At 46.1% G+C, this 1,101,255-nt stretch overlaps 1 protein-coding gene across 1 annotated transcript; it reads left to right on the forward strand.

Annotated features, from left to right (window-relative positions):
* Positions 1–373,114: 373,114 nt before the first annotated feature.
* ROGDI (rogdi atypical leucine zipper) lies at positions 373,115–964,017 on the forward strand. Its single transcript, XM_069210699.1, has 11 exons — positions 373,115–373,395; positions 514,484–514,555; positions 555,645–555,727; positions 557,271–557,325; positions 557,442–557,522; positions 623,451–623,546; positions 632,716–632,814; positions 752,641–752,754; positions 832,040–832,089; positions 920,491–920,617; positions 962,991–964,017. Exons 1-11 carry the CDS (start codon positions 373,141–373,143, stop codon positions 963,030–963,032), a joined length of 1,074 nt encoding a protein of 357 aa, XP_069066800.1. The 5' UTR covers positions 373,115–373,140; the 3' UTR covers positions 963,033–964,017.
* Positions 964,018–1,101,255: the final 137,238 nt, after the last annotated feature.

Genomic DNA, 1,101,255 nt, shown 5'->3' on the forward strand with positions numbered 1-1,101,255 from the left:
CGTTTAAAGCATATCTACTGTGCTAAAAAAAAAAGTGCCAGTTGTTACATTAAAAGTAAAGTATCACCCTCTAAAAAGCTTGTGCCATGGCAGTCTAGCAACTGCGCTTAGAACTGCTGGAATGTGAAATTAAAGGTAACAAGCTCCAGGGGGGCACCCTGGCAATGTGAAGAGTACCTGGCTTGAGAGCTCCTGAGGTGGCAGGGCTGGCTTTACAGCACCATGTGCACTGACTTTGGTGCGGACGCTATGTTTAAAAATAACTTGTGGATTTAGAAGCACTGAACTTGCTTCGGCATCCAGCAGTTTTCAGACAACAACAAAAACATCAAGATAACTGTGGTGATTAATGTTACTGCTGGGGAAAGAGCCGAATTTTGTGTACTGGCAGTTTTTACTCATTATAAATTAGCACAGAGGGATAATGTCTCTGCTGCAAATAACACATCAAACAACTGTGAGTTAACTATGAGTAGCGCTTCAAACTAGCATTGGCAAAGCCAATAGTTTTCGGCAATCCTATCGCTACATGCATTATCAATGTCAATGTATTTGTGTATGGCTCTGGGGCTGTTCTTATTGATATACACAAATGCATTAACATTGCCAACGCCTATAGCTCTCAGAATGCCAACACCGATTGGCATTGCCAATGCTTGTTAATGTCTTTGTGCTCTATTCAACCCATTCCCCTTGCCTGACAGAAATGCTGCATCTCTCTCTTTACCTTTCTCTTGGCTTTCTCAGTCGCTGAATGTGTAACTGCCCCCTGCCAGACCCATCTAGTAACCAATTATGTAAAAAAAAACACGAGTGCCCGACCATGACCTCCCAATCAAATCCAAGACTTCTTCATTTCTTTTAGCAGTCCCAAACCTGATGATTATACCATGTAATTTTCCCCTAAATGCACCGATATCAGTGAGTCAAAATAATATTTAGTCGAATATTTAACAAACCACAAAAGCATTACCTTAAAAACAATTCCTATGCAAATATCTCAACAAGGAGTAACAAAGTAGTGCGGATAAGATCCTTAAGTTTTTAAACATGAATAAAAAGGTGTACACACTTACATGCATGAAAGTCATGCAGAAAGTGCATAAAAGGACATGTGACAAATACAGATATAGAAAACGAATCTATGTAAAATCATTCCTAAATATGGCCACTTAGGGGGTCATTCCGACCCTGGCGGTAAAAACCGCCAGGGCCGGGGTCCGCGGGAGCACCGCCAACAGGCTGGCGGTGCTCCTTTGGGCATACCGCCGCGGCCAGAAACGGAAAGTCGGCGGTGTACCGCCGACTTTCCGCTGCCCATGGGAATCCTCCATGGCGGCGCAGCTTGCTGCGCCGCCATGGGGATTCCGACCCCCTCACCGCCATCCTGTTCCTGGCGGTTGCGACCGTCAGGAACAGGATGGCGGTGAGGGATGTCGTGGGGCCCCTGGGGGCCCCTGCAGTGCCCATGCCTATGGCATTGTCACTGCAGGGGCCCCCGTAAGAGGGCCCCACTTTGAATTTCAGTGTCTGCTCAGCAGACACTGAAATTCGCGACGGGTGCTACTGCACCCGTCGCACACCTTCCACTCCGCCGGCTCCATTCGGAGCCGGCTTCATCGTGGAAGGGTGTTTCCCACTGGGCTGGCGGGCGGCCTTTTGGCGGTCGCCCGCCAGCCCAGTGGGAAACCCAGAATGAACGCCGCGGTCTTTTGACCGCGGTACGGTCTTCTGGCGGTCCCAGCCAGGCCGGCGGCTACCGCCGCCAGCCGGGGTCAGAATGACCCCCTTAGTGTTCACAGTTATTTCTCAGACTCATAGCTACTTTAAAAAAACTGACTACATTCAGAATGATTTCTACGGGAGCATTTGAAAAGAGCCGGTTGAACTTGAGTAAATTTCGCCCACTTTAGTATAGGGGTAATAAAAGCCTTTCTGGGGACCACCTAAAAGTTGCAAAACATGGTGAAATATACTGCCGAGACACATTGTCGAAGCCGCAGGACCCAAGTATGTGACCCCTTGTAATTCCACGGGGGATCGCTAACAAGCAATGCAACAAATCCAACCTGAACCAACTGAGTAGAAAATGATCATACGTGCCCGGTACCACAGATAGATAGGGCTCCATAGCTGAAAGTGTTTTCAACAAAAAATGCTTCCGAAAGGTTTTCTCCGCTGCATAAACTGATCTTTAAGCTGCGTGCAGTCAGCCTTAACTATGCGCTCTGTCCTAGATTCTGCAAAGTTGCCTTGATGCACTTAAGCCAGAGGATGCGGTGAGCATGGTCAAGGAACACACAATCCTTTAAAATATATTTATTCAGTTTTGTCTCGGACCTTGACCAAATGTCTAGCCAGAAAGAAAGGTGAAATGACGTAATATATGTTATATAGCCAATTCCTCGTTCTTCGTATACTAAAAAGGTAGGGGCACACTGAGAGACACATAGGAGGCACTGCAGAAAGGTGTTTTTTACAGTCTGCAGCGCAGTCTGCTTGACACATACCCACACCTCACTCCCGTAGACCACCTTAGAGACACATTTGGCTCTGTATACCTGTAACAAGGCCCTCATAAGTTTTTTACCTAATCGTGTGGTGAAGTTAAAAACTGCAGCATTCGCTCGTAAAAATTCCTCCTTTTTCTTGCTCACAGGACACCAGGTCAGAGAAGAGTCAAACAGTATGCCCAAATAGGAAAATACTCTGACCTTCGGTAAGGCACTAGCACCTTGGTGAAACGATTTGGTTTTAGTGAAGGGAGGACAAACCACCGTGGCAAAAGTTTTTTTAACGTTAACAGAGAGGTCCACTTCCTCCATGAAGGTAACAAAGGAACTCAGCAGGCATTGCAGACCCATTGTCATCTTGGCCATTATGACAGCATCGTCTGCATACAAGAGCAATGGTAAGCAGCGAGACCACACCAGTGGACAATCAGCATTAGTGACGATCAGGTCCTGCTCTAATTGGTTCACATACAGATTCAATAAAAAGGTTGCCAAAATGCAGCCTTGCTGCCCTCCCCTGCGAATACTGAAGCCACATGTGCATTTTAAATCTTTACAGTAGCGCACCAATGCTGTTGTGTTGCTGTGTAAATCCCTTAGAAAGAGAAAAATGTCCCGCTCAACCCCCATGGATAGCATGATTTGCCATAATTTTTGTCTGCTTACTCGGTCACAGGCTGAGGTAAGATCCACAAATGCTAGGTGAATAGAACCACTTCGGCAACTGTGTATTTACCAAGAATCGTGTACAGATTAAAACACTGTTCCACTGTCGAATTGCCAGAACGAAAGCCGTACTGCCCATCAGATAGTACTCTATGTTCCGTAGCCCATGTCGGCAGTCTATCCAGAATGACACGCCCCACCACTTTCACGACACAATCGAGTAGTGAGATAGGCCTGTAACATTGAGGGTTGCTGTAGGAGGCTGGCCTGGTTTGCAGTGGGTACCTAAGGTACTTACACCTTATACCAGGTGCAGTTATCCCTTATTTGTTTAATGTAGGCAGTGTTCTAGCAGCTTAGGCTGTCTAGAGGTAGCTGTAGCAGAGCAGCTTAGGCTGAACTAGGAGACATGCAAACCTCCTGCAATACCACTATAGTTACACAGTACTTATACACAATAAAAGACAATAGTCAGTGTTACTAAAAATAAAGGTACTTTATTTTAGTGACACAAGGCCAAAAATATCTTAGATTCTCCTTCTGGATGTAAGTATTATACACAATATATAGACTAGTAACCAAAATCAGGTAAGTAAACAGTCATAGAATAGTGCAAACAGTAGAAAATACAATAGATTGCAATGGGCCTAGGGGCAACACAAACTATATACTAAAATAGTGGAATGCGATTCACAAATTTCCCCCTAGGCAAGTGTAGTGTGTAGAGGGGCGCTGGGAGTGTAGGAAAACACCAAAGGTACTTAAAGTAACCCACCCCAAAGCCCAGGAAAGCAGGAGTAAAGTACAGCAAGTCTCCTCAGGACACACTACAAGTCGCGATAAGAGATTTTGCAAGAACCAAGTATGACTGCAAGCAACAAATGATGGATTCCTGGACCTGAAGACCTGTGGAGAGAGGAGACCAAGTCCAGAAGTCGAAGAAGAGTCCTGGAAGGACAGGAGCCCCTGCCAACCTAGAAGATGGTGCAAAAGTGCATTCTCCGGTAAGAAGAAAAGTACAGAAGAGCACCAAAGAAGATGACTGCGGGTTCCTGTTTGGTGAAGGTGATATCCCATGTTGAGTTGTTGGACGCAGGCTGTTTGCGTCACTGGATTCCGCCAACAAGCCTTGGTTCAAGCAAGTACGCGGTTTGCATCAAAAAGCAACTGTCTGGACCCAGGAGGGATCTGGGAGTCTCAACTCAAACTGAGCCGACAGAGGGGGCTCTCAGCACTTCAGAGAGCCCTCAGAAGACCAGGCACCACCAACGGGAGTCCCAGAACACAGGGACAACGAAGATACAAAGTGCACTCCTGGCAGCACTACATAGGAAGGTCCCACGCCACCGGAGAACAACTCAGCAAGTTGTGCATCGCAGGATGGAGTGCTGGGGACCTCGGCTACACTGTGCATGAAGGATTCTTGGAAGAAGTGCATAGAAGCCCAAGGAGCTGGAGAACAAGGGGTGCAAAGGGGTACTGTCGCAGCACGGGGAGGCAGGCTCTTACCTCCCCCAAATTTGGACAGCTGGACCTTTGGACAGTCTGGGTCACTTCGGTCCATCACCTATGTTCCAAGGAGCATGCTCATCGTCACGAGAGGAGTCCCAATGTACCGGTCGTCGTCGAAGAAGGGTGCCTGCAGAAGCAGAGAAGTGACTCCGTCACTCCATGGGAGATTCCTTTGGTTCTTGTGGTTCAGGGTGAAGACAAGCAGTCCTCAGAGAATACACACCTAGGAAACTGTTGCAAATGCTGGCTGGAGCTGAAGTTGCATGTCACAGGAGTCATCCTGGATACTTTGTTGCAGTTACACCGGTTCCTGGAGCAGTCTGCGGTTGATCCGGCGGTCAGAAGCTGAAGCTGAGGATGCAGAGGATTCCCAGATAAGTCTTGCAAGCTGAATCTGAGGAACCACCCAGAGGAGAGGCCCTAAATAGCCCTGAGAGGGGGACTGGCTACCTACCCAGATATACACCTACCAGGAGGGGTCTCTGGTGTCACATTCTGGCACTGGCCACTTAGAGGTCTCCAGAGTGTCCTCACACCTTGGAATCCAAGATGGCTAACACCAGGGACACACTGGAGGAGCTCTGGGCACCACCCCTGGGGTGGTGATGGACAAGGGAGTGGTCAATCCCCTTTCCTTTGTTCAGTTTCGTGCCAGAGCAGGGACTTGGGGTCCCTGAACCGGTGTAGACTGGATTATGCAAAGAGGGCACCATTTGTGCCCTTCAAAGCATTTCCAGATGCTCTGGGAGGCTACCCCTTCCAAGCCTGTAACACCTATTTCCAAAGGGAGAGGGTGTAACACCCTCCTCCCAGGGGAAATGCATTATTCTGCCTTCCTGGGATTGAGATGCTCAGTCTCCAGGAGGGCAGAAACCTGTCTGTGAGGTGGAAGCAGCTGGAGCTGCAGTGGAAACCTCAGAGCGCTGGTGTGGCAGTCCTGGGGGTCAATGGTGGAGTCCCCAGGGTGCATGAGATTGGCCCCCCAATACCAAATTTGGAATGGGGGGCTAATTCCATGATTTTAGACACCTCACAAGGCCATATTCGGAGTTACCATTGTGAAGCTACATATATGTATTGACATATATGTAGTGCACGCATGTAATGGTATCCCCGCACTCACGAAGTCTGGGGAATTGGCCCTGGACAACGTGGGGGCACCTTTGCTAGTGCAAGGGTGACCTCACACACAGTAACTTTGCACCTAGCCTTCAGTAAATGAAGGTTAGACATATAAGTGCCTTATAAGTTACCTAGTGCAGTGAAAAATGGCTGTGAAACAGTGTAGTGATGTGTATTTCACTCAGGCTGCAGTGGCAGTCATGAAGAAAGGTTTGTATGAGCTCCTTATGGGTCACAAAAGAAATGCTGCAGCCGAGAAGGATCTCCTGGAACCCCAGTGCCCTGGGTGCCTAGGTACCATATACTAGAGAGTTATAAGGGGTGTCCAGTGTTCCAATATGAATTGGAATATGGAGTCACTAATCTATAGTGACAAATTTGGTACACAGAGCGAGCATCAGCACTGGAGTTCTGGTTAGCAGAACTCTAGTGACACAGTCAAGCATACTGATGACACATAAAGGCCACAAACTATGAGCACTGGGGTCCTGGCTAGCAGGATCCCAGTGAGACAGGCAAAACAATCTGACAAACAGGCAGAAATTAGGGGTAACATGCCAAGAAAGATGGTACTTTCCAACATAACCCCCCCAAACGAGGGACAATAATGCTAACTTTGCCCAGATGACTCTTCATTGTCTAGATGGAAATATCTGGAGAGTCCATCTGCATTGGAATGGTTACTCTCAGGTCTATGTTTCACCTTAAAGTCCATCCCTGTATGAGGCTGGCCTGGTTTGTAGTGCGTACCTTGGATACTTACAACTTATACCAGGCCCAGTTACCCCTTACTAGTGAAATGTAGTAGTGTTCTAGCAGCTAGGGCTGATAGAGGTAGCTGTAGCAGAGCAGTTTAGGCTGAACTAGGAGACATGCAAAGCTCCTGCAATACCACTATAGTTAAACAGTACTTATACACAATAAAAGACAATACTCAGTGTTACCAAAATAAAGGTACTTTATTTTAGTGACACAAGGCCAAAAATATCTTAGAGGCAATACTCCTTCTGGAGGTAAGTATTACACACAATCTATATGCTAGACACCAAAATAAGGTAAGTAAATAGTCATCGGAGAGTGCAAAGAATAGAAAATACCGTAGAATGCAATAGGAAGAAATCGGTCTAGAGGCAACACAAACCATATACTAAGAAAGTGGAATGCGGATCACAAATTCCCCACTAGACAAGTGTAATGTGTAGAGAATCGCTGGGAGAGTAAGAAAACCACAAAGGTGAGTAAAATACCCCACCCCAGAGCCCAGGAAAGTAAAGTACTGCAAGTTTCCTTAGGTCACACTACAAGTCGTGATTAGAGTTATTGCAAGAACCAAGCAGGACTGCAAGCAACACATGGTGGATTCCTGAACCTGTTAAGAGAGGAGACCAAGTCCAGAAGTTGCAGAAGATTCCAGGAAGGACAGGAGCCCCAGCTAACCTAGAAGGTGGTGCAAAAGAGTATTCTCCGGTTGGAAGAAGTCTACAGAAAAGCACCAAAGAAGATGGCTGCGGGTTCCTGCATGATGTAAAGGATGTCCCATGTGGAGATGTTGGATGCAGGCGAGTTGCAGCGATGGATTCGTCCAACAAGCCTTGGTTCAAGCAATGTCGTGGATTGCATCAAAATGGCGCTGCCTAGACCCAGGAGGGGACTGGAGGCCTCAACTCAGACTGAGGAGGCAGAAGGGGCTCCCAACACTGGAGGGACCCCACAGATGACCAGGCAGTACCCACGGAGGTCCCAGGACACCGGGACAAAGAAGGTGCAAATTGCGGTTGCTGCAGCACTACAAAAGAAGGTCCTACGCTTCTGGAGAACAACTCAATGAGTTGAGCTTCGCAGGATAGAGTTCTGGGGACCTGGGCCAGGCTGTGCACGAAGGATTCTTGAAATTAGTGCACAGAGGCCTCAGGAGGTGAAGATGACACAGTGCACAGGGCTACTGTCACAAACGGGGAAGGCAAGCACTTACCTCCTCCATATTTGGACAGCTGGACCTTAGGACAGTCTGTGTCAAAGGGTCCACCACCTGTGTTTCAAGAAGCATGCTCAGGAGAGGAGTCCAAGAGAACCGGTCGTCTTAGAAGGGGCCTGCTGAAGCAGGGAAATGGCTTCTTCACTCCACGTGAGATTTATTCGGTCCTTCTGGTGCAGGGTGAAGACAGGGAGCCCCCAGAGCAGGCACACTGTGGAAACCGTTGCAGTTGCTGGCTGGAGCTGAAGTTTCATAGTCAAAGTAGCCCTTCTGGATATTTTGTTGCAGTTACAGCAGTTCCTGGAGCAGTCTGCGGTCGATCCGAGATCAGAGGATGAAGCATTGGTTGCAGACGATTCCTGATGGAAATTTGCAAGCAGAATCTGAAGCGAAACCCACAGGAGAGACCCCAAATAGCCCTGAGAGTGGGATTGGCTACCTAACTAGGTATGCACCTATCAGGAGGGGTCTCTGACGTCACATGCCTGCTGGCACTGGCCACTCAGAGGCCTCCAGAGTGTCCCCACACCTTGGAAAACAAGATGGCTGAAGTCTGGAACACACTGGAGGAGCTCAGGGGTGTGATGGACAGGGAAGTGGTCACTCCCCTTTCCTTTGTCCAGTTTCACACCAGAGCAGGGACTGACGCTATCTCACTGGGATCCTGGCTAGCAGGATCCCAGTGAGACAGGCAAAACACATGGACACACACTCAAAAACAGGCCAAAGGTGGGGGTAACCATGCTAGAAAGAGGCTACTGTCTCACAATACCCTGTAGGGAAATGGACCACCTCAACAATTTAGGGTTTTCTTCTTTCTTCTGTTTTAACCATAAGAGAGGTTTGTGGTCTGTCTGAACAATGAAGGGAGTTCCAAATAAGTATGGTCTTAACTTCTTCAGGGCCCAGACCACAGCAAAGGCCTCCCTCTGTATGGCTGAACAACACTTTTCTGTAGGTGTCAGCCTTCTACTGATAAAAGCAACAGGTTGATCCTGGCCCTCTGAGTTCAGTTGTGATAGCAGTTCAGATGCAGCTGTCTAGACACTTAATTTTTTAGACTAATTTGGGCTTTTAAGGACAGGTGCCGTACACACATAGCCTGCTTAAGCTCTTCAAAAGCTCTTTGACAGCTGGCTGTCCATAATACCTTTTTAAGCATCTTTTTAGAGGTGAGGTAATTAAGAGGGGCAACAATGGAGCCATAGTTTTTAATGAACCTCTTGTAATACCCAGTGAGACCAAAAAAGGCTCTGACCTGGGTTTGAGTAGTAGGAGGAGCCCAGTCTAAAAGAATCTAGATCTTCCCGTGTAGGGGTTCAATCTGTTCTCCACCTACGAGGTGGCCAACATAAACCACTTTCCCCTGCCCTATCTGGCATTTTGAAGCCTTGATAGTGAGCCCTGCCTTTTTCAGGGCCTCCAAAACTTTCTATAGGTGGACAAGTTGGTCATCCCAGGTGGAGCTAAATACAGTAATATCATCTAGATATGTTGCACTGAAAGCTTCCAGACCTTGGAGGACTGTGTTCAGCAGTCTCTGGAAAGTGGCAGGTGCATTTTTCAGACCAAAGGACATAACTGTAAATTCATAATGCCCTCCAATGGTTGAAATTCAGTTTTTGGCTTAGCATCCTCTGATAATTTGATCTGCCAATGCTGCAGTCAAATCAAAGGTGCTTAGATACTTGGCAGATGCCAGTGTATCTATGAGCTCATCTGCCCTGCGTATAGGGTGAGCATCTGTTTTTGTTACAGTATTGAGCCCTCTGTAGTCCACACAAACCACATTTCTCTCTTTCCTTCTTTGCTATGAGGTTTGGGGACAAGCACCACTGGGCTGGCCCAGGGGCTGTCTGAGTGTTCAATAACACCTAGGTCCAACATTCTCAGAACCTCAGATTTCATACAGTCTCTGACATGATCAGGCTGCCTATAAATCTTACTTTTGACAGCCAAACTGTCTCCAGTATCAATGGTATATTCACACCAAGTAGTGGTACCAGGTGTGAGTGAAAAGAGTTCAGAAAATTGGCCTAGTAAATTCTTACAGTCCTCCCTCTCTTCTGCTGTGAGGCAGTCTGCAAGTGCAACTCCTTCCACTAAGCCATCAGCTTCAGTGTTGGAGAAGAGGTCAGGGAGAGGGTCACTCTCTTGCTCATGTCCCTCATCTGTGGCCATGAGTAGGGTCAAATCTGCCGTATCATAGTGGGGTTTAAGGCGGTAGACATGAAGTACCCGGAGGGGACTTCTGGAAGTGCCAAGGTCTACCAAATAGGTGTCCTCATCCTTTTCCTCCACAATAGGATGTGGTCCGCTCCATTTGTCTTGGAGATCTCTTGGTGCCACAGGCTCCAAAACCCACACCTTCTGTCCTGAGAGGTACTCAGTCAGGACAGCCTTCTGGTCATGCCATTGCTTTTGAAGCTCTTGGCTGGCCTGAAGGTTCTTAGTGGCCTTTTCATGTACTCAGCCATCCTTGATCTTAGGCCAAGCACATAATCCACAATTTCTTCTTTAGGGGGCTTCAAGGGTTGCTCCCACCCCTCTTTCACAAGAGCAAGGGGACCCCTAACAGGGTGTCCAAAGAGGAGTTCAACAGGGCTGTAGCCCACTCCTTTTTGGGGTACCTCCCTGTAGGCAATAAAGAGGCATGACAGGAGGCCGTCTCATCTGTTTCTGAGTTTTTCAGAGAGTCCCATGATCATGCCTTTGAGAGTTTTGTTAAATCTCTCTACCAGTCCATTTGTTTGTGGATGATAAGGTGTGGTGAATTTAAGGGTTACACCACACTCCTTCCACATAGCTTTTAAGTATGCAGACATGAAGTTACTACCCCTGTCTGATACTACCTCTTTAGGAAAGCCCACCCTGGGAAATATTCCCAGTGGGGCCTTTGCCACTGCAGGAGCTGCAGTGGTCCTTGAGGGGATGGCTTCTTGGTATCTTGTGGCATGGTTCACTACCATTAAGATGAACCTATTACCAGAAGCAGGTGGATGGTCAAGGGGGCCAACAATGTTAACCCCTACCTTTTCAAAGGTCAGCCCAACCACTGGCAGTGGCATTAAGAAGGGCTTTGGGGTTCCACCAGTTTTGCCACTGGCATGGCAAGTCACACAAGAGCGACAAAACTCTTTTGTGTCCTCTGACATGTGAGGCCAGTGAAAGTGAGGCACAAGTCTGACCCATGTCTTACTTTTCCCCAGATGCCCAGCCAAGAGAATATCATGTGCAAGAGTTTAGGAGGAATTCCCTATGCTGCAAGGGAATGACCAGTCTCCTGGTAGCACCAGGTTTAGGGACCCTTGCCTCAGTTTAAAGGAGATTGTTCTCCCAATAAACTCTATGTTAGTCACTGATATCCCCATTTTGCTGTTTGACAGCTTGCTGTCTTATGCCCTCTAGAGTGGGACATGTCTGCTGTGCCACACTCAGGCCCATATTTATACTTTTTTAGCACCGCATTTGGATCGTTTTTTGACACAAAATCGGCGCAAACTTACAAAATGCAATTGTATTTTGGACGTTTGCGCTGCTTTTGCGACATAAAATGACGCAAATGCGGCGCTAAAAAAGTATAAATATAGGCCTCAGTTCCTCCCTGGCAGGCCCCCCTGCACCACCCAAGAGCTCAGCTGTGTCAGCCTGAAGCTCCTCTGGTGTAGGTTCTGCACAAGGACTTGACTCCTCCTCATCAAAAGGGGAATCTTCTGTAGAGGTGGGGGTAGCGGACAAGGGTTTTCCCTTTCTACCCCTGGTTTTTGGAAGCACTTGGTCCATTTGTCCAGGATCCAAGTTTCTCTGTCCTCTTTGCTTCTTGGCCTGAGCCCTGGTAAGAGCAAAGATGTGCCCTGGAATGCCCAGCATGGCTGCATGGGCCTCCAACTTCACTTCAGCCCAAGCTGAAGTTTCCAAATCATTGCCCATAAGACACTCTACAGGTAAGTCAGTGGTTACCACAACCTTTTTAGGGCCAGTAACTCCCCCCCCAGTTGAGATTCACAACATCCATGGGGTGTCTAACAGTGTTGTTATGGGCATCAGTAACTTGGTACTGATGACCAAGTAGGTGTTGCTCAGGGGCAACCAGTTTCTCCATCATCATAGTGACACTGGCACCTGTGTCTCTGTAGGCCTCATCCTGAACACCATTTATTAGGGGTAGTTGCTTGTACTTATCCATATTTAGGGGCCAAGCAACAAAGGTGGCAAGGTCAATGCCACCATCAGAGACTAAAACAGCCTCAGTGGTGTCCCTAACTTGACCAAACCCCACTACATTACCAAACGTAAGCCCAGCTACACCCTTTTCTAGGCTATTTGTAGAGTTTTTCCCACCGCCACTGCTATTACTAGGGGCACTAGTGGAAGCAGTGAGGGTTGTGGTAGTCGGAGGTTCGGTGTTTCTCTTGGGGCAATCACTTGCCTAATGACCTTTGTTTTTGCATAAATAGCCCCCAGGCCTTTTCTGATGGTTAAAAGAGGATTTGAAACCACCACCCCAGAGGATTTTTGTGGGTCTGATGAAGAGTCTGACTTTTTATCTTTGTCCCCACCCTTGTCATGTGACTTACCATCCTTCTTCTTGCTGTCCTTGTCACCCCCTGTATGAGCTTTTCTGCTCACCCTTGTTATGACCCATTTGTCTGCTTCCTTTCTCAATTCTTGGGGAGAGGTCAGATCTGACTCCACAAGATATTGGTGCAACAAATCAGACACACAATTGTTAGGAACGTGCTCTCTCAAGATCACATAGTATAAGCTTTCCTAATCAGACACCTTGCTCCCATGAAACCAATCTCTAATTCCTTCACTGAACAGTCCCCAAAGTCTATCCAATCTTCTGAAGATTCTTTTCTGGTTTCTCTTAACTTAATCCTATATTGTTCGGTGGTTAAGCCAAACCCATCCAAGAGTACAATCTTCAGAACATTGTAATTGTCTGAGTCATCTTCTCTAACAGTAAGGAATCTATCTCTCCCCTTGCCAGAGAAGGACAACCACAGAATAGCAGCCCACTGTACCTGAGGGGCCCACTGTATTTTACAGGCCCTCTCGAGTGCAGCAAACCACTTGTAAATGTCATCCCACTCCTTGTAAGGGGGGACAATCTTTTGCAGGTTTCTAGAATCAAATGTGTTTTCTCTAACACTGGAACTTCGGAAAATACTGCTGCTGCTGCCACCATGGGGAACTAACCCCAACCTGTCTTTCCCTTTCCACAGCTAAGGCCAACTGTTGCTGCTGTAGCCTCAGTCTGGCCTTCTCCGACCTCAGCTTTCTGAGTACCCTATCTAGGGACTGGTCCTCAGGGTTGGATATGTGCGACACTTCTGACACAGAAGTGACATGGGAATGAGCAGAGGCGGACCTTTCCCTAACTTGTGTTACTGTAGTGACCTGGCCTCTGGGTGTGAATGGTGCCCTACCTGTGTGTGACCCCTTCCCGCTACCAGATACGCTAAGAGGATTTTTAAGGGAGAGATCTGTGGAAGGACCCTCCCCTGGATCTTCAGGACCCTCTCCTGAATCTACCTGGGTAGAAACTCCTTCTACCTCCTCTTCTGGTTGTACCTGACCATTAGGATGCTCCTGGTCATCTTGTAAGAGGAAATTCGAAAGGAGTTCTTCCCAATCCCTAAGCTTCTTTCTAAACAGAGACCCCTCAGACTTTTGAAATTAAGATTTCCATAAGTGGTCTTGACAACTCTAGGGGTAGCCTCTATAGAAGACACAGAGATAGAAAAAGTTAGAGAGAAGAGTGAGAAGTTAGCAAACTATTTCACTTTGAAAGAACTTTTTGGAAGTCAAAACATGACTGCTAGGTATAAATGTATACATCTCTAAGTACTGGAGTACACTTTTCTTGTGAGAAGCACCAGTCACAAACTGGTAAAGCAATTGCAAGTACTTATCCCACCACTGCACCACCAATGTAGGAGGCTGGCCTGGTTTGTAGTGGCTACCTAAGGTACCTACGGTACTTACACCTTATACCAGGTCCAGTTATCCCTTACTCTAGGGGTAGCTGTAGCAGAGCAGCCAAGGCTGAACTAGGAGACATGCAAAGTTCCAGCGATACCACTATAGTTACATAGTACTTATACACAATAAAAGACAATACTCAGTGTTACCAAAAATAAAGGTACTTTATTTTAGTGACACACTGCAAAAAATATCTTAGAGGCAATACTCCTTCTTGAGGTAAGTATTATACACAAGTAACCAAAATCAGGTAAGTAAACAGTCATAGAATAGTGCAAAAAGTAGAAAATATAATAGATTGCAATGGGCCTAGGGGCAACACAACCATATACTAAAATAGTGGAATGCGAATGTCGAATTTCCCCCTAGGCAAGCGTAGTGTGTACAGGGGCACTGGGAGTTTAACAAGACACCAAAGGTAAGTAAAGTACCCCACCCCAGAGCCCAAGAAAGCAGGAGTAAATTACAGCAAGTTTCCTCAGGACACACTAAAAGTTGTAATAAAGAATTATACAAGAACCAAGCAAGACTGCAAGCAACAAATGGTGGATTCCTGGACCTGAAGACCTGTGGAGAGAGGAGATCAAGTCCAGAAGTCAAAGAAGAGTCCAGGAGGAACAGGAGTCCCTGCCCACCTGGAAGAAGGTGCAAAAGTGGATTCTCCAGTTGGAAGAAAAGTACAGAAATGCACCAAAGAAGATAGCAGCGGGTTCCTGCTTGGTGCAAGAGATGTCCCACGTCGAGTTGTTCGATGCAGGCTGTTTGCGTCGCTGGATTCCGCCAACAAGGCTTGGTTCACGCAAGTACGCAGTTTGCGTCAAACAGGAGCTACCTGGACCCAGGAAGGTCCTGGGGTTCTCAACTCAGACTGAGGAGACAGAGGGGGCTCTCAGCACTTCAGAGAGCCCTCAGAAGACCAGGCAGCTGCCACAGGAGTCCCAGAACATGGGGACAAAGCAGTTGCAAAGTTTGGTCTTCGCAGCACTGCACTGGAGGCTCCCATGCCGCTGGAGAACAATTTACAGAGCTGTGCGTCACAGGATGGAGTGATGGGGACCTGGGCTATGCTGTGCACGAAGAACTTTTGGAAGAAGTGCACAGAAGCCCAAGGAGCTGCAGAAGACGCGGTGCACAGGGGTACTGTCACTGCAGGGGGTGGCAAGCTCCTACCGCCACCAAATTTGGACAGCTGGACCTTTGGACAGTCTGGGTCACTGCGGTCCACCAGCTGTGTTCCAGGGATCACGCTCGTTGATAGGAAAGGAGTCCCAGAGTACCGGTTGTCATCGCAGAGAGGTGCCTGCTGAAGCAGGGAAGTGATTCTGTCACTCCACGGGAGATTCCTTCGGTTCTTCTGGTCCAGGTTGAAGACAGGCAGTCCTCAGAGCATGCACACCTTGGAAACGGTTGCAGTTGCTGGCTGGAGCTGAAGTTGCAGGTCATAGGAGTCTTCCTGGATACGTTGTTGCAGTTACAGCGGTTCCTGGAGCAGTCTGCGGTTGATCCCATGGTCAGAAGCTGAAGCAGAGGATGCAGAGGAGTCCTGGAAGAATCTTGCAAACCAAATCTGAGGAAACACCCAGAGGACTGACCCTAAATAGCCCTGACAGGGGGATTGGCTACCTACCCAGGCATGCACCTATCAGGAGGGGCCTCTGACGTCACCTGCTGGCACTGGCTACTCAGAGGTCTCCAGAGGGTGTCCACACCTTAGAATCCAGGATGGCTAACGCCAGGGACACTCTGGAGGAGCTCTGGGCACCACCCATGTGGTGGTGATGGACACGGGAGGTCACTCCCCTTTCCTTTGTTCAGTTTCGTGCTGGAGCAGTGACTGGGGATCCTGAACCGGTGTAGACTGGATTAAGCAAGGAGGGCACAGTTTGTAACCTTCAAAGCTTTTCCAGAGGCTCTGGGAGGATACCCCACCCATGCCTGTAACACCTATTTCCAATGGGAGTGGGTGTAACATTCCTTTCCTAAAGGAAATGCATTGTTCTGCTTTCCTGGGATTGAGCTGCTCAATCCCCAGGAGGGCAGAAACCTGTCTGTGAGGTGGCAGCAGCTGGAGCTGCAGTGGAAAGCTCAGAGAGCTGGTTTGGCAGTACTGGGGGTCCATGGTGGAACCCTCAGGGTAAATGGGATTGCCCCCCCAATACCAGATTTGGATTGAGGGGTCAATTCCATGAGTTAGTCACCTCACGTGGCCATATTCAGAGTCACCATTGTGAAGCTTCGTATATGTATTGACATATATGTAGTGCACGCTTATAATGGTGTCCCCACACTCACGAAGTCCGAGGAATTGGCCCTGGACAACGTGGAGGCACCTTTGCTAGTGCACGGGTGCCCTCACACACAGTAACTTTGCACCTAGCCTTCGGTAAAGGTAGATTAGACATATCTGTGACTTTTAAGTTACCTGGTGCAGTGAAAAATGGCTGTGAAATAGTGTGTGCACTATTTCACTCAGGCTGCAGAGGCAGTGCTGAAGAACGGTTTGTATGATCTCCTTATGGGTGACAAAAGAAATGCTGCAGCTTATAAGGATCTCCTGGAACACCTATGCCCTCTGTACTTATGGTACCATATACTAGGGAATTATAAGGGGGATCCGGTGTGCCAATCTGATTTGGAATATGGAGTCACTAATCTATCGCAACACATTTGGTACACAGAGAGAGCATAAGCACTGGAGTTCTGGTTAGCAGAACTCCAGTGACACAGTCAAGCATACTGACAACACATATAGGCCACAAACTATGAGCACGGGGGTCCTGGCTAGCAGGCACCCAGAGAGACAGGCATAACACACTGACAAACAGGCAGAAATAGGGGTAACATGCCAAGAAAGATTGTACTTTCATCAGTCCATGACTGCGGAGGGCCCTCGATGACTGCCACATTAATGACTAAGGTCAAGGTGGGGGCCCAAACCTCAAAATCATTGATGTTTAAATCAGGGGGAATTCTGACGGATCTGGGAGCCTTGTTCTTAGGGAGAGGGAGAACTTGGAAGTCCCTTCCGCCAGGTTTTCCCCACTATAGTGGGATGATATATTGTAGGCCTCCTCAAAATGGGACATCCAACTATCCTCAGTGATATGCGATCCCAGTGAAGCTACAAGTTCTGGGGCTAAAAAATAAAGGCTGTTGATTATGCTCCAGAATTTGGAGCTGCATTTCAACGTGCTGGCTTCTAATAGTAATTGTAAAAGCTGTCGGGGACAAACTGGGATCACCTAAGTCTTCTCCCTTGGTTACTTGTCTTTATGACCCCCAGTAACACCTGAAGATTGTGCCTGCAGCGGTATGAACCAAAATAGTGATACACACACTGGATTATGGTTAGTGAGGGGGCTCGATGGTATCTCAGCCTTTGATACACAAGAAAAAAGTGGTGCAGAAACAAAAATAAAATCAATAAATAAAACACCCCCCTCCCAATAAATGTGGGGTTAATGATGCTAACTTTGGGGGAAATAAGCTTATCAAAAGATAACACTAGGTTGAATTCATTCATAATCGCACTAAGAACTGAGCCTTGATTCGGCTCCACTGGTAAACCAGATAGGGACATACAGCATAAACATGATCCCTCCCCACCCGGGGTACCCTCACAGGTGAACATTAAAATCTCCAACCAGAATAAAATTGGCCGTAGACCATTTGGTCCCATTCATTTTTCTCATAAAGAAGCCCAACAATTGAATGTGACTTCCATCAGGCGAAGCTGACTTGGCATTACAGAAATTCAACAACAATAGTTTGGTAAAACCGGCCATTGAAAATAAGAAAGCCTTAAGTGTTGAGGTTCCCAATGGGAAAACCTCCAGCCTTCCCTTAACCACCAAAGAAACAAAGACAACCATGCCCCCTTTTGGTCTGCCAGCCCGGGATTCCTTGGCAGGAACAAAGAAAGTCTTGTACCCCTCAAGGAAATAATGGTTTGTGGTAGCCCAAGTTTTTTGCAAACAGGTCGCCCCAAAGCCTCTGATAAAATCCAGCCTGGTGGGATCCTCAAACTTAGATGCAAGCCCAGCAATGTCCAGATGCCCAGGTCAAACACCCTGGGGTTAGAGTTTGAGGAGCTCTCAGTACAATGTCTGAGTGACACCTCTGTAGTATCCCCAGTGCAACCCCGTGTAACAAGTCAGTCACAGACATCAAGAGAAACCAACGGGCCACATCTGTTAGAAATATCCACTAGGCTGGGGGCTGTAAACTGCCTAGCCTGCTCCGAGGTATGGTGCCTTGTGTTCTGGGTCCGGGGGCAGGGGGTTGTGGTAAGAGGTCTACTATTATAGGTCCATAAAAGAAGCCCAGAGGGAATGCTGCAGTAGAGGTAGAAGGGCACCCTATTTTTGAGTGGTGAATAGAGGTGGGTACACTGCCAGCAGCAAGAGGCCTATTAAAGTTTACAATCACACAATCCCAAACAAGGGTTTTCGGACCTTTCCCGATCCGGCTCACCCTTCTTACCAAGTTGATCCATCCGATCCGATCCAATGAGTGCAAACCCATCCAGTGGGTGACTTTTGTTCTTCAATTTGTTGTGACTTTCTACAATGCCAACTGTCAAGGGGGGCACATTGCCCAAAATGACAACGTAAGGTGTCGCTTCCAGGGGCAAATTGATGGTAGCATTATTAGAGGAGGGGGACACTCTCCTCTCTCGATAGCATTTGGAATACCTACCACCGGACTTTGCAAGGCAGCGGGGGGGGGTTAACACATCCATTAACAAGCATGGCCACACAAGCGGAGGCCAGGTTATTAGGCCTTACTTCCAAATTACGTCTAACAGGGTTAGCCTGCTCCGTCGAAGCAGAGTGAAAATGCAGCAAAACTTGACCATTGTTATCACATGCCCCTAGCATGTCAGTGACCCCTCCCCCCTTTGCCCCCCCCCCTCCCAGCAATAGAGTGAGCCGCCAAAAGAACAGTAGACTGTGTTGTGGGAGTTGGTACAGGGGTTGGGACTGGGGCTCCCATGGAATGCGTAAATAGTGTGCAGTTAGTAGGCGTAAGTTCATTTGTGGCCAACCACACACATAAGGGTTCCAATTTGGCATCCAGAGTAGCATTACGTTTATCATAAAATGTGTCTAATAGGGCTTCCAGCCTATCCATTTCCTTGGCACATAGGACAGAACCCCTTAAAAACCGGGAAATATTCACATGATGGCATTTTGATTTACTGCTTGTCTCTGTCCTCTTCTTTTTCCATGAGGCTACCACATCTGAGCCATCAAGGGATGTGGGGACTGAGGCTATCACATCTTTATTAGAAACCACCAACAGTTTGGGTTCCAAAGGAACGTGAACTTAGGGATCCTCGGGGAAGATGGAAATTCAGGTACAGTGGGAGAACTACCCATGGCAGCAGTCTACAATGGCACATTAGCTAGGGTTCCGTTACATTGGAAACTTAGGACAGCCTAACAGGGGAAACTATAGGCGGCAAAGCGGGAGAGGAAAGGGATAGACGCCGTTCTATTTCTTTATTAAGAACTCCCACGGCACGTTGCAAGAAGTCATCCTGGTATGTGGGGGTAAGGCTTGATAGAGCTTACAGGCAGCTTATGTTTTCCTATGTCTACACAGGGTTAACAATTAAAAAAGTCAGCGAGGCACTCAGAAAACAAACAAACCGGAATCGGACTGTATCTGCTGGAACGGATGTCAGAGGGGTGGCCTAGCCTGGCCTCGTACAGGCGATGACGAAGAACACGGGCCAGTCTTCGACCGATCTTCATCCAGGCTGGCGCGACGGAGGCCGCGTTCCATGCTGCTGGTTAAAGTTTGCCGTATGTAGCGCGAGAGTGTCCAGTCCCGTCCCTCTAGGTGCACAGTAAGCTGGAGGACCGAGTCCCACCCCAGCTGATGGAGAGGAGCAGCGGTAGCGGTTTGGATGTAGGTAAGCCACCTGGAGAGACCGATATCAAATCTGACAAACAAGGAGGCAATTGGCCCCATTTCATTCGGGATAAACCCCACTATTTAATATTTATGTCATCAAAATGAAAACCCAGGTTCCGTCCACAAGGCCTCTTCTTTGCTTGCTTAGCTGCCCATTTCATGAAAGAATGACTGACAATCCAAATGGAGAATGCCAACAGGACCGGTCCACCACAAAATCTGGAATAAAAGAAAAATGTTTATAAGGACTCACAAACCATCCACGTTTCTGATGTATCATAAATAAACAGCAATCTGAGCACCATATGCACGCTTTTCTCACTTCCTGCAACGAAAACCCCAACCCTGAAGCTTCGGTTGCTGCACTGAACCTGAAAGAATTTATACGAAATTTAGCTGGGTTCTCCTTCATTTGGCCCAGTATTTTCCTAATTTCTCCCAGGACTTGCGATGCTGCCAGCCTGGACCCATCTGTGTGTAACAAGACTAAATCATCTCTTGCCCTCCCTGCTGCTCAGAACTCATGCCATGCTTCCACTGGGCACACTGGTCCCCCAAACCTGAAGAACAATATATTTGCCCCTTTCCCGACCTGGTCGGTCTTTGATCTTGCCCAAAAAAATCCTTACTGACTGTTCACCTGTTTCAATATGTTCAACTCTGATACTACCATCTCCGTTTCTACCAAGCAACTCTAAAATCCTAAACACCCCAAAAAACAACCAAGATATGCACAACTTGAATACCACACCTAGCACATGCTTGCCTCTAAATACAATGCTATACATCAAACAGCCTAACATGAATCTCTGCAGTAGTTTCAAAAGTCTTTTGTCCTTTACTCTTTGACCATTTACTGGGTCCACAACCGTCCTGTTGTCCACATGAAAAGCCACTGTCTTATTTGCCAACTTCTGTCCCCAAACCACGAGCTTCATCAGCAAAGGAAAAAACTTAAAGAGTGTGATGCTTCTACCTTCTTCTTTCCATTTTTGGGGCCACTTTCAGCACACCACCACCCTTCCCAGAAGAGGCAAAAACCTTCAGATCCTGCAACATCTGAGTAGATCTGAGCCAACCATGGATAATCCTCATCCACTGACCACATTGTGACACCATTAAAATTAAAGCCTTTTAAAAACATCAGCCAAACCTCAAAATCTGTCCTCAAATCCTCTAAAATCCTCACCCTGTGAAGTCTCAATCATGCATTTGCCATTGCAAAGCCAAGTCTATGACAAAAGGCTCTGTCTGCTCCCACCCTTTACATGCAAAATCTAGATGTTTCAGCAATTGTTGAAGCTAAGTTGGAGCTTGTGTGCTTTGATGGCATTCCCCAGAAGCCCAAGTAGTTGTTGTACTTTCTGACAATGCCTAAAAAGACTAAACATGTGCTTAGCCCTTCTGTTTTTTTCCAATGCTAAGGGAAATCCCATCTCTTCTACCAAGTTCTCAAAGCATTGCAATGTGGTTCTACATAACATTTTTCCACCTGCACGAACAAACATAAAGTCGTCCAAATAGTGAGTGACTAGTTCATGACCTGATCTGATTGTGAAGCACCACTGTAGAAACGTGCTGAAAGTTTCAAATAATCTGCAAGATTTGCACAGACCACGGGTAGCAAATTCGCTGGTGTGAACAGCAAGAAGGTGAAAAGCTGACTTTATATCATATTTTGCTAACTCAGCCTCTGGTTCTGTTTTCCTCGCCATGGCAATAGCTACATCTAGTGATGCAAATTGGACCTCTAAATCCTCTCGGTGGATAAAATCATTGACTGATGACCCTTCAGGCCAAGATAAATAATGAATTAACCTGCACTCACCTGCATTTTTCCCAGAACCATCCCCAATGGGAAAATCATCAAATCTGACAACTGCCACGAATCAAACAGGTCTGCCATCCTTTCTTCTTTGAGCTCTTTTCTTAGCTTTTCCACCACTTGAGAATGTTCCCTCACAGACTTCAAGTTCTCAAGTCTTAAACCTGTCTCAAACCCCATTTCAAAACCAATGTTGTAGGACTCTTACAATTGGGGTAAGACTGCCTGGTTTCGGGTGGCAGCACCACCGCATATGGGTGGCTGAGTCAGTCCCACACCTACTGGAAGCTGTCAGCCTGACCTTCTCAGATAGATAGCAGCACCTCATCCCTACCTAGAAAAGTAAAGGTGATTTGTAGCATCCTAAAACCATGACACTCTGACTCAGGGAAGTTGTGGTGGAACACATCTAACCCCTTTCTCTCGGTTGCACAAAGTCTCACACATGCGAAGGTAGGCAAAGAAATGCAGAATAAGTTGCAATACATGTATTAAAGAAACTGCATTCTATGATAAAAGGCATGATCTGTGATTTTTAGGAAGATGAAACAAAATACAGTCACGAATGTGACCATTAGAGAAAAACATGCAAACATTCCCAGCATCCTAACATAATCATGAGTCTAAGAATTCCTACTTGCGACCTAGCATCTCACATGAGAGCATAGCAGTATGAGCCATTATGTCCGACCCAGTCTTATGAAAGAAGCCCGACCTCATACCTGAAATAAAGGCAAGGTTCTGCCTGTTGTTCTGCTGGCAGTCCTCCCGAACAGCTGGAAAGACAAGGCCAAGATCAGCGAAGTTGTCGACAAAGTGGTGCCAAGCATAAGATGGCTGATTGGAATGTCCCCTCTACCCTTCTTTTGCCTGTGTTGTGTTTATATAACAAAAGATGTTCTGTTCCGAGAACAGGTCTGACTATAATATGTCTATGGTTGATGTCTTGGATCAGCAATACGTGGTAAACTATTGTGTACAGCCTTGTGCAGTGCACAGTGAGAAATACATACAAAGGACAGATATAAGCTTATAGAGCCTTTTTTTTTAATTTATATATATATATTTTTTTGTAGCTGAAATCTGATAGGCTTCTTGTTAAAGTACATTACATCTAAATGGGAACTCTATTTGTTTTTTTTTGGATTGACGAGGGCCAGGTCTTACGGGAAAATAACTGCACACATTGGTATGTTAGACAGAATTTTATATCCTAGCTTTTATCTTTTTTCTCTTAACATTTTTAGCCATGTCTTATTTATTGTACTTTTTATCTATGATCAAATACTTAGTCCGGTTGATCTTATTGTTATACTGTCCTGATTATTACTGTTTTTTATATTGCTATTATGTTTTTTTTTAACAAATATTATTTATCATGTATGATTGTTATCTTTGTTACTCTAAATGGTCTAGATCTCTAGACCGAATGAACTCAAATAAAATACAAAGGACAGATAAATGTGAAATGCCAACAAGCATGTTTTAGAAGAAAAGCAGCTCATAAAATATAAAACAAGAAGTTAAAAGTGAGCTGTGCTAAAATGTAATAAACTTAATAAAAGCAAATAAAATGTGTCTACTTCTTCAAGGCACAGGCTATAGGCATAAAGGCTAAAATATGGGTGCCCAATCTAGGCACTAAAAGGAACCCACAACCCCAACCCTTCTTCTCTATTAGGATAAAACAATAGCCACTCCTTCAGTATCTCAGGCTTAACTGGTGTAAAAACTCTTGTTTCTAGGTAGATAGTATCCCCTGCCCCTGCCAAGTCCACGGCTGCTGAAGTTCACCTGTCCCCTGAAACACTGTAATACTGCATGTCTGCCTTCACATTTTGCACACTTGTGCTTGTATTTGCATGGATTCCTCAGGCAAACCCCTCTATTGAAATGCCATCAGTCCACTAGATTTGCATTTTTGACCCCTGCCCCAGTTCCCCACCCCTCCTTTGGTGCATCGCCTCTGAAAGGGCCGGTACTGCACTGATAGATCACTTGCCGTATGTAAAGTGGGCATGGTCTTTGGGTGTACATCCATTAAACCTATAGTTCATTGTCAGCCTCTCCCCACAGCTTCTCTGGTTTTAAAACAATCCTTGCCCTGAATTCCTCATCATAATGCAATCAGGCAAAACCCTCAAAAACCATCTGAGCTTTCCAAATTGTGTCTATATATTTAAATATTGATACTGATCTCTCTGGGAATTTTTCAGAATAGAGTCTGACATAAATGAGGAATGCTGATTACCATGTGTCAATTGTCATGTGTACTTGTGGCCTCTTGGCCAACTCCCATGCTTCTTCCCTGGGTCCCTCGTTTGACTGCAACTCTCTGTGAAGCAACTTAAATATGTCCACAAACTCCCCTTTCCAAATGTTTTCTTTTTTCTCATTGGATAAGTGGGCCACCAAAGGCATAGATACCCCCATGTATGGTAATCTTTTCAAACCTTCAGGTTTGCTTATTGATTCATTGTCCTCTGATTTCTTCTTGTCCTTTTCTTGTTCTTTCTCAACCACTTCTCTAGGCTTACCACTATTCCCCTTCTTCACTTCACTCTTTTGATTGCTTTTGTCATTAGCTGAATCCTGTTCCTCAAAACTGGTATCAGTGTATACCCCTTTAAAAAAAATAGTTTTTATTGGCATTTTTGAGATTTTCTTTTTGCAAAACTTGGTATAGCCCTCAAGCAAGCATCAGTACAAGTTGTATAACCAGAACAACATCATGACATGTCACAATCTGCAATAACTTGAGTAATGAAAATCAGGCATTTGTATGATGATAATAAACAGGAATACTCTAATTGCAGGGGTGTATATGAAAAAAAGCAAATATGTATGTAGGCAGGGAGAGTCCATCAATATTTAGAAGTGCCATATTGTACAAATGCCTACAGCTGCAGTGGACAGAACCAAAAATAAAGAAATAAATCCTGCACTCACTCAAGGTGACAAAGGAAATGTCATGGGGGTTGCAGCCCCACAGAGGGAACTGCCGGGGCCCTGCAGGCCATCTACATATAGTGGCAAATAAGCAGCCCCTACCCTGACCATGTATGACAGCATGGGGAGGGTAGGGAAGAGGAGGGATCAGAAATCAAATATTTACTGAGACCCTTTACTACTTCCCTATGCAGCATCATGCTCTCTTCCTGCACTCACTCCACCATGGATAATACCCATGCCGAGGCAACCGGGGGCTCACCAACTTACATTTACAGGCGATTAAGTCATTTTGCCAAAATAAAGGCTAGGTCCGCAAATCATGTTGCCCCTCTGTATTTCTTAGAGAGACGACTGAGACCCAGTGTACACACCTCCTTGGCATAGTTCACAGTGTTGCCCGTACATCATTTTAAGTGTGTAGTGACCTCCCTCCAGCATTTTGTCAGTGACGGGCAGGTCCAAAGCATGTGTAAAAGTTCCTGTCAGGAGCAAGACATTGGGGACAGACAGCATTCATACCATACTACATCCATACCAATTGATTTTGCTTGGGGTTAAGTATGCTCTGTGTAAAATATAAAATTGCATCAATTTAAAATGGGTATTCTGGGATGCTAGGGTCGGATACGCCAAGATGGCCTGCCATTCCCTATCTGTGCAGTTAGGCCCTAGGTCTGCGCCCCAGTGTCTGCGCAGTGCAGTAAAGGGGATAGTTGTGTGTGTAAAGTGCTATCCAGCCATCAAGTTAGGTGGCTACCAGTACAGGACTAAAAAGGTCCGACCCATTACTCTAAAAAAGAAAGCATGCAAAAGTAATTGGCCCAGCAGAAGCTCAGATTCAGTCACTAGGTCCTCTTTTGACAGGACAACACCATCCCGATACAGATCGCTATACTGTGTAGTCCTGCTATGCGCCAAAGTTCCAACTTCCTAAGGGTGATCAACATGTGCTCCTACTGCATGCCAAGTAGTGGAAATGCTTGGGTGTAAAGCAGAGTTAGAGTTACATGAGTGATAAATATGGCTCTGTAAAAGCAACGATATGCAACTCGTAGGAGAGGTGTGCACGGTAGCGGCGCCTGGCAAAAGAATGAAAAAGGGCAAGTAACCACTTAAAGTTCCAATGGGGAAGAAGTGTCGCCATATTCTTCAGATTGCAGCTCGCAAACCAGTGCACTACCCATTGTAACTGTGAGGCTAAGTAGTATTGTTCGAAGTTAGGCACAGAGGGCCTGCCGCATTCCCCAAGCAGATACAGTTTGAGTAGCACCACTGTGCGGCGTGTCTTATGCCATATAGGATCATCCAACAGATGTTCCAGAGAACGGAAGAATGGCCTGTGTATAAAGAGGGGAAGGTTGGCAAATAATACATTGATCTCTGCAGTACAACCATTTTTGTAAGAGCCACCCTACCCGCCATTGATAGTGGCAGAGTTTGCCAGAAGGAGATCTGTGCCCGAAAGGCAGAGACAGCGTGTACCAGGTTACCGTCCATAAAGTCCTCAAGGGTATGATACATTGTTATACACAAATAACGAAATCTGGACGACTGCCGTTCACATAGTACATCGGGTCCAGAATGTTAAAGCTGAAAGGGAAGAGGCAGGACTTATTCCAGTTTACTCTAAGGCCTGAAACAGCTGCAAATATGTTTAGCAAGTATTCAGTGGTGAGAGGTATGTCCTGGACATTGGTAAGGTAAAGTAACATATCATCTACATGAAGGGAGACAAAGGGCGTACCATCTCCAAGAGGGATCTCCCATTTTTGGCACTGAGCTTGCAGAAGCTGTGCTAAGGGCTCCACTGCTAAAGAAAATAACAGAGGGAATAGCGGGCATCCCTGGCAGGTGCCCCTCTGTATCGCTATAGCATCCTATTTTGACTCTGGCCATAGAATTGGTGTATAATAATGTAACCAGTTGGAGGAAGTGGTGTCCCAGTCCATATCAGGTAAGCACTTTAAATAAGAAGGACCATTCAAGAGAGCTGACGCCTTGTACAAATCTAAAATCAGGCAGCCCGAATGTGAGTATGTCTGCGGGCGTCTGTTAACACCTGGAAGAAATGGCAGAGATTTAAAGAGGTATTTGTAGCTGGCACACCATTCTAGTCTGTATGTAATACTTATGGGACCAAAGTGGCCAACCAGTCTAACAGGATTTTTGCGAAGACTTTGTAGTCAGTATTTAGCAAAGCAGGAGGTCTGTAGGAATCCATCTCTAATTCATCTCTCCTCGGCTTAGGCAGCAAAATAAGTAAAGCATCACTCAACGTAGGCGACAGAGCCACCCCAGTAAGAGCTGCATCATATAGGCCCTCATTACAACCCTGGCAGTCAGTGATAAAGTGGTGGTAATACTGCCAACAGGCTGGCGGTAACTACCGCCAAACTATGACCATGGCGGAAAGATATCAGATAGACAGCCACTTTACCACACCGACCGCCAGGGCGAAAACAACAGTCACCACTGCGGGAGCTGCCTTCAGCCAGGCGGAAGTCAATGTTCTGCCCACCATATTAAGATACATCAATCCGCCACCTTTTCCAGGGCGGTACCAACGACAGCAAAAGTCTGGCGGAAACACTGCACAGAAGTGAAAGGGCTCACCTTTGGAGACACAGGGAACAACCATGACGCCATGGAGCCCGTGCTGCAAATCTCTCCTATCAAATTTGACATCCTGCTCCACCGTAAACACCAACGACGGCGAAGACGACCACGGTGAGTATAGCTGCCTAGCACATGGGGGGGGAGAGAGTGACACACACACGCATAGCACTCCCCCCACCCCCAACACCATACATACATTCAGATGCAGTAAGAAAACATATTGACCCCATACCCCTCAGGAATAATGCAAGGACAACACAGATAGATGAAAGTGAGTGTACTAATATAAATACAGTAAAAATACAAACATTCAATCTAAAAGTATATACATATGTACAGTTCAAGGGACACTGCCCAGTCCTCAATGTACGTGGGCCACACGGCCACATGAAAAAGTCCAAGGCCCCACTTGTCTCCTGCACTAACACTGAGAGGACCCTGCAGGGGCATCAGTTGGAAAATAGGCAGGCACCTCAGGGGACGGGGAATGGGGGGGCACCTCAGCCGGCAGATGGAACAACACCATTGGTTCTGGAGGGCGCAACATGCCCTGTGCTTGGTCCTGGGGAGTGGAAGGCCACAGTCTCTCAAGTGGGTGACTTTCCCACATGCTCTGGAGGGGGCAACATGCCCTGTGCTTCAGATCCTGGGGAGGATGGGGTGAGTGGGTGTCATGCCCACTGGTTCTGGAGGGGGCATCGTGCCCTGTGCTTCTGATCCTGGGGAGGATGGGATGAGTGGGTGTCATACCCACTGGTTCTGGAGGGGGCATCATGCCCTATGCTTCAGATCCTGGGGAGTGCAAGGTCACAGTCTCTCAGCTGGGTGTCAAACCCACAGGATTTGCAGCGGGCAGGCCGCACAACAGCCCATGGAGGCAGGTCTACAGACTGTCCGCCGGCAGTGACGGCTGCTCAGTGGTGGTAATGGTGCTGCTGCTGGTGGTGGGGGGGAAGCTCTTACCCATCCCCTGCAGGCTCAGACGGCTGCACACTGCTGGTGGAGGTGGTGGTGCTGCTGGTGGTGGTTGTGCAGGGAAGCTCCTGCCCATCCCCTGCAGCCTCGGACGGCTGCCCATTGCTGGTGGTGCTGCTGCTGCTAGTGGTTGTGGGGGGAAGCTCCTGCCCATCCCCTGCAGCCTAGGACTGCTGCCCACTGCTGATGGTGGTGGTGCTGCTGGTGGTGGTGGTGGGGGAAGCTCCTGCCCATCCCCTGCAACCTCGGACGGCTGCACAACCATGGTTGTTGTTGGGGGCTCCGACTGAGTCCCAGCACCAGGCCCCTTGTCCTTCCTGCCTGCTGGTGCAAGCCCCTTGCCCTTCCTGGCAGCAGCTGATGGTTGGCTCCTTGCTCTTCTTGGCAGCACTTGGGGCAGGCTCCTTGCCCTCCTGGCAGCAGCTGGGGATGGCACCTTGCTCTTCAGGGTAGCACTTGGGGCAGGCTCCTTGCCCTTCCTGGCAGCAGCTGGGGATGGCACCTTGCCCTTCAGGGAAGCAGCTGGGGAGGGCTCCTTGCCCTTCCGGGCAGCACTTGGGACAGGCATCCTTTCCATGAGGCTGGCTGGTGCCCTGGATCCTTTACCACCACAAGTGGATGTGTACAGTACTGGGCCTATGAACTGGGTGGCTGAGGTGCTTGCCTGGGTTTTAGCCACCCTGGCCAGATGTGAAGGGCGGGGAGGGGTAGGGAAGAGGTCAGTGGTGGAGAGGAAAAACTGCTTGGGGACATTGGGGCAGGAAGAGGGAGAAGATTTGGGAATGGAGGAAGAGGGAGTGGTTGTGGGAGGTGTCTGTGTGCTGTGTTTGGGTGCATATGCATAGGCTGGATGCTGTTGTGAGGTGGATGGCTGTTGGGTGTCTTAGTGCTTGCGTTTGTGTACCTTGGGAGGGGGGAGAACAGACACAGTGGGAGAGGACCCAGGGGACGTGTGCATGGCTGTTGTGGTGGTGTCTGCCAGTGAGGTGTGTGTTCTGATAGGTGTGCTGGTGATGGCGGTAGTGGATGAGGATGTAGTGCATGCAGGTGTGAGTGTAGACGCAACTGGGAGGGAGGTGGAGGGGGACACAGTGGAGGCAGTGGATGTTGATATGTCTGCATCTGGATGGTGTTTGTGTGAGTGCCTTTGGGATGATGTGTGGTGCTTGTGTTTGCCTGTGCCACTCTTGTGTGTTGTCCTGTGTGCATGCTTGTCTGCCTGTGTGCTTGGGATAGGTTGCGGTTGAGGGGAATGGCTTGGGAAGAGGAAGTTGGAGGGGGGGGGGGGAGGATGGAAAAAGGGACAATGGCTGCCATGAGAGAGGAGGCCAGAGCCTGGATTGATCTCTGTTGGGCCTCCAAGCCAGTGTGAATGCCCTCCAGAAATGCATTTGTCTGTTGCATTTGGGCTGCCAGCCCCTGGATGGCATTCACAATGGTTGACTGCCCAACAGAGATGGATCGCAGGAGGTCAATAGCCTCCTCACTCAGGGCAGCAGGGCTAACTGGGGCAGGACCTGAGGTGCCTGGGGTGAAGGAGATGCCCACCCTCCTGGGTAAGCGGGCACGGGCAACTCGATGAGGGGCTGCTGGGAGGGCGATGCTGGTACGGGGTGGCTGCTGTACCTGTAGCTGGGGTGGTCACAGAAGTGTCCGCCACCACCAGGGAGCTTCCATCGGAGGAGGTATCTGTGTCTGAACTGTCCTCTCCAGTCTCCACCGTGGGGCTCCCCTCGCCCTCCGTCCCACTGGTGCCCTCAGCATCGGAGGACTCTGCCTCCTGGGTCCTGTGGGATGCAGCTCCCTCTGTCACCGGTGCCTCTGCTCCTCCGCCAGATGATGCTAATGCACATAAAGACAGGATGACAAAACAAAAAGGTGGGGAGAGAGACAAAGGATACACTAGGTCAAAGGCTGCACTAACACCACAGTTGGCGTACATACCACCCTCACACACAGGGAACAGCCCTACGCACTATGCATTGGCAGTACCAGTAACAATGCTAGCCACCAGGGCATGGGACACAAACCACCAACTGCAGCATACCTGGGACCCACACAGCCCTGCCCAGTAGTGGATGCCTACAAGCTATGTAGGAGGAATATCACATCAGAACCCTGCCCAATGTGGGACCTACTCTGCAATGTCAGGTCTGGCCTAGGGGCACCCACAGCCACACATCCACCACCTGGATACCACCCCACTAGGCCTAAGTAGTAATGATGGGCACTGTACTCACCCCCTTTTGGCTGCTGTGATGCCCTCAAGCACCCATCCAGGTCCGGATAGGCCACCGCCGGTATGCGGGCCATCAGGGGGGTCAAGATTCGATGGGCACCCCTTCCTCATTGGGAGTCCAACCCCAGCTGGGCCTCCGCCGTCTTCCGTGCCCAGTGTCTCAGGTCCTTCCACTATTTCCGACAGTGGGTGCTCCTCCTGCCGTAGGCCCCCAGGGTCCACACGTCCTTGGCTATGGCACGCTATATACCCTTCTTTTGATGGGCGCTGGCCAGCAGAGAAATACACACATGGAAAGGTATTAGTCCGACCGTCCTGCCTGTTACACTTAAGGCCCACCATAACCCTTCACATCGCCATTTGCACACACAAGGCCCAGCACACAAGCTGCATACCGCCCAGGGGACATCCACCAACCCCCCCGCACGAGGCCTTCACACACACCACTCCATGCATTCCTGCCCCAGGCATCGTGCTCACAGTGTACTCACATGTTGGTCTGGAGGCCCATACAGCGGTCCGTACTGGGGTAGGACCCCATCCACCAGTCTCTCTAACTCCACTGAGGTGAAGGCAGGGGCCCTTTCCCCAGTCACACGCGCCGTGGTAGGTTCCAGACACAGGTCACAGCAGCACATGCAGTGCAGGTGCTCTCCTGTTGAAGGTCAGGTAGCAAGTGAGTGAACAGATAGAAAATGGCAGTGACGTCTGCAGCGGTGCATACCGTCACCACCGGCGTACATCAACATTGCCCACTGTACCCCGTAGGGGCCAATATTATCTAATGAGACGTTGCAGGGCGGTCCCCAACTGCCTCCCGCAACGGCGCACAACGTCAGCGGAAGTACCTCACTTCCACCTGTCCCTCCACACAGGACAGGCAGCTGCCATTTCATGGGGGGAGCAGACCTTGGATTATAACTGCGTCACAGTTTACAATTGGACATACAGGACAAATGCCACTTATACCTTTCAAATTAACATCATGCATTGTACTGTTGTGGCTACAATGTTCAGTTTGTGACCGGCTCCTCACTCTTTTGCTCTGTAGATTGCTACTGCTGCGGATGAATAGGAGATGGAGACTACCCCCGTGTACAGACTCCTGGTGGACTTAGCAACAATGGAGGACAGGCACATTATCCTCACCTACAGACTTGACAGGGCCACAGTCACGGAGCTGTGTGCCCAACTGTAGTCTGACCTGATGTCTGCTATCCGACACCCCACTGGGATCCCCCCTGTTGTGCAAGTTCTATCAGTGCTCCATTTCCTGGCAACTGGTTCTTTCCAAGTGACAGTGGGCTTGGCAGCAGGAATGTCACAGCCAGTGTTCTCAATAGTGCTGACCAGAGTGTTGTCTGCCCTGATTAAATACATGTGGAGCTACATTGTTTTCCCCTAGGTGGAGGATTTGGCCACAGTGAAAGCTGACTTCTATGCAATGGGTCATATGCCCAACATAATTGGGGCAATTGATGGAACACATATTGCATTTGTTCCCCCCCCTGGCAAAATGAACAGGTATTCAGAAATCAAAAGAGTTTTCATTCCATGAATGTCCAGAAGGTGTGCCTGGCGGACCAGTACATCTCCCATGTCAATGCTAAGTATCCTGGGTGTTGGAAATGGCCCTTTTTGCATGGTTATCCCCAAACTTTTTGCTTTCTTCCTCCTATTTTTTGAGGTCTGTTTTGCTGGTTTATTATCTCTGCACACTTTATCACTGCTAATCAGTGCTAAAGTGCAAGTGCTCCCTATAGAAATAGTACTGTTGATTGGTTTATCCATGATTGGCATATTTGATTTACAAGTAAAGTGCACTAGAGGTGCCCAGGGCCTGTAAATCAAATACTACTAGTGGGCCTGCAGCACTGGTTATGCCACCCACATTAGTAGCCCTGTAAACATGGCTCAGACCGGCCACTGCAGTGTCTGTGTGTGCAGTTTTAAACTGCCAATTCGACTTGGCAAGTGTACCCATTTGCCAGGTCTCAACCTTCCCTTTTACTACATGTAAGGCACCCCTAAGTTAGGCCCTAGGTAGCCCCATGGGCAGGGTTTAGTGTATGTTTAAGGTAGGACATATACCAGTGTGTTCATATGTCCTAACAGTGAAATACTGCCAAATTCGGGTTTTCAATGTGCAAGGCCTATCTCATAGGTTAACAGGGTGGGCTGCCTTTAAATATCCTTAAAGCGCAGATTCCCTTTGAGAGCAGATAAAATTGTGGAGTTTAGGATCTCTAAACTCACAATTTAAAAATACATCTTTTAGTGAAGTTGTTTTTTAAATTGTCTTTTTGAAAATGCCACTTTTAGAAAGTAGAAATTTTCTTGCTTATACTATTCCGTGACTCTGCCTGTCTGTGGACTGTTTGTCTGGGTCAGTTTGACAGTTGGGCTGTTCACACCTTTCCTCTAGACAGTGACACAAAGGGGGCTGGGGTGTAGCCTGCATATCTTGATTAGCCATCTGTGCTGGAGAGGAGGGAGGAGTGGTCGTTCACACCTGAAAGGACTGTGCCTGCCCTCACACAATGCAGTCTCCGACCCCCTGGTGTGCGTCTGGAGCCTGGCCTGGACAAGGAAGGATCTTGCAAACACTTGAGACTTTGCTTTGAAGTTTGCCAACTTCAAAGGCAGAACTGGGTATAAGAAGAAGACCCAAAACCCCAGACTTTTAGAATCTTTCTGGAATCAAGAGGAACATCTGCCCAGGATAAGAGCTGAAGAGCTGAAGGAGGAGTACTGTCTCTTTGCTGTGTTGCTTTGCTGGACTGGCCTGCAGTTGCTGCTTCTGCCTGAAAAGAGTGCAAAGGGTGAACATTGCTGTGTGTCCTCCTTGAGAAACGTCTCCAAGGGCTTGGAGTAGAGCTTGCCTCCTGTTGGAAGTCTCAGGGACACCAAAGACTTCAGTTTCCTTGACCTGCAGCACTAGGAACTGTGTGTTTTATGCTGTTCAAGAGAGAACCCACAGCGACGCCTCCAGCAATGCCGCTGGCCTGCACTGTGTCCTGCCAATGCCACACGGAGTCACATTGCCCCGCTTCGCACCGCATCCCTGGTCTCACCGACGCCGTCATCGGACGACTTCACTGAGCCGTTGCTCACACCACGACCTGTGGGCCCCACACTCTGGCATTGCCTGCTCACACCACAGCCTGGGCAGCCCCGACGACTCTGCTCCTGCTGACACCGGCGCCGCTTCCTGCACCGTGGCCTGTGGACACCGCTTGTGAGGTACACAAAGCACCGTCCCGCACCGCAGCCCCGGTCCACCGACGCCAGCACCTTCGACTCCTGTGTCATCACCAGGCATCCTGCCTGCACCGTGGCCTGTGGACACCGCTCATGAGGGTCACGAAGCACCGTCCCGTCACGCACCACTGGCTTGGGCCTACTGACCGCAGCTCTTCAGCAACGACGCCGCTGCTGCCTGCACCGTGACCTGTGGACACCGCACATCACACTGCCCTGCTTCACACCGCAGCCCTGGTCTCACCGACACCGCTGGATGCCGTCACCGAGCCGCTGCCTGCACCGTGACCTGTGAGCACCGCACGTTGCATCATCCCGCTTCGCACCGCAGCCCCGACCCCATCCACTCCGGTGCACCTGACTTCATCAGCCTGGAGTTCGATCCGCAACACATGTGAACTTCAAGGGCCCGACTACTCCCGCACCGACTCCAGCACCGACACCACAACGTCAGCAACGCCGCTCTCTCTCTGGAGCTCACCGCGAGGATCACGACGCTATGCAAATCCAAGGTACTGTTTGCGGGTCTTTCCGACACCGTAGCTGACCCGCAACGCCGCTGCCAGTCTGAACCGTTGGTTTTGTTGATCACGATGCCGTGATAGCCCCAGGTGGAGCTATCGACTTCAAGGAACTGTAGTTTTGAGTAAATCTTGCAGAATTCATATTTTTCTTACTGTATGTTGGATTTTATATTGTATTTCGTTTTGTTTTATATAGATAAATATTGAATATTTTTCTAAAACTGGTGTGGTGTCCTTTTGTAGTGTTTTCACTTATACTGCATGTTATGTGCAAAGGCTTTACACATTGCTTCTGAGATAAGCCTGACTGCTTGTGCCTAGCTACCAAGGGGGTGAGCAGGGGCTATCTGAGCGGGTATCTCCCTTATCCTGACTAGAGGGAGGGTCCCTACTTGGACAGGGTGCAAACCGACTGCCAACCAGCGACCCCATTTCTAACACTGGGTCTGTGCATGATGCCTTTATCCTGAGGATTAGTAGCATCCCAAATGTGATGGCCCAACTACAGAGGCTAATAGGTGAGCCCTGGTTCCCACCCAGTGGATGTTGGTGTATCGGTATGGTGTAGGCCATATGGGATAGTGTGTGGCTAAATGTTGTCCCTTCATATTTGCAGGTGACTCAGGTTACCCCAACCTATCATGGCTACTGACCCCTGTGAGGAATCCCAGGACAAGGGCAGAAGGACGTTACAATGAGGCACATAGGTGTACAAGAAGGATAATAGAACGTACCTTTGGCCTCCTGAAGCCTAGGTTTCTGTGCCTCCATCTAACAGGTGGATCCCTGTGCTACTCACCCAAGAAGGTCTGCCAGATAATCGTGGCATGCTGTATGTTGCACAACCTTGCCTTGGGACGCCATGTGCCCCTTCTGCAGGAGGAGGTTGCTGGAGATGCCCATGTGGAAGCAGTGGACCCTGTGTACAGTGAGGATGAGGAGGCAGAGGATGAGGACAACAGAACTGCAGTGATTCGACAATACTTTCAATGACACACAGGTAGGACAGTGTTACTTCATCTTTCATTGACATTTTCTTGTTTATCTTTGTCACTGGTATGCTGTTATTTTCCACTTCTATGCCCACTCACTGTACCCTTTGGTAACTCATTTTGCAGATGTTGGTGCCCCACTATCGCTCCTGGTGTAATCACTGCAACCAACTACAGGTCTTTCCAATGTGAACATTACTGTACAGTTGAATTGCAATGTTTGAACCTGGTTAAACGAATACATACTTAAATCATTTGCTATACTTTATTTTAGTGCTAAGAAATAGAGGGGCAAGTGCATTGGGCTGGGGAGATGATGGAGGAAAGCCCAGGGTAGAGTTCCAGCCTATTGGTAGCACAGGTGCATTGTCCAAGTAGCCATAGGAAGGGTAGCAATGGCAGTTCAAGGTGGACAGGGTGACAGGGTGGGAAACATGGGTGACAATCAGGAGAGTCTCATATCCTGGCGGGTGTCTTGGCAAGTGTCTCTGGCTTCTGTCTTGATCCCAGGGAACGTTTGCGGGTTGGTTCACCTTCTGCAGGGGGAGGGGTGGTGGTGGCCTGTTGGTCCTGTAGCAGGGCCTCCTGGTCACTAGCGGCAGCAGAAGTGGAAGGCTGTTCAGATGTCTGGTTAGTGGAAGGGGCCCACTGTCGTGAGGCTGCCTCCCTCATCATGTTGGCCATGTCTGCCAGCACCCCTGCAATGGAGACCATGCAATGGTGGTGTTAATGGCCTGCAGGTCCTCCTTGATCTCCTGGTACTATCCCTCCTGCAGCCACCTGTTCTCCTGCACGTTGGCCAGGATCTGGCCCAGCGTATCCTGGGAATGTTGATAAGCTCCAGGGATGTCGGTGAGTGCCTCCTGGAGAGTCAGTTCCCTGGGCCTGTCCTTCCCCTGGCGCACTACACTCCTCCCAGTTTCCCTGTTGTCCTGTGTCTCTGTACTCTGAACCATGTGCCCACTGCCATTGACCCCAGGTCCCTGATAGTCTTGGGCATGAGGTGTGCCCTGGGGTCCCTGTAGTGGTGGATACACTGCTGATTGACGTGTCCTGGGGACAGAGGTATGGGTACGCTGGGTGGGTGCTGTGGTGGTGTTTCCTGAGGGGGGAGGCTCTGTGGTGGTGTGTGACTGTGGCTGGGTTATCAACTGTCCAGAGGTCCCTGATGGGCCAGGTTGGTCATCCAGATCCAGGCGACCAGAGTCGCTGTCATCACTGTGGGCTTCTTCTATGGGGGGACTGGATATTGTTGGCACCTCTTCTCCGCTGACTTTGGCTGGGGTACCTGTGGGGATGTAAATGCAGTGTTATTGTTTCTGTGTGTGACATATTGTGCATCGGTGGGTTGCCCTCTTTGTTTGTATTCGCCCTGGCAGCTTTCACTTGTGTGAGTTGGTATGTGGTGGGCTAGCTGATTCTCTCTAGTATGCATACTTTAGTGATAGGTGTCCATGCAGGGCTGTGAGTGCTGTCCATGCATTGGTGGTGCATGCAGGGCTTGGGATGCGTGTAATGTGATGGGTTTGTGGGAGGTGGTGGAGTGATGGGAGTGAAGGTGAGGGTGGGGGTATGTGATGGCATGCAGGTAGGGGGGTGATAGTAGTATAGAGTTGACTTACCAGAGTCCAGTCCTCCTGCTACTCCTGCCAGGCCCTCAGGATGCATGATTGCCAAGACTTGCTCCTCCCATGTTGTTAGTTGTGGGGAGGAGGTGGAGGTCCACCACCAGTCCTCTGTACAGCGAGTTGGTGTCTTGCTGCAATGGAACGCACGTTCCCCCATAGGTTGGTTCACCTCTTCCTGATGTCGTCCCTTGTTCTAGGGGGCTGTCCCATGACGTTGACCCTGTCCACGATCCTTCGCCATAGCTCCATCTTCCTGCCAATGGATATCTGCTGCACCTGTGCTCCAAATAGCTGTGGCTCTACCCGGATGATTTCCTCCACCATGACCCTTAGCTCCTCCTCTGAGAATCGGGGGTGTCTTTGTGGTGCCATGGATGTTGTGTGAGTAGTGTGGGTGAGGGTGTGTAGGGTGATGTGTTGGGGTTTGTGATGTAAGGTGCGTGGGTGGTGTATAGGTGTGAGTAGTGTGTGACTCTGGTTTTGTCTGTTGTCGTGGTGTCTGTCTTGTGCCAATGGTTTGTATTCCTAAGGGGTTGTTGGTAGTGTGGGTGTGTGTTTTATAGTGGTGTGTGTGTGTGTGGTGTATGTATGTGTGTCAAGTGTGTGTAGTTTCAATTGTCCAATGTGGTGGTGTTTTGTTTGTGTGTGTGTATTTTGAGTGCAGCTGTATGTACCGCCAATGGTTTACCGCAGTTGAATGTCCGCTGTGGTGATTCGTGGGTCATAATGTGGTGGGCGTAGTTCTGTTGTCGAAACGGTGTGGGTTTTGATACCGCCAGTTTATCACTGACCTTTGGTGTGGCAGAATTGTGTATGTGGCTGAATAGTGATGGATTGGTGTGTGTGTGTCATAATATGGTAAGCGGATGTCCGCCGCGGCGGTGGAAGGTTGGTGGAAGTCAGCGTGGCGGTAAGCGGGATTTACCACCAATATCATAATGAGGGCCATAGTGTTTTAAGATGAGATACAAACAATGGAGCATAAACTTTATAAACTTCAGACCGCAACCCATATGTGCTGGGTATTTTCCAGTGGCCAGGATGGGTATTGTCTCTTGCACTTCAAAAATGGAAATATCCCCAGTAAGCTCCTCCCTATGCTTGAGTGAAATTCGTGGCAAGTTGATATCAGCCAAGGAGTTGACGATCTCCCATGGTGTCACTGTGTTCACAGAAGTATACAACTGCATGTAGTGGCACATAAAGGCAGCATGACTTTCCCTTTGTGTGTGCAGCAACTTCCCCTCTCCTGACCGTATAGACAGGTATAGGATGTCTAACTGTTTCTTGACATATCAGCCAATCCAGGAGCTATCCCGGCCAGTCATGCTCAATGTGAGTTTTCTCAGTGTTCACGGCATAGTTAAGACATCACACTCTTTCCAACAGCACTTCATAATCACGTCTAATCTTGTATAAACGTGGCTGGGCAGCATTTAAGGGCTGTGCCAGGTTCTAGAGTCAGAGAAGGTGGCCCTCCAGTTGAGTTATGTTTTTTGTAATATGGCGACATATGCTTGGGGTATTACCTAATCAGTGCCCTCTGATGGAGACATTGAAAGCGTCCCATTCTGTTAATGAAGGGGAGGCAGAACCAGTGTTTATAGCAAAGTACTCTGTAATACCGTCACCTATAGAAGTTCGGAACGGGAGGGTCTTTCAATGCAGACTCCTGCAACCTCCAAATGGGAATTTGGAGGGGCTGCTCTCCCATTACAGCCACAACTGGAGCAGGTTGCGATCAGAGAATGTTCAGCTACGGTAGTCCACTTCTGCGATGCAAGGGACAATGTTATAGGTACAAATAAACAAATCAATACGGACATGTAGCCCATGCGGATGACAGTAAATAGAGTACACCCTAGTGCTAGTGATATGGTAATGCCACACGTCTAGCAATTCCCACTGCTGCAACCATGTGTTGAGTCTATGTACATTAGAAGTAGCTACAGTTCAGGGCAAAGGTGGGAAGGGGCGGTCCAGCTCCACATCCAGAACACTTTTAAAATCTCCACCCAACAACAAGGGGATGCCACTCCAGCGTGCTAGTTTCATTGACAAAGCGCTAAGGAATGGCACATGTTCAGCACTGGGTGCATAAATTGGTTGAAGGAGCACATGCCTACTGTTAGAAATAGGGTCTCTAGTTGGCACAGGTATTCACCTTTGTCCAAATAGGGATCACAATCCTAGTCAGGGTAAGTCAAACACAATCCAAATGATTCTGTGCCCACCCTCTGGTAGCGTGGCACTGAACAGTCAGGCTTAACTTAGAAAGCAATGTGTAAAGTATTTGTGCAATAAATCATACATATACCACACAGGTTTAGAAAAATATAAGACATTTATCTGGTTAAACAAAGGTCAAAACGACAAAGATTCAATAAGCACAAGTTGAGATATCACTTTTGTGTGTCGAAAAAGAGTCTTAAATCTTAGAAATTAACAGTTGTCTCTTGGTTTCACAAAGTACCTGATTTGGGTAAAAAATAACACCATGGAGACTGCAGAGGAGATGCGTGTTAAAATAGGGTGTGCGTCGGAATTTCTGGCGCGGCACACACAATGCATTGTTTCTTTCCACGCTGCAAGGAGCTTTGCGTTGATTTCTAATGCACAGTCTTGGTTCCTCACTGCGATGCGGGTTTCTCTTTTACGCCCAGGGACGATGCGTGGAAATCCTCAGCATGGGGAATGTAGTCACAGGCGTTGCATCGATCCAGTAGGCTATGCGTCAAATTTCCTGTTGCACGGCATGCGCTGCGTCGATTCTTCACTCGGGAAGTTGGGCTGCGTCATTCCGTTTCAGCTGTGCGTCAATCCGGTAGGCTGTGCGTTGAATTTGCACAGTTTGCACAAGGAGTTCCTTAAAGAGATTAAGGGGGTCATTTTGACCTCAGCGGTCTTTTTTAAAGACCGCCGAGGGACCGCCGTGCGGAAGACCGCCAGTGCAGGCAGTTTGCCGCTCGGCCTGTTATGACTGTTGGCAGCTCTCCGTCCCTTTATGGACGGAGAGCCGCCAACAGCCATACTGGTGGGCGGCGGGGAAGTGGAGGTTGCTCCACCTCCACCGCCATGCCAACAGAACACCGCCCAGCGAATCACGTCCTGTGATTCTCCGTGGCGGTGTTCTGTTGGCGGTGTGGTGTCGGTGGAGCTGCCCCCATGACTCCCGTCCCCTCCCGGAGGATCGACGGACCAGGTAAGTTGATCGTCCGTTAGGAGAGGGTGGTGGGTGGGTGTTGTGTGTTGTGTGTGTGCATGGGGGTGTGCGTCTGAGTATGTAGAGGGGGTGTGTGAGTGCGTGTATGCTTGTGGGGGTGATGCATGTTTGGGAATGAGTGCGTGTATGTCTGTGGGTATGTCTGTATGGATGTGTGCATGTATGTTTGAATGTGGGTGTGTGTGTCTGACTGTGTGTGTGGATGTTGGCATGTATGTCGGGGTGTGTGCGTGTGTGTGTTGGTGGTGCCTGCATGCGTGTCAGGTGTGTATGAGTTATGTGATGTTGGGGGTCGGTGGGGAGGGGGGCCCTGCCACCTTTGGGGGGTGGCAGTGGTGGTGGGGGTGTAGGGGAGGGAGTCGGGGTGGGGGTGAGGGGTGGGGGAGACCCCTATCAGTGCCAGGGAAGGAATTCCCTGGCACTGATAATGCTTACCGCCATGGATTTCATGGCGGTTCAAACCGCTGGAAATCCATGGCGGCATGCTGGGTCCAAATACCGCCGGCGGTATAGTGACGCCCGCCGGGCTGGAGACCCAAGTCTCCAGCCCGGCGGTCGTCTCCGCCCTGGCGGGCAGAACGGAGAACCGGCGGATGACCATGGCGGTAACTGCCATGGTCATAATTCCACAAAGTAAGACCACCAGCCTGTTGGCGGTCTTACCGCTGGTTCTCCGCCTTCCGCCAGGGTCGTAATGACCCCCTAAGTCTTTTTGGCTCTGAGACTTCAGAAAACAGGAGGCAAGCTCAATCCAAGTCCTTGGAGAGCCTTTTTCAGCAAAGTCAGAGGACAGCAGGGCAGCAGGGCAACAACAGGGCAGCAGTCCTTCTCAGCAAAGCAGTCCAGATGAGTCCTTTGGATAGGCAGGCAGTTCCTCTTGACAGGTTGCAGGTCCAGAAGTGTGTGCTTTGTTGGGGTCAGAGACCTAGTTTATATACCCACAAATGCCTTTGAAGTGGGGGAGACTTCAAAGAGTAGTTTTGAAGTGCACAAGGTCCCCTTTCAGTACAGGTCGTCTGCCAGGGTCCCAATAGGGGGTTTGGCAGTCCATTGTGTGAGGGCAGGCCACTAGCCTTTGAAATGTAAGTGTCAGGCCCTCTACCCTTCCAGGGCAGGAAGACCCATTCAGTATGCAGATGAATGCAGGTGTGACTGTGTATCCTGTGTTTGTGGTTGTCTGGTTGAAATGCACAAGGGTGCTGTCAACCAGCCCAGTCCAGACATGGCTGTAAGGCACAGATGGATTTTACGTGCAGAGAAATGCTCACTTTCTAAAAGTGGCATTTCTAAAATAATGATATAAAATCCAACCTCACCAATAAGCAGAATTTTCTATTACCATTCTGGCCTTACTAAATATGACCTGGTTACCTCTTTCTAATCAGAATCTACCTCTCAAACATTATATAAGGGTAGCCCTAATGCTATCCTATGAAAGGAACAGGCCTCAAGGTAGTAGAAAACGAATTCAGGAGTTTTCCACTACCAGGACATATAAAACACACATGTACATGTCCTGCCTTTTACCTACATAACACCCTGCCCTATGGCTTACCTAAGGCCTACCTTAGGGGTGACATATGTGTAGAAAAAGGAGAGTTTAAGGCTTGCCAAGTACTTTTAAATGTCAAGTCGAAGTGGCAGTGAAACTGCACACCCAGGCCTTGTAATGGCAGGCCTGAGACATGGTTAAAGGGCTACTTATGTGGGTGGCTCAACCAGTGCTACAGGCCCACTAATAGCATTCAATTTGCAGGCCTTGGGCACATGTAAGGGGGAGAGCATATGCACTTTAGCACTGATTAGCAGTGGTAAACTGTGCAGAGTCCTACAACCAGCAAAAACAGTGTCACCAAAGTGGAAGGAGGCAGGCAAAATTTGGGGGATGACCACCCTAATGGTGTCAGGTCTAACACCTATCATCTAAATAGGCCTCTACGAGGATATATCATTCTTCTGGGTCTGTGTCTATGTGTGTAGCAATGCAAGGGACCCCTGTTAGAATCCATATCAACACTCCTCTGCATAGGTAGAGTAATTAGAGGAGAACACTTTTTTCCTCCACCTCCTCTGCAATGTGGAGGCCTCCCGTCCAGTAGCATGTGATTCCTGCAAATATACAATGTGTTTGCCTCTGATGTAAGTAGGAATATATAGCACATCGCTGGGAGGGAGTGCGAATACCTTGCACATTCCATGCGAAGTTAGTGGCCACCATAACGTAGGATCAAAGTAGCGGGACCCCCATTTTCTCAAAGCAGGTGATGCTCGTCCCATCGATTAGCGTAGAAGGTGAGTAAGTGCAGGTCACAAAGGCAATAAAAATTATACACCACAAAAGCAATGAACAAGCAATACCATCAAGAGCAGGGATACAACAGGTACCTGCCCAAACTTGTAAAACCAAAGGGCCTGAAGGAAAGGGCCAATCTAAGGGGTGGGCAGTGAAATGAGATCTTGAACAGTGGCCACATTGCACATGAAGCAGAAGTCAAATCAGCCTGGCCAATCATCAAGACCCCTATATATGACAATCAAATGAAACAGAGGTGGTAAGTGAGTCAACATCTGGGCTCAAAAGGTATTCACAGGGAGAAGTAGTCAGGAAAACAATCCCCCACTGACATGACAGCATAATAGTATCTGAAACAAGGGATGATGTGTGCTAAGGGAGAAAACAGGGGAATGCTGGTGAGGGGAACATTGGAGGAGGAGTGGAAGGGGAAGGAAAAGCACATGGATAGTACAGTTTGTTGAGACACAGGTAATCAACCATCATCAACCCCGACCACAGGAAAAGCAACCCCTCACTTAGCAGAAATGAATAGGCAATCACTCATAACAGTTGTGTAAACCCAGTCAAGGAACACATTCAAGGATATCGTCCAATGCTTGTAGGGTCACCATGGGCATCTCATCAGTGTTGAGGGGAAGTATGTCTGATCTGAAAGAGACTTCATCTCCTGAGGTTTTGGATATATCCTCATCTGCACTGAGGTGTGCAGTATTGGGTCCTAAAAGTCTGGGCCACCTGCAGTGCCCTACATCACTCCTGGATGACTTCTTTGAGATTAAGGGAACTAAGCACACAAGGGCAGCAACGTTGGTCATCGCTTACACCTCCTGAACGTCCCCGCTGCAGATGATTTCTCTTGTCACCGAGCCACACATGGGCTGGCTTCGCTACTCCATGATTTTTCATCCAGGACCTTGCCCCCTCAAGGTTAGTGAAGAAGGAAGTGCCATCAGCCTGGACGCGGAGGCAGGCTGGGAAGAGGAGTGCATATTGGACATTGTGTTCCCTCAGTTTATGCTTTGCCTCTAGGAAGGTGTGATGTTTCCGCTGGGCCTCCAGTGTATAGTCTGGGAACATCATCACCTTAACTTTTTCCACAATTAAATTGTTCTGCCTTCGCGCTTCATTTAGGATAACATTTCTGTCCCGATGGTCCATAAGTCATGCCACCATCAGATGGGGTAGAGCACCTGGAGGTGGCCGCCATATGCGACCCTCTGGGCTTGTTCCACTGAAAAGAAAGGTAACAGCATGTCCACAGGTACAAAGCCACCTACCCAGCCATCAAGGTATTCCTTCACGTCACAGCCCTCCATCCCTTCGGGAAGACCACCAATTGGATATTATTTTGCTGTGATCTACCTTCAGCATCCTTCACATGGTTTTCCATGATACGTAACTTCTCTTGCAGTATGTGAAGGTGAGAATGTGTTTCTTTACCTTGAGGTTGAAAAATGACCAGTGTTTGTTCTGTTGAGTGCTCCCTGACAGATAATTTCCGATGATCATCTTTCAGCTCTGTGAGATCCATGGCAACTGTGTGAATTTTTGATTCTAGGAAGACTCTAGATCCTTCTAAAGCTGCAAGCACCACATCCAGTTTGTCAGTGACTGCCTCCGCAACAGAAGAGCGAATCTTAGGTTCAGTAGCCCAGAGAGCCTGGTGGCAGGTTCCACATGTGTGAGCCTGCAGATATGGCTCTAGGAGCGAGCTAGGAAGGTTACTCAGCAGAGGTAGGGGAGTGGTTCATATATGGGTCCGCTTGTGTTAGATTTAGCAGTGACACCTCACTGCACTAGCAGCCCAGAGTGAGAGTCCAACAGTATGTATCGGCAGGTGATTAGAAACCAAGAGGGTGCTATAGGAGATCAAGAGCACTGGCTACGGACAAAGTTTCCAACATGCAGAGAATAAGTCTGTGCCCTGATAGCCTCAAGTATTCCCCCACCCCTCGACACCCCTGCAGGGTCTACATAGGTCTACTGGAATATATACTCCGTAGTGTCACTCGACAAGTTGTGTGCAGAAAAGTTGGATGAGGTGGGAATCTTTAGGTCAGAGAGCTGACTAGGATAAATGAGGTACTGTAGGCAGCATACAGGGGAGAAAAATTATTCAGAGAGATCGCAGGCTCAGTCGGAATAATTTGCTTCATCAACAACCCCTCACAGTGGAGATAACAGAGTACTCAGTTGGGACAACACATATCACCAGGCGCATAGAGGTCTGTGGGCTATTGTGTTAACCCAGATGCCCACCTGGTAAGTAGTGTGGAGAAGTGTCGGCCTCTGCTTCATAGACCCCAGCACAAGGCACCACGCATCTGCATGTTGACTTATGCAATGTCTCAGAGAGTCACAAACTTGCAACAATAATGCTGTACAATGCAGACCCAAAATACGCCAGTCGAGTAACCGGATCTCAAAGAGGCCCTAATATGTAAGTAATGGTCCAATTGAAGAGGAGCAAGGTCTAAAGGACAGTGTGAGGTTTAAAGTCTTGCGGGGCGTAGACTCCTTTCTCTTCTGGGCCCTCAAGACTAAACACCACCCGCTCCAGGCCACACTGACAACACACCTCAAGTCCTCCAGACTGCAAGAGCTCCAGTCATGGTGGGGAGACACATCAGCAGACAAACACTCACCAATGGCCCACACACAGGAAAAAGCAAGAACATTGAGCGTGGGCATCTCCACACTCCCGGATTATGAACCGCGGTCCGATCCTCCGAAGTCCAATGTCTCACTCTGGGGCCCAGCAGCTCTCAAACGTTAGTCCAGGCAGCTTCCCAGCAATGCACCTAAAAGCAATGAACAACTGGGGTCCCCATGGTCACCCGCAGCAGGATATTTAAATGGATGATGGGATCGCAGCACAGAGGGCAATCAGTCTGTGTCTGCTACCTTGGACCCCTCGACCATGCCCCTCCCACCCCCTTATCTTCTGTGTTGGTGACTATCCCCTTGTTCACTAAATCAGTGTCCTGGACTTTGCCCCATTCTCATCTACTCAAACATTTTTTCTCACTTGTTCTTAGATTCATCCCTTCCGGTGTTGTTCTCCTATGCTCACCTCTCTCTTTTGTCTGCTTACAGCGTCTTCCTTGTACTGCTTCTGAGGCTGTCGCTATTCCCTCCTGTAATAGAGCACTTTTTCAAGAGACATTAGTGTTCCCCCAGCCGCCTTTTGCCCCTTTTGTGTGACCTTGGTTTCCTCCCAGTGCGGTATTTCCCCCTCATTGAGGACCTCTTCATCATCGTCATAAACTAGCTCACATTCTATCTCTTTATCCACCTCATAACCATTCACTCCAGGACTCTCCCCATCCCCTACTCAAAACATTTTCAGTTAATTTTAGTTTTTGATTGATACAGTGCTGTTGCATTATTTCCATTCCTTGCTGCCGGGATGGCTGCCCAGAACCTCTCCCTCTCTTCGGGCTGGTTGTCCCACGTCACAGCTAGCCTGGCCAGATCAGTGACTTGAGACCCTATGGGTGATTAGCCGTGCTTTACAAATCTCTGATTGATTGATTTTGACCACAGCTGCTGACCTTCTGCAGTGTCTTCCAATTATCACCCTGGAGGTCATCCCAACCTGCGTAATATGTGGCCCTGGTCCCTGATCTATCATCAAAAAACGTCTGCTGAGTTTCCCCCATACTGTCATCTACCCACACCCATCTTCCTTGTGAAGCTCTTAGCTGCTTTTTGTGGAACCTCATTTTGCTTCTCTAAGATATTCTCACCCTTACTGCACCATTGTGTGCTCTTAGTGGTGATTGCATGTCTAACCACACTCTCCTGGGAAGTGTATTTTACATTTTCCCTAGTTAATATCATTGCCCCAGAGGCTTTTTACTCACACACCATTCTTTTTATCTTTGTGGAACTGCTTTTTTTTCCTTCATTTTGCTCATGTGGTACATTATACTCTCCTTCTCGCCCCACGACCTTGATTTCTTTCTTCTCATTGCTTTTGTCCATATGTGACTGAGTGCTCGCTCTGCCGCTCACATGCGAGCACTCTGCTGTCCCATGCTGATGTAATTTATTCACTGTGCTATGCACCGGTAGGGCGGCGCTGCTTGCGTACGCAGCTCAGCAGTATTTCACTTGCCAGCCTTTTCCCCAGGGGCAACGAGCGCCAACTAGGCCTCCATATGCTATGCTTTGACCGCTGTGACCGGTAAATTCTTGTTTCTCTGCTATACGCTGTGCCTCAAACGCCACTACCCCTCCTCACTCTTAGTTGCTGCTGCAACTTTTAATTTTGTTCTGGGTTACGGCGGTGAGAAGGCTAAAACTGCTGCCACAACAGCACTCGCTGCAGACATTTTTGGATGTGCAAGGCCTACCCAACAACACCCCATGGCATTATAAGATCCTCCCTCCTGGCATCACATAACGCCTTCAGCTCCTCCCGCACTGTCAAAGCCTTAGCTGCCATAATTTTCTATATATTACAGAAAATTACTAAAGTAACATGACCTATCAGTGGACAAGAACCTAACACTTCCTACGTCGAGGACCACATCAACTGACTGGGACACTCCCAGGGAATGGGGGACACCAACTGCCATGGTTGCCCCACTCCGAGTCTAACTAGCCAATGGGAATCCCTGGTGACCTGGATTGCGCCACCCACATGAAGAACCCCGGGGGTGACCATCCTTTGGATGCCACCCCTGGAACCCCATTGCAGCACAGCCATATGGGATCATGGTCTTGCTGTCAAAGGCAGGTTCTAAGCAGGTCTTAGCAGTATAGCTCTTCTTTGTTATTCTACGTAGTAAGTCCTAACGGTCTAAAGCAAGAGAGCCATGGATACAGGGGTGTAGTGATCATTGCTGGATTAGAGGTTGCAAAATATATAAAATTTTCTGTTTCTGTTATACACGTGGGTTGTCCTGCTGCCTTGTGGGCATAATGAGGTGCTGTTGGTTCAAATATAGTAATCTGTGGCATATGTAAGCATGATAATTGATCAAAACATTGTAGAATTTAATAACTAATTTACAAAGAGATCTGTCAAGTTTCAATTCAATTTTTTTATTAGAGATTTAGGGCCTGATTTAGATGTTGGTCGCGTCGGACCCGAAAAGACCGTCATATCGGCGGTCTCCCGCCTGCCGTATTTAGATGTATTGCAGCTAAGCCACAGACCGCCATGACGGAGTGTACTCCATTGAGCCAGCTGCATCCCACAGCCAACATGGCAGACTCCAATGCCAACGAGTAGGCCCTCCATTACCGTTTTGGCGCAGCATCCGGGCAAGCCTATTAAGATCACACAGTTGTGCTGGCAGTGTGTCAGAGGCGGGCCCAAGAATGGCAGGAGTCGATCACGGAACCCGTTCAGTATAGTGCTATGGCTGTGGCCATTGGTTGGATACTAGTCTGACACCTGTCTGTAAATTGGACAACTGTGAACACCTGCAAAACCCACTATAAAACACACTCCATTTCAGACCATGATCCTTTGCCATCACACTGCAGAACACCATTTGGATGCAGGAATTGCCATACAGGAGACAGGCTTTTTTCTGTTTTACTCTCTGTATTTTTTTGTCAAAACCATATTTAATTGTTTTTCCTTCATCATTTTGGCCACTAGTTTAGTTTTTCTCCATTATTCACTATGGCAAGGAGGAGAAATCCTAATTCTTCGGAGGGAGAGTTGTTTGTCATGGTGGATGAAATCATAAAAGTGGAGTCCCAATTGTTTGGAGCATAAGTCCAAAATACTACCATATCCCAGAAAAGCTAAATGTGGTCCAGAATAGTTAACAGAGTGAATGCTGTAGCTAGCAATCTGAACGCACAGGCAGAGATTAGAAAGAGGTGGAATGATCTGCCGGGGAAAGTTCGTTCACTGGCCTTCAAGTGTCACCTGGAGTCCCTGTTACGACTCTGTCATCCCATCTCTAGGGGTGCTGTAAAGGGACTGTCTGTAGCCTGGGAATCACCTTGAACACTCATCTAGAGTCCCTTTCTGACTCCCGTTTGTTTCCCTTTTCGCTATGTTATGCTATTATAGAATTACATTTGCTTTATGGGACTGCAAATCCCATAATGCACTGCCTGGTAGTCAGGAAAGCCTGGATTCTAATACACATTATTTTCTATGGAAGAAGTCCAGTTGCTCCTTTGTACTGGATTCCCTCCTCCAGGACTTGCGAGTGTCTGAAACTACACACACCTGAGACCTCTCCTGTGCAGCCCAGTCATGTGATTCCACCTGGGGTTTGCTTCAGCCTGGAACTTCTTATAAGCAGCCATTTCCTCAAGATCCTCATTGCGCATTGGAGTTCAGTTTCTTTGTGTTCCAGACCCTTTATCAGATGGTGTCCCAGTTTTGTTCCAGTTCTGTTTCAGCTTAAACCTGCCTTCTATTTCACTGCCCTGTTCCTGCTTGTTCCAGCCAGAATCTGCTCCCTGTCTCTTAGCCATGTTCCTGTTTGTTTCTTCCAGAGCCTGCTCCCTGTTTCTCAGTCCTGTTCCTGCCTTGTTTCAGCCTGAACCTGCTCTCAGTTTCCCAGTCCTGTTTCCTGCTTGTTCCAACTCCCTGTATTCCAGTCCTGTTCTTGCTTATTGCAGCCAGAGCCTGCTTCCCATATCTGTTTCTTGCTTGTTCCAGCCAGAACTTGTACTCTGTTTTCCAGTCCTATTCCTTCCTTTGCTTCAGCCTGAGCCTATTCCCAGTTCCTGCCTCTGCCTCCGAGTTTGTTCCTTCTGTTTCTGTTTCCTCTTGGGTATTTGTGTCTGGTAAGTGTACTATCAGTCTTCACCTGTGTTAAAGTGTATTCCGTTGTTCTGGGGTTGGCTCCTGGTTTCCAGGAGCCAATTCCAGCCCTCATCCTTTGTCTAGTGTCATACGTAGTCTTTAGTGCCTAACAGTGACAGTGTGTTATTGCTGTTTTTCCAGGAAATGCCACTGTGTTTCCAGCTGGACCCACAAGGGCTTGTTTTGCGTATGTAAGTACAATCCTTGTTTGTGCTCTAAGGGTCCAGAGACAGAATCACTTCTGCTGCCTCCTTTCTATGGGGCTTGCGGGGTGACTATCTTTAAGAGCAATCTGCACAGAGGCATTGACATTCCCTGTTGCTGTGGGAAGTTCTGAGCCCTACCCTGTGTACAACCTTAGTGGTAAGCCCAGTGTGTTTGTCCATTAGTAATCAGTTTCCTGTTTGTTCACACTAAGGTTGCTCTGCTTTTACTTTCTTGTTTCCTGTGCTTGTCCATAGCTGTCCTTTCCCGTGGATGCCTTTAGCTGCTCTTCTGCCCCAGTACACTACCTCTTTGAGATATTCTGTGACCTCAAGGGGTGCCTCAAACAGAGTCCTGATCAGACCCGCCCGAAACCGTGACAGTCCCAAAGCATTGGTGTTGGTTCTCCCTCCCACTCCCCCCCCCCCCCCCCAATTGCAACTCGTTCCCTGGGGGGAGGAGAAGGTCTTGCAGATCCTACATCCTGAAGGCTTGATAGGAATCCCTGGAGGAGTGGAGACTGGTAAGTTACACCTGTCTATGTCTCAGCAATCACTAATGGAGCCCTGCCCTTAAGTTGTATGTTTAGAATGCTGCAACACCCTTATCAAGACAGATATAGCTATTTTTGACTATACAAAATATATTGTGTCATACCATTTACTAGCAGCATGGTTGTAGCTCTTAACAATGTGCAATATGTATATTCAGATTGTGTGTAGTTCCAACTGGATCATCCCTTGCGTTGGCTCTGTCCATTACTTTCTATCAATGTATGTTGTTGTGCTTCCAAAAACAGGTCCAAAACGACATACATTTTCACAGGAAAGTATAGTTTTTCTGAGTGGTATTTTCTCCTATTTACATCATATCTATATGTGTGTTCTTGTTGCAAATGTGTGTTCATCTCCAATATAGTCATCGAAAGTGATATGTGTAACTTTTCAACCAAGTATTGTCTATGGTGTCAATAGATCACTACGACTACCATGATGCTCTGTACAATAGTGTAATGTAATGTTGTTCCACCGTCCTTTACTTCCATATGTACACACATTTTAAAAACTAGTGTGTTTGTCAGTCATGAAGTCAAGATATGGATTAAAATGTCACTTCTTGTGTATCACAATCATGTTGACACCTGCTCATAGCAACATCAAATTGATGAAAATGCTTACTTAATTCATTGTCTTTTGAATCCAAGCTTTCCTAAAATGTGTTTTGGCATGCTGAATAAAAGTAGTAGCCACACGCAAGTTAATTTGCACTGTCCGTATGATGACCAAATAGAGCGATATTTGTAAGTTGAACCACTTTGATTCCAATGTTTGTTGCCTGCTAGGCCTTGGAAAGGTCCCATACTCCAATCTATTCACCACTGTGTTGGGTTCAAGGTCAGCTACATGTAACGTACAATTCTGCATCTTGACGTCAGCACTGGAGTTATCATATGTGGAAATCAGGCTGCATGTGTAAAATAATGGAAATAAAACAAAAGTCTAATCAGTCTGTTTCTATTTTTCTAGGTTGGCCCTTCCGTATACAAAAACACAGTAAATGCCAAATGATGTATTAATTGCATATTCTCGGCAACCTTCACAGGTCCAAGAACCCGGCTCAGTGGACTACTGTTTGCCAGGCAATAAACCTCCATTCAAGACCAGGAATAAGCCTCCAGTGAGGACTTCACTAATGCAGGTCCGGATAGCCAGACAGTTCCAGTGAGTCAAACTTGGCTCACACCTCCTGCTCACAACAACATGTCCGTGTTAGGACACCTCCACTTCCTATGCACCGAGAAGGTACACATCAGTTATGTGCCCCCCCAGTCCTAACTGCTGTTGGACACCACCAACAAAGTCTCCAGTTCTGTTAGGACCCAGTGGAATGGGGCACACTTCCTCGAGGGCTTAGGCTAGTGGAAGTAGGGAACGTGGGAGAGAATCTGTGGGCCAGCCAAGTGAGGCCACTGGGTTTTTTGTCAGTTAGACCACCATTGATCATCAAGTCTTGGGATCAGTGAAAGAGTCCCAAGACGTGATGGGCCAGCTGGTAACTGAGCTCTGTGCAATCAAGGAGGTGCAGAGGGAGCACATCTTGGAACTAAGGAACCACAATGAAAGATTGAGCTCCCTGACTGGGGTGCTATTTGACATCTATCACCATACGTGCAAAAAATTTCTAATCCATATGCCCCTGTCAGTTGTCCCTCCACATCTGGGTAAAGTACACCACTGCAAGCCACATACAGGGAGGCTGTGCCACATGAGAAGCCTGCTCCTACAACCCCAGTCCCTGCACTTGTGGCCTCCTCCCCCCCGCCCGGAGAAGACGGTCATCTGGACCAGCAGGAGAGGATGGCAAGACCAACATCACCACCTCCAAAAGACGCAGAACCTAATTTCCTCCTGTGTCTGTCTACCATTCACTCTTTGGACTATTTCATGAACACATTCACCTTTGCTGAGGACATCTGTATTTTGAACATTGGACTCAAACTGTTTTTGGCTCTCCTACCATGTTTCCATCTCCCATGATAGACTCGTTTTTTTTTTTTTTTACGTTAATCTTTTTTGGATTCACCTTACCCTTTTTTTGTGTCATGATAATCATTGTTATGGACACAGACTACAAGACTCTTGTTGGATTACTTGTGACCTTTCATTTGTCATATTTGTCTTCCGCTATCATGCTGTCAAATCTTTTGAACATTTATGTGCCAAAAATGTTGAAATGACAAAAAGGTAAAATGTTAACCAATTTATTCAAAGAAATCAAACTCAACCCCGAATGTATTTGGAACATACATATGTTCGCAACAAGTCCTTGTTGAAATTAAATTTGGGTTTCAATAACCAGGCCTAACCCCAATAGCCCTTGCCATTCAGGGTTATACGCTCCACAACCTTGACACAGTGGAGGAAAGGGAATATGCGATGGTATCAAATGCAATAGGCAAAGTATCACTGATGCATGACCTCAGTTGGAACCATACATCCTACCCTCACAATAGTAATTCTAGCTCAATAACACCAATAATCTGCATCATATCAGTAACAACATTTGAGGCCACATGACCACTACAGGACACAGGCAGTATCTGGTGCAATGCTACATTCTCAAAACAGTCTTATGCTAATGAAAAGTTCAATCACCTATGAGGAAACACATCAAAAGCTACCTCCACTATCCAAAAGGTAAAGATTTAGCCAATGTGAAGGAAGAACAGTATGCTAGGGCTTTACATACACATGTGGTTTGAGCAAGTCAAGTGACACATATTGCTTTGATGGTAGCATCACACAGAAAACAAGTCTGTTACAATCTTCTGAACCTCCATACTATCAGAGTGCAAATTGTCTCTGTAAAAGATTTGTATATCCCAAATAGGTGTCTGTACCAGGATCAACACATGTCCACTTTGTACTTCTGAACAGCAGCATATCACAGCAAATGTCACAACATTCAAATGTCCAAATGAAGATGACATGGTGAAGGGACCTAAAACAGAATGATGAGGAAAATTTATTTTTACCACATATTAAATAGAGCTCAATTGAGAAGTCATGGGCATACACATACTTAGCACAAGCATAGTTAACTTGTATCAGTGACCATAGTAGTCAATGTAGAGAAACTCAGATCCACTAACATCTTTGCCTTGAAACTTCCTGCATTGACAATTGCTAACAAATTACCATAGCAGACTGATATGTTCCCTATGTCACAAGTTGTACTGACATAGGAGGCTACAGTTTGTAAAGGTAAACTTACACTCAAGTGAAGAAGTGGCCAATCACATCTTGGCGTATGTCAACTCCTAATTCACCACTGTCATCTTCATTGGGCATTTCAACATCCTCACCCGGTGGCTCATCACGATCTCCCTCCTCTGTGATTATGGGAATGTTCCATCACGGGTGATATAATAGAGCATGCTGCAGGCAACAGGAAGGTTCCACCGGTCTTGTTCCGGCACCTAAACCTGGCCTTCAGGAGCCCAAAAGCCTGTTCCACTGGCCTCTGTGGTCTACCATGGGCCTCAATTAAGCAGACTTCCACTAGCACTGTTGGATTCCACAGCACTGCCTATAACCATGGTCAGTTAGGATACGCTGAGTCTCCTACATGGAAGAAACACATCCACAGATTACTTACATATCAAGCCATTGTCCCTTCCTAAACTAGAATTCAGGCAAAAGGTCATTACGTCATATTCTACTTACCAACAAGGCGGTCTCTCTACAGTCCAAGGTGTGACATCTGCATGAATATGGTGATATTCCATAGTACAAATGAATCATGTGTTGACCCAGGGAAGCAGGCAAACACACACTTGAGATGTATAAATCTGTTAAGCACACAACTTGCACATTGATGGAATGGAAGTTCGTCTGATTGCAATGGACCTGTTCACTTGCATGTGGTGGCACAAAGGCAATATGTGTGCCATCTATTGCTCCAACAACATGTGGTAGTCTACCCAAAGCATAAAATTCTCCCTTCACTGTGCCCATATCCTGTTGACTTTGGAACTTGATTTAGCTGTTAATGTTTCTCATCAAGAAAGCAAGGACGTCTTGTAGCACACTATGAAAAGTTGGTTGGGACATGCCCCCAGATACAGTGTATTAAAAAGAGCCAGTGGCCACATAATGCAGGACTGCCATGAATTTCACTATTGGTGTTATGGTTGTTGGATTCATATTTTGAGGCAGGAGACCATGCTCCAACTGCTAACACAAATCCAAGATAGTTTGCTTATTTAGCCATTTTTTTTTAATGACATCCCTGTCCTCCATGGTGGAAAGGTCTAGAATGTACACCAACTCATTTTTCACCACTGTCCTCTTCATTGGGCATTTCAACATCCTCATCCGGGGGCTCACCACAGCCTCCCTCCTGTGCAATTGCAGGGATGTTCCTCTGCAGGGCAATGTTATGGAGAATGCAGTAGGCAACCGTGATGTGGCACACCTTATCAAGTGAGTAGAGGAAAGCTTCATGGGTTTTGTCCAGGCACCTAAATCTTGCCTTAGGGAGTCTGAGAGCCCACTCCAAATACCTCCATGTTCTTCCAAAGGCCTTATTGAAGCAGACTTCCCCAGTTGCTGTTGGATTTCTCAGTGGTGCCAATAACCACGGACAGTTAGGACACCCTGAGTCTCCTACATGGAAGCAACACATCAACAGATTACTCACATATCAAGCCATTGTCCCTTCCTAAACTAGGATTCAGGCAAAAGATCATCAAGGCATATGTACTTAATAACAAGCCAGGCTCTCCGGTCCAAGTTGTGATATCTGCATGGGTATGTTGCTGTTCCATAGTACAAAAGAATCATGTGTTGACCGAGGGAAGAGGGCCCACACACTTGAGATGTACAAGTCTGGTAAGCAAACAACTTGCATATTGATGGAATGGAAGTTTGTCCGATTGCGGTAGACCTATTCCCTTGCGTGTGGTGGCACCAAGGCAATATGCGTGTCATTTATTGCTCCAACCACATGTGGTAGTCCACCCAAAACATAAAATTCACCCTTCACTGTGGCCAAATCCTGTGGTCATGGGAATTGGATGTAGCTGAAGATGTGTTTCAGTAAGGACTTCCTGTAGCACACCATTGAGAGCTGGCTCGGACATTCCCCCTAATAGTGTCACAGTTTACTGAAAAGTACCAGTGGTAACAAAATGCAGTACTAGCATGAGTTTTACTATTGGTTTTATGGCTGTTAGATTCATACTGTGAGGAAGGAGATCAGGCTCCAACTGCTGACATACATCTAGTATACTTTGCCTATTTAGTCAAAAGTGTTTGATGACGTACCTTTCTTCTATGGTGGCAAGGTCTGGAAAGGACCAGAACAACTGAGGCCATCTCCTCATAGCAATGGCTGGGTTCACACGCCTGTACCTATGGAAAAGAAAATATCAGCTGAAATGGCCACACCATACTTTTGATATCAAGACACATCTGACTTCTTGGTAACAGTAGAAATGTCATTGGGTGTTACATGTACACACAGTAACTCAAAAATTACTTACAATCTTTTAAATTGATTTATTTCCATTATGTGCAAATAATACATAAAAAATGTGTTATTTGCACATAATTCTTTTTTTTTATTTCCTTAAAAAATACCGTCAATGGAGGTAGTAATTTCCCCCCAGCACTATTGGTGTCAGTTACGGTTCACATTTTCTTGTGTCATGTTTTGGCAAGAAAAGTGTTGTTCGTATCTGACATTTAGAAATAGACCAGCCTCCATTTTGAGTACTTGTAATGCACTAACAATTGAAAAATGTGCAGCTTCACACCCTAAAATGGTAGGTGCCTGACCTTACCATAAGGGCATTGGCTTCCCTGACAGCCGTCAGCAGACATTGACCATGTAGTAGGTGGTAGCATTCACAACGGCCCCTGCCATAGGCTTATGTCTTGTATCCCACATTGTGAAAAAAACTCACTTGCCTCCTAACACTGCAGCCATCAAGACATCTTAAGGTTGCTGTTATTACCAAACTCTGGGAGCCAGGATGCCGGTCAAAGCAGGTGACAAGTCCCCTCCTTCAGTAGAGAGAAGCTGGAGATCCTTGCTAGGGAGGTTCTGTCCCTGTACAGCCAGCACTATCGGACGCCAGAAGAACAGGTACATGTCTTATTTTGGAATGTCCGACTGAGTATTCTTTTCCTTTCAGAAACCCAGGCTGTTTTGTTCATTTTTAGTAATGGGGTAGTGTTGTGATTGGAGTTGACAGAATAATGTAGCTGGGACAGTCTATTTTTTGGTACTGTCAAAAATGTCTGTGTATGGCAGTGTTAAGTCACCTAAACCTAAAAGTAGAAGCTGTAATGTGTGTCCATGTAACACACAAATCCTATTTCATCACACAGACAGCAGGTCAATGACTACCAGTGGCCAGTACGTAATATACTAGTAGTGTGACTGACAAAATACAAACAATGTTGGAATGATGTTGATGTTGAATTAAAAAAGTACAAGGTCAGGAGTTGTCTGATGCTGTACTGTCATGTGGAATTCCAACAAGTAATGTGTATTTGGTTGCACTGTATGGTTTAATCTGTCATGGAGCCATATATAAGTAAAGTTAGTTTATGTGCAGCAAGTCCAGATGACACCGGCTCAAAATCATCCATCCCAGTCCGTCCCATTCCAACACACACTTGTTCATACAACCCACAAAGCCCTGCTCTCACTGACACATAGCATCCATTCTATCTTGCCCTTAGTCACTGTATGTGACGCAGACCATGAGTTCTGACTCTTGGGTGTTTAGGCAGGAAGGCAATGTAGCTGTGAGTGTGATCATGTGCAAGGATTGTACAGGTAGTTTAGCCTTTATTATCTCACGATTGTAAGTAATCAGAGGAGGCTCTCACAACAGTATAGCGTGCATACCTCTGGCCAAGATGATGTTGTAGGCCTGATTATATAACATGAGAAGCTAGCATGTATTAATGGTGCACATTAGATCACTGCAAATCAGTATTTCTGATCTACCTGGAACATTTTGCTGCAAAGAAAATCTAGTAACTGGTGAATGTACATGTGAATATCCAAAATGTAATGTCACAGCAATACTGTCAAACAGAAACACTGAATTTTCTATTTTTGTTCTTTTATGTCATCCATACAGGTCAACCTCCATCAGAAGCGGGAGATCTGGAAGGCCATAGCAAAGAGGGCCCTGCAGGTCCTCAAGCGGCGTGACCTGTACTGTCGGAAGAGGTGGAAGGACATGCATGGGCAACATGCAAGTCTGCTGAGTGCCAAGTCGGGCAGTCCTCCCACCCGATCCAGGTGGATGCAGCACACCCTGCTCCCCCCACCCACCTCGCCAATGTCCTGCATCCTTGCAGCGGCTTACCTGGAGCTTGATGGGTAGTTGAGGGCCCAACAACAGCAACAATGGAATAAGTCATTGTAGATATTGTGTTTTGACCTCTACTTTCCAGCTGTGTTGCATTACATCAACACCGAGGTCGACACACATCTAAAGCTCATGAGGATTTCTGGAGATGTAAGATGATCAGACAGTGTCTGATGCTGTATGTGGTGTATTGCTTTTCGCTGAATGATGACACTATATTCCTCCTCAGAAGGTAAATACTGTGGTGGGCAGACACGTGGCTCCATGCAAACAAAGGTATTGCTAGCATTTTCACAATGACATGAGGGACAGTTTCACAAAGCATGCCCCCTGTCTCTGATTGGGTCAGGTGGGATGGTACGTCACAAATGTGTATACTGAATGTAGGCTTCATTACTGGTAACTGTGGCAAGCTCCACAATTAATATGCAGCCGATATCTCAGAGTTGACGTTGGTAAGTTGGTGCTATGACAATATGAGAATGTGCATCACACCAAAAGTATTGGTATTCTGTGTACAGTGGCATCATTCCTTATCCGACACATGTTTGAAAGCAGTTTGTCCAACAACCTTCTGGTAAGTTAATGTGAACAGTAACAGGTGGACCTTAGTCCTTCAGCAATGTGCATGTAAGCCAGTCTGTGATTACCAACATGCATGAAAGGACCAACATCGACCTCCACACACGCCGCAGGTCTGCCCGGGGACCTGGCAGACGGAGTGGTCCCTAGCAGAAGAGGATGCCAAGGGGGGCCCGGCGCAGACCATGCTCCCCAGGTGGAGCCCTCATTGGGCACAATAATGACAGCTATTTCAAGACCTCAAAGGTTTGCTAGAACCTAAACTGGATGTAGTAATGGTGGATGTTACCCTTCTTTGCGCAGACCTTAAGAAAGTTAAAGAAAAGGTCACAACTCCTGAAACAGACATTGTTCATCTACAGTCCACATCTAAGAGACTTGAGAGCCAGGTACAGTTCCTCACCAAAGAACACAACAGAGTTATGGTGTGCTTAGAAGACCAAGAGGGGCGGGCAAGACGGAACAACATTAGAGTGGTCGTAGGTTGCATAGGGGGACCAGGACCCCAGTGTCAAACTTTTTTGGAGGATCTAATTACCAAGACCCTCTGCCCAAAGATATTGCCCGTGCTCTTTACTATTGAAAGGGCACACGGGCACCGGTCCTGCCTCTGCGACTGCGAGCCCCTCCAAGGACAATCATTACAAGGGTTTTCAACTTCCGGGACAGACACACAATCCTGCAGGCTGCCCATGGTGACCTCCCATTCGACAACACCACAATAAATGTCTTCCTGAATTTCATGCTCAAAGTCCAGTGACAAAGGCAAAGTTTCCAGGATGTCAAAAAAGCCTGCACGAACGTGAGCTCTAATACATGATGCTCTTTCTGGCGTGCTTTTTTGCATGATCGCAGAGGGTAAGACATGGCATTCCGCCACACCGGAGGAGGCCTGGGAATGGCTCAAGGGGCCACGGGCTGCAGAAGTCAGCGAAGGGACAGCAGTGGAGTAAATGCATAAGCAGGACCTCGGACCGATGGCACCACAGTCACTGCCGCCATATACTGTCAACTCCATTATATGGCTGGTCCAGCGCCCGTTGGGACAAGGCCACAAATGTGCTGTTTGCGCCGGGGGGAGGAGTGGTCAGAAGTTGAGCCATCCAACCCGCACGACTAGACCAACCCTGTACTGGTATTGCCTGTGGGGTGCGGGTGGAGAGTCCTCAGACTCCTGGAGAGGGGACTGTACCACTAATCAATGAACGCATAGTGGATTAGAGTATCGTAGAGACGAGGACAGTGTTGTGCAGTGGCATAAAGTATAGTACAGTGTTGTACAGTGGAGTGAATGGGAATAGATAGGAGAAAAGTGTAGTAGAGTTTTGGAGACTGGATTTGCATAGAGTACATAGGGGGTCATTCTGACCCCGGCGGGCCAGGGTTGGCGGGAGCACCGCCAACAGGCTGGCGGTGCCCCGCAGGCCATTCTGACCGCGGCGTTTTGGCCGCGGTCAGATGCGGAAAACCGGCGGTCTCCCGCCGGTTTTCCGCTGCCCTTTAGAATCCTCCATGGCGGCGCAGCTCGCTGCGCCGCCATGGGGATTCTGACAGCCCATACCGCCATCCTGTTGGTATGGGTTGTCGTGGGGCCCCTGGGGGCCCTGCAGTGCCCATGCCAATGGCATGGGCACTGCAGGGGCCCCCGTAAGAGGGCCCCACTTTGTATTTCAGTGTCTGCTTTGCAGACACTGAAATACGCGACGAGTGCCACTGCACCCGTCGCACCTTCCCACTCCGCCGGCTCAATTCTGAGCCGGCGTCCTCATGGGAAGGCTCTTTTGCACTGGGCTGGCGGGCGGCCTTTTGGCGGCCGCCCGCCAGCCCAGTGCAAAAGCCAGAATCACCGCAGCGGTCTTAGGACCGCGGAGCGGTGTTCTGGAGGGGGGAACTCTGGCGGGCAGCCTCCGCCGCCCGTCAGGGTTAGAATCACCCCCATAGTGTGTGAAATTGTGGACCTGCATAGAATGGATTGTTGTATAGTAGCATAGATTGAGATAAAATCTCGTACAGTGGGGTAGAGTCAGGTGTACTGGCCTAATGTAGTGTGGAGTAAAGTACAAAAGAGTGTATTGGTGTGTTGTAGAGTGGTGTAGACTATACTGGCATAGCATAACAATAAACTATTATAATTGGAGTGGGGTCTTGTACGGTAGGAAGTAGTGCTGTATAGTATAGAAAAGTATTGTATAGTGGAATAGAGTGTTTTACATTGGACTGTACAGGCATAGAATGGAGTATAGAGTTGGACAGTAGAGTGTACAGAGAAAGAGTGGAGTAGAATGTTGTAGAGTGCCATGAAGTGTAGTAGACTTTTATAGAATGGAGTTATATAGAGTGGAAGAGAATGTCATGCAATAGCGTGGCGTAGAGTGGAGTGGTATATACTGTAGTGGCGTAGAGTGGATTACCATAAAGTGGAGTAACATACAGTTGAATACTGTATAGTGGAGTGTAAAAGAGTGGAAAGACATACAGCGGAATAACATAAAGTGGATTGGTGGACAGTGGAGTGGCATAGAGAGTAGTAGTGTACAGTGGTTTAACATACAGTGGGTGGCATACATTTAAGTACAGTAACGTAGAGTCTGGGAAACTGTTAGAAATTGGACTGGTGTCACACACAGTAGAGGGGAGTGCTGTGTCATACAGTGCTGGAAACTCTTGTAGAGTGGAGTACAGTGTGGTACAATAAATTGTACGGACAGACTTGAGTGTAAATTTGGACAGTGGCATGTTTGGTGATACAGTGGAGTGGAGTCTAGTGGAGTGGCATAGAATGCAGTAGTGTTTTGTAGAGTGGAGTTCTACTGAGTGGAAGAGAGTACACTAGAGTGGTGTAGAGTGAGGTAGCATACAGTGGAGTGGCATAAAGTGGAATAGTGTACAGTGTAGTACCATAGACTGGAGTGGTGGACAGGGGAGTGGTGTAGACTGGAGTGGTGTATTGTGGGGTGGGGTCGAGTATTATAGCATACAGTGGAGCAGTGTACAATGGAGTGGAGTTTAGTGGAATACCATACAGTAGAGGGGCTAAGATTGAAGTTGTGTACAGTGTAATAGCTTAAAATGGAGTGGTGTACAGTGGAATAGCGTAGACTGGAGTGGTGTATAGTGGAGTGGGATAGAGTGAAGTAGCATATTGTGGAGTGGTGAAGAATGGAGTGGCATCCAATGGATTATCATAGAATGGAGTGCCTTAAAGTGGAGTGAAGCACACTGGAGTGGCATAGAGTGGAGTAGTATATAATGGAGTGGCATACAGCGGGGTGGCGTACATTGAAGATGCATGTGTGTAATAGCATAGAGTGAAGTTGTGTATAATGTAGTAGCGGAGAGGCATATAGCGGAGTGTTGTACAAAAGAGTGGCATAGAGTGTAGTAGTGTATACTGGAGTAGCATACAGTAGAGTATAATGGAATAGTGTAGACCGGAGTGGCCTACAGTGGCATGGCGTGGATTGGAATAGTATACAGTGGAGTGGTGTATATTGGAGTGGGGTCCAATTGAATATGTTGAATGAAGTGCTACAGAGTGGAGTGCCATACACTTGAGTGGCGTAGAGTGCAGTAGCATACAGTGGAGTGGCATATAGTGGAATAAAGTGGAGTGGAATACAGTGGAATGGCAGAGTGGAATAGTGTATAGTAGAGTAGCATCCAGTGGAGGGCATACAGGGGAGTGACGAAGAGTGGAGGTGCGTACAGTGTAAGAATGTAGAGTGTAGTATCGTACAGCGGCGTTGCATAGAGTGGTGTCTTGTACAGTGGAGAGGCACAGAGTGGAATGGCGTAGAGTAGACTAGCGTATAGTGGAGTGGCTACTGTGGCATAGCATATGGATGTATGTGAAATTAAGATGCAATGTAGATTATGATATGCAGTGTAACGCAAAACAGCAAATTGCACTGTTTTGCATTTCTGCATATTTACCAATCGACACAGGGCCACCCATGGTGGCCTTGCATTGTTTTGTAAACCACACTTAAGTATTGCATTGCCATGCATGACATAAGGGTACTGGAGGGTACTGCAATCCAATAATACAGCTAGGCCTTCATTATATTTCAAGCTATGGTATACCCTGATAACTTTGCAGCCGTGGAACACGGGGATGACAAGGCAGTACATAATTGGGTAATAGTTATTTTTTAAGAATGACAACTCAGCCACATTGTTTTTACTACACTTTGGCTGTGTTCAGTGTTAGGGCCTTAGATATAGGTAAAGAGTATGCCCCTACTTATTACCACTTTCTAAAAGTGGTAATAGGTAGGGAAATGTATTCATTTTGTTTTGGATATTTTTAAATTCGTTTACAGCAATGTACAGTGGTAGTTTAACAACATTTTGTGAAATGGCACAAACGTACTGCAGTGGCAGAAATCACTTAAGTTTAAATGCATTATAGCTTAAAATATTTACCCTACTTAGCTGCAGTGCCCAAAAAGCATAATCTCTGCACATAATGCCTAATCTAGCCAAATTTAATGTAAATAAATTCTGCCATTTTTGCGCTACCTCAAATACAATAGTCTATAAAAAATGCGTTGGTGGAAAAATATTTTGGGACCCCTTTTTATCTTTGCACCCCATTAACAATTCACCACAAAAATTTACATCATCTTAAAATGTAGAAAATGCTATAGATCTGGAAAGTTTTGTTGTGGTTCGTCGAACGGGTGGAAAGTTATTAGGGAGCTAATAGCTTAGGAATTCCTATCTCTGGGAATACTAACTATAACTACAGAGTGTCAATCAGATTTATTGTGATTTCTTTCTATTTATCTATTCTATTGTACTGGTTATGTATTTTTTCATTGGTTGACATTATCATGTGACTACGAATATATCTTTTAGTTGTTCATGTAGTAATTCTGAAACGTTTCATATGCAGTCTAGTTTCTTTTTTGGGCCCTTGCTACTTTTAGTTGGATTGCTCTACATATGAAGGTCAAAGTGAATGGAAGGCAATCATTGTTATAAAACTTTGCATTATTATTTTTCCTAGTGGCCAATTCTCATGTCCTCCAAATAGTAGTTTGTGTGGCTCACTTCTGGGTCAATTTTTCATTTTGCTGAATAGGGGTGCATAAGAAAGATGGTTTTAATTTTGCTTTTTGGAGCAGTTATATTTTGTGAGCCAGAGAGCATGCAAAGAAAACTTATGTAGATTTAGATGTATTCTGTCTTATGTATTGTTTTATAGGTTTCTGTTAGCATGTGACCATAAATGGGTGTTTCACTTGTTTATGTAGTAAATCAGAAGCTTTACATATGCAGTGTTGTTTATTTTTGGGGGTCCCTTGCTACTTTTAGTAGTATTGGGCTACAAGATATATCAATGTTGTCGGCCCTTATAACTTCATAACGACTTCATAACATCACTTGCAATAGCAAAAGGAATCATCTACATAGTCTAATGTACATTGCTGTGAAATTTAATTACAATCTGTTCAGGAAACATATAAGTGATAATATGCCAGTGAAATAATTAACTGAACCCATGATGTGAGTTTGGGCAGTGGGGCTTTAGTAGATTTATCCTGGAGAAAATTAAGATAGCACACCATTGTCATCTGCAAGAACCACTGAGGAGACAGCCACTACACATACAAAGATGAATATGTTTTACTTAAACAGTGAATGACTGATTATACTGCTCACCATGAATACTAAGTTAGACTGAGATATGTTTTATTTTCTACTTTTAACTAACCTTAGCTTCTTCATTTTGGCACTTCTTGAACTAAAATCTGCCTATAGGGGTCATTACAACATTGGTGGTAAATGCCGCTTACTGATGTGCAGAAGACCGCCAACACACTGCCGCGGCCGCGGAATTCTGCCACAGCTATTACGACCCACAGCCTGGAATCCGCCAAAATCCAGACACCCACAGAAATCCGGCACACCAAAGGTCAGTGATACACTGGCGATACCAAAACCTCCACCATCATGCCAACAGGAATACGCCCACACTATCACGACCCACGAATCCACGCGGCGGTCTTTCAACCGCGGTATTCCATTGGCGGTACACACCGCCGCGCTCAAAATACACACACATTTACAAAACACTACCACATTGGACAATTCCAAATACACACACCTAATACACATACACACACCACTCCCACACATCCAATACAATATAAAACACACACCCACAGCACCCACAATCCCTTACGACCACAATTGCGACAGAAGGCCAGAGAGAGACACCACCATCTACAAACTAGCATCCACAGGCACTCAACATCATCACTCAACATCCACGCACAAAACACCACACACCCCTAAACATCACCCCACACATCACAACACACACCACCCCACACATCACCCACACCACCCCATGGCACCGCAAAGACAAACCCAGGTTTTCTGAGGAGGAGCTCAGGGTCATGGTGGAGGAAATCATCCGGGTAGAGCCACAGCTATTCGGATCACAGGTGCAGCACACCACCATACTAGGAAGATGGAGCTATGGCGCACAATCGTGGACAGGGTCAATGCAGTGGGACAGCACCCACGAACACGGGATGACATCAGGAAGAGGTGGAATGACCTACAGGGGGGAGGTACGATCCGTGGTCTCAAGACACTTGATTGCAGTTCAGAGGACTGGCGGCGGACCCCCCACCTCCTACCCCGAACTAACAACATGGGAGGAGCAGGTCTTGGCTATACTGCATCCTGACGGCCTCACAGGAGTAGCTGGAGGAATGGACTCTGGTAAAGCAAATCTTCAAATACTTCATCCCCCACCCTACCTGCATGTTATCACATACCCCCACCCTCGCCCTCACCCCCATCACTCCAACTCCTCACACATGTCCCACTATCACAAACCACACATCCCATCACCAAGCCCTGCATGCAACAACAAAGCATGGACACCCATCACCAATGCATGGCCACCGCACATACCCACACACACCCCTAAACATTTAGCACACAAGGTCCTACACAAGAATGCAAGTACTGGGGTACAGGGTCACCCACCCATTGCACACCATGGCACACACAGATGCAGTAATCATGCCTTTACACCCCTACAGGACCCCTACCCAACGTTACTGGACAGGAGGTTCCAGACATGTCCACTCCACCCACAGAAGAGGCCCACAGTGATGACAGCAGCTCTGTCCAACTGGATCTAGATGACCAGCCCGGCCCATCTGGGACCTTGGGAAAGTTGGTTCCCCTCACACTGGCACAAGCCACAACAGAGCCTCCCCCCTCTGGAAACACCAGCACAGCACCCACCCAGCAGGCCCATACCTCTGTCCCCAGGACACGTCAAGCAGCAGTGTGTCCACCACTACAGGGAACCCAGGCTAACCCACCACCCCAACAACACCAGGGACCTGGGAGCAGTGGCAGTGGGCACACGGTTCAGGGGACAGAGGCACAGGAACACAGGGGAACTGGGAGGGCTGCTGTGCAACAGGGGGAGGACAGGCCCAGGGAACCCACTCTCCACAAGGCCCTCTCCAACATCATGGGAGCCGACCACCATTCCCATGAGACGATGGCAACGGTACTGGCCAAGTTTCAGGAGACCCAGCGGCTGCAGGAGGAACATTATTTGGGGTTCAGGGAGGAACTCAAATCCATCAATACCACCCTGGGCACCATTGTAGGGGTGTTGAAGGAACTCGTCAACACCAGGAGGGACACTGTGGCACAACAAGGGACCCCTGACATTAGCCTGGACGATGAACTGCCCACCACCTCCGCCGGTGCTAGTGGACAGGAGGCACCGCCACAGGACCACGACACCAGCACCCCACCCCCTGCAGATGGAAAACCACCCCGCAAGCAGTCCTTGTGATCCAGGACAAAGACAGAGAACAATGCCAAGACCCCCGCCAAAAAATGAGACCACCCTGATTGTCATCCTTCTGTCCCACTTTGTCACCCTGTCCATCCTTAAACTGCCCCAGCTCCACTTCCAATGCCCCTTTGGACAATGCACCTGTGAGGCTAATACACTGGACTCTGCCATGGACATTCCTCCACCATCACCCCTAACCATTTTACAACCCCTCCACTATTTAGCACTTAAATAAACACCCTTAAATCACAAAACTATCTGGAGTCAGTCTGTGCTTTTGAAAATATGTATTTGCAATAACTATGGAAAACTGCTAAATCCATTGTATTGTCAACATACCTATGTCACACAGCTCTAGTCCATGAGGAAACAAAGCAGATGTCACACAGTGGGACCCACATCTGTGAAATTGAAAGGGAAAGTGACAACTCAGGGTCCATACACTGGGTGAAAGTGACAGACAGATGAGAGGTAGAACAAGGGTATCAGATGTAGCAGGCAGTGATGTCTTCTTACCTGTGTCTCACTGGAAGTATTGATGAATCACCGTGTTTCTGTTATCGATATCCTCTTCTTCTGCTTCCTCGTCTTCACTGTCCACAGGCTCCACAGCTGCCACAAGACCTCCATCTGGACCATCCTCCTGCAGAAAAGGCACCTGTCGTCGCAAAGCCAATTTGTGAAGCATACAGCAGGCCACGATGATCTGACACACCTTCTTTGGTGAGTAGAATAGGGAACCACCTGCCAGATGGAGGCACCTGAACCTGGCCTTCTGGAGGCTGAAGGTCCTCTCTATAACCCTCATAGTTCGCCCATGGGCCTCATTGTAGTGTTCCTCTGCCCTTGTCCTGGGATTCCTCACTGGGGTCAATAGCCATGACAGGTTGGGGTAACCAGAGTCACCTGCAAATGTCGAGGTAAATCTGTTAGACACACACTAACTCTTAGGGATATCCCCAGACCAAGACACCTAGTCACACTATAAAGGGTCCATGTCCTCACCTAATAGCCACACATGGTGCCCCTGGAGTTGCCCCATCACATAAGGGATGCTGCTATTCCTCAGGATGTAAGCGTTATGCACTGAGCCAGGAAACCTGGCATTCACATGGGAGATGTACTGGTCGGCCAAACACACCATCTGCACATTTATTGAATGGTAACTCTTCTGGTTTCTGTACACCTGTTCACTCCTGCGGGGGAGACCAAGGCCACATGTGTCCCATCAATGGCACCAATGATGTTGGGGATATGTCCCAGGGCATAGAAGTCACCTTTCACTGTAGGCAAATCCTCCACCTGAGGGAAAACTATGTAGCTGCGCATGTGTTTCAGCAAGGCAGACAACACTCTGGACAACACGTTGGAGAACATAGGCTGGGACATCCCTGATGCTATGGCCACTGTTGTCTGAAAAGACCCACTTGCCAAGAAATGGAGTACTGACAGCACCTGCACTAGAGGGGAGATTCCTGTGGGATGGCAGATAGCTGACATCAGGTCTTGCTCCAACTGGGCACAAAGTTCCTGGATTGTGGCACGGTCCAGTCTGTAGGTGACAATTACATGTTGCTCTTCCATTGTCGACAGGTCCACCAGCGGTCTATACACCGGAGGATGCCGCCATCTCCTCACCTGCCCCAGCGGATGCACTCTATGGAGGAGAACAGCGAGCACAGAGTCAGCCAACACTGAGGTACAAAAACACAACTTTATTCCACACATTTTTAAATCCGCTATGTGCCTGTCTTAGTGTATATGCAAGGCCTAGATATGTGTGACGCATTTAAAATTAATGCCATGTGGCCCCCTTAAATGGCGGCTGCCTGACCTGTAAGGTGGGACAAGGGGATATGAGGTAACTGCGCTGGCATTGTACACCGTCGCGGTAGGCGGTCGAAGACCGCAGCGCAATCCTGCATTGGTTAACATTGGACCCTATGGGTCCCAGGAGCCAATGACGATTACGCCAGCAGTGATGGTACACACCGCCGCGGACGTGACCGCCATTTTCTCTCTGTTCACTCACTTGATACCTGATCTTCGACAGGAGAGGACCTACACTGCAAGTGCTGCTGTGACCTCAGTCTGGAGGAGACAATGGCTCATGTGTCTGGGGAAAAGGCCCCTGCCTTCAGCACGGAGGAGTTGGAGAAACTAGTGGATGGGGTCCTACCCCAGTACACGCTACTCTATAGTCATCCAGAAAAACAGGTAAGTACACTGTGAGCATGCTGTATGGGCAATGCCTGTGTGGAGTGGTGTGGAGGGAAGATAAGTGGGGGGAGAATGAGGCATGCATGAAACGACGGTGAGTGGATGTGCGTCATGGCAAGGGTAGGGATGCGGGCCAATGACTGTGACGGTGCAGACGGTTATATCTTCTCCTTTTCCCCTGTACTATTCCTGTAGGTCAGCGCCCACCAGAAGAAGGATATTTGGCGTGCCATCGCCAAGGAAGTCCGGTCCCTGGGGGTCCACCACAGACGGAGCACCCACTGCCGGAAAAGATGGGAGGACATTCGCCGCTGGAGCAAGAAGACGGCGGAGGCCCACCTGGGGATGGCCTCCCAATGTGGGAGAGGTGCCCGTTGCACCCTGACCCCCCTGATGTTCCGGATCCTGGCGGTGGCGTATCCGGAGTTGGATGGGTGCTTGAGGGCATCACAGCAGCCACAAGGGGGTGAATACACTCTCATTCAGCTGATTCAGCGCGCATTGGAGGTGTCTGGGTGGGGGAGGTGGACCGTGGGTTCCCCTAGGCCAGGGCGTGTTTAGCAGGCAAGGTTCCTTCGTAAGGCAGGCCATGTGGCACCCCCCCCACCTGTGTTCAGAGGCAACTACACCTAGTCAGGCTCCTGTGACATCCATGTGTGCAGCAAACAGGCATAGGCATTGTAACCCATGTCCCTGTGATTAATTAGGGTACTCAAAGTGCACGGCGTAGTGCAGGGGCCTTCTGTGTCTGTAGCGGTATTGCATGCACTGAACATGTCTTTCTTCTGTCTCCCCCCCCCCTTTTTGTGGTCTCCCTGTTCCTGTGTGCATTAGCATCATCAGGCGGAGGAGCTGTGCCACCGGAGCAGGATGGAACTGCATCCCACATGGCCCCGGAGGGTGACACAACGGAGTCTGAAGCCACCAGTGGTACGGAGGGCGAGGGGAGCTCCACGGCAGGGACGGGAGCTGAGACCAGCGACACAGACTCCTCCTCTGATGGGAGCTCCCTTGCGGTGGCGGGCCCCTCTGTGCCCCCCGCATCTACAGGTACAGCCGCCACCCCCCCTACCAGCACCGCCCTCCCAGCAGCCCCTCAGCGTATGCCCCGTGGCCGCTCACCAAGGTGGGTGGGCATCTCCTTCGCCCCAGGCACCTCAGCCCCTGCCCCTGTCAGCCCTGCTGCCCTCAGTGAGGAGGCCATTGACCTCCTCAGATCCCTCACTGTTGGGCAGTCTACCATTTTGAATGCCATCCAGGGTGTAGAGAGGCATTTGCAACAGACCAATGCATACCTGGAGGGCATTCATTCTGGTCAGGCCCAACAGCGAGCTTTTCAGACTCTGGCCTCAGCACTGATGGCAGCCATTGTCCCTGTGACCAGCCTCCCCCATCCAACTTCCTCCACCCAGCCCCTGTACCTCAGCCTATCCCAAGCACACCATCAGACCAGCATGCACACACCTCAACACACAAGGGAAGCTCTGGCAAACATAAGCACCACACATCCCACAGGCACTCACACAAGCATCATACCCATGCACACATACCAACATCCACTGCCTCCACTGTGTCCCCCTCCTCCTCGTCTCCCTCCCCCCTCCCTATCTCGTCTCCACTCACACCTGCATGCACTACATCTTCAGCCACTACATACTTCACCAGCACACCCATCACCACACCCGCTCAAGTGCACTCACCACCCCCACTACCATTCACACATCCCCTGTGTCCTCTCCCAGTGTGTTTGTGAGCCCACTTCCCAAGGTACACAAACACAGCCACACCCACCCAAGAGCCATCCACCTCACGGCAGCCTCCAGCCCATGCACCTTTACTTAATTGTGAGACTGTGGCTTTGCACTCCCCAGGATACAGCAGTGGGCATGGAGCCCCCTTGTGGATCTGGCATTGTACACTCATCTGGCTTAGGTGCCCAACCTTCCCTTCCCCCTGAGGTGCCTGTTGTATTTCTATCTGATGCCCCTGCAGTGTTCTCTTCGTTTTGATTGGGTATTGAGTGTGGGCCTCGCCCATTCATTTTGGGCCCAGTGGTCCACGGACTTTAATGGTGCAATACCTGGTGTATATATTTGTTTGTAGTGTATATATATTTTTGAGTACTGGATTTTAATAGATTACAAACGTGCAAATCATTTCCTTTTGTCTTTGCATTCTTCCGGGGGGGTTGGGGGGTGTAACTGTAATGTATCAATATGTATTAGTGTGTGTGTTGTAGCGTTTGAGGATGGGGGTGTGGGTGGGGGTGTTGCGTGTGTGTCATTCTTTTTTCCCTCCCCCCTCCCCTGTGTTGTAGGTGCAGTACTCACCGTGGTCGTCGCCCCCGGCGTTCGTGCTCCTTGTAGAGGAGCAGGAAGACAAAGGCAGGGAGAATCTGGAGTTCCGGTTCCATGGCGTCCTGGTTCCTCGTGGGGTGTGCAGAGGTGAGCGTTTTCCCTTCCAAGTCCTGTTTCCGCCGTGTTTTTGTTTGCGGTGAATCCGCCCCGGAAAAGGTGGCGGATTGGCCTGTTGTAATACTGTGGGCGGTACATTGTGTTCCGCCTGTCTGTTGGCGGTTACCACCGCGGTGTTTGTTTGTACCGCCATGGCGGTCAGAGTGTTAAAGTGGCTGTCTATGTTGGCGGTTTCCGCCACGGTCGTGATTCCATTTTTTTTACCGCCGGCCTGTTGGCAGTTTTACCGCCGCTTTAACACCGACCGCCAGGGTTGCAATAACCACCTATATCTGCTCTTTGGGTGTGTTTTATTACTCACCTGAAAAGGTTATTTTTAGGTTTGGCCTTCCAGACAGCATTTTGCCTAGTTGCAAGAGACATATTGTCGGCTTTCCATGAACTTACATGGTCTTTAAGCCTACCATTGCTTACTACTAGTGTATTTCCTGTCACTCTCATTTGCCTCTTTCTTATTAGATATTGGTTTGCCAGTCTTGTGTTTACTCCTGCCAAGAATCATAGCCTCTTTAGGCATGTCTTCTACTTTCATCTTTTTGTTTGAGCTTTGCATGGGAATTCATCTGATTCCTTGCTGTTTCTCCTTCAAACAGAAGGCTGCACAGAAAGTATTATGAATAGTCAGAGACTCCTTCAGCAATGCTCAGCCTTTAAACTTTGTTGCATCAACGTCTGCAGTTCACTCATTTGTTCTCACCAAACACATCGCTGTCTTTTTATCACAACATCACAGTACTTAGTTTATGTAGTTTGTTGGCACCAACTCTTATTTTTGGGAAATACAACCTGTTTTATATCATGAGATTTTGCCCAGAAGAAGAACGAGAAAGACAGAAAAGGAATAGCACAGAGTAATAGGAAAGCACTGTCAAAGGGAGAAAGGAGAAATGAAAATGAAGCTGTAAGGGTGAGGTAAAGAGATAGGAAGCACAGGGTGGTGGAAGAAAGAGGGATGAGGTGAAGCCATGTCTAGGATGCCTTTGTATAGAGCAGCCCCATGTTCCACAATGCAGACCAAAAACACGTAAAAGACAATTTAAGCCCCCGCATATACAGAAAAAATGTAACACACTTTGTATGTGTTGATGGTTTGCGTCTACCACTACAGAGCCAATGTTGAGAGATGATCACTTCTATACTTATGTACAGGCAGAGCCTCTTTATCTCCCACTCAGCAGCTCTCTCGTGCAAAACAGAGCCCATGAACTCAGTCTGTCTTTTCTACCCTTTCTTCCATGTTAAGAGCCTTTGTCTTCTTTTATGAAAATTGGGTAGACTTTTGAATCAAGAGAGTATGTAGTCAATCTTCTCCAAATCTAGTTTCCATATCGATACCTCTCCCATCATTACTTCTCAAATGATGATTTAATCAGAACATTTTCAATTATGTAAATATCTATAGTCCTGTTGATTATTCAAAGAAAGAGATTTACTGATATTGTCACATCTTTATTGCCCCATATTTTAATATAATTCATACAAATTTAAGACAGTGACCGGTTATTAACATTTTTTAAACACATTTAATACAAAGGAAAATAAATATATTGAAAAAAATAAAATGATATCCATGACATCCCTTTTCATTCATACAAATCTACTGAGTAAGTCCTGGAAGGGGAGACAAAAACACCAAGCAATATAAATTCTTCTCTAGTGAACTGGAGATAAATTAATTTTCTAACAAAGTTCTCTGTTAACTTTTCCAGACTCATTTGATAAGATATAGGTTTCACTTCTCTTCCACTGTTTCCCATTTCCTACACAGTGGAGTCGCCATATTCAAAGGTCCCTAATTGCTATTTAAAAGAAAAAGATGATAACATCGAAATTGATTTGTGTACAATTTGTATAGATTATGCATAAATATAAAGCATTAAAGATGAGAAGATGTCAGTAATGCTCTCCCTTTTGCTCATGAATGAGCAGGAACTATACAGCCTAAAAGACAGAAGGGGATTCGGAGATACGAGTGTGAGTCAGTGGGATTATTGAGACTATACAAAGCTTTCTTTACCACAAAGTTCTCCAAAAATTATCCACCTCATATTTAAATGCAATGCTTCATGGAAGGTTGCAACTTGCAAATGTGAGCCATTTTTTGTGGTGGGAGGGGTCCCAGGCTTATTATTGGTCCCAATTTGATCCTAAATATATGACACTCAGAATTCCTTAATGGGTAGAAGCATAGGCTGAAAGAAGTCTTCACTCTAAGTATGGTGAGCAGTGACACAGAACAATAACTGGCTATTCACATGTGTGGGAAAGGGGGTTACTTGTTCTTTCTTGATTGAGGCTTACATCTGTTAAACAAAGGACTATGCAACTTAAAGATCATGTACTTAATGGCAAATTAATTCAGCCTTCAATGTCTCATCATGCTCAAAATGTGAAGTGCTCACGATGAGCCATTGCCAGACAGGACCATTGTTAGAAATAGGGTCTTTGGTTGGCAGTCGCGTTACCCCCTGACCAAACAAGGACCCTCACTCTAGTCACGGTAAAGGAAATCACCCTCAATTAACCCCCGCTCAACCCCTTGGTAGCTTGGCACGAGCAGGCATGCTTAACTTCTGAAAAAATGTGTAAAGTATTTGTACCAACACACACAATAATACAGTGAAAACACTACACAAAGGACACCACACCAGTTTATTTAGAAAAACGACAAAATTCCAACATACACAAGTCAAGATGTGAATTTTAAAAAGAATAAGAGTCTTAGGGCCAGATATAGGTGGTCATTCCAACCTTGGCGGTCGGTGTTAAACATGCGGCTAAACCGCCAACAGGCTGGCGGTAAAAAAAATGGAATTCCGACCCTGGCGGTAACCGCCAACAGAGACCGCCACATCAACACACCGCCCGCCATGGCGGCACAAACAAACAGCGCGGCGGTCACCGCCAACAGACAGCCGGGAGACAATGTACCGCCCACCCTATCACAACACACCAATCTGCCACCTTTTCCGGGGCGGTAGCGCCGCCGATAAAAACACGGCGGAAACAGCCATTTCAAACGGAAAACGCTAACCTCCATACACCCCACGAGGAATCAGGACAGCATGGAACCCGAGCTCCACATCCTCCCAGCGATTGTCTTCCTGCTGCTCTACTAGAAGCACGAACGCCGGCGCAGAAGACAACGGTGAGTACAGCACCTACGACACAGGGGAGGGGGGAGGAGAAAATATTACGGGCACACACATACGCGACACACCCACCCCCACCCTCACGCACTACAACACACACATCAATGCATAGAAATACATCACAGTTCCCCCCCCCCAAGCCCCCCGAAAGAAAGCAAAGACAAAAGGAAATGATTCTAAACATTGGAATATATTGTAATACTGGCTGAATAATATATATATATTTCTACACATCAAAAAAACGTATATACATATATGTACAAGTCCGAGCATTGTAGCAGGCATTGTCCGTGGACCACTGGGCCCAAATCACATGGGCAAAGCCCACACAGGATACCTGACTCCAGCGGAGAGAACACTGCAGGGGCATCAGATAGCAAAACTACAGGCACCTCAGGGGGAAGGGAAGGGGGGGCACCTCAGCCAGATGAGTGCACCACGCCAGATCCACGAGGGGCCTCCATGGCCACTGTTCAATCCTGGGGAGTGCAAAGCCACAGTCTCACAAGTCCAGACAGTGGGTGGGCTGCCCACTGTTCAATCCTGGGGAGTGCAAAGCCACGGTCTCTCAAGTCTCTACAGTGGGTGGCTTGCCCACTGTTCAATCCTGGGGAGTGCAAAGCCACAGTCTCTCAAGTCTCTACAGTGGGTGGCTTGCCCACTGTTCAATCCTGGGGAGTGCAAAGCCACAGTCTCTCAAGTCTCTACAGTGGGTGGCTTGCCCACTGTGCCATCCTGGGGAGTGCAAAGCCACAGTCTCTCAAGTGGATGACAGTCTCCACTGGTTCTGGAGGGGGACTGGTGCCCAGAGTGCTTCGTGCAGCCCTGCCCGACACAGATGCGGGCCTGCCCCAGCCGCGAATGGGCCAGCGGTGCTTGAGACGGCGGTGCCCAGTTCAGCGGTGCTTGAGTGAAAGGGCCCAGTTCAGCGGTGCTTGAGACGGCGGTGCCCAGTTCAGCGGTGCATGACACGGCGGTGCCCAGTTCAGCGGTGCCTGAGACGGCGGGGCCCAGTTCAGCGGTGCTTGAGTGAAAGGGCCCAGTTCAGCGGTGCTTGAGACGGCGGTGCCCAGTTCAGAGGGGCTTGAGTGAAAGGGCCCAGTTCAGCGGTGCTTGAGTGAAAGGGCCCAGTTCAGCAGTGCTTGAGACGGCGGTGCCCAGTTCAGCGGTGCTTGAGACGGCGGTGCCCAGTTCAGCAGTGCTTGAGTGAAAGGGCCCAGTTCAGCGGTGCTTGAGACGGCGGGGCCCAGTTCAGCTGTGCTTGAGACGGCGGTGCCCAGTTCAGCGGTGCTTGAGACGGCGGGGCCCAGTTCAGCGATTCTTGAGACGCCGGTGCCCAGTTCAGTGGTGCTTCAGTGAAAGGGCCCAGTTCAGCGGTGCTTGAGACGGCGGTGCCCAGTTCAGCTGTGCTTGAGACGGCGATGCCCATTTCAGCGGTGCTTGAGACGGCGGTGCCCAGTTCAGCGGTGCTTGAGTGAAAGGGTCCAGTTCAGCGGTGCTTGAGACGGCGGTGCCCAGTTCAGCTGTGCTTGAGACGGCGGTGCCCATTTCAGCGGTGCTTGAGACGGCGGTGCCCAGTTCAGCGGTGCTTGAGACGGCGGGGCCCAGTTCAGCGGTGCTTGAGACGGCGGGGCCCAGTTCAGCGGTGCTTGAGATGGCGGGGCCCAGTTCAGCGGTGCTTGAGACGGGGGGCCCAGTTCAGCGGTGCTTGAGTGAAAGGGCCCAGTTCAGCGGTGCTTGAGACGGCGGTGCCCAGTTCAGTGGTGCTTGAGACGGCGGTGCCCAGTTCAGCGGTGCTTGAGACGGCGGGGCCCAGTTCAGCGGTGCTTGAGTGAAAGGGCCCAGTTCAGCGGTGCTTGAGACGGCGGTGCCCAGTTCAGCGGTGCTTGAGTGAAAGGGCCCAGTTCAGTGGTGCTTGAGACGTGTAGGAAGTTGGCTCTGTATGTGCTATTTCAAAGTAAGGAATAGCATGCACAGAGTCCAAGGGTTCCCCTTAGAGGTAAAATAGTGGTAAAAAGAGATAATACTAATGCTCTATTTTGTGGTAGTGTGGTCGAGCAGTAGGCTTATCCGAGGAGTAGTGTTAAGCATTTGTTGTACATACACATAGACAATAAATGAGGTACACACACTCAGAGACAAATCCAGCCAATAGGTTTTGTTATAGAAAAATATCTTTTCTTAGTTTATTTTAAGAACCACAGGTTCAAATTTTACATGTAATAGCTCTTTTGAAAGGTATTGCAGGTAAGTACTCTAGGAACTTTGAATCATTACTTTAGCATGTATACTTTTTACATAAAACACAATAAGCTGTTTTAAAAGTGGACACTGCAATTTTCACAGTTCCTGGGGGAGGTAAGTTATTGTTAGTTTTCACAGGTAAGTAAGTCACTTACAGGTTTGAGTTTTTGGTCCAAGGTAGCCCACCGTTGGGGGTTCAGAGCAACCCCAAAGTTATCACACCAGCTGTTCAGGACCGGTCAGGTGCAAAGGTCAAAGAGGTGCCGAAAACACATAGGCTATAATGGAGAGAAGGGGGTGCCCCGGTTCCAGTCTGCCTGCAGGTAAGTACCCGCGTCTTCGGAGGGCAGACCAGGGGGGTTTTGTAGGGCACCGGGGGGGACACAAGTCCACACAGAAAGTACACCCTCAGCAGCGCGGGGCGGCCGGGTGCAGTGTGCAAACAAGCGTCGGGTTTCCTTTAGTTTTCAATGGGAGACCAAGGGGTCTCTTCAGCGATGCAGGCAGGCAAGGGGGGGGCTCCTCGGGGTAGCCACCACCTGGGCAAGGGAGAGGGCCTCCTGGGGGTCACTCCTGCACAGAAGTTCAGTTTCTTTAGGGGCTGGGGGCTGCGGGTGCAGGGTCTTTCCCAGCCGTCGGGAAATGGAGTTCAGACAGTCGCGGTCAGGGGGAGCCTGGGGATTCCCTCTGCAGGCGTCGCTGTGGAGGCTCAGGGGGGACAACTTTGGTTACTCACAGTCGTAGAGTCGCCGGAGGGTCCTCCCTGAGTTGGTTGTTCTCCACCAGTCGAGTCGGGGTCGCCGGGTGCAGTGTTGCAAGTCTCACGCTTCTTGCAGGGAATTGCAGGGGTCTTTAAATCTGCTCCTTGTAACAAAGTTGCAGTTCTTTTGGAGCAGTGCCGCTGTCCTCAGGAGTTTCTTGTCTTTTTCGAAGCAGGGCAGTCCTCAGAGGATTCAGAGGTCGCTGGTCCCTTGGAAAGCGTCGCTGGAGCAGGTTTCTTTGGAAGGCAGGAGACAGGCCGGTAAGTCTGGGGCCAAGGCAGTTGGTGTCTTCTGTTCTTCCTCTGCAGGGGTTTGTCAGCTCGGCAGTCCTTCTTCTTGTAGTTGCAGGAATCTAACTCTTTAGGTTCAGGGAAGCCCTTAAATACTAAATTTAAGGGCGTGTTTAGGTCTGGGGGGTTAGTAGCCAATGGCTACTAGCCCTGAGGGTGGGTACACCCTCTTTGTGCCTCCTCCCAAGGGGAGGGGGTCACATCCCTAATCCTATTGGGGGAATCCTCCATCTGCAAGATGGAGGATTTCTAAAAGTTAGAGTCACCTCAGCTCAGGACACCTTAGGGGCTGTCCTGACTGGCCAGTGACTCCTCCTTGTTATTCTCATTATTTTCTCCGGCCTTGCCGCCAAAAGTGGGGGCCGGGGCCGGAGGGGGCGGGCAACTCCACTAGCTGGAGTGTCCTGCGGGGCTGTGACAAAGGGGTGAGCCTTTGAGGCTCACCGCCAGGTGTTACAGCTCCTGCCTGGGGGAGGTGTTAGCATCTCCACCCAGTGCAGGCTTTGTTACTGGCCTCAGAGTGACAAAGGCACTCTCCCCATGGGGCCAGCAACATGTCTCTAGTGTGGCAGGCTGCTGGAACCAGTCAGCCTACACAGATAGTCAGTTAAGTTTCAGGGGGCACCTCTAAGGTGCCCTCTGTGGTGTATTTTACAATAAAATGTACACTGGCATCAGTGTGCATTTATTGTGCTGAGAAGTTTGATACCAAACTTCCCAGTTTTCAGTGTAGCCATTATGGTGCTGTGGAGTTCGTGTTTGACAGACTCCCAGACCATATACTCTTATGGCTACCCTGCACTTACAATGTCTAAGGTTTTGCTTAGACACTGTAGGGGCACAGTGCTCATGCACTGGTGCCCTCACCTATGGTATAGTGCACCCTGCCTTAGGGCTGTAAGGCCTGCTAGAGGGGTGTCTTACCTATACTGCATAGGCAGTGAGAGGCTGGCATGGCACCCTGAGGGGAGTGCCATGTCGACTTACTCAGTTTGTTCTCACTAGCACACACAAGCTGGTAAGCAGTGTGTCTGTGCTGAGTGAGGGGTCTCTAGGGTGGCATAATACATGCTGCAGCCCTTAGAGACCTTCCCTGGCATCAGGGCCCTTGGTACCAGAGGTACCAGTTACAAGGGACTTATCTGGAGGCCAGGGTGTGCCAATTGTGGAATCAATGGTACATTTTAGGTGAAAGAACACTGGTGCTGGGGCCTGGTTAGCAGGGTCCCAGCACACTTCTCAGTCAAGTCAGCATCAGTATCAGGCAAAAAGTGGGGGGTAACTGCAACAGGGAGCCATTTCTTTACACAAGCCCCCCCCAGCCCACAGGCCAGGAGACTCAGCCAAAGCTGGGAGAGTCTTCCTAGTCTGGGAGGCGAGGAAGAGTAGAGGAAATAGGCTGGTTTGTTGCAGGGCCTACTCTGCCTTACATCCTCCTGCTCAGGTCATTCCCTCTGGGGAACTGACCCACTTCCACAGTGATAGGACCTAGTCTGAATTGCCTCTTGTCTGTGTCTTTAATGTCTCCACCCATTCTCTCTATTTTGGGGTTAGAGGTATCCACCTCTGCTAGTCTTATTTTAGCCAGGGTCACCCCTAGCTTACCCAAAGAGGTTACCCAGAGCTGGAGTAACCCCACCATGACCAACAGGGTCAGGGGGCCTAACTTGCTATTTGGCATGGGGTCTGACCACCATGCCAAGGATAGTGCAGCCATAAAGGCTAACACCCAGCAGAGGCCACTGACAGCTGTCAGTGCCCAGAACCACACCTTTAGCTCTTCACCTACAAGGGAAGGGGCTAAGTTACAGGCTTCTTTGGGTTCAGGGTGCCTGTCTGCTGTATTGGAGTGGGGGGTTACCACATCTTGTAGTAAACACCCTTCTTCCACTCTTTCTTCTGTTAGCTGAGGGGCCACCCACTCAGACTTAACAGTTGCCTGACTAGCCAGGACTTCTTGTGGGTCAGGTTGGACTTTATCAGAGCCACTTTTGGGGTTCTCCCCTACTGGAGCAGAATCTCCTTGGCTGGCTGGAACCTTGGCTAAAGGTTGTCCACCTTTCCTACTCTGTTTCCTTTTCTTTTTGTTCTGGGGCCTACTTGCATTTACTGCAGAGGCAGGCACTCCAGAATCCTTGGAAGAGGACTGGCACTGGACCAGTTCCTCTCTTGGGCTCTGACTAACCTCTGGGTAGTCATTTCCAAGGAGACAATCAAGGGGGAGGTCTGTACTGACTACCACCCTTCTCCAGCTAAAAATCCCACCCACTTCTATGGGCACAAAAGCCACAGGCCTATCAGTGACCCTGTCTGGGCTAACTCTTACTCTGGCCATCTCACCTGGGATGTACTGGTTTGAGAACACCAGCCTGTCATGCACAATAGTGTGACTGGCACAAGTGTCTCTCAGGGCAGTGGCTGGGATTCCATTCACCTGTAGGTGGTGGAAGTGTCTACTTCCCTCTGGAATCTCCAACTCACCTGTTGGGCCCTTTTTCCAGTTGAAGGCTATGAAGACCTCCTCATCTGAGGAGTCATCTCCAATGGCTACACTGGTTACCCCTGGGATTTTGCTAGGGGGTTTGTTTTTGGGACAAGAAGTGTCCTTGGTGTGGTGCCCTGTCTGTTTACAGTTATGGCACCATGCCTTAGTGGCATCCCAGCTCTTACCCTGGTACCCACCTTTGTTTTGGGTTGTGTCTCTGGGCCCACCCACCTGGTCTGGTTTTTGGGGGCCTACAGGGGACTCTTTTTCTTTGTTTCTAGTGTCACCCACTTTCTCCTGGGGAGGCTTTGTAACCCCTTTCTTTTGGTCACCCCCAGTGGAAGTTTTGGTTACCCTAGTCTTGACCCAGTGGTCTGCCTTCTTTCCCAATTCTTGGGGAGAAATTGGACCTAGGTCTACCAGATACTGATGCAACTTTTCATTGAAGCAGTTACTTAAAATGTGTTCTTTCATAAACAAATTATAAAGCCCAACATAGTCATACACTTCATTTCCAGTTACCCAACCATCCAGTGTTTTCACTGAGTAGTCAACATAATCAACCCAGGTCTGGCTCGAGGATTTTTGAGCCCCCCTGAATCTAATTCTATACTCCTCAGTGGAGAATCCAAAGCCCTCAATCAGGGTACCCTTCATGAGGTCATAAGATTCTGCATCTTTTTTAGAGAGTGTGAGGAGTCTATCACTACACTTTCCTGTGAACATTTCCCAAAGGAGAGCACCCCAGTGAGATTTGTTCACTTTTCTGGTTTCACAAGCCCTCTCAAAAGCTGTGAACCATTTGGTGATGTCATCACCATCTTCATATTTAGTTACAATCCCTTTGGGGATTTTCAACATGTCAGGAGAATCTCTGACCCTAGTTATGTTGCTGCCACCATTGATGGCCCATCTCTTGTCTTTCCCTTTCTATGGCTTGGATCTGTTTTTCCAAAGCCAATCTTTTGGCCATCCTGGCTAACTGGGTGTCCTCTTCACTGGAGTTATCCTCAGTGATTTCAGAGAGGCTGGACCCTCCTGTGAGGGAGCCAGCATCTCTGACTATTATTTTTGGAGTCAGGGCTTGAGAAGCCCTGTTCTCCCTAGATAGGACTGGTGGAGGGGATTCTTCCTCCAGTTCACTATCATCCTCCTCTGTGTTATCCACAGAGGGGTTGGCTCTATCATACTCTGCCAACAGCTCCTGGAGCTGTACTTTGGTAGGTCTGGAGCCCATTGTTATTTTTCTTATGTTACAGAGTGACCTTAGCTCTTTCATCTGGAGATGGAGGTAAGGTGTGGTGTCGAGTTCCACCACATTCATCTCTGTACTAGACATTATTCTTCTAAAAGTTGGAATGCTTTTAAGAATCTAAAACTAGTTCTAGAATCTAATTCAAACTTTTACAAACTTTTAAACTCTAAAAGAAATGCTAACAGGGACTAACACAAGGCCCTAGCAGGACTTTAAAGAATTTAGAAAACTTTTCAAATTGCAAAAATCAATTTCTAATGACAATTTTGGAATTTGTCGTGTGATCAGGTATTGGCTGAGTAGTCCAGCAAATGCAAAGTCTTGTACCCCACCGCTGATCCACCAATGTAGGAAGTTGGCTCTGTATGTGCTATTTCAAAGTAAGGAATAGCATGCACAGAGTCCAAGGGTTCCCCTTAGAGGTAAAATAGTGGTAAAAAGAGATAATACTAATGCTCTATTTTGTGGTAGTGTGGTCGAGCAGTAGGCTTATCCGAGGAGTAGTGTTAAGCATTTGTTGTACATACACATAGACAATAAATGAGGTACACACACTCAGAGACAAATCCAGCCAATAGGTTTTGTTATAGAAAAATATATTTTCTTAGTTTATTTTAAGAACCACAGGTTCAAATTTTACATGTAATAGCTCTTTTGAAAGGTATTGCAGGTAGGTACTCTAGGAACTTTGAATCATTACTTTAGCATGTATACTTTTTACATAAAACACAATAAGCTGTTTTAAAAGTGGACACAGTGCAATTTTCACAGTTCCTGGGGGAGGTAAGTTATTGTTAGTTTTCACAGGTAAGTAAGTCACTTACAGGTTTGAGTTTTTGGTCCAAGGTAGCCCACCGTTGGGGGTTCAGAGCAACCCCAAAGTTATCACACCAGCAGTTCAGGGCCGGTCAGATGCAAAGGTCAAAGAGGTGCCCAAAACACATAGGCTATAATGGAGAGAAGGGGGTGCCCCGGTTCCAGTCTGCCTGCAGGTAAGTACCCGCGTCTTCGGAGGGCAGACCAGGGGGGTTTTGTAGGGCACCGGGGGGGACACAAGTCCACACAGAAAGTACACCCTCAGCAGCGCGGGGGCGGCCGGGTGCAGTGTGCAAACAAGCGTTGGGTTTCCTTTAGTTTTCAATGGGAGACCAAGGGGTCTCTTCAGCGATGCAGGCAGGCAAGGGGGGGGTTCCTCGGGGTAGCCACCACCTGGGCAAGGGAGAGGGCCTCCTGGGGGTCACTCCTGCACAGAAGTTCTGTTTCTTTAGGGTCTGGGGGCTGCGGGTGCAGGGTCTTTCCCAGCCGTCGGGAAATGAAGTTCAGACAGTCGCGGTCAGGGGGAGCCTGGGGATTCCCTCTGCAGGCGTCGCTGTGGGGGCTCAGGGGGGACAACTTTGGTTACTCACAGTCGTAGAGTCGCCGGAGGGTCCTCCCTGAGTTGGTTGTTCTCCACCAGTCGAGTCGGGGTCGCCGGGTGCAGTGTTGCAAGTCTCACGCTTCTTGCGGGGAATTGCAGGGGTCTTTAAATCTGCTCCTTGTAACAAAGTTGCAGTTCTTTTGGAGCAGTGCCGCTGTCCTCGGGAGTTTCTTGTCTTTTTCGAAGCAGGGCAGTCCTCAGAGGATTCAGAGGTCGCTGGTCCCTTGGAAAGCGTCGCTGGAGCAGGTTTCTTTGGAAGGCAGGAGACAGGCCGGTAAGTCTGGGGCCAAGGCAGTTGGTGTCTTCTGTTCTTCCTCTGCAGGGGTTTGTCAGCTCGGCAGTCCTTCTTCTTGTAGTTGCAGGAATCTAACTCTTTAGGTTCAGGGAAGCCCTTAAATACTAAAGTTAAGGGCGTGTTTAGGTCTGGGGGGTTAGTAGCCAATGGCTACTAGCCCTGAGGGTGGGTACACCCTCTTTGTGCCTCCTCCCAAGGGGAGGGGGTCACATCCCTAATCCTATTGGGGGAATCCTCCATCTGCAAGATGGAGGATTTCTAAAAGTTAGAGTCACCCACCTCAGCTCAGGACACCTTAGGGGCTGTCCTGACTGGCCAGTAACTCCTCCTTGTTATTCTCATTATTTTCTCCGGCCTTGCCGCCAAAAGTGGGGGCCGGGCCGGAGGGGGCGGGCAACTCCACTAGCTGGAGTGTCCTGCGGGGCTGTGACAAAGGGGTGAGCCTTTGAGGCTCACCGCCAGGTGTTACAGCTCCTGCCTGGGGGAGGTGTTAGCATCTCCACCCAGTGCAGGCTTTGTTACTGGCCTCAGAGTGACAAAGGCACTCTCCCCATGGGGCCAGCAACATGTCTCTAGTGTGGCAGGCTGCTGGAACCAGTCAGCCTACACAGATAGTCGGTTAAGTTTCAGGGGGCACCTCTAAGGTGCCCTCTGTGGTGTATTTTACAATAAAATGTACACTGGCATCAGTGTGCATTTATTGTGCTGAGAAGTTTGATACCAAACTTCCCAGTTTTCAGTGTAGCCATTATGGTGCTGTGGAGTTCGTGTTTGACAGACTCCCAGACCATATACTCTTATGGCTACCCTGCACTTACAATGTCTAAGGTTTTGCTTAGACACTGTAGGGGCACAGTGCTCATGCACTGGTGCCCTCACCTATGGTATAGTGCACCCTGCCTTAGGGCTGTAAGGCCTGCTAGAGGGGTGTCTTACCTATACTGCATAGGCAGTGAGAGGCTGGCATGGCACCCTGAGGGGAGTGCCATGTCGACTTACTCAGTTTGTTCTCACTAGCACACACAAGCTGGTAAGCAGTGTGTCTGTGCTGAGTGAGGGATCTCTAGGGTGGCATAATACATGCTGCAGCCCTTAGAGACCTTCCCTGGCATCAGGGCCCTTGGTACCAGAGGTACCAATTACAAGGGACTTATCTGGAGGCCAGGGTGTGCCAATTGTGGAATCAATGGTACATTTTAGGTGAAAGAACACTGGTGCTGGGGCCTGGTTAGCAGGGTCCCAGCACACTTCTCAGTCAAGTCAGCATCAGTATCAGGCAAAAAGTGGGGGGTAACTGCAACAGGGAGCCATTTCTTTACAGCGGTGCCCAGTTCAGCGGTGCTTGAGTGAAAGGGCCCAGTTCAACGGATCCGGCCATGGCGTGCAGGTCATTTGCCACCTGTCCTGTGGCTGGCGGGGTCTTCCTGCCCATCTGTCGGGTGGCTGGCGGGGCCTTCCTGGTCTGCAGTACCGGGCCTGTTGGTGTCCTCCTGCCCACCTGGGATGGGGCGGGCGGGGCCCTCCTGGCCAGCTGGGCTGATGGCGGTCTCCTCGGGCGTGCTGCCCTTCCCAGCCTTCCCTGTTCGCCTGTTGCCCTTCCCCACCTTGGGTGGTGTGCCACCTGTCTCCACACTTCGTGCCGGTGCCATGGTAGGGATTTTAGTGCCTGGGGTTTTCACCCTCTCGCGCCGGCCGCGGACTATCTTCGGGTGTTTCTCCGGGGGTGGGCTGCCCGTGCCTTGGCTCCGTACTGAACTGGCTGCCCTTGAGGGGTGGGGGACTCCACAGTCCATGGCAGACTGTCATCCCAGGGCCCGGTTTTGTGGTGGCTGAGGTGCTGACTGGAGTCCTATGAGATGGACGGAGTGGGGGAGTTGTAGGAAAGAGGTCAAGTTTGGACAGGAATAGCAATTTAGGACCAGTGGGACGGGTAGGTGTAGTGGGTATGGGAGTGGAGGAAGAGGTTGTGGTTGTAGGAATTTTAAGTCTGGTGTCTTTGGGTGCAGGTGCTTGGGCTGGAAGCTGTCGTGAGGTGGATGGCTGTTGGGTGGGTAGGTGGCTGCCTGCGTTTGTGTATCTTGGAAGAGGGGGAGACAGACACACTGGGAGAGGACACAGGGAACGTGTAAATGGTAGCGGGGGTGGTGATTGCACGTGTGCGGGGGGTGCTGGTGGGTGTGCTGGTGATGGACGTAGTGGCTGAAGATGTTGTGCATGCAAGTGTGAGTGGAGACGTGACAGGGAGGGAGGAGGGAGACGAGGAAGAGGGGGACACAGTGGAGGCAGTGGGTGTTCGTATGTCTGTATGTGGATGTTGCTTGTGTGATGTGTGGTGCTTATGTCTGGATGAGCTTCCCTTGGGTGTTGAGGTGTGTGCAGGCTGGTCTGATGGTGTGTCTGGGATAGGCAGAGGTACAGGTGATAGGGTATGGGTGGAGGAAGTTGGAGGGGGGAGGCTAGAGACAGGGACAATGGCTGCCATCAGTGCTGAGGCCAGAGTCTGGAACGATCGCTGATGGGCAGCCTGACCAGAATGAATGCCCTCCAGGTATGCATTACTCTGGTGCACCTCCCTTTCTACACCCTGGATGGCATTCAAAAGGGTAGACTGCCCAACAATGAGCGTCCTCAGGAGGTCAATGACCTCCTCACTGAGGGCAGCAGGGGTGACAGGGGCAGGACCTGAGGTGCCTGGGGCGAAGGAGATGCCCACCTTCCTGGGCAAGCGGGCGCGGGCCAAACGCTGAGGGGCTGCTGGGAGGGCGGTGCTGGTGCGCTGGGTGGCGGCTGTAGCTGTTGTTGCTGGGGGCACGGATGTTGCCGCCACCACAAGGGAGCTCCCTTCAGAGGACGAGTCCGTGTCACTAATGTCTGCACAAGTCCCCGCTGTGGAGCTCCCCTCGCCCTCCATCCCACTGGTGTATTCAGAATCCGTTGCATGGCCCTCCAGGGCCATGTGGGATGCAGCTCCCTCGTGCTCCGATGCCACTTCTCCTCCGCCTGATGATGCTAATGCACACATGAACAGGAAGACCACAAAAAAGGGGGGGGAATAGAGACATGGTGAGTGCATGCATTGGCGACACCGTTGGCGGAGAGGACAGACACAGAAGCCCCCTGCACTACGCCGCGCACTTGGGGTCCACTACTCAATCCGTGGGACATGGCCTACAAGCCTATGGACGACAACTGCACACATAGATGACACAGGGCCATGGATAACTGTACTTGGCACCCTACAGAGGTGGGGGGCGGGGCACAGGGCCATGCCTTACGGAGGGGCCTAGCCTACAGAAATCGCCCTGGCCTAGGGATATCCACAGCGCTCCTCCCCCACCCAGACACCTCCACTGCGCGCAAAGTCAGCAGAATGAGGTTGTACTCACCCCCTTGTGTCTGCTGTGATGTCCTCACGCGCCCATCCAAATCGGGGTAGGCCACCGCCAGGATCCGGGACATCAGGGGGGTCAAAGTCCGACTGGCACCCCTCCCACGTTGGGAGGCCATCCCCAGCTGAGCCTCCGCCGTCTTCCTGCTCCAGCGTCGGATGTCCTCCCATCTCTTCCGGCAGTGGGTGCCCCGTCTGTGGTGGACCCCCAGGGCCCGGACGTCCTTGGCGATGGCACGCCAAATGTCTATCTTCTGGTGGGCGCTGACCTATGTGAAATGTACAGGGGGAGAAAAAGAGTCATCACCTTCTGTACCCTCAATGTGAGTGGCCCCCCATCCCTACCCTTGCCATGTGGCACATCCTGTCATCCGTCGTTTGATGCATGCCTCATTCGCTCCCCTCCCCACCATCTTTCATCCACCCGACTCAACACAGGCATTGGCCACAAAGCATGGTCCCAGTGTACTTACCTGTTGGTCTGGAGGACCGTAGAGTAACGCATACTGGGGTAGGACCCCATCCACGAGTTTCTCCAATTCCTGAGCAGTGAAGGCAGGGGCCCTTTCCCCAGTCGCATGAGCCATTGTCTCTTCCAGACCGAGGTCACAGCAGCACTTGCAGTGTAGGTCCTCTCCTGTCGAAGATCAGGTATCGAGTGATTAGGCAGATAGCAAATGGCGGTCACGCCCGTGGCGGTGCGTACTGCGGCGGTGCGTACCGCGACCGCCGGCGCACATCTTCATTGGCTCCTGAGACCCATAGGGTTCAATGTTAACCAATGCTGCTTTGCGCCGCGGTCTTCGACCGCCTACCGCCACGGTGTGCCACGCCAGCGCATTGACCTCACATCCCATTGTCACACTTCACAGGTCAGGCAGCCACCATTTCAAGGGCCCACATGGCTTACTTTTAACTGTGTCACACATACCTAGGCCTTGCATCAACACTCATACAAACCATTCAATGCATTGGGAATCGTGTTTTGTGCAAACTGTGGTTACATACCTGTGGGCTGATTGACTCTGTGCTCGCTGTTGTCCTTCATAGGCACCGTCCGCTGGGACATGCGAGGAGATGGAGGAATCTTCCCGTGTACAGACCGCTGGTAGACCTGTCGACAATGGAGGAAAGACATGTCATACTGACATACAGGCTTGACCGAGCCACTATTCATGAACTGTGTGCCCAGCTGGAGCCAGACCTGATGTCACCCATCCGCCAACCCACAGGGATCCCACCTCTAATGCAGGTGCTGTCAGTACTCCATTTCTTAGCAAGTGGGTCATTTCAAACAACAGTGGCCCTATCATCAGGGATGTCCCAGCCTATGTTTTCCAAGGTGTTGTCCAGAGTGTTGTCTGCCCTTCTGAAATACATGCGGAGCTACATTGTTTTCCCTGAGGTGGAGGATTTGCCTACAGTGAAAGGTGATTTCTATGCCCTTGGACATATCCCCAACATCATAGGTGCCATTGATGGGACCCATGTGGCTTTAGTACCCCCCAGCAGGAGTGAACAAGTGTACAGAAACAGAAAGAGTTATCATTCGATGAATGTACAGATGGTGTGTTTGGCAGACCAGTACATCTCCCATGTTAATGCCAAGTTCCCTGGCTCAGTGCATGACGCTTACATTTTGAGGAATAGCAGCATCCCTTATGTGATGGGTCAACTCCAGAGGCACCGTGTGTGGCTAATTGGTGACTCTGGTTACCCCAACCTGTCATGGCTACTGACCCCAGTGAGGAATCCCCGGACAAGGGCAGAGGAACGCTACAATGAGGCCCATGGGCGAACTAGGAGAGTGATGGAGCGGACCTTCGGCCTTCTGAAGGCCAGGTTCCGCTGCCTCCATATGACAGGTGGATCCCTATTGTACTCACCAAAGAAGGTGTGCCAGATCATCGTGGCCTGCTGTATGCTTCACAACTTGGCTTTGCGACGACAAGTGCCTTTTCTGGAGGAGGATGGTCCAGATGGTGGTGTTGTAGCAGCTGTGGAGCCTGTGGAGAGTGAAGAAGAGGAAGCCGAAGAGGACGACATAGACAACAGGAACACAGTAATACAGCAGTATTTTCAATGACACACAGGTAAGAGTCCAACCCGTCATATTACATATACTTAACCCCTACTACCTCTCTACTGTCTGACCTTTTCCCCCTGTGTATGGTAACTGAGTTGTGACTTTCCCTTCCAATTTCAGAGATGTGGGCCATACTGCGTGACATCTGCTTTGTTTCCCCATGGACTACAGCTGTGTGACAGTGGTATGTTGGCATCACAATGTAAATATGCATTTTGGGACGGTAATGTCTAATACATTAGTACAAAATCACAGCCAGACTCCTGATTGTTTTGTCGTATAACTGTTTATTTCAGTGCTCTAAATTGGTGGGGGTTGCAAGTCGGTGAGGGGTGATGGTGGAGGATTGTCCATGGCAGAGTCCAGACTATTAGTATCACAGGTGCAATGTCCAAATGCCTGTGGAAAGTGGAGCATGGGCAGTATAAGAATGGACAGGGTGTCAATGTGGGACAGTGGGATGACAATCAGGGAGGTATCCTTTCCTGGCGGGGGTCTTGGCATCTTACTCTGTCTTCTTCCTGGATCTCAGGGCCCGCTTGCGGGGTGGTTCTCCTTCTGCAGGGGGTGGGGTGCTGGTGGCCTGTTGGTCCTGTGGCGGGGCCTCCTGTCCACTAGCGCTGGCGGAGGTGGTAGGCAGTTCTTGGTCCATGCTAGTGTCAGGGGCCCTTTGTCCTGCCACAGTGTCCCGCAATGTGGTGACTACCTGATTCAGAGCCCCTACAATGGTGGCCAGGGCGGAACTGATGTTTCGTAGTTCCTCCCTGAAGCCCAAATACTGTTCCTCCTGCAGAAGCTGGATCTCCTGAAACCTGGCCAGGACCGTCGCCATCGTCTCCTGGGAGTGGTGGTAGGCTCCCATGATGGAGGAGAGGGCCTCGTGGAGAGTGGGTTCCCTGGGCCTGTCCCCCCCCTGTCGCACAGCAGCCCTCCCAGTTCCCCTGTTTCCCTGTGCCTCTGTCCCCTGGACCGTGTGCCCACTACCACTGCCCCCAGGTCCCTGTTGTTGTTGGGGTGGTGGGTTGACCTGGGTGCCCTGTAGTGGTGGACACACCGCTGATTGACGTGTCCTGGGGACTGAGGGATGGGCCCGCTGGGTGGGTGCTGTGCTGGTGTTCCCAGAGGGGGGAAGGTCTGCTATGGGTTGTGGCTGTCTGAGGGGAACCGACTGTCCGGAGGTCCCCGATGGGCCGGGCTGGTCATCTAGATCCAGGTCGACAGAGGTGCTGTCCTCACTGTGGGCCTCTTCTGGGGGTGGAGTGGACATTTGTGGACCCTCCTGCGCGGTGGCGTGGCGTTCGGGTCCTGCAGGGGTATAAAAGTATGGTTATTGCATTTGTGTGTCCCATAGCGTGTAATAGGTGGGTGCCCTTGTACCCCAGTGCTGGCATTCCCGTGTGGGGGCTTTTGTGACGGTGTTTTGGTGGGGGATGGGTATGTGCAGTGGGCATGCTTTGGTGATGGGTGTCCATGCTTTGTGGTCACATGCAGGGCTTGGGGTTGGGATGGGTGGGCTGTGATGGCGAGACATTTGCAAGGAGCAGGATGTGATGGGGGTGAGGGAGAGGGTGGGGGTATGAGTTGGCATGCTGGTGGAGTGGGGGGGATGAAGTAGTAAAGATGAGACTTACCAGAGTCCATTCCTCCAGATACTCCTGCGAGGTCCTCAGGATGCAGGATTGCCAAGACCTGCTCCTCCCATGTTGTAAATTCTGGGGGAGGAGGTGGGGGTCCGCCGCCAGTCCGCTGCACCGCGATGTTGTGCCTAGATACCATTGAACGCACCTTCCCCTGTAGGTCGTTCCACCGCTTCCTGATGTCATCCCTATTTCTTGGGTGCTGTCCCACAGCGTTTACCCTATCGACTATTCTGCTCCATAGCTCCATCTTCCTGGCAATGGTGGTGTGCTGCACCTGTGTCCCGAAGAGCTGTGGCTCTACCCGTACAATTTCCTCCACCATGACCCTGAGTTCATCCTCGGAGAACCTGGGGTGTCTTTGCAGTGCCATGGGGTGGTGTGGGTGATGTGTGGGGTGGATTGTGTGGTGATGTGTATTGGTGTGTTGTGTGAAGTGCGTGGAAATATTGCTGGGTGAAAGTAAAATGTGCGTCTGGGTGCTCAGTTCTCTTTTTCTCAGTGCGTGGTCCCGATTCTGTAGAAGTGGGGGTTTGTGAGGGATGTGGGTGGGTGTTTTATATTGTGTTGGGTGTGTGGAAGTGGTGTGTGTATGTGTATCAGGTGTGTGTATTTCGAATTGTCCAATGTGGATGTGTTTTGTAAATGTGTGTGTATTTTGAGCGCGGCGGTGTGTACCGCCAATAGAATACCGCGGTTGAAAGACCGCCGCGTGGATTCGTGTGTCGTGATAGTGTGGGCATATTTCTGTTGGCGTGACGGCGGAAGTTTGGTCATCGCCAGTTTCTCTCTGGCCTTTGGTGTGGCGGACTTTTGTGGATGTCTGTATTTTGGCGGTTTGCCTGTTGTGGGTCAGAATGACCGTGGCGGTTTACCGCGGCCGCGGCGGTATGTTGGCGGTCTTCTGACAGCGGTAAGCGGCTTTTGCCACCAATGTTGGAATGACCCCCATAGTGTTTTGCAACCCAAAGGGCCTTTTGTTATCACAAAAACTGCATTTTGGTATGTAACAAATCCAATTTGCGACTACATACCGATTTGGTATTAGGAAGGGGCGTATCAACAGGGTCCCTTCCTAATACCGAATCACAGAGGTATGTACAATTGTTTTGTGACCGTGAATGCGATTGCAAAACAATCGCAGTTACCAGCAATTTCAAATTGGTGGTAACCCATTCGCAAAGGGGAAGGGGTCCCTAAGGGATCCCTTCCCCTTTGTGAATGCATGCAAAAAAATTGTGTAATAGTAGGCAGTGGTCCCACGGACCACTTCTTACTCTTAAAAAATGAAAAGAAAACTTTTCATTTTTCATTTTTAAACGCATCCCGTTTTCCTTTAAGAAAAAGAGGCTGCATTTAAAAAAAAAAAAAAAAGATTACTTTATTGAAAAGCAATCACAGACATTGTGGTCTGCTGAGCCCAGCAGGCCACCATTCCTGTGATTGTAGCCATTCACAATGGCTCGCAAATTGAATTGAATATTAATGAGGTAGGTCCATTTGCAAGCCCTTCGAATCGCAGTATGAAACCCCTGGAGTTTCATACATTCCAATAGCGATTACTTAATTGTGATTCGCAAAAAATCGCAAATAGGTAATCGCTATTGGATAAAATGATACATCTGGCCCTTAATCCTTAATCCTTAGAAAACAGTGAGAATGCTGTTGTTACACAAAGTACCTGGTTAGCGTAAAAAATAAAGCCGCACAGGCAAATGCGTGTCAAAAAAAGACAGTGATGCAGCAATTTCTCACTCGCAAGCAAGACCGTGCGTTGTTCCTTCTCTGGTCAGGTTGGCGTGCGTCGTTTCTTCTCTCCCGCAAGAGAGTGATGCGTCGATTCCCAGACGGGCACCTCGGGTCCGGGCAGGCTTTGCATTGATTTTTCATGCCTAGCGATGTTCCGGTCACACGGTACCAGGAAACAGCACTGCGTGGGGCTTGCAACAGTCAGCAGCAGCTAGTGGGTGTTGCACATCGTTTCTCCAGCCACGATGCTGTCAACATCAGGACAGTGTGCGCTCTACGGGCGACAAAAATGCAAAAACCCAGTCTTTATGCAAGAGCATAATTCATGCATTGTGTTTATATGCATTATGTTAACCTTTTGCATTGCAGAGTTTAACCTTGAAAAGCACTATTAATGATGTTTGCAATAACTGTTCATTTGCAAGGTATTGCTGCAGGCTTACTGAGTGTGTTAGGGTGTGGTCCCTTTCTAGGACCTTCTAGAAGCTTTCCCTGCAGCATGACTGGGTGTGGTTTGTGGGCTGGGCTTGATCCTATATAAGGGAGCCAGCCCAGCTCCACGTGTTCACTATTCGGAGGTCCCGGTGCAGAGCAGTAGCAACTTCCTGAGCTCCTGTTCCTGAGGCCTACCTTGATATTCAAGGCCTGCCCTCATTATATTGGAGATCCTTGAGCAGGGCGGTAAGGCGGAGGTCGGGCTGGGCCCCCGACCCCTGTTCTCAAAGACATTCGAGTTTTGGGCCTAGTTGTGAAACTGTGTGATTTCATGGCATTTTCAAATTCTTGTTCAAATCGGCAGAGTGCGCGATTCATTTCTAACATGTAAAACTTGGCATTCAGATCGGCAACAGTGTGCGCGATCATTTCATGGCATTTGCATATTCTTGCTCGAATCGGCAGAGTGCGCGATTCAACCCTGGCATAAGACGCTTGGCTTTTAGATCGGCAATGTACGCGATCATTTCATGACATTGAAAACTTTGGTGTGCCATGTTTGTTGAGGTGCACACATTTATCCTGAGCTTTTGGATTTCTTTGAAACGCTTAATTCAAAGTGCGACATTCTTTGTGCATATTAAGTTCCTAATACAGTTCCTGTTGTTTCCAGGGAATGTTCAGATAGCCTTTGTCCTCATGTAAAAATGCAATGTTTATTCTGAAACATTATTTAAGAAAGTTCTTGTATTCTAGACAGTATGTGATATTTCCTGAAAAGCTCATATGAAACATTGTATTAACCCATTCTTGCTTTTTCCAGGTACCTAGATTTCTAGAGGTCTAGTTATAGTCATTTCTTAGGTTATCCATAATTACAGTTTAAGAACTCTTAGAACCATAGTCTATTGAAAGTCAATGTGATTATATCTTGACATTGTGTTGTTTAACCGCTTGCTTCCTACAGGTCTTCTTCCCAGCTGTTCCCTACTTAATCCCCTTTTCCCCCACTTGGACTCTCTCAGGCTCTGTGGTATATCTATCAGAGCTTTGGAGCTGTCTAGTGGTGGACATGCTGTGAACGTGCACAGGCCCCGAGGATCTGGTCTCCCTGACAGATGCGTCAACCTCCCAGCCGCGATGCAGGTGGAGCATGGATTTTAGCGGCAAGGCCAGCAGTGAGTCGTTAAGCAGCTGCATTGCAGAAGGTACGTATTAAGTGGTAAGTTTCCCTGCATGACGGTCTGTGCGTGGATTTCTGTCCTTTTCCACCAGCTTCTCCTTTCAAGAGCCCAGAGACAGGTAAGGGCACCACCTGGCAGGGCAGAAGTCTCAGCAGAGAGTCCAGGTGCTGGCAGAGAGAAATCTTTGAAGTCCCTGAGACTTCAACAACAGGAGGCAAGCTAAGTTCAAGCCCTTGGAGATTCTTCACCAGTGGGAAGTCACACAAAAGTCAGTCTTTGTCCTCTCTCAGGCAGAAGCAGCTACTGCAGGCCAACCCAGCAAAGCACAGTCCCAGGCATAGGGGCAGTACTCCTCCTCTAGCTCTTCTCCTTAGCAGAGGTTACTCTTGGTTCCAGAAGTAATCTTGAAGAAATCTAAAGTCTGGGGTTTTGGGTCCACTACTTATAACCCTTTCTGCTTCGAAGTAGGTAAACTTAAAAAGAAAGTCTCTGTTGTTCAGAAGATCCTGCCTTCCACCTCTAGTGCACTTTACTAGGGTCTTACTAGTAAATCAAATATGCCAATCAGGGATCAACCAATCACCAATACAATATACACAGAGAGCATAATGCACTTTAGCACTGGTTAGCAGTGGTAAAGTGCCCAGAGTCCTAAAGCCAACAAAAACAGGGATGACCCTGCAACAAGGGCCATTTCCAACACTCATGCACTTTTACATGGGCCTAGGCTATAAATGCATTTCCAACACCATGATATGCAGAAAGATACTTCTTGTTTAGTTAAATTTAAAATATGAAATATGGTAAGTCACCCATTGTTAATAAATGTGGAAATATGGGCAAACAGTCAGTAGTGTAACTACTGAGGAGACTGAAAAGTACAAGCAGTGCGTATTTGTACGTGTGTCTTCCCAAGGCAAGAGTGATGCGGACATCACGTGCAATTAAAACATCTATGTAGGTTTATTCGGGGTTAGCTATTGTTGGTACAGGAGGTGCAGCACACCGAGGCCCACTAATGTGGATGCATTTTGGTACCCCACAGCGGGCTTTTCCATGCTGGACCTATGACACCCTTCTTCACCAAACGCTGTGCACAATTATCATCTATGTAATGAAAACATGTTTTTGTATTTTGCTTCACTAAATCAGCACTGTATCAAATGTCCAAGGTTTAAGGGATGGCCTCTGTGGAGATAACATTATCCAAGCAAAACACAGACGATCGGGCTATGTGGAAAATAAAAACCATTCAGAAAATATTCTTCTAACCCTCTAGTTTAAGTTACTTATACGGACGCAATCTGTAAAGTTATGTTAGGTCTCGAAGAGATGCCATCCCAAATGTTCACTGCTTATTTTTTACTTTTATGTTACCCTGTGCTGTCCCTAATACTGATCTCTCTTGTTGCATGCAATTCAAGCCATTTTGAGTCCCTGGTATTCAGAAGTGTCCTTGAATATAGCATTTCAGTAACTATTTTATCTGTATAGTATGGCCAAAACCAGAGGGTTTTTTGAGTGATAACGGCCCTGCTGGACTCACCTTACCAGTTTGACAAAACCCTGGAAAAACAACTTAAGTGCCGAAATTTCATGAACTACTGTGTGGTTGGCTACCTACGAAGGACCCTCCGTTATCGCTTTTATCAGTTAGTGTTCTGACACTTATTTAGAAATGAAAATAATGACTGTATTATTTTAAGGTCTCTTCCTTTATTGTTCCTATTAATTGGGAATAGTTCTCCTAATCCTAGTAGCCAGAAAGAATTAGCTGAACATAAAACAAAGGTAAAAAAAAATCTCAGGAATTCTTCTCACGTCCTTGAGTATTTCCACTTTCTCTAGATTTTTGGTCTCTGTTATGCCTCTTCCTGGGTTCTCTTAGTTCTTCATTCCTTGTTTTGCTGTGCCCTTTCTTCTCTTGTCTTGTCCTTTTAATGATCTTTTATTTGTTGCTTTTTTCAGGCACGTCTGGGACCTCTTGGATATTACTCTGGCGCGTGAAATAGAACACACAAGATACAGGAAAAAAGGTAAGTGGGGCGTAAAAATTCTCTATCTCTACTTTTTAACATAAAGGGAAAAAAGTGAGAGGATAAGTGAAAAATAATGCACTCTCTATTTTTTCCTTATTGTTGGAAAATGGGTTATTGGTAAGGGCAGGTAGGTACCTACACTTAGCAATAGGCCACTAACCTCCACTTAGGTCCAGTTAGGTCTCAGTAAATTAAACCCAGCTCAACCCTTGGTAGCTTGGCAACGAGCGACAAGGCTTAACTTAGGAGACAGAGTGTAAAGCATTCAAATATCACAAAACAGTAATTAAATAAAACACAGGAAACAGTTTAAAAATCCAAAACCAATTTATAAAAATACATTATATTTTTATTTTTAAAATGACACAAAAACGAATAAAATCGGATAAGGGGGAACCGGAGATATGAATTAAAATTTTGAAAAAAAAAATTAGCGCCGACCGGCTCATCTGCTTGCACCTCGACTGGGACAAAGTCAAAGTTTAAGGCCGACTGCGATGGAGCCCTGCTCGGCTACTGCTCGCGGGAGGCCTCTGTCAAAAGTTTACCTTTGGACTTAGGGCCAGATGTAGGTACTTTGCAAATTGCGACTTGCAATTTGCGAGTCCGAGCGACTCGCAAATTGCAACTCGCAATTTGCAATGCAGAACGGTGTCTCAGACACCGTCTGCGAGTCGCTATGGGGTCGCAAAGACCAACCTCATTAATATTAATGAGGTGGGTCGCAAATTGCGGCCCCATAGCGACTATGGGCACTCACTGACATGGAGGCCTGCTGTAGTCAGCAGACCTCCATGTCCGTGACTGCTTGTTATTAAAGCAGTTTTTTTTTTTCAAGTGTAGCCCGTTTTCCTTAACCCCTTAGCTGCTGGGCCTTTTCCCCCCCAGTGCTGAGCCCTTTTTTGGCTATTTGGCGTAGTTCGCGCTTAGGGCTTCATAACTTTTTGTCCACATAAGCTAACCACGCCAAATTTGCGTCCTTTTTTTCCAACATTCTAGGGATTCTAATGGTACCCAGAGTTGGTGGTTTCCCCTGGAGGAGACCAAGAAAATAGCCAAAATACAGTGAAAATTTATTTTTTTCCAAAAAAATGGGAAAAAAGGGCTGCCGAAGAAGGCTTGTGGTTTTTTCCCTGAAAACGCCATCAACAAAGGGTTTCTGGTGCTGAAATCACTATCTTCCCACCTTTCAGGAACGGGCAGACTTGAATGAGAAAACCAAATTTTTCAACACAAATTTGGCATTTTACTGGGACATACCCCATTTCTACTATATTTGGTGCTTTCAGCCTCCTTCCAGTTAGTGACAGGAATGGGTGTGAAACCAATGCTGGATCCCAGAATGCTAAACATTTATGAAAACTAGACAAAATTCTGAATTCAGCAAGGGGTCATTTGTGTAGATCCTACAAGGTTTTCCTACAGAAAATAACAGCTGAAATAAAAAAATATTGAAATTGAGCTGAAAACAACAGCCATTTTTCTTTATGTTTTACTCTGTAACTTTTTCCTGCGATGTCAGATTTCTGAAAGCAATATACCGTTTTGTCTGCTGGACTCTTCTGGTTGCGGGGATATAAAGGGCTTGTAGGTTCATCAAGAACCCTAGGTACCCAGAGCCAATAAATGAGCTGCACCCTGCAGTTGGTTTTCATTCTATACTGGGTATACAGCAATTCATTTGCTGAAATATGAAGAGTGAAAAAGAGGTATCAAGAAAACCTTTGCATTTCCAAAATGGGATCAAGATAAGGTTTTGAGGAGCAGTGGTTATTTGCACATCGCTGAATTCCGAGGTGCCCATACTAGCATGTGAATTGCAGGGCATTTCTCAAATAGACGTCTTTTTTACACACTCTCTTATATTTGGAAGGAAAAAATGTAGAGAAAGATAAGGGGCAATAACACTTGTTTTGCTATTCTGTGTTCCCCCAAGTCTCCCGATAAAAATGATACCTCACTTGTGTGGGTAGGCCTAGTGCCCGCGACAGGAAATGCCCCAAAACACAACATGGACACATCCTATTTTTTTTATAGAAAACACAGCTCTTTTTTCCAAAGTGCCTACCTGTAGATTTTGGCCTCTAGCTCAGCCGGCACCTAGGGAAACCTACCAAACCTGTGCATTTCTGAAAACTAGAGACCTAGGGGAATCCAAGGAGGGGTGACTTGCGGGGCTCGGACCAGGTTCTGTTACCCAGAATCCTTTGCAAACCTCAAAAAGTGGCTAAAAAAACAAGTTTTCCTCACATTTTGGTGACAGAAAGTTCTGGAATCTGAGAGGAGCCACAAATTTCCTTCCACCCGGCGTTCCCCCAAGTCTCCCGATAAAAATGATACCTCACTTGTGTGGGTAGGCCTAGCGCCCGCGACAGGAAACGCCCCAAAGCGCAACGTGGACACATCCAAATTTTTTGAAGAAAACAGAGGAGTTTTTTGAGAAGTGCCTACCTGTAGATTTTGGCCTCTAGCTCAGCCGGCACCTAGGGAAACCTACCAAACCTGTGCATTTCTGAAAACTAGAGACCTAGGGGAATCCATGGAGGGGTGACTCGCGGGGCTCGGACCAGGTTCTGTTACCCAGAATCCTTTGCAAACCTCAAAAAGTGGCTAAAAAAACAAGTTTTCCTCACATTTCGGTGACAGAAAGTTCTGGAATCTGAGAGGAGCCACAAATTTCCTTCCACCCGGCGTTCCCCCAAGTCTCCCGATGAAAATGATACCTCACTTGTGTGGGTAGGCCTAGCGCCCGCGACAGGAAACGCCCCAAAGCGCAACATGGACACATCCAAATTTTTGGAAGAAAACAGAGGTGTTTTTTGAGAAGTGCCTACCTGTAGATTTTGGCCTCTAGCTCAGCCGGCACCTAGGGAAACCTACCAAACCTGTGCATTTCTGAAAACTAGAGACCTAGGGGAATCTAAGGAGGGGTGACTTGCGGGGCTCGGACCAGGTTCTGTTACCCAGAATCCTTTGCAAACCTCAAAAAGTGGCTAAAAAAACAAGTTTTCCTCACATTTCGGTGACAGAAAGTTATGGAATCTGAGAGGAGCCACAAATGTCCTTCCACCCGGCGTTCCCCCAAGTCTCCCGATAAAAATGATACCTCACTTGTGTGGGTAGGCCTAGCGCCCGCGACAGGAAACGCCCCAAAGCGCAACGTGGACACATCCAAATTTTTGGAAGAAAACAGAGGTGTTTTTTGAGAAGTGCCTACCTGTAGATTTTGGCCTCTAGCTCAGCCGGCACCTAGGGAAACCTACCAAACCTGTGCATTTCTGAGAGGAGCCACAAATTTCCTTCCACCCGGCGTTCCCCTAAGTCTCCCGATAAAAATGATACCTCACTTGTGTGGGTAGGCCTAGCGCCCGCGACAGGAAATGCCCCAAAACAGAACGTGGACACATCACATTTTTTCATAGAAAACAGTGCCTACCTGTGGAATTTGGCCTCTAGCTCAGCCGGCACCTGGGGAAACCTAGCAAACCAGCACATTTTTGAAAACTAGAAACCCAGGGGAATCCAAGATGAGGTGACTTGTGGGGCTCGGACCAGGTTCTGTTACCCAGAATCCTTTGCAAACCTCAAAATGTGGCTAAAATACCACGTTTTCCTCACATTTCGGTGACAGAAAGTTCTGGAATCTGAGAGGAGCCACAAATTTCCTTCCACCCAGCGTTCCCCCAAGTCTCCCGATAAATATGATACCTCACTTGTGTGGTTAGGCCTGGTGCCTGCGACAGGAATAGATCACTCAACGGTCAATGTTGGTCCTTACGTGAGGCAGCTGTTGACCCTGGGGTGATCCATTCCTGACACAGGCACTAGGTGTAGGCACTCAAGTGGGGTAGTGTTTTTATCAGGACAGGTGAGGAGTCACTGGGTGGTAGGAATGTTGTGGATCCCAGCATATTCCTGTAGTTTGTGTGACAGAAATGCGAGAAAAATAGAGTTTTTTTTCAACATTTCAGCTTTGCAGGGTATTCTGGGTAAGAAAACTTTGGGGAATCCACACAAGTCACACCTCTGTGGACTCCCCCGAATGTCTAGTTTCCAGAAATGTTTGGGTTTAGTGTGTTTCTCTATATGGCCGCCGAATCCAGGACCAAAAACACAGGTGCCTGCCTTACAAAACCAGTTTGTTTTGCCATAGACAATTTTGATGTCTCCACAATATGATTTGGGTGGTGGAATTTGGGGCTGAACTAAATTGGTGAGCTCCCAAGAGAGCACTCTCTCTCTGCTTGCCGCCGCATTCACCTGCTCTCTAGGTTGGCCTAACCCACTATTACCCAGTTGCACGAACAGCTTGCGAAGGGACAGCAGGACTGTCCTCATCACCTCCCTCATAATGTACTGGAAGAGGAGTTTTCGAATGGGACTCCTCTGACTGAAAAATCACTCCCAGAGTCTGCGCCATTGTCCTATCCCTCAGATGCTGTCTCAGTATCTGATGTCTCAGTCTCTGATCCTATGTCAGAGCGGTCCTCTATAACCCAAGTGCAGGCAGCAGTCATCCATCAAGATGCCATCTCTGCTATTGGCTAAACTGTTGCTCTAAAACACTAGCCTACGTAGACAGTCACAAAATCGATGGTGTGTGTGAGATACGTGCAACAGTAGAGGCCACCTTACCTGCGCTTCTTCCCTCAATCAGCACGTACTTTCAAGACACTCAAAAAACACCTTGTCACATACCATTCGTCACAGTCTTTAGCACCTCCTGCGCCCAGTTCAACAATCATTATTGGTGCTCCCACTCCCTCCTCCTCGGATTCCCTCATTACCACCCAGCAAAAGTGCCCTTCATCTCTCCATAGACTTTACTAATGTACTCAGCTATTTACATAAAATACAGATGTGCTCTTTGCAGTAGGCATATAAACCTTCTGCGCTTCTTTATGGCACTAAAACTGCCACTAGACAAGTCGGACCCTTTTCCCCCCAGGGAAACCACACACATATTGACAAAAGTGATGTATATATGACAGCCAACCACCTGAAACTCAACTCAAGCAAAACCGAAATAATCCTCTTTGGCCCACACAAAAACACCTGGGACCCCCCATGGTGGCCCACCACGCTAGGCCCTGCACCCACCCCGCCAACTACGCACGCAACCTCAGCATCATCCTAGACTCCTCCCTCTCTATGACCCAACAAATCAACGCTCTTACCTCCTCATGCTTCAACAAACTCCGTATACTGAAAAACATTCAAATGGATCCCCACAGAGACCAGAAAAACTGTCACTCACGCACTCATCAGCAGCAGGCTTGATTACGGAAACGCCCTCTACGCCGGCACCACTCTAAAACTCAAGTGCAAACTACACGCATCCAGAACTCAGCAGCACGACTCATCCTCGACCTCCGCCGACACGAACACATCTCTCCACACCTCAAATCCCTCCACTGGCTCCCCATTGACAAAAGGATCACCTTCAAGATCCTCATCCTCGCACACAAATCACTCCACAACACAGGCCCTGCCTACCTCAACGAGAGTCACCTTCCACACCCCCACACGAAACGTCCGCTCAGCTGACCTCTCTCTCGCCTCTGTCCCCCGCATCAAACACACCACCACCGGGGGCAGATCCTTCTCCTACATTGCACCCAAAACCTGGAACGCACTCACAACCCACATTCGCAAGACCCAAAACCTACTTCTTTTCAGGAAGGGCCTCAAAACCTGGCTTTTTGAACAGTGAACCTCCTAGCCCCTTTCCCTCCCCCTGTCCCCCCCCCCGCAGCGCCTTGAGACCCTCACAGGTGAGTAGCGCGCTTTATAAATCTCTTTGATACAGATCTACCTATATATATATATATATATATATATATATATATATATCTCTACATAGATATATCTATAGATATATCCATGTACCTAGATATATCTATCTACATAGATATATATATATATAGATATATACATATATATTTTTTTTAGTTGCTGTATGGTTTCCTTGGGGGCCAAAACCTGAAAGTGTTTCCTGGCCCCCGATCGCAGCACAGCTGCGATCGGGGGCCAGGAAACACTTTCAGGAAGGCCTCGTAAGAAAGGGGAGACTCTCCCCTTTCTTACAAGGCCTTCCCGAACGTGTAAAAGGCCGTTTTCCCCATGAAAGCAGGAAGCGGCCGCAAGGCTGCTTCCTGCTTTCATGGGGAAAACACCTTTGCAACGTCAGCGCGCCTCGCGGCGCGCTGACGTCACAAAGGGGCGGGTAGGGGGTGGCGGGCGGGGGGAGACACGGTAGCTTCCGTGTCTCCCGGGGGTAGTAAAAAAAAAAAAAATCCTCGGGCGCGACGCACCCGAGGATTTATTAATGCCCTTCCTGGTGTGGGCCACTGGTCGTGACCCGCACCAGGGAGGGTGTGTGGGCGTCGGCCAGTGGCCGACGGCCGCACTCAAGCGGTTAAAGGAAAACGAGCTGCACTTAAAAAAAAATCCGAAACCTTTTGTTTCTGAATTTTTTCAGGGCAGGTAGTGGTCCGTTGGACCACTACCTGCCCTGAAAAAATATTTTGGGGTCCATTCACAAAAGGGAAGGGGTCCCATGGGGACCCCTTCCAATTTGCGAGTGGGTTACCATCCACTTCAAGTGGATGGTAACTGCGACTCCATTTGCGACCGCGTACGCGGTGGCAAATGGAATTGCATACCACTGCGAGTCGCAAATAGGAAGGGAACACCCCTTCCTATTTGCGAGTCGGAAATGCATTTTGCGAGTCGGTCCCGACTCGCAAAATGCATTTCTGAATAGCAAACTCCGGTTTGCGACTCGCAAACGGCAATTTTTGCCGTTTGCGAGTCACAAACTGGTTGCTACATCTGGCCCTTAGTCTCTTTTCTGAAGATTTTCTTCAGTGGGATGAACCTGCCAGTCCAATCCGACCTCCTGGAACTCTTCCCCGGATACACGTCGCGGGAGCCCTCGGTGGGGATTCTTACCTTCGGACGTAGTCATTTTTTTTAGCTGAAAATCCTTCGACCAGGGCAAACCTGGATCTTGATCTGACATCCCTAGAGTCCTCCTCGGATACGCTGGTGGGAGGTCCCGGTCAACTTTCTACATTCGGACTTAGGCCCTCATTACAAAATTGGCGGTAAAAGCCGCTTACCGCCGTGCAGAAGACTGCCAACACACCGCAGCGGCAGCAGAATTCCGCCACATTCATTATGACCCACAGCTCGGAATCCAGCAAAATTTAGACACCCACACAAGTCCGCCACTCCAAAGGACAGTGATAAACTGGCAAAAACAAAACCTCCACCGTCACACCAACAGAAATATGCCCACACTATCACGACCCACAAATCCACGCGGCGGTCTTTCAACCGCGGTATTCCATTGGCGGTACAAACCGCTGCGCTCAAAATACACACACATCTCCAAAACACAGCCACATTGGACAATTCCAAATACACACACCTGATACACATACACACACCACTCATGCACACCTAATACAATATAAAACACACACCCACATCACTCACAAACCCCTATGCACAAAATCCCGAAAGAAGGCCAGAGAGAGACACTACAAACTACAACCAAACATCCACAGGCACACAATACCATCACCCACATAACTTCCACGCACCTCACACAACACACACCTGATACACATACACACACCACTCCCACACATCCAATACAATATAAAACACACACCCACAGCACCCACAAACCCTTACGACCACAATTGCGACTGAAGGCCAGAGAGAGACACCACCATCTACAAACTAGCATCCACAGGCACTCAACATCACTCAACATCCACGCACAAAACACCACACACCCCTAAATATCACCCCACACATCACTACACACACCACCCCAAACATCACCCACACCACCCCATGGCACGGCAAAGACACCCCAGGTTCTCTGAGGAGGAGCTCAGGGTCATGGTGGAGGAAATTGTCCGGGTAGAGCCACAGCTATTCGGATCACAGGTACAGCACACCTCCATAGCTAGGAAGATGGATCTATGGCAAAGAATAGTGGACAGGGTCAACGCAGTGGAACAGCACCCAAGAAATAGGGATGACATCAGGAAGAGGTGGAACGACCTACAAGGGAAGCTGCGTTCTGTGGTATCAAGACACCACCTTGCGGTTCAGAGGCTGGCGGCAGACCCCCACCTCCTCCCCCACAACTAACAACATGGGAGGAGCAAGTCTTGGCTATTCTGCATCCTGAGGGCCTCACAGGAGTAGATGGAGGAATGGACTCTGGTAAGGCAATTCTTAATACTATACCCCCCACCCTACCTGCATGCCATCACATACCCCCACCTTCGCCCTCACCCCCATCAATCCAATTCCTCACAAATGTCCCAATATCACAAACCATGCATCCCAACACCAAGCCCTGCATGCAACAACAAAGCATGGACACCCATCACCAAAGCATGGCCAGTGCACATACCCATACACCCCCCTAAACCATGATCACACAAGGTCCCACACAGGAATGCAAGCACTGGGGTACACGGTCACCCACCCATTGCACACCATGGCACACACAGATGCAATAGTCATGCTTTTATACCCCTGCAGGAACCCTACCCAACGTCACCGCACAGGAGGGTCCAGACATATCCACACCACCAACAGAAGAGGCCCACAGTGATGACAGCAGCTCTGTCCAACTGGATCTAGATGACCAGCTCGGCCCATCTGGGACCTCGGGACAGTTGGTTCCCCTGACACAGTCACAGGCCACCACAGAGCTTCCCCCCTCTGGAAACACCAGCACAGCACCCACCCAGCGGGCCCATTCCTCTGTCCCCAGGACACGTCAATCAGCAGTGTGTCCACCACTACAGGGAACCCAGGCTAACCCACCACCCCAACAACAACAGGGACCTGGGGTCAGTGGAAGTGGGCACACGGTCCAGGGGACAGAGGCCCAGGGAAACAGGGGAACTGTCAGGGCTGCTGTGCGACAGGGGGAGGACAGGCCCAGGGAACCCACTCTCCACGAGGCCCTCTCCATCATCATGGGAGCGTACCATCATTCCCAGGAGATGATGGCAACGGTACTGGCCAAGTTTCAGGAGACCCAGCAGCTGCAGGAGGAACAGTATTTGGGCTTCAGGGAGGAACTCAGATCCATCAATTCCACCCTGGGCACCATCGTAGGGGTGCTGAAGGAAGTCCTCAACACCAGGAGGGACACTGTGGCACAACAAGGGGCCCCTGACACTAGCATGGACGATGAACTGCCCACAACCTCCGCCGGCGCTAGTGGACAGGAGGCACCGCCACAGGACTACCACACTAGCACCCCACCCCCTCCAGAGGGAGAACCACCCCGCAAACGGTCCCTGAGATCCAGGACAAAGACAGAGAATGATGCCAAGACCCCCGCCAAGAAATGAGACCGCCCTGAATGTCATCCTTTTGTCCCACCTTGTCACCCTGTCCATCCTCAAACTGCCCCAGCTCCACTTCCTATGCCCCTTTGGACAATGCACCTGTGAGTCTAATAGACTGGACTCTGCCATGGACATTCCTCCACCATCACCCCTCACCATTTTACAACCCCCCAATATTGAGCACATAAATAAACACCCTGAAAGCACAAAACAATCTGGAGTCTGTCTGTGATTTCGAAATGTTGTATTAGCAATTACAGTGACAAAATGCTCTTCCAATTGTAATGTCAACATACCTATGTCACACAGCTCTAGTCCATGAGGAAACAAAGCAGATGTCACACAGTGGGACCCACATCTGTGAAATCGTAAGGGAAAGTGACAACTCAGTGACCATACACTGGGTGAAAAGGACAGACAGTAGATAGGTAGTAGTGTTAAAGTACATGTAGTAGGCAGGTTTGTATTCTTACCTGTGTCTCACTGGAAGTATTGCAGGATCACAGAGTCCCTGTTGTCGACGTCCTCTTCTTCTGCTTCCTCGTCTTCGCTGTCCACAGGCTCCACAGCTGCCACAACACCTCCATCTGGACCATCCTCCTGCAGAAAAGGCACCTGTCGTTGCAAAGCTAAGTTGTGAAGCATACAGAAGGCCACGATGATCTGGCACACCTTCTTTGGTGAGTAGAATAGGAAACCACCTGTCATATGGAGGCACCTGAACCTGGCCTTCAGGAGGCCGAAGTTCCTTTTTATAATCCTCCTAGTTCGCCCATGGGCCTCATTGTAGCGTTCCTCTGCCCTTGTCCTGGGATTCATCACTGGGGTCAGTAGCCATGACAGGTTGGGGTAACCTGAGTCACCCGTAAATGACGAGGGACAACTGTTAGACACACACTAACCTGTAGGGATATCCCCAGACCCAGACAACTATTCCCAACGATTTGGTTCCAGGTGCTCACCTAATAGCCACACACAGTGCCTCTGGAGTTGCCCCATCACATAAGGGATGCTGCTATTCCGCAGGATGTAAGCGTCATGCACTGAGCTAGGGAATTTTGCATTAACATGGGAGATGTACTGGTCTGCCAAACACACCATCTGCACATTCATAGAATGGTAACTCTTCCGGTTTCTGTACAACTGTTCACTCCTGCGGGGGGACCAAGGCCACACGTGTCCCATCAATGGCACCGATGATGTTGGGGATATGTCCAAGGGCATAGAAGTCACCTTTCACTGTAGGCAAACCCTCCACGTGAGGGAACACGATGTAGCTCCGCATGTGTTTCAGCAGGGCAGACAACACTCTAGACAACACGTTGGAAAACATAGGCTGGGACATCCCTGATGCTATGGTAACTGTTGTTTGAAATGACCCACTTGCCAGGAGTACTGACAGCACCTGCACTTGAGGGGGGATTCCTGTGGGATGGCGGATAGCTGACATAAGGTCTGGCTCCATCTGGGCACACTGTTCCAGGATTGTGGCACGATCAAGCCTGTAGGTGATGATTACATGTCTTTCCTCCATTGTCGACAGGTGCACCAGCGGTCTGTACACCGGAGGATGCCGCCATCTCCTCACATATCCCAGCGGACGGTGACTATTAAGGACAACAACGAGCACTGAGTCAACCAACTCAGAGGTACGTAAACACAGCTTACTCAGAAAACCATTCATAACCTGAATTTTGCCTGTATGAGAGTTGAGCCAAGGCCTAGGTATGTGTGACACAGTTATAAATCAAGCCATGTGGGCCCCTGAAATGGTGGCTGTCTGACCTGTAAAGTGGGACAATCGGATGTGAGGTAACTGTGCTGGCGTTGTACACTGTCGCGGTAGGCGGTCGAAGACCGCGGCGCAATTCTGCATTGGTTAACATTGGACCCTATGGGTCCCAGGAGCCAATGACAATGTATGCCGGCGGTGACGGTACGCACCGCCGCAGACGTGACCGCCATTTTCTATCTGTTCAATCACTCGATACCTGATCTTCGACAGGAGAGGACCTATACTGCAAGTGCTGCTGTGACCTCAGTCTGGAAGAGACAATGGCTCGTGCGTCTGGGGAAAGGGCCCCTTCCTTCACCACGGAGGAGTTGGAGAAACTCGTGGATGGGGTCGTCCCCCAGTACACGCTGCTCTACGGTCCTCCAGACAAACAGGTAAGTACACTGTGAGCATGCTGTATGGGCAATGCCTGTGTGGAGTGGGGTGGATGAAAGAGGGGGGGTGAATGAGGCATGCATGAAACGACGTTGAGTGAATGTGCCACATTGCAAGGATAGTGATGCGGGCCAATGACTGTGACGGTGCAGTTGGTAATAACTTCTCTTTTTCCCCTGTACAATTCCTTTAGGTCAGCGCCCACCAGAAGAAGGATATTTGGCGTGCCATCGCCAAGGACGTCCGGACCCTGGGGGTCTATAACAGACGGAGCACCCACTGCCGGCAAAGATGGGAGGACATTCGCCGCTGGAGCAAGAAGACGGCGGAGGCCCAGCTGGGGATGGCCTCCCAACGTGGGAGGGGTGCCTGTCGCACCATGACCCCCCTGATGTTCAGGATCCTGGCGGTGGTGTACCCGGAGTTGGATGGGCGCTTGAGGGCATCACAGCAGCAGCAACAAGGGGGTGAGTACACTCTCATTCTGCTGATTCAGCGCGCAGTGGAGATGTCTGGGTGGGGGAGGTGGGCTGTGGGTTTCCCTAGGCCAGGGCGAGTGTGCTAGTTAAGTCCCCTTTTTCAGGCAGACCCTGTGGCACCTTCCCCACCTGGCCAACTACACCTAGTCTGGCTCCTGTGCCATCCATGTGTGCAGATATCGGCCATAGCCTTGTAGGCCATTTACAAGGCATTGAATAGTGGACCCCAAGTGCGTGGCGTAGTGCAGGGGGCTTCTGTGTCTGTCGTATCCACCAACGGTAGCAGTAATGCATGCACTCAACTTGTCTTTCTTCTGTCTTCCCCCCCCTTTTTGTGGTCTCCCTGTACATGTGTGCATTAGCATCATCAGGCGGAGGAGCAGTGGCACCGGAGCAGGAGGGAGCTGCATCCCACATGGCCCTGGAGGGCAACACTACGGAGTCTGATTTCACCAGTGGGACGGAGGGCAAGGGGAGCTCCACGGCGGGGACAGGAGCTGACATCAGAGATACGGACTCGTCCTCTGATGGGAGCTCCTTGTGGTGGTGGCCCCATCTGTGTCCCCTGCATCTACAGGTACAGCCGCCACCCCCCTCCAGCACCGCCCTCCCAGCAGCCCCTCAGCCTTTGCCCCGTGCCCGCTCACCCAGGAGGGTGGGCATCTCCTTCACCCAAGGCACCTCAGAAACCAATGCATTCCTGGAGGGCATTCATTCTGGTCAGGCAGCCCTTCAGCGAGCTTTTCAGACTTTCAGACTGATGGCAGCCATTGTCCCTTTCTCTGGCCTCCCCCCTCCATCTTCCTCCACCCAGACCCAATCCCCTGTACCTCAGCCTACCCCAAGCACACCATCAGATCAGCACGCACACACCTTAACACACAAGGGAAGCTCTGGCAAACATAAGCACCAAACATCCCACAGGCACTCACGCAAGCATCACACACATGCAGACATAGCAACATCCACTGCCTCCACTGTGTCCCCCTCCTCCTCGTCTCCCTCCTCCCTCCCAGTCTCTCCTCCACTCGCACCTGCATGCACTACATCTACAGCCACTTCATCCATCACCAGCACACCCACCACCACACCCCACTCACGTGCAGTCACCACCCCCACTACCATTCACACATCCCCTGTGTCCTCTCCCAGTGTGTCTGTGAGGCCACCTCCCAAGGTACACAAACGCAGCCACACACCCACCCAACAGCCATCCACCTCACGACAGCCTCCAGCGCATGCACCTTCACCCAAAGTCACCAAACGTACACCTCCTACAACCACAACCTCTTCCTCCACTCCCAAACCCCTCCAGCTACCCATCCCAGTGTTCCTAAGAAACGTTTCCTGGTCACCCTTTACCTCTTTCCCTCACCTACCCCACCCATTCAGTCTCCTAGGGCCCGACTCTCCAGTTCCCAACCTTGCACCTCAGCCACATCATCTCTGGGACCAGTGGTGCCAGTAGTCACCGGATTCTGGAGTGCACCAGGCAGCAGGGCAGCCAGTGTGGCAAGGAGCCACAGCACGGACAGTCCCCCACCTGTCAAGCATCAAAAGTTGGCCAGTGCCCGGCGGGAGAGGGGGAAGACAACAGCCAGCAAAGCCGCTCCCAGGGGCACAGGTGGGAGTGTGGAGTCAGCAGCGACACCTTCCAAGGTAGGGAAGGTGCACAAGAAACCCGGCAAGTCTGGGAAGATGACCACGGCGGAGAAGACCGCCAGCAGCCCTGCTGGCCCAGACAGGACCGCCAGCATCAGCCCCGATGCCCAAGAGGTAACTGCCAGCAGCCCCGCTGGCCCAGAGAGGACCGCCAGTAGCAGCCCCGCTGCCCAGGAGGCAACCGCCAGCAGCCCCGCTGGCTCAGAGAGGACCGCCAGCAGCCGAAGCGCTGCCAAAGACAGGACCGCCACAAGCACCCCTGCCCAAGAAAGGACCGCCACAAGCACCGCTGCCAAAGACAGGACCACCACAAGCACTTCTGCCAAAGACAGGACCGCCACAAGCACCACTGCCCAAGACAGGACTGCCATAAGCACCGCTGCCCAAGACAGGACCACCACAAGCACCGCTGCCCAAGACAGGACCGACACAAGCACCGCAGGCCCATGAGCACCAAATGCACTGACGCTACTGAGCCGCCACGAGCAGGATGAGGCACTCTGGGCACCGAGCCCCCTCCAGAACCAGTGGAGTATCACATCCACTACCTCAGTCCTTGGCAGGAGGAAGCACTCTGGGCACAAAGCCCCCTCCAGAACCAGGGGAGAACAGCATCCACTACCTCTGCCCTTGCCAGGAGGAAGCACTCTGGGCACAAAGCCCCCTCCAGAACCAGGGGAGAACAGCATCCACTACCGCAGTCCTTGCCAGGATGAAGCACTCTGGGCACAAGCCCCATCCAGAACCAGTGGAGTATCACATCCACTACCTCAGTCCTTGGCAGGATGAAGCACTCTAGGCACCAGGCCCCCTCCAGACCCAGTGGAGACTGTTATCCACTTGAGAGACTGTGACTTTGCACTCCCCAGGATTGAACAGTGGGCAAACCACCCACTTGGGAAACTTGAGAGGCTGTGGCTTTGCACTCCCCAGGATTGAACAGTGGGCAACCCACCCACTGTAGAGACTTGAGACTGTGGCTTTGCACTCCCCAGGATTGAAAAGTGGGCAACCCACCCACTGTAGAGACTTGAGAGACTGTGGCTTTGCACTCCCCAGGATTGAACAGTGGGAATGTGGCCCCCTTGTGGATTTGGCATCGTGCACTCAACCAGCTGAGGTGCCCCCCCTTTCCCTTCCCCCTGAGGTGCCTGTTTTATTTCTATCTGATGCCCCGGCAGTGTTCTCTCCGTCACGTTCGGATATCTTGTTTGGGCTTCGCCCATGCAGTGTGGGCCAAGTGGTCCACGGACTTTAAGGGTGGAATACCCTGGACTAATATTCTTGGTGTATATATTTGTAAATAGTGTATGTATATTTTTTGACTACTGAATTTTAATATATTACAGTCGTTCAGCTCATTTCCTTTTGTCTTTGCATTCTTCCAGGGGGCTTGGGGGGTGTAACTGTAATGTATCATGCTGTATTGGTGTGTGTGTTGTAGTGGGTGAGGGTGGGGTTGGGGGTGTTGCATGTTGCATGTGTGTGTCACTGTTTTGTCACTCCCCCTCCCCTGTGTCGTAGGTGCAGTACTCACCGCTGTCTTCGCCGCCGGCGTTCGTGCTCCTGGTAGAGGAGCAAGAAGATAAAGGCTGGTAAAATGTGGAGCCCTGGTTCCATGGCATCCTGGTTCCTCGTGGGGTGTGCAGAGGTGAGCGTTTTCCCTTCGGAGTCCTGTTTCCGCCGTGTTTTTGTTCGCAGTGAATCCGCCCCGGAAAAGGCGATGGATTGGTAGGTTGTGATACTGTGGGCGGTACATTGTCTCCCGCCTGTCTGTTGGCGGTGACCGCCGTGCTGTTTGTTTGTACCGCCGTGGTGGTCGGAGTGTTAAAGTGGCTGTCTATGTTGGCGGTTTCCGCCACGGTCGCAATTCCCTTTTTTTTTTCGCCGGCCAGTTGGCGGTATTACCTCTGCTTTAACACCGACCGCCAGGGTTGTAATGACCCCCTTAGTCACTTTTTTTGGAGATTTTCTTCACCGGGACGAACCCGCAAATCAGGCTGGGTCGGGGTTGAGGCAAGTCGGCTAGAGTTGCTGCAGCGGGTCGGTCCCTCTATGGAGCTTTTTTTCAAAAGTTCTCCAAACTTCTGGGTCTTCTCCCAGATGTTCTTTTAAGGTTCTTTTGGGGTCCACAGCTCAGCCCAAGGGTCAAGAAGCTCTGAGATGATCCTTGGGGGTGTGGACTACAACTCCCAGAATGCACCTGCCGCAAACTCCTTTTTGGCCACTGGGCAGTGGTCAGCTTGTTGATTTCTTCAGGAGTTGGTGCAGGGGACTCTGGTTAGCAATTGTTCACCTGTAACAAACAGGGAGTCCCTCCTTGAACCAGTTGAAGCCAGGCAAAGTCCTTCTTGTGGTGAAGCCCAAGTGAGCAGCTGGTGCCGCCCTTCTGAGTGCAGGTTCCAGGTGCAGGCCAGGGGTCCAGCAGGGCAGTCCTTCTTCTTCTGTAGTTCTTCCTGGTAGGGATTTGGTACAGAACTGAGGTGTGGGTGCAGGTCTGCCAGTTTTATCCTTGTTCCTGGGTGAAAAACAGAGGGGTCCTGGTTCTCCAATAAGGGGCAGGGTCCTTCCCCCTGTGATGACCGCTTCCTGGGAAGTGTGGCAAAAATCAATCCCAGGAGGCAACATTCCTCATAAATCCATCATGGCTGAAAGTGATTTTTGGAGGTTACATCTGGCTGAGCCCACCCACTGGTGTGGCTAAAAATCATAAAACACACCCCTCTCCTGCCCTCTCCTAATCTAATCAAGGGGGCACCTAGTTGTCTGGGGTTGCAGGATGTGGGGGTGTTGCTGGGTTGCTCACAATGTCCTTCTGTGCCTTTGAAGACCAGTTTGGCAGCCCTCCCCCTTCCTGCCTCACCATCTGCTGAGGGGAGATCTCCTCCCACAGGCACATCTCTTTATGTGAAGCCAGGCCACTTCACACCTCATCAAGGCAGCCTGGCCAGGCTGCCAGAGGCTGGCCAATAAGAGCACAGTAGCAAAAACAATGCAGGGCTGAAGTTGGCAACTTTTCAGGTAAAGTTTAAAACTCTTTACCTGAACAAGTTATATTAAATCCACTAACCGGAAGTTGTGGGCTTTATTATAAGAATTAATTTGATACCAAACTCGTCGTATCTGTCACTTAAGGGGACTTTTAAAATTAAAATAAAGTCTCCCCATTCTAGCCTATGAAGGCCATTCACTACAATGAGGGAAAAACGAATTTGGCTGTTTTTACCTCACCAGGAATTATAAAACTATTTTTATAAGGTCCCTGCTTATAGTTACATGGCACCCAGACCTAGGGGCACATAGGGCACACCTTAGGGGTGACTTATATGTACAAATAAGGTAGTTTAAGAATTTGGAACTACTTTTAATTCCAAAGTCGAATTTGCATATAACTTTAATTTAAAAGCAGCCAGCAAGGCAGGCCTGCCTTTAAAATGACACTGGGGGGCATATTTATACTCCGTTTGCGCCGGAATTGCGTTGTTTTTTTTGACACAATTTTGACGCAAAACTAACTCCATATTTATACTTTGGCGTTAGACGCGTCTAGCGCCAAAGTCCATGGAGTTTGCGTCATTTTTTAGCGTGGACACCTACTTTGCGTTAATGAGATGCAAGGTAGGCGTTCACGTCTAAAAAATCGACTCCGAGGCATGTGCGTCGGATTTATACTCCCGGGCAAAAATCACACCCGGGAGTGGGCGGGTCAAAAAAAATGATGTACGGCCGCTTTTGCGCCGTTTTTTAGCGCCTGCAAAAGGCAGGCGTTAAGGGACCTGTGGGCTCTGAAGGAGCCCAGAGGTGCCCTCCCATGCCCCCAGGGACACCCCCTGTCACCCTTGCCCACCCTAGGAGGACACCCAAGGCTGGAGGGACCCATCCCAGGGACATTAAGGTAAGTTCAGGTAAGTGTTTTTTTATTTAATTTTTTGTGGCATAGGGGGGCCTGATTTGTGCCCCCCTACATGCCACTATGCCCAATGACCATGCCCAGGGGACAGAAGTCCCCTGGGCATGGCCATTGGGCAAGGGGGCATGACTCCTGTCTTTGCTAAGACAAGAGTCATTTCTATGGGGGTTGGGAGTCGTAAAAAATGGCGCAAATCGGGTTGAGGCGAAAAAATTGCCTCAACCTGACTTGCCCCATTTCTTGACGCCCAAGCCCCATATCCCCCTACGCCGACGCTGCCTGGTGTACGTCGTTTTTTTCCACGCACACCAGGCAGCGCCGCCGGCTAACGCCGGCTAACGTCATTGATTAAATACGGCGCCCGCATGGCGCTTCAGAATGGCGTTAGCCGGCGCTAATTTTTTTTACGCAAAACTGCGTTAGCACAGTTTTGCATCAAAAAGTATAAATATGGCCCTGGGTACCTCAGCAGTGCACCTATGGGTGCACTACCTATGCTGTGGTTCCTAGACCTACATGCCCTACCATATACTAGGGACTTATAGGTAGGTTGACTTAGCCAATTATAATTAGCCTAATTTGCAGACTGATTTTACACAGACCACAGGCCCTGGGACTGGTTAGCAGTACCCAGGGCACCATCAGAGTCAGGAAAACACGAGCAAAAAGTGGAAAATGGGGGCAAAACGTTAGGGGGCCTCTGCAATCAGCCCTGTTCTCTCACACTTATTGATTTTCAATTTCCTTAGTGGCTTAGTGTGAGGGTAGAGAAGGGAAACAAAATAAAACAAAAAACAAAAGAGAAGTGAACATAAATAGTTTTCTCTTTTGTTTTCCTGGTTTAATGCTTTTAGGCCCCTGTGAGATAATTTATTAGATATATTCTCCTTGTTTGTCGCCTAAATATATTGTATATCCTGTATCTCTTTGTTTCTTTTCTTTTTCTGTATTTAAGTGCACAATTGTCTCGTTTACTTCTAGCCGATAAGTGCTTATAGCCCGCATACGGGCACGTACCTGCTCCAGCCACGTCCCTCCGGGGACGTGGCAGGCTGTCGAGTTCTCCTCTCCTCGTCGTTTGGTGCCACCTTTCACCTTCTTTTCCAGCTGGAAGCCTCCGTCTCCCGACATACTGCTCTCCTCTTATCCTGTTCCTGCATTGCTCTCTGGGACGGGGCTGCCCTGGCCGCTCGTGCCACTTTTCCCGTTGTTCTTCGGGTTATTGTTGTTCTCCTCAACCGCGTCCTCTCCTTCCAGTTTCGTTTTCTTGCTGACGGCGTGGCGCATGTCGTCTTCTGATGTCTTTTCTAGCTGTCGTAGCAACACGATGCTCAGCGAAGTACCGCCCGGGGCACTCCTCTGTAGCCCAAGATTGCTGAGAGGGTATGCAAAGTGTTGTCGCCCTGTCACATACTGTAACAATAAATGTTTCAAATTGGTGGACAGCCCAAAAAAGGAAGACATAATAACACTGTTTGAATTAAAGAACAATTCCATTTATTTATTGAACATCTCAATACAATATTAATTTAATTTGTTCTTCATTTTCATTTTGCAAGTTCGTATAGTCACGTAGTGCATAACATTACTTCCAAAATTCAGTGTTGCTAGTTCAAATGTTATTGATGTAGTACAGTCAAACAATTTCAAGTTTTAATAGAGTTACTTTCCATTCATATCAAGTGCAATAATTGATTTCTTTGATGTTGTCCAGTCAACACATGTTTCACGGCCTAAAGTGAACTGCTGCTTCTTCCGGGCTGTTAAGAATTAATATTTGCAAAATAATTAGAAAACTCACATTAACTGGTAAAATAAATAAACACAACTTCAAAATTAGACAGCAATGTTCTCAAATTCATGTACATTTATATACTTGGTAATAAAAAATGAAACTGAGATCATAAAAGCAAAAAAGAGTGAACAGCAAAGGCGTCATTACAAATAAGCATTCACATACATATCATTCAGCTGAACCAACCATCATTTTGTCAGGGTGTATTTTTTTTAGAAAAATCCCTAAATTCTTAGTTTAAATTGTTCACATGTTTCCTGATTACTCCAATATATCTATTTGCCTCAATCAAATCTCCTCAAGTATGTTAGCTGGATTAATAGGGAATCGAACTCCCAATTCATTCAATCCAGAGTTATTTCTTGTTTTTAAATATTTTGCTATTTGCTCAAATACTTTTCTGCTAACACAAAATTACAGTATCTAAATGACCAAATTTTGGGGTTGAGATAGTGACAAATTTTCAGATCACTTCCAGTGGATCTGCTTACCTTAATCAAATCTTCTCACGAGCTAATACCATAGGAATATCCTTAAAAATAAATATAACAACGTTTTTCCCAAAATATCAGGGGGTTCCTCATATAGGCCAGTCCAATTAAGATGGCACTCTCCACCCAATGGCAACAATGAAGCAGTGCTCACATTTTGGTAAATATAGTACAGTATATGGGATTCTTCAATCCCTGTATGAAAGAATTGTCTCTAATTGATTTATAACAGAAGACTTATGACATACCCCATCACCTAATATAAAGAAATGACATTAGAACTCCACTGTAATTACCTATTACAGGTGAGTTCTGACATCACAAAGCCTGCTGCCAGAGACAGCAGCGGAGGAGAAAGGCAGGTCAGGTCACAGAGCATAACTAAAGCATTGTTTAAGGAATTAAATACGTTTATTTTCTTCCTTCTGCTGTATTTTTCTGTCTTTATAGTGACAAGCAGAAAGAAGATCTTTATGGCAACAAGTTTATTTTTTTTTCACTCCTTGGTAATTATAGAAAAGTTAGTATATTTCTGCATGCTTCTGTACATTCTGAGGTACTGCACATTTTCTTCAAAAAACTACTTGTATTTAACTGATTCTGATATATTTCTCCAACAAATGTATCTAACAAGTTTTTTGATGTGCTTGTTTTTGAACTATAGATTCTACTTTTTTATGCTTGCAAACATACTCTCGCTTTCATATGAAAGAGCTATGGAACAATGATCTAATAGTTTGTGCGAAAGGTGATGATGTGATGTTGTATTAGAAGGAATAAAGAACCACCTGCTGAACAAGATAAGGGTATTACAAGTCACCACAGGATTCCGTAACCTTACTAAGAAACTCCTCAGTGTGGCAATGGGTACTTTATAATACAATAGGTGACTGGTGATGCACCAAGTCAACTTTTATAAACAAATGACAGAGCTGTTCAACTTTAATAAGCTATTACAGTTGAGTTCTGACATTACAATTCCTGCTGCCAGAGCAAGAAGCCAAGGGGAAAGGTAGGTCAAGTCACACGGAGCACCTTTACCACAAACTTCTGTGGAGCATAGTTTAAGCAGCTGTTTAAAGTACGAAAACAAAACATGGCTTTCTTTCTGCTGCTCTGGTTTTGTAGCTGTATAGTGACAAGCAGAACAGAGATATTTACGACAACATGTTATTTTTTTGCCTTCCTTGGGTAATCATAGAAAAGTTCAAATCTTTCTGCATGCTTCTACACATTCTGAACTACTGTGCTTTTGTTTATAAAACTAACCTGTATTATACTGATTCTAATATATTTTGCAACAAACATCTAACAGCTTTTTTGGTGTGTTTAATTTTGAACAAGAGATTCTATTTTTGTTTTTCAAGTTGCAAAGGTGCTCTTTCATTTAAAAGAGCTTTACACAAAGGATTTTCGTAATTTGTGGGAAAGGTGAAGGTGTGACCATGTATTATAAGGAATAATATGCTCCTTACTGTACATGATAATGATATTGTAAGTCACCTCAGGGTTCCATAACATGACAAAAGAACTGAGCCTATGTACTGTTCCTCTATGTGGTCACAGAGCACCTTGGTGACTTGCAATATCCTTACAGTGTACGGCAGGGAGTATTTTATCCCATATACTACATTAGGAAAATGTACATTATAAGATGTCTAGTTTAACTGCATGCATCAGTGTTACTTATTTCACTTAATGTTATGATATGAAGTTGTTAACAGAAGTGTGTTTGCCTCTAAAATACAAAACTCCCATGACTCTATTTTTTTTAGATTTTTGAGGAAAAAACACCTAGCATTGTACTCAAAGCACGGAGTTTACTTAGCTTGGTAAGTTGCCAATTCTTCTAAGAATATAGTGCATGTACAAAAAAGCGAGGTGGCTCTTTATCTAGCCCCAAGCCAAATAGTACGTAAAGTCTGCTATTTACCCTGCGAATATTTCAACAGACCCAGGAGGAAGGAGACTCCCAAATTGTTAAAACTACATGTCTTTATTTTAGCCGTCTCATGCCTACAATTTCCTCTGCTTCAATGTCAATAGGGAAAATATATGCCCCCACTTTTTTGCTTAAAATCTACCACTTTTCAGTTTCAAACAGGGGTGGGCATAACTTGCGTAATTTGCTTTAGCATAATTATGCAAAACCATAGCAAAATTATGCAAGAGTAAGTAGAAATACACAAGGAGTGTAACCTAGCATTTAGTATAATCCGAGGATGCATGTCATGCTACCAAAATAGCACTAAATGCAATAGAAACTAAACAGCAGCAGCCCACAGACACGTGCACTTGCTACATTTGCTGTGCTAGGATTTCTTTATAATTAGGCAAACAAGTGTAGTGGTGTAATTTTCGGTATTTTGTTATGTCAAAAGAGTGACACAAAAAATCACAGTAATTACTTGAATAACCCCAGCATAATTAAAATTATGTCCAAGTCTAGTTTTAAAATGTCATGCATGCCTGCAGCAGGCAAAATAGTACTTAATTTCTGCTATTTAGCTAGAGGCTGGCTAAATATCCGACACTTTGCTGTTTATCCGTCCATAGGCTAGATAGTAGAGACCATGCACTATTTGATCAGCAGCCAGATAAACAGTGTGAAGGAGGTCTTTATTTAACTGGGTATGAAGAACAAAAAGGAATCCATGCAATCGTAGGGTCATGGCCATCTTCTAATGGGGTGCAGGAAAGTATGCACAAAGATAAATGTATGAATTGAGATAACTTGTTTACAGATTTAAAAAAACGGCAAAATCAATTTTGAATAAAAATATACTTTATTTTAAAAATGGTTTGTTAAAAATACACAAAGATTTATTACATATAGTTTAATAGAGTATTGAGAAGAACAGAAACCATGCAAAATTAAAAATGGATAATAAATAATTCCTAAGATAATATTAGCAAATATAAAATTTAGTAAGCAAATAGTTGTGAAAATAGTCAATAGTCCAGTAACAAACCATTTTTTTCTCCAAAAGAATGATTTGAATTAAAAGGGAAGGAGAAAAAAAGGGATAAGAAAGAGACACGAGACCTATAGACAATTCCATAAATACAGTCTCATTAATAAAACATAGTCTAAATCTGAATTCTATATATTATGACATTTAAAAATTCATTCGTATAAATAATACAAGCAAACTCAGAATCTTACCATAAATATTAAATATGACCCTATAAATATATGTAATTATGGAGGATTACTTATCTAATTAGTGATAACCCATGATGATTTTCATGCATTTCAAGCCAATAGCCAAGCAGATGGACAGCATGGGGAATTTAAAAAAAAACATGAGGAGAGTTCCTTAAATACAGCATAGGTTAACATATATTTGTAGTCTAATGCTAATATTTATCTGTGGGTGTAGTGTTTTGTTATATTTAGCTGCTTGATTTGCTAAACTGCAACATGTATCACAGTTGCAATTTGAATGCATGTTAATCAGTTAAATAAATGTGAAAATAAACCATTTTACTACTCCATTTAGTCTCAAGGTGCTAAATAAACATGGATAAATATGAATAAGATGGTTCTAAAATACACTTGGGTAAATATTGATAGAAATGTTACAAAACATAAATACCATAAATGCAGGAGCCCTTGTGTAATTGTTTTAAGTAATCAATGAGTAGTTGATTAACTGATCTAATTCCCTTATTGATCCACTCTTGCCAATGTAATACTTTATTATGTATTTGTCTCTTAGTATTTTACCAAGCTAGAGATTCTAACATTCTTGGCTTATAGACATTGTGTTAAAAGTTTTTAAATTTAATGAATTAAAGATTTAACAAATACACAAAACTGGTTGACTGTAGGAGAAGTAATGCGTTTTAGTCTCTTTGAGACATGAAAATAATATCTGTAAAATGAAAAGATTTAAAAAGAGGAATTTCCAGTATTTGCTAGGCTGTTGTAAGAGTGGAGGAACCTGCTGATAATAAGGGACATATTTATTTAAAAATAAAAGCAGAGTGGAATTTGTTATGGTCTAGAAAACGAACACCTCCTTATAATCTGGACTTTTTAAGTGTGCTAAGAGAGATATGAGCTTGTGTTTCTCTGAATATAGCTAGTGGAGCAGCAACTCCAAAATCTGAAAGATGGTGCTTCAGCAATACATTGTTACGTGATCTTTAATAATGAATCTGAAAAGATCACTAAGGATCTTTTTTTTCATCAATACCATAAAAGATTCTTATATGCATATCATTTGGGATTCGTTCAAATCTACTGCTAGGGATTTTATTATTAATTATTAATTATTAGGTATAGTCTAAAAAAGGAAATTCTTAGAGTCAGAGGAACTTCTTCAGCAAATGTAAAGACTATAATAAAAGTATTATTCATCTACACATAAAAAACGTATTGGCCCATCTCATTAAAACCAAAATATAATATAATACAAAAAAAAATCATACAGCAAGCTTATGACACCTTACTTAAAAAATGCATAATATTATGCAGGACAGAATAAATCTGGGAAAATGCTTGCTAATTATCTGAAACTGAAAAAATCTAATTTTAAAAATATTATTGATAGTGCTGGCACTAATCTCCATAATGATTTGGATATCTTAGACTATTTGTTGCTCTTGAACATACTCTATTCAGAGAGAATGTGGATACTTTTTTTGACTCACTCCTCAAACATCAAGATTGGCTTATCATTTTATCAAGACTAGATTGTGATCTTGAAATTAATTTAGGATGCTTCTGCTAAGTCCCCAAAAGAAAAAGCTCAAGGCCCAGATGGATTTCCAATAGAATTGTATTTACAGATTTGGAAACTGGCCTTATTTAAACTTTTTCCATTGCTTAACACTTTTCATCCAATCCTAGGAGTTTTTACATGTATTTGAAGAATGATGAATATGGTTGTAATTTACATTACATAAATGTTTTCTTCAAGTATGAGAATACATTGTTTTCTATGTTTAAGGTCCTCCTATTGATAATATTTGCGGGCTGAGCATATTTTGGGCTTCTTATGGAAGTCCTTGTGTTTGTTTTGAGCTTTTGTTTTAATGGGGATTGTGCTTGCGTAGTATTTCAGACCTGGCATAACATCAGCCACTGGCAAGCAGCAGCAAATAGGGAGTATAGGGCCAGATGTAGCAAGATATGCTTTTGCGATTCTGAAATTGCGAGTCTGTGCGTCTCACAATTTCAGAATCGCAAAAGCATATGCAGAATGGTGTCTCAGACACCTTCTGCGACTCACTATGGGGTCGCAAAGACCCACCTCATCAATATTCATGAGGTGGGTCGCAATTTGCGACCCCATAGTGAATCCCTGCACTCACAGGGATGGTGGCCTGCTGAAGTCAGCAGACCTCCATGTCTGTGACTGCTTTTTGAATAAAGCAGTTTTTTTTTCATTTTGCAGCCATTTTCCTTAAAGGAAAACAAGTTGCAAAATGAAAAAAATACCGAAACCATTTGGTTTCGTTTTTTCAGAGTAGCCAGTGGTCCATAGGACCACTGCCTGCTCTGAAAAAATATTTTTGTCGACATTCACAAAGGGGAAGGGGTCCCATGGGGACCCCTTCCCTTTTGCGAATGAGTTACCACCAGTGTGACACTGGTGGTAACTGCGAGTTGCTTTGCGACCGCATTCGCGGTCACAAAGCAATTCTGAATTGCGATGCGAGTCGCAAATAGGAAGGGAACACCCCTTCCTATTTGCGAGTCGCATTCCCAAATTGCGAGTCGGTACCGACTCGCAATTTGGGAATGAGCATCGCGTTAGGCTGTTTGTATGGCACAAACTGCATTTTTCGTAGTTTGCACCATGCAAACGGCTACCTACATCTGGCCCATAGAGAGGTAGGAGATATCTGGGCCACACAGGGGGGACACTTGCATAAAGCAACTGATGTTAAGTGGCACAGTGCTTTTGGGACACTTGCAGGGGGTAAATTGTGTAAGACACAGTAGACAGGGGAATTTAAAGTAGGATATAGCAAAGTATCTGGATAATTCACTAGGGAAGTTGAAGTACTGGGTTTTTCAGAACCCAGCGGTGCCAGGGAACACACCCTAAGACTTCGAGTCCTTCCTGTTTCAGACTACAGAAACACAGAGTCTTCTTGGTGAAGTCAAAGATCTTGTTTATTGGCTGCAGCCAGTAACAGGTATCCTAGAAGTACAACACAGTGTATATTCTCAGGAGACTGCTCCCTTTGCAAAGCTAACCTTCTCTTTTATACAAAATATTATGCTTTAGGCAAACATTCCTTATTTTACAGTTGACCATTCACATATTTTCACTACAAAGAAATAGCAGGTTATGATGACAAGCCCATATTTCAGTTTGTCCAGCCCCTAATCAATTACCCGGAAAGGCTTAGTACTTTCATCAGATATCGACGGACCCCCAATATAAACGGGCACCTCCTCCTTGTAAAGCAAGTCATAAAGAAAGAAACAGAGACAGGTGTGTGTAAGATTAGGCATGGTTTGTGTGTGATGAAAGGTTTATGATGTGTTGTGCCTTGATACTAATCTCATTCGGCCACTGGGAAAGAAACTGGCCGAACAGGTTTGGCTTCAGGCAGTGGAGTCAGCTTGCCCAGGTCACAGAGGAGTCAGCAAAGGTGTACGTGTCCTTCAGACTCGTTTTCAGCATTAGACATTGGCCTATGTGAGGGCAATCAATAAATGGCTGTCGTTTAAATGGAACAAAAGGGTTCAGGACGGAAACTCTGATATTCGGGTGATTTCGTTACCCGAATATGAATACAATGCTTGTGCATACTATTCTAATCATTCCCGGTCTGCTGATACCAAAATCGTTGTGATACGATGACGTTTATAACACGGGTCCAGAATTTTCAGTACCACAGACCCTCCTTTTGCCCTTACATGGGCAATAACCTATACTCACGCTAATCTGAGTCCAGGTCTATATTCATAAAGTCGTTGAGATGTTGCTGTAGCATCATCCTATTACTTAGCTCGTCCCTTGATACAGGTTTCCTTACACACGATGTAGCACAGAGGCCACATATTGCAGGAGCACACTGTACACACAGACAGGACAGGAAAAGAATGGCTAAGATCATCCCAATGACTACCAGAGTCTTCCATCCCCAGGCGGATATCAGCTCCCAGAACCACCCCATCAATGACCAATCTCCTTTATCCACGTGAATAGATTTGGAGATCTTATGCAGTTTGGAAATGGCCTGGTAGACTGTCAGAGCGTTATCTGGGATGAAAACACAGCAACTTGATTGGATCACTTTACATACCCCACCTCGGTCTGCAAGTATGACGTCTAATGCGACCCTGTTCTGAAGAGTCATAAGGCGATCCGACTGGAGCTCAGCAGTCAAATTACCAAGGGCACCGGCGGTTTCAACTACCGTGGGTTCAACCACCCTTGTCAATTGCCTTATGTTCCTGCTGTTAACCATAGGGCCCCAAAACGGAAGAAAACCCTTTACGAAATCTCCAAATTCTTGTCCTGTAGTGTCTTCTTTACTTATGACACCTCTAACTATCCTTGTCTTATGGTAATCTGCCGCGGCCGTGTAGGTGGGAGGTAACAGGAACGAAACAAAACATGTACCTGAGAAGTCAGGAGGCAACCATGTATAGGCTCTATTATGGCAGATGAAATAGGTACCCTTAGCTGCTAAGAACGAAGGAGAAGTCTGAGACGCAAAAACATATGTTTCAGTGCAGATACCTTTCCCTAACTGAGCTCTGGGATTCTTGCCATTACCTTGCAGACATAGGTGACCCTGATGGGGTACAATCCAAATCGGGGAGGATCTCTTTGCTCGCTGGTTCCCACTCAGAGTAACTCCATATCCTGTTATGTTCCATCCAATATATGCTAGTGTCTCATCTCTCGGGATAGTCTCATAGGAAATATCTTCCCTAATCATTTCTACTATACCCTCTGCTAGAGCACTATTCTTAGGATTATCTTTCACAGAACGTAGGGGGTTGGCTTCATAAGCGTATATGAACACCGTTCTATATGCCCACACAGAACCATTATGGCTGAAAGGCAGGACCAGATAAGGGATACCTTTATCAGTAGTATGAGGCATAAGACCACACACCCAACAGTTAGTTGTGTTCACTACTAATTGGTGTTGGTGTAGAAGCTGAATGAATGAATTGTTGGCAAACTCTAATCTTCTGCCAGACTCGTGTTGAGGTACTGGGTTTTTCAGAACCAGTACTGATCCGGTAACCCAGTGGTGCCAGGGTACACCCAAAGACCTCAGGTACTTTCCTGATTCAGACCACAGAAACTCAGAGTCTTCTAGGTGAAGTCAAAGATCGAATTTATTGGCTGCAACCAAGTGACAAGCGTCCTAGAAGTACAACAGCACGGTTTGTATGTTCTCAGGAGACTGTGTTTAAATGCAAAGTCAGGTTTCCTTATATACAGTTTTTTAAGCTTCAGGCAAACATTCTTGACATTTTGGTTGGTCATTCACATGTTTTCACTACAAAGGAAAAAACAGTGTCATGATGAAACCTCATATTTCATGTCATCCAACCCATAATAAATTACCCGGCAAGGCCTAGTATTTTACATCAGATAAGTGTGGACCCCCAATAAAAACGGGCACCTCCCCCTCGTAAAGTAAGAAGAAGAAAAGAGCAGGTGCAGGTGTGAGCAAGATTAGGCAGGGTGTGTGAGCGATAATAAGGGTTTTATGGCATTGTGTGCCTTGATGCTATCTGATTCGGCCACTGGGAGAGGGACTGACCAAACAGGGAAAAGTCAGAGAAAAGTCAATCAAGGTGTACGTGTCCTTGGAATCAAATCTGACTGTATTATAAGCCTATGTGAGGGCAACTTTTAAAAATGGCTGCCGTGTATAAAATGGGAGCCACGAGTGCAGGACGAAAATGGCGATTTCGAGGTGAAAACGCTGCTGGAATTGAGCGAAAATGCTCATGCTTAGTGTACTAGTCATTATCGGTCTTTTGATACTAAAATCGTACTGCTGTAGCAAAGCAAATTACATGGGTCCAGAATTTTTAGAACCACAAACCCTCCTTTTGCCCTTACATAGGCAATAAACCTATTCTCATGCTAATCTGAGTCCAGGTCTATGTTTCTAAAGTCGTTGAGATGTTGCTGTAACATCATCCTAGTATTTAGCTCGTCTCTTGGTGCAGGTTTCCTTATGCATGATGTAACACAGAGGCCACATATGGCAGGACAAAGTAAGGAATACCTCTATCTGCAGTAGGTGGCATAAGATCACACACCCAACAATTAGTGATGTTCACTACTAACTAGTGTTGATGCAGAAGCTGTACAAAAGAATTGCTTACGAATTCTGATCTTCTAACCTGCTCATGTTCAGGAAAAGGGTGAAAAGAGTGCAAAGAAACAATAGTAGGAAAAGACATAGGTTGGGAAGTGGGTGCAGAAGTCAATTGAGTAGAGAAAAACAATCCCACCCATAAATGACAACGTCATGTTTAAAAGACACTAGAAAACACGTTATTAAGAACATATAGACAACGGGAGAAAGTAGTGACCACTATTACAAATGAAATAATATTTTTTCACAACCCTAACCAAAAAGCAAATCCTAAAATTATCTAGTAACATTTTTAGGGCTCCTCTGCATTTCAGTAATTTTTGTATGTTCAGGTGGAACAGTGGTGACTCTCATCAATGCTCTAAGGTGAAAAGGGGGTACTTTTTCCACAGAAAATGGACTTTATTCTGCTTTTACTAAACAGAATAGTACTTTAAAACAATGCCAGCAAAACAATCAGGGGGTCATTCAGACCTTGGCGGACGGCGGAGGCCGTCCGCCAAGGTCCCGCCGACAAATGACCGCACCGCGGTCAAAAGACCGCGGCGGCCATTCAAACATTTCCGCTGGGCCGGCGGGCGCTCTCCAAAAGAGAGCCCGCCGGCCCAGCGGAAATGCCCCTGCAACGAGGACGCCGGCTCAGAATTGAGCCGGCGTAGTTGCAGGGGTGCGACGGGTGCAGTTGCACCCGTCGCGTATTTCAGTGTCTGCAAAGCAGACACTGAAATACTTTGTGGGGCCCTCTTACGGGGGCCCCTGCAATGCCCATGCCATTGGCATGGGCACTGCAGGGGCCCTCAGGGGCCCCGCGGCACCCCCTACCGCCATCCTGTTCATGGCGGGTTTCCCGCCATGAACAGGATGGCGGTAGGGGGTGTCTGAATCCCCATGGCGGCGGAGCGCGCTCCGCCGCCATGGAGGATTCAATGGGGCAGCGGTAAACCGGCGGGAGACCGCCGGTTTACCCTTTCTGACCGCGGCTGAACCGCCGCGGTCAGAATGCCCTTGGGAGCACCGCCAGCCTGTTGGCGGTGCTCCCGTGGTCGGTGACCCTGGCGGTCACCGGCCGCCAGGGTCAGAATGACCCCCTCAGTCTCCTAACACCTAGTCTATACAATCACACGGAAACCTCTTGTGAAACCAACTATGCCCAGAGTCCGTTCAAAAAGCCTCTCTGGCAGGCTTCTATTGTCCATCAAATTTTCTTTTGTTGTTTTCTTTCGCATGGGCCTCTCAATTCAGGCCTCTTCGTGAGAAAAGTACTGCTTAGTTGGAGTGCCCTCCTGGCAAACACCCACAGCTCACTCGAAAGTCTCAGGGGGTGATTCTAACCCTGGCGGTCGGTGATAAAGCGGCGGCCAACCCGCCAACAGGCCGGCGGTCAAAAAAAGGCAATTCTGACCCTGGCGGGAACCGCCAACACAGCCCGCCGCATTAACACTCCGACCGCCACGGCGGAACAAACAAACAGCGCGGCGGTCACCGCCAACAGCCAGGTGGCAGACAATGTACCGCCCACCCTATCACGACCCACCAATCCGCCACCTTTTCCGGGGCGGGAGCACCGCCGATAAAAACACGGCGGAAACAGACATTTCCAATGGAAAACGCTCACCTCGAGACACTCCACGCGGAATCCGGACAGCATGGAACCCGAATTGAACATCATACCTGCTCTCGTCTACCTGCTCATCTACCACGAGTACGAACTCCGGCGCAGACGTCAACGGTGAGTACTGCACCTACGACACACGGGAGGGGGGAGGAAGAAAGGTTACGGGCATATACATATGCGACCCCCCCACCCCCCCAATATGTACACACCAATGCAGAGCAGGAAGTCACAGTGACACCACACAAACACCCTTAAAAAATACAATGACACAACCAAATTTTGAATAAATTTTCATGTTCAAAAAAGGCACCTGGAAATAATTGAGCAACCGTGAAAAATATTTACAAAAACCAAAAATATATACACATCAGTGTATCACTGAAGTAACAAGTCCTGCACATCCTACAAATCTAACATGTCCGTGGGCCAAGGTTCTGCGAAACAAGGGCAAAGCCCACACACGAGACCTGAGTCCTTTGGAGAGAACACTGCAGGGGCATCCGATGTCAAAACTACAGGCACCTCAGGGGGAAGGGAAGGGGGGGCCACCACAGCCACATGAGTCCACAACGCCAGATCCACGAGGAGCCACCATGCCCACTGTACCATCCTGGGGAGTGCAAAGCCACAGTCTCTCAAGTCTCTGCAGTGGGTGGGTTGCCCACTGTACCATCCTGGGGAGTGCAAAGCCACAGTCTCTCAAGTCTCTGCAGTGGGTGGGTTGCCCACTGGACCATCCTGGGGAGTGCAAAGCCACAGTCTCTCAAGTCTCTGCAGTGGGTGGGTTGCCCACTGGACCATCCTGGGGAGTGCAAAGCCACAGTCTCTCAATGTCTCTACAGTGGGTGGGTTGCCCACTGTACCATCCTGGGGAGTGCAAAGCCACAGTCTCTCAGGTGGATTACAGAGTCCACTGGTCAAGGAGGAGGCATGGTGGGCACAGTGAACCATAAACAGTGCCTGAGACGGCGGGACCCAGCGCAGCGGTGCATGACATGGCGATGTCCAGCGGAGCGGTGCTTGAGACGGCGGGGCCCAGCGGAGCGGTGCTTGACAGGAAGGGCCCAGCGGAGCGGTGCTTGAGACGGCGGGGCCCAGCGGAGTGGTGCTTGACAGGAAGGGCCCAGCGGAGCGGTGCTTGAGACGGCGGGGCCCAGCGGAGTGGTGCTTGACAGGAAGGGCCCAGCGGAGCGGTGCTTGAGACGGCGGGGCCCAGCGGAGCGGTGCTTGACAGGAAGGGCCCAGCGGAGCGGTGCTTGAGACGGCGGGGCCCAGCGGAGCGGTGCTTGAGACGGCGGGGCCCAGCGGAGCGGTGCTTGACAGGAAGGGCCCAGTGGAGCGGTGCTTGAAACGGCGGGGCCCAGCGGAGCGGTGCTTGACAGGAAGGGCCCAGCGGAGCGGTGCTTGAGACGGCGGGGCCCTCTTCAGTGGTACCTGTCTTCACGGCGGGGCCCTCTTCAGCTGTGCTCTTCTGCACGGCGGGCCCTCTTCGGCGGTGCTCTTCTGCACGGCGGGGCCCTCTTCAGCGGTACCGGTCTTCACGGCGGGGCCCTCTTCAGCGGTACCTGTCTTCACGGCGGGGCCCTCTTCAGCGGTACCTGTCTTCACGGCGGGGCCCTCTTCAGTGGTACCTGTCTTCACGGCGGGGCCCTCTTCAGCGGTGCTCTTCTGCACGGCGGGCCCTCTTCAGCGGTGCTCTTCTGCACGGCGGGGCCCTCTTCAGCGGTACCGGTCTTCACGGCGGGGCCCTCTTCAGCGGTACCTGTCTTCACGGCCGGGCCCTCTTCAGCGGTGCTCTTCTGCACGGCGGGGCCCTCTTCAGCGGTGCTCTTCTGCACGGCGGGGCCCTCTTCAGCAGTACCGGTCTTCACGGCGGGGCCCTCTTCAGCGGTACCTGTCTTCACGGCGGGGCCCTCTTCAGCGGTGCTCTTCTGCACGGTGGGGCCCTCTTCAGCGGTGCTCTTCTGCACGGCGGGCCCTCTTCAGCGGTACCGGTCTTCAAGGCGGGGCCCTCTTCAGCGGTACCTGTCTTCACGGCGGGGCCCTCTTCAGCGGTGCTCTTCTGCACGGCGGGGCCCTCTTCAGCGGTGCTCTTCTGCACGGCGGGGCCCTCTTCAGCGGTACCGGCCTTCACGGCGGGGCCCTCTTCAGCGGTGCTCTTGCAGTATGTCAAGGGAGTCATACCTGGCCTGGACACCCTGCTCAGTCGCCCTCCGACCGTGCTGTGTCAGGCCCCTTCGGGGAGTGAGTCCTGGGCCCTTTGGTGTTGTCCATTGCAGCCGGGATGGGGCTTGTGGGGCCCTCCTGCTCCGCACACCTGGTGGTTGTCCTCTCCGCCCTGCTGTCCTTCCGCTCCTTAGATGGGGCTCTCGGGCCCTTGCCTCCCCTGGCTGCTGTGGCCGGTGAAGTGGCCGGAGTCACCTCCTTGGGGGCAGCCGTCTCTGTCCGCTCACGGCGGCCCTTCAATTTCCGGGTCCTCTTGCCTGGGGGGGGGCTGGCTGTCCCCTTGCTGCTCACCGAAGTGTTACTGCCGCCAAAGGGTGGACTCCACATGCCATGCACCACTTGCACTGTAGTAGTTGGGCTGGTGGTGGCTGAGGTGCCCTTGGGACTTTTCCCAGTTGGAGGGGGTGGGTCGGGGGAGGGAAAGAGGTCAAAACTGGAGAGGTAATTTTTCTTGGGACCAAGGTAAGGGGTAGGAGTAGTGGTGAGAGAAGTGGAGGAAGAGGATGTGGTTGTATGAGAGCCAGGTGTGCTGTCCTTGGGTGCAGGTGACTGGGACGTAGGCTGTGGTGAGGTGGTTGGCTGTTGTTTGGGTGTCTGCCTGCGTTTATGTGTCTTGGAAGAGGGGGTGACAGACACAGTGGGAGAGGACACAGGGGACGTGTAAATGCCAGTGGGGGTGGTGACTGCAGGTGTGCGGACTGTAGTGGAGGGTTTGCTGGTGGTGGAAGAACTGGCTGATGTTGGGGTGCATGCAGGTGTGAGTGTAGACGTCACAGGGAGGGAGGAGGGAGACGAGGAGGACGGGGACACAGAGGTGGTAGTGACTGTTGATATGTCTGCATCTGTGTGTTGCTTGGGTGAATGCTTGTGTTTTCTGTGGTGCTTATGTTTGGATGAGCTGGCCTTGGGTGTTGAGGTGTGTGCAGGCTGGTCTGATGGTGTGGATGGGATAGGTTGAGGTACAGGAGACAGAGAAAGGGTGGAGGCAGATAGAAGAGGGAGACTGGAGACAGGGACAATGGCTGCCGTCAGTGCTGAGGCCAGAGCAGTGAACGCTCGTTGATGGGCAGCCTGACCCGAATGAATGCCCTCCAGGTAGGCATTGCTCCGATGCACCTCCCTTTCCACCCCCTGGATGGCATTCAGAAGGGTAGTCTGCCCAACAATGAGCGTCCTCACCAGGTCAATGAGCTCCGCACTGAGGGCAGCAGGGGTAACAGAGGCAGGGGCTGAGGTGCCTGGGGCGAAGGAGACGCGCGCCTTCCTGGCCGAGCGGCCACGGAGCGAAGACTGAGGGGCTGCTGGGAGGGCGGTGCTGGTGCGCTGGGTGGCGGCTGTACCTGTTGTTGCGGGGGGCACAGATGGTGCCGCCCCCGCCAGGGAGCTCCCAAACGAAGACGTGTCCGTGTCGCTGGTGTCTCCACCGGCCCCCGTTGTGGTGTTCCCCTCGCCCTCCGGATCACTGGTGCCCTCGGTGTCTGTGTCAGTGCCCACCGGGGCCTGGTGACCTGCAGCTCCCTCCTGCTCCGACGCCAAATCTCCTCCGCCGGATGATGCTAAAACACAAGAAGACAAAGATTTAGGGTGGGGGGAGAAATTAAACAAAGTTGAGTGCATGCCTTAGCAATACCCTTTGCGGAGAGGACAGACACAGGTGCCTCGTGCACTAAGTCGCGAACTTGGGGTACACTACTCAGTACCTCTGACTAGGCAAACAGGTATAGGGACAACACACACGCACATGGGTGATGCTGGAGCATGGGTAGCTGCACTTGGCACCCTACAGAGGTGGGGGGCGGGGGCACAGGGCCATGCCTAAGGGAGCGGACTACACTACAGAGAGCGCCCGGGCCTAATGTCACCCACAGCCCTCCTCCCCCCCCCAGACGCCTCCAATGCGCATACAGATGGGAGAATGTGCGGATACTCACCCCCTTGTGTCTGCTGTGCTGTCCTCAAGCGCCCATCCAAATTAGGGTAGGCCACCGCCAGGATCCGGGACATCAGGGGGGTCATGGTGCGACTGGCACCCCTCCTAGGTCGGGAGGCCATCCCCAGCAGTGTTTCTGCGGTCTTCCTCGTTCCGCGGCGGATGTCCTCCCACCTCTTGCGGCAGTGGGTGCCCCGTCTGTTGTGGACCCCCAAGTTCCGGACTTCCTCGGCGATGGCACGCCAAATATCGATCTTCTGGTGGGCGCTCACCTGTTTGACATGTACAGGGTGGGAAAGAGAAACCGTCACATATCTGCATGTTTGGAGTACATGCCCCCCCTCCCCAACCTTGTCATGGTTCCCATTCTCTCATCTGTCGTGCCTTGCACTCCCCATTCCCTCCACACCCCACCAACTTACATCCCCCCCTCCACACAGGCATAACCCATTCAATGTGCACTGAGTGTACTCACCTGTTGGTCTGGAGGACCGTACAGTTGCGCATACTGGGGGAGGACCCCGTCCACGAGCTTCTCCAACTCTTCTGAACTGAAGGCGGGGGCCCTTTCCCCAGTCGCAGCAGCCATTGTCACTTCCAGACCGAGTTCACAGCAGCACTTGCAGTATAGGCCCTCTCCTGTGGATGATCAGGTCTCGAATGATTGAGCTGATAGAAAATGGCGGTCACGCCCGCGGCGGTGCGTACCGCGGCGGTGCGTCCCGCGACCGCCGGCGCACATCGTCATTGGCTCCTGAAACCCATAGGCTTCAATGTTAACCAATGCGTCTTCGCACAGCGGTCTTCGACCGCCTACCGCCACGGTGCGCCCCGCCAGCGCAGTGACCTCACATCCCATTGTCCCACTTCACAGGTCAGGCATCGGCCATTTCAAGGGCCCACATGGCTTAATTTCTAATGCGTCACACAGGCCTAGGCCTTGCAATGGCACACATACAAACATATCAAACCATACATTTACCTGTACTGTGCAAGCTGTGTTGTACGTACCTGTGAGTGGATTGACTCTGTACCCCATATTCTCCTTCCTAGGCACCGTCCGCTGGGACTAGCGATGAGAAGGAGGAATCCTCGCGTGTACCGGCCGCTGGTGGACCTGTCGACAATGGAAGAACGCCATATAATACTACGATACCGACTTGACCGTGCCTCCATCCATGAACTGTGTGCCCAGCTGGAGCCAGCCCTGATGTCCCCCATCCGCCAACCCACAGGAATTCCCCCTCTGGTGCAGGTTCTGTCAGTCCTCCATTTCTTTGCAACTGGCTCATTCCAGACAACAGTGGCCATGTCATCTGGGATGTCTGAGCCTATGTTTTCCAAGATCTTATCCAGAGTGTTGTCTGCCCTGATGAAACTCATGTGGAGCTACATCATTTTCCCAGAGGAGGGTGATTTGCCTACAGTGAAAGCTGATTTCTATGCCCTTGGACACATCCCCAACATCATTGGTGCAATTGATGGAACCCATGTGGCTTTATTCCCCCCAAATGACGATGAACAGGTGTACAGGAACAGGAAGAATTACCATTCAATGAATATCCAGGTGGTCTGTTTGGCTGACCAGTACATCTCCCATGTGAATGCCAAGTTCCCTGGGTCAGTGCATGACGCGTATGTGATGCGAAATAGCAGCATTCCCTATGTGATGGAACAGCTACAGAGACATCGTGTGTGGCTAATAGGTGACTCTGGTTACCCCAACCTGCCGTGGCTATTGACCCCAGTGAGGAATCCCAGGACCAGGGCAGAGGAACAGTACAATGAGGCCCATGGGCGTACTAGGAGGGTGATTGAGCGAACCTTTGGGCTCCTGAAGGCCAGATTTAGGTGCCTGCATATGACAGGTGGATCCCTAATGTACTCACCAAAGAAGGTGTGCCATATCATCGTGGCGTGCTGTATGCTCCACAACCTGGCTTTGCGACGCCAGGTGCCTTTCCTGCAGGAGGATGGTCCAGATGGTGGTGTTGTAGAAGCCGTGGAGCCTGTGGAAAGTGAAGAGGAGGAAGACTCTGAGGACGACACAGACAATAGGGACAGAGTGATACAACAGTATTTCCAGTAACACCCAGGTAAGAATCACCCACGCCATTTCACAATTGCTTATAGCCTCCTGCATCTGTACATTCTGTAGTTCCCCACAGATGTTTTTCATTGATTTTTGCCTTTCCCTTCCCTTCTCAGTGCTGTCTGACTCAGTACCTGACTTCTGCTTGGTTCGCCCATGAAATACAGCGTATTGACATTGGTATGTTGTCATGACTAATTGACAGAACAGAAATTGAACAGTAATATGTAATACATTTGTTAATAATACAGCATGACTCGATTTGTGTGCAAAATGTGATTTATTTACAGTGCTAGATATCGGTACATGTGATTCTAAGGGTGATGGGTGGGGGTGGAGGAATATCCATGGCAGAGTCCAGTTCTCAGTCTCACAGGTGCATTGTTCTTTTGCCTGTGGAAGGATGGAGCATAGGCAGTTCATGGTTGGACAGGGTGGCAATGTGGGACAGTGGGAAGACTTGAGGGGGTATGTCCTGCTGGCGGGGGTCTTGACATCCTACTCTGTCTTTTTTTTTGGTCTCAGGCTCCTCTTACGGGGTGGTTGTTCTTCAGCAGGAGGTGGGGTTCTGGGGGGCTGTCGAGGTGTTGGGACCTCCTGTCCACTAGCGCCGGCGGAGGTGGTAGGCTGTTCCTGGTCCGGCCTAGTGACAGGGGCCCTGTATGGTGCACCATGGTCCCGCAACGCGTCCTCTATCCTGTGGAGGGCCAGGACGATGGTCCCCATTGCGGTCCCGATGATTCTCAGCTCCTCCCTGAACCCCATGTAGCGTTCTTCCTGCTGTGCCTGGATCTCAGTGAACCTGGCCAGTACCGTCGCCATCGTTTCTTGGGAGTGGTGGTATGCCCCCATGATGGTGGTGAGGGCCTCTTGGAGAGTGGGTTCCCTGGGCCTCTCCTCCCCCCCCTGTCGCACAGCAGCCCTCCGAGCTGCCCGGTTTCCCCCGGCCTCTGTCCCCTGGCCGGTGTGCCCGCTACCACTGCCCCCAGGTCCCTGTTGTTGTTGGGGTGTTGGGTTAGCCTGGGTGCCCTGTAGTGGCGAACACACCGCTGATTGAGCTGTCCTAGAGACAGAGGCATGGGCCCGCTGGGTGGGAGCTGTGCTGGTGTTGGCAGAGGGGGTCTGGTGTGGCCTGTGGCTGCCTGAGGGGAACCGACTGCCCAGAGGTCCCCGATGGTCCGGGCTGGTCATCAGGTTCACTGTCGACAGAGCTGCTATCCTCAGTGTGGGCCTGTTCCAGGGGTGGGATGGACACTTCTGGACCCTCCTGGCTGGTGTGTTGTCGTTCGGGTCCTGCATGGGGTAAGAGAGTTTGGTTATTGTTTCTGTGTGTGTAATAGCGTGCGTGTTATGGGTGCCCTTGTCCCCCAGTGCAGGCATTCCCTTGAGGGAGGTGTTGTGAGGGTAGTTAGGGGGGGGGGGGGTTAGTGCAGTGGTCATGCTTAGGTGATGGGTGCCCATGATTTGTGTTGGCATGCAGGAGTTGGTGTTGGGATGGGTGGGTTGTGCTGGTGAGACATTGTCAGGGAGGATGTGTGCTGGGGGGTTGGGGGTGAGGGTGGGGGTGTGGGTTGGCATGCTGGTGGGGTGGGGGGGGATATAGTAGTTGAGATTGGACTTACCAGAGTCCATTCCTCCGGATACTCCTGCGAGGCCCTGAGGATGCAGGATGTTCAAGACGTCTTGCTCCCACGATGTGAATTCGGGAGGGGTGGGTGGGGGTCTGCCGCCAGTCTTCTGGACCGCGATGTTGTGCCGGGAGACCATCGATCGGACCTTCCCCTGTAGGTCGTTCCATCTTTTGCGTATGTCCTCCCTATTCCTGGGATGCTGTCCCACCGCGTTGACCCTGTCCACGATCCGCTGCCATAGCTCCGCCTTCCTAGCTATACTGGTGTGCTGCACCTGCGAGCCGAAGAGCTGGGGTTCCACTCTTAGGATTTCCTCCACCATGACCCGGAGTTCTTGGTCAGAAAAGCGTGGGTGCCTTTGGGGTGCCATGGGGTGGTGTGGGTGTGGTGTGGGGTGGTGTATGTGATGATAAGTATGTTGGTGAGTGGTGCTTTGTGCTACTATGTGGTGTGTGTGATGGTGTAGTGTGCCTCAGTGTGTCTTGCTTTGGATTGTCTGCTGTGTCTCTCTCTCCTTCTCTCAGTAATTCTGGTCGCAGGGGTTTGTGGGTGATGTGGGTGTGTGTTTTATAGTTGGTTGATTGTGTGGGAGTGGTGTGTGTATGTGTATCAGGTGTGTGTATTTCAAATTGTCCAATGTGGCTGGGTTTTGGTGATGTGTGTGTATTCTGACCGCAGCGGTGTGTACCGCCTATGGAATACCGCGATTGAATGACCGCCGCGTGGATTCGTGGGTCGTAATGGCATGGGCGTATTTCTGTTGGCGTGACGGTGGAGGTTTGATCATCTCCAGTTTATCGCTGCCCGCTGATGTGGCGGGCTGCAGTGGAGGACGGAATTTTGGAGGTTTGGCCGTTGTGGGTCAGAATGACCGTGGCGGTTAGCCGCGGCGGTGTTATGGCGGTCTTCTGACCGGCGGTAAGGGCCTTTTACCGCCGAGGTCAGAATGACCCCGTCAATGTCTTAAACTTAAAGCAATGCACCAGTGTCTCTCCTCTGTGGCAGACACTACAAACAATGTGCTCTTCATTGATCAAGGGCACAAATCATCTCGTGCAGACCCAAGCACCATTAATTGGGAAATAGCTCAAGCTCAGCAGCACTTTCAGACTCCAACACTCATTGTTTAGTGTCAGAGGACGCTCAAGCTGCTCTTTCATGGGCACCACAATATAGTGCCTTTTTCCAAACTTGAAATCTCCGGTGCACTGCCCTTCTTCCGTTGGAGCAAAGAAAAGGGGGTGTGTGGCCAAAACTCAGGCCAAGGGGCTCAAGGGATTGCACACTGTCAGAGATTACCAGCACATGACATGTAGAGAAATGAAACCTCAAAACAGCTCTGCCATCAACAACAGGAATCCTTCTCTTTAGCTCTTTTACACTGAAACTTTGGTTTTGTGATGTCCAACGCCGTCTGATGGAGCAAGTACGATACCATGCGCTGGCGATCGCTGTCCAGCTTTGCTACTTTCTGGGTGCTGAGACTGTAGGGCCAAAACGTCCGTCTTTCATCTGTAGCTGTCACTGATGGGAATTAGGCTTAAATCAATGTACTGCAGGTTATTATGACTTGATACCCGCAGAATCTAGTGACGTAGGAAATGTGCCACAGTTGTTAGTTCCCTTCAATTTAGTACAAAAACAGTTCATGGTTTTTAACAAGGGGACTGCAAGCAGGTGGTCTGCAATCTTCAAAGGAGTAGCCATACACCATGGGCATAAAATACAAAGACAAAGGCAGAAGGGCAAAACAGGGTCTCTAGCATCTTTAATTGGGTTCTCTCCATTATTCTCTGCCATCTATAGCTACATGAGAATTCTATCTGAATGGATTTCCTCATACAGTGGCATTGTCTAATGGGGTAAACACATATTTTCCTCAATGATTAAGTCTAGGTGTTCCTCCTTATCTTAGAACATCTCAATAGAGAAATCACATGATATCGATTATCAGGGACATGTAGAAACCTTCCTTTAAAAACTGTGCATCAGGTGCACTATGCAATACACAGGCTAATAGTCAAATGTGCAAACAAAAAGACAAGAACTAGAGGGTCCTGATATTTGCATGATTAGGACACATCTGATCCCACCAAAAATTAAAGTAGCAGGAACAGAAGGGAACCGAAAACCAAATTAAAATAGACATTGAAAATTCGTCATGTTCAAAAAGGTAAACATAAGATATCTCCTATTGAGATGGAAAACTTGTCTTACTATAATATTGAGTCAGTTAACCAGTCTATCGCTACCCTGACAGTCAGGCTGGAAAACATTGAAGCAGGCCTAAGGCAAATTCTTGAAAACCAGTCTGGTCATACCAAAGGGAATTATACATAACATGGGGGTCCCTGGTACATCACTGCAGTCTGGAAATGTGAACCTGAACAATACATCAATAATAATAAAAGGTCTGACTGGTGAAAGGAATTTGAAAAAGAGAAATGGGACTAGGACATAGCTAAAATCTCAATAACTAAGCATGATGCGACATTGGTCAGGGGAAGTAACAAAAGAAAAAATCTATAGGAAGAACAAAAAAATTATTTGGGTGATAGGCATGTGACACAACACCGAGAGTACGGGTGATACACAAAGGCCAAAGTTACACAAATTTTAACTCTACCGTTGGTGACTACACCATATACGGTACTCCTCGCTAATGTTTCAGTTCCTTCTTCAGGAAAAAATGAAAACCTGGTTTTCTTTTAAGGAACAAAAGCCATATGCTACTTAGGAAACAGAACATCATTAACTAATGTAATATAGAAATTAGGCCACCTTGAGTCACAGATCTATAATTTCATCCTTAGGTCCAATCAAGGCTACATAAATGTAGGGCTGCCTGTTCCTTTAAGGGAAGGGGCAGTAACATGACTAACTGCAGGTGACACACTTTGATCCTGTATATCTCTTTTTATTTTCCTTCAATACCATTATAGCCAAATAGACATGCACTGGTGAAGTGTTGTCTCTTATGTTCACAGCATGAAATATCGTTATCTGTGGAATTTAGTAACCAGAACAAGTTCAACCAACTGTTGCGTAGCGATGGGCATCGTCATGACCATCCCCTCACAACACAGGGGAGCTTGTAATAGTATCAAAAGCAGCAACAAACATGCAAAAAAAAACAAATAAAAATAATAAAAACGCACAAAACGTCAAGCTATCAGATATACTTGCTGTGTATCAAGCACAAAAAGCATAGACAAAACAATAGAATGTGTGAATAAGCGGTGACACACAACACCATGTCATGTACTTTATGCTCTGTAAACCTGCAGTCCAAAACCCAATATTTGGGCCTGTTTAATTTGTCAGGTTTAAAATCCTTACCCTCCTTTTGACAGTAGATCACCAGGCAATGGAAATCTGCTGTCAAATATAACTTTACTGTTTCTCTTCTAACATACAGGACCAGCAAGAACAATTCATGATAGGACCAAATACACGAAAATACATTTCCATTACTTAACTGTTACCCTCTTGTCAGTTACTTCGCAACATCAAGCCACCTTAGTTTTACCTTTCTAAAAGTAAAAATTGTTACACTGACACTCCATATTAATTTGGCACCTACAATTTCCACTGTGAAAAATAAGTCTTAATTGGTAAATCGTTCTCATTAAGGCATGTAGCCTTCAAAATTTTAGAAAAGGGCTGCATCCTATTTTCTGTCTAAGACTTAATGCAACACTTCGTTTTCTGTCAAATAAAAGCAACTAGCAGGCATCATTTTATTTTTTTAGAGCGGAGACACAAATGTATCAGTTCTGCAGAGCATTTAACATGATGTTGGGACTTTCGAAGAAACCCCTTTTTTTTATATTTTCCCTTTGGAATTAAGTTCTTTAATTGTATTGATGTTCTCCTGGAGAAACCAGAAATCCCACTTTTAGAGGCCCGTAGGGCCATTCTGCATTTCACAGAGACAAGGCCCTAATTTAAAAGGTCACAAGTGTCAACATGACAGCCTCCTCCATTGTTTATGGGAAAACTAAAGATAGCATCTCAGCAGCGTGACTTGAGCCAGCCTCTGTAGCTCTCCTAGCTTCTGCCACTCTGAATCTGTCAAAGACAGTAGGCCTTCCTGTTTTCCTTCTAACCTGCAATAATTCACTCTATTTAAAAAAAAAAAAAATTCCTTTTTAGGCGCTAAAAAAAATTATCTCTATTTCCAGATTATTAAACTACATTTACTGTGAATAATTCACAAACCTTAATAACACACATACCAGTTGTTAGAATAAATGCTTGTTGCAATCCCATGCAATGGTACATATTTCATCAACCTCGAATGAATGAACGTCTCAGTAGGCCCAGCTGAAGTTAGAACCTTCAACCTCGATATTAAAACAAGCCTTTGTACTGGCACATTGACTCATTGAATCATAAGAAGGCACAACCTGCAAATATATATCAAACCTAAATGTATGCATTTACTGAAGCCTGAGACACTTTAAAAAGTACTCTGAATGAAAGAAAATGCAGTTTAAACAGTGCTTTTTCCCAAAATCGACTTTGATATTTTAGGCATTAAAAATCAATATCCTACAATTTTCTTGCATAATATGCATTACCAGAATGTCTATTACACAATCCATGAGTCAGCCATTGAAAATATTAACTTATACTTTATAGAAATGAGCTTGTTTGCTCCTGCGCCAAGGGAAAATTGCACATACAAATGTCATTTTAGCGGTGCAACATAACTTAAATTAAATTTTAATGCTAGGAGGTCATAGTATAGGTATTAAGCTTTATAGATATTAAAAAACGATTTTGAAAGGCACTTATTTTTTAAATACTTTTTCCATGATTAATAATTTTTTTTTATTTTTTTAAAACCAATTATTCTTTTTTTTGTGATAATTCCACATATAAAAGCAAGCTGCATCCCTTGCCTATTTTTTGGATACATTAACTCACAAGCCTAAGCGCATAAGCCTAACTTGAAATGCGTCACATTTTTGCGCCACTTTCATTTAAAAGGAAGGTTATGCAAAATTCCACCCGTGTTTAACTGGGAAAGTGCTGGCTGAATTGAACATTCCTATCAAATATACTGCAGCTGAAAAGTTTGCCTGTGAACATCTAATACAATGCATCTAAGAAAAATGCTGTAAATTTATTTATTTTTTTGCAAAAATAGATAATTTCGTTTTTTTTGGGGGGGGGCCTATTTATATCTATTGAATGTGTTTTCTAATTTATTAAGCATTTAACGGCAGTTTTGTATATGTGCACAATTGCTCATTCTATAAATTAAAGAGCAACATATAGCTTTGTTAGCACATCACATGGTTCATTTCTGGATTTTTTCTAAGTTTCTACTTAATATTAATTAACCAACATTTTACTTAACAAACTGAAAACATCAAGAAGACCCACAAACACACATTGAGCTCATTTCAGATATAAACAGAAAACACTCAGGACACACAATACAGCACTCTTTAGCCATTTTTCATAAATAGCGCCATCGCAATTTACTTACAGAACCGTTTGCAGATCCTAGTTGTAAGTCATATTTACAAGAGAAAAGAAAACTTTTCTCAATAGTTTTCCAAAAAACTGCAAAAACAGCCTCACAGACATTTATTTCCAAGAATAGCGGACCCATACTTTATTAAACGTGATGAGGCCCACTCCGTGCTTCACATATAGTTCATAGGTTGGAGTTCCAATCGGAGGAACCGGACATGAGTCCTCCAACCGGGAGTCCCTTTTACAACCAAGACAAAACAAATTTCCAAGTCTGCTAAGACCAGGCATCTTCGCTCACTAGTCTAGCTTCAAACTTCAAAGGATTATCGTTTACGATAGTCTCGTGAATACATGAGTCCTTCGGCTTTGGTACTTGCAAGTTCCAAATCAAAGTGATCCCGAAGGGATACCAAACCAAATGTCCAACTAAGGACCAAACCAAGTGTCCAACTAAGGACTGGGAGACGCTCCACTTATACTTAACTAAAAATATCGATGACGTCTCGTCTTATCGTTTCGCTCTACCAAACATCAAGGGTCCAAATCAGGGCGATAGCCAGGGCAGCAGTCCTTCGTAGCCGTCGGGAAGCGGGGAACCTCGTAGAAAAGACTTTCGGACCACGTCGACATGCAGGGGTCGATGAAGTGGCGGCCTTCCTCCAGAATTTTCACACGAAGCTCCTCACGGACCTCAGGCTTGGACTGGTACCGCTGGTATTGCCCCACGTTGGGCGCCAACCGAGGTACTGGGTGTTTCAGAACCGGTACTGATCCGGTAACCCAGTGGTGCCAGGGTACACCCAAAGACCTCGGGTACTTTCCTGATTCAGACCACAGAAACTCAGAGTCTTCTAGGTGAAGTCAAAGATCGAATTTATTGGCTGCAACCAAGTGACAAGCGTCCTAGAAGTACAACAGCACAGTTTGTATGTTCTCAGGAGACTGTGTTTAAATGCAAAGTCAGGTTTCCTTATATACAGTTTTTTAAGCTTCAGGCAAACATTCTTGACATTTTGGTTGGTCATTCACATGTTTTCACTACAAAGGAAAAAACAGTGACATGATGAAACCTCATATTTCATGTCATCCAACCCATAATAAATTACCCGGCAAGGCCTAGTATTTTACATCAGATAAGTGTGGACCCCCAATAAAAACGGGCACCTCCCCCTCGTAAAGTAAGAAGAACAAAAGAGCAGGTGCAGGTGTGAGCAAGATTAGGCAGGGTGTGTGAGCGATAATAAGGGTTTTATGGCATGGTGTGCCTTGATGCTATCTGATTCGGCCACTGGGAGAGGGACTGACCAAACAGGTTTGGCCTGAGGCAATGGTTCCAGCTTGCCCAGGTCAGAGAAAAGTCAATCAAGGTGTACGTGTCCTTGGAATCAAATCTGACTGTATTATAAGCCTATGTGAGGGCAACTTTTAAAAATGGCTGCCGTGTATAAAATGGGAGCCACGAGTGCAGGACGAAAATGGCGATTTCGAGGTGAAAACGCTGCTGGAATTGAGCGAAAATGCTCATGCTTAGTGTACTAGTCATTATCGGTCTTTTGATACTAAAATCGTACTGCTGTGGCAAAGTAAATTACATGGGTCCAGAATTTTTAGAACCACAGTGTTCAGGCAGGGGGTGAAAAGAATGCGAGGAAACAGTAGAAGGAGGTATGGGCTGAGTAATGGGTGCAAATGTCACTTGAAAAGAGAATAAAACATATCCTATTAAAAACGTCATTACACTAAGCAACATGAAAATACATAATATCAAAAATCGTTTCTTTGTCATTATTATACCCATTCTGGCTTTAAAGTCCATCTGTCTGGCAGGTCTCTCATTCTTGAAAAACTCCATCCTCTCTAATTGCTGCTCGTGGTGGTAGGGTGTTCTATGCTAGGGAATGCTTCTGTCAGTCCAGGGCAACTCCCTTAGACCGACCAGACCTGTCGACCTAACGTCTTCAGCTGCACTACAAAGACTTGGGCAACCACGACCCTACAGCTGAACCCGGATGGCGGTTCGAAAAGAAAAAAAACAAAAATAAGAAAGTTTCTCAGATGAGAGAGCCGCACTTTCAAAAAATAGCAAAGGAACGGGAAAAAAATTATTTGTCCTTAGTTCTTGGTCTCAAATTATAACGGCTTTTTCCAGGTACTGTCTGGTTCTGGAACAAGAGTTCAGGCTCTGTAGTGTTCAATCGAATTGACGGTGGCACAGCTTCTTGCAAATTATTGTCACTTTCTTGTTCAGAAATTGTTCCTTTTACACGTGCATCGCTAAATGGCAAAAAACGAGGCACAGTCTCAGTCTCAGAGTCAGCGATCCCCTCCTGGACCCACCGGTCGTACGGTAGAGGAAAAGGGACCTTCTTGCAGTGTACGCCGTGGATCCAGTTCTTTTTCCCTTCCACTCGAACAGCTGATCTTGTTGAGAGAAGGACGAGGTAGGGGCCGGTCCAACGGGGCTGGTCATTCTTTGTCCGCTGGAAGTTCTTGACCAGTACCCATGATCCAGGATCGATAAGATGTCCTGGAGCTTCAGAGACCTGAGGCAGAGTATCGTGAACCTGTTGGTGTAGAACACGCAATTTAGCCGTCAATTCATACAAATAATCAAGCAGTACAGGGTGTTCGATCTCACTGAATTTTGTTGGTCTTGGCACTCCCCATATGTTGGCCGGGCGGCCGAACACAATTTGATATGGACTAAGTCCCACTCGCGAATGCACAGTCATTCTTGTTGATAGAAGTGCTAGAGGCAGAGCGTCAGGCCATTTAAGACCAGAGCTCGCTTGTATCTTTGCCAACTTCAGTTTTAGCGTGCCATTATAGCACTCTACTAGTCCAGCTGATTGGGGGTGATTTGCAGCGTGGAATTTTTGCTGGATACCTAGCCCTTCACATACTTTTTTCATCACTCGACCCACAAATTCACTCCCATTATCACTCCAGACCATTCGCGGCATTCCAAACCTAGGGAAGAATTCTTTGACAAGGGCTTTAGCTGTGGATAAGGCAGTGTTGTCTTTTAAGGGATATGCTTCTACCCATCTTGAAAAAGCACAAACAACAACGAGTACATATTTCAGATTGTTGCACCTTTCCATGTGGATGAAATCTAGCTGCAAAACCTCGAACGGATACGTTGGAGGCGCAAAATGACCAGCTGGAGTTGGGGTTCCCCTACCAAGATTGTATTTCAGACACACCATGCAATTCTTGACCACATTCTCTGCACATTTAGGAATTCCAGCATTTTGCCATACTGGAGCCAACAACTTACAAATCCCTTTCACACTGATATGGGCCATTCCATGAGCCATTGTCACCACTGCAAGCACATACGCATCGGGTAACAACCATCGCTGATGTTCTGACAAGTCAACCCAACAACCATTTTCATCCAATTTACCCATGCTTTCTTTCCACACACTCAATTCTTTCTCTGAAGCTTCAGCTTGAATAGACTTCACACCCTCTATCGTATCTTCACATATTCCAACGTCACCAACCCATCTTGCGGGGCCTGCAACATACATTCGATTCATCACATCTTTTGCTGTTTCTTTTGCGATTTCGTCAGCAAATGCATTGCCACGACCGACATCATCAGTAACCTTCTTGTGTGCACTGCATTTCACAATCGCAACTTGTAATGGCAAGGTCAGTGACTCAAGAAGCTCATTCACCAACTGACCATGCTGAATTTTAGCTCCATGCGAAGTCAGGAACCCACGTTCTTTCCACAATCTTCCAAAACTATGGGCCACACCAAACGCATACTGGCTGTCGGTATATATGGTCACTTTCATTCCTTTCGATAACACACACGCTCTCGTAAGTGCAATCAGCTCTGCTGCTTGAGCTGAATTATGTGGTATACGTGCAGCTTCAACAATCGTATGCAAAGTTGTGACAGCATATGCTGCAGTCGTATCACCATTCGGAAGCTTGAAGCATTAACCATCCACCCATAAGGTACCATCACACTCTACAAGAGGAGTATCTTTAAGATCTACTCTCCCTTTCATTTCTTCTTCTGTCCTAAGAAAACAATCATGTTGTTCAACATCATCTGTTTCTACTGAAATTGGCAATAACGTGGCTGGATTCAACGTATTGCACCTCTTTATGTGCACATGACTCGCTAACAGTGTCAACTCGTAACCTGACAATCGAGCACTAGTTAAATGCTGTGTCTTGGTCCTGTTTAACAACGTGTCCACTGCATGTGGAACCATCACAATCAACATATTATTCATCACTAACCCAGCAGACTGTCAAATAGAAACAGCTGCTGCCGCTGTGGCTCTCAAGCAACTCGGCAATGCTTTAGCTACCGGATCCAAAGTCGACGAAAAATATGCACATGGGCGCTGCTTGTCTCCAAAAGACTGTGTCAGCACTGACAATACACAACCCTCTTTCTCATGGACATACAGTGTAAAGGGCTTACTGTAGTCGGGGGTACCCAACACAGGAGCCGAACACAATGCATTACGCAATTCGGAAAAACTTTTCTGACAATCTTCAGACCACGGAACGGGATTCGGTGTATCTTTATAGGTCAATGCTACCAAAGGTTTGGCCAGCAAAGAAAAATTTGGTATCCATTGTCTGCAGTATGATGTAATGCCCAAGAAAGCACGTACTTCTCTCTGTGTCCTTGGCACACTCAATTTTGCAATTGCCTGAATTCTTTCTGAGGTCAGTTTCCTTCCCTCCTTCGATAAGAGCTGACCTAAGTAGGTCACTTCTTGTCGACAATATTGCAGTTTTGAAAGGGATACTTTGTGATGTAAATCAGACAAATGATGCAACAACAACAAGGTGGCTTCTTTACAAATCTCTTCAGTATCTGTAGCGACTAGCAAATCATCAATGTACTGAATAAGGGTAGCGCCGTCTGGTAAAACAATTGCATCAAGCTGTGTTTTTAAAGCCTGACTATATATTGATGGACTTTCACAGTAGCCTTGTGGAGCGCGTTTGAAGCGGAAACTTCGGCCTCCTAAACTGAATCCAAAAATATCCCTGCTCTCCTCTGCAATCGGGATGCTGACGAAAGCATTCTTTAAGTCAATCACCGAGAACCAGGTGGCGGAAGCTGGAATCATAGTCAATATGGCAGTGATATCAGGAACAACTGGAAACTGTGGCACAACTATTTTATTTACCTCTCTAAGATCAATCACGAGCCTGTAAACAGGTGGCTTAGAGGGGTCAGTACGTTTCAAAACAGGCAAAACAGGACTATTACAAACGTTGCCTCTTGTCTCTTCAATTACATCTTTTTCAATTAAATCATAAATGATCGCTAGCAACGCCTTTTCACCTTCACTAGAGATCTTGTATTGTTGAATGCGTGGTAATTTAACATTGGCTTTCAATGTCACAACATAAGGCGGTATTTCCAACAGGCCGACGTCATTAGGACCAGTAGCCCAAATGGTATCAGGAAGAAACGACAATTCGGTCGGAAGTTTATCCTTCGACAAATACATTGGAGAGACCACTTTCCTACCCAGTGTAAGTTGTACTCCCGAAGGAGAACAATATAATGTTGCATACAATCTTTTCAACAAATCCAATCCTAACAAGTTTTCACCACAACCTGTCGTCAGAATAAGGGGTGCTTCCAATTCACAAGGTCCAACAGAAAGGGACATAGGACTAGAAATCGGGGTCCTAACCGGGGCGCCAGAAAAACCTACTGAAACATTCATCTCGCCAGACAAAGGTGCGCCAGGGAGTTTTGAGTGCATAATAGAACTCTTTGGAGCACCAGTATCCAACAGAAAAGGCTCCGACACACCTGAGGTAATCACCTTAACATAAGGTCCATTCTGATCCACTGGAACTAAAAAAACTCCCTCTCTTCGTCTATGGCTGTCCTAGCAATTATTACCTTCCAAGTTCTCATCTTCTGCATAGTAGTCGTCAGCATAGTACTGAGCCATCCTACCAGACGCGTTATGTTGCTGGTCAAAACTATTCATTGAGTTTTGAGACGGAAAGGAACGCGTGTTCTGGGGGAACCTTCCACGTCCTCTACCTCTAGGAGCTTGTTGAACACCTCGACCTCTTGGGCCAGAAGCACCATTCGTACGCTATAACAAAATAGGACAACTATACTTGAAATGACCCTCTTCTTTACAATATGAACACTGATTTGGACCTACAGGAACACGTGGTTGAGAAAACTCAAACCTTTGCGAGTTTCTCTGGAACTGTTGAGGTTGCTGATAGTTACTCTGACCACCACGTGGCGGATACGCCTGTTGTAAAAGAACCTTCGTCTTTAATTCTTTAGTTTTCTTGTCTGCTCTATCCTTCTCATCTTTATCCCTATTTTCGTAGTACTGTGCAGTAGCCAATATTTGTGCTGAAGAGGAAACGGCCCAAGAACTCTCTGAATCCTTCAATTTCTTACACAGCTCGGCAAGCAAATTGTGCACAAACTTGTCGACGAACAACCGTTGACCACCTTCTGTACTCATATCTTGACCACTGTGGTCGATAAACGTTTCCTCAAACCTGGTGAAGAAATTAGACACTGTTTCATCTTTCTTCTGCTTACACGCAGACAATTTATCCCAATTCACACGCATCGCAGGCATTAAAGTCTTCATGTAAGTAATGATCCTAGCAGGTAGTTCTGCTACCAAAGGCTCAGGCTTGGCACCACCAACTTGTCTTTCATTTGCAGCACTAATATTAGCCCATGAGTCACCTAACTCTTGTGCATGATCTGTATGGCGAATCAATCCCCACAAAGGCTGTGGAACAACATTCCCAAATAACATGTCTATGTCGGCTAAATTCATAATGCATGAGTCTGCAGTCTATGATAATTCCTTATAATACCCTGCAGGGTTTTTACGGGGATCAGGCAAAGTCTGCTTAAGGGCTAAAACTTCAGCTCGCTTCCACGGAACATGTACCCAAACACGCTGAAAATGAGCTGGGACAGCATCAATGTGATTAACATCATCAGCCTCAACAGCGTCCTTCCATACCGAAGGGACTTCTCTCATTGGGTCCTGTCGCACCTTTTTTTTTAACAGAGGAGTCATGTTGGAACAACTTCGTTTTCTGTCAAATAAAAGCAACTAGCAGGCATCATTTTATTTTTTTAGAGCGGAGACACAAATGTATCAGTTCTGCAGAGCATTTAACATGATGTTGGGACTTTCGAAGAAACCCCTTTTTTTTATATTTTCCCTTTGAAATTAAGTTCTTTAATTGTATTGATGTTCTCCTGGAGAAACCAGAAATCCCACTTTTAGAGGCCCGTAGGGTCATTCTGCATTTCACAGAGACAAGGCCCTAATTTAAAAGGTCACAAGTGTCAACATGACAGCCTCCTCCATTGTTTATGGGAAAACTAAAGATAGCATCTCAGCAGCGTGACTTGAGCCAGCCTCTGTAGCTCTCCTAGCTTCTGCCACTCTGAATCTGTCAAAGACAGTAGGCCTTCCTGTTTTCCTTCTAACCTGCAATAATTCACTCTATTTAAAAAAAAAAAAATTCCTTTTTAGGCGCTAAAAAAAATTATCTCTATTTCCAGATTATTAAACTACATTTACTGTGAATAATTCACAAACCTTAATAACACACATACCAGTTGTTAGAATAAATGCTTGTTGCAATCCCATGCAATGGTACATATTTCATCAACCTCGAATGAATGAACGTCTCAGTAGGCCCAGCTGAAGTTAGAACCTTCAACCTCGATATTAAAACAAGCCTTTGTACTGGCACATTGACTCATTGAATCATAAGAAGGCACAACCTGCAAATATATATCAAACCTAAATGTATGCATTTACTGAAGCCTGAGACACTTTAAAAAGTACTCTGAATGAAAGAAAATGCAGTTTAAACAGTGCTTTTTCCCAAAATCGACTTTGATATTTTAGGCATTAAAAATCAATATCCTACAATTTTCTTGCATAATATGCATTACCAGAATGTCTATTACACAATCCATGAGTCAGCCATTGAAAATATTAACTTATACTTTATAGAAATGAGCTTGTTTGCTCCTGCGCCAAGGGAAAATTGCACATACAAATGTCATTTTAGCGGTGCAACATAACTTAAATTAAATTTTAATGCTAGGAGGTCATAGTATAGGTATTAAGCTTTATAAATATTAAAAAACGATTTTGAAAGGCACTTATTTTTTAAATACTTTTTCCATGATTAATAATTTTTTTTTATTTTTTTAAAACCAATTATTCTTTTTTTGGTGATAATTCCACATATAAAAGCAAGCTGCATCCCTTGCCTATTTTTTGGATACATTAACTCACAAGCCTAAGCGCATAAGCCTAACTTGAAATGCGTCACATTTTTGCGCCACTTTCATTTAAAAGGAAGGTTATGCAAAATTCCACCCGTGTTTAACTGGGAAAGTGCTGGCTGAATTGAACATTCCTATCAAATATACTGCAGCTGAAAAGTTTGCCTGTGAACATCTAATACAATGCATCTAAGAAAAATGCTGTAAATTTATTTATTTTTTTGCAAAAATAGATAATTTCGTTTTTTTTGGGGGGGGGCCTATTTATATCTATTGAATGTGTTTTCTAATTTATTAAGCATTTAACGGCAGTTTTGTATATGTGCACAATTGCTCATTCTATAAATTAAAGAGCAACATATAGCTTTGTTAGCACATCACATGGTTCATTTCTGGATTTTTTCTAAGTTTCTACTTAATATTAATTAACCAACATTTTACTTAACAAACTGAAAACATCAAGAAGACCCACAAACACACATTGAGCTCATTTCAGATATAAACAGAAAACACTCAGGACACACAATACAGCACTCTTTAGCCATTTTTCATAAATAGCGCCATCGCAATTTACTTACAGAACCGTTTGCAGATCCTAGTTGTAAGTCATATTTACAAGAGAAAAGAAAACTTTTCTCAATAGTTTTCCAAAAAACTGCAAAAACAGCCTCACAGACATTTATTTCCAAGAATAGCGGACCCATACTTTATTAAACGTGATGGGGCCCACTCCGTGCTTCACATATAGTTCATAGGTTGGAGTTCCAATCGGAGGAACCGGACATGAGTCCTCCAACCGGGAGTCCCTTTTACAACCAAGACAAAACAAATTTCCAAGTCTGCTAAGACCAGGCATCTTCGCTCACTAGTCTAGCTTCAAACTTCAAAGGATTATCGTTTACGATAGTCTCGTGAATACATGAGTCCTTCGGCTTTGGTACTTGCAAGTTCCAAATCAAAGTGATCCCGAAGGGATACCAAACCAAATGTCCAACTAAGGACCAAACCAAGTGTCCAACTAAGGACTGGGAGACGCTCCACTTATACTTAACTAAAAATATCGATGACGTCTCGTCTTATCGTTTCGCTCTACCAAACATCAAGGGTCCAAATCAGGGCGATAGCCAGGGCAGCAGTCCTTCGTAGCCGTCGGGAAGCGGGGAACCTCGTAGAAAAGACTTTCGGACCACGTCGACATGCAGGGGTCGATGAAGTGGCGGCCTTCCTCCAGAATTTTCACACGAAGCTCCTCACGGACCTCAGGCTTGGACTGGTACCGCTGGTATTGCCCCACGTTGGGCGCCAACCGAGGTACTGGGTGTTTCAGAACCGGTACTGATCCGGTAACCCAGTGGTGCCAGGGTACACCCAAAGACCTCGGGTACTTTCCTGATTCAGACCACAGAAACTCAGAGTCTTCTAGGTGAAGTCAAAGATCGAATTTATTGGCTGCAACCAAGTGACAAGCGTCCTAGAAGTACAACAGCACAGTTTGTATGTTCTCAGGAGACTGTGTTTAAATGCAAAGTCAGGTTTCCTTATATACAGTTTTTTAAGCTTCAGGCAAACATTCTTGACATTTTGGTTGGTCATTCACATGTTTTCACTACAAAGGAAAAAACAGTGACATGATGAAACCTCATATTTCATGTCATCCAACCCATAATAAATTACCCGGCAAGGCCTAGTATTTTACATCAGATAAGTGTGGACCCCCAATAAAAACGGGCACCTCCCCCTCGTAAAGTAAGAAGAACAAAAGAGCAGGTGCAGGTGTGAGCAAGATTAGGCAGGGTGTGTGAGCGATAATAAGGGTTTTATGGCATGGTGTGCCTTGATGCTATCTGATTCGGCCACTGGGAGAGGGACTGACCAAACAGGTTTGGCCTGAGGCAATGGTTCCAGCTTGCCCAGGTCAGAGAAAAGTCAATCAAGGTGTACGTGTCCTTGGAATCAAATCTGACTGTATTATAAGCCTATGTGAGGGCAACTTTTAAAAATGGCTGCCGTGTATAAAATGGGAGCCACGAGTGCAGGACGAAAATGGCGATTTCGAGGTGAAAACGCTGCTGGAATTGAGCGAAAATGCTCATGCTTAGTGTACTAGTCATTATCGGTCTTTTGATACTAAAATCGTACTGCTGTGGCAAAGTAAATTACATGGGTCCAGAATTTTTAGAACCACAGTGTTCAGGCAGGGGGTGAAAAGAATGCGAGGAAACAGTAGAAGGAGGTATGGGCTGAGTAATGGGTGCAAATGTCACTTGAAAAGAGAATAAAACATATCCTATTAAAAACGTCATTACACTAAGCAACATGAAAATACATAATATCAAAAATCGTTTCTTTGTCATTATTATACCCATTCTGGCTTTAAAGTCCATCTGTCTGGCAGGTCTCTCATTCTTGAAAAACTCCATCCTCTCTAATTGCTGCTCGTGGTGGTAGGGTGTTCTATGCTAGGGAATGCTTCTGTCAGTCCAGGGCAACTCCCTTAGACCGACCAGACCTGTCGACCTAACGTCTTCAGCTGCACTACAAAGACTTGGGCAACCACGACCCTACAGCTGAACCCGGATGGCGGTTCGAAAAGAAAAAAAACAAAAATAAGAAAGTTTCTCAGATGAGAGAGCCGCACTTTCAAAAAATAGCAAAGGAACGGGAAAAAAATTATTTGTCCTTAGTTCTTGGTCTCAAATTATAACGGCTTTTTCCAGGTACTGTCTGGTTCTGGAACAAGAGTTCAGGCTCTGTAGTGTTCAATCGAATTGACGGTGGCACAGCTTCTTGCAAATTATTGTCACTTTCTTGTTCAGAAATTGTTCCTTTTACACGTGCATCGCTAAATGGCAAAAAACGAGGCACAGTCTCAGTCTCAGAGTCAGCGATCCCCTCCTGGACCCACCGGTCGTACGGTAGAGGAAAAGGGACCTTCTTGCAGTGTACGCCGTGGATCCAGTTCTTTTTCCCTTCCACTCGAACAGCTGATCTTGTTGAGAGAAGGACGAGGTAGGGGCCGGTCCAACGGGGCTGGTCATTCTTTGTCCGCTGGAAGTTCTTGACCAGTACCCATGATCCAGGATCGATAAGATGTCCTGGAGCTTCAGAGACCTGAGGCAGAGTATCGTGAACCTGTTGGTGTAGAACACGCAATTTAGCCGTCAATTCATACAAATAATCAAGCAGTACAGGGTGTTCGATCTCACTGAATTTTGTTGGTCTTGGCACTCCCCATATGTTGGCCGGGCGGCCGAACACAATTTGATATGGACTAAGTCCCACTCGCGAATGCACAGTCATTCTTGTTGATAGAAGTGCTAGAGGCAGAGCGTCAGGCCATTTAAGACCAGAGCTCGCTTGTATCTTTGCCAACTTCAGTTTTAGCGTGCCATTATAGCACTCTACTAGTCCAGCTGATTGGGGTGATTTGCAGCGTGGAATTTTTGCTGGATACCTAGCCCTTCACATACTTTTTTCATCACTCGACCCACAAATTCACTCCCATTATCACTCCAGACCATTCGCGGCATTCCAAACCTAGGGAAGAATTCTTTGACAAGGGCTTTAGCTGTGGATAAGGCAGTGTTGTCTTTTAAGGGATATGCTTCTACCCATCTTGAAAAAGCACAAACAACAACGAGTACGTATTTCAGATTGTTGCACCTTTCCATGTGGATGAAATCTAGCTGCAAAACCTCGAACGGATACGTTGGAGGCGCAAAATGACCAGCTGGAGTTGGGGTTCCCCTACCAAGATTGTATTTCAGACACACCATGCAATTCTTGACCACATTCTCTGCACATTTAGGAATTCCAGCATTTTGCCATACTGGAGCCAACAACTTACAAATCCCTTTCACATTGATATGGGCCATTCCATGAGCCATTGTCACCACTGCAAGCACATACGCATCGGGTAACAACCATCGCTGATGTTCTGACAAGTCAACCCAACAACCATTTTCATCCAATTTACCCATGCTTTCTTTCCACACACTCAATTCTTTCTCTGAAGCTTCAGCTTGAATAGACTTCACACCCTCTATCGTATCTTCACATATTCCAACGTCACCAACCCATCTTGCGGGGCCTGCAACATACATTCGATTCATCACATCTTTTGCTGTTTCTTTTGCGATTTCGTCAGCAAATGCATTGCCACGACCGACATCATCAGTAACCTTCTTGTGTGCACTGCATTTCACAATCGCAACTTGTAATGGCAAGGTCAGTGACTCAAGAAGCTCATTCACCAACTGACCATGCTGAATTTTAGCTCCATGCGAAGTCAGGAACCCACGTTCTTTCCACAATCTTCCAAAACTATGGGCCACACCAAACGCATACTGGCTGTCGGTATATATGGTCACTTTCATTCCTTTCGATAACACAGACGCTCTCGTAAGTGCAATCAGCTCTGCTGCTTGAGCTGAATTATGTGGTATACGTGCAGCTTCAACAATCGTATGCAAAGTTGTGACAGCATATGCTGCAGTCGTATCACCATTCGGAAGCTTGAAGCATTAACCATCCACCCATAAGGTACCATCACACTCTACAAGAGGAGTATCTTTAAGATCTACTCTCCCTTTCATTTCTTCTTCTGTCCTAAGAAAACAATCATGTTGTTCAACATCATCTGTTTCTACTGAAATTGGCAATAACGTGGCTGGATTCAACGTATTGCACCTCTTTATGTGCACATGACTCGCTAACAGTGTCAACTCGTAACCTGACAATCGAGCACTAGTTAAATGCTGTGTCTTGGTCCTGTTTAACAACGTGTCCACTGCATGTGGAACCATCACAATCAACATATTATTCATCACTAACCCAGCAGACTGTCAAATAGAAACAGCTGCTGCCGCTGTGGCTCTCAAGCAACTCGGCAATGCTTTAGCTACCGGATCCAAAGTCGACGAAAAATATGCACATGGGCGCTGCTTGTCTCCAAAAGACTGTGTCAGCACTGACAATACACAACCCTCTTTCTCATGGACATACAGTGTAAAGGGCTTACTGTAGTCGGGGGTACCCAACACAGGAGCCGAACACAATGCATTACGCAATTCGGAAAAACTTTTCTGACAATCTTCAGACCACGGAACGGGATTCGGTGTATCTTTATAGGTCAATGCTACCAAAGGTTTGGCCAGCAAAGAAAAATTTGGTATCCATTGTCTGCAGTATGATGTAATGCCCAAGAAAGCACGTACTTCTCTCTGTGTCCTTGGCACACTCAATTTTGCAATTGCCTGAATTCTTTCTGAGGTCAGTTTCCTTCCCTCCTTCGATAAGAGCTGACCTAAGTAGGTCACTTCTTGTCGACAATATTGCAGTTTTGAAAGGGATACTTTGTGATGTAAATCAGACAAATGATGCAACAACAACAAGGTGGCTTCTTTACAAATCTCTTCAGTATCTGTAGCGACTAGCAAATCATCAATGTACTGAATAAGGGTAACGCCGTCTGGTAAAACAATTGCATCAAGCTGTGTTTTTAAAGCCTGACTATATATTGATGGACTTTCACAGTAGCCTTGTGGAGCGCGTTTGAAGCGGAAACTTCGGCCTCCTAAACTGAATCCAAAAATATCCCTGCTCTCCTCTGCAATCGGGATGCTGACGAAAGCATTCTTTAAGTCAATCACCGAGAACCAGGTGGCGGAAGCTGGAATCATAGTCAATATGGCAGTGATATCAGGAACAACTGGAAACTGTGGCACAACTATTTTATTTACCTCTCTAAGATCAATCACGAGCCTGTAAACAGGTGGCTTAGAGGGGTCAGTACGTTTCAAAACAGGCAAAACAGGACTATTACAAACGTTGCCTCTTGTCTCTTCAATTACATCTTTTTCAATTAAATCATAAATGATCGCTAGCAACGCCTTTTCACCTTCACTAGAGATCTTGTATTGTTGAATGCGTGGTAATTTAACATTGGCTTTCAATGTCACAACATAAGGCAGTATTTCCAACAGGCCGACGTCATTAGGACCAGTAGCCCAAATGGTATCAGGAAGAAACGACAATTCGGTCGGAAGTTTATCCTTCGACAAATACATTGGAGAGACCACTTTCCTACCCAGTGTAAGTTGTACTCCCGAAGGAGAACAATATAATGTTGCATACAATCTTTTCAACAAATCCAATCCTAACAAGTTTTCACCACAACCTGTCGTCAGAATAAGGGGTGCTTCCAATTCACAAGGTCCAACAGAAAGGGACATAGGACTAGAAATCGGGGTCCTAACCGGGGCGCCAGAAAAACCTACTGAAACATTCATCTCGCCAGACAAAGGTGCGCCAGGGAGTTTTGAGTGCATAATAGAACTCTTTGTAGCACCAGTATCCAACAGAAAAGGCTCCGACACACCTGAGGTAATCACCTTAACATAAGGTCCATTCTGATCCACTGGAACTAAAAAAACTCCCTCTCTTCGTCTATGGCTGTCCTAGCAATTATTACCTTCCAAGTTCTCATCTTCTGCATAGTAGTCGTCAGCATAGTACTGAGCCATCCTACCAGACGCGTTATGTTGCTGGTCAAAACTATTCATTGAGTTTTGAGACGGAAAGGAACGCGTGTTCTGGGGGAACCTTCCACGTCCTCTACCTCTAGGAGCTTGTTGAACACCTCGACCTCTTGGGCCAGAAGCACCATTCGTACGCTATAACAAAATAGGACAACTATACTTGAAATGACCCTCTTCTTTACAATATGAACACTGATTTGGACCTACAGGAACACGTGGTTGAGAAAACTCAAACCTTTGCGAGTTTCTCTGGAACTGTTGAGGTTGCTGATAGTTACTCTGACCACCACGTGGCGGATACGCCTGTTGTAAAAGAACCTTCGTCTTTAATTCTTTAGTTTTCTTGTCTGCTCTATCCTTCTCATCTTTATCCCTATTTTCGTAGTACTGTGCAGTAGCCAATATTTGTGCTGAAGAGGAAACGGCCCAAGAACTCTCTGAATCCTTCAATTTCTTACACAGCTCGGCAAGCAAATTGTGCACAAACTTGTTGACGAACAACCGTTGACCACCTTCTGTACTCATATCTTGACCACTGTGGTCGATAAACGTTTCCTCAAACCTGGTGAAGAAATTAGACACTGTTTCATCTTTCTTCTGCTTACACGCAGACAATTTATCCCAATTCACACGCATCGCAGGCATTAAAGTCTTCATGTAAGTAATGATCCTAGCAGGTAGTTCTGCTACCAAAGGCTCAGGCTTGGCACCACCAACTTGTCTTTCATTTGCAGCACTAATATTAGCCCATGAGTCACCTAACTCTTGTGCATGATCTGTATGGCGAATCAATCCCCACAAAGGCTGTGGAACAACATTCCCAAATAACATGTCTATGTCGGCTAAATTCATAATGCATGAGTCTGCAGTCTATGATAATTCCTTATAATACCCTGCAGGGTTTTTACGGGGATCAGGCAAAGTCTGCTTAAGGGCTAAAACTTCAGCTCGCTTCCACGGAACATGTACCCAAACACGCTGAAAATGAGCTGGGACAGCATCAATGTGATTAACATCATCAGCCTCAACAGCGTCCTTCCATACCGAAGGGACTTCTCTCATTGGGTCCTGTCGCACCTTTTTTTTTAACAGAGGAGTCATGTTGGAACAATGACTGAGAAGGATCCTTATTCCTAAAGGACAACAACGTCGCAACTGCTGTCTCAACATCGGGACCCACAATCGTGCCCTTTGCAAACTCAAACCGTACACGGCACAAATCAGGCGGATTTGTTTCCAAATCATTATCTTCTAATTCCTCACAAAGGAAAGCACACATTTTCTCAAAAACGTATCTTTGTTTTGGTGCTCCCCATTGACGGAAGACATCCATAACAGACTCTACATCGTATCTTAAAGGGTAAACAACCCATTTACGCGCCATACGGTCCAACATTTCTCTCTCTTGAGAATTAGGCAGTTGACTACGCGACTGCTTACGCTCCGAATCTGGGGTCACACCAGACGACCCAAAGAGAGGAAATAGAAGGCTGGCAACAGTATCTGTCATTCTCTGTCGGACAGAAGGAGAAGTTGATGAAAGAACAGGAGGAAAAACAGAGGGAGGCAAGGCAGACGCAGAAGCAGACGCAGAGGCAGTATCAGGAAGAACACCAGAAGAGGCAGTCGATGTAGTACATAAAGTCGTAGGAGGTACAGATGGAGCAGGTAGCGAAGTCGGCGGCCCTTGAAGGGGCTGCGCCATAGTAGTAGGAGCCAACTGAAAAGGAGCTGGCGGCTGTGGAAGAACCTGAGGCACAATAACCGGAGGTTGCACAGCTAAAGGTTGCGGAGGTGCTGTAGCATTCTGCGCATAAGGGGGTGGCGAACTCAACAAGTGCGACATTAAAGGATCTTTCTCAAGTTCTTTTGCTGCATCTTGCTGAAGAAGCGGAAGAACTGGATAACATTTATCGATCACCATTTTCCGTTGCCTGTGCAACTGCTCATTCATCTGTTCTTCTTCATCATCTTTAAACTGCATGGCAGCTTGCATTATCGGGATACCCTCTTCCCTCTTATTTCTCTTTGCTAATTTAATTTCCTTCTGTTTGGCTTCCTTACGCCATAGGCGGAAAGAGTCAAACATCGCCGGCCGGGCTTTCTTCTTGAAAAGTTTAGCCTCCAGATTATTCAGAATCTCTGTGTCAAAACTACCATATTTGGGCCATTTTAAAACACCATCTTTCCTGGTGTATCGGATCCATACTTCATTATATGTGAGGGGGCCTATGCCATGTTTCACATATAGTTCATAGGTTGGAGTTCCAATCGGAGGAACCGGACACGAGTCCTCCAATCGGGAATCCCTATTATAACCAAGACAAAACAAATTTCCATATCTGCTAAGACCAGGCATCTTCGCTCTCTAGTCTAGCTTCAAACTTCAAAGGATTATCGAATACAATAGTCTCGTGAATACACGAATCCCTCGGCTTTGGTACTTGCAAGTTCCAAATCAAAGATCCCAAGGGGATACCAAACTAAGAACCAAACTAAGGACTGTGAGACGCTCCACTTATACTTAACTGAGGTATCGATGACGTCACCAGAAGACTCGTTTATCGTTTCCCTCTACCAAATCATCAAGGGTCCAAAACAGGGCGATAGTCAGGGCAGCAGTCCTTCGTAGCCGTCGGGAAGCGGGGAACCTCACAGCAAAGACTTTCGGACCACGTCGACATACAGGGGTCGATGAAGTGGCGGCCTTCCTCCAGAATTTTCACACGAAGCTCCTCACGAACCTCTGGCTTGGACCGGTACCGCTGAAATCGGCCCACGTTGGGCGCCAACTGAAGTACTGGGTTTTTCAGAACCCAGCGGTGCCAGGGAACACACCCTAAGACTTCGAGTCCTTCCTGTTTCAGACTACAGAAACACAGAGTCTTCTTGGTGAAGTCAAAGATCTTGTTTATTGGCTGCAGCCAGTAACAGGTATCCTAGAAGTACAACACAGTGTATATTCTCAGGAGACTGCTCCCTTTGCAAAGCTAACCTTCTCTTTTATACAAAATATTATGCTTTAGGCAAACATTCCTTATTTTACAGTTGACCATTCACATATTTTCACTACAAAGAAATAGCAGGTTATGATGACAAGCCCATATTTCAGTTTGTCCAGCCCTCAATCAATTACCCGGAAAGGCTTAGTACTTTCATCAGATATCGACGGACCCCCAATATAAACGGGCACCTCCTCCTTGTAAAGCAAGTCATAAAGAAAGAAACAGAGACAGGTGTGTGTAAGATTAGGCATGGTTTGTGTGTGATGAAAGGTTTATGATGTGTTGTGCCTTGATACTAATCTCATTCGGCCACTGGGAAAGAAACTGGCCGAACAGGTTTGGCTTCAGGCAGTGGAGTCAGCTTGCCCAGGTCACAGAGGAGTCAGCAAAGGTGTACGTATCCTTCAGACTCGTTTTCAGCATTAGACATTGGCCTATGTGAGGGCAATACATAAATGGCTGTCGTTTAAATGGAACAAAAGGGTTCAGGACGGAAACTCTGATATTCGGGTGATTTCGTTGCCCGAATATGAATACAATGCTTGTGCATACTATTCTAATCATTCCCGGTCTGCTGATACCAAAATCGTTGTGATACGACGACGTTTATAACACGGGTCCAGAATTTTCAGTACCACAAAGTGTCTATTCGGTCAGGTGCCATCTGAATATATACACTTTTTCACGCTATTACTCAAGGAAAGTGCGTTTCAGGCATAGATGCTTATTGATCCCATGTCAAGACTGGCTCCTTCAGCCACACTAACATTTTAGACACCATCCTAGTTTATTTTGGAAATGTTAGTTTCATTGGTAACATGCTAAGCAGTGTTTTAAGTAGGCTGTACTGTACCCTTATTTCTATCCCTGACAGTGTAGTCTCAGCAAATACAAGCCTGAGTGACAGGCTTGGAGGTTGTGCCCAGCTAAATTAATTTTGGAGCAGACATGGGAAAGGAAAGACGAGGAGTGGTATGAGGATGAGGAAAAAGTAGGAGGGTAAGGATCAGGAGGCAGACCATCACAAGGGCTAGGGTGACCAGAGCCGTGAGGACTAAGACAAGAAAAATTAGGACAAGGGTGACTCAGGCCCGAGGGGACCAGAAAGAAATGGACAATTTAGAAGAGGACAAGGAGAAACAAGACTATGCGTCCAGAGACCAGGGTAGGAAGGACCAGGAGGACCAGGCAGACATGGAACAGGAGGATCAGGATCCAGTGAACCAGAGCCCAAAGGAACATAGACTAGTAGTAGGAGGAAAAGATGTGCCTGTACCAGCAAAGACGAAGAGGTCTAGGAAGGCCAGACTGCACCGACCAGGACCAGAGGGATGAGAAGGACCAGTGTTAAGAGTAGCAGGCCCAAGTGGACAGACCCAAGAGGACCAGTGCCTCGAGAACAATGGAAAGGACATCCAAACTGGACTATCAGGACCACAGAGACCAGGAGAAATAAAAAGGGCCATGATGTCCAGGCCTAGTGGAACCAGGATCAGAAGGTCCAGGGTAGTTGGACTCAGGAGAATCCTAAATCAGGTTGACAAGGAGTACATGGGACATGATCACCCATAACACTATAACTAGGATGGCAAGAGCCAGGGGTGCAAGGAAGACCAGACGTAAGAGGACTATTATTAGGAGGACCATGATAGAGGAGACCAGGTCAGATGGACAAGAACATTGAGTTACAGACAAACTAGGAAACTAGGAGGACTAGGATGGGGCAGGAGGACTTGGGGACCAAGAGGGCTACGGAAATCGAGGCCAGCGGGACCAGCACCAGAGGGCCTTATGAAGGTGTACCACAACTAAGGCCAAGACTACATGGGCAGGGGGTCCAGAAGGATTAGTAACAGGCAAACCAGAGGAACTAGATAAACCAGGGTAGTAGGACCAGGAGGACAGTGGGGCCAGAGGTAGGATCAGGAAGATGACAAAGGCCAGGAACCTATAAAACAGGATCTAGAGGAGTAGGGGCATGGGTACATGGTGATGATGACAAGAAGGACCAGGAACAAGAAGGACCAGGACCAGGAAGGTATGGAACATCAGAACTAGGAAAGGCTAGGATGATAGGTGATGAACCAGCATCCTTTATTGCCAACCATGAGCAGAAGGAGCACGAGGACTAGGGCCAGGAGGATCAGGACACGATCGAGGACTATGAAGATCAGGGCCAGGAGGATCATGGTCAGTATGACCAGGAGAACGGTATAAGCAGGACATGAACCAGGGGGACCTGCATCAAGCTACTAGGAGGATCATAGCAAGGAAGACTGGGTGGACTAAAATTATCATGACCAGAAGGATCAGAAACAGGGCTTAGAGGGCAATCAAGATCAGGACCTAGTGGACATGGGGCCGGAGTGCCATTGGGAGCAGATTGATCAGCTTGGGTGAAGAGGATAAGGTGTAAGAAGGGCTAGCACAGTCAGGACAACCAAAAAGACTGGACAAGGGTGGCCAGGAGAACCATGATCAAAATGACCAGGAGGACCTAAACACGCAGGACCAGGTTCAGGAGGGACAGCACCAGTGGAAGTAGTATCAGGAGGACAAGGAACAGAGGGGGCCATTACAACATTGACGGTAAAAGCCGCTTACCGCCATGCAGAAGACACTTAACACCAGCACAGCACCCACCCAGCGGGCCCATACCTCCGTTCCCAGGAAACGTCAATCAGCTGTGTGTCCACCACTACAGGGAACCCAGGATAACCCACCACCCCAACAACAACAGGGACCTGGGGGTAGTGGCAGTGGGCACACGGTCCAGGGGACGGAGGCACAGGAACACAGGGGAACTGGGAGGGCTGCTGTGCAACAGGGGGCGGACAGGCCTAGGGAACCCACTCTCCACGAGGCCTTCTCCTCCATTATGGGAGCATACCACCACTCCCAGGAGACGATGGCGACGGTCCTGGCCAAGTTTCAGGAGACCCAGCGCATGCAGGACAAACTGTATTTGGGGTTCTGGGAGGAGCTCAGAACCATCAGCTCCACCCTGGGCACCATAGTAGGGGTGCTGAAGGACATACAGAAGACCATGAGGGACACCGTGGCACTCCAAGGGGCCCCTGGCACTAGCCTGGATGATGAACTGCCCACCACCTCCGCCGGCGCTAGTGGACAGGACGCCCCGCCACAGGACCACCACACCAGCACCCCACCCCCTGCAGACGGAGAACCACCCGGCAAGTGGTCCCTGAGATGAAGGAACAGGACAGAGCAAGATGGCAAGACCCCCGCCAGGAAATGAGACCACCCTGAATGTCATCCCACTGTCCCACTTTGTTACCCTGTCCAGATTGGAACTGTTCCAGCTCCACTTCCTATGCCCATATGGGCAGTGCACCTGTGAGACTAATAGACTGGACTCTGCCATGGACATTCCTCCACCATCACCCATCACCATTTTGCCACCCCCTCCAATAATTAGCACTTCAATAAACACCCTTGAACCACAAAACAATCTGGAGTCAGTCTGTGATTATGAAAATGTGTATTACCTATGACAATGATAAAATCCGTTCGTATATGTAATGTCAACATACCTATGTCACACATCACAAGCCCATGAAGGATGCAAGCAGATGACACACGTTGGTAACCACACCTGTGAAACCGTAATGGAAATGTACCACTCAGTTAGCATATACTGCTTCAAATTGACAGACAGGATAGAGGTAGAAGTGTGAAAGGAAATGTAATAGTAAAAAATATTTGTTCTCACCTGTGTGTCACTGGAAATATTGCTGTATGACAGAGTCCCTGTTATCAATGTCTTCTTCCTCTGCTTCCTCCTCATCACTGTCCACAGGCTCCACAGCTGGCACAATACCGTCATCTGGACCATCCTCCTGCAGAAAAGGCACCTGGTGTCGCAAAGCAAGATTGTGAAGCATAGAGCAGGCGATGATGATCTGGCACACCTTCTTTGGTGAGTAGAATAGGGAACCAACTGTCATATGGAGGCACCTGAACCTGGCCTTCAGGAGGCCGAAGGTGCATTCGATCACCCTCCTAGTCCGCCCATGGGCCTCATTGTAGCGTTCCTGTGCCCTGGTCCTGGGATTCCTCACTGGGGTCAATAGCCATGACAGGTTGGGGTAACCAGACTCCCCTAATAGCCACACCCTGTGCCTCTGGAGTTGACCCATCACATAAGGGATGCTGCTATTCCGCAGGATGTAGGCGACATGCACAGAGCCAGGGAACATAGCATTTACCTGCTGTGAGAAAGTAGCCTCTTTCTAGCCTTGTTACCCCCACTTTTGGCCTGTTTGTGAGTGTATGTCAGGGTGTTTTCACTGTCTCACTGGGATCCTGCTAGCCAGGGCCCAGTGCTCATAGTGAAAACCCTATGTTTTCAGTATGTTTGTTATGTGTCACTGGGACCCTGCTAGTCAGGACCCCAGTGCTCATAAGTTTGTGACCTATAGGTATGTGTTCCCTGTGTGATGCCTAACTGTCTCACTGAGGCTCTGCTAACCAGAACCTCAGTGGTTATGCTCTCTCTTTACAAATTGTCACTAACAGGCTAGTGACCAATCTTACCAATTTACATTGGCATACTGGAACACCCTTATAATTCCCTAGTATATGGTACTGAGGTACCCAGGGTATTGGGGTTCCAGGAGATCCCTATGGGCTGCAGCATTTCTTTTGCCATCCATAGGGAGCTCTGACAATTCTTACACAGGCCTGCCACTGCAGCCTGAGTGAAATAACGTCCACGTTATTTCACAGCCCTTTTACACTGCACTTAAGTATCTTATAAGTCACCTATATGTCTAACCTTTACCTGGTAAAGGTTGGGTGCTAAGTTACTTAGTGTGTGGGCACCCTGGCACTAGCCAAGGTGCCCCCACATTGTTCAGGGCCAATTCCCCGGACTTTGTGAGTGCGGGGACACCATTACACGCGTGCACTACATATAGGTCACTACCTATGTGTAGCTTCACAATGGTAACTCCGAATATGGCATTGTAACATGTCTAAGATCATGGAATTGCCCCCTCTATGCCATCCTGGTATTGTTGGCACAATCCCATGATCCCACTGGTCTCTAGCACAGACCCGGGTACTGCCAAACTGCCTTTTCAGGGGTTTCACTGCAGCTGCTGCTGCCAACCCCTCAGACAGGTTTCTGCCCTCCTGGGGTCCAGCCAGGCTTGGCCCAGGAATGCAGAACAAAGGACTTCCTCAGAGAGAGGGTGTTACACCCTCTCCCTTTGGAATAAGGTGTTAAGGCAGGGGAGGAGTAGCCTCCCCCAGCCTCTGGAAATGCTTTCATGGGCACAGATGGTGCCCATTTCTGCATAAGCCAGTCTACACCGGTTCAGGGACCCCTCAGCCCTGCTCTGGCGCAAAAACTGGACAAAGGAAAGGGGAGTGACCACTCCCCTGACCTGCACCTCCCCTGGGAGGTGCCCAGAGCTCCTCCAGTGTGCTCCAGACCTCTGCCATCTTGGAAACAGAGGTGCTGCTGGCACACTGGACTGCTCTGAGTGGCCAGGGCCAGCAGGTGACGTCAGAGACTCCTTCTGATAGGCTCCTTCAGGTGTTGCTAGCCTATCTTCTCTCCTAAGTAGCCAAACCCTCTTTTCTGGCTATTTAGGGTCTCTGCTTTGGGGATTTCCTTAGATAACGAATGCAAGAGCTCATCAGAGTTCCTCTGCATCTCTCTCTTCACCTTCTGCCAAGGAATCGACTGCTGACCGCGCCGGAAGCCTGCAAAACTGCAACAAAGTAGCGAAGACGACTACTGCAACTCTGTAACGCTGATCCTGCCGCCTTCTCGACTGCTTTCCTGGTGGTGCATGCTTTGGGGGTAGTCTGCCTCCTCTCTGCACTAGAAGCTCTGAAGAAATCTCCCGTGGGTCGACGGAATCGTCCCCCTGCAACCGCAGGCACCAAAGAACTGCATCACCGGTCCCCTGGGTCTCCTCTCAGCACGACGAGCGAGGTCCCTTGAATCCAGCAACTCTGTCCAAGTGACTCCCACAGTCCAGTGACTCTTCAGTCCAAGTTTGGTGGAGGTAAGTCCTTGCCTCCCCACGCCAGACTGCATTGCTGGGAACTGCGTCTTTTGCAGCTACTCCGGCTCCTGTGCACTTATCAAGGGAATCCTTTGTGCACAGCCAAGCCTGGGTCCACAGCACTCTAACCTGCATTGCACGACCTCCTGAGTTGTCCTCCGGCGGCGTGGGACTCCTTTGTGCAACTTCGGGTGAGCACCGTTTCACTCCTCTTTGTAGTGCCTGTTCCGGCACTTCTGCGGGTGCTGCCTGCTTCTGAGAGGGCTCCTCGTCCTGCTGGGCGCCCCCTCTGTCCCCTGACGCAATTGGCGACATCCTGGTCCCTCCTGGACCACAGCAGCATCCAAAAACCCTAACCGCACGACTTGCAGCTAGCAAGGCTTGTTTGCAGTCTTTCTTCAGAAAAACACTTCTGCACGACTCTCCACGGCGTGGGACATCCATCCTCTAAAGGGGAAGTTTCTAGCCCTTGTCGTTCCTGCAGAATCCTCAGCTTCTACTGCCTAGTAGCAGCTTCTTTGCACCCACAGCTGGCATTTCCTGGGCATCTGCCCACTCTCGACTTGGTCGTGACTTTTGGACTTGGGCCCATATTTATACTTTTTGACGCTAAACTGCGCTAACGCAGTTTAGCTTCAAAACATTTAGCGCCGTCTAACGCCATTCTGAAGCGCCATGCGGGCGCCGTATTTATGGAATGGCGTTAGCCGGCGCAAGCAGACCGGCGCTGCCTGGTGTGCGTGGAAAAAAAACACGTAGACCAGGCAGCGCCGGCGTTGAGGAAAATGGCGTTAGGGTGTCTTAAAATGGGGCAAGTCAGGTTGAGGCAAAAAAATCGCCTCAACCCGATTTGCGCCATTTTTTACGACGCCCAGACGCCATTTAAATGACTCCTGTCTTAGTAAAGACAGGAGTCATGCCCCCTTGCCCAATGGCCATGCCCAGGGGACTTCTGTCCCCTGGGCATGGTCATTGGGCATAGTGGCATGTAGGGGGGCACAAATAAGGCCCCCCTATGCCACCCATAAAAAAAATTTAAAAAAAATGTATACTTACCTGAACTTACCTGAATGTCCCTGGGATGGGTCCCTCCATCCTTGGGTGTCCTCCTGGGGTGGGCAAGGGTGGCAGGGGGGTCCCTGGGGGCAGGGGAGGGCACCTCTGGGCTCATTCTGAGCCCACAGGCCCCTTAACGCCTACCCTGACCCAGGCGTTAAAAGGTGGCGCAAATGCGGGGTTTTTTGACCCGACCACTCCCGGGCGTGATTTTTGCCCGGGAGTATAAATACGACGCATTTGCGTCGCCGTCATTTTTTAAGACGGGAACGCCTTCCTTGCATCTCATTAACGCAAGGAAGGCGTTCACGCAAAAAAATGACGCTATTTGCCCATACTTTGGCGCTAGACGCGTCTAACGCCAAAGTATAAATATGGCGTTAGTTTTGCGCCGAATTTGCGTTGAAAAAAACGACGCACATTCGGCGCAAACGGAGTATAAATATGCCCCTTGGTCCCCTTGTTCCACAGGTACCCTCGTCTGGAAATCCATTGTTGTTGCATTGCTGGTTTTGGTCTTTCCTGCAGAATTCCCCTATCACGACTTCTGTGCTCTTTGGGGAACTTTAGTGCACTTTGCACTCACTTTTCAGGGTCTTGGGGTGGGCTATTTTTCTAACCCTCACTGTTTTCTTACTGTCCCAGTGACCCTCTACAAGGTCACATAGGTTTGGGGTCCATTCGTGGTTCGCATTCCACTTTTGGAGTATATGGTTTGTGTTGCCCCTATCCCTATGTGTCCCCATTGCATCCCATTGTAACTATACATTGTTTGCACTGTTTTCTAATACTATACTGCATATTTTTGGTATTGTGTACATATATCTTGTGTATATTTGCTATCCTCATACTGAGGGTACTCACTGAGATACTTTTGGCATATTGTCATAAAAATAAAGTACCTTTATTTTTAGAATATCTGTGTATTGTGTTTTGTGTTTTCTTATGATATTGTGCATATGACACTAGTGGTACTGTAGGAGCTTCACTCGTCTCCTAGTTCAGACTAAGCTGCTCTGCTAAGCTACCATTATCTATCAGCCTAAGCTGCTAGACACCCTATACACTAATAAGGGATACCTGGGCTTGTTGCAAGGTGTAAGTACCCCTTGGTACTCACTACAAGCCAGTCCAGCCTCCTACACCTGCAAGATGTACTGGTCTGCCAAACATACCATCTGTACATTCATCGAATGATAACTCTTCCGGTTCCGGTACACCTGTTCACTCCTGTGGGGGGGGACCAAAGCCACATGGGTCCCATCAAGGGCACCTATGATGTTAGGGATATGTCCCAGGGCATAGAAGTCACCTTTAACTGTAGCCAAATCCTCCACCTGAGGGAAAACAATGTAGCTCCTCACGTGTTTCAGCATGGCAGACAACACTCTGTACAACACGTTGGAAAACATAGGCTGGGACATCCCTGATGCCATGGCCACTGTTGTCTGAAATGACCCACTTGCTAGGAAATGGAGTACTGACAGCACCTGCACTTGAGGGGGGATTCCTGTGGGATGGCAGATTGGTGATATCAGGTCAGGCTCCAACTGCGTACACAGTTCCTGGATTGTGGCACGGTCAAACCTGTAGGTGATGATTAAATGTCGCTCCTCCATTGTCAACAGGTCCACCAGCGGTCGGTACACCGGAGGTTTCCGCCATCTCCTCACATGTCCCAGCTGACGGTGCCTAGGAAGAACAACAGCGACCACAGAGTCAAGCAACTCAGAGGTATGTACCCACAGCTACACAGTACACAAAACATAATCCAAAAAGTTGTCTGTAAGTGTGTTGAGTCCAGGCCTAGGTATGTGTGACGCAGTTGTAAATGTAGCTATGTGGGCCCCTGAAATGGCGGCTGCCTGACCTCTAAAGTGGGACAATTGGATGTGAGGTAACTGCGCTGGCGTTGTACACCGTCGCGGTAGGCGGTCGAAGACCGCGGCGCAAGGCTGTATTGGTTAACATTGGACCCTATGGGTCCCAGGAGCCAATGACGAAGTGCGCCGGCAGTGATGATACGCACCACCGCGGACGTGACCGCCGCGGACGTGACCGCCATTTTCTATCTGTTCAATCACTCGATACCTGATCTTCGACAGGAGAGGACCTACACTGCAAGTGCTGCTGTGACCTCGGTCTGCAAGAGACAATGGCACGTCCGTCTGGGGAAAGGGCCCCTGCCTTCACTGCACAAGAGTTGGAGAAGCTCGTGGACGGGGTCCTCCCCCAGTACACGCTACTCTACGGTCCTCCAGACCAACAGGTGAGTACATAGGGTGCAAGTTGTATGGCTTATGTCTGGGTGGAGAGGGCTGGATGTAAGTAGGAAGGGGGCAGAGTTATGCGAGCATGAAGGAGTGTGATTGCATGCGCCACATGGCAAGGGCAGGGATGTGGGCCACTCACTTCGACGGTGCAGTTGGTAATGACTTCTCTTCATCCCCTGTACATGTCATGTAGGTCAGCGCCCACCAGAAGAAGGATATTTGGCGTGCCATCGCCAAGGAAGTCCGGACCCTGGGGATCCACCAGAGACAGAGCACCCACTGCCGTAAAAGATGGGAGGACATTCGCGCTGGAGCAAGAAGACGGCGGAGACTCAGCTGGGGATGGCCTCCCAATGTGGGAGGGGTGCCCATCGCACCATGACCCCCCTGATGTTCTGGATCCTGGCGGTTTCCTACCCTGAGTTGGATGGGCGCTTGAGGGCATCACAGCAGACACAAGGGGGTGAGTACACTCACATTCTGATGACTTTGCGCGCAGTGGAGGGGTCTGGGTGGGGGAGGAGGGCTGTGTGTTTCCCTAGGCCAGGGCGAGTTCCGTAGGCTAGGCCCCTCCAGAATGCAAGCAATGTGCCACTCCACCCCACCTCTGTAGAGTGCCAAGTACAGGTATACATGCCCCTGTGTCATCTATGTGGACAGATGACACTCATAGCATGTAGGCCATATTCCAGGAACTGCATCTGTAGAGGCCAAGAGCACGGCGTAGTGCAGGGGGCTGCTGTGTCTGTATTGTCCGCCAACGGTAGCGCTTAAGCCATGCACTCAACCTGCATCCCACATGGCCATGGAGGGCCACACCACGGACTCCGAATACACCAGTGGGACGGAGGGCAAGGGGAGCTTCACGTCGGTCACCGGATCAGCAACCAGCGACACGGACTCGTTCTCTGATGGGAGCTCCCTTGTGGTGGCAGCACCATCTGTGCCCCCCACTTCTACAGGTACAGCCGCCACCCTCCCTACCAGCACCGCCCTCCCAGCAGCCCCTCAGCCTTCGCTCCTTGCCTGCTCACCCAGGAGGGTGGGCATCACCTTCGCCCCAGGCACCTCAGCCCCTGCCCCTGTCACCCCTGCTGCCCTCAGTGAGGAGGCCATTGACCTCCTCAGGTCACTCAATGTTGGGCAGTCTACCATTGTGAATGCCATCAAGGGTGTAGAAAGGGAGTTGCAACACAGTAATGCATTCCTGGAGGGCATTCATTCTGGTCAGGCTGCCCTTCATCGAACCCTGCAATCTCTGGCCTCAGCACTGATGGCAGCCATTGTCCCTGTGTCTAGACTCCCCCCTCCAACTTCCTCCACCCAGACCTAATCCCCTGTACCCCAGCCTATCCCAAGCACACCATCAGACCAGCATGCACACACGTCAACACACAAAAGTGGCTCTTGCAAACATAGGTACCACACATCCCACAGGCACTCACACAGCAACATCCACTGCCTCCACTGTGTCCCCCTCCTCGTCATCTCCCTCCTCCCTCCCAATGTCGTCTACACTCTCACCTGCATGCACTACATCTACAGCCACTAGGACTTGCACCAGAACACCAGAACACCCAGCACCACACCCCGCTCACCTGCACTCACCACCCCCACTACCATTTACACGTCCCCTGTGTCCTCTCCCAGTGTGGCTGTGACGCCCCTCCCAAAGTACACAAACGCGGGCACCCACACACCCAACATCCATCCACCTCACGACAGCCTCCAGAACATGCACCTGCACCCAAATCATCTAAAGTTACACCTCCTACAACCACGTCCTCTTCCTCCACTCCCAGACCCCCTCCAGCTACCCGTCCCAGTGTTTGTCAGAAACTTTTCCTCAGCAACCTTAACCTCTTTCCCACCCCCCCCCCCTCCAATTCATAGGTCCCGTACTAGCACCTCAGCCAAAAAAAGTCCGGTTCCAGTGGTGCGTATTAGAGGTATATGGAGTGCGCCGGGCACCAGGGCAGCCAGTGTGACACGTAGCCAAAGCACTGCCAGTCCACCCCCTGTAAAGCACCAGAAGTTGGACAGTGCCCGACGGGAAAGGGTGAAGACTCCTGCTGGCAAAGCCGCTCACAAGGGTCCCGGGGGGAGTGCTGAGTCAGCTGTGACTCCTCCCAAGGTGGTGAAGGGGCAGAAGAAGTCTCCAAAGTCTGGTAAGAGCAGCACGGCGGAGAAGGCCGCCATCCTCCCCGCTGGCCAGGACGCCACCGCCAGCCCCATCGTCACTGGTCCGGAGACCACTGCCAGAGTCAGTGCCCAGGAGGGCAGCACTATCGTCACTGGTCCGGAGACCACCGCCACAGTCAGTGCCCAGGAGGGCAGCACTATCGTCACTGGTCCAGAGACCACCGCCAGAGTCAGTGCCCAGGAGGGCTGCACTATCGTCAGTGGTCCGGAGACCACCCCCAGAGTCAGTGCCCAGGAGGACAGCACTATCGTCACTGGTCCGGAGACCACCGCCAGAGTCAGTGCCCAGGAGGGCTGCACTATCATGACTGGTCCAGACACCACCGCCAGAGTCAGTGCCCAGGAGGGCTGCACTATCGTCACTGGTCCGGAGACCACCTCCAGAGTCAGTGCCCAGGAGGGCTTTACTATCGTCACTGGTCCGGAGACCACCGCCAGAGTCGGTGCCCAGGAAGGCAGCACTATCGTCACTGGTCCGGAGACCACCGCCAGAGTCGGTGCCCAGGAGTGCAGCACTATCGTCACTGGTCCGGAGACCACCGCCAGAGTCAGTGCCCAGGAGGGCTGCACTATCGTCACTGGTCCAGAGGCCACCGCCAGAGTCGGTGCCCAGGAGTGCAGCACTATCGTCACTGGTCCGGAGACCACCGCCAGAGTCAGTGCCCAGGAGGGCCCCGGCAGCCACAGCCCCGCTGGGCACTGAGGGACCGTCAAGCCACACACCGCTGCACAGGTCAGAGGCAGCAAAGTCAAGCCCCGCTGAACAGGGCAAGCACCGCTGAACAGGGCAAAGACCGCCATGGCAAGCACCGCTGAACAGGTCAGAAACTGCAAGGTCAAGCACCGCTGAACAAGGCAAAGACCGCCATGGCAAAGCACCGCTGAACAGGGCAAAGACCGCCATGGCAAACCACCGCTGAACAGGTCAGAAACTGCAAAGTCAAGCACCGTTGAACAGGGCAAAGACTGCCATGGCAAAGCACCGCTGAACAGGGCAAAGACCGCCATGGCACAGCACAGCTGAACAGGGCAAAGACCGCCATGGCAAAGCACCGCTGAACAGGTCAGAAACTGCAAAGTCAAGCACCGCTGAACAGGGCAAAGACCGCCATGGCAAAGCACCGTTGAACAGGGCAAAGACCGCCATGGCAAAGCACCGCTGAACAGGTCAGAAACTGCAAAGTCAAGCACCGCTGAACAGTGCCAGGAGGGCTGCATTATCGTCACTGGTCCGGAGACCACCGCCAGAGTCAGTGCCCAGGAGGGCCCCGGCAGCCACAGCCCCGCTGGGCACTGAGGGACCGTCATGCCACAAACCGCTGCACAGGTCAGAGGCAGCAAAGTCAAGCCCCGCTGAACAGGGCAAGCACCGCTGAACAGGGCAAAGACCGCCATGGCAAGCACCGCTGAACAGGTCAGAAACTGCAAGGTCAAGCACCGCTGAACAGGGCAAAGACCGCCATGGCAAAGCACCGCTGAACAGGGCAAAGACCGCCATGGCAAAGCACCGCTGAACAGGTCAGAAACTGCAAAGTCAAGCACCGCTGAACAGGGCAAAGACCGCCATGGCAAAGCACCATTGAACAGGGCAAAGACCGCCATGGCAAAGCACCACTGAACAGGTCAGAAACTGCAAAGTCAAGCACCGCTGAACAGGGCAAAGACCGCCATGGCAAAGCACCGCTGAACAGGTCAGAAACTGCAAAGTCAAGCACCGCTGAACAGGGCAAAGACCGCCATGGCAAAGCACCGCTGAACAGGTCAGAAACTGCAAAGTCAAGCACCGCTAAACAGGGCAAAGACCGCCATGGCAAAGCACCGCTGAATAGGTCAGAAACTGCAAAGTCAAGCACCGCTGAACAGGGCAAAGACCGCCATGGCAAAGCACTGCTGAACAGGGCAAAGACCGCCATGGCAAAGCACAGCTGAACAGGTCAGAAACTGCAAAGTCAAGCACCGCTGAACAGGGCAAAGACCGCCATGGCAAAGCACCGCTGAACAGGGCAAAGACCGCCATGGCAAAGCACCGCTGAACAGGTCAGAAACTGCAAAGTCAAGTACCGCTGAACAGGGCAGAGGCCGCCAACTAAAGCATCGTTAGCCCATGTGCAGCTGGGAGAGTGACGGGACGGGGACCGTCACGGGGAGCGTGATGCACTCTGGGCACCAGTCCCCCTCCAGAACCAGTGGAGAACTGCATCCACTACCTGAATCCTTCACAGGATGAAGCACTCTAGGCACCAGTCCCCCTCCAGAACCAGTGGAGACTGTTATCCACTTGAGAGACTGTGGCTTTGCACTCCCCAGGATGGAACAGTGGGCCACCCAACCACTGTAGAGACTTGAGAGACTGTGGCTTTGCACTCCCCAGGATGGTACAGTGGGCAACCCACCCACTGTTATCGAGTTGAGAGACTGTGGCTTTGCACTCCCCAGGATGGAACAGTGGGCAACCCAACCACTGTAGAGACTTGAGAGACTGTGGCTTTGCACTCCCCAGGATGGAACAGTGGGCAACCCAACCACTGTAGAGACTTGAGAGACTGTGGCTTTGCACTCCCAAGGATGGAACAGTGGGCAACCCAACCACTGTAGAGACTTGAGAGACTGTGGCTTTGCACTCCCCAGGATGGTACAGTGGGCAACCCACCCACTGTTATTGAGTTGAGACACTGTGGCTTTGCACTCCCCAGGATGGTACAGTGGGCAACCCACCCACTGAAAAGACTTGAGAGACTGTGGCTTTGCACTCCCCAGGATACATCAATGGGCATGGAGCCCGTCGTGGATCTGGCGTGGTGCTGTCATCCGGCTGAGGTGCCCCCCTTCCCTTCCCCCTGAGGTGCCTATTGTATTTCTATCTGATGCCCCTGCAGTGTTCTCTCCGTTTGTGGACAGGTATCTAGTGTGGCCCTCGCCCATGCATTGTGGGCCCAGTGGTCCACGGACATTGAAATGTGCATACCTGCACTACTAATTGTGATGTATATATTTGGAATGTGTATATATTTCTGTATATATGAGCTTACTGTATTTGGATACATTACAATGGTTCGAGAAATTTGGTTTTGTCTTTGCATTCTTCCGGGGGGTTGTTACTGTGATGTTTGGAAATGCATTGGTGTGTGTGTTGTAGTGTGCGAGGGTCGGGTTGAGGGTGGGGGTGTTGCGTGTGTGTGTCCGTGACTTTTGCCTCCCCCCCTCCCCTATGTCGTAGGTTGCAGTCCTCACTGTTGTCTTCGGCGCCGCCGTTGCTGGTGTTCGGAGAGGAGCAGGAAGACAAGCGCAGGGAGTATTTGTAGTTCTGGCTCCATGGTGTCCTCCTTCCTCGTGAAGTGTGTTAAGGTGAGCGTTTTCCCATTGCAAAAGCTGTTTCGCCGTGTTTTTATCCACGGTGAATCCGCCCCGGAAAAAGTGTCGGATTGGTGGGTTGTAATACTGTGGGCGGTACTTTGTCTTCCGCCTGTCTGTTGGCGGTGACCGCTGCGCTGCTTGTCTGTACCGCCGTGGCGGTCGGAGTGTTAAAGTGGCTGTCTATGTTGGCGGTTTCCGCCACGGTCATAATTCCCTTTTTTTTCCGCCGGCCTGTTTGCGGTATTACCGCAGCTTTAACACCATCTGCCAGGGTTGTAATGACCACCAGAATCTGGAGGACTGAGGGAACAGGATTAGGAGGGCCAGGATACAAGAGGCCAGATGGACCAAGAGAACTGACATGTCCAGGACCTGAGATACCAGAACTAGGAGGTACAAGGTGAAGAGAACCAGGGCAAGGTGAATAGGGCTAAGAGGACCAGAAAGGAAAGGCCAGGAGGGGGCCACGACTGTCAGAACCACAGATGGCCAGGATGACCAGAAGACAAGGTGTATGATTCGCAGCACTAGAGGACAAGTACACGAAAGACCATGGCGATGAAGAGCTGGGAGATCAGGACTAGTATGGCTGACCAACCTCCAACCTTTCCTGTAGTGAGAGCTACTTCTGATTAGTGAAAATCATTGTGAGCTCCTGGAAGCTAAACAACTCACGCATTGTTACCAGACCCCCCCATGCCCAGCTTCATTGACTTTAAGCTCAATGTCCATAGAGCCATATACTATGGTTTGAACAATTTGAACAAAATACTTTAATTAGGGGCTATGGCAGGGCTGCCATGTGTGTCATTGAGAGCATGGCCTTGGGGGATGTATGAACATGTATGCGTATGACTGAGCTAAATGTGTTTAGGTAACTGAGAACCTGTGTTGTACGTACTTGTGGCACAGGACATACCTTTCATCACACATGGCACCTTTACATGTATAAAAGAAACATACAACTATTTTGTTTAAAAGGGAGACATTTAAAGTGCAGAAAATGTTCTACAAAAATGTTCAAAATATGGAAAAAATGTCTGCACCTAAATTTGACTATTTTTGATTTAGACATATGGCTCAGTGTATACTGGCCACTTGAAGCAAGCGGCCTGCTGTTTGTAAAGGTAACACTTTAAAATTGGAGAAAATTAAAATACAGAGTTAACTTAATCATTAAGGTAACTTTTCATTTGGATTTTCTCCCATTTAACAGTATTCAGAAACATAATTTTGTTCTTACCCTCCAATATTGAGTTAACAAGGACTTTTATTTAAGAGTTAAATACCTCAGTGCTTCAACTCTTCACATCTGTGCCCCATCCCGGGTCATAAATCTGACTGAGCACTGCTCATTATTAGGTCCTCTCTTTGCAGCCTGATGATAATAATCTAGGTCCACTGGACAAAGACTAATGAGAAAAACACAGGCTATGCAATCAAGAATAGGAGGACCAGGGAACCAGAGCCAGAAGGATACACTCTAAAAGAACCAAGAACAGTGGGCCAGAGGAACTAGGACCATGGGGAGCAAGATGATCAGGGAAAAGGACCTGGCACACAGAACCAGAAAGTACAGGGTAAAGAGGAAATGGAGGTCAAGCGGGATCAGGACTAGGATGACTACAGCCAGGATGGCTAGGAACAGGATGGCACAGAGGACCAGAACAAGGAGGATCTTGGCCAGTTAGTGTATAACTACAGGACAAGGGGCATAAAGACCAGGGCCAGGATATATCAGTACTATATCTAGAAGGAGTAGGGAGATCAAGAGCATCAGGGCTATGGTCAATAGCGACAGAGGGCCACAATAGGCATGAAAGTGAAGGGGGGCAGTATCAACAATACTAGGAAGACCAGGACCAGAACAAGGATGATTAGAATGATTGGGGCCAAGAGGACTGTGAACAGCCTTAGGAGTGCGTGGGAGACCAGGACCTGAGAACCAGGGCCCAGGGTACCAAGTGGAGCAGAAAGACCAGGACTTTGGGGAAGCAGAGCCATGTTAATGACAGTTGGGGGACAAGAACAGCCAGAGCCAGCAAGACCAAGAGGACTGAACAGGATGGCCAGGAGGACCAGGACCAAAATGACTAGACTCAGAAAGACCCATCCAGAGAGAACCAGGACAAAGAGGGCCCAAACCAGTGGGTGCAGTGCCGAAAGGACCATGAGGACAAGGAAAAGAGCGAAGAAGGTTAGGATCACCCAAACTAGGACACAAAGGCTAAGAGGGCTTGGCCTAAGAGAACAAAAACACAACAGGCAAGGTGGATCAAGGGGACCAGCAGGACAACAAGCTGATGTACGAGAACTCAGATGACTAAGGTGAGGAGGATGAAAAGGTCCAGGTCAAGTGGATGAAGGTCAAAAGGACCAGGAACAAACAAGAAGAGCTAACAGAAGATGAAATGGAAAGGCATAGATGGCCAGAGCCTGGAAGGACCGCGATAACCTAAAGGGCTAGGCATGCAAAGATGTGAAGAATGAGAACCAACAGCAAGAGGATCAAGTGTAGTAGGCACAAAATCAAAAGGAGCACAATGACTGTGCAAAGCAGGAAAGAGAATACTAGTGCTGGGCAGCCCAGACCCAAAGTGAAAAAGACTAGTTAAACTGGACCTGGAGGATCAGGAGCAGATGGAAAGAACAGGGTCAAGACTGATTTGCATATGGCTGGGTCCAAACTGGAATGGCATGGGCAGAAAAAAACGATGGATTTAGGCCCAGATCTCTGTACTGGGGGTGAATGTTTGACATTGTTCAGCATTCTGTCCATCACTTGTTCTTTTTGCATTTGTCGCCCTAAGTGGGAAGGGTATGCCCAGACGTGGGTCCTGTGCTTCCCATGCCACTGGATTCAAGCTACCCTGGCTGATGAGGGGTGAAAGACTGAAACCGGTCCCAGGATGCTTGTTTCCAGTCCAGTGAAGACCTGGCCTGGCAGTTTGGGCTGGACTGTTCCCATGGGGAACAGGGTCAAGACTGATTTGCATATGGCTGGGTCCAAACTGGAATGGCATGGGCAGCAAAAAAACTATTAATTAAGGCCCAGATCTCTGTACTGGGGGTGAATGTTTGATATTGTTCAATATTTCGTCCATCACTTGTTCTTTTTGCATTTGTCGCCCTAAGTGGGAAGAGTATGCCCAGACGTGGGTCCCGTGCTGGTGAAACCCCGAAACCTTCCAGGGAAGACCTGGCCTGGCAGTTCGGGCTGTATTGCTCCCATAGGGAACAGGGTCAAGACTGATTTGCATATGGCTGGGTCCAAACTGGAATGGCATGGGCAGCTAAAAAACAATGGATTTAGGCCCAGATCTCTGTACTGAGGGTGAATGTTTGACATTGTTCAGCATTCCGTTCATCACTTGTTCTTTTTGCATTTGTCGCCCTAAGTGGGAAGGGTATGCCCAGACGTGGGTCCCGTGCTTCCCATGCCACTGGATTCAAGCTAGCCTGGCTGCTGAGGGGTGAAACCCCGAAACCGGTGCCAGGATGCTTGTTTCCAGTCCAGGGGAGACCTGGCCCGGCAGTTCGGGCTGGACGTTCCCATGGGAAACAGGGTCAAGACTGATTTGCATATAGTTGGGTGCAAAATGGAATGGCATGGGCAGCAGAAAAACGATGGATTTAGGCCCAGATCTCTGTACTGGGGGTGAATGTTTGACATTGTTCAGCATTCCGTCCATCACTTTTTCTTTTTGCAGATGCAAAGGTAACCAGAGCCAGAAGGACAATCGTTTAGAAGATCATGGCAAGGTGTCCTAGTCGAACCACAACAATGGTTACCCAGGAAGATCAAGGTACAGAATCCCATGAGGATCAAGAACTGGTATACCAGTACAAAGAGGACCAGGATGAGGATGAAAAGGAGAACCAGGACAAGGGGAGGTGGGATGACAGGACCCAGGATGGTGCCTACGGGAGACCAGGAAGAAGGAGGTTCAAGACTAAGAGGATGAGGTAGAGCAGAACCAGAATGATGAGAAGCAGAAGAACGTAGGCTGGAGTATCATGGCCAGATATAGGAAGACGAGGAGAACTAATCAGTTTACTAGGAGGGGGACTAGGGCCATTGGGATCAGGGACCAAAAGGAGGAGGTTAGTGGGACTAGAAGGATCAGGATAAGCATGAACGAGTTTAGGAGGACCGGGGGCAGAACCATGGGATCCAGAACCTGAAGTTCCAAGTGGAACATGGGGACCTGGAGTAACAGGGCCAGGATGAATAAAACCAGGAGGACCTGGACAACCAGAGCCAGGAGGGCCCAGGGGGGCAAGCCAAGGCCAAGTCAACCAGGCCAATCCAAGAGGACCTAATAAGGAGGACCAGGGCCAGTTGGTGAGGTACAAGGTGGACTGAGTGGCAGAATAGGACCAGGCGCATCAAGATGACCTTAACCAGGTGGACTAGGATTACTAGACCTCGGAGAACCAGCACAAGAGGGCCAGTTGGAGAGAGACTTAGCTGACAGGCAGAATCTGGTGGAGAGGGTCAATAGGGCCAGGACTACGAGGTCTAGGAAGGGCCAGGTATGGTAAGGTCCAGGAAAACTCGGGTCAGAAAAGACTAGAATCAGGAGCAGATTCAGGAAACCAGTACATGGTGACTGGGCTTGGGGTCCAGGACCAGGAAGGGGACTGGGAGTGCCAAAACAATGCAGAAAATAAGGGTGTGGAACAGGACCAGAAGGGGGGCCAAAATCAGAAGGCATAAAGGACCAGGCCGAGATACAATAAGACTTGATGTGCAGGAGGATCGTTATATGATTTTAGGCTATTTGTATTATTATATCTCTTTTGTAAATGGTTCGTATTCATGCTTTTTATGTCAACACCCTCTAAAAAAACCCTAATAGCAGATGTTGTTTGATGCTGGCACTATACAGTCTGAAGGTGGTTGGAGGGCAGAAGGAGTGAAACTTGGCAGACAGGTTTAAAGGTGGATGGGTGAAAAGGATTGTGGTAGATGGGTGAAAAGAAATGTGATCTGTGAAAGACAGCAAAACAGTGTTTGGGGATCTTAGTGGTTTGAAGTCAGCAATCATGGTGAATAGGCAAAAGGGGTATAAAAAGGCAATGACAATAAGCAAAAGGGAGCTGAGGATCATAAGAAGGCTCCTATAAACTCTGTGGATAAGTTGAAGGGTGGTGGATGTATGTATGCAAAAGAAGTGTCTCATACAAGGAAGCTCTCAGTGTCAAGGCCACTAGAGTAGTTTGTGTGACTCTTTAATATTTTTGCTGACATTCCTTGCGAGTGCCGGGTGCATGTATGTACATGTATGTGCAGTGAATACGTAGCAAGCATCCGTAAGCGTTGAAAGTCTGTGCTGAATGCTGGAAAGAATATAATGCATTTTGCTTATTCACAGACTATGGAAATGTATTGACTGCATCTCTGTGACTGGTGAGTGGAAACCCAGACTCTGAAATGAGAGGGGACAGAGGCAGGACTACCCCAACGAAATTCAGAGTGATTCTAATTAGCGACGGGCTGCTGATTATTTCTTTCTGAACAATGACATTTGGTAGATGGTAAGAGTGACAGGTAGGTGAGCAGTTTCTGTTGTTAAAGTTGAGGATGTTTCTTAGCAGGGGCTTCAAGAAGGCTGATAACAGTCAAGTGCAGCAAACTCACTCTTGATTCTGCTGTTGTTCTGGATACTCCTGCTTGGAGGCTGCACCACTGCTACCTGCTGTGAGAGCCATCACTTTATACAAAGACTGTGTCTGAGCTACAGCCAGAAAATGACATTTGAAAGAGGACCACCCCAAACCAGTTCTGAAACCTTAGGCAGTGGATTCACATCACCATTCTGGAAAATGAGTATAAAAATTTGATTGGAAATTATTGATTCATAGGCCATGAAAATGGAGGCTACAAAAACTCTCTGTTTATTCATGTGTCTTATTTCCAGCAATATTTGTAATAAAATAAATTAATAAAATATCTTAATCAATTTTTCTCAGTTTGTTTTGTACTGTGTCTTTGAGACTTAACTGTCTTTCTCTGACTTACTGGAAGTATTCTTTGATATTCTAATGACATGAAGAGTGTCGTTGACTGGATGAAGACCAACTGTCTGAAGCTCAACACTGACAAGACCGAAGTACTGATCTTTGGGAACAATACCTTCCTATGGAAAGACACCTAGTGGCCTGCTGAACTTAGACCACCACCCCAACCCCCAAGTCCCCACACAGACAGACCATGCCCACAACCTAGGCATCATCCAAGACAGGAAGCTCACCATGAAACAACAGATTAATGAAGTCTCCTCTGCCTGCGTCCACAACGTCCGCATGCTCCAAAGAATCTTCAAATGGCACCCCATTGAAACAAGAAAAACCGTCACTCGAACCCTAGTGATCAGCCGACTGGACTACGATAACACACTGTAAGCAGGAACTGCCGCCCAACTCAAGAAGAAACTCCAGATGATACAGAACTCAGCAGCCATACTCAACCTCAAACTACCAATATGGACACACATCATCCCCACCTCAGGAACCTACATTGACTCCCCATCCAGAAAAGCCACCAATTCGAAGATATTGACACATATCTACAAAACTCTCCAAACCAAGGACCAGTATACATCAACCACGCCTGAAGATCCACCAACCTGAGCTCCTCCTCCCTTGCACAGACACTGTACATCTGCCAAAGGCACAGTTGAGACCGGTCCTTCTCCTACCTCACCACCAAGCCCTGGAACAGCCTTCCCCTCCACCTGTAGATTTCACCCTCCTTAGCAGAATTTAAGAAGAATCTCTAGGCCTGGCTTTTCAAATAAACCCTATAACATAGTGTCTGGATACCTTCACAGGTGAATAGCATAGCTCTACAAATATGTGATTGATTGATTTATTTTCAGTTCAATTTATTGGCCAATTCCTTTGCTTCTGAAGGAAACACCATTGATGAGTTGACCATGTGGTAGCGATTAGTTGATCCTTCACTCTCTAACTTACATCATGAAATTCTTCCTTGTCTCAAAAGAAAGAAGAAGTAATGGTCATCTCTAGTGTGTACCCCAAGTGTTCATCCTTACCCTTTGGCAATAACCTCCTTCTATACCTTTGGCAATTCCTACCTGAAAGAAAGAAGAGATAGTGATAATGTCTGGAATGTAGCCAGAATGTTCCCCAATCTGTCATCTCCTTCTCTCACCTTCATGTAGAGGTTCATCAAAAAGTTCCAGTGAGGGTGCCAAGCTTCCTATTCCCTTCTGAAGTTGCAGGTAGAGGGAGGGGCCCTAACATCCCTAGGATTCTGATTGGGCGATTAGCCGTATGAGCAGTTTTTAACCCCATCTCCTTTAAAACCTGGTTCCTCTCCCTTTTTCTGCCTCACTGTCGTTGGTGGAGGGCTCTGGTAAAGGTGGTTTACTTGCACAGTCCCATGGTCCACTATGTTGTACCTTTTGTAGCGTGGATTGAAATCATGGCTGACCTTTCTAACCTTCAGACACTTGTGTCTTGTCCACAGGAGTCAACAACTGTAACAACCCTGTTTTGGGTTGTTTCAGTAAACCTATTGGTGGTGTCTGCTCTCAGGTTCCATTGTAACACTGTGGTCTGCCTGCTATACCTATCCCCAGTGCTGCCTTTACCAGTTAGACTCTTGTCACGCAGAACTTGCCTTAACAATTGTATAGGAACCCAAACCACCCCACGTTGTTCAAGTTCTTCATGAGCAATGAAGCAACTGCTCTACAGAGTAATAAATGAATTACTGAATAACAAGGGCTGGGGTCTGAATGAAAGCCGATCTCTCAGAAGTGAGGGAACATCAATTGAAGTCTGCACTGCCGTTGGAGAAGCTGATGGTCTGCCTCATTGTAGAAGTACCTAGAAGCCCAGGCGTCCTGCCTTCTCAGAGAGAAAAGGAGAGTGCCTGCCCCTGCAGAAGAAGAGACTTTCCGGGAGAAAAATTGTAGAATGTTTCAGGCATGAGAAACACCCAAAAAAAGCTGATTCAACCTGTGACATGAGCAGGGTCTCTGTTTCCCTGAGCGGTTCCAGTAATGAACTGCACAGAGACATTCAATTAAAGAGCAACATTGTTTTGTCTAGCATTCATGGCATGTGCTAAGAGACTTGTGCACTGCTGCCTGACACTGGGACTGCCATACAAGAAAAGTTAAAGAAGCCACCAATACAGAAGCCCTGTTCCATCCTGGGAGGCTGCAACTGCTGAAAATTAACAGTCACAAGTGATCTGGCCCAGGAGCTGTATCTCTGAGATCAGGCACCCATCTACAACGAGTTTGGAAGGCTGCATCTGCTGAAAATGAGTGCCTGCAGTGCAGGATTGACCCGCTAATGCTGAATTAAATTGCCCCTATGGTCCCATGTCATAGACATTGTGAGGTCTTCTAGAGCTGAGAGAGGACACCGTGGGGGGAGGTGGGCAATGGCTAGCACTTCACAGAGATTCATAGATGATATTACAACCTGGTAACTGTATTCCTATCTGAACTGGGCAGTATTTAATTTTGCTGCAAGATCAAAGTATCTTTCTTAACTAAGATATGCAGGGTATGTAAAATACGTAATTGTTCGTTAGTTGATGGTGGATCGCTGAGTTCTATGAGGTTTCTCTCAGAAATAGGACTGATGCATAATGTCTATCAAAGTCAAATAAGAACTTGAATTTAAATATGCATGCATTTTCTTTTAATCGTATAAGCTGTGTATGTCCAATGTATTTGTGTTTGCAATTACAGTAGTAATAATCACAAAATAAAATATAAATATTGTAATAAGTGTTTTTTTCTACTTTTGAAGATTATCTGTTTGAGAAATGGTGATCCTATGCTCGATATATGAATTCCACTTCAACTATTTTGATATTTCTAAAGTTTAATATGCTGCACACATAGCCTACTACTTAGAGAGCAGGCATTTTATTATCGACTTTGTTTTATAAAAAAGTAGTTTCAGAGTTTTGTTACCTGCTCAAAAAAAGGTTTGAAAAAACTGCTTTATTTGATTTTCTTAAGGAATCATAAAAGCAGACATAGCAAAAATTACATACATATCACAAAATTGTTAAAAACTGAATACAAATCTACTAGAAACATTATTACAAGACATTCAAGCTTTTCCTCATTCGTATCACAGAGCATAGAAAGCAAGCGACCTTACAGTAATTGCTAAAGAATCTAGTTGTTGTAGGAACAGCAAGGCAGATCAACATTGATTGAGATTCTGCTCCCGTAAAATAGGTAGAATATAGGCCCTCATTACGAGTCTGGTGGTCTTAAGACTGCCTTTCTTGCTGTGGTGATCAGACCACCATGGTCATGGTGGTACGACCACCACATTACAACCGTGGTGGAGCCCCCACTGTCTGACCGCTGACACCGCCAGGTTGCCGTCAGTCGACAGCCTGGTGGTCTCGGCGGTTGTAATGCCTTGGGATTACGGTTGGGCCACCATGGAAGGTCTGCATGAATGGGGGCATCGGGGGCCCCCTTGTGGCCCCAGCACCGCCCATGCACTTGGCATGGGCAGTGCAGGAGTCCCCATGGACAGCCCGTAATTCAGGCAGTGGAAAGTGAGACAGTGCTGCAGCAGCCGCCGCACCGCCACTTTGCCTCTGGCTGAATTACAAGCCGGCGTCAATGTTAAGGCCCTGTTTTCTGCTAGGCAGAGAAACTTGTAATAGGGCCGCCAGTGTTCTGGCCGCACTGGCGGTCAGATGGCAATACGAGTTTGGCAATACGAGTTTGGTGGGTGGCCTCCGCAGGTGTCCATGAGCCATGATCATGGAATAAAATGGCTAAATAGCAAAAGGGCGCAGTAACTTAATTTTACATTATTAATCCTAAAATCACAACACTTTTGCTTCTGACCACCGCATTTCATCAAAAAATATTTTCTTGTGCTGACAGATAGGCCAAGATCAGTCATCAAGTTTGCAAAACTATTGAGTAGCTGCTGCAGACCCGAGGGGTGGGAGACAAAAGAACAGCATTATCAGCATAAAGCAAACGAGGAATAGGTCTGTTGCCGATTTGGGGGAGGTCACACAAATGTTACACAAGGTGGTCTCCAAGCTAGTAATACATGGTGTAAATAAAAATGGTGCCAAGGCAGAACCTTGTCTGATGCCTTTCCCCAAATTCAAAGGTGCTTGTACATTCTCCCTTGATGCCATACCGTACTCACCCTCAGGATATAGGGCTCTTAGAAAAGCAATAATCCGATGGTCCACTCCCAAAGCCCATAGAGTGCTCCATAGTTTGTGATGTAAGACAATATCAAAGGCAATTGTGAGGGCTACAAAAGCTAAAACCATCGTCCCCCTCTTCATAACAGTATATTTACCAATAAGTAAATTTAAGTTAAGGCTCTGTTTGATAGCCCCTAAACCTTTCTGAAATCCATATTGGATATCCAAAATTACATTGTTATACTCAGCCCACTCCACCAGGCAGTTCAATAGAATTCTCCCAATCACCTTCATTGTGGAATTGATGAGTGATATAGGGTAGTAGCAGACAGGATCTGAGTGGTCACACTTCTTAAAAATTGGGATTGTTATGGCTTCCAGCCAAGTTGCAAGAAAACCACCATAACAACATGCCTGTAATACTGTTATAATAGGACCCCACAGTAAGGTATTAGCTCTGAATAGATCAATCTGAATGCCATCCGGGCCCAGGGCTTTACCGCCCTTTACCGCCCTTACTATCCATAATTGCCTTGTTGACCACATCCAGAGATGTTTAGACTACTAAAGTCAGAATTCGCAGTGGCCCAGGGAGTGGTTCCAGTGATAGAAGGGCAGTGAGATTGAATTGGAATATGTCTTAGGAAAATGAGCAACCCATTCCAACTTGTTAATTGCTGCCTCAAGAATAGGTGTGGACTTGTTCCTGAAGTGAGGGCAAGTTATAATCCACCAAAAAGTATGTGTCCCTAGACGCACTGGCTTCAATCAGGGAATTCCAAACCTGAATTTTTAATTCCTTTCTTCTGTTTTTCAGGGCTACCTTATATGCTAGTCTGCACCATCTTACATCAAAGGGACAACAGGGTGAATTATGTAAAGCTAACAAAAGTTGTATGTGTTTGGAAACCATTGGTATCAAACCAGCCAGGACTTTGTCTTAATCAGTCTTAATTAGCATTTTAATAAGGGCTGTTTTAATGCCATCATCTATAGATAGGAAAGCAAGTCTAATATCATTGTCACTGGAGGAAATATGTAAACAAATGTTGAAAGCATCCCTATGGACTGTGACCAGATATACTGAGAAGTTATCCAAATTCACCCAGGACCATTTGAGTGGACTATCATTTTGACCTTCTAGAGCTCAATTGTTAATTAGATATTCCACATGAGTGTTACAACATCTAAATTCCACCCTAAGTAATATGGACTGATGAAGACAGTCACTCTCACATGTCTGATACGTCTCGAAGTTCTCTAAAAAGGGTTGAAGGTTATTAGAACACTGAATATAATCAATAACAGAAGAGTAACCTCCCTGGAAAAAGTAGACTTAAACGAGACACATGGGGAACATAATTCATTAGAAAAGCAGAGGTTAAATTTCAGCAATAAGTTATTCAGCAACAAGCCATATCTACACTGAGAAAACTAAGTTAAATCATCATTGTTGAAGTTCGTCACCCTACAGATTGCTTTGGCAGGGAGGGAGCACAGAAAAATATTAAAGTCGCCGCCCCATATCAAAATAGAGAACCTTTCTCTCCTTGCCTCAGATTTAATCTAGATTTTGTTCAAGCTGCAACAGATCCAAGTTAATAACAGAGACGGGTATATTATGGTCGAAATTTACAACAAGACTAACATTAGAATAAATATCACAGATAATAATCAAATAGAACTCTGAAGGAGAGTCAAACCTGACAATGTTTTAAGGCGGCTGAATGGGCACATGAATACACAATCCCCCTTTGGGCCTGCTGGCTAAAGACGGTACAGCAGCCAAATGGAAGGCCTTGAAGCCATTTCTATGTATAGGGTCCAGAGACCAAGGTCCTCATTATGAGCTTGCCGTTGCTTTCAGAAGGCCGCCGTGGCGGCGGGCGCCAAAAGACCGCCAGTGTTGGCAGTATCACGACCGCCGTACTATGAGTCACAAACATCAGACTGCCCAAAAGCAGCCACAAATCCGACACCATCAGCCTGAACGAGGGCAGGAATGGCAGTTCCACTGCTAGCACCACACACCGGCAACATTCCACCCTCCAAATTACAGCCCACAAATCAACACAGCGGTCTTTGCACAGTGGTACTCCATAAGCGATCCGAACCGCTGCGGTCAAAAACTAAACCCCACCAGAACACAACACCACATTGGACAGTACGAATACCCGACACCTGACACACATACACCCACCAGAAACACCGGATCACTGCACTATAAAACACCCCCCACACACACACCACCCCTTGCATCCTGAATTTTTCACAGAGAAAGGAAAGAACACACAAATAGAAGACAGGTGCGCAAAGACAAACACAGGCACCACAGTACACACCACAAGCATACACACAGTCAACATACACCTGCAGACACTACAACAGCCACTCGCTACACTGTCTCCCCATCACCTCCTCCATCACAGTGACATCACCACTCACACCTGATATCATTACACCAACACTCCCTGATCCTGCCGCCAGTCCTGTCATACCCACGGACACCACAAGAGCAGACCCGCAGACATCAACCCCACACACCACATCCGTACTCATCACAAAAACCATAACAACTGCATGCAGCACATCCACCTTACTTGCAGCCACCACCCCAACATACACTAACACATCTTGCTTACCATCTCTCTGCATCTCTTTCCATCCTCCTCCCAAAAAACAAACACCCTGAAAATCCTGGCGGCCTGCTGACTCGTAATAATGTGAGCGGTGTTTTGGTCCCTTGTGGCCTGGAGATGGCTACTGGCAATAGTCCAACTGCACTGATGGTTTGGCTGTGTTGTGTTGGGATCACTGCTGTGGTCGTAATATGGCGGTCTGCTCCGCCGGCCTGGTGGTGGTGCGACCACCGGTGTGGCGGTCCAGTGACTGCCAAACTCGTAATGAGCACCCAAGTCTCCTGTAAGCAGAGCAACAACAAGTTTGACACAAATTCAAACTAAGAGGGAAAAAGCAGTTTAGCACAGAGGCCAGCCATGTTCCAAAAGAGAATGTTGTGACCAAGAGGCTGTTCAATAATTGAAGGCTCTGGATTGATAGCTAGAAATGAATGATCAAACACACTTGGTGAAGTGACTGCAATAGTCCAAATCTTGGTCGTGTGGCTCGAATTCAAGGACAAGTGGACCGTATCTAGAGAGGGGCTGCGTGTGACCAATTTGAAGTCAATCTATGCCGTCTAATTAAGGCAATAGAGAAAAAACTTTCTGCAGGTCAACAGGAGGGTGGTGACCTGGCTTCTCTGTATTAGGTTGTCCTTGCTTTGGTGGAGGCCCACCATTGAAAACAAGAGGATGGTAGAAAAATCCCAAAGTAAGAGCATCCACTTGGTGCAGATATGGAAAAGAAATCCTCTGTGCAGGATAGATAATGTAAAAAAATGGGTCTTGAATGCCATTACAGTCGCCAGATCAAATTTTGGTTCTTTTGCCACTCCAGCTTACCCTTCTGACCATATTCTGATCCTCAAAGGCCTATTTTCTTGCCCACCCAATGTATTGATTTATTTTTCAAACTCTCTCAGGATTCTGAATCAGGATCGTTGAGAGTTGTCACATTACCCAAAACCACAACTTACTGAGTTGCTTCAGGTGGGAGGTCCAAATTTCTCAATGGGCCTTGAACCACTGAATTATACAGATTATCCTTGAGTATAACAGGGCAAAAGGTTGAACCTGTGTTCAGGGGGGCACAAGTATCAGGATTTTATGAATTGAGAGTAGGACCCAAATTCTTCCAAATGAGTGGGAAAAAAGGGTGAGGAATTATACCCTTGGGGCTAGTGACAGAAGGTTGCTGCACAATCAAAGTGGAAGATTGTGGCAAGGAGTAGTGTTTCGCAATCTTTTGAATAAAGTCAAGACAACAGGCACTAGATTGCTCTATCAAGACAAGCCTGAAAGATAAAGAGCCCAGGGTGGCTTTCACTGTAGCTTTAGCTGTCTGGACGAGGGTGAAGAGATGGTTAAAATCCTCTAGAGTTGGCTCTGAAGGTTTCCTTGCTTTGCCTTTGTTAGCGGCAGATTTACTTGACATACTAGCAGTTCTGCTTGACAGACCCACCCTATCAGGGGTCCAAATCTCAATCAGGAACCACCACAATGTCCTACAAGGGCTCATGGATTCTCATGCAATTAAGGAGGGGATCATCATCAGGTTCCAGTGGGGAAGCAGGAGTTACTGAATCGCTAGTGTGTTGAACGCAGCCATTAGATACATGATTAAAAGCATAGGCGGCTCCTCCGCTATGAAGGAGGAGCGTCGCCCCCGCCAAAACCAGGAGCTGCAAACCCTTACAAATAAAACGATAATAAATTATGTTTATAATCATTTTATTTTTAAAGGGGTGGTGCCATGGTGGTGACAAGCAGTGAGGGGAGTGCACAGAGCACTCCCCTTCGTACGCATGTATGTTTTGCAGGCCGGCTCGAGCTGACCAAACATACATGCGCACAGGGCTCTCTCCAACCCAGCACTGTGTAGCCAGGTTGGAAATAGCAAGACCAGCCCCCAGTACGTGTTGGAGGGCCCAACCAGAAACATACAGCCAATCATAATGCTGCTCTGAGCAGCGTCACGATTGGCAGCAGGGCAGGCTGGGAGGGAGTCTGTGCCTGCAGTGCGGCAAAGAGCGGAGGTGTGGGGGGGTGGAAGCGATCACCGAGAAAGATGACGGCTCCTCTTTAAGCCGGAAAAGACAGAGAGTGGGAATCAAGCCAATTATGCCTTCCCGAACTCCGCATTAAGCAAAAATAAGACGATTATGATGTCGGAAAGGGTGAGGACATTGAATAATTCATTGTTTTCTAGCAACATGTTCTGCAATTGAACTTAAAACTTACTGATGTGAACCTCTGAAATATTTAAAATGGTGATGTGCAGACACGGACAACGAGGTGAAATGCTCTTTCATTCTTTGACCACAGACTTCAACTGGGAGGAAAAGTAAGCGTTGGAAAGTGTTTCCATATATTTTTGTGAACTTGCTTTTTTTTCCCACAGCTTGAACTTCATCCCAAAAATATTTTGATCACTGGACACAAGCTACATTTTCTAACTGAGTGATACCTCAAGGTTGTGTGGTTAGTGGGTATTTTTGGAAATCAAGAGAATTTAAAAGTGGAAAAGAAGATATTGCTTATATTTGGGACTGTCACTTGTGTCTTCAGACATATAACTAATCATTTAAAACTGGAAAAAGTCTGAAGGAAAGGACAAAAGATATTTCCTATGTCAGAACCGAAATCTGTAAGACAATTATCATAGTGCAGCCTTGCTATCTAAACCTGCTATTGATGTCTCGAAGTGTATGATGGCTGAATCCCCAGAATTACCCTCCTCAGCTATGGATACAATACTGAAAGAATTATTAGCTATGAAATCTTCACTTATGTCTGTAAATAATGCAGTCTCTGCAAATACCATGGAATGTTAAGGATTAAGAAGTGAAGTTACTAAATTTCACTCCAGTTTGCAGACAATGGATAGTCGCATTACGGACGTTGATGGTGCTCATTATGAATTTGGCCGTCACTGGACCGCCACGCCGGTGGTGGCAGTCTCACCATCGCCAGGCCGGCGGTGCAGACAACCATATTATGACCAACGCAGTGATCCCACCGCAACACAGCCAAGTCACCACCAGAACCGCCAATGGGGTCAGCGTGCCACCGACAGCGGTAGCCATTTCTAGGCTGGCAGGGACCAAATCACTGCCCACCATATTACGAGTCACCATACTGCCAGGATTTCTGGGGTGGTCCAACCGCCATGAAAAGCATGGCAGAAACTGCCAGTATAAAGGGAGACACTCACCTCCAGGTACACAGACGCGCCCGCCATGGACCCCGAACTTGAAGTCTTCCCACTGGTGTATCTCACCATACATCTCCAGGACCAGCAACAACGACGAAGGCGACAACCTAAGTACCCCCACCTAGCACACACTGGAGGGAAGGGCAGTTATTATACACCCAAACACAACACACACACCTGGCACGGACAGCGAGGACTACACACATGCAAACAAATGCCCATATCAACACATACATCTACAGACACAGACGCACACACTAACTACACAAACCCATACGCTAAATTCACACACCAAGGCCAACAGATACATGTCATTCACACAACACACCGCACACGCACACCACCGCCACTGTCAAACACATTTATACACAACACCCCACAATCACACAACAACAACATCACAAACACATTGTCAGAAAGGCACATCGAACAACTTCATCTGACAACACATACTGGCAGTAATATGTAGCAACAACACACAATCATAGAAATAGTACAGACATCTAAACAAGGCCTCAGATGACACGCCACATCCAATCAACATACAAAGGACATCACAGATGCATCACTAGACACACGGATGCACACACCACTACCAAACAATGGCACACATAACCATAACAACAAATCGCAACAAACACTTGGTACAAGTCATTAACCCAGCGCATGCAGCAAAACACATACATCCCATACACATACAACACAAACATCAAAGTATACAGATATTACACAACCATGATGAACTAAATCCAGGACAGTTTCTCAATCTGACATCCACATCTATGTCGGCAGGTATATTGAATAAATAATTGAAAGTAAAAACTATGTACAAGTAAGGCCTACTGGCCAGTCCAACAAATGTCATAAGTGCCCCAGGCACATTGGGCACAGTCACATGCCCCAAATTGACTCTGACTGCAAATTGGCCTCCACATTGCAGGGGCATCAATGGGGCAAGCAGGCACCTCAGGAGTTGGGGGGGAGGTGGTTGCTTGGATTTGAAAGGGGGTGCCTTGGTTTTAGGTGTGACGGGGGTAGGCTTAGATTTTGATTGTAGGGGAGGGGGTTTGGATTTTGGGGTAGGTGTAGGGACCTTATGCTTTAGAGGGGTGTTTTCTTTGCAGTGGACGGGGATGGGCACTACTAGGGGGGCCATGGGAGAACTGGGAGGTGGAAGGTCTGGGTTGAGGCAAGGAGACATGGCTCCTAGGGGGATCACGGGGTGGGACAGGAGCAGGAAACAGGTCAAAAATGGCAGGAAAACTTTTTTAGGCACACGGAGCGGTCATGGGTAAAAGGTTTAGGAGTGGAGTTAGAGGGAGTGGGTGTAGGAGGTGTTGGTGTGCTTGATGTGGATGTAGGTCTGTGCAATGTGTGCTTGTGTGTGGGTAAGTGAGAGCCTTTATGTTTTTTGGGAGGAGGGGGAAGCGATGCAGGGAGATGTCATGCAAGATGTGTGAGTGTATGTTGGGGTGGTGCCTGCAAGTAAGGTGGATGTGCTGCATGTGGTCGTGATGGTTGTTGTGGTGAGTGCGGATGTTGTGTGTGGGATGGATGATCAGCCCTAACTAGATGACACTGGCTAGCTAAAGCTGACTCAGGGATAGGGAATTGAGGTTTGCAAATCACTCAACATAGGAATGTGTCTAAACGTAACTGGACAAGGAGGTATAGCACCAACATATTACTGCTTACATTGTGTTTAAAAGATAACTTACACCACTTATAAACAGTGGAAGTAATATCCAGGACTATAATCTTATCTAATGCACAAATACCTCATTAGTACCTACGTAATCTAACTGACACAATAGAAGCCCATACAACTGATATTAAACATTCTGTACTCACCCCCTTGTGGCTGCTGTGCTGTCCTCAAGCGCCCTTCTATCTCCAGTCAGGCCACTGCCAATATGCAGGCAGTTAGGGGGGTCAGGGTCTGACGGGCACCCCTCCCTCGTTGGGAAGACATCCCTAGCTGGGCCTCCGCGGTCTTCCGGGCCCAGCGTCTCTGGTCCTCCTACCGCTTTCTGCAGTGGGTGATCTACCACCTATGGACCTCTGGGGTCCGCACTTACTTGACGATGGCTTTCCATAACCCCTTTTTCTGATGGGCGCTGACCTACATGGAGACACAGACGAAAGGAGATAGTCATGTAGAGTTACAGTACACCTACAGCAGTGGCCTACACACGGCATTAACAGCACATGCTCATACAAAGACAACAATAGGCTACTATCATTCATACAACACAACCCCAGCACTCAATCATGCCATGTCTATATTCACACACTTTCGATGTCAAAGACCACCCTAGCTGATAAGTATTCCACATTGTACTGACCTGTTTATCTGAAGCCCTATACAACTGTCCATACGTAGGACCTCATCCACCAGTTTCTCCAGTTACTCCGAGGTGAAGGTTGGGGCCCTATCTCCTGAAGGATGTGCCATTGTGGCTTCCAGATACAGAACACAGTAGCTCATGCAGTGGAGGTCTTGCTTGCTCAAGTGTCAGGAGTCAAGTGAGCTGGGCTATAGAAAATGGCGGTCACGGCCACCGCGGTCATGACTGCCACTGCCGGCGGTGATCATCATTGGCCCCAGTTTCCCACAGACAAACAATGAGGAGTTGCACTGCGGTTCCGACCGCCTCCCGCCATGACGACTAACGCTGGCGGTATGAGGTCACTTCCATCTGCCCTCTGCATGCAGGACAGGCAGCTGCCATTTTACATATTTTTTAGATAGCTATGCCATCCTAGTGCATCATAGCATGATGTTAATCACTTATTGCTTGATGTATGATATCAACTCATGTGAACTCATTAGTGAAGTGAGTGTCATCTGCCAAAGTGTCCGGTGTATTATCTTTTCAATGTGTGGGTGTTTGATAACTGTAACCGACTTAGAGACGAGTTTACTGTGCCTGACTTCCATCTTTGTACGGACCCCTTGTGAAAAGTATAGCAATGGAATTGACAACCAGGATGTCACAGTTGTGTAGTTTGTGAATAACTGTTTCCCTGTGTCAAGTTTCAAATACCTTACATGACTTGTACTGTTTACCACTTCTATGGTGTACTTTAGTAACAGCAGTGTAACAGATGTCCTGAAATTTGTTCGTTTCTATTCCTAGATACCGTCCAATGGGAAGATTGAGAAATGCACCAGTCTACCGGACCCTAGTCGACCTTGCTACCATGGAAGGAAGACACATTATACAGACGTATCATCTGAACCGTCTGTCGGAAGGTAGCCTCTTTCTAGCTTGGTTACCCCCAGTCAGTGTGTTTGACCGTGTCTACTGGGATCCTGCTAACCAGGACCCCAGTAGTTATAATCTCTCCTCTAAATTTGGTTGTTGGTAACTGTTATCACTGTATTTCACCCACAATTGGCACACTGGTATATGGTACCTAGGTACCCAGGGCATTGGGGTTCCTGGGAATCCCTATGGGCTGCAGCATATATTTTGCCAACCATAGGGAGCCCATGCAAAGGCTTCTGCAGGACTGCCATTGCAGCCTGTGTGAAAAGGAGCAAGCACCCTTTCACTGCCATTTGCACTACACCAGGTAACTTATAAGTCACACCTATGGCAGGCCTTCTAGCCCAGAGGGCAGGGTGCAAAGCAGAGGTGCCCCCAAGAACTCCAGGCCCATTTTCCCAGACTCCTTGAGTGCGGGGACGCCATTTTATGCATGTACTGGACATAGGTCACTACCTATGTCCAGCTACATAATGGTAACTCCGAACATGGGCATGTTTGGTATCAAACATGTTGGAATCATACCCCAAGGCTTTTGCAAGCATTGGTTGTATGATTCCATGCACTCTGGGGGCTCCTTAGAGGACCCCCAATTCTGCCATTACAGCCTTCTGAGGGCTTCCGGGCAGCCCAAGCTGCTGCCACCTCCCAGACAGGTTTCTGCCCTCCTGTTGCTTGAGAAGCTCAAGACCAGGAAGGCAGAACAAAGGATTTCCTTTGAGACAGGGGTGTTACACCTTCTCCCTCTGGAAATAGGTATTACAGGTGTAAGAGGGATGGCCTCCCCAGGCCACTGGAAATGCTTTGAAGGGCACATTTGGTGCCCTCCTTGCATATACAACTCTACACCAGTTCGGGGCCCCCCAGTCCCTGCTCTGGTGTGAAACTGGACAAAGGAAAGGGGACTGACCACTCCCATGTCCATCACCACCCCAGGAGCTCCTCCAGAGGGTTCCTGGGTTTTGCCATCTTAGATTCAAGGTTGGCAGAGAACTCTGAGAGGATCTGAGTGGCCAGTGCCAGCAGGTGACGTCAGAGCCCCCTCCTGATAGGTGGTAACCCAGCTAGGTGGCCAATCCCCCTTTCAGGGCTATTTAGTTTCTCTCTCTTGGGTGGTTCCTCAGAGTGCAAGACTACAGCAGGAATCCCCTGCACCTTCCACTTCAACATCTGACCGAAGAAACTGCATCTGGACTCTTCAGGACCCTACAAGCTGCAAAAAAGAAGCAAGACGCCTTCTGCAACATTGTATCTCTGGCTCCTTCCAGCAACTGCAACATTTCCCCGGTTGTGCATCCTCTGAGGACAGCCCGTCTTCAGCCTGCATCAGAAGAAAGAAGGAAAATCCCTTGGAATGAATGAGTCACTCCACTGCAGGTACCAACTGCGATGACAACCGGCTGCATGGATCCCCTCTCCTGTTGAGCTGCGTGGATCCTGCATCACGGGTGGTAGACAGAAGTGCTCCCGACGGTCTTCTTTTCCAAATGTCCAACTTGGGTGGAGGTAAGCCCTTGCCTGCCCATGCAGGACAGTACCACCTTACACCGCGTCATTTGCAGCTGCCATGGCTTGTTCACATTCTTTTTCCAAGATCTTCAACATCTTGAAATTTCAGCCGCCAGCACTCCTTCCTGTGACGCACAGCTCCCTGAGTGGTTTTCCAGCGGTGTGGGAGCCTTTCTCGTAGTGCTGCGTGGGCCTCTTCTGCGACTCTTTTGTCCCCATCCTGTGGGACTCCTGTGGGCACTGCCTGGTCTTCTGTGGGCTCTCTGTGCTGCTGAGGGCCCCCACTGACTCCCCCTCCTTGGTAGAGTCCACCCGGTCCTTTCTGGTCCCCGGCAGCTCCATTTTCCGCTAATCACGAGTTTTGCGTGTGCCAAGGTATGTTAGCAGAACCCGCAGACGCAAACCTGACTGCAATCCTCCTTCCGGCGTGGGGCATCACCTGCATCCCCTAGGAACCCAAATTCCTCTTCCTGGGTGTAGTGCTTTACTTCTTGCACCTTCATTCTGGTGGGTAGGGGCTCCTGCCCGTCCTGGACTCTGCTGGGCTTCTTGTACTTGGTCCCCTTCTTCCACAGGTCTTGTCCAGGAATCAACTGTTGGTGTCCTGCAGTCTCTTCTGGGTTTTGCAATATTCTTCTTACCTTCTCTGTGTGTATTCTGGGAAACTTACAGGGATTTACTTCTGCTTTCCTGTTCGGTGGGGTGGGTTGTGGTACCTACCTTTAGGCTTTCCTATTACTCCCAGCTCCCCTCTTCACACTACACTTACCTAGGTGGGGGACCAACTTTCGCATTCCACTTTCTTAGTATATGGTTTGTGCTCCCCTTAGGCCTATGTCTAACTATTGTGATTTTCACTATTTGCACTGTTTTTTAACTGTTTTCATGCCTGATTCTCCATACTAGTGTATAGAATTTGTGTACTACTTACCTCCTAAGGCAGTATAGTCTCTATGGTATTTTTGGTAATTGTGTCACCAAAATAAAGTACCTTTATTTTTGTAACACTGAGGGCCATATGTACGAAAGCTTTTTCCCATAGGCACAGAATGGGTAAAATCCTTTGATACACCTGGCCCTGAGTGTTTTCCTTCATGTGTGTAAGTACTAAGTGTGACGACAGTGGTATTGCATGAGCTTTGCACGTCTCCTAGATAAGCCTTGGCTGCACATATACAGCTACCTCTAGAGAGCCTGACTTCTAGACACTGCCTACGCTACACTAATAAGGGATACCTGGACCTGGTATAAGGTGTAAGTGCCATAGGTACCCACCATACACCAGGCCAGCCTCCTACACCATTAGACCATCAGTGAACTGTGTACCCAGTTGGAGCCAAATCTCCTGCCAGCCATATGTAATCCCTATGCCAGCCATCCAACAGTACAGGTGTTTTCTGTCCGGCATTATGTCGCCTCAGGATCTTTTCAGGTGACAGTGGGACTGGCTGCAGGAATGTCACAGCTGATGTTCAGTTTTGTGTTACAGGATGTACTGGATGCCTTACTCAAGCACTTGAACAGCTACATCAGGTTCCCACAACGTGCTGATCTGTACACTTTGAAGTCTGACTTTTATAACATTGCACACGTTCCACATGTAATAGGGGCCATTGATGGCACCCTCATCACTTTGGTTCTTCCCGGGGCCAATGAGCAAGTCTACAGGAAAAGGAAGAATCACTATTCAATCAATGTGCAGGTGGTGTGCCTTGCCGACCAATACATATCCCATGTGACAGTAAAGTTTCCGGGATCTGTACATGATTCATATATCTTGAGGAACATCAGTGTCCCACAAATTATGTTGTGACTACAGAGAGAGAGGGCCTGGCTCATTGGTAAGTGTACCACTGTCCATGTCTAACGTCTATGCTACTTCCCTTCAGAGTCAGCTCTATGCCTCTATAGTTACCTAATGATTTGTACCTTTGTGCACACAGGTGACTCCAGCTACTGCAACCTGCCCTGGCTCCTGACACCAGTGAGGTACCCTACAACAGATGTGGAGAACAGTTTCAATGAGGTTCATGGCCAAACAAGGTGTGTAATTGAGAGGAAATTTGGGCAACTGAAAGCAAGATTCAGGTGCCTACATGTGTCCGGTGGTGCCCTACAGTACAGACCACAGAAAGTCTGCCAAATCACTGTAGCATGTTGCATGCTACACAATCTTGCCCTGAGAAGACACATTCCACTGTTGGATGAGGAGGAGGTGGCAGCTGGACCAGTGGCTCAGGCTGATGTCTTTGGAACTAATGAGGAGGCAGATGAGGAGGATGCAGCTTACTCTAGGACTGAGTTGATTCGGCAATTCTTCCAATGAATGCCAGGTATGTGTGGTCTAAAGTTAATGGAACCTCTAACCCTGTCTGCCTAGTGATATTGTCTCTCCTTGTGTTTTGCATCAGAGGATATGTGTGCACTACATCCGTCTGAGTTATGCATTTTGATGGGATGCTGAATTACTATCAGGGGAGGTGTAAGCGCCATACTGCCAAAGCCATGTGGTACTAGCTGTTGGCATGGCATGACTTCAACATAGGGGTTCCCATGTTGCATGGTTTCAAGACTGCATTTTGGATGTCAATGGTCTGGCCTAATCCTATCAAATAACAGTCCAGCTACCCATCCACACTGTTCCCAATGCTGATGTCTGGTACCTACCTGTTTTGGACATTGCAAGATAGGTTTTCTGTTGGTGATGTTAGCTATAAAGAATGGTTCTTTTACTCTGCATGCGTGTGACCTACAGACCTACCTTGTAGATATGGGATGACCTCCCCACTGCAACATGATTCCTGTGGGTTGCATTATGTCCTGTAAGTGTATTGGATGGGCAACATGGGAGACATCATTCAAGCTTTACCCTATCTTGATCTATCTTCAGGTCAGATGTGCGTTCCACTCTGCTTTTTGACATGACTGTTGGCACCCTTGGCATTGGATGACAGTAGAGGAAGGATATCATGACACACCTGCTGGGAATTCCTGCCACATCTGTCAGACGTATTGACTATTACATGTGCATTTCAATTAATATCATTCATATCATCATCATCATCATCACTTTATTTCGATAAAAATATACCATAAAAGTGCAATACAAGACAATCAAAAGGATAAAATTAGAAAAAAGAATATTAAAATTTAAAATAGTACCCTAAAATCAAGAATTTTAAAACAGCAAAATGCAATACCTAAAAATGTACATAAATATTAAAATATAGTGGAGGCATGCAGTGTTATCTAAATGATATCTGAAATGTACTGCTGGCCATACGTTATATTTCACAACTATAACCTGCTGTGCCTACTTCTGATATCAGTTACTACATTTTGTTATTTAAAATTCCAAGTCTAAAATGCCAGATAGATTCCAGAAATGTTGCCAAAGAACATGCCATTTGCACAGATGGGTCTGACTTAAATACTCTCAAAGCCGGTAAACAGTTCCTAAAACCCATTCGTTTACATAAAGGAATGATCCAAAGGGCCCTCTGCTTGCGATATGCAGGACATTGGAAAAGGACATGGATCACAGGTTCTTCATTCTCACAGCCCTTCGGACATGACTTGAGCCTGTTATTTGTGTTGGACCATTTATAGGTTAGGGTACGCAAAGGAAGAGACCCTACTCTAAATCTAATATACAGAGCGCTTGCAAATGGAGAGAGTAATGTGTCCATATAGTGCTCAAATTCATAATGGCATTTGATTTGTAAAAAACTGCCAGTCATGGAAGAGGACGAAACTTCGGCCAATTGCGAAGTTTGAACATTAAGCCAAAATGCATCCTTAAAGATCTGTATAGCATTTTTAGGAATGGAAGAAGGGTCCTTCCAGTAAAACCCCAAACCAAGACAAGAAAAGGTCAGTTCTACCTAAGCGCACCACTTAATTTTTGCAGTGAAGTTGGTGCCCACCAAATTAATCAACCCAAGTCTATATGGGATAAGGGAGTCTAGTGACCATAAATGAATCCTGAACAACAATGGCCTTAGGGCGGCAATCTGGTTCATTGGGAGAAGATTTAAATCCATTCAGATAGGCGAGGATGGGGTGCTGTAAGGAACTCTCAACAGCATCTTTAAAAAGGAGTTTTCCACCCATGCCAGATCCTCCAGATTGCAGTGGCCCCACAACTCAGCACCATAAACAACCTCCTCCCTTGCTTGAGATTTGTATATTTCTAGAGCAGGAGTCATGGCAAATCTGGGGGATCTAGCTGCAAATCTCACACTACCACCCGCCCTTTGTGAATCTTCTAATTTTAGACCTAGATAATCAAAAGCACCCACTCGTTCCAATATGACACCCTCTAGGCGAATGGGTCTCCTCATCTTATGCTTTTTGTCCCAAAACACCATATATTTAGTTTTTGATGAATTGATTTCTAGGCCATGATCTTTACAAAAGTCCATGAACCTCGAAAGCAAATTTGAGAGACCTATAGCTGTTTGAGATATTAGCAAAGTGTCATCGGCAAATAGGAGAGATGGAATCTTTTGCCCTCCCACTTTAGGGGCATCGCTAGGACATTCCAAAAGGTAAGGGATACATGCATTAATAATATCATTCATATTAAATGGTACTAGTGACAATGATGACACGTTAGCCATTACTATGCTGAAATGTGTTTATTTTGATTCAAAGCGCATTTGCTGAGGAATGGGGTCATGTGTTTTGAAAGCATCAAATCAGGTGGTCCAGCTGTTTGTTTCACTGGTCCAGTCGCCAAGGGGAAATTGATTTTTGTCAGTGGACAGTCAAATGCGTGTCTCAGTGGCACACAAAGGAGAATGTTCAGGAGAGAGATCACTTCCTGGCAGTGTTTTTGGTCTTGGCCTCAGGTCCAGCTGGATGCCTGGATGGACAGCCTCATTTGGGTGGGGGATCCTCAGCTGCATGGGTGCTACTAGCCTGTGGGTCCTCTGGCTGGGCCTCCATTGCAGCAGCTGTGGCAGATGTAGATGACACATGTGTTGATTGGCTACTGGGAGGGACCTGCTGGTGGGTGGAGGACGCATGCAGGATGCTGGTAAGTTCTGTGGGCACCCCACAAATGGAGGCCATGTTGGCATTGTGTGCCTACCACTGCTGCATGGCCTCCTGGTGGTATTCCCTCTGCAGCCTCTGTCTCTCCTGCAAGGTTGTCAGTATTTGACCCATCCTGTCTTGGGATTGCTGGTATGCTCTCAGGACTCTGGAGATGGCCTCCTGGCCAGTGGTGTCCCATTGGTGCCTCATCCCTTGACCCACATTTGCCGTCCCAGTGACCCTTGCCCCCTTTGCCTATGACCCTGGCAAAGTGTGTCCACTCCCACTCTCACTAACGCCAGGACCTGCATCGCCTTGGATGTTAGGGGACGACTCAGGTCCCTCTACCGTGGGGTACACTATAGATCGATCGGTCCTTGGGACACAGGTTTGGGGGAAAGGTGGGGGACTCGGATATGGGCAAGGTGAGGCTGGTGGTGGTGGACTGGCCAGTCATCCTGGTTGAGCCGCGTGAGGTGTCCCTTTCCAGACATCCAGAGTTGTAGTTCTCAATTGGGCCTACTTCCAGGGGCTGACAGTGTGTTTCTGGCATCCTCTGGTGGGTGGCAGTAGTAGGGATACCTGTGGATGGAGAGGAACTGAGTTACATTGTTGAAATGTACTTGTTGTTTTGCAATCATAGCGTTGACATGCTTTCCAGTGATGGCAATGACAATGACAATTGCTTGACCACTGGCAATGTCTAAAGGCTCATGGATAGTGCTGTTGTATGCTTGTAGTACAGAAAGTTGTGGTCATCAATGCTGTCATTGCCATTTACTAGTGAGCAGTTCAAATATTCTGTAGGTGAAGGGGGAGATATGGTAATTTGTGCAGGTGTCCTAATGTGGAGTGGTATTAGCAGTTATAGAAGGGTGGGGAGTGTTGCCTTGTGGTAGTTGTAGTAGTTGTTATAGTGGGAGCTATCTGTGCACTTGGTGGGTCTGTGTAGGATTAGTGGCAGTGGGGAGGTGTGGCATGCAAAGGAGGGTATTGGGTTCAGGGTGGATTGGTGCACATATGGGTACTGTGAGGGGGTGTAAGGGTGGTGGGGGTGCATGCAGTACAGGAGTACATGGTTCCCTGGGAGTGTTGTTGACTTACCAGAGTCCAGTCCTCCTGGTATTCCGGTCAGGCCCTCTGAGTGCAGGATTGCCACCAAGGACCGGACCTCCCCCTGTAGGTCGTTCCATTTCTTCCTGAGGTCCTCCATGTGCGTGGGTGGTTTCCCACTGAGTTCACCCTGTCAACGATCCTCTGCGTTTTCCTGGCTATGGATGTATGCTGCACCTGGGCTCCAAACAGTTGTGGCTCCACTTTGCCAATTTCATCTACCATGACCCTCATCTCCTCGTCTGTGAATCATGGGTGTTTCTGTCATGATATGGTAGGTTTGTTGTGGGTGGTGGGGTGTGTAATGTGTAGGTGTGCGGGGTGTGCTGTTTGGTGAGGTGCGTTGTGTGGTTCTGTGTGCTTGTAGTATGTGGTGGTTGTGTGCAGTGGCAATGTGTTTGTTGTGTGCAGGGTGCAGTTGTGTAGTGTGTGCTGTGTATTAGGTGTGGTGGTGCCTGTGGTATCCAGGCGCAGTGCCTTCTATTTGTGTGTTTTTCCCTTTTGTCTGTGAAAAATTCAGGATGCAAGGGATTGTGGGTATATGTGGGGGGGGGTTTATAGTGCAGTGATCAGGTGTTTCTGGTGTGTCTGTTGTGGGGTATTCGTACTGTCCAATGTGGTGTTTTGTTCTGGTGGGGTTGAGTTTTTGACTGCGGTGGTTCGAACCGCCAATGGATTACTGTTGTGCAAAGACCGCTGTGCTGATTTATGGGTGGTAATTTGGAGGGGTGATGTTGCCGGCATGGTGGTTCTAGTGGTGGAATTGCCTCTCTCCCGCCCTCGGTCAGGCTGACGGTGTTGGATTTTTGGCTGCTTTTGGGCGGTCTGCAGTCTGTGACTCGTAACACTGGTGGTCTTTTGGTACCCGCTGCCACAGCAGTCTTCTGATAAGACCGCCAAACTTGTGATGAGGGCCTGAGTCTTGTCTTGCTAAAACTCCTGACACAAATCATGATATCTAGTATTTGCAGCAGAAAATGATTGACCAATTTAATACCAATGTTGATGAGCATCACCTTTGCTGTCCCACTGAAATTTAAGATGGCCCATCGTGTTCGCTCCCACACATCTGATTGTTCTACAAATCCTCAACATATTTTAACCTGCTGTTTGCGGCATCAACAAGCTTGTCAAATTATTATGGAAGCAAGGAGACATGGCCCTTATGCATATGAGAAATCACAAGTTATTATCGCTGCAGACTTTTCAGCACCCACCAATCTTAAAAGGAAACAATTTTTTTATTTTCCCAATAGAATGAAGACGAGAGGCATAAAATATGTTCTTTTGGAACCTGCTACTATGATTGTGACTTTTCAAGAAAAAAACAAGGAGTACTTTGATCCTCATGACTTGGAATCACTTTTTAATGATTTAGAGGGAAAGGATTCAGAGATGGAACACAAATCTTCATCTCCACCACCCACATAAGAACCTTCTACATCTACTACTCTAGATGATGCTGATCAACGAGAATGGGAGACTGTTCAACGGCAATTGTCTCATGATGGTAAACTTAAAGCATGGAAGAAACATCAACCTAGAGATAAATCTAGATCACCTTTGAAACCTTGATCAGGATAGACACATAACAATGTATGCAATAATGCTTTGCACTCTTCTTCCCTTTTTATTCTGAAGTTTTCTGCATCATGTTTTCCCTCTGTTTAGATTTAGATCACTTAAAAATGATGTCCCTTCCTTTGTTTCTTAACCTCCTTCTATATGACTATTTCTTAAATTGATTTTGGATATTTTATTTTATTTCAAATTGGTAATGGCACATCGACCCTCGTCTCTGTTAACCACTTTGCGGTGTAATTTTCAGTTCAAAGACTTAGGTCCTCATTATGATGTCGGCGGGTTACCCCGTCGAAAGATGCGCTGACGGTCAATGGAAGACCACCATGAGGGCGAACCCCCCGCCGGCCCTATAATGAGGTTCCCACTGGGGCTGCCGGCAGAAACATTGTTTCCGCCCGTCAGCCCAGAAAGGAACAGAGCCGGTGCCAATGTGGCAGTGTGGCGGGTGCAGCAGCACCCGTCGCGCATTTCACTGCCCGTAATTCAGGCAGTGAAATGCACGATGGGGCTGTGCATGGGGGCCCCTGCAATGCCAAGTGCATGGGCAGTGCAAGGGCCCCCAGGGGGGTCCCAAATCACCCATTCTGCCAGCCTTTCCCTGGCGGTGTAAATGGGACTCATAATCCGCAGGGCAGCGCTGTTGGATCTGAAATTCCGCTACTGCCGGGCTGCCTGATGGCAGGAGTCTCGCATTGGCGGCGTTTCCAACGTGGTGTTTTTGCCACGGTCATAATAGGGTGGGCAGACCGTCACTACCGCGGCGGTATGCCTGCCACCATGAGCCTGCGGTCCATGGGCCGCCAAATTCATAATGTGGGCCTTAGTTGTTAAGTGTACGTAGTTGTCATATCACTCAGTGTTGGGGAATTTAAATCAATTGCGATATTGTTCATGTCTTATGGGAATGCCCCGAGGTTCATCCTTTTTGGACCCAAATAGTCAGCTATTTAAGGACATTATTAACTGATATTGGTTCTCTTTCACCCCAATTGTCCTTATTACTTGATACCTCTAATTTACAAAAGATCTCTCCACAAGTATTCAGATGGTTATCTACAGCTCTTAGTCTGGCTAAAGTTAATATATTACGTTTTTGGAAATCTAATGTTTTACCAATGCTTCAATCTTGGTTGAAAGATATGTTTGAAATAGCGCAACTTGAAAGAATGATTCACAAACTGAACGATAATTTAACTCAATTTCATGCTATTTGGGGTCCTTTTTAGAATATTTGTATTTCTTTTTTTTTTTATCTCCTCATGATGCTATGTTTTATTATGGCCTTTTGAATTTTTTCTTTTCGCAAAATGTTGTGAACAAACTGATTTATAATTTTCTTAAAATTTTTTGAGTATTATTCTTTACTTCTGTAAAATGAATGTTCGAACAAGATTTCTCTTTTTTTCCCTTCTAATTTGTAACTACTTACTGAATATTTTTATTCTCTTTTTCGTTTTTTTATTATTCAGAATGGAATGATTATGGACATTCATAACTGTACACTTATGTTCTAACTATCTGGTGTATGTTTTTTCTTATGTTAATGTATATGCAAATTTATTTTCAAAAATCTAATAAAGAATTGGAAACAAAAGAGCAGAGGTGAGGCCGTGTGGAAAAGGTACCTTTTTTTTAGTATACTTATTTTATTTTTGTTCCACCCGCCCCGCGCTGCCAATTTTCCAAGTCACCAGCCTCGACTGATTAAAGGTTGCACCCGGACCAGTTTGTAAAGGAGGAGTAGATCGATGTAGCAGGGGCAGAGGGACCCCAGTAGTTGTCCATATCACTAATAAAGTGACTGCATGTCCACATTCTCTTCTCGACAGAACTTCTCTTTATCAAGAATGCCCATTACGTTGGTCAAGTAAGTTGCAAATGATGTGTTGGCTCTTCTTGCATTCCAGCTGTTGGTAACTTGTGCTTCCCCGTATTGATTGTGGTAGGCAGAACATGGAGCCAAGAGATGGGGCCCAGCCCAGCCTCGTCCAGATGGGGACGGACACAGACGGGCCTGATCTTGGCCCGGTCTTTGCCCTGTCACACGCCCAGGTGCCATGCCACCATATAAAAGCTAGCCTGGCTGATGAAGGGTGATACCCTGAAACTGGTCCCAGGATGCTTGTTTCTGGTCCCAGGAGGACCTGACCTGGCAGTTTGGGCTGGACTGTTCCCATGGGGAACAGGGTCAAGACTGATTTGCATATGGTTGGGTCTGAGCTGGAATGGCATGGCAAGCAAAAAAACTGATGGATTAAACCCAGATCTGTGATTGGGGGTGAATGTTTGATTTGTTCTGCATTCCGTCCATCTTCTGTTGTTTTTGCATTTGTCACTCCAAGTGGGAAGGGTATGCCCAGACGTGGTTCCCGTGCTTGCTATGCCACCAGATTGAAGCTAGCCTGGCTGATGAAGGGTGATACACTGTAATCGGTCCCAGGATGCTTGTTTCTGGTCCAGGGAGGACCTGGCCTGGCCGTTCGGGCTGAACTGTTCCCATGGAGAACAGGGTCAAGACTGATTTGCATATGGCTGGGTCTGAGCTGAAATGGCATGGCATGGCAAGCAAAAAAACTGATGGATTAAACCCAGATCTGTGACTGGGGGTGAATGTTTGATTTGTTCTTCATTCCATCCATCTTCTGTTGTTTTTGCATTTGTCGCCCCAAGTGGGAAGGGTATGCCCAGACGTGGGTCCTGTGTGTGCCATGCCACCAGATTCAAGCTAGCCTGGCTGATGAAGGGTGATACCCTGAAACCTGTCCCAGGATGTTTGTTTCTGGTCCAGGGAGGACCTGGCCTGGCAGTTCGGGCTAGACTGTTCCCATGGGGAGCCGGGTCAAGACTGATTTGCATATGGCTGGGTCTGAGCTGGAATGGCATGGCAAGCAAAAAAACTGATGGATTAAACCCAGATCTGTGACTGGGGGTGAATGTTGGATTTGTTCTGCATTCCGTCCATCTTCAGTTGTTTTTGCATTTGTCGCCCCAAGTGGGAAGGGTATGCCCAGACGTGGGTCCCGTGCTTGCCATGCCAACAGATTCAAGCTAGCCTGGCTTATGAAGGGTGATACCCTGAAACCGGTCGCAGGATGCTTGTTTCTGGTCCAGGGAGGACCTGGCCTGGCAGTTTGGGCTGGACTGTTCCCATGGGGAACAGGGTCAAGACTGATTTGCACATGGCTGGGTCTGAGCTGGAATGGCATGGCAAGCAAAACACCTGATGGATTAAACCCAGATCTGTGACTGGGGGTGAATGTTTGATTTGTTCTGCATTCCGTCTATCTTCTGTTGTTTTTGCAGGTGCGTCCCCAGCGCCTCCCGTGCTGCAGGAAATGACAAGCGATTTTTAACACGCTTGCCGCTACTTCAGAGGCGCAGGCCCTCCTCCACTCCACACCTGTGCTGCTGATGTAGTGCTACTGGAATCATGAGTCCCAGCCAGGACCAGGGCGCAAAATAGAGTCTTTAGTTCTCCCGCACTGCGGGAGATGACAATCGCTTTTTAAATCACCCAGCATGGGTTCAAAGGTGGAGCCCTTCCTCCACTCTGCACCTGTGCAGCTGATGTAGTTCTTCTGGGATCTTGAGTCCCGGTAAGGGCGCAAAGCAAAGTCTTTAGTTCTCCCGCGATGCAGGAGATGACAAGCACTTTTTAGATTGCCCGGCAAGTTCAAGCCCCTCCTCCACTCTGCAGCTGTGCTACTCATGTAGTTTTTCTGGGACCTTGAGTCCTAACCAGGGCCAGGGCGCAAACTAAAGTGTTTAGTTGTCCCCTGTTACTTGTTAGGCTTTATTCAAACATCATTCAGTGATCATAAAATGTTACAAAATAAACATAAAAAAAAATATATACAGCACTCTTAAAACATCAACATCATACATATGCAACTAAACAGGCATACCAAATAATAAAACACTTTGATAGCTTATACAGGTCTGTTAGACTCGACATCCTTAGCGTGGTCTCCCCTAACTTTTTGCCTCTGTTTCCCAGGTTGTTGATGGGTGCTGGACTTTTTGATACTCTGGACACTTTACCGCCGCTATCCAGTGCAAGTGCTCCTATATAAAATGTATATGTAATTGGCTTTCCATGACTGGCATATTTGATTTACTAGTAGGTTCCTATGACAGTGCACTAGTGTAGGAGGCTGGCCTGGTTTGTAGTGGGTACCTATGGTACTTACACTTTATACCAGGTCCAGTAATCCCTTATTAGTGTAGTGTAGGCAGTGTCTAGAAACCAGGCTCTCTAGAGGTAGCTGTGGATGAGCAGCCAAGGCTTATCTAAGAGTCATGCAAAGCTCATGCCACTGTAGTCACACAGTACTCACACACATGAAAGAAAATGCTCAGTGTTACACACATAAAGGTACTTTATTTTGGTGACACAAATACCAAAAATACCATAGAGACTATACTCCATTAATAGGCAAGTAATACACAAATGATATACACTAGTATGTAGAAATAGGCATTAAAATTGTTAGAAAACAGTGCAATTAGTGAAAATCACAATAGTTAGAAATTGGCCCTAGGGGGAGCACAAATCATATATTAAGAAAGTGGAATGCGAAAGTCGGTTTCCCATGTACGCAAGTGTAGTGTGTAGAGGGGAACTGGGAGTACTTGAAAACGCCAAAGGTAAGTACTAGAACCCACCCCAGTGACCAGGAAAGCTGAAGTAAATCACAGTAACTTTCCCAGAACACACACAGAAACAAAAAGAAGAACTATGCAAAACCCATAAGAAGTCCAGGAAGAACAGGAGCCCCTGCTAACCTGGATGAAGGTGCAAAAGAAGAACCACTGGTAAAGAAGAACAGTCAGTACTGCACCCAAGAAGACGAAGTCGGATTCCTAGAGGGTACAAATGATGTCCCACGCCGGATGGAGGATTGCAGTCTGGTTTGCGTCATCGAAGTCTGCCAACAAGCTTTGGCAGACGCAAAGCCTGCGGTTAGCGGAAAATGGCGTTCCCCGTGACCAGGAAGGACCAGATGCACTGTACTCAGAGGGAGGAGTCAGAGGGAGCTCTTAGCAACTCAGAGACCCCACAGAAGACCAGGCAGCGCGCACAGGAGTCTCACAGCACAGGGACAAGAAAGTTACAGAAGACACCCACGCAACACTAGGACAAAGGCTCCCACACCACTGGAGAACCACTCAGGAAGCTGTGCATCACAGAATAGAGTGCTGGGGGCCGGAGCTACAAGATGCACAAAGGACTTAGAGGAAGGATACCAACAAGCCTTGGAAGCTGCAAAAGACGCTGTGTACGGGGGTACTGTCTTGCATAGGGAGGCAAGCTCTTACCTCCACCAAAGTTGGACAGTTGGACGTGAGGACTTCAGTACAACACCCATAATGCAGGATCCACGCAGCTCAGAAGGAAAGGGGATCCACGCAGCCTGTCGTCATTTCAGTCGGTGCCTGCTAAAGCAGGTGAGTGACTCCTTTATCCCAAGGGAGATTCCTTCACTCTTCTGGTGCAGTCTGAAGACGGGCTGTCCTCAGAGGATGCACGACCAGTAACCAGTTGCAGTTGCTGGCAGGAGCCGGAGATACAATGTGCAGAAGGCGTCTTACTTCTTTTTTGCAGCTTGTAGAGTTCCTGGAGGGTCCAAATGCAGTTTCTTCAGTGAGAAGTCAAAGGAGAGACCCTAAATAGCCCTGAAAGGGGGATTCTTCACCTAACCAGGTAAGCACCTTTCAGGGGAGGGCTCTGATGTCGCCTGCTGGCATGGGCCACTCAGATGCTCCCAGAGTTCTCTGCCAACCTTGAATCCAAGATGGCAAAACCCAGGGACCCTCTGGAGGGACCACCCCTGGAGTGATGATGGACAGGGGAGTGGTCACTCCCCTTTCCTTTGTCCAGCTTCGCGCCAGAGCCGGGACTTGGGGACCCTGAACCGGTGTAGACTGGTTTATGCAAGGAGGGCACCAAATGTGCCCTTCAAACATTTCCAGTGGTTTGGGGAGGCTACCACTCCCACGCCTGTAACTCGTATCTCCAAAGGGAGAGGGTGTAACACCCCTTTCCCAAAGGAAATCCTTTGTTCTGCCTTCCTGGGATTCAGCTTTTCAAGCAGCAGGAGGGTATAAACCTGTCTGTAAGGTGGCAGCAGCTGGGGCTGCCTAGAAACCCTCAAAAGGCTGGACTGGCAATACTGGTAGTCCTCTAAGGAGCCCCCAGAGTGCATGGAATCATACAACCAATGCTTGCAAAAGCCTTGGGATATGATTCCATCATGTTTGCTACCAAACATGCCTGTGTTCGGAATTACCATTATGTAGCTGGACATAGGTAGTATGTATGGGTAAATGGTGTCCTCGCACTCATGAAGTCTGAGAAAATGGTCCTGGAGGTCGTGGGGGCACCTCTGCTAGTGCAGGAGTGCCCTCACACAAAGGTACTTTGCACCCTGCCATCAGGGCTCGAGAGCCTGCTATAGGGGTGACTTATAAGTTACCTGGTGCAGTGTAAATGGCAGTGAAAGGGTGATTGCACCTTTTCACGCAGGCTGCAATGGCAGTCCTGCAGAAGCCTTTGAAGGGCTCCCTATTGGTGGCAAAACATATTCTGCAGCCCAAAGGGATCCCCTGGAACCCCAATGCCCTGGGTACCATATACAAGGGACTAATAAGGGGGCACCAGTATGCCAATTGAGAGTGAAATACAAAGGTTTGGGAGAGAGAGCATAATCACTGGGGTACTGGTTAGCACGATAGCGGGGAACACAGTCAAGCACACTGGCATCAGGCAGAACATGGGGGTAACCATGCTAAGAAAGATGGTACTTTCCTACACAAATAGCGAGGGACAATAAGGTTAACCTTGCCCAGGTGAGTCTTCATTGTCTAAGTGGAGAGTCCATCTGCATAGAGTGGTTACTCCCAGGTCTATGTTCCACTGTAAAGTCCATACTCTGTAGGGAAATGGACCACCTCAACAATTTTGGGGTTTCCTCCATTCATCTGCTTGAGCTATAAGAGAGGTTTATATCTCTCTGAACAATGAAGTGAGTGTCAAAGAGGTATGGTCTCAACCTCCTAAAGGCCCAGACCACAGCAAAGGCCTCCCTCTCTATGGCTGACCAATGCTTTTCTCTGGGGGTCAACCTTTTGCTGATAAAAGCAACTGGTTAATCCTGGCCCTCTGTATTAAGCTGTGAAAGAACTGCCCCCACCCCTACCTCTGAAGCATCAGTCTGAACTATGAACTTCTTGGAGTAGTTTGGGCTTTTTAGAACAGGTGCAGAGCACACGGCCTATTTAAGTTCCTCAAAAGCTTTTTGACAGCTTGCTGCCCATAATACCTTCTTAGGCATTTTCTTAGAGGTGGGTCATTGAGAGAGGCAACAATGGAGACATAGGCCCTCATTATGGCATTGGTGGTAAATCCCACTTACCGCCATGCTGACTGCCGCCAAAATACCACAGCGACGGCAGATATCCATTCACCATATTATGACACACACACCAGTCCGTCACTATTCAGCCACACACACAACTCCCCCACACCAAAGGTCAGTGATAAACTGGCGGTATCCAAACCCACACCGTTACGCCAACAGAACAACACCCACAACATTATGACCCGCGAATCACCACAGCGGACATTCAACGGCGGTAAACCATTGGCGGTACATACCGCCGTGCTCAAAATACACACACACAAACAAAACAACACCATATTGGTCAATTCAAACAACACACACCTGACACCCATACACACACCACACCACTATAAAACACACACCCACATTACCCACAACTCTTTACAAACAGCAATTACTGGCAGGAGATTGACACTACGACCACCGACAAGACCAGAGACACACACCACCATCACCTATACACCACCCACGCACCTCACAACACACAACCCCAGCACATCACCCTACACACCCACAATACTCACACAACCCCCATGGCACCACAACAACACCCCAGATTCTCTGAGGAGGAGCTGAGGGTCATGGTGGAGGAAATCATCCGGGTAGAGCCACAGCTATTTGGATCACAGGCGCAGCAGATATCCATTGCTAGGAAGATGGAGCTATGGCAGAGAATCGTGGGCAGGGTCAACGCCATGGGACAGCACCCCAGAACAAGGGATGACATCAGGAAGGGGTGGAACGACCTACAGGGGAAGGTACGTTCCACTGCAGCAAGACACCAGCTCGCAGTACAGCTGACTGGCGGTGGACCCCCGCCTCCTCCCCCACAACTAACAACATGGGAGGAGCAAGTCTTGGCAATCGTTCATCCTGAGGGCCTGGCAGGAGTAGGAGGAGGACTGGACTCTAGTTAGGCAACTCTATACTACTACTACACCCCTACCTGCATGCCATCACATACCCCCACCCTTACCATCACTCCCATCACTCCACCACCTCCCACACACCCCACCATCACAGCCCACTCATCCCAATGCCAAGCCCAGCATGCACCACCAATGCATGGACAGCACTCACAGACCTGCATGGACCCCTATCACTAAAGCATCCACACTAGAGACAATCAGCTAGCCCACCACATAACAACTCACACAAGGTAATGCTGCCAGGGCAATAACATCCATAGAGGGCACCCCACCCAGGCACAATATGTCACACACAGAAATAATAACACTTCATTTACATCCCCACAGGTTTCCCAGCCAATGCCACTGGAGAAGAGGTGCCAGCAACATCCAGTCTCCCCACAGTAGAGGCCCACAGTGATGACAGCGACTATGCTCGCCTGGATCTGGATGGCCAAACCGCCCATCATGGACCACCTGACAGTCGGTTACCCAGGCACCGTCACACACCACCACAGAGCCTCCCCCCTCAGGAAACACCACCATGGCACCCACTCAGGGTGCCCATACCTCTGTCCCCAGGACACGTCAATCAGCAGTGTGTCCACCACTACAGGTACCCCAGGGCACACCTCAAAACCAAGACAATCAGGGGCCTGGGGTCAGTGGCAGTGAGCAAACGGTTCAGGGGACAGAGGCACAGGACAACTGGGAAGGTGGGAGGAGGGCAGTGCGCCAGGGGGAGGACAGACCCAGGGAAACAGCTCTCCAGAAGGCACTCACCGAGATCCTGGGATCATGCCAACATTCCCAGGATACGCTGGGCCAGATCCTGGACAATTTGCAGGAGAACAGGCGGCTGCAGGAAGGACAGTACCAAGGGATCAGGAAGGACTTGAAGGCCATTAACACCACCCTGGTCTCCATTGCAGGGGTGCTGGCCGGCATGGCCAACAGTATGAGGGAGGCAGTGTGTAGGAGGCTGGCCTGGCTTATAGTGGGTACCTAGTGGTACTTACACCTTGTGCCAGGTCCAGTTATCCCTTTTAATAATAGATTAGAGGTGTTCTAGCAGCTTAGGCTGATAGAGGTAGCTATAGCAGAGCAACTTAGGCTGAACTAGGAGACATGCAAAGCTCCTACCATACCACTTATATCATATAGCACTATATCACAAGAAAACACAATACTCAGAGTTATTAAAAATAAAGGTACTTTATTTTAGTGACAATATGCCAGAAGTATCTCAGAGGATATACTCCCTTAGGAGGTAAGTAATATACACAAAATATACACACAAATCAAAATCAGGTAAGTAAACAGTTAGAAAAGTAGTGCAAACACAGTAGAACACAATAGAATGCAATAGGAGACAATAGGCCTGGGGCAACACAAACCATATACTCCAAAAGTGGAATGCGAACCAAGAATGGACCCCAGGCCTAGTGTAGTGTGTAGAGGTTCGCTGGGAGTGTAAGAAAACACTAAGGGTGTCCAAGATACCCCACCCCAAGTCCCTGAAAAGTAGGATTAAAGTTACCCTACTACCCCAGAAAGACAGTAGGGGATTCTGCAAAGACAACAACTGACTGCAAAGCACTGAAGATGGATTCCTGGACCTGAGGACCTGTAAAGGAAGGGGACTAAGTCCAAGAGTCACGCAAGTGTCTGGGGGGGGCAGGAGCCCACTAAACCCCAGATGAAGGTGCAAAAGGGCTGCCTCCGGGTGGAAGAAGTAGAAGATTCTGCAACAATGGAAGGTGCCAGGAACTTCTCCTTTGGTCAGAAGATGTCCCACGACGTGCTGGAGGATGCAGACCATTTTTCCACGCAGAAAGACCGCAAACAAGCCTTGCTAGCTGCAAGAGTTGTGATTGAAGGTTTTGGGTGCTGCCAGGGCCCAGGAAGGACCAGGAGGTCGCCCCTTGGAGGAGGAGACAGAGGGGGCGCTCAAAAACAGAGAGAGCCCACGCAGAAGCAGGCAGCACCCGCAGAAGCACCTGAACAGGCGTTCAGAAGATCTCAGCACAGTGGTCATCTCAGCACAACAAAAGAGGGTCCCACGAAGTCCGAGTGCAACTCAGCGAACTGGGCAATGCAGGACAGAGTGCTGGGGACCTGGGCTATGCTGTGCACGAAGGAAGTTTTGCAAAAGTGCATAGAAGCCCTAGCAGCTGCAGTTCACGCAGTACACAAGATTATTGTCTGGTGTGGGGAGGCAAGGACTTACTTCCACCAAATGTGGACAGAAGGGCCACTGGACTGTTGGGGACACATGGATCCAGCTCCTGTGTCGCAGGGACCATGCTCGTCAAGATGAGAGGGGACCCAGAGGAAGAAGTTTGGTGCCTCCATTAGCAGGGGGAAGATTCCGTCGACCCACGGGAAATTTCTTCTTGGCTTCCAGTGCAGGGTGAAGGTAGACAGCCCTCAGAGCATGCACCACCAGGAAACAGTTAAGAAAGCCATCAGAATGAGGCACTACGATGTTGCTGGTAGTCTTCTTGCTACTTTGTTGCCGTTTTTCAGGCGTCCTGGAGCAGTTAGCGGTCGATCCTTGGCAGTAGTCTAAGAGAGAAGTGCAGAGGAACTCTGGTGAGCTCTTGCATTCGTTATCTGAAGAGAAACCCACATGAGAGACCCTAAATAGCCCTCAGAGGAGGATTGGCTACCTAACCAGGTAAGAGCCTATCAGGAGGGGTCTCTGACGTCACCTGCTGGCATTGGCCACTCAGAGGTCTCCATTGTGCCCTCACACCTCTGCATTCAAGATGGCAGAGGTCTGGGACACACTGGAGGAGCTCTGGGCACCACCCCTGGGGTGGTGATGGACAGGGGAGTGGTCACTCCCCTTTCCTTTCTCCAGTTTCGCACCAGAGCAGGGCTGGGGGCTCCCTGAACCGGTGTAGACTGGCTTATGCAAGGAAGGCACCATCTGTGCCATTCAAAGCATTTCCAGAGGCTGGGGGAGGCTACTCCTCCCCAGCCCTTAACACCTATTTCCAAAGGGAGAGGGTGTAACACCCTCTCTCAGGGGAAATCCTTTGTTCTGCCTTCCTGGGACTGGGCTGCCCAGACCCCAGGAGGGCAGAAACCTGTCTGAGGGTTGGCAGCAGCAGTAGCTGCAGAGAAAACCCCAGAGAGCTAGTTTGGCAGTACCTGAGGTCCATGCTGGAGCCCCAGGGATGCATGGAATTGACACCCCAATACCAGAATGGTTTTGGGGTGACAATTCCATGATCCTAGACATGTTACAGGGCCATGTTCGGAGTTACCATTGTGAAGCTACACATAGGTATTGACCTACATGTAGTTCACGCATGTAATGGTGTCCCCGCACTCACAAGGTCCGGGTAATTTGCCCTGAACAATGTGGGGGCACCTTAGCTAGTGCCAGGGTGCCTTCACACTAAGTAACTTTGCACCCAACCTTCACTAAGTGAGGGTTAGACATATAGGTGTCTTATAAGTTACTTAAGTGCAGTAAAAAAATGGCTGTGAAATAACGTGGATGTTATTTCACTCAGGCTGCAGTGGCAGTCTTGTGTAAGAATTGTCTGAGCTCCCAATGGGTGGCAAAATAAATGCTGCAGCCCATAGGGATCTCCTGGAACCCCAATACCCTGGGTACCTAGGTACCATATACTAGGGAATTATAAGGGTGCCCCAGTGTGCCAATGAGAATTTGTAAAATTAGTCACTAGCCTGCAGTGACAATTGTAAAAGCAGAGAAAGCATAAACACTGAGGTTCTGGTTAGCAGAGCCTCAGTGATAAAGTTAGGCACCACATAGGGAACACATATAGGCAACATACTTATGAGCACTGGGGTCCTGGCTAGCAGGATCCCAGTGACACATATCAAACACACTGACAACATAGGGTTTCTACTATGAGCACTGGGACCCTGGCTAGCAGGATCCCAGTGAGACAGTAAAAACACCCTGACATATACTCAAAAACAGGCCAAAAATGGGGGTAACAAGGCTAGAAAGAGGCTACCTTCCTACACAGCCCCCCCTCCCAAACGAAGGACAATAAGGCTAACCTTGGCCAGTTGAGTCTTTATTGTCTAAGTGGTGATAAGTGGAGAGTAGCTCTGCAATAGATTGGTTACTCCCTTTATCATCTACTATATGGTTACTTCTCTGTGGGGATGTGAACCAGCCTGTTTTAAGTTTTTTAGCTAGCCAACAATGTGAAGTTATATTCTCAGAGTTCCTATTAGTATGTTTAAGTTTAGAGCAGTGGGAATTGTCCACTGGACCTATATCAAGTGATGAGAATGCCAGACAGGGATGCTATCTCAGTAAAGCCATAGCTGGGCAAAAACGTTCTCCATATGGCTGTAAGAGAGAACAGGGTTGCTGTTTCTCCTGAGTTGGAGCAGGGCAAGGATGCTATCGTATGAGCTCCACACTAGGGCAGGGCTGCTGTCCTAAATGTTGTGAGGCAGTGCAGGGCTGCTGCACTAAAGTTTCTCTCAGAGGGTTGGAGGGATGCTCCATGTTAACTAAAATGGGGCACTTTTTCTCACCAATATTAGTTATCCCACAGAGAGGTACTTCTACCTCAGGGAGTACAGCTGTGTTAGCCGATGAATCCCTTGGTACAGGTGCCACCCCAGGAGAGGTTTCTCCCCCCTCCCCACAGGAATGGTATCCTGAATGGCATGGTGGGTAGGGGATACTTTGATTCCCTTTTTACCTGTTGTTGGAGGAGGATCCTGAGCTTTTAGGCCTTTTTCTCTCCTTTGCTTTTTCATTTCAGCTGAAATGAGAGGCAGCAATTCCTCAGGGATACCCAGCATGGTTTCATGGGTATTAAACTCTACCTCAGCCCAACCAGAGGCCTCTAGGTCATTACCTAAGAGACAGTCTACAGGTAAGCTAGGTGATACTACCACCTGCTTAGGGCCAGTAACTCCACCCCAACTAAACTGAATTATAGCTAAGGGAAGGAACGTAGTGGAGTTATGGACATCAATAATCTTGTATGGCTCTCCAATGATGTGTTGTGCAGGAGACACTAGGTTGTCAGTCACCAAAGTGATACTAGCACCTGTATCCCTATAGGCTTGAGCCTCAACACTGTTTATTGAAACTGTCTGCCTGTACTTATCCATTGTAAGGGGACAAGCAGCCAGTGTGACAAGTCCAATGCCACCAGGTGTGACAGAAACTGTATTGGGACTGACTACCCCAGTTTCTACGATGGACCCAAAAGTAAACCCAACTAGACCTTTATTTTGACTGTTGCCAGCAGTTTCACCACTATTACCACTACTGCTAGGGGCACTAGATGTTGATGTATTAGTGGTGGTAGGCTCAGGAGGTTTACCTGGACAGGACTTATCCCCTGGCTTATAGCCTTTATTTTTACACACATAGCACCAAGGCTTTTTAATGTGTGTGGGTTGTGAAGAATAGGAAGAAGTTGATTTATCCCCACCCCCTGAAGAGTGTTTACGATTTGAAGAAGGATCTTTAGTTTTACCCTTATCCCCATGCTTATCCTGAGATTTCTCACCATCTTTCTTCTTGCCATCACCCTGACATATACTCAAAAACAGGCCAAAAATGGGGGTAACAAGGCTAGAAAGAGGCTACCTTCCTACACAGTGTCACGCCAGCGGGCCCTGCCACTAGCCAGACTACTGAACAGCCCTGAACAGCCCTCTACCTCCGCTGCCGCTAGTGGACAAGAGGCCCCGCCACAGGACCAACAGGCCACCAGCACGCCTCCCCCTGCAGAAGGAGAACCACCCGGCAAACATCCCCTGCGATCCAAGCTGAAGCCAGAGACTACTGCCAGGACCCCCGCCAGGAAATTAGACTCTCCTGATTATCACCCTTGTGTCCCACTCTGTTACCCTGTCCACCTTGAACTGCCATTGCTCCCCTTCCTATTCCCCCTTGGACAATGCACCTGTGCTACAAATAGACTGGAATCTACCCTGGACTTTCCTCCGTCATCACCCCAGCCCATTGCACTCCCCCCTTTTCTTCAGAGAACTGCAATAAACACACTTTGAAAAAATACAAGTATGAAGTATGTCCAATGATTTAAGTATGTATTTGTTTAACAAGGTTTAAACATTGCAAATCAACTGTACAGTAATGTAAATAGGAAAGACCTGTAGTTGGCTTCCGTAAACACACCAGGGGCGATAGTGGGGCACCAGCATCTGCAAAAGAGTTGCCAAAGGGTACAGTGAGTGGGCATAGAAGTGGGAATTAACAGCCTGCCAGTGACAATGTGAAACAAAAAACTGTCAATGAAATGTGAAGTTACATTGTCTTACCTGTGTGTCATTGGAAGTCTTGTCTAATCACTGCAGTTCTTTTTGTCCTCATCCTGTGCCTCCTCATCTTCACTGTCCACAGGGTCCACTGCTGCCACACGGCCATCTCCAGCCTCCTCCTCCTGCAGAAAAGGCACATGGCGTCTCAAGGCAAGTTTATGCAACATGCAGCATGCCATGATTATCTGGCAGACCTTCTTGGGTGAGTAGCACAGGGATCCTCCTGTCAGATGGAGGCACTGAAACCTGGCCTTCAGGAGGCCAAATGTACGTTGAATTATCCTTCTTGTTCACCCATGTGCTGCATTGTAACGCTCCTCAGCCCTTGTCCTGGGATTCCTCACAGGGGTCAGTAGCCATGATAGGTTGGGGTAACCAGAGTCACCTGCAAATATCGAGGGACAACTGTTAGCCACATACTAACCCTTATGGCCCACACCATACCCATACACCAACATCCACTGGGTGGGAGCCAGGGCTCACTTATTAGCCACACCCTGTGCCTCTGTAGTTGGGCCATCACATTTGGGATGCTGCTATTCCTCAGGATAAAAGCATCATGCACCAACCCAGCGTACGTAGCATTGACATGGGAGCTGTACTGGTCCGCCAAACACACCATCTGGACATTCATCGAGTGAAAACTTTTTCGATTTCTGAAGACCTGTCAATTTTGCCAGTGGGGACAAATGCAATATGTGTTCCATCAATCCCCCCAATTATGTTGGGGATATGTCCCATTGCATAGAAGTCAGCCTTCGGTGTTGCCAAATCCTCCACCTGGGGGAAAACAATGTAGCTGCACATGTGTTTAATCAGGGCAGCCAACAATCGGGTCAGCACTATTGAGAACATTGGCTGTGACATTCCTGCTGCTAAGCCCACTGTCACTTGGAAAGAACCAGTTGCCATGAAATGGAGCACAGATAGGACTTGCACAAGAGGGGGGATCCCAGTGGGGTGATGGATAGCAGATTTCAGGTCAGGCTCCAGTTGGGCACACAGCTCTGTGATTGTGGCCCTGCCAAGTCTGTAGGTAAGGCTATTGTGCCTGTCCTCCGTTGTTGCCAAGTCCACCAGGGGTCTGTACATGGGGTGATGTCTCCATCGCCTACTCATCCGCAGCAGTTGCAAGTTGCAATCTATGGGGCAAAAGAGTGAGGAGCCGGTCATAATCTGTTACTTGTAGCCACTACAGTTCAATGCATGATGTGATTTTTAAATGTATTACTAGCATATGTCCTGTATGTACATTTGTGATCTGTGATGCAGTTATGATCCATGGCCTGCTCCCCCCCCGAAATGGCGTCTGCCTGTCCTGTATGGAGGGACAGGTGGCAGTGAGGTAATTCCACTGACATTGTACGCCGTTGCGGGAGGCGGTCGGGAACTACTGTGCAACTCCTCATTGGTTATCATTGGGCCCCATGGTGGTGCAGCCATCCGAGGCTGCAGGGGATGGGCTGGAGCCTCCCCCCAGCACCACCACCAGCACGACCACCTGCTGTGGGCAGCCGTCCAAGGCTGCAGGGGATGGGCTGGAGCTTCCCGCCACCACCAGCAGCAGCAGCACCACTACCAGCACCACTACCAGCACCATCACCAGTAGTGGGCAGCCATCCGCGGATGCAGGGGATGGGCTGGAGCTTCCCCCCACTACCAGCGGCAGCATCAGCATCACCACCACTGAACAACCATGACCCCTGGCGGACAGTCTGTAGTCCTGCGTACATGGGTTGTTGTGCGGCCTGCTCCCTGCAAATCCTGTGGGTGTGACACCCACCTGAGAGACTGTGACCTTGCACTCCCCAAGATCTGCATCACAGGGTACGATGCCTCCTCCAGAACCAGTGGAGAAGCCATCCACTCACCCCATCCTCCCAAGGATGAATTTCACAGGGCACGATGCCCCCTCCAGAACCAGTGGAGACGCCATCCAGTCACCCCATCCTCCCCAGGATGAAGATCACAGGGCACGATGCCCCCTCCAGAACCAGTGGTAAAGACACCCACTTGAGAGACTGTGGCCTTGCACTCCACAGGACTAAGCACAGGGCATGTTGCCCCCTCCAGAGCATGTGGGGAAGTCACCCACTTGAGACACTGTGGCCTTGCACTCCCCAGGACCAAGCACAGGGCATGTTGCCTCATCCAGGACCAGTGGTGTTGTTTCATCTGCCGGCTGAGGTGCACCCCTGTTCCCTGCCCCCCTGAGGTGCCTGCATATTTTCTAACTGATGCCCCTGCAGTGTTCTCTCTGTGTTGTTGCAGGAGTCACATGGGGCCTTGGACTTTGTAATGTGTTTCTGTGACCCATGAATATTGAGGACTGGCCAGTGTCCCTTAATTTGTAAATATGTATATACATTTAGATTGGATGTACGTATTTCTACTGTATTTATCTTATTACACTCACTTTCATCTATTCATGTTGTCCTTGCATTATTCCTATGTACTTGTACTTATCCATTTCAAGGGGACAAGGAACAAGGATGGCAAGGTCAATGCCACTATCATAGACTAAAACAGCCTCAGTGGTTTCCTAAGTAAACCAACCCAACCCCCACTACATTTCCCAGAGGGAGCACTGCTACACCCTTGGACTGACAATTTGTAGTATTAGTTTTGCCACCACCACTGCTATTACTAGGGACACTATTTGTAGCAGTGGGGGGTAGTGGTGGTGGGAGGTTTGGTGCTTTTCTTAGGGCAAGAGCTGTCTTCTGCCATATGGCCTTTGTTTATACAAATATAGCACCAAGGCTTTTTAATTTGATTGTGGTGAGAAGAGGATTTAGATCCAACCCCAAAAATGTTTTGTGGGCCTGATGAAGACTCTGTTTTTATCTTTGTACCCACCTTTGTCATGTGACTTACCATCCTTCTTGTCCTTGTCACTCCCTGTATGAGCTTTGCTGCTCACACTTGTTCTGACCCATTTGTCTGCCTTCTTTCCCAATTCTTGGGGAGAGGTCACATCTGAGTCTACCAAGTATTGATACAACGAGCCAGACACACAATTGTTTAAAATATGCTCTCTCAGCAACTGATTATACAAGCCCTCATAGTCAGGCACTTTCCTGCCATATAACCACCCTTCTAAAGCTTTAACAGAACAGTCCACAAAGTCAACCCAATCCTGTGAGGCCTTTTTTCTGGTCTCCCTGAACTTGATCCTATATTGTTCAGCAGTGGTGAGACCAAAACACTTTAAGAGAGCTATTTTTAAAACATTGTAGTTGTCTGCATCCTCTTCTCTGACAGTGAGAAGTCTATCCCTCCCCTTGTCAGAGAAGGACAACCAGAGAATCAGCCCACTGCCTTTGAGGAACCCTCTGAACTTTACAGGCCCTCTCAAGTGAAGCAAACCTTGTATATGTCATCCGTCACCGAACAATTTTGTGCTGGTTTCTGGAATCAATGGAGTCCTCCCTGACTCAATAATCCCTGACACTGCTGCTGCTGCTGCCACCATGGGGTGCTAACCCCAACCCCTGCCTTTCCCTCTCCACTGCTAAGGCCTCCCTATCTAGGGCTAGCTGTTGCTGCTGCAGCCTCAGCCTGGCCTCCTCCAGTCTCAGCTTTCTGAGCTCTCTATCTACAGAGTCATCCCCTGGAGTTATGTAGTGTGACCCCTCAGACACTGAAGTGACATAAGAGTGGCCAGAAGTGGATCTTTCCCTAGTCTTGGTGACCCTTGCTACCTGTCCTCTGGGTGTAAAGGGAGCCCTAACTGAGTGACTTCCCCTCCCACTACCAGCTACACTAGTTGGTCTGCTAGGAACAAGATCCTTTGAAGAACCCTCCCCTGAACCTGGAAAATTATCACCTATCTCAAGGGGGTTGGCGTCTCCCTCCTCCTCCTGGCTACCAGCATGGTCTTGGTCATCCTGAAGAAAGAGGCTCAGAAGAAAAATCTTGTTAGGGTTCTTCCACATGTCCAGCTTCTTCTCTGAACAAAGCCCCTTCAATTCCTTGAAAGTCATGCCCTCATAGGGAGAGTCCATGACCTCAGAGGTAGGTCCAGCTGCAGATATGGTGTGTGTGTTAGTGTGGTGTAGGGTGTACCTAACCTACCTAACCTCTAGTCTCTCAGAAAAAGAGTGTAGAGACTAGATTCCTGCACTAGGTACTATGTATGGCTCTAGGTATGGAGTAGTCTTTCCAGTGGAAAGCACCAGGTGACAGAGTGATAAGGCAATCACAAGTACTTACCCATCACTGCTATCAATATAAGAGGCTGACCTGGTGTGTAGTGGGTACCTATGGTACTTACACCTTATACCAGGTCCAGTTATCCCTTATTAGTGTAGTGTGGGCGGTGTTTATGAGCCAGGCTCTCTAGAGGTAGCTGTGGATGAGCAGCCAAGGCTTATCTAGGAGACATGCAAAGCTCATGCAATACCACTGTAGTCACACAGTATTCACACACATGAAAGAAAATACTCAGTGTTACAAAATAAAGTTACTTTATTTTGTTGACCTAAATACCAAAAATACCATAGAGACTATGGGCCATATGTACGAACACATTTTCCCATTGATACAGAATGGGAAAAACCCTTTGCTACATCTGGCCCTATACTCCCTTGGGAGGTAAGTAATACACAAATTATATACACCAGCATGTTGAACGAGGCATAAAAACAGTTAGAAAACAGTGCAATTAGTGAAAACCACAACAGTTAGAAATGGGACTAAGGGGAGCACAAACCATATACTAAGAAAGTGGAATGCGAAATATGGTCTTCCACCTAGGCAAGTGTAGTGTGTAGAGGGGAGCTGGGAGGAGGAGAGAACCCCAAAGGTAAGTACTAGAACCCACCCCAGCCACCAGGAAAGCAGGAGTAAATCACAGTAACTTTCCCAGAATGCACACAGAAACGAAAAGAAGAACTATGCAAAACCCAGAAGCGACTGCATGACACCAACAGTGGATTCCTGGACCAAAGGACATGTAGAAGAAGGGGACCAAGTCCAGGAAGCACAGAAAAGGCCAGGAAAACAAGAGCCCCTGCTAACCCGGATGAAGGTGCAAAAAAAGAACCATCTGTGAAGAAGTACAGTCAGTACCTCACCCAAGAAGATGAAGTCAGGTTCCTGGAGGGTGCAAGTGATATCCCACACCGGATGGAGGACTGCAGTTGGGTTTGCGTCGTCGGAGTCTGCCAACAAGCCTTGCCACACGCAAAACTCCCGGTTAGCGGAAAATGGCACTGCCTGGGACCAGGAAGGACCATTTAGACTCTATCCGGGAGAAGGAGTCAGAGGGGGCTCTCAGCAACAAAGAGAGCCCACAGAAGCCCAGGCAGCGTGCCCAGGAGTCCCACAGCACGGGGACAAGAAAGTTGCAGAAGAGGCACATGCATCACTACGACAAAGGCTCCCACGCAGCTGGAGAACCACTCCGGAAGCTGTGCGTCACAGAATAGAGTGCTGGGAGCCAGAGCTACAAGATGCATGAAGGACTTGGAGGAAGGATGTTAACAAGCCTTGGCAGCTGCAAAACACGCAGTGCATGGGGAGGCAAGTTCTTACCTCCACCAAAGTAGGACAGTTGAACGTGAGGACTGTCGGGACCACTTCAGTCCACCACCTGTGATGCAGGATCCATGCAGCTCAGCAGGAGAGGGGATCCAAGCAGCCGCACGTTGTTGCAGTTGGTGCCTTCTGAAGCAGGGAAGTGACTCCTTCACCCCAAGGGAGATTCCTTTGCTCTTCTGGTGCAGGCTGAAGATGGTCTGTCCTCAGAGGATGCACGACCAGAAAACAGTTGCAGTTGCTGGCATAATCGGAGATACAATGTTGCAGAAGGTGTCTTCCTTCTTTGTTGCAGCTTGCAGAGTTCCTGGAGGGTACATAAATCAGTAAGGTACACTGTTCCTAAAAGAGGAAAAGAGAATAATAAGGGTCCTAAGGACACTTCTAAAATTAGAAGCAAGAGCCTTCACACATCTAATGGATGTCATGCTTCATCATAGGGCTAGCTCCTCATCAGACTGGCGCTGCAATGTCTGACGGGTCCCACAAGGGGGCTTTTTGCCGGGGATCTTGAATTTGAAGTGTGTGCTGAGATTGTTACAGTAGGGATAAATTAAACTTACCATCAAAAGAGAGCAGTAGAGAATCAGGTTAAAATTGGTTCAAAAATCCCGACAAAAATTATTTTATTTAGGCATTGAGGATCTCGGTCAAGATTAAACCGTAGGGTGCCTTGGACGAGGTGATCTCGTCCAAGGCACCAGTTCCTGGGTTCCTTGGATGAGATCACCTCGTCCTGCACCCTGGAACCGGGGGGAGCGCTAGCGCTCCCCCCATGGGCCCCCCACCCACACACCCCATTCATGGATGGAAGGGGAATCCCTTCCCCTTCCAACCCCGCCCCCCCCCGGACAACTGATGACGTCAGCGCGCTCACAGCACGCCGACGTCATCAAGTATTGCCGGGACGCACTGGAAGCCATTCACTTCCAGCGCGTCGAGGGAAGAGGACTTCCTTCAGGTAAGTCCTTCCCTTTTTGGGGGTTTGGGGGGTAAAACAGACACAGGGAAAGGAAAGGGTTGTTTTCACTGGATTCCTGCTCCACGATCGCGGGCAGGGCCCGCGATCGTGGAGCAGGAATCCCCACTAGCCACCAGGGATTTCTTTGTGTTTGATTTTGGGAGTGACCCCTTGTATAAGGGTCGCTCCCATGGGGGTGCTATTTTATTTCGTATTTCTCCCCCCATGGGGGCAGATCGGCCGATTTTGTGGCCGATCTGCCCCCAGGGGGGACGAAAACCACTAGACACCAGGGATTAAGTTATTCACAATTATTTTGGGAGCGACCCCTTGGGCAAGGGTCGCTCCCATGGGGGGCTAATATTTTTTTCCTATTTTGGCCCCCCCGAAGGCAGATCAGCCATGTTTTTGGACGATCTGGCCCCCGGGGGGGTCGAAAAACACTAGGCGCCAGGGATTGTGTGGTGTGTGTGTGTGTTTTGTGTGTTTGGGGGCACCCCTTGGGCAAGGGTCGCCCCCCCAAAGTGGGGAAATTTCGTATTGGCTATCTCTACCCCCCTTGGGGGCAGATGGGCCTATTTTTGTAGGCCCATCTGCCCCCAAGGAGGGCAGAAACCACCAATACGCCAGGGATTTTTTTTTTGTTCCCCTTTTTTTGTTTTGTGCTGGGGGTGCCCCCTTTGGCAAGGGTCTTAAAGGGGGCACAGAGCTGTTGCCCATTTCTGCCCCCCTTGGGGGCAGATCGGCCAATTTGTTTTACGCGCATCTGCTTCCAAGGGGGGCAGAATCCACTTAGGCACCAGGGATCGTGTGTGTTTTGTGGGTGTGTGGGGGGGGGGCGGCACCTTTGGCAAGGGTCACCCTCCCAAAGGGGGCACATCAGTGATGGCCATTTCTGCCCAACTTGGAGGCAGATCAGCCTATTTTTGTTAGGCCCATCTGCCCCCAAGGGGGGCAGGAGGCACCAAAATGTCAGAGATTTATTGTTTTGGTTCACTTTGTTTTTTTTGTGCTGGGGCACCCCCATTCACACCCTTTGACAAGGGCCGCCCCCCCCCAAACAGGGTACAGAGCTGTTGGCAATTTCTGTCCCACTTGGGGGCAGATCAGCCTATTTTTTTTAGGCTCATCTGCCTCCTAGTGGGGCAGAAGCCACTTAGGCACCAGGGACAGTTTCAAAGTTCTTGGTGGCGGGGTGTTTGTCAACTGGCGAAGTATTTGTATTTGTGATTACAACAGTTTATTTCTTCTTTTTGCTCTAGTTCAAAGCTTTTGCTTCCTTTGCTGTGGATCCTTGCGGTTTTGGCAGTAGTTGTCCTGCGGTTGCATAGTTGCATGTTTTAGGTAAGTGAAAGCAATTTACTCCAAAGGAGTATTGTTGACATGCATGAATTACATGTTTGTAGGTGGTGTACTAAATGCAGTATTGTGTGTGAAATTGTCCTTAGATTTGAGCACAATGATATTTGTGTTGTCATATGTCTAATTTTCTTTTTTCTTTTTAGTGGGATATCATTGGTGATTGCTGTGTCTGTGCAGAGTAGTTGCTGGGGAGTAGCTTTTTCAGGCAAGTGAGTGGTACAGTTTTTTAGTACATAACTATTTGTGATAAAGCTACACTTTGTTTATTACTTATTTTAGTGCTAGTTGTTTTTGGCAATCCATTTGTTGTTAGTGAGGAACATGGCTAGACACAGAGTGACCGCTCAGTAGGTTGTTGGCATGCTCTTTGAGTCGTCTTCAGACCATGATTACGAGACTGACTCTGCATCTGAGGCAGAGGAGGAAGTGAGAGATTCTGTCAGTGAGTTTTCTGTCCGAGAGTATTCTTCTGATGAGGAAGCTACTCTCAGTGCGGATGAGGGGCGTGTTGTAGAGGAGGACATTGATGTGCCAAGTGTGCAGCAGCCTGGGGCTGAAGGGTTTCCCATAAGAAGACCTGACACCTGGATTTCCCCAAACATGGAGCAGCCACAGTTACCTGCATTTACTGGTCTCCCAGGGTGTAGAGTCAATACGGAAAACTTTTTGCCTGTCCATTTCTTTCACTTGTTTATGGACGATGTATTTTTGGAAGAGATTGTGGAGCAGACTAATTTGTATGCAGAGCAATATTTGAGGGACAACGCTGCCAGAATTAGGCCTCAGTCTAGAGCTACTCAGTGGGTTCCCACATATCTGGAAGAGATGACAAAGTTTTTAGGTTTGACTATTTTGATGGGGTTGATCAGGAAGCCGTCACTAGCCTCTTATTGGTCTACTAGTCCCTTGATGGCAACGGCTATATTTCCTGCAACTATGACACGTAATCGCTATTTGCTTCTTCTTCGTCTGCTGCATTTTGTAGACAATGCTTTAGCCTTGCCACGAGATCACCCTGATTGTGACCGTCTTTTTAAGATTAGGCCTGTCCTTGATCATTTTGTAGATCGGGTTTCAGAAGTCTATATTCCAGGCAAAGAGATAAGTGTGGATGAGTCTTTGGTCCTTTTCAAGGGGCGTTTAGTTTTTAAGCAGTACATTCCTATTAAGAGGGCACGGTATGGGATTAAATTGTATATGCTGTCAGAAAGCAGTACAGGATATGTGTATAATTTCCGGGTCTACACTGGTAGGGATTCCAGTATTGACCCTCCTGGTTGTCCGGCCACTTTTGGAGTTAGCGAAAAAATTGTGTGGGAACTTGGTAGACGACTGTTTAACAAAGGTCACCATTTGTACGTAGATAATTTCTACACTGGAGTGCAGTTGTTCAAGGAGTTGTTTAGAGTGGACACTGTTGCTTGTGGCACAATCCGTTCTAACCGGAAAGGCTAACCAAGGGAGCTTGTCTGTAAAAAACTTGAGAGGGGACAGTGCAGTGCCTTGCGGAATAATGAGCTGCTAGCTCTGAAATTTTCAGACAGGAGGGATGTGTACATGCTATCTACCATCCATGATGAGAGTACTTCACCTGTCACTGTTTGGGGTCAGGTTGCGGAAGTGTGCAAACCTGCGTGCATTTTGGACTACAATAGGCACATGGGTGGTGTTGATAGAGTAGATCAGAGGTTGGAACCTTACACTGCTCATCGTAAGTCTTACGTGTGGTATAAAAAGTGGGACCTACATTTATTTCATTTGGCAACTTTTAATGCTTTTATTGGGTTCAAGGATTGTTCACCTGAGTCAAGGATGACATTTGTTAAATTTCAGGAGTCAGTGATAGAGAGCCTTATTGTGGTGGAACGGGCAAGAGTTCCTAGAGTAGAAGTGGTGGAGGAAGTGGCTAGATTGAAAGGTCGCCACTTTCCAGATCACATTCCTCCCACTCCCAAAAAAGACTTGCCCACAAAGAAATGTAGAGTATGTGCCCGGAGATCAATCCGGAGGGAGAGCCGGATGTACTGCCCCGAATGCCCTTCAAAGCCTGGGCTGTGTGTGCCCGGCTGTTTTAGAAGTTACCACACAAGGAAATTTTGGGGGGAAATACCGTGAGCATAAACTGCCTGTTTTATATTTTCATATGTTCAGTTTCACGGTTGGCATTACTGTCATGTATTTAGTTAGAGCGTTTGTGTTTGTAGTTTTGTACTTATTTTATAATTAGTTAGTGGGTTCTTTGTTGTTTATAAACAAAAAAAAAGTGATGGCGGTGTGCGTGGGGTGGCGCTTGGCTGGCGGTGTGCGTGGGGTGGCGCTTGGCCGGCAGTATGGGTGGGGTGGCGCTTTTCTGGCAGTGTGCTTGGGGTGGCGCTTGGCTGGCGGTATGGGTGGGGTGGCGCTTTGCTGGCGGTGTGCTTGGGGTGGCGCTTGGCTGGCGGTATGGGTGGGGTGGCGCTTGGCTGGCGGTGTGCTTGGGGTGGTGCTTGGCTGGCGGTGTGCTTGGGGTGGCGCTTGGCTGGCGGTGTGCTTGGGGTGGCGCTTGGCTGGCGGTGTGCGTGGAGTGGCGCTTGTCTGGCGGTATGGGTGGGGTGGCGCTTGGCTAGCGGTGCCAGCCAAACGCCAGTCCACACACTCATCAGCTGGTGTGATTGCTGTATCAGGCATGTGGGCGTATGAAAGTGAAGTGTCGATGCGAGTGCCGGCGTGAATGGTCTTGTGCATGTCATGTATGAAAGGTGTGTGAATGGACTGTAAAGCGGTTGGTGCCTTGCCGTGGCTTTACAGCTTACGAGCTGTGAGTCATTGGTTCAGTTTTTTGGCCTTTCAGTTATTACCAGTGCATTTCACTTTTGTGAAATCTCTTGTTAATAAAATTTGATCTACTGAACCATCACTCACCCTCGTGCCAAATCCAACCAGTATGTGTGGTACAAATGACAAAACCTGCTCCGCTGTAATCAGGCGTCGCAGCACACTTGTGACACGCTAGGTGTCTCAGGTGGGACCCCGATGATGAAGTATGCCACAAACTTGGTTGGTGGGTTAGGGGTCTTTTTCACATAACCTAAGTGCGTTTCTTTTCACAATTTTAGTGTTTGGCACATCACAGACATATATGGACACATCAAAATGATATATTACAAAACTACCTGTGTTTGGGGGGAGGGGGCACCTATGTTTTTGGTCCTGAGTGCGGCCTTCATCTAAGGAAACCTACCAAACCCAGACATTTTTTAAAACTAGACACCCCAAGGAGTCCAGGGAGGTGTGGCTTGCGTGGATCCCCCAACATTTTCTTACCCAGACTCCTCTGCAAACCTCAAAATTTGCTTAACTTTTCCTGACTTTCGTTTGTACGATCACCGCTCCAGCACAAAAATCCTACTCCCCAGCGTTCCCCTCAGTCTCCCAAGTAAAATGACACCTCACTTGTGTGGGTCCCCAAAGCAGAGTCAGCCTAAAGATGTATAAAAGAAGAATATGTGCTTATCAACTCGCTGTGCTATCCCCATAATCTCTACAAGTTTGTGGCCTTTTTCTGTTGCAGGCACCTGGCCCACCCACACAAGGGAGGCATCATTTCTATCGGGGGACTTGGGGGAACTCTGGGTGGAAGGAAATTTGAGGCTCCTCTTAGATTCCAGAACTTTCTGTCACCAAAATGTGAGGAAAACCTGTTTCTGTTTTTTTAGCCACATTTTGAGGTTTGCAAAGGATTCTGGGCAACAGAACCTGGTCAGAGCCCCACAAGTCACCACATCTTGGATTCCCCTAGGTCTCTAGTTCTCAAAAATGCACAGGTTTGGTAGGTTTCCCTAGGTGCCGGCTGAGCTAGAGGCCAAAATCTACAGGTAGGCACTTTGCAAAAAACACCTCTGTTTTCTGTCAAAAAATGGGATGTGTCCACGTTGTGTTTTGGGGCATTTCCTGTTGCGGGCGCTAGGCCTACCCACACAAGGGTGGTATCATTTTTATCGGGAGACTTGAGGGAACGCTGGGTGGAAGGAAATTTGTGGCTCCTCTCAGATTCAAGAACTTTCTGTCACCAAAATGTGAGGAAAATCTGTTTTTTTAGCCACATTTTGAGGTTTGCAAAGGATTCTGGGTAACAGAACCTGGTCAGAGCCCCACAAGTCACCCCATCTTGGATTCCCCTAGGTCTCTAGTTTTCATAAATCCACAGGTTTGGTAGGTTTCCCTAGGTGCCGGCTGAGCTAGGGGCCAAAATCTACAGGTGGGCACTTTGCAAAAAACACCGCTGTTTTCTGTCAAAAAATGGGATGTGTCCACATTGTGTTTTGGAGCATTTCCTGTCGCGGGCGCTAGGCCTACCCACACAAGTGAGGTATCATTTTTATTGGGAGACTTGGGGGAATGCTGGGTGGAAGGAAATGTGTGGCTCCTCTCAGATTCCAGAACTTTCTGTCACCGAAATGTGAAGAAAATTTGTTTTTTTAGCCAAATTTTGAGGTTTGCAAAGGATTCTGGGTAACAGAACCTGGTGAGAGCTCGACAAGTCACCCCATCTTGGATTCCCCTAGGTCTCTAGTTTAAAAAAAAGGCACAGGTTTGGTAGGTTTCCCTAGGTGCCGGCTGAGCTAGAGGCCAAAATCTACAGGTAGGCACTTTGCAAAAAACACCTCAGTTTTCTGTCAAAAAATGGGATGTGTCCACGTTGTGTTTTGGGGCATTTCCTGTTGCGGGTGCTAGGCCTACCCACACAAGTGAGGTATCATTTTTATCGAGAGACTAGGGGGAACATAGAATAGCAAAACAAGTGTTATTGCCCCTTTTCTGTCTCTAAATTTTTTCCTGAACACCATCCACTCCGGTGCCCCCTCGGACCCCTGCCCCCACTTCATCTTCAACAAAGCCGACTACATCAACGCCCCTCATCTCTAGACCATCATCAACATCTCGTTCGCTTCTGCCACATTCCCCAGGAGCTGGAAACACGCGGAAGTCAACGCCCTACTGAAGAAACCCACGGCGGACCCCAGCGACCTGAAGAACTTCCGCCCCATCTCGCTCCTCCCCTTCCCTGCCAAAGTCATCGAGAAGACCGTCAACAAGCAACTGACCAATTTCCTTGAAGACAACAACCTACTCGACCCCTCCCAGTCCGGATTCCAAGCCAACCACAGCACAGAAACCGCCCTCATTGCAGTCACAGATGACATCAGAACTCTGATGGACAACGGAGAAACAGTCGCCTTCATCCTCCTCGACCTCTCGGCTGCCTTCGACACCGTCTGCCACCGAACCCTAATATCCCGCCTCCGCTCCACCGGTATCCAAGGACAGACCCTGGACTGGATAACTTCTTTCCTCTCTAACCGCTCCCAAAGAGTCTACCTCCCTCCGTTCCGCTCAGACGCCACTGAGATCATCTGCGGCGTGCCACAAGGCTCCTCGCTCAGCCCGACTCTCTTCAATGTCTACATGAGCCCCCTCGCCGACATTGTACGCAAACACAACATCAACATCACCTCCTACGCCGACGACACTCAGCTGATACTTTCCCTCACCAAGGACCCCACCAGCGCCAAGACCAACCTGCAAGATGGAATGAAAGACGTCGCAGAATGCATGAAACTCAGCCGTCTGAAACTGAACTCAGACAAAACGGAAGTCCTCATCCTCGGAAACACCCCGTCCGCCTGGGAGAACTCTTGGTGGCCCACGGCCCTTGGCACCGCACTAACCCCCTCAGACCACGCACGCAACCTCGGATTCATCCTGGACCCACTTCTCACCATGACCAAACAAGTCAACGTCGTATCATCTTCCTGCTTCCTCACTCTCCGCATGCTCCGAAAGATCTTCCGCTGGATATCCGCCGACACCAGAAAAACTGTGACCCACGCCCTCGTCACAAGCCGCCTAGACTACGGAAACACCCTATACGCAGGAACCACCACAAAACTCAAAAAACGTCTTCAGCGAATACAAAACGCCTCCGCCCGCCTCATCCTCGACATACCCTGCAACTGCCACATCTCCGCCCACCTGAGACACCTGCACTGGCTTCCCGTCAAAAAAAGGATCACCTTCCGGCTCCTCACCCACGCACACAAAGCCCTCCACAACAAGGGACCCGAATACCTCAACCGTCGCCTCAGTTTCTACGCACCCACCCATCAACTTCGCTCCGCCAACCTCGCACTCGCCGCCGTCCCTCGCATCCGCCGCACTACGGCAGGTGGGAAATCCTTCTCCTACCTAGCGGCCAAGACATGGACTCCCTCCCCACCAACCTCAGGACCACCCAGGACCACCTTGCATTCCGGAGGCAGCTCAAAACCTGGCTCTTCTAGCAGCAGTAACCCCCCTCCCCTAGCGCCTTGAGACCCTCACGGGTGAGTAGCGCGCTTTATAAATGTTTTTTTGATTTGATTTGAAGAGAGTGTGTAAAAAAAGACATCTATTTGAGAAATGCCCTGTAATTCACATGCTAGTATGGGCGCCCCGGAATTCAGAGATGTGCAAATAACCACTGCTCCCTAACACCTTATCTTGTGCTCATTTTGGAAATACAAAGGTTTTCTTGATAGCTATTTTTCACTCTTTATATTTCAGCAAATGAATTCCTGTATACCCGGTATAGAATGAAAACTAACTGCAGGGTGCAGCTCATTTATTGGCTCTGGGTACCTAGGGTTCTTGATGAACCTACAAGCCCTATATATCCCGCAACCAGAAGAGTCCAACAGATGTAACAGTATATTGCTTTAAAAAATCTGACATTGCAGGAAAAAGTTACAGAGTAAAACGGAGAGATAAATTGCTGTTTTTTTCACCTCAACTTCAATAATTGTTTTTCAGTTGTTATTCTGTAGGAAACCCTTGTAGGATCTACACTAATTACCCCTTGCTGAATTCAGAATTTTGTCTACTTTTCAGAACTGTTTAGGTTTCTGGGATCCAGCGTAGGTTTCACACCCATTTCTGTCACTGACTGGAAGGAGGCTGAAAGCACAAAAAATCGTAAAAATGGGGTATGTCCCAGTAAAATGCCAAAATTGTGTTGAAAAATTGGGTTTTCTGATTCAAGTCTGCCTGTTCCTGAAAGCTGGGAAGCTGGTGATTTTAGCACCACAAACCCTTTGTTGATGCCATTTTCAGGGAAAAAACCACAAACCTTCTTCTGCAGCCCCTTTTTCCCATTTATTTTTTAAAAAACGAAATTTTCACTGTATTTTGGCTAATTTCTGGCCTCCGTCAGGGGAACCTACAATGTCTGGGTACCTCTAGAATCCCTATGATGTTGGGAAAAAAAGGACACATATTTGGCGTGGGTAGCTTATGTGGACAAAAAGTTATGAGAGCCTAATCGAGAACTATTACAAATAGGCAAAAAAAGTCCTGGCACAGGAGGGGGAAAATGCCTGGCAATGAAGGGGTTAAAAACACAGGAGAGTAGGAGAGGAATGATGTTCCACCACTCTATCGATACAGGAGAGCTATAAGGGACAATCTCCCTCTAGCTATAGTATAAGGTCAACATGTTTCGCACCGTAGAAATCCATACAAATCACGTGGTGCTTCATCAGGACCAAAATAAATAACTCCTAAGTTACACTACTTACCCTAGACTGAATATGAAGGGCAAAAAGTAACTTACACAAAATGCTACACAACTCGTGGCCGAACTAAGTGAGAATCTGTGAACAGAAAAAATACAAACCAAAATATATTTATAGTACAGTATATATCATCGAAATGTATTACGCACATAATAGTGTTGTGAAGAATATGTGACAGAACAACTAGGTCCTAAACAACTATAGCCTAAAGCACTACTGCTAAACAACTAAAAAGTCTCTACAACTAAGTACTGAACAACTACTGTCTAAAAAACAATTGTGCCTGAATAACAATTGCCTGAACAACTAATACTGTATATATATATGTATATATATATATATTCTAAACAACTAATAAACCATAAAAACCAAAATGAAAACCTTCCCTTAAAATTAGTTGTTATTCAAGCACAATTGTTGTTTAAACAGTAGTTGTTCAGTACTTAGTTGTAGAGACTTTTTAGTTGTTTAGCAGTAGTGGTTTAGGCAGGTAGTGGTTTAGACCTAGTTGTTCAGGATGTTTCCCGTTGTGACACTCCGTGTTAATGTGCTTTCATGCTAAATGTGACAAAACTCACAATGAAACGTTTCTTATTCTCCTAAATTGGGGGCCGGGTTCCTTGGGAAAGTGTGGGCCACTGGACTGAAGTCACTCTATGTGAATCATAGAAGCATCAGTGGTTATAATGCACAAAGAAGCAACAACAAAGGATAGGTAGCTAAATATACATCATGCTAGGTAGCCAATATTTGGAAAAAGTATACCCGTTTAGGGAGAGAAAACAAAAAGGACTAAGAGCTCTACTGCCAGAAAATGGACTGAGGCAGGGCCATTGTGGGGAGGTTAAATGATGGCCTGCAAAGGTTTTGGCAAATAGGAAGGTAATTGGACAGATGTAAAGACAATGGCGGGAATATAGTAAGTCGAAAGCTGAGTAATCCAGCTTTAGGTTAAGTAATGTCACTCCGTACATGTAGAAAACGGAGTAGAGCTCTGTGCAATCGGCGCGGAGCCATGCTCTGGTCTGAACCATAAAAAATAAAACAAATAACTGGTCCGCCCTTCTGCCTTTCTGGGCATGTTACCCCACTTTCTGCCTGTTTGTCAGTGTGTTTTTACCGTCTCACTGGGATCCTGCTAGCTAGCCAGGACCCCAGTGCTCATAGTTTGTGGCCTATATGTGTTGTCAGTACTCTCTCTGTGTATAAAATTTGTCACTATAGTTTAGTGACTCCACATTCCAATTCTAATTGGCACACTGGATCCCCCTTATAATTCCCTAGTATATGCTACCTAGGTACCCAGGGCATTGTGGTTCCAGGAGATCCATATGGGCTGCAGCATTTCTTTTGCCACCCATAAGGAGCTTATACAAACCTTTCTTCAGGACTGCCACTGCGGCCTGAGTGAAATAGTGCACATACTATTTCACAGCCATTTTTCACTGCACCACGGAACTTATAAGTCACCTATATGTCTAACCTTAATTTACTGAAGGCTAGGTGCAAAGTTACTGTGTGTGAGGGAACCCTTGCATTAGCAAAGGTGCCCCCACATTGTCCAGGCCAATTCCCCAGACTTCGTGAGTGCGGGGACACCATTATAAGCGTGCACTACATATATGGCAATACATATATGTAGCTTCACAATGGTAACTCTGAATATGGCCATGTGAGGTGTCTAAGATTGTGAAATTGAACCCCCAATCCAAATCTGGTATTGGGGGCCAATTCCATGCACCCTCGGGGCTCCACCATGGTCTCCCAGTACTGACAAACCAGCCCTCTGAGGTTTCCACTGCAGCCCCAGCTGCTGCCACCTCACAGACAGGTTTCTGCCTTCCTGGGATAGAACAATGTATTTTCTTTAAGAGAGGGGTGTAACACCCTCTCCTATTGGAAATAGGTGTTACAGGCATGGGAGGGGTATCCTCCCAGAGCCTCTGGAGATGCTTTGAAGGGCACAAACGGTGCCCTCCTTGCATAATCCTGTCTACATCGGTTCAGGGCCTCCCAGTCCCTGCTCTGGCATGAAACTGGACAAAGGGAAGGGGAGTGACCACTCACCTGTCCATCACCAACCCAGGGCTGGTGCCCGGAGCTCCTCCAGAGTGTCCCTGGCTTTAGCCATCTTGGATTCAAAGGTGTGGGGACCCTCTGAGAGCATCTGAGTGGCCAGATCACCATAATCACGATTGGCCTTTTTTTCAGATACATGCACCAATACTAACATTTGAACTTTGACCTGCTTTTACCCGTTCCCTCCCTCCCAACGCAGCATGGCTTGGAATCGCATTGACCATTTCCTTCTACAGTAGTCTTTGATGTTCCTTCGAATTCTTTTACTGAATACTCATGGGCGGGGATGACTATCAGTTGACAAGCCCCTTTCTCTTCCTTGTATCCTGATTGGCCCACGCTGAGTGCCATGACCTTATTACCTGACGACTGCAGTCATCCCAACACTTCCGGGATTACGGCCGTCTGGTAGGTCTCTGGCGTTGGACCTCGCTCAACGTGTGAGTACACTCCTCCCTTTACAAGGCTGAATGACGCTTATCGCTGATTTTGTTTAGATGCTGTGCTTACCCTTCTCAACTGCCAGTCTTCCATGTCACACCAGCAACAGGGGGCGTGTAGGAGGCTGGCCTGGTTTACCAAAACTCCTCCAATATATAAGAAACCTCTTGTACCCAATTGCAAATGGTTTGATAAGGAGTCTCGGGAGGCCAAGAGCCTTCTGTCTAAAGCCTTAAAGCTAAAGATCAGGGATACCATTGTACATGCGAGACGAAACTATGTTTCTACTTGTAAGTTATCCAAACTTAAATATGTATATGGATCAGTACGGGTCCTGCCCGGATCCAGATAACACTCCTCCTAATCTTTTATCGCCCCCTTCTGCTGTTCCGCCTTTTACATTAAAAGAAACAGAGCTGGTTATTTGTGCACAAAAAATAGGGAAGGCTCCTGGTCTAGACGGCATCCCTTCAGATTTGTATAAATCAGACTTATCCGTATGGACCCGGTACATCAACAGGGTTTCGAATAGCGTCCTGACAACTCGTTCTTATCCGAACTCGTGGAAGGTGGCAATTATTGTTCCCATCCACAAAAAATTATATTTCCAGCTCCTAGCCAGACTAAAGTACTGGATAACGAAAAATCAGGTTTTAAGCCATTTACAGGCTGTATTTAGGGTCAAGGTCAGTACTATCGACCAGGTCTTCCGATTTACTACCATCAAGTGGAAGATCGTAGACGCAGACTGAGGCCACTTATTCGTGGCCTTTGTTGATCTGAAATCTGTGTTCGACCTTGTCCCGCGTGCTAAGCTTTGGGAGGTCCTGAGCTCTACTGGAATTCTGGGCTCTATGATCAGTATTATTAAAGATCTTTACTCTGATAATAATGGCAGAGTTCGTTGGGGTCCGGCTGGTGATCTGTCTTCAGCTTTTCCTACAACCTGCGGCGTGAGGCAGGGGTGCGTTGTGGCGCCTACCTTATTTTTACTGTTCATCAATGCATGTATTCCATATCTTTTAGGTCCTTATGGTGACGCTCCAAATCTGGGAGGGCAAAAGTTTCCCTGCCTTTTGTTTGCCGATGACACCCTGTTACTTTCACGAACTGCAATGGGCCTCTCAAGACTGCTTTCCCGTTTTATGGACTTCTGCAAGGACCATGGGATGGAAATTAACTAAGCAAAAACGAAATATATGGTCTTTGGGGACAATAGGTGCAGAATGAAGAGGCCGGTGTACTTAGAAGGTGTTCCGCTGGAAAGAGTGGGCACCTTCGACTACCTGGGCATCAAATTGGAAGAATCGCACTACTGGCATGCCCAGAACCAGAAATCCTTACTGTGCTTGAAGCAAAGGGCGGGCGGATTTGTTAGATTTGCTTCTAGATCTCCCAAATTTGCAATGTCTCCTGCCCTCGAAATATACAAATCTCAAGCCATGGGGGGGGGGGGCTCTTTATGGTGCCGAACTCTGGGGCCACTGTAGTCTGGTGAACTTGGCAAGGGCAGAAAACCAATTTTTGAAAATGCTGCTTAAAGTACCCTCTAGTACTCTATCTTTGCCCATTCAAATGGATTTAAATCTTTTTTCTATTTTGCAGATTGCTGCTTTAAGGCCCTTGCTATTTTGGATTCGGCTTTGGTCAACAGATGCCCTATCTCCATTTCGCTGCGGGCTTCTATCCTTGGTGGGTCATAACACCATTATCAAAATCAAATGGTGTGCTTACGTTAAACAGTCTTTAACTCTCCTAGGTCTAGGGTCCTACTGGACGGACCCACCCTCCATTCCCAAAAATGCTGCGCAGGTGCTGAAGGATGCTTTTTGGTACAATGTTCAGACTACGCAATTTGCTAAGACTGTTCCGCTCTCTATGACGGACAAGTTCTTATCAATCAAATGCCATTATGAATTCGAGCCCTTCATGGATATTGCACTATCTCCATTCGCACAAGCTCTTTTTGTTTGATTTAGAGTAGGGTCTCTCCCTTTATGTTCTTTGACGCATAATTGGCCCAGCTCCACTAACAGATCTAAGTTTTGTCCGATGGGTTGTAAAATTGAAGAGTCTGTTTCACATGTTTTTTTTTCTGTCATGCATACCTCAAACAAAGAGCCTTTTGGATTATCCCGCTTTGTAAATCTATTGGTGTCAGGTCTCACCTTTATGCTGAGAGAATTCTAAAATCTGATCCATCCGTCCAAGTAGCTTTTCCAGTGGCAAAATTTCTCGAAGGAATCTGGCGCCTTAGATTAGTTATTTTAAAGAATAATTCAGGGTAGTTAATTTTTATACTTATTTATGCATATTTATTTACTCATGATGATCGATTTTATATCTTCCCTTTTAGCATAAAGTTATTTTTTTTATTATATTATTGAGTATTTATGGATCCTGGGAAGTGGCCCCTTGTTGAGGGGACCCCCTTATTGCTAAATGACTCATTTCTGATACCTTGGTTGGATTTTAACTCTCTTGTACTTTTTAATTCTTTACTGTGCATGTACTTTAGTGTCTTTTACTATTCAATTGTTATTGTCTGCACTGTACTTTTATGGTATGTTGTTTACCTACCGAAATAAAGTTAAAGAAAGAAAGAGAATGAAATTTAGTGGGTACCTTGGTACTGACACCTTACACAAGGTCCAAGTATCCCTTATTAGTGAAATGTAGTAGTGTTCTAGCAGCTTAGGCTGATAGAGGTAGCTATAGCAGAGCATCTTAGGTCGAACTAGGAGACATGCAAAGCTCCTGCAATACCATTTATAGTTAGACAATACTTATACACAAGTAAAGACAATACTTAGTGTTAACAAAAGTAAAGGTAGTTTATTTGGGTGGCACAGTACCAAAAATATATTCTTCTGGAGGTAAGTATTATACACAATATATACACTAGACACCAAAATAAAGCAAGTAATTAGACATAGGATAGTGCAAACAATAGGAAATGCTATAGAATGCAAAGGGAGAAAATAGTTCTAGGGGCAACACATACCATATACCAAGAAAATGAAATGTGAATCACAAATTCCCCCCTACCCAAGTGTAGTGTGTAGACAATCGCTGGGACAGTAAGAATCCAGTAAAGGTAAGTAAATTACCCCACCCAGAGCCCAGAAAAGCATCAGTAAAGTACTGCAAGTTTCCTCAGGACACACTACACCTTGTGATTAGAGTTATTGCAAGAACCAACCAAGTCTGCAAATAACAAATGGTGGATTCCTGGACCTGAAGACCTGCAAAGGAAGGAGACCAAGTCCAGAAGTCGAAAGAAGTTCCAGGAAGGGCAGGAGCCCCTGCCAACCTAGAAGAGGGTGTAAAAGAAGAGTTCCCAGTTGGACGAAGACTGCAGAAATGCACCCAAGGAAGATGTCAGGGGGTTCCTGCATGATGCACTGGATGTCCCACGTCGTGAAGTTGGATGCAGGCAAGTTTTGGAACTGGATTCCTCCAACAATCCTTGGCTCCTGCTAAGTCACGTTTTGCGTCAACTAGGCACTTTCTGGACCCAGGAGGGACCTGGGGGCCTCAACTCTGTGTGAGGAGGAAGAGGGGGCTCTCAGCACTTCAGAGAGCCCTCAGGACATCAGATAGCACCAGCAGGAGTCCCAGGACATGGGGACAAAGGAGGTGCAAAATGAGGTTGGTGCAGCACTACAAAGGAAGGTCCCACAATGCCAGAGAACAACTCAGTGAGTTCAGCGTCACAGGATAGAGTGCTGGGGACCTGGGCCAGACTGCGCACAAAGGAATTTTGCAAATAGTGCACAGAGGCTTCAGGAGGTGAAGAAGATGCGGTGCACAGGGGTACTGTCATTCTGGGGGAAGGCAAAGTCTTACCTCCTCCAAATTAGGACAGCAGGACCTCAGGACAGTCTGTGTCAATGGGGTCCACCCTCTGTGTTCCAAGGAGGACGCTTGTCGCCAAGAGAGTAGTCCACAAGATCTGTTTTTTGACTTAGAAGGTGCCTGCGTGAGCAGGGGAGTGACTCTGACACCCCACGGGAGATTTCTTCAGTCCTTCTGGTGCACGGTGAAGACAGGGAGTCCTCAGAGCGTGCACACCGTGGAAACTGTTGCAGTTGCTGGCTGGAGCTGAAGTTGCAGTGGAAAAGTATCCCTTCTGGATACTTTGTTGCTGTTACAGTAGTTCCTGGAGCAGGCTGCGGTTGATCTGAGGTTGAAGGATGAAGTAGTAGTTGCAGAGGATTCCTGCTGGAAACTTGCAAGTAGAATCTGAAGAGAACCCACAGGAGAGACCCTAAATAGCACTGAGAGGGGGGTTGGCTACCTTATCAGGTATGGACCTATCAGGAGGGGTCTCTGACGTCACCTGATGGCACTGGCCACTCAGAGGCCTCCAGAGTGCCCCCACACCTTGCAAAACAAGATGGCTGAAGTCTGGGACACACTGTAGGGGCTGTGGGCACCATCCCTGGGGTGGTGATGGACAGGTGAGTGGTCATTCCCCTTTCCTTTGTCCAGCTTCATGCCAGAGCTGTGACAAGGGGTCCCTGAACCAGTGTAGACTGGCTTATGCAAGGAGGGCACTATCTGTGCCCTTCAAAGCATTCCCAGAGGCTGAGGGAGACTACCCTTCCCCAGCCTGTAACAACTATTTCCAAAGGGGGAGGATGTAACACCCTCCTCCCAAAGGAAATGCTTTGTTCTGCCTTCCTGGGACTGAGCTGCTCAGACCCCAGGAGGGCAGACCCTGTCTGTGAGGTGGCAGACGCTGTAGCTTCACTGCAAGCCTCAGAGAGCTGGTTTGGCAGTACTAGGGGTCCGTAGTGGAGCCTCCAGGATGCATGGAATTGGCTCCCCAATGCCAGATTTGGAATGGGGGTACAATTCAATAATCTTAGACACCTTACATGGCCATATTCGGAGTTACCATTGCGAAGCTACTACATATTGTCGCGGTTCTCAATGGTCTTACCCTCGCAGCGGAGAGGTGTAGGGGAACGGTCCTTGTTCCGACGGGTTCTGCTCTGGCCGAGGTAGGGGCGACCCCTTCCGGTAGCCACGGTGCTGTTTGGTATGAGCGAACCACTACAGTCCGTGCCCTCAAGAAGGAGTCCCAGAGGAAAAACCCCAGTAGGGTAAAAAACCTCCACGGGAACTCCCTGAAACGAAAAGGAGGACACCAGGGTATTAGGACCACAGTTCAGGAAGGCAGGAAAACAAGGCAAATCAGGAACAGACAGGATTCGCAGAAGGATATCAAATAGGAGCGTGACTATCACCAAGGAGTGTTGCAACGCAATGAACAGGCAGTTGAAATCCCCTTATATACCCCTAGACAGGAAGTAAAAAACAGGAAGTAGAAATGCCACCATCTTGAATTGGGGAAAAGAAAACGATAGTGAATCAGAAACATGCGTCTGACAATGCATGCTGGGCAGAGAGGAAGAGGTCAGCATGCTGGGAAGAAAAAGGGGAAGTATAAAGTGCTCCTTGTGTAATGGTTCGGGTTTGTTCCCAGGATATCGGTAAGTGAACATGCAGTAAATAAATGGTTAAGCGCATAAAGCGCTGTACGTTGCCAAGTAGCGTCTGCCTTTATGGCAGAGCTTAAAATAAGGTAGGCGGCGAGTGCCGCAACCCGTAAACCGGCTCCTAGGAGCCTCCACGGCTCCTGCCTGAGCCGCGGTATCCCCCGCGACCCAGGCATCAGCCGCGGTGTCCCCTGTGGACCGAGCGCCGGTCGCGGCGCTCTCCGTGACCCGGGTGTCGGCAGTGGAGATATTGAGGTGCCGCGCCGCGGCACCCTGAGCCCGCGGCCTCGGTGAGCGCCGCGGCGAGAGCCGCGGCGTAACAGTATGCCCCCTCCCCGAGGCCCCGGGTTTGTGAGGGAAAAGCCGAAATAAGCGGCGGATCAAAAGAGGAGCATGAACTGAGGAGGCATCCTCCCAGGAACATTCACTCATAGGGTAGCCCTTCCAATGAATAAGATACTGGAGGTGCCCATGGAAAAACCAAGAGTCACAGATCTCTTGAACTTCGTACTCAGGCACGTTAACAACCAACAGAGGAGGGGGACAGGGCAACTGCCTATGAAAAAGATCAGGACGGTAAGGTTTCAGTTGCGAGACATGGAATACAGGGTGGATCTTCCACGTCCGAGGTAGGCGAAGACGCATAGATACTGGGTTGATTTTCTTGAGAATGAGAAAGGGACCATAAAAGCGGGGTTTGAATTTGTTTTGGGTGAGTCGGAGAGGTAGGAATCTAGAGGAGAGCCAGACTTTATCATGGACCTGATATAGAGGAGCTGCACAGCGTCTCCTATCTGCCATCTTCTTCATACGGGACTTGGTGGACACAAGGTTGGAATGGATAATTCGCTGTATACCCCGTAGCCGTCGAACGAAAGAGGAGATGGCGGGAAGATTGGAGATGTCCCTCAGGGGAGTTGGGAAGGCCCTGGGATGGAAACCATAAGAGCCATAGAAAGGAGAGTGTTTAGAGGCACTGTGTAGAGAGTTATTATAGGAGAATTCTGCAAGCGGTAAGTAGGGAGCCCAATTACTTTGTGTAGCGTTACAGAAGCTACGTAAGTACTGTTCAAGACCCTGATTGAGTCGTTCCGTTTGTCCATTGGTTTGAGGGTGGAACCCGGATGATAAGGCTACCTGGATCCCCAAGATCTTGCAGAATTGATTCCAGAAACGGGAGATATATTGAGGACCCCTGTCCGATATAATAACTTGGGGTAGCCCATGTAGCCTGAATATTTCTTGAGTAAAGACCTGACTTAATTCCTTTGCCGTAGGTAACTTTCTCAAGGCTGTGAAGTGGGCCATCTTGGTGAAGGAGTCCACAGTTACCATTATGACGTGGTTTCCCATTGAGGAAGGTAAAGCGCACATAAAATCGGTGGATATGGTATGCCATGGGCCTGGGGGAACAGGTAATGGGCGGAGTAACCCCACAGGTCTGGTTCGGGGTGTCTTGGCTTGAGCACATGTAGGACAGGATAACACATATGCCTCAGCGTCAGCCTTGAGAGTCGGCCACCAGAAAGAGCGAAGCAAAAGATCTTGAGTCGCTTTCATTCCTCGATGACCTGCAATGGGGGAATCATGGCACATGCGTAAAGCTTCGATTTGCACTGTTTTAGTGGGTAAAAACAGGGCCTTATCATGATAATAGTAGTCACGATCTATGTGCAACTGTGGACGTAACCTTTTTAGTTCTGTTTCGTGTAGATGGGCATATTCAGACTTGACTTGATCTAAAAAGGTCTGTGTTACCCCTATGATTTTATTGTTGGCAAATAAGTTTTGAACCGCAGAATCACCGCACCCAGGATAAAGTCGGGACAGGGCATCCGCCAGAATGTTCTGAGAACCAGGGATGTAGGTGATATAGAAATCATATTGGCTGAAGAAGAAGGCCCATCGAGCCTGCCGGCTGTTTTGGCACTGGAAATTTCTTAAACACTGTAGATTTCTGTGATCGGTCCGGGCTTCGAAGGGCTCCTTGGATCCCATCAAAAAGTGTCTCCATTCGGTGCACGCGACCTTTAAGGCGAGAAATTCACGTTCTAGCACGGAATAGTTTCGCTCGGAATCAGATAGTATGTGTGACAGATAAAATACAGGGTGTTCTAGGTCATCATCGTCTTGTTTTTGTAACAAGGCAGCCCCAATGGCTCTTTCTGAGGCGTCTGTGACAACAATGAATTGTTTGCTGGTGTCTGGGTGTCGAAGAATAGGGGCTTTAATAAAGGCTTTCTTTAAGTCCTGAAAAGCTGACACAGCGCCTGGTGTCCAACAAAAACCTTTCTTTAGGTGTTCTTTTTTGAGGGTTTGGGTAATGAAGCTGGTTCTCTGGGCAAAGTCTGCTATGAACTGTCAGTAGAAGTTGGCTAGTCCCAGAAAACATTGAGTCTCCTTAATGGAAGAAGGAGATGGCCAATCCAATATTGCCTGTACTTTGTCTGAGTCCATGGCAACTCCGGTTTGGTCTATACAGTATCCCAAATATTTTACTTCTATCTGATCAAATTCACATTTTTCAGGCTTACAGAACAAATGATGTTGTCGGAGTCTCTCTAAGACTTGGCGGACGTGCTTGGAATGTTCCTCTGGATGGACCGAATAAATTAGGATATCGTCAAGATACACTACCACTGTTTGTTGCAAAAGATCAGAAAAGATAGAATCCATGAATCTTTGAAAGATGGACGGGGCATTAGTGAGTCCGAAGGGCATTACTCTATATTCGAAGTGACCAAAAGGTGTTCTAAAGGCGGTCTTCCATTCATCACCTTCTCTGATTCTTAGTAGATGATAGGCTCCTCGGAGATCCAGCTAAGTGAATCTCTTGGCTCCTCTGACTGCTTCTAAGATGTCTTTGATGAGGGGTAACGGATACCGGTCTTTGATAGTGATCCTGTTTAACCCTCTGAAATCGATACAGGGACGCAGATCTTTGGTTTTCTTTGGTACAAAGAAAAGAGGAGCCCCGGCGGGTGAAGAGGAGGGAGTTATTAACCCACTTTGTAGATTCTCATCTAGGTACTCCTTCAAAATTTGTTTCTCTGGTTCGGTGAGGGAGTACATCCGCCCAAAAGGAACTACAGTGTCTGGCTCTAAAGAAATGGCACAGTCGTATTCTCTGTGGGGTGGCAATTCAGGTCTTTCTGGCTTCTGGAATACATCGATATAGTCCTGATACTGTCTGGGAACTCCCTGTAGGACATTAATGGATCCTCCCACCTGAGAAGATGTTGTTGAGAGATTTTTTGGGGACCAATAATCCCCGGCCGGATAGCAGTGGTGTTGACAAAAATGGGAGGATAACGAAATGGTTTTTGTTTCCCAGTTGATGTAAGGATTGTGCAGGGTAAGCCATGGAATTCCCAGGATCATGACATGGTGTGGTGACGAGATTAAGTCAAACGAGAGAATCTCCTGATGTTTACCGAACTGTAAACAGAAGGTAGGGGTGGTGTATTGTACAGGCCCAGAGGCCAATCTGCATGGGCTCTTCCTCGGTATTCCCTTTGGATTCAGGGCGGACTTCCTCGGAACGATGGGCAAAGGGACGAGATGGTACTGAGTGAGAAGGCAACCGACTCTTCTTTTTCTCCATTCTTCGTTCACTCAACCGATACTCTATCGTTAGTGCCTGGTCCATCAACCCGTTGAGGTTTTCTATCCTGGCAGAATGTACTAGTTCATCTTTGATGTCCTCTCTTAGACCTCTACGGAAGAGTGTCACCAAGGTACGTTCCACCCAGGTTGTTTCTGCAGCTAATTGTCTGAAATGGGTGATGTATTGTAATACATCTTGACTCCCTTGTTGGACTTCGCAAAGAGCCTCTTCTGCTGACGCCTCGAGTCCAGGGCGTTCGAACATCTGTTTAAAAGTAGTGATAAAGGTGGAATAATTAGATAGACAGGGATCGTTTCTGGTTACTAGAGGTGTGGCCCAGGCCAAGGCTGGTCCTGATAAGGCGCTAATCAAATACCCCACCTTGGTCTTATCTTGTACAAATTGCGAGGGACGAAAGGCAAAGTACACCGTTAAGGCATCCAGGAATTCTTTTAATGTGGTGGGATCCCCAGAAAATCGAGGTGTAGAGGCGGCTACTGCAGGGACATCTGTGGTCCGGGAGGCAAAGGCTTGCCGATAAACAGTATTCTCATTACGTAGTTGCTGGAGTTCTTGAGCCTGTTGTTGTATCGTCGCCAGTAGGTCCTGGTTAGCAGGTTCTGTGCTTGCCACTGGGTTATCCATAGTTCCGGACTGCAACTGGAATTGTGGGCGTTGCAATCTGTCGCGGTTCTCAATGGTCTTACCCTCGCAGCGGAGAGGTGTAGGGGAACGGTCCTTGTTCCGACGGGTTCTGCACTGGCCGAGGTAGGGGCGACCCCTTCCGGTAGCCACGGTGCTGTTTGGTATGAGCGAACCACTACAGTCCGTGCCCTCCAGAAGGAGTCCCAGAGGAAAAACCCCAGTAGGGTAAAAAACCTCCACGGGAACTCCCTGAAACGAAAAGGAGGACACCAGGGTATTAGGACCACAGTTCAGGCAGGCAGGAAAACAAGGCAAATCAGGAACAGACAGGATTCGCAGAAGGATATCAAATAGGAGCGTGACTATCACCAAGGAGTGTTGCAAAGCAATGAACAGGCAGTTGAAATCCCCTTATATACCCCTAGACAGGAAGTAAAAAACAGGAAGTAGAAATGCCACCATCTTGAATTGGGGAAAAGAAAACAATAGTGAATCAGAAACATGCGTCTGACAATGCATGCTGGGCAGAGAGGAAGAGGTCAGCATGCTGGGAAGAAAAAGGGGAAGTATAAAGTGCTCCTTGTGTAATGGTTCGGGTTTGTTCCCAGGATATCGGTAAGTGAACATGCAGTAAATAAATGGTTAAGCGCATAAAGCGCTGTACGTTGCCAAGTAGCGTCTGCCTTTATGGCAGAGCTTAAAATAAGGTAGGCGGCGAGTTCCGCAACCCATAAACCGGCTCCTAGGAGCCTCCACGGCTCCTGCCTGAACCGCGGTATCCCCCGCGACCCAGGCATCAGCCGCGGTGTCCCCTGTGGACTGAGCGCCGGTCGCGGCGCTCTCCGTGACCCGGGTGTCGGCCGCGGAGATATTGAGGTGCCGCGCCGCGGCACCCTGAGCCCGCGGCCTCGGTGAGCGCCGCGGCGTAACACATATAGGTATTGACCTATATGTAGTGCCCGCGTGTAATGGCGTCCCCGCACTCACAAATCCCGGTAATTGGTCCTGAGCTATGTGGGGGCACCTTTGCTAGTGCAAGGGTGCCCTCACACTTAGTAACTTTGCACCTAACCTTCAGCAAGTGAAGGTTAGACATGTAGGTGACTTACAAGTTACTTAAGTGCAGTGAAAATGGCTGTGAAATAGTGTGTGCACTATTTCACGCAGGCTGCAGTGGCAGACCTGTGGAAGGGTCTGTCTGAGCTCCTTATGGGTGGCAAAAGAAATGCTGCAGCCCATAAGAATCTCCTGGTACCCCAATGCCCTAGGTACCTAGGTACCATATACTAGGGACTTATAAGTGGGGGTCCAGTGTGCCAAATGAAATTGGTAAATGAAGTCACTAGCCTATAGTGACAAATTTAAAAGCAGAGAGAGCATAAGCACTGAGGTTCTGGGTAGCAGAGCCTCGGTGACACACTCAAACACTATACACAACACACACATTAGGCCATAAACTATGAGCACTGGGGTCCTGACCAGCAGGATCCCAGTGAGACAGGCAAAAACATACTGACATACAGGTAAAAATGGGGGTAACATGCCAAGAAAGATAGTACTTTCCTACATAACCACCACCCCCAAACGAGGGACAAAGGCTAACTTTGCCCAGATGAGTCTTCATTGTCTAAGTGGAAATATCTGGAGAGTCCACCTGCATTGGAATGGGTACTCCCAGGTCTATGTTCCACTGTAAAGTCCATACCCTGTAGGGAAATGGACCACCTCAACAACTTAGGGTTTTCTACTTTCATCTTTTTTAATCATAAGAGAGGTTTGTGGTCTGTCTGAACTATGATGTGAGTCCCAAATAAGTATTGTCTCAACTTATTCAGGGCCCAGACCACAGCAAAGGCCTCCCTCTCTATGGCTGACCAACGCTTTTCTCTAGGGGTCAACCTCCTACTGATAAAAGAAACAGGGTGATCCTGGCCCTCTGAGTTATGTTGTGAAAGCACTGCCCCAATGTCCAGTTCAGATGCATCTGTCTGGACAATGAATTTTGTAGAGTACTTTGGGCTTTTTAGGACAGGTGCAGTACACATAGCCTGCTTAAGCTCCTCAAAAGCTCTTTGACAGCTGGCTGTCCACAATACCTTTTTAGGCATCTTTTTAGAGGTGAGCTCATTAAGAGGGGCGACAATGGAGCCATGGATCTTAATGAACCTCCTGTAATACCCAGTGAGACCAAGAAAGGCTTTGACCTGGATCTGAGTACTAGGGTGAGCCCAGTTTAAAATAGTCTGTATCTTCCCCTGTAGTGGTTCAATCTGTTCTCCACCTACCAGGTGGCCCAGGTAAACCACGTTCCCCTGCCCTATCTGGCATTTTGCAGCCTTGATGGTGAGGCCTGCCTTTTGCAGGGTCTCCAATACTTTCCACAGGTGGACCAGGTGGTCATCCCAGGTGGAGCTAAATACAGCAATATCATTTAGATATGCTGCAGTAAATGCTTCCAGAACTTGGAGGACTATGTTCATCAGCCTCTGGAAAGTGGCAGGTGCATTTTTCAAACCAAAGGACATAACTGTAAATTGATAATGCCCTCCAGTGGTGGAAAATTCAGTTTTTGGTTTAGCATCCTCTGATAGTTTGATCTGCCAATACCCTGAAGTCAAATCAAAGGTGCTTACATACTTGGCAAGTGCCAGTGTATCTATGAGCTCACCTGCCCTGGGTATAGGGTGAGCATCTGGTTTTGTTACTGTATTGAGCCCTCTGTAGTCTACACAAAATCTCATTTCTCTCTTTCCATCTTTACTATGAGGTATGGGGACAAGCACCACTGGACTGGCCCAGGGGCTGTCTGAGTGCTCAGTAACACCTATGTCCAACATTTTCTGAACCTCATATTTAATACAGTCTCTGACATGGTCAGTCTGCCTATAAATCTTACTTTTGACAAGCAAACTGTCTCCAGTATCAATAGTATGTTCACACCAAATATTTGTACCAGGTGTGAGTGAGGAGAGTTCAGAAAAGTGGCTTAGTAAATTCTTACAGTCCTCCCTCTGCTCTGCAGTGAGGCAGTCTGCAAGTACAACTCCTTCCACTAAGCCATCAGCTTCAGTGTTGGAGAAGAGGTCAGAGAGAGGTCACTCTATTTTTCCTGCCCCTCATCTGTAACCATGAGTATGGTCAAATCTGCCCTATAATATTAAGGTTTAAGGCGGTTGACATGAAGTATTCTGAGGGGACTTCTGGCAGTGCCAAAGTCTACCAAATAGGTGACCTCACCCTTCTTTTCCACAATAAGATGTGGTACACTCCATTTGGCTTGGAGTGCTCTTGGTGCCACAGGCTCCAAAACCCACACCTTCTTTCCTGGGTGGTACTTAGTCAGGACTGCCTTCTGGTCATGCCTCTGCGTTTGAAGCTGTTGGCTGGCCTGAAGGTTCTTAGTGGCCTTTGTCATGTACTCGGCCATTCTTGATCTTAGGCCAAGCACATAATCCACAATGTCTTGTTTCAGTTCTTCTGGTGCAGGGTGAAGACAGGCAGTCCTCAGAGCGTGCACACCTTGGAAACTGTTGCAGTCGCTGGCTGGAGCTGAAGTTGCAGGTCATAGGAGTCGTCCTGGATACTTAGTTGCAGTTACAGCGGTTCCTGGAGCAGTCTGAGGTTGATCCGACAGTCAGAAGCTGAAGCAGAGGATGCAGAGGAGCCCTGGTGGAGTCTTGCAAACGAATCTGAGGAAACACCCAGAAGAGAGACCCTAAATATCCTTGAGAGGGGGATTGGCTACTTTCCCAGGTATGCACCTATCAGGAGGGGTCTCTGAAGTCACCTGCTGGCACTGGCCAATCAGATGCTCTCAAAGGGTCCCCACACCTTTGAATCCAAGATGGCTAACGCCAGGGACACTCTGGAGGTGCTCTGGGCACCACCCCTGGGGTGGTGATGGACAGGGGAGTGGTCATTCCCCTTTCCTTTGTTCAGTTTCGCGCCAGAGCAGATACTGGGGGTCCCTGAACAAGTGTAGACTGGATTATGCAAGGAGGGCACCGTTTGTGCTCTTCAAAGCATTCCCATGCCTGTAACACCTATTTCCAATGGGAGAGGGTGTAAGACCCCCCTCCTAAAGGAAATGCATTGTTCTGCCTTCCTGTGATTGAGCTGCTCAATCCCCATGAGGGCAGAAACCTGTCTGTGAGGTGGCGGCGGCTGGGGCTCCAGTGGAAACCTCAGAGAGTTGGTTTGTCAATACTGGGGGTCCATGGTGGAGCCCCAAGGGTGCATAAAATTGGCCCTTCATTACCAGATTTGGATTGGGGGTTCAATTTCACAATCTTAGATACCTCACATGGTCATATTCGGAGTTACCAGAGTGGAGCTTATAATGGTGTCCCCACACTCACGAAGTCCGGGGCATTGGCCCTTGAGAACGTGGGGGCACCTTTGCTAGTGCAAGAGTGCCCTTACATACAGTAACTTTGCACCTAGCCTTCAGTAAATGAAGGTTAGACATATAGGTGACTTATAAGTTACCTGGTGCAGTGAAAAATGGCTGTGAACTAGTGTGTGCACTATTTCACTCAGGCTGCTGTGGCAGTCCTGAAAAAAAGGTTTGTATAAGCTCCTTATGGGTGGCAAAATAAATGCTGCAGCCCATAAGGATCTCCTGGAAACCCAGTGCCCCAGGCCATATACTAGGGTCTTATTTGGGGGGGGGGGTCCAGTGTGCCAATCAGAATTGGAATATGGAGTGACTAAACTATAGTGATACATTTGGTACACAGAGAGAGCATAAGTACTGGAGTTCTGGTTAGCAGACCTCCAGTGACATAGTCAAGCATACTGACAACACATATAGGCCACGAACTATGAGCACTGGGGTCCTGGCTAGCAGGATCCCGGTGAGACAGTAAAAACACACTGACAAATAGGCAGAAATTGGGGGTAACATGCCAAGAAAGATGGTACTTTCCTACAAGTACTTTGCACCCTGACCTCAGGGCTGGAGGGCCTGCAATAGGGGTGACTTATAAGTTACCTGGTGCAGTGTAAATTGCAGTGAAAGGGTGCTTGCACCTTTTCACACAGTCTGCAATGGCAGTCCTGCAGAAGTCTTTGCATGGGCTCCCTATGGGCGGCAAAATATATGCTGCAGCCCATAGGGATCCCCTGGAAACCAAATGCCCTGGGTACCTAGGTACCATATACTAGGGACTTATTAGGGGACACCAGTATGCCAATTGAAAGTAAAATGCAGAGTTTTGGGAGAGAGAGCATAATCACGGGGGTCCTGGTTAGCAGGATCCCAGTAAACACAGTCAAGCACACTAACATCAGGTGGAAAATGGGGGTAACCATGCCAAGAAAGTGGGTACTTTGCTACAACTAGAGGTGCCCATGGCCTGTAAATTAAATGCTACTGGTGGGCCTGCAGCACTGGTTGTGCTACCCACATTAGTAGCCCTGTAAACATGACTCAGATCTGCCACTGCAGTGTTTGTGTGGGCAGTTTTAAACTACCAATTCGATTTGGCAAGTGTACCCACTTGCCAGGCCTAAACCCTACCTTTTCCTACATGTAAGGCACCCCTGAGGTAGGCCCCCATGTGCAGGGTGCAATGTATGTTTAAGGTAGGACATATACTAATGTGTTTTTATATGTCCTAACAGTGAAATACTGCCAAATTTGGTTCTCACTGTGCAAGGTCTATCTCTCTCATAGGTTTACACCGGGCTGTCTTTAAATATTATTAACCTGTAGGTTCCCTTTGGGAGCAGATAGAAATGTGGAGTTTAGGGTCTCTGAAGTCACAATTTAAAAATACATCTTTTGGTAAAGGTTGTTTTCAGATTGTGTCTTTGAAAATACCACTTTTAGAAAGTAGGCATTTTCTCGCTTAAACCATTCTTTGACTCCGCCTGTTTGTGGATTCCCTGTCTGGGTCAGTTTGACAGGTGGGCTATTGCACCTCTCCTCTAGACAGTGACACAAAGGGAGCTGGGTTGTACCCTGCATATCTTGATGGGCCACCTGGGCTGGAGGTGAAGGGAGGAGGGGTCACTTACACCTAAAAGGGCTGTGCCTGCCCTCATACAATGCAGTCTCCAACCCCCTGGTGTATGTCTGGGGCCTGGCCTGGGCAAAGCAGGATTTTACAAACAAGAGAGACTTTCCTTTGAAGTTTGCCAACTTAAAAGGCATAAAGGGGTATAAGTATTGGACTCAAAACCCCTGGAAATTAGATCACTTCTGAAATCAAGAGGAACCTCTGCCAACGAGAAGAGCTGAGGAGAAGTGCTGCCCCTGCCTGTGACTGTGCTTTGTTGGGCTATCCTGCAGTTGCGGCTTCTGCCTGTATAAGGGAACAAAGACTGGACTTTGTTGTGCATTCCTGCTTGAGAAGAATCTCCAAGGGCTTAAACTGAGCTTGCCTCCTGTTATTGAAGTCTCAAGGCCATCAAAGACTTCCTCTGCTAGTACCTGAACTCTCGGCTGAGACTCTTGCCCTGCCAAGCGGTGACGTATCCAGTCACATGAGAGGTGACGTTGGCAGATAAGAACGGAAAATCCATGCACAGTACGCAGGGACATTTTCGACGCACCTTCCATTTTGCGACTGAAATCGATGCTCTACCTGCATCACAGCTTGGTGAAAGACACGTTGCAGCTGGAGAAACGACATGCAATACCCGCTTACAGAGGCTGATAACAACGCAAACTCCACGCAGCACAGTTTTCTGATGCCGTGTGAATGGATTTTCCACGCAACCCGTCTGCGCAGATCCGAGGTGCCCTGTATGGAAATTGGCACATCGCTCTCTTGCAAGGGAGAAAAACGACGCATCGCTGACCCGACCAGAGAAGGAAACGACACATGGCCTCGCTTGCGAGTAAGGAATCAACACATCGCTACCCTTTTCCGAAGCATGCTCGCCTGTGCGGCTTTATTGTTGACGCTAACCAGGTACTTTGTGTATCAACAGCATTTTCACTGTTTTCTAAGGATTATGGGGGTCATTACAACATTGGCAGTAAAAGGCGCTTACCGCCGTGCAGAAGACCGCCAAAACACCGCCGCGGAAATCCGCCACAGCTATTATGAAACTCATCTTGGAATCCGCCAAAATTCAGACACCTGAACACATACAAACACCACTCCCACACACCCAACACAATATAAAACACACACCCACATCACCCACAAACCCCTATGACCAAAAATTCTAGATGAAGGCGACAGAGAGAGAGCACAGAATAGACAACCCCACTACGCAGAGGCACACAACACCATCACCTACACAACATCCACGCACAAAACACCACACACCACTACACTCACCATCACCACATACACCACCCCACACATCACACACACCACCCCATGTCATGCCAAAGACACCCCCGCTTCTCCGAGGAGGAGCTCAGGGTCATGGTGGAGGAAATCGTCCGGGTAGAGCCACAGCTATTTGGCTCACAGGTACAGCACACATCAATAGCCAGGAAGATGGAGTTATGGCGCAGAATAGTGGACAGGGTGAACGCCGTGGGACAGCACCCAAGAAATAGGGAGGACATCAGGAAGAGGTGGAATGACCTACGGGGGAAGGTGCGTTCAACGGTCTCCAGGCACAACACCGCGGTACAGCGGACTGGCGGCGGACCCCCACCTCCTCCCCCACAACTAACAACATGGGAGGAGCAAGTCTTGACCATCATGCATCCAGAGGGCCTCGGAGGAGTCGGTGGAGGATGGGAAACTGGTAAGTTAATCTTAACTATCATATCCCCCACCCTATCTGCATGCTATCACACACCCCTACCCTCACCCCCTCCCCTATCACTACAACTCCTCACTAATGTACCCATGGCACAAACCACCCATCCCAACACCATGCCCTGCATGACACAACTAAGCATGGACACCCCTCACTAAAGCATGCCCACTGCACATACCCAGTACACCCCCCCAACCATCACCACACAACCCCACACACAGGAATGCTTGCACTGGGGTACACAAACACCCACGCATTGCACACCATTACACACACACATGCAATAATCTAGCTCTTATGCCCCTGCAGGAACCCGAAGGACCGTCACCACACCAGAGGGTCCAGACAACACCACTCCACCCCCAGAAGAGGCCCACAGTGACGAGAGCAGCTCTGCCCTACTGGATCCTGATGACCAGCCCGGACCATCGTGGCCTTGGGACAGTCGGTTCCCCTTGCACAGGCACAGCCCAACACCGACCTTCCACCCTCTGGTAACACCAGCACAGCACCCACCCAGCGGGCCCAAACCTCCCTACCCAGGACAGGTCAATCAGCGGTGTGTCCACCACTACAGGGCACCCAGGGTAACCCACCACCCCAACAACAACAGGGACCTGGGGGCAGTGGTAGTGGGCACACGGTCCAGGGGACAGAGGCACAGGAACACAGGGGAACTGGGAGGGCTGCTGTGCGACAGGGGGCGGACAGGCCAAGGGAACCCACTCTCCACGAGGCCCTCTCCTCCATCATGGGAGCATACCACCAATCCCAGGAGACGAGGGCGACGGTCCTGGACAAGTTGCAGGAGACCCTGCGCCTGCAGGACGAACTGTATTTGGGGTTCAGGGAGGAGCTCAGGACCATCAGCTCTGCTCTGGGCACCATTGTAGGGGTGCTGAAGGACATACAGCAGACCTTGAGGGACACAGTGGCACTCCAAGGGGCCCCTGACACTAGCCAGGACGATGAACTGCCCACCACCTCCACCGGCGCTAGTGGAGAGGACGCCCCGCCACAGGACCACCACACCAGCACCCCACCCCCTGCAGACGGACAACCACCACGCAAGCGGTCCCTGAGATCCAGGAACAGGACAGAGCAAGATGGCAAGACCCCGCCAGGAAATGAGACCACCCTGATTGTCCTCCCAGTGTACCACTTTGTTACCCTGTCCATACTTAAACTGCACCAGCTCCACTTCCTATGCCCAGATGGGCAGTGCACCTGTGAGACTAATAGACTGGACTCTGCCATGGACATTCCTCCGCCGTAACCCATCCTCATTTTACAACCCCCTTCCATTTCTGAGCACTTCAATAAACACCCTTGAAACACAAAACAATCTGGAGTCAGTCTGTGATTTAGTAAATATGTATTATCAATGACAGTGTCATAATGGGTATACCATTGTAAAGCTAACATACCTATGTCACACATCACAAGCCCTTGAAGGATGCAAGCAGTTGACACGTAGGTAACCACACCTGTGAAACCGTAATGGAAGGGTACAACTCAGTTACCAAATAGTGATTTAAATGGAGAAACAGGATAGAGGTAGACATGTGAAAGTTAATGTAATGCTAAAAATTAAAATGTTCTCACCTGTGTCTCACTGGAAATATTGCTGTATGACTGACTCCCTGTTGTCGTTGTCTTCTACCTCAGCTTCATCCTCATCACTGTCCACAGGCTCCACAGACTCCACAGCTGCCACAACACCTGCACGTCAGGGGGATTCCAGTCGGATGGCGGATTGGTGACATCAGGTCTGGCTCCAACTGGGTACAGAGTTCCTGGATTGTGGCAAGGTCAACCCGGTAGGTTACGATGACATGTCTCTCTTCCATTGTCAACAGGTCCACCAGCGGTCGGTACACCGGAGGATTCCGCCATCTTCTCATTTGTCCCAGCTGACGGTGCCTACGAAGGACAACAGCGAAGAACCAGTCATTATTCCTCCAGGTATGTACCCACAGTTACACACAAGACTACACCACTCACAAAACCCTTCCTGTATGTGTGTTGAGTGTAGGCCTAGCTATGTGTGATGCAGTAGTAAATGAAGCCATGTGGGCCCCTGAAATGGCGGCTGCCTGACCTCTAAACTGGGACAATGGGATTGTGGGGTAACTGCACTGGCGTTGCACACCGTCGTGGTAGGCGGTCGTAGACCGCGGCGCAATGCTGCATTGGTTAACATTGGACCCTATGGGTCCCAGGAGCCAATGAAGAGATGCGCTGGCGGTGATGATGCGCACCGCCGCGGACGTGACCGCCGCGGACGTGACCGCCATTTTCTATCTGTTCAATCACTAGATACCTGACCTTCGACAGGAGAGGACCTACACTGCAAGTGCTGCTGTGACCTCGGTCTAGAAGCGACAATGGCTGCTGCGTCTGGGGAAAGGGCCCCTGCCTTCACTGCACAGGAGTTGGAGAAACTGGTAGACGGGGTCCTCCCCCAGTACACGCTACTCTACAGTCCTCCAGACCAACAGGTTAGTACACAGGGAGCACGTTGTATGGGCTAGGCCTGGGTGGAGAGGGCTGGTTGGAAGAGGGAAGGGGGCAGAGTTCATAGAACATTAATGCATGGGAATGAATGGGCCAAATGGCCAGAGTAGGGAGGGGGCCACTCACAATGACGGTGCAGTTGGTAATGACTGTTCCTCTTCCCTTGTGCATGTCATGTAGGTCAGCGCCCACCAGAAGAGGGACATTTGGCGTGCCATCGCCAAGGAGGTCCGGACCCTGGGGGCCCACCAGAGACGGGGCACCCACTGCCGTAAGAGATGGAAGGACATTCGCCGCTGCAGCAAGAAGACGGCGGAGGCTCAGCTGGGGATGGCCTCCCAACGTGGGAGGGGTGCCCGTCGCACCATGACCCCCCTGATGTACCGGATCCTGGCGGTGGCCTACCCGGAGTTGGATGGGCACTTGAGGGCATCACAGCAGACACAAGGGGGTGAGTACACTCTCATTCTGGGGACTTTGCGTGCAGTGGAGGTATCTGGGTGGGGGAGGTGGGCTGTGGGTGTCCCTAGGCCAGGGCGAGTTAGGTAGGCAAGGCCCCTCCGTAATGTAGGCCATGTGGCACTCTACCCCACCTCAGCAGAGTGCCAAGTCGAGGTATAGTTGCCCCTGTGACATCCATGTGCGCAGATGTCCACCACTGCCATATAGGCCAGATCCCAGAAATTGCATGTGCAGAGGACAGGAGCACGGCGTAATGCAGGGGGCTTCTGCGTTTGTCTTGTCCGCCAATGGTAGCGGCATGCCATGCACTAAAACTCTCTTTCTTCTGTTTCCCCCCCTTTTTCTGCCCTCCCTGTCCTTTTGTACATCAGCATCAACAGGCGGAGGTACAGTGGCACCGGAGCACGAGGGAGCTGCATCCCACATGGCCATGGAGGGCCACACCATGGACTCTGAATGCACCAGTGGGACGGAGGGCGAGGGGAGCTTCACGTCGGCCACTGGATCACCAAGCAGCGACACGGACTCGTTCGACGATGGGGGCTCCCTTGTGGTGGCGGCACCATCTATGCCCCCCACCTCTACAGGTACAGCCGCCACCTCCCCTACCAGCCCCGGCCTCCCAGCAGCCCCTCAGCGTTCGCCCCGTGCCCGCTCACCCAGGTGGGTGGGTATCACCTTTGCCCCAGGCACCTCAGGCCCTGCCCCAGTCACCCCTGCTGCCCTCAGTGAGGAGGCCATTGACCTCCTCAGGTCACTCACTGTTGGGCAGTCTACCATTGTGAATGCCATTCAGGGTGTAGAACGAGAGTTGCAACACAGTAATACATTCCTGGAGGGCATTCATTCTGGTCAGGCTGTCCTTCAGCGAACCCTGCAATCTCTGGCCTCAGCACTGATGGCAGCCATTGTCCCGGTGTCTAGCCTCCCCCCTCCAACTTCCACCACCCAGACCCAATCTCCTGTACCCCAGCCCATCCCAAGCACACCTACAGACCAGCATGCACACAAGTCACCACACACAAGTAGCTCAAGCAAACATAGGCATCACACACACCACAGGCACTCACGCAAGCAACACACACATTCAGACACAGCAACATCCACTGCCTCCACTGTGTCCCCCTCCTCCTCTTCTCCCTCCTCCCTCCCAGTCTCGTCTACACACACACCTGCATGCACCACATCTACAGGCACCATGAATCGCACCAGGACACCCAGCACCACAAGCCGCTCACCTGCACTCACCACCTCCACTGCCATTTACACGTCCCCTGTGTCCTCTCCCAGTGTGTCTGTGACGCCTCCTTCCAAAGTACACAAACGCCGGCAATCACTCACCCAACATCCATCCACCTCACGACAGCCTCCAGTACCTGCACCTGCACCCAAATCAGCTAAAGTGACACCTCCGACAACAACCTCCTCTTCCTCCACTCCCAGACCCCCTCCAACTACCCATCCCAGTGTTCGTCAGAAACTGTCCCTCTGTAAAGTTGACCTTTTTGCCCCCACCCCCCCTCCAATTCATCAGTCCCGTCGTAGCGCCTCAGCCAAAAAGCCTCCAATACCAGTGGTGCCTGTTCAAGGTTTGTGGAGTGCACCGGCCACCAGGGCAGGCAGTAGGACCCAGAGCCTAGGCACTGGCAGCCCACCCCCTGTAAAGGCTCTAAAATTGGAGAGTGAACGACGGGACCGTGTTAAGACTCCTGATGGGAAAACAACTGACATGGGTTTCAAGGGGATTGGAGAGTCAGCTGTGACTCCACCAAAGGTGGGGAAGGGCCAGAGGAAGTCTGCCCAGCCTGTTGTGAGTGTCACGGCGGAGAAGTGCGCCATCATTTCCGGCAGTCGAGACACAACCGCCAGCACTGTCGTCACTGGTCCAGAGACCACCGCCAGAGTCAGTGCCCAGGAGGGCCCAAGTATCGTCACTGGTCAGGAGACCACCGCCACCGCCGGAGTCAGTGCCCAGGAGGGCCCAAGTATCGTCACTGGTCAGGAGACCACCGCCAGAGTCACAGCCCAGGAGGGCCCAAGTATCGTCACTGGTCCAGAGACCACCGCCAGAGTCACAGCCCAGGAGGGCCCAAGTATCGTCACTGGTCCAGAGACCACCGCCAGAGTCAGTGCCCAGGAGGGCCCAAGTATCGTCACTGGTCAAGAGACCACCGCCAGAGTCACAGCCCAGGAGGGCCCAAGTATCGTCACTGGTCCAGAGACCACCGCCAGAGTCAGTGCCCAGGAGGGCCCAAGTATCGTCACTGGTCAGGAGACCACCGCCAGAGTCAGTGCGCAGGAGGGCCCAAGTATCGTCACTGGTCAGGAGACCACCGCCAGAGTCACAGCCCAGGAGGGCCCAAGTATCGTCACTGGTCCAGAGACCACCGCCAGAGTCAGTGCCCAGGAGGGCCCAAGTATCGTCAATGGTCAGGAGACCACCGCCAGAGTCACAGCCCAGGAGGGCACAAGCATTGTCACTGGTCCAGAGACCACCGCCAGAGTCACAGCCCAGGAGGGCCCCGGCTGCCACAGCCCCGCTGGGCAATGATGGAACGTAATGCCACACACCAATGTCCAGTGTAGAGAACGTCATGCCACACACCAATGTCCAGTGTAGAAGACATCATGCCACACACCAATGTCCAGTGTAGAGAACGTCATGCCACACACCAATGTCCTTATCAGAACCGCCATGTCAAAGCACCGCTGAACAGGGCAAAGACCGCCATGGCAAAGCACAGCTGAACAGTCCTGAACCGCCATGTCAAAGCACCGCTGAACAGGGCAAAGACCGCCATGGCAAAGCACCGCTGAACAGGGCAAAGACCGCCATGTCAAAGCACCGCTGAACAGGGCAAAGACCGCCATGGCAAAGCACCGCTGAACAGTCCTGAACCGCCATGTCAAAGCACCGCTGAACAGGGCAAAGACCGCCATGGCAAAGCACTGCTGAACAGGGCAAAGACCGCCATGTCAAAGAACCGCTGAACAGGGCAAAGACCGCCATGGCAAAGCACCGCTGAACAGGGCAAAGACCGCCATGTCAAAGCACCGCTGAACAGGGCAAAGACCGCCATGGCAAAGCACCACTGAACAGTCCTGAACCGCGATGTCAAAGCACAGCTGAACAGGGCAAAGACCGCCATGGCAAAGCACCGCTGAAAAGGGCAAAGACCGCCATGTCAAAGCACCGCTGAACAGGGCAAGCACCGGGTAGGAATGAATGGACCGCCACATCAGGCATCCTTATCCCATGTGCAGCTGGGACAGTGACAGGACACGACCTTTCACGGGGAGACTCATCCAGTCTGGGCACCAGTCCCCCCCAGTACCACTAGAGACCTGCATCAACTTGAGAGACTGTGGCTTTGCACTCCCCAGGATGGAACAGTGGGCAAACCACCCACTGTATAGACTTGAGAGACTGTGGCTTTGCACTCCCCAGGATGGCACAGTGGGCAACCCACCCACTGTAGAGGCTTGAGAGACTGTGGCTTTGCACTCCCCAGGATGGCACAGTGGGCAACCCACCCACTGTAGAGACTTGAGAGACTGTGGCTTTGCACTCCCCAGGATGGCACAGTGGGCACACCACCCACTGTATAGACTTGAGAGACTGTGGCTTTGCACTCCCCAGGATGGCACAGTGGGCAACCCACCCACTGTAGAGACTTGAGAGACTGTGGCTTTGCACTCCCCAGGATGTAACAGTGGGCAAACCACCCACTGTATAGACTTGAGAGACTGTGGCTTTGCACTCCCCAGGTTGGCACAGTAGGCAAACCACTCACTGTAGAGACTTGAGAGACTGTGGCTTTGCACTCCCCAGGATGGCACAGTGGGCAAACCACCCACTGTAGAGACTTGAGAGACTGTGGCTTTGAACTCCCCAGGATTGCACAGTGGGCAACCCACCCACTGTAGAGACTTGAGAGACTGTGGCTTTGCACTCCCCAGGATGGCACAGTGGGCAAACCAGCCACTGTAGAGACTTGAGAGACTTGGCTTTGCACTCCCCAGGATAGCATAAATGGGCATGGAGCCCCGTCGTGGATCTGGCTTTGCAGTCATCCAGCTGAGGTGCCCCCCCTTCCCTTCCCCCTGAGGTCCCTGTAGTATTTCTATCTGATGCCCCGGCAGTGTTCTCTCCGATTGTGGTCAGGTATCGTTTGTGGGCCTCGCCCATGCATTTTTGGACTGATGGTGCACAGACATTGTTATGTACATATCTGCACTACTTCTCGTATTGTATATACTTATGACTGATTTTCAAATATATATCTGTATATTTTTGTATGAAATGTATATTGGCACATTACATTGTTTGACCGATTTTCGCTTTGTGTTTTCATTCTTCCGGGGGGATTGTGGGTTGTTACTGTGATTTTTTTTTAATGCATTGGTGTGTATGTTGTAATATGCGAGGGTGGGGGTGGGGGTGGGGGTGTTTGGTGGGTGTCCCCATAACTTTTGCCTCCCCCCTCCCGGTGTCGTAGGTGCAGTACTCACCGTTGTCTTCGGCGCCTAAGTAGCTGTTGGTCATAGAGGAGCAGAAACAAAAGGGCAGGGAGTAGTTGGAGTTCCGGCTCCATGGAGTCCTCGTTCCTCGTGGGATATGTTCAGGTGAGCGTTTTCCCATAGCAAAAGCTGTTTCCGCCGTGTTTTTATCCACGGGGAATCCGCCCCAGAAAAGGTGGCGGATTGGCAGGTTGTAATACTGTGGGCGGTACATTGTCTCCTGCCTGTCTGTTGGCGGTGACCGCCGCGCTGCTTGTCTGTACCGCTGTGGCGGGCGAAGTGTTAAAATGGCTGTCTTTGTTGGCGGTCATAATTCCCTTTTTTTGTCCGCCGGCCTGTTTGCGGTATTACTGCACCTTTAACACCGTCCGCCAGGGTTGTAATGACCCCCTAAGACTCTTATTCTTTTAAAAATTAATATCTGGACTTGTTTATGTTGGATTTTTGTTGTTTTGGTCTTGTTTGATTTAGATAAATAATACCTATTTTTCTAAACTGGTGTGGTGTCCATTTTGTAGTGTTTTCACTGTATTACTGTGTGTGGGTACAAATACTTTACACATTGCTTCTGAAGTTAGGCCTGCCTGCTCGTGCCAAGCTACGAAGAGGGTGAGCGGGGGTTAACTGAGCGTGATTCTCCTTTACCCTGACTAGAGTGAGGATCCTTGCTTGGACAGGGGGTAATCTGACTGCCAACCAAAGACCCCATTTATAACATTGGTGATCAGCGGTGATGATTGAACTTGTATTTGTACTTGGCAAACAGTGATTAAGTGTACACTACTGTTTCCAGTGCAGACCATTACATGACCACATACATCTTGTTTTTGCTTTTTCTCTTTTTGAATTTTTTTTCCCTACTTCCATATTTTTGGTGATCCTTGATTGACTTTTGAACTTCAGTAGGAACTCTTTTTCTGCCTTGGAACTTTGCACTTTGTTGATTCTTCAACATGTCTCAGTCTGGAGATGCATCAGCTGGAGCTTTTTTGACTTAGGAAAACTGGAGAACTACACAGTTGCTCAGTTGAGGCAGTTCTGCAAGAATCTTGCCTGTCCCATTAAGGGCTCCACCAGGAAGGAGGAGCTGCAGAAGGCACTGGTGGACTGAGGGCCTTGGTGACAGCCAAAGAAGCTGAGGGGCACACAGAGGAGGAGGATGAGGAAGTGCAATCCATATACAATGGTATAGTGGGTGGGCCTGTTATGCCCAGGGGAGGGTCTCCAAGGCAGTTAGCAGTGTGTCATCCAAGGGTCTGACTCCTGAAGAGTTACAGGACAGACAGGCAGAATGGGCTCCCCAGTTGGAGTTGGAAGTTTAGGATGGACGAAATGAGGACTGCCATAGAGGAAAGGTTACTGCTGGCTCATGAGCTCAGCTTGAGGGAACTGGATCATAGGAGCCAGTCCAGTAAGGCTGGTGGCAGCAATATCAAAGTGCAGCCTGAGAGTAGGGTGCACATTCCTAAAGACCTTGTGAAGGATTACAAAAGGGAGGATGACATATTCTTGTAGTTTAAGGGGTACGAGTCTGCTCTCCATACAAATCTGGTCCCTGAAGCTCATTTGGGGGCAGGTCTGTGGAAGCACTTTGAGGTAGAGGGGAGGGATACTCTGACATCCTTAGGGGATCCTCAGGGCCTCACTTACTCTATCAGGAAAAACGCCCTATTCACAAGGTATGGTCTCACCCCTGAGCAGTACAAGGACAAGTTTAGATCCTATAAGAAGAAGGAATCCCAAACTTGTTTGGAATGTGTTGATTCTTTTTGCAGGTCACTGGATGGTTGGGTGAAGGGCAGTAAAGTGACAACGTATGAGAGGCTTTACAATTGAATTGCTTGGGAGCACTTGTACAGTTTATGTTTTCCAGAGCTGCGCCAGCACCTAATTGACAGCAAGCAGACTGATCCAAGGAAGCTTGCACAGGAAGTGGACTGTTGGGAGAGCACCAGGGCCCAGAAGATGTATGGGGAGGAGAACCACGCCAAGGGTTGGCAGGGTCCCACTGGTGCTCATTCACAGGGTTTGGCCAGTGTAGTGCTTGGGGAGGAGTTGGTTCCAGGTGGGTGGGAGCCAGCTGAGATGACCCTTGTATCACTAGGGGACAGTGAGATGGTCCAGAGAACCCTACTGCCTGAGAACACAAAAAAGTGCAGGCAGTGGGTGACCATTAATGGGCAGAAGGTAGAGGCTCTGAGAGACACAGGAGCCAGTGTGACTACAGTGAGGAGTCATCTGGTGTCTCAAGAGCAGATAACTCCCTGTGTACTTCACCAAGAAGTTGCAGAGGACAACTCAGAGCGCCTATGCAGAGTGATGCAGGTTCCCTTTGAATGTGGGGGGGGGGGTGTTCTCAGGTTCCTTGAAGGTAGCTGTAAGTCCAACCATGCCTGTGGATTGTTTGCTTGGCAATGACCTGGAGGATTCCCCTTGGAAGGAGATGGGACACAGGTCACACTTGGAGATGTTGGGTCTGCCTGGGTGGGTATGCTTATCTACCCAGTCAATGGCAGCCTGTCAGGGTGGTCAGAAGCCCCTGGAGCTTGAAGCAGTGGCCCATGGGTCGCCAAGGCGAGGAAGGGCAAGGGGCACGGGAAATCAGCCCCAAACTTTTCCATGGTCCGGGACGAGGCAGAGCCTGAGGGTGACGCCCCGGAGCCTACAGGAGAACAAGGTGGCTGAGCTGGGAGTGGTCCCTGAGCTGTCACAGTGGCAGCAGGAAGGGGGCCCCACCAGGAAAGCATTCTGTGAGGCACAGAAGGTATACCCTACTTTTGAGGGTTTGCAACACTAGGCTGCAGAGCAGGCGGCTGGCAAGGATTCAGGATCTCACCTGATTTATTGGGAGGAAAGCCTCCTGTATACTGAGCCTAATGCTGTTGAGCCTGGGTCAGCCCATGTACTGATGGTACCCCAGTGCTTCAGAGCCTTCCTACTGGGTCTGGCTCATGATGTGCCTTTAGCTGGACATTAGGGGCAGGACAATACCTTTGAACGGCTTGTCACCTACCTTTACTGGCCTCTAATACGCAGGCATTCGGATGCTCATTGTAGGTCTTGCCAAACTTGTCAGGCAAGTGGCAAGAGTGGGGGAAATGGAAGGCTCCCCTCCAACCTTTTCCAGTGGTTAGTACCCCCTTTGAAAGGGTTGGTATTGACATTGTGGGGACTCTGGATCCCGAGACAGCCATGGGCAACAGGTTTATCTTGGTCTTGGTAGACCATGCCACCCGGTACCCAGAAGCCATTCCTCTGAAGTCAATCACCTACCCTATGGTTGGTCATGCTTTGATGTTTTTTTTTTACCTGCATGGGGTTTCCCAAGGGAGTGGTATCTGTTAGGGGTACCAACGTCATATCTACTTATATGAAGTCTCTGTGGCAGGAGTGTGGGGTAACGTATAAGTTCACCACTCCTTACCACCCCCAAAGCAATGGTTTGGTTGAAAGATTCAACTGCACCTTAAAAGGCATGATCATGGGCCTGTCAGAGCCCTTGAGGTGGAAGTGGGACGTCCTCTTGCCATGCCTTCTGTTTGCCTACAGGGAGGTGCCTCAAAAAGAGTTTGGATTTAGTCCTTTTGAGTTACTATATGGCCACCCTGTCAGGGGACCTTTGAGTCTGCTGAAGGAGGGTTTAGAGAAAGCCCCCAGTAAACCTCCCCAGGATGTATTTAGTTACATGCTGGCCTTCAGAAACCAGACTTCCCACTTCAGAGCTCTCGCACAAGAGAACCTAGAAGCAAGCCAGGAAAACATGAAACTGTGATATGACCAGAATGCCACTCTGGTCGAGTTTCAGCCTGGGCAAAAAGTGTGGGTAATGGCACCATTGGTGCCTAGGGCGCTCTAGGATGAGTGGACTGGGCCATTTGAGGTGCTGGAGCGCATGAACAAAGTGACCTACCTGTGGACTTGCAGACTCACAGGAACCCCTTAAGGGTCCTGCATGTGAACCGTCTCAAGCCACACTTTGAGTGGACTGAATAGTCCATGCTCTTAGCGACAGATGGGGTGGAGGAAGAGATTCAGCTTCTTCCCGACCTCCTGTCTGCTGGAGAGAAGGATGGGTCTCTGGAGGGAGTGAACCTCTCCCCCTCCCTGACCTCGGAACAGCAGAGGGACTGTCGCCAGGTATTGGGTCAGTTTGCCTCCCTGTTCTCCTTGATCCCAGGAGTCACACACTTGTGTACACATAATGTGGACACTGGGGACAGTCCACCTATTAAACAGAATGTTCACAGGGTGACTGATAAGGTCAGGACTAGCATCAAAGATGAGGTGTCTAAGATGTTAACCCCAGGGGTAATTGAGATTTCTAGCAGTCCTTGGGCCATCCTGTGGTCTTGGTCCCAAAGGCGGCTGCCCCTGGTCCCACCCCAGAACTCTGGTTCTGTGTTGACTACCGAGGTCTCAATGTGGTCACTAAAACTGACATGCACCCCATCCCCCGAGCTGATGAGCTCATTGATCCGTTGAGAGCTACCAAATACCTCAGCACAATTGATTTGACATCTGGGTATTGACAGATTGCCCTAGCTGAGGGGGGCAAGGAGAGGTCAACATTTTCTACCCCAGATGGGCACTTCCATTTTAAAGTGATGCCATTTGGGATGAAAAATGCCCCTGCCACATTTCAGAGGTTGGTCAACCAGGTGTTGACTGGGCTGGATGACTTCTGCGCAGCCTACCTGGACGACACTGCAGGGTTCAGTTTCACTTGGGATGAACACTTGCAGCACTTCTGCAGAGTGTTGGAGGTACTGCAAAAAGAAGTCCTCACTATTAAGGCCACTAAGAGACAAGTCGGACAGGGTTCAGTGGTGTATTTGGGACATCAGGTAGGGAGTGGCCAGGTGGCACCCCTACAGCCAAAAATTGACACCATTCTGGCTTGGGAGCCTCTCAAGACCCAGACTGGGGGGAGAGCCTTTTTAGGCCTCACTGGTTATTACAAGAGGTTTGTCAAGGGATATGGCACCATTGTTGCCCCCTTGAATGAGTTGACTTCCAAGAAGCAACCAAGGAAGGTGATCTGGACAGAGGCTTGCCAGACCACTTTTGATGCCCTGAAGGCTGCCATGTGCACAGCACCTGTGCTGAAGGCACGTGACTACTCCAAGGAGTTTGTTGTGCAAACAAACACCTCAGCGTATGGTATAGGAGCAGAACTCTCACAGCTTAAAGAGGGCCTAGATCAACCTGTAGCCTTCCTTAGCAGGAGATTACTTGCCAGAGAATATAGGTGGAGTGGAATAGAGCGTGAAGCTTTTGCTGTGGCCTGGGCGTTGAAGAAGCTAAGACCCTACTTGTTTGGAACTCACTTCTGGGTTCAGACCGACCACAGGCCCCTCAGATGGTTAATGCAGATGAGGGGTGAGAATTCAAAATTGTTGAGGTGGTCTATTTCCCTACAGGGGATTGACTTTATGGTGGAACACCGCCCTGCTACAGAACACGTCAGTGCTGATGGGCTGTCCTAATTCTTCTGTCTTAGTGATGAGAACTCCCATGAGGTTGGGTAGGTGCTCCCCATTTACAGCTGGGGGGCGGACTCATGTTAGACTTGGCATCCATGGCGTGGACTCCCCTAACTTTTTGCCTCTGTTTTCCAGGTTGTTGATGTGTGCTGGCCTCTTTTTCCACTGTTTTTGATACTCTGGGCACTTTACCACTGCTATCCAGTGCTAAACTGCAAGTGCTCCTATGTAAAATGTATGTGTAATTGGCTTTCCATGATTGGCATATTTCATTTACTAGTAAGTCCCTAGTAGAGTGCACTAGAGGTGCCCAGGGCCTGTAAATGAAATGCTACTAGTGGGCCTGCAGCACTGGTTGTGGCACCCACATTAGTAGCCCTGTAAACATGGCGCAGACCTGCCACTGTAGTGTCTGTGTGTACTGCCAATTCGACTCCTAAACCTTCCCTTTTCCTACAGGTAAGGCACCCCTAAGGTAGGCACTAGATACCCCCATGGGCAGGGTGCAGTGTATGTTTAAAGTAGGACATATGCTAATGTGGTTTTATATGTCTTAACAGTGAAAAACTGCCAAATTCGGTTTTCACTGTGCAAGGCCTATCTCTCTCATGGGTTAACATGGGGGCTACCTTTAAATATTTTTAAAGTGTAGATTCCTTTTGGGAGCAGATAGAAATATGGAGTTTAGGGTCTCTGAATTCACAATTTTAAAATATATATTTTGGTAAAGGTTGTTTTTAGGTTATGTGTCTGAAAATGCCACTTTTAGAAAGTAGCCATTTTTGTGGTTAAATCATTCTGGGACTGTGCCTGTGCCTGTTTGTGGATTCCATGTGTGAGTCAGTTTGGCAGTTGGGCTGTTTCACCTCTCCTCTAGACAGTAACACAAAGGGAGCTGCAGTGTAGCCTGCATATCATGATGAGCCATCTTGGCTGGAGTGGAAAGGAGGAGTGGGCACTTACACCTGAAAGGGCTATGCCTGCCCTCATACAATGCAGTCTCCAACTCCCTCGTGTGTCTGAGTCCTGGTCTGGGCAAGGCAGGATTTTACAAACAAGAGACACTTTCCTTTGAAGTTTGCCTACTTCAAAGGTAGAAAGGGGTAGAAGTATTGGACCCAACCCCCCTGGAAATTAGGGGCCATATTTATACTTTTTGACGCAAAACTGCGCTAACGCAGTTTTGCGCCCAAAAAATTAGCGCCGGCTAACGCCATTCTGAAGCGCCATGCGGGCGCCGTATTTATTGAATGGCGTTAGCCGGCGTTTGTCGACCGGTGCTGCCTGGTGTGCGTGAAAAAAAAACACGTACACCAGGCAGCGCCGGCGTAGGGAAAAATGGCGTTTGGGCGTCCAAAAATGGGGCAAGTCAGGCTGAGGCAAAAAAATCGTCTTAACCCGATTTGCGCCATTTTTTTTTGGCGCCCAGACGCCATTAACATGACTCCTGTCTTAGCAAAGACAGGAGTCATGCCCCCTTGCCCAATGGCCATGCCCAGGGGACTTCTGTCCCCTGGGCATGATCATTGGGCATAGTGGCATGTAGGGGGGCACAAATCAGGCCCCCCTATGCCACAAAAATTTTTTTAAGAAAAAACTTACCACAACTTACCTTTTCTTCCCTGGGATGGGTCCCTCCAGCCTTGGGTGTCCTCCTGGGGTGGGCAAGGGTGGCAGGGGGTGTCCCTGGGGGCTTGGGAGGGCACCTCTGGGCTCATTCTGAGCCCACAGGTCCCTTAACGCCTGCCCTGACCCAGGCGCTAAAATCCGGCGCAAATGCGGGTTTTTTAGTCCCGCCCACTCCCGGGCGTCATTTTTGCCCGGGAGTATAAATCCGACGCAATAGCATTGGAGTCATTTTTTAAGACGGGAACGCCTACCTTGCATATCATTAACGCAAGGAAGGTGTTCACGCAAAAAAATGACGCTAACTCCATGAACTTTGGCGCTAGACGCGTCTAACGCCAAAGTATAAATATGGAGTTAGTTTTGCGTCGATTTTGCGTCGAAAAAAATGACGCAAATTCGGCGCAAACGGAGTATAAATATGCCCCTAGATCACTACTGGAATCAAGAGGAAGCTCTGCCAAGGAGAAGAGCTGAAGAGCTGAGAAGAAGTGCTGTCCCTGCCTGTGATTGTGATTTGTTGGGCTGTCCTGCAGTTGCTGCTTCTGCCTATGAAAGGGTGCAAAGACTGGACTTTGTTGTGCATTCCTGCTTGAGAAGAATCTCCAAGGGCTTGAACTGAGCTTGCTTCCTATTGTTGACGTCTCAGTGGAGGAAAGTACAATCTTTCTTGGCATGTTACCCCCATTTTTACCTGTATGTTAGTATTTTCTTGCGTTTCTCACTGGGATCCTGCTGGTCAGGACCCCAGTGCTCATAGTTTATGGCCTAATGTGTGTTTTGTGTATAGTGCTTAACCGTGTCACTGAGGCTCTGCTAATCAGAACCTCAGTGCTTATTCTCTCTCTGCTTTTAAATTTGTCACTATAGGCTAGTGACTTCATTTACCAATTTCAGTTGGGACACTGGACCCCCCTTATAAGTCCCTAGTGTATGGTACCTAGGTACCCAGGGCATTGGGGTTCCAGGAAATCCTTATGGGCTCCAACATTTCTTTTGCCACCCATAAGGAGCTCAGACAAATCCTTTCATAGGACTGCCACTGTAGCCTGCGTGAAATAGTGCACACATTATTTCACACCCATTTTCACTGCACTTAAGTAACTTATAAGTCACCTATATGTCTAACCTTCATTTAATGAAGGCTAGGTGCAAAGTTACTAAGTGTGAGGGCATCCTTGCACTAGCAAAGGTGCCCCCACAGAGTTCAGGGCCAATTCCCCGGAGTTTGTGAGTGCGGGGACGCAATTACACTCGTGCACTACATATAGGTCAATACCTATATGTAGCTTCACAATGGTAACTCCGAATATGGCCATGTAAGGTGTCTAACATCATGGAATTGTCCCGCCCATTCCAAATAAGGTATTCGGGAGCCAATTCCATGCATCCTGGGGGCTCCACCATGGACCCCCACTACTGCCAAACCAGCTCTCTGAAGCTTGCACTGCAGCTACAGCTGCTGCCACCTCACAGACAGGGTTCTGCCCTCCTGAGGTCTGAGTAGCTCAGTCCCAGGAAGGCAGAACAATGCATTTCCTTTGGGAGCATGGTGTTACACCCTCTCACTTTGGAAATAGGTGTTACAGGCTGGGGACGGGCAGCCTCCCCCAGCCTCTGGAAATGCTTTGAAGGGCACAGATGGTGCCATCCTTGCATAAGCCAGACTACACCGGTTCAGGGACCCCCCAGTCCCTGCTCTGGTATGAAACTGGACAAAGGAAAGGGGAGTGACCACTCCCCTGTCCATCACCACCCAAGGGGTGGTGCCCAGAGCTTCTCCAGTGTGTCCCAGACTTCGGCCATCTTGTTTTCCAAGGTGTGGGGACACTCTGGAGGCCTCTGAGTGGCCAGTGCCAGCAGGTGACATCAGAGACCCCTCCTGGTAGGTCCATACCTGATAAGGTAGCTAATCCCCCTCTCAGGGCTATTTAGGGTCTCTCCTGTGGGTTTCTCTTCAGATTCTACTTGCACGCTTCCAGCAGGAATCCTCTGCAACTACTATTTCATCCTCCGACCTCAGATCAAACGCAGACTGCTCCAGGAACCGCTGTAACAGCAACAAAATATCCAGAAGTGCTGCTTTTCCTCTGCAACTTCAGCTCAAGCCAGCAACTGCAATGGTTTTCACAGAGTGCATGCTCTGGGGACTCCCTGTCTTCACCCTGCACCAGAAGGACAGAAGAAATCTCCTGTGGAGTGATGGAGTCACTTCCCTGCTCAAGCAGGCACCTTCTAAGTCGACGACCAGTTCTCTTGGACCCCTCTCCTGGCGACGAGCATGCTCCTTGGAATACCAGTGGTGGACCCCTTCAAGAGAGACTGTCCTGAGGTCCTGTCCCAATTTGGAGGAGGTAAGACCATGCCTTCCCCGAGTATGACAGTACCCCTGTGCACCCCGTCTTCTTCACCTCCTGAGGCCCCTGTGCACTATTTGCAAAATTCCTTCATGCACAGCCTAGCCCAGGTCTCCAGCACTCTATCCTGCGAAGATCAACTCGCTGAGTTGTTCTCTGGTGGCGAGGGACTTTCCTTTGTAGTGCTGCACCAGCCGCATTTTGCACCTCCTTTGTCCCCGTGTCCCGGGACTTCTGTGGGTGCTGTCTGATCTTCTGAGGGCTCTCTGGAGTGCCGAGAGCCCCCTCTTCCTCCTCACGCAGAGTTGAGGCCCCCAGGTCCCTCCTGGGTCCAGGAAGAATCACTTTGACGTAAAATGCAACTTTTCCGGAACCAAGGCTTGTTGGACGTATCAAGCGCCAAAACTCGCCTGCATCCAACATCTCTTCAGGATGCAGGAACCTCCTGACATCTTCCTTGGGTGCATTTCTGCAGTCTTCGTCCAACCAGGGACTATTCTTTTGCACACTCTTCTGGGTTGGCAGGGGCTCCTGTTCTCCTTGGAACTTCTTCAGACTTCTGGACTTGGTCTCCTTCCTTTGCAGGTCTAGGAATCCACCATTTGTTGTTTCAAGTCTTGCTTGGTTCTTGCAATAACTCTAATCATGACTTGTAGTGTGTCCTAAGGAAACTTGCAGTACTTTACTCCTACTTTCCTGGGCTCTGGATGTTTTGCTTTCACTAATGACCGAGCTGACAAAAATCTCTGGAATGCACTTCTTAGTTCAAAGAAGACAATTATTATTACTTCACCACAAGGTTCCTAAAAAGAGATTAGTAGGTCCAAAGCACACATTTAAAAATAGTCACAGCAATGAATGGAAAATATATCAAAATTATTCTCAACTGCAATGTACACAGCAAATATATGTGAATATATTATAGCATAATTGCAAACTAAAGAATAAAGTAAAAATTCATCACCGTAGGGCCTGCCAAGCTCTTCATCTTTCTCATGCCAGCAAGAAGCTGACCCCGTTCAACTGCAAGAAAGAGATATCTACCTGTTCTGCTTTCCTGCTCTTATCTCATAACCGAGCTTACAGAACCTCTCTGGAATGAACTTCTGAGTTTAAAGAAGACATTTATTGTAATTATTACTCCACCACGATGTTCCTGATAGACGAAATTAGTAGATTGGAAGCACACGTTCAAAAGTAGTCGCAGCAATGAAAGCAAAATATATCAAAGTACTTCTCAGTTGCAATGTACACAGCAAATACATGTGATTATATGATAGCATAACTTCAAAGCAAAGCATAAAAGTCAAAATTCATCACCGTAGGGCAAGGCTTCATCTTTCTGGGGTCTGCAAGTTGATGACTCCAGTCAACTGCGAGAAAGAGATTTTCTACCCAAACGGGAGACAGGCAACTGACGTCTCCGTTCCTGTCTGAAGTCAAGCAGATTCAATCTACCTCTGCTGTCATCCACAGCCATCCTTAAAAGCAAACTCAGTGTGAGAACCGAAGAAACTTGGAGAGTGGCCAATTCTCCGAGAGCCTCACTTGTTCTCAGACTGGATTGAGAGGTAAACACAAAATCTATGTGCTCTTATCAGCTAGGGTCTGGTGTGAAAAACACAGCTTGGTCTACCATGTGTAAAAACACAGCTCGTCTGCAATGTCTCATCTGCAATGTTCAACTCCACGTTAAAACCAATAGGCAGCTAACCTAAATATCAAATGTAATGTCTAATGCCATGTCAAAGCCAATAGGCAGCTAAACTGAATACAGAATGTAATGTCTAACTCCATGTCAAAGACAATTGGCAGCTAAACTGAATACAGAATGTAATGTCTAACTCCATTTTAAAGCCAGTAGGCAGCTAAACTGAATACAGAATGTAATGGCTAATGCCATGTCAAAGCCAATAGGCAGCTAAATTGAATACAGAATGTAATGGCTAACGCCATGTCAAAGCCAGTAGGCAGCTAAACTGAACAAAACATATAGGCGGTCATTACAACATTGGCGGTAAAAGCCGCTTACTGCCGTGCAGAACACCGCCAACACACCGCCGCACCCGCAGAAATCCGCCACAGCTATTATGACCCACAGCACGGAATCCGCCAAAATTCAGACACCCACACAAGTCCGCCGCACCAAAGGTCAGTGATAAACTGGTGAAAACAAAACCTCCACGTCACGCCAACAGAAATACGCCCACACTATCGCGACCCACGAATCCACGCGGCGGTCTTTCAACCGCGGTATTCCATTGGCGGTACCCACCGCCGTGCTCAAAATACACACACATTTACAAAACACAGCCACATTGGACAAATAGAAATACACGGACCTGATACGCATACACACACCACTCCCACACACTCAATACTATATAAAACACACACCCACATCACCCACAAACCCCCACGACCAGAATCACAGAGAGAAGGCCAGAGAGAGACACCACTATCAACAAACTAGCATCCACAGGCACACAACACCATCACCCACATAACTTCTACGCACCTCACACTACACACCACTACATATCAGCACACTTATCACCGCACACACCACCCCACACATCACCCACACCACCCCATGGCACGGCAAAGACTCCCCAGGTTCTCGGAGGATGAGCTCAGGGTCATGGTGGAGAAAATCGTCTGGGTAGAGCCACAGCTATTCGGATCACAGGTGCAGCACACCTCCAGGAAGATGGAGCTATGGCGAAGAATAGTGGACAGGGTCAATGCAGTGGGACAGCACCCAAGAAATCGGAATGACATCAGGAAGAGGTGGAATGACCTATGAGGGAAGGTGCGTTCCGTGGTCTCAAGACACCACCTTGCGGTTCAGCGAACTGGCGGCGGACCCCCACCTTCTCCCCCACAACTAACAACATGGGAGGTGCAGGTCTTGGCGATTCTGCATCCTGAGGGCCTCGCAGGAGTAGATGGAGGTATGGACTCTGGTAAGTCAAATCTCTCACTATTTCATCCCCCACCCAACCTGCATGCCATCACATGCCCCCACCCTCACCCTCACCCCATCACTCCAACTCCTCACAAATGTCCCAATATAACAAACCACACATCCCAACACGAAGTCCTGCATGCAACAACAAAGCATGGACAACCAACACCAAAGCATGCCCACTGCACAAACCCATACACCCCCCTAAACCATCCCCACACAAGGTCCCACACAGGAATGCAAGCACTGGGGCACATGGTCAACCACCCATTGCACACACAGATGCAATAATCATGCTTTTACACCCCTGCAGGACCCCTACCCAACGTCACCACACTGGAGGGTCCAGACATGTCCACACCACCAACAGAAGAGGCCCACAGTGATGACAGTAGCTCTGTCCAACTGGATCTAGATGACCAGCCCGGCCCATCGGGGACCTCAGGATAGTCGGTTCCCTTCACACAGTCACAGGCCACTACAGAGCTTCCCCCCTCTGAAAACACCAGCAGAGCACCCACCCAGCGAGTCCATACCTCTGTCCCCAGGATACATCAATCAGCAGTGTGTCCACCACTACAGGGAACCCAGGCTAACCCACCACCCCAACAACAACAGGGACCTGGGGGCAGTGGTAGTGGGCACACGGTCCAGGGGACGGAGGCCCAGGAACACAGGGGAACTGGGAGGGCTGCTGTGCGACAGGTGGAGGACAGGCCAAGGGAACCCACTCTCCGCGAAGCCCTCTCCAACATCATAGGAGCCTACCACCACTCCCAGGAGACGATGGCAACGGTACTGGACAAGTTTCTGGAGACCCAGCGCCTGCAGGAGGAACAGTATTTGGGGTTCAGGGAGGAACTCAGAGCCATCAATTCCACCCTGGGCACCATCATAGGGGTGCTGAAGGAAGTACTCAACACCAGGAGGGACACTGTGGCACAACAAGGGGCCCCTGACACTAGCCTGGACGATGAACTGCCCACCCCCTCCGCGGGCGCTCGTGGACAGAAGGCACCACCACAGGACCACCACACCAGCACCCCACCCCCTGCAGAGGGAGAACCACCCCGCAAATGGTCCCTGAGATCCACGACAAAGACAGAGAACGATGCCAAGACCCCCGCCAAGAAATGAGACTACCCTGAATGTCATCTTTTTGTCCCACTTTGTCACCCTGTCCATCCTCAAACTGCCCCAGCTCCACTTCCTATGCCCATTTGGGCAATGCACCTGTGAGACCAATAGACTGGACTCTACCATGGACATACCTCCAACATCACCCCTCCCCATTTTGCAACCCCCTCCAATATTGAGCACTTAAATAAACACCCTTGAAGCACAAAACAATCTGGAGTCAGTCTGTGATTTTGAATTAGTGTATTATCAATTACTGTGGCAAAAAGCCATGAGGAATCAAAGCAGATGTCACACAGTGGGACCCACATCTGTGAAATCGTAAGGGAAAGTGACAACTCAGTGACCATACACTGGGTGAAAAAGACAGACAGTAGAGAGGTAGTAATGTTAAAGTACATGTAGTAGGCAGGTATGTATTCTTACCTGTGTCTCACTGGAAATATAGCAGGATCACTGAGTCCCTGTTGTCGATGTCCTCTTCTTCTGCTTCCTCGTCTTCACTGTCCACAGGCTCCACAGCTGCAACAACACCGCCATCTGGACCATCCTCCTGCAGAAAAGGCACCTGTCATCGCAAAGCTAGATTGTGAAGCATACAACAGGCCACGATGATCTGGCACACCTTCTTTGGTGAGTAGAATAGGGATCCACCTGTCATATGGAGGCACCTGAACCTGGCCTTCAGGAGGCCGAAGGTCCACTCGATTATCCGCCGTGTTCTCCCATGGGCCTCATTGTACCGTTCCTCTGCCCTTGTCCTGGGATTCCTCACTCGGGTCAGTAGCCATGACAGGTTGGGGTAACCAGAGTCACCTGCAAATGGCGAGGGACAACTGTTAGACACACACTAACCTGTAGGGGTATCCCCAGACAACCATTCCCACTGACTTGCTTCCAGGTGCTCACCTAATAGCCACACACAGTGCCTCTGCAGTTGACCCATCACATAAGGGATGCTGCTATTGTGCAGGATGTAGGCGTCATGCACTGAGCCAGTAAACTTGGCATTAACATGGGAGATGTACTGGTCGGCCAAACATACCATCTGCACATTCATGGAATGATACTCTTCCGGTTTCTGTACACCTGTTCACTCCTGCGGGGGGACCAAAGCCACATGTGTCCCATCAATGGCACCTATGATGTTGGGGATATGTCCCAGGGCATAGAAATTACCTTTCACTGTAGGCAAATCCTCCACCTGAGGGAAAACGATGTAGTTCTGCATGTGTATCAGCAGGGCAGACAACACTCTGGACAACACGTTGGAAAACATAGGCTGGGACATCCCTGATGCTATGGCCACTGTTGTTTGAAATGACCCAATTGCAAGGAAATGGAGCACTGACAGCACCTGCACTTGAGGGGGGATTCCTGTGGGATGGCGGATAGCTGACATCAGCTCTGGCTCCAGCTGGGTACACAGTTCCAGGATTGTGTCACGGTCAAGCCTGTATGTGATGATCACATGTCTTTCCTCCATTTTCGATAGGTCCACCAGCGTTCTGTACACCGGAGGATGCCGCTGTCTCCTCACATATCCCAGTGGACGGTGCTTATGAAGGACAACAGCGAGCACAGAGTCAACCAACTCAGAGGTACGTACCCACAGCTTACACAGAACACAAATCATAATACGAAAAGAGGCCTGTATGTGGGTAGAGTCTAGGCCTAGGTATGTGTGACGCAGTTACAAATAAAGCCATGTGGGCCCCTGAAATGGCGGCTGCCTGACCTTTAAAGTGGGACAATGGGATGTGAGGTAACTGCGCTGGCGTTGTACACCGTTGCGGTAGGCGGTCGAAGACCGTGGCGCAATGCTGCATTGGTTAACATTGGACCCTATGGGTCCCAGGAGCCAATGACGATGTACGCCAGCGGTGACAGTACGCACCGCCGCGGACGTGACCGCCATTTTCTATCTGTTCAATCACTCGATACCTGATCTTCGACAAGAGAGGACCTACACTGCAAGTGCTGCTGTGACCTCGGTCTGGAAGAGACAATGGCTCGAGTGTCTGGGGAAAGGGCCCCTGCCTTCACATCGGAGGAGTTGGAGAAACTCATGGATGGGGTCCTCCCCCAGTACACGCTACTCTGTGGTCCTCCAGACAAACAGGTAAGTACACAGGGAGCATGCTGTAGGGCTATGCCTGTGTGCAGAGGGGTGGAGTAAGAAGGAAGGGGGGGGAGAGTGCGGCATGCATGAACCGACGGTGAGTCTTGTGCCACATGCCAAGGGTAGGGATGGGGGCCAATGACTGTGATGGTGCGGTTGGTAATAATTTTAAATCACAAAAGAGAGTACGGGGTTCTGGCAACTATAAGTAGATTGATAGTGTGCCAGTTGCGACACTAGACCAATCTTGTACCTCGACTAAAGGTAAAATGTGGATGGATTGTGGGGTGGTATGGGGTCTGTAGAAGGGGATTTCCTTTACGGACTAGGTGGTCTCACACACTATATAGTGTCATGCTTCATCATATGACCACCTAGCCCCACCCAGGTAGGACAATACCACCTGGGCGGACTCAACCTCACTGTTAAAAGAACAGGAGGGAGTGCGTAAATTAATTTGATTTCTGGAAAGAGGGGATCCAGCTATGCTATGGGAATAAAAACACCTACTCAGATACCCGGTGAGTTTAATAGAAGGTTCTGTGTGGTGTGATTAAAAGAAGTGGGGAACCAGTGTGAGAACAATGACTCACAAGGTCACCTATCTAAAAGAAGTAGCCGACATGTTTCTGCCCTTATGATTGAGCTATGGAGGGTCTCTGGGCATTCATCAGGGCGTTGGATCCCTGTTGCAAATGCTTATTACGCGCTGCAGAAATAATCACAGTAGAAAAAGGGGGTGAGGAAGGGCCTACCTTAACCAAGGGAATACCTGGGGAGGACCTACAATAAATAAAATAATAAAAACAGACCAAAATTGACGGTGAGAAGATAATCCACAGCAAACCACAACACATGTGACAAATTTCATGCAGAACACAGGAGTACTGGTTTCAATTATAAATAACAGTCGCAGCAATGCTGGCTATGCAAGGCGAACGATAGGTAAGGGCAGACAATTCCTTACCCTAACACTGGAGGCTAATAGCCTCTGGTATCCTGGAGAGGGAGCGTCCCCTTATAGTCAGACTCTAGGGTTAGGAGGAAAAGAGCAGAAGGGGAGAACAAAGATGAAAAAATAGAACAGGGGTAGTCAAGAAATAGACGGTAGAAGCCAAGGACAGGGTGAAAAACTGTAGAAATCTGAGAAGGAGGTCACTGGAGAGGGGAGGAAAAAGGAAAAACGGGGGAGGGGGCAGAGAGGGAAGGACAAAGAAAGGAAAGAGGAAGAAAGAAAAGAAGAAAAGAAAACAAGAGAAAAAAGAAAACAAGAGAAAAAGGGAGGAGGGCACAGAACCAGCGAAAGAAAAGAGAAAAGAAAAGAGAAAAAGAGAAGGGAGAAGGGAGGCTTCTTATCTGTGTCTCCAACGTTGGCCGACTCACTGCATCAAAGGTGGGCGCTCTCTGTGCGCCTATACCGACCTCTCCTTCAGGACCGCTTGGGTAAAGTGGCCTGATTGTCGGTAGCTGATATAGTGGTCTTAATAGGGTAAAATTAGCTGCAGCTGCTGGCAATCACCGCCGCGGCCCGGGGGCCGGAAGTCTTGCGAGCTGCCTACGTTTCTGTGAGCCAAGGAGGACTCCGGCCGCCCCGGATGTGTCGGGGGCCGGAAATGGCCAATAGTGCAAGGGGGCGCCCGTGGGTGACGCTGCCCTCATGTGCTGAACCTTCTCTGATCACCGGAGCCGCCGTGGTCGGCGGCCGCGGCTGAGGGAGATCCCTTGTTTGGGCGGATACGCCCAACCCGCGAGTGTTGTCGGGAAACATAGTTTCCCGGCAGCTCTGCGGGCTGCTTACACGCGTGTCGTTGGGAAACGTAGTTTCCCAGCGGCGAGCGAGGCTGCCATGGGTTCGGTATGGCCGAAACGAGGAGCACGGGCGGGGTGGAAGGAAAGGAGGGAATGGGGGGGGGAAAGGAACAAAGGAACAAATAATTTTCTCTTCCCCCTGTACAAATCATGTAGGTCAGAGCCCACCAGAAAAAAGATATTTGGTGTGCCATCGCCAAGGATGTCCGGACCCTGGGGCTCTACCACAGACGGAGCACCCACTGCCGGAAAAGATGGGAGGACATTCGCCGCTGGAGCAAGAAGACGGCGGAGACTCAGCTGGGGATGGCCTCCCAACATGGGAGAGGTACCCATCGCACCATGACCACCTGATGTTCAGGATCCTGGCGGTGGCATACCCGGAGTTTGATGGGCCCTTGAGGGCATCACAGCAGCCACAAGGGGGTGAGTACACTCTCATCCTGCTGATTTAGCGCGCAGTGGAGGTGTCTGGGTGGGGGAGGTGGGCTGTGGGTTTCCCTAGGCCAGGGCGAGTTTAGTAGGCAAGGTCCCTCCGTAAGGCAGGCCATGTGGCACCCCACCCCACCTCTGTAGAGTGCCAAGTACACCTAGTCATGCCCCTGTGTCATCCATGTGTGCAGATGTCGTCCATAGCCTAGTAGGCCATGTCCCAGGGATTGCACAGTGGAGCCCAAGAGCACAGCGTAGTGCAGGGGGCAACTGTGTCTGTCGTGTCCGCCAACTGTAGCGGTAATGCACGCACTCAACATGTCTTTCTTCTGTCATTCCCACCCCCCTTTTTGTGGTCTCCCTGTTCTTGTGTGCATTAGCATCATCAGGCGGAGGAGCAGTGGCACCGGAGCAGGAGGGAGCTGCATCCCACATGGCCCTGGAGGGCGAAACTACGGACTCGGAGTTCACCAGTGGGACGGAGGGCGAGGGGAGCTCCACGGCTGGGACAGGAGCTGACACCAGCGACACGGACTCGTCCTCTGATGGGAGCTCCCTTGTGGTGGAGGCAACATCTGTGCCCCCTGCATCTACAGGTACAGCCGCCCCCCCCCCACCAGCACTGCCCTCCCAGTAGCCCCTCAGCCTTTGCACGTGCCCGCTCACCCAGGAGGGTGGGCATCACCTTCGCCCCAGGCACCTCAGGCCCTGCCCCAGTCACCCCTGCTGCCCTCAGTGAGGAGGCCATTGACCTCCTCAGGTCCCTCACTGTTGGGCAGTCTACCATTTTGAATGCCATCCAGGGTGTAGAAAGGCAGCTGCAACAAACAAATGCATTCCTGGAGGGCATTCATTCTGGTCAGATGCCCGTCAGCGAGCTTTTCAGACTCTGGCCTCAGCACTGATGGCAGCCATTGTCCCTGTCTCTAGCCTCCCCCCTCCAACTTCCTCCACCCAGACCCAATCCCCTGTACCCCAGCCTATCCCAAGCACACCTTCAGACCGGCATGCACACACCTCAACACACAAGGGAAGCTCAGGTAGGCATAAGCACCACACATCCCACAGGCACTCACGCAAGCATCACACACATGCGACACACCAACATCCACTGCCTCCACTGTGTCCCCCTCCTCCTCATCTCCCTCCTCCCTCCCAGTCTCATCTACACTCACATCTGCATGCACTACATCAACAGCCACTACTACCATCACCAGCACACACACCACCACACCCCGCTCACATGCAGTCACCAACCCCACTACCATCCACCCATCCCCTGTGTCCTCTCCCAGTGTGTCTGTGACGCCACCTCCCAAGATACACAAATGCAGGCACACACCCACCCAACAGCCATCCACCTCACGACAGCCTCCAGAGCATGCACCTTCACCCAAAATCACCAAACACCTCCTACAACCACAACCTCTTCCTCCACTCCCAAACCCCCTCCAGCTACCCGTCCCAGTGTCTCCCAAAAACTTTTCCGGTCCAACCTTGACCTCTTTCCCACACCTCCCCCACCCCGTCCATCTCCTAGGGCCAGACTCTCCAGGTCCCAACCTAGAACCTCAGCCACAACATCTCCGGGGCCAGTGGTACCTGGAGTTACCGGAATCTGGAGTGCACCGACCACCAGGGCAGCCAGTGTGGCACGGAGCCACAGCACGGACAGTCCCCACCTGTCAAGCATCAGAAGTTGGCCAGTGCCCGGCGGGAAAGGGGAAGACTCCAGCCACCAAAGCCGCTCCCAGGGGTCCCGGTGGGAGTGTGGAGTCAGCTGCGACACCTTCAAAGGTGGGGATGGGCCACAAGAAACCCGGCAAGTCTGGGAAGAGCAGCACGGCGGAGGAGACGGGAGGACACCGCCATCATCCCCACTGGGACAGAGAGGACCGTCAGCACAAGCCCCGCTGGGCTACAGAGGACCGCCAGAACAAGCCCCGCTGGGACAGAGAGGACCGCCAGCACAAGCCCCGCTGGGCTAGAGAGGACCGCCAGCACAAGCCCCGCTGGGCCAGAGAGGACCGCCAGCACAAGCCCCGCTGGGCCAGAGAGGACTACCAGCACAAGCCCCGCTGGGACAGAGAGGACCGCCAGCACAAGCCCCGCTGGGCTAGAGAGGACCGCCAGCACAAGCCCCGTTGGGCCATACAGGACCGCCAGCACAAGCCCCGCACATGCTCCGCTGGGACAGAGAGGAACGCCAGCACAAGCCCCGCTGGGACAGAGAGGAACGCCAGCACAAGCCCCGCTGGCCAAGAGAGAACCGCCAGCACAAGCCCCGCTGGGACAGAGAGGACCGCCAGCAGCTGAGGCGCTGCAAAGGAGCCCACTGCCTCAAGCACCACTGAACAGGGCACCACCGCCTTAAGCACTGCTGAAAAGGGCACCGCCGCCTCAAGCACCGCTGAACAGTGCACCGCCGCCTCAAGCACCGCTGAGCAGGGCACCGCCGCCTCAAGCACCGCTGAATAGGGCACCGCCGCTCCAAGCACAGCTGAACAGGGCACCGCTGCCTCAAGCACTGCTGAACAAGGCACCGCCGCCTCAAGCATCGCTGAACAGGGCACCGCCACCTCAAGCACCGCTGAACAGGGCACCGCCGCTCCAAGCACCGCTGAACAGGGCACTGCCGCCACAAGCACCGCTGGGCCATGAGCGCCAAGGGCACTGATGCTACTGAGTCAGTCACGAGCAGGATGAAGCACACTGGGCACCAGGCCCCCTCCAGAACCAGTGGAGTATCACATCCACTACCTCTGTCCTTAGCAGGATGAAGCACACTGTGCACCAGGCCCCCTCCAGAACCAGTGGAGTATCACATCCACTACCTCTGTCCTTAGCAGGATGAGGCACTCTGGGCACCAGGCCCCCTCCAGAACCAGTGGAGACTGTTATCCACTTGAGAGACTGTGGCTTTGCGCTCCCCAGGATGCAGCAGTGGGCAACCCTCCCACTGTAGAGACTTGAGAGACTGTGGCTTTGCACTCCCCAGGATGCAGCAGTGGGCAACCCTCCCACTGTAGAGACTTGAGAGACTGTGGCTGTGCACTCCCCAGGATGGAACAGTGGGCAACCCACCCACTGTAGAGACTTGAGAGACTGTGGCTTTGCACTCCCCAGGATGGAACAGTAGGCAAGCCACCCACTGTAGAGACTTGAGAGACTGTGGCTTTGCATTCCCCAGGATGGAGCAGTGGGCATGTGCCTCCCTCGTGGATTTGGTGTTGTGCACTCAACCGGCTGAGGTGCCCCCCCTTTCCCTCCCCCTGAGGTGCCTGTTTTCTTGCTCTCTGATGCCCATGCAGTGTTCTCTCCATCATGGTCGGGGATCTTGTGTGTATGTATATATTTTTGCATACTTGATTTTAATATATTACAATGGTTACACTCATTTCCTTTTGTCTTTGCATTCTTCCGGGGGGGTTGGGGGGTGTACCTATAATGTATAAATATGTATTAGTGTGTGTGTTGTAGTGGTTGAGGGTGGGGGTGGGGGTGGGGGTGTTGCGTGTGTGTGTCACTGTTTTTTCCCTCCCCTGTGTCGTAGGTGCAGTACTCACCGTTGTCTTCGCCGCCGGCGTTCGTGCTCCTGGTAGAGGAGCAAGAAGATGAGGGCTGGAAAAATGTGCAGCTCTGGTTCCATGGCGTCCGGATTCCTCGTGGGGTGTGTAGAGGTGAGTGTTTTCCCTTCGAACTCCTGTTTCCGCCATGTTTTTGTCCACGGTGAATCCACCCCGGAAAAGGTAGCAGATTAGTAGGTTGTGATACTGTGGACGGTACATTGACTTCCTCCTGTCTGTTGGCGGTGACCGCCAGGGTGTTTGTCTGTACCGCTGTGGCGGTCGGAGTGTTAAAGTGGCTGTCTTTGTTGGCGGTTTCCGCCACGGTCGTAATTCCAATTTTTTTACCGCCGCTTTAACACCGTCCGCCAGGGTTGTAATGACCACCATAATGTGCTACTGGTGAACATTGAGCACCTAATATGCGCAGTGGTGAAACATAAAGTCATTGGTCAAACACAATTAATAGCATCACCCCACCCTCACGGGACAAGTGTCAGGCATTTGACATCTAATCTTGACCGAGGTCTTGGAAATTCCCTTGGTACTGAGAGGGCCACCTTTATATATCTTTAAAGAACCTAAAGGGCTTTCTGGAAAAAAAAAACTCCTCTCAGATGGAAATATTCAAACATGCTGGTTACTGTAGGTGAGAGTTGGAAGAAAAACGTTGAAAACTGGACAGCATTTCAAGGCTGTCCTCCCAAGGCCGCACCGTTCCCTGCACTGTTCTTTCTTATCATGTTGACTGACTAACTATTCGGTGAGAGAAAATAAAAAAAACAGGCTCAGTTTACCATGTGGAAAAACACAGCTCAACTGCAATGTTTCAACTGCAATGTCTAACGCCACGATAAAGCCAATAGGCAGCTAAACTGAATACAAAATGCAATCTGCAACTGGTGAACATTGAACAACTAATATGCAAAGTGGTGCAACACAAAATCAGTGGTCAAAAACATCTATTTTCATTACACTAGGGTGGGGTATTTTACTTGCCTGTGCTCTATTCTTACTCCCCCAGAGATTCTCTACACACTACAGTTGTCTAGGGGGGGAATTTGTGATTCGCATTCCACTTTCTTAGTATATGGTTTGTGTTGCCCCTAGACTTATTTTCTCCCATTGCACTCTATAGCATTTCCTATTGTTTGCACTATCCTATGTATAATGACTTAACTTATTTTGGGGTCTAGTATATATATTGTGTATAATACTTACCTCCAGAAGGAGTATTGCCTCTAAGATATTTTTTGGCCTTGTGTCACCCAAATAAACTACCTTTATTTTTTGGTAACATTGAGTATTGTCTTTCTTTTGTATAAGTTCTGTGTAACCATAAGTGGTATTGCTGGACCTTTGCATGTCTCCTAGTTCAGCCTAAGCTGCTCTGCTATAGCTACCTCTATCAGCATAAGCTGCTAGAACACTACTATATTTCATTAATAAGGGATAACTGGACCTGGTGTAAGGTGTAAATACCCAAGGTACCCACTACAAACCAGGCCAGCCTTCTACACTCAGGGCAATCAAATACTTCATCTGCCAGCACCTAGACTCTCTGCTAAGACTCCTACTGTGCCAAGTGGTGCCCTATCTAGTCCCTGGGCCCTTGAGAGGTGAAGTTGGCAGACAAGAACTGAAAATGCACGCACAGAATGCCGTGCAGGGAAATTTTCAATGCACCTTCCGCAACGTGGCTGATAAACGACGTCCCGCCGGCTTCGTGGCTGAAATTGACGCTCCACCTGCATCGCGGCTGGGAGATCAACGCATCGTTGTTGGAGAAACAAAGGCAACACCTGCTTACGGAGGATGATAACAACGCAAACTCAATGCAGCGCGGTTATCTGATACCGTGCAACTGAATTTTCCACGCATCGTCTCTGGGCGTCAAAGTCAACCCAACTCTGCACGGATCCGAGGTGCCAAATCCGGAAATCGACGCATCGCTCTCTTATGAGGGAGAAAATCGACGCATAGCTGACCAGACCGGAGAAGAAAACAATGCACTGCCTCACTTGTGAATAAGGAGTCGATGCCTTGCTAACCTTTTCTGACGCACGATCACCCGTGTGGCCATATTTTTTACGCTAACCACGTACTTTGTGTAACAACATTCTAACTGTTTTCTAAGAATTAAGACTCTTAGGGGGTCATTCTGACCCTGGCAGTCGGTGACCGCCAGGGTCACCGACCACGGGAGCACCGCCAACAGGCTGGCGGTGCTCCCGAGGGCATTCTGACCGCGGCGGTTCAGCCGCGGTCAGAAAGGGTAAACCGGCGGTCTCCCGCCGGTTTACCCCTGCCCCATTGAATCCTCCATGGCGGCGGAGCGCGCTCCGCCGCCATGGGGATTCAGACACCCCCTACCGCCATCCTGTTCATGGCGGGAAACCCGCCATGAACAGGATGGCGGTAGGGGGTGCCGCGGGGCCCCTGGGGGCCCCTGCAGTGCCCATGCCAATGGCATGGGCACTGCAGGGGCCCCCGTAAGAGGGCCCCGCAAAGTATTTCAGTGTCTGCTTTGCAGACACTGAAATACGCGATGGGTGCAACTGCACCCGTCGCACACCTGCAACTACGCCGGCTCAATTCTGAGCCGCCGTCCTCGTTGCAGGGGCATTTCTGCTGGGCCGGCGGGCGCTCTTTCGGAGAGCGCCCGCCGGCCCAGCGGAAATGTTTAAATGGCCGCCGCGGTCTTTTGACCGCGGTGCGGTCATTTCACGGCGGTACCTTGGCGGACGGCCTCCGCCGTCCGCCAAGGTTAAAATCACCCCCTTATTCTTTTAAAAATTCGTACCCTTTGTGCATCTACTCTGGCATTGCCCCAACCTCCATAGATACTGGGAGAGTGTTATAGATACTATAGATGCAGCGTTTAGTACTCATATCCCCCGATTCCCATTGTATACCTTGTTGGGATTACCCAACCCGCTCACCTTCCCCCTGAGATCATTAAAAGGGCGGCAGATGGCCTTGGCCCTCAATGCGGCATTGCAGCTGATATTAGCGATGTGGGGTACAGACAGGATACCGACATATACATCATGGCTTCATAAGCTGTGGTTTATTCTGGCGATGGAGAAGCTTACTCTGACCTCACAGCAGCGGGGGTGATTTCGGGGACTTGTGGCAACCATTCTTGCAGATCTTATCCACTGAGTTCACTGAGTTGACATGCCCGCCTACTTGAGAGTGCTGGGTTTGACCTGAGCTTCTGGCTGGAAGTATGTCTGCTGGAGAGATTCTTGGGAGAACCGGGAACATGCGGGGGTAGGGCGGGGGCCTTGAGAGACTGGTGGATGACGGGCCTTCTCAGGGAAACAATGTTGGTGTTTTACTAATCATTTCTATGTTGTATATTACTATGTGTGGAGTTCGCTTCACAGTGCAGCATATGATGGTGGGTGTCCCTCCTAGGTGGGGGAGTGCAGAGAGGAGGCAAGAAGGAGGCCCTCTTGGACATGGCTAAGCAGGAGATGATTGCTATGGGCCACCTAATACTCCCAGTCTAGTACCGCTGCATTGTGATTGCCTTATTGTGAAGAGTTGTACTTGATATGTTAATAACTTAAAAACAATAAACAGATTTGATCCATAAAAATTCGTACCTTGACTTGTGTATGTTGGATTTTTGTCGTTTTGGTCTTGTTTGATTTAGACAAATATTACCTATTTTTCTAAACTGATGTGGTGTCCATTTTGTAGTGTTTTGTAGTGTTTTCACTGTATTACTGTGTGTGTTGGTACAAATACTTCACACATTGATTCTGAAGTTAAGCCTGCCTGCTCATGCCAAGCTACCAAGGGGGTGAGCAGGGGTTAACTGAGTATGATTCTCCTTTACCCTGACTAGAGTGAGGGTCCTTGCTTGGACAGAGGGTAACCTGACTGCCAACCAAAGACCGCATTTCTAACAAGGTCTAACCTTATAAAATAGTATTAAATTAATTGGTCGAAACTGGTTAAAAAGACATCCCATTTCTTACACGCAGATAATTTTTAAGAAACAGACAGACATTAATACAAATCTTGGGAATGCTCAGCTTCTGCAAGTATAAAAGGGCCAATTCACATTTATTACATTTTATACCCCTTAAAATAGGAATTTAAAAACATTTTGGCAAACAAGAATAAAAACCATACAAAAATACAAAATGAAGCAAAGTTTGCAAAGATTTTTCAGTGCAAGAACAGAGGAGAATAGAGGCTCGGTCAAACTGTCCAAGGAGAAAACGAAGCTACGATCTAATGATTCCTAAATGAAATCTAGTAAAAAGAGACCTAGACATAGCATGTAAGGCAAAATCCAGATATGGATCTACACCAGGGAAAGTTCTGACCATAACATACTCCTTGATCTGGATTTTAGTAGACTCCCAAAAATTCTTCACCCATGACCTATCACCCTTTCATATACCTGTTGGATTGAGAAAAATGATATATTGAACCATAGGATACAAAGGCCCTCATTCCGTGCCTGGCGGGCGGCGGAGGCCGCCCGCCAGGCTTCCCCCCTCCGAAATACCGCTCCGCGGTCGTAAGACCGCGGAGGGTATTCCGAGTTTTCCCCTGGGCTGGCGGGCGGTCTTCACAAGACCGCCCGCCAGCCCAGGGGAAAACTCCCTTCCCACGATGACGCCGGCTCGTAATAGAGCCGGCGGAGTGGGAAGGTGCGACGGGTGCAGTTGCACCCGTCGCGTATTTCAGTGTCTGCTTTGCAGACACTGAAATACTTTTAGGGGCCCTCTTACGGGGGCCCCTGCCGTGCTCATGCCATAGGCATGGGCACGGCAGGGGCCCCCAGGGGCCCCGCGACTCCCCTTCCCGCCATCCGGTTCCCGGCGGGAGAACCGCCAGGAACTGGATGGCGGGAGGGGGAGTCGGAATCCCCATGCCGGCGCAGCATGCTGCGCCGGCTTGGAGGATTCCTTTGGGGCAGCGGGAAACCGGCGGGAGACCGCCGGTTTCCCTTCTCTGACCGCGGCTGAGCCGCCGCGGTCAGAATGCCCCGCGGGGCACCGCCGGCCTGTCGGCGGTGCCACCGCGTCCCACGGCCCTGACGGACTTGTTCCGCCAGGGTCGTAATGACCCCCAAAAAGTCCCCAATCACAAGATATACAATCATCTATAATTTCTCTGTTGAGCACAACCAGAGGGTTACTCCAAACAGAACACCACAACAATAGTGGAGCCAGATTTGTAAGGTCTTCAACATACTCCAACCCTAGTTCCTCATGTAATGTATAAAGAGGGGAGCTTAGCGGGAAAGCAAGGAATTGCCTACACATTCTATTCTCTTAGATCTGAAGGCTTTGATCATTTTTATACCCCCATTCACCTGGACCATACGTTAAAACCGGGATGCACTTCATCCTAAACACTTTTAACAAAAAGGACATTCAGCTTCATGCCAATACAAGAGGTTAAATTAGAAAATGTAAAACCCAGCACTATCTATGAAATGTTTCTTCAACATAAAAAACTGATAGGTTCCAGGATCCTAGCGAATCAAAGGTAACCCCCAGATAAGAAAACTCATTTAGTGATAGCTCGACGTCCATTAAATATTTGCCTCATTTAGGTCGACCTTGACCACAATCCATCACAAATGTTTTATTTGCATTAACTTCTAACTTCAGTTTAGCCATGAACTCAATATAATTCTCTATTAAGATTCTGAGACCCTGTGGAGTCCTGGAGAGCAAAACTGCATCATCAGCATAGGTTAATACTGGAATAGGGGACTTTGTTATCATAGGGGCATCCACAACCTCAGTAGTCAGAGCCTCCTCAGCCCCGTATCATACAGTAAGAAAAGTATGGGGGCTAATCCTGGCTACTTTTTGTGTCACGCAGACTGACAATCAAATAATTCCTATTTCTGTATGCTGCTGTTGTGCTATTTGTGGTAAAGGAGAAACTTATAGAAATATTTGAATTGTTTTCAGTGTAATCATCATGAGAGGTTGGCAGATTAAAGGAGTGTGATTATTTCTTTTTTTCATTGTACTCCCAAGGTCAGGAAAGTTTAAATAAATTAAGTAATTGGAAAAAAGGCATCTGCATAGCTTGAAAATGTTGTTATGAAATGTGAATATGTAACATGCACTGTCACCGGCAAGGGTATCCTGTTGCTGTACCACCATACCTTGTCAGTTTTTCTGGATATTCCTGTGTTCTATCCTTAATTAGCAACACCACAGAAGACAAACTAGCACCCATGACATCAACAGACCACACACTCATCATTTTCAAAATACCCATTCTGCACACCCACAGACCTAACACCATTGGATCCGCCCACCACAGCCAAAAAACCATTAAAGAAGAGGAGTAAGCTTCCACCCTTTGTGCGCACCAGCCTGAACACATCAGCAAATTGCGGAAAGCCATCAAGAATCTCAACAGCTGAATCAACGCCCTGGTTCCCCTCAAGCAAGTGTATAGCTTTTGCATATTGCATCGACACTAGCACTAAAAGCAGCAAGGCAATCTTCACCATCAACAAAGATTTCTCTGTGCCACCCGCTGCCTCCAGCATCATCACCACCTCACAAAACATTTGCAATAAGCTCTCATAATTCTTCTGCAACAAAATGACCTCCTTATACAGCAACTTCAACCCTCAACTGGACCCCATCACCCTCACAATTCAACTTCCCATCACTTCCGAAGAATGAACCCTGACTTTGTGGCTTGCTGTTACTACTGTCAAAGTCACTGCTACCGTTAAAACCATCCACTTGGGGGCCACACCTGACCCTTGCCCCCACTATGCCTTCACAAAAGGACTCCTGTCGGTCAGCAACGCACCAACACCCATCTTCAACTCAACACCTCCATGGACTCAGAGAAATTCACAGATACCTGGAAATATGCCACCGTTATGCTCCTGCTCAAGAAACTGTTCACTGACCCAGCTGCACTTTCCAACTACAGACCCATATCTCACCTACCACACCCTGCAAAGGTCTTAGAGAAACTAATCGACAGAGGCCTCACGACCACCTCAGCAACCACCACCCACTCAATGGCTTGCAGTCTGTATTCAGGTCTAACCACAATACAGAAACAGCCCTCATCGCTGCCACAGATGACATCCACGTGATGCTTGATATAGGAGACACAGCAGCCCTTATTCTCCTGGACTTCGCTTCAGCATTTGACATGGTCTCACACTCCATCTTCTTCAGGCACCTGCACGAGATTGGCATCCAAGGATCCACTCTCCACTGGACCTCTTCCATCTTAACAGATAGAACACAAGCTGTCAACTTAGCACCGTACTCCTCTAAAGCATGCAAAATCATCTGCAGAGTGCCTTAAGGTTAATCTCTCAGCCCAACCCTCTTCACCGCATACATGATCCGTCTTGCTAACATCATTCCCGCACACAACACCAATATGCTCTCCAACAACACACAACTCATACTCTTTCTCTCAAACAAGACTCCCAACACAGGAAATAAGTTCATAGCCTGCATGACTGAAATTACTAACTGGATGAAAGCTTCACACTGACAAGACAGAATTATTGAGCTCAGTAAGAACGCCTCACCAAGGGACTCCTATGGGTGGCTAGCTCAACATGGACCTACATCCAGCACCCAAGCCACAAACCACAGAATAATCATGGACAGCAAACTGGACGTGACCGCACAAGTCCTTGCGGTCACTGCATCCTGATTCCACACCTCGAAGATGCAGAAGAAGCTATTCCTATGGCTCCCAAGTAACACTAGAAAAACTGTCATTCACACCCTAGTCACCAGCAGGTTGGACTGCGGGAACACCCTGCACGCCAGGATCACCAATCAACTCACTAGAATACTACAAACAATCCTGAGCTCGGCATCCAGACTCATCCTCACTATCCCACAGACACCTCACATCACACCATACATTGGGCAGCTCCACTGGCTTACGAAACACAAATGTGCTCACACATACATTCAAGTCACTACACAATTTAGGCCCCACCTACCTGAGCAATTGCATCTCCTTCTATCAACCACCCAGACACCTTCGCTCTGCAGGACTCTTACTGGTACACATCCAACTTATACACAGAAATAGATCAGAAGGATGGCAATTCTCTTAAATCACTCTTAAAGCGTGAAACAGCCTCCCACACCATATCAGAGTCTCCTCCTCTTTTTTAAAATTCCTCAAGAACCTGAAGACCTGACTTTTCAATCAACCCAACCTACCATTGACATGGCTAGGCACACACACTTGCTTAGTGCCAGGGACCCATCAGGGGTAACAGAGCACTTTACAAATGCAAAAACACATACACCTATGCAGTCGAAAGCTGAGCTGTAATAAACAAAGCAGAGAAACAGTGACTGTCTAGCTGCAATTGTGTCGTCAATCAGCATCAAGAGAACTAATATATTAGTGGTAGTTCCCATATTTTTCCTAAAACAGGTGTGATTGAGTGGAATAATTTAATTATCCCTTGCTCAGGACTCCCAGTCCTTGAGTATGAGGCCAGCGTAGTATTTGGCATCATTGTCTATCAGTGCTACCAGCCTGTAATTTTTGGCCTCATCCTTACTATCTTTTTTTTTGTAAATCAGGGAGATAATCGAGCCCCTCCATGATGCTGGAATTGACTCTGTTTGCACAATTCTTTTGAAGACTAGTTCCATTGCCTCCACCCAGTAATTGTGGTCTGATTTAAATAATATTGGGGAATGTGATTTGGGCCAAGCACTCCCTCTCTTCTTCTTTTAGTTATTCTTTTTGCAATTTGATTAGCAGAGATTGTGATTAATGAGGTTCTACAATTGTTGCATATTTTATTATTTTTTTCCTTCCTCATTTGAACCCAGTTGAAGTTTGAACTCTACATTTGCATTCCAATGAGATTTATTGTTAAAGTGATCCTGAAGGTAGCTTGCCCAGGCCTCCTCTGTTAGTTGAGAACTAATTTCATGCATAGTTGGATTTTGTAACGAGTTGACGGTACGCCAAAATCATGCACTGTTATTGGTCTTAGAATAATGTAGGAGCCTAGACCACAGCCTCTCCTCTGATTCTCTCTTTATCTGCCATGTCAGTTTTTGGGCATTAACATCCTTGCTGTTCCAATGAAGCCTCTGCAGCAAGCAATTTGTAAATTGCTTTCTTTAATGCTCTAAGTTGTACATCCTGCCAAGTGGAGGGCCTTCTGTTACAATGTTCTTTACTTGCCCTTGGACATGACTCCTCTTCTGATGAATGAGCTGTCCCTAATGCCCTTGTGAAGCTCTTCCAACTAGCTAGTGCATCTTGCCCGTTCTCCATAGAGTTGTGCAGGAGAGTCTACACCTTAGCCAGCAGACTTTCTGGGTGATGGGTATGTATGCAGCCGGGTGACTCAACTGGTTGTTTGGTAAGTAAGATTTGCCGTGCCAACATAATCTCTTACGAGAGATGATTGCTGTTGTCCCGCTCCCTAAGTGAAAGTCAACTAATTTGCTGAACAAAGACACGGTTGCAAAGGTAAAGTTGATTGTTGTACTAACTGCCGTAGAGTAAAAGGTAGCAGCAGGGGGCGGTCACCTGGGAACCAGCCATTAAGGCCAAATTTATACTTTTTTAGCGCCGCATTTGCGTCGTTTTTTTTAATGCAAAATCAGCGCAAACCTACAAAATACAATTGTATTTTGTAAGTTTGCGCTGCTTTTGTGTCAAAAAATTATGCAAATGCGGCGCTAAGGCCCATATTTATACTTTTTTTACGCAAACTAGTGCCGTCGCTGGTTTGCGTCAAAAATTTTACCGACGGCTAACGCCATTCCTATGCACCATGCAGGCACCTTATTTAAGGAATGACGTTAGCCGCCGCTGCGGTCTGGTCAGAGTAAAAAAAAAAGACTCAAACCAGGCAGCGCCGGCGTAGGGGAAAATGGGGGTTGTGCGAAAAAAAATTTTGCAAGTCAGGTTTGAGGCAAAAATCATGCCTCAAGCCGGACTTGCGCCATTTTTTGATGAACAACCCCCACTGAAATGAATCCTGTCTTAGTAAAGACAGGAGTCATGCCCCCTTGCCCAATGGCCATGCCCAGTGGACTTCTGTCCCCTGGGCATGGTCATTGGGCACAGTGGCATGTAGAGGGGGCCCAAATTAGCCCCCTATATGACATTTAAAAAAAAAAAAAAATACTTACCTGTACTTACCTGGTATGGGTCCCCCATCCATGGGTGTCCTCCAAGGGTGGGCGAGGGTGGCAGGGGGTGTCCCTGGGGGCAGGGAAGGGCACCTCTGGACTTCTTCCATGGTCAGAGACCATGTAAGTGAGCCCACAGGTCCCTTAACGCCTGCCCTCACCCAGGCGTTAAAAAACGGCGCACATCAGGCTGTGCGCTGTTTTTTAAGGCCTGCCCCCTCCTGTGCAACAAAATGACACAAGAGTATAAATAAGGCGCACGGTCCTTAAAGTCATTTTTTTGGGCGGGAACGCCTACCTTGCATGTCATTAACGCAAGGCGATTTCCCGCATCCAAAAAATGACTCACACAGAGGATTTTTGACGTCCGCGGGGTCGGGCGGCATAGTATAAATACGGTGCATGTCTTGCGCAGAATGTGCGTCAAAATGTTTGACGCACATTTGGCGCAAACAGAGTATAAATATGCGCCTAAATGCGCAAAAGCTAAGCCGTTGCAATTCCCCCAGTAACTTTTTTGCCACCTTTTTTGCCTTCCCCAGTTGTTTCTGTCCCTTGGAGGTACATGCTATGCTAGTGGGTAATTGTCAACCGAGTTGTCCTCGACTGTTGTTCCAAGCTTATACATATTGAAGTCACCAGTTAATATGAAATCAGAGCATCGTTACTCTCTTAGTTGTCTGGATAGTTCCTCTCCCTGCTGGCTAGCCCCCCTTGCCTTGTCTCATGTGTGCAAATGCAAATTTACTAAAACCATCTGGGAATCTGTAGCAATACCATGGGGTGTCACTCTTAGGGCATGTATCGCATTAGCCTTTCCTAGTTTAGTGCCCAGCTCCTTCACTGCTTTCATACTCCCTATGGAGGCGTAGACTGCAAGACCCTCCTTTGAGATTACCAAAATTGCCACTTTTAGTGGCTGAAATATGCAATAATTTGAAACCCTGTCAGTGAAATGGGTGTTCTAACAAGGTCTCTTGGAGGAGTATGAGGTCGAAGGACTGTAGATATAACAGTAATAGTACATCCATAATTTTATTTCCCAGTCCATTAATGTTCCAAGAACACAGGTGGATGCTGATTTTGCCTGTTGGTGTTAAGTCATTGTTGAGAGAGAGTGTGTGATCTCTCATATATTTTGCCGACTAGCTAGCACCAATCTTGAATTCCAGAGGTACTGGGTACATGTGGGCTAGCCTCCCAGGTGTCATATTTTTCCTTTTGAATTGGTGACGTGCTCCGTGCACCCCTAAATACAGAGAATGTCTGCGCCTTGATGTTCTTTTGGTGGGGTTTTGAACGATCCTTTCTTCTTACTATCAAGGGTTCTGGATATCCTGGCTTTCGGTAAGATTCTTTTTTAATTACCCAAATGCTTAGTTGTCGTTGTTCTTCTATACCCCTCCTGTTTTTAAGAATGTTTGGTTCATGTATCAGTTTTGTTGGAAGGTAAGAGGCTCCAGGAGAAGGAACTGGGTGTTTCTTGAACCGTGTTTTGAGGCTTGAGATTTTCGATTTTCCTCATAGATAAATGATTGAAGAGGAACGCAGGGCCTTGTGTGGGGTGCAGGAAGTTTTAAATTGAGTTTTCCCCTCAATAGGGATCCATTGGTGGGATAGCAGGATAGGTGTGATGTGGTCAAGTTTCTTCTGTCCGGTAACAAAGAGGGCTGCAGCGTGTAGGATTGCTCTGAGTGGAGCTAAGTGAGCATTGAGAATGCCTGAGAGGTGTGACACATTATAGACTGGAGAGAACGAGAACTGATAGTGCTTTATTGTAATTTCAAATTTAAAGCACTGCTGGCAGACCAGGAGTACTTTTAATCCACTGAGGATGTATTTGCTCCTCACCTGGACCTGACCATCAACACATTTCAATGCAAACTGGAATGTAAAGAGCAAAAGACATTAGGCTTTACAATGAAAGCCCAACAAATATCAAAATAAAACCATTGAAGGTTTATTAAAGGTTTAACTCATTACACAAGGCAATTAAATGGTTACAATCAGTCAATTAGCCATTTAAGTCAAATAATAGAATGAAGTTCAGAATAAAGTGCAAATAATAAAATAGCAGACCACAATATAGTTCCGCTCAATTAAAATAAGTAATAAATCAATGATCAGACAGACATAGGCGGTCATTACAACATTGGTGGTAAAAGCCGCTTACCGCCGTGCAAAAGACCGCCGCGGCCGCGGAATTCCGCCACAGCTATTATGACCCACAGCACGGAATCCACCAATATTCAGGCACCCACACAAGTCCGCCACACCAAAGGTCAGTGATAAACTGGCGAAAACAAAACCTCCACCATCACACCAACAGAAATACACCCACACTATCACGACCCACGAATCCACGAAGCGGTCTTTCAACCACGGTATTCCATTGGCGGTACACACCACAGCGCTCAAAATACACACACATCTCCAAAACACCACCACATTGGACAATTCGAAATACACACACCTGATACACATACACACACCACTCCCACACACTCAATACAATATAAAACACACACCCACATCACCCACAAACCCCTCCGACCACAATTACCGAGAGAAGGCCAGAGAGAGACACTACAAACAACTACCAAGCATCCACAGGCACACAATACCATCACCCACAGAACTTCCACGCACCTCACACAACACACCACTAAATGTCACCCCACTTATCACTACACACACCACCCCACACATCACCCACACCACCCCATGGCACGGCAAAGACACCCCAGGTTCTCGGAGGAGGAGCTCAGGGTCATGGTGGAGGAAATCATCCGGGTAGAGCCACAGCTATTCGGATCACAGGTGCAGCACACCTCCATTGCAAGGAAGATGGAGCTATGGCGAAGAATAGTGGACAGGGTCAACACAGTGGGACAGTACCCAATAAATCGGGATGACATCAGGAAGAGGTGGAACGACCTACGGGGGAAGGTGCGTTCTGTGGTCTCAAGACACCACCTTGCGGTTCAGTGGACTGGCGGCGGACCCCCACCTCCTCCCCCACAACTAACAACATGGGAGGAGCAGGTCTTGCCGATTCTGCATCCTGAGGGCCTCAGAGGAGTAGCTGGAGGAATGGACTCTGGTAAGTCAAATCTTAACTATTAGATCCCCCACCCTACCTGCAAGCCATCACATACCCCCACCCTCACCCCCATCACTCCAACTCCTCACAATGTCCCAGCATCACAAACCACCCATCCCAACACCAAGCCTCGCATACAACAACAAAGCATGGACACACATCACTAAAGCATGGCCACTGCACATACCCATACACCCCCCTAAAACATCATCACACAAGGTCCCACACAGGAATGCAAGTACTGGGGTACACGGTCACCCACCCATTGCACACCATGGCACACAGAGATGCAATAAACATCCTTTTATACCCCTGCAGGACACCTACCCAACGTCACCGGACAGGAGGGTCCACACATGTCCACACCACCAACAGAAGAGGCCCACAGTGATGACAGCACCTCTGTCCAACTGGATCTAGATGACCAGCCCGGCCCATCGGGGACCTCGGGACAGTTGGTTCCCATCACACAGTCACAGGCCACTACAGAGCTTTCCCCTCTGGAAACACCAGCGCAGCACCCACCCAGCGGGCCCATACCTCCATGCCCAGGACATGTCAATCAGCAGTGTGTCCACCGCTACAGGGAACCCAGGCTAACCCACCACCCCAACAAAAACAGGGACCTGGGGGCAGTGGCAGTGGGCACACGGTCCAGGGGACGGAGGCCCAGGAACACAGGGGAACTGGGAGGGCTGCTGTGCGACAGGTGGAGGACAGGCCAAGGGAACCCACTCTCCACGAGGCCCTCTCCAACATCATGGGAGCCTACCACCACTCCCAGGAGACGATGGCAACGGTACTGGTCAAGTTTCACGAGACCCACCGCCTGCAGGAGGAACAGTATTTGGGCTTCAGGGAGGAATTCAGAGCCATCAATTCCACCCTGGGCAACATCGTAGGGGTGCTGAAGGAAGTACTCAACACCAGGAGGGACACTGTGGCACAACAAGGGACCCCTGACACTAGCCTGGACGATGAACTGCCCACCACCTCCGCCGGCGCTAGTGGACAGGAGGCACCGCCACAAGACCACCACACCAGCACCCCACCCCCTGCAGAGGGAGAACCACCTCGCAAACTGTCCCTGAGATCCAGGACAAAGACAGAGAACAATGCCAAGACCCCCGCCAAGAAATTAGACCACCCAGAATGTCATCCTTCTGTCCCACTTTGTCACCCTGTCCATCCTTAAACTGCCCCAGCTCCACTTCCTATGCCCATTTGGGAAATGCACCTGTGAGACTAATAGACTGGACTCTGCCATGGACATTCCTCCGCCATCACCCCTCACCATTTTGCTACCCCCTCCAATATTGAGCACTAAAATAAACACCCTTAAAGCACAAAACAATCTGGAGTCAGTCTGTGATTTCGGAATAGTGGATTAGCAATTACAGCGTCAAAAAGCTCTTTCATTTGTAATGTCAACATATCTATGTCACACAGCTGTAGTCCATGATGAATCAAAGCAGAAGTCACACTGTGGAACACACATCTGTGAAATCGTAAGGGAAAGTGACAACTCAGTGACCATACACTGGGTGAAAACGACAGACAGTAGAGAGGTAGTAATGTTAAATTACATGTAGTAGGCAGGTATGTATTCTTACCTGTGTATCACTGGAAATGTTGCTGGATCACTGAGTCCCTGTTGTCCATGTCTTCTTCTTCTGCTTCCTTGTCTTCACAGGCCACAGGTTCCACAGCTGCAACAACACCGCCATCTGGACCATCCTCCTGCAGAAAAGGCACCTGTTGTCGCAAAGCTAAGTTGCGAAGCATACAGCAGGATACGATGATCTGGTACACCTTCTTTGGTGAGTAGAATAGGGATCCACCTTTCAAATGGAGGCACCTGAACCTGGCCTTCAGGAGGCCGAAGGTCCGCTCTATAATCCACTGTGTACGCCCATGTGCCTCATTGTAGCGTTCCTCTGCCCTTGTCCGGGGATTCCTCACTGGGGTCAGTAGCCATGACAAGTTGGGGTAACTAGAGCCACCTGCAAATAGCAAGGGACAACTGTTAGACACACACTAACCTGTATGGATATCCCCAGACCCAGACAACCATTCCCACTGTCTTGCTTCCAGGTGCTCACCCAGTAGCCACACACGGTGCCTCTGGAGTTGACCCATCACATAAGGGATGCTGCTATTCTGCAGGATGTAGGCATCACGCACTGAGCCAGGGAATATGGCATTCACATGGGAGATGTACTGGTCTGCCATACACACCATCTGTACATTCATGGAATGATAACTCTTCCGGTTTCTGTACACCTGTTCACTCCTGCGTGGGGGGACCAAGGCCACATGTGTCCCATCAATGGCACCTATGATGTTGGGGATATGTCCCAGGGCATAGAAATTACCTTTCACTGTAGGCAAATCCTCCACCTGAGGGAAAACGATGTAGCTCCGCATGTGTTTCAGCAGGGCAGACAACACTCTGGACAACACGTTGGAAAACATAGGCTGGGACATCCCTGATGCTATGGCCAATGTTGTTTGAAATGACCCACTTGCAAGGAAATGGAGCACTGACAGCACCTGCACTTGAGGGGGGATTCCTGTGGGATGGCAGATAGCTGACATCAGGTCTGGCTCCAACTGGGTACACATTTCCTGGATTGTGGCACGGTCAAGCCTGTAGGTGATGATCACTTGTCTTTCCTCCACTGTCGACAGGTCCACCAACGGTCGGTACACCGGAGGATGCCACCATCTCCTCACATGTCCCAGCAGACGGTGCCTATGAAGGACAACAGCGAGCACAGAGTCAACCAACTCAGAGGTTATCTATGTACAGCTTACACAGAACACGAATCATAATCCAAAAAGTGGCCTGTATGCGTGTTGAGTCTAGGCCTAGGTATGTGTGACGCAGTTAAAAATTAAGCCATGTGGGCCCCTGAAATGGCAGCTGCCTGACCTGTAAATTGGGACAATGGGATGTGAGGTAACTGCGCTGGCGTTGTACATCGTTGCAGTAGGCGGTCGAAGACTGCGACGCAATGCTGAATTGGTTAACATTGGACCCTATGGGTCCCAGGAGCCAATGACGATGTACGCCGGCAGTGACGGTACGCACCGCCGTAGACGTGACCGCCATTTTCTATCTGTTCAATCACTCGATACCTGATCTTCAACAGGAGAGGACCTACACTGCAAGTGCTGCTGTGACCTCAGTCTAGAAGAGACAATGGCTCGTGCGTCTGGGGAAAGGGCCCCTGCCTTCACATCGGAGGAGTTGGAGAAACTCGTGGACTGGGTCCTCCCCAGTACACGCTACTCTACGGTCCTCCAGACAAACAGGTAAGTACACTGGGAGCATGCTGCATGGGCTATGCCTGTGTGGAGTGGGATGGATGTAAGAAGGGGGGAGAGATTCCGGCGTGCATGAAACGACGGTGAGTGCATGTGCCACATGGCAAGGGTAGGGATGGGGGCCAATGACTGTGACGGTGCAGTTGCTAATAAGTTTCTCTTCCCCCTGTACAATTCATGTAGGTCAGCGCCCACCAGAAAAAATATATTTGGCGTGCCATCGCCAAAGACGTCCGGACCCTGGGGGTCACCACAGACGGAGCACCCACTGCCGGAAAAGATGGGAGGACATTCGCCGCTGGAGCAAGAAGACGGCATAGGCTCAGCTGGGGATGGCCTCCCAACGTGGGAGGGGTGCCTGTGGCACCATGACCCCCCTGATGTTCAGGATCCTGGCGGTGGCATACCCGGAGTTGGATGGGCGCTTGAGGGCATCACAGCAGCCACAAGGAGGTGAGTACAGTCTCATCCTGCTGTTTTTGCATTCAGTGGAGGTGTCTGGGTGGGGGAGGTGGGCTGTGGGTTTCCCTAGGCCAGGGCGAGTTCCATAGGCAAGGTCCCTCTGTAAGGCATGCCATGTGTCACCCCACCCCACCTCTGTAGAGTGCCAAGTACACCTAGTCATGCCACTGTGTCATCCATGTGTGTAGATGTCGTCCATAGCCTATAGGCCATTTACCAGGAATTGAACAGTGGAGCCCAAGAGCACGGCGTAGTCCAGGGGGCTTGTGTGTCTGTCGTGTCCGCCAATGGTAGCGGTAATGCATGCACTCAACATGTCTTTCTTCTGTCGCCCCCCCCCCTTTTTGTGGTCTCCCTGTTCTTGTGTGCATTAGCATCGTCAGGCAGAGGAGCAGTGGCACCAGAGCACGAGGGGGCTGCATCCCACATGGCCATGGAGGGCCACACTACGGACTCAGACTTCACCAGTGGGACGGAGTGCGAGGTGAGCTCCACGTCAGGGACAGGAGCTGAGACCAGCGACACAGACTCGTCCTCTGATAGGAGTTCCCTTGTGGTGGCGGCAACATCTGTGCCCCCCCCATCTACAGGTACAGCTGCCACCCCACCTACCAGCACTGCCCTACCAGCAGCCCCTCAGCCTTTGCCCCGTGCCCGCTCACCCGAGAGGGTGGGCATCACCTGCGCCCCAGGCACCTCAGGCCCTGTCCCAGTCACCCCTGCTGCCCTCAGTGAGGAGGCCATTGACCTCCTCAGGTCCCTCACTGTTGGGCAGTCTACCATTTTGAATGCCATCCAGGGTGTCAAAAGCCAGTTGCAACAAACCAATGTATTCTTGGTGGGCATTCATTCTGCTCAGGCGGCCCTTCAGCGAGCTTTTCAGACTCTGGCCTCAGCACTGATGGCAGCCATTGTCCCTGTGTCTAGCCTCCCCCCTCCAACTTCCTCCACCCAGACCAAATCCCCTGTACCCCAGCCTATCACAAGCACACCTACAGACCAGCATGCACACACGTCAACACACAAGGGAAGCTCAGGCAAACATAAGCACCACACATCCCACAGGCACTCACACAAGCATCAGACACATGCAGACACACCAACATCCACTGCCTCCACTGTGTCCCCCTCCTCCCTCCCAGTCTCGTCTCCACTCACACCTGCATGCACCTCATCTACAGCCACTACTGCCATCACCAGCACACTCACCACCACACCCAGCTCACGTGCAGTCACCACCCCCACTGCCATTCACACGTCCCCTGTGTCCTCTCCCAGTGTGTCTGTGACGCCACCTCCCAAGATACACAAACGCAGGCACACATCCACCCAACAGCCATCCAGCTCACGACAGCCTCCAGCGCATGCACCTTCACCCAAAGTCAGCAAACAAACACTTCCTACAATCACAACCTCTTCCTCCACTCCCAAACCCCCTCCAGCTACCCGTCCCAGTGTCTCCCAAAAACTTTTCCTGTCCAACCTTGACTTCTTTCCCACACCTCCCCCACCCCGTCAGTCTCCTAGCTCCCGAACTAGCACCTCAGCCAAAACATCTCTGAGACCAGTGGTGCCTGTAGTCACCGTAATCTGGAGTGCACTGGCCACCAGGGCAGCCAGTGTGGCACGGAGCCACAGCACAGACAGTCCCCCACCTGTGAAGCATCAAAAGTTGGCTAGTTCCTGGCAGGAGAGGGGAAAGACTCCAGCCACCAAAGCCGCTCCCAGGGGTCTCGGTGAGAGTGTGGAGTCAGCTGCGACACCTTCCAAGGTGGGGAAGGGCCACAAGAAACCAGGAAAGTCTGGGAAGAGCAGCACGGCGGAGGAGACCACCATCATCCCCGCTGCCCAGGAGGCCACAGCCATCATCCCCGCTAGGCCAGAGAGGACCGCCAGCACAAGCCCCACTGTAACAGAGAGGACCGCCAGCACAAGCCCCGCTGGGACAGAGAGGACCGCCAGCACAAGCCCCGCTGGGCTAGAGAGGACCGCCAGCACAACCCCCGCTGGGACAGAGAGGACCGCTAGCACAAGCCCCCCTGGGACAGAGAGGATCGCCAGCACAAGCCCCGCTGGGCTAGAGAGGACCACCAGCACAAGCCCAAAGGGCTAGAGAGGACCGCCAGCACAAGCCCCGCTGGGTTAGAGAGGACCGCCAGCACAAGCCCCGCTGGGCTAGAGAGGACCGCTAGCACAAGCCCTGCTGGGATAGAGAGGACTGCCACCACAAGCCCCGCTGGGACAGAGAGGACCACCAGCAGTGGAGTCACTGCAAAGGAGCCCGCCGCTCCAAGCACTGCTGAACAGGGCACCGCCGCTCCAAGCACCGCTGAACAGGGCACAACCGCTTCAAGCACCGCTGAACAGGGCACCGGCGCCTCAAGCACCGCTGGCCCATGAGCACTGATGCTACTGAGTCCATCACGAGCAGGATGAAGCACCCTGGGCACAATGCCCCCTCCAGAACCAGTGGAGAGATACATCCACTACCTCTGTCCTTAGAGGATGAAGCACTCTGGGCACAATGCCCCCTCCAGAACCAGTGGAGACTGTCATCCACTACCTCTGTCCTTAGCAGGATGAAGCACTCTGGGCACAATGCCCCCTCCAGAACCAGTGGAGAGATACATCCACTACCTCTGTCCTTAGCAGGATTAAGCACTCTGGGCACAATGCCCCCTCCAGAACCAGTGGAGACTGTTATCCACTTGAGAGACTGTGGCTTTGCACTCCCCAGGATAAAGCAGTGGGCAAACCACCCACTTGTGGGACTTGAGAGACTGTGGCTTTGCACTTCCCAGGATGGAACAGTGGGCAACCCACCCACTGTAGAGATTTGAGAGACTGTGGCTTTGCACTCCCCAGGATGGAACAGTGGGCAACCAACCCACTGTATAGACTTGAGAGACTGTGGCTTTGCACTCTCCAGGATGGAACAGTGGGCAACCCACCCACTGTATAGACTTGAGAGACTGTGGCTTTGCACTTCCCAGGATGGAACAGTGGGCAACCCACCCACTGTAGAGATTTGAGAGACTGTGGCTTTGCACTCCCCAGGATGGAACAGTGGGCAACCCACCCACTGTATAGATTTGAGAGACTGCGGCTTTGCACTTCCCAGGATGGAACAGTGGGCAGCCCACCCACTGTAGAGACTTGAGAGACTGTGGCTTTGCACTCCCCAGGAGGGAACAGTGGGCAACCCACCCACTTTAGAGACTTGGCTTTGCACTCTCCAGGATGTAACAGTGGGCATGTGGCCCCCTCGTGGATTTGGCGTCATGCACTCAACCGGCTGAGGTGCCCCCCCTTTCCCACCCCTTGAGGTGCCTGTTTTCTTGCTCTCTGATGCCCCTGCAGTGTTCTCTCTGTCATGGTCGGGGATCTTGTGTGGGCCTTGCCCATATCGTGTGGGCCCAGTGTTCCATGGACTTAATTGGAACACTACCTGGACTACTATGCTTGGTGTATATTTTGTTTATGGTGTATATATATATTTTTGCCTACTTGATTCTAAAATATTACAAGGGTTACACTCATTTTCTTTTGTCTTTGCATTCTTCTGGTGGGGTAAAGGGGTGTAACTATCATGTTTAAATATGTATTAGTGTGTGTGTTGTAGTGGGTGAGGGTGGGGGTGTTGCATGTGTGTGTCCCTGTTTTTTCCCTCCCCCCTCCCCTGTGTCGTAGGTGCAGTACTCACTGTGGTCTTCGCTGCCGGCGTTCGTGCTCCTGGTAGAGAAGCAGGAAGACTATCGCAGGGAGAATTTGGAGTTCCGGCTCTATGCTATCCTGGTTCCTCATGGGGTGTGTAGAGGTGAGCGTTTTCCCTTTGAAATCTTGTTTCCGCCGTGTTTTTATCCACGGTGAATCCGCCCCGGAAAAGGTGGCGGATTGGTAGGTTGTGATACTGTGTGCGTTACTTTGTCCTCCGCCTGTCTGTTGGCGGTGACCGCCACGCTGTTTGTTTGTACCGCTGTGGCGGTCGGAGTGTTAAAGTGGCTGTCTTTGTTGGCGGTTTCCGCCACGGTCGTAATTGCAAATTTTTTACCGCAGGCCTGTTGGCGGTCTTACCGCCGCTTTAACACCGACCGCCAGGGTTGTAATGACCACCATAGTGTTGCTGCTTAAAGATCAAGGGTAAATTAGCCCAATACCCTCAGGAATGTTTTTTTTATAATACAAAATAAAAAGAAAACCATGCACAAATATAGTTACACAAGATTAACATGGTTAGAACCAATCGCTGACACTTTGTTCTAATTACTCTGTTTCTTCTTCAATTGTTTTGGGTCTTTGTTCTTTTTTCTGTATTCTTTTTCTCCATTCTAAAGCTCTTGACTACTTTTCTTCACAATTACCATTTTATTATTTGATGTATATACAACCAGTGATTTGATTCACAGTGTTCTTTTTCATTTTCAGAAATGTTTTTGAGCACGGCTAATACCCTTACTGCATTTGCCCCGGGTTGAAGGCAGTTTTCAATTTGATACTTTTCGTCCATCATGGCAGACCAAGACTCACCAGGGGTTCTGGAGATGTAGAGTTTTAATCTTGGTCTCTGGTTCTTACCTTGATCTAGAGATTCTTGTGTATCTTCTCCTTGATCTTGCCCCTGTGATGCTGGGGCTTGATCTGACTTTACCGGATGACACTTATCTTGCAGAGAATCAACTTGTGCTTCTTTTCCTTCAAGATCACACATTGGGCAGGGGGCAGACTTGGTGAATCAGTAGCTGTTGTCACCACTTATCAATGTAAGGAAATGCCTGGTTCTTGTATGATCACCTCTAAGTTTTGGACTAATGCTGCTAGTTTTTTAACTCTGAAGGTGCACTGAGGCTTGCTAAACAGACCTCGGTGCAAGTGCTTTGAACTTTTAAAGGAATATGTTTGATTGGTTCACCTACAATTGGCATAAATTAACTTACTGATAAGTCCCTATTTTGTGGTACCAGGACTGCAGCACTTATTGTGTGACTATGAGAATGACAAAGCAAAGTATGACTCCCAGCTGCCACTGCTGCCTGGCAAAGCAGTTTTAAACTGCTAACTCAACTTTGCCATTTAAAGTAATAGCAAAGCCTAAATCTTCCTTTTTAATATTTAAAAGTCACTCCTGAGGTAGGCTTACCAAGCCTAAAGGAAGGGTTCATTATATTAAAAAGTTGGATGTGTAGCCTTTACCTTTACATGTCCTGACAGTAAAAACCCTGCATTGTTGTTTTTACTATGCAAAGGCTAGTAGCCTTATTGGCGAGTACAGAGTTACGCACTGACAACTCATCTGCTCACTTCGGAATGGAACTACTGAAAATGATGCTTGTAGGTATCAAAACAATTGTTGCAATAAACCTGACTTGATGCTAAAGTCAAATTTAATGTAACTTATGCACAAGTGGCATCTTTAGTAAGTCACCACTTTTGTTGCCCAAAGTTTTCCAGTGACCATTTACAATTGTTGGCCATGAGGCAGCCTTCCTCTCTCCTAGAGAGAAGTGTGAATGACTCTCAGGAAGGAATACAAAGGGCCTGTCATTGGGAGAGATGTGACTTCTCCCTGGCTGGAAGGCCAAACAGGGTGCGAGCCCAAAAAGCAAGCTTCAAAAGCTAAGCCGCCTTTGAAGGGCTAATGGTGGACACACATGAGATGGGCTGCTCTTTTGTGCTTGCAGATGGGGGAAGCTATTGACAAAATGTTATTTCTGTGGGTGTGAGGCTTCTACATAGCCAAATCTCTGGGATGGGCTAGAGAGCTCCACACATCATGAGAAGGGGTTCTGCATCTTGGGAGTGGGCAGAATAGTTCATCCTGGGAAAGCCAGAAGCCACACTTCACCTGACTTCGTCACTACGTGGGAGGGCACCTGATAACCCATTGACTAGTAATCACAACACTCTGAGGGCACTAACTGGGCATAAAAGTGGAACCACTGCCACCAGACCTCAGATCACATCTGTACTGAAGAGTGGACCAAATAAGGACTGCCCTGCTATTCCCTGGACCAAGCAAAGAGAGGCTACACGATGACTGAACTGCACATGCTGCTCCTTGGACTAACAAAGAGAGGACTGTGCCTGTCATGCCTTGCTCGAGGAAAAGTCATCCTCGAGCCTCAGACAGAAGAAGTGACTCCAAGAGTCAGTTGGCTAACTTCCTGTTACACCTACAGTGTCACAAAAGCTGAAGATGCCTGCCTTGGCAGCCAAGAAGGCTTGACCATCTCTGACCGTTAGTGCTGCCTGGGAGACCAATACCTATCCTCAAAAGTTGCACCCAAGTTGCCCATAGAGCCTGGAACTGGACTTCAGACTGCTTTTACTGTAAGGTAACTGTTCAACCAAGCATCTTTGGTCTCTGTGACTCGTTACCTGCTGGAGGTCACCCAAACTGGGCTGGAGTAGTAGTTTAGAACTTTGTAACAGTTTTCCAAAGTTTGCAAAGTTTCACCGTGAGCATGGTCCATTAAAATGATTTATCGTGTTGAATAAAAAGGCAGTAATTTATTGTTCCTTTAAAAATTTATATCTCCACAACTCTCCTGTGGATTTGTATAATTGAGGTGTAATTGTAAAGATAAAAACATATCCTGTTTTTATAAATTTGTGTCAGAGTTTAACAGAGTCTTGTTTTTTCCTTAATTAACAGTTTTTGTGCTTCTTAATGCTTTACAATTGTTCCTGTGATAAAGCCTGACTGTTCAGAGCTACAGTCACCCAAGATTGAGTTAAAGTTTTTTCAAACAAATCTGACTGGTCCCAGTACAGGTAGAGAGTTTATTACATGGTGAAATCTCACAACCACACCATATAAAAAACCGCAGTCTTTACAATCAACTTGTCTCTCCCTCTTTGTGTGCAATGCAAGATTGCACTGGTGCAATCCAGCACATTTCACAGCACTGTTAATCACAGGATCATTTGGTGCGCACTTTTTCAACTAGGCTCCAGGCTGGTCTTGGGAACATGCTGTTTACCAAAACCCATTCTCCAGGATTACGGTTGTGGTACTGCTCCTGCCCCACTGCTGGTGTTGCCAAGTTGCCCTAGCGACAGACAGAACACACCACATTAGCCAGTCATTTGCAATACTCAAGAACAATATCATCTGTGATATTTAAGAGTGCAGCTGCAGGAACTGATACGATTCTAATGGCCCTCCCCATCATCACTTTATTGGTGGAGAGTCCTGGTCTTTTACTTCAGGAACTTCTCAGGCTTATCTATACAAGTGGAAGTGGATCCAATCCTGAATTTCAATATACAGTTAACTTGTTCAGCAACTCCTGGTGCATCTGGTCTTTTGCTCCAGTGAAACTTTTGATCAATCTGTGATGGTAATATAGAGAAGTCTCATTAAATCACTCTTGAAATGCACCCCATTGTCTGATTCTAAAGAACCCAGTATGCCAAATCTAGGGATCATCTCTCTCAATAATAGCTAGACTACAATAAGGCTATCACTCCTTCTTGTTAGCTATGCCTCTACCCATTGGACCAAAAGGCAAACTATCACTAAGAAATAACATAGCCAACTTCAGACAGACATCGAGAAAAAGTCTCACTGTATGTGACTAAATAGTCCAACAGACCCATGTTCAAACTGTTTTCTTGCACATAGCTGCCAAGGTTTCAGATTGCTATGTGTGATATTTTCATAATTTCAGAGTAATTATGGGTGACATTTCAACAACTTTGACTGTCACTTTCTTGCGGGAAAAATCAAGCAATGAAGACGAGGGAAACATATAAATGTCTGAAATTACACCCATTTGACCAACAAGAAACCCTAAGAAGATCCAGCACCAGAAATGGAAGGTCAGGCCAGGGGAGGGTGACAGAGGCACACACACAGCCTAGGGGTCACAGCCTAGCCGAAGGCTGTAATTTATTTAAAAAAGATATGCACACTCAGCAACATAATAGACAAGTCTTATGAGCAATTAACACATACTTTGCAGCACAATTATTAAGTTTACTTAGTTTAATTAGGAGAAAAACCCAATACCGGTGCTCTCAAGCACTTACTTATCATGCAGCATGCAGACTCTTGGTCATGGCAGCTGCTGCAGCGGCCGAGTGGGGTGGGGTCAGGTCAGATCCCTTCTGCTCAGATGTGCAGTCACACTGCAGTGCGACCTATATTTGCTGTACTGACTGACTGTAGTGCAGATTCCATTTTCTCAGACTTTGGCTGACTGCAGCGGTGTAAGCAGCCAACTCAGCCACTAGATCAGGTCAGAGCTGGCTGCCCGCCCCAGCACAGACAGACCAGTGTCACTCAGACACAGGCTGGCAGCAGGCAGTCACAGGATTCTCCACAACAGAAATTAATCTGATCCAAACTAGCGCACTACCACCGCGGACCGCCACCTCACAGCCTGCCGGGGCAAGCAAGGGGGCCAGGATCGGAGGAGGATTTAGCCTCTTCACAGTGCCGTAACCGAACTTCAAAGTTCTTCTCTTGCAATTCCACCAAACAAAATAAAAAGCAGCCAATTAAAATATGCAGCAGAAAGCGCAGTAACAACTACTCTGCCCATTGGAAGCTCACTGACTGTGACGTCAGTATGCCTGTGTGTCGGCCAGGCCCTCCCGCCCCGGGGGTGGGTGTGTCTCTGTTTTGTTAACTTGACTTAACTAAGTTTAGATACATTGTAACAGAGTATTCCACTGCGAGCGCACCTAAAGCCAGCGGCGTGCCAGACACACAGTGCACTTGGGAGAAGTGTGGCTCAATGGTTAGAGCGGCAGACCCTGAAGCAGAGATGTGGCTCAAGACCAGGGTTCAAGTCCCACTTCGGCAGGTCTTGGGCTCAATTCCCCTTGACCAGATAATTCTCGCCTCGGTGCCTAATCTAATTCATGGGTCCCACTCTGCAACTCTGGGCAATAGCTTGCTTAATCTCCACAACGGCCCCAACAGCGCTTGGATGCCTGGCTTCACCCTGGGGGTGCTCAGGAGTGGGCGCCTCACAGGGAAAAGCCAGGAGGGGTTCCATAGCGGTATGAGTACAGCGCCTTGAGACCCTAACGGGTGAGTAGTGCGCTATACAAGTGCTAATTTACATTTACACTCAACCCAGCACTGCAGCTCAGTTGTGCATTATAGCGCTCCCCTTTACAGCTGAGGAGGCGCTATAATGCTTGATTTTTGCATTTCAGTGCAGTGATGTGGACCACCACACTGAAATGCATTAGAATCACGCATGATGCATGATACTTGGCAGGGCTGCTTGCCACCATTTAACTGCTGTTCTTTAATTAATCAATGACACTAACTCTCAGCCATTAACCCAAAATGTGTGATAAACTACTACTTTTGAAAAGTATGAATCATCCCATCCCTCCCAACATGTGTAGGACCATGGAAGTGTCAGACTATTGCAGGAAACAGGAACTCTGGTAACATAGTTTGAAAGTAAGTATGGCTTGCATCTTTGATACATCCTGCCCTTTCTCACTTTTCCTTCTCATTCTCGTGTTCTTCATGTTTTGTTGTTCTCTGAGCTCATTGAATGTATGGACTGTTGTCACCAACATACTGGTTATGTGGCCATTGTCAGTTTTACATGATTCTTCTAGTCTGAGTGAGCTGGACTCAGGAGCTCAATATTTTGCCACCTCATTGGCGTATCTGACCACTATTATGTGCAGAAAATCACACAGAAATTTCTCTAGGTAGCTGCAGTTCTTCAAGAAGATCTAGGAGGTAAATGTTGTTGCACACTGGGCACCCGAGGATGTCATAAAGCTTCTTTGCAACCATATTTAGCCAAAATCTTGAACCGTGCCAAACCTGTCCTGGCTGTCAGTATAGATGGTAACACAGAAATCATCATCCACAGAGTACGTTCTTGTTAAGGTGATCAATTTGACTACTTGTGCTGAGGTTACATTGCTGCAGTAGATTGAGTCCACAATACCAGCTGTGGTGCAAACTGCATATGCAGCTTTCAGAGTTCCATAGCCATCTATCAAACAAGAGCCTTCTACAAATAATGTCAAATCGGCTGATTCAAGTGGTACATTCAGTATGTCTGGTCTTGGCTTGGTGCATAATTCTGTGACATCCACATAGTTGTGGTCAAAATCTCTCTCCTCATCATAATGATCTGGGATTGGTAAAAGTGTTGAGAGATTTAGAACATTACATTGTCTTATGGAAATGTTTTCATCTCCCAAGATTACTTGTTCATAATTTGTCAAATGACTGTTTGCCATATGCTGAGTTTGAGTACTAGTAGTAAAGAATCCATTGAGGACATTAGCCAACCATTCCCAGGAATATCCTCACCTCTCTTTGAGTTGTGGGTCGTTTTATTCTCAGAACTGTACAGATAGCTATTTTGGCATCTTTCTCACTCCCTTTCCAATGTTGTGTCTCAAACAGATGACTTCTTTCTGACAGTACCGGAGTTTATTAGGAGATATCTTGATTCTCTGGAAGATGATTCAGCAATGCTATTGTGTTTAATCTGTAGCTCTCTTTTATTTTGGATGCCACCAGTAGGTAGTCAGTGTATTGTACCAGTACTAAATTGCAAGGCAGTTTTAGGGTCTCCATATTTATTTTCAATATCTGATTAAAAATGTAAGGGTTTTCTTTATACCCTTGATGAACACTACACCAAATCAACATTTTGTTCAAATATGTAAATGCAAAAAATAAACTGACTGTCTTCATGTAGAGAAATGGAGATGAATGCTGGGCACAAGTGTATGGGCCTGAGTTCCAATAGGATATAATAAGATTATTATGGAGTGGACAAATTATCTGTGATGTTTGTGATGGATTAACCCCCTCTGACAAACTCGAAATCAGGCCCTATGACTGTAAACCATTTTGCATCTCATATCTGAATAATTACTGCAGGATTCGGTACTACAGAACAACATGAGATTACAATTTGGTAAATTTTTCTGCTCTCCTCACTACCGGGAGCTTCAAGCTGGGGTAGGTGACGCTGGACTTAGTGGCAGCCACACAAGTAAGTGACTAGCGCGATTATATTCTGTATATTTTGCACACATTGAGTATTTTGTCCACTCCCCCAGCCCTGGACACTTGTCTAGGGTCGGTATTGACGACGCTCAGCTGCGCTGAGCGTTGGGTTCGACCTTTTCTCCCTGCGTGAGTTATAGCTGCCATAGCACTGTCATACTGATTCAGATGCCAGCGTGTTGAGCATGAAGCTATAGACTCCACCTGCGGGGTCTTTGCTATGTGTTTGTTTTTTTTAAATGAGGAATAATATAGGGCCAGTCAAGCCTTTCATTACACTTCCATTGGTGGGAGCTGTCATATGGGTCTTGGGGTATCAGGGTCATCACACTGCAGCCCTCCCGTATTTTAAGACCTCATTAGGTCATCACTCAGTTCCCAAACTTTATGCAGAATATATAAGTGATACTTACACTACACTGTTTACATTAGATCGACTTCACTACCTCCGTATATAGGGGGTTACATTACTAATATGCGGGGACATACAGGATTGACCAGATACTATTAACCTTATGGTTTACATTGTCACATCCCCTCAATAAGAAATAGAGGACATAAGATATCAAGGAAGGAATACATATAACAATTTCCATGTAATCATCATACATGAACGTACTTTTCCTTGCATAACCACTTGATTGAATCGCAAAATCTTTTTATTGTTACTGTTTGCAATCATTTTCCCAATCTTGTATATGTATTTAGACCAATATGGACCACTGAAGCTTGTTGCTAACCCTATGGGGCCCATCCCCTAATACGAGGAGGGTAAGCATGGTTCCTCTTATGTTAAGAGGCACAGTGGTTGTTCATTTATTTGATCACTCACTTTTAGTTTTGCACATCACGTAGGGGACAAATCACCAGTGTGTTCTTGAATCTCCCCACGTTTTTCACAATGCACATTACTAGTCTTTCATGCTGTGTTATATCTTTATCTTTGTTTTTTCCAGGTTCCTGTGAGATAACCTATTGTAGGTTTTGTGAAGAATAAGGATTAGGTAGGTTTATTGGTCCTGATGAATCGCATTAGATCTTGTTGACTAAAGAAGCGAGAAACATGTTGACCTTTATTTAGAAGCAGTATAGGGATTCCCGTACTTGCATACGCTACACTCCCAGACCATAGGGATAGTGTAGATCTGACATCTTACTTGATTAGGGGAGACTAGACCTTATCTTTTTCTCTCCCCCAATGCTATTTTGATCATGACAGAGGTTTAACACCAAATAAATTATCATTTTTTCCTCTAGTCATTTTTAACAGTACTCCTTTCATACCAATCCCACATTTCAGCATACACCAACCATCAACTTTCTATATTAAAAAGATCTCCGGCAAAGAGCCCACTCATGGGGCCCGTCAGGCATTGCAGTGCCGGCCTGATGAGGAGCAAGGCCTGATGATGAAGCATGTCACCATCTGGTGAGTGAGGGCTCTTCTTCAGTTTTATTTTGACTCTCAGGGACCTCCCCCTCTCTCTCTCTCTTCCTAGCTCTATTCAGGGATTTATCTCTTTATCCCTCAGTGGAACTGTGTATTCTTTGAGTTGTGATTTAGATGGGAGTACTATACACAGGACCAGGTCTATCTTTACAAACCTCCAAAAACTTGAGCCCTCCCTTTGGTTTTTGATAATTTTTCTAAGGTCCTGTACTATTCTCAATTTCTATTAGATTTTTCTAGTCCCATGATTGATTGAGGAATTATAGCGACTACCCAATACTTCCGTTAGAATGCCCTGGTCTTGTTCAGTCACTGGTGTCATCCCTGACACTTCCTCTGGAGGATGATTATATTTGAGTGTTCAGGGATAAACCACATCTAGTTTCACCTTTATTTTCACTGACTCTAAGCCTTTTATTAGTCCAATTTGCCTGTGAAATTGCAAACGTCCTCCCTTCATGTGCAGTTTAAATCAGCATGTAAGTGTTCCTTTGTTAAGACAGGGAATAAACAGACATCTGACTCTTGTGATTTTATCTTAAAGTTAGCCTCTTCGCCTTGGATCCGAATTGCCACTCTATTTGGTGTACATCATGCACAAATTTTCTCTTCCCAACAAATTAACTGGGCTTGTGCTAAATATTTGGAATTCATGAGTATTTTCCATAGGGCAAATCATAATAAGTCAATCAATGAAATAATTAATGAATCGCAGAGCAACTCACAGCACAATCAACTAATTGCAGCATGTTTAGTTTGAAGGTTAACTAATCACAGTTAGTCTCTGCTTGGAACAATACAACATACAACAAATAGCAGAACCACTTGTTGTGATGTAATATCTTGGTTCAGCCTACTTAAAATTATTAAGCAAGTAAATATTCTAGCTGCTTTACCTTAAAATAATGAAAAGGGAAAATTAAATCTCTTCTAAAAGAAGTCACACAAAAGGGACCTAGGTCATGGGTAACCTCTTTACTTCTGTGCACCAACGAATATACAATCATCAATCTGGATTAATAAGCATTCAAAACTAGACCTTTAAGAAATCTCTATCAAGGCATGGATGTTGTGCCTCACAACACACACCTCAACTTTAGCCAACAAGTTTCAACAAGTTAAGATCTCGAGAACTTGGATTTTCAGCTAAATCTGATAACCTATACCCCAATATTAAACAATTAACACATTAATATTGATAAGCACATTAAACAAACATAAATGAACACCTAGAACTGAATTGCACACATATAGCCCTCTCTTACCCAATTAGTAGGGCCAACTCTAAAGTGAAACGAAAACTTTAAGATCACAATAACCAAAGGTTGTACTATTCAAATCAAAGTTTCATAGCCAAAGTGCTCTCAACCTGCATACATTTCTCATGCCACCGAATAATACACCCTCAATTACACTCTCCACAATGACAAATCACCCTATTTATACTCATTTCTCCTTAATTCACAGATCAGCTTTGGGAACAGTGGAACACTGCCATCAATCCAAACAGGGCCATTGGATCTCAGAAATACGCTCTGAATCCATGCAAATTGTTTCTGGGTCTAATGGGGTGTAGCATCAAGATCCAGTTTTAACCATCCAGGTCCAGTTTCTAACCGTTACCTGCTACCAGATCTTCTAGCGCTTCTTTCTAATGTTGTCACATTTGAAGCACTGCTGATGGATTCCTCAGGATTTGGTTGCTGCTCAACTGGGCCTGATCAAGACTTTTCAATCAAAATTACAATGTAAACAGGAGAACACATTAGGCTTTATAATGAAAACACAACAAATATGTTTTTAAAATTAAGGTTTATTGAAGGTTCAACTACTTACAAAAGGCAAATACATTGTTAAAATCAGTCAACTAATCATGTGAATCAAATATTATTACAAGGCTCAGAATAAAATGCAACTAGTAAGATAGCAGAACCTTAAAATATAGTTTAGCTCAATTTAAGTGAGTCTTAAATCAGAGGTCGGACTGACATAGTGTAGCCTCCTAAAGATCAGGAGTGAGGACAAAGGAAGACTTATCTGCTGATTTCTTTTATAATGCAAAATACAATGAAAACCATACATGAATATAATTGTACAAGAATCATATGAGTTGAACAAATCACAAGAAATAAAGAATGTTACACTTTCTGAAATTACATTATTCAGCACTATCCCACAGATTCACATAATAAAGTTCCCATCCATGGTGCCTTTCAGACACCTAAATTGTTAATACAATTGTCGCTACTTAATATACAATGATAGGTTCTAATGAGAAATCACCATGGTCCCAATAGGTGAGCCCTTGGGAACATTCAAGTGAAGCAGTGTGCTACAGACCTCTAAAAAAAGAAAGATCATTCTGTACCTAGAAAAGTGACATTACTTCTCAAAGCAGTGTTTACAAAGTACCTTGTGCATAATTAAACTGGGTTCAGGGTGAGACTAGGACAAACACTGAATACATGCTGAATAGACGGCACCCACCACTTTGAAATTGAGACCTACAGTTTCAAATGTTAGCATACGTACATTACAGTGATTCGACTCTGGAGGTTGAGCAGAATGTCAAAGATGAAGCCAAGTGACTTGAGGTTCTGAACAATGGTGGATTGGCATATATCTTTAGATCCACTTATGTGATTTTTCTTTAAAAATTGTGCCCCTAATTTTTCTGTGGTGTCCATAATGTTGCAGATAATCATTTTACACTCATTCTCCATTGTTAATTTTTTTCAAGTACTGACACTAAACAAACACATTTTACTTAAAACTCGACTTTGATATCTAAAACTGCAAAATATTTTAACAAAACGATTTCAAGGTGCAAATTCTTTTTGTTCACATTTTATATTGAAAGTAAACACCAGCCTTGCTTTAAAACTTCTTCATGTATATGCACATAATCAGGAAGCATTATAGAGCATTACAAGTAGCTTCAAATTGTTAAATTCTATAAAGACATGTACACGTTTTTACACCAGATCCACTTTCAGTAATGCAAGCTGATATCACACCTCACTGCCTTTCCTTAGAACACCCACACCTATCCTAATTGTAAAGACATTTGCATTAGTAAATCATATATACAAGTACGCACAGCGTCTGCATATGGTTACAATTCTAGCTTTAGTTGTAGAAAATTGTCTATGAAGGAGCCATAGCCTGGTACTGTAGGTTGGCAGTCAAAGAGTTTGTGCTGCATGGGGTTGGATCTGTTTGTCCAGTGGACAAAATATACATGACATTTTGTTGTCCTTATCCCCAAACAGTACTTCTAGGACGTGATAAGAATTCCATAGCCTCTAGGATGCATTTTATTTGTTTTACATCAGTTCATTTTGTACTAAATGGTGCATTTTTTTATTAGTTGTTATTACAATAATAGTTGTTACAAAGACTTGTGATGCCAACAACCGAACCATCAGATTACCTAATTACATATATCAGCTTAACAATAGTTACTTATGAAGCCAGGCCTTTCCTTGCTCAAACCTAAACACTCTCTCCTCCCAATTTGTTAGCAACACACAAGTCTTATCTTCTTTGCACTGAGTGCACAAGTTTTTGCCCACCCTAAATTTTATCTCAATTAATTTGCACTTCTAGCAGCCAGGAGTTTGCTCTCCATGTTGGTACTTGTACAGGCTTCAGGTCAGTCCTATGTCACCTGATTGGATTAGATTGTTAATGGGTGTTTGGGTTCTCAGTACTTAGGGTCAGAGGTACGACGTGATTTTGCTGTTGCAAAAGGCAAAAATCGCGTTTGCAACTGCAAAATTGTCTTGTACAATGTACAACCATATTTTGTGAGTCAGTATCCTGTTACTAACTCTTACAAAAGGGATTGTGACTCGCAATTAGAAAGGGGCGTCTCTTCCTAATTGCCACTCACAGGGGAATGTATGGTTGTTTTGTGACACCCAGCAGGCCACCATCCCTGTGAGTGCGGCCATTCCCAATTGGGTTGCAAATTGCAACCTGCCTCATGAATATTCATGAGGCAGGTCCCGTGCAACTCCGTTGGGAATAGAAAACAGTGTGGTTAACACTGTTGTACATTTTGATTTGCGATTCGCAAGCGGATCGCAAATTGCGAGTCACAAAACAAAAGGTCGTACATCTGGCCCTTAACGCCTTGTTCTTCCCTATTCAATTTCATTCATGGTGGACATTGAAGAATCTTTTTGTCGGCATGTTGGCATTTTCATCTTCTCTGCACAATAGTCGCAAGAATTCTTTACCAAATGCCTCTTGGAAGTTTTGTTCTTTATTGACAAGTCACCATAGTTGATGTGCCATATGAATGTCCTCTACACATTACCAAGATTTTTCCCAAGGTACGCATATATACCATGGATACCTTTACTTGCTTTGTGGTATCAGATCAAAGGACTGGTGTGACATAATGATACAGGAATTCTCAGTTGTCGTTGCATCTTATCATGCTAGAAACTTCAGGAAGATTCCAGAAGCATATGGCGGCAAACTACAAGATACCTTCATGTCTTATTCAATAGCTACACCCTAAATATAGGTGTCCCTGCTACAATGTCTCACAGTTCTGCACAAGAATGCCATTTTAGTTGAACAAGCAACATAACAGAGGACCAGTAAATGCAATAGGGAACACCCTAAAAGTCTGGCTAAGAGGACACGCAGAAACCCCTTCCTGAATCCTTGAGCTGTCTCTTACATCCCCATTATGGATTTCATTTGGTGAAAGATGTTCCACACATCTGGTGCTGAGAAGCTCTACCAGAGGATGAACATGTTTCTTACTATTTGGATCCACTGCCATTGATAGTCTTTCCAGTTCACCAACTTGTGCAGTAATAAAAGATGAAAAGTAATTGGATCCACTCCTCTGAGAAGAATGCTCATTGGACTGTTGAGTATTGATGGACACATTCAAGGACCAAATTAAATTTTTCTCTTTTATACCATGCACTGTTTTTTCCTGGTTCAAGGAACTATTTCTCTAAAATGAAGAGTGGTGAAGATACTTTACTTTAAATCCTCATTAAAAGGAATGTTCATCCGCTCAGCCCTAACAATTACATGCACCAGTATGTAATTACCTATTCCTGGAAAAGCTAATTGAAAGTGTGGTCTGTCTATCTGTGTTGAAGATAATAACTGTCTGATCAACAATCTGGATTCCATTCAGGTAGATGTACAACAGTGGACAAAAATAATGCTGCTGCACTACTACTACTGGACTTACCAGCAGCTTTTGATCCTGTTCACCTATAAACAGAGCAGCTCATACTGAGACTTGGTACAAGCAGGAAAGTGATAAATTGGAAACAGGCTAAGCAACAGGGACAATCAACCAAAGGAGGGTGTTGCATCTTAAAAGTCCAACGCACTTGTAATCTGGACTGACAACAAAACATTCATGCATACTTTTTGCCCTACAAAGGAAACCAAGCAACTGTTTGGTAGCATATCCAATTGTAAGCAGTGCAGGCTGCAAATTAAACAGACATCTGCAGTCCTGGGTACTGTCCAAGTCAGCCTAAGTCACAACAGGACTCCTAGTTCCATACTTTATAACATGCATAATGAAATATTATTCCATCTCTGCCAATCACACAATTCCAAACTGTCAGTCAATGGGCAGGGAGACGTGCCAAATTGCTGTTGTAGGTGATCTGTTCAGATATTGTGGTCTATCACAAGACAACCTTAATTGATAATTCATACGGGATACAGCAGTTGCACTCTTAAGTGCAATCTTCAGCTACAGTCAACAGATTGAAAACAACCCAACTAGCAAACTGCTTTTAATATGCAGGAAAGCTGAGAAGGGCTGACCCATCGTTCACCATTGCATTTTATAGTTATACTTGCATATATAACAGTTAGAACTCACAGTAGTACTACAACTGTAATGTGCAGCGGTCAGCAGCAAATTGTAACTTATATATCTGCTATTATGGTTGTCCATCACCAGCACTGTATAGCCAAAACAGCCAAAAAAAGAGATGTCACCAAATTAACAGGCATGGGATAACTGCTGGGCAATTTGGAGGACGTTAATATAGTCTACCACTAGAGCTCCCCAATATCTATACACTGTGTCCTAGTGCTTTATATTGGCAGGTACTGTCCATTACTGAGTACCTACAATTCTTTAATTTGAAAGGGAGAGTGTCTTCACATCTTAGCACTGCTGTAATACATATAAAGGGAGAGTACAGGCACTTCTCAGGAACAAACAGGTATTGTAATTAATGAGTATATACACTTCTATCAATCAATCAATCAATCAAGGATTTGTAAAGCGCAGCTAATCACCCTTAGGGTCTTAAGGCGATGAATGTAAGCTTGCTGCTCAGTCGAAGAGCCAGGTCTTGAGGTCCTTCCTGAACTGCTTTAGTGATGCGGTCTGCCTGAGCTTGAGGGGAAGTGTGTTCCATGTCCGGGATGCTAGGTGGGAGAAGGATCTTCCTCCTGCTGCACGTTTCTGGATCTTAGGGATGGCTGCAAGGGCAAGCTGGGAGGAAGGGCGACGTCTGTTGAGTAAGTAGAAGGTGAGGCAGTGGCTAAGGTATGCTGGTCCTATGTTGTGCAGTGCCTTGGAGGTGTGGATCAGGAGTTTGTATATGATGCGCTTGTTGACTGGGAACCAGTGTAGGTCTCTGAGGTGGGAGGGGATTTGGCTGTGTCGGAGGATGTCCAGGATGAGTCTGGCTCCTGCATTCTGGACTTGTTGTAGTCTTGATTGAAGTTTCTTGGTAATGTTGGCATATAGGGGCTAATTCTGAATACGGCGGGCGGGAACCGCCACTTGGCCGCTCCGTGGTCAAAAGACCGCGGAGGCCATTCTGGCTTTCCCGCTGGGCCGGCGGGCGACCGCCAAAAGGCCGCCCGTCGGCCCAGCGGGAAAGCCCCTGCAACGAGGAAGCCGGCTCCGAATGGAGCCGGCGGAGTTGCAGGGGTGCGACGGGTGCAGTGGCACCCGTCGCGATTTTCACTGTCTGCTAAGCAGACAGTGAAAATCTTTGTGGGGCCCTGTTAGGGGGCCCCTGCACTGCCCATGCCAGTGGCATGGGCAGTGCAGGGGCCCCCAGGGGCCCCACAACACCCGTTCCCGCCAGCCTGGTTCCGGCGGTGAAAACCGCCAGAAACAGGCTGGCGGGAAGGGGGTCGGAATCCCCATGGCAGCGCTGCAAGCAGCGCCGCCATGGAGGATTCCCTGGGCCAGGGGAAAACCGGCGGGAAACCGCCGGTTCCCCTTTTCTGACTGCGGCTTTACCGCTGCGGTCAGAATAGCCCGGGCAGCACCGCCAGCCTGTTGGCGGTGCTTCCGCTGCCCTTCGCCCTGGCGGTCATAGACCGCCAGGGTTGGAATGAGGGCCATAGTGTGTTGCTGTAGTCCAGTTTGCTGGTGATGAGTGCGTGGGTGGCTGTCTTCCTCGTGTCGGAGGGAATCCATTGTAAATCTTCCGCAGGAGACGGAGGGTGTGGAAGCTTGCTGAGGCAACAGCATTAACTTGGTGGGTCATCAATAGAGTGGAGTCCAGGATGATGCTCAGGTTGCGCACATGGTCCGTGGGGGCGTTACCCAGACCAGTTGGCCACCAGGAGTCATTCTAGGCAGAAGGGGAGGAGCCGATCACGAGGATCTCAATCTTGTCCGAGCTGAGCTTGAGGCAGCTGGCTTCCATCCAGGCAGCGACTGCTCTCATCCCATTGTGGGAATTCCTCTTAGCTTGCGCAAAGTCCTCAGATAGGGAGAGGATCAGTTGGACGTCATCAGTGTAGGAGACTATGTTTAGCTCATGTTGTCTGGTGATCTTATTGAGTGGGCCATGTAGACATTGAAAAGCGTCAGGCTAAGTGAGGATCCTTGGGGCACTCCACACCAGTGTCTTTAGGTTCTGATGTGAATGGTAGTAGTCTGACCTTCTCTGTTGTGGTGAGGAAGGGCCTGATTCAGTTCGGGGCTTTGTTTCGAATGCTGGCGTCGTGCAGTCTGTCGCAGAGGGTGGAGATGGTGTCAAATGCAGTGGAGAGGTTGAGGAGAATGAGTGCGGCAGTGCCTCCGTGGTCCAGTATGATGCGTATGTCATTGGTGGCTGCTAAGAGTGCGGTTTTGGTGCTGTGGTTGCTTCTGAAACTGGACCGGGAAGGGTCCAGGATGAGGTTGTCTTGAGGAACTCAATGAGTTGCTGGTTGACGGCCTTCTCTGTTACCGTGGCTGGGAAAGGGAGCAGAGAGGTGGGTCTGTAGTTCTTCAGTTCCCTTGGGTCGGCTGTGGGCTTCTTGAGTAGGGGGCTGATTTCAGCGTGTGTCCAGTCTGAGGGGAATGTGGCAGTCTTGAAGGATAGGTTGATGGTTCAGCAGAGCTCCCGTGCTATGGAGGCACTGGCCAAGTTGAAGATTTGATGTCCATTTCAAGCACTGCCCTGACTGCTCCTTTACATCTCACGACACTCAGATATGAGATAGTAACAACAATGCCCATCCCAACAGATCTCTCTAATTTTGTCTCCCTCCAAAAACCAGCTAAAGACCAAAGCTATACACAAAAATCCCAGATCCCGCAACCCAGTGCAATAACCAGCTAAGCAGACTATATCATGAGAAATACCATTAAGGAACTTGCAAAGGTGTTCCAAGCTTCCAGCAAACTGAAAACCATAAAACTGCACATCTGTCTCTCACACTTCATCATTCATCAAATTGCTATGCGCTGTATCCCACAACACAATACCTGCTGCGTCCCATAAAATGATAACTGCAGTTTAGTAGTCACCACGCAAGACATGGAAACACTTCTCACATACTTCCCACATAAGATCAAAGTAAAGACAACATCCTTCCAACCCACACAGTGTAGCGTGCTACCCATGTAGGCAAGCACTTCAGCACCCCACATAGGGCTGGTAAGTGCTATATAAGTGCTGTAATGCAGTATGAAAGAACACTCCTCCCCTCCCCTTAACCATTTTGGTGCAGATGACAACCCGTTGATGGCCTCCACACTATCTCCACTGTGTGGTAGACGCCAACTGGTCATCCTCCTGGTGGATCCCGGGTGAAGCTCTTCGACTGGAGGCTTTCCCACATGGTGGCTTCTGTGGAGGCTGACATGGATCCCTTCTGCTTCAGCCCCACCTTTCCCTTGCCAATCTGTGACATCGGAGTGCTACATAGCGTGCTTATATCAGTCATCTCACCAGATAGCGTGAGGAGTGGCAGGTAAAGAGGCCCCCTGCTTGTCTAGTGGGTTTTTGCCCCTCCAGTCTACCTGTGCAAATTTCCAGCAATGTGTTTTTCAAAGTGATCATTGCAAGAGGATGAACTGCTATCCATGAGTAAGGACCACTAGACACTAGGGAAAAATGTTTGGAAGTGGGAGGTCAGCTCCTGGCAAGGGTCAACCCCAGGCCAGGGTCGACTCCCCCCACCCACGGGGCCATTCATTTATAATATTTATGCTTTCCCTTCACTGGAGGTGGCAATTGGCCCCGAGAGTGGGGGTGGGGGGTTGCTGGGTGGGCAGGGGGCTGGAGTGGGTTTCAGGGGATGTAAAATTTGGTAGCCATTTTGGATTTCTCCTGGGCAACACAAAAAGGTATAAAGACATTGCTGCAAAGAGGAAAATCTCCCCTTTCCAGTGATGCCTTTTTCAAATTGATCCCTTGTGGTGGGCTTATATGCGAGCGGAGCAAGCAGACTCAGAGAGGTCGTATATAGATTTTATGTTTTAAGTTTTTATTCTCTGTTTCTATTCACAGGATATTCACTTGTTCAGAGTATATAGGTTCGGTAAGTCTCTGGTTCTGTAGCTTTTCTTAATTTGTTTCTTTCTTCCTTAGGATTCCTCTCCCTCTGGTCTGTCCCGGCGGTGGAAGATGTGGACGTCTCCCTCAGATTCCAGGCATGAAGGAAAAGAAAGAAACGGGTAAGTCCCTCTGTGGGATCGGGTTTTGTTTAATGTGTTCAAAGAGGGAAGGGCAGCAAGCAGGGCGGGTCCGTGAGGGGGTGTTGGATGTGGGGTTTGGGGTTCCAGTGCCGTGCAGTCTCGGTTCCTTTTCTTCCCCTTCCCTTGTATCTCAATAACCCTCCCCGGCCTTCCTCCCGCCTCCCTGCTGCCCTTTCCCAGTGATCGTGCTTCCCCGTAACCCTCCTGCCCCTAAGAGGGACCGTACCTTCATAAGCCATGACCCTCCAGGGTCGTGGCGGGGTTCTCGCGTCCTCGGCGTCTCTCCCTCTGCGATCTCCGGCATCTCTTCTCTTCCTCCGACGTTGGGCTCCTGCGTCTCTGGCGTTGCTGTTGATAAGGCTGCTCCCGCGGTCGGCGTTCTCTCCGTCTCGTTCCTCCCTTTAGGATCGTTGTCCTTCCTCTTTTCACCGCCCCAAACCCGGAAGTCGCTGCAGCTGTTACGGCGTGGCGTCCCCTCGTTGCCAGGGGAACGCAACGCCGTCTCGGGAAAACCTGCTGAAGAATGGCGGATCCTGGGCAATGAAGACGCGGTCTCCGTGACCCGTCTACATCCCTACTCATGGATCGCAAATTCACTGTGATCCTTGAGCAGGGACCACTAGATACCAGGAATTAGATTTTAGAAGCGGGGGGTTGTGAGTGACTCCCCCTGGGAGGTATATATTTATGTTTTCCCTTCCCTGGAGGGCCACGATCGGCCACACAGGGAAGGGAAAATTTGGCACCCATTCTCATTTTCAGTTTTGTGCTGTCTGGGGCCTTTCCAGCTTTTCTGGTCAGCCCAAAAAGTATAAACACATTGTTGGCAAGAGAAGAGCTTCTGCTTTCCAGCAAAAGCTTGGTGAAACAGATCCCTGCTTGTGGATCGCGACTGCACTGCACCCTATGAATTGGATTCCACTACCAATCAGGAATGATAATTTTGAGAGGGGAGGAAGTGATGCCCCAGGGGGCAAAAAATTAGATATATTATGTTTTTCCTTTCCTGGGAGTAGCAATCGGCTTCCAAGGGGGCATGATTGCCACCTCCCCAGGAAAGCAAAAAATTGGTGGCCATTTTGATTATTAGTTTTGTGCTGCTTGGGGCCTTTGCAGCTTTCCCGGGCAGCTCAAAAAGTGTAAAGGCAACATTAAGAAGGCAAGAGCTTCTCCCCTTTCTTGTGATGTCTTGGTGAAACAAATCCCTGCCTGTGGATTGTGACTCTGCACTGCAATTCACAAGCATGGGTTCCTCTAGACACCAGGGATTTCTTACATTGTTTAGGAGGTCACCTCCCTGGGCATGTCGACCCCACCCTTGTATATTTATGTTTTCCCTTCCCTGGGGGGCATATTGGCCCCCTAGGTCAGGCCTGAATGGCTTCCCAGAGAAGGGGAAGTTTGGCAGGCATTTTTTAAATGCACCTGGGGCTTTTCTGGTGCTCCCCGACTCACTTTTGGATCCCTGCAGGAGTCAAAAAATTGTATTTGGTTGTTTTCCCTTTCATTTGGGCTGATTGGGCCCACAAAAGGTACGCAATCTACCTGCCAAGGAGGAAGTGAAAATTTTGCTGCCTTTTATATGTATATGTACCCTGTGTACTTGGCAGCCATTTCTTTTGTGCTGTGGCCCTGGTTTTTTTCATACTATCGCGACAATTCCACATTATCATAAAATCGACACAATGTAGTCTACAGAAAGTAAGCAATAAAGGGACCTCATATACCACAAGGGAACTATATGAAAATGAGGCTCTGCTCCCCATTTCTCCCCCCATTCTGTGAGTCGGGAATACCTGACCTTCCCTCCTTTTCCCACTTTTGTGTCACAGAATGTTTGTGTATCTTCCATGATAGGGTGGGGACCTTGGTAGTCAGCCCAGTCCTACCTGATTTTGGAGTGTTTCTGAGACAGCAGTGCACCAGGTAAATTGCTGTCTCTAAGGCTATGCAATGGTTTATGCATTTGGCCCATTTAGAGGTGTGTGGGGCAGACACTGAATTCCATTCATGTGGATATCTCTTTTTGCTATTTCAAGTCCCTTCTATACCCTCTGTAATATATAGGAGTATCAGTCTGGGTTCTCTAGGACAGGCCAACCCAAAACCTCACCCATGGTGTCTAGGATATGTTAACAGTATGGCACCAGGAAACTTGTAGAGAAGTAGCCTCTTTCTAGCTTGGTTACCTCCACCTTTTGCCTGTTTGCCAATGTGTTTGACTGTGTTCACTGGGATCCTGCTAACCTAGACCCCAGTAATTATGCTCTCTCCTTTTAAACTTGGTTGCTGGAACCTTTTTCACCCCACATTTGGCATACTGGTGCCCACATGTAAGTCCCTAGTATATGGTACCTAGGTACCCAGGACATTGGAGTACCAGGGGATCCCTATGGGCTGCAGCATGTATTATGCCACCGATAGGGGGACCATGCAAAGTATACTGCAGGCCTGCCATTGCAGCCGAGTGGAAGGGTGCATGCACCCTTTCAATACCAGGTCACTGCACCAGGTCACTGTAAGTCACCCCTATTGCAGGCCCTCCTAGCATAGAGGGTGAATTGCAAGTACCTGTGTGTGTGAGGGCACCCCTGCACTAGCAGAGGTGCCCCGCCCCGCGAACTCCAGCTCCATTTTCCTGGACTTGGTGAGTGCGGGGACGCCATTTATGTAGATACTGGACATAGGTCACTACCGATGTCGAGCTACATAATGGAAACTCTGAACCTTGGTATCAAATATGTCGGAATCATACCCCAATACTGTTGCAAGTATTCGAAGTATGATTCCATGCACTCTGGGGGCTCCTTAGAGGACCCTCAGCATTGCTACCACCAGTATTACAGGGTTTTCCGGGCCCCAGTTGCTGCCACTCCACAGACAGGTTACGGTCTCTTGCTGCTTCATCTGATCAAGTTCAGGAAGGCAGAACAAAGGATTTCCTTTGGGAGAGGGAGGTAACAACCTATCCCTTTGGAAATAGGTGTGACTGGCTTGGGAGGGTTAGCCTCCCCAAGCCACTGGTATGCTTTGAAGGGCTCATTTGGTGCCCTCCGTACATAAACCAGTCCACGACGGTTCAGGGACCGCCAGTCCGTGCTCTGGCATCAATCTGGACAATGGAAAGGCGAGTGACCACTCCCCTGTCCATCACCACCCCAGGGGTGGTGCTCAGAGCTCCTCCAGAGGGTCCCTGGGTTTTGCCATCTTGTTTCCAAGGTTGACAGGGAACTCTGGGAGCATCTGAGTGGCCAGGCATGGCAGTTGACGTCACAGTCCCCTCCTGATAGGTGCTTATCTGGCTAGGTGACCAATCCCCCTTTCAGGGCTATTTAGGGTCTCTCTCTTGGGTGGGTCCTCAGATTCAGCTTGCAAGATTCCATAAGGACTCCTCTGCAACTTCTACTTCAGCTTCTGGCTTCCGGAACTGTGACTGAAACCTCCAGGACCCAACAAACTACTTCCAAGACGAATAACTCTTCTGCAACATTGTTTCCAGGACTCCAGCCAGCAACTGCAACATTTCCACTGGCTGTGCATCCACTGAGGCTGGTGTGTCTTCAATCTACACTATAAGAAAGAAGGAATCTCCCTTGGAGTGAAGGAGTCATGCCTGTACATCTGCAGGCACCTGCTGCAAAGACAACCAACTGCGTGGATCTCCCCTCATCTTGACCTGCGTGGATCCTGCATCATGGGTGGTAGTCCGGAATAGTCCTCTCTGCCAGCTGTCCAACTTTGGTGGAGTTAAGCCCTTCCCTTCCCACGCATGACAGTACCCCCATGCACTGAGTCTCTTGCAGATGTCAAGGCTTGTTTGCATCTCCTCCAAGTGATCTTCAGGCAACGTGTAGCTCCAGTCCCCAGCACTCCTTCCTGTGACGCACAGCCCTCTGTGTGGTTCTCCTGCAGTGTGGGATCCCTTTCTGTAGTGATGTGTGGGCTTCTTCTGCAACTTCTGTTTCCCTGTCCTGTGGGACTCCTGCGGGTGCTGCCTCTGCTTCTGTGGGGTTCTCTGTGTTGCTGAGGGTGCCCTATGACTCCCTCTCCTGGGTTGAGTCCTCCTGTGCTTTGCTGGTCCCCGGAGCACCATTTTTCCACTAACTGCGAGTTTGCCTTTGCCAAGGCTTGCTTGTGGAATTCCTGCGCCAACACCCACCTGCAATCTTCACTCCAGCGTGGGACATCTTCTGTATCCATCAGGAATTCTTCCCCGGTTCCAGAGCTACAGTGCTGACCTGTTCTTCCTCACCGTAAAACAACTCCTGCAAGTACAGCTGGGTGGGAAGTAGCTCTTAGTACTCCTCGACACCACTGTGGCTTTTGGACTTGGTTCCCTCTCTCCATAGGTCTTCTTCTACAGGAATCCACCACTGGTTTCTTGCAGTCTTGTCTGGGTGTCTTCTTGTCGAGACGGGCCACTCACCTGAAAAGCAGGATGTCTGCAGGGGTGATGGTATGCCCCGACCTCCTGGAACACCTCTCGGCACTTCCTGGTGAACACGGAAACCCCAGCAGGTGTCCCAAAAGGAAAGGGGGAGTAGAAGAGAAAGAGACAAAACACTGCCACATCTTGCCGGTCCAGCCAGGCACCCTGTATCTTTGGGGGGGCAGGTCATTGTTGACAGAGTGATAGTAGAGTTAGTGTACTCAACTTCCTTGAAACTGAATCTCTCTTTCTGATATGGGCACAGGAGCGGTAGAAGAACACCGGGATGCTTCAGCACTTTTCTTGGATAATAATAACTGTTGGCACAATTACTAACACTGCATTACCAAAAACCCAAACTGAGTACCATAACAATAAGTACTGCGACACTAGGGCTGGCTTCACAGAGATTCACTGTTGCACACTACAATTAGAAATGTGGTTGCACTTATCAGGCACAAGAAAGATAAACAAGGACATTAATTATATCACATATACCTTTCCTGCATGCATAGGGTTAAACTAAAAGGAACAAAAACCAATCAAGAAATACAAATGTCCACTCTGGGTTCAGTCAGGGTGGCACAGTTTGGTATGGTTTCACTCTGTGTGTGAAAAACCCTTCAAAAGGCAAATTCCTCATACCTGAATCACAGACATGAATGACACAATTTAAATCCAAGAGTTATGCTATTAGAGAAAGAGAAATAATGTAAATGCTCTTTTAAAATTGCACTGTCACTTTTTGTAGTACTTGAGCTCAAACAGATTTCCTGAAGCACATTTAGGCAAGTAACTTCAATAATAATGTAGAATGTTCAGAAATGCATTTGTCTCTTCAAGATACACCAGTTGTTCTAGGAAAGCGCGGCACTCAAAGAACAAACTCCCTGGAGAATACTAGTCACTTAGCTGCAGTCTTTTCCGGAGTGCTGGAGGAATGCCAGGTGTCAGCTGGTACAGGAACGAAGAAAAGAATTGCCTCAAAAGTCCTGAATTCGAGGATGACAGCAGGGGCTGGACTGCCAAATCAGATGCTGAGATCAGGAAGCAAAACCAAGCCAAGCAGGGAGGCGTCCTTCACTCTGCTATTTATAGCCAATCAGGAAAGCAGTTGAGTTTCCACATGTGGATGAGTCACCACACGCAATTAGAAGCACATGTCTACACCTGCTCACATTAGCATACAAGCATTGGTAAAACAAGCATTGATAAAACCAATTGTGTAACACAGCACATTATGTTTACTTAGAAACATGAAGGTTTAACCAAGAACAGAGATATGATTTAACCCTAGTCCCTGGGGATGTTGACAGATAACGCAGGAGGCACCTTGGGGATTCCTGACACTTCTTTTCTTCTTTTCCTTCTTTTTGGGTGGTTTGGGGAGATTCCAGTGATTTACTCCTGCATTCCTGGTCGCTGGGGGTGTACTGTGTTACTTACCTCTGTGGTTCTCTAGTACTCCCAGCTCCACTCAACACATTCCACTTACATAAGTGGGGGTCCTGTGTTCGCATTCCATTTTCTTAGTATATGGCTTGTGCTCCCCCCAGGGTCACTATTGGTTATTTACATTTGCACTGTTTTCTAACCTTTTCTATGGTTATTACTTTTTACTAGTTTACTAGTGTATATATTTAGTGTATTACTTACCTGCCCTTCTAGTATTTTGTGGTCTTGTGTTCCAAAAATAAAGTACCTTTATTTTTGTACAACTGAGTGTTTTCTTTCATGTCTGTAAGTGCTGTGTGACTACAGTGGTTTTGCATGAACTTTGCATGTCTCCTAGTTAATCCTAGACTGCACATCTACAGCTACCAGCTTCTAGACACTGCCTACACTTCACTAAGAGGGGATACCTGGACCTGGTGTAAGGTGTAAGTACCTTGGGTACCCACCACACACCAGGTCAGCATCCTACAGCGGGGCATTGCCAGAAGGTGTGCAATATATCTCCCACAGGGTGGTCAAATTGTAACCAACAACTCGACAGGCTCAACCCCATCTTGTACAGGCATGTTCTCATGAAATACTTTCTATGCAACAATTTGAATTGTATTAAGCAAAACTAGGATGCAAGTGCTGCTTCCCGCGGTGCTGCCAAGGCCTTGTTTCAGTCTTTGCCACCCAAGGGGCCCAAATCAGATTCCCAAGCCTCCTGCACCCCCTTCATACTGTCTGGTACATTTTGGACAAGCATGAGGTAAATGTCTGAATATTCAGGAATGTCTTCCCCTTGTGGTAAGTATGGTTGTAGTGCATGCCATAGTTGGAGGTATTTAAAGAATTGGGAGAGATAAAAGTTAAATTAGGTTTGCATGTCAGTGAATGATTTCATTATACCCTCTTGTAGGACGTCTCCGAATGTAAAGATACTGATATTATCCCAGGCAGAAAAGCCACACAGGGCAACCATCTGTGGGAGTTTAATACCCCTCCATAAAGGGATTTCCAATGTGAGTCTAAGCGCCCACCCCATTGTTTTAAGAACTTCCAGCCATGCTCTAAAAATGATCTGGGTGGCAAGCTGGCCCGTCCCATGTCCCACCACTCTGAAGTATAAGCCGGGTCGTCGAAGCCCGCAAACCACCAATCATTGAGGACAAATAGGTGGGCCACCTGATAGTAAAGAAGCATGTCCAGTGTGGCCAGTCCTTACTGTGAGAATGTAGCCTCTTTCTAGCATGGTTACCCCCACTTGTGGCCTGTTTGTGAGTGTGTGTCAGTGTTTTTTTTACTGTGTCACTGGGATCCTGCTAGACAGGACCCCAGTGCTCATAGTGAAAACCCTATCTGTCAGTGTGTTTTGCCTGTTGCACTGGGATCCTGCTAGCCAGGACCCCAGTGCTCATAGTTTGTGGCTTAATGTGTGTGTTGTCAGTAGTGCTTAACTGTGTCCCTGAGGCTCTGCTAACCAGAACCTCAGTGCTTATGCTCTCCCTACTTCCAAATTTGTCACTATAGGCTAGTGACTTCATTTACCAATTCCAATTGGCAAATTGGACCCCTCTTGTAAGTCCCTAGTATATGGTACCTAGGTACCCAGGGCACTGGGGTTCCAGGAGATCCTTATGGACTGCAGCATTTCTTTTGCCACCCATAAGGAGCTCAGACAAACCCTTTCACACGACTGCCACTGCAGCCTGCATGAAATAGTGCACACATTATTTCACAGCCATTTTCACTGCACTTAAGTAACTTATAAGTCACCTATATGTCTAACCTTCATTTACTGAAGGCTAGGTGCAACTTTACTAAGTGTGAGGGCACCCTTGCACTAGCAAAGGTGCCCCCACGTTGTCCAGGGCCAATTCCTCAGACTTTGTGAGTGCGGGACGCCCTTACACGCATGCACTACATATAGGTCAATACCTATATGTAGCTTCACAATGGTAACCCCGAAAATGGCTGTGTAAGGTGTCTAAGATCATGGAATTGTCCCCCATTACAAATATGGTATGGGGAGCCATTTCCATGCATTGTGATGGCTCCACCATGGACCACCAGTACTGCCAAACCAGCTCTCTGAGGCTTGCACTGCAGCTACAGCTGCTGCCACCTCACAGACAGGGTTCTGCCCTCCTGGGGTCTGAGCAGCTCAGTCCCAGGAAGGCAGAACAAAGCATTTCCTTTGGAAGCAAGGTGTTACACCCTCTCCCTTTGGAAATAGGTGATACAGGCTGGGAGGGGTAGTCTCCCCCAGCCTCTGGAAATGCTTTGAAGGGCACAGATGGTTCCCTCCTTGCATAAGCCAGTCTACACCGGTTCAGGGACCCCCAGTCCCTGCTCTGGCATGAAACTGGACAAAGGAAATGGGGCTGACCACTCCCCTGTCCATCACCACCCCAGGGGTGGTGCCCAGAGCTCCTCCAGTGTGTCCCAGCCTTCAGCAATCTTGTTTTTCAAAGTGTGGGGACATTCTGGGGTCCTCTGAGTGGCCAGTGCCAGCAGGTGATGTCAGAGACCCCTTCTGGTAGGTCCATACATGATAAGGTAGCCAATCCCCCTCACCAGACTATTTAGGGTCTCTCCTGGTGGTTTCTCTTCATATTCTACTTGCAACTTTCCAGCAGGAATCCCCTGCAACTACTACTTCATCCTCTGACCTCGGATCGACCGCAGACTGCTCCAGGAACCGCTGTAACAGCAAGAAAGTATCCAGAAGGGCTACTTTTCCTCTGCAACTTCAGCTCCAGCCAGCACCTGCAACAGTTTCCACGGTGTGCACGCTCTGGGGACTCCCTGTCTTCTCCCTGCACTAGAAGGACCGAATAAATCTCCAGTGGAGTAACCGAGTCACTTACCTGCTATTGGAGGCACCTTCTAAGGTGATGACCGGTTCTCTTGGACTCCTCTCCTGGTGACGAGCGTGCTCCTTGGAACACAGGTGGTGGATCCCTTTGACACAGACTGTCCTATGATCCTGCTGTCCAAATTTGGAGGAGGTACGAGCTTGCCTTCCCCATTAGCGACAGTACCCCTGTGCACTGCGTCATCTTCACCTCCTGGGGCCTCTGTGCAATATTTGCAAGAATCCTTCATGCACAGCCTGGCCCAAGTCCCCAGCACTCTATCCTGTGACGCTCAACTCGCTGAGTTCTCCTCCGGCGGCGTGGGCCCTTCTTTAGTAGTGCTGCAACAACTGCAATTTGCATCTTCTTTGTCCCCATGTCCTGGGACTTTCGTGGGGGCTGCCTGGTCATCTGTGGGTTCCCTCCAGTGTTGGGAGCCCCCTCTGCCTCCTCAGTCTGAGTTGAGGCCCCCAGGTTCCTCGGGGGTCCAGGCAGCGCCACTTTGACACAAAAAGTGACTTTGCTTGAACCAAGGCTTGTTGGACGAATCCAGCGCCGAAACTTGCCTGAATCCAACATCTCTACGTGGGACATCCATTGCATCATGCAGGAGCCCGCAGCCATCTTCCTTTGGTGCATTTCTGCAGTCTTTGTCTAACAGGGACTCTTCTTTTGCACCCTCTTCTAGGTTGGCAGGGGCTCCTGTCCTTCCCGGAACTTCGGCTGATTTCTGGACTTGGTCTCCTCTCTTTGCAGGTCTTCAGGTCCAGGAATCCAACATTTGTTGTTTGCAGTCTTGCTTAGTTCTTGCAAAAACTCTACTCATGACTTGTAGTGTGTCCTAAGGAAACTTGCAGTACTTTACTCCTACTTCCCTGGGCTCTGGGGTGGGGTATTTTACTCACCTGTATGGTTTTCATACTCTCCCAGAGATTCTCTACACACTACACCTGTCTAGGGGGAATGCATGATTCGCATTCCACTTTCTTAGTATATGGTTTGTGTTGCCCCTAGACCTATTTTCTCATATTGCAGTCTAAAGCATTTCCTATTGTTTGCACTATCCTATGTCTAATTACTTACCTTATTTTGGTGTCTAGAGTATATATTGTGTATAATACTTACCTCCAGAAGGAGTATTGCCTCTAAGATATTTTTGGCCTTGTGTCACCCAAATAAACTACCTTTATTTTTGGTAACACTGAGTATTGTCTGTACTTGTGTATAAGTACTGTGTTACTTTGAGTGGTATTGCATGAGCGTTGCATGTCTGCTAGTTCAGCCTAAGCTGCTCTGCTATAGCTACCTCTATCAGCCTAAGCTGCTAGAACACTACTACATTTCACCAATAAGGGATAACTGGACCTTGTATAAGGTGTAAGTACCCAAGGTACCCACTACAAACCAGGCCAGCCTCCTACACTTACCTGAACACCGGTCAACAGCACTTTTCCAGGGACACTCATGGGGCCATCCCCCCATAGTAGGGATCTCAGCAAGGTGCCTAACTTTGGAAAGAAGAGCCTATCTACAGGGAAGGGGACATTTTGGAGTTGATAGAGTTTTTCCAAGGCCACCATATGGCTGATCGGCACATCAGTGACAACGGGAGGGTGTACCAAAATGTAATGTCTCTCACCAGCTCCTGCACAATGGAGTATAATTTATGTTCTTGCATGACATTTTGACCCAGCGTGATGAATACACCCAGATATTTAGAGCCATTCAGTTGTATTTTCAAATCTGGGGCCCAGAGAGATTTTCTTGGACATGCTCTTATAAGGGATATAGTTGACTTAACCTTGTTCATCTGGAGGCCAGAGTAGGCACCAAATGTATGTAGTATTTGCATTGCTTGAGGCCCTGTTTCCTCTATGTTATCTAAAAATAGCAATCCTGCTGCCCACTAGAATTTCCGATACAAGGCCTTAACCCCACCTATGCCGCCAGTGCAAACAAAACAGGAGACAGGGGACAGCCATGACGGGTTCCCCACCTCAAATCGAACCAGGGGTAGACAGTCCCTTCAATCCATACCCAGGCCCTTAAGTTGGTATACAGCAGGTGGACATAGCCAATGAAGCAGGGACTGAATCCATATAGCTGGAGCAGGTAAAAAAGATAATCCCAGCTAACAGTGTTGAAAGCCTTTTGGAAATCGACCAAGAGGAGCACTTGTTGGCCCGGCAAGTTCCCACACAATTTCAGAGCATTGTACACCCTCCGAATGTTGTGGCGGGTCGACCACTAAGGTGTAAACCCCGACTAGTAGGGGTGAATTAAGTGTGAAATCATCTCGTTCAGACTAGTGGCCAGCATCTTAGCCAAGACCTTCACTTCAGTATTCAGTAGTGATATCGGTCTATATTCCTCACATTTATTGTCTGGGAGGCTGGGGTTTGGTATCACGACTATTTCGGCTGCCCTTAAATCCTTTGGTAGTTCACCACAATTTATGGATTCGCTGAACATGTTTAACATTTAGGGACCCAAGGTGGGCCAAAGCTGGTGCCAGAATTCGGCCGGGAATCCATGTGGTCCTAATGCCTTCCCCACACTGATCTGGTTCAGTGCTACCCCCTGCTCCTCAACTGTGACCTCTGCCTTCAGATTATCATGTTACTCAGCTGTTAGTCTGGGTATGGCACATCCATTACAAATTGTTCTAAATCTTCAGGTGGGCCATTCAGCTGCACCCCATGGAGGTTACCATAATAACTTGCGAACTCAGCCGCAAGATCTGTACTGCCTGTTACCTAAGTACCTTCTGCCCCTTCAAGCAAAGCCACTGGCGAGGTGTGTAGAGCCAGTGCAACCTTTTACTTGTTCTGCCTTCCCACTGGTATATATGGCTCCAGGTGGCCAACCATGCCTCCCTAGCTTCCTGGGTGAGCTCCTATCTAAGGAACTATTGGGCATGAAGGGAACTGAGAATGAGCTCCTCCTGTAAGGTAGCCGTGTATTGGCTCTCAAGTGTTAGTACGCATGTCTTGAGGTAGTCAACCCTCTGACAGAGGTGGGCTTGTTGGCTCTTAAGTAACTCATTATTTCCCCATGGATTGTGGTCTTCTGTGTCTCCCAAAAAACTTGGAGAATCACCGGATCCAAGGTTCTCCTTAGAAAACCCCTAACTCCATTGTATACACTCTTCTCTAAAACCTTCATCTCGTAGGTACCATCCATTGAGGCACAAGCTTGTTCCTGCCCAAGGGGAACACCATCCTATCTCCATTAGCACTGGGTATTGATCGGAAAGACCCCTTGTCAGAAAGTTTATATTCCTTACCCAGTGGCCTTCTCTCTGAGGGATGAAAAAGTAGTCCAATCTGGAGAAAGAGCGGTGGGCTCCAGAATAAAACATGTATTCCTTCACCACTGGGTGATGAGCCCTCCAGGCATCTACTGCCTTCAGATTATGCAAAAACTCTGATAATAACATGGGGCCCTTGCCCAAACTGGAGGTTGTACTTGAGTGGTCGAGTCCGGGGTCACAAACTCCATTGAAATCCGCCTGGTAATCCATGGTGCATATGGTAACTCCCTTATGAGGGTGCCAATGGCATCTAAAAAAGGCAGCCGTGAGCGAGGGAGGAGCATATATACATCAAATGGAAATTGGTGAGCCCCCAGCATTCCTATTAATGCAACATATCTGTCTATGCTGTCTTGCCACATGTTGGTCACCACCAGGGGACCCTTCTGTGAATCAAAATAGCCATACCCCAAGACCCCCCGAAGAAGCCAGAATGATGAATTTGGGCATAGCCCCGTCTGGCCAGAAAGGGACATCTATTCTTCAGGAGACACATCTCCTGGAGCAGGAGGCTGTTGTCTCGATGATGATGGGTCGAATTGAGCACTGTACCTCTTCTGACCTTGCCTAGTAGCCAATTCACATTCATGAATAAGAATGATATTGGCAGTGAAGGCCTGATTTTATCTCTTCCTTCCGTGAATCCTGTCTGAGTGGGGAAGGGGGACATGTAGTATTGAGGTCCTGAGTAGGAGCATGTCTTCTAAATGTGCCCTGTCTGCAATGCAAAAGAGGTAACGTGGAATTGGTCCTGATCTCTGAACAACCCCTTCCCTCCCCCTACCCGGATGGATCCCCCCCATACTTCGCAACCTAGAAGTACCTGTCATGTACCTTTCAGGAAAAGCCAACCAGGCTATTCTAGACATTACAGGTCCCCTAAAGGACTAACCCCCCTTCCTCCAATGTAACCCACAAACCCAACAATTTAACCAAGAAGTGTAGTGCTAGAAGCGAGAAGTGAGCAATTGAGTAGTTCCAAGCCAGTGTCTGTGTTGTTCTCTTGTGCCATTTGCTGCTTATATTATTGTGCTGTGAGAAGAGTGACCCACATCTTAATCTGGTGATGGTGAGCTCATAATTTGTGGGTCAGACTTGATCGAGAAGGGCGGCCCTGCCATAGCAGTGAAAGCATTAAGGCCCTCATTACAACATTGGCGGTAAAAGCCGCTTATTGCCATGCAGAAGACTGCCAACACACCGCCGCGGAATTCCGCCACAGCTATTACGACCCATGCTCGGAATCCGCCAAAATTCAGACACCAACACAAGCCCGCCACACCAAAGGTCAGTGATAAACAAAACCTCCACTGTCACGCCAACAGATATACGCCCACACTATCACAACCCACGAATCCACGCAGCGGTCTTTCAACCGCGGTATTCCATCGGCAGTACACACCGCCGCGCTCAAAAATACACACACATTGACAAAACACTGCCACATTGGACAATTCGAAATACACACATCTGATACACATACACACACCACTCCCACACACCCATTACAATATAAAACTCACACCCACATCACCCACAAACCCCTCCGACCAAATACCAAAAGAAGGCCAGAGAGAGACACTACAAACTACTACCAAGCATCCACAGGCACACAGTACCATCACCCACATAACTTCCACGCACCTCACACAACACACCACTAAATATCACCCCACTAATCATTACACACACCACCCCACACATCACCCACATCACCCCATGGCACGGCAAATGGCATCTGACCTCCTCAGGTCCTCACTGTTGGGCAGTCTACCGTTTTGAATGCCATCCAGGGTGTAGAGAGGCAGTTGCAACAAACAAATGCATTCCTGGAGGGCATTCATTCTGGTCAGGCAGCCCTTCAGCGAGCTTTTCAGACTCTGGCCTCAGCACTGATGGCGGCTATTGTCCCTGTCTCTAGCCTCCCCCCTCCAACTTCCTCCACCTAGACCCACACCCCTGTACCTCAGCCTACCCCAAGCACACCATCAGGCCAGCATGCACACACGTCAACACACAACACACAAGTGAAGCTCTGGCAAACATAAACACAACACATCCCACAGGCACTCACGCAAGCATCACACACATGCAGAGACACCAACATACATTGCCTCCACTGTGTCCCCCTCCTCCTCGTCTCCCTTCCAGTCTTGTTTCCACTCACACCTGCATGCACTACATATACAGCCACTACTTCCATCACCAGCACACACACCACCACACCCCGCTCACATGCAGTCACCACCCCCACTACCATTCACACGTCCCCTGTGTCCTCTCCCAGTGTGTCTCACGCCACCTCCTAAGATAAACAAATGCAGGCACACACCTACCCAACAGCCATCCACCTCACGACAGCCTCCAGCGCATGCACCTTCACCCAAAGTCACCAAACGAACACCTCCTACAACCACAACCTCTTCCTCCACTCCCAAACCTCCTCCAGCTACCCGTCCCAGTGTTCCCAAGAAACCTTTCCTGTCCACCCTTTACCTCTTTCCCTCACCTCCCCCACCCCGTCAGTCTCCTAGGGCCCGACTCTCCAGGTCCCAACCTAGCACCTCAGCCACAACATCTCCGGGACCAATGGTGCCAGTAGCACCGGATTCTGGAGTGCACCAGGCAGCAGGGCAGCCAGTGTGGCAAGGAGCCACAGCACAGACAGTCCCCTACCTGTCAAGCATCAAAAGTTGGCCAGTGCCCGGCGGGAGAGGGGGAAGACTCCAGCCACCAAAGCTGCTCCCAGGGGTACAGGTGGGAGTGTGGACTCAGCTGTGACACCTTCCAAGGTGGGGAAGGGACACAAGAAACTCAGCAAGCCTGGGAAGAGCAGCACGGCGGAGAAGACCGCCACCAGCCCCGCTGCCCAGGAGGCCACCGCCATCAGCCCCGCTGCCCAGAAGGCCACCGCCATTAGCCCCGCTGCCCAGGAGGCCCCCGCCATCAGTCCCGCTGCCCAGGAGGCCACCGCTATCAGCCCCACTGGGCCAGAAAGGACCGCCAGCACCAGCCCCTCTGGCCCAGACAGGACCGCCAGCACAAGACCCGCTGGGCCAGAAAGGACCGCCAGCACCAGCCCCGCTGGGCCAGACAAGACCGCCAGCACCAGCCCCGCTGGGCCAGAAAGGACCACCAGCACCAGCCCCGCTGGGCCAGACAGGACTGCCAGCACAAGCCCCGCTGGGCCAGACAGGACCGCCAGCACAAGCCCTGCTGGGCCAGAAAGGACCGCCAGCACCAGCCCCGCTTGGCCAGAAAGGACTGCCAGCACCAGCCCAGCTGGGCCAGACAGGACCGCCAGCAGCTTCCAAGGACCCCACCAACAAGCACTGCTGAACAGTACACCGCCGTCACAAGCACCGCTGAACAGGCCCATGAGCGCCAAGGGCACTGACGCTACTGTGTCCGCCACGAGCAGGATGAAGCACTCTGGGCACAAAGCCCCCTCCAGAACCAGTGGAGAAAGGCATCCACTACCTCTGTCCTTGGCAGGATGAAGCACTCTGGGCACAAAGTCCCCTCCAGAACCGGTGGAGAAAGGCATCCACTACCTCTGTCCTTGGTAGGATGAAGCACTCTAGGCACAAAGCCCCCTCCAGAACCAGCGGAGACTGTTATCCACTTGAGGGACTGCGGCTTTGCACTCCCCAGGATTGAACAGTGGGAAACCCACCCACTGTAGAGAGTTGTGAGATTGTGGCTTTGCACTCCCCAGGATTGAACAGTGGGCAACCCACCCACTGTGGAGACTTGTGAGACTGTGGCTTTGCACTCCCCAGGATTGAACAGTGGCAACCCACCCACTGTAGAGACTTGAGAGACTGTGGCTTTGCACTCCCCAGGATTGAACAGTGGGCAACCCACCCACTGTAGGGACTTGAGAGACTGTGGCTTTGCACTCCCCAGGATTGAACAGTGGGCATGGGGCCCCCTCGTGGATTTGGCGTCGTGCACTCAACCGGCTGAGGTGCCCCCCCTTTCCCATCACCCTGAGGTGCCTGTTTTATTACTATCTGATGCCCCTGCAGTGTTCTCTCCGTCATGTTTGGGTATTGAGTGTGGGCCTCGCCCATGCCGTGTGGGCCCACGGACTTCAATGGAGCAATACCTGGACTACTATTTTTGGTGTATATATTTGTTAATAGTGTATATATATTTTTGCGTACTGGATTTTAATATATTACAATGGTTACACTCATTTCCTTTTGTCTTTGCATTCTTCCGGGGGCTTTGGGGGCTGTAACTGTAATGTATCATACTGTATTAGTTTGTATGTGTTGTAGTGGGTGAGGGTGGGGGTGTTGCGTGTGTGTGTCCCTGTTTTTTCCCTCCCCCCTCCCCTGTGTCGTAGGTGCAGTACTCACAGTGGTCTTTACCGCCGGCGTTCATGCTCCTGGTAGAGGAGCAAGAAGATAAGGGCAGGGATAATGTGCAGCTCTGGTTCCATGGCGTCCTGGTTCCTCGTGGAGTGTGTAGAGGTGAGCGTTTTCCCTTCGAAGTCCTGTTTCCGCCGTGTTTTTGTTTGTGGTGAATCCGCCCTGGAAAAGGTGGCGGATTGGTAGATTGTGATACTGTGGGCGGTACATTGTCCTCCGCCTGTCTGTTGGCGGTGACCGACATGCTGTTTGTTTGTACCGCCATGGCGGTCGGAGTGTTAAAGTGGCTGTATTTGTTGGCGGTTTCCGCCACGGTCGTAATTCCAATTTTTTTAACACCGTCCGCCAGGGATGTAATGACCACCCAAGTTTCTTGTTGCTCCCTTCAGGACCCAAAGATGAAGCTCTCCTTTCTCTGCGTCTCGGGCGTTTTGTGGTGGCCATGCACCAACCACCTGAGGGATCACCAGCTGTTGCCCCCCTCTCTCCACTCTGCTGTTGACTCCCTCTCTAGGCCAGTCGCTTCCCTGCCACGGAGGTTGGGACGTACTTCTATTCAGTCAAAAGTAGCTTCAGAGGTGCCAAAAAATAGGGTTTTTCCTGGAAGAGCACCTTCAAAAGTATTGGAAAGAGCATCATATACTTTATTCCCATGGTCCTAATCTCGGTTTGGCTTTCTGAATTGAATGTCGTTGTTGCTGGACCTATTGGGTATAGGCTGGAAATATCATTACGGGGGAGGAGTGACACATCAAGGGTCACCCAACTCGAGCGCCCTAATGATCGCATCTGTGTCTGTAAAGTTAAGAACTCTGGCTATGAAGTACCTAGGAGGGGCTCCTACTGGTGGTTTAGCTATCAGGGACCGATGAGCTCTTTCAATCACAAAACAGGTAGATACATTGGAAGTGGGCACTCACGACTTAAGCCAGTTAGATATAAAGATCGTAGGCGAGGTCCCCTCCACTCCTTCTGGGATGCCAATAATGCAGAGACTATTCCATCTAGACCTATATTCTGTGTCTTCTGGACGGGCCTCTAACTGGTTAACCTGTTGCTGCAGTGCACCAATGCGCGACTCGTGGGATTTAACTGAGTCTTTAGTTTCCAAGACCTGGCCTTCAACCTCTGTCACTCTGTGCGTCGTATTTTGAAGGTCTTGATGGACCAGAGCAAGGTCGACTTTGAGCTCCCCCATTCTTTCTTCCTGTGTATCTTTGAGTTCTTTTATCGCCTGTAGCACAGCTGAGTTTTGCAAAGTCTCATTTTGCTAGGTCGCTCCCTCTGATGCACCACTCTCTTCTGCCTGCGATGTCTGTTTGGCATGGTTATTGATTTTACTGTGGACGCTGTTGCTGAGGGTTTGTCTTGTGCCATGATTTTCTTGTGGTCCCAAGGGTGATTCCACCACTTAAGGAAGGCACACAGCTAAGGCTGACGATAACATTCCTTCGAAGGATTAGCTTAGAAGATCTCCCCTTCTACCATCAGCCGCCTCCTGGTCAGGTCCTTTCGTTCATTGCTTCTAATTTATGGTGTCTCCTCTCAATGCCTGCACAGTCCAGTAGACAGAGGGACCAATGGGGACTTCACTGTTTGTGAACCCTCTCCAGGGATCCTGCGCAGGAGCCTTGCCACTTCTCTCAAAGGAACAGGGGAACGGGCCTGCAGGTCAACCACTGATCGGCCCTGTGGCCCAGTGGTCTCACCTCACCTCTCCTTTGAGGGTGTGACCAGAGTGGCTCAGGATTGCACCAGTGTAGCACAAGCAGACTCCTCTATGCGGCCCCTTCTGCAGCCCTCTTGGGTACAGGTAGTAGCTCACTGGGAGATCCTCTCCCATCATTCCAGCAGAGCTGCGTCTGTTCCACCGGCCTATTGCTCCTGCAGTATTGGCCCAGTTAGAAAGTTCCAGCATCCTTACTTCATATGCATGCTTTTTGTGTGTGTAAATTGCCCCAGTTTGTTAAGCACCGGCAGAGCTATAGGTCTCAATTACAGAGTTGTGGGGGAGCGTTTAAATTTAAATCTCGGTCTTCTGGGGTGTCCTGCCTCCTGTAGATTGGGCAACGCCACAACCAACGGCAGAGAGCAAGGCAACACACATGCACACCGTGGTATGGTCTCATGGGGAACTGCATCAGCGCAGCCCCAGATTTATTACGCAAACTCAGTTCCACAAAGAAAAGGAGAGCCTGGGTGGCTCTCTACATCCCTCCCATGTTTTACTTCACACAGAAGAGAAGAGAAATATACAGGAAAACTAACAACCCAACAATGAGATGGAAAACACAATAACCACAGAACAGAGCCCAAAGGATACAAAGTCTCTGGAACACCGCCCCTCTGGTGGGCAGGCGGCGAGGATCCAACTTTGCTTCCTACGGATCCAAGGTACAGAAACCCTGGCGGTTTCAAACCGCCAGGCCCGGGGACCACGGAAGCACTGCCAACAGGCTGGCGGTGATTCCAGGGCCATTCTGACCGCGGCGGTAAAGCCGCGGTCAGAAAAGGGGAACCAGCGGTTTCCCGCCGGTTTTCCCCTGGCCCAGGGAATCCTCCATGGGGATTCCGACCCCCTTCCCGCCAGCCTGTTCCTGGCGGTTTTTACCGCCAGGAACAGGATGGCGGGAACGGGTGTCGTGGGGCCCCTGGGGGCCCCTGCACTGCCCATGCCACTGGCATGGGCAGTGCAGGGGCCCCCTAACAGGGCCCCACAAAGATTTTCACTGTCTGCTTAGCAGACAGTGAAAATCGCGACGGGTGCCACTGCACCCGTCGCACCCCTGCAACTCCGCCGGCTCCATTCGGAGCCGGCTTCATTGTTGCAGGGGCTTTCCCGCTGGGCCGGCGGGCGTTCTTTTGGAGGGCGCCCGCCGGCCCAGCGGGAAAGTTGGAATGGCCGCCGCGGTCTTTTGACCGCGGGGCGGTCATTCGGCGGCCAGATATTGGCGGGCGCCCGCCAATATCAGAATGAGGGCCAAAGTCTCTTAGCTGGTGGCTCGGCACCGGGTTGGGGCGTAGATAATATCGTCCACCCCTGGGAAGTGATCCTCCCCTGTCAGCATTTTCACTCAAAGGGTGTTGTGCGCTGGGCGCGGCTACCAAAGCACCCTCAGTCTGTATCTCCACAGCTGGGGGCTCAACGATCGAGTCATCGATTTCTCCTTCCTCCTCGGATGTAACCGACACCCCGCTCTTCTGAAGTGTGACACGTTCCGGGTTACTCTCTGCCTGCCTCCGGCGGCTGTTATCATCGCACCCCTCACACTGACGCCCTGCCAGGGTTCAGGCTCAAATGGAGTTTGGAATTTCCCCCCTTGCCAGCGATTCTTCACTACGACCATATCTCCCTCCTGAAAACCCCGGTACCGGCCTCGCCGCCGTTCAGTAGCTTTTCTATCTGCGCTGCTGAGTGGCTCCGACATCCAGTTCTGGGGGTCTCCACTGAGGACCAGCCGGGATGCAATCTCGAGGCGGAACTTTGAACATAAGTGCAGCTGGGGCACACCCCGTAGTACTATGAGGTGTCTGGCGGTAAGCACCCAGAAATTGGTGTAGACATTGTTCACTGTCTGCTCTCTGTTCAACACCTATTCTGAGGGCTCTGTTTAGAGTTCGCATGAACCTCTCGACATCCCCGGTAGCCTGCGGCCAGTAGGGCATGATCTTGCAATGATGTATGGATAAACCTTCCAGGTATAGCCTGAACTCCTGTCCATTGAACGGTGGACCATTGTCTGTCCTGACTTCGTCTGGGAGCCCAAACATAGCAAACGCTTTTTGAAGTACTGGCCTCACATTCTCGAATGCCGTGGACGACACCACGTCAACATCAGGAAACTTGGTGCAAGAGTCAAAGAGGACGACAGTCAGCCGCCCATCCGGGAAACTCCCAAAATCCATACTCACTTTTGTCCACGGCTTTGTGCTAGCCTGTTCAGTGACCACGGGGCAGCAGGGTGGTTCCCCTGATGTGATAACGCATTAATGGCATTTTCCCACCAATTCGTCAACCTGACTATCCATGCCAGGGAACCACACTTTGGCCTGCATCCTTGCCTTGGTTTTAGCGGTGCCCTGATGACCCTGATGTGCTAGTTCCACCACACTGGACCACAAACTCTGAGGCAATACAATTCTCCTTCCTCGAAGAACCAGCCCTTGACTATCTGTGGACAGCTCATCTCTCCCCTCCACATCCCTTGCATTGTCAATTTGCATCCGTGATTGGCCACTTTAGTCTTTTCCAAGAAAAGCTTCCACTTCCTTTGACTCAGAGCTTCTTTGACCTGATAGAGTACCATGTCCACCTTGGTAGCATCAACAATGTCTCTTACCCCTAGAGCATTGGGGCATGCCGATTGTACCACAATGTTGACTAACACCTCCGTGCTCTCCTCGTCGTTCTCTTGAGAGTCATCGATCGTGATTGGGGATGGGTGGCGAGATAAATAGCCCGCCGGGTTATTTGCTCCTGGTCGATAACTAACTGTAAACCGATAAGGTTGTAGCAGAACAGCCCACCGCTCTATTCGCAGAGGTGCCAAGCGAGGGCACCCGGCAAACAGTGCAACTAGAGGCTTATGATCGGTCACCACCTGGAACTCTTGGCCATACAGATACAGGTGAAAATGTTTGCACGCCCACCGAATCGCCAGAGCTTCTCGTTCTATCTGGGCATATCGTGTCTCCACGGAAGACAATGCTCTGCTAGCATATGCAACCGGAATCCACTCCTGTGGGTTCTGCTCTTGGAGAAAACAGCGACAAGACCTACTGGACTGGCATCCACCACCCCCTCGGTACGCCTGTGCGGGCTGAAATACGCCATTGTCGACTTGTCCAGTAACGCTGTCTTAATGTCAACAAACGCTCTGTCCGCCATTGGGCTCCACTCCCATCGGTGAACAGCTTTGGTGAGCTGTCTGAGAGGCTCCGCCATGGTCCCAAGCTGCGGAATGAACCTTCCACAATATGTTGCCATCCCAAGGAAACTTCTCACTTCGGTGGGGTTTTTCGGAATTGGTGCCTGACGGATGGCATCAGCTTTACGAGGATACACCTGTAGGCCATCTTTCGAAAAAACATAGCCAAAAAACTCCACCGACGTTTGGTAAAAAGCGCATTTCTTCTTGTGGAGTGTTAGCCCTGCCTCCGACAACCTCTGCAGTGTGGCCCTAAGATGTCGGTGGTGTTCTTCTCTAGTCTTCGAATAAATGAGGATGTTATCACTCAAATTGATCACTCCTTGCAGTCCTGATAATGTCTCCCTAATCATGTTCTGAAACACTTCGGCAGCCGAAGATTCCCCAAAGCTCAGTCTCTTGTACCGTTGAAGCCCCACGTGTGTTGAAAAAGTGGTGATATTCCTACTATCAGGTTCCAGCTGATGATATCCAGCATTAAGGTCTAATTTCGAGAACCATTGTGTTCCATTCAAATCAGCTATGATGTCATCCATCGTAGGTGTTATGTGTCTCTCTCTTTTAATGGCCTTGTTAGGAAGGCGCATGTCGACACAGAGATGGATGGCGCCAGGTTGCTTAGGCTTTGGCGCAATCACCAACGGCGACACCCATGGTGTAGGCCCTTCGACCTTCTCAATCACTCCTTGGTCTTCAAGTAGCTGTCTCTCCTTCTCCACCGCTGGCCGCAAATGGAACGGAACTCGTTGGTGTCAGAGGGCAACGGGTGTAACTCGGTGATCTATGTGTAGCTTGACACGTTTACCTTTGAGTCGCCCCAACCCTTCAAAAAGCTGCAGAAAATCGTTCACTAGGTGTTCAGCTTGGGAGTCATACACTTGTCGAGCAAAGAATACTAGTTCTAGCTCTTCTGCAGTGTGGCACCCCAACAGAGTGCCTCGGTCTCCGGTCACTATATAGAACCTTGCCTGTGTTGACACCTGCCCACTGGACACTGCCACCTCCACCGTGCCCTTTAGAGGAAGCGGCTCCCGGCCCCCATAATTGTATAATTTCATGGTAGTTGGGGCAAGCAAGGGTGTTGGGGTCAATTGCTCGAATAGAGACTCGTCCATCACATTCACTGATGCTCCTGTATCTATGAGCACCGTTGCCGGCTTGCCATTGATCCGGATGTTGCTCATGGGTGGTGGTCGCTTTCTCTGCTGCCTCCCCCCGTGAAAGAGATCACAAAGATGTCTTCCTCTTCATCTTCCTCAAAGACTGGATTTCTCTGAGCCATGGCTTCAGCCGATTCATCAGTCTCTTTAGTTACACTTCTGACCTTGGTGTCCCTTCCTTTTTGGTTTCCTTGCCAGCCTCTTCCTGACCTGCACAGCTTCGCAAAATGATTGTCTTTGCCACACTTATCACACGTTTTTCCTTTTGCCGGGCACACCATTGGTGGTTTGTGTTTGTACCCACAACTCCTGCAGGTGCGCGTGCCCTGTTTGACTAAATTCGTCCTTCGTCCCAGTGGTTGACGTGTCTGGATGGCGTCTACCTGCTCTTCCTTCACCTGGACTGGACGTGTGGTTGATGCAGCGGCCAGTGATTGTCCTCTTACTGCTGCCATGGCGTCCGCCCTTACCGCTGATAGTTTGTGTGAACGTGCCAAAACCAAGATGTCATCGAGGGGCATGCCTTGCTGTCGTAGGATAAGCTTTCTCAGTGCGTTCGATCGGCATCCTTGAATAATCTGTGCTCTGATCTCCTCTTGTTGATTTAGGCCAACGCACGAGCTTGCTAGCTTCCTTAGTCGAGCATAGAACATGTCCATCGACTCAACATCTGTCTGCTGAGCCTGCCGGAGTTTGAAGCGTTCAAAGTCTGAGTTCAGCTGTGGATCGAAATGCTTGTTCAGCGCTTCCACTGCTGCATTGAAATCTGACTTATCACCTGTGTTTGGGAGTGCGTCGAACTGTTCCTGCAGTTCATCACCCCCCATGAGCAGCATGAGAGATCTGCGCACCACCTCATCTGTCTCTCTTGTAGTGCAGAAGTAGTTCTCTTATCGGTTTAGCCATAGGCGCCATCTTGGCGAAGCTGTGGCCTGGTCAATCAGTTGACTGAATGGGGGCCGCGCAGTGACTGAGAGTGAGCACTGGCGCCCGCTTGCACAGGCAGCTGGGGGGTTTCTTGCGGTGGGGCACTCATGATGTCTCACGGTCTGCGGGCACTTTATTCTTATGTTGCAGTTTCTTTTCTCACAGTTTCTCTTTAAAGTTCGTGTTGTCTATGTTTTTTTTTTTCAATGCACTTCCCCCATTTCTTTTTTTCCAGGGCCACTCTTAGTTGTGGCTCATATCACCAAAAGAAGAGAAAAAAAAAATCTCTCCTCTTTCCTTTTCACTGTGTCCTTATTCTCCTTATGCCTCTTTATTTTACAGTCTTTAATGTGCCTTTTATTTCATACTCTTTTTACCCCTTTTATTATGCTGTGATGTGTGTGTGTTTTTTTGTTTCTTGTTCTCCTACTTTTTTTCACTTTCAGGACCTTTTTAGGGCTTACTGCCCTTCCTCGTCTGTTACAAGGGGCTCCTGCCCCTCCGGCTCCTGTGCTGCGTTCCCCTCCCTGGGGAATGCCACCCGAGCGTCACTTTGCTGGATCCTGGGGCGTGCAAGTGTATTTATTGAAATGCGCACAGCCCCGCATGGTGCTGCCGGGCCTCCCGGAGGAAGACCGCTGTAATTGACCAGCACCGGAGGTGAGGCTAATTTCAGACTTCTCCTTGCGTGTGGGCCGTGGCAAGGGTTTTCCCTTCCTATGACACGGCTGGGCACTCACCGGAGAGGGAGATGGGGCACGCCTTCTCTCAGCAGGGCGTGCCTCCTCTCTATGCTGCCGGCACCGTCGTGGTCACGCGTTGTTCCTGTCAGTGCCAGTCAGTTTCTGTTTTCCTTTGTAGTGTCTGGGGCAGCTCATCCGCGACGCAGGAGTGTCAGAATCTCGCTCGTCACCAATGTAGATTGGGCAACGCCACACCCAACGGGGGAGAGCAAGGCAACACACATGCACACCGTGGTGTGGTCTCATGGGGAACTGCGTCAGCGCAGCCCCAGATTTATTACATAAACTTGGTTCCGCAAAGAAAAGGAGAGCCCGGGTGGCTCTCTACACCTCCCTTTCCATGGAGTCGAGCCACACACTTCTCTGTAGTGGCCTGATACACTGCTTTCTCCTAATGCAGCCTCAGCCCCCAGTGCCCCACCTCTGCACTGTGCGGCCCACCGCCCGCAGATTCAGGGCCAAATGCTAGCCCTGCCCGCCCCTCTCCCTTTTCAGCAGGGCTCGCGAAAGGCCTCTGATGCGTTCAGGCAGGTGTGAAGCGAGCAGATGAGAATCAGGTCTCGCAGCCCCAGGACTGCCCCTCTCACCATCTACAATGCTGCTCGGTCTGGCAAGGCTGCCGGGCCCTAGAGGCAGAGACTTGTCTCTGGACCACCACCAGAGGTGTCCCCAGTGCTGCACAGGACCCTTGTTCGCAGCACTGATGTGTTGCCTGCCATCTAACGCTCAACCCGGGTTAGTCGACCAGGAGAGCTGGCAGCTTCTTCCGAATGTCGGTGCGGTGGAGCTTACTCAGAGCCCACCTGCCGTGTTCAGCAGCTTGGCCGCACCCACTGCCTTGGGGTTTTAGGTGCATCCTCCCCAGGTAGCAGTTCACTCACTGATTAGCGTGACATTCATATTTTATTTACACTCAGCAGAGCCTAGATCACAGGGCAGAGGTGAGACCACTTCAGCCAGTGATCAGTTATTCAGCCTGCGAGGGAGGGGTGCTGGTGGTCTGCGAGTCTTGTGGCAGGTCCTCCTGTCCACTAGCTGTAGCAGATGTTGGAAGCTTCTGAGTACATTGGCTAGTGGAAGGGGCCAGCAGATGTGTTGTGTACTCACGCATTATGTTGGCCTTGTCACCCGGCACCTCTTCATTGGAGGCCATGTTAGCAATGAAGGCCTGCAACTGCTATATGGCCTCCTAGTGATGTTCCCCCTGCTGCCGCTGGTCCTCCTGCAAGCTGGTAATCACCTGGCCCATCTTGTCCTGGGATTTCTGGTAGGCTCCCAGGACATGTGTGAGTGCATCCTGGGCAGTCAGTTCCCTGGATTGGGCCTCCCCTTGGCACACAGCTAACCTCCCACTGGCCCTGGCCCCCTGTGCCTTTGTCCCCTGAACTGTGTGCCCACTCCCACTAACACCAGGACCTTCATCATCTTGCCTGTGTGGTGTCGACTCTGGTCCCTGTACATGTGGGTGCACTGTTGATCAATGTGTCCTGGGGACTGAGGTTTGGGGACGCTGGGTGGCTGATGTGGTATTGGAGTCAGAGGAGGGGGCTGTCAGAGTCACCAGATCCTCGGGGTCTGTGCACGTTCCCAACACTTCCACCACAAGACAGCTCCAATACTCTGGTTAGAATTGTCACAGAGTCTAAGAGAGTCCAAGTGGGGAAAAGGGGATTGGGAAGGGACCAGCTGGGAAGGAGACCTGTAGGAAGCAAAAAGGTTAAAGCACACAATATCACAATTCTATCATATAAATCAATACTAGACTATAACTCTAAACATTGTCATTCTTAAAAGCATGGACAACCTAAGCAATGACTTGGAATGACTAGGCTTCAAGATGACTGGGTACCTGTGAGGGAATCAAGAAAAGTTAAATGCAACTTTCAAATTCAAGTACCATTCTTTGCCTGAGGATCAGGAAACAATCTGAGTGATTTCTAAAGCATCATATGTATCAGGTTTTGAGAAACATATTAGGAACACACAACATTACATCTTGAAACTCTGGCTTTTTGTTCCCTCAAATTGCCGGAACATGAATTGCGCACATTGCAGATTTTCACATAGGGAGAAAATACCATTTAATGTTTTGTGCACCATGAATAACACAACTTAGACTTGGGAAATAAATCATGTGACTTGCTAACTCGAAAAGCCACCAAGTAAATGCCTTAAAAATGGTAGTGCATAATGAACACCGTGATTTTTTAACACAGAAAAGGAATTGCGCGGCTTGCTGATTCGAAGGTCACCAAACGAATGTCAGGGAATGATTGCGCACCATGAATAACATGAATTACACACAGAGAAAGAATTGCGTGTCTTTCCGATTCAAGTACCACCATATAAATGTCAAGGAATGGTAACGCACAATAAATAACATGAATTAAGCACGAGGAAAAAATTGTGCGTCTTGACGATTCGAATGCCACCATGTAATTGCCACGGAATGGTAGCGCACAATTAATTTCAAGGGTTAAAGTACATGAAAATGAATTGAGCATCTTGCTGATTCGTAGGCCACCATGTAACTGCCAAGGAATGGTAGCGCACAATGAATAACATGAATTAAGCACGAGAAAAGAATTGCGCCTCTTGCCGATTCGAATGCCACCATGTAATTGCCAAGGCATGGTAGCGCACAATGAATAACATGAATTAAGCACGAGAAAAGAATTGCGCGTCTTGCCGATTCAAATGCCACCATGTAACTGCCAAGGAATGGTAGCGCACAATGAATAACATGAATTACGCACAAGAAAAGAATCACACGTCTTGCCGATTAAAATGCTACCATGTAACTGCCAAGGAATGGTAGCACACAATGAATAACATGAATTACGCACAAGAAAAGAATCGCGCGTCTTGCCAATTCAAATGCCACCATGTAACTGCCAAGGAATGGTAGCGCACAATGAATAACATGAATTACACAAGAGAAAAGAATTGCGCGTCTTGCCGATTCAAGTATCCATATGCAATTGTCATTAAACGTCCAAGCGCACACTCACACGCACAAAACTCAAATCATTAATCATGCAAAGATTAGGGCCAAGAACTCGAGGGTCCTCGACAACGGAGTCGGGGGCCCAGCCCGACCTCTGTCTTACCGCCCTGATCTAGGATCACCAAATGAAGTGAAAAAGGGCGAGGCCTGGAAGATCAAAGTAGGCCTCCAGAACAGGAGCTCAGGAAGTTGCTGCTGCTCTGCACCGGGACCTCTGAATAGTGAGCACGTGGAGCTGGGCTGGGTCCCTTATATAGAGTCTTGGCCCAGCCCACAAACCACACCCAGGCAGGTTGCAGGGAAAACTTCTAGAAGGCTCTGGAAAGGGTCCATGCCCTGACACAGTCTGAAAGCCTGCAGCAGTACATTACATGTGAACAGTATTTATATGCATGTTGAACATAAGTCTTCAAGTTTTAACTCTGCAATGCAAAAGGGTAAACAACATCATATCAGCACAATGCATAAATTATGTTAGCTTGAACTTGCTAGGTTGTTGAATTCTAGTTGCCCGTAAAGCGCGCACTGCCCTGATGCTGACAGAGGCACAGTGGTTTACTGGGTGTTGGCTGTGGTACCCGACTGACCAGTGGTCCCAGACAGGCCAGGGAGATCATCCAGATCAATAATTCCAGAGCTGGTGTCATAACCGAGGGCTTCTTCTGGTGGAGGACTGGGTTGCTGTGGCACATGGTCACCGCTGACATTGGCTGGGCTACCTGTGGACATGTAAACGATTTCTTTCAGCCATTATCAGTTACATATTTTAAATTTCTGGCTTTCCCTATGGGATCGGTGTTGTCCTTCCACCTTTCATTAGTGTATGGTGATGTATTCTGGGATTGGTAGTGCCACATGCTGCCCATGCGTTACTGTTGTGTGTGCATGCAGAGCTGGGAGTGCTGTGCTTGCAGTGGGTAGGGCATGCAGGGGTACAGAGTTGAGGGTGGTAATGGGGGTGGTACTCTGTATGAAATGGATTGGGGTGAAGGGAGTCAGGGTGGGGGGGGGTGACATGCCATGAAGCTATTGGTGGCGGTGGGGTAGTAATGGTGACTTACCAGTGTCCATCCCTCCAGTGATTCCAGTGAGGCACTTGGGATGCAGGATAGCCAAGACTTTCTCCTCCATGCTGTCAACTGTGGGGGAGGAGGTGGGGGGGTCCACCGCCAGTCTTCATGATGGCAACGTGGTGACTGGAGGCCACTGCATGCACCTTTCCCCGTAGTTCATTCCACCTCTTGCGAATGTCCTCCCTTGTACGTGTATAGGTTCCCACAGAGTTCACCTTGTCCATGATCCTCCGCCATAGCTCCATCTTCCTGGCAATGGATATCTGCTGACCTGGGTGTAATGTGTCTCTTGTGCAGAGGGTGTTAGGTGTAGAGGTCTGGTGTTTGGTGCGTGATGTGTGACGGTGTATAGGTGGCTGTGGTTTGTGTGTTTAGTTCTAGAGATGTTTGGGCTGGCAAGGTGTAGCTAGATTTTCGGGTTTGCAAAGAATTGTGGGTTGTTTGGGGGGGGGTTTATAGTGCTGTTGGTAGGTGTGTATGGTGTGTGTATATTTGTCAGGTGTGGGTTTTTCTATCTGGCCAATGTTGGCTTCTGTTGGTGTGGAGTGGCCAATTCTACTGTGGCGGTCTGCACCATCAGTGGCTGACAACCGTTGAGTGTCCGCGGTGGTGATTCATGGTTCATAATTTGGAGGGTGGTGTGTTGCAGATGTAGCGGGGAGGGTGGTGGGTCTGACAGTTCTTCGCCTCTTTTGGGTCTGACGGAATTGCTGTTGTGACTGGTTTCTGTCAGTTTTGTGTTTGTGTCTCATAATATGGCAGGTGGATTGCCGCCTCATCGTCAGTCTGTTGGCAGATGAACACCACAGCGGTCTTCGGAAAAGACCACCAATGTCATAATGAAGGCCTATATTCTTTCACTTTATAGCACACCTTTTTGCCCCCCACATACAGCAATTATTTCTACAAGTATCTCTGCATTCAATCTAGGTGAGAAAGTACTAGTTAGGGAACAGAGATGGCATCTCATCGGATGACTGCTTCTAAAGCTCTAACATGAATATTGGAGGAGAGCTCTGAGGCAGAGTCTGATACTGGAAGAGCATCAGAAGGAAAGGGCCATTGAGCAGGATTTGGGGATGATTTTTCATTCTGAGTTGTTTCAATGACAACTCATCTTCAAGTGGTTCAGAGGAACATGGCCCTGGTAGTCATGATGTCCCTTCAAAAGCACTAACTGTGCAGCGAAGAACTAATGACAATGTAAACTAATGTAGAGTGTAGGCAGATAGGGACCCTAGCATAGAGTGCTCATTTGGCAGACTCCTTGTAAGGAAATGCCTCTTTTTGGATGTTCACTCCACATTTTTGGACTAATGCTGCTGGTTTTTCGGACTCTGAGAGTACACTGCAGTAGGTTACAAAAGCATATTTGTACCGCTTATGGATCATCCAGGAATGTCATTTTTTTGTGACTGAGCTCAGGATTAGGGCCAATTACTACTCTGTCCAGCTGCAGAAGCAGGGCCTTGAATCAATCACCCAGCTGTCATTCCATGCCAGGAACCGAGCCTGAGAGGCCCTGGAAAGAATGTCAGGGAGGAGGGGGTGAGTCTCTCATAGCACATATGGCAGCTGACTCCGGGACAACACCATTTTGAGATGTCCCAGAAGACTGTGCAGGAAGGTTGGGACAGGGGTGTAGAGGTGATGTGACACATCTGGATAGGCCAAAGGCACAGCCCTGCTGGACACTTCCACCTCAACTGAAAAGGTTTTGCACAGCGGAGGGCTCTCTTTCTTGGAATGTACTTTTGCAGAAGAACCCCAGGACTGGAGGCTGGGGCCAAGGACATTTGGAAGGAGAAGCCCCTTGACTGTCCCCAAGACCAAGGACTCTGACTTTGATTGACCCCAGGGCCAGTGGGGGAAGACTGGGCTCTGGCGCAAGGACAGTATGCTGCCCCGAAGAAAGGAAGGCACCCAGAAGAAAGGTTGGTGCAGGGAGTCAGTGTGACTGGCTCCCAACCAATTTGGGAACCTTCTATGCCAGGAGACCTGAAGAAAGTGCGCCTCCCAGCAAAGGCTCACCACTAGGAGCAAAAAGACACCAAAATCATTTAAAGTGGCCCACGGGGCCCACAGGGGCCCGAGATATCCCTAGAGGGAGGTACATGACCTTTGACCTCTCGGACCACGGGGAGCACTGTTGCACTTCCCGTGAAGATGGCTGGCGGCTGTGGGCGAGGCTGACAACGAAGCAGAAGCCAGGAAGCACTGTCGCTCTCCCTGTGAAGACGCAGGAGGGAGCCCCAGACCCCATCCAGGGGCCCCACAGAGTAGACAAAGTTGGGGAGCACTTTTGCGCTCCCCGTGAAGATTGCCAGGTGGTACCCTGGCCCCCATCCCAGAACCCCGCTAAGAAGATGAAGTCGGGGAGCACTGTCGTGCTTCCTGTGAAGGCGGTAGACTTCACCCCCATCCCTGGGCCCCAAGGGTTCAGAGGAGGCATGGGAGTGCTGCCGCACTCTCCCCTGTGGCCCGCCTGGCTGCAGCTCCCAAAGCGTCTGCCCACAGGAGCGGGCAAACTGACGCTCAAGAGCCGGCTCCCTCGGCAGCACAGGAAGGTGCTGGCCGCACGAGGAGCCAGCGGGAGAGGCCGGGGTGGGCTCCTTGCACTGCTCATTAGCTGTTGAAGGAGGGTGTCTGAGGCGGTGATCTACCCTGGCAACAAAGTGGCTCTTCCCAGCGCAGCAGGGGAGCTGCTCCTAAAATATGCAAGCTCCAGCGAGGATGGCCCAATAATGCCCTGCAGGACCTGGACTATGTTTGGAAACAAAAGCTGCTCATTTTGGGTTTGTGGTGACCCAAGGAAGATGGTGTCACCACCAACATGTCACAAATGGATGGGAGAGCTGCAGCCTCAGCTCAAGGAGTTGCCAACATTCCCACCCTAGGTTGGGTGGGACTTGAAAATGATAACCCCCACACTCCAAAGGGCTCCAGTGTGTTTCAAACCAAGTCCCCACTAGACAAGGGCCAGATGTATGAAAGCATTTTGCATTCGCATTGCGAATGCAAAATGCCAGTTCAGAATGCATGAAATACATTCTGAACGCAATTTTAAGGATTCGCTAAAATAGCGATTCCTTAAAATTGCGACCCTGTTTAGAGAGTCCCAAATTGCGACCCTAAATTAGAAATCGCAAATAAGGATTCCTTATTTGCGATTTCTCAGCACATGTATGAAGCAATTCCTAAATGCGATTTTGGCATTTAGGAATCGCTAATTAGCACCAAGTTGAGCATGGTGGTAATCATGTGCAAAATTTAAAAATGCATTTAAAATGCATTTTTTAATTGTACATGTAAAGCACACATGCCCTTTTAAGAAATCCTTATTACCGAATCGCAAATGTGATACATGGCACTTTGCGAGTCGGAAATAGCAATTTCTTAAGAACATACATCTGGCCCTAGAACTTTTGTTTCAGGATGGTGGGACTGCGCCCTCTAGGGGCGAAGATCATGACTTGCGCCCTTGTGGCCTGACTAGTGTTAACAACAAGATTGTTACAAGGGTGAAAACCCTCTAGGAGTGCAAGGCTGTAATTACAGGTATTTTTACAGGGGTGTGGGTAGACTGTGGGGATTACGCAGAGAGTAATCCTAGCAATGCCAGCCACTCCAGCCTGCTTAGACATGTTTCTTGTTGATGCTTATTTGAGTAATGAGTCTGACAACCACCAGTGATCAAAGTAGGTGTACTTTATTGCCATTTCAGGTGCTCTCACTTCCAAGTTACTGGCAAATATTGCATTAGACTACAGATGAATGTTCTGCCATTTAGGTTGTTGGTTTATATCTCCCCTTGGGAGAGACAAGAATGATTACGCAATGTCATCCAAAAGTAATTCCATGAGTTTGTCTATATTTGTAAATCGTTGCATAGTATTGAGTAATGTGTGTGTAATAAATGCACTTTTACTTTATCAAAAGAAAAGCCACAGACTGTACAATCATTTATTGAGTGTTATTCTTATGTACTTGTGAATGGTGATTACTAGCCCATACCACCTCCCTTGAGTAAGTCTTGGACTACTCTGCAACGCATCCTATAAGAGTCAAGTGTTACAGTGGGGTGTTTGGTTTCCAGTGGTGGTCGAGTGCGGACCCATTACTTGTGCAGGCCATACAACGAATGACCCACCCTCCAACAGCTACCTTGCTTGTGACGATCCAGGAAGGGTTATGCCATCTTGAAGTGGGCAAGAACGTGGCATTCTGGCATAGCCAGATGCCACATTTCACAGGAACTTCATCATAAGGCAGGAGGGGACCCATCAGCCCATTGGCTAGTGACCGCGTGGTCCCCTCAAGGCTCTTTCCTGGGATAAATATGGCACCCCTGGCACATTGACCCTCAGTACTCAATAGACTTAGAAGGAGGACAAGAAGAAGACCATTTTGCACCCATTGGAAGCACACAAAGAGAGGCTGCAATGTCAGAGCGACTGTACCTGCTTCACTTTGGGAAAGTGGAGTTTGGACCCTGCTCTGCATTCCTGGCTTGGGGAAAAGTTGATGCCTTGCTCCAGTCTGAAGTAGAGACTCCCAACAGTCAGTTGGCTGACTTCCTGGAATTGCACTGGGGACATTAAAGCTGAACTGGCCAAAATCACACCTCAGGTAGCCACCATACAGGTTTTGCTGCTACCGGATGCCAGGCACCCTGAAGGACAATTCAGAGATAGCCGAAAGGTGCAGCTGTGTCTTCTGGACATGTGGCTATTGGGTGTGACTGGATTTGTTGGCCAAGAAGGACACGAGCCCCCACCAAATGTTTGCACCATGACCACTGTGCTGCAAGAACAAAAGGTCTGCATAAGCATTCCTTGGACCCCAGCAATATCTTCTACTTCGTCTGTTGTGGAGAACATTGTGAGGCAGCAAAATTGGCACTTTGCTAACTGCATTCATGCAACAGAGCAAAACGGTCACCGATATTGCTGATGCAGAGTTTGTGATCATCAAGGCAAGATAGTAGATTTTATTGTCCCCAGTGCTTTGTGTTTGCCAACTTGCTTCACTGTGCACCACACAAAACTAGATTAGAGCCACAATGTATTTACTGAATTCAGTAAAGAGGCACATATCGGTCTTGCTTTTGTCTGCTTGCCACCTTCATCTCCATCAAAAATGTAGGGGAAGTTCTGTCCACTGTATTACAGATGCATTTCAGTGGCAGCACGGTCATTTTTTTTCATAAATCTTTTTTATTCAAGTTTTCAAGCTTTAGACAGTTTCACGCCAGACTTATTAGGCATAACAAGTGACAGTCAGGGATGCAACCCTGATTACCTTTGGCCCCACCTACCCATGACTGAGCTCCCAGTACATATATAACCCCATTAACAGCAAATATAACATGCATGGATGGTAGGGTAGCATGACTGCAATAGTGGGGGGTCCCTAACGGCAGAAAGCGTGGTAGAGTGAAGTGACAGTCCATCATGGTAGTCCCATAATGGATACCTGTACATAGCAGAACAATTGCGACAAAAGAGAAAAATATTTCTCTTTTTTGTATAACTTGGAATAACAATTGGTAACAACAATAGTTACAACAATTTTAACCAGAGCCCGTAACTATAGCTTCGTACATACTCCATTCCCCTGCACCCGATTCTGCACATCCCATTCAGACACTCTAGCACCCCAGCACTGGCCCTACCAAAGCACAGCAGGGAAAAAAGGGGGGGGGCCTTGCGAAACATCACAGGTGAGCTATGGGGTGCCCATCCAGAACTGTGCAACTATGTAAATCTTTGCTGGGGTGGGACCTCGCTTACAGTCTCATCTAGCAGCACCCTAAGCTCAGTCAGTATGGCTTCCCAGCTAGAGGTTGGTGGGTATTTGCACAGCCCCATGTTATCCTCTCTGCACAGTGCCACCCCTTCTGCCTGCCCCCACACTAGAAGGGAGCGCATCCATGCTATGAGCGAGTGGGGTTCTGATGCTTTCCACCTTTTTGTGATGAGGCGCTTAGCTGTCAGAAGGCCTAAGTCCACAAATCTTGAGGTTGCCGTATATTTATTAGTTATGGGGAATAGACCCAATATGCATGCTTCCCAGGTTTGTAGTGCTGGGCGTGCTGTGCAGGTGGAGAGGTGGGACGTCATGCCCTGCCAGTAAGTATGCAAAGATGGGCAGGACCACAGTATATGTAGGAAATCTGCCGTGACCCACGCACATCAGAGACAAGCCGCATCAGTGCAGTGGAAGTACCTATTGGCTGGGGTGAGATAAGCCCTGTGCAGTATATAAAATTGGATCAAATGGATTTGCGCATTACGCGGGATGCAGGTGGGGCTTTCTTGGGCCATCGCTCACTCCTTTTCTGTGAAAGGTTGGGCAAGATCCCCTTCCCATTTGGCACGTAATCCAGTACGTGCAGATGCAGTGTGGGCCTGCAACGAGTTAGATAACCAGCGCACTAGATACCTACCCTGGCCCATAACCTGCAGATACTGTATCGTCAGGTGGGTTGGCAGTTCAATATGTCCCCCCAAAGTTGTGTCAGGGATGCCCGTAAAGAATTGTAAAGAAGAAACAGTCCCAGTGGTAAACCAGTCTCTGTTGCCAATTTATCAAAAGGGGTCAGAATCTTGTCTTGATACAAATCGTCCAGTGTGTGTAGCCGTGCAGCATGCCAGGTTTCCAACTCTGCTGCAGATGTGGACATGTTGTTCCTAGGGGTGCCCAGTAAGGCCAAGTGTGGCGCATAGGTAATGGACATACATGTGCGATAAATACTCCTACGGTAGCATCGGTGTGCCGCGTGATAGGGTGGAATAGGTTAGACACAATAGCTAAGGTCCATGGTGGCAGCGCAATAGCTGTGTCCGATAACTGCATGCCAGAGAGCCATCTAGCTACCCAATGCAATTGAGAGGCTAGGTAATATTGTTCCAGATTGGGCACCACCAGGCTGACCCGGTCGAACGGCGCGTAAAGTTTCACCAGTGCTACTTGGCAGCGGTCTGTGTTGCAATTAAATTCCCTGATCCTGGGTTCAAATTCCCTAAAAAACTTGGCCAGAACATATACAGGTAGGTTAGTAAAATAATATAAGAGACGGGGAGCACTACCATCTTCAGGAGGGCTACTTTGCCCATCACTGGTAGTGGCAAAGTCTGCCAGAAGGTCATTTGAGTTTGAATAGAGGTGACCGCAGTGGTATATTTGGATCCAGAGATATCTAAATGTTCTAGGTTGCCAAAGGACCAGAACGTTAGAGAGTCCTGCAACTCTGGGTTAAAGGGGAATAAGCATGATTTGCCTCAGTTTATGCGCAGGCCAGATAGGGAGGCAAAACACTGCAGTACCTCAGCGACTTTGGCCGGGACATCAAAGATATTTTTAAGATATAGGAGGAGGTCGTCTGCGTAAAGAGACACGACATGGAGTCCATCACCCAGTGTATGCCCCGGGTCACCCCAGATTGTGGAGTTCTGCTGCCAGAGGCTCAATCGCCAATGAGAAAAGTAGGGGAGAAAGGGGAAGCCTGGACCGGTCCCCTACCAACTGGGATCGATCCGTAAGGCAGGGGAGGGAGAGCTGGGAGAGAAATGCATCGAAGTCTGGTGACACCATCAATTGGTGCAAGAGTGTATAATGGTGCATAAGTTAATCATGTATTTTTGGCTGGGTGTGCAGCAGGAGACTCGCTGTGGATCGCAACACCAGGATTGGGGTGGCAGAGCATTCCTGGCATATCAGCCAGGCCAATAATCAGCCTGACATATCTGCCACAGCATGAGTATGAGCCGAATGTGCAGCATAGTAAAGGCAACATAAACGTTCCAGTAGGGGCAAACACTCCCTGTGACTTTCCACTAGTCCACGTTGCCCCACTGGACCCTGCAATACATGTTTATCTTGGTTTAAAAGTGCTCCATCTATCCGTGTTAAGTCTCTTTCAATCGATCTGTGCATATTCTATTGCGTTCCCAAACAATGGCCCCACATGATGACTTTAAATGTGTCCCACTCCAGGAGTCTTGATGAGGCCGTCTGGTCATTGCTATCAAAGTATTCGGTGATGGCCCTACCCAGAGACTCCCGGAAGAGGGCATCCTCTAATGCTTCAGTTCTCAAGAGCCAGGTGGGATAACCGGAGCAGAGTTGTCCCCTGCCAGCATCAGGTGTTGCAGATTATGGTCAGAGTGGGTACGACCTAGGTAGCCCGTGTGTAGCACGGTGGGTATTAGGTTGTCGGTGCAAAGTATTCTGTCTAGTCTTACGTGCAGGTTGTGTGGGGCAGAATAGTATGAGTAGACCAGAACTTGGTCATTCTGGGGCACCAAATGTCAGTCAAGTGCCAGTGTTGGATCCAGTTACGCAGCGAGCATGCAGTGTGTATTGCGGGTGCAATGGGTAATGGCAGAAAGGAGCGGTCGAGCCCCGGGTCAATGACACTATTGAAGTCCCCTACCATGAGCCACGGGATTCCCCTCCAGCGGGATAATACGCCAGATAACCTGTGAAAGAAAGGGGCTTGTTCTGTATAAATAGACCCTGAAAGTGGTGCACGAACAGCTAATTGTCCGTATACGAATACATAACGGCCTTCAACATCAGTTACCTGCTCCTCGCCCACAAAGGGGGTAACCCATATAAGAGCGCCCATAACATAGAAGAAGTGAGTTGCAAATAACTGTTGGCGCCAGCACCGTTGCAGCCCAGTGGCCTATGGCAATGTGAGGTGCGTTTCCTGAAAAAACCCGATGTCCATGGTTGAAATTAATCTGTTCAAGGCACTAACAGAACTACAGCTGTGTGAAGTGGGGACTGTGTGGCTGATGGCTGGTGAAAAGTGTGGCTGCTGGCTGATGGAATTTGTGGCTGTTGGCTGGAGGAAATGTAGCTGGCTGTCAAGTGGCAGAATGTGTGGCTGTCTGTTGGCATGCCTTGTAAGGACCCTACAAGGATTTCCTATCCCTCAACGGCCTGCAAAGCTCAAACAAACCAATCCGGGAATGATGGGTGGTAGCAATTTTATGAATTCCTCCTGATTCCGGAAGTCTCCATCACAGAAATGTAAGGAAAATGTCCACAGCATGGCCCTAAATAGTGCAGCCATTGCCACTGCTTATCTTTGAGCGCTTTAGGGCCTTTTGTGTCTGTTGACCCACCCACACAAATGTGGTACAGTTGTTATCAGGAGACGTGTGGGAACTCAGGGTGGTAGGAAATTTTGGCTCCCTGAACATTTGAGAACTTTCTGTCACAGAAATATGAGACAAATATGTGTATTTCACTAGAGTTTGAGGTAATGCAAGGGGTTGTAGGTAAAATTACCCAGTGAGCTCCACGCAAGTCACCCTACCCTGGATTCCCCCAGGTGTCTAGTTGTCACAAATGTGCAGGTTTGCTAGGTTTCCCTAGGTGCCTGCTAAGCTAGGGCACAAAAAACAACTACCCATATTACAAAAAAGGGTCAGTAGAAAAATGTGATGTATCCATGTTGCATTTTGGGCCCTTTCCTTCACGGATACAAACCTTACACACACAAGTGAGGTACCATTTGTATTGGGAGAGTTACAGGAATGCTAATTGGCAGGAAATGTATGACTTCCCTCAGATTCCAGAAGTATTCCTCAAGCAAATATTAGCAAAATATGTGTTTTTAGTCAAAATTGTAGGTTTGTAAAGGCTTCTGAGCAAGAAACACTGGTGAGACCCATGCAAGTCACACTTCCCTAGATTCCCCTCAGTGTGCATATTTTTCACAAATGCAGAGGTTTGCCAGATTTCCCTAGATGCCAGCTGATCTAGGGTTCAAAATCCACTGCTACCCAATTTGCAGAAATAAGGATCAGCTTTCAGTGGAAAAATGTGATGTGTTTATTTTGCAAGTCACCCCACCCTGGATTCCCCTAGGTGCTGGCTGAGCTATGGCTCAAAATCCACAGCCACCCATATTGCAGAAAAGGATTAGTTTTTCATGATGTGTTCATGTTGCGTTTTGGGCCCTTTCTTGATGAGGACACTAGGCCTACCCACAAAAATGAGGTACCATTTGTATCGGGAGATGTGGGGAAATGCTGGGTGGTAGAAAATGTGTGGCTCCATGTGTGTTTTTAGTCAAAATGTGAGGTTTGCAAAGGCTTCTGGGTAAGAAAATCTGGTGAGAGTCTTGCAAGTCACCCCAACCGGGATTCCCCTCAGTGTCTACTTTTCATACATGTACAAGGTTGCTAGGTTTCTTTAGGTGCCGGCTTAACAGGGGTCCAAAATCCACACACTGCAAAACAAGGGTCAGTTTTCAGTGGAAAAATATGATGTGTCCATGTTTCGTCTTTGGTCCTGTTGTAGGCACAAGGCCTACCCACACAAGTGAGGTACCTTTTGTGTTGGGAGACTTTGGGGAATGTTGAGTGGGAGGGAATGTGTGACTCCCCACAGATTCCAGAAGTTTTCCTCAAAAAAGTGAGGAAAATGTGTGTTTTTAGTCACAATTTGAGGTTTGCAGAGGCTTCATGGTAAGAAACCCTGATGAGGGCCACGCAAATCACTCCACCCTGGATTTCCCTTGGTCCCTAGTTTTCAAACATGTATAGGTCTGCTAGGTTTCCTTAGGTGCCGGATGAGCTAGGACCCAAAATCCACAGCTACCCGCATTGGAAAAAAGGGTCAATTTTTAAAGGAAAAATGTGTTGTGTCCACGTTGCATTTTCACCTGTTTCCTGTTGCAGGCACTATGCTTGCCTACACAAGTGAGGTACCATTTTTTTCGAAGACATTTGGGAATATAGAATAGTGGAACGTTTGTTATTACTAATTGAGGTTTGCTGCAAGTGTGCCTTCCAAATGTAATCAAGTGTGTACGAAAGAAGGCCTTTTAAAAATGCCCTGTGTATTGCATTCTTGTACAGGGGACCCACAAATTCAGAGATTGTACAAATAACCACTGCTCCTAATACATAGGTTTCCTTGATACCCATTTTTCACTCTACAGTATTTCACAAGGCGAATCGGTCTATACACGGTACACAATGAAAAGCCATTGCACAATGTTGCTTAGTTGTTGGCTCTGGGTACCTCAGGTTTTGGGACAGCCTACAACACCTATGTATCCCCACAACCAAAAGGCTAAACAGGTGCTCTAAAGAGTGAGTGCCTGCATTTCTATATTTCCATATAAAGAACTGGATGTAGTGGTATATTGTTTGTGTAAAGTGGCTATTGTTACCAAACGTTATAGACAAAAACGTTATCACAAATGTTTGTTTTTTTCCTACTCAATTTTCAATATTTATTTCAACAACTAGTTTCTTTGGAAAAACATTGAGAAATCTACACATACAATCCCTTGCTGGATTTAGACTTGTGTTTATTTTTCGGAAATCTATAGTTTGCATAATCCCCCATGGGTTTCACACCAGTTTTCACCCCAAACTGCAAGTAGGATTAAAGTACAGATATAGGAAATATGGGATACCTCTTTGAAAAATACCAAAACTGTGGATCAAAAACTATTTTGTTGATTCAGCTCTGCGTGTTACTTAGATCTGGGAAGGTGGTAACTTCAGAACAGCAAACCGTTTGTTGATGCCATTCTTAGAAAAAAAACATACACACTTTTTTGGTGCACTTTTTCCCTATTTTCCCCCCTAAAATTCAATATGTAGTTACATTTTGCCCATCTTCTTTGTCGCCTCTGTAGACTCTGGCTGTACTCATACTAGTGTTTGGTAATGATGTGTTTCCACCAGCCACTCCTCGAGGGCTGGCTTTCACACTCACCCCACACCCATCTATCACAAGTGTCACCGGTCAGGTGACCCTGCTAATAAAAGGGGCCTCAGAGTAAGGAAAGGCCGGTGCATGTCCAAGCTGCGACCTGCGGGAGCATCAGCAAGCTGTCCCCACTTGCTGCCACTTGCCCCTATGAGGATGGGGGTTGAGTGTCCTCCCAGCGAGGTGCATACAAACCCCCAGCAAGGCTCACACATACCCTGAAGTACAGCGAGAGGCACTCCAGTTTTCCTGCCAGCAGTCGGGTGCGACACTCCACAGGGGAGAAAGGCACCCTGCCACATCGACACAAGAGTAACCCTGCCACCATCACTGAGGTGCAGGGCTGTGACCAGGGAGAGGGAGGGAGCCCTCGCACAGCCCTGAATATCGGCACCTGCTGCAGGAGACAGAGGGCATCCCCTACAGCAGCCCGGTCCTACAGACACCTACCTGCTGGCTGACATAAGGAGAAGAAGCAAGGAGCCATGGCGTCCTCTGGCAGATAGCCAGCACTGCGAGTCCTCACCAGCTGGTGAGTAGAGCCCTCATCTGCTCGTGCTGCCGGCCCTGGGATGCTGTGTCTGGGCCACTGTGTCTGGGCCTGTGAGACGTGGTGTGCCTCCACTGTCTGCCCATCCTGGGACTCCCACAGTGGCCTCTCCACGAGGTGAGGAGCCAGCCTGCAGTGGCTGACTGCACACAAGAACGGTATCTGCAGCGCCACCTGGTGGTCACCCACATGCACCACAGCCGTCAACGACCTGTGGCAATCCAGGGGCAAGGGCCTTAAGGGAATCCCAGTGAGAGGGGAATCCCGACAAAAGAGATGTGTCAGAAGCAGCTCCACGACAGGCACCGGGAAGCACCAAGGTCATGGATGGAGACTGGTCACCCATAGACTATAGGACAAGGCCCATGCACCTGAGTTCTGCCGGCCCTGTGAAAACCACCCTTACGACTCCAAGCGTGAATTGGATGTGGTCCTATTGGCTGTTCCTCAGCGATGCCTATGCTCGGCCTGCGATAGGCCATGTGCAGTTCACACAGCCCTGTGGCAGCATGGCAAAAGGGCCTTGAGGAGACACCTGTGCGATGGAGTCCTGGCACGAGACGGAAGCCTGAGGCTGCTCTACCATCGGATGTTCGGAAGCACCAAGGCCTTCAAGGAAGATGCTCTTTCATCCACATCATCCTCGGTCTTTGCAGGTCGAGAGCATGTGCACCTGCTTTGAACTCTGTAGATAGATTTCACCACTGCTCAGGATGCGAAATCCCAGTGGACTATGTAAATGCACTCCAACACCGTGAGCCCAGGCGGGACAGGACCAACAGTGCACGAGTGAACGGTAATCTCATGGACAGGGGAATGAGAGATCCGGATTTCGTTCAACACTGCCATTCGTGCCCAGAGTAGTCTGGTTAAACTACAGAAGCGTGCCATGATGCCAGATGCTCCCAGCTACACCTGTTCACTCATCATGTTTGGCGGACTGCCTGAAGAAAATCAAGGGTGTTTATCTTAGTATTCATTCTTTCCCAAAGGTTGGACTTCCTTGTTTTTTTTTAAATAAAGGATGGGAGCTCTGCATGTTCCTTAACGCTGGAAAGATGCTAACTTCAGCACAGCAAACCGTACGTTGATGCCATTTAAAAAAAAAAAAAAAAAAAAAAAAACTTTTTGGGGTGCACCTTTTCCCTATTTTCCCCAAAAAACAATTCCAGGGCTTGGTTCCACACTCCCCCACACCCATCCATCACAGGAGTCACCATTGTGAAAGCTGAATTAATTATTAATGATTTTCATTTCTTATGGGTTAAGAATTTGCATAGAATTAAGCTAATCTAGAAAATAATGTGCGACGTACACACTTGAGTGGCCGCCATCTAACCATAATGCTTTCAGTAAATGTATATTATTAATAGTGAAGTGCAGGTGTGTTTTGCTTTCACTAATGAGCGAGCTGAGAACAATCTCTGGAATGCACTTCTTAGTTTAAAGAAGACATTTATTATTACTTCACCACCAGGTTCCTCAGAGAGGACATTGGTAGGTTGGAGGCACACGTTTAAAAATAGTCACAGCAATGAAAGGAAAATATATCAAAGTGATTCTCAACTTCAATGTACACAGCAAATATATGTGATTATATTATAGCATAACTGTCAAAGCAAAGAATAAAAGTCCAAATTCATCACCGTAGGGCCTATCACTGCTCTTCATTTTTCTCATGCCTGCAAGTTGATGACTCTTGTTCAACTGTGAGAAAGAGATTTTCCACCCGTACGGGACAGGTCAGGCAGCTGACGTCTGCTCCTGACTGAAGGCTCTGAAAAGTCCCCTTGCTGCTGCCCAGGGACACATTTTATTCCTTCCCCCTAATAGTCAAAACATGCTGGCTACTGTAGGTCAGAGTTGGAAGAAACAAGCGTTAAAGACTGGCCAGGCCTTCAAGGCTGTCTCTCCCAAGGCTGACTAGAGTAAACACAAAATATGTGCTTCCTTATCAGGATTAGTGTTTGGTGAGAGAATCTACGAAAAACACAGGTTGGTTTACCATGTGGAAAAACACAGCTCATCTGCAATGTCTCAACTGCAATGTCTAACGCCACGTTAAAGCCAATAGGCAGCTAAACTGAATACAGAATGTAAAGTGCTACTGGTGAACATTGAACAACTAATATGCACAGTGGTGAAACACAGTCAGTGGTCAAACATAATTATTTTCACAACAAGGTGTAGAGAAAATTGTAGTTGTATCTCATATTACTGATTTCATGCCATGTATCTGCTTTATTTACTATTTACTATTTCCTTAATGGAAAACGGGATGCGTTTCAAAGACGAAAATAAAAAGTTTTCTTTTCATTTTTTAAGAGCAGGCAGTGGTCTGTGGGACCACTGCTTGCTCTGAAAAAATATTTTTGCTACCATTCACAAAGGAGAAGGGGTCCCCTGGGACCCCTTCCTTTTTGTGAATGGGTTAGCACCAATTTGAAACTGGTGCTAACTGCGATTGTTTTGTGACCACATTCATAGTCACAAAACAATCCTACAACGCCCCTTCCTAATTGCGACTCGCAAACCTATTTTGCGATTCAATAAATAGATTACCAAATCGCAAAATGGGGTCTGTACATACCAAATTTTTTTTTCCTGTCGCAAATGGCCCGATTCTGCGAATTGGCCCGTTTGCGACAAGAAAAATGGTACGTACATCTGGCCCTAAGTTGTTTCCAGCAATTACACAAGAGAATGTGAATGAGGCTAAAAAGACTAAATAGAAGAGGGATTCCTATCCTTCAGACGACAGAGAGCAGAAATCCACAGAGGGTAGGAAGTCTTTAACACATGATGAGGAGTCAGCTGATCATGAGTTTATTTTGCAGTTACTGAGAAATCGTCCCCACCATATGCAGCACATGAGAGAGGTTCAAGTACCAGTGTAGACCCAACAGCTCCGATACCAATTGAATCTACACAGAGCTAGATAGAGGTTAGTCATAATGTTCTATCTACTTTTGCGATTCAAATGCCTATGCTGCAGATTGACATACCCACAATTTATCCAGATGTACCTATAATAGATACTGCTACAAACCTAGTAGTGTAGAAAGGACAAGCTCCACACATGAGACAGGTCTATCAAAAGCAGACGTTGATCCAGATAGAGTCTACCCTGAATTTGATGCCCCCGATACAGACACAGACGATCCTGAGATACACCCCCATATCAGGATCACAGACAGAGTTGTCTGCCTTGACAAGTCAGAATACAGGAATAATGTACCCTAGAGATCCAAATGTCCGATCAAGTCCAGATGCAGTGTCAGTACTGGTTACTATAGGTCCAGTCATACCATTGTTTGCCCAAGGAAATAATGAGAACAGTGAACAGAAAATCCTGAACCCAAGCGTAGAGAGAGGGGGTTCAAGGAAAGCGCAAGAATGATGATTCCCATGAGACCGACATTTGATGGAACAGGTCCGTTAATTGATTTGAGCTACCCTAGGAGCCCACCGAATGATTTAGGAAGACAGGAATTGGGTCCTAACCCATTTACAATGACACCAGAGACCCTGAGCTTAACAATACAGCAAGTGCCTGGTGTGAGCAATAACCACATTTCATTACAAGGTTTGACAGCTCAGCAGTTAACTGAATGGTTGTAGAAGTTGAGTAGCACCCAAGGAGATTCCAGCGGAGGAAGTGCACTGAATCTGACCACGCTTAGACTAGAGGCAGAAGATCTAATTGAGGGAATGATGGGGTTGGACAGAATTGACTCATACCGTGAAGACGAGTTATGTTATTTGTGCAAACTGATTACCAGCAAAGAAGGAATAGTACATCAGAAATTAGCAGACTTGGCAGGAAAATATGACATAGAAATTGAAAAAAACAAACATTTATATAGGAGTTACAGATTAGAGTTTGACTCAAAAGACTTTGAGAACATGAGAGTACTGGGAATGAAACTTCACATTAGGGAATTAGTACAGAGCATTCAAACATGGGGAGCATTAGCTACGTGGGAAGGCAGATGGACGAAGAAAAGAGACAAGAAGAAAAGGGATTCTGCAAATCTTACTGTGAATGTGCAGCAGTTTGAGGATCCAGTGAAAATCTTACCAATGAGAGAGATCCCGGAGGAAATTTTGTCCATATCCCTTGTAGTAGAAGTGATATTTTGTCCCTTTTAAATGATTATCCCAGATTGAGGGAGAAAGCACTGGAATGGTATCAGCAAACAGATAGGTTTGTGAAACTTGCAAAATGCCTGTGGGAGGATGTGAACACCCTGCTAGAAATAGTAGTTCCAGCAGACATATGGGTCGAGTGCAAGAGAAGTGTAGCTTGGCTGACAAGAGAACCTCAGAGAGATCCAGCAAAAGGTGAATTTTTGAAAACGAGAATTTCGTCCAAGAATATTGATTGGCAGAGGATAGACAGGACAGCTCAGGAAGAGAAAGAGTCAGTACATGTGTTCTATGAGAGATTGTTGCAGGCATTTAAGCATTACAATGGCACAGAAACAATTGAGCCGAAAGACGATTCATTTTGTGTTCAGATTTGTTGAAGGATTGAGACCCAAAATTAGCCAGATGATTAAGAGTCATTTGATTTGTTGGCAAGTGAAGGCAATTGATGAAGTTGTGCCGTATGGAAAGTACTGTAGTGATGAGATTGAGTTGAAACAGAGAAAGTAGAAAAAAAGGCAATGGTGATGCAGATTAAAGCAACACGAACTGGAATGCAAGGAAGTTTTCCACAGCAGCAGCAGGGAAACGTGTGGTTGCAAAACCAGGTAAAAGGTAGAGGTCGTGGTGGAATTGGAAATGTGAACCCTGGTCCTGATTTGAATACAGTGGTTATCCAGAATGATGTGCAAGGGATGAAAAGAATGTTACCATGTCAGGCTTGCTGAGGCCTCGGACATTGGAAACGGGAGTGTCCGATGTTAGTGCAGGAAGGTGTTGTTCAGCAGACGAACAAAATCAATTCTTTCCCAAATATGAGAGGACAGAGAATGAGATTTCAAAATCTACATTTCCAAAGTAATGTGAATCAGGTAGAAGGTTTTCAGCCTATGCAACAACTGCAAATGCTACATTTGCAGATGCCCCAGTCGCAACAAAAGCAACCCCAAGTTCAAATGCTCCCTAGGCAGCAAATTCAAATACTTCAAGCCCCAATGCAGCAGCAGGTGATGCTTCTTCAGCAGGTCACAGGTCAAAGGCTTAACCAGAGTAATAACACAGTACACCAATACCCATTACACAGTGAGGATGCAGCTAACGATGACTGGGTGAGCGAGAGTTCAGATAAGGAGAAATGTGTGTTAGCAGCTCCATTATGAGTAGATCAGAAAGGTCCATACATGAAGGGAAAAGTGATGGGTCACAAAGTCTCATTTTTAGTTGACACAGGAGCTACACACTCTACAGTGAGAACTGAAGAAGTTCCAAATCTGCCCCTTTCAGGGAAAATAGTACAGATTGTGGGAGTTTCAAATCAATATTTGACATACCCAATTACAGAACCAGTTCAGGTTAAAATTAAAAACTTTAAAGGATTACACAAATTTGTAGTTTGTGACTTGAGTCCGGTATCCCTACTGGGAAGGGACTTGCTATTCAAAACAGGATGTTCGATTACTTGTTCTAATGATGGAATTGCCATTCAGACTAACAGTGATGACGAAGATGACTCGTCCAAAGGGCCAGATTGTGACACAGTGGATGGGGAGTACCCTTTGATCAGTTTCTTTCCACTTTTCACAATGAGAGATCTTTCTTCTGACTTGCAGGGAACAGTTAAAATGAAAGCATGGGATTATGCAGGAAAAGACATTGGTCTAATCAAAGGAGTTGAGACAGTTAGGGTACCAGTTAAGCCTAAAACGATTTTCCCTCAGATTCCACAATATCACATGACCCAGGATACAACTGAAGGGATTGCACATATAATTGCAGAATTTGTAAACCATGGTGTTTTAAAAGAGGTATTGAGCAGCCCATGTAACTCACTGATAATGAGATTGCAAAAACCATATGGGAAATTTCAAATTGTTTATGACTTGAGGAAAGTAAATTATATTGTGATTAAATGTTGTCCCTTGGTACCAAATCCAGCAGTGATATTGTTTCAGATCCCATGCGATGCTGAATGGTTCACCGTAGTGGACCCGTCACAACCATTCTTTTCGGTACCTCTTCATGAGGATAGCCAAGTATTCTTCTGTTTTACATTTTTGGATCGAGTCTATTGTTGGTGTAAAATTCCTCAAGGGTTTTCAGAGTCACCGTCCATTTTCAATCAGTTCCTGAAAAAGAACCTGGAGTAATTGAAAATGACTTTCCAATCGACATTAGTCCAGTACATTGACGATTTGTTGTGCTTCAAAGACAAGGGAAGCATGCAAGTATGATACTATCGCCTTATTAAATCACTTGGGAAAGAACAGACATAAATTGTCTCCAATGTAATTATAGTACTGTCAGAAAGAAGTAAATTATTTGGGACACCTAATTGAGAAGGGAACTAGAAAAATTTCGAGAGAAAGGGTCACAGCCATACTGGAGAAGAATCCACCAGCTACACAGAGAGATGTCAGGATGTTTTTGGGAATAGTAAGCTATTGTCGACTGTGGATTTCCAATTTTTCAATCATTTCAAAGCCACTGCAGAAGCTGACTCACAAAGAAGTTACTGATCCCTTAGTGTTAGACCAGGCCTGTATGAAAGCCTTTACTGAATTGAGAGAGAGTCTGTACAAAACCCGGGCTTTGGGAATGCCTGACTACACAAAACCCTTCATGTTGTTTTGTCATGAGCATGATGCATGTTCTTTGTCTGTTCTCATTCAAGTCCATGGTGGTGTGAACCACCCAGTAGCATATTTCGGAGCTACATTGAACCCAGTTGCAGCAGCTTTACCTGGTTGTTTACGTACAGTAGCTGCGTTTGGACTGAGCCTCACTCAGAGTGAGAGCAGTGTGATGGCACATCCTTTAACTGTTATGGTCCCTCACTCCATTGAGGGTTTGCTTACCCGAACCAGGAATCAACACCAGACTAATGCCAGACTGACACAATACAAGACCATTATTTTAGGGTCTCCGAATGTATCGTTGTCAAGGTGTACAGTGCTTAACCCAGCAACCTTGCTTCCAAAGGAGAATATTGGGGTTGACAAATTGAAGGAAGTTGAACATGAATATCTGGAGTTTACTGATTTGTGCACAAAACTGAGACCTGATATTTATACTCAAAGCGTCCTGGCTACGAGGAGTGTACTCTGCACAAATGGGTGAATTGGTAGCCCTTACTAGAGCATGCCTTGTCTCTGCACAGCTTAAAGTCACCATACATACAGCCAATACGGATTTGAAATAGTCCATGTCTTTGGCCAGTTACGGTTGCAGAGAGGTTTCCTGACCTCTTCTGGTTCACCAGTTAGAAATGGTGACAGAATTCATGATTTGTTACAAGCTTTACAAATGCCTGAAAAGATTGCTGTGGTGAAATGCAGTGCACACCTGAAATCGCAAGATTTTGTTTCAATAGGAAATGGATATGCTATCAAGTCGCATTATTTTGCGCATTGAACTGTATTTCATTCAAAGACAAATAGAAATTGTTACCTGAAGAAGAAATGTGCCAAAAATGTTCACTACATGTCATAGATACTTGGGAAGAATTGAAAGCGCTCCAGGATAATGTTGACAAGAATTTAAAAAAAACTTGGCTAAAATTGAAATGTGTTCTGTGTGAGGATGATGTTTGGGTGTCCGGGGAGGGACAAGTGGTTTTACCAAACAATTTGTTGACTCAAATGGCTAGATATTATTATGGTCAAGCACATGTGGGAAGAGATGCCATGATTCAAACATTTAAGGAGTTATGGGTTAATCCAAAGTTTAAACAAGTTACCGAAGCAATTTGCCATTGTTGTGTAATGTGCCAACGAATGAACGTGGGAAAAGGGACTGTGGTCAACATGAGCCACATTGGAAGAGCAGGAGGTCCATTTAGCAGAATGCAGATGGATTTTATTGAGATGCCTGTGTGTGGGGGATTGAGATATGTGTTGGTGATTGTTGGTATCTTTAGTCATTGGATTGAAGCTTACCCTACACGAAGAAATAACAGCCTTACAGTAGCAAAGTTACTGCTTAGAGAGCTGATACCTTGCTTTGGTTTTCTGACCTCTTTAGAATCAGCTAGAGGAAGTCACTTTAATAATGAAGTAATTAAGGGCCATATGTACTAAAGCATTTTCCCATAGACACAGCATGGGTAAAACCCTTTGATACATCTGGCCCTAAATTACTATGTTCGGCTTTAAGCATTGAGCAGGAGTTGCGTTGTAGCTACCGCCCTGAAGCTCAGGACTTGTAGGGCAAATTAATGGTACTTTGAAGTCAAGAATTGCAAAGATGTGTGCATCCACAAATTTGAAATGGCCATATGCACTACTGTTAGTTCTGATGAGGATGTGAAACATACCTGACAGGAAAACTGGACTGTCGCCGTATGAAATCCTCATGGGCAGAGCAATGAGTTTACCCGTGATTCCTGCCAATGTGCTTGTGAAAATAGCAGATGATGTGGTGTTGGATTACTGCAAGGGTCTGTGGTACTGAAAATTCTGGACCCGTGTTATAAACATCGTCGTATCACAACGATTTTGGTATCAGCAGACCGAGAATGATTAGAATAGTATGCACAAGCATTGTATTCATATTCGGGTAACGAAATCACCCGAATATCAGAGTTTCCGTCCTGAACCCTCAGGTTCCATTTAAACGACAGCCATTTTGTGATTGCCCTCACATAGGCCAATGTCTAATGCTGAAAACGAGTCTGAAGGACACGTACATCTTTGCTGACTCCTCTGTGACCTGGGCAAGCTGACTCCACTGCCTGAAGCCAAACCTGTTCGGCCAGTTTCTTACCCAGTGGCCGAATGAGATTAGTATCAAGGCACAACACATCATAAAACCTTTCATCACACACAAACCATGCCTAATCTTACACGCACCTGTCCCTGTTTCTTTCTTTATGACTTGCTTTACAAGGAGGAGGTGCCTGTTTATATTGGGGGTCCGTTGATATCTGATGAAAGTACTGAGCCTTGCCGGGTAATTGATTGAGGGCTGGACAAACAGAAATATGGGCTTGTCATCATAACCCTGCTATTTCTTTGTAGTGAAAATATGTGAATGGTCAACTGTAAAATAAGGAATGTTTGCCCAAAGCATAATATTTTGTATAAAAGAGAAGGTTAGCTTTGCAAGAGCAGCAGTCTCCTGAGAATATACACCGTGTTGTACTTCTAGGATACCTGTTACTGGCTGCAGCCAATAAACAAGATCTTTGACTTCACCAAGAAGACTCTGTGTTTCTGTAGTCTGAAACAGGAAGGACTCGAAGTCTTAGGGTGTGTTCCCTGGCACCACTGGGTTCTGAAAAACCCAGTACTTCAGGTCTGGCTGATGTGGTTTGCTCTTTCTCTCATCAGGTGGAAGCCAGCACACTGCAACCATCTCAAGATCAAAGCCACAACCTGAGAGCAGGAGATTGGGTTGTGATCAGAAAAAATGTGAGGAAGACTTCCTTGGAGCCCTGGTAGAAAGGGCCGTACCAAATTGTACTGATTACTACTACAGCTGTGAAGTGTGCTGGAGTTCTGAACTGGATTCATGCCAGCCATACTCGGAAAGTACCCTGTCCATTGGATAATGAAGAAGAGTTGTTGAGAGTACCAAAAACTTTCGGACAAACCACAGGAACAGAGAAGGAAGCAGGAGAATGGGAGACTTAATATGAGCAGACCAAAAATAGTGTAAACACTCCTGTGAGAGATAAAGTGGAAGACACACAGGAGAGTGACAGTGAACCAACCACAACTGAGGTAGCAGGAGAGTCTAGTCAGAGGAGGGCTCTCCCAGAAGCAGACGGCCTTGAAAGACAAATTGAGCAAACTACAGACCCAGAGGTAGAAGGAGTTAAGGCAGATCAAAGCCAAAACGATCTGACTCCTCATGAACCAGTCACATGTACATCAAGATAAAATCTTGCAGTACCAAGAGAAGTTACAAGTCCAGCACTAAAAAGAGCATTGACAAAAGGTCCATTGAAACGAGATAAGTGGCCGAAATCACGAGCCAAGATGAAAGAAGCAAATGCCAGTGACAACGATTGAAGAAGAAATAGACACAGCAAGAAGAGAAGACATGAGTGATGGAGAGTTAAATGGAGATCGAAGTTTGAAAACAAAATGAATTGCAAATCAAAGATATGAGGGTCCTGAATGGATGTATGCAATGACAAGTGAATCGCAGAGTGAATTTTTTTCTTTTTGTTTTGATCGAGAAATTCCAGGTCAATACTTTGGCACGTGAAGGACATCAATGAACTGAACTTTGTAAAATTGTGAAACTAAGAAAAGTGCAAAAGAGACTGTTGAAAGTAACTGGAAGAGACTTTTAAATAACCTGATTTGACAATCTGATACACTGATTTTGACCAATTGCCGATTTTGACAAGGTACCTATTTTTGACAAAGTCCTGGAAGAAAGACTGAAAGCTGTAAAATAACTGCTGAAGAAGGTTGAAGATTTTTGTTTTGCTGCATGGTTATAATTTTTCTCTTCTACTTTCTGATTCTTTACAGATCATGAGTAACCACAGCCAACAGGTTAGAAAAAATAGGTGCTATAAGAACATAGGCATAGGTTTGGTGATTTTTGTGCATGATATTGTGTTTGGTGTTGATTGTGAGTATGACTCTTCTTGACAAGATTGTAGCCAACCATACTTCTGCTTTAGAGACAACTACTACACTCACAGAATTAGACAGGTTTAGGATAGACAAGAAGTATTTGCACGTAAACAACTCCCAAGGAGAATGTTCTTCTAATGTTTTCTATCGCTTATTGCGTGAGTATGTTGAGATGATGAATGTGAGAGAATGTTATGTTTGTACACAGATTCCTTCATCAGTGGAGGAAGGAATTACTTACCATAGTTTGCCCCTTACTTATGGAATAAGTTGTAGTCTTTTACTAACAAGAATCTATAACTAGTAATACATTCCGTATTTCTACTCAAATCATTATGTAGTGTTTTCATTTGTTCCTATAGTTAAGTACCTGAGTAGAGTAGCTAAGGAAAATACATAGAATTAGTGAGAGGATTCTTTAAACCTACATTAACTTTTGGCACAGCTTACGCTCACAGAAACAACCTCACATGCTTGCTTACACCTATAGAAAGGAGTTTCTTAGATCAGACTGATGACATAAGAGATGCATTAAAGGAGAAATTAGAAAAGGGCTTAGAGAAAAGAACATTTAGAAATGTTCATCCGTTTAGCGAAATAAAGACACAAGGGAAATTATCTTTGGATGCACAGCACGTAGGGAAGCTTTGTGTATTTAGGCCTAAATCTAGATGTGACACCTTATTTGTGGGAACGAGTGAATGTAGACATGTGTTTTTGTTTTAGAGTAAATGGACGTTCATGTTAAATGGACAAGACCCAGCAATTCCAGGAGTTTATTACATCTGTGGACCAAATGCATATCACCGTCTTCCAAGAGGATGGTATAGCATATGTTACTTGGGGATAGTTTTCCCAAATATTTATCAACTTGAAAACTTGAATAAAGTACCCAAAATGACTGCATTACATCACAATAGACAAAAGCAAGAATCATATTCTGGCATAGTTGGAGACATATTTGGAGCAATAATTCCTTCAGTGGGAGTTATTCTGAATTATTTGAAGATTTGAAAGTTGTCTACTATTGTGGATAATATGCTGACTAATTTTTCAGGAGTCATGATCCTAAAGGATACAGAAACAGCCATGGTAAGATCTATGACTCTTCAGAACCACCTTGCGTTAGACATCCTTTTAGAAAAGGAGGGCAGAGTTTGTAAAATGCTGAACTAGAAACATTGTTGCACATATATACCTAGCAATAGTAAAGAAATTAGAATCCTTATTAACAATTTGCCTAATGATAGCGCAGATCTGAAAGAGTTGAAAGAACCAGGAGTTTGGGAAAAGTTGGCAAAGGTTTTGCTTCTGTGGGAAATTGGCTGGGCAACTGAGAGAAAGGATAATTTTGAAAATATTACAGATAATACTCATTATTATGACTTGTATAATTGGAGCATGGGGAATTTATAAATTGTATCATGTGATTAAATTGAAGAAGTTGAGTAATGATCAGAGGAGGGAAAAAATATACATGGAAAAGTTATTTAGAGAAAATTCGAAAAGGGACAGGAAAAGGAAAATTTACAGAGAAAGCAAATTTTAGGTGAACAAAAATTTGTATGGAATAATGTAAGGCGTGATGACATTGAGTCATTAGAGGAGGGACTGTGAAAGCTGAATTAATTATTAATGATTTTCATTTGTTATGGGTTAAGAATTTGCATAGAATTAAGCTAATAGAAAAAATAATGTGTGACTTGAAAAATGTGCCCACTTGAGTGGCCTCCATATATATACATAATGCGTTTAGTAAATGCATATTATTAATAGTGAAGTGCAGATGCAGAGAAAATTGTAGTAGCATGTCATATTAATGATTTCATGCCTTGTATTTGCTTTGTTTACTATAAGCCCTAGGTTAGCGAGGTTTGGGCCTAGTCTGCACAACCTCATATTAAGCTGCATTGACTAATAAAATAGTGGGAAATGTACGACCTGAGATTTAATGCTTCTATTGTTCGCACTGTGCTGACCAAACGTTTAGCAAATGTTTTAGACTTTCTCATGAGAACCACTGCTAGAATGTCTTGTATTAGAAATTGCAACTTTGTAAAGTTTGATGCGTGAGACAGCGATGTTCCCAGGAACCAACAATGTGCACTGACTGGAGTACAAATCGTAACAAGAAGGTTACCCGACAAGTGTGACGATGGGAACAGAAGAAAAGGAGCCAATCAGCGACATGTGAAAGACAGTTTAGTTATATCTTAGATTTGAATATTAGTTTCTATTGGACTAACTGTAAACATACGATTTTCTGACCAATGACAAGGTGGGAAGTTTCTTTAGGAAAGTCTATCTTAGCCTGACTGCACACAGGAGAGAAATGATTTTTTTTCTATTCTGACTTTACCCGTAGTGGTTCTGTTTGAGGAGCTGAAAGAGTTTCTGATGACTTTACTTCTAACTTTGACTTTATTGTTTATGTTTTCTAATGCTGAATACTGATCCCTTAGATATTGTGCTTAAATGGTTCAGATAGCTTGGAATACCCTCTGCCTGAACCATTCCCTTTCAGTGCTCCCCTGCTGAAACTGACCAGACGGATGTCCAACTGAGAGAAGAGAGCAGCTTCTAGCAATCACAAATATGTGTCTGTGTATTCATTTTAGGTTTCATGAGGGCCTAGGGTCCCCAACACTACACCCTTCAGGGAAACCCACAAGCCCAAGGTACCTCTAGAATACCCAGGATGTTGGGATAAAAGGACGCAAATTTGATGTGGATACCTCATGTAGAAAAGAATTATTGGAATCCTAAGCGCAAACTACCCCAATAGCCAAAAAATAGGCTGAGGAGGGGGATGAATAAGCCTCAGCAGCCAAGGGAGTTAAATAGCGAAAGGTGCATAGAAATACCGGATTGTACCCAATCGTGTGCAAGCTTGTTATGTTGCTATGTTATGTGACGTCAAGAGGGTGTCTTCCAATAACGTGCCAACGGGGTGGGCGAAGCTTTTATGAAGGGTAGTATTTTTCTATACTTGTGAAATGTGCACTACGTTTAAACGGTTTTGGGGGGCGGAGCGAGACTGGCTGAGTCTATGTAAATTGAGAGCTTACCAATGTTATTGTTACTTGTTACGTGCGCGAAAGGTGTTCTTTCCAATGACGACTGGCGAGCGTTTCTTTGGTTAGCAGAGATGTTGTGGGCGGGACTTCTGCCAGTTTCATGGGACAGAGCATGGTCTACGAGTGACAAGATTTCTGGCGTATCGGGCGGAGGTGGGCGTTGTTCTCTCCGGTGCAAAGGCGGGGCTGGCCAGTGGGCGGATTTGTTCTCTGGAGGCTGCTGTATCTCTGACTCTGAATTCAGTCAGTTTGGATCAGGCTGTCATTTGCGCTGGACGATGGCTTCTCTTGCGGCTGCAGCGACAGGCACTGAGCGAAGTGTTCTGGTAAGAGTGCGAGGAGATGGGGCTCTTCTCTGGGTGACTATACATCCTCATTAAATGTCTCCTTGTTACATTTTTCTCCAACCCAGCAGCCGATTCCATCCCGGGAATTGCCTATTATTGGGGAAACAGCCGTGCCGAAGAAACCATCCCCTTGGCGTCATTAATAAGTCCCCTTCCCCGAGTAGGTCCGAGTGGGGGTCATGCATCAGAATTAGAAAAAAAATGGCGCCCCCCCTTATGGTATTAGCTGCTCCTACCCAGAACCTGATTAGGATACAACTGTGATGGCAGTGGTGGGGATTCTGACGTCCCCCACCCCCTTTCCTTAATTCTCGGTCTTTCTTCGACTCGCCTCTAGGCCTTGCACCTGATGCCATGGTGCTTCTCGGGCTTTCTCAGTGTAGTACAAAATCACGTTGTCTTCGTAATTAGTAACTCTGTGTAGGACGCCCTTAGAACGGACACACGTTGTATGAGTGACTCTGCGTCCCTCCGCTACCTGCCGACGCGACCACTGTCTGTTATGTATGTGTTTCATAAGGATGCTCTTAAAGGTTAACAAATTGTAGCTTGAAGACATACAGAATGTACTGAATAATTCCAAACTGAGTATCCAGTTGAAATAATTGCACGTTTCTGAACGGGGCTTGTGATTTTAAACACAACATTTTATAGACCCTATTTGAATTATTTGAAAATAGGTAAGGTTTTGTTTCCAATGGCAGACAAATGTATTCTTCTTCGCTCCCCACATTCATCGATCCATCAGTTGAGGATATTAACATCACCACTGAAATTCTTACGTGCTTTAGTGCCCCATATAGCTAAAAGTAGCTGTAGGTAATACCCATTTTTGTTTGAGAATAGTCTGGCTCTGTGTTCCTCTCATAGCAGAAACATTTTAGTAACCTTTGATCCATGTGATCTAGAAATAGATATGTGTAATCCGTGAAGCAGATGGCAAGCCTGGTAAAGTGTGATAAGTTCATAACTGTACGAAATGGCCATAGAGGTAACTGACAGTGGAAATGGTGAAAAATATTATTTTGGTAATGCTAAGCAGCTTAGACTTTTGTATGCTAGCTGCTAATTTCCTTGTATGGCTAGAGGTCAAAGTGGGTATGATCTATTGGAAAACCTCATTTCTGAGGTTTTTTTGATCTTACAAAACAGTTCCCGGACGGTTTGTTAGAACATCTGCTGTTCCAGAATGAATAATACCAGTCTTGGTGGAAGTCTCCTATACTGTCAAGGCGGAGAAGCAACATACATCCAAAGAATACGTACAGCTTTTCTCCAGTGTGCCTTTTATATGAAAGAAACTAACATGGGTGCAATTGATTAATCAAAAAATCTGAAGGCTTCTTGAGGGCCAATATAGGCTTCTAATGATTGCGTCATTTGAAGCTTCATGGTGACAGTTATTCATTTTGAGGAGTACTGTAAGTGTGTTACCGCTCCTGGAATGCGTCTTTTCAGTGGAAACCTCCAAAAATGTTTGCAATAGGTGCAGTCTGATAACTGTTATTAAATGTATAACGTGAAACTACTTTCAATCAATCAGTAATTTAAGCGTGCTACTCACCTGGTGGGGTGTCAAGGAACTCTGGGGGTGGGGGTGCTACTGCTCCAAGGTCTTGAGACGCTTCTTGAAGATCAGGAGGTCCTGGGTCAGACGTAGGTTGACAGGGAGGGAGTTCCACGTTTTGGCGGCAAGGTGGGAAAAGGATCTGCCACCGGCTGTGGTACGGTGGACGCGGGGGACAGTGCCAAGGTTGGCGGAGCAGAGCTGGCGTGTCGGGATGTGGAAGTTGAGACCCTTGTTGAGGTGGGCAGGTCCGGCGTCATGGAGAGCCTTGTGGGTGTGGATCAGGAGTTTGAAGATGATCCTTTTGTTGACATGGAGGTCTCTGAGGTGGGCTGAGATGTGTTCGTGACGAGGGAGGTTAAGGATGAGTCGTGCTGATGCGTTCTGAATGCGCCAAAGTTTTCTCTGGAGCTTGGCCGTTGTTTCCGCGTAGAGTGTGTTGCCGTAGTCCAGTCTACTGCTGACGAGGGCATGGGTGACCGTTCTTCTGGTTTCAATGGGGATCCATCCGAAGGTCTTGCGAAGCATGCAGAGGGTGTTAAAACATGAGGGTGAGATGGCGTTGACTTGCTGGTCCTGGTGGGCGATGACTCCAGAATGAAGCTGAGGTTGCGTGCGTGGGTGGTGGGTGTTGGAGCGGCTCCTAGGGTGGCAGGCCACCAAGAGTCGTTCCATGCTGATTTGTTGGAGCCGAAGATGATGATCTCGGTCTTCTCCGAGTTCAGTTTGAAGCGGCTTGCCTCCATCCAGTTGGCAATGGCGTGAAGTCCGGTGTGGAGGTTGGTCTTGCCGGTTGCGGGGTCCTTTGTGAGAGAGAGGATCAGCTGTGTCGTCCGCGTAGGAGACTATGCTGAGGCCGTGGGATTGGACGAGGTTGGTGAGTGGTGCCATGTAGACATTGAAGAGGGTGGGGCTGAGAGATGATCCCCAGGGGACTCCGCAGATGGTCTTGGTGGCTTTTGACATGAACGGGGGGGAGGCGGACTCTTTGGCTTCTGCCAGTGAGGAAGGATGTGAGCCAATATAGGGCTCTGTGGTGGATCCCGCCTGTGCAGAGTGTGTGGTGACAGACGGTGTGGAAGGCTGCAGAAAGGTTAAGGAAGATGAGGGCAGTGGTTTTACCTTTGCCGAGCCTGCTCCTCATGTCGTTGGAAGCAGTGATAAGAGCGGTCTTGTGCTGCGCTTCTTGCGGAAGCCGGACTAGGAGATGTCGAGCAGGCTGTTGTCTTCCAGGAAGCGAGATAGTTGGCTGTTGACTATCTTCTCGATGACCTTCACAGGGAAGGGCAGTGGGGAGATGGGGCGGTAGCTTTTGAGATCTTCGGGGTCGGCTTTGGGTTTTTTGAGCAGGGCGTTGACTTCGGCGTGTTTCTAGGTGGCAGTCTCTAAAGAGCTGTTGTTGATGGTCCGGAGCTGGGGAGCGATTATTTGGCTGGGTTTATTGAAGACGTGTTGGAGGCAGGGGTCAGCGGGTGAACCGGAGTGGATGGTGCTCATGGTCTTGGTGGTTTCCTCATCGTTGGTGTGGGTCCAGGCACTCAGGATGTTGGTGAGGATGGGTGCGTTGGGGTTGGAAGTTGTGGTGGTGGTGGTGGGGGTCGGCGGTTCGAAGCTGCCATGGATGTCTGTGTTCTTGCGGTGAAAAAAGGTGGCAAGGGAGTCGCAGAGGTCTTGCAAGTGTGGGGGGTCGGCAGAGCAGGGCTTGGGGTTGGTGAGTTTCTTGATGATGCTGAATAGCTCCTTGCTGTTGTGTGCTTTGTTGTCAATTCGTTCCTTGTAGAAAGATCTTTTGGTGGTACGGATGAGCTGGTGATGTTTGCGGATGGCAGTTTTGAGGGTGGCATAGTTGCTTTCTGTTTGTTCTTGGTGCCAGATCTTATTGGCTTTACGGCATTCCTGCTTGGAGGTCTGAAGTTCGGCGGTAAACCAGGGAGTTTTCTTGCTGGTGCGGGTATTGGTGGTTTTCCTAAGTGGAGCGAGGGTGTTGGTGCAGTTGTCGAGCCATTGCTTGAGGTTGAGGGCGGCGGTGTTGGGGTCGCTGGTGTTGGGTGGCGGGGCGTGGGCGAGGATGGAGATCAGATGGTCCTTGGAGATCTTGTTCCACTTGTGGTGAGGGGTCCGATGCTGGTGGTGGTTGGCGGTGGGTTTCTGGAAGGCGAAATGGACACAGCGGTGGTCGGTCCAGTGGATTCGGTGGTGTGGGTAAAGGTGATGTGGCTGCTGGTGGAGAAGATGGAATCGAGTGTGTGACCGGCTGAGTGGGTGGGCGTTGAAACTAGTTGCTTGAGGCCGAGGTTGTCGAGTAGGGCTGAGGAGTTGCTGTCGCCAGTGTTCTCCAGGTGAAAGTTCACGTCGGCGAGGAGCATGTAGTCCATGGAGGCGAGGATGTGGGTGCTGATTGTGTCGGCCCTGGCGTCGCAGAATTGTGGGTGGGAGGCCGGGAGACTGTAGACAAGGGTTTCTCTCAGGGTGGTGTTGACGTAGATCAGGAAGTGCAGGTGTTCTGTGGCGTCTAAGGCATCATGGGTGTTGGTTGAGATCCTGATGGTGGTCCTGGGGACGATGGTGATTCTCCCTCCTGGTTTGTTGGTGCGGTCTCTTGGATGATTTTGTAGCCCTCAGGAATGGCTATGGCGATGTCCGATTCCGAGGAGGGGTTCATCCAGGTTTCTGTGAGGAAGGCGATGTCTGGGGAAGTTGATGTGAGCAGGTCCCAGAGTTCGACGGCGTGCTTGTGGACGGAGCGGGTGTTGATGAGGATGCAGCTTAGGTGGTTGTTGTGAGTGGTGTTGTTGTGGTGCTTGGTGGTCTGAGCGCAGGTGAAGTTGCACCTCCAGCACGAGAAGGGTCCGTGGGTGTGCCTTGGGCAGGCCTGGATGCAGGCGGTGGGACGGCCAGGGTTGAGAGCGAGGAGTTCGTTGGCAGTGTAATGGTGTCTGGTGGCGTGGGGAGCGCGTGGTCCAGGGCGACTGGTGCTGGGCATGGTCCGGGCGCAGATGGGCTTGCCTACTGCGGACCAGCGGCGCTGCCGCCATTGGCGAGGTGGAAGGGAAAAGCAGCTGGGAAGCGGTGGGCAAATGGGGGGCGGGGACGGAGCGGGGAGAGCGAGAAATTCATCAAGAAAGGCTGGATAAGGAAAAAAGGCCCAAAACGGGCGGCAGAAAAAGGCACAGGAAAGGCACAAAGGTGCGACAGGCACAAGGCACAGAAACTGCACTAGGCGCAAAGGCACAACCAGCCCGAGAACGGTACAGATATAACAGCTAATACAAAGGCACAACGAAGAGGAGAAACGGCACAAATTACAAAACTACAGAGTACAGGACAGACACACAATACTTAGGGCAAACACTAGACACCAGGGATTAGGCGCAGGCGGGTGCCTGTGGGTAGTGCAGGGCCTCAAACTCGCAGCAAGGGTGGGGTAGGGGGCACAGAGGCAGACAGGAGGAGCTGCGCGGCGTGTAGGGTGAATCCTGGCCTTACATCAGGTCAGGGGTCACTCTTAGCACCGCGCAGCGGCTGCCATTAAGAAGGGGAGGTGGGAGGGAGGAGCAGCTGGGAGGCGAGGAGCGAAAGGCAAATGGGGGCGCGAGGGAGGCGGGGACGCATCGGCGGGAGCGGGAAGAGCGAAAAATCTGTGACATTCGGCGAGAGGCTGAATAAGGAAAAGGGCACAAAATGGGCAGCAGAGAGCAGAAAAAGGCACAGGAAAGGCACAAAGGCGCGACAGGCACAGAAACGGCACTAGGCACAACAAGCACGAGAACGGTACAGATAATACAGATAATACAGCTAATACAAAGTCACAACAAAGAGGAGAAACAGCACAAATTACAAAACTACAGAGTACAGGACAGACAAACAATACTTAATGCAGCCACTAGACACCAGGGATGAGGTGCAGGGGGGTGCCTGCGTGTGGTGGAGGGCCTCGAACTCGCAGCAGCGAGGGCAGGGTCGGGGGCACAGGCAGACAGGAGGAGCTGTGCATCGTGTAGGGTGACTCCTGGCCTTAAGTCAGGTCAGGGGTTACTCTTAAGTAGCGGGCACCATTAAGAAGGGGAAGTGGGAGGTAGGAGCAGCTGGAAGGCGGGAGACGGGGAACAGTGGGCAAATGGGTGCGGGCTGCAGGGGAGGACGCAGCAGCGGGAGCGGGGAGAGCAAAAGATTTGTGAAATTCCGAGAGAAAGGCTGAATAAGGAAAAAAGGCACGAAACGGGCAGCAGAGAGCAGAAAAAGGCACAGGAAAGGCACAAAGGTGCGACGGGCACAAAAGGCACAGAAACAGCACTAGGCACAACAAGCGTGAGAACGGTACAGATAATACAGCTAATACAAAGGCACAACAAAGAGGAGAAACAGCACAAATTACAAAACTACAAAGTACAGGACAGACACACAATACTTAATGCAACCACTAGACACCAGGGATGAGGCGCAGGCGGGTGCCTGTGGGTGATGGAGGGCCTCAAACTCGCAGAGAGGGTGGAGTCGGGGGCACAGAGGCAGACAGGAGGAGCTGCACGACGTGTAGAGTGAATCCTGGCCTTAAGTCAGGGGTCACTCTTAGCACCACGCAGCAGCCGCCATTAAGAAGGGGAGGTGGGAGGGAGGAGCAGGCGGGGAGCGGTGGGCAAATGGGGGCAGAGCCGCAGGGGACGCAGTGGCAAAATCGGGGAGAGTGAAAAATTTGTACAATTCAGCGAGAAAGGCTGAATAGGGGAAAAAAGGCACAAAACGGCCGGCAAAGAGCAGAAAAAGGCACAAAGGCGCAACGCACAAGGCACAGAAACGGCACTAGGCACAACAAGCACGAGAACAGTACAGATAATACAGCTAATACAAAGGCACAACGAAGAGGAGAAACAGCACAAATTACAAAACTAGAGTACAGCACAGACACACAATACTTACGGCAACCACTAGACACCAGGGATAAGGCGTAGGCGGGTGACTGCGGGTGGTGGAGGGCCTCGAACTTGCAGCGAGGGCACGGAGGCAGACAGGAGGAACTGCACGGCGTGTAGGGTGAACCCTGGCTTTAAGTCAGGTCAGGGGTCACCTTTGAATATTGAAACACTGAATGTTGTGCAGCAGCGTATTTAGTACTGTTTGCAGCCTGTCTTATGCAGTGTGTATTATATTTTCTTAAGCCAGCAGCCTTTCTTGCACTGTGTGTAATATTTTTGAATGAATGACTTGGTTATCCACAGTACTTTTTGTCACAGGGTGGGACGTCGTAGCACCATACATACGCACATCACTATTCCTAGGGCTTTAAGTGGGGCGGATCTTGCCCGGTCTCAGATCCACCATTCATTTAAAAGCATTCTTTTAATGGTTGCCTATCTGGTATTATATTAATGTGCTTAACCTTTCAGGCAAGTTTTTCAAAAAGAAAAGTTCTGAATTGCCTTCATTAAAACAACATAAACGTATTCAAACTTTATCCTCTTAGACGCAAAATTACAGTAGTCCGCAATTAATTTTTTGGTGCTGCTTGTATATGTCCTCTGCTCCAGAACACCTCAGTTGAAACTGTAAATGATGCTGTGTACCACTTCGTATACAGAATAGCCGTGCACACTTTTAGGGCAAATCCCAAATAAATCTATCTCAGGTCAGTGTTTTATCTTTGAATATGAATATTTATTAATTTATTTTAAAGGTAGGTCTCTTCCATCCACAATAATTTGATCCATTAGACATGTAAATAATAAACAATGTAAATTTACACTAGAAAATCATGGCAACGTTGTACCTGTCGTAATCCTAGTAATGTTTAATACTCCTCTCCAATGCATTTTGGGCAGTGGTTTGCCCTTCTTCAGGGAGAAAGAAATGCCAACAACATTAGTAGTAGGAGGGGATACCTTCCATCAAGCTTTTGACAGGTACCACGCCCGTGCGGGCGCAGGCCCTGACGTAGGCAGTGACGTGGGTGCCCCCGCCACATGCTGATGCAGGCCCTGACGTAGTTGAAGGTGTGTCACATGGTTTGTGACATCATGGTGTCACATGTTAGCCCTATGCCAGGGTCCTAGCCCCTTGTGTTTAGGTCTATTGGCTGTGTAAAAATGAGGGCCTTGGTGGTGTGCAACCTGTTCCAGAGCCTAAGATTACAGGTCTGGACATATCAGACATTCAGGACCAAATGGCTGCTTGGGGGCCTCCTCACAGGGCAGAGCATTGGGAGTGCAGGCCAAACCTCCTCACTGCTGGCTAATCCAAAAAGAGGGGTGGGCAAATGCTGCAAAAGCCGTGACATGTGATTAGCACCACGTGTAACCCCAGCAGCGTATTAGAGCATCACGGAGAGCATGTGACTGCTATGAGTTGTAGAGGTGTACGCCCTTTTTGAACCATAGAATACGTATAAGGAGTCTGTTAGAGCAGCATGCCAAACCGTGAACCACTGCTGAAATAGGTTGTCTAGGCAATATGAAGAGATACAATCCGCTCACCAGAAAAGCCACGACCTCAGGAGCCCAGAACCCATCAATAGACATTATCGGACCCTAGCACCTCTTGTGTTGGATGAGAATGCACAGCACACTGCCCCTAAAGAAGGGTGTTCCGACGTTACGGTGTTGCAAGAGGAACTTTGCCAGTGGCTTGAAAAGCTCAGCCTCAAGGATTTGCCGCAACTTGTATCCCCCATCAAGGTTGATAGCAGCAACAGTGAAGCCTCGAAAGAGGAATTAAGTGATGCAATTAACTTCAACGACACTGAAGAAGGTGTAGCACCACCAAATTCGCCAATCTACGAAGACTTGGGCTTTCTGGAGGACCCCGATCCAGAGGCAGTCGTGGTACAGCCGACAAATGTAAATTCCGAAGTCACTTATACACCAATGGACCAGTGCGACTCAAGATTTCAGAACAGCCGCTGAGTGTAGCGAAAATGCTGAGGTTAGTAAAAACTCTATAGACAATTATCGTGTATACGGCAATATCATCCTTTTAACTAATAGTATGTCTTTTGCTTTCTGTTTGAACCGTAGAAAACAACGACAAAAAGAGATGCTCTAAAGGGGTCTACGCCAAAGGTTAACAACGTAAATTTTTACTGCTTATGCTGTTCTAGACAGTCTGAAAGTATTACAAGCCAGAACAAAGAGCAGCGTAAGAAATGTGTCCGCACTTACAATAGCACCGATTTTGAAAAGGAAACGCCGGGCGCACCCTACGAAGCCTTATGGCCTGTTAAAGGTTTTGCAGTGACCGTTGTGAACACATGTTAAACGTGACTATTATAACCTGTGTTGCGGGCCTAAAATTAATGAGCCACAGCAGGAGGCTCACAACTGTCTATACGAGTCGTACACTGCAAGAACAATTCGACACATATGTAGCTGGTTAGACCCACACAAGGTATATAAGTTGTTACGGGTGGTGTACGGGTTGTCAGCTGTGAAGAAAGGTGTCCACGTCGATATGATTACGGTCTTGGCAGCAGCGGTCCATAAGATCCAATACGCTGCTGAGCCCTTCTCAAAACTCGAACGTATGCAGGGGCTGTGTACCTATTTTGACAAAAGCTTGATAGGAAGGGTCATAGAAAGAGGAATGTGTGATATTTAAAAATAGAAGAATGAGGACTTTAAGCCCTCCAAAAGTTGTTTAAAAAAAAAAAAAAAAGGTCGTGGATAGCAGACCATAACGGTGTTACTTAACGCTACAACTTACTTACTTTTTCGACGACAATCAGAGTGTTTTGGTGCAAGAGGTCTATGAGTTACATCCAGGCTACATCTTTATCGGGAGATTGATATATGTGCTGGTTAAAGAGAGAATAGCTGAAATACACCCTGTGACTCTGCGTTATCTGAACATTACGGAACCTCCGGCTACGTTGCAGTGCGACAGCCCTGTGGGTGTCGCAAACTGGTGTATTAATGCATGGCTACCCGCAGCGGATAAATACTGAAGCTCGGCCTAAGACCATGCGCATGAGTTAAGACTTTCACCACTGAACGGGCTACACTGTGCTTTGGAACTCCTGACTGAAGATTATTTCACAAATAAAGGTCCTGTATTGTCCGATCTAGAACTGTATGAACTGTTGAATGCTGTCAGTGTCCAGAATTATAGGCGGGGGAGCGGGAAGTCATGTCTAGAGCTATTGAGCGTATAGCTATAAAAATATCAAAGCTTGTGACGCTGGGACCTAGTAAAAGGAACTGCTCTGAGTAAGATGTATCATACTATGTTTGCGTCGTGGAAAGGCGTCCAGCAGTGCCGACAGCTATAAGCTATGTACCGCAAAAAATATCAAGTACACGGTGTTTATGTAGTGCTGACCCACTTTTTTTGTTTTTTTTGTTTTTGTTTAATAAAATGACCTTGGTTGCGGTGTGTGACAGCATGATGGGACTGCTTTAAGGAAGCTTTATTACGATACACAAGGGGTTTGAAGCTTCAGAGGCTCCAAAGCTCTATTTAGAAAGGCTTGAGTTGAAAATGAATCTGTAAACCGATCAAGGGTGAAGACTTGGTTAGCTGGGGAAGAGGCGTATTCACTCCACAAACCAGCCAGGAGAAGTTTTAAGAGGAGGGTCACAGTTGTTAGCGCGCAGCTAGATTATCATTGGCAGTCTTAAAGATCTACCAAAACATAACGGCGTAATGTATATATTAACAGTCATTGACGTATTGTCCAAGTACGCCTATTCAGAGGCGTTAAACGATAAAATTGGTACCAGCATCACCGCTGCCTTTTAAAGACATCTTCGCGAGAGGTCGAGTACCTCAAAAACTACAAACAGATGCTGGAAAGGAATTTTTAAACAAACATTTTCAGGAATTATTAAAGCAGCACGCTGTTCAGCATTTTGTAACGCACACTGAGGTAAAAGCGGTGGTTGTCAAGTGTTTTAACAGAAGTTTAAAATCAAAGATATGGCGATATTTCACAGCCAGCAATACCTACAGATATGTGGATGTTCTAGTGGCTTTTACAGATGTTTATAACGGCAGTTACCATAGGACCATCAAAATGTGTCCCGTGGAGGTAACGGCGAATAATTCGTTAATGGTGTGGAGAACTGTGTACGTAAGTCGTCTCGAGGTGAAGGTCAAGAAACCGGCTTTAAAAGAAGGGGGATCATGTCTGGTTTTCAAAGTTGAAGGGCGTCTTTCACCAAGGTCTACCAACAGACATTTAGCGATGAGATATTCATAGTAGAAAGTGTGGAGCTTAAAGAAAAGGTATATATTTACAAGTTGAAGGACTACGACAGTGAAATGGTAACAGGTGTCTTTTACAACGAAGAGTTACCAAAGGCGCCCTACGATCCGAACAGGGTGTACAGGATTGAAAAGGTTCTGAAAAGGAAAGGCAACAGAGCTATGAGACAGGCGCTGGTCAAATGGCGGGGGTGGCCTGAGAAATTTAACAGTTGGGTTTTGGTCCGCTCGCTGCACGGTGTGTGAGGTCGTGCTGTAAGCGCAGAGATGGAGACCTCACCTTTTTATATTACGCTACCATCCAACGCCTCGAAGGACATGTTCCCTGACAATCAAATTCATAATTATACGGTAAAACTGGCTAAACCGGTGGACCTGAAAGGGTCCTGGGAGGTGGCCCTAACGGAGATACAGTACCCTAGAACATGGAATACGTTTACAAAGCACAAGGCTAAATTTCATATGAACCACTCTCAGGACTTCTTGAGCTTCCCCGTGAGTTTCCCACACCGGTATTACACCACCGTAGCAGTGGTGGTTGATGCCATCAACAGAGCCATAGCCGGCGTTGAAGAGTATACGAATATACATCTGGTGTCGGATAACGTTAGAAGAAAAGTGTTTCTTAAAGCCCCCAAGCTCTATACCAGGTTTACCTGTACCTGTAAATTACAAAAGGTTTTAGGGACCGTACAACATGTGAAAAGACAGGTGGATCCACACCCTACATGCCCCAATATTAATGGCGGATTTTATACACTCTACGTGTATAGCGACATCGTAGAACCTCGGAGGATAGGGGATAGTTTTTCGCCATTGTTGAGATGGGTCCCGGTGAAGGGCGAAAATAACACAATGGTTAATATACAACATCACAAACCCGACCACGTAGCAATTTCCCAAAAACATTTTGACACTATAACCATCATGAACTATGACGATCAGTCAGAGCCGGTGGCCTTTAAATACGGGAAAGTTATTGTTAAGCTTCATTTAAGGCCGCGACGGTGACTATTAGGCAGTTGCAGTGGTCATTATGTAAACATATGGGGATCCCTCTATGTACAGGGACTATTATAGAGTTCAGGCTGGCTATGGAGGACCAGCGCCCTACTTGCAAAGGGCCCCTGTTATGTACGGTGCCGGATTGGGGGGCTTCTTTTGGAGTTTGTTTAGAAGAGCCATGCCATTTTTGAGAAGAGGATCCGAAATTGCAAAACCTCACGTTAAGGCGGCTGCTACGAACATATCCCATGACGTCCTGGGCTCTGTAACGTCTGCTGTCGCCGAGCGCATGAACAAAGAGCCCCAGGAAAGAACTGGATTGTTGTACAAGGCACGTGCGGGTGTTAAAAGGAAGCGAAGGGCTTTGAGGCGTAGGGGCCCGACAGTGCCTTATAAAAAAGGGAGGACTTCTTCGAAAGGCCCACACAAAAGAAGAGTCGTAAGACGGTGGAGATCTTCCAAGAAGAAGAGCCCGCGCTTCAGTGCGAAATATTTTTTACATCCGCTATCATGGCCTTCGTACACTGCGCCTTGGGTGAATGCGCAAAATCTGAGATAGATTTGTTTCCTCGTAAACCCACACAGATCAGCATCAAGAACAGTTTTTTCATGGAAGTATTGCCTTTAGTGGCTCTGACTCGGGCGCGGATAGAGTTTTATGTGTCAGGGTCCACGGATATGTATTTGGATCTCAACAACACTTTGCTACACCTCATCTGCAAAATAACCAAAGTGAACAGCACCAACATCAAGGCTGATGCCCCATCGCAATCATGTTTAATCAGGTGGATATTAGCCTGTGCGATCGACTCATCACGCAGAGTGATAACATGTACGGCTACAGGGCCTACACAGAGAGTATTCTAAATTACAGTTGTGAAGCCCTAGACACACAGCTTTCAGCGGGACTCTTCTACAAAGATACTGAAGCGCAACTTGAGGACACGGCAATGGACTGGGGTAACGACGGTCTTAAAAAAAAGAGCCAGCATCGCTACAGGCAGTAGGCAGTTTGACCTCCTGCGGCACATACATTCAGACCTTTTCTTCCAAGATAAACTTCTAGTTAACGGTATAGATCTTAAGATCAAACTCAACCGCAACAAGGACGAGTTCTGTCTCATCAGCGGTGATGTGGAGCAGTAAAAAACTGGCTATACTGTCCGCGAGCCTGTTTGTAAAGAGAATGAAAGTGTCACTGAGTGTTAGACTGGCCCACGCTGAAGCTTTACAACTATCGAACGCCAAGTACGCCATTGAAAGAGTGGCTCTGAAGATATTCAGCATCCCAGCCGGTACTAGATTAACTCAGCAGCAGAATCTATTTCTGGGGCAACTACCGACATTTAGAAATTTTTTTAAATCTGTATTCCGCCGATGTAGTAAACAATGATGGTATTGCTATGAAATATGTGAATGAAAACACCAGGCCCATGTCGAGCATTGTTAAAACAGAATACGGTGTTTGTCAAAAGTGAAAGGCCTTGTAAAGCCTCTATTTCTACTGACTGCTGTCCACAATTAAAAAAAACATTTTAAACACAAATTCAGACTATGCATTTTTATTCACCCACCACACATTTTTTAAAAGCATTTTAAAAAAGATGACTGACGACTGTTGAAAAGTTAAGTGTTTATTACAAACCAGTTTTCAGCACAAACGTACACCGGTAAAGAAATAAATGAAGTATAAATCTTTTGAGATGTGAACCTTTTTAACAAAACTGTACAACGGTTCAGATTTCTTGGTTACATTAGAGCGGTAACCATGTGTTCATTTTTAACAGTCTCTTTTTATATGTAGAGCGTCTCTGCTCATAGACGGTGTTAGCTGAGCGAAGAAAGGCGACGTCAGCACAGTGGGACTCAGGGTAAAACACCAGGGTTCGGATCTTTCAAACTTTCAAGCCTTCGCTGGTTGTCTGCGTTACCAACGATCGTGGAGGGGATGTTGAGTTCCGCAGTGGCGCATAGGAACTGCTCCCATCCTCTAGGAGTGTTTTGTGTTGATGGGGTTTTACAATACATGACACCTCTGACCAGATCTTACATCTGTGATCCAGCAACTGATTGTCCCTTGTAAACAAGTTCACCCCGGTCGTTCCAAGAGGTCAGATCTTTAGTTGCAGTCACTCTTCAACAACCGCATCCATGGAGACCGTGGGACCCGGGTCTTGAGGGTCTACGGGGTCTACTGCTGGCAGTTCTGTGGCAGGGGTATTCAGAGGCAATTTGTTTTTTTCAGATACTAATTGTTTGTAATACTGTAAAAAGTTTTGAAGGGCTCCTGAGTAAAGCCCCCGCTTTGTCGTGTGGTTTTAAATCGGTTTGGTTCAAAATGGCTTTGATCTCAGCATCAAGACGCTGCGTCTTGTTTCTGCGTATGTCCCAGGTGACGGCGGTTGAAGGGCCCAACTGTTTCAGCTGGTGGCATGGCACAAGGTACATTTTTTTTGGGAGTGCTCCATCATGTCCTCAACAGGAGACCTTTTATTAGGGGTATAGCTATACCCAGCAGCGCCCCTATAAATCCTCCATACTGTTTAACCAGTTTCCTTTTAGAAAGGAGCGATGCCCTTTTATTACAGGACATTACCTTTTAGGGTGTTTAGGGCTATTACTGAAATGGCCGCCACTAAAACATCCGAAGCTTCGCACAAGATGGCCTTTCTTTTCAGGGGGCTGGCTCTGACCAGCAATTTTTAGGAGGTCGAAATTGCGCCATAGCCGCGCAGACATGGTGGTGGCCTTATATTACAAGGTTTAGAGTGTAAATGTTATAAAAGTCTTTTTAATAGGTCTTTTAATAAGCTTTGGGGACTGTTATAGGCGTGTAAGTGACTGGGAAGTTAGAGGCAGAATACCGGGTGCGTAGTTTGTAGTCTTCTAGAGTATTGGGTTTTAAATCTACCAGTAAGTAGCCATGGGGTTCTGCGGTGGCGTCGTTAAACGCTTCCATGAAAAACTACGTGTTTCCAGGGTTGATCTGTTTAGCTATAATTGATATCTGAAGCTTGTCGCAGGGGTTTTTAAATACGACCAAGACTGAGGCGTTGAGAGTTATAGAACAACTGCTTTTACCCTTGTAAAACAAGTTCTGCACGATGTAGCACGTTATCAGATTACTATGATGGGAATATTGAGTAAAAGCCCTCTCGATCTGGGGGTGGTTCCCACCTTCGCGCATGAGATCGTCTACAACGACCATGTTTGCAAGGTGTTTAGTTAACAAGTTGTCGTCGTTAAGATTACTGGGGATGCCTTCTATAAATCGGATGTGTGGGAACTTTAGGGAGAGTTCAGTGTAAAGATCTTGCTAGCAAGAATAAAGCCATACAATATTGTTAGGGGTCTGAGATAAAACACCAGGAGTGTTTTCTAACAGTTTCTTTATAAAATAACTTTTACCGCTATTCAAGAGACCTGCTAAAACGCAGGAGAATGGGTGTTGCAGCCTGGTGTCCATAGCGTTTGGGGTTCGCCACTCTAATGTCTTTTAATAACCGTGTGGCAGTGTTTTGTAATCCTCGGTGAGGACCGGTTTATCAGTGTTTTATATAGCGGCTGTGTTGTAATTTCCCACCATTTTTTGGAGCTGATTATGCTAGAGTGGTTTACGACTATTGCTTTGCTATTTCGTGGTTGTTCGATGCGTAGTATTGCTAACGTTTAAAGTGATACCTTTGACTTTCATGCAAACCCTGTTGGAGGTTTTGTAGCTGTAGGTCTTGGGTCCTGAGGAAGTGTATTCAAGTATATACTCCTCCTTTTTGAGCTCGCTGGTCAAATCCCCTAGATAATCACCCAGCGGAGGATCTTCATCACCCTCTTTACTCACAAAAGAGTCAGTGTCATGGTACAAACACCTATCCTGAAGCTTATCCAACAGCCAGTAAAGCTCTAAACGATCGTTAGCGGTTGTGAAGCACGCTATGAAGATGCTTATATTGTTACACGTTGTGGGGTACTCTTTGGCGTATTTCCAGCCTAGAACGGCCGTCTCATCGTCTATAAATTCACAAATGGACACGTCGTAAGATGGGGCACATAGATACTTAAAAAGATCGTCTGGATCTGTGACAATGGATGTGTTTGACAAATTGGTACGCTGTGTGAATTTTCCCCACAAGGAATTGAGACGGAACTTAGCTAACTGACGTCTGGCTGGGTTAACCTTAATGAACTCAGGTCTTAGCGTAATACCCTCGTGAGCATGGTACTCAGCGATGTACTTGTGCTTCGAGGGTTCATCGACGCACCAGTCGGGTTACCCCGATGCCTCCTGTTTGTCTCTGAGAAACAAGTTGATGTACTCAGAAAAGAGTCGGGTTGTGGTATGTGGAAAGTGCCAAATTTCCAGCATTTTTCCAAAGCAGTACCCTTTCTTGAGGAGGGTTTCTACCTCGATGGTACACCGTGTCCCCTCCAGCAGCCTTTGCTCATCACTATGTCTACACTTGCTAGTCTGTTTACTTTCAGTGCATGTTTGACATAGGGGGAGCGTTAGCTTGCAGCTGACTCTGTACGGAAGCACCGGGAAGTAAAGCTTCCACGGAGGGTGAATTTGACACTTAACGAGGCCAAAGTACTCGTCGAGGGACTTAAAGTTCCTATATGATTCTAGGATGCCCCACTGGGTATAACTTCACTTTGTTCACAAAAGGATACAGACTGGTGAAGTCGTAGCAGTGTACTTTCTCATCCTCACCAGCGACCAGGTGCAGTTGTATGGCGTTTGTACGGCCGCCGAATAAGGCGTTGCGGGTTTCTAATGGTGCTGGTAACTGCAGACTCTTAATAAAAGTAACCAGTTCAGCATCTTTTGTTACCTCGTCTAACCACTCGTGTTCCCAGAGGGTTCTCAAAGCAAAGCCGCTGCTTTCAATCTACTGCGCCTTTGCCAGAGTACGACGATGCAGATGTTCAAACGTGGTTCCCTCTAGCCTATTAAACTCGTGGGGTTTGTAACAACGTGGACACCTGTGGTAAAAGCAGCCGTTGAACTCAAAGGTGGTTGGTACTCTGTTAATTAACGCATACTCGTCTAGGTAGTAGCGGCCCAAGCGGTATTCACCGCCCGGCAACGCATGTTGAATGAAGAGGTTCTCTTTCTCTGAGATGTATATGAGCCACTGAATAGACAGGGTGGAGTAACGTTTCTGTTTACCGTTATAGAGGTCCGGCAGTACTAGAGCAATGGTTTCAGGTTTTATGTGCTGATAAACAGACATGCACATTGAAGCCAGAGTAATGTTCTTAAATGGGTCTAGGTATTCCATTTTTTTTTTTTTTTTCTCTTACGGGATTTGGTTTTAATAATCCTAGGGTGTTTACAAGAGGTGACCCTGACATTTCACCTAATAAGGGCGGGGATCCTTCACAATGTTTTGGGTTGAGCCTGCTCTGAACTTTACCCCTTGAGGCCCTATAAATGCCTATATTCTCTCCTAACTTTATATTTTGAGGCCCTATGGGGGAGTGTTTTAGGTGTTGAGGGTTCTGCTTTTAGGAGTTTTAAACAGTTAGGGGCTGGCTCTCGCAGCTTTTGGGTTTTGAATGCTCTTAAAACATGCAGAGCTTTACTGAGTACATCCTGGGTCTTCTTTTTATATTTAGACCCAAGGACACCAGTATTAATAAATGTGGCTTTTACATTCCCTAGGTCTGTCTGCATGCATAGTCACACAGGTATATTACTTATGTCTACAACTGCTGAATCCCAAGATTGGACCACCTTGTTTCTACACTGTGCCAACCTCTGTATTAAAGCCCTCACAGTAGCTCTGGAGGATGCCAGTATTGCGGCCCTTCTTACCCGGTTTTAAAGTCTTTAGGCATAGTTTGAATTTTAGCTGTTTAACAGATTGATATATTTCTTTTATTTATGTGTCCAGGACTCAAGTACGGTCCGAAGCGCCGTGTTCTGGGTCATTACTTGAGACATTAGATGGATGATTGACATTTCCCTGAGCTGCCCGAGCTACAGGACCCCGGTTAACATTATTACCCCCTTTCTGAATGGATGGACTAGAACAAGTAAAAACATCAGGGCTCCAATGTGAACGCCTGGGGGTTTGGGAGGCCTGATCATCGCTAGATGGTATTCCAAAACTCTGATTTTGTGAACCACTACATCCTATACTGCTGGCGTGGTATATTGAGGAGGAGGGTGAAGACCACTGTGCGCAGGCACTTGGTGTCGGGCTCGTGGTGTCGTATGCTCCAGGGGGGTGTAACTGGTGACATAAGACATGGAGAAGTTAAATGTTGGTCATAATAACTAAAGGTCTTGGATGCCTAGGAAGTGTTGTGGATGGATGATGGCGATTGAGACCCTGTTGATTTCAACCCTGCGGTGGACGCATTTGAAGAGCCACGGAGCGTTGCTGTGGCTTCAGAACTCTCTACCATACCTGATAGCGCCTGGAGAAGCCCTATACACCTGGAATAAGGATCCTCTATGGAGTGATCATTTTCCAATTGTGTGTCCCAAAGACCATGAGGGATAGTTATACCGGTTGTTGGTGCTAGATCGCCGACGGACCCTCCTATATTAGACTCCGCAAGCGTTGAACATTTAGAACGTTGGGGGGTGGGTGGAGCAGTCTGAGCCTTAGCAACTTTTTTAAAAGACGAGTCTAAAGGCAAGGCTTGTAGCTCAGGGGTCTGTAGGTTCTTCTTACGGTTCTTTAAGGACAACCAATTTATTTTAGGATTGTTGCACTGCTTAGGGTCTCCTCCAGAGGTTTTACGTGGTATAGGCTGGTGTGTGTCTGAGGTTGTAAGCGTGATGATGTCTGAGTGTCCAAGCCCCTCCACATAGGTAGTTGCTGTAGAAGTATTTGCAGTACTCCGCACACCCTATAATACTGTTGATGCGGTGTAGTTCAGAGCTGTACCTGGGCCATGACCTCTATCTGTAGAGCGGATGCACGTTGGTCCTAAGGTCCTGCGATGTTCAAGAATGCGGCTGGTGCCATGGGATTTTGAAGGGTCGCGTTGTTGACCCTTAAAGGTGACGCCGTCCGCTTAGCCTGATGGCAGACTCCTCCAGAGCTCTCTTGTGATGACTCTAGGATGTAAAGATAACAAAATACATATTAGGTGTTGTTACAGCTGATATACCATGGTGATGAAAGAGGTTTGAGACAAACTAAGGATTGAACTTATCTGGCTCTACTGTTTCTAAAAACTCACCTGAGGTGTTCTGTTGTGAGAGACCTTTCTTAATAGGTGGACCTTCCATAGACGCTGGGGACTTCCTTTTGCCGACTGTCTTTTTAACGCTCCCTACCACATTCTGGGTCGTTACCACAGGTGTCGCTTGTACCTCAGGGGGGCCTAGAGAAAAAAAAAAAAAAGATTTAAATGTTACATTTACAATATAATACACAGACTATACAAGTTCTCTGAGGGTTCCTTCGATGCTGCGTTTATTGGGGCTTTTTAGATTTTCACAGCGTTTACACAAGAACTCCTTTTATTTACCTGCAAAAGCTACATCCTGAGACATTGTGCTTGGACCATATTGAGCCTGGAGGAATTGTTGTAGAGCACCAACCGCAAGCTGTAGTTCTGCATCATAACTTGTAAAAACACACAAACAAATAGGAAACCTTTAATGGTAAAATAAAAAAATAACAATCATGACATCTTTGTTTAGAACAGCCGATGACCCGTATCTCTGATATACCTTGTTGCATTGCCTCCATTCCCTCTGGGGACACGTAGGCTCTTGGAGATCCTTTGCACAAAAGAGACAAAATTAACTTTAAGCATAACTCATTTAACTACACTAATTATATAAAATATATAACTCAACACAATTTAAAAACAATACAGTTCATTTAATTTGCACAATAGACTGGAAGCTGGATCCTAGGATCCATGCCATGTGTTTGCCCTAGCTCTCCAATGCTCTGAACCATGTGTGGGGGTGGAACTCCATCTAAACTCCAGCCTCCAGGGTGGAGCAGATAGGCTGAGCCAGCACCAGAAACAGCAAGTACAAATTAAGCATTGCCTCCACCCTCCAAAATGAGTGCAGACCCTCAAAAATGTGTGCAAATGTTCAGCACCAGAACCAACCAGTACAAATTAGGCATGACCTCCACCCTCCAAAATAAGTGCAAATGATCAGCACCAGAACCAACAAGTACAAATTAAGCAATGCCTCCACCACTCCAAAATAAGTGCATACCCTCAAAAATGCATGCAACGGCTCAGCACCAGAACCAACAAGTACAAATTAAGCATTGCTCCCACCTTCCAGAATAAGTGCAGACCCTCGAAAAATAGGTGTAAATGCTTAGCAACTGAAGCAACAAGCACAAATTAAACATTGTACCCCCACATCTCGCCACAGGCCTCCTCCAACATGCTTTAATATAATTTTAAAAAGTATTTGTAAAGGTAAGCTTTACCTAGCTGCTCACCTATCCCCATATAGTTCTGTTCTTCGCAGTCTGCATCTTAACCTTCTGTGCTACTTTACAAATCATCAACACACCCTCTAAACAAAACTCAGGCTTGACAGTTAATTACAGGCTATATATTAACATTATAAATGCATCCTAAAGACAATTTAAAGTATGTGTCTTTACATTGTTAGCTTCATAAGTTATTGCTAAAGACAGCGATCCCTGAGACCTGTGCCCCCATGTCCACATCACCACCAACTCCAAAGTAGACACTGCTAATAACTTTTTTAAAACATAGTATTTGATAAACCTATTTTATAAAAAACAACTGAGTAATGAAATTGTGTTGGCCTAAAATACATAGCTAAGTATTACAATATTAAAAACATTTTAATCATCATGTATATTGTTCTATGAACGCAGACACTTCTATTTTTACAACAACCATTGTTTTTACACCTTTAAACATACTGTACACCTCTACATATTAAACAACTGTTTTCAACACTGTATAAATGTATGTCTGAAAATAACCTGTACAAAAACATGCGCATTTTACCCTGCTAGTTATAGTTAAAAAAGGTTGGGGCTAACGTCTATGTCAAACTACAATATAACATATTCAGGCATCACATTGTTACAGACCTCAAGTAGAAGAGGTTTTGCATCACCAGTCTGTGCTGTGCCCTTCATATTTTTCTCCTTGGGGAGGGCTCTGGAAGCCCAAGCTCTCTGTAAACGTCCAGTACATAGTTCAGAAAAAGAGCCCTGTGAATGTGGGGGTGTTTTTATATGGCTCACACTGAGTTGATTAGGCATAGTCAGTCAAAGATCTTTATTCGGCAATTGCCATAAAAGTACAAACAAAATCACATATCTTAAAAACAGGACTACAGGATGAGAAACAATTTAAAAACACAACTCAGATACCATAACATAGATAAATTACCTAAACAACCCAAATTCATCTAATCCAAATTCCCCTTTCACAAACAGGAAACAGATATACTAAGTATGATTTTGATGCCACTTAGAAATGTACAAATTTACAAACATTTACTAATATCCTAAAACAATAAAATGTAATACCGAAATTTTTGAATAACCTAAAAATTTAATGAAATCCTCACTCAATATCAAATCACAAAAGCTGTCAAAAACAACATATAAAATTTAAACAGAAATATGGGAGATAACGTAAATAATTTACACTTTGTTAATACTGATAGCAATAGAGGATCTAATAAAATGTAATACATGATAACAAATTAGAATTTCTGAAAATATATTAGAGCTTCCTTATAGTGGATGGGTCTTAATTTATGTAAAATAGGTCATATAAAAACATTTCTAGGGGTAGCATAAAGAGAACCGAAAAGAAAAAAATGAGAAGTACTCTGCTTTGATCTAGCATCACGGGGGCAAGGTGATAGATCTTTTTGGCAAATACACTGATTAGGAAAGGCCACCTTAAAATGAATCAAATTGAATCTGAATAAAGTTAAAAGAGAATATATTTTTGGACATGAGAACCAAGTCAAATAGGGTTCCATGTATAAGGCCGTAACAATCTGAGTATAGGAATCAAAAGATTTCAATTTCAGAGAACTATGAAGTCTTAGATCTGAAATATACTCAGAGTGACGTAATTTCAACAGAGACCTTGCATTTGTGGTTAGCAATTGTGGTTCTTCAAACATATACCTAAGCCCAAACTTTCCAAAGGATGTTCGCAAATACGAAAGCCAGGGAATCCTATTTGAATTGGCCAACTGTAAACATTCAGTAACACATTCCTGCACAAGACTTGCCGCTGGATTCATCCAACATCTAATCCACAGCAAGAGAGGGGCAGTAGAGACCGTATCCTCTAAAAAGCATCGGCCCACCTCCTCATGGCCAATGATGTTTGCTATACACTTGGGTACCATCATTAACCTATGCATACATTTATTTTCAACACGTTGGAGAGTGGGTACTTTGACGTAGCCCCAAACACCTGCCCCATATAGGGCTGCTGAAACCACTTGGAGTTAAAAGAGCGTTATAATCTGAGAAGAAGGTCTATGGCCTAATTTACGAGTAAAACGGAAAATCGCTTCGATATTCCTTGCCATTTGCTGGGTCTTAAAATTAAGGTGAGTATTCCATAACATGGAAGAGCTCACATGCATACCTAAATAACAAAAATTCTTCATCTTAATAATAATATTGCCCCCCATAGTAAATTGTTTAGACGTAGTATTTCGAGGGCCACATGTCATAACAACTATTCTAAGGCATTTAACTTTCAAATCAAGGTCCAGCATAAAATTTAAAAACAGGTCCAACAGGCCTTGTAAACCATTTGCATTGCGAACAATTAGTACAGCATCATCTTCATATAATAAAACTGGAAGCAATCTCTGGCCAATCTTTGGTACATCATTCCCATATTTTATAAAAAAAATCGTAAAGTCCATTTATATATATCAAAAAAAGAAAAGGGGCTAAAATACATCCTTGTCTTACTCCCCTAGTTGAGGAAATAGGGGAGGATCTCTGACCAGATGGGCCAAACTGAATTGACACTTTTAAATCCGTGTGTAGGTGCTTTATGAGCTCAAGTAGGGTCGCATCACACCCCAGAGTTCCCATAATTTGCCATAACTTCTCCCTAATTACCAAATCAAAAGCACTAGTTAAATCAATAAATGCCATATGAATGGACTCCTTTTTGTCAGTTACGTATTTACTAAGAATAAGGTGCAAGTTTAATACTTGCTCAACTGTGCCTAAACCGGGTCTAAAACCAAATTGAATTGGAGATAAAATCTGTGCCCCTGTTGCCCAATCCTCCAGGCGAGATAAAATCACACTGCCCAGAATCTTGGCCGTATAATCAATAAGAGATATTGGTCTATAACAAGAAGTATCTTGTCTATTGCCCTTTTTGAATATAGGAATAATAGTAGCCAATTTCCATGAGGAGCGTATATTACTTTTAACAAAGCTTCTCAGCACATTTGTGACTAAGGGGCCCCAAAGATCAGGCATAGATTTAAAGATATCAACAGGAACTCCATCAGGGCCAGGAGCCTTCCCCTGCCTTGATCGATTTATGGCTCTGAGGACCTCATGAAGATCAAATGAAATATCTAGGGCATTTGTATTAGAGTCTATATTAATCTGTTTAGTAATATTATCCTCCTTAATCAAAATATCATTATCATCATTATCTGGATAAAATACTTTCCTAAAATGATTCATCCATACATCCTCTACAATAAGACAATCATCAGCCTTGATGTTACTATCCGAGAAATATGAGTGATTTACCACCTTCCAAAATTTTGAAGTGTCCTTCATGTCGGAGGCAGCCGATAGCTCTTCCCATGCCTTAGTCCTTATTTTTAGTTTCCTTTTTTCCAAAGTGGCCTTATACTCGGTCCTAGCTAATTTAATTAAATAACAAGAAGGAGGAACTATTTTGAGGACTTCTTTTAATTTTTTATGGGCAGTTGAGCACGCGAAGTCAAACCATCAGTGGGCGACCGAACCCAAGGGAGGCCTATCCGCCACCAAAGCATGCGAGATAACATTACTTAAAAGTTCAAATTCTTGGACTATATGGTCATGGTCTAGCTTCTGGGACAGACAAATATTAATAGAATCTAGCCTAGATCCTATAAATTACTGATTAAATGTTGTTGGATTTATTTTGTCCCATTTCAGACGTAGGCCAAAATTTGTATGGAAAGTGGTATTTCTTTTCGCTCCCTTATCCTTAAAAAGGCCTGATTAATATTTAAATCCAGTTTAATACATAAGGGATTGTGGTCACTAGCACAGTGAGGGATAATCTTAAAATCACATATTAAATGATAATCCGGGGAACCAATAAGAAGAAAATCAATAATACTCCCCTTCCAATTCCCTGTAAAAGTAGGGATATTTAAGGTATCTAATGCCACTTTCTCCGTTACATGAACCAGATCAAACTTACATAGGAAAAAATTCAAAGCTTCTCCTTCAGTTGAATGAATAAAATGGGTTTGCGACTCTCTGCCCTCAGTTGGGATGGCACACAGTTCTGAGGGTTCCTGACAGCATAGGGGAGTGTTAAAATCACCAACCCATACAAAAACTAAATCTTCATCCTGCAATTCGATAGATGAGTCAATAAAATCTACTACGTCGTCTAGGTTTCCCTTAAGGAACGATGTTATAAAATTTTTAAATCAAAATACCTTTACATCCCCTAATAGTTTAGGATTGTTTTATTATCTAAGGTGAGGACCAGATGAAAGACACATTCGATAGTGGAAGTTGTAAGGATACAAGAACTAAAAGACCTCCTCGTGCCCTTCCTTTTGAAGAAGTTAATGCCGGTTGATAAAAAGATGTGTACCTATCCAAGAGAAGCGTATCTTTTGACCAAGTCTCCTGTAAACAAATTATGTCAAAAGATGATATAAAACTCGTCCAATCCTAGTTATTTATTTTAGACCAAAGCCCCGCAATGTTCCAACTGATCAGTGTAATGGGTTTGGATCCGAGACATAATACCGATTTATCGATTATTTTCAAAAGGGGAAGTATCAGAAAAGATCTCACTTTCTTCCTGTATAAATTTATCATGGTCATAGTCCGTTAATCTCGGCAAATTTTTGGATCCCGGTTTTACGGTAACCGTGAGTCAATCATTCTCGTCAAGAGAATTGAAAGCCAAGAAGCAATTACTAGTAGGAACATTTACCTGAAAATGTGGCCTAACTCTGACCAGACTGTGATTACTAGGGTCAACAATAGAACATTGTGGTAAAAGAGAATGATCATAAAAATGGCACATTGAATGTATTTGAATCCCATTTTCTGACCTATTCAGGGGTGTGGAATTTATTAAAATATCTACTTGTCCACGGGACAGGTTGCTTCTCAAATCTACTTGTCCTGTAAAAAGATCTACTTGTCCCTTTGGTGCCATGTAGTGTGGCGCCAAATTATGGCAGCAATCTAATTATGTAAGAGCTCTGATAATAGCCTCTCTGATTATGCCAGGGCTACTACCAAAGTAGGGCTTGAATACTTGCAGTTTCAATCCCTACTGTAGCAATTTCCATTTTTTTCCACCTTTGTACAGATCTGCATACTGGGGCTGGAGGAAGCAGTAAGCAATAGTTCCAGGGCTGGAATGCCTTTGAGTCTGCAAACCTACTAACCTGCATGTTTTAAAGATCTTCACCAGCTTCTCTCTAATATTTTCCCATAATAAGAAAGGTTGGACATTTACTCCTGACAATGGTAGAATTGGAACTTCTTCCAGGGTTGGGAAGAAAGTGGCTGGAGGGAAAATAAACTTGCAAATGCTCAATAGATTTTCACATGAGCAAATCTACACATGCGTATTTACCCATGCTAAAATACAGTTCACAAATATTTTATAGGGGTACGACATATACCATGGGTGCACTTTTGTGACTTTCTTTAAGAATTTGGGGCCACATGTAGGTAGGTTCAGATTTGCGACCCGCAAATTGCGAGTTGCAAATCCGAATGTAGGATGGTGTCCCTGACACAATCTGTGATTCGCAAGGGCTTCGCAAATGCACACCTCATGAATAATCATGAGGTGGGTCACAATTTGCGACCCCCTTGCGAATGGCGGCTTCACAGGGATGGTGGCCTGCTGGAGACAGCAGACCACCATGTCTGTGACTGCTTTTCAATAAAGCAGTTTTTTTTTTTTGTAATGCAGCCCGTTTTCCTTAAAGGAAAACGAGATGCATTACAAAAACGAAAAATTAAACGTTTTCGTTTCATTTTTTCAGAGCAGGCAGTGGTCCTGCGGACCACTGCCTGCTCTGAAAAAATGTTTACAGTGACATTCCCTTTTGTGAAAGTGTTAGCACCCATTTGAAATGGGTGCAAACTGCAATTGGTTTGCTCCCGCGTTCGCAAAACAATCCTACATTGCACTGCGAGTCGCAATTAGGAAGGGAACACCCCTTCCTAATTGCGAGTCGCAAACCCGTTTTGCGATTCGGTAACCAGGTTACCGAATCGCAAAACTGGGTTTGTGCATCGCAATGTGCTTTTTGCACGTCGCAAACAGCGAAAGTCGCTGTTTGCGACATGCAAAAAGCTACCTACATGTGGGTCTTGGTCCCTAATTAGGTCTGGTGTTAAAGACATTTTGTTTTTATTAAACTTCTATTTCGGCTGGCTTTACTGTGAGTGATCGCATTCTTCTCTTCTACAAGGAGCATATTGGCACACAAAGTAGTTTTGTTCAGTGTCAGGAACTACAGTGGCAATCAGTGACGTAACGAAACTCGAGGGTGCCCCTTTGCAAAGAACATGGAGGAGCCCCCTCTCCAGACTCACTCAGGGCAGGTGCTGTGCTGAAGGGGCCGCCTGGAGGGCGGCTGCGGGGCCTTTGTTATGCCACTGGTGGCAACGTGTGCTTTTAGAGTTCAAAAACGTTTTGTTTTTTTTTTGCCAGTGTTTGTTACAATGTTGAGGGCCTGGTAGCTCCCACAACAATAAAGTGTTACAAAAGCCATGTCAAAACAAGACACGCATTGATGAAACTAAAAGACTTATAAAAATATGTCAGATCAGTTGGCTTTGTCAATGTTTGTTTATTTTCATGCTTCCCATAATCGTGTTGAAAATGGTTACACTGATTTTCCATTAGAAATATTTTTGGGAAATACTAGCATGCATCAAAACATTTTACTAAATGACACCTCATTTGCATCTAATCAGAGAGCATTCTGGGAGCATTATACTTAGCCTCATAGCCTAAACTTTTCAAACATGTGTACACACGTTTTTTTTATTTGTACTGGAACCAACGTCAGTAGTGAAGTGTGACCTTAAAACATTTATTTACAGCACTCACCCTAATAATGAAGGTTTTCAAATAATGAACCATAAATACAAGTTCGAACAGCATTATCTTTTGGAAACACATTACCTCAACTGTAGAGAGTTCCACTCTCTGTAAACAGGCAGCCAAAGGGTTTGTGCTGCAGAGGGTTGGGCCTACTTGTCCCAAGGACAAAGTAAACATAAAAACTTGTTGCCCTTGACCCCAAACAAGATGTCCCGGGCGTCGGGCTATAGGAATTCCACATCCCTGCCTATTACAATAGACAAAGTTAGCCAATAGATAGTCAACTGAACAGGGATTAGCAAAATTAATTACGACACAGTCTCCATCATCCGCTTTTCTTAGGTAGCCAACCCACTTCACTCTACGCGCCATAAGGATCTTGTTATTTGGATGATAATTAGATTTAAATTTAGATTTCAACCAGTGAGCAGACTTCCTGATTAAGGCTTGTGTATCTTCTTTTTGGTTACTATCCAAAGGAGGCACATTTGTTAACACCAAAACATACGGAATACAATCAGGAGGTAAATGCAATAATTCTGCGTGATTTATAGATTTGTTAAATAGTGGAAGGTTTGGCCTGAAGGAATAAACTTCCTTAGACTTTTCTTGAGGCAAATCATTCGCAATATTAACTTGAGCAAGAGTGACCAAGGAATTGGCGAGGGTATACCAGACCCTTGAGATGACAATATAGGTGATAGATTATCTTTGTTTACCACTTCATGACTGTGAACATTTCCCACACTTGATAATCTTAAATTAAGTGACTGGGAAAGAGTGCTAATCACATTATTACAAAAACAATCAAGTCTTTTAATTATCATAGTAATAAGTTTCTCCTCTAAAGTTACACAAAAGGATTTAGGTATGGAATCTATTGTGCCGGAGAGATCACTAGGAGCGTCCTTGTTCATAGAATATTAATTGGTGGAAACCAAAACAACTGATTCATTGGCACTTATTGCCGGTGGAGTATGAGTTCTCTTTTTAGGGCCCGAGACCTTTTTTTTATATTCTTGGACCTTTTACCCGCTCTCCTCTTCTTCGGTGGTGGGGGGGGAATCTGCCTGAGAGCATTCCAAGGATGAATTAACACTTAAAACAGGGGTTTTAATTAAATCTTATGGAGGCATATCACAGTGAACAGACTGTGTAATATTGGTAGATGAAACCCACGGAAATGACCCAACCTTTGGATTAGTAATTATATGAACAGAAGGCTCCAGTGGAGGCTGCTGAGCAGATTTCTGAACAGCCCCAATCTTTTCTTCTACTTGCTTCAGTTCAAATTTAATAGCCCCAATTACAGAGGATAAATAGCTGGTAATTGAAGGTTGGACTGAAGAGCCCAGCCCACATTCCCCTTTTTGAAGACTGTTCTTTCTTTTCCCCATGGTGTATAATATTCTCACACACCCCCTAGAAAAGGAAGGACAACAACAGTACCTTCTGTCCCCAATGTGTTCACCTCAGATCTGAACTCTATTTAATAGTTTTGTGTTACAGCCAAAAAAGGGGTAGCCCAGCTTCAAACAGGCCCACCCTTGTCCCTCACCGCAGGGCAACGCGGCACTCTGATAAGCACCCGCGCAATATTAGATTCCTCCCCAGGGAGACACAATGAATCCTAGGACAAGGAGCCCCCCTAACACAGTACAGGTGCCTTTAAACGAAATTCCTGGTGGGCACACGTTTTCAGGACCCAATATAGCAGTGGAGATGTCAGGGGGGTGGGGGGGGCAGCCTCTTCCAGTCGATGACGGGCGAAGGATGGGCCCACCCTTGGCCTAGGCGCGTCCCGCAAAGCGGGAGCGCGTTCAGTGTTTAAAGGGGCTCTGGCCCCGCCCCGCCGCCAGCCGAAGTTCCCGCAAAGCGGGAGCGCGTTCATTGTTTAAAGGGGCTCTGGTCCCACCCCTGTTCAAACGATTGGGCATAGGATTTTTGTTGTGGGGGCTGGGCTTAGAAATAGATATCTGTTTTAGGGGGGACATTGCTTGTCTTCTGTCTATTTCAAAACATTTTTAAATCGCCTGGTCACTTTAGACTATGCCATATGCTGATCACCTTTGAACTCACGTCTGGGAACTCTTAGGGCTACATCTGTTTTAGGCTTGTAGTGTCTGTCTTCTGTTCATTTCAAAACTTTTTTTTTAATTGCATGGTCCCTTTAGACTCTGACATATGCTGAGCACCTTTGAACTATGGCCTGGGAACACTTAGGGCTATATCTGTTTTAGGCTTGCATTTCTAAATTGATTGGCTGGCGCTAACACAATTAATATTTACCCACCTCTCTTTTTAGATTAGCCAGCAGTGAGGAGGTTTCGCCTGGACTCCCAATGCGCCGCCCTGTGAGGAGGGCCCCCCCCAAGCAGCCACTTGGTCCTGAATGTCTGACATGTCCGGACCTGTCCTCTTAGGCTCTGAAACATGTTGCACACCACCAAGGTCCTAATTTTACACAGCCCATAGACCTAGACACAAGGGGCTCGGACCCTGGCACAGGGCTAACACTTGACACCACTATGTCACGTGACACACCTACACCTACGTCAGGGCCTACGTCAGCACAGGGCAGGAGCACCCACGTCACTGCCTACGGCACCACGGGCTGTGGTACCTGTCAAAAGCTTGATGGAAGGTATCCCCTCCTACTACTAACATTAACAAAGTTTCGAAATGTAATGGCCCTCACTGTCTCCAAATAAACAGGTTCACAAATGTGACCAATAGTATCACAAAAAAACAAACGGATGGCAATGGGCTCTCAGCTTCACATCTTAAAACCAAAACTCAAAGTAAACCGCGAATATGGCGATTCCAGAATAAACCATGCATCTAAAAACTGTCCTTCAGTGAAAACGACATAAACTAAAGAGAGAAACACAAATTCTTAGTGTGCCTGCTGACATTAAAAACAGCGAGTTAAGCCTTGCATAAGAATCTATTTAGGACAAGGGCAGCAACTAAACAACAGATAAAATAAACATTGCCATAGCCTTTGTAATCTATTGGTTTGATAATTGCTTTTAGCAGGACCGTATACTAAAAACTATACTAGCAGTTTATTTTTGTTTTTCACTGGAGCAAGCATTAATATTACTTCGTCAGTGTTTGTGTGCGAATGTCACACACTGGCAGTATGGCGTTCGGTTAATGATAATTTCTGATTAACAAACCACACATGTACACTGAGTGGCTTATCAGTGACGCAGTACTGATTAGCGGAACAAACATTTGTCTGCTCTTATTTTGTTTTCACCATGGCCACAGTATATAGTACTAAGATAGCTCTATCAAAATAGTTCGAACTTCAATGGCAAGCTTCTTTTGACGTTTGAAGTACAGCGGGTTCAGGACTTAAGGATTAGTATTTCAAATGCAAGAAGAAACTGAACCCTCTTCGCTGGAGATTTGCTGCACCTTCCTCAACACAGCCTCTTGATGGAGAGCCAAGCCTGTCCTAAGTCAGCGAGAACATGCAGAAGCAGCAGAGCACCGAACAGAGGAGGATGCCCACAGACCAAAGCAACTGAACACCTATGTGATGATGCAGGTGAACGCCAAACAGATATTGGGAGAAAGAGGACCCAGGAAGGGCATCAATAGCATGACGCTTGACTGATGTTAAAATGGCCCACATCCAGCGGAAGCCTTGCTCATGCACAGAGATAGATGGGAGGTTGTGCTTTCCTCTCTTCCCTGATGGGTAGTAACTCATAAAAAACATGAAACACGGCGGCCATGAATCAGGCACAAGTGTGCGCCATATAGATAAAAGTTAGGCACGTGGTGGCCATGCTGAAATATGAAGCGCAGCAGCCGTCAAGCGGGTGTTGTGCAGTTTACTGAATCTGAGGTTGGAGCGACTGGAAAGATCACACGCTTGTGTGCAGTGCTCCTCGCCAAAGAAAAAAGTAGTCCCTTTATAGTTACTGTAATGGGACTAATGGAAAGGTACATGTAATACGGCACTGCTCTGTGGGAGAAAACAATTGGCCAAAAGGTGGGACAAAGAGCAAACATTATCCATTCAGAAGCAAGGACTTTTAACCACCTCGCTGCCAAGCCTTTTCCCCCCTCAGGTGCCAGGCCTTTTTATAGCTATTTAGGGCAGTTCTTGCTCAGACCTTCAAACTTTTTTGTCCACTTAAGCTACTCACGCCAAATTTGCGTCCTTTGTTTCCACCATCCTAGGGATTCTAGAAGTACCCAGAGTTTGTGGGTTCCCCTGGAGGAGACCAAGAAATTAGCCAAAAATACAGCTACAATTGAGTTTTTTTTTTTTTAATAAACAAAATGGGGGAAAAAAGGCCTGCAGAAGAAGGCTTGTGGTTTTTCCCCCCTGAAAATGGCATCAACAATGGGTTTGCGGTGCTAACATCACCATCTTCCCAGCTTTCAGGAACAGGCAGACTTGAATCATAAAACCACATTTTTCAACACAATTTTTGCATTTTACTGGTACATACCCCATTTTTACTATTTTTTTGTGCTTTTAGCCTTCTTCCATTTAGTGACAGAAATGGGTGCGACACCAATGCCGGAAAGCTAAACATTTCTGAAAAGTAGACAGCATTCTGAATTCAGCAAGGGATTATTTGTGTAGATCCTACAAGGTTTTCCTACAGAAAATAACAGCTGAAATAAAAAAAATATTGAACTTCAGGTGAAGAAAACCGTAATTTCTCTCCATGTTTTACTCTGTAACTTTTTCCTGTGATGTCAGATTTTCAAAAGCAATACTCCGTTACGTCTGCAGGAATCTTCTGGTTTCGGGGATATATTGGGCTTGTAGGTTCATCAAGAACCCTAGGTACACAGAGCCAATAAATGAGCTGCACCTTGCAATGGGTTTTCATTCTATACTGGGTATACAGCAGTTAATTTGCTGAAATGTAAAGAGTGAAAAATAGGTGTCAAGGAAACCTTTGTATTTCAAAATGGGCACAAGATAAGGTGCTGAGAAGCAGTGGTTATTTGCATATCACTGAATTCCGGGGTCCCCATACTAGCATGTGAATTTGTGCATTTCTCAAATGGACATCTTTTTTTTACACGCTCTCTTGCATTTGGAAGGCAAAAATGTAGAGAAAGAAAAGGGGCAAACTCTTCTGTATTCCCCCAAGTCTCCAGATAAAAATGGGACCTCACTTGCATGGGTAGGCCTAATGCCAGCGACAGGAAACGCAACATGGACACATCACATTTTTACATTGAAATCTGACGTGTTTTTTGCACAGTGCCTAACTGTGGATTTTGACCTCTAGCTGAGCTGGCACATAGGGAAACCTACCAAACCTGTGCATTTTTAAAAACTAGACACCTAGGGGAATTCAGAATGGGGTCCCTTGTGGGGCTCGCACCAGGTTCTGTTACCCAGAATCCTTTGCAAACCTCAAAATCTAGCAAATAAAACACTTTTTCCTCACATTTCGGTGCTGCAAAGTTCTGGTATCTGAGAGGAGCCACAAACTTCCTTCCACCCAGCATTCCCCCAAGTCTCCCAATAAAAATGGTACCTCACTTGTGTGGTTAAGCCTAGTGCACGTGACCAGAAGTGCCCCAAAACACAACGTGGACACATCACATTTTTCCCAATGAAAACTGCCTTTTTTTTTTGCAAAGTGCCTAGCTGTGGATTTTGCCCTCTAGCTCAGCCAGCAGAGAAACCTAGAAAACTGTATATTTTTGGAAACTAGTCACCTAGGGGAATTCAGAATAGGGTCACTTGTGGGGCTCACACCATGTTCTGTTACCCAGAATCCCTTGCAAACCTCAAAATGTGGCTAAAAAAAACACCTTTTTGTCACATTTCGATGACAGAAAGTTCTGGAATCTGAGAGGAGCCACAAATTTCCTTCCACCCAGCATCCCCCCCCTAAGTCCCCTGATTTACAAAATGGCTCCCACTTGTGTTTGTAGGCCTAGTGCCCGCGTCACGAAACGCCTTAAAACGCAACATGGACATATCAATTTTTTTACATTGAAAACTGACATGTTTTTGGTAAAGTGCCTAGCTGTGGATTTTGGTCTCTAGCTCAGCCAGTACCTAAGAAAGCCTACCAAACCTGGGCACTTTTAAAACTAGACACCTACAGGAACCCAGGAGGGGGGTAACGTGTGGCGCTCTCACCAGGTTCTGTTACCCAGAAACCTTTGCAAACCTCAGTATTTGGAAAACACTTTTTCCTCACATTTCGGAGATAGGAAGTTCTGTAATCTGAGAGTAGCCACAGATGTACCACAGCATTTCCCCAAGTCTCCCAATAAAAATGGTACCTCAGTTGTGTGGGTAGGCCTACTACCTGTGTCAGGAATAGGTCACACAACGGTCAATGTTGGTCCTAACATGAGGGCAACTGTTGACCCTGGGGTGATCCATTCCTGATGCAGGCACTAGGTTCAGGCACTCAAGTGGGGTGGCATTTTTAGCAGAACAGGTGGGGAAACACTGGATGGTAGGAATTTTATGGAACCCAGCATATTCCTGTAGTTTGTGTGACAGAAATGCAAGAAAAAATTGAGTTTTTATTCAACATTTCAGCTTTGCAGGGTATTCTGGGTAAGAAAAGTTTGGGGAATCCACACAAGTCACACCTCTGTGGACTCCCCTGGATGTCTAGTTTCCAGAAATGTCTGGGTTTGGTAGGTTTCCCTATATGGCTGCCGAGCCCAGGACCAAAAACACGGGTGCCTGCCTTACAAAACCAGGTTGTTTTGTGTGTAGATCATTTTGATGTCTCCACATTACATTTTGGTCAGTGGAATTTGGGGCTGAACTAAATTGGGGAGCTCCCAAGAGAGCACACACTCTGTGCTTGCCATCACACGCACCTGCTCTCTGGGTTGGGCTAATCCGCTATTGTCCCGCTGCGCAGACTGTACTTGCGAAGGGACAGCAGGACTGTCTTCATCACCTACCTCATAATCACTGGAAGAGGAGTTATCGAATGGGAGTCCTCTGACTAAAAAATAACTCCCAGAGTCTGCACCATTGTCCTATCCCTTAGGTGCTGTCTCAGTATCTGCTGTCTCAGTCTCTGATCCTATGTCAGAGCAGTCCTCTATAACCAGAGTTAGGGCTTAAGCAGCAGTCATCCAACGAAATGCCATCTCTGCTACTGGCTAAACTGTCGCTTTAAAACACTAGCCTATGTCGACAGTCACAAAATTGCTGGTGGTTGTGTGTGTGATCCCTGCAACAGTAGAGGTTACCTTACCTTCTTCCCTCAATCAGCATGTTCTCTCAAGACACTCAAAAAAACAAAAATGACACACTATTATTTCACCTTGTCACATACCAATTGTCACAATCATTATTGGTTCTCCCACTCCCATTACCACCTCCTTTGATTCCCTCACTACCACCTAGCAAAAGTGCATTTAATCTCTCCATAGCCCCCCTCGCACATACATTTCATTTGTATTATAGCGCAGGTAATGGCTGGCTTTACTAATCCACACAGCTATTCACATATAATACGGTTTTGAGCCTTGCAGTAGGCATATAAACCTTCTGCGCTACTTTATGGCATCGGCCATGAGGCAAAAGTCAGATCCTTTTCTAGCAGAAACATAATCGCAAGAGTTACTTGACTTTTTATTGATGCTTAAAAGCTACAGTTGAAGTATGTGCATTGCTTTCAAGACGCATGCTGCAAGAGAACTAGTGGTGAATGAATATATAATATATATATTTTTTTTTTTAAAAGACGGTGCAACTCGATAAAACACCAAAAGGCTGCACAGTATCCAAAATATCCAAACAGGCTCGTGGAAAGTAAAGAGTGAATATGATAATTAAAAATCACTCATATGCAAAATCGTCGGCTCCATTTTATTGAAAGAGTTCATATAAAAGGCAAAAATAAATAAATGGCACTTCCAAAAATTTCTTTCAATGAAAAATCCGTAATGTGCCCACAATGAACAACAAACACACGCTGTCCCAGCCAAATGTCGACGCGTTTCGGCAACAGCCTTCAACTGGAGATATATATATATATATATATATATATATATATATATATATATATATATATATATATATATAGGTGCAGTTTTCCTCGCAGCCCCCAGGGAAACCACACACGTTGACAAAAGTGATTGCTATAGATATAGATAATTAGGTAGATCTATCTATCTATATTTCTTTTTTAACAGCTGTATAGTGGTCCCCAGGAAAACTATACAGCTGTTAAAAAAAATTATTGCCCCCACAGGGGATCGCCCTGCTCATGGGCGACCCCCCCCCCCCATCAATTTCATCGTATTTTTATTTATTTTTTTACACTCCTGGGGGCGCGATTGCTCCCCCCCCCCCCCCCCCCCACCCCCGGGGTAATCCTATATTTAAAAAAAATAAAAATAAAAATAAAAAATCCCCCAAGAGAATTCCCAGGTGTCTAGTCTGGGTTTCCTGGCACTGCAATCGAGGGCCAGGAAACTCGTTCGGGAAGGCTTCGTTTGAAAGGGGATAATCTTCCCTTTCAAACGAGGCCTTTCCAAACTTCAGGAAGGCCTGTTTGGGCCTGCTCTGGTCTGGAAAACAGATGGTGATGTCAGCGCGCCCCGTGGCGTGCTGACATCACAAAGGGGCGGGTTAGACACGGAAGATCTTCCAGGTTTTTTAATTTAAAAAAAACAACCTCCACCGCAAAGCATTGGAGGATTTTTTTTAACCCCCTCCCTGGTGTCAGCCACTGTTTGTGACCCGCACCAGGGAGGTAGAGCGGGTGGTTAAGTGAACTAACTTACATTTTACCTGTTTTAGTTCATATTCTCTAAGAATGTTTTTACAGATGTTGTGTTTCAGTAGTTTATGCAGTATACTGTCTATAGTATAGTGCATTCTGGGGATAGAGTAGCCCCATATCTCTGGATGAATTCAGGTTCTCAGTGGTTATTCATGATTGGGCACAATTGTAAGCTCTCAAGCAGAGGTTGATGTCAGTGTGGGTTTCTCACAGTGCGTGTCAGTGGGTCATAAAGGTTTTCAGACAACATGCATAGCCAGTCCTTGGTCTCTCTGTGGAGTGTGATGGTCATATGTGTCCATTGTGATGGTGATCCTATTAGAACGTTTGTTAAAGGGGTAGTTAGCTCTTCAAATAAAATGATTGTTAGTGATTTATTTGATACTGCTAATAAACATTGTCAATGTCAATAGGTTTAGCTTATTTTAGGCTTATGTCTGTTGTGTTAAATATCTGGATGCAGTAACAGAAAACTGTTCAGTTGGCACACTGTGTGAAGCACAGGATTTTAAGCCTTTTGTTAATGACATAGGCCACTCCTCTTTGAAAATATTTCCAGTTAAGCTTCTTTGGCCACACCCATTTAAAGTGCCCAACCCTACCTCTCAATCCCACTTAAAGCACTCACTGTTCCCAACTAAGGTTAAAATCTGTGACCCTTCTGATAGATAAACCGACATCTGAGGTGACTGCAATATACAACAGAGCTTCCCTACCAGGACAAGGCATTTTCCACAGATTAGCTTAACTTGTATTTACTTTTCATTAAAGGTGTGTGCGTTATATTTGAGTGAAAGGTTAATAAAATGGTTAAACCATTTTTTTTCCTGTTTTTCACATCTCACCCTGCTACCACAGTCACTGATCCACCCCCAGTTGTACTCAGGATAACAATCCCACATACAGTTTTATGAGCTGTTTGACCACTTGACACAACCTCTGCAGCCATGCAAGGCAATAAATATGCTGTGACATGATAGCAAGAAATGCTTGCTGGTCACTCACTAGTTACGGTAGAGGTGAGCAAGAAAACAGATTGACTCAAAGTATTTGAAAAGCTACCACTACTTGGATGGGTTGCTTGGTATTAGTATTAAAACAAGCATTTGCAAATTTTATAGGTATTGCTTATGTTAGTGCTCTTGACTTTGCCAATGTCTTTAGCCATGTTGTACAGCAGTGTTGGTATAGAGTGGCATGGCACAGAGTGGCATAGAGTGGCAATGTGTGGATAGAGTGATGTAGATCGCCGTAGAGTTGAGAGACCTGTAGTGTGTAAGAGTTGCATGGAGTGATGTAGAGTAGCTTGGAGTAGAGTGGCATAGAGTAGTACAGTCCTGATGTAAGTAACTAAAGTGTCAATAGAGATGGCTGAGCGGGTGAAAGCAACATAAAAAATAAACTGTATGCCAGTGTTAAAAGTAGGAAAGTACGTGCAACATATAGGAATAATCCTACAATGCTTATAAAATTTAAAAAATGCATGTTGCAAAAAGACAAGAAAGAAAAACGAGGTAGGACACATACTTGGTCAGTGTTCCAGCGATGAGCTAACACAATGAAGGAAGTGAAATTTGCAGGAGCTAAGCAACTGAAAGATTGCAAGACAGTAATCATTAAAACAACTAATGGGATGTGGTGGGCACGTTGTAAGCCCGCTGAATTGTAAACAGCACATCTTGCTGCACAACACATGCTCTCTGTTGGTGAGACCTAAATACTGCTTCACCAAACGTGCTCACCTTCAGCTTTTTCCTATTGCTAACTAGAGAGGGTTGACAAGCTAAAGTCTGTCGACAGTGCGTTCAAGTTAGAGAACGCCTGCACAAGCAGAGATAACTTAAACTTAAAACAGCCGTTCACATGGAACTCGTGCAAATAGAAAATGTAATGGGACAGAAAATAACTGCAAAGAATCAGTCGGAAACAGAACATACGAGAGATAACCAGTATGGTGTTGTAGCAGTCAGTTCATACAAATTACATTTTATTATAAACACGGAATGCATGAGGAAGGTTTTGCAGTTAAGTGACATGTGAAAAAAGGTTTTGAGAAGCCCCAATTGAAAACAACCATAACCAAAAAGGGAGAGTAGTGACAAAATATGTGAAAGTAAATGGTACATTGGTATGAAACTGACAGCCTTATTCAGTGGATACGTAAGAGTAGTACAGTGCCACTAGGGAAGTTCCATGGTATATATTTTGTAACAAGGTTTGTCTGTGATCGAGTTGATGGTGTTTTGATCCTACAATGGGTAGAAGGGTCTAATTAGGGCTGTGGATGACCTGGGGGACTGATGATATAAGGACAATGAACGCAAGGGCTAAGTGATGGCAGTAAAAGCTGAATGTGTCAATTACTTAATATACATACTGGCATGTCAGTAAAGCAGAGCCTGTGTACAGGGCGTCACTACTGAACCGCTGGAAAGTGCCAAAGGTATAAGACTCGTGGTGTCTATAGAGGGAATAATTATATGTGCAGCATTCATGATGGAGAAGCTGAGCAGAATGCCGCTAGCATAGACAAATTAAAAGTACAGGTAGTTTTTACCCAAGGCCTTATGAATAATTATCACCAAGGTGCAAGGGCGAACATATATATATGTGTGTGTGTGTGTGTGTGTATGTGTATATATGTGTGTATGTGTGTGTATGTATGTATATGTATATATATATATATATATATATATATATACATACACACATTATTAGTGGAGCAAGCTATACAGTGAGTTAAGATATCTAGCCGAATGCCTCAAAGGGGGGGGGCAAGAATTGGTATTGCTTGAATAACCTGAAGTGCGGCAGGAAAAGTGAACTACCGATCTGAGATTTGCCAGCACCAAACTGGTAGGCGATCATCAGTGTCTTCTTGATCAAACAACAGATATGGCGCCAGACACCAGAGCTAGGCTTGAGCCGCATTGTGTCCTTCTGGACGAGAGGAGGCATGGCCACAACGATGGGCGTGTGGAGGTGTTGTCATAGTGAGTTTTGGTTACATGGGCACCTCACATAATCAATGGTAGATCCGCATAGTATTCAGAGACAATTATTGACCGGGCATAGATGTCTGAAGCCCTTTGTAAATTGGAGCCAACAATAACAAAAAACAATGGCGCAACACAACCCAATAGTGGGATACAAATTAAATTATATGCTTAAACTGAAGGACAGTATGACGGTGAAGGTAAACGGGCAGAATGATATTTGAAACGAGCCGAAGGAAAATTGTCTCAATGTATAGCGGATTCTCCGCAGGTGGGAAGAGGCATGATCGCACAGTTAATATTATATTCAAGAGGCACGTATTGGGGGAAACATAGCAATCCCAATTTTCGCACCAACAGTTTGATACAAGAAAGACCCGTATTAGGGGGGGGAAGCACTGCCAGTATCCCTAACAATGAATGCAACCCCCCAGACAAGGAGCAGATAAAAGCAATAATAGTGCTAAACAAGTGCACTCAGGTTGTGACTATAATAATGTACAGACAGTAATGATTTAACACCAGATCTGGTGAAGAGTAAAAGTAATTGCCACATGTGAGTATGCCATGGATGAATTGGCAAGTTGGCTATAAGGATGCCGTAGCTGCAGGGCAGGCACAGTGGGTGCTAGGGTCACCCATAATTACCTATAAAGACATTAAAAATCACAAATACACATGAGTAACCTAAAAATACGATCAATACAAGTCTACAATTAATTAAGGAGAGAAGTGATATTCATAACAGAAACAGGCTTGATGTAGGAAAGTACCATCTTTTTAGGCATGTTACCCCCATTTTTACCTGTATGTCAGTATGTTTTTGCCTGTCTCACTGGGATCCTGCTGGTCAGGACCCCAGTGCTCATAGTTTATGGCCCAATGTGTGTGTTGTGTATAGTGTTTGACTGTGTCACTGAGGCTTTGCTAACCAGAATCTCAGTGCTTATGCTCTCTCTGCTTTTAAATTTGTCACTATAGGCTAGTGACTTAGTTTGCCAATTTTAATTGGCACACTGGACCCACCCTTATAAGTCCCTAGTAAATGGTACCTAAGTACCCAGGGCATTGGTGTTCCAGGAGATCCATATGGGCTGCAGCATTTCTTTTGCCACCCATAAGGAGCTCAGACAAACCCTTCACACACCGTGCCATTGCAGCCTGTGTGAAATAGTTCACACACTATTTCACAGCCATTTTCACTGCACTTAAGTAACTTATAAGTCACCTATATGTCTGGCCTTCACTTGCTGAAAGTTAGGTGCAAAGTTACTAAGTGTGAGGGCACCCTTGCACTAGCAAAGGTGCCCCACATAGTTCAGGGCCAATTCCCGGGACACATGTGCACTACATATAGGTCAATACCTTTATGTAGCTTCACAATGGTAACTCCGAATATGGCCTTGTAAGGTGTCTAAGATCATGGAATTGCCCCCTCATTCCAAATCTGGTATTGGGGAGCCAATTCCATGCATTGTGGGGGCTCCACTACGGACCCCCAGTACTGCCAAACCAGCTATCTGAGGTTTGCAATGCAGCTACAGCTGCTGCCACCTCACAGACCGAGTTCTGCCCTCCTGGGGTCTGAGCAGCTCAGTCCCAGGAAGAAAAAACAAATCATTTCCTTTGGGAGCAGGGTGTTACACTGTCTCCCTTTGGAAATAGGTGTTACAGGCTGGGGAGGGGTAGCCTCCCCCAGCCTCTGGAAATGCTTTGAAGGGCACAGATGGTGTCCTTCTTGCTTAAGCCAGTCTACACCGGTTCAGGGACCCCTAGTCCCTGCTCTGGCGTAAAACTGGACAAAGGAAAGGGAAGTGACCACTCCCCTATCCATCACCACCCCAGGAGGGCTACTTTTCCTCTGCAACTTCAGCTCCAGCCAGCAACTGCAACAGTTTCCACGGTGTGCATGCTCTGGGGACTCCCTGTCTTCACCCTGCACCAGAAGGACCAAAGAAATCTCCTGTGAAGTGACGGAGTCACTTCCCTGCTCACGCAGGCACCTTCTAAGTTGGCGACCGGTTCTCTTGGACTCCTCTCCTGGCGACGAGCGTGCTCCTTGGAACACTGAGGGTGGACCCCATCGACACAGACTGTCCTGAGGTCCTGCTGTCCTAATTTGGAGGAGGTAAGACCTTGCCATCCTGGAGAACAACCCCTGTGCACCGCGTCTTCCTCACCTTCTGAGGCCTCTGTGCATTCTTTGCAAAATTCCTTCGTGCACAGCCTGGCCCAGGTCCCCAGCACTCTATCCTGCTACGCTTAACTCGCTGAGTTGTTCTCCGGTGGTGTGGGATCTTCCTTTGTAGTGCTGCACCAACCGCATTTTGCACCTCCTTTGTCCCAGTGTCGTTGGACTCCCGTGGGTGCCATCTGGTGTCCTGAGGGCTCGCCAAAGAGCTGAGAGGCCCCTCTTCCTCCTCACACAGAGTTGAGGCCCCCAGGTCCACCAGGGCCCAGATAGCACCATTTTGATGCAAAACGTGACTTTGCCGGAACCAAGGCTTGTTAGAGAATTCCAGCGCTAAAACTCGCCTGCATCCAATTTCTCTTCGTGGGACATCCAGTGCATCATGGTGACATCTTCCATGGGTGCATTTCTGCAGTCTCCGTCCAACCGGGGACTCCTCTTTTGCACCCTCTTCTGGGTCGGCAGGGGCTCCTGTCCTTCCTGGAACTTCTTTCGCCTTCGGGACTTGGTCTCCTTCCTTTGCAGGTCTTCAGGTCCAGGAATCCACCATTTGTTGTTTGCAGTCTTGCTTGGTTCTTGCAATAACTCTAATCATGACTTACAGTGTGTTTTAAGGAAACTTGCAGTACTTTACTCCTACATTCCTGGGCCCTGGGGTGGAGTAATTTACTTATTTTTACTGTATTCTTACTCTCCCAGCAATTCTGCACACACTACACTTATCTAGGGGGAAATTTGTGATTTGCATTCCACTTTCTTAGTATATGGTGTAGGAGGCTGGCCTGGCTTATAGTGGGTACCCTGTGATACTTACACCCTGTGCCAGGTCCAGTTATCCCTTATTAGTAAAACAGAGGTGTTTCTAGCAGGTTAGGCTGATAGAAGGTAGCTATGGCAAAGCAGTTTAGGCTGAACTAGGAGACATGCAAAGCTCCTACCATACCACTGGTGTCATATGCACAATATCATAAGAAAACACAATACTCAGAGTTACTAAAAACAAAGGTACTTTATTTTTATGACAATATGCCACGAGTATCTCAGTGAGTACCCTCAGTACGAAGGTAAGTAATATACACAAGTTATATGTACACAAACCCAAAACAGGCAAGTAAGAGTCAGAAAAGTAATGCAAACAGTGTAGGATTACAATAGGTTGCAATAGGCAAACATAGGTCTAGGGGCAACACAAACCATATACTCCAAAAGTGGAATGCGAATCACGAATGGACCCCAGACCTATGGGAGCTTGTAGAGGGTCGCTGGGACTGTAAGAAAACAGTCAGGGTGTCCAAGATACCCCACCCCAAGACCCTGAAAAGTAGGAGTAAAGTACACCTACTACCCCAAAAGGACACAATAGTCTTGATAGGGGGATTCTGCACAAACACCAGCAAAGCACTGAAGACTGATTCCTGGACCTGAGGACCTGCAAGGCAAGGGGACCAAGTCCAAGAGTCGCAATAGTGTCCAGTGGGGGCAGGAGCCCAGAAAACGCCGGATGAAGGTGCAAGGAAGCTGCCTCCCGATGGAAGAAGCTTAGGATTCTGCAACCACAAAGAGAGCTAGGAACTTCTCCTTTGGATGGAAGGTGTCCCACAGCGTGCTGAAGGTTGCAGAAGTGTTCCCACGCAGAAATGCCGCAAACAAGCCTGGTTAGCTGCAAGGGTCGCAGTAGAGGTTTTTGGGTGCTGCTGGGGACCAGGAGGGACCAGGATGTCGCCCCTTGGAGGAGGAGACAGAGGAGGCGCTCAGCAACTCAGAGAGCCCCCACAGAAGCAGGCAGCACCCGCAGAAGTAACCGAACAGGCACTTAGAAGATTTGTGATTCGGAGCTGGCTCAGAGTCACAAAGGAGGGTCCCACGATGTCGGATGCCAACTCAGAGGGTTGAGCACTGCAGGACGGAGTGCTGGGGACCCAGGCTAGGCTGTGCATGTAGGAAATCCTGGAGGAGTGCACAAGAACCGGAGCAGCTGCAAATCACGCAGTACACAGGTTTGCAGTCTAGCGTGGGGAGGCAAGGACTTACCTCCACCAAACTTTGACTGAAGGATCACTGGACTGTGGGAGTCACTTGGATAGAGTTCCTGTGTTCCAGGGACCACGCTCGTGAGGATGAGAGGGGACCCAGAGGACCGGTGATGCAGTCTTTTGGTGCCTGCATTAGCAGGGGGGTGATTCCGTTGACTCACTGGAGATTTCTTCTTGGCTTCCAGTGCAGGGTGAAGTCAGATGACCCCGAGAGCATGCACCACCAGGAAATAGTCGAGAAAGCCGGCAGGATGAGGCGCTACAATGTTGCTGGTAGTCGTCTTGCTACTTTGTTGCGGTTTTGCAGGCGTTGAAGAGGGAAGTGCAGAGCAACTCTGGTGAGCTCTTGCATTCGTTATCTGAAGAATACCCCAGAGGAGAGACCCTAAATAGCCAGAAAAGGAGGTTTGGCTACCAAGAAAGGAGGATTAGCTACCAAGAAAGGTAAGAGCCCATCAGAGGGGGGCTCTTACGTCACCTGCTGGCACTGGCCACTCAGAGCAGTCCAGTGTGCCCCAACACCTCTGTTTCCAAGATGGCAGAGGTCTGGGACACACTGGAGGAGCTCTGGGCACGTCCCCTGGGAGGTAATGGTCAGGGGAGTGGTCACTCCCCTTTCCTTTGTCCAGTTTCGCGCCAGAGCAGGGCTGGGGGATCTCTGAACCGGTGTAGACTGGCTTATGCAGAGATGGGCACCCTCTGTGCCCATCAAAGCATTTCCAGAGGCTGGGGGAGGGAGGCTACTCCTCCCCAGCCCTTCACACCTATTTCCAAAGGGAGAGGGTGTAACACCCTCTCTCAGAGGAAATCCTTTGTTCTGCCTTCCTGGGCCAGGGCTGCCTGGACCCCAGGAGGGCAGAATCCTGTCTTGAGGGTTTGGCGGCAGCAGCAGCAGCTGCTGTGGAAACCCCGGAAAGGCAGTTTGTCATTACCCGGGTTCTGTGCTAGAGCCCCGGGTGATCATGGAATTGTCCCCCAATACCAGAATGGTATTGGGGTACAATTCCATGATCTTAGACATGTTACATGGCCATGTTCGGAGTAACCATTATGACGCTATACATAGGTAGTGACCTGTGTATAGTGCACACATGTAATGGTGTCCCCGCACTCACAAAGTCCGGGGAATTTGCCCTGAACGATGTGGGGGCACCTTAGTGTGTGGCACCCTGGCACTAGCCAAGTAACTTGGCATCCAACCTTCACCAGGTGAAGGTTAGACATATAGGTGACTTATAAGTTACATATGTGCAGTGAAGAATGGCTGTGAAATAAAGTGGACGTTATTTCACTCAGGCATCAATTGCAGGCCTGTGTAAGAATTGTCTGTGCTCCCTATGGCTGGCAAAAGAAATGCTGCAGCCCATAGGGATCTCCTGGAACCCAAATACCCTGGGTACCTAAGTACCATATACAAGGGAATTATATGGGTGTACCAGTATGCCAATGAGAATTGGTAAATTTAGTCACTAGCCTGCAGTGACAAATTTAGAAAGCAAAGAGAGCATAAACACTGAGGTTCTGGTTAGCAGAGCCTCAGTGATACAGTTAGGTCCCACACAGGGAAAACATACAGGGCACATACTATGAGCACTGGGGTCCTGCCTAGCAGGATCCCAGTGACACAAGGGCTAAAACATACATACATACAGTGAAAATGGGGGTAACATGCCAGGCAAGATGGTACTTTCCTACATATGGTTTGTGTTGCCCCTAGACCTATTTTCTCCCATTGTATTCTATAGCATTTCCTATTGTTTGCACTGTCCTATGTCTAAATACTTACCTTATTTTGGTGTCTAGTGTGTGTATATATTGTGTATTATACTTACCTCCAGAAGGAGAAGCTAAGATATTTTTGGCCTTGTGTCACCCAAATAAACTACCTTTATTTTTGGTAACACTGAGTATTGTCTTTACTTGTGTATAAGTACTGTTCAACTATAAGTGGTATTGCGGGAGCTTTGCATGTCTCCTAGTTCAGCCTAATAAGCTGCTCTGCTATAGCTACCTCTATCAGCCTAAGCTGCTAGAACACTATTACATTTCACTAATAAGGGATAAATGGACCTGGTGTAAGGTGTAAGTACCCAAGGTACCCACTACAAATGAGGCCAGCCTCCTACACTTGATCTCGCCGTCAGTTGGCTATTTAGGATTATCAGAAACTTTTTTAATATTGGCACCAGAGTAAAATTTAATTCATGAGTGCAATGAATTTGCGCCACTCCACAATGGAATTTAATCTGTTTTTATAGAGTCACATTTGTCAGTCCACTTACACTTCACGTGCCATAGCGTGTATACTGTGTCTCTGCCTCTAGATGATGGAAGAGACTTCTCAGTGATTTGCCATCTCAGGTTGTCCACAGAGTGATGCTTTGGCAAGTAGAGTAGTAACATCTGGGCAGTTTCATTGCCACAGCGAATGCAGCTTCTGTGCTAGCCAGTCCTGCCTTTAACCTGTTGGGATGTCTGCCCAATATAGATCAGTTTGCACCGGCCCCAAATACAGTAGATCACATTGCTGGATGAACAGTTAGTGTGTTATTGTAGAGAGATCTATATGGTTCCATGTATGAAAATCTTAGTGTTCTGTGTGAACTGGCATGCATCTCAGTTGCCACCTTTAAAGTGGCCCTTGATAGGGTCTGAACCCCACGAGGATACAATTGTTTCCTGTGGTTTAGAGAGATTGGAATTGGCATGGACCCAGTTTTTACCTGTTTTATAGGAAAAAAACAAACTTTCTTTAAAACCCTGCATGTTTTTCACAATAGACCAGTGTTTTCTGACGTTTTCAACTATCTTAGTGTCCGAGCAAACAGTAATAACACAGGCAATCTTATCTGATGAGGGTGTTTCTCTGGTCTGTAGCATGGCCTTTCTCTGGCTATTCCACGTCCTTTTCATGGAGGTCTTGATAAGTGGTTTGGGATAACTCCTGTGTTGTTGTTTTTTTTTTTTTTTTTTTTACTGAGTCTGACTCCTTCAAAGAAATACCCCATGAGGATGCAGTTTCTGCGGAGCCTAAGGAATTAGCCGAAGAGGATGCCATCCTTGAGTGCTAACGGGTTAAAGCTTTTATGGTGTAGGATGGTGTTGCGCTCTATAGGTTTCCTGTCAAAGGAAACAATGAGGTGACTCATTTGTTTTAATCTCTAGATCAAGGAAAGGTATGTTTTGATGATCAGTATTGTGAGTGAATTTAAGATAAGGCTGGTAATTGTTAAGATATTCTATTAAGTATCAAGATGTCAGTGGGGCCTTTATAGATCATAAAGGTATAATCAGTGTATCTTGTCCAGCAGTGAATGCTGTTGAAAAAGGGGTTATGACCTGTGGTAACAAAGTCAAGTTCAACCTGGCCTACATAGAGATTACACAGATTAGGTGCAAAAATGGCTCACATAGATGTACCAGGGCATTGCTTATCGTACTCCTTTCCAAACTTGAAGTAGTTGGTGGTGAGAGCAATTTCAAGTCGTTCCACGATCAACTTGGTAGGAACATAAGGGGCAGGTCATCTGTCGAGGGTCTGTCTACTTCCTCTCTGGGAAATGTTGGTCTGTAGTGACTCTGGAGCCACCAGCAGCAGTATAGATAGAGCACAGTTCAGCAGGCCTTCTCATTACTCAGGCCTTCTGATACGAATATATTGATGGCCGACAGGAAGGTATCTGATGACTGAGGCACATAAGGACCAGGCAAGCTCTTTTAGTCCTAATGCAGTTTGCCATTGGCAGGCAGTGTAGTGATCTACAAGCTCAGAATAAGTCTTTTTCTTAGGACAGGCATGGTATTACTGCTGGTGTTGTAAAAAATGGCAGGAATCTGTCATTGTAGGTTTAAAATAACCATACCACTGAGGAGCATTCCAGATTGGTTCACGCTACACCCTCCCCCCACTCCCCACTAATCCCCCCCACCCCCGCTGCCCCTCACCGACCCACACAACCTCTGAACTGTGTGTCCTCCGGTTAGACTGTGGCATCCTGGTGCCAAATCAGTTGGGCATAGAGGGACCCAGTATAGCCTCTGCCATTTGACCTCACAATTTGGAAGACAGTAAACAAACTGCCTTCAGCAGGAGATAATTGATAAACATTCCACACCTATAGCTGTTTTATGATGGCAGCACCGGGCGACTGTTTCACTATCCAACACATACACTGCACACTAGTTGTGAAACCACCGCCTTTGGCTCCTCCTAAGGCGCAAACTGCAATGTTTGTCAAGTATATAGACTGAGACAACATATTAAACAAGCCTGTCAGAAGTGATACGTGTTCCTTGATTTTTATTTTTTCCAGATTACACAAATATGTTCTAAAGGCTGTGGAATCCTTTCTAGAAGTCTAATTGAAACTTGGAGCAATGAAGATTGAATTCTTATTGTTGTACCCAGCCAAGATGAAAATAATCCTTAATAACAACTCATACTTCGGACACACCTGAAAGTTAATGGGATTGAGTGGCTGGGAAGGGGTATCGGATACAGCCCCAAATGCCATCAGAGCAGGGTGCAGTGAGGTCTTTCTCCCACAGGGAACAAAGTGAAGCTGACTGCAGTTGCAGACATTGCTGCAGTTTATGGGCTGGGTTCCTTCCAGCTGCTTAGGGGGCAGATAGAGGAAATACGGAAACAGACAACAGATAGTTTGACACAGACCAGGATCTCACTTTGGCCCATGAGCCATAAGTAAATGATTAGAGAAATTGGTAATGGAGCACGTCAGTACTTCCAGTGCACGTCTTTCGACGCTGTAGCCTCATTACTCACTAAAACTGACACACCTGACACCATAACTCCTCTGATTCAAACCCTCATAGCTCGTGCAGTGAATATCACTCAGTGGTGGGCAGCGAGCATTCTGATCAGAATTAAATCGATATCCTAGATGCATTCATTTGCCAGGATTGTAGTCATTGTTGAGATATGTTACTGGCAGACCTTTCTCACACTTGGGCAAATTGGACTAGGTGTGGAGTCACACATATACATAAAGTGTATAACATTAACTGTTTGTAGATATTATCATTATGATTAGACTATTAGGTGACAGATACTTTTGGGGAGTTTAATTTCTGTATTACCTTTTGGAAGGTTGTGTTTTTTGTCACCGCAGCAGATCAGGTTGATTCATTCAACCTTTAGCACAACAAGTTATCACATGGCGGCGAGTAACCTCGAGCTGACAGAATACGGTGTCATCTCGTGGAATGTAAATGCCACAGTCGCTGTAATAAATGAGGAGCTGTGTTGCAATATGTTAAACACTGTTCCCTTGAGATGGTTCTAATACGAAAAAACACTTCCGAGGCATGGGTTGCAGCTTCCTGTGGAAATGTAAATATTCCTGAATTTTCTACTCAGACTTCATTAAGAGTGCTAGACAAATGGCGGCTCTATTTCCTAAATAATTCACAATTCCGATCCCTAGAGTAAAGTCAGATACTCTAGGACAGTGGCTCTGGCCAAGAGAAGCATTATGCTCATAACAGGCCTTTGTTTTAAGCTGAACAAAAACGAGTAGCAGTAAACCGCTGTGTAATGGGCCATCACTAACGTGTTTTGTCATTTATATCCAAGTTGGGAGTATGTGTCAAAAGGGAAGGGACCCCGAATACCCTTCAAAACCCCCACCCTCTGTTCTAATAATCACACAGTGGATACTTTTACACGTTAGTAAGGCCTGCCTGCCTGACCAGAATAGTAGGTTTGATATCCTGTATTTGATTGCCTTTAAATAGTAACAGAACATAACTGGAATGTTTAAATGAGTCTAGACATATTTAAACATTGGCCATATAATAAAATAATTGCGAAAAGTTCGAGGGGGGGGGGGGGGTGATTTTACCTCCCCCCCCCCCCCCCCCCCCCCCCCCTTGTTTTCAGGGGGGTCATGGCATTACAAAGTTTGAAGATCACTGCTCTAGGACATGTGTATCCCCAGGACATTCCTTAGTGAGTACTCCCCATCAACCCTAACTGCTAGACCAAAAGTCTCAACTTTTAACAGCTAACTCCTTGTCCAAGAGGGAACTTAACTTAAAACTAGCCCCTCGGGTAAATGAGAATCTTGGATTGGAGAACATATTCATATTACAATTAATCTTTAGTCCCAGGCAAGCATTCTTACCTCACCCCACCCTTCCACACCGAGAGCCTAGAACAGCATCTGTTAACTTTGGATTCTATGAAGTGTTTCCATAGCTCAAAATAAACTTATAGGCACCCACGTTAATTTTAAGGCTGTCTGTTGGAATGTTGGAGGTTAAGAATCCAAACTACTGAACATTGATTGGGGCTCTCTTATTGCTGCTTTTGGTGTTTTTTTTTTTTTCTTTTTTTACAAGAGATGAGTATGACCGCTTGTGTATTTAGACCAGGTTTTAGAAGATTCCAAAATATGGCTAGGAATTGTGTGGTGGGTCGGGCAGTGAGTGAGCTGTGCACATCGGTGAAAACAACTCCAGTGCACAGTAAAGATTTGAAACCCATGCTGGGATATATTAATTTTAAAGTAACTTTGTGCAATGGCAAAGGTATATTGCTGATCAGTATATACAAACGCCCAGTCAACAGATGTATAGAATCTCCTACTTTAAGATATTGGTTACTGAAGTCCGGCACTAAAGATGATGCACTTATAATAGAAGGGGATGTTAATGCCCCCCGAACCTTCTACACTTTCTGATGATTTAGCTAGTAATAATGATGCATGCTGCAGTATACCTGTAATTGATGTCAGTCAATTTAAACATTTGACTAAGACTGCCCTACAGATTATTGATTTTAATCTTGTTGCCTGGCTTCAGTGCATGTAATGGCTAATCCTCTTCAGACATTAAGCCTGCTCCAGCTTTTAAAAGGGGAGAGTACAGAAATCATTTAGATTATTTTTCTTCTTCAATCTAGAGTTGTGAAGTGAGCTGGTTACCAAGGAATGAGTGACCACGACTCCATAGTTCTCCTTATGGCAGGCCCATTGATAAGTAAATAAATTACTTGTTGATTCAACCCAGAGAAGTAATGACTTAATTGTAACTAATAATATGAAAACTGTAAAATGGACATTTGTAGAGTCTAATGATATAGCATTAAACTCTATTCTTGCAAGCAGTTGTACAGAACTCAAGCTTTTCAGAGCACTCATAAGCTGCCCAAGTAGGGTCCTTAAGAAGCATATTGCACTTTTTGATGAGATTAGAGGGTGTTTTTTCAAACTCAGGACTGGGAAATCTAAACAGCAAAAAGCCCAAGAATGGTTTGATTAAAATTGCTGCATTAAAAAAAGAGTCTAGTTAATGCTATTAGGCCTGGCAAAAGATGTAATAAAGAAAGCTAGATCTTCCTCCAGAGTAGCCATGCGGGCAGCCAAGAAGACATGGGAGAATTCTGCTATGGAAAATCTGTTAGAAGCGGCTAAAAACGAAGATTCCAAGTTCTTCTGCATCTAGTTACACATGGGATTAAGAGGGGGTAGACTAAGCCAGAGACACATTTTAACTAGTGAGTAGGTGGCACACCTTGAAGCACTGTGTTCAAAAGAGGTTGTTGGAATTATCTTTCACCTCCAATAATGATCAGTTTCTATGTCGCAACTCCCTTAGCACTTAACAAACTCTTACCTTTTCTATGGACAACACTGCAGCAGCCCTTAGGGCCCGAAAACAGGAAAGCCCCCCTGGCCTAGATAATGCATTTCTGCAGGGAGGCCCAGTTCTAGATATGTGGAAGGGCGATGAGATGGTTAACATATTTAAGAAAGGATCCTGTAACGAACCAGGCAACTATCGGTCAATCAGCCTATTAGGTAATTTGCACAAAATATCCTGTAAACAGATTTTAGATAAACTAACTGCTTATTATACAGATTTCCGATAGCCAGGCAAACTCCAAGCTGGTTTGAGATCTAAAACAAGTACAATTGATCAGGCCTTTTTATTCCAATTGATTATGTGGAAGACTGTGAACATAGAAAAGGGCAGCTTGTTTGTTGCCTTTGTAGACCTGCAGGCAGCGTTTGACATGATCCCAAAAGTCTAACTATGGCACATTTTGACAGACCGACCTGGGTATTCCATTTGATATGCTAGCCATCATTAGAGTCTCCATTCAGATAATTATCCTCGGGTGCGCAGTGGGTCAAATGGAAAACTTACAGAGAAAATAGAAATCAAAAGAGGGGTCAGACAGGGCTGTGTGCTGTCACCAACATTATTTTTACGTTTTATAAACTGCTGCATATAATTGTTGCCTAATTCTGAGAATGATTCGCCCACATTGACAGGCCAGAAAATCCCAGCATTACACTTTGCTGATGACACTATACTGATCTCCAAAACGCAGAAAGGTCTCCAGACTCTGATTGAGAAATGTGGCTAGTTTTGGAGAAACAACAGTCTAGAAATAAATGCCCAGAAAACCAAATTTATAACATTGAACGCTAAAAGACCTATATAGGTGCTATGTAATGGTAGAGACTAATACTCTGGCAAGAATTAAAGACATCGGCTACTTAGGCATTAGATTGAATCTGATAGATGGGCTAGCAAATTGTAAAAAGTAAGCGTTTGTTGAAAAACAAGGCATGTGCTATTAAGTTGTTTTAGGGTCTTTAGGAACAATCCAGTTTCTCTTGCACTAGAGGTCTATAGTGCATGGGCCATCAAAGAGGCAATTTACGGAGCAGAACTGTGGGGTCATTGCGGAATAGAGGCTCTTGCACCAATGGGGAATTCTTTATACGATCTTTACTGAGGCCGCCACACAGTACCCCTCTTCTATCCCTGTGCTTGGATCTAGGCTTGCATCATATAAGCATGGCGCAAGGCTGAAACCAATTTTATATTGAGTTGGAACGTGATTCATTGACGAATTAGCCCATAATGGAGCAGGGCTGTGTGATGTAATTAATAGACCTCAAGCATTAAAGATTCCATGGGTAGCACATTAAAAAGGTACTAGTCAGCTCTGGCTGGGAAAATTTTGGTTTGACCCAGCTTCTATCACCCCCCACTACCCATTGCGTCTTCTGTTGTAAAAAATAAGTATTATGTCGGGGGGGGGGATAATTCATCTTCCAAGGGGGATTAACTGACTCTTTTAAACACAGACTGTTTATACATTTGAGGAATTCTTACACTATCTTCAACCGTCACTCTCCAGGAAAATGTATATGCAATTACGGCTGGTTACCCTCCCCCTGGTAAGTTATGGTACATGCCCTGTATGTAATACTGGTTATGAAAACGTGTACTATTTGTCTGCCCTGTGTAGTAACGTTTTATATGAAAGTGGATTAAACCACTTTGCTTAACCCTGGGGATTAGGCACTAATGGGAGGCCCTAAGGGTCTGTAAACCACATATGAGACCCATGATCGTGTTTCCTGTATCCATATCTCTTCGGTCTAGTTTATACGATTAAAATAGCTTGGTATTAAACATTAATTTGCACTTTAGTATTGTCACTTTAACATCTGTATAGCACCCTTGTCTTGGTTGCTTATTCGAAGCAGAAACAAATATTTTACATGTAAAACTAGTGAGGAATTATTATTGGAAAATAAAATGTCAATGTTTTTAGCTCTAGTTTGTATTTATTTATTTTTTTGCTTTTTCAACTTATGCTTTAAAAAAATAATAATAAATATCATATGTATTGTTGAATCAATGGAATTCGAACTGACAAAATACTAAGATGGTACACTTAACCAACCTTCTGAGTCACCCCCCACCAAGGGAAAACAATAATTGGGGGTGATTTCCACACCATTATGAATCCTGATTGTGACTCGGAGTTTTTAACAAAAGGTGGCAAATAAATCAGATGCCCTGTCTGGCTAGGTTGCCTCACTGGAACTGTGCAACATTTGGGGGGTATAGCGAGAGAAATAGCGAGAGAGGACTAAACTAGACTAGACAACACAGGCCTCTGTACAGATGTTTTCTCCAGGCATCTCCGACCACTCTGGCTGTAAAAAGGTGGTTTATTACCTCCTATGGCATTTGAATGTTTGGTGGTTGACAGCTGCAGACTTCTTAGCATACCCTTCGAAAACGTAAATACATTATTTCCAACAAAATATTGGATCACTTGTTGCTGCAGTATTGTGGGAAGTCTTTCAGGCAACCCTCTGTGGGAAAATTGACTTTTCTGTGCAATAGGTCATAGGAAAGGAAGAAGCCCATTAACCACAGAGACAGATGTCCTTGCCTAGAACAGAAATGCACTTCCTCCCAAGATGAATCGACAAAGATTCAACTGAGATAACTGGCTTGAGACAAGGCTAGTTTCCCATTGTTACCCATACAACATCACACCTATGAGTTGGGGGACAAAGTGGAGAAAATGCTGTACTGACTCGCCAGTTGCAAGTGCAACACTCTGCAGGTATAGCTTAAATCTTTGGCCACTGCAGCAATACCCTGTGCGTAGCACAGCACCCCTGGGAGGTAGAATTGGTTTAAACCCACACTAGTGAACTCTCAACATGAGCTCTGTCAAATTATGAGCGAAAAGATATAGATCTTTCCATATCTCCAGAGGAAGTTCTCAATGCAGTAAGTGGGACACAGTTGGGCAAGACTCCTGGCCCAAACAGCTTTCCTGTTGAATTCTTTAAAAAATGTGAATCCCTCCTCATGCTGCACCTTTTGGATGTATTCAGAGATGCACCACAGAAAGGCTTCCTCACATTAGACCGGAGAGGCATACTATTTTTGCTCTGGTAAAACTTAGCATGGCCCTGGAGCAATGGTTTGAAGAATAAACTCATGTTTGAAACACTATTCTGGTAGGCTACATGGTTGGCCGACACAGGAAGTTGTCCAGCATTAGGACATGGTATCTCAAAGCTGGGAGCTTTGTGGAAAGGACAATACATGAAATCTTTCGAACTGTTAAATGAGGATTTTGCTGTTTAAAAAAGAAAAAGAAAAAAAACATACAACTTTACAGGTAACAGTAGCTGTGACATGCCGTGGAATAATATTGCGTTGAACTGCACTCACTTTCTGGTGATGAACTCTCCAGACCACCTAGGACAGCTTTGCTCTCTGTAGGTGTATGATTGAGGCCCCATAGGCGAAGATGAGCAGACGGAAGCAAAGATGGCTCCCTGAGTACTGCCAATCTGTGTCAGATTACGATTAGTTCAGTTTAAATACTTCTAAAGAATGTACTTTACACCAGAAGAGCCAGCCTCCTCTTTATAAGGACCATGGGGTGGTGGTTATAGCCTTCCTACATATCGTAGGGAGGTTGCCCAGTGAGCACCCATTGTGAGAACCCCACATCTGATCAAACATCCCGGGAGGACCTCAACCTTAAGTCAGTGCTCCTAGGACTCGCAGGGGTTCTGGATGGTACATGGGGCTCCCAAACTTAGATAAGTTTGGGTCTCCTCATTGCTCTGGGAACATTATATGAGGTTCAGACAGGGCAAGGGTACACCCTCAGTAGCACAACAATAATGGGGTTATGTTGGGTACGCATTTGAACACCGCAGTGAGGGGCTCACAACCCCAATAACTACATTAATACATGTGGGAGCAGAACCATATGCCAATAGTTGACACCCCAACATTTCACCTGTCCCACAAATTACCTTCTCTGGGTTGATCTTGCATGAAAAGGCACCCTCCTCAAGATCAATTTAACAGAGTAGCAAAATAAATCCTTAAGACTTCTCAATAATTACTTCTGGATCAGAGGAAAAGTTAAAGGGTTTTATTATAGAAAATTCTCAAATCAAGCAGTATATAATAAATGCCATGAATGCTCAAATGTAAACCTATACTGAGTAGTCAAAACCAGAAAAATTCTAAGTTCTAAATGAGGAGCAAAATAATAAGGAAGTAGAGCAGCATCCCTAGTAGAATAAAAATGTTTTCAAAAACATTTCTATGTCAGCCCTAAATCGAGGCATTCTTACACACAATTCTGGCATAGCAGCTTGGGAAAAGAGCAGATTCATTGTGGTATGATCACAAGTAACAACTCTCTTGGCAAATCCGAAAAATACTCTTTACCTAAGAACATAAGCACTATTCCATTGTTAGGAAGTCCCCCGTATCTTCCATGTAGGTGTGGAAGAGAGGAGTTCCTCGTCGAAAGTCATCCACCAAACACAGATAAAAATGGATATAATTCAAACATACTCCCCAAAACCAAAATAAAGAAAAATAGTCATCTTATTTGTTCAAATAAAGTACTATAAGCTTTGAATTTCTATAACCTGAAGTCCTTGTTTAAACGCGAGGATGACTTTATTAAAAAATAAATAGGCTTAAAAAATGGATAAAAATGGAAAGAAAGAAACATTGGCAAAATATTGTCCCACTAGCCCTGGCACAGAAGTATACTTGTCTTTAAGCAGCTGTGCATGTGATGAGCCAAGATACTGTCACAGTGCTAGAGAGCCAATGGCTGAATTTTAAAGTATTTTAAGTGAGTAAGACAGAGGGGGCTAACTCCCACTTCCCATCTTCGCCTTGATCCAGTCAGTTTCGTCCTGCTCACCAACGTCAAGCTATCACATTTCTCTGTTTCAAACTGGATTCCGGGGATATAACGGGTAAGGATTGAAATAGCTGCAATATTACTTTCCCCAGATCTTCGGTATTAAATTTGTCCTCCAAGGGACTAAATTTTGGGGATGCTATCAATGTATCCCCTTAACCCTCAGTGCATGCTCCATTTGGGGATATCTGAAGTTGGGTTTTTGTGTAGGTGGAAATCTGTGGCCAGGTATTGAAAGGACTAAACACCATCAACTTGCTTCTCTTTGCCCAGCAAGACGATGTCTGACATGTCTCATTGCCGGAATCCTTCCAGCTTCACCGTCTAAGCAAAGCAGGAGCCCCGCCATAGCGGAGTCATTGCATTGGGTTTCGCATACCATTGAATGTGCTTAAGTGCCTCTTGCCAGCACAACAGTAGGTTTCTAGAGGCTGCCGGTAATGTTCTAGGGATTACCTCACCATATACTATGTGAAATAAATCAAAAATGTCTAGGAGGCCCAATCCTTACCTATTCTGGGGGTCTTCTCTGTCCCTGAATATCCAATCACTAATGGGGATGAACTGAGTAGCCCTGTAATAGAGCTGAATATCTGCAACCCCAGCCCATCATCGTAAGTGTCTTTGCCTATGCTTTGTGAGGGAGACTCCCGGGACCGACCCACCCCAGAGGAAACCACTAATCTGAGATGGTAAATCTGTGAAGACGGTTGGTGGGGGTATAAACAAAGTGCGGCAAGAAGATCATTTTATGTGAGGGGAGAAAGGCCTACGAGGCAATCTCTCTTCAGTTTGTCTAACAGAGAAGCTATATTAATTTACCAACCTCGTTGTTGGCTTGCCATAAATTACGTACCCACTTACTTGAAATGGTCACCTGCGGTCTGAAGTGGTGTCGAGGCCTGGAGTGAAAAGCAGCTCTGGCAGTGGGCGCATATATGTATTTCATTTCTCCAAGTTTTCTTGGAGGCCAGAGGCCTTGCCATATATTCGAATTATGTTCATGAAGTGGGGAATAAAGGTCTGGGGTATTTGAAAATACAACAGTATATCATCAGCATATTTAGAAATTCTATCCTCGTCCCCGGTTGCCCAGTGGACTCCCTCTATGTGGGCGTCTATACATATTCATGCAGTGAGAGGGGCTCAGCCACAAGTATAAACAACAAAGGTGAGAGAGGGCACCCCTGTTGCATGTGCTTCCCCACCCCTCCAAATGGCGCTGTCATTGTTCTGTTTACTCTGACCTGTGCCCATAGTTCCGTCTAAAGGACGTCAACAAACCTGCAGAATCGCCCCAGAAAATTCATTTTCTCTACCACCTGATGGAGGAAGGGCCCATGAACAGAGACGAACACCTTCTTCATGTCCCGCATCAGCAGTGCACAGCCCACTAGGTTCTTGTGTGCCTGTACAAGGACCAAATCACCTTCTGCTGCGTTTGGTGTTGTGACCAGGAATTAACCCATACTGGTCATGATGAACCAAAGAGATCACCACACCAGAGTGTGCGTATTTATATTCAATATTAATGAATGATATGGGAAGATAGGAGGAGCAGTCGTGCACAAGCTTGTTAGGTTTAAGGATAACTGCAATAGTAGCTCCATGTAGGTCGTATGGTAGAGAGCCAGTCTTGAATACTCCCTCAAACACAGCGAAAGTGGATGATCTTTTAGGAAGTGTACTTCAAAAAAATAATAATAAAAAAAAAAACTCTGCGGAATGCCATTGGGACCCGGGGTTTTCCTTAAGGGCATAGCTGTTATTGCTTTCATCATTTCCTCATCTAGGAGCAAAGATCTATCAGTGAGCGACAGCTTGGGCATAGATAAATCGTGAACAATTTGATGGGCGCGTTCCTCATCCGGGGTCATCTACAGAGGTATAGTGATTGATATTAAGTGGCAAACACCTCAGTATTGCCTGCCGATGTAGTAATCCACCTACAATCCTCAGCATAGACAGAGGAGATTGTTCTCTTTATTTGATCCTTACTGGAGAGCCAGTACAAAGGCTTGCATACTTCATTGCCCATCTCCTACACTCTATCGCAGGACGCCATCCATCCTGCAGAGTCAAGCAGTCTTTGTTTCAATTTAGCCCTAGCAAGGGCAAACGCTCGGACAGCGGATGTGTTGGAGGAGACAGCTGACAGTTTCTCAAGAGCCACTATGCAGTCCCTCAGACCTGATGACTCCCTAAGCCTATCCTGTGACATGCCCTCAATTTAGGACGTTGTATATCCCCTTATGGCCATATTGAACTCCTACCAGAATGTAACTGAGGAGGGTACCAAGTATGCATTAGGGACAACATATTCAACAATGTTTATGTGGAGGAGTTACACTAGGTTATCATCCTGCAACCATCAGGTGTTAAAGCTCCACACCCTGCTGTGTCCACCATGGGCAGTTCACAAACTAAGTTCAATGGGAGAGTGGTGAGACACCCCATGAGGTAGAATGAGGGTGTCCTCTATGCCCCATAGTGTCCATTGAGTGGAGTCCAGGCTGAAGCCAGAGTGATAAACTTGGTTGTATCCATAACAGCCTAGAAAGCCTCAGCATGTGCCTAAGAGGTGCGTCTTTTGAAGAAGAAATTATAGCTGGGGCAACTTGCTTGAGATATAGCATAACTGCTCCCTGCTTTACCTTGTCATTCATACCATTAATGTTCCAGGACATCACTTGGTATGCATCTGGTCTGTCACTTGGAAAATTAATAACCTCTGGCATCCCTAGCAGATTAGGTACAGTAGAAGTTATAAACTTGCTGGTGACTCATGTAGAAACTACAACAGATGCAAACACCACTACCCCCATCACACACTTCCACCCCAGAAGTATCCATCAGCAAGACACTTTAAGTTCACTTGAAGCAAGTCATAAAGGAAATAAGACCGAAAACATGAGGGGAATCAGAAAAATTGATAAGGTGGTAGGGAGCACGCAGCAGAAGCCAAGTAGAGTACAAGTGCTCACGTCTGCCTCATACATGGGAGGTGACAAGTGTACTGTTTAGATGGCTGAGTCACAGTAGGCAGTTTATTGGTCCTGTAGGGGCGCAGACCTTGAGGTAGGAAACGAAGGATTGGAGCACCCCATGAGTAAGAGTATTGGAGGACAAGAGATTGTCTCCTTGTCAGTGTATATGGAGTTTCTCACACAGGATTGTGAAGCCGACCCAGATGCGCCGCACAGTTTTGTATCCATTCAATGTGGCGGTCACCAGTCAACTCAGTTGGTCTGATGGAACACCACAAAAGGCTTTGGGGGGTTATTCTAACTTTGGAGGAGGTGTTAATCCGTCCCAAAAGTGACGGAAAAGTGACGGATTTACCACCAGCCGTATTACGAGTCCATTATATCCTATGGAACTCGTAATATGGCTGGTGGTATATCCGTCACTTTACCGTCACTTTTGGGACGGATTAACACTCCTCCAAAGTTAGAATAACCCCCTTTATCTTTATTGCTCACTGACTTGCCATCCCTTACTCAAGATTTATGAGATTGTGGTCTTCAGTGACTGCACATTCTCTGCACCTTCGTTCCTTCTGCCCTGAAAAGAGACTTTGAATGCTAATTTCTCCTCGAGTGCCACGTGTAGGGTAGGTCATTCTTCCACCCAGTTCCAGGCTTGTTGTGGAGAGACAAAGAAGTGTTTCTTTTTGTTGGAGAACCTTCAACTTTACTAGATACAGTAGCATGTAGAGTAGACCCATGGCTCTCAGCTTTTGTTTGACCTGGCCAAAAGTATGGCGCTGCTGCTGGATAATGCAAGTAAAATCCGGAATGGTGAGTGTTTTATGTGAGTCAAGTATGAGTTCTCAAGGCCAGTGGGACGCCTTTAGAATGGAGTCTCTGCCCCAGTAATCAAAAACGTGCAATCACTTTTTTTTTTAGTATTATAAATTTTTTTTTATAGTGCGAGCTCGACCCTAAGGTATTGGAGCACTTTACATGAGTACCAGTTGCAGTACACAATGTCACGTTCGTTTTTAGGCATGGGAATAACTATTTATGTAGCATTTTCTAATAAGTGTTAAGTACCCAAATTAACCTGTTATAGCAAACTGACTTACGTTTAGCAGGTTTTCTCCTCAATCTTATGTATTGTGGGTTATATACAGCTCTTAAATGCAGTGCATGATTCGCCTGTTAACAGGATCGTAAGGCATGACCTGCATGTAACGCAGTGATAGCTGCAACAAAACTAGTAACTCACCGAGCTGTTTTATCATCCAGTATGAAATTGTTTTTTGCATGCTGCAGTCTGTGCTCTACAACTGGCACATTAACCCCCGGTGCTGTTTTATGTTGCGTGAAACGTGACTGGATTTCGCATGAGTCTCCCCGGCAAGAGTATCAACCACGAGAGTTATCTTCCAGCTATTAAATACCGTGACCCTAGCAAGATACACCAATATCTCTACAGTACATTCTTTAACCTTTTATCTTAAAATACAGCGTGTCACCATTTAAATAAGGCAGAACAACGAAATCATGACATTTGCATTTTTTGCCAATTTCTTTGGGGCAGAATTAAAAATAAAATAGTGTATGCGCTGTCCGTCATCAACTGCTCTTCCAGGGGCCCAACTGTTCAGGAGTCCGCCCTTTTCTCCCACCACCTCTGCCCTGCCGTTTATGGTTTCCTTTAATAAAGGTGTCCTTTTCCGCCACTGAGGAACCTGCCAAACGTGACTCCGAAGTCGATTAAATGCAGAGGGATTTCGCAGTGTGATACAGTGCTCTATATCGGGCGTGAGTGGTCCGTTCGTGCTGATGAACATTGCATGTTGCTTGCCCCATGTGTTGCTGACTAATGCGTGCGATTGGGTCCACGCTGAACCAGGAGTTGTGTTTAACTGAAACTGCAGTTAACTGGCACGTTCAAATCATTTCTTCTCTTCCGATTCCGTTTCATGACGGTTTCTTTGCAAGTATAAATGTTGTCTTGTTGCAACCAGTTGTGGGTCACTTTTCTCCTGCTCGATCCTCTGCAGTGCTGGTAAGGAAACAAGTTGAGGCTGTGTTTGCCGTTCCCCCCTGAACACTTGTTGTGTAAATAGTGGTGTGTTTATCAAACGCTGAGTAAATTATACACAGTGACCCCGGCTGACGTGTACTGGTTAAGCAGGAATCTGTATTTAGCGTCTCACAGCTTCTCACAATCACTGCAGGTTCTGTGCACTGTCTCCTACCGGGAATTAATTTTGCTGACTTTTTGTGCTAGAGTCAGGTAATGATGAGGTTGGGTATGTTCTTAAATGCTCCAAGTTTTCGTCCATTAGGTACAAAAGTATAATGACATGGCAGGATCCCTGAATTGGGTCAAATGAAGAAGCTGCTATTTATTATGACATGCTCCTCTTGGTAAAGATTTTACGCCTGACAAACGGCACTGGGGCTTGGACACTTCTTCCTTAATCGCAGCTCCTAGCATTGCACTCCAGGGAGGATTCCACACACTGACCGCCAGGGAGAATTCCACACACTGACCGCCAGGGAGAATTACTTGTTTTCCACTAGTCAAACCTCACTTATTTACATCTATTTTAGGCTTTTGCGTCCCGTTCCCCCATGCCCACCCCCTTGATAACTGTTCGTGGTTTCCCCTGGTGCCTGTTGGCCACCAGTGCTCGTTTAGAAAAAAATATATATAATTACATTTTGGGGTTTCATATCTATACTTAAAAAAATATGGTAATGGAGAAAGCAGCCCGACCAACTAAACAAGCTCCCAACTGAACAAAAGATCAAGGGGTTGCTTTCTAAATTGGTAAAAGATAACTGTAATTTGTAAGAGGTTTTTATTTACTGAAGCTCGCTGCATACTGGCCTGAGTGTAAATGCATATATTCTGGAGTATTTGTAGAGTTCATTTACTGGCATTTACATTTTGCTGTGTACTAGAAAAAAATATCCTACATACAGCCTTTCTTTTCGCACCTTTGTACCCAGCAAGATTGTCACATACATCCTCACACTTTGCATTCAGAGAAACAAAAATAAACACCAAGCTTCCTCGGAACGCAGGAAACCTTTTCAAATAATACAGCATAAAAGGGAGAAAACTGAAAACACATGCACACTTGTGGTGTGCTTGTGGAAAAATTAAAAGTTCCCTGAAAGTGAGCTTGTGGAAGAATAAAAGGAGCCAGTCAGGTGGTAAACAGGCTATGCACATTATGAGATTCAAAGATATGCTGGACAGCCTGAAACTAATAAAGCTGGCAAATGGAAAGCAAGCAAATGTGACTTACAAAACACAAAGCAGTATGCAGAACGTATTCATAAGGAAGCGTTCAGCATGACCCCAGTATGTGTTTGCAACCAGACAGTCGCACTGATTGGTAGACTTCACCTAAAAATTAAGATAGCAGCAAGCATTGGTCTGTGTCTCTGCCCAGGATCACGTGGAACATCAGCTTTTGAGACATTTCCACTGACATCAACAGATGAAGATGTCTGTAGTTCAAAACACAGAGCAGTGGTTGTTTGGAAAGTTATTGCTGTGATGCTAATTTCATTGCATGTTAAATGCAGTTACTTACAGCTACTTTGTCAGCTGACTTATGAGGCAAAGAGCCAGAGAAACCTCTATGCTCATCAGCTGTTTATATATCAAATGGAATCTGGCCGGGAGCAGTGGTCAACTCTTGTATGCTTGGTTGTTTTCTGCAGGAGTTCGAGGGAAAATGTAGAATATAGAGAAAGTGGTGAAATAGGCAGAAATTCACCTAGATGTATATAGCGAAGAATTGTAAACGTGAGTGCAGCTGATTAAAGAGTGGAGCATTGAAATGCGGTGCCTGTAATTCGCATATTAAAGAAAGTGTAATGTAGCCTTTTGGATTGTGTGCTGCTAGAAGGTGTTCTGGAGGGTTTTTTCACTCTGGTTGGTAAGGGTGAGAGATTCTAGCATTAGTTGAGCCAGTGAGTTATTTTGGGGGTGGGATGGGTCATTTGCGACAAGACCTGTTAAGAGGGAGATTGTGCAGGGGGAGAAGCAGTCAAGAGAAACAGTGTAGGTGGATATTTAGAGGGAACACACAGGAGAGGTCTGTAAAACACTTGTACTTACATGGAGTGCTTAAGCAAAAAGAAAAAATAATTCTTAAACGTGAGCAGTGGATGGATAGAGTCCAGCCAGTCAGAGAGATGGTAAGTGGGGTTTGCTCAGGGGAGTGACATCTTAAAGATCTAAAGCTAGGGCAACAAGCAATTGAGTAAGAAGCAAGAACATGAGTGGCAGTACTGTTAACCAAAGTTAAGCAGTGGTTGGACTGCAAGCCCTTTTGAGGTCAAGCATAGCAGGGCACAAGCGCTGCTCTTCTCGACATGTTGTAACCTATTCTGTGGGCTTTAACCATGTCCATCTCACACCCATCACTTTTATTTATTCCCGGGCCTCCCTTTCAAAAATCCTTTGACCTTGTTGGTAAATGCTTTTGTTTGTCCCGCCTTGAGGCACTTTTGTTACCCTCTTGGAGACTGACCCTATTTCATGGATTATTGCACGATGGGCGAGTTACTGTAGTGAGGCGCACTAGTTTTTTATTTTACTTCGCGCTCCAGGCGGTATGTTGTTACTTCCTCTTCCTTGGTTTAGGGCATCTTGCTGTTTTTTTTTTTTTTTTTAGATGTTTGCCAGGTGTGTTTTTATTTTGTGCAGTTTTATGTAGCGCAAAATTAATACATTGGTATTACAGTGATTTACAAGAGCACAGGTTACATTAAACAAGAACACATTCAGTTTTGATAGCAAGGGGAGATTTTGTGATGTACGCAGAATCACAGGATGTTGAGCCAGCGCGGAGACTTGAACCATATTGCTCAGCTTCAAAATTGGCAGGTCTGGCCCTTACTGCACATCCTCTCCCCCAAGGGTTCTTTGTCTGGTGCATGTTGGGGCAGTCTGAGAATAACTCATTTTTGAATTTTTTTATTTCGTTATTTTTTGTTTTTTTGTTTTTAGCGCTTGGAAATACAGGTTCTGCCATTTCATAGCGCTGCAAAGCAGGTGCCACTCTTAACAAAATTGCTAAATTTCATTTGCAGTTAAGCTGCCTTTTCTGTTATTCGCTTTGTATGCAGTCGCTGTTTTTAAAAGTTAGGCTGGTATTGCCGATGTAGAGGAATAATTCCCTTAAAAGTGTAACACAGAGAAAAATATAGCTATCCCCTTTTCTTTGCTCCTAACTCTTTTGACCCACTCATTCTCTGGGTTAAATGCCACAAAGGTGCCTCTTTGTGACTTCTTTGGTGCTATAAAAGTTTAGGTAAACACACTAGAAAGGGTTGCATCTCCAGGGTATCAGTCAGTCTGTAAGAATGAGGCAAAAACACTCCAAAGATTGCAGCCTTGTTGTGTCCTTTCTCCTGCAGCGACAGGCCTGGGAGGGTTGCTGTGGCACCTGGCATACATCCACTACACTCCAAACCAAAACACATAGGTAAAAGACATCCTAATTTACAACGCCAATAGCTCTAACTCTCACAAATACAAGACCTATTGCATTGCAAATGCTTGTTAGTTCATGGTAAGCTCACAATAGGTCTTTTGCAAGCAGGAGCTTGTGCTCTCTGATAGTCTTGGCCTAAAATTCAAATGAATGTGGGGATATATAATGAATACTTGATGTTTGGGTTCCACCTGAAACTTTTACTTCTGCTGTCTAGGTCAGGAAGTTTTTAGCATCAAGGTTATCTAAGGGATAGTGTGATCAGAGGTTGAACGATTTTGTTGATGTTGGTCCTGGGACTGGTCATTCTGTCACTCTGGCATTTTCCTGGTGGGCTACAGGCCTGGGACTGCTTTCTGAGCTCGATGGGGTCCCATGACCTAACACAACCTCTCCCCCCTCCATCTCTTCCCTACCACCCATCGCGGGGCATCCTGCAAATTAGGGCTTATTTGAACTTTTTTTTTTAACAGGGGTGCCAGTTTCCAGATTACCTGCAGGGACTTGAGGCATGAACTTTGAGGAACATTGCAATGTGAAAGAACCACTTCACAGATAGAAGTGGGAATCTGGTAAAAGACTTCGCGTAAGCCCGCAATTATAGCTTGTTTGAACTCGATAGACACACAGCTCCGCTGCAGGATCACAAAATACTTGACTTGATCAGAAAATCAACCTCCTAACTCACGCCACAACTCTTGTGACTACCCAAGCTCTTTGAACAAGCTCTTATATAAGCCTTTCTTTTAATTTGTGCTGCACCGCCATTTTAATGGAAACTGGAAGTCTAAGATTTACGCCGTATTGTTATCTTATGGACAAAACTGTCACACCAGGCACTTTAAATTTGCAATAACCTGCAATATGTTTTCATTTATTGCCACTATTTAAACTTTTTTTTTTTTTTTCTTTTTCAAATAGTCGATAAGGTCCAGGCACTAGTAGGCTTCCTTTACAAGAGCGAACCTACATACTAGGCTCCTTATTTGATACTCTTTTGCAGAACTGCTCTTGTTTTTCAACTCCACACTGATTTCTTATAACGCAGCGTTTTTCTCAAAGTTTCTATTTTGAAGGTTTTATGTACGCAGTTAGTGCAATGATTTTAATTAACTTCGTACTTCAATAAAATTAAACTTGACTTAGCACGCTGTACCATAGTTAGTACACACCATAGATTCCATCATCAAGGGGCAAGACATTTGAGGGTGGGGTGATGGCAAAACCAGGTGGTGTAAGCAGAAAGGCAACTTTCCTGGTGAATCATATGCATGGCAAATGAGTTGGGAGCGGTCCTCCTCCATCCTCATCAGCCTTACGGGATGGGCAGGTTGTCATCAGCCTGGCTTCTGATCTCAGAGGAGCCTGAAAATGATGTCTTCACATGTTAGGCTGCCCTCTGCTACTGCTCTTCCCCTGGCGCTGAAAGGGATGGTGGCTTGTTTCTATAAGGCTGTGGCCTTCAACAGAGAGCCCCCTGCCCCCCACTAGCTTTCTCCAGGTCTGGAATAGAAAATCAGGGAAAACCTCTTAGATGTGAGCAAGGGACAGTCTATTGTCACCGATGCTGTTCTCATTCACAGTCAACATGTATCTGACTTTAACCTATGTGTCCTTTCAAGATCTATTTGAGTACTGTCATTATGCCATTCCAAACTTAAACAAATCAACATGACATTGGGTACCTTGAATCTCTCGACTTTCAAAATAAAATAAAAAACAAAATCCTCAAAAGTGACCGGAGAGCTTTATATCGGCATATTCCTGCATTATGCCTCGATTGTGTCAACCATCCATGCTAAACAACACTTATCGAGTACCTGCCTAATTCCTGCAGCTTTATGGTTTTGAACAGAGGATTCATTTTTTATTGACATTGATAATTTATTTTGGGAGAGTTCCTATAGGAACCATGCAACTACTATTAATGTAAACAAAACTACAATTTTCAAGACCACAAAAACTCTTTAGTTTTCAGCTTGCTTGTTGGAATTGTAAATATGAGTGTTAGAAATGGTGTTCCTGGTTGGCTAAGTTAGGCGCTTGTTGGAATTGTAAATATGAGTGTTAGAAATGGTGTTCCTGGTTGGCTAAGTTAGGCACCTAAGCCAGTCAGTAACCACTATTCTAGCCAGCGCAAGGGAGCTACTCGCCTAAGATAACCCCTGCTCACCCTTGGTGGGTTGGCATGAGCAGTTGGGCTTCTCCCAGCTTTCACACAACACACAGAAACCAGTGGCACAATAAATACACCACAAAGAAAACTCCACAACAAGTTATATACATATTAACTGTTTTGCATTTAAAACATTGGACCCAAAATAACATAAATCAGTAATCACTTTGCCAAACAGGCAATTATCAATCCAACATAGTGCAGAATAGCTAACTTTTTCACATTGTTTATGCCTTAAAACAGTGTCCTCTCAGTGCCTTTATTGCAGATCCTGAAATAGACTTGTTCCAACAGCCAGACCAAAAAAAAACAACAGAAAAAACAACATAACCAATCGGGGCATAACATCCAGCATCAGTAATGGGGTCATTACACTCCATACGGGGATGGTAGACCCAAAGGAATCATCCCCGAAGCATCACCATATACATATGGACACCGGCCGTCTCACTCTGAGACACAGCTCTCCTGCATTCTTTTTGAAGATTACACAGTACCATGTCCCTGATGTAGGGAGTAGCCAGAACTATGCGCCTACTAGGGAGCATATGGTGGTAAAACTCAATTGGCAGGTCCAGGACCTCCAATGAGGAATACTTCCCACCCTACCAGCTGATCCAGGACTCCCCCCCCCCCCCCCCCCCCCCCACAAGGTATACACAAACAGGGGAGTGGGTGTACACACCTCCCTCCTCAGTGGGGAGATCTCTCTGGATGCCCTGCATGGGAAATACTAATGGGTCGCTTGTGCCCACTGCAGGCTTCTCCTTACTAGCAGAAATATGGTATCCTAGAAGCACCTCCGGACTCGGGTGCCTCATTGGGTGCAAAACTGACACACTGCCTCGTCTGGGTCCGTCTGGGGGCAGTAAACCTCTGAGGACATGGTTCTCCTACCCTGCACGTCTCCTTGACCTGCCTAGGGGAGTAGGGACGGCCACAGCCTCACAGGGCCCTGTTCAGATGACCAGGGCTACGGCTGTGTCTTAATAATAATAACACAGGGTGCGAGAGGCAGCCGCCTTAGGCAGTGGGTGCCTTCTTGTCCCCTGGGTGCACAGAATAGTGTGCGTCTCGCCTGCTCACGTCAGGGTGACGGTCGGTCGTAGCTGCACTTCTCTGTCCTCCTCTTGCCCCTCCATGGACAGGAGGGGGAAAACAGCAGCCCTCACCTGGCACTAGGCCTCAGAGTAGCACTCAACACCCTCTACCCACCGGCCCACACACTGCTTCTCGGCCTAACAGAGCGCTCTATTAGTGCTCAAGCAAAAAAAATGGAGCACACGCCTTGTGCTAATACTCAAAAAACAGGGGGAAGGGGGCCCACCACCCAGCCCCTGGAGTACACTGGGAGTACCAAAGCAGGGTGCAGGTAGGCCAGCACAAAGGTCCTGAGAACATGGAGGCAGTCCTTCTTGTAACCTAGCAGGCCACAGGTCAACCCATCAGCAGGACATTTCCAATGGCAGTTCCTGGCAAGTCCTTGCAGCAGCAGCAGCATCTGGTGTCCATTCCATACTATGTTTGGGAAGTCCAAGTCAGGGAGTACTGGCAGCAGGGCAACGAGCAGAAAATAAATCCTGACAAGTACTTTGTGCTACTCAGCAGGTGCCAGGCAGCAGGGCAACAAACGGAAAAGTGGTCCAGTTGAGTCCTTTGTGCAGTCCAGCAGTCCTTCTGGCAGAGGCTCAATCCTAGTTCCAAAAGTGCTGTGAAAATCCGGGGGCTACAGCCTCTTTAACTATACTCGGAAATGCCTTTGTCCAGGGGGTAACTTTCAAGTGAAGCAAAACACACTTTCAACCGTTCCTGTCTCCAGACATCAGTAGAGGTTAATCAGTCCATTATGTGTGGCAGGACACAACCTATTCACATGTAAGATGTGAACGACCCTCCCTCTCCCCAGCTCAGGAAGACTATCCATCTGCTGATGCCTCTTCTGTAACACTCCGTCCTTCCTGTGTTATGGCTGTCTGGAAGGTATGCACCAAGTGGAGCTGTCACTCTGCCCCAGATGTGGATTTTAGTCAGGCTGCAATGCACCAGAGTTATAAGCACAGAGAAATGTTCCCTTTCTAAAAGTGGCCTTTCTAAAATAGTAATCAAAATCCACCTACACCAGTAAGCAGGATTTCTCACTACCATTCCAAACATATTGAATATGCCCACGCTATTCCTCATAGATTCCAACATACCACTTAGACATATGTAAGGAAATTTCCAATGCAATCCTATGAGCGGGGCAGCACTCACAGTAGTGAGAAACTAAATAGGCTGTTTGTCAATACTAGGGCATGTAGTACATAATGACATATGACCTTTTACATACCTACCTTTTACATACAGAGTACCCAGGCTATCTAGGCCTACCTTAGGGGTGACTTAGGTGAAGCAAAAAGGGAGTTTAGGCCTTGGCAAGTCAAAGTGCTTGTGTGACAGTAAACTGCGCATGCAGGCCCTGCAGTGGCAGGCCTGAGACAGGTTTGAAAGGCTACTTCTGTGGGTAGCGCAATCTGTGCTGCAGACCCACTAGTAGCATTTAATTTACTGGCCCTGGGTATATGGTATACCACTTGACAAGGGACTTAAAGGTAAATAAATAGGCCAAACAGGTGTAAACCAATTATACCAAGTTGTAGGGGAAAAAGACCACATGCACTTTGCACTGATTAGGGGTGGTAAAGTGCCCAGAGTCCTAAAGCCAACAAAAAGAGGGTCTGAAAAATAGGGAGAGAAAGGCAAAACGTTTGGGGATAACCCTGCAGAAAGGTCCATTTCCAATAGGAAAATATTTTTATATAGCGAATGCTGCCCCAGTTTTGCAACGTCTAAACACTATTCTAAATACAGTTCTTAAAACGACCTCCATGACACTCGCTTTACTCCATTCTGAAGGTTAAAAGGCTAAGCGGATGTGCTACAGTGTAGCTGGTGCATAAACTCACTGAGGTATAATAATGACCTATATTTTGACAGTGTGTCGGAGGTTTGCAGATATTGTCAGTCAGTCCGGTCTACGCATTGGATGTTGAGCGTGGGGGAAGCGGGTGAAGAAGGGGCTGAAGTTAAGGGGTGACGGAAAGGATTTTGCACGCAGCAGCCGTCTCTCTGTGAGGGAGTATCAACGGGTCCAATGGGGAGATGAGCTAAGTAGCTTCTCTAAAGGCAGCTTCTGAAGTAGGGTCTGGTGATGAATGGGATTTATTTTTATTTTTTTATTTTTAAGGGTTTGCAGCAAGAATAGTTACATTATAGGGCATGTTTAGTGTCAGTATTGCTGTATTCTGTCACTTTTTAGCACACACCCATACACAATTCAAGGCGAAGATTTCTTTCTTCAGATCGCAAATGCGTCAGTCTATAAATTTTCTTAAAATCTTTTGACATTGTGAGACAAGACTCTATATCCATTCAAACTTTAGATGTCAAAACGCAAAAGAAAGCTGTGCAGCATTCTCTGAATTATTTGACGAAAAAACTTGCAGACAGAGGACTCTCCACCCTGTTCCAAATAACCATGTGCTTTGGAATAATTTAAGAGAAATTACAGGAAATGGCTAGTTTAAGGCCCATAGTAAATACTAGCTCATGGCTCACTTGTCAGACCGATAACCATCACCCTACCAAAACAGATCAGCTGATCGCTTGCCTTGTATTGGGTGACTTACCAATGGTTCACTTGCTTGGAAGTCCTCGACCGTCTTTCAAATAGATGTGGTCAGCCCAATTTTTGTAAACTGGTGACTATTCAGAAGATCTAATTTATTCCATCCGATATCTATTCATCATTTTTTTTTTTTGCAAGCTGTGTAGTCCCTACTAAACTCCAATGATTTATAGGACAAATACTTTTTTTAAAATTTGTTTATTTGAGTTCTGGTTTTAGTGGTGACTCGAAGAAAATTGTTGATGAATTGCTCAGCTTGTTAGACAAAGATGAATTGTCTACTAATCCTACTTAACTCTTTACCAGTGTTTGATATAATGAATTGCACCACCCCTCTAAACATACTCAAGGTAAGATTGTTTGTAAATGGCAAATTCCTGAAATGGTTTTCATCGTACTGGTAGATTTGATTCCAACAAGTGAACACCTTCCTCCAGGCCAGGGAGTGCCACAAGGTTCAGTTCTATCCCCCAACTCCTCATACGTTGAACTTAAAATCTCTGACCCCTCTTCTCCGTCTAATATTGTTATACCTAAAAGTCTCCTCCCCTGAGCAGATACTTTTTAAAGGCAAACTCTAAAAAGCATTTGGGGTGGCCTTTCGTCACCCATAGTTACCCCGTCTTAAAACTGTATTCCTACTCCTTTCCCCATTTTAGAGTTCCGTTCCAGTATAATAAATCCTGCTACAGGATTAGACACCTCACATCATTGAATGCACAATGTTTTAGCAATAAATGCTTAGTATTCACTTAAACGTCTTCCTGAAAATAAATCTTTCATTTCAGAGTCAGGCTTGGAAACGGAGGTACAATCACTGGTCAAGTTGAGATTCTACAAAAAGAATTACTTACTCGAGGGCATACCCAAGTTACATCTGACTCCTATAAAGACCACTCTTCATGTCACAGCAGAACGGATCTCAAGAATGAAATGCTTTGACCATATCGCCTTATTCTTCATTACTCTCAGCCGGCTTCCCATTGCACTGTGAGGGATATTCCAATTGCCTTGTGTCACTCAGAACCTTGCAGCTTAACATCCTGAAATATTTGAAACTAATATTAACCACTTATTTAGGTAGCTTCTCATTGTGAAGTTCTGCATTATCACATTGATTAAGAAACCCCATTTCTCAGTCGTTCTATGGAGGTACCCCAAGCGTTTGAAGCTTTACTCCTCTTATAGTGCACATACAGAGCCTCTTTTGCGATATGGAAGAAGTAACCGAAACCTCCAGCTGTCCATTGAAATTAACAAGGCTGACGTAGTAGTGGATAATGGGTGTTCCTTCACATAAAGTAAATATCAGACTATCTCATATTGTGTCTTATTGTACATTTCTCAGTTTTTCTGTGTTATGGTTTGTTTTTTATACCTGATGCTTTTGTAAATGATGATTTAAAAATGTTAACTAGCTCGGTGTTTACTTTTCTTTCCCGGACTTCAAAGTGAGAGGATTACTTGCCAGATACTGGGGATAGGAAAGTTTTTTTTTTTTCTAGCACAGCATGTGCATGTATTTCAGAATTAGGAACACAAATGAAGCGCGTTTCGTGTTATTTCTGAAGTGTGTTGGAAATAAATACTTTAATATGAAAAAACAAATCGATACACAAGGTGATGTCATTTTCACACACTATCGTTTACTGTATAGTTTTATTAGAAAAAAAAAATATGTCTGTTCCAAATGGGATGGTAATTTCTATTGAAAATGTGCTGTCCGTAATGGCAGTGTGCTACCACCCCATGCATGGGCCCCTCCATGCTACTAAACACCACCCCACGCCACACCACTGCACTCTACTCTGCAGCATTTCACTTTACACCACTCCACTGCACTTTTTTCCACTTTCCACCACTCCACTGTATGCCAGTGCATTCTATGCCTCTCTTCTTAAGCCAGTGCACTCTATGCCACTGTAATCAATGCCCCTGTACTCTTTGCCATGCAAGTCTAGGCCACTCTAATCTGTTCCACACAACTCCACTCTACGCCTCTCTGCACTCTACGTGCCACTACACTGTATTCCAATACACTCTAAGCTAATCCACTTTACTCTGTAACACTCAACTCTATGCCTCTAAATTCTATGCCAGTCCACTGTATGCCCCTCTAATCTACTCTGGCTCAGAGCACTCTGCCACTGCACTCTACGTCACTTTACTCTACACCAATACACTCTGATTCTGTACGCCACTGGTCTTTACTGTGCATCAATCCACTCTATGCCACTTCACTCTACTCTGAAACAATCTACTCTACGTTACTGCACTCTTAAGCACTGTACTCTTATTTTGCTTTCACTAATGACCGAGCTGACAAAAATCTCTGGAATGCACTTCTCAGTTCAAAGAAGACATTTATTATTATTTCACCATGAGGTTACTAAAAAGAGATTAGTAGGTCAAAGCATTTGTGTAAAAAATAGTCACAGCAATGAAAGGAAAATATATCAAAATGTTTCTCAACTGCAATGTACACAGCAAATATATGTGATTATAGCATAATTGCAAAGCAAAGAATAAAGTAAAAATTCATCACTGTAAGGCCTGCCAAGCTCTTCATCTTTCTCATGCCAGCAAGATGACGACCCTGTTCAACTGCGAGAAAGAGATATCCACCTCACGGGACAAGTGTCAGGCATTTGACGTCCAATCCTGACTGAAGTCTTGGAAATTGCCTCGCTACTGAGCAGGACCACCTTTATATAGCTTTAAAGAACCGAAAGGGCTTTCTGGGGGGAAAAAAAATCCTCCTTTCAGATGGAAATATTCAAACATGCTGGCTTCTGTAGGTCAGAGTTGGAGGAAAAACGTTGAAAACTGGCCAACATTTCAAGGCTCTCCTCCCAAGGCCTCACCGTTCCCTGCACTGTCCTTTCTTATCATGTTGACTGACTAACTGTTCGGTGAGAGAAAATCCGAAAAACAGGCTCAGTTTACGATGTGGAAAAAAACAGCTCAACTACAATTAACGCTACGATAAAGCCAATAGGCAGCTAAACTGAATACAAAATGTAATCTGCAACTGGTGAACACTGAACAACTAATATGCAAAGTAGTGCAACACAAAGTCAGTGGTCAAAAAATATCTATTTTCATTACAACTCTGTGCCACTCCACTCTAAACCACTACACTATACATCACTGCACTCTGTGCCACTACATTCTACTTTATATGACTGTACTCTATGCTACTCACCACTGCACTCTACGAAACAACTCTGCACTACTGCACTCTGTGCCATTGCACTCTACCCCTCTACACTGCACTCTGTGCCACTGCATTCTACTCTGTACAAATGTACCCTACGCCACTCACCATTGCACTCTGTGCCACTCTAACACAACACTACTCTACTGCACTCTGTGCCATTGTACTCAACCCCTTTGCACTGCATCACTGCACTCTGCACTGTTGCCACCTGCATTACTCCACTCTACACTCCACACTACACTCTGTACCACTCTGTCACCACACTCTACCACTGTGCACCACTACACTCTGCATCACTGTACTCTATTATGCATATTCTTTGAGACAGCATTGCACGCTGCTGTATTCTATGCCGCTGCACTCTAAGTCACTATACGCGCAACACTCTGTGCCAGTGCACGCCACACCAGTCCATTCTATGCCACTCCACTCTGCATGAGTGCTCTCTGCTCTGCATGACTGCACTCTACTCTGCACCACTGTACTCTACAACACTACTCTGTAACACTGCACTCCAAGCTGCTTTTCACTGCACTAACGCATTCTATGTACGTGTACTCTGTGCCACTGCACTCTGCACCACTTCACTCTACTATGCACTGCTCTAATCTTCCCCACTGCATTCTAAGCCACTGCATTGCACGCTGCTGAATTTTATGCAGCTTCACTCTACTCTGCACTATGGCACTGTGCCACTGCACTCTGCTCTGCATCGCTGCGCTCAACACTGCTGCGCTCAACACTGCTGCACTCTGACAGTTTACTCTGCAACACTGCAGTCCAAACCACAGAACTCTATGCCACTTTACTGTGCAGTACTGTATTGTATGCCAATGCACTCTGCGCCACTACAATACTCTATGCCAATGCACTCCACTCTTAGATATTTCACTCTGACACCCCACGCCACTCTCCTGTACGCCACTAACTTTTAGCCATGCTGATCAGCAGCAATGCTGGTGAACAAAATGGCTAATACTATTTGGAAAAGCCATTGCATAGGTGAGACCTATTCGCTTTGCCAGTGTTTGCTTCCTTTGTGTTTAAGCACTTCCCCAGAGTGCGTCGTTTTCAGCTGGGTCCCTTGTGTACTTCTGCGCCTTCCATGGCCCCTCTCTGCTTCTCCCGTTCATCTGTTTACCCCACCTGACCTCCCTCCTCCTATTGTTGACCGCTTGTGTGTGTGTGTGTGTGTGTGTGTGTGTGTGCGTGTGTGGGGGAGGGGTTGCAGGGAGGTGGGAAGAGGAGAAGGGGAGAGTAGGGAGTAAAGGGTGTAATCCCAGGTGCACTGGTGGGATGGTGGGCCCTACATCGTGTTGCTCCGGGACAGTGGAGTGGGGCTTCTACTCTTGTACAAAGGGCTGCCGTGCTACTCGCCTTAAACTTAAGTTGCACCAGCATATTTAGTTAAGAGCTTTGGTGGTGTAAATATACAAACTGTATGATTCTTATGGCCCTATGCACTGTTGAGTAAAAATGTTGCCTTTGACTTTTGTTTGCATTGTGGGGACAGTTGTGATGAGTCCAGGAGACTGATGTGTATGTGGTCAGCTAGTGGGCCAGGTTGTGGGTGCCTCCTTAAAAAAAATATTTCTGATGTTTTAAGTGAGAGTGCCTTGCAGTCGGGACGTATAGTTTCAGGTTTTACCATTATAAATAGGGATACATGTGCATTGGTGCTGGAAGTAGAGGTGCCGGGAGTGCTGCAGCACCCCAGAAATAACCAGGCTAGTGTTCGAAAGGTGAATGAGCAATAAAGGTTGATTGAAATGTTTTCTTTATCTTGTAAACAATTGCTGTTTGTTCAAAGCCAGAGATCAAATGTTATGGTATGTCCTCTGACAAATTGCTGCTTATTCGTTTAACATGGAGATTGATGTTTGCTTTTTGTTTTCTGACTGCAAAATGAGAGGATTTTGTAAAATGAACTATGTGGCAATCTTGTTGGGGTACAAGGAGTGTGGAGGGGAGAGCTATAGATTGTCATTTTCTTTTCTGGTAACATAAAATTTTAATTAATGTCAGTGTACAAATATGTCAAAATATACCAGCACTAGAAAGTGCAGATGAATCACTGTTTTTGTAATTCTGAAGTGTAATGGAAGCAAAGATCTTTAATAGGGTCAAAATCAGTTAAGACACTTCACTTGATGTGAAAATGTTAGCCATTGAAACCTGATTTCCACTGATTGTCATTTGTGGTCTGTATAATTTTATCAGTAAAACTGCATTTAGTGGCCATTTCGGTGGAAAATGTGTGGTCTAAAAAGGACAGTGCACTACCATACCATGCTATGTAAAGGATAAAGTATGTCCTGCTGTATGTTATAAGGATATTGCAAGTCACTGACGAGTTCCATAACCATATGGAGGAATGAGGCCGAAGGCTGAGTTCCTCTATAAGGTTTTGCAACTTAGAGGTGACTTCCAGTGCCCTTATGATGTACATCAGGGGGTACTTTATCCCATACAATACATAGTCATACCGTCACCTTTCCCACAAACCACTTAAAACATTGGTGTGAGCTCTTTCTTATTAAAGAGCGAGCATGTTTGTAAACATGAGACTAAAAATAAAACCTCAAGTGCAAAATTACACACATCAAAAATCTGTTCGATATTTGTTGCCATCCCGCCTGCACCTCATCCCTGGTGTCTAGTGGTGCCGTTAAGTATTGTGTGACTGTATTTTCCATTGCTCTTTGTCTCCTTTTTTCTGCCTTTTACTCCTTATTCTTATAGCCTTTTTTCCTTCTCCTTATCCGTTTTCTCCCCTTTTTTTTTTTTTTTTTTTTTTTTTAGCCATTTTTCACCTTTCCTCTGCCTTCGTGCTCTGTTGCCCTCTCCCGCTGCTGCGTCCCCTGCGGCCTTGCGCCCCCATTTGCCCACCGCTCCTGCCTTCCAGCTGCTCCTTCCTCCCACCTCCCCTTCTTAATGGCGGCTGCGGTGCGGCCACACAAGGGAAGTCCGTCTGCACCCGTCCGCGCCTGGACCGCGGCCAGCGCCAGACTCCCTGGCCCCCCCGATCCCCACGCCGCCCGACGCTTCTACAGTGCTAACTCCCTCCATGCCCTCAACACTGGCCGGTCAGCCACCTGCTTCTAAGCCACCCCAAAGCTCACCCACGGACCCCTCTCCTGCCGGAACTGCGGCTTCACCAGCCTCTGAGCCACCGCCCCTCCTGCCAGAACCGAACACAACCACCTCAGATGCATCCTCCTTAACACCCGCTCCGTCCACAAGCACGCCGTCTAACTTTGGGACGTACTCATCTAATCCTCCCCAGACGTCGCCTTCCTAACCGAAACCTGGATGAACCCCTCCTCGGAACCCGACATCGCCATAGCCATCCTGGACGGCTATAAGATCACCCGCAGAGACCGCACCAACAGACCGGAAGGAGGGATCGCCATAGTCCACAGGAACGCCATCAGAATCTCGACCAACATCGAAGACTCCCTCGACACCGCTGAACACTTACACTTCCAGATTCACATCAACGCCAACACCACCCTCAAAGGAACACTCGCCTACAGGCCCCCCTGGCCCCCGGCCGCAGTTCAGTGACTCCATTGCCGACGTAACCAGTGCTCAAGCCCTCGCTGCTACGGACTAAATCTTCCTCGGCGACCTGAACTTTCACCTCGAACGCCAACAACAGCAACTCCACCACCCTGCTCGACAACCTCGGTCTCAAACAACTCTTCACAACACCTACCCACTTCGCCGGCCATACACTCGACCCAGTCTCCTCCACCAGCAGCCACGTCACCTTCAGCCACACCATTGAACTCCACTGGACCGACCACCGTTGCGTTCACTTCACCTTCAAGAAACGCACCACCACCCACAACAGATTTCCCCGCCGCAGCTGGAACAAGGTCACTGAAGACTGACTGATCTCCACCCTCGCCCGAACCCCACCACCATCAACCCCAACTCAGCCGCTCGCAACCTCAGACAATGGATAGACGACTGCGCCGACACCCTCACCCGATCAAGAATCCCTCCAGCAACCGGACCAGCACCAAGACTATCTGGTTCACCGCCGACCTTCAGGCCTTCAAACGGGAGTGCCGAAAACTCAAGAAAAAGTGGCACCACGAACAAACAGAGATCAACCACACTGCCCTCAAGAACGCCATCCGCAGGCACCACCAGCTCCCCCCGGACCACCAAGAGATCCTCCTACAAGGAACGCATCGACAACAACGCACACAACAGCAAAGAGCTCTTCAACATCGTTAAGGAACTTGCCAACCCCAGGTCCTGCTCCAACGACACCCCACCTTCGCAAGACCTCTGCGAATCCCTCTCCACCTTCTTTCATTGCAAGATCACAGACATCCACGACAGCTTCAACACCTCGACCCCCATGACAGCTGCTGTCACCACAAACCCCGACTCACCGGACCCCAGCCACACTAATTTCCTGCTCTCCTGAACCCACATCAGCAACGATGAGACCATCAAAACCATGAGCACCATTCACCCCGGCTCACCCTCCGACCCCTGCCCTCACCACATCTTCAACAAAGCAAGTTCCATCATCGCCCCCTAACTCTGAATGATCGTTAACATTTCCCTCAAGACCGCCACCTTCCCGGAAAGCTGGAAGCACGCCAAAGTCAACGTCCTGCTTAAGAAACCCAAAGCAGACCCAAAAGATCTCAAGAACTACCGGCCCATCTCCCTCCTCCCCTTCCCGGCGAAGGTCATTGAGAAGATCATCAACGGTAAACTGACCCACTTCCTTGAAGACAGCAAAACTCTGGACACATCTCAATCCGGTTTCCGTAGCAATCACAGCACCAAGACCATCCTCATCGCTGCCACCGACGACATCAGGACCATGCTAGACAGAGGCGAAGCTGCGTCCCTTTTCTCTTAGACCTCTCAGCTGCCTTCGACACCGTCTGCCACCACACCCTACGCACACGCCTTCACGATGCAGGGATCCACCACAAGGCCCTGAATTGGATGACATCCTTCCTCTCCGGCAGAACCCAGAGAGTCCGGCTCCCTCACTTCCTATCTGAAGCCACCGAGACCATCTGCGGCGTTCCCCAAGGATCCTATCTCAGCCCAACCCTTTTCAACGTCTACATGGCACTGCTCGCCAACATCGTCCGATCACACAATCTCAACATCGTCTCCTACGCCGATGACACCTAGCTGATCCTCTCACTCACCAGTGACCCCGCCACCTCCAAAATCAACCTCCACGACGGCATGAAGGCCATCGCCAGATGGAGAGCCGCCGCCTGAAACTGAACTCAGACAAGACAGAGATCCTCATCCTTGGCTCCAACCCCTCCACCTGGGACGACTCCTGGTGGCCGGCCACTCCAGGAACCGCACTGACGCCCACCAGCCACGCACGCAACCTAGGATTCATCCTGGACTCATCGCTCACCATGACCCAGCAAGTCAACGCCGTCTCATCTTCAAGCTTCAACACCCTCCTCATGCTCCGCAAGATGTTCAGGTGGATCCCCTCCGAAACCAGAAGAACGGTCACCCAGGCCCTCGTCGGCAGCAGACTGGACTACGGCAATGCTCTCTACGCTGGAACCACGGCCAAGCTCCAGAAAAGACTGCAACGTATACAGAACTCCTCCGCACACCTCATCCTCGACATCCCACGCCGCAACCACATCTCAGCCCTCCTGAGAGACCTACACTGGCTCCCCGTCAACAAGAGGATCACCTTCAAGCTCCTCACCCACGCCCACAAAGCACCCCACAACGCCGGCCCTGCTTACCTCAATGAATGACTCACCCTCTATACTCCCAACTGTCAACTCCGCTCCGCCAACCTTGCCCTCACCACCGTTCCTCGCATCCACCGAACTACAGCCGGCGGCAGATCGTTCTCCCACCTCGCCGCCAAGACCTGGAACACCATCCCCGTCCACCTACGACAGACCCAGGACCTGCTGACCTTCAGGAAATGCCTCAGGACATGGCTGTTCTAGCAGTAGCATCTACATTGCCCCCCCCCCCCCCTCCCCCGCCCCCCCAGCTGGGAGAAGTTTTGTTTTAAAGGCCTAGTTTCTAATACCATTGCAGTATGCCTGCTAGCCCTACAAACGCCCTCTAGGGGCTAAGTATATGGTTATACTGCATTACTTTCTCCTGTTTCTTTCATGGGGCTATGCCCTCTAGGGGCTAACAATATGGTTTCATGACCATGTTTGTTGCAAATTGTATTTTTGTTATCGTGCCCACTAGGGGCTGTTTTGAGCATTACAGTCTAATGCCAAAAGTTTATTTCTGATGAAGGTTTATATGATAATTGTATATATTTAAATAATCTTTCCTTATTACAATTATGACCATGATTCAGGCCAACATAACATCCTTATTACACGATGACTGTTTGAACAGTCTTGATATGTTTGGGTGGCACTTCTAGTTTATTTTTCCTCTGTGGTTGTCTTGTGTTTTTTGTGGGGAATTGTATTAGCCAGCCAGCAACTCTGATGGTGGGGTGGTAAAAGTAGTATTCCTTTAGAATTAGTATGGCAGGTTTAAATTAGGATGCTAAATAGCAACATTTCGATTTTTTTTTGCTGCAGTTAGATGAAGAAGGTAAATGGGAGTGCTTTATTTATATGCACGCTATTCAGACAGAGCAGAAGAAAGAAAAGCAACATTTCATTTGTGTTGCTTTAAACGGCTACTCCAGTTATGCTCTGTGACTTGTCCTGCCTTTCATCTCGGCTGCTGTCTGTGACAGCAGGCATTGTGACGTCAGAACTCGACTGTAATAATACACGCGTTCTGATGTCTTTTCTTTGTTTGGCAACTGAGTGCGTCACTATTCACTGATTATAGAGAGATTCAAGACATGCATTTATACAAGATTACAGAATGCCATGTATTACGTTTATATATTTGCTACAGCCTAGAACACCGGCTACATACCAAACCCTTACTACTCTCTTGCTGATTGGACATGGATTATTTGCTACACTTGTTGTTTGAGTGATGCTTAGATTTTTCACAATCCTTATGATGTTGGTGATGCAACTTTGATGTCAGTTTCTCCCCCCAGACCCCCCACCTGGGACACTTCTTACAGTGCCACTGCACATGACTCTCACCAGGCAAACTCCTGTTATATTAGAATTTTTAAAAAAAGTAAGAAACCAAGCATGGTGAGTGTGCCCTTGTGCAGTTACAAATACTTAGTAACAATAGCACATAGAATGGATCCACTCAGGGCTGGCTTTAGGGCAGTGTGTCTCTTGCGGCCCTAGTGGATGCTGACCTGGGGACGGGGGGGTCATGATATTGGGTTTAAAGGTCGGGAGGGGTACTGTGTTTAGCAATTATAATTTAAAAATGCCTGCTGCAGAGTTCCTTGTACATCAAACTTTCAGGCAGTTTTGGAAGCTGGCCCTTTATGTGGTAGGTGATTACCGCGTAAAGGGTCCCAGGATTTTCCAGTGAGTGGACAGGGCTTGCTATGCAATCCCAGAGTGCCCTTTTTAGGGGTAGTGTGGTCGAGCAGCCTTAGGCTTAACACAGAGGAGTGAAGACTTCTACAAATACACACAATTGTCAGTAAATGAGACACACGACTCAAGAAAGAGATCCAGACCAATTTATAAAAATAGCAGGTATCTTTTTAAATATGTTTAGGCATCAGAGAAAAATTGTTCAGATAAGTACGTTTTTGAATTGGAATTCTTTTCACTTTAGAAAGTAGAGACAGTGCTATTTCGGAGTTCTGCAATGTTATCCTCTGAGAAGAAAACAAGTGTTGCAGAGTACAGCGACTTACAAGACCAGTCTCTTGGGGTTAAGGTGAGTAGTGGGCACGATCGAATGCAGCACACACAGTACACCCTCAGCTGCACAGGCTGGCCGGGTGCAGAGTGCAAAACAGCGTTGGGTTCCCAATGCATTCCTATGGGGATTGGTCACTGTGAAAAGAGGCTGCAGGTTAAGATTGGGCGTCCTATTTGGGTGAGCCACGGAGTAGGCTCAGGTCTTGCAAGGACATAGGGACACTAGTGCTCCTCTTATCCTCTTTTTGGGGCGTCCGGGTGCCCAGGGTTCATGGACTGTTGGGTGTCCGTCACTAGTGGCGTTCGCAGTGGAGGAGTGTCCACAGAACATGCTACAGGCGTGTACTAGGGAACCAGTCTGGGTGTATCAAGTGGGCTCAAGTCTCACGAGCCTGGGGGACGCAGAGACCCCAGTGGTCCTCTTCTCCTCAGTCTGGGGTTTCCGGGTGCAGAGGTACAGAGGTGCAGTGGACTGTTGGGGTTGCCATCACCGGAAGCGGTCAAGGTTGAGGGGGGCCTCCACAAAGAGGCCTCAGGGGTCTGTATGTAGGACACAGTGGGGAAACCCACAATGGACTTATTTCTGGAGAGACTGGGGACCAAGTTGGCACTGTTGACCCACTTCAACACTGGCTGGGGAGCTCGTGTGCAGTGTTGCTGTCCAGGGGCAGTTTTGGCGGTTTTTTGAGTCCTCTTCAGAGGTTCTTGGGCCCCTGCAAGGATGCAGGGGAACAGCTTCACTACTCCATGGGAGTTCCTTGTGCTAGGGTGAAGGCTGGCAGTCTTCCGGACTTTTGGAACTTCGAGCAGCTGGAGGACGAGGCGCCTGTCTCGCAATTGTTGAAGTTCATAGGCAGGCTGGCAGGGTTGGTGCAGAGTTCATCACAAATCTTCATTTCTTGCCTTTTGTGTATCTGGAGTGTTCTCTTTCATGTCAGCAGGGATCTGCTTCTCTGGTGCCAGGGGCTCCCCTAAATACTGAATAGGGCTCCCCTAAATACTGAATAGAAGAGGAAAGAGTCAAGGAAGTGTTATTTGGAAGATCATAGTAATAAGATGAGTTTTGGGATGTGTAAAAGATAAGATGTAGGAGGGAAGAGTCTCTAGAAATGGATTAGGGAGCTCTTACTAGTAAAATGAGGGTTTGGAATGAGTCAAAGGAAGGATACATGAGGGGAAAAATAATTTAGAAAGGGCTCTGGAGATGATAGTAGTAAAATGAGGCCTGGGATGATCCATGGAGGGATAGAGGAGAGACTGGTTTAGACAGGGTTATTTCTGAGATCATAGTAGTAGAATGAGGTTTGGGATAAGAGAGTTGGAGGTAGAGGATATATTGAGAGAGGTATAGGGTGAGACATTAAGTGGTGAATTAGAGGGAGTCAGGGTTTTTTTTTCTTCTACAATAGGAGAAAAATAATAAATATATAGGTACATATAGACGGTGTACATGTATAATAAAGAGAATATATCAATATTTGAAGTATTTAATACTCAGGCTTTCAAATGTTGCTGCACTTTAAGGTAATTTATTTGTGAATGTTTACAACTACAAATTTTATTTTTGATTTTTTATATTTTCCTCAATATTTCAATAGCAAAGCACTTACAGATAAAATAGTTATAATACTATTTACATATTGTGATACATAAATAAAACAGAGACCCATAAGCATCTATTAAAAGAACTTGTATGAAAACTATGCAGTGACCGTATACATGTTACGCATCAAATAATATATATATAGTTATCTTTAACCTTAAGGAATATATACATTTGTTAAGCAGTCCTAAAGGTTATCTGCATATTTTCAAAACCATCATTACTATGCATATTTGTACAAAGAAATATGCCTATCTAGATACATAAGTATTATCAAATTACATCAATGTTTATATAAACATGGATGTGCTGTACATTAGTATTTTAATGATGGTGGTCATGTAGGAAGGAGCCAACTCTGGAATAATCTTTTGAAGATAAGATAGTTATCTGTGGATCTTATATTTTGGGGTAATGAGTTCCATAGTTTGGCTACTTGGACAGAGAAAGATGTACCACCTATGTTTTGTTTTTCCTGAATGGTGGAGCGGAGTTTCTTTTGTTGAATGTATTTGGTGATTTTATATCTGATGAAAAGTGGTCCTGTTCCATGTATTGCTTTGTGGGAGATACAGAACAGCTTGAAGGTAGATCTTCTAGCAACCGGTAACCTATGTAGGGTTCCTCAAGGCCTGGGAGATGTGGGCTTATGGCTTTACATGTAGGAGTAGTCTGACAGCAGAGTTCTGAATCTGTTGTAGTCTTTTCATAGTTTTATATAGATGATCTTTGGTAAAAGCCATTATAATGATCAATTTTAGATGGTACAAGAGATAGTACCCTAGACATTGTGTGAAAATCCCAGGTGGGGGAAGATGCGTTGTAGTTTTCATAGTAATGAAGCTTGATCTTGCTAATTTGACAATTTGGGCATTCATTGTTAATTTGGAGTCCATGGTAATTCCAAGGTTTCTTACTTTCTTAGATACTGTAGGAGGTGGTCCCAGATCATCAGGCCTGGTGCAGAGTGGGTCATCATTTTCCATTCGCCACATGTTAGTATTTTAGTTTTGGAAGCATTCAATTTGTCTGCCACTGATGAACTGCTCTAAGGCAACTGAAGATTTCTGAGTTTCCAAAGTCTTTGAGGGGTTCTGGTTTAAGGGGTATTTGTGTGCCATCTGCATAGTTACAGCATGTGAGTGGAAATCCATTGATCATTGTTGGTAATAAATTTGTGTAGTTGTTGAAAATCATGGGTGCGATGATAGAGCCTTGAGGGGACCCCTGCTTTTGTGAAGTATGGTTTTGATGAGAAAGGAGGAGTATAAATGACATTTGTTCTGTTTGAAGGTAGGCTGTGATCCAGTCGAGAACAGTCCCCCTCAATGCCAGCTTTGTAGAGTCTTTGTGTTAGATTGTCATGGTCAGCTGTCTTGAAGGCAGCTGAGAAGTCCAAGAGAAGTAGTGCAGTGACCCTGTTTTGGTCTGCTGTGTTTCTAAGGTCATCCCACATGGTGATGAGGGCAGATTCTGTGCCTTTCCTGGGCAAAAACATGTTTGGTACTCAACATATGGAGTTACCTTCAATGAATTATGACATGTGGGCGAATGCTACTTTTCTACGATTTCCTTCTGTGCATTTAGGTTTATGAAATTCAGTGAGAATTTTATAAAATTCTTCATTTGCGCATTTAGCGTTGTGAATTGTCTGAATATTTTTTTTTATTTTTTTTTTAGCTTTTTTGATTTGTTGACGTGTATGTTCGGTTAAGTTTCTGTAGGTGAAGTTTGTCTTGGTTGCTGTTTGTTTTGAGCCAGGTGTGTTGCAGCTTTCTAATTTGTTGTTTTATCTTGTTTAGTTCCGTATTTCTCAAAGGTGCTTGTTTTCTTTTGTCCGGTTTTGTTGTTCTTAGTGATATTAGGATGTCAAAAATCTTCCTGTATCTACCCATAAAGCTTATGAATGGAATTTATTGTGTCCAGATCTGTGTTGGCCGTTAGTTGTGCTTTTAAGTATTCAAAATTTGAGTTTGTTCCACGGTCTATAGGTGGATGCATGTACGGTGTCCTTTGGTCTGTTTATTTGTGGTGCTTTATGTTGGAAAGCTAGCAAATGATGGTCTGACCACGTGACTGGAGTAATTCTTTGAAAGGTAATTAGTTCTGCATTGGCAGTAATGGCATCTAGGATGTGTCGGCGATGTGTGTGGGTTTGTGTACAACCAGAAGTAGGTTCATTGTGACTAGTCCAGTGATGATGGTATTTGGATGGGGCGTATTGGGTTTGTCAAAACAAATGTATAGATTGAAATGTGTTGTTAGAAGGTTTGAAACTATGTCTGGGAATGTTGCATTGCTAGGCCGTGGTCTGTACATGAGAAGGATGTTACAGGAGGAAATTGGTGTAGAGTTGCTTTGGTGATGAGGGCCTCATAACCTTGTATGTAAACATTGTCTACTTTGGTGAGATTTATTGTTTGCTTTGATATAACAACTAGTCCGCCTCCTCTTTTGCCTACACAATTCTATGTAATAGTTTTATAACCTGGAGGAACAGCTTCATGCTATATTGGGGCCATGTCACCATCCAACCATGATTCAGTGATGAAGAGTAAGTCAGGTTGTGTGTCTGTGAGTAGGTCATAGATATGGTGGTTTTTGTTAGAGTGACTTGACCATTTGTTAGTAGGCAGTTTAGAGATTGTGTTTTAGTGGTGGTGTGACTTTGTTTTGCAGAAGAGTGAGCAAAATATTTTGAACTCCTAGCCTTTGTGTCATTAGTGCTGGCTGTAAGAGCATAGCAATAGTGTTGCTTTTCTATAGTGTATTCCTCATCCAGCAGACTTGGAAGGTAATTTGCAGAGTATGCTTGTATAGGTAGTGGAGATTGTGGTTGAGAGTGAATTGGTGAGCTGTGCTGTTTTTGTAGAGTAGCCTTGGTGTGTAATAGAAATGGGTATGCAAAGTTGTGAAGAGTAGGATGTTGGTTTTGCTTTGTATCTGTTTAGAGTGGAAGGTGTATGGGTTAGGGGTGGTGGTGGAGCATGTGGGTCTTGCTTTACGGTTCTAAATTGTTCAGTGGTTGAGAGCCGGATGATTGAGAGTTGTTGTGTTTGCATATTTGTGTTAGGTGTTGGTGAAGAGAGAAAATGTGAGAGTAAAGATGGTCTAGGATGTGTATTAATTGTGTAGTCAGGAGGCTGTGAGTGGGTGTATGCTTCTGATTTGTGACAGAATGTATTATGAAATTGTGTGTGAGATTTTGATGTGCTTTTTTTTTTTTTTGGTAGTGAGAGGTGATACTGATGTAGTGAATTTTCTGAGAAGGATTTGTATGTAAAGTACTGTTGGTGATTGGGAGTTGAATGGTAAAAGGGGGTGGTGGTGTGTTTTGGAAAAGTGTATGTGGTGTGTGAGAGGGTATGGAAAAGAGTAATAAGTGTGTGTTTGATGTGATAGCTGGAAGTGGTAATGTGTGGTGGAGTGTAAGGATTGTTTGGTTGTGTGTTTGATATGCGGATGATATGATGGAAGGCTGAGGATAGGTTTGGTGATGATAGAAAGGGGTCTGTTGGGAGCAATAAGTGGATAGAGATGGTGTTTTATATGAACAGGGAGCATGTGTCTTGATGGATTACAGTTATGTATAATGTGGCATTGTGTTGGTGAGGTGTGGATTTGTTAGTGGAATAGGACAGAGTGGTGTTGTGTGAGTGTGCCATTGTGTCGTAGTTTTTAATAAATGTGTAGAGTGCATTTAAGTGTGTTCTGTTTGTGGATGGGTTGAGGTGGTGCTGGTGAATGGAAAAAAGGGCATAATTTCTGGCCCTTAGCCTCAATGCCTCTGCAGAGGCATCCTGAGCCCTAAAGTTAAATATCCCTACGTCAGGTGACACCTTTGGCCAATTGGAACCCTAGTCCTAATGAATCAGAACCCTAATCCTAAACCTTAGGACCAATAGGAGATCTTGTCCATGAATTGGTCAGAACGTAGCCCTAGCAACCAATCAAATGCTGAGATTGAAGTCCAGTAGAAGCCCTAGTAGCCAATTAGAACCCCAGATCTGTTGGCCAGACAGAACTCCAACTCTTTGTCCAATAGAAACCCTAGTCCTAAGAACCAGTCGGAGCAAAGATGCAACAACCAGTAAGAAGCTTGTATATGAAGGGCATGTGACCTTAAGCACAGGCTGGTGCGGAGGAATCTACTCTACAAGTCAGACTATCCTTGGATACAGACAAGCTCAATCCACACTTTGCAGGCCATGTTCAACCTTGCATCTAAAGCCCCTACAAATACAGCTTTTTGTGCACTTAAACAAATCACCTTTTCTAGCAAAAACACGTGCTACATACACTTTCCAAAAGTAGTTTAGGCCATATAGCAGACTAAGCAGTCTCTTAAACACACTGTGCTTAGACTCTGAGATTTAGTTTGCCTTTTTACCTTTAAAAAATACAGGGGGGTGGGGTGGCTTGCCCTTTTACAGGCCTTCTTTGCATTCTAGATGTTATTTTGGATTCTAGGCAGGTCTGATCTTGTGGGTCCAGATCATAATGTATGACCTAAAACTATATGTCTGAGAATACACAGTGTACCTGCTGAGGTGCCAGGCCTGAAAGGAGGTGTTAGTTGGATTCACTTTTGGGCAGGCCCTCATTATTCAGGAGTAATGTTCCAGTGCCTTGGCTGCGGTATGATGTGCTACATAAATGCAATTACAATTCAGAGGCTTGACTATTAAGCAGATGTTTATCATTTATATATCTCAGAGATTTGATTATATACCACAGTTAGTGAGTCCGTGTAGATGCAAATGAGTCCCATGACTGGTCAGGGAAACTGGTTAGCACAGAAACAGTGTGAAAATGAAACAAAACAAGACTAACAAACAAAGACCACTCCCAACACAAATTAACTAAAAGGAACATTCTAAACGCTAGATAGGTGAGTATGTTAAATGCAAAATATACCTGTGTTTATTGTGGTTCCAAAGTTCTTGCCCCAGGAGACTATGACCCAGAGTATCCGTGATGAGAGCTGCCTTCTTTTAAAGTAATGACTACTTGAAGGTAAATAGGCTTCTTCTCACTTACCACCACATTGTTTGATCAGCCTGAAGTGCCAGTTCTTAGCTGGCATTGCCTCCCTCCAGTTAGTCACAGGAGTTGTTGCAAAGAACCCAATGCATTATAACTAATAAAAATAAAGTCAGTGCACCGTTTTGGGATACAGAACCCAGACGTAATGCTCGATCAGATCCCTTCAAAACAGTTCACTGGGATGTTTTTCTGAAACTAGACGTGGTCCCATATTCACTGACCTCGTTAAGTGGAAGCCTACCATAGAGCTGCGCTGTCTGGTTTGCTAACTATTTCTTGTGGGCATTCTGATTCTGCCCATTGCTTACCATTGTCTGTGTTTTTTGTAACTCAAATCTGCTTGCTTTCTATTTGCTGGCTTTATTTGTTTTAGGATATCCATCTTGGGTTTGTCCCTCCTGTGGAGCATTGCTTGTTTACTGTATTCCTCCAAGTACTCGCTTTCTGTTAACAAGCCTTTAAATCTTAGTCTGATCTTGTCACATTTGCTGTGCATTCAGAGATGGCAGTCAAACATCAGGCTCTGTGTTGCAAGGGAACACGGTGTTTAATTTTCTTTCTCTGACTTTAAAGTCAGAGAATTTATGTGACAAGGAAAGGCTTTTTCTCTAGCCCAAAAAATTTAAATGTCTGTAAATGAACTGTGGAGAGATGTCAGAATTAGGAAAATACAAATAAAGCACTTTTTTTGTACTTCTGAAATGTGGTAGAAACAAATATTTGAATATACCCAAAACACATCACTACACTATGTGATGACATTTCCACACATTGTGTGTACGCGCAGTAGAACTGTATGTCTATGCAAATATACTGGGCATCTCAATAGAAATGTGTTGCCTGTAATGACAGTGTGCTACCGTACCGTGCATATTCCCCACTGCTCCACTCTACACCACTACACTTTGACCCTCACACTACGCTACTCCATTCTACAGCACTTCACTCCACTGTGCACTCCTCCACTCTGCGACATCCGCTCTATGCCCCTCCACACCACGTACCTCACTCCTCAATCTACCCAACTCCAATTTACCCCACTACAGTCTGCCCATATCCATTCCAGTATACCCCAATATACTGCACTCCCGTCTACACCACTCCGACCTCCACCTCCCCATTCCAATCTCCTCCACTCCGATCCTACTCAACTTTGATCTATACACTCCAGTCTACCCCACTACACTCATTCTACCCCTTTCCACACCAGTCTACCCCTCACCAGTCTACTACACTCTAGTCTACCCCACTACACTCTACCCCAAATTACCCACCTACACCTTACACAAATCTACCTCACTCTACTCCAGTGTACCCCAATCCAGCTTACCCCATCTACCCCACTCCACCTCATACCACACAGTCTACTCCACTCAACTTCAGTGTAACCCAATCTACACCACTCTAAATTACCCCAATATACCCCACTCCAATCTACCAGTCTACACCCCACTCCAACCGACGTCATTCCAATCTACCCCATGCAATTTCAATATACTGAACTCCAAACATCACTCTACGCCGCCCCAAACTACCCCACTCTACTCCGTCCCAGACTATCCCACTGTATCCCACCACAATCTACCACACTCTACCCCACTTCAATCTACCCCACCCTAATTAATCTCCCACACTGTACCCCACCCCAATCTACCACACTCCACCCTATTCCACTGTTGGCCATGCTGAACAGCAGGCACACTGGGGTACATCAGGGTTAAAACTCATTGCCAAAGGCAGCAGCTCTCACAAAGGCGAGACCTATTGGCTTTGTCAATGATTGTTTTGACCTTAGGAGCTTTAGTGCTGCAGAGAGTGCGCTGCCTGAAAGATAAGACCACAAGGATTTTGACCTTTTACTTTTGAAATACGAAAGGTCACCCAAGCAGGAGGCTCAATACACAGCCGGTGAAACTGTGGCCCATAAATGGTACCTACAGAAAAGGTGGCACCTGCACAAAATATCTGTAAAGTTTTGCTCTTTTGCAGACTGCTTTACCAATTATCGAGTAACATGTACTGAGCTTGCAGCCAGCAGGTTGCGGTTAAAGAATGCCCATGTGCTTCTCCCCACCTGCTCCATGTTGATCCCTTATCCGTTGCTTCTCCAATCCACCCAACACCTGGCTACTTGCGTTGCTTCTGCCCCCCTCGCCACCCTGGCCTCTCATTTTGCTTCTCACTTTTACAGGCCCCATGATGCTTTCACCCCGAAAGCACTATTGGCTGTGCTCATGATTGGTATGTGTTACAGCTGTATACTGCAGTTCTCTCACGGTGATAGCAGATGTTCAATTAACTAATTCAGCGTAACCACCCTCTTCTCTTTGTTTCAAGCAAGTTAACAAATTATATTGGAAATATGTTTTCATTTTCTTATCCCAAAACAGATACTAGATCTGTGGCCCTTCCCGATCCATTTCAAACACCTTTCTCGAAATGTGTGGATTGACATTTGTATTTTCGTAAACTTGTTCTCAATTAAGGTAATTGACTGTTGATTGGTAATTTTCGGTTCTAGCTTGAAAGTGCTTTCTAAGAGAGTCAGGTATGTATGCTGGAGTGTATACTAGGTTGTAAGTTATTTGAGGGTAAATTGAGTGGTGTCACAAAAGCTCCCGTAGTGCCAGGGTGGGCCCGAGCTAAGGGGGCGCCCTCTGGCACTGTGCAGGGGGAGTGACCCCTGTCTGACTACTCATGACTGGGTCCGGACCGTGGGGGGGGGGGGGGGTCAAAGAGTTCATAGAGCACAACACTTCTATATGTTTAGTTAGCTTAGACATAGCCACAATTTATCTCTGTACATGGTGGTTCGCTTCGCAGATGGGTAATTGTAAATCCTCACTGAGCTGCACGTCATAAGCATATTTATATTTAACTTGATCATTGACCATTCCGCTGTTTACCATTTTTCCTTTTCCCCTGGATAGCTCATAGTATCCATTTTATTTTGATTTAGGGATAAATTATCATTATCCTTAGAATATCGATCACATGTAGTATCAATGTTTTACTGAGTACTCACATTCCTAACCAAAAGAACTGTCATTACTCTTTCTTTAATCTTTGTGTTGTAGGTATTATCTATCTGGGCAATATTTTCCGTCATCACCAGATGGAGTTAAAATTTAAGATTATCAAAGCACATTCTTGCCTTACATCTTTGCTTTATTTAAAGTCCTCTGACATCTTCTGCTAATCTTTGCCATCTTGCCTTCCCTGCTGTTTCCTGGCCTACCACTGCTGGTTTCCTCTTAATAGACGTTTGGAAAGGCTGTCCTCTTTAGTTCCACCCACAACAGCGGCCTACTAATTGATTTGAAGGCTTGACTGGTCCATAAAACATGTATGCAGTTAGTTGCCACTTGTTACCATGCATTACTCTGCCAAATAGACAAAAGTAACCTATGTACCAAGGCAGATCAATATTCACTTCAGGTGATATCAGAATCGAGTCTGTCCCTTGCCTGGTTAACATAGCTAGTCTAGGACGTGCTTTGTCATGATTTTACATGTCGCATTAACAGTGTTACAAGCCAGTTGCACTCGTGATCACTTGTCTACTTTTTCATTTATTGGTACATTAGTTAATTCCTCAGCCTTTCAGAATGTGTTTGCTTTCTTGTAATGATGCCCATCAAGTTCTTAAATACTGAAGCTCACCATCTTAATTTGGCCCTTTAGATATCTGAAGAAATCCCATCAGGTCCCATTGTTTTCCTGTAGACAACCCATTTAACTTCCAGTGACTCTTTAAATCCTGAGAATACTCCAGACTGCTTTCTGCCTTTTCCTCCCGAGTGCATACTATGTTGCTACCACCTTTGTTCTGTAAGTCCTTGTCACTGTTAAACAGAGCCCCACAGATCTAAAATCTCTTATACATTTTATCAGAAAGCTCAGTTCTTTATGCATGTTCATTCAGGCTTAATGACTTCGCATAAACCTTCTCTTTGTGGTACCTTGACATTTCAGAATCTTCTGTTTCCTTTTTTTTTATATGTATTTTAGTCTGCAGAAACCTTTTAACCTGTCACAGTACCGTTGTTATACTAACGTTTTCATTTCAGTACTGTTCTTTTACTGTGTTTGCTTTCTTAGTGATACACAATACCCTTTCATCGGCATTTTTAAATAGTTTTCTTTTGTCACAAGGACCTATTTCCCCAAAACATGTTCCACATTGTTCCACAAATCTGTAGTCCCGTCTAGTATTTTAATTTCCTGAAACATTTCCTTTGACTCCACGTTTGTTCTTTTTTGTGCAAGCCAATCCTTCAATAATTGCAGTTTTCACCTTTCACCCTTCCACACAAAGAGTAGTGTATGATGAGCACTCTGCAGCTTGGGAACGGCCCGAAAATCTACTTCCTCTTCCTTGCCTCAACACAAATTACTGGAGAGATATCAGGATAACTGCATTCTGACCCATAAGGTTGGCCAAGGCTTCTCCCTTTTGGATCCACATTGTCATTTAACTTTAGTCCCATCTCACTGTCTGTGTACTCTCACCATTCGTGTACTCACTATTCGTGTACTTCTAGACATTTCATGGTCAGATGGGTTTTAAAATGACATGGCAGTAATAGCCTTTTATTTGAGTTTTTATGTACTTTATTTAGTCAAGATTGACTAGAGCATCTCAGCTTCTGTTCACTCTTGTTTGTTTCTTGGGGTAGGCTATTACGCAGAGGAAAGGTGCTTCTTAAATTTATCTGAAAGCACCCTGGTGTGGAGGAGCTGTCTCTGCAGTATCGGCGTGACATATAGCAGCTAGGCCACGGCAACAACCATTGCCAGCTGGGTCCATATGTTGTTCATGTGGATTATTACCAACCCGTAACAGCCGTAAGAATGCTGGAGCATTCTGGTACTCTACAAAATGCAGGCGATATGTAGCCCCCAGGTTGGAGGGACTGAAGTGATCCAGAGAGAGAGTAAACATTTCGGGCCCATATTTCTGGAATTTAGACTGCAGTCCATCGTAACAATTGTGGTGGGACACAGTGCTCTGCAGTTCAAAACAGTAAAATCTTGAACTTTATCGTAATCTGGGCTCTGTAAAAGGGAGTCTGCCATATGTAGGCAGTTTTCACATGTTTGTCTCCTGTACCCCCTTGGAATTATAGTCCATACCTACTGGTGTATTCTGGTAGCATTTTCTCTCTAGCTTTCTGTTTCACCACCACGTCGCCAGCATGTTCCCCTTCATAGGTAACTCCCAGGGGTTCAGGATGCCTCCAGCTACACAGATTTAGCCAGGAGGGTGACCGGACCATCAGGAGCATCAAAAGTGGCTGCCATCTCTTATCGCAGCCTAACTTGCAATATTTAAGATAAGGCATCTGTTTTGCTATTGCAGTCATAGGATCTCTGAAAAAAACAAAGTATCTTGAGAGCAGGGAAAACGGAGCATATATAGAAAGAAAGGTGTCATGCACTTATCTGAATAGACAAATGCTCAGGTGGGAACTGCCGCCTTAAAAGAAATCGCTTATCAGATTGAAAAATGTGGAGGCCCCAGTCCATCAACATGTCAGGCTCTGGTAGCAGGGTTATTAAGGAAAGACGTACATGCATAAAATCTGCTTCGGCTATCTTTCAAACAGGCAAAACAGGGTAAGTGCTGTTCTAAAGAATTATTTGCATGAACAGAGTGCAAAGCTGTCACTTGACCTTATATCATGGGTGTTTCAAAGCCATTCCAGGTTATTTAAGATGGCATCGCTGAGCACGCTGGGACATGTAGGACCATTCGTATGAGGTTGGAACTAAAACTACAAGTCCTGTCTTGTTTAGTGCAGATGGCTCATACCTGGCAGAAAGTCACTCATTGAACCAGATTACAACTATTGGAGTGGGAAATGTTAGGTTTTTCATCTGCATTTGCTTTGGTGAAGAAGAAAGAGTTGCGTGGGTGAGCGTGTTTAATAAGATGCATTTCTGCGATGTTAGGTTTGAATCTATTTTTATTGACAAACCCCCTCAGCTCCTTGAACTCTTACGGGTGAGTAGCTGTGCTTTATAAACACTGATTTGATTTTGACATTCAGAAATCCCAACCCATCCTTTCCCAGTCATCCTCCATTCTAACACCTCCATATGGACGTCAATTTACCAAAATGCCTGGAGTAGCGGAAGTGACATGCATTTCATCTTTACTTTACCTCATACACACTTGCTTACAAATAAACATACTTTCACTCACACATACACACTCTTACATCAGCACACACTCACCCTCAAGAATGCATGCAGCATACATTTAAAAGTGTTTTTTACTTACCCCCAGCTCCCAAGAGGGTCATTTTCTAGCTAATGGAACACTATTTTTTATTAAACTATTAGTGAATAATGTATTATTATTCTCTGTTAGTGTAATTAAAAAACAACTGACTGAAAACAGGGAAGTGGAGTCCCAACTAACGTCCATAATAACGAGATGTCCCTGTATTCCTGCACTGATTTTGACACCTCTGAGGCCAGGGGACTCCAAGGCCGTACCAGGAGTCGCAAGGGACGAGCTTGAGGTCGCAGCTGCAACCCCTAAATGACGTCTATGCTTTTCTACCCTATAGTCTCAACTAGTACATTCCATATTCAGTACACATTCCTTCTAATGTCCTCATTTACTTGGGCCTTAACAGGCTTCCTGGAATGCATGTTCGCTTACCGTCCCTTCTTGAGTGTCTACTTGAATAGTCAGCAGCCACAAGGTCTTCAGTCAGAGAGGTTCATAAGTACCTCATTAGGTATAGTAAGTTGGGGCCCTACATCTGTTGAATTTGTATTCACTCCCTGAATTTCTTTCATATATAAATATTGTATTCAGGGCGAACCCCTTGAAAGAAATAATCAATAATGTTTAAGTACATTCTAGAATAAAATTCATTAAACATAAATAAAATGTACACACATTAAAATCGCCAACTTTGGCACTAATAGAAACTACTTAAATCAAATAATCCAAATGTTCCATTTAGATATTGATCAGCCTCCTCCAAATAATCTACATAGACAGTAAATATGTTGACACAAAAGATTCACTTGTATCACTCTTTAATATTCTCAGGGTATCTTCATACCACATCATCTCTGGGAACTAACCATTTATTTCCATCGTTGACATACTCTTTACAAAAAAAAACAATATGAACAGTACCTCCCCTCCCCTCCCCTCCCCCAAACAAACTGACTGCGTCACCTAATGAGGAGGCCGTATGTGTGTGACTGCACGTACAAAGTGTAAAAGACCCTACAAGGACTGTCTATGGGAGGCGGATATGTTGATATTTTTACTGTGTCTCACATCTCATGATCATAAACATGATATCTGCAGTATCTTTGGCAGAAAGAAAGTGTAGCTGTACGTCGTACTAAAGCATCTAACCGAAGGAAGTGTGTTTTAGCCTTCTCCATCTGGTTGCAATATTTTGTGCTTTAAATCCCTCCACTAGGGTGTCCAATTCAAGTGATATGGGTTTTCTGCAGAGACCCCTATACTCCTCCTGTTGCAGAGCTCTGAATTCGGCAAGGCCCCAGTCCTCCCACCTTTGATTCCCCCTCACCCCCCCCCCCCCCCCCCCCCCCAAAATGGAGCCTTCGAGGATTTCCAGTGTCTTGGTATGAGCCTCTTTGCCGGCAGCAAGGCCAGGTTAGCAATCTGTATGGTTACCTTGGAGCGCCTGGCCCAGTGTTGTAGACCCAGAAGACATTGAGCTGGTGCATTCCATTGCTCTAAGCCTGTTGGTTACCTCAGGGCTGCTGAAATACTTTCCTAGCAGGTGGGGTGGATTGGGGGGGGGGGGGGTTGTTGGAAAAGTGCACTACATATGTAAACGGTTGTCATCTACAGCTTTACAACTGGGACATGTGGAAGAGGCAGACGAGAATTTTGTGTCACTACTGTGTGGTGTTAGATACGTTCTCTGTTATATGGAGAATTGAATGAATTAGAATCTCGAATTACGTGACACTTTCTTGGGGTATTTCAGTAAACGGGCCCAGACTCTATCCGATATTTTTCAAATTAAGTCTGTCTCTTCTTTGGTTTTCAAGGAAATAAGGGGAGGTCTTTAGGTGTGACCTGAGCCCACGATTAAGCAAACGTATAAGCTGCCTGCTTTCCCCATTGTATGCAATACCTGAAGCACCTTTTGCATGATGGGCTACTTCCCATCTGGTGCCCACTGCTACTGTACATAAGCGTTTGCTAGCATGTGCTAAAAAAAAGAGCCCTTGGGAGCCCATGTGTGTGTACAAAGTCAGTGTTCAACATTAATGTACCATCCTGGAACGAGTCCACCGGTGGTTCCCCTTCCAGTTTCCAAAGACCCAAAACTGCAAGTTTCTAATGTGCCAGAGGATATAGGGAGACCGCGTAGCACAACACTTGGTGCATAGAGTGGAATCGAAGTGGTGCATATCAGAGCCATTTACCAATAAGCCAGGGCCACACGCAATAAGAGAACTGACCCATGGCAAGGTCGCACCTGGGCACAGCATTCTATGAAGTTGGCCCCTCTCTATCTGTTCCGCCATGTAGCCTATCTCTGGCAGGTTGTGCCCGCCAACCAATAGGACAGCCACTGCAGCTGTCCCACTAGACAGTAGGCCTTAAAGTCTGGGGCCCCCATGCCAATCAGTCTGTCGGAATCTGTAATTTAGTGAGACTAACCCCGCGGCGTCCAGGCCCCAGGCGAGCTCCATCAGCATTGCATTTAACAACCTAAACACCCACACCGGCACCACTACTGGGAGTTTCACAAAATAATACAGCAGATTGGGTAACATTGGTAACTTCACTAAGGCTAGACGGGCTGCTACGGACAAGGGCAGAGTAGTCCAGAAAGCCACCTGTGACTTAAGTGAGGTAATCGCTTGCATGAGGTTGCCCTTCAGTAAGTCGTGTCTCACGATAAATGGGAATACCGAGATAGCGGAAAGTTTGGGGCACCACCTGGAGACCCGTATTACCAAACTGAGGGCCCAAATAGGTAATGGTAGATGAAAGGCGCCTGATTTGCCTATGTTTATATGGAGACCGGAAAGCTTCTCAAAAGTGGTTGGCTATTGAGCTATCCCCTCCATCCCTGTTCGGAGGTCCTTTAAGTATAGGATCATATAATCTGCATGTAAAACTATGGAGTGGATCGTACGATCCACAGGTATCCCCCATTCCTTTGACTCTTGGCTAATATGTTGCACTGTAGGTTCAGTCGCCTGTACAAATAGGAACGTCGAAAGGTGGGATCCCTGCCGAGTCCCACGAGACACCTGATAAGTGTCTGAAATGTGAGGCCCAGTCCTAGCTCTGGACGTTGGCGCTGTATACAAGAGGTTAAACCACGGATTATAGCCTTGGGGTATTCTGTACCAAACTAATGGTGCCAACATAAAGTCTCACCCCATGGTGTCAAAGGCTTGGAGGACATCCAGTGATATAGAGCCAGCAAATGGATATTGCCCCCGAACCGCATCCATTATTTGAAATATTCCGGGAGGTATTGGGCTGAGAGAAAAAAAAACACACGCACACACATTGGTCCACAAGTAGCAGCCGCGGGAGCAGGGAAGTAGTCTGCGTGCAAGAATCTTGCTTAAGATCTTGTGTCTGATGTTTAATAGTTATAGCGGCCTGAATAGGGAAGCTTTGTGGGTGGTTTTCGGGGTGTTAGCAGGGAGGTCACCAACGCATCTCTGGTGGAGGGTAGAAGCAAGCCCTCTCCCAAGGAGGAATTGTATAGCTTTTCTAACTGGGACACCAATCGTGTTGCATACATGGAGTAAAACTCTATTGGAATCTCTTCAGAGCCTGGTGTTTTATTCCTAGGAAGCTCATAGATAGCCCCATGTATCTCACTTACTTAACTGGGGGCACCAAGGGCTTCACTTTCCTCTGCAGGCACTCTGGGAAATGTCTGTGGGGTCCGGAGGTGTCGGGCGGTGTATAAAAGGGCATAGAAGGCTCGGAAAGCCTCATTGAATCCCAACTGTTTCAATTGCACCCGTGTCGGCGTGTTTATGTACAGAATAGGCGTAGGCGAAGTGTCAGGCCGAATTAGACGAGCTAGTAGCGCACCTGATTTGTCTGCGTCCGTATGTATTTATGCTTTATAATCGATCACGCAGAGGCGTTAAAGGAAGCTCACCGTAAGCAATTTGAGCCTCCTTCAACTCATCCACAGCCTCCGCGTTTTTGATGGCTGATTTTTTTTTTCCAGTGGGCCCAGCTTGCATTCTGTGTAAGTTCCCGCTTCTCTCCTAGTGCCCACTACCGTGTTAATGGATGTACCCCTGATCACCACTTCGAAAACCTCCCACTCCAGTAGTGGAGAGGAGGCAGTACCAGCATTTTCGGAAATATGTATCAATGGTGGTGGCAAGTGTTTCTCTAAAAACTGCATTTTCGAACAGACGCAATGTGGGGGTCGGGCCAGTACTCGTCCCTATGATAATGTTATTTCCAGCGGATTTTAGTTGGAAATTGACATTCCTAAGTATGTTGGATGTGTTCTGCTAGGTTGTAGGTTGGTGTAGTAAAGAAATAAGTCATGGCGAGAGTGTATTGAGGTGAGAGTAATATGCTGTTTTTCGACTAGGCCAAGCATCCAAGGGACATCAACCCTCCATCCATTGTTTTACCACTTTAGCCTGATGCACCGGAGCAATACCGGGCAGGGAAGGATGCGACCAATCCAGGGTCGTATCTAGGACTGCATTGAAATCAGCCCCCAGGGGTATATTGTCAAATCCACCAGTATTGAACACAGATGGGACAAGAAGACATCCTGTTCTGTGTTGGGTACATATATGCACCTCAACACAATCAGTGCCCCATCTAATTTTCCCCTTAGCAGGACATAATGACCCTGTGTGTCTATCCTAGTTTCCAGCACTTCAAACAGGACACCAGTCCGAAGTCATATCGCAGGGCCCATGCAAGAGGTATGAAATTGTTGTCCCCTTCATTTTTTGCACAACTTCAGGGCCTCCTGGTTGGTGAGGTTTGTTTCTGGTATCAATGTTGTATGCACAGCACCTATTCAGGTGTGCCAAAACCTTATGTCACTTATATACAGAAATTATGCCCGCACATTCCAAGTGACAATGTTATAAGCATTCAAAATTGTGTTCATCCCTTCTGGAGGAACTCCTCCCCCCTTCCAACAGCAACCATCTGCATTTCACATACTGCAGTGTACCCCAAATGATAAGTTGGGTGACAGTGTCAAACAGTAAACACCCATCCCGGAATACTCATATCAGCGATATTTTGTCTTTGGAGCAAACAGTATAAGCAGCAAGAAAATATAAACCAATGAAAAACAGCCTTCGCACAAGGGATGTGCAGTTCCTAAATCTTTTGGGTAAATTGCAATTACATGGTGTAGTCGTATCTACCGTTGTGGGTCATGTGGGCCTAGTGCTATACATGATGCAAAGGCATATAAACAAAACCTTATACATCATTAACAAGGGCAGTGAATAATCTGTGCATCAGGGCCATATCCAAGAGAATTAGCAAACATCCGTGTTGCATGCATCTCGACCAGCCCATGAGCGGATGGGGGTGATCCCATACACCGGAGCCACAAGCAGCACCCTGAAAAGAAAAACATCATTGCATATATAGTACTTAAGATATTCAACTCAACAGGTCATGCGTCATCTGCGGGGTAATCGAGGAGAACAGTGCCATACTGCCAACAGAGTGAGGCACTGTCCTATGATGAGCTGGAACTGATGGACTTCTTAATCAATCAATCAATCAATCATAGTATTTATAAAGCGCGCTATGTACCCGTGAGTTGCAGAGTGGTTGACGACCAAATCACTTCCTGCCTCCTCTCCAGGGCCTGCTCTGGGCAGGGAGCTGCCTCTGAGCTGTCCGGATTGGATGCCCCCAGTTGCTGTCTCTGTGGAATGCATTGAGCCTTAGGTGGCTCGGGTCTCGGCTGTTTACGTCTCTGGGAATTGGAAGTGTTGATCCAACCAGTCCCATGCTCTTTCTGGTGTACTAGAAAAGATAGAATGTTGCTCATGGATCACCTTGAGTTTGGCTGGAAACAATAAAGCATACTTGAGGCCATGTGTGCAGATGCTTTTTGACCTCCTAGAAAGAGGAGGGCCTGCGTTGGACAGTAATCATATAGTCCGGGAATAGAGAAATCACAGTATTCTCCTTGAGGATGGGTTCCGACCTCCATGGGGTGTGGCGGGCTCCTGGTATTAGGCCTTCTTATGTTGAACTGGTGTGCTCTTTCTACCCTAAACAGTTCAGACAGGCCTGATGGGGCCACCACAGTCAGGAGCCAGTCCTCTATGAATTGAGTGGCATGGTGGCCCTCCGGATCACCCATGTTTTAAACATAATTTTTTTTTAGCTCTCCCCTCTGCGTCATCCACACTGACCTGAAACTGTTTTACCTGTCGCGCCGGTGGGTGATTTGTGACAAGTGAATCCACTTAGCATGGAAATAGTGCAGAGCGGGACAGTTCATTTCTTTGACTATCAGCTAACTTGCTCTGGTCATCCTTGAGACGGCTGATGTCAGTTGTGATAACCCCCAAGTGTTCCTCAGTCGCCAAGCATGAGTCCCGTATTTCCTGGAGAAGGGCATCCAGTTTTTCTATATAAGGATGGGGTACTGTGTGCGGGGGACATAGTCCTACTGTGTCTGATTCAATCATTTGTCTGAGGTGGTGGGCCAAGAGCTGGAGTGTTGAGCTGGTTTGTTAGCTTTATTTTTGGTGCGTCCAGTGGTGGTTGCAAATGGTCCTTGGCCTCAAAGCAGAGGGGGAGACGTGCGCTTCTCCACACACTACTCCGTCGTTGGAGGTCACAGGTAGTCCAGGAGGGCCCTCGGGCTGTAAGGGAATAAGGCCCTCAGCAGTAAGGTGAATTAACTTGTCTTGGGGAGAGAGCAGTGAGGAATCTGGACAGGAGTGTGAATCAGGACTGTGCTCCAGGTCGCATGCGCAGCTAACTGGCAGGCCGGCGGTGCTCCCTATACTCACCGGAGTCTCCAGGCACAAGCACTTCGCAGTGTATAGCACTGTATTTACCTCCCGGGGCAGTGCATAGCACTGTATTTCAGCTGTTCCTGTGGGCAGCACTCAAGATTGGCACTCAGCTGAAGACTTGCAGAGCTGCAGCCAGTGGGACACATAACCTTCTACAGTGTACTCTGCCGTGCCCCCACCAGTCTGCCAAAAGGTGAACTCCGTCTATCACGGGCATCAGTGCATGGTCGCCACAACTAGGTCAGGACCTCCTATGCAGTCCTCGGTGCTAGGGGTACAGTTGCAGGACTCGGTGAGGTCGCCGCCATCAGCCACCTGAGCCCCACTTCAGGGACACCTCGACATACCCCAGCGGTGCCTCCCTTTATTCAGCGCAATGGTGCCACTGATGAATCCTGTCAGATGGCGCTCATGTGCAATAGAAAGCTGGAGTGGGCCCCTAAGCAGCCAATCTCTGAAATCGTCCCTGGGCCTGGCGTGCCACATGTGCTACCGCCATCGCTTGGCCGCATGGGCCCTCTTGCCAATACTCGCCCTTCTGCCTTTATGTTCATTGAGCCTCTAGGTCACAGCAGTAAGTCAGGCCTTATGCATGGGATTCTTGCCGGTGGGGACTGCTTCAGGCAGGTGAGTGCAGTGGCATTCCATGAGGTCGCAACTATGTAACAGCCAGCAGGGCCCACAGGCCCACATGCCCGTCTGCATCACCCCCCCCCCCCCCCCACCTTAATCCCTAAGGCGACACAAGCAACCGGGCACCTGGACTGCGCCCCGATACCCTGTGGGGCGAGGTCAAACCACCAGGTGAGTCCTCGCAGTCACCGCTCCCAGACCTTCACTCTGTTGGGGAGTCAGGGTTTCATGTGGATCCGCCCGCCAACTTTGTCCTGGCCCCCGAGGGAGCAGAATTCAGTGCTCCCTGCTGTTCGCGGCACATCAGCTGCAGACCGGAGTCCACCAGCCCTTCAAGCTGACTAGTTCTGAGTTTCATGGCCCGATGCAGCAAATTCAGAGTTTATTGTTGCAATTTCTGGGTCCCGAAGCCTCAGAGTTGTGCAGCAGTCATCTTAGGCAATGGACCACACCCTCCCTGTTCTGCACCATTCTGCCCTCGCCACTCTGCTGTGCACCACTTTACTCTTGACACTGCACTCTACACCACTCCACTCTGCACCAGTCTTCTTTATGCCACTACACTTTACTCTGCACCACTCTTTGGCACTCTACTATGCACCTCTTTATGCCTCTCTACTCTGCGCCACTGCACTCTGTACCACTCTACCAAACTACATTCTACTCTGCTCTAACGTACGCCAATGTACTCATGCCACCTAACTCTGTATCACTCTACTCTGCACCACTGCACACTGTATGACTCTATGCAACAACGTTCAACTCTGCTCTGCACTAATATATGCCAATGTACTCATGACACTCTACTCTGCACTACTGCACTCTGTACCACTGCAATCCACTCTACACCACTGCTCTCTATTCTGCACTAATCAACACTAGTGCACTCATGCCATTCTACGCTGTACCTCTGTACTCCACTCTACGCAACTGCACTCTACTCTGCACCACTTTACTCATACCACTGCTCTCTACATTATATACCACTGCACTCTGCCTCTGCTCTGTGCCACTGCACCCCCACCACTCTACAGAACTGCACTTTGTGCCACTCTACTCTGCACCACTCAATGCCATTGCATTTTGTGCCACTCTGCTCTGCACCACTCTACCCTAGGCTATTACATTCTACACCACTGCACCCTATTATACTCTTCACCACTCTACACCAATGCACTGTCACTCATCTCTGCACCACTCAAGCTACTGCACTCTTGTAGGAAAGTACCATCTTGCCTGGCATGTTACCCCCATTTTTCACTGTATATATGTTGTTTTAGTTGTATGTGTCACTGGGACCCTGGTAACCCAGGGCCCCAGTGCTCATAAGTGTGCCTGAATGTGTTACCTGTGTAGTGACTAACTGTCTCACTGAGGCTCTGCTAATCAGAACCTCAGTGGTTATGCTCTCCCATTTCTTTCCAAATTGTCACTAACAGGCTAGTGACCATTTTTACCAATTTACATTGGCTTACTGGAACACCCTTATAATTCCCTAGTATATGGTACTGAGGTACCCAGGGTATTGGGGTTCCAGGAGATCCCTATGGGCTGCAGCATTTCTTTTGCCACCCATAGGGAGCTCTGACAATTCTTACACAGGCCTGCCACTGCAGCCTGAGTGAAATAACGTCCACGTTATTTCACAGCCATTTTACACTGCACTTAAGTAACTTATAAGTCACCTATATGTCTAACCTTTACCTGGTAAAGGTTAGGTGCAAAGTTACTAAGTGTGTGGGCACTCTGGCACTAGCCAAGGTGCCCCCACATTGTTCAGAGCCAATTCCCTGAACTTTGTGATTGCGGGGACACCATTACACGTGTGCACTACATATAGGTCACTACCTATATGTAGCTTCACAATGGTAACTCCGAAAATGGCCATGTAACATGTCTATGATCATGGAATTGCCCCCTCTATGCCATCCTGGCATAGTTGGCACAATCCCATGATCCCAGTGGTCTGTAGCACAGACCCTGGTACTGCCAAACTGCCCTTCCTGGGGTTTCACTGCAGCTGCTGCTGCTGCCAACCCCTCAGACAGGCATCTGCCCTCCTGGGGTCCAGCCAGGCCTGGCCCAGGATGGTAGAACAAAGAACTTCCTCTGAGAGAGGGTGTGACACCCTCTCCCTTTGGAAAATGGTGTGAAGGCAGGGGAAGAGTAGCCTCCCCCAGCCTCTGGAAATGCTTTGTTGGGCACAGATGTGCCCAATTCTGCATAAGCCAGTCTACACCGGTTCAGGGACCCCTTAGCCCCTGCTCTGGCGCGAAACTGGACAAAGGAAAGGGGAGTGACCACTCCCCTGACCTGCACCTCCCCTGGGAGGTGTCCAGAGCTCCTCCAGTGTGCTCCAGACCTCTGCCATCTTGGAAACAGAGGTGCTGCTGGCACACTGGACTGCTCTGAGTGGCCAGTGCCACCAGGTGACGTCAGAGACTCCTTGTGATAGGCTCCTTCAGGTGTTGCTAGCCTATCCTCTCTCCTAGGTAGCCAAACCCTCTTTTCTGGCTATTTAGGGTCTCTGTCTCTGGGGAAACTTCAGATAACGAATGCAAGAGCTCATCCGAGTTCCTCTGCATCTCTCTCTTCACCTTCTGATAAGGAATCGACCGCTGACCGCGCTGGAAGCCTGCAAACCTGCAACATAGTAGCAAAGACGACTACTGCAACTCTGTAACGCTGATCCTGCCGCCTTCTCGACTGTTTTCCTGCTTGTGCATGCTGTGGGGGTAGTCTGCCTCCTCTCTGCACCAGAAGCTCCGAAGAAATCTCCCGTGGGTCGACGGAATCTTCCCCCTGCAACCGCAGGCACCAAAAAGCTGCATTACCGGTCCCTTGGGTCTCCTCTCAGCACGACGAGCGAGGTCCCTCGAATCCAGCGACTCTGTCCAAGTGACCCCCACAGTCCAGTGACTCTTCAGTCCAAGTTTGGTGGAGGTAAGTCCTTGCCTCACCTCGCTGGGCTGCATTGCTGGGAACCGCGACTTTGCAGCTACTCCGGCCCCTGTGCACTTCCGGCGGAAATCCTTTGTGCACAGCCAAGCCTGGGTCCACGGCACTCTAACCTGCATTGCACGACTTTCTAAGTTGGTCTCCGGCGACTCCTTTGTGCAACTTCGGCGAGCACCGTTTCACGCATCCTCGTAGTGCCTGTTTCTGGCACTTCTCCGGGTGCTACCTGCTTCAGTGAGGGCTCTTTGTCTTGCTCGACGTCCCCTCTCTCTTCAGGTCCAATTTGCGACCTCCTGGTCTCTCCTGGGCCCCAGCAGCGTCCAAAAACGCCAAATGCACGATTTGCGACTAGCAAGGCTTGTTGGCGTCCTTTCAGCGGGAAAACACTTCTGCACGACTCTCCAAGGCGAGAGGGATCCGTCCACCAAAGGGGAAGTCTCTAGCCCTTTTCGTTCCTGCAGAAACCTCAGCTTCTTCTGTCCAGTAGAAGCTTCTTTGCACCCGCAGCTGGCATTTCCTGGGCATCTGCCCATCTCCGACTTGCTTGTGACTTTTGGACTTGGTCCCCTTGTTCCACAGGTACCCTAGATTGGAAATCCACAGTTGTTGCATTGCTGGTTTGTGTCTTTCCTGCATTATTCCTCTAACACAACTTCTTTGTCCTTAGGGGAACTTTAGTGCACTTTGCACTCACTTTTCAGGGTCTTGGGGAGGGTTATTTTTCTAACTCTCACTATTTTCTAATAGTCCCAGCGACCCTCTACAAGGTCACATAGGTTTGGGGTCCCTTCGTGGTTCGCATTCCACTTTTGGAGTATATGGTTTGTGTTGCCCCTATCCCTATGTTTCCCCATTGCATCCTATTGTAACTATACATTGTTTGCACTGTTTTCTAAGACTATACTGCATATTTTTGCTATTGTGTATATATATCTTGTGTATATTTCCTATCCTCTCACTGAGGGTACACTCTAAGATACTTTGGCATATTGTCATAAAAATAAAGTACCTTTATTTTTAGTATAACTGTGTATTGTGTTTTCTTATGATATTGTGCATATGACACTAAGTGGTACTGTAGTAGCTTCACACGTCTCCTAGTTCAGCCTAAGCTGCTCTGCTAAGCTACCATTATCTATCAGCCTAAGCTGCTAGACACCCTATACACTAATAAGGGATAACTGGGCCTGGTGCAAGGTGCAAGTACCCCTTGGTACTCACTACAAGCCAGTCCAGCCTCCTACAACTCTATATCACTCTACTCTACACCACTTTACACCAATGCATTTGATGCCAGTGCACCTTATGCTACTCTACTCTGCACCATTCTACTCTATTGTACTCCAGGCCACTATACTCTGCACCACTCTATGCCACTGGCCTCTACAGTACTCTACACCAATCTGTGCCACTGCACAGTATGCCATTCTACTCTGCCCTCTACTCTACACCACTGGCATCTACTCTACATCACTGCCTTTTACTCTACACTACTCTGTGTCACTGCACTCTTGCCACTGCAGTTGACTCCACTCTATTCTGTGACACTTTACTACATTTTACTTTACTCTGCATCACTGCACTCTATGCCACTGAGGTCTGCATCACACTATTCTAGGCCACTGTTCTCTAAACCACTGTGCTCTGCACCACTGCACTTTATACTACTCTACTCCACTGCACTTTATGCTACTCTACACCTCTGCGCTGTATGCTACTGCGCTCTTCGCCACTGTGCTCCACACCACGTTGCTCTACACCATTCCATTCAAGGCCGCTTTACTCTTGACCACACTACCCTACACCATCCTGCTCTGGGTCACTCTGCACCAAACCACTCTACTTTATGCTGCTGTACTCTAGCCCACTTTACTCTACAACACTGCACTCTGTGCCACACCACTCGACTCTGTGCCAATGCACTTTGCCACTGCTCTACTCTGTGCCACTCTACTCCACTTTACATCACTCTATTCTACACATCACTCTACTCTATACTATGCCACTCTGCTCTACACCTTATCACTCCATTCTATGCAACTTCAAGATACTCTAGGCTGATGCACACTACACCACTCTACTCTGCACAATTCTACTTTAGGTCACTGCCCTCTAGGCCACTCTTCTGTTATCCTCTCTATGCCCCTGCACTTTAGCTACTGCACCCTGCGCCACTCTACTCTGCACCACTACACTCTGTGCTGCACCACTGCACTCTGTCACTGCGTTCTACACTACCCTGCTCTTTGCGACTTTAATATATACACTCTGTGCCACTGCACTCTACGCCATTCTTCTCTCCTCTGCTATGCTCTATGCCACTGCACTATACGCCACTGCACTCTACGTCACTCTGCATCACTGCACTGTAGGCCACTGAACTGTACGACACTCCATTGTACGTTGTACCACTTTACACCACTCCACTCTGTGCTACTTTCCTGTACTCTGTACCACTGCACTGTGTGCCACTCCTCTCTGCACCACTGTACAATTCACTACTCTACACCACTGTAATCTATGCCACTAGAGTCGACTCTGCACTGCTTTAATCTACAATACACCACTGCACCACACTACTACAATCACTACACCCTTAGTTACTCTACTGTGCACCACTCCAGTATACATCATACTTATCTACGTTTTACCACTCTACGCCACTTCACACATTTCCACATCTCTATGCCACACCTCTGTACCCCAATTACTTCACAGTACTACATTTCACTCTGCCCCACTTCACTCTAGGCCAATCCTCTCCACTGTACACCACTCTACTTTGTTCCTCTACATAGACCACTCCAATGTGTGCCACTCCACATTACACCATGACACACCACACCACCTTGAGCCCCTCCACTGTATGCCCCTTCATTTGGCGCCACACCACTCTATGCTACGCCACTCCTCTATACTTCGCCACTCAACACCACACCACTCTGTTAATCTGTACCACACCACTCTATGCTACTCTACACCACGCCACTATACACCACTCGATGCTACTCTACACCATGCCACTGCACGCCACTCTGTGCTGCTCTACACCACGCTACTCTGTGCTGGTCTACACCACTCTGTTAATCTACTCCACACCACTCTGTGCTACTCTACACTGCGCTACTCTATGCTGCTCTACACCACACCACACTACTCTATTCCACTCCACTCTACTCTATGCCACTCCACTCTACACCACCCCACTCTATGCCAATCCACATTTCTTTCTTACATAAGACATTGGCAAAGTCGATAGCTCTTGTGTAGGTGCCAATGTTTGTTTCATCTATGTTCTAAAACAAACAAACAAGGTTCCCTTATCATGCCAATACAACATTCAGTACACATAGAGATTCAAATGAAATCTACATGGATTTTTCTTTTTTCATATTGCAATTGTTTATTATGAACAATCTAACAAAAATAAGAAAAAAAATACATTCAAGAGGAAATTAGAGTAAGTGGGGGAAAATACAGAAAAATCTGTCACATATTATGATTATACAAAATTCAATCATCAATACTGCATTAAGTCATTGTATTTGGACAATACCATTTTTGTTGGATAGTATACCACCGCCTCTACATAAAAACCAATTGTAATTCCGCAATGATTTTTATGGTTCAGTTGTAAGACACAAGCAACCACTACAGAAAATAATGTGTTGATTTAGAAGTGTACCTCTACTCCTACAGTGAACCAATTGTTATGTACACAGTGAGTTAGGGTACAATAACAGCCGACGTTTAGGTCCCTTAAGGACAATGTGCATGGGACCATCATCAGGACTACCCAATAGTGCCTGAGATTGCAGCTGAAAGAAGCAAAAGAGAGAAAAAAGGCAAAATAAAGTGAATAAAAGAAATTCAGGAAATTAAATTAAAGTAAGGATTAAAGATTTGTCTGGTTGCAACAATCAATAACTACATATTAGTCCAGGAGATCAGGCCCTTGAGATTATCATACATGTTAGTGCACTCCCCAGACCTGTGTGAATATTCGTACTCCTGCAACGTGAGAAGTGAAACCGAAAAGGACTCAAGGTTACCAACCTCGTGTAAGGTAATGCCAACATACACGCCATACCATAGTAAGGAAGATAGAAAAGTCGTGAGGGGGGAACAGTTCCACACCCATCAATACCTCGAAAAACACTGATCTACAGCAATTATATCACTGCTGACGGCTTGACGCACCGTTCTGTAAGATCACAGAATCTGCACACGACAGAAAAAAACGCAGTAGGCTGTTATGACCTGAATCATAAACTAGGTCGTATAATATCAAGACAGGCAACTCACCCATACAATGCTAGCATCAAACAGTATCAGTTATCAGCTGTTTCTAGAGGGTGAAGGCATAAGAAGCATACATTTGAATCATTTACAAAATAGATATTGTAATACAACTACCCTAAAATCACATAGTTGTCCTCTTGCACATCAAGTATTGTTCTTTCATCTGCTGGTCTTCTATGCCTTCTGATGTTGGTCCTCCTCTCGGACTTGGTCCACGCCCTCCTTTTCTGAGTTGTTTTTGTCTTTCTGGTCCCCTTCCTGGTCCTGGAAAAAAGTACAGGCTGTGCCTAGAAACTTCTTCACCCTCCAGAAACAGAGGAATGCAGGCAATACACTTCTTCTGTCTGGGGAAGCTGCGTTCTTTCTCCATCATGTGCATGCTCCCTAAGGGGCATCCAAAATGGATTCCCATTGGTCTCATTACTCACACAGCGCACATTCCTGCCACTGTACATACAATGGTTAGAAAATGTACCCATTTAAGGGCCAGATGTGCTTTATTTTGCCTTCACAGTCCCTGTGATTCGCAAAATCACAATGTTGTGGGCCTTAAAAAATCAATTTGAAGATGTATAAAATCTCTTCTGAGATTCGTTCCACATAACGATGTGCTGTATCAGTAGTTAGCAGCCACAATTGCTGTTGCTAGCCATTGAAATGGTTCTAGCTCTTCAAAGGAGGTGGCAACTGATTTGAAAAGGGGGCTACCCCCATGGGGTGGCTTTGGGGGAACGGACTGTTGTCTGCTCTCCTCCGATATATTCCCAAACAAGAAACATTTGTATTTATTATTTAAAGCAGCATTTGTCCCTTTATCAGTCATTGGCTGCTTTAAACAGGAATGGTTTGGGAAGGCAAACACCAGAACGGTGGTCTGTTCCCTTCAGGCCACCATCAATGGGTTTGTAGTCCATTGCAGGGGCCTGTAAATAACAACCTGCCTAATTAATATTCATTAGCCAGGTCATTTTGTGATGTCCCTCACCTGTTCCACCTGGAAATTTTGCATCATGACCTGCAAATACAGAGATCACATTTGTAAAATTAGATACAGGTTGTAAATAGTAGGTGTAATGTTTGGGACCACCACTTGAGACCTGTCTTTGTTTCTCTGGCCCTCTCTTCACTGTTATAGAACACCCAGCCTCCTTCTCCTGTACCTCTCTTCCTTCTGGTCTCATCTACTTGAGATCTTCAAGCATCCATTGTACAGAAACTCTAGCCTTTCTTCTGTATCAGGCCTCTGAGTCTCACTACTGTGCCGTTCACCTCCGCACCCTTCCCTGCAGCAGAAACACCCTCTATTGCTCCCATGGTGCAGCCCAGACTAGCATTGTAGTGAAGTGCTCCCATTTGCAGTCAGTTTGTCACTGGTTGCAACATGCTTCGTTAACTGGCTAGTGGTTCTGCATAGCTCTTGTAATTGTGCACATCTGTTTGTGTGATTGTAGTCAGCCTCCAGATCGCCGAGAGCACTGGGTTGTTTATTACCAATGGAATAACACAACCCATGCCATGATGACATCTTGATTACTAAACTGTACTTGAGCAACCACAGATACTTTTCTCGGTATCCAAAGTTGAATTCTTTAGCCAGGGGCGTAGCTTGGCCAGTAAGATTGGATGGGTGAGAGCTTAATATTTTCCGACAATCAGGCTGTCATATAATGTTTAAATACATATGACAAGCAGGGGACCTAAGGGGACATTAGGGGCAGTAGAATGAGAGAAGAATGTGGATTGGTAGAGATACTAACTGAGGGGCAAACACAATATTTTGTAAAATGACCAATATATTTGACGACTTTAAACACTGAGAGGGAGACTGTGTGTATTTGTCTGAATGTACATACAAATTTGTGGTGAAATCCGGTAGACATCCCAATGTACCTGACTGAAAGCATTTGTACCCAACTATTTATCAGAAAATTATTTTGTTGGAGGGGTATAGCAACCCCCCCAAAGCTACGCCCTTGCTTATAGCCCCATTTGTGCCTGCAATTTTTGAATGTCTTTACTCTAGTGTTTGAGTGATAATGCCAGGCCATCAATATTCTTTGCAATTTCTGAATCTCTCCTTGTGAAAGACTATAATAACCATGCACTCCAAGATGTGACTGTGGTGAGGATATATGCCACTAGGTGTACCTGTTCCATAATCAAAACAAGTTGTCTCTTCAGTCTGTTTCAACACCTCCCATGCTTAACACTGACAATGGAATACATAGTGTTAACTAGTATTCAGGTGTATGCATGGGATGGGTCGAGCTCGTCAGCAATTTTCTGCCCTTTGGTAAGGTAATGTATGCAGCAGAATGACAAGACAGAGGTTGATTAAAAGGGCCTTTTGCAACCTTGATATGTGCATCAACAGCATTATTGGGGTATCTTGGAAAATAGATTTAGGCCTTTACTTTTTTCCTGGTTTCTTCAGCACTAAAATTCTTTGTGGTTTCACAGATGTAAGTAGTCTCGAACTCTGGTTGCTTCGAAGTCACTAGTTTTTTTTTTTTTTACAGCATTCACCTTTGATCATTCATGTTTGTATTGCACATCTTTATAGTTTGATAGTTTCCACATGTTTCTTTGAAAATGTATAGTGCTCCAGCACTGGATCTTTCATAAATTCACATGCTTTATCATGCTTACGTTTTGAATACTCCTCATAATGATCTAAACAATGGTCTATGATATGGTGAGGCTTTGAGGTCCAATCTCGCATTTTTTCATAGCTTCAGATTTTCCACTATACCAGTGAATGGGTAGAAACGCTTAGGAGTTCTGCTTTTAAGCTAATTTTTGTAGGCTTTTACAGCAGAGAAAATTTTACTTTTAACTTATTTATTCTGGGATTTCATGTCCACCTCTGGCAGGAGAGGAATAAATGTTTCTTTCCTCATTTTTGGGTGCTTTTTTTCTCCATACATCATGGGTGATTCTTCAAATAAAACCAATCTCTATTTAAATCCTGTCAAAATTGGATCAAAAAAAGCGTTACAGGGACGACCTCCGTTAGCTGCCTTCGTCCAGACAAAAATGTGAGGTACTCCGAACATTTTCCTTTTAGGCTCCCAAGGACACAGAGTAGAGAGAGAGAGAGCCTCATTCAACAAAGGTCACTTACACTTTTAGGTAAGTTTACACTTTTGAATAAGGTACCTACTGTTCTGTATTAATAAACTCTGAATGTAAGTTAAATAAAAACAAACTGTAGAAAATCCAGCACTGCACATGGCCAACCACTGGTTCCGCAACAACCTCTCATAGAAAATAATGGGTGCAGTGATTTAAAATAAAAATCTATAGAAAGCAGTGTTAAATTCAATGAAATTATTTGAAATAGTTGAAATATAAATAAATATAAATTAATGTAACAAAAATTATTAAAATAGTACATATTTAATTATAAAATATTCTAAAAACCAATTTGAAGGTGTAAAAAAAACAAATGTAATCAATTCTGTACATACCTTTTAATAACTGAAATTAAAAAAAACTTTCTATTGAAGGGATTTGTTTTTTAACTTAAACTTTAAAAATAATTTTAATTTAATATATTTCAATTAATTAAAGTTTTAAATCAAAATGACTTTTAGTGTTGTAGCATTTTTTATTGTGTTCTACATTTAAAATACATTCATACTTTTTTTGCATAAATATTTAACATAAAAATAATGTTTAACATATATTTTTAAGTTAGGTCAAACATTTTATAATTTCCCTATTCTTTACCATAGGGAGACTGCAGTCCGACATAGATCTACACATTGTAAAATATAGGTCAAATAAAAAAAATAATAACTGTGTTTCAGTCTCCAAACATGTTTTTGAAAGAGACCAATTAATCTCCAATGTTTTGACAAGTTTTGGAAGTAAGGTCTGGCAACAGCAACAAAGTACCTTGACTGCCTCGCAAGGACTCCATGTACCACAAGGAAACATATACTCTATACTCAGAAGGGTTGCCAAATTGGCAAGCACCATCACCTGAACAGACACACAACCCACTGAAAGTAGCAAAGAAAACCTTTGGACAACAGTAGAGTCTGCTTCTTCTGAAGCAGACTATTGCAAACCTATTAGGAATGTGAATGCCCTGTGAGGATGCAGTTAATAATTTTGTGAACAGAACAGCCTCTCCGAGGCTAAAACAAACTAACCTAAAACAATGGCTTCCCTGATTCAGTGATAAACTAATCAAGCTAAAATAATTTTGTACACTGTAGAAAGGAAACAGCATGCCACCAAATCATTTTATAGTAAATCTAGACCACAGTAGCTAGAAAGACGTACAGAGAACCAATTCAAGAGATTAAAATTAACTATGTTCCAGAAAAGAGTTGGACAACAATGGATCCTGCCAGATCATACTTAAATTTATTCAAGAGAACATTGCACATCTGAGGTCAATGCCCCTTTATCATGTCTGGGGTAAAATGCAATAATTCCTTTCATTCCGCAACTACAGAGAATTAGAAATATTATAATCCACAAAAACTCATCACCAGTGCTTCTTAGCCTAAAAACACAGAACATTTGGAAATCCTTATTAACTATTTTGTTAGATAGACGTCTCAAATTTATGAAATACCTCTGATCCACCTACTACTATAACAGTAAGCTTCTGGCAGTCTTCAATAAAGCAAACTTTCAGTACATAGAAATGAATTATTGTCTGTTGATTAATGCATTCCACGACAAGAACTTTTCCCAAACTACCTGACAACTGGATAGATATCTCCAATATTGGAGATTAGATTCTCATTTTAACTGCAAACTGGTCTCCAGGTCACTGTGGTTAAGTAGGACAATTGGGACAAGTGTTTCTGTTATCAATATCAACTTACTTTAATGAAAATTGTTTGTTGGCAGAACACCACTTTGGGTTTCTTGGTGATCACTGCCAAGAAATGACAACTTCTAAGATTTTTAGATGATGTATCCTTAGATACCGGACAAAGGCGAGCCATGTCTATTCATCTTGCTCAATCTGTTGGCAGCTTTTGAAAGTCAATCACCTTCTGCTCCTTGACATATTGGGACATTATATGGGCCTCAGAAAACAAGCTTTGAGTAAGTTCATCTCCTTTCAGAAGCTGCACTAGTTTTGAAAATTGGCACCCTACCCCAAACCAATCATCTGTGTCATGTGGGTTTCTCCAAGGCTGCTATCTGTCACTTACACTATTCAGATTCTACTTTGATTCCCATAGCGCAAGTTTAGAAAAAACATAAAACTTAAAATAAACCCATTTGCTGATGACCTACAACTATACCTAAAGATCACTTGACCGTAACTCTCCAGGCTTCCCTAAAACTCTTTCAAATCTGAATGGCAGACCAGTCACGTTTTTATTAACCAGGTTTTATTGACCTTATCAAGGAAAACCCAACTCAACATTCAGCACTTTCAGTGTATATCCACTCCACTTACCCACAACTCTGTCCACAGTGCATAGCTTAGAATACGCCAGAAAATTCCCACCATTTCCCCCATATCTTTACATGTTTCTGGGGATAGCCCATTGCCTCATAGATAGGTTCTTCTGTTCTTGCACACCAGTCCATAGCATGTTCCATTTCAACAATAGTTGGTGCCGCTGTGGGTTTTGGTTTTTAGCAGTGTCCCTCTTGGCAAGTAGGGCACCCATTTCCACTAGAATACGATCGTCCCTGTGGCTTCCCAGCACGTCCAGAAGCCCCGGTGGCAGTTGGTCAACTGGGCCCTGGAGTACCCTTGACAATATAGTAAATAAGTCACGCCAATATGTGGCGCTAACCGGGCACACACACACAAACACACACCACATCTAAGAAAGTGCTCATTGGTTCAGGGCATCAGAAGCACTCTGGCGTGGGGTGCCTCTTTGCTCGACATAGTAATTTTGGTGTCAGGTAGGTGGCATGCATAAAGTTCATCCGGATCAAGCAAGAGGCAGGACGAAATGGCCAGGATCCATGGGGCCATCCAGACCTCTTTCCAGTCAGTCATCTAGGTGGCCCGTCCACACCTTCCATTTTTCTTAGGTGTGAAGTGGTCTAGAGAATGTACCCCCTAGAGATTTATAAGTGTGGGATATCCTCCACCCTCCTCGCAATGGCCCCTTGAGAATTTTTGCTTCTAGGGAGCTGAACTCAAGGTCATCTGACATTGTGTTGCGTAGATTCTCATTATCCCAATGAGTCTACTGGATTTGGGCGGCACAATCACACAGAGTTTGGGGTACTAAGCACAATTCCACATCATGTGACGCCTTTTGGCCTAATCCAGGTTTTCCTGCTAACTAGCAGTGTCTCATCTCTGTCCAAGAACAGGGATGATTGTGGCAACCGGGCACATCACAGTAAAGACTCCTTAGGGGAATCATGGTGGATCAGATCTCGTCCCTTTCTCTCAGTTACATTAGTCTCACACAGGCAAAGACAAACAGGCAGAATATAGTTCAATAAGGATTTATTGAAGTAAGTGCATCTTGGATAAAATGGCATGTATTGCAATAAATAGGAAAATAAAACGCAATAAAGGCAAGGTCGTGACAAGGAGCATGAAACACAAAAGCAGTCCCACCACACTGTTAATAGGAGTGATATATAATTCTCCTACCTAAGCTATGTTAGAGCACAGCATAATAAACCTTAAACAATCCTTCTGGCTTCCCCCCCGGGAAGACATCATCCCTCACACCGTCTCCATGTAGGGCAGTCTAAGCAAGCTGCTGTAGTGAGGCAGTCAGCATGCAGTCTTGGTCATCTGGCTGGAATCTCCCTCTAAGGTGTATGGGACAAAGGAGTGTTTTTATAATAAAACAGTTGACATGTTAAGAAAGGATCCGCGCATAGGAATATGTGTGTTTCTGTGGATGTTGGAGACTTGGTGTACCACTTTTGCCGGCAACCCTATCTGACTGCTGCCTTGAGGAAAGCACAAAGTGAAATGAATGTCCTGCTGAGAACGTATTTCTTACCTAGCCGAAAGAACAATTAGATATAGAAAAATAAAACAACACCGCAAATGTGACTATTGCTAGAAAAGTAAAGCGATGCTGAATGAAAATGTAGCTGGGCTAAAGTGCACACCGGCAGGCCTAGTTTGCTAAAATAACATGTCTAAAATATGTCTAAAATTGCTATACAACATTTGCGTCTTGATGTTGGGCCACTGCAGGACTTAATTGTAAATATTTATAGAACTGGGTCTCGTGCAATTTATATTCCCGTTAAAAATCGTGATAGGATTTAATCTGTCATTGCCGGATGTCTCCTACCCTTGTGTTTCCATTAAGGTCCCATTTTGACAATCCCTCCAGCCTCAGGCAGTGGTGTAGCCATTGTCCATGCCACAGGGGTGTCTCCACCCCTACACTGTCCATTTCAGCACCGCCCACCATGCGTGCAGCACCACCCTGGTGGCCTGTGGGAGGCCCATGGGGATAGGCGGGCAATATAGCACATCTAGAATCCTATTCCTTTTCATCAGGGCTATTTCAAGACAAAGGAATTATGGTATACATTATCCATATAACTCAAACATATTAATGAATGATAACCAGCACACAAGAGTTTAATTTCTTTTGTATAGTAGTCATAAAACAATTGAATTGATATGATGCCTTCTGGATTCTTAGACCTCTGTTCAGCACCAATTGTTATGCAATCGTCGGCCTTGAATACTTTTACACAGTTCTCAGGGTATAGATAGGGCAAGACAGTATGTATTGTTGATGTTTCAACTCAGTGTTGTGTTTTCTCTACTGCATCTGAAGGACCTTCATCAGGACAAAAGACACAAATCCTGCTTAATAGAAGATATTAAGATTTAAGCCCAAGTGTTTTGGTGAACTACTGATCATAAATGTACAGAATGGTGGCTTAAATAAAGGCTCACCTGGAGTCAAACGAACTGTGACCCCACACCCCCACTTCCCCACCTGAAAAACCCAGTCCAAATTAAGATCACAGTGAATGTGCCGGATTCTGTAAATCAGCCTTTCCTAGTCAGAATGAGGTAAAAAAGCCTAGATTGAATCGCCTGCACATCAACAAAAAAAAAGTCCAAAGTGGAATTAATCACAGGATCACAAGGCATTCTCCTAAGTAGGGCTTATTTCACAAGAAATAATAGCACTATTATCTAATCTTTCCAGAAAAGTAGAAAACACTGTGAGTGCAGCACTTCACCAGGGTCACAGGACGTATATAAAGGACAGTAACCACTTGTCCAATCTAAAAAAAATAATGGAGTATCAAACAATCAAAAACTGACTTTTTTAAAAACAAAAAAACAAATCCTCCCTTGATAGTAGGCAGGAACGGAATCTTCACCCTTACCTAAAGCAACGGTAGGACGGGCAAATCATGGTTACTCCACATTGTGCTGTAAATTAGTCGTGGCCAAAGATTGCCATAAAAGCGGAGTAAAGAGGGTAACAGTGGCATAGGTGTGCACATAAGTTCCATGCCCAAAACCCCTCCCACCAAGATGGCTGACTTGACGCAGTAAAGATGCAACAAAGTTACTAGCATCCATTTCTAAAATAGAATCTCCAACAATTGTGGGTGGATACAAAGTATTCAAAAAGTTGCTCCGCGTGCATGTTTGAAAGGAGCAGATGAATCGAAACTCAGGAGGGGAATAAAAGAATCTGTCTCCAACAATTAGCAAATCTCGGCTTGTGGTATTCTAAGGAATGTGCAATAAAGGAGGAGAAAAGGAATCTTCCGTTATTAAACATCCAACTCAGTACATGTGATATCTTATTTACAGTTTGTAGGAACAAAGACAGCAAAATCAAATGCATTGAACAATTCCCAAAAATCAACAACATTTACATTAGCCCAGTGTTCATGAATACTTGAAATGACTTGTGATATTTCCAAACTGCATACCAGGCACCATATTATTGACAATGCATTAAAAATATACATTACCAGATGTTGGCAATGCCCCCCCCTTTTTTGCAGGGTTATCCCCAAACACTTTGCCTCTGACCTCCTGTTTTTGATCTTGTGCTGAATTTAGTTTTTGCTGGCTTTAGAACTCTGGGCACTTTACCACTGCTGACCAGTGCTAAAGAGCAAGTGCTCTCTGTCTAAATTATATTAGTAATTGGTTTACCATTGATTGGCATATTTGATTTACCAGTAAACTTTAGTAAAGTGCACTATGTGTGCTGAGGGCCTGTAAATCATATGCTACCAGTGGCCTGCAGCACTGACTGTGCCACCCACATGAGTAGCCCTGTAAACATTTCCCAGACCTGCCACTGCAGTGTCTGCAGTTTTAAACTGCCATTTCGACCTGCCAAGTGCACCCACTTGCCAGGCCCAAACCTTCCCTTTTACTACATGTAAGTCATCCCCGAAGGTAGGCCCAAGGCAGACTCATGGGCAGGGTGCAGTGTATTTTAAAGTAGGACATGCACTGGTGTGTTGTACATGTCCTGATAGTGAAATACTGCTAAATTCATTTTTCACTATTGCAAGGACTATCTCTCCCATAGGGTAACATGGGGATTGCCTTGAAATATCTTTCAAGTGTAATTTCCCATTGGGAGCAGATACAGGTCAGGAGATTGGGGTCTCTGAACTCACAATGTAAAAGTATAACGTTTGGTGAAGTTAGTTTTTAGATTGTAAGTTGAAAAATGCCACTTTTAGAAAGTGTGCATTTTTTTGCTTAATCATTCTGTACCTCTGCCTGTCTGTGGAATACACGTCAGGGTCAGGATGACAGTTGAGCTGTTTGTGAATTCACTCTAGACAGTCACACAAAGGGAGCAGAAATGTGCCTTGCATATCCTGATGAATCTTCCTGAGCTAGAGTGGTGGGAGAAACTGATAGTTGCACCTAAATAGGGCTGTGCCTGTCCTTACACAAAGCAGGCTCCAACACCTTCATGTGTGTCTGGGGCCAGGGCAGGAAAGGCTGGGTCTTTTGAAAGTTTGCCTACTTCAAAGGCAGAAATGGGTATAAATACTGGACCTTTGACCCCACAAAATTAGAACCCTTCTGGACTGAGGACATTATGCCAGGAAGAACAACTAGATGCGGTAGAAGGAACTGCCACTCTGCCTGTTGCTTTGCTGTGCTGGTATGATTCTTCTATCCTGGGAGTGAAAGCACTAGACTTTGGTTTCTACATCCTGCTTTCAAAAGTTATCTAAAGGCTTGGACTGAGCTTCCCTCCTGTTGAAAAGTCTCAGGTACTCTGACTTGCCAAGTGGTGCCAAATCCAGTTCATAGGCCCTTGGAAGTAAGTTCTTGTGTAGTAGAAAATACTTGTATTTTGGCTATGAAGCCATAAAAGTGCATATCACAATAAATAAAATACATAAAAATCTCGTTCATACTAACATCAATTAAAATTTGTAGAATTTGCCATGTCGAATATTTGCAACAGTCAACCCACAATAAATTCAACAAAAACTTGGGATACTATACCAAAGATGTACATAGTGTCTATTTGGGCCTGCATAATTACTGGGTCTTTTGAGTACTAGTTCAGTCTCAATTTGCAATACCAGTGCAAATAAGGAGACACTGCAGATCATGTACATACTAAAATCATTTAAAATTCATAAACTTTACTATGTCGAATATTTACATCAGGCGACCCACAATAAGTTCAACAATCATATAAAATGCTATACTAGAGTCATATTTAGATTGTATCTGTTTGGGTCCACATGGTTACTGGGTCTTTTAAGTAGTAATTCTCAGTCAGTCTCCAAGCCCAGTGTAAATAGCGAGAAACTGCAAACACAATTGTTTCTTGGGTTTCACTTTTTAGGATTCGTAACATTATCTTGTATTGTCTCACACACATTAATTTGCATATTGGAATTATCAATTTTTTCCGCGCCTGGGCGTATTCTGGACAAAAAAAGAAAAAATGTGCCTCTGATTCATTGAGCACTAAGCAGTGTGGGCGGGAAGATTGATCGCTGAATTTTTTCCCCCAACTTGCAGTGAAGGACTTTAGGTTACGAACCCCACATCTGAACAAAATATATAGTTGTTTTGCTTGGAAGGGAGTGATTCTGTCAACATATGGTTCAAATTTTGGAATACACTTAGGAAACAAAAACTGTGCAGTTAAACTCCCATTTTTCGTATCAACCCAGGCTCTTAACACAATGTGATCTCAATATTCTTTTTTTCAATTTCTGTATAGTGTCTTTCCCTATTGACCAAGGCCTGCTCCACAATTCCTCCATTTTTAACATATCCATTAATTGTTTTACATGTTTTAGCCAGGGTATGCGTACTTGTGAGTCTAAGGATACCAGTCCGACCAGTGATTTTTCTATATAGAGAGGATTCCGCAGATGACAACAATTTTACCCATTACACTGTTGTGTAGCCATTTTGGCTAACATTTTATACATGATATTTGAGCAAACTAGGCCCTCCGCTGTGCACTTTAACCTAGATATATTTTATTCAGCTTTTTTATTTTAACATTAGCCTCATTTGCTGTCTAGTTTTATTTTCTCTATCTAGCTGTTCTTCGCCTAGGTCAGCATTGCGTTCCTAAACGAGACATTTCTTTCACTCTGTGCTTTTCTGAAGGCTTCAGTAAGATAGGTTGCCGGCAAAAGTGGTACGTTTTGTCTCCAATGTTCACAGAAACATGCATACTCTTACGTGGGGATCCTTTCTTGGAACATCAGATGTTTTATTATAAAAACACTACTTTGACCCATGTACGTTAGAGGAAGATTCCATCCAGATGACCATGACCAAGTGCTGATTGCTTCGCTGCAGTTGCTTATGTAGACTACAGGCCTCTTGCTCTGGTATGAGGGATGATGTCCTCCCAGGGGGAACCTGGAATGCAGAATTAGAGCTTAACACGCTGTGCTCCAACATAGCTTAGGTAGGAACTATCCCTACAGACCTTAGTGAAGGTCTAGTAGCATTATTCTTGTGTTTTCCTTTCCTTGTCACATTTTAATTTTATTGTGCTTCATCGTCCTAGTCCTTGCAATACATGCTTTATTATCTAAGATGCAGTTATTGCAATAAAACCTTATTGAGCTAGACAGCGCAGCAGAGGTCACAGTAGTTCGCCAGAATCTTCAAGAGCATCTGGAGGTGAAAGCAACAGATGACTTCTTACAAGTTGAAACTGCGGACATGCGTGTCTCCACGCCTGACTGGGTGTACAAAGTAACAATACAGTTAGAAGGAGACATTGAACGCACAATAGACGCAATCTTTTGGGACCGCTTCGTTAATATTTATGATATTTTACTGGCTGAAAAGTATTGGCCACCTGAATTTGTCCGTACTTGCCCATACGAGGAGGAGATTATCAAACCTTTTTTCTTGCCTCTTGTTCCCGACAAGCTCGTAGAATCCTACCCCATTCATTGGGCATTGGTGCAGGCACCCGCATTATATCGCAACCTCATAGGGTGGGATAGAGATTCCCCCTATCATGTAATTCCAATTAAGAATCAACCTCAACCCCAATACCTAATAAAACATGATGCTAAAGCACCCGTGAGGAAAATCCTCAAACAACTAGAGTACCAGGGCGTAATCGAACCCTGTGTCTCACCAATGAATAATCCTTTCTTCCCTGTAGCTAAACTGGACCATTCATATAGAATAGTCTTAGATTACAGACACTTAAATAGTCATACACGCACATATGCTATACACAATTCCCATAGCACAGCACTTATGAACAATATAGTACGCAAAAAAATACAAAACAACATTGGATATTTCCACTGGTTTCTTCTACTGAAATATAGCATCTGAGAGTAGAGACCTAACAAGTTTCAGTGTACTAGGCTCCCAGAAAAAATTCTGTTGTTTACCACAGGGGTACAAGAACAGTCCAGGACTGTTCGCGGCTCGTGTAACTTCAATACTGCATGGCACTGGCCCTGAAGCATTGTCCTTTGTAAATGATATCTACCTTATGGACAATGAATTACTGTAACATCTAAGACGGGTTGCCTGCATTGTTGTGGGATTTGCTGAATTAGGCTATAAATTCAACTTAAAAAAAAAAATAGCCTTCCTTAGTGTCCTGTTTCTGGGATATGAATTATCAAGTGAAGGAAGGAGCCTAGCGCCACAATTCCTAGAAAAATATGCACAGTTAAAACCTCCAAATTCCATTAAAAAACTCCAATCACTATTGTTTTTTCTAAATTTTGGCAGAATATACTTTCCAGATTATGCATTGCGTGTTAAACCCTTATTTGACTAGACTTTTCCAGTAAATTCTGGACATTCGAGCACACGCATTCTAAGAACATTGCAACAAGACATGCTTGCAGCGCAACACCCATACACATGGGGTCAATAAAAAAAACATTTGGTCATCATAGTAGTTGCTGGTGCCATTGGTTTCACCTATGTAACATTCAATGAGGGTGAGACAGTCCCGACTGCATACAAATTACATTTGTATTCAACATCAGAACAACGTTTTGCTCCGACTGAGAAAATTCTCACTGCTGTTCAGATGGCTGTCATTAAAGAAAGACCATTAGCCCAGGGGAAACGCATTATTGTCATATCTCCAATTACAGACCTTGAGGCTGTTACCAAAGCCAGAATTCCCAACGCTAAAGCATTACATCCGCATTGGATCCAATGGGCAACGTTTCTGACAGCCACTGATGTTGACTAGATTTTTGACCCAAAGTTACAAACTCAAGAATTTTTGCAATATAAACTAGAATGCCCAATTCCGGCAAATACATTACCTATTAATATCAAAGAGTGACGTACACCGATTGCTCGGCATAACCTACTATAGGCACAAAGCATCAACACTCCGCTGCTTGCTCAGTCATAAGCGGCTATATGGAGAGTAGTAAATTCTATCAACAACATACCTATATGCAACCCCTAGGGGATTGCACGGCACAACTAGCAGAGCTAAAGGCTCTGTTGATGGCACTGGAACATACGGATCCTGACCAGCTAACACTGATTGTCTGTGATTCGTACTATGGTGTCCAGTCCTTTAATGAATATCTGAATTATTGGCGCCAGAATGGGTTCAGAAATTCCAAAGGTAACACCATCAAACACAGACTTCTGTGGGGAAAAGTAGCTGATCTGAAGGAAACGCTACCAAATGTCTGTGTAGTACATACACCAACGTGTTGGAATAATCGTTGCTGGGAATACACTGGCTGATGAAGCAGCCAAATCAGCATTAGCTACGGCTTCTGTTGCTTCAGTAACTTGATCTAGGACGAAACAGGACAATGAAATACTGGCTGCCGTGAAAGCCTCGGCTGACGACACACCATTACCTAAAGGAAATCCCACTAAATATTCCTACCGGATGGGAGGTATGCTTGATGCAGAAGTATAAATACCAGGTGTGGGAGTTTTAGTGATTCCCTATAAAGACCTAAGACCAGAGTTGATCAAAGTGGTGCATGAGGGAATTGCTTCTGCCCATGCAGGTGTGGCGGCTACAATATCAATGTTGCAGGCTCGTTATTGGTGGCCAGGTCAATACAAACAGACCAAGCAATATGTCCTTTGTTGTCATATCTGCCAACAAATTAAGGGGTCCACCGTTAAACGCCCACCGCAGACATCCCTCCTAATTTCTAACAAACCATTACAATGAGTGTATTTGGACCATTGCGGTCCTTTGACACCTGACAGTGCATACAAATACACCTGACAGTGCATACAAATACATTGTAGTTGCTGTTGACTCCTGCTCCTGATTTCTATGGTTACGGCCACAATGCTCGGCTTACGCTCGGACTGTTATTAAAGATTTGCAAGTCTTTATCGGCACTTATGCAGTTGTGACTTTCCACTCTGACCAGGGCCCGGCTGTCGCCTCAAGGGCACTCAGGGACATCATGGCTTCATTAGGGGTCCCACTCCATTACTCATCTCCATTTCACCCGAAGGAGATAGTGTTGTGGAGCGATGAAGCCGAGATTTAAAGCAATTCTTAACAGCCTGAGTAGTAGGTAGGGTTGTAGTTGGCCTAATAACCTATGTGGAGTCCAGAGAGTACTCATTAATCTGCCTAGAAGGTCCCTGGGTGAGGGGGTTGGGGGGGGGTCGTACTTCATACGAGTCCCTGTCTGGAACTCAAATGTATGTTCCAGATCTTGATGGTCCTGGCGTGGAGGTGGCAGAAACACCCTTTCAGATAAACACACGTGTCATTGTCTTACAGGAATTACAACAGTTCCGTGATGACCACGTCCTGCCAGTGCTTCCTCCTTAGGAATTAAGGAGGTACCAATAACATCTACCGGCTGGATTTCAAAGTTTGGGGATCTAGTACGTGAAAAAGTTGCTTTGAAAAAGGAGCTCGGTCCTTCTTATCGTGCACCAGTTCCAGTCCTAGGGATACACGGTACCATAACTGTTATTCTACCACTGGTGGCTAATTCTAAATAAAACCGCTTTGTCTCCATCGGCAATGCCAAGTTACACCATGTGGCCGATCCTGCACAGCAGACCAAGAGAAACAACTAGTAGTACCTGAATCCCTCTCACTACTGGTCAATGCTGATACCTCACCGAGCTTGGGGAAGGCAGAAAATGATCTTTCATTAGTTCCACTAGCATCCTTTGCAACAAGTAATCCAGAAAATGTTGATCAATCATTCTCAAATTCTACACAAACGGATGGCATTGTCTATTACGAACCACCGCTGGAGACCACTGTTATTTCTCCTCTTCAAAATAGGGATCCAGTTTTTGCACGAACTGCTTCTGGATACTTTGCCGACATCACTGACACTTTCTCTGACTCATCTGCCTCTTCTGCATCTGAACTGTCAAGAACACGTAAGATGATAATTTGGCTCAATACAAATTACTTTGTTCTCCCATTTAACTATCTGTGGCTTTCCCTGACTATATTAGCTTTCCTCCTTTTGATTGGCTTTCTTATTACTTTCTTTCTACTAATACATGGTCATTACCTTCCTGAACGATCAGTAGTTGAACTGTTGGATGAGGTCCTGAAACCCCATTTCTCTTCTCACAAGGTCCGCAGAGACTTGTCTTAAGTGAACGTTTCCGCTATACCAATTCCTGATGGTATTCTTTGGGATAAAGTCACATTTGATATGTATACGGCCCAACAGAGGTCATTCAAATACCATATGTATTTAAACTTTCAATGAATGATGTAATAATACCTGGCGATGTTTCTGATGACTGGGATGTGAAAACAGTTGATTCTATGATGACTGAGTTACAGTATTTTGCTGTATTTGAAAGTGAGGATGTTATTAATCCAAGGGGAATTATGGAGACCTGTTCTGTTATAATTATTATGGACACCATTTCATTCAAAGAGCAAGTACCCCCGAAAACTACTTTTAATTACACACAATGGGAACATTGTCCAACTCCTCCACAAGGAAGTTCTAAAATATATTCTGGAAAATTTAAAAAAAATTCTGGGCACGATGTTAGAAATGCTGAGTCATATTATTTCAAATTGCCATTTATGGAAAATGTACATATATTATTGACAGATACAAAATTCATTTATTCGGATCACTTTGTATCCCGGTAGGCTATAGAAGGCTAAGAACATTGGTTGAAGTCGATTGACTTAAAAAGTGTATGGGGAACAAAAAATTGGCAAGTAAGGGGAAAGGAATCTTTATTTAGAGCATGCCTCATACCTGTTCAAATGATATTTTTAAATGAAACTGCACAACAGACAAGTTGTTTAGGCTTAGCAAAAATTAATGATTTGAATGCGCCCAGTATACCTGCCCCTGCAAAAGTTTACAAATGACAAAAATGTATCAATGCAACAGAAGATCAGCTCGATGAATGGGTCCAAAATGGCACATTTAATGCTTCACTTTCACGTCCTGGTGGGTGGGTATTGTGGCCAATAGATACCAATGGGGGTCATAAACTTTTTGTAAACTTCACGGGGGTTTTAAAACAAGAAGGCCTGACTCTCGCTTTGTCATCTGAACACTTGGGAATAGTAACAACATACAGTGAAGGGAAACCATGCTAGCAGTGCTTGAAGGGTTACTCACTGGATGCTGTTAAAGATCATCTCAGTCTCCTGCCTAATAATACTGATTTACAGGATTTCCTGTTAGGCCCCAGAAAATAACACAGAAAGCGCTTCTTATATGCAGTCTATAATGAAATTTGGAAGCTTTCTCAACAAGAAGCTGCTGCCCGGTTAAGGCAAATATATATATACATAGTACAGAGCGGGAAGTCCTCTTTACACCATGGACCGTCAACTAAGATCCATTATGCAGTTAAGTTGGACCGTACAAACACCGAAAGCAGGTTGCGTTCCCTGGCAACACGTTAGTTTAATTTAACGTGACAACAACTAATGGCTAAGAAGGAAGCAACTTATGTCATGTTATATATTGAAAAATTAGAAAAGTTGCCTTTCACTGTGGCTGAAATACCATCTGCTGAGTGGTTAATGCAAGGGGTCATCAATCTGCCTATTTCAACACTTAAATTGACAGCCTGCTTAAAACATATTCCAGTGGGCAGACATGGAAGGCTAGGAAATAGTTACATACACAAGGTGTGGGAGCTGCCCTTCATGTACAAATGTCTGTGGCATGAAGGATGTCTGTCTTAGCGGTAGTGAATGCAAGACTTATGTCAGCCATTCTCGATGGTTTGTAAACAGCTGTCCTTGCACAGGGCTTGTTATATGAAGGGAGTCCCCTTGATTAGACCTGCGTTCAAGGTGCTCTCAAATGGTAGCTATGTGCTTAATAGTGAGAGCTGTTGTGGGATGCAGGCCGGAATAGTTTGATATTTCGGTCTCCAAAATTGTTACATGTTGCGGGAATGTACTTTTTCCCCCTACACGAGAGAGTGAAGTAGCTGAGATTTGGCCCCATATTGCTACTTCAAATGTGAATTTTGACAAGTTGAGCAGCCTCAAGGCTTTATTGTTTCTTTAACATGTGGCGCTTACATCTGCACGGGAGACCTATGTGCTTCAAGTTGCGAGGTCATCCGCAGAGATACAGTCCCTTTTAAGTACTAACTTTCTGAGACACTTTGGTGAACTCGTGGGTCCGATGTTTAACGCATCCAGTACTACTGGAATCGCACATTTCTTTAAGGCTGTTGGTTCTGGTTTCGTTAACACATTTTCCTCCATATTTGGCTTAATACCTTCAGCCATACACTCAATATTTTTCAGTATTTTGGGGGGATTTCCTATAACTTTGGCTATAATAGGTGGCATTTTGCTATTGCTGCTTTTCAGCACAATGGCTGTCCCGTTAAAACAAGGAGGACTGAAAGTGCTTCCACCAGCGCAGCTGTGTTGTGAACACATGATGCAGTACTTTGGAGCACCACTCCTGGAGCGATTGGAGTATGACTGGTCTCTGTCATTCAGACCGGTTTTGCATTGTGTGCAGCCCGTGTTTCGGTGCATTTGGTGCCCTTTTGAATGTGCACTGAAAGGTTGTCTTTCTACGCAGAGCATGCTTTCATTGGACGCTGATCGGTTGATGTTCTCGCTGAGGGCTCATTACCAGACATGCGTGTTGAGGGTGTGTTTGCTACAGGAAGCTGTTTATGAGTTGCCTTTTGTGGATCAAGCGGATCTAAACTCATTGTTGGGCACACCACGGAATGCTGCTGCCTCGGTTGGAGATCAGGCTTTGGAACACGAATGCTCCTTGGTTTTCCTTGGCGAGGAACTTTCTGCTTTACCACCTGACGAAGTGGAAGATTTCTTATCTTTAATTATCCCGGATTCAATTGGCGACTTTAAAACTGACTTTCGTCTTCCTCAGCGCCACAGTTAATATTTTAAATTGTCCTTTTCATACATGCTCAAGTGTCTTTTACTTGTCATCGTTGACTTTCCCATATAAATATGCTTTAAGATGAATTTTAGTGGCTTTTATATATTAAATTAGGTTTTGAACTGCCTTTGAACCGGCAAGAGGAGGGTGTTGTGTAGCCATTTTAGCTAATGTTTTATACACAATATCTTAGCAAATTAAGCCTGCTGCTTTGCACTTTAAGCTAGATATATTTTATTCAGCTTTGTTATATTATTTTAACATTAGCCACATTTGCAGTCTTGTTTTATTTTCTCTATCTAGCTGTTCTTCGCCTATGTCAGCACTATGTTCTTAAACAAGACATTTCTTTCACTCTGTGCTTTTCTCAAGTCTGCAGTAAGATAGGTTGCTGGCAAAAGTGGTACGTTTTGTCTCCAATGTTCACAGAAACATACATACTCTTACGTGGGGATCCTTTATTGGCACATCAGATGTTTTATTATGAAAACACTACTTTGACCCGTGTACGTTAGGGGGAGATTCCAGCCAGATGATCGCTTCGCTAAAGCTGCTTATGTAGACTACAGGCCTCTTTCTCAGGTATGAGGGATGATGTCTTCCCAGGGGGAACCTGAAAGGCAGAATTAGAGCTTAACATGCTGTGCTATAACATAACTTAGGTAGGAACTATCCCTACAAACCTTAGTGACAGTATGGTAGCGTTATTCTTGTGTTTTACTCTCCTTGTCACAATTTAATTTTATTGTGCTTCGTTGCAATACATGCTTTATTATCTAAGATGCAGTTACTTCAATTAAACCTTATTGAACTTTACTCTGCCTCTGATTGTCCTCGCATATGTGAGACTAATGTACCTGAGAGAAACGGATGAGATCTGAGTGACCACGATTCCCCTGAGGAGTCATGTATGTCATGCGCCTGGTTGCCCCAATCATCCCAGCTCTTGGGTGGAGATGAGGCACTGCTAGTTAGCTGGTACAAACCCGGATTAGGCCGACGGGTGTCACATGTTGCAGGATCAGACTCAGTAACCCAGTACAAGTGATTCTGACACCCGAATCCAGTAGTCTCATTAGGATAATGAGAACCTATGTGACATCACAAGGGGTCTCAAAGCAGTCAAATGATTAATCCTCTTTAGGGACAGGTCGTAAATTAGTGGTAGAAGGGGAAAACTCATTGAGAGACCAAACAGCCCTGACAAACTTATTTTCTGTCTGTGACAATGGTGTTACGTTTGCATAGCCCCAAATCTCAGCCCCATATGTGGCTGCTGACACGGACATAGACTTTTGTCTAGTTGAGATCCCAGGTGCATGTAATCTGCCAGCCTTACCCCCAGGTAGTCGAAACTTTTGAATTGTTCAAGTGGAGCTTCACAAATTATCGGCTTCTTTCTGGAGGACCGATGTGGGTTGGTAGTCATAAACTTGAACTTGGGCGGATTTAATTCTAAACCTCTTTCATGGCAGAAAGCAGCAAAGGTATCCAGCTCACATTATAGTCCCATAGGAGATCTTGATATTAAGTGTATCATCTGCAAACATAAGGAGTGGAACAGATACTCCAGCACTTTTAGGTGTATCGTGCCTACATTGTAACAGCCTTTTCACTGCGCCATTTATGTACAGGCTAAACAGTGTTGGCGCCAGCATACACCCTTGTCTAACGCCTTGCCTAATGGGGATTTTAGATCGAAGATCCCTTCCTCTGCTTCATCTGACTCTTGCGTATGTATCTTGGTGCAATACTCTCAGGATCCACACGAGATTGCCAGAAATTCCATATGCTTCTAAAACGTCCCATAAGGTGTCTCTCGGTACCAGATCAAATGCTGCTCGTAAGTCTATAAATGCGACATACAGGTGGTCCTACCTCAAAGATACATAATTCCAGCATATAGTCATGAATCGAAAAACCTGGTCAAGGGTACTACTTTTAGCCCTAAAGCCTGCCTGTTCCTCTGCAAGGATCGAGTTATCAAACCAAGATTGGAGTCTAGCCAGGACCTGCCTACAGAAGATCTTCTGGCATTGTGTCACTTAGGCTTATGGGCCTATAATTGGCCGGCTTGTCTCTATTTCTCTTTTTATACATTGGGATTATCACCGCCCCTTGCCACGACGAAGGAATACTCTCACCCCTCAAGATACCATTATTGAGGGAGTTGAGATAAGGGGATCAATATGTCACGTTGGGAAAGATACATATCACACAAGATACCATCAAGACCAGGGGCCTTTTCCCTTTTCATTTGTTTTAGGGCGATAGCTGTATTATTTAGGGTAAACGTCATCGCCTCCCTCTCTCAGGCGCCCAGTAGGTAAGCTTTACATTTAGGAACACCATGCTCGCTTGCTAAACCCCAGTCATGTTTCTGTGGCCTACTCCTTATATTGTACCACTCTGCATAAAGGCCCTCAAAGTGTGTCATCCACTCCTCAGGAGTAATTACTAGCTCTAGATGGCTATCTGCCATATGTGTTCCATCTGAGATGCCTTTCCAGAAGGTTTTCACATCACCTTGTGTAAGGGCTTCTGCTAGATCACCCCCCTGAGTAATTTCCCATTGTTTCTTTGCCTCTGTCAGGGTAGTTTTGTAAGCCTTCCTGGCTATTACAATCTGAGCCTGGCAGTCTGACTTAATGGCTTCCAAGAGACTATTATTGGCAATCCGACACTTTCTGGTAAACCACCTAAGGGACAATTTGGGACAAATACCTCTCTTTACTGTCTTTATAAATAGTTTGCTTATATCTCTCATCAGTTGAGTTTGCAGGTCCGGGAGATTTATTCTGCCTTTGTTTTCATAAACTAGTCGAGAAAGCTTTACATGAGGCTATAGATTTTGGTCAGGAGCATACTGTTATTCATAACAGCTGTTGATTTTAAATTCCTCCTACTCGTAGTAACCTGGACTACATCAACATTGCTAGTTGGTTTCAAATTTGCACATTTGAAAACACAAAAATCCAACATGACGCTTAATGCGTGTTGGTCACCATCTAGTCTAGCAATTACTTCCATATCTATTAAAAAGGGCCACAAGTTATTTAGCGAAATAATCTATATGAGTTGTTATTGCTCCTCTTTTTGGGCACGGGGGCAGTCAGATCTTGTATTTCCATTTACTGTTATCATACCATGTGCCATTCCTAGGTCCATTAATTGTATAGCATCATTGGATGAGTTTTTCCCAGTAACATCTAGGAGCCCTAGTCTAGAAAATGACTCAGTCTTGCCCATCTTCGGGGCTATTTGTGTGTTATAATTTTTACCGCTCCCTTGTGTAGTTTACCAAGCATGTCAGAAAGTTAGTCAACCATGGTAGAAAAGCAGCTTGATGAAACAGATCTTACATATGTGTTCATTATGCCCACATACTTAAAGCCTTGCTTGGTGGATATACATATTTCTATGCCTAAGAGATCACTACTCTCCGAGCAAACAACCTTTACTGAGGGGAAAAGGTCCAGCAGTAACCAGATCAAGAGTGCCCCTGAGGCCCTTCCTGCGGACGAGGGGATGTCATTTTTGTAAAGTTCATAAAGCCAGGCCTATGGACTTTATCGGTAGCCCACGTCTCCTGTAGGAGTATTATATGATGTAATTCTTTAAAGTTTTCCCATTCAGGATCTCCAAGCTTAGCCTTTATCCCAGCAACATTCCAGGGCAGTATTCTTTTGCAGTTGGCTTCTACCATGGGCATTCCCTTATCGTCAACAGCTTTAACTTTGATCTGGTTCTCCAAGTACAATTTACTAGGCCAATCTGTTTAAAGATTTGGGATAACCTCTGGGAGAATTTCTTCCTGCCTTATGGTCTTCAAGCTTACCATACTCTCTTCCCAAGATTTCCCTGTGAGCAGGCCCTACATTACTTGCAATTAACTCTTGTCAATCAACTTCCTGTGGTCCATTAATCCAGCCTTATGCAAGATTGGTGGCATCTAGAGGCCTAATTTCATTTGAGTCACTAAGTTTGAGTCTTATTTGTGACATTTTTGGTAGCCAAAATCTCAGTTTGAGCACCATTAGTCCCTCCACCAAATACTGGGACTTTTATCCCTGTTGTGTCATGGGAAGTATTTGTATTGTTAAGGCACCTTGCAAAGAGAATGTCTTCTCTGATAACAGACTTGCAGCCTCTAGAATGTCTTATCCAGTGGATCAGTTTGTTGGTAAGTGATTCTTATGATTCCCTCCCTTCCGGTGGCAATTTGGGAACATTATTTGTGAATATCATATTGATCATTAAAGCCATTATTCTTCCCAAATCCTCTGTTGGCTATGTGGATAATTCCCAAGTAAGTTTTCCTTTGGTCATGCTGTGGGTTGCCTTTTTGTCAATTCCCTATGTGAATTGATTTGACCATGGACCTATTGCCCCTCATATCCCTAGTTTCAGTCAAATCTTCTTTGGCTGTGCTACTGTGGTCAACATGAGGAGCCAAGTTCTCATGTTGGTAGGATTTAGTGTGTGGGGGTTGTTTTACAAATATTTGTCCCATCTGTCTCACAGAGCTTCCTTTGGCTTACTCGTTTCCCTGACCAGTGTTGTTAATTTATTCAGTTTGCTATTTAAATTGTCAGCTAATCGATAACTGCATATTTTAATTCTTTAGGGATTGCAACTGATCGATGAGAGGGATACTATTTCTTTTGTGGGGTGCCTGAAAGCCATTGTTGCTACCTCAGTGGGCTCTCCGTTATCGAATGCCGCATATCTATTGGAGCATTCCACTGTGTTAATTTTAGATGATAAAGTTGTGATTTGCTCAGACACGCAGTCCGAGTATCATTTCAGGGGATGTCGAGTTGGGTAGAGGGTTAGAGATATTCCTACTTGATGCACCCTTACTGTTGGGGGTGGGGGGACCGCACCTTTTAGTATATTGGTGAAAGGGCCTAATTCTCTTGTGGAGTAACACTTTGGATTTAACCTTAGGAGTACACCCATTACCTTACTTTCCATGGAGTTTGTCTTTATGAAAAATTAACCCCTCCACCACCTCAGTTAACTCATCAATCTCTGCCAAAGTACAATTCTCTGTCGCATGTCTAGGGATTTTCTTCACTCTCCCGCGCCCCATGGATCTATCCATTGATTTCCGTTTTACCATGACAATACCTTCCTCTTTTGCCCCTGCACTCTAGTTATCGGTATAGCATAAAAAATTGAATAAAGATAGTCTTGATTTGACTATATGAATTTGTGCAATAGAGTTCTAGGTACTGGTACAAGATCATCACGCCAAGCTATTGCATTACCTTGTTTCAATTGCACTGGACACTCCAGACCAGTGGTAAGAACTTTATATGACGGACTGGGCATGTAAATCTAGTATGATAAGGACAGAGTGATTGACTAGCGTGAAAAATAGGTGCCTGGGGTCGTGCAGCCCCTAAACCTCAGGAAGGGCCTCCTGGGGGACCAACCAGGAGGGTGGGTGGGGGAGCGCCCTGCTGTGGCTTTTCCTGGCGCTGACGGGTGCAGGATGGGCCCACCCGGGCTTGTCCCGCGTGCGCTACGGGAGTAGAGAGCTTGCTACAAAGCACCAGTAACCCAGCACAGGTGAGGTGGAGCCTTGGGTTGCCTCCAGGGACCCAAGAAGAACGCTGGGGCCTGTAGTCCTCCTGCCTCGCGATGTCTCACTGTCCCATGCTGCGGGAGTGAAGCGCTTGCTATAAAGCACCAGTAACCCAGCACAGGTGAGGTGGAGCCTTAGGCCGCCTCCAGGGACCCAAGAATAATGCTGGGCTCCGTAGTCCTCTTGCCTCCCGATGTCTCACTGTCCACTTGCTATTCACTAGAGACCCAAACCTTAAATGGATGTCCAATTGCACCTTAAGTAGGCACGGTTGACAGTCCGCAGGAGCACAGATGGAGATTTAGGCAAACCCTACCAAATTCTGTCCCCAGCGCCAGCCGACCATAATCCCACATTCTTTTTCTTATGATGGAAAATATTAACAGCAGCACCACAAAGCATCCAACATCCAAATGGAGCACAGTAGTGATTCCACCAAACGTCACTCACTGCAGCACAATGCTCCTTTTGGTGCCCGCTTCTAAACATGTGTTGTTATTCAGCTTACCGTAGGTAGGAATCCATGGGGGGAAAAAGGAAAATAAAATCACTAGCTTTCGCGAGTCGTGAGTAACGCATCCCGGGGATCTACCTTGGCCCAGGGAGTCCACACTCCCAGCTGTGCCTGTGCACTTGCATGCCAGGATCCTCACATCTCCGCTCAGGAAAAGTTTCTGAAGTGAAAGCAACCGGGCCGGGTCTGCCCATGCGGACTGAGGCGGGGCCTGCACAGGGAGACTGAGCACAGCCTCGACTGGCCTTCCGCCCTTGACAGTCGGCCGCCCCCTCCCTCTCAGCACCCCTGATACACTGCAAGTGGAACAGCGCCCTGAGGCCCTGTAGCTGCCACAGCGCTCTGGTCTCGGCGAGTTCTGGTTAACCAAGAAGAAACCAGCACATCATCTCCAGAAGGACTTTGGAATTGATGCTGCTTTTGGCTCTGCGCCGATGCCTGCTGTGGTCCCCGCTGAGTGCAACGACCGCAGCTGACACAGCAGGCCAGAAGCTGCTGCAGTGCCTCCGAAGGCCTGCCACAGCGTGAGTGCCCTGTCTCCGACGCACAATATACCTGACTCCTCCGCAGCACCTGTGGCCCTGTGGTGTGATTGCACCACCACAAAGTCGATGCCTTGGGTCTTGACCTGCTTGATTCATCGACACCGCTTTGTTGTAAGGAACTGACACCTCGCCACCTATGCCATGTCATCGCCCCTGCAACTGTAAGGAACAGACTCCTCACCTTCGCTGCCTAGCAGCAAGGAGCCGACACCTCACTTCTCCGGTAGCAGTAAGGAACCAACACCATGTTAGTTCCAGCAACACCTCTACTCCGTGCAATGTCTTTTGTTTCCTCATTTTCCAAGGTACCAGGGTCCATGCGACTGTGACTGCCCTGCACTCCCTCGCGAGTGGCAGTGGATTGTTAGGAAAGACTCTGTCAAGACAGCCCCAGATTGAAGCTATTGTGTTTCTAAGCGATTTACTAAGATTTTATTTTTGAAAAATCGTATCTTTGCTTGTGTATGCTGGATGTTTGTCATTTTGGTCTTGTTTTGCTCAGATAAATACTGGCTGTTTATCTTAACTGGTATGGAGTACTTTTGTGGTGTTTCAAGAGAGAGTTCGAGAGAGAGAGAGAAAACAAAACAAACAACTAATACTTTGCACTTTGCCTTTGAGGTAACCCTGACTGCTTGTGCCAAGCTACCAAGGGGGTGAGCAGGTGTTGTCTTAACTGTGAGGCTCCCTTATCTTGACTAGAGTGAAGGTCCCTACTTGGACAGGGTGCAAACCACTGTTAACTAGAGACCCTACCAGAAAGTGGTTACATTAATACCGTATCGATGAAGGCAATTAGTTATTGACAATTACTTACAGCAGTAAATGCAGTGAACAGAATATTGATGGTCCAATCAAGTTATCATAAGTATGATTGTGGTAAACGGAAGAAAACACATTTACATTCAAAAGTTGTAATTATTCGTAAGACATTGAAACATAAAAATTTATTTGGTAGCATCCACACAATCCTCATATGAAAACATAGCTTAAAAATGCTGCCTGTCTAGAAATCTGTGTCAAGTGTCATAGTGTCAAGTCTATGAATCCATTTGCACTCCCTGTCTCTTGGGTGGCCTTGCCGATTGGCCGACTCAAGATTGGACCGGGCCTGCGCCTGTCCGGACTGTTCTGATCACGGATCCCTGGGCCTTTGTGGCGCACAATGAATGCCCATAATTGCCGTCTGGCAAGGCAGTAGCACACAGTCGTTAAGCAGGAGCCAGAATCACACTGCACTTTTTGGATGCATAAACCAGGGCAGCACGCCCATTAATCTTCACCATGGTAGTCCTCCACAGTAGCCCGCTACTTCTCACGATTTCCCCCCATCCGAGCTGCCACTGCGAGCATGGTGACGATTGATCCTGAGGGTCAGTATGATTCTCTCTCCACTTGCTCCCCAGATGTTCTGGCAAGTCTATGGTCCCCCTTGTGCTGCACAGCAGACTCTGGCCTCTCTCGGCTGTTAGCAGCTGTTGATAGCCGCCGCCATCTTTTTATCTCTGCCACCAGTCAATTGTCTGCTGCGAGCGGCCTGAAGCAGCCTTTCTCACTCCTAATCGGCCAGTGGGTCCCTCCCACAGTAATGACCATGACAGGAGGAATTAGGGACAGGGGGGTAACAAGAACATATTTGGAAACAACCACCATCTTGCTTCCAAGCTAATTTTATTGTCTTTTTTCCAACATCCTGTGTATTCTAAAGGTGCCATGGTTTATGGATTCCCTGGGAGGGGACTGAAATAATATGCGAAATATAGGAACATTTTGAGTTTTATGAAAAAAAAAATAGGGAAAAAGTGCTCCCGATAAGTGCCTCTTTTTTCCCCCTAAAAATGGCATCCAAAAACCGTTTGCTGTACTAAAATCACCATCTGCCCTGCTTTCAGGAACATGCAGAGCTGAATCAAAAAAACAAATTTTGTACCACAGTTTTAACACTTTTCTAAGAGGTTATCTATTTTCCCTATGTTTTGTACTCTGAACCTACTTCGTTTGTGGTGGAAACCAGTATAAATCCCATGGGTGATCTCAAAGCTATAGATTTCTGAAAACTAGACAAAATTCTGAATTCAGCAAGGGTTCATATGTGTAGAACCCTCAAAGAAAAGAACTGTTTAAAAAAATAGATATATTGAAAAAGAGTAGGAAAAAATGGGCGTTTATGACAACATTTTCATCTGTCACTTTTTGTTACGATGGCAGGTTCACAAAAGCAATATATCATTACATCTGCTAGACCTTTCAGTTTGCGGGGATATATAGGGTTTGTAGGTCCTCCAAGAATCCAAACTACCCAGGGCAAACAACTGAGCTGCACCACAAAGGCTTTTCATAGAGTACCAAGTATAGACTAATTCTTCTAACGAAGTAGGCAGAGTGAAAAATGGCTATCAAAGAAACATATGTATTTCTGAAATGGGCATAAGATACAGAGTTTAGGAGCAGTGGTTATTTCTACATCTCTGAATTTGTAGGTACCCATACTAGCGTATGATTTGGAGGGTATTTTTCAAAATATCATCTTTCTTATACACTGGCTTACATTTGAAAGGCACAAATGTAGCAACATCCAATTGGTAATAACAAATGTTCTACTATTTTTTTGTTTCTACAAATCTCCCAATAAAAATGGTACCTCACTTGTGTTGGTAGGCCACTGCCTAGGAAAAGGCCCAAAACGCAAATGGACGGACCACCCAAAACTGATCCTCTTTTTCTGAAGTGGGTAGCTCTAGATTTTGGACACTTGGTTAGCTGGCACCTAGGGAAACCTAGCCAACCTGTACATTTTTAGAAACTAGACACGTAGGGGAATCCAGGATGGTGTGACTTGCGTGACTATGCTGATAAAAACTCTACCCCACTTGTGTGGCTCAACAGTTAGGGATTAAACCGAAGACAATGGGAGCACTTGCGTGGAGACCCCTATTGACCTCTGTTGCATTCCCGCCGCTAGCCCTAGGTCCAGCCACACAAGTGGGGCAGAGTTTTTATCAGTATAGGTAGGGTAACGCTGGGTGGTAGGAATTTTTTGGTTTCCTGCAGATTCCAGAAGTTTCCATCACTAAAATGTATGGAAAATGAGTGACTTCAGGCAAATTTGGAGGATGGCAGGGCATCGTGGGTAAGAAAATGGTGAGGGGTGCATTTGAAGCACACCGCCCTGGACTTCCACATGTGTCTACTTTTCAGAAGTGACTGGATCCAGTAGGTTTTTGCAGGTAGCACCCTACCCAAGCCCAAAAAGTGCAGCCGTTTACCTTTGCAAGTGGGATGATATTGGGAGTTGTTAAGCTCCCCATGCAGGTCCATACATGAAATCAACACCCAAAAGAGTCAGATCTCCTTTTGCTTGCCATTGTGATAAGATGTTTTGGGGAAGGGGGCGAGGGGAAGGGGTGGCAGAAAGACTGTGGCCATTTTGGGGGATAATAATAGTCACTGGTGCCAAGTAGGTTTTCTGCTTCCGAGGGAGGGTGGTGGGGGAGGGGCAGATTGGGGGCTATTGCCCCATCTTCCCCCAAGAGGGGCACAAAGCCTCTCCACATTTTTTGAGGTGGGGACATTGCCATGCCCATACTGGGCAGCCCCCACCAATACACAAATAAAAAAAGATCTATTCTGGTGCCTAGTGGGCTTTCTGCTCCCCCTACCTCCACTCCCAAATCCACAAGGGCAGATGGGATTGCTCCCATCCGCTTCCCATTGAACGAAATACATTTTGTTTTGCACAGCCACCGAGTGCGGTCGTTTTTACAAAAAAGTGACTGGAAGAGATTGAAAGGCACTGTGGCGTGGCACCATTTAAAAGGCGGTATGGAAGTGGGCCGGCAAAACGCCCAACGAGTCGAGGGGGGGGCAGGTGTGTGTGCCCATGTCACCCAGTGACTTTCACCCTAATTAGCTTGCTCTGTTTTAGCGCATTTATTTAATTAAATCTTCTAAGATGGCTGCCTTGTTTTGGGGTAGGACCATGTTTTAGTTTGCGTTATCAGTGTCACTGCGCTAAGGCTTCAACATCAAGCGACAAAGACAAACAAACTGTAGGTGTTCACTTTAGGTACTTTCCCTCTTCATGCTTTCGAGGGAATTGTTTGTTAATTACCGTCCCAATCACACCTTGTTATCTATTGTTTGGGAACAAACCTACGTCAGGTCCAAGTAGATCTGTATAAATACTCCTCACTTTAACAGATAGTCAGAGGGATTCTCACCAGATGCCATTGCTGCCATCAATGCTGCACGTCGCCTTGACGCTGACCCAATCTTTGTGTTCCTACGGAGTCTCAGCTACAGTCCTCATTCCAAACTAACAAGGGTTGGGGGCTCTTCTCACGGACATGGTATTGGCAGATTGAGATTTAACATATGTAGCTCTATTCTAGGTTAGAGGTTAGGCCTCTCATGCTAGGGTATTAGGACTTTTCACACACTTCATGTTATTTCATGATATTGCAAGATGGTGGGGGTCTTTGTATTAATGACTCTTGTCTTTACTATTTTATTTCTTGCACTGTTCATTATCCTAATCATTGCAGCCCATGCAACTTATCGCAGAATGTAGTTTTGCTAAATAAAACCTATTGAAACTTAACTGTATCTTCTTCATTGCCTGTGTGTGATTGAGAATGTCAGAAAGGGATAATCTCCGTTTAACCACAACGCTCCCTGAGATGTCACACTCTTGAGTCCATGCGTAAAGGGTGCCACAAATTTCCTTTTACTGTTTTGGGTTTTTGATGAGGTACTGCTTCTGAGCCGGAAGGGTTGGGACGGCAGTTGTGTTTTGTTGTAGGACTGGCATAGTCGTCTGCAAACATAAGTACTGTCATCCTTAAACCAGCAGTCTTGCCTAGAGCAAGAGTCCAACTACGACATATATATTTATTTTAGCATTTTTGGGAGGACCTGGCAGCTGCTACTTGCGACAGGCCACAGTTCATTTTGAACAGTGCTTTTGCTTCAAGAAAATGTCATGGTGTCTTTACTTACTGATCCCGGTGGAGCCTACCATCTTGAACAAGTGGGGAAAAAAAGGCCCCTGCGTTATTCTTAGGCACAAACCTACAATGTGGTGCATAATCCTACATATTTAATCATGCTTTCGCAAGCATGTCCACAGGCATGTGTGCTCATGTGGAAGGGTGTAGCTGCCAGCAGAGCAGAGTCACTGTCTTTTCTTTTTTCCCCCTTGTTTGTTGTTTTTGTTGCACATGATTTGCTTTTAGTCATTATTACACAGTGATAGTAAAAACATTGGCCATTGTTTGTTTTTCTGTGCCATCTACGAAGGCAGAAAGAGCACTTAATTCCTTAGACATCAAACCATATTTAAAATATTTGGCTAAAACTAAGAACTTCTGTAAATTAGATCAGTTATTATTTGCTCAGTTATCCTTTGCTGCTTCTTCAAAATGTCAGACACTACCAAAACTAATCTTGGCGTGTTTAATAGAAGCTTGTTTAAAATTATGTCACAAAAAGCAGGTACACCTCTAAGCTGGAGAGTGGCAGGGAGGTCCCTCAGGAAAATGTCAGACATGACTAACTAGTGCCTTTGATGGACAGTTGTAAGGCGGTGACCTGGGGTACCATGCACACCTTTCCAAATCACTACTGCTGGGGCTTCCAGGTGAAAACGGCGATTATGCTGAGACAGGTGGTGCTGCAGAAACATATCAAATAACTTGATGCTCCTCACTTTGTTCCCTTCCTTGGATATATATTTCACTGCCTTGCAGTGTAATTCAAATGTATGAATCTATGAAAGATCCAGTGCTAAAGAAATAGAACTGCTTACCTGTGACTACAGTTTTCCAGGTTTAATATCTTTCATAGATTCACATGGGCCCTTCATCCTCCCCTCATTAATGGGGCTCATCCTTCTTGTTTTTTTAATTTTACTTTGGTTAAAACCCTGAAGTAAGAGACGCCTCTGTCCAGAGCAGAGCTTAAAGAATCTCCATGTCAATTGGTTGTTTGTGTCAGCTAAAGAGATTGATATATTTCTATTTATATTTCTATTCTTGCAATGTTAACCTGTATGTTGACGATCACCACTCTTCAACATTATTACCAATAATTTCTGGCCTAATAACCAAAAATAATTCAAGCATGTGACTCTGAAGGGACACCAAGGGTGGAGTTCTATTGTTACAGATAGAAGCACTGTTTTTCCTCTCACTGCAAGTGAGCTTGGTCAAGGCTGTCTTCACCATGGTGTTCCTGGCTATCTCTGTGATCCTTCATTTCCAGTATTGCAGGTTGCTATATTTCCTTCCTGGAGTAGGCTTGGATTGGTGACTTAAAAGCTATAGTCTATCTCCCTCCAGTGAGGTATCTTGAAATACCAAAAACCAATCAAGTCACAGATACATTTGTTATGAAATACTCACCTGGTTAAGGGTGTCAAGATTCATGTGTATGTCTCCTGTTTCCAGGTAATGTTTTGAGGGTTTCCATTCTCTGTGCCCCCATGATTGGACTTTGTCTTAAGCTTTCCTCATTACTTTCTCAGTAAGTGCCTTCAACTTCATCAGGTTCTTAAGGCAGGAATCATGGGCCACAGTATCCACTCTTCTCCCTTTCTATGAAGCAAAAAGTCCATCAGTGGGTTCCTTCTCCATAACCACCTTCTCTTCTCCAAAAATAGTGTGATAGACTCCAGCTGTGTGGCCTTACATTGCTTTCAATCTGGTATTTCCTGTTAACTGTACTGCACGTCTCTTTCCTCGGTTTAAGGGCATTACACCAAGTTCATTGCTTTGCTGAATCTGTTTTTAATGAGGTTTACGCTTCCTAAATCAATGTTTGGGTCTCGATCATCTCTTCCAGTGATAACATCATCAGATTGGAGGGCCTATGGTGGAAGTAGTTTCTAGAGTCAGGCATCTGCAGGTGGGGCAGTGGGTATGTTTAACACCTAGAGAGAAATGCTAGGGAAGAGTCAGTGGTGCTTAAATCAGGGTGTACAGCGCTCTCAACGGAAGGTGACAACAAAAAAATATACTTGAGTGTAATGTTGATTAAATATGCACCCAGACCATCCATTTCTGTAGTTCAGGTGAAATATGAATCGTTTTCTCACATTACAGAATGATACCATTAATGTTTACTCTTGTGTTTGATTTTAGGAGGAGGAGTTCAAGTGGCTGTTACGTGAAGAGGTGCATGTTGTCTTGAAGCAGTTACAGGATATTTTGAAGGTGAGTAACTGTTTGGTTCATTCACACGTAATTTTCTGTAATCCCTATGTAAACTACAGTCTCCAATTTTTTTTAAATAATACATTGGATTCTGCAATCCCTGTAAAAATTTGCATCTATAATTTCGTTATACTCTGCAGCTTGGGCGCAGTCAGTCACCGATTATAAGAAAAGACGTCATAACTCAACATAACACAACTCAACATAATACACAACTCAGCATAATAGTGCAGGATCCACTGTTTGCCTCCATGCTTATCCTTCAGAGAGATGACCAATTGTTTTGTATACATGGATCATAATAGTTTGTTCTTATTTTTATGTAATACATGGGATTCTGTAATCCCTGTGTGAGCTACAGTCTCCAATTTCGTTATATTACAAGGGATTCTGCAATCCCTGTATAAATACCCATCTATAAGTTCTTTATACTCAGTCATCGATTTTATAAGAAAAGACGTCAGAACTCAACTGTAATAAGTTATTATAGTAGAGTTCTGATATCATAATGCCTTGTCAAGGCCAAAGGCAGGTTCGGCCACAGAGCAGCTGTTTAAAGCAAAGAAAATGAAACATTGTTTTTCTTTCTTCTGCTCTGTTTTTCTAGCTTATAACGAAAAGCACAAAGAACATGTTTATTTTTTGCACTCTTTACATTCTATTTTTTCTATAATAACCTTTCTACGTGTTTCTACATATTCTGAGCTGCAACAGCTTTTTATTTATTTTTCATAAAATAATTTGTTTTGATCTGTTTCAAATGTCCTTTTGTAACAAATATCTAACAGGTTTTTGATATGTCTAATTTTGTACTACAATCTCTATTTTTACTCTTCATGTATGCAAACTTATGAAAGAGCTATGCACCAAGGTTTTAAGTGGTTTGTGGGAAAGGTGATTGTGTCACCATGTATCATATGGGATAAAGTACCGTTCTGCTGTATATTACAAGGATATTGAAATCACCTCGGAGTTTCATAACCTTATAAAAGGAAACCTGCTTTAGGCCTCATTCCTCTGTATGGATCTGGAACTCCTTGGTGATTTGCAGTATCCTTAAAATATACGGCATAGGGTACTTTATTGCTTACATGATACACAGGATTGTCCCTGTATAAATGCAATTCTCTAATTTCTTTATTATTGGAGACTAGTGACATACGTGGTCGTCAACTATAAAGAAAAAACATCAGAACTAGACTACTCGAAGTTATTACAGTCGAGTCGTAACATCACAATGCCTGCTGCCAGGCATTGAGACATATCTGTGTTGAAAGGCAGGCCAGGTCAGAGCATAAATGAAGCAGCTGTGTAAAGCGAAGAAAACAGAACTTTGCTTTTCTGTCTTCTGCTCTATATTTTAGCTCACAATAACAAGCAGCGAGAACATGTACAATTTTTTGCTCTCATTTGATAGAGAAAAGCTAGACTAATTGTGCATGTTTCTACATGTTCTGAGCTTTTACAATTTTTTTTCAATAATTGTATTGAATTCGTTCTAAGACCTGTTTGCAACAAATACCTATTTTGCTGTGGAGGTTTTATTTTGATACTTCATGTTTGCAAACATGCTCGCTCATTCATATAAAAAAGCTACACTCCTACGTTTTAACTGGTTTGTGGGAAAGGTGATGGTGTGACCATGTATTATGTGGGATAAAGTACCCCCGGCATACAAAGTATATTGCAAGTCATCTCAGAGTCCCATAACCTTATAAAGGAACTCAGCCTTTTGATCTTGTTCCTCTATATGATTATTAAATTCCTAGTGACTTGCAATATCCTTATTATATATATCATTTTAGCAACATAATCATTCCTATTTTTGGGTACTACATGTATAGTTATTATAGACCAGACCAATTCTCTTTTTACCAGAACAGAAAGATAAACTGCTCTTGGACTGTCAAGATGTTAACCTAAAATTAGGATTTCTAAGTATCACACTTGCAGATTGCTAATAACTATTAAATCTCCAAACAGGAATTTCTCCCATAAATGCTAAGCTTTCTCTAAAACATATTTAACATTTACATAGACAGTAAGACAGTGTGTTAATAGGATATCGTAGAAGAAAGGAAAATGTCCTAGCTACCTTAACGGAAAGTTTAATTTCCATTAAAGACACAGAGGGGACAATTATGCTCAATCTTTATTTCCTTTTATTAACAGCAGATTTTAAAGTTAAACACTTTTTCAAGAACTCCACTGGAAAAAACTACAAATAGTGTCCAACAACCAATGAATGCTCTCCAGTTGTCCAATATTATACTCCGTCCCCTCAGGTGCTTCCTCTTTCTTGATGCAAGGTGAAAATGGTGTTAGAGTTATTCAGTTTTGTTTGACTCATTACCTGGGAAACAAATAACACAGAACGGATTTAAGAAAAACAAATCTGTTGTGAAACTACTCATATCTTCTGCATTAAACAAGATATCGTTAACAGTGTAAAACTAGTCTTGTACCCAATGACATATAATATAATTATGCACATAGTTTTATCAAAGAAAAAGTAATACCTACTCTTAATCATGTCCTGAATCAGTTTCTATTACTTCCTGGGTGGGAATTGGTCATGTAATGCCTGGGAGGGAATAATCCTCTCCTCTGTGTCCTTAATAGAATTGAAAATTTCTGTTACAGTAGCTAGGAAATTTTACATTCTATGGCAAGGATTATGCAGAGTACAGGGTGCCCTCCATCTTGAAATGACGGTAGACCACCCAGCCATTGAATTCTTTCAGATTGATGACTGGGCATTGCCCGCCATCCTGTTCGTCCACTACAAAGAGATTGCTCAGGAAGCCCCGAGAATGAAGAGAAGACAGGGCTAGAGCCACTTTGTTCAGCAGTTCTCGTACTTCATGATCCATTAGGGCCACCTGAGACCAAGAGAAGACCAAAGTATTCAGATGAGAGGGCTGAATGGGGGAGCAGTAGAACTCTACCTGAAAGCTGGGGATTGTCTGAAGAACAGAGTCGTATGAAATAAGAGCTTCCCAATTGGTAATGAATTGAGCCAACCGCCCCCCTACTGGTAGGAACATTCCTGATAGAACACTCACCAGTTTTAGATCACTGGAGTTGTCCTCAGAATGTCCCTTTGGTGCCTCTGCTACGTTGGCTTCATCTGGTGGGTAAGAATTCCCCTGTAACAGGGTTGTACTTGACCCCTAAAAGGGGCATATCTGATGTGCCACTGCCCCTGCCTCTGTCGATGGAAGATCCCCCAGTTTGAGGTCTACTTTTATCAGGAGAGCTCTGCACCTTCTCACCAAGAGGGTGCAGTTAGCATTTCCCAGGAAGATTGATGCCCTCTGAACCCATCCTGAAATTGACCTTGGAGACCAGAGCGCATACCTGAGGCTTTAGCCTGCTCAGCCAATTCCAATACTTATGTGATGGGACCCATGATATCTAAAAGATTATCTTGACAGGCTTTCCACGACCTGTCAATCCCCTTCTTTGGATCTTGAGTACATTTCTGTAGGAATATGGCCATTTTAGGGTCGATTTCTGGAGTGGAAGAGACCTTGCCGGGCAGGGAGGGTCGGGGGCACTCATCCCGTTAGTTTGGCATGAGCCTCCTTTTCCAGGGGTTTTCGCAGACGGCCATCGACCAATGCACTGACCTTGTCTGTGGGAAACCACTCTGAGGATCAGGGATGCACTAGGTCATCTCGGTCTAATATGTCAGATGATCCTAGGGAGATTCAGAAAGACTCTGGGATGGTATCCATGGCTTTGACGAGTCCGCCTCGTCATTGGACTCCCCTTGAGTCGTCCTCATCAACGTTCACTGAGAGGAGGATCGAAAGTGGGTCCCCTTCAGCATTCAAGGTGTCCAGGAAGGACAGGAATAAAGGGGGAAGTGGGCACTCTGAAAAGGCCTGCTTCACCCCATGGAACGCTTTCATATCCACTCCAGACTCCATACTGTGTTTGGGGGGAAGGAAGGGGGGGACGGTGTGATGTTTGATCGCAGGAGGGGCGGGGAAGAGAGATTCTGGGGAGTTAGGCTGATGTATGCCAATTGAAGTAAGCTCCTCTCCAGAGGTTCAATGGCTGTGGCCACCGCGTGATGAATGGAGGCATCCACGGGCCTACAAAACTCGTTGTCTATTGGAAGGACCGACGTGGTCTCTTCCTTCACATTGTCATCTGACTGCATAACTCCAGATATGATGGAGGCCAAGTGGTAAATGGTGCTGAAGTCCCTAGTTGTGGGTTGTCTGGCCAAGTGATGCCGAAGCACTTCAATGTGAGCTGGCTGGGACCAGCAGTAGAAATGTGGCAAGCACAGGTTCTTTTTTGGTTGGTCAGATTAGCTGATTAATGCATGCTTTGTGCAGGCAATGCAAACACAGGCTAGTGCAACCCTGAGAAAGTACAATAGCTAGATGCCTCCAAAGAACGAGCGGGGTAATCGCCTGGGGCCCATCTTCCTCAATTAAACGGGATCTCTCTCTCTCTCTCTCTCTCTCGCCTGGGCCTGGTCCCGCAGACGTTGGTACCGTTTGCGCGTCAGGATCTAACTTAATTTGATGATAAGCTGATTTTAAATCAAGTGTAGAGAACCAACTCATACCCTTCGTGTAAGCAAACATTTCATTAATCTTCGGTAATGGATACTGATCAACTATTACACTATCATTCAAGCTTTGCAAGTCGACACACAATCTAAACTTACCATTCGCACGTTTCACAACAACCAGTGGAGAAATCCATTCTGCTGATTCTACACGCTCTATTATACCCTCATTCGTAAGTCTTTTAAGTTTGCATAAAACTTCTTCTCTCATCGAGAAGGGTACGTATCGAACCTTATGAACTACTGGTTTGACACCACTTCTCAATACAATCTTATGAGTAAAGTTGTTCAAACAACCCACATTCCCTGAAAACACATTGGAATATTTGTGAACAATTTCATCACTATTTACCACACTTTCCATTGATAGTACAGGTTCGAAACTATTTGGGTTCAGGATTATATCTAATTTTCCTTGATCTTCCCACCCCAAAACCGAAGGACCTTTTTCTGAAATATACAATTTGCACATTGCCCTTTTACCTTTAAATTTGAATTCCATGTTTTTGTAACCAATAAAATTAATTCTCTCCCCAGTATAACTATTCGCTTTCACATCCGTACTATCTAGCTTGTCACCATAGGTTTCTTTGAATTTTTCTAACCATAATTTTTTTGTTGGTTTTGCTTCAAGATCGTTATCTGATGCAGAGAGTAAATATTCAGTAATAGAAAAAGAGATGTTGGCGTGTTCTTGGGCTTTGGTGCATTTCAGATAATACATATGGGGACTTAGAGTGATAGTTAGAACCGACCACAAGCCCTTGACAAAAGTTCTTACTAGCAAGGGGTTACAAAATGCTTCCCCGAGACTGGCCAGAATGTCTGTAAAACTTTTAGATTTCAACTACGAAGTACAATACATACCTGGCACCAAGAATAGGGTGGCTGATTTTTTAAGTCCGTTACCATTACCTTTGGCTTCTATGGATGAAGGGGATGAGAAGTTTGTGGAGGATGAGCAAGTCGCATTACTATTTGATGAAGGACAGGATGGTATCAACATAGATGAATGGAAAAAAAACATGGCGACTGACAAAGAATTGCAGAAGATAATGACTTATGCACGTTCTGGTTGGCCGAATAAAAGAATTCTCAGTGAAACAGAACGGCGTTTTTGGGAAGTTCGTTATGAGCTTAGTGAAGAGCAAAATGTTCTCTTGAGGTGTGGCAAGTTTGTACCACCAAAATTGTTACGCACGAAAATTGTGGGTGTGTGCCATGAAGGGCATTTAGGTATTTCTAAGACCAAGGCGAGAGTGAAGAACATGTACTGGTGGCCTGGCTTGGATGTTCAGGTGGAGAGACTAGTTAGAGAGTGCCTCATGTGTGACAATGCAGATAAAACACAGAAAACTTTCACACCGCCATTAATTCCTGTACCTTGCCCAAATTTGCCATGGGAAAAAATTGGTATCGATGTCATGGGACCGGTTGAAAGTGATCTGGGTGAAAAGAAATTCATTATAGTAGCAATGGATCATTTCTCTAAATGGCCAGAAGTGAAAATCACGGGTAATGTGCAGAGTAAGGATGTCGTGAAGTTTCTGGATAAGTTATTTGTTAAGGAAGGTCTACCAAGATGTGTAATTTCTGATAACGGTCCTCAATTTATGGCTGATACTTTCAAAAAATTTCTGCAAAGGAATGGAATTATACACAAATTGACTTCTGTATACCATCCAGAAGGGAATGATTTGGTTGAGCGGTTTAACCGTGTAATCAAGAGTACGATGCAATTAGCAACAAGTAGTGGCTTGAATTGGGAAAATGAAATATTCAAAATGATTTGGGCATATAGGATAACACCTAGTAGTAGTACGGGTAAAAGTCCATTTGTCATCATGAGAGGTAGGGAACCCGTGAGTAAGGAATGTGCATGGATCCGGGAAGGAAAAGTTTCTGAATGGTCCTTAGAAAATGTTTTTGAAAAAATTATTAGAAGCAAAAAAAAATTATACGTTGAATTACGATCGGAAACAAAACGTGAAATTGGTGCCTTTGAAGGTGGGAGACTGGGTAAGAGTGAAAAAAAAAATGGTATGATACGAAAGGGAGAAAGTAGATTTAGCGAACCTTTAGTAGTTAGCGAGTTATTTTGTAATTCAGCACGGTTGAGTGATGGGAAGGTGTGGCATCTAAGCCGCTTGGCTAAATGCAAGAATGAGTCTGATCTAAGTCACTTGGCTAAATGCAAGGAAAAGTCTGAGGGTGGCAGATTGAGGAATTATAACTGGATGGACGATCTATGTGAGGAAAATGTCATCGGAGGAGAAGTGGAAAGTCAGGAAGCAAGAACTGAGAATGAACATGAGGAAAATATCATCGGAAGAGAAGTGGAAAGTCTGGAAACAAGTACTGGAAATGAACATAAAGATACTATTTCTGGAGGAAGGATGGGAAGGTTTGGAAGGAATATCAGAACACCATTGAAATTGAGAGATTTTGTACATTAATAAGGTAAAGTTTTTTTTTAGAGGGAATTTGCAATTTCCATTGTGAGTTGTATAGCAAAATGTTTTATCGCTTTTTGACTTACGAGATTTGCTTGTATATAAAAATATATATATATATGTTTTGGGGGGAGATGTGTAGTAATGGGTATTAGAATGTTAATAGATTGCTTTGCGTGTTAATAGAATGTTGTGTGTAGAGTTCTAAATGGGAACTTCGGCTTGGGAGACAGTTGGAGCTGACGCTGGGATGAGACGTTTCTTGGTGTGAGGGGCTTGAAACGTTACTTCATAAAGGAATTAAATACTTAAAACCAACTCGCTTGTGCGGTAGGCAAGCTTGTTTCTAACAGGTGCATAGTAACTTCCCTGTCTTTCTGTAGGCCAGCATAACGGCTGAGAAGAGACTGAGTTAGCCAAGTGCCATCATCTGGATTTTCTTGCTGTAGCTTAATTCTTCGCTTTTATTTTTTTTGCTGTCAAATTGGAGTGTGTCCTAAAGTAACACTATTTATTGACAGGTATTTCTTTCATAAGATCACTTAATGTATGGTTCTTGGTGCTGGATGATATTTTACCTCAATTCAAAGTAATTCTTCTCTTGCTGAAAACGTCCGATTTAATTTGTACGACTTGCAGGAACACAGGGATTTTCCCCTTTGTACAGAACAAAACAAGGAGTCCTCCTCTGAAAGACGAACCTTAAACAGATGATGTTGGCTTTTGTTAGACTGCACTATATGAACTCATTTCATCTGATGAGTAAAAATCAGAGCGGCTATGATTTCTTATTCATAGAGATTTAGCCAACTTGGTAATCATTTAAATTTGCATCTTTAGGAAGCTGGCCTGGTTTGTGGTGGGTATTCGAGGTACTTACCCCTTATACCAGGTCCAGGTATTCCCTCTTAGTGAAGTGTAGGCAATTTCTAGAAGCCAGGCCCTCGAGAGATAGCTGTGGATGAGCAGCCAAAGGCTTATCTATGAGACATGCAAAGCTTATGCAATACCACTGTAGTCACACAGCACTCACACACATGAAAGAGAACACTCAGTTGTACAAAAATAAAGGTACTTTATTTTTGTCTCAGATTATCACAAAACACTAGACATATGACCCACCCTTAGGAGGTAAGTAATACACTAAATATATACACTAGCAATCAGAAATGGGCACAGAAAAGGTTAAAAAACAGGGCAAACAGTAATAACCAGTGGTGACCCTAGGGGGAGCACAAACCATATACTAAATAAATGGAATGCCAGTAAGGTACCCCCACCTAGGTAAGTAAAATGTGTGGAGGGGATCTGGGGGTATTAGAAAACCACAGAGGTAAGTAACACAGTACCCCCCAGTGACCAGGAATGCAGGAGTAAAACACTAGATTTTCCCCAAACCACCCAAAAGGAGGGAAAGAAGAAAAAGAAGACACCCAGAGAAAACTGCAAGAAAACCAGCAGTGGATTCCTGAAGAAAGAAGACCTATGGAGAGAGGGGACCAAGTCCAAGAGTCACAGTGGAGTCCAGGAATTGTAGGAGGTACTACCCACCCACCTGTGGATGCAGGAGTTGGTTTACGGTTCTGGAGAACAGGTCAGCACTGCAGCCCAGGAGCTGGTGAAGAGTTCCAGATGGGTGCAGCAGATGTCCCACGCCAGAAGAAAGATTGCAGATGGGTGTCGGTGCAGGATTCCCAGCATCAAGCCTTGGCAAAGGCAAACTCGCTGTTAGTGGAAAAGGGGTGCTGCCGGGGACCAGCAAGGCCCAGGAGTCAACCCAGGAAGGGGAGTCACAGGGGACCCTCAGCATCACAGAGAGTCCACAGGAGCAGAGGCAGCACCCACAGGAGTCCCACAGGACGGGTACACAGAAGCCACAGAAGAAGCCCATGCAGCACTACAAAACTGGACCCACGCCACAGGAGAACCATGCAGGAGGCTGGGATTTGCAGGAAGGAGTGCTGGGGACTGGAGCTGCACATCGCCTGAAGGTCCCTTGGAAGAGACTCAAACAAGTCTTGGCAGCTTCAAGTGGCACGGTGCATGGGGGTACTGTCCTGCGTTGGAAGGCAAAGGCTTACCTCCACCAAAGTCGGACAGATGGTCGATAGGACCAGGAGGACTACTCTGGACCACCAAGTGTGATACAGGATCCCTGCAGCTCAGCAGGAGAGGCAATCCACGCAGCGGGTCGTCACTTGTTGTAGGTGCCTGCGGTTGCAGGGAAGTGACTCCTTCACTCCAAGGCAGATTCCTCCTTCTTCTCTTGCAGGATGAAGAGTTGCAGTCTTCTGAGAAATGCATGGCCAGGAAACTGTTGCAGAGCTGGCAGGAGCTCTGGATACAATATTGCAGAAGAGCTTCCTTGTGGATCTGCAGCTTGTGGGTCCCTGAAGGGTCTAGTCGAGGTTCTGGAGGCCAGAAGTCAAAGTAAAGGTTGCAGAGGAGTCCTTCTGGAATCTTGCAAGCCGAATCTGAGGACCCACCCAAGAGAGAGTCCCTAAATAGTCGTGAAAGGGGGGACTGGTCACCCAACCAGGTAAGCACCTATCAGGAGGGCGCTTTGACGTCACCTGCCTGGCCTGGTCACTGAGATGCTCCCAGAGTTCCCTGCCAACCTTGGAATCAAGATGGCAGAACCGAGGGACCTTCTGGAGGAGCTCTGGGGTGGTGATGGACAGGACAGTGGTCACTCACCTTTTCATTGTCCAGGTTTGCGCCAGAGCAGGGACTGGGTTGGGAGGGGGAGGTCCCAGAACCGGTGTGGGCTGGTTTATGCATGGAGAGCACCAAATGTGCCCCTCAAAGTAAACCAGTGGCTTGGGGAGGTTACACATCCCAAGCCTGTCACACCTATTTCCAAAGGGAGAGGGTGCTACCTCCCTCTCCCAAAGGAAATCCATTGTTCTGCCTTCCTGGGCTTGATCAGATCAAGCAGCAGGCGGGCAGAAACCTGCCTGAGGGGTGGCAGCAGTACCCGGCTGCCTGAGAAACCCCGTAAGACTGGTGGTAGCAATGCTGGGGGGGGTCCACTAAGAAGCCCCCAGAGTGCATAGAATCGTAATTCTAATACTTGCAACAGTATTGGGGTATGATTCTGACATGTTTGATACCAAACACGCCCAGGTTCGGAGTTACCATTATGTAGCTGGACATAGGTAGTGACCTATGTGCAGTACATATATAAAATGGCTTTCCCGCGCTCACAAAATCCAGTAAAATGGTGCTGGAGTTCGTGGGGGCACCCCTCCTAGTGCAGGGGTGACCTCACACATGGGTACCTGCACCCTGCCCTCTAGGCTGAAAGGGCCTACCATAGGGGTGACTTACAGCGACCTAGTGCAGTGACCTGTAGTGAAACCGTGTGCGTGCACCCGGTTCACACCGACTGCAATGGCATGCCTGCTGAACCCTTTGCATGGGCTCCCTACAGGTGGCAGAATAACTGCTGCAACCCATAGGGATCCCCTGAAACCCGAATGCCCTGGGTACCTAGGTACCATATACTAGGGACTTATAAGGGGGATCAGTATGCCAGTTGTGGGAAGAAAAAGGTACAATGTAGAGGAGAGAGCAAAACTACTAGGGATCTAGTTAGCAGGAACCCAGTAGACACAGTCAAACATACTGACAACAGGCAGAAAATGGGGGTAACCATGCCAAGAAAGAGGGCACTTTCCTACAGCTTCCAATTACTCAAGACCATAGAGGAGCTAATGTGTTTCCTCAAGGGGTTTCCTGATATGTGCTCAGTGTCAGCTGTGAGTTGTGTAGGCCACATAACTGTTTTATAGGGCGAGCGCGCAATCGCTGTGACGTGCTGTAATAGATCTGTGGGCTTTTAATCACGCCCACTGCACGCCCCTCACTATAACTCGTTCATGGGCTTGCCTTTCAAAAATCATTTGTCATCATTGGTGATTGCTTTACGTTTGTCCCTCCTTGGGGCTGTTTTGTTACCGCCTTGGCCATCGACCCTGTTACATGGATAATTGCACATTTGCTAATCCGTTTGACTGCGAGCGAACTTCTTTTTTGAGTCGAACGAGCAAGCGCCCTTGTCTGTTGTAATCTCTCTGTGGGCTTTTAACCACGGCGATGTCACACCCATCACTTTTGTTGTTTCTTGGGCTTGCCTTTTAATATTTGCTTTATTTCATTTGTAAAGGCATACATGCGTCATGCCTTTTCAGGTGTCTAGCCCTCCTCGAGTGCCCCGGCAAACTACTGAAAACATACGCAGCTCCATGTTTTCTGCATGGTTTCTGGACTACTATCCCTTTTTATGTCCTACACAGCGCAATCTTGCTGGGCAGTAATCGAGTGCATGACTACCAGTTTATTCTTTGTTTGTAATTTTTCCCTTTCCCCATCCCCACCCTCACCTGCCCCTCCACTTGTTTAAAGGTACTAAAGTTCTGCAGAGAAAGGGGCTTTAGGAGTTTACAATGCTAACTCGAAATCCGAGACGCATTGCATTGCAAATGCTTGTTTCTTTTGTGTCTCTCCTTTGCGCTCACTCTCATAGAAGCCTGTGGCACTTTGCATCAGCTCGCTTATGTCAACTGTTTTACTTTCATTTTAAATTTATGTGGCAAAAAAAAATCCAATTAGGAATTTACAGTGCTAATAGTTCTAACTCGAGGAAACACGAGACCCATTGCATTGCAAATACTTTTTTTTTTTTTTTATCTAGTGGAGTCAATTGTAAACACATTTACTGTTTTTTGATAAGTAACCAACAAAGGGCACATCTTTTGGTGTTTTACAAGACTGGTTTCTTGGAAGGACTTTCAGATGGAACTCCAGGGCAAGGTAGTGCAGAGTTCGATGGACAGAACTACCTCATGTTTTACTTGAGCCAACAGGGAGTGGGAGTAGTTAGTTTCTCTATCTTGTAATGCACAGTTAATATGTCGCTAGTTGGTCTGGTAGTGAATGATTTGGTCTTTCCGAATTTAAGGTTGCTTACTTGCCATTAAATGACATCCGAGAGCGCGGCTCTGCATTGCCACGGGAGGGCAATTCAAAGAAGACCATGCATTTCAAAATATTGAACCAAGAATTTGGGCACGTGGTTTTGGGAAAAGCACATATCTTTTCAGAATGTAGGGTAGCTGATGGAATGTGGCATGTGAGCAGTTAAGAGCAGTGTGGTGGGGTAGAGTTACATGGGGTGTTTCAAAATTGAGCTTTTGTAAAACAACCCATCCAACTTGATGAAAGTGATATGTGATTGGGCAGGTTAAATAATATCCGGGTTACCTTGCTGCATGGTGAATAAGCATGTAAGAGGAATCCAACAAGTACACTTTTTACATATTCATTTTACTCATTGACAGATTATTTACCATCGACTAAGCTGCCTGCTAAATAAGGTGCCTAGCAGTGTACAAATTAAATCATTTTACATTCGAAGCAGCTTGCAATTACCATCATGTGTAGTTTTAGTAATTTTGAGGCTCTCACAGTGCAATAGCGTGCTTGCTTCAAAAATGTTTTACCAGCTTGGATTCTGTTTTTCAAATCAGTTTATTGAATGTGCTTTTTTCACTGATTCCCAAAAAAATTTACAAAAAGATGCTACACGCTAAATGTTAGAATTGCTCTATGGGACCCAGGACCTCAGATAACACAGTTGAGTTTTGTGTTTTTTTTTTATTTTTTTATAAAGTAATTTTTATTGTTTTGGGAGAAAGAAAAATTCAAACAAGTGGGCATATACAACTGCCTAAAACAATTAATACAGTTAGAACAGTTAATACAGTTAATGCTTGAGTACCCTCAACCCAATCCCACCTAGAACTCAATGTGTTGTGTCTGCGCCTCAAAGTGGTAGACAATACCCTGATCTCAGGCTCATATTAAGGTGTACAAGTAATGGAGTGAAGACCTGACACAGGAGTATTCCTGTCTCATCTCTATAGCATGTGCCCCCGCAAGGCGCAGGGCCCTGCTTCGTATTAGACCCCCGTCAAGGCTTCCCACTTCCCCCATATTTTGGCGTGTTTACTTGGGCATCCCCTGGCCTCGTATACCATTTTCTCGCGTTGTGCACACCAGTCCATCCCTCGACTCCATTTAGATAAAGATGGTGCTACTCCCGCCTTCCAATCAGTCATAATGTCTCTCTTAGCCACCAGGCATGCCACACCCAAAAAAAAAACGCTCTGCTCTCCTCATGTCCACATCTCCCTTTACCCCGAGTAGAAGTGGGAGCGGTGCACAGAGCACTTCTTCCTGCAGGGCCCTAGAGATCTGCTGAGTAATTACTTTCCAGTAGGTCTCTATGATCGGGCATGCCCATACCATATGAAAGAAATCCGCTTCTGGGTTGGGACACCGGGGGCACCCGGCCGTAGGGCGAAGGTCCGCTTTGTGCAACCTTGCAGGCGTAAGGTATGCCGTGTGGAGGTAGAAGGATTGCAGGAGACGGAATCGGGTCGACATCGTTCGGGTCCGAGGTGCCATCAGTGCCTCTCTCCATCCCTCCTCCTCTATTAGTCCCACCCATTCCTCCCATCTGCGGCGAAGTCCCTCCAGGGGACCAGAGGAGTTGGCTATCAATGAGCGGTATACCTGAGAGACTCCGCCTCTATCCAAGTCACCCATTAATACCTTTGCTTCCATGGGACTGTACTCAGGGACGTGATCACCCATTCGCGTATGTGTCAGCAAAGCGTGGCGGAGTTGAAGGTATTTGTGAAATTGTGTTTTGTTTTAAGGAGAAGAGTCCCTGAAGCTCCTCGAATGACCTCATGTGCGATCCCCCCCAGACGTCTCCCATTGTAGAGATTCCTATGTTGTCCCATTTCTGGAACCCCTTCAGACCCGCTACCTCAGCAAGGAACCTCCCGTGCCACAACGGGGTCTGTTGGGTGATGCGATTCCACCAACCTGTTACTTTCTGGGCATCTCGCCACCCCATTAAGACCACTTTCGTCACCTCCGGGATAGTCTGAGGAATCGGGCATCCATAGAGAGCGTCGAACACCCGGGAATAGCCCATGGTGTGGAGTTCGAGACGGTACGCGGGATCCGACCAGCCTCCCCCCACCCAGTCATTGATGACGAGCAGATGTGTTGCAAGGTGGTAGCAGTAAATATTGGACATCCCCAACCCTCTGTCATAGACGTCTCTCTGGCAGGTAGCAAGGGCCAGTCTGGGTCGGGTACCCTTCCACAAGAAGTAGCGTATCGTTGAGTCAAGTTCTTTAAACCATCTCTTGGGGACTGGGTATGGGAAGTTCTGTAGTAGGTAAAGGAGCCTAGGAAGAACCATCATTTTAAAGAGCGCTATTTCCCAAGCAGGTTAAGGGGCAAGGTTTGCCAATGCTGAAGGTCGTCTTTGATCCTGGTAGTGAGAGGTGTAACGTTAAGTTCCCATGCCAACTCCGGGATGAGAGCAACGTGGACCCCCAAGTATTTGAAACTATTTCGTCTGATGGGAATGTTTTGTTGCCAGTCAATGCTATCTCTCGAGGGATGCAGGGGGACCAGCAGAGATTTACGGGGTTTAGTATGAGGCCTGAGGCCTCTGAGAAGAGGTCCAGGATCTGTAGAATACGTGGGCCACTTGTAGCTGGGTTGACAATGTATAGGAGAACATCGTCGGCGTAGAGTGCCACTTGATCCTCCGGTCCGGTGGGCCAAGACCATCCCTCAACCAAAGGGTCCTCTCGGAGCAATTTTGCCAGGGGCTCTATCACGAGCGCAAAGAGCAGTGGAGACAAGGGGCATCCCTGGCGAGTGCCACGACTTATAGGGAATGGGTCGGATGTAGCTCCGTTCACCTGCACCATGGCCGTTGGATGTGAATAAAGTAACCCCACCAGTGCTCGGAATTTAGGGCCAATCCCGTCACTCTGCAGGACTTGATCCAGGTAGGACCAGTCCACGGTGTCGAAGGCTTTTTCAAAGTCAAGTAAGAGTAGAGCCTTGGAAGATTGAGTCAAGACTCCACGGTGTGCCAGAGCTAAGTGCAGCCGTCTGATACAATGCCTAGTACTTCGGGAGGGCATAAAGCCACATTGGTCGGGATGGACCAGCGACAGGAGCGTTGCCCTCAATCTAGTGGCGAGGATAGAGGACAGTATTTTAACTTCTATATTTAGGAGAGATATGGGCCGGTAGTCTGAACAGTGCCGAGACGGGGGATGTGTTTTGGGGATTACTGCGATTGTGGCTTTGTCGATCCCGATAGGGAATCGACCATTGCTCTCTGCTTCAATGTACATGTTGAGGAGGTGAGGACCTAGTATGTCACTGCACTTACTGTACAATTCTGCTGGGAAGCCGTCAGGGCCTGGGGTCTTGCCCGAGGCCAAGGTGGCTATTGCTCCTGTGACTTCCTCTAAAGTTATTGCCTCTTCCAAGCTATCTCGAACTACCTTGGAGATCTTGGGGAGGGTAATGTCGTTGAGGAGCGGGGACTCCCTCTCTGCCTGTGGTCGGGGACGTTCTTCGTATAACTGTGCGTAGTACGAAGCGAAACTTTGTGCAATATCTCTGGGTGTCGTAGCGAGGATCCCTTCCTCATCCACGATCTCTGAAATAACTCTATTAGCCATAGGTCGTGTGGCCAGCCAGTGTAGGAGTTTCCCGTTCCTGTCCCCCCAGCCATATACCCGAGCCACCGAAGCCCTCCAGGTGTGCTTGGCGGACTCTAAAACCAGGCTTTTGATTTCCTCTCGTACCTTCATGAGTTGCCGCGTGCAAGTGGCCGAGGGAGAGACGGAGTGCCGGCGCTCGAGGCGCAATGCATGGGCCTCTAATTCTCTTATTTGGGAGTTTCGCGCGCGTTCACGTATGCGAAGGAGGTGCTTGGCATGTCCTCTAATTGTCGCCTTACATGCGGCCCAGATCGGGCCTGAGGATTTCACCGATCCTAGGTTCTCTTAAAAGTTTTGTGTGAGATGACTTCTGATTGCTACTTTGTATTCTTCGTCTTGTAAATACCATGCGTTCAAGCACCATACCAGGCGGTAGGAGGAATCTGCGCCACCTAGTCGGATTTGAAGTGGTGCGTGATCGGAAACTCAGCGGGGGAGGATCTCAGCCCCAGTGATATTGATAACGTCTATCACGGGTGTAAACATGAGATCAATTCTAGCGTGCGTCTTATGGGCTGCTGAGGTATGTGTGTACTGTCTTGCTCTGGGGTGCCAGGTTCTCCAGACCTCACATAAGCCTAGGCCCTCAGCCCAGCCACTCAGTCGTGGCCCGACCAGATCGCCCGGCCGTGGCGCCTCCGGACACATCTAATTCAGGGTCTAGAACTGCGTTGAAATCTCCTCCTATGAGTGTGGTACCCTGGGGGAGTCCGGCCACTACCTGACGGAGGGCAGATAGTAAAGCATTGAATTCTGTTAGGGGGGCATATGTGCATATGAGGTTGAGTGGTTGGCCATGTAGCGAGCCAGACACTGCAACGTATCTACCCTGTGGGTCAGTTCGCGTGGCTGTGACCACCATGGGCAATGTACGATGAAGTAGTATAGCTACACCCCTGGAACCTCTAGAGAACCCGGAGTGATAAACCTTGTCGTATCCTCCCCTCACGAGCATAGGGCATCGAGCCCCAAGCAGATGCGTCTCCTGCAACAACACCACCAAAGGGGTGTATCTACGAAGGGTACTATATACAGCCGACCTCTTAATCTTGTCCAAGAGGCCGTTTACATTCCATGAGATTATCTTTGTCAGTGACGGCCACGCGTGAGAGAGTTAGGTATGTTTATGTGCCTGGTGTCTACTTGTGGGTATCGAGTCAATCGCCTCGAGCAAGAAAATAAAAAGGCAAAAAAGTAAATAAAACTTACGAAAACATTATTATGGAACTTCAATGTAAACTTGTCACCCACCCAACCTCCCGCCACCCCATACCTCAACCCTGGAAGCATCTGTCACCCAGTTACCCAACTTTAACAATACAGCCAGATGGACTGACACTGGAGTGGAGTGGTGGACCCCTCCATTTAGGCGGATCATATGCAATTTGTAAGCGGAAAACCAAACCGAGTGTAGCGTACAGCGGCCAGGTCATCGTTTTCGGATGGGTTTTCATTTGGCCTGGCTGCCGGATCAGTACAGTACTAATTAAAGGCTCAGGTAGCGCGGAACAGGTCTCGTAGACTACGCTAACCAATCGTTGGGGACTGGCTCAAGCGGTCTCCGTCCGCTACTCGATTCGAGTCTCTGTCCCCCGGGGCGGCGGCTGGGATCTCCTCGGCCCCAAGGATAGGATCACAGTCTTTGTCTTCGCATGCAGGAGCTCCAGGGCCTCTCCGACCCCCATGCCTGGATCTAGTGCGTTTTCGGCCCTTTCGCTGTTCCCTCTGGGAGGGCCGCTGGCTCCCAGAGGGGTCTTCAACCAATCTTCGAGAACCCCCTCAGGGACCAAGACCCTCTTCGGTCAACCAGTCCCAGGCCTCCTCTGGAGAGTCAAAGAAATACCCCTTTCCGGCCATGAGGACTTTTAGGCGTGCAGGGAATAGGAGCATATATGAGAGCTGCATGGCTCTGAGTTTCTGTTTTAACTGATCATAGGACCTACGCCGGGTCTGGACCTCACGAGTGTAGTCTGGAAACACCAGGATCTTGTTGTTTTCCCAGCTGAGGTCGGCTGAGCGTCTAGCCTCTCTGAGGACTGCAATCATCGGTCTCCGAGGGCTGCCCGGAGGAGGCCGAGGGGCCAGAGCCCTGTGGGCTCGTTCAATTGCAAACCAAGGCGAGAAGACTTGTTCTGGCATCCAGGACCTGATCCAGCGCTCAATGAACTCAGAGGCTTTATTGTCTTCTGCTCCTTCCGGGAATCCCACGAAGCGCAGATTATTGCGTCTTGATCGGTTTTCTGCATCTTCGGCGCGGCGGTGAAGCTCCCCTGTACGAGTCTGCAGCTGGGCCACTTTAGTTCTAAGGTCGCCTAGTTAGACTTTCGTCCTCGCGTACCTCTCCTATTTTGGTTTCCACAGCCAGTTGCGATGATTGGATAGCCAGTAGGATTGCATTCACTCCATCTGGTGCATGGCATCCCGAGGGGGCCTCACCGTCGCCTCGGGAAGTCGCTTAGGTGGTAAACTGGTCGATTTTCTGCTGGGAGGCCGGAGGTTGTTTATTTGTTCTGTCTTTCCCCATTTTGCCACTGAAATGCTTCCTATACTTCTTTATGTCGTGTGGGGTTATCGAAAGTCAAGTCTCTAGCACCTGGTAGTCTCTGAGGTCCCAAGTCCAAGAGGGTCATTTCAATGACGCATCCGCTATCACCAGCGCGGTCTCCTATCTTTCCGGACGAGGGATACTCTTCATCTCATCCGCATTCCTTGTGCAGCTGCTCCACCCTCCGTTTCTCCAGGTCCACTCTCCTCCAATGTGGCCTTCAGGCGAGCATCTAAATACACATTTTGACAAAAGGTCGGATGTGGGTTGGTGTTCTGTGCTTTTTAAACAACTCGGCCCTCTGATAGCTGAGGCCCGAGAGGAGAGATCTTCAGCACGTCGAGCGTCCAGGGGGCACCGCAATAAAAATTGTTCAGAGGCCTTTATCACAAGCCTCTGCCAGCGTCAGGCACTGCGGCTCCGCGCTCCGCATTCCAGTCTAGTCGACGGAGCCGCTTCGCACCTCCGGGGCGCCCCAGCATCAGTCGGGCCCCCAGCGCACGCGCCCCAGCGAGCCCGGCGCTGCTGGGGCAGATCCTCCTCCCGCTCCGGCTCTATCCTCCCGCAGCCGTGCTTCTCCGGGCAATCCGGCGCCCAGCCGCCTCCACCACTCTGCCTCGCTGGACAGGCCCAGGTGTAGGGCCGTCGCCCAGCCAGGCCGTCTGCCCTCACCTCTTTCAGCTCCTCGCGTGGGTCGATGGGGACCACTGAGGCCCCAGGTCGCTCCTGCACCGCTGGGCCACTGCCTCCGTCAGTCCGCCACCTCCGGCCCAGGCCCCAGTCGGCAATCTCTGCTCCGGAGGGGGTAGGCGGGGCTCACAGCTGCCGAGTCGGCCGCCTCCTCTCTCACTCCGGTCCCGCGCCGCACAGCCCCATAGGGGAACGCAGGTGTCAAGCCTCTTTTACTCCCTCCAATCGGCTTCAGCACACCCTATAGAGGAATCAGCGCCATCAGGGGGACGCGTCAGGCTGCCACGGCCCGTGCTGCCATTTTGGTCACTGGTCCAGGCGGCCCTCGGTCAGATCCAGACCTCGTTTCTCTCGGCTCCTCGGCTCCTTGGGTTCCTCAATGGACAAGGAACGTCCCAGGGCCGGCAGGCGGATGTGTAAAGTGAGTATAGGGTCTGTTTCCTCTGGCGGATGACGGAGGGGTCCAGAGCACTCTCAGAGTGCGACCGCCATCTTGACGCCCGAAGCTACGCCCCCGTTGTGGGGTTTTTACCACCTCACAGGAGCATCAATCCCGCTACTAAATTAGCTTCGCACACTATATGGCAGTGCATTCATTTGCGCTATACATTCAGACAGTCTTCCAAACTCGCTTTGCTCACTCACTCCATCCACAGGAAAATTGCATCCTTAGCTTTTATTGATCATTCACTTTCCAACCCCTACAAGGGACACTGCACACTAAAACATAGTGAATAGATGAACTGACATTCAAGGAAGATAGGAGCAAGAGTATTACAGACCAAATTAAAGAATGTACTGCCACTCTGTAGTTAGAAACTTAATAAAAAGTTTATTTAAAAAAATGTAACCATTCACACCTCACCCTCCTTTGGGTAGTAGTCAAGGCTTACTCTAGGATGTGGAGGAGGTTTAGAAACACAAACACATTATGGAATAGCAAATAACAAACTGAGATGAATGTCTACTCAATGCTTTATCTATGAAGAAAAGACTTATCTATCTACCTTTATATCATTTAGTTAAAAACAGTGCCACTGGGTAGTTCTAATTAGGACGACCTTTCCATAGGAAATAGGTTTGTTTTTCGCCTAAACCTTTAGTGCCGTTTGATGGATCTTCACAAAATGTTTCTCAAAACAAAAAAAACAAAAAAAGCCCTTTCCACCTCCGTTTCTTCCTGTAAAGTTTTGGGTTGATACATCAAGTGGGGTCAAGAAGGGGGAGAGTCCCAAAACCTGTTTTCCCAATGTATTAATGCATTTTTCCATAGGAAAAACAAATAGCAATTCAGAAAAGATGTCAGATGGAATTACAACAAATTTGGCAGAAATCTATATCTATACCCAGAAAATGTGCTGCTTGTGATTTTATGTAAATGTGTTGAGTAGTTTTTGAGAAATTAATGCCCAAAATGTATATGTAGTTTCAATGTAACTCCTATGTGATTTGATTAGCTGGCTGCAACCTCAAGAAAAAGTTGTGGCTATAATTTTAGGACTCTTGGACTTCGTCCCCGTGCTCTAGGATTTCTTTTTTTTTTTAAATAACTATAAATGGGCAGGGTAGTATTACCCAGATTGCCTGTGCCTTGTGAGTGGGTTTGGGGGGGGATCTCTTGGGGTCCAACTAGTTCCTCCTGCAATTGTGTCTGCACATCTACTGTGACTTCCAACCTGCCCCCCCCCATGTAAATGTGCGAGGAACCACAGATGCACATTGTTGTTCATCCATGGCACACACTTTCCTCCCCACTGGGCATTGGGAGCAGGCTCTGCGCCCAAATCTTCAGCCGTGTGCAGCATTGGAATAGTAAGGTATGGTAATAATGTATTACTTTACATTACATAAGTCCTACACATTTATTTAAAAAGTCAAAGGTTAACATGAGATTATAGTTTGAAATGGTAATAATACCTTAGGTGAAAATGTCAGGTAAAGCAAACATTTTAAACTATAAAAAAAAAAAAAAACACTAAAATTCATCAGATATAGTTAACTGAAGAAAGTATAACTTGCACCCTCTCCGTGAACTGCTTATGACCTTATATTCTACATCTCTTATGGCCTCACAAAGAACATTACTGGTGATATCTGAATTTACATCATTGATGACAGCACTACATGGCGGGTAGCCAGAAGTACCTTCTTCAGTTAACTAACTGGTGAGTTTCAGTGTTTTTATAATTTAAAACGTTTTGTTTTAGCTAGCGTTTTCACAATTTGTTACCACATTGTACAAGAGATGTGAAAGGGAGCCAGCAGGAGGAGACAGACAGGGCTAAAGCTGTAAAGTATCCTAATTCAGTTCAATCCACACACTCAAGTGGAGATGGAAGACAGACAGTTGCATTCAAACTACCAATGATTTTCGATCATTCATATGCATGGGAAGTGACATCACTCCTCCCATGACCTACTTAATGGCTGCCACAGCGTGGACATGTGTGCCAGAAGCAAGCCTGTCTGCACCTGTACTGCGCCCAGTGCCAGGAACCCTGGTCCTCCCGCTTCTACCAGGCTGTGACCCTCTGCGCCCTCAACCATAGCCACTGGTCAGCATGCTGCTTCCTTGCCACACAATCCAACACAGAGGGAGCATTCACCTGTGCTTCCTACAAGATAATTACTGATAGTGTTCAGCCGATGAAAAGAGAACTGACCAGGGCCCCTCTCTGTGTGTGGCATATCCCTTCACTTTCCCTGCACAATGTGCTATCTGCATTACACCAGTGCATTAAGTTTTGGATTATGTTTTTGAGCATTGTTTCTGTCCCGCCACTTGTTGGCAAAGTACTCACACATGAATCAGAGGAATAGGCTTCAAAATGCAAATTAGGAATGATAGAATTGCCACAAAAATAACCGGATTCTTCAAAAAAGCCTCCTTGTTTATATCCTGATACAGCATGCTTTCCATTCACTTTAGTATGGTACTGCCAGATTGCATTGAATATGAGTTGAATACATGTTGAATTACAAATCCCTTAGCTGCTGGGCCTTTCACCCCCACTGCTCTTTCACCCCCAGTGCTGGGTCCTTTTTTGGCTATTTGGGGTATTTCATGCTTACAGCTCCATAACGTTTTTCCACATAAGCTATTCACGCCAAATTTTCATCCTTTTTTCCAACAGCCTGGGATTACAAAGGTACCCAAGGGTTTGTGGATTCCCTTTGTGGGGACTGAGAAATTAGCCAAAATATAGCGAGAATTTGGGTTTTTGGGGAAAAATAGTAAAAAGATGCTGCAGAAGAAAGCATCTGTTTTTTAAACTGCAAATGGCATCAACAGAGGGTGCCAAAATCACCATCTTCCCAGCTTTCAGGAACAGGCAGACTAAAATCAGAAAACCAAACTTTTCATCACAGTGTTGGCATTTTACTGGGACCATTTTCTTATTTTTTGTGCTTTAAACCTCCTTCCAGTTAGTGACAGAAATGGGTTTGAAATCAATGGTGGATCCTGGAAAGGTATACATTTCTGAAACTTAGACACAATTCTGAATTCAGCAAGGGGTATTTGTGTAGATCCTTCAAGGTTTTCCTGTAGAAAGTAACAAAAAATATTGAAATTGAACTAAAAAGCTATTTCATTTTACATTTTCCTTTTAACTTTTTCCAATTATGGCAGATTTTCAAGAGCAATATACCGTTCGGTCCGCTAGACCCTTTTTGGTTGTGGGGATGTATAGGGCTTGTAGGTTCGCCAAGAACCCAAGGTACTTGGAGCCAATACATGAGCTGAACCTTGCAATGGGTTTTTATTGTGTACCGGTATACAGCAATTAATCTGGTAAAATATAAAGAGTGAAAAATAGGTATCAAGAAAACTTGTGTATTTCCGGAATGGGCACAAGATACAGAGTTTGGAAGCAGTGGTTATTTGTATCTCTGAATTTGGAGGTCCTCCTACTAGCATGTGAATAACAGGGCATTTCTCAAAACTACTTCTTTCTTACCCACTGTCTTAAATTTGGAAGGCGCAAATACAGAGAGACAATTGGTAAAAACACTTGTTCTACTATTCTGTGTTCCCCCATGTCTCCCAATAAGAATGGTACATCACTTGTGTGGGTAGGCCTAGTGCCCAGGACAGGAAACAACCCAAAATGCAACATGGACACGCACATCACATTTTTCCACTGAAAACTGACGTGTTTTTGAAAACTAGACATCTAGGGATCTCCAGGGTGGGGTGACTTGTGGGATTCTTACCAGTTTCTGCCACCCAGACTCCTTTGCAAACCTCAAAATTGATCTGAAAAAACACATTTTCCTCACATTTGTGATGCAAAGTTCTGGAAACTGAGGGGAGCCACAAACTCCAGCATTCCCCGGAGTCTCTTAATAAAAATGGTACCTCACTTGTGTGGGTAGACTTAGTGACCGCGACAGGAAACAACCCAAAACTCAGCTTGAACATATCACATTTTTCCACTGAAAACTGATGCCTTTTTTGCAAAGTGCCTAGCTGTGGATTTTGGGCTCTGTCTCAGCCAGCACCTAGGGAAACCTAGTACATTTTTTTAAACTAGACACCTAGTGGAATCCAGGATAATGTGACTTGTGGAGCTCTTACCAGTTTGTCACTCACAATCCTTTGTGACCTCAACATTTACCTAAAAACACATTTTCCTCACACTTCTGTTATGCAAAGTTCTGGAATCTGAGGTGAGGGGAGCCACAAACTTCCTTCCACTTGGCATTCCCCCAGGTCCTCAGATTAAAAAAAAATAATAATAATGATAGTACCTCACTCGTGTGGGTAGGCCAAGTGCCCATGACCACCGGGAAAGGCCCAAAATGTATGGTGGAGGTAATGATAACTAAGGTGAGTGCACTATCTGATAGAGACTTCTAGTTGCAGATTCCTTACCTTAGAATTTCCCCCAGGCATCAGACTGGATCTGTAGATTTTTCTTCACGCAATATCCTTATGCATCGGTAGGTGGCATCGGTCTACTCAGCGGACGTTGTTGGTGTTGTAGTTGCTGTGATGACGTCGGGAGTAGTATGTAGACACCGCCTTTGCACAGTGACGTCAGTTCTTTTCTTTCCATGCCACGCGCCGATCTGGAGAAGAGCTACCCTGGTCTATTTTTGACCAACTTCTACTGTTTTGTTGAGATTTTGTGAGACTTTTGGTGCGTCCAGGATGTCCCCGAAGACCGGTTTCAAGCTGTGCGAGGACTGTCACCGCACGATGTAAGCTCCTCATCGGGTTTGTCAGTGGTGTCTCGAGCGCGACCTCAACCCGAAGTCGTGCTCCGAGTGCCGGGCCATGCACCCGAAGGCTTTTAGGGAGCAGTCCCTACAGCTAATGGCGGCCCGGCACTTGACTCCACGTAAGTCACGGTCTTGATCGAGAGGAAGGGCTCGAATATTCACGGAGCCATCACCACTCGTCTTCTTAATCTTCGGGTACAGGGAAGAAGTCGAAGAGGTCCCATCGCTCTCAGACTTCACCCCATCACTCGGCTGACGCGATGCGGGAACAGCATCGACTCTCAAGGCCGCCCATCTTAAAGAGTTCTATGAGGCCATGTGCCTCATCTTTGGGCAGGCCGACCCCGATGTGGCGCCTTCGGGCCCAAGGGGTTCGATTGCGGGGCCTTTGGGTTCCACGCCAGCAGCTTCGGCTCCGGCCATCGAGGTCCCTCCGGATCCGCTTGTGGATCCGCACTGGTGGAGGGTCGATTGTCGACGCTCCTGACGTCGGTAGTGCCCACTATCAATGTCGACTTGGAGTCTGAGCTTTGTTGGCTGATGCCGCCTTTGTCTTTGATGGGGCATATTTGGCACAGGTCAGATTCGGACCCTTTTTCCTATGGGTATGAATTCGGGGAGGGATTGGAGGGGACCCTGGACCCTTATGAATACCAGGATGACCCATCTTTGGACTGGGCTCAGGAATTGGGCGACGCCAGTGGTCTGGGTACTTCTTCTGGCGCTGGCATGCTGTCTCCTCCTACCGTGGCTACGGCGGAGGGAGTGACTTATGGTATTGTGGTCAGAAGGGCAGCTGAAGTCCTTGGCCTTAAGCTTCCTACTGTAAAGATCAGGTCTAATCTCCTGACGGAGGTGCTTCAGCCTGGGGCTTCCACTTCAGAACCCCTTTTGCCATTCAATTAAGCCCTCACCGATGTCCTTTTGGGTACTTGGTCCAAATCCAGCACAGGGGCTCCTGTGAATAGGACCATAGCACGCAGTAATCGGCCCGCTCCGAAAGACCCTAAATTCCTGTCCCAACACCCCACACCTAAGAGTCTTGTCATCCAGGCTTCCTCTTCTTCAGGCGCATTCCCTTCCGCACTCCCAGACAGGGAATCAAAAGGCTGGAACAGTTTGGTAGGAAGTTGTTTTCTTCCTCCAGACTCGTGCTGCAGTCTGTGAACACTGCATGCCTTTTGGGCCGCTATACCCCCTCTTTGTGGGATATGGTTGCGCAAGTCCCGCCACAGATACCGGAGGAGGCCCATGCTATTTTTCTCCCAAGCTGTGAACGATGAGAGAGATGCGGCAAAGTTCAAAATCTGTTGTGGGCTGGACACAACCGACTCTCTGGGCAGATCAGTTACTACGATGGTAGCCTTGAGATGCCACGCCTGGTTGCGTACTTCTGGTTTTTCTGGGGATGTCCAACAGTCACTCATGGACATGCCCTTTGATGGCTTCCGTCTCTTTGGAGACAAAAGGGGACTCGGCCTTGGAGAGATTGAAGGATTCCTAGGCCACGGCTCAGTCCCTTGGTCTTTCCTCTGCCCCTCACCCCCTGCAGTCCGCTTTTTGCCACTTCCGTGGCCACGGAAGGGGCTCCCTGTCGCATCCTCCACCCAGCCAGCGTGCCACCCATGCTGTCCAGCCTCTGCGTGGCCGGGGACGCGGAATCCCGCGTGGGTCAGGGAACCAGAGGTCTGCCCAGTCCACCTCTGCCCCCGCAGAAGCCTTCAAACCCTCCTAGTCTGTCCCCTCACTCCCATCCAGTTGGCAGCAGGATTCACCCTCACCTGCCACACTGGGACTCCATCACTACGGACAGGTGGGTTTTGCAGATCGTTCAGAAGGGCTAACTCCCTCCCTTTCAAATCTGCTCCAGCAGCCAGGCCTCCATCCTTCAGTCACTTTCCAGAAGATCATTTGGCACTTCTCCGCCAGGAAGTCTCAGCTCTCTTGGCCAAGGGAGCTATAGAAAAGGTCCCTGTGCCCGAAGTGGTTGTTATTCCCGCTACTTTCTGGTGCCCAAAAAAGGACAAGGGCTTATTTCTTATCCCAGACCTTCTGGACCTGAACTACTTCCTCAAGAAGGGGAAATTCAAAATGCTCACCCTGGTTCTGTCTGCCTTGGACCTAGAAGACTGGATGATAGCGTTGGACTTGCACGACACTTATTTCCACATCCCAATCCTGGCTGCCACACAGACGTTACCTACGATTCGTGGTAAGTCACGAGCACTTTCAGTTTACCTTGCTTCCCTTCGGCCTTACCAGCGCCCCCTCGGGTGTTCACGAAAGTGATGGCGGTGGTTGCAGCTTATCTGCACAGGTTTAGGGGTGTCAGTCTTCCCCCGACGACTGGCTGAAGGCAGACTCGCCCCAGAAAGTCGTCTCCCATCTTCAGACTACGGCAAACCTCCTGCACATGCTGGGGTTCACTATAAACATGCCAAAATCACATTTGACTCCCTCTCAGACGCTCCCTTTCATCAGAGCAGTTCTGGACACAGTCCTGTTTTGGGTTTATCCTCCCGAAAAGCGAGTCCAGGACATTCAGGCTATGATTCCGATCTTTCGGCCTCGGTTTTGTGTTTCGGTGAGACTGACTCTGAGGCTGATGGGCTTCATGGCCTCCTGCATCCTGCTAGTAACACATGCCAGGTGGCATATGCAGGCTCTGCAGTGGGACCTGAAGTTCCAGTGGGCGCAGCATCAGGGGAATCTCTCCGACATAGTCCAGATCTCGGAGGGGACTGCGAAAGTCCTGCAGTGATGGCTTTCGAATCAGCATTGGGTCCACTGCAGATCCATCTCCCTTCCGCAACCAGATCTCTCAAAAGTGACAGATGCGTCACTTCTGGGTTGGGGCGGCCACATGAGAGAGGTAGCAATCAGAGGCCTCTGGGCTCCGTATCCGTGTTCTGGAGCTCCGGGCGATCAGGCTTGCGTTGAAAGCATTTCTTCACTCTCTCAAAGGGAAAGTAGTGCAGGTGTTCACAGACAATACTACCACCATGTGGTACTGCAACAAACTGCGGAGTAGGGTCCTGGACCCTTTGTCAGGAGGCACTATGCCTCTGGACATGGCTGGAACATCAGGGCATTACCCTGATGGTTCAACATCTGGCTGGTTCCCTCAGTGCCAGAACGGACGAACTCCGCTGTTGATGCACAGCCGATCACGAATGGAGTCTCCATCCGGAGGTGGCGCAAGGTCTCTTTCAGCAGTGGGGAGAGCCTTGGTTAGATCTGTTTGCCTCTGCAGAGAACACGCAATGTCTGCTGTTTTGCACGTTGGCGTTTCCAAGGCGGCACTCGCTCAGAGACGCTTTTCGTCTTGAGTGGAACTCCGGCCTCCTTTCTGCCTATACCACCTCTGCCCAGAGTTCTCAAGAAGATCAGGAACAACCGGGCCCAAGTCATCTTGGTGGCTCCGGACTGGGCACGGAGAGTCTGGTATCCAGAGCTATTGCGCGTGTCCATCGATCTTCCACTCAGACTGCCTCTTCGGGTGGATCTTCTGTAGCAGCAACAGGGGACGGTTCTTCACCCGACCTTGTCCAACCTCCACCTTCATGCGTGGAGATTGAGCGGCGACACTTGACGACTTTTGATCTTCCACCCGAAGTCTGTGATGTTATCTTGGCAGCCAGGCGTCCCTCAACCAAAACTGTATATGCCTGTCGTTGAAATACATTTGTGGCGTGGTGCACCAACAAATCTGTTGTTCCCCTCTGTCCAAGGTTCTTCTGTTCATTCTTTCTCTGGCCCAGCAGGGCTCTGCTTTGGGCACCCTTAAAGGGTATTTATCTGCCATTTTGGCCTTCCTTCGGCCCTCACTTTTTAAATCTCCTATTGTGATTAGATTCCTAAAAGAACTCACTCATTTATTTCCTCCCACTCCATTTATCATGCCTCAGTGGGACCTCAATCTTGTCCTTACTTAATGTGTACTCCCTTTGAGCCGATGCACAATTGTCCCTTGCGGCGCCTCACCTTCAAAACTGTCTTTCTTGTTGCCATCACCTCTGCTCCCAGGGTGAGTGAGCTTCAAGCCCTTTCATCTAAACCTCCATACTTGTCTGTGCACCCTGGCAAAGTGGTGTTGCACAATAAGGCTTCCTTCCTTCCAAAGGTGGTTACGCCTTTTCATGTAGGCCAGTCCATCACCCTGCCTACTTTCTACGCACCCCCACATCCTTCTCATGAAGAGGAGAGACTCCGCCGTCTGGACCCAAAAAGAACGTTGGCGTTCTATCTTAATCGTACTAAAGATTTCTGGGTGGACGATCAACTCTTTGTTGGGTATGTGGGTATGTGGGTTCAAAAAAAGGGAAGGCGGTGCAAAATCGTACCATCTCTCGATGGGTGCTTCTTTGCATCAAAATGTGCTATGCTTTGGCGAAGAAGCAACCCCCTGAGGGCTTGCATGCTCATTCCATCAGAGCAACTGCTGCTTCCACTGCGTTAGCACGCGGAGTTCCTGTGCTGGATATCTGCCAGGCAGCTACGTGGGCGTCTCTGCACACGTTTGCTGAACACTAGTGCCTGGACAGTCAGGTCCGTCAGGATGGCTACTTTCGTTGTTGTTCGTGTTGGTGGCAGGACTTCCTAAATGATCTTGGTTTGCAGCCCACCTCCGAGGATGGCATTGCTTGGGTATCTATTCTAAGGTAAGGAATCTGCAACTAGAAGTCTCTATCACATGTACAAGTTAGTTACCTTTGGTAACGAAATATCTGGTAGAGACATATTCTATTTGCAGACCTTACCGCCCACCCATTCTCCCCGCTTGCGAACTGATTTCTAGGGACAGGAATTCCCCTTTAAAGTCCTTAGCTCTGGCGCACCAATCTCAGTGTCCTTAGCGGCTCTGCGCTTTGGTGTGGAAAGTCGTTAAAAGAAACTGAAGGCGAAGGCGGCGTCTATATACTACTCCTGACTTCATCATGGCGACTATGACGCCAACGCGCCCGCGGAGTCAACTGATGCCACTTACTGACACGCAAGGGTATTGCTCGAAGAAAAATCTCCGGATCCAGTCTGAAGCCTGGGGGAAATTCTACAGTAAGGAATCTGCAACTAGAATATGTCTCTACCAGATATTTAATTACCAAAGGTAAGTAACATGTACAATTAGGAGTCCAGGGGGGTATTGCTTGTGCAGATTCCCAAAGTTTTTTTTGTTTTACCCAGGATACCCTGCATGGGTAAACCCCTGCAATGGTGAAACATTAAATAAAAATATTTTTCCTTGCACTTCTGTTATATAAACTACAGGAATATGCATGGATCCACAAACTTCTTACCACCTATTGTTCCCCAATTTGTTCCAATAAAAACTCTGCCCCACTTGTGTGACTGGGCCTAGTGGGCCTAGTGCCGACAAGAGGAGTGGACCATACAAGGGCCAATGGTAGTCCTGCATGAGGGCTACTATTGACCCTGGGTTGCTCCATTCCTGACGTCGGCACTAGGCACAGGCACACAAGTGGAGTGGCGTTTTTAGCAGGACAAGTGGAGAATCTCTGGGTGGTAGGAATTTTGTGGATCCTTGCACATTCCTGTAATTTGTGACAGAAATGCAAGGAAAAATTGTTTTTATTCAATGTTTCACCTTTGCAGGATATTCTGGGTACAAAAACATTTGGGAATCCAAACAAGCCACACCTCCAGGTGTCTAGTTTTCAGAAATGTCAGGGTTTGGTAGGTGTCCGTATATGTCCGCTGAGACCAGGACCAAAAAACACAGGTGCCCACCTTACAAAACCAGGTTGTTTTGTGCTAGATAATTTTGATGTCTCCTCAATACGTTTCGGCCCTTCCCTGTTGTGGCCACTTGCCCACCCACACAAGAGAGGCAATGGTTTTCTCTGGAGACCTAGGGGAACGCTTGTTGGTAGGAAATTTGTGACTGCCTGCAGATTCCATGACTTCCCTCACAGAAATGCAAGAAAAATTTGTTTTTCAAGCTAAGTTTGTGATTTGTAGGTGATTCTGAGTGAGGAAAAACTGTTGAGAGGCACGCAAGTCCTGCACCCTTGGATTCCCCTTGTACTAGTATGTTAAAATTAATCCACCACTCACCTTGGTTGGTGTTAGCACCTTCAGAAATTCTGGTTTCAAAGCATAAATACTTATCAAGGTATTTAAATATTGAAACCAAGCCTTCTGAACGTGAGTCATAAAGCCTCTTCACGGCACCAACCGCTTTATGCTCCCTTCACATGCCATTCACACACAACACTTTCATACTGCCGGCCCAGTCCCTCAGATCATTCAATCACATCAACTTATCGCCGCCAGACAAGGGCCCATCACGTTTATACGCCACAGGATGGAATACGTTTGACTACATTTTACCACCTGTCTATAAACCGCCTCTTTCTTGAACGTTACCGAACGCGTTTACTAATGGCTCCCGTGACAGCCATGTGAGGCTCAGGAAGACCTATATTTCATGCGGCTTTAGCTCACTCACTGTGCTAAATTCAACTCCTTTCAGTTTGTTTATGTAAGCTGGGGGTGTCCAAAGATGCCCTTTGAGGCCCTTTCATTGAACTTAGTGAGCCTATCTAGCTTTGAAACTAAGGCAGACATTCTGAGGAATTTTCGCGATGTTCCTTAAAGAGAACATAAACTATGAAGAAGGGTAGTGTTTGGCACTCAGGATAGTCCGTGAGAATGTAGCATATGCCCCAGCCACTGTTAAGTGCAGTGCTTTGACTGTAATGCACTTATCATACAGCAAATTGAACATCTACTATGTTCGGATGGAGGATGAACATGGCAAACAGGTCAAACACTGATCCAAACGTGTCATAGTAATTCAGTGTGAGTGCGGCACCAATGGGTTTGAATCCATAGGTGTTGATGATGTGAATCTATACTATCTTTACTATCTTTCTTCTACCTATGCAATATACCTGGGAAAGGCACACCTTCCTTAAGCATTTCTTACCCATTCATGTCTCTGTCCTCATCCGAGTCCTGGCTAATCCTGTATGATTGCCAAGTGAACCTATACTAATGCCTTCCATTCTTAGCTACTTGAAGCTCAAGAAAACATGTCTTTCTTGCGCCATCAGCGCACTTACTGTGCCTAATCCAACTCCTTCCAGTTTGTGGATACAAGTTAGGGGTGTCAGAGTCTGCCTTGTGAGGCCTATTTTTCGAACTGAGTGAGCATATTTGCTGTTGAAACTAAGGCACAGATGATGGTGATTACTACCTAAGGTCTTTAAAGTAAAAAGACAAACAAATATCCTGTGGGACTCATTCACCAACACTTCTACTTTTGCTTTGAATGTGAAGCTAGAAACTGAGTTTGCAAACTTTCAAACAAGTAGAAATGTTGATGAATATGTCCGACAGGACATCTGTTTGACTTATCACACTTACTCTGGTTCTCTTTGGCAATCAGGGTGGTCCTTGTGTAGCATGCATAAGCTCCCTAACAAGTACTTCAAAATTCAGTCACGCCTTTTAATTTTGCCACACAGGGTACTCCGTGACAATGTGACATAAGTTCTGTCCACTAGTATGTGCAGTGTGGGGACTATAATGCACATTAATCATCAAATGGAACACCCCTCACTGTCTGACTGTGGATAAAGGTGACGAGCAGGCCATAAGGAAGTTCATGATTTCCTGAAATAGATGAACTAAAATTCTGTGGCTGCTTGCCTAACAAAGTAGTGACCCATGGATGTTTAAGTATTCATGCACAGCCGTTGAAAAGTGTACCTAACGGCAGGGCCACCTCAGTCAACTTTCCTGAAGTTTGCTTTAGTATGATACAATATAAAGCAAGTAGAAAAACACAAGCCCAGCTGAGATGGGCCCTGGGGACCGTAAACACAACTCTCCTGCCTCTTTCCATGCTTCGCTCACACTTTACATCGACAAAATGGTCGATCTTTTTGGGTGTTTTAGGAATGCGATCAGCAAATTGTTGTTCCTGCAGCCTTGCCACACCCTTCAGAACATATGAAGTGGAGGGTGCTGCTTCTGTAGCAAAAGTGAGGTTTTCAAACACTGGCAACTAAAATTCAAGGAAAGACATGAGTCTTCCTATGCTTGTCTGATGATAAACAACATACATATTGTATGTTGCCATCTGGATCAGGTGAGTAAACAGTTTTGTGTACCAAGTGCAAGTTTCCCGACTTGCATTGCATGATTGAAGAACCTGGTCGTTCTTGTCCACTCCGCCCATGTGGGTTAGTGGGCTTGTGTACTTCAGCTATCTGACCCCAAACCATGATGGGGAAGTGCTCTCATAATAAATTGTAGTGAGAGTGCACACATCATGCTCATCTGAGCACTTGTCTGCGAACAGTTCGTTGTAACGCAAAGCAGCATTCTAGGATTTCTGGAGCTTCTTGCAAAGAAGCTCCAGCGGTAATCCTTTGTGGTGATACCAAACTGTTACACAGGCCACAGTGCCAGCTTTGTAGGGCTCACTGAGTAGCTCTACTCCTGTATAGAAATTGTCTACATAAAGCTTATAACCTTTGTGAAGGACTTGCTGGACAAGCTCCCATACAGTCTTTCCTGTGACCCCACCTACGTGGGAGGGCAACCCACAGGGTTTAGCATGGATTCCTTGCCTTAATATACACTCAAGCTGTACATATAGCCAGTACAGGTCTCACACAGCATGTACAGCTTGATATCACAGCAAGCGCTTTTGCTCGCAAGGGTCTCCCTGAATAGCAGCTGCTCTTTGTACATGATTAAGGACTCATTGACTGCTATATTCTTTCCAGAAGTATAGATCTCTAGAAATCTGGCATATAAATGTTCCACGACAGGCTGAATTTTGAACAACCTGTCATGATCTGGATGGTCTCAGGGCAATGCAACAGAATTGTCATTGCAATGCAGCATGCGCTGCAATTGCAAAAACGATCTCTGCTCATGTACGGTGCAAATATAGGGGTTACCCAGACCGTGCAAGTCGACCAGTAGCAGTGCAAGGTGGGTTTCTGCACTTACCCCACTTTGAGCGCAAGGCCTAAAAATGTCTTCAACTCCTCCAGTGAAGTGTGAGTCCACTGACATGCCCTAGAACTGGGCCATAGAGTGCCTCCATACTGCTTCAGAAATTGTTCGGCATGCAAATTTGTTTGCTGCACAATTTGCAGAAGGAAGTCAACACCCAAAAAGACATAGAGGAAGTCCATAGGCAAAAAGTTGGCCGTATCGACTTTATATTCAGCGTCACCAGTAAAAGGTGGAGTTTGGGGCTGAACTAAGTCGGGGGACTGCCAAGAGAGTACTCTGTCTGTGCTTGCCGCCGCATGCGCCTGCTCTCTGGGTTGGGCTAACCCTCTGTTGTCCCACTGCACAGACTGTGCTTGCGAAGGGACAGCACAACTGTCCTCATCGTCTCCCTCCGAATCAGTGGAAAAGGAGTCGTGGGATGGGCCTCCGACTGAAAAATCACTCCCAGATTCTGCTCCATTGTCCTTTCCCCTCAGATGCTTTTCCCAGTTAGTGTGGGAGTTGTAGCCCGCACTGTGACTTGCTGTTCCAGTGTGAGGAAGCATGGCACTTTCAGTGGGTGAGGATTTGCATCCTAATAAGGGAATATCCCTTTTCATCGTAGGTTTCATATATTATTATTATTTTTTTTTCTTTAGACCTAAGTATTTTGTTGTGTTTAGTATTTATGGTTTGGGAGAGAATACCCTCTGGTCTTTACATTTCCCTTGGCCCTCCTTTGTGTGTTAGGTATGTGTTATTTTAATCACAACAAATCATTCTCATAAGTATATCATGCAGTGTCTGTCTTCCTGTAATCATCACCAGGATGCCTGGCACCAAGTGTGCATCAGATTGATTTCTACCTGCCGGTCTAATTGGAAGTGGCTGGAAAATGCATTGCCAGGATCGAATGGCAGTCTGCCCATACGTACCCTTCCATGGTTACACGGAGTCCGTAAGCCTGTTGTGCTGCAAGCACCAGTGCCTGCTTTGTTGCCAGTGCCTGCTTTGTTGCTTTCCCGTTCGGTGCATCACTACACCTAGGCTGAGGAGAACTTATAAAGTTCCCCAGTAGTCCCGGTCCAACGTTTGTTGGATGGGCTAGGTGGTATTTCCCTTTACTTCACTGGCCCCGAGTAGGCCTTGAACTGTTTAGGTCGAAACGTGCCTATCTGCTTTTGAAGAAGTCCCATGAAGAAGAAACTTTTTAGATGACTTTAGTTATAGGAGGATTAGCAGCCCTTTGGCCCCGTACTCCCTTTGAGATATGGCTACCTTTCTGATCTGGTGATCGTTACAGGAACACAATTGTATGATATACTTCTGAGAATGTTTTGGTGAGATTAAAATAACGCATGCCCAGTGATAATTGATTTTGTCATTGTTTAGGTAAGTATTTGAATCATTCCCCACTGCTTTCTGCTTCACATTTTCTGTGGAATTATACTACCCAAGCACCCTTTTTTCACATAATATGTTTTGTGCGTTTCGAAATTTAGGTGACCTTTCATGTGGCAATAGAGTCAAAAATCTGTTGCACCATAATGTTTTAAGCAGCATGTTTTTAACCCCTTAGCTGCTGGGCCTTTTCCCCCCCAGTGCTGAGCCCTTTTTTGGCTATTTGGGGTAGTTTGCGCTTAGGGCTTCATAACTTTTTGTCCACATAAGCTAACCACGCCAAATTTGCGTCCTTTTTTTCCCAACATCTTAGGGATTCTAATGGTACCCAGAGTTTGTGGTTTCCCCTGGAGGAGACCAAGAAAATAGCCAAACAAATGGGAAAAAAGGGCTTCCGAAGAAGGCTTGTGGTTTTTTCCCTGAAAATGCCATCAACAAAGGGTTTCTGGTGCTGAAATCACTATCTTCCCACCTTTCAGGAACGGGCAGACTTGAATCAGAAAACCACATTTTCCAACACAAATTTGGCATTTTACTGGGACATACCCCATTTTTACTATTTTTGGTGCTTTCAACCTCCTTCCAGTTAGTGACAGGAATGGGTGTGAAACCAATGCTGGATCCCGGAAAGCTAAACATTTCTGAAAACTAGACAAAATTCTGAATTCAGCAAGGGGTCATTTGTGTAGATCCTACAAGGTTTTCCTATAGAAAATAACAGGTGAAATAAAAAAAATATTGAAATTGAGCTGAAAACAACAGCCATTTTTCTTTGTTTTACTCTGTAACTTTTTCCTGCGATGTCAGATTTCTGAAAGCAATATACCGTTTTGTCTGCTGGACTCTTCTGGTTGCGGGGATATAAAGGGCTTGTAGGTTCATCAAGAACCCTAGGTACCCAGAGCCAATAAATGAGCTGCACCCTGCAGTTGGTTTTCATTCTATACTGGGTATACAGCAATTCATTTGCTGAAATATGAAGAGTGAAAAAGAGGTATCAAGAAAACCTTTGCATTTTCAAAATGGGATCAAGATGAGGTTTTGAGGAGCAGTGGTTATTTGCACATCTCTGAATTCCGAGGTGCCCATGCTAGCATGTGAATTGCACGGCATTTCTCAAATAGACGTCTTTTTTTACACACTCTCTTATATTTGGAAGGAAAACATGTAGAGAAAGATAAGGGGCAATAACACTTGTTTTGCTATTCTATGTTCCCCCAAGTCTCCCGATAAAAATGATACCTCACTTGTGTGGGTAGGCCTAGCGCCCGCGACAGGAAATGCCCCAGAACACAACGTGGACACATCCCATTTTTTGACAAAATACAGAGCTGTTTTTTGCAAAGTGCCTACCTGTAGATTTTGGCCTCTAGCTCAGCCGGCACATAGGTAAACCTACCAAACCTGTGCATTTGTGAAAACTAGAGACCTAGGGGAATCCAAGATGGGGTGACTCGTGGGGCTCTGACCAGGTTCTGTTACCCAGAATCCTTTGCAAACCTCAAAAAGTGGCTAAAAAAAACAAGTTTTCCTCACATTTCGGTGACAGAAAGTTCTGGAATCTGAGAGGAGCCACAAATTTCCTTCTACCCAGCGTTCCCCCAAGTCTCCCGATAAAAATGATACCTCACTTGTGTGGGTAGGCCTGGCGCCAGCAACAGGAAATGCCCCAAAACACAACGTGGACACATCACATTTTTTCATAGAAAACAGTGCCTACCTGTGGATTTTGGCCTCTAGCTCAGCCGGCACCTGGGGAAACCTAGCAAACCAGCACATTTTTGAAAACTAGAAACCCAGGGGAATCCAAGATGAGGTGACTTGTGGGGCTCTGACCAGGTTCTGTTACCCAGAAACCTTTGCAAACCTCAAAATGTGGCTAAAATAACACGTTTTCCTCACATTTCGTGACAGAAAGTTCTGGAATCTGAGAGGAGCCACAAATTTCCTTCCACCCAGCGTTCCCCCAAGTCTCCCGATAAATATGATACCTCACTTGTGTGGTTCGGCGTGGTGCCCGCGACAGGAATAGATCACACGACGGTCAATGTTGGTCCTTACGTGAGGCAGCTGTTGACCCTGGGGTGATCCATTCCTGACACAGGCACTAGGTGTAGGCACTCAAGTGGGGTAGTGTTTTTATCAGGACAGGTGAGGAGTCACTGCGTGGTAGGAATGTTGTGGATCCCAGCATATTCCTGTAGTTTGTGTGACAGAAAAGCAAGAAAAATTGAGTTTTTTTCCCAACATTTCAGCTTTGCAGGGTATTCTGGGTAAGAAAACTTTGGGGAATCCACACAAGTCACACCTCTGTGGACTCCCCCGAATGTCTAGTTTCCAGAAATGTTTGGGTTTAGTGTGTTTCTCTATATGGCCGCCGAATCCAGGACCAAAAACACAGGTGCCTGCCTTACAAAACCAGTTTGTTTTGCCATAGATAATTTTGATGTCTCCACAATATGATTTGGGTGGTGGAATTTGGGGCTGAACTAAATTGGATTTTGCTTTTCATAGTTGTTACTTCTAGTTGAGTTTGTTCTAATGAGAGTTCTGTGGATTGTACTCTATCTTTTAATTTACGGTGGTCAGCGCGTAGCTGTGAGACTTCCAGTGCAGCGGCGTCTATTTTACTTTCCAGCGAAGTTTTCTTCTGGTTCTTGCATTATCTTCTTTCTCGTATTTAAGTGTGTTATAGGAATGTTATTGTGATTTACTCCTGCTTTCCTGGGTTCTGGGGTGGATTCTAAAACTTGCAGCTCCCGTCTACACACTACACTTGCCTAGGTGGGAAACCTACCTTCACATTCCACTTTCTCAGTTTATGGTTTGTGTTCCCCCAGGCTCATTTCTAACTATTGTGAGTTTCAGGGCTTACCCCAATAGTTGTGGTGGATCCACAGTTGTTTAAAGCATTTCAGGAACCAGGATAATTATGAAGGAAGGAAGACCGTGAGCAGAGCTCCGAGCTCAAGCGTCCGCTACGCCCGCCATCTTGGCCACGCCCCATGCTAAAAATACTATAGACTATACTCCCTTAGGAGGTAAGTAATACACAAATATATACACTAGTATACAAAATCAGGTGGAAAAACAGTTAGAAAACAGTGCAAATAGTGAAACTCTCTCTCTCTCTCTCTCTCTCTCTCTCTCTCTCTCTCTCTCTCTCTCTGCTTGCCGCCGCATTCACCTGCTCTCTGGGTTGGCCTAACCCACTATTATCCAGTTGCACGAACAGCTTGCGAAGGGACAGCAGGACTGTCCTCATCACCTCCCTCATAATGTACTGGAAGAGGAGTTATCGAATGGGACTCCTCTGACTGAAAAATCACTCCCAGAGTCTGCGCCATTGTCCTATCCCTCAGATGCTGTCTCAGTATCTGATGTCTCAGTCTCTGATCCTATGTCAGAGCGGTCCTCTATAACCCGAGTGCAGGTAGCAGTCATCCATCAAGATGCCATCTCTGCTATTGGCTAAACTGTTGCTCTAAAACACTAGCCTACGTAGACAGTCACAAAATCGATGGTGTGTGTGAGATACGTGCAACAGTAGAGGCCACCTTACCTGCGCTTCTTCCCTCAATCAGCACGTACTTTCAAGACACTCAAAAAACACCTTGTCACATACCATTCGTCACAGTCTTTAGCACCTCCTGCGCCCAGTCCAACAATCATTATTGGTGCTCCCACTCCCTCCTCCTCGGATTCCCTCATTACCACCCAGCAAAAGTGCCCTTCATCTCTCCATAGCTGCCCTCCACCCCGCACATACATTTCATTGGTATTATAGCGCAGGTAATGGCTGACTTTACTAATGTACTCAGCTATTTACATAAAATTCAGATTTGCTCTTTGCAGTAGGCATATAAACCTTCTGCGCGTCTTTATGGCACTAAAACTGCCACTAGACAAGTCGGACCCTTTTCCCCCCAGGGAAACCACACACATATTGACAAAAGTGATATATATATGACAGCCAACCACCTGAAACTCAACTCAAGCAAAACCGAAATAATCCTCTTTGGCCCACACAAAAACACCTGGGACCCCTCATGGTGGCCCACCACGCTAGGCCCTGCACCCACCCCCGCCAACCACGCACGCAACCTCAGCATCATCCTAGACTCCTCCCTCTCGATGACCCAACAAATCAACGCTCTCACCTCCTCATGCTTCAACACACTCCGTATACTGAAAAACATTCAAATGGATCCCCACAGAGACCAGAAAAACTGTCATTCACGCACTCATCAGCAGCAGGCTTGGTTACGGAAACGCCCTCTAAGCCGGCACCACTCTAAAACTCAAGCGCAAACTACGCGCATCCAGAACTCAGCAGCACGACTCATCCTCGACCTCCCCCGACACGAACACATCTCTCCACACCTCAAATCCCTCCACTGGCTCCCCACTGACAAAAGGATCACCTTCAAGATCCTCATCCTCGCACACAAATCACTCCACAACACAGGCCCTGCCTACCTCAGCGAGAGTCACCTTCCACACCCCCACACGAAACGTCCGCTCAGCTGACCTCTCTCTCGCCTCTGTCCCCCGCATCAAACACATCACCACCGGGGGCAGATCCTTCTCCTACCTTGCACCCAAAACCTGGAACGCCCTCACAACCCACCTTCACAAGACCCAAAACCTACTTCTTTTCAGGAAGGGCCTCAAAACCTGGCTTTTCGAACAGTGAACCTCCCAGCCCCTTTCCCTCCCCCCCGTCCCCCCCTCCAGTGCCTTGAGACCCTCATGGGTGAGTAGCGCGCTTTATAAATCTTTGATTGATATATATATATATAGATCTACCTCTCTCTATATATATATATATATATATATATTTTTTTTATAGGGGAAACCCTACAACATCTAAAAAAAAAATATATTGCCCCCACAGGGGTCACCCTGCCCACGGGCGACCCCCTGTCATTTTTTGTTTTTTTTTTAATACATTTTTTTTTTTGTAAAAAAAAAAAAAAAAAATCCCCTGGGGGGCACCTACCTTTTTTTAAAATAAAAAATATGCCCGGGAGGGGGGCGGCCCGTTTTCCGAGGGGGCCGCCCCAAAGTGAAATCCCTGGCGTCTAGTGGTGTTTCCTGGCTGTGCTGCGATCGGGGGCCAGGAAACACTTTCAGAAGGCCTCGTAAGAAAGGGGAGACTCTCCCCTTTCTTACGAGGCCTTTTGAAAGTGTTTCCTGGCCCCCCGATCGCAGCTGTGCTGCGATCGGGGGGCCAGAAAACCTGAAAGTGTTTCCTGGCCCCCGATCGCAGCACAGCTGCGACCGGGGGCCAGGAAACACTTTCAAAAGGCCTCGTAAGAAAGGGGAGACTCTCCCCTTTCTTACGAGGCCTTCCCGAACGTGGGAAAGGCCGTTTTCCCCATCAAAGCAGGAAGCGGCCGCAAGGCTGCTTCCTGCTTTGATGGGGAAAACACCTTTGAAACGTCAGCGCGCCATCACAAAGGGGCGGGTGGGGGGGAGACATGGAAGCTTCCGTGTCTCCCGGGGGAAGGTTTTAAAAAAAAAAAAAAATCCTCGGGTGCGATGCACCCGAGGATTTATTCATACCCTTCCTGGTGTCGGCCACTGGTCGTGACCCGCACCAGGGAGGGTGTGTGGGCGTCGGCCAGTGGCCGACGCCCGAATCAAAAAGGTTAATGTGTGCTTGGGGAGAGAGCATTTTGGTACCAGATGCCAGCGATGTAAGATGATACGACAGAGTGACATACTTAGGGCCTCATTCCGACCCTGGCGGTACAAGACCGCCAGGGCCTGGGGCAACGGAAGCACCGCCAATAGGCTGGCAGTGCTTCATTGCCCATTCTGACCGCGGTGTTAAAGCCGCGGTCAGAAAAGGGAATCCGGTGGTTTCCCGCCGGATTTCCCCTGCTTGGGCAGAACCTCCATGGCAGCGCTGCAAGCAGCGCCGCCATGGAGATTCCGACCCCCTTCCCGCCATCCTACAACCGCCAGGAACAGGATGGCGGGAACAGGTGTCGTGGGGCCCCTGGGGGGCCCTGCACTGCCCATGCCACTGGCATGGGCAGTGCAGGGCCCCCCTAACAGGGCCCCAGGGAGATTTTCACTGTCTGCATTGCAGACAGTGAAAATCACGACGGGTGCAACTGCACCCGTCGCACCCCTGCAACACCGCCGGCTCCATTCGGAGCCGGCCTCTGTGTTGCAGGGCCTTTCCCGCTGGGCCGGCGGGCACTCCCCTGGCGGGCGCCCGCCGGCCCAGCGGGAAAGTCAGAATGGCCCGCGGAACGGCCATTTGGCGGTTACCGCCAGGCGGGCAGCGTCCGCCGCCCGCCAGGGTCAGAATGACCCTCTTAGTCTGCTTTCAGACGCACGGATCGCACGGAAGACATTCCAGCCTCTCGCCCTTCCTTACAGTGTAAAAATCTTTCTGAACTCTAGTAGGAAAAACTAGCCTGTTGTGAAGTTTGTAAAGCGCCATGATACTTTCTAAGATGTGTTCTGCAATGTATGAGCCCAGATATTATTTTAAACAGCTCTGTCAGTGCTGACTGACTCGTAGATGGATTGATGCGATCGCTGGAAAAATAATGTATCGTGTTTTGTTTATTGGCAGGAAGCATCTAAGCGTTTTACGTTGCCAGCAGGAGCATCTGAAAGACCAAGCAAGCAGGAAAACTTTATATTGGGTAGTTCCACGTGAGTATCCCGGCACGTTAAGACAATTTCCTATTTGCATACAAGCAACTAACACACTTTCTATTGTATTGAAATTGCTACAAATTCACTCCCTCATTTCTCTCCGGATTAATTTCCTCACAAAACAGGAGGCAGTGTATGGCTGTAAAGTCATTCCGTTAACTCTTAAGGGGACATATCTGACTGTCCGAGGTTACCAGTCCTGTTACTCCTCTTACTTAAATTACTGCTCTCAATAAACTTCCAAATCGGCATATAGTGCCTGCGAGTACTAGTAAAGAAATACGTCCTAAAGTTTCAGCACATTCCCCGGTCTCGTATTACTTCTCCTCTATCTGTACAAGTGACACTGTGCTTGATGTACTTTATACAGCACCGCCATACCTGTGAGCATCGACACCTGCACACGGTGTATCTGAGAGCACCACGAATTGTAGCAGCAACATTTGCTCCACACTCTGTTTATGTCTGTACATATTATACAGGTTTGTAGAGTGTAATATGCTATTTAGTATTATTGTGTAAAGTGGAGGGCCATGATTCTTGGGCGACAAAGCCCCTCCCATAGAAATGGTAATATATAGCATATTATACTCTTCTTATCAGGACTTCATGGTTTATGCCAAGGTGTGTTTTTTATTATTTGTTTAAAAAAGGTATCTAAATAAGGTAAGATCACGAAAGTTTTCTTTGTTTTTCCTTGTGTAAAGTAATTGGAGCATGCAGGCTGAGGTAGTGAGTGTCTTTCTCATATCAGTTTCGCCATACCAAGGTAATAAACGAAAATGTAAAATTTGCATGGTGTAATAAATCTGATACAGTTCACAACTTGCGCGACAGCCACGCAAACCACAATTTTCATGTTAAATGCATTAACAGCAAATTAGTACTTTTTTGTTTGCCTCCCCACCCCCTTCCCCCGGTTTGATTTAAATCTGCTCGACTTGAGAAATGTACATGAAACTCAAAATATCAAGACTAAGCTATGACTTGCAGACCTGATGTGTGAAGTGCACAGAAATATCAAAGTGGGCTGCTATGTGTTTGTGCATGTATTTATTTATCTTTTTGGATGGTAGAATCCACTGCCAGTCATTTTGCTGGTTTCCCAGGATGAGAGAGCTCAAGGCACGGGATTTGTAAATGTCCCAGATGCACTCTTCAGGTTCATGACAAAACAAAAGGCTACTATTAGCATGCCCTCAAATAAAGTTTTTTTAAATGGCTTGTTTCAGGGGCTTGACTCTCACTCCCATCCCTCCATTTATTGCTCACATGTTTATTCTCTGATCCCACACCTATTTCTGCATCTCAACATTTCACCCGGCATTTATGTGCTCAGACGTCTACTTTCTAGGCTGTTCAAAATTAGTTTGTGTTCTGCATCTGAACATTGATGGCTTGCTCTGTCATTGCACTATGAGTTTGTACTGTTACCTACACATTGGGTTTTACACATTGCGATGCTCGTGGAGGATAGGAAGGATGAGTTGTTGAAGTGATGTCATGGATAGTAATACTATGTTCTGCTATTGTCTTTTAGGGCTGATCTGGTTAAAGGAGTGTTGACCCTGCAGGGAGATGCGTTGTGCCAGGCCGTAAGTTCCTCTTTACCACTTCCCTCAACATCTGTCTATTTATGCAGCTGTGTATGTGGGGGTTTAGGGTGTAGATGCTTTACTACTTCCACTGATTAATCCCTCTTTTGTAATAGGATGTGAACTTGAAAATGCCGCGAACTAACCAGATGCTACACTTTGCGTTCCGTGATGACAAGCAGTGGAAAATGCAGCAGGTATGGCAAGTGACGTGACTAGGCTAGAGTGGGTCTCATGCAAAGTAGTATGTGCTCTTCTACATCAAGGGTCGTTTACAGATATTAATTCAGTGATTGTTTGATAGAGGTTAAGGGCATTACATTGTCTACTATCTTGTTCGGATTCCCTCTAAGTAATTACAGCACACGAAGTGAGAAAACTGTAGAAAATTTGGAATAAATTGCATCAAACTAATTGCTTTGCCACATTAAGAGTTCCGCAGTCAGTACTAGAAGATCGGTGTATGTCAGAACCCTGTTCGATTGGGCCATGGGGCAAGCAGGAGTTAATGGGCCAGTGGTGATGATGGAGGCCTTTTACTCACGATGTCCCACGGTCTGCTCTACTATGAATCCCACTTAACTGGGCTAAGCACTCCTTTCCGCACCTGACTCTGTTAGGTAGCGGAGGACGAGCAGTCAAGGCTTCATCGGGGGGGTGGGAAGAGAGAGAGTGCAGATACAGATCAGTGAACATGGCTCATAACTAAAAGTGCGAGCAGCGCAAACAGTAAATCAATGTCTAGTAAAATACTTGTTTCTGTAAAACAAAAACAAAAAAAAACAAAAGCAATTCTAACTCTACACATGCAAAGGTAAACAATACGCACAAGCAGTAACACAATCCCCTTTCGTAGTTGTCAGGCCACTCCCACCTCTAGTGCAACCTGTTCGGTGTACTTCCCCATTCACTGATGACTGCATCCAAGGAATGTAAACTGTTAGACCATACTCAAGAGTTATCCCCTTAGACTCTAAGTTAATTCTTTAGAGTCTGTGGGGTTGCAGCACCAATGGCTCCTGGGGCCCAAAAGGCCCAGTTCTTGGCTTACCTGCTCCGGGGATATGGAACCCTTCACCGGTGCAGCACAGTCCTGCTCTCGATCTCCACAGTAACACACAGTAACACCTGGCTGGCGCAGGCTCTCTCCCTCAAACCACGCTCTCGACTGGTTCTGACGAATGGAGTGGCATGTTCTCCCACGATCGTGCGGGAAGTCACTTTTCCTTCCACAGGAATGAGGGGTGGTCTTCTTGCTCTGGCCGCGTCCTGTTGATCCTTGGGCCTCCTTCTGCAGTTCACAGAATGCGATCTGGTATCGCCTTGGTCACATCAATAGTTTTGCAGTCTCAGGTGACAGCCCAGACCCTTGGCTTCAGCATCTCCAGCGGCCCCTCCTGGTGTACGGGGTCGCCAAAGTAATCCAGCACACGGTGATGGCCGATCTGTGCAGGAGTGGGTTTCTCCCACTGCGTTCCTTGATTCAGTCTACAGTGGCCCCTCCTAGCTTACAGGTTCGCCAAATCGTTACGGCACATGGGCTGCTGCCCGATCAGTGCAGGAGTAGATTCGTCACACCTCGCACAGGGAGTCCTCAACGTCAGGGTTTCCCTCCGGACCGTGCTCCCTCCAACACTCTTCTCTCCCTCACAAGGCACACCGGTCTTGGCAAGCAGGCAGTCATTGGTACTCCAGGTTCCAGGGCAGGTGGTCTTGATTTCTCTGGGTGATGTCCTTTCGCCCAGCTGGAAGACCAGTAAGCTTAGGCTCCTAGTCCTTGTCATAGGCAGAATTCTTACAAAGCTTCACCGCCTCACACAAACTGTCTGGCTGCTCAGAAGATAACGTTTTGGGGTCTCAGACTCCTTTACTTACAGTTCTATTCCAGACACAAAATGTAATTTAGCGTCTGGGTCTTTGAAGTTTTAGGTTGGGAGTTCCACTCCTTTAAAAAGGGCATTTTACCGCTTTCTTCTTCCTCCTGAAGGATGTAGGTCACAGCAGGCAGGACTCCGAAGTTGATTAAACCACAGCAAGATACATGGGAGTGACCAGAGTTCAGCCCTGGATGTCAGCCACCGTGACGTGCATCAAAAAGTTAATCCAGGGCCCTCAACCCTACTCTTTATGATTTCTTCATCAGCTCCACCTCTCTTTTCCTGAGATGTGTCCAGTCCCCTTCCTTGTGATCTGTCACTGAATCAAAGAGCCCTTAGAAATGCAGAGAGAGTGCCTGGTTGTCTCATCCTCCAGTGCAGGCCCCACCCAGGTTACAGCAATGCAGCAGTACACAAATCTGTCTGGGGCAATTCCTCTACTCCTCATGTTTTCACTAGGCAGGGCATTCCTACACTCATTGTACATCCTCAGCACACTCTCTGCCTAGTACTGTTATCCTCATGTATTATGCTACCACCAGCTTACCCACACAGAGCACACACACACAGTCTGCACACACTGTTCAGTACTGCAGTCTCTCTGTACTTGTACCAGAGTGTAATTTTAAAAATGCACACTTCCAACCCACACATTTACCAGGTGCGCATAGTACTACACTTTTTGTTTAGTGTACTTTCTTGCAAGCGCACATACATTCAGAACATTTCCATTGTGCATGCACTTCCACATCACCCTGCTGTAGGCCAGGGGTGAGTTGGACACATAGTAGCAGAACTTTAAAAAAAGTGAGTGAGCCTGTAGGCCTCACTCCAGTGACACAGGATATAATGGACCTGTTCACTACTACTGATCACTAGATGGTATGCTGCCACCACCTTGCGCTTTTGCTGCTTACCCCTGGTGAAGGCAGTAGCCTTCCACCACTATGAGGGCATCACTTTAGGCACCCTCCCAGCCTGACAAGATCGCAGTCCATGAGACATGCCTATGTCCTGGTGCATATGCATGATACGTGTTCACCTGTGAGAAAAAAATCAGCATTAGACATCCAGGCAACAACACAGTTAGGTACTCAGGGCAGGGGTACAAGTCTCTCATCGTGCAGATAACTTTTCCACCTCAGCAGCATACCTGTAGTGATTTCAGTTAGACACTGATCATCCAGAGACTTTTTTAAATACCTGAAGATACTACTAACACCAAGGGGACAGAGAGGCTACTAGACAACATGAGAGTTGGACTGGTAACAAATTGGGGCCACACCATATCCAGGCACGGTTACGAAGATTGGATTTAACTCTTCACTATGCCTGACAGGGAAAAGACTGTCTAGTGCCTGGAGGTCAGTGTGTTGCAGCCCATTTCTTTTCTCACTTTTTTCTCTGTTATCTGGTGGGCTTTCTGCTCTTCTTGAGATGAGCAGATTAAGGATAAGCACCCTAATTTGTCCATGCAGGAGGCAGAAAGCTAACTAGACCACAAGGGATACATTTAAAGAAAAAAAAATAAGCAGTTCAGTGCTGACTCTCATAACATTGTGAAGCTCCCTATTTGATGGGCCCTAGGCAGTCCTTCTGCCCCTACCAGAAGCAAATTGAGGCACTTATCAGCAATCTAACCACCCCAAGGTGGCTTGAAGACCCACTAGACTACCAGATGAAAAATTAGAAGAGGAATAGGGTGTGATGCAAGCCCATCTTGGCATCAACACCCACCCCAGTGTACTATCAGTCTATTTGTATCTTGGGCAAGGCAGAATGGCGGGATTACTCAAGCTCTGTCATCCCATATGTTAAAAATAAATCCCAATTTTCTCTGTATTGCCTAAAGAGGTGTCTGCAGTTTCTGGTCACTAACTCAGCCTCTGTCCAGGCAAACCCACCAACCCGGAGTTATTTCTGAAAACTAGGGACCGAGGTAGGTCAAGGGTAGTGTGGCTTGTTTGGATCTCCCACGTTGTATTACCTTTTGAACATCTTCAGTATGCCTAAAACACCCAGTCTCCTCTCTTTGCATGGGGGATGCGGCAGCAATTGAGCCTGGAGTCATGCAGACCTGCTCACATACTTTCAGAAAACTAGAGATCCAGGGTAGTCGCGTGTGAATGGATTCCAACATGTTTTCTTACACAGAATGCAAATGAAATATCAATATATTGAACAAAACGCTATTTTCCCCAACCTGTAGGTGACAGAAATCCACTTCCATGCACTTCCAGACAATGACAAGCCTTACCATCTTGCATTCCTACATCTGAGCCTTAAAATTGCCCTGCCCCTAAAAACTCCCCCTGAAACTGGCCCCAGCCCCACTTACCTCGCCATGTGTGCAACTACTCCATAACAGTGACCCTGCCCTCTGTTAAAAAAAAAACTTTTAAAAAAACTACAGTGACACTTCCCGACCTGAACCCTGAAACTCTGCCCAATTAAAAAAAAAAAAAAAAAAAAAAACCTGAGCCCTAAAACCCTCACCCATAAAAACTACCACCTCCACAAACTCAGTAAAACTACCCCCTCCAAACTCATCCCCAGCCCAACTTCCCCCTAACAAAAAAAAAACCGAACCCGACCTCCCCTAAACCCTAAAACCAACACCACCCCTGAAAACTACCCTCCCCTCAAACGCGGCCCCAACCCTACTTATATCTCTCATTGCTTCCTGCTTTTGACTCCTGACTGCTAGACCGTGCTCTCTGCAGTAACCATGCACATGTGTTGTTAAGGCACATGCGTGGTTAAAGCGGACATCACACCAATGTGTGGTTCAGGGAAGCTTGGCTTAGCTTGCGAAGAAACGGCACGCATAGCTCAGCCCGGGTTGTAAAGGCCGTCTCCCTCCCACAGGGGTATAAAAATAGTCCAGGATTGTTTTCAGCTCATGTTATTTCAGTTTTACATGACATTGACCCTGAGGCATTGTCCTAAGTAGATGATATCTACCTTACGGATGATGATCTCGCTCAGCATATAAAACAAGTGAGCCGCATTGTTGTGGGATTTGCCGAATCAGGCTACAAATATAATTTCAGAAAAACAAAAATAGCTTTCCTTAGTGTCCTCTTTTTGGGATATGAATTATCAGAAGAATGCAAGAGCCAAGCGCCCCAATTTCTAGAAAAGTGTGCACAATTATGACCTTGGAACACCACCAAAAAGCTCCATCCATTGTTGGGCTTTTTAAACGTAACCAGAACTTAAATTCCAGTTTATGCACAGCGCATCAAATCATTTTATGACGTAATACATCCAGATTTTTCAAGTTAATATTGGACAACAGAACACACACATTCTTACAGCATTACAACAACACATACATCCAACTAAATACTTACATACAAGAGACAACAAAACACGTCTGGTCATCAGAGTAATTGCTGGTGCCCTTGGTTTCACCTATGTAACGTTCAATGAGGGCGTTACGGTCCATATTGCATACAAATCACATCTATATTCTAAAGCTGAACAATGTTTTGCACCCACAGAAAAAATTCTGACGGCTGTACAGATGGCTGTCATTCAAGAGAGACCTCTGGCCCAGGGCAAACACATCATTGTCATATCGCTGATTCCAGCCCTCAAGGGTGTCACAAAAGCCAGCGTTTCTAACGCCAAGGCAGTACATCCACATTGGATTCAATGGACAACGTCTCTGACAGCCACTGATGTTGACTATGTTTTTGATCCTAAATTACAAGCTCAAGAATTTCTCCAATATTAACTAGAATACCCAGTTCCAGCAAACACTTTGCTTTTTGAACAATATCATACAATAATTTGTACTGATGGTTCAGCCTAAACAGCAATAGGCACTAAACTTCAATACACCGCTGCCTGTGCGGTTGTGAGTGGCTACATGAAGGATGGTGAATTCCATCCATAACATACTTACATGCAGGCTTTAGGGGACTTCACTGCACAATTAGCACAGGTCAAGGCTCTGTTAATAGCACTGGAACACACGGATCCAGGACAATTAACATTAATCATCTGTGATTCGTATTACTGTGACCAGTCCTTCAATGAATACCTGCATACCGGCATCATAATAGGTTCAGAGATTCAAAAGGCAACACCATCAAACACAGGTTACTGTGGGGGAAAGTAGCGGATCTTTAAGAAACTCTACCCATTGTCCATGTAGTTCGTTTATTGGGACATCAACGTGTTGGAATACATGTTACAGGCAATACTTTGGCTTATGAAGCGGCCAAATCAGGAGGAGGGTATGGCTTCTGTTGCTGCCAAAACTCGTTCATGGTCGAGGTTGGATGATGAAACATTGGCTGCTGTGAAAACTTCAGCTGAAAGCAAACCCATGCCTAAGGCATATCCTACAAAGTATTCCTACTGCATATCTAGCCTAAATACTGCCCTAATAACAATACCAGGGTGGTTGATTGTATTGTGTGATCCCCAGCCAAAACCAGAGACCTCAATTGATCAAAGCAACGCATGAGGGGGTTGCTTCTACCCATGCTGGTGTGGCAGCTACTATTTCTCTGTTACAAGCATGTTACTGTTGGCCCGGTCTACATAAACAGACCAAACAGTATGTCCTCTGCTGTGACATCTGTCAGCAAATAAAAGGGTCTACCGTCAAACGCCCACTGCAGACACCCCTCCTAATTTCCAGCAAACCTCTACAATGTTTGTACCTGGATCATTATGGTCCCTTGACACCTTATGGTGCATACAAATACATCTTAGCTGCTGTTGACTCATGCTCCAGATTTCGATGGACAGGTCCACAAGGCTCAGCAGATGCTCGAGCTGTTATTAAAGGTTTGCAAGTCTTTATCGGCACATTTACAGTTGCGCCTTTCAGCTCAGACTAGGACTCTGCACTCACCTCAAGAGCATTCAAGGACACCATGGCTTTGTTAGGGGTCTAATTATATTATTCATCTCCATATCGTCCCGAGGGAAATAGTGTTGTGGAGAGATGAAACTTAAAGCAATCCTTAACAGCAAGAGTATTAGGCGTGGTTCGTAGTTGGCTTAGTCACCTGTAGCGGGCCAGAGAGTGCTTAATAATGTGCCAAGAAGGTCATTGGGAGGGCGTACTTCATATGAAGTCCTGTTTGGAACACAAATGTTCGTTCCAGATCTTGATGGTCCTGGTGCAGAGGCAAAAGATACAACTTTTGACATAAATGAAGGTGTCACTGTCTTACAGGACTTACAACAGTCTGTAACAGTGCATCTGCCAGTGCTGCCTCCTTGGGAATAAGGGATGAGCCAGTAACACCAACCAGCTTGATACCAAAAGGTGGGGATCTAGTGCATGAAAAGATTGCTGTGAAAAAGGAGTTTGGTCCTTCTTATCGTGCACCGGTTCTAGTCTAGGGAATACATGGTACCAGAATTGTTGTTCTACCACCGCTGCCTGGTTCTAAAGAAAAACCCTTTGTCTCCATCAACAATGTCAAGTTACACCATATGGGTGATCTTGCACAGCAGACCTAGAGGACTCTTGGGTAGTACCCGACTCCCTCTCACTACATACCAAGACGTTCCTCTACAGGTTTTGAACAGCAGTGCTGACACGTCCCCACGCTTCGGGAGGGTGGAAAATGATCTTTCATTAGTACTACTAACTTCTTTTGCGACAAGCAATGTCCAGAACAATGAGCAATTGTTCTCAAATTCTACAAAGTCTGATGGAATTATTTACTATGAATCACCAAGGGAGATTTCTGCCAGTTCTCCTCTTCCAAACACAGCTCCAGTTTTTGCACAAACTGCATGTAGATATTTTGCCAGCGTCAACAACTCTTTCACCGAATCATCTGCCTCTTCTTCAACAAGACTGTCAAGAGCTCGTAAGCTGATAAATTGGCTCAAAATTAGCTATTTCATTCGTCCATGGAACTATCTGTGGCTCTTATTAACTGTACTTGCCTTCTTTCTTTGGATTGGGTTGCTCTTTGTCTTTTTCTTATTAATAAATGGTCATTACCTTCCTGAATGCTCTACAGTTGAACTGGTGGATGAGATCCTAAAACCGCTTTTTTCCTTCCATAAGTTCTGCAGAGACATGTCCCTAGTGAACATTTCAGCTATACCAATTCCTGATGGGATTGTTTGGGATAAAGCATCTTTTGATATATTTGGCCCGACTGAGGTTATTCAAATTCCACATGTATTTTAAACTTGCAATGAATGATGTGATAACGTCTGCAGTTGTTTCTGATGATTGGGATGTAAAAACAGTTGATTCTTTGTTTTCTGAACTAGAGTATTTGACTGTATTTGAAAGTGAAAATGTTTATCAATCAAAAGAAAATTATGGAGATATGTTCAGTTACAATTATTATGGATATCATTTAATTCATAGAGCAAGCACCCCAAAGGCTATCTTCAGTTACACCCAATGGGAACATTGTCCAACTCTGCCAGTTGGGGGTTCTAAAACATACTCTGAAAAGTTTGCATATTTTTCTGGACACAGTGTTAAACATGCAAAGTCAAATTCTCTTAAATTGTCCGTACTGGAAATGCATAATATTTTATTGACTGACACAAAATTGATTTATTCTGATTAGTTTGTTTCCCGGTTGGCTATAGTAGGCTATGAATGTGGCTGAAGTCCCTTTTAATTAAAGAGTGTATATGGAACTACAAATTGGCAAATAAGGGGAAAGGAAGCTTTATTTAGAGCTTGCCTGATACCTGTTCAAAATATATTTTTAGATTAAACTGTACAATAGACAAGTTATTTCAGCTTGATGAAAATTAAGAAATTAAATGCAACCAGTATCTCTGCCCCTGCAAAATTTTATAAATGGCAAAAATACATCCATGCAATTGAAGATCAGCTTGATGGGTGGTTAAATGGTACATTTAACACATCACTTTCACGTCCTGGTGGGCGGTTATTGTGGCCAGTGGACACAAATGGTTGTCATGTGTGTTTTGTAAACTCCACAAGGGTTTTTAGAACAAGCAGACCAGACCCTTGCTATGTGTCATCAGAACATTCAGTTATAGTAGCAACGTACACTGTAGGGAATTATGCCAGCAATGGTTAAAAAGTTCCTCACTAGATATTGTTAAAGAACACCTCAGTCTCCTGTCTAACAACACAGACTTAATTAGACTAGCATTCCAGGTGCTCTCTAATGGAAGTTATGTGCTTCTTAGTAGTGAGAGCTGTTGTGGAATGCAAGCCTGAATTGCTTATGTAGTTTCGGTCTCCCAAATTGTCACTTGTTGCGGAAAAGTCCCCCCCCATCCCCCCTCCACCCTCCCACGCAACAGACAAAAGTAGCTGATATTTGGCCTCATATTTCTAATTCAAATGTGAATTTTGACAAGTTGGCAAACTGAAAGCTTTATTGTTTCAAAAACATGTGGCGCTGACATCTATACGAGAGACCTATGCTCTCCAAGTGGCGAGGTCATCAGCAAAGATACAGACTCTACTAAATACAAACTTTCGAGACACTTTGGTGAACTTGTGGAACAATTTATTTACACGTCTAGTACTACAGGCATTGTACATTTCTTTAAGGCTGTTGGTTGGGTTTTCTTCAGCACTTTCTCCTCTATATTTGGAATAATACCATCAGCCATGCTCTCGATGTTTTCAAGTATTTTCAAGGGATTTCCAATTACTTTGGCTATAATAGGTGCCATCTTGCTGTTGCTGTTTTGTGTTCGCAACTGCTGTCCCTTCGCAACAAGGACGACTGAGGGTGCTTCCACCAGCAGAACTGTATTGCGAACACATGATGCAGTATTTCAGAGCTCCACTCCTAGTAGACCTGGAGTGTAACTGGTCTCTGTAATTTAGACCGGTTTTGGATTGTGTGCAGCCCGTGTTTCAATGCCTCTGGTGTTTTTCTGGATGTGCACTAAAAGTTTGTCTTTCTGCACGGCACTTACTTTCATTGGACGCTGATTTGTTTATGTTCTGGCTGAGGGCTCATTGCTAGATATGTGTGTTGAGGTTGCGTTTGCTACGAGAAGCCATCTATGAGCTGATCATGCGGCTCTTGCTGCAACATGTGGTGCAATACGGAATGCTGCTGCCTCAGCTAGAGCTCAGGCTTTGGAATATGAGTGCTCCTTGGTTTTACTTGGCACCGATTTGGTCACATTGCCACCTGCCGAAGTGGAACATTTCCTGAGTCAGTTGTCTCGGTTGTACTTGGGGATTTTCAAAATGACATTGACTTCTAAATTTGGCTTCATTATTGCCACCTCTTAATTGTCCACTTCAAAATCCTTTTTACTCCTCTGTGTTTTTGATTGTCACAGTTGACTTTATGTATATGTGTTAGATGGCATGTGTAGTTGCAGATACACGTGCTTTGCATTAGTTCACCATCTAGTGTTGGGCTCGGAGTGTTACAAGTTGTTTTTCTACAAAGAAGCTTTTTTGAGTCACGAGATTGAGTGACTCCTCTTCTTTGTGATAGTGCGCCTGGGCATTGAGTCCTTTGTTAGATTGTTTTCTTTCCGCCGCCAAGTTCGGACATGTTCCCTCTCGCTCCGGTAGATCTCGGTTCAATGCTATCTGAACTTCTCTATCTTTCCTTTAAACGTCTGTATCTTTTTTTAACGCGTTTTCCATAGTACGTTCGATCTGATTGTACCGTCTGGATCGGTTAAGGGGCCTTCTCGGGCCTACTGCGTCACTGGCTCATGGATCCAACTCCGTTTCGATTATGCCCTCGGTGCCACGCTAAGTTCCCCTACACCAACCAGCACTCTGTGTGTAACCTCTGCCTCTCTCCAGACCACAAGGAAGAATCCTGTGAGGTGTGCCGATCCTTCCACTCCGTGAAGACTGCGGGATCGTAGAGCGTGTCGGCTGGAGATTGGCATCGAGGTCGACCGAACAAACGCCTAGCGTTTTCGGTGAGGAACAGATGCAGACTGCGGTTTTCATTGCAGTCTCCGATTCCGATCGTGACTTGGATGGGGACAGCCAAGTTATTCCTGCGGCGCAGTGTGTGAGTACGCCAGCCCTTTCCCATCACCAAAAACATTACAAAAAGTCAACACAAATGGTCTTGGGTCCACCACTGCTTACCGGCCATGGTCAGGCCCAAAAGTTACATCTCGACGACCGGCCCTTGGGTTCGGCGTTTAAGAAGACTAAAATGCGTTTGACCGAGCAGACTGCCACGCCTGTTTCAGGATCGACTCGCAAGGTCTAGGGTTGCATACCACCTTGGAGCTGAAGCAGCCAAGCTCCTCTTCGGAGCCGAAAAAGCTCCCATGTGCTTCAGAGTCCACAATTTTGGCCCGATTAAGGCACTTAGTCATCATGCTTTCGGAGTACACAACTATAGGAAGCAGTTTTGTTCCATCTACAGTTGAACCAGCAATCATTAGGTCCATTCTTGAAGTGATGGACCATAAACAACAGAAAATACAGATTCAAAAAGATACTGGGAAAATGATTGCCTCTCCTCCTTCAGTAACAAAGAGGATACTGTCTTTCCAGGAAAGTTTGAAACCTGGGCCTTCACCTGCAAAAATATTTAAGCACAAGGAGAAACCAAAGACAGTACAATAGTCTTCTCCACCACACTCTCCTTTGCTTCCCATTCCTCCACCACCTCAGACTCCACCACCACCACTTTCACCTGCACAGTATTCTATGCAATCTCTTGTCTCTTCACATGGGGATTATAGGGGCGACAATACTTACAATGTAGATCCATGGGTTGTATATGATTCCGACCCTATCCCATCTAATGACCCTGATCTATATCCCATAGGCCATCTCCTCCAGAAGACACCACAGCCTATAATCAGGTGATTGCTAGAGCAGCCACATAGCACAATGTGCAGCTGCACTCTGAACCCATAGAGGATGACTTCTTATTCAACACCCTATCCTCTACACATAAACAGTACCAATTGTTGCCAATGCTACCGAGCATGCTAAAACATGCTGATGATATTTTTAAAGAACCAGCAAAGGCTACAGTACTCACACCGAGAGTGGACAAAAAATATGAAGCCGCACCATCAGATCCACTGTTAATAACACAATTAACTCCTGTTTCCATTGTTGTCAGTGCAGCTAGAAAGAGGGCAAACAGTCACTCCACAGGGGATGCTCCTCCCCCTGATAAAGAAAGCTGCAAATTCAGTGTAGCAGGCAAAAGAGTGGCAACTCAAGCTGCAAATCAGTGGAGAATTGCCAACTCCCAAGCTCTTTTAGCTAGGTACGACAGGGCCCATTGTGACGAAATGCAGGAGTTCCTCCAATATCTCCCTGCAGAACACCAAAAAAGGGCACAACAGGTAGTGGCAGAAGAACGCTATTGCCAACAATCAAATTAGGTCCGCCCTAGATGCAGCTGACACCGCAGCAGTATGCTCAGAAGGCATGCTCGGTTGTGGTCCTCCCTATTCAAACCTGAGATACAGCAAGGGGCCCTTAATATGCCATTTAACAAAAAGTAGCTATTTGAATCAGAGGTGGATACCACCATCGAAAAATTAAAAAGGGACTCGGATACAGCAAAGCACATGGGTGCCCTTTACACAACACCTTTTCAGGGTACTTTCCGCAAGCACCAATTCAGAGGTAATTTTAAACCCTAAACATGAAAGGTCCCTACGTCCCAACAAAAACAGGGACAACAGTATTATTCTAGGGGATCCTATAGAGGACACATCTTCAGCAGTAGGGGCAAATCCACTGCCACAAGAAATGCCTCCACCTCATCAAAGCAGTGACTTTCTCTGCATCCCCACACAGCACACATCTCCTATGGGAGGAAGACTGCAACATTTCTACCATCAGTGGCACAAAATCACATCAGATCAATGGGTACTGTCTATTATCCACAATGGTTATTACCTAGAACTCATCTCCACTCCACAAAATATTCCCCCTCGCTCACACAGGCTTTCTCCGTAACACATTCTTCTGCTAAAACAAGAGGTAGAATCACTTCTGCTCAAAGGTGCAATAGAGGTAGTACCTATCACTCAACAAGGAATAGGAGTATATTCTCTATACTTCCTCATACCAAAAAAAGGGTGTCACTCCCAGACCAATCCTCGATCTCAGACCTCTCAATCAGTACACTCTCTCAGAGCATTTCTACATGGTCACTCTTCAGGATGTCATCCCTTTGTTACAAAAAAAAGACTACATGACCATGTTAAATCTAAAAGATGCTTACTTCCATATTCTCATACATCCAGCACACTGCAAATAGTTGAGGTTTGTGATAGCAGGCAAGCACTACCAATTCAAAGTGCTACCCTTTGGAGTAACAACAGCACCAAGGGTATTTACCAAATGCCTAGCAGTGGTTGCACCATACCTCAGGAGACAGTATATACATGTCTTTCCCTATCTGGATGACTGGCTCATAAAAGCCTGCACCATTCAAACCTGTCAACAAAAAACACAATACACAATCCAAACCCTACACAGCCTAGAGTTCACAATCAATTACCAGAAGTATCACATTCAGCCAGCGCAAATACAGCCATACCCGGGAGCAATTCTGATCACTGTCAACAGTAGCCTACCCAAACCCACAAAGAATTCAAGCGTTTCACAGTCTCATATCTCAGCTACAATATTAAACTTACACAGTAAGGTTTATTATGAAACTGTTGGGAATGATGTCATCTTGCATATCAATAGTGCCCAATGCACGTCTACACATGAGACCCCTGAAACAGTGTCTTTCACAACAATGGTCTCAGACACATGGTCAACTTCACGATCTAGTGCTGTTGGACGGCCAGACCTGCAACTCTCTGCAATGGTGGAATAACACCAACTTATCAAAAGGGCTGCTATTTCAGGACCCTGTGCCACAGACCATAATCACCACAGATGCATCAATGACAGGTTGGGGAGCCCATCTCAACAATCTTATGATTCAGGGAGAATGGGACTCAATCCAGCAGACTTACCATATAAACCACTTGGAATTGCTGGCAGTGTTCTTAGCACTCAAAGCATCCCAGCCACAGATCACACACAAGACATTTTTAATAAGGACTGACAACATGACACCAATGTATTATCTGCAAAAACAGGGGGAGACAAACTCATCCCAATTGTCCCTTCTAGCACAAACAATTTGGAAGTGGGCAATTCACAATCGCATTCACCTATTAGCAGAGTATATCCCAGGGATACATAACCAACTAGTGGACCTCTTAAGCAGGACGCAGCAACAAACACACGAATGGGAGATTCACCCACAAGTAATTCAACAGTACTTTTACATGTGGGGAACACCAAACATAGACCTCTTCGCTACAAGCGAAAATGCCCAAACTTCACATCCAGGTACCCACCCCCTCGATCCAAGGGCAATGCTCTATGGATCAATTGGTGAGGGATATTTGCTTACACTTTTCCCCCTCTCCCACTAATTCCGCTTCTGGTCAGCAAGATCCGTTGCACTTCCCTCAATATGATACTCATAGCTCCCACATGGGCACGTCAACATTGGTACACAACACTATTGGATCTATCTGTAGTACCACAACACAAGCTCCCAAACAGACCAGAACAATTGACTCAAAACAGAGGTCAAATCAGGCATCCCAATCCCAGTATGCTCAACCTGGCGATTTGGCTCCTGAGATCATATTGTAGTGTTTGGATATATACAGCTTCCATCAGAATGTATGGACATTCTGAGGGAAGCACATAAACCTACAACCAGCCAGTGCTATGCAGCTAAGTGGAAACGTTTTGTATATTACTTTCAACCCAAAAAATATTGATCCACTTAAAGCATCATACAGGATATTGTATGTTTTTTGCTTTACTTACAAAAAGCAAATCTTGCATACTCATCTATTTAAATTCATTTAACAGCAATATCAGCCTACCTCCAAAACAGACAGCATACTTCTTTGTTTAGAATTCCTGCAATAAAACATTTGTGGAAAGCCTTAAGAGTTATTCCACCTAGAGCTCCACCAGCTCCTGCCTGGAATCTTACCATTGTGCTCACAAGGTTTATGGGTCCCCCATTTGAACCCATGCCTTCTTCTTCTTCAATTTCTCTTAAGGAAAGTTGCTTTCCTGGTATCAATTACTTCCTTAAGGAGAGTAAGTGAAATTCAAGCATTCACTTCAGAAGAACCCTTCTTCCAAATTCACAAACACAAAATAGTACTTAAGACAATTCCAAAATTTCTACTCAAAGTGGCTTCACCATTTCATATCAATCAGTCAGTGGAATTGCCAGTGTTCTTTCCACAGCCAGATTCAGTTGCTGAAAGAGCTCTCCACACTCTTGATTTCAAAAGAGCTCTCATGCATTATGTAGACAGAACAAAAGATTTTAGAAAAATCTAAACAACTTTTTGTGTCTTTTCAACATCCTCATAAAGGTAATCCTATTTCGAAACCAGGATTGGCCAGATGGATAGTAAAGTCTATTCAAACTTGCTATCTTAAAGCTAAAAGGCAACTATTAGTAACTCCTAAAGCACATTCCACTAGAAAGAAAGGAGCTTCAATGGCATTCTTAGGAAATATAACAATGGCAGACCTATGCAAAGCAGCCACATGGTCCACACCACACACATTTCCTAAACACTGCTGTGTGGATGTGCTGTTTCACCAACAAGCAAATGTTGGTCAAGCAGTGCTTAAAAAGCTATTTCAAATTACTCCAACTCTTACAGGCTAGCCACTACTTATTTTATGAGGGGACTGTTTTTCAGTCTATGCAAAGCATGTGTATCTGCAGCTACACATGCCATCAAACGGAAAATGTCACTTACCCAGTGTACATCTGCTTGTGGCAGGTAGTGCTGCACATTCACATGCGCCCTCCCTCCTCCCCGGAAGCCTGTAGCCGTTGTGGTACTTTCTTATGTAAATATGTATATATATTTCATGGACATCTTTTTTACTTACTGTATATATATGCACATATACAATTCTTCACTCCATACTTCACCCTCCTGCAGGAAAACAATCTAACAAAGGACTCTGACCATGCGCACTATCACCCGATCTTCTGACTCAAAAAAACTTATTTGAAGAAAAACAACTTGTAACACTCAGAGCCAACACTAGATGGTGAACTTATGCAAAGCATGTGAATCTGTAGCACTACATGCCACGAACAGATGTAGGCTGGGTAAGTGACATTTTCCTTAAGAATACTGCATTTTATTTGCTGTTAGCTTGGGAAATAGGCTGCTTTGCTACTTCTGAACTGAAAGGTAGGGTGTTGTGGAGCCATTTAAGTGATATCTGTGGGCACGTTATTTTAGCAACTAGCCCTGCTGCCTGTTCCCTTTAGCCCAGTAATGTTTAATTTTATTTAACTTTATTCTTTTGAAAACGACCACATTTTGTGGTGGTCTTATTTTCGTTTATCTTGCTGTTATTATGCGTAGGAAATCATTTACATTTCTGATCACAACATTCTTTTACTCTGTGCTTTCTTCAAGGCTGCTATGAGATAGGAATGTTGGTGCAAGTGGTACACTGCATCTCTAACATTTCACAGAAATATACTTATTTTTACGTGGTCACTTTTCTCAGAACGCAAGCTGTTTTATTATAAAAAACATTTCTCTGTCCCATGCACGTTAGAGGGAGGTTCCAGCCAGATGACCACGACCGCATGCTGTCTGACTTAGTTACAGCTGCTCGCTGAGACTGCCGCTTCCCAGTCCTACATAGGGATGGTGTCTCTAAAGATGACAGACTCATTCCCTATTATCATACGGGGTGGGTGGGGAGGAGGTTCCCTGAAGGGTGGATTAGGGCTTATCCTGCTGTGCTCTATCATAGAGCATTAGCGACGTAGGGTGGAATCCAACATCTTGCATAGTGACAGTATGGTGGGACTTTTCTTGTGTTTTACTTTTCTTGTCACCATTTTGCTTCTTTGCTTCTGGCATGTTTCATCATTTCATGTTATTTTATCTAAGACACAGCTGACTCAATATCTTATTGAACCATTCTCTGCTTCTGTTTCTCTTTTCATGTGTGAGATAAATGTAACTGAGAGAAAAGGATGAGATCTGATCCATCACGATGTCCCTGAGAAGTCACAATGTCATGCACCCAGTTGCCATAAATTGTCCCTGCTCTTGGGCAGGAGTTAGGCGCTAATGACTGGCCGGAAACGGATTAGGATGACAGCTGTCACATGGTGTGGGATCAAACTCAGTTCCCCAAAATTCAGATGATGCTGCCGCCCAAATCCAGCAGTCTCATTGGTGCAGTGGGAGCCAATGCAGCACTCTGTAACATTCTGTCACGTGAGAGGTCCTCAGGAGCAGTACCCTCAAATGCCCACCTTCTGGCAGCACTGACTCTGTAGATAAATATACCAGAGGATCGGAGTGGCCAGATGAGGGGAATGCAGTTAGGGAGGGTAATACAGAGAGGAAGACCTGGAACAGTGGAACACGGTGACTAATACCATGGTCCGCTAGCGATTAGCACTTAATCATACACATAGGAGACACTTGGCCATAACTTACCTGTAGGGGGTTTAATAATGCTTACATTTCAAGCCAAATGTTTCTATGATCAGATTCATTTTTGTGCTCTACGTTCTTGTTAGAGACACTTGCGAGTTATAACTCCACTCAGATGCTTCGATAACACAGATCTGGTTTAATATAGGCCTATGAGCATTACATTCAGCTACTAGCATAATGTGCTATCAGCGTTCATAAGGTTCGTGCCACATTAAACATCTTCATACCATCAGTATATCCATTCAAGGATCTCCGTTCACATGCTCTAAGTACAAGTCAGGGAGCGCTTGGCAAGAGTACGTTGTTGCCAAAGAAAAGAGTGTTGATGGCCCCTTGGTACAATGTGAGTATGTGAACACCAATTGGCTGTAGAAAGCAGCTGGCAGGATTGACCAGAGTTCTCAAATACTGAAACAAAGTGCTGCAGCATGCTTCTTCTACAGTGGTTCATCCCTTCTTGATGCTGCTGCACAGGGATCCATGTTCACCCTAATTACAAGCGCATGGCTCTGGTTGTGGCTTGTATTTATAATCGGGCTGTCAGCAGGATGGTGGCTGAGAATAGGAAGTCTCTCAAGATCTTGCGGGGGTGTACCTGGAACTAAAAACAAGCATGTCTTCTTTCTGCAAATATATGTGGTATCCCTGTGCCAATTGAAGCACCTTTACCACACAGCTTATCATTGCACATTGCACAATACGGTCTTAACAGTGGTTGAACATCACCACTGAGCAGTGAATAGCCTCCATCTGCTCATATGTGTCACTACACACTTTGGAGTAATGTTCCTTTACTGGGCAGGGCTCCAAGTTTTGTCCCTTTTATAAGCAATAGCATGCCATACAAACAGTGTTCCTTACATAGTGTCCCTTTAATGAGCGTGAGCAGGACATGGAATAGTGTTCCTTTCCTAGGTATTGGCACAAGAGCACAGAGAAAGCACAAAGGCACAGAGATGGCCTGAAGAACCATGACACATTCACAAAGTTATGGTCAAAATTATTTTCCTCATCATCATGGTGTGGAATGGGCAAGTGTTTCAGGATACAAAAAATTGCATTGTCTGCTGGAAATATTTTTCACTGCCAAGATTACTTGTTCATCGTTCGTCAAACAGCTGTTTGTCATGTGCTGAGTTTAATTAAGAGTCTGCATAATCTCAGCTAAATGAGGAACCATCACAATGAGTCTATAACCCATTACAATTCCTTCACTCTGTTGGATTCCAACACAGGCTGCTGCAACCGACTTCAGGCATCTGGGAAGTGACGATGCCACTGGATCTAGTGAGTCTGAAAATTAGGCCAAAGTTTGTTTCTTTTCTCCATGGGTTTGTACTAATAGCGTAAAATGTGCACCCTTCACATTCTTGACAGAATAGAAGAAGATCCTTCTCAAAGTCCGTCATTCCAGGAGCTGGCCAGCTAAAGAGTTTGTATCTGAGCTCTAGAAAAATTCATAATTCCAAGGTACTAGATCACTCACATCACTGTGAGTAGGCCCATGTAGAGGCTTTACCACTGTGGTAGAGTTAAGAATCATCTGTCAACAGTAGCTAACCATTTCCAGAAACATCCTCACCTTTTCGTGTTGTAGGAGGCTTCATTCTCAGAATTGTAGAGATGCATTGTTTGGACACTTTTTTTCACTCCCTTTTCAATGTGGTGTCCCTAATGTATGACCTCTCTCTGATAGTAGTGCAGTTTTTAGGATACACCTTATGCCCATTTTCTGCGAGGTGATTCAACAAGACAAGTGTCTAATCTGCAGCCCCATTTTGTCTTGGACACAACCAACAGATGATCGATTAAGAGCCTAAACTTCTCTCCATTATTACTTCCTGTAAAATACCCTGGTAAATCATTTGTTCAGTCACCAACATCATTCCTGACACTTCCACCGGAGTAAGCTTGTATTTGGGCATTTGAGGATAAAGTGCATCTGGTTTCACTTTTATTACCACTAGCTCTTAATCTTTTATCAGTCCAATTTATTTACCTGTACAAAATTTCCTCTTACTGTAACTTTTTAAGCCGTAAGTAATTCTTTATCAAGACAGGAACCAAACAGACATCTGTCTCTTATTTTGAAGTCTGCATCTTTGTCTTGGTTCTGAATTGCCACTTATCCAGGGTGCATAACGTAATGCAGTTCTTCTTGCTCAAGAGCTCTCTTCCCTATAAATAAACAGGACTTGTCACATATTATGAGTTAATGGTTATCTTCAATTGGACCAATCTTTACAGGAACAGTCAATGAAACTTGATTGGTTATTTACTTATTGAACATGCCTTCATCTTGGATTTTTTTTCCTGTGTGGTAGGTTTGACCTGTGGAGCAGGTAACAACTGTATCTATCAAAAATAATACTGAGTGGCTGTTCACTTAACCTTCTACATATGGGCCACTCTGGTCTACCGCTAGCCCTGCATCAAGCATGCAACCCTCCTCCCCTCTCAGGCGCATCATTGTTATGGTTTAGGTCCAAGCCCAGTAGGATTTTCAGAAGTTGTAAGAAAGTGCTGAATGTTATCATTTATTAAAGGGTTCGGTTGAAATCCTGGTATTTTGTTGAAAATGTAATCTTTTTGCTTTGAATATTTTGCTGCACTATTGAGACTTGTGCCATTTTTACGTTCTGTGGCTTCTGAATCTGCATATATTTTGCATAGGAGCTAGTTGGGCTGGGGTTGTTGACTGCATTGCCTGATTGTGAGACATTACATTTATTTTCTGAAATTGTGAATTCATCTGAACATCATTTAATATTGTGGTAAGATTCAGTCTACACTCTTTTTCAATGTCCCAAATTGTTACAATAATGGCATAGTGTGCCCCTTTTTAGGGTGTTAATATTTGCATTCACATTAGTGATCAACAAAACCTCAGCCTCTTCCCTGAGGATCAAAGTCCCTGTTTGGCATACTTACCACCACCGCCTTAAACACCAGCTCCTTGCATACCCATATTCCTACTCGAAACCAAATCAAAACCCAGATCTGGCACACAAATAGAAGCAGAACCTCAATCCATGGTAACCTACTCTTGAACAGTGTGATTATCCCTTGGTGCATAAGAGTAAACAATCACCAATCTAGATTAATATGCATTCAAAACCATACTTATAGTAAGTGCCTAGTATGGTAAGTGTGTATGTGTAAGTGGTGCCTCACAACAACCACCTCCGCTTAAGCAGACAAATTTCAATAACAAGTTGATATCTCAAGATCTTGGATGTTCGATGAAATCTGATGGACAAACCTTAAAACAAAACACATTTAAAACCAATAATTCAGCAATGCATTTATAAACATATATGATTCATGAACAGTGACAATAAAATTGATGCAAACTGAACTCAGTAAAGACTAACAATGCAGTTTAAAATGAGACAAAAATCATCAAAGTTACAATTCACATGCTGGTATCTCACCCCCCCGTTGTCATGGTGGGAATCCCACAATAATGATTGCAAATAGTGCATAGAGAAGTATTGAAAGCAGTAGTAAATTCAAGTGACATTGTTGACCAATTCACATTGTTTTGTAAGAACCAAACTTAAGCAATTCAGAGCCCAGCTCACTGAGCACTCTTCCCCTGCAGTGCCACCATAGCTCAGATTTCCTACTGCATGTAGTGTGTTAGTGATTCTCCCTGAGCTCTGCTCAGTTCTTCAGTTCATCCAGTCAACGTGTGACCTTTTGTCCTCACAGATTCAGATTTGTTCTTAAAGCAGCAGTGAGGTAACTACTGGGCTGTGTTTTTTCTGACTGACCATGTTGGAGGGGTAAAAAAAAAACGCTTTTCAGGCCATGAAAATCTTAGGCATAAAATTATTTTTGAGAAAATCCACATAAAGAATGTTTATTCTGTTCATGCCCTCTTCATAAGCCAAAGGAATATAAACATTCTCTGACTTTTCTGGAAAAATCTCAAAAGATAGAGAGGCAAAATTACTTCTAAGGCTTTAAAAGAAAAAAAGCCTCAGGATATCCTGCGCCTGGTGATGAAGGCCAGAGTCAGTCTTCGCCCACCAGAAAACTCAAGCATGAGGAGGATACCTCATATGGCAAAACTTCTAAGAAGCGTACACAGCATAAACAATCAGTGGATGGTGAAACATCAGTGGAAAAGAGGGTCAGTCTCTCCTTTCTCTCAAAGACAACCTGGAAAGACTATGCCTGAGCCAGTTACTACCTTCAAGGAGTCCTCTTCACACAAAACTTTGTTGACAATAGACAAAAGACAAAACTTTGTTGACAGGCAGATCATTGACGGTTGTCACACCGGTGACAAAATTCGTCAATGAGGCCACTGACAACCTCATCTATGGCTGTGGGCACAACAAGAACAATGACAACAGCCTTGTCGTTGAAGAAAGCGGCTTCGTCAACAAAGCCTTTAACTCCGTTCTCATCAACAAGCCCTTTACAGCTAGTTCTGAAAATGGCTTTGTCCCAGACCCTTGAGGCTACCAAGTACATGAAACCTACTTTGTCAACAGTGCAGTCAATGGGCTTGTCAATGTACAGAAAGCCTCAATTTGATCTCACAGGAGGGTATGTCTGTGACAAACTACATCAGACCTCCCCAAGTAGTGTCAACACTTCCACCTACACACCTGCTGGAAGTAGATGAACCAAAGGAAGGTGATGAATCTCTTTGGTCCAGGCCATACTCCCACACAGCTGCACATGAAGTGCCAAAAGAATGATACAGATGAGGAAGATTAAAATAAGGTTGCACCCTCTTCGAGATAGACAAGGTTATAATCTTGTCAGTACGAATCTTCTCTGGAGCATAATCCTTATGAAGAGGCTTATGAGGAACATCATCAGTATCGAGAGGATAACATCAGAGTGCTGATCGCATTAGTGACAGACATACGTGAAAAGCTTGACCACTATTATTAACGATTCCCTGAAGCAGTGCCAATTTAACAGGCTATCCCAGTATGGCCTGCCACACATGGTGCCTCCATGGTACAAACGAAAAATCCCAAGTCATCAGCCTCGATCAGAACCTCAAGTGTTATCCCTGGTCACGATTCACAATAATTATGTGGAAAGTGATGGGGTGAACCAACCCAAAGAGGGTGAGATCCTTCGGTTCAGTCGTTGTCAGGGCAAGATTGGGATGATTATGTTGTACCACTATCATCCTATCCCACACCACACCTACTAATTCTCTTCTGGAGAGTTTCCAAGTATTTCACAAACGTTTGGAGAGGAACGAAACGATTTACCTTAATATACAGGTGGATTGGCCTCCGAAAGAAAACCAGTAAAATCCATTCCCATGGTAAATTGTTTGGGAAGAAGGTCTGACGTTGATAAACTCCTGCATCGCTGACTGCAGTTATTCCTCGTATTGAAAAGAAGTATAGAGCTCCTGAAAATTGCCCTTCATGGCTGATTGGACATACTCGTCCAGACTCCTTGGTTATGCACGTGGTACAGAGATGATTTAGAAATCCTTCAACCCCATGTTTGGCCTCACAAGGTAAAGACGGAAGACACTACGCAACATGGGGAAAGGGTGCTGATCAATGACAGCCACAACCATAAGAGTGTCTATGGCACTGGTGATTTTGGGGAGATACGACAGACCGATATGGTCTGATATGACAGCCTTCCCAGAGTTCTTGTCTGAGTATAAAATAAAGGAGGCTATGGAAATACTGCAGGAAGGGCAAAAGGGCATCCTCAGAGATTAATGATACTGCAGTGGTTGTAGCTTCTTCAGCCTTTCGACAAATGGCTTTTGTGACAGTTCTACACCAACAAGATTGGCTGAAAGCTACTTCTTCCCATCCAGAAATTCAGGCCAAGATTCTCGACATGTCTTTTAACGGGGAAAATGACACTGACACTGTTTGTTTGATGGGATTGAGTCGCTTTCAAAGTTTTCAAAGTAGCAGAGGAAGAGGTCAGTTTTCCTCTAGAGGCCTGTATCAGTTATATAGGTATCCGCATTGGCCTCCAGTCTAGCAGGGGTTTCTGCAACAGTATGCACCACAGCAACAATATCGAGAAATACCAGCTGCATCAAATATGAGACAACCAGCTCATAGAAGACACATAGGTGGAGGAAAATGTCTTGAAGCGTCCAGATGTCAGTGACAATTTACAGGCACCAGTCACCTCTCCATCTCTACAAACACATTGCATCATAGACTTGAGCACTTACTAAAACTAATGGATGGACATTCCATTGGACAAATGAGTGTTGGATATCATCCATATTGTTAAAAACTTTATTTCTGCAAAAGTGCCATAAAAGTACACGATGTACCATGTATGTACATTAAAATGAAATCAGTAAAACCATCACAGATTCGTAAGAACAGTGGAAAAAAATTCAGTCAATGTAAACATTCCAAATGTAAAAGTTAACCACATAGGAATCAATAAGGCAATACCAGAAATACTAAAGAGTAGAGTTTTCCTTCTTATATACCAAAGTGGTCCAAAGAATCTAGCAACAGTACAAGCCTGCAAAGTGTGAACATCAGATCTTATCATTTTAAGCACAATGCAGTAGTTGTGTATGCCCAGTTGTTCACACAAAGGCTTACTCGAGATCCGGCAGGGGCAGGCATATGCAGGGCAACCAAAGAAAACATGAGCAGTTTCAACCACTTTGTTACAAGCTTTGCACATAGCAGAGTCGTTCTGGACCTATTTACGAATACAAAAATCTCAGGGGGAGCATGCCTGCCCTAAATTGGAAATATAAAGTTCCTATACAAAGGGACAGAAATGATGTCTGTCTCATTGGGGATCGAGAATGCTGGTGCATTTAAAACCCCAAAAATGCTGCCGCCAATGTAGCACTCGCAGCTGTTTGAACAACAGTCTGGGTGACCCAGTTTCAATACTGCTTTTTCAGCTGCTCTTTAGAAGATATGGGATGGCAAAATGGAGACTCAGTTTCTTCAGGCCTGTCAGGAGCAGCAATTTTTTAATGTGCGACAAGTAGCAAATTTTGTTAAACCTATCTACATGCTTAACTTCCAACAGAGCAGTGGCATAATGAGAAAGTTCCAGCTTAGACCAGATCTTCCTTCAAAAATAACAAAGGTCGCAGTCTTGCCTTATTTGCTGTAGCCCCCCTATCCATGTCAATCAAAATGGTGAGCAGCGAGGTGCTGGGTGGGGGATAGGCCAACTTCCTTACAAACTTATTTTCCGATTTTGTTCATTCTGCGAACACCCATAGCTCAGAGCAGTAGAGGGCCGATCCTACAGCTCTAGCTTGTATGTCTGAAGAGCAGGGGCTATTCGTTTGTTGAAAGATGTGCAATGCTCTTTACAGATTACTCCTGTAATCTGCCTGTGCTTCAAGGTAATTTTATCCACAAGATGTTTTCAGGACATATTTGATGATAAATGAATCCCCAGGTAATGAAATGAGTCCACCCTCTAAAGTGCTGTGGTGCCTAAAGGTAGTTTCCCTTTAAAAGATTTACGCTGACTGAACAACATAAACTTAAACCAAACCGCATCAATATTGGTCACACCCTTGAATTTATTCAAAAGCCTCTCAGAAACCCTCCACGAAAGAGGTCACACCAACATATCAGTTTGTTAAAACAAGAAATCTTGCTTGATATTCACAAATGGGCTATAGGAAGTTCCATATATCCATCAAAACAAGATATTCTATTCAGATTTCTTCTTCATAAAGAAAAAATCTGGGAAATGGAGGCAAGTAATGGATTTAAGAAGTGATCAGTGTTGGTAAAGGCCCTCTTTACAGGGTTATCCCCAAACGTTTTGCCTTCTTACTCCTATTTCGTATGCCCTGTTTGTGTTGGCTTTAGGATTTGGACACTTTACCACTGCTGACCAGTGCTGAAGTATAAATTGTATTGGCGATTGGTTTATCCATGATTGCCATATTTGATGTACTGGTAAGTCCCTAGTAAAGTGCACTATGTATGCCCAGGGCCTGTAAATCAACTGCTACTATTGGGCCTGCAGCACTAATTGTGCCACCCACATGAGTAACCCTGTAAACCTGTCTGTGACCTGCCACTGCAGTGTCTGTGTACAGTTTTGTACTGCCAGTTCAACGTGGCAAGTGTACCCACTTGCCAGGCCCAAACCTTCCCTTTTTACTAGATGTAAGTTACCCCTAAGGTAGGCCAAGGCAACCAAATAGGCAGGGCTCAGTGTATTTAAAAGGTGGACATGTACTAGTGTGTTATACATGTTTTGATAGTGAAATACTACTAAATTCGGTTTTCACTATTGCAAGGCCTGTCTCTCCCATAAGGTAATGTGGGGATTGCCTTATATTATCTTAAGTGTAGTTTCCCATTGGGAGCAGATAGAGATGTGGGTTTTGTGGTCTCTGAACTCACAATTTAAAAATACATCTTTTGGTGAAGTTTGAAAATGCCACTTTTATAAAGTGGTCATTTTCTTGCTTAACGATTCTGTGCCTCTGCTTGGCTGTGGAATACACGTCTGGCTCAGACTGACTGTTGGACTGTTTGTGAATTCACTATAGATAGCCACACAAAGGGAGTGGAGGTGGGTCCTGCATATCCTGATAGGTCTTTCTGGGCTAGAGTAGTGGGAGGAGTGGACACTTGTACCTAAAAAGGGCTGTGCCTGCCTTCACACAATACAGTCTCCAGCCCCCTAGAGTGTCTGGGGCCAGGACAGGGAGAGGCATGGTCTTGTTGTAGGAGGCTGGCCTGGCTTATAGTGGGTACCTTGTGGTACTTACACCCTGTGCCAGGTCCAGTTATCCCTTATTAGTAGAATAGAGGTGTTTCTAGCAGCTTAGGCTGATAGAAGGTAGCTATGGCAGAGCAGCTTAGGCTGAACTAGGAGACATGCAAAGCTCCTACTATACCACTTATATCATATAGCACAATATCATAAGAAAACACAATACTCGGAGTTATTAAAAATAAAGGTACTTTATTTTAGTGACAATATGCTAAAAGTATCTCAGAGGATACCCTCACTTAGGAGGTAAGTAATATACACAGATTTATATGTACACAAACCCAAAACAGGTAAGTAACAGTAAGAAAAGTAGTGCAAACAATGTAGAATCACAATAGGACGCAATAGGTAGACATAGGTCTAGGGGCAACACAAACCATATACTCCAAAAGTGGAATGCGAATCACGAATGGACCCCAGACCTTTGGGAGATTGTAGAGGGTCACTGGGACTGTGAGAAAACAGTAAGGGTGTCCAAAATACCCTACCCCAAGACCCTGAAAAGTAGGAGTAAAATTACCCTACTAGCCCAGAAAGAGACAATAGTCGTGATAGGGAATTCTGCAGGAACCACAAGCACCAGCAAAACACTGAAGACGGATTCCTGGACCTGAGGACCTGTAAAGGAAGGGAACCAAGTCCAAGAGTCACGAAAGTATCCAGGGGGGCAGGAGCCCAGAAAACCCCAGATGAAGGTGCAAAAGGGCTGCCTCAGGGTGGAAGAAGCCGAAGATTCTGCAACAACGAAAAGGGCTAGGAACTTCTCCTTTGAATGGAAGATGTCCCACGGCGTGCTGGAGGTTGCAGAAGTGTTTCCAGGCAGAAATACCACAAACAAGCCTTGCTAGCTGCAAGAGTCGCGGTTGAGGATTTTGGGTGCTGCTGGGGACCAGGAAGGACCAGGATGTCACCCCTTGGAGGAGGAGACAGGGGGCGCTCAGCAACTCAGAGAGCCCCCGCAGAAGTAGGCAGCACCCTCAGAAGTACCGGAACAGGCACTTAGAAGATCTGTGAACTCACAGTCACAAAAGGAGGGTCGCACGACGTTGGAGTCCAACCTTAGCAAGTTGGGCACTGCAGGACGTAGTGCTGGGGACCCAGGCTAGGCTGTGCAGAAAGGAATCCTTGGAGAAGTGCACAGAAGCCGGAGCAGCTGCAAATCACGCAGTACACAGGTTTGCTGTCTGGCATGGGAAGGCAAGGACTTACCTCCACCAACTTTAGACAGAAGGGCCACTGGACTGTGGGAGACACTTGGACCCAGCTCCTGTGTTCCAGGGACCACGCTAGTCAGGCTGAGAGGGGACCCAGAGGACCGGTGATGCAGAAGTTTGGTGCCTACGTTGGCAGGGGGAAGATTCCATCGACCCACAGGAGATTTCTTCTTGGCTTCTAGTACAGGGTGAAGGCAGACAGCCCTCAGAGCATGCACCACCAGGAAACCATTGAGAAAGCCGGCAGGATGAGGCGCTACAATGTTGCTGGTAGTCATCTTGCTACTTTGTTGTGGTTTTGCAGGCATCCTGGAGCAGTCAGCGGTCACTCCTTGGCAGAAGTCGAAGAGGGAAGTGCAGAGGAACTCTGGTGAGCTTTTGCATTCGTTATCTGAGGAATAGCCCAGAGGAGAGACCCTAAATAGCCAGAAAAGGAGGTTTGGCTACTAAGAAAGGATGCTTGGCTACTGAAAGAGGTAAGCACCTATCAGGAAGGGTCTCTGACGTCCCTGCTGGCACTGGCCACTCAGAGCAGTCCATTGTGCCCCAACACCTCTAAATCCAAGATGGCAGCGGTCTGGGACACACTGGAGAGGCTCTGGGCACCTCCCCTGGGAGGTGCAGGTCAGGGGAGTGGTCACTCCCCTCTCCTTTGTCCAGTTTCGTGCCAGAGCAGGGCTGGGGGAGCCCTGAACCGGTGTAGACTGGCTTATGCAGAGATGGGCACCATCTGTGCCCATCAAAGCATTTCCAGAGGCTGGGGGAGGCTACTCTTCCCCAGCCCTTTACACCTATTTCCAAAGGGAGAGGGTGTAACACCCTCTCTCAGAGGAAATCCTTTGTTCTGCCTTCCTGGGACTGGGCTGTCCAGACCCCAGGGGGGCAGAAACTTGTCTGGGGGGTTGGCAGCAGCTGCAGTGGAAACCCCGGAAAGGAAGTTTGTCAGTACCTGGTTTCTGTGCTAGAGACCCAGGGGATCATGGAATTGTCCCCCCAATACCAGAATGGTATTGGGGGGACAATTCCATGATCTTAGACATGTTACATGGCCATGTTCGGAGTTACCATTGTGACGCTACACACAGGTAGTGACCTATGTGTAGTGCACGCGTGTAATGGTGTCCCTGCACTCACAAAGTTCGGGGAATTTGCCCTGAACAATGTGGGGGCACCTTGGCTAGTGCCAGGGTGCCCACACACTAAGTAACTTGGCACCTAACCTTCACCAAGTGAGGGTTAGACATATAGGTGACTTATAAGTTACTTATGTGCAGTGAAAATGGCTGTGAAATAATGTGGACGTTATTTCACTCAGGCTGCAGTAGCAGTCCTGTGTAAGAATTGTCTGAGCTCCCTGTGGGTGGCAAAAGAAATGCTGCAGCCCATAGGGATCTCCTGGAACCCCAATACCCTGGGTCCCTAGGTACCATATACTAGGGAATTATAAGGGTGTTCCAGTGTGCCAATCAGAATTGGTAAAATTAGTCACTAGCCTGCAGTGACAATTTTAAAAGCAGAGAGAGAGCATAAACACTGAGGTTCTGGTTAGCAGAGCCTCAGTGATACAGTTAGGCACCACACAGGAAACACATATAGGCCACAACCTTATGAGCACTGGGGTCCTGGCTAGCAGGATCCCAGTGACACATATCAAACACACTGACAACATAGGGTTTTCACTATGAGCACTGGGCCCTGGCTAGCAGGATCCCAGTGAGACAGTAAAAACACCCTGACATATACTCACAAACAGGCCAAAAGTGGGGGGTAACAAGGCTAGAAAGAGGCTACCTTCCTACACTTGTGCACTACAAAGACCCTCCTTTGAAGTTTGCCTACTTCAAAGGTAGAAATGAATATAAGTATTGGACTCACCTCAACTTCATAACACTTCTGGACTGAGGACATTCTGCCAGAAAGAAGAGCTGGACGTTGTAGGAGGAAATGACACACTGCCTGTTGCTTTGCTTTGCTTGCCTGCTGCATGCTGTTTGTGTCCTGGGAGTGAAAGGACTGGACTTTGCTTTCTGGATCCTGCTTCCCAAGGTTCTCCAAGGACTTGTACTGAGCTTGCCTCCTGTTGTTAAGTCTCAGGGACATCAAAGATTTCTTCTGCTGAGGGTTGTGACTTGCTGAGTCGTGCCAAATCCAGTCCTTGGACCCTTAGAAATGGAAGATGGTAACCTGAGTGAAAATCCATCCACCAAGGCAGTAGCGGCAGAAAAATCAACGCAGCGCCTGCACTGAGGCTGGGAAATCGACGCACCATCTGTCTTATGGCTGCAAAACCAACACATCACCTTCTTCAACGTGGATCCATCGTTGCCGTGTGTCTGGATTTTCTATACATCTCTGGGCGTCATTTTTCTTCATCGATTTTGCTCTGCAACCAGATATCTATGCATTGCTAGCCCGGCAGGAAAAGAATCAGCGCATCGTCATCCAGGTGGAGAAAGAATCCGGGCGGGAAACGAATCCATGCATCGCCTGTCCAGCGTGAAAATAATCGACGCATTGCTTGCTTTTCCAACACAACACCTCCTTTGCGGCCCGCATCATCTTTGTTTTTGACTCATCCGAGGGACTGTGTGTTATAAGGATACAACCACTGATTTTTCAGGATTAAGACTGTTTAAAAAGTGATATCTCTACTTGCGTATGCTGGATTATGTAGTTTAGGTCTTGTTTTACTCAGATAAATATTGGCTCTGTTTCTAAACTGGTGTTGAATACGTTAGTGTGTGTGTGTGTTACTATCCTTGTGGGTACTTGGGTGTGATAACACACTCACGCTGTGGGGACTTCATTGCACTGTGGGGACCTGAACGCAGGTCTCCACAAGGCAATGTTATCAAAATGATTGAAAATGACTTCAGGAATATCTGTGTCAATTATTACAACTTTTTTTTTAATTGCCTTGTGGGGACCTGTGTTTCCTCAAGTGTGTTAATATTTTTGCTCAGCTCTGCCCCTGTAGACAGGAGGCGGTACTGCAGTCTTAAACACACTTTGCATTTAAACACACTTTGCTTACCAGAAACACACACTAGCAGCAGAAAAGACAGACATTTCAAATTAAAAGCTACATAATCGTGTGTTCTTCTAAATATTTTTCATGCAAATTAACGTTTTCTCTGATTATTAAAATATATATTTTTTTTTTTACATGAAGTATTCATTTAGACTTTTTGTGCCTGAATGTTGTTAATGGTTTTATAAGTATTGCTATTGGTCAGTTTTGAATCCCAGAATGGTTCACTAATACGATTTGATTCTTAACCTCAATTAAAGAACAGTGGTGGACTATGCAGCGAACCACTAGAAACTGTTTTTTATAATTTTGCGCAAATAACTTAGAGGCATCAATGCTTACTGTTACATTTTAAGGCTTGTACCAGAGTCTTTATGTTGCTTTGAATTTGTAATTTTTGGGTTTGGGGTGGGTAGTGGTAAAGGATGGGGAAGGGTAATTTTAGGGTTTAAGGGTTGGTAGGGGTGAAGGTATGTAAGGGTAATTTAGGGGTTTAAGGGTGGGTAGTGGTAAAGGACCGTAAGAGTAATTTTAGAGTTATGAGGTGGGTAGTGGTAAAAAGTGGTAATGGTAATTTTAGGTTTTAAGGGTGAGTAGTGGTAAAGGAAGGTTCAGAGTAAAGTTAAAATAAATCTGTATATCTATCGATCTATCTATCTTCACTAAATAAAAACAAAGGTTATAGGGACGTTATAGGTAGGTGCTGAATTTAATTGCAAAAAACATAGAAATTCAGTAGTTATAGTAACTAAATAATTCAGGCCAGTTTCTATTATTAGAAATACTTGATAAACTCATTATTTTAAATTAGAAAACACTCCTCTTGTGCACCATAATCATTGACAGCTGCTACATATCAAACAGTGAAGTGTTTGGGGGCTTGGATTAGCAGAGTATTAAGTTGCTGAATCATCACTGGGGCAACACAGAACTCAGGATGTATGCTTCTGCATTCCTGCACAATATAGATGCAGTAAATGTGTTTCATCAAAATTCCACACCTTTCCTACTTTGTACAGTGCAGTACACATACAAAGCTGGAAGAAAGTGGAGACTTTTAAACATTGCTCCACTGTTACACTTGCAAAAAGGCACCTTCATTTTTTGTCACAAATCACTGTCTCCAAATTTTAGCACCTATGGATTTGCATCAAAACCTATTGGTGGCTGCATGGCAATGCCTGCTTACAAATCATGGTATGCTCCCTTGATGCAAAGTAGTGCAAAATAGATTACAGTGCCAATTTGCATTCCTTTCGGTGGGGCCACTGGAATCATGCAGCAGGGGAGCACCAAATTATGCAGCACAGTTTACTAAATTATGCAGCAAGAAAAGGTGAATGATGTTTTATAATGCAGTACATATTTTTCTAGTATTACTTAATTATTTCGTAAGTGTTTCACATGGCAATACTGCCTAAGAAGTTTTTCACATCATTAGTCCTCATTTAACAACTAAGTACAGAAGTAAGCTACTGAAAGATGATCAATTACCTCTGCTCGCAAATACAGGTCTCCACGTTTTTAGAAACGTTTTATCTGTTTGAGCTAAAAACAATTTTTTGTCAAAATTTGCAGATTATGAAGCAGATGTTGGATTATGTGGCAAATCTATAATTACGCTGGAAGTGCAGTGGCTGCAGAATTGCATAATTCCAGTGGCCCTGTCTTAAGGTAACTTTCAAAAGCAAATCATGATTTGTGTTGAAAAGTAAATCCCACCACAATACTTTGCATTGGGTTTGTGTCCTATTTGAGATGCAAAGTGTTAGTAAAATTTGACCAAGGAGCTTAAAGGCCTGATTTTGAGTCACGTTAGGTGTTAGAAAAAAATCTGTCAATTGTTGAGGAAATTGTATATTCTCTGATAAAGGCTTCTAGGACATTGAATCCATAGGCAGGATAACCTCTGTCATAGGCATTTTATGATGGAAGTAATTCTGTTTTTGTGAATCCTTCAACAAAGAAATTAGCATTTACTCCATAAATTGCCACTGAAATCTAAATTAGCCCCTTATGTCCCAATTTACAACAAGTTGATAGTAATAGAAAATCCTATAATTTCTAGAGGAAGAGCTGCATTTAAAGAAATTCTGGAATTTAGTTCAATTTACGTACATCGAAGGACGTTCTACTGGTGAACTATCCTCCAGATTTAGCTATATTTCCACAAATAAGGGTATTTCCTGTAGCTCAAGTGCCTGTATTAGTTAGGTGGCAATGAGAAGCCCCTAGATTTGTGGGAAATGCTGCAATTTCTCAGTTGGAGAATTCTCAACTGGTGGATACATCACCCAAAAGAAATCATCTTTTGTATAATAAATATGGCAGAGGTAATTGCTCCAGAAATAAAATTAGTATTATTTGTTCAATTGAATTGTCTGACCCCCACCAAATTCTAAATTGGGTAAACAAAATGACCATAATCCCACACTAAGAATTGGGAAGCTGACAATATAAACTTTGCCTTAGCAAAATTTAAATTATGCTGGCATAATTTGTGCAAAATTGGTAATTTCAAATTACACTTGTCACAATTATGCAATTACGTCACTTCACAAAACCACACACCATTTTGTGCTAAAAAAAGGACAGAGAATGCACTGCAGCAACAGAATACAGGTGGCTTTTGTTTGCAGTGCTTTTGGGTTTTTTTGCACTTTTTTTTACACTGAAATATAGTGCAAATGACGAATTTGCATTTTGTTTAATTATGTTTGAATTTTGCATAAAAGTAAATTACGTGAATTGCACACACCCCTAAAATAAAGCATGTGTCCACGTTTGTACAGCATGTTAAATAACATTACTCATCTATGTTTCTTTCCTTTGTGTATTTTGTTCTATAATTTAAATGCCACAGACAATACAAACCCATGCACCACAAAAGTGTTCTGTGGAAAGCCCACGAGGTGCTTTCAGTGAGAAAATAATTCCAAAATAAGCCTTTGAACAGAAGGTGTGTTATTTGGGGCCTAACTTGTACAAAAACATCTAGTAAATGTTAATGGCATTTTAAATAATTACCAAAATGCCTACTAACATTTACTGGAATGTGAAATGGTTGAAAAACAAACCTTTTAATGAGCGCTTATTTGTTCGTTGGCGTTGTTTACCTGCAAGAAACTGGTCAAGTGCCACTAAATATCTTACAAACGAAACCGCCCGGCTGATGCTAGGCTGCGCGGACCGAAATCTCTGCCAACTGTTCTCCAGGCAGTGAAGAAGAGGAAGTCAGGTCTTTGGGATGGGCAGCTAAAGATGTGTAAAAACACATTTTTGCATAACAAAGGGCTTGACAATAGACCAGTGTGCTGAAAGCGGTCTGGTTGGTTTGTCACACTCTGGGGCATGGGGCGTGCTGGGACAGAAAACACCTTGCTTAAGAAAGCCTCAAAGCACCAGCATTGCATATGACCGGCATGGTACTGATAGGTCGGGCAAAGAAGTTGGACCAGTCTTGGCTGTGAAACGTTTCGGATCACAGCCAGTGACTTATAGCGTTTTAGCCCTAATAAAAGCAATGAACCAGTTTTAATTTCACACCAATTTAGTTAACATGTAAAAAGTGAATCATTATTTCATTTTAGCTGTCAAATAAACGCATATATTCACACTAAAACACAGGAACACATTAGAATGCTGAACGCAGAATCGTGTTTGAGGAATAGTAATGTTCCCTCCAATATGGTGTTCATCAACAGCATAGCACGGGCTTCATCAAGGGCTGTGTGAACTTTAAGAAATGCATTTTACTTTTTCCATTTAATGGGAAACGACCTATAATTTATACCATTGGCCTCTCTAATTGTTCCTTTAAATGCTTCCTTCACTGGCATTATATGCATTATGTTTACCTAATTGAGAGGAAGTGTAAGCCGAGTTTCTGATATCTGGTTTCTTGAAATACATTTGCTATCCTAAATAAACATATTTTTATTTGAAAGAAGGATAGTTCTCCATGGTTCATGTACTCGGTATTAGTTTATTTGTGGGTTGTTGAAGAAAGATAACAAAGTGTCCTAGCTTCAGTTTATAAAGATGAAGGATGGACTAATGCAAGGAGTGGAAGAAAGGTCAACATTCGATAAACAAAACCCAAGTAAGACTGTTTCAAACAGATCAATAAGTGCCGTGGAGTATTTATGCACAATCCTTTTTCTCACCCCATTCCCATCGTGACAATGTTCAGAAATGTACTCCTGCCAAGAGTAGAAGTAAGTTCATTTGTTTCCACAGTGTGAATGGCCAGAGAACACCCCTAATTGTTTATTTTTCTGAAGAAGTTTGTATGATAATGATTTCTATTACAGACAATAAAATAAGGCATAACAAATGCACTGCAAAGTATTATAACATAAGATGCTCCAATCTAAACTATACAACTGTGATTCACCCAATAGGAGCAGGAGTTGAAACTACCGATCTCACCTGATGAGCTCAAAACAGCTCTGACACAGCTGCCCCTGAAGTTCTGTAAGGCATTGCAGGGGCAGCTGACTCCATCTCTTTTGCAACTTTACTTTGAGGCCCGCACAAGAGCACAATTAACCGATCTACCAAAGAAACTGTGGGGGCTGTGCTGCCAAAGGCATCCCCTGCAGAGAGCTCCTGATTAAGTCCAGAGGAGGGCATGTACTTAGCATGGGGTCCCCTCAAGTTTTGTTACCTCACTGCTCCTACAGCTCCCTTTCACTACTCAATCTTGATTGCAAAAGAAACCCTTGGCTAACAGGGTGGTTCATGGTCTGCTGTTTATTGTACATCATGATCAGAGTGGGTTTGTCCCTGGCTGCAGTACCAAGCTTCATTTGGTTGTTTCATTTCATGAGCAGTGTCCCAGTAGGATCCACCAGAGTGGCACAGTCTCCATAGATATGGAGAAAACGTTTGACTCTCTTCGTGTGGTCAGTCCTAAAACACAGGGGCTTTGAGAATGATATAATTAAATGAGCTCCTTTACTTAGCTGCTGCCCGGATCCGAATAGGGAGCAAGATTTCCAATGCTAGACCAGAGCTATGCAGGACAAGACAGGGTTATCGCTTCTCCACTTTTCTGTTTGTGCTGACAGTGGAGCGTCTGACATGACACATCTGCAGTAGCAGAAGGATGCTGGGTGTTCATATCAGTCATCACAAACATGTAATTTCTCTATATGCAGACTTCATTTTGATATTTTCACCAAAGGACTTGCTGGACTGCTAAAAGAGCTCCAAAGGTTTAGGGCACCGTCTGGCACACAGAAGAATGCAGTGAGGTTGTGTCTTTCCCACTGTCCAAGGAGGGTGTCACAATAATGCTTTTGCTTTCAATCTCAGGGCTGTTCATAGCACTCAGCACTTTAAATACCTAGGAGTCAGAGTATATGGAGATCATAGAGATGTGCTACAAGTCGATCGTGGACAGGCTGTAGTGATTGTTAGGTCTTCAAATGGTTTTTGATGCAAGTTGCCCCATTTGGTAATGGGATAAGTAGCCCTAGTCAACATAGTGCTATTTTTACACAATCATTCTGTTGCAACTCAAGACATTTTTCAGAAACTCTCCACACTATTGACAAAGTTGGTCTGTGGTTGAAACAGGAAGAGGGTAGTAAGACATGCATTATCTTCTCTTGGAATGGGGAAATAGGAGATCTCTGACTTTGAATCTTATTACCTGGTGGTGAAACTGCAGAGTGCTACAGGACGTTTCAGTCCTGGGGTGTTCTTTGTGTTTTCCTGTGCAAGATGAAATTATCCCCCACAAACTTTGTAAATATATTCTTGATATGCATTATAAGGTCCGAGCTACTTCGATCTTTGCACAGGCAGCACAATACAGTTGGCAATAATACATATGTAAGAGAGCTGTTGGGAACCTTTATACTCCAGGGAGCCCATTGTGGCTGCTCCAAAGGTTTTCACAGGTAACGCAATGACTGGACAGGTCTCCATGGTCCAGAGCAGGAAAGGCCTTATTGAGCAATCAATATGATTCTGGTACTCCTGTTTCTCCAAGAAGTGATGCTTGCCTCCTACCGTACCTCCCAGGCAATTATTGATCTATGTGGTACATTCCAAAGCTATCACACTCACATTGTGATGTGGTGGGTCATAACCAATGGTACACACAATAATGCAGATGCTGTGGATATTCAGGAGCAGCTCTCATTTTATTCACAATAGCCAATAGGGTCACCAGATCTCAAGGTTTTACCTCACTGCAGTCTAAGTCGGAAGAGGATTTGGAGGAAGAGCTTACAGACTGTAAATTGACCCAAGTCCTGCAGCAAGTATGGCTGGTATTGCTGAATACCCGCCTAAGCTATTACAATTTAAAAATGCCCACACAGTGCATTTAATGCCAGCACGCCTACAAATCATACATGTGGAAATGTCTGTTGCATGTCCCCGTTGTAAACAGGAGTGTGTTGCTTTTACCTATATAGTTATGCAGAGCCTTTAGGCATTGGTGGGGTGATGTCAGAAGATGTCTTACAGACTGGAAGGGCAAAGCCATTTGGGGTAACGTAACTCTTTGCCTGCTGGGGCTTATGAATAGGTCAAAAGTTAATAGATCTTAAGGAAAATTTACACACCTGGCTCTACCCCTCACAGAGGGACAAATAGCCATGAAATGGAGTTCCCAGGAACCTTTAGACCTTGGAATATGGACCTGTACAAATTTGCCACACCCAAAATGGATACACATTTATGCCCAACAGGTGGCATGCTAAGGCCTAGACTGACACTGGATTTGGAGCCAATTGGTAGGACTGTTAACCCCAAGAGGGATGATAAACCACTTTGATAATGACTCATACATACAGTTATGCGTATGGATGCTATTTGTACACTATGTAAAGTTTATTACATTATTGTACAGAACCTGGTATGCTAATGACATAAGCATACAGATAAGGTTATGTGCCAAATGTTCTGATAGTATTCTGTAATAAAATAACACTGTTGACTGGACGAGATCTGGGGGGTGGGACCCGGGTAGGGGTTTCTTTTTGTTACTGCTTGTTGCTACAAGACCAGGGATTGCAGACTGTTTCATGGATACGTAGAATAGGCATGTTACAATGAAAAGCAAACACAGTCTTGGATACATGTAATTATGCAATGCAGAATGACTAAAATACTGCATGGTTGACTATGAAAATAATGAAGAACAACTAAAAAGAAAATACACCAACAAAACAAAGAGAGAGATTTCGTCATAGTATCTGCTATTTGACAAATGGAATTGTTCTGGAGTGCAAAGAAGACTTGAGTATGATGTGATCCATTTCAAGGCAGTGCATGACATGTCAAGCTTTGTGACAATGTGCAGAAGCATATCATGGTCAATGATGTCAACGGCTGTCAACAGATCTAAAACCATTAGCACTCTGACATAGCCTCCATCTATAAAGCTTCATAAAATTGTCTAGTGATGGTACAATCACCAGTTCCATGTTCAATCCAGGGCAGAGGTCTGATTTAGAAGCATCAAAAATGCCATATTTCTATTCAGGATGTTGCAGCTAAGTAAACACTATTGACCAGCCTGATCATAGCCTTCAGTATTCTTGCAAGAAACTAATATAATCTGACTGAGAAACTAATGTCGTGAGCCCCTTATCCAGCCATTCTTAGTGAAGGAGATAACATCATTACTGAAGCCAAGTAAACCCCCAGAAACATTTGACTCCCGGAGACATATCACTAATAAACTCTGACATTAAAATACTAGCCATGTTGCTGACTAATCAGCTACCCCCACTGCTTCCTGAAATGGCACCGCCGGATCAGGTGGCTTTATGCCTTGACACTCCACAACTCATAATTTACACACTCTGCTTGCAGTCTTAAACCAAGTACATCAAGCTATAGATGCAGCAGCAATTTTAGATGCCACCAAGGCATTTGATTCTGTTGTAGTTGCACCTTTTCCCTGTACTTCAACATAGGGGTTTACTTTCACAATTTATACCAATGCAGGGGTTTACTACAATTTATATAAAGGAACTAGCTGCATTGCACAAACCTCACTGATCGAATTCAACAAAACGTTTTTCTCACAGCCCCAATTCCAATTTTTAGAGGCATGAAGCAGGACTGCCAACTTTCTCTGAATATGTTTGTGCTGACGCTGGAGCCAAAGGCAGCTAAATTATGCCAACGACATGCAGAACATGTTCTCCGCTACACTTCACGCAGGTTCCTGCTGTCCCTGTATGCAGATGATATGACACTATCTCTGCAACCCCCAAGTGAGCTTCCATCAAATCCTTATAGAGTTGGTGAAATTTCATGACTCAGAATTAACTGGACTAAGTCAGTTATTTTTCCCCTTCGACCCAATACTACTGAATTTGTTCCCGACTTTCCATTGGCTGCATGGGCCAATCAACATATTGATGCTATCGTAAGAAAAAACTGATTGTGCAATATACCGACTAGATGATCAAATTAATAGATGGATATGACTTCCCTTGTCCATGGCAGGAAACATGATTATACTTCTGCAAATACTATACATTTTTCCAAATATTACCAGTCTGCTGACCAGGCATTTTTTCCATATTTTGTGATACATGAAAATTAGACTTTCATGAACTTATAAACCGCCTAGTCTCAACTGAGAGACTATGGGCTTGATTACGACCTTGGCGGAGGGGATTACTCAGTCATAAATGTGGCATATTTCCCATCCGCCGTGTTACAAGTTCCATAAGATATAATGGAACTTTCATAATATAGCGTACGGGATATCAGTCGCGTTTGATGAACTAATGCCCTCCGCCAAGGTTGTAATCCGGTCCATTCACATTACCCTATACTCTGGATAGTTTTGCCGCACCTCACTTTGAATTATATCACTTATGCATGCAAGCATCAATTGCTCACTACTAGTTTCACCCTCCGCCCTACCAACCACATTTGGCAGTGGGAGCTTATAATGCATTCCTGTTGGAAATTGTGTTTTTGGTTGAGTGGAGTGATTACCCTTCTCAAACAGAAACCACAATCCCTGTCAGGCTGAACTACAAAAGTCTGCAAATTATCCTGTGCGTAACTCTATGGTAGCTTGGCACAAAAGCAGTCAGACATAACTTAGAGAAAATGTGTTAAGAATGTATGCAGCACTCAAACCGTAATAACGTGAAAAAGCAAATCCAGGAACAATTCCACACCAATTCGGAAAAATAGAGAAAAACGTAATAAATATTTAGGCGCCAGAGTGACAAAAATCTATCAGTAGAACCAGAGTTGTTCGTTTTACCAAAAAAAAAGCACCTAAAAGATCAAAGCGACAGAACAGACATCTAGTTGTGCGAGACCGGGACAAAGTCAAAAGTTAAAGCCAACCCTGATGGAGCGCAGTTCGCATACATAAGGTAAATTGGTCCCGGTCTTGGCTTACCTTCATGACTCAAAAGGAATTTGGGGGAAAAATGTCTTTGAGGGTAAAGTTCAGAGGGGCAAGGCAGTCTGCCATGTCCATGAAGGAGGCGTGGTGGTACCCCATACAACCGGAACACAAACTGGTGCTATTGGGCTGGGAGCATCCAAAATCCATTCGTAAATTGGTGGCACTCGCTGCTACTCGCCAAGCACCAAGTTGCTTAATACTGGCACATAGGAAAGTCACACGCTATGTGGTCATCTGATCTTACCTTTTGTAATGAGCAGCTTGAGACAAATGGTTTACTCCAGCCTGGAATGTCCTGCCCCAGACATACATGTGCACCTTTTCAAATATATTTATTCAACTGCACTACCGATGCAGTCCACTGATTCTGGACAAGAATCCTTATTGATGGAACACCAGTAAACTGACTGTGTCTCTTCATGCAGTGTTGGAGTTTAATCGATGATTCTGGTATATTTGTTTTATTACTGACGATGTGGCATAACTTTCTTTCTAGTTTTGCTGAATGCATTCCATTATATCTGGAACTGCAGTTCCTTTTTATAAACTAATGAATAAAGTTCTAAAAAATAAATACAATTAAAAACAAAAACGTACCCAGGAAAGGCAGTAGGGAAATTGTCCAAAGTTGTTAAGGTCATCAGAACTAAGCAAGGCTTTTTAGCAGTGACTTCACTACTGCTGATTTCCACATCATGATAGATTTTATAAATGGAAAAAGTTCATTTTTACAAAAATCAAATAATGATATCATGACTTTTGTTGGGTACAGGTCTTTCAGAGAGAGCCAAACGATCTGCAGGCTGTGAAGGTAGTCATCAGTTGGCATTCAGTTAGGAGGTGGAAAGTTTTGTCATAACCCCACTATTCAGGCATGGCACACTCGCATAGATCTTTTAATCAATCAATCAACTTAGATTTGTAGAGCGTGGCTAATCACCTGTGAGGGCATTCATGCGCTATGTTCTTGCTGGGTTCAGAGACAGGTCTTGAGTCCCTTTCTGAATTCCAGTATGGAAGATGATGTGCGGAGGTGAAGGGGAAAGTCGTTCCAGGTCTTGGCGTTGAGGTAGGAGAAGGATAGTCCTCCATTGAAGCTTTGGCAGATGCAGTGAGCCTGTGCGAGGAAGGCAGAGCGCAGGTGTCTGGAGCGTTGGTGAAGTTCAGTCGATGGTTGATGTATGCTGGTCCTTGGAGGGTGTTGTAGGCATGTGTCAACATCTTCAATTAGTATCTTTTCTTGATAAGTAGCCAGTGGAAGTTCCTGGTTCCAGAGGTGGGGGTGATGTGGGTCCATTTGGGGCAGTCAAGGATAAGTCTAGCAGCTGAGTTCTGTATCGTCTGGAGTCTCTTCAGGAGTTGGGTGGTGATTACTGCGTAGACCAAATTGTCGTAGTCCAGCCTAGAACTAGAGGTTCAAAAATGGTTTTCCTGGTGCTGACGGGCAGCCATCTGAAGATCTTTAGGAGCATGCAAAGGGTGTGGCAGCAGGCAGAGGAGACTGTGTTGATCTGGCATTTCATATTGGGCTTGCTGTCTAGGATGATGCCAAGGTTGCAAGTGTGGTCTGTCGGAGTGGGTGTGCATCCAAGTTCGGAGGGCCACCAGGTGATTTTCCACAGTGACATGTGTTTAAAAAAAAAATCAGCACTTCTGTCTTGTCCTTGTTTAGCTTCAGGCACTCGATCTTCATTCATTCGGCCACCCTTGTCATGCAGTTGTGGATGTTGGTCCTTATAGTGGAGGTGTCTTCGGGGAGTGAGATTTGAACAGGGTGGGGCTGAGGGATGAACCTTGAGGGATGCCGCAGATAGTGCTTTTTGGTTCTGAGGTGAAGGTTGGTAGGCGGAGTCTCTAAGTTTGTCCTTTGATGAAGGATGCGATCCATTTGAGGGCGCCTCCCTAGATCCCAATGTGGTGGAGTCTCTTGATTAGTGTGTGTTGGGAAACCATGTTGAATGCTGCTGAGATGTCAAGGAGGATTAGCTCCGCAGTTTCACCAGATCCAGGAGGCTTCTGATGTGATCGGTGGCAGTGATCAGGTCAGTCTATGTGCTCTGGTTGGGGGGGGCCAGATTGAGAGGAATCCAGTTGGTTGTTTTGCTTCAGGTGTTCGGTGAGCTGGCTGTTGATGGCCTTCTTGAGGACTTTGGCGGGAAAGGGGAGCAGCAACATGGGGTTGTACTTCTTGAGGTTGCTGGAGTCAGTGGAGGGTTTCTTGAGGAGGGTCCTAATTTCTCCATGTTTCCATCTGTTGGAGAAGGCAGCCGTGGTGATGAATGAATTGAGAATGGAGGTGAGTTTGCAGGTGATTTTTTTGCTCCTGAGGTTGAAGAAGCAGTGGGGGCATGGGTCTGTGGGTGCTCCACTGTGGATGGAGCTCATGATGGCTGTGGTGCTCTGTGTGGTGAGCTGCTCCCATGCAGTGAGCAGGTGGTTTTGGGTGGCGTCCAGGTTGCAGAGCTCAGTTGGGTGGGATTTAAAGTTACAGTAGATGGTGAATATTTTGCTGTGGAAATAGTCTAACATGGTGTCACAGAGTTCCTGAGGAGAGGAAGATCTTGTTCTCGGTGGCTGATGGGCAGGAGAACTCTGACAAAGCTAAAGAGTTCCTTGATGTGGTTGGAGTTTGATTTGACACGGTCTGTCAAAGTGTCTTATTTCATGTCTTCAAGGTGTTGGCATTATTTGTTGAGTGCTGACTTGAAGGTGGCTCAGTCTTTGGAATCTCTGCTGGTGCCCCATCTTCTTTCTAGTAGCTTGCAGTTGTGTTTCATTGTCCTGAGTTCTGGTGTGTACCAGATGGCTGCTTTGGTGGATCTACAGCTCTTGGCTGCTTTGATGGGGGTGAATCTTCAGCAGCAGTCATTGATCCAGGCAGAGAAATTCTAGACAGCCTGTTCCAGGTTGGTTGTGGAGTTGGGTTTTTAGTTTGCACTTACAGTTTTTGATGAGAGGGCTGGGCCGCGAGTCAGTTAGAGACTCCCTTTTTACCGTTTTGGCTGCCATTTTGGGATGCTGCCATCGGTCTAGTTGTGGGAAGGGGATGTCCCTACCTTTTTTTAAGGAAATCTAGTTCATGGACGGCAACCCCATCTGTGACCAGCCGTACTCAGCCCACCAACAGCACTAGCCATGCTGCCCGATCTCCCCCAGGCCAGGGTCGGAGTTTAATCTACTCTTTGTTGGAGCTTCATTTGTTAGACTCTGGCTCACACTGTTCAGGTATGTGATCTACCCCAATTGCTTCCCTCCACCCAGACCGCACATATTGTTCCAGTGACCTGCTAAGACCGGATCAGGCAGAGAACTTCACTCATCTGCCTCTCAAACCCACTACCAAGTATATCTGATAGAGAGTTTTAGTTGAATATTTCTTACCTTAGAATCCCTCACCTTAGATTAGTTACCTTAGAATTTCACCCAGTGGCGTCGGTCAACTCCGTGGGGCGTCGTGGTCCCCGTGATGACGTCGGTAGTAGTATATAGACTCTGCCTCAGCGCAGTGACGTCCGTTCTTCTCTTTCTGTGCCATGCACTAATCCAGAGATAGCAACCATAGGTCAATTTTTGATCGACTTCGACACTTTTGTTGAGTTTTTTACTAAATTTTGGTGCGTAAAGGATGTCCCTGAAGATCGGTTTCAAGCTTTGCAAGGACTGTCACCCCATGATGTCAGTAATGGATCCACACAGGGTCTGTTTGTGGTGCCTGGAGTGCGACCACGACCTGAAGTTGTGCTGCGAGTGCCAGGTCATCCACCCAAAGGCATTGAGGGAGCGCTCCCTCAAGCTTAAGGTGTCCCGGCGCCTGACTCTGTATTGTTCCCGGTCTTGCTTGAGAGGAAGGTCTCGAGACTGCTCGGGGAGTCACCACCACTTGTCATCCTCCACGTCGGGTCACTCAGGTAAGAAGAAGTCAAAGAAGGCTAGGCATCCTTCGACTTCACCCTGTTGCTCTGCTGATGTGACACGGGAAGAGCGTCGACACTCTAGGCCTCTGTCCTCTGAGCCTACTTCTGGGTCCAATCTGGGAGCTGGAGTGACCCCTGCCCAACTGAAAGAATTCTGTGGGGCCATGTGTTTCATTTTTGGGCAGTCCTACCCCTCTTTTGGCATATTCGGGCTGTGGGGGTTCGGATATGGGCCCTTTGAGTTCTGCACCGGTGGCTCCAGGCCCGGCCACCAAGGTCCCCTGCATATCCGCTACCAGATCATACCGACGCTGGTCGTACCTTTGAGACCTTCCCCGGCGCTGGTTCGACTGTCGACGCTCCGAGCGTCGGTTGTACCCACGATGACGTTGACCCGATCCTAATCCTCGATGAGTCAGAGCGGTGTCGGCCGACGCCGACTTAGTCTTCAATGGGGTTCCTTCACCCCAGGTTGGATTGAGACCCTTATTCTTATGGGCATGAATACGGGGAAGGATTGGAGGGGACCCTGGACCCTTATGAATAACAGGATGACTCTAATATGGACTGGGCACAGGAATTGGGTGACACCAGTGGTCTGAATACTTCTTCAGAGGCTGGCATTCTTTCTCCTCCTACCGTGGCTAAGGCGGAGGGAGACACTTATTCTGTGGTGGTCAGTAGGGAGGATGAGGTCCTTGGACTTTAGCTGCCTACTGATGAAGTCAGGTCTAATCTCTTGACGGAGGTGCTTCAACCAGGGGCTTCCACATCTGAGCCTCTCCTTTCCTTCAATGAAGCCCTCACTGATATCCTTCTGGGTACTTGGTCTAGACCGAGCAAAGGGGCTCCTGTGAACAGGATGATCGCTCGCCGCCATTGGCACACCCTGAAAGACCCTAAATTCCTGTCCCAACACCCCACACCTGAGAGCCTTGTTATCCAGGCATCCTCTTCATCTGGCGCATTCCCTTCCGCACCTCCGGATCGGGAATCAAAGAGACTGGACCAACTTGAGAAGAAGATTTTTTTTCCTTCAGTCTGGCGTTGCAGTCAGTGAACAATGCATGCCTTTTGGGCCGTTATACTCACTCCTTGTGGGATACAGTCGCACACGTCTTGTCGCAGATTCCGGAGGAGGCCTGGACTATCATTTCCCAAGCAGTTGCTGATGGAAGTGACATGACGAAGATCAGTATCCAATGTGGGCTGGACATGACCGACTCTATGGGTAGATCTGTTGCATCGACGGTGGCCTTAAGGTGCCACACCTGGTTGAGGACATCTGGTTTCTCAGGGGATGTCCAACAGACCCTTATGGACATGCCCTTTGATGGCACCCGTCTCTTTAGAGACAAGGCGGACTTGGCGCTTGAGAGGTTCAAGGACTCCCTCTGCCTTTCAACTGCCCTCATCCCCAACAGTCCACCTTTCACCCCTTTTTGTTGCCACGGAAGGGGCTTCCTGTCGTGTCCCTTTCCCAGCCTCCGTGCCACCCATGCTGTTCAGCCACTGCGTGGCCAGGGATGCAGAATCCCACGGGCTTGTGGGACAGGAAACCAGAGGTCTACCTAGTCCATCCCTGCTGCCTCCAAGCCTTCCTAGTCCGTCCCCCCACTCCAGATCAGTTGGCAACAGGATTCACCATCACGTTCCCCTCTGGGAATCCATCACTACCAACAGGTGGGTTTTGCAAATCATCCGGAGGGGCTGCCCCCTCCCCTTCAAGACTTCCTCTCTGGCCATGCCTCCATCCTACGGCCGACTACCGGAGGATCACCTGGCACTTCACCGTCAGGAAGTCATATCTCTCTTGGCCAAGGGAGCCATAGAGACTGTCCCTGCACCAGAAGTATGTTGTGGTTGTTCTTCCCACTAATTTCTGGAGCCCAAAAAGGACAAGGGCTTATGTCCTATCCTAGACCTTGGGCCCTCAATCTCTTCCTCAAAAAGGAGATGTTCAAAATGCTCACCCTGGCTGAGGTTCTGTCTGCCGTGGACCCAGGAGACTGGATGGTAGCGTTGGACTTGAAGGACGCTTATTTCCATATCCCCATCTTCCCCGCCCACAGACGTTACCTACAATTCGTAGTATGTAAAGAGCACTTTCAATTTACTGTACTTCCCTTTGACCTTCCAGCCCCTCTGTGTTCATGAAAGTGATGGCAGGGGTGCAGCTCATCTCTGCAGATTGGGGGTTTAATAATTCCCCAAACTCGACTAGTGGCTGTTGAAGGTGGACATGCCCTAGAAAGTCATCTCCCAACTTCAGACTATGGTGAACCTTTTGCACATGCTGGGGTTCACTATAAATGTGCGGAAGTCACACCTGACTCCCTCTAAGATGCTCCCTTTCATTAGAGCTGTTTTGGACACATTGCAGTTTTGGGCCTATCCTCCCGAAAACGGAGTCCAAGATATTCAGGCTATGATTCCGATCTTTCAGCCTCTATCCTGGGTTTTGTGAGTGCCTGCTGTCCTCCTTTCCTTCCTTCTCACTAATTTGTCCCTGCACTCTGCCCAGGTTTGTGCATGCCTGCTGCCTGCCTTTCCCTTCTTCTCATTGATTTTTCCTTGCGCTCAGAATGGTTTTGTGCATGCCTGCTGCCTTCCTTTCCCTCCTTCTCACTGGTTTGTCCTTGCGCTCAGTCCAGTTTTGTGTGTGCTTGCTGCACATCTTTCCCTCCTTCTTGTTGCTTTTTCCTTGCGCTGAGCCCAGGTCTATGCGTGCCTGCTGTTTTGCCTTTCCCAACTTCTCAGTACTTTCTCCTGAACTCAGCTCAGTTTTGTTCATGCCTGCTTCCTTCCTCACCCAGTTTCCTACTGCTTTCTGCTTGCGCTCAGCCTGGTTTTGTGTGTGCATGCAGCCCTCTTTTCCCTCCTCACTGCTTTGACCTTGCTCTCAGCCCGGGTTTGCCTGTGCCTGCTGCATGTCTTTCCCTCCTTCTCATTGCTTTTTCCTTGTGCTCAGCCTCAGCTGTCCGTGCCTGCTGCCTGCCTGAAGCAGAGTTCTAAAAAGGCTGCCAACACTTCCTGTTTGAAGTTTTGGCAGCCAATCAGATCTCAGCACAAGATCTTCCTGGATCCTCAGCCCTAGTTATGCACACTTATTTTCCCTTTAATATCTTGAAAACTACTGAATGGATTTAAAGCAAATGACAAAAAGGGACATTGATGTACCAAATATTATCTTTCCGTCCAGCGGGTTGCAGGCATGTCTAAAGAGTCTCCGTTTGACACATCATTCTGAAACTTTGCATGCACAACATGACCCTAGAGGGTACTTGTTTTAAAAAGAATTGCGAAGATTTGTCAGGCGGTTCCAAAGATATAGGCAAGTCAAAAAACACTTTTTCTATGGATACTAACTCCTAAATATAACTACCTACTGAAGACCTCCAGTAGGTAATATACATACGTGGTGCAAGAGCGACGCAAAGATTACATGTTATTTATGAAGCTACACAAGGCCACTTTGCGTGTATCTGAGTGGCTTCATAAATCTGGAAAAAGGCAATGCAGGGCAAATTGCTGCATTGCCTTACTCTGCCTTGGTAAGGCTTTCCTAGGCGTTGGATGGGTGTTCCCCATGTAACTCCCATGATTTTTGATGCAATCCCAGATTTTCCAGAACTGGTAGGCCTGGGAATGCGCCTTCTCAGGTTAGGTGTAAGGTGAAGAAAGATCTTTATTTATCCTTGTTACTTCCTCTCAGGATTGATTTTGTGCCTGCACAAAAATAATCCTGCATGCAGCACAGGCAGCCAAAAGAGCACTGGAGCATGAGAAAAATGCAGGAATGCACCACATTGCCATAAATAGGGCCCATTCCTGCCCTTTTCCTGTCACACCTCATTATGAGTTTGAGTATGAGGACGCTACCGGCCATGACTATTACGCCCCTCTTGAGAATATTACTACGGGCATGGGCAGTGCAGGGACCCCCGGTGCCCCTGGCACTGGTTTTCTACCAGCCTTGAAAGGCTGGCAGAAAGCGGAGTTGTAATCAGCCAGGCAGCACCAAGTTGAGCGCCGCCCTCGCTGAGTACAACTCAGGAAGCCGTCACCATGTCTGGAGTCATGTTCCTTGTGGGTACGGCGGTCTTTAGGTGGTCTGCCCACCAGGGTTGTAATGTGGCAGTCGGACTGCCGGGAGTGCAGTGTTCTCAGACCGCTGCACTCTTAATGAGGGCTAAAGTCTTAAATATGCCTCTATCTCTTATGTGACTTTGAGGTCACTATCATCACTCACATGTTTGGGGACTGGACCATTCACCAACGTGAAGAGGAGGGGGGGGTAGACCATTATTAACCTACCCACCCTGCATTGCGGTGTGTCTCTTCCACTCCCCTTCATTAGGAAAATGCATGAGTTATAGTTACTTCAGTCAACTAAAACTGGTGAATTTCAGTGTGTTTTTTAGTATGAAATGTTACTTTTAAACTGACATTTTCCACTAGGTGTAATGTCACTTTAACCTTTGTTTTTTCACTGTTTATATACAAAAATGGAGGTAAGGTAGTTTGCAAGTTTTAGGTGGAGAGCATCTCCTTTATACTTAAGTGTACAACACTACTGACACTTTAAAACGGCTCACTTCAAATATCTGTTTTTCTTGCAGAGATTATAAGGATAGATTTGGCACAGTGCCATCCTTGCTGAGCTAGCAAATTTACATAACCTTTTGCCAATTTTCAGCAAACCCTTTAGGCATAGGATTAGCCAGACTTTAAGTGGCTCATGGAAGGGGGCCATAAGGTCCTCCCCCGTTTTCTAGTGAATGCCGGGCCCCTGGAGAATAGAGTCCCTGGGACCTTAAGTGCCTTTTTAATGTAAACACTACTAAAACTAAAAGTTAACAAACCTATATGCTACAAATGTATGTAAAAGAAATATTAAAACAATATTTACACATTAAACAAAATTAAATTAATAATATTGGTAGTAATGAAAAAATTTAAAACAAGATATTAACAAAAACATACCGTACAATTAGCTAAATAACAAACTAATATAAAATATAAATTCAAATGAAAAATAGAAGATTTTAGAACAATAAAGTAAACATAAAGTGACAAAATTTAAAAAAATACACCAGTAATTCAAAGACAGCAAAAATAAATTATGTAACTACAGTTTAAAAAATAAAGTAGGAAAAAGTGGTACGCTTAGAAGAGGTTACTTTTCCCACTCCAATGTAAACAAAATGAGGTTCAGTGTTGAACTTCAGAGGTGTTAGATTTAGTATTCCCAGTCTAATTTAAGCAATAATAAGGATAGCACTGGACTTGGATTTTCTATCTCCACTCCATTCTAAGCAACAAAAGGGAAAGTGTAGTACTTCAAAAAAGGTACATGTAACATTTGAACAGCCATTAATAATGCATATTTAAATAATTACCAATATTAAATTAATAGAACATCTGTAAACTAAATACATTTACACTATATACATGTAATGAAAGTGTGCATTTTGGTATAAAAATACAAAATGAAATACATATTTAAAAACACCAAACATGAATTTACATGAAAATCAAGTAAAAAATAGATAATTATCAATTGAATATTTACAAACACCTAGCTACTAAATTATTAATTATACTATAAATAAATAAGATAGATTTAAAATCACAAATTAAACTAAAATAAATGAAATAGCAAATATACAATTAAAACATTTAAATATTAACCAATTAAATATTTAATGTACATATGTCATTTACCTTAAATTAAATAACATTAAAAACAATTCTTTTTAACCCCTCCTGTGCCAGGCCTTTTTTTGCCTATTTGGAATAGTTCTCGCTTAGGCCCTCCATAACTTTTTGTCCACATAAGCTAACCACGCCAAATATGCGCACTGTTTTTCCAACATCCTAGGACTTCTAGAGGTACCCAGACTTTGTGGGTTCCACTGAAGGAGACCAAGAAATTAGCCAAAATACAGTGAATTCTTTTTTTTTTTTATTGGAAAAAAGGGCTGCAGAAGAAGGCTTGTGGTTTTTCCCCTGAAAATGGCATCAACAAAGAGTTTGTGGTGCTAAAATCACCAGCTTCCCAGCTTTCAGGAACAGGCAGACTTGAATCAGAAAACCCAATATTTCAACACAATTTTGGCATTTTATGATTTTTATTGTGCTTTCAGCCTACTTCCAGTCATTGACAGAAATGGGTGTGAAACCAATGCTGGATCCCAGAAACCTAAACATTTCTGAAAAGTAGACAAAATTCTGAATACAGCAATGGGTAATTTGTGTGGATCCTACAAGGGTTTCCTGCAGAAAATAACTGAAATAAAAAAATATTGAAATTGAGGTGAAAAAAACAGCCATTTTTCTCTACGGTTTACTGTATAACTTTTTCCTGCAATGTCAGAGTTTTGAAAGCAATATACTGTTACGTCCGCTGGACTCTTCTGGTTGCGGGGATATATAGGGCTTGTAGGTTCATCAAGAACCCTAGGCACCCAGAGCCCATAAATGAGCTGCACCTTGCAGTGGGTCTTCATTCTGTACCAGGTATACAGCAATTAATTTGCTGAAATATATAAAGAGTGAAAAATAGGTATCAAGAAAACCTTTGTATTTCCAAAATGGGCACAAGATAAGGTGTTGAGGAGCAGTGGTTATTTGCACATCTCTGAATTCTGGGGTGCCCATACTAGCATGGGAATTACAGGGCATTTCTCAAATAGACGTCCTTTTTACACACTGTCTTATATTTGGAAGGAAAACATTTAGAGAAAGACAAGGGGCAATAACACTTGTTTTGCTATTCTATGTTCCCCCAAGTCTCGTGATAAAAATGGTACCTCACTTGTGTGGGTAGGCCTAGTGCCCGCGACAGGAAATGCCGCAAAACACAACGTGGACACATCACATTTTTCCACAGAAAACAGAGGTGTTTTTTGCAAAGTGCCTACCTTTGGATTTTGGCCTCTAGCTCAGCCGCCACCTAGGGAAACCTACCAAACCTGTGCATTTTTGAAAGCTAGAGACCTAGGGGAATCCAAGATGGGGTGACTTGTCGAGCTCTCACCAGGTTCTGTTACCCAGAATCCTTTGCAAACCTCAAAATGTGGCAAAAAAAACACTTTTTCCTCACATTTCGGGGACAGAAAGTTCTGGAATCTGAGAGGAGTCACTAATTTCCTTCCACCCAGCGTTCCCCCAAGTCTCCTGATAAAAATGGTACCTCACTTCTTGTGTGGGTAGGCATAGTGCCCGCGACAGGAAATGCTCCAAAACACAACGTGGACACATCAATTTTTTTCTACAGAAAACAGAGGTGTTTTTTGCAAAGTGCCTACCTGTGGATTTTGGCCTCTAGCTCAGCCGCCACCTAGGGAAACCTACCAAACCTGTGCATTTTTTTAAACTAGAGACCTAGGGGAATCCAAGATGGGGTGACTTTTTGAGCTCTCACCAGGGGCCATATGTACAAAAGCTTTTTCCCATAGACACAGAATGGGTAAAATCCTTTCGTACATCTGGCCCCAGGTTCTGTTACCCATAATCCTTTGCAAACCTCAATGTGGCTAAAAAAAACACTTTTTCCTCACATTTCGGTGACAGAAAGTTCTGGAATCTGAGAGGAGCCTCTAATTTCCAACCAGAGTTCCCCCAAGTCTCCCGATAAAAATGGTACCTCACTTGTGTGGGTAGGCGTAGTGCCCGCAACAGGAAGTGCCCCAAAACACTATCTGGACACATCAAAATTATCAAATAGAAAACTATCTGTTTTTTCAAAAGGGGGCGGGGCCACTTGCGTTTTTGGTCCTGGGCTCCGCAGCCATCTAGGGAAACCTACCAAACCCAGACATTTCTGAAAACTAGACACCAGAGGGAGTCAAGGGAGGTGTGACTTGCGTGGTTCCCCCCTATATTTTCTTACCCAGAATCCTCAGCAAACCGCAAATCTAGCTAAAAAATCACATTTTTCCCACATTTCTGTGTGGGATCACTGCACCGGGACAAATTTCTTACCACCCAACGTTGCACTCAGTCTCCTTGTAAAAATGATACCTCACTTGTGTAGGTGGGCTAAGTGTTTGTGACAGGGAAGAGCCAAAAACACGTCGACATTGAGGGGGAACCAAAGTGGGTCCAAAAGGGCAGTTTGAAAAAAATCATTTTTAGGCTGACAAGTGCAGCAGAAATTTTATTTGTATAGATGAGACAATGCTGGGTGGTAGGAATATTGTGGATTCCGGCAGATTCCGGAAGGTTCCATCACAAAAATGTGGAAAAAATGTGTGCTTTCCAGCAACGTTGCAGGCTTGCAGGGCATTGTGGGTAAGGAAATGGTGTGGGGTGCATGTGAAGCACACCACCCTGGAATCAACTAATTGTTTAGTTTTCAGATGTGTCTAGGTCTTGTGGATTTTTCTACATGGCAGCGTCCCAAAGTAAAAAAAAGTGCAGCCCTCACCATTCCAAGTGGGACGATTTTGAGAGTTACCAAGCTCTCATGGCCTAAATGTAAAACAAAAAACAAAAATAATCAAATGTCCTCTTGCTTGCCATGGGATAAGATGTTTTAGTGTGCGGGGAGAGCTGAAAGACTGTTAGCCCCTTCATCAGTTCGGGTGGGGGCATAACCAGGCCCATACTGGTTGGTAGCCACCACCCCACTATTTTCTTCTTTTTTTATTTTTTTTTATTGCCTGGCATCTAGTAGACTTTCTGTCCCCCTGGGGTGTGGATCGGGGGTAATTGCCCAATCTGCCCACTGGTGGGCAGAACAACTTTGGCCCCATTTATATAGGGTGGGGGTATGGCCATAGCCCCCTAACCTCTTATTCCGAAAAAAAAAATCTTCCCTGGTCTCTGGTGGGCTTTCTTGCCCCCCTTGGGGGCAGATAGGCCTTCCAAAATAGGCCAGTCTGCCCCCATGGGGGGCAGTTATGGCCAACAGTAATGTGCCCCCATGGGGAGAGACCCTTGCCCAAGGGGCTACCCCCTCAAAACAAAACACACACACCAATCCATGGTGTCTAGAGGTTTCTGCCCCCTTTGGGGGCAAAGTGGCCTAACAAAAATAGGCTGATCTGCCCCCCAGAAATGGCCTAAATACAATTTGCCCCCCAGGGGAGCGACCCTTGTCTAAAGGGGTCGCTCCCCATACATAAAAACATATATATATATATATATATATCCCTGGTGTCTAGAGGTTTCTGCCCCCCCCCCCCGGGGGCAGATCCGCCTAATTACATTAGGCCGATCTGCCTCCAGGGGGGCAGGAAAGGCCTAAAAATATTTTGCCCCCCCCCACCTCAGGGAGTGGCCGCTCCCCTTATTCGTTAGTATAAAAAAAATAAAAATTCTCTGGTGTCTTGTGGTTTCTGCCCCCGGGGGGGCAGAAATGGCCTAATAATAATTTCCCCCCCAGGAGCGACCCTTGCCTAAGGGGTCGTTCCCCAAGACATTAAAAAATAAAAGTAAACAAAAACATTTTTTATCCCTGGTGTCTATTGGTTTTCTGCCCCCCTCCCCTGGGGCAGATCGGCCTAATAATATCAGGCCAATCTGCCCCGGGGGGTGGGGGGGGGGGCAGAAATGGCCTAGAAATAATTTGCCCCCGAGGAGCAGCCCTTGCCCAAGGGGCCGCTCCCCTTACTTCAAATAGCCCACAAAAATATATATTCCCTGGTGTCTAGTGGTTTCTGCCCCCCTGGGGGCAGATCGCAAGGCCAATCTGCCCCCAGGGGGGCAGAAATGGCCTAATAATAATTTGCTCCTCAAACATTAAAAAAAAAATAAAAAAAAATAAAGAATCATTTTCCTGGTGTCTAGTGGATTTCTGGCCCCCGGGGGCAGATCGGCCTAATAATTTTAGGCCGATCTGCCCCTAGGAGGGACAGAAACAGCCCAAAAACAAATTGCCCCCCTGGAGAGCGGCCCTCGCCCAAAGGGACGCTCTCCTTATTGAGTAAATAATAAAAAATAAAAAAAATCCCTAGTGTCTAGTGGCATTTCTGCTGCCCGATCGCATCGCGATCGGGCAGCATAATTGCTCAGAGAAGCCTGAAAGGAGAGGAAAGGCGTTTCCTCTCCTTTCAGGCTTCTCTGGCCCCTCCACGTGATCGGAGGAGAAATGCTTTGCATTTCTCCTCCGATCGGCGCTGGAAGCTGAGCTGGAGGGAAGGCCTCTGACGTCATCAGATGCCACGGGGGGGGGTGCGGGTGGAAGGGGAAGCGATTCTCCTTCCATCCCTGCCTAGGGGGGATGGGTGTGCCTGGCCATCGGGGGGAGCGCTAGCGCTCCCCCCGGGGGCCCATAGCTGGACGAGGTGATCTCGTCCAAGGCACAGGGGAACCGGCGCCTTGGACGAGATCACCTCGTCCTGGGCACACAAGGGGTTAATTGAATAACTTCTCCACCCAATTACCATACAAAACCAACCTGCTACTATATTATCTACTAAAAAAAAATGACACATTTAAAATTACAATCTATATTTAGTAAAAACAACAATTATACTACTGTTACCAACACCTACAATAAATATGCTAACTATATATATATATATATACATGAATCAATATTGGTTTCATTCACCATAGTTAGCATGTGACCATTTTGAGAATGTCCCTTTTCCCATAACAAATATAGTTGCACAACGGTCAGTGATTTTCTTTACCCTGACACAAAAGGACAACAAGCCCAAATAAAAAGTGGTGTTTAATACTCTATATAAATTATGCCCACTCTTGAAAACATGCTTTTCAACTTTGTGAATGACTCCTATGTTTATCAGGGGCACGTTTTAAGCTTTCTTGTCCCACATAAATGGCTCTGGTGCATGACTATAAAATTGCTTTATCTTTTTCTGACAAAGGATTCACCAGCATCTTCGAGGAAGCCTAGTTGTATCCCCCACATACACTGACATTCTGAGTTTTTTATTCCCATGAAAAAGACAGCTAAACGTTAGCCAATTGAACTTTTTCTACTCTCAATTTGTGAGGCATGCATATATAATTTGGCCTTCAAATTACTAGGCCTTCAGTGCTATCAAAAACTATTGTGGTTAACCTGGGCACTTCTGAATGTGTCTTTTGCTATGAAGAAGGCAGTTGTGCCACTACCAAACTATATTTTTCTTGTGGAAAAAAGCATAAGCCTTGTTTAAGAGGTCATATTTTACATCTCTAATATGAAATGTGGGTTCTCAAACGGATTTTTCCATCTTTATAAAAGACTCCCATGTTTCACATGGGCACTGCTTGAGAATGTGTCTTTTCCCCTATAAAGGTGGGTGTACCACTGCCATTGTGATTTTGTTCTACTCTTGCCCAAAGTCTAGACCCGTTTGGAAATCCAGCTATATGTTCCGCATACAGAATTTGTGATTCCAAACACAGCAACTGTTTTAACTTTGTTAAACAGGTTTTATGTATCTAAATACAGATATTTATGGAGTATGAGCCTAGGTGACTATGACGAGAGCCCCAGGAGCAGGTAGAAGAAATACTCTGGGAGTAAGGAGAGCTTTGAGAGGAGAGGGCCAGTACATTCTTGAATTCTAGAGACAAAAATAAAAAAGATATGCCAGTGCTTACATCTATATCTCCAGTGTAATCATTCAAAAGGGTCAGAAAGAATCTGTATGTGAAGTTTGCCAGAAATAGTTTTATCTTCCTTATAAAGACTAGTTAAGTGGTGGCTAGAAAACAGAATGATATTTGGATTTTTAAGGAAGTGTGGACCTTCATGGATAAACACAGTTTAAATCAGTTAATGTTGCATTTGAAGTGGGGATTTTTAGATTAATTTGATAATCCCAGGCTCTCTCATGTGAGGGCTTGAATATCCACATTATCACCCCCCACATGTGTATTAAAAAAAATAACATTCACATCTGGGGGTACCTTGGTGTTGAATAACAGATGGTTACTGTTAACTAAGTCAGTTTTGCTCATTTTATAAACATTGGAAGGATGGAAGGCTGAGTGGAAGCAGCAGGATTTAAATGTGTGAGTAGTAGGTCAAACCCACATCCCTCAAGTGGATACATTAGTTTACTAAACCACCAGGCTAACACTATCTCCTTTGGGTCTTAAGTATAACTATCATTGCACACATCACTGTGGAGACTTGAATATGATTATAATCACACCGTCACTGTGGGGCTCTGACCATGACTATAATCATGCACTGCCTCTTTGGGGACCTGGGCATCCCTATAATCACAAACTGTCAGTGAGGACATGGGCATCAATATAACCAATATCACTCTAGCTTTGCTGGGAATTGAACATAACTGTCATCACACAATATCTCTATGGAGCACCGGGATAACACTATGACACATCATCTCTGTGGAGACCTGGACATCAATATAACCACAAGCTATCTTTGCTGGGACTTGGCCATCAATGTAATTAATCACACACTCTCTTTGCAGGGAATTGAACATGAGTATCATCACACGCTATCTCTGTAGGGACCAGGGAATATCTATAACCACACGCTATCTCTGTGGGGACATGGGCATCAATATAATCAAGCCTTAATTTTGTGGAGACTTGAACATTACTATCATCACATATTATCTCTGCAAAGACATCAAAATATCTATCATACAAGACTGCCCCCACATGGACTTGAACTTCACAGTCCTCAGAAACATTCTCTACAGGTCCATAATCACTAACTGTGACTCCCCATTATCAGTCACTATCTACTTGGGATCTGTGTCGATAATCACACAATATCTCTGCAGGACTTGATCATGACTATAATCACACATCTATGCAGGTGTCTGGGCATCACTGTTATCACATACTATCTCTGTACGGACATAAGCATGATTAATATAATACACCATGTCTCCTGGAACTTGCACATTTGTATCATAACGCTTTATATCGAGGGATTTGAATATGACTTTAATCACGCACTATCTCTTATGGGACTTGAACATGAATATAATTGCACACTGTGTCTAAACACTAGGGGTTTATTTACAAGCCCCGTGCGCCACTGGAGCGTCTCTTTTTTTTATGCTTCTGCGACGTACAGTGCAGACACATATCAACAAGGCCATGTAAAGCCACTGTGCATGACTTTTCATGGCCTTGTAGATATGGTGTAAGGCAACACAGCGTAACTCGCTGCGTTGCCTCAGAATGTGTCAGGGAGGCATGCCGTGAGAATTGCTGTGGGTGTTGACACTGCCCCAGATTTACAACATAGCATAAATCTGGAGCAGTGCCAAAAATCTACACCTCTACAGAACAGGTGTAATGAGTTGAAATGTTTACATTCTTTCTTCTTTTTGCCTCTTGTTCACGTGCTGCATTCTGCAGAACAAGGGGAACAGTTCTAGTGCTTGTTTTTGTGCAGGAAGGAGTCCCTTCCTGCACAAAAACAATCATGGCAACAACACAGACACCCTGCTTTGGCGCTCAGCTGCAATTTGTGCGCTGGCACTGTGTGAAAGGGCAGGAATGCATCGTATCTTGTAGATATGGTGCATTCATGCCCTTTCAATTTGGCGTAGGACAGCACAGCAAAATGACTTCCTGCGCTGCCTACCCCAATTCTATTGTAGATAAGGTCCAAGATCTCCGGGGACCTGGACCTTACTATAGTCAGACCCTATCTTTTGGTGGGTTCAAACATAACTATCATCACACACTATCTCTGTGGGGACTTCAGCATAACTATAGTCACACACTATTTGCGCAGCAACATGGGCATAATTAATGATACCTATTTTGAATTCAGATGAGATAGTGTATTATCACACACTATCTTTGCAGGGACTTGAGTGTTAGTATAATCACACACTATCTCTGTGGGGACCTGAACATTACTATAATCACACTATCACTGTGGGGACCAGGAAATTACTATAATAACACACTATTTCTGCATGAATTGCAGCATGACTATCATCGCACACTATCTCTAGGGAGACTTAAACATGACTATAACTAAACACTATGGGCCTTATTACGAGTGTGCCGGTCTATAAACCGCCACACTTGGGGTGGCGGTCTGGACCACCACCAATTACAACCCTGGCGGTCGTACCGCCAGCTCCACCCGGACCTCAGATCCCAGAGGTCTGGAGGATGGTGGAGGACCTAATGTGCCAGGGCATGGCTGCAAGCAGCGCTGCGCTGGGGATTATGACCCCCTTCTTCTCTGCCAGCGGTTTCATGGCGGTAGCACCGCGATGAAAAGGCTGGGGGAGAACGGGTGCAGCGGACCTTAGCCCTTTGGCATGGGCAGTACAGGGGCCATCCTAGTCAGCACCATTGCAATGTTCACTGTCTGCTTTGCAGAAGGTAAACATTGTGAGGGTGCTGGTGCACCCTGCAGGAGACAGCATTGCCACTGGCACGATTACAAGCCAGAGACTATGCTATAGCCTGTTTCCTGCTAGGCCGGCGGGCAGAAACGTAAGTTCCAACCTAGCATGGAACCCATAATAGCTCCAGCGGGTAGGTTGCCGTGTAGGCGGCTGCCACCCTTTTGGGAGTTTGGCGGACAGAGTTTTCCATCTGCCAAACTCATAACGGAGCCCTATATCTCTGGGAACCTAGTCCTGACTATAGAAAGACCCTATCTTTTTGGAGGGCTTGAACATAACTATTATCACTCACTATCTCTGTGGGGACTTAAACACAACTTCAACACTATCGGTGCGGCAACCTCTGCATCACTCTAATGACAGACTATCTCATATGAATTCACCATAACTATAACCGTACACTACCTGTGCGGGGACTTGGGTGTTAGTAAAATCACACACTATCTCTGTGGGGACCAGAGTGTCCGTATAATCACACACTATCTCTGTGGAGACTTGAACATGAGTATTATTACAGTATCACTGTGAGGACCTGGGAATTACTGTAATAACATACTATTTCTGCATGATCTGCAACATGACTATCATTGTACACTATCTCTAAGGAGACCTTAACATGATTATAACTAAACACTATAGCTCCTGGGGCCTGGGCATTACTTTACTCGCACCCTATCTTTTATAGGGTTCGAACATTACTGTCATCACACACTATCTCTGTGGGGATGTGAAAATAACTATAATCACATACTATCTGTGCTGCAATCTGGGCATCACTCTAATGAGACGCTTTCTCATGTGGCTTCAACATATCTTTCATCACATGCTATCTCTGTGGGGACTTGAGTGTTCGCATAATCACACACTATCTCTTAGGGTACTTGAACGTAAATATAATTTCACATTATGGTTAATGGGACCTGAGAGTGACTATAGTTAACCAATATATCTGTGAGGACTTGTGCATCAACATAATCATGCACTATCTCAGCAAGGGCTTGAAAATGACTATCATCACACTCTCTGACAGCTCTAGAACAGTATTATATTATATTTACATGGCATACCTTTGGGGACTAATATTGCACAGACATACAAAGAAGATGATGCCTAGTGATGAAGTTCAGTAGAGAATCTCAACTTAGCTTTCCAATCTGACCACATTGCAGGATCTTTGATCTAAAATGTAGTTAACTATGTGTTTTTCCCTTGACTCTTGAGTTTTGTGAGCACTAAATAATATGCTAGATATCTGTGAATCCTTTCCATTGACTTGATATGTTATAGTTTTCTGTTGAGAAAAACATTATTATAAAGATCCATTTTCTGTGTGCTCCTAGGACATAATGAACTATTTATATATGGCAAGAGTATTAGGTAATTTAGGCAAAGCACTGAAAAATAAAATGTTGCCATGTTTTGATGAATGTATTCATTCATAAGTGCTATTCATTGAATGAGTCCCCGCAAGGATGGTAACACACGTTCAAGCCCCCACAAAGGGGGTTCTGTGTTCGCGATTAAATAAAAACTTATTTACAGATTTGAAGCAGGATCCTGTATTTTTAATTTTTTCTTAATATTTTTCTGTTATTGGTATATTTTTAAAACATTGGGAAAGCTCAGTCCCCACAAGGCAGGTGTCCACACATAGTCCCCACAAGGAGGGTAACACATGTAGGTGTAGGGGTGTGTGTGTGTGCTTTACAGAATGTCTCTGAGATAAGCCTGACTGCTTCTACCAGGGGGGTGAGCAAGGGTTATCCTAGGTGTGTGACTCCCTTACCCTGGCTAGAGTGAAGATCCCTAATTGGACAGGGTGTACACTGACTGCCAACCAGAGACCCCATTTATAACAATCAAATTAATAAAGAAACAACTATTCAAAATGCTTTCGCTCCAGGGGATTTCTACATCTTCTAAGCTCAAGATTTTATGACTTCTCTTGATTTTTCTCGATGCTTATTTTCACATTCCCTTTCATGTAAAGCACAGAAAGTATCTCCGGTTCGAGGTGGCAGGGTGCCATTATCAATTCAAAGTTCTCCCATTTGGTCTTTGATCTTCTTCGAGAATTTTCATTAAGTGAATGGCGCCGGTAGCAGTATTCTTAAGAAGAAGCGGTCATCAGGTTTTCCCATACGTAGACGACTGGCTCATCAAGGGTCCATCTTTCCAGTCTACAAGAAGGTCTGTGATGGCCTGCATGCGTCTCTGCAAAGGTCTAGGACAAAAGCTAAACAGGGGAAAGTCCTCACTAATCCTGTGAAAATGGATTACGTTCCTAGGGGCAGACCTGAAAACAGAGACAAGCAAAGCATACCCCACAAAAGAAAGGATACAGCGTATAGCACATCTAGTATCATCCCTTTGGTGCAAGCACAGGGGTCATTCAAGGACATTATTCGCATTACCTCAAGTATGAAGCTAGCAATGGCACGATGGAAGAGAGAAGACAATATTTTCCCAGGCCTATCATCATTTGCGCTTGTCTTCATTTTATTACAGTTGTCTCCCTAGAAGGGTGGGAACAACATTTTCAAGATTTGGAAATTCACAGCAAATGGGACACCCTAGGAATCCAAAATACACATAAATCTGCTAGAGATTAAATCAATGTTTCTAGGAAGTCAGTCCTTTCTCCCTAGAGTAAGGAATTTGGTAGTACTGGTGTGCACAGACAATGCCACTACTATGCTTTACCTAAACAAGCAAGAGGGAACAAAATCAAAACTACTGTTAACACAAGCACAGCACATTTGGAGATGGGTCCTTCGCCACAAAAGTTCCTGAATGGTACAACATTAGTGGGAAGAAAATGGACAGATCTGCTACACAGAACATCAAAGAAATGTTAAGAGTGGGAACTACACATGTCACAATTAATGGAAATCTCTTGTGGATGGGGTACTCCCAACCTGGATCTGTTTGCCACAGCTCAGAACAAGAGTTGTTGATTGTTTTCAAGCATGTTTCCACAAAAACAGAGTCCAGCGCACAGGAACTGTGCAGTCCGACACTAATAGCTCTGATGTGGCCAAGTCAATATTGGTTCACAAAACTGCTTCTCCATTCCAAATGGCCACATATTCCTCTAAGATCGCTATCATCTTACTGAAGAACGAGCAAGGGACAAGTGGTTCATCTAATGATAGTCACTCAGTTCATCAGCATTGCTCCTCGCGACAATGAATTTGCCTCTCTGACTATACCTAATGAATGTACGGCAGTTATTGGAAAAAGTTAGAGCCCGCACTTCAAACAAATGTTATGAAGCAAAATGGGCTAGATTTTGTTGTTGGTGTTCAAGTAAGAAACTGCATGTTTTTCAGTCTACTCCAGAGCAAATATCTATTGTGGTAGATAACCATTTTACTAGCTCTTACTTCAGCCAGGTGGATAAGGGAAATTCAAGCATTTACTCTAAATGAACCATATTTACATTTCAGAGACAATAGAATAATATTGAGGACCAATCATCGCTTTATTCTAAAGGTTCCAACCCCTTTCCGTTAAATGATCCAATTGTCTTAACTGTTTCTGATGATCTGATGACACCTTCTTGTTCTGTCAAAATTAAAGCGCCTCTGGAGGACAGGGAGTGATGTTAATCATGCAAGTATTTCATTGCTTCTCAGCTGGATCTGGTGTAACCATGTATAATGTAAACCACAAAGTGCATTAGGCTATACAATGAACATGGGTCAAATAGTCTAATAAAACCATGACAGTTTATTGAACTTTAAAAATATTACATAAGTAATAATACGTTTTAGAAATAGGTCAGTTAGTCGTTTAAATCAATAGCATAAAGCTCAGAGTATATTGCAGGAAATATTCTGATAGAACTAGATACAGTTCAGGTGTGATGAATTAATCAAAATCATTAATCGGAGGTCATAGCAGTGTGGTGGTGCTTTCTCTTAAAATGAAGGGTAAAGAATGAGCCCTCCACCCCACAAGAGGCTTCTTTTATAATGCGTTAGACAATGGAGATCATGCACTTAGCACAACTGTTGAAGAGTCATACAGTTTGGCACAATCACATCAAACAGCGGACAATATAGTTTCTGAGCTTACACACTCAGAATTATCTCAGACTTGCATATTATAGTTTGTGTCATTCCCATCCATGGTGCCTTTTGGACACCTCCATTGTTGATACAAATGTCATTTCTAAATATACAAGGACAAGTCTCCTAATGAAGAATCCCTACATGGTTCCAGTAAATGAGGCCTTGGGTAAATTCACCGTCAGTCAAAAGGTGTGCTACAGAGCTTTAAAAGGAAAAAAACAACATTCTGCATACATGAGAAAGTGACAGTAAATCTTAAAACGTTGTTTACAAAATTGCTTGTGCATGAATCATCAATATAGACAAAAAGATGACTACATGCAGAGAGATGGTTGCAAGCACACTGGACACTTGAAAATCGAGGCCTACATTTATCAACATTAGGATAAGCACAGTTTTCTTAGCATAATGACTTTGTTGCAACTACATTTTATTTATATTGTGTCAATACTATCATGCATGTAATTAAAAGATCTTTTTTAACACCAATTCTCCCAAATTTTCAAGGTCCATGTGTAACGTTCTGCTCCAGACCTGGTTTTTCTCTACATTCTGGGAGCTATAGTTTTGCTAATTCCATTATAAATTAGGACTACAAGTCCAGAATTCAAACAAAATAAACTAGTGTATAATCTCTGCGTAGCATGCGATTCGTGACTAGGTTTACACTGCAAAAGGATTTAGTTACTTACTCAGACTGAAGACTACAACTATGTACTATGGCATTGTGGACTTATGTCTCTGGACCTGACAATCAAATGACAGAATTATGCAAAACATATACATCTAAAAGCATTTAATGTTTTAAAGCTATAGTTCGAGCAAACACCCTAGTTTCTTGTTGTTGGAACTCATATTAAAGCTAATGAAGATGTGTTGTGGAAGGAAGGCGCTCTGGGGCTTGCAAGTGTGGCATGTTGGTGTTGGACGTTTTTTTCCAGATCTGAAATTTTGTTGCTGCAGACTGTCTTCAAAGTCTGCACTAAAGTAAACATGGTGATGATTATATTGAGAACTGTCATGAACCTATATCTAATAACTTGTTGGGCACAGAACTCGGGGGTTTTGTTATTTATCTGACATGACTAAAGTTAAACACAAGATCACTAGAAGTTTCACTTCCCACAAGCTCCCTATCTAACTCACTGGATCTCGATATGGGCCAAAGCTAATGGTAGATAAAGCAAGGTTTAGACCAGTTGCATTTCAGTTGCAACACGTGTTTCGTCAATGTTGAATAAGTGGCAGCTGACTTTTTCAATGCTAAAATAAATCCATATGTAAGAATGAATATAAGGAGGAGCAAACTTATTTGTGTGTAAACTCACCCAAGAGACAAGAGTCACCCAAAGCAATAGAAGCCTATGACACATTATAGAGCAGACTCCCATTGTAGTACCATCACCAGAGGAACCATCATCACCCACGTAGGAAATAGTTTTGATTTGTAATGAAAAGTATATTGTAATAAGAACTGATGGAACACTTGGGCCACCACAACCTAGTTACAGGAACATGCTCATCTTAATTCCAAAGCAGTACCCGACACCATCATTAAGTAAATACTCTATACATGCAAAAGCTTCCTACCTAGCATTTGTCGTTATAAGTGTATCCCATTACCAGTGGAAAATAATATTGTTTTAAAATAATGAGCACATGTGGACCCTCGTCAAGACATTCAGTATCCCCTTACCTTGTAACGTAAACAGTCTCAACCAGCAAAGTCCATGTATGGGCCAAGTGTATCCAACCTATTCCACAAGCTGGAAAGATACATAAAATATTCCAGTCAAATTACATATCTTGACACCCTGAATTAAACTAACCCCAACTAGCACCAAAGTCATTTTGAGGTGCTGTTCTAAATTAATTCTACTATACATGATTTCAACCACTATCCAGACCGAACATACTTCAAGTGACCGCATTCCAAGTTATTAATCATTCATGACATATATAATCCATAGTCATATGCCGATTGACAGGCTGTAGGTAGTGTTTAACCTAAGATATAATAGAACGCGCACGATAATACATCACTGTATTTTTAGAAACCGACATATCTGCAAAGGACTACATTCTGAGTAATCTTAAAGATTATGGCATAAAGAATCTATATTTGCATGCAGGATGGACACCAGTGCATGTCTTTACCATTCAAAATAAGTACATAAATAGGCAGCATGCTTTACATAGGGTGTTAACATCTAAACCTATTATTACTGGTAATAAATTAATTTTCTCTCTTACAGGGTACGGAACAAAAGCAGGGACACACAGAAAAGTATATACCATATATGACATGTGGTTAGAATTAAACCATAAGGTATGCGAGTCTGTAAGTCCGCTTATGCGTCAGAGCACACAAACATCAAAGTTAGGAGTTTCAATCTCCGTTTATTTTGGATAAAACATAACAAAAAGCTATGGGATCAAAACGCTACACTGAGCATAACATCTAAGCATGGATATACATAAGATCGCTTGCTACCCATGCAAAGTTAAACCAATTTAATGTAAAGCATAACTCACGAACGACAGGGAGAATGCACCTGTAGCACCGGGCGTCTGGCCGTTCTAGTACCTGAAACTCTGGCACCATCTTGATGGGCCTTAAATAAGGAACACTGTAATTAAAGAGTACGGTAAATCCTGTAATCTAGAGTGTAAGGAGTGTACTGCTTCAATGTGGAAAACAGGTGCCATATTGAAACCCCTTGAATTCTGAACACAACTCTAAATAGAGCGGTTCAGCAGTAAACATAAGCGCCATGTTAATCTAGATTTTAAAATAATTTCACTGCTACTCTGTACGGCACAATCATACCTTGCATAATTAATGAAATGATCAAAGTTATCTGCTAAATGTATTCTCAAAATCGGACTAATAACCCCTTTACCTGAGTAAAACAATTATCACTTAATATCACCCTGATAGATTGGGTGACTCCCTTCTAACGATCTTTGATCCCAAGTTCCTTCTGACCTCGGTAAGAAAAATGTATTTATTTATTTAGGAACGTGCTGTCTTCTTTGATCTTGCCGAGGTTCTGGGAGTCTGCAGACCATGAGCCATTACCCTCCAAAGAGCAAATCAAGGAACTATATTGGCAGTGGGTGGCCCAGAGAAAAGCCCATATCAACACTAGATGGACTTATACTACAGACTTCACTCTATTTAAGACAATCCCACTGTATGGACAATCTTTGGACTGTATTACTAACCCAGACACTAAAAAATTATATATCCAGTTCAGGATTGTTTCCCCTCCACTTAGGGTGTTTACAGCTAATTGGGCATCACAAGCAGGTATGTCACTGACTTGCCCGAGCTGTAAACACCACAACGAAACAGTACCCCAAATTGTGTTTGTTTACATGGCACACACGCCTGAAAAAGACTTGAATTAAGCCAGTTTGGCTATTAGCAGGTATAAATGAACTTTGCAACAGCACTCAGAATATTTCTGGTCCCTTTTATTAGCATGCTCGGTCGCGAAGTTCCTGGGAAGTGTGTGGACAATTAGATATAATGCTTTTGTCTGTGAAATGATCGCATATTGCTTGTTGCACCTTATTGCATGACTGTTAAGCTGTGTTCATTTCTCAAGTCAGCCTGTTGCTTATAAACGTTAACGTGAGGCTGCCTTCATTCTTGGTACAATTCTTGACTGTAGTTTTTGCAGTGCTCCTAGACATCACATCTAAATCTATTTTAATGTGTCTTTTTTGCAAATCTGCACAATTTTATATCAGCTGATTTTACCTGTTTTTTTTTTAAATATATCTAGCAAATGTCTTGTAGTATATAAGATGTCACGACTGATATTTACAGTGTAGGCCTTGTTTTCGATATACTGTTTTGTAAGGTTTTATTCTTGCTGTGTTGTTTTATGGATTTGTTTAATCCAAAATAAACATCAATTGAATTAAACTTGTTTTTATTGTTCTAAGTAAACAGATATTACTTTATGAGGTGATTGAACGCTATTTTCCATGCTAATAATTCCCTTTGCTAATTTTCTTATATGTTTTGTGATTAGATTCAAGATGCAAGAAACCATGTGAATCAAGCAATGTACCTTCTCGCAAACAGAGATGAAACTTACAAGTTTCAAACTGGGGCAGAAGTGCTCAAGGCAAGTGGCTTCCAGGATGTGATGACAATGCATTTGTTCTTTGTTCCTATGTTTCTATGAATTTCATAGCACATTTTAGTCTGTGTGAAGGCCATAATTACGCCAGCGATCATCTGGTACAGGGTCCATGAGTTGCCTGTTAAAGTTGCGGTTGCTCATTCTGGTCCTTCTTCCTAAGGTTTCAGATTGATGTCCTTTAAATTAATAAGGCACTGATTCATTAGGTAGAGTTTTCACCAGTTCCAGATCTTATGCACCATCTATTTTTTTTATTTCTTTCCCTGCCTCCCACAACCTTCCTATTGTACATATTTATTTACCTTTCAAATAAAATGTAAGTAGTGGGAAGTAATTTATAGAAAATCTTAAATTACACTGCAACACCAGGCTGTCCCGGGCACCAACACAGATGGATGCAGAAACAGTGAGCAAATCCATTTATTCCGCACAGGAGCCCATGAACATATATGTAGCATAGAGCACATTGGCATTACAAGGAATGTTCTGTTCCAAAAAAAAAAATGGGTTCTATCTACAAATTAAAGACTTAACAAATGAGGGCTTTGTTTGTCCCAACCTGCTTTGTTTATCCATTGCAGAAATATACAGACATGGATCGTAAGAAATTGCTGGGAAAAAAAAGCTATGAAATATTGATACCAAAGCACATGATGAGCAGGATTTCGAGAACAAATGTAGGTCTGCCATGAAAGACTCAAGCAACATGAGGACACAATTAAAAATAGAAAACCAGTTGCATTTGTAGAGACAAACTTCGCTACAAGAGAGGGCAGATTTTCACGTTTGGTAGGAGATTTGGCAGTCTTTGCAGACAACATTTAAGTGACAGCAATATACAAAGACAAGAGCAACATGTATCTGAAACGGTCTCAAAACTGAGCTCAGAAGTGTAGCCAGATGTGGAAGCGTGATTGGCAATTGTGGTGGGTTCTAAACCAGGCACAGTGCCATTACCAACTGTAGTGGATGAGTTGCATTTTTCAAGGATACATTGCAGTCAGAAAGGAGCCAAAAAGAGGAGGAAAAACCAGAGATGGGGCTCCAGAGGCATAAGATTCAATCAAGTCAAACCAGACACGACACAGATAACAAGGGAGTGGAAGCCTAGGACAGTCGTTAATCTCTCTGTTATAAATCTGACTCATGAAGAGCAATGCATTTTGTCCTTGCGGCTCTCGTTCTGCATAGCCAGTAAATTTCAGTATAATCAGACAAGAATAGATCTTTACACGTATTCAAGAAAACTTAAACTGAAAAGGCTTTTTGCAACCCAACATTCAGCGGGTAAGCAAAGACTAACTCCATCTGTAAGCAATCAATCGGATTTGCAGATATCTAATCTCAAATTGATGATTACCCTACATGAATTGGAAGAAAGGACACTGGGTCTCGGTGAAAGCCTGAGAGAAAGCCAGCTAATGTAAAGAAATGGGACTAGAGGTGTCTGGTCAATTTTTAACTGATTTTAAACACCTTTCAGCTTCCATTCCAGTAATGCAGCCGGATTGCTGCGATATTTTGTCGAATTTGGACATCCAAGATGTTAAACAGCTCCACATCAAAAAGTCAAATTGCAGGACCAAGTGATCAAGTGAAGAGAAGAAATATGCAAATATTATGGACAAGTTGACATAAAAGAACTGATGTGGTAATTTGGGGTTCAGATAAGGGTGAAAATACAGTGCTCTGGCAATTAGAGATGTATAAACTCGAAGTCTACACTCAATTGAATGATCCATCATGCTATGTATCAGCAACTAAGGATGAAATAAGCCAAGTCAAAATCAGATACCATCTTGTTCCATTCAAAAGGCATAATGAAGCCCTGCTAACCCAGGAAGAATCTATTTTTAGGCCACAACCTGAGAATTCCAATTTTGTACTTGATTACATAAATATGAGAAAGTTGCACCGGGGCAACCAATAATATCAACAATTGAAAGAACTTTCAAAAATACACCCAAATGCGTGGACTATTTTCTGATAGATTATATAACAAGCTTACCCTCATATGTCCAAGATACTGGAGACTTTTTAAGAAGGATATTTCTTATCTGGAAGACCGATTTCATTATGGAAACCTACTCAAATGCTGTTCAGCATGATCAGATGGTGCCTCTGCAATAATTATTTTCTGTTTGACAGGAAGCTGTTCAGACATGTCAGGGGCATTGCTATCGGCACCTGCTTCACCCCCAACTATGCTATTTTGTATATGGGCTGGTGAGAGAAGTAGGTGCTGCCAAGTTGGTGCACTGAAGAATGGGAAAAATAAATTTAGATGATTGGTTTATTACATGGAAAGTGTCAATATACAGCACCTCCAGATTTGTGGCCAAAATTAACAGCAATTAATTCAATGTAAAGTCTTCTGGTGATATTGGTGCAAAAGAAGTGCATTTCCTTGATCTGTGTATGTAGATAATGGTAATCCCGCATGAAACTGTATTGGAAACCAACTGCAGGAAACACCATTCTGCATACCTCAAGCTCACATCTGTATAATTTTGAAATGCAATATCCTCTATGCAGAGAATTTGGGAATCAAGAGAAACTGCAGTGAAAGGGTTGCCTGTAAGCAGGTGCAGGAGGAATTAGCGTAACCCTTTTATCGGAGGCTACAGTAATGAGATAATTTACCAGGCAAGACAAAAAGCAAGTGTGACTAACCGAGAGAAATTAATATTTATTTAGAAACCTCGGGAAAGTCAAATAAACAGGACAGGAATAGGAAAGTTGATTGATTACAGGGTTCAGCCAAGTTCATGGTGCCATCAGAAAAATTCTACCTAAATACTGCTTCTAATAAAGAGTGATCCAATTGTAGGTAAAACTGTGCACAATAAGCCCCTCATCACTTTTAGGAGAGTCAAGTTTGTGAGGCAGGAATTTGTGAGTAGTAGCCTGGAAATGACAGGTCATACAACGTGGCTAATAAGTACAAATGGGTTTAGAAAATGCCACAAATGAAAGGCTTGTCAGGGTTGCATTAATGCTAAATTGTCTCACCACTCACCAGCATGCCACTTAAAGTATGAGGAGCCCTACATTGGAAAAGAGTTTGTCGTATACATTCCCAAGTGCCCATGTCCAAAGCAATATGTTAGTAGTACGTCTCTAAAGGCACATAAACTTATTCTCCAACCTGTGCGAGTTACCAAATGTTGATAGGAGCTATCCTGTAGCGCGTCACTTTCAGGAAATGCACGGAAGTAACATAGGTGGTTTGAAATATTTCAGAATTTATTCAGTGCCTAGAAACCCACGAGATAGAAGCAACTCTGTAGATTAGAGAAACCACTTAGAATTTAATGTGTGTATCGACATGTCTTTGACTTTACTCAGAAATTTTGGACTTCAAGTTTTACCGTATCTTTTCGAAAAAAATACTAACATTATTATGCCAATGTACTCATTTTTGCTTGTGATGACAGGGAAGGCGTTTGTTGAGCAAATAAAAATCAGTTGTGAATTATATTTCAGCTACTCAACATTTAAATTTAAAAAAGAAAAATTTCATGAGCTTGTTTCGTATGTCTGTTGGTGACACAGGAGGTGATTTTGTGTAGAAATAGTTGTACACACAAGCCGATCTTTGTTTGTGAAAAAGGCTGCTTAGTGTGGCCAAAACGCATCAATGGTGGAAAAGCAAAAAATCATTGTACTTTCACTTTCTGAACGTCGAAGCAGTTCTTAACCGCAGCACGAATTTAGTAAATATTTTAGTACAGGCTGTCTTTTTTTTCGACACCATCCTTGATTTGGCTACTGCGCAGTTTCCAGCCAGTGTGAAGAGACCACCATTGACAGAGGAGCTGCATGTTTTTTTAACTTTCCAAGTGTGGTTTGCAGGAGACAGAGTGTAGGTTGTGCGATGGCTGTGCTTAGTAGTTCTCTGTGCAGCTCGCATGACTAGGATGGGTTGCACACCTGTTGTGTTATATTTCCAATGTGCGTATGTGATATTGTCTCAGGAAGGGTGGAAGGGGTGTGGTAACTTGTATGTATGTTTTCCTCAGTGTGTTTATTCGTAATGACTGTTACATGTAGATATAATTTTGTGCATTGAGTGAGTGAGTGATGTAGTGTGGTGAAATGCACTAGGTATCATGTACACAAGGGGTATGGGCGGATCTTAGTGAACCAACTTTCAAGGTCTGTCCGACTAGTGATAAGATCACTCTTTTCTGTGATCTAGCTCAAGATACTGGTTGTGATCACCGTGTCTTGAAGACCTGTTTTGGGGAAGGGTGGGAATAGGTGGTCTCACACTCATTATAGTGTCATACTTCATCATTTGATCACCGATCTCCACCCAGGTAGGATATTACCACCTGGGTGGACTCAACCTCGTGGTTAAAAGAACCTTGGGGGAGTGCTGAAATGTGTAAATAGTTCTTGTTTTAGGGAGGTAGTATGGTGTCTTGTACCTCCCCTCTCTCTCTCTATGTGTAAACGGAATGCACTAGGTATGCTAGTTGCATGAATATGTGCGCCCTGTCAGTTGCTGGCAGCCTGTGTTTGGATGATCGCAATACCTGGTGAGGCTTATATGTAATATCTTTCGATGTAACCCAGAACAACGAGTAGAGAAGATTTTTTTTGTAGACCTTGCTTGGAAGTCATTTCTTTACAATGTATGAGTTTTAATCTGGTAATCTCTTGTTAACACTTTTGGCATGTTTAATGTTGTAGTGAGTAGTGCCCCTAAAGAGTCCCACAACAACGATGCTGTGTAATAGTGGAGCAAAGTATTAAAAAAAAATGATGAATGAAATGCTTGAAATATTCTCGGCCACTGGTAATTACTTGTGCTGCATCCCAGCGCATCATTATTTAGCACAACATGCCACCTAAGTTTGGACCTGGCCATTTTTCATGATGGTGTAGTTTCTAGGGGTTAACATAGAAGTTAGTTAACCACGTTATTTCCTTGGGAATATTCACTCCAACTACTTTTGGTAATAGACTTTTTTTTTTAAAACATTTTTACTGGTTATAATCTAGCTAGTTGGTCATAAAGGTTTCAATATTCTGTTTTTATAAGCCTTGAAATAGTCCCTTGGGGGTGCATAACATGTCGGCTGAATTCTTTAATCATCAAGATCGTCAGTTTATTTGGAACCTTGTTTCTATTGTCAAGAATTACGTTTTTTTTTTATTTATAGATAGCTAAAACTGAGTGAAGGATTATTTTCTGTGTGCAATATTGGGATTTTTTATCACGGCAATAATGTATACTAAAACTACTTAATTTTTTTTCTAAGGACTCTCAATCTACTAACTGAGTGCTCCGCTACTTCTATTGACATAATATGCAAATCACTCTTGACCCTGCTTCAGTGGAAACCATACAGCCCGAACTGCTAGGCCAGGTCCTCCCTGAACCGGAACACAATCAACCTAAGGCCGATTTTGTCCTTATTAGGGCTCATCAGTCGGGTATAGCTTTGTTCCAGTGGCAAACTGTGCACATTCGGTCATAGTGCTTTGTTTACAAATGTTGTAACCTTAACCCCTTTAATGCGGGCGTCGGCCACTGGCCGACGCCCGCACTACCTCCCTGGTGCGGGTCACGAGCAGTGGCCAACACATGGGAGGATTTTCTTTTTTTTTTTTTTTAAGCCCTGAGAGACACGGAAGAGCTTCTGTGTCTCCTCCCGCCCGCCCCTTTGTGACATCAGTGTTGTTTTCCCCATCGGAGCCGCTTCCTGCTCCGATGGGGAAAACGGCCTTCCCCATGTTCGGGAAGGCCTCGTATGAAAGGGGAGACTCTCCCCTTTCATACGAGGCCTTTCTGAACGCGTTTCCTGGGCCTCGATCGCAGCACAGCTGCAATCGAGGGCCAGGAAACGCCACTAGACACCAGGGATTTCTCTTGGGGGGGGGAGGGTCGGCCCCCCTAGGAAAACGGTCCCCCCCCCCACCCCCCCCTCCTCCCAGGCCATATTTTTAAATTTCAATGTTGGGGCCCCCTCGGGGGGGGGGGGGGGGGAAATCACGCCACCCCAGAGGCAAATGTTTTTTTTTTTAATAACGAAATTGACAGGGGGTCGCCCATAGGCAGGGCGACCCCCTGTTGGGCCATATTTTTTAATTTCAATGTTGGGGCCCCCTTGGGGGGCGCGATCGCGCCACCCCCATGGGCTAATTTAAATAAATAAATAACGAAATTGACAGGGGGTCACCCGTAGGCAGGGCGACCCCCTGTGGGGGCCATTTTCTTTTTTTTTTTGTAGTTTTAGGGTTTCCCTGGGGTCCATTTTGTCCCCCAAGGCAACCCTACAACTACCAAAAAAAATACACACACATATATATATATATATATATATATATATATATATATATATATATATACACACACACACACACAAATATATTTGCCACCAGTTGTCTTGCAGTTGCAGCTTGCTTCTTCAAAGCAGTGTACACACTTCAACTGACGCATTTCAACTGTAGCTTTTAGGCAGCAATAAAGAAGTCAAGTAAGTCTTGTGATTATTTTTTTTTGCTGCAAAAGGATCAGACTTTTGTCTAGTGGCAGTTTTAGTGCCATAAAGAAGCGCAGAAGGTTTATATGACTACTGCAAAGAACAAATCTGTATTTTATGTAAATAGCTGAGTACATTAGTAAAGTCAGCCACTACCTGCGCTATAATACAAATGAAATGTATGTGCGGGGTGGCTGTGGAGGGATGAAGAGCACGTTTGCTGGGTGGTAATGCGGGAATCCGAGGAGGAGGACATGGGAGTGGGAGCACCAATAATGATTGTTGGACTGGGCGCAGGAGGTGCTAAAGACTGTGACGAATGGTATGTGACCAGATGTTTGAGTGTCTTGAAAGAAAGTGCTGATTGAGGGAAGAAGCGCAGGTAAGGTGTCCTCTACTGTTGCACGTATCTCACACACACACACACACACACACACCAGCAATTTTGTGACAGTCTATGTAGGCTAGTGTTTTAGAGCAACAGTTTAGCCAATAGCAGAAATGGCATCTTGATGGATGACTGCTGCTGACGTCACTCTGGTTATAGAGGACAGCTCTGACATAGGATCAGAAACTGAGACAGCAGATACTGAGACCGCATCTGAGGGATCGGACAATCTTGCAGACTCTGGGAGTGATTTTTCAGTTGGAGGAGTCCCACTGGATAACTCCTTCCAGTAAATTGTGAGGGAGGTGATGAGGGCAGTCCTTTTGTCCCTTTGCGAGCACAGTCTGTGCAACAGGGCAATAGTGGGTTAGCCCAACCCAGAGAGCAGGTGAATGCGGGGGCAAGCACAGAGAGGGTGCTCTCTTGGGAGCTCCCCAATTTAGTTCAGCCCCGAATTCCACTGCCCAAATTGTATTGTGGAGACATCAAAATTGTCAAACAAACTGGTTTTGTAAAGCAGGCACTGTGTTTTTGATCCTGGGTTCGGCGGCCCAGGGAAACATACTAAACCCAAACATTTCTGGAAACTAGACATCCGGGGGAGTTCAGAGGTGTGACGTGTGTGAATTCCCCAAAGTTTTCTTACCCAGAATACCCTGCAAATCTGAAATGTTGAATAAAAACTCTAGTTTTCTTGCATTTCTGTCACACAAACTACAGAGGAATATGATGCAATCCACAAAATTCCTACCACCCAGTGATTCCTCACCTTTCCTGATAAAAACGCTACCCCACTTGAGTGCCTATACCTAGTGCCTGCGTAAGGAATGGATCACCCCAGGGTCAACAGTTGCCTCATGTAAGTACCAACATTGACTGTTGTGTGATCTATTCCTGTCGGGGGCACTAGGCCTACCCACACAAGTGAGGTACCATTTTTATCGGGAGACTTGGGGGGAAAGCTGGGTGGAAGGACATTTGTGGCTTCTCTCAGATTCCAGAACTTTCTATCACCGAAATGTGAGGAAAAAGTTTTTTTTCTCCCAAATATTGAGGTTAGCAAAGGATTCAGGGTAACAGAACCAGATCAGGTGTCTAGTTATCAAACCTGTGCAGGTTTGCTAGGTTTCCCTAGGTGCCAGCTGAGCTAGAGGCCAATGTTTAATGTTTACAGGTGCCTGTTGCTCTCACTTTGTTATGTCTGTACCTTTTAATTGAAATATTTATACTGTTACCTAGCCTCAATTGGCAAGGGCATGTATCCCTTTGCATAAAGGGAAGACCATCATTTCAAAAAGTTTCTTTCACATGGTGCATAACAAAACTATTAGGTTTAGTTTAATTGTATGCAGTCCACAACAAGTTGGTACTTTAAATTGCTCGGTATAACCCACTGAAGTTACATATTGAGTCTGTTTATTGGTGGGGGTATGGAGCTAGTGGAAAACATCCAGAAGGGAAGGTGAGAGTTTGGGTGTGACTACATTATGTGATTTATGGAGTTTTAGTCTTGCAGTGGTGTAGCTGTGATTGTTTCAGAAATGACCTGAACTGTACTTTGATTTATCATAGAGAATTGCTGTGTTTGAGATTCTGAAATGTTGATTGAGGTACAAAATGTGACGTGAAGCAAGTGGAGGCTTCCTTAACATAGGGACATCTATTTGAATTTTTTTGGCTTATGATGGAGCAGGCAATATTATGGAAAACTGTCTTTTATGGTGCCACAATGGGGCTTTCAGAGACCAGTATCGAGAGTGTTGCACACAGCAGTGTGGAACAAGACTAGAAACTGTATGGTAATGCTGAAGATCGCATTGAGTAAGAAGGCTTTAATTTGTGGAGAAGACTTGGTTGAAGCCTTTTATCCACTGCACTTGTTAAAGGAGTGCACCTGGAGGGAGTGTTGGTGGGTTGCTAGGTAAATCTGAGCACTCTTGTGCAAAAGGTGAGACATGGTGTGGTCCTGTGTAGCTCCAATTCTACGTTCCAGGATTGAATTTCTGGGTTATTCATTGTCTTCTCCAATAAGGTGAACAGATTCTTTCTTTGTCAGGGTCCGCTTATGGTATGCAGTGGAAATCCAGATATGTGGTTAAGGCTCAACCTCAGTTGGTGGAACTTGATTAATAGGGGATGGTTGACTACTGTGGTAGATAGACCAGCGCGGTCATAACCCTGATTGTGAGTCCTGCAGTACATGGATGCTTGCAACTACTATGATTCTCTTTTTCCTCCTAGTCTTATTGATGTTTCTTTAAATCCCTAGTTGATGGATGCTGTGATGCTGCAACTGACCAGAGCTCGGAATCGTCTTACTACACCAGCCACTTTGACTCTTCCTGAGATTGCCTCAAGCAGCTTGACGGTAAACATTTCAAAAATTAGATTGCGGCTTATGTGATGATTTGAAGTTGTGCAGGAGTTTCTCTATATACAGGGTTTACTCTAGCCTATGGAGTGGCTCTTTCCTTGTACCCTGAACGAGTTAGAGGTTTTTGAGAGGCCCAAACCCTTCTTCCTTTTTATTGAGATAGGTTGAATTGTAATGTTTTGGAGTTTGGTGGCCATTGTGTACCTCATAGAGATTTCTAGCTGCAGATTCCTTACCTTGGAATTCCCTGATGTCGGCTTCGAATCCGAATTTTGTTGCTGAGCAATACTCTGTGCGTGCCATCGGGTGGTGTCGTTCAGATCCACGTGCGTCGTTCGGCTCCACGTCTGTGACGTCACGGTCGCCTTTAAAGGCACTGCTGCCGGTTAAGCGCAGGTCTGGGATCGAGCTACCCTCTGCCTTTTTTGGCATGCTTTTTTCTACCTTTTTGTCAAACATTTTTTTTCGTCTGTGCGAGATGTCTTCGAGGATGACAGGGTTCAAGCCGTGTGGAGCCTGCCTTTGCACCATGTCAGTGACGGACCCCCATCAGGTATGTCTCTGGTTTCTCGACCGAGACCATGACTCAGTCTTGTTCCGACTGCCGGGCTATGGCCCAGAAAGCTTTGAGAGAGCGGTCTCTGAAGCTCATGGCGGCCGGTAGTCGACGTTGGTAGGCGTGACTCCTAGGAGGTCACAGTCCCGCTTGAGGAGGTGGTCACGGGACCGCTTCAGGAACCGTAGGTCCTCTTCTTCTGATTCGAGGTCCTCCGGGCACTCTGGGAAGATGCAGAAAAAGAAGTCCAAGTGGACTTCGACTTTGCCACACCCGACGGGCGTATCGGGAACGTTCTGAGCACGGTTCTGCGGAGCGGATGCCAGGGCTGACTTTGCGTCTTCCCCTATCCGAAAGCTGGAGCGACCCCCCCGCTCAATTTAAAGAATTGTACGAAGCCATGAACCTCGTATTTGAGCGCACTGACCCTGCTGGTGGGTCTTCGGGGTCAGCAGGGGCCCCATTGGGTTCAAAGCCGGCGGCTTCAGCCTCTGCGCCGTTGGGGACTCCAGGATCCCATATCTGATCCGGATCGATGCCGGTTCCACACAGTCTGCCTCCTCTGGCATTGGTCCCGACGTTGACGCCCCCCCAAAATCGGTGCCTACTGGTGGGTGAGCCCCATCCTCATTCAGGATGCTTCGGAGCCAGAATGATATTGTACGACACCGATTCTGACTTCGACGGTGCCAGCAGGGCCCAGATCAGTGCCTGAGGCTTATTTCGGACAGCCAGGCACAGGTGAGGAATGGGAGGGGTCTGAGGACCCTTTGGAATATGGATTGGAGCTGGGCTGTTATGAGGCTGTGGGTGAAGCCAGTGGACTGGATACTTCTCCAGATACTAGCATGCTCTCACCTCCTTCTGTGGCTACGGAGGAGGGAGCTTCATATGCCATGGTGGTGCGTAGAGCAGCTGAGGTATTGGAGCTAGCGCTTCCAACGGTGCTGGTCAGGACTAACATCCTGACAGAGGTGCTTCAGCCGGGGGTTTCTACATTGGAGTCAATGTTATCCTTCAGTGAAGACCTTACTGATGTCCTGCTGGGGACGTGGTCCAAACCCAGCACAGGGTCTCCTATAAATAGGACAATCGGTCGCCGCCATCGACCAGCTCGTACTGACCCTAGTTTTCTCACCCAAAACCCCACCCCAGAGAGCTTGGTGGTCCAAGCCTCCACTTTCCATGGTGCCTTCCCTTCTGCTCACCCGGATAGAAAATCCAAGAGGCTGGACCAACTTGGCGTAGGAGGCTGGCCTGGTTTTGTAGTGGGTACCAAAGGTACTTACACCTATACAATGTCCAGTTATCCCTTATTAGTGAAATGTAGGCAGTGTTCCAGCAGCTTAGGCTGTCTAGAGGTAGCTTGTAACAGAGCGGCTGAACTAGGAGACATGCAAAGGTCTTGCAATACCTCAGTAGTCACACAGTACTCAAACACATGAAAGAAATTACTCAGTATAACAAAAATCAAGGTACTTTATTTTGGTGACACAAATGCCAAAAATACCTTAGAGACTATACTCCCTTAGGAGGTAAGTATTATACACACTATATACACTAGTATCCAAAAACAGGTAAGTACACAGTCGGAAAACAGTGCAAATAGTGAAAATCACAATAGGTTGTAATGGGCCTAGGGCGAACACATACCATATACTAAAATAGTGAAACGCGAAAGACCGTTTCCCACCTAGGCAAGTGTATTGTGTAGAGGGGCGCTGGGAGTGTAAGAAAACACAAAAGTTAAGTAGTAGAACCCACCCCAGAGCCCAGGAAAGCAGGAGTAAATCACAATAAGGCCGCACACAAGCCTTGGCAACTGCAAGTCACGCGGTTGCATGGGGGTACTGTCTTACGTGGGGAGGCATGCTCTTAGCTCCACCAAAGTTGGACAGCTGGACGTTTGGACTGTCGGGGTCACTTTAGCTCACCACCCGTGTTGCTGGATCCACTCTTGTCGTCTGGAGAGGGGACCCACGCCACCGGTCGTCGCTGCAGAGAGGTGTCTGCTGAAGCAGGGAAGTGACTCCGTCACTCCACGGGAGATTCCTTCTGTTCTTCTGGTGCATGCTGAAGACAGTCAGTCCTTGGAGGCAGGACGACCTGGAAACTGTCGGTAGAAGATGAAGTAAAGGATCCAGAGGATTCCTACTGGAGTCTTGCAATCCAAATCTGAGGAAACACCCTAATTAGCCCTGAAAGGGGGATTGGCCACCTAACCAGGTAAGCACCTATCGGCAGGGCTCTGCAAAACCCAGGGACATTCTGGAGGAGCTCTGGGCACCACCCCTGGGGTGGTGATGGACAGGGGAGTGGTCACTCCCCCTTTCCTATGTCCAGTTTCATGCCAGAGCAGGGACTGGGGGTCCCTAAACCAGTGTAGACTGGATTATGCAAGGAGGGCACCATCTGTCCCCTTCAAATCATTTCCAGAGGCTCTGGGAGGCTACCCCTCCCATGCTTGTAACACCTATTTCCAAAGGGAGAGGGTGTAACACTCCTCTCCAAAAGGAAATGGTTTGTTCTGCCTTCCTGGGCTTCAGCTGCTCAAGCAACAGGAGTACAGAAACCTGTCTGTGAGGTGGCAGCAGCTGGGGCTGCCTCAAACCTCAAAGCTGGTATGGCATTACTGGGGGTCGACTGTGGAGCCCCCAAAGTGCATGGGATTGTGCAACCGATACTGGAATCTCCTGGGACCCCAATGCCCTGGGTTCTTAAGTACCATATACTAGGGACTTATAAGGGGTAACCAGTATGCCAATTTGGAGTGAAATACTGGGTTACCAGTATGTTGTGGTCAATTTGAAAACAGAGAGAGCATAAGGACTGCGGTCCTGGTTAGCAGGACTCCAGTGACACAGTCAACCATACTTTCAAAAACAGTGAAACATACTGACAGGCAGGCCATAATCCATAAGCACTGGGGTTCTGGCTAGCAGGATCCCAGTGACACAGTCAGTACACACCGACATCAGGAAGAAATCGGGGGTAACATGCCAAAAAGAGGGTACTTTCCTACACTTGGGAAGAAGAGGTTTTCTTCCTCCAGCCCGGCCTTAAGGTCTGTAAACAACTCATTCCTGATAGGCTGTTTTTCCCATACTTTATGGGATACAGTGGCACAGGTGCTGCCCCAGGTCCCGAAGGACCTGCAGGACACTCTCGCTCAAGCCGTCAAAGATGGGAGAGATGCAGCCAAGCTTATGATTCCGTGTGGTTTGGACACAACCGACTCACTGGGAGGGCGACTTCATGGACAGTGGCCCTTCGTCCCCACGCCTGGCTTTCTACGTCTGACTTTTCGGGGGATGTCCAGGCAAACCTGATGGACATGCCTTTCAATGGCTCACGCCTTTTTGGAGAAAAGGCAGACTCTGCGCTTGAGTGGTTCAAGGACTCTTGACCTACGGCCAGATCTTTGGGCCTCTTGGTGCCTGCTTGCCAGTAGTCTGCCTTTTGCCCCTTTTGAGGCCTCGGAAGGGGTGTGGTACCAATTCACCCACAGGTAGGCCACCGTCTCCCATCATCATCAGCATCCAGTGCGAGGACGAGGTTGTGGTATCTTCAGACCCAGTGGTCGACCTCCACCCAAGCCCCCTCTTCCACAGCACACAAGTCGTCCTAGTATGATTCTGCAAGACCATGCTCATCCAGTTGGAGGGAGGATTAAATTTCATCTCCCTCACTGGCGGTCCATAACATCTGACAAATGGGTCTTGTAGGTCATGCAGAAGGGCTATTCCCTCCCCTTCCAGTCTTTCCCTCCCTCTATGCCTCCTTTGAAAGAACAGCTGATGGAGGATCATTTAATCTTGCTCCGCGAGGAAGTTACGGCTCTCTTGGCCAAGGGATCCATAGAAAGGGTCCTGATGTCAGAAGTAGGCAGTGGTTGTTATTCCCCCTACTTTCTGATTCCAAAAAAGAAAAAGGGTCTTCGCCCTATCTTGGATTTAAGGGACGTCAGTCTCTTCCTCAAGAAAGAGAAATTCAGGATGCTCACTCTTGCTCAAGTCTTGTCTGCACTAGACCAAGGAGACTGGATGGTAGCGTTTGACTTGAAGGATGCGCATTTTCACATCCCCATCCTGCCCACCCACAGGCGTTACTTGCGGTTCAAGGTGGGCCACGAGCACTTTCAGTTTACTGTGCACCCCTTTGATCTCACCAGTACCCCTCAGGTGTTCACCAAGGTGATGATGGTGGTAGCAGCTTATCTGCACAGGTTAGGAATTTCAGTTTTTCCCTACCTCGACGACTGGCTGTTGAAGGCTCCTGCACCACAGGCTCTTGTCATCCACCCTCAAACGAAGGCAAACCTCCTGCATTTGCTGGGGTTCACTATAAACTTGCCCGAGTCACACCTGCCTCCCTCTCATAAGCTCCCTTTCATCGGAGCCGTTCTGGACACAGGGCAGTTTTGGGCTTATCCTCCTGAGCAGCAAGTCCAGGATATTTAGGTTATGATACTGATGTTTCAGCCTCTATCCTGGATTTCGGTGAGACAGACTCTAAAGCTGTTGAGACTTATGGCCTCCTGCATCCTGTTAGTCAAGCATGCCATGTGGCATATGAGGTCTCTGCAGTGGGACCTAAAGTTCCAGTGGGCGCAGCTTCAGGGAGATCTTACCGACACGGTTCAGATCTCGGAGGGAACTGCAAAAGACCTGTAGTGGTGGTCAGTGAACTGCGATTGGGTCATAGGCAGGCTCGTCTCCATTCCCCAGCCAGATCTCACAGTAGTGACAGATGTGTCACTTCTGGAATGGGGTGGCCATCTGGGAGAGGTGGATATCAGAGGCCTCTGGTCTCCGGCGGAATCAGGGCTCCATATCAACTTACTGGAGCTCTGGGCGATCCGACTGGCATTTAAAGCACTTCTTCCTGTTGTATAAGGGAAGATGGTGCAGGTGTTCATGGACAACACCACCGCAATGTGGTACTGCAGCAAGCAGGGTGGTGTGGGGTCGTGGACCCTTTTGTCAAGAGGCTCTGCTTCTCTGGACATGGCTGGAACAGCAGGGCATAACCCTGGTGGGTCAACACCTGGCAGGTTCTCCAAACACCAGGGCAGGCGTGCTCGCCGTCTGTGCCTAGCGGATCACAAATGGTATCTCCACCCGGAGGTGGTGCAAGGACTCTTTCAGCAGTGGGGAGATCCTTGGTTAGATCTGTTCGCCTCCGCAGAGAACGCGCAATGTCAGAAGTATTACATGTTGGAGTTTCCAAGGCAGCAATTGCTCGTCTATGCTTTTCCTCGCAAGCGGAGTTCAGGCCTTTTGTACACCTTTCCACCCATACCACTTCTTCCCAGATTTCTCAAGAAGATCAAGAACGGCCTGGCCCAAGTAATCCTAGTGGCTCTGGATTGGACCTGGAGAGTCTGCTATCCTGAGCTTCTGAAAATGAGCATCAATCCTCCAATCAGGTTGCCTCTTTGGAAGGCTATTCTGTTGCAGCAGCAGGGGAAGGTTCTCCACCCGAACCTGTCAACTTTGTGCCTTCATGCGTAGACCTTGAGCGGCAGCAGTTGGTGACTTTTGACCTTCCTCTCGAAGTATGTAAAGTTATTTTGGCAGGCAGGCAGGCGTCCCTCCACTAAAACGGTATACGCCTGCCGTTGGAAACCCTTTGTATATTACTTTGTTTATTATTGTACAGAAAGGTCTAGTGATCCTCTTTCTCTTCTCTTACTGATATCCTTCTCTTTATACTTTCTCTTGCCCAGCAGGGTTCTGCCTTGGGTACTCTCATCGGCTATCTTTCTGCCTTATCGGCATTCCTTCGGCTGCCTGACCAGCCTTCACTTTTCAAATCTCCCATTGTATATAGATTCCTCAAAGGGCTTGTACATATGTTTCCTCTCCAGCTGCTCACCATCAAGAAAGCCTGCTTAGTGCCAATAATGTCTGCCAGGAGGGAGAGTGAGATGCAGGCCATTTCATCCAAACCACTGTATCTCACCATATTTTCAGATAAGGTGGTTCTCAGAACTCATGCGTCTTTCCTCTCCAAGGTGGTGACCCCATTTCAACTAGGTCAGAACATCACCCTGCCCACCTTCTTTGTTCCACCGTATCCCTCTAAAGAAGAGGAGCGGCTCCACCGGCTTGACCCAAAAAGAGTGTTATTGTTCTACCTTGACCGCACAAAAGAGCTCCAGGTGGATGACCAACTCTTTGTGGCGTACGTGGAGCAAAGGAGGGTAGGGCAGAAGCTAACCATTTTGCGCTGGGTCGTTCTCTGCATCAAGGCCAGGAAGCAGGTTCCTGAAGGCTTGAGGGCTCATTCTACCAGGGGAAAAACTGCTACCACTGTGCTAGCTGTGGGCGTCACAGTCCTGGATATTTGTCAGTCAGCAACGTGGGCATCTTTACACATGTTTGCAAAACATTACTGCCTGGACAATCCGGTACAGAGAGACGGACACTTTGCCCGTTCAGTCCTACAGGACTTTTTAATGTAGTAGAGGTATCCGCAGCCCACAGTCACGAGGGTATGGATTGGATATTTATTAAAAGGTAAGGAATCTGCAACTAGAAATCTCTATCAGATGAACAAGTTACTTACCTTCGGCAACGCATTATCTGGTAGAGACTCTTATCTAGCTGCAGATTCCTTACACCCACCCATGCCTGACCGCTCTGCGGCTATGTCTAGTAGGGTTAGGGTTTGTCCCTTTCAGGGCCCTAGTTTTGCACAGACAAACTATTGGCTCTATCCATAACTCTGTGCTTCTGGCGTGGTAGTTCGTGGGTAAAAGAACTGACGTACGTGTGCCGGGGTGGTGCCTTAATAGGTGACTGTGATGTCACAGACGGCTCCAACGGTGCTGACGAAGCCTCGCGGAGCCGAACAAAGCATGCAGATCCGAACGACTCCACCCGACGACGCACGCAGGGTATTGCTCAGCAAAAAATTCGGGATTCAAAGCTGACGCCAGGGAATTCAAAGGTAAAGAATCTGCAGGTAGATAGTCTCTACCAGATAATACGTTACCAAAGGTAAGTAACTTGTTCTTCCCTAGAGCCCTTAATTTGCATAGAGGACATTAATTGCACCCTAAGGAGATGAAGGTTTTGTTTTTTATGTTACACTAAAACTGCAAGATAGAGCATTTTACATTTGTTCAAGTTGAGCTATGTAAATTTGTTTATCATTTTCCAAATTCAGATGGAAATTAGTATATGTGTCCTCTGTGCATGTATCTTAGCAAAACAAGTTCATAATGAGAAATTGATGTGGGTTTAACTACTGATTTTTCACAATTGTGCTATCAGTCAAATGACAATAATTTGAGTGCTACTTCCCTTGTCAAGCAAGTTTAGGATCATGAAATACTTACATTGCAAACCTCTTTACATAACCCTTTTAAAAAAAAAAAAAAAACTTTTCTATTGTGTTTTGTGCATAAGTTACAGTGATTATGCATTGCCCAGACACTTGTACAGGATTATTAAAACATCTTGTATGCTTAGGAGTTTTATTTTAAAGGTTTAGCAGAGGTAAACAATCAAACTGTTAACTGAAGAGATACACATGCAGGTCCTAACTTGTGTGTTTAGTCTTCAGCAGTTTATTTGGGGCCTTATAGGCAGAGTAGGTTGTGACCATCTGCTCCCAGCCACAAGTAGATCAGCCGTTGTCTCCTGGAGCCAGTAGGTACTGGCCTATCTGGTGGCTCCTCAACCATCTCTTGCGTACCGTCTGTAGACCCTGTAGACGTTGCAGTCATGTTTCGGGGTCTATTCAGAGACCGTATGAATGATTGTAGGGTCTCACTCCATATGTCGGAAAGAGGTTGCCTGCAAACCCTGCTTACCCGCTCTCTCCGACGGGCTTCCTCCTCCGCCCTTTTCCAGTACTTCAGTTCTGCTGCCCAACCATCATAGGTCGGGCCTTGTGCTGATTTCCAGGTCCTGACGATCTTTTTTCTGGCCAAGTTCAGGGCTTTTTTCCAGCTGGTTATTGCCCGCTTTCCTTGTTTTCGGTCTGTGGAACCCTTGCAGCAAGCAGACCTCTGGTGCCACCTCCATTGTTCTGCTGTGAGCCCCCAGACATTACATTTTTTACATTAGTCCAGTATGGTTGGACCCAGGGGCAGCTCCAGCTCTAAACCATATGCAGAAAGCTAGCCGACTTCATCAAGCCTTCAGGGCAGTGGCTAGGCTCACACCTATACAGGTTGCCAGTTTTCTTGGGTGTAAGATATGTATGATGAAAGAAAATAAATTGTGTGAAGTTCAGCCATGTGTTATGTGACACTTCTTATATGTATTCCAAAGTTTGATCCCACTCCTTATCTATGATTTCATGCCCCAATTCTGCCTCCCAGTTTGCTTTGACCTTAACCGGTTGCCTTCGTACCATAGCACTTAGTACCTTATATAGCCATGTAATAAGTAACCTCATATATTAAAAATTGCCATTAGGGAGGCTGTAGTCCTCTATTAGTTGGTCCGTAGTCTGGGGCTCTCTCTTTTGGTAGCAGCCCTCTACCATAGCATTGTCCAATTTAATACATTGTGCTAGATGTGTGCTTTGAAAAGCAAAGAATTATTCACACTTTGTGGGGGGGCCTGCCAGTAGTATTGCCATCGAGTACAGGGGGGCAGTATGCCATCAATTTAGTACACTTCCTCCTGCACCTCAGCGCTATGGACCTTAGTATCGGAGCAGTCTGTGGAACTGGTGTCTGTTCTATCAAGATAGCTACCCGGGCTCCTTGATTGGGGTCACCACCTACCCACCCCAACTCCCATCACCCCCTCACTATCTAGACAGTGGGCTATCAACTGCGGCTGTGCCGCCATAGTTAGAGGTCGAAAACTGGGACACTAAGGCTTCCAGAAGTAATTGTGCATTTAAGCGTATCCAAAGCAACCGTCTCCTTCCTGTGTCCCATATCAGCTTCCAGAACAGGGAGTGCAACTGTCGAAACCAGTGTCGGAGAACCCATACTGGTAACTTGACAAAAGATATGAGAGTCTGGCCAAGACTATCATGAGTAACATTTGTATCTGGGTTAAATCCTGGTCGCTGTTCTTGACATAACATAAAATGTTATCAGCATAGAGAGCTATAATGTGGGTGCCGTTCCGTAGTGGAATGCCTCAGTTTGTACACTCCGCTCAGGCTGCTGCTGCCAGAGGTTCTATTGCAATACCCAAAAGCAATGTGGATAGTGGACAGCCATGCCTGGTGCCATGGTTAATTGAATACTCGGGCAGACGAGTCTCCTGTCTGAACCTGTACCTGGGGTTCGGTATTGTGTTGGGATCCATCAGGACCATCCCTCTCCCAAGCCCATAGTTATGGTAGCCCCCAGGAAGCTCCAATGCACTGTAAAAAAAAAAAAACACCTTCTCAAGAGTCACTGAAGCTACCAGTGCGTGAGGAAACTAGACATCCACATTTTAATCCAATATCCTGTATAGTATACTTAGGTTATTCTAGGTAGTTCACGATTGTATAAAACTGTTTTGATAAGTATGAATCAGTGTTGTCATGTAAGGGTACAACCAAGTTGCACGTGCCTTGCTGAGTATTTTAAAATCGAGGTTCAGCATTGAAAGTGGTCAGTATGAGCTTGCATTCTCCCTGGGTTTACCCGGCTTTCGCTGGGGTACTATCAAAGCCTTCCATGTCATCCCCGGGAACTCTCCTTTTTCAAAGGCCATGAACTATACTTTGGTCAGATGCAGAGCCAAGAAATCAGAATGTTTGTTAAAAATCAGCCAGTAGTCTGTTGAGCCGTGGTCTTTATAATTCTTTCCAGTTCTTTTATGCCCCCTTGCTTTTCATTCTGAGTAATCTAGCCCCCAGTTTTTCCCTGGCTCAGTTTTCAGAGCCTGGCCCCATCAAAAGATTTAGATTTCTTCCCAGGGAGCCTCAGCTTGTGGTCTGTTCTGTTCTGTGTCCAATAGTAATAGAGGAATATTCCATTAACGCAGTCCTGATCATGTTACAAGGCTCTTTCTGGGGCCTGGACATTATCTGTGAGCCTCTTGACTCCGGTCTGATCAACCACACCAGCATCCTCCCTGGTTTGCCCTCTTCTTCGTGCACTCTGGTTTCATATACCCTGTAGTAGTGGCATCTGAATTTATCTGTAAATGTTTATGTATTCAGCTTTTCTACTGGCTAGATGCTGCATGGCTTCTGGTTTGTCAATCATCTCTAATTCTAACTTTTTTTTTACTGTCTTGTCCAGTAGTGTCAGCTCATTGTCCAGGTCCACCTGAATTCCTATAGTCTTACTCGGTAATCGCCTCTCATTGCTACCTATTCAGATGCAGATCACTCATTCAATGTAAAGTACTCAGTAACGGCCATGCAAAGTGATTCTCAGAAGGAGGGTTCGGTCAAGGAGCTAGGCCGCAGCTTTCAGTTAGGTATTGATGGAGAAGGTCATCCCATCTGGGATATGATTATGGGATTATGATCTTTGATTGTTCTCCCTAGATACTCTGAGCTCACTAGCAACAAGCCGAGTTGCCTTGAGCATACATTGATGCCACACACTGCAGAATAACGAGTAATCCTTGGTGTCTCTGTGATGTTTTCACCAGACATCTTCCAATTCCCAGTTACTTTGCCAGGTGGAGGACCCCTTAACTACTGATGGATTGTGCCTCTGGTATGGGCAGTGTGGGATGGTCTAGTCCCACATTTATTGCACAATTATAATCCTCACTATGTAGTAAAGGGCTTGTTAAGAATTGGCCTAGTTGCTGTGAGAGGGTGTCTAAATATTTAACATGGTCATATTTCACAGCAGTATGTTACCCAAGAAGAATTCCTGCTCTTCCCTAGTACCCATCAACCCTCCTTATCAATTTTTGTGAGTGTAAGGAAGAAGAGGACTCTGGTAGGGCACAAATAAGTGGTCTGCTAATATAAGCCTGATCGCAAAAAGTTGTCCCCTCCAACAGCGCTGGAGTCTTGTTGACTGTGAGGTGCATCTCTTGTAAGCACCCTGTGACACCCATGTAGCTCCCAAGTCGTGCCTCCTGTAGTCTTTCGCATATGGAAGAACCTTGTATGCGTCATTGTGTACCCACCTCTTGAACCCCATGGCAGCCAGGCAACGGCCCCACGCCCAAACAAATAGTAACTTGTCATATTGAAATATCAAGCTCAATGGCTATTGGCTTGAACAAGGGTATGTGTAGTCAGTTCGCAATATGACAATTAGAGCCTTTGCTTTCCCTTCCTCCCCAACCTAACCTCAGGTAGGTAAGTAGTGTCAGGAACACAGAATGTCCCAAGTCCCTGCAGGATGACTCATAGTCGCCTCCACCCAGCATGTGCCACTGCTCATTGTTCTTGCACCAGTTACCCATCAAAGATAGTCTGCCATCCTGGGGTAATCGAGGGTGACCATCCTCCATCAGGGATGACACCTCTGAGTCAGAGTCCAATGATCGCTTCTCAGAAGCACTCACACTGTCCTACTCAGATTGGAGTTGTCATCCTGTTTGAGCTGACACCAACACCACAGGCACCTATCCTGTCTCCAGTTGATGTTTGGTTGGTTTACCTGTGTTTCTCAGAGCCAGTCGTCTCTTACAATTTGACTTTGGGGAGGGCTGATGATGAGGTGATCTCAGAGCAGGTTTGTCCGCTCCATTCAGGTACATCTCTAGCCAGCCCCAAGCTGCAGTCTGTTCTTTGAAGAACAATGATTAACCATCTACCATGACCTTCAATTTAGGTGGAAACATTAAGACCTATTGAGGGATAGCATTCCAGTGCTCTTTTAACTGTTAGGAAGGCAGCCCTCTGGGTTTGCACTGCCTTGTGTAGTCAAAAAACAACTTGACGGAACCATTTTCAATCTTGTATGGTCCCTGACCTCTGGTGTTCTGCAGAAAGAGATCTCTGTCCCATTAGTGAAAAGGTTTGGCCGCAACTGCTCTAGGGGTCTAACTGGTGTGAGCCTCTGAGTGTTTACCCTGTATGCACATTTCATGGCAAAGAATTGTGTCAAGCCTATGGGGGCCAAATGAGTATGTATCCAATTTTCCAAGTAGCCAACCATATCATAGCCCTCTACTCGCTCTGGGAGGCCTGTGAGTCACATGTTATTTCTCCTCTGCCTTCCTTCTCTAACATCGACCCTCTGTTCCAATTGTGTGAGTGTCATTGAGGGCCTTCATCTGTCACCTTGCTCTCCGGTTTCAGCTCTGTGAGGCCTTCCTCAGCAGACTTCACTCTGTCAGCCAACTTACGGTGTTCCGCCCGGAGCACAACGCCTCTAGCGCCACCATGTTTCTTAGTCTCCAACACATCTCTACAGTTGATAGCGGCTAGTATTAGATTGAGGTGGTGTTGGAAATTATTGAGGAGCTCTGCATGTGGTGGCAGCTCTCTCTCTCTCCCCTGTCCCATCCACTGAGGATCCAGCCCTTCCCCCGGGAGCACCAGGCTCTTTAAAGGGCATGGATTTCCCCATGCCATAGGGCCACTTCACAAGTTTAGTGTCCCAAGTATGTGTGTATGTGTGCTGGCAATCAGTGTTCTCACTATTACATAGGGGGCAGTTCCAGAGTGAGCAAAGTCTCCAGAGGGATATGTTACAAGGGTAGTTCAGGGAGCTCCAATGCCTTGTCCAGCTTAATGGTGTCAGTCCTGGCAGCAGCAATATCTCAGCAGTCTGTCCCCAGGACCAGAGTCCACCAGGGACAGTTCTTATCAATGAATCTCTTGGCCTCATGGCCACCTCCCCTGAGGTGTGTGTTTGGCTATGTCAGGTGTACTGACAGTCCCGGGACTCTAGCTCACATGGGGAATGGTCTTTATTGCTCTGTGGGACCCCAGAACTAGGAGTATTCTGGGCACCCCTCCATACTGCCGGGTTCACCACTTCTCCAGCTGAGTTTGTGGCCAAAATATAGCCTCCCGTACTGGGGATGGTGTCTTCCAACAGGCTGTCCAGCTCCATTCCATACAACTCTTCATCTGTTCTGCTGCTCCTCTCAGCTGTGGTTATTTGAATTACCCTAGTCTAGTGGGCAGCCAGGAGTGCTGCAATTTCGTGACTGCCGGAAGAAGTATCTGAGGCTCTGCTGCTCAGTGTTCAGTCACCCCTGCCTCCTCACTCGGCTGTTTTTCCCCTTGAGCAACTGCAGCAGGGCTTGCTCCGCATCCTACAATGCCGCAATAGGAGGATCCATCACAGGAAAACAAAGTTTCTTACCTGCACCTCCCTACCTGTAGTTTTGCAGCTTGAAGCATTTTCTGGATTCACATGCTGTGCATTATTCTACCATCTAGTAGTTGGGTCTGGAATTCTCCACTATTTTACCAATTTTTTTTAGTACTTCTATTTCTACTTTTGTTTGTTGGTGATTGTTGACGGAGCCTCCATTTGGTGTCCCCTTGTGATGTGGTCCTACTTCCTTTGGATGTTCCCACCTTAGGTAGCCATCTTCAGATTTTCTTTTTTTCCCTCCTGTCCTCCCATCTTCTTGGTGGAGGTGGGTGGGTCACTTGAGAATTCAGAAAATTCTTCAAGCTGCAACACTTCAAGTACAGATAAGAAACTTTACGTTTTTCAGAGTGAATCTTTTCTGGATTCACATGCTGTGCATCGATCTTAGTGTTTTTTTTATCCCTGTGGTGGCTGGGTTGAAGATGGGTATTGACTTGTAAATTGATGTTTTCGAACCCTTTGTCCAACTTGAGCTCCCTTGTTCCTTTGAATATCAGTACGTTTTGTAAACGTATGCACTGATGACCATGTAGCTGCCATGCAAATTTCCTGTAATGGTGTATTTGACAGAAAGGCAATGGTAGCTCCTTTTTTCCCTGTGGATTGTGCTCTTGGTGCTATAGTTAATGTTTCTCCTGCATATGTGTGGCACAACTGAGTTATTTGTGCAGGAGTGTGGAATACCTATAGCCCAATGCCCAGGACCTATTGTTTGGGGTCAAGGACAACAAGTTGTCATATTTAGTTTGTCCTTTGGACAAGTAGGCCCAACCCCCGTAGCACAAACCCTTTGGCTGCCAGTTTACAGAATTATATTATGGAGCAGGGAAGAGAATTATCTGCAGTTGAGGTAATATTTGTGTCTGTGTTTATGCTGTTCGAAATTGTATTTATGGTTCATTAATGGAAAGTCTTTATTATTAAGGTGAGCCCTCTCAAATGTTGTAAGCTCGGCCTGCTCTATTGACTGTGGTTCCACTAAAAAATGTGTAGACAAGTTTGCAAAGTGTAACAATATGAGACTATGTATAATGCTCCCAGAATGCTCTCTGAGTAGATGCAAATATTTGCAGAAGCTGGAAAGCAAGATTTTTTTTGTTGCTTTCTAAATATAATGTTCACAAAAAATGCTACTAGGAAACTAATGTTTACTAAATGACTGTGAAATGTTAGATACCATTTCTTTGAAGCATCATTTACTAAAATGTGTTGATGCATGCTAGTATTTCCAAAAACTTTTCAGATTGGAAGGTCAATGTAAACCGTTTCAACAAGGATACGGAAAACATGAAAATAAACAAGCATTGGATAAGCAAATAGGTCCAACATTGGTTGTCAGTCTTTTGGTTTTGTCAATATGTCTTGTTTTGACATAGCATTTGTAAACCTCTGTTGTGGGAGCTGCCGAGTCCTCACCATTGTAACAAGCATTGTCAAAAAGCAAACATATTTTTTATCGCAAAAAGCGCCAATTGCCATTGTAGTTCCTGGCACAGTACAAAATTCCTTTGTATACTGATATGCTGCTTGTAAAAGAGCATACTATCACTCACAGTGAAGCTAGCCAACACGTGGCTAGACGGAGAGAAAGAAAGATAGAATTTTAATAAAAACAAAAGGTTTTGGTTAACGCCAGACCTAATTAGGGGCACAATTCTTAAAGAAAGTCACAAAAGTACACCCTGGGTAGATGTCTTTGCATTAGTGCAGAATTATGTATTTCATTAATTCATAAATTTTCACAAATGGAAATTGTACTCCTGCAAAATATTTGTGAACTGTATTTTAGAATGAGCAAATTTACATGTGCAGATTTGCTCATGCGAAAATCTGTTGAGCATTTACAAGTTAGCTTTCCCACCAGCCACTTTTTTTCCCAACCCTGGAAGACGTTTTACTTCTGCTCTCGTCAGGAGTAAATTTCCAACCTTTCCAACCCTGTAACTATTACTTACTGCTAGCACCAAGCCCCAGTATGTTGGTTTGTGGAAAGGTGACAAAATAAGGAATTTGCTAGTATTCAAGCCATACTATAGTATTAGCCCTGGCATAATCAGAGAGGCTATCATCAAAGCTCTTTAATGATAATTTCTTGCAGCACTACATAGCACCAAAGGGTCAGGTAGATTTCTTTTTACAGGGCAAGTAGATTTATGAATGACCTTGTCACATGGACAAGTAGATATTTTAAAATTCACACCCCTGGTGTGCAGTCCATCTTGAAATTGTGTTCCTTGATAATAAAGGGTTTCCACAGCTCAGCTAATTCATCTGCCCTCTGATCAGCCACTAAAGTTAGTTTCTCCATGGCCAGAATATACCAAAGCTTGTAAAGCCAGGAGGTATAGCTCGGGACCCTGTCCGTGCCCCACAATCCAAGAATCACCTGGTGTGCCGCATTGAGGGCAAGGGCAATCTGCCAACCCCACAAAGAACGGAGGGGAAAGGTGAGAGGGTTAGATACACTATTCTGGGTTAATGCCGGGAACCTTGGGATCTCTGTGGAAAACGCTCTGTCAATCTCATCCAGAATACAATTCCAGTATCTCGTCAGCTTCGGGCAGTGCCACAGCAGGTGGATGAGCGAGCCCATATTCCCATACCCCATCCAGCAAAGCCCAGATTTAGTAGAGTCCCATTCACGTACCCTTACAGAGGTATAGTACCAGGAAGTAACGATCTTATAGGCCGTTTCAACCCCCGGAATATGGTGCGCCGCGTGGTGCACCCTAAAGTAAATTCCCTCCCACTCCTCCTCCGAAAATTCTCTCCTCAACTCCCTCTCCCAGCGCTGCTGCCCTTTCGTCTTGTCAAAGGATATGGCCCTGAGAAGATGTGCATAAATTTCTGATACCAACCGCTTATCATCTTTCTTCCCTACCAGCCATTTCTCAAATGGCATAAGCGCTCTAGCAACTAAAGGCTTGACCGTTGGTTGCAGCACCCAATGCCTGACCTGATAGTATGACAGTCTATCCGCTTCCATTAAGCCACAAATCTCGCAGAGCTGGTTAAAGGGAATAATACATCCCCATCAAAGAGGCACCCCACCCTTCTGCAAACCTTTGCATGTAGACGCTAAAGGCCCTCAGAGCTCAAGCCGGGAGTAAACTCTGGGTTCGCACATATCGGTGTCATGGGGGAAGGGAAGGTTGTCAAGCCGCATCGGAGCGCCACCGCGTCCCACACCCCAAGAGTTGCCCCCGTGATAGGAGAAGAGTAGAGGCCCGTCACTCTGTTGACACCGTAACCAAGGCTCTCTCCAGACATGTGAACCAGCCACCGCCTGGTCCATGAAGCACCAATGCTTTTCCGTCAGCGGTCGGCTCCACTCAACCAGGAAACGTAGCTGTGCCGCCTGGTAATATTTTAACAGGCAAGGCACCGCCAATCCCCCCTCCGACTTGGGGCGGTACAGTGTGTTACGGGAGATCACACGGGCCTCCGGTCCCATATAAACTTCATGATCGCCGCCGGAAGCGTAGCCAGTGTGTTAGGTGGCGGAGTGAGAGGAAGTGTCTGAAACAGGTAGAGTATGCGCAGCAAGATCGTCATTTTGATTGCGGCGATCCTACTGAACCACAATAGTTTATACTTTCTCCATGTCTCTAGATCCCTGAGTATCTCCCTAGAGAGGGCTGTGTAATTCAAACGGGCTGTCCTTGCCACTGTCTTCGCTTGAACAATTCCCAGATATGGGATATGCGAGGCGGCCCATATAAAGGTTGTGGTCCGACGGTACCGACAGATTCAAGATCTGTGACTTCTGCACGTTCACTTTGAACCCAGAGATCGCACCAAATGCATCTAAAGCATCCACGAGCGCTGGGAGTGAAACCATGGGCTCCACGAGGGTGAGGATCATGTCGTTTCTTTTTAACATATTTCGGAGCACCAAGATAGAAGGCATTACCATAATCCAGGCGAGAGATAATGAGTGCATGGATGATAAGTTTCTTAGCAATAAGTGGAAGTATTTTAAACACCTTTCTAAGGAGTCTGAATTTACCAAAACAAGTGGAGGAAATTGTCTTCGCCTGATGGTACATGGTCAGCCATGGGTCAAGCCATACTCCTAAACTCTTGATGTATCCCTTGGGAGAGGGCAGATCTCCTAACGAATGAAGTACAGGGGAAATAAGATTCGGTCGTGCATGATGGCCTAGGAGCATGACCTCTGTCTTATCTCCGCATCAACTCCATTGTTAGATTGTTTTCTTTCGGCCACCGGGTTCGGACGTTTTAGTCAGTGTTCTGGTTCAGAACAGTTTCTGGTTCCCTACGGAACAACTTATAATCCTATACTCGTCTGTATTGTTTTTGTTTGCGTCCCATTCACATTCAGTGAACACAGGAAGCGAATCTCCCTTCATCTGGTCGACTTTTGCTCTCCCCCTTTGGGCCTTGCCTGGTTCTAACCATTATTTCATAGAATGGTACGCATAAGAAATGCGCTGCTGATGGAAAGGACACTTTTTCGATTTTGTCCAGGTGCAACTCCAGATATCCCCACGCAGACTTCCACTCTGTTTGCAACCTCTGTTTATCTCTGGATCACAACGAAGGAAATTGTGAGGCCTGTCTCATTTCCACTGAAGAAAACACTGCCGGATTGTTATGCACGTCGGAAGGAAATGCAGCAAAAAGAACTAGAAGAGACACCAGACATATTTGATATCCAGGACATTGAGCCACAGGAAGAGTTCCATGAAACTTCTGTGGCAGAAGAGGAAGCCTTATCGATTCCAGACTACAAATCTGACACAGAGAATGAAACCAGTGCGCAGACACAAGAAGTTCCATCAGCGCAGCATGCAGTGAGTACAAAGGCCCATATTACACCTACCAAAAAACATTCAGCTTCGACCGAACATAAGGCAACTGAGCCACCACTGCCGTCAGCCCATGGTCATCACCGAACAATTGCCACGGAAGTCCTGCCTTCCGGCTCGGCATCGAAGGCCAAGCCCAAAGACCCCACCCATAAACCGGCTCTGCAAATTTTGGCATCTACCCAACCAAAGCTGAATTCAGTTCCAACCACATCAGCACAGACCGTTTTGATACCGCAACTCAAGCCCTCTTCGGCACTGAACATTGCGACACTCGGATCGAGAATGACTGTTACGGCACCAGAGCCTATCTTACAAACTATGGTGGAGAAGCACAATCCGAAACAAAAGACAATCCATATTCAACCAAATAGTGGTCGGACCCTTGCAAAGCCATCTCCTACTAAACATCAGACTTCATTTGAGGAGGCTATTGATGTACAGACACATTGTCACAAGAGAAAGGACTTGGCCACCAGTCTGATACCTCCACCTTTACCACCCTCACCACCCTCTCCTCAACCTCCACCTACTTCACCACATCATTCACGCTCCGAGGCTAAAGATCTAATAGGGTGAACTCTGCTAGTATCCCTTTAATCCTATTTAGAAGATCATGACACACCGGAGCCACCATTAGACCCTTGGGACCCATGACATTGACCCTTCCAGGGGATACATATACAGATTTATACCCAGCTAAACCATCTCCACTAGATAACACCACATCCTTAATAAATTGGTAGCTAGGGTGGCTGCATATCATCGGGTCCCATTACAGAAGAACACTATAGAAGATGATTTCTTATTCAAAACCCTTTCCTCCACCACTAGGGCATGTCAGTATTTGCCCATGTTGAAGGGTATGACACTGCCTGCAGGCAGAATTTCTAAAGACCCTGTCCGTACAAGGCAGCCCGTTCAGATCCTCCTTATATTAGAGGATAAATTCCTCCAGACTTCCTGGTAGTTATAAATGCTTGTAAATTAGCTAATTACCAAACTTACGGGCATTCACCTCCCCAGACAAAGAGTCCAAACTTATTTATGCGTCAGACAGAAGGGTGGGGATTCAAGCAGCCAACCACTGTAGAATTGCCAACACTGAAGGACTGTTGGCAAGATACCATAGAGCACACTGGGATGAGATGGAAGATCTTATTCAACATCTCCCAAAATAGTTTAAAAAGAAAGGACACCAGCTTGTACAAGAGGGCAAGTTAATATCTATTAACTCTATCAGATGTGTCGTCGATGCGGCAGATACAGTTGTGAGGGTATAAATACTAGTGTTGTATTAAGACGACATGCCTGGTTGCGTATTTCAGGTTTTAAACCTGAGTTTCAACAAACACTTCTTAATTCCCCTTTTGATCCGGAACCCCTTCTTGGTCCGGAGGTGGACTAAGGGTTAGCGAAAATAAAAAAGAACGCTGATGTTGCAAAGTCTATGGGATCTCTTCAAACTTGTGGTAATCAAGGCTCCTTTCGCAAACCTGCCTTCAAACAAAGCAGTAAGCAGACAGCATCAGACTCCTCTAACCTCTTTCAGTCAACAACACTCCGCAAACTGGCAAAACATAACAGACCAGTGGGTGTTGGATATTATCCAACATGGTTATTGTCTGGAGCTCATCAACACACCTCCAAACATACCCCCAAAAAGTGCAAACTCTCTGTAGAACATTTATAGCTGTTAACTCAAGAAGTACAAGCTCTTCTTCAGAAAGGAGCAATTGAGTTAGTTCCCATTCATCTAAAAGGAACAGGGCTATATTCCCTTTACTGTTATTCCCAAAAAGGATGGCTCCCTTTGCCGAATTCTAGATCTCAGACCACTAAACCATTACATTCCAACAGAACACTTTCATATGAGCACTCTCCAAGATGTAATACCACTACTACAACAAGGAGACTTCCTGTCTGCTCTAGGTCTAAAGGATGCTTATTTTCACATCGAAATACATCCAGCACACAGGAAATATCTCAGATTCATCATACAAGGCAGGCATTACCAGTTCAGGGTACTCCTTTTCAGAGTAACAATTGCACCTCTTGTTTTCACAAAATGTCTTGCAGTAGTCATAGCACACCTACGCAGAAAAAGTATTCATTTCTTCCTATATACGGACAATAGGCTTATCAAGTCCAGTTCACTTCAGCAGTGTCTTCACCATACACAAACAACCATTTCCTTCACCCCTTAGGCTTTACCATCAACATACATAAATCTCACCTCCAACTGTCTCACATACAGCCTTTTCAAGAGCTGTTCTAAACACTCAGGGTTAGCCTACTCTAATGTTCTCAGGATTCACAATATAATTACTCTTGAGTCAAATACTTCCCACCCAGCAGATTCCGGTATGAACATTTTGGAGATTTCTAGGGATAATGGCATCTTGTATTGCAGTAGTGCCATATGTACGACTACACATTCGTCTGCTGCAGACGTGTCTGGTGACTCAATGGTCTCAAGCACAGGGTCAGTTCCACAATCTAGTGTTGGTAGACAGCTGCACACACTCTTCTCTGCAATGGTGGAACACACAAAATCTGACAAAAGGGTGACTGTTTCTAGACCCTGTTCTCCAGATCACACTCACAGCTGACGCATTCTTCACATGTTGGGGTGCCCATCTACACAATTCGTCAATGTAAGGTCTATGGGACACCAAACATCAAGCTCCACACATCAATTACTTGGAGCTTCAAGCCAGTTATCTAGCACTCACAAGCATTTCTGGTTCACCTGCAAGGCAAGATGTGTTAGTCGGAATGGACAATACAACAGCCATGTTTTATTTGCAGAAATGGGGGAGGGGGTCACACTCTCTACAGTTGTCTCAACTAGCTCAGACAATCTGGCATTGGGCAATTCGCCAACACATTCAGTTGCTGGCAGAACATCTCCTGGGGACAGACAACGACCTTGCCGATCTACTCAGCAGGATGCAGCAACAAGTCCATGAATGGGAACTCCACCCTCAAGTCCTGCAATCCTACAAACATACTTCCATGGGTGGGGATTTCCACAAATTGATCTATTCGCAGCAGCAAATAACTCAGAATACCCAAACTGCACCTCCAGCCTTCCACACCCTCAATCCAAGGGCAATGCTCTATGGATGAAATGGTTAGGGATATTTGCCTACTCTTTTCCACCTCTCCCTCTCTTTCCCTTTGTGGTGAGGAAGCTCAGGCAGACCTCTCTCATACTCAGTTTGGTGGCTCCCACCTGGGCACGACAACCATGGTTCACAACACTATTCGAACTTTCACAACGGAAACTTCCCCTATGGCTGGACCTTCTCACGCAGAACCAAGGAGAAATCGGACACCCAAATCACAAAGAATTCAACCATGCGATTTGTCTCCTGAGGTCATAGAGTTTGGATACTTAAGATAGCCTCCAGAATGCATGGCCATTCTTAAGCAAGCCCACACCAGAGCATACAATGCCGCTAAATGGAAAAGGTTTGTTGTTTATTGTCAGACCAAACAAATTGATCGTTTAATGCAGCTGTTCAAAATATTGTTAGCCATTTGCTACATTTACAAACTTGTGGGTTAGTGTACAATTCAATACGACTGCACTTTGCAGCCATAGCAGTGTATCTACAAAACAGGCAACATTTAACATTGTTCAAAATTTATTTTATTAAAGCATTCATGGAAGGTCTAAAGAGTAATTCTAACTAGGTTACCTTCAGCACCAATAAGAATCTTAACGTTGTACTTACCAGACTTGTGGGACCACCATTTGAACCCTTACATAATCCACTTCATTTTCTCTCTCATAAGGTAGCTTTTTGGTAGTGTTGTGTAGCCATTTTAGTTATAGCTCCATGCACGTTATTTTAGCACATTAAGCCTGCCGCTGTGCACTTAAACCTAGGTATATTTTATTCAGCTTTGTTTAACAATAGCCACTTTTGCGGTCTAATTTTATTTCCCTCTATTTAGCTGTTTTTGCTTGGGCCAGCACTACGTTCTCAAACAAGACATTCTTGTTCACTCTGTGCTTCTTTCAAGGCTGCAGTAAGATAGGTTGCCGGTGAACGTGGTAAAAGTTTTTTATCTCTGGTATTCATAGAAAAACTCACATCCTTATGTAGGGACATTTTCTCAGTACATCAGCTGTTTTATTTTATAAACACTTCCCTGTCCCTTAAACGTTATAGGGAGATTCCAGCCAGAGGACCACGACTGAATGCTGATTGTTGAACGCTTCGCTACAGCTGCTTATGCAGACTTTAGGCCTTTGCTCAGATATGGGGTATGATGTCTTCCCAGGGGAACCTGAAGGGCAGAATTAGAGCTTAACATGCCATGCCCTATTATAGCGTAGGTAGGAATTAGTCTATTGACTCTAGTGACAATATGGTAGCGTTATTTCTATGCTTCACTCTCCTTGTCACAGTTCTAATCTTGTCATGCTGTATCGTCCTGGTTATTGTAATACACGCTTTGCTATATAAGACGCAGTTGCTTCATTAAAACCTTATTGAAACATATACTGCCTCTGTTTCACATTGTGTATGTTAGACTTATGTCACTGAGAGAAACGGATGAGACCTGAGTGACCACGATTTCCCTGAGATATCAATTATACCATGCGCTCGGCTGCCCAATCATCCTTGCCCTGGTGTAGAGATGAGGCACTGCTAGTTAGCCAGGGCAAAACCCGGATTAGGACGACAGGTGTCACCTGTAGTGGGTTAAGACTCAGTCTCTCACACCGCAGGCGATTCTTCTGCTCAAATCCAGTAGTCTCATTAGAATAATGAGAGCCTATGCGACAGTAGGAGTCACTTCACTAAGACGTGCGAGTCAGCTTCAGGCATTAACCTTAGAAGAACCCTTCTTCCAAATACATAAGGATTGGGTAGTCCTTCGTACCAACTAAAAATTTCTTCCAAAGGTTGTTTCTACTTTTAATCTTAACCAATCAGTTGAGTTACCGGTTTTCTTTCCTCAACCTGATTCAGTTGTAGAAAGAGCTCTACATACCTTGGATTTTAAAAGAGCATTAATATATACTATATTGATAAGACTAAAGACTTTTGTAAAACTAAACAACTCTTTGTTGCTTTCTTACCTCCATACAGGGAAGGCTATATCTAAAGCTAGTATATCAAGATGGATAATTAAATGTATCCAAACATGCTATGCAAAAGCTAAAAAAAAAAAAAAAAAAAAAGTTCTACCCATACCTCCTAGAGTACACTCAACTTGTAAATGAGTTGCATCTATGGCTTTTTTTGGTAACATACCAATAATTGATAGCTACAAAACAGCCACATGGTCAAATCCAAGCAACACCCACAGGTTAGCCACTGCTATTGGGAGGGCAGTGCTTTACAGTCTATGCAGAGCTTGTGTACCTACAGCCACACATGACATCAACCAAATTATGTTACTTACCCTGTAAGCATCTGTTTGTGGCATGTAGTGCTGTAGATTCGCTTGCACCCACCCCCTCCCCGGACACCTGTGGCCCTGGCAGTATTTTATTACACTTTATATGCATGGACATCTCTTTCTAGCACTACATTTACACTCCATTCTCACCCAACTGCGGGAAAATAATCTAACAATGGAGTTGATGGCCATGCACAGTTTCACCGAGAGAAGGGGTCACTTTACCTTGTGACTCTCACTACTTCTTCAAAGAAAAACAACTTGTACACATTCAGACACAACACTAGATGGCAGAAGTATGCAGAGCATTTTAATATGCAGCACTACATGCCACAAACAGATGCTTGTAGGGTAAGTGACATAATCCATTTGAATAGTTTGATTAATATGAAACTGTGAAACCACCTTTGGTCTGAACTGTAGATCTTTTCTCATGACATTTCGGTCCTTGTTAATTTGAAAAACGGATTCCTGCATTGTAAGTGCCTGTTACCCTACATAGGGAAGCAATAGCTACCAAAAAAGGCAGTCTTAAAAGTTAGCATCTTTAAAGTGGCTTTTTGTAAAGGCTTGAATGTATTTTTCATGAGTTGCACAAGAACTATATTTAGGTTCCATTTGGGTGCTGGTAACCTTCTTGGTGATGCTATTCCTCATCAAATATTTATTTGATTGTGAGTACACTCGTAAAAGTACAAAAGGTCATAAAATGCATCCTCCATGTCACATTTAAAAAACAACAATATAAATAGACATCAGATATCTTATATCAAACAAATATCTGGCAATGCCGGATTCCATAGTTAACTGTTTCACGATTTATACTGTTTTGCTTATAACCAAGCTATATATACAGTTTTACAAGCTGCTATTTGCATGTACCTCCTACTGAGCAGCTATCTCGCGAGAGCTCATGCTCTATGAGAAAACAACTGACAGGCCAGGGATGTTAAATTTCAGCCTAATGTTGTCTAATCTATATTTGCTATACACAATCAACCCACTAATACTTTGTTGTTGCCTGCGGATATAATCCACGTAAACCACACACGGTTCCTCGCTAAACTTATTATATGTAAATATGTTCGAATGCACAAATCCTGTATCCAAAACATATGTCTATATTGTGGTTTTTAAAGTGTTCTTGCACTCGAATGTGTTAAATGGAAAACTTGATAACAACAAAAAGATTCAAGCAAAAAATGATACAAATATCTGGCAAAAGCTGGAGGTACATTAGCCCAGGGCGAGCTTGCACAAAACCCAGACCTGCTTGGTTACGTTGCATAGAGGTAAAACAATTCTGTTACCCTTTTCTTAGGTAGGCACAACGAATAATAGTTATAAAACATATCTGCCCTCTCTAGGGTAGTTAAGGTTGCCTTCACATATGCTATCCCAGGGATTTTGTGCATATGATCTAGAGCTAGACAGTCTGACAAAATCAGCCTTTTAAGCTGGAAATTATCCTGGGTCCATATCTTGACGCAGCAGAGCAAAGACCTCACAGATATCAGGTCACTAATATATCTGAGACTTAACTCCTCATGAACCGTAAACGCCGGGGTGTCATGTGGGACCCTGAGAATTCGTCTTAAAAATGTGTTTTCTGCAGTTTGGACCTTATCCACCTGTCTGAAGCCCCATACTTCATTGATCTATAACACTTTAGAGGTGCAGTTTGACTGGAAGAACTTAATTAAAGTGGCTCGTTGCCAAGAACCCAACCTCTGTGCAAAATTGGCTACTTACCCTGTGGTCTTCCCCAAATCATTAGTCTTGCCCTACACAAAGGAGTTCCAGCTCATGTTGGCATCAAATAATATCCCAAGTAAAGGAAGGCTGGGAACCTTGTCCAGAATATGATCACCCACCCTAAAAGTTTTTGAGCGTGTTGATCGAGGGCCCACTACCAATATGTATGGTTTGGAAAAGTTTACTTCCAAGTCCAAACTGTCCATATAGGAAACAAATCGGTCAAGCAGAGACTGCAGCCCCACTGCCCTGCAGGCCATAAGCACCGCGCCGTCGGCATGGAGTAAGCCCATCAGTGATCTTTGTAGGAAGCTGGTCTGGTGTGTGGTGTGGGTAGCTATGGTACTTACACCTTATACCATGTCCAGGTATCCCCTCTCAATGAAGTGTAAGCAGTGTCTAGAAGCCAGGCTCTCTAGAGGTAGCTGTGGATGAGCATCCAAGGGTTATCTAGGAGACCTGGAAAGATAATGCAATACCACTACAGTCACACAGTACTTACACACAAGAAAGAAAACACTTGGTTGTACAAAAATAAAGGTACTTTTAGTTTTGGCACACAGTATCAGAAAATACTAGAGCGGCAACCCTCCAATAGGAGGTAAATAAATACAATATCTCTCTCTCTATATATATATATATATATATATATATATATATATATATATATATATTTGTTCAATGGCATGTGTAGCTGCAGATACACATGCTGTGCACAGTCCGCCATCTGGTGTTGGGCTCGGAGTGTTACAAATTGTTTTTCTTCGTAGAAGTCTTTTCGAGTCACGAGACCGAGGGACTCCTCCCATTTCGACTCCATTGCGCATGGGCGTCGACTCCATCTTAGATTGTTTTTTTTTCGCCATCGGGTTCGGACGTGTTCCTTTTCGCTCCGTGTTTCGGGTCGGAAAGTTAGTTTGAATCTCGGAAAAAATCGTCGGTATTGTTTGCGTTCGGTATGGGTTAGTTAGAACAAATCAACACCGAATTTTGAAGAGCTCCGGTGGCCCTTCGGGGTTTTTTCGTTCCCCCGTCGGGGCCTGGTCGGCCCGGCCACATGCGACTTCAAGGCTGATGGAACGGACCCCATTCCGCTTCTGCCCAAAATGCCATAACAAGTATCCGTATACGGATCAGCATCTGGTCTGTAACTTGTGCTTGTCCCCCGAGCACAAGGAGGATACTTGTGAAGCCTGTCGAGCGTTTCGGTCGAGGAAGACGCTGAGAGACCGAAGAGCCAGGAGACTACAAATGGCGTCCACGCCGACAGGTCAAGAACGTTTCGAGGAGGAAGAAGAAGCTTTCTCCATCCACGAGTCGGATTCTGAAGAACTTGACGCCGAAGAAACACACCAAACCGTGAATAAGACGTCGAAAATCAAGACTCACGAGAAGTCCACAAAAGCCCAGGGGACGCCACCGCCAACAGGCCATGGCTTAACCCGAAAACTAGGTGACCGATCCAAGGCACTGAAAAAGGGCATGCTGGTGTCGAAGTCATCCGACTCTGGTCGAGATACCGCCACACAGCAACCTCGGAGCCGAGACAGCGGCTCCGAGAAACTTCGGCACAGAGACAGCGGCACCGAAGAATTTCGACACCGAGACACCACGCCGAAAACAAAGAAGGTTTCTTCGGAGCCTAAAAAGACTTCCGAAAAGGTTTCGGTTCCGAAACATCCAGCCTCGGAGCCGAAAACTAGTTCCTATACAGAGGAACAAGGATTAACCTCCCAATTACATAGATTTGGAGAGGAGCTTCAAGCTGTAGAGCCGGACTACACGCAAAGAAGGCTTCATATTCATGAGGACACAGGGAAGATAACCACTCTTCCCCCAATCAAAATAAAAAGGAAACTTGCCTTTCAACAAAAGGACAAGCAACCACAGGCAAAAGTGGCAAGGAAAACAACCCCACCACCGTCTCCACCACCATCAATACATGCATCACCAGCAACAACTCCTCCACTGATGCACTCACCAGCTCATACTACAATGAGTCAGGATGATCCCGATGCATGGGACCTTTACGATGCTCCAGTGTCTGACAACAGCCCAGACTCCTATCCCACAAAACCGTCACCACCTGAGGACAGTACATCCTACACACAGGTGGTCGCAAGGGCAGCCGAATTTCACAACGTCACCTTACATTCTGAACCAATTGAGGATGACTTTCTGTTTAACACCCTATCCTCCACCCATAGCCAGTACCAAAGCCTTCCCATGCTCCCAGGAATGCTAAGACATTCAAAACAAATATTTCAGGATCCAGTTAAAGGCAGAGCCATAACTCCAAGGGTGGAGAAAAAGTACAAGCCACCGCCAACAGATCCAATCTATATTACAACACAACTAACACCAGACTCAGTAGTTGTCGGGGCAGCTCGTAAGAGAGCCAACTCTCATACCTCAGGAGACGCACCACCTCCAGACAAAGAGAGCCGCAAAATTGGATGCTGCGGGAAAAAGGGTTGCAGCACAAGCAGCAAATCAATGGCGTATTGCCAATTCACAAGCACTTTTGGCAAGATACGACAGAGCTCATTGGGATGAAATGCAACATTTCATCGAACACTTACCCAAGGAGTTCCAAAAAAGAGCGCAACAAGTGGTAGAAGAGGGACAAAGTATCTCAAATAATCAGATACGGTCTTCCATGGATGCAGCAGATACAGCTGCAAGGACAATAAATACTGCAATCACGAAATCCAACAAGCTGTGCTCAATATGCCATTTAATGAACAGCAATTGTTTGGGCCGGAGGTAGACACTGCCATTGAGAAACTCAAAAAAGACACCGATATAGCCAAAGCCATGGGCGCACTCTACTCCCCGCAGAGCAGAGGCACATTTCGAAAAACACCTTTTAGGGGAGGGTTTCGAGGTCAACCCACAGAAACCACAACCTCACAAACAAGGCCTACTTACCAGGGTCAATATCAGAGGGGAGGTTTTCGGGGGCAATATAGAGGGGGCCAATTCCCAAGAAATCGAGGAAAATTGCAAGGCCCCAAAACTCCTCAAAATAAACAGTGACTCACAAGTCACACAACCCCATCACATAACACCTGTGGGGGGAAGACTAAGCCAATTTTACAAACTTTGGGAGGAAATAACAACAGACACTTGGGTCTTAGCAATTATCCAGCATGGTTATTGCATAGAATTTCTCCAATTCCCTCCAAACGTCCCACCGAAAACACACAATATGTCAAAACAACATATAGATCTTCTAGGACTAGAAGTTCAAGCATTGCTACAAAAGGACGCAATAGAATTGGTACCAAATCTACAAAAAAACACAGGAGTTTACTCACTGTACTTTCTAATACCCAAAAAGGAAAAAACTCTGAGACCAATACTAGATCTCAGAACACTAAATACCTACATCAAATCAGACCACTTTCACATGGTCACGTTACAAGACGTAATCCCACTGCTCAAACAGCAAGATTACATGACAACATTAGACCTAAAAGATGCGTATTTCCATATACCAATACATCCTTCACACAGGAAATACCTAAGGTTCGTATTCCAAGGAATACATTACCAATTCAAAGTGTTGCCATTCGGAATAACAACTGCGCCAAGAGTTTTTACAAAATGCCTGGCAGTAGTAGCTGCACATATCAGAACGCAGCAAATACATGTGTTCCCGTACTTAGACGACTGGTTAATCAAAACCAACACGCTAAGACAGTGTTCACAGCACACAAACTATGTCATACAGACCCTTCACAGGCTAGGTTTCTCCATCAACTACGCGAAGTCACACCTTTTGCCGTGTCAAACACAGCAATACTTAGGAGCGACAATCAACACAGCAAAAGGGATTGCCACTCCAAGTCCACAAGGGGTTCAAACATTTCACAAGGTAATACAGGCCATGTATCCAACACAAAAGATACAAGTCAAAATGGTAATGAAACTCCTAGGCATGATGTCTTCATGCATAGCCATTGTCCCAAACGCAAGATTGCACATGCGGCCCTTACAACAGTGCCTAGTATCACAATGGTCACAAGCACAGGGTCAACTTCAAGATCTAGTGTTGATAGACCGCCAAACACACTTCTCGCTTCAATGGTGGAACCCTATAAATTTAAACAGAGGGCGGCCATTCCAAGACCCAGTGCCTCAAGCTGTTATCACAACAGATGCTTCCATGATGGGGTGGGGAGCACACCTCAACAAGCACAGCATACAGGGTCAATGGGACAATCGGCAAAAACAACTTCACATAAATCATTTGGAACTGCTAGAGGTGTTTCTAGCATTAAAAGCATTTCAACCACTGGTAGTCCACAAACACATCCTTGTCAAAACCGACAACATGACAACAATGTATTATCCTCAACAAACAAGGGGGGACACACTTGTCACAACTGTGTCTCTTAGCACAAAAGATTTGGCATTGGGCAATTCACAATCACATTCGCCTGATAGCACAATACATACCAGGCATTCAGAATCAGTTAGCCGACAATCTCAGTCGAAATCACCAGCAAACTCACGAATGGGAAATTCATCCCCAGATCCTACAGGATCACTTCCTCCGCTGGGGAACACCAAACATAGACCTATTCGCAACAAAAGAAAACGCAAGATGCCAAAACTTCGCGTCCAGGTACCCACACCCTCAATCCAAGGGCAATGCACTATGGATCAGTTGGTAAGGGATATTTGCTTACGCTTTTCCCCCTCTCCCACTCATTCTTTATCTGGTCAACAAACTAAGTCAAAACAAACTCAAACTAATACTCATAGCACCAACCTGGGCTCGCCAACCATGGTACACAACACTGTTGGACTTATCAGTAGTACCCCACATCAAATTACCAAACATACCAGATCTGTTAACACAACACAAACAACAGATCAGACACCCGAATCCAGCACCGCTCAATCTAGCAATCTGGCTCCTGAAGTCTTAGAATTCGGACATTTAAATCTTAAACAAGAGTGTATGGAAGTCATTAAACAAGCGAGAAAACCTACAACAAGACATTGCTACGCAAATAAATGGAAAAGATTTGTTTGCTACTGCCACACTAATCAGATTCAACCACTACATGCCTCCACAAAGGACATCGTAAGCTACTTATTACACTTACAAAAGTCTAATCTAGCATTCTCTTCCATTAAAATACATCTCACTGCAATATCTGCCTATCTGCAGATTACACATACAACATCGCTTTTTAGAATCCCAGTCATTAAAGCATTTATGGAGGGACTAAAATGAATCATACCCCCAAGGACAGGACACCACCAGTACCTTTGTGGAACCTTAATATTGTATTAACACGACTCATGGGCCCACCATTCGAACCCATGCATTTTTGTGAAATGCAATATCTGACTTGGAAAGTAGCCTTTCTAATAGCTATCACATCACTTAGAAGAGTAAGTGAGATACAAGCATTTACTACTCAAGAACCCTTTATACAAATACATAAACATAAAGTGGTTCTCCGAACAAATCCGAAATTCTTACCAAAGGTCATATCACCATTCCACCTAAACCAAACTGTGGAACTCCCAGTCTTCTTTCCGCAACCAGACTCAGTAGCCAAAAGAGCCTTACATACATTAGACATAAAGAGACCTCTAATGTATTACATTGACAGAACAAAACAATTTTGTAAAACAAAATAATTGCTTGTAGCCTTCCAAAAACCTCATGCAGGTAATCCTATATCCAAACAAGGCATCGCCAGATGGATAGTTAAATGTATTCAAACTTGCTATATTAAAGCAAAAAGAGAATTACCTATTATACCAAGAGTACATTCCACTAGGAAAAAAGGAGCCACAATGGCTTTTCTTGGGAATATACTTATGACAGAAATTTGTAAGGCAGCCACCTGGTCTACGCCTCATACATTCACTAAGCATTACTGTATAGCAACGCAACAAGCCACAGTAGGACAGGCTGTATTAAGAACATTATTTCAGACAACATCAACTCCTACAGGCTAAACCACCGCTTTTTGGGGAGATTACTGCTTGTTAGTCTATGCACAGCATGTGTATCTGCAGCTACACATGCCACCGAACTGAAAATGTCACTTACCCAGTGTACATCTGTTCGTGGCATGAGACGCTGCAGATTCACATGCATCCTCCCACCTCCCTGGTAGCCTGTAGCCGTTCTTAGTTGAATGAAAATTGTACATTTGTAAATAAATATTCTTTTGATACACATTAAGTACATACATACCTACTCCATTGCATGGGCACCTCTAGTATACTCACAACTCCTACCTCACCCTCTGCGGGGAAAACAATCGAAGATGGAGTCGACGCCCATGCGCAATGGAGCCGAAAGGGAGGAGTCACTCGGTCTCGTGACTCGAAAAGACTTCTTCGAAGAAAAACAACTTGTAACACTCCGAGCCCAACACTAGATGGCAGGATAATGCACAGCATGTGAATCTGCAGCCTCTCATGCCACGAACATATGTACACTGGGTAAGTGACATTTTCCATATATATGTATGTGTATGTATGTGTATATGTATGTATATATATATGTATGTATATATGTATATATGTGTATGTTTATATGTACGTGTATATACACTAATAAACAGTAAGAGGTTTAAAAGGTACAATAGCAATAAGCAATAGTAGCCCTAGGGGGAGCCTAAACCATTTACTAAGGAAGTGGAATGCAAACACAGGGCCCCCACCTAGGTAAGTAAATCGTGTAGAGGGGAGCTTTGAGTACTAGGAAACAAAACAGATAAGTAATGCAGTGCCCTCCAGCGACCAGGAATAAAATTCAGAATTTCCCCAAAACCACCCCAAAGGATGAAAAGAAGAAAAGAAATACACCCAGAACAGCCTGCAAGAAATCAGTAGTGGAATACCGAAGATGGGGACCTGTGGAGAGAGGGGACCAAGTCTAGAAGTGTCTGTGGAGTCCAGGGGGAGTAGGAGATACTATCCACCCAGAGGTACCTTTTGGAGTTGGTCGATGAAGAAGTAAGACAGGTCAGCACTGCAGCACAGAAGCTGGAGAAGATTTCCTGATGCGTGCAAAAGGTGTCCCACGCTGTAAGCTGAATTGCAGTTGGGTGTCGGTAAAGGATTTCCACCAACAAGCCTTGGCAAGGGCAAATTCGCATTTGGAGGAAAGGAGGTGCTTCCGGGGACCAGCACGGGTCCAGGTAGGACTCTACCCAGGAGGGGGAGTCACAGGGGACCCTCTGCCTCTCAGAAGGTCCACAGGAGCAGAAGTGGCACCCACAGGTGTCCTACAGGACAGGGACACAAGTCACTGAGCAGACCACACAGCACCACAGAAGTTGCTCCCACATTGCCTGAAAGTCCCCTCAGAGGTGAAGCAAACAAGCCTTGGCAGCTGCAAAGGACACGGTGCACAGGGGTACTGTCTTGCGTGGAGTGGAAAGGACTTAACACCACCAAAGTGCGACAGCTCATAGAGAGGACCAAGGAAGACTCTCCGGGCCACCACCCGTGATGCAAGACACACACCACTCAAGATGAGGGGAGATTCACGCAGCCGTTCGTCGTTGCAGCCAGGTACCTGTGGTTACAGGGGAGTGATGCCTTCACCCCAAGTGATATTCCTTCTTCTTGTGCAGGCTGAAGAGTTAGTCTTTGCACGGCTGGGGAAATTTTGCAAAGTTGGCAGGAATCCTGGATACAATGTTGCAGAAGAGTCGTCCTCGTGGATCTGCATCTTGTAGGTTCCTGGAGGGTCCAGTTGTGGTTCCGGAGACCAGAAGTCAAAGCAGAGGTTTCAGAGAAGTCCTGCTGGAATCTTGCAAGCCGAATCCAAGGACCCACCGCAGAGAAAGACCCTATATAGCCCAAAGAGGGGGCTTGGTCAAGAAACTAGGTAACTAATTATCAGAGGGTGCCTCTGACATCACCTGCCCGGCCTGGCCACTCAGATGCTCCCAGCGTTCCCTGCCAACCTTGGAATCAAGATGGCAGAACCCAGGGACCCTCTGGAGGAGCTCTGGGCACCACCCCTGGGGTGGTGAACGACAGGGGAGTGGTCTCTCCCCTTTCCATTGTCCAGTTACGTGCCAGAGCAGGGACTGGAGGTCCCTGAACCTGTGTGGACTGGTTTATGCATAGAGGGCACCAAATGTGCCTTTTAAAGCAAACCAGTGGCTTGGGAAGGCTACCCCTTCCAAGCCAGTCATACCTATTTCCAAAGGGAGAGGGTGTTACCTCCCTCTCCCAAAGGAAATCCTTTGTTCTGCCTTCCTGGGCTTGATCAGATCAAGCAACAGGAGGGCAGCTGAAGGGTGGTAGCAGCTGGATACCCTGTAAGACTGGTGGTACCAATCCTGGGGGTCCTCTAAGCAGCCCCCAGAGTGCATGGAATCATACTTCCAATACTTGCAATAGTGTTGGGGTATGATTCCGACATGTTTGATACCAAACATGCCCAGGTTCGGAGTTACCATTATGTAGCTGGACGTAGGTAGTGACCTATGCCCTGAACACATATAAAATGGCATCCCCGCACTCACTAAGTCCAGTAAAATGGGGCTGGAGTTCGTGGGGGCACCTCTGCTCATGCAGGTGTGCTCTCACACACAGGTATCTGCACCCTGCCCTCTGGGCTGAGAGGGCCTACCATAGGAGAGACTTACAGTGACCTGGTGCAGTGACCTGTACTGAAACCGGGTGCATGCACCCAGTTCACGCAGACTGCAATGGCATGCCTGCAGAAGCCCTTCATGGGCTGCCTATAGGTGGCAGAATAACTGCTGCAGCCAATAGGGGTCCCCTGGAACCCTAATTTCCTGGGTACCTAGGTACCATGTACTAGGGAAATATATGGGAGGACCAGTATGCCAATTGTCGGAAGAAAAGGTTACTAGCAACCAAATTTAGAGGAGAGGGCATAATCACTGGTGTCGTGGTTAGCAGGATTCCAGTGAACACAGTCAAACACACTGACAACAGGCTGAAAATGTGGGGTAAGCATGCCAAGAAAGCGGGCACTTTACTACAATCTTGAATCTACCCTGGGGCAATCAGCCTTCACCCACATAAGAGCAACCCTCACGTACACCGCTACTAGTGCTAAAGCCATTTGTAAATGCTGCTTCCGGGGAATACCTAAACGCAGCTGAAGTACTAGCATGGAAGTTCGAAAATAGAACGATTTACGGGTCCACCGCATCTGAAGGAGCGGGTCCCAAAGCTTGCTGCGGTAAACCCTGTCAAATGTGGACATGAGGTCCATGAATGCTAGATAAAGCGAGCCGGACTGGGCAACAGTGTATTTATTTATAATTAAATATAAATTAAGACACTGATTGACAGTCGACCTACCCAACCAAAAGCCATACTGGAGCTCAGGGAGTATGTTATTTTCATTTTCCCACAGCACAAGCCTATTTAGCAATATCCACCCTAGAACATTAACCACAACGCCTAAAAGCAATATTGGATGATAGCACTGTAGGTGTTCCTGTCCCTCTTCTTAAAAAATCGGCACAATAATAGCCGGAACCACGAGGATGGAGTGCATTTCCTGACCGCAGTATTTAGAAGCAGAGTAAGAACTGGCCCCCATACATCAATATTATCCAAGAAAAGGTCATGAGGTATACCATATGGGCCTGGGTCTTTATTACTAGAAAGGGCCTGAATACCCTTGCAAACTTCCTCGAATGTAAAAATCACACTGTCTTTCCCCAAAACCAGGGCAGGCTCACGCCCCCTCACCCTCCATAATTTTGTCATTATAGATACACTTGAAATGGTCCACCCACTGCTGCTCTGATATTTGGTGGCACAGTACCGGCCCTGCATGTTCGTTAAAACAAGGCCTATTAATCACTCACCAGGTGAGCACTATCTTTCAGTTCATTAGCTTGGGCTAGATTCTTCCAGGCAGCCTTACACAACATGTGATATTGTTTCTTAATGGCCCTCTGACAGTCTTTTCATTGTTTCACCACAAGCTCCTTATTTCTAGGGGACTGTTTGAGTGCAGGCTCTTGGAGCAATCTTGATCAAACAATTTAGGGTGGTCTAATTTGGATCCTATTCCTGGGACTGCAAGTAATGCCAAAACCTTCTGTGTGATCCCTGCGAATGCAGCAAGAATTGCTGCATCAAAGGCATCAAGGCACCCACATCCAGGCACAGAACAATCTCCTGCCTGCACGCCAGGAAGAGTGACCGGTTGAATGGCTCAGGAGCCACAAGCGACCATCTCAACCATCTACCTTGATCCGAGGGAATAAGTTCACCCTGTAACACTGATTCAGGCTTTATTCCACCCCTAACTTCTCTCCCCCTCTCATAGACAGTGACAAGGGGTTATGATCACTAAAGAAAATGTGCATTCTATTAAAACTTGAAATAAACAAAAGCAAGCAAGCAGAAACAAAAATAAAATCCATTATCGACACAGTCCCTCCCTTTAAATAACAGGGTCATTTGGTGATTAGTTGCAGTTATCAACTTATCCAGTGCAAAAAAAACAAATTTTGGGTATGCAGAAGGATATTAAGCGCACTACCTTTGGGTGTATGTGCCATAGGCTGTCCTTCAATCATACAATTTGGGATTACATGGCCAGATAGTTAGGACACAAGTGACAGTTAAAGTCGCCCACCAAGACTGGCTTCTCCTGTCCCATACCCCGCTCCTCTAAGGGATTAACAGCTGAGCATAAGCTATAAAAATGAGTTGTCCCAGGAGATGTAGATTTTGCATTGTAAAAATTAATCAAAACAAACGGGATAGAGCCTGGTATGTGAAGTTTAAGAGCCTGAAACAGATGTGTATCCCACTTGAGCTCTTTAATGTAACCAAACAAATTCAAGGTTAAAGAAATACCAGGCCCCCCCCGTTGGCCCTCACCAAAGCAGATGTCACTGCAGGAACATAATAGGCTTTAAAGCCTTGAAGGAAGGAAGAATAATCTACCTCCTGGGTTTCCTGTAAACAAATCACCTCATACTGCTTAATAAACTGCCTCCAGTTATTATCATTGAGCTTAGCGGACAAATCTGTGACGGTCCAGGACAGCAACTGCAAGTCAGTAATACAAGAGTGGATATCTTGTTGAGGAGCCAAGGAAGCTGCCACACCTAAAGAATCCTTTTTCGCTGGGAGTCCAGTGACTCAGGGGCTTCAACCTATAACTCATAAAAAGGGGAGAGGGGACCACTGGTGATGAGGGGCGGCCGTGACGGCCTGCGCCACCCTTTATTTGTATCCAAGGAGTGTTGCATGCAATATCTAGCTTATAAAAAACCAAAACCAAAAGGCAACACAAGAATGTTAGTCGTAACAGGCGACTTCAGATCGACCAAGGTTAGGATACATGCTGGGAAGTGGGAGCTGTTAAAATTCACCATCACACAACCCCCTGCCCATTTCTTATCATTTGGTCCTATCCAACTCACCCTTCTAACCGTGATGATCGATTTTAAACAATGCATGACCATATTCTTCAGTTCCTCAGAATTTTGTGGACTGCGACCATTGTTCTGGGGTACATTCCCTAAGACTACCACTTAAGGGGATGCTTCTGGGGGCAACTTGATAAGCACCCCCAGGCGTGAGGCTGGTGTATGAATAACTGATGGGGTCTTTGCCCCGACCGAAGAGTTCTGTATCAAGCATTTGTGCGTGGGACAACTGACGGAGACTCAGTTGGTCTCGAAGAAGAAGCAACCACCTCCTCCGACTACGTACGGAACAATGACTCCTTGGAACACTCCTGGTTCCATGGCTCATTTCCACTGGGCGTTTCAGATCCTTATACATAACGTCTGGGGCTTTTAATTGAGCCCTCAACTGTGCAATTAATTCCAACCTGGAAGAAATTGCTTCCAGCTTTGCGTTCCCCATGCCACTGACCGCCCCAGCAGTCATCTCCTGCCACCTACTTACCTGACCCAAAGGCAAAAGAGACAGAGGATGCTCCGTCTGCACCCCCACCGATACACAACGGCTCTTGAGCGAGGAGCGACTGACCAACTTCTGCGCTTGCACCTCGGACTCATGGGGGGGCTCGAGAAGCAACAAGAGCCCTCTGAACCTACCGCACTAGTGACATCTCTAGGGGGTAAGCAAAAATCCACATGAAGCAGCACCTCCCCATGCCCACTTGTAGGGACCACTGGCAACTTTATAGCACGTCACCTGCAGCGCCTTCGTTGCATGCAAGCCCCTCCTCCTGTAGCGAATAAGTGGTTATGGTACTGTGAGTCCCTTCTGAGCTGGAATGTCTGGCAGGAAAATCCTTTGCCGTGGGAAGATGCATGTGCTTTATAGCGGTCACCCTCTGTGCCCTCGGTGCAGGCAAACCCCTCCTCTTTCTTGAATAAGTGGTTTTGGGACCTCGTGTTCTTCTGAGCAGGAATATCTAGCAGGTAATCCTGCACCGTGGGGGAGATGCTGGTGCTTTTGAGCGTGTCACCCTTGTTGGAGGCAGGTCCCTCCTCCTGTAGCGAATAAGTGGTTATGGGAACTGGGAGTCCCTTCTGAGCAGGAATATCTGGCAGGTAGTATATCTTCACCTTGAGAAAACAGCCAGAATACAAGACCGGGGCGGGGAACTTTGGAGGGTGGGGCTCTGGTCTGGTGTTGCTATTCTCTTGCTGTGCTGTGAAAAAACGTCTACACATATGTCCTCTTGTGTAGGCCACTATTGCTGCTAGATGAACCTTTAAGGATGCATAGTAAGACCTTCTTGTAAAAGGTGAGTTAAATATTTTAACACTGTCTTTTCCCTTTTGATTTTCTTCACTAATCCACTCCTTGCACACCATAGTGAAAATCTCTTCTGTTTTGCCATACAACATTTTCTTATTATAGGTTTTCCCTTAATACTGCCATTGTGCTTTCTGGTAACTTCCTATGGCTGAATTTTGAGTCTTCAGAAGCCATGCCTTTAGAGTCAAAGATTCTGGTTCTGGGTGTAATACCCTTACTTTCTCCATCGCCAAATAATTTTTGTTGTTTTGGTAGCCTTTGACATCTTTCTTGAGCTAGCTGCACTATTTCTGAGTGCCAGGGTTGCCCTGCCCGCTGCGGTGCAATGAAAATTAAGGTAATGCAACTCCTTTTGTTGATGATATTGCACAACAGTGGAATCGGAGGAAAAGCGTATGCAAATGTCTCTGACCATTTCATTGAAAGAGCTGTCCACAGTGACCAAGGATGTGGCTGTCAGGAGGCAATGTACTGGCATTTCGCGTTCTGAGGATTAGCAAACAGATCTACAGTTGGTATACCCCATTTCTGAAAAATCTTTTGTACCACTCTCTGGTTGAGCTTCCATTTGTGGGAGCATGAGGCCTGCCTGCTCAGTCTGTCCACTTCTACATTGTCCTTCCCTGGTAGATGTATTGCCTGAGTATCCATGTTTCATTGTATTGCCCATTTTCAGAGTTGCTGAGCTAGTCTTGATTAATGCAGAGATTGAGTACCTCCCTGTTTGTTGATGTAAGACGTTCTTGTATTGTCTGTTTGAATCAATATTGACTTTACCCAAAGTTGTTTTTGGAATGCTTTCAAAGCTAGAAAAACTGTTTTTAGTTCCAGGATGTTGATGTGTTGTACCGCATCCTGCTCCTTCTAGATTCCTCGTGTTTTCAGGGATCCCATGTGTGCTCCCCATCCTGTATGCGAGGTGTCTGTGGTTATCATTACAGATTGCGTTAGTTGCAGAAATGGTTCTCCGTCTTAACGTTTTCGCTGTTCCACCACGCAATTTCATCCTGTACCTTCTGCGTGACATCCGAACTCCCCGTTGCTTGTGACCATTGATTTTGAAGCCACTCCTGAATTGGTCTCATAAGAAGTCTTAAATATGGGCTCAGGGAAATGCATGATGCCATATTTTCCTGTAGTTTCCTTACTGTCAGAGCTTGCCCCTTGAGGTAAAGGAGTTTCTCCCAGAAGGGATTGTGTTCTTCTATAGTTGGGGATTGCTTTCTCTTGAATCGAGTTTAACCTTGTTCCCAAGAAAATCTTTTCCTGCTCTGGTTCTGGAGAGGATTGGTCTGTTTATTGAGAAACCTAGTGTGTACAGTTTCTTCATCACAATTTGAATGTCCTGTTTGCATTTTTGGTACTTACCAATCATCAAGGTGTGGATATGCATGTATACCCTTTCTTCCAAGATGTGCTGGTACTGCTGCAAGACACTTCGTGAACACTTTTGGTGCTGATTTTATTCCGAACACTAGATCCGTGAATTGAAAGTGTGTTCCGTTTACCATAAGCCTTAGGTATCTCTTTTGTTTTGAGCTCATTGGAATGTGCAAGTAGGTATCTTTGAAGTCTATAGTTGCCATGTAATCTCCCTTTTGCAACTGTGGAATGACCATCCTGTAAAGGTGACATTTTTAATTTTTTTAACTTGTTAATGAACCTGCGGTCTAGGATTGGACGCAAGGAACAGTCTACCTTTGGAATTAGGAAATATGTTGAGTAATTTCCCTTGTTGATTTCTTGCTTTGGGACCTGTTCTATTGCTTGTTTGTGCAGTAACTCCTTGACCTGCCTGAGGAGTCGATTTGTTTCCACTTTTGAATGGATCTGTTTCTGTGGTCCTCTTGTTGGCAGGAATTTGTTTAGTTCTATGCAATAACCAAATTGAATTGTGTTTAGTATTCATTTGTCTGAAGTTATCTTTCTCCACTCCTGGAGAATGTTTTTTAATCTTCCACCTACTGGTGTGCTGTGATAGAACTTTGACTGTATGGTGTTTTCTTTCACTGATGGCATTTGTGAGGGTATTGTAGTTCTTGTGCATTCATTAATTTGATCGGTTTGAGCCACCTCTGCCTGGCTGACCTCTCCCACTGGCTCTTCCTTGAAAGGAGTTTAGTCCTTGCTGCCTGTACTGCCAGCTTTGCTGTGTTGTAACAGCTTTGGTTCCACTGTGGAAATCTTGGTGAGAACTCCCAGACTGGAAGCTACCCTTGGAGGCTGTCTTCTTGCATGGAATCTCCCACTTCTTATTTCTTCACGAACTTCAGTGCGTCCATGTAGTTTGCTGTTTCATTGTCCTTTTTTAGTTGTTTGAGACATCCACAGAGTTACCAAACAATTGTTGTCTGTTAAACGGGGTGTTTTTGATGTTAGCTTGGATTTCAGGATTGAACCCTAAGATCCTCAACCAAGAGTGCGCTTAGAGTGACCCCATAATCATTTGACAAGAAGAAGTATCTACCACATTCAGAGCAGATTTTAAATAAGTATTTGCTTAGTTATTCCCGCTTTCTGCCAGATGTGCAGTTTTTTTTTTCTTATATTGCTCAGCGAGAGGTTTCATCAGCTCTTCCATCTCCTCCCAGTGCCAATGAGCGTGTCTGTTAGCTAATGCATTTGAATTGTCAGTACACCACTGGTTTGCAGCACTCTGCTTGATCCTGAGACCCTTGAGTTCCATCCTTTTGCTCTTCTTTTCTGGAGGTGGTCCAGAGGGGACATTAGCTCTTTCTTGCAGTTGAAGTGATTATGGAGCCTGCAGGGACAGTAACCTTAATGTATGCAGGTTTCTTAGAAGAATATTTATAGTTCTTTTCAGCCCTTGGCTTGACTGCTTTGCAAGTGGCTTGTTCTTTAAAGTCTTCCTTGCCTTGATCGAGTATGCTTGGGAGCGTAGGAAGAAACATTTTTTTTTTTTTTTTTGCTTGACTTGGCAGCAGTGTTTCTGACAGAAAGCATGTCTTACTTAGGCTTATCCTCTTCAAGTTGAACATTAAACTTGTCAGCTGCATTTTTATTCACCGAATTGTACATGCTATCATCATCATCCGGGGGTGAAGGTTTGGAAGGGTTTCCTCTGGTGAGTCTGCCTCCAAATCTTCGTATTGAGATTCAATGTATTCACTTTCCTCTGAAGACTGATACATTCCTTTTTTATCATTTTCCTTCTCATAAGAGTTCTTTATCCCCTTCTTAAGGCTCCAGTGTGAGTGGACGTTGAATTTCTTCTACCTCAGAAGTCTGTTTTGTCGTTAAAGTCTTCTGTGGGATCCTGAATGCCTTCTGTAGGAGGCTGGCCTGGCTTATGGTGGGTACGTTGTGGTACTTACACTCTGTGCCAGGTCCAGTTATCCCTTATTAGTAGAATAGAGGTGTTTCTAGCAGCTTAGGCTGATAGAAGGTAGCTATGGCAAAGCAGCTTAGGCTGAACTAGGAGACATGCAAAGCTCCTACTATACCACTTATATCATATAGCACAATATCATAAGAAAACACAATACTCAGTTACTAAAAATAAAGGTACTTTATTTTTATGACAATATGCCACCAGTATCTCAGTGAGTACCCTCAGGTAGAAGGTAAGTAATATACTCAAGTTACATGTACACAAACCCAAAACAGGTAAATAATAGTAAGAAAAGTAATGCAAACAGTGTAGAATTACAATAGGATGCAATAGGTGAACATAGGTCTAGGGGCAACACAAACCATATACTCCAAAAGTGGAATGTGAATCACGAATGGACCCCAGACCTATGGGAGCTTGGAGAGGGTCACTGGGACTGTAAGAAAACAGACAGGGTGTCCAAGATACCCCACCCCAAGACCCTGAAAAGTAGGAGTAAAGTTCCCCTACCACCCCAATAGGACACAATAGTCGTGATAGGGGGATTCTGCAAGAACCACAAACACCAGCAAAGCACTGAAGATGGATTCCTGGACCTGCAAGGCAAGGGGACCAAGTCCAAGAGTCGCAATAGTGTCCAGGGGGGGCAGGAGCCCAGGAAACCCCGGATGAAGGTGCAAAGAGGCTGCCTCCGGGTGGAAGAAGCCAAGGATTCTGCAACAACTAAAAGGGCTAGGAACTTCTCCTTTGGATGGAAGATGTCCCACAGCATGCTGGATGTTGCAGAAGTGTTTCCACGCAGAAATACTGCAAACAAGCCTTGCTAGCTGCAAGGGTCGCAGTAGAGGTTTTTGGGTGCTGCTGAGGACCAGGAAGGACCAGGATGTCGCCCCTTGGAGGAGGAGACAGAGGGGGCGCTCGGCAACTCAGAGAGCCCCCACTTAAGCAGGCAGCACCCGCAGAAGTACCGGAGCAGGCACTTAGATTTGTGAACCGGAGTCGACTCAGAGTCACAAAGGAGGGTCCCACGACGTCTGAGTCCAACTCAGAGGGTTGAGCACTGCAGGACGGAGTGCTGGGGACCCAGGCTAGGCAGTGCACAAAGGAATCCTTGGAGAAGTGCACAGAAGCCGGAGCAGCTGCAAATCACGCAGTACACAGGTTTGCAGTCTAGCATGGGGAGGCAAGGACTTACCTCCACTAAACTTGGACAGAAGGATCACTGGACTGTGGGGGTCACTTGGATATAGCTCCTGTGTTCCAGGGACCACGCTCCTCGAGATGAGGGGGAACCAGAGGACTGGTGCCTGCGTTAGCAGGGGGGAAGCCTCCGTCAATCCACGGGAGATTTCTTTGGGATTTCCAGTGCAGGGTGAAGGCAGACAGCCCTCAGAGCATGCACCACCAGGAAGCAGTCGAGAAAGCCGGCAGGATTAGGTGCTACAATGTTGCTGGTAGTCGTCTTGCTACTTTGTTGCGGTTTTGCAGGCGTCCTGGAGCAGTCAACAGTCGATCCTTGGCAGAAGTCGAAGAGGGAAGTGCAGAGGAACTCTGGTGAGCTCTTGCATTCGTTATCTGAAGAATACCCCAGAGGAGAGACCCTAAATAGCCAGAAAAGGAGGTTTGGCTACCAAGAAAGTAGGATTGGCTACCAAGAGAGGTAAGAGCCTATCAGAGGGGGTCTCTGACGTCACCTGCTGACACTGGCCACTCAGAGCAGTCCAGTGTGCCCCCAACACCTCTGAATCCAAGATGGCAGAGGTCTGGGACACACTGGAGGAGCTCTGGGCACCTCCCCTGGCAGGTACTGGTCAGGGGAGTGGTTACTCCCCTTTCCTTTGTCCAGTTTCGCGCCAGAGCAGGGCTGGGGGACCCCTGAACCGGTGTAGACTGGCTTATGCAGAGATGGGCACCATCTGTGCCCATCAAAGCATTTCCAGAGGCTGGGGGAGGCTACACCTCCCCAGCTCTTCACACCTATTTCCAAAGGGAGAGGGTGTAACACCCTCTCTCAGAGGAAATCCTTTGTTCTACCTTCCTGGACCGGGGCTGCCCAGACCCCAGGAGGGCAGAATCCTGTCTGAGGGGTTGACAGCAGCTGCAGTGAAACCCTGGAAAGGCAGTTTGTCAGTACCCGGGTCTGTGCTAGAGACCCGGGGATCATGGAATTGTCCCCCAAATACCAGAATGGTATTGGGGTGACAATTCCATGATCTTAGACATGTTACATGGCCATGTTCGGAGTTACCATTGTGCCGCTGTACATAGGTAGTGACCTATGTATAGTGCACGCGTGTAATGGTGTCCCCGTACTCACAAAGCCCGGGGAAATTGCCCTGAACGGTGTGGGGGCACCTTGGCTAGTGCCAGGGTGCCCACACACTAAGTAACTTGGCACCCAACCTTCACCAAGTGAGGGTTAGACATATAGGTGACTTATAAGTTACTTATGTGCAGTGAAAAATGGCTCTGAAATAACGTGGACGTTATTTCACTCAGGCTGCAGTGGCGGGCCTGTGTAAGAATTGTCTCAGCTCCCTATGGGTGGCAAAAGAAATGCTGCAGCCCATAGGGATCTCCTGGAAGCCCAATACCCTGGGTACCTAAGTACCATATACAAGGGAATTATATGGGTGTACCAGTGTGCCAATGAGAATTGGTAATTTTAGTCACTAGCCTGCAGTGACAAATTTAGAAAGCAGAGAGAGCATAAACACTGAGGTTCTGGTTAGCAGAGCCTCAGTGATACAGTTAGACACCACACAGGGGACACATACAGGGCACATACTATGAGCACTGGGGTCCTGCCTAGCAGGATCCCAGTGACACAAGGGCTAAAACAAACATACATACAGTGAAAATGGGGGTAACATGCCAGGCAAGATGGTACTTTCCTACACCTTCAGACTGTCATTGAATTATTTTATCTTGTGAAAAAGTGCTGACATTTCGGCTTCAAGTCTTTGCCTTTTTTTCTCATATTCGACGGCCTGCTCTTCAGGGTAAGGCATCAAGTGTTTCCTCTTTGGCATTGAAGTTTCTTTGGACAACATTTCAGACAACAAGCTTCGAAGTTCAGTTTATGAATCTTGAGTATTCGACGACGATGCATCTTTCTCTCTTCCATCCTTCTGCAAAACTTCTTTTTTTCAGAGATTTTTCTCCACTGAAGACTCTCTCAAGGGCTCCTTGAGACTCCTTTTTATGGGATGTGCCTGCAGGCGGCAAGTGTTTCAGCACAAAGGCTCACTTTGTGCCCACGAGTCTGATCTTTTCTATTTGGGTGTCTTAGAAGAGGTTGTAGTCTCTTATCTCCGATTTTCAGCTCTTCTTCGGTGCTTCTTCTTTGACCTCAGTTATCTCCCAATCACCCACCAAAGTTTCTCCTTCTGCACCCTCTGCAACATTCTCCTTGTCGTTGCTCGAAAGTCCCATATCTCTAAAGCAATGGTGGTGTTTTTTGGCCTTGCAAGGTGTGATGGGCCATTCTTTATTTCGCTCTCACCCCAAGTGTTTTCAGCACAAGCACAGAGTGGGCGTAGCAGTCTTCGCTCTGGTGGCTGACTGGAAGGCAGAGGTTACACACTGGATGTTTATCCTTCTGGGTGTATTTATGGTGTCAATTTTTGCAAAACTGGAACAATGTATTTTCCATCACTGTGAAGAGGGGGCCCCCTGAATGGGCATTCTCGGCCCCAAAAAAAAGCTCCAATCTATCTTAATTTGTCCTTCGGCATGTCTTTGTTGACAACGTCTTTTTAATTTGATGAAGTTCTCGTTGAATTTCTTCCAAATCCTTTGACATTTTCCCTCGCCTTGGAGACGTCTGCGGAAATATCCAGACCCAGCAATGGAAAAAAATAATCTGAAGATGGCTACCGAAGGTGGGAACATCCAGAGGAAGTAGGATGGGGTCAGAAGGGGGCACCAAATGGAGGTTATGTTGATACCCACCAGCAAATAAAAGTAGGAAAAGAAGGACTAAAAATTATTGGTGAAATAGTGGAGAATGAAATATTTTCTTGTAACCATGCAGGAATGTTTCATTTCTATCAAGGTCACAGAGGTGAGGATTATGCTCTGCTTTCTTTCTTTATTAACTTCCAGCAGTCTTCCCATCTGCCCCAGAGAAAGAACTACAGAAGACAACCAGTCCGCATCTAGAACCTGTCACATATGCAATCATCCACTGAGTATCCTCCTCTTTCTTGAGTGCAACAGGAGTGCATCCTCTTTTTTCACATCCCTGCCCTTTATTCCATTTGGAGCCTGCAAAAGAACATCATAATCTTTAAACTAATGTGAGGAATCTAAAGTCCATTAGTGAACATTGGTATTGGTCAAACAGTTGTTATACACACACACATACTCAAAGGAAGTTGTCAGCCACTTAGACCTTACGATTGTCCTTGCAGCAAAAACTATTCACAAGAGGCCAACTGGGTAGGGAAAAGGTCCCCCGGAACCTTGGGCAGGAATAATGCTCAGCTCCGTGTCCTTAGTAGAACTGAAACTTTCCTTCATGGTTACTAGGACATTTTTGATTCTATGTCGGGACCAGAGGCTACGATTATGCTTGTTCAAAGCTTGTCCACCACCAAAGAAGCCATGTCCAGGACGGGTTTGAAATAAAACCTTTTGAACATGGAATCCGATGACCAATCCATCTCATTAATGTCTTCCAGGCAAGCTCCCAGGAATAAATCCTTAGAAGCCCTTTTCCCTCTCACTGAGCATGCACCAAAATGCAAGCCATCAATTGCTCCCATTTGCATGATCCAGTGGATCCATCTAGCGATGATCGGGGAAGTAACCACTTTGAAACATTTCCTGAGGGAGATTAAGAGCTGGCATTCACCTGGTGGGCGAAGTTCTTCCATCATGTTCTCATATGCCTTTAGGCATCGCACAATACACAGCTTTTGGAATTTATTGAAGACTAAATAGGGCACCACTCTAGAACCGGACTTCATGCATCTTGAGATATGGAAGGTAACACCCTCTGGAATGGGGATTTGCCTGTGAGGTCCAGGGCTCGCCCATCTGACACCCTGTAGCAGGACACTAGGCACAGTAACATGGTCAACTTTGCAGAAAGTTCTTTGCGAGTCAAGTATTCAGTCCTCTGCCAAGAACGAAATAGGTAGAGGACTTTGTTGACATCCCAGGAAGTAGAGTATCTAGGCTCAGGGGTATGCGCCATGCGGATCCCTCATCAATTTACACACTAACAGGTGTTCTCCCACTGGGGAGCCCTGTACAAGAACATGCTCCGCAGATATGGCTGACCTGTAAGAATTTATAGTCCTGTAAGCTAGTCCCTGGGAAGCCAGAGACACCAACAAATTAAAGATGAGGATCACTTCACACCCCATGGGATCCTGATTGTCTTGAAAATACCAACGCACCCATCTGGACCATGCAGACCTATGGTGTTTTTTTGGTGCTGTCTGCCCAGGCTGCCAAACGCATTCTCTCAGCTTTGTGCGAAAGGCCTGGGAATCGCTAGCATTGCCTGGAATCTGGCAAGCCATTACAGGAATTCACCTCTGAAGCACCAGTTGGTGCCAGTTGCTCAGAGGATCCTGAAGGAGATATAGAGTGTGGGGTAGAGGGATTGGAGAATCCCAGGAAAGTTCCAGAGGAACTGGAAACCGGACTTGAGACCTCCATCTTGGAGTGACTAGGGCTACCTTGGTCCTCTGTCGTCTCACTTGAGCGGACAATCTGATGATCTTCGAGAAGAGGGGAAACTTATATCCCTGCTCCCCTGACCAATCCTGTAGGAAGATGTCCTTCGCTGTCGCCATGGAATCTGACTTCCAGCTGAAATATCTGGGAATTTGATGGCCCAGCCTGGATGCAAAGATGTTGAGTGAAATGCCCCTTAGGGGTTCTAACCGCCTGAAAACGTTTAGGTTCAGTTGCCACAGGCTCGTGTCAGACCGTTGTTTGGAGTATCTCTCTGCCACTGCGTTGAATGCTCTGGGAAGATATTCTGCTTTAGCAAATATGTTGTTGTACAGACACTCCAGAGATCCTTGGCTAAGTGTGCAAGGGATTTTGACGTGATGCCCCCAAGATGGTTGATATGTCGGACAGCTCAGATATTGTCCATTTTCAAATATTGCAAAGGACTCTACCATGAGTTCCAAGTAGTTGATATGGAGCCGCTGTACCTTTATGGCCCATTTTCCTCTGGTGAAGGAGCCCCCGCAGGATGCACCCCAACCGGACTTGCTGGCATCTGAATTGATCATCATCTCTGGGTCAGACTTGATTATGGCTCTCCTGTTCCAAGCCTCCATGTGCGCCAGCCACCATTTCATTTTGTCTATGCCCTTGTCCATGAGAGGAATTTGTTTTGAGTACTGCAGGACTTTGCGTAAGCAGGAGGCCTTTGAACATTGGAGGGCCCTGTAGTGGAGATTGTTTGAATGTAGGAGGAGATGTCGTAGTTTGACTCTTGCTCTAGGCAAGACTGCTGGCTTAAGGATGACAGTACTTATGTTTGTAGGTGACTATGCCAATCCTACAACTAATTGCAACTGTCCTCCCAACCCTCCCAGCTCACAAGCAGCACCTCACCAAAAACCCAAACAGTAGAAGGTGATTTGTGGCAGCCTTCACGCATGGACTGAAGAGTGTGACATCTCAGGGAGTGTCGTGGTTAAATGGAGATTACCCCTTTCTCACATAAACACCATGTCTCAATCGAACACAGGCAATGAAGAAGATGCAGTAAAGTTTTCAATAGGTTTTATTTAGCAAAACTGCAGTCCGCGATAAGTTGCATGGGCTGCAATGATTAGGATAATGAACAGTGCAAGAAACAGAATGGTAAAGACAAGCATCATTAATACAAAGACCACCACCATCTTGCAATATCATTAAATTACGTGGGATGTGAAATATGTCCTAATACCATAGCATAATGAGCCTAACCTCTAACCTAGAGAGCTAGGTGTGGTAAACCTAATCTGCCAATACTATGTCCATGAGAAGAGTCCCCCAACCCTCGTTACCTAGAAATGAGGTCTCTAGCTCAGACTCCATAAGGACACGAAGACTGGGTTAGCGTCAAGGCGATGTGCAACATCGATAGAAGTGATGGCATATGGTCGGAATCAATCTATCTGTTTAAGTAAGGAGTATTTATACAGATCTGCTTGGACCCCTGACGTAGGTCTGTCCCCAAACAATGGATAACAAGACATGCTTGGGACTATCATTTATATAAACAATTCCCTCGGAAGCGTGAAGAGGGAAAGTACCTAATGTGAACACCTACAGTTTGTTTAACTTTGTCGCTTGATATTGACCCCTTAGAGCGGTGGCACTGATAACGCAAATCTAAAACATGGGCCTAACTAAATACAAGGCAGCAATCTTAAAAGATTTAATTAAATAAATGCGCTAAAACAGAGCAAGCTAAGTAGAGTAAAAGTCACTAGGTGACGGGGGCACAAGTCTGCAAGCCAAAGGCTAAGCTAAGTCCTGTATCCCATTAAAATAAACTAGGATTCACTGCACCCTCCCCATTGCCGTAACAAGTATGATGCCATAACTTGACGCCACCAAAGGTGAATGAATCTAAATGCTAAAAATGCTCTGGACTAAAAGCTAAACGCATAAACGCAAACTAGATAAAAAAAACATTTAAAAACGTGTTAAATCCCAAAATAGCTAAAAAAATAAAACATACAAAGAGATATAATGTCGATCATGACAAGCACAGCAGACCAAAGTAAGGGTAATAAATGTAAACTTTGGATATGGTATAATAAGCCAATCATCAAATCTTTCTAACAGTAGTCATGATCTTGAAGAGCATCTTCGAAGCCATCGAATGGAAAGGACCTCAGGAAATAGGCCACATTGTCAGATGTTAGATAGATCACAGGATAGGCAGACAGGTCCACGGTGCAGTAGTACGTAGTAGTCTCTTGTGCAGGTCCACCTGCGAGGGTGGCATCCTCGATAGTGCCAAAAGGAGCCAAATCGTTCATCAAGGGTGGCTCATAAGTTGCCTCGCGAATCAGCCTTAGGGGCACGACCGTGAATTAACCCTCACCGGGGACATCAGCAGTGCTTGGTCCAGCGGAGGCACGAGGCACTGGCGTAATAGCAAGACACACACTGTAGGCAAGTGTTCGAAGAGGCACCATACGCAGTGAAAGACTGGTTGCACGCACCATAGGAGTGGCCGGAATTACCATGACCAGCCACGTTCCAATTGCTTCAGCAAGTAAGCATCGAAGACCTGAACCATGCGTTCACGGCACAGTTGAGCTGGTGGCAGCGGCTCCATTGCTTTGTGTAGCTGGAAAGACACAACCACTGCAAATCAGAAGAAATAGCAGTAGTATTCTGCCAATCAATGCCAAGATTATAGGAAAGTCTCCAAACACACTTGAAAAGAGTGAATGGTTGGCCGATGGGATGACTCCGAAGACAGTCAAGATAGACTCAAATCCAAACTCAACAGCCTTAAAAAAGTGAACAATCTCAGTAGTGCTCGAGGTGTTGAAAATTCTGGATACCAGTTCTCCAAAGTGCTTGGGGAAGTTGGTATTTAATAGGGATTGTATCTCGGCTGATGATCTCACAATCTGCTGTCAACGCGACTTGTTTTTGAAACAGTAGCACCTTCAGTCTGCTCAGCTTGTCATAATTTACATTAACAGTATCAATGTGAGGCCACATTTCTGATACTTTTATCTCTCGTGTGGGGGGGGGAGTAAAACTTGTCCACAATACGTAACGACCTTAGAGACTGAAATTGCATAGGCAATTCCCAGTCACATACTGCAACAGCTTTGGTCACTCAGCACAACATAATTTTCATTCGAAAGCACATGAAATGCTGGTCGAATCAAAGGGACAGGAGTACCCTTCAGAAAACAGGCCAAATTTGCTAACCCCGCATTGCAAAGGCTGTGAAGGGACACCCACTTGCAGATCATTGAATGACTAACAGTAGTCTCGCAGTCGCTTCCGCTGAGAAAGACCTCTGTATCGCCATTCAGACATTTGTATTCAAAGGGCAACTCCCACTCTTCTTTAATATAGCTATCGCCCAGTCGCTCGTACCTGCCCACGGCAAGATGTTTTAGGCATTTCGAAAAACAAAAAGTGGAAATGGGCAGATTAATGATGCCATGTAGGAGTCATAATGTTGAAGGACTCAACAACTTTTCTAACTTTTCTATGTGAAGCATTGTAAAACTTGCTTCCCTTTTAACCATAGTCTGTTGTTCCCTGGATAAATTAAAGGCGGTGAACAATTCACTACAGTTAACGTACTTCCATGGAATTTGGCAATTTCTCAATGTCTGTAACGTCCAACCTAACTGCATGATGGAACGCAGCTGACTTTGTCCATGATATAAAAGGGACATGTCTGTCTGAATGATATCAATCACAGACAACACTGTTTGTTAGGGAATAAATCCTATTGGACTGAGTGTTCATGCTGTTATTGACAACAGCTAAAGCCTTTTCTAAGTTTTCCTTGTCTATTTGCCTTAAACGTGCTGCAGCTTCTAGCTGAGAAAGCTTCCAGATCTCATTACACATAGCATAGATGAATCTTTGAGAGCTTGGCTTCCTAGGACCTAGAAAAAGTCCTGCAAGTCTATATCCTCAGAAAGAGTGTTACAATGTTCCTTAACTGCGGATAACGTGTTAGACTGTACCCATTGTTGGCACAGTTTACTCACACTGTATGTAACTGTTCGATGGCATATGTTGCTGCAGATACACATGTTTGGCACAGTCCGCTGCCTGGTGTTGGGCTCGGAGTATTACAAGTTGTTTTTCTTCGAAGAAGTCTTTTTGGTCACGGGACCGAAGGACTCCTCCCTCTTTGGCTCCATTGCGCATGGGCGTCGACTCCATCTTAGATTGTTTTTTTTCCGCTGTCGGGTTCGGACGTATTCCTTTTCGCTCCGTGTTTCGGTTCGGAAAGTTAGTCAGAATCTCGGAAGAAAGCGTCGGTATTGTTCCGTTCGGTATCGGGATAGTTAGGTACATCGACACCGATCATCGGAAGACTTTGGGGCAGTTTCGATCCCCCATCGGGGCCTGGTCGGCCCGACCGCATGCGACATCGAAGCCGATGGAACGGACCCCGTTTCGTTTCTGCCCAAAATGTCACAGTAAGTATCCTTATACAGATCAGCACTTGGTCTGTAACTTGTGCTTGTCCCCCGAGCACAAGGAGGATACCTGTGAAGCCTGTCGAGCCTTCCGGTCCAGAAAAACACTCCGGGACCGAAGAGCCAGGCGTCACCAAATGGCGTCCACGTCGACAAAACAACGTTTCGACGACGAAGAGGAAACATTCTCGGTTCCGGAATCAGAATCCGGAGACTCCGACGTCGAACAACAGCAACAAACTGTGAGTAAGACGTCGAAAAGTAAATCCATCGACAAACCAAAAGCCCAGGGGACGCCACTGCCAACAGGCCATGGCTCGACCCATAAATCAGGCGACCCGTCGAAGGGGCCGAAAAAGGGCACGCCCATAGCGAAGACACCCGACTCCGGTCGAGGGACCGCCATGGAGCAACCTCGGAGCCGAGAAAGCGGCTCCGAGAGACAAAAACAAGATACCGGCACCGAAAGACATCGGCACCGAGAATCCATGCCGAAAGGAACAAAAATTCTGTCGGTGCCGAAACCGAAAAAAGATTCTCTCTCGGCGCCGAAAAATACCACACCTTCATCCTACTCAGAGGAACAAGGACTAAGTGGCCAAATGCACAAATTTGGACAAGAGCTCCAAAGTGTAGAATCGGACTACACACAAAAGAGACTGTGCATCCAGCAAGATACAGGGAAGATATCAACCCTTCCCCCAATCATGAGGAAAAGAAAGATCGGACTTCCAAAGGATGACACACAACCACAAGCCAAAGTGGTTAAAAAAGTCACGCCTCCGCCCTCTCCTCCACAGGCATCGCCGGCACAAACACCGCCACAAATGCACTCACCAGCGCAAACTACCATAAGTCATGACGATCAGGATCAAGACGCTTGGGACCTGTATGACACCCCAGTGCCGGACAATGATCCCGAGTCATACCCCACAAAGCCGTCACCGCCAGAGGACAGTACCTCATACTCGCAACTGGTGGCTAGGGCTGCAGACTTCCACAATGTCCAACTGCATTCCGATCCTATAGAGGATGATTTCTTATTTAACACCCTCTCGGCTACACATAGCCAATATCAATGTCTCCCAATGCTACCAGGGATGTTACGGCACGCAAAACAAATTTTTGAGGAGCCCGTAAAATCAAGAGCCATCACCCCAAGGGTGGATAAGAAATACAAACCACCACCCACAGACCCAGTGTTTATTACTTCGCAGTTACCACCCGACTCTGTGGTAGTAGGGGCAGCTCGCAAAAGAGCAAATTCACATACATCTGGCGACGCCCCACCTCCGGACAAAGAAAGCCGAAAATTTGACGCGGCAGGGAAAAGAGTGGCGTCACAGGCAGCCAACCAGTGGCGCATCGCAAATTCACAAGCGCTGCTGGCCAGATATGACCGCGCACACTGGGACGAGATGCAACTTCTCGTAGACCATCTTCCCCAGGAATACCAAAAAAGGGCGCAGCAAATAGTGGAAGAGGGACAAACGATCTCAAACAATCAAATCCGCTCTTCACTAGACGCAGCCGATACTGCAGCAAGAACAGTCAACACTGCTGTCACCATAAGGAGACACGCTTGGCTACGCACTTCAGGCTTCAAACCTGAAATCCAGCAGGCTGTCCTTAATATGCCCTTCAACGAGAAACAACTGTTTGGCTCGGAAGTGGATACAGCCATTGAAAAACTTAAAAAGGACACAGACACGGCCAAAGCCATGGGCGCACTCTACTCCCCGCAGAGCAGAGGCTCTTTCAGAAAAACTCCATTTAGAGGGGGGTTTCGTGGCCAACCCACAGACACCACCAGCCAACAATCAAGAACCACACCATATCAGGGTTCCTTCCAAAGGGGTGGTTTCAGGGGATATCGGGGGGTCAATTCCCAAGGAGTAGGGGAAGATTCCAGACTCCAAAAACACCTCCACCTAAACAGTGACTTTCAAGTCACGCAACCCCTTCACTCAACACCAGTGGGGGGAAGACTAAGCCAATTCTACCAATCTTGGCAACAGATTACAACAGACAATTGGGTATTAGCAATAATCCAACATGGCTATTGCATAGAATTCCACAACTTCCCACCAAACATCCCCCCCAAAACACGCAAAATGTCACAACATCATTTAGAACTTTTAGGACTAGAAGTTCAAGCACTACTGCAAAAGGATGCAATAGAATTAGTACCAGTACAACAAAAAAACACAGGAGTTTACTCCCTGTACTTTCTAATTCCAAAAAGAGACGAAACATTGAGACCAATATTAGATCTCAGGACACTAAATACCTACATCATATCGGACCATTTTCACATGGTCACACTACAAGACATCATTCCACTGCTCAAACAGCAAGATTACATGACCACATTAGACCTAAAGGATGCGTACTTTCATATACCAATACACCCTTCTCACAGAAAGTACCTACGGTTCGTATTCAAAGGAATACATTACCAATTCAAGGTGTTGCCATTCGGAATAACAACTGCACCAAGAGTGTTCACAAAATGTCTAGCAGTAGTAGCAGCACACATCAGGAGACAACAGATACATGTGTTCCCTTACCTAGACGACTGGCTAATCAAAACCAACACAGTAAAAAAATGCGCAAACGACACCACCTTTGTCATACAAACCCTTCACAAACTGGGGTTTTCCATCAACTACACAAAATCACACCTAGAACCGTGTCAAACACAACAATATCTAGGAGCAACCATCAACACATCAAAAGGAATTGCCACTCCAAGTCCACAAAGAGTGCAAGCATTCCACAAGCTAATAAGTGCTATGTTTCCAAACCAAAAGATACAAGCAAAATTTGTGCTAAAACTTCTAGGCATGATGTCATCATGCATAGCCATTGTCCCAAACGCAAGACTACACATGCGACCCTTACAACAGTGTCTAGCATCACAATGGTCACAGGCACAGGGTCAACTTCAAAATCTGGTGTTGGTAGACCGCCAAACATACCTCTCGCTTCTATGGTGGAACAGCAAAAATTTAAACAAAGGGCGGACATTTCAGGACCCAGTGCCTCAATACATTATAACAACAGATGCTTCCATGACAGGGTGGGGAGCACACCTCAATCACCACAGCATTCAAGGACAATGGGATATACACGAAACAAAACTTCATATCAATTACCTAGAACTGTTGGCAGTATTTCTAGCGTTAAAAGCCTTCCAACCCATAATAACACACAAATACATTCTTGTCAAAACAGACAACATGACAACAATGTATTATCTAAACAAACAAGGAGGAACACACTCAACACAATTGTGCCTCCTAACACAAAAAAATTGGCAGTGGGCGATTCACAACAACATTCGCCTAATAGCACAATTTATTCCAGGAATACAAAACCAACTAGCAGACAACCTTTCGCGAGACCACCAACAAGTCCACGAATGGGAAATTCACCCCCAAGTTCTGAACAAGTACTTTCAAATTTGGGGAACACCCCAGATAGATTTGTTCGCAACAAGAGAAAACTCAAAATGCCAAAACTTCGCATCCAGGTACCCACACCGCGAATCACAAGGCAATGCTCTATGGATGAATTGGTCAGGGATATTTGCGTACGCTTTTCCCCCTCTCCCTCTCCTTCCATATCTAGTAAACAAGTTGAGTCAAAACCAACTCAAACTCATACTGATAGCACCCACATGGGCAAGACAACCTTGGTATACAACTCTACTAGACCTTTCACTAGTACCGCATGTCAAACTACCCAACAGGCCAGATCTGTTAACACAACACAAACAACAGATCAGACATCCAAACCCAGCATCATTGAATCTGGCAATTTGGCTCCTGAAATCCTAGAATTTGGACACTTGGACCTCACACAAGAATGCATGGAGGTCATAAAACAAGCTAGAAAACCTTCCACTAGACACTGCTATGCATCTAAGTGGAAAAGATTTGTTTACTACTGCCATGCCAATCAAATACAACCAGTACATGCCTCTACTAAAGACATAGTAGGATACTTACTACATTTGCAAAAAGCGAATCTCGCTTTTTCATCTATAAAAATACACCTCGCAGCTATATCTGCTTACCTACAAACTACTCATTCATCGTCTCTATTTAGAATACCAGTTATTAAAGCATTCATGGAAGGGCTAAAAAGAATTATACCACCAAGAACACCACCAGTTCCTTCATGGAACCTTAACATCGTCTTAACAAGACTCATGGGTCCCCCTTTCGAACCCATGCATTCCTGTGAAATGCAATATCTAACCTGGAAGGTCGCATTTCTCATTGCAATCACATCCCTCAGAAGAGTAAGTGAAATACAGGCATTTACCATACAAGAACCATTTATTCAAATACACAACAATAAAATAGTTCTAAGAACAAATCCAAAATTTCTGCCAAAAGTGATCTCACCATTCCATTTAAATCAAACAGTAGAATTGCCAGTGTTCTTCCCACAACCAAATTCTGTGGCTGAAAGGGCACTACATACATTGGACATCAAAAGAGCACTAATGTATTACATTGACAGAACAAAGCTAATCAGGAAAACAAAACAACTGTTCATAGCTTTTCAAAAACCACACATAGGAAATCCAATCTCTAAACAAGGCATTGCTAGATGGATAGTCAGATGCATTCAAACATGCTATCTTAAAGCCAAAAGAGAATTGCCTATTACACCAAAGGCACACTCAACCAGAAAGAAAGGTGCTACAATGGCCTTTCTAGGAAACATTCCTATGAGCGAAATATGTAAGGCTGCAACCTGGTCTACGCCTCATACGTTTACTAAACACTACTGTGTAGACGTACTAAATGCACAACAAGCTACAGTGGGCCAAGCTGTACTAAGAACATTATTCCAAACTACTTCAACTCCTACAGGCTAAACCACCGCTTTTAGGGGAGGTAACTGCTTTATAGTCTATGCCAAACATGTGTATCTGCAGCAACATATGCCATCGAACTGAAAATGTCACTTACCCAGTGTACATCTGTTCGTGGCATTAGTCGCTGCAGATTCACATGTACCCTCCCACCTCCCCGGGAAGCCTGTAGCCGTTTAGAAGTAGATCATAAACCTTAAACATCTGAACATTTGTAAATAATTTTTAGAAACTCTTATCATACATACATATTCACTCCATTGCATGGGCACTATTTATACCAAACAACTCCATCCTCACCCTCTGCGGGGAAAACAATCTAAGATGGAGTCGACGCCCATGCGCAATGGAGCCAAAGAGGGAGGAGTCCTTCGGTCCCGTGACCAAAAAGACTTCTTCGAAGAAAAACAACTTGTAATACTCCGAGCCCAACACCAGGCAGCGGACTGTGCCAAACATGTGAATCTGCAGCGACTAATGCCACGAACAGATGTACACTGGGTAAGTGACATTTTCAATACCTGTGTGTTGACCCGAGACGGAGCGAGGGTCTGGCCTGCTAATCTTGAAACCCCCTGAGGAATTCAAAAAACGTGCCTGACATCCATTGGTGTCTATTGGCCAAATCAACCACCCCCTGGGACTGTAAAGTATAGAGTTTCATGTGCCAGCCTGAACCTTTACATCTAGCTCTTCCTCTGTGACATTCAGGAAGAAATGCCAATCATTAAACTTTGCCGGTGTGGGGATACTGGGCATGTTAATTTCTTTTATTTTTTGCTAACCCCAGACAGGATGTCTGTTGAATGGTGTCATTTAAAAAGATCATTTGCACGGGAATCTGGAATGCTCTAAATAAAGCTTCCCTACCCTGTATTTGCTAATCTCATGTTCCCCATACACTCTTTAAATCAATAGTGTTCTTCCAGTATTCGTAATCTTCACCTGCGAGACAGGAAACAAGGGAATCTGAATAAATCAGCTTTGTATCAGTCAGCAAAATGTTCCTAATTTTTGAAGGAGGTGACTTGAAATAATATGACTCTCGATGTGTCATGTCCAGAAAAATAAGTACATTTAGCTGAATAGCGTTTTAGGCTCCCCACTGGTGGTGTTGAACAGTATTCCCACTGTGTGTAGTTACGTACTGGTCTGTGTCTAGTGGCACGGTGCAGGTAGTAATGGCCCCAATTATTGTAGCAGGACATTTCCCCATAATTCATTGTATGTCTGTGTACATCATCACTTTCAAACACTGATTAGTCCTTCATTTCAGGCAACATAGAACCAACTGTCTGGACATCCCAGTCATCAGATACAACACCAGGTGTAATTACATCTGTCATAGAAATTTTGAATACATATAGAATGTGAATGACCTCAGTAGGCCCGTATATATCAAAAGGAACGTTGTCCCTCACACTCCCATCAGGAACAGCTGAAATGTTCACAAGGGACAAGTTTCTTTGGACCTTATGTGAGGCATGATATGGAATTAAGACTCCTTCCACAAGCTTAACTGAGGAGCATTCAGGAAGATAATGACCATTTATGAGCAAAAAGAAACAGCCACAAAACCAATCCATAGAAATAATGCAAAAAATGTCAAGCAGAACCATAAATAATTCCATGGGTGAATTAAATAGTTATTTGTAAGCCATACGTACAGCTTACGTGTCTTTGATACATTTTCAATTACTGGAGTGGATGAGTCTGAAGAAAAGTCATCAATGTTGATGAAATAACCAGAGGCAGTCTCTGCAAACTCAGGAGCAGGTACATCGCTGGTGGATGGACCACTTAGCGTGGAGGCTCATAGTAGACGGTGTCATCAGTCTGTGTAATGTTGATGTAAAAAAAAACAACAAAAAAAACAGCCAAGTCTTGGACAGGTGCTGTCATTGGAGTGATAATTGGAATCAGCAAAAGCTCATTTTCCGCCCTCCCCATGGTTGAGGAGGTATTTGTAGCATTGTTGGACATGCTTGTGTAGTCAGAAGTAACGTTATTTCTACTTTGAAGAGGTATGTCCTATTGGGTAGTGTGAGGGGACCGGAAACTACCCAAGGGACGTCAGGGTCTACTGTGCAGATCGGCCACATGGTGAACTTTGATGTCATCAATGGAAATGGATCTGTTTGCTCTGGAACCAGGCAGTGGTGGTAAGATGACAGTTCTAGTACCTTGTACTCCCAGGACTGGGACCGATGCTCTGTAGGATGGACCGAATTCCTTCTTCACAGCGATCTTCTCACAAACCAGATCCCTGACTTTAGGAATCCAGCCAGTGGAAGTTGTTGGTAAATCCCTTATTCCTAAAGTGGCAGCACTGGTGGATGATTTATCATCATGAAATTGCTGAAGCTCCTGGAAAAAGTGAGACGTTCATTTATGTCAAACGGTGTCTGCTGCCACTAAACCAGGGCCATTAAGATCAGGGACATAATTAGTAACCCAAAGAGAACCTCATAAGGGAGTGTGTCTTGTCGTCGTCCATGACCCCCATCACACCCACACCCTCACCGGACCATCTTGGCAGATTATTCAGTGCTATCTGGACCCCATAAAGGTGATGAAGCCAGCTGCGGCTAGAACCTAATATTCTAGCTGTTAAGGACTGCTTTTGATCACGGTTCCACCTCTCCATGACTGAATTTCCCTCAGGATGTTATGGTGAGGAGTAAGGGAGTTCAACGCCCATCGTATCCCTGAATGCAAATCCAGGACCCTGGTCCGAATGGAATACTGCAACCCCATATGTACTGATAAAGATCAGCAAGTCTTTTAGAACAGTTCGAGCGTCAGCTGACCGCTGTGGCCATACCCACAGGAATCTAGAACAAGAATATACAGCGACTAAGATGTATTTGTATGCACCATCAGGTTGGAGTGGACCGCAATGGTCCAGGTACACACATTGTAGTGGCCTGCTGGACACTAAAAGGGATGTTTGCAGTGGGCGTTTGATGTTTGAGCCCTTAATTTGCTGGCAAATGTCACAACAAAGGACGTACTGTTTTGTCTGTTTGTATTAACCTGGCCACCAGAAGCGTTTCTGTAAGAGTGTAACTGTGTCCGAAATACCAACATGAGCAGAAGCAACTCCCTCAAGCGCTGCTTTTATTAGATCTAATCTCTGGTCTTGGTTGGGGATCACTCGATCTCCAACCCCAGGAAGTGTTGCATAGGCAACAGTCTGTGCACTGATGTGGTAAGAATATTTTGTAGGGTATGCCTTTGGAAGGGACTTGCCTTCAGCCGAAGCCTTCACGGCAGTCAGAATTTCACTATCCAATCTTGTCTGGGAACGAGTCACTGCAGCCACAGAAGCTGTAGCTACTGCGGATTTGACTGCTTCATCAGGCAAAATGTTGCCGATAACGTGTACTACCACACATTGGTGACCCAGTGTATGTACTACATGGACACAAGGTAGCTTATCCTATAGATCAGCCACCCTCCCCCACAATGTTTTGTGTTTTATGGTGTTCCCTTTGGAATCTCTAAACCCTTTCAGCTCCCAATGATTGAGGTAATCATTGTAGGACTGGACGCAGTAGTATGAGTCACATACAATTAAAATGAGCGTTCCTGGCTCTGTGTGTTCTAGCGATAGAATAAAGGCTTTGAGTTCAGCCAGCTGAGCTGTGCAGTCCCCTAGTGTCTGCGTGTAGGTATTGTGAGGGTGGAAAACTCCATCCTTCATCACTCCACTCACGACTGCGCAAGCGGCTCAATATTGATATTTGGTACCTACAGCTGGTTGTACTGAGCCATCAGTGTAAATAACAGTATGGCATCTGTCAATTAGCAAAATATCTAGAGGAGCGGGCTACTCCTGTTCGTATTGGAGAAATTCTTGTATCTGAAGTTTTGGATCAAAGATGTAGTCAACATCGGTGCCAGTCAGGGAGGTTGCCCACTGAATCTGGCGTGGATGTAATGTTTTAGCGCTGGGAACTCTTCCTTTGGTGACTGCCTCTCAGGCTGGCACCGGGGTAATGACAATGATGCGTTTCCCTTGGGTAAGTGGCCTCTCCTTAATGATCCGCAGTTAGAATTTTTTCTGTAGATGCAAAACGTTGTTCTGCATTGGGGTATAAATGTGATTTATATGTAATGGGCACTGTGTCGCCTTCGTTAAAGGTGACATAAGTGAACCCAGTGGCACCAGCAATTATTCTGATGACCAAATTTGTTTTGTTGTCCCGGGTGTGCAAGTGGTTGGCTTCTAGCATGTCCTGTTGCAATTCCCTAAGGATGCGTGTGTGTTCAACTGTCCAGTGTCTGCTAGAAAAATCAGGGTGTATTAAGTCATAGAGTGGCTTGATATGTTGTGCATAGTCAGGAATGTAAGTTCTGCCAAAATTAAGGAAAACAAGTAAAGACTGTAGTTTCTTGAGAGTATTAGGGGGGTGAAGTTGTGCACATTTCTCTAGAAAGTGCGGGTCCAGGCTCTTCCCCTCGCTTTATAGCTCGTATCCCAGGAACCATACGCTGAGAAAGGCTATTTTTGTTTTTCTAAAATTGACTTTGTAGCAAAGGGCTGCGAATCTTAACACGATCCGATCAACTCTTGAAAGATGAATGTTGAGGTCATCATCTGTGAAATAGATGTCATCCACGTAGGACAACGCCTCAGAATCAATATCATGTAATATTGATGTTACACGGGCTGAGAAGAGCCCTGAACTGTTCTTGTAGCCTTGGGGCAAACGGCAAAAGCATTTTTGTGAGCCAAATAAGAATACACTCAGGTCCCTACTTTCATGTGCTAAGTTCTGGCAGAAAAAACAGTTGGAATTATCAGGGATGTGGAATTCCTATCTCCCGACGCCCAGGACATCTTGTTTGGGGTCAAGGGCAACAAGTTTTTACGTTTACTTTGTCCTTGGGACAAGTAGGCCCAACCCTCTGCAGCACAAACCCTTTGGCTGCCTGTTTACTCTGCAGCTGAGGTAATGTGTTTCCAAAAGATAATGCTGTTCGAACTTGTATTTATGGTTCATTATTTGAAAGCCTTCATTATTAGGGCGAGTGCTGTAAACAAATGTTTTAAGGTCACACTTCACTACTGACATTGGTTCCAGTACCAAAAAAAAAAAACGTGTATACACATGTTTGAAAAGTTTAGGCTATGAGGCTAAGTATAATGCTCCCAGAATCCTCTCTGATTAGATGCAAATGAGGTGTCATTTAGTAAAATGTGTTGATGCATGCTAGTATTTTGCAAAAATATTTCTAATGGAAAATCAGTATAACTATTTTCAACACGATTATGGGAAGCATGAAAATAAACAAACACTGACAAAGCCAACTGATCTGACATATTTATATAAGTCTTTTAGTTTCATCAATGCGTGTCTTTTTTTGACATGGCTTTTGTAACACTTTATTGTTGTGGGAGCTACCAGGCCCTCAACAGTGTAACAAACACTGGCAAAAAAAAAACCAAAAGTTTTTGAACTCTAAAAGCACACGTTGCCACCAGTGGCATAACAAATGCCCCACAGCCGCCCTCCAGGGGGCCCCTTCAGCACAGCACCTGCCCTGAGTGAGTCTGGAGAGGGGGCTCCTCCATGTTCTTTGCAAAGGGGCACCCTCCAGTTTCGTTACGTCACTGATTGCCACTGTAGTTCCTGACACTGAACAAAACTACTTTGTGTGCAATATGCTCCTTGTGGAAGAGCAGAATGCGATCACTCACAGTAAAGCCAGCCGAAAGAGAGAGAAATAGAAGTTTAATAAAAACAAAATGTCTTTGTTAACACCAGACCTAATTAGGGACCAAGACCCACATGTAGGTGGCTTTTTGCATGTCGCAAACAGCGACTTTCGCTGTCTGTGACGTGCAAAAAGCACATTGCGATGCACACACCCAGTTTTGCGACTCGCAATTTGGAAGGGGTGTTCCCTTCCTAATTGCGACTCGCAGTGCAATGTAGGATTGTTTTGTGACCGCGGGCGCAAACCAATTGCAGTTTGCACCCATTTCAAATGGGTGCTAACACTTTCGCAAAAGGGAGGGGTCCACATGGGACCCCTTCCCCATTGTGAATGTCACTGTAAACATTTTTTCAGAGCAGGCAGTGGTCCGAAACGAAAACGTTTCATTGTTCATTTTTGTAATGCATCTCGTTTTCCTTCAAGCCCTTGCGAATCACAGATGGTGTCAGGGACACCATCCTACATTCGGATTTACGACTCGCAAATTGCGAGTCGCTCTAACTCGCAATTTGCGGGTCGCAAATCTGAACCTACCTACATGTGGCCCCAAATTCTTAGTGCACCCATGGTATATGTCGTACCCCTATAAAATATTTGTGAACTGTATTTTAGCATGGGTAAATACGATGTGTAGATTTGCTCATGTGAAAATCTATTGAGCATTTGCAAGTTCATTTTCCATCCAGCCACTTTCTTCCCAACCCTGGAAGAAGTTCTAATTCTGCCATTGTCAGGAGTAAATGTCCAACCTTTCTTATTATGGGAAAAAATTAGAGAGAAGCTGGTGAAAATCTTTAAAACATGCAGGTTAGTAGGTTTGCAGACTCAAAGGCATTCCAGCCCTGCAACTATTGCTTACTGCTTCCTCCAGCCCCAGTATGCAGATCTGCAGAAAGGTGGCAAAATAAGGAAATTGCTACAGTAGGGATTGAAACTGCAAGTATTCAAGCCCTACTATGGTAGTAGCCCTGGAATAATCAGAGAGGCTATTATCAGAGCTCTTACATAATGAGATTGCTGCCATAATTTGTCGCCGCCTTACATGGCACCAAAGGGACAAGTAGATCTTTTTACAGGACAAGTAGATTTGAGAAGCAACCTCTCCCCTGGGCAAGTAGATATTTTAATAAATTCCACACCCCTGAAATATCCAACATTGTTTTGTAATTTCTACACACTATATTGTTAATTAGTGCTGTGCTATGTGAATTTTGTATAGCGTGTGTATGACTGTTTAAGTGTCTGTAATCGAAGACAATTCTAGAAGAATGGTCTGGTTTTGTAACTGGGAATAACTGGTTATTCATTGCAGAGACACAGGTCTCAATTACTCCCTGGTATTAGAGATGAGTGAAGATCTCCCTCACTGAAGATTTTGCTTTGTTTTTAACAGGATACTGTGGCTGATGTTGGGGTGTGGACCTAATAGGTATTACATGGCAAGGAAAATCCTTGTCCCAATCTACATGATTGTGGTACAACGCAGGTGCCTGCGCTAATGCCCAATTGGCAGCGTAGGCTTGTTTTACTGCCTCTGGAACAAGATCAGAGAAAGAAGGCAATATAACATCTTCCCCATGTGGGAGCCTACGGACGTGGTATGGTGGCCAGTCCCTCTCGGACAGCAGGATATCTCAACTAAGTTCATCCCAAAATATCACACCAATGGTGCGCTCTACGTCTTCCTCAATTTGGATATTTAAATCATAAACCCTGTTGGGTAGGAGAACACGGCCGTCTGCATTCTCAACTGCAATGAAATCGCTAGTTGCTCTCGCATCCAGATGATCTTTCCGACTCTGGCGACATATCGTGACATCTGCTGCGCTGTCTAACAGTGTCACTGCCCACGTCATGTTCTTCAGCAATGTTCTCAAGTGTACTGACATTTTTAATTGACAGTGCTGCCACCTTTGTCTTTTTAAAATGTGGCTTCTGTTGTGGGGGACTTATCATCTTTTTTGTCATAAGACTGTGGTGAGCCTTTCTTCTGTTTCACATATTCAGGACGTCAATCAGGACGACACCCTCTCTCGATACATCTATCTGGTGCGTCCTGAAAGGAACGAGAGGAGTGAATCAGTATATCTGTCAGGAGCTTTTATATTTTCTCTATTTCTAAGAGTATATCTCCTTTCGGAGTTCTCCGGGTGTGGAGAATCTGCTCTCTGATTTTGTCTATCTTTAAATTGCTTTTGTATATCCCAGCGCTTCTTAGAACCCTCCTGTGCCTGTTTAGTACCTTCCTTAGGGGTGGTACTCTGTAGTTCGATCTTCTTCTGTTTGGCTCCCCAGCTATCCTGTTCTATACTGGTATAGGTGTGGGAAATAATTTTTGTTAGCTGTTTCTCCTGGTCCAAGTGTGGAATCTCTCGGAGATGCTGGTGTATAGCCAGTGCTACCACTTCCCCTTTGATATTTCTGAGTATTATTGAGGAGACTGTGTTGAAGTTAGGAATAAATTTCATCTCCCAAATCTAGGGCTAGTGCAGCACTGTGCATGTGGTAGGGCGCCATTAAACCAGTTCTGATGTTCTTTATAAGTAATCAGAATCTCAAAATACTAGTATGCTTGGTACCGTTGAGGTACGTTTGCAATACTGTATGTGTGGAATGTAAATGATCTTTGGTCTTCCTCAGGAAAGGTGACCCAAGAGTAGAATGTTTGTTTGGTAAGCTTCACTAGCTTCTCCTGTGAATGTAACATTTCCGCCCTCATCTGATAAGCCATGCCCTATTAGATGTAATGTTAATGCATGTCTAACATTCTCTGGAATGTCTGTGGTGTTAGCCATATTGTATAATGGGTATAAGAGATGGAACACCAAACGGGGAGTAAAGTCCTTTTATGAGTTCGAGCTCAAACAACCTACAGCCTAATTAGGTAGTCCCTGTTCAGCTGAGGAGGATCTTCCCCAAGACCACAGACGTCTCTGTATAATGGTCTTTAGGGTGCCTGTTGTCTGTGAGACAGTGATAGTCAGAGTATTCGTAAATTAGTGCCTAAACACCATAGTTGGTGGCACCATGTCGTAGTTTGACTCTTGCTCTAGGCAAGACTGCTGGTTTAAGGATGACAGTACTTATGTATGTAGACTACTATGCCAATCCTACAACAAATTGCAACTGTTGTCCCAACCCTCCTGGCTCACAAGCAGCACCTCACCAAAAACCCAAACAGTAGAATGGGATTTGTGGCAGCCTTTACACATGGACTCAAGTGTGTGACATCTCCGGGAGTGTCGGTTAAACAGTGATTACCCCTTTCTCACATAAACATCATGTCTCAATCGAACACAGGCAATGAAGAAGATGCAGTAAAGTTTCAATAGGTTTTATTTAGCAAAACTGCAATCTGCAATAAGTTGCATGGGCTGCAATGATTAGGATAATGAACAGTGTAAGAAACAGAATGGTAAAGACAAGTCATTAATACAAAGACCCCCACCATAATGCAGTATCATGAAATGACATGGGATGTGAAATATGTCCTAATATCCTAGCATATTGAGCCTATCATCTAACCTAAAAGAGAGATAGGTGTGTTAAACCTAATCTGCCAATGCCATGTCCATGAGAAGAGCCCCCCATCCTTCGTTACCTTGGAATGAGGTCTCTAGCTCAGACTCCGTAGGGACATGAAGACTTGGTTAGCGTCAATGCGACGTGCCGCATATATAGCAGCGATGGCATCTGTTTGAAATCCCTCTGTTTAAGTGAGGAGTATTCATACAGATCTGCTTGGACCCTTGACGTAGGTCTGTTCCCAAACAATAGATAACAAGACATGCTTTGGAGGGTAATTGATATAAATAATTCTCTCGAAAGCATGAAGAAGGAAAGTACCTAATGTGAACACTTAGTTTATCTTTGTCGCTTGAGATTGACACCTTAGCGCAGTGGCACTGATAACGCAAAACTAAAACATGGGCCTAACTTAATACAAGGCAGCAATCTTAAAAGATTTAATTAAATAAATGCGCTAAAACAGAGCAAGTTAAGTAGGGTACAAGTCACTAGGTGACGGGGCACAAGTCTGCAAGGCTAAGCTAACTCCTGTATCTCATTAAAACAAACTAGGATTCACTACAGAGAGCAGTCTCACTACTCAAGCCACTTGCCAGAGAGAGGTTGATTTCTTTGATAAGGTTCTTCTCAACTCTCTGTGGATGTTTGCAATCTTGTGGGAGGGAAAACTCAAGGTCTTTTCTACTGAGTTTGTGACAAACCCGAGAAACGTTGTCTACCTGGAACGAGTTAGGAGGGACTTCAGTCCGTTGATGATGATGAACCCCAGACTTTCCAATAAAAGGATCGTCGCTTGGAGTTGCTCTGAGAAACGAATATTAGTCCAGGAGCAGGATATCGTCGAGGTATATGATCAGACGAAAGCCCTGGGATCTGCGGTGCTCCATTACCGGTTTGAGGACCTTGGTGAAGCCCCAGGCATTGGACGATAAGCTGAACGGCAGTGTTGTGAATTCGTACACCTGGTCTCAACACTGGAATTGGAGGGATCCGCGATGGGGAGGAAAAAGGGAACCATCGGGTAAGCATCCTGCAGGTCCAGGCAGACCATCCAGTCGTTGGGACGCAGGAGAATGCGCAAAAGATTGGTCCTTTCCATCTTGAAATGGCAGTAAACCAGCAAGCCAATTAACTCTCTGAGGTCAATCACTGGCCTTTGTCTCCCGTCTTTTCCACTAGGAAGATGTTGGTGAGAAACCCCCAGGGGTGGAGATGGGCTCGGGTAATCATCTTCTTCAGGAGACGATCTTTGTCCTCCTTGTCTATCAAGGCCACTTGATCGTCTGCAAGAGTCAGTGAGCGTGGTCGGGAAGATTGGACCGAGGTCCCGTAAAATACTAAATGGAAACTTCTGATGGTTTGCAGGACCTCCTTATCTAGTGGCTTCTGAAGGCGGCGAGCCACATACTTAGCTACTTCTCTGTTGGGGCCTATTCTGCCGAGCATGGGTAAATGAGGTCCTTCAGCTCCAACATGTCAGAGGGTTCCTCAGGGTTTCGCTGGTCCGAAGCACCTGGGGACGGGCGCCAAGGGCGTGAGGGGCCCACCTAATCTGTCAATTCATCACTGTGATTCTCATCATGGTCAGGTGACAGTGATTGCCCCTTCAGCACGCCCAAATGAGTGTCCTCCCCAGTGGGTGCAGGCCATGACAGGAAAGCCTTTTTTAGGCAATTAAACCGCACCCAGATCTATCCCTGCGTCGTCTTTGCATTTTGTAGCAGACTTCTGCGACAGGGAAAACCCCCAATACAAGGTGGGAGCCATCAGTTAGGTTCAAGGGTACTGGTCAGGCATAAGCAAGCTCCCACAGGCAGCGCTCCAATTGTTCTGTTGCGGCAGCTACACCTTGATGAATGGAGGGCGTCTACTGCCTTGCAGGATTCATCATCAATAGGAAGGACTGGAAGTGATTCTTCCTCTATATACTCTTCTGCCATGGTAGTCAATGTGCATCACCACCCCCACGACCCACCCCCCTGCGGTTATGAACAGTAGGGGATTGGCAGTGCAGTAGGTGCTAAGTTCTATGAAGGAGAGCCCTGAAAATAAAGCGCAGGAAGACTTGGCTGAAAGATTAGTGGAGTGCGCAGGACCAGCCAGGCAAACCAGGTAATAGGTGCTTAAGCTCTAAAGAGCACGAGACTCATGTGACACTGGGTGAGCCGTATCATTTTTGGGTGTGCTATGCGCTGGTTGGGTCACTGCCCTGAGGCCAACTTACCCTGACGTGCGCCGGTGTTGAGAAACACCTGGTTCTGATGGATCCAACTACCTGTGGATTCCTCATCTTATGAATTCTCCCATGCGCCAGCATCCAACGGAAAATCTTCTTCCCAGCTCTCCACATCGACGAGGACGTCACAATTGCATGGCTCCACGCAACTCCGTCTGACATCACCGTGTCAATAAGATGTCCTTGCCGGCGTGCTGACGTCAGTTACCTTTTTTCCGTGCCTTCGAAGCTAACGGTTTTCTCCTAGCTCTCGCTTCTGTTGAAGGTGTTCCATTTTGTTACTAGTTACAATCCGCTTTCTAGTTACAATGTCTCCTCCTAGGAAGTCGGGATTTAAGCCATGTTGAGAGTGCAGGGATCGCATGTCGGTTACTGACCCTCATGATGATTGCCATTGGTGTCTGAGCACCGAGCATGACGTGGAGGAGTGTGTATCCTGCCAGAGCATGAATCCCAAGGCTCTGAAAGAGAGGTAGGCCAAACTCTTTTTGGCCAAGGCGAAGAAGGGGCATAAGAGTCATCGCAGGTCCTCTTCCCATACTTTGTCGAAGAGACACAAGAAGCGACGTCGTCATGACTCTCTAAGTCATTCGGCTCAGAGCCGTTCAAGATCAAGGTCTCCATCTCGGTGGCGCTGTACGACGTGGGAGGTTAGTCCGACTGTGACTCCACAACCTCAGAGCCCTCAGGCTTCTCTGGCACAGTCGATCTTCGAGGTAGTTGCACCTCCGGAGAGTCCTTGATTTTCACCCGCTGCACATGATTCGAATGTTCAGCAAGCGCAGGTGCAACATGGAGACCAGGGGTATCCTGCCTTCCAGACTCCGGGAGCGGATCTGGCAGCATTTTTAAATGCTATGTTTTTGATGTTTAATGCTATGCCCCTGCTGGTACACCGGCTGGTCCCACGGGTCCGTTAGCATTTTCGTTGGGCTCCCTGGCTCCTTACAAGGCAGCGCAGTTTATGCCCTTCTATCCGGCTGAGGGTGCTGGTTCGGCGCCGATGACGTCACCTCGAGGTCCTGCGGTTCCGATGACATTGCCTTCCAGACCTATGGTGCTGATCTTATCGCCCCGTCAGTCGACGCTGAGGATGGAGCCTCAAGTGTCCACGGCGCTGTTGGGATCCGTTCCGGTGCCGGATCTGAATATTGGATTAGACTGAAGCCAACCTTCTTCTCCTGTTCCGTGCCTTACAGTTTTGAAGCCAGTGTCATTGATGCCGGCCATTTCTTTGTCGATGCCGAGGTTAGATACCAGGTTGAGGTCACGTAGAAAGGCCTTAAGACTTTTGGAAGAGGAAGAGTACCAGCAGCAGTTGTTGGAAGAAGGGGAGATTGTGGAGCCCTTGGGAGAATATCTTGGGCTGGATTCAGCCAGTGGGCTTGACACTTTGCCTGAATGGGACCTTTCTTCGCCAGGGGAGTTCACGGAGGAGGCGGCCTCCTTCCATATTGTGATTAGGAATGCGGCAAATTTTTGGGATCTTCCGTTGCCTGCTGCAGAGATCAAAACAAACATTCTGACGGAGGTCCTACACCCTTCTTCACCTTTGGCGGATCCATTGCTTCTGTTTAGTGATGCTCTTACAGAGCCCATCTTAGAGCTATGGAGGAAGCCTGTGTCATCACCTGCTGTCAATAGGTCTGTGGCAAGGAAGTACAGAGTGGCGCCTGGAGATCCGGGGTTCTTATCAAAACATCCTACTCCGGAGAGTCTGGTTGTTCAGGCCTCTTGTTCCACACGGTCTGCACCAGGCTCCTTCCCTGTGATTCCATCGGACAGGGAATCCAAAAGGATGGAGCAGTCGGCAAAGAAAACTTTCTCTTCTTGCAGTATGGCTCTCAAGGCGGCAAATGCTACTGGTGTTCTTGGTAGATATGTCCACGCCCTGATGGATTCGACTAGGGCTATGGTTCCTGACCTGCCGCAGGAGGTGCAGGGACAATTTGGTGAACTCTTATCGGATGCTCAGGCTGCAGCAAAACAGATAATCCAGTCTGGCCTGGATTCCACAGACTCGGTGGCCAGGGCAATGGGTACCTCTATTGCTACCAGGAGGCATGCATGGTTGAGGTCCTCTGTTTTTTCCTCTGATGTGCAGTCTGCTCTATTGGACTTGCCCTTTGATGGGGAAAAACTTTTTGGTGATAAAGCGGACTCTGCCCTAGAGAGCTTTAAAGACAGTCGGGCCACGGCAAAGTCTTTGGGTCTGTAAGCCTCCTCTGCTACCCCTTTCAGGTCCTTTCAGAGGTTCAGGGGGGTTTGGCCTGGAGCTGTTAACCGTGAGAGACCCCAGTCCATAGTCCAGCAGACTGCCAGCCTCCCTTAGTTATCCATTAGAGGGCGAGGGAGGGTTCGGACAAGAGGGGCCACCCAGCAGCACCCTGCATCATCCTCTTCCTCTAGAGGGCAACAACAAGGGGAGGAGTTTTCTCCCCATTTTCGACCACACTTCTCCTGTAGGGGGAAGATTACGTCTTTTTCTCCAAGATTGGGAGTTAATCACATCAGACTCCTGGGTTCTGAACATTGTGAGGAAAGGATATGCTCTCCCTTTTCAGGAGTTTCCCCCTCCCATCCCTCCCCGTCCCTCATTTTGTTCAGAAGCCCATCTCCTGTTGTTGCAGCAGGAGGTTCAGATCCTGTTGTCAAAAGGCGCGGTGGAGCTGGTTCCGGAGAAGAAAAGGGGTCAGGGATGTTATTCAAGATAATTCCTGATCCCCAAGAAGTACGGTCGTTTGAGACCAATCCTAGACCTGAGGATTTTGAATTTGTTCCTCAAACAGGAAACATTCAAGATGCTGACTCTGGCACAGGTACTTCTGGCATTGAACAAAGAAGATTGGATGGTGTCTGTCGACTTACAGGATGCTTACTTTCATATCCCTATACTCAAGTCGCACAGGAAGTATCTCCGGTTTGTGGTGGGATCGCAACACTACCAGTTTGCGGTCCTTCCATTTGGTCTTACTTCAGTACCTCGATTCTTCACGAAGGTGATGGCAGTGGTGGCAGCAAGTCTCAGAAGGAAGGGGATATCGGTATTCCCTTACCTGGACGATTGGTTGATCAAAGCCAAGTCTCCAGAGCTTGTGTTGAGTCACTTGCAGATGACAACTCAGTTGTTGTTCAGTCTGGATTTTACCATAAATGTACCCAAGTCTTTCCTGGAGCCCTCTCAATGCCTCCTGTTCATAGGGGCAGTACTGGATACTACATTGAATCGGGCCTATTCTCCGCCTCAGCGGATTCAGGACATCCAGGCGTTGATTCCAATGTTTCAAAATGGAGCGGTTGTTCCAGTCTTCAAGGTCTTACAACTGCTCAGTCTTCTTGCATTCTGTTGGTCACTCATGCACGTTGGCATATGAAGGCTCTCCAGTGGTGCCTCCGCAAGCAGTGGTTTCAACACAAAGGGGATCCCGAGGAGTTGATAACGATCTCCAGAGATGCTGCAGCGGATCTATGATGGTGGGCTGTGGACGGCAGCCTTTCTCAAGGAAGGCCGTTTTCACTGCTGCCTCCGGTGGCCACGGTCATGACGGATGCTTCCACTCTAGGGTGGGGAGCTCAACTGGGGGACCTGGAGATCAAGGTCTTTGGTCTCCAGTGGAACAGACTTTTCATATCAATCTGTTAGAAGTGCGGGTGATAGGTCTGGCTCTCAAGGCCTTCCTCCCGTCCCTTCGCGGTCAGTCAGTTCAGGTCCTGACGGACAACACTACAGCGATGTGGTAAATAAACAAGCAGGGAGGAGTAGGGTTGTATCTTCTCTGCAGAGAAGCTCTGCGACTCTGGACCTGGCTTCGGGACCATCGGATTTTCTTGGTAGCGAATCATCTGACCGGAGAGCTCAACGTACGTGCAGACACGCTGTCGAAATTTTTCGGCCGATCACGAGTGGCATCTCCATCCGGATCTGGTCTTGTATATCTTTCAGATGTGGGGCTTTCTAGGGATGGATCTGTTTGCCACTCAGGAGAACACGCACTGCCCGTCATTCTGCAGCCTACAGTATCCGGTGCAAGGAGCTTTGGGGGATGCGTTTCAAATCTCTTGGTGCAACTAGTTGTTTTATGCATTTCCCCCCATTCACTTGATCCCTCGGGTTCTGAGGAAGATTCGCCAAGATCAGGCTCAGGTCATTTTAATAGCCCCAGATTGGCCTAGAAGGGTGTGATACACAGACCTTCTCCAACTCTCGCTGTGCCCTCCGCTCTGTCCCCCTCTCAGGGCAGACCTCCTCTCACAGTCGCAGGGGCAGGTTCCACACCCCCACCTCCAGAGCCTGCACCTTCATGCCTGGAGATTGAACGGGGCAACCTGAGTTCTTTTTCTCTCACACCAGATGTAGTGGATGTTATTCTATCGGCCAGGTGACACTCCACTAAGACCGTTTATGCCGGCAGGTGGGCAAAATTTGTGGCTTGGTGTGGAGAGAAGCAAATTGATCCTTTGAGGGCCCACCTCTCCGATATTCTGTTATTTACTTTAGATTTAGCACAGAAGGGTTGCGCAGTTGCTACTGTTAAAGGCTGGCATTGCTGCCAAATAGCCCTTCTTTGCCTCCCGGATCAGCCCTCCTTGTTTAAATCGCCTATTGTTATTAGGTTCTTAAAAGGTTTAAATAATAGGTTTCCTCCCACTCCTTTTCATAGGCCTCAATAGGATCTGAATCTCGTTTTAACTTTTTTAATGGGGGGTCACCGTTCGAACCCATGCATACTTGCCTGCTAAGGTTTCTAGTTCTTAAAATGTTTTTCTTGGTAGCTACAACCTCAGCTAGGCGGGTTGGTGAGCTTCAAGATCTTTCTGTTAAACCCTCCTTTACCTTGTTCTTTCCGGATAAAGTGGTGCTGAAAACCAGGGCGGCTTTCCTACTAAAAGTTGTCACTCCTTTTCATATAGGGCAAACCATTACCCTCTATCTTTTTACCCTCCTCCTCACCCCTCGAAGGAGGAAGATCGGCTTCACCGTTTGGACCCTAAAAGGGCTCTTAGTTTTTATATTGAGAGGACGAAAGACTTTCGCCTGGAGAACCAGCTGTTCGTGGGTATATTGGACAAAGGAAGGGCAGAGCAGTCCATAAAAGAACAATCTCCAGGTGGGTCATTCTTTGTATCAAGATTTGCTACTCGTTGGCAAAGAAAGTTCCCCCTGAGGGTATCAGAGCCCACTCCCCCAGGGCTAAGTCTGCTACTTCTGCCCTGGCAAGGGGGGTTCCGGTGGTGGATATTTGCAAGGCAGCAACCTGGGCGTCCCTCCACACCTTCGCAAACCATTATTGCTTGGACTCTGAGGTTAGGAGGGACAGCCATTTTGCACGATCTGAATTGCAGGATTTCTTGGTGTAATCAGTTAGGCACCCACCTCCGAGTGCGGTACTGCTTTGGGACTCTATTCATAAGGTGAGGAATCCACAGGTAGTTGTATCCATCAGAAGAACAAGTTACTTACCTTCCGTAATGCTTTTTCTGGTGAATACTATAGCTACCTGTGGATTCCTCACAGTCCCACCTGCCTCCCCGTTGCCTGTCTGGTTACACTAAGATGTGTGGTTTTATAGGTGTATATACATTTTGATGTTTTTCTGTGTATGTATATATATATATATATATATATATATATATGATGGTTTGGATTCTATTGCATCATGGTGGTTTTATGTATATATGTATTTATTGGAGCTATTGTGAGGTCGGTTTTCACTTGTTCGCCTCAAAGGCACGTAAAAATGGGTGAAACTGACGTCAGCATGCCGGCGAGGACCTCTTATTGGCACGGTGACGTCAGACGGAGTCGCGTAGAGCCGTGCAATTGTGACGTCCTCGTCGACGTGGAGAGCTGGGAAGAAGATTTTCCGCTGGATGTTGGCACATGGGAGAATTCACAAGGTGAGGAATCTACAGGTAGCTATTGTACCCACCAGAAAAAGCATTACTGAAGGTAAGTAACTTGTTCTTTCTTCTGGCCCCCATGAACAGCCACTGAAAGTGAGAGCTCTGAAAATGACTGCCGATACATGGCTCGGTAGAGGCGCAGGCTCTGCAGGGATGCCGCTTGTCAGTTGTCACACAGTGTTTGACTAGAGCACGTCCCCTACGATAAGTCTTGTCTTCATACATGTGCCCCTAGAGGTGGCTGTCCTCACCCCACTTGCGCGGTCCTGAGACTGCCAGCTACAGCAAAAGGAGAGCTGAGCTGTGGTCCCACTGCAAGATGACAGCGATCAGGTCGCCTCCATCCACACCACAAAGGAAAACACAATGCAATGACAAGTCTGACAATTATAAGAAAGGAGGGTACTTAGCTGCTGTGAAGCAGGAAAGAAAGAGGAGGAAATAAGGGGTATGAATGCATATATGATGGGAATCTGGATGCTGATTGGTTGTCTTCTGTAGTTCTTTCCCTCGGACTGTTGGGAAAGTTAGTTGTAAAATGTTGAAGTCTGCTGGAAGTTAAAGAAAAAAAGGAGAGCATAATCCTTGCCTCTGGTCCTGACAGAAATCCAGACCTAACCATTAGATGGCAGAATAATGCACAGCATGTAAATTCAGAAAATATTTGTGCTGCAAAACAGGGGTTTCAAGGAGACCTGGCCCGGGAGCTCAGGCCCAATTCTCCATCCTCATGCATGGTTAGCCACGTCCCAGCCCTCCCTTGTTACATAGCCATACGATAGGCATAGTTGGATTAGTCATTAGCAATAGTTTACTTCCATCATTGAACATAAAATACAAATCACATGCAGCACCACATTTCTATCCAGCCATTCTGCTGGTTACAAAAGCTAAAAATCTAAAAACATAACAATAAAACATCCAACATTAGACCACAAACTGCTTCTGAAGCACTCATTTTAAAATAGAGCAGCTGTAGTTGCTTAGGCAGAGCCATACATTGCAAAGTATGCACATTAACTTAAAAATATAATTCCCCCAAAACCTCCCTCCACTTCAGAGTGGCCCTCAAAATGTTTGTGACTTCATCGGTGTTTAAATGAGAATTTAATCTTAGCAAGTTCATAAATGACAATCTGCAACTTTTTAGAACCGAAAGGGATCAAATCAGGCTGCAGGTATTTATTTTTCTAGAAGCAGAAAAGTAACTAAAAAAAAATATTAACACCAGACCCCTCTGCAAACACGCCATAGAAGTTAATTTCATACTGGAGGACACAGGGACAGGTATTTTCTTCATTATAGAAACTTGGGCCTCACCGGACAAAAATCCAGAGTTTGGAGAGTCTTGCCCTGAGGGATATGCCATCACACAGGTACCCAGAAAGGAAAGTTTGGGAGGCGGAATGGTGGCAATCTTCAGTCATCCTATAAAAGTAACACCTCTCCTGGTCACTCCAGTGCCAAACTGTGAATTAATGGCCCTTAATATTCAGCAGTCTGCTAATAAAAATATCCTAGTGATATTATGCTAACGGCCCGCAAATCCTGATTCAAATTTTGATCACAGCTTATTTATTTTTTAAACAAACTTTATTGGTTTTACATTTACAGATAAATGTCTGTATCTGGCAAAAGGATACAGCATATTATGTGCATTATAAGTATATCAAAATGTTGGAATTTGACAATAGGCATAATAAAAGACATTAAGGATAAAGAAAGCATCCATCGTGTCATGTATAAGGGCATTTTGAACGTATTGCAAAAGGATTTATACATAAGAGATAAACTCCCAGCCCTCCCAATGACAAGTCTTATAAATCGTACATCGTCACATACATGCAGCTATATAGTCACATCATGCTTTTTAGTGTACAGGTCTGGGTGGTAACCAGTGTAATAGTATTAGCTATTCCTCCAGGAACTTGTCATTACATCAGAGTGCATTATAAATCATAACCTATCCCTCCCAGTGTAAAGTTACCACATCATAGGGTATATGGCGTCGTTTCCTCACAGATTAAGGATGAGATAACATATTATGGAGAATATGATCCAGAACAGGAACAAGCTAGGTTAATCCTCACCTGGCTCCTGGGAAGCCAAGACCTCAAGCAATGTGTCCCAAATCCAAAGCGATTGGTTGCTTCTGTAAGCCCCTATTTTTCTCTCTGCGCATGGCACCATTCTCAGCTGCTCCCCATCTCATAACCTCATAACACTGTTGTGGAATAAGGGGCGCTGACTGAGATTTCCAGCGTCTCATAAGGAGGGCTTTGTAAGTAAGACCGCCTGTTCAACAAAGCGTGTTATCACTTTATTACCCTTGGGCGTGGGGTACAGTCCAAGAAAGCAGTGTTCTGCTGAGCACCAGTAATCAAGCTCTGATAACACCGCAAAGATATCTGCCCAGTAAGAGGATAGTGAGGGACAGGCCCATAACATATGCAGGAGATTAGAGTCTTGATTGCAGAAGTGGGGCAGTCAGAGGATATAGTTGGAAACATAGTGTGAGGTAGTCTCAATGGAAAATGGTGAACTGAATAAATTAAAAGCGGGCATTGCATGGATTTGTCTCAACTGTGTTAGGAGTAAGGCCCATTCCTTCAAGTTCTTCCTCCCGCTTTGTTCGTATCTGAGTTAAGGAGACTAATAGGTACGTACATACGAAAGCCTCAATACAGCCAACAAATGAGATGATGGCCATGTGCCATGAAGTGTATCGACTGTATGAAATTGCGTGTAGTCAGTTCAGAACCTTTGGTGCCCAATGTTGACTAACATATCAGGTTATATTGGCATGGGTTAAAGACACACATGGCCTACAGGAAACACTATGTGCAAAATCTGGGTGAGGCATGAGAGTGCTACCCTAGTATAACACTCCTGCAATTACCATTGTCGCACCCTCTTGTTTCCAAAGAGCAAGATTGTCGAGGTTAGGATGCCTGTGGGTGTAGGAAGGCCACGCAGGGGAATATTCAGGGCATAGGGCACACAATGGGCAGTAAAACAAAGTGCCACTTTCCAGTATGCAAGAGCAGTGCGTAAGAGAATAGGGCAGGGCGAAGGTACTGCTGAGCCAAGACAGACTAGATTATGCAGTCACAACCACTCTGTGACGTCCATTTCCCCATATCAGTGCAGTCAACAGTGTGTTAAGTGTTCTGTACATCTGGGCAGGTGCCAGCAAATTTACAAAGTGATATAGTAATCAGGGCAGCATGAGCATTTTGGCGAGGACCAGGCAACCCGCCAACAATGGTAATGTGATCCAGAAACAAATTTGCAATTTGAGGGACGCTATCATTTTTTAGAGATTCCCATCCAATAGGTCCTGTACTTCACAGTATATTTGAAGGCCTAAATGACAAAGTAGAGGGTGCCATTTGAAGGTGTGCATCGCCAAAGGTTAAAGTAGACCTAATGTATGGGTCCGCAAATGAAAAGGCATGATTTCATATAGTTGACGCTGAGACCAGAAAGGTTGCCAAATGTGGACAATAACCTTGAAATCTTTGACAAGTCCTCACGGTGCAAACAAAATATCATCAGCATATAACGAGACGGCGTGCATCACGGAATCATGGGGGATCCCCCAGTCCTGCGCGTCTGGTCACATTTGTTGTCCTAGGGATTCCAGTGCCAAAACAAAAAGCAATGGCAAAAGTTGGGCCCCCCTGTCTAGTGCCATGGTGCATCGGGTATGGGGAAGAAATGTGTGGCCTGTTTTAGCATGTGCAGAGGGATTGGTGGATAGTAGATTAACCCTGCCTATGTATGTGGGTGGATGCAACAGTTTGTCAAGGCAGCAAACGTAGTCCCATCCCAGAGTGTTGAAGGCCTGACAGAGGTTCAACGGTGGACAACCGGCCATCTGGTGTTGATCATGGGTGGCATCCAGGACCTTATAAATAAGGCGTACATTAAGTGAATTGTTATGGCATGGTACAAAATCACATTGATCAGCATGGATTAATCGTGGGAGTAGGAGAAGCAGTTGGCATGCCAGCACCTTGCTTAGACTTTTGTATTTGGTGTTGTGGAGTGATAGAGACCTGTAAGAGGGCATTTTGTTAGGAGGCGTATCGGTTTTTAGAAGGGAGGTGACCAAGGTGTGTCTGGTGGTGGGAGGTAATAGTCCTTCCTCCAGAGCAGCTTTCTACAACAGTTCCAGTTTAGTACAAAAGGCAAAGTGGCGTAAAATTGTATAGGAAGGCCATCTAAGCCCAGTGTTTTGCTACAAGCAGGTTCTTTGATAGCATTCCGGATTTTACCCTGGGTGATGGGGACACCGAGAGTCTCCTGGTCTGTGATTGACACCTTGGGTAATGTCAACTGTCTGAGGAAGGAGTGGAGGGTGGCTGTCTGCCGGTAGGCAGGGAGGTGCGTACAGACAAGTATAGAATTCACAGAATGTGGTATTAATATCTTGTTGTGTAGACATATGGCTGTGCTGTGTTGCAAGTATAGAAAGAATAGAAGAGGGTGAAGGTGTTGGTCCTATCATGCGAGTGCCAGCAGTGCACTAGACTTTTCAGCCTCCGTGTGGGTCCTTTGCGTGTATGCCCAGTTTTGATCACAGCTTAGTGAACTTTCTCAGCCCACTACTCATCACACACTCCAATTTTATAGTGCTTGAAGAATTTAATTTTAGAGCAGACAACAGGGATGATAAAAAAGCAACTGAATTACTCACATCTATGGAAGCAGTATGGCTAATCAACACATACAGGGTCCAACACAGAGGTTGAAGTCACATTCTGGACTTGGTGTTTGATATTGCCAATATCATATCCAAGCCAGAATTAACCTCATTAGTGTGGACCAACCAGTTTTCGGTGACATTCTGTTTAAATAATCGTTTTAACCCTGCACAAGACAATATAGAAACAATATTGCCCAGAAGCTGGGTTAAACCTTGGCCTGGGGCTTCTAAAGGCTTGCCTCCTCCACTGAGGAAGTGCTAGCAGCAACTAATGTAGAAAAAGCCTATGATCCTTATAATGGTTGAATTACAGAGTTCCTTGATATTGGTCTTCTGGTAAGCAAAAGACACAGCAGGAGAACTCCATCTGCCCCCTGGCACATTGACCAACTCGAGGAAAAGGGCTGAAAGGAGGAGAGAATACCTATACAAGGACAAAACAAACTGGAAATTGGCATTAAGAGATTATAAAGATCTGCTAGAAAAGGTAATGGCAGAATATTTTGCTGAACAGATAGTACATGCTCCAAATATGACCTCTTTAGCACAAACATTGGAGTTCTTAGATTACGCCACACAAAGAATCGTACCATCACAAGAGCTGTGTAATGGGATTAGTTCATTTTCGAGAACACAATTATGAACATTTCAGATAACTTAAAGAAAAATGACACAGCCAGCTCTCTACCACCTACCATACAGGAGGAGAGTAGCGGAATTGGGAGGGATTATCTCAAGCCTTTGAATCCTGCTACTCTCCTCCTATATGGTAGGTGGTAGAGAGCTGGCTGTGTCGTTTCTGGAGTTGACAGGATGCATTACTTTGGGCTCTCCGCTTGACCCCCTCCCTCCTAAATACTGGAAGGTACATGCACCACAGCTGGCTGAGCCTTTAAGATACATCTGTAGTCTTTCTCTGGCCACTGCTAAGGTTCCCAAGGCCTGGAAGCAAACGTAAGTTATGCCCTTTCTAAAGAAACCGTCCGCAATCCCTAAAGACTTCGCTAATTTTAGGCCCATTTCTATACCGCCTTTTTCTGATAAAAGTATTGGAAAGACATATCAACAAAATTATGTCATCCCCTATTGTTGCAAGTAATTGGCTCCACATGGCTCAATGTGGGTTTAGGCCTCGTCATGGGATAGAGACTGCTCTGGTTGCAGCCACTGATGATATCCGGATGGCTGTGGACTGGGATCAATAAGTGGTTCTGGTACTTCTGGACCTGTCCGCAGCATTCAATACTGTGGATCTCACCAGTCTGCTCAAGAGGTTGGAGGAAGCTGGTGCAGGGGGAAAAGCCTTGAACTGGTGCATCTCTTATCTGTCTGACTGTGAACAGGCAGTACAACTCCTTCCTTTTAGCTCCAGCTTCATGGCACTAAACCAGGGAGCTCTGAGGGGCTCCTCTCTCAGTCCCACCATGTTTAATGTATAATCTAGCCTCTCCTTAAGCTTGTGTGTGGGATGGGAATAAAATGTATTAACTATGTGGATGTACACAGCTAATGGTCTTGTTCAACCCAGGCTCTACGGGGTCCTTTGGCTCTTTTCACCAGTGCATTAACAGAATAGTCAACTGACTTAGAAACAGATTGCTGCGGTTTGATGCTAGTAAGACAGAGACCGTGCTCTGCCAGGTGGGGAGGGCAGGCATTTGCCATCTAAATGACTTATGGCTGACATGAGATGGATCGATTTTTTTATGGGCAGACTCCATACAAGATCTGAAGGTGCAACAAGACTTCACCCTCTCATTGAAAGACCATGCAAGGAAGACATTAAGTATCTGCTTTGCTGTTATCAGAGCTTTACATAAAGTTCTCCCACTTCTTCTGACCAGCTGGCACTCCTGCGTCATAAGCCAGATTGATTATTGTAATGCCTTTTTCATCTGCACACCTAAGAAGACAAAGTGTAATTGGTGCTTGGACAGAAATGGAATTCCTCCAACTCTACAGTCCCTGACTCCCTACTCTGGTTGCCGGTGAAAAATAGAATTTCTTTGTAAATTGTATGCTTCATGCACCAGATGGTCTACCAGCAGGCACCTTACGTCCTGGCAAATAGGATTACTCTAAACCAACAAGGCATATTACTCCACTCAGCCTCTTTGCCTAAACTCTAGATTTCTAGCTACAGGAAAGCAAGAGCCGGAAGAGGAGTCTACTCCTTTCAGGGACCCAAACTGTGGAATACCATACCAACACACATACAACTGACTCTGGACCATCTATCATTGAGGAAGCTCCTCAAAATGTGGATCTATAGGCAGTAATTTCCCTCAGGATGGTCAGGCGTATATCCCACAGCACCAGGAAATCTGTGGGGTTGCAATTGCCCTTAACAAATGTTTTATAATAATAATAATAATGAAGAACCAATTTAGGTCCTCCCTGACCTGGAAATGTAAGATCTCTGCTCTCGGGCCCATCCTAAAGCACACTGTAAAGGTCTTCGAGAAGCTACAGCTTACTGAGCTCACGTTAGATTCTAGTCTGGGGTTACATAGCAAAAATGACATGTTGGTGCTCACAACTTTGTCAGCTGATGTATTTCTCCCACTTGCTGCACATGAAACATAAACCTGGGCAAACCCATTGCTTACCACCTGGCATGATCCCCCCGTGGGTCCTGATAAGCTCTCTACAGCCTTGCTATGCAGGAGCCCCACAAAAGTATTCATGCCAAGCAGTTGTTAAGGCATGCGTTACTTTTCATACATTTTTCAGTATCACTCTAGTGTAGTGAATATGAGGGTACTCTAGGCTGATAATCACAATGCCAATGTGGTGTGCTCAACAAATGGGGGACGACACGCCTGTTGGTGTATAAAATCATTTGGTGACCAGTGGGGCAAGCTTAGGGCTTTTCCAATGAATGGATTTTTCTTCAGCTGTAGAGGAACAGCCTTAAGTTCTTCAGTATTGGATGCTTCATTGATACAAATACTTGAATCATCCCTGTGGTCGAGCTGGGAGTTACATTGCAATAGCATTTGCATGTTAAACATAACCCTACAGCTACAATAATGGCTCTTTAGTAGTTCAGGCACATCATTTTAAATGTATCAACTTCTATCATATTCAGCATGTCAAATGCTACCAAACAGAGCCCTTTTTTATACCCTGTGACTCTTGTGGCAAAAGGAGACATTAGTGAGATGATCTTCACAAGAAACATATTTATTTACTCTGGCTATCTTGCAAGCCAAAATAAAGATCGCAAGATATGCAGAAAGTTTTCTAGAAAACTTTAAAGTTGAAGGGGGCAAGGCTCTTGTTGTGCCTTCAAATACCCTGGGAGTTAGGCACCTCATATGAGGAATCAAGCTTGTTTTCAAAGACGTCTGAAAAGGGCCAGAAGAGGTGTCACATGAAAGACAAAACTGCCTCTAAAACAGTTCCAAGAGCAGAAGATCCAACTACGTCAAAGCTTTCTGTGAAGGGACCCAAGCAGCCTGGTAAATGTCCTGAGGTAACTCAAAAGTCAAAGAAGTCTAAACAAACTAGAACTATTTTCACCAAGAATACAGCAAACTAACTTAAAGGCTCCCCTTGAGGAGCATGGGTAAGCTAATGGAATAGGTGGATGCTCTCAGACTCTACTCCTCGCACGGTTTAGCTTAATTTGCATTGTGTCTCAGGAATTTCGAGGCCTGCGCCACACAGCTGATGCCAGGTTTTCTCTGCTGCAAGGGACAAACGAAAACTGGTGGAAGTCCATCCCGATATGCTCTTTTGGGGGAGGACAGTCTTGGAGCATGGACCCAGGGCAGAGGGCTGTTTCTCGGTGCACAGAGCATGCAGGCGGAGCTAAGCTTGTGGTAACCCCACACAGACAAAGGCCCTGGTGGCTATGGTGGAAGTTCATGGAGAACATATAGGAAACATAAGGTGAGTGCTGGGCCCAGAGACTTTGTAGTGTGGTGGTTCAGCTGAGCTGTGACCACCTGGCCAGTTAAGCTGATGCCGCGGCTGGGACTGTGGGGCTTGGTATGGACTATAAAGCAATGCCATATGGGCTATTTCCAGTTCTTCTTCTGTTAGAGCGTTAAAGGAGCCTAGATGGGGCACCCTCTCCCAATCATGCAATACTTTAGGGCGAACAAGACCATCAACATATACCCCCTGCTTACTAATGCACTCTAGTCAGCCATACATGTGAGCAATGTTGCCTCTAATAATTTTTCGCTGTGTGTGGCATTGAAGGGTCTCTGTGCACTGTAGTAAAGGCTTACAACACATTGCTGTGCAAGCAAAAGCAGTGCATAAGCTAGCAAGTTCAAAGATTTGTTTAAAAAACACTGCCTGACTTATGTGGTAAAGCAGCGCTAAACCACTTCTTAAAATACGGAAGAACACCAGCCAGCCAGCCAAAACTGTGGCAGAGACTGAGTCAGTTAGAGGTGGTTGAGGCACTGGAGCTGTCTGACAGAGGTCCTCTTGGAAACTCAGGGACAAAATGAGCCAATCATTCTTGTGGGCACTGACTGCCTACCATACTATTACATCATGACCCCAGACTCCTCCATACTGCTTCTGCAGCAGTTGTTCTGCCCTCTGCTGTGCTTTGCAGATGACAGAAGTGAACACCTGTAGAAGCGCTCTGAAAGTGCTTAGAGAGGGGCATTATCTTAATGATGTTTCAAATAGTCCCTCTCTGAGCACGTTCGTAGTACTTTGCAGGATCTTGACACTCAGCCCACCTATCAGTGGAGTGACAATGCCCCCGCAGAGCAGGAGGGACCCCGGGGCTCCAGGTGCCCCCCCCTCAGCACAGTACTTTGGCCTGAGAGTGCCTGATTGAGTCTGGATGGGGAGGGGGGAGGGGGGGCTCCATGTAGTGCCATCTATACTGCTGCCCCCATCCTGAGAGGGTACTAAATATGCCCAAGGCCTGTGATGGGATCTTTCTGTCAAAGGCTGCTGCAGACCCAGCTCTGTACTTCACTAGTGTGGATGTGGAAACGTGTAACAGTTGAATGATTGGAACCTAATGTGGGCACATTCATGTGGCCATGTCTCTGCTCAGTCAGTGTTAGGTCTGCTTCATCGTAACAAAAGTAATAAGTGCACATGCAGTATGGCTATACATTTATTTGTGTACCACGTGGTATGTGCATAGTTTGTGTGGAAGTTGTATGCAGACATAACTCCAGAGAACAGGCATTGGATGAAGGTGTGTGGCTGTAACGTTTTTAGGTCTATCGCGCAAACGCTTTGACCTGTTGTAAGTATTGTGGGCTTTTAACCAGACGTCCCCCACTTTTACTCGTTCGTTGGCTTGCCTTTCAAAATTCACTTGATGTCATAGGTAATTTCTTTGTTTGTCCTACCTTGAGGCTGCTTTTGGTCATGCCTTGAAGACTGCCCCTGTTGCATGGATTATTGCCCGATTGTCAATCTGCTTCCATGTGGGTGAACTATTTTTTATGTCTCTCCGCTTGGTGCTGCATGGCAGCCATGGCATTCACAGCGTGAACAGGGACAACAGCATGAACTCGATCGGCGGTATTGAAGCGCTGGTCATATTGTTCAGTTACCTAGTCAGAGTTATTTCTTGTGGCTCTCCCCTTAAAACACTTGAAATTGGGAAATGCTTTACATAAAACACAAATCATCAAAGCGAAAGTGGCTCTCCCGGCACAGCGGGAGAGCTGATACTACAATATTCACTGCACCCTGGGAAAACTTGATTCATAGTGCTTTACAAGCATTCTTTTTCACATTTTTGCCCATAACGCAGCCTGTTGCGGTCTTAGGACAATGGGACCACCACCAAAACGTTCAGCATGACACACTTTCTGTCTAGGTCATCTTTGAGTGCCCACACTAGGTTGGTGGGGACCTCAAAATAATAACCCCTCCCACCATTCAGTGTCTTTGTAAGCATTCTGTTGGCTGGAACGTTTATTTTTCAGCTGGGAATAGCTTGTGTTTTAAGGGCCTTGTTTGTAATATCATTGTTAAATGCATACCACCCTTGAAAATATGTAAGGCACTATGCTCTCTAGGGGCCCTATATGGTTACTATACATTATGTATTGCCATTTTCTTTTGTATTTATTACCATTTTCTTTTTCTGTGGTGATGCCCTCCAGAGGCTAACTATATAGTTACATGATTGGTTCTTACAAATGCTATTTTAATTGTGGTGTCCTCTAGGTGCAGTTCTAAGAATTACAGTTATGTCAACATATTATAATGTTTGTGGCACAGAAACCTGCCCCATAATGCTTTGCAGGGCATCACTTAAAAAAAACATTTTTGATCATAACTCAGCCTGTGGTGGTCCTAATACAATGGGACCACCTTCAAAACATTGACGACAATGTGCTCCTTGTGTTTACATCATCTTGGGGGTCACCACACTATGTTATTGGGACTCCAAAACAATAACCCCTGCCACCATTGAATATCTCAAGCTTTCACATGGCTAGAACTTTTGTTTTATAGCTAGGAGAAGTTTTGTTTTAAAGGCCTTGTTTGTAATATTCATTGACTATCATTGCAGTAGGCCTGCTAGCCTTAAACTCCCTCTAGGGGCTAAGTATATAGTTACATTGCATTACTTTCTCTTGTTTTTTTTTCATGGGGGTTATGCCCTCCAGGGGCTAACAATATGGTTACAAAACCATGTTTCTTACAAATGATATTTTTGTTATGGTTCCCTCTATGAGCTGCTTTGAGCATTACAGTCTAATGGCAAAAGTTTAATTCTGATAAATAAATTGTATATGTTTTAATGATCTCTCCTTATTACAGTTATGACCATGCTTCAGAACAACTTAACATCCTTATTACACTATGACTCTTTGAACACTCTTGATATGTCTAGGCGACCCTTCTAGTGTATTGCTCCTCTGTGGCTGTCTTGTGTCTTTTTTGTGGAATTGTGTTAGCCAGTCAGCAACTCTGATGGTGGTGTGGTGAAGGTGTTATTCTGTTGGAATTAGCATGGCAGATGTAAATGAGGATGCTAAATGGCTACATTTTAATTTTTTTGCTGCAGCCACAGGAAGAAAGTAAATGGAAGTGCTTTATTTATAAACAGGGCCACTGGAATTATATGTCAGTAAAAGACGAAATTATGAGGAAGGGTTGACCGAGTTATGTGGCAAGAAAAGTACAGTTATGAATTTACAATGTCAATAGCTCTAACTCAAAAAAATTCAAGACCTTTTGCATTGCAAATGCGTGTGCTTTTTTGTGGTATTCAGCTAACTCTAGAAATCACACCACAAGGGCTGCTGATGACGCATGCCTTTCTTAGAGCGATGGAACAAAAAGGCACTCCAGTTTTCCTTCTGTCTTTGCTTGTCTTGTGCTGCTGCTTTCACTGTCATGGGTTCAGTGTACGAGCAATGTAGTGTTTGTGTACTGATGTTTGTGTGTGTGTGTGTGTGTGTGTGTGTGTGTGTGTGTGTGTGTGTGTGTGTGTGTGTGCGCTCATAGCCAGTGTGTTTTGTGTTTACAAAATGTGGACTTCCCTGAACTAGGCTAATTTTTCAAAAAAGGTTTCCTGCGTCTACTTGATTTTACACGTCATATGTTTAACTGAATTAAGTGAACTGGTAAAAAAATAAACACCAAGCATTACTTCCGAAGTAAAATGAGATGGAGAAATAATTGCTATCTAGTGGCTGAGTTACATAGTGTGAAACTAAGAAACCTGTGATCAACCCAGCGTCCCCCCAAGCTATGTGATCCTAGGCAATTACTTGATAATTGTGCCTCGTTTTCCTTATTCACATTTAAGATCACCTTAAAATACATAAATTCGGGATGTGTGCTGTAAAAAATGTAAATCTTATGTTGGCATTTTAAATTATCCCCAGGGTGACATCGAGAGATAATTGAGGGTATGTTTGTCACTATCTAGGTCAGAGTTCCAAATTTCTTAAAAGGAAAGCTTCACGCTAACTTTCAGAAGCTGCACAAAGAAGAAAATAAAGCATTCTGCTGAAAAGCCATGTGTTTTTAAAGGAGCTTATTTTAAAAGGTGGCTGTTTAGCAAGGTAAGGCCATTCCTTTGTTCTGTGGAAGCCTCTGCGCTTCTAGAAGAACCCTTTACGCTGGGGAAAGATAGGCTGCGCGCCTAATTTAGCATCTGAGGCAGCGGTCCAGTGGCAGGGGGCATGCCTCCCACTGCAGCTGACCTAACGGAGTCCCGTAATGAAGACTTAGTGAATGGACTCGGGCCCTCTGGCACCATAAGTAGTGAGGTCTGTTGAGGCTGGCTCCTTATTACTGTCTGCAGCCCTGCCAACTGTAATGCATCTCGCGGTAGAATAACGCATTTCCGGTCATTTCCCCCAAAATACCCGAGATTGTCACGCAAGTCCTGAAGTGCGGTAAAACCTTGTTCCAGTTTCTCACTTTGTTAGGTAAGCTCCGAGTAGTCTTTATCAAAGGCCACAAGAGGCGCTGGTGTACAACAGGTGGTATAGGATTCTCAATATATTACGATATTTATGTGGTTCCCTCGTCTTAATCGCTTGATTTTGCTTGCAAGAAAGTGTCACTCATAGTCATTGAAATGTCACTCATAATTACATTGAAATTATGAAAATGTCTGACATAGCAATTTAAACCTTGGCAGATATGTCTGCAAGACTTGCTGGGGCTCAGTTGTGTCATATCTGGATTATTGGAGGCTGTCTTTCCCTTGAATTTCTGTATAAGGACCTTGGGGTGGATTCAAAACACCTGTGCACCATGTGTGGCAGGGTTACCTGATAAATCCAATCCCTGTTTGCCTTTAACTGTTGCTCAGGTGGGCCTCTGTTACCTCTCTCTCTTGGTGATGGAGGTTATTCTCACTCAGATTTTAGGATCCTTAATGCTGGCTCAAAGAGGCCCTACCAACAACAAAGACCGACAAACGCTGTGATCAAATTCCACTACTTCTTGCAGAACAAAGCAGTTTGGAAAACAACACTAGTGCGTGCTGGGCAGTATCTTCTTTCAAGATAATACATACTCCATATATCATGATGTTGCCCAAGCAACTTTACTGTGATGAGCAGAATTCTAAATGGTCACTCAGAGAGGAAAGGTTCAAATATCACCAGACGTACCCTTTTGGTCTTACAGCTTGAAATAGACAGCAAACTACATCATGTCACGGAATGAATGTAGTCTGCCCACCTGCTAAACATTCCTGCCCTTGAAAACCTTTCAGAGTTGTCGCAGCAGAAAGATGACCCTGGCCTGTTGTTCAAGGGACACCATTAGGCTTGCTGGAGCTTCCCAAGGAGCTGCGCCACTACTTTGCGAGTCTCAGGGGTTCAAGAATGGCTCTAGCCCGTGGTATATAATAGTCCAAGCCGCTTGATGAAAGAATGGTGTCCAGTTTGGCTCGCATGTTGCCTCCCATACTTCTACCTTTGAACCCATGGCTCCAGACGGGGATCCCTGACCTTGCCTGGGGACAGTGTGTTGGTCACTTTGCTGGTATTGAGCACTAAGGCACATTGACTCTAACACTGGGTAGGATATGTACAGTTGGTTTCCGAGGCCAACCCTACAGTCCTCTTGATCCAGTGATCTGAACGGAAGGTGTTGCATCCCTTTCTGAGGGTGAACTGGAAGCAGAGGAGGGAAGCTCTGTCTCCCTAACATTCAGCAGTGAGGGAGGGGGGCGGTCATCATTTTGCCCGGAGCGCTGACCACACAAGTGGAGTGATTTGTCTTCCAGCTACTTTTGGTTTATTTGTTTTTTTTTGGTTAGCTCACTTTAATTCAGGAAATGTAGACTCGTTGCTGTGTCTTGATTGTGTCCATGGTCAATCTACCTATGATGTTGCTGTTAACTCTTTCTCAATAGCACAGTAAATGACCGCTATTAGCACTTTGAATGTTAAGGGTCTCACTGCCCTCAGTAAGAAAATGTTAATCTGTGAAGCCCTTCGACACCCAAAGACGGATATCCTATGTTTATAGGTTACTCACTTATTAAGGAAGGACCAGGGGAATTGAAAACATTGGACATACCTCAAGGTATTCTTTGCCTACGCATCCACAAAGCAGTGAGGAGTAGCCATTCTTCTTAGATGTACCTTACCCTTTATAATTTTGAGTGTTAAGGAGGATAAAGATGGTGTATATAAACCTGATAGAGACAACTAATTTACATTTAACAAATCTGGTCTATACATATTATACTCATGTCTGTTGGACACACTCCAAGGCTGATTATGTACCAGTTATCACACCACTTTTTGAAGGGATTCATTGATTGCATATAGGCCTTATCATGCCTTGTGACTATTCACTTTGAGCTAGGGGTTGAGGAGCCCAATCACAACTGGCACCTATACCCATCACTGTTGAGCTCTTCAGTAATTGATGACAAAATTGGCCAACATATTGATGAGAATGATGCTAAACGAGAGATGGGGGTTGTCCATGGGACATGTTTGGGGCTCTTTTAAAGCAGTGGTTCAAGGTCAATTGATTGTGGCCACGGGCAACTTTGAGTTTCTCCGCAAAGTAGAGGTACAGAAGCTGGGACAGGAGCTCAGGAGTGAGAATGGGAAAAGGCTGGGAACGCCGCACAACAGAATATATGTAAACTAATTGTAGCTAAAGGGAAGCTGCAAATGCATTATGCTAATAGAGCTGAGCATGCCCACTTGCACTTACGGAAGATAGCTTATTTTAAAGAGGCCAAAATAGGCACACATTTGGGTAGCCTGTTCCCTGGGAAGCAGCAAGAGTAATATGTTAGAGATACATATCTCCTCAAATGATTGGTTGATTGAAGACCTGGTGAAACTGAAAGTTTTGTCTCTTCTTATCAGATTTATACTCCTGGAATGCTTGTTTAGATCCTTAACAAGTAGCTTACCTTACAGTTTCCACAGGTTTCTGTTGCCCAGAGGGAGGTCTTGGACCTCCCCATACAAATCTGAGCTTTTTAAGGCTGTGATAAATGTGCTGAAGCTTAAAAAGCCCCAGGGCCCAACTGGTTCACTGCCCAACTTTGTTATTTTGAAACAGGTTGGCATCTAATTTAGCAATGCTGTTTGTTTACTACTTCATGTCGGGCTACACAACCCTCTCAATGGGAGAACTTGTTGTCTCGTTCCTCCCTACACCAGGTAAGGGCGTGCAGAAGTTTGCCTCATATCACCCCAATGAACTCTGACCATTGATGAAAAATTATATATTAAATTTCTAGCTACTTGCTTCAGTGAGATCCTTCTCTCCCTGGTCCACGCTGGTCAGAGTGGGATTCATATAGGCCTGCCAGATACATGGTAATTTTAGGGCTGCCATCCACCTGGTCGAAAATCCCTCATTTGAAAACATCCCATCGATTCTGCTCTCGTTAGATTCATAAAAAGCTTTTGGTCTTGGTGGATTGGTCATTTCTGCGCTATGTTCTCCAGTTAATGGTAATCAGCCCCCCCACCTTTTTTTTATTATGATCTTCAGCATTTATGATAGCCTTAAGTCCAGGGTAGCACTTACTGGCAGGACTTCACAGGATGATGTTTGACTATCTGCCCAAAATATTTCTGCAATGCAAAACAGAATTCCACCTCTCAGAGAAGACATGGTTACAGTATGTGCAACTTTGTCACTAATCCTGCAGTCTTCTTGGCTGTCCTTGGAGACTAAACCACACTTAAGTTACTTGTCCCTCGATTATAGGCAATAAAAGCAACTTATTTAATACACATACACCAAGTGTTGCCTGCACAAGAGGCTTCCTGAGCATGGCCACTCAAAAAGATATATGAAAGGGCTTTAGACATGAACATCTCACAGAAACAACACAAATGGTTAGGCAGAGATAAACATGATTCTTCCAAGTCTATGTTGGGCAGGGAAATCCATCACAAAATATGGTATGGCTAGCCTATGCTCCTGCCCCCAGCAAATGTTCCGCAACACAAACTCTAACTGCTGGAGGGGCTGTAGTGCTAAAGATGATTAGATACACATTTCGTGGCAGTATTTGCTGGTTCACCTTCTCTGGGAAGGAGTCTTGGACCTACTGAGGAGGGTTCTTGAGTAAATGATTTCATTTGTCCCGGAGGTCATGCTACTGGGCCGGATAGTCATCGAACTCTAAATGATGTCCAAAATAACTGGCTTATGGTGCTCCGGTGCCACTGGAAGAAAATACTTACCCCTCCACTATCTCAATGATACCACAGACTTTGGTCCATCTTGGACTTCAAGCAACTAGTCAACTAAATGAAAGGTTCCCCCTTTTGTTTTGAAGTTATGTGGAAGTCAGCATACAAGATAATATGTAAGGCTCTCCTGAGCAATATGCTTCATCCTAGGTGAAAAGTTCTAGGACTCTTCAATTAAGGATCCTGATGGGGCCCCCTCACCTTGTGGGGAAGCTTTCGTGTTGATGACCAGTTTTGGGTAGATGTGTGAAGGCTATTTAGCCATGTAGTGTAACACTAAATAGGTGATTGATACTCCATTTCCTGGTTGGGGGGGGGGGGGTGAGTTAAATGGTAGTTGTAATAGTTGGGAAGGGAAGTTTAGGCACTTAGATTGTTTTTTGTTTTTTTCCCTTTATCATCTTGTGTTAACACTCATGAATACCAAAATATGGGCAGTATATTGAATAATGCCGGTTCTGTATGTACATTTGTAGTTTGGTGATGGGTCATGAAATCTTTGTGGGTCGATGTAAGAGTCCAAGCTGTAGCACATGAAGTTTTTGTCAGGGATACCACTTGTGCAGCACTTCAGTTGAGGACTGACAGTTATCGTTTGCAGAGTCTGGCATGGAGTAACTTGTGGTAGGTTCTTATCTGGCAATTGCTTGTATTAGTCTGCCTGCATTAATTTTAAGTCTCTCAAATATGTTATTGGGGTTTCAACCCAGGATAGTGATTTAGCTGCTTTAGCTTCAAACATTGTGATGAGGAATAATATGTAAAACGTATTGTTTGTTATTCTGATTCAAGCATGTGGGAGAAGAAAAAACTTACCTGTAATGGTAGTTCTTAACTACTGGTATCTTTCACAGATTCACATGTAACCCTCCCTTCGCTCTGTGAGAGGCCTTCCTTCACACAAATAGTATTCAAAATCTGAAGGATGGTAGCCTCTCAGGATGTGGTCTTCATACTGACTGACTGACTGATTGGTTGAAGTTCTGTTCATTTTAAAAAATGGGCCCAGGCCCGAGGGTCTTCAAACATGGGGGTGGACCCCACTCCGGGGGCCTCAAGAGATCCCGGGCTCTGGCCAAAAGAAGTATTATGCAGATAACAGTTATTTATTTAAGCAGAAAAACATTTATTGCATTTTTAAAAAGATAACTAAACTTATTTGCAATGTTTAAGTAAGTCTAGACATATTTAAAAATTGTCAACTTAATAGAATAATTGTGAAAAATTCTGAGGGGAGCCCAATGATTTCCCTCCAATCCTCTGGGGGGACGCAGCATTAAAAAGTTTGAAAACCTCTGGTCTAGGCTAATATATAGCCATTGTTATAAGCTTAGAGCTGTGCTTAACATGAAACTCCTATTGTAATGTTACTGTGGGACTCCCAGCTCGACAGCGGGGATGATTCACACATGAGAATCGTTCAAAGATAACAATAAAGGAGAACTGCCATTACAGAGAAGTAATCCCCCAAAACTGGGTCTATAAACTGAAACAAACATGTTTTTCCCATACTTTCTTCAAAGATTGTGCATGCCGTCATTGATCTAGGCCACTTTAGCCATCCTTCATTTTAACAATAGCCCCTAGTTTATGGTATTGTGGAAGATCTCATAAAAATACATAAACTAACTCTGTCCAGAAAAATACTGTTAAACTTGATAGCCTTTTTGTCTTTACATATTTTGAATAATGGTCATATTGTTAGATTTAGGAGCATAATTCTTTAGCTGAAGGATGACCATAAATGTGTCTTATTTGGCCTTGTCACTGCAAAGAAAACTTGGTCCTGCACATAAAATCTACTTGTAAATCTAAAGTACATGCATCAGAAACTCTTCAGAGTTAAATTAAACATAAGGTTATTTTTATGGACAAATGCTTTTTCCCTGGCCTTGCATGAACAATTTTCTCCACATCCAACATCCACTTGTATCTTGTTTTCATTGGTCTCTCAATCCTCTTCCCTTTCATGACTCTACACATTAACATCTCTCTGTTAATAGGCTTTCCTTACTTCACAGAATTCCTGATGAAACTGTTGACCCTTAACAATGTATCATTCTGTAGCTCAAACCCTTTTGAAAATAATTACTAAAATATACTAACATTACTTTAGTAGTTTTAATGGGAGCCACACCATTCGTCTTGCACTAATAAGCCTATATATTCCAATTGTTTTTGGTGCCCATAAGTCTCTGAGTAACCCTGAAGCCTCCTTCAAAAAGTCCTCAAATTCTCTAGAATGGCTGATATCCTCCAAATAAGAAGGTTCAGAATGACCTAGTAGATCAAATGATGTTCCTGTCATCAGACATTGTGTTGCATAAATCAGAAATGGTTCTCAGTCATTGGTTTTAAAACTCACAGGGACCAGGGCAATGCAACTCAAAATAGTCAACAACACAACCTGACAATTTTGTCTCCTCGTCATTAGCTGAACTCCTAATTCCTTCCAATTCTCTTCCAATGTGTATATCCATTTCTCCTGAATCTAGCCTCTACCTGAAATACCTTTGAAAGTGAGTCATCAATCTTGACATAGACAAATCCACCTCTAATTGAGCTGTCATTCTCTGAATCCATTGAGCATACTCCAGGTTAAGCATCCAATCGTTACAGTCCCTCAGATATCTTGAGTGGCTATTTGCCATCTGATTCTTTTCACCTGGCAATTATCCCTCTTTCAACTCGATCTTGTGCCCTGGACAACACACTGCCACAGCTACTTCACCAGATTTCCCAACTGCCTGGATATTGAGCCCTCTCCTGTCTGATTTGAATACCGACCTGCTTATAGATTCCCAGAAGCATCTAACTATTCACTGTTTGTGAATGAAAACTCTATTGAGAGAGGTCCTGCTCTTATCCTGAGCCTTTGATATGCATACCTTTATCTTCCATGGTACGTTTGCCACCAACCTCTTTCTTACCCAGCTGTGACCCCAGTATTGTGTATTTAATGCTTCTAAATTTTCTAACCACCGTTGTAGCTCCTCTCTCATTTCCAGTGTAATTCTCACTTTTTCCATGTACTGTTAGCCTTCATAGCACTTTAGCCTTTTCAGTGCTCTATAATGAAATGGCCCTGGACAATACCACCTGAATAGATAACAGGCCTACGACCTGAGTCAAAGATTATAAGTCTACCTTGTCCTTGTTGAGCACACAGTGTGTCTTTTACTTTATCATCCATAACTTTCAGCATGGTAGCTCCATAACCCCCTTCACAATGTCCACTCTGATTAACATGCCACAATCTTCTATTGTCCTAAACTTACCTTCTCTAAGGTCACAATCAAACCTAAATCCTCCAAAAATGCCTTTGCTACGTTTATATGTACTGCTACCTCCTTGTGATTTTGTGACATAACTGAGATGTTGTCCAAGTGTGCAGTCACCCTCGCCCTAAAAGATGCAGCAGTCCTCTACACCTTTATGAAATAGCAGTGGCCGAATAAAGACCACATAGCATACTCATAAACTAGAACTATGAATTCCAGTTTGACTAGCCAATCTTCCTCCTAAGAATATCCTGCAAAAGATGGATCCCCTCCATCTTAATATTCCTCTACACCACATACTTGTTTAACTTCCTGCAGGTTATCACCAATATCCATGGCTTATCACTCTAACAAATGTCTCTTTCATCTGGTATTCCGATAATTCTATCTGTCTCAAATATTTGCTCTCCATTTTGACCTCCATGTTTCCTCTGTTCCTTTGAAAAATGCATTTTTCTTCACTCTGTTTGTTGCAGTGGAAAAAACAATTATTTCCATGACAATTACCTTGTACCTTAATTTGAACTTGTGCTCTTACTTTGGCTTATCTTTCCCTGGAACTTCTCCCTCTTTGTGGAAAAAATCTTTGTGATCATATAGCCTCTTAAGTTTGATACTGGGGCTTCTGAGTATCTTGTCTTGAAAAAACACCTCTAACTCCTAGACCTTCCAAAATATGTACCCTCAAAAGACTCTCTTCATAGCATTACATGCGTTACCCAAGGCTGTGAATGTTGACATAAATTGTATTATTTATTTTCCAAAAGGAAGGCCCTTCACATCTATGCTAAATTCTTTATTTGTCATATCTCGAAGCTTTGGACTGATGCCCTTCAGAACTGCGTTATGACACTCTATCAAAGTTAAGTTTACATACCCTAAAAAGCAAATTACCTGTTCGGCTTCAACCTCTCAACAAGGATTTCCACTCTCATGCCTTTTGTATGTGTCTTTTATGCCTTATCAAGAACTCTAACTAACTGAACCAAGTATGCTCAGCAATCTGTTGAATCCTTTTTTTGGATCTCTTGCTAACCTACATAAAAAATGTATTGTTTGGGTCCGAATCGGGCATTGCCTTCATCTTATTGGGCTTTGAACACTCCACTTTCAAAAGTCCCTTTGTCTCTCACTCAAGTGGTGTTCAGATCCACTTTTAATACATTCACCAATATGCTACCACTTTGCACAATGTGGGTGGTATGTTGCGCAGAGACAATATATTTTTGCTTTAATGTGTTTAACTTCTTACTCTTCAAAGTACTCATTATCCTAATTCTCTTTCTTATGTCTTAAAAATATTAATCAAAGCCAGTACTTTCTTCAGTTTGATCTTCTTGCAGACATAGTCATCCTCCTCACCAGGTAAAATCTGAATACCCTTGGTGCTGCAATGGACACCTCTTTATACATGTCACTGTGGGCTCCCTTCTTATTTGTAGTACGCAGATCAATGTCAAAGACTTTCTCCTGTACTCCTACATCTCTAGGTCTTTTCATATGTTTAGATATCGTGTTCCACATCTGTCTTTTCTCTTGTTTCCTTCTTCACTCTGAAATTGACCATATTTATTCTTTTGAACCTTCACCTCTCCTTCATTTCCTTAAGGCAACCTTAACTGCATCTTTAATTGAAACATTTACTTATCATTGAATCATTGACTTCATCACTTTGAACCTAGAGGTAACAACTTTCTGTACCCTTCGGTTGCCTCGCTCCATCCTGTGGGCAGTAGCCCTCCCTGCCATATTGCCATATGCCCCCCCCCGCCCTATCCCTGCAGTTCCTGTTTCCCACTTTTACAGCTCAGGTCTCCATAGGTTTCCGTGATGAGGGTATTCTCCCTCTTCTTTTCTGTTCTGTCACCTTCCCTTTTATAGATTGGCCTCTGCAACCTGTGAAATAGTTTGGTTTCTGGTTTCTGTCGTTAGTTTTTCATATGATGGCTTCTGCGATTCCCCTCCCACTTATTCCTGAGGTTTAGTTATATGACCTTGCTTACAGTTACTACTAAAAAAAATATTTTTCTCTTAATAAATCTAAATTAAAACAGATTAATCATGTTAAAAAAAGCTACCGTCTCTTAAATAGCAACCCAACTATATTTCCAAAAATTGGAAACCCCCCTGCAATCCTTAAAATCATTATTGCCTCGCAGAACAAAAACTGTTCTCTTAACTTGTCCCATCCGGCAATCATTAGTTATTTGTATAACAAAAGTACTTTCCTGTCTAGGAGCAGCGTTCAAGAGAGGAGGAGGTCTGGAGGCGAGGGAGGTTAAAGGCAAATCAGCACTGGTTCTAGACGTTTGACTCAGTATTTTGTTGCCAAGTTTGATGTATTTGAAAGTTACTGTGAGGTGCTGCACTAAAGGTATAATGCATAATGATAGCCTCAGGGCTTGCCATAAAATGCACTCTTGTCCCTCCATTTCCCTGCTTATGATACTGTGTATCTAGAAGCATAGTGTTCACCCTTCATTTGCTAGAGATACCCATTTTATGTCAGATAGAAGACCGAATCATCCTTGTTCTATTATCCATTGAAAACCTACAAGGAAAATGGCAAATTCTTGTAGACTAGCCATCATAACATCCTGATGGCCAGTAGCAGAAGCTACAATCCAGAAACCACTTGAGGTGATTGCTGAACTGCAGGAATTTGAGATGTGATCATCTGGAGCTGATAATTGGAAGAAATTGCCCTGCCTCGGTTTCACATTGTGAGTCTCTCAAAACTCCTCCCTGGTGGAAATTACTGTCTGCTGTTGCCAGACAGTTGAATGCTGTAAACTGAAGACACCATGTATCTCCACACGATCTTCAAAGTTGTGAACTATCCTGTCTGCTACAGTGAAAGTTTGAAGATTTTTATTAGGACTTCTGAAGGTATAATCTTGTGCATAACATACATTAAAAATGCTGATTGTACATGACCGACTCACTAGGCAGAGCGGTTTCCACAATAGTGGCCCTGTGGCACCATGCCCAGGTGAGGGTGTCTGGGTTTTCGGGGATGCCCAAGTTTACCTTATGAACATAGCCTTTGATGTCACTAGTCTCTTTGGAGACTAGACGGATTCGGTGCTCAAATGCTTTAAGGATTCTCTGGCTACGGCCAGGTCCTTGGACATTGCGGTGACCCCTGACACCCCACCCCATCAGCTTTTTGCTCCTTTTGTGGCTACTTAAGCGTCTTCTAACCGCACCAATTACTGCTCAGAAACAGTGCTTTGCATGCTTCCCAGCCTCTGCATGGAAGAGGGCTCTGTATCCACTGACCTCGTGGGTCAGATGGCCAGCGGTCCACTCAGTCTGCTTTCCCCCCCTCCCCACAACACACACACTTCTAGTCTGCCCCTTTAACACCATGCCCATCGGACAGATGGGTTTTGCAGTTTGAAGGAAGGGGCTACTCTCTCCCCTTTGAGACTACACCTCCCTCAATGCCACCATCTCCTGACCGGATGATGGAGGATCAACTGTCCCTTCTCTATGAAGACGTTGCGGCTCTCCTTGCCAAGGGAGCCATAGAGAGGCTTCCGGTGCCAGAAGTAGGCTGTGATTGTTATTCCTGCTATTTTCTGGTTCCCAAAAAGGACAAAAGTGTTTACCTTATTTTAGAGCTACAAGCCCTCATTCTCTTCCTCAAAAAGGAGAAATTCAAAATGCTCATGTTGGCTCAGATCTAGTCTTCTCAGGACCCAGGAGACTGGCTAGTAGGGGTGGACTTGCAGGACGGTTATTTCTACATTCCCGTCCTTCCTGCCCATGGACGTTACCTGCAGTTTCTGGTAGGCCACGAGCACTTTCAGTTTACCGTGCTTTCCTCTGGCCCTTAGTGCTTCTTGGGTGTTCACCAAGGTGACGGTGGTGGTTGCACTTCATCAGAGGAGATCATCTCGATGACTGGCTGTTAAAAGCAGTCTCCCACCTCCAGACTATGGCAAACCTCCTGCATTCACCGGGGTTAACTATAAACGTGCCGAACTCACACCTGACTCGCTCTCACACACTTTCTTTCATTGGAGGTGTTCTGGACACAGTGCAGTGTCAGGCTTTTCCTCTGAAGCAGCGAGTCCAGGAGATTCAGGCTATGATATTGATGTTTCAGCCTCTATTCTGGATTTCGGTGAGCGACTCTGAGGCTGTTTGGACTCATGGCCTTCTGCATCCTGCTGGTGACACATGCCGGATGACATATGCGGGCTCTGCAGTGGGACCTGAAGTTTCAGTTGGCGTAGTATCAGGGGTATCTCTCAGACTTGGTCGAGATCTCAGAGTGAACTGTGAAAGATCTGCAGTGGTGGTTAACAATCCACAAATGTTTCAGAGGCAGATCCCTCTCCCTTCCCCAACCAGATCTGGCAGTGGTGACAGGGGCATCACTCCCGGGATTGGGGATAAGGGGACCATCTAGGAGAGGCGAAGATCAGAGGACTGGTCTCCAGCGGAATCCGGACTCCATATCAACCTGCTGGAGATCCAGGCAATCCGACTGGCAATGAAAGCCGTTCTACCCTCATCAAGGTAAGGCTAGTGCAGGTGTTCACGGACAACACCATCGCAATGGGGTTGTACGAGGATGGCAGATTTATGACGCTGAAGAGCAATATTGTGGTTTCAAAGAACTGTCTTTTATTTGTTCTTGAAACAGTTTATACGGTAAGTAATATGTACAAAGTTTATGGAATAGAGGTAGGTTGTGGAGTTGTCTTCTGGTTGACTTCCTGGCTCGTCTTCCTTCTTTCTTCCAAGGCCTCGCGGGGAGCGTGAAAACAAGAAAATAAATAGATACGGTAAGTCGGGAAGATGTTAAGGCTTAACCGTTCTTATCTTTTCCTTTCCTCTCTCTCTCTCTCCTTGTCCCTGTCTCAGCTGTCTTCTTAACGCCTTTATTCTTTTCGCCTTGGTTTTCTCTCTTCTGATTCTCCTGCCAGACTTCCTTCCTGCCTTTTCCTTTGCGTCCTGAGTATCTCTTCTTTATTATGTACTGTGTTTTTTTCCGTCTTTCTTCTCTCTCTCTCTCTCTTTATTGTTGTTTTGAGTACTTAAGTGCACTTTTTCACTGTCTTCATTCCCTTATCTCTTTCTACGTATGCTCTATCTTCTTGGTGTCTTATTTTCTATATTTCTCTTCTCTTTCTTTTCTATATCTGAAGAAATGCTATCGCTTTCTTACTCCGTCCCTTTTTTCCCCCGTACCCCTCAGTGCTCCCCGTCCAAAAGTGCCCGTTTCACCTTCTCTCCTCCCTTTTTTCCCTTTTCCCCGTTACTCTCAACCTCCCGCCTCCCTTCCCCGCTCTTGTCTCCGTACCTGGAGAGGCCACGCTTCTCGGGAAGCGTGGCGGCTTAGGAGCAGGCTCCCCGGGGCCAGCGTTCTCCAGGTTTCCTCCGTGGCTCCTCGGCTCCCGCCGGCTCCGTCTTCCGGCCGTCCTCCTCCTCGATGCCGTGCTCCTCGTCTTCTTGCTCCTCCTTTGTCACCAGGTCTCGGATACTTGCACTCCCGCTCACCACTCCCCTGGCATAACTGACGCTCCACTTTTAACTCGCAGTTGGTCCCGCGGTTGCTGTAAGCGACCAATCAAAGCGTCGGAGTCTGAAGTATTCACCAGGTCGTTTGTGGCAGAGTCAGCACAAGTAAGGGAAGTGTGTGGGTCGGAACGGAGCGACCCATCACAGGGGTATTGCAACAAACAGGGCGGGGTGAGGTCGTGGACCGTTTGTTAAGAGGCTATGCGCCTCTGAACATGGCTAGAACAGCAGAGCATATCCCTGGTGATTCACCACTTGATGGGCTCTCTGAATGCCAGAGCAGACTAATTCAGACAAAGATGCCTAGGGAATCACAAATGGCATCTCCACCCAGATGTGGCGCAAGGTCTCTTCCAGCAGTGCGTAGAGCCGTGGTTAGATCTGTTTCCCTACACCAAGAATGCACAATGTCAGCAGTTGTGCATTCTTGAGTTTCCAACTAGGCTCTCGCTGGGAGACGCTCTTCATCTCAAGTGGAACTCAGGCCTCCTGTATTCCATTCTGCCAATACCACTCCTGCCCAGAGTTCTCAAGAAGATCAGTAAAGACTGGGCCCAAGCCATCCTTGTGGCTCTGCACTGGACACGGAGAGTCCAGTAGCCTGAGCTACTGAGCATGTCCATCGATCCTCCGATCAGACTGCTCTTTCGGGAGGATCTTTTGTCTCAGCAGCAGAGAAGGGTTCATCACCCGAAGCTGTCCACTCTCAGCCTTCTAGCATGGAGATTGAGCGAGGACAGTTGACAGCTTTTTACCTTTCTCACCAAAGACTGTAAAGTCATCTTAGTAACCAGGTGTCCCTCCACCAAAACAGAATACACCTGCTTTTGGAAGAAATTTGTGGCATGGTGCACAGAAAATTCTCTTGATCCCCTTTCTGTTCTTCTTTCTGAGGTTTTACTCTTCATTCTTTCCCTTGCCCAGCAGGGCTAAGCTTTGGGCACACTTAAGGGCTATTTGTCTGCCATTTCTGCCTTCTTGCGATTGCCTGTTCAACCGTCTTTGTTTAAGTCCCCTATTGTGCATAGGATCCACAAGGGTCTTACTAATCTCTATCCCTGTTCCCAATTTACTGTGCCTCAGTGGGACCTAAGTTTAGTTGTAGCTTTTTTGATGTGTGCACCTTCAGAGCTTCTCCACTATTGTCACCTCAGGCTTATCGCATTGAAAACAGCCTACCTTAAGGCAATTATTTCTGCATGTTGAGTGAGTGAGCTACAGGCTTTGTCATCCAAACAGCCTTCCCTCTCTGTGTATCCTGACAAACTGGTGCTTCACACACAGGCCTCTTTTCTGCCAGTAGTGGTCATGCCCTTTTACGTAGGCCAATTAATCACCCTGCCTACTTTTTAACCCCCACCCCCTCTCCTCCACACACATTCTTCTACGGAAGAGGAGAAACTCCACTTCCTGGATTTAAAAAGAACATTGGCATTTTATGTTGATTGTACCCGTGTGTTTCGGGTGGACGACCAAATGTTCGTGGGGTATGTGGGTGCAAAGAAAGATCAGGCGGTGCAGAAGTGAACCATAGCTTTTTGGGTCGCACTCTGCATTAAGGTCTGCTATATACTGGTCAAATATCTACCTCCTGAATGCTTGCAAGCTCAATCCACAGAGCTAAAGCTGCAACCACTGTGTTAGCATGCAGAGTTCCAGTGGTGGACATGTGCCAGGCAACAACATGTGCCTCTGCAAATGTTTACTAAATATTACTGCTTTATCAGTCCGGTCCGTAAGGATGGGCATTTTGCCTGTTTAGTCCTGCAGGACTCTCTAGGTTGAAATTGGTTCGCTGACCCACCTCCGGTGATGGTATTGTTTTGGTATCTATTCAAGGGTAAGGAATCTTCCGCTAGAACTCTCTATCAGATAGATAAATTACTTACCTTTGGTAATGCCTTATCTGGCAGAGACTATTTCCAGCTGTAGATTCTTTACCGACCCACCGATTCTCCCCGCTCTGCCAACGGATTTCTATGGAAAGGGATGATCCTTTCAGGATCCTAGTTTGACACACCAGTGGTCAGTGTTCTTTCTGGCTCCGTGCTTCTGGCATGGAATGTCATGAAACAAAACTGACGTTTGAGCGCCTGGATGGTACCTGTATAGGTACCACAACAAAATTTCCTGTGCGGATGATGCCGACGACTGACGCAGAGCTGATCTGTGCCACCTACCAGCGCGCAGGGTTACTGCTCTAAAAAAAATCTTATGGTCCAGTCTGACACCTGGGGAGAATTCACAGGTAAGGAATCTGCAGCTAGCAATAATCTATCAGATAAGGCTTTACCGAAGGTAAGTATCTTGTTCATCCATCTGGCTGCAAAGTCAAGGTTTAGAAGAACCAAAGGCACTTCATCCACTCTATTCTCAAAAGGAATCATAAAACAGTTTAAGAAGGGACTTTACAGATCATTTTGTGCTGTACTGCACCTTCTAGTGCCCTAGAACCTCAACACTGTCTTGAACCAGCTTATACTGCCTCACAGACTATCAGCAAAGTGCATCTGAGGTTTATTGCTTGGAAGACTGTGCTTCTGCTGGTGCTTACATCAAAGAGAGTTTGCAAACACTTACTGTAAAAGAACCCCTTCTCTGCTTTACAAGGGACAACATCATCTTATGTACGAACCCTAAATTCATATCTAAAGTCCATACTGACTTACAGCTGAATGAGCTTGCCATTCTACAATATTTTTCCCAAATCTCACACCGTCCGTGGAAAAATCATTGCAGGGGTTTCAGCCTGCATCACCTGTCACAGCAAAGCGAACAGTCCTCTCCAGGGATGGGTGAGGTGCATTCCCCCAGGAGCAGGGTAATGACTGCTTCGCTCTACACTGGTGTACTTTTACATCACATCTGCCAGGCAGCTACCTGGAAAAGCATGCACACGTTGAGGAAGCACTACTGCCTGAACATGAACGCAGCAGCCAACTTAACAGTGGTGCAGGCAGCGTATTTCAGTAAAAGTCCACTGCTTCTTGCCTTATCCTAATAGTCATCAATTCCTTACTTTTCTGATTCAAGAATGTGAATATATGAAAGATCTACTGGTGGAGCTGAGATTAGTTACTTACCTGTAAATCCAGTTCGACACCAGTGTTGGTATCTTTCTTAAATTCCCATGCAACCTTTCCTCCTTCCTGGTTAGGATGTGGGGGGAGGGTATGGAGTGTGTGGCTTGTAGATTCACCTGTCTAGCTCCTGAATAATCCTGCATTTTAGTGTTGGGCTCAGACATTTGCAAGTTATTTTTCTTTGAAGAAGTTTCTCAAGTCATGAGAGGCAGTGACTCCTCCTCTCAATGTTCATTCTGCATGGGCACCGACTCAGTTTTACATTGTGTTGTTTCAGGTACTGGGTAAGGGTGTGCACTGAGCAGGCTCAGAGTTTTCTCATGTACCAGTTGAGTCCTGTTAGTGTCTCTTTTACACCTCTTACTGCTTTAATGTACTTTGTCAGGAAGCCATCCCATCCCAGAAAAGCAGTCTGTAGGGCAGTATTGGGCCTAGCCCGTGTCTGGGGCTGAAGACACTTGCATACATATTGTTTTCTTCAAGAATGCACATGGGTGATGGAATGAATACCATTCCATTGTCCTCAGTGCCACGCTGAATACTTGTGGACCTATTAGTACCAGGTCTGTAACCTCTGCCATGCCCCGATGCCAACTGCCACTGGTACCTAGCTTTTCGGTAGAACATTCTCCTTTATGAAGAGACCATTTGTGGGTGCACACCATGCTCCAACAAGACCTCTTGGGCAACCCGCACATCTTAGGGAAGAAGACCACTTTGGTACCCAGCTCACTCTCAACCCACATTCACTCAGTCTAGAGCAGCTTACTAGATCTGACGACGACCAGCCCCAGGATGTCACTCCAGTGCTGAAGACTGGATCCTGGATAAAAACCAACCCCAGAACCATGAGTACTCCAGGACTTGAAAAGCACAAGATGGTTCGCTGTGCGGAGGTGTAGAGCACCTCTTCCGAGGGAGTAGAGCACAGAGCCCCAAGCACACTGGTCGAGGCAAACCCACCCACATCCCTCCACCATCTACAGTCTTTGGTCAGTACGGACAAATGTCTACATAAGGCACTAAACTCAAACAATATGTGACTTACTTTTTTTTATCTTATAAACAGAATTTTATTGTTTTGAGTCGGTAACCACAATGATACACAGCCATGCATTATAGCATAGTAAGGATCATGGAAAGGCACAAAATAGTATAATGCAAGATTATTATAGTTTAGAGCATCCCACAGTATGCCAACCATTCCCCCCATATCTTATTGTGTTTCCTGGGGCAACCCTGTGGAATGTAGACTTTTTCTTGCTGTTTGGCACACCAGCCCACCACTCACTTCTAGGGAACCAATGGCGGGGGAGATTTCCCCCTCCAGAATCTGGCTCTGTTTCATGTGGCGAGCACTGTACCAATACCCACTAGGGTTTTGTCCCCAGGTGTGTCACTGATCCCATCCATGACTCCTAAGAATGCCACTATGGGGTAAAGGTTTATCAGCCTCCCAATCGCTTTTGATAGTGTGGTAAAGATTGTCTGCCAGGACTGGGCGATTTGGGGCGCACTCATACGAGTTGGTAAAAGTGAGTTTGTGGTTCTGGAAAGCGCCAGCATGTCAGTGTTGCCAGTGTGCCTGCATGCTATAGCCTCAGTGGTGTTAGGTAAGTTGTATGTAAGAAATTGAGTTTCATAGGTCTGAGCCCCAATGATATGACCAACACTCTGGGTGACTTGCGAGCCAGTCAGATTTGCCTTGGGGGGGGGGGGGGTCTAAGCATTCCTCCCACTGGGATCATAGTGGTATGAACAGGTCTGGTGAATTAAGTAAAATACATTTGTAGATAAGGGAGATGCCCATACCTTCAGTGGGCCCATAAAGATTTGGGGTTTAAGGGCGCTGTATTCAGGTATGGTTTCAAGGGATTTACGGTGTTTGATGGCATGGTGTGGTTGAAGGTATCCAACGAATTGGGATCTATGCATATCTTATTCTTCATGCAAGCTTTGGAATGCTTTGATGTGAGATCCCTGCCGTATGTCTCCCACTGTGGTGATCCCTTAGTATCCCATCCTCCAAATTTAGACAGAGGATGCGTCTTAACCATCGTCTTGTCCCCAAAGGGGTCTCGAGTGTGATCCTCTTGTCCCAACCTGTCCATTTCAGAACTGAGTGCCATGTCAAGAATACCACCCGAGTGGGTTGGGGGGGAGGGGGGGGGTAATGGGTGGTGTAAGAGGAGATGTGGTTCCCATATAGCATACCTCTGTTATCTAGACATAGCATGGCCACTTCTGGCCGGAACGCTGGATCTTCCTTTCCTCCATTCAACCAGTTGTTGACCACTAGTAAGTGGGCTACCCAGTAGTGTATGTGGCTATCCGCCATGCCCAATCCACCGTCTCAGGTTGATTTGGTGCGTTTGCCAAAGGCAATGCTGGAGGGGCTGTTAAGCCATAGGAATGAGTGTATTTTAATCAGGTTTTACCAGGATTGTGGTATGAACAAGGGGATACATTTGTAGTGTATATAGCAGATGGGCAGTGTTATAATTTTAAACAAGGCTACATGGTTCAGGACGTTAAGAGGCATTTTAGACCAGCGGATAAGATCTGTAGTGTGTTGGGATGCTAACAGCTTTATAGTGAGACTCCAGGCTAGGCCAGTATCAGGTGCTGTATGTATGCCCGGATAGCTGAAACTGAGTCTTTGTTGTTGGGATTGCCATTCTTATCCGTTATTGCCTCCTCTCAGCAGCTAGTTAATTTTAAGTCATGATGTATCGCCTCAGAGAGCGAGTATTTTTAGCAAATGTGGAATCATGTGGGATAGTCGGGAGATATAAAGAAGGATGTCTGCATATAAGGTGATACGATCTTTTTTACTGCACCTTAGTTGAATCCCCATGTTTGCGCATCACATCCGTTCCATGCTGCCAGGGTTTCTATAGTACAAATGAAGAGAAGCGGTAATAATGGTCATTACTTGTGGGTGCCACTGCCTATTAAGGGAGTGGACAGAGAGTCGTTAAGACAGACCTAGGGTTGGAGTACAGCACTTAGCAGAATGACCAAACTTTGCGGCCTAGGATACCTTCACCATAACTTTGTCAAAAAATACCAGTTAACTGAGGTCAAATGCTTTCACAAAATCTAGAAGAAGAGCTGTCTGAATCCCTACCATTAAGAGACTGGTCAGGCCATGTGTACTCTACTGAGGCAGTGTCTGATGCTCCTTATGGCCATGAACCCTCATTGATCTTGGTGTATCAGCTGCGGGCAGCTGCAAGTAGATGGTTGTCTAGTATTTTGGCATAGATTTTGATTTTGGAGTTCATAAGAGATGTAGGGTGATAAGATGCACAATGGTCTGACGGTCTATCTGACTTTTGTAGTACTACTGTGGTGGCCAGGTTGAATTCAGGAGGGAATTGTTCCTTGTTGATTGCCTCTTGATATAAGTTTAGAAGTTGGAGAGTCTATTGGGTCTGGAAATGTTGATAGTATTCCATGGGAAAGCCATCCGGGCCTGGGGTCTTCCCAGAATTCATGTCCCAGAGTGCCACAATGATATCTTCTGATGTGAATGGAGGGTCCAGGTCAGGCCTTTCCCTTTCAAGTGGGACTGCGCTAGTCATCGAAGTGTGACTTTACTAGCTAGCCACAGTGCCCCGGGGAGTTGGCAGTGCCCTGATTTAGATCATGGTAGTCTCCTATTTGCTGAGCAGGGAAGTCCCTGAACTTATCTTGCTGCAGGTGCCATTCTTGCACCTCTACATCGGGCGAGAGCCCGTTTGTTGCCAGCCAAAGAGTCACTGGGGCATGATCGAAAATACCTCTGAGCTTTGCTTGTGCGCCTGTAGTATATGGGAAGTCTGAGGTTGGGAAAGGTATTAGGTGCTAGTCCTGCAGTTCCATGCTCTCCTGGCCTCATTCAGTCCTTCAGTCCAACTCTGAAACCATTCCCCCAGCCCCTGTCTTTGACGGCTCGAAGGCCCATGGATTCGTACTCTGGGACCATGATATTGTTGAACTTGCTTCCAGTAAAGGTGGTCCCATGGGGAAGTTGGAGGATAATCGTCCGCAAGTCGCCCATTGAGCGGTATGTTAAGGTGAGTGGGACATACATGCTGGCCTTCGAGGGTGCTCTCAACTACAGCGTATCGTCTCATTGGGCATAACTGCACATGTGAGACAACCAACAGGAAGGATTTGTGAAAGAAAACTGCTCTTCCCCTGGATCCCCATGTGTATCCTGCATGATAAATTCTCTTGTACCTATCATCGGGCCAGAAACAAGTGGTTGGTACCTGGAAAGTGGGTTTTCTGTAAAAGCAGGGCCATGTCGCTTAGCAAAGCAGAGTACCCCCCCTCTTTTTAATAGTCATTGAGGCCGTTGACATTCAATGTGGTTGAAAGGACCCATCACGAGAAAAAAAAGGCAATCTGGCTCATTCATGGGGTTGGCTAGTGAGGATGTTAGGTGCCCTAGAAGTAGAGTGCATGCTCTGTTTATAGTAACCAATGTGGTGTTGTGTAGAACAGGGAAACATCAAGAACTGTAACATGTGAAAGCCATAACCTGGCTACCCTGGGAAGCTTTTATATCTTCTAACACCAACCCCATCCCTGTGCCCCTGAAACATCTGTCGCCCTCTCCCTAAAAACAGTTTAATTTTTGTTAGGTTTAGGTAAAAAAAAATTGCTCTCTGTGTGGGTCCCTGGCTGTCCGCTGTAAATGAAGGAGATTTCAGTGCTGAATGGGTTCATGATGGAGATTGAGGGAGACTTCTTTGTTTCTTCCTTGTCCACTGATGGCTCTCGGACTGTTGGTGGGGCACTAACCACCGCGATGACTGTCCTTGCAGATGCTGGGGTCTGGACCACAAGTTGGGTTCATCTGTTTCAGAGTGGGAGTCCATAATCAATGCTCTACAGTGTTGTCCTCGTACATGGCAGGGAGCCATTCTGCCTTCTGTACCTTCTGAGAAACCTGCAAAGCGAAGATTACAGCGCTGTGCCCTGTTTTTGGCATCCTCAGCACATCTCGAGTTTCGACGAAGCAATCAAATTGGAAACTATGGATTTGAATTCACTTAGGTTACCTTCAAGTGCCAAGACTCAGCCTTTGGCCTCAGTGCCCTTGTCCACGACACCACAAGGTGCTTTGCGCCAGAGGGATGCCACCTCACAAATTTTCGCCTGGTGAGAAAACTGGGTTAGTCCAAGTGCTTGCCTTAGTCCAAGTGATTTCTTTACCAGGACCGGCAGACCATTTTGTGGATATTGGCACTCAGGTCGCGGTGGGGGCGCATAAGAAACAGCTGGTCCCAACAGGACATGTGAACGCAGTCTCTTTCCCCGATGACAGGGTCACCTAAGCGCTTCCCTGGGGACTCATGGCTGCTATGGGGATGTGGCAACAATGTACCTTAAGGGCCACTCCTTGCAGAAAAGGAACTTCCTTTTCCCCGAGTGGGGAGGAGCAGGCTCCAGTCAGATGTGGATGGTAGTACACATCCCGCTGAATGGTCTATGAAGGGAGGAGGACAACAGCACTTTGCCTTGGCACCAATCATGGGCACAAGTGAGCCCGTGTGGGCATAGAGTGCGACCGCTGCAACAGTTCTTGGGCAGTGAGTAAAGATGGATGAGGTACCCCATTGGAGAGGAGCAGGTGACCCCATTCAGGTGTGGGGGAGAGGTATGTGTTTCAAACCTCCCTGCCACGAGGGTCAGCGCAGGGCAGTGAATCTCCGCTCTTTCTTGTCCTAGACTGCAGCTGCCTCTGCACCCATGCAGAAGGCCACATTTCTTTGGGGGGTGGACTCCGTTCTGTGCCTCTTTGGCCGCTGACCCAGCCTAACCACGCAGAGACCTTGAGGGAATCTCCTGGTCTGTCCCCTTGTGGGCGACTGTGAAGCTCCTCAGCGTGTGGCACCAGGATCACCTCTAGAGTTGCGTGGCTGCCATCTTTGATGCAGGTCTCCTCCTGGTGCGCCTCCTATTTTGTCTGCCACGGATGTCCCTGGGCAGCGCTGGTTAACCCCCACCCCTTCCAAGGTTCCCCGAACTGCACCAATGACTGGGGAGCCCTCCCAGGCTGCCATTACCTGTCGACACCTGGGTAAAGTTGGCACCGGTGCGACCAGTCGGGAGCGCTAACAGAGAGCTACCACCATCTTGGACTGCTATGCCATGTCTCACTCCAACAGTACATGACTTTAAATGCCACTTAATGACTTTAATTTTCAGGCATCACTTTATTACAGATAAGCAATATATTTTATACTTCCAATATAAATCTGCAAAGAAAACTAGAAGATTTCACAGTCTGATTACTTGGAGCTCAGAGACAAGTAGCTGCTTAGCTCTGTTTTAGAAATAGTGGTTGGTTAGGTGTCAGTTCATGCTGCATGTCTCCTACTGCATGGTTAGGGTTAGGGAGGAGGCCTATAATCCTAAAAATCACTGGTTACAGTTAGTTTTCCAGAGGTGGCACCCACGTGTCAAACACCCACACTGGGCACAGGAGTGTCCACAAGCCTGTTGGCTAGAAGCCAAGATAAGAGTGGCCTTCGTCACGGCTTTAAATGGCAGTACCTTTGGTACTGCTACAGCTAGTTGATTTCTCCTCCAGACAATAAAACTGTATCCCAGACTAGGGTCCTAAATCCATATTTCTCGGGACCTTTAGAGATTGCCGCAGTGGTATGCACAGCCAGGATTCTGGTACTGAAACAGCGCAGTATGGAGCAGTCTGACACTTTTCAGTGCTTGATGGGACTAGAGCAGCTCTTCCAGTTAGTTGTTGCTGATTTTTCCTGAGCAGCTAGCTGGGGGAGCCATGTGGCTTCTGGGCATTTTTTGTATTGTCAAGATGTCCTTTTGACATGTCCATTCCAGCTCCTTGTGCATGCTGGTAAGTTTTTATTTCAAGTCCAGCAGCACTGCGCCTCTGTAGAGTCACCAGACTTAAGCTGAGCCTGGCAGGAGAATTACAACTCTGCGAGTTCTTGGCTCTCCCTGCCCTCTCCTATAGTGGCGGTGCACAGACCTACTCTGTAGTGAGCTGCACGATGAAGAAAATACTTTCTGGCCATGAATTTCTAGGTGCTCATCCAGTCCAGGAGTCCAGGCTTTCAGTGTGATATTTTCGTCAGGTGGTCATTCAGCTTTGCCTGACAGTCCTTCCCGTGACAAATGTTAGCTGCTCAGGTAGATGTGAAATATTTTCAGGCAGAAGGCCATCTCACAAGGGAATGATGGCAACGTATGGAAAGGGAAAAGGGTAAGGTTTCACTCTGTCAGGGGAGCTGTAACTGTGTCAAAGACTTCTGACTGGCCGCCTTATGTCACCCATCAAAGTCAAACTGTTCTGGAGGTGGAGACAGGAGATGATGTGTGCATGCAGATTCCAGTGTCTGAAATGGATTTTGGAAACCGAACTCTAAGACTATTCTAATGAATCTTGGAAATCACCTACCTGACACCTGATAACAGAGACACACGCAAACACCCCATTCCCTCTCACTATCATGTGCTCTCATGATAAATGGTAAATGTCCTTGAGTTATGTAATTAATAGTATTTTTTCAGTAAATAGGATGGCCTTTAACCGTTTTATTTGCTAGCCAATGCCTTTTCACAAATATGATTGTTGGGAGCAAGAAAGTTGGAAATGATGCGATTGAAAGTTTATCGTTGATTTTTTTTTTTTTTTTTTTTCAGTTTTATTTAGCATGAATTTAGCCAGGGGTTTTTAGAGTGCTTTACAAGCTTCCAGATCAGGTTACACGTTTTTTTAGACAAGGAGATTGATTGATTTGCCAAAAACCACGGGGTATTGAACCTTGTTAGTGTTAATTTATGTCTTGACTTAGTACTTAAATTCTTCATGACGTAGGCATGTTGCATGTTTGTATATTTTTATGGTTTATCTCATTCTAAATAACAAATGAATGTGAATAAACTTGTTCACAGCAAAATCTCTCCAGCTAGGGTAGCCGCTTCCTCAAAATTCTCTGATCAAACGACTGAAATCCATTCCCAGGACATCACAGGTTTCACTAAAAAACAGGCTAAATAATTGACAGCCACCTTTGAGCAGTACTTTTTGTAGAGATGTAGAAAGCAGCCACATAAAAATCTTTTCAAAATCTTTAAAAACATTACAGCCAAGAAAAGCTTCGTGGGTGATGATCAGATGCATTCTGGTCAAAGTATATACATCTATGAATAATCCAGTGCCTGAAAAGAAAAATGACTTGCAGTGGTAGTCCTAACACGTGTGTCCAACCTTAGTGAATATGTAGTCGCCCATAGGACTGAAAGGGCTCGAGCCCTCACCGTCGTGTTTCTTAGCCCGGGCTGATCCGCCTCCAGTCCGGGCTAAGAAACACTTACCGGGCTGGCTGGGCAGTGGCTGCAGCCTTATCTGAGCCTCAGCTAAGAATCTCACAAAAAAAAAACATTTACTTGTTAACTAGGCTTTCTTGTTTGTTTTACACCCGTTGCCAAACCCCCTGCGTCCCCACTCTGACTATTCCTTACATTTGTAAATTACATTTGGACTTTGGAGGGGCGGGAGTGCCATTTCTACTGGCAAACTAGTATTTTAAAAATGAGCAAAATGACAAAATGCCAGGTAATTTTAGCTCGTATTTGTACCTACTTTAACCAGCAAATATAAACAGAAAGCGCCTTTAAATGTGTTCTAGTGCCATTTTAACACGAGCCGTGACTAATAATTAAACAAAGGCAGGAAACTCATCTTACAAATGAACACATACGATATCGTACAGGCCTTGTTGACTCTTCAAACAACAACAAATTGCCAACTTTTTTCTCTTGGAAAGGTGGTAACCCTATAAGCAGGGCTCCTAGAAATATGCGGCGTTGGAGGGCCAAATTATGTGGCAGAGTTGAGTAAAATATGTGGTAAGAAAAGGCAAATTATGCGGCACATTTTCTGTTAAAATTATTCCAATATTTTGCGAATTTTAAACTTGTTAACACTGTCTTGGTATTAGTTGAACCTCTTTAGTACTGTTTTAAGCCCCACATCTATCAATAAGCTTCAGAAAAGTTACCAGTCAACCTTTGCAAAGGGCCTTCCACTGCGCGGCAGCACGTGTTGCTGCATGTTTAGTAACTTTTGAATCGTTTGAGTTAGAAGCAATTATTTTGTTCCAATCTGCAGTTTATGTAGCAAGTTGTGTGTTACGCGGCAAATCTCGAACTATGCAAAAATTGCTGCAGCTGCACAATCGCATAATTCCAACGGCCCTGTCTAGAGGCTGAAAGTTAGTTGCAGGATCTGCAAATATATTTTGCCCTCCCGCATGACTGCTTGATACTCAAATAGGAACAGTTTAAATTATATCTGAAACCCCACTCACAACCGTGGATTACATGTTGATTTATTCAGAGTGTCTGGGAATACATCCTGCTTTCAGACAAATCACCCATCATTCTCTCCACTCACCCTTTGCTTTAAAGCTCACCCTACACTCACTGTGATAACTCTGTATTTACACCTCTCACCCTGCACTCACATGATCACACCGCTCACCCTGGGCTTACATGACACTCCACTCTTCTGCCACTCTCATCCCTTACCCTTCAGTTCACCCTGCACTCATGACATTCCCCTCCTGTCACTCTCACTGCTCACCCTGTTCTCCCAGCGATCACACTGTACTTGCACTAGTCACCATGCTCTCACACCTTTCACCCTCCTCTCACCTTGTATTCACACAAGCACACCGCTTACTCTGCACACATATGACACTCCACTCACCTGGCACTCTCACCGCCCAGCCTGCACTCATAGTGATCACACTGTACTAACACAGCTTACCATGGACTCATGCCGTTCACCCTCCACTTACTCTGCAGACACATGAACACGACTCATCCTGCATTTACGTGACACTCCACTCACGGTCACTCTCATTGCTCACCCTGCAGGCTCGCCACTCACCCTGCACTCAATCTCAAACAAGCACATTACTCACCATGCATTCAATCTTCCCACTCTGCACTTTCATCCTCACCCAAACTTGAATGGGCACATAACTCACCCTGCACTCACTCCTTTCACCCTACTTCACACAGGCACATCAGTAAGGTACTCCGGTCACTCACACAGTTCACCCTTCACTCACATAGGCACACCACTCACTCTGCTCTTCCTTCTCTCACCCTGCACTCATCACTCACATGACTCAACATGCTTGCACACAGGCTCGGTGGTCTGCTAGAACTCACTGGGACACAACACTCACTGTGCATTAATTCCTCTCATCATGGCTCGCCAGTCATACCTGTAGCTCTCTACCCACTCATGCAGGCACAAAGGTCACTCAGCACTCGCACAGGCACACCAATCACCCTGCAATTACACTATTCACCCCACTCACCGTGCACTCATTACTCTCAATCTATGCGCACTTCTCTCCCCCAGCGCTCACATGGGCCCTTCATTCACCTTGGACTCATGCACCTCAGCCTGCCCTCATGTCTGCACACCATTCAACCTACACTTGTACTACACATGCTGCATTCACTCACAATATTCACCATCACCCAGCACAACTCTTATCCTGCACACATATCAAGCATTAGCAAAGTACCAGCACGTCTTGCAAGCGAGAGTGAATGCCCGAGTAGTGCATGCGTTGTCACGGGCAAGAAAGAGGAAGTAGGCTCAACAGATGAAGGCTAAAGCAATTTGAAAGATGTGTGGTGGTGAAGGAATCAAATGGGGACATCAAGTATATGTTACGTTGTGGGTGGGGGAAGCAGCAGTGGCTCCAGAGGTACTTTTTAATCCTTCACCAGGGCCCTTCTTGACCTACATAGGGGCCTGGTGTTTTTGTTGATGCTGAAGCTGCGACATATCTCAGTGTTTGGCCCCTGTTGGCCTGCATGATGGCACTGCTCTGTGGAAGCAGGTACCACAGTGCAGAGCTGTCTCAGGCTGTGGGCACGGGTACATGCTTCTTTATTACACTTGGGTTCAAGCCCCAACAATATTTTGGCTGACAGCCTGGAACTGATGAAAGCACACAAAAACCTGGGCTCTGCATGGGAAAACAGGTGCCAGCATTGAGGTTTACTGTTCACCTTGTCAATTTAAATGTTTAGTTGCTTCTGGTACTCTGCTTGACCAAAGGAGGGGTGAGAGCTGCAGGTAATGCTGTAACATTGGCCCTATAGTCCCTTGGGTTCTCATTGTGGTAGGCAGTTTTAGTAAGCTCCAATGTTTTAGAGGAGTTGTGCAACAGTTATCACTTGAATTCTAACATCTGCACATGAAATGTAATGCTCGTCCCTTCAACTCTTCACTGATTAATTTTTTAATGTTTCCAAAAATGTAGGTTGAAAATCACTAACTGAAACTTTTTTAACTTTTTAAAAGTTGGCCATTGTATTGTGTGACACCTTCAGCCAGTCCAGGCTTTTCATTCACCACAATGCTTTGTTCTGGAATGTTTCTTTGTTTACATAAGTTAGGTCTGAAAATCCCAACATACCTGTAACAAGTGATATTGTTTAAAAAACATGTTTGAAGAAGTAGTCAACCATTTCATAAGATCAATTGGGTGATCTGATATTCATTTAAAAAAAAGGGAATGTGTTAATTTCCAATAGTGTTGCTGCTTGATTCACATGTGAAACCAAATATAAGCCCTATACAGCTATTTTAAGGAAGTGCACTTTTTCATTTACATCATACTTGTCATCAGAGACCTTGTCCTCAATTTATAGGGGGTGTGGATGTCAGAATTTTGACCATTGTGTATGGAGGTAATTTTGAAGGTACCCATGACTATTGGGTGGGGTATCCATGGCCACATTCTGGCATTTGCATATATTGTACTTAATCCTTGGCATAAGGGGCTTACCTGCGTAGTGAAAGTATTTTCTGACTTATGACATTTGAAACAAGCATTGGCAAAGCCCATATGTCTCACCAATGCAAGAGCTATTGGCTTTGCCTATGTATTTTAGCCATGTTGTACACCAGTGTAAAGTAAACAAACGCCCTGGAAAAACCGTGCCTGGCATTTGACCTCAGTCTTTGAATGTACAGCAAATGTGACAAGATAAGAACAAGATTTTCAGGCCTGTTTACAGAAAGGGAGCACTCAGAAGAATACTGTAAATGAGATTTGGTCAAGTCAAGATACAAACTCAAGCTTGACAGCCTAAAAACAAATAAAGCCAGATAATGGAAAGGAAGAAAACATGTTATAAACCGAAAAGCCAATGGCAATCAACATGCAGAATGCATTCCTAGGTCAACTTTTTGAATATCCCCAAGATTTATTTAGCAAACCAGACTGCTGCGCTGTCCGGTAGGTGGCAACCAAAGAAATGGAATCTGCTCATAGGAAAGGCTAGGCTTTTCTCACACAACATGAAAGTACTGGATTGTTTTGCAAATGCCATTTCAGGATATATTGTGGTTTAGCAAATTTGACCCAAAATATATATTTTTTAAAGTTCTCAGGGTAAGGAGGCCACTGTCCCCAAAATCACCAAGAAGAAGATTGTTTACTCATTTTGCTTGCTGAAATTCAGGGGAAGTATAACATCCCACCACTAACAAAGATCTTTAGCCACCACTCTTGAGCAGAATCAGCAGGGTGCAGATGGGGCAGTTTAAGGGTAGAGTGCATACCATGTCTGCAAAAAGGACAGGAGCAGAGATTTCTCAATGAAAAACACCATTGTCTAAGCATAAAAAGGATATAATCACACACATTTCAAAAGTGATTAAGCTTGTTGCTCTCTTCCCCTACTAGTATTTCTTCCTGTTTTATAGTCAAAACTGGGACATGTAGCCCAGGCTATCCCAAGAATTATGTGAATCTGGCTTGCATGGCTGAGAGGACTGACCATGTGCAGGCTGCGGCAGATTGAGGGGGTTGGAGAGAACTGAGACCGTGTGCTGGTGTGGCAGGAAGGATCAGCATTAGACTGAGGCTACAGCAACAGGCATGTCTGTCAGAGTGCTGAGATGGGAGGCCAGAACAAACTGCTTATTCTGCACTGCACAAACGTAAACATGATAGAAAAAAATGCATAGATGCCTTTGCAGCATTATTGTAGTTGTCAATGTAATTTTGAAAGAGGGAACGTCCTTTTTAAGAAGCTCTATTCGCCAACAGGATTAGCCTGTCAATAAAAACATGGTCCACACTGTAGTTAATGCACACAGTGAGCATGTCATAGTGCTTTAGCAATATTATTAGATAATGCTATAGCATGGTAGTTGAATCTTCCCACTTCAAACTGCAGAATTATCACGTTTTTATAGCTGACCAAACCTCCCTCAGGAACCAACAATCAAATACTGTACTCAAGGTAGCCAACGTGTGGGAGGAGACAAGGTGCGCTTCTTAAAACACTTTTTAATTTGATAACATAAGGTCAGGTGATTGCTGCAATGTGAAGCCAGACCCAAAAAGTGAATTTCTGAATCTCAGAAGTTCTGAAACACATCCATTAACTATGTTGCTTTAAAGAAAGTGCTTCACATCACTATACAAGTATCTTAACTTTTCCAGACTACCACATGAATTTACATCATAGGTTGCCATGACATAACTCATTATCCAGAAGCAGTGCAGGGGTTTTATAATGCTCTGTTTTATTCAAAATCACATTGTTTTCATTTCTGTCCTTTCATGCAATTATTGACAGTCTTGCGCAGTTCCTATCTGCACCCATCGTACCTTTGACTCTCATTGAAATCTTAGTAAGTGAATGTCCGTGAATACATAACACTAGGCAGTGTACAGTGCACAGTTGTCCTGATGGAAAACGTATCCTTTCTAGTAGAGTTCACTCCGTACATGTTTAGTGGACTCTGCTAAATACATCATTGCATGGATACTAAACTGATGTACATTTGTGTGTCAGTGTATAATCATTAATGTATAATCATCAAACTCAATATATATTCCTTTCAATAATTGTCAGTATTTATACAGCACACACCTACACAAATATCCACTGCTCAACCTTTATATGGTGAGCAGCATGGGTGTTTCGTTTTCTTTTCTTCTTCTGAAGAACACAGGGGTAGGTAGCAGGGAAAGCTGACTCAAGCAAAGATTCCTGATGCCTGCCTCACTTCAGAGGAACCTGTCCTATGTCTTGAAGAGATGACCTGTGGCTGAAGAGCGGACCCTACTCAAGAGACCTGAACGTGAGGCAGGAGCTCTAAACAGGAAGACGGACAGTGGGCCTCAAGAGCAAAAGAACAGATAGTCTGCATGTGTTCACATTAAAACGGACCCTCTAACCACAGTACCTGAAATAGAAGTACCTTATGACATCCTGATGCCTTTGAAGCTTTTGACTGTGCCTTAGCAGCACAGTCAAAGGCCCCAAAGGCCTGTACTGTGTGCCTGTCACACCAGAATTACTTCTTATGCTCCAAATGATTTTAGACCCCCCTCTCCATTGCTCAATCATTACTCGGGTACAATTTCAGCAGTTCTGCGCAGTTCACTAGAAAACAAATCATGAAAACAACTACTCACCTTTAACTTACTGATCACACAGGACTTCATCAAGGTTGTAAAAACATGTAGGCAAGCATAATCAGTGGAAGCCCCATGTACTCATATATGCAAGAATATACTCATTAATAGCTCTGCAGCTAATCCAGTCAGAGGTAGCAACAACTCATTGGATAAAAGTCTCTTCTCAAAATAACTCCCTGAAACAAAGAGCTCTTCAAACAAGGGCTCCTTCTAATACCAATAATCAACTGCTTCTAGGCAAAGAGACTGAAAGATCAGCGTCAATACAAATAGCTACATTCTTGGAAGAAAGTATCCTTTTCATAAATTACCAAAAGAGATTCTGACATCACTGTGGCACATAAGCAACACTGTCTTTCACAGGGATGATTTAAACAGTAAGATGGATTCAAATAAAGTACCAACGTGCCTTTTACTTGACTGCTGCCTTACCTTTGATTCTGTTCATCTCTGCATGGTCTTGTAATTAGACAAATCTTCTTAAAAATAACTTTGTATCAGTAGTTAACTAGACCTCTAACATTGAGACTGACACCTCTCCCTGTAATACTCCTTACATGGCAACTTTTCTTGCCAGCTCATCAGTACCAGCCGGGTGCTTTCCTGCATGGATGTGGATTAGTAAGCTACATATATTAGCACTGCTCATTATGGTGTGCTAATAATAACTATTGTTTTTTTTAGTATAGCACAGGTGTGTGGCAGTGCATTCGCAGGCAACAATATTACCAACTCATTGGCACACAATTAACTCAGGAAGAAGTAATGGTATTTTTTTATTTTATTAAACCTGTTCCTTACCAGTCACATACCGCACCTAAACGTATGGTAGCACACTAAGCAGTCCTTAATTTGTGAAATAATAAATGCCGGGCCCAAAGTTTTGCTCAGAAGCCCTGGCAATTTCGAGTGTCTGCAGAGCTGAATACCAAGACTGCCTAGATGTGATTCTACTGTGTGCTACTTTCATCCACCAACTGGCACTGCCTGCCCCTTTATCTCACTCTTGCAGTTTCTTTTTTTATCTTTGCCTACTCCCTTTTGTTACAACTTTTCCATCTTTCTCTTCCTCCTTTTGTGCTTTTTTTTCCCTCTGGAACAAAGTGCACTGAGGAAACCCAAAACTGACACTATTACTAAGCCTAATATTTTGACAACTGTATGTTAAGACAGCCCCCCCCCCCCCCCCCCCCTCAAAATGACTGGTAGAAAACAACCATAGGAACTTTTAACAAAAGACCCAAAACTTGGCATCCTGAAATAAGATCCAGAAGTTTACTTTAATTATTTTGGAATTATATTATTACATTTGTACAAAATGTCACCAGAATGATGGTCTCACTTGACTGCTCTCCCCTCACAATCTTATTTGCCTATATGAGTGATGAAGGGGAATAACCATTCATTTCACAGCTGAGCAGCGTAGTATCAGTTATGTTTTGTGCAGCCAGGCTTGCTATAGTTCAAGTATAGACATCTCCTCGCCCTCCTCTCTTGCTGGTATGCAGGACTAAGATATGGCAGTTGTGTGCAGTGGAAAAGCTAATAGCTATGGTTCATGATAAATTAACGAAAATAAAAATATCTGGACTAATTTCAGAACCTATGTAAATCGAGATCTTGTTGAGGCAAGACCTGATTGTCATCACTCCGAGATAGTAGGGAGATCTGAATTTCACAAATCTGATCCATCATTTCCATCATTTGATTCTTAAGATGTGTAAGTCACTTCCCTGTAACCTGATTGTGTTTTCACTTGCTTTGTAACTTAGTAAAACAGTTTTCTCTTGATGGCTGAATATACATTTTGAAGTGCACTATGTACCCCTGGCCTCGTCCCACTTTCCCTACCCCTTCCTTATATCTTTTTCCCCACATCCTGGAACTTTTTCAAAAACAACGTTTTAAAAAAGTAGATGTGAAAAATGCTAGGATTCACACCTCCAATCCTCACTGACATCCCACCTTCCTAAAACACTGAGAGAATATTAACAGGAAGTGGAACTTGGAAATATATGTATACTTGTAGAACTGTCTTCATGATCTAGCAAAACGTTTAGTACTTCAGATTTCTCCTGTAACTAAACACTGGTTTGCCTGGAAATTCTTCTTGGTTTCTCTGGAAATGCTATCATTTTACTTTTGTTATGAATTTAAAGTCAGTTACAGTGCACTGGTGTCACTAGCCTGCTTCACCAAGTTGTATTTTGTTCTTTTCTTAAGAAAATGTTTACTCCTGCACTGCCTGGAGATGTCCTTGTGAACTTCTACATCAACCTGAACAAGCTTTGCCTGCTTGTCTATCAACTACATGCTCTACAGCCTAGCTCCACCAAGGTATTGTCTGCTACTCCTTTCTGGACACTCACCTGCCTGTTACCTTACACATATGCTGCCTGATGTTCTCTCTTTGGCAGTCGGTTTTCCTATTAGTTTCACACAGTTTTAATTTTTTGGTTGCTGTGTATCCATAGAAATTTGAAATTGGGTTTCTCATGAGAACAGACTGAGCAATGATGTATTGAGTTTACTAACCTCAGCATGATATAAAAATCACTGACATCGTAAGCCATTGCTTTGTTTGTCATGTCCCTAGTGTCTGCAGTAAAGTTCAGATGCTTTGTTTTGTCAAAATGAGTACATGCATCTGTATTACTTGCACGCCTTTGCGATTTTAGCTTTTATCCCTTAGACTAACATATCTAGCAGGGCCAATCTTATCACACATATACACAATGGACCAAGATACAACTATTGGTGGCTGTGAATCTTTTTTATATTTGAATTACTTACGTTAATGAGTGTTTGTTTTCATACAGTATCTGACTTTAACTTCCTTGATAGCCTGCAATAAACCGTATGTGCTTCTCCTTGCTACCCTGAAAGAGTTGAGAACTAAGGGGAAGTAACTTGGATTGGTGGGGTGCCACCAGTATCGCAACCTAAGAACACCAGTGGTAAATGACAGTGCTTGTTAGAAGTAGGTAACACAATCCTAGTCCGGGTAAGTCACAACACAAATTATCCTGTGCTCACCCTCTGGTAGCTTGGCACAGAGCAGTCAGGCTTCACTTTGAAGGCGATATGTAAAGTATTTGTGCAATAGTTTGTAGAGTAACACAGTGAAACCCCACAAAAATACACCTCACAGGTTTAGAAAATTAGAAAATATTTATCTGAATAAAATAAGGTCAAAACGATGAAAATGCAATGTACACATTCAAAGTTATGAATTTTTAAAGATTAAAACCCACTAAACTGCTTAGAAACTCAATAGCTCCAACTGGGGCTATCACTGCATTGTTGACGGAGCCGTTCCCAATAGTCTGACAACACAGGCGCCGGTCACGGAGTCGCACTGACTCCCAGGCACAGTACCTTTGAAAACAAACAAAGATGTTGCACGGAGTAGTGGAGATGGTGCGTCACTGGAGCTGGTGTGGAATCAGTCCCTTACGGACTCTGGGGAGGTAAGTCATCCGTTCCATACTGCAAGGCTGGGGAGACAGGCTGTAAGGCATAGATGGCAGTAAGTGCAGAGAAATGCCTACTTTCTAAAAGTGGCATTTCGAAAATAGCAATATTAAATTCAACTTCACCAGTAAGCAGGATTTTCTGTTACCATTCTGGTCATATTAAACATGACAGGGCCACTCCTTCCAGATCAGAATCTACCACTCAAATGTATATGAGGGCAGTTCTAATGGTAGTCCATGAGAGGAGCAGGCCTCACAGTATTGGTAAGCAAATGTATGTGTTTTCACTACCGGGACATGTAAACACACAATTACATGTCCTGCCTTTTACCTACATAGCACCCTGTCCTATGCATTACCTAGGGCCTACCTTAGGGGTTACATATATGCAGAAAATGGGGAGTTTAAGGCTTGGCAAGTAGTTTAAATGTGACACTGCACACACAGGCTTAGCAATGGCAGGCCTGAGACCTGGTTAAGGGGCTACTTATGCAGGTTGCACAATCAGTGCTGCAGGCCCAATAGTAGCATTTCATGTAGAGGCCCTGGGCAGATGTAGTGCACTTTACTAGGGACTTACAGGTAAATTAAATATGCCAATTGGGTAGGAACCAATGTTGCCATGTTTAGGGGAGAGAGCATGTGCACGTTAGCACTGATCAGCAGTGGTAAAGTGCACAGAGTGCTAAAACCAGCAAAAATAGGGTCAGAACAAATGGAGGAAACCAGGCAAAAAGTTGGGGAATCACCACCCTAAGACTGTCAGGTCAAACATGTGTTCCCCCACCCCCGCAGCTGAAAGTGGGGAGCGCTACCCAACCCTTTGGGAGCTCTCATCACTAAGGTGGAGGAAGAGACCATCAGCATTGGCGTGGTCAGTCCCCAGGCAATGCTTTACCACAAAGTACATAGCCTGTAGGGAGATAGACAGCTTTAGGAGTTTAGGATATTCACCCCTCATCTTCATGAGCCATCTGAGGGGCCTGTGGTCTGTCTGAACCCGGAAGTGAGTCACAAACAGGTATGGTCTCAGCTTCTTCAGTGTCCAGACCACAGCAAAGACTTCTCTTTCAGTGACACTCCACTTCTGTTCCCATGGAAGTAATCTCTTGCTAATGAAGGTTACTAGTTGGTCTAGGCCCTCCTCGTTCAGCTGTGTTAGGACTGCCCCTATGCCATGCTCCAAAACATCCCTCTGCACTATGAATTCCTTGGAGTAACCAGGGGCCCTGAGCACAGTTGTTAGGCACATGGCTTCCTTGATTGAATCAAAGGCTTTCTGACAAGCCACTGTCCAGATCACCAACCTGTACTGCTTCTTAGAAGTCAGCTCAGTTAAGGGGGCAACAATGGTGCCGTATCCCTTTACAAATCTTCGGTAGTAATCAGTGAGGCCTAGGAAGGCTCTCACTTTGGTTTGGGTTTTAGGTGGTTGCCAAGCTATGATTGTTTCAGTCTTGGCCTGGAGGGGTGCACCGTGCCACCACCTACCAGGTGTCCCAAGTACACCACGGAACCCTCCCCAATCTTGCACTGACTAGCCTTGATTGTCAGTCCTGCCTGTTGCAAGGCCTGGATCACCTCTTGGAGGTGAAGCAGGTGTTTCTCCTAGCTGGCACTGTAGACAGCAATGACGTAAAAGTACGTGGCACAGAATGCCTCTTTACCAGCCAGGAGCCTGTTGAGCAACCTTTGGAAGGTAGCAGGGGCATCCTTCAAGCCAAAGGGCATCACCCGGAACTGGTAATGTCCCTCAGGGATTGAGAATGCTGACCTCTTTTGCCCCCCAGTAAACCCGATCTGCCAGTACCCGGATGTCAAATCAAAGGTGCCAAGAAATTTGGCAGTTCCTAGCCTGTCAATGAGCTAATCAGCTCTGGGGATGGGGTGTGTGTCAGTCTTGGTGACGGAATTGAGACCTCAGTAGTCCACACATAGCCAAAGTTTTGGTTTGGGAGGGTTTGGCTCCCAGTGGGGCAGCCTTCGATACCAGCACCACTGGGCTGGACCAGGGACTGTTAAAGGTTTCCATCACCCCCTAAAGCTAGCATTTTGGCAACTTCCTCCTTGATGCTGGCCTTTACCCTGTCTGACAACCTGTAAATTTTGTTCTTTTCAGGGGGACTGTCTCCTGTGTCAGTGTCATGGATGCACAGATGCATGAGTCCAGAGATGAGGGAAAACAGGGAGGAAGACTGTTCCAGTAACTGCTAATAGTAACCACGCTGGACTAAGGTCAGGGAGTTGGAGAGGTTGATCCCATCCACTGACCCATCACTTTCCTGTGCAGAGAGGAGGTCAGGGAGAGGTTCACTCTCCTCCTCCACACCCTCATCTGTCACAAGGAGCATGCTCACTTCAGACCTCTCATTGTGAGGCTTGAGTCTGTTCCAACAGAATGGCCTTCAGGTCATACCAGCATTCCATTACCTCTTGACTGGCCTCAAGGTGCTTTTGGCCTTTTTCCAGAAGCGGCGCATTTGGTTGCGGATGGCCAAACTGTAGATGACCACATAGGGGTGGGGGGGGGGGGGGGGGGGGGGGAGGGAGGGTTTCCTGGGAGCTTTCGCCCACCCCTTCTTGACACTGCTTAGAGGCCCCTTTACAGGGTAGCCATAGAGAGGTTCAAAGGGATTAAAACCTACCCCCTTCTGGGGCACCTCTCTGTAAGCAATGAGAAGGCATGGCAAGAGGGTGTCCCACTTATGCCTCATGGCCTCAAGTAGGCCTGTAATCATGCCCTTCAAGGTCTTGTTGAATCTCTCAACTAGAGCCTTGGATTGAGGGTAATAGGATGTGGTGAACCTGTAGGTTACACCACACGCATCCCACATGGACCTCATGTATGCAGACATGAAGTTAGTGCCTCTGTCAGACACAATCTCTTTGGGGAACCCCACACGGATAAAGATCCCCATCAAGGTTTTGATCACCACAGGTGCAGTCACTGTCCTCAGAGGGATTGCCCCAGGGTAGCATGTGGTATGCTCCACCAAAACCAGGATGAACCTGTTGCCGTGGGTTGTCATGGGGTCCAATGGACCAATGACGTTGACACCACCCTTTGAAAGGGGATGCCAAGAATGGGAAGGGGGGGATCAGAGGAGCCTTCAGCTTTTTCCCTGACTTCCCACTGGCCTTGCAGGTAGGACAGGATCTGAAGAATGCATCTGAGGCTGTCTTCATTCAGGGCCAATAGAAGTGGGTGACAAGCCTGGCAAAGGTCTTGTCTTGCCCTAAATGTCTTGCCAGGGGTATGTCATGAGCCATACCCAGTAGGAAGGCCCAGTAACATTGAGGGACCACCAGCACTCATGCTGCCCCAGTACTCAGACCCTTAGGCTCACTATATAGGAGATCATTCTCCCAGTAAATCAGATGATCCCCAGAGGCTTCACCTGCTGCATGAACTGAGGCCTTTTGCCTCAAGCCCTCAAGAGTGGGACACTCTTTCTGCTCTTTGCAGAATTCCTTCCTGGTGAGCCCACCCTTGATTTGACCACCAGCAAGCTAAGGTAGGTCTCCTAGGGCGCAGTGTCCTCCCCGGTTTGTTCAGGGGCCTCCTCCTCAGGGACCCCGTCAACCTCCACTGTGGGAACTTCTGAGACTGTTTTCCTGTTGCTCTCTCCTTGGCAGCTGTCTGGGTCATTATGCCAGGCTCTAGACGCTCTTGACTCCCTTTCCAGGCAGCCATGGACCATGTGGTCATATAGACTCACTCAGACAATCCCATCATCTCCAAGTGAGACCTGAACTCTACCTCCCTTTAGGTAGTGTGCTCTAGGGCATTGCCTAACAGAAAGTGTACAGGCATGGCAGAACTCAGTTACTTTTAGAGTACCAGAGACCCCCCCCCCCCTCCAACCTCAAATCAAAGGTAACTAGAGTCACCGGGAGATGGTGCTTGCGATTGTCAGCGACTATGACTTGGTGGAATGTGTTCAATAGGGCCTGCTTTGCTGACATCAGCTGACCCTTGACAGTAGTCATGCTGCCTCCTGTGTCACGTAGAGCCTCCACCTGTTGCCCAATAATGGTGACCCACTGCCTATACTTAGAAGAATTGGCAGGCATCTGGGCTTTTGGCACCATATCTGCATCCCCCAGGGACACTAGAGTTACCTCTGTTTATTCCCCAAAGGTATCTAGGACTTTGGAGTTGCCTTTAGAGTGACCATACTTGGAGCACTCTGCACATTGGGGTACAAACCTCCCTGTCTTGTGATCAAAGATCCCTTTCTTCTTAGACTAAGACTGGGATTGGTTACCACTATTCCCTTGGGAATTATTTTGGGGACCTTTAGAGAACTCCTTATTTGTAAGTTTTTCTCTGCCCTCTTGCTTCTGTTGGGAACTCTGACCACCTTTGTGGCCCCACTCCCCCTGAAACTATTTTGGACACTCTGGTGCTAGCCCAGAGGTCTGCCTCCCCAGCAATCTTCCTGTCAACTAGGTGCTGGTGCAATTCTACAATACAAATACTGAGCATGTGCTGTCTCAGGATTAAGTTGTACAACCCAACATAATCACTAACGTTGCTGCTGCACCATTCAGTGCCTTACTGGAGTAATCAATGAAGTCTACCCAGGATTGTTTGGGGAGTTTGTTCCTGTCCTTGAATCTTTGGTCATACATCTACGGGGTTAGTCCAAACTTGGAAATTAAAGTGGTTTTCTTTGGAATGTACTTGTTTTGGTCCCCACCCTCTAATGTCAGAATTGTGTCCCTCCCAAGTTTAGGTATGCGTTTCCACAGACCCGCCTGCAAGTGCTCTTCAGGAACCCAATGGGCCTTTAGAGCAACTTCATAACCAGAAAACCATGTGTCACTGTCTTCTCTCACCACATAACGGGCATCAAATCCTTAGGCATACAAACCTTGTCTCTGTCGGGTGCCATACGTGTGCTGCCACCATCACTGCTGGACTCAAACTGCCTAGCCTTGAGGTCAAGCTCTTTCAGACTCAGTTCATGAGTCAGAAGTAATTTATTTTCTGCCAAGTCTCTTTCAGCTTCTCTCTCAGCCTTCCACTCCTCTGCCTCAATTTTTAATGTTGCCAACTGCAGCCCGAATTCTCTCTCCCCTCTCCTTTCCTCTGCGGTTAGGCCATGACTGGAGACACTACATACTGGTCACGCAGGAGGAACAAATGCAGGGGTGTCATCCCGTACTGCTGTTGGCAGCTCCTTGGAAGAGCCCTCCTCAGACTCCCCAACTCATCATTCCCTTGGATGCAGGACTCTGCCCAGGCCCTTCAGTGCCTTTTGAAACTCTCCCTTCTTGAAAGCTTTCCAGGCAGGTACCCCCATATCCTTGCAAAAGCCCTTAAGCTGAGGGACTGTGTACTCCTCCAGCTTAACCAGGTCAAACTTGCCAGCTCCACCTATGGACACAGCCAGAGACATGATGTACAAGATTGATAAAAAAAAAAAAATGTCAAGCAGGAAAAGTTTGCAGAGGAAGAAAAAAAATCAAAAGGGCTTTTAACTGTGGGTAGGTAGTGTACACATAGCTATTTTATGGCACTGCATAAACACAAGTCCCATCCCATTGCTGCCACCAATGTTAGAAATGGGGTCTCTAATTGGCAGTGGCATACACCCTTGTCCAAGTAGGGACCACAATCCTAGTCAGGGTAAGTCACAACAAAACCCAAATTATTCTGTGCTCACGCTCCGGTAGCTTGGCACAAAGCAGGCAGGCTTAACTTAGAAGGCAACGTGTAAAGCATTTTTGCAATAACTCATACTGTAACACAGTGTAAACACCACAAAAATACACCTCACATGTTTAGAACACTAGATAATATTTATCTGAATAAAATAAGGTCAAAATGATGAAAATCCAATGTACACAAGCCAAGTTATGAATTTTTAAATATTAAATCCCACTAAAGCGCTTAGAAACTCAATAGCTCCAACTTGGGCTGTCACGACGTAATTGACGGAGTCGTTTTCAATAGTCCAATGCCACAGGTGCCAATCACGGAGTCGCACGGACTCCCAAGCACAGTACCTTTAAAAATGAAAAAACAAAGATGTTGCATGGGGTTGTGGAGATGATGCGTCGCTGGATCCGGTGCGGTGTCAGTCCCTTACGGGGTCCGGGAGGTGAGGCGTCTGTTTTGTACTGCGAGTCAGGGGAGGCGTCAGTTCCGTCTGGTTGCATGGGGAGCTGGCCTGGCGTCTGTGCAAGGCATCGGTTCCATGTGACCCGGCGGGTTGGTTGAACCCAGTCAGTCAAGATGTGATGAGTCACCTTCACAGCGTTGCAATCACACTGGGTCACATAAACAGTAACATCAGACTTGCGTTGCGGGTCGCGTACGTTGCGTGCAGCGAGGAACATGGAACAGGTAGCGGTGTGGCGGTGGCCCGAGTCGCTGAAGTCGCTAAAGTCCGTGAACTAGCTAGAAGCTAGTAGGTGAAGTCTTAGTTGGCCCTGAGGCTTCAGAACAGGAGGCAAGCTCAATCGAAACCCTTAGAGAGCATTTTTGGGGAAGGCAGAGTCCTTCCTGCAAAGTCAAAGGGCAGCAGAGCAACAAGCAGGTCAGCAGTCATTCTCGGCAAAGCAGTCCAGTTGAGTCCTTTGGGAAGCCAGGCAGTCTCTCTGATAGAATCTAGGTGTAGATACAGAAGTGTCTGATTTGGTGGGGTCAGAGACCCAGTTTCTATACCCATAAATGCCTTTGAAGTGGGAGATATTTCAAAGAGTGGTTTTGAAGTGCACAAGTTCCTCTTTTAGCCCAGTCCTGACTTCCAGGAACCCTGTGGGGGATTTTCAGTCCTTTGTGTGAGGGCAGGCCACTGGCCTTTGAAGTGTAAGAAAGAGCCCCCTTCAACCTTCCTGCCTAGGGAAGCCCATTCAGTATGCAGAGGAATGCAGATGTGACAGAGGACCACGTATGTGAATATTAGGTTTTGCAACACGCAAATTGCGAGTCTTAGCGACTCGTAGTTTGCGACTCATAAAACCTGATGTACAACACTGTTGATGACACTGATTGTGATTCCCAATGGGGTCGCATATGACCTACCTCATAAATATTCATGAGGTAGGTCGCAGTTTGTGACCCCATTGGGAATGGCTGCCCTCACAGGGATGGTGGCCTGCTGGGAACAGCAGACCACCATATCTGTGATTGCTTTTAAATAACGCAGTTTTTTTCCTTCTTTATATAAATGCAGCCCGTTTTCCTTAACTCCTTCGCTGCCAGGCCTTTTCCCCCTCAGCTGACAGGCCTTTTTTTTTGGCTATTTGGGGCAGTTCGTGCTTAGGCCCTCATAACTTTTTGTCCACATAAGCTACCCACGCCAAATTTTCGTCCATTTTTGCCAACATCCTAGGGATTCTAGAGGTTCCCAGAGTTTGTGGGTTCCCCTGAAGGAGACCAAGAAATTAGCCAAAATACAGCAAAAAGTTAGTTTTTTTTTTTCAAAAGAATGGGAAGAAAATGGCATCAACAAAGGGTGTGCGGTGCTAAAATCACCATCTTCCCAGCTTTCAGGAACAGGCAGACTTGAATCAGAAAACCCAATTTTTCAACACAATGTTGGCATTTTAGTGGTACATACCCCATTTTAATATTTTTTGTGCTTTCAGCCTCCTTCCAGTTAGTGACAGATATAAGCTAAACATTTCTGAAAAGTACACAAAATTCTGAATTCATCAAGGGGTAGCTTGTGTAGATCCTACAAGGTTTTCCTGCAGAAAATAACAGCTGAGATAAAAAAATTAAATTGAGGTGAAAAAAACAGCAATTTTTCTCCACGTTTTACTCTTGAACTTTTTCCGGCGATGTCAGATTTTTTAAGGATTATACCGTTAAGTCTACTGGACTCTTCTGGTTGTGGGTATATAATGGGCTTGTAGGTTCATCAAGAACCCTAGGTACCCAGAGCCAATAAATGAGCTGCACATTGCAATGGGTTTTCATTCTATACCGGGTTTACAGCAATTCATTTGCTGAAATATAAAGAATGAAAAATAGGTATCAAGAAAACCTTTGTATTTCCAAAATGGGCACAGGATAAGGTGTTGAGAATCAGTGGTTATTTGCACAAGTTCCGAGGTGGCCATACTAGCATGTGAATTACAGGGCGTTTCTCAAATAGACGTCTTTTTTTACATACTGTCCTACATTTGGAAGGAAAAAATTTAGAAAAATACAAGGGCCAATAACACTTGTTTTGCTATTCTGTGTTCCCCCAAGTTTCCCGATACAAATGGTACCTCAATTGCGTGGGTAGGCCTAATGCTCGCGACAGGAAACGCAACATGGACACATCAAATTTTTACATTGAAATCTTTTTTTGCAAAGTGCCTAGCTGTAGATTTTGGCCTCTAGCTCATCCGGCACCTAGGGAAACCTACCAAACCTGTGCATTTTTTTAAACTAGACACCTAGGGGAGTCCAGGATGGAGTGACTTGTGGGGCTCTCACCAGGTTCTGTTACTCAGAATCCTGTGCAAACCTCGAAATTTGGCCAAAAACACACTTTTTCCTCACATTTCGGTGACGGAAAGTTCTGGAATCTGAGAGGAGCCACAAATTTCCTTCCACCCAGCGTTCCCCCATGTCTCTTGATAAAAATGGTAGCTCACTTGTGTGGGTAGGCCTAGTGCCAGCGAAAGGAAATACCCCAAAACAGTATGTGGACACATCACAATTATCAAATACTAAACTACCTATTTTTTTAGGGGGGGTGTGGGGGGGGGGGGACGGTTGGACCTGCTTTTTTGGTCCTTGGCTCAGCAGCCATATAGGGAAACCTACCAACCCCAAACATTTCTGAAAAGTAGACACCCGAAGGGAATCCAGGAAGGTGTGACTTGCATGGATCCCCCGTTTTCTTACCCAGAATCCTCCGCAAACCTCACATTTAGCTAAAAAATCAAAATTTTCCTACATTTCTGTGTGGGATCACCGCACCGGGACAAATTTCCTACCACCCAACTTTCCCCTCAGTCTCCCGGTAAAAATGATACCTCACTTGTGTAGGTGGGCCAAGTGCCTGTGACAGGGACGAACCAAAAACATGTTGAAATTGAAGGGGAACCAAAGCGGGTCACAAAGGGCAGTTTCAAAAAAACTTCTTTTTGGGTTGACAAGTGCGGCAGAATATTTATCGGTATAGATAAGACAATGCTGGGTCGTAGCTATTTTGTCGATTCCTGCAAATTGCAGAAGTTTAAATCACAAAAATGTGGAGAAAATGTGTGATTTCCAGCAAAGTTGAAGGTTTGCAGGGCATTGTGGGTGAGAAAATGGTGCGGGTGCATGTGAAGCACACCATCTTGGACTCACCCAGATGTTTAGTTTTCAGATGTGTCTAGGTCTTGTGGATGTTTCCACATGGCAGTGTCCAAAGTCCAAAAAATGCAACCCTCACCATTCCAAGTGGGACGATTTTGAGAGTTAACCGAGCTCTCATGGGCCAAATGTAAAACCAAAACCCAAAATAATCAAATGTCCTCTTGCTTGCTGTGGGATAAGATGTTTTAGTGTGCGGGTGGAGAGCTGAAAACTGTTACCCCCTTCAGTTGGGGTGGGGGCATAACCATGCCCATACTGGTTGGTAGTCACCACCACACTATTTTTTGTTTTGTTTTTAATTCCGTGGCATCTAGTAGACTTTCTGCCCCTCCAGGGTGTGGATCAGGTGTAATTGCCCCATCTGCCCACGGGTGGGCTGAAGAACTTAGGCCCCATTTATTTGTTGTAGGGGTATGGCCATACCCTGACGCCTAAGTGGTTTATGCCCTCTGCCCTAATAGAAATAGGCTGATGCCTAAAATAAATTTGCCCCCAGGGGAACGACCCATGCCTAAGGGGTCGCTCCCCTTGTGTGAAATTGATGCAAAAGAATAAATAAAAATCCCTGGTGTCTAACGGCCTAATTATAATAGGCAGATCTGCCCCTGGGGGAAGAGGGGGCAGAAGTGGCCTAAAAATAATTTGGCCCCCTGGGGAGCGGCCTTTGCCCAAGGGGCTGCTCCCCTAATGTGTAGGTATAAAAATATATATATATATATATATATATATATATATATATATATATATATATATATTCCTGGTGTCTAAGGGGCATTTCTGCTGCCTGATCACATCACGATCGGGCAACAGAAATGTTTGCAAGGATATGAAAGGAAAGTAAAGGCCTTTCCTTTTATGCCTCTGCCTGCCCCCTCCTCCCGAGCGGAGGAGAAATGCTGAGCATTTCTTTTCTGCCTCGCGCTGGAAGCATGCTTCCAGCACGATGGGAGGTGACCTCTGATGAGGTCAGCACGCAATTGCGTGCTGATGTCATTAGGCGTCGGGGGGGTCAGGGTGGAAGGGGAAGCTTCCCCCGTGAGCCGGATGCAGGACGAGCTGGTCTGGTCCCCGGCATACAGGAACCGTGTGCGAGGACGAGACCAGCTCGCCCCAGGCACCCGAGGGGTTAAAGGAACACAGGATGCTTTCAAAAATGAAAAGTTTTCTTTTAATTTTTGTCAGAGCAGGCAGTGGTCCGTGACACAACTGCCTGCTCTGAAATAATATCTGATTCACAAATCGCAAAGGGAAAGGAGTCCCTTAGGGACCCCTTCCCTTCGCGAATGTGCTAGCACCAGTTTGAGATTGGTGCGAACTGCGATTGTTTTGTGACCGCATTCACAAAACAACCCTGCATTGCACTGCGACTCACAATTAGGAAGGGAACGCCCCTAATTGCGACTCGCAAACCTATTTTGCAATTCGGTAAATAGATTACCGAATCGTAAAATAGGGTCTGTGTATACCAAAATGCTTTTTTCCTGCCACAAACGGCCGCTCTCTGTGAATCGGGCTGTTTGTGACACACACAAAAAAGGTATGTACCTCTGGCCCGGAGTCTTCTGTGTTTGACTGTCTGGGTGGAGTACACAAGGGGAGCTGTCAACCAACACAGACCAGGTATGGATTGGAGACAGGCTGTAAGGCACAGATGGCAGTAAGTGCAGAAAAATGCCCATTTTCTAAAAGTGGCATTTCTAAAATAGTAATATTAAATCCAGCTTCACCAGTAAGCAGGATTTTCTATTACCAGTCTGGCCATACTAAACATGACAGGGCCGATCCTTTCAGATCAGAATCTACCACTCAAAAGTATATGACAGCAGTTCTAATGCTAGTCTATGAGAGGAGCAGGCCTCACAGTAGTGGAAAACGAATTCATGAATTATTCATTACCAGGACATGTGAAAAACAGAAGTACATATCTTGCTTTTTACCTACATAGCACCCTGCCCAATGGGTTACCTAGGGCCTACCTTAGGGGAGACTTATATTTAAAAAGTGGGAAATTTAAGGCTTGGCAAGTAGTTTAAATGTGAAACTGCATACACTGGCCTAGCATTGGCAGGCCTGAGACATAGTTGAGGGGCTACTTATGTGGGTGGCATCAGTGTTGCAGGCCCACTAGTATCATTTTATTTATAGGCCCTGGGCACATGTAGTGCACTTTACTAGGGACTTACAGGTAAATTAAATATGCCAGTTGGGTAGGAACCAATATTACCATGTTTGGGGAGAGAGCATATGCACTTTAGTACTGATCAGCAGTGGTAAAATGCCCAGAGTCCTAAAAGCAGCAAAAATAGGGTCAGACAAAATGGAGAAAGACAGGCGAAAAGTTGGGAGATGACCACCCTAAGGCTGTCAGGTCTAACAGTGCTCATACATGGTGATGCTCAGTAACCGTTGATTCTCCTAGCAACCCCTAATAAAGACCTTACGGTGTTGTAGTAAAGGATGCATAGTAATAAGGTGTATATTTAGATTGTGCCACAATACAAATATTTCAAACACAAAATACATCCAGATTAGAAATACAATGCCATCATTAATGAACACAGCACACATTTATTGCAATATCGTTACTAAGTTTAACACAATGATATTTAGAAATTTACTTGCTGCGCACATTCTAAAACCAGATCTGACATTACATTTCAAAATTTGGCAACTTTACAGGATCTGATCTACGGTTTTCTCATTCTATTTTTATCTGTACCTCTTTGTTTTTACCATTAGGACTTTCATTTTGTTGATTCTAAAGTGTGAAACAATGACCAGATCATTGAACGCTGTAGTTCTAACGTTAGTGCGTCAGCAGTCATATCAATGAGCAGATTATTCAGAATTTGCAGTCTCACAATAGTGTTCCCATATATTTTGAAGTGATAAAACTAGCATTTTTATGTACAAATAAGGTTAAAAGAAAGTCTGGCAATGAAGGTGCTGCTGCATTTTTCACATCCCAAAAGTACTAAATATTTTTCTGAGCTGCATTCGGAAACTGGGTTGTACCTTACAAATAGCCTTTCATAGAGAAAAGCTATAGTGTATGTTGTTACTGTTATTCTAATTGTTGCAGACTATTTTCAATTTCAATTTCAGCTTTATTTCGGTAAAACAATACCATAAAAGCATACCGACACAATTCATACATTTCTAAAAGAAAACAAAAGCAATTTGATAAAAACAGTAAAACCAAACCCATCATAAGATTAAAAAAATAAAATCCAGGACTCCCCCAAGGTCATACAATACAATTAGATAAAAGAAAAGAATAAGCAATTGATCGATTAAAACATTGTAGAAATACACAGTACACATCACTTTACAAAACACCAAGAATATTATAGAATCACCATAAATACAATCTGTGTGCACAAAACAAATGGGATTGATATCTGACTGTTAATAGGAATGGCTGTGTACTGGCAAGAAAGATCACTTGGTCTCTTGAACTATAGGTACGCACAAATAATGACCATTGTAAAAATAGAATTTCGTGCTTTTTTTGTAAGACATTTGTCCCTAGCATACCAAAGTGCCTCTAAGAATCTTGGCAATGTGCCTACCACCATCACATGTGGTCTTATTTTGCTAGTTTTTAAGAGCTGAGTGAGAATCTCTAATGCCCAACGATTTCTTTTTCCCATACATGCCTATATTCGGCTAAAGGCCAAAAAGAGGCAAACAATCAGGTATTACAAAAGACACATTATTCCAACAACAATTAATATTCATTTAGCTACTAAAACCAACTGTCTGGATAAAAGCAAATATTAATCTTAAAAGCTATAAATAAGAATCAGTTACAGTATTACATTTTTATAAAGCCCTTAGAATTTGCCTCCAGTGCCATCAGGGACTTATTTTGCTTTGGTAGGTGAGGACTATTTAAAATAAAATGAATAGATAACTGAATCCTAGAGCCTTAGGCCCGCCTTGTCTCTGATAAATGAAATTGCTAGTAAAAACCGGCTTAAACCAAAAACAACATATGGTATCGTACTAGATCTCAAGAATCTTGCTGCTTCATTATAGTTCCTGATTCCAACGTTCCTGCAAATCGGTCGAAGCCATTTCCTCCTTGGTTTATCATAGGCATTGCAGTTTAAAAAGACATGATCCGTCGTTTCAGGAGTCTCCATATTACACAGCCCACAAATCACCTCTTGACTTCTCCCATTGAAGGGGCCCCATTTAGAAGTGAAAGCCTTAACCTGTAGAGTCCCATATCGAAGCTTCATGAATAAAACTTTTGCTCGTCTAGGTTGGATAGTATCTATCCATTCCTCAGCATACGGTAATGGTTTAATGTCCAGGAAACTTAAAGTAAGTCTGCCTAGATCCTTGCTGTAGAGAGGGCTGTTTAAGGTAAAGTCCCAAAATACTTGTTTTAGTTGAATCTTAGATTGTTTTGTTAGTGTATGTGGTTCTTCCCAGTAAAATTTTAGGCCAAGAGAGTACAAGCATTGTCTTATATAATGGAGCCACGGGAGGGAAATTGCCTTGTCCAAGTCTATAATCTCAATTAGCGCTTGCCTATAATGGATTAATTCAGGGGTAGACCAGAGTCTACACCAATAGAGCAGGGGCCTCAAGGCTGCCAATTTACCTATTTGTTTCATGTTAATATCATAGGTTAAAGGAATCAGTGGAGTAGATGGAGGGAGACCCAGTACCCCCCCTCATAAAATTATTTTCCTGGGTAACCAATGGGGTTAGGTTTGTGAATCCCCAGAGTTCAGCACCATATAGGGCAGCAGCCTGTGCTTTGCACCTATAGATCTCAAATACTGGTGAAACAATACTAGACCTTGAACATTTATAATTTTTGCTAATTGCCATGGAGCTATGCGCTAAGGAAATAGCAGCTTTGTTAACATGCGGTGCCCATGACAATTTAGCATCAAGGAGTATCCCTAGATAATTGAAATTTGTTACTCGTTCCAATGCCTGCCCTCTAATCCGAATGTTTCTCTTAAGTGCTTTATGAGGGTTAACAGTCAGGTATTTGGTCTTGTTTGTATTGATTTCTAATCCCTTCAGGCTGCAATACTCGCTAAATTTATCTAATAGAGTTTGCAAGCCCATGGGAGTTTGAGATAATAGGATGGTATCATCTGCAAAGAGGAGGGCGGGGACAGGATCACCGTTCAATCTTGGTGAGTCATGGTTGCTTTGCTTCAGATATTGAACCAGATCATTAATGTATAGTGAAAAGAGGGTTGGGGCAAGCACACAACCCTGTCTCACCCCCCTCTTAATAGGTATTGAGTCTGTCAACTCACCCTTTGGCCCCCACCGAACCTTTGCAAATGTATTTTCATGTAGTCTCTCTAGCTGGCTCAAGAGGTTCCCTGGCTTACCCTGTTTCCCTAGAGCAGCCCATAAGGAGTATCTTGGCACTAGATCAAAGGCTGCGCGCAGGTCCACAAATGTGATGTAGAGATGGCCTTTCGTTAGTCTAGTATATTTCCACATTAACGTCAATAGCCTAAAGGCCTGATCGACTGTGCTCGTCTGCTGTCTAAAGCCAGCTTGATATATAGTCAGTATGCTGTTTCCATCTATCCAGCTGTTAATCCTATTCAGCAGCTGTCTTGCATATACTTTTTGCGTGACATCTATGAGGCTGATAGGTCTATAGTTCCCTGGTTCATCCCTGGAACCTTTTTTAAAGACTGGGATTATTTCTGCCCCTTTCCATGTCTCGGGCACAAGACCTCCCCTTAATATAGCGTTACTTAAAAGATTTAGATAAGGTGCCCAAATTTCTAAACTATGTTTAAACAGGTCCCCCGGGATCTTGTCCAAACCGGGGGCTTTCCCCAGCTTGATTGCTTCAATGGCGTTCACCGTCTCCTCCAGGCTAAATTGTAACTCGGGTAAGATGCCCTGGGTGGCTAATGTTTTATGGCTTGAGGGATAGAAATCAAGGCTGGGTGGATCAGAATAAAGGTGTGTAAAATAGTTAACCCATGTATTGGGATCTATATGATGATCAGTAGAAATTTTCCCCTCTTTGCTACCATGGGTAACTATTTTCCAGAAGATCCTAGCATCACTGGTTTTTGCTGCTTCCAGGAGATCTTGCCATTTTTGATCCTCCCAGTTACTTTGGGCAGTTGCCAGTGTTTTCTTATAACTGGCCCTTGCCTGCTGTATGGCCAATTGGTTCTTTTGCTTTAGAGCCTCTATCAGCTCTCTTTTCCTCTCCCTACATTTGGTAGTGTACCATGGGCTGCTTGGGGTGATCTGCACCTTCTCCTTTTTGGGCTTGTACCGTGGCTGTTTGGTCAGGAAGGGTCTTAGTGCAATACTCATTGATTGGTGGATGGCCGTGATGGGGATATCAGTAAGTTCATTTTCAACATAAGGGTCTAGGAGATTAGAATATGTATGGTAAATATTTGTCATAGTTTCCAGATTGCCTATTATTGCAGGCCATTTTATATCCCGTCTGTTGTTACTGAGGAAGGGTTGTAACTCCACCTTATTATGTTCTACATATTCCAAATCCAAATCTAGGAGGTGGGCGCTAAGTTCAATAATTAACGGGAAGTGGTCGCTTTCCCTTCTTTTATCTATCTTAAAAGTCATTAATCTTCCCCATGTACTTATACTATGTAAAATATAATCTATTTTCGAGGTAGAGTTGCCTCTCTGGAAGGTATCCAAATTAAGGCCTCCTTCACCCACTCTACCATTACATGCCCTCAGTCCATGTTTTAATGTAAGGCCCATAAGTTGCAATGCAGCCACTGTGCCTGGGACAGTTTTTTCTATTGTTAAATAAGGGATTGCTCTGGCTCGATCTTCTTCTTCTGCTAAATGTTCAAAACCAGTTATGGGTTCATAATTACAATTAAGGTCACCCCCTATCATAATTGTCTCTCCTCCTGGGATCTTTTTAAGCAGGTCGTCTAATAGAGTTATTTCAGGCGACTCCAAGTTTGTCCTTCTAGGTCTTATATATACATTTAACAAGTGGGATATTATCTTATTTTTTTCCCCCCATTACCAACCATAAAATATCATCTGACTCTGTGGCTTGCATACGTATCTCAACATTTAGTGAGATTTTCACCCAAACAACCAGTCCCCCAGACAGTCTCCCTCTAGCAGCTGAAATTGCACTAATAAAGTAGGTTTTGTATCCTAGCTTATACGGCGGGTCTTTAAGCCAAGTCTCTTGGAAGAGACAGACATGGTATTGATCAATATAGTCCTGCCATTCCGGGTCTGTAAGCTTATTTTTTAAGCCTGCTACATTCCAGGAGATCATAGTGATAGGACCCCTCCCGTTTGGGGTTGTAACATTAGAAGTAGGGCTCAAATATGCTGCCGAGTCTTTCCTACGGGGCAAAGACTCCACTATAATCCCTGCCCCTGTAACATGAGGATCAGACCCTATGAGGGGCTCTCCTACTATTGGGTCCCCAATTAGTCCCACTTGTGCCTGATCGATCTGGAGTAGTCAATCTACTCTTTCAAGATTGGAATCGCAGTTTCTCCTTTGCGATCCCTCCATGACATTATACTTAGGCCTCGGGACTAGGGGTTTGGTAATGTAAGGATCCAAACTGAACCTCATGGCATTGATCGTGGGGGCGGCGGTTCTCTGTTCCATGTCAATCAGGCCTCTGGATAAGCTTCCATCCTTAAATGTTAATGCAATAACATCATGTTGCCCCATCCCTCCTGAGATTCTTTCTGCCCTCTTTATATCTGAATGAATTATGGATAGACAGTGTCTTTTAGTCCTAATCCAATGTGTAAGCTTATTCTTTAGGGAATCTTCGTCTTCACTACTATCTATGGCCAATTTTGGGACATTTAACAGATAAACAACATTGGTCCTAATAGGAAACCTATCCCCCACAGAATGTCGATTCCATGTAATATAATGGTTACGGTCATGAGATGCTTGGGGATGGGTGATCTGAGTAAGCTCCACATTCCCCTTTTGGGGCCCTTTTACCAAGCGGGATTCTCTTCGTGGATTCCCTATTTTTTGCCATAGATCACTAGCATTACTTCTAGGGTAATTGCGTGGACCAGTATTTTCCCTGTTTACCCCTCTCGTATATCCCTGCGGTTGCTGTAAGATCTTGGCTATAGCTGGGGTAGGGATGGGGTTAGTATTTAAATTTTGAGAACGTATGGATCTGCCTTGTGGCTGAAATGATATAAGGGGGGTCTCCTTTTCGCACTGAGCTTTGTGGGTACCCCTACCCCCCTCCTTTTCCACAATATCTGATAGGGTTCTTACTTCAAGTTTCAGGTCCTTAACTTCCTGTATTAATCCAGAGAGTAGGTCATAGAGGTCTGCTATAGTTCTTGTTTTGTGTTTTGGAGGATTCATTGGTTCTAAGTTGCATGGAGAGATCCTCTCTCTAGGTAACTGTACAATTGGAATAGTTGGGTATATCTCATTCAGCAATTCCCCCTCTTGTGTATTCTGTACTTTATTACTATCAAGTTCTGCCAAGACTGCGTATTTATTGGAACATACAACTTCACACTCCTGCTTGTGGCCCTTCTTCCTAGTACTATCTATGGTGCATGGATGTCTGGATCGAGTTGTAGCATCCTTAGGGCTACCAATCCTAATATCGGGTGAAACCTCCCCCTCTTGCTGACTAATAGTCTCTGTCACTAAATCTTCCTCTAGTTCAACTTTTTTTGTGTAGTAAGAGGTAGTCTTTTTATCAGGTCCCTCCCGGACAGTGGCCCTACTACATAATAATGGCTCTACCTCCTCAATAAGATCATCAATTTCAACTGTAGTGCAATTCTCGCCCGCATTCCTGAGTTTTTTTTGTGGTTTTCTCTTTCCCCCTTGGGGGTTCTGATGCCTTACGTTTTCCCATGCTTTGGGCCACCTATATGATACTTCAGCTCTAATGAAACCAGAGCACAAATATGTATTTATGGACAAGAATAAAAGTAGGTCTAGTGGGGGTAAGCCTAAATGATAGATACTGACAATGAATATGACAAGTATTTAAATAAAGGTTTTTACACTCAAAAATTACAAGTAAACTTCATGCAATAAAGTAGAGAGGCAATGACCCGGCCCGGCCCCACTTCAAATCTAGCAGGTAATAATGAGAGAAGCACTATGCTGGGAAAGGGTGAGTTCCGTCCTAAGGCCCTCTATAAAGGGACCTTTTTTTTTTTTAGGGGTAGGTATTGACACAGTACCTTCAGGCGGCCAGCTACTTGTGAGCTGCCTAAACCGAGCGTCTTGTTATGAAAGTTAGGGGGGTGGCCCTGCCCTGCCTCTTCCTGGCAATGACGGGCAAGGAAGGGCCCGCCCTTGGCCCGGGCTTTGCCCGGGCGCCGCCTGCGCGCGTCCCGCGACGGCGGGAGCGCTTGAAGAAATTTAAAGGGCTCCTGCCCCGGACACACCTCTGAACGCGCTTCCCGCGACGGCGGGAGCGCTTGAAGAAATTTAAAGGGCTCCTGCCCCGGACACACCTCAGAACGCGCTTCCCGCGACGGCGGGAGCGCTTGAAGAAATTTAAAGGGCTCCTGCCCCGGACACACCTCTGAACGCGCTATTTTCTAATTTTAGATTGCTAAGCATTGATAAAGGATCTGTGTCCTTTATAAGATCAATGAAAAATTTCCTAGCTGTCATAAAAAAGTTTCAATTCTATTAAGGACACAGAGATGAGAATGAGACTGTTCTTTCATAACTTTATTCCAACAGCAGCCATATTAAACAAAAATAACAAAATAATTTCCCACAAAACATTGGGAAAGGAAAAAAGTCAGTCCAACCAATTGGCAATCAGGGTTTCTCTTCCTAGTCACTTGTTGACTCTCCTGCCTCCTCTTTCTTCCTGCGACAGAAGCTGGTAAACGTGTCCTTCATTCCTGTTTAGACAACTCTGCCCTGCAGAAAAACAGATTACCGTTTACCACCAAGGATCTCGGAAAAGACTAGACCAGTAGAAAACAAGCCCTCCTATAATGAACAGTGTTGTTAAGATCAAAGCTTCAGCCTTACAGATAACTTGTGCACAGTTTACTGTTAATGTATGAGAATGAAATACCTACATGTAACATTCGCACAGTAATTCCCCTGCCGGGGTAGGATAAACATTTATGAAGCGTTGGGTGTGCTAATCCTCACCTCTGTGTCACTAATAAAATTGAAACTTTCTTTTGACAGCTAAGACATTTTTCATTCTGTCAAGACTGAAGGTGAAGATTATGCTAGTTTAAAGCTTGTCCACCACCAGCACCGCAATGCTAGAGACTGGTTTAAAGTAGACCATTTTAAAAGTGGAGTCTAAAGACCAGTCTGTAGCATTGAGGATGTCCTTCAGACATGCTTCCAGTGCAGATGCCTTGAGCTCCACTGACAGAATGCCCCGCAAACATCTTTGTGTCAATGCAAGCTTCCTGCATGGCCAATCAGACCCATCTAGCAATGGTAGGGGAAGAAACTGCCTTGTGGGGCTTCCTAATGGCAATGAGTATTTGCTGTTCCCCACGGGGATGTATTTCCTCAGGCATAGCTTTGTACACCTTCATACAACCAGTCATAACTTGGGAGAGTCTGCAAAAGCGAGGTATGAAACAACACAGGAATTACGTTTTGTTTGTCTGGATATGTGGAAAATAACCCCTTCTGGGATGAAAACTCTTCCTGTTATTCCAGTGCTCTGATGTCCAGCTCCTGCCTACAGGACACTAGACACAGCAGTGTAGCCATTTTTGCTGACCGCTACTTTCTGGAGAAGTATTTGTTGCAGGGCCATGAAAGAAACTGATTTAGGACCTTGTTAACACCCCAAACGGTGGAATACCTTGATTCCGGAGGGAGGGACTGTCAAATACCCCTAAGGAGTTTACAGACCAGAGGTTGTTCACCCTCAGGTAGTTCCCAATGTGGGAATACCCTGCCCAGATCACTGACCATAGAGTGTTGATGGACCTATATGCCATGCCATTTGATGCTAGGGAAGCAAGGAAGTTCAAGATATGGACAACTTCTGTCCCCACGGAATCCAAATGTGTCTGGTGACATGACCCCATCCATCGAGACTAAGCTGACCTGTAGCGCATGATATTGTTGTCGGCCCAGACCTTGGAAAGTAATGACACAGCAGCTGATGAAAGGCCTGGGACTTTCCTGTGCACCCTGGAATCCTCCCCGCCATAAGTTGTAGAGTGCCGTCCATTACCAGATGCTGTGAGTTCCCTAAGGAGACTTGGAAACCGGGATGGACGGATTGAGGAATCCCATGAAAGTACCCTTCGAACTGGATACCACATTTGAGATCTCCATGTCTGGGTCGCGACAACCAGGTCTGCACTTTTGTGGACAGCTGCATTATTGTTACAAATGTGGAATAGGCATATCCCACTTTCGCCTGCCAGTTCTGTAGGAAAGCGTCCATTGCACACGCATTGGGATCTGGTCTCCTGCTGAAATACCGGGCTAGTTGGTGGTCTTGGTGAGATACAAAGAGGTCCACTGTGAACAGGCACCATCTGGTCAGGAGCACTTAGAACACCGATGGGTCCAATTTCCAAAGGCTCACATCCTGCAAGTATTGTCTCTGCTAATCAGCTACTTGATTGGCCTTCCCTGGGAGATATTCCGCCGTCACTGAGATGTGGTTCTCGAGGCATTAGTCCCAGAAGCTCTGAGTCAGATCCGAAAGGGTCCTGAATCTTGTTCCTCACAGGCAATTGATATATCGGATCACCGCTGTATTGTCCATCTTCAGAAGGATGCAGCATTGGACCTTGTCTTTGGTTCACTGTGAACAAGCCAGCCATCAGTTTGAGACAGTCGATGTGTAGAGTTTTTTTCAAGAGAGGACCATTTTTCGCCTATGGCGAATTCCCAACATCTTGTCCCCCAGCCTGTGCCGCTGGCATCGGATTTGATAATTAAGTCCATTTGAGATCCGAAGATGGCTTGCCTGTTCCAGGCTTCCAGGTGGGCGATCCACCACCATATCTTCTGTCTGGCTTTGTCCAAAAGCAGGCTTTTGAGAGTGGGTGAGTAACTGGCGAAGGTGAAAGGGCTGAGGTGCTGTAGGGCAGGGGTCCCGGAAAGATGTCCTGTATCGAGGATGATAAAAGCCTTTTATCCCCGCGATTTGCTGTAGGGATGTGGACGACATGGCCAAGATTTTTCCACATTTAGTGTTTGATCTTGGTTATCTTCCGAGAGGGAAGACTCGAGGTGGCTCGAACTGAGGAATATGATGGACTGTGTCGGTGACAGCACTCACTTCGCCCCATTGATGATAATGCCCAGTTATTCCAAGAGGGCGACAGTTGTCTGCGGTTGTTCTGACGGCTTTCATGGGCATTAATCCATGAGGAGGATGTCATCCAAGTATATTGAGGTGCATGCCTTTGAGGTGTTCAACTACCGGTTTCATGACCTTGGTAAAGCACAAAGGTGCTAAAGACAACCCAAAGGGAAGAGCCATGAAGTCGAAGGTTTAGCGTCACCACTGGAACTGTAGGAAGCAGCGATGTGGCTGGTAGCTCAGGATCATATGGTCCAGGAATAGCATCCAGTTGTTTCTGTCACATAATGTGTGGCAGGATGTGGATATCTTCCATTTTACCAGCTACTCGTTGAACACCCTGAGGTTGATGACTGGGCGCTGTCTCCCATCTCTCTTCTCCACTAGGAAGAGTTACTAAGAAATCCAGTGGGGTGGAGGGACGACTGAGGTGTACTCCCTTTCAAGCTCCGATCCAGTGACTTCCATATCTACCAGGGCTGCCCAATTCAGAGAAGGGGCGGGAGGGGCAGGTTAGAACGAGGACCAATAAAATTCAATTCAGAACCCTCAAATTGTTTTAAGGACCCAGGAACTTGTCGTGACTATCGTCCAGTTGTGAGCTAAGTCCGCCTATCTGTCCCCCAGTCTTTCTTGGGGTGGGGGGGGAAATGTGCACACTCTCCTTGAGGGAGGCAGTGGTTACCACTTCTTCTGGAAACACCTCTGGATCCTCATTGGTGAGGGTAGCCTCTGGTGTGGTAGAAGCTGTGCTGTAAGCCTCTTACTATGAACTTAAAATATAAGCTAGACTTCATCAACAAATGTTGATGGTATATAACAAGCTCTATCATTGCTACTTTAAATATCAAGTGAACTGTTATTTTTATTTTCACACAACAACATGGCTTTCCTGTGTGGAAGCTTTATTGATAGTAATAAACTTGAAATGTCACACATACTTTGATTTCAAAATGAAACTTTATCTCCTCTATCAGGGGATCTCCACTGATGAGCATAAACACAGAATACCCTGACCCTCACACCTGTGGGGATCTCAGAGCACTTTTTCTAAAATCACATTTTGTGTTGTATCTTCTCCTTACTTGGAAATGCCAGGTGACACAAGTCTATAGTTGCAGACCAAGCAGGCCAGCCACAGGGGACAACAAAACAGTGGCAATTTCAGGCACTATAAAGACAGTCCTTTCACAGCCGAGCGAGAGGTAGAAGACCACCTCCAGAAGATTGGTCTCTGCAGACAAGTTACTTTCAAAAGTTAGAGCTCCCTCCACACAACACCTGTGTGTTTGGGGGAGGAGGGGGGTTTAGGGACCTTTCTCCAGGAGAAATGGATTCTCAACATCATACAAAATTTATATTCCATAGAACTACTAAAATACAAGCCAAGACAGAGACCAAAGGAGACACCAAATGTGAAAGAGGAAAGATGATATCTATGACGGTAGGTGAAGGAACTGTTGCGGAAAGAGGCAATAGAAATAGTACCTTCTTAGGAGACCAGGCAGGGAAATGATTACATTTACTTACTGGTTGTAAACTCAGACAAATCACTGCAATAAAAATTAGATCTCTGCGTCAACAAATTCATAAAGACACAAAAATTCAAGAAGGCAAATGTTGCAGGAAGTCATCCCAGAACTCCAGAAACCAGATTACATGACAATTATAGACCTAAAAGATGCCTTGTTACACATCTCCATGAACTGTGGTCACAAGAAGTTACTATGCTTTTTAGTGGATGGACAGCACTACCAATTCAGAGTACTAACCTTTGGAATAAAATCAGCACCCAGAGTATTCACAAAATACTTGGCAACTGTAGTGGCACCCTTGGAAAGAAAAGGAATATACGTGTACCCCTACCTGGATGATTGGCTGGTAAAGGCAAGCTTGCTTTCCAAGTGTGCAAGCAGCATTAAAAAGGTGATGGAAACACTTCACAGAATGTGTTTCTCTATAAATATGTGAAAATACATCAGAAAGGGAAAAAATCTTTCTAGGCGCGATAATCAATACAAACACAAGCCAAAACATTTCCCAGTGACAAGAGAGTCCAAGCGATAATGCAGCAACCTCAGTTACCACCAGGGTCAGTCCCTGATAGTGAGTACAGTGGGAAAGATGCTAGTTTGTTATGATGACTTCCTGCATCCAACTAATTCTATATCAAGGCTACAGGTGAGACCAATTTGCGAATGGATCCAGAGCAAATGGTCACAGGCAAATGCGAGTTGAGAGGATCTAGTAGTTGTCACACAGAAAGTACAAGAGGAAATGGCACGGGGGAGCAAAGAACTTAACAGTGTGGAGACCCTTCGTACTACCAACTCGAAGAGCGAGTATCACCACAGATGCCTCTCACATTGGATGGGGAGCTTCAACATCAGAGTAGTCTGGAAACCAGGGGAAGCGACACACCACATAAACATACTGGAACCAAAGATAGTGTTCCTAGCCCAAAAGACATTGTAGACACTAGTATTGGGGGAAATGGATGCAATTTCGGGCAAGACAGCACAACAGTGGTGTGCCTCAACATACAAGGAGGTACAAGGTCCTTTTCACTATCAGTATGGAAGCAGACAAACTCCACAGACAAGCAACTGTCTCACATAAATGGGAACTAAATCAGACCTTAGTCGAAAGGGTGTTCCAGAGAACACAAAATACCAATGCTTTGCCTGTAGGCACCCACACCAGCACTTTCTGGGAAGTGCACTGTCAATGGACTGGTCAAGGAACTTTGCATACACGGTTTTGCCAATCCCAATGACCCCACTAGTGATCAACAAATGCAGACAGTTGCGGATGACGCTAATCCAGATTTCCCCCCCCAAAAATGGGTGAATCAAACATGGTTTTCTCAACTTAGAGATGGCACAGAGCATCATGCAGAGCATGCCAGTACCACACAACTTGCTATTCGTGCATTAAGGGAGAGTTCAACCAGACCCCAACATCCTGAGCTTGGCAGCATGGCTCCTGAGGACATGGAATGCGAACGTTTGGGCCTTCTGGAGAGAGCAGTGGAAGTCTTAACGGAACCAAGAACGCCAACTACAAGGAAGTGCTACATGGCCAAATGGGCGAGGTACAGAAGGCAGTGTCAAATCATGATGCAGGACACCACAGTCATCAGATACCTAACCCACCTAATGGACAATAACTACACCTCACTGAAGGTGCACTTGGCAGCAATATTGGCCCTCACAAGAGTCCACAAGCACATGTTTTCCCACTGCCAAGGTGGTCAAACTGTTCCTAGAAGGGACCAAAGGAATAGCCCCACCAAAATGAGCACCTACACCCATGTGGAACCTATGTAAATGCAACTGATGTAAGACCCCTTTGAACCACTCCACAGGACAACACTAAAATTGGTCACACTGAAAACAGCTTTCCTAATTGCAATGTTATCACTTCACAGAGTACGTGAACTGCAAGCATGTAACACCTAGGAACTATACTATACTAGGCTTCCTGGCAAACATCTCCAGAGGCATGAATGGCAACTACCTGGTCATTAGTGCCCACATTTACGAAGCAGTACTGTATAGATGTCCAGGTGAATAGAGAATCACAAGTGGGACAGAGTGCTGTGGCGTCTGCAAGTTCAAGCTTATTTCAAACCCAACCACCACAGTGAGCTCTGACATCGCTGAAAAGTCAAAGTGCGGCATGTGAATCCAGATTCATGCTGCTAAAAGAACATGGTTGCTTACCAGTAAGAGTGGTTTTGAGTTTGAAGACTATTTTGAATTCACATACGACCCATCCACCTTCCCAGTAGATGAGGCAAAACAAAGGAAACAAGGATGAGAGTAAGATACAACAGTAGGATAGCCCATGTGAAGAAAATAAATCGCTGGGGAAAAAAGATTCTGAAGAGGTGACCACACATAGAGGCTTCCATGCAGATGTCAGTAGAGGGGTGGACAGGACTCCAAATGGTAACAATGCTTGACGCCCAACAGCTACATAAAAAAAAGGGAGAAAAGACTACAAGAGGAGAGATCTGTACCATATCACTAGATGGTGGAAGAATGCACAGCATTTGATTCTAGAAAATTCTTCAAACTGCAAAACTACTCCTACTGATAAGTGCCCATTTCGTTGTTCGCTGTCTTGAGGCATAGAATTCATTTCTTGATTAGAAAGAAAATGAGGCAAATCCAGTAACCCCTGGACCTGGGTAAATAAATATATGTTTTTCTTGGTCCCTTTTTCTTCACTGGAAAATATAAAGAGGAAGGAGCGGTTTCTTACCTGTAGTCCTAGTTCTTTTTGAGGGGAATCTCTAGTGAAACATAAGCACTGAATAGCCTTGCCTACATATGAAGATCCCAGAACGCTTTTTCCAGTCGCCACGTTTGTAGTATTTTCAAATAACTTTGGGAAAGCTCGTAAGTGCATGTGACAAAAATATATAATTTTGCAGCCTGAAAACAGGCTGTATTGCCAATTCCATTAATTTACTTTAAGAGATGGAAGAAATTAAATAACGCCTTAAAGCTCACTAAAAGAAGGAAATGCGACATTTTAAAAACATGCTTTACAAACCTTTTTTCATTATCTTATGAAGTGAATTGTGGAGAAGGATAGGCCAATGTAACTTTATAGGCTGCAGCTATGGTAGAATAATAAAGGAACACTGCAGATTTATGGACACCCTTACCCCCATTCTCCCATCATGCTCTATTAGTGGAAGTTAACTCAGTTCTTTTAGATGCAGTAAGTAACAGGTAAGTATAAACTAATTTAATTTCTTCCATCTGAGAGAAAGGTGAGTTGCTTATGATTTCAGTGGAGATTCCCCTGGAGGAGGACTAGTATTACAGATAAGAAACCATTCCTTCTCCATTGGTAACCGTAAGCACTGAATAGAATCACAATTTTTTCCCGAAGAGGAAGAGAAGAAAGGAATAAAACTAAATAAGGAGATTTTGTGCATCTGCTCTAGAATCTGAATCAAGAAAACAGTGTCCTTTAAAAGTGTGAACTGATCTCCAAGGTGCTGCTTTGCTTATCTCAGATATTTGGAATATCTCTCAGTAATGCAGCAGTAGCCACTTTAGTTGCTGAATAAAAACCCATTCAACAGGAATATTCAAGATAATATCCATCTAGAAGAGGGATTGTATGATGGTTAACCCTGTTCACAGTGGATCATAATTTACAAACCATTGTCTGGACTTTCTCAAGGTTTTAGTTCTCGCCAAGACATTTTTTAACACCCTTCTCTCGTTAAGAGTGTTGAGAGACCTATCTGCCATTGAACGGAGATCCTGAAAAAATGTAAGTAAAGTAATGATCTAATTACCATGAACGTTTAAGACCGCTTTAGGGAGGAATTAGGTTGGAGTTCTCATTACTACACTATTACAGCGAAAAATTGTTAGGTTTGTGGGAACTTAGAGCTTGAATTTTGCTGATCCTTCATGGGGAGGTTTTACTGAATAGGAAAGAGGCTTTCCATGATACGTGTTCTGGGGAAGCTTTATTGTATAGGTTTAAAAGGAGTACCCATGAGACTTGATGAGACACTACTCAACTCCCAAGGAGAGTAAGGTGTCCAGATTAGGTTCTTTCGGGGGGGGGGGGGAATACACCTTTTAATGCTCTCTAGAAATTCCTTAACTAGGGACACGTGCCAAACGAGCGCTCACAGCCACGGCACTACTAGTCGCCAAGAGGGACATTGCCGCAACTTGGACCCTCCCAGAGGGCCAATCGATCCAAAAATGGAGAAAGGGGGTGGACTGGTGTGCAAGCCAGGAGAAATTAGTATTCGAGTCCAGAGGATGCCCAAGTAAATTTGAGAAGATATGGGGACGATGGTTGGATCTACTAACATAAACCAGACAAGTCACACAATAAATAATGTTACAGGGAGACATAAAAGGTCGACGGATTTACTGATAGGCCCAAAATTAATAATATTGTCGATTGCAAACATTGATACTAAACTGCTAATGGAACTCCATAAATTACATGTGTCTTTTGCCTTGTGCTTTAATCTCGTTTGTATTGTATTGTTTTTCCCTTCCCCTTTTCCTATGCAAAAAATAATATAAATTGTTGATCAAAAAAAGAAAATCCTTAACTATGGAAATAAAAAAAAAACTAAATTTGTGAAGGCTATTTTCTGTAGCCCTTGATTGTTGCGAGGTGGACTTTAATAGTGGAAAATGCAGCTTTGCCTGAACCAAACGAACTAGATATGGGAGAACTCTTTTTGTAAGGTGATAATACTTCTGAGCACACGAAATGCAGAACCCCTTCCAATTATTGTAAATTGATTTATACAGGACTTACTACCCTGACAAGGTGTTTGAGTTTTGCGGTGGGGTAGGACACTATTCTGTAACCCAAGGTTAGAGTTAAGTAGGTTAGTAATATGTGCTTTCTTTTTTACTTCTGGATTCGTTGTTGTGGTTGTTGTCATTTTGTGTTCTTGAGTACTTGTGTGTTTAGAGTATGGATAAAAGGATGGGAATGGATTAGAAAAGGGGAAGTTGTAACTTTTTGGGAGTAGTAGACGTACACCTGTTAGTTGGGTGAATTGGCTAAAAAGGTTGGGGAAGTTTGAATGCTATATTTGAGAGTTCATAGTAGAAATAAGTGAGATGAGTCTGAGGGATGGAACAAAGGTTGAAGGGAGTTGATATATATATATTTTTTTTAACTAAAATGTGTGTGTGCATATATATATATGTTCGATGGCATGTGTAGCTGCAGATACACATGCTGTGCACAGTCCGCCGTCTGGTGTTGGGCTCGGAGTGTTACAAGTTGTTTTTCTTCGAAGAAGTCTTTTCGAGTCACGAGACCGAGGGACTCCTCCCACTTCGATTCCATTGCGCATGGGCGTCGACTCCATCTTAGATTGTTTTTTTTCCGCCATCGGGTTCAGACGTGTTCCTTTTCGCTCCGTGTTTCGGATCGGAAAGTTAGTTAGAATCTCGGAAAAAAACGTCGGTATTGTTTGCGTTCGGTATCGGGTTAGTTAGAACAAATCGACACCGAATTTTGAAGAGCTCCGGTGGCCCTTCGGGGTTTTTTCGATCCCCCGTCGGGGCCTGGTCGGCCCGGCCACGTGCGACTTCAAGGCTCATGGAACGGACCCCATTCCGCTTCTGCCCAAAATGCCATCACAAGTATCTGTATACGGATCACCATCTGGTCTGTAACTTGTGCTTGTCCCCGAGCACAAGGAGGATACTTGTGAAGCCTGTCGAGCGTTTCGGTCGAGGAAGACGCTGAGAGACCGAAGAGCCAGGAGACTACAAATGGCGTCCACGCCGACAGGTCAAGATCGTTTCGAGGAGGAAGAAGAAGCTTTCTCCGTCCGCGAGTCGGATTCGGAAGAACTCGACGCCGAAGAAACAACCAAAACCGTGAGTAAGACGCCGAAAATCAAGACTCCCGAGAAGTCTACAAAAGCCCAGGGGACGCCACCGCCAACAGGCCATGGCTTAACCCGAAAAATAGGTGACCTATCCAAGGCACTGAAAAAGGGCATGCTGGTGTCGAAGTCATCCGACTCCGGTCGAGATACCGCCACACAGCAGCCTCGGAGCCGAGACAGCGGCACCGAAGAATTTCGGCACCGAGACACCACGCCGAAAACAAAGAAGGTTTCTTCGGAGCCTAAAAAGACTTCCGAAAAGGTTTTGGTTCCGAAACAGCCAGCCTCGGAGCCGAAAACTAGTTCCTATACAGAGGAACAAGGATTAACCTCCCAATTACATAGATTTGGAGAGGAGCTTCAAGCTGTAGAGCCTGACTACACACAAAGAAGGCTTCATATTCATGAGGACACAGGGAAGATAACCACTCTTCCCCCAATCAAAATAAAAAGGAAACTTGCCTTTCAACAAAAGGACAAGCAACCACAGGCAAAGGTGGCAAGGAAAACAACCCCACCACCGTCTCCACCACCATCAATACATGCATCACCAGCAACAACTCCACCACTGATGCACTCACCAGCTCATACCACAATGAGTCAGGATGATCCCGATGCATGGGACCTCTACGATGCTCCAGTGTCTGACAATAGCCCAGACTCTTATCCTACAAAACAGTCACCACCTGAGGACAGTACATCCTATACACAGGTGGTCGCAAGGGCAGCCGAGTTTCACAATGTCTCCTTACATTCGGAACCAATTGAGGATGACTTTCTCTTTAACACCCTATCCTCCACCCATAGCCAGTATCAATGCCTTCCCATGCTCCCAGGAATGCTAAGACATTCAAAACACATTTTTCAGGATCCAGTTAAAGGCAGAACCATAACTCCAAGGGTGGAGAAAAAATATAAGCCACCGCCCACAGATCCAATATATATTACAACACAACTGACACCAGACTCAGTAGTTGTGGGGGCAGCTCGTAAGAGAGCCAACTCTCATACCTCAGGCGACGCACCACCTCAAGACAAGGAGAGCCGCAAATTTGATGCAGCGGGAAAAAGAGTTGCAGCACAAGCAGCAAATCAGTGGCGTATTGCCAATTCACAAGCACTTTTGGCAAGATATGACAGGGCTCATTGGGATGAAATGCAACATTTCATCAAACACTTACCCAAGGAGTTCCAAAAAAGAGCGCAACAGGTGGTGGAAGAGGGACAAAGTATCTCAAATAATCAGATACGATCTTCCATGGATGCAGCAGATACAGCTGCAAGGACAATAAACACTGCAGTCACAATACGAAGGCACGCATGGCTGCGCACTTCTGGGTTCAAACCGGAAATCCAGCAGGCTGTGCTCAATATGCCGTTTAATGAACAGCAATTGTTTGGGCCGGAGGTAGACACTGCCATCGAAAAACTCAAAAAGGACACCGATACAGCCAAAGCCATGGGCGCACTCTACTCCCCGCAGAGCAGAGGCACATTTCGGAAAACACCTTTTAGGGGAGGGTTTCGAGGTCAACCCACAGAAACCACAACCTCACAAACAAGGCCTACCTACCAGGGTCAATATCAGAGGGGAGGTTTTCGGGGGCAATTTAGAGGGGTCCGATTCCCAAAAAATAGAGGAAAATTCCAAGGCCCCAAAACCCCTCCAAATAAGCAGTGACTCACAGGTCACACAACCCCATCACATAACACCTGTGGGGGGAAGACCAAGCATTGCTACAAAAGGACGCAATAGAATTAGTACCAATTCAACAAAAAAACACAGGAGTTTACTCACTGTACTTTCTAATACCCAAAAAGGACAAAACTCTGAGACCAATACTAGATCTCAGAACACTAAATACCTACATAAAATCAGACCACTTTCACATAGTCACATTACAAGACGTAATCCCACTGCTCAAACAGCAAGATTGCATGACAACATTAGATCTAAAAGATGCGTATTTCCATATACCAATACATCCTTCACACAGGAAATACCTAAGGTTCGTATTCCAAGGAATACATTACCAATTCAAAGTGTTGCCATTCGGAATAACAACTGCGCCAAGAGTTTTTACAAAATACCTGGCAGTAGTAGCTGCACATATCAGAAGGCAGCAAATACATGTGTTCCCGTACTTAGACGACTGGTTAATCAAAACCAACACGCTAAAACAGTGTTCACAGCACACAAAATATGTCATACAAACCCTTCACAGGCTAGGTTTCTCCATCAACTACGCGAAGTCACACCTTTTGCCGTGTCAAACGCAGCAATACTTAGGAGCGACAATCAACACAACAAAAGGGATTGCCACTCCAAGTCCACAACGGGTTCAAACATTTCACAAAGTAATACAGGCCATGTATCCAACACAAAAGATACAAGTCAGAATGGTAATGAAACTACTAGGCATGATGTCTTCATGCATAGCCATTGTCCCAAACGCAAGATTGCACATGCGACCCTTACAACAGTGCCTAGCATCACAATGGTCACAAGCACAGGGTCAACTTCTAGATCTGGTGTTGATAGACCGCCAAACATACATCTCGCTTCTATAGTGGAACAGTACAAATTTAAACCGAGGGCGGCCTTTCCAAGACCCAGTGCCACAATACGTCATAACAACAGATGCTTCCATGACAGGGTGGGGAGCACACCTCAATCAACACAGCATCCAAGGACAATGGGACATACATCAGAGACAGTTTCACATAAATCACTTGGAAATGTTAGCAGTATTTCTAGCGCTGAAAGCATTTCAACCCATAATAACCCAAAAATACATTCTTGTCAAAACAGACAACATGACAACAATGTATTATCTAAACAAACAAGGAGGGACACACTCAACACAGTTGTGCCTCCTAACACAGAAAATATGGCATTGGGCGATTCACAACCACATTCGCCTAATAGCACAATACATCCCAGGGATTCAAAACCAGTTGGCCGACAATCTCAGTCGAGCTCACCAACAGATACACGAATGGGAAATTCATCCCCAGATACTACAAACTTACTTTCTACACTGGGGAACACCAGAAATAGACCTATTCGCAACAAAAGAAAACGCAAAATACCAAAACTTCGCGTCCAGGTATCCACACCCTCAGTCCAAAGGCAATGCGTTATGGATGAGTTGGTCAGGGATATTTGCCTACGCTTTCCCCCCTCTCCCACTCCTTCCTTATCTGGTAAACAAATTGAGTCAAAACAAACTCAAACTAATACTAATAGCACCAACCTGGGCTCGCCAACCATGGTATACAACATTACTGGACCTGTCAGTAGTACCTCATATCAAACTACCAAACACACCAGATTTGTTAACTCAACACAAACAGCAGATCAGACACCCGAATCCAGCATCGCTCAATCTAGCAATCTGGCTCCTGAAGTCTTAGAGTTTGGACATTTAGACCTTACACAAGAATGTACGGAGGTCATTAAGCAAGCTAGGAAACCTACTACAAGACATTGTTACGCAAACAAATGGAAAAGATTTGTTTATTACTGCCATAATAATCAAATTCAACCACTACATGCTTCTGCAAAAAACATTGTAAGCTATTTATTACACTTACAAAAATCAAAACTAGCTTTTTCTTCTATCAAAATACATCTCACAGCAATATCTGCCTATCTGCAGATTACACATTCAACATCACTCTTTAGAATCCCAGTCATCAAAGCATTTATGGAGGGTTTAAAAAGAATCATACCATCAAAACTAGCTTTTTCTTCTATCATAAATACATCTCACAGCAATATCTGCCTATCTGCAGATTACACATTCAACATCACTCTTTAGAATCCCAGTCATCAAAGCATTTATGGAGGGTTTAAAAAGAATCATACCCCCAAGAACACCACCAGTTCCCTCGTGGAACCTCAATATTGTATTAACACGACTCATGGGTCCACCATTTGAACCCATGCACTCTTGTGAGATGCAATACTTAACCTGGAAAGTAGCCTTCCTAATAGCTATCACATCTCTTAGAAGAGTAAGTGAAATACAAGCATTCACTATACAAGAACCCTTTATACAAATACATAAACATAAAGTGGTTCTCCGTACAAATCCAAAGTTCTTACCAAAAGTTATATCACCGTTCCACCTAAACCAAACAGTGGAACTCCCAGTCTTTTTTCCACAACCAGACTCAGTAGCCGAAAGAGCCTTACATACGTTAGACATCAAAAGAGCACTAATGTATTACATTGATAGAACAAAACAATTTCGCAAGACAAAACAATTGTTTGTAGCCTTGCAAAAACCTCATGCAGGAAATCCAATATCCAAACAAGGCATTGCCAGATGGATAGTGAAATGTATTCAGACCTGCTATATTAAAGCAAAAAGAGATCTGCCTATTACGCCAAAGGCGCACTCCACTAGGAAGAAAGGCGCCACAATGGCCTTTCTAGGAAATATACCTATGACAGAAATCTGTAAGGCAGCCACATGGTCTACGCCTCATACATTCACAAAACATTACTGTGTAGATGTGTTAACAACACAACAAGCCACGGTAGGACAGGCTGTATTACGAACATTATTTCAGACAACTTCAACTCCTACAGGCTAAGCCACCGCTTTTGGGGAGATAACTGCTTACTAGTCTATGCACAGCATGTGTATCTGCAGCTACACATGCCATCAAACGGAAAATGTCACTTACCCAGTGTACATCTGTTCGTGGCATGGGACGCTGCAGATTCACATGCTCCCTCCCGCCTCCCCGGGAGCCTGTAGCCGTTATAAGTTGATGAAACTTGTACATTTGTAATTTTGTAAATATATACTATTTTTATACACATTATGTACATACATACTCACTCCATTGCATGGGCACTTTTACTATATACACAACTCCTACCTCACCCTCTGCGGGGAAAACAATCTAAGATGGAGTCGACACCCATGCGCAATGGAGCCGAAAGGGAGGAGTCCCTCGGTCTCGTGACTCGAAAAGACTTATTCGAAGAAAAACAACTTGTAACACTCTGAGCCCAACACTAGATGGCAGGATAATGCACAGCATGTGAATCTGCAGCATCCCATGCCACGAACAGATGTACACTGGGTAAGTGACATTTTCCATACTGTTTTATAATAAACAAGCTTTATTCGGTCCATTGGCCTTCAAAGCAATATACAACAGTACATAATCCTTAATTAAATACATCATCAATATAGTATAATATAAAAATAATAAAAACATATATACATACAGGCCTAAACAGTATCAAATTACAGTTAAAAATTAATCTATTTTTGGTTAAAATACAATGTCGTATATTCCAAGCTGCAACTAAAAATTTACTAACTGCTAAAACTAAATCATTAGATTTATTGGTTTTTAAAACCATTAATGAGTGATTACAGCTGGTTAAGCCCAGTTCTAAGCAGGTTTTGCGGATCCACTTTGACCGCAGGATAAAATAAGCAGGGAAAAAAAACATAACGTGCTTGATGGACTCTTTCGCGCAATCGCACGCAGGACACATATCGGTTTTAGAGGGCTGTCCCCATTTACTCCTCAAGGATAATAAGGGCAATGCTCCAAATCGAAATCTTGCATATAGACTTTTACCCAGTAGATTTGGTATAATATCAAGATAGGGCTCATACTGCGGGAACCACTTAAAATCAAGAAGGGAATCCGTCAACCGGCCATAAGAGTTACAAGTTATGTAATTGGCCCTGATATAGGACCAATAAGTTGTCTTCAGGACATTTTTATGGCGCCTTTCTAAATTATGAGGGTTTTCCCAGTAATCGACCAAGCCCAGTAATCCAAACCAATAGGAAACATTTCTAATCCAGGGAATAGTTTTTACATTCTGTCTTTTTATCAAGTCGACTAGTATATCTATATCTATATATATATATATATATATATATATATAATGTGTGTGTGTGTATGTAGGTAGAAATATATGGATTTATATGTGGAACATGTTCTCTCCACACTCAAAGGAAGACACCAGTAACACCAGTACTCCGAAGAAGGTCTAATCAAAGTGCTTTGTGCATTAATTTAAATTCTGGGCTTAACGCGTTTCAGCTAACTGAGTAGCCCTGTTCACAACAGGAGATGCCATATTTGGTATTGTACAAATACAAAAACACCACATGATCATGTTGTCCCTCCGTGACAGACTTAAACAAAATGCATCTGCAGCATAGATATGATAACAACCTATAACATCATTTTTCGAATTGTTGCTCAGTGTAGCTGTACATACAATTCATTTGACAAAGACATTAAAAAAAATATATTGAAAAATATTGGAAAATATATATTTGAGTATCACGCCCCTGTGGTTTCATCCTCATTTGCAATGTGAACACCAACTTCCTCCTTATCTAAACTCTTCTATTTTTTTTTTCTTATTATACTGTACCTCCAATTATATTTACCTCTATCAACCTGTGCATAAAGCCGCTGTGGATGTAAGTCAGTGTTACTTTATAATACATATACATAGACATTCTCATATAGCAATATCCATTTCAATGACAACTCATCTTTAGATATAACTCCTTTACTGCTATATTGTTGACCTTTCAGCTGCCGCTATCCTGTTGATCATTGAAAAGAAAAAAACAACAAAGCGTATTACTTGCTCACTTCCCTCATAATAAAAGAAATTTCTACACATCAAATCTTCCCTCAGGCGGCAGTTGATTAATAGCTTTTCATAGGTGTACAAAGAGTTCCTACTCAATATTCAACCCAGGGGGTTCCTGCGTATCCATCTCTAGAATATATTTGGATTCAAGTCTTCTCGGAATACCCTCCCTGTCTCCTCCCGGATACTGTACGGAACTGAGTCAATAATACTGTATTTGAGACCACTCATTTCCCCATTGTGTTTCTGCTAGAAGTGTCTAGCTTCTATATAATTGTTATCTCTATTCCATATCACCCGTTGATGTGGTAAAATTCTCTTATGTCTTAGACTTGGCACTGCATATACCCTTTGACACATGGGCATGTAAGCAATATGCTGAGAATTCAGCCTTAAAATTGTATTCTGCTTTAAGTGGTCTACTTTTTCTAGTTCATGGAATGGTATATATGTAAATGTTCGCTCCGTTCTACAGGCCTTACATTACCAATTCTGGTTGCAACCAGGTTGAAAAGGTGGCCGTTGTGGTTTCACACATCTCAGGTCACTCCTCACCAACTGGTCTCTCATAGAGCTTGCTCTCCCGAAAGACAGTCATTGTCTTTTGGGAATATCATTCCCTACCAAGGTGTCCTTTCTAATCAAATCCCACTGTTTTTGTAATATTACGTACTTCCATACATTGTTTGTTGTATGTCATTATGAGTCTAAATGTTAGGGTAGATACGTCCAGCATCACCCCCTGTTTCTTAAAGAGAAGGTCCCCCGTTCTTTTACTACTTACTCTACAAACTGCTCTTTTTTATTGTGTTATCTTTCCAACCTCTTGCCTTAAATCAAGCTTTCATATTGTCACTGACTTCTCTGAATGATTTCTCACTGCTGCAGTTCCTTCTTGCACATATAAGTTCTCCCTAGGGGATGCTCTTTAGTGATATCGAGTGGAAACTATGTGGATGTAATAAGCTGTTACCTGAAGAGTTTTTTTTCTGAAAACTGGTGTGTTACTCTTTCCCTGTTCTATCCATATCTTCACATTTAGGAATTATAGCTCCTTACTGTTCACCGTATTGGTGAATTCCACTGTTAATGTTTTCTGGTTTAAATCATGCACATAAACTGCTGCTTCCATTTGAGAATCCCATTGTAGGAGGCTGGACTGGCTTGTAGTGAGTACTCAGGGGTACTTGCACCTTGCACCAGGCCCAGTTATCCCTTATTAGTGTATAGGGTGTCTAGCAGCTTAGGCTGATAGATAATGGTAGCTTAGCAGAGCAGCTTAGGCTGAACTAGGAGACGTGTGAAGCTACTACAGTACCACCTAGTGTCATATGCACAATATCATAAGAAAACACAATACACAGTTATACTAAAAATAAAGGTACTTTATTTTTATGACAATATGCCAAAGTATCTTAGAGTGTACCCTCAGTGAGAGGATAGGAAATATACACAAGATATATATACACAATAGCAAAAATATGCAGTATAGTCTTAGAAAACAGTGCAAACAATGTATAGTTACAATAGGATGCAATGGGGAAACATAGGGATAGGGGCAACACAAACCATATACTCCAAAAGTGGAATGCGAACCACGAATGGACCCCAAACCTATGTGACCTTGTAGAGGGTCGCTGGGACTATTAGAAAATAGTGAGAGTTAGAAAAATAACCCTCCCCAAGACCCTGAAAAGTGAGTGCAAAGTGCACTAAAGTTCCCCTAAGGACAAAGAAGTTGTGTTAGAGGAATAATGCAGGAAAGACACAAACCAGCAATGCAACAACTGTGGATTTCCAATCTAGGGTACCTGTGGAACAAGGGGACCAAGTCCAAAAGTCAAAAGCAAGTCGGAGATGGGCAAATGCCCAGGAAATGCCAGCTGCGGGTGCAAAGAAGCTTCTACTGGACAGAAGAAGCTGAGGTTTCTGCAGGAACGAAAAGGGCTAGAGACTTCCCCTTTGGTGGACGGATCCCTCTCGCCTTGGAGAGTCGTGCAGAAGTGTTTTCCCGCTGAAAGGACGCCAACAAGCCTTGCTAGTCGCAAATCGTGCGTTTGGCGTTTTTGGACGCTGCTGGGGCCCAGGAGGGACCAGGAGGTCGCAAATTGGACCTGAAGAGAGAGGGGACGTCGAGCAAGACAAAGAGCCCTCACTGAAGCAGGTAGCACCCGGAGAAGTGCCAGAAACAGGCACTACGAGGATGCGTGAAACGGTGCTCGCCGAAGTTGCACAAAGGAGTCCCACGTCGCCGGAGACCAACTTAGAAAGTCGTGCAATGCAGGTTAGAGTGCCGTGGACCCAGGCTTGGCTGTGCACAAAGGATTTCCGCCGGAAGTGCACAGGGGCCGGAGTAGCTGCAAAGTCGCGGTTCTCAGCAATGCAGCCCAGCGAGGTGAGGCAAGGACTTACCTCCACCAAACTTGGACTGAAGAGTCACTGGACTGTGGGGGTCACTTGGACAGAGTCGCTGGATTCGAGGGACCTCGCTCGTCGTGCTGAGAGGAGACCCAAGGGACCGGTAATGCAGCTTTTTGGTGCCTGCGGTTGCAGGGGGAAGATTCCGTCGACCCACTGGAGATTTCTTCGGAGCTTCTGGTGCAGAGAGGAGGCAGACTACCCCCACAGCATGCACAAGCAGGAAAACAGTTGAGAAGGCGGCAGGATCAGCGTTACAGAGTTGCAGTAGTCGTCTTTGCTACTATGTTGCAGGTTTGCAGGCTTCCAGCGCGGTCAGCGGTCGATTCCTTATCAGAAGGTGAAGAGAGAGATGCAGAGGAACTCGGATGAGCTCGTGCATTCGTTATCTGAAGTTTCCCCAGAGACAGAGACCCTAAATAGCCAGAAAAGAGGGTTTGGCTACCTAGGAGAGAGGATAGGCTACTAACACCTGCAGGAGCCTATCAGCAGGAGTCTCTGACGTCACCTGGTGGCACTGGCCACTCAGAGCAGTCCAGTGTGCCAGCAGCACCTCTGTTTCCAAGATGGCAGAGGTCTGGAGCACACTGGAGGAGCTCTGGACACCTCCCAGGGGAGGTGCAGGTCAGGGGAGTGGTCACTCCCCTTTCCTTTGTCCAGTTTCGCGCCAGAGCAGGGGCTAAGGGGTCCCTGAACCGGTGTAGACTGGCTTATGCAGAATTGGGCACCTCTGTGCCCAACAAAGCATTTCCAGAGGCTGGGGGAGGCTACTCCTCCCCTGCCTTCACACCATTTTCCAAAGGGAGAGGGTGTCACACCCTCTCTCAGAGGAAGTTCTTTGTTCTGCCATCCTGGGCCAGGCCTGGCTGGACCCCAGGAGGGCAGATGCCTGTCTGAGGGGTTGGCAGCAGCAGCAGCAGCTGCAGTGAAACCCCAGGAAGGGCAGTTTGGCAGTACCAGGGTCTGTGCTACAGACCACTGGGATCATGGGATTGTGCCAACTATGCCAGGATGGCATAGAGGGGGCAATTCCATGATCATAGACATGTTACATGGCCATTTTCGGAGTTACCATTGTGAAGCTACATATAGGTAGTGACCTATATGTAGTGCACGCGTGTAATGGTGTCCCCGCACTCACAAAGTTCAGGGAATTGGCTCTGAACAATGTGGGGGCACCTTGGCTAGTGCCAGGGTGCCCACACACTAAGTAACTTTGCACCTAACCTTTACCAGGTAAAGGTTAGACATATAGGTGACTTATAAGTTACTTAAGTGCAGTGTAAAATGGCTGTGAAATAACGTGGACGTTATTTCACTCAGGCTGCAGTGGCAGGCCTGTGTAAGAATTGTCAGAGCTCCCTATGGGTGGCAAAAGAAATGCTGCAGCCCATAGGGATCTCCTGGAACCCCAATACCCTGGGTACCTCAGTACCATATACTAGGGAATTATAAGGGTGTTCCAGTAAGCCAATGTAAATTGGTAAAATTGGTCACTAGCCTGTTAGTGACAATTTGGAAAGAAATGAGAGAGCATAACCACTGAGGTTCTGGTTAGCAGAGCCTCAGTGAGACAGTTAGGCACCACACAGGGAACACATACATATAGGCCACAAACTTATGAGCACTGGGGTCCTGACTAGCAGGGTCCCAGTGACACATAACAAACATACTGAAAACATAGGGTTTTCACTATGAGCACTGGGTCCTGGCTAGCAGGATCCCAGTGAGACAGTGAAAACACCCTGGCATACACTCACAAACAGGCCAAAAGTGGGGGTAACAAGGCTAGAAAGAGGCTACTTTCTCACACCCATCATATAACAAAAAGATCATCAATAAACTGTAATCAATGCACTATGTGCTTCTACCACCGTTCACTGTCTCAGTCTTGAACCACCTGCTTCTCCCTCCATCCCATAAGTAAATTAGTGTAACTGGGAGAGAAGCAGGTCTCATATCTGTTCTTGTTGATCTGAAGATCTTGTTATGAAACACGCATGTTAAGCTATATTCTATCGTCCTTAAAACCATCTGTGTATGATGGTAACATTTCAGACTTCGTGATCTCAAAAAATGTTTGGATGCTGTAATCCCCTGTTCATGTAGAGTACTTGTGCACAATGAAGTTACGTCCATTGTCACCAGGAGATAATCCTCCTCCCGTGATATGTCAAATATCCTTATCAGAAAAACAATTGTATCCTGTATATTGGAGGGTAAGCATTGTACATCTGGTGTCCAGACACAGTCTGTATATTTGGATGTGTTTTCAAACAAACTCCTTTGAGCTGTTATAATGGGTCTTCCTGGAGAGTTCTCCTTGTTCTTATCGTTCTAAGGGAGCATATAAAGGACCCAAGGATGATCCTTGTTAAGGTGCATATTTCCTCATAAGACAAGATAATTTTATCTCTCTGTGTATCTTTTCCCTCATGATATTGTTTCCGTACCTTCAATTACTGGGATTTCATTTGTAACATTGATCTTTTGTTCAATTGCCTATATTTTTAATTTAGATGTCTATCCCTCAGTCCCCAAACCACATTACCCCCCCTTAAATTATACACTCTGTTTTCTTAGATAGTTTTTATACTGTATATAGTCACTGTTTCTAGTCAATCTTCCAATCCTCTTATTAGATGTGTGCATTTGTCATTTCTTTATGGAAACAAATGGGGGCTCACATGAGGGGGGCGCAAGGTGCAGTTCCAGGGCACCAGTCGAGGGATGGGAGCCTTTGGAGGGAAAGTGGGTGAAGGGGAGGATCTAGGGGTGGTGGGTGTGTTGGTGGAGGGGGAGACAGAAAAGAGCAGGATAGAAGAGAGGAATATCTTTTTAAGTGAAAGCACAATTGTAATGCAGTAGGAGGGAAGTAAGGGCCAGATGTAGGTAGCCTTTTGCGCCTTGCAAACAGCGAAAAACGCCGTTTGTGAGGCGCAAAAGGCCTCACGCGATGCAGAAACACATTTTGCGAGTCGGTACCGACTCGCAAAATGTGTTTCCGACTTGCAAATAGGAAGGGGTGTGCCCTTCTTATTTGCGACCGCATCGCGATGTAGAGTTGATTTGTGACCGCGAAAGCGGTCGCAAATCAACTCGCAGTTACCATCCACTTGAAGTGGATGGTAACTCATTCGCAAACAGGAAGGGGTCCACATGGGACCCCTTCCCCTTTGTGAATGCTCACAAAATTATTTTTTCAGAGCAGGCAGTGGTCCTATGGACCACTGCCTACTCTGGAAAAAAACCGAAACAAAAAGGTTTCGGTATTTTTTCTATTTGCAGCTCGTTTTCCTTTAAGGAAAACGGGCTGCAAAGAGAAAAACAAAACTGCTTTATTCAGAAAGCAGTCACGGACATGGTGGTCTGCTGTATCCAGCAGGCCACCATCCCAGTGAGTGCCTAGACTCGCTATGGGGTCGCGGTCGCAAACTGCAACCCACCTCATAAATATTCATGAGGTGGGTCTTTGCTACCCCATAGCGAGTCGCAGAAGGTGTCGGAGACACCTTTCTGCATCGCGAATTGCGAGTCGCTATGACTCGCAAATTGCAAGTCGCAATTTGTCACTTACCTACATCTGGCCCTAAGTGTTATAGCATTTCAAAGATAGGAGATCTGGTTGATGAAACCATAAATGGTGCAACATATTCAAATCAGAACTTGTAGTGTGAATGGTTAGGTTAATAAGCGTACATATGGGACTCTGCTGAAATAGCTTACTTAACTTAATCCTGAGGTAATATTTTTACAGGAAACCCATTTTAAAAGCAATACCCCTAAAATCCAGATCCCGGGAACATAAACATTGTCATACTTTCCTTCCGCAGGAGTAGCAATGAAGGACATTGAAGTTTTATTCTCTAACTCAATTGACTGGCAGATAAAAAAAATAATAAGGGATGCTAACGGTAGGTGGATTTGGGTAAAGGGACTAGTAACAGGGTTCTCAACCTTTGAATTATTATGGCCCTGTGCCAGAAGAAACAGTCTCTGTGGATAATATATATAACCTTGCTATGCAGGACAAGGGGTCATTAGTGATTTGGGGAAGATATCTGATAGACTTCTAGTTGCAGATTCCTTAACTTAAAATTTCCCCCTGGTGTCAGACTGGATCCGGAGATTTTTCTTCGAACTGTACCTCTGCACGCCATCAGGTGGCATCGGTCGACTCCGCGTGGGTTGCTGGCGTCATGGTCGCTGTGATGATGTTTCAGTCGTATATAGGCGCCACCCTGGCGTGCTGACATCAGTTCTTCTCTTTCTGCGCCAGCATATGTGCAGATCAGAAGAAAGAGCTACCCCTGGTTATTGTTTGACTGACTTCAATACTTTTGTCAAATTCTTTTTTTTACAAGTTTTGGATGCATCGAGGGATGTCCTGGAAAACTGTTTTTAAACCCTGCGACTCATGTCACTGAATGATGTCGGTGACGGATCCACAGCTCGCCTGTCTTTGATGTCTGGAGCACGACCACAACCTGAAGTTGTGCTCCAAGTGTTGGGCCATGAACCACAAGGTTTTGAGGGAGTGGTCCCTAAAGCTCATGGCAGCCCAGCGCTCAACTCAGCGTCTCTCCCGGTCTCGTTTGAGAGGAAGGTCACGCAACCGCTTGTGGAGACTTCACCATTCCTCCTCGTCCCATTCCAAGTCCTCAGGACACTCTAGTCACAAGAAGAAGAAGACAAAGAAGGCCGAAAGTTCTTCGACTTTGCCCCCTGCTTAGACGATGTGACGCAGGAAGAGTGTCAACTCTCTCGGCCTCAGTCTTAGAAGCCTGTGCTTTTGTCAGCTCCACACCTCCCTGACTTTCCGGAAGCTTGAGCCACCCCTGCCCAGTTGCTCATCTTGGGGCAGACCGACCCGCCTTCGGGCCCAGGAGGGTCAGTGAGGTCCCCCTCAGGTCTGCAGCTTTGGCCTCGGCTCCGGTGGGGGCACCTGCTGATCCGCACCAATTGCGGTCATGCCAACGCGACCTTCCCCGGCATCGGCACAAACGTCGACGCTCCCAACGTCAGTTGGGCCCACAATTGACATCAGTCCTATACTTATCCCTGATAACCTGGAGCCGAAACGGCGTTGCTCGATTCCAATTTCCATGGGCTCTACTGGGCCTAGGGCGGATCCTGACCCTTATTCCTATGGGCATAAATATGGGGATAGTGTAGAGGGGTCGCTGGACTCAGAATACCAGCTTGACCCTGACATGGACTGAGTTCAGGATTTGGATGAAGTTAGCGGACTAGATACCTCTCCTGACGCTGGCATGCTTTCCCCGCCACAAATGTGGCTATGGAGGAGGGCGCTTCATACTCCATGGTGGTTAGAAGGGCAGCTGAGGTCCTGGACCTCCAGCTTCCTTCTGTGGAGGTCAGGATTAATCTCCAGAACGAGGTGCTTCAGCCTGGGGCTTCCACTTCGGAACCCCTCCTGCCCTTTAATGAACCCTTACGGATGTCTTACTGGGTACCTGGTCCAGACCCAGCACAGGGGCTCCTGTGAATAAGGACGGTCTCCCGCCGCCATCGGCCTGCTCTGATGACCCAAAATTCCCGACCCAACATCCTATGCCGGAGAGCCTTGTTATCTAGTCTTCCTCTTATTCTGGCGTATTCCCTTCCGCTCCCCCGGATAGGGAGTCATAAAGACTGGATACCTTTGGAAATAAACTGTTTTCTTCTGCCAGTCTGGCGTTGAGGTCGGTGAACACTGCATGCCTTTTGGCCTAATACTCCCATACTCTCTGGGATACGGTCGCGCAGGTGCTGCCTCAAGTCGCGGTGGAGGCCCGCGCAGTTCTCTCCGAAGCTGTTGCTGGCGGGAGAGAGGCATCAAAGTTCATGATTTGTTGTGGGCTGGATATGATCGACTCACTAAGTAGATCGGTTACATCAACGTTGGTCTTGCGGCGCCACGCCTGGTTGAGGACATCTGGCTTTTCAGGGTGTAGGAAGGTACCCTGTTTCTTGGCATGGCTACCCCCATTTTCTGCCTCATGTCCGTGTGTTTGACTGTGTTCACTGGGATCCTGCTAACCAGGACCCCTGTGATTATGCTCTCTCCCTTCTGACTTGGTAACTTCTATCATTTTCACCCCACATTTGGCATACTGGTACCCCCATGTAAGTCCCTAGTATATGGTACACAGGTACCCAGGGCATTGGGGTACCAGGGGATCCACATGGGCTTCAGCATGTGTTATGCCACCCATGGGGAGCCCATGCAAAGGGCTCTGCAGGCCTGCCATTGCAGCTTGCGTAAGAGAGTGCATGCTCTCCTTTTTTCACCATAGGTCACCCTCCAAGCCCAGAGGACAGGGTGCAAGTACCTGTGTGGGAGGGCACCCCTGCACTAGCAGAGGTGCCCCACAAACTCCAGTGCCAATGTCATGGACTTCGTGAGTGCGTTGATGCCACTTTACGCGAGTACTGGACATAGGTCACTGCCTGTGTCCAGCTACATAATGGTAACTCCGAACCTAGGCATGTTTGGTATCAAACATGTCGGAATCATACCCCAATTCTGTCTACAGTACTGGAAGTATGATTCCATGCTCTCTGGGGGGTCCTTAGAGGACCCCCAGCATTGCTCCTACCAGCCTTCTAGGGTTTTCCAGGCAGCCCAATCTGCTGCCACACTTCAGACAGGCTTCTGCCCTCCTGCTGCTTCAGCAGCTCAAGCAGAAGAAGGCAGAACATAGGATTTCCTTTGAGGGGGGTAACACCTTCTCCCTTTGGACATAGGTGTTACATGGCTTGGGAGGGGTACCCTCCCCAAGCCACTGGCATGCTTTGAAGGGCACGTTTGGTGCCCTGTGTGCATAAACCAGTCTACACAGGTTCAGGGACCTCCAGTCCCTCCTCTGGCGCAAAACTGGACAATAGAAAGGGGAGTGACCACTCCCCTGTCTGTCACAATCCAGGGGGGGGGGGGGGATGGACTGAGCTCCTCGAGAGGGTCCCTGGGTTCTGCTCTCTTGAATCCAAGGTTGGCAGGGACCTCTGGGATCATCTGAGTAGCCAGGCCGGTGATGTCGGAGCCCTCTCCTGCTAGGTGAGGTGGTCACCTGGTTAGGTAACCAATCCCCCCTTTTAAGGCTATTTATGGTCTCTCTCTTGGGTGGGTCCTCAGATTCAGCTTGCAAGATTCCAGCAGGACTTCTCTGCAATGTTTACTTTGACTTCTAGCCACTGGAACCACAACTGGACCCTCCAGGAACCGACAATCTGCATCCGTGAGGAAGACTTTTCTTGTAACATTGTTTCCACGGCTCCTTCCAGCTTCTGAAACATTTCCCCGGCTGTGCATCTTCTGAAGGCAGCAAGTCTTCAGTCTGCATGAGAAGGAAGAAGGAATCTCCCTTGAAGTGAAGGAGTCACTCCCCTGCATCCGCAGGCACCTACTGCAATGACAACCGGCTGTCTGTATCTCCTCTAAACCGGAGCTGAGTGGATCCGGCATCACAGGTGGTGGTCTTGAGTAGTCCTCTTGGCCAGCTTTCCAACTTCGGTGGAGGTAAGCCCTTGCCTTCCCACACAGGACAATACCCCCATGCACCACATCTCTTGGAGTTGCCAAGGCTTGTTTGCATCTACACTAAGGGCTCTTCAGGCTATGTGTAGCTCCAGCCCCCAGCACTCCTTCCTGCGACGCACAGCCGTCTGTGTGGTTCTCCTGCGATGTGGGACCCTTCTCCAGTTGTGCTGTGTGGGCTCTTCTGCAACTCCTGTGTCCCCATCTTGTGGGACTCCTGTGGGGGCTGCCTTTGCTCCTGTGGGCTCTGTGTCCTTGAGGGCCCCCTCTGACTCCCCCTCCTGGGCTGAGTCCTCCTTGACCTTGCTGGTCCCCGGCAGCTCAGTTTTCTACCAGCTGCGAAATTTGCTTTTGCCAAGGCTTTTTGGTGGAATTCCTGTACCAACACCCAACTGCAATTTTTCTTCTAGCGTGGGACGTCGTCTGCATCCCTCAGGAACTCTTCACTGAATCCAGGGCTGCAGGGCTGACCTTCTTCCTATCACCATCGACCAACTCCTGCATGCACAGTTGGGTGGGTAGTAGCTCCTACTCCTCCTGGACTCTTCTGTGACTTCTGGACTTTGTCCCCTTCTTCCACAGGTCCTCCTCTTCAGGAACCGACTGCTGGTTTCTTGCAGTCTTGTTTGGGTGTTGCATTTTCTTTATTTTCTTCCTTTTGGGTGGTTTGGGGAAAATCTAGTAATTTTCTCCTTTCCTCCTGGTTTCTAGGGGGCACTGTGGTATTTAACTTTGGGATTTCCTAGTACCCCCAGCTTCCCTCTACACATTCCACTTACCTAGGTGGGGAACATGTGTTCGCATTCCATTTTTTTTGTAAATGGTTTCGGCTCCCCCTAGTGTTTTCTATCACTTTCTATGCCTATTTCTGGTAACTAGGGTTTATATTTACTGTGTTACTTACCTGCTATTTAAGGGCTGCCTCTCTAGTACCTTTTGATATTGTGTCACTAAAATAATTTACCTTTATTTTTATTTATTTTTTAACACTGAGGCCCTCATCCTGAGTTTGGCGGGTGGCAGAGGCTCAAACCGCCGGTAGACCGCCATTGCGTCTGAACACCGCCCGCCCTATTAAGAGTTCACCGCAGGGCCTTAACATTGATGCCGGCTTGTAATCGAGCCAGCGGCAACGCGGTGGGTGCAGTAATTTGCCGCCTCGTAGCTGCTCCTCGCCCCCCACAGTCTGCTTTTCGCCCCTTTCATGGCCATTGAAGGGCCACTCAGCCACATCCATTTCCACCCAGCCACCGACCTGCACATGCTTCACAGTCTCTGCGGACACGGCGTCCCACGTCCTCATGGATCAGGGAGCCAGAGGTCCACTCATTCCACTCTCAGCCACTCCACTGCCTCCAAGCCTTCCTATTCCATTTGTAACATCCTGCACTATTTGGGGGCAGGATTCACCATCACCTACCCCACCGGGAATCCATCAACAGTGACAGGTGGGTGTTGCAAATTGTTCGAAGGGGCTACTCCCTTCCCTTCGAAACTACACCTCCAGCTGTACCACCACCATACGATCATCTGTCAGAGGATCATTTGGTACTTCTCCGCGAGGAAGTGACGGCCGTCTTGGCCAAGGGAGCCATAGAGAGCATCCTTGTGCCAGAAGTAGGTGGTGCATGTTATTCCGCTACTTTCTGGTGCCTAAAAAGGACAAGGTCCTTTGCCCTATCTTAGATCTCTGTTCCCTCAATCTATTCCTCAAGAGGAAGTTTAAAATGCTCACTCTAGCCCAGGTCCTGTCTGCCGTTTTGACTGGATGGTAGCGTTGGAATTGCAAGACGCCTATTTCCACATTCCCGTCCTGCCGGCTCACAGACGTTACTTAAGATTTGTGGTAGGTCACAAGCACTTTAAGTTCACCATGCTCCCCTTCGGCCTTACCAGCACCCCTCGTTGTTCACGAAGGTGATGGTAGCGGTTGCAGCTCATCTGCACAGGTGAGGGTTTTGTGTCTTCCCCTACCTCGACGACTGGCTGTTGAAGGCAAACTCGCCCCAGGCTGTCATCGCCCACTTCCAGACTACAGCAAACCTCCTGCATTCACTAGGGTTCACTATAAACGTGACTCCCTCTCAGAAGCTCCCTTTCATCTGAGCTGTTCTAGGCACAGTGCAGTTTCGGGCTTATCGCGAAAAACGAATTCAGGATATTCAGGCTTTGATGTTTCAGCCTCTATCCTGGATTTCGGTGAGAATGACTCTGAGGCTGCTGGGCCTCATGGCCTCCTGCATCTTGCTGGTTGAACATGCCAGATGGCATATGCAGACTCTGCAGTGGGACCTGAAGTTCCAGTGGGCTCAGCATCAGGGGAACCTTTCCTACATGGTCCAGATCTCGGAGGGGACTGCACTAGATCTACAGTGGTGCCTGTCTAATCCAAATTGGGTCAGTGGTAGATCTCTCCCTTCCCCAACCAGATCTTACAGTAGTGACAGGTAGGATGGGGCAGCCACATGGGAGAGGCAGGGATCATAGGCCTGTGGTCTCCTGAGGAGTCCAGGCTCCACATCAACATTTTGGAGCTTTGGCCGATCTGACTTGCATTGAAAGCATTCCTTCCCTCTCTCAAAGGGAAAGTGGTGCATGTGTTTCCCGACTACACCACCGCTATGTGGTATTGCTACAAGCAGGGTGGAGTGTGGTTGTGGACCCTTTGTCAAGAGGCTCTTCACCTCTGGCCTCATCTGGAACGACAGGGCATTTCCTTGGTGGTTCAACATCTGGTGGGCTCTCTGAATGCCAGAGCAGACAAACTCAGCCATCGATGCTTAGTCGATCATGAATGGCATCTCCATCTAGAGCAAGGTCTCCTTCAGCAGTGGGGAGAGCCTTGGTTAGATCTGTTCGCCTGTGCAGAGAACATGCAATGTCAGCTGTTTTGCGCATTGGAGTTTCCAAGGTGGCACTCACTCAGCGATGCGTTTCATCTCGAGTGGAGCTCAGGCCTACTTTACGCCGCCTCGCTAAGAACACTTCTGCCCAGAGTTCTCAAGAAGATCAGGTACGACAGGGCCCAAGAATTTTGGTGGCTCAAGACTGGGCACGAAGAATCTGGTATCCCAAGCTATTGGGCATGGCCATCAATTTGCCGATCAGACTGCCCCTTCGGGAGGATCTTCTGTCACAACAGCAGGGGATGGTCCTTCACACGAACCTGTCCAGTCTCTGCCTCCTTACGTGGAGATTGAGCAGCAGCAGTTGACAACTTTCGACCGTCTGCCCAAAGTCTGTGATATTATCTTTGCAGCAGGGCATCCCTCCACCAAAATGGTATACGCCTGTTGTTGGAAGAAATTTGTGGCATGGTGTATCAACAAATCTTTTGATCCCATTTCTGCACCTCTCTCCAAGGTTCTCCCCTTCGTTCTCTGTTTTGCCCAGTAGGGCTCTGCTCTGGGTTATCTGTCTGCCATCTCTACCTTTTTCAGACTGCCAGACCAACCTTCTCTGTTCAAATTTCCCATTGTTGGGAGGTTTCTGAAAGGACTCACCCATATGTTCCCTCTTATCCCGTTCATAGTGCCCCAGTGGGATTTTAAACTGGGCCTCATATATCTCGTGTGCTCCTTTTGAGCTGCTCCACAACTGTTCCCTGTGGATCCTGACTCTTAAAACTGTCTTCTTGATTGCCATCACCTTTGCTCACCTAGTGAGTGAGCTCCAGGCTCTCTTCGAAGCCACCATTGCTATCTGTCCATCCTGACAAAGTGGTGCTTCGTACCAGGACTTCCTTCCTTCCCAAAGTGGTAACACCTTTTCATGTAGGCCAATCAATCACCTTGCCTACTTTTTATGCACCCCCACATCCCTCTCATGAGGAGAGACTCTCCCGCCTGTATCCAAAAAGAGCGTTGGCGTTCTACCTCAATCGTCCCAAGGACTTCCAGGTGAACAATCAAATCTTTGTGGGTTATGTGGGTGGGAAGAAAGGAAAGGCGGTGTAGAAGAGGACCATCTCACTGTGGGTTGTCCTCCCCATCAAGATGTCCTACGCATTGATGAAATAGCAACCCCCTGAGGGTTTGCATGCTCATTCCACCAGAGTAGCTGCTGCTACCACAGCGTTAGCGTGCGGAGTCCCAGTCCTGGATATCTGCCAGGCAGCGATGTGGGCATCTCTGCACACATTCACTAAACATTACTGCCTGGATAGTCAGGTCCGCAGAGACGGCTACTTTGGCCATTCGGTCCTGAAGGACTTTTTGGTGTGATCTTAGTTTGCAGCCCACCATAGGGGATGGTATTGCTCGGGTACCTATTCTAAGGTAAGGAATCTACAACTAGAAGTCTCTATCAGATGAACAAGTTACTTTCCTTCGGTAACAATGTATCTGGTAGAGACATATTCTAGTTGCAAATTCCTTACCGACCTGCCCATCCTCCCCGCTCTAACTGATTTGTAGGGACAGGGACTTACAAGTGCCCTAGTTCTGAGACACCATTTTCAGTGTTCCTCATGGCTCTGCCCTACTGGCATGGAAAGTTGTGAAAAGAAACCGACATCAACGCACCGAGGTGGTGCCTATATACGACCACAAAGTCGTCCGACGTCAACTGATGGCCCGCAGGGGTACTGCTCGAAGAATAATATCCGGATCCGGTCTGGCGCCTGGGGGAAATTCTAAGGTAAGGAATCTGCAACTAGAATATGTCTCTACTAGGTACATCGTTATTGAAGGAAAGTAAGTTGTTCTTTAATTGTATAAAAGATTTAAGGCGGGAAAACTCAAGGCCAAAAAAAGCCTCTTGACTAGATTTTTTCCTTCTGACAGACACGTTGAAAAGGCGTTCTGTGGAGACGTTGCCAAATTCATTTTCTGATCATTCAATTGTTTCCCTTCCAGTAATCTTAGAGCCTTTGGAAAAAGAAAAAAAAAGAGAGACCAAGATGGCAATTCGATAAATCCTTGCTTTCAGATCCGATTTGATGATATGAGTGGTTTTATACAGGGTTTTTTTCTTTTTGGTATGGGAGGCATTTAAAGTTGCTTTCAGGGAAAAGGTGATATCCTATAAGGCCAAGCTAATTAGGGCTCATTTGAGGAAAAGTACAGGCTCTCTAAGTAGCGATGGTTAACATTATGAGGGAACTTATGGGATTGTAGGGTAGACCTGTATTTTCAGTGGAGCATCAAATAGAAATAGACCAGCTTGCGACAACAAAACAAGAGCTTAAAAAATACATTTTTGGTAGCAGAACCTTCCAGCAGAAGCTTTACGAGGAAAGCCAACAGATGGGGAAATATTGGGGTGGTCGACCAAAACTAAAAAGAATAAGCAGGCAATAAATAAAATTGACAATCCTGCTACTTGTGATATGGTGGTAGAGGAAGACCTTCCACTACTAGAGGTAGAGGATAGCTGAGATGTTTCTTAGATACTACAGGAGCATATATGAAGAAACTGAGGTAGTCCCTTGAATAAGGCTCAAACAATATTTTACTTCACTCTAACTACCACAATTTCTAGCACAGAAAGTGCCTTGATAAAGAAAATGGAGCTTCATAAAGTGTCTGGTGCCCTCAAAAATATGGCAGATTTGAAAGTTAGTGGGAGCTACAGCATCCCTACTGAAGCGTATAAACCTTTTACAAAAGAGCTTTTAAACAGCTCTGTTTAATCAAATGAAGAAAGGAATGGAATTCCCCAAATCTTTCAGACTCCATAATTGTCCGCTTTCTTAAAAAAGACAAAAATGCTGCCAATGTTAATACCGCCCAATAAGCCTGTTAACTGTGCATTTTAAACTTTTTATGAAACTTTGGGCAGAGCGGATTGCTTCCTGGGCCCAATCGATAATTCATCAGGATCAGAACTGGTTTCTGCCTACAAGATCTATGTCCACAAACACACACTTTTGATGCAGGCAGTTGATTATTTTTCAGTTAATAAAGAGAAAGCAAAGGTTTTATTGATGGACGCCAACAAGGCATTTGGTTTAGTAAATTGGCAAGCTTTAGTTCATATTTTAGACGTTTTGCTTCCCTGGTCAACTTGTAACCATACTTAAGAAGTTTTATTATGGGGTAGAGGCTAATCTCATTGTCAATTCAAGAGAAACCGGGACAGTGAAGATAAATCGAGGTACCCACCAGGGATGTCCTCTGTCATCGATTCTTTTTACTTTTTTTTTTATAGAGCTTTTGGCGATTAGGATTCATAATAATGTATCAATTTTGCCACCCATTGAAGGGATGGCGAAAATCAAATTATTTGCAGACAACATTATTTTATATTTGAGAACTGCCATCAGGGTGATCAGACACAAAACATAAAAATAATGCAAGAATAAAGTCATCAGTCATAGTTTACAGTTGATGTGTTAGACATGGGGTCTCTAGTAGGCTGTGGTTTTCACCTGGCCCAAGTAGGGACCCTCACTCTAGTCAGAGTAAGGGAGCCACTCTGCAAAGATAACCCCTACTAACCCTCTTAGTAGCTTGGCTCAAGCAGTCAGGCTTATCTCAGAGGCAATGTGTGGAGTATTTGTGCGCACACACACACACACACACACACACACACTAACACACACACACACACTAACACACACACACACTAACACACACACACTAACACACACACACACACACACACACACTAACACACACACACACTAACACACACACACACTAACACACACACACACTAACACACACACACACTAACACACACACACACTAACACACACACACACTAACACACACACACTAACACACACACACTAACACACACACACTAACACACACACACACACACAATTAAAACACTACAAGCATACTATACACCAGTTTAGAAAAATAGCCAATATTTATCTGAGTAAAACAAGACCAAAATGACAAAAAATCCAACATAAAGATACAACTTTTCAAAGATTAAATCTTAGTAGAGTACTTCAAAACATAATAGCTCCAACTGGGGCTATCATGGCGTCTTGACGGAGTCGCTTTCCAACAGTCCACCGTCACTCGCGAGGTCACGGAATTACACGGACCCCTGGTACCGTACCTTGGAAAACGATGAGGAAACAAAGACTATGCACAGATTCAGGGAGGTGAGGTGTCCCTGGGGCTGGTGCAGCTTCTGTTCCATACTGCTACCGGGGAGGTGAGCCGTCAGTTCACTACTGCTAGGCAGGGGAGATGAGGCGTTGGTTCCTTACGGTTGCAGAGGAGGTGATGCGGCGTCAGTGGCAAGGCATCAGTTCCTGACAAGGCCGGGGTTGATGAATCCAGCAGGTCAAGATGCGAGGCATCAACTTTGCGGTGTCACGGTCACACTAAGGGGCCACAGGTGCTGCGTCCAAGTCAGGTGTCACGGACGTTGCTAACACAGCACTCCGGACTATGCTGTGGCAGGACTTCGGAGATGCTGCAGCAGTGTCGGGTCTTGCACCAGAGCTAACTTACAAGGGCCCAGGAACTAGATTTGGCACCCCTTGGCAAGTCGGGACTCTCAGCAGGAGAGCCCAGGCGCTGGCAGGTGGAGTCTTCGATGGCCCTGAGACTTCTTAACAGGAGGCAAGCTCAATTTAATCCCTTGGAGTACCTTTGGAAGCAGGATTTATAAAGACAAGTCCAGTCCTTTCACTTCCAGGACAGAAGCAGCAAGCAGCAGGCCAGCACAGCAAAGCAACAGGCAGAGTGGCAGTCCCTCCTACAGTATCCAGCTCTTCTTCCTGGTGGAATGTCCTCACTCCAGATGTGTGTCAGAGGTTTAGTACTTATACCCATTTCTATCTTTGAAGTAGACAAACTTAAAAAATAAATCTTTGTAGTGCACAAGACCCTGCATTTCTTGCCCTGGCCCAAGGCACACTCCAGGGGGATTGGGGACTGCTTTGTGTAAGGACAGACACAGCCTTATTCAGGTGCAAGTGTCAGCTCCTCCCAACACTCTAGCTCAGGAAGACCCGTCAGCCTGGTGATGGGCCATCAGCATATGCAGGGCACACCTCAGCTCCCCTTGTGTGGCTGCCTAGACTGAATGCACAAACAACCCAACTGTCATCCTAACCCAGACGTGTATTCCACACAGGCAGAGGCACAGAATGGTTAAGCAAGAAACTGTCCACTGTCTAAAAGTCTGCTTAAAAGTGTAATTTTCAAACCTGCAATTCAAAAACCAACTTCACCAAGAGATGTATTTTTTGAGTTCAGAGACCCTAAACTCCACAGCTCTATCTGCTCCCAAAGGAAATTACATTTGAGATATTTCAAGGCAATCCCTGTGTTACTCTAGTGGGGGAGACAGGTCTTGCAATAGTGAAAAACAAATTTAGCAGCATTTCACTATCAGGACATTTAAAACACACCAGTACATGTCCCGCATTTTAAATACCCTGCCCATGGGACTGCTTTGGGCCTACTTTAGGGGTGTCTTAAATGTAGTAAAAGGGAACGTTTGGGCTTGGCAAGAGGGTGCACTTCCCAGGTCGAAATGGCAGTTTAAAACTGTGCAGTGCTGGTCTGAGACATGTTTGCAGGGCTACTCATGTGGGTGTCACAATCAGTGCCGCAGGCCCTCTAGTAGCATTTGATTTACAGGCCATAGGCACTATTGGTGCACTGTACCAGGGACTTAGTAGTAAATCAGATATGGCAATCATGGAGAAATCAATCACCAATACAATTTAAACAGGGGGCACTTGTACTTTAGCACTGGTCAGCAGTGGTAAAGTGCCCAGAGTCCTAAAGCCAGCAGAAACTAAATTCAGAACAGGATCAAAAACCGGTCAGAAGCACCAACGCAGGGGAAACCACACCAAGAGCTGATAGGTCAACAGTAGGCAAATGCAACACAATGCATGTCATTAAAAAGTCTGTTCATAAATAAAAAATAAAAAAAAGCTCAAAAGAGAGAGTAGAATGTCCATGAAAGATTAAGATATAACAGAAAGGAGAAACCTTAATCCATCGGATTGACATCTTCTGTCTTAGCCTCCACATGCGCATCAGGAACCTTGAGACAGCAAAAGCTATACATTGCTTGGTATCACTTCTAAGTATTCTATACACAATTTTATAGTTCCTAAGACCCTGGTTTCGGCAGTCTGGCAGAATCCACTTCTTTCTGTACCCATGGTATGTTGGGCAAAAAAGTACTACATCTTAAGTTGTTTCTACCACTTCTGAGTCAAAAGGGACAGTTTCTTAATGAGTCAGAGTTTCCATGCTTCCATGCAGCAGTAAAAGAACAGATGGGTAGAAACCCTAAGCGAAATTTAATGTATAGAGTCTTTGTAAAAGGTGGTTCAACCTCATTCAAAAGATTCCAGACAATGGTCAACTTTGAACTCCAGAAAGGAAGCAGTGAGGGAACCCACCCTAGAGGAGCTTAGGGTAAGTTGGTCTGTATGGTGTCAGAAGGCACATTTTAATTCATGCTTCGAGACTGATATACCATCTGCTGGTGTAAGCCAAAGGTTCTCAAGTCCAGTCTGCCTTAATCGATCCCTAACCACCCTGAGCCAAGGTATCTTACTGGCCCCAGGCTGCCCCTTTACCTCTTCTAGAGCCTTGCAGAAGTTAATAAGCTCAGGGACTGTCCGTAATCTCTGCCAATACAACAATGGTTTCAAGCCCACTATGTCATTAATACACCTTAAACCATAACCTAACCATAGTGGGCACAGTGGAGTACTTGCTGGGAGGTTGCTTTAGCTCCTCATTGATCAATTTTCAACCTGCTCAAGGGCCGTAGTGTCTAGGTAGCCTCACAGAACTCCAGTATGAGGGAGCCCTTAGCCTGGCACTAATAGTTGTCAAGGGCTGGGGTGATTGATGAAATGAAGTATGCTGGGCTCTCAAAATTCCCCTACAGTATTGCTCAATCGTGAGCCTGTGCTTCTGGACATGAGATGTCCAGTCAAAATATTGTGAGAGGGTAACCCCCCAAATAGTCAAACACCCGAACACACTCCAGACTTTCACTATTAAGGGTTGGATTTGAGCAAGATGTTGGGCAGGGGTTAAATATGCTCATGTCTTGCCAAGGTTAATCTCCAGCCCCCGCTGCCTGCAGAAGGACCTAAAGCAGTCCAGAAGCTTTTGAATACCCGGAGAGGATGTGGATAGCGAAAGGGGATCAATAATAGAGCTGGGATCTTAACCCAGACAAGGGTGTTTTCAATGTATTTTTATCTGCAATGCTCTTACTTTCGGTCACAATGGAATGTTTTTTTTTTTTTTTTTTTAATCCTCTATCCTACTCACTACAAAGATGTATTAAAAGAAATCAGTTACTCACTCAGAGAACACACCAATAATTTCATAAGGAAAGTGAAGGATACATCGTAATTTTGATTTTCATGCTGTATCTGGGACCATTCAATGCATTCAGTTTTTATTAATTCTAATTGCTGAAAATGGAAACCAAGTAATATTAACTAGCTACATAAATTTAAAACAGATGTAAGTCAATTAAGGAAAGTATTTAGCATTTCAGAATGGTTTTACATTTTAATACTTTGAAATTACAGATTGTTTTTCACATATTTCCTCAGATGCATACTTATAAACCTCTTTTCCTCCGTCCTTCAAAGCTGATCCACATCTCCCTTCCTAATTTAGGGTCTTGACATTTTCTCTAAAATCTTGAGTGTGCTATGAAAATTACTCTTGAAAAATACAGAGCCACACTGCCACTCACTGGAGCTTATGAACGTATACAGTGTCTGCCTTTGTTGTCTTGGAACCAAGAATGACTCAGTCATGTGATAAATGCTCCCAAATGCACCCAGAGGCAATCAGAAAGCACAAAGCACAAGACGTCATATTTGTCCCACTCATGCACCCAGTCCTGTAAACCTCCCTTGGGTAAGTATAAGACAAAGTCAAAAAACAAATATTGGCATAAGAAGTCCAAGTAGGATCCAACTCCCCCTTCATGCTGCTCATGTTCCAGAGAGAAGTAGCATAGTCGCTGTTCGAAGGTGACTCCGCCTGTAGATTCTTACTTGGACTCAGCTCCGTTTCTGAAGCCAATGCATCCTGAGTTACACATGCCATTGTTGACTGCAGAAAACTGGGACCTTTAGAGATGCCATGCTGCCGTTATTCAGGGTGGCTGTGGGTCACTTTCAGGCTCCACAGATTCATTCTGGGGGCCAGTTGGAATCCCGACTGCCGCCGGCCCTTCTGTTTGTCCCTGCTTCAGCCCTGACTCTGCAGGGATTGGTTCCAGACTCCACACTGGTTCTGAATTGGATTCCAAAGCAGACTTCAGCTCGATTCTGTACTATATTGCTCTATGAAATAACAGAAATGGCCTGAAGCCTTGAAGGACTCTTCTATTGCCCCCCCCCCCCCTTTTTTTGACACCTGTATTACAGAAGCTTGGGGGCCTTATTTGGCCCATACTCTGGTGCTGCCCAAGTGGCTTGAACCAGTATCCCATGATGAGCAGGCGAATCAGATTCTTCCCACTCACTGCACCGATGAAAACCTCTATTTGGATATGCAGAATGGCAGTGACATAGACCGTTCTTTTGAAACTGACCTTAATTCTCATTTGGGACCCACCACTGAGAAGAGTGCCTTCCTTGCGGTGGTTGTATACAGTGGTTTTTCATTTGCCTTATGTGGACGCTAAGGCATGTTTATTAATAGAAATTCTTCTTCTTGGGCCATCTGTGAGCCTGTATTACCATTTAAGTAGGTGCTTCTAGACTGCCTTTCTGCAGCGTGGTCTCAAACCATTGAGCTGCTCGATTGCAAGGTGCCATAGGCTTACTGCTGGGGACCCCACATTCTTGACTCTGCACCCAACTTCCTAAAATCCTTGTGGTGCAGGCACCCACTGGCAAGGTTAATTAAAATGCCTTTCCTCTGCCTTGTTTGGACAGGAGGTCCATCCAGATTGATTAATTGGGCAAACCGCTGTTCTCATCTGCCACTCTGAACATCCTTGTTTGCAGTGTGCCTCTTGTGCCAGTACACTTGCACTGGTTGGAACAAAGGCATTGAGTTTGTGCCTGCTCTTCCTGAGGATTTTAGGAGTTCATTCACACACAGTGCATGATGGCCAGAATGTGACCAAATATGCACTTTGGTCAGGTTGGATTCTACCGTTTGCGACTCTTGTGCATCAAGTAGCAATATGGGTATTTGTAGCCTCACCTGGGTGCATACCACCAGCATTTCCAGTGATGGCCCAAGCTTCTTTAATGGATGTGCCATTCAGTCGAACTAGGCAGTTTGGTGAAAAGGCAGACTCTGTAGTAGACTGCTTTAGAACAACAAGAATACAGTACTCTTTCTAGAGCTTCCTTCCTCTGCTCGTCAGTTCCACCACCAGTACTAGAAGTTCCAAGAGGACATACTGGAAGCACTCGCAACCTGTCCAGCATGCTCTCCTGCCATTTTGTGGTTCCAGAGAAAGGGATGGTGGGGAGGCCATGGTCATCAACAAGCCCACAATGTCTATCTCTTCCTCGCTTTCTGCACTTGCTGCCAACTCACTTTTGTTCCCCCTGCAATGGTTATTTGAAGCCTCTAAGGACCAGAATCTAATTTTGTTTTCCCTGCTGGCATGTCGTTACTTCAGACCACTGGGGCCTTCAAGGTGTTGTTTGGTTACCCCTTCACCTTTTGTCTGCCCTTCCCCACGTTCCTCCACTTTTTACTCTATTTGAATTTTATAACCTTATTCTCTTAAGTGAAGTTCAGTCTCTGCTTGCCAAGAATGTTATCAAGGTGGCATCTGAGGATGGTGTTACTCTTGATTAAAGGAAGAGGAGGATTGAGGCCAATCTTGGACCTCAGACTTCCTGAGGAAGGACAAATTCAAAATGCTATTGCTTACTCAAGTTCTGTCGACCATGGATCCTGGAGACCAGATGGTGCCCTGGGACTAGCTGGGCACTTAACTTTCATGGGAATTCTGCAGCCCCACAGACATTGCCTCCGGTTGTGATCATGACTGAGTATTACTGATTTGCTGTCCTGTGCTTTGGCCATAGCTTGGCCCTCTGGGTGTACATGAAAGTGATGTGGGTGGTCAAGCCCAACTGTGCAGATATGTGATAGATGTATTTCCATATTACAACAATTTACTCCTGAAGGCAACATCCTCTGTTAGCTCTGGTCTTTGAAGGAGCAGCAGGATTATATACATTTTATAGAGATGCATGCCATCTAGCTGGCCCCCATGGCATTTCTGCCTTACGTCATGGGCAGGTCTGTCCAGGCCTCGAACAACATGACTGCCAAATGGTACTACATCAAGAGGGGGTGATGTTGTGCCCTCTGTCTGGAGGCTCTGGCTGGTTCCTCGTTGGCTTTAGCCAATGGTCAGTCACTTTGCTGGTTCTCTTAACAACAAGGTGAACAAACTCATCAGCACTCTTTAATTTGTACCAGTGGTTGCAGGTGGGGCCACCAGCGTTTATTTTTCCTTCTCAGACTCTGAAACAGAGTAACAGAATGGAAGACCAGCAATGGGTAAAGGAGGAGGAAGATGGAAAACCATGACAAAGTGATAAATCTGTAACCTACAAGAGTGAGATTAAAAAACTGACTGTCTGGTGGTGGATTAAAGAGGCATGAGATGGAATCAAGATTATGCATCCTTGGCACTTTGCATGCTGACATTTAAGTAGTGCCGGTTGTGTACTTCTGTGCAAATGTTTTGGTCTTGGCAAGTTAAGCACTGCTTAGCAGGTGTGATCTTGCCAACTGAGAATGATTTCTCCTTCCAGAACTGCCAAAGGGTGTCTTTAACTAGTGGGCTGTACCCATGGCTGACCTTTTCGCTATATCTAAGAGTGAGCAATGTCTCACCTTTTATGCCTTGCAGTGCCTCCTGCAGGGTCCCTACGTAATGTGCTCAGCCTTCAGTGAGACTTGGGTCTTTACACATTTCTGCTACGGCCGCTCTTCCCACGGTTTGTGAGGAAGGTTAAGAGCAACCAAGCTTTGCTCATCCTGATAGCCCCAGATTGGGCAGGAAGACTGTGGTACTTAATTCTGCTGAATCCATGTAGATTTTCCTTTTGGGGAGGAACTTTCCATGATTTTCACGTTTGTTGTAGTGAGAAGTCGTACTGGATTTAACAACATTGTTTAACCCTATCAAATGGAAACATTGCCGTTTTACACCTTAGTCGTTGCTCAATTAGTGATAGCCAAGAACTGGGGTAGGTAACGTTTTCCTACTTTTATAGCTGGCATACAGAAGTAAATGAAGATAAAATGTGAGAAATGTCATTGCAAACCTGACACGATCCTTGACAAGATTCTAATACACGGTGGCCACATTTAATATTTTGATAGCCTGAAATAATTGCAGTCCTGGGCTCTGGATTTGTATACATTCTTTCATATCATTGTCTACCTGGGTATTTATTTACTTAACATCAATCATGTTCAGAGTTCAACCCACTATTAATTTTCTGAAGTATGTAAATTAAGTATGATCCTAAAAATAGACACACAAAAATATTTTAGAAACCTATCTACTAGCTAGATCAATCAAATATTCTATTTCATGAAAACAAGCCAGTTGTTATATTAATGGTCACTAGAGTAAAACATGTGACCAGGAAACGCTTTCAAAAAAAGTAAAAATGAAAGAACACAGGGTAATGAAGCTAGATAAATTGCAGCAAACCGAACCTGGAGACTAGCACTGCTCCTTTAAGCAAGTGTACAGTTCAGTATCCAATTGTGCCCCTTCATTAGAGTTACCTTACGTTTTTTTTCCAAACCCATTTAAAGATGACCTTGGATCACTGAGCTCTTCTTTCTTTTCAATTTTATTCAAAAATCTTACCATACCTCTGGGTTTGAGACTCTGAACATATTTATAATCCAAGTTTTTTTTTTTTTTCATTTCCTGCAAAACATTTTTTCACAATCCCTTCAGTTTCTCTGAAATTTCCCTCCTGTGATTAAAAAGAAAAATATCTTCATGAGCTTGTGATCATGTGCCTTCTAAATTTACATCTTTCGGAGGAATAAGGACTTTGCTCTTCAGAGTTTTTCAGGACATTTTACAATGAGAAAATCGGGAGGCTTGTAGTGCTAGAAATCTGCCTCTGGAAGGTCCGAAAAGCATGCAGTGGGGCACCTTAGTTCATGCTTCCATCTCTAAGGACTCTTCTTGAAGTAGGTGAAAAAAAGGTCTCATCCTCATGACCACTGCCATTGCTATTAGACATTGGGGTCCATGTTATTGAAGAGAGGTCAAAGGGCTAACTATGCCACCCTAAGAGAACACTTGACCTGAAAGAAGTCAAGACAGTTGAGAGAGCTTTCACTTTTGAAGCAGAACATGATGATGAAGAAAATATTTAATACATTTTTCCAACTGTCGTTATGACTTTTCTGGGTATTCAGTGGTTTGTATATTTCCATGACCGGCACCTCCAAATATATTGTACATTCTGTACATATGTAAATCTGGTCACTGTTCATCACACAGATCAAGGCATTTTTGTAGGTCATTTGAAGAAGAACCTGTACACCTTCTGCAGTAAGTACTCTTGAGAGCTTGCATGAATAGGACAACTGTGTCCACATCTTCAGTCACCAGTTACTGTCTGGCTGTCATTGGTTCTTTGACTGCAGGAGTCTTACTCCTTCTGCAGATGCCACTGAAGGATTTGAACACACTGCTGCTAGTAATAGCACCTTTGGGTCTGTTACCTATTTGCTACCTTTTCTCCACACCCACTGGATTCAGGGTCCTCATTGCAGATTAGTGGAGTTACACCTGTTCGTCTGAAAGACTTTCCAGGAGGGTAGTAAGGGAAGAGTGGAGATTTGTTGTGCTCCAGATCGAAGACCAATCGAACAGAGCCAGTAGAAGCATCTGTTTGCCAAAGAGTGGCAACATCCATGAGCTGCTAGGTCTGAAGTGTCTGCTACAGCACTGATGACTAATTTCAGACTTTAATCTCTCATTCAGAATCTTCTTAAATTGATCTCTCCTCTTTCTAGGAAGTCAATCAGCAAATCTTGCAGAAAGTACCAGAAAGACCAGTTGTAACTACCTAACAAGACAATATCACGTGTTACTTTCATGAATGTTGAAAATGCTCTTCATCCTATCTTTAATGTCCTTGATATCTCTGTTGTACGTAGCATGTTTGGAGTTGAACTGACTTATCATTAAGTACTCATTTTTAAGATCACACTTAAGTTCCTGCCATCTTTCTTTAAGCATTCTGGTGTGGATCTCATATTGAGGTTTCCTCATACAGATGAGCGCACACTTAAAATGTAGTTTAACAATTCATGAAGGCATTGATAGTGAACATTTTACTTTTCTGATGATTAATAAATTCCTTTAATTTGTTGAAAGTAAATTTACAATACTTACACTTATTACATTTGAAAAGAACAGATGGCATCCTTGGTAACATACTTTGTCTAGCTCATTTATAGAACACTTCACTGTAGTTGTATCTATATAGAATGTAATTAGACGTTCATCATGCATAAATTCTTTTTACATCGCTAGTGTGTTCTATAGGCCTTGTACAAGTGATTGTTTTTTAAATGCTAAAACTCTTAATAAAGCATAGATCATCAAACATTTTTTTTGTTTCATTTATCTCTTAGGACATCAATTGTTTACTTTTCTGCTTGGTTTGACACATTTAAGAATATCTTGGGATTGTGTATTTTGTCAACTTTATTTCCTCATGATAGATGTGATTTCCCAATTCCGTTTAAGTCTCAAAACTACACCATGTATATATTTCATATCTGTTTTTTATGATTTCAAGACCTAGCTTGTAATAGGCCATTTACAGCTGCTGATTTGGTATGTATCTTGCTGACCAGTTGTATTCTGTACATATAATTCAGTGTATAAGAAAGCAATTACATCTCTATTGAAATAGTCACATTGAATCTATTACCAATCAGATATGCATAATAAATTAGCAGTTCCCTCAAGGTCCTAGTCCATATCGTCAAAATATCAATTTGTGCCCAAACTAGGGAGACACCCCCAAAATATAGCATCTTATTGCTCTCTCTCCATGTTAAATTTAGACTATAAGGTACCCTGAGGCTGGTTTTTCTAGGAGAGTGCTAAATACTTTTATTGACCTGGGTCTGGGCCCTCTTTTTGATTCTCCAGAATGTACTGGCCATCAAACGAAGGGCCTGGTGAAACAAAGATTCCTATCTTAGAGAATAGGCCAGAGCAGAGAAGTCACTTGACATCACCTTTGTTCTTAGATACGTGCCAATTTCCACCACTTTAGGGATAGAGTCTTACCTGACATGGGCCATGGACCCTCAATACAGATTCTATTTAACAAGGCTAGGCCTTATATGGTCCACTTTTTAGTTGTATTTCCCTCAACAGGCACTTAGGTCGCATGTTACCCATGGGATGCTGTTTCTCCCCAACCCGCAATGCACTTTATGCTTTTTTTTTTTTTTTTTTGCACTTTGTACAGCACTTTGAGCCAGTTTTCTACATCCAGTTTTATTTCCTATGCACTTTACGTTCCGCCAAGAAGCGTTGATTTAAAAAAAATGTCTAGCCTCTACCACAATCGGCTTTGCTGAATTATATTTCTAATGCCATTAAATTGTGAAGAAGTATGTTTTATAGTAGTCTGTTTTTAAATATGATGGTTGCTTCCCCCCCCTTTTTTTTTTATAATTAAAATGTATTTTATTGTAATTGTATTTAATGCATTCCTGAATCTTTTTATGCCTGTTTGAAAATATATTTTTACTTTGAGCTTTTTTTGGTCAATACTATGACCGAATAAAGATTATTGAATTGACTATAAGGTGCTTAGCAAAGCATTGGCAAACAGATTACTCTGAGCAATGCCTCAGCTGAGCTCTTTGGACCAATGCTGGTTCATCCCTGGATGAAACACAGCTTTGACTGTTAGGCAGCTCATTAAAATGTTGGGAGGGGGACGTGGCCAAGATGGCATCCAGACCGGAGTGAAATTTCTGAGCTCCACAGTTGATCTGAGTTGGCGGAGATCGGGCCTCTTCTGCTCTGCCAATTGGTGTAGGGGTGCCTGGAACATTGCTGATAAAGGGCGGCGCACAGGGACGTCTGAAGACGTACTGCGGGCCCACATTACATTGCTTTCAGTGAGGCGATCTGCAGCGTACCTGACTTCAAAATGGCAGGCACCTGACAGGAAGTGTGAACGGAGGCCTGCTGCCCTCAGTGCGATGGTGCGCTGTCCCCCACCGTCCCCCCAAACTCCGGACAATATTAATGCACTCTAGCTGCAACCCTGTCTCTATGAGCCCCAGATCATTAACAAGAGGCAGGACTGCGCCCTAAAGCCTTTGGGGAGCACCCGATGCAGCCCCGTGCAACAGTGGGCGCTATGACACCAGGATCCACGCTGAAGTCTGCGGAGGGGGCACAGCGCGGTTAAGTGGGGTCCCAGAGCAAAGGAGAGACCGATAGCAGCTACCATCAAAGAATAACTGCTACAGCTGTGCCTATAAATCGTGGCAGTACCCAAAAGGACTGCTGCTTCAGCTAGGCCCTTTGGGGCCCCACGTTTCCAGCTAGAGGAGAGGTCCCTGCAGCCCACGTACGTGGAGGAGGGCTGGCCTCAGAAAAATGTTCAGATAACACCGGATGGTGAGCCTTTGAATTGAAAGACCAACATAACAGTGCCCAATGCTCTGAGCATGCCAGCCCTCTTGGAGTGACCGACCAGAGGGCCCCATACACGCTGGGGAGGTAGCTGAGGCAGCGCAAAGGTACAAGGATACTGGTGGTGGACCGTCGTTCAGTGACTGACGAAGTAACCCTGTTGCAGGAGGCAACATGGCAGGTCCCCCCTCCCATAAGAAAGATGCTACGATTAGAGATTTACTCACTAAGACGCCGGGGGAAAAATGCAGATCAACCAGAGGAAGTAATTCAACAGGTGCACTTCAATGCAAAGGACGACACCACCAGAACAACCGACGAAGCTGACCAGTTTACACACACCTTCTTGGAGACCCCCTTAGGAGCGCTACACTAAAACAAGACCTCACAAAAGATATCAAGGGCCTCACAAAGGACATGAATGAACTGGGAGACCGAGTGGATAGCCTCGAACGAACCAGTGAAACACAAGTAGAAGAATTGGACACCCACTGACACCAAATACTAGATTTACTCGACAAAAATGCAAAACTTCGATAACAAGTGGAAGATCTTGGAGGACCAACATTAGAATTAAGGGAGTCCTGTTGCAAGCAGCCACGGGGAATCTGGAAGATTATGCTTGCAGACTGTTCCATCATATTGTACCGGAACTTGTACCACAAGCGATCATTATAGACAGAATTCATAGGGCTGGGAGACCGGCTACATCCCCTGGGCAACCACAAGACGTCTTAACTTGCCTTAACTACTACAGGCAAAAATAAATCATTATGGCAGTAGCATGTGACTGCAACCACATTGACTTTGACGGTAACAAGATCTGGCTACACCAAGACCTCTTGCCCATAACACTACAGCGACGCCACCAGCTACGACCAGCCACTGAGTTTTTACAAAAACCGAGAGGTGCGCCACCGCTGGGGCCACCTTTTCTGCCTCACCATTGTATGGGAAGCTGAGACACATAGCTTGCGCACTCTGGAAGAAGCACTGGCAGTGTTACCCCCAGCCAAGAATCAGAATGAAGAGGAACTACACTCATCCCACTTATGCACATCAGGCTCATCAGCGCCCTTCAGACGGCCAGCAAGAAGGGGAAGACGGCTGGCCCTACGGCAATGGAGAGTCATAGGCAGAGGGCAGCCTTACTCTGACAGCTGAATCTTCAGGAGCCAGCATCCGACATGGATAATGTCTGAGAGATAACTTCTTGGCACTGAACCCGCGATAGACTCCGACAATGGCACGTCCTACTGCTCCTCAGACACTAAACGAAGATGAACCTAAGAGGCCCGTCTCCAGTTTTTGAGGAAGACCTGAGCTGATGGCGGGGCCTCTGACCCCATGGAGGGCAATCTCACTTGAACCATCTTATTGGTTCGAAGTGGTACTGGGGAAGCCCGCATGGGTTCTCTTACATGCTTCTATGTTCAACACACTTATCTTTTCTTGCACTTTTTCTTACCTACTGTGCAATATGAGATGGAGTTGGTATGATGTTACTTCATGAGGGAAGCTAGTTGGTTATCTCCCAGCAGCTAGGGACACATCCCACAGATATGCCTTTGCGCGTCAATCCCATGATGATACGCATTATTAGTAATAATATCCGGGGGCTTAACCCGCCTGCAAATCGCTTAGCATTTCTATCTTCGATCCGAGACTCTGGGTGTGATATATGTTTGGTACAGGAAACAAACCTAGTGCAAGCAGATTGGAAACGTTTAAGATCCAAGTGGTTTCATCGACAGTATTTCTCGTCTGGTACACGGAAAAAGGCTGGAGTGGCTATTCTGTTGGCAACCCACTTTCCGAGTAGCTACACTATATGCACCTAATGACCATCAAGAGGCTTTTATGTTAGAGGCCTTGGATAAAGTGATGGTCATTGGAGATAAGGCTGTGCTAATTGGTGGGACTTTAACTTAGTTCTGGACACCAGTTTGGATCGGTCAGCGCAGAGAGTGGGACAGACTGGGGCATTCTCAACGAAGAGTCTGGAGAAGTTAGCGGATTATGAGTTAACAGATATTTGGCAGCATCACCACCCCACAAAGAGGGATTACACTTTCTACATCTGCAGCCCAACAGACATATGCGAGAATTGATCTCTGTCTAGCTACACCGCATTTTCTACAGTATGTCACACAGGTAGATATAGGTGCAGCGGCTCTCTCGGTCCACACTCCACTCTATGTATATATGTCCCCTCCTGGCCCATCCTCCCAGCAGCACACCTGGCGCCTCAACCTCTGACTTCTTACAGGTGAAACACACATCACTGAACTGGCAGACGTCATAACCGAATATTTGGAACACAATGACTGTCCTGATACACAAATAGAAGTGCTCTGGTACGCTTTGAAATCAGTTCTTCGTGGCCGATTAATTGCATTGGCGACCTTTCTTAACAGAGACCAGAGAGTTGTGAAGTCTGTACTAGAAAGACAAGTAAAAGGGCTAGAAGTGGGGCACAAACAGACAGGATCCCATAAAATACACTGACAATTAAACATAGCTTGTAAACCCCTATGGGCACTGGACATGGATAGAGCAACTTATGCTCTGGCCCGCACTAAATGAAAGTATTATGTAGGGAGTAATAAAGCTGGCCACCTCCTGACACACCGGCTATGGTGCTGACCCCTTACTAGAGGAGGACTATATATCCTACCTAGAACATGTACCACTGGAGGGACTGCCCACCGTAGATGCTTGCAGTTGGATCAGGACATAAGGTTAGATGAGGTACTTTTAGTGATCTCACGCCTACAACCTGGCAAGGCCCCTGGGCGGGATGGCTACCCTTCCGAATGTTATAAATTATTTGCTTATCCATTGGCCCCAGCCCTCACACGTTTATGTAACTCCTTCAGCGACACGGGCTCCCTCACAGACTCCATGAAGCTCGCCGCGATTACGGTCCTACCCAAGCTGAGTAAAGATCAATTGCACTGCTCCTCATAAAGACCAATTTCGTTAATCAGTGTAGATGCCAAGATATTCACCTCTAGTCTGGTGAATCGACTGGCCCCTTATATGCAAGGCATTGTAGAACCAGATCAAGCTGGATTCATTCCAGAACACAATTTAAGGGACAGCACAAGACTGATATGTCATCTGCTAGATAAAACTCAACGCTCTCAAATACCTGCACTAATGTTATCTATAGATGCTGAAAAGGCGTTCGACCAGGTGCACTGGCCTGACTTATTTGCAGTTCTGTGGATGGTGGGCCTAGGTAGGCAATTCATTGATTGGATACAGTGCAGTTGCAGTAGGCCTAAGGCGATGGTTGCGGTCAATTGACTAATGTCATCCCCCTTTTCGGTGACTAGGGGCACTCGGCAGGGATGCCCATTGTCCCCATTGCTCTTCACATTATCTATGGAGCCCATAGCAGAGCGAATTAGACGAAACCCCCTAATAGCAGGCATCCCCATGGGGGGACAAGAACTAAGTTGCAGTAGGCCTAAGGCGATGGTTGGGGTCAATGGACTAATGTCATCCCCCTTTTCGGTGACTAGGGGCACTCAGCAGGGATGCCCATTGTCCCCATTGCTATTCACATTATTCATGGAGCCCATGACGGAGCGAATTAGACAAACCCCCCTAATAGCGGGCATCCCCATGGGGGGGACAAGAACATAAATTAACACTGTATGCAGATAATGTCATGGTGACTGACGCATCCCCTCTGGTCCTTGCCTCTGTTGATGGAAGAACTAAAGATCTTTGGGAGGGCCTCTGGGTTTAAGGTAAACCTACAAAAGTCCCAGATCCTAAACTTAACGGTTCCAGCGGCAACTCGGACTACCCTGCAACAACACTTTCCATTCGTCGGGCCACAGGAGGGGTGGGGTATTTCGGATTCCGCATCCACTCCATTACAGTTCAGACTGCAGTCTCTAATTATGGTGCCTTGCTGTGGAAAGCATGCACTGATCTGCACACTTGGAAGGCTTGCGCAATTTCCTAGTTAGGCCGCATTGCAGCGGTACAAATTACCCTACTTCCCAAAATTCTATGTCATGCAGATGTTACCCCTGTCCCCTCCTCCCCAAGTTTTAGTTGAACTGCAATGACACATAGAAGAGTACATTTGGGAAGGGAAGAAGACATGTATGCCGAGAAGCAGACCTACTTACCTCTGGGAATGGGGGGTTTGGGGATCCCTCATCTTACCCACTATTATCAGGCAGCCCATTTGCGATACATAGTGGAGTGGAACAGATCCCTCACAGAAAAACATTGGTGCTTCGTCGATCAAGCCATCGCAGGCATACACATATACCATGGTTCCCTAAAACCCATAGACCACCAGGAGTTTAGATCTCCCCTATTCTGAGACTCACAATGGGGGTGTGGGACAGAATAGAGAAGAGTAAGAAGCTTTCCACTCGCATCTTCGCCGTCACCCCCATTATGAGTAATCTAGACTTCCCCGCATATCAGGGTTCCAACTACTAGGCGTGGCAACAGACAAATTGTAAAAGGGTTGGTGATCTATTTGATGAATCGGGCTTCCTGACCTTTGCGCAAATTGAACAGGATTATGGTATTCCGGAAAATGCCCAGTGGCAGTATCTAGTCATTGGGTTACCCAGCCCACTATCAAAACCCATGTGAGCCGCCCTCTGCTCCCATTTAAGAAATATGCTCTTAACTAGAAGCTCTGGCAAGCACATCCTTTCTGATATTTATGCCTTCCTCAAAAATATACGATCCTAATCAAAAACATCAGCACAGCGCCAAGGGGAGAGGGAATGTGAGTGCTCCTTTACATCTCGGAAGTGGGATCTCTTCAGCCCAAAGCGTAGCGGGACAGGAGACCCTACTAAAAGTAGTGCATTATTGGTATTACACACCGGCAAGAGTGTGCAGATGGAGGGGTAGGGAGGCGTGCTGTTGGTGGGGATGCGCACAAGAAGGGACAATGATCCACCTCCTTTGGAGATGCCCAAAACTTCATCGCTATTGGTCTGCGGACCTGGACTCCCTTGATAAGATGTACAACATAAAGGTACCTAGATTCCTGAGTGTTATTCTTCTGGGCCTCCCGGATGTCTTACATTACCCATTGAAATCATTGCGGGGACGGGCTATCACACTGGCAGGTGTTCTTAGCACGCTGGAGCGCGGACACCATATCCACTCACTTAGGTTGGCCTCACAGACTCTGGGATCTAATAAGCATGAAGAAACTGACGGCCACAGCTGAACAAAGACTCCCCCAATTTGATAAAACGTGGGGGGCCTTCCCTGTCACCTCTCAAGAATTTATCGAACATACCTGCCCGACTTATTTATGGGCACTCAGTCTCACACCCATAGCGCAGTATCGACTTAGCTTCACATATTACAGACGAGGACCCTGGCTAACCACATATTACGAAATACACAATAGCCACACAGCCGTAGACACCTACTCCGCAGCTAAGACACTCTTTTATCCCCTCTTTTTCTGTTTCTAACTAATGTTAATCTTCTTCTGTTGTTCGTCACTGGCCCAAGGTTGTAGGCGAGTGTTTTGTACTATACTACAAATGTTGGTAAAATCAATAAAAATATTTAAACCTAAAATCTTGGGAGCGGCAACTACCCTTTCCCCCAGAGCAGCAATTATAGCCGTGGCTATCAAAAAAAGATTGTGATACATTGAATTGGCAATACCTAGATGCAGTGGTGTGGGAAATGGGACTGGGGTTGGGTTTTCGGAGGTGGGTGACACTACTTCACACTAACTCGTCAGCTAGGGTGCGGCCGGAAAGGTGGATTTTCGATGCATAAAGAGTGCAGAGAGGTACGAGGCAGAGTTTCCCCCCTCTCCTTTGTTATTTACAGTAGCAATTGAATCATTCGCTAGTCTAATGCGGCAGGGCTCTACTTTTGATGGAATAGCAGACACACACACACCACACTGTATCCCATTATATGCGGACAACTAATTTCTATATTTGGCTCCCATCACCCCAGTAATGAGAGCCCTGGACAGACCCTTTTGACAGTCTGCCAGCCTTAGTGTTAACTTGAACAAGTGCTGCTTTTTTTTCCTGTACACCTATAGCTAACTATGGGGGTTCTCTCACTACATTTATGACTAAAAAAATGAGAAACCATGACATTTAGGTATTTAGGAGTGCATAATTACACAGCAGAAACGGACCAAATAGATTGCAATATAAGATGACTGATGGCCTCCCTAAGATCTGTAATTTCCTTTTTGACTTCACTAACCCTCTTAGAGGGAGGGAGTGTAGCTGTTTCCAAAATGATAGTTTTACTAAGACTCATATTATTTTTTAACTCTACCCATTAAAATTCCGTAGGATATTTTCAGTGAGCTGGATAAGATGTTGCTAGACCCTGTGAAACTTGCATAACCTTTCTGGTAACTGCTTCTTACTTTTCGCTGTGATTGATAATCTTTCACACTTGGAACACTGCAGATAGCGCACTACCTTTCATCCTACATTGCAGCTATTATGCATAAGCTCTGAGAGCTAGGTAAAGCTATGGCACAGGTATACAGAACACAGATGTAGCAGTATAAGTGTGCACCCTATCAGTGCTGAGGCTTAAGTGGAGGGAAGCAGGAACAAGACATCGATGAGAATAGGAGGGAAAGGATCTTATCAACAACACCAAGGAAATCGCGTAATGCTAGGTTCAGATTGATAGTTTAGTTAGCTGCACTGAAGCTATCTTACCACTAAGCGCACAAATACATATTTTCCAGATGCTGGGGCCAAATGCCCTTGATGTGTGCTGTTGGATGCAAACTTCCTCTATACGACATGGAGTTGTCAACAAATGCATCCTATTTGACGCAGATTACACAACTCAGGTAACAAATAGGACCATCATCTGAATTGCTGACTTACCATTGATTTGGCAAAGCAACAGATTGCTATAAATTGAGAGGTTAGAGCAATCCCGTCCATAAATAAATGGCATCAAGAGTTTGGGACATCAGCTGAACGGGAAAGTACCTTGTTGGATATAGAAGCAGAGCTGGGCTTGAGGAAACTCTTTGTGAGATCCTAGGAAACCTTTGGGGAATTTGAAGGTATACGGCTGTGGAGATCACAGACAATATAAGAGGGGATGTCTGCATCTTAGATCCACCCGCCTTGGACATTATGACCATTAACTAAATATATGGCTAAGGCTAACATTAGGATACTCTAAGTTACCCCCATCTTTCCTTCCAAAGTATGCTAAAGGATACTTTAAGTAGGTACTTAGCTTCACTCCTGAATAGTGGCTATACTCCTAAACAGTGATGGAATTTAATTTTTTTCTGTTTTTGAAAAGATTTTATTTGAAAACTGACCATATGTATTGTTGCCTCGAAGACCGACTGCTGTGATGATTACTAGTAACCTTTAGTGGGACAATGAAAGAGCTAAAAAAAAAATATAGCAAGATATGCAAAGTATCCCACAGGTAAACTAATCTTGATAATACTTGGGAATACCTCTGCAGATATTTTATTGACTCCCGATGTACACGTTTGTTGTGTATTAAGGACCAAAGAAAGTGATAGACACAATGTTAAGTGTACTGTGGTGTGATATAACTTATATACAATAGAACATAAAATTTATATTTAAAAACAATGAAAAGATCAATATATCTGTCCCAAAAGACCTGGGTCACCACTTGAGAAGTTCCCAAAGTTCATTTTGTTGCATCTTGCATATTCAAGAGTACAGCTCATGATATTAAAGGGATTCTCAATATGCAAGATCTGGTTAGTAAAGCAGGCAGTAAATCAGGACCTTGGCTTGGACCTTCGGGGTATAAGGTGGTTGTTCTTGCAGTCTTTGTTGGCCTTCTTCTGCTGTCTCACTTACCATCTGCTCCTAAGGTCCTTGTTGGCTTTGGCATAAGGGAGACTGTGCATGCTAGCAATGCACTCATGACTGAAGGCTTAAGAGACAGCTCATCTGAATGCAAGCTGTTTTATAGAAAGGAGAATGGGCAACCCCGTTCGGCACTCAACTTACACCCATGTGCACAATTGCTCTAGAGAGAAATCTAATTCTACCTTATTATGTAAACTGAGTCTCTGGCTGAGATCTACAAGGTTTGTTTTCACACTCACGGGTGACATGAGTGAACTTAGTCCAATGCACCAGCGAAGATTATGACGGACAGGTTATTGTAGCTTCACAGAACTCCACCCAATATAGATATTATGTGGTGTCAATTCTATTGGGTCAGTAACAGGGAGCCGTGGTAATCAAAACAATCGTTCATTAAGGATTTACACACTCAAGATCACTAGAAACGGAATATGTATTTAACATAATTATTTTAAAATAGTTCTTTTAAAATGCTGGGATCTGTTGCACATGGTATTGGTAACATCAGAGAAGATAATAAAAAGCAGCTAAGCTTTTTAATAACCGTGAAAAGGGGGGAAAATCGTAATTTCACAATTTATAACCCTTACACCTTCACTGTGCTATCTCTGAGCACCATGCTAGTTCTAGCAGATTAATGAATAATAAGCCTGAGTTTCGAAGGTGGTATGCATACCTGAACAACAGGATGTGTTGTCTGTTTGGAATAGCTTGTGAGCTATTTTGAGCGCAAGGCCAAGAGCTAGGAGATTCTGTCTACGAGAGAACACAGTCCTGGCACCAGTTCACGAAGGCAGAATGGAATGTTTGCAGAGTTTCGGGGAGTCTTGCTTGAGGCTGTTTCAGTCGGGATGGAATCTGTTGCTGTGCTCGCTTGGATCTGCGATCACATCTGCGATCTGGGTGAAGTTTCTCTCCAAATTAAGTGGTCAAGTGACAGTCCTTATATACTGAATCTTATTAATCTTATCAGGCATTGCACTTTCTGACATATGTTGAGGAATGTCTGACATAGATTATGTGCGTAACAGAAGTTACCTTATGGACATATAAGGTGAAAGGACGTCAATTCAGACTACACTGTTGCCTATGGATGTTATATGACCTTGATAAAGGCACCTGTCCCAGACTGTTGTTGCACGGGTATATTTAGATGATGTCTGTCTAAATGACTTGACACTTTAACAATTCTTGGAAAGATAGGCACAGACTACATCTGCATCAAAAGCAGACATGTTGATGAATCTGCATAATTTGAGAAAAAATGGCAACCTCCATTGTCAAATATGGTAGCCTCCATTATCTGGGATAGATTCAGGGCCAAAAGCAAATAAGAAGGACAGGCTAACTAAAATGGAAACTAGCAAATAAGGAATCTGTTCTGTATGTGTTTCAGAACCTAAACTAAAATAATGATGACTAAAAGCAAGTGATTAAAATAAGAAGGAAACAGTCATAACTTCAGGAAAGAAGGAAACTTCAAAATCCACATCAATGCCAACAACACACTCAGAGGAACACTGATCTACAGACCCCCTGGCCCCAGACCGCAGTTCTGCGACGACATCGCCGACGCCATCAGCTCCCAAGCCCTCGCCTCAACAGACTACATCCTCCTCGGTGACCTGAACTTCCACCTACAAAATAACAAAAATATCAACACCACCAACCTAATCAACAACCTAGCCAACTTCGGCCTCAAGCAACTCGTCACTTCACCCACCCACTACGCAGGCCACACACTCGACCCCATCTTCTCAGCCAGCAACCACGTCTCCTTCAGCCACACCACCGAACTCAGCTGGACAGACCACCGCTGCATCCTCTTCTCCTACCAGAAACCAGTCACTCACCACCACCACACACAACCCCCCCCCGACGCAACTGGAGCAAAATATCAACAGATCAACTGATCTCCATTGTCGCCTGGGCCCCACCCCCTGGGACTCCGGACCCCAACACAGCCGCCACCAACCTGCATCGCTGGATAGAAGACTGCCCCAACACCCTCGCACCGCTAAAAAAAAAAAAAACACCTCCTGCAGAATCAAGGTCAGCTGGTTCACCCCAGAACTACAGGAATCCAAATGGCTATGTCGCAAAATGGAAAAAACCTGGCACCTTGAACCTACCAACTCCAACCACATTGCTTTCAAGGATGCCCTACGCAAACATCACCAATTGATCCGCACCAACAAAAGGACCCACTTCAAAAACAGTATGGACGCCAACGCTCACAACAGTAAAGAGTAATTCGGCTTCATCTATGAGCTCTCCACCCCCAGGAGCTGCTCCAACGAACCCCCGCCATCAGAGGAGTTCTGCAACTCACTGACAACCCACTTCCGTCAAAAGATAGAAGAAATCCATAATAGCTTCAAACCCCAGACCCACCAGCTGACTACAAACACTCAAGAACCCAACACTCCAAGCAACACCCACTTCCTCCACACCTGGACCCCCGTCAACATATAGGACACCGCCACCACCATGGCCTCCATCCACTCTGGATCACCATTGGACCCCTGCCTACACCATATCTTCAATAAGGCAAATATCATTATCGCCCCCTCACCTCTGCAAAACCATCAACAGCTCCTTCGAGTCAGCCACCTTCCCAGAAAGATGGAAGCACGCAGAAATCAGCGCCCTGCTGAAGAAACTAAAGGCAGACCCAGACGACCCCAAGAACTACTGGCCGATCTCCCTCCTCCCCTTCCCAGCCAAGGTCATCGAAAAAAGTGTGAACAGCCAACTATTCCGGTTCCTGAAAGACAGCAAGGTACTCGACACCTCCCAGTCCGGATTCCGCAGAAACCACAGCACCGAGACCGCACTCATTGCTGCCACAGACGACATTAGGACCATGCTCGACGAAGGAGAAACAGCAGCACTCATTCTCCTGGACCTCTCCGCAGCTTTCGACACGGTATCTCATCACACACTCCGCACACGCCGCCACAGCGCTGGAATCCGCGACAAGGCACTCAACTGGATCTCGTCATTTCTCTCAGGCAGAACCCAGAGAGTCTGCCTCCCACAGTTCCTGTCAGAAGCCTCCAGAATCATCTGTGGCGTCCCCCAAGGATCTTCGCTCAGCCCCACGCTCTTCAACGTTTACATGGCCCCCCTCGCCAACATCGCACAAACCCACCACATCAACATAGTTTCCTACGCAGACGACACTCATCTCATCCTCTCCCTCACGAAAGACCCTACAACTACAAAGAACTACCTCCACAACGGACTTCACGCCATCGCCGGATGGATGGAATCAAACCACCTCAAGTTAAACACAGACAAGACAGAAATCCTCATCTTTGGCACCAACCCCTCAGCTTGGAATGACTCCTGGTGGCCCACCTCCCTAGGATCCGCAACCTCACCCACCACCCATGCACGCAACCTGGGCTTCATCCTGGACTCCACACTCAGCATGACTCAGCAGGTCAATGCCATCTCCTCTTCCTGCTACAACACTCTCCGCATGCTCTGCAAAATCTTCAAGTGGATTCCTGTCGAAACCAGGAAAACTGTCACCCACGCCCTGGTCAGCAGCCGATTGGACTACGGATACGCCCTATATGCAGGAATAACAACCAAACTCCTAACAAAGCTGCAAATGTCCCACGCCATGACCACATTTCCCCCCACCTCAGAGACCTACACTGGCTACCAGTATCAAAGAGGATCACCTTCAAACTCCTCATCCACGCACACAAGGCCCTCCACGCACACAAGGCCCTGCCTACCTCAACGACAGACTCACCTTCCACACCCCCACCCCCAGTCTGCGCTCCGCCAGCCTTGCCCTCGCCTCCGTCCCCCGCATCCGCTGCACCATCGCCGGAGGAAGATCCTACTCTCACCTAGCCGCCAAGACCTGGAACTCCCTACCGCTCTACCTTCGCCAGACCCAAGACCTCTTGACATTCAGGAAACGCCTTGAGACATGGCTCTACGACCAGTAGCTCCCCCCTGCAGCGCCTTGAGACCCGTGTGATTAGTGCGCTCTATAAATCCTTGATTGATTGATTGATAAGATTTATGATATTGCTAGAATAATTTCTAAGATAAATAGTTACTAAATAATCACTAAATGTGTTTTTGATTTATCTTGCGTATCAGATATGTTCATTAAGCAGGGAATGGGTGTTCTGAGGGATTGCCACTTCACTGTTTGGCAGGCAAGTAGCGAAGGCCTGGGAGCAGTTGTTTATACAGGTGTCGCTAAGGGTGCCCTTTGGAAAAGTTTTGAACCCTTAGGTGGCTCAGGCCCTTTAGGCAGATGCAGACGATAATGGATATTCTGAGCAGGGCTGCCACTTGACTGGGGATCTTTACCTAAACTGCGCCTTCCTAGCAGTGGAGCAGGCAGGGCATCTGTTTCAGCTTCAGTAGGGTACTAGCCTAAAACTTTCCCACACGGCATGTGAGATCTGGATGGAGTTCCTAGCGGATCCTATGGGACTCTAAACACTGCAAGTCCTATTAGATCACGGCTCCACTAGGGGGTTGAGCGCCCATATTTACAGAGCCCTCAAAAGGGATAGACAGGTTGACATGACAAAAGTCAGGGACAGATGGATGAAGTATTTGCATGAACCGCTTAAGGTGGGGGCCTGGAAGAGAGCCTGCACACAGGTCTGAGAGGTGGCTATCAATACGCAGTTTAAACTAACCCAGTTTTATTACTTGCATCGCACTTAAATGACACCTCAGTGGCTGTACAAGATTACCTGTAGCAGTCGGCTGCCTTCCCCAGATGCTGGACAGATCTGGCTATGTTTCTCCATATGACATGGGAATGCTGCAAGCTACAGGGGCTCTTAGAGAAGGTCCTGGGGACATTGCAAGACGTTGCATGAATTCAGCTGGACACTTTGGTTGCACTCTTGTTTGTTAGAGGGACTCTCAGACCAAAAGATCGAGGCTTAGATGAGGCACAGATTTGCCCTTCTGGGGCTGGTGCTGGCTAAGGGATGTATAGCTATCCACTGGGCGCTACCTGGCCACCTGACAATCCAACGATGGATGACAGACGTGTGAATGGGAAGTGGCAGAGGAGAGGTTGTGACTGGTGCTCACTGATGAGAATGCCAAACGGGACTTGGTGTTGTGGAGTGAGATTTTTAAGGGCCTAGCTGCGACATGGCCCCCAGAGGGTTCCTCCCCAGTGGCTACTGTGGAGCTGGTTGAAGATGCGTAGAGGGAGTTCTGCTCGCCCCCACCTCCCCAATAGGGTGTCCCCGGATGCATGCAGACACTCGTGTGGCAGATTGCGGAGTCTCACTGATACAGGGATTAGGACCAGCGAATGTACAATTTCAGTAACCCATTAGAAAAAAGAAGGATGTGAACCAGATGTTCAAGGGGAAACAATGAGTAGATGAAATGTGGTGGAAAAGGGATGGGGCAAGCTATGATCCTTAAGAGAGAGCAAGAACAGATAGACTCTCAGGTGCTGCATAACATTTGCATCGAGGACGAATGATGTTATATTCTTTGGATCCAGGATTTCAGCATGTTGTGTGTACTTGAGATTGATTTTTCAAAATGGTGCCTGAACTATTATTTGGGATTGAAAAGTGTCTCATACATCTCCATCTGGAACTCTGAGCAATAGCAAACATTTGAGGTCTAGAACTGAAAAGTGTTGCTTACATTTTAGATCTTGAACTAGAAGAAATTTCATTCATTGAACATCCAAGACCTGAAGCTGGTCTGTATTTATCCTTTATAGTCTAAATGGTTGACTGCACTTTGGTTCCAGGATTTCTGTGCTCTCATACACTGAATATTGCATTATTTGAATATACTGTGACTTAACATTTTGTAGAGCTTTTAAAGGAGATGAGTTAAAAGCCAACTGAATGTGAATGATTGCTAAACTACCAAAACGTACCAGGAAATACATGATCAAAGTCTGTACATTTTCTTGTTTTAGCTTATTACATTTTTTATTTCCTAATTTACTTGGTTTACCTTTTTTTGTTTGTTTTTAATTTCTTTTTTTAACTGTATCTTTTTCAGAACTTCCGGCCAGCTGGCGGCTCCATCTTGCACCACCCTGGAGCCATGTTGTGAGTACTGTAAAAACGTTTTGTTAAAATACATACAGATTGCCTCAGTAAAAGGAATCTAACAGCAAATCTCATAAATTGATTTCTAAATCAATTCTTCAAACTAATATTGCTTGGGACTGGACCCTGTAACCATTGCTGTTTTAAATAGCTATTTGAAAATAGAAATTGTCAGTAGACACGTCAGTCTCCTTGTAATATGATTCTTGGTTCTTCTCATTCCAACTTTGGTGGAACAATTCCACCGCTCATTTGTGTGATGAATGATGTCATTAGTTGTGCTGTTTTTTCTATTTGTTTTGGCTGTGCAGTCTCCAATGACTGCAGTTTTTACAGGAAACTTCACATAGAAATAAGTTCCCTTTAAAGGCTTGTGTCTGCTGCTTCAGACATTGTTTAGTTTCTGACAGACTCTGTGCTTACCACAAACCACTCCCACAGGAAAAGTCTCCAGCACAAGAAGAACAAGTTAACTGTGTTTAGTAGTGCTCTTTCTGGTGGATACTATAACAGCAGATTTCTCACCTTTCGAATATTCCCTAGGAACAGGACTGCATCCTGGAGATTTCATAGGAGTGCTCCTGCATAGCACTGGGTGGCGCCATGCAACTCCCTGTTGACTTTGTTCCACCATGGAAGTAATGGATCAGAGCTGCATATACGCATCCCCCCTCCCCCCCTTGCAAATGAGAGAACGCCCTCCTATGTAAGCACTCTGACAGGCTGACAGCAACATGACAACAGTGTTACTGGTAGCCTTTATATAGGACTCTGGGACTTAGTCCCCTATCCTGAAGATGAAAAAAAATAAAGATATAGGAGGCCAGGGTAGTGATACCCTGACCCCTTAGGACCATGTTGGGTACCCAGAAGAAAAAAGGAAAAAAAATCAGCAAAAAATGTTGCAATGCCTCAAGAGTATTTCGGGAGCAGAAACAATAAAAAAAACAAATGGCGGCCAGGCTGCATTCCCATCCCGGGGCCAAAATTATCAAAAAGGGGAAAAGGGTGGGGGTGTGCGACCCTTTCCCTAAGAGGCTCTGGGACCCCATCCCCCGGGGACGTATTCTTTAATGAAGAAGAGGAGGGGGGCCTTATGGCTCCCCCTCCAAGCCTGTGAGAACCCCAGGAAGCCCACTCCTAGGGCCAAAATGTGTTAAAAAGGGAAGAATGACAGCACAGCCCCCTCCCTCAGACCCTAAAGGCCTTGGGGACCCCATCCCTGGGGCTGAATTTTTTAATGAAGGAGTATGGTAGCAGTAACCCCCCCCCCCCTTTTCTGGAGCTGCTAAAGGCCCCGTGGACCCAATCCCCCAGGGCCACTAAACCTAAATACAACAGAGCCACCTCCCTAAACCATTAATTACCTTAGGGACCCCATTTACCAGGGCTGCTTTTGTAGTTATCTGCCAGAGCACTCACTCCCAGGGCATAGCATTTTCAAAACTCCCACCAAGCTGGAGCAAATACCAAGTCCACCCCCAGCAGGCACAAGCTTTGAAAATGCTCCTGCCCACTGGGAGTGGACTTTTGAATTGCTTTCCTGTCCCCACTAAAGCGAGCAGGGAAACAGATCAAAATATTGCTCCTGCCCGGAGGGCGCAACATTAGGAGGTGCTCCCTGCGGATGGGAGCAGCGCTGGCTCCTGCTGTATGTGGGCAGCCAGTTCAGGCAGTGGTGGCCTTGGTGGCCTTGGGCCTCCCTCTGCAGCCTCCAGTGAGAGTTTGGTGTATGCCCTGGGTGGGCACCAAGGCAACCACCTTTAACTGTGCAGACCCTGAGGGATGGGGTCCCAGGGGGGCTGGGAAATAGGCTGCATGGGGCTGAAAATGCCCCGGGAGGAGAGCTGCATGACCCGTACACCCCCCTCTTCCAGGCATCATGCAAGGCCTCAGGGAATGGAGTCCCTGGGACAAGAAAAACTGCTGGGGGGGACGCAAGCACCCCCTCTCCATGAAAATGACACCATCCTCTGGAGGATGGGGTCTCCAGGAGCCGAAATTCTCTCAGGCCGCATGCGCCCGCCCCCTGAAAATTAAACCAGGCCCTAGGGGATGGGAGTCCCCCCCCCAGGTCGAAATCAGCCCAGGGAGGGGGGCCACACACGCTCCCTTACTTTTATTTAAAAGAGTGACCCTTGCGGATGAAGTCTCTGTGGCCTCACAAGGCTAAGGGAGGGGGTCCCCATTATTTAAATAGGTGGCCCCGGGGAATGAGGTCCCCAGGACGATAACGGCTCAGGAATTTGGGGGTGGGGGGGTGCATGCACCCTTCTCACTTTAAAAAATAAAATACACTACTTAGGGAGATGTGGTCCCGAGGGCCTTACAAGGTTCTGAGACTGGGGCTGCGTACACAGCCCACCACAACCCCACTTTAAAAAACAAATAAAAAAGGCCTTGAGGAATAGGAATTGGCTTACTCTTTTGTGGGTAGGTGCACATCCCTCCCTAACCCCTTCCTTATCCTCATTTAATCCTTCCTAATCTCCTCTAAACCCCACCTATGTTGTAGTAAAGATGCTTGTTTTTTAACCACTCCCAAGGTGCCTCACAAATGTATTACTGAGTAGGAAAGTTACATGCGTAAGGATTTTCTCATAGTAAGAAAGGGCAGATGGTGTGGAAGATTTACACTTGTAGGTTTGTCAATAGCATTTTTAGCACTTTAGCAATACCATTGTAATACTACTAAACATACTATGAAATGCCTTTTTTGTATAGTCCCCTGCGGGTTTAGGCAGGATTAAGCACATAGCTCAGATATTCTTGCAGGTCAGACATGCAACTCAGTTCAATATCTTGTCACTGCTTCAGCTAAAAAATCTTTGCATGTACAGGCCAGACTTTGTGGCCAAACACTGCCGTTTACAGCCAAAGAGGTTGGTCGTAGACCCTGGCCACAGGCACACCGCACCTCGCCAGACTGAAGACCATGCATATTGTGGGGTTGGCTGCATGTGGTGGGGTTGGCCGCAGGCCAGGTCTTGTGGCCGTGTCCCACTGCGCGCTGCCTTCAGCCGTGCACTGCTTATGACTGACATCTGAGATTACTCATGTAGGACGGGGAGGCCATGCTAGTGTGGAACAATAAGGCTGCCCTCCTTCTGCACCCTAAGGGGCACCATTAAGTCCATCTTAAGGTGGATTCATAGGTCTTCTCAGTGTGGAGCTACTTGTATTTTAGTCTTCTTGGGTGGACCCAAAGTTGGCATCCTTTTTCCGGTGGTTTACTGGAAGACAAGTGTAACAGAACGGGAGACATCGATTGGAACCCATCTGGTATCACTTTGTAGAACCTGCAACACACAAAGATCTATGACAGAATTCCTCCACTCCTCCTGAAAATATCTGAGTCTGAGGATATATATCTCAGATCGGTTTCTGGAAGGTGGAGTCAGGGGGAGCAGCGGTGTCTGCGTTAGCCCATATGTGCATTGAGGATTGGGGGAAGCCAGAGCATACTGAAGGCAGATAGCAGGCAGCGCCACCCCCGGGATGATTGTCGTCAGGAGCCTCCTCCCCCTGTTGTCATGCCATGCGGGTGTATGCCCACATGCTTCATCGCACACCAGGGTAGAATCCTCGGATGGAGGTCATGATGATCCTTGGTAGAGCCGGTGCCCCTGCCTTTTCCTACCCCACTTTCAGGTTTGCTCTGACTCTCTTAGTTTTTTCACAGTCCCATTTTTCAGCTTCCATGCCACAGCTGTCGTTCACTGTCAGTTGCTGCTGGCAATTCCACTACTGTCACTGCACTGCACTCACCCGGGGAGCCGAGTGAGTTTGGGTAGTGGGACTTGCGGGTAGGTGTGCCAATGGTTTGCAGCTGGGCCTGGAGCTGTGGGTTGAGCCGATGCTGGAATCCAAACTTTTGGATCTCCTCTGCTGAGGCTCTTAAGCGTCTTAATGCTCTGTTTCTTAGAGCTACCCCTGTGAGGCAACAGTAAATTGTATGCTCCTCGGACTGGAAGCCTTTGAGAGTTCATTGGAAGACATCTGTTGTGGGTGGAGGCGGCATCAGTTAACAGCTCTTGGGAGGAGGTAAGTGGTAGGAACTGGTCAGTTTATACCACACTGCGGCTTCTACCTACAGCCCACATACTCTATCACATATTTTATCTACGTTACCTGTACCTCATGCAGTGAAATTAACAGACTTTATCTTCTTTATTCTATGGTTGTTGCTGATCAAGTCTTTGAGATCCCGATCAAGACCTGTACTTATAGTTCTTACAGTGGATTTAGTCTCATAAACTCATAGACTCATATTGTCACTGTGACAGTTGGAGTGTCCGCAAGGTGTTCTCCCCGTCAGCGACCCTCTGCGACCTTCTACAATTTATTGTGTCTCATCTAGCTATGGTAGGATTTCGTCCCCCAGCTTCTTTCGTGTCCAGGAGGGCACGTTACAGATCAGTTTGAATAGTTTGAAAAGAGGTAGGATATATCACTGTTCTGTTAAATTGCTAAACGCAAACTACAGGGAGGCATATTTGGTCCCTCTAAAACCCCAGTAGGCACTACCCTCTATGCATTTTTAAAGGGTACTGCAGGTGTACTGGACAAATAAATTATTCTAGTGTAACGGTGTCTGTCACTAGGATTGGGTGAGGGGCTTCAGGTTCCTGCGGGATGAGAGGTATCGAGAGTGAGAGCGAGTGTAGGAGGCTGGCCTGGCTTGTAGTGGGTACCAGAGGTACTTACACCTTGTGCTAGGTCCAGTTATCCCTTATTAGTGTAGAAGAGGTGTTTCTAGCAGCTTAGGCTGATAGAAGGTAGCTATAGCAGAGCAGCTTAGGCTGAACTAGGAGACATGCAAAGCTCCCACTATACCACTGGTGTCATATGCACAATATCATAAGAAAACACAATACACAGATATACTAAAAATAAAGGCACTTTATTTTTATGACAATATGCCAAAAGTATCTCAGTGAGTACCCTCAGTATGAGGATGCCAAATATACACAAGATATATGTACACAATACCAAAAGTATGCAGTAATAGCAAAAGGAAGTAATGCAAGCAGTGTAAAGTTACAATAGATTGCAATAGGAGCACATAGGTATAGGGGCAACACAAACCATATACTCCAAAAGTGGAATGCGAACCACGAATGGACCCCAAACCTATGTGAGCTTGTAGAGGGTCGCTGGGACTGTAAGAAAACAGTGAGGGTTAGAAAAATAGCCCACCCCAAGACCCTGAAAAGTAGGTGTAAAGTGCACCTATAACCCCCAGAGAGCACAAAAGTCGTGATAGGGGTTTTCTGCAAGGAAGACTAACACCCGCAAAGCAACAACAGTGGATTTCTGGACCTGAGTACCTGTGAAACAAGGGGACCAAGCGCAAGAGTCGCGACAATGTAGAGAGTGGGCAGATGCCCAGGAAATGCCAGCTGAGGGTGCAAAGAAGCTGCCACCGGATGGAAGAAGCTTTGGTTTCTGCAAGAACGAAGAGGACTAGGAACTTCCCCTTTGGAGGATGGATGTCCTACGTCGTGAAGAAGCTTGCAGAGGTGTTCCCACGCAGAAAGACCGCAAACAAGCCTTGCTAGCTGCAAGGGTCGCGGTTAGGGTTTTTGGATGCTGCTGTGGCCCAGGAGGGACCAGGAGGTTGCCACTTGGATGAGGAGACAGAGGGGGCGCCCAGCAAGTCAGGGAGCCCTCACAGAAGCAGGCAGCACCCGCAGAAGTACCGGAACAGGACTTGGAAGAGGAGTGAACCGGAGTCCACCCGAAGTCAGAAAAGGGAGTCCCACGACGCCGGAGGACAACTCAAAAGGTTTTGCACTGCAGGTTAGAGTGTCGGGGACCCAGGCTTGGCTGTGCACGAAGGAAATCCTGGAAGAGTGCACAGGAGCCGGAGCAGCTGCAAATCACGCAGTACCCAGCAATGCAGTCTAGCGTGGGGAGGCAAGGACTTACCTCCACCAAACTTGGACTGAAGAGTCACTGGAATGTGGGAGTCACTTGGACAGAGTTGCTGAGTTCCAGGGACCACGCTCGTCGTGCTGAGAGGGGACCCAGAGGACCGGTGATGCAGTCTTTTGTTGCCTGCGGTTGCAGGGGGAATTTTCCGTCGACCCACGGGAGATTTCTTCAGAGCTCCTGGTGCAAGAAGGAGGCAGGCTACCCCCAGAGCATGCACCACCAGGAAACAGGCGAGAAAGCCGGCAGGATGAAGCGATACAAGGTTGCAGTAGTCGTCTTTGCTACTTTGTTGCGGTTTTGCAGGCGTCCTGAGCAGTCAGCGGTCGATCCTTTGGCAGAAGGTGAAGAGAGAGATGCAGAGGAACTCTGGTGAGCTCTTGCATTCGGTATCTGAAGAATTCCCCAAAGCAGAGACCCTAAATAGCCAGAAAAGGAGGTTTGGCTACCTAGGAAGGAGGATAGGCTAGTAAGAAAGGTAAGAGCCTATCAGAAGGAGTCTCTGACATCACCTGATGGCACTGGCCACTCAGAGCAGTCCAGTGTGCCAGCAACACCTCTGTTTCCAAGATGGCAGAGGTCTGGGGTACACTGGAGGAGCTCTGGGCACCTCCCCTTGGAGGTGCAGGTCAGGGGAGTGGTCACTCCCCTTTCCTTTGTCCAGTTTCGCGCCAGAGCAGGGCTGGGGGGATCCCTAAACCGGTGTAGACTGGCTTATGCAGAGATGGGCAGCATCTGTGCCCATCAAAGCATTTCCAGAGGCTGGGGGAGGCTACTCCTCCCCAGCCATCACACCTATTTCCAAAGGGAGAGGGTGTCACACCCTCTCTCAGAGGAAATCCTTTGTTCTGTCTTCCTGGGCCAGGGCTGCCTGGACCCCAGGGGGGCAGAAACCTGTCTGAGGGGTTGGCAGCAGCTGCAGTGGAGACCCCGGAAAGGCAGTTTGGCAGTACCCGGGTTCTGTGCTAGAGACCCGGGGGATCATGGAATTGTCTCCCCAATGCCAGAATGGCCAGAATGGCATTGGGGTGACATTTCCATGATCTTAGACATGTTACATGGCCATGTTCGGAGTTACCATTGTGACGCTATACATAGGTAGTGACCTATGTATAGTGCACGCGTGTAATGGTGTCCCCGCACTCACAAAGTCCGGGGAATTTGCCCTGAACTATGTGGGGGCACCTTGGCTAGTGCCAGGGTGCCCACACACTAAGTAACTTTGCACCCAACCTTCACCAGGTGAAGGTTAGACATATAGGTTACTTATAAGTTACTTAAGTGCAGTGGTAAATGGCTGTGAAATAATGTGGACGTTATTTCACTCAGGCTGCACTGGCAGGCCTGTGTAAGATTTGTCAGACCTCCCTATGGGTGGCAAAAGAAATGCTGCAGCCCATCGGGATCTCCTGGAACCCCAATACCCTGGGTACCTCAATACCATATACTAGGGAATTATAAGGGTGTTCCAGTATGCCAATGTGAATTGGTGAAATTGGTCACTAGCCTGTTAGTGTCAATTTGGAAAGCAGAGAGAGCATAACCACTGAGGTTCTGGTTAGCAGAGCCTCAGTGAGACAGTTAGGCATCACACAGGGAACACATACATATAGGCCACAAACTTATGAGCACTGGGGTCCTGGCTAGCAGGGTCCCAGTGATCCATAACAAACATACTGACAACATAGGATTTTCACTATGAGCACTGGGCCCTGGCAGGATCCCAGTGAGACAGTGGAAACACCCTGACATATACTCACAAACAGGCCAAAAGTGGGGGTAACAAGGCTAGAAAGAGGCTACTTTCTCACAGCGAGGCCCCCCTCTCCAACGCATAGCCCCCTGTTTGATGGGAGTGGGATTGGGACTGGCTGGCTGCCATAATGACCACCATCTTTATCTAGCTCAGTGCCCAATACCTGTTCCGACCCCCAGCTAATTGGTGGGGGTTAGGGGCCGCCTTTAGCCAAATGCAGAAGGAAGTCTAAGGAAGCAGACCAAAGTGAACCCAGGAGGATCACGAGGGCGTCCAATGGAAGAAGCAGCATCCCTTCACCCCCACAGCCCCCGGCTTCTTCAGTCATTGAAAGCTCAATCTCTAACACTGCTAACTACAACAATGCTAGTGCTGTAGCTCCTCCTGGCTTGGATTGGGACAAAGTTTTTAATAAATTCCAGCTCTTGGTGGATGCCTGCTTATCTCCGCTCATTGATAGACTATGCAAAGTGGAATCTGCAGTAACTCAGGTACTACAATTGCCTGCCGACCTGCTGGCCAATGGGCCTGCTCCCTTTTTCACCACCTGGGCAAATCTTAATGCATCAACTGTGATCTCTGCTATGTCTGTAGCTCCCAGTCTAACATTGATTGGAATGACCTGCACCACTTCACTTCAACTCCGCAACAGATCTCCAGTGCAGGGGCTACTGATGTAAGGGTTGGGGCAACCCAGCACAGTAACGGGCCGGGAGGAAGAGGAGCCTCACCAATGAAACAAATTCCTGAGCTCAAGGCTACGCCACAGCATGTTCCCAGTCCATCTCGACTCAGTCTCCCACCGGTCCCTCTGTGACCATGCTGACGGACGTGCCACACTTAACCTCTTCGAGAGATGAATCAACTTGTGAGCTTAAAAACAGGGTTTGCCACTGTCTATCTTGCAACAAGAGTTTTGACATGAATGAACCTAAAGACATTTTCTTTTTGAGGAGGGTAGGGTGGGTTTGTCCATCGGTCAAGCAAAAGAGGGGAGACTGCATTGTGGTCAACTCTAAATACCCTAATTTTGCCCTGTAGACCACCAGTTAAGCCACAGAGATTCGCCATCCCCAACTCTAATAAGTTTCAACCACTCTCAGACTTAGCTTGTGTTGACTGACAGCCAGGGGGGCCGAGATCAGCCACTTAATCCAATGCCACACCCACACATCATCTACCCCACCCCTACCTTTCTTCAGGACCAACATGCAGAAAACCCCACCCCTTACATTCTTGAACATCTATCTCCACGTTGTCCCCTCCCTGTTTTGGGCACTCTGGTAAACCTATCACTGCCTCCCCTCCCGTTACTGTCCTGGAATTTTGCGGGTCTACAAGGGGAAAGTTATTGATCCAGAATGGGGTAATTTTTTTTATTCAACATGACATAATTCTGCAGGAGACCTAGGCCGTGAAAAACCTCTTGGCCTGGTAACACCAGTTTTAGCATTGAGGCTGTTCCATCCAAGGCTAGGCATCCATCTGGTGGCTTCCTGATCTGGGTTAAAAACGTGCCCTTTTTATCTATAAAGAAATTAGAGAGCGAAAGAACCGATATCTTAGGTCTGTCCATAAAGGGCAGGATTGGCAGTAGGATTGATTTATAAAACGGCCTAGAGTCTGCAATTGGTCTTGGAGACAAGGCTAGAGGTATACCCTTACTGGAAAGTAAACCCTTATCATAACCAGCTTCCGCTATTCAGCTTTTATCTATAACCTTCAATCATGATATGAGGGCATATGTAATGGGAGGTAACATTCTGATCTATATTGTGCCTATACGTTTCACAAGGGTGATACTAAAAGCAGAATCGACTGTGTATTCTTAGACCTTGATATTTTGCACACGGCTATTGGCTTTGAAATCCTAAACAAAGCTGATAGTGATCATAACGCACTTAGGCTCAAAATGCATGGAAATCTGTTTGGAAATTCTGCTGCACCAGGAGTCAGGTCACAGACTCTTGTATCATTAGGAAACAACAGGAAGGCTATTAAATGGTCTAAACTTTGTCTTAATACCAAAACCTTAACTGAAATCTATGACCCCTTTAGTGCTATTTTTAAACTACTATTGGAGCATCCTTTTGATACATCTTTGATGTTAGGCCTCCATGAGGAATTGTTTAGTGTCTTACACCAGCTTTACCCTAAGGATCTAGGTTCCAAAAAAGGGCATCTCCCAGCAGGCTTCTACCTGGTTCAATAAGTAATGCCAGCAGGTGAAAGGGCAATCAATTGCAGTAGTTAAAATGGGGTCCTGTAAGTCATTCTCTATTGCCTGTGCACATTATAAACACATTATTGCATTCACAAAACAGAAATGGATAGACAGCATCTGGTTAGCACTAATTGTTGCTGCTGAAGAACACGACTGACATTCTGACATATTTTCTCCCATGGCAGTGGTAGTGCTATTAGCCACCTAGCACTCTCAATCAAGCCACAGCAATGGATAGATTACTTTGCTAACATTTATGCCCAAACCAATGCAGGGGCCTCCTATTCTAAGAGTAATGCTGCCTGTGGGGGAATACATATCCCAGACTCCTCTTGGCCCCAGTAGTGGGCCATTTTGGGGACCAGCTGCCCACACAAGAGCCCACTAACGAGCACTATAAGGCACAGCTAGATCACTAAAGCGTGTGGCGCTCAGATCTACCTGTGGAGGCCTACATGTCCCAGACTCCTCTTGGCCCCAGGAGGCGGCCATTTTGGGGATCAGCTGCTCACACTAGAGCCCACCAATTAGCACTATAAAGCATGGCCAGATCACTGCTGCACAGGACGTACGTGGGCCAAGGGCAAGACCCATCCACAGCCAGAAGAGGCTGAGCTGGGCCCACTGCCTTGGTTTTTCTGTTTTTTTTTCTCTCTCATATTTTTGTGCATGGCTATTGAATGCTGACTCGTATAGTATAGAAAGTGGTGAGTAAAGAAGGGTGCACAATAAGACCTTAAGCCCTTGTTAAGAAAATCAGCTGTTCGAATGTGTAAAAAGACTCTAACGTTTCTTCAGCTGTTATGTAATACAGATGTCTGTATTGGGGTGTGTAGTTTTTTTAAACATGCTTTCCGCAGTAGGAGAACAATGGGGGACAACTAGTAGGCTATTAAATTGGAGTAGCCTCACTTACAATTTTATTGTATGTTATTGTTTATTATTAGACTCCCTATTAGATTTTTAATGACTCGCTTATTTTTATATATATATATATACATATATATATATATATATATATATATATATACACACACACACATATATATAAATAAATATGCACTTTATGCGATTATGTCCCCCAGCTGAGTTGAGACATTTAATCTAGCATGGTTTTGATAATTGTAAAATTCGAAACAGACGCCAAAATCAGAATAATATTTGTCCAAGCACTTTAGAGGGATTTTAATATTTTACGTAGCAAGCCTGTAATTTTATGATATAAATGCATTTTCTCGATAGAGTGTTTAATGAATGTTGTATATACAGAGAATTAACTGGATGACCTTTAACAGAGTTCTAGGTATTAGAAATATATTTTAAATATTGGTCAGGTTACGCTGGTTGAGGCCTACTGAATAAATCACAAAACAGTAATGTTGATTGATTTTTAACTGACTATTTATTCTTTGTGTACTTTTATGGTTTTTGATAAGCCGAATAAAGTTATTTTGACTTGACTTGACCAATGCTGTCATGAGCTCAGGAGTCATAGCTATCAATGACTCGATTTGCTTCACCCTCTATGAAACTCTTAGTGCTATCCAGGCTATGAAACCTGAGAAAGCCCCAGGTCCCGATAAAGTCCTGAATGATCCGTTTCGATCTGAGCCTACTGTATAAGGACCACATATTAATGTTCTGTCTAATGGGATACTCGCAGGAGGAAAGATTCCAGAGTCCTGTGTGGTGCTGAGATCATACCAATATACAAAAATGGGCGATAGAAGCACTCGTCCATTATGTCACCTTTATGGGCAGGTTTTAATGCCAAGGTGAGCATGACAGATCAAACGTTTTGTTTTGACCTTATCTTCTCGAAATACCTCACGGCAGCCTTTGATCTTGTTCCTAGAAAGAACCTTTGGTCCACTTTAGCATCCACAGGGCTAGATCACATACTCTTAGACACTCTGGTAAGATTAAACAATAACTCCTTGCCCAAGTCAGATGTGGATTGGGTAGTGAACTGTCCGACTGCATATCTGGAGAGCGCAGGGTGCGCCAAGGGTGTGTACTTGAGCCAACTCTATTTTAGTTTTATATAACGATGTGGTAAAATATTTATGTAACTGCATTCATGACTCCTCAAGACTAAGAGTGCACTCCATTCTTGCACTGCTTTTTGCAGATTACCTCCTCCTGCTCTGAACTACAAAACCTGTTGAACAAATTAATGGAATATTGTGATCATCGTGGGTTGAAATTGAATACCCAAAAAGTTAAGATAATGCTATTCATTCCCCATAGACCCTGCAGAGGCGGGTTCTCAATATAGGGACCCATCCTGCAGGTGATTTAAAAATTTGAGTACTTGGGGATTAGAATTGAAAAGTCTAAGATGGAATTTCCAGTCGCAAAAAAGTGAACAAATTTTGCTACATACTGCGCCTGGCATATTTAGGATGTTCAAGGCCACCACCCCAAATCTGTCTCCTCAGGTATTGAACTCTACTGGGCTAAAGCCCAGGCTGCTGCAATGTACATGGCCAAGGGAAATCATCAAAAGAAAATAATTTCTTGAGATCTTTATTTAGCCCTCCTCAGGGTACCCCAATCTTACATTAACTCGACACTGGCCTAAGGAGAGTCGGTGACCTGGCCTCTTTGAACCCCCTTTTACATTGGGCCAGACTGTGGTCTACCCTAGAACTTTCCCATTATAGACTAGCAGCAGAGGAATTGTTGAAATTAAGCAAGTCCAAATTCCCACCATTGTTCCAACATGTTAAACTGTACCTTTATGATTTAGGCCTGAGTGAATACTGTATTAATGCTGTCCAAATTACCCACAGCACTAAATGCATATTGGAATAGTATTATCATTGGCCACCATGGAAAAAACCAAATCTGAGGGGAATGCAGGTGGATGTTTTTGTCTTCAAAGCAACACCTGGAACTGTAGATGAACATCATTCAACTTCCCCTGGCTCACACATTTCTTATTAAATTCAGGCAGGGATCACTATTAGTAAATAAATGTATAAATAGATGGAAAGCCCATGGCACAGATTCACCAGCATGTGTATTTTGTAACTATAGGATTGAGGTTGTTGAACATGCCCTATTTTTCTGCCCTTTTGTATGACGGGCCTAGGTGGTTCTGGCATAAACCACTCTGCATCTCTTTAGGAGTCCGACAACTCAATAAGGCCTATTGTATTTTATGGTCCGACACAAGCCAGATGTTGGTATTTGGCATTAGACGATACTTATATGCAATATGGCTACACAGGAAGAAGGTGGGGGAGTATTTTTCTGGAAAAAAATATTAATTCCAATACAGATGCCTTTCTTCTTTCCTTTCTACTTGCTTTTAATTGACTGTGTAAATATGTGGGCACATTGTGTATTGTATTTTCCAGCTCGCACTTATCTGTACTTATCGGTCCATTTTATGCTGCTATTTATTTCCGTCTTAATTGCTTTTAGTATTTTTATTACTCTGTTAGTTTTATGAGAATGATTTCGACTTTGTTTTATGCATAATATCTGTGTTATGGATATTTATTGACTTGTGTGATGATTGATAAAATTTTTGTTTTGTTTTATGGGTTTGCACCTGAAATAAACAGTTTTGATGATGATGACATTCATGACATGTTCTATGACATCACTGATGATATCTCAAAAGACATCATACATGACATCACTGATGACATCTTTAAAGCTTCTAATGTAAAAAATTGCTCTACAAACAGGTATACCATAGAGCTATGAAAGTAAGGTCAAAGTAACTCAGAAGAATATGAAGTATCTTTACTGCTATCATACATACAACCATAGGTAAAGCAAGCTTATTTGAAACATTAACCCTATACTATATACTTCATGGGTATCTGAGTTCATGTTGGCTGTTAACCACAGATGAAAGGATCACTTGTCCTTCAGAGGCTGTTCAATCTTTATACAACTCTTCAGGGAAAGCCAAGTACCTCCAAATACTCAAGGTCTGTTATATAACTAATGCCCTAGTATGGACAGTCTTTACCTGTATCAAACGCCTGACAGTCACTGAACCTACACTGAGAAATGAAGTGGATATCATTGGAAAAATGGGTACTGTGGACACTGTTTACTCTATGGAGAGAGTTTACATTGTACCATAATTTTTCCAGACAGTGAAACTTTCATGTGAACCACACCACAGAGTATTACAATATATCTACTGAGCACAGTGTACACTCTAACATCAACTTGTCCAGAGAGTGACTATTCACTCAAAATAACATAGGTCTGAAGGTGCTAAAGATTATACTGCGTGCAGCCTTCATACGGTGGTGAAAACTTTAGGGATAGCCCATCTTCTGAAGCAAAACAAGCACATGTACATAGGTTAGTACCTGGTGCACACACTCTTCTTTGTTAAGTAGAAACTGTCATGCTGCGAAAATTCTGTCTAATAACTCAAGGCTGCTTTCAATATTTAGTATGTAGTACATAGAATCTTTGACCTGCTGGAAACTTTTTCCGTAGTACCAAAATACTTGTGTAGAACATAATCTACACAAGTTGTTATTCGCAAACAGACAATCTTCAATACAAAGATTTATAACGTATTCAATACCTCAACACACCTATAATACATTAGGAGCACGTGTTTTGTAAACAAACCCATTAGCTGGACCCAGGCTGAACAAAATTAGATAAAGTAATATGGTAGTTACCTGTCCCTACGTAAACTATAAAACAAACCAACACAGTCATTGGATGATGTCATCTATGATGTAGTTTGAGATGCCATCAGTGATGTCATAGAACGTGTCATGAGTGATGTCTGTGTGAGGTCATACATAAGCAGTGCATGATGGGGAAGCAAGTTATGGAACTAGATAACAGTGTAATATGCAACTTCCATACAGCACCAGAAATTCATTCATATCAGAATATCATCATAAGCTAAGGTACAGTAATCTTTGCAGCCTTCAGCACTATTATACACTGAAGCTGTGGTTAAAAAAAATGCTGGGAAATGACCTGGAAGTCAGATTCTGAAGAATCCATATGAAGTGGTTTTGTAGGGCGAGGAGACAACGTGGGAGCCCCTGGCACTTTGGTTCCAAAGAGCCAAAATAAATGAGGTGAGAATTTGAAAAATGTTCACTCTGTTCTGGCATCGAACTTCAGATTGAGACCACAGGCAAAGACTGGAATTTTAAAACAAAGGTCCCAGACCGGCTAATGGAGAGTCAAAAAACCATTTTAAACTGCTTTGAATCAGGATTTATAGTCACTTTATCCAGTTTAGAGTAGCTTTTACTTATTTATTATCCTATTAAGAAGGTTTCTTTTGATTACTTTTCTACAGTTTCTGATTACTTTTAAGCTCTCAACAGAGGGCTGAAAGAATACAGCAATATTGGAGATTGGGGAGGTTAACAACCAATCATAAAGGTGATTAACTGTGACCACAATTACTTGACCCCTGTTCTTTGTCGAGTTCAGTTAAAGGCAATTTTCATTAGTTCAGTTTCTAAATATTTCCTGAATCACGCGTTTGTGTTGGATCTCCAGTTCCGGCTGATGGCATTATAATGTTAAGTTCTTTGTAGGCCCAGTGATCTTCACTGTTCATCCTGTTGATTAATAATGTCTTGATCACACTGGTGAACATTGAGCAGCGCATGCTTGTTGGGGTGGAGTGAGGTGCTAGTTTCTGCAGGTATACATGGCATTTTCCCCAGTATGCTTTATAGATGGTGCTAAAACCCTTAATCTGATCCTGAATTCTACAGTCAGTGGAGTATTTTAGGGAAAGGTTTGATGTGGTTCTAGTTATAGGTTTAAGGACCAGTCCAGCTGTGTGGTTCTCACTCTTTGGAGCTACAACTGTGGGTGCTTTAGGGTAATTTGAAAGCATTGTCAGATCATTGAGGAATAATTAAATTGTCTCACCACCTTAGGTTCCACTATTTAAGCTTTGAGAAGGAGACACAGCTTTAGGCAAATATTTCAAAGAAAGGGTTTCATAATAGTGATAAAATGTATTTAAAAACAAAATGCAGAATAGTAGGGTGCTACAGTAGTGAGTAATGTGGTGGAGCAGTGCTGACTCTTCCTGATAAAACCTCAAATTTTTCTTTCACTCCTCTTACTGCAGAGGAGACCAAACAGATTTTATTCGTCAGGTCCTCTGGAAGGTCTGTTATGGAATGCAATAGGGACCTATATAAAAACTGGGGGCTGTCTCTCAATGTCTTTTTGTTATAACTAGGGGACATTGCTTTCAGGTTTAAAAGTTCTCTCTGTTTTTCCACTATAGCACCCAGGGCCAACACTCGGAAGATCAAAAATTAAACAACTTGCTCAGTATATTTCCTCTGCAAAGGGCTGACCACCACTTTGGGTACTCTGCTACAGCCAGAGACACAGATCGCAGGTGAAGGCCTGACGTTTGACAGGCCATTTACAGTGGTGTCCGCAACCCTAGTGGAAGGGGCTCAGTCCTCACAAGCCCTTGAGGATCATGGTGATCCCCTCACTAGTCTCTGACCAGCCAGTCCCACCATCCCCACCTCATCATTAAGCCCTGGCTCCAGTTGTGATGAATTACAGAGTGCTGCTTTCAGCTATGCCCCTAGGTTGCATGTGCTCCTATACTTTTTTGAGTCCCCTCCATCTCTCACACCTTGAGGTTGGCATTAGGAGACATTGCAGCCAGATCTGTGGGTCGGTATTTCATCTCACCTCTGATTGTAGGCCTGCATGAATCTGCGCCACCACTACATGCTGCCACTCAGCTCGGCACTAAACATTCCCAGGGTACTGGCCTTGCCCTCTGTTATCCCTTACTAGGCACATTGCATGCATCCAGCTCCCCAGTGAGCACAGTCAGAGCCAAAAACAGGAGTCTAGTTGGGAGTATGCAAGTTCTGCAGCCATTTTGACCCCTTACTCCTACCTTCTTACCCTTAACATTACCATTAACCCCTTACCCTAAACCCTGATACCCTCCCTGTTCTGTAAGCTATGACTGTAACGTAACTCTACAAGGTGTGCTTTCCCACTCATGGATGAAACTTGTTCAGTGCACCAGCGATGAATGTGAAAGACCAGTTATTGCAGCCCTGTAAAACACTTTTCAGTGTGTAATTAACATATAAATATTGCCTTTGGGTTAGTAACAATCCCATGAAAGGGATCAGGGGTACCATAAACACAGAAACAAACCTTATTTTGTTATTAACAGTATCGTAAATACTGCATTAAGAAGAATGAACACTTTTAAGTTAAAAGTATTTATTACTACATGAAAAATCTGTTTCTTATCACATCTAAACCAACTACACAAAATATAATAAACACAGCCACAAGACACGTCATAAATAAGAATAAAATGGATATTTCCAACATTGTTAACATGTCATTTAAAATGTTACCTAAACATAGCATAATGCCTACTTCTATGCACCATACTATGAGAGCATGAAAGGCAGAACAACTTGCAATCTAGAGTTTCTTAGGAAGAAGAAATGCACTGCATACCTTGTTGACAGCAGATGCTGTCTTTATCAGTGGAGGCGTGAAGACGGTGTTCCCTGAGAAGGGCAAACACCCACTGCGGTAGCAGTCAGACGGTCTTCCTCTGGGACTTGACTCTATCAGCTTCAGTCTTCAGATGAGATGTATTATCTGCGAAGTGTGAAGTGCGCTGGCAGCAGGTGAGACCTTTTCTGACAGAATCTTGGGCAATAATCTGGGCAAAGGACCTCGCCTGACAAGTGGTGACATGGCAGTCCTTACATACTACATCTTATCCGAAATTGGATTTTGTGACATAGGAATGACTGACATGGATTCTGTGCATCAAGATGTGTTCTAGACATTTCCTTATGAGCATATAAGGCAAAAGAACCTCAATTCAGACTACTTTATTTTGATTATATGTCGGCATGCATTCTTTTTTGACCTTGAAATAGTGAGGGGTAGACATTTGACCCAGACGTATGTTGCATTAGATATTGTGTCTGTCATTAGTCAAAGAACTTGATGCTGTCACAATTCCTAGAAAGATACGGTCTGGTGACATCTCCATTAAAAGGCAGAAATGGCAAAGATTCTGCATGAATCAGGGAATATGACAGCTTCCATTGTCTATTAAGGAAAATGGCTTCCCCCGTGAACTAAGATGGAGCAAGACCTTATGGACTTTACTTGCCATGAACCAATTAGCCTCTGTCCCCTTACGCTTACATTTAGAAACATAACCTCAACCTCTTATCCTTAACCAGCTACACCCTGACCCCTACCCTTAATGCTTTACCTTGCCACGAAAAGGCGTACCTTACCAATTTGTCACCTTACCTCATCCATGCCCTACCCTACTTCCAGAGAAATAACAAACAGTAAGATTGTCTGCAATTAAATTGTACACCATGAGGAAATAAACACAAGGAAATGACATGACAATGAAATGTATGCAAACAAATGGTATGCTTCCCATTCAGGCTGTGGCTGGTCTCATGTTCAGTGGCTATAAGAGTGCACACACTTAAGATCTTGAGTCATCCCAGGTACTCCTGTATTTTTCATCAGTGTTTTCTAATTGTATCTTTTCTACCTATGACCGTTCCCACACCTGACATTCATTTTTTAATCACTGTTTTTACTGTTCCTATTCAGTTAATGGCAAATATGCCTCTTGGCCAGCAATATCGTTAGTCTTAAAATTGGTATGTGGTTTAAATGAAAAGCCTTAGTGTAAACAGCCGGAATGGGTTTGCGGTTAGTCACTGAAGTGACGTTGCAGCATTTTTTTCTGAATGTGCGTAAAGAGTTACTGGTTAAATAGCACTGCATTGCAGCATCTAAAATACAAGACTTCCTATTAAACCTCTGTACATTAGGGTAAAAAATGCAGCCAGATAAACTTACATTGCCGGCAATGAAAAAGAGTCTGTTAAGAACCTGGGAGCACCACTTCCCACAATCCATTTCACTGCCAGTTGCCTCCCAGAGCCGATTTTTTTCTGGCTCATGAGAGGACACCTGTGATTGTTTCACACCTCAAAAATCTTTTTTCCTGTCAGGAAATATATATATATATATATATATTTTTTTTACTATTTCACTCGATGTCTAGGAACACCTGTCATAGGGTGTATTAGTTCGCAGCACATTCTGACAGATTCTTTTTATTCAAAATCCTCTTTTTTCACAAGCATCCCTCAAATGGGACAAAAAAGACAGTTACTGATGCTTACATGTTTTGCGTAGTCTGCCTTCTACCACACACTCTGTCAAGGAAAATGTGACATTTGCCAAACAATTTCAAAGAGAACTTTGAAGGCAAGAGTGGGCATCAAACTGAGAGATATGCTTGAAAATGAGAGAAGAGAAATAATGGGCAGACTTTCAGTCCAGCCAAAATGGGTCATACTGGACCAATAGGGATTTTTTCCCCTGGAGAAGCACGACAGATAATCTTCACATGTTGCTTTCCCTAGTACACCAAATGAACCCAGAGGTGAGGGAGGTGGCAGTATTCTTGGATGCTGTTAAAGCCTTTGACACGTTCATGTTGATAGTGCTCGAGAGAATGGGATTGGGCAACACATTAATAAACTGTATTAATTAAGATCCTATATACCTCCTTGACGGCTAGGGTCAAAGTTAACAATCTTCTGTCACCTTCCTTTACTATTAGGAGGACCCAACAGGGATGCCTCCTATGCAGACTGCTCTACACCCTCACGGAAGACCCACTAGTCGGTCTGTTACAGGAATGTCATCCGTTCCAGGCATAAACGTTGGGCATAAGAGAATAATAATGTCGATCTATGCTGACAACATTCTGCTGCTAATTTAAAAATTAGAAATAATTTTTTAGCCCCATTGTCTGAGCAATCATCAGTTTCACGAGGTGGTCTGGACGTTCCATGAACTGGTCAAAGTCACATATTGTTCCACTTTAAACTGCATCCACTCCCACCAGTCAAGAATTTCCTATGCAGTGGCACACACAGCTTATGCTTTGTTATATAGTTCCGCTCAGACCTGGATACAAACATAAGGGTAAACTATGGAGCATACTTAAAATCACTGACCAAGCAAACAGAAAGATAGATTTGATTACCTCTGTCTATGGCAGGACAGGTCAGGTTATTTTACCAAAACTTCTCTACCTGTTTCAAAATATTCTGATACCTTCCATGAAATGTTTCTTTTCAAAATGTAATTCTTTTCTAAGTGAAGTTATGTGAGCAAATAGCCCACACTCCGCTCACAGTCCCCAATATGGAGACGTGTTATCTTATATTACAGATCCACTTTATACAACAGTGCTTTTGGGTTACGAGCAAGGCACCATATCTAAAATAATGAGTCGGGCATCTGTTTGATGAGACTTTAGCATGCATCACTCCTATCCCTTGCGACCTGCCCAATCAAAGAAATTCAAACAGCAGTCTGCTCCAGATGGGCATAGGCTACATTAGCTGGGTTTTGAGGCATTGATTTATTTATTGAATTTATATGGCGCACAGCTACCCGGAGGTTTCCCGGCGCTTGACCCTGCCTACTCTCCTCACTTCCCACAGTTCAACAACCCAGGCATATTGGCTAACACTGAAATAAACATTAGCAAATTAATCAAAAAAAGTCAAGTAGACTTGTTCACAGATAATGTTTTTGACATATCCCTCAGCCCCCCCCCAATTGATTTTTAGAATATGTATGTGTGATATGGGACATTTGAGTGTAGACCCCTCTGTGCTTATTGGGAAATGGTCAGCAGACCTTGCCCGACCACCTGACAGAGTTGGAATGGTCATAGTGCTGCCAACAAACTAAGGGAGGATCATCTAATGGCGTTGTGTAGCCATTTTAGTTATAGCTTCATACACGTTATTTTAGCATACTAGGCCTGCCGCTGTGCACTTTAACCTAAATATATTTTATTCGGCTTTGTTTTATTATTTTAACAAAAGCCACAGTTGTGGTCCTGTTTTATTTTCTCTATCTAGCTGTTCTTTGCCTAGGCCAGCACTGCGTTCTTAAACAAGACATTTATTTCACTCCGTGCTTTTCTCAAGACTGCAGAAAGATAGGTTGCTGGCAAAAGTGGTACATTTTGTCTCTAATGTTCACAGAAGCATACACACTCTTACGTGTGGATCCTTTCTTTTAACATCAGTTGTTTTAGTATAAAAACACTACTTTGACCCATGTACGTTAGAGGGAGATTCCAGCCAGATGACCACAACTGTATGCTGATTGCTGAGTGCTTCGCTGCAGTTGCTTATGTAGACTACAGGCCTCTTGCTCAGGTATGAGGGATGAGGTCTTCCCAGGGGAACCTGAAGGTCAGAATTAGAGCTTAACATGCTGTGCAGTAACATAGCCTAGATAAGAGCTATTTTTAACGATCTTAGTGACAATATGATAGCGTTATTTTTATGTTTCACACTCCTTGTCACAATTTTAATCCTGTCATGCTTCATTGTCCTAGTTATTGCAAAATATGCTTCATTATCTAAGATGCAGTTACTTCAATAAAACCGTATTGAACTATACTGTGCCTCTGATTGTCCTTGTATATGTGAGACTAATGTAACTGAGAGAAATGGATGAGATCTGAGAGACCACGATTTCCCTGCGGAGTCAATTGTCATGTGTTCAGTTGCCCAATCATCCCTGCTCTAGGGTGGAGATGATAATACAAAACTAATGTATAGTAGGGAAAGATAACCATGAATCATGCATCACAGTGAAGACTCTAATTAATCACTGGAAAAATATTTTAATTCAAAAACATAATCTTTATACAAATCAATATTTGTCTCCTTTTGTCTCACCCTTCTTCATAAACCACAACACATATAATGAATACTCAAAGCACATCACTAAAACAAATATATAAATATATATATCACAGTTCAAGCGAATTGGCACTAAAGGCTCCAAAATTCACAAGCATCTTATGAATTTAGTGTTTAACACATTTTATTGGTGAACAGGGTGTGCTGTGACCCTGGTGGTGTTAATAGATAATTTATGATTATTACAATGAAGACATACATTTTATAATTATATATATAGGTACCGCTTCCTACGTCCTGATGAGGCCGGGAATTAAAAAGCCGAAACGCGTCGACTAACAACCGGAAGAGTGTCATGAAGTCATGAATTTAGAGACTATGATATATGATTATACCGCATTTAAGTAAATTTGAATAACTGTCCATTACAGGCGGTATTAATCACCACTACCTCAATTGGAGGACTGCTTTGGAAAAAGTCACTTGGCAGCCCATAACTGTAAATTCATTTGGAAGCCTTTAATGCAAGTTCGCTTGCACTTAGTACCTGTTTTTTGTAAATTCTCATGTATATTTTGGTGTGATATATAAGTATATATTTCTTTTAGTGATGCGCTTTGAGTATTCATTATATGTGTTGTGGTTTATGAAGAAGGGTGAGACAAAAGGAGACAAATATTGATTTGTAAAAAGAATATGTTTTTGAATTAAAATATTTTTCCATTGATTAATTAGGGTCTTCACTGTGATGCATAATTCATGGGTATCTTTCCCTACTATACATTAGTTTTGTATTGTTACTGTTGATTAGCCCAGATATAGTGGGGTTAGTAAGGCTTTCCCCCATTTATATTGCAGCAGGGGTGGAGATGAGGCGCTGCTAGTTAGCTGGAACAAACCCTTATTAGGCCGACAGGTGTCACCTGTAGTGGGTTCAGACTCAGTCCCCCACAGTGCAAGTGGTTCTCTCGCCCAAATCCAGTTGTCTCATTAGGATAATGAGAGCCTATACGACAATGGTAGACACAGAATTATGCATTACAGATACTTACATTGAGTCTTTCATACTTCCCTGAGCCTGAGACCTACAGGTCTCTACCACTCAGACAAATGTTGGAGATGCTCCACTCCAGAAGCTAGTTGTAAGCACTTGATGTGGTATTTCCCACAAATACAGGAGTTATAGAAACATGTGTTTTGGTGCCCATACAATGATTGGCAAACCTATATAATTCTCTTCTTTAACAGCATTGTTAGGGTATTTTGAACATATTGGAAAGTATAATAGAAAACTTTCTGCATTGATTTACTTGCTAGATAAGTGTGTTCTTGCAGTGTTCGCGCTCAAGGGCCATGCTCCTAAGTTTCGAGACCTGCTCAAAGATCTCGCCAGCTGCCAAGAACTATTGAAGACCTACATTACTAACCACAATCCTCTCATCCTAGAAATATTTGGGGGCCCCTGAGAACATACGTGCTAGAAGATTCAAGTCCTCACTGAATGCAGTAAGCCTTCTCTTTGTGGATGTTGTCGTCACACACTTATGTAATTCTTTTGTTATTTGGTACTACTTTGTAACTGACAAGAGTTGAAAAGCAATCAAATGTGGACTGATTTACTTTATACCCAAACATGCATGTCTACGTCTTCTTTGAAAAGTTCAATAAATAATTTAAAAAGAAAGAAAATGAGAGAAGACGAAAGAAAGGAAATGAGAAGTCTAGAAAGATCAGCCTCCTAGCTTGCCTCAGCAAGTCTGCCTCGTCCTGCAAGGACTATCATGTGGGGGAGATCCAGGGAGAGAGACGTAAGTTATAGAGAAAGGCACCACCACCATTCCTATTGCCATAGAAGAGTGACACTGTCTCCGTCTAGAGCATCAGCACTGGCATGCTCACCATCAAAGGATAGTTCTCCAGCTTTACATACACTTCATACACACTTGTTGACATCAATATATTCAAGCTCAGTGTTGAGGAAGCCATCATCTGTTATCAGTGACTGTCACAGTGTCAGCAGTCAAATTTCCAGAGATGTTGGTGACACCAGGTTTGATGGCAGCACACACTGTCATCCAAAAGACCAAGATCGATGTTGGCTGCTTCTCTGTCAGAGAGAAACATCGTTTTCCCCCTTAAACCATGATTAAACTCAGTTAGATTTTCACTTGACACTTGACCTCAGCTCACTACTAAAAGGAGACAGATGGAGGAGACTTGACTCCTTGTGGGTGTCTGGTTTTTGTCCGGTTAAGGCTCCTTTACCTTATTGCCTAATGAAGCCAGTCATACCATTTGGAGATCTGGTTCAAACTCCTTTATGGCTCCTTGATCCTTCTCCTCCAAGAAAATCATCAAAAGCAACTCTTTTTGTAGTTAGAAAATGGAAACCACCTTCTCTACAGAAGTTTGCAAGGAGCAAAACCAACTGCCCTCACAGTGTTCCTATTGATAGACAAAAGAGATTGTGTACTAGATTTCATGATTCTTACTCAGATCTTTCACAAACATCATATACTCCTAGGCCACCTCCTCAGTCTCCAACCAGGGTCTTGTCAGTGGACTGCCTTCTGACATTTCAGGCATTACTTGCAAGACGATCAGCTAAACTGAATATTTTGTTACAGAACCTTCAACAAGTGGTCTCTGTAATACTTGAAACTCTCCAACAAAAGACAGCAGCACCAAAACCTCTATTGATTTTAGTACTGGGCCTTTTAAAAATGGTCGATGACACATTTTTAACACCAGATGCCATTAAGGCAGTAATACCAGGTTTACTAAAGAGGTATAGATCCCCTCAACAGTACTCCGATTTCCTAAAAGCAGATCTGAAACCAGATTTAATCATTCTCATAGTGGCCCAACGCAAACATTTGTCTGTGATCTATACTTCCAGAGAGAGAAAGTAAGAGGCTAGACTCCACGGGCAAAAAAAAGATTTGGCACCTCATTTGACAAATGCTACGCGAGGGTTCTTCTCGAGGGATGGGACTGATAAGGTGTCTATTTTTTAGAACCTCTGGGTTGATAAGTTCTTGGTAGCCATCATTTCCTTCATCATATTAGGTGCCACATGAATGCTTTCCACATAGAACATATTTGTTCGATGGCATGTGTGGCAGAAGATACACATGTTCTGCATACTCCTGCCATCTAGTGTTGTCTTTGGAGTGCTACAAGTTGTTTTTCTTCAAAGTATTTTCAAATCACGTGATTGAGGGTCTGCTCTATCTTGGTGATACTGCCCATGGGCATCGAGTCCTTTGTTACATTGTTTTCTCTCCGCAGTCGGGTTCGGAGGTGTATTCCTTCGCTCCGTCTTTGACTTGCTGCGGTCCTAGGCTTTCTTTCCATCTGTCGTTTATTTCACAGTATTGTTATTTCGATTGTGTTTCGCCATCTTGTGTTGGTTCTTTCCAGCTCATCGGGTCCAGTACCACTGCGTGCTCTTTGGGGCGGGCCTCGCCCAACCGCAGGCCTAACTCCGTGCGGCACTGAAGAAAATGCTGAACTAATGGAACGGACAGTTTTGTTTGTCCTCAATGCCACTCCAAGTTCCCCTACACCAACCATCACCAGGTGTGTAACTTGTGCCTCTCACCATATTACTAGGAGGCAATCTACGATGTGTGCCGATCGTTCAGATCAAAGAAGACCCTCCGGAACCAAAGAGTTTGCAGGTTGGAGAGGGCACATAATCCCCAGAAGACACCCCGGACATCTTCGGGGAACTACATGCACAGGAGGAGCCCAAACAGGAGGTCAGGAGGAGGTCTTCTCCATTCAGGATTCAGACTCAGACGTTCAGTCCAAGATGGAGAGCTGTGAGGTGACATCGGCACAGTGGCATCTTAGTACTGTGGCCCCCCATGCCCCGCTAAGACTCATAAAAAAGCCTGTACTGAGGTCACCAGACCGCCACTGTGTCATGGTCAGTCTCGGAAGGACATTTCACCTGCTCCGCCTGTTGCATTGGCACCGAAAAGATCAAAGACTACTGCTGCGTCTTCCGTATCGACCTCCTCCATTTCGGTCTGAACGTTACCCACCAAACACTCGCCACCAACCATATCGGCTCCAAGCCAAAGCAGCTCGGAATCAGTTTTCAGCTTCGAAAACGTCAGCCGCCCGGAATCCTTGGGACTGTAAACTCAAGACAGTACTCCTTCGGAGTAATGGGATTTTAGTCAGTCCTCCACTACACTATCTCTTATTGAGCCGATACTAGAAACCATGGACGCTAAACAATGCCGGTTGTATATTCAAGAAGGGAAAGGACGTATTGTGATTTCCCCCTCTGTTACTTTTTGGAGGAAGCTAGCTTTCCAGGAGACCTTGGATACCTCACTGCCTCCGTAAAAGACCCTAAAGGACAAGGCCACCACTTCTTCAGCCAGGCCTTTACCACCTCCTGAACCATCATATTCACCATCCCTACTTCCCCTCCCCTCCTCTCCCCCTCCTTCTCCTACTCATTTTCCTGCCTCTCCTACTGCAGAAGACTTCACCCCTGAAGGTTTACCTATGTTTGCAGGAGAATACTTAGAGGACACATATCAAGACCAGGGGCCAGAAGTATCAAACTATTTTGCATTCGCAAAATTCCACTGTTTGCAAATGCACAATAGCCGTACAGAATGTATGAAAGGCATTCGCAGTGCAATTTTAAGGGATCGCTAAAATAGCGATTCCCTAAAATTGTGACTCAGTTTTGCGAATCGCAACTTGCAGTTCCCTAAAAGGGAAATCCAAACTATAGGAATTCTCTATGCAATTCCCTATGCAAATGTATCCAGCATTTCCTAAATGAGAACTGTGCATTTAGAAAATGCCACTACCACCAACTTGGTGTTGGTGGTAACCATGTGTAATTTTTGAAAATATATTTCTAAAAGTGCCATATAGCTCCCACATGCCCCTAGGGCATGTGTGCACTTGACATGTGCACCATTAACTTTTGGGATGCCTCAAAGGGGGCATTAGGCCCTCTGCACCCTTGGTTTTGCAATTCCTAATTTGCAATTCCCTAATAAGGAATCACTAATTAGGAAATGCGAAAACATTTGCACCTATGGCCCTGAAGGCCCGTAGGAACAAATGGAGTTGCATTTCTTAATAACGATTCCCTAATAGTTATTGCGACTCAGTGGGAATAGCTATTAGGGAATCGCTATTTTCTTATGTACCATTTTGTAATTTTCTTAAATAGCGATTTATTAAAATTTGCTATTTAAGAAATGCAAAACAGTACTTTGAAACATCTGGCCCCAGGACCCTTAGGACTCTTAATGATCCAGATCCTATTGTTAGCATGGATCCAGACTTATATCCTGCATGACCCTCTCCTCTAGAGGATACTACTAGTTACCAACAGGTCTTTGCTAGGGCAGCCACTTATCACAATATGCAGCTCCATAAAGGTCAAATAGAGCAGGACTTTTTTGTTTGATATCCTCACCACCACTCACAGAGACGTTCAATACACCCCTGTGCTCCCAAGGATGCTTCATCATGCAAACAATATCTTTATAGAGCCTGTTCGCTCTAGAATTATAACACCTAGGATGGACAAGAAGAATAAGCCTGCACCTTCCGACTCACTATTCAACAGGTCTCATGTCCCATCAAATGCGTTAGTGGCTACCACAGCCAGAAAGAGGGCTAACAGCCAGGCTACTGGGAACCCTCCTCCACCAGAAAAGGAGAGCAAACCATAAAATCCAGTGTGTATTAGCTGCCGCCGATACAGCTGCACATGTGATAAACACCAGCATCTTATTGAGGATGCTTGCATGGCTTAGATGCTCTGGTTTCCAATCCAGAAGTTCAACAAGTGCTTCTTAATATGCCTTTTTACAAGGAGCATCTCTTTGGCCCTCAAGTTCACTCTACACTTAAAGAAAGATACAGACACCACAAAGACCATGGGGGCTCTTCAGTCCCAAACACACAGGGTTTTTTTTTCCATCGCCCAACATACAGAGGCGGTTATAGCACATCAACAACCTCTGACCCATCCACCTCCCAAACTAAACAAGCCTCAACCTCTTAATCTCAAGTTTCTTTCAGAGGAACATATAGAGGCAACAATTTCAGAGGCAGGTTCAAGAGCATTACTACCTGTGACTCAACCTCGTCAGGGAAACACTGACTACATACATCTCCCCAAACCCCACACCACACCTGTAGGGGGCCACCTTCAGTATTATCACACACAATGGATGGACATAACATTGGACATATGGGTCCTCTCCATTATCCAACACGGTTATTGTCTAGAGCTTACTTCCACGCCTCCAAACATTGCCCCTTTTACACACAGGTTATCTCACGAACAACTCGCCCTTCTTAAAGAAGAAGTGCAGTCTCTGTTCCTCAAAGGCACCATAGAGTCTGTCCCACTACAGTATCAAGGAACAGGAGTATACTCCCTGTACTTCCTCATCCCCAAAAAGGACAGAGTCACTCAAACCCATACTGGATCTCAGACCCTAAACCACTACATTCTCTCAGAACACTTTAACATGGTTACTGTTCAGGATGTTATTCCACTTGTTGAACAAGACAACTTCATGACGGCTCTAGACTTGAAGGACGCCTACTTCCACATCCCCATCCACCCTGCACACCGCAAATACCTAAGATTTGTGGTTGCAGGAAAACATTATCAATTCAGAGTTCTCCCTTTTGGAGTCACAGCCACTCCCAGGGTATATACCAAGTGCCTGGCTGTTGTTGCAGCACATCCCTTACCTAGATGACTGGCCCATCAAAGCCAGCACACTACAGCAGTGTCAATCCCACACTCAAACCACAGTAAACCTTCTTCACAAATTAGGGTTCACATTCAACTTTCTCAAATACCACCTACATCCTCTTTAAATTCAGCTGTATCTAGGTGCCATTCTCAGTGCGGAGCCGGGGTTAGTATACCCCAATCCAGCCTGCATTCAATGTTTCCAGCAGCATCTTCCTCAGTTTCAGGAGAATCACACTTACACAGTCAGGGCTGTCATGTGTCTCTTAGGGATGTTTCCATCCTCCATCATGCCTCACTCCACGTGTCCACTACAGTAGTGTCTGTCTCGTCAGTGGTCGCAGTCACAGGGTCACCTTCAGAATCGTGTGTTAGACTGCCAAACTTACCACTCTCTGCAATGGTGGAACTCCACCAACCTCTCAAAAGGGCAGCCTTTTGGAGAACCTGTCTCTCAGCTCATTCTGACCATGGATGTATCCCTGACAGGTTGGGGGGCACATCTTCAGGACTTCACAGTCCAAGACATCTGGGATCTCAGTCACCAGTCCATACACATCTGTTATCTGGAGCTTCAAACCGTATTTCTATCCCTGAGAGCCTTCCTTTCTCACCTGTAACACAAAGTTGTCTTAGTCCAGACAGACAACATGACAGCAATGTATTCTCTATAAAAACAGTGGGAGGACATGGTCATTCCAGTTATCACAACTTGCACAAACAATATGGAAGTGGGTTCGTCACCACCGCATTCAACTACTGGCAGAGTATCTCCCAGGAACGGACAACAAGTTCACAGACCTGCTCAGCAGGATACATCAACAAGTCCACAAATGGGAACTCTACTAAAAAGTCCTTTAAAAATACTTCAAAAAGTGGGTAACTCCTCAAATAGACGTTATCACCACAGTAGAAAATTTTAAATGCCCAAGCTCCACATCCAGGTACCCTCACCCTCTGCCAAGGGCAATGCTATATGGATGAACTGGTCAGAGATATTTTCCTATGCTTTTCCACCTTTCCCTCATTCCGTTTCAGGTTCGAGACTCGGACATCCCTCACCATGATCCTCGTAGCAACCACTCGGGCATGTCAGCCATGGTTCACAGCACTTCTGGACCTCTTACAGATTCCCCACGAGAAGCTCTCAAACAGGCTGGACCTTCTCACACATGACAAAGGACAAATCAGACATCCACATCTCTAGTCACTCAACCTTGTGATATGGCTCCTGAAGTCGTAGAGTTCGGTTACCTCCAGTTACCTTCTGAGTGTATGGAGGTTCTTAAGGAAGCTCGTAGGCCTAGAGCATATTACGCAGCAAAATGGAAATGTTTTCTTTGCTACTGCCAATTCAAACATATTGACCCCATTAAAGCATCTTTCCAAGATACTGTTTGCGATTTGCTTCACTTGCAAAAAGTAAACTTGGCTTACACTTCAATCTGATTACATCTTGCAGCCTTAGCTGCATATTTACAAAACAGACAACACACCTCTCTGTTCAGAATTCCAGTTATTAACCCCTTCGCTGCCAGGCCTTTTCCCCCTCCTGTGCCGAGCCTTTTTTTGGCTATTTGGAGCAGTTCGCGCTTAGGCCCTCATAACTTTTTGTTCACATAAGCTACCCACGCCAAATTTGCGTCCTTTTTTTCCAACATCCTAGGGATTCTAGAGGTACCCAGACTTTGTGGGTTCCCCAGGAGGAGGCCAAGAAATTAGCCAAAAAACAGTGAAAATTTCGTTTTTTTCAAAAAAATTGGAAAAATGGGCTGCAGAAGAAGGCTTGTGGTTTTTTCCCTGAAAAGGGCATCAACAAAAGGTTTGCAGTGATAAAATCACCAGCTTCCCAGCTTTCAGGAACAGGCAGACTTGAATCAGAAAACCAAATTTTTCAACACAATTTTGGCATTTTACTGGGACATACCCCATTTTTACGATTTTTTGTGCTTTCAGCCTCCTTCCAGTCAGTGACAGAAATGGGCATGAAACCAACGCTGGATCCCAGAAACCGCGACATTTTTGAAAAGTAGACAAAAATCTGAATTCAGCAAGGGGTCATTTGTGTAGATCCTACAAGGGTTTCCTACAGAAAATAACAACTGAAAAAGAAAAATATTGAAATTGAGGTGAAAAAAACATCAAATTTTCTCTACGTTTTACTCTGTAACTTTTTCCAGCAATGTCAGATTTTCGAAAGCAATATACCGTTACGTCTGCTGGACTCTTCTGGTTGCGGGGATATATAGGGCTTATAGGTTCATCAAGAACTCTAGGTACCCAGAGCCAATAAATGACCTGCACCCTGCAGTGGGTTTTCAATCTATGCCGGGTATACAGCAATTAATTTGCTGAAATATAAAGAGTAAAAAATAGCTATCAAGAAAACCTTTGTATTTCCAAAATGGGCACAAGATAAGGTGTTGAGAAGCAGTGGTTATTTGCACATCTCTGAATTCCGGGGTGCCCATACTAGCATGTGAATTACAGGGCATTTCTCAAATAGACGTCTTTTTTACACACTGTCTTACATTTGGAAGGAAAAAATGTAGAGAAAGACAAGGGGCAATAACATTTGTTTTGCTATTCTATGTTCCCCCAAGTCTCCCGATAAAAATGATACCTCACTTGTGTGGGTAGGCCTAGCGCCCGCGACAGGATATGCCCCAAAACACAACGTGGACACATCACAGAAAACAGAGGTGTTTTTTGCAAAGTGCCTACCTGCAGATTTTGGCCTGTAGCTCAGCCGCCACCTAGGGAAACCTACCAAACCTGTGCATTTCTGAAAACTAGAGACCTAGGGGAATCCAAGATGGGGTGACTTGTGTGGCTCGGACCAGGTTCTGTTACCCAGAATCCTTTGCAAACCTCAAAATTTGGCTAAAAAACACATGTTCCTCACATTTCTGTGGCAGAAAGTTCTGGAATCTGAGAGGAGCCACGAATTTCCTTCCACCCAGCGTTCCCCCACGTCTCCCGATAAAAATGATACCTCACTTGTGTGGGTAGGCCTAGCGCCCGCGACAGGAAATGCCCCAAAGCGCAACGTGGACACAGCCAAATTGGTGAAGGAAAACAGATGTGTTTTTTGCAAAGTGCCTACCTGTAGATTTTGGCCTGTAGCTCAGCCGCCACCTAGGGAAACCTACCAAACCTGTGCATTTCTGAAAACTAGAGACCTAGGGGAATCCAAGATGGGGTGACTTGTGTGGCTCGGACCAGGTTCTGTTACCCAGAATCCTTTGCAAACCTCCAAATGTGGCTAAAAAAACACATGTTCCTCACATTTCTGTGGCAGAAAGTTCTGGAATCTGAGAGGAGCCACGAATTTTCTTCCACCCAGCGTTCCCCCACGTCTCCCGATAAAAATGATACCTCACTTGTGTGGGTAGGCCTAGCGCCCGCAACAGGAAACGCCCCAAAGCGCAACGTGGACACAGCCAAATTGGTGAAGGAAAACAGAGGTGTTTTTTGCAAAGTGCCTACCTGTAGATTTTGGCCTGTAGCTCAGCCGCCACCTAGGGAAACCTACCAAACCTGTGCATTTCTGAAAACTAGAGACCTAGGGGAATCCAAGATGGGGTGACTTGTGTGGCTCGGACCAGGCTCTGTTACCCAGAATCCTTTGCAAACCTCAAAATTTGGCTAAAAAAACACATGTTCCTCACATTTCTGTGGCAGAAAGTTCTGGAATCTGAGAGGAGCCACGAATTTCCTTCCACCCAGCGTTCCCCCACGTCTCCCGATAAAAATGATACCTCACTTGTGTGGGTAGGCCTAGCGCCCGCGACAGGAAACGCCCCAAAGCGCAACGTGGACACATCACATTTTTTCATTGAAAACAGTGCCTACCTGTAGATTTTGGCCTCTAGCTCAGCCGGCACCTAGGGAAACCTACCAAACCTGTGCATTTCTGAAAACTAGAGACCTAGGGGAATCCAAGATGGGGTGACTTGTGTGGCTCGGACCAGGTTATGTTACCCAGAATCCTTTGCAAACCTCAAATTCTGTCTAAAAAAACACATTCTCCACACATTTCGGTGACAGAAAGTTCTGGAATCTGAGTGGAGCCACAAATTTCCTTCCACCCAGCGTTCCCCCAAGTCTCCCGATAAAAATGATACCTCACTTGTGTGGGTGGGCCAGGTGCCTGCAACAGAATAAGGCCCAAAACTTGTAGAGATAGAGGGGATAGCACAGCAAGTTTATAAGGACATATTCTTTTATACATCTTTAGACTGACTCTGCTTTGGGGACCCACATAAGTGAGGTGTCATTTTACTTGGGAGGCTGAGGGGAACACTGGGGAGTAGGAATTTTGTGCTGGAGTGGTGATCCTACGAAGAAAAGTCAGGAAAATATGCTTTTTTAAGCACATTGAGGTTTACAGAGGAGTCTGGGTAAGAAAATGTTGGGGGATCCACGCAAGCCACACCTCCCTGGACTCCTTGGGGTGTCTAGTTTTATAAAATGTCTGGGTTTGGTAGGTTTCCCTAGATGAAGGCCGCACACAGGACCAAAAACATAGGTGCCCTCTCCCCCCCAAACACAGGTAGTTTTGTAATATATCGTTTTGATGTGCCCACATACGTCCGTGATGTGCCAAACACTAAAATTTTGAAAAGAAACACAGTTAGGTTATGTGAAAAAGACCCCTCACCCACCAACCAAGTTGGTGGCATGCTTCATCATCGGGGTCCCACCCGAGGCACCTAGCGTGTCACAGGTGTGCTGCGACGCCTGATTACAGCGGAGCAGGTTTTGTCATTTTTACCACACATACTGGTTGGATTTGGCACGAGGGTGAGTGATGGTTCAGTGGATCAAATTTTACTAACAAGAGCTTTCACAAAAATGAAATGCACTGTTAGTAACTGAAAGGCAAAAAACTGAACCAATGACACAGCTCGTGAGCTGTAAAGCCGTGACAAGGCACCAACCGCTTTACAGTCCATTCACACAACTTTCATACATGACACACACAAGGCCATTCACACCGCCAGCCACGGGCCCAGCACATTACAACACTCACATCGACAGACAGCGCCACTCAAGGGCCCATCACTTACATACGCCCACGTGCCTGATACAACAATCACACCAGCTGATGGGAGTGTGTGGACTGATGTTTGGCTGGCAGTGTGTTGCAGTAGCCAACAGCAAGTCAATATGTACACTCTCAGCCAAGCCCCACTCCACCCACAATGGCATCATTTTTTTATTTTATTTTTTAACAGAGGAACCCCTAACTAAGTAGAAAGAATTACAAAACTACAAACACAAAAGCTCTAACTAAGAACATGACAGAAATGCTAACCATGAAACTAAACACATGAAAATACAAAACAGACATGAGTTTACACTCATGGTTGTTCCCAGAAATTCTTCTGGGTGTGGTAATTCTTAAAACAAGCACCGACACACAGCCCAGGCTTTGAAGGACAATCCGGGCAGTACATTCGAGACTCCCTCCGGATACCTCTTCGAAAACACATTTTACATTTCTTAGCTGGAAAGTCTTTTTTGGGTGTGGGAGGAATGTGCTCAGCAAAGTGGCGATCTTTCAATCTAGCCACATCCTCCACCACTGCTTCTCTAGGAACTCTGGCCTGTTCCACCACAATAAGGCTCTCTATCACTGACTCCTGAAATTTCACAAATGTCATCTTTGACTCTGGAGACCTATCCCTAAACACAATAAAAGCATTGAAGGTTGCTAAGTGGAAGAGGTGAAGTGCTAACTTCTTATACCAAACGTAAGACTTACGAATAGCAGTATAAGGTTCCAACCTCTGGTCAACTCTATCTACACCTCCCATGTGCTTATTATAATCTAAAATGCACACAGGTTTGCGCACTTCAGCAACCTGGCCCCAAGCAGTCACAGGGGAAGTACTCTCATCATGGATGGTACTTAGCATGTAGACATCCCTCTTATCTGAAAATTTCAAAGCTAGCAGCTCCTCGTTCCGCAAGGCACAGCACTGTCCTCTCTCAAGTTTTTTACAGACAAGCTCCCTTGGATAGCCTTTCCGGTTAGAACAGATTGTGCCACAAGCAACTGTGTCCACTCTAAACAATTCCTTGAACAATTGCACACCAGTGTAGAAGTTATCTACATACAAATGGTGACCTTTGTTGAACAGTCGTCTACCAAGATCCCACACAATTTTCTCAGTAACTCCAAAAGTGGGAGGACAACCAGGGGGGTCAATATTGGAATCCCTACCAGTGTACACATGGAAACTATACACATATCCTGTCCTACTTTCAGACAGCATATACAATTTAATTCCATATCGTGCCCTTTTGCTAGGAATGTACTGCCTAAAAACTAAACGACCCTTGAAGAGGACCAAAGACTCGTCCACACTTAACTCTTTGCCTGGAACATAGACCTCCGAAAACCGATCTACAAAATGATCAAGGACAGGCCTAATCTTAAAAAGAGGTCAGAATCTGGGTGATCTCGTGGCAAGGCTAATGCATTGTCAACAAAATGCAGCATCCTAAGAAGAAGCAAATACCAATTACGACTCATGGTCGCTGGAAATATAGCTGTTGCCATCAAGGGACTAGTAGACCAATAAGAAGCCAGTGACGGCTTCCTTATCAACCCCATCAAAAAAGTCAAACCCAAAAACTTTTTTAACTCCTCCAAATTTGTGGGAATCCACTGGGCAGCTCTAGAGTGTGGCCTAAGTCTAGCAGCGTTGTCCCTCAAATGCTGCTCCGCATACAAATTAGTCTGCTCAACAATCTCTTCCAAAAACACATCATCCATGAATAACTCAAAGAAATTGATAGGCATAAAGTTCTCTGTATTGGCGTTACACCCCGGGAGACCAGTAAAGGCAGGCAACTCTGGCTGCTCCATGTTTGGGGCAACCCAGACATCAGGTCTTATAACGGGAAACCTTTCAGCCCCAGGTTGCTGCACTATTGGCACATCAATGTCCTCCTCTAAAACAGGCCCTTCATCTGCACTGAGTGTGGCTTCATCATCAGAAGATTCCCCTCCAAGAGAAACATCACTGCCAGAATCTCTGACTTCCTCCTCTGCCTCAGATGCAGAGTCTGTCTCATAGTCATGATCAGACTGTGACTCAAAAAGCATACCAACCACCTGCTGAGCGGTCATCCTGCGGCTAGCCATGATATCTCCTGCTAAAATTAACTGGACAAATTCACCACCAACAACCAGCACTGTGTAAGACAAGTGACAAAGTGTAGCTTTGTTAGTAAGAGTTATAAACTCAAAAACTATACCGCTCACTTGCCTGAAAAAGCTTGATTCACCAGCAACTACACAGCAATCACCAATGATATCCCACTAAAAATAAAGAAAGAAAGGCAAATTAGAAATAAGACCAAACAAATATCATTGTGCACAAACCTAAGGACAATTTCACACACAATCCTGCATTTAGTACACCCCCTACAAACATGTCATTCATGCATGGCAACAATACTCCTTTGGAGTAAATTGTTTTTACTTACCTAAAACATGCAACTGTGCAAACTGCAGGTCAACCACCGCCAAAACCGCAAGGAGCCACAGCAAATAAAGCAAAAGCTTTGAACTAGAACAAAAAGGAGGAAAACATTTTTTATCACAAATGCAAAGACTTCTTCAGTTGACAAACACCCCACCATCAAACATTTAGAAATTGGTGCCTAAGTGGATTCTGCCATAGGAGCAGATGGGCCTACTAATAAAATAGACCTGTCTACCCCAAGGAAGCCAGAAAATACCTTTAGTAGTGTGTCCCCATGGAGAGCGACCCTTGCCAAAGGGGACAGCCCTCAAAAAAACAAAACAAAAAAAAAAAAAAAAACACACACAACACTATCCCTGGTGCCTAAGTGGCTTCTGCCCCCCTTGGGGGCAGGTGGGCCTAAGAAAATAGGCCCATCTGCCCCCAGGGGGTGTAGAAATGGGCAACAGGTCAATGCCCCCCTTGGGGGGGCAGCCCGTGACCAAGGGGACGCCCCCCCACAAAAATAAACAAATTAAAAAAAATCCCTGGCGTTCTAGTAGTTTCTGCCCCCCTTGGGGGCAGACCAGCCTAAAAATAATAGGCTGATCTGTCTCCAAGGGGTGCAGAAATGGCCTGGGTACATGTGCCCCCAAAGTGGGGGGCGACCCTTGCCCAAGGCCCCACCCATCCACTAACACACACACACACACACACACACTATCCCTGGTGTCTAAGTGGCTTCTGCCCCCCTTGGGGGCAGGTGGGCCTAAGAAAATAGGCCCATCTGCCCCCAGGGGGTGTAGAAATGGGCAACAGGTCAATGCCCCCCTTGGGGGGGGCACCCCGTGACCAAGGGGACGCCCCCCCACAAAAATAAACAAATAAAAAAAAATCCCTGGCGTTCTAGTAGTTTCTGCCCCCCTTGGGCGCAGACCAGCCTAAAAATAATAGGCTGATCTGTCTCCAAGGGGTGCAGAAATGGCCTGGGTACATGTGCCCCCAAAGTGGGGGGCGACCCTTGCCCAAGGCCCCACCCATCCACTAACACACACACACACTATCCCTGGTGTCTAAGTGGCTTCTGCCCCCCTTGGGGGCAGGTGGGCCTAAGAAAATAGGCCCATCTGCCCCCAGGGGGTGTAGAAATGGGCAACAGGTCAATGCCCCCCTTGGGGGGGCGCCCCGTGACCAAGGGGACGCCCCCCCCACAAAAATAAACAAATAAAAAAAAAATCCTTGGCGTTCTAGTAGTTTCTGCCCCCCTTGGGGGCAGACCAGCCTAAAAATAATAGGCTGATCTGACCCCAAGGGGTGCAGAAATGGCCTGGGTACATGTGCCCCCAAAGTGGGGGGCGACCCTTGCCCAAGGCCCCACCCATCCACTAACACACACACACACACACACACTATCCGTGGTGTCTAAGTGGCTTCTGCCCCCCTTGGGGGCAGGTGGGCCTAAGAAAATAGGCCCCTCTGCCCCCAGGGGGTGTAGAAATGGGCAACAGGTCAATGCCCCCCTTGGGGGGGCGCCCCGTGACCAAGGGGACGCCCCCCCACAAAAATAAACAAATAAAAAAAAATGCCTGGCGTTCTAGTAGTTTCTGCCCCCCTTGGGGGCAGACCAGCCTAAAAATAATAGGCTGATCTGCCCTCAAGGGGGGCAGAAATGGCCCTAAAAGACATGCCCCCCAAAGGTGAGCGACCCTTGCCCAAGGGGGCGCCCCCCCATCCACTACACACACAATCCCTGGTGCCTAAGTGGCTTCTGCCCCCCTTGGGGGCAGATGGACCTAAAAAAAAATAGGCCGATTTGCCCCCAAGGGGGGCAGGAAAGGCCAACAGTTCTCTGCCCCCTTGGGGGGGGCGCCCCTTGCCCAAGGGGGCACCCCCCCCCCACATAAATACACATAAAAATAAAAAACCCTGGTGATCTAGTGTTTTCTGCCCCCCTTGGGGGCTGATCTGGCTAAAAAGTAGCCAATCTGCCCTCAAGGGGGGCAGAAATGGCCCGAAAAGACATGCCCCCCAAAGGGGAGCGACCCTTGCCCAAGGGGGCGCCCCCCCATCCACTACACACACAATCCCTGGTGCCTAAGTGGCTTCTGCCCCCCTTGGGGGCAGATGGACCTAAAAAAAATAGGCCGATCTGCCCCCAAGGGGGGCAGAAAAGGCCAACAGTTCTCTGCCCCCTTGGGGGGGGCGCCCCTTGCCCAAGGGGGCACCCCCCCACACATAAATGCACATAACTATATACATCCCTGGTGATCTAGTGTTTTCTGCCCCCCTTGGGGGCAGATCTGGCTAAAAAGTAGCCAGATCTGCCCCCAAGGGGGGCAGAAATGGCCGTAACTAATTGCCCCCCAAAGGGGAGCGACCCTTGCCCAAGGGGCCGCTCCCCGCGTGCCAGAAACAGGTAAGTAAACAAAAACAAAAAAAATCCCTGGTGTCTAGTGGGCATTCCTGCTGCCCGATCGCAATGCGATCGGGCAGCAGTAATGCTCAAAGAGACACCGGGGAAAAGGAAAAGCCTTTCCTTTTCCCCGGTGCCTCTTTAGCCCCAACCCCCCACCCACCGGGAAGAGATTCTTACCTCTTCTCTCGTCGCCGCACAGGAAGCAAATGGCTTCCTGTGCGGCGAGGATCCCATAATGAAGTCAGCGCGCGATCGCGCGCTGATGTCATTATGGGGGGGGTGGGGAGGTCGGGGCTGGAAGGGGAAGGGCTTCCCCTTCCATCCCCGACTTTGGGGGGTGGGAGGGAAGCACACAGAGGGAGCGAGAGCGCTCCCTCTGGGCTGTGTGCCGAGGACGTAGTGGTTACGTCCTCGGCACAGCAGCACTGTGCCGCGGGACGTAACCACTACGTCCGCGGCACAGAAGGGGTTAAAGCCTTCATGGACGGATTTAAGAGTAATCCCACCTAGACTACCTTCAGTCCCATCCTGGAATCTTAATAATATCATACCCACTAGGCTCATAGGTCCTCCTTTTGAGACACTTCCTTCATGTCTTATTCAGTTCTTTTCTTGAAAAGTGGCATTTTTTAGTCGCTATTACTTCAGTCAGACGTGTAGGTGAGCTCCAGACATTAACTTTAGAAGAACCTTTCTTTCAAATATACAAAGACAAGGTGGTCCTCTATACAAACCCCAGGTTTCTACCAAAAGTATTTTCTCAATTCTACATCAATCAAACCATTGAGTTGCCGGTTTTCTTTACACGGCCTGACACAGTGGCAGAAAGATCACTCCACACTTCAGATATCAAAAAGGCACTCATGTATTACATTGACAAAACTAAAGAATTTAGGCAAACTAAACAGCTTTTTGTAGCTTTTTCAGTACTACATAGGGGTAATGCAATCTCGGAAAATAGCACAGCTAGGTGGATTAAGTGCATTCAAACTTGTCATGCTAAAGCAGAAAGACAGTTGCCACTAACTCCTAGAGCACATTCCAGTAGGAAGAAAGGTGCCACTATGGCATTCTTGGGAAACATTCCTTAAGCTGACATTTGTAAAGCAGCTGCTTGGTCTACACCATTTACTTTTACAAAGCATTACTGTGTAGATGTATTAGCACGTCAGCAAGGCAGTGTAGGACAGACTGTTCGTAGAACACTTTTCCAGACAACCCCAGCTCCCACAGGCCAGCCACCGCTTTTATGGAGGGGGCTGCTTTACAGTCCAAGCAGAGCATGTGTATCTACATCCACACATCATTGAATGGTAATGTTACTTACCTAGTAGATGTCTGTTCGTGGCATGTAGTGCTGTATGTTCACATTTGCCCTCCCTCCTCCCCGAATGCCTGTAGCCGTTTAATTTACCCTACATATGCATACATGTTCATACACTTGCATGGACATCTTTCTCTGTACTTCTCCTCTACTCTCTCCCACCCGCCTGCAGGAAAATCAGTCTAACAAAGGACTCTATGCCCGTGCGCATTATCACCGAGAAGGAGGAGCCAACCAGTCCTGTGACTCGAAAATGCTTCTTGAAGAGAAACAACTTGTAGCACTCCAAACTCAACACTAGATGGCAGGAATATGCAAAGCATGTGAATCTACAGCACTACATGCCACAAACAGATGTCTACTGGATCAGTAACATTTTCCTTCTGTGACATACCCCATTGCTTTTTCAGATTTAATTTCCCATGTTGCAGCTCAGCAAATTCCCCATTGAGCCACTTGGTGGGTTTGAGGTCCACCTTAGTATCCAGTATTTGGTGTTAGCCAGAATGTTTCTTGATCACTTGATGTACTTATGAACAGAATAACTCATCCATGACTCCTGGTAACCAACACTGCTACTTGCCGGAAGGGAAACTGGTAAAAAGGTACATATTGTGCTTGGGTCGTCTGCCCACAGAATTGGGACTGGCTGACTTGAACACATCATTAAAGGGTAACAGACGTGACAGAGCCAGTCAGCCATGGGTGGTCTGAAGAAGAGCATTGCTTGGTGTGGTGAAGCATATAATGAATGAATAAGATGCATTTTAGTCTGAGTGCACATAGTAAATGTACCCTTCATTGTATGAATACAAATACTGCCATGTTTAAGAGAGATCATATATTAGTTGTGGCTTGGTAATTGCTCCAAAGTACCTTGGAATGTTGGTGGAAAAAAAGCTTGATAACTCTACTAACCTATTTTTCATCAGTAGTAACATTTGTCAGAAAAAAAAGTTTTCTTCTGCTATTGGAGCTCGGATAGCATGAATGTGCCCTCCTCAAACACCAGATTAAGCTTAATGTTGCATATTAGTTCAGACTCGCACAAGAAAGGATTCCCCAGCAAGGGAAAAAGTGAAACCAACACCTTTGCTATGGACATAGCAAGTCTAGTCTTTGGGAGAGAGACTGCTTCCAGTCATGGTTTGGTTAGCTTTTTGTGGGGCTGGAAGGAGTGAATTCACTGCAGACGATGGAGGATAGCCCAGAACTCCGAATTTCTGGTCATTGGCCAGTGTTGATGGAGATGTGCACACTTTAGAGAGATGCTACAGGGAGAAAGGGTGTAAAATACCTCCACTTCTATTTTTTGCAAAGAACAGTTGTTAATATTTTTGGGAAAACCATCACCTTTTTATTTATTTATTTATTTGTTCTTTACCTCCTTTAGCTTCTTCTCTCCCCTAAAACTAGCTGTATCTCTCTTTACTGCTGCCCACCCAAAACCCTAAAATGTCCCTTAGTTCCTTGTACCCACCCCTTAATCCCTACCTCCCTTTACTTCTACCCACCCCCAAACCTCATAATCATTCCCATTCCCTTTACCTCTACCTACTCATTAAACCTTAAAATTATATTTGCTTCTCTTTACTCACACCTTTTAGCTCCCCTTATTTTAAATAACATAAAAAATGTTATTTAAAAAAGTACTTACTTGCTTAGTAAAAGTAGATTTAGTGCAGTAAGTATGCCTGTGGTAAAGGCATACATGGTAAATGAAGGCTGTTTGTTATACTCCTAGTTTCATTTTTCCGCTTAAGGAATAGCTTTTCGAACACAGAGCTGTTGCTTTCATTATCTTGCCCGGTATAAAATATTAACTCCAGAGAGTAAATTTTAAGTTTTACTCACTGCTGCTCTGCAATAGGTGCTTAAATCTAAACATATCTTAAGGTAGGTTAAAATCCAATCTGTTCTTCCTACAGGAAGCACCGACTTTGAGAAATGCCTTGCTTCAGGTGAAAATATGACATGCTGAGACTCTTTAGGAAAACACTATCCATTTCTTTCTGCTGGTATTTCTCATTTTGTGGTGCTCTGTGTGAGTTGTGAGATTTGTATGTACCCAAGCTTGGGATCTCGGAGGGCAGAATGTCTCACTATTGCTGGGCAACAACCCTAGTGACCGTCCAAATGTGGAGCCATTGGGGCTCAGGGCCCAGGCAGCAAAGACTGCAGAGAGGGACTCTCCCCAACCAAGTTCCTTCTGGCACCCCCTCTGACACCTCTCAGATACCTGGGATGCGAGCGATGCAGCCAACTTCACAATCAGATGTGGGCTGCACGTGACCGACTCACTAGGCAGAGCAGTTTCTTCATCGGTGGCCTTAGAGAGCCACAGCTGTCTGAGAACGCTGACTTTTCAGGTGCTGTTCAAGACTCGCTTATGGACATGCCCTTTGATGGTCCTTGTCTCTCATGAGACAAGGTGGACTCCATGCTGGAGTGCTTCAAGGACAGCAGAGCTGCGCGCCAGATCCTAGTACTTTTCCATGGCACCCAGATAACCCAAGTCCACCTTTCGCTCCTTTAGTGGCCATGGAAGGGGCTTCCAGCTACCACAGCACGCAAGCTCCCCAGCTTCTGCATGACTGGAAATGTGGTATCCCCAGACCTCATGGGTCAGGCAGCCAGAGGCCAGACAAGTACACCACCCCCTCAGCAGCCACAGCCTCCAAGCCTCTTTAGTTTGCCCTCCGACCATCATGGACAGCCAGTGGGAGACAGGATATAGGATATGCCATCACCTGCACCACTGGAAGTCGATAACATCAGACCCCTGGGTTCTCCAGATTGTCCAAAAGGGCTACTCCCTCCTCTTTGTCTACCCCTCCACCCATGCCACCCTCTTGCAACAGGTGATGGAGGACCATTTCCCCTTACTCGGCCAGGAAGTAGTGGCTCTCTTGGCCAAGGGAGCCATAGAGAGGGTGTCAATGCCAGAAGTAGGCCATGGTTGTTATTTCTGCTACTTTCTGGTGCCCAAGAAGGGTGATGACCTTTGTCCTATCTTAGACCTGCACCCTCTCAATTTAGTCCTCAAAAATTTGAAATTTAGAATGTTAGTGCTTGCTCAAGTCCTGTCTTGCATGGACCCCTGAGACTGGATGGTAGCGTTGGACTTGCAAGACACACATTTACACATTCCCATCATGCATGCCCACAGATGTCACCTGCGGTTCACAGTGAGCCATGATCGCTTTAAGTTTGCTGTGCTCCATTACTAGCGCCCTCTGGTGGTCACCAAGATGATGGTGGTGGTTGCAGTTCATCTGTGGAGATCAAGGTTACCAGTATTTACCTATCTCGACGACTAGCTGTTAAAGGCAGGTTTACTCCAGGGTATTGTCTCCCACCTCCAGATTATGGCAAACCTCCAGCACTCGCTGGGGTTCACTATCAATATCCCGAAATCACACCTGGCTCCCTCTCAAATGCTCCCTTTCATCAGAGGTGGTCTGGGATTGTGCAGTTTTGGGCTAATCCTCCTGAACAGTGAGTCCAGGATATTTAGGCTGTGATACAGATGTTTCAGCCTCTATCCTGGGTTTTGGTGAGACTGACTCTGAGGTTGCTGGGCCTCATGGCCTCTTGCTTGTGAAGTTCCAGTGGGTGCAGCATCAGAGGCATAATTCCAGCATGTCCCAGATCTTGGAGAGAACTGCAAAAGATCTTCAGTTGTGATTAACAAACCACAATTGGGTCAGCAGCAGACCCCTCTCCCTTCCCCCAACCAGATCTGACAGTGGTGCAGATGCGCCACTCCTGGGATGGGGCAGCCATCTGGGAGAGGTGGAGATCAGAGGTCTCTGACAGAATCCAGACTTTGCATCAAACTACTGGAGCTCCAGGAGAGCCGGGTGACATTGAAAGCCTTTCTAACCTCCATCAAGGGAACTCTAGTGCAGTTGTTCATGGACAACACCACTGTCATGTGGTACTGCAGCAAACAGGGCAAGGTGGGGGTAGTAGACCCTTTCCCAACAGGCCCTGGACATGACTGGAACATCAGGGCATATCCCTGGTGGTTCAACACCTGGCAAGCTCTCTGATTGCCATGGTGGACAAACTCAGCTAAAGTTGGCTAGCAGATCACAAATGGTGTCTCCATCTGGTGATGGGGCAAGGTCTCTTTCAGTAGTGGGGAGAGCCTTGGATAGATCTGTTCACCTCTGCTGAGAATGCACGGTGTTAGCCCTTCTGCACACTGGAGTATCCAAGGAGACACTCACTCTGAGGTGCTTTTCTTCTCGAGTGGAGCTCATGCCTTCTGCCCATACCAATTCTGCCCAGAGTTGTCAAGAAAATCATGAACGACCGGGCCCAAATCATCCTTGGGGCTCCAGACTTGGCTTGGGGAGTTCGGTATTCTGAGCTATTGAGCATGGCCACTGGCCTCCGATCAGGCTGCTTCTTCAGGATGATCTTCTGTTCAAGAAGCAGGGCAGGTTTTTCCACCTGAACCTGTCAATGATGCGCCTTCATGTGTGGAGATTGACCACTGATAGCAGATACCTTTCAACCTTCTGCCCAAAGTCTGCAACGTTATCTTGGCAGCCAGGCGCCCGTATACGCCTGCCGCTGAGGCAAGTTTGTGGCATGGTTTACAGAAAAGTAAGTTGACCTTCTTTCTGCTCCGCCTTCTGAGGTCCTTCTTTTTATTCTTTCTCTTGCCCAGCAGTTCTCTGCTTTGGGCATATTAAAGGACTATATTGTTGCCATCTCAGCTTTTTTGCAGCTGCCAGATCAGACATCCCTGTTCAAATCCCTTGTTGTAAATAGGTTTTTGAAAGGTCTCCAACATATGTTTCCACCTTCACCCTTTGTCATGCTGCAATGGGACCTCAATCCTGTGCTTACATTTCTGATGTGTGCACCCTTACAGCTGCTACATGACTGTCCTCTCAGGCTCCTTACCGTCAAGATGGCCTTCCTAGTAGTGACTACATCTGCCCGGAGGGTCGCTTTGCCATCTAAGCCTCCATAACTAACCATCTGTCCAGACAAGCTGGCTTTTCGCCCTAGAGCTTCCTTTCCCCCGAATATTGTCACTCATTTTCATGCCTACCTTTTAATCTCCGCCGCATCCCTCTACGGAAGAAGAGCGACTATCGACTAGACCCAGAAAGAGTGTTGTCGTTCTACCTTGACTGCACAAAAGATTTCCAAGGTTGGACGACCAACTCTGTTGGATATGTCGGAGTCCAGAAGGGGAAGGCTGTGCAGAAACTGACCATCAGCTGCTGGATTGTGCTCTGCAATAAAATCTGCTACACCTTGGCTAAAAGGCAACCCCCTGAGCGTTTGCGTGCTCATTCGACCAGAATCAAGGCTGCGACCGCTGCATTAGCATGCAGAGTTACAGTCCTGGGCATCTGCCAGGCAGTAACTTGGGCTTCTCTGTACATGTTCTGCTGCCTGAACAGTCATGTCCCTCAGGATGGGCACTTTGCCCATTTGGTCATGCAGGACTTTCTATTGTGAATTCATTCCGCAGAACCACCGCTGGGGAGGTATTGCTTGTTTGTCTATTCTAAGGTAAGGAATCTGCGGCTAGAAGTCTGTATCAGATGAACAAGTTACTTACCTTTGGTAACGCCTTATCTGGTAGAGACTCTGCCTAGCTGCTGATTCCTTACTGACCCACCCATCCTCCCCGCTCTGCAAACAGATCTGTAGGGGCAGGGTTTTTCCTGTTTAAGGGCCCTAGTTTTCCACACCAGTGGGCAGTGTTCTTTGTGGCGCTGCTCTTCTGGTGTGGAAAGTCATGAAAAGAACCTGACATCTGCGCGCTGGGGTGGTGCCTATATAGGCACCTCAAATGTCACTTCTGGCGTTGATGATGCCACACGGAGCCAAACGACTCCACCTACTAGAGTGCAGGGGTACTGCTCTTGAAATACCACTGGATCCAATTGATGCCTGGGAATAATTCTAAGGTAAGAAATCTGCAGCTAGATAGTCTCTACCAGATCAGGCATTACCGAATAGAAGTATTAAAGAAAAGCAGGAAGTCTTAAAAACATATCCCCATTCAGGGAAAATGTTCTCCTGTAATTTGAATAAACATATGCAGCATATATCTAGTAAAGCAATATCCCATGCCAACAGGTCAAGGATCTTATTGCTTGTATATTTTTTTAAAGTCCCCCTTGCTGCCACTCAAGCTATTAGGTTGGAGTTTGGGTTGAATAGTATATCTGATAGAGACTTCTAGTTGCAGATTCCTTACCTTAGAATTTCCTCCAGGCATCAGACGGGATCTGGAGATTTTTCTTCGAGCAGTACCGTTGCACGCCGTCAGGTGGTATTGGTCGACTCCACGTCCGTCGTGGTTGACGTGATGACATCGGGGTCATACATAAGTGCCACCTTGCACGGTGAAGTCAGTTTTTTTATTTTTTTCCTTCTGCACCGTAAACTGATCCAGCAAGAGCTACCATGGTCGTTTTTTTTTTTTTTTTTTTTTTTTTTAAACCAGTTTCAACACTTTTGCTGAGTTTTTTTGGTGACTTATGGTTCGTATAGAATGTCCTCGAAGACCGGGTTCAAACCTTGAGAGGACTGTCGCTGCATGATGTCGGCGATGGATCCACACCGGGTCTGGTTATGGTGTTTGGAGCATGACTGGAAGTTGTGCTCCGAGTGCCGGGCCACGCACCCAAAGGCTTTGATGGAGGAGTCCCGAAAGCTCATGCTGGTCTGGCATTCGACTCGGCATCGCTCCCAGTCTCTCGAGAGGGTCCGAGACTGCTTGCGGAGTCACCACCACTTGTCTTCTTCCAAGTCTTCAGGTCACTTGGGTAGGAAGAAGAAGAAGTTGAAAAAGGCTAGGCATTCTTCGACTTCACCCCATCGCTCAGAAGATGCGACATGGGAGGAGCATCAACGTTCCAGGCTTCAGTCCTTGGAGCTTACTACTGGGTCCCCACTCTGTGCCTTCTCGAGTTTCTGGGAGACGGAGCGACCCCTGCCCAACTAAAAGTCTTCTATGAGGCCATGCGTCTCATATTTGGGCAGTCTGCACCCCCGTCCTACTCCGGACCGTCTGGGCCTGGGGGTTCGGTTGGGAGCCCTTTGGGTTCGGTGCCGGCAGCTTCGGCCTCCGTAGGCCCCTCTGGATCCGCTATCAGATCTGTGCCAATACTGGTCCTGCCATTGCGACTGGTGCCGGCTAAGTCATCGATGCTCTCGACGTCGACCCAATCTTAATTCCGAACGACCCGGAGTCTGAACGGCATCAGCTGATACTGCTTAGACGATGGGGCCTACTCACCCTAGGTCGGGGTCGCTGGACCCTTATGAATACCAGCTGGATGATCCTAACGTGCACAGGAATTTGGTGAGGCCAGTGGTCTGGATACTTCTCCAGGCGCTGGCATGCTTTCTCCTCCTACCGTGGCTATGGCAGAGGAAGGCTCCTATTCAGTGGTGGTCAGCAGGGGTGGCTAAGGCCCTTGGCCTTGAACTGCCCACTGTAGCGGTCAGGACCAATCTCCTGACAGACATGCTTCAGCCTGGGACTTCAGCTTTGGAGCCTTTCCTCACTTTCATTGAAGCCCTCACGGATGTACTTCTGGGTACTTGATCCAGACCCAGCACAGGGGCTCTTATGAATAGGACAATCGCTCGCCGGCATCGGCCCCTCCCCGAACGACCCTAAGGGCCAGATGCATCAAAGGTTTTTACCCATTCTATGGGAAAATGTGTTCATACATATGGCCCTAAATTCCTGTCCCCATACTCATCTGCAGCATTACCCATCTGCTCCCCCCAATAGGGAAGTCAAAGAGGCTGGACCAACTTGGGAAGAAGATGTTTTCTTCCTCCAGTCTGGCGTTGCGGTCAACATCCCCATGTCTTTTGGACCGTTATACCCACGCCTTGTGGGATACGGTCGCGCAAGTCACAGCTATCGGCTCCCAAGCTGTTGCTGATGGAAGAGACGCGGCTGGATACAAGCGGCTCTCTGGGTAGATCGGTTGCTTCGACAGTGGCCTTGAGATGCCACACCTGGTTGAGGACATCTGTTTTTTCGGGGATTGTCAAACAGACCCTTTGGACATGCCCTTTGGTGGCACCCGTCTCTTCGGAGACAAGGCGGATTTGGCGCTTGAGAGATTCAAGGAGTCCCGGGCTACGGCTTGGTCCTTCGGCCTTTCGACTACCTCTCGTCCTCAACAGTTTGCCTTTCTCCCCGTTCATGGCCGTGGAAGGGGCTCTCCGTCGCATCCCTTTCCCAGCTACTGTGCCACCTATGCTACTCAACCACTGCATGGCCGTAGATGCAGAATTCCACAGGCTCGTGGGGCAGGGAACCAGAAGTCTGGCCAGTCCACACCTGCCGCAGCCTCCAAGCCTTCCTAGTCTGTTCCCCCATCTCAGAGCAGTTGGTAGCAGGGTTCGCCATCACCTTCCCCACTGTGAATCCATCACAATGGACAAGTGGGTTTTGCAGATCGTACGGAGGGGCTATTCCTTCCCCTTCGAGATGGCCCCTCCGGCCATGCCTCCATCCTATGTCTGGCGGAGGATCATCTGGCGCTTCTCTGTAAGGAAGTTGCTGCGTTGCAAGGGAGCCATAGAGAGGGGTCCCTATGCCAGAAGTAAGTTGTGTTTGTTATTCCTGCTACTTTTTGGTGCCCAAAAAGGAACAAGGGCTTACGTCCTATCCTAGACCTTCGGGCCCTCAATCTCTTATTCAAGAAGATCAAAATGCTCATTTTGACTCAGGTCCTGTCTGCCTTGGACCCAGGATACAAGATGGTAGCGTTGGACTTGCAGGACGCTTATTTCCATATACCAGTCTTGTCTTCCCAAAGACGCTACTTGCGATTCTTGGTAGGTCACAGGCACTTTCAATATACCGTGCTCCCCATCGGCCTTACCTACGCCCCTCGGGTGTTCACGAAAGTAATGGCGGTGGTTTGCAGCACATCTGCACAGGTTAGGGGTTTCAGTCTTCCCCTACCTCAACGACTGGCTGCTGAAGGCAGATACGCCCCAGAAAGTCGTCTCCCACCTTTAGACCATGGCAAACCTTCTGGACATGCTAGGGTTCACTACAAACATGTCGAAGTCACACCTGGCTCCCTCTCAGTCGTTCCTTTCCATCTGAGCTGTTTTGGACACAGTGCAGCTTTGGGCCTATCCTCTCGAAAAGCGAGTCAAGGATATTCAGGCTATGATTCCGATGTTTCAGTCTCTATCCTGAGTTTTGGTGAGAATGACCGTGAGGCTGCTGGGCCTCATGGTCGCCTGCGTCCTGATAGTGACACATGCCAGATGGCATATGCGGGCTCTGAAGTGGGACTTGAAGTTCCAGTGAGCGCAGCATTAGGGCAATCTCTCCGACATGGTCCAGATCTCAGAGGGGACTGTGAAAGATCGGTAATGGTGGCTTTCGAATCAGGATTGGATCAACGGCAGATCCCTCTCCCTTCCCCAATCAGATCTTACAGTAGTGGCAGACTCCACATCAGTCTTCTGGCGCTCCGGGCGATCAGGCCTGCATTGAAAGCATTCCTTCATTCCTCAAAGGGAAAGTGGTGCAGGTATTAACAGGCAACATTACTGCCATGTGGTACTGCAACAAACAAGAGTGGAGTAGAGTCCTGGCCCCTTTGTCAAGAGGCTCTGCACTTCTGGACGTGGCTGGCACATCAGGACATTACCCTGATGATTCAACATCTGGCGGACTCTCTGAACACCAGAGCAGACAAACTCAACCATTGATGCATAACAGATCACAAATGGCATCTCTATCTGGAAGTGGTGCAAGGTCTCTTTCAGAAGTAGGGAGAGCTTTGGTTAGATCTGATCATCTCCGCAGAGGATGCACAATGTCAGCTCTTTTGTGCATTGGAGTTTCCAAGGCGGCCCTCGCTCTGCAACGCTTTTTGTCTCGAGTGGAACTCAGGCCTCTTTTAGGAATTTCTGCCTACACCACTTCTGTCCAGAGTTCTGAAGAAGATCAAGAACGACTGGGCCCAAGTAATCCTTGTGGCTTGGGACTGGGCACGGAAAGTAGGGTATCCAGAGCTACTGAGCATGGCCACAGATCCTCCAGTCAGACTGCCCCTTCAAGAGGATGTTCTGCCGCAGAAACAGGGGGGACGGTCCTCCATCCAAACCTGTCCCCTCTTCGTCTTCATGCCAGAGATTAAGCGGCAGCAGTTGGCAGTTTCTGACCTTCCGCCCGAAGTCTGTGATGTTATCTTGGCAGCCAGGCTTCCCTCCACCAAAATGATAGATGCCTGTTGTTGGCCTAAATTTGTGGCATGGAGTACCAACAATTCTGTTTATCCTCTCTTTTCTCCCCTCTCTGAGGTTCTTTTGTCCACCCTTTTTTTTAGCCCAGTAGGGCTCTGCTTTTGGCACCCCTAAAGGTTGTTTATCGGCTTTATCAGCTTTTCTTAGATTGCCAGGCCAACCTTCCATTTTTAAGTCTCCTATTGTTGGTAGATTCCTTAAGGGACTCACCCATTTGTTTCCTCTCACTCAGTTTATCATGCCCCAGTGGGACCTCAGTCTCGTCCTCACTTAATGTGTGCTCCTTTTGAGCAGTTACACAATTGTCCTTTGCGGCTACTTACTTTTTCAAAACTGCATTTCTTGTTGCTATCACCTCTGCTTGCACAGTGAGTGAGCTTCAGGCTTTCTTCAAAACCCCCATTTTTTTCTGTTCACTGTGACAAATTACCGCTACGTACGAGAGCCTCCTCCCTTCCCAAAGTAGTTACACCTTTTCATGTTGGCCAATCCATCACTTTGCCTACTTATTACACACCTCCACATCCTTCTCATGAAGAGGAGAGCCTCCACCGTTGGGATCCAAAAAGAGCGTTGGGGTTCTACGCCAAGCGTATCAAAGATTTCTGGGTGGACGATCAACTCTTTCTTGGATATGTGGGTGCGAAGAAAGGAAAGGCGATGCAAAAGCGTACCGTCTCACAATGGGTACTACTTTGCATCACAATGTGCTACGCTTTGGCAAAGAAGCAACCCCCTGAGGGTTTGCGCTCTCGCTCCACCAGAGCAACTGCTTCTACCACAGCATTAGCATGCAGACTGCGTGTCCTGGATATCTGCCAGGCTGCAATGTGGACATCTCTGCACACATTAACTAAACATTACTGCCTGAACAGCCAGATCCGCAGAGATGACTACTTTGGTTGTTCAGTCCTGCAGGACATTTTAGTATGATCTTAGTTTGCAGCCCACCACAGAGGATGGTTTTGCTTGGGTATCCATACTAAGGTAAGGAATCTGCAACTAGAAGACTATCAAATGAACAAGTTACTTACCTTCGGTAACGATTTATCTGGTAGAGACATATTCTTGTTGCAGATTCCTTACCGACCCAACCATCCCCTCCACTTGCGAACTGATTTCAAGGGACAGGGATTCAATTTTTAGGGCCTTAACTCTGGTGCTCAATTTTCAGTGTTCTTCATGGTCAGTGCTTTGGCGTGGAAAGTCGTGAAAAGAAACTGATGTCGCCGAGGCTATGCCTATGTACAACCCCAATGTCATCACGGTGACCACGATGGCAATGACGGATGCGGAGTAGACAGACGCCACCTGCTGGTATGTAAGGGTACTGCTTGAAGAATAATCTCTGAACCCAGTCCGGCACCTGGGGGAAACTCTAAGGTAAGGAATTTGAAACTAGAATATGTTGCTACCAGATAAATCGTTACAGAAGGTAAGTAACATGTTCTTTTGTGCTGGATTTAGCTACAGTATTAAGTTGGGCACATCATTTATTTGCTAAGAAAATGCCTTAAGGAAACTACTAATGTTCTTAGAAATTTTTAAACAGAAATGAGAGAATAGTGGTTTTATAGAAACGGTATTTATGCTTTGGAGTTATTTAAGATGTGAAATATTATTTTGAAATAGTGTCTTTGCGACAGTTAAAATGTTTGCTAAAACAGTCCTCGTGCGTTCGGCTGGATACTGATTTTGTTTTTGTTCTAAAAAGGAAAAATATAATCTAATCATGTCCTCCTGCATTATGAAAAAAACACAACCACATTTAATGTGGAACCTTAGTTATGGAATACGCCGTTGGATTATTCTTTTGAGAATGGACAAGCTACTGTTAAGCATGACAGTTGCTTAGCAAAAGAATGGGTGAATTATGTAACAATGATATACAAGATCTTGATCATGTAAATAATTCATTCTTCATGCCTGATTAATTAAAATCATTACTTGTGATAGGAATTCATATAGATGTGTGTGAGTAAAAATGTTCACGGTTCAAAAACAAATATAGATATACTGTGAACATAGAAAACACATGAAATGTAAATAATACAGCCTCGTAACAGTGTAAAAAATATCAGTTCGCTACCCTGTACCTTTTCTATTTAGCTAAAAAAAGAGCACTGCAACAACCCCAGATGGCATGGCCGCCATAGTAAACACATAACAGGGGAAATTACTGGCAAATTTAGAAACACAGTGGGTTAACAGGACTAAGCCCAGACGGTTTTGTGCCAAAACTGTCTTGTCAAGATCTTAAGCAGCCAAGCTGGCTGGGTGAGTCATTGGTATGTTTCCTGACCCAACTGATTCCTGATCTTCACACACCACTGAGTTCAAAGACAGTCACTAAGGGTATGCGCAATTTCTGTCCAAATATCCTTTTACTGACCAGTAGCCAGAGACCCATGTGTTGACCACCTATATTTTTTCCTGTGGCCGATGGGAGTGGAGGGCCCTGTACGGTGACATTTCTGACCAAATTGGAGAGACCCTGAAGTCAGCACTAGGTAGCCCCTAGGTTTTTTTGATGCTATACCCAAGAGTAAGTAAATCTCTCTACCTATGAATTTAACCAGTTGAGTGTTCTGAGTAGTGTTCTTGGGATGCAAAGTCTCAGTAACATCCTACATGAACAGATTCCTAGGTTAGTAAATTGGCTAGGAAGGACAGCAGGGCAAATGCAGAAAATGTGGATTACTGATTCACTCCCCACAAGTCTGCAGATGCTTCCTTTACTCTTTTTCAGTCATTTGGGGGTGTTTTCCATTATTAGAAAGTTACCAAACCTCAGTGCCAGGAACTTGTTTTTAATTTGAATTGAAAAAGTGCTTGGTAAGTAGCCCTGGGTTTTGATAACCTTTGGAGTTTATTACCAACCAAGAATGCAATCACCGTGCAAATGCAGTTTTATCTTCTAGCCAGTAAAAGAGATTTTGGCGATCATTAATAAGCGTTTTGAATACATGCTGCAAAACGTGTCGTTTCCAGACTTCCTGTGTTGACAGTGCATCTAGGGCTTCCTCTCGGTAGCGCCCATGAGATGAATTTTCTCCTGCTGTGTTTAGCTCTCTCCGTACTAGGTAATCTAGACTATCTCTGCTGGCAGATCTCAACTTGTGGCACAATTTGAGTGAAGACCCCACCTGGCCCTTAATTGTTTCGCCAGGCCAAATTCAAGCCTCAACTGGGCTGGTGAGGCTGTTCTCGGTAACCTCAATATTTTTTTATATATTTTAGAGAGCACACTGTCCAGCAGTAAGGCCGCTGCCCAGTAATATTTCTCTCCCATATGTGATTGTTGGGATCAAGAGTGCTCTTATTAGTTTGAGCAGAGGATCCAGTCATCTGAGGCCCCAAATCAACTTTGCTGTCTTTAAAAATGCTGACAAAATGGCTAGGGCCTTTACTGCCATCTTTTGTAGGTGCCTCATTAATCATTTTGGACACAGAGATATGTATACTCGTTCTTTGGTTGTGATTTTTGCCGCTGATGTGCCACGTTCCAGATTTATTGATATTTCTACCAAATATTCCTATTTTGGTCTTACATAGATTGATCTCCAAATTGTTCTCTTGATCATGTAATATTTGTATGTCTTGAATTGTACTTTTTGCATCTTCAACTTTTAAAGCATCTTTTTATAAGATTTAATGCCCATTCTGTTGAACATGTTCCCAGAATATGTAATATGTTCAAAAATCTTTAAATGTTTTTAAAAAGGTTTTTGTATTTGTATTGAAATACAAGTTGTTTATTTGAATACAAGCATGCACTCCAATTTGTACAGCACAAAAGCTATTTTCAGAGGAAACCTCTGGGCATTACCCATCAGCAGCAAACATTCCAAAGCCTACTATTCCCTGAAGAGGAAGTTCCTCAGATGTGTTTTTGAACGTGACTTCCAAATTGATCTTTCTCAGTTCTTGAGGCAGCTCATTCCCCAGCTTTGCTGCCAGCACACAGAAATAACGGCCACTCTGTTAGCTTTACAGACTCTAGGAGTACAAAGCAGTACTTAATTTGAAGAATGACGTGAGGAGCTGAGATAGTGAGGCCACTTGTTATGAATGGCTCTAAAATTAACCCTTAATGTTGATCATTTTGTTTACTGGCAGCCAGTGAAGTTGGTTCAAGCAGGGGCAAATGGAATGTCTCCTTGCCCAGATAAAGATCAAACATACAGACACATTTTGAAACATATGTAACTTATCAGATTGGCAGGGACACCTAACTATAGCATCTAATCTTAAAGTTACTAGAGCATTTGCAATAAATTTTTTCGCATCTGAGCAGGTAAGAATATGAAGTTCTTGTTTAAGGATTTGAGCCCACCAAAATAGGTTGCTATAATGAACCAAATTTGGGGTTTAAAAGAGAGGTCTTGATCATATTTTATCACTAGACTTCTCAATACTGTGGAATGTAGCTGGAGGTTCCCCTAGATCTTTTGGCAACCCCCTTCTGTGGGTCAAGTAGGTAGGGGAGGAGTTGCCCAAAAAAGTAGCTCCGACTTGTACAATTTTGGGCAACTCTGCTGCATCTGTCTAGCTACTGTGGATAAACAGCCTTGGAACCTTTCCACTACTGAGTTGTCAATCGGATGCAAAGAATGCATTAGTTCGGTGTCTTCTGTGCATGACACTAAACCAAGACCCCAGGGTTCCACCACCTTGGCCAGGGACGCCATATAAATATAACATAGGCCCTCATTACGACCCTGGCGGGCGGGGAGAAGTGGCGGTAATACCGCCAACAGGCCGGCGGGAAAAAAAATGCAATTATGACCATGGCGGTTACCGCCATGGTCATCCGCCACTTCTCCACTCTGATCGCCAGAACGGTGATGACCGCTGAGCTGGAGACTTCGGTCTCCAGCCCGGCGGCCGTCACCAGACCACCGGCGGTATCAGGAGCCTGCATACCACCATGGATTTCGGGTGGTTTGGAACCCTGGCACTGATAGGGGTCTCCCCCCTCCTCACCCCCAACATCAACATACACACCCCCCTCCCCACCCCTAACATCAACATACACACCCCCCAACACGCACACATACACTACAACACATACCCACAGACATGCAAAGAGACCGGCCCGCACACATTTTCCAGACACACACCACCCCCCTGCATGCATACACGCACTCACACACCCCCTCTACATACTCACACGCACACCCCCATGCACTCACACAACACCCCATACCCTAACGGACGATCACCTTACCTTGTCCGGTGATAGGACGGGATCCATGGGGGCTGCTTTGCCGCCAGCTCCCCGTCACCAGAACACCGCCACACCGAATCCTGGGGAGGGATTCGGTGGGCGGTGTTCTGATGACAGGGCGGTGGAGGTGGAGCAGCCTCTACTTCCCCGCCGACCGCCAGTATGGCTGCTGGCGGCTCTCCGCTCCGAAAAAGGACAGAGGGCTGCCAGCAGTCATGATTCGCTGCGCGGAAAACCGCCTACACTGGCGGTCTTCAGCACAGCGGTAGTGTGTTACTGATGGCCGATCCTTGAGGGACATGTATCTCAATATCCTATAACTTGAAACATAAAGGTGAGACTGTGAGCTCACATGGCTGCACATGGTCAATAAAAAAGATTGTAAACATTTTCTGGCCTTGCCGCCAACTCCATCTTCCTCCAGACGAGATGGTGCACACTGTTAAAAGCAGTAAAAAGATTTAAAATCATAACCACTGCTTTCTTTCCCTGGTCTAGGTTAGATTTTATAAACGCTGAGACCTCCAAAGGTGTATCGTCATTTCTAAAACAAGGGTAGAAAGCAGATTAAGCCGCATGCAGAATTTGCATATTCTCAATGAACTGAGATAGCTCTTAATTCGCCAGTTTCCCCAACATTTTACCAAGAGCTAAAAATAAGCAAATTGGACTATATTTACTCATATTGGAGGGGTCAGCGTTGGGCTTCTTCAACAATGGCAAAACATGCCTGTAACGGGCGAGGTGCCGATCCCGGGTCCGAAGCTCCCGTCGGGGAAGACAACCGATACCCCCGGGGCACGGAAGAGGATTCCCCTATAATGACGTATGACGCGGAAGGCGTCATAAAGAGGAAAAGAGAAGACGGACGGGAGGAGAGGTCGGAGGAAAAGGAGGAGCCGAGAACGCGGAGAAGCCGAGGAGAGGAAACCACCATCACCCAGGAGCCGGAGGAAGAGCGAGAAAACACCGTGGCAGGAGAGCAGAGCACGAAAGGAGAACCCGCCATCAACCAGGAGCTGAAGGGAGAGGAAGACACCGCCAGCAAAGTGATCGAGGCGGAGGGAGAGACCCGGAAGTCGGGACGCCCCGAGGACAAGAAGAACCAGTGGGCGACCCCCAACCCGACCGAAGAGAAATCGGGGGACCGCCTACTTGCCGGCCGCGCCCCTGGAGGGACGTGGCCCTCCCAGGTACGACTATACCCTGCCTGGCAGACTCTGTCAGGTTGGCTCACCGGGAAAAGAGGGAGGTGGGGGGAGAAAAGGGAGGACGGGGAGGTCTTTTTAAAAGAAGGGCAGAAACCTGCAAAGAGAGGGGAAACCCGTTTACTTAACCCACGGACTGGGACACCCCCCCGAGAAACCCTAGAAAGAAGAGAAGGTGTTGTCTGGGACAAAAGGGGGAGAGAAGGCACAATAAATAAATAGAGAAACCCACCACAACCAGCACCGCCGCCCCTACCTATTTCACAACCCCTACTAACCCCTATCTGATTCCTTACCTTAGCCCTACTTCATTTTCACTTACCTGATTATTTTTATTTTTCCTTTCTTTTGGGGAATACGGGCGACCGGAGGACGGGAAAACCAGACCGCCTCAAGACGGAGCCAAGACACCACCAGAGCCTGAAAAGGGAAAAGAAAAGGGGCTTTGAGGAAATAGAAATTAGGGCTGATCTTGTGAAGAGGAACAAGAGAGGACTGGCCAAGAGATAAATAAAACAGTTATTATTCCCTCAAATAGCAGTGCCTGTCGTATTCTTCCAATATCTTACATACGTCAGATAACGAACCCATTTACAGTGGTGTCAGAAGTGGGATATTGGAACAAGCGACAGGAGAATTCTAGAAAATGGAGGGTGCACCCACAATGGCCGATATGATGCAGCAACTGGCTGAGGGCCAACGCCATCTGCAAATTGTATGGGAGGAACAACAGAAGGCTGCCAAGGTGGAAAGGGAGGCTCTGCAAAATGCACTTAAAAGTCAGGCCACTATCATGGCCAACAATCAGTTGGTACATGACAACGCAATAAAAACTTTGACTGATACCATTGCCGCAACTAGGGTACATCCAAATGTACCGAGTTCCGTTTTGCAGAGATATCAGGAAGGCGAAGATCCCGACGCCTTCTTTACTAACTTTGAACGCGTTGCCCTTTCAGCCACCTGGCCGCAGGACAGATGGGGTCAATATATCGCTCCCTTGTTAACCGGGACACTTCAAGCAGCATATCAAGCGGTTAACCCGGGAGGAACAACGCCCTATCCGGACATCAAGAAGAGTATCCTAGAAAGGGTCGGCTTTGATACAGAACATTATCGGGTTAGCTTCAGGAAGGCCAAGTGGGGCCCCGCTGAGAACCCTCGAGCCTTATATTTTCGGGTCAAAGACCTAGGTCTCAAATGGCTTGGACCCATAGGGACGAATAGGGAAGACGTTATCGAGGCCGTCCTCCTAGAACAATATTTAGATGCCCTACCCACCAATACTCGCCATTGGATCAAGCAACACCCAAACCCCGACACGAATACTACTATTGAGCTGGCCTGCGCTTTCCACCGCTCCCTCGAATTCAAAACACCACTCCCGCGGTTGTTACCTCAACCCGTTAGGCAAAACCCGGGACAATCTGCAGCCACGGGGAAAAGGCCAATAGAGGAACCGGGAAGAATACGAGGGATGGAAAAGCCCTATGGGCAGCAGCCCCAATGTTTTAGTTGTGGGGAATGGGGACACATTGCCCGCTTTTGTCCTTTGAAGGCCGGAAAACTCGAACCCATGGAAATAGGGGTTACGAGAGGCCGGGTATTCTACACCGGGGGGAAAGAAACCCAATACAAAAAGATAGTGTCCATTAATGGAAGGGATACGTTAGCACTCATCGACTCCGGATGTAGCCAGTCCGTAATTAGAGCGGACCTAATTACTGAGCATAACCTTGACCCGGATTTCACGGTATCCATATGCTGCATTCATGGGGAAACAAGGGAATATCCCCTAATATGGACTACCCTTTTTTGGGAAGGAAAGGAGACCCCCATACGGCTGGGGGTAGTTGAAGGTTTGGTAGAAGAAGCCATCATAGGAACAGACTTTAAAGACTTTCCGATCCTCTTAGACAGCACACAGAGTAAGAATGACCTGGATGCCTGGTTGGGAAGCGCCCCTTTTTCTGAATTAACCATACCAACCCCGGTGATCCGCTATAAACCCACTAAAAGAGAGAAACGAGAAGCCAGGAAGTCCTATGGAAGAGGAGATATGAACCACGATAGTCTTAATGCACAGGTACTCGCCCTCGTTGGTCTTCCGCCCTTCCGATGTAGTCAAAGAGACGATCCCAGTCTGATCCATGCCTGGAAAAGCGCCAAACCTCGAACCATAGATGACAAGGGTCCCTCCTTTATAATAAATAGAAATCTGCTATATCGGATCACCAGTAACGAGAGAGGGGAAAAGAAACAATTATTGGTTCCCGAACCCTATAGGCAGCAGGTGTTGCATCTAGCCCATAATCAGCCGGGGGGGGTGGTCATTATGGGAGAGAGAAAACCGAGGAGTACCTATTAAGGAAGTTCTATTGGCCTGGGGTTTTTTCTCATATCAGAAAGTTCTGCCAACAATGCCCTAGATGTCAGTTGATCGATCCCGTTCCCAAGAAAAAAGCCCCCCTACATCCTCTGCCCATTATTGACGTACCTTTCTCTAGAATAGGAATGGATTTAGTCGGGCCACTTCTACCGTCTTCCAAGGGATACCGATATATCCTAGTATTGGTCGACTACGCCTCTAGATATCCGGAAGCTATCCCCCTAAGCAGTATTAGCACCAAAAGTGTCGCCAACGCCATGATAAGTTTCTTCTCACGAATAGGGTTTCCCCGAGAAATATTGACGGACCAAGGGACCCAGTTTATGTCCAACCTAATGTCTCAGATCTGTCAAATATTAGGGATACGACAGCTAAGGACAGCGGTTTATCATCCCCAGACGGACGGATTAGTAGAGAGGTATAATCGCACCCTGAAGACCCTCCTGAGAAAGACGATTTCAGAGTCAGGTAAAGATTGGGACAAGAAACTTCCCCTAGTGTTATATGCGGTCAGGACCCATGAACAAGCCTCTACAGGGCATAGTCCATTCGAACTGCTGTTTGGGCGACAGCCTAGAACCCTATTGGACATGGCAGCTGAACTATGGGAGGAAGACGAAAACGGGGAAAAGCCTCTCCTAGAGTACACTAGCGAGTTAAAGTCTCGACTACAAACAATATGGGAAGATGTGAGAGGGCATATGGAAAAAGCCCAGGAGAAACAGAAGCAATACTATGATAGGAACACGCAAGTGCGATCTTTTGTAGAGGGAGACCGAATATTAGTGCTGTTACCCAGTTCAGACAATAAACTCTTGGCAAAATGGCAAGGACCCTATAAAGTAATAGCAGCAGTAACTCCTGTTACCTATAAGCTACAATTAACAACTAATCCCAACCGATTTCAGATCTTTCATGTTAACTTACTAAAAAGATGGGAGGAATCACAGGTGGACCAAAATATAAACTGTTTAATTAATACAGTAAAAGAGCTAGAAATAGGGTGGTGCCCCACGGACCCCCCCTCAAGGGGCGAGGTACCCCTCCGAAATGCGGACTTAACAGTGCAACAGAACCAACAACTAAACCAACTCCTTAATAAGCAGCCCCACATATTTTCCCCGATTCCAGGTAAAACAGATCTAATCCACCACCAGATTATAACCCAACCGGGAAAAATAATCCGGTTACGTCCCTATCGCATTCCCGAAGCAAGGAAGGTCATAGTTGAAGAGGAGGTAAAAAGGATGTTAGACATGGGTATTATAGAGCCGTCCCAAAGCCCCTGGTGCTCCCCGGTGGTATTAGTGCCAAAACCGGACGGATCTATACGGTTCTTTATCGACTTTAGACAAGTCAATGCCGTGTCCCAATTTGACACGTATCCTCTTCCCAGGGTAGACGAACTTCTAGAACGGTTGGGTAAAGCTAAATACATGTCTACCCTGGACCTAACCAAGGGGTACTGGCAGATTCCTTTAGCTAAAGCAGATAAAGAAAAAACGGCGTTCTCCACCTCTTCCGGTCTATATCACTTTAACGTACTTCCCTTTGGACTACATGGGGCCCCCGCCACTTTTCAGAGACTTATCGATACTATATTGCAACCACATACGAGATACGCAGTCGCCTATCTGGATGACATTGTTATTCATAGCGAAACCTGGGAAGACCATTTATCCCATTTAGAACTGATCATTAAAGCACTGGCGGCGGCCGGATTGACCGCCAATCCTTCCAAGAGCCGGCTGGCTTTCAATGAGATTCCCTATCTGGGGTATCATATTGGAAACGGGAATATTAGACCACAAATGAGTAAAATTGAAGCCATATTACGCATAAGCGCACCCAGTACAAAAAAGGAGATCCGTTCCTTCCTCGGACTAGTGGGATATTATCGTAGATTCATACCCCACTACTCTACAGTGGCCGCCCCTCTCACTGACCTGTTGAGGAAAGGTCAACCTAAGATCATCACAAGTTTAACTGTTCTACAGTCCCATAGCTATCGTACCTTACAACGATGTCTAACCACGCAACCGGTATTAAAAAATGTCCTGAGTTCAGCCGTCCCTTCCACCTCCAAACAGACGCATCGGACATAGGCCTGGGTGCAGTACTTTTCCAAAAAGATGAAAATGAGATAAGCCATCCAGTGGTCTTCATTAGTCGCAAGCTATTTCCACGGGAACAGAACTATCCCATAATAGAGCGTGAGTGCCTGGCCATTAAATGGGCTGTGGAAAGTCTTCAGTATTATCTCCTAGGGAGGTCCTTCCTTTTATACACCGACCACGCACCTCTTACCTGGCTCTCGAGGTATAAAGATACCAACGTTCGCATTTTAAGATGGTTTATGGAGCTTCAACCTTTCTCCTTCCAGGTTTGTCATCTCCCTGGGGACCTTATGGGGCAAGCGGACTATCTGTCTCGATTTCCGGGACCTGGGGGGCTCGAACAGCCCCATCCAAGGGAGGGGATGTGTAACGGGCGAGGTGCCAATCCCGGGTCCGAAGCTCCCGTCGGGGAAGACAACCGATACCCCCGGGGCACGGAAGAGGATTCCCCTATAATGACGTATGACGCGGAGGGCGTCATAAAGAGGAAAAGAGAAGACGGACGGGAGGAGAGGTCGGAGGAAAAGGAGGAGCCGAGAACGCGGAGAAGCCGAGGAGAGGAAACCACCATCACCCAGGAGCCGGAGGAAGAGCGAGAAAACACCGTGGCAGGAGAGCAGAGCACGAAAGGAGAACCCGCCATCAACCAGGAGCTGAAGGGAGAGGAAGACACCGCCAGCAAAGTGATTGAGGCGGAGGGAGAGACCCGGAAGTCGGGACGCCCCGAGGACAAGAAGAACCAGTGGGCGACCCCCAACCCGACCGAAGAGAAATCGGGGGACCGCCTACGTGCCGGCCGCGCCCCTGGAGGGACGTGGCCCTCCCAGGTACGACTATACCCTGCCTGGCAGACTCTGTCAGGTTGGCTCACCGGGAAAAGAGGGAGGTGGGGGGAGAAAAGGGAGGACGGGGAGGTCTTTTTAAAAGAAGGGCAGAAACCTGCAAAGAGAGGGGAAACCCGTTTACTTAACCCACGGACTGGGACACCCCCCCGAGAAACCCTAGAAAGAAGAGAAGGTGTTGTCTGGGACAAAAGGGGGAGAGAAGGCACAATAAATAAATAGAGAAACCCACCACAACCAGCACCGCCGCCCCTACCTATTTCACAACCTCTACTAACCCCTATCTGATTCCTTACCTTAGCCCTACTTCATTTTCACTTACCTGATTATTTTTATTTTTCCTTTCTTTTGGGGAATACGGGCGACCGGAGGACGGGAAAACCAGACCGCCTCAAGACGGAGCCAAGACACCACCAGAGCCTGAAAAGGGAAAAGAAAAGGGGCTTTGAGGAAATAGAAATTAGGGCTGATCTTGTGAAGAGGAACAAGAGAGGACTGGCCAAGAGATAAATAAAACAGTTATTATTCCCTCAAATAGCAGTGCCTGTCGTATTCTTCCAATATCTTACATACGTCAGATAACGAACCCATTTACAATGCCCTTTCTTTCAACAGAGGGAAGCGTACCTTAACTCTAAAGATTGATTGAATAGTGCATTAATAGTTTGATTCACCATTGAGACCGCTAATTTAGGGTCTGTGGGGAACAAGAATCCAGGGGGGGAGCCAGAACTAGTTTTAAGGATGGCTGATTCTCAATCTGTCAGAGAAATATGCTCAAAGGTATTTAGTAGTGGGCTATTCATCCTAGTCTGATCACGGAAAACAGGGACAGTGCTACAAAACCCCTGTTCACTTATTAAAATTATCGATTGTCGCATAAAGATTGCAGCACAGTCATTTTTGGTTAACATAGGGCAGTAGATATGAAAGATCGAACAAATTGAAACTTTTACTTGATGCATTTACTGCCTTGGCTATTTGTCTTTAAAAACAAATCTCTGATTGTGATGTTCTTATACTTTTTTGGAAACGTTTTAGCACCTTTTTCGAAGCCAGCTTAGCCCCTAAATCATAATTCTTCTTCCATTGCCTTTAAAGTTGCTTACAGTGGTGTTTTTGCCACCAGCAACATGGTCGAAAAATCGGGAAGCTGAAGGCTTGTGTCTTTTAGTTGCCCTCTGTTAATAGGTGCTAATTTTTCAATTACCTGGGACAGGGAGATTGTTAAAGGCATTTACATCCACATCCATGTTCCCCTCCAGGGTAGTATCAGAAGGGACCAGGGTCTCTAGTAAATTCGACTCCAATATTGTATGCCAGAGCTGAACTAAATTGTATGTCTTGGGGACCTAAGGGGAACTTCAGGGAATGACAGAGAAGATAGCACCATAAAATGACCTGACCGTGCCAAAGATTGCGGTTTATCTGTGGCTAGGGGAGGACAGTTGGGAGAGATAAGGTGCAGTGTGTGGCCCCGTTAAGAGTGGGTCCTTCCATGTTTTGCTGGAAATTTAGATCCCCCAAAGCCTCATTCAGCAGGCAAGCCACTTTAGCAGTGGGGTTATCATTATGGACATTGTAATCTCCAAGCACTGTGAAATTTGTATACTTCATATATAGGGGGCAGCTGCATCTGATAGCAGTTTCCCCAAATTAACCAACTATCCCAGAGGGGAATAAATCAAGTCTCCCACAAAAAAGTGCAGCATTTTCATAGAAAATACTAGACCTTCAGCCTCTTCCAAGTCCTCCAATGTTCTTGCCGACCAGTGTAGTCGTGGATGATATACCAAAACAACTCTCCCTCCAACCCAGTTCTTCCGGTCTATGTGTAGGTATTTGCTCAAGTAGTATCCAAAGACCCTCCTAGCCAGGTTTCTGTGAATTCATGGCTCAGAAGGCTGTAAATATCCATAGTGTGCTTTGGAAGAGATCTTGAATGAATCAAGCAAGCTTTTATGTAGAAGTTCACCTTCAGAGATATAAAGAAAAAAAAAAGTATAATATTTTAAAATATGTTCTTCTCTCTCCTGCCGTAACTATGCTGCTTCAAATGAGGCTTGCAGTAAAATCCCACACAAAAGCACAATTTCCATGGGTTGTTTTCCTTAGAAAAAATGTTGAAAATAATCATATTGTATTTATCAAACATTCAATCAAAACTTTTTGAGAATGTTTAAAAGTTATTTTGGAGTATTTGTATGAAAGGTTCCATTAAAAAAAAAAAAAAAAAAAGTTAAAATATTGAAAGTTTTGGACAAACATACGTTATTCTTTTCAAGCATGCAGTGCATAGTTGCCTCCAGTAAGGAATTGCTGGAGGATGAACATTTCCACAAAATGATATGGACGACCGCTTTTTAGGCTTTTTTTCCCCGTTCTTTAGCCATACTATACAGCATCTCCAGTGCAACCTATTGGCTTTGCCAAAGCTTGTTGACATTACAGTATCAACTCCTCCTGGAGAGTCAAATCCTACTTGACGTTTCTGTTAGGTGTACATATAACACTGGGGATGCACTTGAAAGGAAGAAAATAAGCTGCCAAGATATTTCTTGTGTATCCACGGTCTGGTTGTTGGAATACCTTTTTTTTAGCCACCCAGACTTCTGTCTTCTGGGTTTATTGTGGGTACACTGGCTGCTTCAAACTTGGTTTTAGTGTTTGATATGGGAGGGCAATAAGATTACAATAGTACAACCCCCAAACATACCCCTAAACCTCAGAGCCCAAGAATATTGTAGCTGAAGACATTTGCTATTGTTATAATGCTGAAGTAAGTAATGCTTAGCCAGGGGCCTTTTTATCTCATGGTTAGGGTGTGTCGAGGAATCATTCTCTGATGCTAGCTTGTGTGGCATCTCTAGGCACCCACTTCAGAACACTGTTGGACCTAAGGAAGAACAGAAGAAGTCTGGACCTGCTGTCCGTAACCTAAGAGGAGCCCTGAAGGGGTGGACCTGCACCCTCTTGTACCCAGGTCAAAGAAGCTCTAAGGGTCATAAGGCTGACCTCCTGTTTAAACTATAGGGACATAGCAACCTACAAGAAGCCTGTGAGTCTGCAAGTGCCTCCTCTGAAGTCCTGGGGGCATCAGAAATGTGCTCCTGTGGTGGATTGTAACTTAAAAGACTGGATCAGAAGCTAAACTCTGAACCAGGACAACCCTGGTTGGTGTATCTAACCCATGCTTCATTGCAGCCAGCCTCAAATTACATCTAGATCCTGATCTACCATGACCATTGACTATGATTGTCACATTGACTATGATGACTTTGTGCTTCTTGACACTATTCCTACTTAAAACTTTGAACATTCATATCTCTGGTTCCCCTGGTTGGATTTTGGTCCCTTTCGTGTGATTTGGTTTATTGCATTTTACTCTATTTTTCTAATTCAGTTTCAGATTACTGTATTAGATTTGCATAAAAACTTTACACATTGCCCTAAGTTAAGCATGTCTGCTCTGTACCATAGGTACCAAAGGATTGAGCTCAACTCCCTTAAAGGAGCTTATCATCATAAATGTCTACATCCACCCATGCAAAATGAAGAATGCAGAAAGGATGGCAACCTTGCCAAATTTAATAAAGACACTGCAGAACATAACCAGCAGTCGCACTTTATCATTTCAGGGGACTTCAACACTGACCTCAATTGGAGGTTCAAAAATTCAGGCAACCAATTCAGGCACCCCACGAAAGCAGCTAGAAGAACGAGTTCTAAAGATCCTGAATGGTAACAGAAAGGAGAACAACCGGCAGCAATAACCTTTTTATACGACAGGATTAGGTCAACAGTTGACTACACGTTAAGAAGTCAAGGAGCACTTCTATTGGTGAGCCTATTCCAAATGATCTCCAGGTTAGAAAGTGATCTTTTTCCTCACGTTTTCAAACTAGAAGGCAAGTTTCCAAGTTAAGGGCTGTAAGCGGACTAGCCTCAACACCAGTAAGTTAAAACCCAACAAGGTTAAAATGGTATTACCAAACTATAGAGAAAATAATGGCTGTAGTTTATTGCTGTGCAGAAAATCGGGAAAAAGCTAGCATAGAACCAAGGCAACCCGAAAAAGCTAGGATAACTTTAATTACAGATACTGACAAAATTCCCAGCCACAACCACACCACATGTGAAAATAGAAGGAAATAAAGCTACAGGGGGAGCAAGAAGTCAAAGCTGATACACCAGGGGACTGTGTGAATAAAAAAACAAATTACAAGAGAAGCGAGAAGATTAGTAGCGGATGCAAAGAAAGGGAAAATAGCTGGAAAAACACAACTTCGAAACATGAGGCTACTCTAGCATAAGGAATGCTGGAAGGCAAAAAAGTGGTATCAAGAAGGAATTTGGAAGAAGCTCTCATGTACCAGCAAACTAGCAAACCGTAAAGAGTTTTGGGGCGTTATAAATGGGCTGGTAGTGGGACCGGCCTGACATCAAAACACAGGGATCTTGTAAAAAGTCTGAGAGTCCCACATCCATAATATGTTTGCCCTACAAGCTTAACTGCCAGAAGAGTGAGAACTGCCAGTGCAACAAAAAATTGAGGACGACTTTATGTGAGGTCAGTTATGAGACCAAGGAGGTAAATCCCACAACCTAAAGCAACCAAATGGACAACGCAGAACATCAGAGTATAAGTACCTACCTGTCAAACAACGCGGAGCCCTTGACTAGCATCAAGAAACTAGAGAAGATCTTCAAGAAATTGAAGGCGGAAGGAGCTGCGGGCCCGAATGGACTGCCAAACGTGCTATTTAGGCAGAATGTTGATTTCTGGGTTCAATATTGAACACCTCTTTTTAATCAAATCTTCTACATGAACGTCATACCAGACTTCTGGAAATGGAACATTTTCCACCTCATCTTTAAAAATAGAAGACAGTCTTTGCCAAACAATTACAGGTTAATTGCACTGATTGATGTGGAAGCAAAATTGTATGCATCATGTTTACTTCAAGACCTGCATACGTGGGTCAACAAAAAAAAAACTTGCCAAAAACGCAAACTGGGTTCAGACCAGGCAATGGTGACAATTACAAATCTAACAGTACTTACTGTGTTAGCTGAGAACCCAATACAGGTCAAAACCCATCTATTCCTATGTTCAGTTGACCTTAAATCTGCTTTTGATCAGGTCCCCCGTGGCCGCCTTTGGGCAAAATTAGCAGAATGGGGCATCCCTATCTATCTGTTAAATGCAATCATAGCACTATATTGTGATGGGGGCACCAGAGAGCATGGCCGCCACTCGGTGAGGCTCCGCTGACCGGTGACTGTAAATCCTTTTTCATCCTTCAGGAATGGCATTGCTAGCGATCGATTATGCGATGGAAGATACTTGCCTCTAACAGAGCATATTTTTGCAAGTAAAATAGACATTAGGGCGCTGTAATTCACTGTAGATCCCTTGTGACTTGGCGATGGTGGAGACAAGAGGCCATGGTTGGAAGGCCCCAGCGGAGTCTAAAGGGAGACCTACACTGAAGCACACAATCACTCCCAGGTGCGCTCATCATTGGAGTGCTGCGATAACGGGCTTTGGTGGCCCCTGTGGTAGGGGGCCACGCCCATCGCCGTCTGGAGACCTTTTGTTGCAGGGCTGGTGAGTGGAGGCCTGCGTGGGACACTGTGAGCCTGAAGGCTTCAGGAGGACTGCAGCCTTCTGGAAGCTGGGACTGAGAGAGATCACAGGCTGCTGTGACCTGCGGATGCAGCCCGTGTGAGGAGTTGTGCTGCAGCAGGCTCATGCAGCAGTGGAGACTGACTTATCCTGCTGAGGAGTGTGGGAGTTGAGGATGCAGGGACACGTTACCTGCTCCGGCCACAGGGTAGCTACCAGACTGAGAGCTTTCGGAGCTGGGGGAAGAGGCCTGATACTTGACAGTATGTCGGGCCTGTGAATTCCCAATGTGCCTGCAGGTGTGGCTTGAGGTGTGGGGACATTTGCAGGACTGAGAAGCTGTTGGCCTGCTTGTGCCCCTTACTTGCTGCCTGCGAGGAGTGGTGGCTCCCATACCCCTCACCCCCTATCCCCCCGCACCCTCCCACACCATACCCCTGTCCAGCCTGTCGACAGATCTGTTTGAGACCTGGTTGTGGACCACCCAAGAGACAGTACACACCCAGGCAGTATAACAATACATGCATATGTGATCTGCTTGTGCGCCTCGGAGACTCTGTCTGAGGAGAGGCGGGAGCCAATTGAGTGAGACTGCCCGCCACGACTGCTTGAATAACACCAACCCTTCTGAGGCTGGACACCAGCATCTCATCTTACACTCTCAAGATGGGGAAATCTGATATAAAGCAATCAAAGCTGATGTTTGAGCAGCGCCAGAAGATGCGCACGATGGAACAATCCCAAAAAGATGAACAGTTGTGCTCGGGCATCACTGACAGTACTCCTGCTGGAACCGATATTCATGCAATGTTCTCAGACGTAAAACACAGCCTCACTGCCATTGACACCAAGATTGACTTGCTGACAGATCTATTTGGTCACCTTAAGGAAAGGGTTGGTGGCCATGGTGATCGCATAACACAACTTGAAAGTTGCATGTCAACACTGGAAGATGACGGGGCGCAGGCGAGCGAGAAACTGCTCCAGGTGTAAAAAATCATAGATTTGATTTGCAACAAAAATTAGTATTTGGAAGCACGCTCACAGTGTAACAATTTCAGGATGATGGGAATTGCAGAGTCTAGTGACGTGACCCGTATGGAGGACTATGTGGTGGCGATGTTGCTCACCCACTTCAGTGAGGCACTCTTCACACTGTGGATAGGGCACACACATCCCTGGCCCGAACCCCCTGCCTGGAATTGTGGCCCACAATTGCCCACCTCTTAAACTTTAGAGATACTGTGCGACGATGTGCGCAGGATCGACTGTGTCTTGTCTACCAGGGCCTGACCATTTACTTCTGTCCAGATTTCCCGGTTGCCGTACAGGAAGCTAGAAAATATTTTTTTGCCACTCAGACGATCCCTCCACAATACAGATGCGAAATATTCGCTATTATACCTAGCCAAGCTCCAAAGCTTCCATGTTGGCCAGACCACATATTTTACAGACCTGAAAGTGGCTGCTAAATTTGTTTAAAATATCCAGCTGAGGTCAGCAATGCTGTGCACCGACACTGCCAACTCAGAATCGAATATCCTTGACAACATTGAATAGAACCTGCGTGCCTCCACCCCTTGCTGCCTAACTACAGACTGAAGGTGACTGTCTCACTGGACATGGGATCTAGTTTATACCCTACCATATGGAACCAAAAGCCCCTTGACTATTAGGCTTTCCCCACACACTTATTAAGCAAGGCTTACATAGTGGGGGATGCTTCTTGATGCGACTCCTTCCCCAGTCCCCAGCTTTCCCTAGCTGAGCTTCTGGGTGTTCTCTCCCCCCACCAGGATGATTCTCTGAATGTTTTTCCTCACTGGCCCTCGAAGCCAGGTTTGGGATGGGTGGGTGATTTTCGGCCTGAATTTGGAGGGGGGGGGGGCGTGGGCTGGAGCGGGTGGAGAGTTGTATTCTTGTTGGGGTGTTTTGTTAGACAGTTTTTTCTTATTTGGTTTCCTACCCTTTCCCGATTCTAATTCTTTCTCCCACTCAGTGTATGCTTACCAATGCTGCACTGCGCAACTGCCCTTGCCGTGCATGCGACAACTCTGGTGAACCTACCTAAAGCAATCACGTTATGGCACCATTAACCTGCATAATGTGGAATGTGTGTGGCCTAAATGATAGGTGCAAGACACATCACATGATGGGGTACTTGTAGAGACATGGCACTGACATCGGTTTCCTACAAGAAACACAGCTTGCTTAAGTAGCACTGGGTCGCCTGCGTGCCAGTTAGATTGGGGAACATCACACCACACTATTCCAACTATGCGCGGGGATAGCCATACTCCTGCAAAAGGGCTTGCCTTGGCGCACGAGTAGGACACTTTGCAACAACAAATACTGGTATGTGATACTGGCAGGTACACTACAGGGACACCCACTCAAGCTTCTCTCCATTTACAACCCCAATACGGACAATCCTGTTTTTTTTGTTGTAAAGGTTTAGAGACTGACACAGGCCCTTGGACCCGCCTGCATTCTGTGCGTCGGAAACTTTAATGTGGTCCTTGACTACCGTGACCAGATTTTGAGGACCAAAAACCGGGACAGGTCAGACATAAAAGGACTAACGACTTTACACTCACTTTTATATCTGGCCTGTCCCGTTTTTTTGCTTAGCATATATATATATATATATATATATATATATATATAAATATACACACACACATCTCAAATTTACAAGACTATACATATAAATTTAGCTATGGCTCACACCCTGCACCCCCAACCCACCCCCACCCACTGCTCTCTGCCCCCCACTCCTGTCCTCTCTGCTGGGAGCAGACAGGGAACTGTGTTGCCTGACAGTAACCGATAAAATACTTTAATTATTGCATACTCTGTAGGCCTCTGTTAAAGGAGAGCATATTTTAAATTTATTCTTCACTAGATAATCTGACCTTTGTCTCAAAAACCGAGACATTTATGTAATAATTTGACCTTTGTCCCAAAAACCGGGACATTTGTTTAAAATTAAGAGAAGCGTCGAGACACCGGGACAGTCCTCTAAAAACCGGGACTGTCCGGGGAAATCCGGGACGTCTGGTCACCCTATCCTTGACCCCTCTGCAGACAGGTCGAGCATCTCTAGACAACCTCATACCCGTGCGGCTACCATGTTATACTCCATCATGGAAGATGGTATTGATGCATGGAGAGCCCGCCATGCGAGTGACAATGAGGGCACTTGCATTACCTCGGCCAGCCTTGCCTTTTCACGAATAGATTACTGGTTAGCCGCTCAAGATGTAGATACATGGACTAGAGAGATTCTCTATATGCCACGTAGGATGTCGAACCATGCTCCAGTCCTGCTTTGCAGAGCCCCTGGCCCCTCTGTGGGGGAGGGGGGGGGGGGTCTCTGGATTATAGATCATGAGCTTTCACATGGCGTCTGCCCCTGAATGCACTGGAAGACCAAGTTTTCCAGTAGGAGATGTGGACAGCCATAGTGAAATATTTTACACGGAACCAGGGCACAGTGGACTCACGCTCCACCCTATGAGATGCGTTCAAACTGTTATTTGCGTGGTGTGCATAGCCAAACAAGCTGGTCTGCTACGCTGCAAAATGACCTGTTGTGCCTTGAGTCTGAGATTAGGGCACTAGAGCTCCAGTTTTTCACTGACAAAAGTGAACACACACCACACTGGCAACAAATTAAGCAATTTCGAGGAGGCTGCACAGTGGGAGACACACTACTTATATAAAGAGAGACATGCCCGTCGATGCGGGGAGGGAGATAGAGCACCCAAAACCCTTGTGAACATGCTGTTCAAGCCCTGGGCCAGTGACTATACTGCAGAATTGCATGCCGAAAGCAGGGAAGCAGCGATAGGTACGGCAGCAGTACACAGGAAAATTACCAATTTTCACTCCTCCCTGTAGCAGTCTACTATGCCCACTAAACCCCTAGAGTTAAATGCATTTTTTGACATGTTACAACTCAAGACACCACAGATTCCTGGACGAACCTTTCACAGTGGAAGACGTCCAGGTGATCAGTGCTCTCCCTGGGGGCAATAGACTTACTGCCGCATTTTATAAAGAGTTTGCCCCCTTCTAACCCTGCATCTCCTGATCATGTAGGAGGAATTCCTGACAGGGGGAGCACTACCACCATCCTTACGTGAAGCACTAATTATCACGATTTTAACACATGGAAAAGACTCCCTAAAATGCGACTCCTTTAGACCGTTGCCTATGATTAACATGGAAAAGCTAATTGCTTCCAGACTGTTACTGCTCCTCCCGCTCATACTTCACCTAGATCAGTCTGGGTTTGTCCCTGAGCGCTCCACGGCCCACAACCCCTGAACCTTTTTCTGTGTGCCTTACTAAACACTGGACCTAGATCTTGGCGTCGCTGCGATTTACCTAGATGCCACTAAGGCCTTTGATTCGCTAGAATGGCCATACCTTTTCGCACTATTGGCTCAACTTGGTAGCCCTAGTTTTCTCAAACTCTTCCGTCTCCTGTACACAAGTCCCGTTGCTCATATCCGCATTAACAGACAAAATGCCCCTCTCTTTCTGGTGACCCAAGGAACATGGCAGGGCTTTCCTTTGCCACCAATCCTTTTTGCCGTAGCAGTAGAGCCCCTTGTGGCCCAACTTCACCAACTCCACCACCACCGCGGCCTGGTCTTCTCGCCCCATGGGTTGTTGGTATACAAGTTTGCTGATGACGTCACATTATATGTTCAACACCCTCACAAGAATTTAGACCCTCTAGTCAGGGAAGTCACCAAATTTGAAGATCTATCCGGAATCATCATCAAACTGGACTAAGGCCCTCCTTACAACCCTGGCAGTTAGTGGAGAAGTGGCGGTCTTACCGCCAACAGGCTGGCGGTAAAAAAATGGAATTATGGTCATCCGCCACTTCTCCGTTCCGACCGCCAGGGCGGAGACAACCGCTGGGCTGGAGACTTGGGTCTCCAGCCCGGCGGCCGTCACAAGAACGCCGGTGGTATCACGACCCGGCTGACCGCCATGAATTTCATGGGTTTGGGAACCGCCATTAAATCCATGGTGGTAAGCACTGTCAGTGCCAGACAATTCCTTCCCTGGCACTGATAGGGGTCTCCCCCACCCCCCACCCCTGAGCCCTCCTGCCACCCCCCAAAGGTGGCAGGACCCCCCTCCCCACCCCTACCCCCAACATCGCAACCCAGACACACACCGTACACGCATGCAGACACCACCAACACACATACCCGCACACATATCAACAAATATGCCAACAGCCACACACACAGACATACACACACACATCCATTCAGACATACATACAGACACGCGCACATTTCCAAACACAACACATCCCCGCATGCATACACGCACTCACACACCTCCTCTACATACTCACACGCACACCTCCATGCACGCACATCACTCAACCTCCCCCCCCCCCTCCCCACCTCCCCACCCCCAACGGACGATCAACTTACCTGGTCTGTTGATCCTCCGGGAGGGAACGGGATCCATGGGGGCTGCTCCGCCGCCAGCACCCCGTCAACAGAACACAGCCATGCCGAATCACGGAACGTGATTCGGTGGACGGTGTTCTGTTGACGGGGCGGTGGAGGTGGAGCAACCTCCACTTCCCCGCCGACCGCCAATATGGCTGCTGGCGGCTCTCCGTCTGGAAAAGGATGGAGGGCTGCCAGCAGTCATAATTCACCGAGCGGAAAACCGCCTGCACTGGCGGTCTTCAGCACGGCGGTCCCTCGGCGGTCTTGCAAAAAGACAGCCGAGGTTGTAATGACCACCTAAGTCTGTAATTTTTAGCCATGCAAGATACTGCTCTGGTGTGTATCCCCAGTGCGCGTCAGGCATGGGCTGATGCTCATGACTGACCCAGCACTGAGAAAGAGTGGCACAACTGCTGCGTTCAAGCATGAGCTCTCTCTCTCCCAATTATCAGCTGCACCTCATATACTCCGAAGCGACTGCATAGCATGGGCCTTCTAGCGGATGTGCGCTGTATCAGATGCTCGGTGCTATGCGCAGACTTCCTGCACTCTGCCTGGGATTGCCCAGGTGTCGGCGAGTTCTAGAATGCTGTTTTTGATACCATTGAGGAGGTAATCGATCTCCCTTTGGTGTGCACAACTCGTGTTGCACTGCTTGGGTATGTACAGGAGTTCCCTCCAGAACAGCACATACTGACTGTACTCCTGCTGGCCAGACGGCGACTAGCCATCCACTGGGGACATCACCCAGTGCCCAAAAAAGATGCTTGGCTCAAAGATGCAGTATACAGCCAAGATAACCTGACAGCTTAATGGGATCTCCTTCCAGCGAGATCGCAGCCTAAGGACACCTGGGCCCCACTGGAGCGATGGCGATGAGGATATGCCCCCTGCTGCACTAGCACCTTATCAGACCTAAATGTGCCTTCTGACGATGATACCTTGCAGAAAAGTGGCATGTGACGACTGTACCGTTATGGTGGTTCAAACACAACGATTGCACCCCTCAAACAAAGTGTTTCCTCCATGAGACCTACCTGAGTGGTTCTCCCCCTCTCTTTCGTACACCGATTAATACTACTTGTTGAGTTCCACCCTTTAAGAGTTGGTATTGGACTCTCAACATGATGACGACATTGGACAAATGATTATTGCTGCATACTATACGACTTATTGAGATGTTAGATGTACTAACCGTTTGTGCTGTATTTGAATTGCCAATAAGACGAAATATAAATAAAAATAAATAGCATTGTATTGTGATACATGGGCACAGGTTAAAGTAAGTAAAACATCCATACAATTAATGGCTTGAAACTGGGGTGCGTTCTGGCCCCAAGTTTGTTTAATTTACATCTTGCCGACTTAGAAAGCTACTTGGCACAATAGGACAGCCATCCTTCCTGCTTGGCAACAGAGAAAATAGTGTGCTTACAATACGCCAATGATATTGTTATCTTAAACCAAATGCCCATTGGCCTGCAACGGTCCAACAACACACCAGCAGCCTATATAGACCACTAAGGCTTAGAGCTGAATTTACGTAAAACCAAAGTGGTTCGCCTGGTCGACACAAAGTACAAGGCATTTACCTGGTCCATTAAGGCCAAACAGGTTGAGGTTGTGTCCACATATAAGTACCTGGACCTCAATATGGAACATCAGCTGTCCTTCAAACAACACCTGGCTGCCCTACAGGCAAAAGCGCATTCCCTAATTTTCTCATTTAAGCTGCTGAAAAAGAACTCAGCTGCTCTTCGTTTGGTCATTTACTAAAGGAAATGGCAGCACAGTTCATTCCAACAGTGGCATATGGTAAGGAAATCATGCATTGCAGGGAAACGGACACGTTACTCTAGCTACAAACAAAAGCCTACAAAATGGTAATTTTCTTGCCAAAATCATCCTCCCCCGCCCTGGTCTGGCTCGAATTTGGACTAAAAAGTCAAACACTGCAAAGAATGAACGCCTTCGTCAAATTGGATCCATCTCCAACAAAAGACAAAACTATTTTAAATGCTGCAACCAAAGTGATATACGTAAACAATTCATAATAATGATCAAATAAACAATGAAAATCCATTAAAATAAAAAGGAAACAAAACTATATTAAAACAAAATAAACATTCCAAATTTACCCAAAACATTGAAAAACGTTACATTTTGAAAAATCGAAATGACTACTTCCTCTTGTGGGGGTGGGGGGCACTAAGGAGGACGAGGAGAGGTGGACGTCAGGGACTGCAAGTCCCAGTACTGCTAACGCCGGGAAGTGCCACCACCAGACCCCAGGGAGGAGCCTCATGCATCTACTCCAGCGCTAATAAAGCCTACAGTGGCCTCTCGCTGTTTGAGGGGCACTAAGTAGGATGAGGTGAGGACATCAGGGACTGCAAGTCCCAGTACTGCTTGCGCAGATTGGTGCCATCGCCAGACCCAGGGGCAGAACCTCGTTCATCTGCTCCAGCCCTACTAAAGTGCCCCACAGGCTCCCACTACATGGGACGTCCTCTGGCAAGGTTCAGGCATAGACCGGGTCCATCTTTGCCTGTCATCAACAGGAGAAGGCCAGGCCATCCCTTGTGTTTATTTGGTTGATGATTTTTGGCATTTTTCATTCACCTAAGATACCGTTGTGAGCCCTTGTTTTTCTCTGTGCATATTAGTAGACTGTGCTTCAACTTGGCAATACTTCTCTGGGCTGTGGTGCAACTTTGAATTTGAACTTTTTTTTCCCCGAACTCTTGATTGCTAAATGGGGAAATGTAAAGTGGGCCCCAGTGCTGTGGTCCCCACTTGTTCTACCACCGATAATTTTTTAGTACAGGCGGTGGCAGCCATAACAATGGAGATTGACTTGGCGGGACGTAGGCTCTCTGCCTGCAGACTTTTTGAGCCCTTAACCCTTGATGCCTGCTACGCATTCGGATGTGTGCCCAGGTGCAAGTCAGTTTCAAAACAGCTCTGGGGGTGGCTTGAAGGATAGCCCTCTCTCGAGCCTATTGACCAAGTCCAGGGTAGGTTCTGATCATGATGACCCTAATGAGAGGGACGAGGAGAAAGATGCTTCAAGATATGAGGAATTCTGATATGTGCTCTCCTTTATGCGCTCGAGCAGCTGAGAGGCTGAAGACCGCAGGTAAAAGTAGAAATGCTTGCCATAAAAACGGCTCTTCCTGGAGTGTCACAAATTTAACATCCTTGGATACTGGTGCCTTTGTATCTGCCTCACTCTGAGATAGCATCAGCACACAGATGAGTGACCTACTGGAGGCAGAGCTCCGCCCAGTATTTGAGCACTTATCTGTCATTGAGGCGCAGGCATCTTCTGTATGCAACAGGCTGGAGGAAAGGTTGCTTGATCCCCTGAGGCTTCAAACGCTCAAGTCAGCATACCTGTGGATGAACGGTTATATCCTACAGATAACGTTGAAGCAGTCCCTAGGGGAGTCTGTAGGCAACTAAAAACTGGTAAGGTCACTGGTAGGGACCCACTGCCCACCTCTGGTAAACCCCTGGTACAACCTGGATGTCAGACTTGGCCGAAATAAGCAAGGTGAAGGAAAGCAAGGGGGATGATGCTGCAGTACCGACTAGGACAGGAGCTGAGAGCGCTATGCTCTCCGTGATCAATTTACCCGCGGACTCCTGTCCATATGTGGTCATCCTTGGTAATGCTCCTGTTTTGGGGGATGGTGTCCGAGAAGATACTGTGGATATCAAAAATAAGGTTGCACACTGGCTTCATAACCAAGTGGTTCCTGTATGTAACTTTCACTGTGAAATAATTTTTGTGCGCAGGGTAGGTGGTATTGGTCCCCTGCCCCAGCAGGTGGTTGGGGAGTGCATTATTATACACTTTCTTAGGCCCGTTGTGGCAGGCAACATTATTTTTAAAGCCTCTTTTGGTTTGTCAAGTACGGCTCACACAAGGATCCTCCCATTAGTTTTTTTTTTTTGTATTTTTTTTTAAAATATTTTTTTATAAGCACACTGCATCTTTTATCACTAATAGTATAGCAGTGCAGCCTGTGCCTAAACTTCCTGTAGTACCCCAGTAGCTTCACGGAAACAGGTTTGCCCCACTTTCATAGTTGAATGATACTGACTGACTAGTTAACTTTGATAATTGTATCTGTATACCTAGCAAGAATAGTGTTATGAAGGGGTGGGATATAAGGGTACAGCAGTCGAAAACTAGTTTGAGTCTCGCAGAGTTCACCACAAGCCTGATGATCTGTTTGGGGGAAGAGACTGTCCTGATTTCGTAGAAGATGTGAACCATGAAGGGATGACGGGTCAGACTTTGGATTTATATAGTCTAGGTCATGGGTACTCGCAAACATTTTCCCAGGAGCCAAAAAGTTTGGTCTGTGATGTGACCGAAGGCCGCATCAATGCCAGCGGAATGACGGTCGGGCGAGGGGGTTGGGAGGACTGGCGGTTAAGAATTGGTAGGTGAAGCAAAGGGTATAAATCTATTGGCTGAATTGAGCAATATGAAACTAGAAAACCTGGGATTAATCTTAGCTTCCCCACTTTTCCAAATTGTGTGATCCTAGGCAATTGCTTAATTTTAGGTTCAGGGTCTGCACCGTACAAATCTGGTTCTGTGTTTGATTTAATAAACTATAATGTTGTTCATCTATAATATGACCCCATGCCACTCAAAAAGTGCACATAACATTTGGCTTACTTGTTTAATATACTATTGGCGTATTTGTCAGGGTAGAAGTGAAAATGACTGTTTCTAAATTCTTATTTGAAAACTATCACATTTAAATTAATACTTCTCATTGCACTGATAGAGTAAATTATACTTAGGTGAAATGGACTGCGTGTTAACTTAATACACTTTTTTTAAGTGGCTGTTATATTTGTACACTTTTGCTGCAAGATGTCTTTAAAAATGAACTTGCTTCTAAAGTGAAGCTCAGGATTCCCTGATTACTTTCTTTCCTTATCACCAGTTAACCTTGAAATAAACAATTGCCTCTTTATTTACGATCGAGTGAAGAGCAACCCTGTACTTCTGTTGTCCACGGGGCCGCATGTAAAGGTCAACTGGGCCGCATGCGGTCCCCGGGCTGTACTTTGAGTATCCATGAGTCTAGGTGTAGGTAAAAGGGAGATTATTACCTCGTTATCAGTCAAAGAAGTTAACAGCAAAGCCAAGGTGGAATTTCACAATTGGAATGCAGCAGACGTTCAGGCCAAACTGTATAATGAAGATTGGGTAGCTTCTGTCAAAGGTTTTGAAATTGTGTTTCTCCGAGAGTCATGGTCCTGTGAGGATGTCCACCTCGACGGTTATAAGGCATTTAACCTCCGCACCTCCCCCTCTGATTCAGGGCACACCAAGGGGGGAGTTGGTGGCATGGTTCAATTTGCGGTTTAGTTGCAAAATCACCCTGGTAGCAGTGGGAGAGGCATCTATGCAAGTGTTTGAGGTTAGGTGGGTACCTAAGAATATTTTGTACATTATTATTTTTTATAATAACGATTTCTCAACCAAAGACACCATTTTAATAGGAAGATTATGTTTGCTAATCAATGACTTGGTTATAAAACATGCAAATACTTTGGGTCCTTTCTATTTGATTTTAGCTGGGGATTTAATGCTAAATTAGTTAACAATCAGTTCTTAAATACCTCATTAGGGGGTTGCGACTTAGATATGGATGATCCTGGCAAGGGGAACCTGATGGATGCAAGGGGACGACTCCTGTACACTAGGCTACTGACTTATGTTTTGATCTCTGCTATCCAACAATTGCCGATTCCTACTTTTACGGGGTGAGGGGGGATCATTTATAGATTATATTTTTTACACTAGGAATTTGTTATATGCTTTCTGATGGGAGGATAATTCCCACATTATATAGTGATCATAACCCCCTCGCACTTACGATTAATATAGGTATCAATGGGGTGGAGGCTAATAGCAGTAAACCATCATCTGCTGTTAAGGATGGGGTTCTGCGCCTGGGTTGGCGCTCTGCCAACATGGGTAACATTTTGACTAACCTGACAAGGGAGTGCCCTGCTGGGGTTGTACGGTGTTCTGATGGCAGGGAGCAATCTGTGGTGCTCGAGAACTTCGAAACCCTTACAGATTATGTTAAAAGGGTACTAGCTAAGCCCATTTGTGCTGCTAGGAGAATGAAGAAGTCTTGGTTTGACAGGGCGAGTAGAGTTGCCAGGGACAAATTGTTTTGTGCCTTGAAGGCCAGTCCAAAAGATCAGGGGCTAATTAGAGCCTGTAGGAATGATTTATAAACTTTCTTTTAAAAGAAGTAAGGACGAATTACAGGGAGGGGAAATTGGACAATTTGGTGGTAGCTTGCCGGCTGAAGGACATCCAGGGGTTCTGGAAACAGGTTAGGGACGTTTCAGATATAGGGAGGTCCCCAGATGTAGTAACTATCTATATTAGTTCTGAGCCATGGATGAAGCACTTTAGTAATATTTATCTGCCGGGGCCCAGCCAGAAGGCAAATGGGTCTTGTGACGTTGCTTTACCAATCGGTATTTCTTTTTCGGAGGAGGACGTTCTTAATGCCATTTATAACAGTCCAGCAAACAAGGTCTCTGGGCTGGACTGGGTCCCTATGGATCTATTTAAGGCTAACCCAGAATTTTGGTCTCCCATTCTTATTAATGTGTTTAATTCAGCTTTTAAGGCTGGTATGCCTGAACAGTGGTGAGTCAGTTATAGTTCCCATTTTTTTTTTTTAGAAAGGCAGGTGTGGTGACCCTGCGTGCTATCTCCCGATATCGCATGTCAATTCTGTAACAAAGTTAATCAGGCAAGTGGTTTTGGAGCATCTACTGGACTGGGCTACAGGTAGAACTATTCTCCCCAGCACAGTATGGATTCCGAAAGGGCCTAGGAACAGTAGAACAGTGCCTTAATCTTCATGGTTGCAAAATAGAAGGTGGCTGAGAACACCTCCATTGATTTGGTGTTCATGGATCTCTCTAGCACCTTTGATTGCATGAACCAATCTAAAGTTTGGGCCAAGATAACAGCTGTTGGGGGAGAGGCTGATCTTGTTGCATTCCTACGCCTTCTTCAGTGGGATTTTAAATCTGCCGTTAGGTTTGGGAGTAATAAAGAGTGCACCCGACCTTTGATGTTTGGGGAGGTGTGCAGCAAGAATGCATGCCTATTCTTTTTTTGTTATATAATAATAAGCTGGAGTCTGCTCTTGGTACAGTGGGGACTGATGTTCCTGTTGTGAGTGGGAAGCCAATGCCAGCGCTGCTCTATGTGGATGACACTCTGCTATTGGCTAGGGCTGTCAACAGCCTGAAATTGCTAATTAAGTCTGTTGTCAACCTTATGGAGGAGTTAAATCTGCAGACCAACTTGTCAAAGACTAATATTATGATAGGTGGCCCCAAATGTACAAAAGTGTGTCTCATTTGTATTAATGGCCAATATATTGGCAGGGTTTCCCAGTACCCCTATTCTGGGGGTAATGTTTGATGACTCCTGTTCTTTGTCCCTGTGCCTAGCATTAACAATTGTTCAGTTTGCTCGTGCAGTGTGGTTGATCTTTAGCCCTAGCAAACAATCTACGGGAAAGCCCATTGGATCCATCCTAGAAATTTATAGGAGAAAATGTCTCCCTTCTCTGCTGTATGGTGCGGGAGTGTGGGGTTAAAGAGATATTATGAAGGGCCAAGTGGAGGAAAATAGGGTTTGTCGTGGGTTGTTGGGCATCCCACCTGCTACTCATTACATAGCTCACCAAGAACTTGGCCTGGAATATGCTGGGGACCTAAATAGTCTCACCCGCTAGTGTTATGGTGCTCTGTTTGGCTTAATAAAGAGGCGGTCGTAAACTGGAATATTATTATGGATTGCTTCTCATGTGACCAGGGAATTTAAATCCCTTGGATTAAGTACATACAATTGACAACCCTGGCTTTAGGTTGCCCCTATATTTTTTGAAAACCCAAGTAGCATTTCTAAGAAGGACGAGGGGTGGTTGAAGGACGGGTTCTTGGCCTTATGTAGGGACCAGAGGGAGAGGGTGGAATTTATGAAACCAACTATCAGGGACTTGTCTTGTTCAAACAAATGGTGGTGTTGCCCCATATTTGGGAATGATTAAAAACCCGTGGGAACGGGCACTACTTCCACGGTTTCGGACCAGTCCTATTAGATGGCAACTATGTTTTTCTTTGGAGCAGTGTGCCCCTGCAGCCATTCTTTTGTGTCCCAGTGATGAAGCATCCACCAATCCCTTTTGCACTTCGTTTTTCTATGCAAGTTTTATGCTTTGCTTATGAAACAATATTTAACCCCCATATTACAAACCCTGGATTTTAAGAGATGTAGAGCCACATTCCTATTCCTACAACAACTCGAATGGCCTTTGGTGTGCAGAACGGTTGGATCCTTTTTAAAGACAGCTGTATGTGTGCGAAAATCAATGCTATTTTAAATTAGGTGTTTTTAGTTGAGGAAAATAATTCTGGATCTTGTGGCTTTATTGCTTTGGGGTGTGGGTTTAGTTTTAGATGATGTAGTAGTTTTGTTACGTGAGTTATTATTTTATTATTATTATATATTAATATATTTTATGTATTTATCTCATTATACTTGTATTTTTATGCTGTGACTTTTATGATCCATTTTTATGTGGTTGAATAAAGTATTTAATGAATAATGTACTCCCTCTTCAACATAGAAAAAACAATGGGAAAACAATTATACTTTAGAAGAAAAAAAGTATTATTCTTATTCTAAAGGAATCCACAAAAGGGAAAGTGTTGGAGTTTTTAGGGACAGGTTTACTTTTTCCTCTCCAGCCTAACTAGGAAAGCATTAGATTGGGGTTGAGATACTCCAACATAAGCAATATTAGGAAAAATGGAGGCGGGCCCTGTTTACTATTGCCACTCCAGCATAAACAGTATTAAGAAAAATTGAGGTGGCGGGTCTGATTAACTATTGCTACTCCAACATAAGCAATATTAGGAAAAATTATGGACTTCAGAGGGATCGAATTTACTAGTCCCACACCAACCTGAGCAACAGTAGGGAAAGTGTTGAAAACATATATACAGTGTTAAAAGTATTAAAACAATCACAACATTAAAAATAAAAATTTGAAAAAATCATAAAATAAAATTTTACTTTAAAAAGAAAACAATTTGTGTAAACCAAATTACTTATTTAACAAAAAGTACCAAGGTAAGCATGATTTACCAATTTTAAACATATTACAATATAAACAGTTCCCACCATACTCCTATATATTCCAAACATCCCACAAGAAACTGAAGCCCCAAAAAATGAAATTTAAATTGCGTTTAAACGTTTAAAAAGAAAAAAAGAAAAAAATAGTAAGTCTTTGTAAAACAAAAAGGCCCTAATAAGTTAATAAAATAATTTAATTGGTTTAAATAATTGTCCTAATTATACAATTAGAATAAAAATAATACCATGTTAAAAAATAAGTTACAAGATGATCATAGCTACGATGATTAACCACTCAAAAAAAATCCCGATTTGAAATGTAAATTAAAAAAATTAGTATTTAAATAAATGATGTAATTAGTAATCTGGTTAGCCAACCACATTTTACAAATTGTCAAAAAAAAAAAAAAAGTTATAAAAAACATTTAAATCTCTTCCCACCCTACTGCCCTTCAAACCCAACAACCCACCAATAATTAAATATAAATAAACTCAAAAACAAGTTCTGAAATATGTACAACTACATTTGAAAAAGAGATATTAAACATTATTCTTATCTGAGATATCCTGTACTGCGATAATTTTGTCACCACAATTTTTGACAACATTTTGTATCCGGTATTATTTTTGAGATAATATTGTTGTGTCTTAATGGCCCTTTAGGCATTCTACAAGCCCAAGAGCAACAAGGTCCCAAGAATGTAACATTGGAGGACTCTGGCATTGAGGAAGACCCAGGATTCCCGCAGGCAATACAACATCAGAGGACAAAGACAATGCGAAGACCCTCATTTCTGTACTATCAGCAGAGGATCAACCCTCCGGGGATAGACGTTGAAAGCAGTCTCCGCTTGAGGCAGAGCACTGCTCCAGTGAAAGTCTGACATTGAGCCACAAGACTAGCCTCAAAAGGCACCGAACTTTGGTTGCACCCTTTGGCTCAGAGTTTGGTTGGCTTCGAGAGCCTCCTTTGGCTCAAGAGAAGCCTTGAGTTAAAGCTCTCAGCCACAGCTGATACCAACTCTGCCTCCAGGGTAAGAACAGTCTCCTTTGAATTTGAAGTCTTTTTCAAGGTTGACGCCAAAATCGGCAACAAAAAAAGATCTTGGTGCAGAGAATGGAGTTGAGTGAGCGGTTTCCATGCATCAAACTCCCAGAAGCCCTTGATTTTATACAGTGCAAGATTTACACCAACCTGTCCAAAGGGAAAATCCTTGCACACCACAAGCACCACAGCTAGCCCCAGGGAAGTAAAGGGAACTAACCTTTGAAGAGATGATATCAGAGGGGCTAGATAGCTTTCCAACTCCCACAAAAAGTAGGGAACATCCCACTTCCTCTGAATCTCAGTATCCTCCTCAGACACACTACACCATAGTTACGACACAGACACCTTAGCCTTCAAAAGTCTGTTCACTCATTTCATTCAGAATCGCAATAACCAGTATGATGCTCAAGATTCTCATTTTGAGCCTACACCACCTGGGGATCGGGATGAAACACAACGATTATTGGATTGACCCACAAGATGGTATTAACCTGGAGCCATATCCGGTAAAGCTCTCACCTCTTGATGACATTACTGCATACCTTGCAGTGGTACAAAGAACTACTGAACACCTTAAAGCTTTACTTCATGTATTGGAGAAAGAGAATGTAATCATAGTAGAAATGCTATCCAACATTAAGAGAGTGGTGCAGCATTTGCCAGTGTTGGAAAATAAGACAAAGTGTGCCACAATAAACTTTAAAGAGCCTGTAAACGTTTGTGTTTACACCAAGGATGGAGAAAAAATAGACACCTCCTTCTATTGACGCACCATTCATCAGGAGTCATATTCCACTGGATTCTTTAGTTGTCTCAGCAAGGAAGAGAACTTCTGCCCCATGCTAATAGAGATAACCCACTTCTTAACAGTGAAAGTAGAAAGACCGACACCGCTGGCAAGCTCATCACTTCTGGAGCATCAACCCAGTGGAAGATTTTTAATGTCGGGCTCCTATTCACATACAAATGGCAGCTACTAGAAGATTAATCAGTTTGTAAAACACTTGCCAGAGGCATACTGTAAACAAGGGGAGAGAGATTAAGAAGGCATAATCAAATCAAATTCCAATATTCAGTGCCCTCTGTGTTCAATCAACACAACCTGCAGGGAAGTCAGAATAAGTATTCTCACCACTACCACCATACATGGCTTAGAAGTCCTGGTTTCCGCCTTGAGGTCCAATAGCACCTTATTAATTTGCCATTCACTGGAGAGCATCCCTTTAGACCTCAGGTGGTGGATAACCTTCTAGAAAAGATTTTTTTAAATGACATGGACACTGCTGACCCATTGGAGTGCTTCATACACAAAACTAGCTTTTTGAAACCACAACCCTGAGGGGGATCCAACGCTGCAAATGCAACCCAGCACACAGGTATCCAGCAGCAGTCCTTCCATGAGGGTCAGCGCTGCATGTCCAACCTAGTTTAGGTATTAACTGTGGCAGCAGCTGAGCCAAGTGTACTGATAGCTCATGCAAGGTTCCTCCGCCTCCAAACAGTGACCTTTCCCTCTTTCCACCCGATCACACATCACCTGTTGGTGGAAACTCTGGCTACACCTTCCCCAAATTGAAGGAAATAACCCCAGAGTGATTGATCCTATCTGTTGTTCATAAAGATATTTCTTGGAGTTCCACATCACACTACAAAATATAAAAACCTCACCAACAAGCAGTGAGTCAGCAACATCTAAGTAGTCAGGAAGTTGCAGCAAATAGGAATGACTCTCATTCTGGTCTCATCGGGTTTGGGGTAGGCAAACGTATTTCAGTGATTCTGAAAATGTCAGTTCATCTGCACGAGAAATCACCAATCGGACCAGACCGATTGATTTAACATCAGGGTCAGCTCAGACATCCAAACCTCCGGCGAACGAATCTAATGATTTGACAACAGGGGTCTTAGAGTTTGGCTGCCTAAAGCTCTCCAACTAGTGTTTGAAATCATGTGTGTCATTCGCACTTGCTACATGAAATGATTTGTCAACTACTGTTTAAGCAAATAGAATAACAAAAAGCATTGGTGCAGGATATCTAATACAATACCAGAAGGCAGGATTGACAATCACTTCCATTCTTTTCCAATAATGTATTACATTGACAGAACCAAATCTAGCTGCAAAACAAAGTAGCTATTTGATGCCTTTGCACAACCTCACTTAAAAAAAAATGCTATCTTTAGTGGGGCCATTGCCAGATATATAGTTAAGTGTATACTAAAGCAAATGTGCACTGCAAGAAGTGCCTATGGCATATTCCTCGTGAAAAAATGCAACTATGGACTTCTTAGGAAACATTCCTATGACAGACATAGGTAAAGTTGGTCAACACAACACATTTCCAACCACCCATTCCTATGTGGACATTCAAGCACGTCCAGAAGCTTTAATAGGCCAAACTAAAGACATTGATTCAAACATCAGCGTCATCTGCTTTCTAGTTCCTGCTTTATGGGAGAAAACAGCTTTACAGTCTATGCAGCTCTTGTGATCTACAGCAGCACATACTGCAAACGTAAAATAGCACCATGTGACTTTCTGTTTGTAGCTTGTAATTTTGTAGATACTCTTGTGTCCTCCCACCTCGCTGAAAGCAGTTCAATGATTTAAGATGCTTATCAATCATATTCACATTGTACTAAATAAATATCAATTTCTAGCCACACTGCGCTCCACTTACATCATTCATCCACTGGGGGGAAAACAATTTGAGTTGGAGTCTCTGTCCAGGTGCACTGTGAGCTGATGAATCACAAGATATCTGAACACCGAAGACATATTAAAATGAGAACAAACTGCAAATGTGGGTCCCCAACACTATATGGCAGGATTATGCACCGCCACAAACACAGAATTACAGGGTAAGTAACATTCTCTTTCTTGAACAGTGGCCACCTATATTATTATAACAATAAGATATATAGAGATCTCAAAGCCTATTGTTATCTATGATGCTGATTTTTGCCGTACACTACAGGGCATAGTTAGTTAACGGCTCTGTTGAAGCATAATCATGCTAGATTAGCAAGTATTTCTCGAAAAAGGCTTGCTGCATATGTATATATATTCAAGCCTTAATTATACTTGCTAAACTTCAACAATTTTATCACCCATCTCCAAAAGGTAAACCAGAGTTTAAAATGTTAAAGTTCGGAAACTAGAAAAGCTGTAATAGTAGACACATGTGTCAAGGACAAAAGGCTTCTGGCGTGCCAGTTAAAGTAGCAGGATGCCATATGTACCTATTCTTCCTCTAGTCGCAGTAGTGCATTTTAAGTAGAACATTAGCGCTACATAACTCGTAAGGTCTCTTGAATTTGTACCTTGTGTCCCAAGCACCTCTCATCAGGTGTATTTTTTGTACACTTCAGGGACCGTCCAATATACTCTGTAGTTTGTGGAGACCTCCGTGACAAAACAGGAAGTCAGTTGAGTGATCGAAGATAGTGCTGTAAAGGATATGTCACGTTGCATCTTCTGCCTTGAGTTACAAAAGCTATGATTTTAAAATGTTAAATCTAGCTTGGGTATATGAGGAATGCACTGACCACTTTCTTTTGTTTGGTTTTGGTGGAGAATGTATGAGGTTATTTTGCTGTAGATTTCAGATTGTCAAAACCACAGAGAAATTCTGTTTTCATTGCTGTTATAGTAACCCAACAAATATAGCTGTTTGCCTACCTTCCAGCTCTTTTTCTCTTGTGATGCTGCGTCTGAAGTTTTTTTGCAGCCATAATCATCTAGTTGGACATGCAAATGGCCTTCATAGAATATTCAATAAATGTATGCTTTGGACTCAAAAGATATACAGATTTATATTGTATGTTTACTGAAGTTTAACAGTCCGAGAATTGCCACATCTCTTGGTCTAAAACAATTGTTATTTTTTCATATATAACATGTTCCATATATAACACAGAGACTTGACTTTTTACAGAAATGTGAATAAAAATAGAACAGAATTCATTTTGGAATGTATTAGTATTTTCTCCTACTCCCACTAACCATAAGCCTGAAGTATTTTTCTCACCTGCCTGATGTTTTTTTTTGCTCACTATCTGTTATGCTGCTCTGTTCTACAACAGTCTCATCAAAAGATAGGTCATACAACCCTTCTTTATGAGTAAATATTTCAAATGGCTAGGGCCAGGTCTCTAAACAGGCAGGATGGTGTAACAAAGTAGGGTCTCTATTATAGCTTCAGAGCCAACATCAGTTGTAACTAATGGAGATCTGTTCTTTCCTCCCAGGTGGTGCATTACATGACTAAGGGCCTGATTTAGAGTTTAGCAGATGGGGTTACTCCATCACAAACGTGACGGATACCCCATCTGCTGTTTTACAATCCCATTACATCCTTTGGGAATCGTAATACAGCGGACGGCATATCCGTCATGTTTGTGACAGAGTAACCTGCCCACCAAACTCTAAATCAAGCCCTTAGTCTTGACTGACCCTTAAAGAATTGTAGAACATGCAATCACATGCCGGGTATAAGTCACTTTTGCTGTCTGTTAGGATAATAATGTAAAGATTCATAAGTTTGTCTAATATAGTATAGGTAACAATCAGACACAGTGCAATGCTCTTGTAACAGAGCTATTTTTGTGGACTTCAGGGTTTGTCCTCAGTGTTATTCTTTCAAAACAATGGACTCTCATTAAAGAAAGTACCAAATAATCTGGACATCTGTATATTTATTTGAGGTTTCCATTCTTGATGGTTCTCCCACCTTCTTTGGTGAAAGGTTAAGCTTGCTCTTCTGTTGAGTGTTTACGAACATTAGTGAAGATCCGATAATTAAGAAAAAATTACTTACTTGTAACACTGGTTCTTAATAATTGGTATCTTCCTTAAATTCATGAACAACCTTATGCCTTCCTGATGTAGCCAATGGACTTAAAGCTACGTGGCAGGTATTTTCAATAAAAATGAAAAGTGGTTGTTGAATGGACATGCAATTCTTGCTGGGACAGTGTTGCCTCTTGATGCCACAAGTCCAGTTTGAAATATGTGTAGGCAAAGTGTTGGAGTAAAAGCTTTTTCTCTCTATTATAAAAGTGTTCTGGGATCTATGCATGAGTGGAAATATTTAGTGTTTATGAATTTAATGAAGATTCCCATGATGAAAAAACATGTTACAGGTAAGGCCCTTTTTCTTACATGACAGCAATGTACAGGCTTCCCTGTATCCTCTAATACTTTAATTCAAGAAGTGGTTGTACAGGTTAAAATTGTAAATACATTTTGTTCTAATGCTATTCAATGTCCTTACCTTTGAATTGTGATATTTTTCTTTCAGCGAGTTTGGTGGTCAGAGATTTGAAATCATCCACGTCCATAAGGTGGAGTGTGTGGTACCCTGGCTGAATGACGCCCTGGTATGCTTCACTGTTGCCCTTCAGCTTTGCCAACAAATGAAAGATAAGGTACACTTTAGGATGGATTTATAAAGTTGAGATGTTATAGGGTGGCAAAAAGGCTACTGTATCTGAAGACCTTGCTTTGTCTGCTTAGGTAACTACAAATTCAGTCGTGTTCGATTTTAATAAACTTGTAAATGCTTATTGTGGTTAGTTGTGAGTTGCAAGATGTGGTGGAGGGAATTCGGACTATGACTACGACACAGGTGATGCGATTGGACAGAAGAGAACTAGTATGAGGACCTGTAGGAAGCTAGTGGCTTTGATACCTCCTCTAAGTCAAGGATTCTGTCACCCCACCCAAGGTCCTGTCACTAAGAAAAGTGCTTCTTACACCATGGTGATGCGTAGGGTGGCCGAAGTCCTTGACTTCAACTCCCCACCTTGGAAATCAACACAAGTGTTCTGATAGAAATCCTTCAGCTGAGGCAAACATCTATTGAGCCCCTCTTGTCATTTAATGATGCACTAACGGATTCTGTTGTTGGGGTCATGGGCCAAACCTTGCTCTGGCCACTTGATCAACCGCCAGGTCACACAGGTCGACCACCCTGCCCCGGGCAACCCTGTGTTTTTATCTTGGCACCACTCCCCTGAAAGCCTGGTGGTACAGGTGTCTACAAGCAGCACAAACCCTAACTTGTTTCTAACTACCTCCCCTCCCAATAGGCAGTTAGAACAAATGGAGACATTTGCCAAGAGAGTCTTTTCATCCACCAGCTTGACACTTAGATCACTGAAAGCCAGCTGCTTCCTGTGGTGCTATTCTCAAGACCTTTGGGTCTCGGTGGCCCATGGCCTCCAAGGAGTTGCTGAAAATCTCTGACCTTTCCTCGTGCAGGCTATATAGGACAGTCATGACCCAGCCAAATTCACAATTCTGTATGGCTAAAACACCACCACTTCGATCGGGTAGGTCATTGGCACTAGTGTCGCTATTCGCCGCCATGCAAGGCTGCGGTCTACCTTTTTTTTTTTTCCCCAGATGCTGTACAGTCGTCCCTCATGGATATGCCTTTTCACGGGACTCACCTGATTGGGGGCTAGGCAGATTTTGCTCTTGAGTGGTTCAAGTAGCGTAGGGCTCTGGCACGCTACCTGAGCTTATCTTCCCCACTTCGCCAACCTCATCAGAGCTGTCACTTCTTCTGCAGAGGTTACGTCATTTCGTCAGCCAATGCAACCTCAACAAAGAGCCCAGCAGTATCACAGTCAAGGCTGTGGTGCCCACCACCCCCACAGTTCAAGTCAACCGGCTACCCAGTCCATATCCCCCCGGCAGTCTCATTTAACATGTTCTTAATAGAGCACAACCACCGTTGGGATGCAGGCTCTGACAATTCTTGCCAGGTTAGCAGGCCATGTGAAAAAGAAAAATGGCAGGTAGGGATAAATTTAATACTAATTTGTAAGAACAGTCCTTAATTCTGTTACTCCTGAATTTATTTCTTTTTCATGTTTATTTCCCAAAAAATATTTTTTTTATAGCAAAAAGGATCTAAGGTGATATCATACACAACTGAAAACATATTACATCAATACGTGTACAAAGCAAAATAAATTATTCACAATACATCTACAATAATTTACATATACATTTTTTAACAATAAAGAAAAAAGAAAAAACGAAAACAACTTGAGGTAATGCCCTACATATTAAGGATGTGGTCACTATTATGTTACTCCTAATGTGATCCACTTTTACTTGCTAAGACAATGGGCTTTACGTGCACTAAACTATCTAAGCCTTGTGTATTTCTTTCACACAAGCGTGATAGTGTGCATCTCAAAAAAAATATTTTTTAGTGATATAGTCCAAAAATTAACAAGCCCAATCCGCTTGCAGTACATAAAGGTCAACGCGTTTCGGCCAGCTCATTTATGGCCTCATCAGGACTGAAGAAGGGCAATCATAGTTCTAAAAAGACAATCAAACATACCTATATCAGAAATACATTTATATATACATTAAATAAACACATACAGATGTATATTACATGCCATCAGATAAACTGATATTAAATAATGCTCTATTTGACAGTATTACCTCCATTTTTAAAAAAAATATATTTTTGATAAAAAACTGGGCAAATATATATGTATATATATAGATAACCGATTTAAACAGCCAAAACCTGATACGTTTGTATCTAACTCTGCCTCACTTTTTGTCAGACTAATTGTAAAAAGTAAATTGTAAAAAGTACCTAATGTCTACCCTATTGGTGTTCTAAACAGCTTAACTATTTTACCTTCATTATAGAAGGGACATGGTGCATCTCATCACGTCCGCTGTCTTTAGATCAGCAGAATCGGTTACTGTTTGAAATCCAATCCGTGTGCCTTGAATCGATTTACTGATCGAGAAAAATAATCTTGCATTAGTAGCTGCAAAGCTCTATTCTCAGTTAGTGGCTGAAGGCTTGTATAATAGGCCGTTAAAACACCTAAGTAACAACCTATAGAGTTATTTACCGTCTTTTATCGAGTGCGGCGTGTGCTCGTGATTATTGTCGAGTCCGCGAGTCTAATACCGGGCGCATCTGCCGTTTCTAAAACGTTGCTACGCGACGTCACACGGTACATGCGCGCTGGCGTCTAAAGTAACCAAGCCAATCATTATTCGATTTAAGACATCTGACTTCTTGCTAGTCACAAGTAGCCACCCGTTGTAATAGCGGCGGCCATCTTGAAACAGGCAAACATGTGCCTTTTTAAGTAAGTATTCCGATGCTACCTTTTGTCTCAAAACCTCAAGACCTATTATTCATCATGTTTTTTTTAAAAATATCAACAACAAATACTAGCCCAACTAACTAAAGATGTCAATTACTAAACAGGATTAAATCGCCTTACCTCTTCAATCTCTTATCAGCGGTCATGACTGTGCGGTCGCTGGTCTATTATTACTATTAATTCGTCCGTCTTCCAGGTATTTGTACATGATCGTCCACGTTTCACTGGCCATATTTTATCATCTATTTAAAGCATTACCTAATTGGACTAGCTAGAAGAGGCATTTGCTTGAGCAGATTGTCGATCCCTGGTGTGTGTATCACACCCAATTATATGTATACTCAAACGCTAACATACTAATTGTGATTACTTGGGCCATCTTACAAGTGCTTGCTCATTACCCACACTCGTTACTGACAATGTAAGGCTGAATCTCCTTATACCTCTGGAACAATTAAAATAATATACAGTCAGAGGTACCCAAACAACACTACATACTTTGTCTACAAGTGCCTGTATGTCACCTGGAAATATGTCATTACATACCAATGTTGTTTCAGAAAGATGTCATTACACCAAAAGCGTCGTTTCACCCCAACTTAGCAGGCCATAACATCAGGTGGGTTCTGCAAATTTTTAGGAAGTGATATTCCATACCCTTCTGTATCCCACACCACCACACCTTCCAGTGTCCCCCTAGCTACTGACCGAGAACCATCTATATTGCAGCAAGAAGTGCAAACCCTTTTGACCAAAGGGCATATTCAGAAGGTTCTCAAAACTGTGGTAAGGGAGATCGGGAGACCTGCTGAACCTGGGGGTTAGGGACATCCTTTATTATATCTAAAGATTAGGGGAAACGTCCTCTCTCATGAAGTACACTATCAACATCAAGGTATTCCTCTACAATGAAGAGACACTAAAAGTAGGAGTTGTTACGTATCATAACTCAATACTACTGCACTAGAAGGTGGGAAAAGGGGGAAGAAATCCTTTTTTTCTAAGTAACCCTCACCCACTTGTCGCATAGGTTCTCATTATGCTAATGAGGCTACTGGATTTGGGAGACAGAATCACATGGATTGTGGGTACTAAGTATGATTCCACATCATATGATGCCTGTCAGCCTAATTCCGGTTCTCCGGCTAACTAGCAGCGCCTCATCTCTGGCCGAGATGATTGTGCCAACCGAAGGGACTTGTGGTTGATCAGATGCCTTCCCTTTCTCTTAATTACCAAAGGTCTCATAGAGGCAAAGACAACAGAATCAGAATATAGTTCAATAAGGATTTACTGAAGTAACTGCATCTTGAATACGAAGGTATGTATTGCAATAACTAGGATGATAAAAAAAAAACAATAAAAGCAAGCAGGTGACTAACAGAGTAAAACACAAGAATAGTCCTACCATACTGTCACTAAGAGTGATGTATATATTTCTCCTACCTACACAATGTCTGAGCACAGCATAATAAACCTAATCTGCCCTACAGGTTTCCCCCCTGGGGGTACATCATCCTTCATACCTAGAGGAAGAAATCTGGAGTCTAGAGAGACACTGTCCCCATGTGGATCAGGGAGCTGGCTTTCTAAGCAATTAGCTGCAGCGAAGCAGTCAGCAATCAGCATGCAATCATGGTCATCTGGCTGGAATCTCCCTCTAACGTGTCTGGGACAAAGGAGTATTTTTATACTAAAACAGCTGCCATTCTAAGAAATAGTCCCCATGTATGAGTGTGTGTTTTCTGTGAATGTTGGAGACACACCATACCACGTTTGTTGGCAACCCTATCTGACTGTAGCCTTGGAGAAAACCCAAACTGAAATAAATGTCCTACTAAGAACGTAATGCTTCCTGGCTAAAGTACTATGAGATAAAGAAAATAAAACAGCAATGCAAATGTTGATATTGCTAGAAAAATAAAGCAATGCTGAATAAAATGTAACAGGGTTAAAGTGCACAGCAGCAGGCCTAGTTAGCTTAAAACAACATGGCTGTAATAGCTATACAACACACACTAGTGGTGTGCTTCATCATTGAGTTCACCATGATCCCTAAAAGTCAGGATGGGCTCACCCGTATTCCAGGGAGCTCTTTTGATATCTGGGTGTTGGTAACAATTACATAAACATTCCTCATCCACTCCAATGGTGTCCCTTTATTAACGGAGTAAGTGGGAAGATTAAAAACGAAAAGAAGGGAATCTAGGATGCAATGCTCCTGTGACCCTATATGTCACCAAAATATTTTAGCCCTCCTTTCTTGGCCTGTTCAGGTCCTGGGCTTTTGTCAGGGTGGGCTCATACTTCTAGCACTCCACCCATGGTGTATATTTTATACATGCTATATCTGTGTGGCATGAAGTGAAATTAAAGGCACGCTGAGGCAAAGTAATACTTGCCAGTTCAAACTGTATCTGTAAATGTAATGAAAGAAACATGTACATGCCATAAGCGTAGTTCCCACAATCTGTAGTTATATAGGGCCTGATTTAAATTCCGTCGGGCAGGTTACTCCACAACGGTGACAGCTGTCCGTCTGCCGAAATATAAATCCCATTATTTCCTATGGGATTTATATTTCAGCAGACCAGATACCCACCACCATTGTGATGGAGTAACCTGTCCGCCGAAATCTAAATAAAGCCATTAAGGGTGACGCGCACATCCTATAAATGTGCAAGACTCTTCACATTCATAAAACTGTGATCCAAGTATGTCACTTTAAGGCGCTGCATAATATTTATACAGGATTTTCCATACTGAGCATTTGCTGCTGCATGTGAGCGTTGCCAAATCAGAATTTGGTGCCACAGTGTATCATACAAAAGCTTTCCACTTGTGAGTTCACATCTGAGCCGTACCAAATCTGGAATTGGCCACTGTGCTCAACCATACATGCAAACAAAACATCTGTGAGGACCTAAAGAGGTTGTGGAATGCATACAATATGATGTGGCATACTATGATATTGCATAATGATTTTTTTAACACTCACCCTCTAATCGGATCATTTGTATTCCATGGGGGGAGGTGGGGGTTGAACTTATAGTCACTAGGAAAAAAACAATTATCACCATAGTGTTACTATTTTAAGGGCTACTTGAATTCAGAACACTCTATTCACTCACTTTAATTTAAATAACCAGAGTTATCCTGGTGATGAATTATCAAACTGCTGAGATCAATGGCGAGGTTAGGAGCCCTGTACTTAATTACAAAAACAAAAACAGACACTCCTTCTTACCCACGTCTAATGAGATTTATTCATTTGGGGGTACATTACCTATTATTAGAAGTTGCTTCTTCAAACATTTAAGTTGTCGGTAGGATGAATCAATCTAAAAATTCCATACAGGAGGTTTACTGTTTAACAAAAGTAGTACCCATAAACGTTTGACAAAAGAACTCCACTGTGTGCGGCATGTAATGCTATGAGCCAAGTCTCAGTTGCACCTGATTTCCGACTTGCCACTCTGACACACACCTCTTTGGTTTGTTCGGTCACCTTGGGGTCTGCCACCTATCTCAATACGGGGCTTCTTAAACCTTTCAAGAATCCACCAAGATTGTTTAAGTTACCCCCTCATTACAGGGGAACTCTGACAAAAATGATTTTCCCTTTCAAAGGGAATTATCATTATACAAAGTATGTGAAGGAACACAACTGTTTTCCAAAATATGCAGGAAATCAATTTTTTAACTATGATCAGTCTTGTTTGATGTTGAAATATCTTTCATTTAAGATTGAGCATATTGACTAGTCAGGGTATGATAGAGGTAAAACACTCTAAAGGCCCGTTCTTTCTCTGTAATGCCTTGATCTACCTAGACCCAGGTTTTGGGATCACTTCAAGTTCCTGGTATAGACCATATGTTTATTGTAAACACCTTTGGAGGTCAGTGGTTCCAGTCTTCACCTACCTCGATAACTAGCTGTTAGAGGTGGGCTCACGCCAAGCAGTCGTCAGCCACCTCCAGATGATGGCAAACCTCCTGTCATCTCTGGGACTCACTATTGACGTGCCAAAGTCACACCCACCAACTCTTGATATGCTCCCGTTCATGTGAGCCACTGTGGACACGGTTTGGTTTCATGACTTTCCCCCAGGAAAAAGAGTTCAGGACATTCAGTCTATGGTCCTAATCATTCAGCCTCGATCCTAGATTGCAGTGGGGTTGACTCTGAGGCTGCAGGACACTGGTGCCCTGCTGCATCCTGCTGGTCAGGCAGTCCAGGTAGCATATGTGGATTCTGCATTGGGATCTGAAGTTGCAGTAGGCCCAATGTCAAGGGGTTCTCTCAGACCACATTCATATTTCGGAGGAGACTGCAAAAGATCTGCAGTGGGGGGTTGGTTGACAGCAGTTGGGTCAACGACAGACCCTCTCCCTTCCCTACCCAGAGCTTGCAGTAGTGACCAATGTATTGCTTCTGGGTTGTAGTGGCCATCTAGGAGAGGTGAAGATCAGAGGTTTCTGATCTCCAGCGGAGTCCCAGCTGCATATCAACCTGCAGCTGCAGGCCATCCGCTTGGTGTTGAAAGCCTTCCTTCCATCTCTCTCAAGAAGAAGCTAACTTTCAAGGAGGAGCTTGCCTTGGAGCCAACCCCCTCCATCCAAGATCTGAAAGCATGAGAACTGGGTTGCTAGTCCTCTGCTATCTCAACTACAGCATCTACCTCCTCCTCCTCCACATCCATTCTTTTCCACTCCTCTACTTCCCAGTTCACCACCCCCACAGACACCCACACCACCTAATTCAGTGGAGGGTTCTCCACATTCATCATAGTGGGGTGAGGTCCCTCCTTCCTGCTTGATCCTTACAAGGCCATATTCAGCCTCTGGCCTCTGGACAACCTGTGGGACAACTGCAACATCGACCCACCTGGGGACTCTCACCAAGACCACAACTCTGCCCACCCATCTCCTCCATACGATTACCACCTCATATCACAAGGTTAGTCACAAGGCTGACACTTTCCACAAGGTAGAGTTGCATAAGGTCCAGGAAGATGAGGACATCCTTTTTTAGAAATGTGGTCTATCACCCAGTGCTCCCTGCACTTCCTCTCCATGCTCAATGGAATGTTAAAAACAGCTCTTGTAACCTTCAAGGAGCCAGTGAAGGCCAGGATAGTCTCCCCAACGGTTAAGAATATAAACCTTCATCCTCCAAACCCATCATATATCTGGGATCAACTCCCATCGGACTCTTTATTGGTCCATTAGGCATTAGGTGTACACATGCCCAGGGCACTGGCGACTCATCTCTGTCAGATGACAATAGCAGAAAGATAAACGCGTCCGACAAGCAGGTGGCTGCCCATTCAGCGACTCACTGACAAATTGCCAATACCATTGGACTGCTCTCCAGATATGTTCAGGCCCACTGGGACCAGGTAAAGGACCTCTTACAACACCTCCCAGATCTGTACAAGAACCTGGACTCTTTTTCTGAGGGTAAAGTAATATTTAACACCATTATTCTGTGTGCCGTAGATGCAGCTAATATTGTAGTGCTGGGCATAAATTCAAGTTTCCTTATTAGGTGCCATGCTTGACTGTGCGTCTCTGGCTTTGGAGCATTAACGCCCAGAAGCCAAGCTTGTGTTCAGCCACTGCCTGAGGGTCGTGGTTTGCACCGGCACAAGGCTTCAGATTCAACACCACTGCAACCTTCAGCATCAAAACTGCTGCCAAAGAACCAGCATCTCTGTGCTGACACCGAAATCAGCCTCAAAGCCGATCGCTGGTCTGAAAAATCCATCGGCACTGGAAACGCCATCTATTCTGGCAGGGCAGAAACCATCTTCGGCACCAAAGAGGCTGACACCAAAAGCTCCTTTCACCGGGGCCTCCTATAACCAGGAGCAGCTGATTTTGGAGCGCCTGCAGCAGAGACTCAACACCAAGCAAAAACTGATTCTAATAAATCAGCAGAATGGCAGGTTATGCCTAGTTCAGTGTTTCTGGATTCAAGTCAGAAGTGCAGCACATCTGCTCAGCCTGCCCTTCAGTGGGGAACACCTCTTTGGACCACAGGTTGATCCAACTCTGGAGAAAATTAAAATGGGCAAGGCAATGGCAGCTCTACAAAATGCCTTGTTCCCGGGATTCCTTTTTTAATCTGCCTACAGAGGGGGTGCCAAGGCTACCTCCCTCAAGTGTCTTCCTCCTACCAGAGGCAGCAGAAACAGATGCCTACACATGGCTACTCCCAGGGAGGCTACAGAGGTAACAACTCGTGGGCAAAGGAAAAGGTGGTCAAACAGTGATTCTTTCTCCCTTCCACCTGATCACAATACACTTGTTGGGGTAAGACTGCAGAGGTTTCTTTTGCAGTAGCAGGAAGTAACCTCTGATCAGTGGATCCCATTCCATCATCAGGCAGGGTTACTACTTAAAACTCATTGAAACCCTGCTAAACATCTCTCCCTGCAAACACACTCTCTCCCCAGAATACCACCACCTCCTTCAAGAGGAGGTAGAGGCACTCATCCTTAAGGCAATAGAGCCTGTGTGCCACACCAGCGCGTCAAAGAGTTGTACACTCTGTACTTCCTCATCCTCCAGAAGGACAAGACACTCAGGCATATATTGGACCATGGACCCCTCAACAAATCATCCTAGTAGAGCACTTCCACATAGTCATGCTCCAGGACATCATCCCTCTTCTATAGCATGCCGACTTCATGACTGCACTCAACCTGAAGAACGCTTATTTCCACATCTTGCTCGACTTTGCAGTGGTAGCTATAGTTCTTGGTAGGTGGCTAACATTTTCAATTCAAAGTGCTGCCCTTTGGGTTTACCACGGCCCCCAGGATGTTCTTAAAATGTCTTGCCATGGTAACCTCTCATCTGAGGAGGAGAGGCATCCACGTGTTCCCTTATTTGGACTACTGGCTGATAAACAGTGCAAAAGTACACAGGCATCGGCAAATCCAATAGATCTCAAATTTGCAAGAGCTTATTGGCTTTGCAAGTGTGTTTTAGTCATGTTGTACATCAGCATGGCTAAAAGTTAGTGGCGTAGAGGAGAGTCGCATGGAGTGTCGTAGAGTGAAATGGCAAAGAGTGGTGTAGTGTTGTGGAGTGACAGTGTTGTGTATTGGAGTGGCATAATGTGGAGTCGCTTAGAGTGGCACAGATTAGAGTGGTGCATAGAGTGCGGTGGCACCGAGTGCAATGGCGCAGAGTGGTGTGTCGTAGAGTTGAGTGATGCAGAGGGCAGCAGTGCAGAGTATAGTCGAATGGTATAGAGTGCAGTGGCATAAAGTGCGGTGGTGTAGAGTGAAAAGTACAGTATAGTGCCATAGAGTGCAGTGGAGTAATGCAGAGTAGAGTGGCATAGAGTTCAGTGGCTAAGAGTGCAGTGTTGCAGAATGGAGTGTCGGAGTGCAGTGGAGTAGAGTGGCTTAGAGTACAGTGATGTAGGGTTCAGTGGCCTAGGGTGGAGTGGCTTAGAGTGGAGTAGATTGGCCAAGAGTGCAGTGACAGTAGATTGCTTCAGAGTAGAGTGAACTGGCTAGAGTGAAGTGGTGCTGGGTAGAGTGCAGTTGTGTAGAGTGACAGAGTGTAATGGCGTAGATTAAAGTGGTGTAGAGTGCATTGGTGCAGAGTAGATTAGAGTGGCATACAGTGGATTGGCACATAGTTGGGTGTTACAGAGTAACATGCATTGGTGTAGAGTGAGGTGGCATAGAGTGTAGTGTTGCAGAGTGGCAAAAAGTACAGTGGTGTAGAGTGAAGTTGGGTAGAGTAGATTGGTGTGACCTAGACTAGAGTGGTGAAGAGTGCATTGGCTTAGAATAGAGTGGTACAAGGTGAAGTGGCATGGAGTAGTGCAGTGGTGTGAAGTGGTACAGAGTACAGTGCAGTAGTGTGGGGAGGAGTAGAGAGCAGTGGTCTGGAGAAGAGTAGAGTGGACTGTAAAAAGCGAGGTATAATAATTTATTGTACATATAATAAAATCCAATACAAATAAGCAAAGCAAAAAACAATTAATAACAATCGAAAATAAGTGCCCTCACAAACTGAGTTCAAGCTAAAAGCACACCATAAATTGTGCATGCAACATATTAAAAGACAAACCACCCAACCCGGAGCCCCGCATAAAACACAAAGCAATGTACATAGGCACAGCCCTAAAGTGCTTGGTGCATAAAACAATAATTGCAGTAAACGTCAACATATACTGTTAGAGTACCTCATCCTAACCAATAATGGACAAAATGGCAAGAGCGTGGAAGAGTTCCAACGAAACGTGTTCATTGCTCGCAGTGCCATTAAATTTAGATTGTGCAGTTTTAATAAATTTGGTCAGTAACACATTTAACGTTGGATTGCCTGGGTCCAGAGACTGGATGATTGCCTGTCGACAGGAGCGGATTCCCAATTCATTACATTTACTCCGGAGCAAAAGTCTACGCTCCTTTAATAAAGCTGGACACAGGTAAACCACATGATCAATGGTTTCATCTGCATTGCTACAGCCTCTACATGTCATACTGTCCCCAGGGGGTAGCTGCCATTGGGATAAGTGTTTTTAAACAAACCCCAATTACCCATCCATCCTTAGGGCCAAAAGGGCCTTTTTCAACCGTATGCACAAGAGAAAAAACTGGAGGACATACCTGGCTTAAAAGAACCAATTACTGCCCAGGCATGCTTCTGATGGACAAGAGGAGAACAGTCTGAGTAATAAGAGTACTGTTGAATTAAGCCTTTTAATCTCTGATTTAAACAAGGATTAGGGGGATTGCTTTCCCAAAGATCCCCTGCATCCAGTCGCCGTTTACATTCAACCAAAAATTGGGAATAAATGCACTTTGGTTTTAGCCCACTAATTCCTTGCCACAGGACTGCCTCCAGTTTGTAACACAGCTTCAGGAAAGCGCCAGCGTCAACTGCCACCAAATCCGGAAGCCTGAAGTCTAGCAGTACCTGCACAGGTAATGCCAGATGCGGAACATGAAAGACTCTTTTATAAATGTTATTAACCAACCTATTTAATAGGCACAAGCCTTTTCCCAACAGAATTTCTTGACCATAAGCCAACGAAGGGGTAATCTTTGCTCTCATGACTTTCATTAGGGGCAGGAGGGTCGGCCCCTTTAAAACTTTAGCCAATTTGGAAAAGGCCACCTGCAAGGCCACAGCTTTAATTCGATTTCCTTCTTATGTTTAACAAAACTGCCCCTGGAGTCAAAATGCACCCTTAGGTATTTGTAGGACTGGTCAGAAACAATTTTATGGTTTTTATAGTACCAGCTGAAGCCAGAGTATTTTTTCCTCCCAAAGGGGACCACTTTTGTTTTCAACAAGTTAACTTCTAAACGGTTTGTGGAAGCATACATCGCAAGTTCGTTAAGAAACCGTTGAAGACCGATCTTAGTACAACTAAACAAGGCTAGATCATCGGCATAAAGCAGGTGACTAAGCCTGAAGCCACCAATCTTGGGAGGATGAAAATTGACGGCGTCAAGAGATGTTGTCATATCTGCAATAAACAAATTAAAAAGAAGAGGAGCAAGTACACAGCCCTGTTTCACACCACGGGTGGTAGGAATTTTCCCAGATAGTGAGCACCCATCGCCAAGCTTAATACGGACCCAGGTGTTAGTATGGAGTTCAATAATGGCACCCAGGAGTACTGAATGGATGCCCCAACTTTGCAATTTGGCCCATAGGGCACTCCTAGGGATCCAATCAAATGCTGCCTTGAAGTCCACAAAACAGCAATTCAGCATCAGGCCTGACGAGATCGCCCTGTCAATCAAGATAGAAAGTGCTAATAAGTTGGTTGAAGTGCCTGAGCCAGCAGAGAACCCCGTTTGGACTATGGGGATTACACCCTTCGATTCAGCCCAACACGGAGATCCTGCAGCAAGAGGCTGGCATAGAACTTAGCCTCATTGTCCAGCAAGGCTGTCATCCTCAAATTGGCAGGATCTGACCTTGAGCCATTTTTGTATAAAGGATGAAGGATGGCACCACACCAGGACTCAGGAATTGTTAAAGTTAAGAGGCAGTGTTCGAAGAAATTTGCAAAATTATTGGCCCAAAGGAGAGGATCCTGTTTGAATAACACCTGTGGAAGACCATTGGGGCCAGGGGCTGCAAATGGCTTAGCCTTCGAGATAATATGGGGGAGGCGCAATTGAAAGGACTTCCTTACTCCCTGCAAGGAGATTAGAGACCCTGTAGACGAGGGACACATTTTAAGTAAGGCTGGAATAAATCTATGGACCCCCCTCATCCAATGATTCCGCATCCTGCTTACTATCGGAGAAATGGGTGGTCAGGTAAGACGCCCATGCTCCTTCTGAAATGTCAACAACGCCCGTGCCCCTTTGATTACTGTTTAGGTTATTAATAAGGGACCAAAATTTCATGGAGTTTGGATCTTTGCTTGCGCTTAAAAGTTTAACCCAAAACTGACTGAGATATGTCTGATCGTCATCATAAACAGCCTTCCTATAATCTTGTCTCAGTTGTTTATATTCAATAAATAGACTCTCAGAATCAGGGCTTTTCCTGATTGCCCTTGCTAGCCTATTCCGTACTTTCTTTAAATTCTTGGTTTCCCTGGAAACAACAAAAGACCGAGATGGGGCACAATTACGCACAGGTTGGTGAAATTTTAACCATAAAAGGCAAGAAAGTTTCACCCATGACTTAATTGGGGACGCACAACCCAATGCCTCAGAATTAAAAAAAAAAATTAATGCATTCACCCAGTACTGTGCCACTAATAGAAGCATTCCATTTTATACGCTTTAGTGATTGGAAACAAGCGCCACCACCCACTGTCCTCGTGACATCATAAACAGGAAATCTTGATTTAATAGATACAATTTGTGGATGATGGTCGCTCTCACTCCGAGAGGAAATCAGAAACCTTTCAATGCGGGGAAACAATTCAATGTTACAGATGGTATAATCTAAATAGGCGTGAGATCGACCATCGGACCTTGTCCACCGTGGGGGGACATCATCACATAAGCGACCATTCAAAACTTTAAAGCCCATAGTGTTGAGTTGCATTACTAAGTATTCTCCCAACGGGCAGTGCAAACAGCCGTGGGGCCTTGATTGTTCTGGAATTAGCTGGCAGTTACCACAATCTGGACCCTCCATTGTATCCTCGAACAGGTTTGTGTTAAAATCACCAGTTATAAGGTAACTAGCGTGCGGGTAGTCCCCCACTAGATTGGCTACAATCTGTATCAGTCGAGACCATCTGCTCCTTTTTTCCTTAGATCCGGGGCAATGTAAACATTAATTATTATGAGGGTCTCCTGCGCAGTCCCATTCCTTATGACAATCCCCTGGATCCAGTTATCCTCCCAAGCCAGAGGTAGTATACTCCCATCTAGTTTAACAGTCACATAAATGGCTAAACCGCCCTTGGCACGGCCATTCTTGCTCGTTCTATGGGCAGGTTTCTATATTTCTAAGTACCCTGGCAGTGGACAGCTGTGCTCAGCCCAGGTTTCCTGAAGTGCAATTATATTGTGACTATTAAAAAATGTTAAGAGGTTGGCCGAGGCAAATTTATGCACAACCCCCTTGATGTTACATGAACTTAGGGACAGATATCCAGGTGTTAGAGCAGAACCACCCACCTGTAATGGTCAATGGGGGTGGCAGTGCAAAAGAGTGGACGGCAACCAGTCCTGGTAGGAAAACCCCTTAGAACCAAAACCAGTGTGGGAGGTACCATTAAAAGTGGAGGAGCCACCCAGGGCACCTTTCAAGATTGAGAATGGTTTCGGAGCTGTGGGAGCCATCAAACATTAAGGTTTTGCTAGTAACACAGGATAGCCAGACTCTTTAAGGGGAGTTATTGTAATACCACAAGAGCAAAATAAATCTTTCCTAGCAAGAATAGACTCAGCTATTGTGGCAGCAATTAGTGAGACCAAAATAGAGTCTCTTGGATAAGGCCCCCTAGAGTCCAAGAATTCAATGGGCACAATGTCCCTAGAACCGATGTAGTTAAAACCTGAGATAGCGTTAAGGATTCTTAAAATATTCCCCCTGTTCAATATGTCGTGGGGGCCCCTGGAGCAGTATTCTGGGGTAAACACAAGTTTTAAAACTGAGCGTTCCACTAGAGTCATTAGAGGATGCGTGGGAACTGGAAATTGTGGCTGTTCCTCTACATTCTGTAGACCTGCAAGACCCCCCAGAACCAAATTTTCAATGGGGACGGTCCGAAGGCTTGGTGGCAGGATTGCAGGAGAACTGCTTCTGTTGACAGACTGCAATTTAGAGGAATCAGGATCCAAAGCATCGCCATTTGTATTCCCGTGGACAGTTTTGGATACAGGCAGTGTGGTGACAAGGCGAGCAGAACCTCCACAACCCTGGTACGGGGCTGCCGAACCCAACACACTACCAGAGTTGCATTTCTCACCTGGAACCAGATGGTCCTTAAGAGGAGAATTGGTTTCCTGCACAGTTGTTCCCACTGAGGTACTGGGTTTTTCAGAACCGGTACTGATCCGGTAACCCAGCGGTGCCAGGGTACACCCAAAGACCTCGGGTACTTTCCTGATTCAGACCACAGAAACTCAGAGTCTTCTAGGTGAAGTCAAAGATCGAATTTATTGGCTGCAGGCAAGTAACAAGCGTCCTAGAAGTACAACAGCACGGTTTGTATGTTCTCAGGAGACTGTTCTCCAATGCAAAGTCAGGTTTCCTTATATACAGTTTTTTAAGCTTCAGGCAGACATTCTTGACATTTTGGTTGGTCATTCACATGTTTTCACTACAAAGGAAAAAACAGTGTCATGATGAAACCTCATATTTCATGTCATCCAACCCATAATAAATTTCCCGGCAAGGCCTAGTATTTTACATCAGATAAGTGTGGACCCCCAATAAAAACGGGCCCCTCCCCCTCGTAAAGTAAGAAGAAGAAAAGAGCAGGTGCAGGTGTGAGCAAGATTAGGCAGGGTGTGTGAGCGATAATAAGGGTTTTATGGCATGGTGTGCCTTGATGCTATCTGATTCGGCCACTGGGAGAGGGACTGACCAAACAGGTTTGGCCTGAGGCAATGGTTCCAGTTTGCCCAGGTGAGAGAAAAGTCAATCAAGGTGTACGTGTCCTTGGAATCAAATCTGACTGTATTATAAGCCTATGTGAGGGCAACTTTTAAAAATGGCTGCCGTGTATAAAATGGGAGCCACGAGTGCAGGACGAAAATGGCGATTTCAAGGTGAAAACGCTGCTGGAATTGAGCGAAAATGCTCATGCTTAGTGTACTAGTCATTATCGGTCTTTTGATACTAAAATCGTACTGCTGTGGCAAAGTAAATTAGATGGGTCCAGAATTTTTAGAACCACAAACCCTCCTTTTGCCCTTACATAGGCAATAAACCTATTCTCATGCTAATCTGAGTCCAGGTCTTTGTTTATAAGGCCATGGAGATGTTGCTGGAGAAAAATTCTAGTACTTGGTAACTCTCTCTGGACAGGTCTCCTCGAACATGAAGTAGCACAAAAGGCCACATATGGCAGGACAAAATAAGGAATACCTCTATCTGCAGTAGGTGGCATAAGATCACACACCCAACAATTAGTGATGTTCACTACTAACTAGTGTTGATGCAGAAGCTGTACAAAAGAATTGCTTACGAATTCTGATATTCTAACCTGCTCATGTTCAGGAAAAGGGTGAAAAGAGTGCAAAGAAACAATAGTAGGAAAAGACATAGGTTGGGAAGTGGGTGCAGAAGTCAATTGAGTAGAGAAAAACAATCCCACCCATAAATGACAACGTCATGTTTAAAAGACACTAGAAAACACGTTATTAAGAACATATAGACAACGGGAGTAAGTAGTGACCACTATTACAAATGAAATAATAATTTTTCACAACCCTAACCAAAAAGCTAATCTTAAAATTATCTAGTAACATTTTTAGGGCTCCTCTGCATTTCAGTAATTTTTGTATGTTCAGGTGGAACAGTGGTGACTCTCATCAATGCTCTAAGGTGAAAAGGGGGTACTCTTTCCACAGAAAATGGACTTTATTCTGCTTTTACTAAACAGAATAGTACTTTAAAACAATGCCAGCAAAACAATCAGTCTCCTAACACCTAGTCTATACAATCACACGGAAACCTCTTGTGAAACCAACTATGCCCAGAGTCCGTTCAAAAAGCCTCTCTGGCAGGCTTCTATTGTCCATCAAATTTTCTCTTGTTGTTTTCTTTCGCATGGGCCTCTCAATTCAGGCCTCTTCGTGAGAAAAGTACTGCTTAGTTGGAGTGCCCTCCTGGCAAACACCCACAGCTCACTCGAAAGTCTCAATGTCTTAAAGCAATGCACCAGTGTCTCTCCTCTGTGGCAGACACTACAAACAATGTGCTCTTCATTGATCAAGGGCACAAGTCATCTCGTGCAAACCCAAGCACCATTAATTGGGAAATAGCTCAAGCTCAGCAGCACTTTCAGACTCCAACACTCATTATTTAGTGTCAGAGGACGGTCAAGCTGCTCTTTCATGGGCACCACAATATAGTGCCTTTTTCCAAACTTGAAATCTCCGGTGCACTGCCCTTCTTCCGTTGGAGCAAAAAAAAAGGGGGTTTGTGGCCAAAACTCAGGCCAAGGGGCTCAAGGGATTGCACACTGTCAGAGGTTACCAGCACATGACAGGTAGAGAAATGAAACCTCAAAACAGCTCCGCTATCAACAGGAATCCTTCTCTTTAGCTCTTTTACACTGAAACTTTGGTTTTGTGATGTCCAACGCCGTCTGATGGAGCAAGTACGATACCATGCACTGGCGATCGCTGTCCAGCTTTGCTACTTTCTGGGTGCTGAGACTGTAGGGCCAAGACGTCCGTCTTTCATCTGTAGCTGTCACTGATGGGAATTAGGCTTAAATCAATGTCCTGCAGGTTATTATGACTTGATACCCGCAGAATCTAGTGACGTAGGAAATGTGCCACAGTTGTTAGTTTCCTTCAATTTAGTAAAAAAAACAGTTCATGGTTTTTAGCAAGGGGACTGCAAGCAGCTGGTCTGCAATCTTCAAAGGAGTAGCCATACACCATGGGCATAAAATACAAAGACAAAGGCAGAAGGGCAAAACAGGGTCCCTAGCATCTTTAATTGGGTTCTCTCCATTATTCTCTGCCATCTATAGCTACATGAGAATTCTATCTGAATGGATTTCCTCACACAGTGGCATTGTCTAATGGGGTAAACACATATTTTCCTCAATGATTAAGTCTAGGTGTTCCTCCTTACCTTAGAACATCTCAATAGAGAAATCACATGATACCGATTATCAGGGACATGTAGAAACCTTCCTTTAAAAACTGTGCATCAGGTGCACTATGCAATACACAGGCTAATAGTCAAATGTGCAAACAAAAAGACAAGAACTAGAGGGTCCTGATATTTGCATGATTAGGACACATCTGATCCCACCAAAAATTAAAGTAGCAGGAACAGAAGGGAACCGAAAACCAAATTAAAATAGACATTGAAAATTCGTCATGTTCAAAAAGGTAAACATAAGATATCTCCTATTGAAATGAAAAACTTGTCTTACTATAATATTGAGTCAGATAACCAGTCTATCGCTACCCTGACAGTCAGGCTGGAAAACATTGAAGCAGGCCTAAGGCAAATTCTTGAAAACCAGTCTGGTCATACCAAAGGGAATTATACATAACATGGGGGTCCCTGGTACATCACTGCAGTCTGGAAATGTGAACCTGAACAATACATCAATAATAATAAAAGGGCTGACTGGTGAAAGGAATTCGAAAAAGAGAAATGGGACTAGGACATAGCTAAAATCTCAATAACTAAGCATGATGCGACATTGGTCAGGGGAAGTAACAAAAGAAAAAATCTATAGGAAGAACAAAAAAAAATTATTTGGGTGATAGTCAGGCATGTGACACAACACCGAGAGTACGGGTGATACACAAAGGCCAAAGTTACACAAATTTTAACTCTACTGTTGGCGACTACACCATATACGGTACTCCTAGCTAATGTTTCAGTTCCTTCTTCAGGAAAAAATGAAAACCTGGTTTTCTTTTTAGGAACGAAAGCCATATGCTACTTAGGAAACAGAACATCATTAACTAATGTAATATAGAAATTAGGCCACCTTGAGTCACAGATCTATAATTTCATCCTTAGGTCCAATCAAGGCTACATAAATGTAGGGCTGCCTGTTCCTTTAAGGGAAGGGGCAGTAACGTGACTAACTACAGGTGACACACTTTGATCCTGTATATCTCTTTTTATTTTCCTTCAATACCATTATAGCCAAATAGACATACACTGGTGAAGTGTTGTCTTTTATGTTCACAGCATGAAATATCATTATCTGTGGAATTTAGTAACCAGAACAAGTTCAACCAACTGTTGCGTAGCGATGGGCATCGTCATGACCATCCCCTCACAACACAGGGGAGCTTGTAATAGTATCAAAAGCAGCAACAAACATGCAAAAAACAAATAAAAAATAATAAAAACGCACAAAACGTCAAGCCATCAGATATACTTGCTGTGTATCAAGCACAAAAAGCATAGACAAAACAATAGCATGTGTGAATAAGCGGTGACACACAACAACATGTCATGTACTTTATGCACTGTAAACCTGCAGCCCAAAACCCAATATTTGGGCATGTTTAATTTGTCAGGTTTAAAATCCTTACCCTCCTTTTGACAGTAGATCACCAGGCAATGGAAATCTGCTGTCAAATATAACTTTACTGTTTCTCTTCTAACATACAGGACCAGCAAGAACAATTCATGATAGGACCAAATACATGAAAATAAATTTCCATTACTTAACTGTTACCCTCTTGTCAGTTACTTCGCAACATCAAGCCACCTTAGTTTTACCTTTCTAAAAGTAAAAATTGTTACACTGACACTCCATATTAATTTGGCACCTACAATTTCCTCTGTGAAAAATAAGTCTTAATTGGCAAATCGTTCTCATTAAGGCATGTAGCCTTCAAAATTTTAGAAAAGGGCTGCATCTTATTTTCTGTCTAAGACTTAATGCAACACTTCGTTTTCTGTCAAATAAAAGCAACTAGCAGGCATCATTTTATTTTTTTAGAGCGGAGACACAAATGTATCAGTTCTGCACAGCATTTAACATGATGTTGGGACTTTCGAAGAAACCCCTTTTTTTATATTTTCCCTTTGGAATTAAGTTCTTTAATTGTATTGATGTTCTTCTGGAGAAACCAGAAATCCCACTTTTAGAGGCCCGTAGGGTCATTCTGCATTTCACAGAGACAAGGTCCTAATTTAAAAGGTCACAAGTGTCAACATGACAGCCTCCTCCATTGTTTATGGGAAAACTAAAGATAGCATCTCAGCAGCGTGACTTGAGCCAGCCTCTGTAGCTCTCCTAGCTTCTGCCACTCTGAATCTGTCAAAGGCAGTAGGCCTTCCTATTTTCCTTCTAACCTGCAATAATTCACTCTATTTTAAAAAAAAATTTTTTTTCCTTTTTAGGCGCTAAAAAAATTATCTCTATTTCCAGATTATTAAACTACATTTACTGTGAATAATTCACAAACCTTAATAACACACATACCAGTTGTTAGAATAAATGCTTGTTGCAATCCCATGCAATGGTACATATTTCATCAACCTCAAATGAATGAACGTCTCAGTAGGCCCAGCTGAAGTTAGAACCTTCAACCTTGATATTAAAACAAGCCTTTGTACTGGCACATTGACTCATTGAATCATAAGAAGGCACAACCTGCAAATATATATCAAACCTAAATGTATGCATTTACTGAAGCCTGAGACACTTTAAAAAGTACTCTGAATGAAAGAAAATGCAGTTTAAACAGTGCTTTTGCCCAAAATCGACTTTGATATTTTAGGCATTAAAAAATCAATATCCTACAATTTTCTTGCATAATATGCATTACCAGAATGTCTATTACACAATCCATGAGTCAGCCATTGAAAATATTAACTTATACTTTATAGAAATGAGCTTGTTTGCTCCTGCGCCAAGGGAAAATTGCACATACAAATGTCATTTTAGCGGTGCAACATAACTTAAATTACATTTTAATGTTAGGAGGTCATAGTATAGGTATTAAGCTTTATAAATATTAAAAAACGATTTTGAAAGGCACTTATTTTTTAAATAATTTTTCCATAATTAATAATTTTCTTTTTAAAAAAAATAAAAACCCAATTATTCTTTTTTTGTGATAATTCCACATATAAAAGCAAGCTGCATCGCTTGCCTATTATTTGGGATACATTAACTCACAAGCCTAAGCGCATAAGCCTAACTTGAAATGCGTCACATTTTTGCGCCACTTTCATTTAAAAGGAAGGTTATGCAAAATTCCACCCATGTTTAACTGGGAAAGTGCTGGCTGAATTGAACATTCCTATCAAATATACTGCAGCTGAAAAGTTTGCCTGTGAACATCTAATACAATGCATCTAAGAAAAATTCTGTAAATGTTTTTTTTTTTCTTTTTTTTTTTTTTTGCAAAAATAGATAATTTCGTTTTTTTTTTTTTTGGGGGCCCTATTTATATCTATTGAATGTGTTTTCTAATTTATTAAGCATTTAACGGCAGTTTTGTGTATGTGCACAATTGCTCATTCTATAAATTAAAGAGCAACATATAGCTATGTTAGCACATCACATGGTTCATTTCTGGATTTCTTCTAAGTTTCTACTTAATATTAATTAACCAACATTTTACTTAACAAACTGTAAACATCAAGAAGACCTACAAATACACATTGAGCTCATTTGAAATATAAACAGAAAACACTCAGTACACACAATACAGCGCGCTTTAGCCATTTTTCATAAATAGCGCCGTCGCAATTTACTTACAGAACCGTTTGCAGATCCTAGTTGTAAGTCATATTTACAAGAAAAAAAAGAAAACTTTTCTCAATTATTTCCAAGAATAGAGGACCCATACTTTATTAAACGTGATGGGGCCTACTCCGTGCTTCACATATAGTTCATAGGTTGGAGTTCCAATCGGAGGAACCGGACATGAGTCCTCCAACCGGGAGTCCCTTTTACAACCAAGACAAAACAAATTTCCAAGTCTGCTAAGACCAGGCATCTTCGCTCACTAGTCTAGCTTCAAACTTCAAAGGATTATCGTTTACGATAGTCTCGTGAATACACGAGTTCCTCGGCTTTGGTACTTGCAAGTTCCAAATCAAAGTGATCCCGAAGGGATACCAAACCAAATGTCCAACTAAGGACCAAACCAAGTGTCCAACTAAGGACTGGGAGACGCTCCACTTATACTTAACTGAAAATATCGATGACGTCACCAGAAGACTCGTCTTATCGTTTCGCTCTACCAAACATCAAGGGTCCAAATCAGGGCGATAGCCAGGGCAGCAGTCCTTCGTAGCCGTCGGGAAGCGGGGAACCTCGCAGCAAAGACTTTCGGACCACGTCGACATGCAGGGGTCGATGAAGTGGTGGCCTTCCTCCAGAATTTTCACACGAAGCTCCCCACGGACCTCAGGCTTGAACCGGTACCGCTGGTATCGCCCCATGTTGGGCGCCAACTGAGGTACTGGGTTTTTCAGAACCGGTACTGATCCGGTAACCCAGCGGTGCCAGGGTACACCCAAAGACCTCGGGTACTTTCCTGATTCAGACCACAGAAACTCAGAGTCTTCTAGGTGAAGTCAAAGATCGAATTTATTGGCTGCAGCCAAGTAACAAGCGTCCTAGAAGTACAACAGCACGGTTTGTATGTTCTCAGGAGACTGTTCTCCAATGCAAAGTCAGGTTTCCTTATATACAGTTTTTTAAGCTTCAGGCAAACATTCTTGACATTTTGGTTGGTCATTCACATGTTTTCACTACAAAGGAAAAAACAGTGTCATGATGAAACCTCATATTTCATGTCATCCAACCCATAATAAATTACCCGGCAAGGCCTAGTATTTTACATCAGATAAGTGTGGACACCCAATAAAAACGGGCACCTCCCCCTCGTAAAGTAAGAAGAAGAAAAGAGCAGGTGCAGGTGTGAGCAAGATTAGGCAGGGTGTGTGAGCGATAATAAGGGTTTTATGGCATGGTGTGCCTTGATGCTATCTGATTCGGCCACTGGGAGAGGGACTGACCAAACAGGTTTGGCCTGAGGCAATGGTTCCAGTTTGCCCAGGTGAGAGAAAAGTCAATCAAGGTGTACGTGTCCTTGGAATCAAATCTGACTGTATTATAAGCCTATGTGAGGGCAACTTTTAAAAATGGCTGCCGTGTATAAAATGGGAGCCACGAGTGCAGGACGAAAATGGCGATTTCGAGGTGAAAACGCTGCTGGAATTGAGCGAAAATGCTCATGCTTAGTGTACTAGTCATTATCGGTCTTTTGATACTAAAATCGTACTGCTGTGGCAAAGTAAATTACATGGGTCCAGAATTTTTAGAACCACACCACCAAGGGAACATTGACAGGCACAAGCTGAAGGGGATTGGGAAGTGAAGTCACCCTAGGTGCATCTTGGGACTGCAAAGGCAGCTGCACCTCGGGGTGAGCTGATGGTCGGACATTTATCAAAGATCCTTGAAGGGGTTGGCTCCGCCTGCTGTTCCGTTGTTTGCGGAGTCTTTTTTCTTTTTCTCTCTTGCTCAACAGAGGTTGAGCCACAGAATCAACTCATGAGGATGTTGAACTAAGGCAGGTTGTGTAGGGGTGCGAGGCGGGTGAGAAGAGGCAAGCACCGCCGGCTCAAGTTCAGGAGAAAAAGGAGACGTAAAAGCACCCCTAACCTCTTTGACCAATTCCGGGGCTCCCGAAGCAGCTGACCAAGGAGGATTGGTCAAAGTTACACTCTTGAGAAGACAGAATTTATCTGATGTTTTTGGTTGGGTGAGCCCCCAAACCAAATCTGAGGGAACACTTGGATTCGGCGGGAGTGCCGAGGACACGGGCACTGAAGATAGCCTCTTAATTTCACATACAACTGTACTTAAAAAGGTGGGTAAGGATGAAAGACTTTCAATGATTGGAGAACAGCAACATGTCGGTTGAACGTAATTGGAGTTTGTCTGTGCTCTGCTAATGAGCTGGTTAAGATTCTCAATTTTTTGATCGATACCAGCTACATAAGAGGCCAGTGTGTTCAGCAGATCAACTTGAACCTCCAGTTTGTCAGAGTGATAATTCAAAGCCAGCACAGTGGATTGAAGAGTTTGCAGAAGCTGAGGCCAGGCCGAACTCGCTTCCGTAGGCGTAAGAGGGGGCACAGGGTTAGGTTCCTTGGCAGCACCACTCCGAGAATCAGATTGAAGACAGGAGAGGTCAAGGAGTGATTGGTCATTAAGCTCGCCTTTAAAGAAGTCTGTTTGAGAGCTATAAGTGGCCCCACTAGAAGACCTTAGTGGTAACATTGGAAGGCTGCCTGTTGAACTCCAGATCCATTAGGCTGCCGGGGGCCTGGGTGGTAGGAAGGTACCATGGACCTGCAGGGAGTCGTGGCAACCTACAATCGGCCCACCCGGCCCGTCCAACCGATGGGGAACTGAAGGGGAAACCGCTGAAGAAGGCACCCCCTCCCCTGCTTCAAGGAGTTGTCACTAGAGATAATAATCGGAGAGAGTTTGTATTTTGGCAAAAGTGCAGCCCCCTGGTCCTCAAGGGGTGGTGTATGGCTCACTTCGCTCTGAGATGCTAACTGGAGGAAAACAGGTGAAACGGGTGAGGCTGGACGATAAACTTGTGCCACTGTTATGGAGTGTCCACAAGCAGTAGGTAAGGGATGAGTAATTGCAGACTTCATAAGAACACTCTGGCCTAGTTCCGACTTAATCTCCCCACCATTTGTCAAGAGTTCCAGTTTAGGTTTTTTCTTAAAGTATGACAGTAGAGAGGACTTGCAAAGCTTCGAAGGACGTGGATATGGCATAAGAACAGCAGTAAGTTGAGGCTTCAAAGTCTCTGAGCTGGGCGAATCAGCAACTGGTGAAAAGAGAGCAGCTGGGATTACAGAGGCTGACGGTGAAGCTGGTGGTGGAGGCAGGGAGGCATTGCCCACATCGACGGTACAGCGACAGTTCTTGCACTTTTGAGGGTTTGGATGCTCCTTCCTTATTTTGCCAGACCTCATGGTACAGCAGAATCCTGGACCTTTCCTTCAGACAAGGACAACTTCAAGGGGGAGAGGTGACGCTCAGCGTAGGAGGATAAACCTTGAAGAGACGCTTTCACGGCGCTCGTTTGAAAGGTCAGTGCACCAATTGAAGACTTAACAGACTAGAAGTCAAGGGATGAGGGAGTCCCAATTGAATTGTAAGACAAGGAAAGCAGGAGACAAGGCACGGGCAACACGGTACGGACAAGCTGCACTAGCGTGGCACCAGCCGCTTCCGTCAGAGCCGGGTGCCTGCAACCTAAGTTAGTTTGTACACTGCCCAGCTCGGGCAACTTGTAGGATGTTGAACACTTGCCTGAGGCCGCCGTCTCCTGCGATGCTCCTATGTTACACTTATGTTGCTTTAATGTGACTCCTGAATAACTCCTATGCGGCTCCCGCCCAGCGGATCTTACAGTCCTGAGGGTTCCAGGGAGGTCAATATTGGTATTGGCCCAAAGTTCTCTTGTACGGCTGCCAAGCACCCTGGGGCCGCCCGTCACAAGATGGAGAGCAAAAAGGAAGGCAGTGGCTAGCCTAACGCAACCCCCCTCCGGGCCCAAGCTCCCTGCACAGGCGGGCCAGGGAACCAAAGACCAGCAACAACAGCCCAGGAAGTCAAGGACGGCCAGATGGTGGAGGGGAGGGGGGAGACAACCGGAGGCCAGCCCGATACTACTAGGATGCTGAACAGCAATTCCCAAGCGCAATAGCGGATGTAATTACCCCCGAGAGATAGGCTCTCTTTCACGCAGCTTCTCTCTCGTAGGGTGTGGGTGTAAACTTACTGCAATCCTCCTCAGTCCTCCATGGCCCTTGCGATTGACCCCCAGCTCCGGCTCCTGGTTTCAGCCGCCAGACGTCTCCGCGGCTTCACCTCTCCACCTCTCAATAGGCACCGGCTGTGGCGGCAGCGTCCTGGCGACCGGCGGCTCTGACAGCCGCGTGGCAGCTCAAAGGCACCGCCTCCCTGGATGATGCAACCTCTCTGCGACCTCACTGTCTCGCGCAATCATCGCCTCAGTTCTCGATTCTCCGCGCTCATTCAGCCCTCTCGTACTCTTGTGGAGTGTTGTAGAGTCGAGTATGCATGGTGTGGTAGCGCACTACCGTTACGTACAACATATTTTCAGTCAAAATGACTATTAGATTTGCACAGACATTGTTTTACTAATAAAACTATACACTGTACAAAAAAAATGTGTGGAAATTGCACCACCCAGTGTAATTCATTGTTTTGATCATACTAAAATATTTCTTTCCAACACACTTCAGAAATAACAAAAAATGTGCTTCATTTGTGTTCTAATTCCGATATATTCGGACGTGCTTATATAGTTATTTTAAATGTTGAGATATGCTAGAAAAAATGTCTTTCCTACCCCCAGTGTCCAGCAAGATTGTCAGATAAACCTTCTCACAGAGTCAGAGAAAGAAAAGTAAACAATTGTCCTCAGAGGACAGCTCCTGGCCTCGGTCTTTGAATGCACAGTAAATGTGACAAGAAAAGAACAGGATTTAAAGTCCTGTTTACAGAAAGGGGGTTAATGGAACAATACAGTAAACATGCTTCAGTCAACGGGATGGACGAATGGAACCTGGAGAGCCTAAAGCAAGTACAGCTAGCAAATAGAAAGCCAGAAAATGTGAGTTACAAACCATAAAGCCTGTGTAATCAACTGGAGGAATGCATTTCTAGGTCTACTTTCTAAAAGTCCCCAAGATGTATTTAACAAATGTCTGGTAGGCTGCGACCTAAAGAGTATTTTGCACATACCCAGATCACCATAGACCTCTTGCATGATCTAGGGTTCACCATCAACACAGTAAAGTCCCACCTTAAGCCTCTTCAGACACAGCCTTTCCTAGGAGAAGTTCTTAGTTCAGTCACCCTGAAAGCATACCCCAGCGGTGACCAACTTCAAGCTGTACGCTATTACTTCCTCTTTTTCAGCCAGATGGCCACTTAACTGTAAAGTAGGTCCTGTGCCTCTTCTGAATGATGGCCTCCTGTATTGCCATAGTTCCTCATGCCAGACTGCCCATGCTTCCACTACAAGAGTGCCTAGCTGCACAATGGTCACAGCAGGAGGGCCACTGGGAGGCTCTAGTTTTGATTTGAGCCAGCACTCATTGCTCTATGCAGAGGTGGAACAGCAACAATCTGTTACAGGGCCGTCCTTTCCTCAACCGAGTTTTGCAAGTGACCATCACCACAGGTGCTTGGCTGCTGGGTGGGGTTGGTGGCTCATTTACAGGACTGGACCGATCATGGTATGGGGGCACCCCACCAGCTAGGGTTCTACGTCAACTACCTGGAGCTACTGTCCATCCATTTGACTCTTAAAGCCTTCTTCCTCCACATACAGCAGAACGTAGTACTCATCCAGACAACACAACAAGGGGGCACACACTCACAACAGCTGTCCGCATTAGCACAGGGCATTTGGCAGTGGGCACTCTACCACAACATTCAGCTATGCCGGATTACTTGCCAGGTGTCAGCAACGACTTTGCAGACCTGCTCAACAGGATGCAGCAACAATTCCACCAGTAAGAACTCCACCAACAAATGTCCCAGCCTTATGTTGTTGGGGTTCCCTGTTGTAGACCTCTTTGCCACCAACAAACGCCTGTGCCCAAGCTTCACCTCCAGGTTCCCGCAGTCCAACAGCAATGCACTATCTACAAACTTGTCAGGGATATGTGTCTATGCCTTGCCTCCTCTCCCATTCCTTCCATATTTAGTCCGGAGGCTTCGGCAAACATTGCTCACCCTCATCCTGGTAGCTCCCACCTGAGCCAGGCAACCATGATTCACCACCTTTCTTGACCCTACCCTGGTGATCCATGGGAAGCTTCCCAAATGGCAAGACCATCTTATCCAGAACTAGGGCATAGTGCGGCACCGCAACCACAGATACCGGTCCGTCTTACAATTTGGCTTCTGAAGTCTTACAATTTGGCTGCCTCAATCTGCCTCCAGGATGTATATCTATCCTTAAGGAGGCAAAGAGACTCAAAACACAAGCCTCCTATGTGGCCCTAGTAACTCACGAAAGGCATTTGCACCTGGACCTCTGACTCGATCTTTTCACCACTTCTTAGAATGCTCAGTGTCTGCACTATTACATGTAGTTTCCATGGCAACTCTTTCTCTGAGATTGCTTCTACCTGGAGTGGAGCTTGGTACTACTATGTCTTCCCGCCACTGCTTCTCCTTTCCCAATTTCTGTCGAAGATCAGGAATGACTGGGCCCAAGTCATCCTAGTGGCACTGGATTAGGCCAGAAAAGTGTGGCTTCCGAAACCCCTGGGCATGACCACCAGTCCTCTAATCAAGTTGCTGCTTTGGGAGGACCCTCTGTTAAAGATGCTGGGCAGGCTGCTGCATCCATGCCTGCAAAACCTGGATTTCCATGTTTGAAGTTACAGTGGTGGTAGTTGACTTCCTTCGATCTTCCTCCTGGGGTCGTTGATATCCTGGCAGCAAGGCGTCTTTCCACAAAATCAGTGTACGTCAGTTGTTGAATCAAATTTGTGGATTGGTGAAGCACCTGCTGAATCAACTTGTTACAAGCTAAGTTGTCTGAAATATTATTGTTTGTTCTGTACCTAACCAAGAAGGGTTTGCTTTGGGCACTGTTAAGGTCTGCTTTTTGTTTCTCAGTTTTTTTGCTGTTGCTGGAAGAACTTTATTTAATTCGCTTGTAGTGAGATTTGTTTTAAAGTTTTGAACCTTTCTTTTTATCTAAATTCATTGTAATGCCTCACAGGGACTTGATCTTAGTGCTCACTATTTTGATGTGCACCCTTTTTGAGCCACCTCACAGTTCCTTGAGAATTCTGACACGGAAGACTTTCTCTTCACCATGACATCAGCTTGACATGTGAGTGAGCTGCAGGCTCTTTCAGTCAACCCACTTTATACAAGGTTTTTTTTTCTGGTAAAGTTAGTATTGAGGACCCGAGCTTCCTTCCTACCAAAGGAGGTCACTTTCATGTTTGGTAGGCTGTCTTCCTTTTAACATTCTTTGCTCCATTTCATCCTTCTAAAACGCCAATGAAGGTGAAAAACTCCATTATTCTGATGGATACAACTACCTGTGGATTCCTCACCTAATGAATACTCCCATGGCGCCAGCATTCGACGGAAATCTTCTTCCTAGCTTCTGCACGTCAACGAGGACGTCACATTTGCCCACGCGACGCCGTCTGACGTCATACAGGCAATAAGAGGTCCGTGCCGACGTCAGTTCCCTTTTTTTCGTGCGTTCGAAACGGTTATCTTCGAGGGAGCTACTGTTGCTTTCGAAGTTAGTGTTTTTTTCTGCTGCGTGATTTTTCTCTGAGGTTACTATGTCTCAGAGGAAGTCTGGTTTCAAGCCCTGTCGGGAGTGTGGGGGCAAGATGTCCGTTACTGACCCACATTCGGACTGTTTATGGTGCTTAAGCTCCGACCACGACGTCGCAACATGTGATTCATGTCAACACATGAATCCCAAGGCCCTAAAAGAGCGAGAGGCTAAACTCTTCATGGCGAAGTCGAAAAGGAAGGAGAAGAAGCATCATAGGAAGTCCTCCTCGCCGAAGTCTCATCGGCGTCATCAAGACTCCCGGCGCCGTAGGGATTCACGGCACCATTCCAGCAAAGAGAGGTCTCGATCGAGGTCGCCTTCGGCTCGGCGTCGTAAGACTTGGGAAGTCAGTCCCACAGTCACTCCACATCCATCGATGCCGTTGCCTTCTCCGGCTTCACTAACTTCGCCTGGGCAGACATCTTCAGTGGTTGAAGTGACGCAGCCTCAGGTGTTCTCTCCGGCGTCGCAGACGTCGAGGCTGGCGTTGGGGTCACCTTCGATCCAGGCACCCCAGTATCTGGCTTTTCCTGCCCCTGGAGCCGATAATACCGCATTTTTGAATGCGATGTATACCATCTTCCAGCAGATGGCTCCAGGAGGTGCTCCAACTGGTCCTTCGGGGCCGTTGGCTTTCACCTTGGGTGCTCCGGCGCCGCTACGGCCAGCACCCTTCATGCCCTTTCTCCCCTTAGGGAATGTGGGCTCGGCGCCGGTGTCGGCTCCGGTGTCCGCTCCGGTGGCCCCAGAGGTTTCGGCCCCGGAGGTTTCTATCCAGTCGACTTCGGGGTTTTGACCAGTGACTCCGACAGGACCATCGGAGACTCCGAGACGCACCTCTCTTCATCCGGCTCCTACCTCGGCATCGAAGCTGCCTGTGGCGCCGGACATGGCGTTGGATGGATCCGGAGATCGGCGTCGATCCTCGACTTCGGCGGATGCCATGTCGACGCCGCGTATTGAAGAGAGGCTACATTCTAGGAGGCGTGCTCTCCGTCTCTTGGAGGAGCAGGAATACCAACGGGTCTTGGAGGAAGGAGAGATTGAGGATTCTGGCGAGGGTCTTCATGGTCTGGATACAGCTAGTGGGCTGGATACTTCCCCTGAGTGGGACTTGTCATCTCCAGGGGAGTATACTGAGGAGGCAGCCACTTTTCACGCTGTAGTAAGAAAGGCAGCTAACTTTCTTGAACTGCCTTTGCCGGTAGCGGAGGCGAAACAGAATTTGTTGACTGAGGTCCTACATCCGGCCTCTACTGCAGCGGAGCCTCTTTTACCATTCAACGAGGCTTTGCTTGATCCGGTGTTGGAGGTGTGGAAGAAGCTGGTATCTTCCTCGGCTGTTCATATGGCTGTGGCCAGGAGGTATCGGGCTGCGCCATCTGACCCTGGCTTTCTGTCCAGACACCCTACGCCGGAGAGCTTGGTGGTCCAGGCCTCCTGTTCTTCTAGATCTGCCCCTGGATCTTTTCCGACGGTGCCGGGGGATAGAGACTCCAAGAAGTTGGACTCACAATCCAAGAAAATATTCTCGTCCTGCAGCATGGCGTTGAAGTCCACCAACGCAACATGTATCTTGGGGAGGTACATCTATGCTCTTATGGACGAGATAACATCATCACATACGGAGCTTCCCCAAGGACTTTTGAATATCGTCTCGGATGCCCAGGCTGCTGCAACCCAGGTTATCCAATCTGGGTTGGATACGACTGACTCAGTGGCTAGGGCGATGGGCACGGCTGTGGTTGCGAGGAGACAGGCTTGGCTTTGCAACTCAGGGTTCTCTGCGGACGTGCAGTCGACCCTGTTGGACCTCCCGTTTGATGGGGACAAACTTTTTGGAGCCAAAGCGGATTCGGCCTTGGAAAGTTTTTAAAGAAAGCAGGGCCACAGCCAAGTCATTAGGACTGCAAGCCGCTTCTTCTGCCTCCTCCAGATTTTTTAGGAGGTTTCGTGGACTTGGACGTGGCTCTTCCTCCTCTTCCTTTCGGGGGAGATTCCAGCAACCTGCCTCTTCTCTCACCTTTAGATCAGTTAGAGGGAGGGGTAGGGCCCGCACCAGGGGAGCCTCTCAGCAGCACTCTGCCTCTTCCTCGTCCTCTGGAGGGGTGCAGCAGGGGAAGCAGCCTTAAGCTTCCACTAATTCCCACTCACTCCTCTCCTTTAGGGGGAAGGTTACTGCATTTTCTTCACAAGTGGGAGGCTATTACATCAGACACTTGGGTTATCAGCACTGTGGGAAAAGGCTACACCCTTCCCTTTCGGGAGTTTCCACCCCCCATCCCGCCCCACCCATCTTATTGTTCAAAAGAACACCTTCTGTTGTTAGAACAGGAGGTTCAAGTCCTCCTTTTAAAGGGCGCGGTGGAGTTGGTTCCAGAGCAGGAAAGGGGTCGAGGTTGTTACTCGAGGTACTTCCTGATTCCCAAGAAGGATGGTCGGTTGAGACCAATCCTGGACCTGAGGATCTTGAATTGGTTCCTCAAACAGGAAAAAGTTCAAGATGCTGACCCTAGCTCAGGTGCTTTTGGCGTTGAACAATGGAGATTGGATGGTGTCTGTCGACTTGCAGGATGCTTATTTTCATATCCCAATACTCAAGTCGCACAGGAAGTATCTCCGGTTTATGGTGGGGTCGCAGCACTATCAGTTTGCGGTCCTCCCGTTCAGTCTTACTTCGGCACCCCGAGTCTTCACGAAGGTGATGTCGGTGGTTGCGGCAGAGCTCAGAAGGAAGGGGATAGCAGTATTCCCTTACTTGGACGACTGGTTGATCAAAGCCAAGTCCCCGGAGCTTGTGTTGCATCATCTGCAGTCAACAACCCAGTTGTTGTTCGACCTGGGCTTTTCGTTGAACGTGCCCAAATCTCACCTAGAGCCCTCTCAACGCCTCCTGTTCATAGGGGCAGTACTGGATACAACATTGGATCGAGCCTTTCCTCCGCCTCAGCGGATTCAAGATATTCAGGAGTTGGTTCCAATGTTTCAAAATGGAGCGGTCGTTCCAGTCCTCAAGGTCCTTCGTCTGCTCGATCTGTTTGCCTCCTGCATACTGTTGGTCACGCATGCTCGCTGGCACATGAGGGCTCTTCAGTGGTGCCTCCGAAGGCAGTGGTCTCAACACAAAGGAGATCTCGAAGGTTCTGTCAAGATCTCCAGAGACACTGCTGCGGACTTGAAGTGGTGGATTGCAGGCAACAATCTTTCACAAGGAAAGCCGTTCACGCAATCACCACCAGTGACCACGGTCATAACGGATGCTTCCACTCTAGGGTGGGGAGCTCATCTGGGGGATCTGGAGATCAAAGGGCTTTGGTCTCCAGAGGAACAGATTTTTCATATCAATCTGTTGGAGTTGCTGGCTGTACGTCTGGCTCTCAAGGCCTTCCTCCCATCCCTTCGCGGTCAGTCGGTTCAGGTCCTGACGGACAATACTACAGCGATGTGGTATGTAAACAAACAGGGAGGAGTGGGGTCGTACCTTCTCTGCAGAGAAGCTCTTCGGCTATGGTCCTGGGCAAAGGACCATCAGATTTGCTTGGTAGCAAATCATCTGGCCGGAGTCTTGAATGTACGTGCGGATGGTCTCAGTCGCCATTTCTCGGCCGACCACGAGTGGCGTCTCCATCCAGATCAAGTCCGTCTAATCTTCCAGTTGTGGGGGGTTCCTCGGATAGATCTGTTTGCCACCCGGGAGAATTCGCACTGTCCGTTATACTGCAACCTCCAGTATCCGGTGCAGGGGGCTTTGTGGGGCGCGTTTCAGAGAACCTGGTGCGACCAGTTGCTTTACGCGTTTCCCCCCATACCCTTGATTCCTCGAGTGTTGAGGAAAATTCGCCAAGACCGGGCCCAAGTAATCTTAATAGCTCCGGATTGGCCAAGGAGGGTGTGGTACTCCGACCTTCTCCAACTCTCACTGTGCCCTCCGCTCCGTCTCCCTCTCAGGGCAGACCTCCTCTCGCAGGGGCAGGTTTTACACCCCAACCTCCAGAGCCTGCACCTTCATGCCTGGAGATTGAACGGGGCAACCTGAGTTCCTTCTCTCTCCCACCTGATGTAGTGGATGTTATCTTAGCGGCCAGGCGACACTCCACTAAAACTATCTACGCTAATAGGTGGTCCAAATTTGTGGTATGGTGTGGAGAGAGACAGATTGATCCCTTATGTGCTCATTTGTCAGATGTTTTATCTTTTGCTTTGTCTTTAGCGCAGAAAGGTTGTGCAGTGGCTACTATTAAAGGTTACTTGTCTGCCTTGTCAGCCTTCATTTGTCTTCCAGACCAACCATCGTTATTTAAATCTCCTATAGTTCTTAGGTTCTTGAAGGTCCTTATGAATAAATACCCTCCTAAACCTTTTGTTATGCCTCAATGGGACTTGTCCTTGGTCCTGACTTTCCTTATGGGGTCCCCTTTTGAGCCTATGCATTCTTACCCTTTAAGGTTCTTAGTTATTAAAACAGTCTTCCTGGTGGCCATAACACCTGCAAGGAGAGTGAGTGAGTTGCAGGCTTTATCGGTTAAACCCCCTTATACAACTTTTTATGGGGACAAGGTAGTGTTGAGGACCAAGGCTGCTTTCCTTCCGAAGGTTGTTTCACCCTTCCATTTGGCCCAGACAATTACTCTGTCCACGTTCTATCCTCCGCCTCATCCTTCAAAAGAAGAAGAGAGACTTCATCGCTTGGACCCAAAGAGGGCGTTAAGCTTCTTCATTGACAGAACGAAGGATTTCAGGCTGGATGATCAGCTTTTCATCAGATACGTGGGCAAGAGGAGAGGAAAGGCAGTCCACAAGAGAACACTCTCCAGGTGGGTTATTCTTTGCATTAAAATGTGTTACTCTTTAGCAAAGAGGGATCCTCCTGATGGTATTAGAGCTCATTCCACCAGGACTAAGTCTGCCACTTCGGCCTTGGCTAGGGGTGTTCCTGTGGTCGACATCTGCAAGGCCGCAACTTGGTCGTCCCTTCACACTTTTGCGAAGCATTACTGCTTGGACTCTGAGGTCAGAAGGGACGGCCATTTTGCACGGTCAGTGCTGCAGGATTTCTTGGTTTGACCATACAGGCACCCACCACCGAGTGCGGTACTGCTTTGGGACTCTATTCATTAGGTGAGGAATCCACAGGTAGTTGTATCCATCAGAAGAACGAGTTACTTACCTTCGGTAACGACTTTTCTGGTGGATACATTAGCTACCTGTGGATTCCTCACGGTACCACCCGCCTCCCCGTTGCCTTTTTGGTCTCACCAAGTAATCCTTGAGTGTGCTCCTCTTGGTCTTGAGGACTGCAATACATTATGTATATATGGATATTTGTATATATATATTTATTTGTGTATATACATGTTTAGTGTATATATGTATTGATCTTTAAAAAAAAAAAAAAGTTATATTAAATCTATAGCCATTTTCTTGCAATGATGTGTAGTTTACAATGTTATCTTTCATTGCATTGGATTATTGTTCTCAGGCACGTAAAAAAGTGTTGGTACTGACGTCGGCACGTCGGCGAGGACCACTTATTGCCTGTATGACGTCAGACGGCGTCGCGTGGGCAAATGTGACGTCCTCGTCGACGTGCAGAAGCTAGGAAGAAGATTTCCGTTGAATGCTGGCGCCATGGGAGTATTCATTAGGTGAGGAATCCACAGGTAGCTAATGTATCCACCAGAAATGTCGTTACCGAAGGTAAGTAACTCGTTCTTTAGACCCTAAAAGGGCATTGAGCTTTTATATTGATCATACCAAAGATGATTTAGCGGACGATTCGTTTTTAATAGGGTTTTCCTGTGCAAAGAAGAACAAAGCACTGCAAAAATGTATCATCTCTTGTTGGATTTTTCTCTGCATAAAGATCTGCTATGCACTGGCAAAGAAGCATCCTCCAGAAGGCTTGCGGGCTCATTACATCAGGGCCAAGGCTACTCCTGCTGCATTAACACATGGTGTGCCTGTGCTGAATATTTGTCAGGTGGCTGTGAGGACATTGGTACACACGTTCACCAAGCACTATCGTCTTCAGAGCAGGTCTGTAGAAAGGGGCATTTTTCTCACTTACTCAGCAGGACTTTTTAGTCTTAGCCGGGGTAGGTACTGCTACGGTATCTATTCACAAGTTTGAGAATCTGTGGTTATAAGTATCCATCGCAAGAACATGTTCCTTTGGCTAAAGGTCTTTCTGGTGGATAATCTAGCTGCAGATTCGCCACCGCGCTCCCACCGCCACGTTCTTTAACTGGGCTCTTTCCATCTAAATGTAGATATGTTTCAGACAGATGGTAAACTTTTAACAGAGCTTCTTAATTAAGATTATAGTCCATTAAGGTTGGTTTGAATTCAGTATTTAGTACAAACAGAAGCAAAATTCACTCGTGATCCGCTGTCCATTAGTTATTGTGAGTAGGTCACTCAGAAATGCAAACACGTGAGCTAACACGTTTCGGCAAACGTTTTTTTTTTTTCAAGCTCCTCTTTCATGAAGAAATAACAACTGACAACTTCAATGATTACACGTGAATCTTCCATTCTTTCTCTCTTCAGTTCGGCTGATTGCAGACCGATTTCATAATCCCTGCAAATGGTGTCATAGCTTTACGTTTCTGATGGATACAACTAACTGTCGATTCCTCACCTAAAGTATTTTCCCCACCCGCCAGCCCTCGACGGAAATTTTCTTCTAGCTCTGCACGTCGACGATGACGTCACAATTGCCCGACTCCACGTGCAGACGTCAGTTCCCTTTTTTCTGTGCCTTCAAGTAATGTTTTTTCTTCGAGGCTACCAGGGAGCTACAGTTTCACTCCGGTGTAACTATGTTGCAACCGAGGAAGTCGGGTTTTAAACCCTGTAAACAGTGTGGAGGTTGCATGTTGGTCACGGACCCGCATGAAGAATTGCTTATGATGCCTTAGTTCCGACCATGAGGTCGAGTCATGCGGTTCATGCCAACGCATGAATCCTAAGGCCCTGAAAGAACGAGAGGCTAAGTTGTTTCTTGCTCGTTCTAAGAAGAGGAAGGAGAAGCATCATCGTAGAGAGTCTTCTTCAAGATCCTCGAAGACTCATCAGCACCATCGGGACTCTCGACGTCGACATGGCTCACGGCGCCGATCGAGCAGAGAACGCTCCTGTTCGAGGTCGCCATCGGCTCAGCGCCGACAGACGTGGGAGATTAGCCTGACTGTCAGGCCTCCACCTCCGACTCCTCCAGCTTCTCCGACGTCTCCACTGTCGGTGTATGAAGTGGATCTGCATCAGGAGCCGAGGGCTTCTCCGGAGCAGGAGATGCCTGGGCTGTCATCGGCTTCACCTCTGTCGCCGGTTCCTCAAGGTTATCCGGCTTTCCCGGCGCCAGGCACGGACCCCGCAGCATTTCTGAATGCTACGTTTAATATTTTTGCCACCATGGCTCCTGGTGGTGGGCATGCGGGTCCGTCAGGTCCTTTGGCCTTTGACTTGGGTGCTCCGGCTCCTTACAAGCCAGCACCCTTAATGCCCTTTCTTCCTTCTGGAATTACCGCTTCGGCGCCGATGCCTTTGGCGTCGCCCAGAAGACTGGTGACACCGATGACGTCCACTGTTCCGGCGCCGATGGATTCACCACGGATCCAGTCGACTTTGAAATTGCCTGGGGCGCCAGGGGATCCCGCGTCGGATGGCTCCGAGGGTCGGAGTCGTCAAAGATCTTCGGCGTCGGCCGACGTTTGGGCTCAAGTCCAGGCTCCGCTCCAGGAGGTTAGCTCTAAGGCTGCTGGAAGAACAGGAAAATGAGAGGCAGCAATTGGAGGAAGGTGAAATCATGGAGCCTTCAGGGGACCTGCAAGGCTTGGATACTGCAAGTGGCCTAGACACTTCCCCGAAATGGGACCTGGCTTCTCCGGGGGAGTATACGGAGGAGGCTGCTTCTTTTCACACTGTAGTGAGGAAAGCAGCAGACTTTTTGGACCTTCCACTTCCTGCTGCGGAGGTGAAGACAAACCTCCTGACCAAAGTGCTGCATCCAGCGTCAGCTGTGGCGGAGCCTCTTCTTCCTTTCAATGAAGCTCTTTTGGATCCTATTAAAGAAATTTGGAAGAAGCCAGTGACTTCGGTGGCCGTGAACATGGTGGTGGCGAGAAGCTATCGTGTAGCACCAGGTGATCCGGACTTTCTGACCAAGCACCCAACTCCGTAGAGTTTGGTTGTCCAAGCGTCGTGCTCCTCCCGTTCTGCTCCCGTTTCGTTTCCCGGGGCTCCAGCGGACTAGGAGTCTAAGAAGATGGACCAGGCAGCTAAAAAGGCCTTCTCTTCTTGCAGCATGGCTTTAAAATCTACCAATGCTACTTGCATTTTAGGTCGTTACATTTATGCCCTTATGGATGAGGCTAAGGGCCACCTGGGTTTATCACAGGGGGTATTGAACCTTTTGTCGGACGCTCAGGCGGTGGCGACCCAGGTAATTCATTCTGGGCTGGACACCTCGGACTTGGTGGCCAGGGCTATGGGCACATCCATAGCGATGAAACGGCAGGCCTGGCTGCGATCGTCAGGGTTCTCCCCTGATGTTCAGACTACTCTCCTGGACCTGCCATTTGATGGAGACAGACTTTTAGGATCAAAAGCTCTGCTTTAGAACGATTCAAAGAGAGTAGAGCCACAGCGAGATCCTTGGGTCCACAAGCAGCCACATCCTATGCTTTGAAGTCTTTTAGGAGGTTTAGAGGTTTTGGTCGTGGCGCTTCCTTTTGTGGCAGGCTCCATGCGGCAGGACAGCTATCTGCAGGAACTCTTCCTTACAGATCCTTCAGGGGCAGGGGTAGAGTACGCACTAGAGGTGCCACCCAGCAGCACTCTGCCTTTTCCTCCGGAGGGGTGCAGCAGGGAAACCAGCCTTAGTCCTCCATCACTCCCTGCTCACACGTCTCCTGTAGGGGGGAGACTTACTCACTTTCTTCACATGTGGGAGTCAATAACATCAGACTCCTGGGTCACCGACATTGTGGGGAAAGGGTATGCTCTTCCCTTTCGGGAGTTTCCTCCTCCCTTCCCTCCCCGCCCATCCTTCTGTTCGGACTACCATCTTCTGTTACTGCAACAGGAGGTGATGTCCCTTTTGTCAAGGGGTGCAGTGGAGTTGGTTCCAAAGCAGGAGAGGGTTCAGGGCTGCTATTCAAGATATTTCCTGATCCCCAAAAAGGATGGTCGGTTGAGGCCAATTCTGGACCTGATGATTTGAATTGGTTCCTCAAGCAGGAAAAGTTCAGAATGCTGACCCTGTCACAGGTTCTTTTGGCGTTGAACGAAGGAGTTTGGATGGTGTCTGTCGACTTGCAGGATGCGTACTTCCATATTCCGATCCTCAAGTCGCACAGGAAGTATCTCTGTTTTGTGGTGGGGTCGCAGCACTATCAGTTTGCGGTCCTTCCGTTTGGTCTTACTTCGGCACCTCTAGTCTTCACGAAGGTGATGGCGGAGGTGGCAGCGGAGCTCAGAAGAAAGGGAATAGCAGTATTTCCTTAACTGGACGATTGGTTGATCAAAGCCAAGTCTCCGGAGCTCTTGCGGCATCACCTGCAGTCAACAACTCAGTAGTTCGACCTGGGTTTCTCAGTGAATGTGCCCAAATCTCACCTGGAGCCCTCTCAACGCCTCCTGTTCATAGGGGCAGTACTGGACACAACATTGAATCGGGCCTTTCCTCCGCCGCAGTGGGTTCAGGACATTGACGTTGATTCCAATGTTTCGAAATGGAGCGGTCGTTCCAGTCCTCAAGGTCCTTCGTCTGCTCGGTTTGTTCGCTTCTTGCATTCTGCTGGTCACGCATGCACGCTGGCACATGAGGGCTCTTCAGTGGTGTGTCCGCAGGCAGTGGTTTCAACACAAAGGAGAGCTCGAGGACTCGATAAGGATCTCCAGAGACGCTGCAGCGGATCTTCGATGGTGGACTGCGGTCGGCAACCTGTCGCAAGGAAGGCCATTCTCGCTACCTCCGCCAGTTGCCACAGTTGCAAAGGATGCTTCCACTCTAGGGTGGGGAGCTCATCTGGGGGACCTGGAGATCAAAGGTTGTTGGTCTCCAGTAGAACAGAAGTTTCACATCAATCTGTTGGAATTGCGGGCGATACGGCTGGCTCTCAAGGCCTTCTTCCCTTCCCTTCGCGGTCAGTCGGTTCAAGTCCTGACGGACAACACTACTGCGATGTGGTATATAAACAAGCATGGAGGAGTGGGGACGTATCTTCTCTGCAGAGAAGCTCTTCGGCTCTGGTCCTGGCTTCAGGACCACAGGATTTGCTTGGTAGCAAATCATTTGGCTGAAGTTCTGAATGTGCGTGCGGACAGTCTGTCGGCTCATCTCGACCGATCATGAGTGGCGTCTCCATCCAGATCTGGTTCTTTACATCTTCCAGATGTGGGGGTATCCACAGATCTAGATCTGTTTGCCATTCGGGAGAACGCGCACTGCCTGTCGTTTTGCAGCCTCCAGTATCCTGTGCAAGGAGCTTTGGGGGATGCGTTTCAGATGTCCTGGAAGGGTCAGTTGCTTTACGTGCCCCCCCCCCCCATACCCTTGATTCCTCAGGTTTTAAGGAAGATCCGCCAAGGTTGGGCTCAAGTCATCTTAATAGCTCCGGATTGGCCAAGACGGGTATGGTACTCGGATCTTCTCCAACTCTTTTTGTGCCCTCCGCTTCGTCTCCTGTGCAGGGCAGACCTCCCCTCGCAGTCGCAGGGGCAGGTTCTACACCCCCACCTCCAGAGCCTGCACCTTCATGCCTGGAGATTGAACAGGGCAATCTGAGTTCCTTTTCTCTCCCGCCGGAGGTGGTGGAAGTTATTTTATCGGCCAGGCAACACTCCACCAAATCGATCTATGCAAGCAGGTGGGCCAGATTTGTCAGTTGGTGTGGAGTGAACCAAATTGATCCCTTGAAGGCCCATTTGTCTGATGTATTGTTATTTGCTTTATCCTTGGCACAGAAGGGTTGTGCAGTTGCCACAGTTAAGGGCTATTTATCAGCGCTATCGGCTTTTCTGTGCCTTCCAGACCAACTCTCTCTGTTTAAGTCACCTCTGGTTTTGAGGTTTATTAAGGGTCTCACTAATAAGTTTCCGCCCACTCTGTTTGTTATGCCACAGTGGGATCTTAATTTAGTATTGACCTTTCTTATGGGATCGCCATTTGAGCCTATACACTCTTGTTCCTTAGGATTCTTAGTTTTGAAGACTGTTTTTCTAGTGGCCATAACATCAGCTAGAAGAGTGAGTGAGCTCCAGGCTCTTAGTGTAGAGTCCCCATATCTTTCCTTTTTCAGGGACAAAGTGGTGTTAAGGACCAACGCGGCTTTCCTCCCGAAGGTTGTAACAACCCTTTCATTTGGGGCAGTCTATTACTCTAGCTTCCTTTTACCCTCCACCTCATCCATCAAAGAAGGAAGAGAGGCTTCACCGGTTGGATCCACGAAGAGTGTTGAGCTTCTTTGTCCACAGGACGAGGGAGTTCAGGCAAGACGATCAGCTCTTCGAGGGATACGTGGGGAAGAGGAAGAGAACGCTGTCCAGGTGGGTCATTCTCTGTATCAAACTTTGTTATTCTTTAGCAAAGAAAGAACCCCCTGTAGGGCTCTGAGCCCATTCTACCAGGGCTAAGGCTGCTTCATCGGCCTTGGCTACGGGTGTTCCTGTGGTTGACATCTGCAAAGCGGCAACTTGGGCATCCCTCCATACTTTTGTCAAACATTCTTGTTTGGACTCTGAGGTCCGGAGGGATGGCCATTTTGCCCGCTCAGTGCTGCAGGATTTCTTGGTTTGATCATTCAGGCACCCACCTCCGGAGGTAGTACTGCTTTGGGACTCTATTCTTTAGGTGAGGAATCCACAGGTAGTTGTATCCATCAGAAGAACAAGTTACTTACCTTCGGTAACGCCTTTTCTGGTGGATACATTAGTTACCTGTGGATTCCTCACGGTCCCATCCACCTCCCCGTTGCCTGATTGGTCTTGCCACAAATTCCTTGGGTGAGCACTGGTATATTGTATATTTGTATATGATAATGCGATGTATATATATTTCTTTATTATATATGGTATATTTCAAAGGAAACATGTTTGGATATGTATATATATTTATTTGCATATTTAGTGTGTTGTTTCCATTAGTTTCGTTTCATATTATTGCAATAAAAGTTGGTATATAAGTTTACTTGATGTGCTTATATCACTCTGTAATGTCAATGTTCACCTCAAAGGCCCATAAAAAATGGTGATAATTGAAGTCTGCACGTCGACGAGGGCTTCTTATTGCCTGAATGACGTCATACGGCGTCCCGTGGAGTGGGGAAATTGTGACATCGTCGACGTGCAGAGCTAGAAGAAAATTTCCGTTGAGGGCTGGCGCGTGGGGAAAATTCTTTAGGTGAGGAATCCACAGGTAGCTAATGTATCCACCAGAAAAGGCGTTACCGAAGGTAAGTAACTTGTTCTTTACAGCCCCTACTACTTTTTCCTAGGCACCCTGCCTAATTTGTGGTCTGTGAATGCTCTAGGATTAGTGTGTGTCCTCAGTGCTTGTTCTAAGTAGGGTGTTTTCTTTGAGGAAGCTGTAGTAACTGCAGGTGTTTCTCTGGACCTCAGAATCATTATATCGGCAAAGAAGTTTCTGAATGCCTTCAGCATACATTTGCAATTTAAGATGTTATTCAGTTACATGTGCCTTTCTTATGTTTTGAAAGTACATTGCAGGTTCTTTTCGTGAATAGGAATTCTGACTAGGAGTCTTAATAGAAAGTTGTTGTCTTTTCAGCGATGAACTGTGATGAAAATTGCCTGATAAATGTTACGGGGACCGCACCATGAAATTGTTTGGCTAGCCTCACTTACAGGTGCTGAAGGTGCCAGGAGATTAAAAGGGTGAAAGCCCGATTTATTTAATATGGTTTTTAGACTTCACACGAACGTTGTTGTTTGGCCAGTGAAACAGTTAAAGTTGAATACTTATACCAAGTTAAAAAGTCTGGTGAATGCATTTTTAGTTGCGACGTACCAATATGAATACAAAAATGAATGGGTAACGGCTACAGCAATGTAGAGAGTAGTAAAGTTTGTTTTTAACCCTGTCCTTCTCATTTTAGATTTCCGTGTTCTCCAGTTACTGGAACTACAGGCCTTACTGAGGCTCCTGATACGCATGTTCCCAGGAGCGCCGAGCTCCACGCTTCCACGCTTGGGAGAGTTCGTAGAAGCAGTGCCTGTTCTAGGCTTGTGAGACTCCGATGTAGATGTAAACGCGGTATTGTTCACTAGCGCGGTTTCCACGCTCCCGACTGGAGGCGGCACCAGCTCCTTTGGAAACCCCTGTTGTGGCATGGTCTCCCCTGAAAGACTTCCACCCTCGGCCGAAAACCTAAATGTTCTTTTATATATTTCGGATTTTCACCTGTGCATGGACCCCTGTGTTCCTGGTAAAGGGGAAGTGATTTTGATAAATATGTCACTAATAATTTTACAGTTTGCACATTCCATGAACAATGGTAGTCACATTACAGGTAGATAAGCTAATACTGTCCCACGAGTTTTCCTTCCAAAAGTCTTTCCAAATTCCTTTCGTTTATTTAAGCATTTTACTCTAGAGATACGAAGGAGAGATATTTAGTTTACTCACATAACATGTATTGTTATGTGCAACTCTAGGAGCTTCAATGGATTTTCCAGCCCCAGTCTCCTGCCTTACCTTCAGTGTTAGCTGCCGCATCATAACTGAAGAGCGAATAGCTTCTTTTTTTTTGGAGAATGCTTCATTCCTGTTTGTAGTGAGGTACTCGGTTCATTCTTTGGGTAAGGTCACTTAACATTCCGATTTAGTTTACTTTCCACGGTAGTGGACTTACGTTATCCACTCCACTATACCTCTCATTCCGTTTTCTACATTGTTGCAGATCAAAGGGAAACACGCCTCTCTCTCTCTCTCTCTCTCTCTCTCACACACACACACACACACACACACACACACACACACACACAACACACACACCTTTCCGTCTTCCATTCAGTACATGCACAACAATAACCTTGAAGAATATATGCATTTTGTCAGTTTGAAGCCAGAAGAGATCAATGTGTTTTTTTGTGAAATAAAAGTAATTGAAATTTATAACCTGAGATTTTGTTTTTTTCTAATATTAAATAGAGAGTTAGGTATTTGATGTTGTTTAGACAGACTTTTTGCTACTCCATATAGTCTACAAATGACCTCCTGTCTCGCAGACTAGTCCAATTTGAAAACTGTAGGCACTCGTTTGTCTTTGAGGTAGGAGGCTCCACAGCTTGGCAGAGGGAGGCCCGTCTGCTGGGAGTGATACAATCATTGAATGGGTGTGGAATCTGATCTTATAACTCCCTCTCACTATACATCATAGAGGAGAATTGAGACTGTAGGGACCTCACTGTACCGTGCAGAACTAACACACTATCACGTATAATATGGCAGGCTTCAAGACTGCTGAATTTCCAGTAAAGAAAAATTACGGGCATACCTTGGAAGGATTCAGAATGACTTGTTTGAATTGGCAGATGCTTTCAAATATTTCACAGCTTCAGTCTTGGTTCATGGAAGTATATTCAGGTTTCCACAACTGTATGAGTAGTGTAAAAAACAACATACGCACGCATATAACCCTGTTATCTTCCTATGAACCTCTGTCCATTCTCAGGTGTTTGAGTGCCCAGATACCAGGTATACGTTTACCTTTGTGTCTAAGTGAGTCATTCACCATTAGGGTACTCGAGTCGCCAGGCGGGACAAGTGTGGCTTATTGGTTGAAAATAGCTTTTTTTGTTCGCCCATCTCCTCCCATGCATTCTCCAAAATGGATCGAACTGCACAATCATCTGACTAGCTCTCCTGTATCTCAGCCTCATACAGCTCTTTTCCCCATCATTACAAAGCACCAGACCCCTACAGTGACACTCGGCCCATTTTTTTTTTATCCATCTCAGTGATGTTCTGTGCCTGCCTGTTAATTTGGCCTAGCTAATAAATTTCAACTATGCAGGTGATATCAAGGGCTAAAAATCGGCATAGGACCCCGATTGGGTCTTGTGCCTATGCATAGTTCTCTTCAATCGCCTGATAGATTAAATCAGTCTGCATTGCCCAGTTTCGGCATTTTGGTCTGGAAAATGACCAACTGTGAGAGAGGAGCGTGGTGTAAAATAATAGTTGGATAGATATATAGTAATGCCACAACACAGTGTCTGTTAAGTTTAATTATACTGAATTCAGCAAGGCATCCACTGCCTTAACCATGGTAATTTGTACCCTGCTTGTATAGTTCTGTATCCCACCAAAAATATAATTCTGAAGTTTGACTCCCTCTTTATTATTGATACAAAGGGCACAGTAGTCTAAAGGAAACATGGGTAATATCAGAAGCAGTGAATAAATGTTCATGGCAAAATGCCTGGGCTTATGGCCTGTGCTGCTGGCAATTTGTCTAAAGTAACAACATTGTGAATGAATCAATAATGGTAAGATATGCAACGATCCTAAATCAATGGCACGTTTTGAATGTTAATAGGTAAAGTGGCGTCTTGTCAGGTTTTGGCAATAATAAAAAAAAAAGTAAATCTTTTAGTTTTAGTTTGTAGTCATTTGTACAATGCATATTCTCATATCGTCCTACTTGCTCATACGCTTCACTAGCGTACCACTCACTCCTAATAAATGTGCTTATAGCACACACTTCCAAATTAGGGCCTGATTTAGATCTTGGAGGATTGAATACTCTGATATGCCGTCGGCTGTATTAAGATAATGGAGATAATCGGATCGTAATACAGGGATATCAGTATTCCCTTCCACCAAGATCTAAATCAGACCCTTAGTCTTATGCAGGCCCTCCCACATAAAGAGACAAAGTAATTTGCCCAAAATCGCAAATTATGATAAGCAGGAAGTTGTCCTCCAGACACAGTTCTTATGTTGCTGAGGTCATAAGACCAATTCTCTTTGTCGCCCTTTCTCCTCATGTTAGTTTACCCGTGAAAGTCAAAAGAGTAATTAAGTTCTCTGGTGTGTGCATTGCAGAGTGGTAGTGAACTGGTTTTTAGACAGTTCCCTCCAGTCATGTTATCTTCAGGTATACTGCCTCTGTGACCAATATGCTTATTTCTGATAGATACTCCTAATAGCGAATTCCTCACCTTTTGAATACACCCCAGGCATCAGACTGGATTAAAAAACGTTTCAAAAGTACCACTGTGTGAGGGTAGCTGGTGTTATGTGGCTGTGTACTGATGTTCCTTTCCAGAAGTGACTTGCAGAACCAAATATAGATGCCATTTACTGACTTAATTTATTTTCTTTCCGCTGCCCCAGATGCAGATCCAGTTATATTTTGCCTGTTAACAACATACTTCTCTTGTACAAAGTGTTGAAAATATATTGTGCTAGGGAAAATGTCACCTCCCAAGGTTATAAGGTTTAAGCCTGTAGAGACTGTGGCAAGCAAGTGTTTGTGACAGATCCCCATCAAGTTTGCCTGGAGTTGAAAGATTGCTCCAAGACCTACAGTGATTGTGCCTTGATGAATTTCAAGGCTATCCGGGATCGTGAGGCGAAGCTCTACATCTTCAAACACTGAAATACTTCATGCCATGGCCAGTCAAAGGGAACATCCTGTTCCCATTTCTGCTCACCCGCACAGTAGAAGTCTTCGGGTAAGCCGTAGAAAAAGCATAAAAAGTCCAAGCTTTTCTCGGTCCCATCCCACCACTCTTGAACTCCAGAAAAGGCGCAAGGGCATTAATTTGTCTCCCAGTCTCACTCCCGAAGCTGATACTCTTTTCCTGAAGCAGCCCGAGTTTCGGACTCCACCTGCGACTCCGCAGCAACTCAAACAATATCATGAAGCCATGCTGCAGCTTTTAGGCAAATTACCAGCTCCCTCTGGCCCATCTCTGGGCCCCAAGGAACTGTGAGAGCCTCAAACTGCACTCCACTTGCGGGTCCATCCTCACCACCAGCTAGATTCTCTGGACCCACTACAGGCTTTGCAACAACTTCATTGCCAAATCTGATACTGGTGCCACAACCCGAGCCAGAACATGGATCATCAACGCAGATTGTGAATAACGAAGTACACCCTATTGTGCTTTCGGACCCGGTGTTGGCACCTCTTTGACCTCAACTGAAGCCAGCCCTAATTGTCTTGGGCCTCAGCCTTTGGGAAACCCATCAGACTCCAAAATTATGCCCATGCTTCAAGGAAGGGTTTAAACATTACTTACTTTATTTGGAATGGATTCTGAAAATTATGCTGGGTATAAATTTGCTGAGCCATATACAAATGACAAATGGTATGAAGACCTTCAAGATGCCAGTGGCATTGACACTTGGCCAGACACTGGACTTTACACATCCTGACCCTGCTATTGAAAAAAGTGCCTCATTTTCAATGGTTAAGTGAAGGGCTGCAGGGGTTTTCAGCCTACTCAGGGAAAACAAATACTGAGCACCTGTTTTCCATTAATGAAGCCCTTGCAGACACCTGCCTTGAGGTGTGGACCAAAACCCTGTACTGTACCGTCACTGACAATACAGATTGCACAACACCACCATCCAGTCCCAGGTGATGCAAACTTTTTGACTCTGGACCCATGCCTGGGAGCTTAGTTGTGTAAACCTCCAAAGCAAGGTCAACCCTATTGCTTTCCCTACCACTCCTTAGCACAGGAAGCCAAAAGTAATTGAAACCTTTGGGAAGTGCATGTTTTCTTCAAGAAGTTTGGTACTGTGTTCTGTTAACGCCAGATGCCTCTTAGAGCCTTATACTCATGCTCTTTGGACTCTGTTACTCGAGTTTTACTTGGTGTCCCTGACAATTTGCATCATGTCCTCACACAGGCTGTCCTGGATGACTCCCAACACATTTAAATGTATCATCCACTATGGATTGGACGGCACAGATTGCCTAGGCAGGACAGTGGCACCAATGTTGCTATGAGGAATTGGCACCACTGTTACCTATGAGGAGGCATAGCTGGCTGGCGTCTGGGTTTCTACATCAACTTTTAGTCTACATTAATATATATGCCTTTTGATGGTTCTTGCCTTGGTGAGAAGGAAGATTCAGCCTTTGAGCCCTTTAAGGATAGCAGGGTCACAGTGCGCTCCTTGAGCTTGTCTGCACCGCCACATCCACCTCACCAATAGTTTTTCCTCTTTCATGGCTGTAGGACTTCAAATATCACCAAGTTTAGCCTGCTCAGAAAATCCAACAGCCTTTTCATGGTTGAGGCCGTGGCACCCACAGACCATGTGCAGCATATTCCTGTGCCCCTCCTGCTGCCACAGCCACAAAACCTGTTTAGCATGTCCTTTGAGTCACACAGCCAACCTGTCTGAGTCAGGACCTCATTTTTTTGACATGGTGGCAGATTATAGTTTAAGGCAATTGGGCACTACAGATTGTCCAGGGTTATGCCTGCCATTCCCTGTTCTCCTTTAGCACCTTCCACCATCTGTGGTACGGCTGACGGAGGATCTTCTCTTGTAGAAGAAAGTGCATTCCCTTCTGGCCAAAAAAGCCATAGACAGAGTGCCGGCATTATAAGTAGTACTTGGTTGTTACTCCCACTATTTTTCTAACACTGAATTAATGGCTTCCTCCTATATAGACTTTCACCCTCTCAATCCCTTACTGTGGAAGGACAAGTTAATTAAACTCTCCCTGGCCCAGGTCTTGCCCGCCCTCGACCCTGGAGACTTGGATGGTACTGATGGACTTGCAAGACACTTATTTTAATATCCCTGTCCAGTGACCCTGCATGCAGTGGCTGCGGTTCACCGTAGGGTAGGACAATTTCCAGTTTGCTGTACCTCCCCTTTGGCCTCGTCAGCGCCCCTCAGGAGCTCATGATAGTGATGGTATTGGTTGCTGCACATCTTTGGAAGTCGGAGGTTCCAGTCTTCCAGGTTTACCCACCTTCAGAATACAGCCAACCTCTTCATCTTGATGGGGTTCACTATAAACATGCCAGAGTCATACCAAACCCCTTCACAAATTCTCCCCTTCATTGGAGCCATTCTGGACGTGGTATTGTTTTGCTCCCCCAACCACACAGGCATCTGGTCTCTGGTGGAGGCCAGGCTCCATATCATCCTTCTGGAGCTGTGGGCCATCAGTTTGGCATTGAAGGCCTTCCTACCATCCATCAAAGGGAAGCTTGTGTAGGTGCTCATGGAAAACGACACCACAATCTGATATTGCAGCAAACAGAGCAGGGTGGGGCCTTGAGTCCTGTGTTAGGAGAAACTATCCCTCTAGAAATGACTGGAACATCAGAGGATTTATCAAGTAGTACAGCACCTGTCGAGATCTCAAAATACCAGGACAGACAAACACAGTCTGTGACACCTAGCAGGATCACAAGTGGCACTTACATCCACAGATGGCACATAATCTCTTCCACAAACGGGGAGAACTTTGGCTCGATCCTTTTGCGACCGCTGAGCGCACGTAGTGTCAGCTTTTCTGCACATTGGAGTTTCCAAGGTGACTCTATCTTGGATACACATTCCTCCTGGAGTGGAACTTTGGGATCCAGTATACCTTTTCATGGTAAATTCTCCTGCTACGAGTTCTGAAGATCAGGATTGACTGAGCCCTAATCATCCTAGTGGCACCGGATTTAACACTGAGAATGTGGTATCCAGAACTCCTGGCCATCAACATCTATCCTCCGATCAGGCTGCTGCCTAAGGAGGATCTTCTGTTGCAGCAGCAGGGCAGGGTCCTGCATGTGCACTCTTTACCTCCATGCTTGGAGACTGGGCATTAGTGTTTGACTGCATTTGATCTCATGTCGATAGTTGTCAATGTAATTTTGGCAATCTGGCATCCCTTGACAAAATTTGTATACGCCTGCCATTGGGACAATCTTGTGGTTTGGTGCCGTACTCAGCAAGTTGACCTACTTCAAGTGATGCTAGCCAAAGTGTTGGTTTTTGTGTTGTCCCTAGCCTAACAAGGACTTCTTCGGCCATTGATAAAGGATAACTGACAGCTCTGTTAGCTTTTTTGTGGTTGCCAGTTATGTTTTTGTTAAGGGTTCAGAACATTTTTTCACTATCTCCTTTATTACTTCCCTTAATTTAGTCCTCACCTTTTGAACCGAAGCACAACTGTTCACTACAGCTTCTCACTCGCAATATTGTGTGCCTCATAGCTGTAACATTAGTGTGGCGCGAGTTAGTTGAAAGCCCTCCCTGTCAAAAAGTCATTCAATACTTTCTTTCCAGACAGGCAGATTCTGAGAACTTGAGCTTTCTTTCTTTAGAAAGTGGTGACTCCTTTTCACGCTGGGCAAAACACCACCCTACCGGTGATCTTTGCTCCACTCACCCCTCGAAGGACTAGGAGAGATCCTACTGGCTGGATCCAAAAGACATCCATCATACTAGGGAACATCGTATGGACGATCAGCTCTTTGTGGGATTCGCTGGAGGAAAGAAGGGCAAGGCAGTGCAGAAGACAATAGTCTCTCAGTGAATCGTGCTCTGCATTTAAATCTGCTACGCAATTGCCAAGAAACGGCCCCAGAAGGTTTACAGGCTCATTCCATCAGAGCTAAGACTGCTATTGCTGCATGTTGCTAGACATTTGATAGGCCGCTACAAGGCATCACTCCACACATTCACAAAGCACTTCTGTCTGGACAGGCAGGTCAGTCAAGATGGGCATTTTGCGTACTCGGTCCTGCAGGACTTTTTGCCTTGAGCTAGATCATAGATCCACCACCAAGACATACTTTGGTATTTATTGAAAAAGGGGGGAAACTGATTAGAAGTACCTATCATAAGAACAAGTTGCTTAACTTCAGAAATGCTCTATCTGGTAGCTACTCTATCTAACTGTGGATTTCTCACTGACCCTCCCAAATCCCCTTTCTGCTATTTTACAACTAAAAAGGTCATCTGCACACTGGCCAAGGCATTTGCTGTGGGCCCTGGGGATAAGGACAGCATAGAAAGCAACTGACCGTTTGTGCAAGGGGTATCTATATGCGGTTCTTTGTATCTCTTCTGAAGCAGACTGACATCTGCGCAGAGCTGCACAACACCACCTACTGGCTCACACAGGCTCGGCTAACAATTGTCTGGGTCCTGTATGATACTTGCGGCATATTCAAAAGGAGAGTGATTTGTTGTTAGATAAGATAGCTAATAGAAAGTGTTACTGAGGGGAAGTAACTTGTTCGTTCAGAGTGTATGTTGCTTTCATTACATCCTGGGAAAGTGGGAAATCTCGACCTTTGTGAAGTTGTCCTATGGTTCTTACTTTCGCCCAGTTTGCTGCAGGTTAAGTGGAAACTCCAACATACCCTAAAATTACAGTTTCTTGCTCCAGAATGTCCTATGGTTGGACATCGCACCGTTCAGCCATTTCCATGTGAGCTAGGTAAGAGGTTGCTTAAGGTGACAGTGAGAGACATCTCCAAACATACGGCGATTACATCGCCCTATGGAATCTGCTCTGTTAACTTGCCATACACAGCCTGTTTAGTCCACTGGTGTTGCCCACTCCCCTCCGGCGATGAAACCGCTAGCAATGAGACTTCGCCAGCTGGATAATGACTGGGGTATTCTGCTTGATTGAGAGACATATCTGGGGTCTCTATATGCTGAAGAAGTTTAGTCTACTTCAGGGATATCCGCAGCAACATGTCGACATTGACACAGCTACTGAGTTCTTTCAAAATGGCCTCTGACATCAGAGTGAACTGGAAAAAGTCCTACCTCTTTCCTCCCCCATATCCAATACGTTCTGTGCATGACGCTGGCATAGACTGCTACCATATCAAATGGTAACCTACCACTTTTTGATATTTATGCATTAATACTTACACTCCACCTAAGACTTGATTGGCTGCAGCATGTTGAAAGCAGTGTCATCACTTAGGTCCCAGATTTCGTTCTGGAGAACACTTTCCACGTTGGTACTAGGTAGCGTGGTCCCTACAAAAATGACAATGCTGCCTAGAATTCTTTTTTCTTTAATTTGCCAGCCTGTCTCCCTCGTCTGTAGTCTAGATAGCATTATGGGTGATTTGATATGTAACAGCAGACGTAGGGTTTCCTTAATTTGAAGCTCCCTGCGGGTCACGAATGCCTGGGAGCCCCAGATTTTGAACTTTGTTATTCAGCTGGCCAACTTGAGTGGCCAGCCACTGGCTGGCTGGCCTTCATTTATTTGAGTTTTTTAGTGCAGCCAGATGTGATGTTAGAGTGCAGAAACTATTCATTCCGGAATCTGTCTTACCTAAGCCTTCTAATAGACTTATAGGTGTGGCTCATGTTAGCTGCTGCTGGGCGATGAACTTCTCCCCACAGACTATCCCATATGCCCCTGAAATACTGCTGTCGAGTATCCATTATTCCCGATCAGACAGACCTGTTAGTGCAGCTGAAGCCTGGGAAAACTTGGGGATTGCCTGCCTGGGAGACCTCTTCCAAGACAGGGTGCTTATTCCATTTGAAACCTTACCCAAAGTTTGAACTTTCTCCAGGGCAATTTGTCCTTCATAAACATCTCACACTAGCACCTCCACTTTGGCCATAACAGACACTGAAACTCCTACTCACCCGTTGGTGCAGACCTTATTTACCATAGGGACAGGATGTAAGCTAATATCTTGGTTAGTCAAATCCATCCCAGTTCGGACTGAGGACCCATTGACATCCTTATGACCGAAATGGAATAGAGGTATAGGCTGCCCATTTTTGCAGAAGGAATCAGAAAAACTGCTTACTCACCCACACAATTTCAAGAAATGCTAAATTTCAGTACATACAACCTAATATTCTGCATTAAGTGTACCTGACTCCAGACAGACTGATTACAATTTTATACAACTGCTAGTTCCAGTTGCCCGCTGTGTTTCCCCTGGAGCGTGTGTAAAGGATGGGATTGCTTGCAGGATGCCACCTACTGAAAAGACATTTGTACCATATTGTTTATTACGGGCCGTCAAGGCCTCTACAGTATAGAAACCTGTATACTGGGACTGTGCAAGCACCACCAAGTCCACTAAAGCTGAAAATAAATGTATTGATCCGACTTTCCTCTAGCTACATGCTCCATCACCACGAAATGGAGAGCCTAGTTGCTGCCAACTGTATTCTAATGGCATGCTGCTGTTTTTCGCTGAGCTGAAGCAGAATCTTCTCTGAGGCAAGAATAAGCTCAGGATTTATGTTAGTGCCCTCTTGACGGTTTATGGGATGATCTTCTTTCCTCCTTTTCAAGAAAGTCTTAAAGACGATACCAGATCCCTGTGAATGCACATGTTGTTTTCTCCCTTCCAATCAGTAAAGGGGCAGCCCCACCCCCTCCCAACTCTATCTGGCTCCTTGCAGCTATGCGAACAGTTCCAGCTGCAGCAAAGAGTTGGTCAACTGCAAAATTTCCTCAGTTGCTTCCTTTTTGTAAAGATTTATTATATACTGTTAGAAATGTGGTTATTGGTTGACTGGGGTGTGAGCCCTGGTCAAGCTGTAACCACAATCCTAGTCAAGGTTACGGACAAGCAACCCCAAATGAACCTGTGCTCATCCCCTGGTAGCTTGGCAGAGAGCAGGCAGGCTAAACTTAGAGGCGATGTGTAAAGTATTTGTGCAACTTTTAAAGCAGTGAGAACACCACACAAAAATATCCTGATCCAAGTTAGAACAAGCATTTGCAATGCAATAGGTCTCGCATTTGCTTGAGTTAGAGCTTTTGGCATTGCAAATTCATAACTGGACTTTTCTTGCCACACAAATTGGTCAACCCTACCTCATAAGTTCATCTTTTCCTGCCATATAATTCCAGTGGCCCTGCATATAACTAAAGCACTTCCATTTACCTTCTTCCTCTATAGGCTCATGTTGCTAGATGAAATCGTGTTCTTTAGTTGACTTCATGAGGCTGACATTTCTAATGTTACCCAACTACAAACATGCCCAATGTTAGAAATGAGACTGAAGTATTGGAAAGCATGCAAAGGCACAGATTATGAAACAAATTACGAAAAAAGAGTAAAGAGAATAAAATAGTGGTGCAGCAGTGTGTGAGGGGCGAATCTAGGTGAGAGTCATAATGAGTGAAAGAGCAAGAAAAAGTAGAAGAGTCACTGGAGGGGTGATGCAGTGAAACACTAAGCAAATTATTTAAATAGTTTCATTATACGAGGGCTGAGTGATGAAGTGCAAACGGACGACTGAAATTTACAAACAAGTCAAGGCTTGAGCTACTGGCAGTCTTGAGGAGCACAACAGGCGTAAGAAAAGGCTTGATTCACAAAGGGACTTGCAGCACGTAAAGTTATGAGTGTGGCTCTTCTGCTGCAGAGAGTGGGCCATTCGGAAAATCCGCACCATTCGTAACTGTACATGTGGTAAGATCCTTTGTGAATTGGGCCCAGCCCAGGATGAGCAGGTGATGATATCAACAAGCAAGGAGCAGACTGGAAGTAGTGAGGGAATGGGAATGCATCGGAGAAGTCAGGGAGAGACAGGATATGAAACCATAAAGGATTGAGGAAAGGCAAGGACAGCTGTGCCAACATTTAAAGGAGTTAAAAACGTGATGAAAAATTAGCGAATACAAGCATAAGAGCAGAAGAGAAAAGGGTGAGGGTGCGTAACAGCATATATACTCTGAGGCAGTCGTAGATTAAAATATGAAGGATTGAAATTGTAGAAACATGTGTTCCAGAATGTGAAAGATGTGAGAGTCTAGCAGAAAAAAAGCTCTGGGTTAAGGATAGGGCAAGGAAGATTAATAGGCGAATTCTTGGAAATCTCTTGAAGCAGTAAAAGAAGAACACTAAAAGGAAGGGATAACAAGTGATTTTTGAAAGGCAAGTCCAGTAACAAATGAAAGTGATGGCCATGGTTAAAAGCCCACAATACTTACAACAGGTCAAAGTGCTTGCGTGCTTGACCTAAAACGGAAATGTATGTCAGAGAGAGACTATCGAGAGATAAGGGGGATTGCCTGCTGAAAGGTGGAAGTGAGGTAATTTGGAGGAGAAGGTGGTGATGGGGTAGGGGAGCCAAAGAAGACTGTCGCACTGGGCGCCACCAGAGCTAAAGCCGGCCTTGATTAGCCTGAATACTTTCTTTTGTAAATTGTAAAAATATTTTATGTGCATGAAGGCAATATATAAAAGTATTGTGAAAAAGTAAGCAGGATGGTGGCAGGAAAACAGGGGAAGCAAGACAAGTGAAGGCGAGAAACAACAAGTGGTGAACAGAAGAGCGTTTGTTTTTAAAAGGAAACGTTTATGGAAGCTGTTGCGCAGCCTCGCATAATAGACACAGGACCTGTGAAGCTTGCACACAAGAAGAGAGTAATAGGAATTTAATGTATCCACGAGGGGATATGACTCACACATCTTGGAAACACTGACAGTGGTACGTAGATACTGAATGGTGCGCCCATGTCTCACCTAAATTAAACCGGAGGTATGCTGAAGAAGAAAAGTCATGACATAATTATTTGTTTGGTGGGAAATGACTTATGTTGTACTGCAAAGGTTATGCCTAGAAATGTACACGTCTGAAAGAAGTAATGTTAACGCTTGCAAAATATGCGTGCAAACGTAAATCAGTTGCACAAAGAGTTTAAAGTATTCGGCTGGCTGATGATTCAAAGCAAGTTGTGAATGTTTTTACTACCCTGCAAATGGCATGGGCATAAAAATGGACATTTTAGAAAGAAATATTGTTTAGGCTACAAAAATATGTGCACCTGGTAGAGACATACAATCGCACGTACAGTGTTAATATGGGTGCGCATGTAACAAAATAAAAATGCCATTACACTAAGTTTTTAAAGAATGGTGTAAGTTTGAATGTCCAAATCTACATAGCTGAGCACCACACCAATTTCACATATTACAGCTGCTGCAAATGCCTAACTTCACATGCTGGAGTGCGGACATAGGGTCCAGGAACACAGGTCTGGGAAATACAATCGCTGGAGATGAGATTCTTCCTAAGTAACACGACTTCAGGAAAACTAAAACATTTGTACTGTGTGGAAACCTTCGAATCCCAGCAGACTACACGCCTCGAGAGGTACTAGAAGTAAAGTTTGCGAATGACTGACTGGGCGACCTCGTGACATCCTATAAGGACAAACCTGGCACAGCCATAAAAGTGAAAGTTCAACGTGATTCCAACTTCTGGCGCAGAACAAGATGAAGCGATCTTAGCACGCACCGTCTACGAAGAGGGCAAGTAAAACACGAAAGAGCTTAAAATCCCCCGTCAATATAAACAAGCATTTGGAATGCAGTGGTGTCGTGTTTGCTCGAGTTAGAGCTCTTAGTGTTGTAAATTACTGACTGGACTTTTATTGCCAAACGGACTGAAAATAACAAGAGGAAGAGAGTGAGAGTGAGCTGGCCCTGGAAAAGCCCCCTTCTGTTTTTATTATGTTTGCAGAGGGAGCTGGTGGGGAGGAGGGCCTGAACAAGCACCCACACTGTTGAGGTGAAACAGGCAAATGCCCCAAAAAAGTCCCTTACAGAAGAGATAAAGAGGACATAGCGTAATTACACAGTACTTTGCTCTGCTCCCAAAGTGAAAAAAGGCAGGACAAAGAGGCAGAACTGACTACTAGCAAGCAAGGATTTTTGAAGGACACTGCAACAAACAAATCAAAATGCTGGAACTCACTCTATTGTATACTTTAGTATACAGCAGGCCGAACGCTAACGCTCGACCTAATAATAGATCTGAATTTAATAAATAAAACAAGATCAAAACAACAAAAATCCAATTCATAGAAATGGGGATATTGAATTTAGAAAATTTTAGCAAAAAAAGCTCCAAAAAGCATGAAGCGACAACTGTGGATATCTGGTCACACCAGACAGGGACAGAGTTGCAGGTTCAGGCTGACTGCAGTGGATCGTGGGCTGGCTAAGATACCTTTAGTTCCTGTTTGTTTAGCGTTGCATGGATCCTTGTTGAAGATGTGGTGAAGCGATGCACCAGTCCCAGGATGTGGTGCAAGGTCCTGTTGCAGTGACTTCAAGTACCCCCTTGACGAGGGATTGCGATGTGAAGTCCAGACTCGGGGATGCGATGCGCAGTTGGGGTGATGCAGCTCTTTCGAGGAACTTCGGGATTGCGATGCAGAGTCAGCATTGTTCTTGAGGCTGTTTTCGACAAGGGATGCAAGGGTCTGAGCCAGGGATGTGTCACCCAAGAGAGGATCCGATGCAGCATCGGGCTGCACTACGATGGTACTGCTCAGGTTTGCGCTGCACAGCAAAGGAGATAATTTGGTTCTGCTGGATCCACAGAGGCTGGCAGAGCGACGTAGGCCCACTTCCAAGAGTTCAGGACTTGGGTGGCACTACTTGGCAAGGAAGACTCACAGTTGGCAGAGTCTAGGTGCAGATGGAAGCCTGTTATGTCCCTGAGGCTTCAGATCTAGGAGGCAAGCCAACTACCCCTTAAAGTTACTCTGGGTTCAAGATATGCAGGTTTAGTCCTCACCCAGGCAAGAGGGCAGCAGGGCAGTGCGAGAAGCTGGCCTGGTTTGTAGTGGGTACCAGAGGTATTTACACCTTATACCAGGTCCAGTGATCCACCTTAGTGAAATGTAGGCAGTGTCTAGCAGCTTAGGTTGTGTAGAGGTAGCTGTAGCAGAGCAGCCAGGGCTGAACTAGGAGACATGCAAAGCTCTTGCAATACCACTATAGTCACGCAGTACTTATACACAAGAAAGACAATACTCCGTGTTACCAAAAATAAAGGTACTTTATTTTAGTGACACAAGGCCAAAAAGATCTTGGAGGCAATACACCTTCTAGAGGTAAGTATCATACACAATATATACACTAGTAACCAAAATCAGGTAAGTAAACAGTCATAGAATAGTGTAAACAGTGAAAAACACAATAGGGTTGCAATGGGCCTATGGGCAGCACAAACCATATGCTAAAATAGTGGAATGTGAATGTCAGTTTTCCCCCTAAGCAGGTGTAGTGTGTAGAGGGGCACTGGGAATGTAGAAAAACACCAAAGGTAAGTAAATTACCCCACCCCAGAGCCCAGGAAAGCAGGAGTTGAGTACAGCAGGTTTCCTCAGAACACACTAGACGTCATGGTTTAGGATTATGCAAAAACGAAGCAAAACTGCAAGAAACCAATGATGGATTCCTGGACCTGAAGACCTGTAGAAAGGGGAGACCAAGTCCAGAAGTCGATGAAGAGTTCAGGATGAACAGGACCCCCTGCTAACCTGAATAAAGGTGCAAAAGTGGATTCTCTGGTTGGAAGAAGTCAGAAATGCACCAAAGAAGACAGCTGCGGGTTCCTGCTTGGTGCAAGAGATGTCCCACGTCGAGTCGTTGGATGCAGGCTGGTTTTCGTCATTGGATTTTGCCAACAAGCCTTGGCTCACGCAATTGTCGAAGTTGGCAGGAAAAGGCGCTACTTGGGCCCAGGAGGGACCTGGGTGTCTCAACTCGGACTGAGGAGACAGAGGGGGCTCTCAGCACTTTAGAAAGCTCTCAGAAGACCAGGCAGCACCCACAGGAGTCCCAGAACACGGTGACGAAGGAGTTGCAAAATGCAGTCATCGCAGCACTACACAAAGGGATCCCATGCTGCCGGAGAAGAACTCGGGGAGCTGAGCATCGCAGGATAGAGTGCTGGGGACCTGGGCTACGCTGTGCACGAAGGATTTCTGGAAGAAGTTTAGTTTAGTTTAGTTTTAAAGATTTATAAAGCACATGGCGACCCGAAGGCATCCCAGCGCTAAAAGCAACAAAGCACGAATAGGAGGGGGAAACAATGCTAATTACAGAATAAAAAAGTTTTGAGCTTTTTCCCAAAGAGGTGCTCGGAGGGTTCATAGCGGAGCTCCAAAGGAAGGGTATTCCAAAGGTGGGAGGCCTTACTGGAAAAGGAATTGTTGCCCCAGGCTCTCTTAGATCGAAAAATGTGTACATATCTCAGAGAGGAGGAACGTAAGGTCCTAGGAGAAGTATGCAAGGAAATGTGTTTCCTTAGAGAGATGGGACCTTTACCATGTAGGGCCCTATGGACAATGCAGAGAGATTTAAAATGGATCCGTTCTTTGATGGGGAGCCAGTGGAGGGTGGGGATAGCCAATTTGGCGGATTAATATTTTGAGGAGTGAGTAAGAAGCCTGGCAGCTACATTTTGCACTCTTTGCAGCTTCTTTATAACATAAAGAGGGGAGCTGAGGAACAGGGAGTTTCCGTAATCCAGCCGGGTAAGAACTAAGGCTTGGATGAGAATTCTTCTGGCTGTAGGAGGAAGCAGAGAGAGAATCTTTCTGAACATGCGCATAAGACCAAAACAGGTAGAAGAAACTTTACTGGCTTGGGAGTCCATAGTAAACCTGGGGTCAAGAATCACACCTAGAGTTTTAACCTGAGATTTAGGGAGAGGAAGAGTGCTGAAGGCATCTGAGAGCGGGGGAAGCGGAAGAGCGGGGGGACCTTTGCCCAAAACCAGGACTTCAGATTTTCCATCGTTAAATTTGAGTTTGGACTTGGTCATGTCACTCATACAGCGGGAGAGATTGGTCACCGGCGAGTCTCCAGAGCTGGAGAGGGATACCACTAACTGGGTGTCATCTGCATAGGTGACCAAGGACAGATTATGAGGGGCAACTACTCTAGCTAAAGGTGACAAGTAAATGTTAAAGAGAGTGGGGCTAAGGGATGAACCCTGGGGGACTCCACAAGCCAAGGGGAAAAGGCCAGAAAAGAAGGTCCGGTCCAAGACTTGAAAAGATCTATCTTTAAGGAAGGAGGAAAACCAAGAGAGGGCGGAACCTCTGACTCCTACATCTGATAATCTCCGACAGAGAAGATCGTGGTCGACAGTGTCGAAAGCTGCACTTCGATCAAGCAGGATGATGGCTACGTGAGACCCTAGGTCTAAGAGCTGGCGGGCCGACTCAGTTACTGTAAGGAGAGCTGACTCAGTGCTGTGCAAGGCTCTAAAGCCCATTTGGGTGGGATGAAGAAGTTCATTGCTTTCGAGATAGTTGGTTAGTTCAGTGTTGACACGTTTCTCAAGGATTTTTGCAGAGATAGGGAGGAGGGCAATAGGTCTGAAATTTTCCAATAAAGTGGGGTCAAGTTTGGGTTTCTTCAGAAGGGGCTTAACCACAGCATGTTTAAATGACTGGGGAAGGGAGCCCGAGGATAAGGAGCTGTTAAGAATTTTAGTGAGAGGAGGAGCAATGGTGCCTGCTACCTGCAAGAGAGCAGAGGGAGGGGCGGGGTCCAGAGGGGAGCCGGATTTAATTTTGGACAGGAAGTTAATGGTCACCTCCTCGGTGAGAGGGGGGAAGGAGGTTAGAGAGACTCCTACAGGAAGGGAATCAATGTCATTACAAATAGAGGGATTATTCATATAGGCGGGAAACCCAGAGTATATACTGATGACTTTGTCTTGAAAAAAAGATGCCGGTCGATTACTGTGGGAGATGGAGGCTTCCATCATGGGGGTAGAAATGGGAGGGGAGGTCAGATCTCTAAAAATCTGAAAGATTTATTTCTGAGGACATGAAGAACATTCAATTTTTTCACCATAAAAGGTAGACTGGGCAATTTTAATATTGTGGTGATAGGTTCTGACTGATCGCTTGTAGATCTCTCTGTTCGAGAGACTGTAGTTTTTACGCCACAGTCTCTCAAGTTTTTTACAGTTCTTTTTGAGTTCAAGCAGGTAAGGGGAGAACCAGGGTTTAGATTTGAGGGGTGAGGGAACTACTCTGGTTCTGATGGGTAGAACAACATCCAAGGAGGATGAGATACATTTATCAAAAGAGGCTGCAGTTTCTGGGGCAGATGAGTGACCGGTTTTGCCATGGGTCAAGAGGGCCTTACGCCATTCTTCCGGGTCCAGTTTTGGCCAAATACGTCCAGATGTGGTAGTACTGGGGAAGTGCCCTTGGGTGGCCTCATACGGGAAAGTGAAAGAGAGAAGGGAGTGATCGGTCCAGAGTAATGGCAGGGGAGGGGCCGTCAGCAAGTTGGCAATATTGCTAAATATAAGATCCAACGTGTGACCCTTCTGGTGGGTCGGGCCAGATACATGCTGAGTTAGTTGGAGTGCTGTGAGTGAGGTTGCCAGTAATTTAGCCGAAGGGCAGTCGGAGTTGTCGAGATGAATATTAAAATCTCCTAAAATGGTTAAGTTGGAGAGATTGCAGATATGACTGGCTGCAACCTCCGGAAGAGAATCCAGGAAACGTAGCACAGGTCCAGGAGGTCGATAGAGCAAGATACCTGAAAAGGTGAAAGTGGGGGACAAACATAGTGAGAACATTAGGCTCTCACAGTCAGGAATATCTAAGGGTAAGGTGGTGCATTTAATAGTAGTTTTATGAATGATAGCTATTCCACCACCTCTGGTGGCGGGCCTATCTAGATGAATAATGGAATAAATAGAAGGCAGAGAGTTACAGATGTGTACTGTAGAGTCTTCATCGAACCAGGTTTCTGTAAGAAACAGTACATCAGGCAAAAGGTCTTCAAGGAGATTATAGATGTGTAGAGAATGAGCGGGGAGGGATCGGCAGTTAAGCAGCATCATTCTTGCTGGGTGGGGAGAAGGAGTTTCAGAGGACGTAGAGGGCACGGCGGTCCAACCACATCATGGGCAGGAAAAAAGGAAGGGGAAATGAGTCGCTTGAATGGGAGAGACAGGGATTAGAGGGTCCTACAAGCCAATAGTTGCAGAGAAGAGTAGACTAACCTCGTTGGGGAAAAAAGAACAGCATCTCTGGGCTCAGGATGTTCAGAACGCTCCAGGGCGCGGACGGGCGCAGACGGGCTTGCCTTTGGCGCGCCCGCTGCGCGGCCGGCTCCTCTTCGTCATTAAATACTGACGAGAGGCAGCCTGAGCCGGCTTTGGGGAGAGAAAAAGACTATACCGTCAACCTGACAAAATGGCGGTATAGAAATGTCCCAGACAGGAAGAAGGGTAAAAGAAAGCTGAGCAACCGGTGGCCACTAACCACAGGCTCCGGTGCTCAAATGCGGCGTGAGTAAAAAAGAACAGTAGTCAAAGGTAAGTTTAAAAGGCCCAAAGTAAAAGACCTATGAATAAAAAGTAATTATTTTAAAAATCGAATTATTATTAAAAAAGTAGTAAAATTCAATAAACAGTTATTATCACACACAACAAGGTTATAAAATGGGAGCCTACTCGTGTGCCACTCGCTGCGCGGCCGGCTCCCCTTCGTCATTAAATACTGACGAGAGGCAGCCTGAGCCGGCTTTGGGGAGAGAAAAAGACTATACCGTCAACCTGACAAAATGGCGGTATAGAAATGTCCCAGACAGGAAGAAGTGTAAAAGAAAGCTGAGCAACCGGTGGCCACTAACCACAGGCTCCGGTGCTCAAATGCGGCGTGAGTAAAAAAGAACAGTAGTCAAAGGTAAGTTTAAAAGGCCCAGAGTAAAAGACCTATGAATAAAAAGTAATTATTTTAAAAATCGAATTATTATTAAAAAAGCAGTCAAATTCAATAAACAGTTATTATCACACTCAACAAGGTTATAAAATGGGAGCCTACTCGTGTGCACAAAAGCCCAAGAATCTGCAGAACACGCGGTGCACAGGGGTGTACTGTCTGGCACGGGGAGGCAAGCCCTTAACTCCACCAAATTTGGACAGCTGGACCTGTGGACAGTCAGAATCACTTCGGTCCACCACCTGTGTTCTAGGGATCATACTCGTCAACAGGAGAGAAGTCTCAGAGTACCGGTCGTCCTTGCAGAGAGGTTCCTGCTGAAGCAGGGAAGTGACTCTGTCACTCCACGGGAGATTCCTTCGGTCCTTCTGGTGCAGAATGAAGACAGACAGTCCTCAGAGCGTGCACAACCTGGAAACTGTTGCAGTTGTTGGCAGGAGCTGAAGTTGCAGGGTCACCCATATCCTTCTTAGATACTTTGTTGCAGTTAGTGTTCCTGGAACAGTCTTCAGTTGATCCAACAGTCAGAAGCTGAAGCAGAGGATGCAGAGGAGTCCTGGTGGAGTCTTGCAAACCGAATCTGAGGAAACACCCAGAGGAGAGACCCTAAATAGCCCTGAGAGGGAGAATTGTCCTTACCTAACCAGGTAAGGACCTATCAGAAGGGTTCTCTGACACCACCTGCTGGCACTGGCTACTCAGATGCTCCCAGAGGGTCCCCACACCTTGGAATCCAAGATGGCTAACGCCAGGGACACTCTGTAGGAGCTCTGTGCACCACCCCTGGGGTGGTGATGGACACGGGAGTGGTCACTCCCCTTTCCTTTGTCCAGTTTAGCGCCAGAAGAGGGACTGGGGTCTCTGAACTGGTGTAGACTGGATTATGCAAGGAGGGCACCATTTGTGCCCTTCAAAGCATTTACAGAGGCTCTGGGAGGATACCCCTCCTATGCCTGTAACACCTATTTCCAATGGGAGAGGGTGTAACACCCCTCTCCTAAAGGAAATGCATTGTTCTGCCTTCCTGGGATTGAGCTGCTCAATCCCCAGGAGGGCAGAAACCTGTCTGTGAGGTGGCAGCAACTGTGGCTGCAGTGGAAACCTCGGAGAGCTGGTTTGGCATACTGGGGGTCCATGGTGGAGCCCCCAGGGTGCATGGAATTGTCCCCCCAATACCAGAATCAGATTGGGGGGTACAATTTCTTAATCTTAGACACCTCACATGGCCATATTCGGAGTTACCACTGTGAAGCTACATATATATATTGACATATATGTAGTGCACGCTTAGAACGGTGTCACTGCGCTCACGAAGTCCGGGACATTGGTCCTGGACAACGTGGGGGCACCCTTGCTAGTGCAACAGTGCCATCACACACAGTAATGTTGCACCTAGTTTTCAGTAACTGAAGGTTAAATATATAGGTGACTTACGAGTTACCTGGTGCAGTGAAAATAGCTGTGAAATAGTACTTGCACTATTTCACTCAGGCTGCAGTGGCAGTCCTGAATTAGTGCTTGTATGAGATCCTTATGGGTGGCAAAAGAAATGCTGCAGCCCATAAGGATCTCTTGGAACCCCAATGCCCTGGGTATCTAGGTACCATATACTAGGGACTTATAATGAGCGGGTCCAGTATGCCAATCTGGATTGGAATATGGGGTCACTAGACTATAGTGACAAGTTTGGAAAAAGGAGAGAGCATAAGCTCTTGAGTTCTGGTTAGCAGGGCTTCAGTGACATAGTCAAGCATACTGACATATAGGCCACAAACTGAGTACTGGGGTCCTGATTAGCAGGATCCCAGTGAGACAGTAAAAGCACACTGACAAACAGGCAAACAATGGGGGTAACCATGCTAGAAGAAAGCTACCTTCCTACAGGCAGCAGTTCCTTTAGAGCAGCAGTCCAGCAGAGTGGTAGTCCTTGTAGCAGCATAGCAGTCCTTCTTTCTGGCAGAGTATCCATTGGTCCAGAAATGTACTTAAGTTGCCTGAGGTCCTACACAGTTGTGCCTTTGAAGTGAGAAGAAAATTCCATAGGCATGCCTTTGAAGTGCATAGATGCTCTATCTTTCCTGCCGTGGCTCCAGACTAACTGTAGGGGTTATGCAGCCCTTTGTGTGGAGACAGGACACAGCCTATTCAGGTGTAAGCACAGCTGGGCCCAGCTCCTCTCTCCCATCCTGCCAGTGATGGCCCATCCACTCACATCTAAGCTTCCATTGTGTATGGCTGCCTAGGTGGAATACACAAAGCCCATCTGCCAACTACACCCATTCATGTGATAAGACAGGCTTCAGGTTCTAAATGGCCATGGTAAGACAATTCTAACTTTCTAAAAGTGGCATTTTGCAGAATTGTAACTTAAAATCTGACTTTACCATAAATTAGGATTTAAAATTAGGGTTCCAGAGACACCAAACATGAATCAGTTATCACTTCCCATTTGGAAATAATATAACATGTAGTGAGGCAACTCAAATGTTAGCCTATGGGAGAGAGAGGCCTCTCAGTAGTGAAAAACTATTTTAAGAGGTTTTCACTACCAGGACATGTAAACTTAAAACTACATGTCCAACTTCTTAAATATACTACACTCTGCCGTTGGGGCTGTCCAGGGCATACGTTAGGGGTGTCTTGTATGTATTACAAAGAGGGTTCAGGCTTGGCAAAAGGTTTATTTTGCCAGGTTAACATGGCAGGTTAAAACTGCACACACGCTGTGCAATGGCAGAACCGAGAAATGTTTTAAAGGGCAACTCAAGTGGATAGCACTATCAGTGATGCAGGCCCACTAGTAGCATTTAATTTACTGGCCCTCTTTACTAGGGACTGATAAGTAAATTAATATGCCAGTTGGGTATAAGCCAATGTTGCCATGTTTTGGGCAGGAAGCACACACCCTTTAGCACTGGTTAGCAGTGGTAAGGTGAGAAGCGTTCTAGGGCCAACAAAAACAAAGTCAACAAAAACAGGAGGTCTGAAGGCAAAATGTTAGAGCGGAAACCATACTACGGAAACCAGGTCTAACACATACATTATATATTTTGTCAAATTATTTCCAGACTTAGGCAGGGAAATGTCAATTGAACATGTAAATGTCTTTACTGGTTCGCACAAATTAGAATTCTGATGTGCTGTTAGTAATGCTGAGAACTTTAAAAAGGGTCTGGAGTTCTTCCCTTTGAAACTATTATCATTAGCCTTTCCTTCAAACCTGTTATAAGCTAGAGGTAAGGCAGAGTGCAAACCAGATACAATAATGGGAACATAAATGGCTAGTCCCTGTTATTTAAATGTTTAAAAAAAATAACATATGTTAAATCTTGGCACAGTCAGAAAATGTGCATCAGTGTTTTCTTGACCAATATAGAGAAACTCTAAATGATGCGTGGAGATTTTTCGTATCCCAGATTTGCTTTCCAGAAATATGGTAACTTTAGACCTAAAGTCCTATGAGTCTGAGTCTTTCTCCCAAGCAGATCCCAAGTTGATGCAGGTGACCCCACCCAAAACCGAGAGAGATAGAGACAGACAGCGAGAGAGACAGAGACACACTGTGTCCTGAAGTTCATGAGTTTAAATCTTCATGTCCGATTAATATCAGTAGATACATCCCGATGCAGACTTTGCTTTCCACCTGACCTGGGGGCCAGCCCCTCCTCTGGGGCCAAAGACAATTCCAACTCCACATGTGGTGCTATAACCGATGCCAGGTCCCGAGCATCAATGCTGACAGCGACACAAGAGGAAGAGCCAATACTTTTGGATTCACTAGCAAATCCGCAGTGACTTCAATTGAAGTCTAGCATACCTCCTTCTTTAGCTTATTCCAATTCTGAGGCACTTCCTCCAAATTATAGGTTTCCTAACTAAGGTGATGACTCCAGTGACACCTTGCAGCCAAACAGTTACAAAAATCTCTTTTGGACCTACAGAAGGCCAATGGTCTTGACACTTTATTGTACACTGGTCTTACTTTTCCTCCTCCCCCTACTGAAGAGTCTTTCTCCTTTGAAATGGTCATAAGGAGAGCAGCAGAAGTTTTACTGTGGTGGTCAAGACGAAAATCCTAGCCAAGGTCCTTCAGCCAGGGCTGACGACATAGCAACCCCTCATGCCTTTCAGTGAAGCCTTAATGAACACACTGCTGGGCACCTGGGCTAAGCCAGGAACTTGTTGATAAGTCAACTGTAAAAGAGCAAGGAGGCAAAGGCCTGTGGTGAGAGACCCAGTTTTCCTCCTCCAGCATCCGACACAGAGAGCTTGGCAGTCCAAACCTCCACCAGCAGGCTCAACCCTAACCATTTCTGACCAATCCCCCAGACACAGTGTCAGAATCTATGGAGGAATTTGCCAAATGCATGTTCTCCTCAGCCAGGCTTCAGGTCTGTTAACTCTAGTTGCTTCCTGGTGAGCTATTGACATGCATTGTGGGACATAGTGGCTGAGATTTGGTCAGTGGTCCTAGATGTCCTTCTGACCAACCTGCAGCAAATTATAAACAATGGCCAGGATACTGCAAAATAGGTAAATCGTTCAGGCCTGGATTCTACTGACTACTTGGATAGGCCAGTCTGTAGCAGTGGTATGCTTCAGTGGCACGCTTGCGTTCACTGTACTCTGTTTTCCAGCGATGTTCAACAGTCCCTAATGGACATGCAGACTCAGCCCTTCCTTGCTTTAAGGAAAGCAAGGCAACACATGCACCTTCGGACCTGGCAGTTCTAAGCGGGATCCAGAAGAGAATACAACAAACTTTGCAACAGCAGACATCCCTGGGGCTTCTACGGCACAGGTCGGGAATCTGGCTACCAGTTTCAAGGCCCCAAAGGGCAACAAACTATCCAGTCCTCCACCCTTCCCACTGAAAAACCACTCAAGTTGCCTGGTTGGAGGTCAGATCATCTATTACTCCATGGGTGACAGAGTATCAAGTCAGAAAGATGGGTACTCCAAATTGTTCAAAATGGTTATACCCTCCCTTTCCTCTCCATCCCTCCTAATATACCTTCTACACCAGAAAGACTCCTGGAGGACCACTTTCCCATTCTGCTGGGTGACGTTCAGATTCTTTTGGATAAAGGAGCCATAGAATGCTGGCATCAGACTTCTGGACTGGTTACTTCAGTTGCTTTCAGGTGCCGAACAAAGACACTGTTCCATCTTTGATCTTCACCCTCTGAATTTCTTCCTCAGAAAGGAAGTTCAGTACGCTCACCCTGGCCCAGGTACGGCCTCCCATGGATCCAGGAGACAGGATGGTGGTAATGGATCTGCAGGATCTACTTGTGGTTTAAGTTGTTAGTGCTCCCCCTAGGCCTCACCACTACACCGCAGATGCTCAGGAAAGTGATAGTGGTGGTCACTGCCCTTCTTCAGAGTTTGAGAATACCATTATTCCCAAAGCTCAGTGACTGGTCGCCGAAGGCAGGCTTGCCTAAGAACGTTGTGGATCACCTCCAGACAAATGGCCAATTTGTTGACATCACTGGGATTTTCCATCAATGTCCCGAAATCACACCTAGCTCTTTTTTAGAGACTCCCCTTCATCGGAGCCATCCTGGGCATGGTGCTGTTTTGAGTGAGTCTTCCCTCCACCTTGAGTTCAGGACTTTTGACCTATGATCCCAATGTTTCAACCCTTGGCTTGGGTCTCAGTGATAGCGTTTCTGAGATTCTTGGCCTTTTGGGCTCTTGCATCTTGCTTGTGGACCACATCAGGTGGCACATGCAGGCTTTGGAATGTAATCTGAAGTTGCGGTCTCGGAGAACCTTTCGGATTCCATCCAGGTGTCAGAGGAGATTGCAAAAAATCTGCAACTGTGGCTGCTGGACTGCAATTGGACTGATAGCACACCCCTCTCCCTACCGCATCAGTGTTGTGATGCATCCCATTGTGATTGATGCATCATTGCTGGGTTAGGGAGATCATTTGGGAGACCTGGTGATCATAGGACTCATCTCTGGCAGAAATCTGCCTGCACATCTACCTCTTGGAGTAGTGGGTGATTTGTTTGGTATTGAAAGCTTTCTTCCCATCCATCAAGGGGCAACGTGAGTGAGTTCTCCAGACAACAGCACCGCCATGTGTACTACAACAAGCAATTAGAAGTGGGTTGTTGGTCCTATGCCAGGAGGTCCTGTGCCTCTGTAACTGGTTGAATCACCAGGACATCTCGGTTGTTTTGTAGCACCTGGCAGGATTTCTAAATGCTAGTGAGGACAAACTCAGCCGGTGTTGCCTAGCAGATCACGAATGGCGACTGCAGTTAGAGGTGGCAGAGGGCATCTTCCAGCAATTGGGAGACCCATGGCTTGATCTTTCTGCCACTGCAAAGAGCACATAGTTCCTAATGCATTTCTCACACTGAGACACATTTCACCTGGATTGGAGCTCAGGACTCTTATATGCTTCTCCTGACCAACTTTCTGTAAATCATCACCAACAACCAAGGCATCATAGTGATTCTGGATTGGGCGAGGAGAGTGTGGTACCCGGAATTTCTGGCCATAAACATTAGTCTTCCAATCTGGCTCCCCCCTCCCTGGGTCCTCTGTTCACATCTTCAGGGAAGTGTCCTGTACCCAAGCCTGCACAACTTACATCTTTATTCTTTGAGCTTGAGCGGCGACAGTTGAAGGCCTTCAATTTCCTTTCACAGTAGTGAGTGTCATTTTAGCAGCCTGTTGTCCCTCCACTAAAACTATCTCTATATGACACTGGGAAACATTTGTTATTTGATGTTCTTCCTGGTGTATCCAAGCTTTGCAAGTCCAGTTGTCTTATATGCTACTCTTTTGTTTTCACCCTTAGACCAGCAAGGTCTCTCTATTTGTGGTTCAACAACGAGAGAGGGGGGCAGGGAGCAAACAGAGTCCAATACTCAGGCTCCAAAATCCATAGTCTATCAGGTATGAAGGGTCCTGTTCCTGACCAAAAGCAAAGAAAACAGGAGAGTAGGATGGGTAATAGGAATCCTGAAAATGCTCTTTGGTGCCCTCACACATCCCAAGGGATGTCATGCTTTATCATAGGGTTTTCTCCTCATTGGGCTAGCGCTGCAATGCCCTACGGGTCCCCCGAAGGGTCACTTTAGTTGAGATCTTTTTGTTTGTTTGCTGTGTGATGAGCGATGTCTATATGAGGGCAACGTGAATATGTGAGGTGAAGTGAGTGTGTAGAGGGAAATGAAGGGAGGTTAAAACTGTTTAAGAGAAACCACACTAAAGTTTAATATTGTGGTGCTCTTGGCAGAGTTAAAACAAGATAAAAAGGTTAGGGCTAATACGAGCAAATGATGTACCCAGGTAGCTGCAGTCTCTAACTGTGATCAGTACAACATGTTTCACGCCCAGTGGCCCCAGTGAAGGATCTGCGGCACTTCTTCAGGACCAAAACCCATAGGATTCTACCGCACACCTAGAACCTGATCTGTACATTTAGGTATTCCCCACATAATAAGATATCTGGATGAGTTAGATAGGAAAGGAATGTCCAGCCTCAAAGAAGATAAGATGAATACACACATTTTATAAGTTCAGGAGTGTCACCAAGATCGCTTTTTAAACCCAGCTGGTAGTAAAGTCTCCAAATGCAGACATGCATATGCTGTAAAGGGTGCTGATCAGTTGCCACAATGTATACATTTTTTTTTTTTTTAAACAACAAACTAGTGCACAGACTAACAATATACATAATTATATGTGAGACAGACAAAAAACACTATTGATGTCACACAGCATCTCATGAATGTTGGATTGACCATAAGTGTAGGCAGGGAGTCTTACCCTTTAGATCAGTCAGGGATGCCCCTTAGATCAAGAAGCAGAGGATAGCGTACAACTGCTAACTGTAGGGGCATAGCAACAATGGACAGATCTTAAGAACAGGGAGTGGAACATGTAGAAAGCCATTATGCAGAGAGGAAGCATATATAGAAGTACTCACATGGTATATGTGTGAAGAAAGCATAAGACCTACCTTCCTCTGCTTGCCTTGATCGAGGCTGAGCAAAGGAGGCATCTTGTCTTATATAGTGAGTTTAACACAAGCAATTCATCCCAGGTGTGTTTGGTGCCACCTGCTAGAAGGAGAGTGCGCCGCACAGCCAATCAGGGGAGATGTAGCACTCTCCTTAAAAGTCGTTGGGCTTCCCATGTATCAAAGTTGTCTTACTGTGACAGCTATCTTCAGATGTCTTGTGTACCACTGTTTCAATATGGCATGATTGAAAAAGGTTTTAAACCAACGAGGTGCTCTTATTCCTGCCACAATCGGAGCCCAAGGTTTGCCCAAGATCGGACGCTGCTTAAGAGTAACTGATCAATATAAATAGCGAAAGTGCCTTCATTGCCTAGTCAGTTGCCTGCCATCTGTCTGCCATCTGTTGGCTAAGAACCGAGTCACTCGGCCAAAGGGGCACAAGTGGGATGTGTTTTGAATCAAACTACAAGGCCCTCATCTATAGACTATTGCCGGTGGCCATCTTAAAGTCAAAGTGCAACACAGCAGTATAATCAAAATCAAACACTAGTCATTCATAATGATGTATATTTCATCACAAACAACAAAGAGTAAAAAAGTGCCCTTGTTCCCAAACTTGACGTCTGCTGTATAAAGACTGGGCAGCACAGAAACAAGAGAATACATGGGGGTGTTTATCATCAAACCTACTGTGCCCCCTATCTATGGGTGTGTTGTTAGAGGCCATCTTAAAATATATTGTAGATCACTTTGTCTGCGCAGAACACAGGGGCGCAACAAAGATGAGGCAATAACTATTGGTGAAAATATATATGCTTGATCACAGGCAGAGATAAGTACATATAGTTATCAACCATGTCCCGTAATGAAATACATGGATTGTGAAATTCATGTTTTCAAAGGTAAAGGGAAAAGGCATAGTGGTACCCACCCTGGACCATAATGGCAAAGTGAAGGAAAATTAAGATGGACCTAGAGGACTAAGCAGTGGAAATTGCCATAAATGCCCATGGGGTGACTGTGTGGCACTATACAAAACACGTTGCATATCATTTGACCATGTCTGTTGTCCTCGGTGTTCATGAGAGATGGAAGTAGAGAAAAGTGGCATCCCCAGGTGCAGACATGATGGACGAGGATACACTCTGTATTACTTCACGCCAAATTTGCCTCCAGGGCAGTCCACCTGAGGTCACCCTGAGAGTGCTTGGAGTTATGCAAATTATTCCACATCTTGGTAGTGTTGCTTCCACAATGGATGTTGCTTTGATACTCCATTATCCTTATTTTGACAGATCTCGCAGTCATTCCTACATAATGGAGGCCACATGCACATGTAATCAAAAGGATGCAGTTCAGTATATTCAAATTAGTGTGGCTTTTCTGTGTCCTGATGAACTGGGGACCTAACTTAACTTCCCTAGAATGATGAGTTAGTGAACAAACCAAGCATGAACCACAGGGATAGTGTCCTGTGACTGGTGGCAGCCCCCACTGGGTACTCTGCATGTTGGACTGTCGGTTTCGCGGTCTGGTGTGTACCAGGAGGTCCTTCAGACTCTGAGTTCATCTGAAGGCAAAATGTGGTTGTGGAGTCTCAAGGGATCCAGTGTGTAGAATACCGCAATGTTTAGTGATAATCTGTTTGACGTGGTTAGAACTAAGGGTAAAGGTGGTAACACAGGTGATGCTGTCTTCAGTAGGTCTTGTGTTACTCTCCAAGAGGGCTTCCCAATGATTGTTTCATGTCCTTTTCTCAGCCCATTTAATTACTTTCAGTGGCTACTTCTGTGAGGACAAGTTCTTACTGAGAATTTAAGCTTAGGCATCGTACTTCCTCAGTGAGCTGCAATTCATACGATGTCTGAGAAACAGTCCATAGGGCAGATTCTCCCATAAAAACTTTGGATGGTGACTGTCAAATCGCAAGGCTATTGCTGTCAGTGGTTTTCTTGTATGTCTTGGTACACAGATTACTATCCTCAATGTAGATTAACAAATCCAGGAATTTTATTTCTCTCATTGAAGTAGACTTGGTAAGTTTCAGAAATGGGTTCAAAGTATTAATCCAACACCCAAATTCCTGGCACTTGATTTCATTGCCCTTCCAGAACACGAGAATGTTGTTGATATATCAGTGCCATACTAAAATGTTGGTTTCAATGGGATTCATCTCTGTAAAGATATGTTGTTCTTCACAAAAGGCCATATAGAGACATGCCAGACATGGGACGAATGTACTGCCCATTCGCGTCCCTTGTATCTGATGGTAGAGCAGGGTCTTAAACTTGAAAAAGTTGTTTTTCAATGCTAATGTGGCACATTAGATCATAAAGGCGATCAGGGTCGCACTTGTTCATGTCTGAGTTCTGAGGCAGTTATGAATGACCTTTAAGGTAGCATTTTGGGGAATATTGGTGTATAATACCTCCACATCCAGGGTCACAAGGACGTCAATTTCCTGTTGGTCATTGGTATCAGCGATCAAATTTAGCACATCCCTGGTGTCTTTGAGAAAAGAAGGGTTTTTTCAGACCAGCGGTTGCAAGTAGTCACTAAACTTAGAGGTTCTAGCAGGGAGCTGATACCGGAGACAATTGGTCTGCCTGGAGGAGGGATATCCTCCTTATGTATTTTTGGTAGTATATAGAAGTGGGGAATTGTAGGCAAAATATTCTCCAGGAACTCAGCTTCATTTTTGGTTACCCAGTTTTGGGCTTCTGGTATCGTGACCATGGATTGAATCTGTTTCCTAAGGGTGTCAGTTGAATCAGAGCCCAGACGACAATAGTATTTCTCATTTGCAAGCTGGTGTAGGCATTCCTGATCGTAATCGGTAGTGTCCATTACTACAATTGCCCCGCCTTTGCCTGCTGGTTTGATCATGATCGAGGAATCTTCACTCAAAGCCTTGATCACTCGGTGCTGTCCGGATGGCATGTTGTCAAACGACCTCAGAATTTTCATCTTTGCAACCTCCTTTAGGATGGCTTTCTCAAAAGTGAGGACCACACTAGGTGTCATGACTGCCGTGGGCGTGGACCTTGATGGAGTCCTTAATCCTCGAGATTCGAGGTATTCTCGTCCTGGAAAAAAGCCTGGAGACGGATCTTGTGAAAGAACTGATGAAACTTGGTGGTCAAGCAGAAATTGGCCTCTCGTAGGGTCGACACAAATCGACCTCTCGGACCTTTGCATAGGATCTCAATCTCCTCTCCAGTCAAGACACTCTTTGAGAGGTTGACAATCAGTTTTTCTTGGCCCGCTGGCTCCTCATTTGCATCTGGGTTTCCTGTTGTTGCCAATGAACTTGTTTGTTGCCTCCTCTTCTTCTTCCTCTGCTCCAGCCTCTGCCTAAAAATATTTGGGGAAAGGTGTGTTGGATGCCACATTTGTGGTGGCCCAGAAAACAATGGCATAGGATATTCATATATAGGCGGTGGTTGGGCCAGTACCCTGCAGTGCTTGTAGCTGCCGAGCTGTCATTACTCGAAATGCTGCTGGAGGAATGGCGTGTCTTATGATATGTGAAGGAGCCATTGTCTGAAGAGAATTTGCCACCGGGATGTTGGTAATCTTCCTTTGTATAGGGGGAAAATAATCTCTTTATCAAACCTCTTGAAGTCCTTCTGCAGCTTGGATGTCTTCTGCCGCAAGAGATAGACTTTATGCTCATTCATGTGGGCAATAATCTTGGTGAGTCTTGATGTAAATGCTGTAATACAGATTCCTTTAAACCATTGTCTGCAATGTTGATTTCAACAATGAGTGCATCAGATGGACGTTTGGCTGTTTTGATGATAAGGATGAGCGAGTCGTGAGTGCATTTCCAAGTGATTTGTACCCATTTCTGTCTGAACACTAAATCCTCAAGAAATAAGCATGTTGCAGTGGTCACTAAAAGCCTGTTGATTCTTTAGAGCAGTGATGGAGTTTGTTATTTTTGCTGCCATCCACGACTATCAGAATTTCAACAACTACGTTTTCAGCAAAGCTAAGGCCTTGTGCGCTCTTCGCGCATATACCATGCGAGTAATTCTATACATACTTTCTCTCTGCACAATGGGTTTCTACATGTTCCACTGCCTGTTCTTAAGATCTGTTCATTGCTGCTATGTCCCTACATTTCGCACCTGTGCACTACCCTCTGCTTCTTGACCTATGGGGCACCCTAAATGATCTAAAGGGTAAGACTCCTTGCTTAAACTTATGGTCACTCTAACATTCATGAGATGCTGACATAACAGTGTTTTTATTGTCTGCCTCACATATGATTGTGTATTATTAGCCCGTGCACAAGTTTGTTTTATTTTCTTTTTTTATACATTGTCGTGACTGATTAGCACCCTTTACAGCATGTGCATGTCTGCATTTGGAGTCTTTACTACCAGCTGTGTTTAAATAGTGATCTTGGTTGAAGCACCTGAACTTAGAAAATGTGTTTTCAAGTTACCTTTTCTGAGGTTGGACTGTCAATCCCTATGTTTAACTCATCCAGGTATCTTATTTTGTGGGGAATACCTCTATGTACATATGATGTTTAATGTGTGGGGTAGAATCCTATGGTTTTTGGTCCTGAAGAAGCTCCACAAATCTTTTTCTGTGGCCATTGGCTGTGAAACATGTTGATCTAATCACAGTTTGAGACTGTAGCTACTTGGGTTCATCATTTGCTTGTAGTAGCTTCAGCCTTCTTATGGTTGTTTAACTCTGCCAAGAGAACCACCATATTAAAATTTAGTGTGGTATTTCTTAGACTGTTTTAACCTCCCTTTATTTCTTCCTACACACTCACTTCATCTCACATATTCATGTTGCCCTCATATAGACATCTCTCATCACTGGGCAAAAAAACAAAAGATCTCTGCTAAAGTGACCCTTCAGGGGACTCGTAGGGCATTGCAGTGCCGGCCTGATAAGGAGCCCATCCTATGATGAAGCATGACGTCCCTTGGGGTGTGTGAGGGCACCGGAGAGCACCTTTCATCATCCTCTGAGTAATTTACATGGTCTGTGTCCAGCGACCATATACGCCTCCTTTCGCATAAGCTGGTGCTAAGAAGCAACGCAGCAATCATCCCGAAAATAGTCTTGCCTTTCCACATGCAGTAATGTATTACCCCGCAAGCTTTCTTTGCCCCTCCTCATCGAGCCAATTCTGTCATGCAAGATTTACTGGTATGAATCATTACACAGGCTTACCACCTGGGAAAGAGATTTGCTACTTTGGTATCTATTCACAAGGTGAGGAATCAGTGGTTAGAAGTATCCAGCAGAAGACAAGTTATTTACCTTTGGTAATGCTCTGACTGGTGAATACTCTAACCACAGTTTCCTTACCGACCCGCCCTCTTCCCCGTTCTGTGGAATGGTTTCTGCTGAGCCATGTTAATAAGATTCCATCTTGGAGTTCTGCACGTGTGCACAGTCTGATTACTAAAGCTCCACATATGATGGCTCGGACAGATAGCAGGAAGGAACTGATATCAGCACGTTGAGGTGGCGGCTATGTAGGGGCTCTGATATCACTTTGAGAGCAGAATGGATTCAACATGGAGCCGCATGATACCACCTACCGACACATTAGGGAATTGCTGAGAAAAGTCATGAGCTACAGTCTGGCGACTGACTGCATGTCACAAGGTGAGGAATCTGCAGTTAAAGTATCTACCAGAAAGAATGTTACTGTAGGTAAGTAACTTATTCTTCAGGATTGTGTTAATCATCAACCAGATATGAGACTCTTTCGAGGTGGGAAGAACAAACATGGAATTACTGGCTGAGATAGGAGGATATTCAGGAAGTTGCAGGTTAACTGGGTATAGTCTGTTTAGGGTTGGGGCTGTCATGTGGTACTGTTTAGGGCTGAGGGACAGGTTGGACTCTGAGTAAATAATTATTTTGAGTGTTCCAACCGCCTAGGAAAGGGGCACAGGGATTTATAACCGAATCTGCTCCTGTTCCATTTTGTATGTGTTTATTTGAAAGTGCAATAAACAGCACTCAAAGTGCAATGCTGTCTGCAAGTTAGCGTCTTTTTAAGGCTTAACATTATACAAAAGTAATGAATGTAAAGGATACGATCTTCATTTATGTGAAATTCAGTCAAAACTATTTGCTGCAAAATTAGTTAATTCATGCCACAATACCCTGGGATTTGCTGATGCACTACTATATCTGCCTACTTGATGAAGAGTATACAACAATTGTGGTTTTGACTGTTTTTTTTGGAAACAGCTGATCTCTGTTCAAACTGGTCACCAATGATGTGGACACAAACTTTGAAGGAGCCCCGAACAGCAGCAGACTCATTTGGTTTGGGATTTTAGTTAGGGTGGTAGATTTTCGGTTCAGGCACTTTTCATTTTTCAATAATCTTTATTGAAAGCGACACAATGTAAATCACACTGGATGCATAGTACTTTATAAGATCATATAAGTCAGACTCTTCACTATAATCAATACAGCTGCAGTACAAAAAGAGCTCCTTTTGCATTACAGAGACAAGGATCTATAAGGCACTGTTCCAATATTGAGAAATTAATTGGCAAAAGATAAAAAGGAGGCAATGTAGAACGGCAACCAAGAGAACCTCTTTCTGAACAACCTCCCTCTGATCATAGTAAATCCAACTTCAGACAATGCACACCTGCCAGTAAAAAGAAAACTGGCATAACCTGAGTAACCACATTCAACCCTCTAATGTATTCCTCCTCACCTCTCCCACTTTTCCAAAAAACCCCAACAAAAGGAAGAACCTGGCTGTATGATCACTGAAGAACACACACAATATGCCACTTTCAGCTTAGGCTCACAGGCCTACTAACTCCATCATCCTTTCCTCATCGGTTGCAGGAGTTACATAAGGGTACAGTAGAATTCTTTAGTTTTCATATTGCAGACTTTGCCTCAGAGAAGCTGCCTTCTTTAGTCCTAGATTATGTCATTTCTTGTCTTGAAGTACCACTGTGATTTTCCCACTCTAGTTGCCCACTGGGGTCTTGGATTTGTGCTCTTCTAACCAGGACGGAGCCCAATGTATCCTCTACAGAGCAGGTGAAAAAACAAACAAAGGAAATCTGCCTTTTCTCCATGTTCACTCTGATTGTCTGCTTTTGCTGGACCCTATTTTTTTTTTTTTTTTTTTTGCTGGCTTTATTGAACTCTGTTCGGTTTACCCTACTAACCTGTAGTAAAGTTCCTGTGCTCCCCTTACAACTTGATTAAACTGTCCTATTACTAATTGGAATATTTCACTTGCCTATATGTCCCCAGGCCTGGAAGCTAAGTGCCACTAGTGGACTGCAGCACCTAGTTGTTCCATCCACTACAGAGGCAAACAAACATGGCTTCAGATATACTCAGTGTAACCTGACTGCTGCTGTGCAGCCTATTAAAATAACTCCTTTTGACACGTAAAAACCTCTTTTACCCTTATGTGAGTCCCGAAGCCCAGCATGTAAGGGGTACATGGTTTTAAAAGTGGAACATGTAGAAAATGAATCTTGCCCTGTCCCTACAATGACAAGGCCCTAACATTTAATTACCAGGGCAGGCTTAGCTGTTGTATATAGAAAACCAGAGTATAGATTAAAACACTAATACTCTGGAAAGGGGCCTGCTACAAAAATATAATCAAACAACTATTTTTAATAGTCATTACAATTTAATTCAACAATTAAGTTAGATTTTTGAGGAAATATTAAAGAAAATTAACTTTTATGAAGTTACTTTTTGCCTACCTGAACTGTCTGTCAAAAGGCTAATAAGCATAAGCCCCTGCCAGTTCTCTGAATAAAATAGATGTGAGAAAAGTGTGTAATGCCATCCAGGAGCAAACAATAGATTGGCCAGAATGGGCAGAGATGACTTTTTTAAAGTCCACAGAAAGTGCAAGGTAGGGGCCATAGGCCTCCTTTTTAACACAACAATGTAAGATGCTGTTTGAGAGGTATTTTGAGCCATATCAAACACTTGGGGGACACTTGAAATGGAGAGAAAAAATGCCAAAATAATTCTTATGGATCCCATGTCTGGTTGCTGAAGGTCCCTGCTTTTGTTTTGCCAAACTCCCTTGTTAAGGTAAAGGTTTTTAGAAAGTTACCTTTGCCTGCCTAAAACCTCAGGCGGTCCATTTGCATTTGCTCTCCCACTTTTGCCATCCAGTAATTAGCATTTGAGTAGGTGTGAATGGGTGTGAAATGCCTCCTAGGAGCAAATAATAGACTGACCTGAATGGGCAGAGACGCCCCCTCTGAACCTGACAGAATATATAGGGTGGGGCTGTGAGCCATGACATTAAAGTGGCTGTTGGACTTTTGCTTATGCAGGATCATCCCCAGTCTTTTTGCCTCCTGCCTCCCATTTTTTTTCTGACCTGTCGCTGTTGGCTTTTGAACTCTGAACACTTTACCACTGCTAACCAGTGCTAAAGTGCATATGCTCTCCGTGTAAATTGTATGTAATTGGTTTATCCATGATTGGCCTATTTGATTTACTAGTAAGTCCCTAGTAAGGTGCACTAGAGGTGCCAGGGCCTGTAAATCAAATGCTACTAGTGGGCCTGCAGCACTGGTTGTGCCACTCACACAAGTAGCTCTGTAATCATGTCCCAGACCTGCCACTGCAGTGTCTGTGTGTGTATTTTTACACTGTAAATTCGACTTGGCAAGTGTACCCACTTGCCAGGCCTAAACCTTCCCTTTTCTTACATGTAAGGCACCCCTAAGGTAGGCCCTAGGTAGCCCCAAGGGCAGGGTGCAGTGTATGGATAAGGTAGGACATATAGTAATGTGGTTTATATGTCCTGATAGTGGAATACTGCCAACTTCGTTTTTCACTGTTGCAAGGCCTGTCTCTCTCATAGGATAATATGGGGGCTACCTTTAAATATGATTAAAGTGTAGATTCCCCTAGAGAGTAGATGGACATATCGAGTTTGGGGTCCCTGAACTCACAATTAAAAAATACATCTTTTAGTAAAGTTGATTTTAAGATTGTGCGTTTGAAAATGCCACTTTTAGAAAGTGGGCATTTTCTTGCTTAAACCATTCTGTGACTCTGCCTTGTTTGTGGATTCCCGGTCTGGATCAGTTTGACAGTTGGGTTGTTTTTCCCCTCGCACCAGACAGTGACACAAAGGGGGCTGGGGTGTAACCTGCATTTCCTGATTAGCCATCTCTGCTAGGAGGGGTGGAGTGGTCACTCTCATCTGAACGGACTGTGCCTGCCTCGGACAATGCCGGCTCCAACCCCATGGTGTGTGTCTGAGGCCTTGCCTGGGCAAGGCAGGATTTCACAAGTAGGTGTGAGTCCCCTTTGAAGAAAGGTGACTTCAAAGACTAAAATGGGTATAAGAAGGGCACCCAAATCTACAGACTTTAAGAAACACTTCTGGAACCAAGAGGAACCTCTGCCTGGAGAAGAGCTGATAGCTGAGGAAGAAGTGCTGCCCTGCCTGTGACTGTGCTTTGTGGAGCTTTCCTGCAGTTCTGCTTCTGCCAGAGTAAGAGGGCAAAGACTGGACTTTGTGTGCCTTCCATCTTGTGAAAAAATCTCCAAGGGCTTGAGTTAGAGCTTGCCTCCTGTTGTTTGAAGTCTCAGGGACAGCAAAGACCTCTCTTTGCCAGCACCTGGGGTCTCTGGAGAGACTTCTGCCCCGACAAGTGGTGACCTATTCAGTCCCTGGGCCCTTGAAAGGAAAGCTGGTGGAATCCAAGGAAATCGACTTCAGACGACTTCGGACCGACGCCGCTGCTGAATCCGGTAACGCCGCCTGCACCTGACTCCGTGACCTTCGCTGGAACGCAACGCTCTTCGCAGGCCCGACGCCGCAGCAGCCCCGCTGAAGTTTGCGACTCCGTGGAAGTCGAGGCACCACGTCGTGACCGACCACGCTTGAAGTGCACGGATTCAACGTTTCGCACAGACGCCGCGATTCCCGACTTCGCTCCTCGGCTTGTTTTCACTCTTCACCAAAGGTACTGTACTTGGGGGTCTACACGACTCCGTGTCCGGCGCCGCTGGTGTCGGCTTGTTGGGAACTACTCCGTCACAACGCCGTGTTAACATCTCATTGAAGCATTTTTGTTTCTAAGCGCTATTTTTGAGTTTAATCTTTCAAAATTCATAACTTGACTTGTGTATGTCGGATTATTGTCGTTTTGGTCTTGTTTTGTTTAGATAAATATTTCCTATTTTTCTAAACCGATGTTGTGTCATTTTGTAGTGTTTTCATGAAGTTACTGTGTGTGTTGGTACAAATACTTTACACCTAGCGCTCTGAAGTTAAGCCTACTGCTCTGCCAAGCTACCAAGGGGGTAAGCAGGGGTTAGCTGAGGGTGATTCTCTTTTACCCTGACTAGAGTGAGGGTCCTTGCTTGAACCTGACTGTCAACCAAAGACCCCATTTCTAACAGTGGCAAATCCTGCTTGAGTGGCAAATCCTACTTCACAGGTCTGTTAGGGTTTATATATAATATTTGGGGCACACTTCAAAGAGGCCTCCCCTGTCACAAGCAAATGTTAGCGGACACTTGGAGCAGGGTCTTTCCTTTTCCGTTCCACCGCCTCCACCCCTAACCCCCACCACAAAATCCAGGCAGGTTCCAATCACAGTGAGCCTATTTGTGACATTAAAGTGCCAAATCCTGGACTTCACTTTACCTTGTTTCCCTACCATGTCATCCACCACATCTTCTCCTTCTGGCCCCTTAGCAACTCGCATGTAATCGTATTTATTCTTTCATTTGCCTGTGTCTTTTTTTCCTCCTTGAATATGGTGTAAAGTACTCAGCCCAATCCCACCCAAAAGGCAACACCAGGTAAGTCGTCATATGCTGGCCCTCCTTAAGCCAGGAGTCACCAGTCAGGTGGAGATGCCACCCTTCACCACTGTTTACTGTAGCAGCTTGTCGGCCTTGGTAAGCACTCCGCGTGTCCCTCTTAATAATTGCCTCAGATTCCACTGCCCTACTTTGAGCTGTGCACGCTAAGTTGAATTCCCCCATGTGAGAGTGGGGGAAGAGGTTTTCTATCATTTTATCCTCACACCTTGGTGGAAAAGTGTTGACCAGTATTAATACAGCTGTGCATACTACAGGGCAACAGGTCCCAGACGTCAAATCAACGAAAAGAAACAACAGTCTTGGGAGCCTTGCAGTGGCACGACTGTTTTGCGCAGTTTCAGTTGGTTTGAGTATAATGATGTCTCAACCATGTGGTGCCCAGAGCAATGTGAAATGAGGTCAAAACATATTTTTATTTGGGCTTGTTCTTGAACCTCAGCAAATTCACTGTTACCTTCACAAAAGAGCCATTTAATAGAGGACACAATTGATATGATACATGAAAGCTTTTCTAACTCAGAACAAACAGAGCTCTGGCAAAATACTTCTGGTCTTACCAAAGCACGATGTTTTGGTGGTTCCAACAGAATTGTAACTTGTAATTCGATTTTTTTAAAACATGAGGACTAGCAGGGGGTTGGTCTCTAGCAATACTAGTTCAAATTTTTTGGAATAAAAATGAGTGACAAGAGGGTTTCCTGCTGCTTCCATCTTAATAATTGCATTGTCCTCAGAATCAGACATACTCTCCATAGAGGTGTCGGTGCGAGTTGAGGGCAGAGTAGGGTTGACAAAACGAGGAGTAATTAGTTTTAACAAAATTGCTTGTTTCTGCCAAGCGACCCTAAGCTTTTTGTGGATCTTAGTAATAGCTTGAGCCATCATCTGAATGGGACTTTTCAGAAAGGTTAATTTGGGGCCTGATAAACTGTCAATTTCTGGAGTTGCAGACGCACTGAAAGCTCATGCAGTCATTGAATGCCACACTGTTGGATGTAACGGAACACACCGCCAAATACGGGAAACTGGGGAGAAATAGGCAAAGAAAGGGAGAGAAGTTCTGGACTGGAGCCCACTCTTCTTTGCTTTGTATACCATCTGTTTCAAGGGACAGCACCATTTTGGATACTTATAAGGGCTAGTAGACGTGAACTGACTGGAAGACAGAGGGCAGTGACAAATGCCATCCGTTTAACCAATAACGGGCATAACAGCGCCTACGGGTTCTAGCAGCAGATGGTGCTGTGATGAGCAAGAAGCCTACAGAATCCAGCAGAAGTGTCATAGATGGTGCTGCAAAGAAACGTATAAGAATCAACAGATGAATAAGATGAGTGGCAGCACAACAAAAGGACAAGATCAGGAAGGATTAAGAAACCAAAGGAACCAAAAGAGAGGAAAATAACAAAAGGGAGGGATGCAAAAACTGGTGCAAACTGGTTTTACAGTCTGAAAGCCAGTGCAACCACACAACAGATTGCCTGGCAAAAATTAAGCCCAAAAAGAATCTTAAATAGGACTCTACTCTTCTTGATCCAAAAATGACTCCATAAGTAAGTGTAAGTCTAAACTGAGGTTAGCAGCCTGGTATTTCAGCCATTTAAGTTTCCACTGGCCTGTTTTCCAGCACTTCCAGCCCCTGTGAGCCTGAATCCAGACAGCAGGGCCTTCAGAACATTCCTCATGATGTATATGATAACAATGAGGTGGATACATTACTTTCCCGTCAATACAACGATGACGGCTTGTATTTAGACTTGTAAAATGCTAGTGGGCAGAATAGTTCACCTGAGACAGGGTTGGACTACACACTAGAAACCAGACCCCCTCCACCACCATCAGAGGAGATGCCTCTTTTGCAGTTGGAGTCCACAGAGTGGCAGAAGTGTTGGACCTTTAGTTGCCCATATTAGAGACCAAGGCAAATTTAACTGAGATCTTGTAGCCTGAAGCTGTCACTTGCTGCCTTTCAATGAGGCTCTGATAGTAGTATCAACAGTGGCATGATATGAGCAATGCTCAACTATGGGTTTGCCAGTAAGTAGCCTAGAAGCTAGGCAACATAGTCTTTCTCCTAGGGACTCATTCTTTCTCGTCCAGTACACTAAGATTGTGGTGGCTCTGGCTTCAACCAGCAAGGTTAACTCCAATGCTTTCTCTCGGATGGTGTTGGACCTGGCTCCTTCTGCAGCACCCTAGACTTTTTACCTTCACTCCCTTCCTTTGGTGAACCCGTTTTTCTTGGCTTTTAGGACTCTGTGGGCTTTACCACTGCTAACCCGTGCTAAAGTGCTTGTGCTCTCTCTTGCCCTAAAGGAAGGTTCAATTGGCTTACACCTGATTGGCACATTTAATGTACTTGTAAATCCCTAATAAAGTAGAATTACATATCCATAGGTGCCTGTAAATGAAATGCTACTAGTGGTCTGCAGCACTCACTGTGCCACGCACTAAAGTAGCCCTTTAAAACATGTCTCCGGACTGCCACTGCAGCCTGTAGTGCAGTTTTAAACAGCCAATTCTACATAGCAAAATAAACCCTTTGCCAAGCCTAAACTTCCTTGTTAATACTTTAATACAGACAGGTAATAAGATCTGGGTGTATTTGGGAGAGGGCCATCCTTCCAGGATGGTTGGGGAATGGAGCTGTTCCCTGCCCGACTTACATTTCAAAGGGCTGCCTCCAGCACACACACAAAGGGACCTGACACTAGCCTTTTGTCGCCCCAGGCTTCTTGAAGCCTTGGCAGGGGAAAGGAAGAACTTTCCACAACCGGATGTAGGTGTATCCTGAAGATTCCTCCACTTCAAAGGCTGGCACCAGGTATAAATATTGGAACTACTGAGCCACTCATCAGTATACTCCTTGACCTGCGATCATTACAGAGGAAGAACTGCCTTTTTCCCCAGAAGACTGCCCTGCTGCTTGAGGTCTGCCTTGTTTTTCAAAGGACTGCCCTGCTGCTTAAGACTTGTCTTGTTCCCCAGCGGACTGCCCTGCTGCTTGAGGCCGCCCGTGTTTTTCAGAGAACTGCCCTGCGGCTTAAGGCTTGTCTTGTTCCCCAGAGGCCTGCCCAGTTCTGTGCGGAGGAAGACCTACTTTGTTCATTCCAGGCTACCTGAGTGACTCCAGGGGCAGTTGACTGACCCCCAGTTCTGAGCTAGGGGGGCACAAGCTCCAGAGGCCTGCTGACCTCTGCTATTGAGTCTGTGATCCCCAAGAGGTCCTGGACCCTTGGCTGTCATCAGAATACACTCCTCTACAAGAAAAGGAGAAATCCTGAAGGTCTGGACTCTATGTACTGTGCTTTGAGAATGTGACATTTTCAGCAGGATTAACTTGGTCTCTGTAGCCATCCCGTACTCGATCATGGTCCGTCTGAACGTGCAACTTTCGGGTGGTCTAGCACAGCCAGTTGACCATGAGTGTCGCTTTGTGCTTTTAGGTGCTATACTAAACTAAAACTTCAAAACTGCAAATCTCAGGTTCTACTCATAGGGGTTTTGTTATTTTGGTCTCATTTTATTTATTATTTCTTTTCTTTTTTTAAATTAGTTTGAGATTTTTCTTGTGTTGTTTTGCACTTTATTACTGTTTGTGTGCAGTATCAATACATAGAACAGTGCCTCTACGTTCAGCCTGACTGTTTTTGTGCCAAGCTACCAGAGGGCTAAGCAAGGTTAACTTAGTGACTTTTTGTGGTTCACCCTGACAAGGATTGTGGTTGTTGCTTGAGCAAGATTTACACCCCTAATGTCTTACATTGGTGTTCAGTGGTGGGATTCAGTACTTAATGTTTGTGCTGTGCCACTCAGTTTATTTTTGTAACACTAAATTCCCATAAAAATAATCTGATATCAGATTCTGTTTTTTACTAAATTCTCCTTAGATTTTGATTTGGCTATCTTTTTCTTTTTCCAAGTATAAATTAAGGCAGAGCTTCAGAGGCTTTGCAAGGAAATGAAGTTGAAGGTGGGGCAAGAAGGCCACAAAGGTGGACCTTCAGGTAGCCCTTCTGGCCTTTGAGGAAGTCAGAGGAATGAGGACCACTCCAGAGAAGCAGGACAAAGATGGTCCTGATGAGGAGGAGGAAGAGGGTCTGGTATCAGGCCCTGATCTGCAGTCCTCTGAGGCGGAGGACAACTTGCTTACAGGAGTGGAGTCCCCAGCAAGGGCTGGGAGCAGTGTCGTCTCCCACAACCTGTCCCCTGCAGAACTGGTGGACAGGAAAGTTGAAAGAGAGTTCAAGCTGCACCTGGCCAAACTCCAGATGGAAGAAGCAGCCACAAACAGGGAGGCTGCCAAGGAGGAGGCTGCTTCAAAAATGGCTTGGAGGGAATAAACTGCCTCTGGGTAAGGAGAAAGCTGAGGCTGAAAGGGCCTTGAAAGAAAAAAAACTGGCATTGGCTTATAAAGTGAGTCTTAAAGAGTTGGACTTCAAAGCCAAACAAGCCTCAGAGTCCAGCAATAAGGGTGGCAGCAATACAGTGTCCACTGCAGGTGTGAGGTTCCGCATTACCAAAACACCTGGTTCCTAGCTAAGTGGTGGGGTATGATATTGATGAATGGCTTTCAGCATATGAGGTAGCCCTGTAGATGCACAGGATCAATCAACATGGGTTTGGACATATAGGAAGGCGGTAATGGCTAATCTAAATGGCACAGACCCTATCCTGAACTATTATACAACATTTTTAAGGAATGTTGGAAAACAGCTGACTACCGCAAATGCCCTGTAGTGTTCATTGCTTTCTCCTCTGTTGTTTCCTACCTTTACTGTACGTTTGCACTTTGCAGTTAGTTTAGGTACTTGAGATGACAACACGTCTTTGTATTAAGTTGTTTATAATATAATTTCATTATAATGTAATGAAATTGAATTTTACCTCACATAGTATGATTTTAGAATGAATCGTATTCATACGTTTATTTTTTATTGAACTCATTATGTTAGTTTTAATTAACTGTACAAAAACGTATTCATTCATTAACCCTTTCCTGTATTTCATGCATCCAGAAACCTTTGTGAATATTCAGTCAAACTTAACATTTAATAACATAGCAAATCAATGCCATCTTTCAGGTGTGCCTGCGATCTTGCCTCTTGTAGGTTCTTACAATGTAGTTTACTTGAACTTAACCTTTCAAAATCCCTGACACTCTGTGATTGATACTACCAATGACTATATTATGAATGCCCTCATTGGGTAGTTATATCTTACTCATCAATACCTGTACCATTGCTTTCCTTATGCACTCCTAATGAACAGCATCACTAACAACCCAGACCTTCGCAACTAGGTATAGCAACTGTATTCAAGCTTGCTTGTTCAGCCCATTCTCCTTTTCGCTAATCGTTTTAGAGCAACAGCCTATGTCAGATAACAGCCCCATTCAGGTCATCATGCATAAGACCAAAACACTTGCCACATCGGACACACTGCAGTTCAAAACTTTTTGCCTCAAGCACTGCCTCATGATATACTATTCTACCTGTAGGGTCTTCCACCTCGGATACCCGCCAATACCTATTTTTCAGGTGCTCTGTGCTAAGATGCACTGCCACTGTGGTTTTGGCTTGACTTCCAAGGGAGCTCTCTGAGATGGCAGACTCACTAAATGCCAAGGTGGATGAACTCAGGAGACATCATCTAGTCAACCACAAATAATGTCTATTCCTAGAGGTAGTTCAAATTATCTTTGTCCAGTAGAGTGTTCCTTGGGTATATCTTTATACAACCACCAAGAATGTGCAGACTACTGCACGCTAGCGTTTCTACCTCAGGGCTCCCAAGGAGACACATTGCACCTGAGGTCACACTGTCTCCTCTATGCCATTCAACCATTGTCATTCCTTTCCTGGGTTGTGAAAAAGATCAGGAGGGGCTGACCTCGACTCATTCTGATTGACCCAGATTGGACAAGAAGAGAGTGGTACTCAGACCTGCTGCACCTGAGCATTTGCCCTTTGTTTTGTCTACCTCTTCGGAGTTACCACTTGTCTCAACAACAGAGGACCCATATCACTACTACATACACCTCCATGCTTGAAGATTGAGTGGAACCAACTGAACAGGTTTGATTTGCTCATGAAAGTAGTGAATCCTTGCAGCTCGACACTCCTCTAAGAAATCCATTAATTCTTGTCATTGGGTGAAGTCTGCGTCCTGGTGCGAGAACAGTCGGGTAGATCCTCTTCAGGCTAAGATATCTGATGTGTGTTTTGTCGTAGGACAAGCAACTCTTTACTGTGGGTACTGTTACAGGTTATTTGCAGCCCTCCCTGCCTCTATGTGTTTGCCTGGCCAGCCCTTGTTTTTTAAGTCACAGTTTGGAATGTGTTTTATGAAAGGACTCTCATATGTTTTGTCCTGCTCCCTTTAGCATGCCTCAGTGTAATCTTATTTGGGTCCTCACATTTTTAGAGCACCCACTAATCGAGCCTACACACAGTGGATGCCTGAGTTTTCAGATCTCTTGAGTTCATTACACCAATGGCAAAGCTGCTGCTATGGTGTTAGCAAGAAGAGCTCCATTGCTGGACATCTGCCAAGCTGCTGCATGAATGTCCATCCACACCTTAGCCAGCCATTAATGTCTCAACAATCAAGTCCACAGGGAGGCTCACTTCAATCATTCAGTCCTGCAGGACTACCTGGTGGAAGTCCACTTCTCAGATCCATCTTGTACTGCTTTGGTATCTATTTACAAGATGAGCAATCTGGGGTTACAAGTATTCTTCAGAAGAACAGGTCCGCGTCTTCAGTAATTCTCTTTCTGCTGGCCACTCTACTTAACTACACATTTCTCACTGCCCTCCTTAATCTGTGGAGTGGACTTTTAGGATTCTAAAAAGGTCCCAATTTAGGTTTTGCACACTGTCACACTTAGGCCCATATTTATACTCGGTTTGCACTGAATTAGCGTCATTTTTTAACGCTAATTCAGCGCAAACCTAACTCCATATTTATACTTTGGCACTAGGAATGTCTAGCACCACAGTTATGGAGTTAATGTTATTTGCTGGACGTGAAAACCTACCTTGAGTCAATTAGATGCTTGGTAGGCGTTCCCGTCCAGAAAAAGACGATATGGCCTTACTGCCATATTTATCCCCCTGTGCTAAAATCCAGCACGGGGGAGGGTAGCCTAACGCCTGGGTATGGGCAGGCATTATGGGACCTGTAGGCATATTTCCATGGTCACAGACCATGGAACAAGCCCCCAGGTGCCCTTCCCTGGCCCCAGGGACACCTCCACCCACACCAGAGGGACACCAAGGGATGGGGGACCCATCCCGGGTAAGTCCCGGTAAGTATTTTTATTTATTTATTATTTTTTTCCACACTCAGGGGCCCTGACTTGGGGCACCATGCATGGTGCTGGCCCCAATGGCCATGCCCAGGGGACATTTGTCCCCTGGGCATGGCCCTTGGGCTGGTGGGCATGGCTCCTGTCTTTACTAAGATAGGAGCCATGTCCATGGGGGTTGTGCGCCAGAAAATGGCGCTACACTGCTTAGAGGCATTTTTTTGCCTCTAAACAGTGTAGCGCCATAATTTGGCGACAAGGCTCCCGTTTCCCCTACCCCTCCCCCACCCTGTTAGCATCCTTTACAAGGACGCTAACAGGGCATTAGCACTGGCTAGCGCAATTCCATAAATATGGCACCCCGCCGGCGTCTTGGAATGGCACTAGCCAGCACTATATTTTTTCAGTTTTGCGTGAAAAAGTATAAATATGGACCTTCGTGTGTCACACTTGATCTACATCTGAAGTCATGGAAGGCCTTCAAAAGAAATCTGTAATCCGTATACAGGCATGGTACTTATGTATGTTTCTGTGCCACCACTTCAAGAGGCAGTGTGAAGCCACCAAGGAGCCAGATGTCGCCACCTAGTAACGAGGGGACCAGTTGCTAAAAAAAAAAAAACTGCCAAATCCAGCCATGTGCCTGTGGAAATGCATTACATTAAGAATTCTGTGGTACGATAAAGTATCCACCAGACAGAGCATAACCAAAGGTAAGTACCTTGTTCATCAGGTTGATTCTATGGTTACTGTCAATGAGTGGGAGAGCTCCCCAAAGAAGTAGGAACTGCATGTTCATACCCTTTCTCATACTAAAGTTAAGAGCGAAGGTGAGGTTGGTGTGAAAAAGAATTACGAGATTCCTTTCTTTTGAAGAGGGAGAGAGAATGTTATAAGGATGTTATGCCAGGCAAATGGAAGTATTTCGGGCACATGATGTGTGATCATTAGAACCTCTGTCATTGTGCCTTTTATGTGAAGGAAGCTCTTCTCGCTCAATGGCGGACGTGAAACAATCACAAGTAATGTTAGTCGGATTCTCCAGGTGAAACAGATTTTAATTGTTCAAATACATTTCACTTGGTATTCCTCAAGGAAACATGCCGAGCAGCGAATGTAAATGTTGTAAAGAACACAAAGGAATGATGATCATTGAAAAATGCCACACATCAATTGGATAAGATGTCCTAAAGCACTTGCCTGGAGAATGCCACTACGAGAGAGAAATAAAGGGTTGAGTACATTACACCTAGAATTTCTTTAGAAGCAATGTGCAATTCGATCAGGAGGTTCAGCAAACCAATACGCCCAAGTTTAAGCTTCCTGCTGTTGCGTTCTCCTTCAAACTCTGTCTTTGTTGTGGAACCCACCCACTCATTAAGAATGAGGTTGAGCAACGACAGGCCTGAAGTGTAAAAATAAATTACCTTTATGATGACTCTTTGGGCCAGATGTATGAAAAAAGCCTTTTGCGAATCGGAAATAGCGATTTTAAAGAAATCGCTATTTCTGATTTGCTAAATGCAATGTATCATATTTGCGATTCGGTAATAGCAATTTCTTAAAAATCGCAAATGCTATTACTGAATCGCAAATTGCGATACCGGCCCCCATTCGAATCTATGGGCCTGTCGGCCCATATTTGCGAATATTTTGCATTTCCCAAATTGCGAATTCCTAACTGGAATTCACAATTTTGGGAAATGCAAAGTCCAGGGTGCTGGGGGCCTAAGGCCCCCTCTGCTGCACCCCAAAACATTTTTTAACAACATGTAAGGTGCACACATGCCAAAAGGGGCATGTGTGCTTTAAATGTAAATTTTTTAAAATCCATTTTAAATGCATTTTTAAAATTTGCACATGGTTACCACCAAGTTCAAATTGGTGGTAATAGCGATTCCTTAATGCCCAATTCGCATTAAGGAATTGCTTCATATATGTGCTTTAGAAATCGCAAATAAGGATTCCTTATTTGCGATTTCTTATTTAGAGAAACAGGGTCACAATTTTAGGGAATCCCTATTTTAGTGATTCCTTAAAATTGCATTCAGAATGCCTTTGATACATTCTGAAAGGGCTTTTTGCATTCGCAAACGGGCATTCGCACCGTTTGCGAATGCAAAAAGCTTTGATACATCTGGCTCTTTGTCTCTTGGTAACAGGCAACTTCCCAAAAACTCTGTAGCTGTCTGCTAAAGAAAAGACACCAATCTGCTCCGTTTTTCGTAGGGGAACTGTAGATTCTCTGAATTAAACCTCTGAATTAGTTACGGTCATGCCACTAAGTGCCATATTATGAAAGTGTTGCTCATAGGAGTGAGAATAATGAATAGGGGTAGTGGATGGAAGCGGCCCAGATGGAACACAACTTACACGATCATTGCACATTCTGAATATAAGAGAAGGCAACTTCAACTACATCCTAAAGATCAGTTTGTTCCCACTACTATCCAAATTATGTCATAAATGTTACACAATTGGATTCCTACTGATACAAGGAGAGCCTCACATACTTTGAGAAAGGTTATTCTTTTTACTCCCCAGTTTCCCTCAAAGTTGGACTATATATTACACACTTACAGGGGCTATGATGAGGTGGAACTTGTAGGTAAGATATAGTCACAACACAGTTAATTCTACAATGGACATAGGGCAGATCATAACTTTACACCATCACTGTGACTGCTGGTGATGTATCTTCGGAACTGTGCCGTTAGCAGCAGTTTGAAGGACACCATACAAAATGATTTCCTAGACAATACGGGCTCCATGGTATTGGAGTGGTTAAAATTATTTAATATCTGTGACTATTTCAATAGGTGAAACATGTGACACTGTATCCTTCTTAAGAGCTATCATGGCTCCAGGGTATACTCCCAGACAGCTATATATATGCAACCTAAGCAAGATTGTACAAACACCTATATGCCAAAACTCTCAGAGTCATGGTCTGAATTGGAAAGATGTGTGGTATATTTCACACAGTTTCCTATTTTCGTGTTGTCCTGGAACCATGCTCTCTGATGGTTCCAGAATGCACAATGTTACGAAGGGGTGTTTGCAATGATTTGAATAAGAAGTCTTTTGCTCGAGCTTTGGCTGTGGTGTCTTCAATAAATTGCTTACTCCAGCTTCTTGGCTGGCGTTGACAATTCTTCAATAATGTGATTTTACACTGTCAATGAGCGAATGCCCTGCAATGAAAGCATTGTGCAACAAATGTGGGGAAATGGACGTTACATGACATGTTGCATGATTGGAAAAATGGTAAAAAAACAGCAACTTCATAGTCACTGAAGTGTGTGATAAAACAGTTTTGCAGGTGAGTGGTACTCACACAGGCAACTCAAAGAGCATGGTGAAAATAGAAGAGATGGAACTTGAAACCATGTTTGATTCATACTGAAGACTAACAATAATTCTCCTATATTGAATCTTTGATAGATTGAAATGGATGAATCTTCCCTGTTGTCTTGGTGGGATCCCCGCAGTATCTAGAAAACAAAAGTACTACGTAAGTACATTAAATGACAGAGAGAAAGCAATTGACATTGTCAACCAATTCACATTGTTTTATTAGAACCAAACATCAGCCAATCAAAGGCAAGACCATGAACCACTCTTCCCCTGCAGAGCCACCACACCCCAGATTTCTAACTGCATGGTGATTGTGAGGGAGTCTCTCTGAGCTCTGCTCAGTTGTTACATATTTGTCAACTTTGGACCTTTCTCTTCTGCCAAAGAAGGAAACATTGGACTAATACTGCTCTGTGGTACTGTTTTACTCAGTATGTTGTTCATCATGTCACGGGGATCTATATAAAGGCTTTTCAGATTATGCAAGCCTTCCGGAAAGCCAAGACTTTCCTCAGAAGTTCCCCATATCTAGTGTCTATACTGTGTACATCCTCATCACAAACCTAAAGAAGGTAAAAACTACAGAACCTTTTCTGCCAAGACGTTAAAGAACAGGGAAGCCAGACTAGTTTTATGGCTCCAAAAGAAGTCCTGGTAAGAATCTAGTTCTGATGAGAATGAGGGTCCAAGTGGCTCTGCACCTGAGCATAATGCAAAAATAAGGGCTCTACCTCATGTGTCAAACCACCAAATAGGCTGAAAACTGCTGATAAAACCTCAGGGTCTGGAAAATTAGTCACTAAGGACCCCTCTTCAGATTCCACTCAGAAGAGATCTTCTACCTCCACTTCTATGTCTGTCACTCCTCAGAAACAGTCATTATCTACAAAAATTAGATCCACTACGACCCATCATCGATGGCAGCTGTGTCAACAAGAACTTCATTGATGGTACGTTCCCTGTCACTTCCAGTCACCACAGTGATTAAAGTCACTCCAACAATGTCAACAAAGACGACATTGGTGATGACAACCACCTCGTCGTCGATGGCCATCCCGTTTACTGCAGTTTTTTAAAATCTCCATTGTCAAGACCTCGATCGGTGGCCTTTGCCTCCAGCTCATCTCCTTGACATGGAGGAATCAGGAGATGAAGGTCTTTTGAGTCCAGATTACAGCTCTTCTCAACTAAGGGTAAAGTGCAAGGAGACAGTTGAAGAAGATCCTAACAGAGACACTTCCACCTATCTGGAAAGAGACTATTATTTCCCTTCTCTCCAGCAGGCCTTCCAAAAGCACTACCTTGATGAAGAGCCCTATGAGGAAAACCAGGGCCCAAGGGAGGATACCGTCTCAGTGCCTATCTCTTTGGTCACCGACTTGAGACACATGCTTAATGACTACTAGAAGCACTTTCCAGAAGCTGGCACAGGACCTTTGTCTAAAAGTCCGGTGCCTGTTTGCACGCAGGACAGTATTACATCCATCACCCTCAGGGATGATTATTTTAAGAGCGATCCGGATGATCAACCAGAGGAAGGGGGAACTACTTTGAGACCCAGCTACATCGGGTCAGGAGTGAGATGATTACGTTTTCCCTTCGTCACCATCACCTTCACCTTTGCCAGCAAGCTCTCCTCCAGGCTTCTCTAATTACTGGAACATACTTTCAAGAGGTTTTATCGGCCTTTCTGAATGCTTTCTGTATGATTTTAAGGACTCAGCAAGAAAATCCATCAAATCTATCTCCTTAGCCAACTATATTTGGGGAGAAGGCCTTAAACTGAGGAAGAACCTAGCTTCGGTCACTGCTGTTGCTCCCCAGCTAGACAAGAAATATGAGAACCCAGATTCTTCACTGGCCTGTTTGATAGGGCATCCTCGCCCATATTCAGTAGTTACACAATCTGCACAGCAACACTCCAGAAATCATTCTGCCTTCTGGGTAGCACCACCAGATAAGGAAGGCATGAGGTTAGACAGCACTGGCAAGCATTTTGCAGCAATGGCAGCTACTTCCATCAGAGACTCAAATACGCTGGTCCTACTGAACCGCCAAATGTGGTCCAATCTAGCTGTTTTCTTTGATACATTTTTTTTCCCCGGAAGATAAGAAAAAGGAGGTGTGAGAGATCTTACAAGAAGGCACTAAGGCCTCCAACAAAATAATAGATCCAGCCATTGACATTTCCTCTACCACATTTAGGCAGATGGAAGGTGCAGCAGTATTGCGCCGACAGGACTGGTTAAAAGCCACCTCTTTCTGCCCTGAGATTCAAGCAAAGATCCTGGATATGCCCTTTGATTGGGGAAAATTGTTTGATAAACATGTAGGTGATGCACTTCAGCCATCAAGGCTGATACTGAAACAGCACATTCCCTTGGAACACTGCAACAAAGGTGCTTTCAGTCCTTTTATGGAGGAAGAGGACAATTCGCCTTTCTATCAGTCCTACAGTTATTAGCCGTATACCCAACAAGGGTATCATCCCCAATACACTAGGCAACAGTCGTAGAGGAGTTCCACCACTACATACTCAAAGCAGCCAGCGCGAAGACTACCCCTGGCTAAAGGAACAGCCCAGGATGCTACAAGAAGACTGTGACATTGTGGCAATCCCAAGACCAACCTTTGAACCACCATCTTTCCACCTTTTACAATCATTGAGAGAGCATCTCTTTGGACAAATGGGTTTTAGAAATCATATGTCATGGTCACACCCTGTAATTTCTTCAAAAGCCCCCCAATCATCCCCCTCCCAAGAGAAAGCATCATCTTCTCACTCTCTTAAAACAAGAGATATGTCTACTTCTCTCAAAGGGAGCGATAGAGAAAGTTCATTTCCAACAGTGCAGCAAAGGTTTCTATTCAAACTTCTTCCTCATCAAAAAAAAAAAGTCTGGGCAATGGAGACAGATCATGGACCTAAGGCAGCTGAACAAGTATATAAAGAAACAACCTTTCCGAATGCTGACTCTGCAAGAAAGGTTATTGCTGTTCAACAAAGGGGGTATATTTTCACATTCCCATGGCATATATTCACATTCACATTGAACATCTGTGATTCCTAAGGTTCGAGGTGGCAGGGTGCCACAACCAGGTCAAGGGCCTACCTTTTGGTTTACGATTGGCTCCCACGGTCTTCACAAACTGCATGGCACCAGTGGCTGCTTTCTTAAGAAGAAGAAGAAGTATTTCCCTACCTGGATGACTGGTTGATCAAGGAGCCCACGATCCTCTCTGCACAAAGATCCACCTTGGCCTGTCGGCAGCTGTGCAAGTCTTTCGGGTTGAAATTTAACACAGAAAAATTGTCCCTCATTCCATTCCAAGCGTTGGTGTTTCTAGGAGCCGTTCTGGACACCAAAGTTGCCAAAGCTTACCCGACATGCGGAGAGGGTTCAGAAAGTAATGGAACTACTTCCCTTCTAAAAAGAAAGTCTACTTCTGTGAGAATGTTCAAGTCAATGTTGAAGATGCTATCTTTGTGCACTCCATTAATTCCAACCTGCCATGTGCACATGAGCCCATTGCAGGAGCAACTGGATGCACAGTAGATCCAGATTCAAGGTTTGTTCAAAGACATGATAGACATCACCCCTACGATGAAGCAAACGTTGCCATGGTGGAGAAGGAAAGACAGTGTCTCCCTGGGTCTCTCTTTCAAGGCAGCATAACCATTGCTTCATAATGACAACAGGCACTTCCTTGTGAGGTTTGGGAGCTCATCTTCAAGAGCTGGAAATCCATGGAAAATGGTCTCTGCTAGAAGCACAAATGCCGATCAGTTTTCTAGAACTGAAGGCTGAACTCCTGGAGGTGCAAATGTTCCTGCCCAGAATTTGCAATTCTTCTGTCCTGGTGAGAATGGACAATACCACCACCAAGTTCTATCTTGCTAAGCAAGGGGGGAATGAGATCAAAAAGCCCCTCCTCTCAAGCCCCAAATTTGGAAGTGGTTACTGATGCACAGCATTTCTCTGCAAGTTCTACATGCCCCAGGCACAGACAACGAATGGGTGGACTCACTCTGCAGAACGAGTCAATGCCATGAATCGGTAAATTAACCGGAAACAATTGTCTCAGATCTTCAGAAAATGGGTTTCCCCAAATCTGGATCTCTTTGCAACTCTGCTTAACAAAAAATGCAGAATGTTCACAAGCAGGTTCCCTCAGAGATTCTTGGGGGAATACTTTCCAGATACGATAGACAAGAATGTTTACCCATGCACTTCCTCTCATTCCTAGGGTGATACGCAAGATGAGGAGGGAACCATGACATCTCATTCTCCTAGCCCCTAGCCCTGCATGGCTGAGACAGCATTGGTACACTGAGCTTGTCCTCCTATCTGTGTGTCCACCCATCCAGTTTCAGCAGACAGAGAACCTGATTTCTATGAGCAATGGGCAGGTATTGCATCTTCAAATAGAATATCTCAATCTGTCGGCATGACACCTCACAACAATGAGTTTGGATCTCTGAGTATATCAGCGGAATGCAAGTCTATCCTGGAACAGTCACATGCTGTAAGGAAATGCCTCCTTGGCATGGTTACCCCCTGACGTTTTGCCTTTGCTGATGCCAAGTTATGATTTGAAAGTGTGCTGGGACCCGCTAACCAGGCCCCAGCACCAGTGTTCTTTCCCTAAACTGTACCTTTGTCTCCACAATTGGCACAACCCTGGCACCCAGATAGGTCCCTTGTAACTGGTACCCCTGGTACTAAGGGCCCTGATGCCAGGGAAGGTCTCTAAGGGCTGCAGCATGTCTTATGCCACTCTGGGGACCCCCCACTCAGCAGATACCAGCTTGTGTGTGCTGGTGGGGAGAAAATGACTAAGTCAACATGGCAATCCCCTCAGAGTGCCATGCCAAACTCACACTACCTATGGATTAGATAAGTCACCCCTCTAGCAGGCCTTACAGCCCTAAGGCAGGGTGCACTATACCACAGGTGGAGGCATAGGTGCATGAGCATGATGCCCCTACAGTGTCTAAGCAAAACCTTAGACGTTTTGGGGCATATTTATACTCTGTTTGCGCCGGATTTGCGTTGTTTTTTTTTTACGCAAAACGAACTCCATATTTATACTCTGGCGTTAGACGCGTCTAGCGCCAAAGTTCATGGAGTTTGCGTCATTTTTTAGCGTGGACACCTACTTTGCGTTAATGATATGCAAGGTAGGCGTTCCCTTCTAAAAAATGACTCCGAGGCATGTGCGCCGTATTTACACTCCCGGGCAAAAATTACGCCCGGGAGTGGGCGGGTCAAGAAAAATTACGTCCAGCCGCTTTTGCGTCATTTTTTAACGCCTGGTCAGGGCAGGCGTTAAGGGACCTGTGGGCTCGGAAGGAGCCCAGAGGTGCCCTACCATGCCCCCAGGGACACCCCCTGCCACACTTGCCCACCCCAGGAGGACGCCCAAGGATGGAGGGACCCATCCCAGGGAACTTAAGGTAAGTTCAGGTAAGTATTTTTTTTTTTTTGTTGTGGCTTAGGGGGCCTGATTTGTGCCCCCCTACATGCCACTATGCCCACTGACCATGCCCAGGGGACATAAGTCCCCTGGGCATGGCCATTGGGCAAGGGGGCATGACTCCTGTCTTTGCTAAGACAGGAGTCATTTCAATGGGGGTTGGGAGTAAAAAAAAATGGCGCAAATCGGGTTGAGGCGAAAATTTTGCCTCAGCCTGGCTTGCCCCATTTTTTTACTCCCAAGCTCCATATTCCCCTACGCCGGCGCTGCCTGGTGTAAGTCATTTTTTTTTACGCACACCAGGCAGCTCCGCCGGCTAACGCAGGCTAACGTCATTGAATAAATACGGCGCCCGCATGGCGCTTCAGAATGGCGTTGGCGCAGTTGTGCGTCGAAAAGTATAAATATGGCCCTGTAAGTGCAGGGTAGCCATAAGATTATATGGTCTGGGAGTCTGCCAAACATGAACTCCACAGCACCATAAAGGCTACACTGAAAACTGTGAAGTTTGGTATCAAACTTCTCAGCACAATAAATGCACACTGATGCCTGTGTACATTTTATTGTGAAATACACCCAGAGGGCATCTTAGAGATGCCCCCTGAAAACATACCCGACTTCCAGTGTGGGCTTACTAGTTTTTGCCAGCCTGCCACACACCAGACATGTTGCTGGTCACATGGGGAGAGTGCCTTTGTCACTCTGTGGCCAGGAACAAAGCCTGTACTGGGTGGAGGTGCTTCTCACCTCCCCCTGCAGGAACTGTAACACCTGGCGGTGGCTCACCCCCTTTGTTACAGTGACACAAGGCATACCAGCTAGTGGAGATGCCCGCCCCTCCGGCCACTGCCCCCACTTTTGGCGGTAAGGCTGGAGGAGATAATGAGAAAAACAAGGAGGAGTCACCCCCCCCCCCCCAGTCAGGACAGCCCCTAAGGTGTCCTGAGCTGAGGTGACTCTTAGTTTTAGAAATCCTCCATCTTGTAGAAGGAGGATTCCACCAATAGGATTAGGGATGTGCCCCCCTCCCCACAGGGAGGAGGCACAAAGAGGGTGTAGCCACCCTCAGGGCCAGTAGCCATTGGCTACTGCCCACCCAGACCTAAACACACCCCTAAATTGAGTATTTAGGGGCTCCCAGAACCAAGGAAGATAGATTCCTGCATCCTAAAGAAGAAGAAGGACTGCTGACCTGAAGCCCTGCAGTGAAGACGGAGACGACAACTGATTTGGCCCCAGCCCCACTGGCCTGTCTCCCTACTTCAAAGAAAAACTGCAACAGCGACGCATCCAACAGGGTCCAGCGACCTCTGAAGCCTCAGAGGACTACCCTGCATCTAAAGGACCAAGAAGCTCCCGAGAACAGTGGCCCTGTTCAAGAAACTGCAACTTTTGGAAACAAAGAAGCAACTTTTAAAGACCACACGTTTACCGCCGGAAGCGTGAGACTTTACACTCTGCACCTGACGCCCCTGGCTCGACCTGCGGAAAACTAACACTACAGGGAGGACTCCCCGGCGACTGCAAGCCCGTGAGTAGCCAGAGTTGACCCCCCTGAGCCCCACAGCGACACCTGCAGAGGAAATCCAGAGGCTCCCCCAGACCGCACCTGCCTGTTTCAAGGAACCCGACACCTGGAAACCACACTGCACCCCAAGCCCCCAGGATCTGAAGGAATCAAACTCCAGTGCAGGTTTGACCCCCAGGCGACCCTCTGCCTAGCCCAGGTGGTGGCACCCCGAAGAGCCCCCCCCCCGACCCTGTACCTGCCTGCATTGTTGAAGAGACCCCTGGGTCTCTCCATTGATTCCTATTGAAAACCCGACGCCTGTTTGCACTCTGCACCCGGCCGCCCCTGTGCCGCGGAGGGTGTGCTTTCTGTGCCTGCTTGTGTCCCCCCGGTGCCCTACAAAACCCCCCTGGCCTGCCCTCCGAAGTCACGGGTACTTACCTGCTGGCAGACTGGAACCGGGCCACCCCTATTTCCATTGAAGCCTATGAATTTTGGGCACCACTTTGACCTCTGCACCTGACCGGCCCTGAGCTGCTGGTGTGGTAACTTTGGGGTTGCTTTGAACCCCCAACGGTGGGCTACCTTGGACCCAACTTTGAACCCTGTAAGTGTTTTACTTACCTGTGACTTAACAATTACTTATCTCCACCAGGAACTGTTGATTTTTGCACTGTGTCTACTTTTAAAATAGCTTATTGCCATTTTTGTCAAAACTGTACATGCTATTGTGATAATTCAAAGTTCCTAGAATACCTGGGTGAAATACCTTTCATTTAAAGTATTGTTTGTAAATCTTGAACCTATGGTTCTTAAAATAAACTAAGAAAAGATATTTTTCTATATAAAAACCTATTGGCCTGGAATTTGTCTTTGAATGTGTGTTCCTCATTTATTGCCTGTGTGTGTACAACAAATGCTTAACACTACCCTCTGATAAGCCTACTGCTCGACCACACTACCACAAAATAGAGCATTAGAATTATCTCTTTTTGCCACTATCTTACCTCTAAGGGGAACCCTTGGACTCTGTGCACAATATTTCTTACTTTGAAAGAGTATATACAGAGCCAACTTCCTACATTGGTGGATCAGCGGTGGGGTACAAGACTTTGCATTTGCTGGACTACTCAGCCAATACCTGATCACACAACTAAAATTCAAAAATTTTTCATTAGAAACTGATTTTTGAAATTTGAGCTATTTTTCTAAATTTTTAAAAGTCCTGCTAGGGCCTTGTGTTAGTCCCTGTTTGCATTTCTTTTAGAGTTTAAAAGTTTTGTAAAAGTTTGGATTAAGTTCTAGAGATAGTTTTAGATTCTTAAAAGGTATCCCAACTTTTAGAGAAATAGGGGGTCATTCCGACTCCCGCCCGCCGCGGTCACCGCGCAGCCGGCGGGAGCCGCCAGAATACCGTTCCGCGGTCGAAAGACCGCGGCGGTAATTCCTACTTTCCCGCTGGGCTGGCGGGCGGCCGCCTTCAGGCCGCCCGCCAGCCCAGCGGGAAAGACGCTTCCACGATGAAGCCGGATCGGAATCGAGCCGGCGGAGTGGAAGCTGTGCGACGGGTGCAGTTGCACCCTTCGCGTATTTCACTGTCTGCGCAGCAGACAGTGAAATACATTTAGGGGCCCTCTTACGGGGGCCCCTGCAGTGCCCATGCCATTGGCATGGGCACTGCAGGGGCCCCCAGGGGCCCCGCGTCCCCCCCTACCGCCATCCGGTTCCCGGCGGGAGAACCGCCAGGAACTGGATGGCGGTAGGGGGGGTCGGAATCCCCTCGGCGGCGCAGCTAGCTGCGCCGCCTTGGAGGATTCCAATGGGCGGCGGTACACTGGCGGGAGACCGCCAGTGTTGCTGGTCCGACCGCGGCTTTACCGCCGCGGTCGGAATGCCCATTGGAGCACCGCCGGCTTGTCGGCGGTGCTCCCGCGGTCCACCAACCCGGCGGTCATTGACCGCCGCGGTTGGAATGAGGGCCATAATGTCTACTGCAGAAGAGATGGTGGTGGAGCTCAACCTCACCCCTTACCTGCATCTTAGGATGTCAGAGTTAAGGACTCTCTGCAGAATCAAAAAACTAAAAACTGGATCAAACCCTACCAAAGTACAGCTCCAGGAGCTCTTGGCAGAGTTTGCTAGAGACAACCCCTCTGAAGATACCCTTACAGAGGGGGAAGCTAGTGATGTGGAGGAGAATTTCCCACCTCCAGTCCTAGTTAGGGAGACCAGGGTTCCTTCAACCCTGACTCCACAAGTGATAGTCAGAGATGTTGCTTCTCCCACAAGGGAGTCCAACAGCTCTGGAAGCATTGAGGGCAGCCTCAATGAAGATGACCTCCTGTTAGCCAGGATGGCCAAAAGATTGGCTTTGGAGAGACAGCTCCCAGCCATAGAAAGGGAAAGACAAGAGATGGGCTTAGCTCCCATCAATGGTGGCAGCAACTTAAATAGGAAGGGATTGTAACAAAATATGAAGATGGTGATGACATCGCCAAATGGTTCACAGCTTTTGAGAGGGCTTGTGCAACCAGAAAAGTAAACAAATCTCACTGGGGTGTTCTCCTTTGGGAAATGTTCACTGGAAAGTGTAGAGATAGACTCCTCACACTCTATGGAAAAGATGCAGAATCCTATGACCTCATGAAGGCTACCCTGATTGAGGGCTTTGGATTCTCAACTGAGGAGTACAGGATTAGGTTCAGAGGGGCTCAAACATCCTCGAGCCAGACCTGGGTTGATTTTGTTGACTTCTCAGTCAAAACACTGGATGGTTGGATTAATGGCAGTGGTGTAAATGATTATGATGGGCTGTACAATCTGTTTATGAAAGAACACCTTTTAAGTAATTGTTTCAATGATAAACTGCATCAGCATCTGGTAGACCTAGGTCCAATTTCTCCCCAAGAATTGGGAAAGAAGGCAGACCATCGGGTCAAGACTAGAGTGACCAAGACTTCCACAGGGGGTGACCAAAAGAAAGGGGTCACAAAGACTCCCCACGAGAAGAGTGTTGAGACATCCAAGGGTAAAAGTAAAGAGTCTTCTACAGGGCCCCAAAAACCTGCTCAGGAGGGAGGGTCCAAAGCCTCTTCACAATCCAATTTTGGGTACAAGGGTAATAACTTTGATCCCAAAAAGGCCTGGTGTCGTAGCTGTAATCAGCAGGGACACCAAACTGGAGACAATGCCTGTCCCAAGAAAGGTTCCACTTCTACTACTACTCCAGTTAGCACTGGAATAGCCAGTCTCCGGGGGCGGAGCCAGCCAGCCAGCCGGCCGGCAAAATGGCAGTCACTGAGTGAGGCTCCGCCGGACTTGGGGCTCCTTTCGACATTTCTCCTGACGGAGTGGCCTGAATAGCGCTCCCCCCGGCTGGGAGACTTTCGGCTGGGACCGGTGCCACCATAGGTGTTGGGGCCCTGGCTGTTGACGGGCCTCTTGGCTGGATTGCGAAGGCGGGGCCGGCTGGTGTCGGGCCCTCGAGCAGAGGCGCGCCTGGCCTCGTGCTGCTGCTGGTGCCCGGGGGTGTTTCTTGGCCCCTGCTGAAGAGGGGCACGTGGTGAGTGTTGCTTGGGGGGGGCCCTCGGCGGTCTAGTCGGCCCGCGGCCCCCCGGGAGAGCTGCGCCTCCTGCGGCCCGTTGCCTGGTGTGGCCTTGCTGCGGGCGGGGCGCCGAGGACACAGGGCCTGTTCTGCCTCCGGAGAGGCGGCCGAATTGCGCGAGCCCGGGGTTGGCCGGTGGCGGCCTCCTGGGCAGCGGGGCTGGTGGCGGTGAGGCCTCCTGTGCAGGGGAGTGCCTGGGATTTGGGCTCTGGGGATTTGCGGGCCTGCCCTGGGCCTCCGGTAATCGGCCCTTGCCGGGAGGGCCTGGAAGCGGTGTTTGCCAGTCGGATCGGGCCGGGGGGTGCGTTGGAGGTATTTTGTGACGCATGTTTGGTCCCCTGTAGTGAACTGAGGCCCCCTTTGGCTCGCTACTGCCGCTGGTGGGCCTGGATGTGGTGACGGCAGCGCCCTGGTGGTGGCGGCAGCCTGGGGGTGCCTCTGGGTGGCATCTTGCGCCATTTGAGGAGAGGATCCCTGGTGCTACTTGTGGCATGTGTGCTTATTGGCTGAGGGGACCTGTCTGGCCTTGGGGCTCCTCAGCAGAATGACGCCTGGGCCCCATATTTTTGATTTTTACATTTTTTGTGTGCCTGTCGGCTCCGTGGTGGTTGACAACGTAATTTCCGTTGGGCTTGCAGTGGTGCAGCTATGGGCAAGGTGGATCAGCGGCAGGCCAAGCTGTCCTATGATGGCGGCAAGCGGATGGTAGGCCCCCCTGCACCGCTACCTGGAGAGGCGCAGACAGATGATGTGCCCTCGGAAACTTCTGTTAAATCCATGTTTCTGGACCTCAAGTGCAGGTTGGCGGGCATTGATGCTAAGCTTGATAATCTGACGGAGCAGATGGATCGCAATCAGGGCCCGGGTAGACGACCATGACGCCCGATTTGACTGCCTTGAGGCGCGCACCTCAGAGATGGAGGATCAGCGGCAGGATGAGAGAGAACGCTTGCTGCAGATGGAGAGGGTCCTGGAGGTTATCAGGAACAAAAATGAAGACTTGGAGGCGAGGTCCTGGCGTAATAACGTCAGGCTGATTGGTCTTCCTGAGTCCACAGACATGGGTAGGATGGAGGACTTTATGGAGAAAATGCTTTCTGACTTGTTTTCTGGTGAGTTGTCTCGCATGTTGGTGGTCGAGCGGGCTCATCGGTCGTTGGGCCCTAGGCCCCCTCCTGGGACTCCGCCGCGTCCTGTTATTTTCCGTCTTTTGAATTATCGCGACCGAGACACTATGTTGCGGTTGGCCAGAGAACGGCGCCCGGTGATTTATAAAAATGCGGAGCTGCAATTTTTTCCAGACTACACCCCAAGCGTGCAGGCAGCGCGTAAGGCGTTCCTGACGATTAAGCGCTCTTTAAGTCTGACCGCAACTCGTTTTTCTCTCATTTATCCGGCGAAGTTTCGTATACAGCATGGGGGCACTTTAATTTTTTTTACGGATCTGAAGCTGGTGGCCAAATTTGTCAAGACGCTTCCACGGAGAGCTGCGGCTGGGGAGTCTGGAGATCCTGGCTTGGAGCGGGCAAACCTTAGTGACACTGATTGACTGTTTTTGTCCTTGTGATACTACTGGGCCCTTGTCTCTGTAAAGTGCCTTGCTGCGTTGCCTTATATATTTAATCAAGTGCTGCTGTGTCGGTTTATCCGTTACTTTAGCCCTTTGTCCCTTCCTGCTCATCTGCATCGCGGATGGGCTGGACGGCTCGACTCCCGCCCCATGGATGAGTCCTTTTGTTCAGCTATATTGTGGGTTCCCAATCCCTTTGGTTGGGAGATAGGGGGGGGTTTCTGCTTTGGCCCGTTTGGGGGGTCTACATGGGTGGGGGTGGGTTTGTGCTGTTGGCTCGTTGTATCTCTGACGTTTGGATCTGTTATCTTTGTCTATTTGTGTTGATTGAGTCTGTTAGATGGCGGCGGGTGACTCTGTGGCGGGACGCATGGAAATGTTGCTGTGACGTGAGGGGAGATAATGATGGTGGTTAATTGCTTAACTTGGAATGAGCGTGGTTTAAATGATCAGCATAAGGTGCGTCTTATGTCCGCCTACATTCAGCGTCATCAGATTGATGTATGTATGCTTCAAGAGACTCATTTGGTGGCCTCCGCGTTGAATCGGCTGAAGACTGGGTGGATTGGTGAATGCCATGGAGCGGTGTACTCGCGTTAGGCCAGAGGGGTGGCGATATTGTTGCGTAAGGGGTTGCAGTGGCGTACACGCAGGGCTATAGTGGACCCGAATGGACGTTATGTGTTGTTGAGCGGGACGCTGTTAGATAGACCTTGCCAGCTGGTGTCGGTTTACGGCCCTAATGTGAATGACCCTGTTTTTTTCAGTGAGGTGTGGCGCCTGGTTGAATCACTGGGGGGTGGGGCTGTGATTTTGGGGGGGGAGACTTCAATGTGGTTTTGGATCCAGAGAGAGACCGAGAGAGTGGGGCTAGGCCCCGACACTCCGCTTCTGCTGCTACCTTGATGACTTTGAGTGATGGTGGTTTAATTGATTTATGGAGGGCTAAGCATGGTGATCGACGGGAGGGCACGTGTGTCAATTATGTGCATAATAGCTGGTCCCATTTGGACCGGTGGTTGGGAACTAGAGATGTCAAGATGTGGATGCAGTCAGTGGAGCATCTGGCCCGGACCCTTTCGGATCATTCCCCGGTTAAGCTACAGTTGTTGATCCCTGGGATCCCTAGCACTGCGTTTGCTTGGCGCTTGCCACGGGTGGCCCTGCGGGATGAGGTGTTTCGTGAGGAGATTCGTGAGGCCATCTTACATTATTTTGCTGAGAACTCTGGATCGGTTAGTTCGGCTGGCATGCTGTGGGATGCCTTTAAAGTGGTTATTCGGGGAGAGTGCCTTTCCAAGCAGCATGGTGTGCTTCGCTCTCTGCGCCGTGAGTTGGCAGGACTGGAGTTGCAGATAGCGGAGCTGGAGACAAAACTAGTGGAAGATTGGGCTGGTGAGACGCTGGCAGCTTTACGCGAAGCGGTCTCACGATATGAGGAAGCCTCCCAGCGGGAAGTTTGTTTTTTAGGGCGATACGCTACAGCTCGGCGTTATTGGGAGGGAGACAGGGCGGGTCGAACACTGGCGAACATGTTGCGGAAACCTTGGGCGAGTGACTACGTTACTGAAATTGACTGACGGGGGTGAGCGGGTGGTGGGCACGGAGGGAGTCCTGAAAGTTTTTACGAGTTATTTTGAGGATTTGTACTCGGCACCCGCTGAGTTGCATCTTGACGCGGTTAGCGCTTATTTTTTAGAGATTAGCTTGCTTTGGTTCGAAGAGGCACATAGAGCTTACTTTGATTAACCTTTTTCGGTGGAGGAGATCAAAGCCGTAATCAGTGGATTGCCTGGTGATAAGTCCCCTGGCTTGGATGGCTTAACCGCTGCCTTTTATAAGGAGTATTCCGAGATTTTGGCCCCTCATCTGCAGGAGGTTTATGCTGAGGCACTGGAGTCTGGGTCTCTTCCTGCCTCCCTGCGAGAGGCATTGATCGTTACGATACTTAAGCCGGGTAGGGATCCCTGTTGTTGAGTCGTATTGCCCGCTCTCCATGATTAATGTGGACAACAAAATTCTGGCTAAGTTGTTGGCGCTGCGATTGAGGCCGCTGATGCTGCGCTTGGTGCTTCCCGATCAATCTGGATTCGTACCGGGGCGGTCGACGGCACATAATTTGCGTAACTTTTTTGCGGCTCTGGGTGGCCTTACAGCGGAGGATGAGGCGGTGGCGGTGTTCCTTGATGCAACAAAGGCGTTTGATTCTTTGGCATGGCCCTACTTATTTGAGTTCTTGGGTAGGGTGGGTATGAGTGGCCGTTTCATAAAGTTGATTAGTTTGCTGTACACGGATCCAGTTGCGAGGTTACGGTTGAACGGCTGTATCTCGGCCCCCTTCCGTGTGGCTCGGGGGACTCGGCAGGGGTGCCCCTTGTCCCCCCCTACTTTTTGCTATAGCGATGGAGCCACTGGCGGCCTACTTGCGGCAGCATCATAATGATAGGGGGCTACAGTTCAGGCAACATCCGATTTTAATTTCTATGTACGCGGATGACATTGCACTGTACGTGCGGGAGCCGGGTGCAAATCTGGAGGTCTTGCTCGCTGAGGTTGTCTGTTTTGGTGTTTTCTCAGGCATAACGATGAACTGGTCAAAGTCAGTTGTGCTTCCCCTCAGGTGTGGCACGACGCGTGTTCGGACGCATTATCCTATCGACTGGGCGAACGGGCCGGTTTGTTATCTGGGAATTTGGTTGAGTTGTGATGCGGAGACTCTTTGGATGGCCAACTATGGCAAATTAGTGGCTTGGTTGAAAGATAGACTGGAGGTGTGGCATTCGTTGCCGCTCTCGCTTCTTGGACGCATTGGCCTGCTAAAGATGGTTGTGCTGCCGAAGTTCTTGTATCTGTTTGTTAACCTCCCATTGGCACTCACTGCAAGTTTTTTGCGGGGGCTTAGATCAGCTTTGGTCCGGCTGGTGTGGGTGGGCGAGGGCAGCCCCTGATTTCCTGGGAGAAGCTGACGCTGCCGTTCGAGATGGGGGGTCTTGCCGCCCCTGATCTGGAGCTTTATTATTATTGTGCGCAGGCTCATTTTGCGTATTACTGGATCCGACCTATCAGATATTTGCCTCATTTTGCGGCCGAAGACGATGCGATTTGGCCGATCTGCTGCCAAGGCTTCTTGGATGTGTGTCCTGGACTCGTTCCAGGGCGGTGAACACGGTTGCGTGTACTTCTGGGGCGTGGGCTGTTTTGGCGCGCCGTTCGGGAGTACGTGAACCCTTTGCTCCTGCGATGCCAGTGTTGGACGTCGCTGATGAGAGGATGTCCTGCGACACACGATTGAGGGAGTTTCTCGTTGACTCTGACCTGTCCTTGTTGGGGGACTGGTTTGTGAACGAGCGGTTGATTTCGCTGGAGGAGGCGTTGCGGCCCGGAGCTGATACTGGGCTACATAGGCTGTATTTACTTCGCAGATATGCGATGATCTGTGTGCGATTTACTGGTCTTCCGGCGCTGCCCAAGACCTTTCTGGCGCTTGAATTGTTGTGGCGCGCACAGTCGCTGCGTAGGCTTATTACAAAATTGTATGGCTGCCTGCAGGAGCAGCAGAAGGCGGTGGTGGAGGCTGCTAAGATTAAATGGGAGAAGGAAGTTGGGTAGGTTATCACTGAGGCTATGTGGAGAAGCTATTGCGCACATATGAGAGCCTTGTTGCCCAATTATAGGCTGCGGCTCGTACATTTTAAATTTCTGCACCGTTTATATTATACCCCTCGCGGCCTGTGTGACATGGGGCTCCGGGAAGATGCACATTGCGAGCGATGTTCTGCCCCGGATGCGGACTTTTTACATCTGGCATGGAACTGTGGGGTGGTGCGCTCCTTTTGGGGAGAGGTGATGCATGTGATAGCTAGTGTGACTGGATTGGATCTGCCCTTTTCTCCAGTACTGGAGCTGCTTCGGTTGCTGGATGGGGTCCCGTCGGAGTGGAGATGTCTGGTGGGCATGTTGCTTTTGCTGGTGAAGAGAAGAGTGGCGATGTGCTGGGGGAGGGGCCGGGTTCCGCAGAGATCTGATTGGCTACGTGATGCTGCATTTTGCCAGGAGCAGTTGTCTATTTTTGGGGAACTGACTCCTGCGTGCTCCCGCCCCAGAGACATTTGGGCACCTTTTTGCGCCTTTTTGGAGTCCCAGGATTGACTTGGGAAGACTTGGAGAGTGTGCATGGACGCACCCATGGATGTTTGTCTTGAATGCTGTTCCTTGATGTGTAATATGTGGTATGATGGATGATCCTGCTATTTGAGTCTGCCCTACCGCCTTCTTTTGTACGTTGTTGTGTTTATTATGGAATTATGCCCGGAGAGCTCTTGTATGTAGCTTATTTTTAAGGGTGTGCTTCATGCTGTCATTCTGCTTGCTATAAGGGAGGCCACTCGGATTGGCGGACTTGGAAATTAGGTGGCTCTTCGACTTACAGGGTTTGGTCTTAGCTCCTCTTGCGATATCATGTGCACACCGAGGGGATCCGCCTGCTGTGTCTTCGGCTCCCGGGCTATTATTGATGTTTACTGTTAAATTGAATAAATAAATAAATAAATAAAAAAAAAGAATAGCCAGTCTCCAGGTGGGATCAACAGTGTGCCCAGAGCAAATCAGGTTTCACACTGAAGCTACATTAGTCTCTGAGGGTGGGGTGGACTTAGCCACACTGGCTGCCTGGCCCCCTAATATGCAAAAATACAGGCAGCAACTCTTAATTAATGGGACTAGTGTAGAAGCCCTGAAGGATACAGGTGCCAGTGTCACAATGGTGACAGACAAACTGGTTTCCCCAGGACAATACCTGACTGGACAAACTTATCTAGTCACCAACGCTGACAATCAGACTAATGTACCTCCCATTGCTATGGTAACTTTAGAATGGGGAGGGGTCACTGGCCTGAAACAGGTGGTAGTCTCCTCTGCTATCCCAGTAGAATGTTTGCTTGGAAATGACCTGGAGTCCCCTGAGGTAGAACTCCAATCCCATGCAGCCATGCTGGGTATCCCTGAACTAGTGTGTGTCAAGACAAGGGCACAGTGCAAGGCTCAGGGTGAAAAAGAGGTGTTGGAGCCTGGAAGAATTGCCCAACCCTCCAAGAGAAAAGGAAAGAAGACTGGGGAACCAGCTTCAACACAGCAAAAGAAAAATAACCTCTCTTCCCAGGAAGAAGTTCTGCCCTCTGAGCCAATGGAGTTGGAACCTTAGCAGGTTGAACTCTTAGGCCCAGGGGGACCCACAAGGGAACAGCTGTGTAAGGGGCAAGAAACCTGTCCCTCTCTTGAAGGCCTTAGGCAGCAAGCTGCTGAAGAGACCAAATGTAAAATCAGTGGAACACATAGGGTATATTGGGAAGATGGACTCCTTTACACTGAGGCAAGACATCCCAAACCTGGTGCCACTAGGAGAGTGGTAGTGCCTCAGGAGTTTAGAGACTTCATCCTTAGCCCATGATATTCCACTTGCTGGGCATTTGGGACAAACCAAGACTTGGGAGAGGTTAGTCAACTATTTCTATTGGCCCAACATGTCCCAGAAAGTAAAGGAGTTTTGTGTCTCCTGTGCCACCTGTCAAGCCAGTGGTAAGACAGGTGGCCATCCAAAGGCCCCCCTCATTCCACTTCCAGTGGTGGGGGTACCCTTTGAAAGAGTAGGAGTGGACATAGTAGGTCCACTTGAACCTCCCACAGCCCCAGGGAATCAGTATATCCTAGTAGTAGTGGATAATGCTACTAGATACCCTGAAGCAATTCCCCTTAGGTCCACTACTGCCCCTGCAGTAGCCAAACAACTCATTGGTAGCTTTACCAGAGTGGGATTTCCTAAGGAGGTGGTGTCTGACAGAGGTACCAACTTCATGTCAGCATACCTGAAACACATGTGGAATGAGTGTGGGGTGACTTACAAATTCACCACACCATACCATCCGTAAACCAATGGTCTTGTGGAAAGATTCAACAAGACATTGAAGGGCTCCCTGAAAAGCTCAAAAGGAGATGGGATGTCCTCTTGCCATGTCTGCTTTTCGCCTACAGAGAGGTGCCTCAGAAGGGAGTAGGGTTTTCCCCCTTTGAACTTCTGTTTGGCCATCCTGTAAGGGGACCACTAGCTCTTGTGAAAGAAGGCTGGATGAGACCTCTTCATGAGCCTAAGCAAGATATAGTAGACTATGTACTAGGCCTACGTTCCAGGATGGCAGAGTACACGGAAAAGGCAAGTAAAAACCTTGAGGCCAGCTAACAACTCCAGAAGATGTGGTATAACCAAAAGGCTGATATGGTTGAGTTTCAGCCAGGACAGAAATTCTGGGTTCTGGAGCCTGTGGCTCCCAGGGCACTTCAGGACAGATGGAGTGGCCCTTACCCAGTGCCAGAGAGAAAGAGTCAGGTCACCTACCTGGTAGACCTAGGCACTAGCAGGACCCCAAAAAGGTTGATCCATGTGAACCGCCTCAAACTCTTTCATGACAGGGCAGATGTAAACATGTTAATGGTTACAGATGAGGACCAGGAAGCTGAGAGTGAACCTCTCCTGATCTCCTCTCCACTGACCCTAAAGATGGCTCAGTAGATGGAGTGATCTATTCAGACACCCTCTCTGGCCAACAGCAAGCTGACTGTATGAAAGTCTTACAACAGTTTGCTGAGCTCTTTTCCCTAACCCTGGTCAGACACACCTGTGTACCCATGATGTGGACACAGGAGACAGTATGCCTGTCAAAAACAAAACTTTTAGACAGTCTGACCAAGTTAAGGAAAGCAAAGTGGAAGTCCACAAGATGCTGGAATTGGGAGTCATTGAGCACTCTGACAGCCCCTGGGCTAGCCCAGTGGTCTTAGTCCCCAAACCTCACACCGAAGATGGAAAGCGAGAGATGAGGTTTTGTGTGGACTACGGAGGACTCAATTCTGTCACCAAGATAGATACCCATCCCATTCCAAGGGCAGATGAGTTAATTGATAAATTAGGTGCTGCCAAATACTTGAGTACCTTTGACTTGACAGCAGGGTCCTGGCAAATAAAAATGGCACCAGGAGCAAAAGAAAAGACAGCATTTTCTACACCTGATGGGCACTATCAGTTTACTGTGATGCCCTTTGGCTTAACGAATGCCCCTGCCACCTTCCAAAGGTTGGTGAATCAAGTCTTTGCTGGCTTTGAGTCCTTTAGTGCAGCTTATCTTGATGATATTGCTGTCTTTAGCTCCAGTTGGCAGGATCAACTGGTCCACCTGAAGAAGGTTTTGCAGGCCCTGCAAGCAGCAGGCCTCTCTATCAAGGCATCCAAATGTCAGATAGGGCAGGGTACTGTGGTTTACGTGGGACACCTTGTAGGTGGAGGCCAAGTTCAGCCACTCCAACCCAAGATCCAGACTATTCTGGACTGGGTAGCTCCAAAAACCCAGACTCAAGTCAGGGCATTCCTTGGCTTGACTGGTTACTATAGGAGGTTTGTGAAGGGATATGGATCCATAGTGACACCCCTCACAGAACGTACCTCTGAGAAAATGTCCAAGAAGGTAAACTGGACTATAGAATGCCAACAGGCCTTTGACACCCTGAAACAAGCTATGTGCACAGCACCAGTTCTCTAAGCTCCAGATTACTCCAAGCAGTTTATTGTGCAGACTGATGCCTCTGAACATGGGATAGGGGCAGTTCTGTCCCAAACAAATGATGATGGCCTTGACCAGCCTGTTGCTTTCATTAGCAGGAGGTTACTCCCCAGGGAGCAACGTTGGAGTACCATTGAGAGGGAGGCCTTTGCTGTGGTTTGGTCCCTGAAGAAGCTGAGACCATACCTCTTTGGTACTCACTTTGTAGTTCAAACTGACCACAGACCTCTCAGATGGCTAATGCAAATAAAAGGTGAAAATCCAAAACTGTTGAGGTGGTCCATATCCCCATATCCCTACAGGGAATGGACTTTATAGTGGAACACAGACCTGGGACTGCCCATGCCAATGCAGATGGGCTTTCCAGGTTCTTCTACTTAGAAAATGAAGACTCTCTTGGGAAAGGTTAGTCTCATCCTCTTTCGTTTGGGGGGGGGGAGGGGTTGTGTAAGGAAATGCCTCCTTGGCATGGTTACCCCCTGACATTTTGCCTTTGCTGATGCCAAGTTATGATTTGAAAGTGTGCTGGGACCTGCTAACCAGGCCCCAGCACCAGTGTTCTTTCCCTGAACTGTACCTTTGTCTCCACAATTGGCACAACCCTGACACCCAGATAAGTCCCTTGTAACTGGTACCAAGGGCCCTGAAGCCAGGGAAGGTCTCTAAGGGCTGCAGCATGTCTTATGCCACCCTGGGGACCCCTCACTCAGCACATACACACTGCTTGCCAGCTTGTGTGTGCTGGTGGGGAGAAAATGACTAAGTCGACATGACACTCCCCTCAGAGTGCCATGCCAACCTCACACTGCCTATGGCATAGATAAGTCACCCCTCTAGCAGGCCTTACAGCCCTAAGGCAGGGTGCACTATACCACAGGTGAGGGCATAGGTGCAAGAGCACTATGCCCCTACAGTGTCTAAGCAAAACCTTAGACATTGTAAGTGCAGGGTAGCCATAAGAGTATATGGTCTGTCAAACACGAACTCCACAGCACCATAATGGCTACACTGAAAACTGTGAAGTTTGGTATCAAACTTCTCAGCACAATAAATGCACACTGATGCCAGATTACATTTTATTGTGAAATACACCCAGAGGGCATCTTAGAGATGCCCCCTGAAAACATACCCGACTTCCAGTGTGGGCTGGCTAGTTTTTGCCAGCCTGCCACACACCAGACATGTTGCTGGCCACATGGGTAGAGTGCCTTTGTCACTCTGTGGCCAGGAAAAAAGCCTGTACTGGATGGAGGTGCTTCTCACCTCCCCCTGCAGGAACTGTAACACCTGGCGGTGAGCCTCAAAGGCTCACCCCCTTTGTTAAAGCGCCACAGGGCATCCCAGCTAGTGGAGATGCCCGCCCCTCCGGCCACTGCCCCCACTTTTGGCAGCAAGGCTGGAGGAGATAATGAGAAAAACAAGGAGGAGTCACCCCCCAGTCAGGACAGCCCCTAAGGTGTCCTGAGCTGAGGTGACTCACTTTTAGAAATCCTCTATCTTGTAGAAGGAGGATTTCCCCAATAGGATTACGGATGTGCCACCCTCCCCACAAGGAGGAGGCACAAAGAGGGTGTAGCCACCCTCAGGGCCAGTAGCCATTGGCTACTGCCCTCCCAGACCTAAACACACCCTGAAATTGAGTATTTAGGGGCTCCCAGAACCAAGGAAGATAGATTCCTGCAACCTAAAGAAGAAGAAGGACTGCTGACCTGAAGCCCTGCAGTGAAGACAGAGACGACAACTGATTTGGCCCCAGCCCCACTGGCCTGTCTCCCTACTTCAAAGAAAAACTGAAACAGCGACGCATCCAACAGGGTCCAGCGACCTCTGAAGCCTCAGAGGACTACCCTGCATCTAAAGGACCAAGAAGCTCCCGAGAACAGTGGCCCTGTTCAAGAAACTGCAACTTTTAGAAGCAAACAAGCAACTTTTAAAGACCACACGTTTCCTGCCGGAAGCGTGAGACTTTCCACTCTGCACCTGACGCCCGACTCATCCTGCGGAAAACTAACACTACAGGGAGGACTCCCCAGCAACTGCGAGCCCGTGAGTAGCCAGAGTTTATCCCCCTGAGCCCCCACAGCGACGCCTACAGAGGAAATCCAGAGGCTCCCCCTGACCGCGACTGCCTGCTTCAAGGATCCCGACGCCTGGAAACCACACTGCACCCGCAGCCCCCAGGACCTGAAGGAACCGAACTCCAGTGCAGGAGCGACCCTCTTCCTAGCCCAGGTGGTGGCTACCCAGAGGAGCCCCCCCTATACCTGCCTGCATCGTTGAAGAGACCCCCGGGTCTCCCCATTGATTCCTATTGAAAACCCGACGCCTGTTTGCACTCTGCACCTGGCCGCCCCTGTGCCGCTGAGGGTGTGCTTTCTGTGCCTGCGTGTGTCCCCCTCGGTGCCCTACAAAACCCCCCTGGTCTGCCCTCCGAAGTCGCGGGTACTTACCTGCTGGCAGACTGGAACCGGGGCACCCCTATTTCCATTGAAGCCTATGCGTTTTGGGCACCACTTTGACCTCTGCACCTGACCGGCCCTGAGCTGCTGGTGTGGTAACTTTGGGGTTGCCTTGAAGCCCCAATGGTGGGCTACCTTGGACCCAACTTTGAACCCTGTAAGTGTTTTACTTGCCTGTGAACTTAACATTTACTTACCTCCCCCAGGAACTGTTGATTTTTGCACTATGTCCACAATTCAAAGTTCCTAGAATACCTGAGTGAAATACCTTTCATTTAAAGTATTGTTTGTAAATCTTGAACCTATGGTTCTTAAAATAAACTAAGAAAATATATTTTTCTATATAAAAACCTATTGGCCTGGAATTTGTCTTTGAGTGTGTGTTCCTCTCCTCATTTATTTCCTGTGTGTGTACAACAAATGCTTAACACTACCCTCTGATAAGCCTACTGCTTGACCACACTACCACAAAATAGAGCATTAGAATTATCTATTTTTGCCACTATCTTACCTCTAAGGGGAACCCTTGGACTCTGTGCACACTATTTCTTACTTTGAAATAGCATATACAGAGCCAGATTCCTACACATGCTTTTTCCACAAATCAGTGCTATGTGGCGAAATGGAGGCGATTCTGCTACTGGTGTATCAAAAATGATCAGCATCCTTTTTGTTATTTTCCACAACCGTTATTGCCATATATACTTCACCTGACAAAGTCAGGCTCGGCGCACTCTTCAATAAAGGTACATTTAGAAGCAATTTACAGATTCAGGAGAAAAACAGGTGAAATTCTGCTGTGTTTCACAAGACTTGTGAAATAATTCATGAAGGCCTTTTTCAGGGCCTTCCCACCAGTAGAATCTGCTGCAATATCCTGGCAGCTAAATACATTTATTTTCCAACTCAATGAAAGCGCCATTTGAGCTGGTCCATAAGGCAGTTATGAAACGTGTCTCATGAAGAGAAAGATTCAAGCATGTGAATCTATGAAATATATCAATACTGGAGAACCAAAGAATACAGATAAGTAACATGCTTTTTCCTAATAAACTGTTAAAAAATGTGTTTGACAATAGTATCAGACTTAAGAAGGTGGGCATGTACCCTGGAGGGTATGAAGGACAACCTCTAAAGATGAAATGGTATTTTCAGAAACAAATTGAGTTCAACAATTGATTTGCAATGTCAACAAATTATGTCTCAGTAAGAGGTGACATTTGTGTTGAACAGTACGAAGGATTTAGGGGTATATATAGACCACCAAGCTTAGCCATATATGTAATTCATAGACAATTGACGTTTGAAAAGGAGTTTCCTGACTTATTTGGAAAAAAGTTAAGCTATTTTAAGGCGTACATGCATCAGGTTAGATTAAAGTAAGGGACTATTCTTGTGGTATTCAAAGAGAGGAGCCTACCAATCAGTGTGCAAGATGCAGTAAAGGATAAGCTTGAGAAACTAAAAAGAATGTGAGTAATTGAACTAGTGGAAGCCATAAAGTAGTCAGCTCCCATTGTAGTGGCTCACCAAGCAGATTACATAATCTGTTTGTGTGTAGATCTAAGGTCCTTCAACAAGGGAGTAGAAGTAAATAGGTTTCTCTTACCTAATATCTCGGATGTTAGCTACGCTAGCTGGGGCCAGGTTTTTCTCAACGTTAGACTAGGCATCAGCTTATCATTAAGTGCAACTACATCTGACTTATGACAATTGACAGTGTTCATCACACTCATTGAAACATATATGTGTAAGTGAATGCCATTTGGACTGGAATCCACAGTCTCTGTATTCCAGAGAGCTGTCCTTCTATACCAGCAGTAATACTAGGTGTATTTTACTATCTGGACAATCTGTTGGCATTTCGGAATAATATGTTACAACATGATGTGAGAGTGAGATTGGTTCTAAGAAATTTCAAAAATATGGTTTAGCCGTCAAAACGGAGAAATGCAAGTTTGGATGTTATGAAATTAATTACCAAGGACGTTGAGTGACTGCTGAGGGTGTAGAACTGAAGAAGGAATTAGTACACACCATATTGAAACTAGTTCCCTCCAAAGAATAAAGAGAAATTGCGTCAATTTCTATGAATGATCGAATTCTGCAAAAAATTTATAATCTAGGAAGATTAACATATACTATGAGAAAGTTAATGAAGAACAAAGTGACTTTTATGTGGGACAAGGAATGGAGTGATGAGTTTGAAGATGTCAAAATGTGTTTAACATTTGTACCTAGGTTGAAAGCGTTCCTTTCTGGATGGAAGGTCACTGTCACAAAGCAGTGCTGTTAAAGGAAGATTTGACTGGAGAAGAGGACATAGGGGGTCATTACAACCTCTGCGGTCTTTTTACAAGACCGCCGAGGGACCGCCGTGCGGAAGACCGCCAGTAGTGGCGGTTTGCCGCTCGGCGTATTATGACTGTTGGCTGCTCTCCGTCCTTTTTCTGACGGAGAGCCACCAACAGCCATAGTGGCAGGCGGCGGGGAAGTGGAGGTTGCTCCACCGCCACCGCCACGCCAACAGAACACCGCCCAGCGAATCACGTCCTGTGATTCGGCATGGCGGTGTTCTGTTGGCAGTGTGGTGTCGGCGGAGCAGCCCCCATGGCTTCCGTCCCCTCCCGGAGGATCGACGGAACAGGTAAGTCGATCGTCCGTTAGGGGAGGGGGGTGGGGGGGTGTTGTGTGTTGTGTGGGTGCTGTGTGTTGTGTGGGTGCATGGGGGTGTGCGTCTGTGTATGTAGAGGGGGTGTGTGAGTGCGTGTATGCTTGCGGGGTGTTGCGTGTTTTGGGAATGAGTGCCTGTATGTCTGTATGGATGTGTGCATGTATGTCTGTATATGGGTGTGCGTGTCTGACTGAGTGTGTGGATGTAGGCATGTATGTCGGTGTGTGTGTGTGTTGGTGGTGCCTGTGTGCGTGTCGTGTGTGTGTGTGAGTTATGTGATGTTGGGGGTCGGGGTGGGGAGGGGGGTCCTGCCACCTTTGGGGGGTGGCAGGGGTGGTGGGGGTGTAGGGGAGGGTGTCGGGGTGGGGGTGGGGGGTGGGAGAGACCCCTATCAGTGCCAGGGAAGGAATTCCCTGGCACTGATAGTGCTTACCGCCATGGATTTCATGGAGGTTCCTACCGCTGGAAATCCACGGCGGTAAGCCGGGTCAAAATACCGGCGGCGGTATTGTGACGGCCGCCGGGCTGGAGACCCAGGTCTCCAGCCCAGCTGTCGTCACCGCCCTGGCGGGCGGAATGGAGAAGTGGCGGATGACCATGGTGGTAACCGCCATGGTCATAATACAAAAAAAAAGACCGTTAGCCTGTTGGCGGTCTTACCGCCGCTTTAACACCGTCCGCCAGGGTTGTAATGACCCCCATAGTGTTTGCCTCTAGGGTCTTGAGAGGGGCAGAAAGTAGTTACTCTGTTATAAAGGAGTACTTGGCAGACATTTGAGCTCTGAATAAGTTGAAGAGCTTCATTTGGGGTAGTACTTATAAGCTGATCACAAACCACTCAAAGAAATCATTATGAAGAGCAGATTAGATGCAGTGCTTCTCGCAGAATTGGGCGATGGGTCAGAAAGTTGCAGGAATTAACCTTTGATGTTGAATATATACCTGGAATCAAGAAGAGGTGAGCTGATTGCTGCTGTAGATTGACACATGAGTCTGTGATTGAAGGGAACACTGGGTGTAAAAAATCAGAGTGTTGGTTGAGGGGGGTAATAGACCCACTCAGGCCATAACCACAATCCTTGTCATGGTCAACCACAGAAATCACTAGATTAACCTGTGCTCAACCCTCTTCTATCTTGGCCCAAGAGCAGTCAGGCTTAACTTAGAAGCAATGTGTAAAGTATTATTGCAACACACAAACAGTAATATCATTAAAACACAACACAAGAGAAATCCCAAACCAAGTTAGAAGAATTGAGTACATTTCAATAAATAAAATACCAAACAACAAAAATCCAATCAGTAGAACCAGAGATACATACTTTCAAAGATTTACGTAAGTGTAGTGCCTAAAAGTGTGGTGAATCCATTTTAGTTCCCCCCGGGGCACAGGAATCAGCTGAGCCATCGGCTTGCAGGCCTGTTGCCCTTTTTACCTAGTAACCTTTTACTCATTTAGCATGCTCTGTTTTATCCTATTTATTTCTTTATTTCTTTTAGACCTTCTGCAGCTGCTTACATTTTATAAGAAATGTTTTGCTTTTTGTTATCAGTGCCACTCTCAGAAGTCGTCATTATCAGTGATGTACGTAGGTACTGTCATCATGTCCCCTTCACTCTTACATTTGACAGGAACATTGTGCACACTTGTTAGGGTTTGTTTATATAATTGTCAACACAAGTCTGCTGCATTATCAGTTGTTTAGGTACATACTTGCGTCAGGGATCCTACATGAGCCATATAAATACACCTCACACTGACTAGGTCATTAGAGGGGTACCTTTGAGATGCCATTTATGCTGCACGTCACCTTGCTGCAGAGCTCCGCCTTTGTGTCTTCACAGAGTCTGACCTACAGACCTCATTCCAAGGTAACAAGGGATGGGGGGGTGTGTCTCATGGACATGGGACTGGCAGATTTGGGTTCATCACACCTAGCTTTCGTTAGGGTAGAGATAAGGTTTTCTTTGTGGTGGGGGCTTTCAAATTCACAACTCTCATCTTCACAATTTTGCTTCTATTACTGTTCATTATCCTAATCATTGCAGTTCATGCATTTTACCGTAGATTACAGTCTTTTCAATAAATATATTGAAAACTCCCCTGCATCGCCTTCATTGCCTATGTGTGTATGAGACTTCATGCTAATGAGGGAATAAGGTAACTTCTGTTCCACCACGACTCCCCTGATAAGGTGCATCTAGAATTCATATGTAAGGCTGCCAGAAATCACCTTTACTGTCTAAGTTTGGTGAGGTACTACTTGTGAGCTGGGAGGGTTGGGCAGACAGGTGCAGCTTGTTGTAGGAGTGATTCAGTAGCCTACAAACAGAAGTGCTGTCACCCCTAAACCAGCAGTCTTGCCAAGGAGCGAGAGTCCAACCACAACATGGCGCCACCAACTATTGTGTTTTGGCACTAATTTACGGATATCCTGAGTGTCTCTGTCTCACACACAGCAGGTACCCTAAGTACCATTATACAGAGATGTCCGTGGTCTTAGGCGTAATGCTCCTCAGCTGAACAGGGAGCACCTATCTGGGCTGCAGGTTGTTAAAGCTTGAACCTTAAAGGATATTCCCCATCTGGTGTTCCTTCTCTGTACCATTGTTCAACATTCCAGAAAATGTCAGACAAACACTAACACAACATCTAATATCCTATGGCATAGGAGAGGAGAGTGGGGATGTCACATTTATAGTGAAAGCTCACAAGGCTTACCAAACAGAAATATTGTATTCCTCGGTTATCTTTCCTGACGAAGACTATACAGCATACACATTTCACACATATGAAATAGCGAACATACCACTATGGTACCAAGCTTACCAGTATCTTGAGATACCACTTTCTTATCAAGAACATCAAAACTGGTTCAATGGCGCCCTACCAGATGTAATACAGCCCATGAGATTAGGTCCCTTAGATAATGATGCACCAACGTGGCCCTTGTTTGTCACGTACACACCACATACTAGTGTACATAACATGCAGGCAATTGATCTGTGCAACATTTATAATGAGCTCATAGCACTAAAGAGATGATCTTTCAGTTAGTAATGTGAACATTGAACACTACCCCAGCACAGGAAGCACCAACTGGACACCAATTGGCTGTTACTGGGATTAACCCACAAACAGTACATTCTGTCATGGGCAAGGTGCCCACAGAATGTGAGAAAATTCCATTCTGTATAGCACAAAAAAATAACCAGCTGGAAGCTGTGTTTCCCCATACGGGACCCCAAGAGAAACAGAGAATTCTCACAATGTGCTTGCCATTCGCAATGGTTCCCTCAGTGGACGACTGCACCACATGGGGTACAGTCTTTGCTGCAATTTACACCACCACGCATGGCACCCTAACAGTTGCCAACTTACCGGAAGTCTTAAAACAAGTCCAAAAAAACCCACAGGACTGCTCCAGCCCTGGATTTGGGGATAAAACTGATGTGCAATTTAGACAGAGCCTCCTCAATAATACTAAGTAACATTAAACGGGAAGTTGTAGAGTTGGCTATATGCCAGTGGTTCCGGGAGATTCCACAGTTGGAATAGGAGCCTCAACTACTGAAAATTATTTCCCAAACCTATACTAGTATAGGATGTGGGATAGTTTAGGAGTCAAACTGAAAAACGTGGAATTTAGACTCCCACCCCTAAGGACGGTACTAAACCAGCACAAGAGGGTTCTAAAAAACGCTGGGATAAACACAAACAAAATAAAGACAGAAGAAGTCAGAGAGCAGACTCTCCGCATCCAGAGAGCTCCAAAAGGGGATATAATCTCAGAAGTGGAGAAACTTTAAAGACTCCTGGCAGATATACTGATACATGTCCCTCTCGTTCCTTTCAGGACATGCCGATAAATGGAGTGAGAGCGGGGGTCGGTCAAAGCAACGCACAGACTATGTGAAGCAGAAAAAGACTCACAGGGGCATATTTATACTCCGTTTGCGCCGAATGTGCGTCGTTTTTTTCGACGCAAATTCGGCGCAAAACTAACGCCATATTTATACTTTGGCGTTAGATGCGTCTAGCGCCAAAGTATGGGCAAATAGCGTCATTTTTTTGCGTGAACGCCTTCCTTGCGTTAATGAGATGCAAGGAAGGCGTTCCCGTCTAAAAAAATGACGGCGACGCAAATGCGTCGTATTTATACTCCCGGGCAAAAATCACGCCCGGGAGTGGGCGGGGCAAAAAAACCCGCATTTGCGCCACTTTTTAACGCCTGGGTCAGGGTAGGCGTTAAGGGGCCTGTGGGCTCAAAATGAGCCCACAGGTGCCCTCCCCTGCCCCCAGGGACCCCCCCTGCCACCCTTGACCACCCCAGGAGGACACCCAAGGATGGAGGGACCCATCCCAGGGACATTCAGGTAAGTTCAGGTAAGTATTTTTTTTTTTTTTGGGTGGCATAGGGGGGCCTTATTTGTGCCCCCCTACATGCCACTATGCCCAATGACCATGCCCAGGGGATATAAGTCCCCTGGGCATGGCCATTGGGCAAGGGGGCATGACTCCTGTCTTTACTAAGACAGGAGTCATGTAAATGGCGTCTGGGCGTCGTTAAAAATGGCGCAAATCGGGTTAAGACGATTTTTTAGCGTCAACCTGACTTGCGCCATTTTTAAGACGCCCTAACGCCATTTTTCCCTACGCCGGCGCTGCCTGGTGTACGTGGTTTTTTTCCACGCACACCAGGCAGCGCCGGTCTGCTTGCGCCGGCTAACGCCATTCAATAAATACGGCGCCCGCATGGCGCTTCAGAATGGCGTTAGCCGGCGCAAAAATTTTTGACGCTAAACTGCATTAGCGCAGTTTAGCGTCAAAAAGTATAAATACGGGCCACAGTGTTCCTCAGAAAAACAGAATAAATCTCCCCAACAGAAGCCCCAATTTAAAAAGAAAAAGGTGGCTGCAATAACTGGAAAACATGCCAGCAACGTTGAGGACGTTGTTTAGGACAAGACGTGGGCAGAGACTCTGCGAGAGAGCGGAGCAGAGGTCACCAGTGTCTGAAAGATCATCTGGATGTGACAGCAACTAACAACTTTACTGTAGTCGAGAATGCGGACCGGCGCGTCTTCCCACCCGACAGGGTTTATGATTTAAATTTCAAATTGAGGGAGAGATAGAGCACACTATTAGCATAATATTTCAGAAGATCTTAATTGTGATATCCTATTGGGAGAAAAAGACTGGCCACTCAAGTACGTCCGCAAGCTCCTATATGGGGAAGATGTCATTTTTCCTTCTTTCTCAAATCTTGTTCCAGATGAGGTAAAGGAAGCCTATGTTGTTGACTGGGCTTTGGCGCAGGCGCCCGCGCTATACCACAACCGTGAAGGGTGGGATAAGGATTCCCCCTATCATGTAATACCTATCAGGTCTCCACCCCAGCCTCGACCCCAATATCCAGTCAAACATGAGGCTAAAGCCCCAGTAAGGGAGATAGTCACTCAACTCAACTCGAGTACCAGGGAGTAATAGAGCACAGCATCTCTACAATGAATAATCCGTTAATGCCCCTTTGCAAAACCAGACCATTCATCTAGAATATTCTTAGATTATAGACACTTAAACAACTACACACACACATATGCCAAACAAAATGCACACAGCACCACACTAATTAACAACATAGTGCACAAGAAATACAAAACAACCTTGGATATTTCCAACAGTTGTTTCTGCCAAAATGTTGCTTGTGAAAGTTGAGACCTGAGTGCATTCTCATTTGGCTCACAAAAACGCTTTTGTTGTTTGTCCCAGGGCTATAAGAATAGCCCGGGGTTGTTTTCTGCCCGTGTAACATCAATATTGCATGATATTGATCCTGAGGCATTGTCCTATGTGGATGATACCTATCTCACAGATGATGGCCTCAACATTCACCTTGCCAGGGTCAATCGGATTGTTTTAGGATTAATCGCCTTGGGCTACAAATTCAATTTTAAGGAAACTAAAATAGTCTTTCTCAGTGTATTGTTCCTGGGATATGAGCTATCAGATGAAGGCAGAAGCCTGGCCTTGCACTTTTTAGAAAAATGCGCTCAACTTCAACCTCCAAATACAATTAAGAAACCACAGTCACTACTTGGTTTCTTTAACTTTGGCAGAACATATATTCCAGATTATGCTCAATGCATAAAACCACTCCATGACTTAATACATTCAGATTTTTCAAGTAGACACTGGACAGTTAAACACACCCACATCCTTAGAGGGTTGCAGCAAGACATGCTAGAAGGAAAACACTTACATGTGACAACAAATATGTCATCAGAATAATTGCTGGTGCCATAGGGTTTGCCTATGTCGCCTTTAATGAGGGCGAAATGGTACCGATAGCATACAAATCGCATTTGTACTTAAAGGCAGAACAAAGTTTTGCACCCACAGAAAAGAATCTGACTGCCGTACAGGTGGCTGTCATGAAGGAGAGGCCACTTGCCCAAGGGAAACGCATTATTTCTGTTACCTCAGTGGCAGCCTTAGAAGCTGTCACCAAAGCAAGCACTCCTAACGTTAAAGCATTACACCCACATTGGATTCAATTGGCAACCTCCCTGACTGCTACTGGTGTTGACTACATTTTTTTTTTGTTTTAAAAAAATCTTTTTATTTGTTTTTCGACAGGTGCATACCACATCTGAACCGGATATATATAGTAGTAGTAATATCTCTTTGAAGCACCCAGTTTATCAGAAACCAATACAACTAATCCACCCTCCTCCCCCTCCCCTCTCCTACCTCCCTTCACAGACACAATAACATACCACATACAAATCAGCCCATAAGCCTTTTCCCATCGACAGGCGTCCCTGTCTCTTTGTCTCTTAATAAGCCACCCGTCCCATCTTTTGACCCAGTCTGTGCATCTTCAGCTCCTGGACTTCCAGCGAATACTGTGTCTTCCCGGCCCCCCAGATCTTCCCTAATTCCCTAGGACAGCCTCTATTCACATATGTAACCTGCTCTGCCTTCATAAATCCATCCATTCCTCTTCACCACAGTTCCACCTCTGGGCCAACCTCAACCCCATAATCGAGCAATATCCCTTCTAGCCACCACCAGCCCAAGGTTATGGAAAAGGATGCGAGCCCGGGGCAGGTTCACATCATTCGGGATCCCCAGAAGAATACATTTTGAGTCTAGCAGGATATGCTCCATCAGTACTCCTCGTAACTCCCCCACAATCCTTGCCCAGTAGTCCTGTATTACTGGGCATCCCCATAGAGTATGTATAAAGTTTCCTATTCTCGTTCTGCATCTAAGACATTCCGGGTATTGTGCCTTGCCCATCTCATGTAACCGCTGTCTATTGTAGTAGATTCTATACAGGATCTTAAACTTGATTAGTCGCAACCTTGGCCGGATGGCCACCACTCGTGGGAACATCAGCACAGCCTTCCAATCCAGATCCTCCATTTCCCCTATATCAAGTTCCCATCTTCTGTGTAATTTAATTAGGGTCTCCGGAATATTATTATTAATAGTCTTTTACACCATGGAAACCACTTTGGAGGTTAGACTCTCCATCAACAGCCTGCCTTCTAACGGGGAGTAGTCTGGTATTGTCTACCCCGATAGACCTTCCGCCCTCCAAGCATTTCTCAGTCGGATATACAGCTCCTTTGCACCAAGCCCACAGGCAGCCCTAAGTGAGTCTTAAGACATAAGGTCTCCTTTTTCTATCACATCCCCAATCTTGAAAATGCCTACCCGTTCCGAAGCCTCAAAGCCCCTCAGCTTATGGATTTCTAGCAGCGAGTTTCCCTCCCAAAGGGGAGTCATTTTTGTGGGCTTGCGTAGCCATCCCAATACTTTAGTGGTTTTGACCCATGCTTGAATTGCCACTTGGGTGGCCGGCAACAAGCCCTTCCGTCTTCAGTCTCTTTCCTACATACAAGTATCGGAGGCATGTTTGCCTTTTCCATTGTAGTCTCGTGGAGCGTCCCGGCAAAAAGGCAAGTTTGTCTCTATGAACCAGAGGAGTAATTACTTCCATCAAGCGCGTCGCTAAGACAGTGGCTAGGATTTTCACCTCTACATTGAGGCAGGAAATTGGTCTGTAGGATGCGCAGGAAGTCTTAGGCGTCCCCTCCTTATGAATTACCACTATTTCTGCCCATTGCAGATCTGGGGGGAGGGCCCTTTGGGGTTTCCCTCGAAACATATCCAGCAAATGAGGGGCCAAAATGTAATTGTATCTCTTATAGACCTCTGCTGGAAACCCGTTGGGAACCAGGACCTTCCCCGACCGGAGCTTCATGGTAGCTGCTTAAATCTCTTCCAGAGTAAATCTCTCCTTCCAGCACCTCCTGAGCCTCGGCATCTAAGACTGGGACCACAAGGTCTTGTAGGTAGCCCCTAATCCGTTGTTCGTCCTGTAGGGGCTGCACCGCATATGAATTCTGGTAGTATTCAGCGAAGGCCCCTGCTATGTTTTTACTAGATATCACCCTTTACCATATTGGGGTCACTTTCTTATCTTTCTATCTGGCTTCTATTTCCTTTTTCCCAAGCCAAGCCAGGAGTCTCTCTTCCTTGTCCCCGATATCATATAACCGATATTGAGCATTACGAAGGCTGGCCCTTGCCTCCTTTTCTGCCTGTGCCCTATACTCTGCCCTCTTGAGTTCTAGCCGGCGAAGGGCCCGGGGGACTGTTCTTGTTCCTCTGCCTCCTTCAGATCCTTGAGCCGGCGATCATATGCACGCAAGATTTCTGATCCTTTCTTCCTGTTCCGTGCCACCAGGTTTTGGGCGCTATCTTGTATTACTGTCTTGTAAGCTTCCCACAGCACTACCAGAGACTCCACTAATCCCACATTCTCTCAAAAGTAGAGCTCGGTATCCACCCACAGCCCATGGACACCTCCTCATCCTGTAAATCCCACGCCCCTAGTCGCCACCTACGCTGTCACTCTCCACCCCTCCCAAAGCTCACCAGTAGAGCTGAGTGGTCAGACAAGCCCCATGCCAAGTAATCTGCTGGTGAAACTGATACCACCTCCCCTGCCAGTGCAAAAATATGATCCAGCCTCGAAAAGACCTTATGGGATCCAGAGAAATAAGAATACTTGTGTTCACCTGGATCAGCCCTCCGCCACACGTCTGAGAGTCCCAGGGCTGTGACAAATTGGTTTAGCAAAGTGGGGGAAATCCTGCTCTCAGTCCCTCCTGATCAATCCACCTCAATGTCCATCACATCATTGCAGTCACCCCTACCACATGCAGCTCAGACTCTGTCCTCAGGAGTATCTCCGCCAGTTTCTCTAGCCCTACTGGGACCACCCACTGCCTTGTAGTCCAGATGGAAGGGGACCTACGGACCAGGATCGCCACTCCTCTCAACACCGAAGTGAAGCCCACATGTGCCAGTGTGACATAGGTCCCCCTGCCCAGAAATGTACACTTCGTACCTTTGAGGTGTGTCTCCTGGAGGAGCACTATATCCAATTGCAACCTCTTTATATGCTGAGACACCAGCCCCCTCTTGACCTTATCTCCTAGTCCGTTTACATTCCACGATAAGACCGACAATGCCCTGGGGGCTGCACCGGGGGGGCTCCGGATCACCAATAGTAGCCATGTTAATTCTTTTGCTGAATATTGCAGAGGGAGCGATCTGTTCTTCCGCAACTCCAGTGAAAGCCTAGAGCCTGAAACTTCTTCAGTAAAGACCTGTGGCATGTCTGCGTCTGTAGCTTTTGAATCTTATCCATCAACCCCTCAGAAACAAATTCTTGCTAAACGTATAACTCTCCCTCCCCCTCCACAAACCCCTGTGAGCCCAAACCCTTAAACAGTGTCTCATCAGGAGTTGAGAGGTCTGTAGCCCCCCCCCCCATCCTACCCCTTCAGCTCACAACTTTCAAGCTTCAACAACTGAAAATGTCTGAAATTGGATATCCCAGCAAGATCGGCGCTCACTCTTCTCCACTTAAGGTGTGGGATCATGGAAATAAACCACCCCATCCATCCTCCCATGGCTTTGCATTGTTACTACCTCATCAGTCTTGGCTCCACAACTGGCCTCTAGAGCCTTCTCCTCTGTCTCCAGGTGGCTGATGGCCACTGCCAAGGGGTGGGGAGACTCAGCCTCCAACTCCAAGTCCATCCCCTTCCCCGTCAGTCGTGAAGTTAAAGTCGAATCATCTCTTCTGTCTCTCTTCCTAGTGGACCGACCGCGACTCCCCTCCAATTCAGACAAATCTGTTCCAGTCCTTGCCCCTCTCGACTGCCTCCATGATTTGTCTCCATCTCCTCTCTGCCTTCTTCGACTTCGTCTTTTAGGGTGCTGCCACTCGTTTGGTCCCATGACTTCCTTTCCTCTGGACCTGCAGTCGGTCCCCTGACCCCTTTTCCAGAGAGCGGGGGCCGTTCCTTCAACCACTCCCATGCCTCCTCCAGAGTTTGAAAGAAAAAGGTTTTCCCCTGAAATATAACCTTCAGTTTGGCTGGGAAAAGGAGCATATACTGCATCTGGAGGCTGCGGAGCTTGGCCTTCACCGAGTCAAACATGCGCTGCTGCCTCTGAACCGCTCTCGTGTAGTCGGGGAAGACCAAAATCGTAGAGTTACCGTGGCACACTTCTCCCTTCTTACGTATCTCCTTCAGGATTGTGTCTGTACCCTGAAAGTTCAAGAATCGGGTGATTATTGGCCTGGGGGAGCACCCGGAGGGGGTCCGCCCCCCAGGGCGCAGTGTGCACGTTCAGTCACAAAGCAAGCCCAGAGCTTGTCAGCAGTTGCACTCCTTGCAGCCAAGTCTCCAGGAGGTGACCCACATCTGATTCCTCAGCCCCCTCCGGAAAACCTACAAATCATAAGTTGTTTCTGCGGGCCCGGTTCTGAGCATCCTCCAGCCGCCACACAACATCCTTATCCCAGACCCTGGCCTCTGCTCCTTCTTTACGGATGTCCTGAACAGTATCCTCAAGGTCAGATATCCGAGCTTCTGCAGATGTGACTCGCTCGGCCACATTCCGGAAGTCGTGGTGAAGGAGGGAGACCTCAGATCTTACCTCCCATACCCACACCTCCAGGGCCTCATAAGAATACTGAATGGTAGCCAGAAGGGCTGCATTATGTGGCACCGCTGGAGACTCCAGGGCCAGCGGGGGGGTCATCACCTTCGTGTAGCGGTCTACACATCCCTGGCAAGGGGACCTGGGCTCATTATCTGTTGCAAATCCTTTGCTCCATGCGTAGAACCTCCTTACTGTGTGCCTTTCTCTTAGTCAACACCCCCTAGCTGGTTTAAGCTCAAGCTCCCCACTGCCAGCCAAGAAGACCAGGACCAGAGGTCAAGGCAAAGCACTGGGGGAATGGGAAAGCGTCCGCCTTCCTCCGGGATGGCGTACGTCTCAGTGCCCGGATCTCCACGTTGTAGGCCCCCCAGGCGTTCCAAGCCAGTCACTCGGAGAAGGCCCAAGTCAGCCTGGCCCCCTCCAGCCAGGCCATCTGGTTGCACTAACACCAAGAAGCACGGAATCAGGAGAGTCAGTTTACTGCTGAATGGCGAAGCCAGCTTTCTAGCATGCTGCTGTTCCAGTCTCACCCCAGCGCAATTTCACCGATGAACCCAGGGCTCCCGATATCGCCTCCTGCTCTCCCACTGCTTCCTCAGTGCACCTCTCTGGGGATTTCGGGGGGGGGGGTTGCCCCACACTCGATCACACCTCAGGCCTCATCCCCGCTTTCCAGCCTAGGCCTCTACCTTCTCTGGTACTCTTCCCCTGTCCTGTTGCCCCGTCTCTCTCAGGGGGAAAGTGGGGGGCACGGACTGACCTGCTCCCAGCACTTCTCTTAGGGGACCCCCTCTCTCCCTCTGGTGCGATCTCACTGGCAACTCTGCCATACGCCATACTTACCATGTGTGTGGGGCCCCCAGTGCTCCCTCTGCCCCCCCGGAACGCCAAACACAGGGGGGGGGAGAATCCAGGATCTGTTTTCCCCCTCTGGGTGGTAAAATAAGCAGTTTCCAGTGCGCCGGCCTCAACGTCCCTGCGACGGAGGCCGGCCGTGCAGGAAAATGTTGGCTCGTCGACGGGCCCGGATGAGCCGTTTTGCAACCTTGGCCGCACCGCCAATGCTCAGCCGGCAGCTCCGGAGGCTCGCTCAACAGCCCTGGGGTCCGAGCTGCGAGGCAGCAGGATCTCCTGTGTGGATTCGGGGAGGCCGGGACAGAGCTCCAGTCGGGCATCCTTCCCGGGCGCCATCTTACCGGAAGTCCATTTACTCCATTTTTGACCCAAAACTTCAAACACAAGAATTTCTTCAGTACGGACAGGAGGACCCCGCAACTACTAACATATTGCCACTTGACCTACACCAAACTGGCATTTACACTGATGGTTCAGCACCACCAGCTGTAGGTACAAAACATCAGTACTCGGCAGCTTGTGCAGCTGTGAGCAGAGTGATGAAGGCTGGTGTATTCCACACTCAACCTACCTACATGCATACCCTGGGGGACTGCACCGCTCAGTTGGCTGAGCTTAAAGCTCTTATTTTGGCACTGGAAAATACAGATCCAGAACAGCTCACATTGATTGTGTGTGATTTGTATTACTGTGTCCAGTCCTACAATGAATATCTCAATCACTGGCGATTGAACGGGTTCAGAGACTCAAAGGGGAACACCATAAAACACAGTACTCTGTAGGGGAGGGTGGCTGACCTAAAGAATAAGCTACCAGATGCTCATGTAGTACATACACTAGGCTATCAACTTGTAGGAGTACATGCTGTAGGAAACACTTTGGCTGATAAAGCTGCCAAATCTGCAGTAGCTACGGTTTCTGTTGCTGCAGTGATTTGTTCTCACACGAGATTAGATAATGAGTTTCGGGCTGCTGTGACAGCTTCGACTGAGGGCAACCCTCTTCCAAAAGGACACCCTGCAAAATATTCCTACCATATCAATGCACAGAATGTTGCCTTTGTGACAATTCCTGGAGAGGGAGATCGAGTGATCCTCAACCAAGACTAGAGATTAGATCTCATCATAGCAGCGCATGAGGGTGTCACATCTGCTTATGTTGATGTGGTGGCCACAATATCACTTTTACAGAAACGCATCTGGTGGACAGGTCTTTACAAACAGACCAAGCAATATGTCCTTTGCTGTGACATTTGCCAGCAAATAAAGGGCTCCAACATCAAACGCCCACTGCAGACATCCCTCTTAATGTCCAATAGGCCACTACAATGTGTGTACTTGGAACACTGTAGTCCCTTACAACCTGATGGTGCATTCAAATACATTTTAGTCGCAGTTGATTCTTGTTTTACATTCCTGTGGGTGTGGCCACAGTGGTTGGCATATGCTCGAACTGTTATTAAAGACTTGCTGGTCTTTATCAGTACATCTGCGGTTGCAGCATTCCATTTAGACAAGGGCCCTGCTTTTGCCTCTAGGGCATTCAGGGACACCATGAGGACAAACAATTGTGCCTGAATTACAATTGCCTGAACAACTAATTTTAAGGTAAGGTTTTCTTTTTGGTTTTTATGGTTTATTATTTGTTTAGAATATATATATATATATATATATATATAAGTTCAGGCAATTATTATTCAGGCACAATTGTTGTTTAGACAGTAGTTGTTCAGTACTTAGTTGTAGAGACTTTTTAGTTGTTTAGCTGTAGTGGTTTAGGCTATAGTTGTTTGTTTAGGACCTAGGTGTTCTGTCACATATTCCCCAACAGGATCTACATCTTCGAAAAATAAATGCTTCTGAATATACCAGCATTTACAACAATGCTACATATGCCTGCTCAAGCATTGGGAGGGTAGAGAATGAGCTTCTGCTAATTCTTGTTACTGCTTCACCAACAAGAAATGTAGCTGTTTTACTTCAATGCAACACAAATTGACAATATTGTCTACTATGAACCTCCACGTGAAGTGGATCCATCCACCAGCATTGCACAGGCTCCTGTGTTTTCACAGACTGCTTCTGGTTACTTCATCAACCAAGATGACTTTTAAGAAATTAGGGGCCATATTTATACTTTTTGACGCAAAACTGCGCTAACGCTAAAACAATTAGCGCCGGCTAACGCCATTCTGAAGCACCATGCGGGCGCCGTATTTATTCAATGACGTTAGCCGGCGTTAGCCGCCGGCGCTGCCTGGTGTGCGTGAAAAAAAACGACGTACACCAGGCAGCGCCGGCGTAGGGGGATATGGAGCTTGGGCGCCAAAAAATGGGGCAAGTCAGGCTGAGGCAAATTTTTCGCCTCAACCCGATTTGCGCCATTTTTTTCGACTCCCAACCCCCATTGAAATGACTCCTGTCTTAGCAAAGACAGGAGTCATGCCCCCTTGCCCAATGGCCATGCCCAGGGGACTTCTGTCCCCTGGGCATGGTCATTGGGCATAGTGGCATGTAGGGGGGCACAAATCAGGCCCCCCTATGCCACAAAAAAATTATTTAAAAAAACTTACCTGAACTTACCTTAATGTCCTTGGGATGGGTCCCTCCAGCCTTGGGTGTCCTCCTGGGGTGGGCAAGGGTGGCAGGGGGTGTCCCTGGGGCTTGGGAGGGCACCTCTGGGCTCCTTCCGACCCTACAGGTCCCTTAACGCCTGCCCTGACCAGGCGCTAAAAAACGGTGCAAAAGCGTCCGTACGTCATTTTTTTTGACCCGCCCACTCCCAGGCGTGAATTTTGCCCGGGAGTGTAAATACGGCGCACATGCCTCGGAGTCAATTTTTTAGACGGGAACGCCTACCTTGCATCTCATTAACGCAAAGTAGGTGTCCACGCTAAAAAATGACGCAAACTCCATGGACTTTGGCGCTAGACGCGTCTAACGCCAAAGTATAAATATGGAGTTAGTTTTGCGTCGGAATTGCGTAAAAAAAAACAACGCAATTCCGGCGCAAACAGAGTATAAATATGCCCCTAGGTCTCTAGTTGGCAGAGGTATGCACCCTGTCCAAGTAGGGACCACAATCCTAGTCAGGGTAAGTCACAACACAACCCAAATTATCCTGTGCTCTTGTAGCTTGGCACACAGCAGGAAGGCTTAACTTAGAAGGCAATGTGTAAAATATTTCTGTATTAACGCATACAGTAAAAACGCCACAAAAATACACCACACAGATTTATATTTATCTGAATAAAACAATGAAAATGACAAAGATCCAATAACACAAGTTGAAATATTAATTTTTAAAGGTTCCAAACAGTCTCAGTTATTATGAAACAGTGGTTGCATCCTTGTAACACACGTACCTTGGATGTGTAAAAAATAATGATGCACGAGGGCCGCAGACGAGGATATGCATTGAAAAATAAGGCGTTGAGTTGGATTTTCCAGTGTGGCACAGACGATGTGTTGTTTCTTCCACGCTGCAAGGTGATGCGTTGATTTCCAGAAGCGCAGCCTTGGTTCCCCACTGCAGTGTTGGGGATATTTTGATGCCCAGGGACGATGCGTTGAAATCCTTGATGCACTGGTAAAAGGAGCAGGAGCTGTAGCGATCTGGTAGGTGATGCAGCCACATTTCTGCTGCAAGGCAGGCGCTGCATCGATTTCTGCAGGGGTTGCACTTTCCTGAAGGGTTAAAGTCTTTATTGGCCCTGAGACTTCAGAAACAGGAGGCAAGCTCAATCCAAGCCCTTGGAGAGCAATTTCGGAGAAAGGCAGAGTTCTTACAGGAGTGTCAGGAGCACCAGGCAGCAGGGCAACAAGCAGGAAAGCAGTTCTTCAGCAAAGCAGTCCAGATGAGTCCTTTGGGCAGCCAGGCAGTCTCTGGCAGAGTCCAGGTGTAAATCCAAAAGTGTCTGATTTGGTGAGGTCAGAGACCCAGTTTATATACCCAAAAATGACTTTGCAGTGGGGAAACTTCAAAGGGTGGTTTGGTTTTCAAGTGCACAAGTTCCCCTTTCTGCCCAGACCTGTCTCCCAGGATCCCTGTGGGGGGTTATCAGTCCTTTGTGTGAGGGCATGCCACTGGCCTTTGAAGTGTAAGAGATTGCCCTTCCTGTCCATGGAGACCCATTCAGTATGCACATAAATGCAGATGTGACTGAGTGTCCTGTATTTATGGTTGTCTGGGAGGAATGCACAAGGGGAGCTGTCAACCAGCACAGACCAGACATGGATTGGAGACAGGGGTGTAATGCACAGATGGCAGTAAGTGCAGAGAAATGCCCACCTTCTAAAAGGGGCATTTCTAAAATAGTAATATTAAATCCAACGTCATCAATAAGCATGATTTTCTACTACCATTCAGGCAATACTAAACATGACAGAGCTACTCCTTCCAGATCAGAATCTACCACTTAAAAGTATATGAGGGCAGTTATAATGCTAGTCTATGAGAGGAGCAGGCTTCACAGTAGCGGAAAACGAATTGGTGAGTTTTTCACTACCAGGATATGTAAAACACAAGTACATGTCCTGCCTTTTCCTTACATAGCACCCCACCCTGTGGGTTACCTAGGGCTTACCTTAGGGGTGACATATGTAGAAAGAGGGGAGTTTAAGGCTTGGCAAGTAGTTATAAATGCCAACTCGAAGTAGCAGTGCAACTGCACACACTGGCCTTGCTTTGGCAGGCCTGAGCCATGGTTAAGGGGCTACTTATGTTGGTGGCAGAATCAGCGCTGCAGTCCCACTAGTAGCATTTAATTTACAGGCCCTGGTCACAGGTAATGCACTTTACTAGGGACTTACAGGTAAATTAAATATGCCAATTGGGTAGGAACCAATGTTACCATGTTTAGGGGAGAGAGCACATGCACTTTAGCACTGGTCAGCAGTGGTAAAGTGCGCAGAGTCCCAGAACCAGCAAAAACAGTGTCAGAGAAATGGTGGGAGGCATGCAAAAAGTTGGGGGATGACCACCCAGAGGCTGTAAGGACTAACATGTGCCCCCCCCCCCAGCTGAAAGTGTGGAGAGCTACCCAACCCCTTGGGAGCTCTCATCAGTAAGGCGGAAGAATCTGGAGAGGCCATCAGCATTGGCATGGTCAGTCCCAGGGCGGTGTTCCACAGTAAAGTCCACCCCCTGTAGGGAGATGGGCCATCTAAGAATTTAGGATTTTCACCCCTCAGCTGCATGAGCCATCTGAGTGGCCTGTGGTCTGTCTGAACCCGGCCTTGAGTCCCAAACAGGTATGGTCTTGTAGTGTGGTTAGTTTTACGTATTCATTGCGCTTTAGCTTCAGGCCTTTGTGCACTTTGCCCTGAATATATTTTATTCCTTTGCTGACAGCTTAGAGCCTCTGTGCACTTTGCTCTACATGCTTTTTATTAGGCTTCGTACTGTTATTTTTCAAATAGCCAGTTCTACGGTGTTGTTTTTTATTCATATCACACTGTTTTGCCTACTTCAGCACTGGAGTTCTCCATAACATATTTACTCTGTGCTTCAGTCAAGGATACAGTCTGGTACATTGCCGATAGACGTGGTAGGAGTTTAGACTTGGCATTCCTGCGTAGGGACATTTTGTGATCACGATGACATGTTAGTTATAAAATCACTTCCTTGTCCCAATACACGCAAGAGGGAGATTCCGACCAGGGAACCACAACTAGACGCTGACTGCCTCGTTGCAGATGCTGAACCAAGATCACAGGTCTTTGCTCAGGTATGAGGGCTGATGTCTCCACAGTGATTCTAATAGGCAAGCTATAAGATTAACATGCTGTGCTCTAAATAGAACAAGCAGAGGGAGAGTAGAAACTGTTAGACAATATGATAGCTTTGTTCTTATGTTTTACTCTCCTGGTGACTATTTCAATCCTACTGTGTTGTATCGTTCTGGTTATTGCGTCTCACGCCTTAATATCTAAAATACAGTCGTTTTATTAAAACATTATATAAAACTTATACTGTCTTTGTCATTTGTATATGAGATCATATTGGAAATAAGAGAGTTGGTTTGGATCTGAGTAACCACGACTTCCCTGAGAAGTTCCAAAGATGTCATGCGCTCGGCTGCCGAATCATTCCTTCCACATGGGAAAAATGAGGCACTGCTAGTTAGCCGGAGCAAAAACCGGATTTAGGGTGACAGAGTTCTTTACACGTGGGTCAGACTTAGTCCCCCACACCGTTATAGATCCTGCTACCTAGAAATCCAGTAGTCTCATTTAGAATAATGAGAGCCCACGCGACATGGCGCCGCCAACGTTTGGTCTGGCTCTAATGATTAGTTCCGACTGACTCTCTTGGTCTCATATATATTTTGACTCCTTGGTTCCGTATACGGAGACGTCCGTGGGGCTGAGGCTTTCCGCCGCCACGGAATAGGTGATTCCTATTGCTTAGTGGTTGGTTGTTCAAGCTTGAACTTTGAAAGGAAAAACCCCGATATTGGTGTGCCTTCTCTGACCTGAAGCTATTTTTTATAAAATGGCGAATCCTAATGTAGTGAATATAGCAATTAATATGCGTCATCCGCTCACGGGACATCTGTTGACACATGGACTGACAGTCCAGGGGGGTCCAGTCACTTTTGTGGTGGACGCCCATGCAGCCTATAGAACGGAACTTTTTTATTCTTGGGTCGGATTTCCAGCAGTGGATGGGGGAACAAATACTTTTCACGAATACACTGTTGCGAATGTCCCTGGACAATACAGGGCTTACGCTTATTTAGAAATACCTCTATCTTATCAAGAACACGATAATTGGCTTGATGGCGCCCTCCCACACACAGTAGCACAAGTTAGGTTAGGTCCGCTGAGTAATGATGGTCCTACCTGGCCTTTATTGGCTACATATACACCTCATCCTGCGGTTGCTCAATTGGCAGTGGTTGAAGTTCGTCGTTTATATACAGAATTAACGGCTACATATACACGATTAGTTCAGTTTGTAATGCAGACACTAAATACGAATGCAGCGCGTGCTGCTCCAGCGCACCCACAGGCAGTGGTTCCGGGTATTAATCCGGCCACTGTACACTCAGTTATGGGTAAAGTACAGGCTAAACGAGAGGAGACTCCATTTTGGCTGGCGCAAAAAATTAATACGCTGGAAGCAGTATTTCCCCATACGGGACCTCAGGATAAACATAGAATTTTGACGATGTGTTTGCCGTATGGGATGGTTCCTCCGGTGGACCTTTGTAATACCTGGGGCACGGTGTTTGCCGTGCTCTACACTACTGCACACGGTACACCGACATTAGCTAATTTACCGGACGTGCTTAAACAGATTCAAGATGAATATGGGCTGCCCCCGCCTTAGATTTGGGCATGCAGTTGCTGGGCAATTTTGCCACAGTTTCTTCTATTATTTTGAGTAATCTCAAAGGAGAGGCAGTAGCACTAGCAGTGCAAATGCGTCTTCGGGATGTTCCGCTGCTTAATCAGGAGCGGGAGCTTCCGAGAATAATAGCGGAAACGTATTCTAGTATTGGTCGTGATAGCCTAGGGGCTAGACCACAAAAACCCCAGTTACAGGGTAAAAATAATAAAGATAATGCTAAACAGCAACAACCTGAGGGTTCAAAAAAGCGTTGGGAAAAGAAACAGCAAACACCTAAGAAAGATGTTGGGCAGTCTCCGCAACCGGAGACCCCACAGAATAAGTATAATCTCAGGAATAGGGATACTTTGAAGACGCCTGATAGATATCAATATACTGATACACGCCAATCTCGTTCCTTTCAGGACTCCTCGGAAAAGAGAAGTGAGAGAGGTGGGCGGTCAGAGCGGAGGACGGAGTACGTGAAACCGAGACAGGATTCACAGCGCTCAGCGGAGGTTTCTATTAAACAAGAAGAGAAACCGCTGCAACAAAAACAGCAATTTAAAAAGAAGAAAGTGGCAGCAGTCTCAGTTAGACATGCCGCTCAAGAAGAGAGTTCTCTTGACGAACAAGACGTGGGCGTTAGCACTGTTAGACAGCGCGGCAGAGGTCACAATAGTTCGCCGGAGTCTTCTAGAGCATCTGGAGGTGAAAGCAACTGATGACTTCATACAAGTCGAGACGGCGGATATGAGAGTCTCTGATCCTGATAGAGTATATGAAGTGACTCTACGATTGGAAGGGGACATTGACCGTATTATAAACGCCATTTTTTGGGACCATGTAGTAAAATCATATGATGTTCTGCTGGCCGAACAGGATTGGCCACCTGACTTTGTTCGCGACTGTCCGGTTGGGGAGGAGGTTATTACACCTTCCTTCTCACCACTTGTTCCAAGAGAACTAGCGGAGTCCTATAGTAAATCATGGGCTCTAGCACAGGCTCCCGCCTTGTATAGAAATAACGTGGGGTGGGACAGACAATCACCTTATCATGTAATTCCAATAAAGGGCGAACCTCAGCCACAACCGCAGTATCCTATCAAATTTGAAGCAAGGGCATCGGTTAGGACAATTCTTACACAATTGGAGTATCAGGGTGTAATTGAGCCCTGTGTCTCGCCGATGAATAATCCCTTGTTTCCGGTTGCTAAACCGGACCATTCATATAGGATAGTGGTGGATTACCGACATTTGAACAGTCATACACGCACATATGCAATACAGAATTCACACAGCGCAGCGCTTATGAATAATATCGTGCGTAAAAAATACAAGACAACATTAGATATCTCGAATGGATTTTTCTGACAGAATATAGCGCCCGAGAGTCGGGACTATACCCGTTTCAGTGCGTTTGGCTCTCAGAAATTTTTTTGTCGTTTGCCTCAGGGGTATAAGAATAGCCCAGGACTGTTTTCGGCTCGTGTAACTGAAATGCTGCATGAGTTCGACCCTGAAGCATTATCATATGTTGATTACATATATCTGACAGATGATGAGATTCTGCAACATCTAAGGCGTGTATCGCGCATTGTTGTGGGGTTTGCAGATATTGGCTATAAGTTTAATTTTAAGAAATCAAAGATTGCCTTCCTCAGCGTCATTTTCCTGGGATATGAGTTGTCGAGTGAGGGCAAGAGCTTAGCGCCTCATTTTTTGGAGAAATGTGCTTTATTGCAGCCTCCTAATACGGTTCGGAAGCTCCAGTCATTGTTGGGGTTTCTGAATTTTGGCAGAACTTACATTCATGAATATGCGACGCGTATAAAACCCTTATACGAGTTGATTCGCCCGAATTTTTCGAGTAGATTTTGGACGATTGAACATACACACATACTGCGAGAGTTACAGAGTGATCTCTTAGCAGTTAAACACTTACACACACGGGACAATAAGACACATTTAGTCATCAGGGTGATACCTGGGGCTGTTGGGTTTACTTATATCACCTTTAATGAAGGGGAGACAGTCCCGATTGCATACAAGTCTCACTTTTATTCTGCTGCAGAACAACGTTTTGCACAAACTGAGAAAATTCTCACTGCAGTACAGATGGCTGTTATTAAAGAAAGACCGCTGGCCCAGGGTCAACGCATCGTTGTTGTTTCCCCGATTCCGGCCTTAGAGGCTGTTACAAAAGCGAGTGTTCCTAATTCGAAAGCTTTACACCCGCGATGGATACAATGGACTACATCTTTGACAGCCACTGATGTAGTATTTGACCCTAAACTGCAGACTCAAGAATTTCTTCAAGATGAGATGGAATACCCTGTTCCTGCTGGTACGTTGCCTATTGACCAATATCAGGTGGTCATGTATACCGATGGCTCTGCGCAACCAGCGGTTGGGACTAAACAACAGTATTCTGCTGCATGTGCGGTGGTGAGCGGCACTATGGAGGGGGACGTGTTCTGCCCCCAACATACTTATACTAAAACCTTGGGAGATTGCACAGCTGGCTGAGCTCAAAGCTCTATTGTTAGCATTGGAGCACGCGGATCCGGCGATTTTAACCTTGCTGGTCTGTGACTCCTACTACTGTGTGCAGTCTTTCAACGAATATCTACACTATTGGAAGATGAATGGGTTCAGAGATTCTAAAGGCAACGCCATTAAACATAAAGGGCCTGATTACAACTTTGGAGGAGGTGTTAATCCATCCCAAAAGTGACGGTAAAGTGACGGATATACCACCAGCCGTATTACGAGTCCATTATATCCTATGGAACTCGTAATAGGGCTGGTGGTATATCCGTCACATTTGGGACGGATTAACACCTCCTCCAAAGTTGTAATCAGGCCCAAAATGTTGTGGGGTAAGGTTGCGGATCTGAAGGAAACGCTTCCTAAAGTCCATGTTGTGCATACACTTGGACACCAGCGCGTTGGAATACACGTTGCTGGGAATACTTTGGCTGATGAAGCTGCGAAATCGGCAGTGGCTGTCGCCACTGTGGCCGCAGTGACTCGTTCGAGTTCCAAACCAGACACAGAGATTTCGGCTGCCATAAAGGCTACGGCTGCTGGCACGCCCTTTCCTAAAGGATTTCCTTCGAAATATAGTTACTGCTTGAATGGTGCGCTGAATGCTACTGTTACAATTCCAGGCATTGGTGTACGTGAAATTCCCAATAAAATTGGGAGACATCGATTGATTTCTGCAGCACATGAGGGGGTGGCTTCTGCACATGCTGGGGTGGCTGCCACAATTTCACTTTTACAGGCTCGTTACTGGTGGCCTGGTCTCTATAAAGAGACGAAGCAATATGTCCTTTGTTGTGACGTTTGTCAACAAATTAAAGCATTGTCGGCTAGACGCCCGCAGCAGACGCCCCTTCTGATTTCAAATAGACCATTACAGTGTGTGTACTTGGATCATTGTGGTCCGCTGACACCAGATAGTGCATACAAATATATATTGGTTGCTGTAGATTCGTGCTCCAGATTTGTGTGGGTCTGGCCACAACGCTCGGCTGACGCTCGAACTGTTATTAAAGATTTGCGCATCTTTGTCGATATATTTGCAGTTGCGGCTTTTCATTCGGACCATTCAGGCATTCGGACCATAAGGCATTCAGGGACACCATGGCTTCGTTGGGGGTCCAACTCCAATTCTCGTCTCCATTTCATCCCGAGGGAAATTCTGTCGTGGAGCATTTAAATCGTGATTTAAAGCAGTCCTTAACGGCCAGAGTTATAGGTACGGGTCGTGGTTGGCTAGCCCACCTATATGGAGTACAGAGAGCACTTAATAACTTGCCTAGGAGGTCACTGGGGGGTCGTACTTCATATGACTGCCTGTTTGGAACACGAATGTATGTTCCTGATCTAGATGGTCCTGGTGTGGAGGCGGCAGATACGCCCTTTGACATAAATGATCGTGTCACTGTTTTGCAGGATTTACAACAATTCCGTGAAGATAACTCTTCTGCCAGTGCTGCCTCCTCAGGAATTAAGGATGAGCCAGTAACACCTACTGGTTGGATACCCAGGATTGGGGATCTAGTGCGTGAAAAGGTCGCAGTTAAAAAAGAATTTGGTCCTTCTTATCGAGAACCTGTCGCTGTGTTGGGGGTGAGCGGCACGAGAACTGTGATTTTACCGCCGCTGCGAGGGGCCAAAGGGAAATCGCTTTGTTTCCATTGATAATGTCAAGTTACCACATGTGGCCGATTCTGCACAGCAGACCAAGAGGGACACCCAGTAGTTCCGGAATCCCTCTCACTACTGGGGAAGAAGTCCCGCTGCAGGTGATTTTCACCAACACTGTTTCCTCTCCGAGCTTGGGGAGGGTGGATGATGATCTTGCGATTGTTCCACCGACGGCGATTAATATGGAATCTTTTGATCAAATTGCTGTACGTTCTACTGATGTTTCTGAACATGTGGTTTATAGTGTGCCACGGCGAGAGCCTCCATCTGCTTCTTTGTTTACAGTTGCACCTTTTGCTAGAACTGCTTCTGGCTGCTTCAACGACGCTGATAATGATGTGTCCGGCTCCTCGTCCTCGATGTCTTCTGTCCACGACGGCTGCTGGGTTGGCTTAAACGCACATATTTTGTTTTTCCTTGGAACTATTTTTGGCTGTTTTTGGCCGTGATGACTCTTTTATTATGGTTGGGATTTGTGGTTACTTTTTTTCTGATAATACATGGTCATTTTCTTCCTGATCGATCTGACATTGAGCACGTGGAGACTGTGTTAAAACCGCATTTTTCGTCTCATATGGTTCGAAGAGACTTGTCCACTGTAAACATTTCTGCAATACCAGTTCCGGATGGAAATGTGTGGGATAAAGTAATGTTTGATATATATGGTCCCACTGAATTGATTCAAATACCGTATGTCCTCAAATTATCAATGAATGATATTGTTATACCTGGCATTGTTTCTGATGATTGGGATGTGAAGACAGTAGATTCTATGCTAACGGATTTGCAATATTATACTGTCTATGACGATGATGATGCTTACCAGTTTAGAGATAATCATGGTGACATGTTTTGTTACAACTATTATGGACACCACTTTATTCATAAAGCTAGTAGCCCTAAGCCCATGTTTAATTATGTGCAATGGGAACATTGCTCGACTCCTCCACAAGGGAGTTCGAAAACGTATTATGATAAATTTGCATATTTTTCTGGGCATGATCAACGTAATGCTAAGTCCTACTATTTTAAAGTTGCACCGTATTCTAATAAGCAAATGTTATTGACCGATACTAAATTACTGTATTCCAATTTGTTTGTATCTAAACTTTCGGTCGAGGGATAAGAATACTGGTTTAAAACTGTTGACTTGAAAAGTGTTTGGGGTTCGAAAAATTGGCAAATGCAAGGCAGGGACACGTTATTTAGAGCATGTAGTATCCCTGTGCAGATGATTTTCCTCAGTGACACAGTACAACAGACTAGCTGTTTGGGCTTAGCGACAATTAGGGAGTTGACTTTGCCTAGTATACCTGTCCCTTCTAAATTAAAAAATTGGCAGCACTATGTGAATGCTACTTTTAGTGACTTTACACATTGGTTCCAGAATGGTACGCTTAACACTTCATCGTTACATCCAGGCGGGTGGTTATTATGGCCTGTAGACACTAATGTGTGTCATCAACGTTTTGTCACCTCTTCAGGGGGGTTCAGGACTAGTAGGGCAGACCCTCGTTACGTATCACCAGAACATGCTGATATTATAACTACATACAGTGTGGGGAAGCTTTGTCAGCAATGGTTGAAGTCATCCACGCAGGATGCAGTTAAGTCACATCTCACGCTACTGTCTAATGATACTGATTTACAAGATTTTTTGTCAGGTCCCAAAGTACTACGGAAGAAAAGGTTCTTATACAAGGTTTATAATGAGATTTGGAAGCTTTCACAACAAGAGGCTGCAGCCCGGTTGAGGCAGATTGATCAGGAAAATCTGATGCAGACTTTGTCTGTTGTTGATAATGGCATGCATACCCTTTCTGACCGTGTTTACACGATTGACAGCATTGTTTCCTCTGCCATTGACATTATTAAATCGGACATGTCTTCTTTATATCATGGGCAGAGTCAGACGCGGTCCATCATGCAGCTGGGTTGGACTCTTCAGACCTTGAAGGCGGGTCGCGTTCCATGGCAGCACGTTCTTGCCAGAGAGATCTTTATCTCTTTTAATTTGACTCGTCAACAACAACTGATGGCTAAAAAGGAAGCAACATATGTTATGTTAAATATTGAAAAATTAGAGGAACTGCCTTTCACGGTAGCTGAGATTCCGTCAGCTGAATGGTTGATACATGGGGTTATTAATTTGCCTATCTCTACTTTGCAATTTACTTCTTGTTTGAAGCACATTCCGTTGGGTAGATATGAACTATTGGGAGACAGTTACATACACGAGGTGTGGGACCTTCCCTTTCAGTACAGATGTGTTAATGGTTTGAAGGAGGTTTTTCTTAGCGGCAGCGAATGCGAAGCTTCTGTCAGACATTCAATGGTTTGTAAACAGCTGTCCTTGCACGGGGCGTGTAACGCTTCGATTGCTAACTTAGCTTGTTATCTGAAGGGAGTTCCAGTCCCGGTTATTAAAAACACTTTCCAGGTGCTTTCTAACGCCAGTTACATTGTTCTTAACAGCGAACGCTGCTGTGGCATGCGTGCCGGAATAGTTTACATCGTCGTTGTCAACAAGGCCGTTACGTGCTGCGGGAATGTGTTGTTTCCCCCCACTCAATTTAGGGAGGTAGCGGACATCTGGCCTCATATTGCTACTTCCAAGGTTGATTTCGACAAGTTGAGTCGGCTAAAAGCATTATTGTTTCAAAAGCATGTGGCCCTTACATCTGCTAGCGAGACCTACGCACTTCAAGTGGCAAGGTCATCGGCGGAGATACAGTCCCTTTTGAATACTAACTTTCCAAATCACTTCGGTGAACTTGTGGGACGTATATTTAATGCACCCAGCACCGCTGGTATTGCACATTTTTTCAAAGTCGTTGGTGTTGGTTTTGCCCATACCTTCTCTTCCATATTCGGTTTGATACCTTCGGCTATACATTCTATTTTCGGAAGCATTTTTGGGGGTTTCCCGATTACTTTGGCTTTATTGGCTGGAGTCTTGCTGTTGTTGCTATTTTTTCGCAATGGCTGTCCCATCACGACGAGATCCTGTATTGCTGCTCCCGTCAGCGCAGCTGTGTCGTGAATGCATGATGCAGCATTTTGGAGCGACACTCCTGGGACATTTGGAGTGTGACTGGTCTCTGTCATTCAGACCGGTTTTGGATTGTGTGCAACCCGTGTTTCGATGCTCTCTGTCTCTCATTGCAGCGCCCTCGAATGGTCGATACTGATCTGTTGATGTTCCTGATTAGGGCTCATTCCCAGACTTGTGTACTACGGATGCGCTTGCTTTGTGAGGCAGTTTATGAGATTCCCTTCCTGGAGGAAGATGGTATTGTCTCTTTCATAGGCCCTGCACGGGGTGCCGCCCTGAATGTTTTTGGGGCTTTGGATCACACCTGCTCCATGGTACTTTGTGGCGTGGATCTTCCGATATTGACATATATCGAAGTGGAGGAACTCCTGCGTTCTATTGCTTCTATCTAACGATTGGATTTTTACGAAATTGACACTATATTGAATTTGGCTTTATGGTCACATGTTACCTAAATTTATGACTTTGTTGTCTTCTCACCTTGTCGAAATAATTGTTTTAGGTATTGTTTATATTTGGGGCATCCTTTTATATTATTGGAACCACTTGCTACCGACAAGGGGAGGGTGTAGTGTGGTTAGTTTTACGTATTCATTGCGCTTTAGCTTCAGGCTTTAGGCCTTTGTGCACTTTGCCCTGAATATATTTTATTCCTTTGCTGACAGCTTAGAGCCTCTGTGCACTTTGCTCTACAAGCTTTTTATTAGGCTTCGTACTGTTATTTTTCAAATAGCCAGTTCTACGGTGTTGTTTTTTATTCATATCACACTGTTTTGCCTACTTCAGCACTGGAGTTCTCCATAACATATTTACTCTGTGCTTCAGTCAAGGATACAGTCTGGTACATTGCCGATAGACGTGGTAGGAGTTTAGACTTGGCATTCCTGCGTAGGGACATTTTGTGATCACGATGACATGTTCGTTATAAAATCACTTCCTTGTCCCAATACACGCAAGAGGGAGATTCCGACCAGGGAACCACAACTAGACGCTGACTGCCTCGTTGCAGATGCTGAACCAAGATCACAGGTCTTTGCTCAGGTATGAGGGCTGATGTCTCCACAGTGATTCTAATAGGCAAGCTAGAAGCTTAACATGCTGTGCTCTAAATAGAACAAGCAGAGGGAGAGTAGAAACTGTTAGACAATATGATAGCTTTGTTCTTATGTTTTACTCTCCTGGTGACTATTTCAATCCTACTGTGTTGTATTGTTCTGGTTATTGCGGCTCACGCCTTAATATCTAAAATACAGTCGTTTTATTAAAACATTATATAAAACTTATACTGTCTTTGTCATTTGTATATGAGATCATATTGGAAATAAGAGAGTTGGTTTGGATCTGAGTAACCACGACTTCCCTGAGAAGTTCCAAAGATGTCATGCGCTCGGCTGCCGAATCATTCCTTCCACATGGGAAAAATGAGGCACTGCTAGTTAGCCGGAGCAAAAACCAGATTTAGGGTGACAGAGTTCTTTACACGTGGGTCAGACTTAGTCCCCCACACCGTTATAGATCCTGCTACCTAGAAATCCAGTAGTCTCATTTAGAATAATGAGAGCCCACGCGACAGTCTCAGGTTCTTCAATCCCCAGACCACTGCAAAAGCCTCCCTCTCAATTGCACTCCATATCTGTTCCTGGGGAGAGGGGTCTCCTACTATTAAAGGATACAGGTTGGACTAGGCCATCTTCATTTACCTGTGAGAGCACAGCTCCTTTGCCATGCTCTGAGGCATCCGTCTAGACAATAAACTCTTTGGAGAAGTCAGGGGCCTTGAGTACTAGTGCTGAACACATGACCTCTTGCAGTCAAGGGGGCAACAATGATGCCATAGCCCTTAAGAAACATCCTGTAATATCCAGTGAGCCCTGGGAAGGTTCTCACCTCAGTCTGTGTTTTGGAGGGTTTGCAAGCCAGGATAGTCTGAATCGTAGCTTGGAGGTACTGCATCTTTGCCCCACCCACTTGGTGTCCCAAATAGACCACAGATACTTGCCCTATCTGGCACCTGCAGACCTTGATAGTCAGGCCTGCCTGCTGCAGATCCTAAACCACATCCTGGAGGCTTAACAGGTGGTCCTCCAAGCTGGAGCTGAAGAATACAATGTCAAACAGGCAGGCAGCATGGAAAGTCTCCATCACAGCCAGGGCCATATTAACCAATCTCTAGAAGGTGGCAACAGCATTCTTTAAGCCAATGGGCATCACCCAAAACTGGCAGTTGCCCTCTGGGGTCGATAATGCAGATCTCTCCTTAGCTTCCTTGGTTAGGGCAATATGCCAGTACCCAGATGTCAGATCAGAGGTACTTGGGAACGTGGCAGCTCCTAACCAATCTATAAACGTATCAGCTCAGGGGATGGGGTGATCATCAGTCTTGAGATGTCTCCTTAAGGTAAGTAGGTCGCAGGTTGGTGGGAAGAGTGTTCCATGTCTTGGCGGCGAGGTGGGAGAACGATCTGCCACCAGCGGTCGTTCTGTGGATGCATGGGACGGTGGCGAGGGCTAGGTTGGCGGAGCAAAGCTGTCGGGTTGGATGTAGAAGGAGAGCCGTCTGTTGAGGTATTCTGGTCCGGTGTTGTGCATTGCCTTGTGAGAGTGGGTGAGGAGTTTGAATGTGATTCTCCTGTTGACAGGGAGCCAGTGTAGGTCTCTTAGGTGGGCTGTGATGTGGCAGTGGCGGGGGATGTCCAGGATGAGGCGTGCGGAGGCGTTCTGTATGTGTTGCAGTCTTTTCTGGAGCTTGGCCGTGGTTTCTGCAGTAGAGGGCATTGCGATAGTCCAGTTTGCTGCTTTCGAGGGCTTGGGTGACCATCCTCCTGGTTTCAGTGGGGATCCTTTTGTAGATCTTCCGAAGCATGCAGAGGGTGTTGAAGCAGGAGGATGAAATTACGTTGACTTGCTGGGTCATTGATAGTGATGAGTCCAGGATGAATCCCAGGTTGCGTGCATGGATGGTGGGTGTTGGTGCAGTTCCCAGTGTGGCAGGCCACCAGGAGTTGTCCCATGCGGAGGGGGGTGGAGCTGAAGATGAGGACCTCAGTCTTGTCTGAATTCAGTTTCAGGCAGCTGTTCTTCATCCATTTCGGCGATGGCCTTCATTCCTTCATGGAGGTTGGTCTTGGCAATGGCAGGGTCCTTGGTGAGGGAGCGGATCAGCTGGGTGTCATCAGCGTGTGAGATGATGTTGAGGTTGTGAGATCGGGCGATGTTAGCGTGCGGAGCCATGCAGACGTTAGAGCAGGTCGGGTTGAGAAACGATCCCTGGGGTACGCCACATATGTTTTTGGTGGCTTCAGAGAGGAAAAGAGGGAGGCAAACTCTCTGAGGTCTGCCCGTGAGGAAGGAGGTGATCCAGTTCCCGGTGATCCAAGAGATGGCCAGGTTGGTACTAGACCAGGGTGGCCTATAATGCCAGTGCTTCATGGCCTCCTGGTTAGCTTACAGGTTCTGAGTAGTCTTTTTCCAGAAGTACTTCAACTGAGTCCTGAGAGCCAACATGTAGCTGACTACATCCTGGGTAGGGATTCTTGGGAGCTTGCTCCCATCTCTTCTTCACAAGGCTGAGCGGCACCTCTGACAGGGTCGCCATACAGGAGTTCAAAGGGACTAATCCAGTTCCTTTCTGTGGCACCTCCCTGTAAGCAAAGAGGGCATGGCAAGAAGGTGTCCCAGTTGTGCCTCAAGAGCTCTGACATGCCCATAATCATACCTTTTGGGGTGTTGTTGAACCTTTAGAGAGGTCCATGGGTTTGGGGTGACAGAGTGAGAGCTCGTAAGTTACTCCACATCCATGCGCATGAACTTCATCTAGACTGACACCACCACTTCTTTGGAGAACCCCAAATGGGTAAAACTCGCCATCTGGGGCCTTACCCCTGCAGGTGCAGTCATATCCCTCAGAAGTATGGCCCTTATCTTGGGATCTGGGGACCCAATACATTTGGTGCCCTCTCTTTTCAAAGGGGCTGTCAGCAACAGGAAAGGGAAGCAGGGCAGCCTTTTGCTTTTCCTCCGACTTCCCACTGGCCTGGCAGGTGGCGCAGGACTTCCAGAAGGCATCTGTGGTCACTCTGATCTGGGACCAGCAATCATGTGTGACAAGCCTAGCAGAAGTTTTGTCTTGCCCCAGATGTCCTGTCAGGGGTACATCATGAGCCAGACCTAGTTCTGTAACACTGGAGGACCACCACCTCAAGCTCCCTATATAGGTAATTCTCCCAGTAGATCATGTGATCTCCAGGAGTCATCGGCAGCCTAGGCCTTGGCCTCCTACCCGAGACCCTTAAGAGTATGGCACTCCTTCTACCTTTGTGGAATTCCTCCCTGGTGGGACCTCCCTAGGCTTGCCAATCAGCCAACTCTGGTAAGTTTCCCCAGAGCAGCATTCTCCTCCACTGTAGACTCAGGGGCATCACCCTCAGACTTAGCCTCCTCCCGGACTATGGGAGTTTGCAGGGTGGGTTTTCCATGCCCCCCTGCATTTCTTCTTTTGCCAGATACCTTGGCCATTTTTCCAGGTTCCAGGTCCTCTTGATTTTCATCTTGGGTAGCCATGGACCTTGTGGTCATGCCCACCCATTCAGGCAACCCCAACCTCTCCAGGTGGTACTGGAGCTCCACCTCCTACCAGATAGTGAGCTCCATGTCAATACCAAGCAGACAATCCACAGGCATGGCTGTACCCACAGGTACTCTCAAGGAACCGGAGACAACCCCCCACCCCACTCAGAGGTAACCGATGCCACAGGACAGTGACTCTCACAATAGCCTGCTACAACAATCTGGCAGAATACATTAGGGGTTACCTGCTCTGAGGACACCAGATGACAAATTACAGGAGTCATGCTGGTTTCTGTCTCTCTCAGAGCTTCCACCTGCTGCTCTTTGATGGTGACACCCCGTCTATACTTTGAAGTATTGGTAGGGATGTGGACTTTTGGCACCATCTCCTCACCCAGGAAAATTAGAGTAACCTCTCCAATAGCCTGCATGCTAACTGGGACAACCTCCCCCCCAGGTGCTACACTAGCCATTCTTGGTGTTGCCCACCAGTGAATAACTACTGAACATGTGCTCTGTGGCAATCGGATTGTCCTGCAGTTTGTAGTCACTCACATCACTGTGCATCACCCATCTATTCAGTGCCTTGCATAAGTAATCCACATTATCTACCCAGGACTGGTAGAGCAGCTTCTGGCTGGCTGTCTCCCTTCCCTACGGCCAGTAGAGTATACCTCCTTTCATATGAAATGTGCCTCCAGAGACTGGCTCCTTATCCCCCTCAGGGACTCTGTGCATATTTAAGGCAACCTCATAAGCCTCAAACCATTTGTCAGTGTCATTCCCCCATAGCAAATTTAGTCACCAGATCTTAGGGATGTGTGCACCCTCCTGTCTCCAGTGAGCACTGTGGTAACTCTGCCACCAATTCATTGAACCCTGTCCATTGCTTGGCTTTAAGGTCCAGCACCCTCAGACTCACTTCATGAACCATTAAGAGTTTTCTTTCCTTCAAGGCTCTTTGAGCTCTCTCTAAACCTTTGTGTCGTTCCGTTTCTCAGGGGACAGGTTGGGGGAAGGCTTACTGCTCTCTGCTCTTGCAAAGGACCTCACTCCTGTGAACAAGTTATCCATCTCTTCCTCGGGATGCTGCAGTTCAGGGTCTATATCCTTCTGTGTCGTCCTACACTAAGTCAATCCGCCTCCTCCTCAGGGCCATCCTATTCCTGCTCCTCTGAAGTGGCTTGCATCCTTCTAACTTCCATAAGGGCTCTGCGGGCTATCTGGAGGTCCACCTTCCTTCCCACATTCAGGTGCATATTTATACTTGGCTTGCGCTGTATTAGCGCCAAATATTTTGAAGCTAAAACGGCGCATAGCTAACTCCATATTTATATTTTGATGCTAGACCTATCTAGCATCCAAATATTGGAGCTAGCGGCATGTTTAGGATGCGCGAAACCACCTTGCGTCAATGAGATGCAAGGTAGGCGTTACCGTCCAAAACACAATACTAACCCTCTAGCGCCATTTTTATCCCCTGATGCAAAAACGGCACTAACGAAGGAAGCTGACTGAAAAAATGGCGCAAAGTCCGATTAGCGCCAGAAATGAACGCCTGGTAATACCCAGGAGTTAAAAAGAGGCTCTCACACCACCACTCATAGAAAAAACCCAGAATGCGCCTTGGAAACTGCCAGGACAACATGGAAGTGCTACTGCTCCAGCTTGGCCCACGCTGCAGACATCTGCAAAGACAGCAGATACAACCACCACCACTGCAGCAACCTCAAAACCCACCACAACAGCCACTGAGGCAGCGCAGAAGGAGGGAGAGAATTTTTAGACACCAAATTACCATCTTGGGAATGAGGGAACAAGATGTAGTCCGGATGTACAGACTCAACCGGGAGTCCATCGTACGCCTGCTGCACCTGATAGCGCAAAACATCATGGCAAGGCTGCAAACTTCCCATGACACCCCACCCATTACAAATCTCCTTGCTGTCCTCTACATGATGGCGTCTGGATCATTCCATACAACGGGTGCTTTAGTGGCTGGTATTTCTCAGTCATCCTTCTCTGCCTGCCTACCAAAGGTCCTGGACGCAATCCTACGTCTCACGCCACACTACATCTGCTTCCCAAACACCCAGCAGCTGCAGCATGAGACCAAGCAAGGTTTCTAACAGATAGCTGGGTTTTTACATGTGCTGGGTGCAATGGACTGTAAAAATGTCTAACTGGTGCCACCTGCAGCAACAGAACAGCAAGCACACACATTCCACGAATGTGCAGGGTATCATGGACCACGGTGGGTTCTTCACAAGCATCCAGGCGAAATATCCCAGCAGCGTCCATGACGCATACATCTTTCGCCATTGCACTATGAACCAGCGGTTCCAGGATGGCAAATATGGCAATGGGCTACTCAGAGGTAAGTCACCATACCAATCATACCACAGAACACACCAACCATCGAGGACAAACCAGACAAACTCAACAAGAAATACACATGGGCAGGGCCACAGAGATGTACAGCCAACAACACATAAGCCACATGCCACACCACACTGCACAGATTGCATGTAACAAACACATGCACCCAGATCTACATAACACAGCAACAGCCTGACTGGCAAACCATGTGTAGACAGGTGGAGCCAAGTCTCCTTTGCATGCAGAAGTTGCTCACAAATCACTTCAAGTGTCCACAGGTTGACAACTAAATACAGATCACACATGCATTACACCAAACAAAGAAGTGCACAGGTATGTCAATGGCATAGGCTATGGTCATATTGAGGAGGTCACACGTAGGCACAATCTCACGTAAATCATGGTGTGCAGGCCTCGGGCAGAACCTAAATCCAATGCCACCCAAGTGGTGCCAAAACCAAGTATACATCAGCTACACATACCTGACATAGCTGTAGTGTTCACATACACCTGTCTGCTGTATTGTGTCCCACACATACGTTTACAACATTTTTTGCCATTGAAGACCAAGGGGTTTAATCAAGAGAAATGGGGCAGCACCTACTCTAGTCTCAGCTCACATGCACCCCTAGTGCCCACTAAGAACACCATGTCTGTTCCAACTACCAGAAATGCTCCACCATGGTCTTGTGTCTGTGAAAAACACTAACAGTCATGGATGACATAGTCAGATGTGGTAGGTGTATAGTGGAGATTCCTGACGTTATATGCACCGTACTAAGGGACCCATGTGAAAAATAGCTGTGCCCCCTCCCAAAGCCTGCACTGTGCATGTGTTGAAAGTGTCTGTCAGAAATCATGTAATAGAAGGCAGTAGAAACTTCGGGAACAAATTACTTCATCCTACCAATGTGTGACATACACTCCTGTACACTTCATAGCTGGCACAACCATCATCTGCCACAAAGGGTCACTAGGGCACCTAAATTAAAGGAAAATGACAGAGTGCAGCACTGTGCCAAAATAGGCTGTGCCACCGCCCCCCATTTACACAATGCAGGGATGCGCCCAATTAAATAGTATACAGCACACCCCTGTGTTGTCCCCAGTGCTTGCCCAAAAATGAGCTACCAGCACTAACCCAGGCATCCTTGCACCTTCGTGCAAGGATATCTCAGTTGAGGGCTGCGATTGTTCATATGTGGGAAGGGACAACTTCCTGCACATAAACTACCATATCTGGTATTTTACTTCTACTATGCGTGCAGCAGTATGCAGCAGACATTGAATTTGCAAAAACACAAGGAGGAATAAAAGTATTCCTTCTCATTTCACCTTGCTAATGCCACCGCTGGGGTGGGGTATTGGTGCTGTTTCAGGTTTACAAAAACTCCCAAATCACAGGCAGCTAGAAAACACCCACAGCAACACCTATTGCATGCCCTTTCCACGCAAAGCGTTGTGAGTGAAGCGGCCGTAGTCACAAAGTGGCATCAAGATACAAAACAAGGCATAACGCCACCCTTAAATACGGGGCAGGGCATAGCGCCACTCGAGCTTCTATAAAAGTGATGCTCTGGTGGCGCTAGGGGCTCGAAATATGCCCCTAAGTGTCACACTGCATGCATAATGTAAAATGTAAAAAAGGACGGCACAGTCGTGCTGTGTAGGGCAACAATGCTGTATCAACATCCAACACCATTGTGCTGCTAGGATTGGTATGTGTCATGTAAGAATGGTACACTGCTCCAAATATGGACTACACAACACATGGGCCCAAATCATAACCATCACTTCTTCCCAGGCCTTTGAGCCACACCCCCAAGTTTGACATGTCCATCAACACAATTCAAAGAAAACATTTCACAAGAACAAGAACATACAGTACACCACAAGCAAGTTTGTGTCCCAACTCCAACGAAAAAGTTCAACTGCCATGGGACGCACCAAAACACTATCAACACATCTCCTCTCTATCCTTTGCAGCTGACCAAGGGTATGGCATCCAGCCATGGATGATGACCCCTTTTGCTAATCCTGCACTTGCGGAACAGTGGGCCTACAACGAGGGACAAAGAAAAACCTTGTGGTGGAGAGGACATTTGGCCTCCTGAAATCCAGGTTCAGGTGTCTGGCCCTGACAGGAGGAAGCCTTTTATATGCTCCACCACTTGTTTGTAAGATCATCTTGGCATGTGCAGTCCTGCACAATATTTGTGTCCGGACAAATATCCGTGGTATGAACAAGATGATGTTCCCAGTGAGGGCGAGGATGATGATGGAGCAGATTATGTGGAGAGGGAACAAATTAACACTGCAGCCGGAGTTCGTAGGAGACTCCACATTGTGGAGAACTTCTGTGCATGACCACAATACTTTAAACATTACCTTGTAAATAACACTAATAAATCACTTTGCTTCTGAATCTCCTTGGTCTACTCATTCTTGACCACATACTCCATTGAACTGTGACTCTAACCACAGTGAGCAGGTAGGTAACACAAAGGTGACCAGTATGGTAGCAACAACATTTGTGACATGAGTGGGTCTACTGCCAACATATCAAATATCAGTGACACGCAATTTGCAGGTAGTGGAATCCTGAAGATCTAGATCCATGCACCACCACATATATTGACCCGTCAAGTGGGAAAGATGCCAACACCTAGCCCATCCACCACAACACCATGCATAACAGGATGGGTACAAGGGGGGCACACATGAGGAAGGAGCTGTCACCAAATGGATAACACATCATGTAAGAACAGTATACTGTCACAGCTCATGGTGACAGTAGCATTGCCTGTATGGAACATTTGTGACAAGGGTGGTACATAATTGAGAACTGTGGTGCCTCAGTTAAAGCCCAGGGATTGTAACCAATGTCTCATGCTGAGCCTGCAGTGTAACCATGGAAATGTGTCCCAGCACTGCCAATGTACACAACCCGGACACATGGAGGGCTGTACCTCACGTATGGCACACACACGTTGGCTGTGGAGTGCGCAATGGCATGCCTTGACTACATAAGCAGTTCTGGGTACAGAATCACTATCCAAACTCATGACCCATTGTCACCATCCATGGATATTTTGGGACAATGCACCCCCACATATTCAACTGGGGTGCATATAGTCAGAGTAGCAAGTGATCACAATGTACATAATGTGCAAGCTTGTCACACAAATCTCCTGTCCTACACTTGGCTAGCCTAAATCTAGGCAAACATCTGCATACTGATGTTTGGGTGTATGTTCTAGGTCGCAACAGTTTTGCCAGGATCAACAATGCTTGATGTGACAGCATGTATACCTAGTATGCTGTGTACAACTACATAACACAGCACAAAGCAATGCACAACACCCACTGTCACTCAAATGACAGAACAAGTGCATGATGGCAATAATGACAGTTAGTCCCATACATGTTGTGGCCTCCACAAGGATGTGCTACTCTGTCCAGCATTGTTGAAATATTTCTGACACAACACCAAACAGAGTTGGAGTAGACCTACCCATATATGTTGCAATTGGCTATTAAACTCTCCAGCCCTGAGATGATGAGACACCGCAATATCAGTCAGTCATGGTAAGAATTACCTAGGCTGTGCCATGCTGGAAGAAATGCTAACACATGTACAATGGACATACTGGATGGACTGCTTCCAGACACCCAGACATACTTATAAATACAACATGGGATGTCAAATGGAGACAGCAGAAGTGGTGTGGCAGGAGTGATGTCCTGTGTGTGTGTTACACATAACAACTCACAAATACAGACAATGGAACTGTACCTATCAAGTTGGCAGGAGAAGGAGATGTGAACATCTTCCATGAACACAAGTCACATGTTGCATCATGCCCATGTATATATAGACAATGTTGCAGTTTCGGATATGCTATGCAGATATGCGGACTAAAGAATAGGAGCAATGTAGGTGATAATACATGCCTTACCTGTAGTACAGGAATAGATGGAGAAGGGACACACATAGACCAACACTGACTGTATAACACATCAGTGTCTACATGTCAACATTTCACATATGTACACAGAGGGTGGCCGGGTCAGTACATCACCCAGTCATGTTGGCCACTTGCATACCATGGTATTTGCCCATCGCATGCCACCATGACAGGAGGCTGCGACAGATAACACCATCTGTACCCTGGCATGTTTCCAATGTTGAAGTCACAACAGAGATACTAGGCCAAAAAGATGCCCAATGGAAATACTAAGGACATCAAAACATGTCACATGTGCAAAATGTCCAAAATCAAAGTGATCTGAGAGGGAAAAGCTGACATCAAGTAAGGCAGTGGTAAATGTGAGATCTAGGACTGTATGACCACAATTGTGCATGTGTCTGCTGGGGAGTGTGCAAAGTACTGCTGGGTGGCAAACATGAAAAGGCTAGATCCCTGCTCAATGAGTCCACACACCACTGCTCTAGCTACATGAACATATCACATTGTAAGGGGCCTGAAGCATGTGCACAGGGGTGTGATTAAACGGGGGCTCCATTGACTTATCTCTTCACAGGCAACCATAGTTTTGTGTTGCTATAAGAACTCACACTGTACTGATGATGAGTAGGTTGGCAGCTATGCCAGACTGCAACACTGTGACACAGTGGTATGCCATTGTTTGTAACAGTCATTACTAACCTGATGTGGACAAATATGGGTGCCTAGTTGATGGCAAGCACACATATGCCACATACGTCAGCACACATGGACCACTGTATTGACTCAGGCATGGACATTTGTATGGATTGAGAGCAAAAGGCAACCTAGCACAAAAGTAGGGTATAGGTGTCACAAGATCAGTGCCTGACAGAAATGAGCTACACATGTGTTCCAATATACAGAAAAATGGGTGGCACTCATGTGACAACACATGCATTTGTCAAGTGACAACATGTGTCCATGCAGTAAGAATGTAATGTGAGGTTTCACATCCCATGAACACACCACTGTTGTCACGAGACAGAAATCACAAAACATATGTTCATAAACACACAACAGATACCAATCTTACACAAGACGTGTGCATGACGTCTACAACTATGGTGCATGGGGGCACAAATGGCACACGTGTGGCAGAGCAACATGAAGGGAAATCCAACAACGCAACACAGAGTGAACACACATAAACAGGCAAATTGGCTGGGTTGACGTGATGTTAATGCAGCCCCAAGTCCACTGCGTACTGTGTGAAGAAGTTTATATGGTTGTCACATGCATTGCCATGAGTTGGACATAGGCCACCAAACATGTTGGTGTTGTAGGTATGTCTACATCTGTATCTCAGACATAACAATGTAGTCCACACCATAATTCGCTTACGTACACATGTATACACAGATAGCACACATGTGCCAACATGTCTGTGGACAGAGCTACATGCTACACATGCATGAGGTATTCAGTAATCTCATGCAGCACACTCACAAATTAAACCATAGGTCCAAAATAGCATTGTCACCGTAATGACAGTACTGGACATACACCCACATGTTGCCATAACACATATACACCATAGTTGTATACCCCATGTAACACCTGAAGTCACTCAGAGTACACTCAAGGGACACAATGCAAAAATCCACGCAATACCGTCATGCGTGAAATTGTTTCACACATACGCATTTGCAAATTCAATACCCATAGGCTAGTAGACTCAAAGCCCCTGTACGTCTATCGAACTTCCACAGGCCTTTTTCACGCTGATGGTGTGAAAATACGGCGCAAAACCATCATGTGTCAAAAAAAGACACATGACTGAAAAACGTTACGTGCACGCCCAGGAAGTGATGTACCAGGACATCCTGCCTGCAAACATGCTACAGTGAGTGTAGTTTCACTTTCACTTTACAGTCTGTTTCCCTGTGACTGTGTGAGGTTGTGCTTTTGGTGCTGGTGGATTTGTGGAGTGTTTGCTGTGTGTGTTGTGTACATTGTGCTGTATCCTGTGTTCATTTTGTATTATTATTGTGTCAATACTTGTATTTTGTCTATTGAGTGTACTGTAATTGTCTCTGTATTGTTGGGAGTTTGTCTGGGGTAGTTAAGTAGTTGGGGTAGGAGTAGGGGTTAAGTTTCATGTATTTATTATTGGGTGAACTCACCGCTGGTAATGTCTGGGAGAGAGAGGATGAGCTGGATGTCTGCTGATGAGCTTGGCGGGTTCACCTGGCTTGTGGCACACTACCTCCCCATGATGCTGCAACTGGGTTGCCAGGTGATCTCGGGCTACCCCAAGGAGGCAAGGCGGCTGCGGTGGAGCAAGGTGCTCCATCATCTTATCCGTATTTTCCAAACAGGAAGGAACAACCACCAAATCAAGCACCTCTGGGCAGATCTGGTGTTGAGGGAGCAGGATCTGCTCAACCATCTGGGAACAGAAATTGTTGGAACAGTTGGTAAGTCTCCCATTGCCATACAACCTCATTTTGTTAGCATACGCATGACAGTTGCTGTTAAGTTTGAGTGCTGCATGGACTGGATGTGGACATGTCGCATGCGACTTGTTTGAAGAATCTATGCCCCACGTTAGGGCTGCATTTCAGTTGTAAAACAAGGAAGCTAATGCAGGACAGATGTATAATTTACCATGCACAACCATCTCCAAGTGTTGTGATGCATGCCTAGTGTAACTAGGAAATGAGCAGCTACAAATGGGGCCTGCTCCGTGCAACATGCATGAAAGAGGGCCCGAAAACATTGTTGGGATCTCAAAATTTAATCTGCTGAGTCAGAAGATAATATCCTAGGTCTCATTTTCCAGCACTCAGAACGGCTGCTGTGAGACGCTGTGTAATGTGGGCATACAAATGTATGAGAAGGGCCCCCATTTACTCGCCAGTAGTTTTGATGATCTGTTGCATCTCCTGCTGAGTGCATCATTGACCTTCACATGAATAGATGATGTTGGACGACACATGCATCATTCAGTGACATATTTCTGACTACGCATACACATGGCGGTGAGTAAGGGGTGCACTGAGGGCCACAAGGACAGTACAGATGCAATTAGTAATGCACCACTGTAGTTCTATCGTTTTTTTTTTGTGTAATTAGCCAAGGCCTTGTAAGGGTGCTTGATCATGCAATGGTCCAGACTACTGGCGGTTCCATGTTCCAGTTCTTTGTGTATCACCGACAGCCTATACAATGTCAATAACCAGACACATGTGCTGAGTCAGTTCCACAGGCCTGCTGCTTCTCACTGACAGTATGGGGCTGTCCTGCATCAGCTCTATCACTGGCATACCACTCACTAAACTGCACCACCAGATTCATCCTTTGACCACTGAGCAAGTGTGTCCATGTTGAGCAATATTTCTATGCCCATGTACTAATTCCTCACTACACTAACAATGGTATACCATGGAGCAATGGCAGGCCACACACTATTGGAACTACATCCATGATTTCATCCAGTCAATGTGCAGGTAGGTACATCAACATCACATGTGTACAATCCCATAGCTATTATGAAAGTATGTGTGCCTTGAGATGGCACACACAGATTACTTACTTGACTGAAGGATGTTATGATAGCATTCCTGAAGACCTTGGAATACCCACCTAACCCCAGGGCAGTAGTTTGTCAGTTAGCTGGGACAATGATGTAGATGTTTACAACATCAGATGCAGGCTGAAATGCGATGGGTGTTACAATGGGCCAGGCACTGTGACAACAATTGCATGCCCCTCAGATGGAATAAACATTATCAAGCAGTCCCATATGTAACGGAGGTGTCGTGCTACCAGATAGCTGCATGACAATGTCATGTTTAAATGGTGCAGTGAGAAGCACCACAGTAGTGTCAGAAACAGTGATAGTTTGTAGGTGCCTGGGTCTACCTTATCTGAGAGCATGTATGAGAGAGTTATCATAGACGTTGGTCAGTTACTGTGATCTACTGCTAAGACGACTACCTCATTCAGCCTAACAAGGTTACACTGTACAATGTTGTCCATGTACTGAAACTTGTCTTTTACACTAAGCAATGTTTTCCATTAATGTCTTGCAGGTAGACCAGCCCCCTACACCACTGGAGGGGTGGCGCGTATACAAGACCCCGAAGCATCCAGTAAGTGTCATATTGTGCATCCTGTGAGCCAATCCAGGGAATGCTGTGAGCCAGTTAGAGGTGTGGAATGCAATGACAGAGGTATTTGGTACGGACCAATGATCTGATATCATAGGAGGATGGATAGTGACATCATGTATGTTGGAATGTTATGCAATGAGAATGGCTTGCATTTAGTTCACAGGCCAACGTGTGCTGGCATTGAATTGTATGCAATAGGAATAGTTATGGCTAATCACATATTCATAGCTGTCTACCATAATGGGTCTCAGGGCAGCTGTACATGTACATAGCATGCCTGTTGACAACAACTTTGTCAGGGCACCATTGTCAGCACTGTGTGCGACACACAGCATACACTTATTGACATTATGGTACAGATATGGGTTCTATCTGCAGAAGTCAATAGGGGGATTATGTAGGAAACACAAACACTGCACGTGCCTCAGTATCCTTCAGATCGAATTTGTTTGTAGGACAGCCGGGAGCCATTAGGTGCTGCACAACAGTCAGTACTGTACACAATTTGTGGATAACTCCACTCCGGATGGTGGTGAGAAAAGTCCATGATTCTCCCACACCAGGGGGCATATAAAAGAGCCCCTAGCGCCACTGTGGCATCACTTAAGGTGACGCTTCAGTTGCACTAACCTCAGCTCCATATTAACAAGAAGGTGTAACACAATTTTTTGTGATGTTACGCCTCCTTGTAAATATGGGCCCCTCTGCAGTTTTCGGCATTAGAGGGGCGTGCAATGAGTGTTGCTGTGGGCATGCCACAGCAACATCCATAAAATATTGATGCTGCCTCAGATCTATGAGATTCCGTAAACCTGAGGCAGTGCCAAAATCTGGGGTGGTGTTAGCAAGGCGCTACGAGGAGGAATACTTATATCCTTCTCATTTTTCCCTTTTTCTATGCGGCACGCATAGAAAGGGCAAAATTGCCAGAAATTATTGCTTATGTGCGGAAGGGACACCTTCCCGCACATGAACAATAACAGCCCTCAACGCAGACATCCATGCACAATGGTGCAAGGATGCCTGCATTGGTGCAGACAGCTACATTAAGGGCTGATGCAGGGGACAACACAGGTGTGGGCCTTATCTAATTAAATACGGTGCATCCCTGCATTGTGAAATTGACGGGGCACTGCAAGGCTAATTTTGGCACTGCATTGTGCCCTGTCATTTTCCCATGAATAAGGGCCCCAATGGCTGCAGTTTCCACAACATGGCCCTGCCACCATGATAATTGTGACTGATGTAGGTCACATCACATATGCAAATGATGTGAATTGTGTGTGTGTAGCTGGTACCTTGATGATGTATGACATGCATGTGCTAATGATGTAACACCTTTTAGGATACAGTTGCAGCATCCAATGCAGTGCCAATATCACTGTGGGGTAAAGGCCATTTATACAGCCACCTTGTGTGTGCCGTTTTACACATGTAGGACTACATAACACAGCGTAGGGGGCTTCAGTTCTGTAATGTGTTGACAACTGTGATGTGCAGCTGAGACTCTGCCCAACCGTTCTTCTGCCAACATTGCATTAGTTGTACATGTGGGCACATAATGGGATATGGGGTGGCCCCTTGGAAAATATACTCAGGGGAGATCTTACACCAGGACACGTGAATGTAGATTTACCTGAGCTCAGAATAGCAGGTTTGTAGTTAGCAGCCCCACAATGTTATGGGCCACACCTTGACTCCACAATGAGTGGTCAGGCCGTGATGTATCACCAGGGGTGTTAAGGGGATGGATAGCATGGTCAGGCCCCCTAATGGCCAGGGAAACAGTTAATACAGGCCTGTAGAGGCACATGATCCTCACAAGTTAGATGACACAATTGTTGATGAGGGTTGTATTTGTTCCTGTCAGCTCTGGGCCCTTTTGATTTACTAAGGATTGACGTCATCTCACCGACATGTACATGGTACTGATAATGTCTGGTTGGTTTTAGACATAGATGAAGATCAAGTAATTGTTGTGGAATGTGTGTTGGACTGTATATGTTATTTGAGTTGCAGTGTAAATTTAAATTGTACAAACTCCACCCAATACGGATACTGATGCTTGCTTGTCCTCATATTTCAGCTGCCAACATGACTCTTGAGCAGAGGCGCATGTTCATGAAGAGGGCAGACCGTTACCGCCACATCCTAGAAGTGGAAGCGGGATACCGCAGGATTGCTAGGCGTTTCAGGCATGAGAACACTTTCGGGGAACTGCGTGCCTTTCCACATGATGGTCCCACGATGCAGGCACCAAGGGACACAGGAGCCAGCATCACAGGGATGCAGGGGGTCCCAGCTTCACCTTCACCCTCAACATCTGCACCACGTATCAGCACACAGCCACAGGCACAGCCACCAGCAGCCAGTGTACTGACAGTTTGAGTTGGACCTCAGGTGTGACTTAAATGCAATCCTCAAGCAATTGGACAAACTGTAGGATGAATCTGCTGACAACTGGAGGATGTTAAAGTTTATCATGAAAAAATAAAAAAACAGAAAAAATGAACTTTCTGACTATTTGGACTAGCTCTCAGTTCCTTCCCCTCCCTATGTTTTGGGTTGGGTTTTAGATAGTTAGTATAAGGTTAGTGTAGGGTAGACATTAGTTAGGTTAAGTATGTTTTTTTTAAATTATAATGTTTTTATTGGTGGGGGTAATGTTGGGTTATGTGTATTTATGTAAAAAAATATATATATATATAAAAACTTTTAGAAAATTCCCCAAAAATATATATTTGTATAGGCAATAGGATAAGTTAGTACATATGTAGTTTAGTAATTGTTGTCCTACTTGTATCTTGTTTCTTAAGGGGGGTGGGCAATGTTTAGAGTGTGGTGTTCCATGTGTAAGATAGGTTTAGATTAGATAGATGTAGTTGTTTGATGAGCATAGTTATTGTAGGTTAGCTTAGGACAGGGTAAGTTTTAGGTACTATATAGGTTGATGTTATAATAATAAATCCTCTTTATTTTAGCATACCTTTTGTGTCAGTTGCCTGAGTATCTGGATCTTCTCATGAGTGCACTGGGCAACTTGGGGGAATGGCCAGCAGAAACCTTACTGTCTTGTAATCCCTGATTTACCATGTGCTGGTGGCAGCATGAAAGCTGCGTTAGAATTGGATGGCATGCCCAAACAGGGCCCTCTGATGCAGAGTGACAGTCTCTGCCTGTTGTCTCCATCCCGGCAACGCAGTGCCAGGTTGGAGAGAGCCTAGTGCACGTGTGGTTGGCTGGCTCGAGGCGGCCGGCCAAATATACATAAGCACTGAGGAGGAGTGCTCTGCACTCCCCCTCCATCCCTGTCATTACACGTGGCCCTGCCCCTTTTACAAGAAAACGATAATAAATACAGTTTATTATGGTTATCTTATAAAAGTTTTACAGCTGCTGGTGGGGGGGGGGGGGCGCGATAGCCCCTGCCTCAGACCCTGTTTCTTTAACTGCTCTCCCTGCCGTAGTGTTTAATTAAACCAACTGTTCCTGTTTTGCCAAACGCTTCTGTTTTGTTTTTTCAAGGTTAATTCACATTCAAGCAACATTTTGGCAAGCCAGCCAGGAGCTGATTGGTACCTTGGACCCAACTGCAGCTAAAGATAGTTGACCCCGCCCACAAGGATTCACATTTGCACAACAAGGAAGGTGAGCAAAAGTCACATTTGATTAGAAGTTCTGCTGGATCCACGGGGCTGAGGTCTGTCCAGAAGCCGCCATCAGAAGGTAAGAGAATACATCAGAGCCTTAGTCCCATATCTAGTGTATGGCAAACTAGGAAGAAGCATAAAAGTTTACCTGAGTGCCCTGCAAATGACAGAAATCTGTCATGTTACCTATTATGTGTCCAAACTGAATAGCCACAGAGAGGCCTCGGAGATCTTCCCACAGAGGACACTTTTTTTCAATAGTCAGCACACTAGGAAAGGTGGATGTTGTTTGGCACTTGGACCACTGGGCGTAACACAGATGGCATGCTTGTCCCTTGGGGGTGGTAAAGGGTTTAGGCCTCACCGCTTGGACCGCTGGGCGTAACACAGATGGTATGCATATGCCTGGGTGTGATATAGGGCTGGCACCTCAATCTTATTTTTTTTTAACGGTTTTCTTAACACTGTTGGTATCTGAAAGAAGTGAGAGGTCTTGTTCGCTTGGCCAGCTGGGTGTCACACAGATGGTATGCCTGACCCCTGAGTGTCATGTAGGGTGTGATTCGGACATAAGGGAAAACTATTTGAATCTTGGAGATTAGGTGTGGCTTGTGTTTGTCCAAGAAGGGCCTGTGGTTGTCAAGTTATTCCTTTTCTCTGCATAAATTGCTATTATCTTTGTACCAGAGCCCATATTGACAGACTATCAGGCTCACTTAGTCCCGTGTACTGCACAGAGCTCCCGCTGGTCACAGGATAGCATGCTCTAGGAATGGGCTAAAGCATCTTTGACAAAGTCATAATTTTTTCTCTGTCAGTTTTTTTTCTTCATTATAGTTGAAAATGGATGTATCTTTGATATTGTGATGCTGGTGAATCACAAGCATGCAAATGTAGTTTGTCTTGAGTATTGTGTTTTATTGATGACTCAATGTGCAACATGAAGGCGTTGCTATTTTTCCGAAACACAGTTTATTACCAAAGTAAAGTTTGCTATTTGATGCCAAGTTTCACAACGTTTGAATTAACAATTGCCCTTTCTTCTAGGTTGTGACTCTTCCTATGCTTTGCTATTTTTGTTTGTGAAATGTTTGTGTTGATACATCTATAAATAATGCAGAGCTTATAGTAAAGTTGTTAGACTTAGCAATCCCTGTGTATATATATTTCCCCAAGACCAGAGTAGAACTTAAGGTTCCCTAAAACCAGAAAAGCTAGAGTTGTATCTGTCCCCTAAAAACTGCCCAACTTATCACGCAGTCACCACTAAAACATATGCAAACCAGGTTCCCCACACAGGCTAAAAAAACTCCCAGATTTTGCCACAAATGGCACACAGACACTAAAGCACACAAGTTCCCTGTCCAAAGGAATGCACCTTTGACACTAACCTAATCGAACACATGAGGACACACATACTGACCAAATATGAAGGAGAAAAGAAGGACAGGAGAGAATTACTAGTAAACTAAGGGCCATCTTTGAGGAGGCCCACAAAGATAATCCTATCCCACAATCTGCAAGCAAGGCATCCGGACTTTCCCCACCATATGCAGGAATGGAGGTGCTCTCCCCGATGCCTGCTATCCTCATATTAGATTATACTAATTTGCCCATCGAGGGAGCCGGGATGTCTCCTACCGAACAACAAACTGTTAGGTCCAGGCATGACAGTCTAACAGGCCAGCAGGCCCAGGCAATCCCATCGTCACACCAGTCCAACTCCCACTGGTTCTGGTGAACACACTTGAGTGACAGGGAGATTCATAACAGTTCTGGACAGTGACACAACTAACAGGGTGGGGGAAAGGGGTCCCAGTCCTCCGGTACCCAACGAGAGTGGGCACTGCCGGGCCCGAGTGCGCAACATTCGTAGGCTGACCCCGAGGGAGATAGTAGCACGAGACAAAGGAGAAATCCTTGCTTGTTTACCCGTTCTGTGACTTGCTAGCAGACTGGACTGAGGAGGGGAACCAATTTGACTCCTCCTTTCCTGTGGGAGGGTCATTTGAGCCAGAAGACATGGCCAAGATCGAGGACTACATTAAATACAGGAGGGGAAATCCTGACTGGAATTTCCCCTACATGCAGCAATGCCTCGAAAGGTGGGAAAGGAGGCAAGTCACGGAAAGAAGTGAAGAACAAGAGAACAAGAAGTGGTTGGGACGGAACCAGGATCTTACTGTGAAATCCCTGAGCTGGGAGCAGGCGGGCCTGGTCAGTACAGCTGTGGCCACAATGGTGCAGAAGACAGCGGCACCAATGAGGGTACCACCGCAGACGTTCGGAAAGGATAAATCACATGTAGCAGGATTCAAGGAAGTAGTACAGCCAAAGCTGGGACTGGGTCACAATCCCCCTCTCCACTCCCAGAACTAGATACGTCAAGGGGCAAACATGGGTCAGTCTTGCGTCTGGTGAATGACACCCACACACCCACTAGGGTTTCTGAAATCAGAAGGCATTCCTGTTGCACACTGGGACCTCATAAAACTACGAATCGACATGCTGACCCTACCTAAATGTGTGCCCATGGTAAAATGCACCGCTTATACTGGAAGCAAGGACTTCACACCCTGGGGAAATGCATTAGCTGACCAATTTGCAAAAAGTGATGCTTATGGAATGATAAAGGAAGCACACATACTTCCCTTCCAACAGGCATCAGAGGCTGTTGTGTAGCCATTTTAGTTATAGCTTCATACATGTTATTTTAGCGAATTAGGCCTGCCGCCATGCACTTTAACCTAGATATATTTTATTCAGCTTTGTTTATTATTTTAACAATAGCCACATTTGCGATCTTGTTTTATTTTCTCTATCTAGCTGTTCTTTGCCTAGGCCAGCATTGCGTTCTTAAACAAGACATTTCTTTCACTCTGTGCTTTTCTCAAGGCTGCAGTAAGATAGGTTGCCAGCAAACGTGTATTCTCATTAGGATAATGAGAGCCTACGTGACATGGCGCCGCCAACGTTAAGTCAGGCTCTAATTTTCGAGTCCTCCTGAGTATCTCTGTCTCACTACATACAAATACACTGCAGTACTATATATGGAGACGTCCGTGGTATTGAGGATTTTCCTCCTCAGCTAAGTAGGGAGTACCTAACTAACACTGTAGGTTGTTCAAGTTTGAACCATTAAGAGGTTAATCCCCATTTGGTGTGCTTATCTCTGAACAGAATTTACCTTTGTTATGGCGAATATGCAACAGATAGCAATTACAGTCAATATGCGACCACCCCTTACTGCACATTTATTGGCACATGGCCTAATGACCTAGGGGGGTCCAGTTACATTTGTTATTGAGGCTCATCCGGCCCATAGAACAGAATTTTTTTATTCTTGGGTGATATTTCCAGCAGCTGATGGGAACACATATACATTTCATCACTATACACCTGCAAATATACCTGCACAACACAGAGCATATGCATATCTAGATATACCTCTATTTTATCAAGAACATAATAATTGGCTTGATGGCACCCTACCCCATACAATTCAACATGTTAGGTTAGGTCATCTAAGTAATGATGGTCCTACCTGGCCGTTATTGGCCCATATACATCTCACCCTGCAGCAGGGAACCTAACAGCAGCTGAAGTCCGTCACTTATATGCTGTATATTGCCGTCACTTATATGCTGAGGTGACGGCAATATACAGATGATTAGTACAGTTTATAATGCAAACATTAAATACAAATCCAGTACGTGCTGCTCCGGCGCAACCACATGCAGTAACACCAGGCATTAATCTGTAAAGTACCCGCCAAATGAGAAGCTCAAAAAATAAACGCACTGGAAGCACTATTTCTCCATACGGGACCTCAAGATAAGCATGGAATATTAACTATGTGCTTGCCATTTGGGATGGTTCCCACAATCCATAGCTGCAATACTTGGGGCACGGTATTTGCCACACTCTTTACTACCGTACATGGTACACCAACACTTGCCAATTTACCGGAAGTGTTGAAACAAATTGAAGACAAATTCAAGACAAATACGGGACTGCCCCGGACCCAGCCCCGGCCCTGGACTTGGGGATGTAACTAATGGGCAATTTTGCCACAGTATCCTCAATTATATTAAGTAACCTTAAAGGGGATGCACTAGCAGTGTGAATGCGGCACCAGGATGTTCCTCCACAGGATCAAGAATGTGAGCTGCCAAAGATTATTGTGGAGACCTACTCTAGCATTGGTTGAGATTGTCTGGGAGCCAGACCCACAAAACCACAGCTACAAGGTAAATCTAATAAAGATGTTACCAAGCAAGCTCCTGAGGGTACTAAGAAATGCTGGGATAAAAAAAAAAAAAAAATAGAAGAGAAAGGGGAGAATCTCCGCATACGGAGACCCCACAGAATAGATATAATCTAAGAAATAGAGATAATATAAAAACACCTGACAGATATCAAAATACTGAAACAAGCCAATCTCGTTCCTTTCAGGACTCACCAGAAAAACGCAGTGAGAGAGGTGGGCGGTCAGAGCGAAGAACTGAGTACGTGAAACCGAGATAGGAATCACAACACACTACAGAAGTTTCTGTTAAAAAAGAAGAGAAACTTCCCCAACAAAAACCTCAATTCAAAAAGAAAAAAGTGGCAGCAGTTGCAGTTCGACATGCCACTCAGGAAGAGGGCTCAATTGAAGAACAAGAAGTGGGCATTAGCCCTCTTGGACAGCGCGGAAGAGGTCACAATAGTTCGCCGGAATCTTCTAGAGCATCTGAAGGTGAAAGCAACTGATGATTTCTTACAAGTTGAAACTGCGGACATGCGTGTCTCCACGCCTGATAGGGTGTACAAAGTAACGTTACAGTTAGAAGGAGACACTGAATGCACAATTGACCCAACCTTTTGGGACCGGGTGGTAAATATATATATGATATTCTACTGGCCGAAAGGGATTGGCCACCTGAATTTGGCCGTACTTGCCTATATGGGGAAGATGTTATTAAACCTTCTTTCTCGCCCCTTGTTCCCGATGAGCTTGCAGAATCCTACGCCATTGATTGGGCATTGGAGCAGGCACCCACGTTATATCGTAACCACGTAGGTTGGATTAAAGATTCTCCCTATCATGTAATGCCTATTAAAAATCAACCCCAACCACAACCCCAGTATCCAATAAAACATGATGCTAAAGCACCTGTGAGGGAAATCCTCACACAACTAGAGTACCAGGGCGTAATCGAATGCTGCGTTTCACCAATGAATAATCCTTTATTCCTGGTAGCTAAACCGGATGGGAAGCAACCTAAACCACGACTCCTTAACAACGAGGGTCGTTATCCACGAAAGAGGAACAACGCTTTCATGGACAACGACTTTGTTTTCCACTGCCTTAACCACGCATGTCCGGAACAACAAACATGTGTGGTTAAGGCAGAGGAAAACAGACTCTGGATCGGAGAGGACGCAATCAGGTGAGTAGGGCTGGGGTAGCGTTCGGGGGTAGTTTTAGGGGCGTGTGGGGGTAGTTTTAGTTTTTAAGGGTGGGGGCCAGGGTAGTTTGTTTTTTAGGGGCAGGTTGGGGTGGTTTTAGGGGTGGGGTGGGGGGGTCGTGGTAATTTTAGGGGCGGGGTCACAGTAGTATAGGGGCTGGTGGGGGTTGGGGTAGTTTGGATTTTAGAGGGGAGGGTTGGGGTGATTTTAGGGGCGGGGTGGGGGTTGTGGTAATTTTAGGGGGGTGGGGGTTGGGGTGATTTTAGGTTTTAAGGGCAGGGTATGGGGTCGCGGTAATTTTAGAGGCGGGGGTTGGGGTCGTTTTAGGGTTGGGGTGGGGGGGTCGCTGTAATTTTAGGGGCGGGGTGGGGGTTGGGGTAATTTTAGGTTTTAGGGGCGGGGTGGGTGGTCGCAGTAGTTTTAGGGGCAGGGGTGGGGGGTTGGGGTGGTTCTAGGGGCGGGGTGGGGGGTCACTGTAATTTTAGGGGAGTGGGGGTTGGGGTAATTTTTGCTTTTAGTGGCGGGGTCGCAGTAGTTTTAGGGGTGGGGTGGGGGGTTGGGGTAGTTTAGATTTTAGGGGTGGGGTGGGGGTGGTCTTAGGCTTTAGGGGCGGTGTGGGGGGTTGCAGTAGTTTTAGGGACAGGAGTTGGGGGTTGGGGTGGTTATAGGTTTTAGGAGCAGGGTGGGGAGTTCACGGTAATTTTAGGGGTGGTGGTGGGGGGGTCAGGTGGTCGCATGCTGGAACCATGCATGCCATTCCACGCATGCCTTTACCAGGAATTCCTTTAGAATGAAACATCGTTGTTAAGGCATTCGTGGTAAAGGCATTAGTGGTAACAAAGTGGTTGTTCCAACTGCGTTGTTCAGGCATGCATGGTTCCAGCATTTGTTGTTCTGACATACATTCAAACCGGACCATTCGTACAGAATAGTCTTAGACTACAGACACTTAAACAGTCATACACGCACATATGCTATACAAAACTCACATAGCACAGCACTCATGAACAACATAGTGCACAAAAAATACAAAACACTGGATATTTCCAATGGTTTCTTCTTCCAAAATGTAGCGCCTCACAGTAGAGATAAATACACTGCCTATTGATCAATATCGAAGAGTCATGTAAACCAATGGCTCAGCACAACCTGCAATAGGCACATAGCATCAATGCTCCGTGAGCGGCTACATGGAGGATAATACATTTTGTCCCCAGCATACATACTTGCAAACCCTAGGGGATTGCACAGCACAACTAGCAGAGCTAAAGGCTCTGGTGATGGCACTGGAACAAACGGATCCTGCACAGCTAACACTGATTGTTTGTGACTTTTATTACTGTGCCCAGTCCTTCAATGAATACCTGCATTACTGGCGCCAGAATGGGTGAAGAGATTCTAAAGGCAAAACCATTAAACACACACTTCTATGGGGGGAAAGTAGCGGATCTGAAGGAAACGCTATCAAATGCCCATGTTGTACATACACTTGGACACCGGTGCGTTGGAATACATGTTGCTCGGCATACACTGGCTGATAAAGCAGCCAAATCAGCAGTAGCTACGGCTGCTGTTGCTGTAGTAACTCGTTCTGGAAATAAACCGGACATTGACATATGGGTTGGCGTGAAAGCCACGGCTGAAGGCACGCCCTATCCAAAAGCATTTCCTGCTAGATATTCCTACAGAATGGGAGGCTTCCTTGACGCAGAAGTAAAAATACCAGGTATGGGAGTTCGAGTAATTCCCAATAAAGACATAAGACCAGAGTTGATTAAAGCAGCGCATGAGGGGGTTGCATCTGCCCATGCTGATATGGCGACTACAATATCATTATTGCAAGCATGTTATTGATGGCCAGGTCTATACAAACAGACCAAGCAGTATGTCCTTTGCTGTGACATCTGCCAACAAATTAAGGGTTCCACCATCAAACGCCCACCGCAGACACCCCTCCTAATTTCCAACAAACCTTTACAATGTGTGTACTTGGACCACTGTAGTCCCACTTAACACCGGACAGTGCATACAAATATATCTTAGTCACTGTTGACTCTTGCTCCAGATTTCTATGTGTGTGGCCACAACGCTCAGCTGATGCTTGGACTGTTATTAAAGATTTGCAAGTCTTTATCGGCACATATGCAGTTGCGGCTTTCCACTTGGACCAGGGCTCTGCTTTTGCATCAAGGGCATTCAGGGACGCCATAGCTTCATTAGGTGTCCACTCCATTACTCGTCTCCATTTCACCCCGAGGGAAATAGTGTAGTGGAGTGACGAAACCGTGATTTAAAGCAGGCCTTAACAGCCAGGGTATTAGGTGCAGGACTTAGTTGGCTTAATCACCAGTATGGAGTCCAGAGAGCACTTAATAATCTGCGTAGAAGGTCCCTGGGGGGGGGTCGTACTTCATACGAGTGCCTGTTTGGAACTTGAATGTGTTTTCCAGATCTTGACGGTCCTGGCGTGGAGGCGGCGGAAACACCTTTTGGCATAAATTAACTTGTCACTGTCTTGCAGGAATTACAACAGTTCCATGACTACAACACTTCTGGCAGTGCTGCCTCCGCTGGAATTAAGGATGTACCAATAACATCCACCGGCTGGATTCCAAAAGTTGGGGATCTAGTACGTGAAAAAGTTGCTGTGAAAAAGGAGTTTGGTCCTTCTTATCGTCCACCGGTCCCAGTGTTTTGAATACACAGTACCAGAACTGTCATTCTACCACCATTGGCTGGTGCTAAAGAAAATCGCTTTGTAGCTATCGGCAATGTCAAGTTACACCATGTGGCTGATCCTGCACAGCAGATCAAGAGGAGCAGCCAGTAGTTCCTGAATCCCTTTCACTACTGGTAAAGACGCCCCTCTACAAGTTTTAAGCAGCAATGCTGACACCTCTCGATTTGACACAACTTCAACACAGACGGATGGCATCATTTACTGTGAACCACAGCAGGAGACCCCTACCAGTTCTCCTACAAATACAGCTCCAGCTTTTACATGAACTGCTTCTGGATACTTTGCCGACATCAATGACACTCTTTTGGACTCATTAACTTCTTGTACATCTGAACTGCCAAAAACATGTAAGCTGATAAACTGTCTTAAAACAAATTACTTTATCTTGCCATGGAACTATCTGTGGCTTTCTTTCACTGTATTAGTTTTCCTCCTTTGGACTGGCTTTGTCATAACATTCTATTAATACATGGTCATTTTCTTCCTGAAAGATCAACAGTTGAACAGGTGAATGAGGTCTAAAGTCCCATTTTTCTTCTCACAAGGTCCGCAGAGACTTGTATTTTGTGAATGTTTCTGCTATACCAATTCCTGATGGGATTGTTTTGGATAAAGTCACATTTGATATATATGGCACCACAGAGGACATTCAAAAACCATATGTGTTAAACCTTTCTATGAACGATGTAATAATACCTGGAGTTGTTTCTGATGACTGTGATGTGAAAACAGTTGATTCTATGATGACTGAATTGCAGTATTTTACTGTATTTGAAAGTGAGGATATTTATCAACCAGAGAATTATGGTGATATGTTTTGCTATAATTTTCTATGATTATTATGAGCACCATTTTATTCACAGAGCAAGTACCCCAAAGACTATTTGTAATTACACACAATGGGAACATTGTCTATCTCCACCACAAGGGAGTTCTAAAACATATTCTGAAACGTTTGCATATTTTTCTGGGCGTATTGTTAAAAATGCTGAGTTATATTATTTCAAATTACCATTGATGGAATATGTACACATACTATTGACAGATATGAAATTCATTAATTTGGATTCCTTTGTTTCCCGGTTGGCTATAGAAGGCTATGAATATTGGTTGAAGTCAATTGACTTAAAAAGTGTGTGGGGAACAAGAAATTGGCACAGAAGGGGAAAGGAAGCTTTATTTAGAGCATGCCTGATACCTGTTCAAATGATATTTTTAAATGAAACTGTACAGCAGACAAGTTGTTTAGACTTCTCAAAAATTAAGGAATTGAATGCACCCAGTATTCCTGCCACTGCAAAATTTTACAAATGGCAAAAGTATATAAATGCAACTGAAGATCAGCTTGATGAATGGGTCCAGAATGGTACGTTTAACGTTTCACTGTCATATCCTGGTGGGTGGTTATTGTGGCCAATAGACACCAATGGGTGTCATAAATGTTTTATAAACTCCACGGGGGTTTAGAACATGTAGGCCAGACCCTCGCTATGTCATCCTGTCAGGAATCCCCAAGGTGCCTCCTGCGTTATCTGTCAGCATCCCCAGGGATTAGGGTTAAATCATATCTCTGTTCTTGGTTAAACCTTCATGTTTCTAAGAAAACATAATGTGTTGTGTTTCACAATTGGTTTTTATCAATGCTTGTTTTACCAATGCTTGTTTGCTAATGTGAGCAGGTGTAGACATCTGCTTCTAATTGGGCAAGGTGACGTTATTTTCATCCACACATGGAAACTCAACTGCTTTCCTGATTGGTTATAAATAGCAGAGTGAAGCGTGCCTCCCCACTTGGCTTTGTTTTGCTTCCTGATCTCAGCATCTGACTTGGCAGTCCAGCCCCTGCTGTCATCCTCGTATTCAGGAGTTTTGAGGCAATTATTTTCTTCGTTCCTGTACCAGCTGGCACCAGGCATTCCTCCAGCACACCGGAAAAGACTGTAGCTAAGTGACTAGTATTCTCCAGGGAGTTAGTTCTTTGAGCGCTGCGCTTTCCTAGAATAGCTGCTGTATTTCAGACCTTGTATTTTGGCAGAGTGCTTATCTTGAAGAGACAAATGCATTTCTGAACATTCTACATTATTATTGTAGTTACTTGCCTAAATGTGCTTCAGGAAATCTGCTTGAGCTCAAGTACTACAAAAAGTGACAGCGCAATTTTAAAAGAGAATTTACGTGACTTTTCTTTCTCTAATAGCATAACTCTTGGATTTAAATTGTGTCATTCATGCCTGTGTTTCAGGTTTGGGGAATTTGCTTTTTGAAGGGTTTTTCACACACACAGTGAAACCAAACCAAACTGTGCCACCCTAACTGTTTAAACCCAGAGTGGACATTTGTATTTCTTGGATTGTTTTTGTTCCTTTTATGTTAACCCTATGCATGCAGGAAAGTTATATGTGATATAATTAATGCCATTGTTTGTCTTTCTTTTGCATGATAAGTGCAACCACAGTTCTACTTATAGTGTGCAACAGTGAATCTCTGTGAAGACAGCCCTAGTGTCACAGTACTTATTGTTATGGTACTCGGTTTGGGTTTTTGGTAATGCAGTGTTAGTAATTGTGCCAACGGTTATTATTATCCAAGAAAAGTGCTGGAGCATCCCGGTATTGTTCTACCGCTCCTGTGCCCATATCAGAAATAGAGATTCAGTTTCAAGGAAGTTGAGTGCACTAACTCTACCACCACTCTGTCAACAACGATCTGCCCCCGAAGATACAGGGTGCCTGGCTGGACCGGCAAGGCGTGGCAGTGTTTTGTCTTTTTCTCTTCCACTCCCCCTTTCCTTTTGGGACACCTGGTGCGGCTTCTGTGTCCACCAGGAAGTGTCAAGAGGTGTTCCAGGAGGTCGGGGCATACCATCGCCCCTGCAGACATCCTGCTTTTCAGGTGAGTGGCCCCATCTCAACACATCTGAACATGCGGGTATAGTAACAACATACAGTGTAGGGAAACTATGCCAGCAATGGTTGAAGAGTTCCTCATTAGATGCTGTTAGAGATCACCTCAGTCTCCTGTCTAATAACACTGACTTACAGGATTTCCTGTTAGGCCCCAGAAAACAACGCAGAAGCACTTCTTATATGCAGTCTATAATGAAATTTGGAAGCTTTCTCAACAAGAAGCTGCTGCCCGGTTAAGGCAAATAGATCAGGAAAACTTACAGAAGGCATTAGCTGTTGTAGATAAGGGGATTATTACCCTGTCCGACCGGATATACACCTTAAACAACATCTTTTTTCTGCAATAGACATAATACAAAGTGATATGTCTTCTTTACATCATAGACAGAGTCAACTAAGGTCTATTATGCAGTTGGGTTGGACACTACAAACATTGAAGGTAGGTCGTGTTCCCTGGCAACACGTTAGTGCAAGGGATATATTTTCCACATTTAACTTAATGCGCCAATAACTAGTGGCTAAGAAAGACGTGACTTATGTCATGTTAAATATTGAAAAGTTAGAAAAGTTGCCTTTTACTGTGGCGGAATTAACATCTGCTGAGTGGTTAATACACGGGGTCATTAATCTGCCTATTTCAACACTTCAATTCATGTCCTGCTTAAAACAAATTCCAGTAGGTAGATATGAAAGGCTAGGAGATAGTTACATCCATGAGGTGTGGGAGCTTCCCTTCTCATACAAATGTCTCAGTGGCATGAAAGAGATCTTTCTTAGTGGGAGTGAATGCGAGACTTCTGTCAGCCGATGGTTTGTAAACAGCTATTCTTGCACGGGGCGTGCAACGGTTCAGCAGAAAACATGGCTTGTTATCTGAAGGATGTTCCAGTCCCCTTGATTAGACCTGCATTCCAGGTGCTCTCAAATTGTGCTGCTATGTCCTCCTCAATTGTGAGAACTGTTGTGGGATGCGAGCCGGAATAGTCTATATTGTTTTGGTCTCTGAGATTGTTACATGCTACGGGAACGTACTTTTTCCTCTTACAAGATAGAGGGAAGTAGCTGAGATTTGGCCCCATATCTCTACTTCAAATATGAATTTTGACAAGTTGAGCAGACTTTGTTTCAAAAACATGTGGCGCTCACATCTGCACGCAAGACCTATGCGCTTCAGGTGGCAAGGTCATCATCAGAGATACAGTCCCTATTAAGTACTAACTTTCCGAGACACTTTGGTGAGCTTGTGGGACGAATATTTAATTCATCCAGTAATACTGGAATTGCAAATTTCTTTAAGGCTGTTGGTTCTGGTTTCGTTCACACCTTCTCCTCCATATTCGGCTTAATACCATCAGCCATCCACTCAATATTCTCCAGTATTTTCGGGGGATTTCCAATAACTTTGGCTATAATAGGTGACATCTTGCTATTGTTACTTTTTCTGCGCAATGGCTTTCCCGCCGCAACAAGCAGACAAAGCGCTCCCACCAGCGCAGCTGTGTCGTTAATGCATGATGCAGTACTTTGGAGCAACACTCCTGGAGCAATTGGAGTGTGACTGGTCTCTGTCATTCAGACTAGTTTTGCATTGTGTGCAGCCCGTGTTTTAGTGCCTCTGGTGCTTGTTTGAACATGCACTGAAAGTTTGTCTTTCTACGCAGCGCTTGCTTTCATTGGACGCTGATTGTTGATGTTCTCGCTGAGGGCTCATTACCAGACATGCGCATTGAGGGTGCGTTTGCTACGGGAAGCTGCTTATGAGTTGCCCTTAATTGAGGATGCAGCTCTAAACTCATTGTTGGGCACGCCACTGGATGCTGCTGCCTTGGCTGGAGCTTGGGCTTTGGAACACGAATGCTCCTTGGTTTTCCTTGGCAATGAACTTCCTACTTTACCACCTGTAGAAGTGGAAGATTTACTGTCTTCAATTATCCCAGATTCAATTGGCAACTTCCAAAATGACTCTGACTCTTGAAATGCGGCCTTTTTTATGCCACAGTTAACATTTTTAAATTGTCCTTTTTACACATGCTCAAGTGTCTTTTTAACTTGTCATCATTGACATTCTTATATATAAGTCTTAGGTTGAATTTTAGTAGCTTTTATACATAATTAGGCTTTGAATCACCTTTGAACTGGCAAGAGGAGGGTGTTGTGTAGCCATTTTAGTTATAGCTTCATACATGTTATTTTAGCTAACTACGCCTGCCGCTGTACACTTTAACCTAGATATATTTTATTCAGCTTTGTATATTATTTTAACAATAGCCACATTTGTGGTCTTGTTTTATTTTCTCTACCTAGCTGTTCTTTGCCTAGGTCAGCACAGTGTTCTTAAACAAGACATTTCTTTCACTCTGTGCTTTTCTCAAGGCTGAAGTAAGATAGGTTGCCAGCAAACGTGGTAAAGCTTTGTTTCTAGTGTTCATAGAAACATACATACTCTTATGTAGGGATCCTTTCTTGGAACATCAGCTGTTTTATTATAAAAAAAATATTACTTTGACCCATGTACTTTCGAGGGAGATTCCAGCCAGATGACCACGACTGTATGCTGATTGCTGATTGCTGAGTGCTGAGTGATGTGCTACAGTTGCTTAAGTAGACTACAGGCCTCTTGCTCAGGTATGAGGGATGATGTCTTCCCAAGGGAACCTGAAAGTCAGAACTGTATCTTAACATGCTGTGCTCTAACATAGCCTACATAGGAATTATTTGAATGATTCTAGTGACAATATGGTAGCATTATTTTTATGCTTTACTCTCCTTGTCACAATTTTAATCCTGTCATGCTTCATCGTTCTAGTTATTGCAGTACATGCTTTATTATCTAAGATGCAGCTGCTTCATTAAAACCTTATTGAAATATATACTGCCACTGATTGTCCTTGTATATGTGAGACTTATGTAACTGAGAGAAACGGATGCAATCTGAGTGACCACGATTTCCCTGAGGAGTCAATTGTGTCATGTGCTCGGCTGCCCAATCATCCCTGCTCTTGGGTGGAGATAAGACACTGCTAGTTAGCCGGAGCAAAACCTGGATTAGGCTGACAGGTGTCCTCTGTAGTGGGTTCAGACTCAGTCTCCCACACGGCAAGTGATTCTGCTGCCCAAATCCAGTAGTCTCATTAGAATAATGAGAGCCTATGTGACAAGGCGAAACCTTCCACAGAACAAGCCTTACACAGAAACAGCAGGATTATACTTGAGAAAGTTGCAGGAAACAGCACTGCCTGGTGAGAAGGAGCGATGGGTAGCCAGAGGCTGCACGCAGACCACACATGACCTCATATACTGACACACACCCACAGTAAACCAATCATGCCACACAGCTTAGTCAACATAGCTTTGCCCCAGTTACACTTACCAACACACACAGCCAAAGATAGCATGATAGCAGAACTTCAGAGCGACTGGTTTATCCCCAACCTTACTGAAACTGGGACGATGTACTTAAACCGATGCTCCGTCTGCCTATTACACGCACCCAAACCTACTCTCAAGGGCATGTCATCAGCTATCCCAAGACCAACGAGGCAGAACAATTGTATTTTGTACGTTTGCGTCACTTTTGCGTCAAAAAATTCCGCAAATGTGGCGCTAAAAAAGTATAAATATGGGCCTATGTCTGGTCGCTGCATTTTTATCTATTGGGACACTAACTTGCGTTTAACCATATCTCCCAGTCTGTTCACATTCCAGGAGAGGACCGTAAGGCCCTGCACACCCCCCAAGGGAGCCACTGTGCTGTTACTCATGGGGGCCATTTAAAACTACTGACAATAATGGAGCAATTCTTCCTCTTCCAGGGCCAGGAGCGTAAAGAGGGAGCTCGGGAACCAACTTCACAATGAATCAACTGACCAACTACCTGTGTCTGTGGGTTGACTTTGTAAAGCTGTAACCAAAAAAGAACAAACCCTCCTTGAATGAAGCCCCATACCACCACCCTCCCCACCTCCTGTGAGTATCCATCTCCCTACACCAGCTCAACAGGAGTCAAGAGGTCTGTAGCCCCCCACCCCTCCCTGTCCCCTCACCTATTCAAACTAAAAAAGCTCAGTTAGGGGGGTCTCCCACTACAATGAGTGGAGACCCCACAGTTCAGCACACAGTGCACCGAAGTCTCGTTGCCCCCCCAGAGAGACCTTAATAGACCTGTGTGAGGTCTCTATCAACCGGGGGAGAACGAAAGAAACTGGTCCATACTCCTTCATCCTCTACTCATAATGTTGCCTCTCCGGTCTTATGGGCCCCCAGGGCCTCTATATCAGTCTCTTAATTAATAATGACCTCTAGTAGCGGATGAGGAGACTCCCTGTCCAGTTCCAAGTGGCTCTCTGGTGTGATAGAATCCCTATCTTCTCTCCTGTCTCTCTTCCGGATACTCATGTGGTGGTTCCCTTCTGAATCAGTTGAATCTGCTCCCCTCGCATTCCGTCGGGGCAGCTGCCACAGTGTGTTTCCTCCACCTCTCTGCCTTCTCCTACCCCTACGTCTAGGGAGAGACCACTCTTTTGGCCTCACTCCCTCCTTCTCCTGGGGCCCGTCATCAGTCCCTCTGTTCCCCTTCCCTGAGAACTGAGGGCGTTCCTCCACCCACCCCCAGGGCTCCTCCGGAGATTGAAAAAAGAAAGCTTTCCCCTGAAACAGGACCTTCAATTTGGCGGGTAAGAGGAGCATGTACTGGAGCTGAAAACCGCGAAGCTTGGCCTTTACAGAGTCAAAAGCGTGGCGTTGTTTCTGAACTTCCAGGATCCTAGAGTTTTCATACCGGACCTCCCTCTTTCAATGTACCTCCGTTAGGATCATGTTTCGGTTCTGGTACTTTAAAAAGCGGGCAATCACAGGTCTGGGGGGTGCCCCTAGAGGAGGCTTCCCCCCTAGCGATCTATGGGCTTCTTCAATCACAAAACAAGTAGAGCCCTTTTCAGGCGGAAGGACTTTTCGGAGCCATGTATCCAGAAACAGGTTCATATCTGTCCCTTCGAGTCCCGCTGGAAATCCTACAAAGCGTAGATTGTTTAGCCGTGCTCGGTTTTCCACGTCTTCCAGCCACCACACAATATCCTTATTAAGGACTCTGGTCTCTGACATCTCTTTTCGCAGGTCTCTGATGGTGTCTTCAAGATCCGAGAATCTTGTCTCCGCTGTCGTAACTCGCTCCACCACATTCCGCAGATGTTGTCGCAGCAGGGAGAACTCTGAGCGTACCTCACCAATTCGTCCCTCTAGGGCCTTCGTGGAGGCCTGTATCACAGAAAGAAGTACAGCGTTATCGGGGGCCGCTGGGGGGTCAGATGCTGGCAGCGGGGGGAGTCACCGCTTTTGTATAGTGATCCATTTTGCCCTGTCGAGGCGGCTTAGGTTACTTATCTCTCGTCATATGAAGACTCCGACAGTCTCCCCCCGCCCCGTCTGACCACCTCCTAGACAATATACTTTGGTGTCTGACAGGATGGTGGGGGATGGGTGGGGCACTGCAAGCCCTCCCTGCCCCCTCAAGATATTATTTTTTGCCCTGGGTACCTCGATTTTACAAGTCCTGCGGCAGGAATCTCTGTCTCTCTCCTCGTTGGGGGGGACCACCCCTGCCTCAGTGACCTCTCCAGCCTTTCTGTTCTCCCCGGGGTGATACCTTCACTCCAGCGACCCCTTGGGCCCTCTCATTTCCACTGGCACGACCGGGGTCTCATTTTCCATGCCTCGCGTCTTCCTCATGCACGGTCTGGGGGTCTCCTGATGGTCTCTGGTGCCCGCCCGTCACATCATCTAGCCAAGAAAAAGGTGGGGGGTCGTGGGGCCCCTGTCTGCCCTCTGATGTGCAGTATCTTCTCTGTTTGCACCTTATGGGACCGGGTCATGTCTCCAGCTGTCCCCCCACACTCTCGGGGCGAAACACTCTAGGCGTGCTACGGCGACAGGTCTATCTAGTGGCGTCCCACGACGCAGGCTTTCCTCGCCTCCGTCCACTCCTCCATGGAGGCCAACTCCGAAACGTCTCGGGCCGGGAGGCTGCACAGGTCTCGCAGCCACCCAGGAGCACTCCGATCGCTCTGCGGTTACCTCGTCTGCCATGATCAGCCACCCCCCACCGGGGAATCACTCCGGGGGTCTCTCTTTCAGCCCGGGGGTCGATCCGGAGAGATCAAGGATATTTGTGCAGGATTTTGGACAGAGGCCTTACGGAGCTCTTCAATGAGCTTCCGACTCCAGCGCCATCTTCAAGGAGGTTCATTTTGATATCCCTAAAACTAAAGAAAAACTAAGACAAGACTTCTGGTGGCCAAGCATGGGCATACAGATTGAGATATTTGCCAGACATTCTGTACTTTGTGGTAACAGTGATAAGATTCAGTTACTTGGAAGAGAACTTGTGCATTGTCATCAATTTTCTTTAGGGGCCTTGGATGAATATAGCTTTGTATCTTGTCTGCTGAAGTGATCTCTCCATATGTTTTGTTCTAGTAAACCTATTCTCAAGATGGCAAGAGATTAAGTAGGTCTCTGACATCAGCAGCAGGAGTGTCATTACCTTTGTAGAAGAAACATCCATGAGAGAGGGACTACCTAACTCTTTTCTTACTGATAATGGTATACCATTCTGTTCGAAAGAAGTGGAGGAACTTTTGGAGAACCATGGGTTTAAACTCTGCCATTGTGCCCAATATCACTAAAAGACCAATAGGGTGGCAGAAAAATTCAATACGATGCCTAAGGAAGACATTCAGCTGGCTAAGTCCAATGGAATGTGTTAAAAAGAAGAGGTAATTAAGCGACTTGATTCCACCTTACCTGGCACAAAGACTGGATGAATGCAGATCCTGTCAATCCCGGAGACAAGGAGAGTTAAAGTTACAATTTGAACACAAGAAATGGAATGATGATGTACATAACATCAAGCCATGAAGTTAGAGGTAGGGGAGTGGTTTGAGGGTTAGAGCTCCCACTGGAAACAGCAAGTGATCAAAATTTTCCAGAGCCATTAAAGTAGGGAAGATATCACACAATGCAGTGAAGACTCTGGATGGGAGAATTTGAAATCTTAGGAGAGTTTCAAAACGTGCTGGGCCACGTGTGATCAGCGTGAATCTGATGTACTGGATGAGATGCATTTAAACAGAGGGGTGGATGACATTGGAGGAGATATTAGCACCAGTAGCAGTTGCCCTACTTGCCTTCTGAAGTTTCTTAAGGACTATGGGCCATATTTATACTCCGTTTGCGCCGAAATTGCGTCGTTTTTTTTGACGCAATTTCGACGCAAAACTAACGCCAACTAACGCCATATTTATACTATGGCGTTAGAGGCGAATAGCGCCAAAGTTCCCGGAATGTGCGTCATTTTTTAGCGTGAACCCCTTCCTTGCGTTAATGATATGCAAGGGAGGCGTTCCCGTCTAAAAAATGACTCCCAGGACTTTACGTGGTATTTATACTCCCGGGCAAAAGAGACGCCCGGGAGTTGGCGTGGCTAAAAACGGCGCATTTGCGCCACTTTTTAACGCCTGCTCAGGGCAGGCGTTAAGGGGCCTGTGGGCTCAAAATGAGCCCACAGGTGCCCTCCCATGCCCCCAGGGACCCCCCCTGCCACCCTTGCCCACCCCAGGAGGACCCCCAAGGATGGAGGGACCCACCCCAGGGACATTCAGGTAAGTTCAGGTAAGTTTTATTTTTTATTTTTTATATTTTATTTTGGTGGCATAGGGGGGCCTTATTTGTGCCCCCCTACATGCCACTATGCCCAATGACCATGCCCAGGGGACAGAAGTCCCCTGGGCATGGCCATTGGGCAAGGGGGCATGACTCCTATCTTTCCAATGATAGGAGTCATGTTGATGGGGGATGGGCGTCGTTAAAAAATGGCGCAAGTCGGGTTAAGACGATTTTTTCGACGTAACCTGACTTGCCCCATTTTAAGACGCCCATGCGCCATTTTCCCCCTACGCCGGCGCTGTCTGGTCTACGTGGTTTCTTCCCACGCAAACCAGGCAGCGCCGGTCTGATTGCGCCGTCTAACGCCATTCCATAAATACGGCGCCCGCATGGCGCTTCAGAATGGCGTTAGACGGCGCAAAACTTTTTGACGCTAAACTGCGTTAGCGCAGTTTAGCGTCAAAAAGTATAAATATGGGCCTAT

This window comes from Pleurodeles waltl, chromosome 10 (genome assembly GCF_031143425.1).
Source record: "Pleurodeles waltl isolate 20211129_DDA chromosome 10, aPleWal1.hap1.20221129, whole genome shotgun sequence".
NCBI lineage: Eukaryota > Metazoa > Chordata > Amphibia > Caudata > Salamandridae > Pleurodeles > Pleurodeles waltl.

Coding starts and splice junctions, on each gene's coding strand:
- ROGDI (XM_069210699.1), top strand. CDS start 373,141: ATGTTGTGGGCGGGACTTCTGCCAGTTTCATGGGACAGAGCATGGTCT. Junction 373,396..514,483: donor GCACTGAGCGAAGTGTTCTG/GTAAGAGTGCGA, acceptor GTTTGATTTTAG/GAGGAGGAGTTCAAGTGGCT. Junction 557,523..623,450: donor AGCAGTGGAAAATGCAGCAG/GTATGGCAAGTG, acceptor TTTTGTGATTAG/ATTCAAGATGCAAGAAACCA.